Source organism: Pristis pectinata, chromosome 3 (genome assembly GCF_009764475.1).
Source record: "Pristis pectinata isolate sPriPec2 chromosome 3, sPriPec2.1.pri, whole genome shotgun sequence".
NCBI classification, from domain to species: domain Eukaryota; kingdom Metazoa; phylum Chordata; class Chondrichthyes; order Rhinopristiformes; family Pristidae; genus Pristis; species Pristis pectinata.
Window position 1 is genome coordinate 16,969,290 of NC_067407.1, and position 1,119,337 is coordinate 18,088,626.

Genomic DNA, 1,119,337 nt, shown 5'->3' on the forward strand with positions numbered 1-1,119,337 from the left:
GATGTAGTATAGCTAGGGTTTTGTATAGTTGCATGAAAATACTTGCCCCTTTTTATTCTGGCCTAGTTATTATAAGTGCTAATGTTATATTTATTGTGTTTTTTAAAATTGTTTCTACTTGACAACAAAATTTTGAACTCTCTTTAGATTACTACAGTCTCATTTAAGTAGCACCCAGATTATCCTCTTATTGTCCCAAATGAATGAACTCAGATTTTGTGGAAATCCATCTGCCATTCAATCAAAAGATGTCTCTTAGTAATTTCATGCTCCTGTCTATACTAACTCTGCCACCAATCAATGTCATTGGCAAATTTGGAATCATGGCTCATCATTGTGTTACATCTGTACTGTCCTTATTCTCTGTTTTCTATCCCCCAACTAGTCTCTTATTTCCTAACTAGGTCTATAATTTGCCTTCAATTTAATGAGCTTACACTTTTGCGCACTGTCTCTTGTGTGGTGCCTTACTGAAAGCCTTTTGTAAATCCCTATAAACTACATTGTAAACATTCTACAGCCACATACTTCAGCTGATTTCTCAAAAATTGCAATTAAGTTTTTTAGACATGATCTGCTGCTTGCAAAGCCATGTTTGCATTCTCTAATCATTTTACATTTCCTTAAAACCACAATCACACTGTTCTTAATTACAGATTCAATAACTTTCCCACAATTTATTTGTATTTCTGGAACAACTTTATTGAATTCTGAAGTTATGTTTGTAATTGTCCAATCTAAAAGGATCCCTGAATTGAGCATCTGTGATTTTCTCACTCACTGCATTGAAAACCCTGAGTGGTAACTAAGAGATGCTGAGGATTTGTCAGTATTTAGTTTTCACCTTTTCTAATCCTTTTTCCTGCTTACACTAACTTCAATGAATTCCAGACTTTCATTTGTTAGCAAATTAAAAGATTCTTAGGGATTAGAAGATTCTTAGGAATAGGATTTACTCACATTTGGAAAAGCATGGACTTATTAGGGATAATCAACATGGTTTATCTGCAGGGAACCATAGAACCATACAGCACAAAACAGGCCCTTCGGCCCACCGTGTTGTGCCGTCCATCAGACCACCCTCACACTACCTAACCCCTTCCTCCCGCATATCCCTCTATCTCACGTTCCTCCATATGCCTATCCAACAAGCTCTTGAACCTGTTCAATGTATCTGCCTCCACCACCACCCCAGGCAGTGTATTCCATGCACCAACCACTCTTTGGGTGAAAAACCTCCCCCTGACATCTCCCCTGAACCTCCCACCCATAACCTTAAAGCCATGACCTCTCGTCTTGAGCATTGGTGCCCTGGGAAGGAGGCGCTGACTGTCTACTCTATCTATTCCTCTCAATATTTTATATACCTCTATCATGTCTCCTCTCATCCTCCTCCTTTCCAGTGAATAAAGCCCTAGCACCTTAAGCCTCTCCTCATATTCAATACTCTCCAATCCAGGCAGCATCCTGGTAAATCTCCTCTGCACCCTCTCCAATGCCTCCACATCCTTCCTATAATGAGGTGACCAGAACTGAACACAGTACTCTAAGTGTGGCCTAACTAGAGTTTTGTAAAGCTGCATCATCATCTCACGGCTCTTAAACTCAATCCCGCGATTTATGAAAGCCAACATCCCATTGGCCTTCTTAACTGCTCTTTCCACCTGTGAGGCAACTTTCAATGAACTGTGAATATGAACCCCCAGATCCCTCTGCTCCTCCACACTGCCAAGTACCTTGCCGTTTACCCTGTACTCTGCCCTGGAGTTTGTCCTTCCAAAGTGTACCACCTCACACTTCTCCGGATTGAACTCCATCTGCCACTTGTCAGCCCAGCTCTGCATCCTGTCAATATCCCTCTGTAAGCTCCGACAGCCCTCCACACTATCCACAACACCGCCTATCTTAGTGTCGTCCGCAAACTTACTAACCCAGCCCTCCACCCCCTCATCTAAGTCATCTATAAATATCATAAAAAGTAGAGGTCCCAGAACCGATCCCTGCGGGACACCACTAGTCACTGCCCTCCAATCCGAGGGCACTCCTTCCACCACAACCCTCTGCTTTCTACATGCAAGCCAATTCCTAATCCACACAGCCAAGCTTCCTTGGATCCCTTGGCCTCTGACCTTCTGAAGAAGCCTACCATGAGGAACCTTATCAAATGCCTTACTAAAATCCATGTAAACCACATCCACCACACTGCCCTCATCAATCTTCCTGGTCAACTCCTCAAAGAACTCTATCAGGCTTGTGAGGCAAGATCTTCCCTTCACAAAGCCATGCTGGCTGTCCCTAATCAGTCCATGATTCTCAAGGTGTTCATAAATCCTATCCCTTAGAATCCTTTCTAACAGCTTACCCACCACAGACTTGAGACTCACTGGTCTATAATTCCCTGGCCTATCCCTATTACCTTTTTTGAACAAGGGGACCACATTCGCCACCCTTCAATCCTCCGGCACCACCCCCATAGACAGCGAGGACTCAAAGATCCTTCCCAGCGGTTCAGCAATCTCCTCCCTCGCCTCTCGAAGCAGCCTGGGGAAAATCCCGTCAGGCCCCGGAGATTTATCTGTCTTAATATTATTTAACAACTTCAACACATCCTCTCTCTTGATATCAACAACCTCGAGAACATTACCCCTACCAGCACTCCCTTCCGCATCATCAAGACCCCTCTCCGTGGTGAATACCGAAGAGAAGTACTCATTCAGAACTTCTCCCACTTTCGCCGCCTCCAGGCAAATTCTCCCACCTTTGTCCTTAATCGGACCTACCTTCACCCTAGCCATCCTCCTACCCTTCACGTACTTGAAAAAGGCCTTGGGATTTTCCTTAACCCTACTAGCCAAAGCCTTTTCATGTCCCCTTCTAGCTCTCCTCAGCCCTTTCTTAAGTTCCTTCCTCGCTACCCTATATTCCTCACGGGCCCTGTCTGAACCTTGCTGCTTATACCTCACGTATGCTACCTTCTTCTCCCTAACAAGTCGTTCCACCTCTCTCGTCACCCACGGTTCCTTCACCCTGCCATTTCTTCTCTGCCTCACTGGGACATATTTATCCCTAACATCCTGCATAAGATCCCTGAATATCGACCACATACCCATGGTACATTTTCCTTCAAAAAGGTCATCCCAATTTACACTCCCAAGTTCTCTCCTTATAGCCTCGTAGTTAGCCCTTCCCCAATTGAAAAACCTCTTGTCCTCTCTGCACATCATGTGTTATGAACTTGATTGAGTTTTTTGAGGAGGTCATGAAGTTGATTGATGAGGGTAGGGCAGTGGATGTGGACTACATGGACTTTGGTAAAGATTTTGACAAGGTTCTTCATGGTAGGCTGATCCAGGAGATTAAGGCACTTGGGATCCACAGTGATTGGTAGACTGGATTCAAAGTTGGCTTTCCTTGGAAGACAGAGGGTATTGGTGGAGGGGTGTAATTCTGACTTGATGTCTGTGACCAGTGGTGTTCCACAGGGATCAGTGCTGAGACCTCTGTTGTTTGATATATAAATATAAATGATTTGGACGAAAATATAGGTGGGCTGGTTAGTAATTTTGCAGATGACACAAAAATTGGTGGAATTGTGGATAGTGAGGAAGTCTGCCAAAAGATACAGCAGGAGGTGGACAAGTTGGAAATTTTGGCGGAGAAATAGGAGATGGAGTTTAATGCAGACAAGTGTGGGGTGTTGCACTTTGGGAGGTCAAATGTAAGAGGAAAGTATATGGTAAATGGCAGAACCCTTTGGAACACTGATGTGCAGAGGGATCTTTGGGTGCAAGATCATCGCTCCCTGAAAGTGGCAACACAGGTGGAAGGGTGGTAAAGAAGGTGTATGGCATGCTTGCCTTTACTGGTTGGGGTGTTGAGTATAAAAGTATGAAAGTCATGTTGCAGCTGTATAAAACTTTGGTTAGGCCACATCTGGCCTTTTGTGGGCAGTTCTTGTGAATGTTGTGGCAAGGCAAGGGTTAAGATTAAAACACTATGATGCTGGAGGAACTCAGCAGACCAGGCAGCATCCGTGGAGAAAGGCAGGTGGTCAACGTTTTGGGCCAGGACCCTTCTTCAGGACTGAAGATAGGAAAAGGGGAAGCCCACTATATAGGAGGGAGAAGCAGAGCAGTGATTGGTGGACAAAAGAGGGGAGGCCGGGTGGGCACGTGGTGGTAACAATGTGGCTGCAAGGTTCCAAGACGGAAAATGAGGTACTCTTTCTCCAGTTTGCGCTTGGAAATCCTCCAGGCAGTGGAGGAGGCCAAGGGCTGACGTATCAGTGATAGTGTGGGAGGGGGAGTTGAAGTGACTGGCAATGGGGAGATGCAGATCACGGTTACGGACAGAACGCAGGTGTTCTGCGAAATGGTTACCTGGTCTGCATTTGGTCTCACAAGTGTCTTGGAACCTTGCAGCCTAACGACATGAACATTGAATTCTCCCACTTTAAGTAATCCCCACCCCCCTTCCCCACAACCCCCTACCCCCCACCATGCTTCTTCTCTTCTTCCCTCTCCTAGCCTAGCTCTCTTTTTTCTACCCCCTTTGATTTCCTTTCTCTCTTTACCTTTGACCTATCCCCCAGTGGATCTGCTCTCCCCTCCTCCCCCACACCTGCCCATCACAACCTCTTACCTGCATCTACCTATCACCACCCTGTGCCCACCCCGCCTCCCCTCTTTTGCCCACCTCTCACTGTTCTGCTTCTCTCTCCTATATATCTGGCTTCCCCTTTTCCTATCTTCTGTCCTGAAGAAGGGTCCTGACCTGAGACGTTGACTGGCTGCTTTTCTCCATGGATTCTAAGGTATCCAAAGATTTTAATTTGTCAATATCTATTTAAAAAGACAACTCTTTGTTGAAATTTTAGAATAGTTTGGTGACAGGGGCTGGACTGTTCTCCTTATGTAGCACATGTAAATAAAGTGGGATTGAGAAATAAGTGCAAGTTGTCAAGAGTCCAGTTAATCAGTGATGACACCTTGCAGAGTCGGGAATTGGAGCGGGAGCTTTGAAAAGAGGTGAGTCTCTGTGCGTGTGCTTGCGAGTTTCACCTTGCAAGAGTCTAAATGAGGCACATTTGCAAATTATTACCAGTTGATTGGCTGATTGACAGCAGCAAATAGAAGGAAGGAAGGTACAAATGGAGTGGCCATTGTGTGAGCGGGGGACTGAGGCTTTGGCGAGAGGAGGTGGAGGCTAAGGTAAGTCTCTGGTAAGTTTCTTCCTTTGATCATGTCTTTAGTGCCAGGCTAGAGTAGTTGGAATGGCTCTGGGGTCAGTGGTGTGTTCATCTTGTGAGATGTGGGAGTTCTGGGAGACCTCCAGTGTCCCTGGTAGCTACATCTGCATGATGTGCATCCAGCTGCAGCCCCCTACAGACCGTGTTATGGAACTGGAGATGCAGCTGGATGACCTTCGGCTCCTCCAGGAGAACAAGGTGTTCATAGATAAGAGCTACAGGGAGGCAGTCACTTCTAAGCTGCAGGAGGCAGGTAATTGGGTGACAGTCAGGAGAAGGAAGGAGAATAGGCAGGTAGTGCAGAGTACCCCTGTGGCCATTCCCCTCAATAACATGTATTCCTCTTTGGATACCATTGGTGGGGACGACCTACCAGGGGAAAGCTGCAGTGACCAGGTCTCTGGCACTGAGCCTGGCTGTGTGGCTAGAATGTGGTATGAGAAAGCCTTGACGAGTAAGATTAAGGAAAACCCCAAGGCGTTCTACACGTATGTGAAGAATAAGAGGATGACTGGAGTAAGGTTAGGACCGATCAGGGATAAAAGCGGAAACATGTGCCTGGAGTCGGATGAGGTAGGGGAGGTTCTTAATGAATACTTTGCTTCAGTATTCACCAGCGAGAGACGGTTTGACATTTGTGAGGATGGCATACAAAAGGCTGATACGCTAGGGCATGTCGACGTGAGGAAAGAGGATGCTGGAACTTTGAAAAACATTAGGATAAATAAGTCACTAGGGCCGGACGGGATATATCCAAGGTTATTACGGGAAGCTAGGGAAGAGATTGCTTCGCCCTTGGTGATGATCTTTGCATCCTCACGAGCCTGACTGAATTCTTTGAGGATGTGACAAATCACATTGATGAAGGTTGAGCAGTGGACATGGTGTACAAGGATTTTAGTAAGGCATTTGACAAGGTTCCTCATGGAAGTCTTATTCAGAAAGTCAGGAGGCATAGGATCCAGAGAAAATTGGCTGTGTGGATTCAGAATTGGCTTGCCCATAGAAGACAGAGGGTGGTGTAGATGGAGCTTGTGGATAGTGTAGAAGGTTGCTGTAGATTACAACAGGACATTGACATGATGCAGAGCTGGGGTCAGAAGTGGCAGTTGGAGTTCAACCCTGAAAAGTGTGAAGTGATACACTTTGGAAGATGGGACTTGAAGGCAAAATACAAGGTTAATGGCAGGATTCTTGGCAGTGTGGAGGAACAGAGGGATCTTGAGGTCCACATCCATATATCCCTCAAGGTTGTTGCACAGGTTGATAGGGTTGTTAAGAAGGAGTGTGGTGTGTTGGCCTTCATTAGTCAGGGTACTGAGTTCAAGAGCCGTGAAGTAATGTTGCAGCTCTATAGAACTCTGGTTTGACTACACTTGGAGTATTGTGTTCCGTTCTGGTTGCCTCAATATAGGAAGGATGTGGAAGCTTTAGAGAGGGTGCAGAGGAGATTTACCAGGATCCTGCTTAGATTGGAGAGTATGTCTTATGAGGATAGGTTGAGCGAGCTAGGACTTTTCTCTTTGGAGCGAAGGAGGATGAGAGGTGACTTGATAAAAGTGTACAAGATGATAAGAGGCATAGATCGAGTGGACAATCAGAGACTTTATCCCAGGGCGACAATGGCTCGCAGGAGGGGGGCATAATTTTAAGGTGATTAGAGGAAGATATAAAGGGGATGTCAGAGGCAAGATTTTTACACAGAGTGTGTGGAATGCACTGCTGGCAGAGGTGGTGGAGGCAGATGCAGTACATTAGGGACATTTCAGAGACGCTTAGATAGACACATGAATGATAGAGAAATGGAGGGCTATGTGAGAGGGAAGGGTTAGATAGATCTTAGAGCAGGATAAAATGTTGGCACAACATTGTGGGCTGAAGGGCCTGTACTGTGCTGTAATGTTCTATGTTATGACATTCTGGTCGCCACATTATAGCAAAGATTTGGTGAGGGTACAGAAGAAGTTCACCAGGATGTTGCCTGGATTATAGAGTTAGCTATGAGGAAAGGTTGGACAAACTTGGATTGTTTACTCTGGATCTTCGGAGGCTGAGGGAAGACCTGATAGAAGTGTATAAAATTATGAGAGGCATAGATAGGGTAGATAGTCAGAATCTTTTGCCCAGGATAGAGATGTCAAATACCAGAGGGCATAGTTTTAAGGTGAGGGGGGAAAGTTAAAAGATGTGTAAAACAAGTTTTTTTTTACAGAGTGGCGGGTGCCCGGAATGCTCTGCCAGTGGATGTGTTAAAACAGTTATGATTGCAATGTTCAAGAGACATTTAAATCAACATATGAACAAGTATATAGACTATGTGCAGTCAGATGGGATGAGTTTAGCTTGGCATCATTGTTAGCACAGACCTCATGGGCTGTAGGGCTTGTTCCTGTGTTGTACTTTTCTCTGTTCTATTGTGTTACTTTCCAATAGCAGGTATATTATCCTCTTCTTCTGTTGTAAAGAATGACACATAATCATCAGTCAACAATCTACCATTTTCTTGCCTATCACCCCCCCTCACTTGGATCCTCCTATCACTTGCCAGCTCTTGCTTCACCCCTCCCCCTCACTTCTTTATACTGGCCATTTCCCATCTATCTTTCAGTCTAGATGAAGGGTCTTGACCTGAAACATCAACTGTCCATTTTCCTCTGCAGATGCTGCCTGACCCGCTAAGTTCCTCCAGCAGTTTGTTTTTTTTTGCTGTAGATTCCAGCATCTGCCTTCTCTTGTGTCTTCTCTTTATTTTTACAGTTCAGTGATGAGCATTGGTGCCTCACCAGTGACCAGAAATTCTGGGCCATTATTATATTTAATAAATAAGGCTTTCCCTCCTCCTCTTCCAATTTATTCAATGCTGGAATACTTAACTCCCAGTCATGATTGGCTTTCAGCAATGCAGCTTTAATGGCTACTTTGCCACAATCTCCAAAATGATCTAGAGCCTCAGATTAATTCAATTTATTTTTTGCACTCCATGTGTTATTGTATAAAGCATTTGCTTAGAAATTGGATCATGTAGCACCACAATTTCCTGTGTTACATAATCTAATTTCAAAGAAAAACAAAATGTTAATGAAAATTGTGGATTTACTGCACGGATGATAGATTCCACAATTTTTATACTGGTTGCTCCATAATGTACAGATGAATCCAGATGGTTGAAGTGGTGCCTATTGATGTGCAATGCACAAGAGGAGCCACTTAAATGTGCAGTGAAGGATGTTTGGCCTGCATTATCTGCTGGCCACTCCTGTAAAACTTGTCTCCCAACGTGACCCAGACACTTGCCTCTACACAATTTATAGGTGACCTCCCTGGCCAGATCTCAGGCTGACACTAGGAATCAAACATGGGGCTCCCTTAAGTAATTTATTTATACAGATCTTTCTTGGGCCTCAAGACTTGGGCCTCAGTCCCCATCATCAACACCTTCTCCCACCCCCACCAACACAACATGGTAGTGACCTCCAACTTGCCCCAGTTCAACACTGAGTTGAATTCAAACCCATCACCATCTTCAATCCAACAAACTGGCACCCCTTCTCTAAGCACCAAATGCCGCGTGTCCGATTTCCCTCCAATCGCTGATCCCTTCTGACCACCAATAACCAATTGCAACCCTCAACCACTAACACTAACCTCGAGTTAACCACCAGCACCCACAGAACCAGATCTAAACAATTGAAACCAAGAAATTTGGTTTGTCCCCTTTGACTCTCACCAACTTTTACTGATGCACAATAGAAAGCATCCTATCTGGATGTATCACGGCTTGGTATGGCAACTGCTCTGCCCAGGACCGCAAGAAGCTGCAGAGAGTTGTGGACACAGCCCAGCACATCACGGACACCAGCCTCCCCTCCTTGGACTCTGTCTTTACCTCTTGTTGTCTTGGTGTAGCAGCCAGCATAATCAAAGACCCCACCCACCCAGGACATTCTCTCTTCTCTCCTCTTCCATCGGGTAGAAGATACAGGTGCCTGAGGGCACATGCTACCAGACTTAAGGACAGCTTCTACCCCACTGTGATAAGGCTATTGAATGGTTCCCTTATACAATGAGATGGACTATGACCTCACGATCTACCTTGTTGTGACCTTGCACCTTATTGTATTGTACTTTCTCTGTAGCTGTAACACTTTACTTTGTACTGTTACGGTTTTTACCTGTACTACATCAATGCACTTTGTACTAACTCAATGTAACTGCACTGTGTAATGAATTGACCTGTATGATCAGTATGCAAGACAAGCTTTTCACTGTACCTCGGTACAAGTGACAACAATAAACCAATACCAATACCAATGACTACAATCACCCCTACTGATCACCCAACACCAGTCAACCTTTCCACATTTTCCAATGCTACCATCAACCTTGGATTTCTCTCATCTGTGAAGTGCCCCACACCTCTCCCAACAACCCAGATTTATATAGTTTTCCTTATGTGGTCTGCAATGCCAAAGAGTGTGACTAATTTGTTAGTATATGTGGCCTTGGACCTTATGCACTCTCAAATTTTTCAGCAATATGCCCATGAACCAAAAGTCCATTAATTTGCCACATTTCAACTGCTTTATGTGTCTTAACAGCCACCGACCAATTCTAAACTTTCTGTTCTGAGGTTGTTTTTAACACTTCTGCTGGAACGTCTTTAGTTATTTCAGTTTTCCCATCATCTGAAATATTCTGTCTCATTATTTCTGATTGGAACTGGGCTCTGAAACTTACTTTTTAAAATCAATTTTACAATTTTATCTGACTGAGTACCCAGCCACACCCAATCCCAGTAAAGACTTAAGAGGGTCTTTTTATTTTATTAAAAATAATATAAACTACAATTCTATTTATATATTCCAACAGGATCTTAGTTCAGGTATGGCCTATCATAGTGGTACATCTTCCTCCTGTCATATTGACTGATGTCAATATTCTATGTAATGAAATCCTTCCTCCTTGCACCTAATCAACCTTACATAAATCACACACTTGTATATTAGACACATAATCGAGCTCTATATCTGTTTATACCAATGGCAATTAGCATGTAGCACATGTAATAGCCTTGAAGTCTTGCTTTACAATTTAACTACTAACTCCTGATACTACTTGAGTACTGCCATCTCCCTTTTTGGTTCTGATAGATTCAATTGGGTCTTTCCCCTCCCTTGATAAATCCATGTTGCTGGTGCATTGAAATATCCCTACCCTTACACCTGCTGGTCAACATACTCTTCAGAACTTTTAACCTCAGCCACATAGATCTTCCCTATCCAAATTTCCTTTACAGCGTTGTTTCTTTGCTGCCCCTCTTCCCTTCCTGCTCCATGGCCCTTGATCAGCATTGTGGCTGGCACCCCACATTTTATCTTCTTATCCTCATAGGTAGATAGGGTGGAACTTTAATTTCCAATGGCACTGGAAACACAGGGTCTTGCCAGTGGCTGGACCTGAATTCTGCTGCAGTGTGCTTGATGGAGCAGAATTAATATAGGTGATCCATTAACCTATTTACTCTGAGCTTTCTGATGAATGGGAAAGGGGCACACAGTGATGAGAAGGATGCATCAATTTCAAATAAGCATTTAATGGAGAAGTGGAGGGACTGTGAAAACACCAAGGCTGCCCCAGATTCACTGATGCTTTGGGCATCATGTTGGGGGTTGAAGACTATGAGGAGAAATCATCTTTCCTGGTGACAGTAGGAAGAAGTTTGCAACTCACAACCGACCAGAAATCTGCAGAAAGGGTGTAATCCCTGTTTCCAGGATACAATAATGCTAGCAGCTTCACATCATCAGTCAGGAAAGGTAAGCATAAAGGCATATTCATGTATTGAACTCCAGCTCCTTCACTCTGCCTTCTTAATTGGCTTCATTCACTGAGAGAACCTTCATCCATCCTCTCAACAACTCAGGGGAGATCATTCAGTCCAACGGGGTCCTGTCACAAGACCCCAAGAGTGGCTGTAAATCAGGAAGTGGAAAAGAGAGAGGAACTCAGGAAAACTACAATCACCAAGGAAATGGTACTGAGCAAATTGTTAGAGCTGCAGGCTGACAGGGCCTTTAAAAAAAAGTGCCCAGTGAGATAGTTGATGCATTGATTTTAATTTTTCATAATGTCTTAAGTTCAAGGAAGTTTCCATTGAATTAGAAAACAGCAAATGTGACTCCTTTATTTGGAAACGCAGGCAGACGGAAAGCAGGAAACTACAGAGCTGTCACTTTTTTTTTTGAGTGGCTGAGACTGGTCTGCTGTGCCTTATTGTTCATGAGTTCAGACTATTACACCTTCACCAGCCGGAGCAGCAAATACAACTGCCCTCTCATTCCAGCTGGTATCAGAGGTGGCAAAGCTGATGCACATCCAAGCTCTCAGAAACAAAGCATCTGCTACTTGCATTATACATTCATACACCCATCATGGTTCCAATGTTTCAAGAATACTAAGCCTGTTTATATACCCTTGCATGGCCCCCTGTGAGCTTCATCACTGGCGTGAGCCCCTCTCTCTCTGGGAACTGCAGGTGGGTCAGTCACAGCTTGTTGTTGATCCTGAAGCTTCTGTGGTTCATAACATCATAGAAACTTTAAGCATGGGAGGATCCATCGAGCTCATCTTATCCATGCCAGACAAGAATTGTCTTTGGATTAATCCCATTTGCCAGCTCTTGCCTTACAGGTTAGGCCTCTTCTAGTATTTTTTAAATGTTGTTCACCAAGGAAATGGTACTGTGACAAATCCTGTGACACCACCCTTACAGACGGTGAGTTCTGAACCTTTACCATTGATTGAGTATAATAATTTTTTCCCAACCTCCTGCTTATCCTACCATCAATTAACTCTGTGGTTAATAAAAGGAAATAGTTCTTCGCTTTACCTTGTATAGGTCCCTTGTAACTTGGTTACCCAGCCTGGTACTCTTTAGCTGCCATGGTATTGTTACAGGAACTACACACAGCTTCACATCCTGGTGGAGACCTGTTAACTGCAGGAAACAAGTAAGTAGGACCAAATGTATGGGTTCTGAAAAATAATGTTAACTCTAATCCTCAAATTTCTCCCCAAATTTGTTAAGCAAGTAACCAACACGACTACTTTGAAGAAAGCCTTTCATCCTTACTTAAGAGAGGAACAATGAAGCCTCAAAATATTTGTTGCCAGATTGCACTCTGCTACTCAGACCCTGCCAAGTGCCATTCTGTTCCAACCAGGGTTTCACTGGAGAATTTCAAAGCTATCAAATAATCCATGCTTTCTGGGTTACATTCAAACAGCAGTTAAATCCACTTTTAATGAATATTTGAATTATCAGCCCACCCTGCTGCCTGATGTGCTCCAGTAAAATCCTAAAGTTGCAGATGCCCAAATGGGTGGTTGTTTTTTCCATCATAATCCCTATGTGCAATGAAACCCACCTGCTCTCAAGGGTTAAAGTCCACCACACTGGTTATATCTGTTGGACAGCACTTGTGTCTACAGGAGCACCTCGCCATGTCCCACTATCCTGCTGTCAATCACACTCTCCCCTTCCTGCATCCATGCTTTCCTCTGAGGTCCATGCTTCCCCCCCCCCCCCCCCCCATGTCTCTTTTTCTTTTTCTTTTTCCCTTTTCTTTGGAGCAGACTCGATGGGCCGAATAGCCTACTTCTGCTCCCTTGTCTTGTGATCTTGAGATCTTGTCTGATTGTACTCGTGAAGAACACATTTAGCAATTCTTCCTTTATTTAATTATCAGAGTGCCTCTAACTCTGTGGCTATGAGCTAGACTGTCTCAAGGCAATGACCCATCCTGCAGATGTGGCAATACAGGTCAGTCTCACTGTACACAGTACATGGATACTAAATGATAATGTTAATGCAAATCACAGTGCTTACACACAGGGCTGGAAATTCATTGGTGCCCAGAACTGCTTGAGGGTTGTGAACATGCAGGGAAGAGAAGATTAGATTTGGTTGAAGGATTTACCCTGATTGTAACTCATTGGACTTGTATTTTGTTTATTAAACTCCAATGTATTACTTATGTATACTACATGTTTGAATTCCTTTAATTTTATCACAAAGATTTAATTATTTATTCTGGTTATTTATATTTACTTATTTGCCTCTCATTTTAAATTGCTTAGCATCTTCCCCTTCTGCATTGAAAGTTACTGTCACCAAATTTCCAATGTGACTCCAGTTAGCAGATTCCTCCAACTCTGTACTCCTAGCTCAAACAGTTCAGAATACAACTAATTCAGATTGCCCATATGATGTACTCATTAGGGAACATGGTGCATTTCTCTTGCAAACATTTGGGAGTGGTGCTCTCATTGATTTACATCTTTTTAACACTCATGTTAATTTAAAATGTAGCTCCTCTCCATTGTCTACGCTTTTGACCAGCTCAATTTAGCCCAGAATCAAATGTGATTCACAATGATTCAGCCATGATTTCCCACACTGGCCTTCCTCTGTCTTCTACAGTGCCAGTAACCACTGTAACAATAAAATTAGCCTTCTATAACATACAACCCATCAGAATTTCAGCTATCAGCCATAAATTGTGCACAGCCATAGTGTTTGCCTTGATGGCTAATTCATGGTCATGTTTAAAAATCTGCAATTATTATGTGAAAATGTCATACTTGATAAAGCAATAATGTTAGAGTTTATGTATTCTAAATTAGAGCCTGATGTTTAGCAAAAAACAAGTAACATTGCTGCTGTAATCACTTTTGTCCTCTTAGATATTTTTATATCTATTGAAATTTAGGGGCATGGTAATAACAAATATTCATTTATTAGTCAGTCATGTTTGACAGCTTATTTCATGCATGCTTACAGCTTTTCTTGACAAGTGAATTTGCATAATGCATTATTATGTCTAAATGGAAAAATAAAAGCCTCTATGTGGTCTGTAAATGGCAACTGCTTGTCAGCTTCATATAATATTCAGCAACTAATGGATCCAAATACAGTAACAAGTGAATCTTGATAATTAACCTTCTGAGCACAGAATTTTCATTGCAGTTGTATTTTATCACTTACAAAACAATTTTCGGTGCATTGCCTGTCTTTGCATTACAAAGAGAAGTAAAAGAAACATGGGAATTCATACAATGTTCTTGGTCTAATGTGAAATCTTGCAGTTCCTATAAAATGCAATTAAATACTACATGACTTTTAAGGTAATTGTTAGCTTGCAACGGACTAAGACAGTTTATAATCGATTTCAGAAATCCTTGAGCAATTTGCTAGCTGTTTAATCCCAAAAATTAATATCTACTGTTCTTCTGAGATCCAATCAGCTTGTTTCATTTTATACAAAAGTATTATAATTTGCTAATGTTACTAACACCAAGTGTAGACGTAAAATGTTGCAGGACTTTACTGAACACTGGGTCCCTGGACAGATTACATTTAATATTAGCTGATTTATTTTCCATTGCTCACAAGGGTGTGCTAGGTAATGGAATATTTCACTTTGGATACAAAAGTCAATATCAAGTACCTCCAAATGAAATAGAACACGATTGGATCCAGAGTACAACACCATTAATTTCATTCTAAACCTATATCTTGATCCCAGCCTCTGAAGAGGATCTCTTAGTGCATCGGGGTGACAATTTCTTTGTATATTTCTTGTACTGTGAAAGGCAGCACCCACCTGGATTTGGTCAGTGTCTAAACAGATTCTGCACAGGATACGTTCAGTCAGCTGAGACCTGTCATTCTATCTCTCTGCAGTGAATTCAAATCCAGACACATAAAATAAATTACACGTTATGATATAAAAATGAATTCACCGCACTTCCCATAATATAAGGTAATTCCATTCAAATGTCATTTTACCATTCATATTCAATGCACCTCAGGTAATTCTGGTCCATAACAAAAGTGTAAAACTTAATTTGGTCCTCAGCCTACAATGAGTTAAAGTCTTAAAATTCATGTAACAGTTCACTTGACATTGAGATGCAGTACATCTCCAAAGGATTCACTATAGCTTGCTATTAAATTGTTCCTATTCTCTGAGAAGAGCCATTTCTCTTCATTACCTGGCAATTCCCTATAGAGCTTTCATTTTCCAATATGTCATTTCGAAGTAACTGCTTCCCACTAATTTTTTTTTGTTATTTTAATTCCACTCTTTCAAGGCCCTCACGTTTCCCTAGAAACTGAAAGGGTTGTGCAATTTTGTAGTTGAACGTGTACTGCCAGGGACTGATGTTGATAGGGGTACGGGATAGGGAGGAAGAGCTGATAGTTGAAGGCCAAGGATGGTGAAGTCAGGTCAACAATCGGCTGGGTGGGAAGGATCACTGCAAGAAACGTCAGGGCTTGGAGATGGGAGTGGCAACTGGTAAAAGGTCAGTTGAATAGGGTTCCTCCATTGGATAGCTGAAATGGAAGCCTGGGCCAACTGCAGTAACCAAGATAGGGATGATTGTAGTCTTGAGGGATAAGGGAATAAAGCCTGCACCTTGTGATCAAGGAGAAAAACAATTGAGGGAAGGGAGGTTCCCTGCCACATAGTGATCTCTATTAGAAAGCATTTAGGAAGGCAACTTGTTAGCTTTTTTTTTCGCAAGAGGAGTTGAACATAAGAGTAAAGGTGCCTTGCTGCAATTATATAGGGCCTTCAGATTGCAGCTGGAATATCATGTACAGGCCTTTCTCCACACCTACAGAAAGACATACTCATGATAAAGGGAATGAAACAAAAGTTCACTGTAGAGAGAAATTAAGCAGACTGGAAATTTAGAGTTTAGAAGTATGAGAGATGATCTCATTGAAAAGTAGAAATACTTGTGGGACTTGATAGAGTGAAGCAGGAATGATGTTTCTTCCAGTTAGGTGTTTAGAAGCAGGGCACAAGATATTCACAAGATAGGTGAGAAGGAATTTCTTCATCCAGAGGGTAGTGAAGTTGTAGAATTTTCTACCCAAGAGGACTATGGAGGATCAGATGGTGAATATGTTCAGGACAGAGATTGAAAGAGACACAAGAAAGGCTGCAGATGCTGGAAATCTGGAGCATTTCATGCATTTTTTTTGATTGATAGATCTTTGGATATTAATGGAATCAAGGAATCTACTGTTAGTACAGGAACATGGCGCTGAGACAGAAAATTTTATTGAATGGTGGACAGGTGCAGCAATCTAAATGACCTACTCTTGCTGCGATTTCCTATGTTCTCATGGTCAAACAAAAAATCTTGGTAATTTTGATGGAGTCCGATGTGAGTTTTCTTGTTGGCTTCTGGGTCAGAGATCAAAGTCTGCTCCAAATGTCTTCCTGTACAGATAGGAGTGGAATTTCTCACATCCTAATGTCTCACACAGCTGCTAACAGTTCTCTTTCTGTTTCCTGGTTCTGCTGATGTGAGTGCTTTGGATGCAAATGTTATTGGCTTGCCATCTTATATCAAAGCTGCTCTTGGACCTTTAATAGAATCAGCTACCTGTAAAATGATAGCTTGTTCCTGTTGTAGTATAACAGGCTTGTTTCGTGCACACTGTTTCCCTGAGTTTGTTAAAATTCTCTTCATTGCTTGGTGGAATATTGTGTGCAGTTCTGGTTGCCATACTACAGGCAGGATGTGATTAAGCTGGAGGGGGTGCAGGATTGGCAGGCTTCAGTTGTGATGCAAGACTGGATATGCTGTGATTGTTTTCCTTGGAGCGAAGGAGGCTGCGGGGTGACCTGGTAGAGGTTTATAAAATCATGAGGAGCATAGGTAAGGTGGATGGTCACAGTTTTTTTCCCAGGGTAGGGGAGCATAAAACTAAAGGGCATAGGTTTAAGGTGAAAGGGGAAAGACATAAAGGAAACCTGAGAGGCAACTTTTTCACACAGAAGGTGATGGGTATATGAAACAAGCTGCCAGGTGAAGTGGTAGAAGTAGGTAAAATTACATTGTTTAAGAGACATTTGGAGAAGTACACGAATAGGAAAGGTTTAGAGGGCTATGGGTGAAATGCAGGCAAATAGGATTAGCTCATGAAGATGTTTTGGTTGGCATGGACGAGTTGGGTCGAATGGCCTTTTTCTGAGCTGTATAACTCTATGGCTTTATGACTACTTGCTCTCATAGATTGCGACAATTGGTATTGAGAATCTTCTTTCAATAGATTTGCCATTTCTGAGACATAAAACGTGCACATAAAATATGCAGTTAACTTCTTTCCCTGTGTATTTCCCTCAGGTTTGGCCCCTTCCATCTTGTGGAATTGTAGCTCCTTAATATGACTATATTTTGCTTTAAGATACTTTCTTTTGGATATACTTCTTACAGGCCTCCAGAGAGATATTTTGGTATAAACAGAGTGCAGTGATGTTACTTTGTGCTCCTGTATCAAGTTTTAGCTTATGGTTTATGATCATGGTTTGTTTCTTATTCTTTTTCTGATCTGGATGGTAGTGTGGATTTCATTTCTCTGGCTGCTACCATATCCAGTCACCCGATGTAGATGTGCATTCCAATATCTAGAGTAAACATTCTGTCATTTTCCATAATATGAATGTTCAGACTTTAATTCATTTGTATTGGCCTCCTCAATCATATTCGTCCATTTTCTCTATGTATTCCTTCTTCAGTTTGGCACATCTTCTCCCAGTGGTCAAGCTTGCCACAAGATCTGCAGTTTGATCTGTATACAGGGCATTTCTCTTGTCAATTCATGTAGTTGTACATACTTGCTACATAAGCTTCTTATGATCTGGCTCTCCTACTTTTGTTGATGTCGTCCAATTGCATTGATCATGTTTCCTCTCCCAAGACTGAAATGGAACAAGGGTGTTTGATATTCCAGATTTTTTCCTGCCTATTTGCAGCCTCCTGTACTCTGGTACTGCAGTGACCTCCACTTTCCTGATCAAATGCTTTTTCATATTGGGTATGTTGAATCCAAGTGAGTTAGTTCACTAATCTTTCCTCCATTTCCTTAGATCAGCACTTACTAGCTTTATTTCTAAGCCCTGTAAAGAAACCTTCACCAGTCTCACCTGTTTCCTGCCATAAGCTTTGGAATTCGTCTCTATGGATACAACAGCTTGATTTCTGCTCAAGATGTGTACTGAATTTTTCAAAGATCACAAGAGTTTTTTTCTTTCATTCTCACTTGTATCCCAGTTGTTAAAAAGATCCAGTCTTTAATTTATCCTAATTCACTTATCAATCCTAATTGTCCACAGAAGGATTTTACTGAGTTTCTCTTCATTGTGTGTCTTCCGAGAAACAACAATGCTTGTTTACTTTAAAGTTTTCTGAATGTTTCTGCAATATCACCAACTTCCTCTCCATCATGAGCTGAAATTGTGCAGAGGCTGCAACCATTTTTTCACACACCGACGCAAACAATCACTTTCAGATCATGGTTTTCTTTTCAGATTCACTACTTGCACCTAATTAACTACTGCCACCACGTTATGCCTTGTTTGCTTTCCAGAGCACTCTTTATTAATTAGACCTCTGGGCTCTGTTACGTGGCTCAACAGAAGTGTTCTCTTTATACAGAATATAGTGCACTGAGGAGCAATATGGTATAAGGACAGGTGGTATAATTACATCTAACAATATAGTTTTCAAGTTATTCTTACAATTTATAATATTAGGACCAACGCAGCTCAAGACAAGGCAACAAATGGTGAGACAGAGTTACAGAGAAACTAGAGTCAGAGGAACTAAGAGTTTTTAGGGTCAAATGTCATGGATGTCCATGATTGCTGGACCCTAAACTTTATACTGCTGAAATTTAAAGGATCTAATGGGAATAGTTCTCAGCAATTTTAAGGCTAATGCTGTACTATTGTGCTTTCTTGTGGCACCTTGGTTTTCATGAGATTTTTTTTTGCCAATTTATTTCATACTTCTGACCAGAACCAATGGATTTTTCAACGAGAATCCTTTATCAAAAGATGTGATGTGTCACTCTGCACATCCACATCTGGAGAGAGAGTGGAATAGTCCTCACTTTGGCAAACAATTACTAGATGCACATACTCTTATCCCTTTACAAACTGGAAACAAATATCAAATGTTAGAACTAAGATACGGGAATGCTCTATTAATTGCTGGATGCTTCTTCAGAAGCACCCAATCACAATGTGCTGTTTTTTAGGAAAGTAAGAATACTAGTAGAACTGCTGCCTTGCAGTGCCAGAAACTTGAGTTCAATCCTGACCTTGGGTGCAGTCTGCATGGAGTTTGCATGTTCTCCCTGTGACCATGTGTGTTTTCTCTGGGCGTTCCTTTTCCTCCCACATCCCAAAGATATGCAGGTGGGTATGTTAATTGGCTGTTGTAAATTGCCCCTAATGTAGGTAAGTGGTACAATCTGGGGGCAGTTGATAAGAATGTGGAGAGAGTAAAAATGGAATTAGCATAATTAATGGGTGATTGATGGTCGGCACGGACTCAGTGGGCTGAAGGGCCTTTTTCCATGCTGTATCTCTCTATGACTATGACTCAAAGCAATCATTAACTAGTAAAGCCTGGAATGACTAGGATGCCAATAATCATATTTGCATGTGTTGTTCAGACAATGTGTTACTTATGATGAGGAACTATTATCACAGATCAACAAGGTGACAACTTCACAGTTGCGCTATATTGCCCAACAGAGAAGGGGTGGTATTGGATCTTAAATAAATGCATCTCATCTGTATTCACAATGAAGAAGGAAATTATAGTTGGAGAATTCAGGGAGGGGGTGGTGGAATTCTTATACCTATTGCCATCAAAAAGGCTTAGGGTGGATAAATCTTCAGGGCCTGATGAGTTGTATCCTGAGCTGCAAAGAGAGGCAAGGGAGAAGACTGCTGAGGTTCTAACAGAAATTTCCAAATGATCTCTGGCCACAGAAGAGGTGGCACAGAAGAGGACAACAGCAATGTGGTACCTTTATTCAAGAAGGGCAGCAGGGATAAGCTGGTGAGTTGAAAATCAATGGTGGGGAAAACTTCGGAAAATTTTCTGAGGGACAGGATTAATCTGCACTTGGAGAGGCAGGGATAGATCAGGGATAGTCCATATGGCTTTGTTAAGGGGAGATCCTGTATGACTAATTTGACTGAATTTTTCAAGGAGTTTATTAAGTGTGTCAATAGGGTATGCGGTTGATGCAGTCCACAAGGACTTCAGTAAGACCCTTTGATCAGATACCACATGGAAGACTAAAGGTAGAATCTTCATGGGTTCCAAGGTAATTTGGCAGATAGGAGAAGACAAAGTATGATGGTGACTGTTGTTTCTGTGATTGGAAGATTGTGGCCAGTGGTGTAAAACAGTGTTTGATCCTGGAACTCTTGCTGTTTTCTGTATACATAAACAAATTGGATGTATGTGTTAGAGTATGATAAATAAGTTCGCAGATGACACAAAGATTTGTGATGTTCTTGATAGTGTGGGGTCTTCAGCTGCACAATGATACTGATCAGTTGATAAAATGGGCAGAGGAATATCAGCTGGAATTTAGTCCAGCAAAATATGAAGTGATTCATTGTAGGAGGGCTAATAAAGCTACGATATACACAATAAATGATAAGACTCCAGGAAGTATGGAGGAGCAGAGGGTGTCTATGTCCAAGAATTCCTTAAGGAAGTATATAAGGTGGTTAAGAAGACATACATGATACTTGCCTTCATAACAGAAATCAGAAATAACAGGGTTGTTATAATGGGAGACTTCAACTTCCCAAATATAGACTGGAACCTGCTTAGTGCCAAAGGTTTAGATGGGATGGAATTTGTTAAGCGTGTCCAGGAGGGATTCCTGATGCAGGATGTTGACAGGCCGACTAGAGGGAATGCCATGTTAGATCTAGTTTTAGGAAATGAACCGGGACAGGTGAAGGATCTGTTGGTGGGTGAGCATTTGGGGGACAGTGACCATTGCTCCATAACCTTTAAAATTGTCATGGACAGGGACAGGTGCAGAGACGACAAGAGGTTTTTCAATTGGGGAAGGGCTAACTACGAGGCTATAAGGAGAGAACTTGGGAGTGTAAATTGGGATGACCTTTTTGAAGGAAAATGTACCATCGAGATGTGGTCAATGTTCAGGGATCTTATGCAGGATGTTAGGGATAAATATGTCTCGGTGAGGCAGAGAAGGAATGGCAGGGTGAAGGAACCATGGGTGATGAGAGAGGTGGAACGACTTGTTAGGGAGAAGAAGGTAGCATACGTGAGGTATAAGCAGCAAGGTTCAGACAGGGCCCGTGAGGAATATAGGGTAGCAAGGAAGGAACTTAAGAAAGGGCTGAGGAGAGCTAGAAGGGGACATGAAAAGGCTTTGGCTAGTAGGGTTAAGGAAAATCCCAAGGCCCTTTTCAAGTACGTGAAGGGTAGGAGGATGGCTAGGGTGAAGGTAGGTCCGATTAAGGACAAAGGTGGGAGAATTTGCCCGGAGGCGGCAGAAGTGGGAGAAGTTCTGAATGAGTACTTCTCTTCGGTATTCACCACGGAGAGGGGTCTTGATGATGCGGAAGGTAGTGCTGGTAGGGGTAATGTTCTCGAGGTTGTTGAGAGAGGATGTGTTGAAGTTGTTAAATAATATTAAGACAGATAAATCTCCGGGGCCTGACGGGATTTTCCCCAGGCTGCTTCGAGAGGTGAGGGAGGAGATTGCTGAACCGCTGGTAAGGATCTTTGAGTCCTCGTTGTCCACGGGGATGGTGCCAGAGGATTGGAGGGTTGCAAATGTTGTCCCCTTGTTCAAAAAAGGTAATAGGGATAGGCCAGGGAATTATAGACTGGTGAGTCTCACGTCTGTGGTGGGTAAGCTGTTAGAAAGGATTCTAAGGGATAGGATTTATGAACACCTTGAGAATCATGGACTGATTAGGGACAGCCAGCATGGCTTTGTGAAGGGAAGATCTTGCCTCACAAGCCTATAGAGTTCTTTGAGGAGTTGACCAGGAAGATTGATGAGGGCAGTGTGGTGGATGTGGTTTACATGGATTTTAGTAAGGCATTTGATAAGGTTCCTCATGGTAGGCTTCTTCAGAAGGTCAGAGGCCAAGGGATCCAAGGAAGCTTGGCTGTGTGGATTAGGAATTGGCTTGCATGTAGAAAGCAGAGGATTGTGGTGGAAGGACTGCCCTCGGATTGGAAGGCAGTGACTAGTGGTGTCCCGCAGGGATCGGTTCTGGGACCTCTACTTTTTATGATATTTATAGATGACTTAGATGAGGGGGTAGAGGGCTGGGTTAGTAAGTTTGCGGATGACACTAAGATAGGCGGTGTTGTGGATAGTGTGGAGGGCTGTCGGAGCTTACAGAGGGATATTGATAGGATGCAGAGCTGGGCTGACAAGTGGCAGATGGAGTTCAATCCGGAGAAGTGTGAGGTGGTACACTTTGGAAGGACAAACTCCAGGGCAAAGTACTGGGTGAATGGCAAGGTACTTGGCAGTGTGGAGGAGCAGAGGGATCTGGGGGTTCATATTCACAGTTCATTGAAAGTTGCCTCACAGGTAGAAAGAGCAGTTAAGAAGGCCAATGGGATGTTGGCTTTCATAAGTCACGGGATCGAGTTTAGGAGCCGCGAGGTGATGATGCAGCTTTACAAAACTCTAGTTAGGCCACACTTAGAGTACTGTGTTCAGTTCTGGTCGCCTCATTATAGGAAGGATGTGGAGGCATTGGAGAGGGTGCAGAGGAGATTTACCAGGACGCTGCCTGGATTGGAGGGTATTGAATATGAGGAGAGGCTTAAGGTGCTAGGGCTTTATTCACTGGAAAGGAGGAGGATGAGAGGAGACATGATAGAGGTATATAAAATATTGAGAGGAATAGATAGAGTAGAAAGTTAGCGCCTCCTTCCCAGGGCACCAATGCTCAAGACGAGAGGCCATGGCTTTAAGGTTATGGGTGGGAGGTTCAGGGGAGATGTCAGAGGGAGGTTTTTCACCCAGAGAATGGTTGGTGCATGGAATGCACTGCCTGGGGTGGTGGCGGAGGCAGATACTTTGAACAGGTTCAAGAGCTTGTTGGATAGGCATATGGAGGGATGTGAGATAGAGGGATATGTGGGAGGAAGGGGTTAGGTAGTGTGAGGGTGGTCTGATGGATGGCACAACATGGTGGGCCGAAGGGCCTGTTTTGTGCTGTATGGTTCTATGGTTCTATGGTTCTATGGTTTTTATGGTTCATTAGTTGGAGCATAGAAGGTAAGATCAGGGAGGTTATTGTATAACTTTTAAAACATTTGTTAGGCCACAGCTGGAATACTGTGTGCTGTTCTAATTGCCTCACTGTAGGAAGGATGTGAATACACTGGAGAGGATGCAGGGGAGGTTTATCAGGATGTTGCCGGGAATGTACCTTTCCAATTTTGAGGAGAGACTGGATAAGCTCGGTTTGTTTTCCACGAGCTGTAGAATGCTGAGGGGGATGGGGGGGAACCAGATTGTGGTAAACAAAGTTCTGAGGGGCAGTGGTTTGATAAGCAGTAAGAAACTTTTCTCAAAAGGATGGTTGAAATCTAGAACACACTGCCTGAAAGGGTGGTGGAGGCAGGGACTTTCACACTCTTAATAAGTAGCTATATAAAACTTTGTTTGGGCCAGACTTGAAGTATTATGTGCAATTCTGGTCACCCCATTACAGGAAAGACAGGATGCAGCCTGGATTAGAGGGTATGAGCTATAAGGAGACATTGGACAAACTTGTTTTTTTTTCTCTGGTGTGCTGGAGGCTGAGGGGAGACCTGATAGAAGTTTATAAAATCATGAGAGGCACAGGTAGAGTAAACAGTCACGATCTTTTTCCCAGGGTAGAAATGTCAAGTACCAGAGGACATGCATTTAAGGTGAGAGGGGGAAAGTTAAAAGGAGATGTGCAGGGCAAGATTTTTACACAAAGAGTGAAATGGGCTGCCAGGGGTAGTGGTGGGAGCAGATACAATAGTGGTGTTTAAGAGGCTGTTAGACAGGCACATGAATATGCAGGGAATGGAGGGGCATGGATAATGTACAGGCAGAAGAAATTTAATTTAAGTCGGCATTGTGTTTGGTACAGACATCATGGGCTAAAGGGCCTGTTCCTGTGCTATACTGTTCTATGTTCTGTAAGTATTTAGATGAGTACTTGAAATGCCAAGGCATGGAAAGCCATGGACCAAGTGCAGGGCAATGGGATTGGAGTAGACAGAGAGCTGATGGCTGCCACAGACATGGTGGGCTGAAGGGCCTGTTACTGTGTTGTACGACTCCATGTCTCTATGACATCTCCTGCCACCATATAGTCCAGGGCAGGCAAGGCAAGAGGAAGCTCTTTTGGATTCAAGTCAGCCTCCACTTTCTAGAAGTGTTGCAACGTCAACCTGGTGGGTGTGCAATGCAGAGAATACCTTTACTGCCCTGGCCCACCAGCTCCATTCTATCAATCATCAGCTGGTGTGCTGGGTGTTTTACAACTCCACTTGCCTCTAGTCTCATCCGTTAATTTTATTTTAATTTTGCTCGGCAAGAATCATAGAGAATGAAAGAGGCCCTTCATCCCACTGTGTCCATGCCAACCATCAAGCACGCAGTTACACTAATCAGACTTTATTCTCCTCACATTCCGATTAACTCTCCCTTGATTTTACCACTCACCTACACTCTATGGACAACTACCAGTGGCCAAGTAGCCAACCAACCTACATGTCTTTGGCATGTGGGAGGAAACCGGAGCACCTGGAGAAAACTCGCGTGTTCACAGCTAGAACATGCATAATCCACACAGACAGCACCAGAGATTAGGATTGAACCTGGGTTGCTGAAGCTGTGAGGCAGCAGCTCTATACCAGCTGTGCGTTGTGCTGCCCCCATCATTTCTTATAATTCTGCCTTCTTCACATCGTGGTTTGGGGTGTCTTTTAAACCTTACTGAGAAATTCTTATTCCCAAATAAAGTTCCTTACTTTAATTGTCTGTGAGGTTTCATATGTCATCTTTTATATGTCATAGAGTCACACAGCATGGAAAACAGGCCCTTTGGCCCAACTTGTCTGTGCCGACCAAATGCCCTATCTGAGCTAGTCCTATTTTCCTGTGTTTGGCCCATATCCCTCGAAACCTTTCCTATCCATGTAACTGTCAAAATACCTTTTAAATTTTGTAATTGTACCCACCCCTACTACTTGCCCTGACAGCTCATTCCATGTATTCGCCACCCTCTGCGTGGTAAAAGATGCCCCTGGGGTCCCTTTTAAATCTTTCCCCTCTCACTTTAAACCTATGCACTTTACTTTTGGACTCCCCTACCCTGGTAGTTTTTGTTCCATTCCCCAGAGAGGAATTTTCATTCCCCCATGACAGAATGACTGAATAGGACAAAAATCATTTTTGTTCTATCCAGGGTTGACAAGCAGCGTCAGAGTGGATTGTGTGGGTAATCCTGTGAACCAGGTTATGACCTTGATGGAGAAGGTGGAAATTTCACCCGTAATATGCTATACTTACCAATCCAGGTCTTGTGTTAGAGTTGCAAATAACTATATAAAACTGACCCACAAATTTTGGGTTAATTAGCACAATATATTCTGGCAACTTCTTAGCTACTTTGAACTGATTTAACAAATCAGCCCCAGTGCATCTGAAATCATTTTAATTAGATTACTTCGGAAGAGTTAGATGTGACCTAATTTGGATGAGTTTGGATTCCATTTTATTATAGATTGCCTGTGCCCCTAAAAATAAATTGGTATTGGTATTGGTATATTATTGTCACTTGTACCAAGGTACAGTGAAAAGCTTGTCTTACAAACTGATCGTACAGGTCAATTCATTACACGGTGCAGTTACATTGAGTTAGTACAGAGTGCATTGAAGTAGTACAAGTAAAAACAATAACAGTACAGAGTAAGGTGTCACAGCTACAGAGAAAATGCAGTGCAATAAGGCACAAGGTCACAACAAGATAGATCGTGAGGTCATAGTCCATCTCATCGTATAAGGGAACCGTTCAATAGTCTTATCACAGTGGGGTAGAAGCTTTCCTTAAGTCTGGTGGTACGTGCCCTCAGGCTCCTGTATCTCCTACCCGATGGAAGAGGAGAGAAGAGAGAATGTCCCAGGTGGGTGGGGTCTTTGATTATGCTGGCTGTTACACCAAGACAACGAGAGGTAAAGACAGAGTCCAAGGAGGGGAGACTGGTGTCCATGATGCGCTGGACTGTGTCCACAACTCTCTGCAGCTTCTTGCGGTCCTGGGCAGAGCAGTTGCCATACCAAGCCGTGATACATCCAGATAGAATGTTTTCTATGGTGCATCGGTAAAAGCTGGTGAGAGTCAAAGGGGACAAACCAAATTTCTTCAGCCTCCTGAGGAAGTAGAGGTGCTGGTGAGCTTTCTTGGCTGTGGCATCAACGTGATTTGACCAGGACAGGCTGTTAGTGATGTTCACTCCCAGGAACTTGAAGTTCTCAACCCTCTCCAGGAACTTGAAGCTCTCAACCCTCTCAACCTCGGCACCATTGATGTAGACAGGTGCATGTACACTGCCCCCTTTCCTGAAGTCAATGACCAGCTCTTTTGTTTTGTTGACATTGAGGGAAAGGTTGTTGTCATGACACCATTCCACTAAGTTCTCTATCTCCTTCCTGTATTCCCACTCATCGCTGTTTGAGATATGGCCTACAACGGTGGTATCGTCTACAAACTTGTAGTCAGAGTTAGAGCAGAATCTGGCCACACAGTCATGAGTGTATAGGGAGTAGAGTAGAGGGCTGAGGACGCAGCCTTGTGGGGCACCAACGTTGAGAGTAATCGTGTCGGAGGTATTGCTGCCTATCCTCACTGATTGTAGTCTGTTTATTGGAAAGTCAAGGATCCAGTTACAGAGGGAGGTGTTGAGTCCTAGGTCTCGGAGTTTGGTGACAAGCTTGCTTGGAATTATTGTATTGAAGGCAGAGCTGTTGTCAATAAACAGTAGTCTAACGTATGTGTCTTTACTGTCCAGATGCTCCAGAGCTAGGTGTAGGGCAAGGGAGATGGCATCCACTGTAGACCTGTTTCACCGATTGGCGAATTGCAGTGGGTCCAGGTAGTCTGGGAGGCTGGAGTTGATGCGTGCCATGACCAACCTCTCAAAGCACTTCATGGTGGTGGATGTCAGAGCCACTGGTCGGTAGTCATTGAGGCATGTTACCTTGCTTTTCTTTGGTACCGGGATGATAGTGGTCTTCTTAAAACAGGAGGGAACCTGAGATTGAAGCAGGGAGAGTTTGAATATATCCGCAAATACTTCTGCCAGCTGATCAGCACAAGATCTGAGCACGCGGCCCGGGACACCATCTGGGCCAAGTGCTTTCCTCGTGTTCACTCTCCGGAAGACTGATCTTACGTCCTCCACTGTGATCACAGGTTCAGCTGCATTGGTGGCTGTCAGAGTGGATGGTGACAATCCACTTCCCTTTTGTTTAAAACGCGCATAGAATGCGTTAAGTTCATCCGGAAGGGACGCGCTGTTGTTAGCTATGCAGCCCGACTTCGTCTTGTAGCCTGTTATGGCATGTAAGCCCTGCCATAACTGGCGGCTGGTCGGGTTTTGAGTTGGTATTGCCTCTTGGCATCCCTGATAGCTTTCCGAAGGTCATACCTTGATTTATTGTACAGATCAGGATCACCAGATTTGTGTGCAGCCGTCCTGTCCTTGAGTAGGGAGTGGATCTCTCCGTTCATCCATGGTTTCCTGTTTGGGAACACCCGTATTGTGTTCTTTGGTACACAGTCCTCCACACACTTGCTGATAAAGTCTGTGATGGTGGTGACATACTCATCAAGGCTGGCAGCTGAGTCTTTGAACATGGACCAGTTCACTGTCTCAAAGCAGTCACGTGGGAGCTCATCTGCTTCCTCAGACCAGCACTGCACGACTCTCCGTACCGGATCCTCCCGTTTCAGTTTCTGAACATACTGCACCATTATAGTAATGTACTGTACCATTACAGAGCATAAAATTCCATTTACCACCGGCTTTGTGAAGGGAAGATCTTGCCTCACAAGCCTGATAGAGTTCTTTGAGGAGGTGACTAGGAAGATTGATGAGGGCAGTGTGGTGGATGTGGTTTACATGGATTTTAGTAAGGAATTTGATAAGGTTCCTCATGGTAGGCTTCTTCAGAAGGTCAGAGGCCAAGGGATCCAAGGAAGCTTGGCTGTGTGGATTAGGAATTGGCTTGCATGTAGAAAGCAGAGGGTTGTGGTGGAAGGACTGCCCTCGGATTGGAGGGCAGTGACTAGTGGCGTCCCGTAGGGATCGGTTCTGGGACCTCTACTTTTTATGATATTTATAGATGACTTAGATGAGGGGGTGGAGGGCTGGGTTAGTAAGTTTGCGGACGACACTAAGATAGGCGGTGTTGTGGATAGTGTGGAGGGCTGTCGGAGCTTACAGAGGGATATTGATAGGATGCAGAGCTGAGCTGACAAGTGGCAGATGGAGTTCAATCCGGAGAAGTGTGAGGTGGTACACTTTGGAAGGACAAACTCCAGGGCAGAGTACAGGGTAAACGGCAAGGTACTTGGCAGTGTGGAGGAGCAGAGGGATCTGGGGGTTCATATTCACAGTTCGTTGAAAGTTGCCTCACAGGTGGAAAGAGCAGTTAAGAAGGCCAATGGGATGTTGGCTTTCATAAATCGCGGGATTGAGTTTAAGAGCCGCGAGGTGATGATGCAGCTTTACAAAACTCTAGTTAGGCCACATTTAGAGTACTGTGTTCAGTTCTGGTCACCTCATTATAGGAAGGATGTGGAGGCATTGGAGAGGGTGCAGAGGAGATTTACCAGGATGCTGCCTGGATTGGAGGGTATTGAATATGAGGAGAGGCTTAAGGTGCTAGGGCTTTATTCACTGGAAAGGAGGAGGATGAGAGGAGACATGATAGAGGTATATAAAATATTGAGAGGAATAGATAGAGTAGACAGTCAGCGCCTCCTTCCCAGGGCACCAATGCTCAAGACGAGAGGTCATGGCTTTAAGGTTATGGGTGGGAGGTTCAGGGGAGATGTCAGAGGGAGGTTTTTCACCCAGAGAGTGGTTGGTGCATGGAATGCACTGCCTGGGGTGGTGGTGGAGGCAGATACATTGAACAGGTTCAAGAGCTTGTTGGATAGGCATATGGAGGAACGTGAGATAGAGGGATATGCGGGAGGAAGGGGTTAGGTAGTGTGAGGGTGGTCTGATGGACAGCACGACACGGTGGACCGAAGGGCCTGTTTTGTGCTGTATGGTTCTATGGTTCTATGGTTCTAAACTAGTGCCAATTGCTGTTTAGTAGAAGTTCAAATGAAATTTTTTTCCAATAAAAATACTTGTTATTTTGATGGTTGGAGCTTGCAATGCTTTTTTTTACAGTTTATGGCTTGTATCTGCATCTGCTTTCCTGCTTGCTTTTGGAAGAAAATGAGTCCGGTACAAGCAGTCAGCAGAGTGCACCTGAACACCAGTCATGAAATTACGCGTCCATTGCTGCCAATTGTCTGGTTTCTATGCAGTCAGCATTTCTGAGATTCTGTCCACATGCCAAGTACTGACTGATGACAATTAGCTTTTTAAGAATTCATCCAACAGCATTTCACGCTGAGTTGCAACAGAATGTACCATGCGTCAGCCAGAAAAAGCAGCAAGAAGATGGTGTGTAGCAGCTTGCAGCTATGGCAATACCTGGAGCGCACTATTACACACCTGCCAGCCGTCAGCGTGATGCGTTTGAGCCAGCACTACCTTGTTAGCATTCATTGATTGAAGCCAGTGCGAAATTTAAGCTTGCCATACTAAACTTACCCTCAACATGCTTCTCAACAAAGCTTTATTGTGTTGTGTTATGTTGGTGGTTTAAACAATCTTAACACACATCACAAATTGATTTAAGGTAGGAGTAGCTTCTGTGGTATATTATAACACAAATCTTAATTTGGACTCCTTAGTAATATCACAAGGAGGAATTATTTTTAATATTGAAAGATTAAAATTCTCTTCTAATAATAGCTATTGCTGACGAGTAACCTACAAAATGAAAGCAAGTTTCACCTGCTGTGGTTTGGGTGATTGAGGACCAGAAAGTTCACCAAAGACTACTCAGGGATTTGATCTCCTTGAAGGAATATTGTCCTTTTACGAACCATCATAGTATGAGAAGATGCATTGCTATGCCAGTTAAGCAAAATAGGGAAGGTTCTGGGGTTGTATGGGACTGAATGACACTAGGAGTAGTGATTAGCTCAGATAAAATATTAAACCAGACCAGAACCTAATCACAGTCTGTCTAACACAATCCAAGCCTGAGGACATATAATTTATTTTGATACCCAGTCAGCACCTGATGCACATAGTTTGGTTATGTTCTTATACAGCCATAGAGAGATACAAAGCAGAAACAGGCCCTTCACCCACTGAGTCTGCACTGACCATCAGCCACCAACTCTACAACTGTCACCTGGTGAGAGACATGCTTAACTGTCGGTATCCCTGAGTCATCAAATAGTGGATTATCAAAATTTTATTGTGCTTGTTTTTGCTTAATTGAATTGATTTAAATGCATTTAATTGTTTTCAGGTGTAAATGCATTCATTCTTTTGGTTAGTTTTTAATAGTTTAGAAAAATTACTTCTCATTTTTATAGTTTGTGGGTGTTATTGATTGGTTTGAATGTCAGAGACTTTCAGTCTCCTTGATGGTTTTAAGCTGATAAGCCTGAGGGTGGGGCTTGACAAGCTCACAGAACAACTCTGAGAGCAGGACCTGCCCATTTTAATCAGATAACTCTTCTCTGCACTTGGCTTCCCCAATCAGCTAGCAGCCAGCATCCTGAAGATACCCTCAACAGGTAAGCCCAGAGATCCTCTACAGTCAAGAGCCTGTTTTAAGGACAGGTGTCTGCTGAGCTGGGGTGGTTCTCCAATCCGTGGAAGATCTCAAAGTATGTGTCATTCATGTATGTTTAAAAAAATGTTGTCGGAGAGAGGAGACTGGCCAATCAACCCATGCCCCTTTGAACCACCACAGCCAACTTAACAAATTCAAGAAACATGCTCATTCTAATGATTTTAGCTTCCAGCCAACATCAATCCCATTTTGGCTTGCCTTATCACAGCAGGAAACTGAGTCTTGTCAGGGGCTAGCATTTGGTTGAGTTAACCTGATCTCTTAATCAGGGAGAAGCTTTTAGTTTGCTGCAGGTGATGGAAGTCATAATGGAGTGGATTGTGACTTTGTAGAAAGCTAATGGACAAACCCAGAGGGCAGTGGGCACGGCAATGTCAGGAGGGCATTCAAATACACAGTAAAATGTCAATGAGGGCAGCTGTTGACATGAACAACAAAGGTCAAGCCCAGAGAACCTGGATACAATGGTGCAATCATTTATTGACCTCCAATCTTATGTCCAACCAACTTCACTGCAAACAAAACATTATGATCAATGCTCCAGACCCCCAGTACTTACCTGCTAAAAATCACCATCAGTCAGGACTTGGACCTAATGTTCATCTGCTCCATCACATTCTCAGACACTTACCAATACACAAAGCCTCATACAGCTAAGCCACACAGTTGGCCATTTAACCATGATGCACATTTTATCCAAACACGATGAATGAGACAGATGAACACCTTTCCCTCTTATGTAGAATAAAGCAGCTCAAGACTGGCCGTGGGAGCATACTTAAGTGGGAGCAAGCAAAGTAATGGGTGCCTCTATTTAGATACTTATGAACATGTGTGTGGGTTGTACACTGAAGGCACATAGTTGGCAATTAGTTGTCATCCTTTATTTTGTCATGGAGGCTCAGATACAAATGGCACAAAAGAATGCAGCAGAATGAAGGCAATATAACTTCAACCAGGATTCAGGGCACTAACTGTATGTTTGTTGCATGGTTGCTCATCGGCTGGATAATACGGGAGTGAAATCTCTTTAGGTTGCAGTACATCTGCAGTACAATGTGCTTGCAATTATTGGTCCCTTGCACCATGAGGAAGCTTACAATCGACATCCTTACTCAACATGCTGCTACTTAGTGAGAGGAAAATGGTATTCATTCATCTTTCTTGGAATAGGTTTTCTTTATGCAGCAGAAAAACAGGATACGTTGAAGGTATCTTCAGTCTGGAAGGAGCCATATGTACAATGATTCAAAGGCATCATGCCCTTAATAAACACCAGCAAATTGATCCTCTCCAGCTAGAATTCTGACCAAAGTTAGTGATGTATCTCAGTGAGGACATCCTTACTGAGTCACAGGCAATTCATATATAATTCCTTTCTGAGGTTCAGAGAGAAGGGTGCACTGAGATTTCCACTTTCCTCCTCCCTCTTTCAGAAGCTCATCCTGCCTTCCATCTCACTGTTTATTTTTCCTATGCTGCACTCCTGGAGGAGTGGCTACAATGGCTCATGTCATTGGGCCATTGAGTCAACGTGGAACATAGAATGGTACAGGAGAAATAAAAGACTGTAGATGTTGGAATCTCGATGAAAAACATGATGATGCTGGAGGAACTCAGCAGGCCAGGCAGCATTCGTGGAGAAAAACAGGAGGCCAACTTTTCAGGTCAGGACCTTTCTGCAGGATTGAAGATAGGAAGAGGGGAAGTCCAATATATAGGAAGGAAAAGCAGAGCAGTGATAGGTGGACAAAAGAGGGGAGAAGGGGTGGGCACAAGGTGGCAATAGGTAGATGCAGGTAAGAGATAGTGCGGGGGAGGAGGGGAGAGCAGATCCACTGGTGGATGGGTCAAAGGTAAGTAGGGAAAAAGGGGGGTAGAAAAAAGAGAGGCTAGGAAAGGGAAGAAAAGAAGAGGCATGGTTGTGGGTGGGTGTGAGAGGGTTGTGGGGATTACTTAAAGTGGGCGAATTCAATATTCCCATTGGGCTGCAAGGTTCCAAGACGGAAAATGAGGTGCTGTTCCTCCAGTTTGTGCTTGGAATTATCCTGACAGTGGAGAAGGCCGAGGACTGACATATCTGTGAGGGTGTGGGAGGGGGAGTTGAAGTGACTGGCAACAGGGAGGTGCAGATCGTGGTTACGGACGGAGCGCAGGTTTTCTGCGAAACAGTCACCTAGTCTGCGTTTGGTCTCACCAATGTAAAGGAGGCCACACTTGGAGCACCAAATGCAATAGATGGTATTAAGAGAGATGCAGGTAAATCTCTGAATCACCTGAAAGAACTGTTTGGGTCCCTGGATGGAGGTGATGGAAGTGGTGTAGGGGCAGGTGTTGCACCCATGGCAGGCACAGTAGAAAGTTCTCGGGGTGGGAGCGGGATGGGTGGGGGAGGGGAGGAGTGAACTAGGGAGTTGCGGAGAGAGCAGTCCCTGCGAAAGGCAGAAAGGGGTGGGGAGGTGAAGATACACTTGGTGGTGGGGTCCCATTGGAGATGGCAGAAGTGGCAGAGAATGACGTGTTGGATACGTAGGCTGGTAGGATGAAATGTGAGGATAAGGGGGACCCTATCCCTATTGGATCTGGGAGGGTTGGGGGTGAGAGAAGAGGTGCGAGAAATGGCAGAGATGTGAGTGCGAGCTCTCTCGACCACAGTAGGCAGGAAGCCACAGTTACCAAAGAAGTTGGACATCTCAGATTTTCTGGAGCGGAAAGCCTCATCATGGGAGCAGATGTGGCAGAGGCAGAGACATTGAGAAAAAGGGATAGCATCCTAGCAAGAGACAGGGCAGGAGGAGCTGTAATCAAGAAAACACTCTGTAAAAATCAACTAACGTTTGGTGCCTTTAGGTTTCTTTCAAGTCATTATAGTTTCCATGGAGTTCCAGGAACTGAAGACTTTTTCTTTAATTCAAGGTTACTGCATAGCCTGATAGAAGTTTATAAAATTATGTTACAGCACAGGAACAGGCCCATTGGCCCACGATGTCTGTGCTGAACATGATGTCAAATTAAATTAATCTCTTCTGCCTGCACTTGATACATATCCTTCCATTCCCTGCATAATCATGTGCCTATCTAAAAATCTTTTACACGTCACTATCGTATCTGCTTTCACCATTACCCCGGCAGCACATTCCAGGCACCTACCACTCTCTGTATAAAACAAATTGCCCCACACATCTCCTTTAAACTCCGCTCTCACCTTAATGCTATGCCCTCTAGTATTTAATATTTCTACCATGGGAAAAAGATTCTGACTGTCTGCCCTATCTATGCCTCTCATAATTTTATAGACTTCTATCAGGTTATACAGTAACCTTGAATTAAAGAAAAGGTCTTCAGTTCCTAGCACTCCATGCAAACTATAATGACTTGAAAGAAACCTAAAAGCACCAAACGTTAGTTGATTTTTACAGAGTGTTTTCTTGATACAGTAATCTGTGAACTGGCAAGTAGTTGAAGATCACTTTAAATAGTGCTAGTAGGCTGGGTTCCTTGTGGTTACTGAACATGTGCTCAGCCATGCAATGTTTATTACGCAAGGCTTAAATTATATTGTTTTGGTCCAATTTTCCTGTTCTGGCGTTTAACCTGTGTTAGAATTCCTGTCATCTTCCTTCAGCAGCTATTAGTGTGGCGTCTGCTGTCACTTTCCCCATTATGATGGGCAATGCATGACAAATGTGCATGCATGCTATGATTGCCATATTGGCAAGAAATCAAAACTCATTGTGCCTAAAAGTAGTTTTACGGACATGAATTAAAAGTTAACTTCCTCAAGAACTTGCATTTGTGAAGGAAAGGAACCTCTTGTAATACTGGATTTGTGCAGTGACTCCATCTCCCAACCACTTCCCTTCACATGGAACTTTCCCATGCAACCCTAGCAGATGCAACACCTGTTCTTTTGCCTCATCCCTCTTCACCTTCCAAAGACTCAAACAGTCCATCCAGATGAAGCAGCAATTCACTTGTACTTCTTCCAATCCAGGGTGTTGCATTCAATGTTCTCATTGTGGTCTCCTCTACACTCTGTTTGTGGCTTCCTGCTCGGTTCTAATGAAACCCATTGTATACTTGGAACAACGTCTCATTTTTCATCTGACAATAACGCAACCTTTGTGTCTCAATATTGCATACATCAATTCAGGTAACTCGGTTTTTTGACTGTATCAAAACTGGCCAGTTCTGCCTTAAGGTTACCAATCTGTAATATGGACATTTCCAGCATTCTCTTTTCGGTTTCAGGTTCAAAAATATCTCTGACCTGCATTTCACAGCTCTTTTTTTCTCTCTGACTGCCCTTATTAATCTATTAACCAAATAGCTCTGTAAACATGGGAATCATCTTGACCACCCTGATTTCACCCTACCAGATACTTCCTTTATCCTATCCACCTGACTCCACCCTCTCTGTAACTTAAAACTAATGTTTCTCACTTTCCCAGTTCCCATAAAAAGGATTTTTGACAGGAAGAATTAACACTATTTCTCTTTCCACAGAACCTATTTAACTTGTATTTCTGGCATTTTCTGTTTGTATTTCTATTTTCCAGCATCAACATTTTTATTGATTTTTGATTACATAATAGTCTGGTAGCTAAAAATCTGGTAGAAATTTTTCTAAGTCTATATATTAGTCTCAAGGAAACTGTTGACAGAAATATGGAAAGAAACCTCCTCCCTACCCTGCATTACTTAAGAATGATAAATCATTCTGGGGAGCAGAAGGAAAATTGGATTTATTACACAGCCCTCAAAATGTAGCTTAAATTTAGCATCTGAAGAATAGCCACTTTGCCTCACAATGAATTGCCTTTCTTTCATCCCCACCTCCTTACCTTCCTGAAAACGATTACCAATTTAATACCAGATAGTTCCAAAACAAAGCCGAGGTTTTGTAGGGAAACCCCATTAATTTGGAAATGCTTTTGTACTCACACACATATGTGAAAGACCCAAATATGCTGGCTACCCTTTGCTAATGATTTCCTGGATTGCACACCAATGTTGGACTTCTCGTGGTTACCACTGCACTGACAGTACAATATCTGTCTTTTGCTTTGATAGCTTGTTTTAACAATAAATTCGTTGCTGTATGCTGCAATTTATTCTTGGCGTTAATTTTAAAGTAGAACAAAGGGAAGCGTTAGAGGATGAAGGGGACCTGGGGAATGCAGGGTCTTTGGGGACAGTGGGCACTTCCATTTTGTTCCCAAGTATTTTGTGTGCAGTTCCCCATTGATCCTATAAGTTTCAGAACTACAAGCACTGGATAGCACCAACAAACAGTTTTTTTGCATAACCACTGGGAATATGGCCTGCGGACTTTTGCAGTCAGTCTTTCATGTTAAATTCAGATCAAGCAGTGAACCTTTGAAGCTGTCTAATCACAGCTTGCAATAAATACATATTATGTTCTGATTCATCAGTAATGCTGACTGTGTCAGATATATATTAAAATAAAATGTAAAATGACCGAAAAAAGGTAATGATTTCAGCCGACTTCACAATTAACATGAAATCATTACATTTGTAAATCAAAGCATGCTTTGAATTCTAGTTTCTTTTGTCCTAAGAGATGACTTGTGCATTATAATTAATACATGAGACATCAGTGGTTATGTTATAAATGGTATATTTAATTTCATTTTTGAAACTTTTTTTTAAAAAGGAGGGAACATTATTTGTCCTTCTGTAAATCTGCTTTGAAAAATGTGTTATAAAGCACAGATAAAGACAGCATAATATTGTTGCTTTCTGAAGAGCAAAAGTTAAGATGAAGCTTAATGTGGTGGCAACAAGATTAATTTACCTATACAATCACTCCCTAATGAATTATGCCACAAATCACTTGACAAGTGGATAATTCCTAATTAACAGCTCACACATTTTTGTTTCCACATGCAAGCTGGAGGTATTATTGCCAGGACTTAATCAAATTGGTCTTTAAGCTGTTGTCAATTTTTAAACTATTTACTGCAGACTGGGTTGTTCTGAATTGTGGTTTGGATCCAACAGTCCAATCAGTTGAAGGGATCTGCTTGAATACCTTCCCTGGTTTCTGTATTTGGAACTGTTTTTGCTCAATGTTTCTGATATTCAGGATAAGGGAGCTTTACCCAGAAAGAAGTTTGAGTGAACTATGGGGAGTTATAACAGAAATTGTCGTGTTGCTTCCAGACACAGATAAATTGGACAAGCGGCGTGAAAATAAGAGAAAACCAAGACAATTGACTGTAAGCCTACTGATCCAACTTGACGCTACAAGGTCTGTTAACTCTATTACATTCAATTCTTTATCTTGATAATCATATTTGATCTATGCTGGATAAATAATTGGAGAATATGGTTGGAAAAGCTGTTATGAGAATCTTCAAACAAGTAAGACTACTAATTGCCATTGGCAATTTCAGTGTCCTAGAAAAGCCTATAATGGTAGAACAGAATAGCTATTCTCACACTTGGCATGTTGCAGAGAAAATCAGTACTTGGTGCAGTTTCAAAGCAAACAGATCACTGGACTTGAGGATGGAATGAATATTCCACATCACATCTATACATACTACATAAAACAAATGTGAATGAAGTGCTTTGTTGGCATTTTTTATTTGCTGTGCTGGCTTATCATCTCATATTTCTTTCAGTGATTTGTCTCTAGATCTTTTTGCTTTTCTATTTCATTCTTCTTATTTTCTGAGTTGCAGTTGACATTTTTGCATTTCTTGCATAAACTCAAATTATTTAAGTTCATTAAAGTTCATTTGTTACCTAACTGCCCAGAGTTACAGTTTTAAAATGGATTAGAAACTGCTGTATGCCTAAACAGGGGGGCACTGCAATTGTGCCAAGGCAGAAAGCTGAGTGTAGCATATGTTGTGTGCGTATACCTCTCTGAGAACTGTGTACCATGTTGTATGATTCTTGATATATTGTTGTATCAACTACGACTGTTAGTTGAGAATTGTTTGTCTACAATAAAGAAAAATAACAAATCTACAAGTGATACTGTCACAAACCAGCAACAAAAGAAACACACTGAGCATGATTCAGTGTTAAAAACTATTTTATTAATCACTACTTATGATAATACGTAAAATAAAAGTAAAAATGTTAGTATGTTAGAATTCAAAAATGTTAAACCTCGAACGTTAACCCCAAAACTAAACTCTTCGTGTGTGTGTGTGACAAAGTCCAAAACTCCCAGTTCCGGAATGGTTCTTAAAGTTCAGTTCCGCAAGCCATAAGGTGAAACATGAGCAAGGGCTTCTTCAACAACCACCGTTGTCTGAAGATAAGATGTAGATGTAGAAAAACATAGAGAGAGTACATACGAAATCCAAATGTTCCACGATGGAACCCAAAAGACACTTCAGTGTTTACTCGGTAGTGACTTCCTCACCCCGAAAAGCATCCGAACCGTGGTCGTCCACATACAAATACCTGTTTCCTTCTACAGGTCAGCAACAAAGTGAACTCCACCGGATTACTTCCAACTTCCATACATGGATTTCAGTGGCAAACACAGTTATTGTTTCTCATCCATCGATAGAGAAAACAAGCAGGCTGGTGTCTCTCTCCCTTCTCTCTCTCTCTTTCTTCTTCTAACTTCTTCAACAACGTCATTACGTCCTTTATCTTCTATTGACGTAAGCACGCCCCACACACACATACACACACACTCTCTATCTTAAAGGGACTTTCACTGAGTCCATAACACCTCCCACCTAAAAAAAAAATTTTCCCAAGAAAATTTTAACCGCGCATACAGTTAGTAATGTTAATAATTATCATTCTACACAACTACAGACTATCAGATTAGTACAGATACATGTTTCCCATTTAACATCGGGAAAGACAGTCAGCAATCACATTATCTTTGCCTTTAATGTGAGTTATCATGAGATCAAACTCTTGCAAAATTAAACTCCAGTTTAACAGCCTTCTGTTCTTGTTTTTGACTCGGCTCAGAAACACCAATGGGTTATGATCTGTATACACAGTCAATGGTTTCTGAGCGGTGCAAACATATACACTGAAATGTTGCAAGGCTAAAACAAGCGACAGTAATTCTTTCTCTATGGTGGAATAATTCTTTTGATGCTCATTAAATTTCTTTGAAAAGTAAGCTACAGGATGGTCAATATCATCAAGGTCACCCTTCTGCAACAACACAGCTCCTGCAGCTTCATCACTGGCATCTACTGCTAATGAAAATGGCTTTTCAAAGTCAGGTGTTCTGAGCACAGGATGGTAGCATAAAATGGCTTTCAGCTTCTCAAATGCTTCTTGACAAGAATCTGTCCAAACAAACTTTACTCCCTTCTTCTGAAGATTAGTTAGGGGAAGAGCAATATCAGCAAAATTTTTACAAAATTTTCGATAATATCCAACCATTCCCAAAAATCTTCTAACAGTCCTCGTACCTGTGGGAATAGGGAACTCAGATATTGCTTGAACTTTTGCCTGAACAGGAGCTTGCTTGCCTTGACCTACAACATAACCAAGATACGTCACAGTGGCATGGCCAAATTCACTTTTAGCCAAGTTAACTGTAAGGTTAGCCTTGGAAAGTCTTTCAAACAACCTTTCTAACGCAGAGATGTGATCTTCCCAAGTATCATTCCCAGTCACTAAGTCGTCAATGTAGGCATCTGTATGTTTTAACCCATGAATCACTGAATTAATCATTCTTTGAAATGTTGCCGGAGCATTTTTCATTCCAAATGGCAAAACATTGTATTCATACAATCCAGAAGGGGTTACAAAGGCTGAAATCTCCCTTCCTCTATCTGTTAATGGAACACACCAGTACCCTTTTAATAGGTCAATCTTTGTAAGAAATTTTGCCTTTCCCACTCTGTCTATGCAATCATCCACTCTAGGAATAGGGTAAGCATCTGACTTTGTTACAGCATTCACTTTCCTGTAATCTGTGCAAAATCTAACAGTTCCATCAGGTTTAGGTACAATAACACAGGGCGAACTCCAATTTGAAGTAGAATGTCTAATAATATCATTTTCCAACATGTATTTTATTTCCTGATCAACAAGTTTACTTTTTTCCACATTCATTCGATATGGGTGTTGTTTGATTGGTTTTGCATCCCCAACATCAACATCATGGGTAATTATCGATGTTCTGTTTGGAACATCTGGGAACAGATTTTTAAATTTTAAAATTAATTCTCTCATCTGTTGTTTTTGTGAAACTTGTAAATGGTCCAACTTCGTTTCAAGGTTCTCCATGATATTTTGGTTTTTCAGTTTCGATGGAACAATATTTGGTCTAAATTGGCCTTCCTCAACATCAACATCAGGCATTCTAGAAACAACCTTTACACCATCCACCAAGGCCACAACTGAATCCCTCTCATAATAAGGTTTTAGCATGTTTACATGACAGAGTTGTGTTTTCTTGCATCTATCTGGTGTTTTGATTATATATGTTAGATCAGTCACTTGAGATTCAATAACATAGGGTCCAGAAAAACGAGCTTGCAAGGGATTATTTTGGCTAGGGAAAAATACCAATACCTTTTGCCCCACTGCGAATGTCCTAGGCTGAGCACGTCTATCAAAATATGTCTTCATTCTTATCTGGCTTGTTTTCAAATTCTCTCTCGCTAGCTGGCAGACTCTCTCCAACCGAGTTTTAAATTTTTGGACATAGTCCAACAGACTCAAGTGAACTTCCTCATTAACCCATTGCTCTCTTAACAACTCCAAAGGTCCTCTCACCCGATGTGGGTGAGAGGACCTTTGAATACAAGCTCAAACGGACTAAATCCGATTGACTCCTGGATCGATTCTCTAACGGCAAACAAAAGTAAATGGATACCTTCGTCCCAATCCTTGGTGTTTTCAAAGCAATAAGTCTTCAGCATATTTTTGAGAGTAGAATGAAATCTCTCCAGAGCTCCTTGAGATTCTGGGTGATATGCAGATGATACAATCTGCTTTGCTCCCAGCTCATAGACTATTTGTTGAAAAATTTTTGACATAAAATTACTACCTTGATCAGATTGGATTTCTTTTGGCAAACCAAACAAGGTAAAAAATTTTACAAGAGCCTTTGACACCGTCTTGGCCTTAATATTTCTAAGGGGTATTGCCTCTGGAAATCTAGAAGTGGCACACATGATGGTTAACAAATACTGATTTCCAGTCTTAGACTTTGGTAAGAGGCCAACACAGTCCACAATCACCTTCGAAAAGGGTTCACCAAAAGCAGGAATTGGTTTCAAAGGAGCCACAGGGGGTTTTTGATTTGGTTTACCTACCATCTGACATGTGTGGCAGGTTCGACAAAACATCACCACATCTTTTCTCAAACCAGGCCAATAGAATTGTTTCAAGATCTTCCCTACAGTTTTATTCACACCAAAATGACCACCCAAAGGCATACTATGGGCCAGGTTTAAAATCTCATCCCTATAAACTTTTGGAACAACAACCTGATGAATAACTTCCCATTCCTCAGTAACAGGAACATGAGGAGGTCTCCATTTCCTCATTAACACTCCATTTTTGACATAGTATCCAGTTGGCACCTTTTCAATCTCCTCACATGAGAGTGCTTTTTCTTTCAATTCTGTCAACTCAGGGTCCTTTGTCTGTTCCACCATAAAATCCTTCCTTGACAAAGACAAATCTTTAAATTCAGGCTCACTATAAGGATATTGATCCTCCAGTGAAGACAGAAAAGTCTCAGATAAGGCATCAAAATTTTCTTCCTGTTTAGGACTGTCACAAGGAACCACATCAGACTGCACCGGACTGTCTGTCTTGGCTAATTCTCTAGCTCTAGCTCGAGTCACTGCACATGATGGGTAAACATCTGAATCATCCTCAGACTCATCAATCCTTGGTTTGGTTGTTAACCGTACCACAGGATCACTTTCTCCATTTGCAAGGTCATTTCCCAATAACAAAGAAACTCCTTCCACTGGCAAACTAGGTCTTATCCCTATCTCGACTGGTCCTTCTACGAACTTTGACTTTAAAATCACCCTGTGAAAAGGGACAGACATGGTCTCACCTGTAACGCCTCGTACTAGATTTACTTCACCAGTGTCACTTTCTTCACCAAAATTTAAAACACTGTCCAGCAAGAGAGATTGACTAGCCCCAGTATCTCTAAGAATTTTCACTGGCACCTGGGGTGACTCATCATTCAGTGAAACAAAACCCTCTGATACATACGAACGGAATTCTTTTCTCACCTCCTCCAACTTTTCCGCTTTTCCCTCTTTCAAGGACTGGTCTTTAACAGCATCTCCTAAACCTTTTTGATTTTTAATTGCCTGAAAGCAAGCATTGGGCCCAGCTTCCTTCTTTTTCTTCAAAAGGGCACAATTAGATATCACGTGGCCAGGTTTCCTACAGTAATAACAAGTACGCTCAACAGGTTTCTCCAGCCCTGGCTTCTTTTCATCCTTTCCTTTTTGATTACCTCCCAATTTAATCTCCGGTTTACCTGGATTGTCTTTGTAACTCTTTTGAAAGGTTTTAGGTTGTCCCCATTTGGATTTATGGGTTAAAGCATAATCATCTGCCAACCTAGCAGTTTCTTGTAAAGTTTCCACTGCCTTTTCATTTAAATATGTTGTTAATTCAGCTGGAACACATCTTTTAAAGTCTTCCACCAGTATCAATTCTGTCAATTTATCGTAATCCCCATCTACATTTTTAGCCAGGCACCATCGTTCAAAACATATTCTCTTTCCATTGGCAAATTCCATATAAGTCTGATCTGCAGATTTCCTCAAGTCTCTGAATTTTTGTCTATAAGCCTCAGGGACCAATTCATAGGCCTTCAATATAGCTTGTTTTACCTTGGTATAATCAGCTGCATCCTCAACAGACAAAGCAGAATAAGCTTTTTGAGCTTTACCTTTAATCACACTCTGTACCATAAGAGCCCATCCTTTCCTTGGCCAGTTTGAACTCACAGCAACCTTTTCAAAATGTTGGAAATACTGATCAACCTGATCTTCTTCAAACGGAGGGACTAATCGAACCTCCCTGCTGGCTGAAAAACCATCATCAGAATCAGATTCCGAACTCCTACGCTTCATTTGTAACTCATGCTGCCTCTTTTTCTCCTCGTTATCCAGCTCCATCTTCTTCAATTCCATCTGCTTCATTGCTAGATCAGCCTCTATCTTCATCTGAGTTATCTTTTGTTCAGTCTCTAATTTCTTTTGTTCGGCCTCTAATTTCTCTCGTTCGGCCTCTATCTTTAACTGGGTTTGTTCTCGTTCAGCCTCTATCTTTGCCAGCTGCACCTGTGCCTCAGAAATTGCTATTTCACTGCCAGGAAACTGTTTTAACACTTCCTTCTCAAACACCTTCTTTTCCACATAATGGCCAGCTATCAGTCTCTGAATATCTGCCTTTCTCATAGACTGCTTTACTTCTGTAAGGTTTAGCCTTCACAAGATCACAAGATCACAAGATAAGGGAGCAGAAGCAGGCCATTCGGCCCATCGAGTCTGCTCCAAGGAAAAGGGAAAAAGAAATGGGGTGGGAAAAAAAGAGAGAGAAAAAAAAAACTATTCTAATCCCATTTGCCAGCCTTATCCCCATATCCCTTGATACCCTGACTATTTAGATATCTGTCTATCTCCTCCTTGAACACCCCCACTGATCTGGCCTCCACTGCTGTGCGTGGCAAGGAGTTCCACAATTTCACCACCCTCTGGGTAAAGAAACTTCTCCTCATCTCTGTCTTGAAACTGTACCCTCTAATTCTAAGATTGTGCCCTCTGGTCCTGGACACGCCCACCAAGGGAAACAGCCTAGCCACATCTACTCTATCCTTACCTGTCAACATTTTAAATGTCGCTACGAGGTCCCCTCTCATCCTTCTGTACTCCAGCGAGTACAGTCCAAGAGCCGACAAACGCTCATCGTACTTAAGCCCTTTCATTCCTGGAATCATTCTCGTAAATCTCCTCTGAACCCTCTCCAACGTCAGCACATCCTTCCTAAGATGCGGGGCCCAAAACTGCGCACAGTATTCCAAATGAGGCCTCACTAGCGCCCCGTAGAGCCTCATCAACACTTCCTTACTTTTATACACTATACCTCTCGAGATGAATGCCAACATAGCATTCGCTTTCTTAACCACCGATCCAACCTGGTGGTTAACTTTTAAGGTATCTTGTATAAGTACCCCCAAGTCCCTTTGTACTACCGCACTATCAATCTTCTCTCCTTCTAGATAATAATCTACCCGCTTATTTCTACTTCCAAAGTGTACAACTGCACATTTCTCAACATTGAATCTCATCTGCCATTTTCTTGCCCATTCTCCTAAACTGTCTAGGTCCCTCTGCATTCTTTCTATTTCCTCTATGCTCCCTACTCCTCCACTTATCTTGGTGTCATCCGCAAACTTAGCCACACAACCATTTATTCCATCATCCAAATCATTGATGTACAAGGTAAAAAGGAGAGGCCCCAACACCGACCCTTGCGGCACACCACTAGTAACCGGTAACCAACCAGAACGAGATCCTTTTATTTCCACCCTTTGCTTCCTGCCAACCAGCCAATTCTCCACCCATTTTGCTACCCTGCCCATAATTCCATGACCTCTCATCTTATTAATCAGTCTCTTGTGAGGCACCTTATCAAAGGCCTTTTGAAAGTCTAAATACACAACATCTACCGCCTCTCCCTTATCCACCCTACCTGTGATTTCTTCAAAAAACTCCAATAGGTTGGTCAGACAGGACCTCCCCTTCACAAAACCATGTTGACTAGGTCCTATCTTGCCTTGCGCCTCTAGGTATTCGGTAACCTCCTCCTTGAGGATAGACTCCAATAATTTTCCCACCACTGACGTCAGACTAATAGGTCTGTAATTGCCTTTGTGCTGCCTCCCACCTTTCTTATATAACGGAACTACATTCGCTACCCTCCAGTCCTCCGGAACCATGCCAGAATCTATCGATTCCTGAAAAATAATCGCCAACGCCTCCGCTATCTCCACAGCCACCTCCTTCAGAACCCGGGGATGCACCTCATCCGGTCCGGGAGACTTATCAGCCTTAAGCCCCTTTAGTTTTCCAAGCACCTTCTCCCTATTAATCTCAATTGAACTCAGCTCCAATTCGTGAGACTCCTGACTAATGGGCACATTGCTTATGTCCTCCACGGTGAAGACCGATGCAAAATATTCATTCAATTCCCTTGCCATCTCACTATCATCCATTATAATACCTCCTGCACCGTTATCAATTGGTCCTATGTCAACCCGTGTCTCTCTTTTATTCCTTATGTATTTAAAAAAACTCTTAGAATCCTTCCGAATGTTGTCCGCCAGCTTCCTTTCGTAACTCATCTTTGCTTTCCTAATGACCTTCTTAGTTTCTCTCTGCAGATTTTTAAAATCGTTCCAATCTTCTGTTTTCCCACTAATTTTTGCTACTTTGTACGCCGCCCCTTTTGCTTTTATTTTATCCTTCACCTCCCTCGTTATCCACATCTGTGCCTTTTTTCCATTCAAAACCTTCTTTTTTCTTGGAATATATCTGTCCTGCATTGTCCTTATTTCCTGTAGAAATTTCTTCCATTTTTCCTCTGCCGTCCCTCCAGCTAACTTACTCCTCCAATCAATTTGGGCCAACTCATCTCTCATACCTTTGTAATTTCCCTTATTCCACTGAAATATCGATACACCAGTTATCAGCTTCTCCTTCTCAAACTTGAAACTAAACTCAATCATATTGTGATCACTTGTTCCCAGTGGTTCCTTTACCTTTAGTTCCCTAATCACCTCGGGTTCACTACACAGCACCCAATCCAAAACAGCCGATCCCCTGGTGGGCTCCTCAATAAGTTGCTCCAGAAAAACATCCCTTAGACATTCCACAAACTCACTCTCCTGAGTACTACCGCCTTGCTGCATTTCCCAGTCCACCTTCATGTTAAAATCCCCCATAATTATCTTCACATTGTCACTCTGACATGCTTTTTCTATCTCAATCTGCAACTTATGGTCCACTTCCTGACTGCTGTTCGGGGGCCTATATATGACTGCTATTATTGTTCTTTTACCCTTGCTATTTCTCAGCTCCACCCATAAGGATTCCACCTCCTCTGACCCAATGTCCTTCCTTTCTATTGATTTTATATCGCTACTAACCATCATGGCCACACCTCCCCCTCTGCCTACCCTCCTATCCTTCCTATATACTGTATACCCCTTGACATTCAGTTCCCAATCACATCCATCATGAAGCCACGACTCAGTGATTGCAACGATGTCATATTTATTAACCTGTAGTTGTGCCACTAGGTCATCTACTTTATTCCTGATGCTACGTGCATTTAAATATAGTATGTTTAGACTGGTATCTGCTATTGATTTTATTGTACCTCTATTGATCAGCAGATTATCCTGACTTTCTACCTGTCCATCCTTCTTACTATCTTCGCTACCTACTATCTTAGACATGTTCGTGTAGACCTCATCCCCTATCCTAACATTCGGTATCCGAACATCCTCATCCCCGATCCTAACATTCTGTATCCTAACATCCGGATTTGTTGTACTTCTATTATTCAGTAAATTATCCTGACTTATCACCTGCCTGTCATTCTTGCCATCCTCAATGGATTCGTTTCTATACACTTTCTCCCTCACCTTAGCATCTTGTAACCTAGCATCCTGGTTACCATCCCCCTGCCAGATCAGTTTAAACCCTCCCCTACAACTAAATTAAACATTCCCGCCAGGATATTGGACCCTTTGGAGTTTAGATGCAACCCATCCTTAGCAAATAGGTCTTGCCTCCCCCAAAAAAGGTCCCAGGTATCCAAGAATCTGAAGCCCTGCCCCTTGCACCAGTCACTCAGCCACGCATTTAACTGCCAGAGCTTTCTATTCTTCCTGTCATTGATACGCGACACGGGTAGTAGTCCTGAGATTACTACCCTTGAGGTCCTACTTTTCAACCTTCTCCCTAATGCCTTGTATTCCTCCTTCAGGACCTCTTCTCTTTTCCTACCTACATCATTGGTACCTACATGTACCAAGATTTCTGGCTGCTCACCCTCCCCCCTCAGAATATTCTCGACACGGTCTGTGATATCCCGTACCCTGGCACCAGGGAGGCAACACACCATCCGAGACTCATTATCGCTATCGCAGAATCTGCTATCCGTACCCCTTACTATCGAATCCCCAATAACCACTGCATGTCTCTTCCTCTGCTGGACCACTGCATGTCTCTTCCTTGTAGCAATCTTTATCAGATCATCCTTTTTCGCCACCTCCAATCCCTTTTGGGTTGGTGACTCCAAAAATGCCTTAATATCCATTGCTGCTGGTTTCCACACACACAAGCCAATTAAAAAAAGAATTTATCAGAGCTCCCTCAAAAATCTTTGGATTGAATCTCGAACAAATCTCGTCAATCTGGGGTACAATCCCAGACGACACTCGTTAACCTTGGGAACTATCCCGGACGAGCCCCCAATTTTGTCACAAACCAGCAACAAAAGAAACACACTGAGCATGATTCAGTGTTAAAAACTATTTTATTAATCACTACTTATGATAATACGTAAAATAAAAGTAAAAATGTTAGTATGTTAGAATTCAAAAATGTTAAACCTTGAACGTTGACCCCAAAACTAAACTCTTCGTGTGTGTGTGTGACAAAGTCCAAAACTCCCAGTTCCGGAATGGTTCTTAAAGTTCAGTTCCGCAAGCCATAAGGTGAAACATGAGCAAGGGCTTCTTCAACAACCACCGTTGTCTGAAGATAAGATGTAGATGTAGAAAAACATAGAGAGAGTACATACGAAATCCAAATGTTCCACGATGGAACCCAAAAGACACTTCAGTGTTTACTCGGTAGTGACTTCCTCACCCCGAAAAGCATCCGAACCGTGGTCGTCCACATACAAATACCTGTTTCCTTCTACAGGTCAGCAACAAAGTGAACTCCACCGGATTACTTCCAACTTCCATACATGGATTTCAGTGGCAAACACAGTTATTGTTTCTCATCCATCGATAGAGAAAACAAGCAGGCTGGTGTCTCTCTCCCTTCTCTCTCTCTCTTTCTTCTTCTAACTTCTTCAACAACGTCATTACGTCCTTTATCTTCTATTGACGTAAGCACGCCCCACACACACATACACACACACTCTCTATCTTAAAGGGACTTTCACTGAGTCCATAACAATACTTCAGCAATGAAGATGAAATATTGCAACTTCAGGAAGGAACAAGGCAGAAATTAAAGTAGAGAAAAGGGTTCTCCTAGCAAAGCAGTGATGATGACAGGAAGTGGATATAGATGTGTCGGTGAGCTTGAACGATATGGGAGGTTTCATCCATTTGCCCCATGCGTAGAATGAGTGGCTTTGTTTCTGACAGCAAATGATATTTGTCTAGGTCCACAGAGAATGGAGAGGAACACCCGTCCACAGCAAAAGGAAGATGATATTGTTACTGACAGTAGCTGAAGACATAAACAATGTTGACAAATCTACTTGCACCATGAACAATGATAAAGTTTCTTATGAGGATATTATAAAAACATTTTGAATGGACTTTTAACACAAGACTTTTGGAGGTTTTTCAAGTTACCAGTTTGACATCTAACCAGAGTCCAGAAGAAATACTGACTGCACAGTCAAACTAAAGACACTGGCGAATTTCAAGACCATTTTAGATCAGGTGCTGCTGAATTCTTTGGTGAGTGGGTTGGTAGATAAGGGAGCTGTTTAACAAGGAGACCTAGTGTATGAAGGGATATGCCATTGAAATGATGTTTAACTATGTGAGCCACGCACACAAAGTGCTGGAGGAACTCAGTGGGTCAGACAGCATCTATGGATGGAAATGAACAGTCTATGTTTCGGGCCGAGACCCTTCATCAGGACGTAATGAAGTCCCTTCAAAAGTCCTGATGAAGGGTCTCGGCCCGAAACATAGACTGTTAATTTCCCTCCCTAGATGCTGCCTGACCTGATGAATTGCTCCACCATTTTGTGTGTGTGGCTTCAGATTTCCAGCATCTACAGTTTCTCTTGTGTATCCATTTAAATATGTGATGCAGTTTAACTTGAAGTGTGATTCTGAAGTGCAGGTTTTGGCTACATAAAGAGGGTTATTCGCGGTGTATACCTATTAGCCTACAGTTTCATGTCATGTTGTCACAAGAGTGTCTTTGGCAGGAAGTCCTTGGGACATGAGGGCCCCAAAAGGCAGGAAGGACCAAGACAACTACAAGGGAAAGCAACAAGGTAGGAGCACTGCACAGACTAGAATGTTGTAAGCACACAAGGCAGTCTTAGAAATTGATGATAAATTCAGAGTGGTGGACGGAGGCCTGCTGTGGAGAAGTGTTTATGGGAACTGAAATATATGGTCATCCTATGAGGATGACAGTTGACGTGGGTGTAGATCACTCATTGATGGGTTGCAGCACATTTAAGCAGTTGCTCCGTGAGACTCAGTTGGTAAGCTGCGGCGCTGTTTTATGGAGATTGAGCAGATTCCAGGTGAATTGTCAAGCAATATCCAGGACAAATATGTGTTTAGAAAGCTGCAACTTAAATTGATGGGAAAGAAATGGATAGATGCAATACGTATTCCTGCATGAAGAGCTGAAGTATTGGCAAAGGCCCAGCTGCAGAAGCTTCAAGTACAATGGGCTCACTATAGGAAGGATGTCGAGGCTTTAGAGAGGGTGCAGAGGAGGCTTACTAGGATGCTGCCTGGATTAGAGGGCATGTGCTATCAGGAGAGGCTGGACAAACTTGGGCTCTTTTCTCTGGAGCAGTGGAGGCTGAGGGGTGATCTGTTAGAGGTGTACAAAAAAAATTATGAGGGGCATAGATAGGGTGGACAAGCAATATTTTTTCCCATTATTGAGTGATCCAATACCAGAGGGCATTTAAGTGTGAGGGGGGTAGGATCAGAACAGATGTTAGGGGTAAGTTTTTTTACTTAGAGTGATGGATGCCTGGAATGCATTGCTTGATAGGGTGGTGGAGGCAAATTCATTGGGGGCTTTTAAGAGGAGGTTCGATGGGCACAAGAATGAGAGGAAAATGGAGGAATACGGGCATTTAGTAGGTAGGAGAGATTAGCTATGTCAGCACAACATTGTGGGCCGAAGGGCCTGTTCTGTGCTGTACTGTTCTATGCTCTATAATACGAGCACTTTTTCACTGATCTATACAGTGTCAGGTACAAATCCCACTTTCACATTAGTCTGAAGGCTGTAGCAACGACCCTCAGGAAAATGTGTATATAACTCCTGATAGACCAGCATTAACTAAATAAACCAAAATCTTACCCAGCATGTTTTGAGAAGCCACGGGACTTTTTATTTTGCAGCAACGTTTAATTTGAAGAGTCTGTGAAAAGTCCTTTCTATTCACAAGCAGGATTATCTGTGATATTGGTTCAACTTGGTGTTTTTCCTGCTTTTCTTTGCTTTTTTTTCTTTTTTCTCTCTGGGAGTGGAGGACATGCTCACCCGAACCTGCTGGTTATGTCTTCCTGCTCTGCATTTCGCAACATTCTTTTGTCGATGTTCTTGCCCGCTAACTACTCCTATTCGCTCATTGACCAGATAATCTTGTTTACAGCTTATCTCTATGGTCATCCTGGTTTTACATGATCAGAGACGTCCGCCGACCATTCTCCCTGCAGCTTTACAAGGTTCTTTTGTCTACTTCCCAGTTCTGAAGAAGGGTCTACGACCTGAAATATTAACACTGTTTCTCTTCCCATAGATTTGGTCTGACCTGCTGAGTATTTCCAGTGTTTTCTGTTTTTATTTAAGATTAACATTTCACAATCTATGTTGAAGAAAACAAGATGCTGGAGGAACTCAGCAGGTCAGCATCTGAAAAAAGCAGACGGTCAACATTTTGGGTCAGGAACCTTTTTCAGGACTGAAGATCAAAAAAAGGGGAAGCCCAATATGTAGGAGGGAAAAGCAGAGCAGTGATAGGTGGACAAAAAAGGGGAGACAGGGTGGGCACAAGGTGGTGATAGGTAGATGCAGGTAAGAGACAGTGATAGGCAGGTGCAGGGAAGGAGGGGAGAGCAGATCCACCAGGGGATGGGTCAAAGATATGGAGGCAGGTGGCATGGGGTAGGGGAGGAGAGGAAAAGGAGAGAAGGTAAAAAGGGGCTTCTCCTTTTCCTGTTTTCAGTCCTGAAGAAGGGTCTTGACCTGAAACGTTGACCGTCAGCTTTTCTCCGTGGATGCTGCCTGAACTGCTGAGTTCCTCCAGCATCTTGTTGTTTTTCATCTAGATTCCAGCATCTGCAGTCCTTTATTTCTCTAATATGATGCTCCACTGCAAAGTCTCTTCAAGGATGCCCACTTTGAAGAAATTTTCTTCCTCTCTTCAAGGGCTTCATGAGTCCCTCTCTGATTACCACCCCTCTGTGATCTGTTCCAAGCCTACTCTGGCCCCACTCCTCAACTCTTTCTCCGCTATATCGACAACTGTATTGGTACCACCTCTTGCACCCGTGCGGAACTCGACAGTTTCATAAATTTCGCCATTAATTTTCTCCCAGCTCTCCAATTTACTTGGACTATCTCTGACACGTCTCTCTCCTTTCTTGATCTCTCCATCTCCATCTCAGGAGATTCATTATCCACTGACATCTTCTACAAGCCCCCTGACGCCCACAGCTACCTTGATTACAGATCCTCTCACCCTGTCTCTTGCAAGGACGCTATCCCTTTCTCTCAATTTCTCCACCTCTGCCGCATCTGCTCTCATGATGAGGCTTTCCACTCCAGGACATCCGAGATGTCCAACTTCTTTACTAACTATGGCTTCCCCCCAACTGTGGACAAGAGAGCTCGCACCCACATCAATGCCATTTCCCGCACCTCTGCTCTCATCCCCCACCTCTCCCAGATCCAACAGGGATAGGGTCCCCCTTGTCCTCGCATTTCATCCCATCAGCCTACAAATCCAACACATCATTCTCCACCACTTCTGCCATCTCCAGTGGGACCCCACCCCTTTCAAGCTTTCGTAGGGACCTCCCTCTCCATGACTCCATAGTTCACTCCTCCCTCCCCACCCATACCGCTCTCACAGTGGGGACTTTCCACTGACCCCGCCATAGGTGCAACACCTGCCCCTACACCACCTCCATCACCTCCATCCATAGATCCAAACAGTCCTTTCAGGTGAGGCAGAGATTTACATGCACCTCCCCTAATATCATCTACTGCATCGGGTGCTCCAAGTGTGGCCTCCTCTACATTGATGAGACCAAATTAAGACTAGGTGACCATTTTGCAGAACACCTATGCTCTGTCTGTAACCATGATCTGCATGTCCCCATTGCCAATCACTTCAACTCCCCCTCCCACTCACTCAGTCCTCGGCCTCCTCCACTGCTGGGAGAATTCCAAACACAAACTGGAGGCACAGCACCTCATTTTCTGTCTTCAGACCTTACAGCCTAAAGGCATGAACATCGAATTCTCCCACTTTAAGTACACTAAGCCCCCACCCCCCCCAACCTTGCCTCTTCTTCCCTTTCCTAGCCTATCTCTTTTTTCCTCCACACCATTTTTTCTCTCCTCTCCTCTCCTCTCCTTCCTTTATGCTGCCTGCCTCCTTACCTTTGACCCATCCCCTGGTGGATCTGCTCTCCCTTCCTCCCCCGCACCTGCCTATCACTATCTCTTACCTGCATCTACCTATCACCACCCTGTGCCCACCTCACCTTCCCTCTTCTGTCCACCTATCATTGCTCTGCTTCCCCCCCCCACCCCCTGTATATTGGGCTTCCCCTTTTCCTATCTTCAGTCCTGAAGAAGGGTCCTGACCTGAAATGTTGACCGTCTGCTTTTCTCCATGGATGCTGCCTGGCCTGCTGAGTTCCTCCAGCATCTTGTTGTTTTTTTCATCTAGGTTCCAGCATCTGCAGTCCTTTGTTTCTCACGATTTATGTTCTCTATTTTTTCTACAGTATGTCTGTGGCACTTGAGTGGACTAGGAACTTTTCAAAGTGTTGAAAAACTGTCTTCCCCATCAAAGCAACCTTTCTGTGTAAACCAATGATGCGGGATTAATTGGATTAAGATGTATGGACTAATAAGAAGTAAACTAGTTATGAAGGGGACAATCACAAAGTTTGCACCATCAGTTGTAAAGGGCATGATTCTTTTACTATAAAAGGAGGTTTGGGAACAACCCTGGGCGTTGTAGCACAACCAAGGATAGCACTGAGCAGCTGCAGAACACTCTGAGGTGTGGAGATGGTTAAGGTGGGGCAGTGGTGAACAGCAAGAGGTCGTGGTCATATCCACACCAACAAAATTGGCAGGAAAAGGGTTGACATATGATCCCACCAGCCTGAGAATATAGAGATAGAAGGATAATGCTCATGAATGTGAGGCTGGAGAGGAGATTGGGCATTGGGACTGGTTCTGGGCAAGGTTGGATCTTTACCAGATTGGTCCTGGTCTCATTGAGATGCATCCTATGTGGTCTCAGGAAAGTCTGTATGTGCTACTAGCAAAAATAGCTTGGCAGACTGATGGGGAGCTGAAGATCAATTCAGGAGGGAGAAGAACAGCACCGGAACTGGAAGGCAGAAACTTGGTGAAAGGAATTTAAAGGCAAAGACAACAAAGATAAGAAAATAAACAAAGCAATCTATCTAAATGCAAAGAGCTAGTGAATAAGATAGCAGAGTTCAGGGCATTGATAAACACATGATAGTTTAACTATTACTGAAGGTAATTGTTCTCCGAGCAATGGATTTAAGGGGTCCAAATTAAATATATTCCCATTTAAAAAAAACTTGGGACTGCCAAATCCAGGTCCTTTTGAGTGACAAGAGGGTAGAATAATGAAAAAAGGAAGCTTATTTCAGATAACATGAGCTTAACACAGCAGAATGCTTGCAAAAGTGCAGGAAGTGCCGGACTGAAACTAAAGGAGAAATTAGGAAAGCAAAGAGAAGGCATGTGAAAACATTGGCAAGTAAGCTCAAAGTAAGTCCAAAGACAGCTTACCAGGTCATAAGAAGCAAAGGGAAAAAAACTAAGAAAAGGGCACTGGAGACAAAATAAAAGAGAATATGTGTGTGAAATAAGAGAACATGTGCAAGGTTCTTGAAGAATACTTCAGAATCAGGTTTATTATCACTGACATATGTTGTAAAATTTGTTGTTTTGTGGCAGCAGTGCAGTGCAAGACACAAAAATTACAACGTTACCAAAAAAAAATAAATAGTGCAAAAGAGGAATAACAAGGTAGTGTTCATGGACCATTCAGAAACCTGATGGTGGAGGGGAAGAAGCTGTTCCTGAAACGTTGAGTGTGGGTCTTCAGGCTCCTGTACCTCCTCCCTGATGATAGTAACAAGAAGAGGGCATGGTGAGGGTCCTTAATGATGGATGCTGCCTCCTTGAGGCACGGCCTCTTGATGCCCTCGATGGTGGGGTCAGTTGTGCCCATGATGGAGCTGGCTGAGTCTACAACCCTCTGCAGCCTCTTTAGATCCTGTGCATTGGAGCCTCCATACCAGGCTGTGATGCAATCAGTCAGAATGCTCTCCACCGCTCATGGAACAGTGGAGAGCATTTGCAAGTGTCTTTGGTGACATACCAAATCTCCTCAAACTCCTAATGAAGTAGAGCCACTGGCATGTCTTCTTCATGATTACATCAATGTGTTGGGCCCAAGATATGTCCTCTGAGATGTTGATGCCCAGGAACTTGAAGCTGCAACTGTCTTCAAAAAAGTGTGGCATGATTCAGGTGCTGTAGTTAAAGCTGTTACGTACCAGCAACAATAGAAAGACAAAGAGCCATGTATAAGTGTTAGAATCTATTTGTTAATAACTACTTGTAAAAATTCCCAAACCCCAAGTCTAGGAATAGTTCTCAAGGTTCAGTTCAGCAAGTCATTAGGTAGAATGATGAGCAAAGGCTTTTGCAAAACCACAGTAGATTGTAGAGAGAGTGTGCAGAAAATGTAGAGAGAATTTACGAAATCCACATGTTCCACGATGGAACCCATATAACACCTCAATCACGGAAGATCTCCATTGCTTTGTTCCAAAGTAACTGCCACACCAAGGGCACTCGATACGTGGCCGCCCACAGATATACCTGCTTTCCAGTACAGGTTAACGACAAAGTGGACTCCACTGATTGCTCCAAAAATCCATACATGGATTGTATAGTGACAGTCACAGCAATTCTTCATCCATAGATACAGAGACCAGCAGTCAGTGTCTCTCCTGTCTCTCCTGTCTCTCCTGTCTCTCCTGTCTCTCCTGTCTCTCCTGTCTCTCCCTCTGTGCAATAGCCAGTATGTTCCAGTTATAGTCTTGCTGTCCTTAGATAACACCACACACACTACTACACTACAGTCCAGGTGCCTTAAAGGGACATTCACCAAGTAGCAACCTGGCTCGTAACAAAGCAGATAAATATTTAATATTGGATAGGATAAACGTAGTTAAAGTGGAAGCATTAATGGTTTAGTAGGCTTGGAAGTTTATAAATCATTTGCTTCAGATGAAACATATGCAAACTATATCCACTCTGGTTGCAGGAATGGTGCCATAGGATTACTAATGTTGTGTTGCTGTTTAAAAAGAGAGGATGAGATCAACTGAGTAATTGCAGAACAGTTAGTATGACTTCAATAGTGGGAAAATTATTGGAATCCATTCCAAGGGGCAGTATAAACCTTAACTTAGAAAGGTATAGATTAATAAGGGACAATCAGCATAGATTTATCAATGGAAAATTGTGTTTGATTCATGGTTACAATCTTTTTGGAAGAATTAACAAGGAGAATAGACGAGGCAGCGCATTTGATGTAATCTACATGGATTTTAACAAGGCATTTGTAAAGGTCCCACATGGCATACTGGTCAAAAAAGTAAAAACCCATGGCAGAGTGGCAAATGTAATGCAAAATTAGCTCAGTGTCAGGAGGCAAGGGATAATGTTGGATAGGTATTTTTGTGACTGGAATGCTGTTACCACTGGGGTTTTACAGGGCTCAGAACTCGGTCCCTTTCTATTTGCGGCATATATTAATAATTTAGATGGAAATGCAGGGAACATGATAAAGTACTCTGCAGATGGTATAAGTGTTGGCCATGTAGTTGACAGTAAGGAGGAACGCTTTAGACTGCAGGAAGATAGAGATTGTCTGCCTAACTGACCAGACTATGGCAAATGGAATTTGATACATGGAATTGTGAGGTGATGCATATGGAGAGGTGCAACGAGAGAATACACAATAGCATGTAGGATGTTAAGAACTGTAGAGGGAAGAGGGATTTTGGACTGTATGTCCACAGTTCCTTAAAGGCAGTAGGAAAGGTATATGGAATATACTGCAGCCATTATGCACCAGTGGAAGAATGAATATTTAGGACCAGGATGGCATATTAATCAAGTAGTGCTTTGTCTTGGATGGCATTAAGCTTCTTGAATGTTGTTGTCTATGCAGGATACCCAGCCTCTGATGTGCTCTTGCAGCCACAGTGTTTGAATTGAGACATAACTTTTTCAATGGAGAAATATTTGAGTATTTAAATAAATCAAAATTATCATTAATACAAAACTTTTATTCTGGACATCATTGTCTGCGAACCTTGTAATATGTGAAGTTTAATTGCAGTTGATGATGGTAAAGAAAATGTTTTAAACAAAGCTGTTACACATGTCTGGATAGAGTACAAACATGCATCAAATTGCACTGAGTTACATTTACATATGATCTGCAGATAAACGTGGCAGTCATTTTGCAAGGTACTGCCAAATAGCAGTGAAATGAATAACCAATTTATTTACCTTTTGGAATCAGCTTCCAAAAGACTATTGAGCTGAACACCAAGAGAACAATTTGGTTTCAAGTTCTTTCATAACTAAAAATGAGCATTAAACCAGTGCTGATTGGGAGACCCTCCAGAAGCAATATCCTATTGCACACAAGGCATTAAGCATAACACATAGCTAGTGAAGGAAATTGATTAAGGATTTTGAGGGAGTTGGGAGAGAAACACAAGTGGCATTTGTAATATTGGGATAGTATTTTAAGTATTTTAAATATTTTAAGTATTGTCATGTAAACAACAGCTCTCTGAGTAATAATGACAGCAATGTAAAGGGAGGAAGTTTTAGTTTCTCCTCTGAAGAAGTTTCAATTTTTTGCTTTTTTTTCAGTCTTTTCATTAGCAGCAGGTATAATGGTAATTTAACATGGAGAGCCAATGAGAACTCTGATAGGCGTACAACATTATGGAAGAAAACAGTGCAGCAAGCATCGTATTTAAAAGTGAATGACTAACTTGTTGTGCCATATTAATTTCTACAGTGGTACCCTGGATTTCGTTCTAACTGGAGAATGTGTTAAATTGAACATGCTATTCATGTAACATAAGTTTATTTGCAGTTCCATTGTACTGACATGATTTTATTTTTACTTTTGTAGCATTTCCATATCCAATTAATTATTTTCTTGTTACACTACTATACATCCCTAGTGATGGTAGTTCATTGATAATTAAAGGAGTGGGCTAGGAAACACATAAAGAATATCTTTTTTACAAGCTGATATATGAGAATCAAGTGATTATTTAATGATTTAAACATACAAAAATGTTATACCAATTAAGATATTTTAAAACAATTTACTGAGCAATCCTTCAAGCTTTTCTAAAGACATCAAAAATAGTAAATACATAAGATATGTTTGCTGGGGAACTAATACTTAGAAAGAATTAACAGCTGTCACATAGTAGATGAAGGATGTATAATTTACAGTCCTGCAGCCATTGCTGCAATATCCATAATGGGAAAATCCTAACTAGTCAATCCCCATTATGTAGTTTACAGTGGAGTGCAGAAAACACGGTTTCATTGATATCAGAAGTATGCATAATCTGAATTGTCTTAATCAATGACCCTCTAATTGTGAGTTAATGTTGGCAGGATTTCAGTAAATAGAACAGCTGCATGAATTGTAGGAATGTTGCCAATAGATGACTAGACAAGAAGTTGTTTTGCACCAAGAATACTAAACTGCCAGAAACCTTTGCAGATTACATAATTAAACATTTTATCAAGGTTTCTAAATATTCAGATTGTAATTTTTCAGTGGTGCGGGAGAAATAGAACAATGCTCCACAACCTGAAAATTATTGGACTCCTAATCAAAGAACTTTCATGAAATGGGGGAGAAAGCTATTTGGAAGGATGGGCTTAGAATGCATTTGTTTCCATCCTTTCACTATAACTTGACACGGATGAAGGACCTGATTTATTTTCAATAAAGTAAATCCATTTGGTTTATAGAACACATCATGTAACTGTCATCAACAATTGATACACAATACACAAAATAGTTCAGTATTCCATGTATTTTTCTTGCCTTGGTTAAAATTCAACTACCTAGTCTCACTGGGGGAAAAAAAAACTTTGTATCTTTGACTGAAATCAATAAGCAGGTTACAAAAAAACTTGAAATACAGGAATTCAATGCAGTAAGTGAGGAACAAAAGCAAAGGTTTTCAACTATATAGGGAAATTACAGCTGGTCAACAGAAATCAACATTAGAAAAAAACTGTTTACCTGTTGGAAGTGATGGCATACATTAAAATAATATGCATAAACCCATAGAGTATGACATCACAGGAGCATTGTTGCAGCTTTTACCCAACATCTTTCTAACGTTCACAGTTACAGTTCTGCTCCATTAACAATTCATGCTCCTTGTAAATAAAAAAGTATATCTTTACCCTCTGCATGCCAGATCTGAATTGCTTTGAGTTGCTTAATGGAGAATTCACACAATGTAGACAACATCCAACTTTCACCTCAAAAGATGGAGGGAAAAAAATCCAGGACAACAAATACAGGCTAAAATTATCCTCAGATATATTTACAGATTAAAAAAACACCTGAGTGTTTTTTTTTTGGTTTTAATTCATACTAAGGGAAAATGCCTCCCAAAGACCGAGTTAGAAGATATATTTTCTATTTATTTTTCCACTGATAAAGAACTGCAATATATTTTATAATGCCAAGCACATATTTTGTTTTGAGGAATGCAGCTTTCAAAATGCAGATATTAACCAATCACATTTGTTTGTGGATACGTAATCAAACATACTGATCAATGATATGACTAAATAACTTGGGAACGTTAATAGTGAAAACACAGGCAGCGATGAATGACTGCAAATGTATGGGTATTATCACTTGCATTTGCAATGTAATTGCAATTTATGATAGAAATTGAAAGTTGATGTATTTGCCTGGAGTTTGATTTTAATAAACAAAAATACCTGACCTTATCAAACAATGACAACAAGCAAAATAACATTCTGAACAAAACTAAAATTAAAAAAATCATGCCCCAAATATAAATTATAAAATAAAAATGCTTCTAGTATGTCCAATTTAACCACTTGCATAGAACATTGAACGGTACAGGAATAGGCCCTTCAGCCCATGATGTCTGCACCAAACACAATGCCAAATTAAATTAAATCTCTTCTGTTTGTACCTGATCCATGTCCCTCCATGCCCTGCATATTCATGTGTCTATCTAACAGCCTCTTAAATGTCACTATTGTATCTAGTTCCACCACTGCCCCTGGCAGCCCATTCCAGGCACCTACCACTCTGTGTAAAAAAAACTTGCCCTGCACATCCCCTTTAAACTTCCCCTTTTCACCTTAAATGCATGTTGTAAACAAATGTATTGCCCATAAAATTCTTATCTGTTCTGAGGGGAAAAAAACAAGAAATGATTTGAACCATCAGATAAGTGGCCTGTTGTAGCAAGGAAAAACTGGCTGACAGGTCACTCCTGCATTATGCTCGTTCCACTTTTAAAGGGTGACCTCAATGTGCCAGTGATAAACTGCACACCTCAAATTTCCCAATCCAGATCATTAACTGCAGGTCGACACAATAATAAACAGCCAGTAGGCAAGTTGGTCTTCAGCCTAAAATATGTAACTCCGATTTCTTTCTACAGATGCCGCTTGGGCTTCTGAGTGTCTCCAGCATTTTCTGTGTTTATTTCAGATTTCCAGCGTCTGCAGATTTCTGCTTTTCAGGCACATTGGTATATCCATGGACTGGTGCCTTAACATATTCAGATATTTTGACATCAACATTGCTGCCCTGAGTGAGATATAGGAGACAGGAGGTCATTAGTTTAATTAACAAGGTAGTGGGCACACCACCTTCTGGAATGGCAAATCAGAAGAAGAATGTCATTGTCATGGAGAATATACTAGTCTGGCATCCCAGCAACTCCCCCTGCTTGCTCTAATATGGAACCAACACACCATGGTCATCAGCACAAAAGAACCAGCTCATGAAGTTATGGATGAGGTCAAGGAGAACTTCTACTCCAACCATTGTTTGGGGGCAGGGAAGGGAAGGAACTGGTTTGCATCCCAGAGGGAGACAAACTATTCCTCCTGAGCAATGTTAACATCAGTGTGGGGAAAAAGATGCAACCCTTTGGCAAGGGATAATTGGCAAAAAAAAAGGATCCTTCTGACAAAATGCTTGGAGGAATACCTTGTCATAATAAACACACTGTTCTATCAGCGGGACAAGAACAAGGGCTCATGACAACAACCCCAGTTCAAGTAATGGCAGCTGTTAGATTATACCATCATCCAAGCCAGGGACTACAAAGGTATGCACGTTGCCTGTGCTATGACAGATACCAATGACTCCTGGACTGACTGCTGCCTCATCCACTTTGTTATCTCCACAACCTGGCTCCAAAAATCGGTGCCAATAAAAACATTACCACAAGAAGATCCATGTGAAGCATTTCAAGGACCTCACAAAAGGCAGCTCTTCTCCTAAAATGCCTCATAGATGATCTATCATCTCCCAGCAACTGGAAATGCAGGGTGTACTTGGTGTATGGGCTGCCCTGCAATCTGCCATAATTGACATCTGTGAAGAGATTTTTGGCTTCTCTACCAAGATAAATCAGGACCGGTCTGATCAGAATAACCAGGAGATCAAGGACCTAATTAACCACAAACACAGGGTATTCCTGGTTTGGAAGCTCCATTACTCCACAAGGGAAAAGAAACAGCACTATAGTCAAATGTCCAGTAGGAAACCCTTCACCTAGAGAACTAATAATGCATGGAAAGAGTGCAGGAGGCTAAGTAATTCACTGATATTGATGACACATCTTCAGCCCATCTACAGCTCCAATACCTGGGCTCCACCCCACTGAGAGCTAAAGAAATACATGAATTTATAAAGGACAGAGAGGCAGTTAACACTGGCTAAATAAACATTTGGAAGATGCCCACTACTGTGACCCTGTCCTTGACATGAGCACCCTTGATTCCATCTCACCATGACTATTCAGTCGAGGATTGCCACAACTATTGCTCGAAGTGAAGAAGGAACATTCAGGATTGTATTTAAAAACCTCGCCCATGCATCACGACCACCTAGAATCCCTGCAAAAGTAGTGGAAGGAATGCACATCATGGCAAACTAAGCACCCACCTGCCCTGTCTGGCATTTCCTGCCCCATCTGTGGAAAGGTCTGTGGTTCTCACTTTAGTCGGCTCAGAAACCACAAAACCGGAGTGGAAGCAAGTCATTATTATTGATCTTGAGGGATTGTTGTAGAATTAAAATAATGGGGGGGATATTGTGATTGGCCAACACCAATTTCATTCTTATGGATGCCAAAGGAGCATTCAAGCTTCTTTGGGCATGACAAGTATACAGTATGTTAGGCTTGCCTTCTTGAGACTGCTCAAAGTGGTTTTACACCTGATTTTTTACTTTAGAGTAGATTATGAGGTATAATGTCTGGGATGAACATCAGATTTTCTGTTTTGATTACGTGGTTAAATAACCAAGGTCAAAATGGTGGCAGTTCTATTTTGTCTTCATTTTAAAATAAGTCAGCAGAAAACGACAGACAGGATCGAAGAAAAAAGTTCGTTGACATTGATGGTTGAAGGAATAGATTGATAAATTTATGTTAGGATCAGCTGTGAAACTTAGTAAATGGGGCAAAATTTGTGAAGAGTTTGTGAAGAAGAAGGGAGCAAGAAAATTAGAGGCTATCTGAATAGTTGTGGTGAGATGGAATCAAGGGTGCTCACGTCAAGGACAGCGTCACAGAAGTGGGCATCTTCTAACCTGAAGCAGTCTTAAGAAGGCAAGCCTAACATATACTATGTTTCACTGAGCACACACTCTGCTTGGCAAGCCTTCAAAATCATATCAGGATTTGATGTAAATCAATGGAGTAAGTTAATTGCATTGATTCTAACCTTTTTTCCTTCCCCAACCCATTCCATCCCTACATCCACTTTTAATAGATCGGGGCATTCAAATCAGTTCCATACTGTAGTGACAAAGACATGATACTTTTTTTATACAATGCAATATCACAATTTAAACCTTCACTGAATACCATGTCTATCAGAACAGGATAAATAAATGTAAAACTAAAGATTGCTAACCTCTTAATTCCTTAGATTAGATGGAAATGTTTCCTTTTTAGGTTCAAACAATTGTTTTGTAACACAGATAGCCTCTAATTTTCTTGCTCCCTTCTTCTTCACAGATTTTGCCCAATTTACTAGGTTTCACAGCTGACCCCAACATAAATTTATCAACCTACTCCTTCAACCATCAATGTCAACGAACTTCTTTCTTAGATCCTGTCTGTTGCTTTCTGCTGACTTATTTCAAAATGAAGACAAAATAGAACTGCCACCATTTTGACCTTGGTTATTTAACCAAGTAATCAAAACAGAAAATCTGATGTTCATCCCAGACGTTATACCTCATAATCTACTCTAAAGAAAAAAATCAGGTGTAAAACCACTGTCTGCTGTTAATTGCTGATTGATTGAAGTGTCTCATTGACTAAATGTAATCAGAAATTACTTCCATTCACTAGATGAGTAAGAAAGACTAATAGCAATGAACAAAAGCAGGAGACTACTTAATCAAATCCTTTTTTTCATACTCAGCCATCTGGAAAGAACAACTCCCATGAAATGAACCAATGAAATTATTCAATTTTTGGCAACTGTTTTTCTCCCTTTATTACCTAAAGTAGTTTGGTAACAACGGGAAGTTTTTTTAAAATTGTAACACAAAAAATGTGTTTTAAAAATACACAGTTCTGAAAAGAAAATGATTGAGTTTGCCTGCAAGATATTTGCCCTCTATGAGCTGATTCCTTCATCTGGGTCTTTGGCTTGAGTTCTCTTTCCACCCCAATGCTTGGACACTTTGCCTGGGCCTTGGGTTGGCCAACATCAGTAACAAATTTTGTTACTGTGAGAAGGGGGAATTTTCACGCTACTTCCAAACATTCATAAAACCCATTCGTTTAACAGTTTTGCTGCTTACTGCCACTATGACAGACATAACAGCAATTGAATTTACTACCCGAGCAAGTTGTCATTCAGTCTCCTCATCCTTGCCATGCCAACCCTCACCCGAACCTTTGCACCCAAACTTTCTCACCCAACCCATTCATCAATATTGAAAAATGTTCTTTGTGTGTGCATATGATTGTAACACAACATCTCGGTTAGTGTTGAGTTACTTCTGTTTTATGGATACTTCAGTTACTAAGTTCTTCTGCAAAATCAGGCCTTTAGCAGTTCAGGAATGAAGTGAATTCCTGAAACTCACTACTACAAAAATAATTCTCTCAACTACAAAGGAAAAGACAGCAGTGACCCTGAGGCACTGGCATTTTAATTTAATAATACAATTCAATTTTATTTTGTTGTTCATCATGTGACTGAAGCCAGTGCAACGCAGAGGGAAAGCTTAAATCAACTTGAAATGGCTGGGTTCACCAAGGCAATGGTAACGGCTTCTGAAGCAGGAGATTTCAAATCTCTTGTCTGCTTCTATGGTAGAGTTTTGCCAGCTATACATGAAAAGAAAGATCTTCATATTTGATATCAAACATTAGCAGAGCTCAACACTGCAGCTGAATATCTATCAGAGAAAGGTTTGCATCAGGGCTCAATGACTTAGACTCAAAGCAAAATCAGAAAGAATAATCTGGGGATACTTGGGAAAACCTCCAAACACAGAAGATAAGAATATGATTAGCTGCACAAAACTTGAAAAATATCTTCCACATTGACTTGCAGAGGGAACACATCACACACAAAATCAACCATGAAATCTTTTTGTGTATTTTTAGCAGACTGTTTGACATGGTCAGCATGAAGTTCAAAGATACATCATCAGTTTATAAACAATCATTTTCTATTTTAAATAGACTAACAACCTTTACTGTGAATGGTAACAGAGTATCTAAGTTACTGAAATAGTATCCGGAGGTCTGACTGTTTATCTAGAATCAGAATCATTATCACTGACCTATGTCGTGAAATGTGTTGTTGTGCGGCAGCAGTACAGTACAAGACATAAAAATTACTATAAGACAAAAATCAATAGTGCAAAAGAGGAATAATGAGGTAGTGTTCATGGATACATGAATTCAAATCCCACTATGTCAACTAGAAAGTTAAATTCAAGCAATTAAATAAATCTGGAATTTAAAAAAAAACTAGTTTAAAATAGTGGAGACCACAAAACCACAAGTCCATTCAAAGTAGGAAATCTGTCCTGATCCAATTTTTGCCCATTGTGACTCCAGTCCCATCAGTGTGGTTGACTTTTAATGTGTCTCTGAAATGATCTAGTAAGCCTCGAAGTTCAGCAGGCAATTAGGGACAGACAATAAATGTCAGTGAGGCCATATCCCATGTGAGGATTAAAAGCCATGTAGCTGACAATTATGATTAAATAGTTATGCAACATATTTCCCTGCCCCATTACCACAGACATCTATATTAACTGGAACATGTTAAATGGTTGGCCATGAAGCCTCTGGAAATGGGTGGGGAATTGTCCCAGGGCGACAATGGCTAACACAAGGGGACATAATTTTGTGATTGGAGGAAGGTACAAGGGAGATATCAGGGGTAATTTTTTTACACAGAGAGTAGTGGGTGCGTGGAATGCACTGCCTGCAGAGGTTGTGGGGGCAGATACGTTAGGGACATTTAAGAGACTCTTAGGTAGACACATGAATGATGGTGATGGGGGGCTATGTGGGAGGGAAGGGTTAGATAGATCTTAGAGCAGGAGAAAATGTCAGCACAACATTGTGGGTCGAAGGGCCTGTACTGTGCTGTAGTGCTCTATGAATCTCATAATGGCTAATTGGCTAGTGTAAATCACCCCGAATTAAGGTAGTAGCAGGAGAATAAGTTGAGTTGATAGGTGTATGAGAGAGAAGAGGTTACAGCACAATAAGCGGGAAATGGAATTGATGAATTACCCTGAGAACTGGAATAGACTCAACGTGCCCAATGGCTTCCTGTAAGTCATAAGGAAAAATGAGAGTACGGGTCCTCCCCAGTTTTCGAACGCCTGACTTATGTATAGCCTGTGCATACGAACTAGCGTTTGGGAGACCAACGGGATAGATTTGCCGCTGCTGAAGGGCGGCAGGCACCTTCTGCCAGATGGAAACTCGGTTCGCAGCCGCATTTCTGACCTGCGAACTGTTTGGATTATGAACAGTTCACAGGAACGGAACCCTGCCATAACCTAGGGGGGACCTGTAATACTATATCAGAATCCCACAAAGGTTACAACATGAAAGGAGGCCTTTCACACCATCAAATCCGTAGTAGCTCTATGTAAAAACAATGGGGCTGATCCCACTCCTCCACCTTCTCCCTATAGCCCCACAAATTCTTTACTTTCAGATACTTATCTGGCTGCCTCTTGAATGCTCTACTCTGACCCTTGGCTGTATATTCTAGAAGCTTGCAATGTCAAAGTGCTTTCTTCTTGTGTAACATTTGGTTGTATTGACTAACACCTTGGTTCTTGATCGTCCAATGATGGGAGCAGTTTCTTGCCATCTACTCTACCCTACCCTCCATAATTTTAAATATATCTCACAATCTCCTCTTTTCCAAGGAGAACAAATACAGTTTCTGCAGTCTGTATCACTAAAGTCCCTCATCCCTTTGGATATAGAGTGACCAAATAACAATCTTCGAAGCAACAATTGGAGACTACCAATTTAAAAGAAAACATAAGTTTAAAAATGATTCTTCTGTGGAAACAGGAGGGGCATTAAAGCCTCCAAGGCCCCTTGTTGCCCTTCCCCTGGAATACCATCTTCCACTTTCTCTGACTTCCCTTGAACAGCTCGATCTAGCACTCAATAAAAAGGAAAAAGAAAATAGCATTATTGACGTTAAACTTCAGAGTCAGATGTGGGTTGCTGCTGGACTGCTATACAAATGGGTCACATCAGCCTAGGAATTTATGGTTTTCATGTATCATCCAAACATTTCACCTCCAGATCAATTATACATGAAGTCACCAACCAACCAAGTAAGTAACAATCGAACAGAACCCTTCATCTCTGGCTTGAAGATCAGAATTTGATATACCTTGTAGTGGTCAGCAATGAACTTCAAACTAATGGTAAATATCACACACAAGATGACCATGGGGTAAGCAGTTCACTTGTTTTCTCAAAAGTTAGTGGTGATGCTTACCATATACATGTTGGAAGATGAGGTTTTTAATTCTATTGATTCACGAAGAGCTGCAGGTCTTTTTTGAAATCAGAGGAAATGGAGGCTTTCAGAAGTATTTTAACACAATTAGACTGTTATAGAGCCATGCAAAAGACTCCATAATACTATTAGTTATTCATAGAGTCATACAGCGTGCAAACAGGCCCTACAGCACACCATCAAGTACCTACCTATGCAATTCCCAGTTATCAATACTTGGTCTGTGCCGAGTATGACTTGGTTCTTCCAGATGTTTTTCTCTTCTGTTTGATCCCTTTATATTCTTTATGACTTTATGCTTATCTTACTACAGAAGATATAGCAACATCTTACCTCTCCCCTTTGTATTGTTTATTATTTTGATGAGTAAAGGGAAATTCAAATAAAAATTTTAAAATTACTGAGTTCTATACCTGAGCTATGCATTTTTCTATGTATACAGATGAACTTCCTACCCTAGATTTCAAGAATTGGATGTAAGAGGGAAGTTATAGATAAGTCTGCAAATAATAGAATCAGAATTGTAGAAAATACCCGATTGATGGGCTTGTGACTAGCAAATGATCATAACTTAAAAAATATAGTGTTATACCAGCTGGTAAGGAGAATGTTGAGCATAAATTCTTCAGTAAAAATATTAATGGTTGGAATATAAAACCTTCTGTCCTTCAAATGATGGGTAATATTGAAACTTTGAAAAGGATGCAGAAGTGTCCTGATAAGCTGATTCCCAGATGGGAGCATCTTAGTGCCCAAAAAAGCAACTTAGAGCTATGGTTCTACATAAGGGAGATCCAAAGTGATTTGATTAAAGTTTATGAGATGATGAAGGAAATAGATTGTATTTAGGTGGAAAGTTTACTTCAACTAAAAAAGGTTAAGGTGGGCCATGGGTCACAGTCGTAAGTTGTATGAGGCCAAAATTAGGTTAGATGTTACAAGGCAATTCTTTTCCCAGGGTATTGTGGATATGTGGAACAGGTTGCTGGCTTGTGATGAATGCTGATTTGCTAAATTTCTTCAAATGAGGTCTAATGCTATTTCTGCCTGGTGCAGAGATTACTTGGTACAAACGATGTGTACTGCATGACAATAATCTGAGCCAGACTGATCATCTAGTCCAGATCATCTAAGAGAGTTGAGGAATAATTTTCTCAATTTCTTTTCTCCAATCTGGTCTGAGTTTATGGTTTTTGTCCCCCTAAGATTGCACTTCTTACATAGGGGAAGAACTAAATATATATTATGATGTACAAGATATTGCAGTTGTGAACAACAGGATGAATGAACCAGAAATTCCTTTCCTGCCTACCATTGTTCAGCAATAAATTAATGTCAACCATTTTAAAAACCTGATTTAACGTGGTTTAATATTAAGGCTATCAATAATTTTGGTTCAAATACATTAAAGCTATTTCAAGTTATTTATTAATGGATTGCTGTTAGCAAATTTCTTCTCTTCTCCTGGAATTACCAAGTGCGTCCTTGCTTTGTGTATTCTTGCACTGAGTTAGTGCACTTTCAGGCTGAATTTTAACGTGGTTTGGCACCTTGTGACTCTTCCTGCGGGGTAAGTAATGTCATGTGACCCTCTGACTTATTCTAACATGGAGCCAGTACATTACAGCCATCAGCTCATTCACCCCAACCCTGGAATATGGCCAAAGAGGACTTCCATTCTCATCTAAAATAAATCCCAGCCCACATTCCAGAGAGAATCAGCAATTCCTTTCCTATCCTTCATTGTTCATTTGTTCACAACTTTCCCACAGTGGAACCATTCTAACATCTACCCTGTCAAGACCCCTTAGGATTTTATATGTTCATTCTCCTAAACTCCAATGAATGCAAACCCAAAAAGTCCAGCCTCTCTTCTTAGGACAATTCTCTCCTTCAAGAATTTAGTGAGATGAATCTCCTTTGGTCTGCCTCTATCATTCTTTTTTAGATAAGGGGACCAAAATTGTGCTCAGTATTCCAGGTGTGGCCTCACCAACACCCTGTACAACTGTAGCAAAACCTCCCTATTCTTAAACTCCAACCCAACATGCCTTCTTAACTACTTGTTGGACCTTTCTGCTTTAATGAGTAGTAATGTTTCGTTATTTGCATGTCTGACACCAAACTCTTGGAGCAGACACTATTTTCTGAGCTCTGCCATGACAAGAGATTACCCGGTCAACAGGGGGAGAGATTCAAGGATGCTCTCAAAGCCTCTTGGGAATCCCCAGTCCAAGACTTTTCAAAATGTAGAAGTATTCAGGGTTGCAATGAGAATTTTGAGTCCACTTGTTGGGAAGACAGAAACCCAGCATAAGTAATGAAAGCAGCACACTACTCATCTGCCCACCCCATCAAGCACCTGCCACCTCATCTGTAGCAGAGTTTGCAGTTCCCAGAGTACCCTCCAGTATCCACCTTAAAACCTGTAGAACTGGAGAGGAAGTGGGATCATCCTCAATCCCAAGAGACTACTTCAGAAGAAGAGGGTGTTAAAACTGGCAAAATTTAAAGCTTTTTGGGAAGCTGGTTAACAACCAATCTACTTCTGTAATTAACTTTAGTATGTTAAGCAGCATGTGAACAACACCTTAGAGAGAGGCAGGTTGTCAATTTCAATATGCTAATCCTTTGATTATGAGAGTGTTGATTTTTCTTTCGCAAATTAAGATCACGTTCACGGATTTCTTCCCTTGCTCGGGACTCATCTGTGGAAGCAAGGTGAGAACACAGTAGACACTGAGGGAGACGCAAGGATGAAATATGAGACTAAGTACTGATATCATACAGCTGCTTTTGTGGCTGGTTCTGTGAAAGACTGCATTCACGGTATTTGTGCTGAGAGGTTACCTTGACAATTCTGCAAGTTACATTGAGAACTTTGGAGGTTTGTACTTATACTTTAGTAATCCACATCTCAAATAAGGATGGCACTGACCAGCAAAAGTAGGGGAAGCTCCAGCATCATCATCATAACCAATAGCTAGAATATCAGGTGCAGCACCAGTAGTACAACCAGCAAGCGCAGCATGAACAGTGGGAGCAGCATTAGCCTGATCTTCATAGATCACCACTCTGGGAAAAAAGGGATCAACTGTCAGATCAGGATGGGACTTTCACATTGAATGGTAGGGCCCTGGAGAGTGTTGTAGGACAGAGGGACCTAGGAATACAAATACATAGTTCACTGAAAGTGTCATCACAGGTAGACAGGGTGGTGAAGAAAGCGTTTGGCACACCAGCCCTCATCAGTTGGGGCACTGAGTACAGAAGTTGAGACATTATGTTATAGTGGTACAAGACATTGGTGAGTCTGCACCTGGAGTGTTGTGTACAGTTTTGGTCACCCTGTTGTAGGAAAGACATCATTAAGCTGGAAAGAGCGCAATGAAAATCTATGAGAATGTTGCCTGAACTTGAGGCCCCGAGTTATAGGGAGAGGGTAGGCAGGCTAAGACTATTCTTTGAAGTGTAGAAGATTGAGGGCTGACCTTGTAGAGGTGTATAAAATTGTGAGGGGTACAGATTAGTTGAATGCACACAGTCTTTTTCTCAGGGAAAGGGAATCAAAAACTAGAAGGCATAGGTTTAAGTTGAGAGGGGAAAGATTTGAAAGGGACCTCGGGGGTAACTTCTTCACACAGAGGGTGGTGTGTGTATGGAATGGGCTGCCAGAAGAAGTGACTGAAGCAGATACAACATTTAAAAGACACTTGGACAGGAAAATTTCAGAGAGATATGGGCCAAATGTGGGCAAATGGGACTAGCTTGGATGGGGCACCTTGGTTGGCATGGACAAGTTGGGCTGAAGGGTCTGTTTCCGTGCTGTATCGCTCTGACTCATGTCAGAACTATATCTCCCAGAAGCCCATATAAGGACAGATAGATTACAGGCAGAAAAGAGATGTATCAGAACATCAGTGTCTCGGGTGACTCAAGGTCTTTTATTAGGTATTGGCAAACATTACCAGCCTACTGCTGCCAAGTGAACGTTATGGCTAGGCTTCATCAATGGCTTTCAAAGTCATCACTGCTGTCAACTTCCTTGCTTCAGGATCCTTCAAGTTCACTCCCAGAGAAGTGTGGTAGTCAACGGTTCCCAAATATAAAAGATATGTGAACAGTGAGTTATTTGCCAGGGTACCCAATCATGTATACTTTTCCAGCAATGACACCAGTTGGATTTTCAGCTCAAGTTAGCTTCCCACAGGCGCTGGATGTCATCAACCACTCACAAAATCTAACAAAGCTTCCTCAACCCCCAACACCCAGAAGTATTCATTAACATCCAACATGGACACTAAATCACTGAGAGTGTAAGAATTTCAGGTCACTCACTTCAGAATCAGAACCAGGTTTATTATCACTGACATATGTCGTGAAATTTGTAGTTTTGCAGCAGCAGTGCAGTGCAAGACATAAAGACATAAAATTACTATGTCACATAAATAAATAAATAAATAAATACATACATACATAAATAGTGCAAAAGAAAAACGAGGTAGTGTTCACGGACCGTTCAGAAATCTCACTTAATCTTACCATACCATTAGAACAGTCATTTTCTTTTAGCCACACAAAGTTAATATACCATAGTATTAAACCAATTGCTCACTGCACAAAACAGACATTAAGTTGTGTTACCTCCTCTGGTGTAGGATAGAGAGTGTGCATGCGGCAATGTTTATCAAAATTGGGTTCTGCAAATACATTCTGACTGACCCGGCAAGCATTCACTTGCTTTCCATGATGTTCCTTTAAGTATTAGGCTAGGCTTCAATCTGCATGGAGCCCTCTGGAGAATATCAGATTGCTTTCATTCACAACTACAAAAAAACATACATTACTACTGATAATTGAACATTTTTGCTGAAGTAAGCTAAGTAATTGGAAAAAATGTTTATACCTTCAGACTATTCAAATAAACATGGTTATATTTTTGTCAATAATTTCCCTCATTCGTTCTGTAAAATAATACATTGTATAACTGGCCTTTTGCTATGAATACATTCCTTATCTCCCTGCTGCCATGAACAGTTTTATTCTCACAGCCTTCAATCCAAAGTCTCCGCATTTCCAGCCTTAGCCTCTTTTCCTGTTATTCTTTTCAGCTGTCTCCATTTTGTGGCCAAAAAATTCTACGTTACGAGGATATTCTTACAAAGGCCATTGGTGGTGGGATAGATGGTAAGAAAGTTCACGGAGAGCTGGGAGTACCTGCAAGGTAAGTTGAAGACTGATATATTGAAGTAACCTTGAGATAGCAGAGTAAGGCGAAAGGGATCATGCATCAATAATGTAGATGAACATGCTACTGCATTTACCTTTTCTGCTTTGCTTGTCTCAGTAAATTGCTATCAGCATTGAATCCACAAAAATGGCACCATGCAGACCATGATGGCAAACGCAAACTATACCTTCTTTATTTCACTAATAGATTATTTCTCTTGACCAACGGAGAGGGTGTCCTTCTGATCTTCAACATCACATCTAGAGAGGCTTTACTGGAACAAAGTACAGTCTGTGAATGCCTGGATTCCGCTCTCCCAGTTTCTTCTAGTGCACTTCAAAATCCAACAAATTGTATGTTTGGAATATCTTCCTAAGTACAAGAGCTGAAATGTGTGGATTCCCATCATATTTGTTTAAAGTGAATAGTCAAAAGGCCCAGAAATGACATGGTAATACAATATCTGGGTCAAAAACTACTGGCGAGTGTGCTGCATTTACATCCAGATTTTCCTGATGCTATTAAAAGCTGCACTCCTAGCATGCTAGAAAATTGAACTCTAACCAACACTGGCTGTTATTTTTAAAGAATCTGTATCGCCTGAATTTCAGAACTTTCTGCATTGTGATCACCCTTTATTCTGTAGTTTCATGTCTTCTTGGTCACAATGATTCAAACAAAAAACTGTGTGATCTGTGACAGTGATGCTGCAGGTAAAACTATTACTCAGTGACCTGGGTTCAATCCTGATCACAGGTACTGCCTGTGTTGAATTTGCATGTTCTCCCTGTGACCATGTGAGTTTCTTCCAGATTCTCCAGTTTCCTCTCGGATCCCAAGAATATGCTGATAGGTTAGTTGGCAACTGGAAGTTGCCCTTGAATGAAACTTTATTCTGGGACTTGATGGGCCAAATGGTCTGTTTCTGTGTTTCATGGAAAAATTAAACGTATAAAATGAGTTTTCAGATAAACGTCTGAAAATCTTGGGTCTGCTCTGGCAATTAGCAATTGGAAGAAAGAACTGGTTGCACAAACCTAAAACATAGAGCCGCAAGGATAAAAGTAAAGGTGCCTGCTGTACTTACTGTGCAGTTTTTATTCTGCAGATTTTGGACATTTGAACTTACATGTCTTATCTCCCAATTATCAAAATTTTAAATTTGGAAAACCTCAGGGACACAGAAAATTTGAACGGCTAACTTGACAAATGCAGCATGGGAGAGAATATTGAACTGAAAGTTCAATTACTTTACTCTTTTGTGTCCACCAGAGAAAACCCTTCACTAACATTTTAATCTTATGTCAGAAAATAAGAATCACTATGAACGATGCTCAGAAATTCACCTTCTGCATAGTGAATGTAGCTTAAAGCCACAATCTGGTTATTTGTTTCTGATGGGGATATTCTGTTTTTCAATCTCTTAAAGTGGTCTTTAAAACAAAGGCTTTGTGAAACACTAGAGATGCAGACTGTGACAAATTAGTTTCACCTTTCATGATGCTTATTACACTGCTACAAGAGGTTCTTGCCTATATATCCTTGCTTTATTTATGGTTTTTAGAAAACCAGCAAGTGGTTTCACTTAATACTGTAAACACGTGCATTTAATGTACAAAACAATTCTTTTAATTTTTATTCATTAACTGCATGTGACATTTCTCTGATACCCCCAGATCTTTTCCACACAGCCTCAATGTTGAAACCACCTATTATCTATCATGAGTAATGGAATGTAGTGGCAACAATACAGAATGAATTCTTGATCAATCAATGCAAATAGTCACTATATATATAATAAACAGTTTATAAGCTAGTGAACATCAGTGTTTATGCTCTACATGAGCCTTCCAGCAACACTACAATGAGTGATGAACTGGAATGGGTTGCTAAAAGGATGATGATCTAGTTTTGGTTTCTGTAATAGGATGATGGTAGGATCAGTATTCTGAAAATAGACTGAGGGATAATTTCCATCCAAATATTTCTGCCATCAAAGTTTGGAAGAGTACTATCACTAAGCTAGGTGATAATACTTTAGGTAGGTGACAATGAACTTGGGAACATTTTCAAATAGTCCAACTGCTTCAAGTTTTACAAATATACATATACTGAATTCTACTTATGCCTATGCACTGTCACTGGGTAGATAAAAAGAATTTTTGGTAATGCCATCCATCATTTGTGGTAAAAGTTGATATCAATTATGGGATGCTCCCACTTTAATGGAGTGATTACCAAGAAAGTTATGAGGAATGTTTAAGGGAGAGTACATGCAAAAAAAAAATTTTTCCAAAAAATAAAATGTTGTTTGTGAACCAATTACAAATTAACACAATCTTAAATCTAATTTTGTACTCAATAAGAACGGTAACCTTAGTTGCCAAATTTATAATAAAAACACTTCTCTCTGTTTGGCTTCTCTGAAATTTAATCTTTCCGTAATTCCATGATGCTCGATTTAAATATTTAAATTTTTTAAACTATACCATAAAATTACCAATATTATATAATATCCAATGATGGATTCAACCAAGGTATTGAAAAAAATAGTATCAGTTCTCTGAGAGAATGATTCAATCTTTGTCTTTTAAGTGAACAGTATAAAATTTGGTGATGAGTTCAAACTAGTGTAATGCTTCTATTGAGGTATCATTGAGGGGTATTGATAAAATACAACATTCATAAGTGTATACCAAGAATATTTAGTTTAGTTTATTATGTCTAAATATCAGAACAATTAATTGTTACCTATTACCTGATCTTATTACTAATTGGGATCCTTTCATGCGAAGGGACAATGTTGCTAACCAACTTGCAGGGAGAGACCTGCGAAGATTTTAACTCCACTTCGATATACAGGCTCTGACAATCACCTGAACTTTGCAGAAATTACAATCTGGTGAGTGACAAGTGTGAGGTTGAGAGGAGTTGAAAACTGTGGTGAGATAGAGCTAGGCATCTGCTCTGCCCGTGACCGCAAGAAACTGCAGAAAGTTGTGGACACAGTTCAGCACATCACAGAAACCAACCTCCCCTCCATGGACTCTCTCTATACTTCTTGCTGCCTTGGTAAAGCAGCCAGCATAATCAAAGACCCCACCCACCCAGGACATTCTCTCTTCTCCCCCCCCCCACCCCCCATCGGGCACAAGATACAAAAGCCTGAAAGCATGTACCACCAGGCTCAAGGACAGCTTCTATCCCGCTGTTATAAGCCTATTGAACGGTTCCCTAGTAAGATAAGACGGACTTTTGACCTCACAATCTACCTCATTATGACCTTACACCTTACTGCCTGCAATGCACTTTCTCTGTAACTGTAACACTTTATTCTGCATTCTACATAGAAGGTAGAACAGTACAGCACTGGATAGGCCATTTGGCCCATGATGTTGTGCCGATCTTGATGCCAATTTATACTAAATGTACTCCTCCTGTGTATCATCCATATCCCTCCATTCCCTTCATATTCATGTATCTATCTAAAAGCCTCCTAAACTCCACCAAATTGCCTGCTTCCATGACTAACCTCGGTAACATATTCCAGGCACCAACCACTCTCTGCATAAAAAACTTGCCCCTCACAATGCCTTTAATCTTTCCCCCTCTAACCTTAAAAGCATGTCCTCTGGTGTTTGATATTTCTACCCTGGGGAAAAGATTCTGACTGTCTACCCTATCTATGCCTCTCATAATTTTAAAAATCTCTTTCAGGTCTCCCTTCCACCTCCGACACTCTAGGGAGAACAACCCAAGTTTGTTCAACCTTTCCTTAAAGCTCATACTCTCTAATCCAGGCAGCATCCTGGTAAACCTGTTCTGTACCCTCTCTATGGTCTCCACATCCTTTCTATAATGGAGCAACCAGAAAAGCACACAATACTCCAAGTGTGGTCTGATTAAAGTCTTACATAGCTGCAACAAGTAACTTCCTTACTTTTATACTCAACACTCCTACCAAAGAAGACAAGCATGCCATACCCCTTCTTTATCACCTTATCCAATTGTGTAGCCACTTTCAGTGAACTATGACTTGGACCCCAAAACCCCTCTGTACTTCAATGTTATTAAGGGGCCTACCTTTAATTGTATACTTTCTCCTTTCATTTGACCTCTCAAAGTGCAACACCTCACACTTACCTAGATTAAACTTTATCTGCTACTTCTTTGCCCATATCTGTAACTGATCTACATCCCTCTGTATTCTTTGATAGTCCTTCACACTGTCCACAACCCCACCAATCTTGGTGTCATCCACAAACTTGAAAATCCACCCATCTATGTTTTCATCCAAATCATTCATATATAGTCACAAACAACAGAGGTCCCAGCACCGATCCTTGTGGAACACCACTGGCCATGGACCTCCTGCCAGACTAACAGCCTTCCACCCCTACTCACTGTCTTCTATGGGCAAGCCAGTTCTGAGTCCAAACTTGCAATTCTGTTATTGTTTTATCTTGTACTACTTCAATGCACTGTGTAATGAATTGATCTGTATGAACGGTATGCAAGACAAGTTTTTCACTGTACCTTGATACATGTGACAATAATAAACCAATTTACCAATTCAGGTGTGACCAGCATGCAGGTGGAAATTTATCTCATACCTTTGAATGATGTTTCCGTGAGACATCTTTTCTTTCAATATATAGTAACAGTTTCAGAAGCACAGTTTGCAAACTTTACGCAATGATGTCTTTCAGAAACGAAGGGATTTTTCTTTTCTTTTGTATAAGTAGGTAGTGACCATTGCTTAGCTAAATAATATAGAATAGTACGGCACAGGAAATAGGATCTACGGCCCACAATACCTGTGCTGACCATGATGCTAATTTAAACTAATTTCATCTGCCTGTGCATGGTCTATATCCCTCCATTCCCTGACTGTTCACATGTCTGTCTAACTGCCTTCTTAAATGTTGCTATCATATCTGCGTCGACCCCTTCCCTGGCAGTGTGCTTCAGGCACCTATCACTCTCTGTGTGTAAAACAAAACATGCTTCCTACATCTCCTTTAAATTTTCCCCCTCTCACCTTCAACCTATGCCCTCTAGTATTTGATATTTCCATCCTGGGAAAATGACTCTGATCATTTACGCTATCCTCTCATAATTTTAAATACTTTTATCAGGTCGCCCCCCTCAGTCTCTGACACTCCAGAGAAAACAATCCAAGTTTGACTAACCTCTCCTTATAGCTAATACTCTCCAATCCAGGCAATATCCTGGTTAACCTCAACTGCATCCTCTCCAAAGTCTCCAAATCTTTTCTGTAAGCGACCAGAACTGCACACAATACTCCAAATGTGGCGTAACCAAAGTTTTATACAGCTGGAACATGACTTCCCAACTTTTATACTCAATGCCCTAACCGTTGAAGAGGAGTTTGTCGTATGCCTTTAACACCCTATCTACGTGTGTTGGACTTTTAGTGTGAGCTTCAGTGCAAAATGCTGAGTTTAAGAATTAATGAATTTCTCTCATCCCTCAGAATAATTATTTGCTGCAGGAAATGAAGCAGGGAACCATAATGCAGGCATTAGGATTATCAGATCAAAGATGATAGTTATTGATCATGCCACAAAGTTAGCCTTTAGCAATCAGTGCTAAAGCCTGCAAGTTTAGACTATGGTTTGCTGAACATGGAGATCAAAGCTTATGACCTGTGAACATTGGTAATTGCGTTGGACAGCCCATGTAATTGTCACTGTTGCATTCACGATCTGCAGAGACATGCTTTTCATCTTTCTTATAAAATACTTCAGAGAATTTACTGTGGGAAGTATCCTTAGAATTTGTTACATCAATGCTTTATGGTATTGAAGGTAATTAATGATTGTTAATGGTCAAACTGTATGCAGACCAAAAGACAACAGTAAATAAATCAGTTCTGTATATTCAGCAGGACTCAGGTAGCAGCAGTTCGTCAGTTGACAGCCTCTTAAGTCTGTGTTGCCATTGGATATATGAAGCTTGATGCAATATATGTACTTCAAAATTAGGGATGAAGCTATAGAAGATTTTAATTCTGCTGGCTTAGCAGAAACCAGACGTGATAAAATATTGATGTCCTCTTTTCTTTCCATAACCTTTAATCTTTAACTTTTGAGCAGACAGTAAGAATATTTAAATCATTTTTGATAAATGCAAATTGGGGCTCCAATGATCCAAACATAAATTGATTCCTATTTTACCTGGATGGATGAGCAGGCCTATGCACTGGATGAAGTTAGCCAATAACAACGTAGAAGAGGTCCAAGGAAAAATTTATTTTAAAGAGTTGCAGGCCCTATCCCTTTTGTGATTGCGGAGCACCATTCAAATCCACTTCCCTTGACAGATATGAATGCCAATGGATATTCCTTTGGTCCTTGTCAGTGGCTGCATGATACACCAGTACCTAGTTTAGCTCAGCCATGCAGGGCACTCATTTGTCAGAGTGTTTTTGTTCCTTCCATCCAAATACTCACGTATATGTATCACTTCTAATGTCATTCATGTACAAGAAGAATTGTAAATTGTAAATTAATTATTTACTTGAAGCAGAAATCCTTGGTTGTCACATGACATTATTGACACATCATCTTTGCTCTAAAAGGGTAACCAGGGAAAGACAAGAGGTGATCAGGGACAAAAAATAGAATGTAAGTACATGGAACCAGAGGACAAAGTTGATGTCTTAAATGAATATTTCTTAGCTGGATTCACAGTTAAGAAGGATGTTGCTGTTGAAGAATTCAGGGAGGGGGTTGGTGGAATTTTAGAGCAAATTTTCAATTGAAAAGGAGGAGGTAGGTTAAAGATGAATAAAACCCACCCACGGCCAGATGATGTATTTCCCAGTCTGCTATGGAAGGCAAAGGAAGAGATTGCCAGACCTCCGACAGAAATTTTCAAATATTCTCAGATCATAAGAGGTGCCAGATCACTGGAGGCCAGCAAATATGCTGCCTTTATTCAAAAAGGGCAGCAGGGAAAAACCAGTTAATTACAGGCTGGTAAGTCTCATGTCAGCGGTAGGGAAATTATTTGTATAATTTCTGAGAGATAAGAGTCGCCTGCACTTGGATTGGCAGAGAGTGATGGGGGATGGTTAGCATGCCATTGTTAAGGGGAAATCCTGCCTGGCCAATTTCAATGTTTTGAGGAAGTGACACAATGAAGGTAGCGCTGTCAATGTCATCAACATAGACTTCAATACCCATGTGTTATGACCGTTCCGGTAACGGAAATTCGCTTTTACAGAATTCACAAATCGCTACCCAAAAATATGAGATACAGAATAAAATTTACTCTCATGGAATTCATGTGCAAAAAGAAAAGTAAATAAAGCAATATCAAATTTATTGTTTTACAACTTACGTTTCTTGACTCGGCTGAAGATGATGTGGCTTCTCATTATGAAAAATCCCGATATGGCCCGTTTTCTAGGAACGCAGGGGTCACCTATAAGACCTTTGACTAGGTTCCGCATGGGAATCTGAAAGGTCAGAGCCATGGAATCTAGGACAATTTGGCAAATTGGATTTGAAATTGGCTTGGTGAGGTTAAAGAGGATGATGGTTGAGGGTTGTTTTTTGTGATTGGAAGCCTATGACCAGTGGTGTATCCTGAAGATTGGTGCTGGGATCCTTGCTGCTTGTGGATAGTGATGAGGGTAGTCTTTGGCTACGGAGGAATAGTGATCAACTGGTATGATGGGCAGATGGAACTTAATCCTGAAAAATGAGAAATGTTACATTTTGAGAGGACTAATAAGGCTAGGATATACCCAATGAATAATAGGTCACTAGGAACTACTCAGGAACAAGAGCGATCTTGATGTACATGTCAAAGGATTCTTGAAGGCAGCGGCACAGGTTGTAAATCAGGTGGTACAGAAGACATCCATATTATTGCCCTCATTAATCAGGACATAGAATATAAGAGCCAGTGAGGTTATGGTACAACATTCTAAAACATTAGTTTGGCTACAGCTGGAGTACTGTGTGCAATTTTAGTCACCAAACCCTGGGAAGGAATAAATTACACTGGAGACAGAAGGGAAGAGAATCACTAGATGTTGTCTGGCATGGGGTATTTCAGTCGTAAGGAGAGACTAGATAGGCTGGGTTTGTTTCCTTTGGACTGGAGAAGGCTGAGGGGTGGGGGGGGGGGTAACCTGATTGAAGTAAATAAAATTATGAGGGGCACACATGGATTAGACAGTGAGAAACATTTCCCCTTAGCAAAGCTGTCTATGACTGGGAGATATAGACTTAAGGTAAGGGGAAGGAGATGTAGAGGGGATTTGAAGAAGATTTTTTTCATCCAGAGGGTGGTTGCTGCTTTTTTATATATAATATATTTAGACAAGTACTAAAACTCCATGGCATAGAAGGCTATAGGCTGAATACTGGAAAATGGGATTAATATAGATAGGCACTTGTTGGCCAACATGGACATCATGTGTTGAAGGGCCTGTTTTTGTGCGGATTGACTTCATAACTCTGACGAATTATGCAGGCTCAGCAAGCAATTAGGAAGGCAAACAGGATGTTGGCCTTTATTGCAAGCAGAGTTGGGGACAAGAATAGAGATGACATGCTCCAACTATTTGGAGCCCCAGTGTTACATACCAGCAACAAAAGAAACACACCGAGTCATGTATCAGTGTTAAAAAGTATTTTATGAAATAACTACTTGTGATAATAAGGAAAGTAAAAGTAAAAAGGTTAGAATGTTAGAAGTAAAAATGTTAAATCTTAAACATTAATGCCAAAAACTAAACTCGAAGTGTGTGTGTGGCAAATTCCCAAACTCCAAGTCCAGGAATGGTTCTTGAAGTTCAGTTCAGCAAGCCATAAGGTGAAACGTGAGCAAAGGCTTCTTCAACAACCACCATTGACTGAAGACAAAACGTAGAGAGAAAATAGAGAGTAATTACGGAATCCAAATGTCCCACTTTGGAACCCATACGACACCTCAGTGTTTACTCGGCAGTGACTACTCCACTGCATCTTCCTCACCCCGAAAGGCACTCGAATCGTGGCCATTCACACAAATACCTGTTTCCTTCTACAGGTCAACAACAAAGTGAACTCCACTGCTTTGTTTCGAAGTACCTGCCACCCCGAAAAGCATCCGAGATGTGGTCGTCCACACAAATACCTGTTTCCCTCTACAGGTTAATGATAAAGTGGACTCCACCGGATTACTCCAAAAATCCATACATGGATTGTAGTGACGGGCACAGTTACTGTTTTTCATCCATCGATAGAGACTAGCAGGCTGCTCTCTCTCTTTCTCCTCCGACTGATTCCGACTGACTGCTTCAAAAACGTCATTACGTCCTTTATCTTCTGTTGTCGTAACCACGGCAACACACACACACACACACACACACACACACACACACACACACACACAGCCCTATGCTCTATCTTAAAGGGACATTCACCAAAGTAACCTATTCCATAACACCAGTGAAACTATATCAGCAATGTTGTGCAGGCCTGGTCTCTCAACCGAAGGAAGCATATATTTGTGAGGGCGGGAGTGCAGTAAAACTTCACCAGGTTTATTCCTGGAATGGCAGGTTTGCTGAATGAGGAAAAAGTATGCAACCTGTTGAGTTTAGAAGTGAGGAGTAATCTCTTTGAAACATCCAATATTTTTAAGGGGACTTAACAGGCTACACACACAATTGGTAATCCCCCTGGCATGTTTACTCTCAAGGGTCACAGTCTCAAAATAAAGAATCAATCATTCATGAGAGAGATGAAAAGAAAATTCTTCAGGGAGTGATCAACCTTTGAAATTCACTTCCTAAGAAAGCTGTGGAGGTTCAGTCACTGAGTATATTCAAGAAGAGATTGATAACTTTTTATATATTATGGGAATCAAGTGATACTGGGTGCGTGCAGGAAAGTGGCACTGAGAGAAAAAAATCCCCATGACTTTATTGAATGGCAGAGCAGGCACGAGTGCCCATCACAAATATATGCTTCCTTCGGTAGAGAGACCAGGCCTGCACAATATTGCTGATATAGTTTCACTGGGGCTCTAAATAGTTGGAGCATGTCATCTCTATTCTTGTCCTTAACTGAGTGCCCAAACTCCTTTTTCTATTTCTTATGCTTATAAAGACAATACAATTGGGATCAGAATATTCTATCCATTGCACAAGCTTTTGTTTCTCAACCTGCTCCATGCATCTATCCATCCAAGCAATTAGACAATAATGTTAAATTCTGGGGCCTCCATATAGCTCCTCAGAGATTAAGTGGGCTGCTTTAAGCTAACCTTGCTAACAAGAATAGGTGGATTTGGGTTGACCACTTGTGCAACATCCCGTGTAATTTTAGTCATTAATTTCAATGAGTGAAATTTGACAGAATATGAAAAATGTGTCTGTTTCTCACCAGGCTGTTAAAATTATTTGCTCTCCTCCCCTTCCACCCACCAAGGCAATGCTCTTCAGCCTGTATCATGACAAACCTATAATCACCTTCCAAGCAGAGCAGAATGAAGCCATTAGCGCAGTTACTAAAAAAAGTATTAGTTTTTTGAAGCAGTGTGTCCAATGCTTAGCCAGATGATAGGCCATAGCACAAAAACATTCAGCTTGGGGTCTCCAAGATAATTATTGTCTGATTCATTTCATGTAACTTTGCTATGTAGAGATCCAAGCCATAGAATAGATGCTGGAAAAAAATAGCAGGATCTTAACAGTGACTCAGAAGGCAGCAAAATATGCATATCAGCATTTGTAAATGAGAGCTTCACTTAAGCTTTAGAGTTGTGCAATAACTAAGAGTCCTGCCCATGGGTGAACAATCCATGGTCAATATACCTTTAGCTATACTTCTCAGAACACTAATTCAATTACCATGCACGACCATTTTCAGATCTAGTGATACTTTATTGCATTATCAGAAGAAAATTCCATGAGTATAATTGAAATAAAGTGCAACAAAATGTAATATCTTAAGTGTAATGAAAGCATATATTAGTGCTCTTATGCTATTAATTCTCCTTGTTATATTTTCTTGAACTTAGTAACCTAGAAATGATTCTGCATTGGAAAAATGTGTAATAAAATGAAGCTCTGCAGAGTCATCGAAAGTAGTAGTAAGCTTGCAGTTTCAGTCAAAATTAGGTCTTTGAGGAGACAATGTTTAAAGGATGTGTATCTTGACTACCTACAGTGCATAACAGTTATATTACTAAAGTAGTATACAGAGGAATTACAGAGGTGTAGTGGTGCTGTTGTTGGTGATGCTGCTGCCTCCTGGCTGCAGGAATCCAGATTGGATCATAACCTCTGCTACTGCCTGTGTGGAACTTGCATGTTCTCCCACGTGGGTTTTCATTGAATGTCCACTAGATGCTCCAGTTTTCTTCCACACTCCAAAGACATGCTGATAGGTTAACTGGCTACAGTAAATTACCTCCTTCATTACTTCTTTTTGGATATGGTGGAAGCTACTGTCACCCTTTCATAGATGATCTGGTTTGCCATAGAGGAAGCTTTGGGAAGGAGAGAGCTGTGCAATTGTAGCTTCCATCAAGCATGGTAGTGTTGCGGTTAGCGTAATGCTATTACAGCACCAGCGACCCGAGTTCGATTCTGGCCGCTATCTGCTCCGGTTTCCTCCCACATTCCAAAGATGTACGGGTTAGGAAGTTGTGGGCATGCTATGTTGGTGCTGGAAGTGTGGCGACACTTGCGGGCTGTCCCCAGGACACTCTACGCAAAAGATGCATTTCACTGTGTGTTTCAATGTACATGTGACTAATAAAAATATCTTATTTTATATTATCTTATCACATCTTACAAGCGGAGCTTACAGAGATTGTAGGATTTGAGCAATGTCAATACACAGAGTCACTGCTGCTGGTTCCCAGCAAAGACCCACACCTCTGTGCTGAGTAGCTGCCAACACTAGTCATCATAAGCATCTTTTCTGTATTAAACCATGGGCTGTTTATTGCTGAAGTTGTGCTAGGTTCTCGGAACAGCAATAGTGAGAGAAGGTGAGGGTTCATGCCAGGTTTATGAAGGCACAGCAGTGCTTAGCAGCAAGGAGGGAAGAGGTTTGGACCAGATTCCTGACACCCAAGTTTCTGGTATGGCACAGTGCACAGCAGCAGGGGAAACAATGGTTCACACCAAGTTTCCAGCTCAACAGTGGGGAGAGCTTGGGGTTGCACCAGGTTCCCTGCATCCAGTTTCTTGGCACAGCAATGCACAATTGTGATTAGGACATTGTTCACACCAGGTTCTCAGCACAGCAATGCTGTCAGTATTACATCTCTATATGTATATGATATAACGATCCTTTCCATTGCTGATTTTGTTAACACTCTTGTTCCTGGGAAAGCATCCTCAGCACTAAGTGAGATACCAGTGTATTCTACAGTGTATTCTATTTCACAACACTTTCAAACTGGCGGTTAACTCTGGTAAGATGGGGAGGAGTATTGGCAGATAATGCTGATCAGACTTGGGTGATGTTAATGCCTTGGTCTTGAGCTTGAAATAGCCATGCCTGCCATGCAATTTTTGTTCTGAATAAATTTGTATTCTCATGTATCCTTTTAGAGCAAAGACAATGTGGCAATAATGTCATGTGACAACCAAGGATTTCTGCTCCAGATAGGTAACTAAATTACAATTCTCCTAGTACATGAATTATTGAAAAACAGGCAACCCCCATGTTACAACGATTTGGGTAACATAAATTCATCCTTACAGAATTCACAAATCACTGCCCAAAAATTTAAGATATGGAATGAAATTCAGTTCTTGACACACATATTGGTATTGGTTTATTATTGTCAATTGTACTGAGGTACATTGAAAAACTTGTCTTGCATACCGTTCGTACAGATCAATTCATTACACAGTGCAGATACATTCAGTTAGAACAGAGTGCATTAAGGTAGTACAGGGTAAAAACAATAACAGAATACAGAGTAAAATGTCACAGCTACAGGGAAGTGCATTGCAGGTAGACAATAAGGTGCAAGGTCAAACAAGGTGGATTGTGAGGTCAAGAGTCCATCTCATCATTTAAGGGAACCATTCAATAGTCTTATCACCGTGGGATAGAAGCTGTCCTTGAGCCTGGTGGTATGTGCCCTCAGGCTTCTGTATCTTCTGCGTGATGGGAGAAAGGAGAAGAGAGAATGACCAGGGTGGGTGGGGTCTCTGATTATGCTGGCTCCTTCACCAAGGCAGTGAGAGGTATAGACAAAGTCCATGGAGGGGAGGTTGGTTTCCATGATGCATTGGGCTGTGTCCACAACTCTCTGCAGTTTCTTGCAGTCCTGGGCAGAGCAGTTGCCATACCAAGCCATGATGCATCTATATAGGATGCTTTCTGTGGTGCATCAATAAAAATTGGTGAGCGTCAAAGGGAACATGCCAAATTTCTTTAGCCCCCTAAGGAAGTAGGGGCGCTGGTGAGCTTCCTTGGCCATGGCATCTACATAGTTGGACCAGGACAGACTATTGGTGATGTTCACTCTGAGGAACATGAAGCTCTCAACTCTCTCGACCTCAGCACCATTGATGTAGACTGGTGGATGTACACCACCCCCTTTCCTGAAGTCAATGACCAGCTCTTTGGTTTTGCTGACATTAAGTGAAAGGTTGTGGTCATAACACCATGTCACTAAGCTCTCTATCTCCTTCCTGAACTCCGACTCATCGTTATTTGAGATACGGCCTACTACGGTGGTATCATCTGCAAACTTGTAGATGGAGTTAGAGCAGAATCTGGCCACGCAGTCATGAGTATATAGGGAGTAGAGTAGAGGGCTGAGGACATAGCCTTCTGGGGCACCAGTGTTGAGAATAATCGTGCTGGAGGTGTTGCTGCCTATCCTCACTGATTGCGGTCTGTTGGTCAGAAAGTCAAGGATCCAGTTACGGAGGGAGATGTTGACTGTAGACCTGTTTCAGCGGTAGGCAAATTGCAGTGGGTTGAGTTTGTCTGGGAGGCTGGAGTTGATGCGTGCCATGACCAACCTCTCAGAGCACTTCATGATAGTGGACGTCAGAGCCACTGGTTGGTAGTCATTAAGGCATGTTACCTTGTTTTTCTTCGGTACTGGGTTGATAGTGGTCTTCTTAAAACAGGTGGGAACCTCAGATTGAAGCATGTGCAGATGATGTGGCTTCACGTTACAGAAACTCACAATACAGACCATTTTCCGGGAAGGCAACCCCTCCCCTCCACCCCCCTGTAATGCAGGGGGTTGCCTATATAGGAAAATAAGTAGAGGGGGAATGGGGTTGATGAGTTTCCTCTGTAGTGAACTGGCATAGATACTTATGGGTCAAATGGTTTCTTCTCTGTAGTTGTAAGTTATGTCTTGTATCTGAAGACAGGCATTGGCATCACATTACAACAACTGGAGAGTTTAAATTTTCAATAGATTAAATCTGGAGTAAAGTGAATGCTGGATATATTCAGCAGATCAGGTAGCAACTGTGGAGAGACAATAACTGAGTATTATTACAGGTTGATGACCTTGCTGGAGAACTGGCCAAGGACTGAATGGAGATGTTCTGCAAAGTAGTCATTCAGTTTAGTCTACATGGATTCCAAGTAAAATTCCACCCTTCACAGTTTAGATCCACCCATGATCACATGTATGATAAGGCTACTCAGTGTTTCTTGTATCACAGTTCTCATCGCATCCTGTGATCCATGCTTAATGCAATACATTGATACATGCATGCCCTTGACTTCTTGTTGCAATAGTACCAACTCTTTTTCAAAGTTGTCTTGTCCCGTAGTCTTCTTTTGCAGCATTTGGTGTTTTAACAAAAGACTTCGTTTCTTCCTTACAGTCATCAAAAATCACAAACTTCACTTGCTCCTAGATTCTTATACTCCTTTGGATTCTTCACTTTCTTCTGACCCCCATCTCTCCTCCTGGTCACACTACTTGCAATATTTGCACTATCCCTTTTGATTTTCCTCACTCCGATCCCAAAAGATCATTCCTCATCAGAGAGTAATGAATTCTGAGCCCAGCATGATGTTGAGCTCTTCAGCTGTCTTTACCCATTATTGGACATTTCCTCCCATCTCCACAATTCCCAGTCCACCTGGACCCCTCTGTCAGACCTCCTACCTTCTCTATGTCTATTGGTCACTAATTTACAACATGATATTGATCGTTTCTATTTTGCCACTGCTCTTACTCATTCTAATCCACCCAGCCCCTAAACTTGCAGCACCCAGACAACTTCGGTCTCCACTCCATCACACACATTCCCTTTGTTTTCTCCAACCCTCTCCCTCTCTGCAACTTAAAACACACAGTTGCTTTCTCCCTTTTCTAGTTCTGATGAAGGGTCATTGACCTGAAACGTTAACACTACTTCTCTCTCCACAAATGCTGGCTGACCTGCAAGGTGTTCCCAGCGATTTCTATTTTTACTTTATAACATAGGAGAAGTTAAGGTTCAGCTCATATGCAGTCGTGTATGAATGCATGAAAGGCCAGATTCAGAGAAATGAACAGGGAATGTTTTTGTACAAAGAGGGTTGCGCAGTTGTGCAATCTGCTACAAAGTGCTGTAGCCAGGTTACACTGTAGAATGAATGTGCAGATTAGAAAGGCAAAACAGCAGCATTCTGAAAGAACTGGAACCAGGTACCACTGGATCATGACTGGACCAGGATTTGTGGTACAAAGGATCAATTGAGTTGACACAAGGGTCTTTTAGATTAATAAATGGTTGGGAGAGGGATCAAGGGAGTAGGTAGTGTTAATAACACTAGCAAACAAGTGAAGAGGAAGACAGAAAGCAAAGTACTGCAGGTATAGAAAATCTGAAATTCAAAAGGAAAACATTGAAAAAAATTCAGCAGGTCAGCAGAAAAGGTGGGCTTGATTGTCAGAAATGGTGCATAGATGAAGGGAAAACAAAAGGATGTAAAAAAATTAAATTGGTAGAAATACTAGACTAGATTACACAGATCCAGTCTCCCAATGTAGAATTGCAACTCGCATTCCTCCCACAACAGCACTTTTTTACATCTATTCATTTTCAGAGCCAGGGGCATAATTTGCAAGACCAATATTTTTGCCCACCTCTAATTACCCTTGAAATGAATAGCTTGCTAGGCTGTTTATGAATGTATTAAAAGAATATTTAAGAATCAACCACAATGGTGGGTCTGCAGTGACATGCAGATTTCCTCCTCTGAAGGACTTCAGTAAATCAGATGGATTTTTACAACAATCCAATAGTTTTGTGCATCATTATGAATGAGTAGTTTTTCTTTGTAATTCCAGTAATTAATTTCAATTCTGCAACCGCGATGGTGGGATTAAATTTTGAAGAGATGTTAATAGATTGATAGGCTATGTAAAGCTGTGGCAAAATAATTTATATTTAGAAAATATGAGAACATCAACTATGCACTAAACAAGGTAGGTAAAGGTAGTTTCTAAAAGGTGAAAAGCTAGAAGCAGTTGCAGTCCAAAATGATTATGGGCTAGAAACTGCTTTTCCACCTTTTAGAGGCATTTGAACAATATTTTGGGTCACCCTAATGCTATTTATGAAAATCACAAAGTTTGAAAAGTTTCAGCTGTGAGTTTCATCCCAGCAGTTTTCTCTGATTCTCCTCTGTAGAGGTGCACTGAAACTGACATTGTTTTAACATGACATTCTCCAGCATTTACCCTCAGAATTGTATATTTTTCAATAACATTGCTTTGCATTCTTCTAAACTCCAATGAGTACAAACATAACCTCTAATATTTCCTCAGAAGGACAATCACTCCATACTCAGGGTCATCCTAGTGAACTGCCTCCCATCATAATACATCTTTCCATGTTTAATGGACTGTCAGACATGATTCCCCCTTCATGAAGCCATGTTGATTCTGTTTGATCAGATAATGACTTTCCAAATGTTCTGTTATTACTTCCTTCCTGACTGATTCCAACATTTTACCAAAAATAGGCCTTAGGCCAACCGATCTATATTCACCTGCATTTTGTTTCCCACACTTTTTTGAATAAGGGTGTCATATTGGCAGTTTTCTAATTCTCCAGTACTTTAGGATCCTAAGGATATTTTTTTAAATTACTATTTCTGTAGCCACTTCTTTTAGAATGAAAAACCATCAGGTCCAAGAGAATTATCTGCTCTTCATCCAACACTTTGCCTAATACTAATTCTCTGGTGACATTATTTAATTCCTCCCCTGTATTTTTTTTACCATTAATGGGATGTTTTGTAGTATCATCTACAATAAAGAATGATGCAAAATACTTGTTTAATTCCTGTGCCTTTTCCTTGTTCTCCATTGATTTCCTCAGCCTCTTTCTTTCAGGGCCCAGTATTCACTTTGACCCCTCTGCCCTCCTTTGAGTAGATAAAAAGGATAGAGGGGTCAACGTGAACACTGGTCCCTGAAAGAAAGAGGCTTCTTTAAGTTATTGTCAGTGCTTTTGTGGCCTGCTTAGCTGGATCCTGAATTTATTCCAATCTTTGGGTCTGCCACTAACCTTCAGCATATTATATGTTTTCTCTTAATGCCCTCCTTATCATCCATGGCTAGTCATGGTTAGTTCATCATCCCCATAGATCTTTCCTCCTCATTGGGATATATTTTTTCTAAGAGTCATGAATTGTCTCATAACTGTCTGTCGCTCTTTATCTGTTGTCTTACCTGCTAATCTATTTATCCCGTCCACTTCAGCCAACCCTAGCCTTGTTCCTTTTCATTATCCTTATTTAATTTTAATGTGCCATAAATTTATCCATCTTGTACTTGCTGTGTGCACTTAGATAAAGAAACTTGAATGTTGTCTTTGTAGCATTTGTATCCTGCTCTGACTCTAATTGGAGATATAGTCATTTGTTAGTATGATCGGTCCTTTCCTGACAGACCATGGCTAGCGATACCCGTTTCACATCCCTGCACTGTCCCTTTGTCTTTTCCCTCTCATACATTATTTAGGTGAAATCTTTATCTAAAGCCCAAGTTATTCTATTGATTAGAACACTGGTCCCAGCTCAATTGAAGAGGAGGCAGTCACAATGGAATAGCTCACTCTTTCACCAGCACCAGTGCACCGTAAATTCAGTCCCATTTCTTTAAAAATGTCATTGAGCTACACATCCAACTTTGACCTTCCTGATCCTAATTTGGATAATAAATGAGAGATTGCGGGTCTGCTTTTCGATTCAGATCTTAGCTGCTCATATGCCTCTTCAGTCACAATTACTTTGTTGATTCCAACAAAGGACCATGGCATCTGGATCTTACCCCCTTCCAGCTCCAAGGTCCTTGAGTTATCTTATAACAACCCAGAAGGTGGCAATTTGGCCCACTGCATGCATGCCAGTTCGCAGGGAAGCAATCCCATTAGTTCCATTCCCCTTATTTCCCCATATCCTTGCATACACCCTTTCTTACACACGCCCATCATTGGGATCTAGAGTAAGCCCACAAAAGTATGGAAAAACATACAAACTACACATGGACTGCACCTGAGATCAGGATTGAACCTGGGTTACTGAAGCTGTGAGGCAGGAGCACTAATTGCTGCACCACCATACAAACACAGCCCTGAAGATTTGTAATTAACAGCAGCACAACTCTTGGGTCTCACAATTGTAGCTGCAGAGAATAGTACCTATTGCTCAGTTATTACTATCCTTTAGAGGTAATGATGATGCTGGAATTTGCATAGGATCAGAAGTTACAGGGAACCAACTCAGTTGGAGTTGAACCCAAACACACTAGAGGAGGTGGAAGCAGACAACCATCCCCAAGTTACTAAAACTGTGTGATTTGTAAGTGTGACTGGAAAATTAAAGTAATTCAACTCTTCAGTGATGCTGACATTGCATGAAAATGATAGGTCTTGCACTCCACTGACTGACCACTTACAGTAGCTTCCAAGGTAAAGGTCTGAAAGCTGTGAAGCAAGTGTATCACTTCAGACGAACCTCACCTTTCTTCATGTATGAGATAAATGAATACCAGATAAAATATAAAGAAAATATATATATTTATGTCATCCTTTTCAGGGTGCTTTGCAGCTGATGCATTAATGTTCTAATCTGAGAAATCTGGGGCAACACGGTGGTGCAGTTGATAGATCTGCTGCCCCACAGCTCTAGTGACCCTGGACTTCATCCTGACTTCCTGTGCTGCCTCTGAGGAGCTTGCTTGTTTTCCCTGTGACTGGTTGGTTTTTCCCAAGTGCTCTAGCTTCCTCCCACGTCCCAACTGACCACTGTTGATTGACCTTGGTGTGTGGGTGAGTGGCAGAATCTGGGGTGGTGGGGACAATTAATGGGAATGAGGAGAAAATGGGATGAGTATACATGGGCACTTGATGGTCAATATGGATCTGATGAGCTGAAGGGTTTGTTTCTCTGCTGTATGATACTATTACATGATAACACAGCAGCCAATTCACAAACTGTAAGATCCATAATATTCAATGAGTTAAACGATTAGATTAAGAACAGAAAATGCTGGAAACACTTGAAGGTCAGGCAGCACCTGGGGAAGGAAACAGTTAATGCTTTGGGTCCTAGGACCCTCTTCAGAACTAGAAAGGAGAGAACACTAGTTAGATTCAGATTAGCTTATTATTATATACACCAAGGTGCAATGAAAGCCCTTGCTCACATAAGCTCAGAATAAACAGTATACATGCTGATAATAAATACCACAATAAATACGACGACAAAGGCAAAACAGCCAAATGGTGCAAAGATTGTGGTGCAAATCTGAAGTAGTGCAAAAAGAAATGCTAAAGTGACAATAATGGAATAACTGAGTGAAATGAAATTAAGAGTATGAGAGTGTGGCAGCACCACCAGGTAAAGTACGTTAAAGAGGTGATTGATAGTAGTGGGGAAGTCTTTAGTTTTCAGTTGCAGAGAAGGAGGGGGAAGTACAGTAGAACTAACTGAATATCTCTGATAGGGTAAGATCAATTGCTTAAAGTGGCAGTTTGAAGCCCATTATACTTCCTTATCTGTGTTATATGTTGCTAATAGCAGAGGTATGGGAAGTGCCTTGCAAGCTAAACCAAATTAAAAAAAAACAACTTAAGCCAAAGTGATGACTACAGACAGAAAGGTTAGCTTGAGAATGGGATGGTGAATTAAAGTGGCGGGCAACAGGAAGCTCAGGGTTGCCCTGCAGACTGATAAGATCTTTATTAGTCACGTGTACATCGAAACACACAGTGAAATGCATCATTTGCGTAGAGTGTTCTGGGAGCAGCCTGCAGGTGTCACCACGCTTCCGGCACCAACATAGCATGCCCACAACTTCCTAACCCGTACATCTTTGGAATGTGGGGGGAAACTGGAGCACCCGGAGGAAACTCACGCAGACACAGGGAGAACGTACAAACTCCTTATAGACAGCAGCCAGAATTGAACTCGGGTCGCTGGCGCTGTAATAGCATTACATTAACCATTACACTACACCATCTACATTTGGTTTCACTTATGTAGAGAAGGCCAAATTGCGAACACTGAATGCAGTGCACCAGACTGGAAGAAGTGCAAGTGAATCATTGCTTCACCTGGAAACATTGCTTGGGTCCCTTGATGGTGGGAAGGGGTGAAAAGACAGGGGCTAGGTGTTGCATCTCCTTATGACAGGAAGCATTTGGTGGAAACAGAAGAGCAGACCAATGAGTCGCAATGGGAACAGTCCCTTCAAAATGCTAAAAGCGGAATGGAACATATGTCAGATAGTGAAATCTTGTTGGAGTTGGCAGAAATTACAAATGATGATCCATTGAATGTGGATGTGAAAGGTGAGGATCAGAGGGACTCGGTCTTGACTTTGTCAAGGAGAAGGGTTGAGAGGAACCCACGCCTCAGGAAGAAGTGTCCCTTTTTATTCCAGACGTCCAATGTCTGGATTTTCGTAAACGACCAGATTAGTTACTTGGGTCTCTCATAAATGATGGTAAAGTATCAGAGTTGCAGGTCTAAATGAGAACATCCTTGCTTTTAAACCATTTCTCGGGAGTCGTGCGGGGATTTTGCGCACCTGGGAACGTTACATCTCACCCAAGGCTCCCTGCTGCTCACAGAGCCACGTCCACTGGAAATTCCAGCGCAGCCCCCGCCCGTTGACTTGCGACCAGCGGTTCGGCTGCGCTCGGCCATTTCCGGAGGATCCCGGAGCGAGCGTGGCGAGGGGGGAGGGGAAGGACAGCGAACGACACGCGGCGCCATTTTGTGTGTTCCCTGTCGGCGGCAGTTCGCTCGCAAACCTCTGGTAATTCGGCAATGGACGGGTAAGTCCAGTTAAATCGGCGGGGAAAATAATTGCATGTAAATGGCAGCGCTTTACTCCTTCCATTCAGGCGGGGGATCGGCTGGTCTTGAGTCTTGCGGCCCCCCCAGAAGTAAATAGTGTAGCAGGGTGCGATGCGAAGCGTTTTCCAATGCATTTCATGTCGCGGCGCCCGAACGACTGGTGGTAAATGGAAGCTGATGTACTCCAGCCCACCGGCGCTCGTCCTGGCCGTTTCCACGGGCAGTAAAACTCGGGTTCCTCGGGGGTTTGTAATTGATCCTTGTTGGTTGGCCGAGAGGTGGTGGGGCAAGTCTGCCCTGGTGTGGGCAAGGCGGCTGGTGGGTGCTCCGCTTCATTGTTCAGCCTGGGCCCCTGAACGACTGGTGGCCTTGCGCTCCCTCACTCGCCCTCTCCCGCCATCCCTACATACCGCCATCCCCGCATCCCTCACTCACTCCCTCCTTCCTTGCATCCCTCCCTCCTTCCATTCCTCCTCCCTCCCTCCCTTGCATCCCCCTCCCCCCTCCCCTCCCCCCCCCCTCCCCCTCCCCCTCCCCCTCCCCCTCCCCCCCTCCCCTCCCCCCCCCCCCTCCCCCTCCCCCCCCCCCCCCTCCCCCTCCCCCTCTCCCCCTCCCTCTCTCTCTCCTCCCTCCCCCTCCCTCTCTCCTCCCCCTTGCATCCCCCCCTCCCTCCCCCCTCCCTCCCCCTTGCATCCCCCCTCCCTCCCCCTCCCTCCCCCTCCCCCCTCCCTCCCCCCTCCCCCCTCCCCCCCCCTCCCCCTCCCTCCCCCGCCCTCCCCCTCCCTCCCCTTGCATCCCCCCCTCGCTCCCTCCCTCCCTCCCCCTTGCATCCCCCCCTCGCTCCCTCCCTCCCTCCCCCTTGCATCCCCCCCTCGCTCCCTCCCTCCCCCCTTGCATCCCCCCCTTGCATCCCCCCCTCCCTCCCCCTTGCATCCCCCCCGCTCCCTCCCTCCCCCTCCCCCCTCCCCCCTCCCTCCCCCTCCCTCCCCCTCCCCCCTCCCTCCCCCTCCCTCCCCCTCCCCCCTCCCTCCCCCTCCCCCCTCCCTCCCCCCCCCCTCCCTCCCCCTCCCTCCCCCTCCCCCCTCCCTCCCCCTCCCCCTCCCTCCCCCTCCCCCCTCCCTCCCCCTCCCTCCCCCTCCCCCCTCCCTCCCCCTCCCCCCCCTCCCCCTCCCCCTCCCTCCCCCCCTCCCCCTCCCTCCCCCTCCCCCCTCCCTCCCCCCCCCCTCCCCCCCCTCCCCCCTCCCTCCCCCTCCCCCACTCCCTCCCCCTCCCTCCCCCTCCCTCCCCCTCCCTCCCCTCCCTCCCCCCTCCTCCCTCCCTGCATCCCCTCTCCCTCACTGCATCCCCTCTCCCTCCCTGCATCCCCTCGTCCCCCCTTCCCTCCCTCCCCCTTCCCTCCTTGCATCCCCCCTCCCCCCCCGTCCCTGTCTCTCTCCCCTCCCCCCCCGTCCCTGTCTCTCTCCCTCCCTTCATCCCTACCTCTGCCCCTGGCTGCCTGTTCATTCCTCCCCTCCCCCTCCCCCGGCTGCCCCCATCCCACTGTCCCTCCCTCTGCCCTGGGCTGTCCATCCCTCTGCCCACTCCATCCCTCTGCCGTGGACTGCCTGCAGCCTCTGCCCCTCCAATATTTTCCTCTGCCAGCTCCCTCCATCCGACCCCAGGACCCCAGCTGCCCTCCCATCCCTACCTCTGCCCTCGTGCTATTCACTTCCTTTGCCTGTGTTCTGGGTCCCTGCCTCTACTCGCTCCATGCCTCCCTCTGCCCCTGGCTGCATGCTCTTCCACTACGGCTGCCCACTCCCTTGCTGCTCTGGCTCTCTTCTACCCCCAAGGACCCCTTTCATCTCCTGCCCCAAAATAAAATTATGCGTCTATCTTTGCTTCTCTCTGATTTGTCCCTTTATTGCTTTTAGTTGCAACAACTAAAAACACTAGAAGTAAGATGAATTACTGGAAAGTGATATCGAGAGGACGCCAAACATATGGATACAGCCTCTTCAGCAGTGGCACTGAGCCAAATTTTGTGGTTAGCAGACTTAGCACGCTGATAATACAAGTAGCACCTTTTCAAATGAACCATTTAGTCTTTGTGGATAGTGATTAGGTGGTGAATGGGTTAACGTACTTGGGATGATAGCTTCCTTATCTTTTCTTTTGTAGCATTCTCACTGATGTTGCAGTTGGCATAAAGGTAAGTGTGGCAGTTTTGTTTGTGATATATCTGTCAGGTGCCTCTATTTCATCACGTGAACAAAAATTATAGGAAACAGTTGGCTTGTTGGTTCTGTAAACCCCTTTGATGTACATTAGGACCAGATCACCTGTAGTTGCCCTGAGGTACTGGACCTTTGACAGTTCACAACTCTGCAGATTTTTGGGTCAATGAAAATATTGAAACAACGCAAGATTCTGTTAAGTGCCTGCATTGGCTAATTAAACGTGTTGCTGCTGTCTAACAGCAGACTTAAAGTAAATGAACCAAGTGTTTGGACTTGAGCTGAGGGAATACAAATATGGAAACCATTTAGACATTCAATTGAAATTAATATCTACTTTTAGATGCACTATATTATCGTGTCCAATTTAATGTATTATTAGCCATAATTATTGTTGTTATGACACTTGTAATGATGGAAAGGCTTCATGTGTGGTATAATTCTAACCATTGTGCTAGTTTATTGAAGAAGCTATGTAGTTAACCTGACAATCCTCTTTCCAGAGACATTAGAACTTTCTTTTTGAAACAAAAGTCCTTGTTTCTTTAGGTTATTTTCCACTTTAAATCAGTGTTTTCTGATTCTTGTTTCCTTTACCAGTTTGATCAGTTATACTGTATTTCCTCCAGTGAAACTATTCGAAACTTTTGATCACTTATCGAATGTTTTAACATTTTCTATTCAAATCAGAACAACAGCTCCACTCTTTCTGCCAATATTAGCAATGGTCTTTTGCCCTGTAATAACAGTGAATCTCAGCACCCTTTTCAAGGCAATGATGTCCTTTTCGATTCCCAGAGTCAAGCAATAGACCTCAGTTTTGGAAAGATTTATAACTTCCTTGCTTTTATACTCTTTCTCTATCATTAAAGCCAAGCCTCCCGTAATTTTTAACCAGTATTCTTAACTTTTGCCACTTTCATAGATCATGAATGTGCAGCCCTTCTGCCCTGGGTCTTTATTCTTTCATCGGGGGTACGTGCCTGAATGCAGTACAGAACTTTGTATTGAAAAGCCTGACTTTGTTTCTAATGCCATTGATCTGTGTTTATTTCAAACCATTGTAGTAAAACATCTTGTTTCCACTTCATTCCATACTCAAAAATGGAAATGTCATTTTTGTGATATTGGGCATAAAGAATGACTTACAATAGATGGAGCAATAAAATGGAAAGATAATTTAATTGTGATTCAGACTTCAAAATAGCATGTGCTTTGGATGGGACCTTAATTATCTTATTCTGTTATCCGCAGCAAGCTGTGTTGTCAGCAAGTAAAACTCTCTTATGAGAACCATTTGTTTTGTGCACAAGTCTCTAGAGGTGATAGCTACCTCATTTACCATACTGGACTGAAGTTAGAGCTGCGTGACAACAGTATGGTAAATGCTATTAAATGCTCCATAATTTTTTTTTCTCCCTACCCAATCACTCAATGGGAACCAGAAGAACAAACTTTGATTCAAATTGGGTTACAATAGAATGATAGTTAATGGACAGGGAAGTTATTGTGCCACATGGTATAGTGAGTGATACAATGAAAATTTTATTTAACTAACTGAAGGGGTCCCAAATTTATATGGATAGTTGGTGGTTTAGCTTCCAGTGATAATCATGTTAAAATGTGATAAATAAACTTTACCATCACTTTTTTGTTCACTTTAATTTTAAGTTATTATGCCTGCATAGAGTATACTTCTATGAACAATTTGCGGATGTTTTCAGCACTTCAAATGTGCATTATTTGTGACTTAGTATTCATTTCATTTTGGTTTGTCGTCTTTTATTGCTAGCTTTTACGGGAGAAAATTAAATTTTCATGTGGATTACATTCTCAATTTACGTAGGGTAAACCACAGCGTCTTTGACTTTTGAGTCAAAGGACTTTAGGACTTTTACCTTTGAGTCAGTGGGGGGAGGACATGGTTAAAGGCTTCAGTCTAAAGTGCTAAGTACATTAAATGTCTGATGTTTCAGTTCTGTACCTAAGGTGTTGGTATTTTGGATGAGATATTGAGGCCATGTCTGTCCTCTGAATTTAATGCAAAAGCTCCTTGCTTCATGAGGAAAATAACTTTTCTTTCAATATACAGGCTAAGGTTGATCCAAATCAGCTTTGTTTCGTAAAGAAACTAGTCACATCTTTGCTATTTGTATAAAAATGACTAAACTCAAAGTAATTCATAGGCTGTGAAATGTTTGGGAATATCCTGAAGATATGAAAGGTACTGTTTCAAAGCAAGTTTTTGTTTTACTCAGATGTGATTAATTATCTGCTTGGAACTTACAGTGGCTCTAAGTAGTTGGTTTCATTTCCGATTCTCTTCACTGCAGATTTTTCTATTTTATTTACATGGGATATATTATGATATGTCAAGAATTTTTCACCAGAATGTGGTTGTTTGCCTTGGTGCTGATCATAAGAGGGTTGTTTTAAATTGGTGTCAAAACAGATTATTTTAGGTAGTTCTTTGAAACTCAATGAAATTCTCTTTGCTTAATTGTGCAAGATTTTTCAAGTCTAATCTTTGGGCATTTGCCAAAAATTGAATCTGGTTACGTTACTTGTGTAGTTCATTTGTTCTTGGCTATATTCTGGTGTTTAAAGAAAAGCAGTTTTATTCAGGCTACGGAATTGAACTTATCTGTGTGATACTATATTAAATTTTTGTATGTTTAATACTGTCAGTACTTGATGCTATCCCAAAATATTAATTGGAAAAATGACATTGGTGTGACATGATGAGAAAACAAGGTAGTATTATAGTGACTCATTGTTTAAAAGAATTATCATGAGATTCTGAACTTTATGGACCAAACGAACTCTGATCTCTGGTTCAGATACTGTTGTTGGCCTTGTTGCCTCTACACTAATGGCAAGAAACTTGGAATCTGTTTGGTTGTGATCGGTATCCGGAATATCTGTAAAACTGGATGAGGGAAAAACAGACCATCATATGGCCAAAGTAGTATATTAACGCTGTTTTGACTGGCTGTGTGCCATGTAACTAGTACTCTAAGTCTGCTAGTGCATAGTGAAACCAGACCATTGCAGAATGTTGGAAACAGACATTTGAGGAATGCATAAATCTGGTATCAAGACAACACAATTGGAGCTTCCATATTTTCTTAATGAAAATATTAACAAATTAGCAAAGTAATATAGATATTTAATATGTAAGGGCTATAGTTTTGCTGTAATGAGTGCAAAGGTTTGTTTAAATTTGGAATAAATAGATTAAGGCATTGTGACATGTAAAACATGTCTTAGTTTGTAGATGTGGTTTCTTGAAATTGCTATTTTTTTTCACTTAAATATGTTTTCTTTGCATACTCTTCGGTCATTCTTTTCAATCCCATTTTCACTTTTATGCTGGGAATGAAATGAAGTTTTAGATGACTGAGGTTAGAATAATAAAGTGATTACAATGGGATTACGTTGACGATTTAAAGCTATACCATTGTATCAGTGAAAGCCTGATGTGCCTCTCTTTCTTCAAGAATAATGGTTATTGTAACATTGATTTGAAAATGCATTTTTGTTTATCTTAATGTGTATTTTGCAATAATTAGAGCACGTCATTCATAATGGTTGATAGGCCCATTTGGTGTTTTTTAAAAAAAGAAAGTGAGAAAGATTGATTTTTGCCTGAACATTTTTGTTTAAACTTGGGATTAAAGACCTGCTCCGGAAAAATTTATTTTCCAGCTCCAGTTTGTAGATATTTATCTTCAACTTTCATTTGCTGGTTTCTTCTTTTCTGATCATTAGAATGCTATAATTGAAAATGTGTTTAAATTTCTTCTTACACCATCTGTTTTTGTAATGATTAGCCTATACTTTAAAGCTACATTTCCTTCATAATTTTATTATTGGATTAAACAAATGGAAACACTTTTAATAAAGGATTTTCAAGTTGGATAGTGTTTTTATTGCTAATGATGTGTTTGTGTCTGATTTCAGTAAAATGTTGGTATTTGGTTATTCATTACAGAGCTTTATCAAGGTGCTTACATTTTCACTTGGATTTTGCTTTTATAACTGAAAGTAACACAGCTTTGCTCCCACTATTTGCAGATGCTCATTAGTTCAAATTGTGTCCTTCGTTTTGAAAAAGAATGTGCTAACTGCTGGAAATCTTTTGAGAAACAGTTAACATTGTTGCCTTTTTGATGTGAACTGGTAGCTCAAGGTCTGCCAGTTCATAGCATTTTAATTTTCCATCCTGCTCCCATTTTGACCTCTATATTTGACCTCCTGTAATTAAAATGAAGCTCTTTGAAGCTAAAGGGACAGCCACTCATTTTCCAACTTGGCACATTACAGTGTTTGGGGCTCAACATTAAATTCAACCATTTCATGCAATCAGCCATTCCAGTCTAATATCTCTCATTTCCACTATTAGTATTGGTTTATTATTGTCACTTGTGCTGAGGTACAGTGAAAAGCTTGTCTTACAAACCGATCGTACAGGTCAGTTCATTACACAGTGCAGTTACATTGAGTTAGTACAAAGTGCATTGATGTAGTGCAGGTAAAAACAACAGTACAGAGTAAAGTGTCACAGCTACAGAGAAAGTGCAGTGCAATAAGGTGCGAGGTCACAACAAGGTAGATCGAGGTCATAGTCCATCTCATTGTATAAGGGAACTGTTCAATAGTCTTATCACAGTGGGGTAGAAGCTGTCCTTAAGTCTGGTGGTACATGCCTTCAGGCTCCTGTTTCTTCTACCCAATGGAAGAGGAGAGAAGAGAGAATGTCCCGGGTGGGTGGGGTCTTTGATTATGCTGGCTGCTTCACCAAGACAACGAGAAGTAAAGACGGTCCTAGGAGGGGAGGCTGGTGTCTGTAATGCTCTGGGCTGTGTCATCAACTCTCTGCAGTTTCTTGCGGTCCTGGGCAGAGCAGTTGCCGTACCAAGCCGTGATACATCCAGATAGGATGCTTTCTATGGTGCATCTGTAAAAGTTGTTGAGAGTCAAAGGGGACAAACCAAATTTCTTTAGCCTCCTGAGGAAGTAGAGGCGCTGGTGAGCTTTCTTGGCCGTGGCTTCTACGTGATTTGACCAGGACAGGCTGTTGGTGATGTTCACTCCCAGGAACTTGAGGCTCTCAACCTCAGCACCATTGATGTAGACAGGTGCATGTACACTGCCCCCTTTCCTGAAGTCAATGACCAGCTCTTTTGTTGACATTGAGGGCAAGGTTGTTGTCATGACACCATTCCACTAAGCTCTCTATCTCCTTCCTGTACTCTGACTCATCACTGTTTGAGATACGGCCTACAACAGTGGTATCATCTGCAAACTTGTAGATGGAGTTGGAGCAGAATCTGGCCAAGCAGTCATGAGTGTATAGGGAGTAGAGTAGAGGGCTGAGGACGCAGCCTTGTGGGGCACCAGTGTTGAGAATAATCGTGTTGGAGGTATTGCTGCCTATTCTCTCTGATTGCGGTCTGTTTGTTAGAAAGTGAAGGATCCAGTTACAGTGGGAGGTGTTGAGACCTAGGTCTCGGAGTTTGGTGACAAGCTTACTCGGGATTATTGTATTGAAGGCAGAGCTGTAGTCAATAAACAATAGTCTAATGTAAGTGTCTTTACTGTCCAGATGCTCCAGAGCTGAGTGTAGGGCCAGGGAGCTGGCATCTGCTGTAGACCTGTTTTGGTGATAGGCGAATTGCAGTGGGTCCAGATTGTTTGGTAGGCTAGAGTTGATGCATGCCATGATCAACCTCTCAAAGCACTTCATGGTGGTGGATGTCAGAGCCACTGGTCAGTCATCATTGAGGCATGTTACCTTTTTCTTTGGTACCGATATGATGGTGGTGGTCTTAAAACAGGAGGGAACCTGAGCTTGAAGTAGGGAGAGGTTAAATATGTCCGCAAATACTCCTGCCAGCTGATCAGCATAAGATCTTAGCACACGGCCAGGGACACCATCTGGGCCAGGTGCTTTCCTCATCTTCACTCTCTGGAAGACTGATGTTACGTCCTCCACTGTGATCACAGGTTCAGCTGCATTGGTGGCTGTCAGGGTGGATGGTGACAATCTATTTCCCTTCTGTTCAAAATGCGCATAGAATGCGTTAAGTTCATCCAGAAGGGATGTGCTGTTGTTAGCTATGCAGCCCGACTTCGTCTTATGGCATGTAAGCCCTGCCATAACTGATGGCTGGTCAGGGACTCTATTTTGAGTCAGTATTGCCTCTTAGCATCCCTGATAGCTTTCCGAAGGTCATACCTTGATTTCTTGTACAGATCAGGATCACCAAATTTGTGTGCAGCCGTCCTGTCCTTGAGTAGGGAGTGGATCTCTCCGTTCATCCATGGTTTCCTGTTTGGGAACACCTGTATTGTCTTCTTTGGTACACAGGTTTTTCTTTCTTTAGTACTTCAGATTCCATATACCTCTTCCAGTTAGCCCTGTGACACCCTCTTTCAGCCAACACTACCACCACTTTTATTGTTTAATCTCCTGGTCTTCAACCCATCACAGATCTTCCTATTTGTTATCTCTGCATCTACCACCCTTGTCGTTTTCTCTGTAATGTATAAACAATATTGATTTCTAACTTTTCCCATTTCTAATAGAAACCTAAATGTTAACCCCATTTCTCGCTCCACAGATGCTGCCTGACATGCTGAGTGTTTTCAGCATTTTTTGCTTCTGATATTGATTTCCAGCATCCTAGAATACTTGCTTCTGGATTTCTCCTTTTGAATTGGTTTGCTGATAAAGAACTGTGCAGCCATGATTTGTATGACACCCTAGTACTTTTCAAAAATAGCTTTAGCTTTCTTGTATGCACTGATTTGGAATTGAAACTCCTTTTATAGTGATACGTTAGTAAACCTATTGCACAACATAGCCTTTTCCATAATTTGAGTTGAATATCCTTTTATAAATGAGAATGCATTCTTAGTGCCATGTTACACAATCAACTCTGTTCTTGCTTTAGTTACTAAAGAGGTCAAGCATAACATAAGCTGTAGTTGTAGCTATTGTCAGGTGGGGCCTGACTGAGATGCAAGCAAAATGTGGCCTGTAAATCATTAGGCAAGTACAGATCTCCCCTGGTTAGGGAACATTTGCTTAACAAATTTTCACAATAATGAAGAGTTTCATTTAATTTGACTTGTTGCTTAATGAAGATGTTGTTTGCTACTACAAAGGGTGAAGAACACAGTTCAAACCTTGCAACGTAACTTCAGTTCATGAGATCAACATTTTGCGTGCATCATTTTCTGAGGCTAAGCATCCCCACCCCAACGACTAAGGCACCCAGGTGTCTTGCATCAATGTCAACATTCATGTCAGCAAAGGAAAGAGCTTTAACACTGGAGATGAAGCTGGATATTGTAAGAAGGAAGAAACGAGAGAGGACATTGGTTCTAGCAGAGTTGACCATTGCTACCATTGGAGAAAACAAAGAAGCAATGAAGAGGATTGCATAAACTTCAGTGACTGGTGGTTCTTCCTGTAACATGTTGGATGATGAAGATATTGAATAGATGGTCAGAGGATGAAAACGTTCACTGTTCACATAGACTTATTTGGGATAGTCAACAAGACTCTGTGCAGGGGAGGTCATGTCTTACAAACTTGATGAGTTTTTTGAGAAGGTAACCAAGATGATTGATAAGAATAGGGCAAAGGATGTTGTAGCACTGGACTTTCGTAAAGCTTTCGACAAGGTTCCTCATGGTAGGCTGATGTAGAAGATTAAAGCATGTGGGGTCCATGGAGACTTGGTAGAGTGAATTCAAAATTGGCTTGGCCATTGAAGACAGAGGGTAGTAGTGGAAAGGTGTTATTCTGGCACAGGTCTTTGACCAGTGGTGTTCCACAAGAATCTCTGTTGTTTGTGATACATTTAAATGATTTGGATGAAAATGTAGGTGGGCTCATTAAGTTTGCAGGCAACACAAAAGCTGGCTGAGTTGCGGATAGTGAGGTATATTGTCAAAGGACAGGCAGGAGATAGATCAGTTGGAAATGTGGACAGAGAAATGGCAGATGGAGTTTAACCTGGACAAGTGGGAGGTGTTGAACTTTTGGAGGTTAAATGTAAGAGTAAACTAATGTAAATGACAGAGCCCTTACAAACTTTGATATAAGTGAGGGTGAGGATGGAGAGGGTGCAGAAGAGGTTCACCAGGATGTTGCTTGGATTATAGAGTATTTGCTATAAGGAGAGGTCAGACAAACTTGGATTGTATTCTTTGGAGTGTTGGAGGCTGATGGGTGACCTATTTGGAAGTATATAAAATGAGAGGCGTAGACAGGGTAGATAGTCTGTTTTTTTTTCCCCAGGGTGGAAATATCAAATAATAGAGGGCATAGCTTTAAGATTAGAAGGAGAAAATTTAAAGGAGGTTTACATGGCAAGATTTTGTTTACACAGTGTGGTAGGTGCCTGGAACACGCTGCCAGGGGAGTGATAGAAGCAGATACAATAGCAACATTTAAGAAGCATTTATACAGACACATGAACAGGCATAGAATTGAGGGATATAGTCTACATGCAGGCAGATGTGCAGTTTAAATTGGCATCATGATGGGCACAGACATTGTGAGCTGAAGGGCCTGTTCCTGTGCTATACTACTCTATGTTGCCCCCTCTCAAGCATCATATAAGAGAATGCACTGTATGGAAAGACCTAAACAGGCTGCATGCTGGCAAGACGAAGCATCTACATCTATTGGACAAAAGTCACCAGCTGAAATGTTTGTTTCTGACCATGGATTCTGTGATTGTTTTTACAAACATAATTTGCAATCAGTTAAGATGGCTAGAGAAATTGCTGTTGCAGATATTGCTGCTGCGGAAGATGTAAAGAATGGCAGCTGTGTGCCTGAACAAGTGTTTAATTTTGATGAGATGAGACTTAATTGAAAGAGATTACCAGAACGTACCTTCATTGGGAGTCTGCCCCAGGATTGAAAGCATCTAAGGAGCATTGTTCTTAGAGGCAATGCCAGTGGGGACTTCAAATTTAATTTTATCTCATCTATCACTCAAAAGCCCTAATCCATTGAAAGGCTTATTAAAGGTAGTTCTGCCAGTTAACTGTAAGTCCAGTCGTAAGGCTTGGATGATGGCAAGCATATGCTATGACTACATGAAGGGATATATTGAATTTGCAATTAAACAATATCTTGAGAAAAAAAGTTGAAAATAAAACATTGATAATGTCCCAAGTCACATGGACAGCATCACTGATACTTGTTGCAATATAAGGGTGATAATACTTGCAGCCTATGGACCACGGTGTCATTTCAAGATTTGAAGCTTATTATTTGTATTGTATGATGTGTTGAGTGATTGGGGAAAACTGAGAAACAAGATTTACTATCACTCCTTGTTATATGGAAGAAGTACATCATAAAAGTTGCAGTCAACAGTAAAACAGCCTCTTGGAATAAAGTGAAGTGATGATGAATGGTGCCTGAGGTAGTAAATGATTTCAAAGGCTTGCCCAATATAACCAGCCACCAAGAGTGGACATTATTTCCCTCGCTAGAGAAGCAGGGATTGATGATGTCGACATGGATGGAGTTGAGGAGGTTCTGGATCATGTGCTGTGGAGATTACAACTGAAGGCTTTCGAGCTAATCAGAAGCCGTCGGCAGCTAGGTCAGAAGATGAAAGTCACAAGCCTTCAAGAAGTCTTAGTATGAAAATGTTAAAGGATTTCTTTGATAAAATGGAATTTTTGCAATTTGCAAAGAATGAGGGTGATCTTATTGAAATATAAGATCCTAAGAGGGCATGGCAGGGGAATGTTGAGCTCTTTCCATGAGTAGGAGAGACTTGGACAAGGGAATGTAGCTACAAGATAAATGGGGTATTCATTTATAACTGAGGTGCATAGGAATTTCTTTTACAGGGTGGTGAATCTCTAGAATTCTCTTGCCTAGATGGTCGTGGGGACTAGATTATTAGATGTATTTAGGAGGTAATAATTATTGAAAGATTGGGAAATTGAGGGTTATAGGGAACTGGCTTAAAAGAGAAGTTGAGGCCTAGCGCACATCAGCCATGGTCAATACTGAATGATGGGGCAGGCTTGAGGGGTCTGGTGACCTATTCCTGCTCCTGCTTCCTTGTGTTCTTGTATAACATTCATAGGTGGAATGAAGCATTGATGTTGTCCATGGGGGGGTCATATGATGAAAAGCTTACAAAATTACTAATTCTTCTCTTGATACTTTTCTTAAATCCTCAACATCTGCCTCTATATTGAATTAGTCACTACCACATCATCATCCAACAAGCCCACACCAGAACCAGCTACCACATTGTCCAACTGTCTCTTCTACCACAATGTCAAATACAAATTCTGTCCACCTCTACCAACCTGTGCAGAAGCTTTTGCCCCCCCCCCCCCCACCCCATGCCTTCTCAATGTACTCTTATATGTAGTTAAAACAAAGATTTTAATATTTTGTATTTTCCATGATTTTTCACTAGAACTCTTAGTGTTAGCTACCAAGCTTATTTTTTTCTATAGGAAAAAATATAGAAAGCTACCTCATGAATTTTTTCATACATAGGATTCTTCAGGAACATTATCTCTTCATTAACTGGGGGAAGAGACCCATAATAGATAACAAGATTTAATGAGATTTACAAAAGATTGTCAAGGTAACAATTTATTTTAAAAAAAACTGACAGAGGCAGAGGAGGAACATATTGAAACAAAGATACAAGCACATCTGTGGACACAGGTAAACAACTTAAAATTGTTAAATTCAATATTAAGTCCTGAGGGCTGCAAAGTGCCTAGATGAAAGATGACGTAGTATTCTTTGAGCTTGCATTGGTCGCCTTTGGGGCAATGTGGAGGCCAGAGTCAGTGCTTGGAGTGGAAGTGGAGAATTAAAACCATATGTAACCAGAAGCTCAGGGTCATCCTTGCACAATGATCACTCAATCTGTACTAGGTTGTAAGTGCCAGGTGCAATCCACTAACTTGGAAGAAATGCAAGTGAAATTCTGCATTCCCTGGGTCTCTGGATGGTGGGAAGAGGTCAAAAGATAGTTGTTGCATGGGTGGGTGGGTGTGATAATGAAAATGGAAGATTGAATCAGGGAGTCACGGAGGCAATACTTCCTTCGGAATGCTTGGAGGGGAAGATGTATGGATTGGAAAGTTCTATGAGAAGGGGAATGATTGTGTACTAACAAACAACTTTTATTTGCTCCCTGCTGTTTGTGGATATGTCATGTAATGCCAGCATTTATTGCCAATCCACAATTGGTAGGTTACTTCATAAGACAGAAATTAACCACGTTGGTGCATCTGGTGTCACGCATAGGCTAGAATAGGTGAGGATGGCAGGCCCTTTCTTCGAAGGATAGTATGCGACCGTATTTTTTTTAGGAACTGGTAGTTTCACACTTAATATCATTGGTACCAGCTCTTACTTAGCTCTCGCTTTCTCTTTCAGTACTAAAAAGGTTTTGTTTTTGTCTTACTGTCATTTATTTTAAAACTTAAGGTTGTTCTGCCATGTTACACATGTCCTTTTGGGATATTTACTATCATAGATTGTTCCATATCTATTTGAGATGGCTACAAGGGGCGCAGGTAAATTTGAGCCATGTGTGCTACAATGAAAATGGTGAAATACAAACTCAAACTAATTGGTACAAAGTTTCCTGCAATTCCGTTGTTTGAATCCTGGATTTTTTTTCACATTAGCAAGCTTGAGCTTTTGAACTTCTGAAAATCCTTATCCATTCTTGTAATGGAAGCAGCTTTTATAAATTTGTTGCTGAAAGCACCGCAACGGCATCACTAATTGTACTGTAATTGAACAACACCTTTTGACAAAGTAATGAAAATATGACTGACAATATGGGTGCTAATTGTCTGTGCCTTGTTTTCTCATGCTTCATCCTTAGACTACATTGGTCTTGATATTCTTTGCATATTGCCATGGAGCTTAATTGGTATTTTTAAGCTCTTGATTGGGATTTATTTGCCAGTGAGGCAAAAGTGTAAATATTTTCCTAAACCTCAAATGTGTATAAATCCAAATGTAAAATGGCAAATAAAATGACTACAGATAAAAGCTGAACTGCCATTGTGGTAAGAGCTGACTACTATGTCTTCTTGGGCTAAATGTTATCATTGAATCATCAGGCTTTGGATATCTTCTCCGGGCAGTCTGCTGTCTGGACGTTTTTGTTTAGTTGATATTTTGCTGCTTCAGTCTATTACAGTAACAAATTGGTTGGGCCTTTTTAAAAAGAAAATGTAATTCTCCATTGTTTAAAAATTGTCAGACTGCTTGTTTGACATCTGCTGCTGAGTTAACAGAAATTTCCTTCAGCTAACGATTAGGACTATTAAACCAACTGTTGAGACCCTTTTGAAAATTACATTCATCCTGCCAGAAGCCAAACCAGCTTCTGTACAAAGTCACAAAATGCTTGATCTCTAGATGAACCTTGGACTGTATGTTTGTGTCACTTAAGATTACTGGTTTTCATTTTACCTCCCATAATGTCATTCAGTTGCACCTACTTGTCTGCAGATACTCTCATCTATGTCTTTGTTTCATCCTTACAGTTTTCCAATGCATTCCTGTGTAGTTTCTCACATTTTGGTCTCCTGTCAACTTGGAGATCATTCAAAACACAGCCTATGTCCTAATTTGCTCTGTTCCATTTGCCTGCCACCCCAGTGCTCACTGACCCACATTGACTCCCAATTAAGCTACGCCTTGATTTGAAAATTCTTCTTGTTTTTGACCTTGTCTATTTGTGTAATTGTTCAATCCTAACTGATGGAAGAGCTTAAGGAATCATTGTGGTTGAATTTTTTTTGTCGTCTTGTTCTGTGATTTACTTTTGGTTGGGGCCAACGGACTTCAATATTTAGTAGCCTGCATAAGCCGTTTTGGAAAATCTTCATAAAATTTAAGATCGTAATGAAATTGTGTATTTTGTATTTATACACAGAGGGGATCTGACGAACTTTCTGGCACCATTCTCAGCAGCCCAAACTCTACCATGAGCAGTGTGGTTGTTACTGGTAGGTTTTCTTTCTGTTTAGGACAATAGTTCTTAACTGTTATATGCTTTAATGTTTCTATATTGTTGAATAACAATTTAAGCTATCAGTGTAAGTATGCATTATATTATGTACATGACAGAATAATGCACATCCCTTCAAGGCTTGTACACAAGTGGCTTATTTGGACATTTTTTCCAATTTGTGGTATAATTTGAAATGGCTTAAATGGAATTGTTTGTACTGAATGTTGACAACATGGTTGATGTGAGACAATGGAGTATAATTGCAGAATTTATCTTCTCAGAAAAAATCCAGAAACTTTAAACTCCCTGGCTCCCTGTCCTTATTGGGGAGTGGTCAGGAATATGTAAAATATATTTTCTTCTTTGTAGTGAATGTATTTTTAAATGGAATATTTCCTGATTTTTTTTTGTTTAACTCTCTAGATTTTTGTGTTTCTCCATTGCTGATGTCATGGGTGGCCAATTTGCTTTTCCATTCAATAAGCCTTTGAGGCTGTGTAAAGACAGACAATGACCCTAATTTAGACTCTGGTTTTCTAAATCTGTGCAACTGGGATTACCTACATAGGAGTAATGGAAGATTAAGCCTGTATTCTGCTGCAGTCATCACATAGATTTCCATGTTACCCTGTCACAGCCATCTCTTAATTTCCTGATTTATGCTACACCCAATGTTATAACTACTATTTGGATGCCCATAAATGGCTCCTGTTAATGCTTTATGACCTTTCCAAGTTTGTAACCCAAATTGATTCTTGTTCTACATCATGATGCCTAAAATCTGGTATCCAGTAGTATTGGCAAATGAAATTCCCAGTACACTGAGCCTTTGATCTGATTCTGCAAAATAGATGGCACAAAGAAAGGCAAGCAGAAAAGAGGGTCAACGTACAAGAAAGTGACAAAATTAAAGGTGCCGTATCTGAATGCTTCCAGCATTTGCAGCAAGGTAAATTAATATCAAAAATAGAAGTAAACAGGAATGATCTAATTGATATTATGGAAACATAGCTGCATTGCGTCAAAGCTGGGAGCTAAACATGGCAGGGTATTCAACACATAGAAAGGGACTGACGCAAGGAAAAGGGTGTTCTCACAACATTAATCGAGTTGGAGATCAATGCAGTGATGAGAAATTGACTTGACACATTATGATATAGAACTAGAATCAATTTGGGTTGAGTTAAGCTATAGAGGGCAAAAACATTGGTATTTATAGGCCACCAGATTATAGTTGTAATATTGTGTGTGGCATAAGTCAGGAAATTAGAGGTAGTTGTGACTGGGGTAATATGGTAATCGTAGGCTTTAATCTATGTACAGATTGAGTGAAATTTGCTGTAATAAGATGGAAAATAAATTAATGGAATGTATGTGAGATATTTTTGTCAATCAATATGTCAAGAAGCCAATTAGGAGAAAGTCTATTTTGGATCTCATTTTGTGTAATTAGAGTTAAGCGATGATCATGTTATCAAGGGCCTTTGGGGAAGAATGACCATTAATATAGAATTTGACATTGAGTTTGAAAGTGATGTAGTTCAATGCAAAATTAAGGTTCTAAATCTAAACAAAGGAAACACTGGAGACTGAAAGTTTGTGGTGGTTGATTTGGGAGATTATGTTGAAAGATATGGTGGATAGGTAATTGTTAGTATTTAAAGAAATAATGCACAAGTTGTAAAAACATTTCTTTAAGGCACACAGGAAATGTGATTCATCTGTGGCCGACTAGATGAATTCAAGGTACTGTAAAAGTCCCAGTAGATTGTCAGAGATGGCAGTAGGCCTCAGGATTGGGAGAATTTTAGAACTTGGCAAAGGAGGGCAAAGGAATTGATTAAAGGCAAGATGGAATATGTGGGTAGACTGGTGAGACACTAAAAAAAAGTTCTGATCATTTGTGGGTACATAAAAAGGAAAAGACCAGTGAAATGTAGACCCTCTACAAACACGCGAAAATGAAATGGCAGAGCAATTAGACTACTTAACAGAGTCAGCATGGAGTTGTGAAAGGAAAATCATGTTTGACTAATCTGTTGGAGTTTGAGGATATGAGACAGGAGGTTAGTGAACAAGATGAAAGTATATGGGATGGAAATGGATGGAAAATTGGTTGTCAGAAATAAATCAAAGAGTGGGCATAAATGGATTATCCTGAGATTAGTAGGCTGTGACTAATGGAAACCACAGAGATTGGTGCTCAGGGCCCCAACTTTTCACAATCTGTGACAGTTTGGCTGAATGGAGCAGATGTCATATTTCCAAGTTTGCTAATGATACTAAACTGGGTAGGATTGTGAGTACGGAAGAGAATGTAGAGGGGCTCAAGGGAATGTAGGCGAAATGAGTGAGTGAGTGATAACATGGCAGATGGAAAATATGAGTTCATCCACTTTAATGCACAAAAAATGAAAAGCAGAGTACTTGTTAATTGGCCAGAGATTGGGTGATGCTGATGTTCACAGGAACCTGGGTGTGCTTGTACACAAATCACTGAAGGCCAACGTGTAGGTGCAACAAGCAATAAAGAGGGAAAGTGTTATGTTATACTTTGAGACGATTTAATTAAAAGAGGAATCAAGTCTTATTATAATCGTTATAAGGCATTGTGAGATCACATCCAGAGTGTTGTCTACAACTGTTGTCTCCATACCAAAGAAAGGATGCACTTGCCGTTGAGGGATTTCAGTGAAAATTTGCTGGTCTGGTTCCAGGGTTGTGAATTTGTTGTATGAGGAAAGTTTGAGTAGATTGGTTCTCTATTCTCTACAGTTTAGAAGACTGAAAGGAAAGCTCATTGAAACTTTTAAAATTGGTAAAAGACTTTACATGCTGGACGCAGGCAGATGTTTCTCCTGACTAGAAAGGCTAGGATCGGGGGCATATCTTGAGAACAAGGAGTAGGCTGGTTGGGCTGAGATGAGAAATTCCTTCACGCAGAGGCCTGTGAACTTTTGGAATTCTCTAACCAAGAGGACTGTGGAAGATCAGTCACTGAGCTCATTCAAAACGTAGTAATAGATTTCTGGATATTAAAGAAAACGAGGAAAGTGCTAGAAAATGGCCCGAGAGAAGATCAGCTATGAACTGAATGCATGGTGGAGTACAGAGAAAGAGCTGGATGCCCTAGCTATATTCTGGTTTCTTCGTTCTTGTGCTTTTATGATTTGTTGAAGGAGTACCCATTATAACACCCCTTTTACAATTTGGCAATTATGGGTCCTTATTGGTTCTCATTTAAATAGTACAATCCTAAGTATGAAGCTAGTCAAGTTTTTTGAGTTTTTTTTGTGTGTCTTGTATGTATAACTGCACTGTTGGTTTCAGTTTTACTTTTCTTTTTCAATCTTTATTAATTTTCAAATTAATACATATAACATCGGTAATTATACACGTAATACAAAGAGATTGGGAGGACAATCATGACATATATAGTCATAAAGAATAAAAAATATATTCTAGGCCCCACAGTTTCTTGGTAAATTAATATATTACAAAAAAAATCAAAAAGAGAAAGAAAAAGATTTATTATATTTAAAAAAAACCCAAATCGAAAAAAAATTATAAGTAATAAAACGAAACAAATTTTAAAAAAATTTCAAAAGAAAAAAAAACTGGACTGATATTTCTCGATGAACAAAGAGCATTATTATGTCGTCAACTTCACTCCTCTAAGTTCAAAGATTATTGAAAAGGGATTTATATCATATTAAAATATTGAATGGATTCCAAACTTCCTCAAATTTAAGTGAAGAATCAACAGTGCCACTCCTAATTTTTTCTAAGTTTAAACATGATATAGTCTGAGAAAGCCATTGAAAAGTAGTGGGAGGTATTGAATCCTTCCATTTAAACAAAATGGGTCGCTTGGCCATTAATGTAACAAAGGCAATCATACGACAAGCAGCAGCAGATAAGTGGCCAGATTCCATCATTGGTAGTCCAAAAATTGTAGTGATTGGGTGAGGTTGTAAATCAATATTCAATACAGTTGAAATAATGTTAAAAATGTCTTTCCAATATTTTTCCAGAAGAGGACAGGACCAAAACATATGTGTCAGGGAAGCCACCTCCGAATTACATCTACCACATATAGGATTTATATGGTGATAAAAATGGGTTAACTTGTGCTTCGACATACAGGTCCTGTGAACCACCTTAAATTGTATCAAAGAGTGTCTGGCACACATTGAAGATGTATTAACTAATTGAAGAATTTTCTTCCATGTCTCTGTGGGTAAAGGTATTTGGAGTTCTCTTTCCCATTCATTCTTAATTTTATTAAGTGTCTCTGGATGTATTTTCATAATTAGATCATAAATTATTGCTATCAAGCCCTTCTGATAGGGATTAAAGCCTAAAATTTTTTCCGTAATTTCAATTTTATATGGAGTCAGAAATGAAGGCATAGTAACTTTTAAAAAAAATTCTAATCTGTAAGTATTGAAAAAAGTGTGATCTAGGCAAATTGTATTTATTAGACAACTGTTCAAAAGATAAAAAAACAGTTATCAATGAATAAATCACGGAAACGTTATTCCCTTCATTTTCCATAAAGAAAAAGCTAAGTCGATTCTGGATGGTTGAAAGAAAAAAATAAATTGAATGAGGCTTGATAAGTTTATTCAATCCAAAGAATTTACGGAATTGAAACCATATTTGTATTGTATGTTTAACTATTGGGTTAGTCATATGTTTACTCAATTTAGTAAGTGCAAAAGGGAGTGAGGCTCCTAAAATAGAAACTAATGAAAATCCTTGCACTGATTCATACTCAAGGTATACCCATTTGGGACATTGAATTACATCTAAATCTTGTGCCCAATAAATTAAATATCTGATATTAATTGCCCAGTAATAAAATCTAAGGTTAAGCAAAGCCATGCCACCGTCCTTTTTTAATTTTTGTAACTATTTGTTACTTAACCTTGGGTTTTTATTCTGCCATATATATGAAAGAATTTTAAAATCGATAGTGTCAAACAAAGATTTCAGGATGAAAGTTGGAAATGCCTGAAATAGATATAGAAATTTTGGTAAAATATTCATCTTAACAGCATTAATTCAGCCTATCAATGATGGAGATAATGGGACCATTTCGTAAATAATTGTTTAACGTGATCAATTAAAGGTAACAAGTTAACTTTAAACAGGTCCTTATGCTTCTTGGTAATTTTAACACCCAAATACATAAAATGCTCTGTTACTAATCTAAATGGTAATTGCCTATAAATTGGGGTTTGCATATTTAATGGAAAGAGTTCACTGTTATTAAGATTTAATCTATAACCAGAAAAAGCACTGAACTGAGCAAGTGGTGATAATACTGCAGGGATGGATTCCTCTGGGTTAGAAATATAAAGTAACAAGTCATCTGCACATAGAGATAATGAATCCCCTGTTGACAAGTGATACCAAATATGTTAAAAGAATCATGAAGGGCAATTGCCAAGAGTTCCAAAGCAATATCAAATAATAAAGGACTTAGAGGGCAACCCTGTCTAGTACCTCGAAAAAGCCTGAACAGTGGGGATCTCTGATTATTAGTAAGTACTGAAGCCATAGGTGTATGATAAATCAATTTGATCGCAGATATAAAATTGGGACTAAAATTTCTCAAGTGTATTAAATAAATATTCCCATTCGACTCTATCAAATGCTTTTTCAGCATCTAATGAAATAACACATTCTGGAATTTTAGATGAAGGGTTATATATGATATTCATTAACCTAAGGTTAAAATGCAAATAACGATATTGGATAAATCCTGTCTGGACATCAGAGATAATTTGTGGAAGAACCTTTTCCAATCTAGAAGCCAATATTTTGGAATCCACATTTAATAAAGAAATGGGTCTACAAGATGCACATTCAGTGGGATCTTTATCCTTTTTAAGAATTTTAGGAAGTTTCACTTCCCAGTAAACTACTATTTTATGATAGATTGTAGGGCTTGATGACCTTGGAACTTGCCTGCAACAGTTGTTTACCACTTTCAGTTGAGCTTAGAAATTATCATTCTGTTTTATTTTCCATTGCCAGAATCAAATATTCAGCATTTTCACCATGAATGCTCATAGTCCTGATTGGTTAAACCTTTTATACAAAGGAATTTTGGAGATGTTATCATTTACTCATTTCCTATAACAACAAAAGATTTTAAGGCAAACTGATCAAGCCACAGAAAGCCAAATGAATGTTTAAGTGCGTTTAGTGTTAAAACTGAAATAAAAAAACTGCCATCAGAAATAATCCTCTCATAGATACTAGCAATATTTAGTAAATACAACTTGAGTATTCTTTATAGGTTTATCTTAATGTTTTGGCTTCTCTGAGGGTGTTCGGATCTTCTCATTTGTTAAGCATTTGTTTGGAAGATGCCTGAATGGGGAAGGCGTTTGATTTTTCTTTTGGTATATTCAGTTCATAATCTACCCATCTACTTAAAGCTTGTGTTTTGAATTTAAAGGACCTGCTTAATTTAAGAATCAAAATAATGAAGGCATTGGCCTACTAGGACACTTGTATCTCATTTATTTTTAAAGTATTATCTGAAGGGATTTATGTAGGCTTTGAAATATCGAACATATATTTTAAGGGTGAGCTTTTTTCATATCCTGCAGAAGTCACAAAATTTGAAGATTGTTTTTAATGTGATTGACAGTAAAGATAATCTAAGTGACCCAATCAGTTAGTGAGCTATCCAGTGGTCAGAAATTGTGAATTTTTACACTTGCCTAAATATTTCTGAATCCAGATAATGTATTTTTACATACTGTGGTAGATTTTCCATTGCCCCAGAATTATTGACCATTTTGCCTGGGCCTCAGTGCTTGTTGTAATGTGTCCCTGGGAGTAGTCTTGGTATGGCTGATTGTGCTGTGCACCAGAGAGCCAACTGCACTTGAAGAGCAACTTTTAAAGCTGGTGAGCCCTACCTCCTTCCCCTCGCAGTTCACTGGCTGTCAATGCTTTTAGTGTCAGCAATCCTTAAGGCCCGTTAATTAACAGAATAAACCTTGAATTTAAAAAAAAATTAACATCAAAATTGGCATAAATAAAAATGTTGATGATAAAACCACTTGTCTTCCTCCCACCAGCTGATTTCTTCCATTCATTGAATGCGCATTGCAGTGCTAGCACTAGGCTACCTAGCCTGAGCATTGGGAAATCTGGTGCAACACAGTGGCAGACAGGTTGTCTCTGGCCAATGCCAGAGCTACAACACATGACTGATGCAGAAGTGCCGGTGTGTCTCAGTCTGCCTTTTGTTGCTCTATCTACCTTATTTTTTGAACTCCAGGCATTGCTGGCAAGGTGAACAATTGTTCTTGAGAAGATGGTGGTAAGCTGCTGCCTTGAAATGCTGCAGTTCTTCTGGTGAAGATCCTCCTACGCTGCTGGTAGGCAAGGAATGCCACGATTCAGAGCCAATAACATTGAAGGACCAATATTCTATTTCCAAGTCAAGATGTGCAATTTGGAGTGGAGCCTGCAGATGGTGGCTTTTCCATGTGTCTGTTGCCCCAGTAATCGGTGGTAGGAGTCATGGGCTTGGGAGGTGATGTCTTGGGAGTAACTCATATGGGTAACTGCTGTGCAGTTTGTAGATGGTACATGCTGAAGCCATTGTGTGTCTGTAATGGGAGTAATGAATGTTTGGGATGCCGAATGGGGTGCTGTGTTTCAGATGATTGACCTCCAACAATCAAACCATTTTCCTTTGCATGAGGTAGAACTCCAGATAATGGAGTGTTTTTCTTTTACTAACCATTGGCTTTGGTTTCACGAGGGAGCATTGATGATGCACTCAGTCAAAAGCTGCCTTGATGTCAAGGGCAGGCACTCCTGCCTCACCTCTAGTATTCAGCTATCCACTGCTCTCAACCATGAAGAAGGAATCAAATTGGCTGGAAAGTGATTTGTATGATGATGAGGAAGGCAAGATGGATCATCTATTTGGCACTGCTGACTGAATGTGGGTGGAAATGTTTCAGCCTTTTCTTTAGCATTCACATGTTAGGCCCAGCTGTCATTGAGGGTGGGGATGTTCATACATCCTCCTCTTGTTGAGCTGTTTATTTGTCCACCACATGACAAGACTGTTTTGTTCATGACTTGAGTTAGCTTGTAGTGAGTTTGCTTTGCTCCATCTTTTGCGTGCTTTTGATTAACATGCAAGTAGCCTTGTATTTTGCCGTTTACCAGGCTGGCTGGCTCCTTTTAGGTATACCTAGTGCTGCTCGTGACAAGTCTTTTGGCACTGTTCATTGAACTGGAGTTGATCCCCTGGCTTGACAGTCACGACAGAGTGAGAAATATGCCAAGCCATTAGGCTACAGATTGTGAGAGTGCGCATACCTTTTGCTGTTGGTTTTCCACAGTGCCTCGTAGATGCCCAGTTTTGAGCTGTTAGTTCTGTTCTGAGACTATCCCACTCAGTATCTTTGTGTGCCATGCAGCTGAATAGTGTCTTCAATGGCGTTTGGAATTTATCTTCCCCTTCCCGCCTCCGTTCACCCTCCCCTCAATAAGTACTGTTTATGGAGGAGTGCATTCTTGGTCTCTGTGAACAGACCTTGTACTTGATATCCTTTAACCCCTACTGACCAGTATGTTGAAAATATCTTGCTTAAAATTGTCCTCCTGCACCTCGAATTGATGATTTTTTTGATAGTGAAAATTTGTGCCACATTGTAGCATCTGTACCCGCTTCTGTGTGCATTAATCATGAGAATTTGAAATTATTTGACAAATGTTATTTCTATCCCTTTTTGAACAGTCTTCAAAGTGATGTACATGCATACCCTGAGCAAATTGCTTGTTGATTTCTAGATCACTGATTTCCCCTGAGGTATAGTGTCTGTAAAGAACAGTGCTCTATGCAAGCTTTGCTCTTGTTTAATCATTTCATCTTGGAATGTCAATTAATCACTTCTTCCCATGAATTTCACATTTAATTCCTGACTTTATTGGTGATTTACTTTTCCAAGTATATTAATGATCACTTTTGAAAACAATTTGCTTGTTGTTGTGTAATCTAACCCAGCTGGATTCTTTGACATAAAGGGACAAACAAAAGCTAACTGAAGGTTACATTGTAATATCGTTATGTTTAATTGTTTAAATATTTCCTGCTAATCATTAGATTTAAAATATTTGAATAAGGTAAATGTATCTCATTAATATTTGATGTAGGCTGCCATGTTGTGGTTATGAAATAATTATTGAAAGACTTGGTACGAAATTGAGGACTTCATAGTCTGCATTTGTTGGTTTTTCTGTTTTTGAGTCGTATTTATTAATTATTACTATTATGAGTGTTTATTGTCATATTTACCTCATTACTACAATCTGGCCACTATTTTGTTGGTGTTTTTAGAAAAATAACTGTATAACTAAAGCTTGGCTTGAAAGGTAGCCTCTTTCCCCAAAGCTTTGGCTTGCAGTAATTTTTTTTCCCCAGAGCTATGCTTTTACAAATTGAATTTTGATTGCATTGTCTGATCTTTTAAAGTGTAGATAATTTGTCAGGATAGATCAGTAATAGTAAATTTAATTATCAGAATTTCTAATGTAGAAACTAGACAACTGTTATTTTCACATGGAACAAGATTTTTCTTCTGTTTGTAAACTTAATATACATTAATGTTCTACAGCAAATGGGAATGACAGCAAGAAATTTAAAGTTGATGATAAGATGCTTGGAGCTCCATCCCGTGTTCTCCATATTAGAAAGCTGCCCACTGAAGTGATGGAAACGGAGGTCATAGCTTTGGGCTTGCCATTTGGAAAAGTTACCAACATTCTGATGCTGAAGGGGAAAAACCAGGTGTGTACATCCTAAAATGATTTCTGGCACATGCTTAATTTAAAGCAAATGTAGCTAGCACATCAGTGGTTGCTTTAGTAATCTTTAATGCCTAACTACTTCTAAAGTATTCCATTAGTTTCAGTAAAGCTTTTAACAATTTAAATATAATGAAGTGCATTTTTAATACACTAGAACTCTTATAATCCAGCACCCTTAGGACTTGTGTGCGAGAATTAGCAGATCTTCTGGACTATTTAGATTAACATTATTTCCATTTTTCCACACATTACACAACAGTATGCATTTTTCAATGAATCCAGTGAGTTTAAAGGGAGCAGAAAATAGAGCAAGGTGAATTTCATGTTGCATGTTTAAATTTGACAAGATGAGTCGAAACGTGCAAGCCAATCTGGATCTCCCCTCTGGCTGTGAACTTGCTCAAATTCCTGATCCCCAGATGTCTGGCCTTGGCCATACATCTGGCCGTCTGTCTCGGCTACAGCCATTTACACAACTCGCACTCTGGACTCCACTGAGTGAGCCAGATGTTGAACCATCAAGATTTCTGAGCATTCAGATACTGATTATTGGAGTTTTACTGTATTTCAATATTCCCTTTTCTATTTCTGTAAAATTGTGGCATAAGCGCACAGTTGAAAAGTGGTTCTGGCATATGTATGTGCCATAAATTAGTTCATGGTGTGCTGATATTTAAACAAATTTAAAAAATCATGAATGACTGTAAATCTTGAAATATTAATTTACCTGTTCAAACTTCCTTATTTTCTGGTGAGTAGAGTGTTTTAGAAGATTGCGGTATCTTCTATGCTTGTTAATAAAAAGGGATCTCTACCACCTGAGCAAACTCTTAGGGAATGTGTACATGTTGTGACTTCCTGACCACTGTTCTACAATACAGCAAATCTTGCTATTGGAAAGAAACATCGAAAAAGCACAATTCCATTCCCATCTATAAAAATAACATGCAAGTACATGGTCTCGGTTTTATAGTCAATGGTAAAGTGATAGCACAGCTAAAGATCTTGAAGGGTCTTATATATGTTCTAATAAAATCACCTCTCGTGCTTAGTATAAATCCATAAGTTACTCAACAAATTGTAACATTTTGTTGATATTTTATGGTGAAGATAACGTGAAATAAAAATTCCTCTAAAGGAGCATGAAATCACAGACAGAAACCTTTGTTTCTATTTTTAACCATGCTCGTGCACTCCAGAAGTTGCTGTCACTTTCCTGATGCAGTGACAAGGAAAAATTGGAGAAAATAAAGAAAAAGTGAGGAATAATAAGAAATGGGACTTAACTGAATCATTCATGATCACGTTTGTGTACTGTGGATGACCCCATCTATTTTGAAAACGTATTTAATGTTGAAATTATTATGGATAAAACTTAATGAAAATGTAATTTGTGTTCTGCATGTGAGGAGAATGGAGCTGGTAACCAGTGGTCATTTATTTGAGAAAGTATAAATTACAGTTGTAATATATTCTAAGATTATGCTCAATTGTACTGTCAGAGCTTGATAGCCTTTCTCAAAACTTGCTCATCCTTAGTAAGGTACCTTTTGTGGTCTTCCAGGCTTTTTTGGAAATGGCTTCTGAAGAGGCAGCTATCACCATGGTGAATTACTATACTGCTGTAACACCTCACCTTCGGAACCAACCTATCTACATTCAGTACTCTAATCATAAAGAGTTGAAGACAGACAATGCTTTAAACCAGGTTTGTTTAATTCTTTGTGAAAATGCTGTTTCTGAACCTGCATTTTATAATTTGTTTTTTTTTGGAAATTTGAGTTGATAAGTGCTATTAATTTTGGCAGCTCCTACATCCTTAAGTGTTTAAATCATGGTGAATTCAAATATTTGAGTGTGGATGAGGGAGCTTGAAAAATTATATCTCCCCACCCTCAATTTATTATGCCTGCCTTATGTAAAAGCAAAGATGTGAAAAGGATGAACATTAATTAAACTTAAAATTTTAAGATTTTATAAGAAAAGTCAGCATCATGATGTGTGAAAACAAGCTTCCTCAAACAAGAGTAGAATAAGTACAAATTTTATTTTGCTCCTTTTCCCAGAAGTCTGAACTTTGGTTACAAGTCAGTATTCTTAGACAGGAGAGAAGCATAGAACATCAGTTGTTTGTAATGCAAATTAATGATTTGGATGAAAATGTAGGTGGGCTGTTTGGCAAGATTGCAGATGACATGAAAGTTAGTGGAGTTGTGCATGACGAGGTTGTCAAATGATACAGGATATAGATCAGTTGGAAATTTTGGCAGAGAAATGACAGATGTAGCTTAACCTGAACGTTTCTCTGTAGCTGTGACACTTTACTCTGTACTGTTATTGTTTTTACCTGTACTACCTTAATGCACTCTGTACTAACCCAATGTAACTGCACTGTGTAATGAATTGATCTGTATGATCAGTATGCAAGACAAGTTTTTTTACTGTACCTCAGAACAAGTGATAATAATAAACCAATACCAATACAAGTGTGAGGGGATGCACTTTGGGAGGTCAAATGTAAGATGAAAGTATACAGTAAATGACAGGACCCTTTAGAATATTGATGTACAGAGGGATCTTGGGGTGCAAGTCCATAGTTCCCTGAAGTGGCAACACAAGGGTGGTAAATGCCACCCTTGATCAGGGCATTGTGTATAAAAGTTGGGAGGACATGTTGCAGCTGTATAAAACTTAGGTTAGGCTACATTTGCGGTAATGTGTGCAGTTCTTGTTGACATACTATAGGAAGGATGTCCAGGCTTTGTAGAGGCTGCAGAAGAGGTTCACCAGGATGTTGACTGGATTGGAATGTATAAGCTATAAGGAGAGGTTGGACAAACTTGGATTGCTTTCTCTGGAGACAGAGGAGCAACCTGATACGTGTATAAAATTATAGGAGGCATAAACAGGGTAGATGGTCATAATCTTTTTCCAGTGGTGGAAATGCCCAATACTAGAAGGCATGGGTTTAAGGTAAGGGGAAAGCTTAGAGGAGATTTTTACACAGAAAGTGATAGGTGCCTGGAATGTGCTGCCAGGGGAGGTGGTAGAAGCAGATATGACAACAATGTTTAAGAGGCATCCAGACAGACACATGAACAGGTGGGGAATAGAAGGATATGGACCATAAACAGGTAGGTGGGATTAGTTTAGATTAGCATCATGGTCAACACAGACGTGGTAGGTTGAACAGCCTGTTTGTTTGCTATACTGTTCATATGCAGCGTGAATCCCTCTTGAAAAGGAAAATGGGAAAGTAGTTTAACACTAAGTGGAATACAATCATGGATGTCTTAAGGATCCATAAGACAACTGTTTATGAAATAGAATTATAGGTAGGAAAAATTGAAAAGAAGAAAAATGAATTGAATGCCGTAGGCCAGTGAATTGACCTGTTCATGAAATGTTATTGTGGGCAGCAGTAGTTTGGAAGGTAAAATCTGGTTTGTAAATCACCGAGTATAAATGTTGGATTAGAACAAAAGTGGAATTTGTATGCAGTTATTGGAATATGTTGTAACTAGCTCATTTTCAATTTCACTTGAAATACTTGAGGGGAAGTAGAAAAACAGAAAGAAAAGAAATGCTGATACAAACAAAGAAAAGGTCAAAGAAATAGGATTGGTGAATTGTGCTCCAATTTGAGCAAGTATTGGTACATGATGTTATATAGATAAGTCCAAACTGCTGTCCACTCTAAGAAGGGAGGGAGGCAAAAGGAAGGAAATTGTAGGCCAGTTAGCCTGACTTCAATGCTTGGTAAAGTGTTAGAGTCCATTATTAAGGATGAGGTTTTGGGTTACTTGGAAGCCAAAGTAAGCATGGTTTCCTTAAGGGGAAATCTTGCCTGACAAATCTGCTGGAATTCTTTGAGGAAGTAATGGGCAGGAAAGACAAAGGAGAGTCAGTGGCTGTTGTTTACTTGGATTTTCAGAAGGCCTTTGACAAGGTGCTGCACATGAGGCTGCTAAACAAGATAGGAGCCCATGGTATTACAGGAAAGGTACTAGCATGGATAGAAGATTGGCTGACTGGCAGAAGGCAAACAGTGGGAATAAAGGGGGCCTTTTCTGGTTGGCTGCCGGTGACTAGTGGTATTCCCCAGAGGTCAGTGTCCACTACTTCTCACATTGTATGTTAATGATCTGGATGATAGAATTGATGACGTTGTGGCCAAGTTTACAGGTGATACAAAGATAGGTGGGCGGGTGGTGATGAGGAAGTAGGGAGTCTGTAGAAGGACTTAGACAGGTTGGAAGAATGGACAAGGAAGTGGTAGATGGAATACAGCACAGGAAAGTGTATGGTCATGCACTTTGGTAGAAGGAATAAAGATCACAAGACAATGGAGCAGAAGTAGGCCATTTGGCCCATTGAGTCTGCTCCAAAGGAAAGGGAGAAAGAAAGGGAAAAAGAAATGAGAAATGGGGGGGAGGGGGGGGAAAACTATTCTAACCCCAATTTCCAGCCTTATCCCTATATCCCTTGATACCTTGACTAATTAGATATCTGTCTATATCCTCCTTAAATGCCTCCAATGATCTGGCCTTCACTGCTGTACGTGGCAAGGAATTCCATAAATTCACAACCCTCTGGCTAAAGAAATTCCTCCTCATCTCTGTTTTAAACGTGTACTCTCTAATTCTAAGATTGTGCCCTCTGGTCCTGGACTCACCCACCAAGGGAAACAGTTTGGCCACATCTACTCTGTCCAGTCCTTTCAACATTTTAAATGTTTCTATGAAGCCCCCTCTCATTCTTCTGTACTCCAGTGAGTACAGTCCAAGAGCTGACAAACACTCATCATATGTAAGCCCTTTCATTCCAGGAATCATCCTCGTAAATCTCCTCTGAACCCTCTCCACCATCGGCACATCCTTCCTAACATATGGGGCCCAAAACTGTACACAGTACTCCAAATAAGGCCTCACTAGTGCCCCGTAGAGCCTCATCAACACTTTCCTACTTTTATACACTATACCTCTCGAAATGAATGCCAACATAGCATTCGCTTTCCTTACCGCTGATCCAACCTGGTGGTTAACCTTTAGGATATCCTGCACGAGTACCCCCAAGTCCCTTTGTACTTCTGTACTTTGAATTTTCTCCCCTTCTGGATAATAATCTGCCCGTTTATTTGTGTTTCCAAAGTGTACAACTGTACATTTCTCAACATTGAATCTCATCTGCCATTTCCTTGCCCATTCTCCTAAACTATCTAGGTCTCTCTGCAACCTTCCTGTCTCCTCAATACTCCCTACTCCTCCACCTATATTGGTGTCATCTGCAAAATTAGCCACAAAACCATTTACTCCATCGTCCAAATTGTTGATGTACAGAGTAAAAAGAAGCAGCCCCAACATCGAACCCTGCGGAACACCACTAACCAACCAGAACAGGATCCTTTTATTCCCACCCTTTGCTTTCTGCCAACCAGCCAATGCTCCACCCATTCTGTTATCTGACCTGTAATTCTATGACCTCTCATCGTATTAATCAGCCTCTTGTGCAGTACCTTGTTGAAGGCCTTTTGAAAGTCTAAGTACACAACGTCTACAGCCTCTCCCTTATCCACCCTACCTGAGATTTCCTCAAAAAACTCCAATAGGTTGGTCAGGCAGGATCTTCCCTTCACAAAACCATGTTGGCTTGGACCTATCTTGCCTTGCACTTCTAGGTATTCCATAACCTCATCCTTGAGGATCGATTCTAATAACTTTCCCACCACTGACGTCAGACTAATAGGTCTGTAATTTCCTTTATGCTGCCTCCCACCTTCCTTTACAGCGGAACTACATTTGCGACCCTCCAGTCCTCCGGAACCATGCCGGAGTCTATCAATTCCTGGAAAATTATCACCAATGCCTCCGCTATCTCTAAAGCCACCTCCTTCAGAACCCGGGGATGCACCTCATCTGGTCCGGGAGACTTATCAGTCTTTAGTCCATCTAGCTTTCCTAGCACCTTCTCTCTAGTAATCTTAACTGAACTCAGTTCCATCCCTTGAGACCCCTGACTATCTGGTATATTGCTGATGTCCTCCACAGTGAAGACTGATGCAATATACTCATTTAATTTCTCTGCCATCTCTTTATCATCCATTATAATCTCTCCCGCACCATTATTGATTGGTCCTATATCAACCCGTGTCTCTCTTTTACTCCTCATATATTTAAAAAAAACTCTTAGTATCCTTTTGAATGTTGTCTGCCAACTTCCTTTCATAATTCATCCTTTCTTTCCTAATGACCTTCTTAGTTTCTTCCTGCAGGTTTTTAAAAGTTTCCCAGTCTTCTGTTTTCCACTAATTTTTGCTTCCTTGTATGCCCTCCCTCTTGCTCTTATTTTATCCTTGTCACGAACCAGCAACAAAAGAAACACGCTGAGCATGATTCAGTGTTAAAAACTATTTTATTAATTACTACTTATGATAATACGTAAAATAAAAGTAAAAATGTTAGTATGTTAGAATTCAAAAATGTTAAACCTTGAACGCTAACCCCAAAACTAAACTCTTCGTGTGTGTGTGTGGCAAAGTCCAAAACTCCCAGTTCCGGAATGGTTCTTAAAGTTCAGTTCCGCAAGCCATAAGGTGAAACATGAGCAAGGGCTTCTTCAACAACCACCGTTGTCTGAAGATAAGACGTAGGCGTAGAGAAACATGAAGAGAGTAAATACGAAATCCAAATGTTCCACGATGGAACCCAAACGACACTCCAGTGTTCACTCGGTAGTGACTTCCTCACCCCGAAAAGCATCTGAATCGTGGTCGTCCACACACACAAATACCTGTTTCCTTCTACAGGTCAGTAACAAAGTGAACTCCACTGGATTACTTCCAACTTCCATACATGGATTTCAGTGGCAAACACAGTTATTGTTTCTCATCCATCGATAGAGAAAACAAGCAGGCTGGTGTCTCTCTCCCTTCTCTCTCTCTCTCTCCTTCTAACTTCTTCAACAACGTCATTACGTCCTTTTCTTCTATTGACGTAAGCACGCCCCACACACACATACACAGACACTCTCTATCTTAAAGGGACATTCACTGAGTCCGTAACATCCTTAACCTCTCGTTATCCGCATTTTTGCCTTTTTCCATTCAAAACCTTTTTTCTTGGAGTATATCTATCCTGAATTTTCCTTGTTTCTTGTAGAAATTCCATCCATTTCTGCTCTGCCGTCCCTGCAGCTATCTTACTCTTCCAATCAATTTGGGCCAGCTCCTCTCTTATGCCACTGTAATTTCCTTTGTTCCACTGAAATATCAATAGACCAGTTGTTAGCTTCTCCTTCTCGAATTTGAAACTGAACTCAATCATATTGTGATCACTAGTTCCTAATGGTTCCTTTACCTTTAGTTCCCTAATCACCTCCGGTTCATTACACAGCACCCAACCCAAAACAGCTGATCTCCTGGTGGGCTCCAACAAGTTGCTCCAAAAAGCCGTCCCGTAGACATTCCACAAACTCACTCTCCTGAGGTCTACTGCCTTGCTGGATTTCGCAGTCCACCTTCATGTTAAAATCCCCCATAATTATCTTAACGTTGTCACTCTGGCACGCTTTTTCTATTTCTAACTGCAATCTATAGTCCACATCCTGACTGCTGTTAGGGTGCCTATATATAACTATATTGTCCTTTTACCCTTGCTCTTTCTTAGCTTCACCCATAAGGATTCCACCTCTTCTGACCCAATGTCCTTCCTTTCTGTTGATTTTATATCATTACTAACCATCATGGCCACACCACCCTCTCTGCCTACCCGCCTATCCTTCCTGTACACTGTACCCCCTGAACATTTAGTTCCCAATTACATCTGTCATAAAGCCATGACTCTGTGATTGCCACAATGTCGTATTTATTAATCTGTAGTTGTGCCACTAGGTCATCTACTTTATTCCTAATGCTACGTGTGTTTAAATATAGTACATTTAGTCCAGTATCTGCTACTGATTTTGTTGTACTTCTATTGTTCAGCAAATTATCCTGACTTTTCACCTGCCTGTCCTCCTTACCATCCTCACTGCACACTATCATGGATGTGTCTCTATATACCTCATCCTCTATCCTAGGCATAGACTATTTTCAAAATGGGGAGCAAATTCAGAAATCTGAGGTGCAAAGGGACTTGAGAATCCTAGTGCAGGATTCCCTGTAAGTTAACTTGCACATTGAGGTGGTAGTAAGGAAGGCAAATGCAATGTTAGCATTCATTTCAAGAGGACTAGAATATAAAAGCAAGGATGTAATGCTGAGGCTTTATAAGGCATTGGAAAGACCACACTTGGAGTATTGTGAGCTATTTTGGGCTGCATATCTAAGGAAGGATATGCTGGCATTGAAGAGGGTCCAGAGGAGGTTTATAAGAATGATCCCAGGAATGAAAGGGTGAATGTAGGAAGAACATTTGGTGGTTCTGGGCCTGTACTCGCTGGAGTTTAGAAGGATGAGGGGGGGATCTCATTTAAACCTACCAACTATTGAAAGGCCTGGATAGAGTGGATGTGGAGAGGATGTTTCCAGTAGTGGGAGGGTCTAGGACTAGAGGGCACAGCCTCAGAGTAGAAGGACGTCCCTTTAGAACAGATAAGGATGAATTTCTTTAGCTAGAGGGTGGTGAATCTGTGGAATTCATTGTCACAGATGGCTATGGAAGCCAAGTCATTGGGTATATTTAAAGTGGAAGTTGATAGGTTGATTAGTAAGGGTGCTAAAGATTATGGGGAGAAGGCAGGAGAATGGGATTGAGAGGGAAAAATAAATCAGCCATAATCTAATGGCAGAGTAGACTTGATGGGCCAAATGGCCTAATTCTGCTCCTACGTCTTATGGTCTGATGGAAATTTTTACGCAAGTTGAATGCACACAAGAAATTGGTGAAACAACCACATTAATTTCCTTTTCACTGTTGGTTGAACTGCATTTGTCATTTAATTTTGCTGTTTATAATTGATCTGAAGAGGCATGATTCATTGTGCAAGTTATAGATATTTTATGTAGCTCTGCCTATATCAATTGGCCTATCATGAATTGCCTTAAGGTTTTGTTGTACCACTTGCGATATTGAGCTCATCTTAGGAGAAAGCTTTTATTCCATTTGTGAATCACTTTTTAAAAAGTTATAGTTTAAGAATGAGTACTCTGATCTTAAGCTATTAAATTAAAATATCTGGTTCATTGAATAAGTAACTACCAAAAGTTCAAATTATGTGTTCAAATTTTGTATGAAACAACTGTGAATTGTGAGTACACTGCCACCTTTAAAAACTACTGAAACATGTACCCAATAATTTTACATTTCCTCCTCTTTCCCCCCCCCCCCCCCCCCCCCCCCCCCCAAACACAACCAAAACTTAGGCAGAATAAAAGTTTAATACAAGTATCTGAAATGATACTTCAATGTGAAAAATCATTCTGAGAAGTAAGCCATAATTTGTGTCTTATCGGTTATAGCGTGCTCAAGCAGTTCTTCAGGCTGTAACTGCTGTGCAGACTGCAAGTACACCCCTTACTGGAACCACGGCCAGTGAAAGTGCAGTGACACCAGCTCAAAGCCCTGTACTTAGAGTGATTATTGACAATATGTATTATCCAGTTACTCTGGATGTACTTTACCAGGTATGTTTGTACTTCACCTTAGATTTTATTTATGGATTTCAACTCAACTTTTGTTGGTTGCTAATTGTATTCTCTTTTTAAAAGATTTTTTCCAAGTTCGGACCAGTACTGAAAATCATCACTTTTACAAAGAATAATCAATTCCAAGCACTGCTGCAATATTCGGATCCAATGAATGCACAACAAGCAAAACTGGTAAGAGGGCACAGCCAAAACTTTCCATTATGCCTGCATTCATTCCTCTTCACCCTCGTATTTGCACAAAACTACATTGTAGAAAGATGAGTGCCTGTGGTTTTGCTGGCTTTTGTACTTAACTGGCAGCCTTCCTTAGTCTGCTTCCTATGTGCCCTTTGTGCGTTTAATATTTTTGCATTCTCATTCTTGAAGATGAAATGTTACAGCTGAAGCAATGCCATGAACAATTTCTGTGAAACAAAAATACTGCTTCCAAGTGCTAACATTGTTAGGATTGTTTTTAAATCGTCTTGATTTACTTGACCATACTTTAACACGTCACAAGTCAATAAGTTGTGAAATCACTGGGAATGATTGAGAACTAAAACTATTTCAGTACCTTACTTCATTAAGCTCAAAGATACTTGTCACGAACTCTCCTAAATTGTGTTTTTATATATTTCTAGTTTTAGCTCCAAATAGTCAAAATAGTAGAACTTGCTTAGCTGTGTACATTAACTATAAAGTATTGTTTTGTTAGAAAATAAGCAACATGTGTATTTAGTAATTTTGTCATGTGTGTCAAGTATATATCCTGTTATCCATTGGGGACAGGTGAAATCATGCTCTTTGCTTTTACAACCTGGTTAAGATTTGTTAATCTTCTCTGTACATAGCAAGTTTTCAAACTGAATTTCTTACTATTGTTTTATTTCTCATTGGCATTAGTTTTGCAATGATGTATGGGAAAATGTTGCAATATGTTTCCATTCATCATTGCAAGCTAATGCCTGTTGAACCCAAGATAATTTGCTGTAAAGATTTAGGAAATTCACTTGTTATTTTGATAAGAGGCGCAATAGTGCAGATTTATAGCAGCACACAACAAAATCATAAGAGTTCAATGCCTGATTTTCCAAATGCATTGGCAGAAAATATTACTACAGGAACAGTATTCACCTCTGGTTTTGAAAAACTAAAATGGGTTGGGGGGGGGAAACTCAAAAGTTATTAAGAATTCATAATATCTCTCTTTCCTGCTATACGGACTGCAATGTGAACTGACAATTGTCCTGTCTGGATTGTTGACAACTGATCATTCTTTATAAATGAAATCTTGGAACTTAACCAGGAATTGTGGAACATTCCCCATTAAATAGCATGAGAATTATCCGTTCTAAATCTGCATTCAAGCCTTATTTCTTCAGGAATGCCTGTAGCCTTTGATTATGCTAAAAAAAAGTTCCTATAAAATATGATGCAGATAATTTAAAAATTAGCATTACTGTTTACCAGAGAAAAGCTTTGGATTACTGGAAGATAAAAGTGGCCTAGTCAATTAGGCGATTTTAAAAAAAAGGCAGAGAAGTGAGATAATGTATTTGGGGAGGTGCAACAAGGCAAAGGAATACAGTAAATGCTAGGATATTTGCATGGTGCAGAAGGACAAAGGAAGTGCTTGTTCACAGATGTTTGAAAGGTAGCAGGTCAGGTCAATAGGTGCCTTACTACAACAGGAATGCATGATGCTTTCTTTAATGAACTGAGGCACAGAATTTACATTAATTCTAGATGTGTATACAGCTTCTACAGACCACAGTTTGAGCACTGCATGCAATCCTAGACATTACATCAAAGAATTGGAGATGGTGCAGAAGAGATTTAGAACAATGTTGCCAGAAGTGGAAAATTGTAGCTGAGGAAAACTTGTATCAGCTACATTTGATTTCTTTCGTACAAAAGCTGTCAAGGGAAGTGTTAACTGAAAAGGTTAAAATTGTGAGGCCTGACTAGAGAAGATAGGAATTTCCTATTTTTTTTAGCAGAGGGGTCAGTTTGCTGATGATACAAAGCTAGGTGGCAGAATGGGATGCAAGGAGGATACAGAGAGGCTTTATGGACATGAGCAAAGTGAAATATGAAGTGAACATGAAGTTGTCACTTTGGTAGAAAAAATAAGACAGGTGGAATTTTTTTTAGCTCATGAGAGTAAAAGAAGTCATTGTTCAGAAGGACTTGGGTGTCCATGTACATGAAGTACAAAGTTAATGAGCAGGTATGAAAAGCAGTTAGGAAGACACATGGTGTGTTAGTGTTTATTGTAAGAATATTTGACTAGAACATAAGGCTTTCTCCACCTTCATAGAGCCTGAGTAAGACTGCATCTGGAGTACTGTGTGCATGTTTGATTTAGTTGCCTAAGGAATGATAGCAGGAGTGCAGTGAAGGTTCACCTCATTGATTTTTTTTGGTGTGGTCTGTTACTCTCTTGAGCTTAGAAGAATGACACACGATCTCATTGAAGTGTGCAAGATTCTTAAGGTATTTGACAGGATAGAAGTGGAAATGTTGTTTCTCGTGGCTGGGATGTCTGGAATCGGGCCCTGGTCTCAAAAGAAGGAATTAAACATTTAGGATGTTGAGAAAAAAATTATTTCCTTTCCTCCATCCCCATCTGGGTGGTAGAGAATCTTTGAAATTCTCTACTGAAGGGCTGTGGAGAACCGTTCTGTGAGTATGTTTGGACGGAGAACAATGGATACAGAGATATTAGGTTAGTTGAGGAAAGTGGCACTGAGATGTAAAAACTTCTGCCAAAAATTTTCTATGATCCTAGATACTCAAGACAGCCAGCATCCGTGGAGTGAGAAATAATTAACATTTTGGGTTGATGACATTTCATTGCACTCTTAGAATACCTTCACCACATGGATTGCAGCAGTGCAAGATAAGATATCTTTATTAGTCATATGTACATCGAAACATAGTGAAATATATCTTTTTGCTTTCGGTTTATGTCCTCAAAGGCAAATCTGGGTGAAGCATAAATGCTAGCCTTTCCAGTGATGCTTGTGTCCTATGAATGAATAAATAAGAAATAAACAATGTTAATTATTCAATATTTCCTTTTGTAGATTTAATATTGGTACTGTTCTAATGAAGTGTTGGTGATATTACCTTCATAATTGCTGTCTCATTTAGAGTCCAATTTGATATTGATTTAAATATCTGTAGGGTCAGTAAGGCAGAGGTACCACGAGAAGGAGAGCAAAGATTTCTTGTGGTTGAGACATTAAGCAAAGTTTCTATCTTCTAACATAAAACCAGAAAATATTAGAAAGGCTCAGCAGGTCAGGCAGCATCTGGGGAAACAGTTAATGTTTCAGATCAAAGATCCCTCATCAGAAACCTGCATCTGCGCTTTGCTTGGATGTGTAAAAATAAACTATGATAATATCTGAAGGGTTTGGGAGCTCACCCTAGTGTCTTGGTGAATTTGAAATTCACAACAAGATCCAAACACTCTTGTTGTCATGGACATTCAGTCCTTTTCAACTTTATCTCTGGCAACAGCCTGAATGCTCTCCACTTTTTCTTTTTGTAAGTATCCATTTGGAGCCCCAAACCTGTATTATTTTTCAAATTCTCTAATGACGTAGGAGGCCATTGATACTTGATTAGGTCTAAGCTGGGCCTGTCTTTGAAATGTGTGAGGCCCTTTGAGCACCATTCTATTCCTTCACATCCCTCTGTGCAAAGGAAACAAATCAGTCAGTGTTTTCAAAGGGAAATTGAATAAGTGCTAGAGAGCGGATGGTTTGCAGGATTATGGTGGAAAGGGTATGGGAATGAGATAAATGAATTGCTATACTGGGAGCTGGCATAGACTTCAGGGGCAGAATGGCTCCTATGCTACAATAGTTCTGCCATAACGATTATGATATGGAAGTAAGCACAAGAAGACCTACAAATGATACTACTAAAGTATCTTGCGTGGCTGAAACAATGTAAATGCAATTAAAGCACTGCACAGAAATATTCTCTTCTGTTATTCTAAAGAACTGCGAACAATCCCAACTCAAGAAAAATTGCTTCCTGTGATGTGCATAAAAAAAATTAATCCAAGAATTGTCAACGGTGAAATTTTCATTGAAATAAGTTCAATTTTGAAAGCACAAAGCTCCATTCAAACATCTAGATTTTAATAAAATAAAGCTTTTTAAACTTCTCTATTTGAGGTCGCAAAACAGTAGCTCACTGCCTTCAAGTTCTTTCTTACGTTTGGCTATGATGGGACTTCGTAATCCTGTTCCTGCAAGTTTTAATGACATTGATTGTACCAAAAGTGTGATCAATTAATTGACGACTTAACAGAATTCAGCCTTTAAAAGGAAAACACTCTTTTGTTGGAGAGGATGGTAGAGAATCTGAGGGAGTACATGGGCAGAATGGAAGAAAGGAGAGTGGAGTTTAAGTGGAGCAAACTGAACCAAATCCTGGCTTTTGTTTAATGGAACCGAATAGCACAGTCAGTGCAAGGGAGAAGGCTTCCTCTTTCTACCCACCCCCATTTTTCTGTTCCTCTCCTTCCACCACCATGCAATCCAGTCCAATGCTCTTTCAGCCATCAGTTATTTTTCCAACTAGCTGTTCAAAAATAATGAATGAATGAGTTTCTTTCAGGTCAACATAAGGGAAAATAAAAGCTATCTACTTTAGTCCCTGATGGCTCCTGCATGACTCGACTCTACAGTTTCCATCTTGGACTAGCTCTAGTAGTGGAGATGTGCTTGGTTAAACTAGTTAAGTTTTCTTCCATATAGCCTTAGTTATTTTAAGAAATCCGTACAAGGTTTTTTATCCTTTGGCTGTTTTCATATGGTTTCCTTTTTCTCTTGAGCAATGTCAAGCAATTCGAAATGGGCTTAGAGTTGGGAGGTCAAATGTTAACTGACCAATTTTTAGTATTTCATGGCGTGGGCATCACTGAAAAGTACAACATTAATTGCCTATTCCATGTTGCCCTTGAGAAGATGATAAATTATCATTTTGATGCACTATAGTTTATAGGGCAACTGCCAGTTCTGTTACATTAAGAATTCCAGGATTTTGATCCAGTACAAAAGGAAGAGCGATGTGTTTTTTAGTTATGGTGTGCAGCTTGAAGGCCATGGAGTTCCCATCAGTCTATGGGTATCAAAGAAGCATTGGCAAGTTGCTGCAGTGACTCTTATGCTCCTGTACCACCTTGGTGTAATGGTGCCTGGAATGAGTGTTCAGCATGAAGAATGGAGTGCCAGTCAAGTTGGTTAATTTGTCTTGGATGGTGTTGGGCTGCTTATGGTTTTGGGACTGAGTAGAATAAGGCCAGAATTTTCTTTTCTGCTTATAGAATTCCATGCTTGTTTGACATCCTAGATAGCTTTGTCAACCCAGAAGTGCAATAATTAGCAAACTATATCTCAAGTATTGCTCAGTGCTATGTGTTCCCAGAAAGGAGATGCTGCACAGATTTACCATGGGCTTGTATTCCTTTTAACACAGAAGATCAAGGGGACAATTTAATTGCTTGCAGTTGGGAGGTACCTACAGTTAGATGTTTGACACAAGTTGACTGAAAGCATGATGGCCAGCCTAAATAGTTAGCAGTCTTCCAATCCTGCAGCATCGTGACTGGAGGTAGAGAGGATTCGAAAATGGTGTTCAGAGCTTTGCTGTTTCCTCCCTTGAGTCTCCCAGTGCCCGGGAGCAATTTTCACCTGGTCTGGTGATGCATCTACTTTGAAAGTTGGTACAGTCTTTATCTCTCCTCTTTATTTCTCTATCTCATTTAATTTCTTAAGTGACTTGCATTGTTTCCCTCTTGTGTTTGCCACTTAAGAAAAAATATTTATTGACTTTGGTTCACTCTAATTTTGGTAGTTAGTATTTGAAATCAAAGAACTGCAAGGGCAATTAAAAGTTCAGACTAGAAATGGAAGAAAGCACAATCGTAATGAGGCATCAATTTGAAAAATGGTGAGCCAGTCACCAGTGACTACTGTGTTGATCAGTGCAGTAAAACTGATTTATAATGACCTTGACCCCTCGTGTTATTTCTCTTCAATTTGCTTGTGTAATGTCACCCATTCCATAAGTAATGATGAAATCTGTTGTGGAAATCTAATGTCATTCTATTGAAACAGAAAAATTATACTTTTTTCCATTTAACTGCAAAAATAAGTATCCGCTTGTTTCTTAAAATTCAGTCTCTCCCAATGCTGTAAAGGTTACCAAATATTGTTGAAGGTTTGGCAAATATTTGTATTTCTTTCTATCTTGATGACAACATATTTGCATGCTTCTGATTCATTCTGTGATGTATCCATTGTAATTAATCTTTCCAGGCTCTGGATGGCCAGAACATTTACAATGCGTGCTGTACCCTCAGGATTGATTTTTCTAAGCTGGTCAATTTGAATGTTAAGTACAACAATGATAAAAGTCGTGACTATACCCGTCCAGATCTTCCTTCAGGAGATGGCCAGCCAGCTATGGATCCTGCTATTGCTGCAGCGTTTGCTAAGGAAAGCTCCCTTCTTGGTAGGAGAATATGTTTGTTTTCCAGATTTTATTTTCCAGGCCAAGCTATCTTGGACAGTAAGAAGTTTTTGGTTAGCTTTTGAGAATTGCATATCCACAGTTTTAACTCCTAGAATGAATGTTAGGTATTTTAGGAACCTTGGAGTTGTAAATCTTGTACAGTTTTTGAATTTTTGTAGGACATTGTCACTCCATATTTCTCTTATGTGGAGATAATTGTGGAGTTTGTCATATGTAGTTCATTCTAACACAAATTCAAGGAGCAACAAAACTGGAAGTATTTTACATTGTCCTAATTTAAGACTTCCAAGTTATCAAATCTAATTTCTCAGACAGTATGTATTGCGATCCCACTGCTGCATACAAGCTAGCATACAACTTCCTCTTTCATCACGTAGGATAAATGTTAACGTCATGTCTTCAGTTCCTTCTCATGTAAATCTTTCTTGTACAGTTGATGTTTCTTTCAGCAGTACTTCTCAAACGTATGACAACTACCACCTAGATGGCCAAGGGCAACAGTTGCATGGGAATACTACCACCTGCATGTTCCCCTCTAAGTTGTACACAACATCCTGACATGGAAATATATTGCCATGCCTTCATTACTGGATCTACATCCTGAAACTCCCCACCCAACCAGAGGATATGGAGTGGTTTAGTAACATGGTTCATTATCATTCTTCTCAAGGGCATTAGGGGAAGGGCAGTAAATGCTAAGGAAAGCTCTCAGTAGGGTAATCTTTTTTTCAGGTCTGCTTTCAGAGTTCAAGTTTTATTTACCTTCCCAGCAATGCCTACTTCGCAAAATAATGAATAAATAAAATTGTCTTCCTTTGGCTTCAGATTTTTTTTTTGCAAAGGAAGTTTCTTTTGCTCTTAGTCACACCACCAGTCATAATTCCTTTTTTTTTAATCCCTGCACCAACCCACAACTATTGTGATTAAATAAACATGTAACATTCTTTTGTCCTTATATTTTAATCTAACTCAGTTTGGTATTATGTAATGCCAATTGACTTATTCTGTTTAATAAACATTATACACTCAAGGAAGATCTTCCTGAGTTGAATGTATTTATAAAAGTTATTTCAGGAGGTGTATGTCTGGTACTGGATTCAATCTGCCACCTGCACTGTCCCCATGCTTTTACTAATCTGGTATGGATGCACAAATGGAAACTTCTAGGTCTTCTGGATCTTCAGTGTCCGGTAAGGCATCACTGAAGTATAGCATTACTGGTCAGGCACAGCCTCTGCCAGGCCTTGCCACAATCAATTTATTCATTTAAAAGCATTAAAATAATTTTAAATCACTTAACATTCCCTATTCACTAAGTTCAGAATCCCCAGTTAAGTGAATGGGCTCTTGTCAGACCTGATTTATGATTCCCCAGTGAGTTTTCAGCAGTTTCCAAGATTGGGTTATAGAGTCATAAAGTAATACAGCATGGAAACCAGCTCTTTGGCCCAACTCATCCATGCTGACCATGGTGCCCACCAGGCTAGTCCCACTTGCCCATGTTTGGCTCATATCCGTTTAAACCCCTTCTATCCATGTACTTATCCAAATGTCTGTTTAAATGTTATTGTACCTGCCTTAAACCACTTTCTCTAGCAGTCATTCCATATACACACCACCTTCTGCATGAAGAATTTGTCCTTCAAGTCCCTTTTAAATCTTTCTAGTTTTTAGTTCCCTTTCCCTCGGAAAATAACTGCTTTCACACTGTCTATACTTCTCATGATTTTATACACCTCTATAAGGTCAACCCTCAATCTCCTAAGTTCCAAGGAAGAAATTCCTAGCCTGCCCAACCTCTCCCTAAACTCAGGCCCTCAAGTGTCAGCAGCATCCTCACAAATCCCTGCAATCTACTGCTGAATCTGGGTTCTACTGCTGAATTATAGACACAGAAAGGTTCCTGACCACTATGTTGGAGCATAAAATTTGGACATGTCCTATAGGCCAGTTGTCCTTTATTTGTGCTTGAAGTACTTTGTAATAACAGAATTGCTTTCACTCAACCACTTTAAATGTGAGTGAAGGGTTTCCGATAGTGGGGTTCCACAGGATTCAGTACTCAGTCTTTGCATTTTGTAATGTAAATGATTTTAGACTCCAAATGTATGGGGCCGATAAGTTTTCAGATGATCCAAAATTTGGCCATGGGGCATGTGGCTAACAGCTAGGAGGAAGGTTTTAGCCTGCAGAAAGATCGTAGAAGACCTAGTCAATTGGAGGAAATGAAAACAGTAGAACCATCTTGTTCCTATTGTATAGAGAGCCTAGTGAGGACAACATCTGGAATATTGTGGATAGGTCTGGTTTTTTTGTATCAGAGGAAGAATATAGTTGTGAGAGAGGGATTGCAGTGAAGATGCCCTGAGTTGATTCCTAGGATGATGGATCTGTCGTATGAAGAGAGATGAAGCAGGCTAGGCCTAGCCTTCTCTAGTTTAGAATGAGAAGTGATTTCAGCAAATCACAGGGCAAATGTGAAGTCAGAGATCGTCTGGCTGGGTATCTAGAACCAGGGCTTACAGACTGAAAATAAGGAGTTGGCCAATCAGAACTCATAAGAAATTTCCTCAGGTGAAGCCAAATGCAAACTAGAAGAACAATACCTCATATTCCACCCAGGTAGTCTACAACCCAATGGTATGAACATTGAATTTTCCAATTTCAAGTAATCTTCACTCTGTGTTCCTCTCTCTCCAAGGTTCTCCCCTGCCCCACCTGGGTTCCATTTGCTTATAACTCGCACACTATACCTACTGGGTTTTCTTTCCCCTCGCCCAAATGGTTACAACTGCCCATCATTCCTCCTTTATCTGGTTCCACTTATCACCTTCCTTAATTATCAGACTCCAGCATCTGCAGCCTCTTGTGTCTCCACTTACCACCTTCTAGCCTCTGTGTTTACCTCCACCCTCCCTTTCTCCCATCTTGTGTCTCTATCACCCACAAGTTGCTGTCTTCCAGCTCTCCTCCTTCCCATCTGGTTTCATCTGCCTATCACCCCCTTCCTCACCTGGTTCTATCAATTGCCTGCCAGCCCTCACCTCATCCCTCCCTTTCACTTCTTTATGCTTTTCTGTCTCCCCATTATGCTCTCAGTCCTGATGCAGGGTCTCGACCAGAAACATCGACTATCCCTTTGCCTCCATGGATGCTGTGCAACCTGTGAGTTCCTCCAGCAGTTTGCTTTTTGCTCCCTAAGAAATACAAACCCTCCGTAAGGAGTTTGTACGTTCTCCTCACGTCTGCGTGGGTTTCCTCCGGGTGCTCTGGTTTCCTCCCACATTCCAAAGACATACGGGTTAGGAAGTTGTGGGCTTGCTATGTTGGCGCTGGAAGTGTGGCAACACTAGCAGGCTGCCTCCTAATAAAGATATCTTATTTACCTGGAGTGTGTTGAATCTTTGGAATTCTCTGTCTGACAGAGCTGCCGGCCCTCAGTTGGTGGGTAACTTCAAAAAAGAGAGAGACTTTTTGATATTAAGGGGATTGTGGAATTTGGAGTTAGTGCAGTTTGAGGTACTGAAGTAAAAAGCAGCCATGATCTTATTAAATAGTGCAGAAAGCACAAAGGGCTGAATGGCCCACACCTGTTTCTTATGCTAAAGTGTTCAGCCTTCTGGAGATGAGTAGCCGTAACCACTCCTGAGAAGTTCTACTTATTGGTGAAAATGGGCACATTAAAATCAGGTTACTTACTACATGTTTGTCTCTTCCTGCACTTAAAAATGAAAGAAGACAAATAATTATTGATGCTATATTTCTCATTGTTAATGCAGTTACAAACATTACATACTAGCCAATTGTTTAGCAACACACAAAACACTGGAAGAACTCAGCAGGCCAGGCCTTTGGGTGGAGACCCTGCCCCAGAACCGGAAAGAAGGGGGGAGAAACCAGCACTTGCTGCACCCCGACCCCCCCACCACCCTTTTGTGCTGGCTTCTCCCTTTCTGGTCCTGGAGAGCTGGAGAGGGGCCTCGACCCAAAGCGTCAACTGACCGTTTCCCTCCATAGGTGCTGCCTGGCCTGCTGAGTTCTTCCAGCATTTTGTGTATTGTTCCAGATTTCTAGCGTCTGCAGTCTTTCTTGTGTCTCCATGTTAGCCAATTATTTACTTTTTTTGCCTTTCAACTGTTAGGTACCCCTGCAGGAATGATGTCTGGGCCATACAGTGGCGGGTCTGGGTTTCCATCTTCAATCAGCTTTACACAGTCTGCAGGTTAGAGTTACATTATTGTTTAAATAAATTGTCCATATATTTTGGAAAATGCTATTTTTCTAGCAGTTTAATACATAGTTACAACTGCCAGAATGCTGATCAGAACTCTGGACTATTTGGTTTTAAAACCTGTGTTTGTGTGGAATATCATGGAATGCACTCATGAGCAAGCCAGTTTTCGGTATTCTTTGTAGATTCTTCATATAATAGTTACTACATCTTTTGAGGTGAAATAGTTGTCTTTGTAGACTTCCAAAGACATTGATAAAAAATCACCCTGCATAGGGTTGAGTATTTTTGTAATTTGAGCTATTTCTCAGGAAAAAAAATGGATCACTTGTCTCAGGAAATTAGTGCTCAAAGCTTGACTGCTACCTTTTTTTCAGGTTGCCAGTTTGTCATGAGTGGAATGCTACAGGAATTGGTACAGGGCTCTCTGCTAATTATATTTTAGGTTTGTGACATAAATGTAAAGTCAACTTGCTGATGATACAAGCTAGGCAAAAATGAGTAGTGAGAAGTAAAGAGTCTGCAAAGGATTATAGATAAACGTCAAGTAGTCAAGAAAATGGCAGATGAACTTTGTTGTAAAATGCATCTTGATGGGAAGAATGTTGCAATGTTAAAATGTTGGGCAGAAGGAATTTAGGTGTTCTGTTTCTAATGATGCAGAAAGTCAAAATTTGGGTACAGCAAATAATTAGGAAAATAAACATTGTTTCCCTTTATTCAAAGAGGATTGGAGTACTAAAGTAAGGAAGTCTTGCTGAGATTGTCTTAGGCTTTGGTGAGACTTCATTTGGATTGCCTGTGGAATTTGATCTCTGGCCAAGGAATGGTACATTTGATGAGGAGTCAGTGTGATGCAAGTTAGTTCCTCGGTTGAAGGCTTTGTACTTGAGGAAAAGTTGAGGAACATTAGCTTATACTCTTGTGTTTAGAAGAATGAAAATTGATTTCATTGAGACATACCATTTTGGGGAAAATTTGATGGTGTAGATTCTGAAAGTATATTTCTGAAAGTAGCTGGAGAGATTAGGACTGAGGGCATGCAGTGGTTTGTAAATCTTTTGAAGTCTCTAGTTAAGGGATGGTGTATATATGTGTGTGTATGTGTATATATGTGATGTGTGTGTGTGTGTGTATGTGTGTGTATATATATATATATATAGCTTTAAGTTCTGTATTCAAAGAGTGATTTTTGGGGGTTGGACAAGAAAGTGAATCTTAGGAACATATAGATGCTGGACATCAAAGAAAATGCTAAAAAAAGTAATATTGTTTAGAAGATTGGCAATAATGCTGCCTGCTTTGCCATCATTTTTTTCCCATACAAACCAGGTTCTGCTTGTACCTACTCTTGACTTGTGCATTAACTATGCTGCCTCCAAAGGCAAAAAACTGGGCTGTTTACTTCAAAGTTGAAAGCCAAATTTCAAAGTCAAACTTAAGTTTATTGTAGTGTGCAGAAGTACATGTATGCACAGGTACAATGAAAAATTTTCTTCAGTCTGAGGAAACATGGAATATGCACTTCCTGTTTCACCAGTTGGTTTAATTTTTGACATTTGTCAACTGTGGTGTCTTTTTCCTGCATCAGGTTTAGTTTTGTCTCCTTGACCAAAAAAAAACTCCCATTAATGAGCTACGTTCCATTAGTACCTCATATCCTATCTGACCACCCTTTATTCACCTGTTAACTTTGAGAGATGATGTTAATTTATCTATCAGACACTGCAGTGGTAAAACCTTGTGGTGCTTATCATCCACGACACATCTACTAGCAGTTCTTAATGATTTTACGTTGGCTTATTTTTGGCAATAACTAACTATACTCATGAAGCTGACTATGCTCGCTTCAGTCAACAATCTCAACATGTGCTTCATCAAAAATGTGGACACTGCATTGAGTCAACTTACAATTTCTAGTCAAAGTAGAGTACTTTTTGAGAATACCTATTGTTAAATAGAGTGGTTCCTTCCAGATGGAATTGTAATTGTGGACAACATAAAACTAGTTTATTTTTAAATAGTTATTTTTCTGTTGCAGCTGTTCCGGGATCACTGAGCCCATTGGCTATGCCTGGTGCTGCAGCTGCTGCAGCTGCTGCAGGCCGAGTAGCAATGTCTGGAGTTGCTTCTGCCAACCACAGTGTCCTTCTCGTTAGCAATCTGAATGATGAGGTAATTTGTTTCTTACAGATTTTGTTCTTTGCACTCTACCCAGAGTAATTTGTTTTCATTCATTGGTCTAACATTTGTTTGTTCCACTCATTCATTGTCTTGTTGTTTCTGTTGTGTCCATATATGCTTAAATTCCCTGTAAATGTGGAAGCAAAATTTGTACGATTAGATAAATACATGGCGTCCTCAAACATTGCTGGTGGTGGGAATAAAATACATTTGTAAAATCTAAAATAATTGTAGATTTGCTGGAAGAAGTTATAAGAGGCAGGTACAATTGCAACATTTAAGATGTTTTGGACAGATATATGGATAGGAAAGCTTTAGAGGGATGTGGGCCAAACACAGGCAAATGGTACTAGCTCAGGTAGACAATTTGGTCACCATGGACGAGGTGGGCTGAAGGCCCAGTTCTTGTGCTGTATAACTCTGACTTGATGACCGTGACTCTAAATTTCATATCAAGTTAGTCAGATGGTATTAGTAAATTCTGTTACAAAGCAAATTGCTGTTCTGTGAAGTAATCTTGGTTAGGTATAGAGGGAATGCTGTTGTATTTTGAAATTTAAGTGCCAGTTTTTACTGTTTGTTGATCTAACCTGTTGTGTAAATCGGTGATTCTACAAGCTTTAGCAAGAGTAGAAATATATAGCTCCAATTATATAGAGCACAATGGGACCACGTTTGAAATATTGCATACCTGTCTGGTCTCCTGGATATAAATGGAATGATGCACTTGCAACAGAGGGAGTGCAGTGGAAGGTCTGTTGTATAAGGAAAGATTAAACACGTGGAGCCTATACATTTGGGTTTAGAAGAATGAGAAGTGATCTTATTGAAACGTACAAAATTCTTGAGGGGCTTAACAGGGTAGATGGGAAGTGATGCTTCCCCTGGCTGGATGTCAAGAATCAGGCAATAGTTTCAAAATAAGGGATTGACTCTTCAGAGTTGTGAAGAAAACTCTTCACCCAAAGGGTCACAAGTTTCTAGAATTCTTTACCCAAGGGGGATGTGGAGACTCGGTCATTTAGTATTTTTGATTTTTGTATACTACGGGAATCATGGGATGGGGTTAGCGCAAGAAAGTGGAACGGAAGTTCAGTCATTACCTCTTGAATGGGGGGCTGAATGACCTGCTGCTTTTATTTTTGTGTTGTTTACTGAAATAATTGAAACTGAAAAATAAGTATGTACATTCCGTTTACTTGGTTGTAAAGTGTTATCTGGTTCCCTTTTTAGCAGTACAAGAAGATATTGACAAACTTGTGGAATGGGCATGTAAATAGAAGATTTCAAAATTGATGTGGTGTATTTTGGTCAGAGTTGTTACCTACTACTTGAAATGTGGTATCCAAATGGGGTAAAATTTCAAAAGACAGAGTATGTTCCCTTTGTTAGATGTGTTGCACATTACCAAAGCCACTAAATACTGCAAGGCATTGAGTTTCATTTCTATGAAAGTGGAATTCAAAAGCTACTCTCATTGGCACAGTCTCCATATCATCAAAAGAATAAAAGGGAGATAAGAGTGTAAGAAGCATTTGTAAAGATGTCACCAGAACCTAAGGGGGCAGTACCATCAGGGAAGACAAAAATAGGGACTCTTGAAGGCAGCCTGATCATGGGTTCAGTTGTGTTGATATTAGAATCTTACCAAAGTGCAAGAGCCTCCAAAAGAGGGGACATAAATAGAGGAAATGCTAATCTTTACTGAAACAAGAATGTTTTTCATTCAGTGCTGGATGGAATATTTGAGGAGCTTAGTATAGATTCATTTTAATGAGAAAGCAAGTTAAGTAAATGAGGGAGAAAGGAATAGCTGGATATGTTAGAGTGAGATAAAGTAAGCCGGAAGGAGATTGTTGAGCCATAAACAAGGGAATCAATCTGTTAAATCAAATAGCCTGTTTCTCACTGTAAAATCTGATGTCTTGCTGATTATTGTCATGCTTGCATATGTTTGTCACAAAGTCTTGTTTCAAGTAAATTTTGCTTTAATACCTTTTCTTAAAAGGTTCTCTCTGAAAAATTTGAGATTCTTTCCAGTTTTCACTGCATTGTTTTCCTTTATAAATCTTGTATTTATATAGAAACCTAGTTCTTTGGTTTTATCCTCAAATTATTTAGTTGTATTCTATTTTCATTTTGGCTTTAGCAAAAGCTGGTATGAAATGTGGCTTGTATCTGAGCACTTCACAGGAGAAGTTGTCCATGGTCTGTTTTCATTTATAAAATTCAAATTAACATAGATTTAAATGTGGAAATTATTTTTTTATGCTACACGTTGCATGCGGTTCGGTGTAATGTTTGAATCAGAGTGCCTCTCAAATATTTATTTGCCTGCATTTCATACCTAGCCATGATTATGCAGTTTTAAACTCATTTTTTGCATGATTTTTTTTACTTTCTCATGTAATAAGAAATATTGTAATTCTTTGATTATAAATGTACTTTACCCATGTTTATTTTGTCTTGGGTGACTACATTCAACACTATTTTCTTGTAAAGTACATGAGCCAGCCATTTTCTGACCAAATTCCTGCATTTCCTATGTACTGACCTATATATTTATTTTTGTTTTGTTCCCCAACTCCTTGTTTTCTTCTGCATTGCTCCACCCCTACCCATCCCATCCCTTTATCTTACCCTGTGTTTCTTTCACAATTCCCCAACCCTTCCCCATACCAACCCTCTATCTGCTCCTTCCCTGCCTCATTCCTTGTGTTCATGCTTATGTGCTTGAACAAAATGTTCCTCGGACCAACTTGCCCCAATTAACTGCCTTGAACCATGATCCATGACCACCTCACCATTCTACGGGAACCACCCTTCGTTATGGATGATCTGTTCATCTCCGCTCTTCCTCGATTCTTCTCTCTTCCTGTCTTACGCTGCTTGCTCTTCTCTCCTTCTAAAGATGGTTACGCCCCAAAGTCTGTTTACCCTCTTCGGTATGTTATCGTTAGCACTATACTTTTATTATTGATTTAAAATTTTTCACCTTAATTCTTTGTAGCTAGCATTTCAGCTTATTAGATAAGTAGATAATCTGCTACTTTTTCTTTTGCTGTAATTCTTTCCATAGATGCTATTTTATTTATGGTAATGCATGCTGTGAATTATTTTGCATGATCTTTAATTTAGTATCACTTCACGTTAGCTTTGAGGGATTTTACCAGGATTTTTCTCTTCAGATAATCACTGCTAAATCTTGATTTGTTGTACTCATTTTGGATGTCAAATTTGTTCACATTGATGTCTGCTCTGAATGTTTCATCGATCTGTTGGATGTTGTTGTCAGATTATGTGCATAACTTTTATTTTTCTTCACTTTTCCACTCTGCAAAGGTGTTTATGGTGATGTGCAACGTGTGAAGATTTTGTACAATAAAAAAGACAGTGCTCTGGTGCAAATGGCTGATGTTAACCAGGCACAGCTGGGTAAGAGTTCATTTGCATTTGACTGCAGTCTTCTTGTCCTTTTTAAAATGTGCTAAAAACTGACTTTTTATTTGTTAGCCATGAGCCATTTGAATGGGCAGAAAATGTATGGAAAGATTATTCGTGTTACCCTGTCCAAACACCAGACAGTACAGTTACCTCGTGAAGGCCTAGATGACCAGGGATTGACAAAAGATTTCACCAATTCTCCACTCCATCGTTTCAAAAAACCTGGTTCAAAGAATTTCCAGAATATATTTCCCCCTTCTGCAACTCTCCATCTGTCAAATATTCCGTAAGTAATTTACTTATTTGTAATGAATGTAGTAAATGGTCTCTTTAATTCTCAAACTTAGTCTGAAATGATTTTTGCCATGAGAACCTTTTTAATTCTGTCTTGATTGCATTTTCACAGACCTTCTATTACTGAAGAAGTTCTTAAGACACTTTTTATAAAAACTGGAGGCAAAGTGAGAGGTTTTAAGTTTTTCCAGTAAGTATTTTTAACAATGTAATTGACATATGCATATTTTCTCTGCTGACATTTTTTGCATACGTTGGCTATTCTTTGAGTTAGATGCATTCTGTGCTAAATGAGTGCAAGTATCTTCAGTTTGTGAAGTTTGGCAAACACTGCAGTTGTTATAATCCACAGTTTTATTTAAAAAAAAATTTAAGTTAAAATAGTGAAATTACTATCTAGAACAAATTGTTTTAAGTATGTCCAGCTGTTCTCTGAAAATTTTTGATTTGTTATAAAATTATACAAGATTTGAATGTTAAGGCCACCAAGTTTCATTTTCATTTATTTTGACATAGAATGTGCTTAGTTGAAATCATGTGCACAGAAGTGTATTTAATTCCAATTAAATGACAAGGCAAAACTTTCAAAATATATCTTAAGCTGTTGTATTTTAGACAGAGCACAGGAATACCACCCTTTGGTCCACCATGCCTGTGCTGATCTTGATACCAATCTAACGAGTTTAGTTTCTCTGTACGTGGTCCGTATCCCTCTATTCCATGTCTGTTCATGTGTCGGTCTAAATTCCACCTAAACATTGCTATCACATCTGCTTCTACCACTCCCCCTGTTAACACGTTCCAGCATCTATCATTCTACGTGTAAAAAAAAAACTTGCCTCATAAATCTCCTTTTAAACTTTCCCCCTCTTTGCCTTAAACCTGTGCTTTCTATTATTTGGCATTTCCACCCTGGGGAAGAGACCATCTACCCTAGCTATGCTTCTCATAATTTTATACACTTCTATCAGGTTGCCCCTCCACCTCTGATGCTCCAGAGAAAACCATCCAAGTTTGTTCAACCTCTCCTTATAGCTGATGCACTCCATTTCAGGCAACGTTCTAGTGAACCTCTTCTACACCCTCACCAAAGTCTCCACTTCCTTCCTATAGCATGGCAACCAGAACTGCACACAATACTTTAAAAGTGCCCCAATTAAATTATGCAGCTGCAACATGACTTCTCAAGTTTTATACTCAATATCCTGGCCAGTGAAGGCAAGTATGCCATACGCTGCCTTTACCACCCTATCCACTTGTGTTGCCACTTTCAGGGAGATGTGGACATCAATGCTCCGAAGAGTCCTGCCATTCACTGCATATTTTCCTCTTGCATTTGACCTCCCAAAATGCATCACCTCATACTGGCTGCGATTAAACTCCACCTGCTGTTTTTCTGCACAAAGTTCCACCTGATCTATGTCCTTTGACAACCTTCCTCACCATCCACAGCTTTCTTCTTGTCTGCAAACTTGCAAATCAGACCACCTGCATTTCATTATTAAAAACAACGGAGGTTGTGGTACTGATCCTTGTGGAACATCACTGATCACAGACCTCCAGTCAGAAAAACTCATCACCACTACCCTCTTCTATGACTAAGCCTATTTTGTATCCAATGTGTCACCTCACTGGATTCTATGTGACTTAATCTTCTGAACCAGCCTATCACAAAGGACCTTGCCAAATGCTTTACTGAAGTTCCCGTGGTCAACATCCAATGCCCTACCCTCCTCAATCATCATCTTCATCTCCTCAAAGAAAACTATCAAATTTGTGAGACAGGACCTTCCCAGCACAAAGCCATGCTGACTATCCCTAATAAGTCCATACTTTACCAAATGCAAATAAATCCTCTCCCTTAGAATCTTCTCCAATAATTTCCCTACCACTGATATAAAGCTCACCAGCCTGTAATTTCCTGGATTATCCCTGTAGCCCTTCTTAAACTAAGGAACAACACTAGCTATTCTCCAGTCCTTTCTTCTGGGATCTTGCCTATGGCTTGAGGACACAGAGTCCAGGCTCCAGCAATCTTCCCCCCCTCAGGATCCTGGGATAGATTCCATCAGGCCCTAGGGACTTGATGTTATTCAAGACGCCCAACACCACTACGACCACCTTAATATCGACATGCCCTAGAATATCAACATACCCTCTGCAATCTCTCCATCATCCATGTCCATCTCATTGGTGAATACTTAACGGAGTACTCATTTAGGACATCACCCACTTCCTCTGGCTCTAGGCATAAATTACCTCCTTTGCCCCTGAGTGGATCTACCATTTCCCTAGCTACCTTCTTGCTTTTAATAAATTAATAAAATACCTTGGAATTCTCCTTAATCCTACTTGCTAAATTCATGGCCCCTTTTAGCTCTCCTAGTTGCTTGTTTAAGTTCTTTTCTGCTTCTTTCATATTCCTCAAGGGTCTAATTCAATTTCAGCTTCCCAAATCTTACATGTACTTCCTTTTTCTTTTTGACTCAATTTACAGTACCTCTGGCCTTTAAAAGACTCCCACATATCAGAAGTGGATTTATCCCCAAACAGCCACTCCCAATCTACTTTCTCCAGTTCCTGCCTAATACTGTTGTAATTAGCCTTTCCCCAAAGAGGACCAGTCTTATCATTACAATTATCTTAAAACTTATAGAATTATGATCACTATTCCCAAAATACTTCCCCTCTGAAACTTTGATCTGAAACTTGGTGAGGCTTATTCCTCAGTACAAGGTCTGGCATGGCCCGTGTCTTAGTTGGACTGTCTGCATATTGTTTCAATAAACCCTCCTGGATGCACCTAACAAATTCTGCCCCATCAAAGCCCTTGCACTGAGGAAGTCCCAGTCAATATTGGAGAAGTTAAAATCACCCACTCCAACAACCCTTTTCTTTTACAGCTTCCCATGGTTTGCCTACATATCTGTTCCTCTATCTCTTGCTGGCTATTGGGAGTATTATTTAAGTTCAGTCTTTTGTATAGGCTTCATTAGCCTGACTGAAGGAAGATGTGATAATATTATATCTGGTCAATATAATGCTTTCTTGGTGCTTTTCCATTGCTGTGGTTCTTTTTTTTTATTCATAATTCATAACTTCCCACCATAGACGGTCTAAATTACCAGTTCCCAATGCTACTCTATCCAACTTTCTTAATGCTTTCAGGCAGATTTTCCATTGCTAATGAGTGGGGAAACTGGCTTGCCATTGATTTGGGAAGAAATTTTTGTCATTTGCTTTGTAAGCAAAATTCTGGGATTATTCCCATGAGAGCAGAGAAAAGTAAGAGATTTAATGAAAGGATTTAGAAGAATTATTTTGGACAATAGGAAAGAAACCATTTCCTCCAATGCCAAAATCCAGTGACAAATGGTGATTAACTCCTGGAGTGAGAAGCTTAAAATAAAATTCTTTGCACAGCTTTGTGGGATAATAGACTATTTTGCCACAGGGCATAGTTGAGAGAAGGATAATTACATCTGAAGCCAAATAAAGCTACATATTAAAATTGGAACAATTTGACCTAAAATATTTTAAACATTTGGTGCAAATTTCTAAAACATTGATTAGGCTAATGTCGATTATTTCTGCAGTACTAGTCACCACTCTAGAGGAAGTAAGTGATTGCACTACAGAAAATACAGGGGGAGTTCACCAGAATATTGCCTGGAATGGAGCATTTTAGTGAGGAGGTGAGGCTGAGTAGGCTGGGTTTGTTTGCTTGGAGCTTAGGAAGCTGAGAGGAGACCTGATAAAGATGTATAAAATTATGAAGAGCATAAATAGGATAAATAGTAGGAAACTCTTCCCCAAGCAGAGATTTCTTAAAATTAAAATGTATAGGTTTAAGAGGTTTAGCAGGATTGAAGGAGGAACCTTTTTCACCTAGAGGGTGGTTGGTATCTGAAACACTGCCTGTGTGAGCAGTGGAGGCAGGTATCCTTACAACATCTAAGTATCATCTTAGATGAACACTTAAATCCCAAGGCATAAAATCTATGGACTATGTGCTGGTAAATGGAATTAGTATGATTGTCAGGTTGGACTTGATGTGCCGAAGGGCCTGTTTTTGTGCTGTATGACTGATTGATTGATTTAATTTACCTGGTTTTGTGAAGTTTAAATGAGAATAGATTTACAATTTAATAAAAGTGAATATTATTTCTCGGGCAAGCTATACCTTCTATATTAAGCTGTTTTCCTAATTCCATATTTTTGTTCCAGAAGAGATCACAAAATGGCATTGCTGCAAATGTGTTCAGTGGAGGAAGCCATCCAGGCACTGATTGATCTTCACAACTATGATCTTGGAGAAAACCACCATCTGAGAGTTTCCTTTTCCAAATCAACCATCTGAGAATGCCCAGAGAGAGAGAGCTGAGATAATTGATTTTGATTGTGGTTGGAGACTTGTTTCAAGGAGTTGGGACCAGAGTTTAACAATTCCAGCTGTTGTCATTCCTTCGTATATACATTTGTGATACTAAAATTGGAGGATGAACATTCATTAGAAGGAGCAGAGGAAATTTATTCAGCTGCTAATTGGGATGAAAATTAAAATGTTCTTTATGTTGAAGCTTTTTAGGGAATTCATTTATTTTTAGTTTTGTGAGATTTGAATAATCTCTGTATTTTTCTTTAGTAGAAAAAGTCTGAAGAGAAATGTGCCTTATCTTAAAAGTTGAAAAACTTCTATTAATACAATTGAATATACTATGGAAGTAACGCTGGGGCCTTCTTTTAGGCACATGGTTGGAGAATTTCAGTAATAGTGAGTATTGTGTAAATGTTAGCACTAAGTTGCAGTTTTGCTTGTTGCTGATTATACATTTTGTAGATGTTTGGAGTTGACATTGCAAATTGCTTATGTGCATTTATATTACCATCTTTTAGTTTGTAATTAAGGACTGAAAATGGCTGTGGACTTTTGAGCATGTGCAGTCAAGTCTAGTTTATGAAATTGTTGTGCATGTTATAGAAAGGCAAAAGAGAAATGCTTCATTTAAAAAGGAGCAAAAAGAATAGTTTTGTGGCAGTTTTCTAGAATGGACAACCAGGTGGGACCAAAGTTTATGTGCCTTTAGTCTTAATTTACCTTGCATTGTAATATTCAGTTTTAATAAACCTCTTCAAGGTATTTTATATTTGAACGGAGACAGACTTTATAAGCAGTTCTGTATCTTCAAAATTAGAGGAATTGTATGAGTAGAGTTCATCACTTGAAGAGAAGTCCAACAATTGCAGTTGTCAAATTTAAGTAGTTTACTGGCCAGGAACTTTTTAGATCTATGTATTAGCATTCGTATACATAGACTCTCTGGACTATGTAGCAAAAAAGTCATATATATTTTCTATATTAGTTACGTTTTTACATCTTGATCTGTAGCTATGTAAAATCTCAGTATAGTTTGAAAGAGGCACAATTAAAGTTAATTTTCTAACAAAATTGGGATGTTTGATGGTTGTGTTGACTTCTGATTTTTTTTTTCCCTGTGTACTCTGTTCGCTTGCCTGTAGCATGCCTAATAAATACTTCTGTAGCTCTATCCACCTCTTCTGTCTTTCTGTACTGCTATTCCTCACTTCCCTTGTTTGTCTTCACCTCATTAAGCTTCTGACTTCATAGTTAATACTCTTGATAGGATGGGAAAATTTTGTACTCCCTGCTATAACTTGACCATATTTCAATTGAAGTGCAAATGCTCCAACATCTTGCTGCTTCTTGCCAAATGTCATTCAAAACCTGGACACATGCAGTTTTGATGACAAATCTCAATTATCAGTGTGAAATTTTTGGAAAATTGATAAATTTTAACTGGAATAATTCTCAAGTTATTTTGAAAAAACAACTTTGTATAGGTAAATACTAACTGTTCTTAAATTACCAGTTATTTTTGGTAATTGCTCATATAGTGAAGAGTTAAAATGGTTTTAAAGATTTATAATATTACAAATATTCTAAACTTGTGCTAAAGTTAGCATGAAATTAGATGCACTACAACAGGAAAAGGAACATTTTATTGTTCAAAAATAATGTAGGTTAACACTTTTTTAAAACAAATTGTTATTAGCAGAGATTAGCTAATTAGCTGCAAACTAAAAGGCTTGGAGATATTTCCACTGGAGTTGAATCCCAAATGAAATATAGATGTTCTAGATTTTACATAAAAATCTCTATTTTCACATTCTTGTATTTCCGTTAAATTTTAAAATTGATGAAATATGGTACTGTCAGCATTAGCGACAATGTCATTTGAGATGCAGTTTAGATTTTTCAAAAACAAAAATGTTTGCAGGTAAGTTTCCTTTTAGAAAATGATTATCTTGTATTGCAGTATTTTTGCAATTCATAATTTATTCTTTAAAACAGCTGCAGGCTTATTTGTGAAAAATTAATATTAATGTGAACATTTTACCCAAAAGTCATTGCAACAATTGCATTTGTACCCACTGACAAACTAATAGATACAGAAATCTGGTGCAATGAAACCTGGTGGCTTCATAATCTCCTTTTGTAAATTGATTTTAAACTCAAACGTTATTCAGAAAATTATTTGAGGGAGCATTGGCAGGCATTTTCAGGTCTCTGGTGCATAATACGGACACCCTGAAACTGGATTTGGTACCGACAGTCATAAATATAATGTAGCATCAGTGCTTTGAGGGATAACACAATTTAGAGTGTGACAAAATTTGATTGTTAGTATTTTAATTATTTGTCCACTGAGAAAATAGTAAGCAATTATCTAAAACGTTCATGTATATTCCAGGAGCCAAAAAAAAACAAATACTGTTAAATATACTAAAATGTCTTTTGCAGTGTAACTAAAATTTGGATATTATTTCAACCAAATAGGGGTAGGCATACTGAATTCAGAATTTCATAAGACTAAGTATATATTTGTACTAAAAGTCTTTGCTGATTAGTTCATAATTAAACCCTATGTTTTCAGCTTGTAAACCTCACTTTATATGCTTTCATCTGGCCTTTCATTTATTTATATGAGCCAAAGATGAAACACCACAGCTTGCAAAATGCACATTTTTGTTTCCAGCCAATTGATGCAGCATGGCTCTGCCATTAAAAATGTGCCTTGATTCTAGCTTCCCCACTCACAGCATTTTGGCACTTTGTCCTAGCTTCCACACTTGCAGCATTTTGGTACTTTGTCTATCAGACTAAGTTGTTAAGAGTAATTTTTTTTTTGATGATATGGTTTAATTGGAAACAACTTGAATGTGAGCTCATGTCCATTAGAAGCCAACCCTCAGATTTCTCTAATTTTAACTGAAGCTTTCTAAGCCGCAAGTTCAGATTGGCTTTGAGTAAAAGGGTAATGTGGTATGTGTAATATTGTTTGGTCAAGTTGCAAAGATGAACCATTTATTCTGTCTTGGGCTAAATTAGTTTGTAAATTATATAATTTGAAGGGGGAAAGAATCTTGTAATGTGTGTTTCTGATTAAACAGCCATAAGTTCTGAAAGCTTTTCCAAGTGTCAAAAGCTGAACTTGAAGTTAAAATGACAAGATCTCACTTTAGCAAACAACTTTTAAATTGACACAATGCAGTTCCTCATGAAATTCAGTTTTATCATCACATTTAATGCCTCATTTGTGAGTAATCATCTAATTCATGTCCTCTTGCTGTTCCATTTCATCTAAATGCAGTCTTCAGAATCTTGCCTATTTCTCATTTCCAACTGTTTTGCTACTCACTGATTGTGTTATTAATGGTGATCATGCTACCAAGAGAATTTGTGGGAACACTGAATATGCTGTGAATTTCCCAATGGAAGATCGAATTCACAGTAAGTGAGATCTATGAACAGCACATTATAATGTTTTTATAGGAATTTTTATTCTCTAATATCCAATAACCTTTTGAATGGTAAATTGTTCAGGGAGCTGCATTAGCGTTTTCATTTGTGGCTCAACTTAAAAATGTGAAGAAACTATTGCTTTCTCATCAGCTTTTGCTGTATTGTTCCCTCACAACTGACCCTGACGCATTGGTATGTCAGTTTGTCACAGTGAATTTTTCTTTATCTCTGGCATGCATTCCTAGAATTCAACCAACTCCCCTATCCTCGAGCTTATTAGTAATTGCCATTGAAAAGTAATGCTGGCAGATTTCGTGGCTTTTTCAAGAAAATATTTTGGTCACATTAAAATAGCTACCAAGAAAATTACTCATTATGCCATTTTAAAAAGATTATTCCTGATAATCAGTACCTGAGCATAACTCTGGATCTAGCAGTTTACTGAAGTACAATTTTCGGCCATGTGTTGGACTCGGCCAAAGTACTTTAAAACATTCTGGAGATGATGCATCTCCCATGTTGGCTTATGGTAGTGTGTTTTTCTGTGCTGATTGCAATCTTTCACAGTCATCAGCATTCTCAACTTTGGCTTTATTGTTTATTTTTATTAATCTACGTAGTTGTTGTTGGCAAGTCTGCCCATCCCTAATTCTCTTGAAGTGATAGAGTATTCACCTTAAATAGAACAGAAGGTAAGCCATTTGGTATTTTGTGCCTGCTCTGCCATTCGGTAAGATCTTTCACCTCACTGCCACTTTCCTGCACTAACCCCACAACCATGGATTCAATAATATCTTAATATATGCAGCAACTAAGCTTCCACAGCCCTGTCAGGTAGTGAATTAAAGATTCATGGGTGAAGAATTTTCTTTTCAATTCTTCCCTGAAAGGCCCAAACTGCTTAATCTCATGTGACGAACCTGCTGTCCCAGGAATCAATGTGGAGAACCTTTGCTGCACTCCTCCTCCTGTAAGTATATTCTTCCTTCAGTTGGGAGATTTAGACCCATACACAACATTTCATTTGTGGTTTCACCAGAACCTTATTGAAGCAAGATGTTGAACTGCTATAGTAGGTAGGAAGATTCATGATTTAGATTCAGTGAAGGGACAGAAGTCGGTTTGTGTTACTCCATTCACGAGTATTGAGTCGGAAGACAAAGTGGATAACAACCTAGTTGGGAAAAATTTGCCTTTCGTTGGAATTCACTTCCCTGTGTACTTGGAAATTGATCGTAGATGGGTATCTGCAGATCAGGTAAAAGTTCCTTTGTATAATTATTCATGGCTAGATGAATTGGCAACACACAAGGTTCTAAATGTAAGGATTCCCAATGAGAGTCTTTATATATGTTAAGATTTCTATTCAATTTGTAAACATACTTTTCAAATCAGTGAAAATGGAATAGTATACACGATAGAAAACCTACAGCACAATACAGGGCCTTCGGCCCACAAAGTTGTGCCGAACGTGTCCCTACCTTAGAAATTACTAGGCTTACCCATAGCCCTCTATTTTTCTAAGCTCCATGTACCTATCCAAAAGTCTCTTAAACGACAGTATCGTATCCACCTCCACCACCGTTGCCGGCAGCCCATTCTATGCACTCACCACTCTGAGTAAAAAAACTTACCCCTGACATCTCCTCTGTACCTACTCCCCAGCACCTTAAACCTGTGTCGTGGCAACCATTTCAGCCCTGGGAAAAAGCCTCTGACTATCCACACGATCAATGCCTCTTTATCATCTTATATACCTCTATCATGTCACCTCTCATCCTCTGTTGAGAATAGGCTGAGTTCACTCAACCTGTTTTCATAAGGCATGCTCCCCAATCCAGGCAACATCCTTGTAAATCTCCTGCACCTTTTCTATGGCTTCCACATCCTTCCTGTAGTGAGGTGACCAGAACTAAGCACAGTACTCCAAGTGGGGTCTAACTAGGGTCCTATATAGCTGCAACATTACCTCTCTGCTCCTAAATTCAATTCCACGATTGATGAAGGACAATACACGGTATTCCTTCATAGCCACAGAATCAACCTGTGCAGCTGCTTTGAGCGTCCTATGGACTCAGACCCTAAGATCCCTCTGTTCCTCCACACTGCCAAGAGTCTTACCATTAAGACTATATTCTGCCATCATATTTGACCTACCAAAATGAACCACTTCACACTTATCTGGGTTGAATTCCATCTGCTACTCAGCCCAGTTTTGCATCCTATCTATGTCCAGCTGTAACCTCTGACTGCCCTCCACACTACCCACAACACCTCCAACCTTTTGTGTCATCAGCAAACTTACTAACCCATCCCTCTACTTCCTCATCCAGGTCATTTATAAAAATCACGAAGAGTAAGGGTCCCAGAACAGATCCCTGAGGCACACCACTGGTCACCTACTGGTCAACTAAAATAAAGAATTTTATTACAATGTGTAACTATATATGCTGACGGCTCCAGCTGTACTGCCACTTCATGTGACCTGGAGTTTAGTACCTGAAAGGGTTGGCGGAACAAATTAAATTGTCACCTTTCAAAGGGAAATTGGATGTTTGAGAGAGGAGTATCAGGGGCAAAGGGAAAGCTGGGAAATGGAGCTGACAGTATTGCCCTTAAAGTCATTGTTGAATGGCAGCAATTTGTGCTGTAATGAATTTAAGAAATGGTTAATTCAGCTGTCAAACAATTGTACAGGAAGAGGATGTGAGAAGAACTTTAATGCAACTGGCTATGTAATAAAATGTTCTGGCGTGGATCACGATGTACAGGAAAACTACTGAGAACAGGTTATTGGAAGACTGAAAGGGAGAAGCAATGGAATGGCAGGTATTGATGGTGTGGAATTTGCAAAATGTGAGAATTGAGTAAAATAAAAATTATTTTTATTTTACACAATTCTCACATTTTGCAAATGGACCAACCAACTATGTTGGTTATCTTTCATGAGGAGTAATCTTAATCTGGTGAGCATATAGTGCTTCATTCTGCTTTGCATCCCTTCAGTTACCAATGCAACCAATTAACGTTTAAACCAATAATAAATCTTTACTACATGTGAGAGCAAAACAAAAATGTTTTTCCTGTTATTTTTTGGCCTTGAGTTCATTTCCAGAGCTTTTTTAACTGAAAATGCTGTGTGTGTTTGTTCTGTCCATTCAGAATTTTAACGATCTCTATCCAATCATACTTGCATCTCTTCTACCCAAAACTATTCTTCAAGACGGTGTGTTTCTATATGCTGTGCAATAATATATCATAAGCAATGCAGAACTTTGAGTTTACCTCTGTCCATATAAAGCACTGTCCTGGATTTGCCTCCCCACCTCCCCCAGTATTATCCATTTTCCTTCTGAAAGAGACTATTGAATCGGATTAGCTCTATGAAATGTTAGGCATCCTAATAAATCTTCTGTTAGTTGAACCCCAAACGTTAATGGTTTATAGTTATTTGGAGTCACTTTGCATCTGATTTCTTCTGTATAGTTTTTGCCCTGCAACCCAGTACGGGCAGTCCCCGGGTTACAGTGGGTTCTGTTCCTGAGAACTGTCCATAAGGCAATTTCTCCATGTCAGAAATGTCTGTTGTCTATAGCTACCCATGTTGTATCACCATACATGCACTTGCTATAATTCTTTCATTTAGTCATAGAATCGTACAGCATGGAAACAGTCTCTGCAGCCCAATTCGTCCATGCCAACTGTGTTGCCCAGCGAGCTAGTCCCATGTGCCTCCATTTGGCCCATTTCTTTGAACATTCTCTCTAACACTACCCATAATTAAACTAATGAAATATACACTGTATCCAGTCATTAATGAATACCACAAAACATTATTATCATAAAATGCTTTAAAAATGTATGAAAGAATTTGCATAAAGTCTGATTTCTGTAAGTCAGGTTATCTGCAACCGAGGAAACCCTGTATTCCATTATTTCTAAAATATTCCCTTGATGCCTATTAAAGTGAAAGTTTGATCAAGTTAGTTTAACTTTGTAATAGGAGATCAGACTGGCTACTTTCAGTATGTGTAATAACATGCTCAGACTCTAACGTCTCATTAAAATAATGACAGCTCTGCAGTCTTGTAGGATGTGGGTGTCACTGGCAAGGCCAGCATTTATTCCCTTGAGAAGGTGTTGGTATGTCTCCTTGAACCCTGTAGTCAAGATACTCCCACAGTGTTGTTGAGTAGAAAGTTCAAGGATTTACATCCAGTGATGATTGATCGACAATATACTTTCAAATCAGGATGGATGAAGGATGGTGACCCTGTTCACTTGCTGCCTTGTCCTTGGTAGTAGAGGTTTGGGACATGGTGTTGGAATAGCCTTGAGTAACTTTATTGCGTTTTCTAGATGGTGTGCCCCGTAATTGTGATGGTAGGGGGAATAAATGTTTGCAGTGGTGGATTGCCATTCAAATTGACTGAGTGTTGTAACTGCATTCATTCGGACAACTGGAAAGCATTCCATTGAACTCCTGGCTTGTGTCTTTTAGAAAGTGGGAAAAGTTCTAACATCAGTGGTCAAAATTTTTAATAAAGTAGCACTGTTTCAGCTCCACTCAGCTGTAGTGACCCTGGTTCAATCCTGACCAGTGATGTCTGTGGGTGTCTGCATGTGTAAGATTCCCGAGTGCAAGGTTACAACAGGACATTGATAGGATGCAGAGCTGGGCTGACAAGTGGCAGATGGAGTTCAACCCAGAAAAGTGTGAAGTGATACACTTTGGAAGATCGAATTTGAAGGCAGAATACAAGGTTAATAATAGACATTTCTTACAGGACTCTTAGCAGCATGGAGGAACCTTGGGGTACATGTCCATAGATCCCTCAAGGTTGCCGCGCAAGTTGATAGGGTTGTTAAGAAGGCCTTCATTAGTCAGGGTATTGAGTTCAAGAGCCGTGAGGTAATGTTGCAGCTCTATAAAACTCTGGTTAGACCACACTTGGAGTATTGTGTTCAATTCTGGTTGCCTCATTATAGAAAGGATGTGGAAGCTTTAGAGAGGGTGCAGGGGAGATGTACCAGGATGCTGCCTGGATTGGAGAGCATGTCTCATGAGGATAGGTTGAGCAAGCTAGGCCTTTTCTCTTTGGAGCGGAGGAGGATGAGAGGTGACTTGATAGAGGTGTACAAGATGATAAGAGGCATAGATTGAGTGCAATGATTGAGCCAGGGTGAAAATGGCTAACAAGATGGGGCATAATTTTAAGGTGATTGGAAGAAGGTATGGGGGGGATGTCAGAGGTGAGTTTTTGTACACAGAGAGTGGTGGTTGCATGGGATGCACTGCTGGCAGAGGTGGTAGAGGCAGATATGTTAGGGACATTTAAGAGACTCTTGGATAGGCACATGAATGATAGAAAAATGGAGGGCTATGTAGGAGGGAATGGTTAGATAGATCTTAGAGCAGGATAAAATGTTGGCACAACATCGTGGGCCGAAGGGCCTGTACTGTGCTAATGTTCTATGTTCTGGTTTCCTCCAACATCTCAAAGACATGTGGGTTAGTAGGTTAATTGGCCACTGTAAATTACTTGTGAGTGAGTTCTAGAATTGGTAGGGGAGGGGAAAGTTGATGGGGAATGTGAGAAGAATAAAATGGGATTAGTGTAAATGGGTACTTGATGGTTGGCGTGGACTGACAGCCCTGTCTCTGTGTTTTCTGACCTTAGTACCTGGCAATGCTAAGTGCAAGCATAAGTATCAAAAAATGTAAAAAAAAATCAAAATTACTGTCTGACGTGCTATTTTACTTGGGTGGAAAAATAGAACCTCTTGCTTCACTGTTTTGAATGAAGTGAAGTGCCTGTTCTTGCAAGGTGGGCAAACTCTTCAGAAAGTGAGAACAGGTCACTTCAAGCCTTTTTTTTCCACTAGTGCTGAAAATCAACAATTACAAGGGTGGGATCTCTTTGTTGTTGGTGTTAATTGTTTATTCCATTTTTTAAAAATTATTTCAGAAAAAGGTTTTTTGCTCTCATTTTGTCCCCTTCTGTAGCCAATTTGACATGGATTTTACCATTCTAGCATTTCCTTTTCCTGCATTTGCTTATTGAAGGAGGTGTGCTGGCCCGGGTCACCGATCCCAGACGCAGGGTGCTGTGCTGTTCCCATTTTACTTTTGCAGTGATTTATCGTGTAAAGTATTAAAGAATTAAATGAGAAAAGACAAGTTAGCAGCAGGCCTTGTTGGCCAATATAAAATATACAAAGCAAAATAAAAGCACGTGCAAAAAAAACAATGCTGCAACTGCTCAGCTGGTCAGGCAGCATGTTGGAGAGAAACAGTTTGCATTTCAGGTTGACATGTCATCTAAACTGACATCTGGGACTGGACTGTTGCTGTAAATTGGATACAGTATATGAGATTAAATTAGGGTGGGGCTGTCCTTCATTTGAGTCTTGAGACTGATCTTGTAGTCTGCCCAGCTAAACCTCTATGCTCTTTATGGTAAGGCAAGCATTTTGTACAGTATTAAGGAACAGTAAATTCTTTCAAGTTTTACAGACTTGTCAAAAACAAATGTCAGCAATTGGTGTTGAATCCAAAGTATTCCGTAATAAAGAGAGTGGTCATCAAAACAATTTGAAAGAGCAAATTGAATACGTGAATCATATGTATAATTTGTAAAATATTTAAGAGTGGTACATCTGAACAGAGACCTTATTCCGACTTGATCCAAGCAACTAATAAGAGATCTCTGCTGCTGCCTGTGTCCACCTCCATGATATTACCTGATTCCATCCACCCGAGTTCGCCTGTTACTGAAATCATCATGCCATCATTAGTTTTACAAGTGACTATTCCAATGCAGATTTCATTTTATTCTCTGTAAGTGTGGCCATTCAAAACTATGTTGTACCTGACCTAATTCCCCTATTGATGGTGCTTGCTGTATGACTTTGGCTGCTGGTTAAATAGCACCACAATTTGTAAAGTTCCCATCCTAGTTTTCAAGGCTCTTCATCACGTTTTTCCCAATTTTTTAAATTCTGCTCTAGCCTTCTAAACTTTCAAGGTATCTGTACACTGATTGTGGATTCTTGAATATACCTGAATTTAACTACTGCATCTGTGGTGGCCATGACACTAACTTCTGGAATTTCCTCCTCACTTTTCAGCCACAACAGTGCTTTGTCTGAGGCTACAATCAGCTCTAGTAGGACATAAATCTAAGATCAAATGATACTCAATGCCTCTTATACATTAGTGCTAGTTGATGCTTTGTGGCTTTTGTTATGTATACACGGAGCAAGACCAATAACGGTGCGGTAGAATAAATGTCTTTACTGATCCATATTAATCAAAATACAAAAACTGAGCAACTTACAATTGTAGATCCACAAGAAGGTCCACGGAGACCTAGAAGCCCATGAGTCCCTGAAGTCCCGCAAGTCAGAGGGTGTCGTTGCTCCGCCGAGTGATTGGCCAGCCAGTGCGTGCATGTGTTTTGGTGTGCGCATACATATTGCCACATTCGTGCTATCATTCTGCTGGACGATTGACCGACTGGCATGGGCACGCACAGGTGCGGGCATGCAGATTTGCCACGTTCTCCATACAGTTTGTCCATATGGTTCATCCCTCCTCCCTATAGGAGGGAACTGCAGAGGAAGAAAGTAGGTTAGGTGAACGTAGGGAAATGTTGAGAAGATTATTCCGCCACTATTCTGCCTGGTATCGGTTGACCGGCCGACGCACCCTCACGGACTGCCGCAGGGGAGTGGCTTCTCTCGTCTTCCTGATTAGCCAATGCCGAGGTTAGTGGTCTGTGAAGGTCCTCCCCTCTTGATGAAGCGTCCGTTGGTTCATCTACTTGAATGGTAGCTTCATCGGCAGGGGACACTTCTGTGGCTTAGCCAGGTCCTCCCTCGGTTCACTGGTGTACGTGATCCAAATGTCGCCCGACAATTTGCCTGGCCGTTCAAGTTCTGCAACTTGACTATTACAACGTTAGACGACGGCCCATTGCCAATTTTCTTCATGCATGAGTCGAGTGTAGATTTTGTCATCGGCACCAAATGTTCACGGCCTAGTCTGGGTATCATAGTTTTGTTTCATGGCCTCTTGTTTGTTACAAATTCATTCCTGGATGGCCGGCAGCAGGAGATCCAATCTGGTACGTAATGTGCATTTGAACATTAATGGGTGCCTGCCCCGCTGAATTAGTTTATTTGGGGTGATTCGGTAATGGAAAAGGAAACGGCTTAATTTTGTCATCAAGTCACCCTGTGTTTGTTTAGAAAGGCCTCGTTTCACCATTTGCACTGCTCGCTTGGCCAGGCCAGTTGAAGCTGCACGATGTGGAGCTGTTGTCAGGTGCCTAATACCATTCTTCTCTACAAACTCCTTAAATTCTGGACTTGTGAAAGCCGGGCCATTATCGGATATGATCATTTCCGGAATACCAAGTGTAGCAAAGACAGATTGTAGTTTAGTTATAGTAGTTGTTGAGGAGCACAACATATAAGCAGGTAATGCCTCTATCCACTTCGAATGGGCATCCACAATAACCAGAAACCATGTCTCCAGAACGGTCCCAAATACTCTATATGAATGTGCTTCCATGGAGAATTGGCCCAGGCCCATGGTTTAAGCAGGGCCTTTGGTGATGCTTTTTGTGTCTTCTGACAGATTGGCACGTATCCTCAATATCGGTGTCAATTTTCAGCCACCACACATAGCTTCTCATGAGTTCCTTCATTCTCACCACCCCAGGGTGAGCATGATGCGGATCGCAGAGTAGGCTGTTGTGGCCTTGAGGGGGAACCACTACTCAACTGCCCCATAATATGCAGCCATCCTGTAGGCTCAGTTCATGTTGGCAATTTGTAAATGGTTGAAATTCGAGTGACGGGCTGGCTGGCCAACCAACCTGTAATGCTCTTTTTACCTGTGATATGAGTAGATCACAGTCTGTCCACTGCCTAATGAGATGACTTTTGATTGGTATTTCATCTAGGTTTTGTAACAGGTGAACAACCTTGAACGGAGGGGTGCCAGATGCTGTGCCCTCAACAACTGGAATCTGCTTAAGGTGTCAGCAATGACATTTTGGTTTCCGGGGGAATACCTCATGGTGGATAAGGTCAATGCCCATCATTGTATTCTCGATGATGACATTTGTTGGATACCTCATGTCTCCCCCATTAAACCTAGCAGAGGCTTATGATCTGCGGGGATTTCAAGAGACCGCCCAAATATGTATAAATGGAAGCACTTGATGTCAAACATATTAGCTAGGTCTTTTCGGTCAAGCTGTGAATAATTCATCTCTGCCTGAGACATTGTCCCTGAAGCAAAAGCAATAGGCATCTCTGTTCCACAAGGCATTCGACGTAGGAGGGTGACCCTGACCGCACGTGATGAGGCATCACTTTTCAAGTCTATGAGCTTTTCAGGATCATAATGCACCAACACGGACAAAGAACTGAGGGCAGTTTTTATTTGTTCAAATGCCTGTTGCTCAATTCTTGACCATTCCCAGTGTTAGTCCTTCTGGAGTAGTTGGTCTAAGGGCTTTAACACTGTAGCTGATTGATTTAAAAACTGGTTGTAATGCATGACGAGTCCCAGGAATGAGCATAACCTTGTCACGTTTCGTGGATGTAGAGCCTCTTTTAAAAGTTTGATTTTGTGCTCCTGCAGCTGGAGACCTGTTTGGTCGACTTTGAAGCCCGGGTAATCGACTGAGTAGGCCAAAAACATGCATTTCTCCTTTAGAGTAAAGTCAGCTTCCTCTAAACCGGAAAGTACTCTGTTTCATGTTTCAGGATGATGGGACTCTGATGTACCATTTACTAAAATATCATCAAGGTAAACACAGATGTGAGGAATATCCTTCACTAAATTATTAATAAGGTATTGGAATATCCCAGGTGCCGAACTCACTCCAAATGACAGCCACGTGTGCCAAAACAGATCTGTGTATATTGATTGTCGTAACATCCCTGGAATCTTTGTTCAGCGTTGAGAACTGTTGGCCTCTTGACAGGGATGCATACAAGTCTTCTATCCGTGGCAGTGGATACGCATTCAGTCTTGTCACAGGGTTTGCCATCAATTTGTAGTCGCTGCAGATGCACACTGATCCATCAGATTTGAGGACAGGTACGATCGGGGCACCCCACTCACTGCACTGGCTCTATCACATTCGTTCTCTGTAGGCGGTCTAGTTCTTTTACCTTTGGGCCCACAGCATATGGCACCAGGTGGGCCTTGTAAAACTACAGCTGGCAATTCTCCTTAAATTTGAACTTAGTCACCGGACTGCGGTATTGACCTGAAGTCTCAGCTTAGAATACACGCTGGTGCTTTCGTAGTAGAGTATTCAATGCAAGGCTTCCCCTGAGACGATTGATGTAGGATAGCACCGATGGAATGTTTTTAATCCAGTTTCTGCCCAGCAAGTTAGGCTGTTGGCCTCCCCTGACAACATGCACGGGTAAGTACAACAGGTCCCCGTGGTGGACCACTTCTGCCGTGAATACACCCCGTACGTCAATGCTGTCTCTGGCGTAGCTGTGAAACACCGAGATTGTAGTTTTGGAGTCTGGTGCAAAGATGATTCGTGTACCAAGGTGACGGCTGACCCAGTATCCAGCTCAAGTTTCACGGGCTGGTTGTCCGCTGTAAGCGTAACCAAGTACAGAGGCTGGTTCTGATCGCCCAGTTCATGGGTTTGGAAGAAAGTGTCCACTTCTTCACAGCGGCCTTGTGTGGAGTTGATGGTCGAATTTTGTCGCTTTCCCGCGGCACGTTGCTTTGCGAGGCACACCTCCTCGAGGTGCTCTACCTTCTGACAGAACCAGCAGGCGGTCTTTTGATGCTTGCAGTCGGACCTTCACCACAGTGATGGCGTTTCTGTGATTTTTGACTGGAATCTACATGTCTGAAAACACTGGTAAACATTGACGTTTTCGGGAGGGGGATCTCGCTCCAGTACTGCCTGAATAAGTAGTGCTGGGGTCGGTTGAATCTGTGTAAGGCTTTTCTTGACTGCCTCCCTGTGACGAGGTGTGGAGCATGCTGTGTCCCAGGACAAGTCGTGCTTTTCAGACAGGAGGTTCTCATGTGTCTTCTCATCATAGACTCTGATAATCGACGCTTGGATAAGCATCACTTCTTCGAATTTGTTCAGTTGGATGTCTTTGTATTAGTGGGCAGCACGGTAGCGTAGCAGTTAGCGCAACACTATTACAGCGCCAGGGATCAGGGTTCGGCTCCCGTCACTTTCTGTAAGGAGTTTGTACGTTCTCCTGTGCCTGCGAGGGTTTCCTCCGGGTGCTCCGGTTTCTTCCCACATTGCAAAGATGTATGGGTAGGTTAATTTGGGTTTAAAATGGGCGGCATGGACTCATCGGGCCGGAAGGGCATGTTACCACGCTGTAAGTAAAATTGTTAAAATTTAGAAAAAAATTCCTGCACTGCCAGAGTTAATCTTGTGATGAAATCATCTACATTCTCATCGGGGGTCTGTCGCATCTGTGAGAACCTGAAGCATGCTGTAAAGACATTGTCCTGCGTCCCCCAAACGTTGTCTAAAGCCTCAAACGTGCTGGCCAATTCAGCTTTGTTCTGTAAGTGTAGAGCATCAAAGTATTTCTGCCTGAGTTCTCACAAGTGCATTCGAAGCAGCTTGAGTTTGGTAGCTTCCTGCAGCTCCACTGTTGGTGTTAAAACTGATAGAAGTTCTATGTAGTCCTGGAAGTTTTTCTTCCATTGTAGCCAGGTTTCTGGTATTGGTTTTGCCATAGTTGCGGCCCAAAGTAGATTGGGTTCTTATTTTGATCCTCGTTGTCAATTGTTACGTATGAACAACATATGAAGAGCAAGAATGACAATGGTGCGGTAGGGTAAACGCTTTTACTGATTCATATTAATCAAAATACAGGAACTGAGCAACTTACAATTGTGGATCCACGAGGTCTACGGAGACCTAGAAGTGCACAAGTCCCCAAAGTCCTGCGCCAAAAGTGAAGTTGCACGCATCAGAGGGCATCGTTTCTCCACCACATGATCAGCTGGCCAGTGAGCGCATGCATACTGCCACATTCACGCCATCGATCCGCTGGACGATCAACTGACTGGCATGCACACAGGTGTGGGCATGTGCATTTGACACGTTCTCCATACGGTTCGTCCATACAGTTCAGCTTTCAATGGTAATGCTCCTGAATGAACATCGCAAATCACTAGAGCAGATACTTAAATGATTATATCAATAATGGCTGCACGAGTTGTCTACAAATGCAAAGGCAGAAACTGACCAGTTTATTTTGTGATTCCTTACAGTCAATTTAATGTTCACAAGCTAGGTTTGGAAAGAAAAGGGTGCTTTCCTGGATGGGTGCAAAGAAGGAGAAAGAGTTGGTTGCAGTTACATTCAATATATACACAACTCCCTTCTATTGTCACTGTTATTGTCACTTCTAGGTCTCTTGCTATTCTGAAATGATCAAATGTAACTGCTCTTTTTTTGTCACTGGTTCAATATGCTATTGTCAGTCAGTGTGGGTGTGGTGGATCACTCTAGCACTACTGCAGTTCAAAGAGAATGTCTATAATCTTGAAACACCTGAGAGTAGGAAGTTAATACAATGTCAGAGTTGTGCAGTGCACAAACAAGCCCTTTGGCCCACTGAGTCTGCATCAGCCATCAAGCAGCCATTACTATAATCCCATTTTTATTCTCCCTACGTTCCCATCAACTTGTCCCAGATTTTACCACTCACCTACATACTAGGGCTCATTTACATTGGCCGATTCACGCACCAACCCACATGTCCTTGGGGTGTGGGAGGAAACCAGAGCACTTGGGGGAAATTCACACAGTGCAAACTCCATACAGACAGCACCAGAGGTCGGGGGTTGAAACCGGGGTCACTCAAGCTGTGTGGCAGCAGGTTTACTAGCTGCACCAGTGTTCTGCCTGCATATACTTCTGTTAGAAGCAAGGCATCACCTGTGAAATCATTTTTGAAGAATCTCAAATTAATCAGTAAGGCAATGGTGTGCAGATTGAAACAGGCAAAAATTACAACTTGACATAGAAAATTGAAACCATTGCCACGTTGTCCAGCTGGATAATTAATACAAGCCATTGGATTGGATGGAGTGGTCAATTATGTTGTAGCCAATGGTTATGTCAAGAAAATTTTGGAGAGCGTTTTTTTGCAGTCTGTACCTGAGAGAATTTCACCTGAGGCTTTGATGTAGGCTATTTCAGTACTGCTGAAAACCACAGTGAAGGAAAGATGAATGTGGATTTGGAACATTAGGATTCCAAGCATGTTCATTAGATGGAGACGGGGTGGTAGTTGTACAAAAAGTATTAATCTTGGTCCCAAAAACTATCCATGAGCTCCTCAGTGTTCATCTTTTGGTTGAAGAAGGAAGTAACAGGACCGTAGTTTAAAAAGACAATTTTGTGGTGGAGACGCTGGGGTTTTCTTTTCACTCTGGAATAATTTTTGAGTAATCAGTTTTGGTGCTGGCATACAAGACCCAATAATACATGTAGCCCAGCCAAGTCTCCAAATGGAAGGTTAAGCTGGTTTTCTGCTAAAATATCCAAATCATAAAGGGAGTGGAGAAAAGGGGTGAAAAAGAGTAATAGTGTAAGTGGAGACAAAAACCAAAGTTTTTGGAGAAGGTGCAATCAGTAATTGTAAGGTCTTCATGATGACGAGTAGACTTGAGGCTAGATTGCTGGCAAGTTGAAAGTGCAGTACTAAAGGATTTAAGATGAAGCTTTTTGGGGCAGACTCTAAAAGTGGCTTAGCTTCAAGTGGGGAAGAGAATATGAGGAGTGGACAGAGAACAAAAAAGAAAATAATCAAATATTTCCTTATGATTAGAGTAGAAAGGCCACGTAAAACAGCCACATTGAGGGGATGGCCTTGAATAGGAGGAGGAGAGCTTACATGTAGCGAGATTTGGAAAGGAAAGAAGAAAATGAACACAAGGACAAGAGAGTTCTGATGAACCTTATCCACAGTGAAGTGATTGAGGGAAGAAAGTAAAAAAGAACAAGGAGTAGGCCATTTGGACCATCATGGCAACTTTACCATTCAGTAAGACCTTGGCTAATCTTTTATCTCAGCTACTTCCTACACCAATCTTGATTCCCTTAGGGATTGATAGATTTCCAGATACTGTCCTAAATATACTAAAGTGCTTGAGTTTTCCCAACCCTCCTGGGTTGTGAATTCCAAAGATTCATCACTACCTGGGTAAAAAGAAAAATTATCATCTTTGTCCTGAATGGCCAGCCTCTTGTGTCAAGAGTGTGACTTGTTCTAGATGCATCAGCCAGGGGAAAATGTCAATACCTCTCCCACCCTCTTAAATCCCTTAAGAATTATGTATATTCCAATGAGATCACCTCTCATTATCCTAACGCTGTACAGTTCATGCTTTGTCTGCTTAATCTCTCCTCGCAGAACAAACCTCCCATTCTGGGAATCAACCCAGTGAACCTAGTCTCACCAGGGCTCTGTAATTGTGTCCACACTTAATTCTCTTGCAGTAAGGGCCAAGATAACTTCTACCATCACAATTTCTGACTTAAAATGCAAACTAATTTCCAAAGGTTCATCATATACAAATCACGTAGGTCCTCTGCAAACCAACACTTTCAGTCTCTCACCATTTAACAAATACTCTGCTTTTCTATTTTTCTGACCAAAGTGGATGATCTCACATTTTTCTGCATTATATTCCATTTGCCACATAGTCACCATTCAGTTAGCCTGACCATATCCCTCTGGAGCCTCTCAGCATCCTCCTCACCAAAGACTCTTGCAAATTTTTATAGTTGTATGGTAGAGAGCATTCTGACCAGTTGCATCACCGCCTGGTCTGGAGGCTCCAATATGCAGGATCAAAAGAGGCTGCAGAGGGTTGTAGACTCAGCCAGCTCTGTCACAGGCACAACCCTCTTCACCACCGAGGACATCTTCAAGAGGAAGTGCCTCAAGAAGGTGGCATCCATCATTAAGAACCCTTGCCATCTGGGTAATGCCCTCTTCATGTTACTACCATCAGGGAGGAGGTACAGGAGCCTGAAGACCTTCATTCAATGTTTCAGGAATAGCTTCTTCCCCTCCGCCATCAGATTTCTGAACGGTCTATGAACCTATGAACACTACCTCGTTATTCCTCTTTTGCACTATTTATTTATTTTTGTAACTTATAGTAACTTATATGTCTATGTCTTGCACTGTACTGCCGCCACAAAACAACAAATTTCACGACACATGTCAGTGATAATAAACCTGATTCTGATATATTGATTCCTTATCTAAATCATTGATGCAGATTGTGAACAGCTAGAATCCCAGCACTAATTCCTGATACATAGCCTCCAAACTGAAAAGGACCCATACATTCCTATTCTCTGTTTTCTGTCCATTCACAACCAATACCATGTATTCTATTTCTGTTCAATTATCTCTTATGTGGGAGCTTATTGAAGACTGTTAAATAATAGATTCAAGATGTTCCCCTACTACAGATGACAGGGTTACTGGTCTTTTGTTCACTTTGTGCTCTCTTCCTCCTCTTAGGTATTTTAGCCACACTTGTTCTATTCGAACCTGTGAGAACTGTTCTAGAATATATGGATTTTTTGAAAAAGACAACCAGTAAATCCACAATCCCCATTTCTAACTCAAACATAGAAATAGGGGCAGGATTAGCCCACTCAGCTCTTCAATTCTCCTCCTCCATTAAATAAAACTATGGCTGATCTGATTGTATCCTCAGTTTGGCATTCCAGTTCAGCATACCTCCAGTAACCTTTCACCCTTTTGTTTATCAATAGTCTATTGACTTCTGCCTTAAAATTATTTAAATATTCTGCTTCAACAGGACCAAAAGTTCACATCCCTCTGAAAGAAAGATGTCTCATCTGTCTTAAATGGGTGATCCTTTATCTTTAAACTGTCTCCCCTACTTCTAGATTCTCTAAAAGGAAATGTCCTCTCTTTCTCCACTCTTTAGGACCTCTCAAAATCATGTATGCTTTAATCAAATTGCCATTCACTCTTGGTCATCATTAATTTCTCCAGTACTATTTTGTCTGTAATGCTTATTTCTTTGAGGTCCTCATTTACTTGGAGATGTGTAGTCCTCCACATTTCTGGGAGGATTTTTGTCTTCCTCAGTGAATATGGGCACAAAACATTTGCTTAATTTCTGTACCATTTCCTTATTCCCCAAAATAATTTCTCCTTCCCCTGTCTCCAAGGGATCCACATTAGCTTTTGCTAATATGTTTTCTTTTTACCTATCTAAGATAAAATATCTTTATTAGTCACATGTACATCGAAACACACAGTGAAATGCATCTTTTGCGTAGTGTTCAGGGGGCAGCCCGCAAGTGTTGCCACGCTTCTGGTGCTAACATAGCATGTCCACATCTTCCTAACCCGTCCGTCTTTGGAATGTGGGAGGAAACCGGAGCACCCGGAGGAACCCATGCAGACACGGGGAGAACGTACAAACTCCTTACAGACAGTGGCTGGAATTGAACCCGGGCTGCTGGCGCTGTAAAGCGTTATGCTAACCACTACACTACCATGCCTGTTGAAGTTCTTACAAACTGTTTATATGTTTCTGATTAGCCTGTTCTCACATTTTACTTTCCTTATCCATGCCTTGATCCTCTTTTGCTGTTTTCTTTTGCCCTGAAAATGCATATGATACTTGTAAGCAATCTATTAATTCCCTTAACATTAATGATAGCCTATTTATATTATCATTGAGCAATTGTGACAAATGTTAAAGAATGAATATTCAAAAAAAAATGAGGGATGGAATAAGGGTGGTCATTTGATGGAGAAATAGTTGGTAAAGGAACAGGGAGAAGTACCAATGTTGTGATTTTGAGATGGAAGATATACCACCAGGGTATGACTAAGGTAAATGATAGTTAGACAAGGAAGCTCCATTAAGAGGAATGGTATCATTATGCCTCAGCCATATTCCTATGAAGGCTGTGATGTCAATCTGATCTTTGTTTATGGGTAACAAGGGTTTTTCTTCACAAGAACATAGATATCCTGAAACACCTGAAAGAAATGGTCATAGCCAGCATAATTTTAAAGTCTAAACTGTTGAAATTAGAGCAACACTAGGAGGCAGAAGCAAGTGTCTTGGTGGAATTCTGGAGAAATACTGAGAGAGAGAAAATAGGAAGCCAAGTAAATCCAAGAGGGGGTCGAACCTGAGCTGGCAGCAAGAGAATAGCAGTAACATTGTGTACCAAAGAATTCCAGTTTATGCCTCTAGAACATTGAAAGGTAGGGAAAAGAAAGGAGGCATAATGACAAGGAAGTTGTGTTTGTGTAACATAGTCCATATTTATAATACTGGGTTGATAACACTTAGAATTGTACCATATGACATCAGTTTTCAGGTACAAATGACAGCAATGTTTTGGGATGGTTCCTGAAAGTCACTGTCTGTAGGGAAGGTGCCTGCCTGTCTGGGTGTAATGGACACATGATAGAGAAGTGGTGCATGTGTCTCTGTAAGTTCTGTTGTTAATATAAATTACCAGCTATTATAAGACTATTGAACGGACCCCTAGTACGATAAGATGGACTCTTGACCTCTCAATCTACCTTATGACCTTGCACCTTATTGTCTACTTGCAAAGCACTTTCTCTGTAACTGTAACACTTTATTCTGTATTCTGTTATTGTTTACCTTGTACTAGCTCAATGCATTGTGTAATGAATTGATATGTATGAACGGTATGCACGACAAGTTTTCACTGTACCTTGGTACATATGACAATAATAAACCAATTTACCAATTTTACCAATAATCCAGTTGCTTAGAGAGAGAGAGACAGTGGGGCCTGGTGTCAGAATTGTTGGAATTATAACATTTAAATTCCATGCCTGGATCTGAATACCTAACATAAGGTGGGATCCCTCCCAGCTGGAATAATACCTGAGAGATGGTGATCTGTGTGATTTAATTGAGACTGCCCAAACCATCGGATCTCCAGGCAAGTAACCTGTTGAAAGAAAGGAGACAATGAGGGGGAAGAGTTTATACTCAAAATTGAGCTGACAATGGCAGAGAAACCAAAAAAGATGAAAATTAAAATGATTGCATCACATTAATCACAAAGTGGGAGAACTGCAGGTATTCATATTTGCATTTTCATATGCTATATTTGCATATGATGTAGGAGACCGTTCAGCCCACTGAATGTTTGCTGGCTTCCAGAGCATACCCATTATTTCCCTGTAATCTATTCTCTCTCACATGTTCATCATCTCCTGACTGGAGATAATTTACAGTGGCCAATTAACCTACCAACCAGCACGTCTTTGGGACAAGGGAGGAAATTTGGGAACCTGATAAGGTTCCAGAAGTGTGCATCTGTGAGAACCTGACTGCTGTCTGGCTTTAGTAGTCACATAGTAGAAAATAACGCATGTCTCTTAAGTTTTCCATTGAATAAAACACCCCATTGGTTTAACTTATTGGGATAAAAGAGAGTAGAATCAGATTTATTATCACTGACTTGTATAATGTGAAATTTGTTGTCTTGCGGTAGCAATACAGTGCAAAGGCATAAAAATTACAATAAATTACAAAAAATAAATAAACAAAACAAGAAGGAATAATGAGGTAGTGTTCATGGACCATTCAGAAATCTGATGGCGGAGGGGAAGAAGCTGTTTCTGAATCATTGATAAGATATTTATTAATCACATATACATCGAAACACATAGTAAAATGTGTCTTTTTGCTTAACTGAGAATGTGCTGGGGGCAGCCCGCAATTGTTGCCACTCTTCCGGTACCAACATAGCATACCTGTACGTCTTTGGATTGTGGGAGGAAACCGGAGCACCTGGAGGAAACCCACGCAGACATGGGGAGAATGTACAAACTCTTTATTGCTCCTGTACCTCCTCCCATGGTAGTAATGGAAAGAGTTCATGTCCTGGATGATGAGAGTCCTTAGTGATGGATGCCAACTTTGTGAGGCACCACTTAGTTTCTCCAGCAGTTTGTTTTTTTGCTCCAGATTTCAGCATCTGCAGTGTCGTATTTTGTCCAAAAGCGACCTGTGAGTTGACACAGGGAAAGCTCAGTTACATAGATGGTTGCACATAAATTGAAGTTAATGGAGAAAGTTCACAAAAAAAGAAAGTAAATTTAAAGTCATAGGTAATAGAGTTGATGTAATCTGCTGACACCACCAGATGCCAGGAAAAATGGATGCATTCTTTGGGACGAACCTAAGTGTAGTGATAACAAAGCACCATTAATCTAACCATGAGACAGAAAACAAAAAGTAATTTAATAGAACAAATTTGATTGCTTCCTTTTAATTAGTAACTATAATTATAAATTATGAATCTAGTAGATTTGATGATTGAAGAAGTTCTGCAGCTGTCACAGTCAGTAAATCACATGTCATTGTTCCAATTTCTGCTTCCTCAGCTGTAGGTTTGCAGTGCCATCAGGGCACACTCTGTGTTGATTGGGTGGTAATGCACTGTGATACTATGGAGTAAGCCCTTTCCTAATATTCTCATATATATTGTTCTTCAAAGACAGAAAGTGACTTGAGCTGTGGGCGTTAGAGGTTGCTGACAAACCACTGTGCTGCCAGAGGAAACAATAACAGAAATGCTGGAAGATCTCAGCCAATAAAGCATCGTTTGTAGAGAGAGAAACCAGTTAATATTTAGGGTCAGAGACCCTTTCTCAGAACTGTGGCAGGGGAGCTGGTGCAAACAGCTAATGGCTACAGTCAGCCCTCCACTTGAAAGACTTGCAATAAATGACCGAGCTTTTAAGTATGGTGAGATCTCAGGCATCCTCTTAAAAACAACCCAAGCATTGAAGAAAGACTGAGAAGGCAATGTCTGTGTCAATATCAGTGAGGAGCACCTTTATAACCAAATAACCTTACAGCACAGAAGGAAGGCAAATATGCTTGTGCGAGCTCTTTGACAGAACTATCCGATGTCCTGAGGGCTACTTCTTCTGACATCTTCAAGCACTTATCCAATTCCTCTTCGAAAGTTATGATCCAGTTTTTTCCCACCAACCTCTCAAGCAATATTTTCTAATTCATAACATATTGCTATATAAAATTTGTCTCCTCAGCATCTTCCAGCTTCATGGCCAATTATCTTGTGGCTGTATCCTCTGGTTATTGACTCTCCCAGCAATGAACATTTACATCTCCTCCTAAAAGCTTCTCTGCTTAAGGGAAAACAATCCCAGCTTCTTTAGTGTCCACACATAGCTGGTACTATTCTAGTGAATTTTCCCTGTGGGTTCTCTCAGCCTTGCTGTTCTCCCCATAGTATGCTGTCTAGAGTTACAAGCAATCTAGCTAAAAACTAAGCAGCAATTTGCAAATGTTTTTCATAGTTTCCTTGCTTTGTAATGTATACCTCTATAAATAAAGCTAGTAATTCCATATTCTTTTGTCTAAGAGTCTTCAATGTACACTTAAATCTTCAGCTCACTCTCTTCCTACCTCCCTTGTAAAATGGTGCAAGTTTAGTTCATATTTTATATGAAGGACCTTCAAGTTTCAGAATATGTTAGAAACTAAAAGCATCAAGCATAAGATTTCTTTATTAGTCACATGTACATCGAAACACACAGTGAAATGCATCTTTTGTGTTGAGTGTTCTGGGGGCAGCCTGCATGTGTCGCCACACTTCCGGCACCAACATAGCATGCCCACAACTTCCTAACCCATACGTCTTTGGAATGTGGGAGGAAACTGGAGCACCTGGAGTAAACCCACGCAGACACACGGGGAGAACGTACAAACTCCTTACAGACAGCGGCAGGAATTGAACCCGGGTCGCTGGCACTATAATAACATTGCACTAACCACTACACTATTAAGGCAGGGATAATAAATCCTGAATTTATACAGACAGATGGTGGGCAATAGGGCAATGGGAGGAGGGGATAGTTTTGAGCTGAGACTGAGGTGGGAAGACAAAAGTTGCCCTTGACAGACTTATGAAATGGGAAACAATGAGGCAGCACGCTTCTCCCATTTTCTTCTGTAACAATGGAAAATTGTATTCTGTTGCAGATTTACTATATTCTACTTTGCAAAAGATCAGTTTGAGCTCTATAATATGCAAAAATGAACATAGAACATAGAAAAGTACAGCACAGTAAAAGGCTCTTTGGCCCAAAATGTCCGCACCGAACACAGAGCCAAATCAAACTAAATCCCTTCTGCCTGCACTTGATCCATATCCCTCCATTCCCTGCTTCTTCATGTGTCTATCTAGTAGCGATTAGCGTAACACTTTACAACACCAGTGACCTGGGCTCAAATCTGGCCACTGTCTGTAAGGAGTTTGTATGTTCTCCCTGTGTCTGCGTGGGTTTCCTCCAGGTGCTCCGGGTTCCTCCCACATTCCAAAGATGTATGGGTTAGCAAGTTGTGGGCATGCTATGTTGGCGCCGGAAGCGTGGCGACACTTGTGGGCTGCCCCCGGAACACTTCACAAAAAGATGTATTTCACTGTGTGTTTCGATGTACATGTGACTAATAAAGATATCTTGTCTTATCTAAACACCACTATTGTATCTGCTTCCACTACTACCCCTGGCAGCCTGCTCCAGGCACCTATCACACGCTCTATATAAAAAATAAATTTGCTGCTCACATCTCCTTTAATCTTTCCCCCTCTCACCTTAAATGCATGACCTCCAGTATTTGATATTTCTAACCTGGGAAAAAGATTCTTTCTACACTATCTATGCTTCTCATAATATATTAAACTTCTATCAGGCCTAACTATAGCCTCGATGTTCCAGATAAAACAAGTTTGTCCAACCTCTTCTTATAGCTAATACCATCTAATCCAGACACCATCCTGGTAAACCTCTTCTGAATCTCCTCCAAAGCCTCCACATCCTCCATGTAATGGGGTGACCAGAATTGTACACAATACTCCAAATGCAGCCTAACCAAAGTTTTATATAGCTGCAACATGACTTCCTTACTCTTACATTCAGTGCCCTGACCCATGAAAGCAAGCATGCCATATGCCTTCTTTACCACCCTATCTACTTTGCCTGGCCACTTTTGGGGAGCTATGGACATGGACCTCAAGGTCACTCTGTACATCAATGCTGTTAAGGGCCCTCATTAGCTGTATACGTTCCCCTCACATTTGACTTCCCAAAGTGCAACACCTCACACTTGCTCAGATTAAACACCATCAGCCAATTTCTCCACCCATAACTGTAACTGATCTATATCCTAACTATGATATGAACAATAATAATAACTGATAACCACTAACCTTCTTTTGAAAGCAGCTTCAGATTTTGTCAAAACAAATGGAGGCAGTCTTGGGTAGAAAATGTTCCTTCTGTGATGGGCCTGCCAAGAAAACGCAGCCACTCATCTTTTCAAAATTAATCTCCTCTTGAAAGAGGCATCTAACGTAGCGCTGAACTAATTGTTAAAAGGTTATTTCTCTGAGGCATTTCAATTGAAGTATTTTTTCAGCCATACAGATAGTTTCAAGATAAAGATGTTATCCATTATTAAGGCCATAAATACTGATGGTGTCTTGCAGAATGATTATTCTGGGATTTACCATGCTTTGTATGAAATATTTTCAGCATTTCAGATTGCTGTTGCAGAAACTTTGTTTGTTACATAACTACCACAGAGGTTACCTTATTGCTCCACTTTGAACATTGTCAACTGACTTTATCATTGTTATTGGCAAAGTCAGCCTTGGTTCTCTATATATTGACAATGTCATCATTGCTTTCAAATGATAACACCTCAAATTATTGAGAAAATCTTAAGAAAAACAAGCAAGTCTACATTTTCCCAAGATTGGCTGGTTAAAATAGACAATAGGACACATAAGATCTTTTATCAAACAAAAATATTTTTTGTTTGTTAAAAATGCATTTCAGTTATTGTTTCTTCTTCCACGCACTCCTCCTTGTCACCTCACTGTTTGTTGGATATTCAGAATAAATGCCTTTAGTTAAAGTACTCACATTATACATTTTTTAATGAGCAGAGAAATGATGGTAAACTTGTGGTATTAAATACAGAAAAACACTTTACCAATCTGAGTGCTAATTAGTCATCTGGAACAATATTCCAAATTGATTTTATACAGTTGCTACCCCATCACTGAAGTCTTCCATAAATTTTTCATGCTATAATTTATATACCATTCTTAAATCCAACTGATTCTGTTAACATGAGGCTGCCTTCAAATATTTGAAAGTTATGGGAATGTTTTCATGAAATTGCTTTTAGGCATTATCGTTGCTTAATTTAAATTGCCTGTATGTTTCCATGTTATATGTTAAATTCCCACTTTACTGTGGTATTCATCTTGCTTAATTTGAGTTATTGAAATTGTTATTTTCTACATACAGGAATTTCGAATAAGCACAAATTTGCCTGGATATTATTTGCTCATGCTAAAATTTGAATGTCGTTGACAATACAGAAATCTTTAGTAAATAGCAGTCAGAGCCCTCTATCATGAGCACTTTGGTGTATTTTCAAGACAGAGATCAATAGATGTTTAAATATTGAGGGAATCAAAGGATATGGGGCGAGTTTAGGAATGTGTTGCTGAAGGAAAAGGTAAGCCTTGATCTTAAGGATCTGAGGGCTAAGTTTTTTCACACAGAGTGGTAGATATCTGTAATGCTGTGCTGGAGGAAGTGGTGGAATGAGATACAATTATTACATTTAAGACACTTAAATAGGCAAGGTATATGGTCCTAATGGGGGTAAATGGGATTAGTGTAGGTGGGCAAAAGGTTGGCATGGATGTGAAGGGCCGAACAGCCCATTTCTGTGCTGTACAACTCTATGGTTCTATTATTGAATGATAGAGCAGGCATAAGGGGCTGAATGCTTTATATTTGCTGAGATTGCTTGTATTTCTTATGTTGTTGTATTCTTATGAATTACCTCCTTCTGAGTTCTACAGCAGAAATAAGACTGAACTGTCTCTGTACCAATGTAGGCAGTATATTAGATCAAACAATTTGGTCCAGTCTGATAATATTTTCTCAGAGTTCCTTGTGCCAGGTGAGGATGCAATTCCTGAGAAACAAAGGACTGCAGATGCTGGAATCAAGATGAAAAACACAATGACGCTGGAGGAACTCAGCAGGCCAGGCAGCATCTGTGGAGAAAAGCACACAGTCAACATTTCGGGTCAGGACCCTTCTTCAGGGCTCAAGTCAGGAGTCCTGAAGAAGGGTCCTGACTCAAAACGTTGACTGCCTGCTTTTCTCCACAGATGCTGCCTAGCATGCTAAGTTTCTCCAGCATCATCAGGATATAATTCCTGTCTAGCTGTGCTCTAGTGCTTGTATGTGGTTTGTAGGAATGAGGTAAAAGTTGGCATATAACTAAGGTTGCACTAGTGTTTGTTCTGCTGCTTGATTCTGCAATCTTTAAGCTAAGAATGCTGAGAGTTTGTTACTTGCTACCGCTAAGAGCGGTTGATGTTATTAATGTAGATCCACATAACTACATGGCAGGGAAGGGAATTAGCAGTTTCCGCTGATCATATTCGATGAGAAAGGTTCAAAGGAGGTTCATGAAGCTTAAATATCGGCTTGGATTGGTTGAATCAAATGACCTTTTTTTGCACTGTATGCAATGTAACCGAGATGATCAGTGCATAATAAAGGTGGTGGGAAGTGTGAGTATATTGGGAGGCCTCTGACAATATGCTTGAGCATCTAGGATGAAGTTGCCCTGCTCTTCCTGGCCTCTAATAGCACCAATCTCTCCATCCTTCTGCTCCAGCTATTTATTTACAAACAGGAGATATAGATACATGCTACTGAGCTTCCTGAGCCCTGGGAACACCGGAATTCAGAATCAGAATCAGATTTATTGTCACTGACATATGACATGAAATTTGTTGTTTTGTGGCAGCAGTACAGTGCCAAGACAAAAACCTATAAAATTACAAAAATAAACAATTAGTGCAAAAAGAAGAATAATGAGGTAGTGTTCATGGATTGTTCAGAAATCTGATGGCAGGGGGGAAGAAGCTATTCCTGAATCATTAGTATGGGTCTTCAAGCTCCTGTACCTCTTTCCAAATGGTAGTACCAAGAAGAAAGCATGTCCCGGATGGTGAGGGTCCTTAATGATAGATGCCGCCTTCCTGAGGCACCGCCTCTTGAAGATGTCCTTGATTGTGGGGAGGGTTGTGCCTGTGATGGAGCTGGCTGAGTCTATAATTCTCTGCAGTTTCTTGTAATCCTGTGCATTGGAGCCTCCAAACCAGGCAGTGATGCAACCAGTCAGGATGTTCTCCACCATACATCAACAGAAATTTTTAAGTGTCCTTGGTGACATATCAAATCTTCTCAAGCTCCTAATACAAATGTTAAGTTCTAATATGCCCCAAAATAGTTTTTTTATTTCAAAAATAGACTTTATTCATAATAATAAATATATACAAAGGAAGAAACAGTGCAAAATATTTCTATGTTCATGGTTGTTACGTTCAGTTGTGTAAACTTTTAAATAAAAAACACAAACAAACACAGCACCATTGCCACTCACGTGGCTCCCTGAGATGATACCCCTTTCATTGTTTTAGGGTCTTCCCCACCCGGCTCTGCCCCTCCATGTGCGGTAGCAGAAGGACCCTATGATGAAAATCTCATTTCGAGAGTAAAGTCACTGATCTGCCCCTGCAGAGCAGGTTACTCAAAGGCATCCAAACCCATGGCTCTTACACTGAAGGTAGGCACACTCAAGACTGGTTGAGTATGTGTTTCACTTATTCAGTAACCCACTCCCTATCCCAACTCTTCTACCTGTCAGGGAGGAAGGGGGAATGGTTAAAATTGACACCCCGCTCCCCACCCCGTCCACGTATTTGTTCTTGCCCAATGGATTTCCATTTCACAAGCACGTTAGTGAGAAAGGAAAATCATATATTCACATTTTAAATGTTCATTGTGCTAAATGCAAACCACCAACATTTTCCACCTTTAAAACCAGGTTGTATAATTACTATTAATGTATTATATTTGAACTGTGAGTTGCTATGCAGCTATGTATCTATTATCCCTAGGTTAGACTGCCTCCGAACACACCCTTCCTAATATTTATTCTGATCAGACCATTTTCTGTTTGTAAGATGGGACCATTGTTCCTGTGCACGCAAGCATGGGGTTATGGCAGTTTACCCTAACATAGCAAAAACCAAATTATGGAACCTACATATAAATTATTTCCAAAATGCAAATGTAATTATTCTATCTGAAATGAAAAGAATGATAATTCAATTTAGCCTCTGCAATGGAAAGCAACCTCCATTTAATCATTTTCTAGTGCTACCTCGTACATTGAATTTATTCCATGCAGAATTTAAAAGGCTTTTGGAGGTCAATCTATCTTACAATTAAGAGCGATTAAATCCGTTTTCACAGAAGGTAAAATGCAGTTTTTGGAGACTTTAAATTGAGTTCTTTAGTATAACTAGCTGATTTCCTATGGTATTATTCCAGGTAATCTGGTATCTGAAGGATGATTGTGGAGTTTATTGCTATGGGGAGATAACCTCTGCAGAGAAGTAGTTTACATAGGTACATTCTGAGACTATTTTATAACTTTTACAAACTATTTATGGATCCCTGGTTCCTAATCTTGAAGAGAAAGCAGTAACATACCACATTTGTAATGGTTCCTCCATGACCACAGAATGCATCATTCATGTTGCTGTCAGTTTCTGTTGCTGCCCACCGGCAGAAAACTTGCCGTCCTTTACAGCTGCTACCAAGAAGGTAAATTTGGACATCTTTTACCAATCTTATTGTGGAGTCAGGATAAGCAGACCCTAGCATTTCAGGACAGTTTTAACCACTCCTCCTGCACTCCCACCTTGATGTTCTTGGTAGGTTAAATCTGTAACATGTGGAATGCACCCCCTTCCTGTTTAATTCTGGTGGGTTTGTGGGACCTTCCTGGCTTCAAGATAAATCTATGGTAGTCTTGGCTTACCTTTATTGTCCTTGAACTTAAACTCTTGCTTGGCCATTTCAGGGGCCAGTTTAAGAGTCAACTACATGGCACAGTAGTGTAGCGGTTAGTGTAACGCTTTACAGCACCAGTGACCTGGGTTCAAATCTGGCCACTGTCTGTAAGGAGTTTGTACGTTCTCCCCGTGTCTGCCTTGGTTTCCTCCGGGTGCTCCGGTTTCCTGCCACGTTCCAAAGACATACAGATTAGGAAGTTGTGGGCATGCTATGTTGGCACCGGAAGCGTAGTGACACTTGCGGGATGCCCCCAGAACACTACACAAAAAGATGTATTTCACTATGTGTTTCAATGTACATGTGATGAATAAAGATATCTTATCTCTTGATGCAGGTCTGGAGTCATATGTGGGCGGAACAGGTAAGGATGGCAGATTTCATTCCCAAAGGAATATTTAGCATATCAGAAAGACTTTATTACATTCTGGTCTTCATCTTGGGCAGTCCCTCAGGATTGAGAAAGACTTGCTTCCACTCCAAGTTTGTAGGTTCTGGGATGGCTGATGACACTAAAGTGAGAATCATGGATACTTTCACAGATGGGCAGGAGATGGTTGATGGGGTGGGTGGGTAAATTGTGAAGCGGTGTGCTCCTTCCACTGCTGGTACAGGGCTTCTGTGTGCTCCTAATGCATAGACTCGAAGTTCACAATACCATCCTGAATGCTCCTTTCCTACTTTTAACTGTTCGTGAGTCAGAGATTCCCAGGAGGCTGTGGGAATATTGCATTTCTTCAAGGAGTCTTTGAATGCGTTCCTGAACCTTTTTCGTCTGTGCTTGTGGTGGTAATTTCTTCCCATGACGGGTCTCAGAGTGTCTGCTTCCACAGATGTTTGGGGTCTAGCATGTGGCCTGCCTAACGTAGCTGACTGATGTTGGATGTTGGCTTGGGAGAAGTCACTAACGCTTTTCTTCTTCCAGTGAGTTTGTTTTTTTCATAGTTACCATTACTAAGGCAAGATTTTATTCAAAATCATTTAATTAACTAAAATCCTGTCTCTGGATAATTAGGCTAGGACTCTAGATTTCCATCCTGTAACTTAACCACTATGCTACCATAGCTTAATCATGTGCTTATCTCTATAGTTCCTCACTCTATTGTCACACCAGGTACCCACTCAACACCCCTTCCCCAACTAATCCCTATTACAACATCAGCTTCTGTCCAACATGGTTCTTTAAGGGAACAGGATGCTGCCTTGGATGTGACTGATACCCATATTTCATCAAGAATAAATCAGTGAAGTGAGTATATGTATTTGTGAGGTCTTGCTACTGTCCTTCTAGGCACTTGTAGTGCACACAGAAGAAGAACTATTGCCGTGATTCGGGCATAGAGCAAAACCTTGTTGCAGAAGGTTACGACCATAACTTCCAGAAGGAAATGGGTGGATTTCTTCTTGTCGTTGGCATTTTTGAAGTGTAATATCCAGAATAAAATAGTCACACAGACATAACATTTAATCTAACATAAAGAGAAAATGCTTGATATACTCAGCAAAATCACATTGGTGGAGACTGTAGTAATAAGTTATTTATTATGTAATGATGTATTTATAATCAAATGCATAGAATTGATGGTTAGTCACCCCCAAGGCTAGGATTCATGGTACTTTGGGGGGCTTGCATTGTTTCACTGTTTTGATCTTTGGCAGACACCATTTACATTAATCTCTATAAGAGTTGTGTTTGCAGACATGTGCACTCAGCAGGCTTGAAGAAAATAGATAAACGTCCTAAAGGATACCCTGCACATTTTCTGTATGTTGATATAATGGAGAGAAGAAAAGAGTTAATATTTAATGTTGATTGTTTTATGACGTGTTTCCAGCCTAGTACTAATATTTTCAAGTTTATTATTATCTTAAAATAGGGACAAATATCCAAGAAAAGTTAAGACCTGAAAATTTAACAGCCCTTGATCAAGCAATATGTGAGGTCAGAGTCTATTTATGCTTTAGGCTCCAGGTCCTAACCAAAGCTTTCTTTCTCTTTCTAAAATGTATTGCCGAGGTCAACTAGTGTCACAGACATTCTGGTTCCTGCATCAAATAGCTATTGTTGTTTGTAAGTACAATCTCTAAAACCAATCAAAAGCTGCAGACAGTGTGGCTCCTGACTCAAACCTCTGCTATTCTTTTTTCTTGTACTTTTCCTTCAAATGTGACATGGAAATCCATGTGAGACACCTGAAGTAGAATGATATAGCGTGTCAGAAAGAGAAAGGAATTGTGATGAACAGGAATTGCAAGCTCTCGTTTATTATATATAGATAGCAATAGAATCTAGTGCTTATATCTAATTGTGATGTCTGATTTTGAAGTCCCCATTACATATGATTTCTATTCATTTTGGTAAAGTGCAACAAATAGTCAAAGGCAATTGTTAACCATCTGAAATTACTCAGAAAGGAACACGAAATATCACAAAATAGTGGCACAAAATGTACAATCATTAAACTAAATCATGAAATACCACTTAAACTAGAACCTGTTTCCAATGATTTGAGTGAAGATTGAAATGCAATTGATGCCTGAAATGACAGGTTCATTTAATAAGCATTGAGTTTTGTATCAATTCCACTTTTATTTCACGGATATTTGTGAAAGAGCTTTGTACAGTGGAGGAAAAACTATTTTTAATTTTAAGCAAAATGATTTACTTGAATGACAAGCCTATTGAAAAGACACAATAGATTTCCGAGCCATTTCACAGTCACCCCTAAACATATAAGGGTGCATTTGAACATGGGACATAGTAACTGAATGGTGGAAGAGCAATTCCAAAAGCAGTGAGGTGGAAAGGTTCGTTTGGATCCCTCCACTCTATGATCCAGAACAATGCAATAATTGGGTTCAAATGTGCTTTGGTTAGACCACACTTGGAGTACTGTGTCCAGTTCTGGTCACCTCATTATAGGAAGGATGTGGAAGCGTTGGAAAGGGTGCAGAGGAAATTTACCAGGATGCTGCCTGGATTGGAGAGTATGGATTATGAGGAGAGACTAAGGGAGCTAGGGCTTTACTCATTGGAGAGAAGGAGGATGAGGGGAGACATGATAGAGGTATACAAAATATTAAGAGGAATAGATAGAGTAGACAAGAGTAGAATAGATAAAGTAGGCCAGCACCTCTTTCCCAGGGCACCAATGCTCAATACAGGAGGGCATGGCTTTAAAGTAATGGATGGGAAGTTCAAGGGAGATATCAGAGGGAGGTTTTTCACACAGAGACTGGTTGGTTCATGGAATGTGCTGTCTGGGGTAGTGGTGGAGGCAGATACGTTGGTCAAGTTCAAGAGATTGTTAGATAAGCATATGGAGGAGCTTAAAATAGGAGGATATGTAGGAGGAAGGGGTTAGATACTCTTCGGCGTGGTTTAAAGGTTGGCACAACATGGTGGGCCGAAGGGCCTGTATTGTGCTGTATTGTTCTATGGTTCTAAAATCAAATCAGTATGTGTTCACTCAGTATATTCCAGCATCTTATGTTTAGCTATACATAACTTCCACATGACAAATGCCATAATATAACTAAATATTTTAAAAACTGATAGCCTGACACCAGTCTGCAAATTGTGTCTTCACAATCAAGACTTGCATTAATACGTGAACTCACTATTGTCACAACTTATTCAAAATGTAAAATAACAATTGAAAACATGGGTGGTCTTCCCATTGCACTATGAGACCAGTTGAAAATCATTATTAGATGAGGTAAGTTAGAGATTACTTTTCTTGAATGTTTTTGATGACATTGGAAATTTGTAGCATTCCAGAGCTAGACAAACAAATTTAAGTAAACTGTCTGCGAGTTTACAACAAGATTACTTATATCAATTTTAAGGCACAACTTAATCTGGTGTCAGCCATGGCCCAGTGGCAACAGCACTTTATTTTCAGCTCTGAGTTACACCCCAGAGACTTAAAGATAAAGTGTTAGATCAAAACAGAAAATGCTGAACATGCTCAGCAAGCCAAGCTGAGATAAGCAGAGTTAATGTGACATATGGATGTCCTCTTATCAACATTGGAAAATCTTGCAGATGCATCGGGGTTTAACTCAGTACAGACCCCGGGAATGTGTGGGGATTAGGGAGGTCCTGCAAGGTTGGGGGCAGGGGTTGTTGGTGATGGTGATGTTGGGGAGGGAAGTGAAAGGGAGGGGAGAAAAGATTCAAAAGTAATATGAAAAACACAATGATACTGGAGGAACTCAGCAGGCCAGGCAGCATCCGTGGAGAAAAGCAGGTGGTCAACGTTTCTGGTCAGGACCTTTCTTCAAATCTGAAGATGGGAAAAGGGGAAGCCTAATATATAGGAGGGAAAAGCAGAGCAGTGATAGGTGGACAAAAGCGGGGAGGCGGGGTGGGAACAAGGTGGTGATAGGTAGATACAGGTAAGAGATAGTGGTAGACAGGTGTGGGGGAGGAGGGGAGAGCAGATCCACTGGGGGATGGGTCAAAGGCAAGGAGCATAAGGGGGGAGAAAAGGTAGATAAAAGAGAATAGGCTAGGAAAGGGAAGAAGAGAAGAAGCATGGTGTGGGGGGAGGAGGGGTTTCTGGGGAAGCAGGGTGGGGATTACCTAAAGTGGGAGGATTCAATGTTCATGCCATTAGGCTGCAAGGTTCCAAAACAGAAAATGAGGTGCTGTTCCTCAAATTTGCACTTGGAATTCTCCTGGCAGTGGAGGAGGCTGAAGACTGACATATCAGTGATAGTGTGGGAGGGGGAGTTGAAGTGACTGGCAATGGAGAGATGCAGATCGTGGTTACGGACGGAGCGCAGGTGTTCTGCGAAACAGTCACCTAATCTGCGTTTGGTCTCACCAATATAGAGGAGGCCACACTTGGAACACTGAACGCAGTAGATGATATTAAGGGAGGTGCAGGTGAATCTCTGTCTCACCTGAAAGGACATAGGTGCAACACTTGCCCCTACATCACCTGGTTGGATGTGGTATAGGGGCAAGTGTTGCACCTATGGCAGGGGTAGTGGAAAGTCCCCAGGGTGGGAGCGGTATGGGTGGGGAGGGAGGAGTGAACTATGGAGTCAAGGAGAGAGAAGTCCCTACGAAAGGCAGAAAGAGGTGGGGAGGTGAAGATGTGCTTGGTGGTGGGGTCCCGTTGGAGATGGCGGAAGTGGCGGAGAATGATGTGTTGGATACATAGGCTGGTGGGATGAAATGCGAGGACAAGGGGGACCCTATCCCTGTTGAGTCTGGGAAGGGTGGGGGTGAGAGCAGAGGTGCGGAAAATGGCAGAGAGATGGGTGCGAGCTCTCTTGACCACAGTCGGAGGTATGCCCTGGTTAGAAAATAAGTTGGACATCTCGGATGTCCTGGAGTGGAAAGCCACGTTTCTCTACGGGTGTTACCTGGCCTGTTGAATTCCTCCAGCATCATCGTCTTTTTCATCCAGATTCCAGCATCTGCAGTCCTTTGTTTCTCTTCAAAAATAATATCCTCTATAGCATTAAAAGCAGGGAGTAAGAATTAATTGGCAATGGGATGGTAGTGGGACAAGTAAAGAAATGGTCTAAATAGAACAAGTATAGAAATAGGTCTAAAAGGGGTGTAAAGAGAATTTTATTCATTTACAAGGTGTGTAGCTCTTACTAGAGTCACAGAGGGTCATAGAGTTGTAAAGCACAGAAACAGGCCCTCTGGCTCATCATGTCTATCCTCCCATTTGTATCTATTTACCTGCATTGGGTCCATAACCTTGGCGGCGATTTAAGTAGCTTGTCTTGATGTTTCTTAAATGTTGTGAGAGTATTTTCCTCTGCCACCTCTTCTGGCAGCACATTCCAGTCTTCGACCACCCTCTCTGTGGGGAAAAAAAATCCTCCTCAGGTCCCCTCTAAGCCTACTACCTCTCACCTTAAACTTATGTCCTCTTGTCTTAGACACCCACATGGGAAAAAGATTTTTACCAAGTACCCTAATTGTCTTTGAGAAGGTGGCGGTGAGCCACCTTCTTGAACAATGCAGTCCTTGTGGCAAAGGTACTCCCGCAGTAATGTAGGGTAGAGAGTTCCAGAAATGGTGAAGGAACGGTGATATATTTCTGAGTAAGTGGTTCAGACGGATCTTGCAAATGATGGCGTTCCCTTGTGCATTCTGTTTTTGTCCTTCTTTGTGATGGAGGTCAAGAATTTGTGGGGTGTTGTTGAGAAGTTTAGGCAAGGTATTGCAGTGGGCTCTTTGGATGGTACAGATAATAGTAAAGGGTGTCAATATTTAGGGTGGTATCGATTAAATAGAATAGCAGAATAATTCCCTGCCTGATAATATAGGATCTATTATGATGGTTGGAAATTTTTGAGTTCATAGTGGGGCCCAGAAGACTATAAAATGCCTTATTGAAAGACAAGATGATGTTTCTTGACCTTAAATTGAGCCTCTTTAGATTAATATAGGAGTCCAAGGACAGTGATGTCAGAGTGGGTCAAGGTGACCAATTAAAATGACAGCTGTACACAAAAGCTCCCTGTGGTATTCCTAATTTTGTTGCAGAACTGAAAAGGCGCAGAATTTCTATTAAATATCCGATGCTTCTGCACTGAAATTTGTAGGTGGCTTTATCAGAGTCACTGAACAGGGAATTAATTCATAATATAATAGGGCAGAGAGGGGAACATGCTGTACCCAAGCCCCTCTCTACACTCGGCCAGTGCACTGCCTATGGTTTCTTTCTTCGGCAATGACAGTGAAAGACAGGATAATTCTCTTCCTCATTCCTTGTATTATTCAAATGCAGAACACTGACAGAGGAAGGGTGGTTGACACTGTTGTTAATTGTGGTTGGCGGATGAGGAGGAATTATATCGTGATGATTCTCCTGGCTTTATTTTCCAAGGTATAACATTCAGGACCAGCTGACAGTGGACAGGTTACCGAAAGGAAATCTAGGCCTGGATGTCCTCAGGGATTTTCTAAACAGGGCTAGTGGTCTTTGAGGGCATCCCTTTAAATCCTTTCCATCAATATTCCCATTAGGGACTGTTTCTGTCCAACTCATTCTCCGTAATAAGTAGGGACAGAAAAATTTGGAGGCAGTGTGCAAGACCCGTAGGAAGGTGGGGTAGTTTATATTTCTGGTAATTTGTGACTTGGCATCAGCTTTAACATTTAATGATGACTTTCATGCTACGGAACTGAGTAGTGAAATGACACGTGAAGGCAGGTTGCCAAATGTCGCCAGTTTTGCACTGATGCTGCTTTTGTACCATGATGCATTTATGCAGGCTCATCAAGCCAGAATGAAATCTAATGACATGTCTTAAAACATTTGACAGTTGATGCAGTTGAAGGTCCTTTCATTTACCTGTTAGAGGCATTTGCAGTGGCTAAAGTATGGGTCTGCTGTCAATACTATTCCCTCAAAGCAGAATTATCCCCATCAATGAATTATCATCATTTAAGATCTGCAGTCAATGAATTTCTATGGTGTGGACAATAATACATGACCTAAGATAGAAGCCCAAATGTGAATCAAAATCAATTTTTGTTAACATTTGTGACCTGTTTAAAAAAAAATCAAGATATTAATGAAGATTATTCCTTTTCTTAATTATGCAAACCTATCTTCATTTTAAAACTGACAACAGATTCACATCCTTAGTTCTATCAAAGAAACACAGTTTTGTGGTCTACATGAAGCTGTTGCTGACATATAAGCTACATTTCAAACCACTTTATTAGAAATCTCCAACTCCACCTACTTTTCTAGTAACTTTGGTGAATAGACATCAACAGATTCAAAAAGTTGTTTATACTCTGTACCCTTAATGCTGCAGATATATATATATTTTATTTATGCAATGATGGCTGATTGGAGCAATCAAATTAAATGTTGCTTTTATAAATTACCTGCTGACTTGGAGCAATATGACATGGCAGGATTTGAAACTTGGTATAATAATTTTACACATTTTGTTTTATGTTTTGCAAGAAATTAACCCAAACATTAATATTGATTAAATTGACTCCATTAAAAATGTATGATCACAACCCTGAATGTCCTTGTGGGATACATAATGATTGCTATAACTCAGTGTCTTCCAATAATTTGCCTCCGGAATATAATACAATAATATCCATGTTGCACAAGCAACATATAAAACACAGGCTCTGATTGATGTAAAGGGATTTTAAACAATTATGTTTCATAAATGAAAGAATTTATCCTAGTCAGTCCTGACTTCATTACAGAATAATGCTCATTTCAGGTCTGAATAATTAACTGATATATCAAACATTTGCTTGAGATCATTTAAAAATGTGGTTCATATATGTTTACAATGAAATTTTCATGTTACAAAACATGCATTAAATATCAATTTATTTTCTTTATTTAGTTTGTTTATTGCAGTAGAATTTTATTTGCTGTTTAATTCATAGTTGCAAGTTCTGGGAGAATTGTAGATATCAATCACATGCATATTAAAAGCACAGCTAAAGAATAACTAATTCACTATACTGATGAGAACATAAAAATATTGGGCACAAAGTAATGAAGACCATAAATTTTAATAAACCTTTATTTTGTAATCTATTAATAGTTTTGTAAAAATATTGCATGGTTAAATTTCTATGATCTCATCTGTAAAGCAGATATCTTGCAACCTCACCCTCATTTTATGTAAACTACTTTTTATAAAATTTATCCTCTTGATTTTCTTGCTAAAATAGAATAATCTTTGCCTCGTTTTGGAAAAGCCCAACAGGCACTCACACTTGCATTCAGTCTGAAAAGTCAAACTCAATCAATCCTCCTTTCCTGCTGAGGAAGAGGACCAGGAGCCATCCTTTGACCTTGCTCCATATGAGGATCAATAGCTGCAGCCACCAGGAGCCCAAGTCTCCTGACCTATCCACCTCAAGTTCAAATTCCTTATTCCCAAGTGCTGCACTGGTTTCTCTCTCTAAGGTATAAACACAGGATACGATATGCACTCTTGTGAGTTATTATTTGAATTATTTTCAGAGTATTCAGAGGAATACATGAGAAACATAGAGATAAATAATAGTTTTGTTTTACTTTTTCTGGGATCTGTGTGTCACTGGCAAACCCAGCATTTATTGCTTAACCTTAATTGCCCTTGAGAAAGTGGTGGTGAGCAGCCTCTTGAAGCACTGCGGTCCTCCTGATGAAGGTACTCCTATGGTACTATTGAGAAGGAGGTTCTGGGATGGTGTGCAACTTAGAGGTTAACATGCAGGTGGTGGTTTTCCAACCCACCTGAATCCTTCATCGTTCTTGTTGCTGGAGGTCATGAGGCTGGGAGGTGCTTTCAGAATGGGTGAGTCTGGAGTTTCAGCAGGAGGCAGTATGTGTCCTGGTTTGTCAGTGAGTAAGTATCCTCTCTCAGTCTTTGTTGAGGAATACAATGCAAAACAGCTGAGGTTCAAAAAGGTACAGTGGTGCAGCTAGTAGAGCTGCTATCTCACAGTGCCAGAGATCCTGGTTCATTCATGACCTCAGGAGCTGTCCGTATGGAGTTTGCACATTCTCCCTATGACCGAGTGAGTTTCCTCTGGGTGCTCCTATTTCCTTCTATGTCCCAAAAATATGCAGGTTGGTAGGTTAATTGGCCACTGTAAATTGCCCCTAGTGTGTAGCTAGTGGCAGTACATTGGAAGAGTTGATGAGAATGTGGGGAAAATGAAAAAACTGGATGAATGTAGGATTAATATAAATGTGAGGTTAATGGTCACCATGGACTCAGTGAGCCGAAGTGACCATTTCCATGCCGTATCTCTCTATGTCTCTAACCTTGAGGTATCTAAAGTAAGATGGCTCAGGTGTAGGAGAAAGAAATTTTGAGAGGACCTGAAGAAAAATGTTATCACCCAGAGACTGGTTTGAATCTGGAACACATTGTCTGAATGGGTGGTGGAGGCAGCTATTCTGCCAATTTTAAGAAGCATAAAGGTGAACACCTGAATCGCCAAGGCATTGAAGGCTATGAACCATGTAATGGGAAAATGGGATTAGTAAAGATAGATAGTCTATGGTTGGCAGGGCTACAGTGAGCTGTAAGTCCTGTTTCTGTGCTGTATGACTTTATGACTATGACCTCACTGAAATCTACCTCCTTCTGCAACATCAGAGCAGGGCAAGGACTGCATTCCCTGTGGCAATAAACTTGAACTTAGCTCTTTCCAGGCTAGAACTGATGAAATTTGCAACATTTTGCAGTTTGTTGCTCCATCTGTTCAAAGGGAACAAACTGCATTTTATTTTTCTTCGCAAGACAGCAGCAAGTAGGGAGACATTGCTGGGAATCTAGGTTTCCCCATGGGGCGGGGTGGCACTAACCAGAAAGACATTGCTTTCTGGACAATGCACATCATCTTTGAGATGTATTATAATCATAAAGGATTCTGTTCTCTCACTGTTCAGCTAGTGTCCAATCATACACAGTGCACCAAGCAGGTCAATGCCTGGTATCCTAGCAGCAGTCAAAAATATAATTGAGATATAATAAAATATGCTGACTGTCAAGGTTTGACAAGGAACTTAATCTAGGAACTCGGCAGAAGTCCTAATTTTCATATTACCAATATGAATTTATAATTTGCTTTATTCAATGTTCTGTTTTTAAAATAAACACAGCCAGAGACAACTGTAGGAAGGATAGATGTTTCATATGTTTGATATCATTATATTGCTGGGGCAAAGGAATTTTGAGAAATTATACTTTGTCACAAAAAGGATGCTCTAGCAATTCAGGCATCTGATGTTCTGTTTTGTTGAAGCTCTGCAGATTCTTTTGTTTATTTTTTTCTTTCCAGGGCGAACAGTAAACTGTCTGTTTGAAGATGGGCTTTGTTCATTGCCCTCAAAAGTCTGTACTCTTTTGCACCTTGAATTCTGATTTTCTTATAATTACATGGCTAGTCGTAATCTACTTAATTTATTTATTATAGGCTTGTACAAGAAAACCAAGTTTCTCTGTGTGATTAATACAACCCCAGACATTTGCAAACAAATAACACTGTATAACACAAAAAAATGCACATAATGTGCAAGCTATTTTCTGTGAGAAAAACCTTGCATTTTGTTTTGGAAATCTCTAGAAATTCACCCAAATTTAGCCAAAGTGGATTCAGCCTTCTGTTCTTCGCTACCCAATTATCTCTTAAGGGTTAGTTATTAATAACAAGATTTCTTGTGCTATCTCAAGCTCCTGCTTTTAAGTCCGTAGGTTTCAAGATCATGCTTGTGCATAGCTTTTGGATGTTCTTCTTTCTCTAATCTAATCAAGAAGTATTCTCAGGCAACCCTTTGATTAGTTTGATATTGCAGAAACAATGCCTTCATTCTTCAATCCAATTAAGCAAAGGATATAAACTTCCCAAAACACAGGACTTGATTTACAGGATGTCAAATGTGAGATAGAACCACTTTATGTCAAACATACTTGTTTTTATGATGAACTATCACCTGCTAACTAAATCAATGACCCAGTGAGATCTAAGATCAAAGACACCATTTGAGCATAACAATCAAAAAGATAAATGATGTGATAGTGACACAGAAGGACAGTCTTTCAGGTGAGTTATAATTTTCAATGGATTAGAGTTCTCTTCATACAAAAACTTTTTATTTTATCACTTTAATGAAACATGATAATGAAAATTGCTGAAATATTTATTACAGTTTTTACTTGCCCACACATAGGATATCAAATTAATTTTAATATTTTATACTGTATTATACACCTGCACAGGCCAAACTTTGGTAGAATCAGCAATGATCCATTATGGGAAAGTTACATTCATTATAAATCATGTATTTCTGATGTTCATTTGTTATATCATTCATTCCCCCAAATATAATCATTATTAGAAATTACTGATTACTGAAGTGAACAAGTTACCGGCAGCCCCTTGCATTTAAGTGGCAATAAATTGCCAACTATTCTCATAGGTCTCAAGGAAATCAAGGTCATTCACCATAACCTGAACGTTTCAGATGCTAACAGTAATAACCTATTGCAGAAGAAACTCAACTCTTTGTCTTCTATTCGGCGGTCAGCTTTTAAATTATGAGGTCCCACAAACTAGAGTCATAGAGTAATACAGCATGGAAGCAGGCGCTTCGGCCCACCTCGTCCATACTGACCATGGTACTCACCAAGCTAATCCCATTTGCCCATGTTTGGCCCATATTCTTTGAAACCCCTTCTATCCATGTACTTATCCAAATGACTTTTAAATGTTGTAAGTGGGAAAAAGGTTACGTGCATTCACCCTATCTATGCACCTCATGAATTTAAAATCCACTATAAGGTCACTGCTTAATTTCAGATATTGCAAGGAATAAAGTCCTAGCCTGCCCATCCTCTCTCTATACCTCAGGCCCTTGAGTCCTGGCAGTATCCTTGTAAATCCTCTCTGCATTCTGCAGTTTAATAATGTCTTTCCTATAACTAGGTGACCAAAACTGTGAACACTACTCCATAGATGCTGTGGATTAATTTACTGAGTAGATTGGTTTTAAGAGATCTGAATTTACCTTGATTGAAACACACATTTAAAGATAATCTGGTGGGGGATACCTTATTTGAAAATGTGTTGTACAAGAAACACATCTAGAACTCTCCTAGAGCCATTGAGTGGTTGGATGACCAAAACAATATTCACTCAGAGCCTGGGATTTAGATGTTTTCTGTTAGATTATGATCTTATTGTCCTAGCTGGTTGCAATGTTAAAGACTCAATATTAATTGGCTTTTACAGTCTTTAAGTCCACAGTTCTTTCACGTTCATCATCTGCACTCCTCGATTTTTCTTTCAGACGTGTATATACAGTACTTGCAGTTGTTCACATGGTGGCTCAAAATTTAGTTGGATTACTTCCAAATGCAACTGAAACAGAAATGCTGGAAGAACTCAGCAGGCCAGGCAGCATCTGTGGAAAGAGAAACCAGTCAACTTTTCAGGTCGAAGACCCTTCATCAAAAGGTTTTCCACTACTTCTACATGCTGGTTTGTTGGGTGACTGAACCTGAGTCTGTACCATTCCATTTGGCCTAGTCAACATTCTGAGATTTATTCTTAGAACATAGAACATAGAAAAACTACAGCACAATTCAGGCCGTTCGGCCCACAAAGCTGTGCCCAATGTGTCCCTACCCTAGAAATTACTAGGCTTACCCCTAGCCCTCTATTTTTCTCAGCTCCATGTACCTATCTAACAGTCTCTTAAAAGACCCTATCATATCCCCCTCCACCACCGTTGCCGGCAGCCCATTCCATGCACTCACCACTCTCTGAGTAAAAAACTTACCCCTGACATCTCCTCTATACCTACTTCCCAGCACCTTAAACCTATGTCCTATGACCACCATTTCAGCCCTGGGGAAAAGCCCCTGACTTTCTACCCGATCGATACTTATATAACTCTATCAGGTCCCCCCCATCCTCCATTGCTCCAAGGAGAAAAGGCCAAATTCCTTCAACCTACTTTCATAGGGCATGCTCCGCATTCCAGGCAGCATCCTTGTAAATCTCCTCTGCACCCTTTCTACGGCTTCCACATCCTTCGTGTAGTGAGGCGACCAGAACTGATTACAGTACTCCAAGTAGGGTCTGACCAGGGACCTATATAGCTGCAACAATACCTCTCGGCTCCTAAATTCAATTCCCCGATTGATGAAGGACAATACACCATATACCTTCTTAACCACAGAGTCAACCTGCGCAGTTGCTTTGAGCGTGCTATGGACTCGGACGCCAAGTTCCCTCTGATCCTCCACACTGCCAAGAGTCCTACCATTAATACTATATTCTGCCATCATATTTGGCCTACCAAAATGAACCACTTCACACTTATCTGGGTTGAACTCCATCTGCCACTTCTCAGCCCAACTTTGTATCCTATCTATGTCCCTCTGTAACCTCTGACAACCCTCCAAACTATCCACAACACCCCCAACCTTTGTGTCATCCGCAAACTTACTAACCCACCCCTCCACTTCCTCATCCAGATCGTTTATAAAAATCACAAAGACCAAGGGTCTCAGTACAGATCCCTGAGGTACACCACTGGTAACTGACCTCCATGCAGAATACAACCCTTCAACAATCACTCTTTGCCTTCTGTGGGCCAGCCAGTTCTGAATCCACACTGCAATGCCCCCTTGGATCCCATACCTCCTTACTTTCTCAATAAGCCTCGCATGGGCTACCTTATCAAACGCTTTGCTGAAATCCATATACACTACATCTACTGCTCTTCCTTCATCGATGTGTTTAGTCACATCCTCAAAAAATTCAGTCAGGCTCGTAAGGCAGGACCTGCCCTTGACAAAGCCATGCTGACTATTCCTAATCATATTATACCTCTCCAAATGTTCATAAATCCTGCCTCTCACGATCTTTTCCATCAGTTTACCAACCACTGAGGTGAGAATCACTGGTCTATAATTCCCTGAGCTATCCCTACTCCCTTTCTTGAATAAGGGAACAACATCCGTAACACTCCAATCTTTCGGAACCTCTCCCGTCTCCAGCGACGATGCAAAGATCATTGTCAGATGCTCTGCAATCTCTTCCCTCACCTCCCACAGCAGCCTGGGGTACATCTCATCCGGTCCCAGCGACTTATCCAACTTGATGCTTTCCAAAAGTTTCAGCACCTCCTCTTTCCTAATATCTACATGCTGAAGCTTTTCAGCCCACTGCCAGTCCCCACTACAATCACCCATATCTTTTTCGGTCGTGAATACTGACGTAAAGTATTCATTAAGTACTTCCGCCATTTCTTCCGGATCCATACACACTTTCCCACTGCTGCACTTGATAGGCCCTATTCTTTCACATCTTATCCTCTTGCTCGTCACATACCTGTAGAATGCCTTGGGGTTTTCCTTAATCCTGCCCGCCAAGGTCTTCTCATGTCCCCTTCTGGCTCTCCTAATCTCCTTCTTAAACTCCTTCCTATTAGCCTTATAGTCTTCCAGATCTCTAACATTACCTAGCTCTCTGTACCTTTTGTAAGCTTTTCTTTTCCTTTTGACTAGATTTATTATAGCCTTTGTATACCACAGTTCCTGTATCCTCTTGTGACTCCCCTGTCTCATTGGAACATGCCTATTTTTTTTGGTGCAATATACACGCAGAATTATATTTAAGCAAATAAATTATTCACTTTACAAAAACAATTAGCATTGTCTAAATACAGTTGTTAAAATGGATTAACCTTATTTAATGCTGCTATCCCTAATGTACAGAGAACAAAAGAAAAATACATTAAAGATTTGGCATGCAACTATGCAAATTAGCTCAAGCAGAAACTTCAATCATTATGCAGAAAAACTAAGAAATTCTGCACACAGATTGCACTTAGATTGTCAGTTGTACCTGAAGTAGAAACTATAGATTTCTTGGTATATTGAAAATGTACCAATTCCATCCATTCCTTTCACAATCAACAAAGGATTAATCAATCATTTCTTGCTGTTCTTGCTGAACATTAACAGGTAATAATAGGTCATTCAAAGTCAGTCACATAATTGAGAAACATGATAAGTTTGATTCAAATGCAAGTCTTTACTTACTTGGGTTGGTATTCCTTTATTCAAAGGAAGCGCTGGTGTGGTGTTGGAGATTTGTGACTTTACTGGTTTGACTTTTGGAGTGCTACTTGTGCTGCTCGCTGAGGAACCCGAAATAGATGCATGGGCTGCTGCAACTGCCCAGGCTCATTCTGCTGGCACAAACCATCTTTTCTTTTTCCAGCTGCCTTTTCCTCAGACAAACGATATCTGTTAACATTCCTGTTTCTGAGCTTATAATGTAGTGTGGTTTCATTACAGTAAATTTCTTCCCTTTTAATATATTATTTAGTTTTCCCATATCCAAGAAACACTATTTAATTATTAATGATCTTTTTGTTACTGATGAATAAAGTTATTTTTCCTTCAATGCCCAAATCTCATCTGTTATAACACTGACATTAATGTAAATGGAGGAGCAATGTAACTGGCTGAAACAACAAAGGATGCTTTCTTTCCTCACTGTATTGCATAACAGGTTGATAAGACTACACAGAATACAGCACTTGAAGAGAATACTCAGCCTTCTGGTTCATGGTCAAGTTTATTCCTCTCTGCTGTGTTTTGGACCTTCAGCAGGGGTACCGTCTATTGCAGAGGTTGTCTTTCAGTTACCCAGTGTGGTATTTTCAATGTCTTGTCAATCTGTGGTGTCTGCGAGACTTGACTGAAGACTGTTCTGTAGAACGGAGTTAAGGATGCCTGTGTCAAAGAATGAGTTTTGTTTGAGGAGTTCTTCACATTGTTCCTTCCAGCAGACCCTGACTACTTTTCCATCCTTGCTGATACACTTTCTGTCTTCTGTTCTTTTGTTTTCAGCATGGGGCATTCTTGTGTGTTAGGGCCCCATGGATGGCCTCTAGAATACCCTAGAATTCCTATGTCAAGGTATCTCTTGCACTGCATCCATCATCTGCTCTTTAAGTCACTGGACCTTGGTCTTCAAATCCTGTAGATCTGTTTCTTTCCTTAGTTGAGGCAAGTTGGAGTTTCCAATTCAAGAAAGTCTTGCGCTTGTGGTTCATTAGCTGCTAGATCCTCTGATTGGTCTCATCGCATTAGTCCTGGAGTTTTCTGGTGGAGAAACCAGTCTTCACAGGTGCCGGGCACTGTGGTTCCTGTGGGTTGGAAGTTATCAGGTTACCCTTGAGGTGCTGCTGGAGAAGAGCTGTCTTTGCAGTGTCCTTGAGACCTCCAACACTGACCTTCTTGCAACAGGTTTTCTGCTGCTGCCATTGTTTTGGGGGTAGATATAGATAATAGAGCAGATTGGGCTGTGGTCAGTTCAGGAGTCATTGGTACCTGTCATGGCACAGACAAGGACCATAATCTAAAGGGTGCCAGGAATTGGATTGAGGGTGTTGCTTTGTCTCTGACAAAACAGAGTGGTGCTTATGACAAGGTCATGCTCCACACTTTTTGTCAGTAGGAAGATCCACTGGATTAGTTTTTCTTATTCCCTACTTGCCAATCTTGTCTTTCCACATGTATGGTTCTTTTCTAAAACAATAAATAATCTGCTAGAGGAACTCAGTGGGTTGAGCAGCACCGGTGGGGTGGGGAGGGGGAATGAAATGTCGACATTTCGGGTCGAAACCCTGCGTCAGGACTGAATTCCTCCAGCAGATTGTTTGTTGCTTCCAGGGTCTGCAGTCTATTGTGTCTCTGAGTCTTTTCCAACCATGGCATTAAAGTTGCCCGGGAGAAGTGGTTTGTCTACCTCTGGGACACAGTGCTGGGCTTTTCCCAAGCTCTTCTGCCATATCCCTGCATCTCATGGCTCCCAAATGTCTCTGTGGGCTGGAGGGTGGGGTTCTCCTCGCTCAGTATCATTGTCATCCACACCCACAACACTATCCCCACCTCCTCCAACCGTGAACCCTATCCGTGCTGACTGGTTTGAGTTCTCCAGGTCATATTAGCTTTCAGGTTGATGCAGCAGTGTGCTATGCTATGGGGCTGGTTGCTGAATTTGACTCTGGGTTCAAGCCGACATGGATTGGTGCATGGAGCAGCTACTCCACCAACCTGCTGTCCACTTCGAGCTCAAGCCGATTTCCTTCCCCACTGCATGCAGACTGCCTGAGGTCAATGGCCACATCTCTTGTGAAAGTGAATCTCCAGATTAACAGAATTGTATTTAAAAGAAACAAAAAACCCTGGAAGATGCTTTGATATGACTTTGGTCTTTAGGGAGCTTTATTTGCAAAAATCTATATTTTAAACATTGAGGTAGCACTGGGATTAACACAGGTATTTCAATCAATACTGGATAATAAATGTAACTTCCGCAGAAACACGTCTTAATAAAAAAGGACAAGCAAAGTTCCACACAATATGGGCACTGTTCAATCAATAAAGCCAATAGCAAACAGCAGTCAGTTCTAACTGCACTGCAACAAATGTCAAATATATTGTAAATACTTCCGACTATACTGCTTATAGACAGAACAATATTGTGTAGCTTTGCACAGGAAAGCAAACATATTGTGTAATTGAAGATGGTTGTAGTGAGAATAATGTAACTTAGTATATTATTATAGATCTGGAGATGAAGAGATGCTTTTGTGTGGAGTGTGTATTACCTAGCAACCACTGGGGAAGAAAAGAGCTGGTCACAGTAACCGATTTAAATTGTCTTTATGTGCAAGCAGCAAGCAATTCCATTAAAATCCATTAAACTATCAGGTCACAATCATTTTGCAACTTCACATCTATACTCTACATCAAATGATATATGGCGAAGAATTTATAAGAGGGTTCCTAAAATGTCCATAAGTATCCCTTTGTGTTGTATAACTCGAAGATTTGGATCCTCGTGTGGTATCACCAGGTGAAAGTTAGGTGGAATTTCCTCCTGCAAGAAGCAAATGGAGGAAAAATATCATAAATGCAAAATGCAGCTTTGTCAAATTTTTCATAAAAATTATCAGTGAAAGGGATACTTTATGGAATGCATTTTTTCACAATCAAAATTTCAATGTTATCAATATTATTCTGATCTAGTAGGATGTCAAACTGGGCATAATGCAGCTAATTTTCAGGAGAACATGACCCACACGGTGAACCAAAATGAACTGCAAGAACGTACAACCACTGGGAATTATCAAGTGGGAAATTATTATTAATGTCATTAACACAAAACGTTCAAATAACATCCTTCTTTATTAGTCTAAAAGAAGTGTTAACCTATTTATAATAAATGTGTTAAAGCCCACAGTAAAACATAGGACAATAGAGGCCTGTAGGAGGCTTTAAAGTAATCTCATCAAAGATGTCATTTGTAGCCTCGGAATCTGAGAGGAAAGAGATCACATACTGCACCCTTTGAGTACAGCAGTTATACAGCTATAATCAAAATCAAAAATATGCTACGTTAATTTTGTCCTTATTCCCAGATGATCAGAAATCAATCAATGCACTGTGCATTTAATGCCAGTTCATAATAACCAATGCCGTATGTTTTTCAAAAGCTGAAACAAAAGAAGTAAATGTGTTCGAAATGAAATAGACTGTTGTTGCTCAAATTTCAGCAATTTTGCTCATGGAATACAAACTACAGCTGTAGGCAGGTGGCACAATCTTTCATGATCTTATCACTAGTTTTCTTGTTTGTGTTGAAAGAGATGTGCTACAAACAAAATGTTTTAGCACTATTGAGAAGTGTAAGTCTAACAGTGATTTTTTTTATTAATTAAAGTATTCATGGTGAAAGGAATGAACAATCAAACTGCCTATCGGTTTGCTAGCTGGAATTTAAAGGAGGAGTTTTGCTTCAGGTGGTTTGAAGGGTTAAGTGCCTAGCTGCTGATGTACTGTAAGCTGATGCCACACTTCCTGAAGTGTTTCTAGTCAATGGTAACTTCTTCCATGCCACCCTTCTCCCTACCCCATCCCAATCCCATTGGCGAAGATAGGGTGAATGCACACAGTCTTTTTCCCAGGCTATAGGTTTAAGGTGAGGGGGGAAAGATTTAAAAGGAACCTCAGGGGCAACTTCTTCATGGAGAGGGTGGTGCATATATGAAACAAGCTTCCAGAGGAAATATTTGAGGCAGGTACGATAAGAACATTTAGAAGACACTTGGTCAGGTGTATGGATAGTAAAGGTTTAGATAGATGTGGGCCAAACGTGGACAAATGGACCTAGCTTAGGTGGGAATCTTGGTCAGCATGGACAAGCAAGACTGAAGGTCTGTTTCCATAACTATATTGCTGTCTGACTCTAATCTACTACCAACTGTTTGTTGATGGAAGGGAATTCAGCAATGGTATTGCCACCAAGAATCAACGTGAGATGATTAGGTCCTGTCCTGTGGTCGATCCCTCGCACCTGTCTGTTATTTGACAGTTTTCTTTGCATACCAGGATGTTGCCTGGTCTTTCTGCACCTGGGAAGTCAAGAGGTTGTAGAAGGTCTGCCTAGACATAAGATTTTCCTCTCGCCAAAGTAAACAGTGAATGAAAGCTACAAGGTAAAGCCAGTCAAAAATGAAAACCACACAATAAAACTGCTCTAAATGCTTTTTATAAGCTATGCATGGGTGACCATATTACAACATACTTTATTGAAGTCACTTCAAACTGGAATTGCTGTTACCTAAGCATTTGGAAAATTGACCCTGCACAATAAGATGAGTGCACAACCAATCCGCTTGTTTATTAGTTGCACATAGGCCATGATCCAGGGGTGTCATTCACTCACCTCTTCTTCAAATTTCCAACATCTCAACAATCTCAGCATTACTTCTCTGCTTGTAGAACAATGCGGTACACAATAGGAAATGAAAATACCCGACTGGATGAAGTCACAAAGCTCAGATAAAGAGATAGCAGTTGCACCAAATAAAGAACAGGTGCCTGGGATCAGAAGAATCAGTATCACTCTTTCCTCATGCACAGTGCCAGGAATCTAAATCTCACAGAGCCCACTTACAAGACGAGATTGCTGTTTGAGTTGGATCATCTGTAGTTGTCACATAATTTTGTGGAAAATACTCTGCAAGTGAAGTGTTAGGAAGTCCAGTAGTCTCAGCTGTAGATGAATAGTTGTCTGAACTAATTTGTAGTCTTTACACAAACATGCAGCTAGGCTATCAGTAATATTCATTCTAAATCCAATCTACAAGAGCCTCTCTTGGCTGGCCTCAATACTTTGGGGAAGAGGATTAAGAGAACCTTGAGGCATTGATTGTTGTAAGCCACTGTTGCCCCAAGTCACTGAACAGAGTAAGCAAGATCCCAACAAGAAGAAGAAGCTTGTATCAGCTGTTAACTCAGGGCAAAGTATCATCCAGAAATTTGTTCAAGTAATGATAAGCAGATTAATAATGGTGAAACTGCCAGCAATTGCCATCATTATCCATGAAACTTACTGAGGCTTTGGGAGGAGTGTGCAAGTGCACACAGACTTCACTCCAATGCTGGATTCATCATAGAGTTCTGAGAGCAATTGGGAACTTGGACCAATTGCCCAACACTTAGTTTGCAAACTTGCCAGAGAATTCTGCCTCAGATCTGAGGAATTGGAGGAGGAATGTTCCAGTGATTTTTATGGAACAAAACAGCTGCAAGCACCTTTAAGGAAGAGTCTGAGAATTTGAGAAAGACTTTCAGATAGACTATTAATTTAAAAACACTTTTCTAAATCATTCCAATAATTTTTAAAAGTATTTTTAATTTTCTGCTAATTTAGATTTTTGAAAGCATTTTCTAAGATTTTCGTGGAGCTTCTAAGTGTTTTGATTTTTAATTGTTTAAAAGCTTTTGAATATTATTGAATGCCTCAAAGTTACCTGGGAGCATCCAGAATATTTTTAAAAGATATATGACTTTGACTGTAATATATTTAAGGATGGGCAGTGAACTAGAGTGGCAAAGCAGTTGTTCTAACTACCATAATGACCCTAGAACACCAGGAATACCATTTCACAGCAACAAGGAGAGAACGAGGAGTGATGAGTGGTGCATTGCTGATGAGCTGCAATTTGACATTGCTTTGTCCAAGTCTTCATTAATTAGTACTTGGGAATTATACAGAACTCATAGCAATGTCTTTCACGATGTCAGAAAGCTCTGCACATAACTCACTCTGGGTCTGTCTTCTGGGATCACCTGCGATAAAGTCCTAAACAACTTGGTCCCTTCGCAGTTCAAACCTTCTGTTGTAGAATGACTGTAAGTCTTTCTTTGGACATGTCCTTGCTGGTCCATGCTTCAGGAGTATGTGCAGAATTTGTGCCTAAGCAATTTGTGGGACTGTAAAATCCTCAACTATAAATTACAACATGAAAATCATACTTTCGCTGCCTACATTTGAAGCTTCATGCAATAAGCTAGGTAGAATATCTTGTCCACTATCACTGGACACCAATCATAGGCAATGGGGTCATACAGCACAGAAACAGGACACTCAACCCACCATGTCCATGTCACCTGTTGTACCAACCTGCACTAATCCCATTTACCCGCATTAGGTCTGTAACCTCTTATGTCTTGAGGATTCAATTATTTGTCTAGCTGCTTAAATGTCAGGAGAGGATCTGCCTCCACAACCTCCTCAGGCAGTGCATTTCAGACGCCAACCACCCTCTGTATGAAAAAAATCCCCCTCAGTTAGATCCCCTCTAAACCTTCTATCTTTCGCCGTAAACCTTTGACACACTCACTACAGGAAAAAGATTGTTACTGTCTATCCTATCTGTCCCTCCCATAGCTTTATATAGCTCTATCAGGTTACCCCTCAGCCACTTCTACTCCAGGGAAAACAAACTCAGCCTATCCTGTCCCTCCTTGTGATTATAATTCTCCAGTCCAGGCAACATCCTAGTGAATCTCCTCTGAGTCTTCTCCAGTGCAATCACCTCCTACTGTAGTTACTCTAAACTATATCTGTCCCAGTGTTAGAGGTAGGTGACTGAATTTCTCATTATGGCTATTGATAACCATAATGAAATGTATTAAGAGTGAACTTCTGTCAATTAAGTCTGTGACCTTATAGTCTTGTTGCTTCACACCCTGATCACCTGCAGTACAGATGCTGTACTGATTAAATTCTGCATCGTCTGCATTGATCGTAACATTGTGTAAATAGCTTCCTTGTGGTTTCCTGTGAATTTTCTTCTCTGTGCTGGCATTTCATTAGAATTGATTTATATTTAGATTTTTAGGCCAATGCTCTTCTAAATGCACAGAAATTGTTCTCCTTAAAAGAATAATTACATGGAGAATGACGGTGCAAAGGAAACACAGATTTGCCCCACCTGCAACCATGTGATAATGCCCCTGTTTCTGGATCAAAGCCTCATGTGTTTTGTCCGTTGATACTGGGTTACCATTGCACTTGTGGCCGATAGAGAATGGGAATCTTTGGTATTTTTAGATTCCATATCTATTGAAATTATAATCCTGTATGCCAAACCCATTGTAACCCTCAGTGCATAATCAAGAAACTTCCCAAAGGTATAGTGCCTTAATAGGTCTTTCAGCACAATGATATTATCACTTACTGTTTTTTTTCCCATTTTCTGATTCTGTTTGGCAAATGTGTGTTTCTTCTCTGTTTGAAACAGCCATGGGTGAAGTACTGTTTCCAACCTCTGTACTAGCTCATCAAACAGAAATATCCTGAGCTCTTTGTGGAGCTACTGCTAGTGAGTATGTGATATGCTTTGAGCTGAGTTCTGTGAGTAAAATCATTTTCTTTCATTTCCTCACTGCAGCATAAAGTGCCTGTTCATTCTTGAATTGATCTCCAGCCTCAAGAATCGAATTGCCCCTGAAAAACATCTCCGTCCTCTCTATATGAGAGATGAATATCTCACGAGCCTTTTTGTATACCCTCAGGTTGCATATGAACTGTTATTTATTTTAATCTTACCAAAACAGAAACAATGACACAGTATTCAAACCTTCTTGCTGCATTTGATTTGTTGTTGTTTGATTTTGCTATTGCTTTAAAAGCAAATGCTGCTTCCTGCATTTCTGCTCCCTCTCTAAACTGGCTTGCTAGTACCCATGCAAATCCAGTGACCCAATCACTGGATTGAGATGGATCCAATCCACAAGGCCATTTCTCCTGCTTCTGCCTCACCACCATACATTTATTTCTTTGGATCGCCAGCATGACTTCAAGCAAGGAATGACTCTGTATAACTGCAACAACAAAAAAATTAACATCAGCTTTCCCCGCCAATGGATTTACTTCAGCCACAGGTATGAACCTTATCAGCAATTTTTGAAGCTAGCCTGCAAATATAACTGGAAGTGTTGGTATGTTCTCACTGGTGGAACTAGGTACTCTCACAACAATGAAGAAGTACTTAGACAAGCACTTGAATTACTAAGGCATAGAAGGTCATAGATTGAGTTCTGGTTAATGGGATTAGTATAGATGGTCAGAATGGACATGATGGGTTGAAGGGCCTTTATCTGTGCTTTAGGTATCTGTACCTCTACTAGACCGACAGTAGAGGATTAGGAGTTTCAAAACAATTATATGGACTTTATCCTGATCTAACAGCAAGAAGGGGAAAACAAGTTGAAAAGCACTATGATGCTGGAGGAACTCAGCAGGCTGGGTAGTGTCATGTTTGTTCTTCATCACAAGACAAACTTGGTGTGGGTTTAACATCTGAAAATTTATTGAAAAACAACAAAACAACAGACTGCACAGACTTACAACACCAGGCTGGCTGGCTTTTCCTGCTCTTTTCAGCCACTTCCTATTTCCCCATGTGACCCCTTGCATTGCCTACTGGGAACTGTAGTTCTTTATTATAACTACATATTAACACATAATAACACATCTTCCCTGTTTAAAGAAAAAACAAACACAATACTTTGTCCTTATAAACCTGCCAAGAACCCTTGTCCACTCAGCAGCTTTCAATCAGTCTCTGAGGTGATTTTATGGTCCTTTTTGGTCTGGTACAGGGTGCGGTGTAAGTGGTTCTGCTTGCTGCTTTTGTCTGTAGGTAAGGCATATTTCACATGAAGCAGTAGTCCGGCTGATGTCTTGGTTCATTCTTGGCCAGTACATCATTTCACATGCTCTACGTTTACATTTTTCCTCCCCAAGATGCACTTTGTGTATCTTCTGGAGCATCTCCTTGTGTAGTGACACTGGAATCACAAACCTGTTCCCTTTGAAAACCATATCTTTCACTACTGACAGTTCAGCTCTGCATGCCCAATAACCCGAATACATATTGGACAGTCATCCTTTGCTTCTGGCCAACCTTTCCATATTGTATCCTTGAGTACTTTCATTGTTTCATCTGCCTCTGCTGCCTTCCTAATCTGCTCTGTTCTATCCGGAGATACTGGAAGAGAGGTGACTATCATGTCAACATAGGCCTGTATATCTGCATTAACCTGTTGGTCACCTTTTGCTGGCTTGTCAACTACTCGAGACAGAGCATCAGCAGCAAACATATATTTTCCCTGTGTGTAGATCATCTTCACATCATATTTCTGCAGCCTTATCAGCATGCGCTGTATCCTCATGGGACAGTCATTCAGTGGTTTGGACATAATTGAGACCAATGGTTTATGGTCTGTCTCCACTTCAATAGCTTGCCCATAGATGTACTGATGGAACCTTTCACATGCATATGTAGTGGCGAGAAGCTCTTTCTTTATTTGTGCATAGTTGGCTTCCGCACTTGTTAAAGCCCTTGATGCATAGGCCACAGGTTGCGATGTGCCATCATACTGCTGCAGTAGTACTGATCCAAGGCCATGCTGGAACGCATCAGCTGATATCCTGATACACCTTTCCGGATCATAAAACTTCAGCACGGGGTCTTCAGTTAGGACCCTTTTCAATGTCTGGAAACACTCTTCTTGTTCATGAGACCAAATCCACTCATTTTGTTGCTCAAGGTGTGACCTAAGTGGTGCTGACACTGTTGACAGTCGAGGGATGACCTTAGCCAGGTAAGTCACGATCCCTAAGAAACGTCTCACCTCCTCTTTGTTTTGAGGCCTCTCCATGTTTTTAATGGCTGACGTCTTTCTTGCGTCAGGCTTCACTCCCTCTTCAGATATGGCATCTCCTATGAAGGTCAGTGTCTTCACACCAAACTCATATTTCTCTTTATTTAATTTCAAATTGACATTCCTTGTCATGTCAAGCACTTGTCTCAGTCGAATATCGTGTTCCTCCTTGGTGGAACGCCAGAAGATGATGTCATCCATCATGGTCTCGACACCAGGTATGCCCTCGAAAATCATGTGGATAGTTTTATGGTAGACTTCTGGTGCGGACAGGATCCCATATGGCAGCCGAAGATAGCGATATCTTCCATGTTGGGTGTTAAAAGTACTGTCTCGAACTTGCCTCATCAAGCTTCACCTGCCAAAATCCAGACGATGCATCGAGCTTACTAAACCATTTGGCACCTGAGAACCGGGATATGATTTCATCCCGTGTTGGCAATTTAAAATGCTCTCTCTTGATGGCTTTTTTGAGATCTCTTGGGTCTAGACATATCCGCAATGCTCCATTTTTCTTTTGCACAATGACCAGTGAACTCACCCAATCTGTAGGTTCTTCAATTTTCCGTAAGACATTCATTCGTTCCATGCATGCTAGTTCTTGTTTAAGTTTATTTCTAAGTTGAAACGGAACTTTCCTGCATGCATGGACAACAGGAGCCACTGTCTCATCTATGTGAATTTTGTGTACACCAGGTAAGCATCCGAGCCCTTCAAAGACATCTGCATACTCTTCCATGAGTGTTGTGTGGTCATCTTTGGTACATGAAGCTACTATGAAAACTCTTTTCACTAGGTTGAGCTTTTCACATGCACTCAGACCTAATATCGGCTGTACTCTCTTTTCTACAATCAGTAGCTGTGATTTTAAGTGCTGCCCCTTGTGCTTAAAGGTCACCGTACACCCCCTTTTACTGGAACTTTCTCTCCAGTCTAGCCTGTCACTTTTAACTTCACAGGGTAAATCTTACTCTTTACTGTGAGAGTCTTATAATCATCCATGGATAACAGATTCACCTGAGCTCCAGTGTCAAGCTTGAATGGAATTACTGTCTCATTCAGTTACTGGAACAATCCATTCTGGTTTACCAGCAGCCACAGTCTGTACAGAATCCATAAAGAATTCCTCCATTTCCTCATCAACTGTGTGCACCTTTCTCTTGTTAGCCCCAGCTTTGCAGCACCTTGCAAAGTGATTCTTCTTCCCACAGCTATTGCAGGTCTTCCCATAAGAAGGGCACATCTTTGGAATGTGTTTACCTCCACATCTGCTGCATTTGCTGTTTGAGCCTTCCTCTTTGATTTTCTGTTGCTTTCGGAAACGCCTTGGGAGCTGCTTCTCTGTTTTCACGGCATGTACTGTTGTGTCTGCTCTGTACAGCTCCTTAGCTTGTGCTCGTGTGGTTTCTGCTGACCTACACATATTCACCGCCTTTTCGAGGGTCAAATCTTTTTCACGCAACAGTCTTTCTCTGAGTCCATTATCTGGAATTCCACAAACTATTCTGTTTTTAACTAGTGTGTTTCTCAAATCTCCAAATTCACAAGACTTACTCAGTGTGTGAAGCCCAGCTAAGTATTGGTCGAAGCTAACACCTTGTTTCTGGTCACAGGAAAATAATTTATATCTTTCAAATGTGATGTTTTTACTTGGGATAAAATACTCCTCAAATTTTTCCATCAAGGTGCCCAACTCAAAAGCTGTCTCATCAATTTGAAAGCTGTTATAGATGTCCAAAGCATCTTCGCTAATCACATGCAGAAAAATAGACGCTTTCAATTTTTCATCGTTCCTTCCCACTCCACTAGCATCTAAATATATGTTGAATCGCTGTTTGAAGCATTTCCAATTATCGGCTAGATTGCCAGTAAACTGCATAGGCTTGGGATGACTTAGCTTATCCATAACAGGAACTCTTGGCCTCTCACCTGAATCTCTCTTGGCAAATCGGGTGACTGCTGAACTTCAGGAACAATGTGCTCCTTCGCCATACCAGCCAGCTTTTTCTCCGTCTTTTTACAGCTTTTCTTTTGTACTCACTGAGTCCCTTTCTCAATTGCACACAGTATTCATTTACTTTCCTTGTTCAGACCTCACACCAACTTCTGACACCATATTATGTTTGTTCTTCATCACGAGACAAACTTAACGTGGGTTTAACATCTGAACATTTATTGAAAAACAACAAAACAACAGACTGCGCAGACTTACAACACCAGGCTGGCTGGCTTTTCCCGCTCTTTTCAGCCACCTCCTGTTTCCCCATGTGACCCCTTGCATTGCATACTGGGAACTGTAGTTCTTTATTATAACTACATAATAACACAGGTAGCATCCATGGAGAAAAGCAGGTTGTCAACGTTTCGGGTCAGGACCCTTCCTGACCCAAAATGTTAACCACCTGCTTTTTTCCACAGATGCTGCCTGGTCTGCTGAGTCCCTCCAGCATCATCATGTTTTTCATCTAGATTCCAGCATCTGCAGTCCTTTGTTTCTCCAGGGGAAAACAAGTGGTTCTTATATGTACAAATGATGATGTCGTTACATCTTATGTTCCTGTGACTTATTTCCATATTATACATAAGCACATCAGATTGACAGTTCTGGCTAATTCTGGGGATGTAATTCAAGCTGCCTGTCAATCCTTCTTCACTGTGCATATGGTGAGATTTGTCCACACTGTCTTTTACACTGCCGGTCCTTTAAGGCACCGAGAGCATTGCTGCTGCAAATCCTTTCAGTGTTTTCCACAAGCACCTACTTCAATGATCAGAAAATAAGAGTTTTTTTTAACCAAGGTAGGCAGTGAGCAATGCCTGCAAGCTCCACTGAGTAAAAGTGCCAGAAAGCAGGCAGAGCCAGAAGCTGCAGCTCCAGTGGCCTTGCTATGACAGGAATCCACCAGCGACTTCAGTCCCACTAATTCAAAGAGTTCCCCTGGGAGAATTGCATAATTTGCGGTAAGGAAAAGTACAGTGGCTGCACTCACTGGTGGAAGGTCCTTGAACTGAAATGTTCACCCCATTTCTCTCTCCACAGATACTGCCCAACCTGCTGGGTAATTCCAGCATTTGCAGTTATTTGATTTTCGTTATTCATTTGGGGATTTGCAGCCACAAGTGCTAAATTGTCTCTGATCTGATTCTCAGGGTGCAACCTCACCTTTTAGTAGATCAGGGAGGGCTGATTCATGTCTTGAGAGCTTGGGAAATATTTGTCAGAGAAAGACCATTAGTTCCTGAATGGAAATTACTTTCATTTACTAGATTTAACTATCCAAGCCATAACAATTCATTCCAGCCTTCGAAAGCAGTAAAGCATACCAACAGATGTTTAAAATTTTAAGTGCCAACTAAATCTAATTTACAAAAGAGGCACATAAATAATAGGTAGGCATGATTGCCATTTTTTTTGTACTTGACAACCTTCTAACTAACTTCTTGAATGAACATAATAATAAAATTGCTTCTCTGAAACTAAGGTAATCTTTGAATTGGGATCAATGGAAAATAAAATCAAAAGAGGTATAAAATGGTCGATAAGTAAGAGACACAATCTCAGCAGTTCCCACCAGATGAATGAGGGTCTGCGTAATTTTATCTTTTGCTCTTTTCTTCTATAATGATAACAGTGTGATTCTATTACGCTTTAGTGTTTCCTTAAGGTGCTATTTACCAAACCAGCTGGACAAAATGTGTTCTAATGGAGGCTTAAACTCAACATTACTGTCACTATGATATAAAGTTTATTACATGTTTTCTTTTAGGCATGTAAAAATCTCTTCCCTCTGATTTCAGACTAAGCCATTCACAGGTGATTGGGTAAGATTGGCCATGAATCTATAGCTCCATATTCCACAAACTTTCAACATCATTTTAATAATAAAAATTGAGTCTCTACTTTTCCTGTATTTCCACATATTTTCAATCACTTCCAAGAGCCTGAATTGTTGCAAGTAAAATATAATTTGGGCTGCATTAACATCTAGAGCTTTCAGTTTTAACACAGCATTCTAGACGTAGAGGCATTATTGAATGTTAGCTTTTAAATAGTCTATCAGGATATTATCATTGTGTCAAAGATGGCAGAAGATACTTATGACTATAGGAAAATGGTACCCAATAATACTTCTTCCTACTTCAGAAATGGAAGGATATGAAAAATGGAAAATGCTCTTCAAATGCTGATTATTATGTATCATCTACTTCAGGTGTTTAGCTTTCCTTTCGGCATAAAGGAGCAAAAGCACTTGTAGTTTGATTGTAATTCATTACTTTTGGAATTTCACAAGTCAGGATGTTTGGGAATTGTGGGTGATCTATTCATAAGAATCAAACCAGTTCCTCACACACTAATTTTACATTTTGAAATTAGGCACTGATGTAAAAGGGCATGTGATGGCAATAAAGTCAAAGAAATTTGTAGGTCACCTATCAATTTGTGTGAAAGTTATTAGATTAACGGTCGTGTGTAATGGGAATCAATACTAATTATTTTTATTGATGAAAGTTAGCCTTGTGCTGATATGGATATTTTTGACCTTATTTTAACATTAATGATAAATATGTGTATAAATGTCACGGAGGCTTGAAAACAAGTTGCCGACTACGTCAAAGGAATAAACGATGTTGAGTGCAGTAATTTCTGCAAACCTGATTTTTGTTTGAAGAAGAACTGTCCATAAAGATTCACCTTCAATATTTAATGCTTAATTGCTAGCAAGTCAATTCCCTGAAACAAGGGAGGAGAAATAAAGATTTCTGGACATGGAATACACAAGTTTTGATGAAACCTAATTTTATCAATAGAGTCCTGTTGGGGTTGGGAAGAGAAACTTTAGAAAGGAGCAAATGTTTTCAGTTCTATACCGGGGAAATAGAAAGCTTGTAGTGCAAAAGAGCCAAAAAGGACTGAAATCTTGAAAGGCCAGAATGAAACATCTTTTGGAATTAACATGTTTGTTAATTGCCTAAAACGTGTTTTAATCAGAAATAATTTTTCAACCTGAAAAGGACCTTAGAACTTAAAAAGGATCATTGGGTAATATAATTTTTTAATTTATAAGAACATTGGTGTTGCTGCAAGGCTAGCAATTTTTGCCTGTCCCCTTTATCCTTAAGAGGGTGATTGTGAGCTGCCTTCTTGAACTATTATAGCGCTTCTGGCAAAAATATTCCTATGAACATAGAACATAGAACAGTATGACACAGAACAGGCCCTTTGGCCCACAATGTTGTGCCGACATAGCTAATCCCTCCCACCTACATAATGCCCATATCCCTCTATTTTCCACTCATTCATGTGCCCATCCAAGCCCCTCTTAAAAGCCTCCAATGAATTTGCTTCCACCAGCCTATCAGGCAACACATTTCAGGCATCCATCACTTTCTGAGTAAAAACTTACCCCTCACGTCTCTTCTGAACCTGCCCCCTCTCACCTTAAATACATGCCCTCTGGTACTGGATCGCTTAATAATGGGAAAAAGATATTGCTTGTCCAGTCTATCTATGCCCCTCATAATTTTATACACTTCCAACAGATCACCCCTCAGCCTCCGCCGCTCCAGAGAAAAGAGCTCAAGTTTGTCCAGCCTCTCCTGATAGCACATGCCCTCTAATCCAGAAGTGATGATGCTTTAATGATGATTTGGAGAGAGACTTCCAGGATTTAGACAGAGGATTAATAAATAAGTGTTGATTCAGGGTTGACTGTGATTTGAAGTGGAAATTGAATGCGGTGGTGTTTCCATGCTTTGGCTGCCTATGTCCTTTTTGGTGGTGGAAGTTGCGGGTTAAGGGAGATGCTATTGGAATAGCTAAGGCATGTAACTGCAGTGAAGCTTGTAGATGGTACACACAGCAACCACAGTACACAGGTGGTGGAGGGAATTAATATTTAGAGCAGTAGATAAGGCACCAGTCAATCAGGCTGCTTTGTCCACATGGTTGTTGAGCTTCTTGAGTGTTGGAGCTGTACTCATCCAGGGAAGTGGAGAATAGTCCATCAGACTCTTGATTTGTGTTCTTCTAGATGGTTGAAAGGCTTCAGAGTGTCAGTAGGTAGGTCATTCGCTGCAGGATATTCAGCCTCTAACCTGTGTTCTTCTATCCAGTGTGTGTTGAGTTGCTGGTCGTTGGTGACTCGCTAGGATGAATGCTGGTATGAGAACCAATGATGATATTGCCAATCAGTGGCCAGAGTAGTTTATTCAGATTCAGAATCAGGTTTATTATCACTGACATATGTTGTGAAATTTGTTGTGTTCCGGCAAAAATACAGTGCAAGACATAGAACTTACTATAAGTTACACAAATAAATAAATAGCGCAAAAGAGGAATAACGAAGTAGTGTTCATGGGTTCGTGTACTGTTCAGAACTCTGATGGCGGAGGGGAAGAAGCTGATCCTAAAATGCTGAGTTCTAGGTCTTCAAGCTCCTGTACCTCCTCCCTGATGGTAGTAACATGAAGAGGGCATGTCCCTGATGGTGAGGGTCCTTGATGATGGATTCCACCTTCTTGAGGCACCGCCTCATGAAGATGTCCTTGACGGCAGGGAGGGTGTGCGTGTGATGGAGCTGGCTGAGTCTACAACCCTCTGCAGCTTCTTTCGATCCTGCACATTGGAGGCTCTGTACCAGGCTGTGATGCAACCAGTCAGGATGCTCTTCACCGTACATCTGTAGAAAGTTGCAAGAGTCTTTGGTGACATACCAAATCTCCTCAGACTGCTAATGAAGAGGAGCTGCTGGCGTGCCTTCTTCATGATTGCATCCACTCCTCTATCTCACTTTTGTTCTCTTTCCCTCTTGTTGGAGATAGTTTATTTACCACTGTTAAATAGTAGTGAAACATGTATTTAGATATTTAAAGAAACTGGCTGGGAAGTAATAAAAGTGGAAAAATATGAAAGCTAACATTATACTTTTTTGATGGAGAGAATATATAAAAGGAAATAATTGCTGTCTTAAAGTGAAGCTTGCCTGAGAGTATTTCACAGGATCGGTAGTGAACAAATGATATTTAGCAATTTGTTCCTCATCATGAACATTCAGAGAATTTAGAAGGCTGATACAACAAAGATGAGACACTGCTCAGAACTACTGATGTTTATCACATTAATCATAAATGACATGATTTGTTTGCTATGTTACACTACAAGGCCATGCACGTGTAATTGTAGACAATTTTGTTATATTGTATGTAATAATGACATAGAAGCTAAACGGCTCAGGGTAGTTATGTATTCATAATGTACCTTCTGTTGCTAATATAGTGCTGGAGAATCAAATGGATCAACAGTACACACATAACAAGCACTGCAAGCCTGTGCAGTGTTATATCCCCAGCCTACAGCAGGTCCTATCTACAGTCACAATGGATGAATTAAACTGAAGAGAGAGCAGACAATGAGTCTCAGAGCTTTCAATAAGGAACAGTAGTAATTGGTGAAGGACCAGATCATAATGGATGAAGAGCTGCTCTTGCATATGGCAAGGGATTGATTTCAAATCAAGACCATTACAGTGACAGCACCTTATTATAGTTCTCCTTGAGGATTAAGTGAAAAATTGTCTTGGTTGTTTGGGAAATCCAACACTTTGGCTTGCAAACTAGCTTCAACATGGACGGTTCCATGGAAGAATAAATGTTTGCACACCAAAGATAAATAATACTAACGCCAACTGCACCAGAGACATTAATTGCACAAAAATAATTGCGCAGGCATAACTCGACATAACAAGGCTTGCACTCACTGGAATTTAGAAGAATGAGAAAGGATCTCATTGAAGCATACAAAATTCTGACAGGGCTTGGGGAGGATGTTTCCTTTAGCTGAGCGCTCTGGAAGGACATATCACTGTCACAGAATACAGGCTAAGGTATCTAGGACTGAAGGGAGGAGAATTTTTTTCATTTAGTGGGTGGTGACTCAGTGGAATTCTCTATCACAGAAAGACTTTGTGATACAAAAGACATCAAAGATATGGGCAGAGAGTGAGAATATGGTATTGAGATAGAAGATTAGACATAATCATATTGAATGCTGAAACAGACTTGGTCCTATTTTCTATATTTATTTGTTTCTCTAGTAGAATCTTGCTAGGAAAGATTTGGAATCCAAACTCTAATTACCATAGCTCCAACTTACTTATGGATTGGCTACCTTAATAGATTGATTCTAATACCTATTGATATCTAATAGTATTGCAGGAACAGCTTAGTGGATATCTTGATGACATGTCCTTGATCAGTAGCTTACATGGGGTAAGTCAGGAGTAGACAGCTGGCCATGTAGCGGTTAGCGTAATGCTATTACTGCACCAGCGACCTGGGTTCAATTCCCACCACTGTCTGTAAGGAATTTATATGTTCTCCCCATGACTGCGTGGGTTTCCTCCGGGTGCTCAGGTTTCCTCTCACATTCCAAAGATGTACGGGTTAGAGAGTTGTGGGCATGCTATGTTGGTGGCAGAAGTGTGGCGACACTTGCGAGCTGCCCCCAGAACATTCTATGCAAAAGATGCATTTCACTGTGTGCTTCGATGTACATGTGACTAATAAAGAAATCTTATCTTATATTGAACAATTGCATAATATCTTATAGAAACATGCACAAGAATAGGCACTGCCTTGGAAGGTATTAAACGAACAATGACTAATGTAGCAGCAATCTTTGGCATTGTTCCAGGCCTGTCAGCACTAATTACAAATAGAAGTATCAGGCAATCTGTATCCTTGGTAACTCAGCAATACAGCCATGCAGCATTGACATTTCTTCAATTAGAGTAGCATTACCAAGACAGAGAAGTTCATGACGTGTCAGCAGATAAAGCACATTGATTCTAAAATCCCTCTGGGTTTCCATCAGATTACTGGGATGCAATCAGCTGGAGACTGGTGCAACTTTAAGGGGAATGGTAAGTATTGAGTTTTTGTTATTCTCAGAGGATTTCTTGGTTGTCTAAAGTAGAGTAGAACTTCCACTGTCAGTGGAACAAGAATTCAAGTCTCCCTGCGCTGGATATTCCAGTACCTTAAGCTCATTTAGGACACTTCTAACAATAGATGTTGGTATACCAAGTGAGTAATAGCTCTCAGAGAAGAACTTGTGGATCATTGATGGAGTCCAGGGCAGGAAAGCAGTGTGAGACCATGAACATTGGAATTTTGGAAGGAAATATAAAAATGGAAGATTGGCTCTCTTACTATTGGTGCCTGCTGATTTCTTTTAAGAGAAGTATGCTCCCCATGACCTCACAACGTCATTTGGGTTGGTGTGAGATGATATTGCCAGCTGAACACCCAGGATTGATCTTCAAGGAAGTTTAATGCCATTATGATCATATATTTGGCATAAAGATTTGCCATTGAACAGAAGATAAAGCAGCATTGTGCACGTAGCTGGCTCTTGAAATTTCTCCTGTAGATGCCCTGAAAAGCCCTGCAGTGCAAGACTAGATGTTAGTCATAACCTACATTACAGTTAATTAACTGTAAATTGTAGGATTATGTAGATTTAGTAAGACCATAAGACATAGGAGCAGAATTAGGCTAGTCAACCCATCGAGTCCGCTCCACCGTTCGATCACCACTTATCTACCTTCAGACCTCTAAGCTTGCCAAGCACCTTCTCCTTACTAATAGCGACTACACTCACTTCTGCCCCCTGGCTCTCTCGAATTTCTGGCATGTTGCTGGTGTCTTCCACAGTGAAGACTGTCACAAAATACTTAGTTCATCCGCCATTTCTTTGTTTCCATTACTACTTCTCCAGCATCATTTTCCAGAAGTCCAATGTCCATTCTTGCCTCTCTTTTACTCTTTATATATCTGAAAAAACTTCTGGTATCCTCTTTTATATTATTAGCTAGCTTACCCTCATATTTAATCTTTTCTCCCCTTATTGCTTTTTATGTTGCCTTCTGCAGGCTTTTAAAAGCTTCCCAGTCCTTTACCTTTCCACTAATTTTTGCAATATTGTATGCCCTCTCTTTTGCTTTTATGCTGTCTTTGACTTCCCTTGTCAGCCACTGTTTCCTCATCATCCCTTTAGAATGGTTCTTCTCCTTTGGGATGAAATGATCCTGTGTCTTCCGAATTACTCCCAGAAATATCTGCCATTGCTGCTCCACCGTCATCCCTGCTAGGGTCCACTTCCAATCAACTTTGGCCAGCTCCTCTCTCATTCCTCTGCAGTAACCTTTACTCAACTGTAGTACTGATTTTAGCTTCTCCCTCTCAAACTGCAGAGTGAATTCTATCATATTATGATCATTGCCTCCTAAGAGTTCCTTCACTTTAAGCTCCCTAATCAAATCTGGTTCATTGCACAACACCAAATCCAGAATACAAGCCACCTTGTGCATAGAGCTACTTTATGTAGCATACTGCCTGAGACCTTCATGTGCTCTCTACTCCTGGGTCACAATCTGTGTTGCAACAATGGATTACAACAGATCTGCCAATAACCACTACGCATATTCTTGAATGGAGTGCCACACCACTTCTTGACAGTGTTGACACATTAGATCTTTCTCATTGTGAACTTCACTTATGCCAGTCATGATTTTGAGTAAAATATTCTCTTTCTAATTTATCCTATACTTGCCTGCACAAGTTTGGCATTAGATTTACCTTCTGTTAGGTCTCAAAATTAAATGAGGGATATTCTTTTCTCTGTTAGCTGTTTTTCAAAGGGGAATAAATGCCCTGGTTATGAATTAACAGGGACCAATTATTTTTTTTCACATTTCACCTAACATTACATAATTTTAGGAATGACAGAATTATTTTTCCATTCAGGAGAACACGAGGCAGCTTTGGTTTACAATGCAAATGTCTAACAAGTACTTCACTGCATTACTTATTTTCACAACAGAGAAGTTCACCCACCTCTCTACTGATTTTGGGTTTGAAGTGCTGTGTAACCATAGCAACAGGTGGCCATTCTCCTGTTCAGAAAATTCAGCTTGTTGCATTTTAACATAAAATAACCTGAATATATGGTGTACTTTATTTCTATTGCATGTTAGTGGAGGAGCACAATAAGCAGATTAATGTCTCCAAATATTAGACTCACTGTCATTTAATCTGCACAATTCGCCTGAGGTGGGAAAAAGCTAACAGGCGTGTTGATTTTCAAAACCCTTTATTTCTAATGTTGGGATATTTTGAGAATTAAATCAGTACCACAAATCTTGATTATGATCACACTGCAATCTTCAGGACAATATTTCCACAAATCAAAACAAACATCAATATTGAATTGGGAGCTTAAGAATTTCCTGTTGTATTATTAATCCACCCGGGCCAGACTTCTACAGAACTCGCGTTATTATACTCCTGCACTCTTAACTTGGTCCCAGGGGCTGAGTGGCCAACTCTTGCTTCTAATTTGCATTTCTGCAAGAACGCTTTAAACTTATGCAAGGGGTATTCCAAGGTTCCTGTGGATTGCACCTCCGTGCTATGAAACTGACAAAGCAGGAGGACCAGAGGTAATGTGACTGCTGCATATCTAAGACCTGTTCTGGCAAATAAAGTCACTTGATAGAAGGTCAACTGACTTTTCTCCCGGCTTATGTAGGCTACACCCCCAAAGGCCCTTTAATATCCCCGGTGGTATGGGGTATTGAATCCTGTGTTTACCTTTCGTGGCAATAGTTGTTGTTACAGGTCCTTCCTCTGCAGCTGACCACCTATTATAAACATTGCTCAAAAAGGAATATCCCTTGAAATTCTGTTAAACCCTCAGGTGGGTCCTTTGGCACCATATTACTTCTCATGCATACAGAACATACTGCTTATCATCCATAAATACAGCGAAAGACAGACCAAGAAACCGGGTTACAAGTCAATGCATGCTCACTGAAAAAGTACATATTAGATAGCTGTGCTAGGATTGGCTGCTGCAATGTGGGGCTTTTAATAAGTGGCAGCAAACTCATGGGTTGCTCCTGAGAGGATGCAGATCTGGTTCCGTTGCTCTCCACCCATTTTTCTTATCCCCACCAACCTATTTTCATATCCTGCAATCTTTTGTGCTCCCAGTTTTGTCAACTACTATTGTCCACTGGTGTTCCAGTTACAGAATGAGTAGAGGAAGAGATAACCAGCCTCTGTGTAGAATGAGGGATGTGACTTTGCTTTTCAGATATGAATTAAGGAAGCCCACTCAAGGATGCAAATTTAATATAGTTTTCAAATACACTGGAAACCATTAAAAAATGTCACTCTCATAAGTGTTTCCAAAGTGTTACCAGATGAAGATTTTTTAAAATAAAAACAATTTCCATCAATCTACATATTGTAATTCATTGAGCTTTGTTTTACTGCTGTTGGATGTTGGAGTCTGTTGGCCATTTCAATTAGATGACACAAATCAGTAATTTAGTGATGGGTAAAAATCTATGATGGGATGTTGCTGTTGCATGTTCAGTAGTAAAAAATTACTATAACTAATTTCTGTCTGTACTCATGAAAGAGCTGCTGTAACATACTGTCACTGTTTTGATATCTTATATACACCAGAATCCATTCTCTCTGCTATTTTTTCATGCCATTTAGGCAAACATTTCATTTCTCAGGATCCATTTGAACAGCTTTGAACTCAATATTTAGACACCATCCTGAAGTGAAATGATTTCCATTATGGTCTCTGAGAGATTAGACTCCTAAAGTAGTTTTGGATATTATCCTGTTTCATGACCTTTCAGTATATGACCTCGGAATAGGGTTATAAAACAGCTAGTCATTAATTCTCACCGACAAGTTTTATCTTTTTACCAGAAGTTTGAAGGGCAAACACTGCTGTTGATAAGTGATCAACCCATGTCTGAATGTTTTTTTTAGAGCAGTGCCTCGAATAATTCTGCTCTTTACATATATTTGAGATGGCGTTATTCTTAAACTGGATAAAATGTTTCTGATCTCACTAATACTAAAGTATTTGAGGTGAAGTTTATATAAAGTAATACAGTAACACAGCATGGAAGCAGATCCTTTGGCCCATCAAGACCCCATTTACATTAACTCTGCACAAATCCCATTTACTCTTCCTGCATTCCCATCATCTCCCTCCGGATTCTATTACTCACCTACACACTGGGAGGATTTACAGTGGCTAATGAGTCTACCAACCGACATGTCTTTGGGATGTGGGATCACAGGGAGAAGGTGCAAACTCCACACAGACAGCACCAGAAACAGGATTGAACCCAAGTCACTGGAGGCAGCAGCTCTCTCAGCTGTAAAACTGTCCATCCCAAGTTGCACATTAGCACATAAACATATTAATGTAGTTGTTAGAAAATCCTTGACCATGTTTTCTTTAGTAATGCTACCACATTTAACATAACATATTTCATACAGACTTTTAACAGGTAATGCAATGGTGCAATTTTCAAGTTGTTTGAAAGGAACAAAGAATTTTTTCAAACATACTTATTAATGACAGTTTTTATGTTAATATAGTTTACAGCAGGGCACACAGCCATTAATAATCAAAGGAGATTTTCAGAGGTATTATACAGAAGTGCTGTATAGAACCTGATGTTATTTCTACACCAATCTGCTGTTACAATTAGTTTCTCCCTTTTAATATTTTTGATAATTTTCTTTTCTATTGACCTTTGTTTGAAATGGGAACTGACAGTTTCAGATAAATGATAATGCAAGCACTTCATTGTTCAATGATGGTTGACAGGTTGTCATGCCCTAAAATGTTCCATTTTTCTCATTCTCATTATTAGTAATGTGCAATAAGCTTAGTGCTGCATTTCAGCTTAATGGATATTTTTAATTAAATCAGTCTGACAAAGTATGATTTTGAGAAACTGTTTGTTTTAACAATGGATTTTTGAAGGAAGCACATCCTGCAAGAATGCAAAAGACAAATCTTTGGAATTTGGTCCCCATATCTGACCCTTTGCCAATGGTTTGACAGGCACTTCACAAATACTGCCTCTTGCTCCGGCACCAGGCAAAGGAAACTCACATTCAGTCACATGCCCCTGGAACTTTATAACCATATAAAATGACAGTCACCACTGCCACTAGAATAGATAACTTATGACCACTCGCACAAAACTGTCTCAAATTATCTGTTAGCCTTTACTTAAAGGCTGCCATTAATGACATTTAGAATGAACCAATCTTTTGTCAGGTCAAATACATATCAGCTTCATTTTTTGGAGATTGGTGTAACAATGATTTGAGCTGACCCTACAGTGGAGGGTCACAGTCATCAGCAGCTTCAAGTGGAAGAGGCAGGGGGATGTCATGTTTCTCTTTGCATTGTGATCCTCTCCCTCATTTTTTAGATTGCATTCAAACAGTGATTGACAGGTTTCTAGATATTTCTGGGGACAGGGAAGTGCTGTTGAGGTAAAAGGCTAAACCTGGTCTTGATGAATGGCAGAGAAGGATCAAACAGCCAAATGGCATGTTTTTGCTCCTATTTTTTAGACTCTTACATTCTCAAACATGCAAAGCTTGTCTAAGAATCTTGCCTCTGGATCATAAATTCAGCTGAAGTTGCAGTTCAGTGGTGAAGGGAACATTGCATTGGTGATGGATAAAAATTAAATTGGTTTATTATTGTCACATGTACTGAAGTACAGAGGAAAACTTTGTTTTGCATGTCATCCATACAGTTCATTTCATCACATCGGTGTACTGAGGCAGTACAAGGGAAAACAATAACAGAATGCAGAATAAAGTGTTACAGTTACAGAGAAAGTGCAGTGCAGGCAGACAATAAGGTGCAAGGCAATAACGAGGTAAATTGTGAGGTCAAGAGTCCATTTTATCACACATGGGGACCGTTCAGTAGTCTCATAATAGCAGGATAGAAGCTGTCCTTGAGCCTGGTGCTACATGCTTTCAGGTTTTTGTATCTTCTGCCTGATGGACGGGGGGGGGGGGGGAGAAGAAGCAATGTCCAGGGTGGGTGGAGTCTGTGATTTATGTTGGCTGCTTTACTGAGGCAGCGAGAAGTATAGACAGAGTCCATTGAGAAGTGGATTAAGTTTTCATATGTCAAGAGTATGTGAAGAATGCACCTAGGAGCACTACTGCCTTTAGTGCCTATGAATGTCAGTGGGTCATTTGCCTACAAATTTGACTCAATCCTCCTCCAATATCCTCCTTACACATGCATATCCAGAGGAACTCTTGAGCAACTTTCTCTGCTGTGGCCTGGGGGCACAAGAGCTGAGCACATTACCCAGCTGCTACCCTGATTGAAAGTAGCTTACTCAGATCAAGAGATTAAGGTCTCACATTTCTTCCGTTTTGCTTTATTGCTTAGTCTCCTGACCTCCTGAGCCATTGCTTCCTAATGAACACAAGTCTGCGTGATCTGCAAGCACTCCAACCATTCTCTCTCAAAGTATTGCTAATTGCTCCATGGTGGTAGGAAATTACTTTTCTTCAGACCTATATTGCTGTTCTGCCACAGCAAAAAGATAAAATTCAGATAATAACTGCCCAAATGTTTTGAAGGTCACGTCAACTTAATTTTGTACAATGGTAAAGAAATCAGATTCCTGTCCCTGCAATTTTAATGTGAATATTTTTCCCCAACCACCCACCCCCCAAGAAAAAAGATCCACATCAGCAGTTGAAGACAACAGGATCTACACAAAAGATCAATAGCTTAATCAGCTATTGACGAGTCATGTGCCACCAATACACTCCTAGATTGACTGCGGTGGATTTAAAGGAAAAATAAAACCGTGAGTACGGTTCCTCTGTATCATCAATGTATTTATCAATGAGTACAGAGGAACAAAAACAAGCCATGTGGAGTCTTTTTCCTTTTTTCATACGCCGTTTTTAGCAGTCTTTCTAAAACCTTGTTGCAAATGCACTGAAAGCTAATTTGTTTTTATGCTTCAAAGAAATTTTTAATGAAGTTAATCCAGAAACAAGTTTCTTTCTCTCCGGTGTTTATTGGCCGGGCGGGCCAGCTGTCTTCATGTTTACTAAAAAGGCTGTATGAAAGCAGCCTAATTATTTCTGGGTATGTAACATTTATAAATGAGGCTGCACCTAGATGTGATTGATGTGCAGCAGCAGACTAATGAACAGGTCACTCTGGAGCTAAGTAGGCTGCTGTGCCAATGTCAAAGTGTAAATAAAATCTTGAAAGCTGTGATGTAGGCTTGTGCATGTGTAAATAACATATTAATTATTGACAGCAATGGGAATAATAATTCCCATTTCCTCATCAGCTCGCCACATCTTTATTTTCTCCAAAAAGTATCCTCTAATTCTGTGCAGTTTGCGAAGCAATTATCCATTTGCAGGATGAACGAGTTTTCTACTCATTTAAAAGAAAATGTTAATTTCTGGCTCTGGATTATCTTTGTATTTATATGCAAATGACAATACAAACCAAATACCTGAAGAACTATTCTGTTATAATCTCAGTTAAATGATGTTGGTGAATGCAAAGAAAGAAAATACAACTAGCTAGTGCGCAGATAACAGAATTAAACTGTTGCAAAAGACAGATGATTTGAAAAATCCTTCTTAATTTTCATTAGCAGACAAATGAGAAGAAAACGAAAGAGTTTGTAAATTGTTAGTCACTTCTATTACTACCTTCCACCACTAGTGACCAAGGTAGAAAAAAAAGGGAATTGCATTTTGGTGGTTCATTTTACAGAAATACGTTGATCTGTGAATATGCATTTGTATTCACATATATGAATGTTAGGAAGTCTTAATTTAAACTCATCATCTGTGACAATTTCCAAATCTGAAATATTTTAATAAAATACAAAAACAGAAAATGCTGGAAGAATTCAGTCAGTCAAGCAGAATCTGTGGAAAGTGAAACCACTCAACAGTTCAGGTCAGGGATCCTTCCTCAGTTTATTTTTTCCCTTTTTGGGGCTTGATCTTTGTACTCCCGGTGCATGGTGATGTTATCACAAATGGCCCCATCGCTATGAGAATTGGTGTGGCTTCCCTCAGAAGAATTTGCACTAGGTAAGTATGAGCTATGTTTGGGGTTCAGAAGAAGCCACATGTAGTTTCAAATTGTGGGCCGCTATACACACATGGAACTATTGCTATTTCCCTGAATATGTGCTAGCAAGGTTGGGATTCTGTATCTGGAACTTGTTGGCTGCTTCTTGCCAGCCTTTTCCCACTGCACTCAGGAGCTCATGTAGTCTAAGTTGCAGCAATTCCCTCACACTTTTGTTGGGGAATCTACTCAAATAACTCGTGCCAAGGTTGACCTGGTGCAGGAACAGCATTCCTCTAAATAGAGAAACATATTAGCTAAATTGCAATATTTAATTAATTGAGTTTATTTAAATTATTTTAATTGCTTTTAAATATATTTAACTTTTGGTTTTTAATTTTCATTTACCTTTAATTTTTTTAACATGTTGATTTGTTTTTAATTAATATTGAATGTTTCTGAATGATAGATATTCAAAACATTTAGTTTTTCACAGGTTCTTGGCATGGTGGGTTTGTCCTTTGAGGAGAGTTTAGTAGGCTAGGCTTGTATCCTCCAGAGTTTATAAAAGTGAGAGTTGATCTTGTTTAAATGCATAGGATTGTTATGATAGGGGCTTGACAGGATTACAGTGAAATTAATCATTCAGGACAGAGATGTAAATTCATTTTTTTATCCAGAGGGTGGAAAGTCTTTGGAATTCTCTACCCAAGAGGACTGTACCGACTCAGTCGCTCCACATATTCAAGGCAGAGATTGATAAATCTTTAGATATTAAGGGAATCAAGCTCTGTAAGTGGCGTTAAGGTGAAATTGGTGGTTCCCTATTAAGTGACTTCTGTTGGCCCATGGCAAAAGTGCTGAAGTTGTTGTCCTTTCTAATTAATGCACTTGTGACATCTTTGACATTGCTGTATAGAGTTATAGATGCTTTGAGGAGATTACAGATATATTGACCCACAAGCTATTTAACAATGCAGATGTCCCCAGTGCTAGCTTGGAAGCAGCCAGATGTACTAACACAGAAGCCAGTAGTGTTTTCACTAAACACTTTCAGTAATGGAGATGCCACTGTAGCTTACTTGCCAAAACCCATTTTGCATTATCACATCACTTTCATCATTCTGCCACATGTATGTTAGTATGATTTGGTGGAATTTTACAGTAACCTTGTTTGGTGACACTATTTTCACTATGTTTCCTACTCCTCAATGTTAGTTTTGGTATTGATGGAGTAATCCCCATGTAGATAGCAGGTAGCAGCACATCTTGCAATCAACAACTATCTAAACAGGCCAGAGACTCATCAGCACCTGTTATCAAATATAAGGTCCAGTAAAATACAATTTCTCTAATAATGGCTTGGAATAGGGTTTGCCTTCCATTCTACTGACAAGCAGTAAGGAGTTACTTATGTATAGAACAAAAACTATATTGATGAGCACTTCGGTAATATTTAAGAATGTCTGCTCTAAGTAGCATTCTTGACATTAATGCTCAGTATGCCATTAATATATTTGCCTCTGATGCTAATTTCTGGGTTTATGACAGGGACCTGACATGGAGCTTGTTATTTTAACTCAAGCCCCAGAGCCTTCACTGTTAATGAAATCATGGTTTTTAAACATACCTTTCCCTTTGCCTTTCAAGTTTTCTTTGGTGTAAGCCATGCTGGAGCTTGGTCCTCTGTGGAAAGCACAGTTTGAGAAGAGATGGTTTTAATTCTTTGTGACTTTCTATGACAATATAATAACAATGCATTATCACAGTAGACTATCATATGCAATAATCTTTATACATTGGCAGCTTTCCTCCTAATAAATATCTAACATTGGGATTAAAATATCAATGCTACTCTAAGAATTAATTTTGCAGAAACAAACTCAATTCTCTGGGGAACTTGCTAATATTCAATGTGAACTCTTGCTTAAAGACAAATCTCTGTACTACAACATCTAAATATAAAATAAATTCCATAACTTAATGTTCCTCTATTCTGCTAAACATATCTAAATTAAGCAGCAATAAATGACATCAGTAAATTATTGCTCTTCATTTATTAAACAATGCAAAAGATCCTGAATGAAAATCAACATCAATATCATAAAATATATATACATTTATAAAACACATAGAAACATTTTAAAAAATACGGTTCTGTGACTTCTTTCTGCTATTTCACTGACACACTGGTTGGAACATGATACCAACAAAGGCAGTGCTGGAACCATGTTAATTCTCAGGCCATATTGCAGGATGTTACTCTGATATTGCAGCACTCAAAATGTCTCCTGATGCAAGATGAAGATCTTTATGCTTGTTACAGATGTAGAAGCCACACCAACAAGACTAATAAACCCAAATTAACGGGTAGGCATCTGGTTTGAAATCATGCTAGTAATGACTATAATGGATAGAATCTTATTGATAAAGCAACAACATTTTCGTCACAGATAAATTTTGATTCCTCTGTTTAAAGAAACATTGCATTTTTTTCTGACATGATTTTGATCAGTTTGGACAGTGACTTTTGAAAAAATGCATTTTAAAACATTTTTGAGACAAAATGTATATCAGCACAAAGGATAATAATTGTTAGAATGGAAAAAAAAATTCTACTTAGGTAGTCAGAGTCATTAAGTACCACTCCCCCTGGCCAGATATAGACCCCGTGGCCTGATACAGATGAGTATTATGTGTGTTAAACAAACTATGTGATCATTTTTCATTTATAACATTCTTAGTGTGAGATTTTCATTGGGTGTTAAATTGAAGGGTGACCCCTGGTGCCAACAAACTCTAGAACAATGTGGAATTTATTCAGTCCCTTTAATGCAGAAAAACATTCCAAGGCAGTGCCAGGTCAGTAGCAGGTTAATGCCTTTAGCCTTTCAGGATAGATTTGTTCTATTTCAGAATGGAAACAGGTCATTTGGCCCAACTCATCTACTCCAACCAGGGGGCACATTTTCATTTTAATTCCATTACTCAGCACCTGGTCCACAACCCTCTGTGCCTAAGATATTCAAGTGTTCATCTGGACACTTATTAGATGCTGTCATTGACTCACCTCCAACCATCTGACAATAAAGGTTAAGGTCAAGATCCTGGAAAATGTGGGCCATTTCTCATGGACACCACTTCTCAGTAAAGGCAGAGTGGTGATAAAATTCCACTATCACCTTCAACACACCAGTTCAACCTTTAGTCAATTAAGAAATCTCTCAGTGCGTCATGTCACCCGGATGTGCAAACCCAAACTCCTGAACAGACACTTTTCTGAGCTCTACCAGGAGAAGAGATTGCCAGGTAAACAGAGGAAAATATTCAAGGATGCATGGAGTTGAGGTCCTCAGTACTGTCCTGAATCCTTTCCATTTTGTGCCATCATGGGCCAGAGATTCCCAGGAGTCAGACGAGATGCTGCATTTTTTCAAAGAGGCTTTCAGTACATCCTTAAATTTTTTCCTCTGACCAGCCTCCCAAAGCACTTCCTGATGGTGGATGTCAGAGCGACCGGTTGGTAGTCATTAAGGCACATTACCTTGTTTTTCTTAGGTACTGGGATGATAGTCTTTTTAAAACAGGTGGGAACCTCAGACTAAAGCAGGGAGAGGTTAAAAATGTCTGCAAATATCCCCGCCAGCTGATCTGCGCAGGATTTAAGGATAAGACCAGGGGCACCATCTAGGCCAGATGCTTTCCACGAGTTCACTCTCTGGAAGCCTGGTCTGAAGTCTGCAATGGTGACTGTGGGTTCAGGTGTATTGGAAGCTGTTAGAGCGGGTAGTGACATTCCAAACCCCTTCTGTTCGAAATGTGCATAGAATGCATTCAGCTCGTCAGGAAGGGATGCGCTGTTGTCAGCGTTGCTGCCTGACTTAGTTTTGTCGCCCGTTATAGCATGTAAGTTCTGCCACAACTGACGGCTGGTCTGGGACTCGGTTTTGGACTGGTATTGTCTCTTTGGACTGGTATTGTGCAGCAAGAAATGTTTCCTAATTTCCCTTCTGAAAGGCTTGGTTTTGATTGTAAAGTTTGTCCTTTTGTCTTGCACTCCTTCCTCAGCAGAATTTCCTTCTCACCGCCTACCCTATTGATTAATTCTCTAAGCTTCAATGAAATCACTTTGTAGCCTTTTATATTTCAGGGAATATGGGTCTATTTTATGTTATCAGACCTCATAATGCAATCATTGAGGCCTTAGTAACATTCAGATGAATCATGCTCTGATCTTCCAGAATCAATATATCCTATCTAAAGAACAGTGCCCAGACTCAACGCAATGCTGGAGATATGTTCTAATCAGTGACTTACTTCTGCAATAGCACTTTCTCCATTTATATTCTAGTCCCCAAATTATGAAGGCTAATATTCCATTATTCTTTATGATTACATTTGTGCCTGACTATACACTTCAGTGAGCGAAGAACAAACTGTTGGAGGAAGGCAGCATCTGCGAAGGGAAACAGACAGTTGACTTTTCAGGTCGAGACCCTTCATCTGGAATGAAAGATAGAGGGGAGATCGTAAGTATAAAGAAGTGAAGGGAAGGGGCTGTGATAGATTGGGGAACTTACCAAATGGATTGACAGTGAATAGGTAAAGAATAATATTTAAAGAATGTGTCCCCGAATTCCAACAATTATTCATTCCTGTTTAGAACAAAAATAAGTAGGGAAAGAGGGCTCAAACATAGATTACAAAGGAAGATAGGGATAGCATTAGATTCAAAAAGGAGAAAATTGCCAGAAAAAGTTGCAGGCCTGAGGACTGGGAGCAGTTTAGAATTCCACAAAGGAGGGAAGATAGAGTCTGAGAGTAAGCTTGCAGAGAACATAAAAACTGAGGTAAAAACTTCTATGAATACGTGAAGAGAAAAAAAGGTTAGCAAAGACAAACGTAAATCCCCTGCAGTCAGAAATGAGGGAAATTATAACTGGGGTTCTGTCTTCACAAAGAATGACACAAATAATCTCTCAGATACAATGGGAAACCAAGAGTTGAGAGAGAGTGTGAGGAACTGAAGGAAATAAATATTAATAAAGAAATTGTGCTAGGGAAATTAATGGGTCTAAAGGCTGAAAAATCCCCATGGCCTGATAATCTATATCCCTGAGTACTAAAGGAAGTAGATGCATTGACAATCATCTTCCAAAATTCTTTTGAGGATGGAGCAGATCCTACAGATTGGAAAGTGTCAAACGTAACCCCTTGGCTAAAAAAGGGAGAGAACCTAACGTCATTTGTGGGAAAAGTGTTAGGATCTGTTATAAATGGTGCAAAGACTCAACACTTGGAATGCATTAAGACATGGGCAAAGTCAGCATGGTTTTATGAAAGGAAATCGTGTATAATAACTTGACTGGACATTTTTGAATGTGTATCTAGCAGAGGACAAAAGGGCATGCCAGTGGATTTGGTGCATTTGAAGTCTCAGAAAGCCTTTGATAAGGTTCCACATAAAAAAAAGTTGGTGTGCAAAATTAAAGCATATGGGATTGGGGATAATATATTGGCATGGATTGAAGAACTGGTCAACAGACAGGAAACAGAGAGTAGGAATAAGTGGGTCTTTTTCCATGTGGCAGGAAGTAATTAGAGGGGTGCCACAGGGATCAATGTTTGGATGCAGCTATTTCCAACGTACATCAATAATTTGGATGAGTGATCATAGTGTAATATCTCCAAGCTTGCAGGTGGTTCAAAGCTAGGGGGAAGATGGTGGGGGCAAAGTGAAAATGTGAGGAGGATGTAAAGAGGCTCCAATGTGATTTAGACAAGTTGATCTAAGGAGTAAAATTCAGTTCACTTAGTAGAGAAAGGCAATTTCTCATTCTGAGATGAATTCAAATCCAGATCCCACAGATGGGAAGGGAGAATGCCTTGCTACCAGTTGCATTATTCCTTCCCGATTTTAGTTCCCTGCCCTACTTGTCGCCTGAAGGAGCCAAGCCTTTCTAAGTGGTGATAAATCACACTAAGTATTCTGAAAATGTGTGACAGACACAGGTATTACATAATTGGTTCTTGAACAATGGTTTGAAGCACTACTATTTCTACATTTGGTCTATGTTGGTCAGAATCCAATTTTGTTAGCACATACTGTACCAGACAATTTGCACTGCAATCTTCCTCCTTGGCAGCGAGCAATAATTACAGCTTTCTCTCTTTTGCGTTCATCAACTGGTGCAGTGCAGAACAGCAAGGCTTTCTATTGAGAAGATATTCAGGGACATGCTGGCAGTGTTAAAAGGAATGGATTTTTTAAAATCTTTATATGATGCTGAAGATACTGGTGTAAAATGGGCAAAGGAGTGACTTTGCCCTGTCCCTATGCACTGAAGCAGAGGTCAGTGGCAGAGCAATAACCAGCAGAGCACGTTGAGTGCAAGGATTTTTAGATCCAGATATTCAGTTGCAAGATATAGAGCTGGAGATAAATTAATCTGGCTACATATGTTAATGCTCATATTGAAAGCTGCAACTGCTTCTTCAGAGTAGCTAAAACGTATTTGATGTAGCTCAGTGGTAATTTTTTTCACCCTCCTATGTCAGCTATCATTCATATTTAGGGGAGTGGGGGAGGCACAAAAGTTGCAAGTGTAGTTGTCACTGGTGCTGTTGGCTAGAGCTCACAGAACCATGTGAAATACTAGTATGTGCTATATAATTTTGTAATTGTACTCCACTTACCCTGCAGTCCGGCAATCCAATATTAGAAAAAAGATTTATAAATGCTGCTAGGCTAGGTGCAACCAGAAACAAAATAAAATTGAATCCTAGCAGGCTGTCTTCAGCTATGAGAATTTGTAATCCCCTGGTTATTACCATGAAATGGAGTTTCTGGGAAGGAGACACTATCAGATTAGATTGATGGAGATGGAAGGAGAAATACCTGTTTAGAAGCACATTTGATCCAATATTATATGGTGTTTAAGGAGGACTTATGAAACTGATTGTGCGACATTAATTTGACATCCACAATACATGGATGAGAAATTGTCCATTTTGAAAACCTTAACTCCAGGTCTGTGGAATGTTTTTTTCATTTTATTCAGCAGCATTCTCGCTGTCCGGACAAACTGCAGCACAATTTAAGGCTTTGATTTCTTTTTGTGAAAAGAATGACCATAATAAGTTTTGCCCCTCAAGTGGTCTTATCGATTGTTAAATATTTTAGATGGTAAGGGAAAAAACTTGAAGGAATAAAATGCTTATAATACAGTTGAACCTGTGTTCATGAATTCCAAGCAAAAAAATATTAATGATGTTTTTAAGAATATTGGATCTGTGGGTTTGCTAACCCATCCTGAAGCATTGACCTTGACATTCAGTGAAACAATGTCTGTTTTATGGGTGTAAATTGCACAAGAAGGCATGCTATATGGTGGCTATGGGAACAGAGGTATACTATGTTGTAAGTGTGTTTCTTGCCATATTGCTATAGGAGTAAGAGGAAATGTCCAGAGCTCTCCTTCTTCCATAGTATTTGTGATGTTTGCCAACCTCAACCAACCCCATTTTAGCCCTTCATCACTCAGGACTTAACTGAACCAATGCCTGGCAAACAGTGTTGTGCGCTTCTATTGGAAGAGCCACTGATGAAGGAAAAATTGCCATAAGCAGCTGGCCCTGAATATTTAGATGTGAGCCTTGGACCGCTCTCATTGAGTGCACTTATCTTTTCAGCCAGATTAAAAGTAGCTTAAAGGCTAAAGTACTTTCTTTTATCCCCTGTCGACAAACAAACAAAGAGCACTTGGAATCACAGAATGACAGAAGTAAGCTTCTAAGTAATTTGAGGGGAATAGGGTTTGTTGTGCGCCATCTTAGTGTGTGGCCTTTTTGTTGGAAAGTTGGAAAAACAGATAAAGATTTAGTTAACCCTTTTTCTATTTGCATCTTTGTGGACTTCCAGATCTTGCCACGTGAGTAAAATTGGCTGGATTCTCTCCCACATGTTTAGCTCCAACATCCAAAGAATCATATTATAACAGAATTGCTAGTCTACTGAAGGAGGCCTTTTGGCCCATTGAGTCTGAGCTGGCTCCTAATGGAGTTACCCCATCCCATTCATCCGCTTTTCCCCCACAGCCTTGCAAATTATTCCTCCATCTTCAACAAGATTCCACAACCAGACACATCTTCTCCCCTGCCTGCTCATCATTCTAAAGGGAGATCTTCCTCTGCAGTTCCCAGGTTTGCTCTTCCAAATCCACCAACCACTCTTTTTCTCATGACATTTTCCCATGTAACCCAAGGAGATGTAAGATCTGCCATTTTATTTCTTCCCTTTCCGTAATCAGGATCCAAACAGTCCTTCAGGGTAAGCAACAGTTCATTTGCTCTTCTTCAAATGTAATATACCGTATTCAGTTCTCATGATGTGGTCTCCTTCCCAATGGAAAAATGCAGGTTGGGTGACCCCTTCACTGAACACCTCCATTCAGACAACGGGCCTGACCTGGAGCTTTCACCTGCCTGTCACTATAATTTGCCATCTTACTCCAGCTCTGCCTTTGGCCTCCTACGCTATTCCAATGAAGCCCTACGTAGCTTCATGTAACAGCACCTGATCACCTGCCTAAACAAGTTGCGGACCTTGGGATTCATATTTCAGATAACTAGCCTTTTCTCTTTGTGTCAGAACTGGCCAGTTCACCCACCTGTAACATTAACTCAGTCTTTCTCTTTCCACAGATGTCACTTGACCTGTTGAGTATTTCCAACAATCTATTTCCCATTTTCAACCAATATTGTGTTCTGCATCTCACAGTTCCTGCAATTTTTCTTTCTCCACTGCCTCATTCATTTGTCTCTATTTTCACTTCTCCAGACAGATCAGCTACAAATCACAAGCACTCAGCACCCACTCTGAAGTGATGTTACAGCATTTCTGTTGCCTGGACAGTCTTAGTTTCCATCCTGTCACAGACATTACCTTTGATCTCTATACACCCTGCAACTTTAAACACACATTTCTTCTCATTTTTTCAGACCCGAAACAAAACTCTGCTTCTCTCTCCACAGATGCTGCCTGACCCACTCCAGCAACTTCCATTTTTATTTTAGGTTTCTACCATCTCGCTTTTTTTGCTTTTCAGCTGCAAATTATTTTCTCTGAATTTGGATACATTATGGGGCAATTCAAATTTTATTTCCTTGAGACAGTTCATGTGAAGCCCCTTAATATTATTTATAGGAAGGATGTGAAAGCACTGGAGGAGATGCAGAGGAGATTCACCAGTATGTTGCCTGGGATGGAGCATTTCAGTTATAAGGAGAGAACGGAGAGGCTGTGTCTGTACCTCCCTCTGCAACTGGATCCTCGACTTCCTTATAGGGAGACCACAGTCAGTGTGGATTGGTAATAACAATCAACACAGGCACACCTCAAGGATGCGTGCTTAGCCCACTGCTCTACTCTCTCTACACTCATGACTGTGTGGTTAAGCGCAGCTCAAATTCCATCTATAACTTTGCTGATGATACCACTGTTGTTGGTAGCATCTCAGATGGCAATGAGGAGGCGTACAGAAGCGAGATAGATCGGCTGGCTGAGTGGTGTCACAACAACCTCGCACTCAACATCAGCAAGACCAAGGAACTGATTGTGGACTTCAGGAAGAGGAAGTCGGGAGAAAACACACCAGTCTTCATTGAGGGGTCAGTGGTGGAAAGGGTGAGCAGCTTCAAGTTCCTGGGCCCAACATACTAATGCAATCACGAAGAAGGCACACCAGCGGCTCTACTTTGTTAGGAGTTTGAAAAGGTTTGGTATGTCACCATAGACTCTTGCAAATTTCTACAGGTGTACAGTGGAGAGCATGGTATGGAGGCTCCAATGCGCAGGGTCTCAAGAGGCTGCAGAGGGTTGTTGACTCGGCCAGCTCCATCACAGGTAAAACCCTCCCCACCATCGAGGACATCTTCAAGAGGTGGTGCCTCAGGAAGGCGGCATCCATCACTCAGGACCCTCACCATCCGGGACATGCCCTCTTCTCATTACTAGCATCAGGGAGGAGGTACAGGAGCCTGAAGACCCACACTCAATGAGTTCAGAACAGCTTCTTCCCCTCCGCCATCAGATTTCTGAACGGTCAATGAGCCCATGAATACTGCCTTGTTATTCCATTTTTTTTGCACTTTGTAATTTATAGCAATCTTATGTCTTTGCACCATACTGCTGCCGCAAAACAACAAATTTCATGACATATAGGTCAGTGATAATGATTCTGATTCTGTATTCCCTGAGATGGAGAAGGTTAAGAGGGTCATGATTAAGGTATATAAAACTATGAGGCATGTAGATAGGATGGAATCTTGTCCCCTTATCAGAGGTGAATAAAGCTAGAGGGCATAGATCTAGGATAAGAGATTTAGAAGGGACTTGAGGAGGACCCTTTTCACCTAGAAAGCAGTAAGTACCTGGAATGCACTGCCAGAGAGAGTGGTGGAAGCAGAGTGACTAACAGCATTTAAGTGTCTAGATGAGCACCTGAATCACCTAGGCACAAGCCAAGTGCTGGGTGATGGGATTGATATGGATGGGTGCCCTCTGCTGGGTGTAGATATGATGGGCTGAATGGCCTGTTTCCCTGCTGTATGACTCCATGACTCTATGACTATTTTGCTATTTTAAAGATGATGTGGAATTAGACCCATGGTTGTAATTACTTCCCATATATATGTGACATCTCTGCATACATATAATTCAAACAGTTGCTTAAAAATTAAATTTTCATACTCTGAAAAATGTTAATCTACTTTTATAATACAGATTATTGATTAAGTGTGAATCCTTTCTAGAAGTTGCTAATGATTCACTTAAAGAATATTTTTTAAGGTCTTGGTATAAATAATAAAAATGAGATATTGCAGTGACATTAAGAATACATAACTTTTTTTGGTGAAAGATATACTGTTTTTAAGGATTATAGCTGCATTTGCTAATAAACAAAATTATCTCAGCATTTAGTATTCGCTGCTCATCGCCAGTAAGTCTAGGATGCTTTGTTAAGGGACAATTATATGGCTAGTCTAACAAAAATAATCATTAATTATTATCCTTATATATCCTGGTAATTGTAGGCTATGAAATTGTGGCTCCTCAATCAGCATTTTATCAAAGTCTAGACTTTCATTGGAAACAAAAAAAACCTGAAGTACTGTGGATGTTGGAAATCTGAAATAAGAGCAGAAAGTGCTGGAATACGCACAGGTCAGGCAGGTTTTATGGAGGGAGAAATAGACTTGACACTTTAGTTCAATGGCCTTTCATCATAATAGTTTGAGATGAGCAGGTTTTAAGCTGCAGAACAATAGGGCAAAGGAGGAGGGAGCAAAAATCAAGGTCTGTACCCTATCACAGACTGTCCCCTCATTTATATGAAATGTTAACTCTTGTTTCTTCCCTGCCCTAATACTGCCTGACCTGCTGAGTATTTCTATAAGACCATACAGCATAGAAGCAGAATTAGGCCATTCAGTCCATTGAATCTGCTACGTCATTTCCAGCATCATTTGTGCTTCTTTCAATAAAAATCATTGTTTGGAAATTTCATGTGCAGTCTACTGACTTATCTGCAAGCTTTGTGTTTTGCTAACTCTATTTCTAATGATGTGCTCATCTTGGTACTGAAAGAAAGATTATCAGTAAAGAGAAGCAGTAATTAAGTGATACATTGTTGTTATGATTGCATATAAATGTACAAACAAAGAAAATTGTCATCTTTTTGCACAAACTGTGAACGTGTCCAGGGCACACTATGCTTGTTCATCTTCTGGCAGCCACTGTTATAAAAACAAGACTGAGTTTACCCAGTTAGATATTGTACTTCAGTCATTGATAGTGATTGTTGAGACTCTGCTTTCAACCCAAACATGTCTGTTCCAGGAGATTGGAATACAGGGCATTGAATGGTTCCCTTGTACGATGAGATGGACTCTTGACCTCACAATCTACCTTGTTATGACCTTACACCTTATTGTCTACCTGCAATGCACTTACCTGTAGCTGTGACACTTTACCCTGTATTCTGTTATTGTTTTTACCCTGTACTACCTCAATGCACCATGTAATGAATTGATCTGAATGATTGGTATGCAAGACAAGTTTTTCACTGTACCTCGGCACAAGTAACAATAATAAACCAATACCAATACCAATACCAATTATACTTATACTTGATCAACTTTATTGAATGCTTTGAAAAAGTTACAGAAAAGACAGGCAAAGGTGATGGTGTTGACTTAATGGCCTAAAATGTCTCATCTAACGTGAAATTTATGTGCCCTGTGCATGCCGGTTTTATCAAAAGCCTGATTGCTAATTTCAGTCTGTCACTTTGTTCACTTCCACATGTTCTATTGGGTGCTGCACGCCTATTGCACTCATTCATATCGAGACAGTTGGACATGTGTCACTTGTGCAAAGTTCCATGGACCATATGATGACTGTGACCTGTGTGGGCCTCAGACACTGAGCCTGTGTATTTAAGCCTCCTTCAGGGCGAGTTCTGAAGCTTCCAGGTCTGGAGCTTCCAGGTGTGCCCTTTTCTATAGTGATCATATGTCATTATCACAGCACTCACCAGTACCTTCTTGACCCCTCCAACTCCCTTGTTGACCATTTGCTTAGGGCCTCATGGTCATCACTTCAGTTCCAACAAACATGATGTTCTCTGAAGGCCACCTCCTGCACCCTGCCCCACCTTGTCCCTGACCATCTCCGTTGTCACCTTCATTGGCCCCCATCAAAGCATCTCCTTGGCAACACCATTCCAACTTCCATCTCCTTGGTTGGTTATCCTACATCACTCCTCACCGCTTGAGCATTTCTCAGTCCTCACCCTAATCCCTGATCATTTTCCCCCACTGGTATACTCTCTCACACAACCTTTCCCTTCAATTCCACTCAGATACCCTCCCAGCTTCCCCCACCCCCAACACAGTTGTCCCTACCTCCACCATCTTTCCCACTGATCTTCTCATCTTCACCCCCTCCAATTCTCAATTTGACGAACTTGTGATGTACTGTTTATGTTCTATGTTCTAAGTTCAATGACAAGCAATAGGATGGATAGCATCCATCTACAAAACAAGAACAGCGAGTAAAAGTTAAGGAATCCAAAATCACAGATGTTTATAGTACAGAAGGAGGCCATTCAGTCCATCATTTCCATGCCAGCTAAGAATGGAATTTGGTTAATCCCCCTTCCCAGCTTTTATATATAGCTTTGCAGGTAATGGCTCTTTAATTGGTCATCAGGTCAGTGACCCAAGATGGCAAAAGAGATGAAGTAACGTTGCACAAGGTTCAGTGCTGGTTTTGACTTATGGATCAAAGGCACAATTTCAAAATTTTCAGATGACATCAAATTAAGGAGATGTAGTCAATATTGAGGAGGACTATGACAAAATACAGGAAGATGTGTATAGAATGGAATCTGCACACAATTCACAAGTGATAATAACATTGTAGGTAAGTGTGAGGTGGTATATTTTGGTTGGAGGAATAAGGAATCCACATATTGCTTAGGAGAGGAATGTCTTAATGGATCAGGAAGCAGAGGAACAGATACGCAAGCAGCAAGGAATAATGAGATGGATTAATATGGTCATCAAAAAGCAAACACAGCACTGGGTTCACTTCACGAGCATAGAAATGAAAAGCATAGAAATTGTTTTAAACTTGCATAAAACCTTGGTTAGATTGCACCTAGTGAACAGTTCTGGTCCCCATTTAGTAAAATATATACAGAAGCATTAAAACAAGTACGACTATTGTTTATTGACTACAGCTCTGCCTTCAATACTATAATTCCAAGCAAACTCATTACCAAACTCTGAGACCTGGGACTCAACAGCTCCCTCTGCAAATGGATCCTTGACTTCCTCACCAATAGACCGTAATCAATAAGGACAGGCAGCAACACCTCCATCACGATTATTCTCAACACTGGTGCCCCACAAGGCTGAGTCCTCAGCCCCCTACTCTACTCCCTATACACTCATGATTGCATGACCAGATTCTGCTCTAATTCCTTCTACAAGTTTGCAGATAATACCACCATAGTGGGCCGTATCTCAAATAATGATGAGTCAGGGTACAAGAAGGAGATAGAGAGCTTAGTAACATGGTGTCATGACAACAACCTTTCTCACAATGTCAGCAAAACAAATGAGCTGGTCATTGACTTCAGGAAGGGGTGCGATGTACGTGCTACTGTTTACATCAACCGTGCTGAGGTTGAGAGCTTCAAGTTCCTAGGAGTAAACATCATCAAAAGCCTGTCCTGGTCCAACCACAGAGATGCCACGGCCAAGAAAGCTCACCAGCACCTCTACTTCATCAGGAGGCTAAAGAAATTTGACATGCCCCCTTTGACACTCACCAATTTTTATCGATGCACCATAGAAAGCATCCTATCTGGATGCATCATGGTTTGGTATGGCAACTGCTCTGCCCATGACCGCAAGAAACTGCAGAGTTGTGGACACAGCCCAGCACATCACGGTAACCAGCTTCCCCTCCATGGACTCTGTCTACACTTCTTGCTGCCTCGGTAAAGTAGCCAGATAATTAAAACCCCAGCCACCCAGGACATTCTCTCTTTTATCCCCTCCCATCGGGCAGAAAACACAAAAGTCTGAAAGAATGTATACCAGGCTCAAGGACAACTTCTATCCCACTGTTATAAAACTATTGAATGGTTCCCTAGAATGATAAGATAGCCTCTTGACTTCACCATCTACCTCGTTATGACTTTGCACCGTATTGTCTACCTGCACTACACTTTCTTTGTAGCTGTTACACTTTATTCTGCATTCTGTTATTGTTTTACCTTGTACTACCTCAATGCACTGTGTAATGAATTGATCTGTATGAATGGTATGCAAGACAAGTTTTCACTGTATCTCGGTACAAATGGCAATAATAAACCAATTCCAATTCCAAGTATAAAAAGGAACTACTACATAAGAACATAAGGAAAAAGCAAGCAAGAGTAGTCCATTTGGCGCCATCCATCAATCCTCTCAACCTGCAACCTTCCTTCCAATCTTCTTCTGTGATTTTCTCTCTGACCCACCTCATTATCCACACTCCAACACTTCCTTCATGACCTTTAGCCTTTACGTTGTAGAGAGAACATGAAGGAAACTCTACTACAAATAATACATTGGGTCACATGCATAGGACATTTGTGTTTGGACTTATTCAGTGGACCAAACAATTGTTGCATGGGCCACATGGGTTAGAATTGAACTGACCCTACTCTGCCTACGTTTATGCTGGAAAGTCCATAAGAACACTCCCAGATAGAACAAGTTTTGTTTCTATTGAACACCATTTAAGATTCACCAGGCAAAATGGAATGCATTCCTTTGTTGGGGTCCCTTTGCTTTGCTGGTGGAATGGGAAGAGGATATTACTCTTGTTACTACAGAAGAAAGAGTCAGAAGAGGCAGGAGGATGATGTGAACCTTCTCCCCCTGTGGATACGGGGCATCACCCTTCCTGTGGACTGCCAATCATGTACCTAAGAACCTGTGCATCTTCTTACTTGGTCACTGAACCATCCTTCAGTAACTTCATTGACATTAATAGAACGTAATGGTTGGGGACTTACTGTAATGGGCAGCTGAGATTCTTCTCATAAAGACAGATTTCATCTCCTAGGGGTCTGCTTTGGCATCTTCCAGCAAATTAAAATTATGGTAATCAGTAATTAGGATCAAGATTGCGAGCTGCATCTAGACTTTGCAATAACCATGACCGGCACAGCACCCACTTAATGTTTATTTAAACCCTTCAATCAAATTAGTCCCCAGATTATGCTATCAGTGAATCTGGAGAAATGTAACAAATGGACAACCACTGACTGTATGACTAGGGGTAACTCAAGAAGAAGCAACTTTGCTGTTTTAAAGGATTTAACAGGATAATAACATTCTGCAAAGAGAGTTTTTTTTAAACAAAGCACTCCATTAATTCTGCTCTGAATGTATGTTGAATCCACTTGATAAATATTAAGAATCATGCGGTAGTGAATGACACATTCCAGTAAGACAGACTGGCTTGGCAAGAGGTTGACATCTGAATACTCTCTTCACTTGGTGCCCCCTCCCCGCCCATCCACCCACCTCCTGCAAGTGTCTGCTCTTACAGCCCACATCCTCATTTACATCAAGTATCAGACACCCATTCTCTCCCAGTTCTTTTGGCTCTCCATTGCTTAGTGTGTTGTCTGTGCTCTTCCAAGGTGTCAGCTCTGGCTCAGTTGGTGGCACTCTCACCTCTGAGTCAGAAGTTTGCAGTTGATGGAGGTGGGAGTGAGTAGTCAGGTTGGGGTTGGGGGTGGGATAAGGTCACAAAATCAGTGGTGATTTGGATGAGATAGTAAACTGAGGTCTGGTTTACATCTCAGATGGAGGTAAAAGATTCTTTAGCACTATTTCAAAGAAGAGTAGGGAAGTTTTGCTTGGAATCCTGACTAATAATTCACTCTTCATTACTAGAACAGTCCTGTCTGGAAATGATGCACACTTTCTCAGTGAGCTGAAAGAGTGTTGTTGTCCAACTTGGTGACCTGAAAAAAACAGAGAAACTGGGAAAAAAATACAGCTATAAGATCATTAGGGTGGTTTTCACCCTGAATCACATGCAAAAGCTTTACCCACACATTCCCTACTGACACATCACCAGCGTGTGGACAAGTAGTCAGTCAGCTCTTGAAGAACACGTTCCATGACAACCAGAGTAGAGGAGCAAAACCAAATGTCACGGAGGTGAGGGAAGTTGTTAGCATGGAAAAGGACATGGCACTGTCCAGTGTGTCTGGGCAAGCCCCCATAGGATGTTCTGACCTCGTGGGCCTCTGTGTGCACGTGGTGCCAAGCCACTGGGTGGTATGGATTCACTCACAGTGCCAGTAATCACAGCATCTCGCACTGAAGATACCGCGTATATGTACTGTATCTTTTATCAGTTAGAGTTGAGGGTAAAAGTGATGCACAAGAAATGGGTCTGACAGAGGCTTTGTGCCAATGGTTGATGCCCAGTTGGGATCCTCTATTTGCATCTCCTTTCCAATACTGCGAGATTTGCTTTTTCTTTAACTGTTTTACAGGTTGTAAGTCCCAGCCCAGATCAATTAACCATCAATGGATCTGCATCCATTACTGGGCAAGCATCCGGTCGGTTAAGATGAATCACTCTGAAAGTGTCTGAGCTGATTTGCTAAAGGTGGCAAATGGTTGTTGGCGCACCATTCAATGTATGATTTGCACATAAAAGCAATATTAGGCATAGTTGTTGGTGCACTATGCCCAATATTGCTTTTATGTGCAAATCATACATTGAATAGGTCCATTTCCAGGACAATTATCAGCACAATATCACATTGCTGTTTGTCAGATCATAGAATTGTTACAGTACAGAAGGAGGCCAGTCAGCCCATCATGCCTGTGCCACCTCTCTGCAGGATCAGCTCACTAGTTCGATCTCCCAGCCCCTTCTACAGAGCCTTACAAATCTTTTTCTTGCAATATATTTATCCAATTCCCTCTTGAAGGCCACAATGGAACCTACTTCAATGATATCTGCAGGCAGCACATTCCAGATTCCAAACACATGCCTCATAAAAACGTTTTTGTTCATGCTATTCTCAATCCCCTTCCCCTTTATTTCATACCTATGATCTTCAAGTTTTTGACCACCCTTCACAACCCCCACCAACAGAAACGGTCTAGTCTCTCACAATTCACTCTGACATGACCCCCCCCCCCCATCACTTTATTGACATTGACAATTCCTTTCCTCCCACAGATGCTGCTTGACCTGCTGAGTTCTTCCTGCAGCTTGTTTGTTGCTCCAGATTCCAGCACCTGCAGTCTCTTGTGTCTCAATCATTCATCTCGACTCTGTCATCAGTGGAAGTTTGCCATGTGTAAAATGGTTGCAGCAATACAAAATAGTACAGAACAGCAATGCAGCACATAAAACATATTTAAGAATATTTCCTTGATTAAAGTGTCTTTCTTTCTTTTTCTCCCCTATGTCTCTCCATACGTGAAGAGTAGTGAGTGAGATTTGTAGGATGGCCCTCTGTTTATTAGGTTGTGCTCTGCCAATAATTGTTTCTGCTTCCCCTGGGAATTACAAGGATCCATAGTTCTTTTTTTTCTGAGTACAAACTGGGGACCTGATGCAGATTAGCCACCACAGGAAAGATTTTGTTTCTTATGTGTAAAATATCTGGGCACAGTGGCGCAGCCAGTAGAGCTACTGCCCCACAGCTCCAGTGACCTGAGTTCAATCCTGACCTCCGGTGCTCTCTGTGTCACGTTTGTGTGCTCTCTCTCTCTAACTATGTGGGTTTCCTCCAGGTGTTCCAGTTTCCTCCAACACCCCAAAGATTTGCAGGTTGCTGTGTTACTCAGCTGCTGTAAATTGCAGATGTTGGCATCTACAGTCTCTTGTGTCTCCACTGTAAATTGCCCCTAGAGTGTAGGTGCTTGGGGGAGTTGAGGGGAATGTGGGGAGAATAAAATGGATTAGTGTAAATGGGTGCCTGATGGTTAATGCAGACTTGATGCACTGAAGGGCCTGTCTCCATGTTGTACGACTCTATGATTCTATGAATCTTGAATCCACAGAATTATGGAATCATTAAACAAGGAAAGTGGCCAGTAAACCCCTACGATCTTTCCACTAGAATAATCCTGATTGCTCAATTCCTAACATCTTTTTCTGCAATTTTTTCTCAGTCATGTACCTATCAAATTCCCTCTCAAAAGAGACAAAGGATCATTCAGCAATATTCCAGGCAGTAAATTCCAGACCAAGTTTGCCATTTGACAAGACAACAGGGGTAGTGGGCTTGCTGTACAAGGAGAGTGAGTAGACTGGGACTGTATTTTTTAGAGTTTAGATGAATAAGTGGAGATATCATTGAAAATTACAAAGTTCTTGAAGGGCTTTACAGGCCAGATGCAGGAAAGATGATTTCTTTGACTGAGGAGTCTAGGGCCAGGGGGCCACAGTTGGAGAATAAGAAGTCCGTTTAGGACTGAAATGAGAAGAACTTTCTTCACTCAGTGGGAGTGAACCTTTGTATTTTCTACCCCTGTGGAACGAAATTGTGTTCATTCAAAACAGAGATCAGTGGGCATTAAGGAATCAAGGGATATGGGCAAAGTGCAGGAAAAGGGCACTGATCAGCCCTGGTCTTGATGACTGGTGGAGCTGCTTTCAAAAGGGCAGATTGCCTACTTTTGTTCCTATTCTGTATGGTCTTATAGTTTCCTCATCTCACTTTTGATTTGCCAATAGCTTCGGGACCACTTCCTTTGATTCTTGACCCTTCCACCAGCTCCTCTTTATTCACTTTGTCCAGACCCCTTGTGATTTTCAGCAGTTTTAATAAATCACCTCTTAACTATCTCTGCAGAAAGGAGAAGAGTCTCAGTTTCTCCAGCATGTCCACTAATAACCTGTGGGGATATGCACCAGAAATTACATAGTTAGTGTACCCTTGATCTCTGTGAGCCAGACAGTGCAGCTCAAGCTAGAATGACTAATTGATTTTTTGATAACTTCCAAAATTATACAGTAGCCAAAATAAATCACTGATATGTTATATTGAAGGCAGAAGACTGTTTATTGCTGTCTAAAATGACATTATTTAACTTCCATCAATAAAAGAAAACAAGTATCCACCTCCGGTGCAATGAATTTGTGATTCATGACCCATTCTTTCCTCAGAGTACTTTAACTGGGTTTGTGAAACAGACATGGGCTTCCAGGCTTCATGAAGTTCCATCTCATTGTTGTGAGTGGAGCTACTATTCATTTGCTGATGTCAGTCAGCTTTCAAAGGTAGCCTCAGTCAGCTTATCCCCAGCAGCTCCATCTTAGGCAGTCCCCTGGGATTGAGGATGACTATTTCCTCTTTGGTTTTGAGGTGATGATGAAGCCAATGCGGGATCTTGCCCAAAGATGGGGCAGAGGATGTCTGCTCCTTCCACTGCTTCTGGAGGACCTCCTGGTGCTCTCCGTGCATAATGTTGAGGTTCTCAACACCATCCTGAATGGTCCTTCTCCACATTGATACTCATGGGCCAGAGGTTTCCGGGGATCAAGGGGGATGTTGTGCTTCCTGAAGGCTTTGAGCACACCCTTGAATCTTTTCCTCTGTCTGCCTAGTAACACTTTCCCATGGTGGAGCTTGGAACAGAATGTCTATTTCATGAGTCTGGTGTTGGGCATGCAAGTGATGTGGCCTGTCCGATGTAGCTAATTGAGTGTAACTAGAGCCTCAGTGCTGGGGACGTTGGCTTGGGAGAGGATACTGACATAGGATTCTTTAAACGCCTTGTGAATTTGGAGGATTTTGCACTTCCATATAACCAAAATAGCAATAGGTCAGAGATGAGTAGTTTCTGACTCATAACCACAGCACGGTCGTGTAGCGGTTAGCGTAACACTATTACAGCACCAGTGACCCGGGTTCAATTCCCGCCACTGTCTGTAAGGAGTTTGTATGTTCTCCCCATGTGTCTGTGTGGGTTTCCTCCGGATGCTCCGATTTCCTCCCTCATTCTGAAGACATACAGGTTAGGAAGTTGTGAGCATGCTATGTTGGCGCCTGAAGAGTGGCGGCATTTGCGGGCTGCTCCCAGAACACTCTACTCAAAAAGATGTAGTTCACTGTGTGTTTCCATGTACATGTGACCAATAAAAATATCTTATCTTGTCTTAAGCTCTGAGGAAGCCCATTATGCCCTAATAGGGAACTCTCCATATAATATATAATCAGGAAAGGACATTACCTTCACTATCAGTCCTTACCTAGTGTTCTGATAAAAACAATCAAGTTTCCACTGTTAACCCCAGCTGATTTAAAACAATATACTCTGCAAATATATCTAGTTTTATACAAGTGAAAAGGTGTATCAGGTATAAACAGGGCTGAATCATGCTGGCTTATAACTGGTGGATCCAAAGGAAACTGCCAACAATCAGCTGTTCCACATCCAGATATGGAATTGTGCTCATGTGGGATTAAATCCAGATTTCCAGAACAAGCTGAAGATCAGATGCCGACATTTCCATCTGGCCCACATTTTCTTATGACGCTATGACTTTATGCAGGGAGGCTGCTGTTTGAACGACAACCTCGTTCGTATTAACACTGTGGAAAAAGGTAAATGCTTCACTTATTTTACTTTATTTTAATCTTTTCAATAATTTGTTTGTGTTTTAATTAATGTTTTTCGCTTTCATTTTCTTTAATAATTGTTTTGATATTATTTAATACTATTTGAACTGTGTTTAAATGCCTCCATGAGTTTATAATTGACACAACTGTCTGGGCACTGCGAGTGTGAGGCCTCAGAGTACAACACCCAAGGTCGATTCATTGCTTGGAACCTGTTCCAAATCACTGGGTGCAGGGATGGGATGGGGGAAAGTATGTGTGTGCAAGTGGGGACAGAGGGCAGTGAGCGTGGGAAAGGGGCCACATCCTTGGTGATTCAGCCCTTTGTGTGCTTACACAGGATGGAAGTTCTGGCCATTGCAACCATTGTGCTTCATATCATCCACTTACTGCCTACTGTCATGCCTCCTCATCAGTGAAACCCATGCCATGCAGATCAGGATTGGTATGTCACCTGTCACCCAACAGCCTCTAATGCAACTGAACCCGTGGTCGCCATCGAGGATGTAAGATCAGTCTTCCGGAGAGTGAACTCGCGGAAAGGATCTGGCCCAGATGGTGTCCCTGGCCGTGTCCTCAGATCCTGTACAGATCAGCTGGCGGGGGTACTTGCAGACACTTTTAGCCTCTCTCTGCTTCAATCTGAGGTTCCCTCCTGTTTTAAGAAGACCACTATCATCCTGGTACCAAAGAAAAACAAGGTAACATGCCTTAATGACTCCCGCCCAGTGTCTCTGACATCCACCATCATGAAGTGCTTCAAGAGGCTGGTCATGACACGCATCAACTCCAGCCTCCCAGACAACCTCGACCCACTGCAATTCGCCTACCACCAAAACAGGTGTACAATGGACGCCATCTCTACGCTCATCTCTGGAGCATCTGGACAATAAAGACACTTATGTTATACTATTGTTTATTGACTAAAGCTCCATCTTCAGTACTATAATTCCAAGCAAACTCCCCACCAAGCTCTGAGACCTGGGACTCAACACCTCCCTCTGTAACTGGATCCTTGACTTTCTGACCAACAGACCGCAATCAGTGAGGATAGGCAGCAACACCTCCAGCACGATTATTCTCAACGGCGGTGGTCCACAAGGCTGCGTCCTCAGCCCCCTACCCTACTCCATATATGCTCATGACTGCATGACCAGATTCTACTCTAGCACCATCTACAAGTTTGCAGATAATACCACCATAGTGGGACGTATCTCAAATAATGATGAGTCGAGGTACAGGAAGGAGATAGAGAGCTTAGTAACATGGTGTCATGACAACAACATTTACCTCAATGTCAGCAAAACAAAAGGTCTGGTCAATGACTTCAGGAAGGGGGGGTGGTGCACATGCATCTGTCAACATCGATGGTGCTGAGGTCGAGAGAGTTAAGAGCTTTAAGTTCCTAGGAGTCAACATCACCAATAGCCTGTACTGGTCCAACCATGTAGACACCATGGCTAAGAAACTTCAGCAGCACCTCTACTTCCTCAGGAGGCGAAAGAAATTTGGCATGTCCCCTTGGACACTCACCAATTTTTATCAATGCACCATAGAAAGCATCCTATCTGGATGAATCACAGCTTGGTATGGCAACTGCTCTGCCACCCTCTGCCACCCACAAATTCTGCCACCCACCCGGGACATTCTCTCTTCTCCCATCTCCCATCCGGCAGAAGATACAATAGCCCGAAAGCACATGCCACCAGTCTCAAGGACATCTATCCCACTGTTATAAGACTATTGAATGTATTCCTAGTACGATAAGATGGACTCTTGACCTCACCATCTACCTCGTTATGACCTTGCACCTTATTGTCTACCTGCACTGCACTTTCTCTGTAGCTGTTACACTTTACTCTGCATTCTGTTATTGTTTTACCCTGTACTACCTCAATGCACTGTGTAATGAATTAATCTGTATGGATGGTATGCAAGACAAATTTTTCACAGTCCCTTGGTACAAGTGACAATAATAAACCAATTCCAATTCCAATATCAGGTTAACACTAATTGAATACAGAACCAAGGAGTATGATAAAGATGTCCTTCCATCCCATAGTCATATTAGAAATATGAAAGGATTTTATTCATTCTATGGATGTGGCTGTCACTGACAAGACTGGCATTTATAGAAATAAAAATAGAAATTGCTGGAAATGCTCAGCAGGCCAGGCAGCATCTGCGGAAAGAGAACGAGTTAACATTTCAAGTCTGGGACACTTCGTCAGAACTGAAGAGAGAAACCATTGGCATTATTACCTATCCCTATTTAGCCTTGAGATTAACCGTCAGGAGAGGTTGGACTAACTTGGACTGTTTTCTCTGAAGCATTGGAGGCTGAGGGGCAACCTGATAGAAGTTTATAAAATTATGAGAGGCATAGATAGGATCGATAGTTAGTGTCTTCTTCTCAGGGTGGAAATATCAAATACTAAAGGGCAGTGCTTTAAGCTGAGAGGGGGAAAATTTAAAGAAGGTATACGAGGTAAGTTTTTAACATAGGGAGTGGTAGGTGCCTGGAATGTGCTACCAGGGTAAACGGTGGAAGCAGGTATGATAGTAATGTTTAAGAAGCATTTGGACAGGCACATCAACAGGCAGGAAATGGAGGGATATAGATCACGTGCAGGCAGATGGGATTAGTTACATGGGTTGACACAGATATCATGGACCAAAGGTCTTGTTCCTGTTCTGTACTGTTCTGCATCCTATGCTCCAGATGGTAGAAGGAAGCATTGAGGTTGCGAGCAATTCAGATTTAAGCTGCTATTTTAATAGCAGGTCCAGGCTCCTTCAATGGAACAACAAACTTAAAGCAAAGTTTCAGGGTAACGTTCTTTTATATAGTTTCATTAAACAAAATGGAGTTCTAATTCTGCTCAGTCATGGACAGAACACACACAAGAGCAGAAGTAAGAGTTTGGCTGGGACAGGCTTGTTCTCCTGTTCGTTCAGCCTTCAGTATTCTCCATGCACAGAAGGTGTCAGCTGAGCAGGTTGGCCACTTGCAATATCCATATCTACCGTTACTCTTTCTTTTCCCCTTGCTGATTGTTTGGCTTGCTGCATGACACAGCAGGTTATGTTGGGTAGTTCTTGCATTTCTCTGTTTATGTGTTGACAGTTTCTCTGTTTATGTGTTGACATTGATTTATATAAATCGTTAAATGAAGGTCAGTTTCCTCAACCAGGGAGGGTTTTGGATGGGGGCAGGGTGTGTTCTCTCTGGTGGGAATGTTCTCTCTGGTGTACCTTCTTGGAGAGTTTCCTGGAACTTTTGGACAAATCAGTCTTGAGTTGTCTTTTTCATTTTGTTGTTGGCAAGTAAACGGTTAACTTTCTCCAAACTGCAGGCTTCCTTGCTAGGCCACACAAATATTCATGGTCACCTTAACAGAATTTAGCATTGTCTTTTTGTTCCTACCTCAAGGCAGTTTCCAAATGATAATTGTTAATGCTTACAATAAATAAACAAAGAGAAGGGAGCCATCCACAATTTAGACTGAACATTCAGAAAGACTTACCAAAAAACACAAATTATAAACAAAAGCACTTCTACAAATTGTAACAAAAGAAGAAAACAGAATCTTTCCCCTAGCTTCTATTTGTTCCATCACAAACTAACTTTGACACTTTTCATCATAAATGAATCTACATGACAAAATTACGGGAAGGAGATAGAGAGCTGTAGTATGAAAGGCCAGGGGTCAGATGACAATGACAACACTACTGACCCTCATGGTTGAATGATAGCATTGCCTATCAGGTCGGAAGCTACTCCACTGTCAATCAAGAGTCCGGCTCCACCCCACCCATTACGGAGCACACCTGAGGATTGGCTCGTAACCCACCTTTGGTCTTGACCCTGAATCATTGACTTGTTTCACCTGAGCAGCTCCACCCCGCTACAGCCCGATAAAAGATGGTACACGTGGGCTCTCTTCCTCTTTTCCAATTGCTGCTGGGGTCGAGACCACAGGTGAGAGGGTGCACTTCCACAGGGGTCTAGGAGCATCCTGAGTAGATTCCCAGTAGCGTATAGCCGTTGTTTGTCCCGATTCAGGGGGTCCAGACAACGTATTTGTTCGTTCCCTGATCGTTTGTACTAGTTCGTTTTGTGTGTGTGTGTGTGTGTGTGTGTGTGTGCGCGCGCGTGTGTGCACTTCACCCCTGTTGCGACTCCTCCCACATTTCGCAATCACCCTAGTGTGAGTGTGCGAGGGTGCATTTGTTCCTTCACATTCTGTTCCCGCATCGGTCTTTGTGAATAAAATCCTCCTTTTAAAGTACAAAGACTGTGTGTCCGGATACCTTTATCTTTAAGATACCAAAAGAACCTTTCTCATAACAAGAGCTTAATGGTGTTGTGTCATGACAACAACCTTTCCCTCAATGTCAACAAAACAAGGCATGTCCCCTTTGACCCTCACCAATTTTTATTAATGCACTATAGAAAGCATCCTGTCCAGATGCATCACTGCTTGGTAGGGCAACTGCTAAGCCTGTGTCCGCAAGAAACTGCAGAGAGTTGTGGACACAGCTCAGCACATCACAGAAACAAGCCTCCCCTCCATGGACTCTGTCTACACTTCTTGCTGCCTCAGTAAAGCAGCCAGCATAATCAAAGACCCCAACCATCCCAGACATTTTCCCCCTTTGCATTGGTCAGAAGATACAAAAACCTGAAAGCACATACCACTAGGGTCAAGGACAGCTTCTATCCCAGTCTTATAAGACTATTGAATGGTTCCCTAATATGATAAGATGGACTCTTGACCTCACAATCTACCTTGTTATGGCCTTGAACCTTACTGTCTACCTACAGTGGACTTTCTCTGTAACTGTAACACTTTATTCTGCATTCTGCTATTGTTTTCCCTTGAACTACCTCAATGCACTGTTGTAATGAAATGATCTGTATGGACGGCATGCAAGACAAGTTTTTCACTGTACCTTGATACATGTGACAATAATAAACAAAACTACCAATTTACCAAAATTAAACTGTGTTTCAGCGAATGTTCCAATTGGAACTACCCAGAATTAAATATTTTAATACGCATTCTATGGTATAAAAGCAATTCTTAACTGAGAGCAAATGAAAGCCATGTTTTTTTTATAAAAAACTCAGTTGGTTGAAGACAATCTACGACTTCTTATTCTTTAAGATTGAAACTCATTTTTATAAATCACGTTCTTTATATCATTGCACAAGTCAAAACAAAATGTGCCAGGATCTTTCATTTCAAACATAATACAATATTTTCCAATACAAATTGTATATATTACTGTCAGAGCCATAACAGTATGGAAATGATTTTGTGTTTTATTCCATTAATCTTTTACTTTATTTCCAAGACTTTATAATTTATTAATCTCACATACATTTTACCTTCCTGACACAGAAGACCAGTTAAAGAAGCAGAGAACAAAAGCAACATCTGGATTAATTTTCATAGAAAGTATCTCATTAAGGAAGGCAACATTTTGAGATTAAATTCTGGTTATTTTCAAGCTATTGGGCGGTACAGTGGTGCAGCAGTTAGTGCTGCTGCTGCACAGCTCTGGCAACTTGGATCTGATCCTGACCTTGGATGTTGTCTGTGTAGAGTTTGCACATTGTACCTGTGACTGCAAGGATTTCCTCCGAGTGCTCTGCATTCCTTCCACTTCCCAAAGATGTACTTTGGTAGATTAATTGGGAAGTAGGATGAATGCAGAGGACTCAAGGGGAATTACCCCTAGTGTAGTGACAGGAGAGTCAGCGGGCCTTAAATCAGCAGAGAGATGAGAGTGATTAGTTTACAGGGAAATAAGTGGGGGAATGCTATTAATGGGATTGCTCTGAGAGCTAGCATAAACTTGACAGACAGAATCACCTTCGCTGTTGTAGGAAAATATGAAAAAAATGTTTGACCAATTTACTGGAGTTTCTTTTAAAAGTAAAATGTGCTGTTGAGAAAAGGAAACCAATGGATGTACGGTACTTAGATTTCCAGAAGGCATTTAACAAGGTATCACATCAAAGGTTATTGCAGAAAATAAAAGTTCATGGTGTAGGAAGTAACATATTGGTGAGGGCAGAAGGTTGGTTGGTTAACAAGAACAGAAGGAAGGTGATAGGTAGTGAATGGGGAGCCACAGGGATCCATGCTGGGCCTTAATTTTTTTCAGTCTTTATCAATGAGTTAGCTGGAGGGACCAAAGTTATCATTGCTAAATTTATTAATTGATTGGAAAGTAAATTGTGAAGAAACTATAAGGAGGCTATAAAGGAATATAGAAAGATTAAGTGAGCAGACAAAGATCTCTCCAATTGAGTATAATGTGGGAACATATGAAATTAATATGAAATGATCCACTATAAAAATGTGTATGATCTAAATAGTAAGAGATTGCAAAACTCTGGGTGTATGATTTGCTCTAGGTGTATAATATACAGGTACAGCATATAATTTAGAAAGCTAACAGAATATTATTGTTTATTGCTAAGGGAAATGAATGCAAAAGTAAGGAGGTTATGCTTCAGTTATATAGAGCATTGATGAAATGGTATCTGAAGTACGATGTACAATATTGGTCTCTTTATTGAAAGGAGCATGTAATTTCATTGGACAGAATTCAGAGAAGATTTACTAGACTTATAACCATCGTGGTGGGTTGAATTATGAGGGAGGGCTCGGAAGGCTAGGTTGAAACATCTAAGAACCTGAAGGGTCTCAGGTGGGTGGATGTTGACAGAATGTTTGCTCCTATAGGAGAATCTAGAACTAAAGACTAAAGATTACAATTTAAAAGTAAGCATTGCCCATTTAACTGAGAGATGTGGTGGAATATTTTATCTCGGATATTCCTAAGTCTTTGGAACTGTCTTCTTCTAAGAGTGGTAGAAGTAGAGTCACTGAATATTCTGAAGATGGAGGTTGATTCTTGATATACAAACGGTTGTAAAAGTTTACTAAGGAGTAGGCAGAACACAGAGTTGATGTTGCAATCAGAACAGCCACATTCGTGTTGAATGATGAAGAAGGCTTGAGAAGCTGAGTTGTCTACTGCTACTAATTCTAACCTCCATAAAGGAAGATGTAATTGAGATTCTGGATGGGTGAGAAACTGAACAAGTGTTACAAGGTTGGCAGATGAAGTCTTGCTAGGATGGACGAGAAAAGTCAATATGAACTAGAAGACACAATTCTAATAGGACTACAATAACAGGGAGACCTGGGTGCATGTGTGCATTGTGCATTGAAAATGGCAGGTTGAGAAAGTGACTGAAGAAGCATAAAGTATCCTAGGCTTTGTAATGGAAGCACAGGGTACAAGACCAAGGAATTCACGATGAAAACACTGACAAAAACACCCACACACAAAAAAAGAATGCTGGAAGAAGTCAGCAGGTCAAGCAGCATTTGTTGTGGCAAAAGCTGCTTATTGATGTTTTGGGCTGAGGCACTGTAACAGGACTGAAAGGGAACTGGAAAGATTGCCAGTATATAACAGTACGGGGAGGGGGGGGGAGTGGAATAGAGCCTGATAGGTGAGAGCTGAAACCAGATGGGGAAGAGTGAAGGTGCAGGTGGAACCGTACGAGGGGAGGGGATGGGAAAGGATGCCCATCATCCCCTCCCTATCTGGCTCTACCTATACCTACCAGCCTCTATCCTATTACCTGCTTCCATCTGCCCGTCATCACTCTCCATCTGATTCCACCTATCACTTAACAGCCCTTATTCCACCTCCCTTTGTATTATATACTGGAATTTGTGCTGTTGCTTCTCAGTCCTATCCAAGGTCTCGACCCAAAACGTCGACTTACACCTTTTGTTTCCACAGATGTCACTTGACCTGCTGAGTTCGTCTAGCGTGCTGTTTTTTTGTTCTAGATTCCAGCATCTGCAGTCTCTTTTGTCTTCACACCACAGGTTCAGCCACAAATGAAGTATTATGTTCAGTTCTGGGCACCACACTGAAAGCTGTAAAGGCTTTGCAGAAACAATTTACCAGAATGATTCAAGGAATGAGGAGCTTTAATAGCATGGATAAACTGAAGAAGCTGGGGTTTTTCTCCTTGGAATAGAGGAGATTGCAAGGAAATCTGAGAGAGTTATTTAAAATTATGAAGGTTTTGAATAGGGTTGATTGTGAAACCCTACCACTTAGTGGAGGATATTTCAAACTCGGGGACAGGGAATTAAGGTGATTGGCAAAAGAATCAAAGGAAGGTGAGAAAAATTATTTTTATATAGCAAGTTTTTAGGGTCTAGGTGCACTTCCAATGGTAGCTCTGGAGCAGATCGAATTATAGCTGGATAGGTATGTGAATTTACTGAGCTATGGACAGACCAATGGGTCGTGGGTATAGCTGGATTGCTCTAGCTTCAAACCATTCTGGGATTAATGGACCAAATAGTCTCCTTCTATGCTATAAACATTTTATAATTTCTATTATTTTAATTGAGATTAACATTTTAATAATGGATAAATCAAAATATGAAGAAAGGAGAGAAATGTCATGTACTTACAAATAAACTCCGTCAATTACAAAATGCTGATTTTTTTCTTCAGACACTTTTAAATTTCTTCAGACTGAGTAATTGTGAACATGCTAAATTAAACTGAAGAATATTAATTGCCATATTAACAAAAATAAGAATTTCCCACAGTTTTTAGACTCTGCAACATTACAATTATTAAGGAGACTGTATCCTTAAAATATAGAAGTTCTATAACTTTGGAATGGAACAAACTCATTCCCTTAGCTCATTCTTTTTTTTGTCTGTTACATTGATTCACTTATTTTTTAATTCATTCTTACTTAACAAATCTTCAGTGTGTGGGTGTTGGGGGAGTCAATCAAAAATATTGTGTATCCGGCTTGCATTAATTGAATTAAACTGTGCTTTAGTGAACATTCCAATTAATACACCAACTAATTAAATAAATACAGAATTTTAATAAAAGCTTATCTCATTAACGGTAACCAAGAAATTAGCTGATCGTCATTAAAAAATCATCCAGTTTATTAATGTTGTTTAGGGAAGGGAATCAGCTATCCATGCCCAATTTGAATTATACGTGGCATCAGAGCAACCAATCTAGCTGACATTTAACTGCCTCCTCAGTTCAGGCATAATTAGGGATATAGACATAGAACATACAGCATAGAACAGTACCCATGATATCTGTGCCGACCATGATACCAATCCAGACTAATCCCATCTGCTTGCACATGATCTAGATCCCTCCATTCCCTGCCTCTTCATGTGCCTGTCTAAATGTCTCTTAAATGTTGCAGTCATAGCTGCATTCACCACTTCCTCTGGCAACGCATTCCAGGCACTTACCACTCTCTGTGTAAAGAACTTGCTTCGCACATCTCCTTTAAATTTTCCTAAAACCAAAACCATGTGACTATTGTGTATACATATACAAATCTTTGCACATCCAACATAGTCTAGATTGCAAATGGTTAACAGCTTTCAATTGTCATCAGGATCGAAACTGGCACCAAATACAGTTTTAAAAGACAAACTTTAATTATTCACAGTGAAACATTTAAACACAGTTTCACACAAATTGAATCTTGATTCCTTTTACTTAAACTTTTACATCTTTCTCAGCACAAAACCCTGCATTAATCGCTTCAATGCCATTTACAACTGTAAATATTGTTTGTGTCAATTTTTGATTCAGATCTTCATCTAAGGAAAAGCACCAACCACAACCTTATTTTACTCAGTCTGAGCAACGGCAGCTCTCTTTCTCATCTGAAACAAAACACAAAGTGCTTCACCTGCCAGTCTTCTAAGGCAGTCTCAGGACTCAGACTTCTTTGTTGAAAATCTTGCAGTTTAGTTTGCTACTGGAAGGCACACAAATCTGTGCCATTAGCCATGCTGTCCCTAGCTATTTTTAGTTTTAACTGGTCCCCTTGTTGCTTTTCTGCAAACCAAAGCTTATTATTTGGAGCAAAAACATTGCAAATGCTGTAAGTCCAAAGGTAAAACTGGAAACGCTGGAAGTGCTCACCAGGTGAAGCAGCATCAGTGCGGAGAGAAGCAGAGTCCTTCCCACTGAGTGCTTCCAGCATTTTCTGTCTTCGCTTAGGCTTATTATGGATCTTTGGGTCCATTCTTATGCAAAAGCCTCCCGAGCTAATACAATATTTAACAAACACTCTCTGTCAGGAATCAACACAATCACCTTTGCCATTGCTTGCTCTGATTGAAATTCCATTTGGTTGCCATTAATCTGCAAGCAAATCTAACTGAAGCTTCCAGTAAAATATGTGGTCAAGATTGGAATAACACTAAGTTTCAGAAGAACTCCATCCTACTTAGTTTCAGTGAGAACTACTACATGGTTGCAAACTGACCCATAGACATAGACCAGGTTCTCCCATTCCTTTGGTCTGCCCTCTTCTCACAAGGCTGTAACAAATAGTCGGTTTACCTCTGTCAAGCAAGTCTGTCTCTTTTATTCAGAAAAAAAATCTTTATTCAAAAAACTGACGTGTCGCCAATCAAACTGCAATATGTCATTTCATGCTGTTACAAAATTAATGTTAATGTTATTGGCAAACTGTAACTAATATGAGACATTATATTATAATGTTAATAGTGTAGGCCTAAACATTTGCTCTTTGAAATACACTCTTCCCTCTGATTCAGAAGGTTTTGAGTTCATTTCTGTTCAGGGACCAGAGCACAAAATCTAAACTAACACTCAGTGTACTGCTGATGGGGCTGTAACAGCTCTCTGTCACTGCAAGAGATTACCAGGAGGAGAGATGAACTGTTTCAAGTGCCTTCTTGAAGCCTCCTTGAATGAACTGCAACATCCTCACCCACTTATGGGAATCTCAGGCCTGCCGCTGATCAATGTGGAGAAGGAGTATCCAAGATGGCACTGAGAACCTTGAGTCTCTCTGGCAGGAGGAAAGGAAGCCCAGCAGAAATGGACGAAGCTTCAGACCACCTGCCAAACTAGCCGCCTACCTACTTCTTCAAGTACCTCCTGTCCTTCCTGCAGTAGAGTCTGCTGATCCCATTTCAGTCTCACCAGCCACCTCAGAATTCGTGGAACTGGAAGTAGGTTATCTTCAGCTCCTAGGGACTGCCTAAGAAGGGAACTGAGGGACTGTTCCACTGTTGCAGATGCTGTCTGTTGCCTGAGGTATTAAACCAAGGCTTCCTCTGATGCAATTTGTAGAAGTGTAGGGGAGTTCTTTCTAGTATTCTGGCTAATATTTATCCCTCAACTGACAATACCAAAACATATTATGTGGTTACCATTTGTGGGAGCTTGGTATCTGCAAATTGATTGATGTACTTCCTACTTTATGACAGTGCCCATACTAAAGAAGTAGTTCATTAGCAGTAACTTGCTCTGTTGTGATCTTGATATGAAAAAGAACTGAATGAATGCAAGCTTAATATACAGAAGAGGTTCATGAAGGATGGTAATGTAACATGTGTAGCATTCTGAGAGATGAACTCAGAGGTACATGGAGACATGGTGAAGAATGTGGAGGTAGGGAGGCTGTAGAAGTGACTGAGGAATAATACAATGCAAAGGAGCAAATAAATAGCTCTGAATGACTAGAAAAGCGAAGAACAAGTAAAATATAAATAGTCTGGTTCAGCCTGAGTGAGTGATTTTAAAAAGGTCAAGTCAGCATGTGAGTGGGTTGGAGGAAGTGTGATTGGGAGGGGGCAGCAGGGTCACAAAATGTGCAAAGTTTCGTCCACTATTAGTATTAATATTGGCACTGATGCAACAACAAATGGCATCCTAACATCGACAACTATTCCAAGGTATATCATAGAGGCATAAAGAAAAAAAATTGACACTAAACCAAATGAAAAATGAAGCAGTATGACCAAATATTTTGTTAAAGGGCAGGTTTTAGGGAGAGTCTTAAAGGAGAGAAGGGAGTTGGAAAGGCAGAAAGATTTAGGAAAATAATTCCAAATCATTGCTCTTAGCCATCTGAATAAGCTTGGGGTGGAGTGACGGGAGATGTTGAGTCATAGGGGGAGAGAGAGAGCAGAGGTGGCAAGGTAAGTTTTAGGATTGGGGTAAATTACAAAATTAGAGACGGTTGTGGGTATGAAGGGATGTAAACACAAGAATGCGAATCTAATTTTTGAGAAAGTGTAGATCAGCAAGCGGGGCTCAGCAAAGTGGCATTTCAGAGGGACATGGGCACTGGAAACAGGGGTTGGAAGGACGGGAAGGGTGACCAGAAATTGAAGAGAGTGAGAAGCTGTGATTCAGGAATGGCCTCTCCCTGTGAGTGTTCAACACCTGGAGAGTTGGGAAAGACCATTGGGGGCATGTGTGGGGTGGAAGTATGGCTAAGTAAACACAGGGGCAATGGAGAGGCAAAAGAAGAGAGAAGGCAGAAGATAAGAGGGAGGGGATGAGTGAAGGAGATGTGTGGAATAGATGGGAGGAAAAGTTGAGAAGTGAGACAGAAGGGTATGAATGAGGAGGTGGGGGCTGGTGGTGTGAATGAGAGGGAGAGGGCATTGAATGAAAGAGGAGTAAATGGAGAGGAAACTGAAAAGGCGAGCAAGAGAAGGAGTTGAGGAGTGAGTGAATGTGTGGATGAAGGGGAGGGAACAGGGAAGCTGAGCGAAGGGTGAGAATGCCGAGAAGCAGTGTGAGTGTAGGGGGTGATGAGAGGCAGGAAGACAAGGAAGGCAGTTAGATTGGAGGGACTGGAGTGGATTAGGATAGAGCCAATGAGGGAGGGGAGAACGAGGAAAAGTGTGTGGACAAGAGTATTTGTACATGCATTTGCATGCATGCATGAATGTGTGTGTATGCGCTTGCATGAATACATATGTGTGCACTTAGGCACATGCATGTTTGCTAGCATGTGTGCATATGTGTGTGTGTGTGTGTGTGTGTTCATATGTGTGCCACTGAACCAAAACTTTGCTCTATCAAGTCTGTGCAGTAGCTGATATGCAAAGGCTATCCTATGTTAAAGGAAATCATGCATAGGCATCTCCCATTATGTAGAATTGGAGTGGAAGCAAGTCATCCTCAATCCCTAGGGACTGCCTAAAAGAAAGTAGTTATACTTCTACTAGAAGAAAGACATTATTTTTTCATGGAGTATGTATTTCTTATAAACAATAATATATTTTTGGTTTTGAATTATTGTCAAAGTAACTGTCATCTCTTGCAGGAATTGAGCGTAACTGCCCTGAGTAAAGCAAGTGTTTGTTATTCTTCTAGGGAATTCTTCTTACTGCTATCTTTAATATTCAAATACCACAACTCCCTGCATTATGATACCTGGATCATTAATCTCACTACACAGTCAAGCGTGCTCATCTCTATATCTGCATTTCAAATGTATGACACAAGTGCTTCACCACAAAGAAGCATTGCTTCAAAATCATCTGTCTCTGTGCTGCAAAATATCTGACAATCCAGTTGAGTCACGTTCTGATGGAAGTAGCCATCAAGTAGTAGAAAGTAAATTATTTTCCTCAAATTTTTGTTCCATAGTGGTTGGGTGCTGAATTGTTTCCAGTGTCAATCACTGCATGCCTGCACATTTGTGCAGTGGCTGGGCTGACCATCAAATTTAGAGGAATCTTGCACCACTTGCTGATTAGTTCTTGTTGGCTCCTTCTGTGATCTTGCTTGGATATGGTGCTTTCTAGAGTTCTTTAAAGTTACTGAAGTCCACAGGAAGTGGTATTCCAGGACTTAGTATGCCAGTGGTATACCAGGACTTAGCACCCACAGTTGTGCATTTTGCAAAAATCGTATTTCCAGTAATGCAAGTGTGCTGACAAGATTTATATTGTGTAATGTTAACACTTGGGAGTCATTGTTTGCTATTATAATTACTAATCTGAAATAGAAGTTATAAACAGTGTTATCTTTCAAAGTATGAGTTAAATTTCAAGGAATTTGTTTAATAAGCCAGTGAGTTTTGAAACATGTTTTCATTGCATCTTAACCCAGCTACGAACACAAAATGAACAATACAGGAAAATGCTCCCCAATAATTAAATAAATTAGACATTGAACAGGAAACATTTTCTATCCAAGTAAATTAGGTAGAAGACATGATTTGGTGGAAAATTGACCTATCCAAATGGGTGAATTTACATTTGGAAAATAATGAAGGGCACATTAAAGGAATGAATTTATCACTCTCACATCATTCCTGGCTTCTCAGAAGAAAGAGACCAACAATAATTATTATGTTTAGCAGTAGCATTTATTCTATTATTTCATCAAAATTAGTTTAAAACGGGCTTTGAGGCTAAAACTACAAAAGCAATGTATTTTGTCCCTAAATATATTGTTTGTCAAATATATGATCAATCAAACTGTGGTATATATGGAGTTCTATCACATACAGATCCATGGCTCTTTGGACTCTAGTAATTTAACAAACCAGTCACGCAGTTGAAAAATAATTTGCATATAATCATGAAACACAAAAAAATTGCTTTAAAGTAAGAATCAATGTACATCTGACTAACTAACTGAGTGTAATATGATTAATTCTACATCAGATTGCACCAGATACAAGTCATCAGTGAATGACTTGTAGGAGGCATTTCTGATTAAGATTGAAATATTCATGCTCAGTCTTTCCCGCCTCAGGCAGGTTAAGTTTTTTTTCTGCACTGAAGAAAATTACTCCAAATTATTTCTTAACATAAATAGTTGGCATTCACTGGGATGTACATTTGGTTACTTCTATTGTTACAGTAGAAATAATGCCTTTTGGAAGAGGGGAAACATAGATAAAGTGGAAATTGGAACCAAAGGATACAGATTGGTGAAATAATGGCATTTTAAGGGTATCCATTTCCAACTCTGTGGGTTCCCTGACTACCTTTTATGTTTTTCACAACTGCCAGACATACAGTGCTATTGAGTCATGACTCCTATGAGTTAACTATTGGGAAGAGACAAGTTATTATCCTTGTCTCTCACCCCTGTCTCACGTTTGTCCCTGCTGAAACCCTCTGGAATGTTCATATAATTTTCTGACTTGAATGTTCATATAATTCTCTGACTAATGATGTTCCTACTGGTCTCCATACCAAATTGTTAGCGTTTAGTTGCACGTGCAAAGACAAAATATTGCAGATGCTGGAAATTTGAAATATATGGGAAATATCAGAACTACTTGGCAGGACAGGTAACAACTGTGCAAAGAGAAACAAAGCTAATGGGCCAAAATTGGGGACATTTAAACACAAATGAAATAACTATTAAAAGAAATTAAAAGAATGGGAAAATAATAATTTTACAAAACATAATTAACAAAAAATAATTAAGATATTTACCGTTTCCATCCAGGTTGGCAAACAATTAATTTTGTTGGCCAGCCATTCCATAGAGAATGACAGAGTTCAATTCAGGATAATTGTCTTTGCCTGAAGTCCTTGACCTGAAACCTTAATTCAGTTATCCTCTCCAAAGATGGTGCCTGGCCTGCTCAACATTCCTAGTATCTTCTCCTTTTTATTTCTGTTACAAATACCTTGTCTTGAATAAATTTTTCTCCCCATCCTCCACATTTCTGCCCATTTATACTGGTTCCCTGTTTTCCCATTTTAAAATCATTCAAATCTTCTAATTAATTCTCTACTGTAGTTTGTGCAATCTCCTACCAATTGCTCTTCATCAAAAACTATGTCCTGAATTTTAACTCCAGTGAGCATCTGGATTTAGAACTAGGTCAGAAGTTAAATGGGTGGAAAATGACATCTTGTTGCCAATTTCTACATTTAACCCAGTGTATCAGAGCAAGCCCCTGGGGAGAGGAGGATTGCTAATTTGATAACTCATTAAGAAAAAAATAATTGGAGATTTAACATTAACTTAGTTCAAACAGGGTTCCAAAGTTTCAACCAATTCCTCCAGGAAAGCAAGGCAGGATCGCAGTACATTGGAGGTGCTGAAAAACTGAAAGACAAATATGCAAAGCTTATAGCTGCTTTCTTGGTGACTTCAGGATAAACCATGTTTGCGTTCTTAATTCTTTGTTGGGCTCTGAAAAGGCAGAAGTTATTATCTGTTCTTGAGAATGTGACGGTGAGCCATCTTCTTGAAGGGCAGCAGTCCTTCTGGTGAAGGTGCTCCCACAATGCTGCTGGGTTCAGAATTCCAGGATTTAGACCCAGCAAGAACGGTATATTTCCAAGTCTCGATGGTATACGGCTTGGAGGGGAACCTACAGGTGGTGGTGCTCCCATATGCCTGCCTCCCTTGTCCTGGAGGTTTCTGAGGCGCTGTCAGAGTAACTGCAATGCATAAAACAAACTGCTGGAAGAACTCAGATTGTCAAGCAGCATCTGTGGAGGCAACAGAATGGTCAACGTTTTGAGTTAATACCCTGCAACATCTCTTTGCCTCCACAGATGTTGATTGACCCACTGACTTCTTCAGCAGTTTGATTTTTGCTCCAGATTCCAGCATCTGTGGTCTCTTGTGTTTCCTAACTGAATCCACTGTACATTGGTGGTGAAAGGAATGAATGTTTCAGGTAGTTAATGGATTCTTGTTATGGACGGTGTCAAACTTCTTGAGAGCTTTAGTTCTGCACTCATCCAAGCAAGTGAAATATACTCCATCACACACCTGATTTATGCCTTTTAAATATAGAAATGTTTCAGGGTATCAGGAGGTGAATTACTTGTCACAGGATACTCTGCCTCTGACTTTCTCATGTAGTTACAGTTTTCATGTGGCTAGTCTAGTTGAACTTCTGTCAATGGTTACCTCCATGATATTGATGGTGGGGACTCATGATAGTAAAGTTATTGAACTTCAGGAGTAGCTGTGAAGATGTTCTCTTGTTAGAGATGCTCATTGGCTTATCCTTCTGGGACATGAATGTTACTTGTTTCTTATCAGCCTATGCTTGAATACTGTCTTAGTCTTACTGCATCCAGCCACGGGCTGCATCCATTGCTGAGGTCATTAATTATGCAGTTGAAGATGTTTAGATCTAGGACACTGCCCAAGGAACTCCTGCAGTGATATCCTTGGAGTGAGGATTGATTGAGGAAAACCTTGGGTCAAAATGATGTGATAACGTTTATGAACTTAGAAGAAATTGAGCAGAATGTTGCCATCCTGACACACTTGGAAACTGAAGTTCAAAGCTTTTCCAATTTTCACAAAGATGTTTTCCAAGCTTCATGTTCTGTGAACAATGTTCGGCCAGAAATGCTGTATAGATGATTCATCTTGGCTTCCTCCTGAAATCTCAACCATCACAGAAGCCACTCCAACACTGTCCTATTGATTGGTTCACCAATATTTGTGGGGAGTGAAGGCGCTGTACACATCAGTGCACTAAAAAAGAGTGAAATCCAATTACTACACATGTTTGTGTCATATCAAATCTCCAGCATCTGCAGCATTTTTCATTGGAGTATTTCCAGCATTTTCTGCCTTTATTATCATTCCTGATTGGGCTGTGACCTAGTGACAATACAAAACCCATGAAATGAACCATATAAAGATCAAATAACCATATAAAGACTATTCACAAATCCCAATGGTTCAGCATCTGGCTCACCAGGTACTGATTCCTTCAACTCACTGGGAGCCCAGTTCCCATTGTCCCTTTAAGCTCATTGAGTCCCTGATTCCTACACTCTCTTGAATCCACTGGGTCCCCAGTTCCCTCTTTCCTTCAAACTCACCTAGTTCTGTTTTCCACACTCCCCTGAAACTTAACAGGTCCTTGTTTCCCACAATCCCTTTAAAGTTACCGGGTTCACTGGAAAATTTACTATTCTATTAGTTACCATCGAAAAAAGTGAATTAAAAGTGCATTGGAATATCAATAGGAATAACATTCAATGGTCTGGAAAATCTACTAGACTGGAATCACCAAACTCCCAAACATGCTGGTTTTACTGCCTCCTGTTAAAAGTAAACTATTGCTTCACACAGAAAGAATTGTTGGGACCCTGGTTGATAAGAAAGGAATTGGTAAAACATGCAGAAGTTGAAATGAATCTCTATTTCAGTGTTCCAAGGTGCTATTATGTTTTTTCTGGGGTTAGGGAAAGACTGATAAAAAAGGTTTGAAACCTACACATCACAATAATTAATTTGCACTGTGTAATAAGAGTTCTCTGCAAAACTGTTGGTAGAATGTTATGCATTATCAATCACTTTATTTTTCATACACCTGTTATTATTTTGAAATCATTGGCAGCTATAGGAGTGGTGGGTCTGACAGAAATTGGTCATTTCCTCTGAGCTTCCATGGCTATTATGACAAACATTCAAGAGATTGTCCACTGCCAGAATGAGGCTAAATGCAAACTAGAGGAAGAGCACCTCATATTCCGCCTGTGTAGTCTACAACATGACGATATGAACATTGAATTCTCTAATTTCAAGTCAACTGCTCCCTCCTGTGCTTTTTCTCTCTACTCCTGATCTACCCTGTTTCTCCTACACCCACCCCTGCTCCCCATCACCTCGTTCCTTTCCCCTTCTCTCTCCTCCTCCACCCAATCCATCTGCCCAATACCCTCGCACAACTGTTCCCATCTGCTCACCCTACCTCCACCTTCCTTTCCTATCAGATTCAATTATCTGCAGCCCTTTGTTGCCTCCACCTGTCACCTTCCACCTTTTGTTGCTATTTGCACCCTTCCCTCCTCCATCTATCAGGGGTCCTCACCTGGATCCACCTATTGCTCTTGCTCCACTCCTTCTCCTCATCCCTTTATATTGGCAGATGAAGGGACTCGATTCAAAATGTTGACAGTCTATTTCCCTCCACAGATACTGCTCGATCCGCTGAGTTCCTCTAGCATGTTGGTTGTTGCTCCAGGTTCCAGCGTCTGCAGTCCCTTGCATCTCAGTCAAGTGAATATGCTAAACCCGCTTTGAAAACTTATTACAACTCAAGCAATTGTTCTATATGATTGATCCTATCTTTGATAATTCAATTCATTGTTAATAATGGCAGGCATAGTCATGTAGCGGTTAGCGTAACGCTATTACAGCGCCAGCAACTCGGGTTCAATTCCAGCTGCTGTCTGTAAGGAGTTTGCACGTTCTCCCCGTGTCTGCGTGGGTTTCCTCCGGGTGCTCCAGTTTCCTCCCACATTCCAAAGATGTACAGGTTAGGAAGTTGTGGGCATGCTACTTTGGCGCCGGAAGAGTGGCGACACTTGCGGGCTGCCCCCAGAACACTCTACACAAAAGATGCATTTCACTGTGTGTTTCAATGTACATGTGTCTAATAAAGATATCTTATCTTAATAACTTGCTGCTTTTATTTCACTGTGGTTCTTCCATTGTTTTGTTTTTTTGTAAATAACTCAGGAGTGGATACCCAGCAGAAAAATGATGTGAACTTACAACTTCAGTAATTTTTTTTTAAATTCTTGTCTTTTGGCTTATGTTTGTACATCTAATATGACTTTGAGGTGGCACAGAAGTGTAGCGGTTAGTGTAACGGTATTACAGCGCCAGCGATCGAGCTTCAATTCCCACCGCTGTCTGTAAGGAGTTAGTACGTCATCCCCGTGTCTGCGTGGGCTTCCTCCGGGTGCTCTGGTTTCCTCCCACATTCCAAAGACATACAGGTTAGTAGGTTAACATGGGTGTAATTGGGCGGCGCAGCCTCGTTGGGCTGGAAGGTCCTGTTACCGTTCCGTATAAATAAAGTCTAAAAATAAAATTCAGTCCCAGGTCTGTAGATGCTGTTACTAGGCAGCCGGGTGTACACTAGGTCATGGAATGAAGGAGACATAGATGGGAGGTCTCTGGGTGTGTGATGGACTCTGTAAAGAGAAACTAATGGTGGAAATTTTCTGACTGTGATTGGATAGATAGGTCTAAAAGCTGCACTGAGCAGGACAGTGGTGAAGATGTCAGACGAGAATGCTGTGATGATTGGATTTCAGTTCAAATCCCAGCCTTGACTACTGTCTAGGCTAATATATCCTCAAGGGACATTATTCGCTGATTTCTAGGTGGACTGTTAGAGAGAATGGGCATCTAATTGTGTGATCTTGGAGTGGGAATGGGTAATAGAGAAAGAAACAACTCATAGAGTCATAGAGTCTTACAGCATAGAAACAGGCCCTTCAGCCCAACTCGTCCATGCCGACTGTGTTGCCCAGCGAGCTAGTCCCATCTGCCCACATTTGGCCCATAGCCCTCTAAACCTCTCTTATCCATGTACTTATCCAGATGGCTTTTAAATGTTGCTGATGTGTCTGCCTCAACTACTATTTCTAGCAGCTCATTCCAAATACACACCATCCTTTGTGTGAAGAAGCTGCCCCTGATGTCCCTTTTAAATCTCTCGCCTCTGATCTTAAACCTATGCCCTCTTGTTTTTAGCACCTCCTGCCTGGGAAAAAGACTATGTGCTTTTATCATGTCAATGACCCTTATGATCTTATATACCTCTATCAAGTCTCCCCGCAAACTCCTATGTTCCAAAGAACAAAGTCCTATTCCATGCAACCTCTCCTTGTAACCCAGGTCCCCGAGTCCAGGCACCTTCCTGGCACATCTTTTTGGCACTCTTTCTAGTTTAATAACATCTTTCCTATAACAGGGTGAAACAAATTGTGCACAATACTCCCAGTGCAGCCTTACCAATGTCTTATACAATTGCAACATAACTACCCAACTCCTATACTCAATGCCCTGACTGATGAAGGCTGGTGTGCCAAAGGGCTTCCTGACCACCCTATCTACCTGTGACGCTGCCTTCAGCGATCTATGAACTTGCACTTCTAGGTCCCTCTGTTCCATAACACTCCCCGGGCCCGACCATTCACTGTATAAGTCCTACCCTGGTTTGATCTCCCAAAATGCAATACCTCACATTTATCTGGATTGAAAGCTACTTGCTAATCCTCAACCCACATACCAGATGATCAAGATCCCCCTGTAATTTTTCATAATCTTCTACACTGTCTACAATACCCGCTAATTTAGTATCATCCACAAACTTACTAACCATGCCTTGTACATTTACATCCAAATCGATTACATGAATTACAACAAAGGTCCCAGCGCTGACCCCTGTGGCACACCACTAGACACAGGCCTCCAGTCCAAGAAACAACCCTTGACAATCACCTTCTGCTTTCTAGGACTGAGCCAATTGTGAATCCAATCCACTATCTCCCCCTATATGCTATGTGATCTAACCTTCCAGACTAGCCTGCCATGAGACACCTTGTCAAAGGTCTTGCTAAAGGCTATGTAGACAACATCCACTACACAACCTTCACCTACCCTCTTGGTTACCTCCTCGAAGAACTCCAAGAGATTTGTCAGACATGACTTCCCACGCACAAAGCTGTGCTGACTGTCCCGAATCAGACCTTGCCTCTCTAAATGTTGGTAAATCCTGTCCCTCAGAGTCCCCTCCAGCAATTTACCCACCACTGATGTCAGACTCTCTGACCTGTAGTTTCCTGGATTGTTCTTGCTACCTTTTTAAACAATGGTACCACATCAGCCACTCTCTAGTTCTCCAGAACCTCACTTGTGGCCAGAGATGAAGCTAAAATCTCTGCAAGGGATTCTCTAGCTTCCCACAGGGTCTGAGAATGCACCAGGTCAGGTCCTGGTGATTTATCTATCTTAATGCACTTTAAGGCCTCCAATAACTTTTCCATGCTAGTTCACATGTGGTCCAAGACATCACCACTCATTTCCATCATTTCCTTAGCCTCTATTGTTTTCTTCACAGTAAAAACTGAAGAGAAATATTCATTAAAAATCTCTCCCATTTCCTTTGGTTCCACACACAGATGGCCATGCTGATCTCTAAGGGGACTTATTCTTTCCATAGCCACCCTTTTACTCATAATTTACCTATAGAATCTCTTTGGATTTTGCCTCATCTTGCGTGCCAGATCCTTCTCATATCCTCTTTTTGCCCTCCTAACTTCCCTCTTAAGTGCACTCCTACACTTCTTGTAGTCAATTTAGTTCCCAATTGCTTATGCCTCCCTCTTTATCTTCACCAGACCCTCAATATCTCTTATCAGCCAAGGTTCCCAAAACCTACCAGCCTTGTCCTTCGCCCTAACACCCTATCTGACCTACCTCATCCAAAGTTAGCAACAACTCTCAAGCAAATTGGGGAGGTTTTATTGTAAAGGACTTTCTTTCAGCTTGTAAGATTTCTGCCCAATAACTTGCTGTAAACATAAACCGTTAATGAAATGGGGAAGGAAGCCGGGCATCTGTAAACAGTTCAATCCATTCATCTCCTAAGTCACTGAAATGTAAACAGCAGAAGAATTGAGAAGAAAGATGAACTAGAATGGGTAAATTAAATGACATCAGCTGTAGGAAGAAAAACAGAGGGAAAGAAACATTGGATTAACTGAGAGAAAGCAAATGAAGATTTTTTTTAAGTTAACTAATCTTTAAAATTTCCAACATCTGAGGAATGAGAAATAGTTTGTTTCTACTGCTAGATGGATTGCAATTAACAATTATCGCTTTGATAAAGAAATACCTACCCCACTAATAACGGCTCAACTTTCTGCATTGAGTTTAGTTTGTATCTGTCGTGGAATCACAACAATCTACAGCACTTATTCAATATCATTGTTGGGGTAGGCACCCAAATATCATTTCTGCAAAGATAATAGGTGACATAGTAGCACTGGAGAAGGTGCAGAGGAGATTCACAAGGACGTTGCCTGGGATGGAGCAGTTAAATTACGAGGAGAGACTAGAAAGGCTAGGTCTGTTCTCCCTGGATCAGAGGAGGTTAAGAGGGTACATGATTGAGGAATATAAAATTACAAAGGGTATTTATACGATAGACTGCGGAAAAATTTTCCCCATAGCAGATTAGTAGTAAAAGATTTAGAGCGGATATTAGGGAGACCTTCTTCATCCAGAGAGTGGTAAGTATCTAGAATGCACTGCCATAGATAATGGTTGTCCAGATGAGCACATGAATCGCTTAGGCATAGAGGGCTATGGACTAAGTGCTGAGAGGGTGCCTACAGGTTGGTGTGGATGTAGTGGGCCAAAAGGCCTGTTTCTATGCTGTATGATTCTGTGATTCTATAATTCTATGATGACATAGGCTGAAAATGCTAATGTACCTGTCACAAAAGTACAATTTTTGCCCCTTTTTTTTCACTCAGCACCATTGAAAAAGTTTAACGTAATAAAACCAAACTCCAAATTTTGAATATTGCATGAGAAACAAAGGACTGCAGATGTTGGAATCCAGATGAAAAACACAATGATGCTGCCTGGCCTGCTGAGTTCCTCAGCAGGCCAGGCAGCATCCATGGAGAAAAGCAGGCAGTCAATGTTTCGGGTCAGGACCCTTCTTCAGGACTGAAGATAGGAAAGGGAAGCCCAATATATAGGAGGGAAAAGCAGAGCAGTGATAGGTGGACAAAAGAGGGGAGGAGGGGTGGGCACAAGGTGGTCATAGGTAGATGCAGTTAAGAGATAGTGATAGGCAGGTGCGGGGGAGGAGGGGGGATGGGCCAAAGGATCCCCCAGATCCACCGGGTGATGGGCCAAAGGTAAGGAGGAAAAAAGGGTAGAAAAAAGAGAGAGAGGCTAGGAAAGGGAAGAAAAGAAGAGGCATAGTGAGGGTGTGTGTGTGGGGGGGGGGAGGGTGTGGTTGTGGGGATTACTTGAAGTGGGAGAATTTAATGTTCATGCCATTAGGCTGCAAGGTTCCAGGATGGAAAATGAGGTGCTGTTCTTTCAGCTTGCGCTTGGAATTCTGGCTGTGGAGGAGGCCGAGGACTGACATATCTGTGATAGTGTGGGAGGGGGAGTTGAAATGACTGGCAATGGGGAGATGCAGACCGCGGTAACAGACAATTGCGTATAGTCAACTCCTGCATTTTTGACTTCAGTATTCTGATTTATCTTCATCTTTGTCTTTATTTTTATCTTACAAGTGAATTTTTGGAAATGGGAATGGCTTATTATGATAGACTAAGTCATTGATAATATTAACAGTAAATCTTATACATTTGTACATGATTTAAAACATTAATTGAATGCAACAGTTATATTTGAGTGCTTATTTGGCAATCCTTCAAAATAGGAAATTATTCAAAGTAACTTTGCGAGCGTGAACCATGAATAATATTATGACATCGCACATATGGTTCAAAACTCTTTCCAATTCCCTTTCACATTCACACTGAAAAGTACCGTATAAGATCTGTGGTTACAGACCATGTTGGAATGAAACTGAAACTATACAGTTTGATTTGGTCTGCCCCAGTATAGCTGTTTAGGAGACTTAGTGTGAGATTGAATAAAAACATGCACAGATTGTCTTAATGGCAGAGATATAAATGATTAGGGAAGAATTCTAACTCTTATCATTTAAATTAAAATCAGTTGTATTCACAAAGACACAATGGAACATGAGCTTCAGATGTGGGGCAGGTAGGGTCTGCAACTCAATGTCACTCTCTCACCAGATTTACACCATGAAATCTCACTGCTACTTATTCTGGAAGGAGATCTACCCTTTATTTTGGATTTATACTGTCAAAAATGACTTTGAACTGTTGCTAAACTTAGCAGAACTGTTGCAAATAGTCTGCCCGGTAAACAAAACTGTTCGGTTGTGAGGCCCTTTCAATCAGTGGGTATGTTTATTAATCAGTATTTATTCCACCGCAGTAGTTCACTCTGTGACAACGTGACAAAAATAATCTTGACAAAAGGTGATCATTAACAGAAACTGCAGCAAGAAATAATCTAAGGTGCAAGCGGAGGTAAATATTTGTTTGATGATGAGTGTGCAGATCCGTGCTCTAAAGGTAAAGACTGTTAGTTCATAAGGCTCCAGAGAGCACACACACAGAGTGATTGATGTGTTCCATCAACTAAAGCTGTGCTTGAAAGATTGGAAGAGAAATGGCATTTTGACTTTGCAATTTAAGTAAAACAACTCTGCTCTGATGTATGTATAAAATTTTGTATAACTTGAAAAAATTTAATCCTGTGATTTATGTACATGAATAAAGAGCATTATATTTTCTTCCCAACTGAGGCGTGTTCAGAAAGATATCAGGTCAATAACATATATCTAGATTTGAATATGTCTTAATTAAAAATCTGTTTAAATGTCTGAAGTTTGAGTAAAGGTTTGAATTAAAGCTTGTATCTTTTCTCCAGTGAAATTAGAATGTTTCAAATTAATTAAAGTTCCATGCAAACCAAATGGTTCTTATGTATTATGAATGAACGTCCAAAACATTTTTGGTACATTTAAAAGACTATTGACACCAACAAACCTTCCCTTTTGATTAATCAGTCTTTCTTTACACTTTATTGTTCAGGTTCCTTGGCTGAGAAATTGGGCTCTGTAGAATTGGTTTACTTGGCACTGTGGATGTCGATTTGCTTGTGCTGTTTAAAGAGGTCCTCAAAGACCTGCAGGTTTGATGGTGATTGAGTGGGTGGTCAGTTGTTTTACAGCATTAGGTTGAGGATTTGTTGCAGGAGGTAACACCCTGCTGATTCTCACTGAGCCTCAAGTAATCCCTTTCACTGTGGGAAACGGTGCTTCATTGGCTAATTCACTAATTCTCCAACATGTGGCTCAAGGGACAGGCCTAGGAGATGTTTACCTTTCAGAGACACAGCGATGGCCATGGCTGGTGTTCTCCAAGGATGTACTCATGGACACCTGCCACATGCTGCAAGCAAAACTGTAGCTGTGGTGCCATATCTGATTGGGTGACTTCTATATGTGCTGCAGTGGAACCAAAGATCCCAGTCATTAGATGCTGCATGATGCTGGGTGCAGCAGTGTTGAACGCAGGCCCACTATTTTCATTCTGGATAGGATGTGCTATAGGTTCCAAGCAAACCTCTGTGCAAAGAAGGAGATGCGTTCCCCCTTCCTCTGTCCCCCCAACCCCCCTCCACTTTGAAATTTCACGTAGGATTGCAGGCAGGTCTGTCAATGTGTAATCCCATCAACCTTAATCTCCAGGCTCCCCCTTGGAGCCCCCATCAGAGTCATCTGAAACAGAACTCAACTGCAACCTTTCCCTCCAGAGAGTGAACTGCTGGCCATTTTTCTGAACGGTCTCAACCTGAAACGTCAACTGTCCATTTCCCTCCATAGATGCTACCTGACCTGTTGGGTTCCTCCAGCTTTTTGTGTGTTGCTCCAGATTCCAGCATCTGTAGTCTCTTGTGTCTCTTGCTGGCTATTTATGCCTGGTGAGATTATGTGCTGACCACACATCTAGGTAAACCTCTGGAATATGAAAAGTGAGGAAGTCCATGCTGGTGGCAGGATTGTCCTCTTCTTTGCTGCCATTATTGCTCAGTAGACAAAACCTGGCCTGTGAGAGCTCTTGGTTATCTGAAAGAAGATGGGTGCAAGGGTAGAATAATGGTGTGGGAGGTGGGAGCAAGTAAAAGTTATGTCCTTACACTACCTACAACGTTTAAATCAGAAGAAATCATGGAATGCAGGCAAAATTGATATAAAATTAGATGTGAACATCCCGCCTTCGATGATTTCACACTATGGTGGCCGCTTCAGTAATGACACTGAGCCAATGAACACATCTTTTCCAGTGGACAATGATTTTATGAACCAACTTCTGCAAGGGAAAAGGAAGCTGTTTCAGTAGGCATCCTGTGTCTGGGGGTGGAAAAGCTCCCAGTGGTTGAAAATCTAGGAGTGTGTGTGATATGTGGCCGAGGTTTGATTATTGTCATGTGTTTGTAGGTATGGCAATGCAAATGAATGTTGAGTAAGAGACAATAATGATAAATAGTATTGTTGGGTAATTATCAGGGTTCATTACATGCAACAACATGTAAGATTAATGCTGTAGTTGTTGAAAGATACAATTTGATTAGGTCTTCACTGACCTTGGCTGCACATGAAGCCGTTAGATGTTTCGCTGCATTCCATCTATATTCTCTGTTCCTCACTCTTGCCATTGACCGTAAGAGTGATCTCCTCTCACTGTCACCTTATTACAGGTTTGATAGCTTTCTAGGACCTGTGTGGAGACTCCCTTTCTCCTCCTTTCCATCTCATCCATCATGTTCCCTGGGCTGTGATTGAAAATCAGGGTATTCTGCCAAACTTACTATTGCATTCTTCAAGTCTTGGAATGGCTTCCATCAATGATTGTGGGAAAGGAAAACTCCCCCTTTAGCAGAGGCATGGCTTCAATCAGTACTGGCTACCTTTTAATTAGTAAGTGAAAACCATTTTGAATGTAAAATAGAGATCCTGTTGAAATTTTCTCTTACTCCTGTCTTCCCAGGTTTTAAACCTGCCTGACTCTATCAGTACCTTGCCTGCAGAACCACTTCTGCTGCTTGCATATTAAAGCTTCATTCTTGTTCTTCTCTGGGTATGAATGATTGAGTGCTATTTACTGATCAGGCATTCCGTATGTTTTAAATGTTTCCTTTGTGGCGACTCACCGTTTAGTCGGGCGAACCGGCTCGGCAGTCGGGTTGCGCGGCGTCGGAGCGACGAGGCCCAAGATGGCGGCGGGCCACGTCTTTCCGAGCGACGGGGAGAACCTGCGCGCGGGAAAGTCTTGATGACGTAGTACTTACGTCATTGCCGGTTGTTTTGGGCGGGAACAGTCTCCCTTAAAGGGCCCACGCAAGGCGGGAAAATAAACCAGTTCTTGTTTGGCAATCCTCCGAGTAGCGTCTTGTTTTATTCCGCGGTAGCAACCGCTACACCTTTCTAATAATCATTGAAAATATTTTGTATTGGAAACTTGTAAGAAGATCTGTGTGGGATGCAATTTCAGCCATTACAAATTTCCTTTGGACTTTATTTGCAATGATGCTCCTTCAGTTTATATAAGAAGAAATAATGGACCTCATTCTTCTGTAGGTGAGCAGTTATGAATTTACAGTGTTAAATAGAACTACTAATGTGGTACTTTCTGCTTCTTTATAGCCAGTGTATTGCCAGAAGTGAATGTGCCATCACATAAAATAGAAATTGCAATTAAAATTAATCAGTTTAATTACCTAGAAATCAACCACTTGATTTTTATAGATGAGGCAAGTGGTGATGAAAAGCAGGTTGCAGACCAATGTTATCACTGGCATAAAATAATTACAGTAATTTCAATCAGGTTGATGACTTGTAACAGCTCCTGAGATGCATAACACAGTTTAACATGGCCAAGAATACCTGTATGCAGGTGCTTGGAAGGAAGCAAAAGTATATAATTTAGTAACTGTTCTGGCCCTCTGTTAGTTCAAGGAAAAATACATCTATAAATGGTTTTAATTGGATGATTGTTCCTACCTGTGACCAGCAGGTCTGCTTGTCTCTGACTTCTGCACATGTGTATTGAATCATGTAAGTCAGAAGTGAGCTGGAGGGCAGATACTGGTGCATCTGACCTTCTGTTCTGTTACTGAACTCAGTCCTGACTAGCTGGTGTAAGATGTGCAATGTCGTTCATCTGAATGAAGTCTGAATGAGTAAAAAAAGCTAAGTGCAGGTAAGTTTTACTTATCTTAATGCATTTAATTAAGTTCTAGGATTTTATATCAATGCTAGTTAAAATTATTATTTTTTGTTATTTAATATTTTTACAAAGTATTTGAGACCTTTATATTGTTTTTATATGTCTCTGATTATCAGAGACATTTAGGAATAATTTAAGGGCCTCTGATAGCAGTGAGCCACCATCATGGCAGTCAGGAGAATGTCTTCAGGATATCCCACCTAAGGTTTAGTCATTACTTATGGCTTGCTTCACCTCGTGGAAGGTTTTCAGATATGGGGAATCAGCTTGTCACCAAACTCCGAGACCTAGGACTCAACACCTCCCTCTGTAACTGGATCCTTGACTTTCTAACAAACAGACCGCAATCAGTGAGGATAGGCAGCAATATCTCCGGCATGATTATTCTCAACACTGATGCCCGACAAGGCTGCGTCCTTAGCCCTCTACCCTGCTCCCTATACACTTACGACTGTGTGGCCAGATTCTGCTCTGACTGCCTCTACAAGTTTGCAGATGATACCACCGTTGTAGGCCGTATCTCAAACAGTGATTAATCGGAGTACAGGAAGGAGATAGAGAGCTTAGTGGAATGGTGTCATGACAACAAACTTTCCCTCAATGTCAACAAAACAAAAGAGCTGGTCATTGACTTCAGGAAAGGGGGCAGTGTACATGCACCCGTCTACATCAATGGTGCTGAGGTCGAGAGGGTTGAGAGCTTCAAGTTCCCAGGAGTGAACATCACCAACAGCCTGTCCTGGTCAAAGCACGTAGATGCCACAGCCAAGAAAGCTCACCAGCACCTCTACTTCCTCAGGAGGCTAAAGAAATTTGGTTTGTCCCCTTTGACTCTTGCCAACTTTTACCGATGCACCATAGAAAGCATCCTATCTGGATGTATCACGGCTTGGTACAGCAACTGCTCTGCCCAGGACCGCAAGAAGCTGCAGAGAGTTGTGGACACAGCCCAGCGCATCACGGACACCAGTCTCCCCTCCTTAGACTCTGTCTTTACCTCCCGTTGTCTTGGTGTAGCAGCCAGCATAAACAAAGACCCCACCCGCCTGGGATATTCTCTCTTCTCTCCTCCTCCATCGAGTAGAAGATACAGGTGCCTGAGGGCACGTACCGCCAGACTTAAGGACAGCTTCTACCCCACTGTTAAGATTATTGAACGGTTCCCTTATACAGTGAGATGGACTATGACCTCACGTCACTTGTTGTGACCCTGCACATTATTGCACTGCACTTTCTCTGTAGCTGTGACACTTTACTCTGTACTGTTACTATTTTTATCTGTACTACATCAACGCACTTCATACTAACTCAATGTAACTGCATCGTGTAATGAATTGACCTGTATGATCGGTTTGTAAGACAAGTTTTTCACTGTACCTCAGTACAAGTGACAATAATAAACCAATACCAATACCAAAGCTTGGCCAGCCCTTCGTGTCCAGATTGGGTTAATGCAGGCAGATGGACACTTTGGGCACCAAGTTTGGGCAATGGGCCAGTTGGGCATGTTGTGGCCCATTGAATTACACAGCTATTACATCTCTGAACTGTTACACTCCTACATGTTTAGAGCAATAAGCAATACAACTGATTTCCACGCTTCCACAAGCACTTAATTTGGGAAGTGTGTACTCATGAATTTAAAAATAAACATTTTTGGAGGGGCTCATTAAGTAAATATCATATACTCCTGTCCTTAATGCATTTAATGCCTCTGATGGCAGCTCCCTAATAAAGACCTGGGTGGAAAAAATAATTTAAGTTGTTGCTCCAAGACTGCTTTCTTCATCTACGCTCAAATTCTAAGTAAGCTGTTTCTTTTCGTTGTTGAAAAACATGTTTATATTGAAAAATGGTATGTATAACAACCATTATCATTACCAGTGCTAGCTGTACAGAAGATAATATGGTACTAATGCCAAATTTGATCTGAATAACAATCTGCATTCTGTAATTAAAATTAAAAATGTTGGAAACTCTCTGTAGGTCAGGCAGCTTCAAGTCTGAAAGAGGTAAAATTTGGAACTATAAAGGAGTCATTGTTTATGGTGAACAGGTAGATATGTGCAGTTGAGATCAAGACTGGATCTTATTGAATAGCAGAATAGAGTCGTGGGGTGGGGGGGTCTATGTGGCTCACTCCTGCTCCTGCTTCTTGAGTTCTTATGAATTACGTGACACACCTTTTACGAATCTTAATACTCAGTTGTCTCACCACAGATGCATCTTTCTATCACTTTCTGTTTTTTTTTTGGTTCAGATTTCCAACATCTGTCGTACTTTGCTTTGGTTTCACTGCTACTAGTCTTCCAGGAATTCCCACTTTGAGGAAGTTCTGCCATTCTCTCTAATGGGAATTTGGTTTGTCTCTCTTCTCTGTTCATCTTATTTGCCTTTTGATTCTATTCTCCTATTACCCTGTCATGATTTACACCATGTAGTTAGACTGCCTTCCACATTTTCACATACCTTGCACTTTTTTTTCATTTGATGTCCTCATATACCTACCTCTTGCTTAAAAGCTCTTCATGTTCAAAATCTTCCTCACCTGCTGAGAGTTTCCAGCACTTTCAATTTTAATTGACATAAAACAGGAGTATAAAATTATAATCGATATTTAGAATTTGTACGAAAAGTGTCCCACTCTTCATTCTTGAATTACTAAACCAGAATTGTGAAGGGTAGTGACATTTAGTTGGTACAAATTCCACATTGATTTGGATTCATCATTGTAAAACATCTGTGCAAATGGCTACCAAATCCACTTAAATATTGCCATCAATAAGGAGGTCTTGGTTCATACTGATTCTGGCACAGTAGTCATAACGGCCAACTTGAGCTCTGCTTTTTGTTTGTAGTCTTTCACTCATCTGAAACTAAAACTCTGATCTGTGAGATAAAAAAAATCTCTCAAGTGGGAAACAGAGAAAAGCTGCTCACAGTAACCTGCTACAGTACATTGAACACTGTTCTCTGTTTAATTATTAAACACACACGTAGAGAAGCAGTGACTGAAGGCCCTTCTCTTTCCTAGTCTACAGCACTGTCAGCCAAGAATGTATACCATTATTTATTTACGTGCACAGATTGCCCTGGTTTACATTTTAAAGCAAGTCAAGAGATTTTTTTAAAAAAAACAGAGAAATATTTGGTGCCACCCAGTAAACTGAAGTTCTGTGCACAGTAAATGATGTACAGACAACCTTTGCTATGCTGCCAGCTGTCACGTCATCTCTTGTGCACAGACCCAGCAATTGAGGCTGTTTTTCTCGAAATAGATTAAGGCCCCGTTGCCTTCTCACTGTCTGTGGAACAGCTGGGCTGTTGGCAACTGGCCAATTCCCATTAAGGATTATAAACGAGACCAGCAATGTATTTTAGAGAGCAGGGGGGATTGTATACTGGTGCATATTGGTGGCTAATTAACTTAGCATCTCTGTTAGTTGATCCACATTTAGCTTCTGATGACAAATAAGAAATCACTTCCAGGTTCTCACTGGTGGCTGTCCCACTGCCCTCCTCCCCCAAATCCCCCAATCCCATCACAGGGTTTAAAGACGAAACAGGTGGAGAATTACTTGAAGAATATTAAACTTTTATTAAATTTAAACGTATCATCTGTGATCCATTTGGTAACACTCTCATCTGAGTCAGATGTTGTTGGGTTCGAGTCCCACACTGAAGACTTCAGCACAAGAATCGAGACTGACAGTGCAGTGCTGAGGGAGTGCTGCACTGTTGATCATCATGCTTTGCATCAGATTTAAACTCCGACCCTACCCATTCTCTCAGGTAGATGTAAAAGATCCCTTAGCACTTTAAAAGCATAGGAATTGCAATGGGAATCCTGGCCACTATTTACCCTGCTATGAATATCACAGGAACCGATTAGATGACCATTATCACGTTGTTGTTTGTGGGAGCTTGCTGTACGCAAATTAGCTGCTGTGCAATGAAAAATTACCACACTTGAAAAGGTAATTAATTATAAAGGACTGTGACAATGTAAATCTTTTTTGAATTTTATGTCACATTCCCTGTGCTCCCAGAAATGAGCCATTACAGCAAATTATTTATTTCTCACTATTATAAAGATTAACAAAGAACATTCCCGTTCTTTCTTTGCCACTAATCCACTAATTGAATTCTGCTGAACTTGTGCTGCAACTACTAATGGACATAAGCCTTTACTGTAAACGTTCTGCATAACTGAACAGTGTATAAATGGTGATGTCATTTCCCATTTCACACTCCAGCTGTTTCCTACCACTCTGCACATTCAGGTTGGCACAAAGGTTACAGGCTTAAAAGGCAAAGCTCATCAGATTCAATCCTATAACCTAACCATCATAATCAAAGGTCACCTAACAGCAATTACGAAAGCTATAAGCATCATACCGACCTATTATTTTTGACTTTCTAGGAAGATAAATATTCTACAAAATACAATGAAAGAATGAGAGATGTAGTTAAGTTTTAAAACAATAAAGTGATTAATTGGGTAATTGGTAAAACTGGGTACTGAAGATCACTGAATGGGTTTAACCCACCCCCATTCATTCCGTTAAAGGCAGCACATTAAATTGATGCTGCCTGCTGTTTTAAATGATTGCTACTTGTAGTCAGTGGTCCTGTCCTACTCACTGATGCATGCAGCAGCAGGAGGCTGATGACAGTAGTGGCTACTATGAATTAAAGGCATCCTGCACCTCTTGAAGTCCAGGTGCATTCTGACTGCGAGAAGTGACGGGAATGTTTCAATAGTTGGTCTGGGATGATCTGAGGAAAGCGGAACATGTAAGAGAGAGAATGGTGAGGGCTTCTGAAATTAGATTGAATGTTTAGCTGCAAGGCTTGAAGAGATTCTGCAACCTTGGGGTAAGTCTTTCAGATATATACTCAATAGATAGTGGGAGAAAGTAATGACAGAGGACAATGGTGAGAGTTTTGCTCCAAACACTTGGTGCAATGTGTGAACCGAGAACACAGAAGAGTACAGCACAGGAACGGGCCATTTGGCCCAGCAAGTATGCGTCGACCATGATGCCAAACTAATAAATCCCATCTGCCTGCACATGGTCCATATCCCTCTATTCCCTGCCAGTTCCTGTGTCTGTCTAAATGCCTCTTAAATATTGCTATCATATTGGCTTCTACCACCTCCTCTGGTAGTTCATTCAGGGATCTACCAATCTCAGTGTAAACGAACTTGTCTTGCACATCTGCTTTGAATTCCTTCCCTCTCACCTGAAACCTATGCCCTCTAGTATTTGACATTTCCACTCTGGGAAAAGGACTCTGACCATCTGCCCTGCCTATGCCTCTCATAATGTAGCATATTTCTATCAGGTCACCCCTCAGCTTCCGCTGCTCCAGAGAAGACAATCCAAATTTGTCCAACCTCTCCACATGGCAACATCCCAGTGAACCTCTTCTACACACTCTCCAAAGCCTCCACATCCTTTCGATAGCATGATGACTAGGATTGCACACAATACTCCAAATGAGGCCTAACCAAAGTTTTATAAAGCTGCAACATGATTTGCCAACTTTTATACTCAGTGCCCCAACAAATGAAGGCAAATATGCCACACACTTTCTTTACCACGCCAATCCACTTACGTTGCCACTTTTGAGGAGCTGTGGACTTGATGCCTCTGTACATCAATGCTCCTCAGGGTCCTGCCTTTTACTGTATATTTTCTTCTTGCATTTTGATGTCCCAAAATGCACCACCTCAGACTTGTCCAGAATAAACTCCACCTCCCATTTCTCTGTCCAAATTTCCACCTGATCTATATCCTGTTGTATTCTTTGACAGCATTGCTCATTGTCCACACCTACACCAATTTTTGTGTCATCTGTAAACTTACTAATAAGGCTACTTACATTTTCATCCAAATCATTAATATGGATTACAAATAACAGAGGTCCCAGCATTGACCCTTGCGAAACACTATCAGACACAGATATCCGGTCAGTAAAATACCCCTCTAGCACTTCTTGCTGTCTTCTTTGACCAAGCCAATTTTGTATTCAGTTTACCAACTCACTGTGGATCCCATGTGACTTAAACTTCTGGACAGTCTACCATGAGGATCGTTGTCAAATGCTTTACTAAAGTATATGTAACAACATCCACTGCCTTGCACTCGTCAATCTTCTTCGTCACCTCAAAAAACTCAAACAATTTTGTGCGACAGGACCTCCCCTGCACAGAGCCATGTTCACTATTCCTAATAGGTCCATGTTTTTTCAAATGCAAAGAAATTCTGTCCCTAAGAATATTCTTCAACGATGTCTATAATTGCCTGGATTATTGCCATTGCCCTCCTTGAACACAACAACACTGGCTATTCGTAGGGACCTTGTCTGTGGTTAAAGAGGTTAGAAAGATCTCTGTCAGCAGTCTTTTCCCTTGCTTCCCTCAGTATCCTGGGTTAGATCCCCATCAGGCCCTGGGGACTTGTCCACCTTAATGTTTTTCAAGACACCCAATTTAATATCACATCCTGGAATATCGATATACCCCTCCCCAATCTCACCATTATCCATTTCCTTCTTCTTGGTGAATACTGAAGCAAAGTACTCATTTAGGACCTCACCTGCTTCCTGTGGCTCCACATATAAATTCCTTCCTTTGTCCTTGAGTGAACCTACCCATTCCCTAGCAACCTTCTTGCTGTTAATATATGTGTAAAATGCATTGGGATTTTCCTTAATCCTACTTGCCAAGGACATTTCATGGCTTCTTTTACCCATCGTAATTCCTTGTTTAAGTTCTTTCCTGCTTCCTTTATATTCCTAAAGGGCCTTGCCTGATCTCAGCTTCCTAAGCTTTATATATGCTTCCTTTTCCTTTCTGACTAAAATTATAATATCTCTTGTCATCCAAAGAAGTGGTTTAGTGATCTGCTTTGAGTTGTCAAGGTGAGTGAGTTTATCTTTAAAAAGCATATCCCTCTGATCAGACCAGCAGTTTCCTTCATTACTCAATCTACTACACTTAAGTCACCCACCTAACAACCAATAATTCATTCTATTCATAGGCTTTACCTAACTCTGAAACATTTAGCATTATTGTAGGTCTTATTCACACACCTCATGGTTCACAAATTGGCAGCTATTCAACTATGATGTCGACATCACTCAGACATCTTGAAGGACCTTGATACACTTCTGTTGTGTTTGTAGCAGAAGGTGACACAGAACAGATGGTGAGGTAGCACACATGTTCTGCTGTAAGGGCTCAGATGAGTATTACAATGAGTTTGGCTACAGAAAGGCGTTTCAGCAAGGCGTTTGATAAGGTACCCCATGAGAGGCTTATGGAGAAGGTGAGGAGACATGGGATCCAAGGGGACATTGCAGTGTGGATCCAGAACTGGCTGGCCCACAGAAGGCAAAGAGTGGTTGTTGAAGGGTCGTATTCTGAGTGGAGGTCGGTGACCAGTGGTGTACCTCAGGGATCTGTACTGGGACCCTTACTCTTTGTGATTTTTATAAACGACCTGGATGAGGAAGTAGAGGGGTGGGTTAGTAAGTTTGCAGATGACACGAAGGGTGGGGGTGTTGTGGATATTTTGTAGGGCTGTCAGAGGTTACAGAGGGACATAGATAGGATGCAGAGTTGGGCTGAAAAGTGGTAGATGCAGTTCAACCCAGATAAGTGTGAAGTGGTTCATTTTGGTAGGTCAAATATATTGGCAGAATATAGTATTAATGGTAGGACTCTTGGCAGTGTGGAACATCAAAGGGATCTTGGGGTCCAAGTCCATAGGACGCTCAAAGTGGCTGCGCAGGTTGACTCTGTGGTTAAGAAGGCATATGGTGCATTGTCCTTCATCAATCGGGGAATTGAATTTAGGAGCCATGAGGTATTGTTGCAGCTATATAGGTCCCTGGTCAGACCCCACTTGGAGTATTGTACTCAGTTCTGGTCACCTCACTACAGGAAAGATATGGAAGCCATAGAGAGGGTGCAGAGGAGATTTACAAGGATGCTGCCTGGAATGCGGAGCATGCCTTATGAAAGCAGGTTGAGGGAACTCGGCCTTTTCTCCTTGGAGAGACGGAGGATGAGGGGGGACCTGATAGAGGTGTATAAGATGATGAGAGGTATTGTTAGGGTAGATAGTCTGAGGCTTTTCCCCAGGGCTGAATTGGTGGCCACAAGAGGACATAGGTTTAAGGTGCTGGGGAGTAGATATAGAGGAGAAGTCAGGGGTAAGTTTTTTACTCAGAGGGTGGTGCGTGGAATGGGCTGCCGGAAACGGTGGTGGAGGCGGATATGATAGGGTCTTTCAAGAGACTGTTAGATAGGTACATGGAGCTGAGTAAAATAGAGGGCTATGGGTAAGCCTAGTAATTTCTAGGGTAGGGACATGTTTGGCACAGCTTTGTGGGCCGAAGGGCCTGAATTGTGCTGTAGTTTTTCTATGTTCTATGTTCTATGTTCTAAGAAGATGGCTTGATGGACATAACCAAATGTGTGATGCAGTGGTAAGACAACCAGAAAGCTTGCAGTCAATGTCATGGTGCACGGAGGAGTCCAGGACCATCTGGGCACAGGGGTTTGCATGGAGCTTGGAGCCTGTACTATGCATCAATGCATCTGTGAAATGTACCATAATGGAGCTTCTGGTTGCTTATGTGAGAGATCGTATTACAGCAAAAGCAGCTTTTATCAAATTTGCAGTGATAGATCACACTGGTACCGTGGAGCCTCAGATTTCTGTAACTGTGACTCCAGATATCACTGTCCAAAGGAGCTTCCAGGGTATCATAACAGTCCATTAATCTTTCCTGCAACAGATGAGTAGGGTTGCTGAAGGCCTGCTCTGGGAAGATTGCAGTGCCCCTGAGGAGTACAAACTTGCTTTTTTCAATCTTCAGTTGACAGCGTTCCTGCTGTAATCCCTACCATTCCACCAGTCCTTGCTATCGCTTGTCAGTCAGTGCAGCACATATTACTGTGGCAAAGTCTCAGATGCTATAACATGAAGCCAGAGCTTCTGGACTCATCAGTGTTCTGAGTTCCCCACCACACCAATAATGCCACTGCCACTGGGGAGCACCTTGTATGAGAACTAGAAAGGGCAACACCACATGCAATATTCAGGGGTGATTGGTTAATTTTGTATGCATTATCATTGAACAGGAATGCACTGCCAATTAGCTTATTCCCCATAGTCCTGCAAAGTTTTTGTTATTAAGTAATTCCTTTTTGAAAGTTGCTACTGAATTTGTTTCCATCATCCTTTGTGTTTACTGTGGCTACGGCAAGTGCCATCTACAAAATACAATGCTGGGTCTAAATTCTGGAACTCCCTACCCAACAGCTTCATCCTGGAGATCACACAACTCACTGAACAAAAGAAATGATTCTCAGTTCTCCCTCAGGCATTTTTGCAATCTCATCATTCCTGCCTATGGATACACTTCCTCCCAACTTAATGTTTCAAAACTTTCAAGCAATGGAAGCAAAGAAATGGAAATTATTCAATAAAAGTGCTTGGGTATTGCAATGAAGTGACTGTAGAATCTTGATCTTTTTATTCATTTACAGGATGAGGGTATTGTTATCAAGGCCAGTATTTATTGGCCTTCTTAAGTGCCCTTGAGAAGGTTTTGGTGAACTACCTTCTTTAGCTGCTGCAGACCTCCTTGGTGAAGATACTCTCACACTGCTGTTGGGTAGGGAGTTCCAGAATTTAGACCCAGCATTGTATTTTGTAGATGGCACTTGCCGTAGCCACAGTAAACATTTAGTGTGGTGGATTGAGAGCCAGCCAAATGCATTGCTTTGTCCTGGATGATATTGACATAGATGAACTAAAAGCATTACTTACCTAGTGGTTATTTGTGTAGGATGTGCTAAGTGAGAGGCATAATTGTATGCGAAACTCAGAATCAGATTTATTTCACTGACATATGTGTTGTGAAATTTGTTGTTTTGCAGCAGCAGTACAGTGCAAAGATATAAAAGTAATATAAGTTACAAAAATAAATAGATAAATAAATAAATAAATAGTGTGAAGAAAAGGAATAACAAGGTAGTGTTCATGGGTTTCATGGACAGTTCAGAAATCTGATGACAGAGGGGAAGAAGCTGTTCCTGAATCATTGAGTGTGAGTTTTCAGGCTCCTGTATGTCCTCCCTGAAGGCAGTAACAAGAAGAGGGCTTGTCCTGGATGGTGAGGGTCCTTAATGATGGATGCTGCCTTCTTGAGGCACTGCCTCTTGAAGATGTCCTTGATGGTGGGGAAGGTTGCGTCCATGATGGAGCTGGCTGAGTCTGCAACCCTCTGCAGCCTCTTTCAATCCTGTGCATTGGAAGCTCCATACCAGGCGGTGATGCAACCAGTCAGAATGTTCTTCACTGTACATCTATAGAAATTTGCGAGAGTCTTTGGTGACATACCGAATTTCCTCAAACTCCTAATGAAGTAGAGCCGCTGGCGTGCCTTCTTCCTGATTGCATCAATGTGTTGGGCCCAGGATAGATCCTCTGAGATGTTGACATCCAGGAACTTGAAGCTGCTCACCATTTCCACCGCTGACCCCTCAATGAGGACTGGTGTGTGTTCTCCCGACTTCTCCTTCCTGGTCCACAATCAGTTCCTTGGTCTTGCTGACGCTGAGTGCGAGGTTGTTGTTGCGACAGCAATCAACCAGCCGATCTATCTCACTCCTGTACACCTCATCGTCACCATCTGATATTCTACCAACAACAGTGGTGTCATGGATGAATTTATAGACGGCGTTAGAACGATGCTTAGCCACACAATCATGAACGTAGAGAGAGTAGAACAGTGGGCTAAGCTTTTGGATATTGTCATCTTTATCTGTCATCTTTATGAGCCTTTTTCTCAGTCCTTTTAGTTTCAATTCATCCTGCACATCTCTTAAACAATATGCCACATATCACCATGGTTACATTGATAATTTAAGAAAGGTGGGTGATATTGTTGCATATTAATTTATTATTAGAATTTGAGAATTGTTTTGCATTACTATGTACCCGATTATAAAAAAAACTAATTTGTCGATTCAATCCAGTTTAAAACCAAATTGTGACTTGTATAATAGCACAAATACAATCCAATATTTCGAGAAAGATTGGCAAACAGTAGTTTATATCCAATCTCTCTTTTCTAGCCTGAATATCAATGCAAATATAATTCTGGACTTCACTTCAATGATTTGTACTCAAGCTGCAACTGAAAGGTTTCAAGGCATGAACCTTGGGAATAAATATTGAAGCTTTTAGATAAACGCTAACAGCAAATCAGATACAGGTCTAAGCTTTTTGTAAGAAGATCTCAGAGAATAGATATTATTACAAGTGGAGAGAGGATTTTACACAGCAAACAAACCCAATGTTTTATCATAAATGAAAATAGCCAGATTACTCGTGATTGAGCTTCAAATTAGTGTCGCAAATTGATAGAGACAACTGTGAACAGCCATTCTTCCATCCTTATCTCTTCTTGTTCCTTTAATATTTTGCAGCTATTTTGTTCACCTCTATCCAAAAACCTTTCACAAGCTGACGGAGATGCCTCTGTTTATCATTCAATACCTCTTGCTTGTTTAAAGAAGAATCTGATGAAAGATCATTGATGACAAACATTAGTCCCATATTGTATATTTTCTGTTTTTGTTTCAGATTTCCAGCGGCTGCAGTGTTTTATTTTTTGTTTAAAAATAATCCATTTCTGATCTACTTAGCATTGTATCTGTCTCTTTGAGCTTGTTGTTGATATTGATAACTCCTGACAATTCCAATGTGCCCCCTCCACCACTTTTAAAAAGGTTCTTGACATTTTTTTTAGTTATTATAAAAGATTTTCACTCAAAAGAACCTGAAATTATTATTTCTGGATGCCAGTGGATGTGTAATAAATACTGAATATGTCCAACATCTTCCTTTATTTCACATTTTCTCTCCTTTATCTCCCTTCTATTTCTACTTCCACACTATGCAGGTGTATTACCCTTTTCTCTTTTCACTGAGAGTGTTCCACATCCTTCCATGATCAACCATGAGTTCCAACAGCAACCACAGGACATCTTCACTGCATTGATGGACTCCACAGATTTCCTCAGCCGTCATGCTGGGAAATCCATTCACCATGTGGGCACCAGGTTAGACAAGGTGTACTCTCATTTATCATAGAACATAGAACAGTACAGCATAGAAAAGGCCCTTCGGCCCACAATGTCTGCACTGACCATGATATCAGTCTAAACTATTCCTATCTGCCTGAACATGTTCCATATCCCTCTATTCCCTGTCTGTTCATGTGTCTGTCTAAATGCCTCTGAAACATTGTTACCATATCTGCTTCTATCACCTCCCCTGGCAATGTGTTCCAGGCATCTTGATGTAAAGAACTTGCCTCACAAATCTCCTTTAACTTTCACCTTAAAGCTATTCCCTCTAGTATTTTACAATTCTATCCTGGGAAAAAGACTCTGGCTATCTACACTGTCTATGCCTCTCATAATTTTATATACTTCCATCAGGTCGCCCCTCAGCTTTTGATGCTCCAGGGAAAATAATCCAATATGTCCAACTTCTCCTTATAGCAAATACATGTAACCTGGTGAACCTCTTCTGCACCCTCCCCAAAGCCTCCACATCCTTCTGACAGTATGGCGACAAGTTCATTAATGGTTGGGATAGATAAATCAGTATGACTGTGAGGAGGGCAAAATAACCAGTACCATTGATAACCAGGAAAATAAGTATATTAATCCAGTGAATATAAATTCTAGCTATCCCAGGAAAAGGCGGTAAGTTTCAGCCATATGGTAAGCAACAATGCATGTGTCGTCCAGTTTAAATAGAGCAGGAAGTTTCCCTTGCCAAAAATACATTAATGAACCAGTCGAATTTTTTGACAATGCATGGGAACTCACAAATGCCTTACAATTTATCAGGTGGAATTTAAACTGACAATCTTTGTGTTGTTAATCCTGTAACATAACTACCACATATTGTGACGTTGTGAAGAAATGTCATGTTTTAGAACCCTCTCAAGAAGATGATTTTGCACATGAGTATTTAAGAACAAATCCATCATTACAATGATGGTGTCTGAGTGTGGCATCGCTTTAATAAAATGAAACTGACCCAAATCTTCATGCTGATCATGTTTCTGTTTTCCCTTTTTCTTATGTTACTTTACCCAATTATCTCATTACCAGCCCTCAAACAGTGGCTATTAACAAGCTATTTCTTCTCTGTTTATTTTCCCTCTTTGGATGTGATGAGCCTTGTGGCTGCAGAAACGTGTAACCTGTTGTATGAACTTCCTAGCTGCACAAATGCCATGTGATAGGAAAGCAGTAAATTGGATAAATTGGCTTAAACTACAAAAATATTGGCATCTATTGATGTTTTACTGCATAAGATTATTGCACAGAACCTTACAATGTGGAAGGAGGCCATTTGGCCCATTTTTCTCCATCCCCTTCCCCTAAAGCTCAGCAAATTTATCAGCTTCAAAAATTTGTCATATTCTTTGTTTGAAGCTGATATTAAAACTGGTTCATACACCCCTTCAGACAATATATTCTAGATGTTAATAACTCACTACATAAAAAATACTCCTCATCTCACCTCTGGTTCTCTCACTAATAGCCTCTGGTTAGTTCGTCATAAAGTCATACAGCATGGCAACAGACCCTTTGACCCATCAAGTCCATGCCAACTATCAAGCACCTATCTGCACTGATCTTATTTTATTCTTCCCATATTCCCATCAACTGCCTCCATACACAAGAGGCAATACTCTACCAACCAGCACTTCTTTGGAATCTGGAAGTGATTGTGCTCGGAGGAAACCTATGTGGTCGCAGGGAGAAGATGAAAACTCCACATGCACATCACCGGACTTCAGGATTGAACTGGGATCATTGGAGCTGTGAGATAGCAGCTCTACCAGCCGTGTCAGTGTGCCACTGCCATTGGAAACAGTTTTTTCTTTATTATTCTAACAAAATCCTTCATGGTTTTCTAATCTGCCCAGGCAGTAAATTTTGCTTCCCTGTCACAGTTTTAGTAAACCTTTCCTCCAATTTCTTGATTGATGATTCATAAAGTTTGGCATAGTTTCCTGACATTTGTACTGAATGCCCCTTGTTTATATGGCATTCTTAAGCAACAGCTTGCAATATTTTTCAACAAATTGAAATGTCTTGGGACGTGTTTCATTTGGTTACAGGGCTGGGTGAAGTTATAGAGGTAGGAAGGGGTAAGGTGAAGGAGGAATTCAACCAAGTTAGTCAATCAAGAACTCAGTCAAGCCTTGCTTTCAACAAACCTGCATCAGCCGTCATTTCTTAAGACATTTTTTTCTCAATAGTTTAACCTTGGATCATTATGATTGGAACTTTCCCCACCATTGACATTAATTCCCTTTCTCCTTTTTGTGAATTGTCAGGAGACATTTGCAATCGTGTCTCAACCCAAAACTTCGACTGTCCATTTCCCTCCACAGATGCTGCCTGACCTGCTGAGTTCTTCCCACATTTTGTGTGTTGCTCCAGATCCCAGCATCTGCAGTCTCTTGTGTCTCCAGTGCACTGAAAGATTGTGATTAGAGATACCACTATCTTCACACTTCCTTCACTCAGCAAACCATGATGCCACTGATCTGGATCCATTGACTATTGTAAATGACCGACTTTTAAGTCCAGCAAAGATTTGAATAAACAAAGCCATCCCTTCAGTCTCACTCGATGAATACATATTAAAACTCCATTGTCTATAGACTTCTGCGAGTTGAAAACACTCTTCAAATCCCCAAGTTCAAGTAGAATCTCAGCAACAACAACCACTTAGCTACTAACCTGTACTTAGTTAACGATCCCTCCAAGTAGAATTCAAGATCTTCTTTCCTGCTGTTTAACATGTGTTGACCTGTGCATGTTAAAGAAAGAACTTTAGCTGGAATGTTCAGCTCAAAACTCATAGCAGCATCATATCAGAGGTTGTCTACATCTTTGCACAGTTCTGGGGAGCTGATAGTCCATGGTCACTAATGCTATCACTAACCTGACACCTGGGGCAACTCATACTCATATGTATAGTCGTAATGGCAGCCATGGCTCAGAAAGAGCATTCTTCATCTGAATTTCACACCAGTATTGATCAGGCTCCCTTGTACAATTTTCATGATCTTTCCTCTCCTTTGACCTTAATACTAATTGACCTAATCCGTGGCAGTGAAGTCTACACTATCACTTGGAACTTAGAACTGCATGTATTAGGAACATATTTTTAAGATTTTAAGATATCTTTATTAGTCAAAACACACAGTGAAATACATCTTTTGCATAGAATGTTCTGGGGGCAGCCCGCAAGTGTCGCCACACTTCCAGCACCAATTACATGCATATTGAATCTTCACTGGAAATTTATACACATAATCCTGTATGTCGGTAGTCTATACATCAGAACACACTCATAGTTTTCCCTTTGCTTTATAACACAAACATCAGTTGCTCATTATTCTTCCCTAATGCTGGCCTCCCAAGCAGTGTTCTTATCTCTATGCACTTTTGTATCTTTGTCACGATGGAATGAGAGTATCCTGTATACATTACACAAAATAACAAGACAATTGGGGCTGAATTCCAGATGTATGTGGTGTTTCTTATTGGTTTTGGGATTTGAATGTGTCCTCATTACTGTACTACTCATGCACATATTGGCCCCAAAACATCAGGCAGCCATATGCGCATCTGTAATTCACTTCTGGCCATCTGGTCTCCCATGTAGCTTTCTGATTACATCTTACCTATATGTGTCTGAAGTTGCTGTAAATGCAAAATGGAAGTCCTCGGCCTCCTCCACTGCCAGGAGAATTCCAAGTGCAAACTGGAGGAAGACCTCCCAACAATGCCACTACTCACCTTGGTGAGCTCAGATACATAAAAAGGTACATAAATAAAAACACAGACTATATTGTTTATGAAGAAAACATAATGTCTGTTTTCTAAACACCAGTTGGGAACTCTCTCCACTTCTTACTCGTCATAGAATGAGAACCATCACAACAGACCTTGCTCAAAATATTTCACAAATTTTGTCTAAAAGATTATCACATGGAGAATCAATTTCATGCCTATCAAAAAAAATTGTGTCTGATGGATTGTGTGAACTATATTGGGAGCAGAATTTTACAAACCAGCACCAAGAGAGAGAACTATCATTCAGCCTTTTGACAGGCAGGATGGTCACTGAAGGGGAGGTAAAGAGAGCACTGGAAGCTAATAGATCACCAGTTTGTCCAAATTGCTATTTCTACTCTTACAAAATTGATAGTTCCTCCCAAAGTGCTGATTGGGATGCTTATTGTGGAAAATAGAACATATCACATTAGTGAAATATAAAATCGTTCTCTGTGAATTTGATTCTACAGACTTTGTTCATGCAATATGCAGATATTTAACTCCTCTACATTGGTGAGACCAAACGCAGACTAGGTGACTGTTTCGCAGAACACCTGCGCTCTGTCCGTAACCACGACCTGCATCTCCCCATTGCCAGTCACTTCAACTCCCCCTCCCACCCTATCACAAATATGTCAGTCCTCGGTCTCCTCCACTGTCAGGAGAATTCCAAGTGTAAACTTGAGGAACAGCACCTCATTTTCCATCTTGGAACCTTGCAGCCTAATGGCATGAATATTGAATTCTCCCACTTTAGGTAATCCCCACTCCCTTTCCCCCCCCCAACACCTCCCCCCCAACCATGCTTATTCTCTTCTCCCCTTTCCTAGCCCTTTTTTATCCTCTTTCTTCTTACCTTTGACCCATCCCCCGGTGGATCTGCTCTCCCCTCCCCCGCGTCTGCCTACCACTATCTCTTACCGGCATCTACCTGTCACCAACTTGTGCCCACCCTGCCTCCCCTCTTTTGCCCACTGATCACTGCTTTGCTTTTCCCTCCTATATATTGGGCTTCCCCTTTTCCTATCTTCAGTCCTGAAGAAGGGTCCTGACCCGAAACATTGACCTCCTGCTTTTCTCCACGGACGCTGCCTGGCCTGCTGAATTCCTCCAGCATCATTGTGTTTTTCATCTAGATTCCAAGATCTGCAGTCCTTTGTTTCTCTTAACTTTGACACTGTGAGTTAAAAATAGCAAAGTACTTTTTGCTATATTTAGATAGAGTCATAGTCATAGAGCACTACAGCATATAAACTGGCCCTTTGGCCCATCTAATCCATGCCGGCCTGGTTTTATGCCTAGTTCCATCTCCCTGCAACTGGACCACAGCCCTCCATACCTCTCTCATCCATGTACCTGTCCAAACTTCTCTTAAATGTTACAACTGAACCTGCATCCGCTACTTCCGCTGGCAGCTCATTCCACACTTGCACCACCTTCTGAGTGAAGAAGTTCCCCCTCATATTCCCCTTAAATATTTCACCTTTCACTCTAAATCTATGACCTCTAGTTCTAGTCTCACCCAACCTGAGGGGAAAAATCCTGTATGCATTCACCCTAATACAGTATATCTGTCATAATTTTGTATATTCCTATAAGATCTCCCCTCATTCTCCTTAGCTCCAGGGAATGAGGTCCTAACCTATTCAACCTATCCTTGTAACTCAGGACCTCAAGTCCCGGCAACATACGTGTAAATTTTCTCTGCACTCTTTCAAGCTTATTGATATCCTTCCTGTAGGTAGGTGACCAGAACTGCACACAATACTCTAAATTTGGCCTCACCAATGTCTAATACAACTTCAACAAAACATCCCAACTCCTGTACTCAATTCCCTGAATTATGAAGGCCAATGTGCCAAAACCTCTCTTCACAACCCTATCTACCTGCGATTTCACTTTCAAGGAATTATGGATCTGTATTCCCAGGTCCCTTCGTTCTACCACACACCTCAGAGCCCTACCATTCACTGTGAAAGCCTTACCCTGGTTTATCCTCCCAAAGTCCATCACCTCACACTTGTCTGCACTAAATTCCATCTGCCATTTTTCAGCCCATTTTCCCAGCTTGTCCAGATCACTTTGCAAGCTTTGATAGCCTTCCTCGTTGTCCACTACACCCCCCAATCTTGGTGTCATCCGCAAATTTGCTGATCAATTTTACCACATTATCATCTAAATCATTAATATAGATGATAAACAACAACGGACCCAGCACCGATCCCTGTGGCACACTACTAGTCACAGGCCTCCAATCAGAGAGACAACCATCTACGACAACTCTCTGGCTTCTCCCACCAAGTCAACGTTGAATCCAATTGACTATTTCATCCCGAATGCCAAGAGACTTAACCTTCTGGAGCAGCATCCCATACAGGACTTTGTCAAAGGCCTTGCTAAATTCCATGTAGACAACGTCCACTGCCTTCCCTTCATCAACCTTCCTGGTAACCTCCTCGAAAAACTCTATTAGATTGGTTAGACATGACCTGCCAAGCACAAAGCCATATTGACGATCCCTAATCAGGCCCTGTCTATCCAAATACTTATATATCCTGGCCCTCAGAATACCTTCCAATAATTTACCCACAACTGACATCAGGCTAACCGGCCTATAATTTCCCAGCTTATTCTTAGAGCCTTTAGCTATTAGCTAACAACATTAGCTATCCTCCAGTCCTCTGGCACCTCACCCATGGCTAAAGACATTTAAATATCTCTGCCAAGGCCCCTGTAATTTCCGCATTAGCTTCTCACAAGGTCCAAGGGGATACCTCATCAGGTCCTGGAGATTTATCCACCCTAATTCGCCTCAAAACAGCAAGTACCTCCTCTTCTGTAATCCAGATATGGTCCATGACTTCACTACTCTTTTTCCTCAGTTCTATAGACTCTGTCTGTCTCCTGAGTAAGCACAGATGCAAAAAATCCATTTAAAATCTCCCCCATCTCTTCTGGCTCCATGCATAGATGACTACGGTGATCTTCAAGAGGACTAATTTTGTCCCTTGCTATCCTTTTGCTCTTTATATAGCTATAGAAACCCTTGGGGTTCTCTTTCACCTTGCCTGCCAGAGCAACCTCATGTCCACTTTTAGCCCTCCTGATTTATCTCTTAAGTGTTCTCCTGCATTTCTTACACTCCTCAAGCACCTCATTTGATCCTAACTGCCTATACCTGATATCTGCCTCTTTTTTCTTTACCAGGGCCCCAATATCCCTTGATAACTAAGGTTCCCTAAACCTTAGCCTTGCCTTTTATCCTAACAGGAACATACAGATTCTGTACACTCAATATTTCACTCTTGAAGGCCTCCCACTTACCAAGCATCTCTTTGCTGGAAAAGAACCTATCCCAATGCCTGCCAGATCCCTTCTGATGCCATCAAAATTGGCCTTCCTCCAGTTTAGAATCTTAACCCTAGGACCAGTCCTATCCTTTTCCATAATCATCTTGAAACTAATGGAATTATGATCACTAGATCCAAAGTGTTCCCCTACACTCATTTCTGTCATCTGCCCTGTCTCATTCCCAAAGAGGAGATCCAGTATCACATTCTCTCTAGTTAGGTCCTCTACATATTGATTAAGGAAACTTCCCTAAACAAGTTTGACAAATTCTATCCCATCCAGTCCTTTTACAGTATGGGAGTCCCAGTCAAAATGTGGAAAGTTAAAATCACCTACTATTACAACTTTATATTTCCTGCAACTATCTGCTATCTTTCTACAAATTTGCTCCTCTAAATCCCGCTGACTATTGGGAGGTCTATAATATATTAAAGGTCGTCCCTTTTCTATTCCTCAGTTCCACCCAAGTTGCCTCGGTAGTCGAGCCCTCCAGTATGTCCTCTCTGAGCACATCCGTTAAGTTTTCCCTGATGAGTAATGCCACCCCTCCCCCTTTAGTACCTCCCCCTCTATCATGTCTAAAACAACGGAACCCCGAAACGTTGAGCTGTCAGTCCTGCCCCTCCTGCAACCAAGTCTCACTAATGGCTACAACATCATAATTCCACGTACAGATCCACGCTTTAAGTTCATCTGCCTTATCTACAATACTCCTTGCATTGAAATAGACACAACTCAGAACATTAGTCCCACCACGCTCAACTTTTCGGTTTCCAGCTTTGCTTGTAGTCTTAACATCTACTTTCCCCACAGCCCCTCCACTTGCTGCCCTGCCATTCTGCCCCCCCCCCCCCCCGCACCACCACCCCCCCTGCCCCCACCCCCCGAGCAGCACTAGCAAACACTCCCGCAAGGATATTGGTCTCCTTCCAGTTCAGGTGCAAAATATTTTAATGAAGTATTATGAGATACTCCTTTCATCTCTTCCCTTCCCATCATTCAGGGACCCAAGCAGTCTTTCCAGGTGAAGCAGCGATCCACTTAGTTCTTCCAATCTTGTGGGCTGCATTCAATGTTCACAATGTGACCTCCTCCTCAATGGAGAAACCAAATGCAGATTGGGAGATCGCTTGGTGGAGCACCCACGTTCAGTACACAGCAGTGACCCTGGACTTCTTGTTGCGTGCCACTTTAATTCCCCCATCCCACTCCCACTCCCACTCTGACCTATTGGTCTGTGGCCTTCTGTACTGTCACAGTGAGGCCCAACGCCTGCTTGAGGAACAGCACCTCATCTTCCACCTGGGCACATTGCAGACTTCTGAACTCAATGTTGAATTCTACAACTTAAGGTAACTTGATCTCTCAGTCTGTATCAGTCATCCATCTGTAATATTAGCTCACCTTGTTTTTTTTTCCTTCCTTTTTTCCCTCTCTCTGGGAGTGGAGGACGTACCCAGCCTGACTCACTGGGACGTCCTCCTGTTCTGTATTTCACAACTCCCACATTATTTTGTTTATGTTCTCACTCTCTGACTGTTCCCATTCACTCATTGACCAGATAACCTTGATTACAGTTTATCCCCAAGGTCACTCCAGTTTCACCCCACCAGAGACATCCCCCTCTCCCTTTCTCCCTGCACCTTTACAAACTCCTTTTCACTACTGACAAAGGGTCTCCCTCCTGAAAGTTGACTCTGTTTCTCTTCCCACAGATGCATCCTGAGCTACTGAGTACTTCCAGCATTTCCTGTTTTTCTTTTATTTTCAACATCTGCAATTCTTTTGATTTTCATTGCAAGGTATTTCATTTCCTAAAACAAAAAAGGGGAAATGCTGGGGACATTCAGCAGCCAGGCAGTAGGTATGGGCAGGCACGGTAGTGTAGCGGGTAGCGTAATGCTTTACAGCGCCAGCAACCAGGTTCAAATCCGGCCACTGTCTGTAAGGAGTTTGTACGTTCTCCCCGTGTCTGCGTGGGTTTCCTCTGGTTGCTCTGGTTTCCTCCAACCTTCCAAAGGCGTACGGGTTAGGAAGTTGTGGGCATGCTACATTGGCGCCGGAAGCGTGGCGACGCTTGCGGGTTGCCCCCAGAACACTCTACGCAAAAAGATGCATTTCACTGTGCGTTTCGATGTACATGCGACTAATAACGATATCTTATCTTATCTTATTTGAGGGTGAAAAACAGAGTTAACATTTTGGGTTGATAACCCTGCTGATGACTGCATATCATCCCTTCCTTATCTGGTTCCACTTATCACCTTTGCTTACTTATCAGATTCTGGTGTCTGCACTTACCACCTTCCAACCTCTGTCTCTGCTACCAACTTTCCCTCCCCCCCACCTCCAACTGCCCTTTTTTTATTCTCTCTCCTTAACTGTTTCTACTTATCACTCACCAGCCACTATCTCCCAACTCCAACTTCCCCCTCCCCCACCAGGCTCCATCTACCCATCATCTCCCTCTTCATCTGGTTTCACCTATCATCTGCCAGCCTTTGCCTTCACCCCTCGCTCTCACCTCTGTATATTGGCTATCTCCCCTCTACACTCTCAGTCTTGGTGCAGGGTCTTGACCCAAACCATTAACCATCCCTCTGCCTCCACGGATGCTGCCTGACTCATTGAGCTCCTCCAGCAGTTTGTTTTTTGTCCCAAATATGTGTAGGTTGGTAGTGAACAGGCCACTGTAAATTGCCCCTAGTGTGGTAGAATCTCAGGAGGGGAGGAGGGAGAGAGTTAATGGGAATGCGGGAAGAATAAAGTGGGATTACTACAGGAATGGTGTGAACAGGAGACACAAAAAATCCTGCAGATGCTGGAATCTGCAGCAATACACAAAAAATGGTGAGGAACTCAGCAGGTCAGGTGGCATCTATGGAGGGAAATGAACAGTTGACGTTTTGGGCTGAGACCCTCATCAGGACTGGAAAGGAAGAGGGCAGAAGCCAGAATAAGAAGGTGGGGGGGAGGGGGGAGGTGCTTGATGGTTGACAGGGACGGTGGGCTGAAGGGCCTGCTTCTGTGCTGTATTATTCTATAACTCTGTGACACAAGTTCCAGAGTCTTGTAAGACACCTATCAGCATTTTAAAAATTTCATCTTCCCCCCAAACTACTTTACAACCATGAAGTTTAGACTCTGCTGTAATGAAGAAAACACAGCAGCTAGTTTACAAGAAATTCCCACAAACAGCAAAGAGTTAATAATCAGATATCCAGGCTACTTTCTCCTGCCATCATTAGCAGAGTCTCCAAAATTCTCCATGTTCTGAAAATCCCTTTTAACTGGCCACCTCTTTCCGCATAATCAATGGTCACCTCAAAGCCTATTGCCTTGACTACCCCATAGCCCTCCCGATGTTTGCTCCATGTTTCTTCACCTGCTGTGTGAAATGATGAACTGGATTTTGCTGAGTGGGACCCACTGCTCACACTGACTGTTCAGGATCTCTACTGAACTAGTTTGGAACCAGAAGGCCAGGATCCTGAGCTGCACCTGAGCTGCACCTGAGCTTCACCTGAGCTTCACACAACATAATTGGGGCACGTGACTAAGTTAGAACAAGCCCTGCCCACAAAACAGCTGAGGCAACCTTCTGACAGATGGTGAAGTCACACCCCCAGCTGTAAAGCTTTTTAATGCTTCTGATAGTCACTGATGTTCAGAAGCATTCAGACTATTAAAGATGAAATAAATCAGAAATCAATAAGTTATAATGTAAAAAATAATATAAAACCATATAAACACACTTTAATGTGATTAAAAATATTATTGCAAACACAAGGTGTTAATGCACACCTTTTTTCCATCCTTTCCTCCACACAGCAGTAAAGCTCTTTTGAAATGAATGGGCTGTGCTGGATCTGTCAGCACACTTCTCCAAAGAAAAGGCAGCAGGGTGAAGCAGCAGTTAATGCTGCTGCCTCATTGCCCAAGAGACCCAGGTTCAATCCCCTCCATGTGGAGTTTGCATGTTCTTTCTGTGCCTGTGTGGTCCTCTGCTGAGTGCCCCCGAATCCTCCCACATCCCAAAGATGTGTTGGTAGGTTAACTGGCTGTTGTAAATTACACCTTAATGTAGGTTAATGGCGAAGAGAATTAAGGGGAGAAAATGGGTGTGTGTGAGACGGAGAATATTTTGCAGGAGTACAGATAAATAAGGAGAGAGGGAACAGGACCAATGGGATAGTCCCCTAGGAGCTGGCATGGATTCGATAGGCCAAACAATCTCTTTCTGTGATGTTATAAGATATGTGTTGGAAAGTCTCAGTAAATCATGTACTTCCATGAAGTAGAGCATAATGATAAAATTACCAGCCAGAATCCTTAATAAATTTGGGACTTCTACATCTGGAAGTGCACATGCTGAAGTTCTGTAACTGCCAACATTTACATTGATGGTGTTTACGTGCAAGATTGGGTCAATGCAATATGCTTGGCTTTATTGGATGTTCTAATTGAGTGTCATCATTGACTGTTCTTTTATCCTTTCATTGAGCAACAGTTTTAAAATTCCTTACCCGCAGAAGAGCTGACAAACAATGTCTTAACAAAACCAAAGTGCAAGTCAACAACTTGAATGCTTCCTGCATGTGGACACTGTCTCAGCAGAACGAAGGCACAAGTTATTGGCTTGAATGCTTCCTGCTGTTGGTTATGGTCCCCGTCTTTTGGTTGGCTGCTTGCCTTTCTGTACTGGAGCAGTATGTGATGTGAGACTTAGAGTGAACAGCTAAATAATAAACATCAGTGAGGTACATCTAAAAGACCAACAAAACCTTTGTTTGCTGTTATTGTAAAAGACATTTTAGTTCTTTCAATTCTTTGATTCTGTCTAATTTCAAATTACTTTTATATGTTTGTATCATGGCTATTATCAATGTGTAGTGACTCACTGTCCGAACAAGCGATCCGGCTCGGTGGTCGGGTCGCACGTCGTCGGAGCGGCGAGGCCCAAGGTTGCGCTGGGCCTTTGTCTTCCCCGAGCGACAGGGAGAACCCGCGCGCGGGAAAAGTTTGATGACGTAGCGCATACATCATTTCCATTTTCGGTGGGTGGGAACCATTCCCCTTAAAAGGCCCGCGCAAGGCGGGAAAATAAATCAGTTTTGTTCTGCAGCTAATCGACTAGTGTCTTACTTTCGCATCGCGGTAGCAGCCACTACAAATGCATATTTAAAATTGTGTAATATTTCATGAAGTTACTGGTATGTGGTTTCATTGGCAAGGCCAGCATTTGTTGCCCATCCCTAATTGCCCCAGCAAAGGTGGTGGTGAGCCGCTTTCTTAACCTACTGTAGTCCATCTAGTGAAGGGCCACTTACAGTGCTGTTAGGGAACTAGTTAGAACTAACGGCTATGAGGAATGATGGTATATTTCCAAGTAAGGATAGTGTACAACCTGGAGGGAATTAGCAGGTAGTGGAATTTGAATGACAATGTATATTATTGTTTTCCTGTTTGACAAAAATGAAATATCACTGCCTTTTGATGTAATTACACTATTAAAATATTAACATGTTAACTGTTTTTTCAGTGTATTTCATTTTAAAAAATAAGCTTTAATGACATATTTGGGGAGAGTGGTTGGGAGGAGTTAAAGTCTCATGATGCAGGGAAGCTAATGTAATATCTGTTGATTTACTGTCTTAGTGAGTTTGTCATTTCAAATTGGCTATGCTTCAGTTTCTTTGCACTATCCAGCTGTGTGGCTCCTGTCAACTCTTTCCTCCAGAGAGGGCATTACTATTGAGATGTATAAATTGTATTCAACAATAAAATTCACCAAAGATAAGAAAATAACAAACAGGGGCAAAGCTTAATTCATGTCAAATTTTAAAGGAATACAGATTTTCAAATGAATACAGAATAAAGGATTCTTTCTTTAAACTGCAACATAAGAAAGTAAGTTAAAATGAAATGGGCAAGATAAGATCTTAACATTAAGAGGGGGACCTGATTGAGGTACTCAAAATTATGAGGGACATTCAAAGGGTAGATAGTGATAAATCCTTCTTCTTTGCAAAGGTATCTATAACCAGAGTCCATAGATTTAAGATATAGGAGATTTAAAGATCAGAGGAAGAACTTTTTCATCCAGAGGACGGTTGCAATCTGGAGTGCAATGACTATGTGAATAGTGAAGGCAGGTCCTCCTACAACATTTAAGAAATATCTTCTCGCTGAGGCAATAAAATAAGTGGGAATGCACAGGATCCCAGAGTTGTGTGAGGATTGGAGGACTGGATGAGGTTACAGAAATAAGGAGGAGGGAGGTGATGGAGGGATTCAAACACAGTGATAAAAATTTTAAGATCAAGGCACTGGTGAACAGGAAGCTAATGTAGATCAGCAAGATCAAGGATAAGAAGGACGTTATGAGTTGGGATATGGGCAGCAGAGTTTGGATGAGTATTGATAGGGTGGAATCCATAATGTATGAGGGTTTTTTTACCAGACAATAGGCTAAGGCTGGAGTAAAAGGGATTGATACTACAGAAACAGAAGTTGGCTTCCTCTCTGTAATGGAGAGGAAGTTACCCTTTATAAAACATACCAGAGTTTCAGACTATTGATTTTATAGAGGGCAGCCAATTTTCCCTACGAGATTACTGCCCAGGGAGTGTAGAATAAATTCCGTGTCATTTAGTCCTGGCAACTTGCCAAATATATTGCTTTGAGGTCTTCTGTGAAAATACTTTGGGCCTTTAACCACTTCTCCAATCATAAGAAACGTATTGCTTTCTCAGAACTGTCAGAATGTGCAAACACAATGCATGGCACATGGTTATAATGAGAGTGCAGAATAATATTATTAATTCTACAGTTATTGTTATTCAACAAGCTTAGTCTTCTTGAGCTATTTTATTTTTAAAGGATTATGTGACACACATATTTTAAAGTAGGTTAAAGCAAAGGAAGGCTTGCATTTACGTACTGTAACACCTTTCACTTCCGATCAGAATGTCCCAAAGCATTTTATACCCAATGAAGTACTTTGGGAAATATGGCATTCAATCTGCATATAGCAAGCTCCAACCCATAACAAATGAGATAATGGCCAGCAGATATTCTTCTAGCAATGTAACTGAAGGAGAAATATCAGCCAAACCTCTAGGATAATTCTCCTGCTCTTGCAGGGCATCTTAGAACATCCACAGAGCCTCAGTTTTAATATCTGATCTGAAGGACAACACTCTTCCTCAGCACTGTTCTGTCACACTTACTGTATGTATTTGGAGTGGCACTTAGACTCAAGTCCTTCAGACTCAGAAGGGAGAGGGATAGCAGCTAACTTAATGAGCGAGGATCAATCACTGGTATGCTGCATTAAACCATAGTTAAGGCCCATACCACACAGACACTATTTGTGGGAAGTGGGTAGCTTCTCTTGAGGAAGAAGATAAGATACTTTGGCACATGTTGTGATTTTTGGATGGAGTGGATGATTATTTGCCACCATTAAATAGAAAACCTGAAAGCAGTTTGAACAATCTCATAACACCATGCCCTTGGAACCTGTTCAGCAGTTCAATAAGATCATGGTTGATTCTGTCCCTCATCTACCTTGCCCACCAGTATGATATCCTCCAATTTCCTCAGTTTCTAAATCTCAGCCTGGAATATACTCAACAACTGGACATCCACAGCCACCAAAGGGAGATAATTCCAAAGATTTACAAACCTCCCCGAAGCCTTGCTCTTAGCTTCTTAGGCTACCTTTGCTAGTTCCAGATTTTCCAGGTGGAAGGAACAATATCTTGGCATCTACACTGCCAAACACTCTCAGAATGTTATATGTTACAGTAAGATCACTTCTCATTCTTCTATGTTCCAGTAAGGATAGGCCAACCTCACAGGATAAATCCCTTACCTCAATGATCCATCTAGTGAATCTATGCTGGACTGGCTTCCAAGGCAAGTATATCTTTTTTTCAGTCTAAAGAGCAAAACTCTGCATAATACTCCAGATGAGTTCTCACCAAAGCTCTGCATAAATTTGACTTCTTTAATACTCCAAACATTTTGCAATTCATGAAGCCCTAGCCTGACGCAAACTCATCTCCACCATTACAGTCACTTACTGACTGAAGCAATTCAAACTGTACATATTGAACAAAGGTAATATTTGTAATTATCATCAAAAGAAAGTAGTAATAATTGCGCAGAGCATTTTCTGCCCTTAATCGACCTTTATTTAAGAAGAGCAGCAGGGATAAGCCAGGTAACTACAGGCCAGTGAGCCTTATGTCAGTGGTAGGGAAATCAGTGGAGAAAATCCCAACAGATAAGATTTATAGGCAAGTGGAAAGGCAAGGGCTGATCAGGGATAGTCAGCATGGCTTTATGTGGGGAAATTCTGATTCACTAACTTGATTGAGATTTTTTAGGAGGTAACTCAGAAGACTGATGAAGGCAGGGTGCTAGAAGTTGTCTATATGAACTTTAGTAACGTATTTGAAAAGGTCCTGCATGGGGGGTTGGTCCAGAAGGTTAAGATACATGGGATCAAAGGTGAGCTGGCTAATTGGATCCAAAACTAGCTTGGTGATAGGAGGCAGAGGGTAGTGGTGGAAGGATATTTCTCTGATTGAAAATCTGTGACCAGTAGTGTACTTCAGGGATTAATGCTGGGGCCCTTGTTGTGCTATATATTAATGACTTGGATGTGAATGTAGGAAGTATGATCAGTAAGTTTGCAGATGATGAGGAACTTGTGGAGAGCAAGGAAGGTTGTCTCAGGCTACAGCAGAATGCAGATCACATGGAAGGTTGAGCACAGGATTGGCAGATGTAATTTAATCCTTATAAGTGTAAGGTGATTCATCTTAGAAAGTCAAATAGAGGTAGGACATACTGTATATATCGCAAATGGCAGGGCACTAAGGAATGTTGATGCTTTGAGGGACCTTGGGGTTCATGTCCATTGTTTCCTGAAAGTAGCAACACAGGTAATAGGGTGTCAAAGAAGGCATATGGCACAGTTGCCTTCATAGATTGGGGAATAGAATATAAAGGTTGGGATGTTATGTTACAAATTTACAAAACACTGGTTAGGCTGCACTTGGGGTATTGTATGCAGTTCTGGTTGCCACACTGTAGGAAGGATGTGGTTGCACTGGACAGAGGGCAGAGGAGATTCATCAGGATGTTGCCTGGATTGGAGGACTTTAGTTGTGGCGAGAGATTGGATCGGCTGAGTTTGTTTTCCCAGGAGCAAAGGAGGCCAAGGAGGTGACCTTACAGTGGTACATAAAGTTATAAGAGACAAAGATAGGATAGATAGTCAGAAACTTTTTTCCACAGTAGGGGTATCAAAAAAAAGAGGCATAGGTTTAAGGTGAGAGAAAGGATTTTAAAGGGGATTTGAGGGGAAAGTTCTTTACACAGAGAGTGCCTGATGTCTGGAACTCACTTCTGTCGGTAGAGATAAGTTCTGCTTTTCTCTCCCTACAGAAGATGACTGATTCGTTGACTATTTTGAACATTTCCTATTTATTTCACACTCCCAATACCTGACAGGCCCTTATTTAAAATTCCATGCAAAAGGCTAAACTTCTGGCATTACAGCTTTCACTCATCATTCACTAATAAACAGTCAGCATAGATTTCAATCTTCTTATCTTTGGAGTGGGACTTGAATCAACCTTTTGACACCGAATCAAGAAGGATACCAACTGAGTCATATTTGATTCACTTTGTCATCATTTGCATTGGTTTGGAGGCAGGTCTGTCTGGATTTCATGGTGTTTAAATATCATTGTGAAGACATGAATCAACATACGAACATATGAATTCAGATCAGGAGTAGGTCACTTAGTCCCTCGAGCCTGCTCAACCATTCAATAAGATCTTGGTTGATCTAAATATAACCTCAATTCTGCCTAACCCCAGTAACCTTTCACCCCCTTGATTATCAAAAACCTATCTACTTCTACCTTAAAAATTTTCAAAGGCTCTGCTTCCGCTGACCTTAAAGTGGTTGCCACAAACAAGATTTTGCCTCATTTCTTAAATAGGTGATCTTATATTCTTAAAGTGACTTCTAGTTCTGGATTCTCCCACAAGTGGAAGCATCTTCTCCACATCAGCCTGTCAAAACCCTTCAGGATCTTATACGCTTTTATTAATAGGGCACATGAATGATAGAAAATTATGGGGCTATGTGGGAGGGAAGGGTTAGATAGATCTTAGAGCAGGATAAAATGTCAGCACAACATTGTGGGCCAAAGGGCCTGTACTGTGCTGTAGTGTTCTATGTTCTATGTTCTAAGTTGCCTGTTACACTTCTAAACTTCAACTAATATAAGCCTGAATTGTCCAACCTTTCCTTGTAAGATAACTCACCAATTACAAGTGTTAATCTGAAAAAAAACTTTTCTGAACTGCGTCCAATGCATTAACATCCTTCCTTCAGTAAGGAGGCTAAGACTGTACACAATACTCCAGAGGTGGTCTCATCAGTGACCTACATAACTGATGTATAACCTCCCTACTTGTGTACAAGTCTGACAAAGGGTCATCGACCTGAAATGACAACTCTTTCCCTTCCCACAGATACTGTTTCCAGCATTTTCAGATTTCCAGTCTCTGCAGCTTTTTTGATTTTCTCCCAACTTTTGTATTAAACTCCCTGAGCAATAAGCAATAACATTCAGTTAGCTTTCCTAATTACTTGCTGCACCTACACACTAGCCTTTTGTGAATCCTGCACCAGAACACCCAGCTCCTCTGCATCTCAGAGCTCTGCAATCTTGCACTATTTACATAATACACCTTTTTCTAATTTGCAATTGTGGACAACTTCACATTTCCCCACAATATACTCCATTTGCTAGATCATTACCTATTCACTTAACTTATCTACATCCCTTTGTCACCTCTTTTTCACAGGAATCAATTCCTATCTCCAATATTTTACTTTTATCTGGGATGGGAAATTCACAAACAACATTCATAATGAGAGGGAAATGACCTAGGGATTAAAGGGTATTCCCATATTGTAAGATTTATGACTATGGGTGATAGATATTTTAAGAACTATCTGCCCTCAGATACTGCCTGGCCTTCTGAATACTTCCAGTGCTTTCTGTTTATATGGTTGCATTGTGTTGTTTCTAAATGGGACAGCCGGAACACATCTTTTTCTAGTTTTTAAATTGTTTTTTCAGTCTCTAATTTCCATTAGTAGAAGAAAAGGAGATCAATTTTTCATGCCTTTCTGAAGTTTGTGGCAGATTGTTTTCCCATATCCTGAATTGAGAGTCCACGTCCAGCAAGTTTTGCCTTCTGTGCCATGACTACCCATGCTGCTGATCTCTCAATTTAATACTTTCCTGTTTAGACAGAGCTGATGTTTGCATAAATATTTTGCTTTGTACAGTTGTTCTGCCTCCAAGTCAAGTGTCACCATTCACCAACCAAACTTCCTTTCACTTCCATTCTCTCTATTCTATGACTTAACTTTTTATAAGTTATTTTGAAAAGGTGAAGCACTGTTAAACACTCTCTGTATTGTAACTAAAATATTGCTTTCCCTAGCCTCACTCAGTCTCCATCAATAGTGAATGTTGAGCTGACAAGCTCAATCACCCTTGTGATTAATGTGCACGTTGCTCCACGCACTTTAGTCACTGCCTCTTTGTATGTGGTATGTCAATGGAAATGTATAGCAGGAAACAATATTAAAATATGAAAGCTACTGAACGGCATTGAATTTAATTTTATCATCTGTCTCCTGATGCTTTTCTTATATATGAGCTTTCCCAGTATTGCAAGAAAATCCAGTTTATAAACCGTGGCAGACTATAAATAGGAAGCTCACTGAAAAGAACTATCCTTCAAGAGCAGAAAGCAAGTGAAAATATAGCTAAGCCTCTTAACCATAAATGCGATACTCAGGGGACATGCAGAGGCTACAAATACTGGGCAGATTAAAAAGCAAACTGGCAGTGATCGAGTTTGAAAGTCAATTCTTCTGACAGATACTTTAATAAGTATCTGCTATTGGAGCATATGCTGCCGTGTAACTTTTTGTCTCACCATTTTGTCCTTCTCCAGCCTCTCTGACTCATGTATGTGACCTGCTTTGAAACCCTTGAAATGGCCACAGAGGGAGTTCCCTTTCTCTCTGTAGCAGGTATTCACAAAGCAGCTCAGGCTGAAAATACTAAGCTTCCGTCAGGAGATGAATTGAACCTGCTTTTTACCACTTGGTGTCATTAGAGTCCTTGTATTTGCAGTATTAAGCCAATTGTTGTTCTGGAAATATGGAATCCAACGTTACCTGGAGTGAGGGAAAAAAATGAGGAATAGTTAGAATGCTCCTTCAAATTCTAGTGGGAGGGGAGTGGAGGATGAGAGATTTGCCCCATTAAGAAGTATGAGTCAGGGAGACCCTGCTCTAACCTGGGAGATCCCACACATTTTTGTTAAGTTCCCACCAACTGGGAATTTGTCTGATGGTGGGCATATATTCTCCCCTTCCCTTTCAGCATTTGGAAGGTACCACTCCCTTCGTGACTTCCTGATCCACTCTTTCATCCCCACCTACCACTCCTCCTTTTACAGCATTTTCCCAAGAAGCCACAGGAGATGCAATAGCTGCTCTTTCCATCCGTGGACCCAAACAGTCTTACCAGGTGAAGCAACAATTCACTTGTACTTCTTCTAATCTAATGTACTGTATTTGGTTTTCATAATGTGGCCTTCTTTATATTGGAGAAATCAAATACAGATTAGGTGAAGCCTGATCTTCTGATTGGTTGCCACTCTAATTCACCATCCCAGACCTTCTCTGACCTTTCTGTGGCTTCCTGCACTGTATCAACGCAAGCTTGAGGAACACAATTCATTTTCCATCTGGGCACGTTGCAGCCTGCAAGACTCAACAATGAATTCTCCAACTTTAGATGACTCCCTTTCTCTTTCTGCTTGTATCAGAAATGGCCATTTTTGCCATCATTTTAGTTCAGTTTTTCTTATCTTTTTTCCATTTATTTGCATAGTCTGGCTTGCTGGACACGTCCCACAGCCTTATCGTTAGCAACATAAAACAAAGAAGCTTAATCTGATTTTAACTGCCACATTAGATCATCTAGTGTCACTTTATCAGAGATATTCCCTTTTCCCACCCATCGACTCCTCCCCCCACCTCTCTGCTACCAACACTAACGTGTTTTCTCTCTTTCCTAACTCGGTCTATCATTTTAGCCAGTGATGGGGCTATGTACTGGTGAACTGGCAAGCCAATCACAATTAACCTACTCCGAATGTAACCAGTCCTACAATGTGGGGCAGATCTGCAGAATCAGCAAGGATGACACTTTCACCTCTACATGCACCATTGGAGTGGACCCGCAGGACTTTAAGTCATTGTTATTCATAGCACCGTGTCCACTCTAACAACGCTGTTTTAATATCACCATGTTCATTTCCCTTTTAAGAACCAAAAATAAAAAGAATGGAAAATATTTGGAAGATATTTTGCACTATTTATTTATTTTGTAATTTATAGTAATTTTACATCTTTGCACTGTACTGCTGCTGCAAAACAACAAATTTCACGTCATATAAGACAGGGATAATAAACCTGATTCTGATCTGAAATAAAAACTGAAAAGGCTTGAAATACTCAATAGGTCAGGCAGCATCTGTGAAAAGAGAAACAGAGTTGGCATTCCAGGTTGAATACCCTTTTCCAGAACTGATGAAGGGTCTTTGAGCCGAAACAATAATCCTGTTTTTTTTTTGCCTGACCTGCTGAGCATTTCCGGTATTTTCTGTTTTTATTTCAGATTTCCAGCACCTGCATTTTTTGTTGTCTCTAGCAGCATGCTAACCTTTACAAGCAGCTCTATGTATTTATCATCACTAACATGGGGGCTAAAATATTTGGAGTTACAGAGACTTCCTCACTGAATCTGGGATTTAGGTTTTCACAGAATCTAAACTTGTGAATCTCAGTATATTTGGTGGAACTTTCAGAGTTCATTTTTAAACATTGGAGGTTTTATTCAGCTGGAAGATGTAAGTTGTATTACAGTTAATACTGTAATGAGATTAAGATAACACTGCCCTCCAATGGCATCCACTAATAGGCTTTAATAATTAAGTAAATTAAGAGCAGTTTATCATCACCAGAAAAGCACTATTACTGAGAAATGTATCCCTGGTCAGTCGCATTAAACAACTATATAGACAAGTCTGTAAATTATGCAGTGTCTCTGAAACTGAACAGAATTTTGGAAACAGAATTTAGTACTAAAAACTAGGGGAGAACTTCTAAGTATATTAGTTTTGAAAGATTAGAAAAGCAAGGGATAATATGGATTATGGAAAGAAACATTCAAGGGATAACAAGATTAACACCAAATATTGTTACAACTATATTGAAGAGAGAGGTGGTCAAGGGTGATCTAGGCACCTTGAAAACAGATAGGAGTAATACTGCAACCAAAAATAGGGACTTGCCAGTTTATTGAAGAATTATATTGTGTCCGTCCTCATGGTGGAGGGAGAAGATGGAAATGTACCTGACATTCCAGGGAAACCATAAAGGATCAAGGATTAGAATTCACTAACATGAATGTTAACAAGAAAATATTATTAGAGTGAAAAGGGGATGATGATAAAAATACCTCCAGGACCTGATTATTTCCATCCTAGGATTATAAAGGAAGTAAATGAGGAAATTGCAGGAATAGCATTGAATATAATCTTCTAATACTTATGTGATTCTGAGCCCAATCTATCTGTTTGATTTGTTAGAGAGAGATAGAGAGAGAGAGAGGGAGAGAGGAGGAGAGGGAGAGAAAGAGAGAGAATAACATAAAACAGATTTGTATTTATATGGAACCCTTCATGCACAGGACATCTCAAAGTGCTTTATAGATAATTAGGGGGAACCATGGTGTGCTGGTTAAGTTATGGGCCATTAAACCAAGAGCTTAGATTAATGATCCAGAGACATGAGTTGAAATTCCATAACTACAGGTGGGAAATTTAAATCTGGTTAATTATATAATCTGGAACTTCAATAACGTACTCGTTTCAGTAATGGTCACCATTCTTATAAAAACTGAAAAGCAAAACCCTGCAGATGTTGGAAACCCAAAATAAGACAGAAAATACTGGAACTACTCAGATGGTCAGATGGTAAGTGTGGATAGAGAAACAGAGTTTAGCGTCTCAGGTCAGAACTGAAAATAAAGTTAGAAATTAAACATGTTTTAAGATGCAGAGAAAACAGGGGAGGGTTGGGAATGGGTGGGGGAGGGGCGGTTATAGAGAACACAAGGCAAGGGGCTTCACCTGCTATGATGACAAGACTTTCTATACCACTGCTTCTGCAATGTCCTTTTTTCATCCTCAGATGCCAATTGCTGCACTTCTGCCCTCACCCCACTGTGCTCCCACACAGAGTGAGAGTGTTCCTGTGGTGCTCACCTTCCACTCTGCTGTTCTTCACATTCTATGGATCATCCCCAACACCAGGTGGAGCTGCCCTCCCCTTTCAGCATTCTATAGACACCATTCCCTCCTTGATTCACTCTCCACCTTTCATCTTTCTCATGGCAGCTTTCCATGCAGCGGCAGGGGATGCAACACCTACTCAGCTTGGTGTGGGAACCATAGGAAAATTTGCTTCTTGGACCCATGTTGAGAAACCCGATATGTAAATGGAAGTGAGGGCAGATGTATTTTGTTTGCTGGGCCGGGAGATGGGGGCCTTTCTTGCAGCACTCCAAGTCTCTCACAGTCTCTGCAATCAGGTGTCAGCTCGCAATATCAGTGGCCCTTTCCAGCAATATCACTGACCCCTTCCTGCTTTATCGGTGACTCTTTCCTGTTATATCATTGACTCCTTCCTTCCAATTTCACTGACCCCTTCTTGCAATATTACTGACCCTTTCCTGCAATATTATAAACCTCTTCCAGCATTATTACAGGCCTTTTCCTACAGTATTACTGATCCCTTCCCAAAATTTCACTCACCCCCTTCCTGCAGTATCAGTAATCTCTTCCCACATTATCAGTGACTCCTGTCCATAATATCAGTGACCCCTCCCCACTATATCAGTCAGCTCTTTCCACAATATCCTGCAATCATTGGCACATTCCCAGTGATTCTTCCCAAGATCTCAACCTCACTGATCACTGGATCTTCTCCACCCCCAATATCACCATCAGCCCAGAATAATCATGCATTCTTTCACACCCATCATCTTACTCTGATTAGTCTCTGCACACCTTCTGCCCACAGCCCAAACTAAAATTCACTCCACTGCTTACAGTCTAGCTGCTTTCCAGCCACAGTCTGTTCTGTGATGTTCTTCACCTGACAGAGAACAGAGTCTGTCGGTCAGGCTGGTTCCTAGGCAAAAGTTCTTTAGAACCTTGAGAGATATTGTGAAGTTAGTTCTTCAGATCAGAATGTCCCCCATCCCTCAACCGGTTGGAAATCCTGGTCAGTACATATAAGGATCTTTGGGTCTAAGAGACAGAGGGGGAGAGAAAGATAGAGGGAGATTGAGTAGGAGTGAGAGATTTGTGTGTGCATTAATCAGGTGAGAAGAGGATCAAGCCCAGTCCTGGCATTCTACCAGTCAAATTATCTGCTGACAATTTTTGCACAGAATCCCAGATAAAAAATAACAACCAGATGAAGGGTCTTGACCCAAAACATCGACTGTTCATTTCCCTCCACAGATGCTGCTTGACCTGCTGAGTCCCTCCAGCAGTTTATTTTTTGCTGCAAATAATAACAAGCTTAGATAAAGAGCAGAAGAGTGACTGATGGCAATGGAATTGGAGATCAGCGATGTCAGACAGGAGAGGAAATTGGGTTGAGAAAGACTTGGAAACTGCATAATTCCCGAAAATGGATGGTAAAATGTGCAGAGTTTTAAGCCATTTATTACACATATTTCTGGTGTCTTTCTAACTGATTTATCTTTCCAAGCTATGTTTAACCCTGATAATGTAAAATCTTCAAGGTAATGTGCTCCATATTCATAGAACAGTACAGCACAGGCCCCTCAGTCCACAATGTCTGGGCCGAGCATGATGCCAAATTAAACTAATCCCTTTTGCCTGCACATGATCCCTATCCCTCCATTCCTGCATATTCATGTGCCAATCTAAAAGCCTTTTGAATGTCTCTATTGCATTTGCTTCCACTGCCACCTCTGGCAATCTGTTTCAGGCACCTTCCACTCTGTGTAAAAAAACTTGCCCCAAACATCCCCTTTAAACTTTCCCCTTCTCACCTTAAAGCTATGCCCTCTCGTATTTGACATTTTTACCCTGGGAGAAAGATTTTGACTGTCTACCCTATCTGTGCCTCTAATAATTTTGTAATCCTCTATCAGGGCTCTCCTTAGTCTTTGATGCTCCAAAGAAGACAATCCAAGCTTGTCCATCTTCTTCTTTGTGGAGGAACCTGAGCTTACCTACAATCCAGCTCTTAATTTTGGAAAACTTTGTCCTTCAAGTCTCCAGTTACCAGTCTTCTAAAATTGTAAGAATGAAAATGAAGAATGGGACATAGATTAAATTGCAACATCCTACAAGAAACCTAATCACCTGTTAATATTAAATTCATAGGATTTCCTGTCATGGAGTTATGCAAAACCTCAGTTCACTGCATTGCTATCCCTGTGATACTGAAGTATTCAATTCATGATATGATTTAATCATGGCACCCTACTGTTTGCAATTGTCTTCTGTGATGTCTGCCTCAGGCTAAAAAATTGTTAAAAATGGCCGCAGAAGTTCCATGTGTTTGTTATGTTCAATAACACAGGCCAGAGTGTGTTTTGGAAGCAGAACACATTTCAGCATTGATGTAACTTTAATTTGATGTAACTTCACTCAAAATTCACTCTTCCAGTTTTGATGTGAACTGTATTTTTCTGAGTTGCTGAGTTGTTAATGTAACATCCTGTGCATAGTTTGCTTTGATGTTATTTTGCACATGTCTACTGATTTCACTCACTGCTTCCTAAACTGATGATCTGATGCCAATGTTTGATTTATGATGATATATGATAACACGAAAACTGGAAGTACAGTAATTAGATGACTCAAAAGTGACTATCCCTTGAAGTGAAGCAGAATAACTTGATTGTAGAACTATGGTTCACCAAAGAGCTGGGGGTATATGTTTCTTGAGTTTCACAAAAGTTGGGGATGATGATTTATCAGTACACATTGGTAATTGAACAAACCACCCTTTTTCCCAGACTATTGCTTCACTATTCTGCTTATGTAATCTAATTTTAGTATGTAATTTTATCACAATCTTTCAAAGGTGGCCCTTTGGCACATGTCAGCGTGCTACTACAGAATGCATTATTCCTACTATCTATATTTTTCATATAGATATTATTGTGTACTTACTTCCCAATCTGTCTTTGCATTTTTCATAGATTCATTTGAATTTCAAACAAAGCTTTGCATCCTGGCTGAATATAGTATAGACAACAGGAAAAGTATCTTCAAGTGATTTTGCTCAAGATGTATGAAGATGCATGAAGAATGAACTTTTAGTAATTGGGTCATGTTCTCTATGAAAATAGAATAAGAATTGCGCATTCAAAGACTCTGAAACCAACTGAATAAACCTTGGTTAAAGTTTCACTTTACAGGACTTGGAGTTTCACTTTACAGGACTTGGGACTTGGAGCGAGAGTGGGAGAGTTTAAAAGAGGTAGGTCTTGGGGCTTGCTTGTGAGTTTCATTTTACAGGACTTGAAATGAAGCAAATTTGTTAATTGTTAGTTAATAGTTGATTGGCGAATTAGCTAATTAACAGCAGCCAATAAAAGACGTCGGATCAAGCAGAGTGGCCGTTGTGACAGTGGGCCTGTGTAGGAGTGGGGAGCTGAGGGATTGGCATTGGCATGAAGAGGCTGAGTAAGTTCTCCAGGTGTTGGGAGTGAGACTGGCTCTTTAAAAAGGCACAGGTAAGGTTTTATTTTGTTGTTGATCCTTAGTGCTTGATTCAGTGCAGGCAGGATGGTTGTTAGGGCAGTCCTCTTGCAAGATGTGGAAACTCATGGAACCTGTGGTCTCCCTGACAACTATGTCTGTGGGAAGTGCAGCTCCTGACAGACATGGTCAAGGAACTGGAGGTGGGTTTGGATGTACTCCAGATCATCTGGGAAGCTGAGAGTGTCACAGATGAGACTTTTACTGAGGTGGTCACACCCAAGATACAGGCTTCTGATAGGTGGGTGACCGCCAGGAAAAGTAAGTGGAGTAGGCAGTCAGTGCAGAGTTCTCCTGTGGCCATTCCCCTCACTAACAGGTATACCTTTTTGGGTACTTTTGAAGGGGATATTCTTTCAGGGTTTAGCAGCAGCAGTCAGATCCCTGGCACTGTGGCTCAGAGGGAAAGGGTGCAGTCAGACAGAGCAATAGTAATAGGAGACTTGACTGGGGGTGGGGGGGGCAGACAGGAGATTCCATGGCTGCAGAAGAGATGCCAGGATGGTGTGTTGTCTCCTGGGTGCCAGGGTCAAGGATGTCTCTGAGTGGTTGCAGAAAATCCTCAAGGGGGAGGGTGAATAGCTAGAGGTTGTTGTACATATTGGTACAAATGACATAAGTCGAACAAGGGATGAGGTCCTGCAGAAGGAGTATAGGGAGTTTGGTAAGAAATTAAGAAGCAGGACCACACGTGATCTCTGGATTACTCCTGGTACCACATTCTAGGGAGGTCAGAAATAGGAAGATAGTCCTGATGAATTTGGGGCTGAGGAGCTGGTGCAGAGGGCAGGGATTTAGCTTCTTGGACCATTGGAATTTCTTCTGGGGTAGAGGTGACCTGTACAAGAGAGATGGGTTGCACTTGAACCAGAGAGGGACCAATATCCTTGTAGGGAAATTTACTAATGCTACTTGGGAGGGGTGAACTACATTGGCAGAGGGGTGGGACTCTGAGCAGGACCAAGTCACGGGGTAAGACAGTAGCCAGTGAGAGTGAGTTTAATAATCAGGATAACCAATGGCACAGTAAAGGCAGGGAAAAGAATAATCAGTTAAACTGCATTTATTTCAATGCACCTGCTTTAACAGGTAAGGTAGATGAACTCAGAGTGTGGATTGGCTCTGAGGACTGGGATGTTGTAGCCATAACAGAAACATGGCTGAGAAAAGGGCAGGATTGGCAGCTCTATGTGCCAGCATACTGATGCTATAGGCATGACAGAGGTACAGGTAAGCAGAGGGGGTGTTGTCTTTTTGATAAGGGAGGACATAACAGCGGTACTTAGAGATGACATTTTTTTGGGGGGGGGAGTCAACAGTCCATACGGGTAGAACTCAGAAACAAGAAGGGGAGCATCACTCTGCTGGGGCTGTATTATAGACCCCCCCCCCCTTTCTCTTCCCTGCACCACACCCCACGCCACCCCCCCCCCCCCCACATAGTCAGCGAGAACCTGAGGAGCTGGTATGTGGAGAAATTGCTCATAGTAAGAATAATAGTTGTATTAGTGGGAGAACTCTGACTCTGAATATAATTCTTTTTTGTAGCACACTTCTCAAACTGGGATGTGCAGATTTCAGAGACCAAGTACTTTTGATGTACAGTCAGTATTTAGCATAATGCTATTACAGCACCAGTGACCCACATTCAATTCTGGCTGCCGTCTAAGGAGTTTGTATATTCTCCCCACGACTGCGTGGGTTTCCTCCCACATTCCAAAGACGTACGGGTTAGGAAGTTGTGGGCATGCTATGTTGGCACCAGAAGCATGTCAACACTTGCGGGCTGTCCCCAGAACACTCTACACAAAAGATGCATTTCACTGTGTGTTAATATACAGGACATGTGACTAATAAAGAAATCTTATCTCGTATGAAAAATATGGTGGATCACAAAATGACATGTTAAGAAAGAATGAACACTCTGTACATGGGATTGTCAGAATGGGGGAAAAATTGAACCTTTAAGAACTGGGTGAGAAGAGATTTCATCCCAAATGTGTCCAAACCACTGAGTGCAAAGTCAACAGGAAACTTAATTATGTAGCCAAAGCAGTAAATTACATCAGAGGAGAAAACGATCACATCCAAGGTGCTCTTGTGGTTTCCACTTCTGGTTCTGAAGAAATAAGTGGAGACAGCTGTGAAATGGAATCACTCTTGAGGAGAATCCTTGTGGTAGGATAATTGGAAAGGCAAAGTGATGTTATGGAGGTGTATAAGGTCTTAATCAATATATAAAAATATATATACTGTAATTTGGAATGTCACATTATATCAAACTACAACAATAGAATCAAGCACAGGATCAGGAAGCTATTTTAGGGATGATACTGGAAAATTTTATTTACACCAAGAATGGTTAATGTGTGAGTACTTGGGATTATGCAGGCAAAAAATCTGCAATTATTTCAGAATCAGTTGGAGGATGCTGCTGTGGGATAAATTAAGAAAGACAGAATGACCTCCTTCATCTCCAATTATCACTGTGATCTTGAGAATTGAAGATTTTATGACACATATAGCAGCATCTTTAAATCGGAACTCATTGGAGCCAGTTCTTAAACCTGTAGCTGCACAGCATCAAACGGAACATTTTATTACACTGGCATTTGATGGTTCATGCTGAAACATTTCATTAACCTTTACAGTTTGATCTTTGAAATGCATTGATGTCACCATTGCACTTGCAATTTGTAGCAGCATTGACTATCCATGTTAGAACTAGTGAATAAAGAAACATTTAATTAGAAAGATATGTAATTCAAGTGACAGTGTATGTGGCTTGTGATAAATTAGGCAACTGTTGGTGTTGTTCAGTAGTATTTCCTTGCTCTTTAATTGTTAATCAATATATACAAAATCAAAATATACAGATCAAAATCTGCAAAGATTTATCTAAAAGTGCCTTCCATCAATCTCATTAATCATTAAAGGTGGGCTTAAATGGTGTTTCTTTGAAGATCCAAAGATATTAATAATTAGGAAACATTGCTTGTTCATTGTAATGGTTGAGAACATAGAACAGTACAGGAACAGGCCCTTCAGCCCATAATGTTCTGCTGAACCAATTGCATTAGCAATAAAAGGCCCAACTAAACTAATCCCTTCTGCCTGCACAATGTCTGTATACTAACATTTCCCTCCCATTCATGTGCCTATCTAAGCTTCTTGAATGCCCCTATCATATTTGCCTCCACCACCACGCCAGGCAGTGCATTCCAGGCACCCACCACTCTTGTTTTTAAAAACAAACTTGCCCTGTACATATCCTTTGAACTTGTCCCCTATCACCTTAAATGCATGCCCTCTGGTATTGAACATTTCAACCCTGGGGAAAAGATACAGGCTGTCTATCTACGCCTCTCATAATCTTTTAAACTTCTATCAAATCTCCCCTCAACTTCTGCCACTCCAGGGAAAACAACCCAAGATTGTCCAACCTCTCCTCAGAGCACTTGCCCTCTAATCCAGGCAGCATCTTTGTAAACCTCTACTGCACCCTCTCCAAAGCCTTGATATCCTTCCTATAATGGAGTGACCAGAACTGAATACAATACTCCAGATGCAGCCTAACTAAGGTTTTATAAAGCTGCAGCATAACTTCCTGGCTCTTGAAATCAGTGCCTTGACTAATGAAGGCAAGCATGCCACATGTCTTCACTGCCCTGTCAACCTGTGTAGCCACTTTCAGGGAGCTATGAACTTGGACCCTAAATCCTTCTATTCATCCCCACTGTGAAGGGTCTTGCCATGAACAGTGTGCTGTCCCTTTACATTTGATCTCCCAAGGCGCAACACTTCACATTTGGCCGGGTTGAACTCCATCTGCCATTTCTCCGCCCATATCTGCGACTGATCTCTATCGCACTGTATCCTTTGCCGGTCTTCTACGCTATCCACAACACCACCGATCTTCGTATCATCTGTAAACTTACCCACCCATGTACATTTTCATCCAGGTCGTTTGTATAAATCACAAGGATCACTTCTAATTTTTAAATAAAAATTCAGGTGGGGGTATAAGTAATGACTGATGGCAGGTGATAGATGCTTCAGAAATGTAGTGGTTAGGTTATTGGACTAGGATCAAAAGTTTTGGACCCTTAACTAAGAGGCACAAATTTGGTAGATAGGGAAGTTAAGTTCATGCAATTAAATAAATACAGAATTATTTTTAAAAAGCCTTGTCTGGGTAATGGTAACAATGAAAATTATAGATTGTCTTAAAATTCTGGTTACTAATGTCCTTTGGGAAGTAATTCCACCATCCTTACTGAGTCTGGCCGATATGTGAATGAAGATCCACAAATAGCCTCAATAAATGCTGGCATTACATTTTACCTGTGAATGAATAAAATTTAATAAACCACATGAATGTGATTTTTAATTTTATCATAATACCCAAATGATGTTTTCTCCTTATCAATTTTAAGTAAGGAAGAATTGCATTCATGTGGTGCCTGATTTTATATTCTGAAGGAGCTTGACAGGGTGAATACTGAGGGGTCAACTACCTGACTGAGTGTTCAGAATTAGGGAGTGATGTCACAAGATAACATATCAAATATATAGGACTAGGTTCAGCAGGAATTTCTGCTGTGGGTCTTTGGAACTTGCTGCTCCAGAGGGCTCTATACATAACACTGAGATTCATACACTCTGGAATCCAGGGGAATCAAGGGATATAAAACTATCCATGACCTTGTTAAGTGGTGATCAGGTTCATGGGGCTGTATGGCTGTTGTAAGAAAGGTTCTTTGAGGTCTCAAAGGGCAAGGACTCTGGACACAGTCTTTGGAGTCTAAAAATGATTTATTCACAAAGACAAATGCGGGGACAGAATGGATGGGAACGGATGCACACTTGCACACACACACACACACACACACACACACACACACACACACACACAGGTGATCGCGAATGTGGGGAAATCGCAACGAGGGCGAGATGCACGCGCGCACATGCACACACACACACACACACACACACACACACACACGCACACACAGACACACACAACAAACTGGTTACAAATGATCAGGAAAGAAACAATACATTGCCTGACCCCCCTGACTCAGTGCAAGTATCGGCTCTACACCCCTGGGAATCTACTTTGGACGCTCCTAACCCCTGTGGAAGTGCACACCCTTACCAATGGTCTCTTTGGCATTGTTCGATTCCTGGAGCAATCAAAAGAGTAAACCATGCACATATGGCATTCTTTATAGTGCTAGAGGGCTGGGTGGAGCCAGCCTAGGTAATTCAAACAATCCAATGATTCACGGCCAGGTACAAAGGTATGTACAGGAGCCAATGGTCAAGGGTGTGTACTGATGGGTGGGCGGAGCCAGACCTTGATTGACAGTGGTGTTGCTTTCGATCATGTGCTCAATGGTGTCACGTGACAGCCATGACCTTTCACACTACAATGGCCTATCCATGCTCCTGTTCCTTGTATTCATCAGATCTTTAAATCACATTTCAAAGCATACCATTTATTTTATTCTTGCAGCTATTGAGTAATACAGCATGGAAACAGGCCCTTCAGCCCAACTCATCCATCCTGACCAAGTTGCCCATCTAAACTAGTCTGTGTTTGGTCCATGTCCTTCTGAAACTTCCCCATCCATGGACCTGTCCAAGTGTCTTTCAAATGTTGTTATTGTACCTGCCTCAACCACTTCCCTTGGCAGCTCGTTCCATATTCCATGTACGTTGGAAAGCAGGCAAACATGGCAGGGGTTATTTGCATCCTGCAAGCCCTTACAACCATTCTTCAGAAATGAGATCTATAGCCAGTGGTGTGCCGCAGGTATCGGTGCTGGATCCGCTGTTTGTCATCTATATTAATGATTTTGATGGGAACATAGTTGGCACGGTTAGTAAGTTTGCAGATACCACTGAAATTGGTGGTATAGAGAACGGTGAAGAACATTATCTCAGGTTACAACAGGATCTAGATCAATTGGGAGAGTGGGCCAAGGAATAACAGATGGAATTTAACTTAGACAAGTGCAAAATGTTGCATTTTGGGAAGTTTAAACCAGCAAAAATTGTATAGTAAATGGCAGGGCACTGGAGAGTGCTGTGGAACAGAGAGACTATGGGTATGAATACTTAGTTCCCAGGAGGTGGCCACATGGGTAGACCAGGTGGTGAAATGGGCGTTTGCCCCACTTGCCTTCAGTTGGGATTTGGGAGTATTGTGTGCAGTTCCAGTCTATAGGAAGGATGTCATTAAAATTCTAAGTTGAGTTTATTGTCATTTGCACAAGTACATGTATGCACAGGTGCAATGATAAACCTACTTGCAGCAGCATCACAGGCACATAGCATCATATAAGCAGCATTCACAAGAAAAATATAAACTAAAAATAAATTATACACAATTTTTACAAGAAAGAATGCAATTAAAACAAAAAGTCCATCTTATTGCAAAGTGATCAAAGTGGTCATAGTGTTGCTAAGCTGTATTGATTAGTTGTGCCAGTTGGTTCAAGAACCGAATGGTTGAAGGGAAGTAGCTGTTCTTGAACCTGGTGGTGTGGGACTTCAGGCTCCTGTACCTCCTGCCCGATGGCAGCTATGAGAAGATACTGAAAAGGTGTGGAAAAGATTAACAAGGATGTTACTGGGACTGGAGGGCTTGAGTTATAAGGAGAGACTGGATAGGCTGGGACTTTTTTCCCTGGAGCATAGGAGGCTGAGTAGTGACCTTATAGAGGTATATAAAAGTCATGAGGGGATAGATAAGGTGAATGGTTAGTCTTTATCCCAGGGGGAAAGTCTAAAACTAGAGGGCATAGATTTAAGGTGAGAGGGGAAGATTTAAAGGGGACCAGAGGGGCAAGTTTTTTCATGCAGAGGGTGGTGGGTATGTAGAATGAGCAGCCAGAGTAAGTGTTAGTGGTGGGTACAAACAGATTTAAAAGACATTCAGGCAGGTATGGATGGAAAAGATTTAGAGGAATATTGCCCAAACAGAAGCAAATTGGACTAGCTCGGGTAGGCAGCTCAGTCAACATGGATGAGTTGAGCTGAAAGGCCTGTTTCTGTGCTATATAAATCTATGACTTTATTACTGTAATTTAATTTCTTTAATTTTTGGACTCTAACCCCAGAGCAGATTACTGGTTAATGAAAATAATGTTGATAAGGCAATACAGAATACTGTATATCTTGCGGAAGATTCACACAAAATAGCATGAAGAAATAATGAATGACCAAGCTGGTAACCATTGATTTATTTATTGAACAAATTATTCAAAACCTTCCAGGATAAAACAATTAATACTAAAAATTTAGCATTGCAATCCAAATCATTCTTCCTTGATTGGTTGCTTTCAACAGTTGTTGATTCCACAATTCACTTACCCCTGATTTCAATTACAAAACCAAATTTTCATTGAGATCTTTTTTTTAAAGAAGATCAAAGATTATATGATGTTTAACTACATTGCTATAAGCTATTTAGAAACTCTGAAGGTGCACAACACCATATCTCTAACAGTGTGTATTGTACAAAAATATGTTGAAGGATGCCAGTTTATAAGATAGAGATAACAGCTATCATGATAATGCAAAATATCTCCATCTCCATGTGACCTGCTTAAACAATTAATTCAATTTAATTTGCATTTATAATTATTATTAGAGTCAGCAAAATAGATTCTACGTTAAAATCAGAAACAAAAATGAAATAAATGAAATAAAAATTGTCACATCCTGTACTTTGTAAAGGCTGAGGTGTAAATTAATCACTTTTAACATGGGTTAAATTACTAAACTATTGAAGAAATTATTTGTTTATAAAGTTATTCATTATAAAACATTATCTCCCTTGTACTTACACCTATTGATTTAGAAACTAAGATACAAATCAGATTAAAATAAAACTTTAGTTTTCTCTAGCATTTTACCATCCTCCTTTTCCAGTAATTGGTTTCATGATAGAGTTACAAAAATGTGGGATCTGAATCAAATTATGTGAATTAATGATATTGGCAGAAAACAGCAGGTTCTATAGATCTTGTTGAGTTAAATGGCAACTGTAAGTTCCACAAGGGTACTCAAGGCAGACATTATCAGTATAATAGAATATTACTGCAGAAATATATATCACATTGAAAAGTGAATGTAGATTTCAGTTATTTAATAGATTGAGACTGTCTCTGTTCTTCTACATAAAATAAGATGTTTATTAATGAAATAACTTTCTAATAATCTAATAGTGGGTACTCAATTTCAACTTTTCTGTTGCCGGTAGACCTTAGAAACCAATAACATAGTGAAAGCATATTGTTGATAAATATCATTTCAATATAAATTATACTTGTGAGCATGTAGATTGTAACCCAATTGCCATTGTCTTATTATATGGTTGACCTCAATTCTATTGTTTACTGCTTAATAAAGCAGTTTTTTTAATATAATGTAGAAGCTTTTCTTCTAATGGTTTTCTCTAATTGGAGAGCACAAGAGCACTGTAACTTGGTTTGGTAAGATAAAATCAATGCTTTAGGAATAACAGTGGTTTGTCATGTTATAACATGAATGACTAAATCAATACTTATGGGGAGGTATGGATATTAAGTCATATTTCCCTGCTGGACCATGTCAACTCAACAAACTTGTTAGACTGCTAGAGGAATACCTCTATTAGGCTCATAAGCTGTTAAACGGGGAATCATTTTAATGCAATCAATGATAGGGCAGACACTATAGCAAAGAGTGCAACCTGTGCAGTTTGCAGTCACTCGAGGAAGGTGCGTCTCAGGGTCAAAGGTTATGGCCTAGAGAGAATTTAAAAATAAAGAAATCAGAATAAAAGCCACCGCAAAACATACAACAAGCAACCATAATATAAAGGTGCTTTAGAACTGTATTCAGATAAGACAATGGAGAACATTTATTAAATATAATGGAATTCATCCAGAATGTGAATTGCTGGTTTATTTCCAATTATCATCGATGAACTGTAGAATGGATTTAAATGGGATGTGTAAAAAAAACTGCATACTGGTACACACCATCTTTCTCATCTGGAATCTTGATTCATCTTCAAAATTAGCATTCATTCATTCAGTTAGTTATCTGGCTGCCAGCTTCAATTTATGAAATTACTTTCAGCCAATTGGGCACAGAACTATAAATATTGACAAGCTTGTTTCAAAAATCCAACAATGCCACACACTGGCCAGTTCTAATCTCCCAGAAACCCAAAATGTAGGACAATTGATATAAGCTGCTATATTGTTCAGTCTGATACCACCTGAAGAAATTTAACTAATTCTTGGCAATAACGTATAAATCATTGAAGGATCATTTCTGGCTCATTTTAAAACTACTTGGATATTTAAGGGGGAAAAAAAACACAAAATAATGAATCTGTAATGTGTAACTTGTTTTCAGAGAATATTCAAAATTTCATCTTTAAGCTGATTTATCCAAATTTACCTTTGTGATAATTATTTTGTATTTATAAATATTGCCCTATATATTGAGGTTAATTGGGCCTTTTAAGTTGTTCCACTTCTTGATGGTGGAGTTCTTCAGCACTGGGAAATGAACATGCTGAACACAGATTCTTTGTTCTCTTCCCTCAACCTATCATTCAGTTGAATGTTAAACCAATATCAAATCTAATTATTTCAGCCAAGCCAACATACTGCCACCTTTCACACTTTTCAAAAATGGACTATTTCATGACTATGCAGTTATAATAAAAAGTTATGATTGATGTCAATATTTTATTCAGTGTTGAATCCAAAAAGTTGAAATCAACATCCATGTTATCTCCCTCATCAGTTTCAAGCACTGTGTCACCACTACAAGCCATGTTTCCAGTTGCCATCATTCCAACAGACAGCACAGCAGGAAACAAATTTAACAGCTGAGTAAGCAAAATATTATTGGAAAAAGCCCAGGAAATGGGATTAGAACAGTTGACTCCAAAGTAAGTTACCTTACTGGAAAGAAGATGGCCAAATGGCCTACAAGGACAGTTTCAATTTCTGAAGTATTTGAAATGAAAATGTATGTGGGTTTTACTTTCATCTGAAAGTACACATGGGGCGGCACGGTAGCGTAGCGGTTAGCGCGACGCTATTACAGCACCAGCGATCGGGGTTCGATTCCCGTCGCTGTCTGTAAGGAGTTTGTACGTTCTCCCGTGTCTACGTGGGTTTCCGCCAGGTGCTCCGGTTTCCTCCCACATTCTAAAGACGTACAGGTAGGTTAATTTGGGGTTTAAAATGGGTGGCGCGGACTCATTGGGCCGGAAGGGCCTGTTACCACGCTGCAAATAAAATTTTAAAAAAATTTTAAATTTAAAAATTTAAAATACAACCAGAAAAGCTGGAAATACTCAACAGATCAGGCAGCATCAGTGAATAGGAGTATCAGAATTGTTGACCTTCTTCAGATAGAACATAGAACAGAACATTACAGCACAGTACAGGCCCTTCGGCCCATGATGTTGTGCCGACATTTTATCCTTCTAGCTCTCCTAAATCCATTCTTAAGCTCCCTCCTGGCCACCTTGTAACTCTTAAGAGCCCTGTTTGATCCATGCTTTCTAAACCCTGGGTAAGCTTCTTTCTTCCTCTTGACAAGATATTCTATGTCTCTTGTCAACCACAGTTCCTTCACTCTATCGTCCTTACCCAGCCTCAATAGGACAAACCCATCCAGAACACCATGCAAGTACTCCACTATACTTAAGGACAGCTTCTACCCCACTGTGATAAGACTATTGGACGGTTCCCTTATACGAAGAGATGAACTCTAACCTCATGATCTACCTTGTTGTGACCTTGCAACTTATTGCACTGCACTTTCTCTGTAGCTGTGACACTTTACTCTGTACTGTTATTGTTTTTATTTGTACTACCTCAATGCATGCTGTACTAACCCGATGTACTGTAACTGCACTGTGTAATGAATTGATCTGTACGATCGGTATGCAAGACAAGTTTTTCACTGTGCCTCGGTACAAGTGACAATAATAAACCAATACCAATAAACAACCTCCACGTTTCCGTTGTGCACTTCCCCCAGAACATCTGTCCCCAATTTACGCTCCCAAGTTCCTGCCTAATAGCATCATCATTCCCTCTCCCCCAATTAAATAGTTTCCCATACTGTCTATCCCTCTCCAAGGCTATGATAAAGGTCAATACTCAAGCAAAACTTGTAGACATGACCTGCTGATACTTTTCATAAGCATAAAGTGATATAAATTTGCTTTGCACAGTGGCGCAGAAGAGGCAATGGTGAATTGAAGCTTCTTCCAGCTCTGTTTTCTTTTCCATCAAAGTTAATGGGATTGAAAATCTGGCAGATTACAAAATGGGCTGCCAGTGCTCTACCACATGAGATGAGCTTCTATCTTGCATCTTGCATTTGAAAAGCTTCAACTAACAAACCACTAAAAATCAAGATTTAAGCTAATTTTATTTAACTACTTAAAATGCTTGCAAATTTAAGAACCTAGAGGGAACTATAACAAAGACCCCAAGTATAACAAGCCCCAAGCTGAAATAAATGTGAAAGATCTACTGGAGTGACACAATAGATACTGGCATGTCAAACTGCATGCCTGCCATTCTACAATGCTTTGTAGCTCCTATGTTCCTTTGCATGCTTCAGTTTTCTGCTATTGTCAACTGGCAGGGTATTGACAAATTACTTCATGTGAACTGTTGTCAGCCAACAATAGTGTACGGTTTTGAACTCATAAGGTGTCAGTTAGATGACACAAAGCCAGACAAATCCTGAAATATTTGAAATATGTTGGAGAAAAAAAATCAAGATTAACTATTATGTGTGATTGATTTTAAAACTAACCATTCTCTGAAGCTACTTCTTTTGAAATCCTTGGATGTATGAAATCAGGTCCAGGGGATTTTTAGCTCTTAATTCCAGCAAATTTTGTATTTTTTCTTTATTAATTACTTTAAGATCTTTAATCTCATTAGACTTTGGCTTTCCACAATTTCCAGTAAGCTATTAATGTTTGCTAGTGTGACAGATACACACGCACGCACAAAATATTTAACATGTCCATCATTTTCCTATTTATCATTATAAATTCCCAATTTCTGCTCCTAAGGGATATACAATTTTTCTAATTACCATTTCAAGTGCTCTCGCAATTCTGACTATACAGTATCTCTTAAATGTTTATTATTATATTCCTTACCATTAGGTTCTTTCTTTGTTGTTTTTCTATGCCGACTTGAGACTTTTTGCTCTGCTAACATTTTAAATTTCTTCTTGTCATCAAATGCTATCCTTAACCTCTCTAGTCAGTTCCTCAAAGGAATAAACATATTCTTAGATCTGCACACCCACAAAATACAGTGGCTAGAAGAGTAGGTCTGAGGCCAAGTATCCTACAGCAAGTTACTCACCTCCTGACGCCCAAAGGCCTTTCCACCATCTACAAAGCACCATCAGGAATGTGACAGAATGTCTACGTTTGCACCCTCAAGAAGCTTCACCAGGACAAAGCAGTAAATTTGATTGGCATCCCATTAGTTAATCTAAATATTCATTCCCTCCTCCACCAGTCCACAGTGTGTAATATCCACAAAGACCACTGCAGTTACTCACCTCCCAACAGTTACTCACCTCCCAAATGCTTCACCAACAGCACCTCCCAAACCCATGACTTCTAATATCAAGAAGGACAAGAGCTTCAGGTGCCTGGGAATACCATCACCTTCAGACTCCCCTCCAAGCTATACACCAGCCTGACTTGTAACTAGATCACCATATTATTCATCATTGCTGCATCAAAATTCTGAAACTCTCCCAAACAGCACTGCGGGAGTAATTTCAAAAGAAGGACGGCAGTGGTTCAAGAAAGTGGCTAACCACCACCTTCTCGAGAGCAATTGGGAAATGAACAATAATTACTGCCTTGACAGTAATGCCCAGATCCTCAAAATGAATGAAAAAAGAAGAAAAATAGAGAATAATTATTACACAAGTGTTAAACACTGTGGAATCAGCATTCTCCTACTTGGCAAGAGTCTTGAAGAGGGATTGCAGTATCCTTCATAATAATATTCCTTTTCTGTCTACACTTAATAGAATTGTAAAGCATGAAAACAGTTCCTTTGACCCATCAAGTCCACACTGACAATCAGGCACAAATTTACACAAATCCTACACGAATTCCATTTTATTCTTCCCACATTCCCATCCTCCTCCTCGACTCTACCGCCCACCCACACATCAACCAATTAATTAACTGACATGTCTTTTGAACGTGAGAGGAAGCTGCAGCACCTGGTTGAATCCCATGTGATTACAGAAAGCTAAACATGAGCTGTGGGAGGAACTCAGTGGGTCAGGCAGCATCGGTGGAGGGAATTGGACAGTCAATGTTTCTGGTCAAGACCACTTCTTCTGGACTAAAAGAGTAGAGGGGAGATAGCCAGTATAAAGAGGTCAAGGGGAGAGGAAGGACAAGAGCTGGTGAGCAATAAGTGGATCCAGGTGAGGAGTGGTTGACTGGCAGATGGAGTCAGGTGGGGAAAGGAAGGGTGTTGATGGTAACGGTGGTGGGGATCACAGAGAGAATATGCAAACTCCACGCAGGCAGCACCAGAGGTCGGGATTGATCTTGGGTCACTGGAATTGTGAGGCAGCAGCCCCACTAGCTGCACCACTGTTTTTCAAGTACGATGGAAGTCATACAAGCCCCATGTATCGGAGAGACTGGAACTCAAGACAAAACCTGGTGGTGCTCAGTTTCTGTCCCTTCAGTGCATCAATGGTAAACTTTGATGGAGGGGAGCTGGTGTTTTTATCCGCCTCCTCAGTGAATTCTGACCGCAGTTTTGGGCATGCGATTTTTGGAGGTCCCACACGTACCCCAGCGCAACAATGTGCAACATCTACATCTGAGAAGAGCAAGCATATGACTGGGCCTCCCAAAGACAGAGCAAATCCAAATACCTGTGGCCAACACATCAGTAGCAGGTGACTAAGTGCCATTAATATATCTTTTAATTAGCCAACTAGCCCTTGCTTCATACTTTCACTAATGTTGTCTAAGATTCTGCCTGCCCCATTTGTGGACTCCCCTGAACACTGTTACAGGCACTTGTCTTGATACATTAATGATTCCATCACCAACATTTGCAACAGAGTGATGGCTAATAAAGATTTTGGAACATTGAGGCAGCATTGTTGTGCAGCTAGAAGAACTGCTATTTCACAATTGCAGAGACCCGGGTGCTCCAGTGCTGTCTGTGTGGAGTTTGCACGTTCTCCCTGTGACCACATGGGGTTTCCTCTGATGTTCCGATTTCCTTCCACATCCCAAAGATGTGCAGGTTGGTCGGTTAATTGGCCATTGTAAATTGCCCCTGGTGGTGGGGGGATGAATGATAGAATCTGAAGTATCAGGAGATACTGATGGTCAGCATGGACTTATGAGCAGACGGTTTGTTTACCTGCCATGATGACCCTATAAACCCAGCTGCATATTTCCTTACTATGTGCTGAACATCAACTCTGAAGGCATTTCCATTGAATAGAGGATTTCCAGAATTGTTTTAAATTGTGAGTTAGTTCTTCCTTCATATTCTTGACTTTTTTTTTCTAGGGAAGTGGTTATTGAGGAGTTAAAAAGAAATAGAGCCAGAGAAATAAATAATAAGGAAAGACAAGAAGTAGGACTCTCAAAAAAATAAAGCACATTAATGGCACTTAGTCATCTGCTACTGATGTGCTGGGCACTTTTAATCTTATTTTTAGTACTTTTGGACATTTTAGGTATGTTGTTCTAGTCTGAAAACAATCTTATTTACTCAGTTAATGCTCTTGACATTCTGTTCTCATTCCCTTCCTAAGCCCTTGAAATCCATTCTGTTGAACTAACTCTGTGATTTACTCCCTCTCAAGATTCAGCCTACTCCATTGTATTACCTTCACTTGAACCCAAGTGATAATGGACAAATCCTGTTTTAATCGTTAATAAATAACTTCAAAGGAAATGGAATAGTTCATGCAATATTCAATTGCCAAAATTAAGTTTGCTTCATTGAAACAGCAAATCCTTATTAATTTTACTTTGTTACAACTGGATTGTACACAATACCTTAAGAATATTTGAAACCAGATAATCAGTTTCAGATTTGGAAAATCCAATACTTTAGCAAATAGGTTGGGATTTCATTTGTTGTTATTTGAAAAACAGCCACCTACATTTATAAGGCACCAATGATGCAATAAAACATTCAGGGAGTGTTACAGAACTATATTTGCCACTGAGCTATGTACTGAGGAGAAAGAAAAATGCAAGTTTCCAGGAAGGTACTATGGAATAATAGGGTTGGTCTTGTGGAGAGCTGGTGTGAACATCATGAGTTGAATGCTGCCAGAAGTTGTTGGGTCAAATGACTGAAGGCTTGGTAGGTTTAAAAGGATGCCTTGAAAGAAGAGAGAGAGGTGGAGAGGCAGTGAGATTTAGGAGCAGAATATTAGAGTTGAAGTGTTTGGTGCCTACAGATATTGCTACCAATGGTAGAGCAATTAAAATAGGAGACCAGAGTTGCCAGATATCTTTGAATAGGTCACCAGCTGGAGAAAGTGCCAGAGGTAAGGAATGCCACAGCCACTGAGGAATTTACAAACAAGAATGAAGTTCTTAACCATCAGCCAATGTAGATGAGGGAACACTGGGATGAACCATTAGGGGGGATTGATGCAAGGCAGGTCCCAATCAGCAGACTTTTGAATGTCTTTATGGAGGTTAGGAATGTGAAAAGGAGATCATAAATACATTGGACGGTACGGTGTCACTGCAGGTAGGGCAGCTCACAGCTCCAGTGCCTGGGTTCAATCCTGACATTTGGTGCTGTTTGTGTGGTGTTTGCACGTTCTCCCTGTCACTTCCTCTGTTTTCATCCCACATCCCAAGGACAAGCGAGTTTAATGGACTACGGTAAATTGGCCTGTTGTAGTTGGATGCTAGGAGAAATGGGGTTTGTTCACAAGTGTGTGTGTGGGGAATAAATGGGGAAATGGGTTTGTTCTGAGAGCCAGCATTGACTCAATGGGCTGAATGGTCTCCTTCCACAAAATATGAAATGTAAGTACATTGAAGTAGCAAAGCTGAGGGGCAACAAAGGCCTGACAAGGCTTTAGCAGCAGATGAGCTACGGCTGGAGCTGAGTTGGGTGAAGTTGAGCAGCAATGAAAGGTTGGAATCAGGATTTCAGTGGCCAGAGGATTGGACAGGAAAGAAATAAAAGGTGACATTGACTGTGGGGTCCTGGAGTGGTAAAGACAAAAGAAACAAACAAAGTTGGAAACAATTCCTGCTGCCTCAGGAAAGCACCTAATATAATCAATGACTCCTCCCACCCGTTATTCTCTCTTCTCCCCTCCCCTGTCGGGCAGAAGATACAAAAGCCTGAGAGCATGATCCACCAGACTCAAGGACAGCTTCAATCCTACTATTATCAGACTCTTAAGTGGACCTCTCATTCGCTGAAAGATGAACTGCTGATCTCCCAATCTACGTCATCGAGGCCCTTGCATTTTATTGTGTACCTGCACTGCACTTTCTCTGTAACTGTAACACTATATTCTGCATTTTGTTTTCTTTTTACTACCTCAATGAAATTATGTACGGCATGATCTGTCTGGATGGCATGCAAAACAAAAGCTCTTGTATTTCAGTACATGTGACAATGATAAATCAATACCAATATCCAGTGATGAACTCAGGTCTGGTACAGAGCAGCTCAGTTGCGCAAAACAGATTACATGAGCTCCCAAAAGGGAACAGATGGACAATTCCACAACAATATGTATTAATATTTTCCATTTAACCCAGATACCATCTCAAGGAAGAGAAAGAGAATGGATGCTAACCAAATGAAGAAAGAAGTGGGTGAAATGCCAAAAGCTTAGTCAAATATATTGTCTAAAGCTGGGAAAGATCTTACATGGATTCTGCTTGAGTATAGTAACCTGATAGTTAAATTCATATATCTATTTATAGATCAGATCTTTCATTGAACCACTTCTGTTGCTCCTGCCAAATATATTTGGCAGTGGACTACAACCTTTCTTGGCTATAGACATATCACAAAATTGTGGCATGAAGTAAAGAACATTAAATACACCGTCAGCAACAAAGCTCAGACTCTCAGACAAAAGCAAATTCTGCAAAGTCTCGTAAAAGAAGAATAAATTGTTAAGGTTAAAGGTCATTAACACTTTAATGGCTAGAGAGAAATGTCATTTCCTCTTCAATCCATAAACATCACACTCGTGGAATGGGATCAGTAGCCTGTGCTTGCTGGTGTGTAAATGAACCTCTGCCTTTCCCAATTTCATGCTGAAGTGAGCAAACATTGAAAACCCTGCTCTTTGCCTACACTGGTGTGGAATCAGAGTCAATGATATATCTGTCACTGCAGAATGAACTCACCATTTTTTTCTTCCTTATTTTCCTTCTGGTTTCATTTTGTTTCCTTGATCCTCATTTTTCTATTTCTTTTTCATTTTTAATTAGTTTTATTTTTCCTATTTCCTTTCTCTCTTCAACCATACTTGGCTGTGGCATATGCTTGGTATGGCAGTCGAGACTCAATGCTAGAAAATGTTTAAACACAATGGACCTACAAACCTTTCTGTGCAAAGCTAAAAAAAATAGTATTGAGCAGATAAAACTCACATTGATGAAGTGTTAGATAATTAGCTGTACATTTATGAGTGAGCTATTGGTTAATGCTAGTCATTAAAATAGTATAGACATTTTAATGCAAGACTTTTGTGTGTCCTTCTTTTCAGCTCATGTAAAGGTACACAACAACCAAAATGCATTTCTGGCAAGATTTTCAACACTAACCACTTGGTTTGATCTAAGTCACAGCTGGTTCTGTTCACTCCTAGAAGAACCAGCTTTTAACAATGCTGAACACTCAAACAGGATATTGTTCTAAGAGTCACATCTCTCCTCCTCTCAGAGGCAGAGTTCTTTGAAACTTTCCACCAAATGAATTTTAACTGTGCCAAACTGGGATCATTCTCTCAGGTGGTTTCAGAAGATTCCCCTTCAAAAACACAGAGCCATAAGAAGAAATCCTAGATAAGAAAAAGTGGTTCCATGTTCATCAGATCAGAAATGAGTAAGAAACTGGAGAATGGTATTTGACAAAAATGATGGATCTCACAGAGGGAAGCTGGCAGGGAGTTGTCAACGAACACAAGTTTTATTTTATTCACTTTCAGGATCTGGGTATCTCTGGCAAGGCCAGAACTTATTACGCATCTCAAACTGTCCTTGGGAAGGTGGTGATAAGTCAATGCCTCGAACCACTGGAGTCTAACTGGTGAAGGTACTCCTATATTGCTATTGGATAGGGAGTTCCAGGATTTAGGCCATGTAAGAATGATGGACCAGCGATAATTTTCCAAATCAGGATGGTGTACGACTGGGATGGCGACGTGCAAGTGGTGGTGTTCCCATGGCCTGTATTCTGGGAGCTCTGCACTGCAGCCAACGTCTCTTCCAGGGGTGAATGCAAAAGATACTTTCACCAAAAATGGAAGCTTCCCCTCTTTTCCCCATTGTGTATTGAATGGTTATGGCAGAGAGATCAGAGCAGCCCACTGTAAAGGTGTTATTGGATTTCACTGGACACAAGGGGAGATAATTGTACCATTTAAAATTAATGGCAGGTAAGTAATTTCAGCAAAGAATGTATTTGAAGGTTTCATTGGGGTAAAGGCCATAGCAGATGAGACAGTGACATAGTCAGGAGGGCTGCTGGCTCAGTGCTCCAGAGACCCAGCTTTAATCCTGATCTCAGGAGGTACTGTCTGTGTGGGGTTGGCATGTTCTGCATGTGACTGCATGGGTTTTCTCACAGATCCCAAAAACGCGTGGGTTGGTAGGTTAATTGGCCGCTGTAAGTTGCCCCTTCTGTATAGGTAATTGGGAGAATCTGGGGGGAGTTGATGGGAACACTGGGAGAATAAAGCAGAATTAATATAGGATTAGTGTAAGTGGGTGGTTGATGGTAAGTGCAGACTTGGTGGGCTGAAGGGCCTGTTTTCATGCTCTATTTATTTATGAGTCCATATTAGTCTTTGGAGAAGAAGCCTTGGAAGAGCCATGGGTCACTTTGATCACCAGATCCAGCCAAAGTCAAGGGCTGTAAAGGAAATGTTGAGTTCAATGGATGTTGCAGGAATAAAATTGGGATTTGTCAACTATCTGAGCAAGTTCCTGTCCCACCTGAGTGAGCCACTCAGACTGCTGATCATGAAGAATATGGAATGGTATTGGCTGGATGCTCATGAAGAAACATTCAAATAAATCAGGAGATAGTCATAGCTGAGTCTGCATTGTGATATGTTCAAGGTAAGAAGGAGCTGAAGCCCCAGTTAGACACATCAGAAGATGGATCTTGGAGCAATGATCATACATATGGGTTAGCCGATCAAGCACACAAGCTAGGATCTGATGGATAGTGACACATACCACACAAACTGAAATGGTGCTGCTTTTCCTATCTTGTGCTGGAAAGGTTTCACCAATATACATATGGGAGAACTGTATATGTGAAAAAACCACTCATGTTCATTTAAGTCCCTTCATTGATCTCCATGGAGGTTGCAAAGAATTCTTGTGAAGATAAAAATATACAGTGTAGATATCCAATACTTTCCAGGCAAAGGCAATCAAGAGGAGGACATGTTGAATCAAACTCATCTCAAGGACACGAGGTGTCAAGGAAATTGGACTTGAGCATCTGTATGGCAAGATACATTTCCATCTGTCAGCTGTTGATGCAGGAGAATGAGGCCGCCAGACAAGAAGAGATAATACAGCCCCTGAAGTGAGTAATTCAGATGGTATGGGAAGAGTCACAGTGTAAGACTGACTCTGGTCTCAGACCATACTGTCCCTGTGAAAGGTGAACTGATCATTCAAGGTGACCGTATCTTCAGAGGTAAAAGGGTAAAAGCCACAAATGAAGGGCAGGATTAAACACTCTTATTCATTATGTGTGCAAGAAAATTGTTGCCTCCACAGAGCAAGAGAAAGCACCCACTGACCAGGGAAGAACAAGGAGATCAGGGATCATGAGCAGAAATGTGAGCTAAATACATAGAAACATAGAAAAATACAGCATTGGGTGGTCTTTTACAAGCTTAAAAGAAAGTTTAAACTGAGGTACTGGTCACTGGTAAAGGGCCACAGCTCACAAGAGACAACTTTGTGAACTTCTCTGTGGACTGGCAGTTTGATCACTTAGCACTTAGCAATATCAGCTCACTTTCCACAAAGTAATGGAAGGACGGAAAATGTTGTGAGGGTGGCCATGGAACTGCTGAAGGCACTAAATCATAATGATCAGTCTCCTATTTGAACATCCCAGCCTTCCTCAGTATTCCAGTCCAAGGGATGACGAGAGATTTTTGGGTAGAGGCTCCCGACAACACAAAACCTGTTAGAACCAAGCACAAAAAAGTTCAGGAATACAACTGAAGGCAGCCAGAAGTCACAATGGTGCAGTTGGTAGAGCTGCTGCCTCACTGCCTCAGTAATTCAGGTTCAATCCTAATCTCTGTGCTGTCTGTGTGGAGTTTGCATGTTCTCCCTGTGACTGCATGTGCTTCTTCTCAAAGACATGGGGGTTGGTAGGTTTATTGGCCACTGCAAATTGTCCCTAGTATGTAGGGGGTGGTAGACTCTGGGGGGAGATGATGGGAATGTAGGGAAAATAAAATGGGCTGTGTAGATGGGTGCAGGCACAGTGGCCAAAGGGCCTGTTTCTGTGCCATGTGAATGTATGACTCAATGACAGGCACACTGCTACAACAGAGGTGCAAACGACCTGCTAGTACTAAGGGTTGGAGACATAATGAGAATGAAGCTTCTATGAAACCAGCACCAGACATGACAGAAGTGGTGGCTCAAGACATACTGTATCTAAGATCGTGTAAGTTCAGAAGGGTGAACAATGTCAGAAGAACCAGCATCAACTCAGGAAGACCAACAAAGAGGCTTGTTTACAGAAGCAGATGTGTAGATATTAGAGGATGAACCACTAACCCTGCAGAGTGAGAAGACCACAACTTGCCAACAGGTTCAGGGAATACCATGCCGGTTGGCACCAAATCTGGGAATGTGGTCTGTGAACCCACCAATAATCTAAACAAATCCATGTGAAGGTAAGATAGAGACTGGAGAGTTATTACAGGTGATTGTTTTTACCCTTGATTTTTCATTATTATAGGAGGGAGCTAACATATTTTGGATGTGTAACATTGGTTGGTACCACTTTAAGAATTGCATCTTACAACATTGTTCAGTGCAGAACTGCCAGAATCTGTGGAGAAAATCACAGTAAAAAGAACGTTGTCTTGACACCAAGCTTTTATTTAATTAAGTACCCTTGCTGTAAGTTTGAATTACTGACTATTTTCCAGTACCCCAGTGAGAGAAATAGAAACTGAGTTAGATAACATTACAGACAGATAAAATTTTTGTGTTAAATGTACTATCAAGGTTAAAGCTTTTGCAAACAAAAGAAATCTGAACAGACTTGTAAAATGGTTTGCTTTAAAAGGGATCAATTTATAGAGTGTGAAGATTCTTTTGAACTTGATTGGGTGAATAAAAAAGAATGCCATTAAGCCAGCACTATAAACACAATAATACTTTTAAAACAATACAACTTTTATAGAAGTAGTTCTTTCAGTTTCAAATTAATTTGTGGGTCACAATTTATTGTGTAGCAGACACAATGATTAGTATAATTCTGAACTGTAATGACTATATTTTCAAATAATAAAATTAAATGGCCATATGTGTTGTGTTAAATCAGCAAATAGAGCTGGAGGGGAAAAATTTAATGGTAATGCCCGAGGTCCCAAATTTATACCCAAGTTACTTATATATTAATAATAAATATCATGGGATATTTTTGTTCTTACAAAAGATTCTTCCGGCAAATAATTTTTTATTTGCCTTGCAGCCAGCTATAAAACTATGTCTGAATGTGGAGATGGGTAGTCATAACTGCTGTGATGCGAGAGGAAAACTTGTACCATACGTGCAATGGCATTGATTGTAATTGTTTCCCTATAAGCATACAACAGAAGCAGAGATTATGTCTTTAATAGGAAAATGTCTTTTTGATTACAAGAGTCTCACATGTTAGCCATATGTCAGAATTCTTAATGTGTAAGCAAAACCTGACCTCTCCAGGGCAGGATGAGTTTTCTCTGGCCTCTTGTGTTCATGGTTATTAGACAATGCAAGTGTCACAGCTGTTGTATTAGACTGAAGAGCTTTTCACTACAAACTGCAGAAATAGCCAAAGTAGATAACCTGTAACAGTTCTATAGATTCAGGGTTGGACCTTCTGAAAATACAGGCTGCAGACCATATGTTAAGATGACATTAATGTGATTTTTATCTGAGATTCTCTCATGCATGGACTTCAATTAAAACCACATAAAGGAGGTTTTTTTTCACCTGTAAATTGGAGCAGAGCAATTTTGATGCTTCGGTTTCTTTATTGACAGGAGGAAAAAAGACAGATAGAAGGGCAGATTTCTGATTCACAAATTCTAATTAGTAGATTTGTGTTATTGACTGCTGTCCTAGTTCTAAAATACCTGATATTATTCTGGATCATCTGGCTCTAAGTAATGAGAAACATGCTGTGAACACAGTGTATTTTATTAGTGGAGTCTTGGCTTGGTGCAAGATGAAATATTTTGTTTTAAATTATTTCTTTAACTGCTTGAGGACGTAAAGATGTTAATCACAATCAGAAGAAAATAACAAAAAAAAGCTCAAGGCTCACGGCAGCTGTGGCTCATTTTAAAACACCATCACCACAGCTTTCAGCATTCAAACCACAGGCCTATAGATTCGAGTGCTAAAATCTAGGCTGACTCGCTAGTGCAGTGTGGAAGGGGTGCAGCACTGTCAAAGGTGGTATCATTTGAAAGATACATTAAATTGAGGCATTTCTCCTTTCCCTGATGGGTTTAAAAAAATCATAGGGAAGAGGAAGTAGAGCAGAGGAATTATCCTGGTGACTATCTGGTATTTTACTCCACAATACACAAAATGAAATTCTCTGTCATTTTCTCACTGACTTTCCTGGGAGCTTGTTGTGTGCAAATTGGTCGGCATATTTTGAACATTGGACAATGGCTATACTGCTATTTCGCTGGCCGAATACACTTTGAATCTTCCTGAAAGTAATGTGCAAGGAACAAAATAAGTGCAGGGAACAATATAAATGCAAGACTTTCTTTCTTTTAGCGGCTGCATTAATAGTTTCTCCTCCACCAACGTTGTTCCCTTCCATTTCAGACAGCCTTCTTCAGGCAAGAGCATAAAGCAGTTTGACCTGCTGCTGCCAGAAATGTCAATTATGGTTTAGCTGCAGGTGCAAGTAACCCTTTCTTTGATCTCCATTCCTCCCTGTCATTGAGCACTTGATGATAAAAGTAAGATTAATCCCTCAGTTTCCAGGACAGCATGATTTCAGGCCTTAGCAGGGACTGATATTCAGCTGACAGCGTGAATAAATTATGCTGCCAAGCCAGTAACTCATTGTATTTTAACTCACCCCTTTTAACAGTTACCATACGATTTTAGTTCATTCTAACAGTTGACCTGGATTATTTACAAATAGGCCTGCAGTTCTGCAGTTTGAATTTAATAAAAAATTGACTTTAAAGAGCATAACCACAAAATTCCCAAAAAGAGTAAACAAAGATTCAGAATGCTTGTTGTATCTCCCGTGTGCATCAAATTCAGGAAGTTTGCTCTGTTTTGTTTAAGAAAATGTAATGCATTTTTTTCTGTACACTTTATACAATTTCAACAGTGAGGATCAATTAACAGCGCACATCTCTCTCAAATAAGCAACTTTAAATCTAGTCTAATTATGGATTTTCAGAGCCCTCCTGACCTCCTTACAGATTTTGGTGTTGAAGCAATTGCTTGCTTCTGGACTTAAACTCAAAGAAGTTCCTGATTCTCTGTCAGACCCACTTGGAACTAAGCCCTTTGCTCCCTGAAATCTGCAGTGAAATCAGTTCAGGCACAATTTCATGATCCAGAAGTTTGCTATCCAGAAAGCATTTGATCTACATGTCACCAATTTCAACCAAGTATCTCTTAGTTCTGCAAAGTTCCCTTACGCTCAACTTGAGAGGCAGAATACACAGCCTCTATATTGACTCTCCGTGCTCCTTTTACAAACTGTATGTTCTAGTCACCGTCATTGTTATCACACAACTTTCCTGTTCAATAGAATCACAATTTGCCTGTGCATATAGATATACTACAAGAAGGTCTAACATTGCTTTACTTACTCTGCAGCTTTTGCTTTTTGACACAATCTAATTAACACACTCAGAGAACATCAACACAAATTATACAATCAGGTCTGATTAAAAACTTGCTTTTAGCACAACTATTTTGGTAAATTATGTTGTAATTCATAAGTATAATTGAAGTCAGCAGCTGCAGTTGATCTGGCTTTACATTTCAGAATCTACATTAGCATTGCCACTAATCTCCATTTCTTTTATATGAAATGTTACAGAAACAAATGCAATCTGGAACTCTTGTTGGATAACTACATAAAAAAGAGAGTTTGAACAGTACTTAAAAATAACATGCAGATAAGTTTAATAATGAATGTTCCTGTACTACAAGGGCAATTCTTCACAAAAGATTCAAAGCTGAATTTTAACTGTAATTGGTTAAAACAAAAGCTAATTATTATCTCCAGTATAAAACCTGATGCTTTTTTTTAGCACAGCTTACTCACCATGCAACTCTTTCTATTAATTTGTACCGAAATTAAAAGTTGCTTCTTTTTTTAATGTCCTGAAGTCAGACAGATGGCAATATTGTGGTAGATACTTATTGTCAACTAGGTTGTTCCTATAGCAACAGAATCTGTATCTTCTGAAGCAAAGACCATAAAGCATACATAAAAATTAAAAACGGGAGGTTAAAGTATGAAAAGCAGGCTTTTTTTGAAAGTCATTTAAATTTCTTTGTGTATTATCATTTACATGAACATTTTAGAAACTGTCCCAAGACATTTGCATTTATGTGTTTCTGGCATATCCATGAGAAGGAAGAGGCTATAAAGAAAGGCTATAAAGAAAGATTTTGTTCACAGGGAGAGGTTGAACAGTTGGAATGGGTTGTCAGGAAGGGTTCTCACAGCTAGGTCACTGGAATCATTGAAGAAGCACCACAATGCTGTTTCAGGCTTGCCAAATTTGATTGAAATATTCCTGGAGGTCACATCATGTCTCACTTATACTTGCCTAATCATATAGCACTCCCCCCCCCCCAACCCCTTCAAAAGTTCATTATCTAATGTAAAAGTTCTTGGAGAAAATAGTAAAAGGAACACAATATCTGTTTAATGCCACATTGGTTTCTCTTCCAGATGTTTGCGGCAATGTCTGTGTGTGTGTGCTTGTGAATTTCATTTTGCAAGAGTCTAAAAGAGGCATATTTGCAAATTGTTACTCGTTGATTGGCTAATTAACAGCAGCAAATACAAGGAAGGTAGGTATAAGTGGAGCGGCCATTTTGGGAGTGGCCATTGGACCAGTGTTACAGTTGGGGACTGAGGCTTTGGCTCAAGAGGATTCAGCAAGTCGAGGCTAAAAGTCTCTGGTAAGTTTCTTTCTTTCTCTGATTTTTCCTTTAGTCCCAGGCTAGAGTAGTTAGAATGGCTCCAGGGTCAGTGGTGTATTCATCTTGTGAGATCTGGGTGTTCTGGGAAACCTTGAGTCTCCCTGATAGCTACCTCTTCCACAAACCCACAGCTACCTCGATTATAGCACCTCCCACCCTGTCTCTTGCAAGGACGCTCTCCCTTTTTCTCAATTTCTCTGCCTCCACCACACCTGCTCCCATGATGAGGTTTTCCACTCCAGGGCATCCGAGATGTCCAACTTCTTTTCTAACCAGGGCTTCCCCCTGACTGTGGTCAAGAGAGCTCGTGCCTGTATCTCTGTCATTTCCTGAACCTCCGCTCTCATCCCCACCCCTCCCAGACCCAACAGGGATAGGGTCCCCCTTGTCCTCACATTTCATCCCACCAGCCTACATATCTAACACATCAATCTCCGCAACTTCTGCCATCTCCAACGGGACCCCACCACCAAGTGTATCTTCCCTTCCCCACCCCTTTCTGCCTTTCGCAGGGACTGCTCTCTCCATGACTCCCTCGTTCACTCCTCTCCCATCCCGCTCCCACCATGGGAATTTTCCACTGCTCCTGCCATAGGTGGAACGCCTGCCCCTACACCACCTCAATCCAGGAACCCAAATAGTTCTCTCAGGTGAGACAGAGATTCAGCTGCACCCTCCTTAATATCATCTACTGCATTTGGTGTTCCAAGTGTGTCCTCCTCTACATTGGTGAGACCAAAAGCAGACTAGGTGACTGTTTCACAGAACACCTGTGCTCTGTCTGTAACCACGACCTGCATCTTCCCGTTGCCAGTCACTTCAACTCCCCCCTCCCACACTATCACAGATATGTCAGTCCTCGGCCTCCTCCACTGCCTGGAGAATTCCAAGCATAAACTGGAGGAAGAGCACCACAGTTTCCATCCTGGAACCTTGCAGCCTAACGGCATGAATATTGAATTCTCCCACTTTAGGTAATCCCCACCCCCCTTCCCCACAACTCCACCCCCACCATGCTTCTTCTCTTCTTCCCTTTCCTAGCCTCTTTTTTCCTCTCTCTCCTTACCTTTGACCCATTCCCCAGTGGATCTGCTCTCCCCTCCTCCCCCGCACCTGCCTATCACTACCTCTTACCCGCATCTACCTATCACCACCTTGTGCCCACTCCACCTCCCCTCTTTTGTCCACCTATCACTGCTCTGCTTTTCCCTCCTATATATTGGGCTTCCCCTTCCCCTATATTCAGTCCTGAAGAAGGGTCCTGACCCAAAACATTGACCGCCTGCTTTTCTCCACAGATGCTGCCTGGCCTGCTGAGATCCTCCAGCATCATGATGTTTTTCATCTAGATTCCAGCATCTGCAGTCCTTTGTTTCTCTTGTTCCTGATAGCAACATCTGCATGAGGTGCATCCAGCTGCAACTCCTTACAGACTGAGTTAGGAAACTGGAGCTGCAGCTGGATGACCTTCGGCTCCTATGGGATACTGAGGAGTTCATATATAAGAGCTACAGGGAGGCAGTCACTTCTAAGCTGCAGGAGGCAGGTAGCGGGGCAACTGTCAGCAGAAGAACAGGCAGTTAGTGCACAGTACCCCTGTGGCCGTTTCCCCTGAATAACAGGTATACTGCTTTGGATACTGTTGGGGGGGGGGGGCGCGGATGACCTACCAGGGGAAAGCCACAGTGACCAGGTCTCTGGCACTGAGCCTGGTTGTGTGGTGCAGAAGGGAAGGAGGGAGAAGAGGAAGGCAGTAGTGATAGGGAATTCCATAGTAATGGGGGCAGACAGGAGATTCTGTGGACGTGAAAGAGACTCCTGGATGGCATGTTGCCTCCCTGGTGCCAGGGTCAGGGACGTCTCAGATTGGGTCCGCAGCATTCTGAAGGGGGAGGGTGAACAGCCGGAGGTTATGGTACGTATTGGTACCAATGACATAGGTAGGAAAAGAGATGAGGTCCTTGAAGAGGGAATACAGGGAGCTAGATAGCAGGACTTCAAGGGTAGTAATCTCTGGATTGCTGCCTGTGCCACGTGCCTGTGAGGGTAAGCATATGTTGATTTGGCAGATGAATGCATGGCTGAGGAGTTGGTGCAGGGGGCAGGGTTTCAGGTATGTGGATCATTGGGATCTCTTCTGGGGAAGGTACGACCTGTACAAAAGGGATGAGTTACACCTGAACTGGAAGGGGACCAATATTCTTGTGGGCAGGTTTGCTAGAGCTGTTGGGGAGGGTTTAAACTGGTTTAGCAGGGAGATGGGAACCAGAGTGATGGGTCAGAGGTTGGTGCATTTACTGTACAAGTAGATGCAGAGTGTAGAAAGACTGTGAGGAAGGACAGGCAGTCGAAAGGGCAAAATTGCAGTCAGTTGGATGGGCTGAAGTGTGTCTACTTTAATGCGAGAAGTATCAGGAACAAGGGTGCTGAACTTAGAGTATGGGTAAGTACATGGAACTGTGATGTGGTGGCCATTACAGAAACTTGGCTGTCACAAGGGCAGGAATGGCTGCTGGATATTGCGGGGTTTAGATGTTTCAAAAGGGACAGGGATGGAGGTAAAAAAGGTGGGGGAGTGGCTTTGCTGATCAGGGACAGTGTCACAGCTGTAGAAAGGGAGGATGTCCTGGAGGGATCGTCTACTGAGTTAAGGTGGGTGGAAGTCAGAAACAGGAAGGGAGCGATCACTCCATTGGGAGTATTCTACAGAACCTCCAATAGCAGCAGAGACACTGAGGAGCAGATCGGGAGGCAGATTTTGGAGAGGTGCAAAAATAACAGGGTTGTTGTCATGGGTGATTTCAACTTCCCTCATATTGATTGGCACCTCCTTAGTGTAAAGGGGATAGATGGGGCAGAGTTTGTTAGGCGAGTCCAGGAAGGATTGCTGACACAGTATGTGACAGGCCGATTAGAGGAGAGGCCATACTGGACCTGGTAATAGGCAATGAGCCTGATCAGGTTTCAGATCTCTCGGTGGGAGAGCATTTTGGAGACAGTGACCATAACTCCTTGACCTTTACCATAGCCTTGAAGAGGGATAAGAGCAGATGATATGGGAAAGTACTTAACTAGAGGAGGGGGAATTATGATGCTATTAGGCAGGAACTTGGGAGCATAAATTGGGAAACAGATGTTCCTGGGGAAGGCACAACAGAAATGTGGAGGTTGTTTAGGGAGTACTTGCATGGTGTTCTGGATAGGTTTATCCCATTGAGGCAGGGTAAGGATGGTAGAGTGAAGGAACTATGGTTGACAAGAGACATAGAATATCTTGTCAAGCGCAAGTAAGAAGCTTACCTAAGGTTTCGAAAGCAAGCATCAGACAGGCTCTGGAGAGTTACAAGGTAGCGAGGAGGGAGCTTAAGAATGGACTTAGGAGAGCTAGAAAGGGCATGAGAAGGCCTTGGCGAGTAGGATTAAGGAAAACCCCAAGGCGTTGTACATGTATGTGAAGAATAGGAGGATGACAAGAGTGAGGGTAGGACCGATCAGGGATATAAGAGGAAACATGTGCCTGGAGTCAAAAGAGATAGGGGAGGTCCTTAATGAATACTTTGCTTCAGTATTCACCATTGAGAGAGACCTTGACGTTTGTGATGATGGTGTACAACAGGCTGATACACTAGGGCATGTTGATGTGAGGAAAGAGGATGTGCTGGAACTTTTGAAAACATTAGGATAGTTAAGTGACCAGGGCCAGACTGGATATATCCAAGGTTATTACGGGAAACAAAGGAAGAGAATGCTGTGCCTTTGGCAATGACCTTTGTGTCCTCACTGGCCACAGGAGTAGTGCCAGATGATTGGAGGGTGGCAAATGTTGTTCTTTTTTTCAAGAAAAGGAGTAGGGATAACCCTGGGAATTATAGACCAGTGAGTCTTACTTTAGTGGTGGGCAAATTATTGGAGAAGATTCTTAGAGACAGGATTTATGGGCATTTGGAGAAGCACAGGCTGATTAGGGACAGTCAGCATGGCTTTGTGAGGGGCAGGTCGTGCCTCATGAGCCTGATTGAATTCTCTGAGGATGTGACAAAGCACATCGATGAAGGTAGAGCAGTGGATGTGGTGTACATGGATTTTAGTAAGGCGTTTGATAAGATTCCTCATGGAAGGCTCATTCAGAAAGTCAGGAGGCATGGGATCAAGGGAAACTTGGGTGTGTGGATTCAGAATTGGCTCGCCCATAGAAGACAGAGGGTGGTGGTAGACAGGAGCATATTCTGCCTGGAGGTCGGTGACCAGTGGTGTTCTGCAGGGATCTGTTCTGGGTATTGGTATTTGTATTGGTTTATTATTGTCACTTGTACCGAGGTACAGTGAAAAGCTTGTCTTACAAACCAATCATACAGGTCAATTCATTACACAGTGCAGTTACATTGAGTTAGTACAAAGTGCATTGATGTAGTACAGGTAAAAACAGTGACAGTGCAGAGTAAAGCGTCACAGCTACAGAGAAAGTGCAGTGCAATAAGGTGCAAGGTCACAACAAGGTAGATCATGAGGTCATAGTCCATCTCATTGTATAAGGGAACAGTTCAATAGTCTTATCACAGTGGGGTAGAAGCTGTCCTTAAGTCTGGTGGTACGTGCCCTCAGGCACCTGTATCTTCTACCCGATGGAAGAGGAGAGAAGAGAGAATGAAGGGAGGGAAGGGTTAGATAGATCTTCAAGCATGAGAAAATGTCGGCTCAACATTGTGGACTGAAGGGCTTGTACTGTGCTGTAATGTTCAATGTTTGCAGAATAATATTTAATTCCTGGAGGCACCAAGACAGTCCTGGATGGTGAGCATCCATTTGCTGAAGTGGGCATGATTCTATATTGTAACACAAATCCATAGAAAGGTACCAGAAGTTGTCAGGAAAATGATAGATTCACATTGCATAGAGTACAGTAGCAAAGCAGTTAAGTTACTGGACTAGTCTCCAAGAGCTTTTAGAATTGATCCAAGCATGAGTTCAAATCCTACCAAGGCAGCTAGGGAACTGAAATTCAAATAAATCTGGATCATGAAACTATGGGATTGTCACAAAAAAAAAACAATCTGATTTACTGTTGTCTCAGTCTGACCTAAACATCACTACAAAACCACCAATGCGACTGACCCTTAACAACTCACTGAAGTGGTTGAGCAAGCCACTTAGTTCTGGGTCCAATTAGGGATGGACATTAAATGCCAGTGATATCTCCATCTTATGAAGGGATAAATAAAAATAAACAATAAACAAGCTAGCCTGCTTGTGTAATTGTATGTACGAGATAATTTCTCCACTGGAGCAGGTAGGACTGAGACATAATCAATATTGGCTTTCATTTTAATGACTGACAAGCTGCACATACCGACTGTGCCTCCACAGGCAGTTTGCCAGTGAAACAAAAATGAATACGGGTCTGCTGCGATGTCAGCAGTAATGTTTCATCACCTGATTCCAAATAAAAACAGCAATTTTTAAACAGATTTATCCTTGTGGTGGTTTATTACAACAATTTTTTTTTGATGTGTACAACTTAGGCCAGATGTGGACTAACTGATTTCGAGCCCCACAGAACCACAAATGTGCTCATTCAGGGTAAACAACTTCCCGAAATCTTAAAACACGGCTAAGGTCTCTTAATAGCAACTTATGCGGCATAATGCCTCTCCTAAGACTGACATCAGTGTTGCCTCAACAACACCCACACTAAGGTCACGTCAAATACATTTCCAATGTTTGGTCCCAAGGGGGCTGTCTTCCTAAATTACATTCATGTTCTCCACTAATTGAAATCACAAAATTGCGGATGCTGGAAATCTGAAATAAAAAAACAGAAAATCTGGAAATATTCAGCAAGTCAGGCAGCATCAGTGGAAAGGGAAATAGAATTAATGTTTCAGATCAAAGACATTTCATCAGAACTGGGAAGGAGAGATAACACAAGTGGTTTTCTCACTTTTCTGTTCTGATAAAAGGTCTTCAATCTGAAATGCTGTCTCAGGTTTTCTCTCCACAGATGCTGCCTGCCCTGCTGAGTATTTCCAGCGTTTTCTGTTTTTTAACTCATGTTCTCTAGCTTTTCCAGCTAAAAGCAGATGCAATAAGATCCAATTTTGCCCTGCATGCAAATCCAACAATTATTTGTTAATGACTGACCTGTGATAACAAGTGCTTATGATCTGTGGGATTGAAGTAATACACTAATTCTGTCAGAGTATTTTAGTAATGTATTCTGATAGAAACAAGTAACAAAGCTGCCCACCTATAGTTCCTCAAAGTTTTCAGGTGAATTGACACAGAACACTCTGTGTGTGACAGATTCAGCAATAATCTGATTGATCCTAACCTGCTCTAAAATACTGTATCCGATCAAAAGTCAAGGAAAATGAAAGACAAAACACATTAAGCAAGGAAAATCCAGGGGTGTCATAAGGCCTATTCATAAATTGGTCACAATATTCAATTCTCAACAAACTAGAAAAAGCAGCTGATCTGGCAATCAATTGGAATGGTTTCAGGAGAGCAGGAGTTGACAGTGGAGGCTGCATTACCTTCCATCAACAATGGGGAAGGAGTGTTTACAAATTGGAATCCAACCGCAGTGAACGATATAATTGGCAAGTGCAGCTCTGACCTTCTATTAGCACCCTGATTCCCTGTGTGACCCAGTCAAAAGGTAGGTCAGTTAATCAGTTGGGGTTGAGCATCATGCAGGAAGCTGTACAGGGGCCACAGTTGTGGTTTTAAACCATGACTTATGTCCTTCTCACCAGACACAAGATCAAGGGTTGGGGATTCAAAATCCTTTAAGAATGGGTGTATCCTACCACTCTGAAGGTTGTGTATAGAGGTGGTGAGCAGTTGTGTCTGTGTGCTGCTTAATGGAACTGCACATTAACAAGATGCTAAATCAGGTGCTGGCAATATTATGCCAGCTTTGACATCTTCCTCATGGCATGACACAAGTGCCTTCTGAAAAACTCTATAATCTTCTCCTTGAGATATTTAAGGTTGGGGAAAGACCCTGCAACACCCTCCCTCTGGGAAGTGCCAACCTGTCCTGCAAGAAAGCAGAATAATTGAACCGGAGGTTAGCAAATGAAGTGGGAGAGTTGAACTGAGAGATGAAGGTACATGTTGAAATGAAGGGACAAGTTTTAGGGTTGTGCATGCAAAAAATTCCAGAAAACCATAGTGTGAATTAAGATTGGTTGTTTTTACAGTGGGGAGGAGTAGAAGAGTTGTGCCATAGAGTCACATAGGAGGGAAAAAGACCCTTCTTCCAACTAAATCTGTGCCGAGCGTCATGCACTGTGCCACACTAATTCCATTTTATTCTTTACAGATCCTTTTCACTTCCCCCAGATTCTACCATTTACACATACTAGGGGCAATTTGGGGCAAATTAGTCAATCTGCATGCCTTTGGGAAGTAGGAGGAAATCAGAGTACCCCGTGACAATGTGCTTCCCAATATGTGGATCTGTGGGGGACTAAAAGGACTGCGATTTTCCCATTAAATTATTTAGGCATGATGCTGCCCAAGTAAACATTCAAAACTGAATTACATCCACTTTTCTCATTTTGAGTCCATCACTAAATTAGTTAAAAGTTATTTAAAAATAATTACGTATAGTGTTGGTTCAATGATTTAACCTTTTAGTTCTTTCACTAGAAGTTCTAGATTAACAGTTTATGATTCAAATTAGTAATTCACATCTATTCATCCATCTCCAGGATTCCCAATGTGAATTGATTTACTGTACAATATATAGTCTTTTGCCTGGTTGGTCCTGGGAACCTGCGGCCTGCTGAAGATTTGCTTATAACAGATATACACATGGATTTCAATTTGTAGATCTAAGTGCCTCATAAATCAGATGTGATAATACACATTGTGCTCATTACTAATGTCTCCTTACCTGATAACCAGAGTCATTACAAGTCAGGTAGCATTTGCCACAGTTAATGCACATTTCCTCATCAATCAAAGCTACCACATGCTCCTTGTTACTCAGCACTCCATAGGCTCCGATATGTGACAGAGTTCTGCCAATTATTTCCTAGAAAAGTGCATGAAAAATAACCAATATAATTTGGAAAGTCAAAAATACATAGAAATCCTTAAACTGTGTACAAATTTTGATACAGTGCAGTTCAACAATCCAAGGATCGAAAGACAAGTAATCTAAATTTTTTCTCCCTAAATTGTCTAAATAAAAGTATTTTACTTTTGTTTGCAATAAGACACAAGCAACCATATCTAATCTTGTTTCTTAAGTGAAACGTTATCCATTTGACAGGTCCTTGACTTAATAATGCTTTCTTTCCCCCCATTCCTTTCAATTTTTAACCTCACTGCTTTTTTTTAATCTCAGACCCATTTTGAAGAGTACTCCATTAACACACTGAATAGTTTTCACTCTCTTTCATTATGCATTTACATGGGGGACAGAGAGTTGATTTTACTGGGTTGTCTCCAATATCCTTGGTGGATGCTGGTGTGGCCAATCAGAAGAAGCCCTGAAGAAATCCCCAGTGATGGTCATAAATCTGAACCACTGCTGACAACTGTGAAAGGCCACCTTTGAAAAAAACCCTGCGGCTATATCTGATCCCTGTTTTATGATGCACATTATACAGTTGTTAAAAAGATATAGTCTTGAAAAGAACTTTACAATAGCCATAAAACTGTACAATGTTGCAATGCATATTATTTTGCATTTGTGAACTTTCTTCTAAGTGCAACAATTTTTGATCCATCTGATACAAGGCACCTGGATTACAGAAAAACATCCTCTGTCTATATCAGAGTTGTATCTCACTGACCTGCTCTGGCAAATCTGTGCTTGAATCGACTATCATTTTATAGAGCAATTATAACCCCTGGCATTTTGACCCTGACTATTAACTGACTCTTTAAATCCCTCTGTCCCATCTCTGGAACAACAAGATTATAGATTTTAAGCTGCTGTCAACCCTTTCTGCTGGCTGACAATGTGCGCAGTCCAATCTCTCCAGTTATCAGCCCCATCCTCTCTAAACTCATCCTCACCTCCATTTGAACAATTCATCCTCTATCTATTTGTGCTTTCAAACTACTACTATATTTCCCAACCCCTTTTGTCTTTCAAGGTTGTTGTTACCTAAATCCGTCTCAATCTTTCTAGTAATTCTCTGTAGAAACAAGATTCCACCCTGCCATAGCATGAAGACATATCTGACAAAGCCTCAAATTGTATGCACAGTGACACGGTGATTAGCCTTCTCATTTTACCCTTGTATGCTGCATCTTTGAAGGAGAAGTTGGCCAGAGGCCCTTTGAACTTGCTCCAACTTTCAATGACATCTTAACCTCAGCACCAGTTTCCTGCATTTCCCATGACCCTCGGCTTCCCGGTAGATCAAAAACCTGACTACTTCAACATCCAATGATTTAGCTTCATCAGTTCTCTGTGGTAGAGAATTCCAAAAATTCATGAACCTCTAAGAGAAGAAATCCTTCCTCACTTCCTTTCTAAACAGCCAACCCATTATTCTAAAACTGTGCCCTGTAGTTCTTGGTTCTCATCAGGGGGAAATATCCTCTCAGCATTCACCCTGCCAAGCACACTCAAGACCTTATTTGTTTCAATAAGATCACCTGTCATTCTTCTAAACTGCGATGGACAAAAGCCCAACTTCCTTAACTGTTCCTCATAAGACAACCTGTTTATTCCAGGAGAGAACCCAGAAAAGTTTCTACAAAGCTCATGGATCTCTTAAATAAGGAGGCAATTCAAATGCACAGGAATGTAAGAAAGTAAGAGTAGTGGACTTGGCCCAATACGTCACTGACACATACCTCACAACCATTGGTAGTATCTACATGAGGCGCTGCCTCAAGAAGGCAACATCCCTCATCAAAGATCCCCACCATCCGGGCCATGCCATCTTTTTGCAGCTACCTTCAGGCAGGAGGTACAGAAGCCTGAAGTTGCACACCACCAGGTTCAAGAACAGCTACTTCCTTTCAACCATTCGGCTCTTGAAACAACCTGCACAACCTTAATCACTACCTCAGTACAGCAATTTGTGCCACAATAGACTTTGTTTTTGTTGTTCTAATTGTGTCCTTTCTTGTATAATTTATGTTGTTAATTTGTGTCTTTTTGTGAATATTGTGTGCCTGATGCTGTGTGCCTGTGATGCTGCTGCAAGTAAGTTTCTCATTGCATCTCTGCATACATAAGATAAGATACAAGATACAAGATAAGATATTTATTTATTAGTCACATGTTCACTGAAACACACAGTGAAATGCGTCTTTCTGCACTACTGAGAATGTGCTGCGGACAGCCCACGAGTGTCGTCACTCCTCCGGAGCCAACATAGCATGCCCACAGCTCCTAACCTGTATGTCTTTGGAACGTGGGAGGAAACCGGAGCACCCGAAGGAAACCCACGCATACATGGGGAGAACGTACAAACTCCTTACAGACAGTGGTGGAATCGAACCCGGGTCGCTGGCGTTGTGATAGCGTTATGCTAACCACTACACTACCGTGCCACCCATGTACTTGTGCCTTTGACAATAAACTCAACCTTGACTTTGAGAACAAAGGTTTTCATGCTTTCTCCCTATCCCCCAGATTCCTGGGCTGTTACTTCAGGAGTTTCCAAGGATCTTTTCCTTGGGTCCTTTCTCCTCCACATCACCATGCTGCTCCTTGGCAACACACTCTGTAGTTACGGGAGCAGATTCCATTGGCACAGTAACGATGCACAGCTTTACATCTGCATCATTTTTCTTCTGCCATCTCCAGCTGACTACCTTGTGCTGTCCAACTGTTCACTCCTTGATGAGGGTACTTGGATAAGTCAAGAGTTCAGTTGAAAACCACCAAATTCAGCTCTAACAATCGGTTCTTTGTATTGATTCCATCCTCCACTTGGCTTCTATCTCAGGCTGTTGCGCTGATTCCAATTTGACCCCAAGCCATATTTGCACCTCAAAGGCTAACTCACCTCGATCACACTATCTGCATCTGTTCCTGCCTTAGACCACATTAGGCTGAAAAACCAATGCCTTCCACCTTATATTCACCTTTTTGATTTTTGCTTCACCCACCTGCTTTTAGCACCACTATTGGCAATTATATATCTACAGCCATTGGTCCCATATTCTTCCTGAACACATCCACCAATTCCCCTCTTTTAAGGCCCTCCTGAACATCTACCTTGTGGCTACCTCTTTAAGTCTCAATTTTTGGCTTGTACTTTGATTTTTTTCCATCCCAATGTGCTTCTGTGAAGCATCTTGGAGTGCTTTTTTTTTACCTGCAGGCTTTTGTTATTGCTGTTCATTACCTGGACTCTTGGAATGGGTTTCTTGACTGTGTATGGTCCTTCATCACCCTCCTGCACCACTTCATTCAACTCTTTCTGCTTGAGTTTTTGCTCAGCTATAATTTTCTTACGCTGTTCCAGGTAAGGACCAAAATTGGGCAGCTGCTGAAACAAAGCCATTGAAAGAAAAAAAAGAGATGGAATTAGAGTATTTTCTATAAATTCTCCATGTACTTTGGTCTTGACAAGTGCCACAGGCATATAATGCTTTGTATTAAATGTTGATAGACTAATAGAAATTCAAAAAGCCACATTTTCATTTCCTATTCTATTTTATGAAATTTTCAACAGAGTATTTTGTCCACTTTAGTGTTTTTATTGTAGGACAGAAAAGGATATTTAAACTAAGATATAAACCAAAACAACTGTTTTGTTTTTGTTTTTCTGAATCCCTCCACCATGAGTGAAATTGATGATTTTTTTTTGAAAAAATGTAGTGGATTTCTGCAGGGAAAATGAAAAGTAACTTAGTTATAATTAGGTATCAAATGCTGGAGCAGGTACACAGTTGGAATATCCATTTAATACTGTCTTGGAAAAAAATGGTTTCATTAATTATTTAGTGTTCTGAGCTCAGTCTTAACCAGGAATGAAAATTCCACCAGCATATCCACTTTTATACAATTCTTTTAGGTTGTGTTCTTTAACACTGCCATTGATAGGACCAGCATGTAGATTAGAGTGCTTTAATCAAATTGGCAGTAAAATAGATGGAATCTGAACTGTTTATTTATTCCACTTTTGCTTCAAAAGAAGAAAATCTCAAAATTTGAATTAGATAGATTGGTACAGCTTAGGTTCACCAGTTCCTGTGATACAGTGAGACGCCATGTTCAAACCCATTCCAGGTTGGAGATAGAGTTGTGACAACTGAGTTACTGTCCATGGTGCATTTATGATTCATGAACTCAGCCTTCCTGAACATCAAGAAAGAAAAGTCAGACCAATAAATAATTTTAAGTAGATGCATTGCTGACAAAATGTGACGGGGAATATTTTGCAGAAAGTAGAAGTGACATAGACAAGAAATTTCTATGTTGAAGTGCGTCAGAGGATCCTGTAGTTTATTACAGTGGTGACCATGTTATGTAGAGCTCAACATGAGATATATTGATACACAGTGACAAAATCTTCCAAATTTAGTTCTTTTAAGTGGTGATTGTGGTGTTCTGATACTTTACTTGGGCTCACCCAGTCAAATTTTATAAAACTGTCCATTATTCTTTGAATGCATTTCTGATGAGGGAAACTTGTGGGGAAAGCTCCCCATAAACATTTCTTGAGATCTTTAAAATAATTATGGGATCTTTTATTTTTATTCATTTTCTGGATCTAAGTATCATCAGCCAGGCCAGTTAATATCTAACTGCTCTTGAGAAGATAATGGTGAGCCATTGTTTTATTGCTGCAGTCCTTCTGGTGAAAGTACTCCGACAAAGTTGTTGAGTAGGAGTTCTAGGATTTAGGCCCAGCAAAGATGAAGAACTGGTGATACATTTCCAAGTCAGAATGACATGCAGTTTGGAGGATGATGCTAATGTACAGTGGGTAGCAAGCTAGTGGGCTTCTTTGTCCTGGATGGTATCAAGATTCTTGAGAATTGTTGGAACTGAACTCATTCAGGCATGTGGAGAGTGTCCCATCACATTCCTGACTTGTGCCTTGTGGATTGTTCGAGAAAATTTATTTCCTTTGCATGCCAAATCAACAACACGGAGACAAAGGGGGGAAATTCATCTTTGATCACAAGGAGCCAAATTATCAGCTGCCAGTTGGACTTGCCTCTACAGTAATAGTTCCATTAACTACGATGCAAATATCTCCAGAACTTGTGATTGGTTCTTTGACATCATTTTATTTTTCTGTCCATCCTTCTCGCTTTGTCAGCTATTTTATAATAAAACAAACACTATGACCATAAACCAATCTGGTTGACTGGGTAGTTTTCAAAACTCAACACAATACAACTAGGATGAAGAAAGACTTTCTACATTTAACTATCAAATTCTCAGCTTGATCAATATTCTGCAATGCATATTTTTTCATGTTTTTAAACATAAAATGAAGGTCTCAAAGGTGGATCAGTGTTATGCGACATGTTAGAAATAGATCCAGGTTCTTTTTTATATAAATATACACACACACACACAGGTGATCACGAATGTGGGGGAAATCGCAACAAGGGCGAGATGTGCGTGCGCACACACATGCATGCGCGCATGCGCGCGCGGGCGCACACACTCACACACACACACACACACACACACACACACACACACATGAATGCCCACACACCCGGAAATCTGAAATGAAAGCAGAAAATTTTGGAAATCACAGCAGCTCCTGAAGCACCTGTGCAGAGACAAACTGTTTCTCTCCACATAAACGCTGGTTAGCCTGATGAGCATTTCCAGCATATTCAGTTTTTAATCATAATTAATATCCTGGAAACCTGACCAAGCCAAGGTCAGAGACACAAGAGACTGCAGATGCTGGAATCTGGAGCAACACACAAAGCTCTGGAGGAACTCAGATGGTCAGGCAGCATCTGCGGAAGGAAATGGACAGTCGACATTTTGGGTCAAGATCGGTCAACCCAAAATGTCAACTGTCCATTTCCCCAAACAGATGCTACCTGACCTGCTGAGTTCGTCCTGTGCTTTGTATGTTGCTCAAGCCAAGGTCAGAACAGTTTGTGCCTTGCATGGCTGCCAACTCCACCCAGAATGTCACCCAGAATTAAAATCAACAATTTGTTTGAGTTCCAAGACCAGAAACATCCCTTTTTGTAGAGCAATAATTATTTTACATTAGAACACTTGCATGCCTAATAGAGACACACTAAACAGCCCAAGCATAATTGGAATTCAAGAAATTTGTTTGTTTTAAAGCCATGCAAAGTGCTTTAGCAGAACTTTTATTACTGCCAACAGTTTTTTTTCCAATGGAGCAATTTTTGTTGCTGCCCACTGAGACAAAAAGGTTTTGGAATTAGAAAATTATGTACATTATATAACTCTTTCTTTCTCTTGTTCACTTAGAGCAATCAAAGCAGTTTTTGTGACAGATGCACACATTCAGACAACATAAGTTATTTTAGCCATGGCTTTCCCTTGGGGCCCATCACTGGTGTATGTGGTCCCAATAGAGGTGCTAAATCCACCCCGTCTGCAGATAATGGGCACTTTCAGTTAAAACCTCTCTCCATCTTCTGAAAGGTATTAGGCTTTAGTTAGAGGTTGACAACATAATGAATCATCTGATGCACCAGAGCAGCCCTGAATGAGGGAAGCTTTTACAACCATCACAGAACAAAAAAAAATCTCACTATTATAATTGATTTGCAATCAACTCTTAGCTAATTGAAATGCTCATAAGTTAAAATATTATATTGATGCTACATTAAAGAACCATAATGTGACTGCCAAGGACACTACAAGTCAAAGGCTTTGATATTAACCACACATTTCAATTTTTCAAAATTACTTGCACACTTAGTTTCAAGATGCAAAAAGCTTTTTCAGAATGGATACAACTAGTTGTCAGTAAAATTAGTGGGTCACTTTAAAAACTCCCATTGTGACACAAAGTACAGAAATAAGAACAAAAATTCAAAGCATTTCCACTTATTGATTGCTCGCTATTAGAGTCAGTGTCTGAATATTAATTACCATCGTGCTATAATATTGTTAATATAATAACAACAGGATATCTGTTGGACTTTAAGACATCTTTATTAGTCACATGTACATCGAAACACACAGTGAAATGCATCTTTTTCGTAGAGTGTTCTGGGGGCAGCCCACAAGTGGCACCACACTTCCGGCACCAACATAGTATGCCCACAACTTCCTAACCCGTACGTCTTTGGAATGTGGGAGGAAACCGGAGCATCCAGAAGAAACCCACGCAGACACACGGGGAGAACGTACAAACTCCTTAAATTGGACCAGGAATTGAACCCGGAATTGAACCCGGGTCGCTGGCACTGTAATAGCGTTACACTAACTGCTACACTATTGTGCCAACCCCTTTAGATTAATGTCATTTCTATCACTCATTTAACATTAGTTTGATTGATTTAAACAGAGTAGTGGAACCAAAAATACTAGTTACTCAAAATAGTTAGACTATATGATGGAGGGGTTTACGTACCAGTGGGACCATACTTGGTGAGCTAAATGACATTTCCTTGCACCTGACATTAATATTCTTATTTACATTTGTATTTATAGGTGATGTAGCTTCAGGGGATTAATTAATGTAATAATTAATTTTAAAGAGTAGCTGCAATGAACCTTTGCTGTAGAATGCAAAAAGCACTTGCAATACAGCAGTATCAATTTCCAAAACATGGTTGCAGTAGCCAATGGAGCAATTTAACCACACTGTTGAGACCTGAAAGCATCAGCACCAGTTTTTCCCTCTCACTTTGCAGTCTTCCTCCATTTCTTGGAACTGTACTGCACTGGTCCCACTCATTGGTACACATTGCAATGTAAAACAATATCAAGTCGGGTATGGGCAGTGAAGCAGTTCTTAGTCCTTTCTGCATCACATCATTTATTTTTGTTTGAAATAAATACTCTGGCTCTTTTTAAACAGAGGAGAACTGCACTGTTAAAAGTAGTTTTGTTTAGTTTGAGATCTTAAACCCTGCAGTGGATGTAAAAGATCCTATGGCATTATTTGAAGAATAGCAATGTCCTCTGAGTGCCCAGATGTTGCACACCATTGGGCTGTGGGGTCCACCAGATGTTTCATTTTAGTCTGTACTAGGTCCTGTCACAGGGCAAGTACTTGCTAATTCAAATCTTTCACATACCAAACAGTGCAATGCAACAACTCTTTTCACTGGCTCTCATTTGGAATGACCTGCATCGCTTGCAGAAACTAATGAAGGTGGTGTCCTAGCATGACTGGCTCCCACCTACCCACTCAGTGTAAAGCTGCCTTGGTGAAGCAGCATAATCAAAGACCCCACCCACCTGGGTCATTGTCTCTTCTCCCCTCTCCCATCAGGCAGAAGATACAGAAGCCTGAGGGTACATACCACCAGGGTCAAGGACAGCTTCTATCCCACTGTGATAAGACTATTATATGATGAGATGGACACTTGACCTCACAATCTACCTTGTTCTGATCTTGCACCTTATTGTCTACCTGCAATGCACTTCCCTGTAGCTGTGACACTTTACTCTGTATTCTGTTTTGTTTTTACCCTGTACTACCTCAATGCACTGTGTAATGAATTGATCTATATGAATGGTATGCAAGACAAGTTTTTCACTGTACCTCTGTACAAGTGACAATAATAAACCAATACTCGCACCTTACATATACTCTGAATTATTTCCTTAGTGACCTTTGTTAACCAATGCCACACCACTATCTTGTTTAAGATCTTAGAGTTAGACACTGTAAAAATCATTGACAAAATAGAATCAAAACTTTATGATGGAGTACTGGAGTCAAAAATGTACCATGCTGCCTGTCTTTGGACCACATTGTTTTTTACAGCATGGATCTGGGCACACTGTTCATTGGGAGCAGGTTTCCACTATGCTGATTCCACTAGGGTGATTCAGTGTAGCGTAGTGCAGCTCAAGGCCACTCCAGTGAGGAATGGCTATGGCAGGCAGAGGCTGGTGCCTGCATACAATAGCAAAAACATAATTCTCAGGTTGCTTAAGAACTGTTACAATAAATCACGCTTCACAAGAGTACAGCACAAAAGTGACTGGGATTGTCAACCTACTGCTCCTAGTTGTTTACTCTGGGTTTATCCCAATCCAACATCACAGAAACAGATAACCCAGTCATTACCTTATTGCTCAGTATGCTGATTGAGTGCTGAATGTCTGTCTGCACATAGCCCCTGGGCGAATCTCTCGACTACTCTTACTACCTCCTGCAGCACCCAAGCAAGGAGGACTCACTGGTACCCCAAGGGGTTATTGGGTCTCTGACAGAGGAACCTGAACCCTGCATCAACACTGCCAGTAGGGCTTTAAAACAAAAGTCTATGATATTAAAATCCCCTTGCCAAGAGATTAGTCTAGGGGTTGAGTGCAAACTGACATTCCCTCCATCAAGCAGAGGATACAAAAGCTTGAAAACACGTACCACCAGGCTCAAGGACAGCTCTTGAACAGACCTCTTACAGGATACAGATGAACTGTTGATCCCTCAATCTACTTCATCGTGGCCCTTGCACTTTATTTGTCCATCTGCACTGCACTTTCTCTGTAACACTATATACTGCATTCTTTTTTCAGTTTTGTCATACCTTGATGTATTTATGTATGAAATGACCTGACTGGATGGCATGCAAGGAACATGTGACAATAATAACCCAATATTCAAAGACATTCTGAAATAGTTTAAATGGATTTAAATCAAAAATTAATCAACTAATAACATTTAGAAAAAAATGTGATAAATTTGAAGAAAATAAAGAAAATAAGTAAAAAAACTCAACTTATCTTTTTAATGAAAGATAGCAACCCTATTCAAAAAAAGGCTAAGATATCTTTATTAGTCATATGTAAATCAAAACACACGGTGAAATGCATCTTTTTGCATTGAGTGTTCTGAGGGCAGCCCGCAAGTGTCACCACGCTTCCGGCACCAACACAGCATGCTCACAACTTTCTAACCCGTACATCTTTGGAATATGGGAGGAAACCAGAGCTCCCGGAGGAAACCCATGCAGACACGGGGAGAATGTATGAACTCCTTACAGACAGTGATGGGAATTGAACCCGGGTCTCTGGTGCCGTAACAGCGTTACACTCACTGCTACACCACCATGCCTGCCCTGAGGCTGCTTCTTGTACCAATCTTCAGAAAGTACTTCATGTCTCTAAAGCACATTAGAATACCCTAAATTCATGAAAAGCTTTTCTTAAAGGCTGCATATAGTGCCAACACTATAACGAGCCAGAGTGCACATGATTGGCTAATCCCAACTCCATCAAGATTGGTAACTACTGAGCTGTAATTGACAGAGATTGATTTTATACACATAGTTTGTATGTTGTGATCCTCCACTCACTGCAGGTTACTGAAGAAATTATTTTCCTTTTATCGGAGAAGTTGCTATTAATTTCTGTTCCCTCCACTTTTTAGTCTTTGTTTATGCAGTAAACTTATTCTGTTTACTGTACTGGAGCATACTCATACAGCTGCCCCATCTTCAATGCATTGATTGTTGCCATGTTTTTCAATAAATAATGCAAGATATTTTTTGACAAATGGTAAATAAATTAAATGGAAAAGCTGATGCAGAATATGTTTCAAAATTTTGAGACATTTAAAGACCTTGAGTTCTTTTATCCCTTTTCCTGTTAAAAGCAGATCTACAGTTGTTCGAGTGTTAAATATCTTGGAAAAGGAAGATGGGAAATTTATTAAAAGAGTATCTGAAATAAAGGCAGTCACAGTATGGGGTAATGAAGTCCTTCCCTTTATCCTCTCAAGAGGAAAAGCTCTACAGACAACAATGATTAATGGGGCAGTTAATTGGCACTAATTGTTATTAGGTTCAGTTGCTTGGCTACTCCTGGAAATGACTCCACTTTTAATCGTTACCATAGTAATGGGACTTCTGAACATAGCTTTACTGGTGACTCTGGTGGCCCTGTGGCTGACAAGCCTGCATTGTACGTTTATAATACACCCATACCAATAGTTAGCACTGGCATGCCATTTTATTTTATATTTGTTTGACCTTTATAGGTATCAACAATGGTATAACTAATCCAAGCGAAATCCTCAGTTCATTGGGGATGACCAAAGTTAATTTGTTTTCATTGCGTAGCAGGTGCAATCTATACCTGCTATGCCTCAATTAGGATACATCAATGAAATTCTATAAATTTTCTTTACTGCCATAGAGAGAAACACGGAAAAAAAACCCTTTGGCCCACCGAGTCTGCACTGTCCATCAGCCATCCATTTATATTAATCCCATTTTTTATTCTCTCTACGTTCCCATCAACTCCCCCACCTGGTTCTAGCCCTCACCCACACATTAACTGCAATTACTGTGGTCAATTAACCTACCAACCCCACATGTCTTTGGGATGTAGGAGGAACTCAGAGCACCTAAAGAAAACCCACACAGTCACAGGGAGAAGGTTCAAACTCCGCACAGAGAGCACCCAAGGTCAGGATTGAAGCTGGGTATCTGTTGCTGTGAGGCATCAGTTCTACTAACTGCACCACTGCGCATGACTATAAAATAATATGTATTGATCTATTTGAGCAACAGTTGTGTTTGTTGCTGGGCTGGATATAACTGAACGGAACTTCCAATTACAAATTGTTAATCCCAATAAACCATCCTGTTTCTATTTCCCAAACTTTCTGTCCAATGATAACTTGATTTAGAAATTTTCTTCACCATCAGAGGGTGGTGAATCTGTGGAATTTGTTGCCATAGAGGGCTGTGGAGACCACGTCACTGAATGTATTTAAGGCAGAGACTGATAGGTTTTTGATTGGTTAAGGGTTATGGGGAGAAGGCAGGAGAATGGGGTTGAAAAAAAAATCAGCCATGATTGAATTGCAGAGCAGACTCGATGGGCCGAATGGCCTAATTCTGCTCCTATATCTTATTGTTTTATGGTCACTGTGTCCAAATATCACAAAAGGCTCGCACTTGCCTAGCTCTGTAACATCCTCCACCCTTTCAAATTTCCAAGACCTCCTTGGGTCTGGGGAGTAATTGAGGCTTGCAACATGGGGACCATTGGCCAAAATGGTCATTGGCACTCCACTGCAATGCCCATCGAGTGCACCCTTTGAGGACCACTAGAACTTTTTAAAGGTAAAGCAAAATACTGCAGCTGCTGGAAATCTGAAATAAAAACTGAAAGTGCTGGAAATAGTCTGGAAACACGTCACACAGCGTATTGTGGAGAGAGCAACAGCGGTAATGTTTCAAGTGGATCACTTTGCATTAGAACAGGAAATAGAAATGATAGAAGTTTTAAATTGTTGAGAAAGAGAGAAATGGCAGAGAGAATAAAAGGCAAAGTCTGTGACAGGGTGGAAACCAGGACAGAGTGGCAGAAAGAAGGTGGTAAATGCTGAGGAGTAAACTGCAGCAATGTTCTGAATCTGAAGTTACCATAAGAATAGCTAACCCAATATGTTGGTGTGACCAAAGGATATGGAGTAAGTGGGGAAATTGGAGCTAAGCAACAGCTAATCAAACTGAACAAGCTCACCAACCTGAATGCTGTTCCTATATTACAAAGCTTGGCCTCCATTCAATACCACCACTGGTTGAGATTTGAACACAGTGATGAAATTTTTAAAGTCAAGTTATCATTGGACAGGAAGTTGTGGGAAATGGAGAATCAGGATGGTTTACGTTGGGATTAGCAATTTGTAATTGGAAGTTCCATTCAGTATATCCAGCCCAGTGACAAACACAAAGTTTCCCTTGCTCTTGTTCAGCCTCCCTCAAGTTGGATCTTTCTGTAAGTTTTTTTTTCATCTCAACCCACAGTCTTTCATTTCACTCTACTGTAACAAAATCCCCATGAAGGATCTATCAAAAAGGCTCAGTCCCTCTCGTCTTTCCAGTGAGCCAATCGCACCCCTTCCTCTGCATTCCTCCTCTAGACTGTACATTTCTATTCCCTTCCTTCCCAAGAATGTCCATCTCTTATTGTCCAAGTTGTATCATTGTGGAGATCAAACTGGCTCAGATTTTCAGGATGTTAGTACCACAGTGGACACATAAACTTTTCCCAAATAGTTCAACATATTTTGTTTATATCAGACTGAAGGCACCTCAAAAACGTTCATTCTAATATATAAGTAGAAGTATGAAAAAAGATGTTAAGTCTTCTTGATGTGATGTAACATGATTTTACACATCAAAGAATACCACCACTGGATGAGTAATTTTTCTCTGTTAAATTTTCAGTTTAATCATACTCAGATGATAAAACTTCCACTGCGCTTCCATAAATGGTCATATTTGTGACATGAGATCAGTCCACCATTGAATTCAATTTCATACTTGTTATGTTGATGGAAATCTTGTGAGATAAAAGCATGTAACCAAAATCTATTCCATTGCTGCAGTTGTTTGACAGGCTGCAGGCATAACACATCACCTTTACTGGGAAACAAGACTCAGGCAGTAAATGTGGCTGCTTCAGGTTTGCCCACATCTTATGAGTAACATTTATAAAGAGACATGGTATCAGAATCCAAAGATTCACTGTAATTGACATTGTGAGTTTATTGGTCCAAAAATAGCTGGAAGATTAACAGAAAAATAACAGACCAGCATTACTGGTTGCAAAAAACCCTAGCAATTTGTGGTGAGGATATGCCACGTCCTGAATTCCAAATTAATTTCAGTTGCTCCACAACCTCGTTCTCCATGAGCATCAAAAAATGATATTTCAACCTTCAACATCCCAAAGAATATCAAAGCAATTGCTGAAAGTATGCCGCTGTTATGAATGGATCTAGCTCCAGCTAGCCAAGTCTAGCATTTCATGTTGTAAGCATCACTTTAAATGACATGATCTATGAATTTGACATGCCATTGAAACTGTGAGACTCCAGGTAGGGGCCATCTTTTAAGTAGTAAATTGTTCCCAGATATGCTAGTTCTTAAATTTTATTTATTTTTCTTATTAATTGTTTCTGCCATTTTTCCCTAAATTCTCTCTTAATCCAGTATCCCTTTCTATCTCTTTAATTATCTTTCTGTATCAAGCTTAAGTCTAATTCACCCACTTTTCTTTCTTGGTAGTTTCTTCTTCTTCCTTCTTTACCCTTAAATTTCACAGGTTAGTGAGACCAACTGTTGGATCCAATGTTCCCAAGATCCAAGGTTTAACATTGACTACACCGGACACCATAATATTGCACTTCCAGGTAATTGTAGCACAAAAATACAAGACCATAACTCTCAAAAAAGTTCATTCTCATCTGGAACAGTTAGGATAGTTACAAGTCAGAGTGGAGAGCAGTCTAGATGGTAAAGTCTGCACTGCAAAAGGCCCTTCCACAACTCAGTGCAAACACATGACAACAAACACCACACATCAAAATTATGAGGAGACTTTGTCAGCTTGCTAAACCATTCCTTTGGCTTAGTCATAAAATAAGAGGAGGAAATGTTGGAAACAGGTCAGGCAGCATCAGGGGATAAATAAACAGAGTTTTCAAAGACATTTTATCAAAACTGAAATGCCAACTCTGTTTCTCTTTCTTTAGAGGCCGCCTGACCTCCCGAGTCATCAGATTCAGATTTCCAACATCTGCATTTTTCTAGATCTTCACACCTGGTTTAAGAAGTTCTGTCAGAACTGTAAACACTCTGAATGTCTCAGAAATTCAAAAACTATTAATACCTTCTAAAATTTTTCAAAACACTGAAAATACTCTGAAATATTTATTAAAAACTAAATTTAAAAAGAATCTAAATTAACTCATTCTTAAAGTCTTTCATTATCTAACCCTCAGTTAAATGAATGGAGAAGCAGTTTCTGCTCGTGGTTCCACTTGATGTGGGATATTCTTGTGGGTTCCCCATTGTGCACTTTGGGAATTCTATAACATTAAGCTTCCATGCTGGATTCCGTTGGAATCCAGATGCAGTTGAAAAAATTTCTGCCAATTGCTGTCTGCAGTTTTGGGACCCGTGTGTCTGAAGTCCTGCGAGGAAATGCTGACATCTCCCAACAAAAAGCATACCAATATAACCAGATATAACAATGGTAAAAAAAGTCTATCTATGTGGCCTTATGTCATTTACTCAGCTTTTATTCCATGCACTCAGCTCCATATACAAGTATAAAATAGCGCAGATGCCAGAAATCTGAAATAAAAAAGAATGTGCTGAAAACTGTCATTGAATTGAAATATTAAATTTGTTTTTCCCTCCACAGATGCTACCTGACCAGCTGTTTCCAACAATTTCTGTTTAATTCCATCTCTATATGCTTCCCTATGATCACAATCAATATCAAGATGGCTGGTGCATTATCTGACAGTCGTGAGACACAGGCTTGCTTTTTCTATTGCTAATTACAGCTGCATCCCAAAATGTACAGGCAGCGCAATCTAAAAGAGTGAGAAAGTCATCTTCTGGCTCCATCTCATGCATTGTTCAACCGCTGGTTCAGAGCAGTGCTGTCAGAGTTTGTACCAAGGGATTCACTGACTTTTATGGCTGCAGCTGATGGATGACAAAGAAAGGAAAAAAAAAGATGGAAAGATACCCAACTTCTGATGGAATGCGATATAGGAATGTGGAAAGACAAAACTTGCTCCATCAAATAGTGCTGTCTGTACATTGTGGGATGTAGCTGTAAATGGCAATGTGAAATGGGTCAAAATTAAAGCTTCGTGCACACCCTGGATGCTGTTGAGATATTGTGTCATCACCTGAACAATTTGTTCAGATGGTAAAACTTTTCAAGCATCTTGATGAATACCTTTCCAATTGATGGAGAACCTTGGCCCAGCACTTTAAGCAAAATCAGCCATGGGGCTAAAGTCCTATGTTTCCTTATACTGTGCATCCTTTTTAACAGGTTGCAGTGGTAAATAAACCAACTGTGACTTACAGTACTTATAAGATCAGTAAGCTGGCTGTTATAAAAATGATGGGAGCTGGATGCACCTTAACGCAGCTCAGTGACAGGAATATATTACGTTCTGTTCAGGTTTTAATCTAATTTAGTAGTGATTTTATTTGGCAGTCAACAAGCGCCGAACATCGTCAATATTCAGAACCTATCCTTAACATCTAATGCACGGGATAGAGGTAGGAGTGTGTTAAAAACTTGTTTTCCTTTGGTTCAAACTTTTTGACTGGGAGCAAGCAAGGCTGAAATAATGTTTGAAACTAAGAAGCTCAATTGCCCAGCCAATTTCCTGTCATACAAATAGCAAAAGCATCAGTCTTTGAAAGCTACAGAAAGAAATATGGCCTTATTTTTATTTTAGACTGTATCCTTGGTTCCAAACATTTACTACTTTTGTTTTACAGCATTCAGTATTCAAAATTCATAGCCTCACAATTATATTGAAGTAAATGGATAGAAAGAATAACCTGGAAATTATTGTTGCTGTCACAATGAACATCTGTAGTTCCAGTTGGTTAAACAGCCTGTCCTTTAAGTAACTCCTTAAAACATAATTTGATGCTGGAGCTTTTGAACACTTACCTAATATGTATTATTGCAGCTCAGAATCAGATTGTGTCTGATCCTACTCCTGTAAAGTGTTTTGAGATGGTTAGAGGTACTATATGTTTGCAAAATGTTGTTGTAATACTGCAAGAATATTAAATTAGAGACTTGATGGCTTGTTGATGCATACTGCCAATTTACTGTTGGATGAAAATAGCTTTTATAGTGCTGGTGACATGCAATTGGGTTCCTATATTAATTATTGCTGATTTAATAGACTTTTAACAAATTTCTCCCCCATCAATTTGGGTTTGTAGCAAAGGTTTTGCTTTGCTTCAATGAAAAGAGTGAGCTAAGTTACAGCCTGTAGAATGTTGCATAGTCTGGGTACTGGATTATGTGCTCCACAAGCACTGCAAATGTCTGAGAATTGCCAGCAATGGCAATAAAGTGCACATAGTTGGAAATGCTGGCTTACACTCCCAGCCTGTGCAGTAGTGATTGAAGAGCAGTGGTCCTAGCATGTTATGAGAGAGCTGGATCACCTCCCCAAACAAGACCTCCAGATGCAATTCATGTGGTACATTCTTGAGATGGATTCTTGAGTGCGGAGAATAATGGGGTCGAGTCAGACTGCTACATGACAGAAGGAGACTATTAGGCCCACTGCGTCCATGCCATTCTAAAAGCACTGAATCAGCCTGATCCCATATTCTGGCTCTTAGATCTTGGCCTGGTAGGTTATGCATTTTAATGCTTATCCAGGCATTTTTCACATGTGGTGAGACAGACTGCCTGAGCCACCTTTTCAGGCAATGAGTTCCAGACCTCAGCACCTCCTGTTCCAAGAAAACAATCCCAGTCTAATCAATAAAAAACAAACTGGTGGAGGAACTCAGCAGGTCAAGCAGCACCTGTGGAGGCTAAGGGACTGTTGGCATTTTGGGCCTGGATGCAGGGTCTTGACCTGAAATGTTGACCATTCATTTGCCTCTACAGATGTTGCTTGACCTGCTGAGTTTCTTCAGCAGTTTGTTTTCCAGATTTCATTGCAGTCTCATGTCCCCAGCCTCATCAATCTTTCCTCAAAACTGGCATTTTCAATCCCTGATTTAAACTACACCCTCACATCCTTTCTGCAGTAACTCTAACTGTGGAGAATCAATGTTTTAGTCAGTTTTGGCATCAGCTTTCCGCTCTTACATTTTGTGCCTCAGCGAATAAGGAAAAAAGTAATCAAATGCGCATTGTTAATCACCCTACCTACCTGCCCTGCCACCTTTGGATATTTATTGACATGGACTCCATGTTCTTCTGTTGCTCTACACTTCTCAGCATCATTGAGTATTCCTACCCAAATGTATTTCACTTATCCTGACTGAATTCCATCTGCCACTTGTCTGATACCTTCTTGCAGTCTGCAGCTTCCTTGCTCATTATCAGTCATATGGCCAGTTTTGGTTTCACCTGTTAATCTTGCCTCCTACATTTCAGTTTAAATCATAGATAGATTCAAGGGAAAGAAAGGGTTATCATAATGAGCCCTGAGGAACCCCACTGGAAACAGCAAACAAAATACCTGTTGACCTTTACCCTATGAAAGGTCAGGGAATTCAGGGCAATGGGGATCTGGCACTGAAGAAGTTGAGGCCTTGGGCAGGTAAGCCATGATCATATTGAATGATGAGGCAGGCTTGAGGGGCCAGGTAGTGTCCTCCTGCTCCTATTTTCTTATGTTCCTTGTTTCTTATTACTTTGTCAATTTTCATCTAACTTCCAACCCTCACTTGGATTCCATGGGGTCTAACTAACTTGCCAAATAGTATGTTGTCTAAAGCCTTGCTAAAGTTCTTGCACATAATATGTCCTACTTTCATTGATACTTCTTGCTGCCTCCTCAGTGTCATAAGTCATATGTGACCTTCCTTTAGCAAATCCTAGCCCTTTGTGGGAAGCAAGGGAAGAAAGTGCTGGGGCCCTGGCAGAGATTTTTGTGTCTTCCTTAGCAACAGGTGAGGTGCAGGAAGACTGGAAGGTGTCTGATGTTGTGTCTTTATTTAAGAGGGGCTGCAAGGACAAGTTAGGGAACTACAGGCCAGTGAGCCTAACATCAGTGGTGGGAGAGTTACTGGAGGCGATTCTGAGAGACAGGATCTATCTGCATTTGGAAAGGCAAGGACTGATTAGGGATAGTCAGCATGGTTTTGTGCATGGGAAACTGACTCTTACGAACTTGATTAAGTTTTCTGAAGAAGTGACCAAGAAGATTGACCAGGGTAGAGTGGTAGACATTGTCTACATAGACTTTAGAAAGGCTTTTAACAAGGTCCTGCATGGTAGACAGCTCTGGAAGCTGAGATCACATGGGATTGGATTCAAAATTGGCTTGGTGGTAGTAGTCAGAGGGTGGTAGTAGAGAGCTGTTTTCCAGATTGGATACCTGTGACCAGTGATGTGCTGCAGGGATTGATGTTGGGTCCTCTTTTAATTGTCATATATACTAATGATTTTGATGAGAATGTAGGAGGCATGATTAGTAAGTCTGCAGATGACACCAAAATTGGCGGTGTGGTAGACAGTAAAGAAGGTTGTCTAAGGTTACAAGAGGATCTAGATCAACTGTGAAAGTGGGCAAAGGAATGGCAGATTGAATTTAACTCAGAAAAATGCGAAGTGATGCATTTTTGAAAGTTAAACCAGGGCGGGACTTACACAGTAAATAAAAAGGCACTGGGGAGTGTTGTAGAACAGAGAGACTAAGGGGTACAAGTCCATTGTTCCCTGAAAGTGGCGACACATGTTGACAAGGTGGTGAAGAAGGCAGATAGCACACTTGTCTTCATCCAGTGGGGCATTGTGTACAAGAGTTAGGACATCATGTTACAACTATACAAGACATTGGTGAGACCGCACCTGGAATACTGTGCACAGTTCCGGTCGCCATAGTATAGGAAGGATGTGATTAAGCTAGGGAGGGTGAAGAAAGCAAGGAGGATGCTGTGAATGGGAGGCTTGAGTTATAAGGAGAGACTGGATAGGCTGGGACTGTTTTCTCTGGAGTGAAGGAGGCTGAGAGGTGACCTTCTAGAGGTTTATAAAATTATGATGGGTATAGATAATGTGGCTGATGTGGATGGACACAATCTTTCTCCCAGGGTAGGGGAGTCTAAAACTGGAGGGCATAGGTTTAAGATGAGAGGGGGGGAAATTAAAGGGGACCTGAGGACCAAATTTTTCACACAGAAGTTGTTGCGTTTATGGAAAAAGCTGCCAGAGGAAGTGATAGTGGTGGGTACAATTGCAATATTTAAAAGCCAATTAGTTAATGGATAGGAAAGTTTTAGAGGGATATAAGCTCAGTGCAGGCAAATGGGTCTATCTCAGGAAGGCATCTTGGTCAGCATGGATACTGTTTAGCCCCTGAGGTTAGCCTTAAAAACCAGAATATTCATTTTTCAGATATGTTTGAACTTGTTCATCTGCTGCAGCACAGAAAACAGTTTTTGTAGTAGGTTCACGACATTAGAATTGCAACCTATGTGAGCATGTAAATACTGAAGTCTGAATGGGGAGGTCTTTACTGCAGAGAGGATGCATCACAACACTGAAGATGCAAATTATCTGAACCATTGCTGCACAACCTTTCAGAAAGTTCAATAGTTATTCTTTGCTGTACTCCACCACTTATTTTTTTATCATTTATATTAGTCCCAAGACCCACAATTACAAACTCCAGCTCTGTATTTGCATAATGGACCTTTTAAAAACATTTCTAGAATTTAAATTAAATATTCCAAGTGCTTTGCTAGTATTAAGTAGATAGTGAATAATTTTACAATTAATTCCTTGTTACATGCCCAACATTTCTGGACTATAGGATGTCACCTGTTACAATGGCATGTCACCAGTGCTGGGAGAGGAGGCTTTGAACTAAGATGGCAGAAGCACTCACAGACATAGAACATAGAACGGTACAGCGCAGGAACAGGCCTTTCAGCCCATGATGTCTGTGCCGACCATGATGCCAAATTAAGCCAATCCCATCTGCCTGCACATGGTCTATATTCCTCTATTCCCTGCCTGTTTGTGTGTCTGTCTAAATCGTCTTAAATGTTCCTATCATATCTGCTTCCACCACTTTCCCTGGTCGCACATTCTAGGTAGCTACCACTCTCTGTGTACAAAAAGACTTGCTTTGTAAATCTCCTTTAAACTTTCCCCCTCTCATTTTAAAGCTATGACATTTTCACCATGGGAAAAAGACTCTATCTAACCTATCAATGCCTCTCATAATTTTATAAACTTCTATCAGGCCTCTGCTCATCCTCTGATGCTCCAGAGAAAACAATCCAAGTTTGTCCAACTCTCCTTGTAGCTAATACACTCTAATCTAGGCAAAATCTTGGTGAACCTCTTCTGAACCTTCTGCAAGCCTCCACATCCTTCCTGCAACGTGGTGACCAGAAATGCACACAATACTCCAAATGTGGCCTAATCAAAGTTTTATACAGCTGCAACATGACTTCCCGACTTACATGCAACACCTGACTGTTGAAGGCAAGTATGCCACCCTGTCCACTTGTGTTGCCACTTTCAGGGAGCTATGGACTTGACCTCCAGTCAGAATAACACCCCTCCAACACTACCCTCTTTCTATTATGGCAATCTCAACTTTGAACCCAATCTACCAAGTCTTCATAGATCCCACATGATAATTGATTTATTATTGTCAGATATACCGAGATATAAAGCAGCCTACCATGAGGGACCTTTCTAGAAGCTTTACCAAACTCTATGTATACAACATCTACTGCCCTATTCTCATCAATCATCTTCATCACCTTTTCAAAAAACTCAGTCAAGTTTTTAAGACATGACCTCCCCACACAAAGCCACGCTGACTATCCCTAATAAGTCTATGCTTTTCCAGATGTGAGTAGATCCTATTGCTAAGAATCTTCTCCAATAATTTCCCTACATTTGTGTCAGGTGATGAGCTGTTTGATTGTTTACTCTGAGGCCTAGAAAGGAGGAGGAGTAGCAGCGATCATTGAAAACTATCTTCACCTGGTGATGAGAAGATTAAGGTATGTGCATCACACAGGATATTTTAGCAAAAGCTGTGTGTCATCATGGGTAAAATTATTTGCCCCATGCCACTTAGGTTTTGTTACAGACATCAAAACCATTGATTGACCAGGACTGTGCAGGGGATCTCAGGGGAGAGGGGAGGCTTTGAATATTTGGATTATTTCCCCTGAATACTATATATGAACTTTAAATATGAAATTTAGAAGTGAAGATCAAGAGGAGAGGATAGAGGTTAATTTAGTAAAAATAAAAATACGTATGGTTTAGATTAAGCAGGCTGGGCCTATGTTCTCTAGAGTTTAATTGAATGAATGAAGTTTTATTGAAAACTCTTTAGTGGCTTGACAGGATAGGTACAGAGTTGGAGTTACCAGGTATGGCTCTGGTGTCTAAAACCAGGGACACGGTCACAAAATAAGGGGTTGGTAGTTCAGGATGAGAGCAGAGGAAATTTCCTCATCCAGATGGTACTGAATCTTTGGAATTTTATATCCAAGGGGGCTGTGTAGGTTCAGTGGCTGAGAGCATCAATACAGACATTGGTAGGTTTTTAGATATAAGATAAGATATCTTTATTAGTCACATGTACATTGAAACACACAGTGAAATGCATCTTTTGTGTAGAGTGCTCTGGGGGCAGCCCGCAAGTGTCGCCACGTTTCCGGTGCCAACATAGCATGCCCACAACTTCCTAACCCGAACGTCTTTGGAATGTGGGAGGAAACCGGAGCACCCAGAAGAAATGCACACAGACATGAGGAGAACGTACAAACTCTTTGCAGACAGCAGCCGGAATTGAACCTGGGTCACTGATGCTGTAATAGCATTACTCTAACCGCTACACTACCGTGTCTGCCCCACCTATGGTGTTTAGGACACTGCAAATCAGACTTTTGTATGGAGGAATAAAATGTTTTCACATTGTACAAAGGTACATTTAAGTCAACACAGAGGTAAAGGTGTAATTAAACTATGCTGGCTGGCATCCTAGAGTGAATTGACTCCGGGTGTCCAATCTTAGATACCCCAGTGCAAGCAGATTCTGATTGGGGGAATGAAGCATCTTTCTACAGTGTCAGGATGTAGAGCAAAATTCTCCACAGTGTCTCTCAAAGTCTCATGTTCTTCACTAACTGAAACAAATGAAAGCTGACCAGAAATAAGACCACATGAATGGTCCTCAAAACAGCTATGTAATGGCTGAGAGGTATTTGTGTAGCACCTTTCACAAGCCTGGGAGTCTCCCAGCATCTTGCAATTACTGAAATTGCAATAATTAATAAAAAGCATTCCATACTCCAGTTACACGTTGTGTAAAGGAAATTTTCCCAGCTCCTTTCTTCACTCTCCTGCTGATAATTTGCTGACCAGAACAAGCAATTTATTTACATTAGTAGAACAAATGAACAAAGAAATCGAATATTAGGCCATTTGGCTCCTCAAGCCTGCTCCATCATTCAAAAGATTTACCTCAACGCCACTTTTCTGCACAAACCTCTTATCTTGATTCCTTTACCATTTAAAAACAGTTTGATTCCTTTACCATTTAAAAACAGTTATTGATGTAATATTCAAAATAAATACAGCAGCCAATTTTCACAGGAAGCTTCACAAAACGGTGATAATAAATAATTAGAATTAGAGATAATAGCCTGGTACCCAATGTGGTTGATGTTGGACAAGTGATAATTACTAGCCAGGATACCAGGGGGAACTCTGGATTTTAAATAGTGTCATGGGATCATTTACATCCAACTGAAGGGGAAGGTGGGACCTTGGAAGAATATCTCAGCAATTGGTGGCCTAGATTATGCACTCAAACCTTTGGAGTGGAGATCGAACCTACAACCCTCTACTTTAGTATCAAGAATGCCACCTTCAAGGCACTCCCACCATTTTCAGGGAATAATTCAAGAGAAGAGAGCTAAGTGCAAGGAAGAAATGTGGTTTCCAGATAGGAGGACACTATAGTTTATAGTAATACCCTGCTATACATAGTGATCACTGCACAGTAAGGTAAAGAAAACAATGAATTTCTAATTGACTTGGATTTTCCAATAAACTTTTATAGTGACAGAAGATTTGTGATATATGTCATGATTCTAATGCAGAGGTTCTACGGAATTTGTGATTGATTTTATGCAATAGCTTTTCAGACTGAAGTATTGTTCTGCCTTGTGCCTCATCCAAACAGTTAAAAGTCCATTCAAATAGTGTCTGAACCCCCTTTCAATTCAGTGATGATCGTGAGTGTGGTGAATTTATTGTGGCTGCTCAGAATGCCATTATCAACAAAGTGATAATCATTTCCTCATTCATTTAGAAATATTCAAAGTAAGTTTTTATGTTGCTATGAATATAATTCAGCAAACACATATCTATGTTGGAGGAAATTTAATTACAAGTAATCTGGCAGTGAAAGCTAATTGCCTCTTTATGTCCTCCTCATACCCAAGTGGAGCTGACAGTTGTCTGAACTTGGTGACATCCTCATCATATCCTCAGTATGTTTGTGCACCAGTTGCTGCTAGATTATACGGCATAGGGATAAACAAAGCGAAACAAATTGGTCTTCCCACTGGATGGTCATCAAGTCTTTAAACTCGGCTTTGCTTAAGGTCAGAATTGGAACTTCTATTCTCAAGAAACTGCCAGTTTCCTCCCAGAACCATTTCATTTAAAGTTCTTGATTTATTTTGTTAAATCAACCAATAATAGTGAACTGAGACAGATATTGAACACCATCTGGTTAACTTTCTGATAACCTGCTGCATTCTGCCTTCTAAGCTGATGATGCCTTCCAGCAGTATAATACGCTAATTGGTTAACCAACGTACTACTAGAGTAGATTTGCCAATTCTCAGGATGTTAATCCTCCCAGTCACTTTTCAGTGTATAGCAGCAAATGAGGGTCTATTGTCTTTTCAGACTGGTACAATTTTGCATCATTTAAAAAATAAAGAGACTCAAATTAAACCAAGCTTATGGGTTGAACTTTTCTGGGAACAGTGTACCTTGTGACGTGTCGAAACAATTTCGAGTCGAAACAGGGTTTCGACTCGAAATGTCGACTATTTCTTTCCTCCAACAGATGCTGCTTGACCTGTTGAGTTCCTCCAGCAGATTGTTTGTTGTGACATGTACTGTTGTTTTAGACATTTTTCTGCATTTCTCAGCTCCAATATACCTTTAGGTCATCACATGGCTGGAAATGAATCTTGGTAATAATATCATAGAATGGTGTTACATGTAGAACTTCAGTGATCAACAGGGCCAACAATGTATTTCCTTAAATATGAAATTTAGAATAGAACGGTAGGTGTAACCAAGAAGGAAGAAATCCTGGATTAAGTGGGTAACATGTACAACTATTTATTGCCCTTCTTTAATTGCCCCAGGGAAGAGTGGATTGCTAGGCCAATTCAGATTCAGACTGTTTATTTCCCTCCATGGATGCTGCCTGACTTGCTGAGTTCCTCCAGCACTTTTTGTGTAAGAACCACATTGCTGTATCTATAATCACATTTTAGCCATATCACATATAGGTCACATCTAGGTTCTTGAGAAGCACTAATCTCCTGGAATGTTTTTTTTAATGGCAACCTAGTAGTTTCTGGGCCATCACTACTAATTGCCATGGTGAGAGTTGAACTCAAGTGTCTGGATTTTTGGTCTAGGCCTCTGCATTACTAGTCTGCAAACTTAACCATTGTGCCTCCCTCCCACTAGAGTCCGATGTAGATTACCCTTTTAATCTTTTATCTTTATCCATGTGTATTTCTATCCATAGGGAGGGTAGCTGTGCACCACATTGACAAGCCATTGTTTCACTAACAAGCTTTAAATGTGAGAGTAATAAATAAATTGGTAATAAGAAATGGCTCTCTCTCCATGGACCTAACATATTCTGGCTTGGTGGCCAGCTAGGGTGTGCGATGCCTTGGTGTCATGAAGAAGCTCACTGTTCTGAGGCGGTTCTTGTCAATGCCCAGCTCTCTTCTTTTGTGGTCAGGCCTCAAAGTGCAGAGCTTCCCAATGGAATTGTTGGCTGACTCTGCACTCTCACATCTGCAGTTGTGGTTGTAAGACTATTGGTAGGGCAGAAGGATCACTACACAGAGGATATACTGAACAGTAGAGCCAGTGATCAGCAGATACTTCTAGTCAATGGAAGTTGACTGTTGAATTAATTCCTCTTTAATAAGCTAAGTGAAATACACTAATTGATCAATTTGTCACACAGATTGCCAAATTGGCTATATTGAATTTTCCAGAGGATGACCTGACTTTCAAATGAAAGGGCTACTTGAGCTGATGTTCCTGCTGATTTAGCACGGCATTACCCAACATGAAATTCCAGGGCTAGATCCAGTTGGATACACAGCCTTGTACATGTTTCAGATTTCATATGATGCCTTTTCAGTGGGATGTAAAAGATCACATATCCCTACTTCAAAGAAGAACAAGCATTTTATTTCTTGTGTCCTGGTCTCTACTAATCAACAATAACAAAACAGATTATAAGATCATTATCACACTATTGCTTGTGGGAGATAGCTATGTACAAATTTGCTTCTACGTTTCATACATTGCAACATTGAATAAGCTTCAGAAAGTAATTGGCTTTAACTTGGTTTGGGATATCTTAAATTCCTAAAAGGCACTGTATGAAAGCAAGTTTTTCTTCTTTATTTTAAATTTGTATGCTATCTTATGAGCTCTGATATGAGTGGTTTAATTTATATTCTGACTTGAAATACAATATCCATGTTGGAGGCTCACACTGAAAATATGATTGCCTGTGTTTTTACAAAAAATATGTAATTTTACAACTAGTATATTTCTCTCAAGTGGGAAAATATTTTAAGATAACCTTTCCAGCTTGTACCACTTTGTTACATAGTAAGATGGTATTTTTTTCTTTATGTTTTTCTATATATGCCATTAAATTTCTTATATATAGTATACACTGATGAAAAGAACAAAGTCAGGTACTTTTTTGCAAAGGATATTTAAAATTCTAGAAGCACTGTTCTGGGCTGTTAGGGATTCTTCCCCTAAATCAATCATAGTTCTTATCAACCCAGCTAATTTGAAGATTTCTATGTGCTTACTGATTGGTTTACTGTGTTGAGAAACTGCAACCTCACAGGAGCATGCAAGAATTTCAGACAAATTACAAACTATTGTGCTTAATAAGAAGAAGCACTATAGAATGTAATTTGATACTAAAATTGCAATATCATTGCACAAGATGGGTCCAGGGCAGAAAATTGCTACAGGATAATTGAACTTTGGGAACATAATCAAAATATGGCTGCAGCTGCAAAGACAGACAGAATATTAGACTGGAAAAGGAGGTGCACAAATGATCAGACTAAGGAAGAGACGGATAGCTTAGAAAGCACAGATAAGATGTCACGTTAGGTCCAGTCGTGTTCGCCACACTTAGGAGCGAATATAAAAGCAGCAGAAAGAATTTAGATAAGAGGAAATGTGGTTCCATGTTTTGGATCATTGAGCTGTGAAGAGAGCCTAAAAAAGATAGATTGTCTCCCATTGCAAGAAAGTAATGGGCCACATACTCAGCAAGAATACTTAATGGCACTATTGAAGCTGATTCAGAAAGAGCATGAAACTGGTGGGAAGGTCATTATTATTGTCACACTAGACTGAAAAAACAGATAAATTAAAAACTAAAGCTTTGTGGAAGTCACCAATTGAAACATTAAAACATTACAGCAAAGTTAAGTTAGAAATATCTGTAAGCACATTTGCGGAAATAAAAACAGCGGGAATGATTTTTAAGTTGTACTCAAAGGTGGGACGAAATACTAGCTGCTATTCTCATTTTAATTAGGTTACGGAACACAGAGAAAGGATCATGCTGGGAAGTGGAGAGGATATTTTGGACTGATCTAATGCCAATTCAGTTGCCTTTGCATTTTACCAAACAAGCTGCATCTTGTTCTTAGACAATCTAATGCTCTATACAATTCAACAGAAGCTGCTTCCTTCAATAACATTTCCACAGGGACTGCATTTTGTGTTTCTGGTCATGCCATGAAGTCTGTGGAGTAGTGATCAACAAGGGAAGCTGACCAGATGAGCAAACAGTTCCTCACCACATTGATAGGTAAGGATAAGCTGAAGTTAATACTGGATATCCAGATGTTTAGCCCTTCAGATTTGGAAGCAGTGCAGAGAATAGTTCAATGAATTAACAACAAGATACTGGAGGAACTCAGCAGGCCAGGCAGCATCCATGGAGTAAAACAGATGGTCAATGTCTTGGGTCAGGATCCTTCTTCAGGATAGTCCTGAAGAAGGTTCTTGACCCAAAATGTTGACTGTCTGCTTTTCTCCAAGGATGCTGCCTGGCCTGCTGAGTTCCTCCAGCATATTGTTGTTTTTCATCTAGATTCCAGCATCTGCAGTCCTTTATTTTTCCATTCAATGAACTAACTTGGTCTGTCATACCAGGACTGCCACCTACTCTTTCTGTGTTGTTATTTTTACTGAAGACTTGCACCACTTGACTGCAACAGAGGAACCAAAAAGTTTAATCTTCTCCATTTAGAGTCATGGGGTCATAGAGTTAAACAGCACAGAAACAGGCTCTTGCCCAACCCCTCCATGCTGACCAAGGTGCCTACCTCAGCTCGTCTCATTTGCCTGTGTTTGGCCCATATCGCTCTAAACCTTTCCTATCCATGTATCTGTTGAAAAGTCTTTTAAATATTGTAATTGTACCCACTTCTACCACTTCCTCTGGCAGCTCGTTCCATGTATACCCACCATCCTGTGTGTGAAAAAGTTGCCCCCTTTAAGTCTTTCTCCTCTCAACTTAAAGCTATGCCCTCCAGCTTTAGACTCCTCTATACTGGGAAAAAGACTGTGACCATTCACCTTATCCATGCCCCTCATGATTTTATCTACCTCTGTAAGGTCTGAAAAACCCCCCAGCCTATCCAGTTTCTCCTTATAACTCAAGACCACTGATCTCAGTAACATTACTGTGAATCTTTACTGCAACCTTTCCAGCTTAATGACATCCTTCCTATAGCTAGGCGACCAGAACTACACACAGAACTCCAAGAGTGGTCTCACCAATGTCTTGTACAGTTGTACATGATGTCCCAACTCTTGTACTCAATGCCTTGACTGATGAAGGCAAGTGTGTCAAATGCCTTCTTCACTGTCCTGTCTACCTGTGTTGTCAGTTTCAGGGAACTGGGACTCTCTGTTCTACTACGCTCTCCAGTGCTCTGCCATTTACTGTGTAAGCCCTGCCCTGATTTAACTTCCCAAAATGTAACACTTTGCACTTGTCCATCTGCCAATCTTTAGCCCACTTTCCCAGTTGATCCAGAACCCATTGTAATCTTAGATAACCTTCTTCACTGTCCACTATACCACCAATTTTGGTGTCATTTTCAAACTTACTAATCATGTCACCTATATTCTCATCCAAATCATTAATATATATGATAAACGACAGGGGAACCAGCACCGAACCCTGCAGCACACCACTGGTGATAGGTCTCCAACCTATCTCTCTACTCTCTACAACTCTCTACTACCACCCTATACCTCCTACCACCAAGCCAATTTGGTATCCAAAATCCAAAAATTATATAGCTCATTCTGGTTCCCATGTGATCTAACCTTCCAGAACAGCCTGCCATGTGGGACCTTGTCAAAGGCCTTAATAAAGTCCATGGAGGTGACATCTACTGCCCCATCCTCATCAAACCTCTTGATCACCTCTTCAAAAAAACTCAATTAAATTTTTGACACACAATTTCCCATACACAAAGCCATGTTGACACTCCCTAATCAGTCTGTGCCTTTCCAAATGCAGGTATATCCTGTCTCTCAGAATCCCCTCCATCGAATTTACATCCATCTTTGCAATAGTGTCTCTGTTGCCACTACTCTTTATTAATGGACTTACTTCCCCACTTACAGGAGTTAACTGCTCTTCAGCTTGCCAGTACTGCCTTTTGTCTTGCCAAGACAACCTTAGAATGAATGCCAGACAGAAGGAAAACCATTCCATCACAGAGATAGCAACCACAGATAGAGCATTTAAAGTGTACATGGCTTTTGATGCATCATACAGGCCAACAGTCACGTCTAAGGTACTGGAGCATATCCTGAGACTACCGCAGGCACATGATGATATACAAAGGGCTTGAGATTTTGCTTAAAAATCCCACAGATGCACACAGATTATGGCTTTAAACATTTATCGAAACAGAAACTTGGAGTTCCTAAGTACTGGCTGAAGCCTTCTGCTTAACTGAATGCCAGCTTGAGGATGCCTATGCTGTATCTGTGGACTCTCCACAAAGTCAAAAGGAACAGCGCAATGCAGACTTCTGCAGATTTCCCAGCTCTTTGATTGGGAGATCTGACCAGTGCAAGTTACCACACCTCCATTAGAAGCAGTAGCAAGAAATGGTACTGCCTTGGATGATGTGTAGACACTTTATTTAATTTGTTAGTAAATTTAAACATTTATAATATTTTTAAGTATGTTAAGTTTTTTTGAGTGTTTTAATTTCTTAAAAATAGATTATTATTCGTTGATAGTTCTGGAGAGTTTTTGAATGTTTCTGAAGAACCTTCAAATTCAATGGCACCTTTGACAGTTGGTAAGCCTAGGACTGGATGTAAAAGTTTGTGTCCACTATCTTGAAAACCTCAAGTGAACAGCATTGTTATGTTTCTGTGTCAGCAAACCTACACAACTATGGACCGAAGATAAGATATAATGTATGTATTTATTAGTCACATTTACAGTGAAATACACAGTGAAATGTGTCTTTTTGCGTTACTGAGAATGTGCTGGGTGCAGCCGGCAAATGTCACCACTCTTACAGTGCCAATATAGCATACCCACAACTCCTAACCTGTACGTCTTTTTGGAATGTGGGAGGGAACTGGAGCACCCGGAGGAAACCCATGCAGATACAGGAGAACATACAAACTCCTTGCAGACAGCGGCGGGAATTGAACCCAGGTCGTTGGCATTGTAATAGTGCTACGCTAACCACTACACTACTGTGCCGCCCCAACCCAATTTATGAAAATATTGGGAAATGGCCTCCTGATAACCAAATATGGACTATGAATGATAATTTGTAATCCAGAAATCTGGCTAACAAGAAAACCTTCTTTGCCCACTTGAGCTTTTCACTGGGAGGGCTACCAAAGTGATAGTTTTGGATAATTTTCTAACTCTCACTGCCAATAACATGTCATACTTATGAAACAAGCTGTAACAGGATGTAATGTGCCCACAGAGCAGAGTATATTGCACTTCATTGGAAGTTCCAGATATTGTTTTACTTGTCTTAAGATCATGAATATGAAATATGAAAGGTTGGATAGGTCAGGCTTAAAGCTACCTTATCATTTTGATCTGCATTCTTTCCCTTGCATTTGCTGAGAATATTTTCCTCTTTACTAATTTCTGTATTTAAATGTCAGTCAGGAAACAGTGCCTGACTTCTCATTCCATTTCCCTCCCATTCTTGGGATCATTCAGTGGCAATGTTTGACAGACTTGCAATAGCAGCAATAATGACCCCAATAGCCTTGCAACAGTAATGAAATCTAGTCCTATGCTTACAGTCATACTGCTGTCCTCTCCTAATGAACTACAGCTTCAATGTAAGACTTTGAGAAGAAGGTTTTGCACTTTGTCTACTTATAAAATAAACCATAGAACCATAGAACAATACGGTACAATACAGGCCCTTTGGCCCACCATGTTGTGCTGCCCTTTAAACCACACCTATGACTATCTAACCCCTTCCTCCCACATATCCCTCTAACTTAAATTCCTCCATATGCTTATCTAACAATCTCTTGAAGTTGTCCAATGTATCAGCCTCCACCACCACCCCAGGCAGCGCATTCCATGCACCAACCATTCTCTGGGTGAAAAACCTCCCTCTGACATCACCCTTGAACTTCCCACCCAATACCTTAAAGCCATGTCCTCTTGTTTTGAGCATTGGCGCCCTGGGAAAGAGGCACTGGCTGTCCACTCTATAAAGTATTTCAAATGTCAGATGTAAATAAAATAATCAATCTATATGAAAAACATACTGCTTTGAAGAAATTTAGATATTGTTCCAGGATATGATCCTACTTTTAATCAATTCTGACTTATTCAAAAGTGATGTGATTCTCTTAAAAGATACATGTTTGACAGGCTTTGATTAAACTTAAAACTTAGGCTGAAGTAAACAAAATATATTTCACAATCAGCACAAATGTCCAGTATAATTTGTGGACTGCAGCTACATGATGATCAGGTGACTATATTGCAATTAATGCTGGAAGTGCTCAGCAAGACAGGTGGAAAGAGAAGAGAGTGAATGTTTCAGGTCAATGACAGATGTCACCAGACATGTTGAGTATGTCCAGAATTATTTGTTTTCATCTCAGACATCCATCATCTGCAGGATTTTGCTTATGGAAAAGTGCAATTAAGAGATTATAATACCAGGAAAACCATACTTTTAGAATGAAAAAAAAACAGACAATGGATAGAATAGTCAGCAAATTGTGATTAATATGCACAGAGAGCATATTGCATGTATCATTTAATAAGTGGGTCTGGGACATAGAAATACTTCATAGGTGAATATGAATAAGCAATTATGAGAGCATATCATTGAAATAATTTCTTCATAGACTATTTTATATCATATAACACACTCAGTCACTGATGTTAGTGATTGTTAACTGTAGTGGGTATTATACTGTATATGACAGATTATGGTAGGGATGAACTCAAACCAAAATGACAGTGGTTTAAGAAGAATTTTCTTTCTCATTTAATTTTGCTACTCTTTGCATTTAGCAGTACCTGTGTTCTTTTGTCTATGTCCTTTTATCTATGTTCATTCGTAAAATAACAAAAAAAAAACTGCAGATGCCGGAAATCTACAATAAAAAACAGAAAATGCTGTAAATACTCAGCAGGTCATGCCGCATCTGTGGGAGGAGAAACAGGGTTAATGTTTTATCTTGAAAACCTCTTGTCAGAACTGGAAAGGAAAGAGGCTCAGGGATGCTGGGGGAGGGGGATGACCCTGAAAGGGTGAAACTGGGGTTACCATGGGGATAAACTAAAAACAAAGTTACCTGGTTAATTGAATGAATGGGAGCAGTTAGAGAGTGAGAACATAGACAAAAGAACATAGACAAAAGAATGGAGGTACTGCAAAATGCAAAGCTGGAAGACATACCTGGCAGGTCAGGGTGGGAAAGTCCTCTACTTCCAGAGGAAACAAAAATAAAAGGGGTAAAAGGAAAAAAAAACAAACAAGCAGAGCCAGTATCACAGATGGATGACTGATACAGACAGAGGAATCAGGTTACCTGAAGTTGTAGAATTCAATATTGAGTCCAAAAGGCTGCAACGTGCCCAGATGGAAGATGAGGTACTGTTCCTCAAGTCTGATCAGGCCTCATTGTAACAGTACAGAAGCCTCCATGGTCAACCCAGTTTTATTCTATCAGAAATGGTCCCCCGCCCCACCCTCCCTGCAGTTCTGATGAAGAGTCGTCATCCTGAAACGTCAACTCCACATGGCCTGACCTGTTGAGTATTTTCGGCATTTTCTGTTTTAATTCATTCCTATTGTCACAAAATTGAGGGCTTTTTTTATTTTAAATGCATAATATGTTGGAAAACATGGTCATATGTAACAAGCTGTAAAAGACAGTCAGTTCCCTGAGGGTTACTACTGAAATCTCTCAGATGTGAAACGATTTAGATGTGATTCATGCTGGGGATATATAGTATCAGTCACAATCACTGGTTCCCCAGTTTCCCCTTCTAATAGTTAGTAGAAGATGATAGTAATCTGTATGAAAAAGCTTAGATGTAATGCTTGAAAAACAAAATATGCGTGGTTAATTAGGGAAGATAACAAACTACTAGCTTTAAAATGCCACTCTGACGCTGCAAGTTATCTGTACAGAATGTACTGTGATATTCCGTAATTAAATTTGAAAACCTAAATACATCATCTTGTTCAGCGGTTATTAATTCAACAGGGAGAGCCTGTGTTATTTTATGTTTGTTTTGCCAACCAGTGCCTCAAAGTGGATATTAGTCTACAAAATACGTAAACCTAAAGTATTAGTACAAAGGGTTCCAGGCCTATGGTCAAAAAAAATCACTGTGCTCAAAGACTGTTACTGTATGTAGCTATAATGCAGGGGAGGCACTCACTTAGCCTCATTAAGCCAAGGCTGCCTCAGACTTGTCTCATGTTCTGCATGACAGCAGGATTTATGTTGCATAATAATTCATTCTGAGTTCCTTTGGAGGTATACGAACTGGTGAACTGTGGCTATTTTAATGAGAGCCACTGGTGATGTGCATAATCTGTCAGGCAGGTGGCCAACTTAAGAAGAACAGGCCCCAGCTGGAAAAATGTAGAGTGTTACCACATTTAGAAATCTGTCAAAGTTGTTTCGTGATAGGACAATATTACAAATGCTGGAAAATGTATCTGTCAACTAAATGCTTTGGTAATCATTGCACCTGAGGAAGCAAAACTTTGAGCTTTTAAAAGGAAATTCCTCTAAAATATGCAACATGTGCAAAACTATTGAATTAAAAACAGAATGCTGAGTAGGGCAGGCAGGATCTGTGGAGAAAGAACAGAATTGAAAAACCATTGACCAGATTGATGATTCCAGCATTTTTGTTTTTATGTTATTCTAGAGCTTTTTGGCTTTTGCATAGCTATTGTACATAATTTCTGATTGCTATTTACCAGGAATCCTAATGAAGTGGCCATGATACTAGAAGAACAGAGAAAATAAAGCCCCAAACCCTTAATCTGGTAGCACTTATTAGATGGTTAGGGAAGAATTATCAGAGACTATTATACATAAATAATGATTTATTAGAAAACAGGATAGTGACAGAAAAAACAGATTGTTAATGTCATTCCTATAATTAAAACATATTACATAAATATGGGGAACTATAGATCAGACAACTTGAAACTAGTGGTAGGAAAGATAACAGAATATTTTCTCAAAGATGTAACAAAGTAATAACTCAAGTCAAAAATACAATAAAAATTCTTATGAGAAAGTCATGCATGATTAACCTCATTGAATTCTTTGAAGAAATGTTAGAAAGCTTAGGTTAAGTATTGTAGTAGATATAATGTGTTTGAATTTTCCAAAATACAGTTTGGCCAAGGTCAGAGAAAGTGGAGTCAGGAGGTAGGAAGAGGAATGGATAGCAAGCTGGCTACAATGCAGGAAACAGAGAATAGGGGGTTAAAGACACCAGCTCAGATTGGGAAAGGTGGATAAGTTTATTCATACTGAAGAAAGCTGTTCACAATTCATATAAATAATTTGGACTTGGAAATCAGAAGTAGATTTTTAAAATCCCCAGATGGCAATGATGAAGGCATGTAATTTCATACAAAGAAAGAATGTGACAAAATATGAGAGGTTTTACTAAACTTGTAGAGTGATTGTGCAAATTAATTTCAGTATAGATCAGTGCAAGGTGGTAATTTCTAAATAAAGATAAACGGGTTGCACACTGCTTAGAAAATTAGTTTAAATGGGATGGAGGAACAATGGTCCAGGTAGATGCATCACTGAAATAGGCAATGAAATTATCAGCGGAGGGCCTGTATAGAGCAGAATAGGATTCAGTTTTCGGAACAGCTCAACCGTTTCAGTCCACAGGGTTGCACAAGTGAACAATAATGTCCATTTTTGCTGGACACATTAGAGCCATGAGGATGAGCAGCAAAAATGGACCAGGGGCCATAGGAAGAGGTCCATCAAGGTTCACCACAACTCATTAATGTCTATTAATTGTGAGAGAGCTATCCTACTTAACATGATCAAGGAGTAATGTCTGAGGAGCTTTACTAAGAAGTTATTATTGAATTTCACTATTTCCTGAAAGCAGACCAGGAAATTGTAATAGTCACAAGTACTGACGACAATCATTTTTTTGTCATAGTATCCTTCCAAGTAACAGCAGGAGATTGGTGAGCATGTTTACAGTACATTGCAACATTGCAAAATTTACAAATGTATATTTGTATAAATGTATATTAGGGTGAAGATGTAATATTCAGAGCTGATTGGCTGCAGTGTGTGACAGTGTTCCAAATATGGATATAAACTCCTTTCCTTTTAATACAAGGGAAGTATCCATGCAACATACCTTTGCATTCATTAACAGAAAACAATATCACTTTTAAACACCACATATTTTGCCTTCTAGACATTATTATACATACAATGCATTTTGCAGAAAAAAATGCTCATATATTGAAGGAATTATAGGTTCCCCACTTACTGCAGATAAAAATGTTGGATACTTGGTTCTTCAGAAATGTAGACCACCCATTTGAAATATGGCTTGTATCCACTTTCTGTTATTACCCACCTCAACAAAGAGTGGAGAAAGATGGACATTTGAGCTAAGAGACCCTTCTAATGAAGGATCTCCGACCTAAAAGGTTAACTCCGTTTCTCCTTCCACAGATGCCACCTGACTTGCTGAGTGTTTCCAGCATTTTCTGTTTTTATTTCAGATTTCCAGAATCTGCAGTTAATTTTCGATTTTCATTTACTGGAAAAAGAGAGATTTGCTTTTACAAAGCACCGTTTATGTCCTCAGGACCTTCTAAAATGCTTGACAGCTAACAATTTTTTTTGATATGTAGTCACTCTTGCAATTGTAAGGAATGTCTTTCACGTACAAATATGTTCATAAAATTATGACTTGGACTAATCTCCTATGATTAAGTCATTCACTTTCGTTTTTATTAATCTGTTTTAGTGGTGTTGGTTAAGGCTTGCATGTTGTTCAGGAAGGTGTGAACATTGAATAAATGTTGACATGCTCCAACAGGTATGCTATGGATACTCTACAATATATTCCAAAAAGATTTCTCAGACCTGCACTGGTATGCTGAATAACATAGGTGCCGAGTCACATTTGTACTTGGAGTCATAGAGTTGCACAGCACAGAAATGGGCCCTTTGGCCCAACCTATCCATTTTGTCCATCTGCATCGATCCCATTCGCCTACATTAGGTCCATATCCTTCTAGGCCTTGCCTATTTAAGTGCCTGTCTAAATGTCTCTTAAACGTAGTGATTGTATCTGACTCTACCAACTTCTCTGGCAGCAAGTTCCAGATATAAGCCACTCTCTGTGTAAAAAAAAAATCCCCTCAAATCCCTTTTTAAAACTCCTTCTCTCCTTAAGTCAATGCCATTTTGGTCTTCCAAGATGGTTCACCAGCAAATTGCCTGGAATGGACAACTACCATGGGAAAAAGACTCTGACTATTTACCCTATCTATGCCTCTTATAATTTTACATATGTCTCTCAGGTCAACCCTCGGCTTCTTTTGCTCCAGAGAAAACAAACCTAGCCCGTGGTACTTCTGAAAGAAAAGCTCCAATTTATAGCACGAGAGCATGCAGAGGATGATATTGAACATCTGTGCTTCACTGAGACCCTCTGGAGTGTATCTCTGGGTTGGTATACAGGAAAGCAAATCGTTCTTTAATACCTTTAGACATGTTCCACCATACAATCAAATTGACACTGATTTGCCCCATGACCTGTTTTATTTACCTTACCTTCTTATCCCTTGATACCTTTTACTCTCACCCCAAAAAATTTATCCATTCCAGCCATAACATCAGTTGATGCAGTAATCTCCCAAAGGTGATGTTGCTAAATGCTTTCTACGACAGCCCAGATTGCTGATCTTGGGCTATGGGGCATCTCAAACAAGGGGAAAGGGGCACATCGGAAATAAATGGATTGTTCAGCTAAACTGCTGATGCAGCAGACATTCTCTGCTTATATCTACATAAATTAATCAGCAAGGGGAAAAGATATGACTAGAATGAGAGAAACTGAGCATGTCTCCATCCCCTTGCTTGTGCTTCATCCTTGCTGTATATAGATTCCTAGGCAATGTCTCCATAGTTTTTCTTTGAAGAATTTGATGCCTTTTGTTCTGAAGGCCAACTAAATGCAATAATTTGAGAAAATATTGTGTTGTCTATTTAGTAGCAATGTGATTTTATGACCTTATGCATAGTTTATCTGGAGTCAAAGTATTTTGCTTATGAAAAGGTGACGAGGATGTTTGAGGGCCAGCTGAGTGCAATGTAACTATCTCCCATACAGTGTAAATGAACACTGGCAGGCAATATTCAAGCATTCACAACAGTATTATTCTAGGTTCTTTTTTGTGTGTTGGTTCTTAACAATGTTTATACACCTACAGCATTTAATGGACTACCTGTAGGACCAATTTATTATCAAGAAATATGGATGTAACAATTCATTCTTCCCACAAGCTCAGTGCAATTCATTGGGCCAGGTCCCATTGGAGACTGTCTGTACCTCGCATCTGCTTCTCATGGGATGTCTGCAATTGCATTTTCACACCTACCTACTGCAAGGCAGTGTGGGCTGCAATCAGTGACTGGGCTGCAAGTGACAGAAACTAAACTCCTGCACGTACATTGCCCTGTCAGCAGTCTTACAGCTCATGCAGCCAGACACATTTTATATCATCTCTAAATGGTCATTAGAGAGATTTAGAAACAGTTGAAAACATTTAAATAATTAATTAAGTTTTTTTTACATGATTTAAAATATTTTTGAATCTCATTCAACTTATACAAATTACTTAACAACTTAAAGTTTGTCAAATAAAGCCACCTACTTCACTTTTAGTGAAGGTTGACAACACCATTCAAATGAATGGGTCTTTTCTAGATGCTCCAGCCATGGTTGACGTGGAATTAAGAAGTGTATCTGGTTCCTTCGTGCAATATGAAACTACCTGTGGACTCACAGGTGAGTGTGCCAGCACAGAAATCTGCAGCGTGATGACACACACATTGCAGCTGGCTAGTGTTACTTAGTGGACTATTGGCTAGCCATCAGCATAATGCAGTCCATCATGTATAATAGTTTCATAGAATAAATTGGTAAATTGGTTTATTATTGTCATGTGCACCAAAGTACTGTGAAAAACTTGTCTTACATACCGTCCATACAGATCATTTCATTACATCAATGCATTGAGGTCGCACAAGGTAAGACAATAACAGAATGCAGAATAAAATATTACAGTTACAGAGAAAGTGCAATGCAGGCAGACAATAAGGTGCAAGGCGATAACGAGGTAGACTGTGAGGTCAAGTGCCCATCTTATCGTACTGGGGACTGTTCAATAGTCTTATAACAGTGGGATAGAAGCTGTCCTTGTGCCAGGTGGTACATGTTTTATGTATACGTGGGTATGAACATTATACATATAATGCCTCATAAAATTTACACATAAATGTATTTTCTTGATGATCAAGTAATGATAATAAAACCGATCCAGAACATAACAAAAACATGCCTCAATACCGTGTCTGAGGATGTCACAGGAACTAGCAGGCAAAGTTTGCCTCTGTTATTAGAGTATCAAGAAGGGTATTGAGGTATAAAAGCAGACAGGTTTACTGAGGCAATACTGAATCTTGGGGCCAAGAAAGCTGAAAGCATATCTGTTTGCGCAGGGATGATAGAAATCCAGGATGCCCAAGAGACTGGAAATGAAGGAAAACATAGGAAGGAGTGAGGCAATGAAGAGATTTGAATATTCCAGACTGTTTGGGTTCCTTACTCAGTACTGATTTCCTGTCCAAGGGCTTGCTTGGCTTGATTCATCTACTGGGTATTTGGTAGTTTGTCTCCTTCATTCCATGACAAGAATCTGAGTGTGTCTTTTTGGCATAGAAGGTTCAAATTGTGAACAACTTCTTCCTTGATCTCTTACTTGTTTGTTGTAATGGCTCACAGTATCCTTACAGTTATGGTTAGTGAGGAAGGTTGTCAAAGGATTCGGCAGGATATAGACCAGTTGGAAATGTAGGCAGAGAAACAGCAGATGGAGTTTAATCAGGACAATTGTGAGGTGTTGCATTTTAGGAGGTCAAATGAAAGGGGAAAATATACAGTAAATGGCAGGACCTTTAGGAGCATTGATGTGCAGAGGGATCTTGGGGTGTAAAGCTCCCTGAAAGCAGCGATACAAGTAAATATTGTGGTAAAGAAGGCATAAGGCATGCTTGCATTTATCAGAAGAGGTGTTGAGTATAAAGTCAGGAAGTCATGTTGCAGCTGTATAAAAATTTGGTTGAGCCACATTTGGAGTATTGTGTGCAATCTGATCACCACAAGAAGGAGATGGAGGCTTTGGAGAGGGTACAGAAGAGGTTTACTAGGATGTTGCCTGGATTAGAGAGTATTAGAGAGTATTAGCTACAAGGAGAGGTTGAACAAACATAGATTGTTTTCTTCGGAGCATCAGAGGCTGAAGGGCAACCTGATAGATGTATATAATTATGAGACGCTTAGAATATATTGTCAGGATCTTATTTTCCCAGGATGGAAATATCAAATACTAGAGGGCGTAGCATTAGTGTGGCGGGGGGGGGTGAAAGTTTGAAGGAGATTTATGATGTAAGTTTTTTACACAGTCGTAGGTGCCTGGAACGTGCTGCCAGGAAAGTGGTGGAAGAAGATACACTAGTAACGTTTAAGAAGCATTTCGACAGACAAATGAACAGATAGGGAATGGAGGGATATAGACATGTGCAGGCAGATGGGCAGTTGAAATTTGCATCAGGTCAGCACAAACATCGTGGGCCAAAGGGCCTAACCCTGTGCTATTCTATGTTCTATATTATTTTCAGAGTTAATTAGAGTGCATATTTCTTAACAACACCTGGGCATCTTTTCATTTCTAACAAGCAGAAAATAAAGCTGGGCTTTCTGGTAGAGGCTATTTTTCTCATAAAGACTAGCATGACAATTCCAGTACGATGCTAGAATAAATTCAATTTTGTCTTGTATATTGTTATATAGACATGCCCTACATTTAATAAATGAGCTCGTAAACGCTTTATGGAAATTCTGTAATTAAAATAAATGCTACCCAACATAAGAGCCAAGAATTCTTTTCACATGATGCAATATTTTGGTGCATGGTGGAAAGGAGTTTGTCCAAAAGCCAGTCACTAAATGGAATTAGGTGCTTGGTATCCCATCCCTGTAGAATGACCAGGAGATTCTGCGTCTTCTGTACGTATGTGTTGTTTATGTAGAAAGATGCCTGGATATGCAAAATGGAGCCTGGATATGCACACACCTGAACGTCACTTGCTTGAAACTTATTTGGGCATGCATGGCTTTTGCACTCACACAAAATTTGGCTTCAAAAGACATGCCAGGCTCTATCAGTCTAAACCCATAAAGTAGCTAAGTGTATAGCAGTCAAATTTGCATGTGATTTTGCATACAATACACTGGTTAGCAGAATTGTATGCGGTTACTGTCACCACACTATAAGAAGGATGGGGTTGCGTTGGAGAGAATATGGAGGATATTCACTGTCATGTTATAAAGAACATAGAACAGTATACAGGAACAGGCCCTTCAGCCCACAATGTTGTGCCGAACCAATTACATTAGTAATAAAATGCCCAACTAAACTAATCCCTTCCGCCTACACAATGTGCATATCCTACCATTTCCCTCACATTCATGTACCTACCTAAGCTTCTTGAATGCCCCCATCGTATTTGCCTCCACCACCACCCTAGGCAGTGCATTCCAGGCACCCACAATTGTCTATGTAAAAGAACTTGCCCTGCACATCTCCTTTGAACTTTCCCCCTCTCACCTTAAATGTATGCCCTCTGGTATTAGACATTTCAACCCTGGGGTAAAGATACTGGCTATCTACTCTATCTATGCCTCTCATAATCTTATAAACCTCTGTCAGATCTCCCCTTAGCCTCCACTGCTCCAGAGAGAACAACTCAAGTTTGTCCAACCTCTCTTCATAGCACATGCCCTTTAGCCCAGGCAGCATCTTGGTAAACCTCTTCTGCACCCCCTCCAAAGTCTCGACATCCTTCCTATAATGGGGCGACCAGAACTGAATACAATACTCCAGATGCAGCCTAACTAAAGTTTTATAATGCTACAGCATAACTTCCTGACTCTTGAACTCAATGCCCCGACTAATGAAGGCAAACATATCATATGCCTTCTTTACCACCTTATCAACCTGTGTAGCTACTTTCAGGGAGCTATGAACTTGGACCCCAAGATCTCTCTGCTCATCATCACTGTTAAGGGTCTTGCCATTAACAGTGCAGTGTCTCTTTACATTTGATCTCCCAAGGTGCAACACTTCACATTTGGCCGGGTTGAACTCCATCTGCCATTTCTCCGCCCATATCTGCAACTGATCTATATCGTGCTGCAACCTTTGCCGGTCTTCTACACTATTCACAACACTACCAATCTTCGTATCATCTGCAGATTCACTAACCCACCCACATACATTTTCACCCAGGTCATTTATATATATATCACAAATAGCAAAAGTCCCAGTACAGATCCCTGAGGAATGCCACTAGTCACAAACCTCCAGCTGGAATAAGTCCTATCGACCACTACCCCCTGTCTTCTACAGGCAAGCCAGTTCTGAATCCAAACTGCCAATTCATCTTGGATCCCATGCATCTTAATCTTCCGGATGAGCCTCCCTGAGGTACCTTGTCAAACACCTTACTAAAATCTATGCAGACAACATCCACAGCTCTACCTTCATCAATCACCTTCGTCACCTCATCAAAAAACTCAATCACGTTAGTAAGGCATGATTTGCCATGCACAAAGCCATGCTGACTGTTCCTAATTAGGCTGTGATTTTCCAAATGCTCATAAATCTTATCCCTAAGTATCCTCTCCAGTAACTTCCCTACCACTGACGTGAGACTCACCAGTCTATAGTTACCAGGGTTATCCCTGTTTTCCTTCATGAATAATGGAACATTAGCTACTCGCCATTCCTCCGGGATCTCGCCTGTGGCTAGAGAGGACATGAAGATATTGGTCAAGACCCCAGCAATCTCATCTCTTGCGTCTCTCAGTAACCTGGGCTATATCCCATCAGGCCCTGGGGACTTATCCAATGCTCTTCAAGAGACCTGACAGTACCTCCTTTATCTCTAAATGCCCCAGCATATTAGCATGCTCCACACTGACCTCCTTATCCTCCACGTCCGTCTCCTCGGTAAATACTGATGCAAAGTACTCATTAAGGACCTCACTCACCTCCTCCACTTCCAAGCACATGTTCCCTCCTTTATCCTTGAGTCGTCCAACCCTCTCACTAGTTATCCTTTTGCTTTTGACGTATGTATGGCATGCCTTGGGATTCTCTTTAATCCTACTTGCCAGGAACTTTTCATGGCCCCTCCTGGCTTTCCTAATTTCCTTCTTGAGTTCCTTTCTGGCTTCTTTATAATCCTCAAGTGCTCTGTTTGATCCTAGCTTCCTGAGCTTTGCACACTTTTCCTTTCTCTTCTTGACTAAATTCACCACCTCTCTCGACATCCAAGGTTCTCTTACCTTGCCATCCTCGTCCTTCCTTCTTACTGGAACACACCTGTCCTGTACTTTGTGCAGTTGGTCTTTAAACACCCTCCACATGTCAGATGTGGACTTGCCCAAAAACAGCTGTTCCCAATTAATTCTCCCTAGTTCCTGCCTAATGCTCTTGTGATTTGCCCTGCTCCAATTTAATGCTCTCCTGCAAAGTCCATACTTATCCTTATCTATAGCTATCTTAAAACTTAAGGAGCTGTGGTCACTGATCCCTAACTGTTCTCCCACTGAAAGGTCAGTCACTTGGCCAGGCTCATTATGCAACACCAGGTCTAGTACTGCCCCTCCTCTCATTGGACTATCGATATATTGATTTAAGAAACCCTCCTGGATGCACCTAACAAATTCTGCCCCATCTAAACTTCTTATACTAAGGAGATCCCAGTTTATATAAGGGAGGTTGAAGTCCCCCACTACAACAACCCTATTAGTTTTACACCTTTCTCTAATGTGCCTGCACATCTGTTCCTCAATGTCTTGGTTGCTGTTGGGGGGGGGGGGGGGGTCTGTAGTATACTCCCATCAGAGTGATTGCACCTTTCTTATTTTTTAGTTCTACCCATATAGACTCAATGGACGAGCCCTCCATTATGTCCCCTCTGATCGTAACTGAGATATTGTCCCTGGTTACTAGTGCAACTCCCCCCCACCCTTTTACCTCCCTCTCAATCTTTTCTAAAACATTGAAACCCTGGAACATTAAGCACCCATTCCTGTCCCTCTCTCAACCAAGTGTCTGTTATGGCCACAACATCATAGTTCCATGTACTGATCCATGCTCTAAATTCATCACCCTTACCCATAACACCCCTAGCATTCAAATACACACACTTCAAACAGTCCATTTCATCGTGTCTATTACTTTCCTCCTGCCTGTTTATACTGGCCCTGACATCCATCTTCCTCTCAATCCCTCCACTTCCTGACCCAGTGCTCTGGTTTTCATCCCCCTGCAAACTAGTTTAAACCCTCCCAAGTAGCACCAACAAACCTCCCAGCCAGGATATTGGTTTCTCTACAATTGAGGTGCAACCCGCCCTTCTTGTCCGGGTCAAATCTGCCCCAGAAGCGGTTCCAATGACCCAAGAACCTGAAACCCTGCCCCCTGCACCAGTTCCTCAGCCATTTATTCATCTGTTCTATCATCCTATTCCTGCCCTGACTAGCACATGGCACCAGGAGTAATCCAGAGATTACTACCTTGGAGGTTCTGCTCTTCAGGGTCTTTCCTAACTCCCTATACTCACTGCTCAGGACCTCTTTCCCCTTGCCAATGTGCACCATGACCTCTGGCTGCTCACGCTCCCCCTTGAGAATATTCTGCAGTTGCTCTGAGACATCCTCGACCCTAGCACCTGGGAGGCAACACACCATCCTGGTGTCTCTTTCGTGGCCATAGAATCTCCTGTCTGTCCCCCAAACTGTCATGTCTCCTAACACTATTGCTCTGCCTGACTTTACCCTTTCCTGCTGAGCCACAGAGCCGGCCACAGTGCCACTGACCTGGCTGCTGCTGCTGTGCTCTGATAGGTCATCCCCTCCAGCAGTATAAGATAAGATAACATTTCTTTATTAGTCACATGTACATTGAAACACACAGTGAAATGCATCTTTTGCGTAGAATGTTCTGGGGGCAGCCCGCAAGTGTCACCACGCTTCCGGTGCCAACATAGCATGCCCACAACTTTCTAACCCATACGTCTTTGGAAGGTGGGAGGAAACCGGAGCATCCGGAGGAAACCCACGCAAACATGGGGAGAATGTACAAACTCCTTACAGACAGTAGCTGGAATTGAATCTGGGCCGCTGGCGCTATAATAGCATTATACTAACCGCTACACTACCATGTCGTGCTTATGTAGTCATCAGGGAGATTGAGCTTCCCTGATATCCCACATCTTACAGGAGGAGAATTCCACTGCCCTAACTGCCATCCTGCCTAGAATGGAGGACTTTAATCAGGGGGAGAGATTGGATAGGCCAAATTTATTTTCCCTTAAGAAAAGGAGGCTGAGGGGTGACCTGACAGAAGTATATATGATTATAAGGGGCATTGATAAGGTAGATAGTCAAAATCTTTTTTTCCATGGTAGGGTTACCAAAAGCAAGACAGCATAGGTTTAAAGTGAGAGGAAGGAGTTTTAAAGGGAATCTGAGGGGTAAGTTCTTTTACACAGAGTGTGGTTGATATCTGCTGCCAGAGGAAGTGATGGAATCAGACACAATTACTCAGTTTAAGAGGCATTCAGCCAGACACTTAAATGGGCAAGGCATAGAAGAGTACAGTCCGAATGCAGGCAAAGGGGATTAGTTTAGATCGGAAAAAAGACAGGCATGGATATGGTGGGCTGAAGGGCCCATTCCTGTGCTGTGCGGTTCTATGACTCATTGTTGGGTGGATTAGCAAATTGTGAGGGGAACACAAAGAGCTTGCAAAGGGATATAGATAGGCTAAGTGAGTGGGCAAAAAACTGACAGATGGGCTATAGTGTAATATATAATATGGGCTAGAATGTGGGTTATAATGAATATATGAGATCATCCACTTTGGAAGCAAGAATGAAAAAGCATATTATTATTTAAATGGATTGAAACTACAAAATTTTGCAGCACAAAAGTCCTAGTACAAGAAAAACATATGGTTGGAATACAACTTCAGTTGGTAATTAAGAATGCTCATGGTATGTTGGCTTTTACTGTGTATAAAATTGTATAAAAATCTCCATTTTTAAGGAATGATATATTTACATTAGAGGCAGTGCAGAGAACGTTCATCAACTGATTCATGGAATGAAGGAGCTGATATATGAAGAAAGATTGAATAAATTGGACCCATACTTAATTGAATATAGAAGAATGAGAGTAATTGTATTGAAACATACAAGATTCTAAAGATGTACAACAGGGTGAATACTGAGAGGACCTTTCCCCTAATAAGGGTATCTAGAACTTGGGAGCATAGTTTCAGAATAAGGGGGTGCTCATTTCAGATGGAGATGAGGAGGAATTTCATCTCTCAGAGGGTAATGAATCTCTGAAATTATCTTGGACTCTTTGGGAGCTGTGAAGTTGTAGATATTGAATATATTGACAGACATTTAACTTTCAAGGGACTTAAGAGATATGGGGAGAGAGTGGGAAAGTGGTGCTGAGGCCAAGATTGAATTACCCTTGATCTTACTTAATGGTGGAGCAGACACAAGGGGCTGATTGTCCTATTCGTGCTCCTGTTTCTTATATTCAATGCTCTAACGTTCCTTGTTCCTGCTCTACCATCCCTAGGCCACCTACTGCTCCTCCTGTTGCAGGTCAACTTGCCGCTTCCCATCGTCAAAACTTAGCCCAATCATGAACCTTCCCCCAGCAGCTCATGACTACCCCTTGCTTCCCCAATGTCCTAACCTGACCCAATTCTTCCTCCCCAACCAATGCCACCTCCTCTACCCTACTGCAACCTGGGCTCTTCAGCGTCACTCTACTCCTCCACCCGAGATCAGTGACCCTCAACCTTCTGCTGGTTGCACAATGGTAGAACCATTGGCAGAAACATCTTCACCTACGTTTGTGCAAGATTATTTCTAATGAGCATGTATGTTTAGAATATTGCAGAAGGGATCCCAGCCACAAAGCATGTGTTGCCCCATTGAGAAACACTGGCTTAAGGGACAGCTCAATTTCAAGGCTAATAACTTTTAATCCTGATGCCATAATCTATGCAGATTATGAGCAATATTTGGACGTGACCTGATTCAGTTTTAAATTGCCATTTTCAGATAAAGTTCTTGGATTTGTACATTATAAAATATGCTTGGTTCTTTGTGCAAAACACATTTAATAACATTTTGCAACAGATTTGTTACTTTAAAAATTACTATATTTAAGAGAATCTCGGTTGGCTGTACTTTGAAATCACTAATTTAAGGCTCTGCCCAGAAAATCCAGTATAGTTCTCCAGCTGTGTATGGACAGAATGTTCCCTCTACAGCTTATCTGTTGGCTGAAGCCATTTGTTGAAACATTCAATTGTGATGTTTCAAGCAAGTGCCAGAAGAATCATTCTGAGACATTAATTGCACCAAATCTCTGGAGTAACATTAGTGAGTTACTCACAAAAGGTTTCTGGAAGAATTAGACAAGACAGGCCAATGACTACACATTCAAGCTCACACTCTTCATCTGTGCAACATCTGCAACAAATGGCCATCTTTAGTATTATAATAAAAATAGCTACTGGAATGAGCAAAAGCAATTACCGGAAACAATTCAGCTGCAATTTTCTTTCTGTTGATAGGTAAATCTTCCATTACTGAGAAAGTCACCCATTTTATTGTGTTTTCATGCCTGGTAAATTTCTGAGACTGCTTTGTGTACTTTTAAATTAGGCAAAATGATGATCAAATCATATGTCTGCATTTATAACAATTTTTGTAAATATAAATAAATGTAAACATTGAAAATGATCTAATTATTAATGACTGGAAATTTGACAAAAGATTGAAAGGCTTAGTTTGTAAAATTGTTGAATTTGATGGCAAGGTCTGTGATGTACTCTTTGCATCACTAAAATGGCATAAATTTGATTCCCAGGCTTGGAGTGTGGCTGCTGGAAATCTGAAGATGGGTTAAGATTGAGCTACACTAAAGACCATTGAATCTGTATTCCAATTATCGAATTATAGACCATTTGAATATGTTTTCATTAAACCCATCATGGAGATGAATGCAGTCCAATTACCCTTAAAGACAAATGCAATATCCTCAGCACAGCTTAATGGGTTTTGTCACAGAATCGTTTAATTCTTCATGCCAAGGCCAGCTACATACTTCCACTGCCAGCTCTGAGGCTGTCGTGTTTTATGGCACAGAACTGGCAACCCAGAAGTTATTAGGTTCAATCCCATCACAGCAAGCTGTGGGACAAAATTCAACAAATTTGGTCACTTTCTGAGTTTGCTCTTCCAGCTCAAATCATCTTAAGTACTGAAGACCTTACCCCTACTATGGACAATATTTTGTAATAATAACATTGCCATATGAATTTCCTTTTTTTCATTACATTAACAGGGTTTGTTCTAAGTGGATGAAATTCCCTGCAAGATAGGAAGTTACCTCACTACCTTGTTATTTCCAATCATTGATGAGGTTTTATTTGAAACTCCATTGATAGCCATTGTTGGTCTACATGTTAAATTATTTTCTGCTCAGTTTTATCAATTTATTCACAAACCTCTTAACTTGTCAAGTTAACTTGTCAACTTATTACATTGGTATTCTTCATAATTGTCAAAGGCAATAAATATTGAAGAAATCTAATGTGAAGACTTAAATTTTAATATGGAAATATGAGTATAAAAGTTTAATAATAAGGCTGGGCATTTTGACAAAACTGCATGTAATTTTAGTTCACACATGTGGATGTGAACTAACTGGGAGGTTAGAACATGAGCACCATCTTGATCACTGCAGTTATGGTGACTCCCACTACAATAATTTCCCTATCTACCACAGACTTACATACAAAAATATGATGAGGATTTGCAGTTGAAGAGAGAGGCAAAGAGAAAGAGAGAGATAAAAGAATTAAGGATTCATACCTGTCCAAATATACCAGAAATTTTGGGGACCGGTTTTCCTTTCTGATGAGACATTGTTGGAGGGCTCTGTCCATCCCAATTTTGCAGTTCCTCAATGCTTTTTAAATACAACAATGCTTTCAATCCTGTGCAATAGTCATCAATTAACGTGAAGTCCTGGTTCTGAACTGCACTGCACACCTGTAATCACAGAGGTTATTTTATTTTAACAATATACAAGCTTTTTGCCTGCAATACACATTTTTAAAAATACAGCATTTAACTGTTTGGAAAAGGATCTTTAATAAAGGTACAGAATGCAGAATCAATCCCTTGCTTGGATCAAAAAATCCTGAAGATCTCTGCAAATGATTGCCTCTTCAAATGTGTTCAATGCATCCATTATATTCTAAATGCAGCTTTATGAAATGATGTTCTGACTTGCTTTAAACGCCATTATTATTATCACACAACTCACTGCAATAAACTGGGATGTCATAGAAACACAGGAAAAATATATGATTGGAAAAGACTGCACAGTCCATCTGGCTTATTCAAAAATGTAATAGCTTTGATTTGCACTCACTTAACTAATTCTTTCTTAATCTTTCGACATTATCTGCCCCCATTAACTCCCTAGGCACCCTCAGTGTGAAATAGTTATACTACAACGTTCATACATCTTCCTTTCTCTAAATATGAATTAAACCCTTGCTACAAGAATTTGAACAAATCTTGAACACGTTATCTATTCTTTTTAACACTTGTGATTATTTGAACCATCTCTCCCCTGAGTCTCATCCCCAAAATAAACAATCTCAGGGTTGACAAGCCTGCCTTGAAGCTGATCTGCAGAAAATAATTTATTATTTGCAATGTTCTGCATTGCCTGTGGAGCCTGGATATACTTGCTGTATAGTACAGTGACCAGCACTTCACATAGTTCTTAATGTGCAACTGCACCAATGCCTATTTGGCTCATTATAGTCCACTGGGATTTGTGATTTATTCCCTTGGCTGTACATCCCAAGCCTTTTCTTACTTCTGATTCAGAATATACATTGATTTTTTTGAACTAGTTGTAAAAGCCCCAGATCCCTAGTGTATTTTATCTTAAACCCTTGAGCCATTTAAGTCTGTACTCCCATTGTTTATTTTTCTTTCTTTGTCCCATTTGTCCATATTATATGCCCTTTACCATTGATGAGCCATCTATCCAGGTGTGTTTTTTTTATTCTTTGGCTTCCTGTTTACTCTCCCCAATGTTAAAATTGATGCAATCTGTAAATTTAAATTTTCTGCCCTCTGTGTCAACTCCAAATTATTTGTACACAATGCATACAACAATTATGTTATGGCAGGGCTTACATGCCATAACAGGCTACAAGACGAAGTCAGGCTGCATAGTTAACAACAGCGCATCCCCCCCTGATGAACTTAATGCATTCTATGCACGTTTTGTACAGAAAGGAAGTGGATTGTCACTATCCACCCTGACAGCCTCCAATGCAGCTGAACCTGTGATCACAGTGGAGGATGTAAGATCAGTCTTCCGGAGAGTGAACATGAGGAAAGCACCTGGCCCAGATGGTATCCCTGGCCGTGTGCTCAGATCTTGTGCTGATCAGCTGGCAGAAGTATTTGCGGACATATTTAACCTCTCCCTGCTTCAATCTATGGTTCCCACTTGTTTTAAGAAGACCACTATCATCCTGGTACTGAAGAAAAGCAAGGTAACATGCCTCAATGACTACCGACCAGTGGCTCTGACATCCACCATCATAAAGTGCTTTGAGAGGTTGGTCATGGCATGCATCGACTCCAGCCTCCCAGACAATCTGGATCCACTGCAATTCGCCTATCGACGAAACAGGTCTACATGGACAGTAGAGACACCTACATTAGACTTTTGTTTATTGACTACAGCTCTGCCTTCAATACGATAACCCCAAGCAAGCTTGTCACCAGACTCTGAGACCTAGGACTCAACACCTCCCTCTGTAACTGGATCCTTCGCTTTCTAACAGACAGACCGCAATCAGTGAGGGTAGGCAGCAATACCTCCGGCACGATTATTCTCAACACTGGTGTCCCACAAGGCTGCGTCCTCAGCCCTCTACTCTACTCTCTATGCACTCATGACTGGGTGGCCAGATTCTGCTCTAACTCCATCTACAAGTTTGCAGATGATACCACCATTGTAGGCCGTATCTCAAACAGTGATGAGTTGGAGTACAGAAAGGAGATAGAGAGCTTAGTGGAATGGTGTTATGACAACAACCTTTCCCTCAATGTCAGCAAAACAAAAGAGCTGGTCATTGACTTCAGGAAAGGGGGCGGTGTATATGCACCTGTCTACATCAATGGTGCTGAGGTCGAGAGGGTTGAGAGCTTCAAGTTCCTGAGAGTGAACATCACCAACAGCCTGTCCTGGTCAAATCACGTAGATGCCACGGCCAAGAAAGATCACCAGCGCCTCTACTTCCTCAGGAGGCTAAAGAAATTTGGTTTGTCCCCTTTGACTCTCACCAACTTTTACCGATGCACCACAGAAAGCATCCTACTTGGATGTATTGCGGCTTGGTACGGCAATTGCTCTGCCCAGGACCGCAAGAAACTGCAGAGAGTTGTGGACACAGCCCAGCGCATCACGGACACCAGCCTCCCCTCCTTGGACTCTGTCTTTATCTCTCGTTGCCTTGGTGAAGCAGCCAGCATAATCAAAGACCCCACCCACCTGGGAAATTCTCTCTTCTCTCCTCTTCCATTGGGTAGAAGATACAGGAGCCTGAGGGCACGTACCACCAGACTTAAGGACAGCTTCTACCCCACTGTGATTAGACTATTGAACGGTTCCCTTATACAATGAGATGGACTATGACCTCACGATCTACCTTGTCGTGACCTTGCACCTTATTGCACTGCACTTTCTCTGTAGCTGTGACACTTTACTCTGTACTGTTATTGTTTTTACCTGTACTACATCAATGCACTCTGTACTAACTCAATGTAACTGCACTGTGTAATGAATTGACCTGTACGATCGGTATGCAAGACAAGTTTTTCACTGTACCTTGGTACAAGTGACAATAATAAATCAATACCAATACCAATACCTCACTTGATTTATCAATGTATCCCCATTCATATCAACCCTTCTACATTCTCTAATTTGGCTCATGGTCAATCCACTTTTTCCTTTTATTCCATTTTTCTTGCCCTGTTTGTGTGGCATAGCCTTGCTGAATTTCACTGGCAACAGAATCTGTCAATATATTTTCCCAATTTACTTTCAAAAACTGATGATACATTAACTAATTTCCAAACTTCAAACATTTACATTTCTAATTATTTCCTACAGATAGCGGCTCGGAGGTGAGCAAATTTCCTGACCACTTTTTAAGTACCGAGGGATGAATTCAAGGGCTTGTCTTCTACTATCTTACTCACCCTCCATGCAGCTACTTTAAGCAAAATTTCTATTTCTTTTGGATGCATTTTCTTTTCTTCTATTTGCTACACCTTTTTCTGAAATTCAGTTTCAGCACTCAGTGAGTTTCCATGATTCTTCCATGGACATGGCAAAGAAGAATTAATTTTGTGCATTTCCAACCCTTGGTCACATTTGTTATTACACCTCCTGGAATGCTCAATTCCTTTCTTATTCACTTGAAGTATGTAAGGAAATACCTAACATACTGCTTAATATTCTTAAAGTCATTTTCTACTTCATGTCTCCCATGTCACCACTGATGCTTTCTTAGTAACTGCAGATGTGCCATTTTATTTTATATGAGCCTGCCTATGATTCAACTTTTCATTAGTTCAGCAGGGTGGACATGTACACCACATTCTGGCTGCGCCTGTGGAGCCCCAGACTTTATATCACAACTTGAAGTTAGCTAAATTAAACAGTGCTGTCAGTAAATAATGCATGATGTGCATGAAAGTTGGAGAGGTTGTAGGTATGGGGTTATTGGAGTTAAAGTTGTGACTATTCTTTTTGTAAATGAATCCAGGAAGGATAGCTCAATTCCCATATTAGATATTAGAGTTCAGGAAGTAGGGATTTCTGTAAAAAGGGCATGTGCAAACGAAAACTATTCATTGAGACACAAGAAAGCCTGCAGCACACACAAAATGCAGTAGGAAGTCAGTGGGTCAGGCAGCATCTATGGAGGGAAATGGATAGTCAATGTTTTGTGTCGAGACCCTTCATCAGGACTCATCATAGTGAGACACTTTTGGGAATTTCTCTCCTGGAATATTCATTTCTAGGACAGCCGGGTGCAAATAGAGCCTCCATCTCATGAGACTTTGTGAATATCACACAAAACTGGGGGATGGGTAATCAATTCACAAAATATATCTGATTTGCACTGTCACATGCACTGTGCACAAGATATGAAATGGATCTCAGACTTTTGTGTCTGAATAACATACTCAAGTAACCACAGCACATTAATTGCTCCCACTGGAGATCAGAATTAATCGTACTATAGGCTTACAAATTTTTTTTATCAAGATCATAAGTAAAGCAAATTTATATTTTATATCCTATATTTATTACTATTTGTATGGTGCTAACTGCATCCGATGCACAAATATTTAAAGATAAAATATCTTTCACTTAGAAATAAATGTAATAATAGTATAGCACAGAGATTTTAAGAGAGGATAAGTAATTTTCTGAAACAAGTTTGAAAAAGTAAATTGTATATAGTGGACTAAATAAAAACACAAAATGCTGGAAATACCCAGCCTTCCAGACTCAATATTGAACTCTCCAGCTTTAGGTAGTTCACTCTTTCTTTCTGTCTGTCTCAGAAGTGGACATTCCTGCCTGCCATTATTTTGGCTCAGTTTTTCTTATTCTATTCATAAAGTCTGGCCTGCTGGGTATGTCCCATAGTCTTGGTATTAATAGCATATTGCAATGAACAAAGAAGCATAATATGTTTGTAATTGCCTCCATTAACCCATTTGGACTCATCCTGTGAGAAATATTCTCTTTATTCCGCTCATCCTCCTCCATCTTCTCTCCTACTGAACATAGAACATAGAACCTTACAGCACAGTACAGGCCCTTTGGCCCACGATGTTGTGCCGATATTTTATCCTGTTCTAATATCTATCTAACCCTTCCCTCCCACATAGCCCTCCATTTCTTTATCATTCGTGTGTCATGTTTCATGTTTCATTCATGTTTCATTCATGTGAAAACTAATTAGTTTTTCTCTCTTTCCCAGTTCTAATGAAGTACCCTGGACCTGAAATGTTATTTGTTTTCCTATCCACAGATGCTGCCGTGATTCAAAGATCTTCTGTTTTTACTTCAGATTTCTCGCATCTGGAATTTTTTTTGATTTTCATTTACTTGTACATAGTGGATAACTCATGAAACAATATGCAGCACACTTTTGTCTTTCCAAACCACCTCTCTTTGCAACACCTTCACTAAAAGTGCAGATACAAAGACTGCTGTGGTCAGGTTCATTAACACCAGCTCGTCCTGCACAATTGCGGTACCTTGTGTATCACTGTATATACATTCCACTCAAAGCCATGTGAGCACTTAGCAGAGATGAAAGGCCATGTGATATTTAGGCTCCCTGATTTTCCTGAGATGGGCTCACTGCCTGTGCTTTGCTCTTCCCCTTCCCCTCCCTATATCCCTGCATTTGGAAGGACTGACTTTTTGCAGGACAGTTTTAATATCCAAACCTAGAACTAAATGGCGGGGATTTGTATAACCATGGATCATAACAAGCCCCAGCTACAAATCTCCTCAGATAAATGACAGATGGCAAAGCTGCTCACCAGTTTTACTGTCTGTCGATGGGATCAAGGTATTTTTGTTGCTTCTGAATGTCCCTGACACCATGATACATCTTAAAACTATTAAAAATGAAATAGACAATAAAAAATAATTCTTCATTTACCTTTTAAAATTTAACTTTTAAGCATTTAGGCTAAATACAAATAATTAAAAACAATATAAATAACCCAATAATCACAATATTTTCCTCATGTACCTAATATCCCCATTCAAATAAGTGGGCTCACAGATTTTCTGCCAGGTTTAGCTTGGCACAATATCCAGTAGTATATTCCCTTGCTAAATGTTGGGGAAACTCAGAAAACTTCTGTTCCGCTGTAGAGGTCCATGAGGGATCAAGTGGTGAAACGCAGCCAGCAAATCACTGGCAGAGTTCGACAAGTAAGCTCGGGACTTCTATGTTGATGCAGGAATCCCAAATCTTGCTGGCAGTTATCCTGACAAATGTTTACAGATCCCAATGGAACAGCTGGCAAAAACCAGCAAAAGCTGAGCCATTATGAACAACAAAGGTGTTAGAGTCTCTTATGTATAAATGTTTGATATGAGTTATTTTACATGCAAGAACATAAGTGGGAGCTGCTGTCACACGCTGCTTTGACATTGGTTAAGTATTTCTGATGTCTCTGATTACATTTAGGTTTCAACTAAATCAAACACTATTAATCAAAAATTGATTTGATTGCATCTTTAGACTGTTGTTTGCATCTGAAAGCCTGCATTTGTACTGCATTATGTAGAAGCAGTTTCTGGAAAACAAAAAAAAGGGATCACATAGTGTATGTTTCTTATCAACCAGATCAAAGATCTGAAGCTTAAGTAAAAACAGAAAATGCTGGAAATATTCAGCAGGTCAGGCCACATCTGTGGGAAGAGAAACAAAGTTAATGTTTCAGATCAAAATCCCTTCATCAGAACTGGAAAGGAGACAAAAGAATCCCGTTAAGCTGCAGGGAGGGTGGGGGAGAGGGGATGTCTCCGATTGTGTAAAACTGGGGCAAGCATGGAGATAAACTGTAACAAAGGTTATCTGGATACTGAGTGAATGGGAGCAGTTTGAGAGTGACAACACAGACGAAAGGACATAGGTAAAAGAATGTGGGAGTTGTGAAATGCAGAGCAGGAAGGCATATAGGTCAGGCTGGGCATGTTCTCCACTCTCAGAGGGACAAAAGAAAAAAAGGGGGTAAAGCAAATACACAGAGCCAATACCACAGATGGATGACTGATACAGACAGACAAATTAAGTTATCATAAGTTGTAGAATTTCAATACTGAGTCATGTTACAGTTATACAAAACATTCGTTTGGCAGCATTTGGAGTATTGTGTGCAGTTCTGGTCACCACATTAAAGGAAAGATGCGACCAAGCTAGGGACTGTGCAGGAAATATTCACAAGGATGTTGCCTGAATTGGAGGGCTTGAGTTCTTAATAAGGAGAAATTGGATAGGCTGGATCTGTTTTCCCTGGAGCAAAGGACTCTGAGAGGTGACATGATAGAGGTATATAAAATTATTAGAGGCATAGAATGGGTGGATAACCAGAGTCTGTTTCCCATGTTAGGGGTGTTAAAAACTAGAAGATGTAAGGTTTTTAAAGGGAGGAGGTTTAAAAGGGATCTGAGGGGTAAGTTTTCTCCACACAAAGAGTAATTGATATTTGGAATAAGCTACCAGTGGAGATGGTGGAGGCAGGAACAGTAACAACATTTCAGAGGTACCTTTACAACATTTAATGAGCAATGCACAGAACGATATGGAACTAATGCAGGCAAGTGGCATTAGTACAGACAAGCCTGATGGTTAGCAGAGACACAATGAGCCAAAGGGCCTGTTTCTATGCTGCACAAGTTCTATGACTCTAAGGCTGCAACATGCCCAGATGGAAGATGAAGTACTGTTCTTTAAGCTTGCATTGGGCCTTATTGTAACAGTGCAGGAGGCCACAGACCGGAAGGTCAGAGTGGGAGTAGGGTGGAGAATTAAAGTGGTAATTTTAAACTTTATTTATCCTTTAAAAATCAACTGGTAAAATTGCATTAAAGTGGTCTGTGGCTGTTACAATTGCTGTATTTGATGGGCTGAATGGTCTCCTTCTGGGCTGTAACAGTTCTGCAATTCTATGCATTGTTTCCCACCAAAATTATCATGTGTATTTAATATTATTCAATATCATATTTCTGAGCAAACAATATGATAGAAACATTTTTAAAAAATCTGTGACTTTGCTCCACAGTGAGGAATCTTTTCTGAGATAGAAGCATGATTTTACTGAAAGTAAATCCTATGTAGAATAAGAACAAGAGAATGCAACCTGACTTGTAGAATTATTTAGATTCTGCAATGTAATCAGCATCTGCAAAATATCTGCACGTGCAAACAAAGAACACTTACCATGATGCCTAATAGTACAACACTTTTTTCAATGGTGTTGCTGATGGGGTGCTTTGCTTGCAGGAATTGTTTCGTGATCATCAAATATTGTGCTAATTGCTTATATGCAAACCTCATGGATTTCTCATAACCAGTCTATCATTGCATCTGAAATGTACATTGGATATTGTTGAATTGCACTTGCATATTGTTAACTGAACACTAGATGGCTCCCAGATGAGACAAATGCACTCAAAGCTCTGTCTAGCACAGCTTTTGTTAAACTTTGATGGAATATTTATCAGTTTAGAAATAACAGTAGCTAATTATTGCCACATTCATTTAGGCATTTACTTGCATGTAACAGCTCCCTGCACTCACCAAATACAACAAAGAATCAATTATAATAAGTCACAGGGATGGATATTCAGAGTCAAGTCTATACAGGTCTTAATTTTCCAACAATAATGCATGCAGCTTCCTGATATCAGTGCATAAGGCTTCTTGCTGGTGAGCTTGCAAAATTGACCTTTGCATTGCTTCACATCTACCCTGATTTTGTGATCATTGAAAACCTGCTGAGAGCACAAATGGCATTGTGACTGAGATCAAACTAATAGTCAGAAGAATAAAAAGCAAGGCACAAATATTGTATTTAACCCCATCCTAAAGTCATGAACCAGTATGGCTTCAATATTGACAAGACTGGGATCAATAGGCAAGGATGGGGCAGGCTGGATTTTCAGAAGGTGCTGTGGAATTTTACCATCAGATGATGCAAATTTATTCCTTGCCAGGCTCTCTGCTTCAAAAGTTGGCTTAGTTAAAGACTTGGCTTCAATTCAGACAGGGAGCATGGGAGCAAATAGGTCCAAATCCCTGACCCCAGGAAAGATGTCCAATCCTTGATGACACTAGAGGGATGGGAGTGTTGGATGGTGCTAGGAGGTGTAGTCTTATCCTCAAATGCAGAGTTTTGAATGGGGGTGAATGGTACAGGGTGTACTGACATGGGCAGGGTAGCTGGAGTACTGTATGTGTCTACTGCTCTGAATGCAGCAGTTCAGTAAAGGCACTTACATTCACCTAGAAGCTAATCCCACCAACTTTTGGATACAAAGAAGGTTAAATCAGAGACCATAATTACATTTAGCCTCCTAAGTGTGACCCCAGGCCCTGTTTATCTCCCTCTTGTTCCACCTCTGTAAATTCCAGAAGAATGTTGAATGCAGACTGCATTGGACTTTAAGACTCTTAAAGTGTTATCATCTTGCCAACGTCAAGCCATCCATTTTCTGTTAGTTAAAATCCAGCCTGACCTCTCACTTCTTCCTGTCACAGCAGTAGCACAGTACATATTTTACATGTAAATAGCTTGTACTGGCAAACATTAATCTTGCAAGGTGCACCCTGAAACAGCAATGCCTCTGGAATCTCTATTACAATTGATTCCTACAGTAAGGAGCATAACCCTGGACTCATGGGGACTGTTGCTCAGCAACTTTCGAATAGCCCATTGGTTAAACTCTTAAGTCTGTTTTCAAAAGGCAATCAATAATTGGGAAAAAGATATTGGAAGAAGGCCTTCAGATCTGAAATGAATGCTGCGCCTGGGTGTTTACAGGGACTTAACTGTATGGGCAACTGGGGAATGTGAGGGTGGGACAAGACGGAGGGATGGGCTGTGGTGATTTAACTTCATGGTGTCCACCCTGAATAGAAGTCAGCCCCAGTCAGCTAGAGAAGGTTCCAGAAGAAGCGACAGGACATATGTCCGTAGTTAATCCAGCAAGGTGAGGGCAGTTCCCTCTCCTTAGGGAGTGTGAATGATTCTGTGGGGTGAACCCAGCCTTGGGCTTCTAACCTTTCTCTCCCAGGACTAATCACTGATTATTATCCAGATGCATCACAGTTTGGCATGGCAACTGCTCTGCCCGAAACCGCAAGAAAATCCAGAGAATTGTGGACACAGGTCAACACATCATGGAAACCAGCCTTTTCTCAGTGGACCCTGTCTGCATTTCTCGCTGCCTCGGTAAAGCAGCCAACATAATCAAAGACCCCTCCCACCCCAGATGTTCTCTCTTCTCTCCTCTCCCATCAGGCAGAAGATACAAAAGCCTGAAAGCACGTACCACCAGGGTAAAGGACAGCTTCTATCCCACTGTTATAAGACTATAGAAAATAAGATATATTTATTAATCACATGTACATCGAAATACGCAGTGAAATGCATTTTTTGCAAAGTGCCTGCAAGTGTCACCACGCTTCCAGCACTAACATAGCATGCCCACAACTTCCTAACTTGTACATCTTTGGAACAGTACCCTAGTATGATAAGATGGACTCTTGACCTCACAATCTATCTCGTTATGGCCTTGCACCTTATTGTCTGCCTGCACTGCACTTTATCTGTAACTGTAACACTTTATTCTGCATTCTGTTATTGCTTTTCCCTTGTACTACCTCGATGCACTGTTGTAATGAAATGATCTGTATAGATGGCATGCAAAACAAAGTTTTTTACTGTACCTTGGTACATGTGACAATAATAAACCAATTTACCATTAGGGCTGTCCCTGGTTGAATTTCTACATTGTTGGCTGATGGTGGGGGGATTTGATTTGGTTAGGGGTGGGGGGTGGGGAGCTTGGTTTTACTCAAGTGGCCAAGAGAACCACCCCTGATCCTCCCAGGCTGGAAGATGTGGCTGCGAGGTTTCTCTGAGAGGAGACTATACCCAGAATCAAACCTCACATTCAGCTAAATCACTATCTTCCAGCCTCCTTGACGTATAGATAGATACATATATAAATATCATCCCACTTTCTGAAGCAGGTTGGTGGCTGAATCCTTGTCCCCATCTCAATGACACTCAGAAGGCAGTAGATTCAAGCTAGCTTCCTATGTACTGTTATTTCCTAGGATATAACCCACACTCCCTCCTAACCCTATAAGTTGCTAAACACTGATTTTGAAGTATTTGGGCCCAAGTCCATTAAAGGTGTGCAAGGATGAAGGTTTGCCATCTGGATGCCTCACACAGCAAGTATCTTCCTTTTATTCATCTCATTTCATTCATACAGTTACACAGAGGCATATTTTCACAATATCTTGGCAAGCTACCTCAGCTTGATAGGATCTCTCCTGACACCATTGTAAGACACCTGCCTTTTTTTCCTTTCTGTATGATCTTCCCATGAAACCTTGGCAGGTCCAGGTTTCAACACGGAACTTAGCACATCATAGCATGGAGCATCAAACACTCCGCATGATGCAGGCATCAGGATGGATCCAGTGCCCAGGGACGTTCAGGCTCAGAGCTTGAAATGGGAGCACCAGATGAAGCACATGCAAGCTGAAGCAAATGGAGGTGACGGCAAATGAATAGAAGCAGCTGGGTACAGTAACAACCCTACGCATTCGTTAGTCAAATGTCTAAGGAATTGGATCTATCTTCAGAAATGAATCTTGGATGAGCAAAAGGCCTTCACAATATCTTTTGAGAATATAATAAGCACCCTGGAGTTTTCAGAGCCCACTGTGTTTGCAGCAATATGCAGCAAAATGATACACCTTGGAGCAACTTTTATAATATCTGTATGACCTAAGGTGTTGTATAGACAATGACGTGCTTTTGAAAAACAGTATTTACTGTGGAAATATGGCATCCAGTCTGCAAACTGCAAAGTGCCATACAGCAATATGATAGTGGCAGGATAATGTTTCTTCTTAAGTTACGTGGTTAGAGAGATAAATATTGGCCTGGACAATACCTGCTTTTCTTCTGGTGGTATCATGGAATTGTGTATTGCACTTGAGAGGGAAGATAGCCTCTTTGTTTAACATTCCAGCACTTCCAAATATACAGGAGTACTGCACTGGAGAATCAGACTGCATTTTGAGTTCAAACCTCTGGAGTGGGACTTCAATTCATGACCTTCTGTCTTGGAGGCAGGAATATGACCCATTGAGGCAAGGGTAACCACACATTGCTGCTACAAAGACAGAGGCCATTGGTTCTGTGAAGCCCAAACAAACATTTCCAGAGCTTAGTTTTGTTTCTGTGGGTTGACACAACCTATGCAATGAAAGAGTAGAACGCTTTGCTGTTTAATAGCATAAATTCAGCAGGAAAAGCCTGTTTGATCTCATGCACACTATTTATGACATCTTGTGCAATTGCAAATGGTGTCACCCTATAAAACCCTGTAATTATACATCCAGCTGATGCACCCTATCCCTCAGGAACATAATGTTCCAGCTGTCATTTGCTTAATGTGTCTTTCAACTGTAGATAGCCTGATCCAGTATATACTCCCTGTGGTGACTTGGGAGTATTGTGTTTCATTAATGCAATAGTAATCTTTGGATCCATGGAAAGAATCACTTCTGTCAAAGGTCTCTGCACATCAGCAGGGATCAGAGAGGACCCATCAACAATGCCTTCCTTAGGAAAGCAGAGTTGTCAAAGGCAGGCTGTCTCTCAGAGGCCCAGGCAGGTGTGCTCATAGTGTCATACAGCCATATAGTAATGAAACAGGCCCTTCGGCCCATCACACCTGGGCTGGACATCTCACTAATATGCTTTGTTATAGCAGGTCCGAGGATAATAATGCAAACATTGTAACTCTCTGTGCTGGGGTTGTTTTTTGTAACTATGGAGACTGGAGAGAGATTTAATTGAGGAATTTAAAATTATAAGAGGCATATGCAGGATAAGTTCAAGTTCAAGTTTATTGTCATAGGCATGCATACACAAGGTATAAACACCTTGTAATGTACTGTGCTGCTTTTTGCAGCAGCAGCACGGTATATTACAAACATAGCAAACAGAAGCTAACATAAATTAACAGAAATTATACATAATTTACATGTGTGCAAAAATAAACAACAAGGTAAACATAATGATACTAGTGCAAGTTGAGAGGGAGGAAGAGAAATATAGTCCAAGGTAGTGTTAGGATAAACAGAAATCAGAGAGGTCAGTAACCAGGACACACAGATTTAAGTAAATTGGTAGAAGAAACCAAGGGGAGTTGAGAAGAACTACTTCACTCGATGGGTGGGGGTGGTGGGGTTTTGAACTCGCTGTCTGAGGCAGAAACCCCCCCCCCCCCACATTTGAAAGGTATCTTGTTGACGGTTTAACCTGCTAAGACTGAGAGCTGGGGAGACACAAGAGACTGCAGATGCTGGAATGACTTGGGAAGGTGGATTAATGTTTTGTCAATTTTCGTCTGTCATGGCCGTGATGGGCAGAATGGCCTTCATCTACAATTTCTGTGATTCTGTGAGAAAATGCAACTGAGTCCTTTCTTGTCCATGTTAAAAAAATCTTCAATTTGTGGGGTGTGATTGGTGCCCTCAAATGACTTATAAAATAAATTATATCTTACCACCAATGGTGAAAATTCTGGTTCAGCGAACATGCACTCATTTTCCATCAGACCAGCTGCACCAGGAGGCAGAAAATGTCAAAAGAAACATGGGAAGTCCAACGTGGAACCTATTTGCATCATTTTCAACACTCCAGTCAGTCCAGCACTGGTTGGTGGTGCTGCTAATTAATTTGAGCACCATACAATGACACGCACTGCACATTGGATGGATGAGCTTCTCTACTCAATTTTACTACAGTTCTGGCCCCCGACATTTCTTGCTGGCAGCAGAATTTCGCAGCATTTACTTTATGAATTTTCAGCTTATATTTGATGAAACAGATTTTGTGAACTTACAGAATGTTTCCATCCAGGACCAGATATAATGGATCTGCATGTTTAGCTTCTTATTTTCCTGTATAGATGGAAAGTGGAAGAATGTGATGGAATTGGGCACGCATTTCTGTCCAAATGCGCACACCAGAATTATTCCTTCGCATTCCTCGGTCTGGGACTATGTATGTATGTGCTTTGGGGTACTCTTAAGGGGGGAGCCTCCTGCATAAAGTCCCTAAAGCGAAAGGCGTACCACATACAACCGAAGTATCTACTTCTGGTTTTGTGTCATTTGAGAAGGCTTGTGCATTTTATGTCCAGAAATAACATTATTAGAATGATGTTGGCTGGAATTCCAGTCTTTCCATGATGCTTGTACATTTTTTATCTGAAATAATGCATTTAATTTTCTAAAAACAATATAATATTGCTTGTTATAATAAATATTATTCCACATCTTTGATGTGCACATTTAAAGTTATTTACATGTTTTCTTCATACTAAAATACTTTGAAGCCACTTTTCTAGATATCATACCTATTATGCCCAAATTCAGCTTGGTACAGGCATGGACACAACAAAAAGCCTTTAGAGACAACATTCACAATTTACAAATGTTTTGCACCTGATGTATTTAATATAGGTTATTAAATATTGATCATTCGATGAATATGTTCTTTTTTTATATAGATTCCATTATTTTTACTATGGTAAAATTCAAGCATTTATCCAAATGGCAACTTGCTTGTCCTACAATTGATTAGGGTGTGTATTAGTGTCCTAAAATGGGAATGTTTGGATTGGGTGGGAAGTTAAAAATTTTGGAAGTTCAATATTCAAACCCAACCTTTGTCTAACCCTTGGTTTCCAGTTTTAAAAGACATAAAACATGCAGCAAATCTGTTTTCAGGGGGTGGATTAATTAGAAATTGTTTAAGGAGGCCATATGCCTCTATTTTAAGCTGATTTCTGTTTCTTTCTTTAGTCCTCTGAATTTCTTTGACCAGGTGGAACATGGAATGTAGAAAGAGACAAGGGACCAACAGAACATGTACCCAGAGGGGAAGGATACTTAATCTTCTCTGACAAAGTACTCCATAACCTACATTGCTCTGCAATCCAGCCTCTCATTCCTCTTATCCCACCCAATTTCTGTGCATGCCCAACTTGTCATCAGCTTGTGTCAAGGATTGCTTGCCAGAAGAATTGGTGAAACAAGTTAAAATAAGCTCCAGTGTTAACAGGCACAGTCGTGTTGGCAGCTAGCTGGCTGTTCAATACAGTACCACAGAATCCCAGAAAAAAACTTTTACTAAAAGGTGTGCAGATTCTATTTAATGACTTCAAACTGTGGCTTAGCTGGGAGAAATACAAAATGTGCACTGAAATCATGACTTTGTCCATCTATTGTACACTGTTGTGCTTGTAGAAAAATAGAATTTGACCACTTTAAAAATTGTCCACCATATCCTTAAAAAGCCAGCTCTCAAAAACTAATGCAAGAAAAATAGTAAAGGAGCATGCTTTAGAAATGGAAGCAGTCAGTAAGAAGAAAAACTGTTGGCACATCTGTCCCCTCGCTATGCTACTGGGCTTGGGGGATGGTTATGTGATGCAATGAGTCATACACTCACAGAGTTGTACAGCACAGAAATAAAGACTTTGGCCCAACACATCCATGCTGACCTTTTTGCCCATTTAAACTGATCCCATTTGCCCACAATAGGGCCTTCTACATCTTGCCTATACAAATATCTCTTATGTGTACTGATTGTATCTTGTTCCACCACCTCCTCAGGCAGTGAGTTCCAGATATCAAACACTCTCTGTGTAAAAAAAACTTTCCCCTCAAACCTCCTTTAAAATTCCTTCCTCTCACTTTAACCCTAAGCCCTCTTGTTTTTGATACCCCCTATCATGGGAAAAGATTCTGACTATCTACTCTATCTATGCCTCTTATAATTTTATATACCTTTATCAGTTCACCCCTCAGCCTCCTTCACTTCAGGGAAAATAATCCCAGCCTATTCAATCCCAACCATATCTAAAGTCCCCCAGTCTTCTATCTATCTTGGTGAATCTCCACTGCATTTTCTCCTTCCTATAGTATGGCAACCAGAACTGCACACGATAATCAAAGTACAGTTTAACCGGTGTTTTGTAAACTTGCAACATAATGTCCCAACTTTCATATTCTATGCACTAACCTATGAAGGCAAGCATGCCATATGCCTTCTTCACCACCTTATTTACCTATGTGGCCACTTTCAGGGAACTGAGAGGGATTGGATGGACCCTGTTTTACATGCTTCAGATTTATGCCAACTACTGCTTTGGGATTATTGCTTCGAATGTGTCTCTAACCTTTGGTAGAAAAGTAAGCAAAGTGAAGTGTTGTTTCTTAAACTTTATTTTAATGAATATTAATGGAGTAATTAACTTACACAAATTGTTTTTAAATGACGATTTTTATTTTTTTAATTCTTTAAATGTTTTTGAAGTATTTTTGAATGTCTCTGATGATCAGAACCATTTAGGAACAGCGTAAAGGTTGAATGAACTGCCGGAAGGACACTAGGGCAGTCCGTGTGTGGGGGAATGCAATAGATACAGCCTGGTTGCTGCTCATGGATCGAATGGCCTAATAGTTGAAGCAGCAGGACTGCATTAGGTGCTGCATGCCGGAAAAAGGTGAATGCAACAGCGAGCATCTGGTGAAAGGTGAACACATGGAGTGGGTCCAATACTGCAAAGGGCCAATACTCCACTCTGTTTTAAGAATTTCTGACCCTAACTCTCTTCACATGCCCCACCCTGAGTCACACCTCAATAAATATCAGGGCCAATGAAATAACTTTCAGAAGCATCTTATGTGTAACAAACTGTGGTCACAATAATATTTTAAGCAAATTCTGCATCACTAATCTTCAATTGCTTGCCAATTTAATTTTGACTGCTTTGCATTTTTTACATTTTATTTAGAAAACTAAACTGATGATTTTTTTTGGTAACATTAAAATGTCAATTGTGTCCTTGAATAAAACAAGTAGTTTATAATCTTAGGAGAAATATCAAGATTAACAAATAGTATCTTATTAGCTCATTATACAGTGCAGTAAATACTCCAATAATATATTCTACTCTAAAATATGCCTGCAACACATCACCTTCTGTGATGTTGCAATTATAAATCTGAATATGAAAAACAAAATGAAGCAGTCAATGACATGTGGATCATGTTTTCAACTATTAAGGCAATGAGCTGATAATCTCCAAGGGAGAAATAAAAGGGCATTTTGAAAACCTACAGAGTGAAGGGATGGAGATACAGAGAGGCAGAAAAGAGAGAGGAAGAAAGAATAACTAGAGGAAAAGAATAAGAGAAAAGAGGGATGAGACTGTATTTTATAGTCAGTTGTGCAGCAAGAACATCACTGCTATGAGATAAAGTGGAATTCAATAAAACCACTTGTTAATTGAAAAGCGTTCTTTTTAAACCATGGTTCAGCTATGTGAAATTCAAAGCAAGCACCCAACATGCATGTAGAAAAGCAACATTATGCCATGTTTACAAACTGTACCTCTTTCCTTTAAAAGCCAGTTCCTGAGAACTAATGCAAAGTCTATATATCACAAAGCCATTGTCTAGAAATGGGAGCAATCACTGAGATAAACATGCAAGTAAGAAACCACTTGAAAGAAAATGGATGCTTTGGACCTTCCTGCAACGGGAAGTTTGAGCTCCCTTCCAGTAACCCAGAAGCAAGTGTCAATCCTCCAGTTAAAAGCTGCTTCAGTGGGTGCAGCCTACACCATTTGTGAGTTTCATCACTGCATGTCTTTTGTCATCACTGTATATATCCAGCATAAAAATGCTGTTCTATGCTGTATAGTGTCTTAGCTTCAGGTCTTTGCTTTTCCAAGTTATCCACTGATCCAATCAAAAAGAATGGGTTTGTGTAAACAGGACATAGAAACAAAATAAATTGTGGTATATTGCCTCTGGAGTTTGTTTTTCTGAGGAAGATTTTGTTTTTTGGTACTGTTTGAAACATACAGCACGACCAACTTATTAAGTAAGAAAGCATGTTATAGCTGTGCATTTCTGCTGTTCACTCCTCCTCAAAGAATCCAAACCACTGTACCAACCCACAAGAATTTATAACGAGACACAATATCAATCATAAGCGTGCATTTGAACAAGAAACCTGTGAGGAAAGCAACAAAATTTATTATTTACTGTCAGTAATTCCAGTCTAGTCTTTACACGAAACTCCCCCTATAGGGCATAATCCAGGACTCAAAACTACCATCAAAACAAAGAGAAATAAAATCTAAATATATGCAGAATAACGTCATCCAAATGAATGTGAAATGAGTTCAGTTATTTTAAAATAAATTTGTACATTTATTTTATTTTTTATGCTGTTGATGATTGCTCACATGTAAATTCAATGTCCTTCATTCCAGCCAATAGAGTGGAGCGATATTGGTCATAGATCACTCCATGGCTTCAATTAATGGCACATCTTTACAAGTCTGCTTTTTTCTGATGATAATGGTACTAATGGCGATTATGTCTTCCACCTGGTAATTATTCTTTGTCAGGTCTTTAGAATACTCGTTTTTATAGGTCTTACAAATGTATTGGACATTTTAGATAACATTGGATGTGATTATGTTCAGTCAAGCTCCTCATGCTCAACACCTGCACTGTTCCTGTGGTTGTACTTTCCTTATGCAGCCCTGTGGGTCTAATTGAGCTCGAAGCCCTCACTGCCGCAGTTCCCTCACGTGACAATGACAAGGCTTTAGATGGTGGGTCCTGAGACATTGCTTTCACACTGCCATGATGGCCAATAAACAACCTCTCAAACATCTTTCATGATCAGATAGTTCAGATTTATTTAAATAATCCATTTGAGTCCAGATGTGAATTGCCTCCAGACTCTCAGCTCAGGATGTTTGTGTTTCAGCTCTGGACTCAATGTTGAGGACTGCGGCTGAGTATGAGGAGAGACACACGTGACCTCCTGCTTGGTCAGACTTTTGCAATGCATTGGGGGGGGGGGGTGGAATTCAGAGACGATCTGCCCTACAAGTAGTTCAAGTTCAAGTTTATTGTTATAGGCATAGATACACCATGTATCAATGCCATGAAAATTAGTTGTTTTTGCAGCAGCACATTGCATTACAAACACAATAAACATAAAGTTATCCACTGAACCAGTGGCCACAGATAAGCATGTTTCAGAGCGCTGGTGAAAAAGGTTGAAACTATTTGTGTAAAGTTGATTCTAAAACCATGAAAAAATAATTTTGAATTTCATAAATGTTTTAAATCATTAGAATATAACATAATTATGGACCTGGGAGGCCACTCAAGCTCCATTTTCACTTATCCATCTGGTGTCATGTTGAGAAGTCCATCTCCATTGAAACAGCTAGAATGATGCAACACAGATTGACTCTGATAGGACCCATCCTACCAATATGTGCTCTTTGATACAGCCATTCAATCAACCTAATTCTACTGCTCATTTCACATAGCCTTGTTAAGTCTTTTCCAACAAATTCTTCATCAACTCATTTTTTTATTTTGCCAATGACCCTGCTTCTGTCTTCCTTTCAGGTGGTGCATCTGATATCACATTAACTCTCTGTGTAAAATAAATGTTCCTCACACTACCTTTGCCATTTGAATTTGTGTCCTTGACTGATTTTTTTTCTGCTTTATCCATTAGTCCCTTTACATGTTGGTCACTCTGTGTAAGTACTTAATGGTAAACCTGTCTCTCCATCTGTCATGGCACCTCTGATATCACACTACTGCTTACTCATTTCCTTTTAAGACTTTGTTCCCAACAAATCAATCACTATCCTCCATATCTGTAAACCTTATACTTCCTCATTTATTTCACAAACTACAATGTACCTCAGGCACAATGAGCCCAGTTATAAAAATTTATTTAGCATGAAGAAATTCAAAGCAGAAAGCCTGGATTAGAAATATAATACTATTGCACATAGAGGGTTAAATAGTTATTGATGATAAACAGCCAGAAGCAGTCTCTTCTAATCCTGTTCTGCTTCCAGTCCTTCCAAAGAGATGATTAAATAGTATTGTACCTTACATTTGCTGTGCTTACAGAGACATCTCCAGTATTAGTATTAAGATTTAAAAGGATGACGGCGGTCCTTATACATTGTTTGAATGCACAGCAATAATCGGAGGAAAAGAGATTTGCACAACTCTACTGGTTAAGTAAAATTTACCTGCAATAGAGAAGCACCACAATGCAGAAACTGTAGTCCTGCCTCAGCTGAATCGATCCCTCCAGCAGCGAGGACTGGAAATCCTGGTATCGCCTGACCAATGCTAGATACCGCTTTTAAAGCTGTTGGCCTCACTGCATTCCCTAGAAAGAAAGACCACAGATTAATATGAACCTTGTGGTAGAGTGACAGACTTTATAATATGTTTTGGTTTTCAATATATTATTGTTCTATTAAATTTAAAATGATACACTTAATGACATTCATAGAGAATGTTTGTCTGGATTAATGTAGCAAAGTCTGAAATTAAAGTACATCTTTTTCAAAAAAATTCTTTGATTTACAAATGCAGCAAATCCTTTATGCATTTTGCATTACATTTTGAAGGGTCTTGAAATTCTTAAAAAAGATGAAAATAAATTCAAAGTTACAATAATATTATTCAAAGAAATACTCTCACTTCACTTAATAAAAAAGCATGTCAAAATTTAAATGACTATTTGAGTACAATAGTATAATATAGACTTTAGAATACTGCTTCTTACAGATAATTACCTTACTGAATTTCATATTTCACAGCATCTTGAAAACTGTGATGATGATTTAACATGAGTAAGGTGTAGGGTTCTACATAGAGCTTAGAGAACAAACAACATAAAAATCCCATCAAAATGCCTCAATGTAATTAATGCACTTCTCAGAATTAATTAATATAATCTGATTATACAGAACAAGATTTTTTTTATTTTTAGGCTAGCCATTTTTTCACTTGTAAAATATATTCTTAATAACCATTGTAATGCTGAAGTGTTTTTATCTCCTCTGATCTATTGATGCCCAATATGAGAAAAGCCTAATAGTGTGAAGCAGATTGAGGGGAGATTAGCAACTCAAAAAAGTGAATGCAGATTTTGCCACACCTGCTCCTTGAAGCAAGTGAAAGCCCACGACAGAGAGACCTAACCCATTCTTTCAGGGCTCAGTAATAATAAGAACTAAAGACATCATGAGTTGTTTTGCTGCAGCAGACATTGCCTTCCTTCACCCAAGCAGTTTCCATTCTTTAAAATAAGTCTACATCATCCTAAGAGCTGATCTGTTCCACCACCATAACCTCACCAGGAGTGCAGGTGAAATACTGGTTCCACCTCACCTCTGGAAAATTGATAGCAGCAGGCTGAGAAGAGCTCTGGGGAAATTAGTCTTACGATCTCACACAACCTATTTAATCAGCTCATATTTCTCAGGTGTCTCAAACTGTAACTCACAAATATAAATTTTTAAAGCATATCGACAGCAGGAGTTTATAATTTATCTTCTAGACCCTGTTTGGATCTTAGATATTCAATATTGACTAAGTGTGTATGGAAAACAGACGTGCCTATAAATTCATCCCCTGTCAGTCGTGCCAATCACCTAAATGGTAGTGAAAGGAGTAGGTACTCCTTCCTCCAAAGTTCAAGTCATTGAAAGCAGAATGTAATACACTGACACTGGTATGTACACATTTATTGCTATCAACTGGGGTACATTTCTACACATTAAGCACCCGCTTCTCAGACAGATGCAACATTACCACCATGAATGTGTTAATGACTTAAAAATGAGAGGTTCAGCAACAATGGACATAAAGAAAACTGGGTTAGAGTTTGAGGGTAATCGAGCTGAACAAATCCAGTACAGCACTATGAGGTTGTAAGGACTGACAAGGGGATCCAAAGAGGAATTCTGAATAAATACTTAAGACTAAATGCATGACTTCCTTTTAATGCAGCATCAATAATGAGATACCTCACAGCATATCTTCTGTCTCAAAACTAAAATTTGTGCCACTTTAAATGTGAGGCAGATTAGCCATTATTGTTAAGGTCACAGCTTTTTAATGACAGAGTAGCTTAACTTCACGGATCAAATGGACACCTGACCAAAAGGGAGAGTAAAAATTATATTTGCTTGACCCAAATGGCACTTTCTTGCAGAAATTTATATGATTTACTTAATTTTATTAAGGTGGGTGAGCTTCCAGCACAGAAAATTCTAGCCCCTTAATGGCAAGCAAATCACATTCTGCAGCAGAATTCAAAGTTAAAGGACAATTGTGATCTTTGAAATTTAATAATAGCAATTTTATTGGGAAAAATTGATAGCCAAGATATTATAACAATGCTTCTTGCTAATAGGTGAAATTCATTTGTAAATAGCGTACACTCAGTACCAGGAATAAACACAGGTAATGGTATTTGCTTCTTCCTTAGAAATCTCAGTCTGGTCACTATAATACTCCAGACTGGCATTTCACTGTTACATTGAGGTAGTGCTACATTACCTTTAGGATGAGTTGCTAAACCAAGATCCCCTCTAATTCTTTCAGGTGCATGTTAAAGATGCCATGACAATGTAGACAGTCCTCCAAATGTCCAGAATAATTTTTATTCCTTAAACCCCACCCAAGTCAGATTTCAATCACGTTTCTAAATGATTTTTGTGGAAGATATGTATGTGGAAAAATAGTTGATATATTCTTTTCCATTGGAGTGTAATTGCTTTTTTCTGAAAAATTTCCTTTGCTCACATCAGTACATGTGTGTGTTTCTATGAGTCCCTCTGTTCTGCTGCATATACTGTACATCATCACACCCACCATAGACTGTATGCCGATACTTAGATATTACGGCATTTCATCTTAATTGGAACTTTTGCAGGAGAAACAATCTATAAAAAAAGTGTGAGAATGCTTGCAGGAGGATGAATTATTAATGTGAAATTTGTTTCCATTGAAGAAGCTACTGATATCCTGAGATGTTGGTCAATGGAGAGTGTAGGAGATGGGGAAGCAGCCAGGCAATAGCCACATCATGGCTCATCATTAGCATATGCTGCTGTAATTTCTTGTTCTATTCTCTTGCTCACTCTCAGCAAACCATTTAATTAAAGTTTTCACTATACTGTTCCTTCCAGTGAAAAGACAAGGCAAGGGGAGATCGGTTCTCTTGCCAACTCTCCACAGTACACACCAGCACTTGCTCTCTTGCTTTCAAGCCTGAGTTCAGATACATCCATCCCAGTGATTTTAGAAAACATGCTAGAGCGTAGCATTAAAGAGAAAAGCATTTGGGTGGAACATATTGAGATAGAGCGGAAAATGTGTAAACATAGGAGACAGCATGCAATGCCTGAAGAGCCAGTGTTTGTTTTCTGTCCATCTGTGAGCCCAATCTGTGTTCAAAAAAATTTACAGTTCACCTTCTCCCTCAACAACCATGCATCCTAAGGCCTAGAAATCCACATACCGGTCACTGTTTATCTCAGGGTCAGAAAATCATTTATGTCTGGATTGGAACATGTTAACCATCATTTTTGTACCACTCTGAAAACTTCCAGTTTCAAATAACTTGATGATGCAACTTCCACTTCAGACACAGACTAAATAATGTCACACCTCATGCAGTGCTCCTGGAGGGCAATGTCTGGAAAATTAGCTGCAGTTGTTGGGAACTCTCAGGCAGCTCTGCTTTGAGAGTTGAACTGTCCCTGCAGTATCACTATTTAAGAAAGGGAGGCTGGGAGATTCCTTTAAAGGGCTCTAATCTGTGTTGTCATCTCCTCCTGGGTAGGAGTTGAGCTCCTTGGCAACACCTCTGCCACCCACTAAGCCAACCCTGCCCCTTACCTCCTCCACCTCCATAGCTTCCTGACAAACATTCCTGCCCTGATCTGCATCCTTCACACAAGGCCTGAGTGATTGGACCTATGATCCAATCATTAGGTTCACCCGCTGAAGGCCAAGCACAGGCCCAGATCTGCCACAGAAGAAATCAAGACGAAGGCTCTGATCATCAGACAGAGCCTGACTGGACCTCTGAGTGCTGTTCCTCTCCCTCACTCATACCCTCCTCCAGGCCTGGTCTAGGCCCCAGATTCAATGCATTTTCATTCAGCTGCTCTTTAACTCGCAAAGTGTGCAAACAGTAGGGCGCAGAGCCTTGGTCTTCAAATCTGCTGTGGCAGGTTTGGACCTGAAATAATGGTTGGTGCGCTCTGCAATGGCCCTTTAACAGCCATCAAAGACCAAAGTGAATTTTGTATCCAATGCTTTTCAAGGAAGTGATAAAATGAGAAGAGGAAAGAAAATAAAAAGCTATCACCACGATGGGAAATCTTAAGTGCTGACATATGGGGTGCAATGTCACTTCTAATGAAAAGCTGTAACTGACTCTCTTCCTCTGTAATTAATAACTCACTGATAATATTGTTGTATTGCTTACTTTAACACATACAGCTACTGACTAATGTGTAGAATCTGTTTTCATTAAAGGTGACGATAGCTGTCAATCTTCTTCTTCTTAGGCAGTCCTCAGGATTGAAGCTACTTTTATGTGGGTCCTGAGGTAATTGATGCAGTGTGAGGTGGTGGGTTCCTTCCACCACGTATGCAGGGCTTCTGTGTGCTACTGATGCATGGATCTGAGGTTCTCAATACCGTCTCAGGATTCTACATCTCAGGTTCCCAGGAATTACTGAATCAAAATTTCCGTTTTTATACTCCATATCCCTTGCAATAAAGGCCAACATTCGCCTTCCTAATTATTAGTTGTGCATGAATAATTCTTTGTATTTAGTGCTCCAGAAACTTTGAAACCCTGTATGCTGCAACATTTTGTAATCTCACTCCATTTATATAGCATTTTTTTCTTTCTTGCTTCCAACATGGATAACTTTACATTTTCCATATTATTCTGTGGTGAGATGTAGAAGCAGTTTAGAATAGTGATGTTATATGTTCTACTTCATTTATTAACCCTTTGTGATATGTGCAAATTTGTTAGAAAAACACTGGTGTGTTAATAGTTAATATGTTAACAAACTTAAGTAAAGCTTGTGTACTACAGTAATTGGTCAGTGACAGAAAGTTGTTTTGATCATGTATATAAGGAGATTTTCCACTGATGGAGGACTTTGCCTTTGGATTGGGATTGTGAGTGGTAACAAAGGCCACACACAGAGAAGATATTTGTACATTTGTTGTTGCCAGAACAGAACAGCAGAGGGAATGTGAGAATATTGTTTGGTTTGATAACTGTTTGTTTCTTGGATTAATGGAGTGGGCTTCCCTTTTGAACCATGGTCATGAATAGTATTCAGGGTATTGATGACTCTTGCATTTGCTTTCACTGGGGGTCTCCACTCTTAGTAGGGCTATGAGACTCATTTACTTTGAGGTTAACTGTTTTCTCCTTGTTATTAATTGCTTAATAAAACAATTTTCTCATTCATTGATTGGATCAGAATCCTATTGTGATAAACATGCTTTTGCAACATGTACTCCGTCTATCAATGTGCCCACTTGTATAACTAACTATATCCCTTTGCAGGCTCTTTATATCTTCACAACATGCTAACCCACCTATATTTGTATCATCAGCAAATATGCTACAATATACTTGGCCTCTTCATCCAAGTCATTAATATTGACTACAAGTGGTTAAGATGACATCACATCCCTGTGGCACCCCACTTGGTTGCCAATGTCAAAATGACCCATTTATCCTAACTGTTTTCTGTTAGTTACTCCTTGATCTATGCCAACATGCCAGTCCTGTGTGCTGTTATCTTGTGCGGTAATCTCTTACATGGCACCTTGCTAAATACCTTCAGGAAATCCAAATATGGATGAGTTAGGTTCCTTGAACCCAGTTTTGGGGTTCTGAAACCAAAGTTGATTTGTCTGCAAATAAGAACAGTTCTTGAGATTATTAACACAGACTTGCCTGAAATCACTGATACAGTGCATGTGCTCACTAACCTGTTCCTTTAAAAGTCCTGGGTCACTGTAACTACCAAGCTCACTCATCTGCCATTAGTGCCTGAGGTCATTACTGCCATCAATGTCCAGGGTCACTTAACTATACCCTTTGTCTACTTACCTCTGAACTAAACATGATCTGTCACAGCTAGGATGTTGTAATCTTTCACATTTTTTTAATGATTTGTGTTGGAACCTTGATGTGAATGCCTGTATTAAGTTACGAATAGCTGAAGCATAAGGAGACTCCTTGCTTTAGCCATTCATAAATGTGGGCATTTGTGTCAAAGTCGAGTTTATTGGGGAGTATCTACTTGTCTCTTTATCCACCCTGTTTGTTACATCCTCAAAGAACTTGAACAAATTTTTCAAAGACCATTTTCCTATTATGAAGCTATGTTGATTTTGCTTGATAGTCTTCGGATTTTCTAAATCTCCTGCTATAACATCTTAATGGGTCCAGCAATTTCACAGTGACAGATCTTAAGCTAACTAGACTAGTTTCCAGTTTTCTCTCTCCTCCCTTTCTTGAGGAGCTATTTAACCCAGGTTAGATTGCATGAGCAATCACTTCTGCGTGAAATCACTTCCGGCAGGAAATTGGATCAGTATTCCCATACACAATTCACCTAAGTGCATCTGATGTTCCTAGTGCCTGACATGCCCATGTCTTCCACACCAACATTTGGATACAAACTTTGACCCTTACTGAACACTTGCCATAAAAGACAGGAGCACAAGGGCAGCACAGTGGCGCAGGTAGTAGAGCTGCAGTCTCACAGCTCCAGCGACCTGGATTCAATCCTAACCTCCAGTGGAGTCTGTGTGGAGTTTGCACATTTTCCCTGTGACAATGTGGATTTCTGGTGGCTATTCTGGTTTTCTTCTACATCCCAATGATGTGCAGATTGGTAGGTTACTCTGCCATAGTAAACTTCCCCTGGTGTGTAGGTGAGTGATAGAACTTGTGGGAATGTGGGGAGAATAAAATGAGTTGGAGTAGAATTAGTGTAAAAATGGTTGCCTGATGGTTGGCATGCCCTCAAATGGCTAAAGGGCCAGTTTCTGTACTGTATTTCTCCATGATTATGACACATTATGCTGAGATCACCACTGAGATGTCCATTAACGGATCTGCATTGTGACACTGATATCTTAACCAGTATCATCTTTCAATATTCATACAAGTTGAAACCTCATCACTGATTGCAGCCATTTTTGTAGTATGTACCTCTGAGGTACATTCTAGAAACATAGAAACATAGAAAACCCAAGGCACAATTCAGGGCCTTCGGCCCACAAAGCTGTGCCGAACATGTCCCTACCTTAGAAATTACTAGGCTTACCCATAACCCTCTATTTTTCTCAGCTCCACGTACCTATCTAACAGTCTCTTAAAAGACCCTATCATATCCGCCTCCACCACCGTTGCCGGCAGCCCATTCCACGCACCACTCTCTGAGTAAAAAACTTACCCCTGACATCTCCTCTATACCTACTCCCCAGCACCTTAAACCTATATCCTCTTGTGACCACCATTTCAGCCCTGGGGAAAAGCCTCTTATCATCTTATATAGCTCTGTCAGGTCCACCCTCATCCTTCGTCACTCCAAGGAGAAAAGGCCGAGTTCCCTCAACCTGCTTTCATAAGGCATGCTCCGCATTCCAGGCAGCATCCTTGTAAATATCCCCTGCACCCTTTCTGTGGCTTCCACATCCTTCCTGTAGTGAGGTGACCAGAACTGAGCACAGTACTCCAAGTGGGGTCTGACCAGGGTCCTATATAGCTGCAACATTACCTCTCAGCTCCTAAATTCAATTCCACGATTGATGAAGGACAATACACCATATGCCTTCTTAACCACAGAGTCAACCTGTGCAGCTGCTTTGAGCGTCCTATGGACTTGGACCCCAAGATCCCTCTGATCCTCCACACTGCCAAGAGTCCTACCATTAATACTATATTCTGCCATCATATTTGACCTACCAAAATTAACCACTTCATACTTATCTGGGTTGAACTGCATTTGCCACTTCTCAGCCCAACTTTGCATCCTATGTCCCTCTGTAACCTCTGACAGCCCTCTATACTATCCACAACACCTCCAACCTTTGTATCATCCGCAAACTTACTAAACCCATCCCTCCACTTCCTCATCCAGGTCGTTTATAAAAATCACAAAGAGTAAGGGTCCCAGTACAGATCCCTGAGGTACACCACTGGTCACCGACCTCCATGCAGAATACAACCCTTCAACAACTACTCTTTGCCTTCTGTGGGCCAGCCAGTTTTGGATCCACATTGTAAAGTCCCCTTGGATCCCATGCCTCCTTACTTCCTCAATAAGCCTTGCATGGGGTACCTTATCAAATGCCTTGCTGAAATCCATATACACTACATCTACTGCTCTCCCTTCACCGATGTCTCCCTTCATTCTGTGAACTCTTCCTCACTGATCATGCCACATCTTAGATTGGCATGAGGCCATTTCCATCATGGGACTCGACTGAAGCAGACAATCACCTGGGGAGTCTCCACATGCACTGGAGGTTGCTGAGTCGCCTATGCCCTGCATTTTCCCTTGCCCCCATCGTGCCCTTTAATGCAGCTGTGGCTGCTATGGTAACAGTTCCTTCAAGGTCTGATGTGCTTCCCAGTGATTAGTTTGGCAAAGATGTAGTGGTTGGCAGCTTCTTCTGATGAGATCTACACAGGTCCAGGGTTAGCACAATTCTGGATGTAAACCCCCACAGTGCTTTCTTTAGTGTATTTATGTCCAGTTTCAATTTTTTTTTGTGTGGGGGCAACCAACATGTGCTTACAGAATTAAAGGGCTTGCATCCCTTTTCTAGGCAACAGTTCCTACCTTTTTGAAAATCTCATTACATTTCTACTTTTGCTTCAAACTGATCACTGAATATTGTATTTTTAGATGGACAGCAGCAGAGATTTCCTCTAGTCTAGTCAACATCACCACCAGGAACAAAATAATACAGAATGATGGGCTTGATCATTCTTCTCATTTATCTCCTTTTATTGAATGACAGAGGGGTAAACTGGATGAGGCACTCACTCTAGAAATCTGGTCCAGAACCTGTGAAATGCACCCTCTGAGAGCAGCTGAAATCAAATGTCCACAATGACAGGATTTTAATCTGGGTTCATAGGACTCAATTGCTATTCTGTTGTTAAAAAAATCTCTTTAAAATGACAGGGCTGACAAGTCAGTGCTGAGAAACTAATAATGGGGCGATGGATTGACCTGCTTCAAGGAGCACCAAAGAGATTGAAATCTGTGCCTACTGCAGGACTGAGACAAATTTGGTGATTCTACAGGCAACCCATAGGTGGCTTCAAAGAGCTGCACTTAAACCAACACTGGAGAGAAACTGTCTTATAATACCCTACCTTTGTAGATAATTAGTCTTTCATATTTATCACCAACATTTCTCAAGATTTGTATAAATCTTTCACCTGCTAGGAATGCTAAAAGGTATGCGTTCAGACTATTATAACATCAGCTCATCCTTCATTTTTCTGTGTTAAGTTGCTATCTTTAAACAATTATAATATTGTTTTGGCCAAATCAGATACGAGAGTTGCTTTAAATGCATATGAACTGAGCTCACCCTGTACACTGGCTTTGGGCATCCTTTCAATAACATTGATCTGCTAACACCTTCAAAGTGGATCACTTTCCGGTGAAATGTGCCTCCCTATAACCCAACTAAGCCTTAACAGTTTCAGGAGCGGGGTAGGTTAAATGACCAGAGTAAAACGAAAGCAACTTCCTGCAACCAATAAAAGAAGAAACATTTGGACTGAGATCTTGGGGCTATCTTTTTGAGGTGTAGGCTGGGTTAACGGTGAAAACATTATGGTTTATGTGGCTATTGCAGTAAAAAAAATTGCTCATCATTTATTTATGATCCAAAAATGATTTTCATTGTTCTCTCTGTCATGGTTAAAAGCATCTGAAATATTTCTGTGCTTATCCCTTCTGGCATCTTTTGTCAGTCTCCTTACATTTGTGGATGAGGGGTGAAAAGCCTGTTTCAGGAAGGCTGTCCCAAATGGCTGTAGTCACTGTCACAGTGTCTATCCACGTTAACTTTATTTGAAGGGGGAAGAGGGGAATAAATATGGAAGGATGGGTGTGCAGCTATGTGGGTGGATGGAAGGTGTGAGAAAACCCATAAAACACCAGCACAGCTAGTAGAACTGCTGTCTCACGTCACCCAGGTTCAATCTTAACTCTGGTGCTATCTGTATGGAGTTTATACATTCTCTCTGGGATGATGTGGGTTTCCTCCAGGTGCCTGGGTTTCCTCCTTCATCCCAAAGATGTGCAGGTTGGTAGGTGAATTGGCCTCTGTAAATTGCCCTTAGTGTCTAGACATGTGGTAGAATCTAGGGGAGAATTAAAATGGAATTAATGTAGGATTACAGTACACTACAGCACCAGTGACCCAGGTTCAATTCCGGCTGCTGTCTGTAAGGAGTTTGTACGTTCTCCCCATGTCTGTGTGGGTTTCCTCCGGGTGCTCCGGTTTCCTCCCACATTCCAAAGATGTACAGGTTAGGAAGTTGTGAGCATGCTATGTTGGCGCTGGAAGTGTGGTGACACTTGCGGGCTGCCCCCAGAACACTCTATGCAAAAGATGCATTTTACTGTGTGTTTCGATGTACATGTGACTAATAAAGATATCTTATTACAGTAAATGGTTGATAGTCAGTATGGTCTTGGAGGGCTGAAGGGCCTGTTTCCATGCTCTATCTCTCTGACTCTTGTGGAAGCACAACAATGTACAACCAGAATAATCAACCATCTTGACATGGTGCCTTGGTATCTGTTCTGATCAAAAGCAAGTCTCTATTGAACAATTTCTAACCTTAAAGGTTTCTTGAATGATTGTCAGTTGCTCCCTACCGCAGAGTGTTGCCCTAAAAGGCAGGCAGTGTGTGTAAATCAATGTTCAGCGGGTGAAAATGTCAATGAGAACTTATCAGCAGCACTTGTAAAGCAGTGAGGAAAAATTAACTCGACTTTAATTTTGCATGCCTTGCAAAGAATCATGTGGTTACACCATTCCTTGAAGAAACAAGTCAAATAATTAAATCCAAACCCTTGTCTTACACTCCCATAGTCAGCCTTCAAATAATATCTCATGCTGAGAGTCCAATCAAATGACAAGTAAATGGTTAGGGCAATATTAAGTCAAACGAAAGGCATTTATTTTCTGTACTATGTAGTGTGTGAATGTTGGCTGCTTTAGTTGGCACACTGCATACTCCTGGTGCATGTGCATTGTTTCAGATGTGTGACACTTAACCTACCGCTCCTTCTATGTGATTCCCTTGTGAAAGGAGTGAGTATATTGGATGGCTGCAGGATTTAAATGACAGTCTGCTGGGAATCCTCTGGCTGTGCCCTGCATGCGATTTAGCTACAACCAAGTCTCTGGTGACTGATTGTTCCTGCTGCTTTTAAGAGCCTTTCTCTCCTGCCTGATGTGCCAGATGTTTTTTGGCTGAAAGGGCAACAGTTTCTTAATCTGTGTGTCAGCTGAGTCCTTCCAACTCCGTGGTTGTGAAGCAGTTTCACCACACTACAAAACACACAATTCTACAGCAATTATGCCGTCTTCAAGGAAATTTCAGGTGCCTAATCGTTCAGCTGCAATACACTGTTGATAAAAGGGATTAATTTTATAGGTGAAATAGTGTGGGAGAGAAAGCTTATATTTTAATCTTCAGACTGGAGGGAGCAAAATGAACAACTTATGGAACTTTAACAGTAAAAACACTCAAAATATTTCACAACAGCGTAACAACATAAAAATATTAAGAATGCTTAAAAAAAAAGGAGCTGCTAGGATGGGCAATAAATAGCTAGACAGTCAAAGATCCTGCCTGCTAGCCACTGGTAAAGTGAAGGGGGAAAAGGAGGTGAGGCCTTCAGTTGGGGTGGCAAAGGGTTTACAAACATTGTGAGGCTGGAAAGGGTCTCAGAGACGGTGTTCTGGCCATAGAAGGATTTGAACAAGGGCATGTGAAAGTTTAAATTGAGGTTTTGCTGGATTATAACAAGTGCACATCAACAAGTGCAGGGATACAGCGATTTAGCACCAGTTAGGATGCAGATATTTTGATGTTTGATTGGAATCAGATCTGGAGGTAAAGCGTGAGTATTGGAGTATCAGACGGCATGGAATGGGACGGACATGGCAAGGTTTTTAAACTTGGAAGTAGGAGCTCTTACGATGGAGAGCAAATGGAGATGGAAGCTTAGGTCAGGATCAAATAAAAAACAAAGTTGGTGTTTGATTTGACCCTGTGGTTCAATCTGAGGGAGACCAGTGAGTGCTTCTGATCAGTAGTAGGGAAAGGAATTAACACAGAAACTCAAAGGCAATGGTCTTCCCAATGTTTAAGTGGGAGAATTTTCCAGTTACCCACGACTGGGTGCTGGACAAGGAGGATGTGAAGAAAATCATTTTTAGACAAAGAATAGTTATGATCCAGAGTCTACTGCCTCCAAGGATGATGGACATAGTCATTAAGTGCTTTCTGGAAGTAACTTGATAAACACTCGAGTAAACATTATTTGCAGGCTAGCAAATAAGGGTCGAGAAATGGAACTGACCTAATTGTTATATGAGAAGCTCAAAGGGCCAAATGGCCTCTTTCAGTATTGTAACCAGTACTGTGAAAGTACGGATACAATGGAACTGTTGAGAAAGATCCTGATGAAATAGAGTTGGACATCAACAGAGGATTTTACACTGGTTTGTCAGGGATTCCAGGGATGAGAAGGCAGAGGAGCAAGGGTTGCTGGTGGCTTCATGCATTCCTTCTCTTTCAACAAACGTAACAATAGTGTGAGACATACATTAAAAGCACAAGGTTCATTGAGCCAGATGAATCTGCATTTTCTTTAACTTGTTTGTGGGATGGTGTCAAGGCAAGACTAGCAAGTTACGTCTGTCTCCAAGAGCTATTTAGAAGGTGGTGGTGAGCTACCTTCACAAACTTCTGCAGTCTTTCTGGTGAAGATATCCCCATAGTGCTGCTGGGCAAGGAGTTCCGACATTTAGACCTAGTGACTATGAAAGATGAAGATGTATATTCAAGTCTGTAAAGTGTGCAGTGGCATTCCCGTGTCTGCTGACCCTTTCCTTCTAAGTACTAAATACTGCAGATTTGGAAGCTGCTGTCAAGAAGCTAATGCATCATTTACAAATTGCTACAATTTCAGAACTGACAAAAACACAATCAATTGTAATGCAAAGTGCAGCTGCAATTCCTTCAGGAAAAAGGCACAAGTTATCAAAGAAAAGATAAGTAGCTGTCTCTGACAAAGTATTCCTACAATGTAAAGGCATGGAAGGACTCAATGCCTTTGTTGGGGGTATGGTGGCCTTCACTATCATTGGTTGTTTATTGCAGAGAGTTAACAATTTTTGCATTGGGTCCTGAACTAGGAGGTATGCCTCAGTTTCAGCTGCCTTGTCAAGATTGTGTATAAGTCCTTTAAAGGAGTTGAGCAGAAATTTTAAATTTGACTACTTTATATTTTTTAAGAGAGGCAGTTAATTTTAAACAGATGCACAATATGCACATGCAGACACATTGATAATGTACTTAATGAATACTGGGTAGAAGTATTCATGTTGCTCCTGCCCCCTTTATCCAACCAGCCCCCATGCATGCTCCTGTCCTCAGTGACATTCATTGAGCCATGCATTGATGCCTGGAATAATAGTTGTTTATTATTCCACACTTCCAATAATGTCCTTTTCTATCTTCCATGCAATTTAGCCGTAAGGGACTAATTCCTATGCACAGAAGCAAAATAAATTCCACAGCATTTGTTTCTGCCACTATTTTGCTGCCTAATTTACATGTTCCAGTTCTTAAAAGTGCATTATATTGGCTTAACTTTGAGTAAAATATTCATGTTTCTATTTGACCGTGCAGCTGGAGACCTCTTAAACTCACATTTTGCTAATCTTTATTAATCAATGTTTGAATGTTAAGAATCTTCACATCGTCACTAAACATGAGTAATTAGTGTGTTAGCAGTTTTAATTGACAGCAAGCTCCATTTGGTCAAGCCTATTTGTTTTTTCAGTGAAGAAAACAATGAAAGAAAAGTGGTGCTAAATACCTATTTTGAAGAAAGCAAATTACAACCTCATAAGATTAAACAAGTCAGATGGAAGTTTCTGAAGAAAGTGGTGAAAGTACCAGAAATGAAAGTTTATAGTTTCCTCAAAACGTGAACTGGTGGGTGTGTTTCTCCAGAAGAGGAAAAGCTTAAGTGTAAGGTAACAATCTATCAGACTACTAAAGGTTTGGTTGGGTCTACCCAGAGATGATTCCACATGTGGGGTTAGTTCAAAACTAGGGTTCATGGATAAAGGATAGCCACTGATAAATCCAATAGCAAATCAGGATAAATTCCTTTCCTCGGTGGTTAAATGTGGAATTCACAACCAAATGGAGTGGTTGAGGTGAGTGGGAAAAAGATGCAGTTTATGGGAATCTAGCTAAGTCCATGAGGGAGAAAAACATATGGTATTACCTTGATGGGTGAAGTGAAGTAAACAGAAGAAAGTACATGTGGAGCATAAATCTCACATGACCAGTCAAAACAAATGGAATTTTTCTTCATAGTAAATTCTGTGTGGTTCTGGTAATTATTGTGAATGAAAATGTCTAAACTTGGTCTTGGAATGCCCCAGATTCATTTGTGGGTTTAGAAACGGGACTATTTAGAGTGAACTGTTCTCAGCTAATGTGGTAGGAGGGGTGTTTCTCTTCGCAGTAGTGTCTTGGGCTAGAGAGCAAAAAACACTGGCTAGAATTGCTATTCACGATAACAATCCAATATATGTAGTTACACACAAAGCGCTGAAGGCACTTGGTAGGTCAGGCAGTATCTATGGAGGGAAGTGGACAGTCGACATTTTGGGTCAATTGCCTTCATCTGGACTGGTAACCTTCACTGTAGGTTAATGAGAATTGCCCATGAAAACATGGTGGTAAGCCACCTTAAACTGCTGCAGTCCTTCCAGTGAAGGTGCTCCGACACTGCTGCTGGGGAAAGAGTTCTAAGATTTAGACCAAGCAGTGATGGTGTGTGACTTGGGGAAGAACCTGCAGGCAGTGTTCCCATGCGACTTGCTGCCCTTGTCCTTCTTAGCAGTAGAGGTTGCTGATTTGTTGGGTGCTGTTGGAACTGCATTAGGTGAGTAACTGCAATGCATTGTATAGATGGTACACTCGGTAGCCACTGGGCACTGATAATAGATGGATGAATGTTCAGGGTGGCTGATGGGGTTCCAATTGAGGGGCTACTGTGTCCTGTATGGTGTTGGCCTTCTTGCTAGTTGTTGAAATGTATTTATTCAGACAAGTGTATTCCATTATGCTTCTGACTTGAACCTTGTAAGTTTGAGGTGTCAGAAGGTGAGTCACTCACTGTAGATTACACAGCTTCTGGGCTGCTCTTGTAGCCACAATATTGTGGCTGGTCCAGTTGAGTTTCTGTCGAATGGTGGTCCCAGGATGTTAATGGAGGAGGTTATGGCAATGGTAATGAGATCAAATGTGAAGGTTTAGATGGTTAGGCTCTTTATTGTTGGAGATGGCCATTGGCTAGCACTTCTGAGGTGTGAAGTATACTTGGTATATATCAGCTGATGACTGAATGTTGTCTAGCTATCTGCAAGCATGGGCTGTTTCATTTGCTGAAGAGTTACAATTGGAATTGAACATTGTGCAATCATAGGCAAACAACCCCACTTCTAACTTTATGACCTCCTATACTGACATCTTCAGATTAGGATGATTGACCCCCAACAACTGTAACAATTCTCCTTTGAGTGAGGTATGACTCCAACCAATCAAGTGATGTCCCTTTGGTGGTCAATGGCATCAGTTTTACCTGGGCACCTTGATGACACACTCGCTCAAAAGCTGCTTTGGTGTCAAGGCAGACATTCTCACCTCACCTTTGAAATTCAGCTGTTTGGTCCATGTTCGACCAAGGCTTTGAAGTCTGGAAATCCTCAATCCAGCTAAAGCTCAAAATGGGCAACAGTAAGCGGTGTTGCTGGTATGTACTGTTTTTATATGTAGAACCTCACATATAAAGACCAGTTCTGGAAGTCTATTTATGGCTTTAGCATCATGGCCTATCATGCTAGCATACTGAGACAGAAGGAAGAATTTCTCCTTTAGAAAATAATATTGGAGCAGGTGAGTAAAATTCTATATGCCCTTAAATAAAATTAATAGCTTTTGCATGATTGCACAGATTAAACCAGCAGAAAAACAGTATTTCTATTTTTTCAATCATAAAGGAAATGTTAAACTAACAGACTAATAGCTGTATTGCCTAATTATAAAACTACATCTTGAAATCCCAGTCTCAACTGATATTCACATTAAAATTCTCATGGGGATCAAATGTACTGGTCTCTGGTGGGCCATCTGGACACCAAGACTACACTGAAATTGAAGTTGTCATTGGCAGCTGTGATGTATCCTGCTTCCTGACTGTACAGAATCGTGGCAGTATCGATAGAGTAGTTTCATTTAGGAAAGGATTATCAATGAAAACTCAGACATTCTGATCAAAGTCATCTACAGTTAAGACATAACAATGTACTTGTAGTCTCATTTTTAACTTAAACATTTGGAATGGTCTTCATCCTAATCTTCTCACAACGAGCAGATTTACCTGGCTTTAGTATGTATCCATGTTTCATACTTTCTGGTAAATTATTTGTGCCCTTGAATGAAATAAGTCCAGCTGATGGATGCAAATTATCTTCAATGCTATGACAGCGAAACCTACAGCATTAACTCTGCCACTTTCTAAGTTATTAGCTCTCAGCACCATATTGTCTAAAACTAAATATCAGTATGTTCATGAATGGGTAAAATAAGAGGCAGATGTGACAGAATTCAATTAACTGCACCACGACTGAATATATATTCTTCAACAGCTTCCAAACTATTTTTTCAGAAATACATTCAATAAAGAAAACATATTTTAAATGCTCAATCATTAACTGTAGGCCCACTTATCATATAAGCCTCAGAACACTCTCTCTAATCTCCTACCTCATTCCTGAACAATGTACGGATTGTGATCTTCACAGCTAAAGCTGAAGACTTCATAAAGACATGATAATAATACCCCAAGGCAAACCATGCTAAAGGAATCAGCTGTTTCCACTTTATTTCTTCTTCAAAAAATCTGAATGTGTTATGCAAAAGGTCACCTGTAATTTTTCTTCAATAGGGAATAAAAGTGATAAAGAATAAAAATCATTCTGTCTGTGAAATTAATCCACACATATTCTCTGCCAAAGGTGCTGATAAATCCTTAATATAGACGGACATTGTTACCAAACCATATTGTCCTTAGTACCAAACTCAAAGGAAAGATTACACTTGGGTTTCAATTTAATGCTGTAAGATAACAGTTTCATGCTTGGGTTATAGCAGGAATGCAAAGACGTTAAGTCGGATCGTTCAATTTTGCTTGCTAGACCATGATCATCAATGCACCAGGTCATGCGAGCTCACGTTTGCACTCCACCACACCATCCCTGCAGCTGCACTACCCTCTGCAGCCCTGCAGGTCTGGCTGTGCTTGAGAATTTGCTGCTGCAGCCATCCTGTGGTCCACAAATGGTCTCTAGGCTTCAGGTGGTGGAATCAGAGGTTCCTCATTCTGAATGCCCTAATGGCCTTTTGGCAAAAGGCCTTTTCAACTGCTTCTATACCATTCTGAGAATCAGAAACATTTAAAAATAACTTGAAATATAAAAAATTGAACATTTAAAGGTATTTGTCTGCTGTAAATTAATTGAAAGCATTAATATTAATTAAAATGAAGAAATAAAACCAAACCACTCACTTTTTCCATCCAGATCAGTGACTCTATTCAAATGAATGAATCCACGTCTTCAATGCTGAATCCAACAGTGTGTACAAGATCAGATGCAATGGCATCTGATCTCCAGTGTGCTCTATACCTCCCCCCTGCAAAGTGCAGGCTAGGAGGTCAGGGCATGCTGACCTGTGTGAAGCACCTTGCCAGCAGTCCCCTTTTGCCTATTTCAACCCAATATTTAACTTCCAGTGTGCATGATACAAATCTATCAAAGCTAACTTAAATACCAGCTGAACCAATTCTCACAAAGACTAGATTTTTTTTTTAAAAAGCAAAGTTTAAATATTTTTTCTATCCTACTAACTTTGGTTGTTTGCTTTCCTGTTCTGTAAACACCATACAGTTCAAACATAACTCTTCTTAAAAAAAACCAGCAGCGTTTAGACGTGCTTTGAATTTAAAAGCTACAGAGAACAGTTAGCAGATAGAGATAGTAAAGAATTACATTCTAGTCACACCCACCTTTCCTAATTTTCCTTTCTCTGTTTTGTCTCCTTTCCTGTTCCCTGAGGACTGGAGTGATTGATAGCCTAATCCAATGATTGTATTACAGCAGCCTCATCTTGGAATGTTTCCTTATCATTAGCAGTTACCCTATGGTTAAATTCACAGCTCACTGCTTGATGCAGCCCCTGAGATTTAAAGGTCTGGCCTTTAGAAAATATTTAAAATAAAATTGAAATCTTGGCAATACTAAGATCTTCGTACTTTCTGAAGTCATTTTTAAAATTAATTTGATGTACAGTACACAGGTCCCATGTAAATCTATAATATGACCAGCTGTGTTAACAACTAACTGAAACGTGCTGCTACATTAAGAAGCAACTAGCTGGGACGGTGAAATAAAGTAAATATATTTGACTTTTTTATATGTTGACTAAGAGCAATATTTATTCTCAAAGAGGGAAGCAGACAACATGGCTCCAATTCACTGATTTAAATCACTGCCCATCTTGAGACAGTCAGAGAGTGCGGAGGTGCCCTGAATGCAGCTGGAGCTCCCAAGTGCAAAATTATGCATCTCATAAACTTCTATTCTGTGGAAATGTCAAGCTATGGCTGTGTGGTACTTCAAAACCAGCACTTGGCATTTTCCGCTGTCTACCCTTCTGTCATCCAGTAAACATGAACATTGAAGATTTGTGTAGAGCAGGTAACAACAAGCTTGTGATCTATTATCATAGCTTTTAACCTCATTAACAACTATCAGTTGATGGACTGAGGAGGTGGACAGGCAATAAACATTGTCAAATAACTAAATTAACTGTTTTTCCATTTCATTTCCACTAACTAATTTTACAATAAAAACCCAATGTTTGATTTCTAATACCATTTCAAGCAGGAGAGTGATCAATATAATTTGGTTTCGTTTCTGCGTGACTTAATCCTGAAATGCAACTTGACGACCTCCTATCAAGAACAAAAAATTGATCATCAAAAAGCACACATGGCAGGCAAATGATAAAAAGGAAAAGAGAAATGAATGCACAAGCTGGGAATCTACAATAAAATGTGCACTGTTTAAAGAAAAAGGAAATAATGGCTAACTTATTGCTTTGACAAGTTGATAGCTCTAAGAAGTTGCAAATTACTTTCAAGTACTTTTGCATTAAGAAGTAATTTTTTATCATTCATTTTGTCCATTCTTTAAAATTACTTGTTATGACCGCTTTTGCATTTAGTTAGTTGCTACTTTACCCAAATGAATACAGACTCTATTCATTTATCTGAATGTAAATGAGAGCAATGGTTAAAAGAAGTGTACCAGAAGCAAATCCAATTAGGTGCAAGGTATTAGCATTTTAACTGTATTTAAAAAAAATATCGAAACGTAGTGCAGATTCCACTTAAGGTGAAGTTTGTGGTTTGTATTTCTAAAGTGAGTGTTAATGAAATCCTGAAAAGAGAAACTGTGCTAATACAAATTTCTACAATGGCTTTGAGGTACTTCCTTTGATTGTTCCGTGAATTCTCCCCACCCACCTTACTGAAGCATTATGCCAATAAAAGAAATAGCTATTGGAAGAGCTTTCACACTGAACCTTGTCCATCTGTCAATATGATTAGCTATGTTGACCAGCAAAATCAAGGTGTCTTGAAAGGGAGTTGATATTATGGATTGCCACCGTTTTGTCTATAGTCTCAGAGGAAACACTATACAGTGGTGAAGGCAATGCTTACCAGACACACCACCATATGTGGTTCGCTTGTCTCTACCAACGGCAGGCACAGGTGTACCATCTGCAAGTACCCCTATCAGCCCAGAGACTGTGTTGATTGCTGTAACACCATCTGCACCACCTGTGAGAAAATACAGCAGTTATTTAAATTTCAATCTACAGAATAATAACTTTTGATTTGGATTGCAATGTAATAGCTAGAGAATAGATGACAAGAGTCATTTCAAAGTTAGTGACACAGACATTAGCAAAATGACAGGTACCATAATCAAATGAAAGGTGTGTGTTTTTAATTGAAAATTTAATCTATTTGAAAATTAATGTAAAAGGACAATGGAAAAAAGATTCAAAGAAATAATTATTCTCAAGTAGAATTTTGAATCTCTTTGCATCCAGTTCTCACTGCCAGTTTCTTACCTTCCTGAGCTGCCATCGCTACGTTTACAATGTCGGTGACGTTCGGGGTCAACTTGGCAAAGAACGGAATCTTAACAGCTTGTCGTACCCAGCGGCAGATGTTTTGCACCAGCTTTGGATCCTGTTCAAATGGGTCAGTTACAGAGCTAGATGAGAAACTAATCTGATAAAGCTGTGCACAGAGACAGGCATAGCTTCATGCTGCCAGTCTGACTGCACTGTGTGCGACATTGAAGGGACTGCAACCATCTCATTATTTGATCCTCAGATCACAGCAATAAACAGCAGAGCCGTAATAATATCATCTAATGCAATTGCATTTCCTTGTCTACTGAGTAAGCTGAATGAATCAGCCTCCATTATAGCAGTAATAGCATTACTTGACTACTGTAGCTAATACTGATTGGGAAAGGTGATTACAATGAATTATCCATTGAAGTATTGAAGCTAAAGTTATTAATAAACTTCTTTTCTTATGAATAAAGACAATATAATCACTAATACTAAATCTGCTTTTTTTCACTTGCTCATTACTGCTCCTCTGCTTTCTTGAAAGATTGGATTCACTTTTTTGTTACAATTCATTACCTTTAAACATTCACCCAAGTTAGATTAATTACACATAGAGTGTGGTCAGTCTATGCTGCTGTGGGTTGAGTGGAGATTGGCAGTTAAGTGGGGTTCTGGGTGGCTGGAGCAAAGTCAGCCAGTTTTGTCTCTGTTGTCTTTTAGCAGTGAGATGATAGCGGCATTGTGATTAATTTATAAGACTAGTAATCTACCATCTGGGATAAAATTCTAGATATAGGAGTGGTAATGCAGTGGCATAGACAATAGAGCTGCTGCCTTACAGCTCCAGCAAACCGGGTTCAGTCCTGGTCTCAGGGGCTATCTGTGTGGAGTTGGCACGTTCTCTCTATGACCATGTAGGTTTCCTCCATGTGTTCCTGTTTCTTCCCACATTCCAAAGATGTGTGGGTTGTTAGGTTAATTGGCTCCTAGTATGTAGGTGAGTGGTAGAATCTGGGGGAGCTGATGAGAGTGAGGGGAGAAGTAAAAAGAAATGGGATTACTGTAGGATTAGTGGAAATGGGTGACTGAAGGTCAGCATGGACTTGGTGGGCTGAATGGCCTATTTCTTTGCTCTACCTCACCATGACTCTATAAGTTCAAGCCCCTCCATGACAGCTCAGGAGCTGGAATTTGGTTAATTTAACCTATCTAGTGTATAAATGTCAGTAACAGTGACCACAAAACTAATGGGTTGTCATGAAAACCTGTTCAAGTCACCACTGTCCTCAGGCAAGGCAGTCTGCTGCCTTTATCTGGCTTAATCTGTGTGTGAATCCAGACCTAAAGAATCTGGTTGACTCTTGACTGCCTTCTAAAATGACTAATGACGTCAGTCATTCAATACAAGAGAATTTGAGTACAAGCAATAAATATTGGCCAGCAATGTTATGAACCATAAATGAATAAAATCAAACGTAGGTAGTCCATGATCCAATTGATTGGTGATACAGCTTGAGCAGCTGAATGGCTTGTGGTTCCTAAACACATCATGAAATAGTCATCAAGAGCAGGGACCCTAAGTGGTTTGCAAACCCCTTTCTCAACTAGCTAGGGTCAACAAACCCGGTACAAAATGACTTTAAATTCAAGGTCCTACAAAAGGGTCACATTGAAACAATGCAGGACTTGCACCAAATGGTGCTGGTGGCAAGGCACGGGTAAGATTACATTGGTGAGTTACAGGCCTCTGAAACAACTCGCTGGTTGAGATTGGGTCTGAATTCAATTGGCTTTGATATTGGCTGAAGTCTTCAGGTGGGAGCAGAGGAGACACTGTTGGGAGAGCATGAATTCTGACCAACAACAGGTTAGAGTTTTAATGGAAAACACAAGCAGTGATAAGTTCTCCACCAAGGTTTTTTGAACATCTCTCAAAACCACGACTTCTTCCACCAAGAAGGACAAGCCCAGCAGATGCAGCAAGATGTATCAGGTTCAGCCTGACTTTGGGTGCTGTCCGAGCGGAGTTTAAATGTTCTCCCGGTGAACTCATGGGTTTCTCCTGGGTGCCCCAGTTTCCTCCCACATCCCAAAGATGTGCTGTTTGGTAGATGATAGTTACTGTAAACTATCCCCAGTGTTGAAGGGTGATGGAGGACCAGGGTGGAGTTGAAAGGCACATGATAGAGAATGGGTTGAAGGGAATTAAATTGCAGGGAAGGTGATTGATGGTTTTGCTCTGATAATTGAATCGAAGGGTCAAGTTTCCTTCTTCTATATTATGGGAAATATGAGAAAGGTGGGTGGGAACACCATTATTTTCAGGTTCCCATCCAAGCTATGAACCATTGTGAATTGGAAATATATTGCTGTTTCTTCATCATTCGGTCAAAATCCTGGAACTCCCCACTCAGCTTCACTGTGGAAATATCTACTGCCTTCTCAAGGGCAATTAAGGATGCTGGCCTTGCCAGTGATGGCCCTAACTTATAAACAAATAATCAAAATAAAATTGCAGAGTGAAATTTGAAATTGGTATTAAATCCACAATTTGCCAAAACAATAAGCACTACTACAGTATTAGGCTTGTGCCCTTGACAATTATATTGTGTCATGACCAATATGGCTTGCTGCACAATGCATGTGCACACTGCATGCAATGAACTATATTGGGTTGTTTCACAGAACACTGCACAATGAACCTTGTAGTGAAAATGTCTGTTGTTCACTTGTGAAATCAACTGTCTTCATTCCCATGGCAGGAATATCCTTTCAAAGTTACTGGGATTTTCATAAACTTGTAATAAATACATCAGAATAGGAGTAGGTTGCAAAGCCTATTGACCCTCTATTATTAGATAGTAGCTGACATGTAGCTCAATTCCATTTATCTGCCTTGGCTTCATATCTCTTGAAGCTATCACCAATAAAAATGCATCAATCTCAGTTTTGAAAATTTAGATTAATCCAGCCCCCTGGTCATATCCATGAAAATTTGGTTCCTTATTTGACTTGTAAAGAGACCAGTTCTAATCTTAACATTATACCCTCCTAAACTAGATTCACCCACCTAGGGGAATAATCTTTTTGTACCTAAACTTTGGAATCCCTTTAACATTATAATCACCTCAATGAGATCAGCTTTTGTGCCCCATTCAAAGGAATGAATGACCAGTTTATGCATCCTTTACCTCCAATGCAGCCTTCTACGTCATATCCTTTTCAAGGTGAGTGTATCTTTCCTGACATCCAGTGCCTAACGTTAAACTGGTCTCCCAGGTAAGGTTTGATACATGTTGTATTTCAACCTCCTTGAGATAAAAGTCAACATGATTTTAGCCCTTGGGATTGCTTTGTGTAGCCCAGCGATAGCTTTAAGTGATTGGAATACACGGGCATTGATCCTTTTGGTTCTCTACAGCTAATATACCAATTTGACTTTCCCAGATCCAAAGTGGATGATCTCACTTTCCCACATTGAACATCAATGGCTAGTTTTGCCCCATTCTCTTTATCATTCTCCAGGTCAGCTGCAACAGCTTCTTCCTTACTGTCACCTACTTCAATGCCATCTGCAAACATGGATACACAATTCTGTACTGCTTTAACTTAGACATTAAAAGGAAAAGCTGAGCCCCCAGCATGAATCCCTGGGGTAACATCATACATTCTAATCGATGGGCAGTTACCACTTCTGCTTGCACTCCCTTTATCACAGCAGCAAAGTGTCCTCTAGCAACATCTTGGTCTACTCTATCAATCCTGTTAGATATTGTCCACGTATGCCTGAAGGACTTGTGAGAGCCATATTGTCACCATCGATGTGAGTCAATTAAACCTATACTAAAATGACAAATGATCACTTACAGATTCATTTTTGTCTGAATTTGGGACCCATTAGTGAGAAAACAGCAAAAAAAAAGCATTCTGGCCTTGGAATATTTGTCTAGATAGATCTATCCATTGTCCATCTGCACTTGTTATGGATTCTCTCACCTGCCCCTCCAACCTCCCAATGGAATAGGTCCAAAATTCTGCCTGGTTTATGGGGCCTTGCTTTACATATAAAAGATTTTAATCCCAGTAGTTTGGATGCAAACACAGTTAGGCCAGACAAACAATAAATATAATAAAAAATAATTCTGCTCCACTGCACTTTGGATGGTATAATAGTATTCCCAGAATTTATACAGGCAGCAGTGAATGTAAAGAATAAGTATGCTCATATATTAAGAAACATACCTTTTTTTCATGAGCACACTTCATAATAAAACTTAAAGTAAATATTTTAATTCCCATTAGATATGGATCAGAAGATGTAACATTGTTTTCTAAATGATGCAGAACCACTTTATTCATCCTGAACCATATTCCCTTCCCCCATCCTGCTGCTAGCTTTTATTCAAACTGGCATGACTTCAGTTTGTCAACGTACATGAGCAGAATGCAAAGTGAAACTGTTTTATCTACCAACACTTTAAAGCATCGGTTGCTTGAACCATATGCATAATACTACCCAATGTGTACAAGATGCAACTGTAGCATTCATTTTGATCAATGTATTTCCAAGAGTACCAGAAGTGAATTGGACTGTCTTTTGCATAAGGATCAGAACTGAAATCAGTATACAAAGAGTCATTTCAATTATATATACTGTTGGACGCATGAATACATAGTATCTGTATGTAAGAATTTCATGCAATAGTTTGAACATACTGTATATTGATTTCCAAAGTACTTAAAACATTTAAAGAAGTTATTCCTTGTATATGTGATGAATAGTTTGACATTTCAAAGAAGATAATATGTAAAATCAACTCGTGAGGGAATTCAGTAGTTAAATTATTGCTTTATGTTAAATGCAGTGGGTAATGTTAACAAAAGATTCATCTTGTAAAAGATAAAATCTGGACAATTTTCATTTACTATGATAAAGAAGCAAACAAGCTCTGCTAATTAGAATCATTCTGCATGCATTTTTTAAAGAATTGCATTACTTTTAGATGAAGTAAAATGTAGTTAGGCAGACATGAAAATAACCATCATTACTAAACAAGTATAAATAAGCATTACTTTAAATATGGATTCATTCAGATGAAACAGAAATGTTTTGAAGATTTTTGCAATTAATTTTTCAAAGTATTTTTTCTAAACCTTATTTTTCTAGCTATAACATTGTCTAATATAATGTCAATAATATATTAATTGTATAATCTAGCAATTGCAGTAGTGAATGGTACTAGAATGACATTTCTGTCCTAATGTACTTATGCATTTTAAATTACTCTTTGTGAAAGAAATATTCCAATTTGCCATTTTGAATTAAATTTTAATTCATGCATTGTACACTCCCATTATTCTAAAGATGTATATTCTCAGGGAAAATCTGACTACATATATATTAAAATGTAGATTATGGAGGTCCATATGAAATTACAATTTCACACATAATAGTTATAAATGAAGCACTCAGATGATCGGTTGTACAAAATTATAATGAACCAAACAGCTGGTACTGAAAGCTTCTTCCAAAAGCTGGTTTACTAATATATTAGCTGTTTGACAGAACTTAAACCCAAAGACAATTCTTTTTACAATTTTCCATCACTAAATCATCCAGTACTTTTTTTTAAATTGAGCTGATCCGGGCAGTCTTCAATTAAGACAGTAATTATTAACTGTCAAGAGGCATCAAGGATTTTACCATATTTATATATTATAATAATATTTACATTTAGATAGGGCCTTTCATGTTGAAACATCTTAAAACTGCTTTGCACAATGAACTGATTTTCTGTTAAAGTGCATCGATCACTGCTGTGCTGGCAAATCAAACTAGGAACAGTCTACAAGCACAACAGGATGTTATCAAATGCTCCTCAATCAAATGCACTCACACCATGAATAATATAATCTCACCAAAGATATTAGATCTCTGCTGCCATTATAAATATTAATTAACCCTTAGAACTCCATGGAGAACTTTACTTACTTAGCTGGTGCTTGATAAGGAAACCTCTACTGAATTAATATATCACCAATAGCATCTGGAAGCTGGCTCACTTCCAATGGAAAATTTGGTTTATAAAGAACTGCTCAAAACTGAATGGTGCAGTGGGATTTCCCTTTGATGACCTCTTCCCAACTTTCCTTGCAAACTATTGTCCCTCCCTCTAACACTCCTTTCCTCTGCAAAGTCTTTGAACATGCTGCTCCCTACCTATCTTTCTAATGATACCTAGATCAAATCGCTCCATTCAGGCTTCCTGGCATATCACTGTTATAAAAATCCTAACACATTCTTTTTTATCTGTTTACAACTTTTCCTTCGTTGACCATGAGGCCAAAATAAATCGGAACAGGAGTAAGGTATTCAGCCTCTCAAGCCTGCTTTGCGACTCAGTAGGATAATGGCCAATCTATCTTTCACCATGCCCACTTTTGCATCCTCTTCCCAATAGCCTTTATTTCCTTATTTGTTAAAAACCTATTTATCTCAGCTCTGAATGTATTCAAGAATTGAGCCTACACTGGCTTCTGGATCTAGAAATTCTAGACTTGCAACCCTTAAGAGAAGATTTTTTTTCCCTCCTCTAATTCTTAAATGGGTTCTTTATTATTCTAGGATTATGCCCTCTGGTTCTAGGCTCTCTCATGAGGGGAAATATCTTCTCAGATTTTACCCTATTAATTCCACCCCCCCCCCCCAGAAAGTTTTTTGTTTCAATAAGATATTCTCTCGGTCTTTTAGACTCCAATGAGTTCATACTCAGCCTCTTCAATCTTTCCTCATAAAAGAATCCCTCCATATGCACGATTGTCCTTGTGAACCTTTTCTGAACAGCCTCCAATGACAATAAATCTTTCCTTAAATAATGGGACCAAAACTGTGTACAGTACTCTGGACGTGGCCTCAATAGTGCCATGTGCAGTTATAGAAAGATTTCCCCACTTATATACTCCAACCCCTGTGAAATAAAAACCAGCATTCCATTAGCTTTTCTCATTACCAGATGTACCTTTGTGCTAGCTTTCTGTGTTCATGTATGAGAACCTCTACATCTATTTGAGCTACAGATTTTTGGAGTCCTTCCCCATTTAAACAATAATCTGTTTCATCATTCAGGTGTGGTTTAAAGGTCGGCACAACATGGTGGGCCGAAGGGCCTGTATTGTGCTGTAATTTTCTATGGTTCTATGGTTCTATCATTCTTCCTTTCAAAGCTACCTCCTATGTCATCTTTCCCATGGTTGAATCTTTCTATTCAAGTTTCCTGACAAAAATCCGAGCACATTCTTTATCTGTCTAGATTGCAGGACATAAACCATCAGTTTCGGGCAACTTATCAGCCTTTAGCCCCATTAGTTGTCCAATACTAATTCTCGCAAGATGGTGATGACATTCAATTCCTCCCTGTGTGTTTTACTATTAATGGGATGTTCATAGTATTTTGTACCATAAACTCTGATGCAAAATACTTTATCAGCTACTGTGCCTTGTTCCCCACAAGTATTTCTTCAGCCTCCTTGTTTAAGAGACTTATATTCACTTTGACCCCTCTTTTCCTTTTCACATTCTTAAAGATTTTGTTAACAGTTTTTATATTACTTGCTAATTTGCCCTCCTAGTTTATCTTCTCCTTCTCGATTACTTAGTTCTTCTCTGCTGGGTTCTGAATTCATTCCAATCTTTGGGTTTTTTGCTAACTTTTGCCTCCTCACATGATTCCTCTTTCAACTTAATACCCACTATAACTTACTTGGTCGGTAATTGTTTGTTCATTCACCCTCCAAACCTAAAAGACATCACTTTTGCTGAACTCAAAACTTTCATCACCTTTGCAAAACTCAAAAATGCCATCACTTATGCTGCCAATTTCCATCCTGCCCTCACCATCACATGGTCCATCTTTGACCCTTCCTTTCCCTTTAAATTTAATTTTAAAAAAATTTTATTTACAGCGTGGTAACAGACCCTTCCGGCGCAATGAGTCCACGCCGCCCATTTTAAACCCAATTAACCTAGCCGTACGTCTTTGCAATGTGGGAGGAAGCCGGAGCACCCAGAGGAAACCCACGCAGACACGGGAGAACGTACAAACTCCTTACAGACAGCGACGGGAATCGAACCCCGATCGCTGGCGTTGTAATAGCCGTCGCGCTAACCGCTACGCTACCATGCCGCCCTTTCTAGATCTCTCTGTTTACATCTCAGGGGATTGGTTAGTCATAAACCTACCAAATCGCACAGATATCTTGGTGATATTTCCTCCTACCCTGCCTCTTGTAAGGACTCCTTTCCATTCTTTTATGTTCTCTGTCTCCATCGCATTTGCTCTGATGATGAGATATTCCAGAGAGATGATTCTGATATGTCTTCCTTCTTCCTGAACCATGGCTTCCCCTCTACTATAGAGGGCAGAACCCTTGACTGCATCTCATCCATTTCCTGCACCTCCACGCTCACACCCTCTCCTCCTGGAGAGAGCATGGGCAGAGTTCCTGAGGTCCTCACCTTCCATCTTGCATTCAGTGGATCATCCTTTGCAATTTCTGCCAGTTGCAACAAGATTCCACCACCAGACGCTTCCCATTCAGCATTTAAAAAGGATCACATCCTTTGATTTAGAATTGGCCTGCCTGTAGAAAGCAGATGGTTGTGGTGGAGGGAGTGCATTCAGATTGGAGGGCTATGACTAGTGGTGTCCCACAAGGATCAGTTCTGGGACCTCTACGTTTCGTGATATTTATTAATGACTTGGATGAGGGGGTAGAAGAGTGGGTTAGCAAGTTTGCAGACGACACAAAGGTTGGTGGTGCTGTGGATAGTGTGGAGGGCTGTCGAAGCTTACAGAGGGACATTGATAGGATGCAGAGCTGGGCTGAGAAGTGGCAGATGGAGTCCAATCTGGAGAAGTGTGAGGTGGTACACTTTGGAAGGACAAACTCCAAGGCGGAGTACAAGGTAAATGGTAGGATTCTGGGTAGTGTGGAGGAGCAGAGGCATCTGGGGGTTCATATCCACAGATCCCTGAAAGTTGCCTCACAGGTGGATAGGGTAGTTAAGAAAGCTTATGGGATGTTAGCTTTCATAAGTTGGGGGAATGAGTTTAAGAGCTGCAAGGTAATGATGCAGCTCTACAAAACTCTGGTTAGACCACACTTGGAGTACTGCATCCAGTTCTGGTCACCTCATTATAGGAAGAATGTGGAAGCATCGGAGAGGGTGCAGAGGAGATTTACCAGGATGCTGCCTGGTTTGGAGAATATGGATTATGAGGAGAGACTAAGGGAGCTGGGGCTTTACTCTTTGGAGAGAAGAGGATGAGGAGAGACATGATAGAGGTATACAAAATATTAAGAGGAATAGATAGAGTAGACAGCCAGTGCCTCTTTCCCAGGGCACCAATGCTCAATACAAGAGGGCATGGCTTTAAGGTAATGGGTGGGAAGTTCAAGGGAGATATCAGAGGGAGGTTTTCACCCAGAAACTGGTTGGTGCATGGAATACGCTGCCTGGGGTAGTGGTGGAGGCAGGTATGTTGGTTGAGTTCAAGAGATTGTTAGATAAGCATATGGAGGATTTTAAAATAGGGGGATATGTGGGAGGAAGGGGTTAGATGGTCTTTGGTGTGGTTTAAAGGTGGGCACAACATGGTGGGCCGAAGGGCCTGTATTGTGCTGTATTGTTCTATGGTTCTGTGATCCCTGGAGCACCTGAATGCACTGCCTGCAGAGGTTGTGGGGGCAGATACATTAGCAACATTTAAGAGACTCTTAGACAGACACATGAATGATAGAAAAATAGGGGGCTATGTGGGAGGGAAGGGTTAGGTAGATCTTAGAGCATGATAAAATGTCGGCACAACATTGTGGGTTGAAGGGCCTGTACTGTGCTGTCATGTTCTATGTTCTTCTATCCCCACCAACCATTCCATCTTGTGGCAATTTCCCATGCAACCAAAGGATATGTAACAACTGCCCTTTCACCTTGTCGCTTCCCAACATCAAGGAGCCCAAACAGTCCTTCCAGTTGCACTCAAATTTCTTAAAATTGCATTTTGTATTCACAATGTGGCTTCCTCTATGTTGGAGAAACCAAATGTAGCTTGGACACCTGCACTCAAGGAGTGACCCTGAGCTTCCAGTTCTGTGCCTGCCACTTTAATTAACCATGCAACTCTCATTCTGTCTGTGGACTCCTGCACAGTTACAAGAAAGCCCTCCATGAGCTTAAGGAACAACATCTCATCTTCTGTGTGGGCACATTGCGGCTTTCTGGAGTCAATATTGAATTCTTCAACTTCAAATATCTCATTCTTTCTTTCTGTCTGTATCAGAAGTGGCTTTTTCTGCCTATCATCATCTTGGCTCAGTTTTTCTTATTCTATTTATACAGTCTGGCCTGCAGGGCATGTTCTACTGACTTGTTACTTACAATACATAAAGAAACATAATGTCCTTGTAAATGCTATTCTAACTGTCCCCTTTGGAAGCCCTAGGATCGAGACTTGAAGTCCTTTTTCTCAATTACACGAGAACATCATCTAAAATCATTGTTACTGTGAATACTTTTGATACTCACATCAACCTGACAACCACTGCTCATGACTCATTTACCAACTATAACATATTACATTAATTTTCTGATGTTTAATATTGATCTTGAAATCTTCTGGTCTCTTGTGCTTAACTGCTTTTAATACCTCCACCAATGGTAGCCATGCCTTCAGCGGTCTGGGCTCTAAACTCTTGAATTCCTTCCACCATTTTATCTTCCACCCCCTTTTTAAGTTGCTTCTTAAAATCTGTGTCAACCTACTTTCCTATATGGCTTGGTGTCAAGTTTTGTCAATGACATTCCTGTGAAATGCCTTGTGATATCTTAGTTATGTTGAAGACACCGTATAAATGCAAGTTGCTTTCATGACTTGGGTTGGAGTCCAGCTTGGAGTGGTGGGATTAAAGTCCACCCGATGCACCAGTTGTAACGATGCTACATGAAGTGAGTCTCTGTCCAGTTTTGGTGGCATCTGTTGGCTACTCTAATCTTGCAGTAATTTGCAGGAATCCTGAGATTGTCATTAGATATAGATAGTTGTCACATTGGTGCACTGAGGTAGATGCTGATGAATACTAATGGATTTTCACTTCAGTTACATATGCAAGCATTTTACAATCATTCAGTACTTACATCAGTGAATATAATAACCACAACTAACCTGATGGCAAGTGGCCAATGTCCTTGACTCCAACTAGCCACCCATTTCCAATTGTATAGAGGAAGGTAACATGCAATCTGTCTGAGGTGTCAAGCACATCTCAATGTGGTTGCTCAACATAACACCACTGGTACTCAATAATTTGTTGGGAAATGATGATGAAAGACAAGTACTCTTAAAAGATTCCCTTCCTGAAGAGTCCTACCATAATCACCTTTGCACAAGCACTCTGGATTTCCACAATGAACAATTCAACAGTTCTGGTACCTCACAATGCTTGACTAATTCCTGGTGAATGATATTTAGACCTTGGCACTTAGTGATGTGCCAAGTTGTGTCAAAGTTACTCAAATGAACTATCCTCAATATTGTTCAGTTAGGTTAGTTTCTTCCTGAACTGGAACGTGGAGGCTCAGATTTGTGCCGTCACTGATCAGCTGTTCCACCTCATGCTGTAATGGCTTCGATTCAGTGGGCTCCGTGGAGGTTCTGCTTGCAGTCCACCAATCCTTGACTAATGAGGGCTAGCCTCAGAATAAACAGCGGATGTTGTCCTGAGCACTGGACAGTCAGGTGGCACACCCTGCCAAGCATAGTTCAATGCAAAGTCAACCACTGTGTTCCTTGGAGGCCGCAACAGTGAGTGCTGTTAATGTATGAAGGACTAAATATGAAACATGAAAGGTAGCTGTTGTCAGATTTGCAGGAGACAGTTAGATCACAAGATCACAAGATCACAAGACAAGGGAGCAGAAGTAGGCCATTTGGCCCATCGAGTCTGCTCCAAGGAAAAGGGAAAAAAGAAAAAGAAATGAGAAATGGGGGGGGGGGGGGGGGAGGAGAGAAAAAGAAAGAAAAAGAAAAAAGTAAAAAAAAGAAAAAAAACAACTATTCTAATCCCAATTTCCAGCCTTATCTCCATATCTCTTGATGCCCCGACTATTTAGATATCTATCTATCTCTTCCTTAAATGCCTCCAATGATCTGGCCTCCACTGCTGTACCTGGCAAGGAATTCCACAAATTAACCACCCTCTGGCTAAAGAAATTTCTCCTCATCTCTGTTTTGAAACTGTACCCTCTAATTCTAAGATTGTGCCCTCTGGTCCTGGACTCACCCACCAAGGGAAACAGCTGGGCCACATCTACTCTGTCCAGTCCTTTCAACATTTTAAATGTCGCTATGAGGTCTCCTCTCATTCTTCTGTACTCCAGTGAGTACAGTCCAAGAGCCGACAAATGCTCATCATACGTAAGCCCTTTCATTCCGGGACAAACGCTCATCATACGTAAGCCCTTATTCTTATTTAAAGAATAAGGAAACAATCCAAATGTTATGATTCAACATTACAATGCAAGAGGACTCTGTAAGGATGTTATTAAAATTGATGAATGTGCAGTTGGACCAATGGGAAAAAAATTGATGGGGATTGGATGATGAATGGAGGAGATCATGAGTAGAAATAACCAGTTTCTACTTTCAGATTACTGGTGCATTTGCTATTCACCTAAATGCATCCAAGTAAGGTTGAGAACTTTAATAAATGAGCATAATTACTATAAACGCTGCAATTATACTAAATACTTGCCTGTAAATTCAAATCTGGGGACAAGGGTAGTTTCCAGATGGAAATTTGGCATCAATTACAAAGTTAAATATTGCACCTTCACCAATCTTCACAAATACTATTTTTCAGAATTCTGATAAATGTAATGTTATTTAACATAATAGATACCTGTGCAGGTATGTTTTACTGAGTCCACAATGGTGTCCAAGGTGACCATAGAATAATAACTAAGGAGGCAGGATGAGCTTACTTAGGACCTAACTGGAGCACATCCGGTAGCCAACAGCATGCATTTGTGCTGTTGTGCACAGTGGCTATAGATAATGGGCTGAAGATCCAGAAGAAGTGGCAGTCCTGGGTTAGAAGAGGTTGTGATAATCCTCTTCCTCCCAGCAGAGTGGCCAACTTGAATTGTTTCTTTACAAATAAAATTCAGAGGATTTTATTTCCTCCAACATAGTCATAGCATTATACTGCATTGAAAAAGGCCCTTCGGCCCAACTCATCCATGCCAACCAAGATGCCTATCCGAGCTAGTCCCATTTGCCTGCATTTGTCCCATATCTCTCTAGACTTCTTCTATCCAATGTACCTGTCTAAATTTCTTTTAAACATTGTAATTGTAGTGGCCTCTACAGTTTCCTCTGGCAACTTGTTCCATATACCCAACATCCCCTGTGTGAGAAAAATTCCCCTCATGTTCCTTTTAAATCTTTCCCCTCTCACCTTAAATCTGTGCCCTCTAGCTTTGAGACTCCCCTATCCTGGGGAAAAGACCATGACCATCTACCTTATCTATACCCCTTATGATTTTATATATATCTATAAGGTCACTTCTCAGCCTCCTATGCACCAGGGGAAAAATGACCCAGTCTATCCTTATAACTCAAGCCCTCCAGTAACATCCTTGTGGGTCTTTTCTGCACCCTTTCCAGTTTAATGACATCCTTCCTAGAACCGGGTGACCAGAATTATGCATGATACTCCAAGTGTGGTCTCACCAATGACTTGTACAATTGCAACATGACATCTCAACTCCTGTATTCAATGTCCTGCCTATTGAAGCAAGTGTGCTAAACACCTTCTTCACCACCCTGTCTACCTGTGTCACCACCCTGTCTACCCCTAGGTCTCTCTCTTCTACAACACTCTGCAGGGCCCTACCATTTATTGTGTAAGTCCTGCTCTGGTTTAACTGAGGGACAGACAGAGGCTTTGCCCCATCAAAGCACCAGAAGCACTGTAGCAAAAGCTTGAAACCTTGTGTCTGGTTTCAGCCCACACTTGAGGGCCCAGATTGCAATTCTGGTAAGGGTTTGCAGAACAGTCGTGCAAGGTTTTGATGGAATACACGAGTGATTGATGTTGATGCTTTACCTGTCCACAGGCTAGGCCCATTCCTCTTTCTCCCATGCCATGAGGGCAAGACAAGTTTAATTCCAAGGCATCTGCACCAGAATCCTAGGAAGGAAGAAGATTTTAAGTCTACTGCAAATGTAAAATCCCAAATTCATTTTCTGAGGTGAAGAAAGTACAACATACCATGTATGGTATTATTGTCTTCCATTTAAAATGACATCCAGTGTGGCTGGCCTTGCTCGTGTAGATTTTAAGTGGAATAGAAAGTGACTTTTTGTACTTGTTGTAAAGGGTTTTGCAATATGTGGTAGACAATGTTCAGTGTTCAGGATTTAAAAATAAAACAAATGGCTTCTTGGTACCAAATTGGATTATCATATTTCTTAGAAAACAGGCTTATCAACAGTGGATCATATTTAAAAATTAGTTTAAAATATTGTTATTTTGAATGATAATAGAAATTGTAATGATCCTAAAATGACTTTAAAAGCTTTCAATAATAAATCTTCCCCTTTCAAAAACCATAGATTTTATTTAACTTAAAATGCTTTCACACACAAAGATGGGTGTGTTAGTTTCCAATATGCTTTTCAATGAAATGTTGTGGAAGGCTTTTCCTCACAAACTGTGTGTGCTCCAATTTCAACCACGGCATAATAGGAAATAACTAAGCAGAGGCTAAGAAGTTCATTTTCTGAGAATTGGAGAACATTCACAGGAAATTACTGCATTTTATATTTTGTTGTTTTTTAATGTTGAAGGGGTAAAGTTCTGGTCAGTTCTGTTCTGGTTCAGTTCAGTTCTGGTCACATTATAGGAAGGATGTGGAAGCTTTAGAGAGGGTGCAGAGGAGAATTACCAGGATGCTGCCTAGATTGGAGAGCATGTCTTATGAGGATAGGTTGAGTGAGCTAGGGCTTTTCTCTTTGGAGAGAATGAGGATGAGAGGTGACTTGATAGAGGTGTACAAGATGATAAGAGACATAGAGCAAGTGGACAGTCAGAGACTTTTTCCCAGGGCGACAATGGCTAACCTGAGGGGGCATAATTTTAAGGTGATTGGAAGAAGGTATAAGGGGGATGTCGGGGTAAGTTTTTTTACACAGAGAGTGGTGGGTGCATGGAATGCACTATCAGCAGAGGTTGTGGGGGCAGATACATTAGGGACATTTAAGAGACTGTTAGACAGACACGTGAATGATAGAAAAATAGGGGGCTATGTGGGAGGGAAGGGTTAGGTAGATCTTAGAGCTGGATAAAATGTCGGCACAACATTGTGGGCCGAAGGGCCTATACTATGCTGTCGTGTTCTATGTTCCATGTTCTAAGTAGAGGTAGCTTCCCTCAGCTATTGCCAGCAAATACTGCATTGGCTAGGGGAAGGTATGGTTGTATTGACATGGAAACGGTATAGATACCCGACTGGATCCATCCGGCAGTGAGAGAACCAGCATGAAGGGATGACTTATTTGGTCAGCCTCTTTCAACCCTCACCACCACATAAGACGTAGAAGCAAGAGAAGGCCATTCAGCCATGTGTGCTTGCTCCACCACTCTGTAAGATCATGGCTGATTTTTCACCTCAGTGTTACTTTCCTGTACTAACCCTGTACTCTTTGATTTGTGTAACATTTAAAACTTAACAATCTCCAATTATCTGGCACCTCATCTGTGGCCAATGAAGATTGAAAAGTAACTGTCAGGGCTCCAGCATTCTCCTTCATCATCTTCCATAGCAGCCTGGGATACAGTATATCCCTGGTTGCCCTTAATATACATAAAATGCTTTGGGATTTTTCTTAATCTTGTCTGCCGGTGATATTTCATGTCCCCTCTGTGCACTCCTAATTTCTTTTATCAGTACCCTCAACACCACCACCCATCACCCTCCATACTTTCTATACTCGTGTATGAACATATTTTCTATGCTCGTGAAGAGTCTCATATGTTTTTAGTTCTCTGTACCTATCATATGCTTTGTTTTTTCCTTCACCCCCAATATCCCTTAACATCCAGGTTCTCTGGACTTGCTATCCTTATCTTTCATCCTCTAGGGAACATGTTGGCCCTGAACCCTCATTATTTCACTTTTGAGTGACTCCCACTTGTCAGATGCAGACCTTCCTGCAAGTAGCTGCTCCCTCAGTTTGGGATACCAGATCTATCCACAATATTTCAGATCTCACCAGGACCCTATGTAGATGGAGTAAGATGTCTCCACTGTAAGACTCGTATCCTGCTGCAATAAGGGCCAACATGTCAATTAAATTCCTAATTGCTTAGTTTCCACTATATCACAGATATTCCTTTTGATCTCCCCACACCTCTCCCTTCCCTGCAATTTAAAACATGCTTTATCTCTAATTTTTCCCAGTTTTGATGAAAGTTCATCAACATAAAGCTTTAATTGTGTTTCCCTTTCACAGATGCAGCTTGACCTGCTATTTCCAGCTATTTCTGTGTTTACTTCTCTTAAACTTCTTTGCTCCACAGAGAACAACCTCAGTCTCTCAGTCTAAGCAAAATCCCTCACCTCTGAAAACATTCTAGTGAACCTCTTCTTTTCCCATTCTAATGTCTGATGACCAGTTCAGGGCACAACTGTTATGGCCTAACAGTTTTATAAGAATTTGTTTGCAGTGGATACAGTTCTTCAAAATCAATCACCATAGTCCCAGGAGATCACAGCAAGAGCTCCTCACAACAGCGCCATTGCTATCTGCTTCATCGATAATGTGTTATATCAAGTATTATTGAGGAGATAATGACAGAGAATGAGGCTTATAACACTGGCTGATCAGTATTCAGCATACTCTTTGGGTGTTTCCCTGATACTCATGGTGGAACACTAACCAACACTAACTAACACAAGGGGCATAATTACAGTAGCCAGATTCTGCATCTGAAAATCAGGCATTTGCAAATAAATTTATGGACCAATATGTTGGAACTCTTAATTTTGAGATAAAACATTTAAACATATCTTATACCTCAAAAACTTGCTTATGTGAGTTGTGATTCTTCTCAAACTAATAACCATTAGAGAAGTAAAAAAATAAGCCAAATAGAAAGCAAAGGAAGAAGCTCCTTGATAAAGCCATTCATCATTGTTGCCATTTAAACAGTGAAGCTCGAGTTACGCCAGAATTCAGCGACAGATTTCATGGTCAATCAGGCCAAAATTGGTTTAAAATGAATTTGGAGCTTAATATCAGAAAGCCAATTACTAATAGTGTTTAATTTAATTTCCCTTCAATAAGCTCTCTTAACCCTGGGATTTTGTACCACAGACTGCAGGGTTCACACAAAAATGACTAGCAATTTCAGGAACATCACTCTGAGTATATACAGTCCATATTACAAGGAAATGCAATTGTCAATAGCTGTAATTACAGAGAGATAAAGCTGATATTTTAGGATTCTGAAATACTCTGAGCCTACATGTTTTATGCTTCAGAGCAGGTGTGAAGGGTTGGGAATTGAAGGAAAAGGTGAGGAGATATGTCTTTCCAAATCTAACTCGGTGAAGGTTTAGATTTACTTTTAACGGCCTCATCTGGAAGCCGTGCTGACTGACTGGCTCGATCACTCATCAGATGAGGAAGGTTCTGGACAAAGCCAAGCCATGGAGCTGGAACATTTAGTGACTCAGAGAGTTATGGAACAAAGGGTGGCAGTGTACAGGGTGTTTACATGGTTGTGAAGACATGGTTGGGAGTGGTCTGTGATTGGGGAATGGGAGACACAGGTAGGGTGGTCACAGAGTAGGGGTGTGGGATTGTGAGGTGATTGTTCCTTGATGCAGGGGGAGGGGATATGGAGGTGTAGGGTGCAGGATTTACACCAGCGCTAGTTAGACCTGAAGGAAATAATTCTCTATCCAATAATACAAACTTTGTTAAAATGAAGGCACACAGCTTTCTTAACGACTACTTACTGCCCGGCACAACTCATCTATTTTTGGGAGTTAAAATTACCCCTCATATTTCAGATTCATTGCAAGCTATTTAAAGGACTTTTACCACCATGAGTAATGTGGTAACAAGAAACAAAATATAGGAAATCAATCACTAACTATTTCACGCTAATGTGATCAAATGCACATCACAGGAGGACAATGAAATTCATTTTAGTTTTATTCTACTTCCATTATAAATGAAATCTTTTTGGCTGTCTTCCCTTAATTTCTCCCTGCAGTTTAAAGCCGAGCTAATATGCCAGGAAAGGCATATTAGACTGGCTATGTATGGTGGGATAGAGAGGGGTCTGGGTGTTGTAAAATTCTTTTGCACATAAGGCCCAAGACGTTGTGTCCAATTGAACAACCTTTCATGTCTAAGGTGCCCAAAAGGCCTTTGCTCACTGTGATATAACAGACGAAGTCAAATAGATTATGGTTGTGGAAACAGAGAGAATGGAAAAAGTGGTGAAATGGAAATGGAAGGATGGCACAGAGGTGATGCCACTGCCTCTCAGGTCCAGAGTTCCAGGTTCAATCCCAACCTCTAGTGCTGCCTGTGTGAACTTTGCATGTTCTTCCTGTGGCTCTTCAGGTTTCCTCCAGGTGCTCTGGTTTCCTCCCACATTCCAAGATGCACTGGTAGGTTAATTGGTGACTGTAATTTGTCACTTGGTGTAGATGAATGGCAAAGGGGATCAGGGGGAGTTAACACGCACAAGAGAGAGAAGAAGTTGCTGGGATACAGGGAAATAAGGAGTGGGGGAATGGAATTATTCCCCTGGAAGTTGGCATGGACATGATGGACCAAATAGCTTCAGTCTACATCCTTATAAGTATGATTTAAGATCCGTCAATCAGAGGAGATAAACTTGTGGCCCTTCGGATTGGGTTGGAACCTAGAGAGCAGTGTTCACAATCAGGTGGGTGGGATTTAAGTTCAGGGTCATAGTCAGTTCCAGGTATGATGTTGGTAGCCCAAGTGAGGGATGTGTTCTTCAGCCAAAGGTTACCCCTTTGCATTTGGTTCTCTGCACCAGACTTCATGGGCTGGCAAGTGCTTAGGCAGGTTTCATTCAAATATTTCCATAGCAAGCCTCAGATTCATCGGGGGGGAGCTTCGGCAAGAATAGCCTGTACCAAACGTGGGGCATACATATTCAAATATGCGTTGGACATCATTGGATGCCACCATACATGTCCATCTAACTCCTTGTGCTGGTGTGTCAAATGCACAGTGAACTAGGAAACAATTTCTCAATAAGTAAGCTTAAATTTTTATCTCACGGAGCAGATAAATGTTGCACTAAATGCTGGAATTTCTAAACCTAACTCTCTTATCTGTATTCAAAACCATTCCCCTCAATCATGACATCTCATATGATCCAACTATTCTCATCTCAGTCAGAGACAAGGCCATCTCTCATTGGTTCCTTATATTCTTCACCACACCGTCACTCTCACTTTATTGCCTTCTGCAATGTCCCATGGAAAAACTTCCTGTCCTAAGTAACCCTGTCTCACTCTTCTATTTCAGCAGACACCTATTTGCAAAGGAACATGCCTTTCTCTGCATTTGACCTCAGTAAAACTCTTACTCGGTCTAATTCTGGGACAGCAGAGATTTGGGGTGGTATCATTCTTTTAGTACATTTCCCCATCTTCACTCCCCTAATTCCACACAATACAGATTTACAAGTTTATTAAGCATGTTTGGTCTAGCCAGATCTGGTTGGATCACATCAGGTCACCTTTGATGTTTCTGTATAATGGTCTGAATATTCACGCAAATGATTTTACTGCACTAGTAATCCAGCAAGCCTGGACTAATAATTCAAAGACATGAGTTCAAATCCCATGATGGGAATTTAAATTCAGCTAATTAAATCAATCTGGTCTTAAAGGCTGGTTTCAATACCAGTGACCATGTAACTATCAAATTTTTATAAAATCTTAATGGTTCACTGATGTCCTTTAGAGAATGGCTATTGGGCAGAAGGAGGCCATTCAGCCTGTTGAACCTGTACTGGTTCTATGTAAGAGCATATTTATAAATCTGTCATTGTTATTTATGACTTCTTCCTTAACTCGTAAATGATATTCATGTCAGCGATGCCCATGAACAAATTTTAAAAATTCTTTGAATTGCTGGACCATTATCTATCCAAAAGTTGGATAATTTAAATTCAGTTCACAGTAAAAATGGAATTAAAATCTGTTGCAATTTAAGGATTATAGATGGCTGTTAACACTTTACTATAATCTTCTTAAGGAAATGAAGCCAACCTTCCTTACCTGGCCTGAATACTTATAACTGTAGTCACACACCAATGTGGTTGACCCTCTTAAATGTCTTCTAAAGTTGTCTAGCAACCAGCTCACTTGTACCAAATTACTACAAAAAAAATGCCACACAAAAAATGTCTTTCAAGAAAAAGTCCTGCCACATTTAAAGTTAACTGTGTATGAGTAATGCCAGTCTTGCCAATACTACCCATATCCTGAAACTGAATTAATTGTCTGTCCCATCCTATCCATCAACAACAGTAGCTTAAATAAAAATTCATTCAATTTGATGAATCATTAGAATAAAATGAAACTGCAAATACAAGTGCATCTCACTGCTAAACTTTGAATGTCGTAATTCTATGTACAATTAATATAATGCCCCTAAACAAAACACAATGCAAAACTTAATAATATTTGAAATCATTTCTGTGGTGATATAGAAAACACAGAAACAAAAGATCTACCTCTGCCATTTTTGCAAGCTCTGTCCAATCGTTCTTGTTGTACGTGCACATGAGGCTGGCGATGATGATCTATTAGGAAATAAATGATACAGCAGAATTTTAAAAATAACATCCAAGAAAAAGATTACTTTATAACAGATTTATTATGTATCTGTGTAGATCTTTACAGGATGCTTTTAATGAATAAATGAATATTTCAGTATGAACATGGGCTTTATGACATTAAATATGCTTTTAATGCTGAAGAATATCCTGCAAATAACATTATTGAAGCCACATTAAAAACAAAATTATGCATTATGCTGACATACAGTCTAAAAATTGATCTATCGTTGCCCAGGGCACATGTGTGTACACTATTATATTATGTACAAACACATCTCTTGCAACAAATACAAGACATTTCTATAATGCAAAATCTTTTACAAAACAAAGCTAGATATCTCACATTATTTCTACTTACTGCAGGTAACAGGCTAATTGTTCAGTTGCAAATGTCTAATTTTCAAATATTGGGTAAACTGAAATCATCATCTTTGCAGCCCATCATTGTTGCCATCTTCTCCCCTGCAGCTGCCAGAAGCTGAATTAAATAGTTCATAAACCTGATGCCACCTTTGGCTATGAGTTGAATTCTGGACCTCATATCTGTGCCATCAATAAGACTACATACTTCCACCTCTAGCAAGTTTGGCCGCCTCCACCCTTGTTATCTTACCTGCAGATGAAAGTCTCATCTACGCCCTTCCTTACCTCAAAACTCAATCAGTCTACACAACATAAACCTATGGTCACCCAAAACCACTGCCTGTGTCCCAAGTTGTATCAAGTCCCATTCACCCAGCACTACTATGTGGTTGTTGACCTACATAGGCTTCCAGTTAAATAACACCTCAGTTTTGAATTTCTCATCCTTATTTTCAAATCCTTTCAATCTCTTCCATCTCTTTAACCTTTCAAGATATTCAGGTGTTCCCAATCCTGGCATCTTGATCATAACTAAATTTAATTGTTCCACTATGAATGGCTGTATATTTAGCTGCCAAGATCCTAAGCACTGGAATTTCTTCTCCAGTCTCATTATCTATGCAAATCACAAAAAAACTCAGATATTGAATATCTGAAATAAAAGCAGAAATACTCATCATGTCAGGGAACAAGTGCGGAGACAGAAACAGAATTAGCGTTTCATGTCGATGAACCTTCATCTGAAATTTCATCCGAATTGGGTATGACAGGGAATGGGTAGAAGGGAGAAATAAATTAGCTACGCTTTATGTACTCTTTAATATTTATTTCTTTGACTAAACTTTTGTACACCTTCCCTAATATCTCCTTACATGACTTGATGTCAGTATATTGTTTGGGTTGTTTTTGTAGTTATAAGCACATGAATTTAATACAGTTTTGAAGAAGTATGATATCCACTTTAATAATATACGGCTGACAGTCAGACAGGTTTGTGAAATTGATATTATTGCCACTTATGGTTAAAGACCATAATTACTTTACAGGATCTCTTCATGGGGAAAGTAGTGCATAACTAATTAAAACCAGCATATATATTTTTGACACTAAGATAAATGCTATCTCTAAAAATTCCAGTACACACAGTTAAATTATTAAGTGTGCAATCGTGGCCAATCTATTATTTACTATTGTGTGAGAAGAAAAGTTCTCTTCATTATCATACAATTACAATTTATAGAAATGCTAATTTACTTCAGTATTTTATCTGATAATGACACTTGCCTGAGGATTTTTTCAGCTGTTTTTTTATGGAACAGTGAAGAGGAGGGTATGCAAAGTGGTTGCTATGGGTACATCAGGCAATCTGCCCAGTCAGAGATCCTGTGGAGTAGTTTTTTGGATGATTATCCATGGAAGTGGTCACCCAGCATTAAAAGGTGAGATGTTGAAGGGTTATGACCTGAGAGATAGAACTAATTTAATTGTAGATGGGGTTTGGTCTTCCCCAGAGAAATCTGGGGATGGACCCATGGAGATCTTGGCACTGCTGACTCAAGGCATGAACAAATAAGGAAGGAATGAGATAAGGAACTTTTTGGGCTGATGCTCTTCATGAAAGAGAACTAGGGAAGGGCAATTTTTTTTGTGCACAGTGTTACTAACACTTAAAGGCAATTTTCAGCTACACATGATTTATGATTCTCATGTGCTCTGTGCATCACTACCTGAGTCAACTGCCTTCTGCCCAAGAAGACAACGATCAGCAATGCAGGAGGCAATGGTTCCAAACCATCTGAGGAAATGGGGCGGTAGTTCTTATTTAGAAGATGACCACATCCCTGTTCAGATGGTAGAATGACTTCCACCTGCCCTGGGGTCTGCTTCTGGGTGACTAGAGCAGCCTAACTCCAGGGATATGTGCAAGTGCAAACTGGGCTCTTTTTGACACACAGGAACTTAATTGCTATTGTAGGATTGTGCTGGGGCAGGAATACATCATGTGCAGACTACATGGTATCTCTTGTCAGTCCATCAGTAGGAAAGCACAATGAATAGGTTTATAGTTATTTCTGTGTAGTCGGTAGCCTAGAAACATAGGAACGGGACACTCAGTCCCCAGAGCAAGTCCCCTAATTCAACATAATCATATCTGCTCTGTGGTGTAATTCCATATACCTACCTTTTATCCCAAATCTCCAATACTTTTCTTTGACAAAAGCCTACCAATCTCAGATTTAAACTTAAGAATTGTCACATACAGAAAAGAGTTACCATCTTATGCGAGATTCCTAATTTCAGTCCTGGACAGCTTATATTTTAGACTATGTCTCCTCATCCTAGATTCAGTAACCAGTGGTTATAATTTCTTTGCATCTACCCTATAACTTCTCTCCATCTGCCCTGGTATGTCCCTTAAATATCTTGAAAAGTTAACCTTTAAATTACAGGGAATGCACCATGGTGTCTGTAACATCATCTAGTAACTTATCCTTTGGGGGTCCAAATCTCATTCTAGTAAGTGTCAATTTTACTCCTTCCAAGGCTAATATATCACTAAAAGGGTGTGGTGTCCAAAATTGCACACAATGTGAGTGGTACTTATAACAGCATGGCTTTGAAATTAGTAATGTATATTTGGCAGTGGTTCAAGACTATAATTCTTATTCTTAATCTTTAAGATACAAAATATTTATAGGAGAATAGAGACATGGCAGAATATTGTAGTGGCCACAACAATTAGACTTCCCCAATGTACTTGTTTATTCTCAATGGCGCATTGGCACTATTCTAATCCTCAGAATGGACACAGCCTCCTGCTATTGGCCAGCAGTGCGGAAGGCAAAGTTTAAACCTAGCAAAACCAAATGCTCACTTCTTTTGGGTTCCAATTCTGCCAAGCATCTATCTCGCTCTAAGTATTCTATCCTTAAAAAACATGAATGAAAATTGTAGCCTCTAGTATCAGTAAATATAAAGCACCAATCTCAGTCCCTATTATTTATCTGAATAGCATTCAGTTGTACAGATTTCTAATTCTATCTCTTATTCAGAACTCAGCTACATAGCAAGCTCAGGTGTAAAACTATTTTCTGTATGCTTTTCTCTAAATGTGTAAGACTAGCTGTATATTTTTATGTATTTGTTAAATGCACTTCCGATATGCAAAGGATCAAACTTGCATCTCTTCGAGGTGTTCCAAAGTGCAATGAAGTACTTCTGAAAAGTGGTCCCGATTGGAATGCAAGAAACGCATTGGTTAATTTCTGCACAAACTGCTCCCACAGACAACAGACCCTTTTTTTAGTGATGTTGGTTGAAGGTTAAATTTGATAGATGGCTATTTTATGTCCATCTGTGAGGGAAGCAGGAATCTTGATTCAATGTCCCTTCCACAACTTGGTATCACTGAGAATGCATCATTTCCTTGGTACTGTTCAAGTGCCAGCCTGGAATATGGGTTCAAATCTCTGGAGCAGAACTTGAAAGGACAAACCAGTGACACAGAGGTAAGATCATTGAGCCACTGTTATAACTTAGTTTACGGTCATTATTTTGCCTTCAATTCCTCTTTCCAAAAAGACCTGGAAAGCATTGTTGTGGTAAATATGCCCTATGGATATAGCACAGTGCAATGATTAACATGGAAATTAGTCTTTGGTCAACAGCACCAAGCTATTGAATATCAGGAGTATAATGGTGGTAGATACTGCCATGCTCTTTGGAACCAGAAGCAAACACAGAATTCCTATCCCATTGCGAATAATATGGTAAACAAACCTTCTGATTTCAATTGTTTTTTGATGACACAATCCGCTTGCTCACATCCCAAGGATGTGTTAATTAATTACATCCATTCCCTTCAAATCAATGTGCCAATAAGTTTACACTTTTATGGGGGGTGTGGGGATTGCACTAAATTACACACTGCATCCATTTCATATTGAACTATAAGTCACCATCCCGACAGCAAAGCGTCCTGTATTCTAAAATGATTACTGCCCTTGAAGCTGACATGGTAACTCTAACAAGTGTCTACTCAGCAGTTTCCCAAAACGGTAAAGACTGCTGGTACTTTTGACATTCTCTAAGTTGCAAACTAAGACATTAAGTTAGAACTGTATTTGAAGAGTCGATATTCTTGAGTTCACAAGAAGCAAAAATGGTGTATGTCCAAGTTCGAATTGTTATAAAATTGGAGTGATAGGTTAACACAGAAACAGATAACCAAGAGTTAAAATATCACTGGCCTCTGAAATTCCCCACTTTCCTGCTCAATCGAAACCATTAATTCTGCAATCCAGAAATAAATATGCCAAACAAAGCTTCAAATGTATGAGAGAGGCAATTCTGTTTCAGTGATGCAACTCATTTGTTCACTTCCTAACCACTGTAAATAAATCTGTGTAGTTTGAGGGTAAAATATCATGTGTGTACAGGAAAACTATCCCATCCCACTAACCTTTAGATAGTATTGGGGAGCATCTGAAATCAGAATGGAGTTGTTTTTCAGGCTACTCCACCTGAAACTCACTGCTGACTGACCTGTTGTTGAATCTCCACTTCTCGGATTATTCCAGAGCATGTGCTGGGAATTCCACTTCTGTAGTAATTGAAATAAACAGTCTGCCTCAGCAAAATTACTAACATATTGTACTGCATTCAGCATCTTGAAATCTTCTTGTATTTGGTTGGAGCAATGTTTATGACTTGAGTTCAATGTTCGTAAGCCACTGTCTGGATTTTTTGAAAAGGAAGTTCATCTCCATCAAATTTGTATTGAGAGCAGAATGTGATTATGCAGTCTACTGTTTGATTAGGGTTATCCATTTCACAGACTTGCTTTTTTACAAGCTCTTCAGCCTTATAGTCATAACTTTGAATACTAAACATATTGCTGTGAAGTTCATTTAACACTTAACTATGGCAGTGCTTTATTGATCTTGTTGAAATTCAGGATAAAATGTTGTTGTTAGAAATCAATATAAGTCATGTATCTGCTAGCTCACCTAAGCGCTGGTTAAATATAGCTGGCAGTGATTATCAAAGCAGTGTTAATATAGCAAATTCATTGTAGGTTTAATTTTATAGGAAACTCTGATAATTAATTCCACTGCCCCACTCAGTGTGGTTGACAGTACAGGACCCAGGAAATTTTGGCGTGGTAGAAGGAATGGTGTGAGTTACACTATAATATCTTGGAAATTCTGTACTGCATTACTCTTTGTATAACTCCTTCCTTCAAATAAAACTTTTTGTTTAAATAACATGAAAATAAAGCAAGCGCACAACCATAGTCCTTGAAGCAGAAATCATTTAATTCCCCTTTTCAAACAGCCATGGAAAGACTGAGTGATTCATGGTAAAGGAAATGTGATTGGAGTCAAAAGAAATTGATATTAACCTGTTAGGATTTCATAGTTCATATCAATAACACAGATAGGTTGAACAACTGGGCTCTGTGACTGACATAGGTCAAAGAAGTATAGTTTGAGGTCCGATTTCAGTTTCAAAGCAATATATTACTCTAGGTGAGGGAAGGTCATTGCTGGCTAGAAACCTCAGCTTGTGAAGATTTTACAAAGTACACATACTACCATTATTTTCCACAATACGATTGGCTGATGTTGGATCAGCAATTATTTCCTTGTAGGAAGGATTTTCAGAAAACAGAAGAACAAAGCCTCACTGGTGTGTTTTTAACTGGTTTTAAGAATTTAAATGTGAAAATACCAATCTGTTGCCAGCCATAAACAGATTCCGCAGCATTAACTATAAGATGCACAAATTAAACCTTCCACTATCTGAAGGTGGTCAACTGTGGAAAGATTTGCCTCATACACCGACATTGTGCATAAACAAAAGTTTTCCAATTTCTTACTGAAATTTTTGACAGTTTGTTAAATGTCAAGGTTTATTTCTGTATAGAAGAGAAGACAACCACCAACAGTTGCAAACAACTCAAGGGACTGGTGTATTGTTGCAAGGGAACTTCATAAATATTTGAAGTTTTAGGAACCTCAGAAGTGGAGGTAACGCATCAATGATCCAGATTGAAAACTCATGCCAAAAAAAACCTGGAAAGTGCTAACAACTCATTTTGAAAAATTCATGACTAAACCCAAGAGAGGGAAAAATTATTGAGCTGGGAAGAACTTACTGTATACTGTTTCTGTCATTATCTGTACATAGTGCAAAATACACATTTCAGAACATGTGTAAATGTTTCAGCTTTCAGTTATACCCTAAGTGCATTCAGTAAATCTTATTTGAAGGTCCACATTTCTGCACATATTTTATTTTCTTATTTTCTTCCCTTGTTTTACTTTTCCATTAAATTAACACAAACTTAAATTAGAGGAGGAATGCATGTCCCAGGTTTGAGCCATACTAACTGAAGCACATATTTTGGAAACTACAGTCATGGGTTGGATTAAATAGTATTTAAATTACTGGACTAGTTTCCAGAGATGTGAACTATTAATCTGGAGACATGAGTTTGAATCCTAACAAATCAGCTGGGGTATTTATATTCAAATTAATTAAAACTTGAATGAAAAGTTAGTTTAAGCAATGAGAGTTGGATTTAAAAAAAACTCCGGCTCATTGATCTCCTTGAAAGATGGAAGTTTGCTCAGCTAGTCTGGTTTATATATGATCCCAGACCCATAGCAATGGGGTTGTCCCTGAAATGGTTTACCAAGTTCAGAGAGAATTTAGGATAGCCTTAGCATTTCTGGAAATGAAAAAAAAGTAGATAAAGAACTGGAACTGAAGGAGGCTTATCAGAAGCAAACATTCAGAAGCTAGTTCTTAGCTTGTAGATCAATCATACTTCCATCTTCAAGATCAGAATAAGAGCAAGCTGCTGTGTTTATGAAGATGCAAGTTTCAAACTGTATGAAAATCAGTAATGCTAATAGTGGCTTAAAAGTAGGGGATGCAAGGAGCAAAGATATGTCATATTGCCCAGAAAATGCGGGATATGCTCAATAGGTCAGATAACACCTGTCAAAGAAGAAGCATGGTTAATATTTCAGGTCAATGACCCTCCATCAGAACCTGACCTATTGCATGTTTCTAGCATTTTCTGTTTTTATTTCAGATTTGCAACATCTGCAGATTTTTGAGGTTCAATATTTTATAAGTCAGCATGGTGCAGAATCCTCGATAAGGCCATTTCTACTTTATAGAAAAGACAAATCGATCAATGCTTATGCCATCTTTTCTACTAATGCTAGTGGCAGGGATACTAACATTAATGTCAGTGACTACATATATCTGTGGTTCCAAATCTAGTGGTCAGAGTATCTGTGAAATACAACAATCATTTGAAATATTTGAAAAGCTTTACATAAATTATGAAAATTATTATTTTATGTTTAATTCCCATGATTGACATACTTAATTATTCCTATTTATCCTAAACATATCTTCTCCAGCTCTGCTTCCATGAAGGAAGTATTTTCCACAGAGGTAGATCTAAGTCTCTCCAATTCTTCGGCTCCTTCAGCTGAGTGGTGGACATTTCCACCTCCCTATTAGTTTCTGCCATATCCCACCATGGAGCCTTGTAGCAATGCAATGTGCTATTTCCGTAGTCAATATACTCTGAGTCAAAATTTCAAAATATCATTCTTGAAATACTTTGGCTCTAAAGGTATAACTACATACACAAAAAATTCTTTATAAATATTAATGTCTCATATCATTCGACTGTTATTTCATTACTGTGCAAATTGCAGCAATAATCTAGAAAGACTACAAACAGCACTGGGCATGCATTTTGATTATTTTCTCACTTAACCCTCCCTGTGAAAACAAACAGCCTATTAAACACAGTAACACATTAAAGGACCAAAGAGGTGCTTTTAAAAAGCCTAAAGAACATGCACTTTCCTGCATTAAAAGATAAGAAAATGCATTTAAAGTGTTTATGCTGTGTGTGTTCACATGTGTTTGAACTAGACAAAGGAAACAAAGAAATGCATGCAATTTCAGATGGTACCATTGAACACCATTTTCCATTGCCAGTATGTCAAACCAGTAAAACAATACTGTATATGTTACTCCCACTCACCTCTCTGCTCCCCCAACCCCCCAGCAACTCCTTTCAGCAGAATGGAAAATACCATTATTGAGAGAGTTAACAGCTGTAAATTCTGTTATGCCTCTGAAAAGCATAGGAATTATCTTGTTATCAATTTAATAACAGAAGCATGAAGTAAGTGATGCCATCCACCGACACCAGTAACGTTAGGTCTCTTTGGGAATTCTCTTGTGCAGAAACTGTCAATCTAGGCAGATATGAACATATTAAACATTAAGGACAATGTACTTCAGCCCATAAATCTATTCTTTCTGTGCCAGTGTAATAAGTAGATTCAATGAAATGATAAAGACAATCAATGCAGAATGGCTGACAGCCATGACCTATAAGACTTCCTATTATAAGATTTTCTTTTTATGAATAATTTTGAGAAGTATTAATCCCTGACCTTCAATTCTGTATGGTTTGCATTCAAAAAAAGGTTGGGAATCTTTTGTGTGCACTTCCAAGGATAATATAGATTAGATAGAAGAAATGCACATGATTACTGCAAATTAACACTTTTAAATCTGCAGTATGTGACAAAAAAATTATGTGTTTAACAAAACCTAGATTCTTGGTTAGATCAAGTTTAATAAACTGAAGATAAGCCGTGAGTACTTCAAACATTAACCGGTCAGTGAAGGTGACAGAGTTTCTGGACTAATTAGATTTGCTATGTCAAAGATGCAAATAGTCCTCATTCTCTCATTTTGCCTTCACATCAACATCAAATATCAGCCATATAATTTTATTCAAACATTGCATTAAGCTATCTGGGAAATAAGTCATGTAGTCAACAACGTCCATGCTCAGAAGCATTTGGAGATTTTGTACTGGAACACATCAGCTAACAAACTTTTATTTGCATTAACGCCAATCAATTATATTCATGAATATAAGATGCACCCACATATTTACTGTTAGCATTTATTCAAGCAGAATAATTCTATAAATCATTGCAATGAACTACATTACAGAAGAAATATAGTGTTCTTCTTCGTAAAGTACTTCACAGTTGTTTGCTAAACAAAAGTGCCTGTTCCATGCACTGACAAATAGAAACAGACTCCTGTGGTGAAGTTATGTTGAAAATTGTGAGTAGCTTAGTTGAAAACAATTAAGCAAGTGATCATGCATAATATTGCATAGCAAGAAACAAGTCAAAATTCAAATCATCTTTATTGTTAAAAAGCAGGTAGCTATATTTTGTTGGTGTCATTACAGAAGAAGTTGCATCGGCAATGATGAAGGGAAAGAAATAAAACGAGTAGCTCATAAAGAAAATTAATGAAACTATACACGTGTCGAGACTAAAGCTGCTGCTGAAAATGCACTCCTGGGACAAAACAGAAGACTGAATGTCATGTTTTTGTTTTATGTATTTAAACCAGGCTGCTACAGAAAGTGGCTAATGTGGCTGTTTGAAAACCAGGAACTTCAATAATTTTTTGTTTCACATACATTTTATTTGATGGTTATGCACTCAAACATTTTCAACCAGAAGGGAAAGAAAATTAACAACTGAATTGTTTTTGATTTTGGACTTTGGGGATTCTTTCATTGACTGAAGAATTAAAAAATCGTTCTCCAACTTCACTTTCAACCAACTGCAGAGAGTCCCTTTGGTCCTTATAACCATAACTCTTTAGCATCTTTAATAAAATAAATCAAATCTACTAATTCAATGTGGCAGCAATCACCTCTAACTAAAAGGACAATTACAGGTATCAAGTGACTTACACTTCTGAACTTGATGCACACTGATAACCTTTTAGATGAAAATAACTGGATTATACTGGGTGGGGCTCAAAAGAGGAGGAGACCACAGCATTTTTTTTAGATTATGAAAAGGTACAATGTCGAGAAAATGTTGATCTCCTAGCAAATGGAAACAAAGAGCTATAATTGAAGATAGTCATAAATTCAGAAGGAAATTTAATAAAACTTTCTTTACCTAGAGAGTAGTGCAGGATAGAAATCATCAGTACAACATACATGCATTTAAGGGGAGACTAGATAAATGTGGGGAAGAAATAATGGGAAGGTTATGTGATGGTATCAGAGGAAGAGGGGTGCAGGATGGACCATGCAGTGGGGTATAAATGCTGACAGCAGCTGGACATAATAGCTTGCTGAATGGTCTACCTTCTGGGTAATTTTGCATTAAAAAAATGCATCGTTTCATTTATTGTATTTGGTGAAGATATTAAACTCACAAAATTCTCACCTGCTATCACCGGGTCAATGGTTCATTGGGTACCAAGTCAAGATCATCAATCTCTAAGTACTTAGAACATAGAACATTACAGTGCAGTACAGGCCTTTCGGCCCATGATGTTGTACCAACATTTTATCCTGCTCTAAGATCTATCTAACCCATCCCTCCCACATAGCCCTCCATTTTTCTGTTATTCATGTGCCTATCTAAGAGTCTCTAATGTATCTGTCTCCACCATCTCTGCTGACAGTGAGTTCCATGCACCCACCATTCGCTGTGTAAAAAACTTACCTCTGACATCCCCCCATACCCTTCTCCAATCACCTTAAAATTATGTCCCCTCATGTTAGCCATTTTTGCCCTGGGATAAAGTCTCTGACTGTCCACTCAATCTATGCCTCTTAGGATTTTGTACACCTCTATCAAGTCACCTCTCATCCTCCTTCGCTCCAAAGAGAAAAGGCCCGAGCTTGCTCAACCCATCCTCATAAGACATGCTCTCCAATCCAGGCAGCATCCTGGTAAATCTCCTCTGAACCCTCTCTAAAGCTTCCACATCCTTCCTATAATGGGGTGACAAGAACTGAACACAATACTCCAAGTGTGGTCTAACCAGAGTTTTATAGAGTTGCAACATTACCTCGCGGCTCTTAAACTCAATACCCTGACTAATGAAGGCCAACACACCATACGTCTTCTTAACAATCCTATCAACCTGTGCAGCAACCTTGAGGGATCTATGGATGTGGACCCCAAGGTCCCTCTGTTCCTCCACACAGCTAAGAGTTCTGACATTAACCTTGTATTCTGCCTTCAAATTCGATCTTCCAAAGTGTATCACTTTTCACTTTTCTGGGTTGAACTCCATCTGCCACTTCTCAGCCCAGCTCTGCATCCTATCAATGTCCTGTTGTAACCTACTTCTGCAACCTTCTGCACTTTCCACAACACCACCAACCTTCGTGTCAACTGTAATTCCAGTTGGAAATACTCTTTCTGAAGGAAAATAGGAACTATATTATATAACAGCTAAGAACTCACCTTTTGAGTTAGAAATAATCTTTCCCAGGCACATACAGGCAGCAGTTTTTTTTTCTTGGTAAATATGTAGCTGTTGTTTTAAGGGCTCATCTTACAAACAAAGTACAAAAGTCAAGTGCTCTTCCTCTTCCAGTGAAAACGTGAAACATATACTAATAATCAGAGGGATGAACTAACAATCCAGAGACACGAGTTAAAATGTGGAATTTAAATTCAATTAATAATTTGGAATTAAAGCAAAAAAACAGCTGGCCTTTGGCAAAGAGACTACTAGATTGGTGTAAAGATCCAACTGGTTCACGAATGTCCATCAGGGGAGGAAATCTACTGTTTTTACCTAGTCTGGTCTATAAATGAATCCAGACAAATCAATGTGATGGACTCTTAAACACCCTCTGAAATGGTTTAATACACAACTCAATGATGTATGTTCACTGCAGCACAGATACACTGTCACACATTGTTCCTGGCTGCAATTCACATAGGAGAATTACTCCCTGTACAGTTGAGCAAGGTATGGGCTCTGCCTTAGAGCTTCTTTGTTCTCCCTCCTTCCTCTTCCAGTGGTGTGCCCTGCTCTGTGTGCCCTCTACTCCTTCTCCCAGTCATACAGTATTCTAAAGGATTGCTTGCCATGGCTGGGAGGAACAGGTTCACATGGAAGGACTAAAATCAAACAAAGCCTTTTAGCACTTGCTACATCTCTCTCTATGCTCCTTAGCAAGTTCAAACAACTGATGAAAGCAGAAAGTTACAGAACTGCAGCAAAATGGAGGCAAAAGAGATTGCAGATGCTGGAATCTGGAGCAACACTCAAAGTGCTGGAGGAAATCGGAGTCCAGAAGAAGAGTCTTGCCCCAAAACGTCGACTGTTCATTTCCCTCCATAGATGCTGCCTGACCCGCTGAGTTCCTCTAGCGCTTTGAGTGTTGTTGCAGAGTTGCAGCGAAAGCCAGCAGAACTGAGTTAGCAACTAATCTGAAAACAATGGATGCTCCTTTTAGATAATACTGACTACTGTACATGTGTTCAGTTGATTAGGATTAAGAGTGGGTATTAGCTGGCTCAGTAAGTTTCACAATGGCAGGACCAACATCAAATTATATGATAACTGACATGAGAGCTTCCTCCTTAGCATACATTTCATGTATTGTTGTTCATTAAGGGCATGGGTGTTATACACTTAGTGCCCTCCATAAGCTCCGACAAGGGTTCGATTCAGATTCTCAGTGTGTGTTCTGGACACTTAGATCGCGTTTGAATGCCATTTTAGACCAGAGACTGCACCCAGACTATCTAAAATTGACTCATGCAGAACAGTTTAAAATTGAGGTAATCACCTATTAGCCTCTACCTGGTGACCCCTCAGTCTCCTCTGCTCCAGGGAAAACAAACTCAGTCTGTTCAGTTTCTCTTATACCATAATGCTCCAATCCAGGCAACATCCTGGTGAATCTCCTTTGCACCCATTCCAGCACAATTACATGCTTCCTCCTGCGTGATGACCAGAACTGCACACAATACTTCAGGTATGGTCTAACCAATGTTCTATAAAGCTTCAACATGACATCCCAGCTCTTATATTCTATGCCACGGCCACTGAAGGCACGTATCCTGTATAGCTTCCCACACCTTATCCATTTGTGCTGCCACTTTCAGTGGTCTATTGACTTCTACCCCTAGGTCCCTCTGTTCATCAACACTCCTTAAGGCCCTGCTGCTTACTCTGTACATCCCACTCTTCTTTGCCACCCCAAAGTGCATCACCTCACAGTCCAAAGATTGGGAAATTGAAGTGGGATTGAGAAAGGAAAGTAAAACAAAGCTTATTTTAGTTTTCCTTTAGAAAATCAATTCTAGGGATTTTTTTTCTTCAGTATTGATTTTCTTTCTGAGCAGAATCCACCCTCTGAAAATTTATTTTTCCACGGTCTGGATTTGCCAGTAATTATTACTTATTACACCATTGAAAACTCACTTACTGCTGGGTGGAAAACATCAACCCTCACCTTCTCACTTACTAATGTGCACGATTCCAAGGTTCATGTTGTTGTGTTCATATCAGTCCAAAATTAAGGTAATCCCCTATTAAGATCAAAATCATGTACTTATTCAAAATTTCAAAAAAAGAATGTCTTATTGGCACTCTACCAATGTAGTGCCAGTTTTCAGCCCTTCGATCAGGTAGCTTCCAAGAGCATGAATTGGCAAGTGCAGGTCTGGTGCAGTTTTCAGACAGACTGCTCATGGTAAATGCAGTTGGGAGACGCTTGCAGAAGGAAAAAGAAACAAGTAAGGCAGGTTCAGTGAGAGAAGCATACTTATCAGCTTGAGAAGAATGAAGGAGCAAGTTATTTCTGGCACTCCTTGCATTTGACTGTCAGCCTGAGAATGGGGAAGGATTTGAAATGAAAGAGAATGGTTAAAAAAAATCACACATGCTTCTATTCATCCTCAGCCTCCATTCTCTTTCAGGGGGCACTCTCCGTTTCAGCAAAGAATGAACACTCCGCTATGTTCCCTGTTGGAGCAAGGCAATGGGGAATATTACACACCACTGCCACTGGTACTCAGATGACTGCCATCCTAACATTGCATTTGTTACTTTCCATTCCTTTGGAATTGTTCTCAGATCTGATGATTTGCTTTTTTTTTGTGATGGGATATTTTTTAAAGTCTATTGGTGGTGGTGGATGGAGGTAGGGGGTAGGAGAGGAGGGTTGCAAAGGGGAGGGGTTGCTTCCACTGTCTTTGCACCTACCTCCATTAAAACCTCATGATTTATTGGTCATGGCTGAACGACTGGTTTAATGCTTACAACGTTACGAACACATGTTTGGTTTTCAGTCCCATGTCTTTTGATCTAAAAACCATGTCCCTCCTCCATTGGTCATTAATGTATAATGTCACAGGAAAATCCTCAAATCAATTAAGAATTTCAACAAGGTACTTGAATAAACTGTTGTCTTAAGCAGAACAGGGTCACAGATTCAAAATGATGGGCAAAAGATACAAACAGGAGGTGAGGAAACTTTTTTTTATATGGAACGGTTATGATGTGCAGTTCATTGCCTGTAAGGGATTAGAAATAATCGGGCTATATGGACAGGGTGGTGGAGTGGGGCAGGCAGTTCGATCCATGCGATTTTCCTGGCCTGTCAATTGTTAGGCATGAGGTGCATCAGTAACATTTATAGATAAGTAGAGTGAGATTGTTCTGTGATGGCAGCACATACAGTACCTAGGGACAAATAGACCCAAAGATGTGCACCGTGAGTACATAATTAACATTTCTGTATGTCCACAGCAGATTCAGTTATGCAGCAAAACTGAATCTCCTTTAGACAGATACAAAGGTTGGTGGGTGTGAAGCTGTTATGCAAATGATGTTAGACTAATCAAAGGAGGCAGCTTTGCACTGCTTCAGCACAGCACCTGCTGTTGTGAAACAGCTGGTTAACTGGACTGGCTGCAAAACTTTATAATTCATTTTCAATTTCTTGATCATTAATGGAGAGACAGCTCTTCCATTGATTATTTACTGGCCTTATGAGTATTCAAGTGCTGATATGTTCTGTGGTCTGGGGACAGCAAATGATGTGGAGCTGGTAATGTAAACTGGATATATTGGTCCAGAAAGCAAGAGACCTCAAACTGTGGTGCAATGAAATCCTAGCACCCAAATGAACGACTGTCTAAGAGCAGGAGAAAGCTGAGAATTGTCAACCTACTTGTATTTATCTGTTAGCTACAAACCTACATTATACTGAAAAAGAGGGAAGAATATTAAAGTTGCCCACCAAATGTTGGGTGTGGACACAATTGTAATATCCTTTCCTGGTCTGTATTGGGGCTCTTCTGTAGCCCCGATATGCCCTTCGGTCTGTGGAGGAATCCAGTACAGGTACCATTGCCAGGTTCTTTGGACAAACTCTGAGTTCTGAGTTGATGATAAAGTGGGAATAATAGAAAGAAGTCCCAATTCAAGTACATCGCTTAGGACACCTCCTCCACCCTACTAGAAACTCCAGGGCAACAAGTACATCAAAATCTGCTGTCTATTCCACTCATCCTTTCCACAACATGTGGAAACTGGAAACGCGGGCACTGAGAGGAGGAAATTTTGGGAAGCAGCAGTAAAGAGTTGCTTCTGGCTTTTCTATTCAGATGTGGTTCCAAAACAACAATACTAGGGTATGTCAAAAATGTCCTTCAGCAAAGACCTAGGATCTCATATATAAACATTGGCACAAGGAACAAGCACATATCTTAAATTTTGAAAGAATATCTTGTGGAGAGGCAGAGCATACTTGAAAAAGGTAAAATAAAACTAATAAGATAAGATAAGATATCTTTATTAGTCAAATGTACATCAAAACACACAGTGAAATACATCTTTTTGCGTGGAGTGTTCTGGGGGCAGGCCGCAAGTGTCGCCACATTTTCCAGCACCAACATAGCATGCCCACAACTTCCTAACCTGTACATCTTTGGAATGTGAGAGGAAACCGGAGCACCCGGAGAAAACCTATGCAGACATGGGGAGAACGTACAAACTCCTTACAGACAGTGGCCGGATTTGAACCCGGGTCGCTGGTGCTGTAAAGTGTTATGCTAACCGCTACACTACCATGCCTGTTCTAATGCTAATGCTGGGAATGCAAAATTACCCTAGAACCCTTTACGAAGGAGAATTGAATCTGTTTCATCCAGGGCTGCATGGGGTTTTTGCAACTTACCTTACCTTTAGTATGGTTATGAATTATATTAGCTGCTTTATGAAATGACTTGGCTGCATTTTGAAAGTCTGTCATATATCCCTCACTCTTGGCCTTATATTACATGCACAGAAAGAACTGAGAGAACCCAAGAGCTCTGCATGTGATTTCAGGAGCTGCACAGGGAGTGGCAACAAATCTACATGATCTCTTGCTGGAGCACTGAAAGCAGCTGGAAGTAGTTGACCATATGCTAGGATTGGTGGGACAGCCATGGGAGCAGATGCTCCACTGCTCCAAAGTACAATCAGATATTGTGGCAGTTGAGGCAGTCACCCCAGCCATAGCTTGGAGCAGCCAGCCCCCTTCCCCAACAAGGAAAGAAGAAGGCCCTACTCACAACATGTGGAGACATTTGGCCCAATGGAGAATAATCTATGGTCACCTTCCATGGTGAAGTTCACAAAGGAGGTTCAAAAGAAGATTGTTTTTGAACACACAATTGAGCAGGTCTTCTTCCTACCACAAAGGCCAGATTGTTTGTTTGAAGCCCACACAGTGTTGTACGTTAGCAGCATCAGTGTTATATCTGGCATAGTGGCCTCCACAAGGTTCTGCAAGGGCTCATCTCAGATTCTCAGAGGGTGTTCTGTGCACTCAGATTTCGTTTAGTGATCAATTTTACGTTGCAGAGTGCATAAAAAGCTAAGAATCTACAAGGGTGGACACTTAGGCCTTATGTTTTAACATAGGACTTCAATCAATGGAGCTGCCTTAAAACAGTAAATCTAGCCTTCTGGGCAGAATATGCAAAAGTAGTTCAACCAGAATTGTAACTAGCAGAGACTGGTAGCCATTTATTCTGAGGTTTGTATTTGAATTAAACACATAAAAGGTGAATTTGAGGAGGTGGCACGGTGATGCAGCTGGTAATGGTAAATTGGTTTACTATTGTCACATGTACTGACGTACAGTGAAAAACATTGTTTTGCATACCATCCATACAGATCATTTCATTACAACAGAGCATTGAGGTAGTACAAGGCAAAGCAATAACAGAATGTATAATAAAGTGTTACAGTTACAGAGAAAGTGCAGTGCAGGCAGACAATAAGGTACAAGGTCATAACGAGATAGATTGTGAGGTCCATCCTATCATACCAGGGGACCATTTAATAGTCTTATAACAGCGGGATAGAAGCTGTCCTTGAGCCTGGTGGTACTTACTTTCAGGCTTTTGTATCTTCTGCCCATGGGAGAGGGGAAAAGAGAGAACATTCAGGGTGGGTGGGGTCTTTGATTATGTTGGCTGCTTTACTGAGGCAGCAAGAATTGGAGACAGAGTCCATGAAGGGGAGGCTGATTTCCGTGATGTATTGAGCTGTGTCCAGAACTCTCTGCAGTTTGTTGCGGTCTCAGGCAGAGCAGTTGCCATACCAAGCCGTGACATATCCGCATAGGATTCTTTTTATAGTGCATCAATAGAAATTGGTGAGGGACATAACTGCTCCCTCATGGCCTCAGTGACCCGGGTTCAATCCTGACTGTTGATATAAAGTTTATATGTTCTTTCTATGACTGTACTGGTGCTCTGGTTTCCTCCCACATCCCAAAGAAGTGCGGGCAAGTAAGTTAATTGGCCAATGTAAATTGCCCCTAGCATGTAGATGATTGGTAGAATTTGAGGAAGTTAGTGGCAATATGGGGAGAATATATTGGGTTAGGGTACCATTAGTGTAAAAATGGGTGTTTGATGGTCAGCACAGATTCGGTGGGATAACCTTCTATGCTGTATCTCTCTATGTCTCTTATTATAAAAGCCATGAACTGTTTGAGAGTTACGCTTTCATCCTGACTGACCAGTAACATCTATCAGTAAGTAATAATTCTTAAAGGTTCCATTCTCTATTGGTAGGCAGTTACATAACTGTCTCTCATAAATTATATTAATTGCTTTATTAAATAACATGGCTGCATTCTGAAAATCAAGAGGCAATGAACATGTTCCTCACTCCCAACCTCTTATTAATGCTCAGAAAGCACCAGGAGAACTGAAGCTTGGCAGGTTGTGATACTTAGATGCAAGGAATTTTAAGAATATTTCTACTTTGAAACTCAAGATGACGATTTGTAACTAAATAGAACTTTAGTTCATGTACAGTAAATACAGCGGCAACTAGACAAGGTAAATTCAAACTGGTTTTAGTACTCACGTTATTTGGAAAATCAGCCTTTAATTCAGTAATGCTTTTGCACCAATATGCACATGTTTTCTCACTGATGAGTTCTATGTTAAGAAAAGAACTCTGTCCAGGGCCATAGATTGGGCCAGAAGTCATTCCACGTATAATTCTTGGAGAAACATTGGTCACAATATCCTGTTAAATATAAATGTACAAATCAGTAAGGAATCCATGGCAATGATAAGGTCCTCCATTTGACATTTCGTGCCCTTCAGTGTCTCTTGATTTTCCCCACATTACCTTAACTTAAAGCATGTTTGATTTCTAACTTCCTTGTTCTGATAGAAGGTTGCTTAATTGTGAAGTCTGTTGCTCTCTCCAGATGCTGCCTGACCTGCTGAGTATCTCCAGGACCTTTCATTTTTATTTCAGTTTCCAGCATCTGCAGGAAGTTCCACACTCTATTGCACAAGTCTCTAGTGGGATCTGAACTTACAAACCTCTGACTCACAGAGGCAAGAGTACTACCAGATGACAATGTCATGGAAATTGCAGGCACCTGGCTCCAGGGTGGATGGAAGTTTTCATAGCAGATGCCTTTGGCTTTTAATAATGAAGCTGGTATATTTATCTTCGTGATATAGGTGGGAAACTGGTAAAACCCCATAGACATTGAATTCCAGTCTAACTTGTGCCTATTCACATCAAATTTAGAGTAGACATCTACAAAATGAGCTATGAATATCATGGTACCAGAGCCAGATCAAGTAAAATGGAAAACAATTTAATCTATTATGCTCTGTCTTAATTAACATTATTAATGAAATCCCACAATTGCAAGATGCAATAAGAGGAAATATGTTTTTAGATTTTTATGCTCCAGCAAAATAAACACAAGCAACATTATTCCAAGAATGTCTGTTATGTAGTTAATCCCTTAAATTTTTATTTAGCCAGTCTTTAAATTTAAAGTTAAAACTTGGACATGTAAGGAAATGATTTTTTTTTTCAAATTTCAGCTCTTCTAAAGATTGCACATGCTGTAATTAGGTTTCATTTAATATAACATTGCCATTGTGCAGAAAGTTACAAAGTGTACAATAAAATCATGGAGAAAAGTTCAAACGTTCACAATTACTTAAAAGACCTGCAGGCATTCAGAGATGAAAATGATGTTGAACCTGTTTTCTGTGCCTAACCCAAGATGTAATTATACATCTCCCAACATGCTAGTGCTTTGCATACAGTTCAGAGGTTAGACACTGTGATGCACACTTCAACATTGTTATTTGACAGTTAAAGGACCAAATGGCAAGCAAAATTACTACTTCAACTTTAAATTAGCCTCAACATTAACCTTAATTGGCAAACAATAGCAAAAAGATAATTCGGTAGTAGGGTTGATGAAAAATCTTGAGAATTAAAATGTTATAGATAGCATCGGTTAGCATATTTAAAGCAAGTGCTAGGGTTGTAATAAAGTGCTCACAAGCCTCTATACTTGCAAAGGTTTAAAAAAGCATCCCATGGGTGAATATTACATTACAGGTCCTCTCCAGGTTATGAATGTCCGACTTATGGACACCCCATGTCTACAAATGAGACCGGCGGGATGGCTAGGGATGGATTTGCCAGTTGCTGTGGGGCTGTGGGCATTTTCTGTTGGGTGGGAATGGGGCATTTCTGTGTGCCTTCTCTCTCCATCCCACCCCCCACCCCAAGCCAGAACAATTGGGGGCCGGGTCAATCTGAGCAGAGCTGGGAGCACTGAGCAAACGCACTCACTCACTAAGTCAGTGAGGTCGGATGACTACTGCTCTTCCCACATCTGCTTGTTCTCCCATCTCAGCTGTCTCTGTGATTCTCTCCCACACACTGTTGTTCATTTCTGACCTACAAACAGTTCAGGTTAGGAACAGTTCTTAGGAACAGAACCCTGTCATAACCTATGGCCTGCCTGTATAGTAAAGTTTATGCCAATTTTAGCTCAGGTAGAATTCGTGACCACCTTCACTCAATATCACAAGTTATTTGTACTTGGAAATCCTTATTTTGAAATACTTGAATGTCAGCTTCAAGTTAAGTGAGACAATTAATGGATATTGACCAAAATTTTGCAGTCAGCTGACAAAGAATGAGAGTTACTGTTCAACTCTCTGACAAATTGCCTACAATGTTTTGTAGACAAGAGAATGCAGACTTGCTCACATCTGGTGCCTGATGTAGCACAGTGGTCTACTGCTGTCTACAAGCAAGGTAAGAGGAAGTGAGGTTCTTCAGCAAACTGGACAGAAGAATCCTCACTGCAAAGGAGAATATAAACCAGGGGGTGCAAATTAGATGTAAATCATATACAGGCAATAGAATAAAATGATTGAGTCATAGAGTCATAAAGAACAGAAACAGGCCCTTTGGCCCACCATGTCCATGCCACCTTTAGTACCTACCTACACTAATCCCATTTACCCACATTAGCTCCTCAGCCTTCTATGTCTTAGCTGTTCAAGCACTTGTCAAGATGCTTCTTTAATGTTGTGAGAGTATCTGCCTCAGGTAGCATATTCCACACTCCAACCACCATCTGTGTGAAAAAAACTCCACCTTAGATTCTCTATAAACTTCCTACATCTCACCTTAAACATATGTCCTCTTGTCTTAGACCATGGGAAAAAGATTTTTACTATCTCCTTATCTATTTCCCTCATAACAAATATCTCTATCTGGTCATCCCTGAGCTTTCTCCATTCTAGGAAAAACAAATCTAGTCTTTCGAGTTTTTCTTTATAACCATCATATTCTTGACTTTCTAACAAACAGACCGCAATCAGTGACGATAGGCAGCAATTCCTCCAGCACGATTATTCTCAACACTGGTGAATCTCAAGGCTGCGTCCTCAGCCCTCTACACTCATGACTGTGTGGCCAGATTCTGCTCTAACTCCATCTACAAGTTTGCAGATGATACTACCGTTGTAGGCCGTATCTCAAACAGTGATGAATCGGAGTACAGGAAGGGGATAGAGAGCTTAGTGGAATGGTGTCATGACAACAACCTTTCCCTCAATGTCAACAAAACTAAAGAGCTGGTCATTGACCAGGAAAGGGGGCGGTGTACATACACCCGTCTACATCAATGGTGCTGAGGTCAAGAGGGTTGACAGCTTCAAGTTCCTGGGAGCGGACATCACCAACAACCTGTCCTGGTCAAACCACGTGGATGCCATGGCCAAGAAAGCTCACCAGCACCTCTACTTCCCCAGGAGGCTAAAGAAATTTGGTTTGTCCCCTTTCACTCTCACCAACTTTTACCGATGCACCATATAAAGCATCCTATCAGGATGTATCACGGCTTGGTATGGCAACTGCTCTGCCCAAGACCGCAAGAAGCTGCAGACAGTTGTGGACACAGCCCAGCACATCTTGGACACCAGTCTCCCCTCCTTGGACTCTGTCTTTACCTCTCATTGTCTTGGTGAAGCAGCTAGCATAATCAAAGACCCCACCCACCCGGGACATTCTCTTTTCTCTACTCTTCCATCGGGTAGAAGATACAGGTGCCTGAGGGCATGTACCACCAGACTTAAGGACAGCTTCTACCCCACTGTGATAAGACTATTGAACGGTTCCCTTATACAATGAGATGGACTATGACCTACGAACCCATGACCTCACGATCTACCTTGTTGTGACCTTGCACCTTATTGCACTGCACTTTCTCTGTAGCTGTGACACTTTACTCTGTACTGTTTTTTTTACCTGTACTACATCAATGCACTCTGTACTAACTTGATGTAACTGCACTGTGTAATGAATTGACCTGTAAGATCGGTTTGTAAGACAAGTTCTTCACTGTACCTCGGTACAAGTGACAATAATAAACCAATACCAATATCAATACCAATATTCCAATCCAGGCAACATCCTGGTGAATCACCTTTTCACCCATTCCAGCACAATTACATGCTTCCTCCTGTGTGATGACCAGAACTGCACACAATACTTCAGGTATGGTCTAACCAATGTTCTATAAAACTTTAACATGACATCCCTGCTCTTATATTCTATGCCACGGCCACTGAAGGCATGCATCCCGTATACCTTCTTTATCTTGTGCTGCCAATTTCAGGGGTCTGTGCACTTCTACCCCTAGATCCCTCTGTTCATCAACACTCCTTAGGGCCCTGCCATTTACTGAGTACATCCTAGCCTTCTTTGCCACTCCAAATTGTGTCACTTAACATTCCAAAGATTGGGAAATTCAGAAGGGATTGAGGGAAAAAAGTAAAACAAAACTTATTTTAGTTTTTCTTTAGAATATCAATCCTGGGGATTTTTTTCCCAGGATTGAATTTCGTTCTGTGCAGGGAAGGCTCCACCCTCAGAAAACTTAATTTTCATGGTCTGGATTTGCCAGTAATTATCATTTATTGCACCACTGAAAACTCACTTACTCCTGGGTGGAAGACACCAGCCCTCACCTTCTCATTTAGTAATGGGCATGATTCTAAGGTTTACATTGTTTTGTTCGTATCAGTGCCCACTCTGTTGGCAAGCACTGCAACCCTGTGGGCAGTGATGGAGCAGGATATTTAGAGTCATAGAGGAATACAGCATGGACACAGGTCCTTCGGCCCAACGAGTTCATGCCGACCATGGTGCCCACCCAGCTAGTCCCAATTTCCTGCATTCAGACCATATCTTTCTAAACCCCGCCGCTCCATGTACCTATCCAAGTGCTTCTTAAATGATACTATTGTACCTGTCTCAATCACTTCCTCTGGCAGCTCGTTCCATATACTCACCACCCTCTGCATGTAAAAGTTGCCCCTCAGGTTCCTTTTAAATATTTCCCCTCTCACCCTCAATCTATGCCCCCTGTTTTGGACTCCCCTACCCTGGGGAAAGGACTGTTACCGTCCACCTTATCTATGCCTCGAATAATTTTAAACATTTCTATAAGGTCGCCCCTCATTCTCCTACATTCCAAGGAGTAAAGATATAGTCTCGCCAACCTCTCCCTATAACTCAGCCCCTCTAGTCCTGGCAACATCCTTGTAAATTTTTTCTGCACTCTTCCCAGTTTAAAGACATCTTTCCTTTAACAGAGTGACCAAAACTGTACACAGTACTCCAAGTGTGGCCTCGCCAACGACTTATACAACTGCAACATAATGTCCCAACTCCTATACTCATTGCCCTGACTGATGAAGGCCAGCATGCTAAATGCCTTTTTCACCACCCTGTGTACCTGTGATGTTGCTTTCAACAAATGATGCACTTGTACTCTTAGGTCTATCTGTTCCATTACACTCCCTAATGCCTTGCCATTTATAGCATAAGTCCTACACTCGTTTGACAATCCCAACCCCTGAGGTACACCACTGGTCACCAGCCTCCATTCTGAGAAACAACCTTCAACCACCAGCCTCTTCTCCCTACCTGTGAGCCAATTTGAATCCACCTAACTAGCTTTCCCTGGATTCCATGGGACCTAACCTTCCAGACCAGCTCACCATGCAGGACCTTGTTGAAGGCCTTGCTAAAGTCCAAATAGACAACACCCACTGCCTTCCCCTCATCTACCTTTCTGGTTACCTCTTCAAAAACCTCTAAAAGGTTTGTCAAGCACGACTTTCCACACACAAAGCCATGCTGACTCCTCCTAATCAGACTTTATCTATCCAAATGCTGGTAGGTCCTGTCCCTCAGAATTCCCTCCAGCAACTTCCCCACTACTGATATTAGGCTGACCAGCCTGTAGTTCCCTGGCTTGTCCTTGCTACCCTTCTTAAACAACGAAACAACATTAGCCATCTTCCAGTTTTCAGGAACTTCACCAGTGGCTAACGATGAAGTAAATATCTCCAAAAAGGCCTCTGCAATTCCTTCTCTAGCCTCCCACAAAGTCCAAGGATGCACTCGGTCAGACCCTGGGGATTTATCTACATTAATGGACTGTAAGGCTGCAAATATCTCCTCCGTGGTACTACGAATTTCCTCCAAAACATCTCCACTAGTTTCCCTTATCTTTTGAGCAACCATGATTTTCTCCTCAGTAAACAAAGAGGAGAAATATTCATTAAAAATGCCACCCATCTCCAGCAGCTCAAGACAAAGGCGGCCCTGCTGATCTCTAAGGCCCTACTCTCTCCCAAGCCACCCTTTATCTGGAAGCTGCATTTCTATGCTTAAATGTGAACATGCACACTCCCAAACTTGTTACCTTATTTTCTGCATTATTACAGAGCAAGGCAGAATTCAATTTTTATTTTTAAAGTAATTTTAACAGATAAAATTAAGGTATTTATTTTGAGCTTTATCAATCAGAAGTTTAAGGACTGTACAAAATCATAGCTGTGGGAGTAGTGTGTTCTGGACTGGGTTTGGCTTTTGAGAGGGATCCAGGATCCACCAAGAGAAACACCTTGCCACATGGCACCACTGTCACTGTTTTTCAGGAGGCCAAGGTTTCATTAACGCCCAGCTCCCTGTACATTGGAGGTCCATGTGCTGTAAGCATGCCACTTTGTCCAGAAGTCCAGACTAGCCTCTTTGGGCCATTTGCTCCATTTTCCAAACAAAAGATTCATGCTTCACTTACGCACAATAATTAATACTGGAAATTTGTTTTTATCTCAGTTCCTGAACATGAGGTGAAATTCACATTTGGTGATGTTTACCAATAGAACTAAATCCTGCTAAGCCTGATTACAATAGTGGATGCTGATGGCTTCCCTATTGTTTGATTGCAAAATTTAGTTGGTTAGAGAAAAGTACAGGGTTAAAGTCAAGACAAATATATTTCAATTTTCACATGAATACATTAATTAAAATGGGGATTATAGAAAATAAAAACAGAAAGTGATGGAATAACTTGGCAAGTCAGGTAACATTTGTGGAGAGAAAAATAGAATTAATGTTTCTGGTTAATCACCGTTCATCAGAAAGGTCAAAACTCAGTTAAAGCGAAGATGAAATTAAGTGCAAAGCAGAGAGTTCTGAATCAACCTCTCTTTGTACAACACAATGACTTTACACTGAGTTCAGTGGAAGTGAAGAATTATAATTAGAACTAGACATATGGAAAAAAAATCATGAATATGGCTGGGGTTATCAATCATTTTGAAAAACTGGTTGGAAATACTTTTAAGGTGATCATTTTTTAGCAATGAAAACCCCAACCTTTAATTGATTGTGCACTGGGAAGTATTAATTTTTCAATTCCAGCACTTGGTATTGCTACACAGGCACTTCTTTTACGCTGCACCCTACAACTCCAGCCTGGCACAGAAACAATAAGCTTAAATTCTCAAATGAAACCAGAAACTGCTGGAAAAATGGGGAAGAAAGAGGTACAAATACCATATTTCTAGCTGCTGAATCTTTCCAGCTTCTTTTTCATTTTTATCTCTTCTAGCACCACATCCCTCCTGGTTGCTACCATCTGAGGGCTCCTCTTGCCTACTGTACTGTCAATTACTGTTGTTAATTTTATTCTGGGCCTGTTATTCAATGAACTCTTATAGAGATAATGGTGTCCAGAGAGATATTTATATCAGGAATGAGTGGAAAAAGGTTGCTGAGACATAATGATGCATTGTTGCTAAGGATACCACTTTAATCCAAGGAATTTATCTCGCTAATGAACTCACTATCAATGTCCCTGCAAAGAAGGGTCTTCAGATTACTAATTCCACGTCCGGTTGAGATCCACATTTTTCAGCTACTTCCTCCTGGGACTACATTTTATAAAGCACACTATGTAACCATGATGCAAGGCTTGCTTGGGAGCACACTGCAGTGATAGATGTCAAGGCAGTGAAACCTTGCCTTCAGTACTCCAGTAGCTGCCTCAATAAGCACCATCGTAAGTATATGGCAATCACTGTACAATGTTCCACTAGTGTTCGGCCTTAGAAATGAGCTCGTTAACCATGAAATAGATCTCCGTCTTTCCTGAATACAACTTGTAGACTGGATAACCTCCTGATGAATTCACTGTGGCAATTCTGACCAAGTTTTGCATTTACATGCTGCATTGACTGTAGCTGGTTACAGACCGTTTCTATAATTCAGGACTGCAATTCATTTTTAGCAAGTAAATTTTTTGCCTCCATTATAAGAAAAAACATAGAATTGCAACGAAGAACTGTTATAGCACAGAAGCAGATCATTTGGCCCATAGCATCCGTGTGGGATGTTATAATATCTGTTATTTCCTATTTGCAGTATCTGATTTTATTTGGGAATCTATGCTGGATACGAATTGGTCTTTTGTTCTCTTGGTTGGATGTCTTGCTGGAGCAATGGAGATTGAGGGGAGACCTGATAGAAGTTTATAACCTTATGAGAGGCAGAGATAGAGTAGACAACCGGTATCTTTTTTTCCAGGGTTTAATGCTAGAGGGCATGCATTAAACCCTGGAAAAGGTGAGAGAGGAAAAATTCAAAGGAGATGCGTGTGGCAGAGAGTGATGAGTTCCTGGCATGTGCTGCAATGGGTGGTAAAGGAGGCAGATACAATAAAGGTGTTTAAGAGGCTCTTAGATAGGTACATGAATATGCAGAGAATGGAGGGATATGGACTACGTGCAGACAGAAGGGATTAGGTGTCATTAGCTTAATTAGTTCGGCACAACTTCGTAGGCTGAAGGGCCTGTTCCTGTGCTGTACTGTTCTATTTTCAATGATCTATGTCATCCTTAAAAGGAGTGATATACTTAGCCTTACTGAAGAAGCATTCAGTTTGTTTGCATAATGCTGCAAGGATTCCCTGATAAAAACAGACAGTGATTTTGTGCTCACTTTAACAAACATTGACAAAAATTTTTAGTTGGATGCCCATGGTTACTGAAAGCAACTGAAGACACTGCCCCTCACCCAGTTCCTCATAATGTCTAATGAACCTATGGGCTCATTGTGGACTTGGTGACAGGGAAGGCTTTGGAGCTATAGAGAGTAAGCGTATTGACTTCACTCTTCCTTGATATCTCTTCACCCTCTTTAATTCATTTTCCAGGAAAGATTGAATTCCCATCGGGAAAACTATGCCACTTGACAGTACTGCCAACTGTGGATGAGAGTAAGAACATGCTGATAACTAGAGTGCCTACTTCTGGCAGTTTGAAGTACAGTTCAATGCTCGTCCACCACACCAAAGCAAGCAAATAAAACAATTTTCCCAACTACATAGGTAGATCCAAGAAACGCACAAAATTCACAGGGCACTGAAAATGCCAGTTGAGCAATTTTATAAACAGCTCAAGCTTGTTAAATGAGTCTGGTCATGAGAAGATGTACATGATTTTTTTTTGTATTGTATGTATGTGTCGCTGGCAAGATGGAAGTGCAGAGCACTCGAAATGTGGCAGTCCCTGAGATAATTCTGGTCTTTTTTGCCATTTGGATATATATGGCAATAAACAATGGAAATGGGAAATAGCACCCAAAGCAGAAAGGTCACCCTCAAAAATATCACCCTCAAAATGTTGCTATGACAACATCATGCTCCCCCTTCAATAAAGCAGCACACAGTTTTGGGCCTATTGCCATCATCTTCAATAAATAATGCTCAATGTTCATACAATTTCCAAATTTATATTTCAGCATATTCACAAATCCCCAAGGCCCAAAATTGAGCCTCAACGATGCTTAAATGAACTTACAGTCACAATATATGAATGGCATCAAGAGGAATGCAATGAATTTGAATTCATTTTCACATTGACGCTGCATTGTTTTTCAAAGAAGCTTTCAGAGCATGTGAGCTCCCAGCATGTAAGTCAGCATTACATTCAGATTTGGCAAAGAGTGACTCTGAAAAAGTACAAATCAATTGCCCACTTGGCCTTTTCAATAATTAAGGAAATGCAAAAGAAAGACTTCGGACATCCAGAGATATCTTTATACTTTGTTTTTAAATATTTAATTTTAGCATACAGGAGCAAGAGCAAAGCCAAATTATTGCAAGATATACCAATCAGCAACTTGAGGTTGTTGTTAACCAATATCTTGGAGCACAAATTTGACAAGTAAATACTGGGAATTGTGTGGTAAGTGGCTAATTGGTTCTTCAGGAATGAAATTGACTGGTTCATGCTAGATCAGGCCTACTGTCTGGAATCACATCCCATAGTCCCTACATGCCTGCACCTGGCTGGGTTAGATGCTGTGGGCCTACCCACCTTATCCTCAAGGTCCAAAATGCAATTGGGCCATTGGTAGTAGAGGCAGCAGCCCTGCCTTCAACAGTAGGCAAAGCAGAAGATGAGGTTTCATCAGCTTTCACTGATCTTTAAGTTTTTAAAATAACTCTGATATTCAGAGGCATTTAAAAACTATTGAAAGTGAAGTAATATTAAAAATTATTAAATAATTAGGAAAATGGAGATAGATTTAAACTAAAACAAAATTTCAGCAAATCCGTCAGCAATTCCAAGACTCACTGCACGTGCGTGTAAGTCCAGCACCTCGACTAGCCTGGACAAACAGAAACCAGAGGCCAATTATCTACTGATAATGATAAAACCAAGTTATAATTATATTGAGGCAAAAGATTATACATCTGAACACATGTGGTCTTAGTAACAAATACAATCTGGATTGGAGTCTGGAAGTACACCAAAAGGCTCTCAGTAGTTTAGCTTTCAATTTTTCCCAAAAATATACTTCATTCATGAAATTGGAAAGATGCATCACTGTACAGTTTAAATTCTGCAGTTCACATAGTGGATTGCAGATCAATTAGGTTAATACTGTACACGGTACTCCAGAGTGCCTCAGTCCACTTATTGAGTGATTGCTTCAACTGTGGTTTATCTCCATTAAGCCTTCACAGTGGCTACATCAGATTTTTGCATGTGGTGCTGAACCTTGCAATGGCGATCTCCTTACATTGAAAGAGCAGTGAATTTTGGGCAGATCTGTGGGGCTTTTTTCACTGTGCTGATGACATTCCACAGCATTTGCTGCTGTCTCAGAATGCATCTCTGGGAGCACTCTGAGTGCTCTAGAGTGATGTGAGGTGAACATTAATTAAAAAAAAACAATGCACAGCTTTCCAGACTTTCTTTGCAAATATACATTCCAGAAAGAGATGGGGAATGGACTCTTCCCTGCTGCAGCAGCATCAGGGCAGCTGAACCAATGGATGAGCACTTAAGATCTGACAGGGAGTGCATTAACAAAGCTATATCTTGGTGCTGTTCAAAAGTCCCAATACTGCCAAATAACATTGATAATCTCTACAGTAAACCATCATTTTTTTTTCCTGAACAAACTGCCAAAATGGAATCTTGACGAATTAAGCACAGAGCACTGTGATTGGTTAGTGCTTGATGTTTCTTTTCTGTTCAAAATGTTCATTGAGGAGGAGGTTTATGGTGTGGTCCGTTAAGATGGAACATAGTGGAAAGACCCAACTTAGGACCAGGAACAGATGGAATCTCATCCATTGATATTTGTGTTGAGTCTGTGTACATCTTCATGCAATTAGGTGGCTATAAGAACAATGTTGGAATTGGATCGATTTCTTCTCACCCCACCCCCTTTTACCTGGAGGATTGTACATTGTGCCACTGTGGATATTTTTGACCATCACATAAATTGGGAGATGGCTCAAATAATAATTGCTGTGGGTCAGAACTGTGCCATGTACAGCAACACGGAAGAGACTTACCTGTTGTGATCAGATTCTTATCTGCAATCGAGACACACCACCATTCCTGTAGTCTTGTTACACGGTCATGTTATATTATTGTTGTGCCACGTTGATATATATTGCTTTGAAAAACAATGCTTGTACTTTATGTTAAAGAACAGTACAATAATTCTGAGCGTGCCCAGAATCTCAGGGACAGCAATGAAGAAAACACTGTGCTCAGCAGCCAGAATGTATAATTAATGACAAATATAAGGGCTAAAAGAGTCAGAATTTACAACTTTGTTGCACAGGGCATGTATTGCAGAATAGTAATACAGTATCTACGTATGGAAAGTAGAAAGATCCATTGTGGGGAATGCATCTCCCAATCACCTTGGTTTCTTGGAGATGGTTTCATTGACATGAAGAAATTTTCCAAAATTTTATTCCTGACTTGGCCTCTTAAGGCTGGTGGGAGGGTAATGGAGAGGGGGAAGGTGCTCAGTGAGGATGCTGGTGTGGATATCACTAAATAGGAAAGGCTTGGACCACTGGACATAGGTTTGATGTTTTCAACATATTGCATCTTGCTACTAATTAGATTATACATGGAGTCATTCATAAAAATACTTTATCAATGTTGCTTGTTAACTTTTGCTAAAAACCATTGCTACCAATCAAGTGCATTAACCCAGTGTTTCTTTTCTGATGAGACAAACCTGAACCTAACTCTTTTACTATTTACCAATTAACCATAATTTACATATTTTAATTAAGAACCAAGCAATATAAAACAATTAGGGTAATCAGTGTGCTAACTGGATTGCATAACATTTAGACAGTTTTCCAGGGAGATAGAAAAAAACCTTAATTAGTGCTAATTAGTACTGATTTGCATATGTTTGATAAAGCATACAGTTGCCATAATATAGGATTATTTATCTTTGTATCTGCCAAATGCTGGCATTTTATAGGATGAAATAATTTTCACACTAGATTTGCATGTTAAGTGGTTTAAAGAATGTGTTGAAGCCACATTAATTTTATTTGCAATCCCTCATACTTACAAGTTACATTTTATCAACAAAACAAAACATAGACAAATACGGTGATTGAAAAGTAGTATGAAATATGTTAAAATAAAAGTTCATTAACTTTCATCTATTTTCAAAACAGCACATGGTCGGTAGTAACTGAATCTTACATCAAATGAATTTTGTAACTTTTAACGTGACCATAAAATCATTTAGCTGCCAATACCATTGCCATATTTTCCTGTGTACTACAGTCTATCCCCAGACAACTCACATCACCATATCCTTTACTGACATAATTTATCTGCTATAATGTATCAGGCCTACTTAGATTTTTTTTAGAAGAATTCAGAACAGAGACCCACACAGAGTATTTATTAGATCCACAACTATGAACAATTGAAATGGTGAAATAACCTTTGCAATATGCAAATGATGGAAATGTCATTTGAACCAAAGAAAATTTATAGCAAAGAATCTGGTATGCATTTTCTGACAATGAATAGAAGGAAGTATTTGAATTGTAATTTGAATTATCTGACATGTGTTAAACAGTAATTATTGCTTAGCATGCTTTTCTAAATCTCACTTACCCCTCTTGCAGCAACCAGAACATTTTTACACATCGATTAATGGACTTGCACAGCACAGAAACAGGGTCTACAGCCCAGCATGTCCATGGCAACGTTTTTGCCCACCTATATTAATCCTGTTTGCTGGCAGTAGATCCTTCTATGCCACGCCTGTTCAAGAGCCTATTTAAACCTCTCAAATGTAATGTTTGCATCTGACTCTATCACTTCTTCTGGCAGAATCTTCGAGATACCAGCAATCACTGTTTTAAAAAAAAACTTTTCCTTTCTTTAAAACTCTTTCCTCTCACCTTAAACCCATGTCCTCTTGTTTTTGATACCCCTATCATAGGAAAAGAGATTCTGACTACCTTTTCTTTGCCTCTTATTACTTTATATACCTCTATTATTTCTGTGACTTTTTAAAAATAGTAATAATGTTTAAAAATGTGAAAGTTCCATTGAATCACTGATTTCTGAAGTTTACACTGGACAAATTTGTATAACAACGTTCTTTGTGGAGGAGTAGGGAATCGCTGACAGCAACTTTTGTACTTCCATGTTTAATGCAACATGCTTGTTCCTGAAGCTGCTGTCACACAGTGCAATGAGAGTCAGCAGAGATAAGTTTTACTGAATCCAGTCCAAAATGATTTGGCATAAAAATTTTACTTAGCAGGCAAATAGTATTTGATGATACTTACTTGCAAGGAAACAGTATATGTTTTCACAGATGCCCAAACAGTTCAAGAGAGTTAAAAACAAACTGCCATTCTCAAAGAAAAATACTATTAATCTTTCATTGGGTTATATCGTACAATGAAACCAATATAAATTATGTGCAGCCATAAAAAATACTTGCAGAATATAACATATTCCCTTTAATGTGCAAGCAACAATAAGATATTTATGAACTTGTTGCCTGAAGTGTCTGTTAGGTTGTATTTTTTTTCAGTTCAATTAGCTTAGAAGTGGCTAAAACATTACAACATTTTGCAGAATTTCAAGCTCAAATTAGATCCAGTACAAACTGCATTTCTGTGATCCACTGCCTGAGTTTTGAACTTGTTACCATAGAACCACACAGCACAAAACAGGCCCTTCGGCCCACCATGTTGTGCCATCCATCAAACCACCCTCACACTATCTAACCCTTTCCTCCCGCATATCCCTCTATCTCACATTCCTCCATATGCCTATCCAACAAACTCTTGAACCTGTCCAAAGTATCTGCCTCCACCACCACCCCAGGCAGTGCATTCCATGCACCAACCACTCTCTGGGTGAAAAACCTCCCCCTAATCTCTACACTGGATCTGGCACTACACATTGGTATTGGTATTGGTATAGTAAGGGTAATGAGTAGATCTGTAGAGAGCAGCTTGCAACGATTCGCCAGGCTCCGGCTTCATCTTGCTCATAAAACAAGCTCATCCCACAGATCCAATCGGTCACTATTGCAGGTCTGACGAATAATCCCATATAGGTACCTTTGAGGAGGCCCTTAGAATTAAGAGTTTTACTGCCATGGAGTTTTGACCTATTTTAACAAAAAATGTACGAAGTATCTGACAGCTATGTACTAATAAAACTAGCTAAACATCTTGCACAAGTTTTCAAACTTAATAAGTCTGTTTTAAACGATTAAACTGCACCAGGTTAGCGCTCTTAAATATACAAAGGAATAGTTTTAAAACATTAAAAAATTCAAAAGCACTGTCCAATTCTCCTGAATCATGAGAAATCTTACATTCAGTGAAACACCAGTGAGCTTGAGTGGAAAACTGTGAATTAAAATCTTGTTTCAAAACCTGACAGATTCACATACAGATCATGGATCGTAGGGCAAAGTGGACACTCTAGGCTCCTTGAAGTGGTATGACAACATAATGATTAAGTTAGAGGGTGAGCTTCCAGAGGTCTGATCTGTTCACTGGAGACATGAGGTGAAATCCCATCAGTACAGTTAGGGAATTAAAATTCAAGTAATTAAATAAGCCTGGAATAATAGTTACTATGTAACTACAGAATGATTGCTTAATGACTTCTCTGATTCACTAATATTCTTCAAGAAAAGAAATCTGCCAGTCCTACTTATCTGGCATCATGTCTTCAAACCCATCAACATGGTTGACTCCTATTTGTCTACTTAATTTGGAATTGACAATAAATGCCAGTCCACCAGTGTCATCTGCATCCCATCACAAGATCACAAGATCACAAGACAAGGGAGCAGAAGCAGGCCATTCGGCCCATCGAGTCTGCTCCAAGGAAAAGGGAAAAAGAAATGGGGAATGGGGAGAAAAAAAACCTATTCTAATCCCAATTTCCGTCCTTATCCCCATATCCCTTGATACCCTGACTATTTAGATATCTATCTCCTCCTGATCTGGGCTCCACTGCTGTATGTGGCAAGGAGTTCCACAAATTCACCACCCTCTGGCTAAAGAAATTTCTCCTCATCTCTGTTTTGAAACTGTACCCTCTAATTCTAAGATTTTGCCCTCTGGTCCTGGACTCACCCACCAAGGGAAACAGCCTAGCCACATCTACTCTGTCCTTTCCTATCAACACTTTAAATGTCGCTATGAGGTCCCCTCTCATTCTTCTGTACTCCAGTGAGTACAGTCCAAGAGCTGACAAATGCTCATCATACGTAAGCCCTTTCATTCCTGGAATCATCCTCGTAAATCTCCTCTGAACCCTCTCCAACGTCAGCACATCCTTCCTAAGATGTGGGGCCCAAAACTGCGCATAATATTCCAAATGAGGCCTCACTAGTGCTCCTTAGAGCCTCATCAACACTTCCTTACTTTTATACACTATACCTCTCGAACTGAATGCCAACATAGCATTCGCTTTCTTTACCACCGATCCGACCTGGTGGTTAACTTTTAAGGTATCCTGCACGAGTACCCCCAAGTCCCTTTGTACTTCTGTACTTTGAATTTTCTCTCCTTCTAGATAATAATCTACCCGCTTATTTCTGCTTCCAAAGTGGCAACTGCACATTTCTCAATATTGAATCTCATCTGCCATTTCCTTGCCCATTCTCCTAAACTGTCTAGGTCCCTCTGCAACCTCCCTATCTCCTCAATACTCCCTACTCCTCCACCTATCTTGGTGTCATCCGCAAACTTAGCCACGAAACCATTTATTCCATTATCCAAATCGTTGATGTACAAGGTAAAAAGGAGCGGTCCCAACACCGACCCCTGCGGCACACCACTAGTAACTGGTAACCAACCAGAACGAGATCCTTTTATTTCCACTCTTTGCTTCCTGCCAACCGGCCAATGCTCCACCCATTCTGCTATCCTACCCGTAATTCCATGACCTCTCATCTTATTAATCAGTCTCTTGTGAGGCACCTTATCAAAGGCCTTTTGAAAGTCTAAATATCCCTTATCCATCCTACCTGTGATTTCTTCAAAAAACTCCAATAGGTTGGTCAGGCAGGATCTTCCCTTCACAAAACCATGTTGGCTAGGACCTATCTTGCCTTGTGCCTCTAGGTATTCCGTAACCCCATCCTTGAGGATAGATTCCAATAATTTTCCCACCACTGATGTCAGACTAATAGGTCTGTAATTTCCTTTATGCTGCCTCCCACCTTTCTTATACAACGGAACTACATTTGCGATCCTCCAGTCCTCCGGAACCATGCTAGAATCTATCGATTCCTGGAAAATTATCGGCAATGCCTCCTCTATCTCTAAAGCCACCTCCTTCAGAACCCTGGGATGCACCTCATCCGGTCCGGGAGACTTATCAGTCTTTAGCCCATTTAGTTTTCCTAGCACCTTCTGCCTAGTAATCTTAACTGAACTCAGTACCATTTCGTGAGACTCCTGACTAACCGGCACATTGCTGATGTCCTCCACGGTGAAGACCGATGCAAAATATTCATTCAATTCCTCTGCCATCTCTCTATCGTCCATTACAATACCTCCTGCACCGTTATCAACTGGTCCTATATCAACCCGTGTCTCTCTTTTACTCCTTATGTATTTAAAAAAACTCTTAGTATCCTTTCGAATGTTATCCGCCAACTTCCTTTCATAATTCATCTTTTCTTTCCTAATGACCTTCTTAGTTTCTCTCTGCAGGTTTTTAAAAGCTTCCCAGTCTTCTGTTTTCCCACTAATTTTTGCTTCTTTGTATGCCGCCCCTTTTGCTTTTATTTTAGCCTTCACCTCTCTTGATATCCACATTTGTGCCTTTTTTCCATTCAAAACCTTTTTTCTTGGAATATATCTATCCTGCATTTTCCTTATTTCCTGTAGAAATTCCTTCCACTTCTCCTCCACCGTCCCTCCAGCTAGCTTACTCTTCCAATCAATTTGGGCCAACTCTTCTCTCATACCATTGTAATTTCCTTTGTTCCACTGAAATATCGATACACCAGTTATCAGCTTCTCCTCCTCAAACTTGAAACTGAACTCAATCATTTTGTGATCACTGGTTCCCAGTGGTTCCTTTACCTTTAGTTCCCTAATCACCTCCCATGATGAATAAACAAAAATGTTATTAAGTTTCCATTCACCTGTCATATTCATAGAATTCAAAAATGTGAGTTGAAATTTTTATATATTGAAGAAACAACCAGTAGTACCTTTAGAGGTAATTCAAATTGCAACACGAGTATTAAACTTATGAAGAAACATACAAAGACACAGTGAACTATCTGTACAGGTCTATCCATGATTTTGCATATCCATTTATAAACATGATGGAGGAGAACAAAGTAACTGCATAGTTAATACATCAGCAAGAGCTGTTCATTAACTCCCAAGATAATAGTTTCAGCACCCAATTGATCACTCAGGTTATCATTAGAAATAATATCCATTGCCAGGAAGTTTCAGATTTCTCACTCACTTGTGGTCTTGTTCCTAGCCCACTATAATACGTGGCAGCAGGTTGCATCAGATGTTGAAGGGAAATTGTTGATTTTAATGTGGAGAATGCTTCCTCAGTGTGGATCTGCTGCTCTTTTTTTTTACCCATGCTGGATAATGGGGCATCTGAATGCCCAGTAACAGAATGGCAGAATACTTGTTTAGCATGTTTAAATCAGGCTCCCATATTGCAAATTGGAAGCAGCTTAAAATTACCTGTTTCTGCAGGTGATTATTAAGCCCTCAGAAATTCAAGAGAGAAAAGTGGTGGGAGCTCTGAGGATGCAAGTTGCAAGTTTCTATCAGTACTTCTGGGCCAGCAAGATCAGAATTTTTTCCACACAGTCTACCACTAGACCACTCAAGGAAACCTCCACCTTCCTGATCCCGGGATTCTTGCCCACTACTCCTACCACCCTATTGTCCCTCAACCTCATTATTATGCCTTTCCCCTTCCCCAATTTTTGGGTCACTCAGACTTCCTGGTACCAGGGAGTACCCAAAGCATTGCAAGCTGTATCTGCAACTACAGCTGTTAATTCAGCTCTCACCCATTGTCCAAGTGTCCACTTGATGGGCTGCTTGACAGTCATCATAAATAATAGCCATTAATGTGATCCTCCTGTCAGGTTTGGCAGGACTTCTGTGTCTCCAGCCCCACCAGCTCTCCTAGCATTTGTGCCCTTGCATTTCTAAGTATGGGATGACATGTTAAACTTGCTTTTTTGCTGTCTGACAATACTATCACTGGAAGACCAACATCTGCTGTAATTTCTTTCACTTTCTGCCCCTCTCTCATTCTCATAAATTGTACTTCATGGCCGATCTTGCAGCAATTCCCTTCACTCTAAACTATACATGATTTTGGTACCCTCATGTTGTGAAGTCTGTAGAGCAACATCGCTCACTGTATAAATTGACAGGGAATCAATTAGTTGAGGCCAGGTAAAAGCACTTTGAAAAGGAAGCTGACAACAGAGGCCATGAAATCAGTTTTCAGAAACATAGCTCCTAATCTAAAACAGTAATGGCAAAAGGTTGTCAGACCTGATTCATGCAGATATAATAGTGTGTCAACCACAATTGCCACTGGAAAATTCATTTCAAATCAGAGCCACCCAACAACAAAACATATTTTACAATCACTTGTGTGCTGTTAAATTAAATTTCCACTCTATTTATGTATCTTTATTTACTGTTGTTCATCTGACTGCAGCCAAGAGAGTTGCAGGCAATGTGAATGTTCTTGTAATCGGCTAACAAAATGCATTAGTTCAACTCACACTCTGATTTTTCTTCCTCCTGTTAGGCGACATTACTGCTTCCACAAAACAAAAGCCTTGTCAACATGATAGGTATTAGAAACTGAGAACTTTGCAGAGAAAACCCCGTAAAATTTTTTAGATGTTGGTTGGTGATTTCAATGCCTTAATTGTAACAAAACAAGAGAAACAAAGGACTGCAGATGCTGGAATCTAGATGAAAAACACTATGATGCTGGAGGAACTCAGCAGGCCAGGCAGCATCCGTGGAGAAAAGCAGACAGTCAACGTTCTCCCACTTTAAGTAATCCCCACCCCATTCCCCAACATGCTTCTTCTCTTCTTCCCTCTCCTAGCCTATCTCTCTTTTTTCTACCCCTTTTGTTTCCTTTCTCTCTTTACCTTCGACCCATCCCCTTCTCCCCTGCACCTGCCTATCACTATCACTTACCTGCATCTACCTTTCACCATCTTGTGTCCACCCTGCCTCCCCTCTTTTGTCCACCTATCACTGCTCTGCTTTTCCCTCCTACACATCGGCCTTCCCCTTTTTTCCTATCTTCAGTCCTGGAGAAGGGTCCTGACCCGAAACATTGATCTCCTGCTTTTCTCCACAGATGCTGCCTGGCCTGCTGAGTTCCTCTACCATCATTGTGTTGCAACAAACACAAATTATTTTCTTTAAAAGCACTTGAAAGCATTTTAGAAAAAAATGTAGCCACAGCAGCCCAAGAAACACACATGACAGAATTGGACAAAATATTGACCAGGAAATCCTGGTACTTTGTCCAATTCTGTCACATGTGTTTCTTGGGCTGTTGTGGCAACATTGTCAGTGTATGTGTATAGCCCAGGTAGAACACAGAACATAGAACAGTACAGCACAGGAACAGGCCCTTCAGCCCATGGTGCTGTGCCAAACTATTTCAACTAGTAATTACACGCCTAACCAAACTGATCCCTTCTGCTGAATTAATTAAACAAGTAATTAAATGCCTAACTAAACTAATCCCTTCTGCCTACACAATGTCCATGTCTCTCCATTCTCTGCACATTCATGTGCCTATCTAAGAGAATTTTAAATGCCTCTATTGTATTTGCTCCACCACCACCCGTGACAGCACATTCCAGGCACCCACCACTCTCTACACAAAAAACTTGACCCACACATCTCCTTTGAACTTACCGCTTCTTGACTTAGATGTATGCCCTCTAGTATTAGACATTTTATCTCTGGAAAGCGGTACAGGCTGCCTACTCTGGCTATGCCTCTCATAATCTTATAAACTTCTATTAGCTCTCCCCTAAGCCTCTGCTTAGGAAACAACCCAGGTTTGTCCAACCTCTCCTTATAGCACATGCCCTCTAATCCAGGCAGCATTCTGGTAAACCTCTTCTGCACCCTCTCCAAAGCCTCCACATCCTTCCGATAATGGGGCGACCAGAATTGAATGTAATATTCCAGATGTGACCTAATCAGAGTTTTATAAAGCTGCAACATAACTTCCTGACTCTTGAATTCAATGTCTCAACTAATAAAGGCAAGCATGCCATATGCCTTCTTTACCACCATATCAACCTGTGCAGCCACTTTCAGAGAGCTATGGATTTGGACGCCAAGATCCCTCTGTACAACAACACTATTAAGGGTCCTGCCATTAACTGTGTACTGTTCCTTGACATTTGATCTCCCAAGGCGCAACACCTCACACTTGGCCGGATTAAATTCCAAGTTGACATTGCAAATTGAAAGTGTTAATTACATACATAAATTACAAATAACAGTAGTGAAGCTTGGAGACGCCCATTCTTCAGGTTTTATATACTGCTTATTTTTCTTCTTGACAGATCATAAGTTTGTAAGACCTATTAGTGATCACATCTGTGATCACTAGCAGTTAGGGACCACACAAAACAATTTCTATTTGATGCCTGTGTACCCTACAATGTCATAGGTGGCTGGAAGGTCAATATTGCTCATGCCCCATTTCACATCCAGTCTATGTCATCGTGTTAGTGGTTCATCGCTTTTTCTGACAGCCAACTTGTTCTTTTGGGAACTGCAAAGAACAGTCAGTGATATTTTCCAGTCTTTTCAGGATTATGTGCTTAATGAGCTTGTAAGTAACACAGTGGTGGATTGATATTTTTTTGGATCCTTGCAAGATTTCTTGGATTTCATGATGTCAGCCCTTTTCCAGATCATTGGAAATCTGTTACTTTCTAGGCATTAGATACAAATAACTGAAACCATCTTTTCATTGTGACAATGAGGTTGGTGACCAGAGTTGGGAATAAATTTTGCCAGTCTGGATCACTTTAATAACCATTCCAAATTAATCATCAGAGATGGGGATTGTTAAACTGAGGTTAATGGTGAATGATTTGTTTATGGATTAAGTGTCTGAACATATTGGTACAAACCTTGCTTAAATCAGTGCAGTTTTTGTTACTACATAATATGTTTGCAATGAAGTTTGCTAACACAGGACAATGTTGTCGTTTTGTACCTCTTCCTGTAAAATGGCTAATGCTTATCTTCTAGATCAAGTTATATCCAATCCTTCATTAGTGGTGACTTCAACATGCTCAGAACAACCTCATTTTCCAGGGTATATTTTCAAGCCAAGTCTTATGTATCTATGTAGTCCAGAAGCTGCCTCACACAAAAACAGTCTTGAAGGGTTACATAACAGTCCACAACTTATATGCATACAGGTGCATTTCCTGTTCGCTTGGAGATCAACTGAAGCAAAATAAGATTGTTGACCCTAACTCTGGCCACAAAGGCAAGGATTGATGAAAGTCACTTACACTATCAACTGATACCTTGAGATCTGAGGCATAGGAGGTCCAGGTGATTATGCAAACCTTTGTACATGAATCTCAAAAGCTCCTGAAAGAGACTGTGGATACTGAACTACATTGATGGTTGGTAAGCACTGGGTCAACCACTGGGAAAGCTGGGACCTGTTCCTGCAATGTTAGCTGAACCTTTCTTTAGATATAACCCTGACAGAGAAATGTGGGTCAAGCTGAATGAACAGAATCCGGAACCAGTGCTTTAGAAGCAATAACTCACAATATAAGTATCTTGGTTCATTAATGTCCCTCAAAGGGGGAAATCAGCCATTCATATTTTACGGCCTACATGAGACTCCAGACCCACCAATGTAGTTGAGTCTTAACTTCCCCCTCAATTAGCCTTGCAAACCTCCTACTTCAAGGGGCAATTTGGATAGGTGAGAAATGCTGTGTTTCCACAATGTTGACACACCGTGAAGGAATAAAAGCCCATTCCAGAGATTGGAGCACAACATTTTGGCTGACATTCTAGTGTGGACACTTCACTGAGTGAGTGCTATGTTTCTGGAAATGCCACCTTATGTATGGGTCATTAAAGCCCAGAACCTCTCTGCCCTCACACATAGTTGTAAAAGATCCCAAGGCACTATTTAGAAAAAGAGTAAAAGAGTTATTGCCACTGACCAGAGTGTCTCTCTCATTCATCATTACTAACATTCTGATTTATCTGGTTGTCATCACAGTGTTTGTGGGAGATTGCAAAGTGCAAATTGGCGGCCACCTTTCTTACAATTCGATAGTGCCTACACTTCAGAGACTGCTGTATTGGCCAAAAAGTGCTTTTGGATGTCTCATGATTGAAAAAAGGAGCTTAGAAGTAGATGATTTTCTTTAACATTTTTAAAATTAAGTATATAAACTCTATGTACAAATTGAAGAAACAATACTGACATTAAGGACATTATGACAAAGACTTTAAATGAATGCAGCAGAACAGAGATAGAGCAGCAGGACAGACCACTTTCTACATGGTACTGTTGAGAACTGCACACAATTTTGGTTTCCATATTTAAGGAAGGTTATACTTGCTTTGGAGGTAGAGCAGAAGAAGTTCATTAGGTTGATTCCTGGGAATGAAGAAGTTGTCATGACAAAAGGTTGAGCAGGATGGGCCTACACTTATTGGAGTTTAGAAAAACGGGAGGTGACCTTTTTAAACATAAGATTTCGAGGGGGATTGACAGGGTGGATGCTGAAGGGGTAATTTATATTCATATTTTCTCATGACTTGTGAGGCCAATTTCTCCATTTGCCATCTGTCAGATCTGTCCCATCAATCCCATTTGCCTACTTATTCCCCTGTAATCCATTCATTTTCCCGTGTCTATTAATTCCCACCTGACTCTTGTCGCATCCACCGACACTAGGGGTAATTTACAGCAGCTAATTAGCTCTTCAACTAGCATAGTTTCACAATAAAGTGTTGTCCATTTCAGATGGAGAGGAGGAGGAATTTCTTTTCTCAGTGGGTCAGAAATATTTTGCATTCTATACCCCAGAGAGCTGTGGAGGCAGAGGCAGTGAACATATTCAAGGTGGAGATGGACAGACATTTAAACTACAAGGGAGTTAAGGAGTATTGGGAGAGAGTAGGAAGTTGAGGTTAAGATTGGATCAGCCATGGTCTTATTTAAAGGCGGTGCAGGCTCAAGAGGCTGAGTGACCTACTCCTGCTCCTGTTTCATTAATAGGATGACAGGTGACAGATACAGTTTAGATAAGATAAGATACCTTTACTAGTCATGTACATCGAAACACACAGTGAAATGCACCTTTTGCATAGAATGTTCTGGGTGACAGCCTGCAAGTGTCGCCACGCTTCCAGCGCCAATATAGAATGCCTACAACTTCCTAACCCGTACATCTTTAGAATGTGGAAGGAAACCGGAGCACCCTGAGGAAACCCACGCAGACACGGGGAGAATGTACGAGCTCCTTACAGACAGTGGCCAGAAATGAACCCGGGTCACTGGCGCTGTAATAGCATTGCGCTAACTGCTGCGTCAATCCAGAAAAGTATGAATTGGTATATTTTTTTTAAGTAAGAACAGGGAAAGAAAGTTGTACTGCCATTGACAAGTTGTAAATGGAGTACATGAGCAATGAGACATTGATATAAAAGAGGCAGGTCATTAAAAGGTGGGTGCACAGACAGGTGCAACCATAAAGAATATAAATGCAATTTTTACTTCCAGACACTGAGGCATTATACACTAATGCAATGCAATTCTGAATTTATACAAGGGCTTAGTTTAGCTACATTTAGAAATATTATGTAAATTTGCATCAAGGCATAAATGCATTGGGACAGGTGAGGTGTACATTCTATAGAATATTCCCAGGATTAAAGAGCCACAATCTATCAAGATCTTCAAGATAATTTTAAAAATGGTATGTAATTATAAATTGATCTATTGCTAGGTAACATGGCAATGACGAGGAACTGACTCAAGATGAGAAGAAAAATACTTAAGGAGAATCTTCCAAAAAAATACTTACATAATTTCCATTTCATTCAAAAAAAAATCAGATTGTTTAACAAAAAAAAAGGCTAAAGAAAATAAACAACTGAGGGAGTGACATTGAATAAACTGGCTTACATTGAGACAAGTAGTGATGGGCTGAATGGTTTGTGGTTTTTTTTTGCAGTTACATTTTGTGGTTTTGTAACATCAATCATCTTCTACATCACCAGAGAAAACGACATTCATCAAACTCCAAGCAGACAAGCAATGCACATTATTCAGCCAACCATGGACTAAATAATTCTTCAATTCAACGGTACTTTAGTTTAAATCATATTACATTGGCTCTTGTTTGTTCTTCTTGATGTAGTTTAATACACACCAATTTTCTGCCCTTTCTTCTGATAGTGTTGACTCTTTACTGAAATGAAATTCTATCTGTGAAGCCTCTTTCCAATATTTCTGCGATAAAGCTATTAGCTCTATATGCATGAGCCTTTTTTTTAAGTATTTGTCTGTGCAATGTGGGTTGCTGGTTAGGACACCATTTATTGCCTGTTCCAAATGGTCCCCAAATGGAGAAGCTTGCTGGGCCATTTCAGAAAGCAGTTAAGATTAAACTATAGTGCAGGGGCTCTGGAGTCATAGGCCAGAAGATTTCCTTCATCCTTGCACATTAATGAACCAGTTGGGTTTTACAAATATTGCACTCACCATTATTGGTATGAGATTTATATTCCAAATTAATTCAATCACCTGATTTTATATTCCCAGCTACTGTGACAGGATTCAAAGCCATGCCTCCAGATCAACAGTCCAGATCTCTGGATCAATTATAGAGTCATTGAATGAGTGCAAAGGAGAATTACAAGAATGTTGCTGGGATTTGAGGGATGGAGTTGTGGAGAGAGGTTAAGTAGGTTTGGATTTTACTCATTGGAGCATAGGAGAATGAGGGGAGATCTTATGGAGGTGTATAAATCATGAGGGGCATAGATAGGGTCAATGTACAGTCTTTTTCCCAGGGATGGGGAATCAAGAACCAGAAGGCATAGGTTTAAGATGAGAGGGGAGAGATTTAATGGGAATCTGGGGGGCAATTTTTTTCACCCAGAGTGTGGTCCATATATGGAATGAGCTGCCAGAGGAAGAGATTGAGGCAGGTACATTAACAACATTTAAAAGGCACTTGGACGAGTACATGGATAGGAAAGGGTAGTGGGATATGGGCCAAACGCCAGCAAATGATATTAAGATATTTAAGATATTTATTTATTAGACATATATACATCGAAACACACAGTGAAATGCATTTTTTTGCGTTACTGAGAATGTGTTGGGGCAGCCCGCAAGTGTCTCCACTCTTCAGGCACCAACATAGCGTGCCCACAGCTCCTAACCTGTAAGTCTTTTGGAATGTGGGAGGAAACCAGAGCACCTGTAGGAAACCCACACAGATATGGGGAGAACGTACAAACTCCTTACAGACAGTGGCCGGAATTGAACCTGGGTCACTGGCGCTGTAATAACCATTATGCTAACCGCTACACTACCGTGCCGCCTATGAGACTAGCTTAGTTGGGATATTTGGTTGGCGTGGACCAGTGTGTGGAAGGGCCTGTTTCCATGCTGTATGACTCTTTGAATGAAGGAGAGATGAGGGACATTCAGCCCAACAAGTCTGTGCTGGTTTCTTGTGGTGTGATCTTTTCAATGCCATTGTCCTAACTTTTTCCCTCTAGCTCTGCAAATTATTTTCATCAAGTACTAATTCCCTTTCAAAAACCCTTTGTTTCCACAACGTTTACTGTATGCAAGTTACTTAACAATTTGGCCACTGTACCACATGAGTGAGTTTTGAAAAGCTACTTTGCCAAAAACCCCACCACAGCTGAACTCCTGTAGTCCTCACACATACACTTGCTGCAGGTTGTGATTAGGATCTAGAAACCTGGCCAGCATTTCCATTCCCAGTCCAGTAACTCTAAGACTTACATTAATGAACCTACTGTTAGCCCAGTCACAGATCACTGAATCAAATCTGGGATCCTTGGTGCCTGTATTATTCAATTGCTCACTGCATGGAGTTATTTTAAAAAGTAAACAGAGTTACTGGGCCATACTGGATGAGACAGTAAAGTTATATTAGTAAAGTTACCTTACACAAGTTTTGTAATGTCCCACGAGCAACCAAATGCCAAAGAAAAAATATCTCTCACTTCTACCTTCTGTAACAACTATTGACTCTTCCCACAGGCTCATCATGCATCTACTGAGGACATATTACCATAGTAGGAAAGGTTTCATCTGTTAATGTTCAGGTGCTATGTATCAAATCATCTGTGTCTGCCAGTTACTCAAGCATCACCCACATGTCATTTATCATTGCCAATTCTAAACTAGGCAGAAAGTTTAAAAGAAGGGGGTCTGAATGGTGGATGGCTGTTAGGTAAGATATTAATCTAAACACTTCACTTGACAACTGCATGTGTGATCTTTTTAATGAATGACATCTCATTTTGTACAGATGACAGAAGCTGTCACCAACAATTGAATATATGTAGTGCTTTTAACATGGTAGAATATCCCAAGGCAGCTCAAACAAGTGCAAGAAATACCAGACGTCAAGCAAAAAAAGCAAAAGTTTGGAGAACTGACCAAAAGTTGAGTCAAAGAGGTCAGTTTTAAGGAATGTCCTAAAGGAGAGGCAAAGGAGCTTCTGGAAGAAATTCAAGACATGGTAACAAGGATGAGGTAAAGGTAGATGGAATGTCCAAGATACACAACTGAGAGAATACAGGATGTGAGGTAGAGATGGGATGGGATTGGAGAAGGTGGGTGTACATAGGTGGGATGGAGGAAGTTATGAAGATGGTGAGGAACAAATTAATAAAGATATTTCTTCAATTTTTCACAAATAGGGCACTGCTGAAATGGGAACCAATGAGAATGGACTAAGCAGGTGCAAGATATGATGCGGCAATGAAGATTTGGTTGGCCTGGTTTAGTGATTGTTCATGGCAGGTAACAAGCTGGAAGAGCATTGAAGTAAATAAATCTGTAAATAATTGTGAAGTAAACTGTAAAGTAAATAAATTAAAGTAAATAAAACAAAGACACAAACAATGCTTTCGACAGTGTTAAGCGAGGTAGGGTTGGGTGACTGCAGTGTTACAGTAGTGTTGGGTACAGCAGAGTTGAAGCATAAAATGTTACTGCAGTATTGAGCAAGGCAGGGATGGGGGAATGCAATATGATGGTTGTGTTGGGGATATGCAATAATACAGCAGTGGGAGAGAATGTCAGAGATGGAATTAAAAATTAGAAAGATGAGAGGTTATACACTTTGGTGTACATAACAGAAAAGCAGAGTATTTGTTATATGGTGAGAGATTGGATAGTGTTGGATGTCCAAAAGGACTTGAGGACCAAGTCATTGTGGATCAATGTGCAGATGCAGCAATTGATTAAGTGAATCTATCTTACAAGAACAACGAAGGTTTCTGCAGTTTTTCAAGGCCTCGGTGAGACTACACCTGGAGTACAGATGACCCCTATATTACGGTGAGGTTGTGTTCCTAGAAAACTGTCTGGATCACAATTTTTTGTAATGCAAAACCCTATTTCCCATTGAACTCCATGTTATAAGTGGAGATGCATTCTTATGGGATGTTTTTCTCTCAGCAGCAATGATGAGCAAAACAAAGGAGCTGGTCATTGATTTCAGGAAAGGGGGCGGTATACATGCACCTGTCTACATCAATGGTGCTGAGGTTGAGAGGGTTGTGAGCTTCAAGTTCCTAGGAGTGAACATCACCAACAGCCTGTCCTGGTCCAACCACGTAGACGCCACGGCCCAGAAAGTTCACCAGCGCCTTTACTTCCTCAGGAGGCTAAAGAAATTTGGCATGTCCCCTTTGACACTCACCAACTTTTATCAATGCACCATAGAAAGCATCCTATCTGGATGCTTCATGGCTTGGTATGGAAACTGTTCTGCCCAGGACTGCAAGAAACTGCAGAGAGTTGTGGACACAGCCCAGCGCATCACGGAAATCAGCCTTCCCTCTATGGACTCTGTCTATACCTCTCGCTACATTGGTGAAGCAGCCAACATAATAAAATACCACTCCCACCTGGGTCATTCTCTCTTCTCCCCTCTCCCACCAGGCAGAAAATACAGGAGCCTGAGGGCACATACCACCAGGCTCAAGGACAGCTTCTATCCATGGTGTTATGTCTTATGACTATTGAACCGTTCTCTTATACAATGAGATGGATTCTTGACCTCACAATTTACCTTGTTTGACCTTGCACCTTATTGTCTACCTACAATGCACTTCCCTGTAGCTGTGACACTTTACTCTGTATTCTGTTATCGTTTTTACCCTGTACTACCTCAATGCACTGTGTAATGAATTGATCTGTATGAATGGTATGCAAGACAAGTTTTTCACTGTACCTGGGTACAAGTGACAATAATAAACCAATACCAATACTAACTCCCCAGTAGATTTCTTTATTTTGTTTTATATTACCTGTGTCTCATTGTCTGGATATCATGTCAGGAAGCCCTTTCCTGGACATGATATTGTGGACTTGACTAGTCAAGGACTTGACTAGCCTTTGGCAACTGTGTTGATTTTTCTGCTGCAAACAGACAATGAGAATTGATTTATCATTTAACATAACCTTCAATATCCAGGGCCGCAGCAACATTTCAGCAGTAATTCACGGGCAGCAAGTCAGATGCTTTTGCTAATACTGCATTAATTATGGAAAACACTTGGAAAAAAAATGCTAGACAGCAAAATGAACCTACTGTACTAAACAAGCCACATTATCAACACATGGGTCAAGAAATGCCAGTTGGAAAAAAAAGTGAAGAAATTTGTTGTTATTTTCACATTTTGTGTTTATTTATTTAACTTCTGCCCCACATATATTCCATAAGAGCAAATTTTATTCCATACCTCGGATTTTTGGGTAGTGACTTGTGAATTCTGTAAGGTTGAATTTTCATGACCCAAATGGCCATAATGTCGGGTTTGTCTGTATTGTGTACAATTTTGGTTTCTTTACCTTGGAAAGGATCTACTTGATGTAAGAACATAAGAGCAGGAGAAGGCTACCTGGCCCTTCAGCCAGGCTGCTAGTCAAGCCTCAACTCCTCTTACGTGCTAGTTCCACTGAGTCCTCAATTCCCTGATTTTTCAAAAGAATGATTTACCTTCTCTTTAAATACGTTCACTGATCCAGCCTCTGCAACCCTCTGGGAGAGAATTCCAAAGATTCACCACTTTCTTTGTGCAGAAACTTTTATGAAACTCAGTTTTAAATGACTACCCCTATCTTGTAACTGTGTCCCCTCATCTAAGACTCTCCCACTCATGGAAACATCTACACTACCATGCCCCTTAAGGATCTTATGTTTCACTAAGATCACCCCTCATTCTTCTAAATTCTGAACAATACATTCTAACTGATAGGACAAGAGGACAAGTCTCTCATTCAAGCCTAGGGTATCTCTTCATCTGGGTTGCCCCCAATTTAGTACATCCTTTCTTACAAAAGTGTATCAAAATCTATTAAACATTTTTCCATTTTCGTTAAAATATGGAGGGAAAATCATGTTTGACTGGTACCAGAAATGGCAGATGTGACACATGAGCAGAGATTGAGAAGATTGGGACTGCATTCTCTAGAGTTTAGAAGAATGAGGAAAGAACTTATCAAAACATATAAAAGTCTTAAAGGTCTTGACAGACCAAAGGGAAGACATCTTCCCTGGTTGAGGAGTCTAGGACCTGAAGGTATAGTTTTAAAATATGGAGTGGCCTCAGGACTGAGATGAAGAGAAATGTTTTCCACACAGTGTATGGTGAACATTTGGAATTCTTTACCCCAGAGGGTTGTAGATGCTCTTTCATTATGTTCATTTGAAACACAGATTGATAGATTTCTGGACAACATTGGAATCACGGGTGAAAAACACTATGATGCTGGAGGAACTCAGCAGGCCAGGCAGCATCCGTAGAGAAAAGCAGGCAGTCAACATTTCGGGTCAGGGCCCTTCTTCAGGATTTGGAAATATTCTCCATCTTACTTGTAGGGCTCACACCAACAAAATCATAACTACCTTTAGAAGATTGTGCTGTGGTATCCTTTGTTTCTTTCCAATCAACAGTACTTCTGCAGACATTTTAAACCTTAACACGATTAGGGTAATTAAAGGCTCTACTGGGTTTATTGCAAACTATTAAATACCACTTCTGAATTAAAATTCTCAGATTTAAAAGCATATTATGATGTTTTACTGTTATTGTGGCTTCCTCACATGTTTACAATTACCAGATCCTGATGAAATAGCATAAGGTAACAGATTTGAGATGAGGCTCAGCGGGAGTGGGGCTGGGGAGGAGAGGGGGAAATAGATCTCCCATCAGACATTTTATGGTTGTTGGAAACTCTGGATGAACTGCATAAATGGATTTCCAACCTTTTGCAAAGTTTCAGTGGATAATACAATGGGAAATTCCTGAGAAAATTCCTAGTTGGCATCACGAGAAGCACTATCAGCAGCAATGAAACATCTGTCAGAATGGATAGGTACTTTCATAAATGTGAAATACCTCATCTTGAACTGCAGTTTTACAATAAAGAAAAATCTCACAGCAATTTTTTAACTTTCACCTCCATTTGTTTACCTTGTGCATTTATATTATGTTCAGGGTTTATCTTTTTCACTTATTACTCAGTTTCATGACATCATGAAGTATTTTATGAATGGAATTTGTTTTTATAGGGATGTATGCCATTCTCAGTTTCTCATTTTGTGCAATTGTCCTCTTCATGGTTCTCAAAATTTGACAAATCTAGATTATTAAATCCCAGAAAATCAAATAGAGTTTATGTTAAGCAGGGTGAAATTCTGGAGTATATTTAAGATTATGATTCTCAACTAATCATAAGTAGTGAGATCAAATGACATGGTTCAAAGTCTGAGACAAAGGAGTCAGGTGCCAGCTCACAAGAACTGTTAGATTGATGGCATGGAGAGGCAAGGCTTTGCCCCAGACTGGAGCAAGGAAAGGCCCTGAGATGCAGCTGAGTCCCAGCTCAAGAGTAGGAAGCCGCCTGAGAGATGGAGCACAGCTGAGTTCAGAGCAGGATGTGGCCCAGGAGATAGTGCAAAGCCTGAGCTTGGAGTGGGAGAAAGTCAGGGAGATGGAGCGACGCCCCAGTTCAGAGCCAGGGGAGACTCAGGAGAAGAGCATACTCCCAGCCTGGAGAGGAAGGCGGCTTGGGAGAAGGGCACAGCCCCAGCTTGGAGCTGGACAAGGGCAGGGAGAAGGGCACAGTCCCAGCTTGAAGCAGGAGGAGGCCTGGAAGAAGGACACAGCCCCAGCTTAGAGCAGGGGAGTTGGGAGAAGGACATAGCCCCTGCTCAGAGTGCCTGATCCCTTAGCCAATCTGCTTACTGGAGGAGGAAACCCTGGAGCAGAGCCCAGGTCAACTGGACGTTCATCCTCTGCAAGATGGAGTACCTGGACATCTCGAACAGGAGCTTGACTTAAGTACATTACCCCAAATTCAAAGTGCCAGTTTGCATTAGATATCATTCCAAGTTGCAGGATCTCTTAAAGACATTCCCATCCCACAATTTACACACATAACTCAGACCCACGCCATGATCAACCAATGAATTCAGTTAGCTACAGCATGGACCATCTTTGAAAGAGTCATGAGGTAACCAGAAAAAGCTATAAAGCTAGGTCTGAAGGATCAGGGTCCATTGAACAGAGCTACCTCTTTCCTCATTCCTTGAAAATTCACCACTCTGTCTTCCCTGGCTTGCACCTCTTACATCTTTCCTGGTCCTGACCAATCAGTTCTGGTGAACCATGTGCCAAAATCAGCTGCAGTCTGGAGGACCAATACATTAGATGTCAGTGTATGTATTAAACACGAGGGAAAGTCAGTAGCCAGGATGATATGGAGAATTTCCATTAAACTGAGAGTACAGTCAGAATGAAACGCAAAGAGGAATATCCTTGAAAGGAAGTGATAAAAAGTAGCAAGGTTAACATTAAATATTGTTAAGTTCTTCATCTATCCACTTTAACTTTTTTTTTTGTTTCCTTTTTTAATTCCCAATTTCAACCTGGAAAATAACCAACAACGAATTCCTGGGAAACTTAGTTAAAACTAAACACAAAAATACAGAACGTGATTGTGTTTTAATTAACTTGGATGAATCATTTGGTGATGATAATTCTTGCTGATGACTGTTAATAAATTGATTAAACTTCTATAGAAATTTCATATACTTCATTTTGATAATTACACAGGTGCCAAGATGTATGGCACCAATGACACATTGGTTACCTCTATTAACTTGCATATACCCTATGACAACATAAATACCTTAATACAAACACTTTATTTTTGCTGTTTATCTAGTGTTTTTCATATGTAATCTCTTACAGAATATGAATTACAAATCTGACCTTTTGTGTGAGTGTTTATAATGTTTTCAGCTCAGAATCCCAGCAAATTCAAGCAGATTTGTATACAATAACATGGTCTCTACTCTGCCCAATAAAAGTTCTTGGTCTTGACCTCTTTACAGCAATCCTGTCTGCCTTGTATGATACGTTTCCAATTCTCACATCAGGTACCTTGCAGCTTCTTGGTGTGAAATTGCCAATTTCATGTCATTTAGTGCTCTGGGTCCATGCCAATTGGAAGCTAGAACACATACTGCCCAAACACATTTCAGGCCAAGATTATTACAGCCAGCAGCGACAGGCGATGTCAGTCTCATCTGGATTCAAGCATAAATCACAAAAATGCAGAGCTTCTGTCTAATCAGTCATTTTAAGCTGTAGTCCAATAATTAATGTATGTTGTTTATTTGCTGTGCATTTTAGACAATTGTTCACTTTAAATTAAATGTGCTTAGCTTGGTAAATTCTTAAGACAGGTGTGCAATAAGAAGGGAATATTTTAATAGCAACTTGTACTTGTACTTGTGTAGTACTGTTGGTCCCATCAACATGATCCTGAGGGATTTTGACAGAATGGATGTGGAGAGAATGTTTTCTCTTGTGGGAGAATCTGGAGCAAGGGGTCACTGTTTAAAAATAAAGTGTCACACATTTAAGACAGAGATGTTTTCTCCCAGAGGGTCATGAGTCTTCGGAAGTCTCTTCCTGAAAGGATGGTGGAAGCAGAATCTTTGAAATTGTTTAAGGCAGAGATATATTGATTTTTGAAAAGCAAGGGAGTGAAAGGTAGGCAGGAATGCCAAAATGAGGTTACGATCAGATCAGCCAAGGTCTTATCAAATGGCAAAGCAGGCTTGAAGGGATGAATGGCTTTTACCTGCTGCTAATTCATATGTTTGTCTGGTACTTTTAATGTAGCTGATGTCTCAAGGTGTCACGGGCAATAATAAAACAAAATTTGACAACTAACCACATATTGTGCTATCAGTACAAAGAGGTAAGCTTTAAAGATGATCTTAAAGATGAGAAAAAAAATAGATAGGTTTGTCAAATATATTCTAGAACCGAAAGGGTGCTGAGATCTCTGAAACCAGACAGATAAGTCCATGAAGGAATTCGTAAACAATGGTGACAAATTTTAAAATCAAGGCACTTCCAGACCAAGAACATAATCAGCGAGCACAAAGGGCATCAGGAAAATGAGCAGTGTATTCTGGAGTTTTGGGTGAGTTTATGGAAGGCCAGATGGCAGAGGATTAGAGTTGTCAAGGCAAGATTCAGCAAAGGCATGGATGAAAGTTTCAGCTGCAGATGAACTGAGGCAAGATCATAGTTGGACAATGCAGCAGAGGCAGAAATAGGTAATCTTCATTTGGTTGGAAGGTCATCCTATGGATGTGTGCTGGTCATCTATACGACCTATACTAACTTCTTAGATCAAGGTACTGATTGAACCATATTCAAGTTTGCTCATAATACATACAGTAGCTGGGTAGCATTCACTCATCTAGCACAGATACAAGTGTCCAAGTGACTTCTTTCTGTGTATCTCCTATGATCTCTGCGTGTTAGGTGGGAACATTATGTGTGAGAAGGATGTCATTTATCTGCAAAGACACTTGACTAAGTGAGTGTGAGGCTGAGGGAAATTAGCAGACAGTATAATATGGAAGAACATGAGGTTGTTCATTTTGATATAAAGAATGGAAAAACAATACTGTTGGATGGCAAGAAACAAATAAATGTGTATTCAGAAGTATCTTGGTACTTTGTATACAAAATGCATTTTGTTAGTTTAAATTCAGGTACAGCAAGCAAGTAAAAAGCTAAACGGGAAATGGTACATTGTTTTTTACTGCAAAGGAATGGGAGTATTAGAAGTGGGAAGTCTTGCTAATACTGTACAGAACTTTGGTGAGATGAGAGCAGTAATACTGAGTGTGGTTTTGGTCTCCATGCATACTGAAGGATAAATGCAAAATAAAATATTAAATAGTGTCCAGAGATGAGGAAGGGTTCAACGTACCTTATGGGGTTTATAAAAAGGAGAGATAAGATCACTTAAACATTGGAGATTCTGAGAGGCATTGGCAAAATGAATGCTCAAAGACTATTTTGTCTTGCTGGATAGTGTAGAAGGGGGGCAAAGACTCAAAGACTTGGCCACTTAGGATTGACATGAAATTTCTTGTGGATCGTAAGATTTCCCAGTCACAGATGCTGTGGCAACTCACTCAGTGAAGATGCACAATGCCGAAATGCGTAATTGTTGGTACTGTAAAGGAATTAAGAGTGACAGGGGCTATTTGGGAATGTGAATTGAGGTGAAGGATCAGCTGGATCACACGAATGGTGTTTGCAGCCACACAATTGATGACATCATGTACAGGGAATGGAATGCATTGTGGGGAATCCAGGCAATGGTTTTGCTCTTCCAAATATTAACTAAAGGAAGTTTTGAATACTTAATTGGAGGAATTTTCCAATACTTAATTGAAGGAAAGCAGCATGCCAGTTTAGAGGACAGATGATGCATTGAATAGGTATATTCAACACAAATGTAGAACTGATGTGCTTTTGGATGGTGCCAATGAGAGACTACATGTAGATGAGAAATAAGTGTAGCCAAGGACAGAATTTTGGGACACTTCAGAAGCAAGAGTGTAAGAGCAGGAAGAGACTCATGTGGATATATAAAATTGGAAGCAAGCATAATCAATCCTACCAAGCAGGATAGTTGAGGAGAGATGTTGGAGAAAGATATCATGATCAACTGTGGCAAAGACTGGAGACATGTTGAAAAACATGAGGGATAATTTACTATGGTCACTATCACTCAGATGTGATCTGTGCCTTTGATGTGGCCCTTTCAGATCTGTAAAATCAGTGGAAAACTGTTTGCAGGAGTTCAAAAATGGTGCTGTGGGAGATTTGGACAATGTTCAAGGACTTCGGACAGGAGACAGATACGAGAAGAAAGAAAAGATGGTGAAGGTGATAGTAGCATTAAGAGAAATACTAAGCATGCACGTCGATGCTATGATCTTGGTTATCATGAAAAATGTCCTGATGATGCTTTTATTCTAAATTAATAAGTGAAGAATGAGAAAATATTTCAGATGAAAAAAAATGTCCAAAATGATTTTTCACATTGTATAAACATCACTTCAAGTAATTGATATGGCAGTATTATAATAGTTGACAATAGGTAATCAAAATGGTGAAATGAACATATTGTTTTTAAAATATCCTATTTGATATGCCTCGACACCAAATCTTACAGAGCCACATTATATTCTGCAACAATTTCCACTCCTGCCAGACTTTTATTAATACAAGACATCAAGTCTCACAATGATAAAACCAGGTTTAGTATATTCAATCAAAAGTCTTATGGACCACCTATTTATTCAATCATAAAGCATTATTTTTTCCACAGTTTAGACCTAGTGCTGGACGATAAATAATTTTATAAAAATATCATGTAAGAAGCTGTTCAGATTGATTTATATTTGATTTGACATGATGGGAAGCATTTTTCTGTGTTTGAATAATATTAATTTATTTTTTGCTTAACCAAAACAGATAAGGTAGTTGGTAATAAGAGTGGTTATGTCACAACACAACGTTAAGCTCATTCTGAAAGTATCTTTTTGCTCATTCTAAGACATCACAAGTTGGAGAGTGAATAGTTGATACAGCTGATAACACCAGCACTTTGAATTCCATAAAGCTGTAAGATTATTTGTTGCCAGCAGTAAATCTCTATGTCATATAATTATAGTAAATTAGAGAGAACCAGGCATTAATTATTATAAATAGATGCAACAGAAAAATCAGAGCTCTACTGATAGTACACATCGACATGCATTAGCACTTCAAGTATTGTGCACTGAGTTAAAATGTTAAACGTAACGCTGCATAAAAACTTGAAGTGTATTTATTGCAACAATTATCCTGGGGTTATAACTTTAAATATAGGTGTTTGCAATTTGGTTTTGTAACTTAATATAAATAGGTTTGACAAAACTATCAAGATATATGCCTCATTAGCTGTACCCTGCTAGCAGATGCTCACTATCAATTATTTAAGATAATCCAATAGCCAGCCGTAATTCATCCACTTCACCAAACCGACTCAGATCTTGCGATGATGCCTCATCCTCAAACATTTTTACTTAAAATATCAGCTGGAGTATTCTAAATTTCTACAATTATCCTGTCCTTTGTTTAGAATGATGACTTTTCTGAATCTGGTTAACTCACTATTAAAAAGGTTCTGAATTACATCTGTGATTAGTGGCCCTTTATATGTAAAAATACTAAATTACTTATCAGTAAGTTGTTCATTCTTTAAAGTTATCCTATGGACTGATGAAAGCATGAAGTACAAAGTCAACACGTTAAAATGGAAAAACAAACATTGGAGACAATTGGTTTTTCAAGGCTTTTCTATTTGGAACCCCATCACCTCTTGCTTCCCATACATACATAAATGTATATACATACAGCACCCTCATGTGGTCGCACTCTTTTATTTTAAACTATGATGGCTGAAGGAAAGCTTTACTTAAAAAAGACAATAAATCCCTTTGATGCTTGCATGTATATATGACACACAAGGAGTGTGTAACTTTGAAAGTAATCTGTTAAGAATGGTTGTATGCTCTCCTTTATAGCAAAAAAGCTGGTTTTGCTCACAACCACCATCAACAAACCAAATAAGTGTAAGCAAAAATCCATTGTGATTAAGACAATGGCTGGATAATATACACAGGAAGTAATAATATGTGGAGACTAAATAATGAAGAATATGACGCAAATAAGATGCACATTTTCTTCCTTTGGTATTTCCACATGCCACAGGTAACCACCCATGATTTTAGTCATAGGAGGACCTTTCTGATTAGGATTTGTGATCACAGTAAAGGTTTGAGAAACTCTGTAATTATTCTTAACCTAATCCAAATAATAACTCCAATTTTCAGTTGACTGTTTTTATCTAAACATCATTAGTAGAGAGCAAGCCATTATGATGGAGATGTTGCAGGAGGTTTTTATTGGCTACAACTGCTTTAATCTTTGTCATGACTGGCAGAAGAGATACTGGTTTAAAGTTATCATACGGGCCTTTGTCTATTCATTTCTAAGTTTGATTGACTCCTGTGGACAGTTATTTTCCATTTATGAGAAAATAAGTGTTTGACTGGAAGAGATGAAGCAGGAAGAATAACTAAATCTTTGTATCAGCTTTTTTCCAGGAACAACCTTTTAAAGGGGAATAATTAACTTTTCCTACTGATTCTCATTCAGCAAACTGTACAGTTAAAGTTCAAACAATATTCGATACCTGATCTTAGCTGATTTTGTTGATTATGATATTCAAAAACACTTACATCTCCACTGACTGTCTTACTTAACAAGCATGACAACTCCACTGGACTTGATTTCAGAATAAGGTGAACATACACAATCATGCAGCTTAGTTTTCAAAGTGTTTGATACCTATTTCATGTTCAGGAAAGACCATCACAATATTGAGACTTGATATGGAAATGTTCTCTTTTTTTTGGTTGCTTGTTTCTATACTAACACAAGCTATCCTTCTGGGCTCTGAAAAGGTCCAATAGCCAGTTACTTTGATTAGAAAGATTTCCTGCAGTATTAAATCGGTTCCACTTGGTCAGAGTCCAAGTGTGATCTGGCACTAGCCAATAGCTTGTCTGAAAATACCAAGCTTGGTTAGATAGATACATTATTACAACAATTACACTTGAAAATACTTAATTGGCTATACAGCACTTTGCAATATCATAAGATAATGGAAGAAGCTATTTATCCGTTTCTTTCTTAACCAATTGACGGCAACTTGGCTGATGACTAAGCAGCCAAAAATTATTGCTTTTAAGTGTTTAGCCTATCTGGAAATGAAGTAGCATTACAATAGCTGGACAGCAAAGCAGTTGGATATTATTAGAAAACTACAAACAAGCACAAATGATCTTAATGATCTGTTTGTTTGCTTGTTAGCTACTTAGCAATTAACAGCTGAAGTTATTAGTATTAGGATAGTGCCCTTTGTGTCAGTTGAAAGTTATTTCAAAACTGTTTGACTTCAGGGCAGAGTGATGTATTTACCGTTGGTGACTTGGATTGAAGACAAACTCACTTAAAGCTCTGCTTTTTTTGCTGTGTGCTCATTTATAAAGAAATCTGAAAAAGTTAATTGATTCTTAATTGGCTATTATCTTATTGGCCACTTGTAGCAACGAAAATGAGGCATAAGCAGTCAATTTACCAACACTATCAAAACTTATAACACCAAATTGAGACAATCAAGTGGTTCAAAGCAAATATCTAAATAAACTGGGCTAGCAAAGAAAGGAAATTTACCTAGTAATTAGGTTACACATGCTGTTTACTATGGAGCTGCATGAATGAAAATATATACTTTACATGCAGTGAAATATGAATACAATAGATTTCAGGTGGTTTCACAACACTGAAAATTCAACTAGACATTTCTTGGCTTCCCAATGAGATTTTCAGAAGAACATAAAATTACATCATTTCCTGTGCTGTCCACCTGTTGGAGTACTGTGGGGTTGGCCTTGGGGCAATTATGGGGGGATACTCTCATGACAGCAAGGTCCTCACAGCACAATACTGGACTCAGACCTCAGTAGGTCCAAAGTAAACTTTTCTTTTGTTTCCCTGTCCCCTTTAGGAACTGACTCGCTGATCTTCCTTTCACTCGGCTATTCAAGTAACAATCTCAGACCCTTCAAGTAACAATCTCAGACCCTTCAAACATCCCCATACATGGCATCAACAACGAGATTGCTACCTCTGACCAACCCCTCCCTTTTACATTTTTTTTTCCCTTACTCCAGTCTCTAGTAGAGCACTATAATTTCCAAACCTGGGGATGGCACATTTTTGGGGTGCACTAGGATTTCTAGACCTTTGTCTTCCAGAATTGATTTGTGCCTCATCTTAAATTTATGCTACATGCTTTCCTGCAGTGTTCCAATTGAAAAGGACACAGGTGGGAAATAGATCTACAATGTAATGCAATTGGTTCTCCAACTCAAGCTCCTTTCACATTGCTCCTCTCTCCAATCCTATTTGAAAGAAACAAAGATATTTCATTTGTTCATGTTCATGTGATGTGGATATTGCTGGCAATGCCAGCATTTATTGCCTATCTCTTTTTGTCCTTGGGGTAATAATCTCTTAAACCACTGAAAAGCTTCTGGTGAAGGTACACCCACATTGTTGTTGGATGGAGCATTCCAAGATGTAGTAATGAAGAAGAACAGACAATTTATTTCTAAGTCAAGAACAGCATGTGGCTTGGAGGTGCTGCACTTGTTGTCTTATGTCCTGTTTGGTGATAGAGGTCAGGGGTTTGGGAGGTGATGCCACAATAGTTTAGGTGAATAATTGCAATACACTTTGTAGGTGGTTTTTGGAGCATTCATGGTGCACTGCTGATTGTTTAGGGAGGTGGATGGGGTGCCAATCAATTGTGTTGCTTTGTTGTCGATGGTGTCATGCTTCTTGAGAGTTGTTGCAGCTGCATTCATCCAGATAACTGGGGAATATTCCATCACATTCCTATTAGTTGCTTCATGGATGGTGGAAAGGCTTTAGGATGAGTCGCTCACCACAAGATACCAAGCATCTGATCCACTCTTGCAGCCACGTTATTAGTTTGGTTGGTTCAGTTAAGTTTTGGGTCAATGGTGACTCCCCAGAAAGTCGATTGTGGAAGACTCCACAATGGTAACATAGGAACATAGAAAATGGAGTGAGAGTAGGCCATTCAGCCCTTCGAACTTGCTCTATGTGATCATGACTAACCCTCTATTTTAATATCATATTCCTGTTTTCTTCCAATTTCCCTGCATGCCTTTTGTGCCTAGACATCTACCTACCTCATCTTAAAATATGTTTAATAATCTGGTCTCCATCACCTTCACTGATAGAGAATTCAACAAGTTCACAACTCTCTAAGTGAAGTAACCTTACCTTATTTCAGTCCTTGACCTCTTGTCCTGCGATTGTGACCCCTTCTTCTAGACTACTCCAACCATGGAAAAATATACGCTAACCCTGTCAAAATTATGTACAGTTCAATGGATCCCTTTCTAAACTTTTATGAATATGGACCTAGCTGACCCAATCTCTCCTCATAGGGCAGTCCTGCTATCCCAGGAATCAGTCTGGTGAATCTTCACTGCACTTTCTCCTTGCCAAGTAGATAAAGAGACCAAAACTACACACAATATTCCAGGTGCAGTCTCACCAAGGCCCTGTTTTATTGCGGCAAGACATCCTTGCTTCTGCACTCAAAACCTCTTGAAATGAAACCAAAAGACATTTTGTCTGCATGTTCGCTTTCAGTGACTGGTGTACATGGATACCCAGATGCCTTTTTACATCAAAGTTTCCCAATCTTTCATTATTTAATAATACTCTGCCTATCTACCAAAGCTGATAACTTCACATTTATCCACATTAAACTATATCTGCCATGTGTTTGCCCAATCATGTCAAAATCTTGAAGCCTCTTTCCATCCTCCCTACAACTTGTATTCCCTCTCTTATTTTCAGCACACTTAGAAATATTACAGATTGTTCCCTCATCTAAATCAGTGATATCTATCGTGAATAGCTAGAATCTGAACATTGATCCCTGAATTAAGCTACTAGTCATCACCTGCCACGCCAAGAATTTGCCTTTGAATAGCAAAGTTAAGCAAATTGAAGATGTGGCATTATTTTAATTCAAATAACTGACCACTCATCAGCCAATGTGTGAACGCTGTCTAAGTTTTACTGTACATGGCATTGAGTACTTCACTTCGAGGAACTGTGAATGGATTTCAACATTGTGTAATGATCGGCAAACATTTCTGGAGAAACAAAGGACTGCAGATGCTGGAATCTAGATGAAAAACACGATGATGCTGGAGGAACTCAGCAGGCCAGGCAGCTTCCGTGGATAAAAGCAGGCGGTCAACATTTCAGGTGAGGGCCCTTCCTCAGGACTGAAGATAGAAAAAGGGGAAGCCCGATATATAGGAGGGAAAAGCAGAGGAGTGATAGGTGGACAAAAGAGGGGAGGTGGGATGGGCACAAGGTGGTGATAGGTAGATGCAGGTAAGAGATAGTGATAAGCAGGCGCAGGGAAGGAGGGGAGAGCAGATCCACCGGGAGATGGTCAACGGTAAGGAGAGAAAGGAAAAAAAAAGAAGGGGGTGGGGATTACTTAAAGTGGGAGAATTCAGTGTTCATGCTGTTAGGCTGCAAGGTTCCAAGATGGAAAATGAGGTGCTGTTCCTCCAGTTTGCACATGATTTGTGCTCTAGCAGACATTGAGATGATCGATAAGCGAGGGATAGCAACATAGGATAGTTACACTCTGAGGATTTGGGTTTTCTTTCCTCATCATCACTCATCAGGGATGGTTGTCAGATTTATTGGCCTTCCACAGTTGAGATTGACACTGGTGAGGAGACACCTTCCTGAAGATTTAGTGCTTATGGGGAACTCCTTCAGTACTACATGGCAGTACAAACATTATTAATGAACAAGTGCATAGAACGAGAAAATATAGAGATAGTTGCCCTCAATTCACTAGGAGAAGCATGTTAAGACTTTACCCTATGGTAGGAAGTAGCTCTTATAAGTCATCGATATCAATTGTGCACATGGTTTACACTTCAAGCATTATATGAATTGTGGATTGTAATGTAAGTTGGGAGTGGTGACAATACAGCTTTTTAGAAGGGGGAAGAGTTGATACCCTACTGCAGCAGATGCAGAATCTGAGATTCTCTTGCTGCCAGAGTATGTTCTCCACCAGTTTCTAGTTAATGATAGTTTTCAGGACATTACGAGTGCAGGAGGGCAAGAGTGCTATGAGGTTATGGAACGGGCAATAGTAGTGCTGTTCAATACAGAAGGGAAATGGTAAGGCTTCCTGTTGATGGAGATGGTGGTTGTCAGCCTTTATTGTGGCACAATGACAACTTAACTCTTAATATTCCAAATCCCTGCAGTGACACATTCTTGCTGCATTCCTGCATGGATTGCTTCTACCCCTTGCCCCACCTAATGAAGTGGGGTCCTAAAATGAACCTCAGGAAAATTAGGCATCCCATGACAGTGCCTCAAACTTTCTCACCATCTGCCATTTCTTCCTCCTTCCCCATCTCCTACTGCTGTCTCTGACATTTTCTGGCAAGGATGCAGCGATGATAATGATGGAGGAGACCCAGGAGTGTTCTGCAAACTGCAGCACAGCTGGACCACTACCTGCAGTTGATGGTGGGTCACTGTCACTGCATCTGAAAACCTTAGCTTGCAAGTACACTGCTCCTCAGACAGGTGGAGACCTCTTGGAAGAATCTTGAAGGATTGGCCTCCTGATGAGGTATTCCACTTCCAATGAATTCCTCCGGCAATGCTTTGCCTATGACTCCTCTCTTCCTGCTCCTGGTGATATTAGGGGTCCAATGGGACCACCATTAAAGCGCCTATGTTTTGAACAAAATAGAAGGTCAATGAATATATCTCCACAAATTGTGCAAGTCCAAAGTGCAACCAGCTGACTCCAGAAAGTTCACCTCCAATTGAATCCCCAACAAGCTACAAGATGTAATTCCTTTATGTGGTCCATTTGGCTATTCTGGCCTGATTCATTGTAATCCACAGTGTTATTTTCATTGATGTGAATCAATCAACAGAGTTAAATTGCATATTGAACTGTGTCACCCCTGCATGTGCCAGGTATGTGGGCTAGAAGTGTGCACAGAATCACACTCTGATTCAAGCTGTCAAATCGCTCAACATGCACAAGACCTGCGATAATCTACCATTCATGATTCTCAATTGGTTTCGTGCGATTGATAATGCCTAATATAACGTATAACTCCAGAATTAATTTCCATGACTTTGGCCCAGATTCTCCTGAGAAATGCTAGCTGTTGCATTTCCCTATCTACTGTAACTGTTAGGAAGTTGGTGACTCTTGTATGCTCAAACACACAATTTCTGAAGTTGCTGAAAGGTCCTCTCTGCCTGTGCTCAACACTGGACTCTTCATAAGTCCAATGGCAAAGCATCAGTCCTCTGCAATTTCCCAGCAGATGCACAGGGAAATCTATCAACTAGGTTCTGCACTTTATTTATTTCAATTGAGGGCAATGCTGCAAGTGAGAGAGGTCACTTTCAGGTAAGTTACATGTTTTTGAATTCATTAAGTTAAATTAAATATTTTAATTGTTTTCCAATGATTCAAATGTCTTAATTTTAATAAGTTCAAAATAGTTAAAGTTAATAGTTTCTGAATGTCAGATTTTTACAAACAGTCAAAGTTTTTGACAGTTATGACAGCTAGTAAGATGGACATTATGTCTTAGCTAGTTGGTCAAAGAATTCCATAGGTGGGGCTTGCTGTTTACTGTTGGAGTTCTAGCCGTCTGCAGGCCTTGCTGATCAGTTTGGAGTGCGGTTCACATACTATGCTGCTGTTGGAAAATCCACTTCAGGTAAGTGTGGTCCTAGTGGCTGGGGAGAGGAGATTCCAGGCAGCGCACTCCTGTGAGGGAATTCTGGGCCATTGAAAGATGCAAGAGGCTGAAAGTGATCTTGAAAATATGGATGATGCAACACTCCGTGTTCACTTATAGTAGGAAAGCAACAAACAAAGGAAACAAAATACGCTGCCAAATCTGTACACTGCAAGTCTGAGGTGGCCATGCTGAAGACTGTAAAATGCCCTGTAAAATGCCTGAGGCAAGTTACACTTCAAGTACTGGATTCGGTTCTCATCACTGAATAACAAGAGTCCAGGAATTGCAAAGAAACTGGCATATCGAGTCAAAGAACTGGTCTGTATAGAGAGGTCAGAAAAGCTTAGCTCTTTCAGGCTTGAAATTGGTTTAAAAAGAGAGAGGCCTTTGGGAGAGTTTTAAATACAGTAAGTTGAGTGCATGGGTGTGGTAACATTGTGGTTAAATTAGTAGGCTAGTATTCAGAGGCTGAGACACGAGTTTGAATGCCACTGCAGCAAATGACAAATTTAAACTCCAGTAATTAACTCTGGAATGAAAAATCGGTAACTGCAATGATGAATTGTCATGAAAAAAGCTCATTTGGTTCATTAATATCATTCATGGAAGGAAATCTGCTATTCTTACTCAGTCTGAGTCATTTGTGACCCCAGACCCACCAATAATGACTCTTGACTGCCTCCTCCATTCAGCTGCATTTATGGATGGGCAATAAATGCTGGTGCTGCCAGCGACGTCTACACCCTGTGAATGAATGAATATAAAACAAAAGACCTTTCAAGTTAATCCACAATTGTATAATAAAGATGTGCTAGCAAAAGGCAAATTCTTTAATGATGTCAAGAAGCATTTTGCACAGAGCATTTAATATCTGGAATAGATTTCCATTGAGGAAGCAGAAGCAAAAAATTTGATGTCTTTGGGGGCATAGGTTTCTATCAATGGAAGGACTGTGTTCTCCACTTACTGTGATTTTATGAATTCTACCATATGATAAATAAGTCAATAGCACTTTAATTTCCTGCTTTCCACAATAAAACAATCAGCTCTCCCACAGCAGTATAGCTCTCAAGCTCTCCCTGGTTCTACCTCGTCAGAGTGCTTGTCTGAAATATAGCTCAATGCTCAGAGCAAAACTTTTTTCACACTAAATGGTGGGAAGAGTGAAGCTTTAGTCCCTTTCACAAACACTGGTTCCTGGCCACTGACTCCATCCCTCTGCCGGACAACTGCCTAAGGCCATACCACTGTTTGTGGCCTTAGTGTCATATTTGATCCCAAGATGATCTTGGGATCAAATATTTATGCTGTCATTAAGACTGCCTATTCACATCTTCGTAATGGTGCTTGATTTACCCTCCATCACTACCACACACCCCGATGTCTAAACTGTCTCCTCTCAGACATTCCATAGTCTTGCATACCTACTGGTGAATTCTTCAGTTATGGCTTGTTACCTCTACGTCTGCCAATTCCAGTCAACCTCTCTCAATGTGCCCACTGTAAATCCACGCCAGTCAAAGCTCCGTTGCTCACGTCCCAACTCATATCAAGTCCCATTCACCTGTCACTGCCATCTCCATTGACTTACATTGGCATCCACTGAAGTAATGCCTTGATTTTTAAAATTCTAACCTTTATTTTCAAATATTTCCATTGCATCACCCATACCTAACTTAATAATTTCTTCCACTCATACAATTCTTCAAGATAATTTTTACTGCACCAGCTCTGGCCTTCTAACCAACCCTGAAATTAATCACTTCGTTGTTCATAGCCATACCTTCAGCTGCCTTGAGCTTTCAAATTCCTTCCCTAAATATTCATGCCTCTCTACATTTCTTCCTTACATTAAAATGTTCCTTAAAACCGATCTCTTTGACTAAGCTTTTGTCCTAATGTGTGCACTTGTGATTGGGTATCAGATTTTGTTTAATGATGCTCCTGCGAAATTCCATGTGATATTTGGCTACCTTACAATCTCTACATAGCTTAATTCCTTGTATCTCGACTCCATTTTGTCCCCCTTGGTTCAGTCCCTTCCCACCTACATTTGTGACACCTCACATGCTCTCTACCACTTCAAAAACTTTCAGTTCCCCAGCCCTAATCACCTCATTTTCACCATGGACGTCCAGTCCCTGTACACTTCCATTGCTCATCAGGAAGGCTTAAATGCCCTCTGCTTCTTTCTTGATAACAGACCCAACTAGTTCCCCTCCACCGCCACCCTCCTCTGTCTGGTGGAACTGGTACTCACCCTCAACAACTTCTCTTTTGGGTTCTCCCACTTTCTCCAAACCGAAGGTGTAGCCATGGGCACTCGCATGGGCCCCAGCATGGGCCCCAGCTATGCCTGCCTTTTTGTTGGCTACTTGGAACAGTCCATTGTTCCAAACCCACACCGGTCCCCAACTCTTTTTCCACTACATTGATGCTGCTGCTTCCTGCACCCACGCTGAGCTTATCAATTTCATAAGTTTCTCCACCAGCTTCCACTGTGCCCTCAAATTCACTTGGTCCATCTCCGACAACTCTCTCCCCTTTCTTGATCTCTCTGTCTCCATCTCCGGAGACCAATTATCTACCGACATATTTTACAAACTCACTGACTCCCACAGTTACCCTGACTACACCTCTTCCCACCCTGTCAGTTGCAAGGATGCTAGTCCCTTCTCTCAGTTCCTCTGTTTCCGCTGCATCTCTTCTCATGATGAGGCTTTCCATTCCAGGACATCCGAGATGTCCTCTTTTTCCAGAAAACGGTGTTTCCCCTCCACTGCTATCAATGCAGACCTCACCCACAGCTCCGCCATTTCCTGCACGTCTGCCGTCATCCCATCCCCCCCCCACCAACATTACAGGGATAGAGTTCCCCTTGTCCTCACCTACCACCTGCATCCAACACATCATCCTCCGCAACTTCTGCCATCTCCAACGGGATCCCACCACCAGGCACATCTTCACCTCCCCTCCCCGCTTTCTGCAGGGATCGCTCTCTCCATGACTCACTTGTCCGCTCATCCCTCCCCACCGATTCCCTTCAGTTACTTATCCCTACAACCATGTTAAGTATTACATCTACCCTCACACCTCCTCCCTCGCCACCATTCAGGGCCCTAAACAGTCCTTCCAGGTGAGGCAGTCCTTTAGATGTGAATCTATCAATGTCATTTATTGCATCCAGTGCTCCCGGTGCAGCCTCTTCTATATCAGTGAGACCCAACGCAGATTGGGAGAAATCGCTTCATCGAGTACCTTCACTCCTTCTGCCATAACAACCAGGAATGGTAGCATAGTGGTTAGCATAACGCTTTACAGCGCCAGCGACCCGGGTTCAAATCCAGCCACTGTCTGTAAGGAGCTTGTACGTTCTCCCAGTGTCTGTGTGGGTTTCCTCCGGGTGCTCCGATTTCCTCCTGTACAGGTTAGGAAGTCATGGGCATGCTATGTTGGTGCCCGAAGCGTGGCGACACTTGCTGGCTGCCCCCCAAAATCACTACGCAAAAGATGTATTTCACTGTGTGTTTCGATGTACGTGTGACTAATAAAGATCTTATCTTATCCTATCTTATCTCCTGGTAGCCAGCCATTTTTAATTCCACTTCCCATTCCCACATTGATATGTCTGTCCACGGCCTCCTCTACTGCCAAGTTGAAGCTAGACACAGATTAGAGGAACAACACCTCATATTCCGTCTTGGTAGTCTCCAACCTGATGGCATCAACATCAACTTCTCTAACTTCTGGTAACCACTCCTCTTTCTAGTCCTGATGAAGGGTCGACTGTTCATTTCCCTCCATTGATGCTGCCTGACCTGCTGAGTTCCTCCAGCACTCTTTCTGTGTTGCTAAAGTTGTATGGATTTTCAATGACCTCTTCTTTTTTGAAACATGAACTTAATAATCAAAAAGTTTTGATTGAGTGTGCAAGCAAGATAGATTCAGATTTTCACATAAAGATCATTCAATTCCCTAAATTTGTTCTCAAATATAATATGCCAATATTAGTGTGTTTCTGTTTTGACGTTCAAATCTCCTCATTTTATCTTGTTTTTTTTGCTGTTGGTATGCTGAACTTGGTGATGGCATATAGAGAATCATGAAAACGCATATTGGTTATGTTTTTCATTGGCTCTGAACCCTCAATACACCTATTGATCAAAATATGATATAACTCAATCACTATTACCCAGATAGCAAATGGCTCAAGATAGCACACTATTATGGGGTATCTGGGATATACAAGAATTTCTGTATATCAAATTACTTTTTGAAATCTCCTCCCAAAAGTCTGACAAAATTCATTTGAAATACTGCTTCAATATTCAAAAAATCAATAATTTAAACCACAGGTTGAAATTTTTTACTGCGTACACTACAGACTCTTATTTTTTTTTCCCAAAATGAAAATGCTAATGACACCAAGGGGAAAAGCCAAAGCCTGAAGACATGTTTCACGTTGAGTACTAAGCGGCTGGCAATTGAGTTTTTAATCTCACTCTTAATCATCTGTGACAAGATATTTCCTGCAAACCTGCAGACATGATATCAACGATTCTACGGAAACTCTAATCAATTAAAAGTCTTGAAGTAATTCAAAAGAAAAATAGCAGCCAGAATTAAGAACAGATAATTTCTAAATTATCAGTACACTGACATTTAACTTTTATTGAAAAAGTGAAGACCATAAATTGAGAACGTAGTTCAGTTATGTTCACAGGGACCTTTTTCAACTGATAGAAAATCAAATCTGCAAGTAAAAATTTCACGAAAGAAGCAATTATTCTTAGTTCCCTATTATGGCTATTGCAAATATTAATACCTATTTATAACTAGCTACACAATTAAGAGCAAACCCATTAATTCATAATTTGTAAATTTTTCATCTGATTGGATCTGGGAAACTGCACAGAATCATTTAACTATATATTTTAAATTTTTAAATATATTTTGTCAACAGTAATATTCTAATTACTTTTATCAATGCATCCTCGTTCAAATCTTTCATTCTCATTTCTATTCCAACTTTGGAATTGATTGGTAAATGATGTCAATTGCTTTTGATACAAACCCTCCCTTATTTGTATTGTTCAAATGATTAGTTAAGTATATCTAAGGTACATTCAATCATTTCTCTTCAAACCTTCACCAAATTCCTATACTTTATTTCTGGTAACTGTATTACTTTTCAGATTTGTGACTACCAATCAAGATACTTTGTTCTTGCTTAACTGCTTTGTCTTCAACATCAGTTTCCAGCAGTCAAGCAGAATCAAAATTACCTGATGCTCACTGGAGCTGACTTTACCATAACAAGCAGAGAGCAAGTTGCTCCCCTCAGCCAAATCTGAAGATGATCCTAGGAATACCTGGAGGCTAAGGATAACTGTAGGTTCCTTTATATCAAAAACATACTTCTTCTTTACTGAGATGATTTTTGCAACTGTCTCCTCATCTACACCCAGCTAAAAACATCTCTCATCTATTCTAAAATGGCACAGCTACCTTTCTGCAGTTTCTCCCTCATGGTTGACATGAGAACAACTTTTCATGGAGTGTTGAACTGCACTCATTGGAATAAACATCTGTACTTGTATGATCACTGCATTGCCAAGGCATTTCAAGGCCTGGAGATGGCTTATTTTCATCTGCATACCTCACTCACTCTGACTTAGAATTTCAACTTAGCATGGAATGCTATTTCTGTTTCCACCCACCCTCCACAATTAGAACAAGCAGCAGACAGGCTTGATAAAGCACAGCAGTTGCTGAGTACTGTTCCTCGGGTACCAGCCTTGGTTGAATGGTGGATCTTATCTCTGAATCAGTAGGTTGTTGATCCTCTGCAGTATGTGGACCAGTGGACCACGTTTTACGCTGACAGCTCAGTGAATTACAAAGGTGAGTTTGGCATTGTCAGAATGACAAGCCTCTGAGAGGCTTTCCAAATGATAGATAGCATCTTTGAGAGGGTGTTCCTCAGTTCTTATCTATAAACTAACAACGCTAAACAGACCATCATTTTGTCATTACTAATTGTATGACCTTACTGTATAGAATTGGCTGCCGTGTTCCTAATTACAGTTGTATCTACACTTCAAAGGAACTTCAGGATTTTCTGGGATCGTGCTAAGCCATTATATAAACTGCGAGTTCTTTCTTCCTTTCAATTTAGGCAAGAATAATTTTCCTGGACACTTCAGAGTAACTTTACATCAGGCAGCTACACTTCAGCTTGCAGACATAATATATCTGTGAAGAAGCCTGCATCAACATTACAGTCTGTTGGATAGCCCAGGAAGCCATGCTTGGCAAGAGGTAGTGAAGTCCACCACCGCCCTGGATTTTGTCAACTCAGGCTCTTACCTGCATTGGGCAGGTTTCCATGGAAAGTACTCACTACGGGGCACTTCCAATCAATGCCAAAGCATTCAAAGATAAGTCAGGCTATTCTCACAAGGCAGTCGTTACTCTATCAATGTCCAATTGCTATGTGCTTGTCATCAAAGGAATGCAGCACCCCTGGGCCAACTTCACAGGAAGCTGACTCATTGCTTTCCCAGGGAGATATTTGGACATCTCCCCACAATTACTTCTTTCCAGGGGAAGAAAGAAGGAAAATAATGTTAATTGAGGAGTGTTTCATTAGCAAAATCCTTTCACCTTGATACATAGGCCTGTACAAACTGAACTTTTAAAGAACACTCACTTTCTCAATGCATAAGCCTTTTTCAATCAACCCAACTAAACTGAGCCTTGTGCTTTCTCTGGCTGAACAGCCTGTATTCATTGCCCATCAAAAATACCTGGTGCCTGAAACTGTCAGCTCACACCATTGCCCAGTCCAGATATTCCGAGGACAATATGAAGGAGAACCATAAACAAAATTTTAAAATTGTTCCATGCTTTAAATAAATCAGAATAAATTGTGGTTGTTTAGTAATAAGATGTTGGAGAAGAGCACAATGGTTAAATTGGTTCATGATTTAAAATTTCTGAACTCAATAATGTTATTCTTTAGTGCTGGTTCTTACCACACTTGGTAAAAAAAGAGCATGGCTTTCAGTGGAATAAAGAATATTCCATCTTCCCTGCCTGGAGTGCCTCTCTACAACTGAGAGCAAAGATACTGTATTGGGGTGGAACCAGGAGAAATATCAATGAACAATGAAATTAAAATTCAGAGCCTTGATTGCCCTGCAGAAAAACTGGGCTATCCATAACAGTGTGCCAAAATTTAACTTAACAAGCCTATGCAAGGATAATTGCTGCTGAGGGAGGCAAAACAAAACATCTTCTAACAAGGAAGAATTATGTGAAAAGAATAATATATAGGAAAATGGGATCGTTACGACTCCTCAAAGTCAAAGGCTTCAGGGAGTAGTTGATTGCTTAGTGTCTTTGTCAATCTGCTCAATCACTGCACCTAAAAAGTGGCAAGGAGATTGTCCCTATTAACAATCTTTGGTGTGGCCAAGACTATAATAAAGATCAGTCAAAACATTGACTAAATCTCCATATTATTGACAATGTAGACTCATTAGTTGCAATGAAATGGGTTTAGTGGTATACCCTCTCCTGAAAAATCCAGATAAAATAATGGGGAGGAATTTGCCTTTGGTTACTGGAGTTAAAAACAAGCCGGAAAATTAGCTGCAGGTTACATTAACCTCTCATGCACAAGAGATTCTGCAGATGCTGGAACCTGGAGCAACACACACAAAATGCTGGAGGAACTCAGCAGGTCAGACAGCATCTATGGAGGGAAATAAACAATCCACGTTTCAGGACAAACCCCTCCACCTCACCTGGACTCACCAATCACCTGCCAGCTTGTGCTCCTCCCTCTACCTTTTTATTCTGGCTTCTGCCCTCTTCCTTTCCAGTCTTGATGAAGGGTCTTAACCCAAAATATCAACTGTTTATTTCCCTCCACAGATGCTGCCTGACCTGCTGAGTTCCTCCAGCATTTTGTGTGTGTTGAACCTCTCATACAGTTACTTCCATTAACATTCAATGGATCTAAGGGCAGGGCGGTGACTAAGTGTAGCCAATATTCCCAACTACTTGGCATTATGAAGAGTGCAGTCACCCTCATCGTATTCAGGAAACTCCATGATCTCTTAACCTTTTGAAGCAGGCTTCCATCTGAAAGAGATCTTGTCTGACAGGGGAACGGCATTTGGGGAGGTGGGAGGCGGTTGATGGTCAGGAGAATTAAAGATGGTCTGCAGTTTAATGCTGCAAGACTTTTGGAAAACTCTTTTTTCTGGGTTTCCCAAACACAAAACTGCTTCCAAAAATGCCAGGCTAAAATCCAAGCCTTAAAATTGTTCCATGCTTTAAATAAATCAGAATAATTTGTGGTTGTTTAATAATAAGTTGTCAGAGAAGAGCACAATGATTACATTGGTTTATGATTTAAAATTTCCGAACTCACTAACTTTATTCTTTAGTGCTGGTTCTTACTATACTTGGTAAAAAAAAGGTATGACTTTCAGTAGAATAAAGAATATTCCATCTACTCTGCCTGGAGTGTCTCTCTGCAAACGAGAGCAAAGATACTATATTGGGGTGGCCTTAAAAATCTCTTCTATTATATTAGGAACCCATCATAAATGAAACGTGTTGGATGTCAGACGGCTGTGGAGACCAAGTCACTGGATATATTTAAAGTGGAGGTTGATAGGTTCTTGATGAGAAAGGGCATTAAAGCAGGAGAAAGGGGTTGAGAGGGAAAAATAAAATCAGCCATGATCGAATGGTGGAGCAGACTCGATGGGCCAAATGGCCTAATTCTGCTCCTATGTCTTATGGTCTTACATCTCATGTTAGTAAGGATCACTGATGGACAATGGTTGAAGCCAAGCAAGTGACTGAATAATAGAATGAATAAAACTGAGAAATGGGACAGAGAAAAATATATTTTAAAGAAATGTCAAAAATTGCAGAGAAAATTGTAGAGATTGTAGAGGATCAACCCAAGTACATCCAAGCACGGTTGTCATAATGAATTTAAATTATTTTCTATTACCTCAATTTAATTATTGTAATTTACTTTGGAAAAGAGCCAGCCAATCTATTAAAACCATTAACTTGATTGCATAATCGAGCAGCAAAAAAATTTAATAGGTACATCATTGTCTTGTTTCTAAAAAAAATTATCTTGAAATGCACATTTTGATTTTTAGCTGAGAATTTGAATTTACAACCACCTTCTTACTTTGGTGATCATGTTTTAATGAAGCTTATGCACTTGTAACCCTGCATACATGTTAAATACTCCCTTATTAAATAAGATTGAAAGTTTTAAAAGCATGCAGAAATTAAGAGCCTGTCATTCACCTCATGTTTGTAATGATGTAAAGTTGTAAAGCTGGGATTTTCCAAAATAGTCTTCTCATCTACGTCGTTAATTTGGAAGACGTCCCAGTGTGAATCCTAATTATTCAAGTGTATCAGATGATTTCTAGCACATATACTCAATACTCCTTGAAATATTCCACATGGACATCATATCAAACCCTCTTGAACCTATCTCTTAAAATTATTTTTCTTCAAACATTTATAAAATTCCTCATTCATCTTTGTGATTGACTCTGCTTTGATAGTCATTTGTGACAATGCAGTTTATAATCCAATGAGTATGAACGGAAAACTTCTTCACAGCGGTTTTTATGTACATGGGTTTCTTTTTACTATTAAACTCTTCAAACTCTTTTAAGATCCGTACATGTATACTGAATCTAATCTTCCTCTGTTTTTGTGTTTTTTACGTTTTTCATTATTAAATGTCGAACTGATGATAAATCTGGTGCCAGTAAAGTACAAATGAAGTCATTAGAATGTTAGCACCCTACCGGTTCATTAATAATCTTTCGGCAGGAAATCTAAATTCCTCATCTGATCTTACCTACATATGAGTTGAGTCCCACATCAAATGGTTTGACTCTTAAATGAAATGGCCTGCCAACCCACTTCACTGAAGTAAATTACTAGATAAAGGAAAAATAAAACTAGGGATAGCAGTGAGCTATGACAAAGACATCAATTCAATCAAAAGACACACCTAGTTAAACTGCCCATCCACATCGGGAAACCAGCACCACATTTGGGAGGGATGTCCTATTCTGTTGACAAGAAACAGTTGTAGAACATCAGCAACAATGGGCTGATTATAAATGCATACATTACAATGAAAATTTGTTTCAACTCTCAACCTAGATGTGACATTGAAACCATGCTGAAAATTAAACACAGATTAATTTTATGGTAACCCTAGAGGTAACAGAATACTTTTCTCTTTGTGAGCTACATCAGCAAGACCTGCATTAGTTGCTCAACTTTTGTCACCTTTGAGAAGCTGTTGGTAAACAAAGTCTGTGTGATGAAAGTACTACCACACCAATAGTTTGATGGCATTAATAAGTTTCTCATCGAGCAACAACAAAGGGGAGGCAATATTTAATCAAATTAGGATGGTGCATGACATGGATGGATTTTAAAAAATAACGGTAATGCTGTGTTGACTTATTCTTCTGAATGTAGATTTATTAAAGATGATGTAAGTCAACAAACTCACTTAAATTCCAGATACCAAAGGGCAAATTTTCCATGTCTGTATTCAAAACACATCCCAACATATATATTAAAAACTATTATTAATTCTGTGCATTGCTTGCATTTCTAGATGAAAGAGCAAGTTATCTGAGCTTCTATCATCAATTGTGCTCCTGCTCTCAACCATCCAGAGAATTTCTGTGAAGTCAGGAGATCAATAAAGTCAGGATTTACTGAACTTATTTCAAAAATTGTCATAGGTTTTCTGCAGTATCAAGTCTCCCTCACAGCTCTGTTGTACTTTGTACAGGCATCAAAATGTATGGAAAAGAGGAGAAAAGTTAGTTGTAAGGTTAGGAAACAGGGTTAAGTTCAGGTGAAGAGAGGTGGGGAAAACTAAACTTCTGCAATATGATTTTCATTAACGTAAGAAGTGAATAAATAACATGTTTTATTTCAGCAGCAGTCATTTTTCTTTTGGTATTGAGATCTGTTTCCATTCAGTATTCTTACTGCAGCACAATGATGTAGCTAGTAGAGCCACTGCCTCATAGCACCAGAGGCCTGGGTGCAATCCTAACTCAACATGCTGTCTGTTTGGACTTCTGCAGTTCTCCCTATGATTGCATGGGTTTCCTCCAGGTGATCTGGTTCCTCCTACAACCCAAATATATATGGATTGATAAGTTAATTGGCCACTATGAAATGCCCCTAATATTGTGGGATTAATAGTGAAGCAGCCAGCATAATCAAAGACCCCACCCACCGGGTCATTGTCTCTTCTCCCTTTTCCCACCAGGCAGAAGATACAGGAACCTGAGGGCACATACCACCAGGCTCAAGGACAACTTCTATCCCACTGTGATAAGACTATTGAACGGTTCCCTTATACAATGAGATGGGCTCTTGACCTCACAACCTACCTTGTTATGACCTTGCACATTATTGTCTACATGCACTGCACTTCCCTGTAGCTGTGACACTTTACTCTGTATTCTGTTATTGTTTTTAACCCTCTACTACCTCAATGCTCTGTGTAATGAATTGATCTGTACAACCGGTATGCAAGACAAGTTTTTCACTGTACCTTGGCACAAGTGACAATAATAAACCAATCCCACAAGAGAAAATAGAAATTGAAATTACCTCAATCGAGCAGTCCTGACGAAGGGTCTCAACCCGAAATGTTGACTGTTTATTTCCCTTCATAGAAGCTGCCTGACCTATTGAGTTCCTCCAGCATTTTGTGTGAAATTGTGGGATTAATGTAGGATTTATGTAAATTAATGGTTAGAGCAGACTCAGTGGGCTGATGGGCCTGTTTCTGTGCCGTATCTCTCAATGACTCTATGTATTCTAGGTTGTTCTTCTATTTATGTTCAGTACATTTGTTAGGAGCCACCCTTTTCAAAGTGATGCCATGGGAATTTGTAAATCCATCAGTGATGCTCCTGAGGAAGCTGGCTTGGATTAGCAGTCATAGTGAAATCAGCCTGCGTGAATCTTAGTGTGACAGATCATAAGAACATAAGAAATAGAACCAGGAGAGGCCATTCAGCTCCTCATACCCTCTCTAATATTCAGTATTCAGTATGATCATGGCTGATATTTTACCTCAGATCCACTTTTCTGCACAAACTACATACCTTTGAATTTCTCATAGAGCAAAAGTAAATGGATTGACAGGATGGTGAAGAAGACATTTGGCATGCTTGCCTTCAATGGTCAGGGCATTGAGTACAAGAGTTGGGACATCATGTTACAGGAGTACAAGACATTGGTGAGACTGTACTTAGAATGCTGTGTGCAGTTCTGGTCACCAGACAATAGGAAGGATGTCCTTAAACTGGAAAGGGTACAGAAGAGATTCATAAGGATGTTATCAGGATTGCAGGCTTGCGTTATAAAGAGACACTGGGTAGGCTGTTTTGTCCCCCTGAAGAGTAGGAGGCAGAGAAGTGACCTTATAGAGTTATACAAAATCACGAGGGACATAGATAAGGCGAATGGTCATGGTCTTTCTCCTAGGACAGGGGATTCTAAAAGTAGAGGGCATAGGTTTAAGGTGAGAGTGGAAAGAATTAAAGCAACCTGAGAGGCAAATTTCACACAGAGGTCGGTGAGTATATGGAACGAGCTGCCAGAGGAAGTGGTAGAGGCGGGTACAATTACAATGTTAAAAAGGCATTTAGACAGATATATGGATAGGAAAGGTTTAGAGAGATAATGGGCCAAATGCTGGCAAATGAGACTTGCTGAGGAAGGCAATTTGGTTGGCATGGGCAAGTTGGGCCGAAGGGCCTGTTTTGGTGCTATATAACTGTGTGACTCCAAGTAAACTCAACACTGGGACTATTTTGGAGAAAGATCTGAGGCCAAGTTCCTCCCACAAACTAAACACTACAGATTTAGGTCCATTTGCAGTTTCATTTTACTAAAAGGGGATGCAGTAAAAACTTCCTTTTTATATAGATAACATTGATCTTTTTCATTAACATCTTCCAAGCTGTCATTTTTTCATTTTAAAAAAATCTCTTTGTTCTACACCTAACTTGCCATAAACTGGAATTTGAAAAGGGGGCCAGATAATACTTTCATTTCACAGCTGACAAAATAGTTTCCTTGAAGAGTCAACTGTAGATAATTTAAGAACATCATTCAATCTGTAAAAACTGCATTCACTAGAGTTAGGACTTTATTGAGCCACTTAAAGTAAATGGGCCTTGGGAAATATGTTGTATTATTTTTCAAATCCATGAGATAGTCTTCCAACAATATTAATTCCACAATATTTTTTTCTGAATTGAAGTGCAGCCTCACTACACTATATTTCCTCAGGTCTTTAGCTTAACAATGAAACTCATTCTTCAGGCAAAGTTTAAGTCTAGCTTAATGTTCTAATCAACATGTGCTTGTACAAAAAAATTCCAGACTACATCTAATTTTTAATATAAATTCCATTTTATGGTGAGGATGTGCTGCTTTGCATTCCTTATTTGGTTGTCTCCCTACCAAATGCTTTTCAATGTCAATAGTAAAGCTATATGAAATAACTACCGACAAAAATAATTCTGACGATAATGTTCATGTGACTGTTCATGTGTTTTTAAACTAATAGATGCTTATGTAAGTTTTTTCCAGTGGTGTCAATTACATGTTTCTTCATTTTAGATTAGAATATACCTCAGCACACAACTCTGTACATGAGGCTTTCCATTTTAAATAATAGTCAGAAATGTTAATATGCTAAAGTAACCTGGTTAAAGACAATTCCACAATTGTAAGTCAAATAGTTTGAAACAGAAATAATTAGTGCATAGTGAGCAGGAACAGGCCCTTCGGCCCACAATGTTGAGCTTAACTAGTTAAATGCCCAACTAAACTAATCCCTTCTGCCTACACAATGTCCATATCCTTCCATTCTCTGCACATTCAAGTCCATGCTGGTTCTCAAAGCAATCCCATTCTCCACTAATTTTCCATGTATGGCTTGAGTTATAAAGAGATGTTGGATCAGCTGGGACTGTTCTCCCTGGAGCGAAGGAGGCTGAGGAGTGAAACGACAGAGGCATATGAAAATATCAGAGGCATAAATAGAGCAGATAGCCAGACTCTGTTTCCCATGGTAGGGGTGTCTAAAACTAGAGGACATAGGTTTAAGGTGAGAGGGAGGAGGTTTAAAGGGGATCTGAGGAGTAAATTTTTCATGCAAAGAGTAGTTGGTGTCTGGCATTAGCTGCCAGAGGAGGTGGTGGAGGCACGTGTAGTAACAACATTTAAGAGGCACCTGAACAGGTACTTGAATGAGCAGGGCATAAAGGGAGATGGAATTAATGCAAGCAAGTGGGGTTTGGTATAGGAAGGCATGATGGTTGGCATAGACATGGTGGGCCGAAGGGCCTGTTTCTATGCTGTACAACTCTATGACATTCCCATCAACCCCAACCCCCAGATTCTACCCCTCAGCCACACACTAGGGGCAATTTACAGTGGCCAACTAACCTACCAACCCACATGTCTTTGGGATGTGGGAGAAAACCGGAGCACCCGGAGGAAACCCACGCAGTCACAGAGAGCGCATGCAAACTCTGCACGGACAGCGCCAGAGGTCAGGGTCGGACCCGGTCTCCGGCGCTGTGAGGCAGTGACTCTACCAGCTGTACCACTGGGCTAATCGCTTTGAAAGCCGACAGCTTTGAAATGTTTAACTTGCCTTCATCCCGTGTAATTATGATACACATGCTTTAGGCTTTGCAGGACGGGTTTGAGGCTTTAATCATTTGTTAAATGGAGTTAACACTTGCAAACAATGGAAAATTGTACCACAACCTTCCATGTGCATGGCAAGCTTACATATGTGAGCTAATAAGCACACAGTGGTGATACCAACTGGCACCCAATGTCCATCTGACCCTGTAATATTTAAGTAAGAAAATGCACTTTGGAAACTCCATGGGTGTTGACTGGAAGAGCAGGTCTTAATGAGCTGAAGAAAGTGTGATCAAGCATAAGTTAAATGGTCCTTATCTGATCTGCTATTGGGGTTTCTACAAGTGAAGACAACCAAGGAATATACGTAAAGGACCATAAATCTCCAAAATCTGAGTAAGTTTTTTTTTATAAGATGGCTGGCATTTTAATAATTCCTCTGAGTACCTTACCTCAGTGTTAAAATGTCTTTTGTATACTCCCACTCCCAACGTGCCACATCAAGGTAAAGCAAAACTCAATTTGTTCCACTACTTGAAGCAAAGGGTGACGTTTGAACCATGGCTTTAAGAGCTCCTGACACAGCAAGAGAGAATCCTTTTAAATTCACAATCCTCACGTAATTTGTGAAATAACACACAGTTAAGCAGAATGTCCTAAGATTCACAATTCTAACACTCACTGTGATGTGTATCTCAAGTAATTGAACAAATTACTCCACTACAATTATGCAAGAAAGCGGTTCAGGTCCCCGGTATATTTTGGCCTTTCTAAGTACACTGGAATTTCTGTGCCCTCATCTTTCATCAAGGATATAGAAGGGCAATGCATTTTTCAGATTGAACAGTGCATGGCAATACATCAAAGCAAAATTGCACAGCATATATGAAAATATTTGCATTACCAATATGGTCATCATGCTTGACTGGAGAGAATATGTTGCTTCTGCAACTAATGAATAAAGAGATGTTGCTTTTTCTTCAAAGCATTAATCCATAGTACAAAAGCATGTTACTATATGTTGAAAATAGTTTGGAATTTGACCTAATTTAATTAAGTAAAAATCTGAACCATGTTTTTCTCTTCTAAAATACAAGATTTGGTAATTAGGTGAGAGCAAAACATGACACAAGCTCAATCATATCATGTTCTAAAACACAATGTTTCTGTTCTTTTCTTCAAAACCACAATCAATCCAATAATTTTCTGCCATCATTCTGGAAAGCATCTGTAAAGTTTGTATATCAAATAAGTCAGGGAGTAATTCCACATTCACTGTAATAGGTAGCAGCTTGTTTCCAGAAACTTTCAATCTTTTGCAATTGGAGTCTACAAATTTGAAATCAATATTACCATTAATTTGGATGTATGTGTCAAAGCCTGGAAATTATGTTTTCTACTTCCTAGTTTGCTGCCTGTAAAAGTTCTGCGATGTGGCTGGCACTTCAGCTTGCTTGACGTTATTTTAGCTGCTGGATGCCAGAGTCCCCTCGAATTAGCAACTAATGTGGGAAAAGGGGGAACGCACGCTGCTTAGTCCGTTACACCTTTGTGTCATCTTTCTTCAAGATTGGTGAAGAGTCTTATGATTTTGCTACAAGCTGCTAAAATGTTACCAATAAAAGTAAGCAAAAATATGGCAAAACCATTCAAATTAATTCTGATTGCAGGATATTATCCTGAAATGTTGACTCTGTTTCTCTCTACACAGATGCTGTCTGACCTACTGAGTATTTCCAACACTTTATGATTTTGTTTTCAATCAAAGATAAGGAAATGTTGTTTGAGTTTTGTGACTGGATTGCTGGGGCCATGTGGCTTCCAAGTCCGAACAAAGACAGGCCATGGTTTCCATACCTACATAGAAGATAGTGCTGCCTCTGCGAATACATTCCAGCATTGGACTCAATGTGGGAGCCAGTGGTAGTGTGGAGTCTCACTGGGTTTCCCAGTACCACAGTGGCATATTGCCTCTCCAATCTTACACCAGGTGAGAGCTAGCCACACTCTAGAGAGATCTGATTGCACTGGAGAGGGTGCAGAGGTGATTCACCAGATGTTGCCTAGGGTAGAGTGTTTCACTTAAAAGGATATTCTGGGTTTGTTTCCCTTGGAGTATAGGAGACTGAGTGGGTTGCTGATAAGGGGGCATAGATAGGGTACACAGCGAGAATTTTTTTCCAGAGGTGTTTAAAACCACAGGGCGTTGGTTTAAAGTAAAGTGCAGGGAGTTTAGAGGGGATTTGAGGAAGAATTTTTGCATGTAAAGGTTGATTGGATTCTGAAATGTACTGCCTGAATGACTGGTGGGAAGTAGGTACTCACAACATTTAAAAAGTATCTGGATGAGCACTTGAATCGACAAGGCATAGAAGGTTACGGACCAAGTGCTGGTAGATGGGATTATGGTCAGCATGGGCAAGGTGGGCTGAAGGGCCTGTTTCCCCGCTGGATGACTCTCTGACAGAAACTAAATCACTTGAATTGGTATTCTTAGTTTGCAGAGTAGGGAAAACAGGGTGATTTGTAAAAATTATTTTACGTTAGTTTCATGTTTAACAATTTGTAAGTTCCTTAATTTGTTTTTAAAAACTATTAAACATGATCTGAACAATTTAAGTATCAGAAGCATGTAAAATCTGTTAAAAAAATGTGCAACAGTTTTGACAAAAATCAAAGCTCTTCACCTTGCTTTGCCTTCAGTCAAAGCCAGTCAGAGCATTCTCGGGGGCAGAGCTATGTGGCCTGAGTCTACTGGAAATGGACAGTCTGTGGTGGACGGTAAGTGAGACCAGCCCTTCCCATTCAGTATGAGGGAATGTAGGTGAGCAGGTGCAATAGGTAGTGATTCCAGCAGGCTTTCAGATCCAGAAGTATCCAAACCATTAGCTTCTACTTGATAGAGGTGTACAAGATGCTAAGAGGCATAGATCGAGTGGACAGTCAGGGACTTTTTCCCAAGGCGACAATGGCTAACACGAGGGGACATAATTTTAAGGTGATTGGAGGAAGGTATAAGGGGGATGTCAGGGTTAAGTTGTTCACATAGAGAGTGGTGGGTGCGTGGAACGCACTGCCAGCAGAGGTTGTGGGGGCGGATACATTAGGGACATTTAAGAGACTCTTAGATAGACACATGAATAATAGAGAAATGGGAGTCTATGTGGGAGGGAAGGGTTAGATAGATCTTAGAGCAGGATAAAATGTCGGCACAACATTGTGGGCCAAAGGGCCTGTACTGTGCTTCAGTGTTCTATATATTCTTATTACATTAGAATTCCTTGCAGCAGGTTTTGTTGAAGATTATCTTACTTCCCTCGGTTTAACTTCCGAGAATCCTTTGACGTTCTTGGGCCACCTCTATTCTTGTCCATAACTTTTAATATATCTTGGGCAACATGATGAGCAGAGCTGAGTGCCATACTGTAAAAGTGTCATCACTGACTCCCTGTGTAGAATGAACATAAAAGTCACTTTGCAATGGAACATCACTACTCTGTCCAACTTATTCAATGCCATGCCACACAGCAGCACACTAATGATGCTGAGCTTTTCTTTTGTTCCTTCGTGTTACATTTACTTTGCAATCAATTGTTTTTTCAGTCTTTGGGATGTGAGCAAAGTTAGGATTCAGTCTCTATCTCCAATTCCCCTTGAAAAGGTGGTGGTGAGCTGCCTTCTTAGACCACAGAAGTCCTTCTGATGAAGGTACCACCATGGTGCTGTTGTGGAGAAAGCTCTAGGACTCAGACCCTGAGACAGTGAAGGACTGGTGATATACTTCTAAGTCAGAAAGGTGTGCAACTTGGAGGTAGTGGTGTTCCCATGCATCTGCTGCTCTTGTTGGTGATAGAGGTCGTGAGTTTGGGAAGTGCTGCCAGGGTAGTCTAGGCAAATAACTACAGTGCATTTTGTAGACAGGAAATCATGTGGTCACCAGTGAGGTGAAAGGTATGCAAATCAAAGGGAGCTGCTTTACTCTGTGGGGTGCTCCACTTATTCATTCATGTCAAGAATATTCAACCACCCCTGAATGGTACCTTAAAGACAGTGGATTTTGGGGTATCATTTGAGCCATTTGCTGAAAATATCCTGTCTTTGACCTCCTCCACAACTACCCCCAACACCGGTACCCCACAAGGCTGCATCTTCAGCCCCTTACTATATTCCCGATGAGTGTATGGCCAGATTCTGCTCTAATTCCATATATAAATTTGCAGATCACACCACCGTGGTGGATCAGATCTCAAACAACGATGAGAAGGAGTACAGGAAGAAGATAGAGAGTCTAGTGGCGTGGTGTTAAGACGTCAACCTCTCCCTCAATGTCAGCAGAATAAAGAAGCTGGTCATTGACTTCAGGAAGCGGGGTGGAGTACATGCCCCTGTCTGTATCAATGGTGCTGAAGTGGAGATGGTTAAGAGCTTCAAGTTCCTAGGTGTAAATATCACCAACAATTTGTCCTGGTCCAGCCACATGGATGCTATGGCCAAGAAAGCACACCAGCACCTCTACATCCTCACAAGGCTAAGGAAATCTGGCATATCCCTAATAACTCTTACCAATTTTTATAGATGCACCATAGAAAGCATCCTATCTGGATGCATCACAGCTTGGTATAGAAACTTCTCTGCCCAAGACTGCAAGAAATTGCAGAGAATTGTGAATGCTGCACACTCTTCATGGAAACCAGCCTCCCCTCCATTGACTCCATCTACATTTCCTGCTGCCTCGGGAAAGCAGCTAATGTAATCAAGTACCCCTTCTACCTCAGTCATTCTCTCTTATCCCCTCTCCAGTTGGGCAAAAGATACAACAGCTTGAGAGCACGTACCGCCAGAGTCAAGAACAGCTTCTATCCCACTGATCAGACTCTTGAACAGACATCTTATACGTTAAAAATGAACTCCTGAACTCCCAGTCCACCTTGTCATGGCCCTTGCATTTTACTTGTCTACCTGCACTGCACTTTCTCTGTAACTGCAGCACTATATTCTGCATTCTGTTTTCTTTTTACTACGTCAATGTAATAATCAATGGCATTATCTGCCTGGATGGCATGCAAAGAAAAGGTTTTCATGGTATCTCGGTACATGTGACAATAATAAACCAATGCCCCAATAATGTTTGGCTTATCCACTGATACACATTGTCCAGTTGCTGACCTTGTCCAGATTCCTTTCAAAACTGGGTATAATTCTGTGGTATCAGCTACTGTTGAAATTCTTCATTTATTACTTCAGCTAGGTCATTTTTGTAAAATTCAAACACCAAAGGTTCAAAAACTGATTTACGACAATCTAACTTAATGGCACTGCCTCAGTTCACAATTATCTGAGCTATTAATGATAAAGGATGGTGACTTCTTTTATCTTCCCCCTTCCCAACTACATGGAGGTGATTTTAACAAACATAGTAAAAACAAACTTATTTGCACAAACTGTAAATAAGCCTACATGTTGAAAATATTGCCCCAAAGAAAACTCAGGGCCAACTTGCAACTGGAATTAGTACTGGGGTGATTATTTGGGCAGATGTTGATAAATGGATATGACAAGCACAATCATATGAAAGAAAATGGAAATTGGTGGACAATTCACCTGTTTCACCAGAACCTTTCACCTGTTTTTATTTCAGATTTCTAGCATTGGTGATATTTTGCTGTTGAAGCACAATAATATGCCAGTCATATTTCTTGGTGAATAACCGAGAGGCTTGTAAATAATGTTAGTATTCAAATCCCACTATGATTGTTTGGGAAAGTTCTGCATCTTTCTAAAGGTGAAGAAGAGATTAACCAGGTTACTGTCTGGATTAGAGGGTATGAGGTAAAAGGACAGTTTGGGTTGTTCTCCCTAGAGCATTAGAGGCTGAGGGGGAGACCTGATAAAGGTTTTTAAAATTATGAAAGGCATAGATAGGGTAGACAATCAGTTCTGCAGGGTAGAAATCTCTAACACCAGAAGAAATACTTTTGTTAGAGGGGTGAAGTTTAAAGGCGACGTGGGGGGCAAGTATTTTATGCAGAGGGTGGTAGGTGACGGGGTAGTAGTGGAATCAGGCAGTTTGGTAGAGCTTAAGAGGCTTTTAGATAGACACATGAATATGAAAGGAATGGAGGGATATGGATGATAAACAGGAGGAGGACACTTGGTATAAACCAGCATCAAGATCGGCACAACATTGTGGGCTGAATGGCCTGTCCAGTGCTGTACTGTTCTATGTTCTATCCTTGTACAAGTAGTTTGGTTGTATAAAAACCTAACTGGTCACTAATGCCCTTTGAGTAAGGAGACCTGCCATATTAATTGGCTTGGTCTGTATATGAAGCAAGTCGCACTCTGCTCTGGTTGATTTTGAAATAGCCTCTGAAATAGTCTAACAAGCCACTACAAAAAAAAATACAACAATTCAAAGAAAACTGAAAGTCCCTCGTGTTTTTTGGGAGCATAGTCATCAGTACATATGGTATCTGGAAGTTCAGTAAGTTGGCTCCAGGCCTGTTGCATCCTCAAATATGTCACAAGTTCATCTGAGAAAAGCATTTGTCCACATGCCTTCTCAGCAAGTATCTTGGGAGGAAGTTCGTACTGGCAATAGGATAATAGGAGTTGAGGGAGCAGTCCTTCTCCAGCAATTTTTCATTATAAAGATAAATATATCCTTTATTGGATGCCATAGATGCTGAAGAATGTGGTTTCACATTTGGCAAAAAATGTAGGCAAGATTCTTATAATAGCTGTAATATATACCATTGCCTGGAATTTGTAAAAAAAGTGACCTTGATGAATCTAGCAAGGGCCTGAACTCACAAACATATTGAGTGCAGGTCATCACATTATCAAAATTTGACATCACTGTATCCAGCTTACACCTGAAGGTGGATAGAACACGTATTTTCCTTTAACATTCTTCAGGTTGGACTGTTCTCTATTTGAGAAAAGAATGAGATGTGGAAGTGAACTGTCAACCACCTGACATCATGTCAGTCTTGTCAAAGGCTAAAGGATTTCAGCAATTTGCTCTTAAATGTTATTCATTTTAATTGTTTGTTTGCTGGAAATTAGTTCAAAGGTAGTTGCAAAAATGGTTAGTCTCATGCCATTTATCAGCTCCAAGGAGGTTTTTTTTAATGCTGGTATCTTGCAGCACAGTATGTAAATACATATCTGTTACAGTTGTTACCTTGCAAATATTTGACTTTTAAATATTTAAAAACCTATACAGGTAAATTATAAAGTACTTTCTTTGAGAAAACATAGAAGCTTTACTAGGACAACAACAGCAAGCAAGTTATGATTATTTTCTTATTTAATTTTGCAATCTCTTCAGGAAAATTTTGCCCTAATTTTCAAACCCAAAAAGAACTGTCATTATTTTTTAATTAATAGGCATGTTTACAGAACTGTAAGCTGTGTATCTGAACTTAATTACGGTGCCTTTTGGCTTCTTAGGGATTCACAGCAATGCATTCCATTAAAATGGCTGTTCACTAAAGGAATGGCACAGCTGTCTGATTTTGAGGAAAATTTTCCTGTCGCTCAAGAACACAGATTAGCTTCCCATATCCAAAATAAGCTCAACTGCACATGACAACTCTTTGTTTGAACTACATCCTGATTCTGTCAAAAAAATGCCTCAATGTTAACTTGAGCTATGTTTTCTGCCAGTCTTTCCTTGTGTGCCAATTACATAAGGCACTTCTCAGGCATTAGACAGAAATTCCACAAGGCTGGTGTGCTAGCATACCCTAATTAACCATCAGCTTAATTAGACAATTTACTGTGTAATTAGCAAGCAATTAGTCAGCACCTCTCAGTTCTTATTGACTGCTGTGACAGCCATGTCTGCTTTGCACATTCCAACACTAAACAGTAGAACTGTGTTGCCTGCAGACCAGAACATTTCTGTGACATGCAGTAATGTTTCACCCTCGATGGAGTTTACAATGCAGCCTGTTCTAGCATTGTGTTCTGCCGATTTTCTTTTCTCGGATTCAATTCTTTCAAGGATGATGCACTATGAGGATGCTTGGTTGCACAAGCCAACGAACATAAATTGAAAATTAAAAGAGTAGTGAAACCTAAGGTGCAAGCAGAAACATCAGATTATTCAACAAGGCTCTGCTGCACAGCAATGATGATAAAATGAAAGGAAGACTCTAAGGGGAATATACTAAAAAGATACATGATATATAGTCTACTCTGCTGTTCTAGCATAAGCTGTGAAACACCCACATTTAACAGACAGGCAACCGCTGGTCTTATCGTGGCATTTTACATGACCCATCACTGTTGAACGTCAACTTATTGGCCTGAAAAGCATAAATCCTTTGTGGGCAGTTGCATTGAGAACAGCCAGCGAGGTGCTCTTTCTAGGTCACCTCACTGGTGACTTCTATCCTGTGTGCTGAAGGGGGAAGTCAGAGGTGAGCGGCAGGTGAAATTCTGGGTTACGTGATTCCCCATTTCACTGCTGGACTCAATGCTGAATCCATGGGTGGACCACAAAGGTCCAGAGCTGAGGGGCCAGATGCACTTTGTATCTGTGCACTTAGCTTTACACCAGCTGTGGCCTGTATATGTAACCCTAGCCCATCTACTTGAATGGAGTTGGCGATCTGGATTGGAAAGGTAAGTGCCATTAAGTGTCTTATTATTTCTGTCTATTTTACTTCTTCCTTATGTTTTGAATTAATTTCTAGTATTTTTTCAAATTTTAAGTGTTTATTTTAAATATTTTAATTTACTTGGACTCTTTTTAACTGTCCCAATCAATTAAGGCCTTTAAAATACAGAAAGGCCTTCGGCTACAGCAAGCTGTCCGAGGTCCAACAGGTCTCAGAAACCTCCCGAGTCCTCATTGTCACTCACCTCAAGGGACGACCACCAGTAGGACCTACTGCTTGATCAGGATCATGACCTAGGGAATAGTACAGGGCCGAGCGCAGGCAGCAGACCCGATTATGGATATTCTGGCCCTTTTCTCACTATACCTAAACTACTTGGTGAATATTCTCTTATAGATAATTTACAATATTCTCCACAGATACTGCCTGACCTGCCAGCTTTTTCCAGCTTTCTCTTCTGTTACAGATCTCCAGCATTTCACAGTCCCAGCACCCTTTTCCCTCACTAACGGCCCTCATTTAACTATGAACTACACGGCTCCAAAAGTATCCACTAAGGGTGTCAAATGTCACCACTCTATTGCAGACATTCCCTCTGTTATCTCCACTCCTCTCCATCTCCGCATCTTCATAAAACACTTGTTTTCTCACTTTTCCATTTCTGAAGAAGGGTCATTGACTGAAAACTCTGCTTATCTCTCAGAAGATGCAGCCTGATTTACTGCTTTTTATTTAAAATGTATGGGAGCCATTTTAATCCCAACCAGTAAAATGATTTTAGAATTAAGGATGCCTTGAAATGCCATGGAGGTTATGATATATTTAGTCCATGTAATAATTTGATAATAGATGCATTTCCAATGCTTGCTCTTTCAAATATGGGTTTCTAATCAATTTAATATATTTTAAAATGCCATAATAGCTCCACTAACTTCAAAACCTCCAGAACTATGAACCATCTAGAGCTTTGCTTGTTCTGTGAGTGTGTATATTTATTTCAGGCATACTTTTTTCTCAGTGTAGCAAAGAAATCCTTATCGGATTGTCAGGTGTATGCAATTTCACTGTTGAAGTTTCTGTGAAATCCAAATTAGTTAAAGGAAGCAAGAGAAAATCTCGCAATCCAGAAACAAGTGCAATAATGTTCTTTTCACATTCTTCAAGCAGTTAATTTACTAGCTGAAGGTTATAAATTCTAGACCTGAAAGCACACAATCCTACACTGCTGCTGTAGGATCTATCCCCCATGGGTGATCCAAGTGCTTGATCTTGCTGGAGGCAATCTGCATAATGCTGACAGACACCCACATTATCTCGAGTCCCTGCTGCGTGGGTAGAGGAATGTGGTGCTGGATAGCTACTTGCCTGCATAACTGGTCCGGCAGAGGAGTTAAATAAAACAGGCTGCTAATCAGCTCTTCTTCTGGAAGGTCACTGTCACTGGGACTACTTATCTTCTGAATGTTCAAGGCCATGAACTTGACCTGGAACATGTTTCCTGCCACTTGTGCTCTTCAAACACCAGGTGCAGGGACCAGAAGTTTGACCTGGTGCTCAGGGATCAATACAGTGGCTCTGCAAGTGCTCTCACATATAACCATGTAGATGCCTCATCAGTGAAATGAGGACTTTTTTTTAAAAGAATTGCATTTAACACACAACTAGCTGAGACAGCATCAACCACCATACGACACCCCTCTCTACCTCTGGTCTTCAAAAATCTGATTTCTACCCATAGACTGGAAGAAGACCCAGATGGAAGCCACACCCACTGCATAAGTTACCCCAAGGCTAGAAGTATTGGCTAGGGATAGAACAAGATTTCTGGGATGTGCAGAAGACTATTCTCACTGGAGATGCATCCTAAATGGATTGGGGGGGGTGGGATTAGGGATTAGGGTTCGATGAACTAACCAGCAAAGTGATTTTTTTTTTGTGGAGCCAAGTTTGTATTGAGAAAGAATTAAGATTGGTATTGGTATTGGTTTACTATTGTCACTTGTACTGAGGTACAGTGAAAAACTTGTCTTGCATACTGTTCGTACAGATCAATTCGTTACAGAGTGCATTGAGGTAGTGCAGGGTAAAAACAATAACAGAATACAGAGTAAAGTGTCACAGCTACAGGGAAGTGCATTGCAGGTAGACAATAAGGTGCAAGGTCACAACAAGGTGGATCTTGAGGTCATAGTCCATCTCATCGTATAAGGGAACAGTTCAATAGGCTTATAACAGGAGGATAGAAGCTGTCCTTGAGCCTGCTGGTATGTGCCCTCAAGCTCCTGTATCTTCTCCCTGATGGGAGAGGGGACAAGAGAGAATGTCCTGGTTGGGTGAGGTCTTTAATTATGCTGGCTGCTTCACCAAGGCAGCGAGAGGTATAGACAGAGTCCATGGAGGGGAGGCTGGTTTCCGTGATGTGCTGGGCTGTGTGTGGATGCCTACCAAGGTGCTGCAGCTATAGAGCAGAGGGACATCACACTGGATGTCTCCATGGGGACATAAGAAAGACATTAGTGAGGCTGCTTTATGATTCAGGTCATTATAAAATGTTGCTTTAGCGAAGGAAGAACTTGGCTCTAGAACAACAACACTGTACATCTAGATCTATACATATCTGCACTGTAGTCTGCCATTCAATTTGAATTAACTGCAGTGTGATCATTTCAAGCAGAGCACAACTACAGCACCAGAAGTAACCATTAAGTGCTCCCACAGTTTCTTTTTTTCTGCTTTGAAATAGAAGGTCTCAAGGAATGTTTAGGCAGTTGCTACAGATAGCCAACAAGGATGGATTGGAAAACTTCACAGAGATACACTTTTGTTCCACCCTCAAGACAGGCCACTGAAGGATATAAGGAGATAATTGCTTGCTGTGACAAATGGGAGCAGCCAGTTGTTTTATTTGGGACAAGGCATTGCCTTTTAGGGCTCATTGTGGGCACTCCTTCAGAAGCAATGAGTGCTCATTGCTTACAAAACAGGGTAATCTAGGGCAGGCAACTGGTACATCAGTTAGTCAGGGAGTCAGGCTTCCAAATCATAGCCTGCTTTCCAGTTTCTTTGTAATTAATCACTATAGTTACTCCCTTACTCCCTCAGCTCTGGGAGCACACATTAGTAGGTCAAATGAATAAGTAACTCATATGAAGATATAAGTAAATCTACAATATCTTATGAAATGCAGTGGACATAATCATATGCATAATATAATAAAACTGTGTCACTCAAAGTATATCTTTGTGCTTTGATTCCAGAAATAGATCAAACTGAAAATATACAGTTGAACAGATAAAACAAGTAGAAGCTTCACAATTTCAAACTCTTCAATTAGAAAGATGTGACAGTGGCCAGGAGCCCTGAGCAGTAAGATATCCCTCTCTATGCAGTGTCTAATGCCTTTAGTGTCTGTTGTACACTGGATTATAAGTTCTTCCATGCAAACCAGTGGTCCTTCATCATAAGTTATTATCGTGTTTCTGTCCAGGCCAAGATGGTGCAGCATTTAGTATATTATTACAACTTTACCCATATTGATGCTGGTAAAGTTCCTATTGGCAGTATTGCTTCCCATCGCCCTATAGTTGTATTTAATTTATGCTCAATAATATGATTATGTGAGGGTGTCAGCAGACAAGAGCTACCTCGCTATCTTTCCATTCCTTTCAAAGAAATGTGCTACATTTAACTGTATTAAAATGACAGTAATGTATACACTCCCCAGGAATTATGCATAATTTCATCACAATGGCACATCAATTGCAAACTGGCGGCTATAGATGCGTAGATGGTTAAATAGATCACATACCTGGGGAAAGAATATTGAGAGGGACTGTTAATTCCCTTTCTGCCTTTGTTGAAGTGTATGCAGATACTAGGTTTGAAATGAAGCTCACTGGCTAGACTCGCCTTTTACCCCCTTCCCCAACACCTTCCCATGCTCTCTGCACATCTGTAGTCACCTAGTCTGCAGTGTACGTACATATGAGAGTACTTTGGGCAAGGACTAGCACAGTTTCTGTGGGGGAATGCATAGCTGAATAAATACAATGAAGTAACTTCAAGTGTGTGTGCAGACTATGATAAGAAGGGTTTGGACAGGTCCCACAATACAGGACTGTCTTAAGAAAGGCATCAAAATTAGTCTAATAGTTAGAGGATGCATCTATTTAATTAAATAGGCACCATACTGGTGAAAAGCCACATCGTCCAGTGTGACAACATCAGTTTTGATGTGAATGGCATCACAAAATGAGAACAAAATGGCTGCTCAGATTCAAACTGGTGGTATTGGATGTGTGAGCCTTTTGGTTTATGCATAACATGCATGGAATTTTTTTTTGAGTGGAACTGATGGTGATAGTCAGAATGCATGTGTACAAACGCAGCCATACAGGAGTACAAGAAAGCTATTCTGTTAACAGAAATGGGTTCCAAAGTGTATAGCACAATGACAAAGCTCCTAACTTGAAGGAAAATATCAATACTACCATCTTAGAAATTGTGGAGAACTACAAATTTGGAATGAGGAATGAGAAATTAGGTGAGACTGTCTTGGCACTGCAATTTCAGCACTTTCTCTGACCATGTGCCACGTGACATTTGTTGATGGTTTAACTGGTGAGCAAATTCAATCAGTGTTATTAACACACAGAATTTCACTTTCAAATTTATGTGCAAGGTTGTGATACTTATGGAGGTAGCCCTGAGAAAAGCAAAAGAATCTTGTTCAATGCATAGGTGCAAAATGACTGTAGTTTATAGTTATGGAGTGGTAACAATGGCTTGAGTTCCAAAGAAGAGTCTGAAGCATGTAGGTGAGACTAGCAAGAATAGCTGTTCCAATTGTAATGGAAGCCATCAAGTTCATGTATGTCAGTTCAAAGTCCCAAGATATTTCAACAGTCAGAGGAAAGGGCAAGTGTCCTCAGTGTGCAAGCCAAAGCAACTCCAGCGGCATAATTTCTTGGAAGAAAAAGTTGTCATAGTTAGAAGCTAAGAAAGCTAGTCCACATGGTTCTGAAGGGTAAGAATAATGGAGAATTAGGCTAACATAGTATTTATACCACCAGCAGCAATGTTCCCAAAGTGTATATATTCACTATTGTGAGAAAGGGTTTGATCAATTTTTAGTAAACATAGTCATTCAAAATGGCATGAAATGAAACATGTATTAAAACAGATTGTACTATACAATAATTGAAACACATTTTCTCATCTTGTGATTTACCAGAAGATATGTTCCTCAATTTCATTAATTTTCTACTCAAATATTTTATGAACACACTTATTTCATCATATCATCCTCCAGCAAATGATGAGAAGCAGAGGTCAGTGAGAATTGTCAAAAAACACTGAAGAAATGGGTATTACAAGGGTGCTCAAGTCTAACAATGAGGCATCAATTTGCTAATTACTGCTAAACTACACAACATAACCACATCCCACAACAGGTACACTTATGCAAAAGATTTGAGTTCAGTTCAGACAAATCTTGTGGACAGAATAGAAAAGAAGTAGTTGAGACCAAAACAAAATTATAATTCAAGTCACGGAGAGAAATATTTTAAACAATGTAAGAGACTTTGTGTTAATAGCACCCAATAAATCCAATATTCGGAAATGGGATGCTGGAGTGATTGTTGAAGTATGCAGTACATTCTTGTGAAAGTGGGAAATAAAATCAGAACTCTATATACATAAGTCACTTAATTCCTTTGGGAGACATACAAGAAAATATCAAAGAGTTACACTTCATGATTGTATTCCAGAAGTTGATCTAGTGGACTGTGGAAGGAATGACACAAGGTCCTACTCAATTGCATCAAGAAGTGACACCTTCTTCAAGTGAAGTGGATACAACGTCAATGACACAAGTTCCATTGAGAAGATCAAGGAGATTCAGAGAACTTGTAAGGAGGTTAAATCTATAAATAATGTGAATAAATGAATCATGATTTCTTTTCAAATGGAAAAAGCATTTCATTTTCTACAAATGTGTTATGTATAAATACATTTGCAGAGTACTAAGAGAAAGTGTATTTCTCCATGTCATTTCTCCATTCATTATGTTCCTGGCATTACGTTCCATTAGAAAAAGGACCCACACATGCACTGCAGGGTCCCAACATCCTGGCCTCCTATCCCCCAATCTCAGAGATGGGCATCAAGGCAAATAGGGCTCAGCCCCCATACCCACCCTCTAAGACAGTGGTTTTCAACCTTTTTCATGCTGCGGACCCCCAGAACATGTCCTTGTTAGATGGCGGACCCCCAAAGCCCACAGAATCAAACAATCGATAATTCATGCACACAACACTTAAATTACTGCACATAGGCCCTATTGAAATAGTGACTATTTCAATCACCGATAATTACCAGCGGCGTCTTTCAGTGTTCAGTTCAATGTGAAGGTTGTGCCTGTTTTGCACTGCTGAGTTTGGTCAAATGTGGTGGTATGTGTGACAAACATATGCGTATGCCATCCTCAATATTCAGTCTTGATCTGTATTTGGTCTTCATGGCAGTGACTGCAGAAAATGCTATTTCACACAAGTAAGTGGTTGCAAATGGTAACAGAACGTTGATGGCTTTGCCGGACAGCAGTGGATACTCCTGGGAACATGCTATCCAGAACGACAACAGTGACATTCGGTTGAACTGCAAGCACAAAGTCCTGTCAGATGACAGTTCAGCCAATTCTTCTTGTTCACGTCCAGTTAAATCAGTAAGCATGCATTCAAACGGATTTCAAATCCAATCAAACATGCTCGTGTCATCATCGGCAAAATACTCATGGAAATAATGTAACAGCTGTTGAATATGATTCAAAACGGTGCTCGCAATGGCCTCTGTCTTAGTCTCGTTCACTGTCAGAAAGTCAGCCAGCAACGGAAACATATCATAGATGCCTTGCTTGTGTCTTTCCTTCCAGATACGGAGTTTTATTCTGGAAGGCATTGATTTTGTCATGCATTTTCAGAACATTTGAGCCAGGTCCTTGCAATGATAGATTTAAGCTGTTCAAAATGTTGAAAATATCTGCAAGATAAGCTAATCTGGCAACCCACATCTCATCTGTCAAGAACTGTGCCAATGATCCGTTATGCTCATTTAGAAAAATGAGCAGTTCATCTCACAATTCATATACACGCTGCACAACGTGGCCTCGTGACAGCCATCTGACTTCTGTATGTAGCAACAAATGCTTATGCTCGGCTCCCATTTCACGGCATATGTTTTCAAACAAACAATGATTGAGTGGCCTGTCTTTGATAAAGTTAACGATTTTAATGCACATGGAAAACACATCCGCAAGATTTTCATCCATATCCTTTGCAGCCAAAGCCTTACGGTGAATCATGCAGTGGGTTGCATGTGGGGCTACTTCTTTCACTCGTGCGACTAGACCCGACTTCCGTCCTGTCATTGCGGCAGCATCATCCATGCATACTCCAATACACTGTGTCCACGCCAGTGCCGATTGTACAAAAAAAGTGTCAAGCACACGGAAAAGTTCTTCACCGGTTGTACGCCCTGGGAGACCCTTGCAAAGCAAAAAGTCTTCCAAAGCCTCTCCTTCCCAGCAATATCAAACATAAACCAACAACTGTGCAGCACTGGCAACATCAGTACTTTCATTGAGCTGAATCGCAAATCTGACTTGCTGAAGACGTGCCGTCAGCTGGCTCTGTATATCTTCCGCCATATCGCCAATTCTTCTGCTTACCGTGTTATCAGACAGTGGAATGGCTTTCAGTTTTTGACTGGATTCTTTTCCCAGTACAACTTCGCAGAAATCTACTGCTGCAGGCAGTATAAGCTCTTCTCCAATTGTGTGAGGCTTTCTGGAAAGTGCTATTCATAATGCTACCAAATATGATGCGCAAAGAGCCTTCTCACTTACAGTGGCGCAGGCTGTCATTTTGCCTTTCTGCTTGAGGTACAGCTCCTTTTGCCGCTCAAAATATTCCTTCAGCTTACTGGCAATATCTGGATGCACTGTTGTTAAATGGCGCTTCAGTTTCGCTGGTTTCATTGCATCGTTGGACAGTGTTTGCAAACGCACAACACAGAGAGGTTGGTCCATATTTGTCCCCACTGCAATGAAGCCATATGAAATGTATTCTGGATCGTACTTGCATTGTTTTCTCTTTTGGTCACCCTTATCCCCTTCGTCATCAGAATCTTCCAGTTTCTGGTCAGCTTTTCTCCTCAGAAATTTCTCCATACCTAGCAATACACGCTAGACAGTTTAATTATTATTACTGATAAACAAAATTATCAAAACTAATCTAAAATTTACACGCTTGCACATTTTTTGTTTAACAATGATGTCACTGTGGCGTAAGTGCACTGTAGGTAAGCAATATTATTAAGGCACACCAACAACGTCACTCAGTCTCGCTAACACTACAGTGCACAACAGAATAGTAGTGAATAGTGAACACTACTGACTACACAAATCGAATATTAAGCGGCAGCTTACCAGAAGGGAACACCGTCTAAGTCTCTAAGATTGTCGCCTATAACAGATAGAATAGATATGGCCAATTTTCTGAATAGTGGAAAACTGGAGCAAGCAAGTAAGCTATGTCTTTGTAACAGGTCGCTTTTCCATTTTTTTTCTTGGCTTGCTCGCGGACCTCCTGGCAACCCGCCGCGGACCACAAGGGTCCGCGGACCACAGGTTGAAAACCTCTGCTCTAAGAACACCCTGACAGCTCTTGGCATGAAGGCTGGGGCTGGCATCTCATTTCCATTCACAGAGACACCAACTGATAATAAATAATGCTAATACTTAAATAAGAATGATTAAAAGTATAAATGATTCAAATAAGGTAAAATGAAATTATCTTTCTTTCCCTAATCTCCAGGTTGAGAATCCAGATCCCATGTAACATCACAGAGGCAGATTCCCCAGTGGAATGCTGGGGATCCCCCTATTATCAGGTTCTGCCTTTGGATTTCACATGGATGTCCAGAAATGAAGAATGACAGCACATCCTGGGGGGACTTAATGTAGCACTGCTTTAGTCCAGGTTGTACTAACCTGGGAGCAGCTAAATGCCACAATTCCCTTTGGAACCATCAACTGCAGCCAGCTCAAGCAGCCCAAAGAATTCAGTTGCTATGTAGGATGCCCAATAACCATAACTGCAGCATTAAATTATTAAACCTGAAGGCTGGGGTGACTGACTGATCTTGCAGGGTCCAGTTGATAGGCATGTGGCACAATATGTGTGCTGAACCTAAACAAATGTCTATGGTGGTTTGAACAATGACTGGGAGTGTGGACTCTCTTTCCTCATGATGCAGTGGCTAATACAAAATAGGTTACAAGATTCACTCAGTGCTGCTCTGTTAAACATTTGACCTTCTTTCATTCAACCATGGTTAAGGGTCTTGAATTCAACTTTCATATATATTCCACCTGTTCACTGTGCATTCATTTTTACTGATTGCCCTTTAACAAACATCTAGCAGTCCGTATTTTCAGAAGGCTATCTTTCATGTATATATTTTAGTGAAGAAGCAAGCTTCCGAATATAAATCAAAATTGAAAGATTCTCCACAATTGCTAGGTATCAGCACTGATTTTTTTTTTCTTAAATATAAGGAAGATTTGGCCCAAAGTATCTGTAGCTTTTAAATCCAGGGTATTCAGTTGAAATGTCTATTTCGTAATACTTTTTCTGAGATCTAAACCAATTAATTTAGCAAGGGTCAAATTACTGGTGCAAAGCAATTCCGTCTGTGTTTTTTTTGCTATTTGACAGCCTGCTTAGTATATCCCCAAGAAGCCCTTTCACAACTCATACACCTTTTACATAGAGCACAAATAATGAAAGAATAATAACATTTCTGTTTACTGAGATACCAGCTGGCATTTCAATGCAAGATGGCCATGTATAATCAGTAACAGTATATTAGGCTCTCCACCCATTCAGTCTCTCTTATACAAATGTCACGAATTTATCAAAAAGAACTGAGGAACATGTACTAAATTCTGAAAAAAAGCAAAGTTCACTCGAACATATTTGAGCCAGAAATGACTGCTGCATTCAGCTGTCAATCTACTTGCACGACAAGGGAGTAACCATGTCTGTAGGATAGGATAATAAAATTTCAAGCAGATGTTCAGGCAGAGCTTTGATTCTCATTTAAGTCCCTTGGTAAGCATTTCATTTTGTCTTCGTATGCAAGCAAGGCAAATCACACTTCATCAAAAGCATATTCTGAAATGTTACTAATTCATATTATAGTACGTAGATGAAGAAACAAGCTTTGTCATATAAAAATGATCAAAATTTAAATGCCACAGCATTATAGTTCGCAGATGCTTGATGCTCTCAATTTGCCCAAGCTAACACAACATAAGACAGAAACTGGAGTACCGCAAATAATTTCAACCAGCTTCTTAGCTAGCTTGTGGTCATGCTTGGCATCTAGACTGATGGTCTATGTCACATCACATTGTTAAATTGGAATTTAATATACTTTCAGTTAAGTATTCAAAGAACTATACAGTAACAATTGCCAGCTTCTATCAAACATGTTTGGAGAAACAGTACAAGCTGGGCATAATTTGCTTGAGCATGAATAATACACAGTTTACTTCACAATTCAGGTTAGAAGGAAGAAAGTTCTTCAGCCCATTTGATTTTAACATCCCCAAGACCTAATCATAGTACCTCACCTTAACAATATCAAGCTAATTCTATATTAATGTGCCCCTAAGTATTCTTCCTGACACTTTCAGCAGGTGAATATCTTCCATATAATGAAGTGCTCCTGATATCTATCCCAAATTTGCCTTTCTGATCATCAACTTCTTTTTCTTCAGCAATCTCTCAGGATTGAAGATGACTTATTTTCACCCTGATTTTGTGTGTTCTGAGGTGGATAATTAAGTTAATGTGGGAATGGCAGACTCCTCCTCAAATGGTGTGGAAAGCTACTGGCAGGCTGGGCAGGTGAGCAGTCTTTGAGGGGTCTCTCCTTCTGCCACTTGTACAGGGTTCATGTGTGCTCTGGATGCATGACCTTGAGGTTACAAACCATTGCAAATATTCATTCTTCACTTTGAACAGTTATGGCACAGAGATTCCTAGGAGTCATGGGGGAGTTGCTTTTCTTTAAGGAGGTTTTCAGCATATTCTTGAATCTCTTTGTCTCTCCACCTGGTATTCTCTTCCAATGACAGAGTTTGGAATAAAGTTTGTGCCTCAGGAATCTTATGTCAGGCTTGTGAATAAAATGGCCTGTCCAATGTTCTGACTGTATGTAACTAGGACCCCAATACAGGAGATGTTGGCCTGGGAGAGGACACTGATGTTGTCCTCCAATGAACCTGGAGGATTTTGTGGAGACAATGGTTGTGTTATTTTCCCAGTGGTGTAAGAAGGCATCTTCACACATTAACTTCACACATTTTTAACCTGCTACTTTGTTGTATCTAAATAATATCTGTATTACAAGTGAGTCTATTGTAGTTGCACAATGATACTGTAAGCACATTGCAATACTTAAATAATCACCAGCTTTTAGAGTTCTTGTGTCCAATCATGCATTATCATAACTGGTCTTGTGGCATTACAACAAAGGATCTGCTGGAAGAACTCAGCGGGTCAAGCAGGGCTGCAACCCGAAATATCAACAATTACTTTCTTCCCACAAATGCTGCTCGACCTGTTGAGTTCCTCCAGTAGATTGTTTATTGCTCCAGATTCCAGCGCCTGCATTTTTTTGTGTCTCCATTGTGGCAGTAGCTGTTCGTTATTGTTGAAATTGTGGGGTTGGGAGAGGGGAGAAGGGTTTTGAAAAAAAGTTGTGTACTGCATAATTTCATGCCTGTATGAATGCACAAACATATAGAACATTGAATTATAATCATCTTTCTCTACTGTTTAAGCCTTGGTGGAAGGTAGTTTAATATTAAGATTATTAGCTTATTGAATTATTATTATCAAACAATGAAATAAGTTTACAATAGAAAAAAATTATGAACATTTAAGAGTACAAAATAATGGCATGTAATACTCTTTCAGAAAGATTAAAAGCATTACAAAACACAAATAACTAAAAATGGAACTTGGTCCATTTTTACCTTCCTTCTTGAGGTCCTGGTTCCTATTGAAATCAATTGGCTGAATCGGACTGACTGACAGCCAGGAATTCTGGAGGGGACTGCCAGTTGTCAGTCACTTGTGTCTCAGCTCCTCTGATTTCCGTGCATGCTCAGTTAAATGCAAAATCCAAAGCAATCCAGAGGTCAGATGACAGCACATCTGACCCCCACATTGCCACTAGTCTCACCACTGAGCTCAGTGATACTCGTATGCTGAGGGGAGGGTCCAGCTGCACTTTGCTGGCATTTAAATGGTAACCTGATTCACTTGAATGGAGTTACTGATCCCATAGAAAAGGGTAAGGGCAGCTACTTTTAATTATTTGTTAGTATTTTATGGAATTTTAAATTCCATTTAATAATTTTTTTACATTTAATTACTTCAATCTATTTGAATAGCTTTTAAAATCACAGAGTACAGAGGCAATTAAAAATAGTTCAGAGGCGAATGTCATAGATAGCAATCTGAGGGTAAACTTTTTACATAAAGAGTAGATGATATCTCGAATGAGCTGCTAGAGGAGGTGTTGGAGGCAGCAGGAACAGCACTTATGAAGCATCTGGACAGGTACTTGAATGGGCAGGGCATAGAAGGATATGGAAGTAATGCAGGCAAGTGGGATTAGTAGAGATAAGCATGATGGTCGGCACAGATGTGTTGTGCCGAAAGGCCTGTTTCTATGCTGCGGAACTCTATACGTCTGTAAAAGCCTTTGACCATTTATCAAAGGCCGACAGGGCATCAACCAGCCCAGGGGTTGGGCAGGGGGTTTGGGGGGGGGGGAGGGGGGTGCGAGGAGGGGAAGACCTCAGTGGTACATCACCCAAGGATGACTAGTTTCTCAGGTGCAGAGAGTCAGGTCAGTTGTCACTTTGCATTTGGAGAAGCTGGATGTGGGTGGGCAGTGAGGATGGGCACTGGGGCAGATCCAGCATGATTCAGCCCAACTGGTTTGTTGTCTAACCTGGTGAAGAATCTGACAGCAGTTTCCCTGATGTAAAGTCTAAGGAATCTCAGCAAATCAGAGCCCCTTCATTGGACTTACACTGGGGAATTATAGGCAATATAGAATCATAAAAACATACAGCACGGAAACGTGCCCTATCTACCCAGTTCATCCATGCCGACTTTTATGCCTATCTACGCTAATCCCATTTGCCTGCATTAGGCCTATATCCCTTTACTCCTTTCCTATGCAAGTACCTGTATAAATGCCTTTTAAACATTGTAATTTTTTCTGTCTCTGTCACCTCCTCTGAAAGCTCCTTTCAGATATTCACCACCCTCTGTGGGAAAAACCTACCCTCAGATCTCCTTCAAATTTCTCCCCCCTCACCTTAAATCTGTGCCCACTAGTTCTAGACTTCCCTGCCTTCAAAAAAAAATTCTGACTATCTATTGTATCTATGTCCCTCATAATTTTATAAACCTCTATAAAGTTTTCCCTCAGCCCCCTACATTCCAGTGAAAATAAACCCAGCCTATCCAATCTTTCCTTATAACTACAGTCCTCCATTCTGGGCAACATTCCGGGGAATCTCTTCTGCACTCTCTCTATTGCTACCACATTCTTCCTGTAGGTTAGTTACCAGAAATGTACACAATATTTTAAGTGTAGTCCAACCAATATTTTGTAAACTGCAACATACTGTCCCAACTGTTATACTCAATGCCTTGGCCTATGAAGGCAAGCATACCGAATGCCTTTGTCATGACCCTATCCACATGTGCTGCCACTTTAATGGAACTAAGGACTTGCACCTCAAGTCTCTCTATACATCGATTCTCCTAACATTCCTTCTATTTACTCCATATATCCTACCAGAATTTAAACTCCCAAAGTGTGTTATCTTGCAAATTTCTGGATTAAATTCCATCTGCCACTGCTTAGCCCAACTTTCCAGCTGATCTATGTCCCACTGTATCCTTACACGAGTTTCTTAGCTATCTACAACTCCATTAATATTTGTATTTGTTTCCAGACTTATTATTCATACCACCACATTCTCATCTAGATCATTTATATATATATGAGAAACAACAAATGTCCCAGGATAGATTCCTGCGGTAGACCACTTGTTGGAGCTCCAGTCAGAAAACACTCATCCACCACTACTCTGTCTCCTATCACCAAGCCAATTTTGGATCCAGTCTGCCAACACGCCTTGCATCCTTTAAACTTCCAGATTAACCTACTATGGGAGACCTACTGCTCTGACTTCACCAATTTGCTGAGTTATCTCCCCAGAAAACTCAGATTTGTGAGACAGGATCTTCATTGCACAAAACCATGCTGACTCCTCCCACTCAGTCTCTGGCTTTCCAAGTGAACATAAATCCTGTCCCTCAGAATCTTCTCCAACGTCTTCTCTTTCACTGAGGTAAGGCTCACCGGCCTGTAGTTTCCAGGCTTATCCCTAATGCCCTTTCTGAAGAAGGAGACAACACTATCCAGTCTTCGGGTACCTCGCCCATGGTAGATTTTCCAGAGAAATCCAGGCAAATTTCTAAACCTTGTGGTATTTAATATTCATGGGCTGCATATCATCAACCATGAAAACTTACACCAAGTTGACAAGTATCTAGCAACCTTTCTCTATACATATGTAAAAAAAAATTGGACCAGTTACATAAATACCATGGCTTACAGAGCAAGTCAGGACTGGGTATTCTGCAAGTCCTGCCTTTGCAAAGGCACAAGTCCACTGCCATAGTGAGGCCCAACATAAACTAGAGGAACTACATTTTATCTTTGCTCCTGGCACCTTGCAACCTTCCAAAATGAACAATGAATTCTCCAACTTCAGATTAGCAGCTCGCTTGTTGTTTCCTATTGTCGCATTTATATCCCTTTCTCTCCTCATTTCTATAAAATGCCTCCCTACAGTCAGTGCTCATGCTCCTTATCATCTGATCCATCTTAACCAATCTCCAGATAGTCTTTTACCTACACCTCACTCCTCCCCCAGCTCAGGTTTGAAAACTACAACCCCTCCACTCTTACCCCAGTTCTGAGGCAGGACCCCACACCAGAAATGTTAACTGGTTTCTCTTTGCACAGATGCTGCTTGACTCGCTGAGTTCTTCCAGCATTTTCTGTTTTTGTTTCATATTCTAGCATCTACAGATTTATTTTTATTTTCCATTAGAAGTCAAGACTGAGGTGGAATATCTTCCATTTGTCTGGGTGAGCGCAATTCCAGTAATACTTAAAAAGCTCAACACCATGAAAGGCAAATCCATCTGTTCATTTGGCATCTTCAACACTTATTCTCCTAGCACCCTCTTGTGGTAATGCAACAATTGTAAGCTACGTGTATTGAGGCTAGAGTTCTGAATGCATTGCAAAGATGGAGGATGATCACACTGCAACCTTGTAAGTAGCTAAGAGACATCTTACAACATGACTTACCAAGAATCCACAGAGTGTGTCATGGAGTGCTATATATAAAGGAAGGAGAGGCTACTAATGACAGTATAATCCTACACCTACTATGACGTAGCACCATTGACACATCTGCCTATTTCAAAATCTCTTCAGCAACTCACAAGGTTTCTTTAACAATATCTCCCAAAACTTCCAGCTCCAACACCTAGAAGGACAGGAGTTGGAGGACCATGGAAACCTTAACATCTATAAGTGCCCCTCCAAATTGCACATCAACATAATTTGGAAATGTTTTACAATCCTTTATTTTTGCTGGGCCCATATTCTGAAACACTACCCTAAAACATTGTGTGCATACCTACACTGCAAGCTAGTTCAGTAAACCCATTTACCATTTTCTTCTCAAGGGCAATAGTGCAGTGACACCCAACCACTGCTCCAAATTCTAGTCCCTAACCAGTGACCACTATCTTTCTTCCCAGTAATTGACTACTGTACATCAAACTGCTTGGAGCTTTACCACTAGATTTGACCCTAACCTCATATTTGCACTAACTTTAGAACTGCTATTTTCATCTTACCATTACTTCACTATTCTAATGCACACCCCCCCCCCCCCCAACGCCCCCAGCCAGTCTTCCTCATTCTGCGCTCAAAAACTTTGTTTAACTCACACTATGTCCTGTTAATCCAGCACTATTGTGTACACTTCCCACTGTCTCGGGAAAGCAGCCAACATAATCAAAGACCCTTCCTACACTGGTTATTGTCTCTTCTCCCCCATTCCATCAGGCAGAGGATACAAAACCTTGAAAACATGTACGACCAGGGACAAGGACAGCTTCTATCCCACTGTTAAAAGACTCTTGAATGGACATCTTGTAGAATAAAGATGAATTTTTGATCTCTCAATTTACCTTAACATGTCCCTTGCACCTAATTTGTCTATTTGCAAGGCATTTTCTCTGCAACTATAGCACTATATTCTGCATTCTGTTGTTTATACCTTTGTACTACCTTGATGTACTTGTGTTTGGAATGACCTGGCTGGATTGCATGCAAAACAAACTTTTTACTGTATCTCAGTACATGTGACAATAATAAACCAATTACAAAAAAGAAAAGTCTGGAATACAACGGCTCCCAACTAAACAGGCCTTCAAAGTCTTGTTTTTAAATCTTTCCAATGGCCTTCCAGCCCTCCGACACTACGAGATATCTGTGTTCTTCCAATTTGCACCACTTGAGCATCCCCAATTTTATTCGTCCACCAAGGATCTAAGCTAAAAAATCCCCTTACGTATCGCTCTTGCTTGTTTTTCATCTTTTAAGCCACAATTTACTACCTCACTGGTGCTTATATCTTATGTGGCTTGGTGTCAAATTGTTTGATAAGTCCCTGTGAAATTGCTATGGCGCAAAGTACATTGGACCTGTGTTTATATATTCAAGTTGTTGTTGTAAGGCTGGCAAGGAAAGGTGGGAAGCATGCCAGGAACAGCCACACTGATGCTGAAAGAGACACATAATTAAGGAAGAGAGTGCAGAACTGCCAGACTCTCAGTGATAGATGATGCACAACAGAATGCAGAGAATGTAGGATATTAGAACCAATTGATAAGAAATACGAGACCTGCATTACAAGGATGAGGAGCATCTGATTTTGCATTTTTTGGAGTCAGAAAGTGTGGCAACATAAATGATACAATGGGTGAGGAATGCTGACAGCCATATACCAATGGGAACAATGGCCAGGGATGGTACAAATTATTGTCTCCACTTAGAAGGTGGTCAATAGGAATTCTCCAGGGAAAGGCCTTTAACAGGTACAGTTCCCTGGACTAATTGTATATCCCTGAGATTACCAAGTCTGATACAATAGGATTTAACCCACATTATTTCTCAAGATGTGGTTACAAGATGCCCCACAAAGTATTCCTACACATTACCCTATTCCACTACCATATGCTGCATCTCACACTCTCCTTTTGCTACTTTACATCATCCCACCTTCGAGATCACAAAACCTACATAAAATCAACTTGAATGCCAACCAACATGACCATAAGTAAAAAAAAACAAGCCACTGATAATCAAAAAAAAATGACAAACAGGAAAAACAAATCTTTCCGGGATAATTTATATATTTCACAGTTTCATTTCATTTCTTTTAAATTAGAGTATCTTCTAATTTCCCATGTATGATAGAAGAAAAGATCCATTATGGTATTAATAATTTCACAATGCAAACAATGGACCATCAGAGGATATGCAGGTTAGTTTCCAGAGGATCGTTCAGTACAGGGAGCACTCAGTCCCATGTCCTTCTGCTAACTCTGTAAAAGAGTAATCTAATTGGTCCTCCTCCCCTGCTCTTTGGCCTTTCCCCTTCAATCTGCAGCTACTTCCTATTTTTCCTACATTGAATACTCCACTGAAATCCACTACTGAATGTCCAACATCCCTAGAGACATCATTCTGTTTTAAAAATGCATTTTAAAAGAATAGAGATTGGGATGAAATTAGGAAACCTAACAATGTAATGAGTGGTCTAAAACTGCAGACCAGTTACTACGCAACCAAGTGCTTTGCTGGTAAGAAGCAGCATTTTGTACCTTTTAAGGGCAGAATTCGATTGCAATATGCAAACAAACCTTGAAGATATTCAGAATGTTCTGCTATGACACTGAGGAGCAACTACAGTGCTTCAAGGGCTCAGCTGGCCCTACATTTCAGGTACCAGTACACTCTCCCAGTGTGGTCTGCCCAAGGCATTGTTCAGCTTCAGCTTGAGCACTGGGGATTTCAGCTTAACCATTTTGCAATAATCCAAACCATCCCGCTAGCTATGATTATTCCTCCCTCGTACAACTTAGACATGGTGATTTTTCAACACCTCGACATCCCTTTCAACTCCTATCTCAGAGAATTTTAATCTCATTCATGGTGTACCTGTTTCCTATTTTCACTTCATGTACATTGTACTCTGAATGTTATTTGCTAGTGCGAGATGCAAACTGTAACAAACTTACCTTGAAATATCTTGGCTGTGCCCTTGGAGTGCAAAGCATCCTTTAGTTTGATGTTGCTTGTGAATTTAATTACCTTGTACCTAGACTGAGACATGACATCAAGGTTGCAACAAGCGTCAACTATATATGTTATTGATGCATAGCAGGTATTGGTTGCAACCTTGAAGTTATTTTTGACCCTTACTATATATTTGCACCATCACCAGGAACGTATATAAGGAATTCAATTGACCCTCTTCCTGATCAGTAGTCAGGCTTGACTTACTTCGCTTCCACTGGTTATTCTTTCTCTACATGTTTCCTCTCTCAATATAAAACAACCCACATTCATTCAAGCTTATCCACACCTGTTATTCTTGATGGCTGGTGCTTAATTGGCCCAAATCCTTTTGAAAAATAGCAATTTCCATTACTTAATTGGCTGAAAAAAAGATAACCGTGTTTCCAGCTGGTAAAGTTCAGCATCGCGTCTGCCCCAAATGAGGCAGAAGCAATCAGGATGGGCTCACTTCCAGAGCAATAAGATGGGAGACCAACAGACAGTCACTGCGACAGTCAGCCAGATGAACTGGTAGACAAGACAATCCACAGTAGACAGCATTAAAAGAAGGATAACCTTCACAGATTCAGAAACAAGTAAAGGGCAATGCATTCATCAACACTGGAAAGTTTATAATGCAAGATTTAAGAGATATACTTAGGTCCTTTAAATTTCCATTTCATAGATTTTTTTATACTGACAAGAGAATCTTCTAAAATTTTACCAGAAAGTGGAATTGAGTTTTAAAAGTTGAAGGCTCTAAATATCTGTATACCAGTGGTTATGGCAGAGTAATGGGGTCTGAGGGACAGCATCTGACTGACTGGAAGGGGCAAGACTGACACCCATATTGATTAATATGCACCTCCAATGCCTACCTGCCCAATATAATGTATTCATTTTTCATCAACTGAGTGTGGCTGGCAATACCAGCAACTATTGCCCAATCCAAATTACAAAGATGTTGGATGCTGCCTTCTTGATTTAATTATTAGGGCAATGTATGGGTTACTAATCAAGCAGGCTGCTTTGCCACAGATGATATGTTCCATCACACTCCTGACTTTTCCCTGTGAATGATGGTAAGACTTTGAGGTGTCAGATGAGTGATTCACCAGAGAATACCAAGCCTCTGACCTGGTCTTGTTATCACAGTATTTATGTGGCTGGTCCACTGGAGATTTGAGTCAATGGTGAACCTCAAGATGTTGATGGTGCAGAACACAGCAATGGTAAAGCATTGGAATATCAAAGGTAATTGTTTAATCCTCTCTTAATGGAGATGGTTATTATCTGGCACTTTTGTGGCTAAAGGTTACTTACCACTGATCAACCCATGCTTTAATGTTTCCTAGTTACATGCAGGCATGGGCAAATTCATTTGTTGAGGATTTCTGAATTAATTGAATATTGTGCAATCACTGGCAATTATCCCCACTTCTGTCATAATGATAGAAGAAGGTCATGATGAAACAGCTGAAGATAGCTGGGCTAAGGACGTTACCCTGAGGAACTCCTGCAGTGATGCCTAGGGGCTAGAACAAATCACCTCTGACATTTTCTGTTGTGCAAAGTGTGACTCCAACCACTGGAGTTTTTCCCCTTGATGCTCTCTAACATCAGATATACCAAGACATGTTTATGCCACACTCATTTGAAATACTGCCTTGATCTCAAGTGCAGTCTCTTTCCTCTCATTTCTGGACTTTAGCTCTTTAGTCTGTGTTTGGATCAAAGCTGTGACGTCACCAGAAAGCCCAAATCAATCATCAGTGAGCAGGCTATTGGAGAAGTCGTGTCTTGTGCTAGCACAGTCCAGAAAACCTTCCATCACTTTACTGATGATTAAGATTAGACTAGATTGGTCAGTGACTTAGCTGGATTAGCTATGAACAGGACACACCTGGATAATTTTCCACACTGTCAGGTAGATTTCAGTGCTGTGATTGTTTTGGAAGAGTTTGGCTGGATGTGTCGCAGGTTCTTCAGCATTTATAGCTGGGGGGATTGTCTGGTTGCATAACCTGTCCTATATCCAGTGCTCAAAGTCATTTCTTTATATCATATAGAGTGAATTGGATTAGCTGAAGACTGGCTTCTGTACTGACCATCAACCGCCCACTTATTCTAATCCTACATTAATCCCGTGTTTTATTCTCCCCATGTTCTTAACAGTTCCCACCAAATCCTATCACTCACCTACACACGAAGGGCAATTTGCAGCAGCCAATTAACCTACAAACCCACACTCTTTGGGTTGTAGGAGAAAATTGAGGCACCCAGTGGAAACCTATACGGTCATAGGGAGAATGTGCAAACTCCACACAGACAGCAACTGAGGTCAGGACTGAACTGGAGTGTCTGGCGCTGTGAGACAGTGGCTCTACTAGCTTCACTACTGTGCTGCCCTCAGCCTTTGACTGAACAAAGTGCCAATGCTTCAGCCATGTATTTAGCAGTCGCATGTTGGGATGGGGCTGTCCTTGTGGCTATTGCATCATCATTCATAACCAGATGTGGCAGGACTGCAGAACTTTGATCTATGGGTTGTGAGACTGCTTAGCTCTATTCTTTTCATGCTATTTTTTGATGTCTAGTAAGATTGTCATCCTGTGTTGCAACTTCACTTACACCTCATTTTTAGGTATGCCTGCTGTTGCTCTTGACATGTCCTTCTACAGGATTGATGCTCTGGGCTTGATGGTAATGATGGAATGAGGGTTGCACTGAGCCACGTGGTTACAGATTGTGCTGATGTACATTTCAGCTGTGCTGTTGATCCATTTTACCTCATGGATGCTCAGTTTTGAGCTGTCAGATCTCTTCTATGTCTATCCCATAAGCACAATTGTAGGGCCAAATCTGTGGTGTGAAGACAGAACTTTGTCTCCATGAGGACTGTGTGGTGGCAACTTTTACTATGAGATCGTGGACTGATGTGTCTGTTACAGGTTGACTGGTGAGGATGAGGTCAGGTAGGTTTATCCCTTACGTTATTTCACTCACTATCTGCCTCAGACCCAATCTGGCAGTTATGTCCTTCGGGACATGACCAGCTCAGTCAGAGGCAATGCTTCTAAGCCATTCTTGCTCATGAACATGTCAGCCCCCCACTTAGAGTACATTCTGTGCCCTTGCTACTTTCAATGTTGTTGGGAATGGGTACTCAGTGAGGGTTGGGGGTGGATAGCCAGTGGAGGTTGCAAATGGGGAGTCAGTGAGAGTTGGGATTGGCTTGTGGATGGGCGTCAGAGGGAAGTGGAGATGGATTGTCAAAGGGAATTGGGATATTGGTTGTCAAAGAAAGCCAGCATCTAGAAGGAGAGTCAGGGGTTGATGTTGGGAGTTGGAGGGTGTCAGGGGTAAATAGGGGTCCAATGGCTGTTCAGCCAGTTGACAGATGTGAAGCTGGAGTCAGGCTTCCAATGAGTTGATAGATTGGGTCGGGGAGGAGGTTCTCCGCCCAAAGGATTGGTTGTAGATGGAGGGAGAGTGTTGGGGTTGGCTGGATGATCCACAAAGGGAGCCTGGGGGTCACAACAATGGGGAGAAATGTGGGGCAGCCTGAGGAAGAACCATCACAATGGGCAAATTATCTTACTTCAATGGAATCTGCCGGATGATCCACTGGCTCTATAACATTGCTTCTCAAATACCATCCTCCAGGCTGAAGAGCTTGTTTCTCCATTCATCACTCATAAAACACTGACGCAGAGGGTTAGTCCAGTAGCTTCTGCTTCATTGCCTCCAGTAATTAGATGTCTATTTTATTTCTTGGTGACCAGAAACAGATGTAGTATGCAATTTGTAATGTTCATAACAGATGTGGTCTGACCAGAGTGTTATAAGATTTGATCGTTACTTCCTCCCTCGTATACAATAGCATGTGTGACATTTAGTCATCCTTCCTAGACGTAGCATTTTATGACATTAGATTTCAATTGCTTTTGTTATGTTTTCAGATATATGTTGTCCAACTCATTCTTTAATTTCTGTGCTGGCCACCCTAATTCCTGTCTGGTTTGGTGTCATCCGCACATATGATTTGTTTGTACTAAACTTATGAACGCAAATTATTTATATAAGTTTGAACCATTACTGAAATCTGAGGCATCCCCAGCAGCACTGAAACCTTGGGCATGGGCCATTCAGTCTCCAAGCCTTTTATTCTATCTTTCAGTTCATTCATTGCTACAATGTACATCCACTCTACTTACCCACAACTTGACTAGTATCCAGAGGGCTGGGACATTAATTTGTTGGATTCAAGTAATTGAATAAACCTAGATTTTTTTAAAAAAGGTATAGTATTAGGAATAATGACCGTGAAACTACAAGACTGATGGAAAAACGCACCTGGTTCTCCAATGTCCCTCAGGTAATGGAATCTGCTGTCCTCACCAAGTCTGGCTTACATGTAACTCCAGACCTTACTAATGTGAGTGACCTTCATCTACCTCCTCAGTTCAGGGGCAATTAAGGACGGACAATAATTACTAGGAATGTCCATTTCCAGTGAACAAATGACAAAAAACTATTATTGATACACCTACCTGTCTTGGAAGATCCTATCTGTTGACTTTTGGGACAGAGAATCCAGATTTCCACTCCTCTTTGAGTGGCATGTAGATCTGTTGCCTCACAGCTCTTGTGACCCAGGTTCAATTTTGACCACTAGTGTTGTCTGTGTGGCGTTTTCACAATCTCCCTGTGACTGTTGAAAGTATCCTGACTGGTTGCATCATGGTCTGGTACGGCAATTTGAATGTGCACGAACATAAGAAGCTGCAGAGAGTAGTGGACTCTGCCCAATACATCACGGGCACATCCCTCCCTACCATTGGTAGTATCTACAGGGGGCGTCACCTCAAGAAGGCAATATTCATCATCAAAGATCCCCACCATCCTGGCCATGCCATCTTTTCACAGCTACCATCGGGCAGAAGATACAGAAGCCTGAAGTTCCACACCACCAGGTTCAAGAACAGCTACTTCCCTTCAATCATGCGATGCTTGAACCAACCAGCAAAGCCCAATTCACCACGACAGTTTAGCAACACTATGACCACTCTGATATCTTTGCACTAAAATGGACTTTTTATTGTTCTAATTGTTCTTTTTTCTTGTAAAAATTGTGTATAATTTATGTTTTTCTTGTGAATGCTGCTTATATGATGATATGTGCCTGTGATGCTTCTGCAAGTAAGTATTTCATTTCGTACATGCATACATGTGCTTGTGCATATGACAATAAACTTGACTTTGACTTTGGGTTTGCCAAGGTGCTCCAGTTTCCCCCCACAATTTAAAGATGTGCAGGTTGGTAGATTAACAAGCCACTGTTAATTATCCTTAATATGTAGGTGAGTTGTGAAATCCGAGAGGGTTTGAAGGAAATGTGAAAAGGACAAAATAGGATTAATGTATGATTAGTGTAAATGGGTGCTTTATGGTCAGCATGGACTTAGTGAGTTGAAGGATCTATTTCCATGCTGTATTACTCTATGACTTTGCATGTGAAAGAAGTGCTTCCTGATTTCTCTTCCAAATGGCCTGGTTCTAATTTTAAAATCTTGATGTTTTGTTCTTCATTCTTCCCTGAGAGGATTTTTCTGTATTTCCCCCTATGAATAGTTTTAACACTTTAAACAATATAGTCTGGAATTTGTGCAAAATGTGCCAGAGTGCAAATAGACACTGTGTCAACTTTGCCAAGGTGAAATTACATTGAAGTTTCTATGCAAGTTAATCTGAATAAGCCTGAACATAAAAACACTCATGAATCAGTGTAATCAAGAATTGTGGAGAAGGATTGCCAGGAAATGAGCTATTCTTCAACTGTTAAACTAATTGAACTATGGCAGAGCAGGGCACATCAAGTGACTGATTTAATACTCTTGGTCTTACTTTTAAATTGGCTTCACTCGACTGGCCACTGCTGTCTACAATTAACTAATTACTGCAGTAGAGCCAAACACACCTGTGTGGCTTCAATTAACTGCTGCTGGTCACAGATCATATGTATCAAGGTCAGATCAACCGAATGAATTTAAAATAATTTAAACTGAACCTAAAGTAATTGTTGAAGTAGAAGCATAAACAGAGCCAGACCAGACTTTTATCACTGCTGGTCAGGTCATGAACACAATAGTCATCTGACCAAAAGTATTAGGCTCTTGGTACAATGTGATAAACACCCACATTCAACACAATTAGCAGGCACCTGCTATCCAGATGGACTTGAAGTCCAGATGAAGGGTCTCAACCCAAAACATTAATTGAGCGTTTCTCTCTACAGAAGAAACCTAGCTTTCTGAATTCCTCCAGCAGTTTGTTTTTTGCTCCAGATTACATTATCTGCAGTTTTGTGTCACTGATTGCCATTCTGACTTGAGGCAATAACCACGGGCAGTTTTGTGAAAATAGACTGCTTTGAAGAAATGAGTTGTTGAATGAGTGTTAAAGATTGTTGAATATTCCAGCACAGGGTGCTTAGGGGCACAACTCAGTTATTGAACCCTACTGCTACTCTTCATTTGGCTCTGTCAAAGTCAGAAGATAATGCAGAAACTCTTGCTTTATGGTCACAATGTGCTAGAATCAAGGAAATAAAGGGCACGTTTATGCAACCTGTACTCAACTGCAGGCATCGACATGTGCCTGGAAGGTTTTACCTGCGGAGGCCACTCTTGGCTTCCTAGCTTTGCAATTTTTCCAGACTGTTTCCCCTGACCTTTGCCACATCTTCCAATTTTCTGCTCACTGCTCATTGAATATATCCCTACCCAAGGATTCATCTACTTTTCCTACAGTTCATAGGAGCAGGAAGAGCAGACACAGGCATCTGCCTACATTGCAAAGTCTCAGCATTACTTATAGCTTTCATGTGTAGTTATTCCTTACAGACTTCCCTGGCAATTTGCTATCAGGAGCACCTGGTTGCAGCCCTGGAGGATATCTGTAGATCCTCGTACAAAGAATATGCCTCTTGTGGGTGGCATTCTACTCCTGTTTGACCTAATTCCCCTGACAGTCTCAGAGAACTTTCTCAGCCCCTCCCATCATTGCAACGTCTATCCACTGAGTAGCAATACTTTCCTATAGCTGGAAGAGTGCGGTTTGTTTGGGGTATGTCTTCTGAAGAGTTGAATGTGAAGATCCCAGCTGCTAGGCTAACTGTTGGCAGCTATGAGAACTTGTAAAAGACCAATACAGAAAAGTTTTGAAACTGAATTTCCAGGCAGTTTGTTTTAAATACATTTGAACTAGCTTACTTCTTAAATATTTTAAGCATTACTTAATGTTTGTCTTTTACTAAATAATCAAATCAAACATGCAGGACGTATAAAATATCCTAGTGAGAACTTTCCCAATGAATTTCAACTACAATGTATGCAGTCCAAATACGTCATTATTTTAAAAAACTTAATTGCAATCTTACAGATGAAAAATTATTCTCCTTTCTGATCAAAGAATGTCTTAATATACAAACTTGCAGTAAATCATTCTGGCTACTAGAAAGATTAATTTAAAATATTACCAGTGTCAATACAGTTAGCATCTTGACTTTGACTTTGTAACCTAATCAATGTAATTGCAATTGCAAAGTCTCTTCCAGGTATCTTGAAGAGGTTTCCCTCCTATCTTCAATGGGAGTTCTGTGAGACCCTCTCTCACTGCTCCCATCCTGTGACCTCTGTTGCTCTCCAGCTCTTCAACCATGTGTTCACCCAGACTTGCTACCACAGCCATGTGTCCTTCCTGGGCACTTGTATCCACAACATCTCTCTAGTGTCTCCAATGTAATTGCAAGCAGTCTCTGCTATTATCCATTTTGAGCCATCTCTCTTTTAATTATGCTTGCTATTTTCATTTTTGTAGCAGGATCCTACCATATGAATTGAACATGAAAGACCACTGTGCCTGGCTGACTGTTCCTCCTGCTCTTTCGCCATTGTCCTGTAAACATTTAACCATGCCACTCCTAACTATATCTATCTAATCCGTTTCCATCCCTCTTTCCAACAGTGCATTCCAACCATGTAAACAAAACAGGACAGAAGATGTTGATTGAATGTGGATTCAAGATAGCTCTAGACTGTAAATGTGGAGTCTAGATTGTCATGAATTGTTTAGAATTCATGTTGTGTACTTGAAATTATCTAATGAAAGCTTTATATACATGAAAAATAACTTCTGGTCTAATTCTCCATCATCTTGAGTCAGTGGTCTCTGGTTACCTATTTTCCATGACTGGAAACAGTTTCTCCAATTAAGACCATTTGTGATTTTGAACACCTTTTTAAATAAAACTCTCCTCTTCACATTTTGTGTTCCAAGGGGAACAAACTTCTCTAGTTTCTGTATCATCAAAGACCCTCATTCCTCACACTATTTCCAGTGAATCGCTTCTGCACTTCCCTGAAAGACCTTAACATCCATTCTCAATTTTGATTCATTAGAGTTGAAACCAGTTAAACCCTAACCCAACATAAATTTGCATTGTAAACTGTGAATTATTTTTTAAATTCCTAAAAAAACATGGACAGTCTTTTGAAAAATCAAACTGATGACATTATTCATCTTCACATGATATCAACGGGAAATTGCATTTTGAAATACCAGTCCTTTCATAAATGATAATAATTGTCTATTGTCACAGGATGTTGAATATTTGTCATTACTACTGCATGAGCAAGTTGCAAGCTGGTCATTTACTTTTTATGTCTTATCTTCTTACCTTATCAAGAGAGAACGTTTTAGTCAGAGCAAAGGCCCATCCTGCCTTAAAAGCTCTTCGAATCATTGCAGAGTTAGTTGTTGGTGCGGCACTGGCTAAGCCAAACGGATTTGGAAATTTCAACCCAGCTACCTCCACACTAATGTCTACGAGATCAATAGGTGTGTAGAAAAGAGGTAGTTCAGGATCTCCAGTCACCAGACAACCATGTAATGACTGTAAATCAAAAATTGAAATAAAAAAATAAAATTACAAAGAGCATCCTATTAAGCAACTTCACAAAATCTGGTCTTGAAATTGTGTCAAATTTAAATATTTTGTTTACAGTGCAATTCCTTACCATCTCCCAATATGCTCATAAACAGATAACAGCAGTCTAGACTAAATAATAGATGTTTTTTCAGTCTTGAAAAAGATCTGACATTTATGTAAATTAAGTCTTTATTCAACTAGCCAAAGATAAATTATAATATATCATCACAGGTATGGTGTTCCATTTATGTTTGGCAATTTCCAATTTATCTTCTGTGGACTGGATCTAACTGTATCAAGCTGTGTTATGCTAACATTTAAATATTCATTAACCCATCATCTAATGTATAGACCTAAGCAACACTGGCAGTTCCAATTTCAAACTACTCAAATAAATACAGCAATAGCATTACTTTATCAACACACTATACATATTTTACAGTACTGTTATTATCCATGTTTAAAGTTGTGTGATTTATCAACAGTTTGTTTCAATTATAAACATCTAAAACAGAAGAAAATGATATTTCTATTTGAAAGTCCAAAGACGGATGCATTCTTTAATCAATCCAGAATTGATTACGGAGATGTTATCAGTTTATCAGATGCTGAATATCTTTAGACTCCTGTAGAGTTATGAAGGAGGAAGCTGAAAGAAATGTCAACTATTGCTGAACAAAATATTAAAATGAACCCCCCTCCCTATCCTACCAACCCAGAACTGTGCACACCCGATCTCCCTGCTCTTCAGTCCCTTCTAATAATAGTTTCAGTACCTTCCATGAAATAATAAATGAATGAACAAATGACATTATATTTTGGTATGCACAGTAAAATACAAAGATTGTACCAACATAATTCCTGTTTAACAATCCAGTGGAAATGTGATTTTCTTTGAAGACACTTTGTCACGAACCAGCAACAAAAGAAACACACTGAGCATGATTCAGTGTTAAAAACCATTTTATTAATCACTACTTATGATAATACGTAAAATAAAAGTAAAAATGTTAGTATGTTAGAATTCAAGAATGTTAAACCTCGAACGTTAACCCCAAAACTAAACTCTTCGTGTGTGTGTGTGACAAAGTCCAAAACTCCCAGTTCCGGAATGGTTCTTAAAGTTCAGTTCCGCAAGCCATAAGGTGAAACATGAGCAAGGGCTTCTTCAACAACCACCGTTGTCTGAAGATAAGATGTAGATGTAGAAAAACATAGAGAGAGTACATACGAAATCCAAATGTTCCACGATGGAACCCAAACGACACTTCAGTGTTTACTCGGTAGTGACTTCCTCACCCCGAAAAGCATCCGAACCGTGGTCGTCCACATACAAATACCTGTTTCCTTCTACAGGTCAGCAACAAAGTGAACTCCACCGGATTACTTCCAACTTCCATACATGGATTTCAGTGGCAAACACAGTTATTGTTTCTCATCCATCGATAGAGAAAACAAGCAGGCTGGTGTCTCTCTCCCTTCTCTCTCTCTCTTCTTCTTCTTCTTACTTCTTCAACAACGTCATTACGTCCTTTATCTTCTATTGACGTAAGCACGCCCCACACACACATACACACACACTCTCTATCTTAAAGGGACTTTTACTGAGTCCGTAACACCTACCACCTAAAAAAAAATTTTCCCAAGAAAATTTTAACCGCGCATACAGTTAGTAATGTTAATAATTATCATGCTACACAACTACAGACTATCAGATTAGTACAGATACATGTTTCCCATTTAACATCGAGAAAGACAATCAGCAATCACATTATCTTTGCCTTTAATGTGAGTTATCATGAGATCAAACTCTTGCAAAATTAAACTCCAGTTCAACAGCCTTCTGTTCTTGTTTTTGACTCGGCTCAGAAACACCAGTGGGTTATGATCTATATATACAGTCAATGGTTTCTGAGCGGTGCAAACATATACACTGAAATGTTGCAAGGCTAAAACAAGCGACAGTAATTCTTTCTCTATGGTGGAATAATTCTTTTGATGCTCATTAAATTTCTTTGAAAAGTAAGCTACAGGATGGTCAATATCATCAAGGTCACCCTTCTGCAACAACACAGCTCCTGCAGCTTCATCACTGGCATCTACTGCTAATGAAAATGGCTTTTCAAAGTCAGGTGTTCTGAGCACAGGATGGTAGCATAAAATGGCTTTCAGCTTCTCAAATGCTTCTTGACAAGAATCTGTCCAAACAAACTTTACTCCCTTCTTCTGAAGATTAGTTAGGGGAAGAGCAATATCAGCAAAATTTTTACAACATTTTCGGTAATATCCAACCATTCCCAAAAATCTTCTAACAGTCCTCGTACCTGTGGGAATAGGGAACTCAGATATTGCTTGAACTTTTGCCTGAACAGGAGCTTGCTTGCCTTGACCTACAACATAACCAAGATACGTCACAGTGGCATGGCCAAATTCACTTTTAGCCAAGTTAACTGTAAGGTTAGCCTTGGAAAGTCTTTCAAACAACCTTTCTAACGCAGAGATGTGATCTTCCCAAGTATCATTCCCAGTCACTAAGTCGTCAATGTAGGCATCTGTATGTTTTAACCCATGAATCACTGAATTAATCATTCTTTGAAATGTTGCCGGAGCATTTTTCATTCCAAATGGCAAAACATTGTATTCATACAATCCAGAAGGGGTTACAAAGGCTGAAATCTCCCTTCCTCTATCTGTTAATGGAACACACCAGTACCCTTTTAATAGGTCAATCTTTGTAAGAAATTTTGCCTTTCCCACTCTGTCTATGCAATCATCCACCCTAGGAATAGGGTAAGCATCTGATTTTGTTACAGCATTCACTTTCCTGTAATCTGTGCAAAATCTAACAGTTCCATCAGGTTTAGGTACAATAACACAGGGCGAACTCCAATTTGAAGTAGAATGTCTAATAATATCATTTTCCAACATGTATTTGATTTCCTGATCAACAAGTTTACTTTTTTCCACATTCATTCGATATGGGTGTTGTTTGATTGGTTTTGCATCCCCAACATCAACATCATGGGTAATTATCGATGTTCTGTTTGGAACATCTGGGAACAGATTTTTAAATTTTAAAATTAATTCTCTCATCTGTTGTTTTTGTGAAACTTGTAAATGGTCCAACTTCGTTTCAAGGTTCTCCATGATATTTTGGTTTTTCAGTTTCGATGGAACAATATTTGGTCTAAATTGGCCTTCCTCAACATCAACATCAGGCATTCTAGAAACAACCTTTTCACCATCCACCAAGGCCACAACTGAATCCCTCTCATAATAAGGTTTTAGCATGTTTACATGACAGAGTTGTGTTTTCTTGCGTCTATCTGGTGTTTTGATTATATATGTTAGATCAGTCACTCGAGATTCAATAACATAGGGTCCAGAAAAACGAGATTGCAAGGGATTATTTTGGCTAGGGAAAAATACCAACACCTTTTGCCCCACTGCGAATGTCCTAGGCCGAGCACGTCTATCAAAATATGTCTTCATTCTTATCTGGCTTGTTTTCAGATTCTCTCTCGCTAGCTGGCAGACTCTCTCCAACCGAGTTTTAAATTTTTGGACATAGTCCAACAGACTCAAGTGAACTTCCTCATTAACCCATTGCTCTCTTAACAACTCCAAAGGTCCTCTCACCCTATGTCCAAACACAAGCTCAAACGGACTAAATCTGATTGACTCCTGGATCGATTCTCTAACGGCAAACAAAAGTAAATGGATACCTTCGTCCCAATCCTTGGTGTTTTCAAAGCAATAAGTCTTCAGCATATTTTTGAGAGTAGAATGAAATCTCTCCAGAGCTCCTTGAGATTCTGGGTGATATGCAGATGATACAATCTGCTTTGCTCCCAGCTCATAGACTATTTGTTGAAAAATTTTTGACATAAAATTACTACCTTGATCAGATTGGATTTCTTTTGGCAAACCAAACAAGGTAAAAAATTTTACAAGAGCCTTTGACACCGTCTTGGCCTTAATATTTCTAAGGGGTATTGCCTCTGGAAATCTAGAAGTGGCACACATGATGGTTAACAAATACTGATTTCCAGTCTTAGACTTTGGTAAGGGGCCAACACAGTCCACAATCACCTTCGAAAAGGGCTCCCCAAAAGCAGGAATTGGTTTCAAAGGAGCCACAGGGGGTTTTTGATTTGGTTTACCTACCATCTGACATGTGTGGCAGGTTCGACAAAACATCACCACATCTTTTCTCAAACCAGGCCAATAGAATTGTTTCAAGATCTTCCCTACAGTTTTATTCACCCCAAAATGACCACCCAAAGGCATACTATGGGCCAGGTTTAAAATCTCATCCCTATAAACTTTTGGAACAACAACCTGATGAATAACTTCCCATTCCTCAGTAACAGGAACATGAGGAGGTCTCCATTTCCTCATTAACACTCCATTTTTGACATAGTATCCAGTTGGCATCTTTTCAATCTCCTCACATGAGAGAGCTTTTTCTTTCAATTCTGTCAACTCAGGGTCCTTTGTCTGTTCCACCATAAAATCCTTCCTCGACAAAGACAAATCTTTAAATTCAGGCTCACTATAAGGATGTTGATCCTCCAATGAAGACAGAAAAGTCTCAGATAAGGCATCATAATTTTCTTCCTGTTTAGGACTGTCACAAGGAACCACATCAGACTGCACCGGACTGTCTGTCTTGGCTAATTCTCTAGCTCTAGCTCGAGTCACCGCACATGATGGGTAAACATCTGGATCATCCTCAGACTCATCAATCCTTGGTTTGGTTGTTAACCGTACCACAGGATCACTTTCTCCATTTGCAAGGTCATTTCCCAATAACAAAGAAACTCCTTCCACTGGCAAACTAGGTCTTATCCCTATCTCGACTGGTCCTTCTACGAACTTTGACTTTAAAATCACCCTGTGAAAAGGGACAGACATGGTCTCACCTGTAACGCCTCGTACTAGATTTACTTCACCAGTGTCACTTTCTTCACCAAAATTTAAAACACTGTCCAGCAAGAGAGATTGACTAGCCCCAGTATCTCTAAGAATTTTCACTGGCACCTGGGGTGACTCATCATTCAGTGAAACAAAACCCTCTGATACATACGAACGGAATTCTTTTCTCACCTCCTCCAACTTTTCCGCTTTTCCCTCTTGCAAGGACTGATCTTTAACAGCATCTCCTAAACCTTTTTGATTTTTAATTGCCTGAAAGCAAGCATTGGGCCCAGCTTCCTTCTTTTTCTTCAAAAGGGCACAATTAGATATCACGTGGCCAGGTTTCCTACAGTAATAACAAGTACGCTCAACAGGTTTCTCCAGCCCTGGCTTCTTTTCATCTTTTCCTTTTTGATTACCTCCCAATTTAATCTCTGGTTTACCTGGATTGTCTTTGTAACTCTTTTGAAAGGTTTTAGGTTGTCCCCATTTGGATTTATGGGTTAAAGCATAATCATCTGCCAACCTAGCAGTTTCTTGTAAAGTTTCCACTGCCTTTTCATTTAAATATGTTGTTAATTCAGCTGGAACACATCTTTTAAAGTCTTCCACCAGTATCAATTCTGTCAATTTATCGTAATCCCCATCTACATTTTTAGCCAGGCACCATCGTTCAAAACATATTCTCTTTCCATTGGCAAATTCCATATAAGTCTGATCTGCAGATTTCCTCAAATCTCTGAATTTTTGTCTATAAGCCTCAGGGACCAATTCATAGGCCTTCAATATAGCTTGTTTTACCTTGGTATAATCAGCTGCATCCTCAGCAGACAAAGCAGAATAAGCTTTTTGAGCTTTACCTTTAATCACACTCTGTACCATAAGAGCCCATCCTTTCCTTGGCCAGTTTGAACTCACAGCAACCTTTTCAAAATGTTGGAAATACTGATCAACCTGATCTTCTTCAAACGGAGGGACTAATCGAACCTCCCTGCTGGCTGAAAAACCATCATCAGAATCAGATTCCGAACTCCTACGCTTCATTTGTAACTCATGCTGCCTCTTTTTCTCCTCGTTATCCAGCTCCATCCTCTTCAATTCCATCTGCTTCATTGCTAGATCAGCCTCTATCTTCATCTGAGTTAGCTTTTGTTCGGCCTCTATCTTTAACTGGGTTTGCTCTCGTTCAGCCTCTAATCTCTTTTGTTCTCGTTCAGCCTCTATCTTTAACTGGGTTTGCTCTCGTTCAGCCTCTATCTTTGCCAGCTGCACCTGTGCCTCAGAAATTGCTATTTCACTGCCAGGAAACTGTTTTAACACTTCCTTCTCAAACACCTTCTTTTCCACATAATGGCCAGCTATCAGTCTCTGAATATCTGCCTTTCTCATAGACTGCTTTACTTCTGTAAGGTTTAGCTTTGTAGCAATCTTTATCAAATCATCCTTTTTCGCCACCTCCAATCCCTTTTGGGTTGGTGACTCCAAAAATGCCTTAATATCCATTGCTGCTGGTTTCCACACACACAAGCCAATTAAAAAGAATTTATCAGACCTCCCTCAAAAACCTTTGGATTGAATCTCGAACAAATCTCGTCAATCTGGGGTACAATCCCAGACGACACTCGTTAACCTTGGGAACTATCCCGGACGAGCCCCCAATTTTGTCACGAACCAGCAACAAAAGAAACACACTGAGCATGATTCAGTGTTAAAAACTATTTTATTAATCACTACTTATGATAATACGTAAAATAAAAGTAAAAATGTTAGTATGTTAGAATTCAAGAATGTTAAACCTCGAACGTTAACCCCAAAACTAAACTCTTCGTGTGTGTGTGTGACAAAGTCCAAAACTCCCAGTTCCGGAATGGTTCTTAAAGTTCAGTTCCGCAAGTCATAAGGTGAAACATGAGCAAGGGCTTCTTCAACAACCACCGTTGTCTGAAGATAAGATGTAGATGTAGAAAAACATAGAGAGAGTACATACGAAATCCAAATGTTCCACGATGGAACCCAAACGACACTTCAGTGTTTACTCGGTAGTGACTTCCTCACCCCGAAAAGCATCCGAACCGTGGTCGTCCACATACAAATACCTGTTTCCTTCTACAGGTCAGCAACAAAGTGAACTCCACCGGATTACTTCCAACTTCCATACATGGATTTCAGTGGCAAACACAGTTATTGTTTCTCATCCATCGATAGAGAAAACAAGCAGGCTGGTGTCTCTCTCCCTTCTCTCTCTCTCTTCTTCTTCTTCTTCTTACTTCTTCAACAACGTCATTACGTCCTTTATCTTCTATTGACGTAAGCACGCCCCACACACACATACACACACACTCTCTATCTTAAAGGGACTTTTACTGAGTCCGTAACAACATAAATACTCTTGATACCTATTACTCCTTTATGGCAAACTGTGATAGATTTTTTACATGTTGAAGATTTTACACAGTCTGACCCACATTAGCAGCCTTTCATCGTTATAACTGAAATTGTTGAATCTATCAGGCTCCTATCAATAACTAAAAATGGCTTCTGAAGAAATTTTTCTGCACCTTTTCCCTCCCTCAATGATCAAAATTTCCAATGTCAAAAATAAATGCTTAAATGTAAAAGACCAATCAAATTTAGATATTTTATAATAAAAGTCATATTTTCCTCTTCTGCACTATCTTTCCTATATCTATTGAAACCTTTGGATTCTATCCAAAGTTTAGAATTGGATTGGGTATTTTTGCCTCAAGCTATAACTCACAGGGCTGAATTTGGGTTCTACAGTCTGACTATGAGCACTTTATTAATGTTCTGAGATTTGTCATGTGTACTGATGACTATATCTTTTGGCACTTTTTGACTAATGTTCTTCAAGTAACTTTGCAAAGCAGGAGGACACAATTTAAAATCTACATTGAAGCAAAATAGATACATCTTTTTAGAGAATGAGGTTGTTTGAGTATATGCATGGGGATGCCACAACAGTATTCCCATTACACTCCTATTGCAGCTTTACTTTCTTCTCTCCCTATTACATATATAAGTTAGTAAGGAATTACAACATTGTGATAGTATTGCTCTTAAAATCGATGCTCTGTCCATATGTCGTCAATCAGCTCAATGCAAGCCCTTATGTAAAATCTAACTGCTGTGCTTAACATCTGCCAGAGTGTATTTCCATGAAATAGTGGACATCTGACAAAAATCAAGGACAAAAGCATTGTATTCACTTCGGGGATGGGTGTTTTTGTGTAACCCTTTTTAGGTTCAATTGCTTAGGTTTAGCACATTGTGCTTGCTGCACTCCTCACCCTCTCCTACTTAAATATAAAGTTGTTTCTGTTGCTGTTCCCCACCATCATCCAGTGGTTATTATACAGCCGTGTTATTTGCATGCTGCTGCATGGTGATTTTGCAATGACAACCACTCACATCCTCCCACCCAGCCCCTCCAACTCTCTCACTCCACCCCACCCACACACAGTTGCTCTTGTTCCATTCACAGCCATCTCAGCAAAGCCAATTGGCAGTGCCGCTTCTCCCCATGGCCGCCAATCAACCTCTCAACAGCTCTGAATTTAATTTTCCCAAGTGAGTCCCCGATCTTTATAATCCCCCAGAGAACCTTCTCTCCTTAATTAATTAATTTCCCCAGAGAGTCCCTGTCTTCAATTAGTTTCCCCAAGAGAACTTCTTGTCATTAATTAATTTGTTGACTGAAGCTTGGATCTTTATTTAATTACATACTTAATATATAAACACTATTTAAATTCATTAACCCTACTACTCTAGTTATTTTTAACATTCTCCCTGGGATACGGATGACCTGACTTACGGAAATCCAACTTTATGCAAATTGTCCCGTGCATTTTTACAACACTTTTCAAGATCGGAACAATAATAAAATGTTTCATGGTATTCATTAATGACTACTTACAATATATATTCCATTAATTTAACTATGGATAGTGTTAGGGTGATTATTCAATGAAATAAAAGAATTATAGCAAGTGCATGTAGAACAATATGATATGGGATACTATAGAAAACGGATGTTTCTGACTTATGGAGAAATCAGCTTAGGGACAGTTCTGAGGAACAGAACTCTTATGTAACTAGGGACTTCTTGTATTTATTTGGTGTAATACTGCTTTACATTTATGAGCTGTAAATTTTCACTTCACTCAGTTTTCCATTTCCTTCCACTCCAGTCTTCCTCAGTGATACTTTTCCAGCTCTCTCCATTTCCTGTCCCCTTCTTACCTTCTGTCCTGACAATTCTTGCTGCTCTTCTGTCATTCTACATCCCATCTACTGAACATGCTACATCCTCTCCCTCATCTCCTATGTTCCAGGAGTGCCACTATTTAGTTTAACTTTCCAGTATGACTCTGATATTCTCTGGTGACCTCTCCAAAATGGCTCCGATATTGTCTGGTTATCTTTCTTTACCCTCTCTCCTTTGGCCAACTCACCATGTTGTATACAATTCTCCTTTGACCTCTACACATGATATAGATTTGTTTTATATCCAGCCAACCCCTATCTCTCTCCACAATCCCCTTCCTGCCTGCATGTTTTTCAGTTGCTATATTCTAGGCCACTACTTTTATATTACACTTTTACTTGAGCCAGATTATCTTCAAGCTTTAAACTTCTTTGCCCTGCAGACTACACAGTCTTTGACCCTTGTGTTCAATGATCCAGAAAATCAAAACAGTGAACTTTAATAAGCATATTAAGTTATGGGAGATGAGGCCAAAAGGTAAAACAGGGAGGGCAATAAGAGGATATATAGATAGAGCAGCTTTTAAAATACAAGACACTTCAAATCTTACGGCTAAAAAATTATGGTCACCTTGGAAACATTCTAATTTGAAACACCAGTTAGATAAAAGGAAAGAGAAAGACAGAGATAAAAATGTAATGAGAAATAATCAATATCTGCATATACTAATTTGATTTATTTGATAGAAAATTATATTAATAATATGAGATCAAATCATTAGACATAATAAGAACTAAATTAGTAATTTTAAAATCTCAATAGGATTATTAATTAAAAAAGCAAAAAAAATTGCAGATGCAAGAAATCTAAAACAAAGATGGAAAATATATATGGATAGATTCAGCAGAATCTGTGAAGAGAGAAGCAAAATTAATGTTTCAGTTCAATGACCTTTCAACAGAACAAGTTATGAAAAATGGGGAATTTGAAATATACATTGGACAGAAGTTTGAGAGATGACTGGAAGAAATGTAGTTTGGAAAGGAGCGGAGAGTATGGGTGGTATGAAAGTGCACCATGATTAGAGGTTGCCTTCCAGTCACTGAAGTGTTATCTTTGTTCTCCTCCACACATGCTGTCTGAACTGCCGAGTGGTTTCAGCATTTGCTGTTTTTACTTCTGAATGACCTGTTACTAGCACCAATCATTTCACATCCTCCAACCTTGCCTCATCATAAGTCTCCAATTGGTTTTATCTCTTCAATTGACAGACAAATGCATCCACACATCTGCGCTGCTATACCAGACCCTCTTGTGTTCCTGGCACGATCAGGATTCCAGAAAAACCCACAGGAGAACGGCAAGAAAACCAGGACCTACTAATTCAGGGAATGTCTGATAAGCCATGTGACGAGACAGTTTTGATAAACCCATCTTATAGTGTCAGTGTGGCAGAGGCAATGAGAGTGAGATTAGGATGAATCAGAATTGGGCTGAACCAGGGAATCTGTTTCCTTTAATTATAACACACTGGAGCCTGGTATTTCTGAAAAGATGAAATGTGTTGGGCTCCAGATTGGTAAAAGTGGATGTAGAAGAAGGGTCCTGTTGAAGAAATAAATATTTATTTTAAAAAGGACACTTAAGTGCTGAATGCAGAGTGAGAGAGTTCTGGAGAAGTTACAGAAGTGTGCAAGAGACTTTATTCTATCCCTTACTGAATTCCATGGTGATTCATGAGACCAAGTGCACAATCTCCCTTTTAAAAGCAGAGTATGTGAGTCCTGGAGAAAGAGTTGCTAGTGTTAAGATTACTGGATTAGAATTCCTGGAGGGCTAGAAATAGGAAAGAGTAGGTTTAGGTATCTAGGAGTATTAGGAGTAAATGGGAACAGAAAGAATGTTGAAGTCAATGGAACTGAACTTATGGGAAGTACAAATGGAAATTGAGACTCTCATATGCAGTTAGCACAAGTAATGAAAGTCAAATATATCCTCTGCTTTGGGACTTCAAAACAATGATCAATGGATCGTATGGTTTGGGAAGAGTGGATGAGTGTAAGGAGAAAAAAGATTGTGCAAGAAAAGAATGGTAGTCATACAGGGCAGAATTACTGGGGAGTGAGGATGAGGACTGAAATTCAAATTAACAATATTCCTGAGGTCCAGTGTGTGGGATTATTTTTCATGGGAGAGAGTGGAGGGAATGAAGCTGTTTTCCATGATTGCCTTCCTGGCATTGAGCTGAGAAACCTAATTGTTTAAAACAAGCTTATATTGAGTAAAGAGAAATATGCCAGAAAAGCAATTAGTGGGAATGCACTCTCACAAGTAAAGGTGTTCAGCCAGATTTCTGGGCGTCACTTTAAATCCCATAAAGCAAAGGCTGCATTAAAAGGGACTAAATATTTTAAAGAACCTGGTCAGATCCTGGCCCATGGACAAAAGTACAGTTACTGGCCCTTTCTTAGCAGGGATTGAGAAAAAAGAGAGATAAGGTTAGTATAGATAAGGTGGTGAAGAAGGCATGCAGTATGCTTGCCTTCATTGGCTAAGACATTGTGTACAGGAGTAGGGACATCATGTTACAGTTGTACAAAATGTTGGTTAGGCTGCACTTGTAGTATTGTGTGCAATTCTGATCGCCACACTACAGGAAGGATGTGATTAAACCAGAGAGAATGCAAAAAGGATTGACAAGGATGTTGCCTGGATTGGAGGGCTTGAGTTATAAGGAAAGATCAGATAGGCTGAGCCTGGTTTCCCTGGAACAAAGGAGGCTGAGGGATGAAGCTGAGGTATACAAAATTAAGTGAGACATTGGTGGTGTAGATGGGTATGATTCCATGTGTATGACTATGTAGACTGTTGCTTAACCAGTTAATGCAGGTAAATGGGATTAATATAGATAAGCATAATGGTTGGCATAGATGTGGTAGGTCAAAGATGATTAAGGTGCTGGAGAGGAAGAAAGGCAAACTCAGGGAACACAGGAAGTACAGGGGGAGATGGATTTTATCAGCTGTAACTGGAGTGGCACTATGGAAAACTTTGTATGAAGTACTATAGATGACCAAATTAAAGCATGAACTGGAGATAATATTTGGAGAAAGAGAAACAGCCTTTTTCCCAGGGAAAGGAAACCAACATCGAGAGGGGGCAGGTTTAAGGTGAGAGGGGAAAGATTGAAAAGAGACCTGAGGGGCAACTTCTTCATGCAGAAGGTGGTGCATACATGGAACGAGCTTCAGAGAAAGAAGTTGAGGCAGGCACAAAGATGGCATTTAAAAGATATTTGGATAAGTATGTGGATAGGAAAGGTTTAGAGGGACACGGGCCAAAGTGGGCATATGGGACAAGCTTAGGTGGGCACCTTGGTCAGCATGGATGAGTAGGGCTGAAGGGCCTTTTTCCACACTGTATTGCTCTATGACTCTATTTACAGCATCTGCATCACTTTATCTTTATTATTTTCTCCTCACAGATGGTATGCAATGGTGTGGTGAGGAAGAAAGCTACCAACAGTTATTAGGTTGCTCCTAGGGATTGCAGAGGAGATGGTGCCCTTATCATCTCCTTTAATGTTCCCCTCACTTGTAGCTCAGCCATTCATTCTGTTCACTGTCCAGAATACATTGGCTTCATCTCCTGACACCAGTCTTATCCCCTCCACTCAGATTCACCTGCTCGGTCCATTGTTCTCCATTTTCAAAAAAAGAAACAACAAATGCTGGAAATCTGAAATAAAAATAGGGTGAACTAGAACAATTTATTCTGATGAAAGGTAATTGACAATAAGTGCAGCAGTTAGTGTAACACTATTACAGCACCAGCGACCTGGGTTTAATTCTGGCTGCTGTCCGTAAGGAGTTTGTGCGTTCTCCCCGTGTCTGCGTGGGTTTCCTCCGATGCTCCGGTTTCCTCCCATATTCCAAAGACGTACGGGTTAGGAAGTTGAGGGCATGCTATGTTGGCGCCGGAAGCGTGGCAACACTTGTGGCCTGCCCCCGGAACACTCTACGTAAAGATGCATTTCACTGTGTGTTTCAATGTACATGTGACTAATAAAGAAATCTTATCTTTCTTTCTTGATCTCTCTCTTTCTCTCTCTCTCTCTCTCTCACACACACACACACACACACACACACACACACACACACACACACACACACACTCCTACCTGACCAGCTGAGTACTTGCACCACTTTCTTATTTTGTTGCCATTCACCTAGATCCAAAACCCCCAAGTCCTCCTCTCCACACAAGAACAGCTGAAGTGAAGTCAGATATCCCATTATTCCCAGCCTGTTTCTCTCTTCTCCTTGTCTTAATTCTACCTTCTCATTCAGTTCCCACTACCATGTTACTATTTAAAATTCAAAGTATTTTTGCAAGCGTATTGGAATTAAATATGTCCAATTTTCTGTTGCATCCATGTCACTATCTGCTACACGCTTTCTCAGAGGTCTAAGACACAAGCATTGATCTGTCATGGTGTCCCAAAATATAAGCAAGGTAATCATTTAAAAATTCAGCTTTATTTGGGGAAATTTTATCCTGGAAATCATCAGCAACTTATTCTCACCCATCCTTTTCAGTGCATTCTTTCTCTTTTTATCCCAGACCCCCACCCCTTCTCTGTCTGTCTGTCTGTCTGTCTCTCTTGTTCACTTTTTAAAATTTACAGAACCCAACAGATAAAAGCTTTACAGGCAAGTTATCAGATTTCTTGCCCTCTCTCTTTCACGCACAACATAGCCCATCCTGAAAGAGAAACAGTCTGTACGAACTTCACCTCAGTAAAATTTTTGACATTTGTCTTCAAGAAATTTTGAAAAAAAACTTCTGAGCAGAAACTATTAGAAGCTAAAGAAGAAATATATCTTGTATAGCTGACTGACAGAACTGATGAATCCTGGGAAATGAGGTTATCTGTACAAGCTGAGACTGTACAATCCAAATTCAGCTCACAGAATTACAGCTCAGGGCAAAAATATCAACTCTAGATCCATCTGCCAAGATACTGCATTTTCACAATACTATTAAGACAGTTTCCTTCTTTCTTCTTCTCACTCGGCAACTGTTAAAAAAGTGGTCATTTTTCACTGTAATTTAATGACTTTTAGTATTGAATTGACCTTTGTGTCTTTTAATCCTTTCATTAAAGTTTCAATGTGACATTCTTGGCATCTCTAAAGGTTCTTTTGTTGTCTGATTCAGTATAATAATTTCAATGACATGGTTATTTCTTTAAAGAGAATACATTGAGACATCTGCTTCCATTTTACTGTTAAACTCCTGCTTTTGCTTCTACTAAAAATAGGGAGGGAGCATGAATGCAGATGTAATATTTTTAATATGGAATTGTGTATATGTTTGTAACAACTAATGAACATAATATCCTATTCTGGTAGCTATAAAAAATACAAAATTCTTGGCTGCTATGCAACAACATCTTACCAAGAATGGCTACTCTTTGGAATGGACTGTCCAAGCTGTTGAGTGAGGCTGATAACGCCATTAATTTCAACAGGGATTTGAACTGCACTTTGTCAGAAAATTAGCTGTGCAATGTAGCCACTGAATTCTGAATACTGTCTTCTGTTCGATCCTGATGGATTTTTCGAGTCTTGTATGTGTGAATATTCCCCTAAAGGTGCCTTACACTGTTAGCTACCTGTGAGAATGTCTAAGTGACGTTTATCACCTGCTTATGCTCATTTTGATAGTTAATGAAAGAATTAATACAACTTCACAATAACTTGACATGACAATAATAATGTTACACTTCCTCAGATGCTGCCTGATCTGCTGATTATTTCCCGCATTTTCTGTTCTTATTTCTTATTTCTGGCAGCTGCGGGTTTGTTTTTGCATTTTCACATATTTTGTATTCAGGTACTCAGACAATCCAAGGCCAAGTTCAGGAATACAAATTAAATACTCAATAGTGTTTACATAAGTGAAAGTTATTTCTCTTTCCATCCTCACCCAAATAATTATGGAGAATTCAGTTATCACAAAGCAGCTCATTTAAACTGAATAAACATTTTTCAATTTACTGAAAAGAGGTTTAAAGATTCTTCATTGATTCATATCCTCTATCATTTTCCATTACTGAGAAAGCTAAGTGATCTGTAATCTTTTGCCACCACTCTGAACAAGAGATAACTTACTCCAGAAATAAATTCTTAGCCTTCCTTCCAATGGATATAGATAGTCTTAATATAATAATTAATGGGCAAATGAACTCAGTTATGCTTAGGATAGCACATTCTTTTTCCCATGCAGGCAAAAAACGATGAAGAAAACCTAAACAAAATTTGAAAATTTAGTCACAAGTTGTCCCTAATAAATTATTAAATCAGATGTAGGTACTCTACTTTTTCCTTTCATTGACAGCATTAGTCACACAAATTTGGATGCATACATTAGTTTTGTAGCAGATATCCCAAGCATAATTTTAGTGCTTCTTGTGGAATGTGTTACTGAGAGTAAGAAACTTTATTAAAGCAAGGTTATGATACCAAGAATTAACTTTCCATATTCCTTATCACTTTGAAGGGGCTATGCAGCCCACTTAGTCTAAGCTAGCTCACAGAGCAATCCTAATAATCCCATTACCTATTTATATTTCTCTCACATGCCCATTAATTCTATACCCAGATACACTAAGGGCACTTTACAGTAGCCAATTAACCTACCAACCAGAAAATCTTTTAGATGTGGGAGAAAACCAGAGCACACAGGGGAAACCCATATGGTCACAGGGAGAATATGCAACTCCACACAGAAGGCATCAGAGATCAGGATCGCTGGAGCTGTGAGATGGCAGCTCTGTCTCCTGCACCACTATGCCACCCTTAGTATCACAGGCATCAGGATATGTTCTGCTGGCTCAAAAATCAAGAGAAAGAAACTAGTATTCAACAGTACTGAGATGGGGCATCAAGTGATTGTAACAATTTGAGTAAGTTTCGGGAGCCTTAGCTGGAAAGTGGCATAGGACACTTGTAGCACTGGAAGAGCTCTGGACACATTGAGGATTGATGTGCATGATTATGTCAGCAGTATGAATAGTAATGGAATCGAGGACTTCTCCAACAGCTGTCAGGTCTAGGAGCAAAGAGCAAGACAGGACAAGGTAATTGTCAACAATGAAAAAATTCCAGTGTAAGAACATAGAAAGGGTAGAACATGTGGCCACTTGAACCTGATCTGCCTTTCAAAAAGATCATGGATGATCTGATCTTGGCCTGAACTCTGTTCTCTTGATTGTTCCTATAATTCTTGAATCTCTGGTAGTCCAAAAAATGTATCTATCTCAGTCTTGAATATAGTTCATGACTCAGCCTCTACAGATCTCTGCAGCAGAGACATCCGAAAAGTTATGACCTTCTAAGAGAAGAAATTCTTCCTCATCTCCAGATTCTGAAACTATATCTCTGATTCCAGATTACCTCCACGAGGGAAACTTCTTCTCAGCCAAAAGTACTCAGAATCTAAAACATTTCAATAGGAACAAAGGCTGGAGCTGGCAAATCTCAAGGCCAGAACCATGGTAGTCTGCTGCAAAGGATAATAAGGCAGCCTCTTGCACTATTAGTGCCTCCAAAGAAGGAAACAAGCTTCTCTGCAGTTTCTACAAGAGTTGTTTCAGTCTGTTGCCATACATCTTCAGAAACCCCAGGCATTTATGTTGTTTCTTAAACATCCTCCTTTTTCACTTTTCAGTTCTATTGAGTTCTGCGTTCCATGTGTCCAAAGTCATCGTCAGCCTTTTTTGGGAAGTAACAAGGTAGTCCATTCAGTCTTTCAACCTGCTATTAAATCTATGATTGAATTCCATTTACCTGACTTTGATCCATTTCCCTATGTAACTTTCTAGCTAGCTAGCAAACCGTCTAGCAAAAATCAAAAGATCACACAGTTGAAATTCTCAATCATTCTCAAACCTATTGTTTTAGACAGAGCCAATTCCAGATTTCTGCTGCACTATTATAGACTTGAATATGGTAAAAGTATGGCTCTGAAAGGCAATGTGCTTCCATATCTCCTCTGAGAAGATGAGGTTAATGTGAGTAGATTAGCACTTGAGAATTGAGTGTTACATAGCAAGGGAAAGCTCAGGTAAGAATTATTTAAAATTACAAAGATATATGACCTCAAAACAAGCATTTAGATAAGATATTTATTTATTAGTCACATGTACATCGGAACACACAGTGAAATGCTTCTTTCTGCGTTACTGAGAATGTGCTGGGGCAGCCTGCCAGTTTGGCCCAAACAGTCCAGGTTAACTTTTAAGCTCTAATTGAACCTCCTCTTATATTTCCTCATCTAAAATTACCAGTGCTGTTCACTGTTCCCTTCTCCTTTTTATGCTTATCCAGCCTCTCCTTAAATGTATTCATGCCATTTACTGCAATCACTCCCTGTGGGAGTGAATTGGACATTCCCACCATTATAAAGGGGTGATAAAGTTTCTTCTGAATTCTCTGTTGGATTTATTGGTACAATCTTGTATTGCTGGTCTCTAGAAATGCTCTTTTCCACAAGTGGAAACATTTTCTCTGCACACATTTTATCAAAACATTTCATAATTTGGAAGACCTCCATTAGGTCACCCCTCAGCCTTTTATGCCTAGGAGAAAAGGGATCTGTACATCTATCCTGACAATTCTGGTCCCATCCTGTTAAATTGTTTCTGCACTTTTTCAGTGCATCTATATTCTTTACACCTAAACTGGAGTATTAGTCTGTTACAGTGCAGAAAGGGGTTTTAAGATTCTGTGTACAATCAATCATTTTCAGGAGAGTTGGTTGTTCATAAAAGCAAGATGCCAAGTTTCCTTTCCCTTAAAATGGTGCATTACATTTTAGAGAAAAAAAACTGCACAATTGCCTTTTTTTCAAGCACTGCCACTTTTTAAGCACTTATCTGCTTCCCTGGTGGCAAAAGTGAAAATCCAGAGAATTTTCCAAGCATGGTCACATATAGCAGATTGTTTCTCCTTTGATCCAAGAGAACCTGCAGGTTGGAACTCTACAAAATGTTGTATGCTTCTCTCAGGCCTAGGCACTGCACTCTGCTACCTTTCTTGGCTGATTGTTCCTGAAGTGCCAGCTGGAGATCGTCTTGATTGATGAGACGTGCTGTGAGATTATCTGTTGAAGCATGGCTCCACTGTCCTCCAATGTCCAAACCTGCAGAGCTGGCATCACAACCCAGCAGAATGGTTTCATTCCGTATTGATATGAACACTTTCCTGTAGTTGGACAGCAAGCTCAAATGAGGACTTGGACAGATCTTTCTTCTTTATACCCTCAGGCTACTGAAGCGCAATGTAGTGCCAGTTCAGTTGAGCTGAGGTAACTGTATATACTGTTAAGTCAATATTTTCTATCTAAAAAAAATGCTAGTGAATTTACACTATAATGACAAAGAACTGAGATGCATCTTAAAAAAAAGTGATAACTTCCTTCTTTCACTGTTTGGAAAGCTTTTTGGCTGTCTACCAGTTTCCATCTAGGAGACTGACAGGTGCCTTGCTGTTAAGGTTCTGGTATTATGTTTAAAATTAGGGAAACCTTTACAGTTAGTGTCTAAACTCCACCCATCACCTTTCTTTGCTGCACAGCTAAAACAAGTGAACTGTGGGCATTAATCCAAGCATATGAGAGTAGAACAAAACTCTGATTGAATGCTAGTAATTACATAAAAAATAATGGTTTAAAATATTTAAACCTTTTCATTTTTTACTGATATACTAACCAAAGCTTTCTTTTCAACAAGATGTCCTAGAATTCACATGCTCTGCTTGTAATCAGCCATCGTTACTATTAAGTTGGAAACACTGTTAAATGTGGGCTGACACTCCTGTAAAGTGCAAAGAGAACACTGCACTGCTGGAGGTGCCACTTTTTGGATGTGATCTTAAACCAAAACCCCTTCTGCTCAGATACATAGATATCAAATCTGATGAGTAGGAAGAGATTTCTCCTTCTTGGCTGGGCTAATATTTATTCCATAGACAATATTACAGATTCAATTTGCTTGGTCTTTGTCACATTGGTGTATGTAGGAGCTTGTTATGTACCCATGATGTAAAAAGAAGTGGTAATTAGTTGATGCATTGGTGGTGTTTTGGCATGAATGATGAGAAGCTTGTTGAGAATTGCTGGAGCTGTACTCATCCAAGCAAGTGGACAGCATTCCATATAGTAAAGCACATTGTGGTGATCCGAAGGCATGACAGATGCCTAGTCTTTTGTGAATACATGAGGAATGAGAGAGCTAAGAAGCTTTGAAATACTTCATCCTCAAGTTCCTCCCTACATCCAAACAATCCCCAACATTGTACAATCTCTGCAACATTTCCAACTCAAACACTTACCACTTTCCCCTTTTTCAAACAACCATACTACAATTTCAAAATATAAATAGCACTGCCAATGTTGAAAATCTGAAATAAAATCAGAAAGTGCTGGAAATAATCGGCAGATCAGGCAACATCTATGGAGAGAGAGAAACTGAGTTAATGTTTCAGGTCCATAATCTTTCCGAAGAACTCAATTATATTTGTTGGTGAATTTCTCTAAATTCTTGTTTTAACCATTTGTCATCTGAATCCTCATGTGAACAAGCCCTATTTCTATTATTTCTGTTCATCATATCTCTTCTTCACATTTTCAGACCTCTTTTGCCTCCTTCTGGCACTATTTCTTATTTCTATTTTTTAATTCCATCATCAATTCCTACCCCCTCAGCTGACTTGCACCTGTCTTTGAATTCCACCAGTTCAACACTTTTGTAACTCCAAGTCCACTTTCCATAACTTCCTTAAACAATCATCGGCTCTGTTTTGTCACCACTTGACCTTTGTCACCACCATTCCAACACCCCTGGGTGCTCCGGTTTCCTCCCACATCCCAAAGACGTATGGGTTAGGATGTTGTGGGCATGCTACATTGGCACCAGAAGCGTGGTGACACCTGCAGGCTGTCCCCAGAACACTCTACACAAAAGATACATTTCACTGTGTTTCAATGTACATGTGACTAATAAAGATATCTAATCTAATCTAATCTAATCTAACATCTAAGGACTGAGCACCTTAAAAAAACAATGTTCTTATAGCTCACCATCTGAATGGGAATATGCAACACTCTGATATATTTCAAGTGCTTCCTTGAGCAGTGACTAGATCTGGAAACTGCTTTTCCATGTTTACTTCAGGGGAAGCTTCAGTGAACGTCCAGTTAAAAGAAGCTTGCAGATTTAGATAGTGGTAATGTTTTGAGATTATCTTCTTCACTTCTTAAACAAGTAAAATAATTCTAATATTACTAATTTCATCTTTAGAAGTTTTTCAATGCTTCCAAATGACAAGGAGATTCATAAGCATATCAAAAGCTTGGCAGAAGCTGTGGGCAAAGTTTTTGTCACCTATGGAAGGTTTATTTCCCCCAGTTTTGGGATCTGGGCACTTATTCGCCATCAATAACTGCCATGAGCAGGTGGTGGTAATCTACCTTCTCTAACCTCTTCAGTTCTTCTGGTAAATGTACACCTGCAAAGCACAGGTTTGAGAGGTGCAACCAGTCTGGCCTGGATACACAACTGCAGTGCATTTTGCACATGGTACACATGGCAACTACTGTGCACTAGTGATGGGGAATGAATGTTTAGGGTGGTGGATCAAGGTGATTGCTTAATCATGAATGATGAGGAGCTTCCTGAGAGTTGCCGGAGCTGGACTCATACAGGAAAGTGTACAACATTCCATCCTGCTACTGGCATGTGCCTTGTAGATGGCTAAAAGGCTTGGGGTGTCAGTAGGTGATTCGCTTCCTGCAGGGTCCAGTTATCCTGCTCTTGTAGCCAAGGAATTTACAGTATGTGGCTGATCAAGTTGAGTTTTTGGTCCATGGTGACTTTCGTAATATAGATGATAGGGGACTCAGTGATGGGAATGCCATTGAAGATCACAAGTTGTGGCTAAACTTTCCTTTGTTATAAATGGTGATTGTCTAGCACTTTTGTAGCACAGTTGTTGCTTGCCTCTTATCAGCCCATGCCTGTTGTCTAGATCTTGCTGCATGCAGCAACGAGTTGCTTTGTTTGCTGAGGAGTTGCAAATGGAATTGAATATTATGTAATCATCAGCAAATATCCCTACTACTGATGTTATGGTGAAAGCAGCTGAAAGTGATTGGACCTAAAGTAAAGCACCAGCCCTGGGATGATTGACCTTCAACAATCTCAACGATCTTCTCCTGTGTGAGGTATGACTCCAACCACTTGAGTCTTTTCCTTTGATGCCCATTGACTCCAGTTTTAGCAATGTGCCTAGATGCCATTCTCGGTCAAATGCTTCCTTATGTCATGAGTAGTTAGCCTCACCTCAATTCCAGAATTCCGTTCTTTGTTCCCTGTTTGAAGCAAGCCTGTGAAGAAATCTGGAGCTGAGAAGTCCTGCCAAATCCACACAGGGCATCAATGAGTACGTGCTGGCACTGTTGACAGCACCTTGCATCACTTTGCTGATATTTGACAACATATGGATTGGGAAGTAATTAGATTGGATTTTCGCGAACAACCCACACTTGGGCAAACTTTCCACATTGTTGGGTTGCCATTGTTGTAACTGTTTGGCTAGGGGTGCAGCTAGTCTTGCTGCACTAGGTTTTATAGCTGAATATTGTAGGGCCCTGTAAGTTTGGTAGACAACTACCTTCACATGCCTGACGTTAGACTCCCAAAACAGACACTCTATTCTGGGCATTACCGGTAGGCAGAGGAAAAGATTCACGGAAGATCCTCAAAACGTCTTTGTAACTTGCAATATCCCCATCAGTTTCTGGGAATAACTGACCCATAACCCAGAAATCCAAACAATCTAGGTGTGCCTAGGTTCAGAGATGGGGAAATGGTCCCAGATACCCAATAGAGTCATGGAGTCATAGATTTGTACAGCAATGAAACAGACTCTTCAGCCTTTCTATACTAATCCCACTTGCCCGCATTAATTCAATATCCCTCCATGCCCTGCTTATTCAAGTATCTCTCAAGATGCCTTTTAAATGTTGTTGCTATTCCTGCCTCCACCACCTCTTCTGTCAACTCATTCCAGTTACCAACTACTGTTGGTGTGAAAGAATTACCCCTCAGATTCTACTTAAATCTCCTCCCATGCACCTTAAACTGATGACTTCCAGTTTTAGACAACCCTACCATGGGAAACAGACACTGGCTAACTATCCTATTTCTGCCTCCCATAATTTTGTATACTTCTATCATGTCACCTCTCAGCCTCCTTTGCTCCAGGAAAAAAAGACCTAACCTGTCTAATGTCTCCTGGTAACTCAAGCCCTCCAATCCAGCAACATCCATGTGAATCTTTTCTGCACCTTCTCTAGATTAATCAAGTCCTTCCTATCGTGTGGTGACCAGAACTGCACACAATACTCCAAGTGTGGCCTAACCAATGTTTTGTACATTGGCAAACTTAATTATCACCAAGCAAAATGGCATAAGACATTCATTCATGGTGATCATGTCAAGTGAGTAAAACATGGTCAGCTTCATGATGCTAACTTCAGATATTGAGCTTGCAATTACACATCTGTATATTTTTCATCCTAAAGGCCTTTCACAAGATTTACAGGAGGGGGTCCAGGATGCACTAACATGGCTGTCAGCTGTACCCTGGGCAGCAACACCCACTGGCTTCTCCTTCCCTCCTTTTTGTCTTTCTCCTTCTCCTCAAAGTCCAAATCTCCCTGCTGCCCAGAGTTGTGCACAGTGCAGGACACCACAACCATCTAGGGGCTTAGCCCAGATCTCCACAGTCACCCGAAATGCACCTCCTTCATGCTGGTGACTTGTTTACAACCACATCCAGAGCTCAAGCAGTATTCATTATATACTCCTTCTGAGTATTTCTAAGAGGTGTCATCAGTCAGCAGCCCCACCGCTGAGAAACCAGCAGATGTCTACTTCAAGATGTGAAAGGATTGGGGACGGTGGACCACTGCCTGGGAACCTTGCTCCCCTGTGCAAGGATCTAACTGTAGTTGCACACCAATTGATGGATCGAAATACTTATGACTGAAGGGTAGTTTATCCGTGCAATCTGACTGGCATTACTGCAGGCAGAGTTCACATAATTGCCAGCATTGGCAAAGAAGCAATCAGTTACTGGTCTGTTGCATTTATGTGCTGTTCACTGTGAGAGCCTGCAACTGTCTTCAGGAAAACCCCAGAAGGATCTGGAGGTAGAAAGCCAATAGCAGTGGCATTGACTTTGACAACTGCTGGTAAAGTTCTGTGACCAGTACAGGTTGCAAATGTCTGCCACCATCTGACATGACACCAAGAGCCTCATACATCATGGAGGTCCTCCACCATCTTGGCAATGGAAAGGAGACTGGATGATATTCCTTGCTTCCTGGCCAACGAAGTGTGCAAGCATGTAGTGTACACAGAATGTAAGTTTATTTTCTCAAGGATCACAGTTTTGGAGACCCATTCATCCCATGTGACTCCAAGGATTTTTCTGAGACATTGGAGAGAGAAACTGTCCCTACTTGAGTATACGCCCCAGCTTTTGTATCCTGACAGATAGCCTCATATGACCCTGATATGCAAATATGTCAACATGGTTTTTCTTCGCCTGCAGATCCTTTGTCTTCACTAAAGCACTTGCAGACTGCACTAGTCTGCTGATCCTGTCTCTGGGGAGCAGTCTGTTGTTGGTCCAAGTCCTGTGGCCCCCAGCTGTTGCCAAAGGTCACCTTGCTCTCTAGCTGAAGTGTAAGGTGACACAGTGCAAGTCATCCATGTTAACTGTTAGATCAAGGTTTCAGTATGTAATGTCACCTCTCAACATCAGTACGGTGAATAGAACTTACTACAGCACAGGAGGTATTCCATTCATTAGGTCTCTATCAGCTCACAACAGAACACTCCCATCTGTCCATTCCTCCATTCTTATTTTCCCATGGTCCTGCAACTTATTCTTTCTCACTTGCCCATCAATTCCCACTTTGATTCTTTTTGCCATTTACCTACACAAGAGGTAATTTACATTGGCCAATTAACCTACCAGCACATCTTTGGGATGTGGGAAGAAACTGGAATATCAAGTGGAAACTCACTCTGTTACAAAGAATACAAGCAAACTCACATGGTCACACAGGGAACACCTTTTCACACAAGAAAGAGTGCTGGTTATTTACTGCAAATGTCTTTATCATGCCTTCAACCACCTCAAGTAACACTGTCATCTGATATTACTGGAGCATCTGGACAGTAAGGATACTGACGTTAGACTATTGCTTATTGACTACAGCTCTGCCTTCAATACTATAATTCCAAGCAAACTCATCTCCCAACTCCTAGAACTGGGATTCATCACCTCCCTTTGCATCTGGATCCTTGACTTCCTGACCAACAGACTGCAATCAGTGAGGATAGGCAGCAACATCTCCGCCACGATTACCCTCAACACTGGTGCCCCACAAGGCTGCATCCTCAGCCCTTTACTCTATTCCCTATATACTCATGACAACGTGGCCAGATTCTGCTCTAACAAGTTTGCAGATGACACCACCATAGTGGGTTGAATCACAAATAATAATGAGTCAGAGTACAGGAAGGAGATAGAGAGCCTAGTGGCATGGTGTCATGACAACAACATTTCCCTCAACGTCAGTAAAACAAATGAGCTGGTCATTGATTTCAGGAAGGGGCTGGTGCACATGCTCCTGCTTACATCAACGGTGCTGAGTTCGAGAGAGTTGAGAGCAAGTTCCTTGGAGTGAACATCACCAATAGCCTGTCCTTGTCCAACCATACAGACACCATGGCCAAGAAAGCTCACCAGCGCCTCTACTTCCTCAGGAGGCTAAAGAAATTTGGCATGTCCCCTTTGACATTCACCAACTTTTATAGATGCACCATAGAAAGCATCAGATCTGGATGCATCACGGCTTGGTATGGCAACAATTTTGCCTGAGACTGCAAACAACTGCAGAGAGTTGTGGACACAGTTCAGCATATCATGGATACCAGCCTCCCCTCCATGGACTCTGTCTACACTTCTCGCTTCCTCAATAAAGCAGCCAGTTTAATCAAAGACCCCACCCACCCCCAACATTCTCTCTTCTACCCCCATCCATCGGACAGAAGATACAAAAGCCTGAAAGCATGTAACACTAGGCTCAAGGACAGCTTCTATCCCACCGTTATAAGACTATTGAACGGTCCCCTAGTACAGTAAGATGGACTCTTGACCTCACAATCTACCTCGTTATGACCTTGTACCTTATTGTCTGCCTGCACTGCGCTTATCTGGAACTTTAATACTTTATTCGGCATTCTGTTATTGTTTTCCCTTGTACTCCCTCAATGCACTGATGTGATTAAATGATCTGTATGGATGGCAAGCAAAGCAAAGTTTTTCACTGTACTTCGGTGCATGTGGCAATAATAAACCAATTTACCGATTTACTTCCACTGGCAAATTCCCAGAAGATGAAGAAACCCATGAACCAAACCAGCAAAACCCAAGTTACAGCATGTTGAAAATAGCATCAGAACTTAAGAACACAAGCAGGTAAGAGCATGAGGCCACTCGGCCCCTCCAGCTGTCCTGCCATTCAATATGATAATGGCTGATCTGCTCTGGGCCTTATCCCTTCTTCTTTGCCAGCTCCTTATAGCTCTCAACTCCCTAATCTTTCCAAAATTTATCTATTTCCTCTTTAAATTCCTCCAGTATTTAAAGCTTCCAACTTGCCTATTCCAAGGAGGCTGTGTAACATGAAGCCCAACATGCTAGAGTGAATTCAGAAGGTACTGGATTGGAGATGGCTGCCCAATGCACTGCCCAGTCCTACTCACACTCAAACCTTTGCAATGGACTTGCATTAAAATTCCCCCATAGTTTGGGATCTATCCGTTTCCCACTCCTATCCAAAGATTATACACATCATGCGGATCATCTGAATAGCTTGGCATCCAGGTAGACTTATTACTCTCTCAAGATCAGCACCAGCACCCATTAACGTGATTCCCCACATTAGAAGGCATTGATTTATTAGTGACCCTTTTAGAATTGGAGTCTAATTAGCCTTAGCACAAGAAGTGGCTGCGATGAACAGGACAAATAGCTTTAAGGGAAAGCTGGATAAATTTAAACTGAATTCCAGCATGAATAGGCCAGTTCTGCATAGAATTCTCTATGCAACTCTTGGCATTTTTAAGCTTCTACTGATAGAACCGCAGTAAATTTTAGAAGCAGAAAACAGCCACCAGTTCCCCATTTTCCAGGAATCGAGGAACAACAGCAGAGATAAAGGCAGAAAACAAACATGAAAAAATGAGGGGAAAACAAATACAAAGAAGAAAAATACCATCAAGGAGAGAAGGAATGAAAAACAGAACAGAGATACAAACCCACACTGCAAGAAACTGGGAGGAAACCAAAGTAGGTGCTTGGGGTAGTAGAAGAGTCTTGAAAGGAAAAATGGGGAAGAAAGACCACTGTGGGATACAGAATGAGAGGAAAATACAGAAAGCCATATCCTGCTTGAAACAATGCAGAAGAAATTCTTTGGGCAAAAGGTGAAGATAAAATAATATAAAATTGGCCACTTAAGTGGAGAACGAGAAGAGAAATGGAAAGGGCCTCTGGTTAGTGTAGCACAAGGAAAAAGAAGAAAAGGGAAGATTGGAAAAGGAAGATTTTGACAAATGAGGAAGAAAAATAGGAGAGTTTGCTAGAAAAGAAGGAACTCTGTTGTAGGCTGCTGACTCTATCTTTGCTGCCATTGAAAGGGAGTTATTCTCTGATTCAGTATAAGCATGTCACAAAAGATCAACGAGTGTGTAATAATATAGGAATTAAATCAATTGAGCAAATAACATCTTATTCTTTCACCAACATAGGCTCATTCGCTTGAGCATTTCAATTTTGGCCACAATGTTGATTTTATGTTTTAAATGGTTGAAGTGTCCCAGAAACAAATGTACTTCAACATATTTAACAAAATAACTGTGCATTAGAGTGTGGTATCCAATCCCAAGCAAAGGAATGATGTGCTACATTGACAGAGTCCATGCAATGAATTGGTCTATAATAAATGAAGCCTTGTGTGTGCCCAGTCAATTCTTACTCACCTGTAAATATTTGTGAATGTGCCATGATGCCTGCTTCCCATCATTCACAGACTCAACAGTAGTGTTAGCCAAACCTGCGATGTCTCCACCTGCGAAGACCCAGGGCTCATTTGTCTGCATGGTCTCTGTATCAATATCTAAGAAGCCCCATCTGTTAAACTTGATATTCGCCATGGCTTTTTTCACTATAATAATGAAAATTAGAAAGAAACTCAGTGATCTAGAAATTCATGCACAACACATACCAAAAGCAAAACTCTGTAGCTTTTTAGTATATATGCTTAACCTGATGTGTGAAATTATTGGGGAGGCTTATGACAAATATTTAACTTGGTAAAAATATAGTCAAGAAAAAATTCATTGCGCAACACAGTGCCAAATGAATACAAAGTAACTTCCTCAAGCTGGCAGAATAACAATTCAATTTAATAAAAAGTGTATTGCTTGACTGGAACATCACCAATAAGCTGTTTCAAAAAAATCTTACAACATCAGAATTTAAATTGTAGCCTTTGAATATTCTCATTCAAATTTTCCTTACAGTTATCATTGTGTCTTTCTCATGAAGGTGTTACATACCAGCAACAATAGAAACACACCGAGTCATGTACAAGTGTTAAAAACTATTTTATTAATAACTACTTGTAATAATAAGAAAAGCAAAAACATTAGATATCAAACATAATCCCCAAAACTAAACTCAAAGTGTGTGTGTGGCAAATTCCCAAACCCCAAGTCTAGGAATAGTTCTCAAAGTTCAGTTCAGCAAGTCATAAGGTGAAACGTGAGCAAAGGCTTTTGCAAAACCACTGTTGACTGAAGAAAAAATGTAGAGAGAATATATAGAGAAATTACAAAATCCACATGTTCCATGATGGAACCCATGTGACACCTCAATCTCCGATGATTTCCACTGCTTTGTTCCGAAGTGTCTGCCACCCTGAAGGCATTCAATACGTAGCTGCCCACAGAAATACCTGTTTCCCACTCTGTAGTGGGAAAGTGGACTCCACTTGTTTGCTCCAAAAATCCATACATGGATTGTAGTGACAGACACAGTTATTGTTCTTCATCCATTGTTACGGAGGCCAGCAATCAGTGCCTCTCTCTCTCTCTCTTCTCGACTCACTTCGCTTCACTGAGCAAAACGGTCAGCATGTTGTTATAATCTTGCTGTCTTGATGACACCACACACACACACACTACTGCTCTACTGTCCAGGTGCCTTAAAGGGACATTCACCAAATAGCAACCTGACTCGTAACAAAGGGCAAAGGTCTGTCTCCCTAGATTGGATGTTGATCTCTACTGTCTTCCACCCAATCGCAGGTCACCTTATTCCACTTTCCTTGCATCATTAAACTTGCTTAGTCTTTTCCACTGCCTGTGCCTGTTTTTAATTCAATATTCCATGGTCTGGATGTTCATCAAACCTGATAAAAGATGGCATGTAGAATAATGTTTTTAAATGTGTTCCAGGGAATAGATAACATCAGGAAGCTAGCATGTATTTCCTTTTTCCTCTTGTCCATGGCATTTGACAAGGTGTCATATATAAAAGGAAGGTGCATAAGATAATAGCACATCGTATTTGGGGAAGTGTGTAAACCTGGATTAAAAATTGCTTTGAAGATCTAGAGTCACATAAATGGGTCTTTTTCAGGTTGGAAGGATGTAACTGGTGGAGTGCCCAAGGGATCACTTCTTGTCCCTCAATTATTTACAAATTCATACGAATGACTTGGAGAGGACGGCAGAATGCAAGGTATCCAAGTTTGCCAATGACATGAAAATAGTTGGGAGGGCATATTGCTAAGAGGATATTAGGACTCTTCAACTTAGATACAGATAGATTGAGAGAGTGGGCAAAAACTTGGCAAATGGAATTTAATGCGGGAGAGTGTGAAGTTGTGCACTAAAGTAAAGGGAATCTAAAGGCAGGCTATTATCTAAATGGAGAAAGATTGCAGTTGAATGAAGTACAGAAGGACCTAAGTGTTCTTGTGCACAAATCACAAAGCATTAGCAGGCAGGTGCTGTAAGTGGTTAGGAAGGCAAATAGCACGTTGGCCTTTTTTGAAAGAGTGTTGCAGTTGAGAAAGAGGAAATATTGTTATGAATGTACAGGGTACTGGTGAGGCCACACCTGCAGTACTGTGCACAGTTTTAGTCCCTTTATTTAAGAAAGGATATAGTAGCATTGGAGGAATTCCAAAAGAGATTCAGTAGTCTAATTTCTGGGATAAGAGGGTTGCTTATCACAAGCGGCTAAAGAAATTAGATCTATATTCTTTGGAGTTCAAAAAAAAGAGATGTGATCAAAATCTTTAGGGGGGCATGACAGGTTAGATAGATGTTGAGATGTTTCAATTAGTCGGAGAATCTCAAATGAGGGGATACAGTTACAAGATTTGGGACATACCATTTAAAATTGAGATACATAGTAACATCTTAAGGAGGAAGTAAATGAAGTTTTGAAAGATCAAGGAATTGAAGGCTTTGAGGAACTGGCACAGAAGAAGAGCTGAACCCTGGGCAGATCAGCCATGATCATACTGAACGGCAGGGCAGACTTGAAGGGCCAAGTAGCCTACTTCTGCTCCTATTCTCTTACATTATTATTTTCTTATGTCTCTGGTCTTTTCATGTTGTTCAGGGTACAATTGATTTTGGATCATGTAACACATATTAAAGGAAGTGCCATGCAATTCAATTTCTAGGCTAAACCCTACTCTGAGGTGAGAGTGCTACTAAATTGACTTTACCAATAGACTTGTGGACTACTTCCCAGGACATAATATAAAAATGATCAAGTAACTAGATATGTAGAGGCATCAAGAGACTCACTAAGATAGCAGTTAGGTGAAACTGAAATCCAATACGTAGATCTAATATGATTTTTTTTTGGTTGTGCTCTCTTCTAACATTGCCTATACGTTTGTATAAGATCTGTGCACATTTTTTATTCAAGCTAAATAAGTGGGGAAAAAGAATATAAGATGTTGGAAGTACTCAGCAGGTCAGATTCTATTGTGCAGAGAGAAAAGTGGAGTTAAAATTTCAGATCTGTCAAAACCTAAAGATCTAGATCAGACAAAGCATCATTGACTTAAAACATTAACCATTTATTACACAGGTGTCTGGCATGCTGTTTCCAGCATTTTGTAATATTTATTTCAAATTTCTAACATCTTCAGTATTTGGTGTTATGTTTTTTGTCTAAATAAATGATGTTTTACTAAAAACACATCAAGGAACTAGTGCCATACAACAATACATAAACAACGGTAATTTTAGTTCCATTATCCAAATACATTTGTGGGATTGTTAGCACAAGACTTTGATGTTGGCTTTCTATTCAAGGATCAATACCAATATGTATGAACTGCAGAAATTCACTGGCAATGGTTACAAATGATTAACACTATACTAGTTAGTTTACATAAGATGTAGTTCAGTGCATTATTCCCAACAACAGGCCCTGGGAGAATAAGAAGCAGATTGTATGTCCAAAGCATCATCACAATAAAATATGATATAGTGAAAGCATGTTTGACAAGAAAATAGCAAAAGTGATGAGATGACAGCAACCAAATCCAGTGATAATGTAGGAATGCAAGGCTAAAGTGTAGTTCAGTCCTGGGCTTAGTTTCAAATCAACTGCAAATCTAAAATGAATGCAGCAATTGCTGGAATTGCTCAGTGGATCAAGCAGAATCTATGGAGAGAGAGAGGTGGTGTTAATATTTAAAGTCAATGATCTTTTGTCAAAACCCTGCTGAGTATTTTCAGGATTTTCTGTTTATATTGAGCATTTCCAGCACCTGCATTGCTTTGCTTTTTTCTTTGATCTAGCTTTGTGTCATTTAACCCAAGGAACACATAAATAATCGTCAACAGATTCAGTTCTTAATTTAAAAGCACAATTGTACATGATAAGAAAAAAAAACATTTTTAATCAATAAATTCTTAACTGCTTTATATAGAATCAACCTTTTGTATTAGAATGCCAAATACAAATCATATTAGACAACAATTTCTATGTCACTTGTTTCAATTTTACCACAATAGATGATGGAACTATGCATCTTTATGGGGCAATCCAGATCTGCGTTAGAAATGAGGTAATTTATAACAACATAAGCAGCTGCCAGATTTAACTACTATTGTATGATTCCTTTATTGTGTCTGTTGCTATCATGATACAATTCTCTTTTTAAAGAGCACATTCTCTAAATGGATCGTCTGATATTCAGGATATTAAAGATGTGGAATTATGAAACATTATGAATTATAGTGTGTCAATTAATCTGCTTTAATTTAATTGATGCCCAGATTTGTAGTCAAGATTAGCTTCTAGATTGTTTTAAAATCTTAAAATAACATTCCAACCTGAGTATTTTACAAACATTCATGGTTCAGTCATGTTGATGGATGTTGATTGTATGTAAGTTATTGAAATACTAATTGATGACAATTTTTAGTATTTGCAGAGAATCACCTACATTTTAAAAAAATCATAGCAAGGACAAATGGGATTTTGTTCTCATAAACAATCAAACAGCATCAAACATGAACAGATTACCATACAGGTTAAAAGACATAATTCTCCAAATGTTCAAGTACAATTAGATAATGATGTAAAGAGCCACAGGAATTTGAATTTGATAAATAAAGGCATAAATCTATAGTAAAGAGGTTACAGTAAATGTACAGAAGATTTTGGCTGGACAACAGTTGCTGTGCTGTGTGTGTTTTTAAGTGCTCCATTACAGTAAGAACATGAGGTCTGTAGAGACCATACAGTATAGATTCATTAAGATATCAGAAACAGAAAACTAGTTCCAGGAGAGATTTGAGATAGTGGATGTTTCCACGGGAACAGAGAAGGCTAAGTAGAGACTTAATGGTTGTTTTTCAAATTATGAAGGTTTTCGAAGGACTGAAAGGGAAAGACTATTTCCTTTGGTGGTCATCTATTATAAACTGTCATTAAGAGAGAGACAATACAGTTCAGAAGAATTTTCGTAAAAGGGCTTTTAAAGCATGAAGTGCTTTGTTGTAAGGGATAGAAACCATTGAATCATTTAAGGAAAAAGGTAGGCAAAAGTACTGAATCAGAGAAAGATAAAGAAAACTGTATGATGGGAAATGCTTTAGACTGCTCCAGCAAGAACTTCCAGAAACCTAAGATGGACCCAATGACTTCCCTCTGTCTGTAACCTTATATGGATGATTAGTATAGAGAGGGAGTTGAAATGTGCATAACATGTTTTCAGCTTTCTGGTATCTACGACATGCACATTTTCCACTGTCATGCATTCCCCAAATATAAAATACAATGTTAATTTTTTAAATGCATGAATATACTTTTTCTTATTCTTTATCAGACCACTAAAAATGATAATTATTTAACTACTTACTACGGTGCATTGTGCATCCAAACTTAATACCTCAAACCTGAAATAGTATGTGCATAGTAAGGTATAGTTCTTACAAGTACCTCTTACATCCAGTCCCTTAGGATTATGGGACGACCTGAAATAAATCACTATTCTAGTCACAGACCAAACCTGGAGTTCCCTAACAGTAAATGCATAAACATATAAAAGTGAAAGGCAGGGAAGACCAGCTGCAGAAGACTTTGGAGTTCAGGAATAAATTGGAGTTATGATGGGTGGGGGGGGGGTGCGGAGAGATAATACTGGGAGCTGTGACTGGATGGTGTTTGGTGGAGAGATCGTGAGTTGGAATGAAATCAGCGGGCTAGTCAGATCAGACAGTGGGGTGGAAGGTGTGTTCTTATCTAGTGGGGTAAAGGGAGTAAGATCACAGGGATGTAACCAGGTTTGCTTAAGGTGCTGGGGAAGCACCCTTATTTTTCCTAGACCACAACCTGTGCTGGTAGAGTATTTACCTTCTGCATCTGTCCCTTCTGACCAGAGATGCAGAAGCTTATTAAAACATTTAAAGATCCAGGCCACTGCTGACTGATCAACCTCCAACCAACCTCTGTATATGAAGAATTTGGAGGTGGGATGGGTGTCAGGTTTCCTACTTTAGAATTGGAGTAAGATTGTTAGTATCTAAATATCTAGATGAACATATTAAGTATGAATAGCTGATATAACAATTTTATTTTTGTGTAAAACATTTTGTATAGAAAAAAGTGACGAACAAAAGATCTTGGAAATCATTTGGTCAGATAAGTGCATGATCAACATATTCATTACATAAGGCCTAACACACTTCATGCTGTGGGACCTGATTTCTTTAACATATGTCCATGGCTTGAATGGATTTTTCTAAAATTATCAAATGATTCACAGTTTGAAATCTTCCTCAGATTGTTAGTACTTTATTAGTTCATAATGTAATTAATTTCAAACATCAGTGAAATTGTCTACAATGCATCAGTTATTTCAAGATAGGATAATCTCCTATACTTAAGTCTCAATATTTATATTTTTATTAAAAAAAAACTAATGTTATAGACTAGGAATTAGGAAATCCTATCATAAAAGAGCACTTAACCAATGTTTAGTACAAAATGCTGATCTGCTTCTTATTAGCTTGCTTAATTAATGAGTTCACATCTCACTCTAAAGCACATAAGCATGCAATCTAGCCCAGTACATCAGAACAGGACTGAGAAATCATTGGACTGCTATCGATGCCATATTTCAGACATCAAGTTCAAAGAAATGGCCCATATTTATCTCCCAACCTGCATCACATGGACTATTTGCTCATTGTTGATGTATGACTAAATTACCTTCTACATTTCCAATATATTAAGACTGACAATTCAAAAGTACATCATTGGTTGCAGACCTCTTTGGAACATGATGAACATGCATTATCTTTTAGTTTCTTTGTATGCAATATTGAATGGAATACTTTAATCATCTGTGGTGAATATGAAATAACATTAACTACCTCAAGTTTTATATTAGCAGTGATACAGAAACAGGCCTGGATATTACAATCAGAGGTGAAGAGTTGGCACTCACTCTGACCTCAAAGAATTGTGTCCGTAAAGAACTAGTCATCTCTGTAGCAAGGAATGCAGCATTCCTGTTAATGTTATCTGTCAGGTTTCAGTTCTAGGGGATCATAGACATCCAATAACTGTCATACCATCAAATTGGCTGAACAACTACTCACTTGAGCATTCTCACAGGAGGCAAACTAGGAAGTAAAAAGCATAACTTTTAACATCATTTTACAGAGCACAAAATATACATAAAAAGTTGATGTTAACAGTGAAGTTTCATAGTGACACATTTAAAAATGACAATTCACACAAACAGAAATTATTTCAGGGCTAGAGAGGCGGTGAGGCAATAATTAGGGCTGATGCGGCATCATATACTCGCTTACATATGTTGCAATGAAGCTTAACATTTCAGAGATTATTTTTTTAACAGCAAGAATGATTCATCTCACTGATTTCTGAAGATTATACCAGAGAAGGGTGCAAGCAGCGAACCCTGTAGCAGAGCAGCAACTCACAGACAGCAACTTCTGTTTTTCCATGTTTCACTGTGCTTATGCGTACTCCAGAAGTTGCTGTCAGTTTCACTCCTTAATGACTGCTGATGCTGACAGTTTCATCATCATTACAACCACAAAATCTGTGCCACTGTAATTACAGACAGATAAGCGAGAAGAGGTGTCAGCTCAGAACAAAAAGATGGACATGCAACTGGAATAATGTCATCACAAGGAAAGAGAGGCTGAGACTTAAGCAGGAGACCAACTGTAGAAAGGGAACAGAAAAACAGTGTGCAATGAAATAAAGTTTGGAGATTTGAGATCAGGCACATGACTAGGGCAAGAAAATATGGAACCGTAAAATACTAACCATGATAAGTAACATTGTTACAGAATGATACCTAATTGCACATTTGATTCAGGAATCAATATAGAACTTATTTTGCAATGGATATGAATATAACTGAATCTTTGAAATGTGTAAAAGAATGAACCTACTCTCTCAGATTTGTAGCACAATTTCAAAGGAGATCACGAGGGGGCTCTCCACAGTGAACCATATGATTTTTATTCTGTCTTAAAGTGTTTGGTACCAATGAAGCAACATGAGTGCCAGTGTCTAACTTGTCAGATCCTGCCTCTGGCTTTTAATTTTGTAAGCTCCATGTGAGCTTCCATATTTCAGATTTATTATGTTTTTACTGGGTCTCAAATGTCACCTGGCCAACTTGTAACACATGTGACAAAGGCCTTGCAAATCCATTTCAGTGACAATTGTTCCTTTGTTGCTTTTAATGTATTTGCTCTGGTGTACTTGAAACAAAAGAACTTAGCATTGGAATTCAGAATGAATGAATAAAAATATCAAAAAGCAAATTCTAAGTTTTCTTGATAATCATTTCCTGGTTAATTGCTTTGACTGTAATCCCCAAGGACAAGTTTTATTTTTTCCCCATCATTATTTTGTTCAGATGCTTTAAACTGCAAAACATGTCAAAAATTACAATACATTTATTTTTAATTAGTATGTGACTTTTTTCTGTATGTAGCTTTATATTGTAATCCAACATGTAATTATTTTAACAATGCCTGATGGAGCTATGAGCTGAATTAAGCATCAGCATTAATAGAGTAAATAATATTTGGCACAGTCAATTTTATTTATTTTGTTAGACCTCTCTCATATCCTCTCCCTCACATCCCCTCTCCTCCACAACCCTGCAAAGCGTTTACAGATTATGGAAAAATAGACAACTATTGCCCTTGCAATATCAGACAATCCAAGAAATCCCAGGGCAAAAATGTAATTGGTTATGACCCACCTTTTGTCTGAAATGGTGTCCACAGTGCTCATGGGGTGAAGTGTGCTCATGATCATATTCATGATGGCATTAACAAGCATACAGTGAACGTCCACCTGAAGTATGCACAGCAGTTGGATCAGGACATTGATTGCCACTTAATTTTGACTTGGCATTAGCACTGCCATTTTGGAAGGTAGTACTTCTGCTAATATTTAGCCTTCCATAGATATGGCGCACTTAGTAATTGGAAGGAAATTAGACTGTACTATTTGAAGAGATCATCCATGTTACCAGTTGGTTGATAATTAATTTCCTCAGGATGTTGCTCTGACTTTACAAATGATTGCTTAAGTTATTTCAAGCCAAAGAAGTTTGTAGTCAGTGATGTGGCCACTACAGAAGAGCTATCAGGACTTTAAAACTGCTGCATAGCCTAATTGCCTGCAGACATGTACTGTATATGTGTTAGTGGACATTCGCCTTCAAATATAGTGTGGGTGGGAGAATGAGCAGAGGCCATGCAAGGTTGGACCAGCTGCTGGAAAGGGAAGAAAGGGGAAGAAGTGTCTCTGTAGGAGAATATTTCAACCTGGGATCTACAGGGATCAATTCTTCTACCTCATCCTCAGTGAGAAACAATGGCAAAGCTTCAACAAGGATACCTTCATTGAAATTATCTACCTGAAGAAGAAACAATTGTAACCTCAGATCAGGCTGGAGATTCCTTACCAGTTGGTGCAAGGGTGACTAAGGCAATGAGCTTGTGTATATCTGCCTCTCACTGGATTGTAGCTGGAGATGGAAGATCCTGAAGTTTTCCATTTGCTGATGCATATAAGGGAAGTCACAGTGGCTCCGTGTTCTCTGTCTCTTGACACAAACAGAAAACACAGGAAGGTCACTGTGTTTTTACTGCAGGCCTTTCAGGGCACCAATATCTACATATCACTTGCCAATTCCACACTTCTACAACATCCTAATGTCAAAAGCAAAATAATTTCCATGGAATCACAGACAGAATCATACAATTGTTACAGCACAAGAGACCATTCAGCCCATCTATGCCGGACAAAAAGAGCACCTCTGCCAGTGTAGCTCTCCTTCATTATTGTTCTAGGTTGTCAGTCCAGACCTTTGTAGTTGTTTCTGGAGTGGACGAGAACCCAGAACCTCCTTAAAGGTGAAAGTGCTATTAGCTAAACCATGACATTAATTAAACAATGCACGATACATCTAAGCTTCAAAAAGGCCAGCCTTACTGAAATCTACTTGCACAACATCTAGATGCTGTGTGGCTATCAACAGCAAAACTCACAGATCAATGCTGGTATGCTGGTTGTGATCACATTGACAATCTGAAGTTGTCCATCTTAGCTTCCCCTTGTCACTAAGGAAACCAAATGTGTCTCTGGGGGGACAAGGACTGTCCACTGATGACTCCAATATTCATTGCACTTGAAGAAAACCATATCATCTGATGAAATCTGTTGGATCAAACCACTGGCATGCTGGAACAATGCTTTGGACGATTCTGGAAACTGTGGCATTTCTTGGAGAGTGGGTTAAGATTTTTGTTGGTTTCCTCAAGCTTACAACTGGTGACAAGAATACAAGAAAATAGGAGGAGCAGTAAGCCTCCATTCAACATGATCATGGCTAATTATGCTGGCCTCAACTCTTCTTCTGTGCCAGTTCCCCATTAGGCTTCTTCATCTTCTGTATGGGAAAATTGCAGCCCTCTGAACTCAATATCAAATGCAGTAATTTTAAGTAACTGCTTGTTTCAGAGCTGGCCAGTTCAGCTGTCATTCATCCATCTGTCATATTGATCCACTAGCACAGCCTGACCTGCTGGCCATTTCCTGCAGCCTTGTATTTCACAGCTTTTAGATGTTCCTTTGTTTGTGATTTTTTTCTCATTCTAGATATCCCCATTAACCTATTAACTTCATTAACAGCTTTCCCCCATGGCAACCCTGGCTTCATTCTATCAGCGATATTCCCTTTGTACTATCCAGCTCCCCCCCTCCCTCTCTCTCTGCAACTGAACCTAACTTGTTTTTTCACTTTCCCAGTTTTGACGAAAGGTCTTTGACCTGAAAAGTTAACTCTGTTTCACTTTCCACAGATCTTGTCTGACCTGCTGAATGCTGCCACCATTTTTCATTTTGATGCCAAAAAATGCCATGTTCCTTGAAATCGATTGTAGACTTTCTGTCAGACATGCTAATACAACAAGCATTTAAGGTGCCTAACCTTCAGCTTTCTCCTGTGGTCTGCCCCATCTCAATTTTGTTTTGCAGCACAGCTTGTATGCAGGCTTGTTCACTAGTGAACTGATAGCTGCACAACCCGCTCCTCCAGCACCTGATCACCCTGTTTCTTTCTCCTCCTCTGCCCACTCTATCTGCTCATCACACACACACTCCTCCCACTGGGTCCCCTTCCCCTCACTGTTCCCATATGACAACTCACCTCCCTTAGTTGGATCCATGCTGCACCTTCCTCTCCTATCAGGTTCCATCATCTGCGGCCCTTTGTTGTTTCCACCTATCACTTCCCTGCCTCTGTCGCTTTTTCCACTCCTCCCTCCTCCATCTGCCAATCACCACAACCCCCTCCCACCCCCCCCCCCCCCATCACCTGGATCCACCTATCACCTGCTGATCTCCTCTCTACTCTTTCAGTCCAGGTGAAGGGTCTCGATCCGAAACATCGACTGTCCATTTCCCTCCACAGATCCTGCCTGCCCCGCTGAGTTCCTCCAGCACTTGTATGCACAACTTTTGCTCCATTCTGGCTGTAGTCCACAGATAGAGACACAAGAGACTGTAGATGCTGGAAAACAAATTGCCGGAAGAACTCAGTGGGTCAGGTAGCACCTGTGGAACGAAATGGACAGTCAACGTTTTGATTCAAGACCCTTCATCTGGACCGAAAGAGTAGTGGGGAGATAGCCAGTTTAAAGGGGTGAGGGGAAGGGTGGGGCCAGAGTAATCTGCAGATACCTAGTGTCGCACCTAAACTGCATGTACTGTCAGTATATAGAACATAGAACATTACGGCACAGTACAGGCCCTTCGGCCCACAATGTTGTGCTGACATTTTATCCTGCTCTAAAGTCTATCTAACCCTTCCCTCCCACATAGCCCTCCATTTTTCTATCATTCATGTTACTATCTAAGCGTCTCTTAAATGTCCCTAATGTATCTACCTCCACCACCTCTGCCAGCAGTGCGTACCACGCACCCACCATTCTCTGTATAAAAAAAACTTGCCTCTGACATCCCCCCTATACCTTCCTCCAATCACCTTAAAATTATGCCTCCCTCATGTGAGCCATTTTTGCCCTGGGAAAATGTCTCTGACTGTCCACTCGATCTATGCCTCTTATCATCTTGTACACCTCTATCAAGTCATCCCTCATCCGCCTTCACTCTCAAAGAGATGGACTTGATGGCTGTGACTGCAAAAGCAAGAGCAGCTACGCCTGCCTCATAATGGTTTTCCTGCAGTTCCTTCATTGCATAGCCCAGTTGTTGAAACACAGAAGCAGAAGGGTACAATCAGCAGAGGGGGAGATTAAGACGGACGTGCTTACACTATCTGCAGGGTCCATGTCAGAAGAAGTGTGGATTGACAAGGAATTGTGACGTGAACAAATAATTGAGCACACAGATATAGTCACCTTCAATGGTTTCTGTCGCACTACTGACCATCTCAATGATGGCCAGCATCCTCTCTTCCATGGGGTTAGGAAATGCAGGCACTCATGCCTCTAGGTTGCTCCTGCTATCCCTATTTTACCCTGCAGAGAGATGGAGTTTTGTCAATGAGTGCCATGATTGGAAGATATGGCCATCATGGCTGAACAGTAAGTGTGTGCAAACTGCAAGAAGTGGATGTGAGGCTTGTAATAATGCTGCACGTGGTGATGTTAAGTACAACATTAGGTAGGAGTTGCAATGGACTGAGTTTGCTGGGACCATGCAACATTGAGCAGTGTCTGACGTAGGATATGGTATTTGAAGATGCATTCGCTGGCCATGACCATTTGTGAGAGATTATTTAACTCCATGTGGTTCTGCACCTAGGTCCCTTAGGGCTTGAATTTCAGCATAGACCACAATGGCTTTCTGCTCCTGTTTCTTCTGAGTGTGCATCTGAAGAACACTTGGCCCCATGAGGAATCACGATGCGTCCTCCCTTAACAGCTCCCTCGCCAAGGCCAGTGGCACAACACAAAAATCCCTGCAGCCGACTCTGTCCCATACTCTGCCATCATCCACTGCTTCTCAAGTCATTTTCATTATAATCCTCACCACAGGAACTGCAACAGTCAAAAAGCCACCTTCTACAATGCACATCCCTTTTAAGAGGTCCAGAATACCTTCAACTAGTCACTCACATTTGAGGTCCCCTGCTAATTTGTCTAGCCAATAACAGCATAGTTGATGTTCGTCAAATGCTACAATCATATAAAAGAGCAGGCGGCATGAAGTTGATGTGCTGCCTGCATTATAATTTACAGGAGATGGTTGATCATGCATTGTGATCACTACATTTTTCTTCTTAATTTTTCTCTCTGTGTACTATGATTCTTTGCTCTCTTTGTTTCCTTTCTCCCAAATGATTTGAAAATGAGCTACATTGAAAATACATTTTAAGAAGGTCACATTGGTAAAGTTTGAGAGAAAGCAAAGGGAAAGCTACATATGAGAATGGGACTCAAGAAAAAGTAACACAGTTCTTGCATTGCTTCTGTGCAACTGGCACCAACTCCTTGCATTATGGGTCACCGAAATTTAAGGCCTGTTTCTCGTCTCATCTATCTGGACTTCTTGAAGTCTTGATTTAATATAAAATAGGAATCCTTCCTTTCAAGATCCCTTCCGATCAGCCATGATCTTTTTGAATGGAGGAGCAGACTAAACAGGCCAGATGGCCTACTCCTGCTCCTATTTCTTATGTTCTTATTCAAGTGAATGGAGAACCTAGTAGATACTGTACGAACACATGGACCTACCCTATGAGTACTCAAATTCAATGCAGGAGTGGGCCACTCAGCCCCTCGAGCCTGTTCCATCATTCAACAAGCTTAGGTTGATCTGACTGCAAACTGAACTCCACATTTCAGTCTAGGATCTGATTGGAACAGTTTAGTCTTGGGAAGTCTGCAACAAAAATCATTCCAATTCTTGAAACCAGGTCACTTCTAGATTCTAGACTATTTTGGCCTAAAAAGGCTAACACATTTAAGGATTTGTTAGAAAAAGATAGAAAAGAAACATGGGTAATTTACTCAGTTTAAACAAATTGTCCTGATAACGCACAATGGCCTTACACATGTAAAATGCAGTTCTGGTCATCACGCTATGAGAATGATGTGATTAAGCTGTGAGAGATTGCAGAAAAGATTCACAAGGATGTTGACACAGGAGACTGCAGATGCTGAAATCAGGAGCAACAAATAATCTGGTAGTTGGTTATTGGTTTATTATTGTCACATGTACTGAGATACAGTGAAAAGCTTTGTTTGCATGCCATCCAAACAGATCAATCCATATATAAGTACATCAAGGTAATACAAAAGGAAATACAATAACAGAATGCAGAACATAGTGTTACAGTTACAGAGAAAGTGCAGCGCAGGTCAGTAATTAAATTGCAAGGGCCATGATATGATTCAGTTCTGATGCAAATTTTTGACCTGAAATGTCGACAATTCCTTTCCCCCCACAGCTGGTGCTTGACCCCCTGAGTTCCTTCAGCTGATTGTTTGTTGCTTCACAAGGATGCTGCCTGGACTGAAGGGCTTAAGTTATAAGGAGAGATCAGATGGGCTGGGACTGCTTTCCCTGGAACAAAGAAAGCTGAGGGGTGAACTTATAAAGGCTTATAAAATTATGAGGGGCCTAGATAGGGGAGATAGTCACAGTATTTTTCCTGGAGTAGGGGAGTCAAAAACTAGAGGAGATAGGTTTCACATGAGAGAGGAAAGATTTGAAGGGGATCTGGGGGGCAAGTCCTTCACACAGATGTTGATGGGCATATGGAATGAGCTGCCAGAGAAGGTGGTAAGGGCAGGTACAATCACAATGTTTTAAAAATATTTGGACAGGTATATGGATAGGAAAGATTTAGAGGGATATTGGCCAATGCAAACAAATGGGATTAGTTTAGTTGGGCACCTTGTTGGCATGGATGAAAGGACAGTTTCCATGCTCTGTGGATCTCTATGAAACTATGGTCCAAAGTCCTGAAATTCTTTACCTAACAGCAGTGAGGGAGTACCTTTACCACATGGACTGCAGCCGTTCAAGAACCATACTATCTGGGCAATCAGGAATAGACATTAAATACTGGCCTTGCCAGTCAGGTATGAATTTAAAAAAACACTTTCTCACTTCATTGTATGTTAAATAACATTCTTTTATTTGCATTATGTTCTCCTTCAGCATTTTAAATACCTGTCTCTTTTTATCATTTTTTCTCTAATAAAACATTCAGTTCTGAGAGTACCTTTGGAATTATCCTCATTGTTCCTTGAATGCTCACCAGCATATAAATATCCTTTTGAAGGTAGAATAATAAAATTGCACACTGTGTTCCAAATATGGTTTGACTAATAAGCTACTTAAGGTCTGAGTAACTTGAGTAGACACTTTTATTGAATGGTCTATATTCACAGGCATATCATTTTGCTTTTCCACTCTTATTAATGAGGAACCTTTTATTATGTTCAATTTATTGTGTCCTTTGGCAATAGGTCATTTCTTAGTCAAGCAACTTAATTTCTGCATCTCTCCTTGAAATACTACCAATCTTTCTCATACTTATCACTTTTCCACATTGTGTAATGTTGGAACTTAATTTTACAATGCTGAATTGAAGAACATGTTTATCATTTTCCAATCTCATTTCTACTCGCTGTATTGCCACTTAGTTTTTCATTCATCGATAAACATTTATTTTGGAACCATCATGTTATTATTACAGAAAAAAGAGTCCCTTAAAATGTCTTTGTAAACAGCAACATTTAACAAGGAAGGGGTTGTTTCTCTTTGATGTTTACTAGAGCCTTTAACAAAGGAACCAGTTCTGAACAATAGCCAATTCATGAGCCAAAGAGAATACTGTTATTTCTTCTCAGCACTGCTAAATACCCTTTCTTCGTGAAGTTAGTAAAATAACCAGTACATTTTATATGATTTTGCAAATTACCAAGCAGGAAATAAATTTTCTGATCCCTAGGACGTTGGTATTCAATACAGAAGGTTGGAAGGTAAACTTCAGAGTTCTGAATCAGAATCCATTCATCAAGGACAAAGACCCCAGTTATGTGGTAAGCAATTATGATTGGCAAAAGTGCCAAGAAGCAGCATCAAACTAAAAAAGCCTTACATAACTGCAGAATTAAGTAGGAATCTAAACAGGAAAAAGGAGATGAAAGTAATTACTAAATTGTAATACAATATTTACAAAAAAGTAAAGAGGAATGTTGGCCCTTTAAAGATGAATGGATAAATGTCATATCATTACATAAAAAGTGAGAGCAGGATCAGGTAATTACAAATCTGTAACCCTAATATCATAACTGGGGAAGGTACTGAGATCTGGATAAGAAGAGGAAGAGAGAAATTACAGATACACCAATCATAGAATGGGAATTGATAAGTTGAATGACTTTCAAACTGTTTAATCAATGCTGTGTACATGATACAAAACATCATCAAGTAGGTTTATCGGGAATATGGACAGATCGCTTCTGTAATCACAAATTGCAGAATACTCCACCTTATTGAAACTGCCCTCCAGTAAATGGGTAGTTGGTGTAGCTCACCAAAAACCTTTGAATTTCTTAAATTATTGTTTGCAGCACATGGTCCTTTGATTTCTGGGTGCCATTGGACATCAGGGATGGTGCTAACCAATGTAAAATGTCCATTATAATACTTCACCAAAAATTCAGCATGTATCCCCAAAATAAATGTCCTAAACCTCAAGATCAGAAGGTACATAGAAATGCTGAAAAGAATTAACACTATTCTATTTAGCTCAAGAATTGGGTAGTGTTTACAACATGTTCCTTTGTTCTTTCTATTGGAATTGGAATATTTAATATTTCTTGCTTCTTGACTTGTGCACTCTCTCAGGAGCATTGTTAGAAGCTTAGGGCCTTGACTTAGATATTCTCTTAGATACAGCAGCTTTGGTATTCTGGTAAGTGGTCTGAGCATCCATCATTTAAGAGTGCATCATTTAGATATATTCAACATCTAGTTGTATGAAAGTGTAACCCACAAGTGTAACAACAGTACCCTCTTGTGATCTGAACTGGATATTCATGTATTTCATTCATGTGTCTCTCTGATCCTTTCAAAGTCAGACCAGGAGAAGATGAGGTAAGACACAGCTAGGTGATAATCATTAAGTCCATTTGTTCACTGCTAATGAACACATAGTGTAACAGTCAGAATCAGATACATTTTCCTCAATCATAACAATGATAATTTTAACAGTACAAAATAATAAACACATCAGTAGGGTGTCTTGTTTAAGTTAAAATAATTGCATACTCTTTTGAATTTTAATCTTTTGATCTTGGCTTGCAGCTTTCCATTTTATAATCCTGACTGTCCGAGTATTGGATTTTACTTTCAATTTCCATCAGTAAGGAAAGTAGGAATGAAGGAAGAGGAGTGGGCCCTTCTGTCCCTTGGGTCTGTCTGACAATAAGTTTTGCATCCTTGAGCACAAAGTATTATCAAATTCAAGTTTTACATTTTCAATCTAACTTCAACAGCTCTTTGGTAAAGAATTCCAAATTTCCACAACTCCCTGCATGAAAAGTCGCTTCCTGAATGATGTTGTCCCTGAATGAGCTAGTGATAATAGTTTGGATAATGGTCCCTTATTGTCTGACCAAAGAAAACAATTTCCCTTGATGTAGCCTGTCAAATCCTTTACTTATTGGGGGATGTGGGGTGGATATTGTAGGATCTAGCTAAGAACAGGTCTATAGCAAGTCATGAGATAATTAAGTGGCAAGATCAGAGGCTGTAGATGTGGAGACTGGATGTCCCATGGAGGATGTCAGGTCCAGAGATCAGCAGGTTTAGCGAAACAGGAAAGAGAGAGATCAGAAGGGTGTCTGATGGTTGAGGGTTGAAGTAGGTATTGTGGATCCAGAAGTCCTAGCCTTTTTTTTAATCATTGAGATCCCTGCCCTCTTGAAAACAAAATTACATTTAAAATTGTGGTTAATTATGAGGCTCAGGTATAGGTGAAATAGGCATCCATCCTGTGGTAGTGGGTTGTTTGCCTGCCACTGTCCACCATTTCCTCTCACCATTCTGTCTCCATTAAAACAGAATGGGTAGGTTAGAGATGGATTTGGGGTTTGAGTGTTTGGGGTGGAGGGTGAAGGATGATCAAGATTATAATGGTTTACATCTTTGTACAATAAAGCACTCCTCCTCGTGGGTGTTAGCTTCTCATCAAAAGTAATAATAAAACCTACAGTGTTCTAAATGCTGAAGTATGCCAGACACAGTGGCCTGGGTCATACTGGCCCTACTCTATAGACCATGGCCCCTGCCCTCACTAACCTGCTCTGGATACAGTGATTCAGCCAAACTGATTCTTCATACCTGAGAAGTGACCATTGAGATGGATTGGATACAGAGGTTAAGGATCAGGGAACCTGCCTTTGGAATGTTCTGATGGCCTTTGACAATGTAAAAGGATTTTGGAACTGTTTGTAAATGCCTCTGCTGGAGACTCTTAAAATATTTTGATGTTGATATCAATGTTTTGAAAATAGTAAAATAGATTAATTAAAATATCTTAAAATCATAGCAAATAATTAAAAGCAATAAAATAAAGCAAAATAAGAAAACTACTTGAAGAAACAAGAGACTGCTGTTGTTGGAATCTGGAGCAAAAAACAAACTGCTGGAGGAACTCAGCGAGGTAAGCAACATCTGTGGAGGCAGAGGGATGGTCAGCACTTTGGTTCAAGATCCAGCGTCAGGTCCTGATGCAGGGACTCGATGCAAAACATTGACCATCCCTTTGTCTCCACAGATGCTGTTCATCTGCCAAGAAAACCACTTGCCTTTTTACAAAGTCAAATGAACAAGATTGTAATTCTTACAGTAGCTACTAGGCCAGTGTAAGAATTGTCTCTCAGCTCAGACATAAAGCTGAGAGACCAGATATGAAGTGCAAATCAGGACCCCTCCTGATGAAGGGTCTCCGACCTGAAACATTGACTCTGATTTTCTTCCCACAGATATAACTTGACCTGATGAGTACTTCCAGTGTTTTCTGTTTTTGTTTCAGACATAAAGTGCTTCCAGTTCTTCTGCTCAGCACATTAGTGCCTAGTCCATGAGTCCAGCAGTGAGTAAATCACATGCAGTGGTATCTGATCTCCAGCTTGTCTCTGACTTCCGCTTTACAACAGTAAGGGCACAGCAGTTGGAGGCAAGCTGAGCTGCAAGCAGCAGGTAGCCCACAGATCCCTAGTGAAGTGTCAGCAAAAGGCAACCATGCTCCGACTCATTGTACTAATAATCTTGGAGTTCTATCTAGCCATATTATATTGGCTACAATGATTTCTTCAAGATCCAATTTGCAACGTTGCCTACTTCCAGTAATCAGGAAAAGGCTTCACTTGTTCAACCTCCACTTCTAGGAAGCAGTATAGGTGAAAATGCACTTAAACATTCTTCTTAGTTCACCCTGCCTTTCACCAGAGTCTGGAAACAGGCTGGTATTTCTCAGCCAATTTCCATCCTTTGAAGATTTTATTCATTTGCATTCTGCTGGTACAGGGAATCTCACCCCAGTGCACTTGATGCTCTTACAGTGAGTCATGAGTAATATGCCAAGATCAAAATTTAAATATTCAAATGAGATAACCTTGCATAATCACTTATGTGTAGTTATGAGCAATGCTTAAGGTGTAGCGATGACTGTGCTGTACCATATTATTGGCAACATACTCTTGGTACTAACTGGTACAAGAACTGCATGGCAATCAATCTCTCATGGAATTTGTAGCTTTCTTCTTTGATCATAATCTGTATACTGAGGGTTCATCACAACAAACTATAAGCAAGAGAGGGGATGGGGCTCAGCGGGCGAAACAGAAGAAATCAAATAAAAGAAAAACTTGAGCTTCAATTCCACCAGTTATACAAGACATTTTGAAGACAACAATTATCTGTGTGTGGTCTAGTGATAACATTTAAGCAGATAAAAATATTAAAATTCTTCTCAATATAAACTGCTATAACTAATTATGCATCCATGTAATGTGTGTTCAGTTTGCACTTGTTTAAACAGCAGAGATGCTCATTAGCTTTAGTATATCTGTAATGCTTCAATAAATAGTTTAATGGCTGTGATGTTTAACCAATTTCAGAAGTCTCTGTAATTCTAGCTTTAGCAGCTCATTAATGTTTTTTTTGACAGTGTACAGATGATTTGGCTGCAATTTGATACCTTTTATCATCTTAAACTCCCAAGATGTCATGATTTACTTCTATGATTAGGGACTACTGAAATATAAATGACAGAAGCTCAACAGTAGAGGGTTAATAGTCATTGTTTAAGAGCCATCATTGTATGTACTTTTACATATTGTGATTTTTGGCACAGTTGTACAATTTAGAATTTTTTATTACATTGAAGTACGACATTATCATGGATTTATTACTGCCAATCATCCAATCAGGGACTGGGCATTTTTTTAAAATCGGCATAACATCACCCATTAGAGAAACCTGGCAAATAAAGATAAGCAGAGCTACAGTAAAACAATGTTGTGAACAGCAATTCACGTGGGAATGTTACCCGATCATTCAGAAGGTCGTTAAGGAAAATTCAAAAAAACAATGCCAAGCACTTTCTCATTAAATCTTCCAAACAACGCTTTGAACTCATTTTTATAAGTGATAAACTAGATTCTAAAGGTATTACTAATTTTTATTTATCTTAATCTGTGGGAAAAATAAGCTTCAGAATGTAGCACAAAAGGACTTGTTGGTTGAAATGAAGGGCTTCCGCATTAGTTCAACTGAGATAATTTGACCCTCAACTGCAATGTAACATTGCAAGGAATTTGGTCTATTTTTCTACAAGTGGAAAGAAACTGAACAGTGTGAGAGACTGGTGCCTGCACAGCTGAGAACTCAAAAATCACTTGATGTTAATGACAGATACTTGTTTTATATGAGGTTACAAAAATCTACAGTTGCTGTTTAAGCTTCGCTAATCAATTAAAAAGCACAATTACTATGGCACACTTAAAAAATTCTGCTCTGCCAAACACAATACACAAATAAAACAATGCTGCTCGGCAGATAGCTCATTAATGGAGCAGTTCTGAAGCTTCTCTCAGTTTCACAGTTTCATCACATTCTTTAATTACTTAAATAATTCTGCACCTCAATTTAATTCGAGGCTATTGTAGGAATCCTGAACTTGGAAGTATTTTTAGATAATTATTTATTGCTGAGTTATTCCCTTCTTCAGTTCAACAAGGCTGAGTCCAACAAAGAATTGGTAGAAGTAGGAATTTCTGCTAAAAAAATATTTGGTGTTGTTGAATTTAAGAATTGGGAAATGGTTTGCCTATTGTAAGTATACTTCCAAAGGAAGTGTTTTGATGGAAGGTCATTGGCCTGAAATATTAATTCCATTTCTCCACAATGCTATCTAACCTACTGAGTGATTCCAGCAACTTAAGTTTTTATTTTGGCCGTGCTTAAGTTGTTCTTAATCTGTAAATTCAAAGATGGAGTCAGAGTACTTATGAAGAAACTACAGTATAACTAATGACAAGGTGTGTTACATTGTGGACTACTCAAACTAACAATACATCAATGGGGAAAAGATGACTTCACAATTAAGTTTTTTATCTTTCTAAATTTGTAATATAAATTTAGATAAACTGTAGTGGTTCATAATTGCTTACCTGAGGAATTGGAGAGGATGGAGCCAAAAGCACTGATGACAACATTTGCTTTTAAGCGAATAACTTGGTCCTCATCTTCAATCCAATCCCCAGCGTCATTCTGCTCTGTATGAACAAACTCAATTGCAGAAATGCGCTGACCTTTCAGAATAATTCTTCTTGGTGACATGTAAGGCAAAAACTCACACTTCTCTTGTTTTGCTAGTTCCACCTAATAGACAATTACGAGAGAGAAAAACAACATTGATAAACTCAGGACAACTATGACCTTCATTATAATATTAGTGAGAGATGCATTATAAATTCTTGATAGTGACGAACCTGCATTTACAGAAATATTATTTAAGTATCTAGACCTGACTATCAATCTCCCTGTTGTATCTGACTTTATAAACATTGACTATTTACAGGAAATATTCTTATAAGTTGTAAAATGCCAGCATGATTACAACTCAACATGAAAAACTTCCAAGTTCCCCCTCTAGTGTTTGCAAATGTACACTCCATCCAATACCTGCTCCCTTTAAATCAGACTGGCATTTTCCAAACAAAACAAAAACGAACGCTCACCAAACATGATGTTGTTCGATAGCAAATTGTATTTTCAAGCTGTATAGTTTTTCACTTCTGCTGTTGCACTGGGGTTTTCCTTCAAAATATTTTCATTTTGCTACGAAGTGATTCTTAATTTTTGCTGTGGAATAGGCCCTTCACCCATGGTGCAGTGAGTAGTTATTTTCACTGGAATTGCTTGCACTGTAACTGCCAAGATAAAGTGTCCAACTGAGCATTCCAAATTCATTTTCGGATTGCTTTTATGAATCTTTAAGCCCCAGAGTTTGTGGCTGGCCATTGTGGTGCAATTTGGTGGTGATGAAATCCAACTTGTTCTGCAACTTGCTGCAGCTCTGTAATCTGCCATGGAGACCCTTGCAATAGTGGCTCTCACTGTTCTACAATTAGTTTCTGCAACTCCTGGAAGTATGAACAACCAACCAGAACTAGTATGCTGATGTAAAGTGTTTCCAAAGGTCAATACCAACTCTCTCTGCCAAGGCTAATTAGGTCAGCTGCTAATGGCAAGAAGGTGTCTCCTGTGTTAGTAGCTGTTACCTGACAGTAGCGACATCTTATTTCAACTTCTCTTTATTGTGCATATTTATAAACTACACTTTGTTCCTGAGAAAGGCTTTGGTTTTGATCTTTGATGACCAATCACACAATTCTTTGAGGATGTCTGTGTGCTTGTACTGGAAGAAAAATACCCCAGAGAGCAAAGATCTATTTTAGACCATGTGGTCTATAGGATACATACTCTCTGTGGTCAATGTTCTCCAAGATCAGTGACATATTTGACCAGAAAGTCCAGAGAGTATGAATATCTCATGTGATTAAATATGAATTGTACACAAATAGGGATCTTTGTGTGGGCATTTCAATTAAATTAGATTGTCTAAAAGAGGCAGTAAGAAACACAAGTTCATTATTTTTATGAAACTGTTACCTTTATCCTTTTCTGCAGGATTGAAAATCCAAGGAAATTGTCCACTTTTACGGTTATTTGTCACATTTGTGATTGATAAATGAGCATTTGGCAATAATTGAGTTTCATCGTATTGTCAAGAGACTAATTTTACTTTAAATCTCATTCAACAATGGCAGTGGGTAGATAGAAATAATAAAAATTGCAAATCTTGGGCAAATGGCTATCAGATTAAAATATAAAGGTAAAGTTTTATATTCCTAACCAGTTGTTGAAAGTATTGTATCTCAAGCCATTTTGCCTCTGATCAGTTCTTCATTGGTTTTGTTGAATGAATGTTTATATATTAAAAGTCATTCATCCTTTAGAGCAATAATTATTGAATTATGTTCAAATAAGTGCCGATTTAGCAAAATATACACCACATTAGATTCTATTTAGTTCACATTCCCATTCACATTGCTATCAAACAAGATGGTTAACAGAACTAGACATGTTTAACAGGTTATCAAATTAACCCAATGAATTCTAATCCAACTGTAATAATTAAAGAAATCTTTACAAATGCTATGAAGGCATTTTTGAAATGAATATTTCAAATGCGAAACACATTACAATGAACTATAAATAAACTGTGCAAGTTATTATATATTTCTTTTTCAAAGCAGAAGATATTGGTTACACTATAAAACTAATTTATCATTAGTAGTCAAGATGACCGACTATAACACTGTAAATTATAAAGGTGAGTTTACAATTAAACCTTAGTCCAACTACTCAATTTCTTGAGTACTGTACCCTATTTGCCTTGACAATTTCTGCTGTAGAGTGTCATTACACTTTCAGTAATTGGTTAACTGGCACTGGGACCTATAGAAGAAAAAAAATTTGAATTATGAACCAATTGCTGTCTTGTAAGATGTACTCTTTTCTCTAGAAGTATGCAGGAAGAAGTAATCGTGGCACAATTCAGATGATGCCCTGCTTATAAATCACGTGGCCACACTTTTGACAGAGTCCTGGGAAGTGATTCACTCCATTGACCTATGCATTTGTCGCACGCATATAAAGAGAGCCACAAATTTTAATAATTATAGCGAAAATCTTATCCTATCCCTTTTAGTCCATTACTTCTAATGTATTGTTAAAATTTGTGGCTCTCTTTATATGCGTGCAACAAATGCATAAGTCAATGGAGTGAATCACTTCCCAGGGCTCTGTCAAAAGTGTGGCCACGTGATTTATAAGCAGGGCATCATCTGAATTGTGCCACGATTACTTCTTCCTGCATACTTCTAGAGAAAAGAGTACATCTTACAAGACAGCAATTGGTTCATAATTCAAATTTTTTTTCTTCTATAGGTCCCAGTGCCAGTTAACCAATTACTGAAAGTGTAATGACACTCTACAGCAGAAATTGTCAAGGCAAATAGGGTACAGTATTGGCAACATAACAATATTGCTAAAACTATTGATTTTTCAATGTTGTTAATATTCTGAATACCTAACAACATTGATTCAGCACTATTGTTTCAATTCATCTTTGCAAGGAGAGAGCATCAAATAAAATAGTACATATACTTAATAAAACATTAATCAGTTTCTATTTAAAGAGCTGTGTCCTCAGTTTTGATGCTACTTTTACTGGAAGAAGTTCAAAGAGCAAAAAGACATTTTTAGGTTTCAATAAATGAGCTATTAAGTCAAGAAAAGGGAGCAAAATCATTTCCAACCAAAGAAGTCAAAGGTAAAAGAAAATACAGAGTTTATGATACAGAAGGTAGAGCTAACACAAATATCTTTCCGGTAAACTGGGAAAAATGTGCCTGTTGATGAGTCATTGGACAATGTATCCCAGAGCACCACTATGGGAACACCCCACTTTACTGCACAGCTGACTTTATGAAGGTTGTTTTTCAAGTCAATGCAGAAAATCCCAAGTCAAAATGGAGCACAGTGAATCAGATCCTAACAGAAAGGCTACCGAAACAATGGTAGAACATTGATGCACTGACTGTGGGTAAATGTGCCATACAGAACAAATAACCCAGTTAGCACTGCCTTTAATAGAAGTTATTCGATTGGAACAGGATTCAACCTTGTTGCAATAAAATATGCTTCCTCAGTTTCTAATGATCAGTTTTTTTTGCTATAATTTAGTTATTTCTCACTGTAAAGTCAAATTTAAGAATGGTGTTCCTGTTAATTACTATAAATTGTATGACACTCACAGCAAAAGAATAATTACATATTAAAAACCATACTAACTAATTAAGACAAAATACTATTAAGCTAGTATCAAAAAACTACTTTCTGTATTATAGACACTTCCTGTGATGTCTAGTGAATGCTGAAAAAGGATCAAAAATATTAATTCTGGAATAGAGTTGTTAGGCAAATAACAACTAAATTGTCTACTGCTGATCTTGAGATATTGAGTAACAGGGCACACAACTTAATAAAGAGAAAGCTTGCAATGCACGCTCCATCTGGTGAGCCCAATTGTATTAAATCCTGAGTGTTAAAGCTTGTTGAATTTTACCTCCTCTGGGACAGCCCTGATATTGGTAAATCCTTTTCTAAAAACCACAAACACACGGTGAGCTCCACAGCGTAGTGCAGATGTTGCACAGTCAAAGGCAGTGTCTCCAGCACCAAGTACAATGACTGTGCCTTGCAGAGATGGCAGACCAGACCGACAGGCACACAGTCCTGAAAGAAAACAAAACAGTATTCTTTTAGAATGGAAAGAAATTGGGGACATTACCATCTGTATTTCAAGCATCACACGAGCCTTTAGTGATTCAAAATGACATCCAAAAATGTGCAACCTGTGTACACACAAAATGAAATATTAGTGCTATCACTAACATATACACAGTGTACTTCTGCTGGAATTATGCAAAGCAAGCAGATTAAGATATCATTCAGTGTACAATGTTAATTTCACAACAGCACCATCCTCAATGCTCCAGATGATGCCCTCTCTTACCTTGCATTATTATGTTTGTGCTCAGCAGCAAGAAGGAGCCCTGACAGTATAACTTAAAGAGATCACCAACTAGAACTACTAACTTCTAATGGGATTTACAATAATTGCATAAGTAGTCAGTGCTTTTTGGAGCTCGTTAAAGATTCTAAAGTCCACGGGGTTCCATGTGGCAAGAAATGAAAGACTCTGAGGATTCTGCATAGACTGGCTGCATTAGCAAGTACTCTGCAGGAATATTGCATGAAGGAGGGAATGGGAAGTGGACTCAGGCAACATGGCAAGCGTTTGAAAACAGGAGGAGTAGAAGGGGGCAAGGTTTCTCAGTAGGAAGCCATATGTAACGTGGGTGTCTAGGAAACAATTCTAAACCTCAGCAAACAACAATGTCCAAGACACTTGTGCTCCAAGACATTCTCAAAGAAATCTACGACCGACTGCAATCATGTTGAAGTCTCAAAACAGGGCAGAGATTGCGCTGCAGGGGGATGTCAAGATGACCATGGCAGTAAACTTCTATGCATTTGTCTCCTTCCAGTTTGGGTGCATCATCTCATTACTTAACATCCAGGTAGTTGCTGAGATCCTCTATCGAATGGGAGTTAACTGCGTTTCATTCTGCCCTACAGAAAGAGACATGTGTCTTACGTTCAAGCTTCTTCATACTACACTGGACGCGCACTTATTACTTCATAGGCCAAACAAGTCAATCGTGGCAACATACATGAACCAAAGAAGGGATTCCATTCTCTCAACATACAGCTCATGAATTATCCAGGGCTGCAAATCATAAAGGTCAATGGCTGGTATCTGGGATGCAGGTTTGATGCCTTAATTCTGCAGCAGTCTAAAGTTCGAGCTACATACATACAAACCACAGGGTAGCTGCGGGACAACAAGCGGCATCTGCTGATGTCTTGGAGCACAGTTCTGGTGTACATCCTTGCACATTTGGTAAGCACATGGTACACAATCTCACTGTCATGAAGGGACACACATTGCAACCGTCAATGCACAAGTAACCAAGTATCATGAGCATAAGGAATACATGGTGGGGGAATAAGTAGAGGACAAGGCAGAGGAAAGTAGGAGGCCACCTTGTCAGCTCTCTTCTGTCCAGCTTATATAGGGATCAACTCACCTAAATGTAATGCTGGTAGGCATAACCCACTTCTGCATTCAATGGTGCTGAGGTCGAGAGGGTTGAGAGTTCCAAGGAGTGAACATCAACAATAGCCTGTCCTGGCCCAACCACGTAGACACCACAGCCAAGAAAGCTCACCGGCACCTCTACTTCCACAGGAGGCTAAAGAAATTTGGCAGGTCCACTTTGACACTCACCAACTTTTAGTGATGCACTATAGAAAGCATCCTATCTGGATGCATCATGGCTTGGTATGGCAACTGCTCTGTCCAGGACCGCAAGAAACTGCAGAGAATTGTGGACACAGCCCAGCATATCACAGAAACCAGCCTCCTCTCCATGGACTCTGTCTATACCTCTCGCTGCCTGGGGGAAGCAGCCAACATAATCAAAGATCCCACCCACCCAGGTCATTCTCTCTTCTCTCCTCTCCCATCAGGCAGAAGATACAGGAACCTGAGGGCACATATCACCAGGCTCAAGGACAGCTTCTATCCCATGGTGATAAGACTATTGAATGGTTCCCTTATACAATGAGAAGGACTCTTGACCTCACCATCTACCTTGTTTGACCTTGCACATTATTGTCTACCTGCAACACACTTCCCTGTAGCTGTGACACTTTACTCTGTATTCAGTTATTGTTTTTACCCTGTACTACCTCAATGCACTCTGTACTACCTCAATGCACTGTGTAATGAATTGTTCTGTATGAACAGTATGCAAGACAAGTTTTTCACTGTACCTGGGTACAAGTGACAATAATAAAGCAATACCAATACCAATACCAATCAATGGTCCTACAACATATCTCCCTATTTGATATATATTTGATATTAATTCAAAAATAAAATCCACCACAATAAACACTCCAAATAAAATCTGTAAATAAAATCTTGTCTTATTGCCTTCTGCATCTCATTATTCACTCTTGTGCTTGCTGACCAGGTACCTTTCCTGTCCTAGTTTTCATTTGCAGCCCATCCAGTGTGGATGATGGCGGGGGAAGGGGGGTGGGGGCTGCTGAATATCCGCTGAATTTGGAGGATGATCTCAAGCAGTTCAGCACCAGAAGAAATGCAACACTATGGAATGATTTCCAACAGTCTGGGCTCATTGGCTGCCAGCCAACAACAAGTGGGAGAAAGAAAACTTCCTGAGAGAACACAGCACATCAATGGTCCACATTACAATGCCACTCACCCAGGAAGGAGACTGAGCAATCTTTGTGACCTGCTGGAGGACAGATTGCTGGAGTGCTTTCTGACCCTCCAACCCTCTTCACACACAAAGGCAAGCCTGAGCTTACATAGCAGCAAGCTAACCCTGCAGCTTACATGTCCACAATAGCACTGAGACATTAGATGTCTGCTATCTATGACACAGTTGAACATCAGATGCTGTATCATACTTAGATCCACAATGAACTAATGGAAGTGGCTACCAATTCAGTGCTGGATAGGATAGGCTCAAAATTCTGTGCAAACACCTGTGCTATTCTCTAAAGTACATGACTACATGCAGTGCAGTATTGGTGTTGGTGTTATTACTGGGATGAATGGATGGTTTAATGAAAGGTTGAGCAGGTTGAGCCTTTACTCACTGGAGTTTAGAAGACATCTAATATTATGTTCAAGATTCTCAGGGGGCTTGATATGGTAGATGGTGCGAGGATGTTTCCTCTCTTGAGAGAATTCAGAAATAGGGGGCCTTCTTTTGACCCAACACATTAATCAACTCAGACAGAAATAAGGAGGAATTTCTTTTCTGCGAGGCTCATGATTCTTGGTGTTCTCTACCATGAGAGTTTTGAAAGCTGAATCATTCAAAATATTCAGTGCTGAGATGGGCAGTTTTTTGGTCTGTAGAGGAATCAACTATTATGAGGAACAGGAAGGAAAGTGAAGCTGAGATCATGATCATGGTTTCAACGAATGGCTGACCAGGCTTGAAGGACTCTCTGGCCTACTCCTGTCTCTATTTGTTGCTCAACTCTCTGACCTGGTTGCACCTCTTGTCTATCTGAAAGATGAAAGGCACAAGGGCAAGGTTGTGGTTAGAGGGGAGGGGCAAGTAATACATACATGACTGTACACTTGTGCCTTCTCAGTCAGAGGAGCTTTCAGGATGAGGAGAAAGCGAGAAATGAGAAAAAGCTATGAGGACAATGTCATCCTCAAATGATTCAACCCTGTATATGTGAGGGTCACATAATCCATTTGCACAATGTGTTTGCCATGCTTGATAGTACTTGATATAAGCATATGCATTGTGAAATGTGAGTGTGAGCAAGGATAAGGTAAAGCACACATCCAAATTGATTACTATTGTTGTAGCTGAGACGAATTGAGTACTGCCTGAATTGAGCTACTGATAGGATATAGCATTTGATTCTCTGACCTTGAACACATGCAAGAGGTCGTTGAACCTATTGTGACACTGCAATAGATCCCTGGGACTTGAGTTGTGTTATTGACCACAATGACCCTGCATTCCTAATACCATCTAGAGGTCCTCCCTGGTCACTATTTTGCTCCTTTCTTGCTAAGGCTTCTAATCCAGAACCTGAAAGCTTGGAGGCTGTTTCTTCTATGTTGTGAAATTCTTTGCCACTTTCCAAGTCAGATTCACTTCTGAACTACCTGCAATGACCTGTTACAGGGAATGCATCACCCCTTTAAGAAGTGCAGGCGAGCTTTAAGCAACACAGTCCTACTTTCTTTTGCTAGCTATTCATGGTATCAGTCCATAGCCAATGAACAGCAGAGTAAGTATTTGCTGCTCACAGAATTCACTGACATGAGCAGATTGCATAAAGTTGCTGTGCAGTCTGCATTGCAATCAATGGGTGTGGATTAGTTGCACATTGCAGTTTTCTTCACTGGATCTCGGGGCTATTCAATTTAGTCCCCAAACTATTTATGCCTACCATCACAAAGACACAGGAACGTACTTAAATAAATTGTAAAGCTGTATATTTTACATTGTAGAGATGAACCATATTAGTATCAAATTATTCTGTTTCATTGCCGGGTATTTTTATTCCTTTTAAAATGTATTCATATACATAATTTCACACCCAGCACCCTCAGCAAAGAGGCCTATTATTTTATCTTCTATGGATGACTGCAGGCTACATTGAATTGCAGATTTCAGCAGAAGATATCACATACATTACACTGAAGCAATCAAAAGTGTCAATGTCTAAATAAATCAGAAAAAAACTATTAGTCTTTGATCTTAATGCCTTTTTACTTTGCAATCATGCATTTAGTTAGCCTTTACTTTTTGAGAACAATGTCCTTAGACCACTAAACCGATTTTCTTGTCTTTGTTTTGTTAAGAACATACTTCACCATATTTCTCCAATTATATAAATAGACTGGTACCAAGGAATAAAGAACATGATTAATTTTAGATTATAAGACTTCTACAAAAATTCCAAAAGTTGTCCATATACAAATTCAAACTCTACAGCCCTGTTAGAAAACAATAAATAGAAAAATACATTCAGATTATGCATGAAAAAAGCAACTTTGTTGACAGTTCCTTCACAAAATAGAAGAATTTTAACATCTTATAAACAATTGCTTTATATAGTTTCATCCAGAAATAATGCTGTATTATTTCATTTAAGTGCCCTACATTTCATATTTGCTCAATTATATGTTAACAAAATTAATGATGAACAGACCAAAAAAATTCTATGATGTAATTCCAGAATTAAAATTAAACAAGAAGTTCTACCTGTTTTGCTGGCTTTTGCAACAAGGGGCAAGAATTCCTTAGATGTGTAGAAGCCATGTTCCACTGTTAAGCCTTCAAAGATGAGATCTCTCTTTGGCTCTGGTAAACCTATTGAAATGCAGATTGCTCCATTAAATGATAATGCACAAAGAATGAGTTCCGTGTAGTCCTTTGCATTTTTAAAACAAACAGATACTTTCATAATCCTTTTTACAGGCTGCAGATGTAGGCTGCTAATTTGCAAAGACTATTTTCTCTAATGAATAGGTTATCTAAAAAGACTTCTATATTTCCGAATTTGCCAAGTATATCACAGTCAAAATCAAAATGCAGAAACATATGATAGATATTCCCCTTGAACCTCAGCTTTTCCCTGAAATTATGTATTGTATAAAATAATAAACTATCACCTGTAATGATTCAGAAATTGTCATCAGTGCCTTACATGAATTTTGTACAAAGAATAGAACTATCTGAAATCAGTACTTCCACTGTTAAAACAACATTATAGAATGTGCTCAAAAATAAGTTATAGTTCATTTATCAAGGTTGACAAGCACCTTGGTATCTTCTGGGTTGGTACCATTCAGGAACTGTGATGCATGAGTGTCCTTTGCACATTTCACTCCCTGTCTGGTAAATCAACAGACTGCAGTAAGTATTTAAATATTTATACTGCCAAGAAAGACGAACATCCTGACCCAACTTTTGAAAGGCACAAATCCACTGTTTAAGTGGGTCTCACACTACTTAGTTTTAGTGCTCACCAGAGTCAGATTAGGGTTACACCGAGTCATATAAATAGAGTTGCAATACACTTAGCATGTTTTAACCCTTTATGTTTATGCATTTACAAAAAGCATTTTACTCCTGAATTCACATGAAAAGTGATGCATGCTTAATGAGTGACTTACTGGTAATCACATTTGTTTGACTAATGTGGACTTGCAAGCACCGTGATGAACAAAGACAGATTGAGGTGGAATGCTTATTTCATTAAATGACAATGGAACTTTGAACTTATGGACATCATTTACAATTAGAGAAGAATCTAATAACTCACAAGAGAAGTAAATCACTTACCTATGTACGGAAAACCACACCTACGTTACCAGCTTTTGATATATCTATTTGAGTGCATTTTGAATTCACAAATGAAATTGCACTTGTGCATTATATAAACTCAGAAAGTTATAATCATAAAATAGTGTTTGTTAATCACCAGTGTCATTTACGACCTACTCTAACTTTAGCAGCTGGTGAGCACTAGTTGGAAGTACCATTCTACATTATGCGCATGGCAGTAATTGAATTATAGAGATAACTGTGCTGGCAGGAAAACCACTCACCAGCTATTTGCAGTGTCACCAGGAGAAATGGCCTTTAATTTTGCTCATAGCTGAATGGTTTAGTTCAGCATCTATCTGTTCCTTCAACCACATTCAAATTCTTTGGATGCATCAACTTTTAATTAGTCTTTAAACATCCATAAGAATCATGTTCTAATCTAGTGCAATTAACAAACAACATCTTAAAGAGCCTTAAGCAACAATGATATTTTTCTTTGATTGTGTTGGATTGCTTACCAATGATCCAATGATTCTAAGGGAGAATGGATTAGAAAAAAGTTCCATGTAGAACCATGGACGTGCATTCGATTTGAGTGTCAAGAAATTTGGGAATCCCAAATAAACGTCCTATTTCAGAATTTGCTGAGCTATTGCGAGTTCCTAGCAGTCACCGAACAATGTGCTGCACTTGGAGTTTAATGATGGAGCCCAGAAGCCTGTTCACTGAAGCTATGGACAGGAATAGCGGGCCATTCATTTGAATGGTGAGGACAGTTTATGGTCTTATCAAAGGTTAAGGGGAGAAGGCAGGAGAATGGGATTGAGAGGGACAAATAAATCAGCCATGATTGAATGGTGGAGCAGGCTTTTCATAGAACAGTACAGCACAATACAGGCCCTTCGGCCCACTTGATGAGCCAAACGGCCAAATTCTGCTCTTCTGTCTTATGGTCTTATGGTACAGGGTAAGTTTAGGATAATGTGCATCTTTTTGGATAAAATGAGTTTGCTTTAATGTTTTTAATTGTTTAAAACTGCTTCAAGTGTTTTTAAGTTATTTTATTTCTTCTAATATTTGGAAAAAAAGTTTTAAAATGTTTACATTGTTTAATTGGTTTTTAATAGCTAATTAAAAATCAGTGTAGTGCCTGATATACAGAAGCTTTCATAGCCAGCAAAGCCTGGAGTGTAGCTTTGATAGCTCTCCAAGTTGTTTTAACTATTTCTTGAGCACAGCTTGTTCAGGCCCACCCATGTGATGACACAGCAACATGCAAGGCCCTTGCTGTTTAACATCAGCTTGGCACCTCCTGGCATGTCAACATCAGGGAATCTGCAAAAAGGAGGTTTTGTTATGAATATCAACAATGAATGAGAATGGTTCAACAGCTCAATGTAGCTCTATGTATTTCCATGCCTTCAACATCATTGGTCTTTCACAATAGCCCAAATCAACCAGTCATCCTTCACATTGCTATCTGAAGGATCACTCCACTGCAGATCAGCTGCAGCATTTGCTTATTCATGGTGTGAAGTGCTATGTGACATTATAATTATGTTATGTAACGTAAACCTTCCTCTCATGCCTGATGCATGATATTGCTGCACTTAACAAAAAGTACAAGCTACATAAGCTATTGAGCCATATATTTTTAAATATTATCATAATTTGACAAACAGATTAACAAAGGTATTTTTTAAATGAACAACTTCACTGGTTTGCTTACCGTATGAATTCTAAGAGAAATACCATGACTGTTCCACAATTTCAGTGATCATAATGAACAATAGGAACAACATGGGTCATTTCTTCTATTTTGTATTAATTTAGCTGCTATATTTAATACAGTTCTAGGGACAAGTTTGCCAATAATTAGAATGTATACTTCTTCAGTAGCTGGCTTCCAGTTCAGCATCAAAGGTGAAAAAAATATTGTGATAATTTCAAACCACACCAAAATATCAAATGCTAGTAATTGTTAGGACAGTAGCAGTAAGCCTTATGTCAACATCCATACATCAGACTGCACCATTAAAGAAAGCACACACATAACTTCAGCCCTACAATATATAATTAAATATAGCCAGCTGCACAGATCAGCCAGTAAAACTACATGGGAAATTGGAAACATGATCCACCAAAGCACCTCCAGTAATTGATTTGATCAAGTACAAACATGCACTTTACATTGAATAGTTTATTTGGAGCACTGATGCATATTCTTCTCTGTGTCCTCTGGTAATCAAATGCCCCCACTAGACTAGGTGCATAAAAACAAAGACATATGTTTTCACAGACTTACAAGCCACTGACAGCAACAGTGCACCTACCAGGACTAATATTTATACACGGCTTTTCACATACTGAAGCACCCTAGGACACATTATAAAATGAACACAGCACAATGATCTAGAAGTGGAGAAAGTGTGTGAAAATATCCTCAAAGGGGTATCAGTCAAGTCTGGCAAGGAACTAAGTAAACCAGAGCGGTTTGGAAAGAAATAGCTACAGGCTGTACCAGCTGGGAATGGAAGCAGGAGAGGAGATGTAAGAATTTCAGAGACTTGGTCAGATGAGACCTTGGAGGAAAATAAGGACATGGATATTGAAATTGTGCTAGAGAAAATGTTGAACTGGAAAAAGAATGAGTCAGATTTTCTACTGTCCCTCTATAAGACACTTGGACAGATAGGGCCTATTTCCATGCTATGACTGCCAGTTGTGTCTGGGCCTTTGTCTTACTCCAAGCTGGCTTCCAGGTCATTGGTGAGACCAAGGCAGCACAAGGATTCTCCAGGCACAAGCAACCTGCTGCTCTGACAGAAAGGGTTTGACAGCCAGTGATATCCCACATCCAGGCTCGCTGGCTGCCAAGGCTATTGTTTAAGTTTAATGTTTGGGAATGTCAACATTACCCAATTCCTCCTAAAAGATAAAAATATCAGAAAAATAAACTATTTTAAAAGAAGATTAAAACTCACACTTAAAAAAGTTAAATATTGAAATTAACTTCATTAAATCAAATAATAAGCTTTATTTATTTTTCACCTGGCAGTTGATTTCTCCCATTGATTTATCTTCCCAGTCTAAGAGCAGGTAAATCTGTGGATGTTCACACTCCTGTACTGGACTCTATGAGGAGCCCACCAGTGCAGTGCAGGTGCCCTGTAGCCTGTGCTCTGCTGAGTGGGAAGTAGTACATGCTACAGCCTCCTTATGGGAAGACTCCAGTTGTGGGCTTAATATCTAGCAGATATGTGTGGATCCTGGTGGAATCTTGGCATTGCACAGATGTAAAATCTGAGATGAAGTGATCGATAAGGGTTTCAGCAGAGATGGTTTAAAGCAGAGAATAGTATTTCAGAGGTGGAAAGGGGGATTCCCAGCAATCTAGAGCAGGATGCAAAGTTTAAGTAAGCAAGTTGGTAGTCAAATATTGAGGGTACACAAGAGACTGCAGATGCTGAAATCTAGAGCAATATACTAAACACTGGAGGAACTCCGGGTCAGGTAGCATCTATGGAGGAAAATGGACAGCTGACGTTTTGGGTTGTGACTCTTCATCAAGAGTGCTTGGCATTGAGGATACGTGCTTTTAGGATCAGTCTGAGCAAGTATCTGGGGGAGACAGATGGAAAATTAGTTGATTAGGTTGGTTGGATTTTGGTGGGAGGTTTAAAACTTTAATACTATCAAACCTAAACCATACTCACGAGGCAGAGTCTGGGCTCCATAGAATGCAAGAAAACAGGACTTGCAGGTTTTCAGAACTGAAACTCCATACTCCTTTGTCAATTACTTACCACAGTCCAGTAAAGGTTAGGGGCCATGGAACACATTGCTGATGTGGAGAATAAAACAGAATGGCTCTGGCTGCATGGCACTGATGCCTTAGCAGTTTCTTCGAGAGCAAAGGGAGTTGCATTGGTGTTGAGAAAATTACAGCAACCTTTTCAAAAAGGGGAAGATAAACAAAGTTATTTTGGAGGAAGGTTTGGTGGGTAAGAGATGGGTTGTGGGGAAGGATGAGGATATTATGGATTATAAGGAGAATGGTGGTCTGACAGTAATTGAGTTGTTCAGAAGTTTGGTCATGTAGATGGTTAGTTGCTGATAATGAATAACATTTAGGGGATAAGGGTGATGGGAACTTCCAAGGGAAAGAAAGGCGAATTGCTGTAAAGTTGTGCACCGGAATTGGATTAAACATTAAAAGTGAGGACAGGGTTTGGATTTTGTGGTGGAATTAGTGACAAAGACTTACTGTCATTTAACTAGAAGAACAAATAACTCATCCAAGGCTAGATGTCGATGAAGAAATGAGACAGCTTAAAAGCAATAACAGAATCAAGAATGGTGGTTCTTTCTTTATTAATACTACCCACTGAAAATGGAAGTGAACTAATAAAAAGTAACCCTAACAATAAATCTGGAATAGAAAAGGATGGAAGGATTAAACTATATTGCACTTGCAGGTATTGCGTTCTTTTTACCGTAGTCTGCACAATTTGCAGATTTTGCAATGTAAAAATATTCTGGAAAAATCTTGTTAACAGCGGTAAGCATATACAGATTGTAATTACAAAGCAAGTGTGCAATCTATTTATATACCTTGGTAAATCCACCATTATAACAGCAGGCCTCAAAACCACTGCAGATCCATGTTAAACCAGGCCCTATGAAACAATTCCTTTGCCTTGTTTTTCCTTCATTTGTGAATCTCTTCATTACTGTCCTAACATACATCATGCTCCATGCTGTACATTCAATCTTCCTAACTATAACTAATTACTGGGACAAGTTAGAAAGCAAAATATTTAATGGCTCACACCAGCTCATTTAACCTACCTCTATAGATGCTTCTTCCAAATGACAGTAATTTATCTCTTCATAGTAATTATAAGACACCTACTCTTATCTGCTCTTTCTCCGATCTGTCGCCTTTCACCCATTTACCATCCGCTTCCCCACCCCACCCCCACCCCAACCACCACCACGTGTTAAATCAGCTAATCTTCATTTTGTCATCTTTAGGATCCTTTGTAGTCTCTCACCATATTTGAAGTGAAAGACAAAGTATGTTTTATTCTCAAACACCAACTGTCCAATTCTTTCAAATGAATAGCAAACATTTCTCCAAATTTGATTATAAAAAGGACAATGTCTCAATGGTACATACAACTGGTTTTTCACCACAGCTTACATTATTATTGTTGCAAGTATCACTTGTTTAAGAGCATTCTTTCTGTAAATAGGACTTAGGTAATTTCTGCAAAACATCACTTTGACATTGTGCCGAGAACACACATTGATATTAAAATGGCCATACAATTTAATTATCTTATTACTGTAAAAATCCACATAATACCAAATTAAATTGCTGAAGAGATTCAGGCATTGGTCTGCAATGCACGTTCCAGGCTAAAACCTATTATTAATGCATTTTTACAGCAGTTCTTTGAGCTAGGATGGTAATAAAAAGCCCTTTCCTGCAGCAGTTATTTGACCTGTGATAAACTAACCTATCACAACTTCATTCATTATTTCTAAGTGATGGGTTAGCCCTACTCACAAATGCATAGAGCCCTCCTCCCAGGTGTTGAAATAACCTGCTCCATCTGGTTTGCGGTCAGTCAGTCAGTCACTAACTGTGCCCCTCCAAAACCGTGCAATAGTGTAGATCATGACACCACCTCCCAGAAATCTCTAACTTTCACAATCAATAATATTTGTAACCTGTAAGTGCACAGTTGAGTGGAACATAAGCCATGCCCTATCCTCGTTAACCAGATTGAGCTCTGATACTACAACATACTCCCCTGTGTCTGGTATGATCAATTTTAATTTCCTGACCAGGAATGAAACAACACAGGCCGTCAGTCCTGGGCTCACTTCTAAAGGGCGTTATGGATTTCTATGTCTGCAGTGCGAATAGAAAGATTAATTCATTCAACACTTCAAGGAAAGAATACATTTAAACTATTATTCTTTCTCGTTATCCACAATGCATTTTAGTCTACCTTTATTGATACTGCAAGTTATAAAATTAAACTTTATTTGGCAACTCACAACATTTTCTTTTGTCAAAGCATCATTGTGATTGAAACGTAAGAGATGAAATTCTGTGTTCTTTAATCAATTTTACATTACAGGATAATCAATTCAAATAGTTTCTGTCCAAGTAGAAAAAAGAAAAAGGGACTGGTTGTTTGACTGGTCGTGAAACATCTCGGTTACAAGCAGGATTTAATTAAGGCGCTCTCTTTTGTTTCAATTTGCCTACTGCGCATTTTGTAGAACAAATACATTTCTGTTTTCCAAAGGCAACTATAAATTCTGCCAGTGAAGTAAACATTTTTTCTTTAATAGCTTCCCGGAATAAACTGAAAATTCTAACATGCATATATTTATAAATTATAGATATGTCTGGAAACAGAAATAAAGAGAGCCTGTATACAACTAATCAGATCCCACAATACAATTTGATACAACTTAGCAGAACAGCTGGCTGTGCATTTCTCTCTACATGAAGGCGGATTTTATAACAAAACAGCAATCATCAATCATTACCTCATTACTGGAGTGTCATCTGGACTTAGTCTAAATATATTTTGGCTTGCTGCCACTCTAAAATGTTCAATAAAACATCCTTAAGGCTCTCCATGAGATTAGCTAATGTTACACACATACAATGTATGATTAAGGAACTTTAACATTATCATAGTTTAATAAATAGAGCTATTTAAGCGAGGTTAACATTTTTCATATTGCCTAGTATTTCTCGTGCACTATACTTGCCGCGTGCTATTTTCAATCTCATACTGATGAAAAGGAACAGATCTGGAGGTAAGTTATTTTCTGAACAACATAAACATCAATGGTACTGATTCTTAAATTAAAGCTAAAGCTTGAATGTTTATGCGTTAAAAATTGTATCATTGACTGATGAACTCATAAATCTAATGTAATTTCTCTAATAAGTTCTGCCAGAAGAACATCAGAACAAATTGGATGTTTTTAAGCAAGGTAACTGCTGGTCAGAATTTGCACAAAGGATAACAGTGAGGCTAACAGCACTCAACAATGTTAACTGGCAAATCAAAAGCAACTCCCAAAGCCACACAAATGGACATAATTGAGGAAATATTCTAATTTATGCTTCCTAGTTTACGTTTTGCATGTGTCTGAAAGGACTGCTCTATCGAATTGGTTAAAGTGCTACGCTGTTGCTTGTCTTGCTCTGTGCACACACACCAAATATCTCCTTGTAAAGGTTTTGCACTGGTAATAACCTCTCGAAAATGTAACATTTCTCTCAAAAGCTGCAAATTCAATGACAGAGATTCGCATAATGATTAGCAAGTGCCTTTTCTTTATCATTGAGAACAAAATACATGTCAATGATCATATTATTTTCACATAAAGTATTGCCTTTTTCCGACATATAACATATGAGTTAATACTTTGAACATAACACTATACTGGTTAATTAGGATCAAATCATGTTTAGGTGGTTGGATAAGGTAACTTAGTGATCAAAGGAATGCATGAATTAGGAGTATGCCATACTCAAGCATGCTCCAATATTTATTTAGATCATGTTGTACTACTCATTGGTCTCAACTTCAACTTCTTGCCTGTTCCCTACAGTCCAATGGCCCTAAAATCCATCTCAGTCTTGGATACATTTATTGATTCAACATTCACGGCTCTCGGGGCTAAAGAATTTCAAAGATTCACAACCCTCTGTGGGAAAAATTCCTCCTCATTTCATTTTTAATTGACATCTCTTCTGCCCCACAGTCCTAGAAAAACACCCACCTGCCAAGACCCCTTGGAATATTATATGGGTGGCACAGTGGTGCAGCTAGTAAAGCTCCTACCTCACAGCACCAGAGACCCTTGGTTCAATCCTGACCTTAGATGCGGACTGTGTGGAGTTTGCAAGTTCCCCTTGTCACTGTGTGTATTTCCTCTGGGTGCTTTGCTTTCTTCCTACATCCTAAAGACATGCGGGTTGGTAGGTTAATTAGCCACTGTAAATTATCCCCAGTGTGTAGTTGAGTGATAGAATATGGGGGAAGTTGATGAGCATATGGAGAGAATATAAAATGGGATTAGTATAAAAGGGTGCTGTTGGTCAGCACGGACTCAATGGGCTGAAGGGCCTTATTCCCTGCTGTATCTCTCCCATGACTCCAAGATGACTTCTCATTCTTTCAAACTTCAGAGACCCTATCCTCAACCTGCTTAACCTCTGTTCATAAAATAACCCCTTCAATCTTGGTACTCAATAACATGCTCTTAGATTAGCATCCTAGAATAAAAACAGCAAATGCTGGAAATGCACAGCAGGTCAAATAGCATCTGTGGAATCAGAAGCAGAGTTAATGATGAGTTAATTACCAGAACTAGGAAAGCGAGAAAACAAACTAGTTTTAAGTTGCAGCAAGGTCAGGGATAGAATGGATAGGAGAATATAAGAGATAAGAGAACATCACCGGTCATTGGTAATTTGTAATTAGTTTATTATTGTCACATGTACAGAGATACAGTGAAAAGCATTTTTTAAAGATATCTTTATTAGTCACATGTACATCAAAACGCACAGTGAAATGCATCTGTTGCGTAGAGTGTTCTGGGGGCAGCCCGCAAGTGTCACCACGCTTCCAGTGCCAACATAGCATGCCCACAACTTCCTAACCCATATGTCTTTGGAATGTGGGAGGAAACCGGAGCACCTGGAGGAAACCCACGCAGACACAGGGAGAACGTACAAACTCCTTATAGACAGTGGCCAGAATTGAACCCAGGTCGCTGGCACTGTAATAGCGTTACACTAACCACTATACTACCATGCGAGATCAGTCCAAACATAGGTTTGTTGAGGCAGTACAAAGGAAAAAGCAATATCAGAATGCAGAATATAATGTTACAGTTGCAGAGGAAGTGTAGTGCAGGTAGACAAATAAAGTGCAAGGGCCATGACGAGGTAGAGTGAGAGATCAAGAGTTCATCCTTATCATATAAGAGATCAGTTCAAGAGTCTTATAGCAGAGGGGTAGATGCTGTTCTTGAGCCTGGTGGTACGTGTTTTCAAGCTTTTGTATCTTCTGCCTGATGGAATTGGGGAGAAGAGATGAGGTCAGGGTTGCCCAAATTATGCCAATGGTAATGAAGCCATCTGATGAACAAATTAATGTGGGTAATTGGAGAAAGAAAGAGAAAAACTTAATTAATATTGCAGATGGAAAACCTTATAGTAGAACTGGCCAGTTCTAATATAAACAGGAAAAGTGAGTTATCTAAAATTGTTGGATTAGGTATTGAGTCCTGAAGGCTTCACAAACTGGAAATTGAGTGAACAAATTCTATCATAACACGTTGGAAGTTGATTCATTAAATGTTAGTTGCACAGCTATCAACCACTGACCATATAAAACCCCAAATGTCCTTCAGGGAAGGAAAGGTACTATTTCAGCCCTATATTATGTGGTTTGCCTTTAGTGCTGGCAAAGAATCAATAAGCATATTATTATTTATGATACAATATACAGATTTCAAAAAAAAGTCACACCTTGGAGATTAATTAAAATGGAGTAAATTTCCCTCTACTTACTAGCTTAAGTAAAATAGACCCATTGGCAACAACATCTGCTTGTTTGCTATGATCCATAAAGAGAGGAAAATGTACAACTTGATGGTATCAGGGATCTGCCAGTAGATTCCAGCAGTAAAAATAAATTCAAATTGGTAATCCTGGAACAACGTGGTAGCCAACTTCAAATACATTAGTGAATAAGGGAGGAACAATATTTACATCTGCTCTTATAAAATTTAACATATATTGCAAGCTGTCCAGAAATGATCAGAAATTATCAATGCTGTTTTCATCTATGTGAAATCCACTATAAATACATTATACGACATTTACTGGGTTTCTTTCTTTAAATTGTTTGACAAAGTTAGTGGGACAGTATCCAATGTTATAAAGAAAAGCTAGAAAGCCACTATATCAATGAACATATTTCATGACCTCAGATGCTGAAGTACTAATGAAGTAGAGTTATTGTTGCAATGTAAAAAATGCATTTGTGTGCAAAGTTCTCTAAACCACAATATGATAATGACAAGACAATGGGCTACAAATTCTAATGTCCAGCACTATGGATTTTAATGCAATTTGCAATGCATCTGAAGTTGAAATGTCCACATTTTCCAGGATCTCATCTTGGATCTTTATTGTGAGAAGGCAGTGCTGTATACTAAAGGGAGATTGGTAGGGAACCTGTGTTTTGCCGATGTAAATGTAAGATCCATACTTTTGTATGCTTCAGTAGACAAGTCAATGATGTCTTGGACCAGGCACTCCAAATGTGTACATACACAAGCCTCAGCCACCTAAAGTAGCTCAAAAACTGAAGTTGGGGTGACATTAGTTTTGTAGTGGGACTTGAACCATCTGATTCAGAGTCAAAAGTGAATATGGCAGAGCCACAATTGATGCTTGAGTAAACCAGTTAATGATTGCATTTGCAATTAGCAGTTTTTTTTTGTTCTGGCAATTATTTTTCTACTTTATTTTTACATTAATTATTGTGAGGCTGGCTAAAATTGGTTAATAATACAATTAAAAAATGTGAAGTAACATAGAAGACAACACAAGCAAGACACTCATCCAGAATTCTATGGCCTTATTTTATTCCCATTGCACATAGTGCTCACCTTCAAATCCTGGCATGATCTAACTGGAGCCCTTTACTTTAACATTAGTCCCAGTACCCATTTTACATCCCCTTTTCATCTGCTTCTGTCCAATTATATACACATGTCCTAACACTATTTGCTTTGTTCTCCTTCTTTCAAAAGTATCCTCAATATTTACTGACCATACCTTCCAATACCATATGTTCCAAGAAATACCCTCCCAGCAACATCCCTTCAGCAAACCACCCCCCCCACCCCCCCATCTCAACACACACACTTTCCCCCACTCCTTCATCCCCAAAATTCCTGCTTGGCGTCTGTGCTTTTGCTGTAAAATCCCCAGTGATGTTTCATCATGTTTCATTATTTAAATGTAAGCTAACATTGTGCAAGGTGCTAAAGCAATCATGGTTAATACTGAAATTCGTTCTGGTCAGTAGTCTCTTATTTTGATATTAAAAGCTTTTAAGTAGTCTAATTATACATGAACATTGTTAACAAAAGTACAGTTTTATACAAAATTTACATCAGGAAGTGCATTCCCTGTCCAAAAGATACTCTTGCTAAAAAAAGCCACCTGGGTTCCATTTAATATCTTCCCATATCAAAGGAGTTGAAACTGCCAGTTCAATGTAAAGCTTAAATCAACACAGTGAGCAACCTTACTGTCAATGTCTAACAAGAAATTCTGACTTGTAAAAAGAAGAGGGGCATTGCTTCTGATTGGGAAACTGTATGAACCACTGTTTAATAAGTTTATTCAAAATAAAACAGAATATCCAAAAATCAAATCTGAAGCTCCATGCTATCGTTTCATAGCATAGTACATCGTACCAAAAAAAAGCATCATCATCTGTTGCTATGCAACTGGCATGCTATTATTTGTATCTATGTAAATACATGCAAATTTGTGAGCCAGCACATTGAGACATTTGTGCATTAGGGCATGGAGTGAAGAATATCAATTGTACAGATTTCTAATAGCAGTTACATAAAAAAAAACACATTGCAGTCTGAGATGAATTGATAAACGCACTTGCTAGAGTCTGAATTTAAAAACAGATTTGTTTTACTGCAGCTTCTTTTTAATTATTTGGGAGAAAGTTAAGAATAAAACTAATATTTTATTCATTAACAAAAAAATCATCTTTCAGATTAGCTTTAATTGCGGAAATTGGGAAAAATACTGAAGCTTCAGAAGCCTTGTGATATTCCACTTGGAAAGTAACATGACATAACTGATTATTGCTTGATTTCAAACATTTGATGGTATTACTGCCTATTTTATCTCTTTGTTGTAATTTAAAAAAAAACTCATTGTTTCTGCCAAGCAGACTTATGTTTATTGTATAAAACTGGTAGATGAGACTAGAACTAGGGGACATGGCCTCAAGATTCAGGGCAATAGATTGAGGACAGAGATGAGGAGAAACTGCTTTTCCCAGAGAGTAGTGACTCTGTGGAATTCTCTGCCCAGGGAAGCAGTACAGGCTACCTCATTACATATATTTAAGACACAATTCAATATATTTTTGCATAGTAGGGGAATTAAAGATTACAGGGCAAAGACAGGTAGGTGGATCTGAGTCAACGGCCAGATCAGCCATTGAATGGTGGAGCAGGCTCGACGGGCCAGATGGCCTACTCCTGCTCCTATTTCTTATGTTCTTATATAAAAGGATTGTTAATTTAGCAGCAAGAAAGGCAAAACAAGATGCAGATTATACGAGTTCCAATTTAATAATTATTTTTTCACAACAGCCTCATGAATAGAGGAGGAATGAAGACATTAATTAAATTACAATTCCTGGTTTTGTTTTTATAAGCATGGACAGTATTTCTATACTGTGGTAGAATAATGGTAACTTCTTGGACTGGTGCACAATATTTAACTCATGTGAAGAAGGAAATCCTATTTATTTTTTAAAAAATAGTATTTTATGACTACATGCAATTACATCATAAAAACAAAAGGCCAGAAATTCTTTCATTTACCACAGCTTTCTTTCCTGTTATGCAAAGGAATTTAATCAAAAAACCTAATCGCTTCTCGTAAAACAGCAAACGCATCCTCTGTGTGTGTGATGCGTTTACTAACAGGTGTTTCTGGATATGTGCAGTGGCATCAAGAGGCATTCCACACACGTTTTGACAGCACTTGCTTGAAATTAATTTGCGTGTCTGTGTGGGCCACAGTCGGTGTGATTCATTCATGCAGCAGCGGCTCTTTACACAGCAGGCCAGCCCAGCTCCTATGCAACTTAAAGAGGACCACCCAGATGAAATCTATGGATGTGGATTCTGGTGCATGGAACTTCCTTATAGGCACGTGTCCTTTAAGGTTCCTACATGCTCCTTTTTTTCAATCATGTTCTTCCTTGCTGGGGATCCCCTTCAGACCTATCATCAATAGATTTCAGCTTGAATGTTTTCCCTGACCTCCCCTGGCAATCAATTTCCACCACTGCCCAGTCAGTTACATTAAAATTCTTACTCCTATCTTTGGCCCAAAGTGATCCCCAAGGTCCCATGACTATTGCTCTGATCCTCTCTATGCCCACTTCAAGCCTCTCTGTAACCCACCCAAGCTCCTCTGCCAGCTCTGCAATGAGAAGCAAAAGATACGATTTCTTTATTGGTCACGTGTACATTGAAACACACAGTGAAATGCATCTTTTGCGTAGAGTGTTCTGGAGGCAGCCAGCAAGCGTCGCCATGCTTCCGGCGCCAACATAGCATGCCCACAACTTCCTCATTTGGAATGTGGGAGGAAACTGGAGCACCCGGAGGAAACCCACACAGACATGGGGAGAACGTATAAATTCCTTACAGATAGCAGCTGGAATTGAACCCGGGTCGCTGGCACTGTAATAGCATTACGCTAAAGGAGAGAAGACTTCTTTGTGTGTTGAGCCATTTCAAGTTTGATAATGAGCAATATAATACCGCTGTGTGAGTTCTACCTGGAAATCATGTGTTTTCAGATTTAACACACCTATTGAGACACAGAATAACTAAATTTTTTGTTTTTATTTCAGACTTCCAACATCTGTGTTTTTTTTGACTCCCCTCAAAGTTTTATATCTGTTGATTGTAAAATGGTTCAGTTTTTATCTGATGACTTTTACAATGAAAATTCTCTAAAATTACACATGGACTTTTGTTTATTGGATCATGCACCTCTCCAAACTTAATTTGGAAATGATAATATTCAGGTGTTTGCTCTGACTCTGCACTCTCGCTTGTGATTAACAGGGCATATGTTCAAAACAACCCTCGGGGAGAACATAGGCCAGAATGACATAGTGATGTACTGACAGCCAAACAATTTGCTGGAGGAACTCAGCAGGTCAAGCAGCATCCATGGGAGGAAAGGAATTGTCAACTTTTCGAGTCAAAACCCTGCATCAGGATGTCCAGCAGATTGTTTGTTACTTCACAAGGATGTTGCCTGGGCTGAAAGGCTTGAGTGATAAGGAGAGATTGGATGGGCTGGGACTGTTTTCTCTAGAATATAGAACATAGAACATTACAGCACAGTGCAGGCCCTTCGGCCCACAATGTTGTGCCAACATTTTATCCTGCTCTAAGATCTATCTAACCCTTCCCTCCCACATAGCCCCCCATTTTTCTATCATTCGTGTGTCTATCTAAGAGTCTCTTAAATGCCCCTAATGAATCTTCCCCCACAACCTCTGCAGGCAGTACATCCTCTTATCATCTTGTACACCTCCATCAAGTCACCTCTCATCCTCCTTCTCTCCAAAGAGAAAAGCCCTAGCTCACTCAACCTATCTTCATAAGACATGCTCTCCAATCCAGGCAACATCCTGGTAAATCTCCTCTGCACCCTCTCTAAAGCTTCCACATCCTTCCTATAATGAGGCAACCAGAACTGAACACAATACTCCAAGTGTGGTCCCTAGAGCAAAGGAGGCTGAGAGGTGACCTTATAGAATTTTATAAAATTATGCGGGGCATAGATAAGGAAGATAGTCACAGTATTTTTTCCCAGCGTAGGAGAGTTCTAAAACTGGAGAGCATAGGTTTAAAGTGAGAGGGGAAAGATTTACAGGGGATCTGAGGGACTGGTTTTTCACACAGAGAGTGGTGGGTATGTGGAAAGAGCTGACAGAGGAAGGGATAAGGGCTGGTACAATTACAACATTTAAAAAGCAATTGTGGTTACTTTAGGCCACTGGGTCAATGGCTTGTTGCTGACCTTCATGATAAGTACAGTCACCTATTCTGGCTGCATTCCTTCCAACCTATTGCTCAGAACCATCCCAATTCAAGATGACCCTGTGTGCAGTCAGGACCTTGCATGACACAATGCTGCTATCTCAGCAAAACATATTAAGGAAACCTCTGCCAGTTGACTAAATTGTATCCACAGGCTTAGTTTTCTGCCAAAGCTGTCAATTACTTTGAATACTCCTAAAAAAAACTTGAAAACACCTTAAACAATTAAAAATATATATCAGCAAATTTAATTAAGACAAAAAAAGTATAATACCTTACTTATCTTTATGCCTCACAGCCATTCCTGAACTTGACTTATCTATTTACAGGTTGAATGGGAAGATTCCCCATCTTCATAAAGTGTTCAAAAGTAGAGTAAAATCAGGAAAGAGGAGCCAGCAAGTTCGGGACTCCTACATCAAGCAGGAATCCCACCTTGGTTGCACTTATGCTGGGAAATCACATCACAGAAACCAACCTCCCCTCCATGGACTATGTCTGTACTTCTCGCTGCCTCGGTAGAGCAGCCAGCATAATCAAAGCCCCCACCCACCTGGGACATTCTCTCTTCTCCCCCCTCCCATTGGGCAGAAGATACAAAAGCCTGAAAGCACATACCACCAGGCTCAAGGACAGCTTCTTTCCTGCTGTTTTAAAGCTATTGAACGGTTCCCTAGTAGGATAAGATGGACTTTTCACCTCACAATCTACATGACCTTGCACCTTATTGTCTACCTGGACTGCACTTTCTCTGTATCTGTTACACTTTATTCTGCATTCTGTTATTGTTTTACCTTGTACTACCTAAATGCACTGTGTAATGAATTGATCTGTACAAACGGTATGCAAGACAAGTTTTTCACTGTACCTCAGTACATGTGACAATAATAAACCAATTCCAATTTCAATTCCAAAATGCCAGGTGTGCAGCACAGAATTATTGATATTTCTCAGCAAGTTCTGGCCCATAAAACCAAAGCATATTTGGTCTTTATGATGGATGCATTATATTCCACAATATCATTCAAATAAAATGAGGAGAGTTCTCCCAATATTTCTCCATCCAGCTACATCATTAACTTGCTTACCTCACTTACGTGACTTATTGTTTGTGTGATCTTTCTGTGCAAGATATGGTTGGTACCTGCCCCTACAATTAAAATGGAGCTACACTTCAAAAATTACTTAACAGCCAAAAAAAAATTATTGTCAAATTATGCAAGGTGGTATTTAAATGGAAGTCCTTTCCTTTGTTTTTGGAATTGCAAGAAATCATCTTGGTAGTCTTTACCAAACCATACATATTATGGAATCAGCCATATGTTACTTAACATGGTAAGCTTCAGAGATGTCAAAAATGAGTATAAGCTCCAAGGGAATAATGGGGATGGGGCAGCAACGTAGAATTAAAAAAGAAGCACAGCTTTGATCTTGTGGAATGGTAGAGCTGGCTTGAAGGGCTGTGTGGCCTACTCTCCTATTTATTTAGCTCAGTTTCACTCCTGACATACAGAATCAATAGCGCCTAAGCTTAAGAGTTAATAAAATAACAGACAGAATGCAGCTCTGCTCTTCTGCAGATGATTTTATTCTGGACACTTGTTATCAACTTTGTCACCGAATGTTATTTTTCTGGTTTGCATGATAGATGCCAATAATTCAGTCATGTTGATTTTAATAAAACACCACAGGAAGATACACTGGCTGCATTTTTTCAAACTACATACATTATCTGTGTCTGACAAACCTTTCAGCAGATTTGTGATCCCATTTGTCACATGTTCCATTTCATTTAGTTAATTCAAACAAAGGTGCTTAAATCTCTAATTTAGAGGAAAGAGGTAATACCAACAGAATAATAAATCATTTCTTACAAATCCTTCCAGCAGCATTGAGGCTACTACTCATTAATCAAGTAATGCATCAATGCCATAACATTTCTTCTGCTCAGAAGACAGACACTTAATTTTGATTCTAAACTTTTATTTAGTGGTGCTTCCTGGCCCAACCATTTGTGCAGAATTAAAGAGTGTCTAGTTTTCATTACTAATCAAGTATCTGTTTTCTTGAACTACATAATGTTTAATTAATTCCTGTAATATCACAAGCAGCTACTGCACAGTACACTAAGCCATATTAGTTAGAGTAATTCATATTTTTCAGTATTATCTTGTCATGCAATAAATTAAAAATTATGTTTACTATTTTAACAATGATTGCTTTTAAATTTTAAAGAGTGGTGGGATGGAGTACCTTCAGAGAAAATGGCTCAAAACATTGAAAAGTTCATTCTGATGGGTTTTGGCGGGTTAGTGATCTTAAATACAAATTCTCTAAATTTTATATCATTTGATACTTTTCTAAATTAAATTGTCTCTGGTGATGCTTTTAAATATTCTTGAATAAATGCCAAGAAAAACAAAGCTTTTACATGTTTCTATTTCTGAAAGGACTTCAACATCATTAAGAAATTGTGGACAAATTTATGTGATGAAAATTCAGGAAAAATCAGCACTTGCAGAATCCTGGTAAACGTTTGTTGTGTGAAGGACTTATCATTATGGAACTTAAAGAGGCCCTTCAGCCCTCTGGATCTGTACTGACTCTCAGCAAAACAATCTCATCAGTCCCATGTCCCATCTCTCGCATCTTATTTTTTCTCACATGCCCATCAACTCCCCTTCAGTTCTTTAGCCACCTACCTACACTAGCGGTAAGTTATAGCACGTATTTATATTTATGTAGGATTTGTGATATGGGAGGAAAGTGAAACACAAGGAGAAAACCCACAATGGTGTTGAATGTGCAAACTCCACACTGACAGCATGCAAGCTTAGCACTGAACCCGGGATCCAGGAGCAGTGAGTCAGCAGCAGTGACTGTTGTGCCACTGTGCTGTGCTATTTTTGTTGTAGAAGTGTTCATTAACTCAGTAGTGTTGAAGACCCAAGGATTAGGTACCATTGAAGGGCTTTGCACACGGGTTATTGTGGACCCCTCTTCGAGAAATAGCAGATCTGTCCTGGGGTGCAGCTAGCATGTGGTCACGGGTCAGGTCATCACATTGAGGCTTTGGAGTGATGATAGGGAACTGGGGGTTATGGACTGAGGGTCTTGTACATGAAGTGGTTGAGGATCAGGGTGTGGGGGTCAAGAGGACAGATGGATCAGGCCCTGAGAGGGGTAATAACAAAAGCCTTGATGTGATGATCAGTGTCCTGGATCGAGAATGGTTGAGGTTTGGTGTCTGGGACTCAGAAAGGTTGCAGATCAGGGCCTGAGTGCCAAGAGCGAGGACAGATCAGGGGCCGGGGTCAAGAGTCATCAAGGGTTAGGGCCGGGAGTTTGAGTGTGGTCACAGATTGCAGCCTGAGATCAAGGGGTTGCGGAAAAGCTTGTGGATGGATTTTCAAAGATTTTTGGCTTTTGTGTTGTTGATGGAGGCTGTTGGGTTTGCCTTGGAGGAAGAAATTCTTTGGCACTTTGAGAAGCTCACTTTGGAAGAACAAACACAAAGGCAGAGTACAAGGTTAATGGCAGGATTCTGAGCAGTGTGCAGGAACAGAGGGATCTTGGGTCCAAGTCCATAGATCCCTCAAAGCTGCCACGCAAGTTGATAGGGTGGTTAAGAAGGCGTATGGTGTGCTGGTCTTCATTAGTTGGGGGAGTGAGTTCAAGAGCCGCGAGGTAATGTTGCAGCTCCATAAAGCTCTGGTTAGACCACACTGTTCAGTTCTGGTCACCTCATTACAGGAAGGATGTGGAAGCTTTAGAGAAGATGCAGAGGAGACTTACTAGGATGCTGCCTGGATTAGAGAACATGTCTTATGAGGAAAGGTTGAGCAAGCTAGGGCTTTTCTTTTTGGAGTGGCACAGGGTGAGAGGCAATTTGATAGAGGTGTATAAGATTATGGGGGGCATAGATAGAGCGGACAGCCAGCAGCTTTTCCCCGGAGTGGCAATAGCAAAAACCAGAGGACATCCGTTTAAGGTCAGAGGAGGAATGTTCAGGGGAGATGTCAGAGGTAGGTTCTTTACACAGAGAGTGGTGGGTGCCTGGAACTCACTACCAGGGGTGGTTGTAGAGGCTGATGCAATAGACACTTTTAAAAGGCTCTTAGTTGTGTACATGGAAGTAAGAAAAATGGAGGGATATGGGCTGTGCAGGAGGGAAGGGTTAGATTGATCATGTGGAGGAGGTATTCATATCATTCGGCACAACATCATGGGCCAAAGGGCAGTGTAGCAGTTAGCGTAACACTATTACAGCGCCAGCAGCCCGGGTTCAATTCCGGCCACTGTCTGTAAGGAGTTTGTACGTTCTCCCCGTGTCTGCGTGGGTTTTCTCCGGGTGCTCTGGTTTCCTCCTACATTCCAAAGACGCACAGGTTAGGAAGTTGTGGGCATGCTATGTTGGCGCCAGAAGCGTGGTGACACTTGCGGGATGTCCCCAGAACACTCTGTGTAAAAGATGTATTTCACTGTGTTTTGATGTACATGTGACTAATAAAGATATCTTACCTTACTATGCTGTACTGTTCTATGCTCTAAATAAACATTGTGGAGCAACCCAATGGGTCCTCCTCTCTGTAAAATTCTATAGGAGCCAAACCTGAGTCAGAATTGGCAATACTTGGGCACCTCCACCTGCAATCACTTCAGATCCCCACCACTTGTCCCAATTTCCTTCACTGGTCACTCTGTCCTAGAAGTTCAATGGTAGAATTCCTTGGTCAGGATATGTTGTGAATTAGGGATTATCAACTCACTTTAATGAAAGAAGTCCAACAGGAGAGTCAAAATAAATGTGTTTGGTTACAACAGCAGGACATTTATAAAGAAGCGGTATTGGTGGGAAAGGGGAAAAGAGGTTAGTTTTTACACCATGTCACAGTTTTGTCGTATGCCAACATTTTAATTAAAATAATGGCAGAGGAACTTCACTCCTTGGTTTAAAATTATCTCCACAATAAAATCTGAACACCAAGCTAAATAAAACTTATTCAAAATGATGCCATTAGATAGATGTTGTGAAGTGGAAACCAACACATCATTCCAATATCTAATAAGAAAATTGTCTCGTTTCTGCAGCAACTTCAATAATTACAAGATTTCTTTTATTGGCATGCTATCAGTATGCTGAGAAGCCAAGGCTGCAATATTGAAGTGAACTAAAACAGTAAACAATTCTGGTGGAAGCAATCTTTAATGGATACTGTGCAAGTATTGAACAGCTATGAAAGAAACTTATAACCATTTTCACCATAATGAAAATTATTTCTAATGCAGGCATGTTTCTATCAAGCACTGCCCTTACTTCTTTTATGTCCATTAATAAATTTGTAATATGCACCAAAATACAAATATTACTATTTAAATTAACTGTGTGTTTTAAAGATCTTGGAGAAGAAACTTGTCTGCATAATAGCAACAAAAATTGAGTGCTGCAAAGCTGAAAATCTCATTTAGGGGAATGATTCATTTTTGCCCACATTTCAAGGCGCCTCAGTACCAGTCACGACCATCACATGCAAATTTTTGTGCAAGTTTTTACTGTTTCCAGTTTTAATAGCATTAAGCTCACCCAAATGGTATCAACCATAGCACAACAACCAGAAATTATCACCAGTGAGATTTCCAACTATGTTAATAACATCAGACACTGTTCACTCACAGGAGATCCGGTTTTTACACCACTGAAAGCTCAAAACAATCTTATTTAAAGGGCTAATCACACAAAAAGTGCATTGATAATTAGACTACTGTACACTACTATGCATAATCTTCGCTTGCTCTGCACACTACTCAGATTGAAGACCTATCCTTCTGCTCTGACCAAACTGACTTATAATGCCTAATAAAACCCAGCAAACTGCCATCCTCACCCAATCAGTCCCAAATGTAAATCCAGACCAATGGTTGATTCTTGACTGTCTCAGGATGTCCAATAAATGTCGTTAGTGCCACCAACGTCCACATCCAATGAAAAAATAAATAAAACAAAATTTGTGTAGACTTTGCACTCCTGTTTATGAGTGTGTGAACAGTGTCTATCAGGCACCACAGTTATCTACAATGACCATGTTACAGGAGATACAGAAGGGGTCAACACCCAAGCTTCACAGGGAGCCACGTTCTTATCTATACTTCTTGGCAGAGCATTGTCTACTTAGGGTAAGTTTCCATAAGGTTATTCTCACTCACATCTGTAGCTTGACAAAACCTCGTGCAAGTTCTCACACAAACCTGGACCTGGACTGTTCTTATAGGCAAAGTCAAGGAGGTCATAATTCACATCTTCCTAGTCTCAGGAACATTCCAGCCCACCATCACTGATATCTGCCACGTCTCACAATTTCCTGGTCATTGTTGAATTAGGGTAAACACTGACTCTCTTCACTCCTCAAGACCCGATTTCATCTACTTTTCTGTCAGCCCACAGGAGCACACAGACTGGCCATAGCTGTCAGAGCTGATTTCCCCAAAGTGCAGGCACTCAAATCCAAGCAGAGACCTACCTGGCTACCTAGTGACAGAAGTAACACACAAAATGCTGGAGGGGGTCTCTGTGGCCCTTTTGATATCTCTTCTGCAGATGATATGATCCTGACAGTCCTTCCAGGTCCCTCTTACTAAATCTGGGACTCCACTGCTGCCCTCTGGAATCACTGATGCTTCCAACTGCAAATAGCATTCTCAAGTAGCCAGAAGATTGCTGATAGTATTGTACATGTGTGCTTCTAAAGACTGGCTGGTGATCTTTCAGTTGCATGGCTAAGCACTGGCATCTGCAAGAAATTTGACTAAGTTTTCTAGTAACATCTGTTGTTACTGAAACTGTAAGGCAACTACATGAAGGTGCATGACAACACTGTTTTGATAAAATGGTGATGAACAATTCCACAATTCTTTTAGAAATTTTTTAAACAGTGTTAAGAAGACACATAACACTGCTCTAATGCTGTGAAAGTAACATAGATGAATTTCTAGGCCATTAAAAATTAATAAATTATTCTTTTTGTTGCCCCACCATCTAACTTTAGATTCTCCAAAGTGAATATGCATATTTTTGGACAAATTGACTTATTAGCAACTGAAAATAAACCAATGAGAAGTAAAATGGTGTTTAAAAATAAAAACTTTACAGAAAAATCATTATTTGAGAAATAAGCTTGTCATCAGACATGCTGAGTTCAATACTTTTTACATTATTTGAAACAATCATGTTCATTGATCAATCTAATGGCACGACAAAGTTTTTCCAAAAAATAATTTTAAAAGTAATGCAAGTTTGCTAAATATTGTCTTCATTGCTGAAATCATGCCATAATAACAGACAAAGCTTGCTTATGATGTTGAAGGGCCACTGTACAATATGCCAGGAGTGAAATTGTGAGCCTCTGCTTAGATTATATTTAGACAAGTCGGTCAAGCAAGCTGTTTGCACGATTAGACCTGAAGTCAAGTTTTTATTTGTGCAAAACTCTAAACGTACATCAGCTATTTTGTTGATAACATCTGAGTCTTAAATTTCGATTGGTCTTCTTGTTGAACAAAACATATATGATGGGCTTTCAGAAGTCTAATCCCAATTCAAAATCATAAACCAACAACCAGCCAAAGATTTGCACACCTGGACACCAAAATCTATTGCGAGCGGAAAGGATGAGTCTTTCTTATTGAGCAAGGGTAAACAATAACAATACAGCTGGTGCACATACCTATACCAATGAAGACCGTTTTGTAACCATCTTCCTTTAAGGTCTCCAGAGTCATTCCCTCAATTCCCAGACCTTTACCATGGACAATCTATTAAAAGCACAAACAAAAACCGGTCACATGTTCTAGTGTGCCTGCATGTCCGTTTTAAAATTGAAACCATGTTTCACTTTTACATTTTATAATCTGTACTTCAGTTTTTTCACAAGTCATAGAGTCATAGAGTATGGAAACAGTGCCTTCAGCCCATCCAGTCTGTGCTGATCATCAAGCACCCTTTAATAGTAATCCTATGTTAATCCCATTTTACTCTCCCTACTTTCCAATCAACTCCCCCCAGATTTTACCACTCACCTACATTCTGGGGTCAATCTGCAGTGGGCAATTAACTACCAACCCACGCATCTTTGGGATGTGGGAAGAAATTGGAGCACCTGAAGGAAACCCACTCGGTTTATTCTTATTTAAAACACCTCTTCTTGAAAATCAGTACTTAAAATCAAGAAATGCAATGCTTTAATGTGATGTTTCTCGTATTGAATCATGCTCAGATATTGTTATCTTCAAGGTGCAAAGCACTTGTTTTGAAAGTGAATGTTGAAGAAGTTAATTTGATCCAAAATTTGTTCCACTTGTCAAAGGCACACTAAATGGGTGATGTGGGGTAAGCCAACATGTTCTGTGTATTGATTCCCCATTGAAATATTCTACTGCATGAGGCACACAGCGTGTTATAGGTCTTATACATACCAGCTGCACAAAGGCCCTTCCTTTACTAGTCCTGCCACAGCAGATCCAGCAAAGGAAGTTGGAATGGTCAAGTGTAATGTCCAAGAGCTTCCCAGCAATAGGAGAGAAGTTGGGAACTTCATTTGGGAATTGGAGAGGGAGTGGAGTGGGTGAAAGGGAAAGTTAGGATCTCAGGAGTCAAGTCAGGGTATTGGTGGGGAACGAAGTGGGACTGTGCTCATGACTCACTAGAGAGGAGGGGATGTCAAGGTCATGATAGGGTGGACTCTGGCTGTGCTCTGGTTATGGGGGTGAACATTAAGTAAAAAGGATAAAAAGAGTATTCGGCTACAAAGCATTGGAGCTAGTCAGGCAGCTTCATTTCTAAGTCTCGTCCTTTAAAATTTTGTCAATTGCTCCTCATCCTAATTCTGCATGTAAAGTGTAAAAACAAGTTCAAGACACATCTTGGTTAAAACAAGATTCAATTACTAATGCTAAATATACCCAACATATTAAGGAACTGTTTCTCTCATAAAATTAATCACATACTTGCAAGACAAGACAGAAATATTGATTGCCCTTTTCCAGACTGGTTGCATTCAAAATATAGACAGACAAATGCTCAGAATTAAGTCAGGTATCCTACCAAAATGAAACAATTGGCGACATTTAATTGTGCTTTATTAATGTGTGTGACATTTTGCTGTTAATCATCAGTAAACTTCAAGCCATTCTTCATTTTTTTTTGAATGCACTTTGGTGGTGTCGTTGCATTACCTTCACTCCAAGGTCTTTCATCAGCTTGATTTCAAACTTGACAACATCATAAGGCAATCTGAACTGAGGGATCTCAGAAGTACTACAAAAAAGGAAAAGATATTTCATGATTGTCTAATTGCCATTAAAGGGTTTTTTTTTCATGCAAATTAAGAATGATCATTTGCTGTTATTTTACATTTACTGACATGAGAAAAAACATTTGACCAAATCACCTTCTCTGGTGCTGCAGCAATGCTATGATACCATACTGCATACTATGTTATGAGGAATGACCATGGTAATTTCTCCACTTGATTTAAACTTTCAAAAATAAAAAACAGGAATTTCAATTTAAATCTTTATCTTAAAGCATCATCTTCATAAAATATTTACTAATTATGTTAAAAGGACAGACTTAAAGTGCATGCCTTAAAATATCATCTTAATCTGCTTTAAGCTGATTTAGAAACATTAATTTGTCCTACCCAAAAACAGTTCTGATGATGCTTTTTACAATGTTTTGATTCTATGGGTGAAATTCTTTGTTTGTTAAATGAGTTGCTGCATTGGGCAAAATAGCATACTTTTCTATCTGAGATATCTAGTTTAGCAATCATTGAACCTTACAAAAAGACGTTATTTGCTTTAGTGAATCTGTGCTATCCAGACTTACTACTTTGCCTTTCCCCATGGCTCTGGATTCTTCTACTTTTCAAGTATAGATCTTCTTAGTGTTACCATTTAATCTTCCTCCACCACTTTTTCAAATAGTACATTTCAGATCTTGGTGTTAAAAACCTTTTCGTCTTTTCTCTGATTCTTTTGCAACTACCTTAAATCTGCATCTTCTAACTGGTATTAAGCACTCCCAGGTCAGGTAATGTCAGCTGTGGAATAATAGTCAATAATAGTGTGCTTTGGCCTCAACACCAAAACGCCTCTCCCCATTGCATCAATTATTTCACTCATCCTTGATAACTGTTTAACTTTGATTATATATCACAAGACAATACAGCTTGATATTTGCAACATCTTTAAATATTAAATCATACTCTGTGTTTTGTATTAATAAATGGTTGATATTTTATCCACACATTTAATGAAGCCATTAATTTGATTAATTTGTTCACTCTAAACATACTATCACCTTATGAACAGACTAGAAGTAATTTCATGTGCATACGTTAATCAACCATATTATATCAAATGCACTGTTGCATGATATAGAACAATGGCTGCATTCTTTATACTGCACTGGACATGCTCAGAACCACATCCAGAGGGAATGGACACACAGAATAGGAAATATACTAACATGACAACAGTAGCATTACTTTCTGCCTCTTACGATTTAAAGGAACTATTCTAATCCTCTCATGCTTTATATCACTGTTACAAAATCTCTCAGATATATAGGTTTCTGCTCACACAATGCTTCGTACTTATTGCTTTCCAAATGTGAGGGTAGTGGCTGTTGCATCAATTGAGATTGTTCAATTTCTTCTTCATACTCAAGGTTGCCTGTTCTGGATTCACCAACAGTGGATGATGTTTCAAGTGCTCCAAAGAATATCACGTCTTGTGTGATACTTTGCAAACCATGCAATGCTGTGATCGTGAAAACTTTGATGGCAGTAACTTCAAATGGCTGCATGTCATATGGAGTTATGCTCATGTGGATGTTGATCATTCATTCTGTGGGGAATCTCTGGAAGATGTGTATGCAGAGATTATGTAAAACAAATGTGGCTGTAGGTATTCCTGTCAATGAATGCAACATTGCTCTGCTGATCCACAAAAAGTTATAAGGTTCTTGCTTCCAATGAAGTCCAGATAATTTTCTTTATTACTTGCACAAATCTCTCTACAGCCCCATTGGCTCACAGCCAGTAAGGTGACTTTATAATGAGTGAAACCGATGTAAATTGGAAACTTCCTGGTCATCGATTTTGAATGGCTATCCATTATTCGTTCTCACTATTTGAGGAACACCAATTGCACAGATACAGTTTTGTGATGGCAACCTCTACTGAAGAAGATGGAATTTTTTATGACAGGGAATCTACTATAGCCATTAACAATCACAAGCAAATAATCGTGGGAATATATATCTGCAAAATCAACACTAAGGTTGACTCATGGACTTTTGGGTAATTCACATTTGTATTGGTTGATGTTGTGTTAGATCAATTAATCTATTCCTGGGAACCATAACTTTTCCTTAACAATTTTTAGATTTCATGATTCTTTGACAGTCTTTCTGGACAATGTCTATAATGCATTCCATCTATGACTGCAGGATGACACTCTGATTATCTCATTGTATGAGAGCTGAGGAAGGTGCAATTATAGGTTTGTTGCAGATCGTAAGGAGCATGTGTGACATTACTAGAGGGTGTGTTTTCAATGACATGCTTCCATTTTGTGCATTGCTGCTATGTATACAGGGATAGACAGTACCTTTGTGTTCAGTGTCATTATTTCGGGCACTGCATTCATACTCACATAACTGATATGTAGCCTTACAATCTTTTCTTCATGGCTAGTGAGGCAGCTGTAGGCACTACCAATGTGATATTGGCAATGTGAAAAGCTGACACAGTGTTGAAAATCAGTAGAGTATCACAGTGGCATGAGATGACATAGAATTTTCTTGTATTGAAAGTAATTTGCATTGAAAATATATTTCCAGAACTGTCAAAGGCATGGTACTGTTGTAAGAAAATATCACATCATATCTTCACTGAGTTAGAATAGAGTGACAGTGAAGGTTCCGGAGGTTTTTTTTCACTCATCACCTTGACAAATGCATGTTTATCAGCTAGTACACTGATTCACAAGTTGTGCTCACTTATACCTTTAGATGAATGCTCCAATGAGTGCAGCGAATAACAATAGACAGTCAGTGTCACGAGAAATATCATCGACCTCTGCATTAGCTTCAACACTTCCTATGCACCTAGGTTGCTGAATGACCCACTGGTGAAATAGCTGACTTTTCTACATGACTAACACTATTTCCCCTCAGTCGTACATTCTGCTTTGCAGGACAGCTTCCTCCACCGTAGTAGTACTATTTTGTGTTCTGCCTTCCTTGTTGATGCAGCAGGTATTTGTTGTCTGTTGATGATTTCAAACAAAATGTTCTGCTCTGGTCCTTGTTTATTAACTCTTCTGATCTTATTGACAATAGTACCTTGTGGTCTTCTTATCTCAATTGTTCTGGTCTCTAAATCTCTAAATGATCTTACTACCCTACGTGGCCCAGACAGATTGATACCCTTTTCAAAGGATTTCCTTCAAAACTGCATTGATATGCATCCTTCAACAATCTGCGTTTTCAACTCTCACTCAAAATTAGAAAATTCACATTTGTACCAAAGTGTGCCCGACACTGCAATACTGATCAATTATTGTGGTTTGCTTCTTGCCTTGTGAAATGGAGCACTTTTGTCACATGCACCATGTTGTGCTGTGAATATATAGTCAATGCAGCTTTGATAGTTAATAGCACAGGTGATAACATTTCATCAATATCCTATAATTTTTCATCATCACAGTGTAACATTGACATTTCTTTGGATATCATCTATAATTTCAAATTCTGTCATTGCCTATTCAAACCTGAAAAGCCATTTATCCCAGAGGGACAAAGCAAAAGATGGCTCAGAATGCATATCAAATGACACGAGGTTAAGCATCTTAACGTTACTCAAACACAATATTGGTATATTGAATGTACTAAATGCTATTGTTTATTTAAATATATATTTTTGACATTGGCTAGCCTGTACAAATATTAATTAATTTGATTAGCTGTTAAAATTCACTGCCTCTTCAGCAGTTACTGGCTAATTGGCAGGCTGACTCATATACAAATACAGCAAGAAAGGGTTTGTAGACACTGGATTAACGATCATAGCAAAAGTACATTCATACATGCAAAATATTCAAGATGACAGTTGCTCACCCTCATCATCAACGTAAACCATGACTGCTAAGCCCTTGATATTGCTGGGTTAACTAGACAAGTTAACTGCTGTGCAATGTAGAACAAATGTGTGCTTCCTACTCAAACTACATACAACCTTCAAGAGAAAATACACATAGAATATTCTTAAGTAGGAAATGTACTAACATAAGATAATAATATCACAAGATTTTTGATAGTCAGAACTACATTTTGTTGAATACAATTCATTTGCATTGAATAGTATCTACACTGCTTCACTATGATATAAGTATGCACATGTCAGAGGATAAGGGGAGATCTGATAGGGGTTTATAAAATTATGAGAGACATATAGAGGATGGACAGTCAGAATCTTTTTTCTTGTGGTAGAAATGTCAAGTACTAGAGGACATGCATTTAAGCTGAGGGGGAAAGTTTAAAAGAGATGTGCAGGGTAAATTGTTTTACAGAGTGTGGTAGATGCCTGGAACGGGCTGCCAAGGGGTTGTGGTGAAGCAGATAAGTCAGAGGTGTTTAAAAGGCTGTTAGATAGACACATGAATATGCAAGGAATGGAGGGATATGGATCATGTGCAGGCAGAAGAGATTTAGTTTAATTCAGCATTGTGTTTGACCTAGACATCATGGGCTGAAGGCCCTGTTCTTGTGCTGCACTGTTCTATGTTCAATGAAACTAAACTTCTAAATATTATAAAATTAAGTTATCAGTATATTTGTTATTATTTGATCTCCTGCTTTAGCATTGAATTACAGGTAAAATATAATAATGGAACATTTAGTTTTCACAAGACTTGGACACAATGAATCTTTATTCCAATGACATAAATTAGAAACCTGCTGCTCCTAATCACAGGAGGTATTATTGATCTGCTCATGTGAAACAGGTCCATTCTAGCTGGCAGGGAGCAATGGATCATTGTGCATTTTGCACTGTCTTTGAGGATGTAGCTAAGCAGACTCAGGCCTGGTCAGCACTTGGGTGGGAGACCATCTGGGAGTACTGCCTCTTCAGCGGCTACACATTAATGGGCAGGCTGACTCAGCTACGGATGAAACTTGCAGTGGATCCTACACACTGGATTAATGATCAACTGCAAAAGACTTGCTGACTGAAGAAAAAGAAGGTCCACGGGGTAGACTGAATTCAATAAGGACCTCAGTCAAGTGCTTCCACCAAGCAAGTGTTATGGTTGTGTTTTGCTTTAAGAACCACCAGTATCTCGAGAGCAAAAAGCAATGAGTTTTCTCTTGATTCAAACTCCAGGTGTAACCATCTGCTTTTATGGGTAACACATGGGTTCAGAGGGATATGGGCCAAACACAGGCAAATGGGATGAGCTCAGATGGGAATCTTGGTCAGCATGGACCATTTGGGTGAAGGGCCTGTTTCCATGCTGTATGGCACCACAAGTCAAAGTCAAAAATGCAGAGGGTAATTACAGTAAAAGGGCACAAAATTTCAATACACTTTTGGAGACCATTAAATGTCACTTCCAATCAGAAACGGTTTCCAAGGCTGAAGATACTAAATGTTATGAAGTGACAGGTCAGAATGAAGAAAAGGGTCCACTAGATGTCGAGAAATGAGGGTGCATACTGACATTTGATGGTTTTAATTTCATGATGGTTGGTGCTGCATCAGATGCCTGCAAGGTTGATTTGCATCTCTGCCACTTCACAGCACCATGCCATTGGTCAGCACTGCAGCATGCCTGCAGGAAATGCAGCCAAGTATCAGGCTTTTGCTGACTTGTGCCCATCTGCGGACACGAGCAAGTTTCTGTGTTCCTGGTGATCTTGCAGCAGATGGCAAAGCTTGGCATTCTCCTCTCTGCTGATTCAGACTCTGAGAAAGACAGGTTACCGCAGTCAGTCCCAGCTGGGTTTTGCAGAGCCTACAGAAATGGTTCGTGGCAGCTTGGTAGGTGGGACCAAACAGGCCAAGCGGGCTCCTGATCACCTTGGCACGCCTTCTTTCATGCAATATCATGTAAAACATGACATGCTGTGATTGTGATGCCACTAAAGAGCTTCCAGCATAAAGGTGAAACAGGTATTAACATCTAATTACAATGTCACTTAGGGCCTACAGACACAGCTGGCATTGAGATGAAAATCCTCTGTCAACAACATATGCCAAGTGAGCTTTGCTACTTCTCTTTGCAGATGTTGGGGTGTAGGAGTGGGCAGGAGGGCTCATAGAATCCTCTTGGACACCTGACCTTTCCGGCATCTTTCCATTAGCCACCTCACCCTCTCCTCCTCCTCCCCCCTCCAAACATATTGCTTCAAAGGGTTCCTGATGCCAATAAAGGATGCAAAGGGATACAAAAATGAATACATATCTGCATCTGGCACAGAGGGTCATGAAAGTCTAAGTGCCAGCTGGAAGCAAAAATAACAACAAGAAACGCACACATAATGCAATCGCTTTTCCAATCCCCTTATCAATGCACACCCCTCTGTGCTGTCCCCCACACCAGACTACAATGCTATTTCTAGAAGGCCCCAGCCTAAAGATGCGTCAGGGGAATTCACCACCCTCTTTCCTACCTCTTCTGCTGTCGAACATCAGCACTGACGTAAACATTGAGCCGAGCATTAAATGAGTGTCCAATTGACGGGCCTGAATTCTGTCAGTTTCTCACACCTCCATCATCCCATGACCAATGGATGTCAAAGTAACTGCAGGACTAAAACGGAACTAGAAGGCATAGTTCTAAAGTGAGAGGGGGAAGATTTAACAGGGTCCCTGAGAGGCAACGTTTTCATACAGAGGGTGGTGCATCTATGGAACGAGCTGCCAGAGGAAGTGGTAGAGGTGGGCACCATTAGGACATTTAAGAGACATTTGGACAGTATGTGCATGGGAAAGGTTTAGAGGGATATGGTCCAAGCGCAGGCAAAAGAGATTAGCTCAGTTAGGCAACTTGGTTGGTGTGGATGAGTTGGGCTGTAGGGCCTGTCTCTGTGCTATGTAACTCTATGACTCTGACTCCATGAACCCCTCAATATCACTGCAGTGAAGTTCATGATATTATATCGGATGGTCTCTGCTAAACATTAGGGAAAGTTAACAACCAAAGCCCAGCAAATGGGGGAAAAAAAATCAGTTTCTCTCATCTTTGACTTCTGGCTTCAAGAAATTGTAAAAACCTCCAAGGTCTCAACCAGAAACGTCGACTGTCCATTTCCCTCCACAGATGCTGTCTGACCAGTTCAGTTTCTCCAGCAGTTTGTTTTTTCCTTTCCAATCTCATATTATGCTGCACAATATAAAAGGCAACCTTGGTAGGTGTGGCTACTTAAACCAGTAATTAGGCCCCTTCAAAAGTTAAAAAGGAGACTAAAGTGCCAGAGCATGGCCATTCTTTGCGAGCTGATCCTCACAGATCCTCTCGTTACATTTATTATAATCATTCTACTCTTTTAAATTTCAGTTCTATGTCTGTCAGAATCACTAACAAAGTTCTGCTGCACTATATTGTGCATTCTGTTTTCTTTGTACTACCTCTGTGTACTTATGATCTTTCTGGACGTCACGCAAACAAAATGTTTTTCACTGTATATTGGTACACGTGATAATACTGAGCCAATTTCAAACAATCTCACTCCTGAACTGGATGGAATTGAATGGGGATGACAGAAACACACTACACTCGAGTTTTTATTGTTCACTGAGGTGTAGCTACATAGGCAAACCCCAGCAGGTCTTCGTGGTTTCACTCTTATCTTCTTGCAATAGTGCTGACCATGACTGCCATGCTGGTTTCTCTCCCACTTTTCTTGTCCCATAACCACATAAGCAAGGAATTATCTGTCCACCTCTATAGGTGCAGGAAGACGTAGAGGTTCACCAGATTTATGATGATGAGCCTCGAGGACTAGTTCTGGACAAGACTGTAGCCTAAGGCTCATGTCCTAAATTTCAATTTGCCAGCCACTAGAAGTCCAAATATTTATTTCCTTCTCCACAGAAGCTCCCTAACCCACTATCTTTTCCAGCATTTTCTGTTTTATTTCAAATTTCCAGCAGCTGCATTATTTTAGTTTTGTAATATTGTTCAATTCACTTCTACTTCTCCTCCAGAAACTTACTGTTTTCAAACAACCCGCTGTTTTCTCCAGAGATTTTGTTTGTTCCTTTTACCACATTCATCTTTGTTGTTTTCAGTTTGTATAGTCTTTGCCTCATTTCCCTCCCCTCATCCCTTCTCTGCATTTTTAAACTTGTCTGCCCTTAACTTTTTCCACCTCCAATGAAAGTACCTTAACCACCAACTTTGTTTCTCTCTACATTTGTTACCCAATTGCCAATCATTTTCAGCATTTCTGATTTTATTTCAGATTTCCAACATCTGCAATACCTTGCTATTTAGTTCTGTGTTAGTAAGTTCATAGAGTCATAGAGTAATACAGCAAGGAAACAGGCCCTTTGGCTCAACTCATCTATGCCGACCAGAGTGCCCACCTAAGCTAGTATCATTTGTCCACGTTTGGCCCATATTCCTCTAAACCTTTCCAATCAATGCACCTGTCCAAAATGTTGTTATTAAAGCTATCTCTTCTCAAAATCATTTTAGATTAATATAACATTTAAGGATTCATTTTATCCCCTTCAAACAAGGCTTATTTATTTTGTCATTTAGTTTAACACAATAACAGACAAATCTAAAAGTAGCTGAACATAAGATATTTATATTTTTAATCAGAATATCTTTAATATCTTAAGTTCTGCAAATTTGATAAGTGTTGGAAATGATCTGGAGAAACTGCAATCATTTAAAATTTAGAGCAATCTAATATCTTTGTTTCAGCATTTCACAGCATAGATATATCTCCAACAAATTTGGTGCTGCCTTATCACTAAGCAGAACAGCTTTTGCAGAATACCAATGAGAGCCAGGCATAAAACTGTACATCGACAAGTGTATGACATTATTGAACCCCGCTATCATTGCTGTTCTCGTAAAAGCTTCTTACCTTTCCACTTTGTGAGGGGAAAGGGTGCGGAAGAGGTTCACCAGGATGTTGCCTACATTAGGGGGTATGAGCTATAAGGAAAGGTTGGACAATTTTTTTTTGGAGAGTTGGAGTCTGAAGAGAGACCTGATAGAAGTTGATAAGATTATGAGAGGCATAGATAGGGTAGACAGTCAGATTTTTTTCCCAGGGTAGAAATGTCAAGTACTAGAGGACTTAAGCTGAGAGGGGGAAAGTTTAGAGGAGATGTGCAAGGCAAGTTTTTTTTTACACAGAGAGTGTTGGGTGCCTGGGACAGGCTGCTGGGAGTAGAGGTAGAAGCAGATATGATAGCGGTGTTTAAGAGGCTGTTGGATAGACACATGAATATGCAGGGAATGGTGGGATATGGATCATATACAGGCAGAAGAGACTTAGTTTAATTTGGCATCATGTTTGGTGCTGACACTGTGGGCTGAAGGGCCTGTTTTTGTTCCATACTGTTCTATGCTCTATGATAGTATTAAACAAGCAGACATTAATAAATACTGCTAAAAAGGCAAATGTCATTGCAAAAGAAACTTGACTAAATCTACACGTTAAGGGTCAGTTATTTCACACTCTCTTACTGATGAAAAGTAATTTTTGGTGAATGATATGTCTCGGGTGTCAAGATGGATTAATAACAGGAGCCCTTACAAGAGGCTGTTTTATTCCGTGCCGAGTCCCAGTACTTTCAAGCCAAGACCAGGCCTGGCATTTTAAATGTAAAAAAAAATCACGACTGAGTTCCCAGGAACTTTTAAAAACCTTTTCTCTGAGTCTGTATTAGCAGGTAGATCACTCCTTTCACAGCATTAAAAACATAACAATGGGGGACATGGAGCCCAATGCATGCACTGAAGCTCGTATGCACAGATTTCTTTATCTATTCTGCCATCTGTGCATTGCAGCTGGTAAGTTTGGGTCTCAGACTGGTGGCTGCTGTATAACTACAGTCTTAAGTGACTGAGGTAAAAAAAAACAAGTGCATCTGTTCTTTTCAATCTTCCAAAACGTCACTGGCACTGGCAATGCTGTGTACATGGAGCTTTGATTCCTCCAAGTATACTGTACTGCACAATGTAAGTTTTATAAAAAAAAAGACAAGCAAAAGAAAATAATCTGAATTTAATATGTTATTCTCCTATCAGTTATTTCCAGGGCTTTTATAAAAATGGACGACAAAAATTTGGCTCAAAGTACTTCTTTATCATATGGATGGCCTGGTACAACTTGTGGATATGAACACACTTCTAAACAAATGCTACTCATGTAGTCATTGGGTAATTAATATATGTCTTTCTAATATCAGGATGATATATTTTCAAAGTTGGAGAAAAAAAAGTCAGTCTTGATGTAGGTCTGCAACATGTGGAAAGTGGTATCAGCAGGAAGGCTGTGTTAGGGAACTGCAGAATGAATGCATAGTTTTGTACTCCATATAAGCACGGTTATAGAAGCATAGTGCAAAATGTACCTCAAACCTCCAATGTATTCCTCCTTTTCAAATATTGTGATGTCCGAATAGCCCAATCGAGCCAAAAAGGATGCACAACTGATGCTGGCAGGTCCACATCCAATCAGGGCGATTTTAGGATGGAAGCTTTTGGGTAATTCTTCGGGAGGTGGAAGTGATGGATTCCGAACCTGAGGAATTTTCATTTCTTTGAACACCTGAAGCATAAATGAGAACACATTCAGAAGCTTATTTCATCCAGTTCACCAAATGGAAGGTAAGTATTAGGAACTGTCAAGCTGGACTAAAACCGCAAGAGCCTAGAGTTGGACTTCATCCTGTGGTTATGTTTAGCAATAATGACCATTCAGTTGCCAGGCAAGAATTTGTGGAGTGGAGCAAGAAGACATTTGTAACAGGGTTTGGATATTTTGTGAATGAGAACTGTGCAACAAAATGGGACCTGAACAGTTCTGATGAGAACGTGTTCAGAATCAAAATCAGGTTTATTATCACTGCCTTATATGCCGCGAAATTTGTTGTTTTGCAGCAGCAGTACGGTGCAAAGACACAAAATTGCTATAAATTACAAAATAAATAAATAGTGCAAAAAGAGGAATCACGAGGTAGTGTTCATGGGTTCATGGACTGTTCAGAAATCTGATGGCAGAGGGGAAGAAGCTGTTCCTAAATTGTTGAGCATGAGTGATCAGGCTCCTGTACCTCCTCCCCAATGGTAGTAACGAGAAGAGGGCATGTCCCGGAAGGTGAGGGTCCTGAGTCATGGATGCCGCCTTCTTGAGGCACCACCTCTTGAAGATGTCCTTGATGGTGGGGAGGGTTGTACCCGTGATGGAGCTGACTGAGTTTACAACCCTCTGCAGCCTCTTGTGATCCTGCACATTGGAGCCTCCATACCAGGCGGTGATACAACCAGTCAGAATGCTCTCCACTGTACATCTGTAGAAATTTATAAGAGTCTTTGGTGACATACCATGTCTCCTCAAACTCCTAATGAAGTAGAGCCACTGGCGTGCCTTCTTCATGATTGCATCAATGTATTCAGCCCAGGATAGATCCTCCGAGATGTTGACGCCCAGGAACTTGAAGCTGCTCACCCTTTCCACCACTGACCCCTCAATGAAGACTGGTGTGTGTTTTCCCGACTTCCTCTTCCTGAAGTCCACAATCAGTTCATTGGGCTTGCTGACGTTGAGTGCGAGGTTGTTGTTGTGACACCACTCAACCAGCCGATCTATCTCACTCCTGTACACCTCCTCTTTGCCATCTGAGATTTTACCAACAACAGTGGTGTCATCTGCAAATTTATAGATGGCATTTGAGCTGTGCTTAGCCACACAGTCATGAGTGTAGAGAGAGTAGAGCAGTGGGCTAAGCACGCATCCTTGAGGTGCACCTGTGTTGATTGTCAGCGAGGACGAGATGTTACTACCGATCTGTACTGACTGTGGTCTCCCGATAAGGAAGTCGAGGATCCAGTTGCAGAGGGAGTTTAGTTTTGATTAGTTTTGTGCAGCCATTACAATCAACACTAGAAAGGCCCTGGCTATGAAGGGACACATCCCATGACAGCCAAACACCGGTGACACACACACGTAGGCTGCTCTGGAGGTGAGAGTAGCTGCAGAGGAGAGGAAGAGTGTTGCCAGATTGCCTCAATGTGATACTGAGTCATTGGTGCAGGTGTTAGATGCCAGGAGAGGTGTCTTATACACTGGGGAGGAAGGGGCTAGATCTGCTGGGAGTCAATTAGAAGACCAGACTGAAGATGGCTGGTGTGGTACCAGTTAGTAGTGAGACTCCCAAAGCCAGGGGCAATGCCGTATGACTTTCACTAAATATGTTAAAGTGAGCTTTAGATCACCAGTCTCTAGTGGGCTACAGTCTGACACCAGACACCTGTGGGCTACAGACTGACACCAGACGCCAGTGGGCTACAGTCTGACACCAGACTCCTGTGGGCTACAGTCTAACGCCAGACTCCTGTGGGCTACAGTCTGACACCAGACGCCAATGGGCTAGTCTGACACCAGACTCCTGTGGGCTACAGTCCGACACCAGACTCCTGTGGGCTACAGTCTGACAGCAGGCACCTGTGGGTTATAATCTGACACCAGGAACCAAAGGGCTACAGTCTGACACCAGGCACCAGTGAGCTACAATCTGACAGCAGTGGGCGACAGACTGATACCCATGGGCTATAATGTGACACCGCTCTCCCCCCAGCAGTTGGCTGCTGCCTGACACCTGGGTTGTTGAATCTGTTCTGGGTGCCTGTTTGAGCGGAGGAGTCCACACTTCACTATTGCCCCAGGTGCATCAGATGACCACAAATGAGATGCCATCATGCCAGTATTGAACTGGATGCATAGCGATAAGGTCAATGGGATGCAAAACTGCCTCCTGAGTGCAGGAGATGACAAGGATCAGGGAGGAGTCCAGCTCCAGGTTTTCGGAGAAGCTTGTGCAGTGCTTTACTACTGTGACCTCCACTCTATGCATCGTGTGCTCTTATTTGCAAGGACTCAGGGACAATGTACTTGTTTCTAAGATTAAGCCGTGCATATCTAAGGACAGGCACTGGTACGGTGAACAGTGAATAGCTCATTAAATCAGCTATGGTACCTTTGATCGCTCATGCTGAGAAATGCAAAATGTTACACTTTGGTTGAATGAGAGAGAAAAGGCATTATAAAGAGGAAGGAACAATTCAAACTGCAGTACCAAAACAGCAATCTGCGGGTATATGTGCAAGTTTGTTGAAAGTGGCAGGACAGGTTTAGAAATTGTTTAAAACAGCATATGGGATCCTGGGATTTATAAATAGAGGCTCAATGTGCAAGAACAAAGTTGTCACGATGTACCTCGGAAAGGTCAGCCACAACTGGTGTACTGTGTCCTCTAGGCACCACACTTTAAGAAAGATGTAAAGTCTTTTCTGATACCAGATATCTGTGGGTTACAGGGGGTAAAGAGGGTGCAAAATGGAATTGGTAAAATAATTTCAGGGAGGAGGGACTTCGGCTGTGTGGGTAAACTGGAGAAGCTGTGCTTGTTCTCCTTGGAACAGAGGGGGTTGGAAGGGGATGTATCAGAAATCATAAAGGACACGGAGAGAGCACACAGAGGGAAACGTCCTGTTGATGGAAGGGGTCATGAATAAAAGCACACAGTGCAGAGATGATTGGCAAAAGAACAAAAGTGCCTTGAGGAAGTTGTTATGGTCTGGGGTGCGCTGCCAGGGTAGTAGCAGAGGCAGAATCAACTATAGCATTCAAAAGAGAAATTCATAATTATCTAGAATGAAAGAATTTACAGGCGTCAGGTAAGAGGGTGGTGGGGATGGGTGGGGTGTCAGTGGCTGTTGGTGGAATTAAGCTAAGATAAGATATCTTTATTAGTACATGTACATCGAAACACACAGCATCTTTTATGTAGAGTGTTCTGGGGGCAGCCTGCAAGTGTCGCTACGCTTCTGGCGCCAACATAGCATGCCCACAACTTCCTAACCCGTATGTCTTTAGAATGTGGGAGGAAACCGGAGCACCCGGAGGAAACCCACGCAGACACGGGGAGAACGTACAAACTCCTTACAGACAGCAGCGGGAATTGAACCCGGGTCGCTGGCGCTGTAATAGTGTTATGCTAACCGCTACATTGCCATGAATTAGCTGGATGCTCTGAAATGGGACCAGTAGGGACAGGCTGTATGTCTCCCTCTGTATGATGTAACCATTCTATAGTACCATATACCCTGTCATAAGGACATAATAAATAGCAGCAGGAATAGCAGTCTGGCCCTTCCAGCCTCCACCATTCACTAACATCAGCAATAATCTTCTACCTCAGCACAATTTTCCACAACTACCCCCATGTTCCTTGACTCCCTTAATGTCCAGAAATCTTTCAGCCGCTGTTTTGAAAAAAACACAATGACCTGGAGTAGAGGATTCCAAAGGTTCACCACAATCCGAGAAAAGACGTTTTTCCTCATCTCAGCCTACTCCTAGTTTTGAAACTGTGCCGCCTTGAATCTTTCTCTGTGGTAAATATCCTCCCTCCATCTAGACTGTCATGTCCTTCAAGAATTATTTAAGTTTCAAAGTCAAAAGTCAAAGTCGAGTTTATTGTCATATGCACAAGTACATGTATGCACAGGTGCAATGAAAAACTCGCTTGCAGCAGCATCACAGGCACATAGCTTAAGAGACAAAACATTCACAAGATAAACACATTAAACATAAATTATACAAAACTATACAAAAAGGAACACAATTAGAACAAAAAAACAAAGTCCATTATAGTATAAATTAGTCAAAGTGGTTGCTATACTGAGGCACTGATTAGGGTACACAGTAATGGACACGGTATTCCAGGTGTGCTTTCACCCAAGGCCCTATACAATTGCAACAAAACTTCCTTCCTCCTGAGTTCAAATTCTGTCAGAATAAAGGCCAACATACCAATTTCCTTCTTAATCACCTGTTGCACCTGCTTGTTGGCCTTCAGTGAATTGTGTACAAGTACACCTTGGTCTCTTTCAACAACAAAACTACCTAATCTCTCATCTCTTAACAAAATGTACCACTTTTCACTTATGTGCACCAAAATGGTGCACATAAGTGAAAACCTCACATTTTTCTACATCATATTCCATCTGCCACATTCTCACCTACTCACTCAGCTTGTCCATATCTCCTTGAAGCTGATGTGCATCCTCGTCTGTACTCACAATCCCACAAACAGCAATGTTACAGCTGCTGTGGAGGCACAGATGGAGGTCACACAAAGCCTTACTGCCTCTGTCCTGTCTCAATCTACGGGATTGGTCTCCACCACACAGAAGCAGCTTGAAGCTGAGACATGCACCAGGGAGCAGCAAGATACCTTGTGTGAGCAGATTACTGCCCCCAATGGATACAGAGATGCTACTCATGAGCAGCCAGTGGTTGTTCAGGAGCAGTGGGTTGCTGTATGTGAGCAGGTAGCTGCTCTCCATGAGCGGTGCTACGTGTGCGGACAGCTCCTCTGCAGAAGCAGTCCTGCGTCAGATAGGTTCTGTTCAGGTTGTGGGAGGGGTGAATGTGAGGAGATGAGCAAAATCAGTAGTGCTCTAATTCATTGAAACGATGCTGGGTCATTCTAAGTGGCAGCAGTCCACTGCAACAGTCCCCTGGGATGTGGTCTGGAGTACAGGTTCAAGCCATTTGAAGTCCCCCTCATGATGGCAACAATTCACCTCCCACCATGACCTATGAGGGAACACAGCTACCCGTAGCCAGCATTCTCTGACTGCTCTTTCAAGGGTGGAGAAGAAGGCTTTTGGCACGCTGGCTTTCATCAGTCAGGGCATTGAGTATAGAAGTTGGGATGTTATGTAGCAGTTGTACAAGCCATTGCTGAGACTGCATTTGGAGTATTCAGTTCAGTTTTGATCAACCTGTTATAGGAAAGATGCCATTAAGCTAGAAAGGGTGCAGAAAAGGTTCACAAGGATGTTGCCTGGACGAGAGAGCTTGAGTTATAAAGAGAGACTGGATAGGCTGGGACTGTTTTCCCTGGAGTGAAGGAGGCTGAGGGATGACCTTATAGAGGTGTATAAAATCATGAGAAGCATAGATAGGGTGAATGTGCACAGTCTTTTTCCCTGGGTTGGGGAATCAAGAACTAGGGAGCGCAGGATTAGGTGAGAGGGGAGAGATTTAATAGGAACCTGAGGGGGCAACTTTTTCACACAGAGAGTGGTACATATATGGAACGAGCTGCCAGACGAAGTGGTAGAGGCAGGTACAGTAATAACATTTAAAAGACCTTTGGACAGGTACATGGATAGAAACGGTTTAGACGGATATGGGTCAAACGCAGGCAAGTGGGACTAGCTTAGATGGGCATATTGGTCGGCATGGACAAGTTGGGCCCAAGGGCCTCTTTCTGTGCTGTGTGACTCTAAGAATTGGGTCTGGGCAGCTGGTTGACGCCTGCTCTTGTGAAGTTGCAGTCCTTCACGAGACACCAAGTATACATGAAGACTTAATGTGAAAGGGCCTGCAGCCATACAGGGGAACTTGCCAGGATACCACAGTCCACAGAATCCGTCTAACTTATGGCCACACAGAAGGAGACCATCTAGTCTCATTTAGGGCCATGCCAGCTACAGTACAGCATTCCCATCAGACCCATTCCCCCTCTTATTTCCCTGTAACTCATTCACTCCCACATGCCCATCAACTTCCCTTTGGCACTGTTTTGCCACTTACCCACTCGAGGGGTGATTTACAGCCAGCAATTAACCAGCCAGATCACCTTTGTATGTGGGAGGAAACCAGAACATCCAGGTGAAGCCCACATGGTCACGGAGAAAGTGCAAACCCACACACAGGCAGCACTGGAGGTCAGGATCGAACCTGGATCGTCACTGGAGCTGTGAGGCAGCAGCACTAACTGCTGCCCTGATGTGGCAGTGAAGAGAGAAAGGCATTAAGATGTTAAGCTTCAGAGCTAAATGTTATGCTTTTCAACTTTTGCATTATTTGATTTGTTTTGATGCTGCTGCCTCCCAGCTCCAGTGACGTGGGTTCAATCCGGACATCCAGGGGTGTCTGCGTGGAATTTGCAAGTTCTATCTGTGAGCTTGGAATTGGTATTGGTTTATTATTGTCACTTGAACCAAGGTACAGTGAAAAACTTGTCTTGCATACCATTCATACAGATCAATTCATTACACAATGCACCAATGTAGTACAAGGTAAAGCAAGGTTTCTGCTGGGTGTTCTGGTTTCCTCCCACATCCCAAAAACGTGCTGGTTGGTGACTCTAAATTGCCCCTCATCTAGGAAGGTGGAAAGAGAACTAGGGAGGAGTTGCTGGATACCCAAGAGAAAATAGGTTGCAGGAAGATAAAGTGTGGAATGGTACTGAGGGTTAGGATCTAAGAGTCAGCACAGGTTTGATGGGCAGGATGACCTCCTCTTATGATGTTACGAAATGAGAGAATTTGAGAACTCTTGGAACTATATTCTGGAGCAACTTTGCGGGTATGTTCATATTTGTTTATCTCCAAATCCATTGATTCCTCTTAAAGGTCAAACATCAGAGATCAAAAAGCTTTGAATTAGCTTGAAGTATGTAAAAGATGTTTTGAATTCCAGGTTCAGAGAAGTGGCAGCAACTTTCAAATCTTAAGCATGAAGGAATTGTCTGATCATTATCTATAGCATTATTAAGTTATGTAAAATGCTATTATATGCACTTAAGATACTTTAAGAACACTGTGTGTAGGTTGAAGCATGAACAGTGGTTCATATGAGGTAACAAAGAAGCAGACATGTCTGCATTTCACTGAACTGCAACATGCCTGTTTAAACACTTCAGGTAAATCCTCAAAGTTGATCATATCATCCATCCAAATATCAATAATTTAAACACAGGAAGTAAAACTAGGTTTTGCGGGAAGCAGCATTGATTGTTTCTTCAATCACAAATTCAAGATTTCTTCTTTCTTAGTTCATTTCTCGTGTCAAATCAAAATCAGTGAGAACTGCCAATAAAGCCCAGCTGATGGCTATTTGGCACACTTCTAGTTACTTCTATAAAATATAACATCAGAGTCTTTCTTCATAAGTTAAACAATAAAATGACATTTGCAAGCCTGACAAACGCATAACATAAGGCATGGGCCCCTTTCCAAAAGAATTCAACATTGGGTTTCTCTTGCTGTAAATTTCACAGATGAGAAAACACTAAAAGGAAAGTATAGAAATTTTTCAATGAGCAAAGCAAAAAACATGATCATTTTCATTGGAAAATAGTTTATACGGAATTAGAAACCATACTTTATGTCTTACTTGGTACTTTAGTACCTGGCCGAGTACTAAAGATCTGTGCGGACCAACTGGCTGGAGTATTCACAGACATATTCAACCTCTCGCTTCTACAGTCTGAAGTCCCCACCTGCTTCAAAAAAGCATCTATTGTACCAGTACCCAAGAAGAGCGTGGTGACCTGCCTCAATGACTACTGTCCGGTAGCGCTTACATCATCCGTAATGAAGTGCTTCGAGAGATTGATTATGGTGCAAGTCAATTCCTGCTTCAGAGATGACCTGGATCCGCTTCAGTTTTCCAACCGCCACAACAGGTCAACAGCAGATGTGACTTCTCTGGCTCTTCACTCTGCTCTGGACCATCTGGACAACAGGAACTCGTACGTCAGGCTGCTGTTCATCGACTACAGCTCAGCATTCAACACAATCATCCTATCCAATCTCATCATCGAGCTTCAAGACCTGGGCCTCTGCAACTGAAAGCTTCACTTCCTCATCAGCAAACCTCAATCAGTGAGGATTAGTAACAATATCTCCTCCTCAATGACCATCAACACAGGTGCTTCTCAAAGCTACGTGCTTAGCCCCCTGCTCTACCCTCATACACACATGACTGTGTGGCGAAGCACACTCCATCTTCAAATTCACCGACGATATCACTGTTGTTGGACGAATAACAGGAGCGAGGTTGGACACCTGGTTGAGTGGTGTTGCAACAACAACCTCTCGCTCAACATCAGTAAAACTAAAGAGCTGATTGTTGACTTCAGGAAGGGGAAGGAGGGCGAACATGCACCACTCGAAATTGGGGGATTGGCGGTGAAGAGAAGCAGCAGCTTTAAATTCCTGGGCGTTAACATATCAGATGACCTGTCCTGAGCCCAGCACATAAATGCAATCACAAGAAAAGCGCGCCAGCATCTTTCCATTCTGAGGAGGTTAAGGAGGTTCAGCTTGTCACCAAGCACTAACAAATTTCCATAGATGTACTGTTGAAGTTTTCTGACTGGTTGCATCATGGTCTGGTATGGCAATTCGAATGTGCAGGAACATAATAAGCTGCAGAGAGTAGTGAACTCTGCCCAATACATCACGGGCACATCCCTCCCCTCCATCGGTAGTATCTAGAGGAGGCACTGCCCCAAGACGGCAACATACATCATCAAAGATCCCCACCATCCAGGCCATGCCATCTTCTCTCAGCTACCATCGGGCAGGAGGTACAGAAGCCTGAAGTCCCACACCACCAGGTTCAAGAACAGGCACTTCCCTTTAACCATTCGGTTCTTGAACCAACCTGCACAACCCTAATCACTACAGTTTAGCGACACTATCACCACTTTGATCACTGTGCACTAAAATAAACTTTGTTCCTTTTGTTCTAATTGTGTTTTTTTCTTGTAAAACTTGTGTATAATTTGTCTCATTTATGTTTTTCTTGTGAATGCTGTTTATATGGTGCTATGTGCCTGTGGTTCTGCTGCAAGTAAGTTTTTCATTACACCTGCGCACACATGTACTTGTGCATATGAAAATAAACTCGACTTTTAACTTGACCTCGCTGTGAAATTAATTTCAAATAGCTAGCTTTATATTATCCATCTTTTCCAGATTATGAAATCTTAACTGATGCTGAAGTCTCAACATTTCAAATTCAATTGGTAAGATAACTATCTGTGTTTTATAATTAAAGACACAAACCACTGGCAGCCAGTGTATGTGGAGAAAAGAAAATCAGATTTAAAGTTTCAAGTCTGTGAAATGAGTTCTGATGCATGGCCATTGATATTAAGCAGTATATTTTGTTTTTGAAGTTTTTAGTATTCACAGTATTTTGCTTTTCCAACGGATATTTAATCTTGATTTACAAAAGTTAACATTTGCAATGTATGGCAACACTCAATTGCTGGATTTGATAACATGTAAATCTATTTTCTTATTATTAGATGCACATTTACGAAGTAAGCTTCAGAAATCATTGTCTATGTTGGTCTACTGTTTGTCAGAATTCATACAGTCATGTTTCCTTACATAAAGAAATCACTGCATACTTTGCCTTCTGTATTGCCCGAGAGGGTAACATATCACCTTATCAGGTTATTTGCACTAGAATATTATTTTAATAAGTGGAGCAAGGCAATTTGCTTGATCCAAGGTACTGGGCTAATTAGGGTTAGAAAGTCATAGGTTCGTACAGCCCTCGGGGCTTTTGACCCACCATGTCCATGGCAACTTTTTTGCCCGATTCCAATCCCATTTGCCAGAATTAAGACCACATCTACAGTGGCCACAACTCCCTGACCTTTACCCTTGCCTTGGAGAGGGATAGGAGCATTCGCTATGGGAAAGTATTTAATTGGGGGAGGGGGAATTATGATGCTATTAGGCAGGAACTTGGGAGCGTAAATTGGGAGCAGATGTACTCGGGGAAATGCACAATGGAAATGTGGAGGTTGTTTAGCGATCACTTGCTGGGGGTTCTGGATAGATTTGTCCCATTGAGGCAGGAAAAGGATAGTAGGGTGAAGGGACCATGGTTGACAAGAGATGTGGTATATCTAGTGAAGAGGAAGAAAGAAACTTCTTAAGGTTTAGAAAGCATGAATCAGACAGGGCTCTGGAGAATTACAATGTAGCCAGGAGGGAGCTTAAGAATGGACTTAGGAGAGCTAGAAGGGGGCATGAGAAGGCCTTGGTGATAGGATTAGGAAAACCCCAAGGCATTCTACTCGTTTATGAAGAACAGGAGGATGACTAGAGTGAAGGAGAGACCAATCAGGGATGGAGGAGGAAACATGTTCCTGGAGTCGGAGGAGGTAGGGTAGATCCTTAATGAATACTTTGCTTCAGTATTCACCTGTGAGAGAGACCTTGACATTTGTGAGGACAGCATATAACAGGCTGATAAGCTAGAACATGTTGACATTAAGAAGGAGGATACGCTGGAACTTTTGAAAAACATTAGGCTAGATAAGTCCCCATGGCCAGGTGGGATATATACCAGGATACTACGGGAAGTGAGGGAAGAGATTTCTGAGCCCTTGGTGATGATCTATGTATCCGCACTGGTCACAGGAGTAGTACCAGATGATTGGAGAGTGGCAAATGTTATTCCTTTGTTCAAGAAGGGGAATAGGGATAACCCTGGGAGTTAGAGACCAGTGAGTCTTACTTCAGTGGTGGGCAAATTATTGGAATAGAAACTTAGGGACAGGATTTATGGGCATTTGGAAAGCATGAGCTGATTATGGATAGTCAGCATGGCTTTGTGAGGGGCAGGTCGTGCCTCACAAGCCTGATTGAATTCTTTGAGGATGTGACAAAACACATTGATGAGGGTACAGCAGTGGATGTGGTGTATATGGACTTTAGTAAGGCATTTGATAAGGCTCATTCAGAAGGTTGAGAGGCATGGGATCCAGGGAAACTTGGCTGTGTGGATTTGGAATTGGCTTGCCCATAGAAGTCAGAGGGTGGCTGTAGATGGAGCATATTCTGCCTGGAGGTCGGCGACCAGTGGTGTTCTCCAGGGATCTATTCTGGGACCCCTGCTCTTTGTGATTTTTATAAATGACTTGGATGAGGATGTGGAAGGGTGGGTTAGTAAGTTTGCAGATGACACGAAGGTTGGTGGTGTTGTGGATAGTGTAGAAGGTTGCTGTAGGTTACAACAGGACATTGGTAGGATGCAGAGCTGGGCTGAGAAGTGGCAGATGGAGTTCAACCCAGAAAAGTGCGAAGTGATGCACTTTGGAAGATCGAATTTGAAGGCAGAATACAAGGTTAATGGCAGGACTCTTAGCCGTGTGGAGGAACAGAGGGATCTTGGGGTCCAAATCCATAAATCCCTCAAAGTTGCCATGCAAGTTGATAGGGTTGCTAAGAAGGCGTATGGTGTGCTGGCCTTCATTAGTCGGAGGATTGAGTTCAAGAGCCGTGAGCTAATGTTGCAGTTCTATAAAACCCTGGTTAGACCACACTTAGAATATTATGTTCAGTTCTGGTCACCTCACTATAGGAAGGATGTGGAAGCTTTAGAGCAGGTGCAGAGGAGATTTACCTGTATGCTGCCTGGATTGGAGAGCATGTCTTATGAGGGTAGGTTGAGCGAGCTAGTGCTTTTTTCTTTGGGGAGAAGGAGGATGAGAGGTGACTTGATAGAGGTGTACAAGATGATAAGAGGCATAGATAGAGTGGACAGCCAGAGACTTTTTCCCAGAGCGGAAATGGCTAACATGGAGGGACATAATTTTAAGGTGATTGGAGAAAGGTATGGGGGGATATCAGAGGTAAGTTTTTACATAGAGAGTGGTGGGTGCTTGGAGTGCGCTACCACGGGTGCTGGTAGAGGCATATACATTAGGGATATTTAAGAGATTCTTAGACAGGCACATGGATGACAGATAAATGGAGGGGTATGTTGGAGTGAATGGTTAGATTGATCTTAGAGTAGGTTAAAAGGTCGGCACAACATCGTGGGCCGAAGGGCCTGTCCTGTGCTGTAATGTTCTATGTTTTATGTTCTTTCTACATCTTGCCTATTTAAATGTCGATTTGCCTCTTAACGTAGTGATTGCATCTGATTCAACCACCTTTTCTGACAGCGTGTTCAACCAATCTCTGTGTGAAAAACTTACCCCTCAGATTGGCTTGGAAACTCCCTCCTCTCACCAGAAACCTATGCCCTCTTGTTGGTAAAACCCCTATCATGGGTAAAAGATTTTGACTATCTACCCTTTTTATGCCTCTCACAATCTTATGTACTTCTATCAGGTCACATCGCAACTTCCTTCGCCCTAGAGAAAATAAGCCCAGCCTGTGCAATCTTTCCTCATGAACTGACATCCATCAATCCATGCAAATTCTGGTGAATCTCCTCTGCACTCTCTTCAGCTCAACCACATTCTTCCTACAGTGTAGTGACTAAAGTGATCATGTGTTGGGATTGATGCTTGTCACTGTCCTTGGGTAAGCTGCTAGTCCCAAAAAGAACTATTCCAGTTCTCCTAAAGTTTTCTCAAATTCAGGCAGAACCGTACTATTTACCATGTGTTTATTATCCAGACCATAGTCGTGAGTGGCTCCACCCACTGGGGTGCCTGCACCTATGTGTAGTTAGTAGTAAGAATTTATGCCAGCCTCCTTGTTGTGACTGACCCTTTTTCTCCAACTAGTATGACAACTCAGCAGCAATATGTTTCTAATTTCAATGTACAAATTCCTCCTGAACTGCAGGCTCAAGTGGCTTGGATTCAGTGACATGCATGTTGATGGTACCCTTCTTACAACAGATTCACAAAAATAAAGTAAATATAAAGGAACGGATTTAGTTACTTGAACCAAGAAGTGAAAATGAGGCGCCTTATTTCTAAGTTTTAAATGAAATGCAGTTCTTAATGTAAGTGACTGAAGTCACACATTGTCCAAAGTTATTACTTATACTTGCTCTCTAAACACTATTCATTTTGCTATTGGATTTATCACAACTATGACACCTATTATAAGCCTAATCTTCTTTCTTTATGTAAGTCTATATTTCTAATACTGAATCTGACATTTATCAGGCAGGCGGATTGGCTGTACAAAAGGCACCACAATCATCGCTACTTTACCAGCATTAGGTGACAGACGCTCACTGTCAAAAGCACCTCGACTGCAATAACAGACACCTTACAGTTGTCATTAATACTATCACTGGTTTTGGTGTGAGGTACTCCATCACATGTAATGTCAGCACGTCCTGCAGAAAGCTATCTTTTTTTCGTCAGCCATCAATAACACAAGTATAACCAATAATAAACTGGATGAATACATTCAATCTTGCCACAAACTACTGCAAAATTCATGCGTGGCGTTTTTATTGTGACCGAACTACATTACGACCTTCATTTAAATCTGCACAGCCTTCTAAATAGCAGAAATTCCGCTGTAGTTGCAGAAAGCATTAAAAACATTGACATCAACGAATCTAGTATTTTCCCAGCATTTGCTTTGGAAAGTGTTCCTGTCAAAGTTTATGAGGGCATATATTACATTTGGCGATTATTGCAGCATCAATGCATAATGTGTTCTAACCCAGTTGACCCTCTACTGTCTCTAAGTTGTCAGGCAGCTTGCCCAGCACCCAATAACAGAGGACCTGAAATTGCCTCCAGCTAAATACTGGGAAAAGCAAAGCCATTGGTCTGCTTCACAGTGACGGCTGGCTGTCAACTCTGTAGCTGGCCACCATCTGAATGCAGGGCTGTCTGGGGCACATCTGACCTCTTGCAAAGCCCCTGGGCTCACCACTGAGTCCAGTGGCACTTCTTTAATGTATTGATTTGAGAGGATGGATTCACTTTGTGTCTCTAAGTCTGGCCCTCCAGTTTCATGCCAGCTGGCATGGCTCCATTCATTCAAATGCAATCATAGGACATCGGAGTGGAATTAGGCCATTCAGCCCATCGAGTCTGCTCTGCCATTTGATCATGGCTGATTTATCATTCCCTCTCTACCCCATTCTCCTGCCTTCTCCCTGTAACCTTACTCATCAAGAACCTATCAACCTCCACTTTAAATACACCCAATGACTTGGCCTCCACAGCCGTCTGTGGCAATGAATTCCACAGATTCACCACCCTTGGGCTAAAGAAATTCCTCCTCATCTCTGTTCTAAAAGAACATCCTTCTATTCTGAGGCTGTGCCCTCTGGTCCGAGACTCTCCCACTACTGGAAACATCCTCTCCACGTTCACTCTGTCCAGGCCTTTCAATATTTAGTCGTTTTCAATGAGATCCCCCCTCATCCTTCTAAACTCCAGCGAGTACAGGCCCAGAGCCATCAAATGCTCCCCATACATTAACCCTTTCATTCCCCAGATCATCCTCGTAATCACTGGTCTTCATGGAAAAGGTAAGTTTATCATTTTTATTTTCTTTATTTTATCACTGCTTATTTTCTTAATTAAACATACATAGCTTAAAGTGATTTCAATAAATTCATTGTTTTTTATAGAAACATAGAAAACCTACAGCACAATTCAGGCCCTTCAGCCCACAAAGTCGTGCCAAACACATCCCTACCTTAGAAATTACTAGGCTTACCCATAGCCCTCTATTTTTCTCAGCTCCATGTACCTATTCAAAAGTCTCTTAAAACACTCTATCGTATGCGCCTCCACCACCATTGCCGGCAGCCCATTCCATGCACTCACCACTCTCTGAGTAAAAAACTTACCCCTGACATCTCCTCTATACCTACTCCCCAGCACCTTAAACTTGTGTCCTCTTGTGGCCACCATTTCAGCCCTGGGGAAAAGCCTCTGACTATCTACCCGATCAATGCCTCTCAGCATCTCATACACCTCTATCAGGTCCCCCCTCATCCTTCGTTTCTCCAAGGAGAAAAGGCCCAGTTCCCTCAACCAGCTTTCATAAGGCATGCCCTGCATTCCAGGCAGCATCCTTGTAAATCTCCTCTGCACCCTTTCTATGGCTTCCACATCCTTCCTGTAGTGAGGCTTTGATGTTTGATGTTTGATGTAGTGATGTTTGACTTTTTTAATCATCAGTAACTTTTTAGATTATTCAAATCAATTTCCGCCATTTTTAATTTGACTGGATTGTCGGGAGCTGGCGAAGGTCAGGGGCAGGACCTCAGGGGACAATCCCAGTCAGCTGGTCACCATTCTCAGTTCAGTCCATCTCACGAAGCAGCTGAGGAACGGAGGCCTCCAGGTCACTGGGCTTGGAAAGGTTGGTGCATCCACGAGACTAGAATGGGGGCAACAGTGAGTATGGCAGGCACGGTAGTGTAGCGGTTAGCATAACGCTATTACAGTGCCAGGGACCCGGGTTCGATTCCGGTCGCTGTCTGTAAGGAGTTTGTACGTTCTCCCCATGTCTGCGTGGGTTTCTTCTGGGTGCTCCGGTTTCCTCCTACATTCCAAAGACGTACTGGTTAGGAAGTTGTGGGCATGCTATGTTGGCGCCGGAAGCGTGGCGACACTTGCGGGCTGTCCCCAGAACACTCTATGCAATAGATGTATTTCACTGTGTGTTTTGATGTACATGTGATTCATAAAGTAATCTTATAGTAGGTAATATCAGCCCATTGACTTGATTTCCCATAGAACAATACAGCACAAGACAGGCCCTTCGGCCCACCATGTTGTGCCGAACTTTAAACCTCATTTAAGACTACCTAACCCCTTCCTCTCACATATCCCCTATTTTAAACTCCTCCATATGCTTATCTAATAATCTCTTGAATTTAACCAGTGTACCTGCCTCCAACACTACCCCAGGCAGCTCATTCCATGCACTAACCACTCTCTAGGTGAAAAACCTCCCTCTGATATCTCCCTTTAACCTCCCACCCATTACTTTAAAGCCATGCCCTCTTGTATTGAGCATTGGTGCCCTGGGAAAGAGGCGCTGGCTGTGTACTCCATCTATTCCTCTTAATATTTTGTACATCTCTATCATGTCTCCCCTCATCCTCCTTCTCCAAAAAGTAAAGCCCCAGCTCCCTTGGTCTCTCCTCATAATCCATACTCTCCAAACCAGGCAGCATCCTGGTAAATCTCCTCTGCACCCTTTCCAACGCTTCCATATCCTTCCTATAATGAGGCGACCAGCACTGGGTACAGTACTCTAAGTATGGTCTAATCAGAGTTTTGTAGAGCTGCATCATTACCTTGCGGCTCTTAAACTCGATCCCCCAACTTATGAAAGCTAACATTCCATAAGCTTTCTTAACTACCCTATCTACCTGCGAGGCAACTTTCAGGGATCTGTGGATATGAACCCTCAGATCCCTCTGCTCCTCCACACTACCCAGAATCCTGCCATTAACTTTGTACTCCGCCTTGGAGTTTGTCCTTCCAAAGTGTACCACCTCACACTTCTCCGGGTTGAACTCCATCTGCCACTTGTCAGCCCAGCTCAGCTCCAACCAAAATTTCCAGCCAAAGCTCCCACTCCTAATCAGTAACCCCTGTTCTTGCTCACCTACCCTGACCCTGTCCACTTACTGAGGCTGGGCTGATCTGTTTGGAAGTTCAATACCATCTGAACCCATTTGAATCTGATGAGCTGTGACCACATGTCCGCATGTCACTAAGAACAACGACTTCCAGCAGAGTAACATTGCAATTTTCTGTCTGTCTACTGTCAACACTCTCACCTCTGCCAATCCTTTCTAGATAATCTGGTGCACTCCAGTCAGGCACCCTTGGTTTATATTCATAAAGACATCCAAAACTTTGCTGCCTCTGTCCTGACTCACATTGCCAACCGAGCCATCACCTGTTCTTGATGACCTACTTTGACCCTTAATTAAACATTTTTATATCCTATTCCTTCCTTTCAAATCCCTCCATCTTGTTCTTAAATCCCTCTCTCCTCCCTCCCTATCGCTGATATCTCCTCCAGTTGTTCACCCTCTTGATGTGAACCTACCTCATTTTAATCACTGAGCCATCAGCAAGCAGCCTGGCCTTTACTTTTATGGGTATGGGTTGTTGAATTAACAGTCTTTAAATATTTTATTTTAATTGAAGTAATGCGCCCATTAAAATTGAGGAATACACTTAGATGAACGCATTAAGCACTTATACTTGAAGTCACTCCAACTCCCCCTCTCACACTATCACTGATATGTCAGTCCTCTGCCTCTTCCGCTGCCAGGAAAATTCCAAGCGCAAACTGGAGGAACAGCACCTCATTTTCCATCTTGGAACCTTGCAGCCTAACGGCATCAACACTGAATTCTTCCACTTTAAGTAATCCCCACCCCCCTTCCTCACCCCCCACACCATGCTTCTTCTCTTCTTCCCTTTCCTAGCCCCTCTCTCTTTTTCCCCCTTTTCTCCTTATCTCCGGTGGATCTGCTCTCCCCTCCTCCCCCACACCTGCCCATCACTATCTCTTACCTGCATCTACCTATCACCACCTTCTGCCCACTCTGCCTCCCCTCTTTTGCCCACCTATCACTGCTCTGCTTTTTGCTCCTATATATTGGGCTTCCCCTTTTCCGATCTTCAGTCCTGAAGAAGGGTCCTAACCCCTAACGTTGACCGTCAGCTTTTCTCCACGGATGCTGCCTGGCCTGCTGAGTCCCTCCAGTACCATAGAGTTTTTCTTCAAGCACTTATAGTCATGCTGTCAGCAGTTTCCATCTTGCCGTAAACCAACCACAGGGTTTCAGTTAAGTCAATCGGCTGGCAATATCAGCCACACACAATTTGAGAATATAAACAACAGCATTTTGTGATTAAGGGACATTTTGCAGCGATAATACAGACATTGCTATTTTACTTTTTAGTTGGTGAAGCCAGAGTTTGTCAACAACTGCTTAATGATAGAATAATTGGAATGATTTTCCAACATGCAACTTAACTGCTCCACAAACTTTTGCTGTTTTATTCACCGCATTTATTTCAAAATAAAGAAAGGAAAACGTGTTCAGCACACAGTTCCTCCGGCTGCATTCATTAGCGGACCCGACCGGGTGGAGTGCAAACGGACCTGAAAGGGAGGAGGCCCAGCGGACCGTGTAGGGTGAACCAGGAGCAAGCTGGACAGCGCGAAGGGGCAACTAACCAAGGGATGCACAATAGTAATGATCTGCAGGGTGAAGCAGGGCGGGCAGGGTGATTGGAAGTGGGCCAGGCAATGTGAAGAAATGCGGCGTGCCGAACCAGCGGAGCGGGTAAGGGGGGAGCACGAACAGGCTGTGAAGGCAGAGCCAGCGAAAGCGCAGGGCACCGCGGTAGCGGGCGGCAGGAAGACGCGCAGAGACGGCAGGATGACCCGGGGTGGGTCTGGCAAAATGGGTGCGGGACAGGCAGGGCGGAGCTCAAGCGGACCCGAAAGGGTGATGAAGGTCAAGCGGACCTGAAAGGGATCCACCAGGGTCTTCCTTGGGCGGACCTGAAAGGGTGAAGGCAGGGCGGTGTTCAAGCGGACCTGGGAGGGATACACCAGTGTGTTGCCGGAGCGGATCTGAAAGGGTGAAGGTAGGGTGGCGCACAGGCGGACCTGGGAGGAATACACCGGGGTGCTGCTCGAGCGGACCTGAAAGTGTGATAGTGGAGCGGACCGTGTAGGGTGGATGGAGAGCAGGATGGACAGAGCGAAGGGAGAACCGCAGGGTGAACCAGGGAGGGCAGGGCGATTGGAAGTGGCCCGGGCAATATGAAGAGGGTGCGGGCACTGCAGGGTGAAGCAGGAACAGTGCGGGTTAATAGGATTAATGTTGCGAGTTACAAGGGCGCATGGACATTACGGGCCGAGGGGCCTGTTTCTGTGCTGCATGACACTCTGACTCTTCGTCCCCTTCCTCTATTGTCAGGCCTTCTGCTTCTTCGATAGGTCAATGGGAAAAACAATCAATGCAGGTTATTTACCAAAACCTTATAAACTAATCACTCAAGAAAATATGTGCTATAATGCATGTGCTTGCTTTCCTGGAAAATGCACATCACTTCCCAAAGAAAATGTATCATCAGTTCAAACCAATCTATAAATAAATATGAGCCAATGAAGCAAATGCTGTAACCTGTATCGTGTCATAACTGCTTCGGTCACCAGGTGAACCATTTTATGAAAGCTATGAAATGTGCGTTGATCACTGTCTACAATGCAGTTGTTTACAAAATGCTGCGGTGCTTCTTCACATTTTAATGCTATCACATCAAGACCAATGTAACAAAATCTTCTCACAAAATACTCATAAACTTCTAGTGAGGGGTGCCTTCTATCTTCTCAGAGGCCGGTGAATCTCTGGAATTCTTTATCCAGGAGGGTTGTGGGTGTGAGATCATTGGGGGTATTTAAAGAGGAAGCAGATACATTTTTGAAAGATTAAGGAATTAAAGGCAATGGGCAACTGGGCACAAAAGAGGAGGTGAGGTCTGGAACAGATCATCTATGATCTTATTGAATGGTGGGGTAGATGAGGGGCTGAATGGCCTACTTTTTATATTCTTATTTTCAACAGCCTTATGAGTGAGATTGCTGTAAGATCAAGACTCATTCCACAAAACTCTTGGCTGACGCTGCAGAGTACCTGCCTTGTCAGTGGGCCTTATACTCACCATCCGCAAGACAAAGGTGCCCTCCCTGCCTGCCCATTTGCACAACACTGCCATCTGACAATTCATTTTAACAGTGAGCCCCTGCAAAGTCTCATTTTTTGGGAGTTACCTCTGAGTGAAGCAGACATCAATGGTGAAATTCATCATTGTCTTCAATACACCAGCATAGTCTTTAGTTAATTGAGGAAAAGGGTATCTGAAGATCAAGATCTCAGCCATGACAGAAAACTTATGGTCTACCAGGCAGCAGTGATCCCTGTCCTCCTGTATGTTTCTGAGACCTGGATTACCTACAGCAGACATGTCAAGGCACTGGAAAGACGGCACCAATGCTGTCTTTGCAAAATCCTCCAAATTCACGAGAAGGATGGGAACACCAACAACTCCCAGGCCAACATCCCCAATAGTGAGGCCTTAACTACACTCAGTCAGCTGCATTGGGCAGGTTAAGTCATTCACATGCTCGACACAAGGCACCTGAAGTATATTAAGTCAAGGCGAGTTTATTGTCATGTGCACAAGTACGGCGGGATACAGGTCCAATGATAAACTTGCTTGCAGCAGCATCACAGGCATGTAGGTACAGACAACACACCAAATATAAATTCAGCAAAGAAAGAGAGAAGAAAATTACTGTGCGAAAACAAGACAGTGCAAAAATAAAGGCACAATCAGAAACCTGGGATCATGCCTGGGATACGGAGCATGCCTTATGAAAGCAGGTTGAGGGAACTCAGCCTTTTCTCCTTGGAGAGACGGAGGATGAGGGGGGACCTGATAGAGGTGTATAAGATGATGAGAGGTATTGATAGGGTAGATAGTCAGAGGCTTTTCCCCAGGGCTGAATTGGTGGCCACAAGAGGACATAGGTTTAAGGTGCTGGGGAGTAGGTACAGAGGAGATGTCAGGGGTAAGTTTTTTACTCAGAGAGTGGTGAGTGCATGGAATGGGCTGCCGGAAATGGTGGAGGCTGATACGATAGGGTCTTTCAAGAGACTGTTAGATAGGTACATGGAGCTGAGTAACACAGAGGGCTATGGGTAAACCTAGTAATTTCTCGGGTAGGGACATGTTCGGCACAGCTTTGTGGGCTGAAGGGCCTGAATTGTGCTGTAATTGTTCTGTGTTCTATGTTCTAAGTCCACGAGGTGGAAGAGGTGGTCTGTTGTGTTCCATTGTTGAGGTTGAGTTAGGATTATGTAGGTCATTTCGAGAACCTGATAGTTGTGGGAAAGCACATTCTATTCCAAATTTTATCACAGGAAGAGGTTACCAGGTGGAGAGAGGGAAAGGTTCATGGATGTGCTGAAAGCCCCCTTGAAGAAATGCAATGTCCTCACTGACTTAGGGTCATAGACTCAGAGTTGTGCAGAATAGAAATGGGCCCTTCGGCCCACCAGGGCAAGGCTGCCCTTTTACCCCATCTACACTAATCCCATTTGTCCACATTCGGACTGCATCCTTCCATGACTTCTGAGAACCCCTGGCCCATGACTGCTCAAACAGGAGAGAGAACATTTGAGATGGCATCAAAAACCTCCATGCATTGGGACCACATAGAGATCCTGAGTAAATGGCAGAAGGAGTGTGTCAACTGGCAATATACCCACTCGCCCATTCCATCAGACATCTCCTGCCCCATCTGTGGAAGAGCATAGTCTACATAATGGTCTTATCAGCCGTCTCTGAACCCACAAAATGGAGTGAAAGCAAGTTATCCTTGACCATTAGGGACTACCTAAGAAGAGGGAGAAGTGGTACCACGGAGGGAGTGCTGTGCTGTTAGAAATTATTTTTCTTTAGGATGAGATCCTAAGCCTGTCCTTTCAGGTAAAAGATCCCACAACGTGATTTCAATGAAGAGAAGGATGGTTATCCTCACCACCGACATTTACCTTTCACCCAAAGTTTCAAAAATAGAATATCAGGGGTTGTAACATATTACTGTTTGTGAAGGAAATTTAGATGGCAACATTTCAACAAACATTTATTGACAATAAAATATTTTGGGACATTGTATAAGACACAATATAAATGCAAAACCTACTTTATTATTAGTTGAAAGAATCTGTGAAATAATGAATAGTTTTGAAAAAAAAGACTCTTAAGTAATGATAATACAAATATATAATGATTCATGTTTATAAAAACTTCATTGAATATTGACACCTGTAATGTTCAGATGGTTTCTACATACCTCTGTGGCAAACTGCTGCAGACCACCTATGTTAATAGCTCCTTCTTCAGATGCATGTAAATTGCATCCTCCCACACAGAGGTCTGATGTTGGACATACCATCCCACAAGTTAGACCGAGGGGATTGTCAGACAGAATGCTTTTGGCAGCACCATAGTAGTTCTATTAATCAATTAAAAAAGACTCAGCAACATTGCACAAAGTAATAAGATTAAGTTATTTTGCACTAACTAAAATATTATTAACAATGATGAGAATTCAAAACAGATAAATCAATGCCTTAGTGCAACGGAAACCAATCCAGGCCGGCATGCAGAAGGGTGCAGGAGAATGGAGGTTGGTACAAGTTAGGCTGCAGGAAAGAATTCTGAATGTGCTCAAAGTTCTGGAGGGAGAAAGATAGTAGGCTGGCCAGGAGATCAGGGGAATAGTTATGTCTGACGGCAATAAAAGCCCAGTTGAATTAGCAGCAGATGGAGTGAGGCAGGGCAGTGATGAATGATAACATAAAGTCGATATGGTGCCTAAAACAAATCCCAGATTCAGAGTAATGAGGCAGCAAACAGTCTGGTTTGGCTGCTGACAACAGTCAGGGAACAGGGTGAAGCTTGTGACCAGGGGGTTGAATTGAAGTTGGGGTTTGAAGTCAACAAGTTTGGTCTACTCAGTATTTAACTATTTTGCCTTATCCAGCACCAGATAGCAAGCAAGCAGTCTGTGAGCATAGAGGGGTTGGTCAACGAAGTTGGCTGTACCAGTGTACATATGGAACCTGATATCCTGTGCAAAGTCAACCAAGATGCTGGAGGAAAGAGAGAAGAAACTGGATGAGCATCTTCATGAAACTGCTCCCAGTTTTCTTGTCTGCTTGGGGTTCAGCCACCTAATCTTTCTGATGTACGTTGAACCACCATGGTGGTTTGCACACAGAGGCAGGTACTAAAATTGGATCCATGGGTTCCCATCATGTCTGCAATGAAGAGCTCACAACTGTTGTGTCAATGTCAGTGGGAAGCACAAAGTAGTCTCCCTGGGGTAGCCACAAGCTGCTTAAAAGTTTGCCATGGAGATGAAGGAAAACACAGGGGGAAAGGGAACAAGGTGAACCCTTGTGTGAGTGGGTACAGTCACTTGCAATCATCTGCCCAAATTGAGTGGCATGCCACACAAGTCCCAGTGCCACAGTGAGGAGCGGGACATTCAAGGAGGCAGATTATGCAACATGCAGCTCAGGTGTTCTATGAATAAAATGGCTGCAAACAGTGAGGGGAGAACCGGTGAAGAAATTTCCATTACCTTGAACATTGAAAACTGAGGCAGGCAGATGCTGTGTGCAGCATATCAGTGTCATGGGGGCTTTAACTGATGTCTCACTGCATGGCGTGCTCCTAGTTTTTCTATGAGTGTACAAACAAGGTCATAGGTTGCACCTAAATGCTCCAACTTATGCCATTAATAAGGGAAATGAGCAAAGCATGACCTCTGATATCATTTGGTGCATAACTGATGCCATGAAAGCATCAGCCGCACTAAGACTGCTCAGGACAATATTCCGATGGGTTCAATTTCACTCGGAAATGATCACAACTACAGTATAACTTCTGGTAAACTTGATTTAGTGCGCAACCTGTCCATAAAAAAACTTATGCAAATGGACCAGGTCTAGTCTCTTGTATTATTGCCGCTACTACTGGAGGTGACATCAGCTATTTAGAAATATTTAGCTTCATTTTAAATGAAAACAAACAGAATTATTCTTTTAAATACATGTTAGATTGTTATCCATAATAGATTCCTGTGTGCTTTGTTTTATCAGCTTGTCCTCTGGACAAATAAATAGTACGTTCAACATTCCTCATGTAAATGAGGGGTCATTTTGGTTAGATTTTCATCCAGAAGCAAATTCTTTAATGCCGCAAAGCTCACAGGTCAATGGGAGCTGTGCACATCTTGAGAAAAATTTTAATCCTCAATAGAACAGAAATAAAATGGATGTGTTTGACCTGAGGTTTACCACCCCATTACTAGTCCCATGGCATCCAAAAGTCAACCTCTTGAACTGGTTAGGCTCTTGCGGCATTGCTGCAGGAATTTAATTTTGGTAAGCCTTACTTCACATCATTTATCCTTAAATGCCAGGCATTTCCTACCTTGTTTGCAATGCTGGTGATAAATGACTTTATGTCCAGATTAGTTGGACAGCTCTTCTGACAAGGAGCATCAGCACACTTCAGACATCTGGAAAGCAAAGTAATCCGGTCAAGAAACATCAATTACAAAAATTGTTTGAATCCAGCTGTGATAAAAATTACTCCTCCCACCAAATGAACAAGATGAAGAAGTGAATTCACGTTTCTGTGAAGCATTAAAAATCCCAACAAACCACAGATTTCACCTTGGCCTAAACCCAGCTACATCTGTAGCCATAACATGTAGCAACAAGAAAGAAAACAGCTCCAAGGAGAAAATCAAGAGAGTATTCTTTTATTCTTGTACCTGCAAAACTAACGCACATTAGTCAAAACAACTTCAATAAATAAAATGACCAATATGTCAGATCAAAGAATGTAGATTAATTTGATTGCATTATACTTCTGCTGGATAATGAAGAATTTAATAAAACATAAATGTATTAGCCCAGAATCTTTTGATATGTTGTAACTAGTAATTAGACAAATGTTATGCCTTAGTTTACAACAAACCTCCTTTCTGCAAATTGTACTCAATATTCTGGGGAGCCAGTGGAAAATAGGTGGATATCAATATAAATAATAATGGCTCTGAAGTTGTGGCTTCATATAAGAGCCTCTTTATGCAGAAAATCCCATTCTGAAACTGTCACTAAACTATTATCAATACACTTTCAGTGAAGAATTTTTAAGAAAAAAAATACATCATTGTAAAATACTGGAAAAATGACTTTCGGTCTCGCTGCACATAAATTCAGGTGTTTTTTCTGTATACATAAATTTTAATTTTGTCCAAAATTCAAGAATTGTGCATTTTGATTCTGGAAGGAGCTTTGTTAAGACATAGAGCCATCTCTCACTGAAACAGGCCCTTTGGCCCACTGATCCACACAAACCATCAAGCACCCATTTAACACTAATATGAAACTAATCCAACTTTATTCTCTTCACATTCCCATCAACTCCCTCCAGATTCCTCCAAAATAGGGTCAATTTGCAGCAGCCAATTAATCTGCCAAGCCACACATCTTTGGGATGCGGGATGAAACCAGAGCACCCAAAGGTAATCTACCTGATCACAGAGTGAGCGTGCAAACTTCACACAGACAGCATTGAAGGACAGAATTGAAGCCGAGTTGTTTGTGTGGTGAAATGGCAGCTCTACTGGGTGTGCCACTGTGCCACTAATTAGGTGCAGAATGCTTTTCCTGAGGTTTTGCAAACTTGGTATCCAAGACTGAGGAAATTCAGGCATTCATCAAGTGGACTTAAGACACTTACAACCTAAGCTCTAACAATCTCCACCGAAACACAGCATTATGATATACTTGCATGACTGGCTTCGTGTATGCTCTCAGGGAACCACCTCCTGTTTTGATATGAGTTAACGATTCAGAGATAGTAAAGGTAAAATGGTTCAAATTCTTCCAATACACGTTTTAAATTTACTCAATCTGGCTACATAAAATATTGATTATGTTTTCAGATTTAATCAAGTTATTTTGCCTTGGTTTAAATCATTGAATCATAGAACTGTCACACTACAGTTTATGGGAGTTCTATGCAGTTGCATTCTCCCACTCTTTCCCCATGGCCCTGCAAATTATTATCCCTTGTGGCTGTACAATTCTCCTTTGAGAGCCCTGATTGACTCTACTTCCACCACTCCTCCAGGCAGTGAGTTTCACATCATTAAGATTCTCTACATATAAACAATTTTTTTTTCCACATCCACTTCATCTTCTGCTTGTAACCATTCCTTGGTCCTTGCACTATCCACTGAATGGGTACAGTTTCCTACTTTTTACCCCATCTAAACCTGTTATGATACTATATATACTGGCCAATCTCCTCTCAGCCTTCTTTGCCCAAAGGTAATCAGCCCCAAGATCCTCTCACCTAATTTTGTAGCTGAAACTGTTCATCCCTGGAACCATTCCAGTAATATGCTCCTGCACCTCACTAGGTCCTTTATATCCTTTCAGTGGTGGCATGACTAGTGTTTCATTGAGTTTAAACCTCAGCTCTCCACTTTTGTACATTGGACCTCTATTTATAAAGCCCAGGTTCCCGTACACTTTACTAACCACTCTCTAAAGAAGCTCTACCACTTTCAAAGCATGCATATATGCATCCACCTCCCTCTGTTCCAGCACATCCTGTATAACTGTGCCATTCAGTCGAGATTGTCTTTCCTCATTCTTTCTACCACAACGTAACACTTCATACTTCCCTGCAGTAAATTTCTACCATTTGTCTACCCATCTTTTCCAAATATCCATATCCCTTTGCAGTCTATTACTGATTGTTTCGAGACCCTGATGCTGTGTGTCATTATGCCCTGCTCAATCCAGGGTTCCACCTGAACTCTCAGCTTTTCGGTGTGTATATTAGGTTACACCCTATGTTTCTCCTTTGATTTGATCTTCATCATTATTCTTGACTCAAATGAATTTCTACATGTAAATGTGGCACTTTTATAAGATATCTTTATTTGTCACATGTACATCGAAACACACAGTGAAATACATCTTTTGCGTAGAGTGTTCTGGGGGCAGCCCACAAGTGTCGTCACGCTTCTGGCGCCAACATAGCATGCCCACAACTTCCTAACCCGTACGTCTTTGGAATGTGGGAGGAAAGCGGAGCACCCGGAGGAAACCCACGCAGACATGGGGAGAACATACAAACCCCTTAAAGACAGTGGCCGGAATTGAACCCAGGTCGCTGGCGCTGTAATATAACTTGTCTGCATATAACAGAGGGTCATCGTATCTCATAAACTCATATTTTGAACAGCTGGTCTGCATATTCAGTCAGCAAGTTGTAAACTACACGAGGATTACACTCAAGCAGGATTTGTAGAAACTTGAAAGCCAGCACAGTGAATATATATGGAACTTGATCTAAGTGATTTCAATGAGGAGTAAATGAATGATCCGATTCAGAACATCTTATTATTGTACAATACCATCCAAAGCAAAATGCCACATATTTCCAGCATTTTTTGTAAACACCTGGAACCCTCTTTATGCTGGGTAAAGCGACAGTTTGTAGGTATTTTTGACAATAGGACTGCCTCGGTAAAGCAGCCAACATAATCAAAGACCCCACCCACCCCAGACATTCTGTCTTCTCTCTTCTCCCATCCGGCAGAAGATACAAAAGCCTGAAAGCACGTACCACCAGGCTCAAGGACAGCTTCTATCCCGCTGTTATAAGACTCTTGAACGGTCCCCTGGTACAATAAGATGAACTCTTGAACTCACAATCTACCTCGCTATGGCCTTGCACCTGATTGTCTGCCTGCACAGCTCTTTCTTTGTGACTGTAACACTTTATTCTGCATTCTGCTCCCTTCTACTACCTCAATGCACTGATGTGATGAAATGACCTGTATGGATGGCATGCAAAACAAAGTTTCTCACTGTACCTCAGTACATGTGACAATAATAAACCAATTTACAAATTTAATTTACCAGAGGTCAAATTGAGCAAGCTAGTCTTGAAACGGTGTACAATGTACATTCCCCATTAAACAAAATGCATCATTACAGCATGGTTTTAAACAGCATTTTGAATTTTTATTATATTTTAGGTCTTGGGTTTTCCCAGAAACCTGGAATTATTTACTACGGAATCTGAATTCCCAAACTACAGATTGCCCAGAATGAAACCTTGTTTTAAGGCAGAGGCTCCCAAACTTCTTTTGTTGTGCCACACTTCAGAGATGTTTTCTCCTTCCTCCATCTTCCACATCAAATATAAAAACTGAAAAGAAATTATTCATTCTTATAATTGCAGCTGACCTTTCTAAATTTACAATGCCTTCCCCATCGAAGCACAGTCTGCCTCTGCAGTTTGAAAACCGAGAACCTACAGTTTTATATCATAATGACATTTTCCTACATTTTCTGTTTAGACCCTTGAATTTAAAAAGCTAAAGATTATCTAACCGAGGTCCTTCAACCTCCAACTGTGGTCTTGAGGTTCCCACCTGCTTCAAAAGGGCAGCAATCATACTAGTGCCCAAGAAGGGTAGGGTGAGCTGCCTCAACACCTATCCACCGGTAACACTCACATCTACCAAATGAAAGCTTCGAGAGGTTGGTTATGGCTGGAATTAACTCCTGCCTGAGCAAGGACTTGGATCCACTGCAATTTGCCTCCCACCACAATAGGTCAGGCACAATCTCACTGTCTCTCCACTCTGCTTTGGAGCACCTAAACAACAGCAAAACATACGTCAGGCTGCTGTTTTTAGATTACAGCTCGGTGTTCCACACCATCATCCCCTCAGTATCAATCACTAAGCTTCTAAACCTGAGCCTCTGTACTGCAACTGGATCCTTGACTTCCTCATTGGGAGACCACAGTCAGTATGGTTGGGTGATAACATCTCCTCCTCGCTGACAAACAACACAGGCGCACCTCAAGGATGCATGCTCAGCCGACTGCTCTACTCTCTGTGTGGCTAAACAAGCTTAAACGCCATTTATAAATTCACCGATGACACCACTGTTGTTGGTAAAATCTCAGATGGCAACGAGGAGGCGTACAGGAGTGAGACAGATCTTCTAGTTGAGTGGTGTTGCAACAACAACCTCACACTCAATGTCAGCAAGGACAAGAAAATGATTGTGGACTTTAGGAAGGGGAAGTCGGGAGAACACACACCAGTCCTCATTGAGGGGTCGGCAGTGGAAAGGGTGAGCAGCTTTAAGTTCTTGGGTGTCAATATCTCCGAGGATTTGTCCTGGGCCTAACACATTGATGTAACCATGAAGAAGGCACGCCAGCGGCTATACTTCATTAGCAGTTTGAGGAGATATGGTATGTTATCAAATACTCTTTTAAATTTCTACAGATATACGGTGCAGAGCACTCTGACTGGTTGCATCTCTGCCTGGTATGGAACCTCCAATGCAGAGGATCGCAAAAAGCTGCAGAGGGTTGCAGACTCAGCTAGTTCCATCATGGGCATAACCCTCCCCACCATCGAGGACATCTTCAAGAGGCAGTGCCTCAAGAAGGCGGCATCCATCATTAAGGACCCTCATCATCTGGGACATGCCCTCTTCTCATTACTACCATCAGGGAGGAGGTACAGGAGCCTGAAGACCCACACTCAACGATTCAGAAACAGCTTCTTCCCCTCCGTCATCAGACTTCTGAACAGTCCATGAACCCATGAACACTACCTCACTGTTCCTTTTTTTGCACTATTTATTAATTTTGTAATTTATAGTAAGTTTATGTCTTTGCACTGCACTGCTGCTGCAAAACAACAAGTTCCATGTCATCTAAGACAGTGATAATAAACCTGATTCTGATTTAAAATGACCGAAAGGATTGACAGATTGCCAACTTCCTCTGGTGGGTAAATTTAAAAGCAGGGGAACACGATCTTAAAGTTCAATCTAGGTTACTCAGGAGTGAAGTCATGAAACATTTTCTCCACATGGGGTTGTGCAACTCTGGAACTTTTTTACAAAGGGATTAAGAAATTGAAATTTTCAAGACTGATATTGTTACAAGGCGAGGGTGTCAAGTGATACAGATTAAAGGCAGATAAATGGAATTAAATGTTAAATCACCCATGAACTAACTCAAAGGCAGAAGAAGCTTGAGGTTGGTGAGTTCCTTCTCTTCATTCCATGTCCCTATAACTTAACTGGGTGTGCTGCAGAGATGTAAAGAGGTCCCGCAGAATTCAAACACCCAGCAGCTGTCAGCATATGAATTCAGAACACTACACATTCAACCCCAAAAGAGACACTTGCACACACTGCATTCCACACTAAAACAGATTTATTTGCTGGTATTGGCACACACTTGTCCAGAAATTAGAGTGAAATGTGCTACATTGTACTTGGTCTCCAAAATCATTCCACTGAAGTTCTAGGCAAGTGTCCCTCAGGATGATATGCATACTTTTCTTTTTCAATCTTTTTTTTATTAATTTTAAAATTAATACAGATTAATATATATAACATCAATGATTATACATGTGATACAAAGAGATCGGGAGGAGAATCATGACATATATAATCATTAAGAATAAAAAGTATAATCTAGACCTCACGGTCTCTTAGTAAGCAAATATACTACAAAAAAAATCAAAAAGAGAAAGAAAAAGATTTATTGTGTAAAAAAAAGAGAACCCCTGAATCAAAAAAATTATAAGTAATAAATCGAAACAAACTAAAAAAAAATTTCAAAAGAGAAAAAGAACTGGACTGATATTTCTCGATGAACAAAGAGCAATATTATGTCGTCAACTCTGCTCCTCTAAGTTCAAAAGTTATTGAAAAGGGATTTATATCATATGAAAATATTGAATAAATGGACTCCAAACTTCCTCAAATTTAAGCGAAGAACCAACAGTGCCACTCCTAATTTTTTCTAAGTTTAAACATGATATAGTTTGGATGATATGCATGCTAATTTAAATATTGACATATTAAACAAGTTCAAATTCAGTCTGCCGGTATGAATGTGGCATTTATGCCTAATAAATATTCAGACTTTGTAGCACGACTAGTTAATTGGATTTTCTTTCTCAGTAGCACAATTGGTGTTTGTAATTAATACATTGGAATTTTTTGCACTGCTATTAATATTTCCCAAACAGACTGAGCGTCTGAGTGAAATGTCGCTCTGTGTATAGGGGTCAGGATCTCTATGAGAAAAGAACAGTGATGATGAAGGGATCATTTGCCGCAAAGGAGCAAAAATTATTGGACAGAGACTGTAAGTTTTATCAAGGGGAAAGTCAGTGATACAGCAGCCCTGAATCGTTTGCTAAAATGGCAGTGAGTTTATTGCATATGGCATCATAGCGTTATTAACCAGCAACGTGGTGTGAAAGAGCTATCCTGAGAACTGTAAACATCCATAGGTTGGTGGACCATTTGCACTATTTCATCTTGAGCCAAGTGAAAACAGCAACTCATTCTCAACCCCAGATTCATGAACCTGCTGCACATATATTCAACGTCAATTATATTCACATCAGAAAGTTTGAGCTGGTACAGCTGAGCACCATTTCTTAAAAATATTTATTGGCAAGATTTATATTTGGCAGAATCTCCCAACTCAGGAAGAGCACATTTTAAAGGGCAGAGTCTCTGCATACCTGGTTTGACTTTAATTCAATATTTTTCTCCCCCATTCCTCTAGTTGTGGCCCCTTTAGATACCAAGGTCCGAGATGCCCGATCACCTTCACACTTCCAGCAGTGCAACACAAAGTCAAGGGAGAAAGCCTAACCAATGGAGTGCATTCTGACAAATTCCAGGCCAAAGTATGATATTATTACTTTCACTTCTCACTCTACTTGACATTGCAGTCAACCATATGTTCTGTCAAAAGATTGTGCAGGAAGTCATGATAGTAACCTCAGTTCGTCAGGTTTTTTTGCATATGTTTTACTCAAGGTCGAAGCATAACTTTGTGAACCACAGAAGCCTTTGTCTCAACACTTAACTTGATTTGGTCAATGTTGACTCTCAATGTCAACAACAGAAAGACAGTCCCTTAAGGTTGAGGATGATTAGTTTCTGCTCAAGTTCTGTGAGTTCTGAAGTGGCTGATGAGACCAATAAAGATATTGGTTTTGGTATTAGTTTATCATTATCATGTATATGGTGATATAGTGAAATGCTCTCGTTTTGTGTGCCATCCAGACAGATCATGCCATGCATAATTACATCAAGGCAGTAAAAAGAAAACAGAATGCAGAAAATTGTGTTACAGTTACAGAGAAAGTGCAATGTAGGTACACAAATAAAGTGCATAATGATGTAGATTGGGAGATCAGGAGCTCAAGAGTTCACCCTTTAGAGGGAGAGTGGGACTGATGGCATTGTTCTGCTGGGAGTGTGCATGGACACAATGGGCAGAATGATGTCCTTCCATGCTGTAGTAATTAATAGTTTTATGAGTTGAGTGGGTAGCTGGTATGGAAGATGGTATGGATTTTGCTATGCTTTCTTGTGTGCCTGACAAAGAGTCTCAAGGGTTTCAAGGCCAACATACACAAGATACTGGAGGGACTCAGCAGGTCAGGCAGTATCTATGGAGGGAAATAAACAGTCGACGTTTCAGGTCGAGACCCATGATCCATCTCCATTTTGAGCACCCGCAGGGCATGGATTCCCAGAAGTTGGTGAGGCTGTTACATTTTATCCAAGGAGACTTTCAGGGAATCCTTCGTCATGATCGAGCTCAGTGTAGAGTGCCTTTTTCGGCCTTTTTGAATGTCCGGTGTTGAGCAGGCAAATAGTGTAGCTCATCTATCGGAATCAGCTGAGTGCAATTTGAAGATGGGATGTTGGCCTGGGAGAGGACACTGATGCTGGGTCACTTAATCTGTCAGTGGATTTGGAGGATTTTGCAGAGAAAGCATAAACAACCTATTAACCACTAATGTGTTCCCATTTACTTGTGGAATTTTCAAGGAAATTGACATTAAAAGTTATGAAAAAATACCCCATTTCTGATTGCATTTTTGTTGTATACACCATACAAATCTGCAAAATGCTTTGAAATTTATCACAAGGCACAACAGATTGTAACCTGACTTACTTGCTACAAAAAAAACCTTTTCCCACAATGATAATTCTCAAGACCAACTAAATGGAAAATGTAGAAGATAAATATCCTCGAAAGCTTCAGTTGCTCCAGGATATTGCCACTACTCTGCAACATTTCTGGTTGCAAAGACTAATTACTTGGAGCTCTGTGCCCATCTAAACTTATGAAGTATAAGAAATGTTATAAATTTTTGCATTCATTTCTTAGATGGGCATTGACGACAAGGGCAAAATTTATTTTTTATGCTAATTATTCTTATATGGTAAAATAATCATGGACTTTAATCTACATTCGACTGGGCAAATAAAATTATCACTCTGTGCTGTATGATTCTATGACTCAATGAACAGTAATAGCATGGGGGACAAATTCATGAAGTACATAAGAGATAATTTCCAGATCAATATGTTGAGGAACCAACAAAGAAACAGACTGTTTTAGATCTAGTACTGTGCAATGAGAAAGAGTTAATTGATGATATGGTAGTTAAGGAGAACAATGATCATAATATGTTAGAATATTATCTACAGACTGTTGATGATTTAGTTCAGTCTGAAACCAGGAAATTAAATCTGAATAAAGCAAATTATGAAAGCATGAGGCACGAGTTGGCTAATTGTAGACTGGGAAACAACACTAAAAGGTATGAAAGTAAAAAGGCAGTGGCTCACCATCAAAGAATTAGCACATAGTATATAAGTTATATATATTGCTTTAAGGCAAAATAAAAACAAGAACATAGTGGCTGTCAGAAGAAGTTAAAAATAGTATTAAATCAAAGAGAAAGACTAAAAATGTTGCCGGAAAAAAACAAAGCCTGAGGATTGAGAAAATTTCTGAATTCAACAAAGGAAAACCAGGCAGTAAAAAGGAAATGGAAAGGTTCCACATGGTAGAGGCCAAGGGATCCAAGGAAGCTTGGCCGTGTGGATTCAGAATTGGCTTGCCTGTAGAAAGCAGAGGGTTGTGGTAGAGGGAGTGCATTCAGATTGGAGGGCTGTGACTAGTGGTGTCCCACAGGGATCGGTTCTGGGACCTCTACTTTTTGTGATGTTTATTAATGACTTAGATGAGGGGGTGGAAGGGTGGGTTAGCAAGTTTGCAGATGACACAAAGACCGATGATGTCGTGGATAGTGTGGAGGGCTGTCGAAGCTTACAGAAGGATATTGATAGGATGCGGAGCTGGGCTGAGAAGTGGCAGATGGAGTTCAATCTGGAGAAGTGTGAGGTGATACACTTTGGAAGGACTAGCTCCAAGGCGGAGTACAAGGTTAATGGTAGGACTTTGTGCAGTGTGGAAGAGCAGAGGGATCTGGGGGTTCATATCCACAGATCGCTGAAAGTTGCCTCACAGGTGGATAGGGTAGTTAAGAAAGCTTCTGGGATGTTAGCATTCATAAGTCATGGAATCGAGTTTAAGAGCCGCGAAGTAACGATGCAGCTTTACAAAACTCTGGTTAGACCACACTTAGAGTACTGTGTCCAATTCTGGTCGTCTCATTATAGGAAGGATGTGGAAGTGTTGGAAAGGGTGCAGAGGAGATTTACCAGGATGCTGACTGGATTAGAGAGTATGGATTATGAGGAGAGACTAAAGGAGCTAGGGCTTTACTCATTGGAGAGAAGGAGGATGAGAGGAGACATGATAGAGGTATACAAAATATTAAGAGGAATAGACAGAGTGGACAGCCAGCGCCTCTTTCCCAGGGCACCAATGCTCAATATGAGAGGGCATGGCTTTATGGTAATGGGTGGGAAGTTCAAGGGAGATGTCAGAGGGAGGTTTTTCACCCAGAGAGTGGTTGGTGCATGGAATGTGCTGCCTGGGGTGGTGGTGGAGGCTGATACGTTGGTCAAGTTCAAGAGATTGTTAGATAAGCATATGGAGGAATTTAAAATAGAGGGATATGTGGGAGGAAGGGGTTAGATAGTCTTAGGTGTGGTTAGAAGGGCGGCACAACATGGTGGACTGAAGGGCCTGTATTGTGCTGTATTTTTCTATGGTTCTATAAGAAAGCAGAATAACAGGCTAGCAAGAAATATAAAAACAAATTGTAAACTCTTCCATAGATGTACCAAAAGGAGAAGATTACTTGTAGTTAATGTTGCTCCCTTACAGACTGAGTCAGGAATCGAGGAATAAGTAAACAGCAGAGCAGTTAAATCTGCATTTTGTGTCTGTCTTCAGAGAAGAAAACACAACAAACTTCCTGGAAGTAGAGGAGATTTAGTTCTAGAGTAAATGAAGAACTCAAAGGAATAAGGATCTGTAAAAAGCTGGTAAAGGAGATATTAATGATAAATCCCCAGCTTTTGATGAACTCAATCCCAAAAATTTGAAAGAGGTAGAGGATACACTCATTGTCCTCTGCCAATATTTCACAGATTTGAGAAAAGATTGGAGAAAAGTAGATATAACACCATTATTTAAGAAAAGAGGAAGAGAGAAAACAGAGGACTAAAGCCCATTTAGCCTGACATCGATAACTGGGAAAATGATGGCATCAACAGGATGGGGCAGAGTCAACATGAATTTATGAATGGGAAATCATGTTTGACAAATCTGTTAGAGCGTTTTAAGGATGTAACTAGTAAAACAGACAAAGGCAAGCTAGTTGATATAGTATGTTTAATAAGGTGTCACACGGGACATTATTAAAGAGAATTGGAGCACGTGGTATTGGGGTAATAAACTATTGCTCATGGAGAATGGTTAACAAACGTAAGACAAAATATAGGAATAAACAGGCCCTTTTTGGATTGAAAAGCTGTGAATAGTAGAGTGCAGGGGGGATTAGTACAAGCCCCAGCTGTTCACAACTTACATCAATAATTTGAATGAGAGAATCAAGTGTAATATATCCAAATTTGCTGATGATACAAAGCTGGGTGGCAGTATGGGCTGAAAGGAGGATGAAATGTTGAATGAAGAATCAAGGAAATACCAGATGAGACAAAATGCGGAAAAATGTGAGGGCATCTACTTTAGCAGAAAAAATTCAAATGTGGTATATTCTTTAAATGGTAAGAGGGCTAAAAGATGTTGGTACATGCATGAAAGACTGAAAGTTAATATTCAGGTACAGGAAGCAATTAGGAAGATAAAGACATGTTCATAATTATTGCAAGAGGACTTGAGTACAAGAGTAGAGCCATCTTGCTCCAAATATATAGAGCCTTGGTGAGAATGCACCTGGAATATTGTGCACAGACTTGGTTTCCTACCTAATATTGTGGGATATTAATTTATGTGCTCCTTCTGCTACTTCTTCTGGGCTCTGTGAGAGCACATAAACTATCCACCCCAACAAACGTTCACTGACTGATTCCTGGGATTGGTAGATTTTTAGATATTAAGACAATCAATGGGCTTGGGGTTAGTGCAGCAAAGTGGGGCTGAGAGAAGAGATCTGTTATGATCTCAGTGAAAGGTGGAACAGACACGAGGGACCACATAGATGAATCCTATTTCTATTCCTTCACAGTGGCGCTCCACAAGGATTAGACCTGAGAACACTGCTGTTCACAGCTTACACTAGTGAATTAGACTCTGTAATTAAAAAACTCAATTTTGAAATTTGTGGATGATATCAAACTAAAGGTGAGGTGAGATAGTCAATATTAAGGAGGACTGGAATAAATTCTCCTCCTCCTGGTTAGGGATCCTGTGGTGAGTAACGTACTTCCCAACTCCCCAAAACTTATCCCCCATCTAAAAGGCTCAAATCAGGAGTGTGATGGAATATTCTCCACTTGCCTGGATGAGTGCAGCTTCAACAACACTCAAGAGGTTTTACACCATACAGGTCATATCAGCCCGCTTGATAGGCACCCATCCCCAACTATTCACACACTCCACCACTGACACACAGTAGCAGCAGTTTGCACCATCTACAAAATGCACTGCAGCAACTCACCAAGACACCTTGGACAGCACCTTCCAAACACATGACTTCTACCAGGTAGCAAAAGCATAGGAACACCACTGCCTGTAGGTTGCCCTCCAATCCACACACCATCCTGACTTGGAAATATATTGCCGTTACTTCACCGTCACTGGTCAAAATTCTGGAACTCTCTCCTGAAAGCATTGTGGGTACACCCACACTTCAAGGACTGCAGCAATTCAAGAAAGCAGCTCACCACCACCTTCTCAAGGGACACCTAGAGGTGGGCAATTAAATGCTGGCTCAGCCTGCAAAGCCCTTGAATGAATATATAAAATATAATACATGTGTTAAATGGGCAAATAATTGAAAAATGTAGCTCAACATAGACATATTTGATGTAGTACGTTATGGGAGAATTAATGGGGAGGTCACAGGATGGTATTGAGAACCACAGGGTGGTATTGTGCTCACAGAGCCCAGAAGTGGCAGAAGGAGCACATAAACTATCCACCCCATCAGACATGTTCTGCCCCATCTGTGGAACCCTCTCACCAATTTTTATAGATGCACCATAGAAAGCATCCTATCCGGATGCATTACAACTTGGTATGATAACTGCTTTGACCGGGACTGCAATAAACTGCAGAGTTGTGGACACAGCTCAGCAAATCACAGAAACCAGCCTCCCCTCCATGGACTTTCTCTACACTTCTCGCTACCTCGTTAAAGCAGCTAGCATAATCAAAGACCCTACCCACCCCGCACTTTCTCTCTTCTCCCCCCTCCCATCAGGCAGAAGATACAAAATCCTGAAAGTACAGACCGCCAGACTCAGGGACAGCTTCTATCCCACTGTTATAAGACTATTGAATGGTCTTCTTGTATGATAAAATGGACTTGTGACCTCACAACCTACCTCGTCATGGCCTTGCACCTTATTGTCTGCCTGCATTGCACTTTCCCTGTAACTGTAACACTTTATTCTGTGTTCTATTATTGCTTTTTCCTTGTCCTACCTCAATGTACAGATGTGATGAAATGATCTGTATGGACGGCATGCAAAAAATAAAGATTTTCACTACCTCGGTAAATGTGACAATAATAAATCAATTTACCAATTTACTGTATTTCTCACAATGGCCTTATCAGTCATCTCAGTACCCACAAAATTGGAGTGAAAACAAGTCATCCTCCATCCTGAATCCTCCATCCTCCATCCTCCTCCCTAAGTATAGTAGGGAGGTCATTTATTTCTTGAGGGGTGCCAGTCTAGATAGGGTAGAGAAACAAAGGAATCCCTGAGTTCAAATACAGCAATCACTAAAAGTTGTGCCACAGGTTAGCAATGCCATAATAAAAGCAAACCAAGCACACAAATTTATACTTAGAGGTATAGAGGTAAAAAGGAAGGAGATAATGCTGAACCTGCCTTGAAACCTGATTAGACCAAGCTTGGAGTATTGTGCATAATTCTGGTCACCACATTTATAGGAAGGATATAGATGCACTTTAGGACATAAAGGCTGAAGAGAGCAGTTATTATAGCTGAGGCCTCACTGAGCAGCAACCCAGGCCTAATCCTGACCTCGGGTGCTATAGAACATAGAACACAGAACATAGAAAACCTACAGCACAATTCAGGCCCTTTGGCCCACAAAACTGTGCTGAACATGTCCCTACCCTAGAAATTACTAGGCTTACCCATAGCCCTCTATTTTTCTCAGCTCCATGTACCTATCCAAAAGTGTCTTAAAAGACCCTATCGTATCCACCTCCACCACCATTGTGGCAGCCCATTCCATGCACTCACCACTCTCTAAGTAAAAAACTTACCCCTGACATCTCTTCTATACCGCTCCCCAGCACCTTAAACCTATGTCCTCTTGTGGCAACTATTTCAGCCCTGGGAAAAAGCCTCTGGCTATCCACCCGATCAATGCCTCTCATCATCTTATATACCTCTATCAGGTCCTCCCTCATCCTCCGTCACTCCAAGGAGAAGTATCTATCTGTGTGAAGGTTGCATGTTTTCCCTGTGACCACACAGGGTTCCCCCAGGTACTCCAGTTTCCTCCCACATTCCAGAGACATGAGTTGGTAGGTTAATTGGCCACTGTAAATTGTCCATTGTTTTTGGTGAATGGTGAAGTCTGGCGGCATTTGATGGGAATATGGGAACAATAAAATGGGATTAGTATAGGATTGGAATAAATGAGTGGTTAATGGTCAGCATGGACTTAATGGGCCGAAGAGCCTGCTTCCATGTTGTATCACTCTATAACTCTATAAGAATTACAAAAGTGGTTCAAGAGATGTGAGGGTATATACATCAGAAATGGATGAACAGTCTGGGTCTCTCTTTTCTTGAACAAAGAAAGGTGAAAGGTGATGAAATTGAGGTCTAAATGCTTCTTGCATATAAAGAGGATAGTTTCCACTTGTAGAGAAGAACATAACTAGTGACCACCACTTCAAGGCAGTTACCAAGAAATCCACAGACTTCATAAAAACTTCATTACCCCAGTAATGGTGAAAACGTGGAATGCACTACCAATGGGAGCTGTTGAGACTAATAGTATGGATACACTTGAGGGGAGGATGAACAAATATATGAGGGAGATGAGAGTACACAGATGGGAAAAAGGTAGAATGAGAAAAGATAGGAGGATCAAATGTATAATGAATGTCAGAATACACTGGTTGGGCCAAATGGCCTGTTTCTGCATTGATATCCAATGCAATCCTTTACAATTCTTGAGTGTACTGACTTCAATTTTGCCAAGGTTCTAAATGTTTGACGCTAGTGCTTAGTTTGCTTTTTCTATTGTCTTGCTAACCTATAGTACAGCTTTTAATGATTGTATTTTTGTACTTTGGGATCCTTTTGTTCCTCTATCTAGCCTAACACTTTTCACAGAGCATTAGGTGCAGATTTTTAAAAAATAAATAAAAGTATGTTTGTCAAAAATTTAGAAGCAGTCGTCTCTATCCAGTACTCCAGTGCACAAAAGTTCTGAATAAACTAAATTAAAAGTGGAAATGCTGAAGATACCTAGCAGGTTGGGAAGCATCTGTACAGAGACAAACAGAGTCAATATTTCAGGTCAATAACTTTCAACAGATCTTTCATCTGATGAAAGTTATTGAACTGAAACATTAACTGTATTTGTCTCTCCAAAGATGGTGCCTGACGTTCTGAGTGTTCCCACCACATTCTGTTCTTATTTCTGGTTTCCAGCATCTACAGTACTTTGCATTTCGATTGCTGAATAACTTGTATGTTTCAAGTGCTCTTATCATTTGTCCTAATGTCCATTTAATTCACTGCTCCTAGAGTCCTTGAATTATTTGTGTTTATTAATATTTATTAGATATAAGTCTTCAATTTGACTTTTAGCTTGCACGTTTATCTATTGGACAATCGGACAATCAGAGTGAGACAAAGCCAATTTTGACTTAGGCGAATTTATCCAATAGGAAATGAATCTGCCAGTATAAGTTTCATTGGTATGATTTCAACTGCATGTCAATGTAGTACCTTGATACAAATTATATTGTTTCAGAGCGCCATGCCAGATTTGAAAGTAAGGGGTTTTCCAATAGAAAAATAGGGGGCTATCATGGAAGGGAAGGGTTAGGTAGATCTTAAAGCAAGATAAAATGTCGGCACAACACTGTGGGCCAAAGGGCCTGTACTGTTGCTGTAGTGTTCTATGTTCTATGTTCAATGCAGTAACTCAGGGAGGAAAACAGAGGAATACATTGAATTTTGAACTGTATCCAAAATCCTATAATGAGCCACAACACTGGGTACAACTTAATAGCAGGCAATGTTAAATAAGGTTGTTAAATAAGAGTCGAACAGAAGTTTAGTTTGGCGTACCTATTTTTCATGACAAGCTACTGTGGTTGTACACACCAGATGGTAAAGAGTGACATCTGTGCAGCTTGAGAGTTTACTTTTGGGGAAGCCAGATTTAAGGGCTGCCCCTCCAGAGAAAATGCATTCCCTAGAAACCACATTATAGGTTGCCTCCATTACCATTCAAACAATGGAAGACTATTCTTAAGAGGAGTAAAGTTTAGGGGAAACATATTTTATTTGTAGCATTTACAACCTCATTTCCTTCACTAAACACCAAGATCACATATATTTTCAAAATACAGGAAAAATCTTAAGTTTCTAACCAATACAGAAAACCATTCAGTGTGTCCCTTATCAACGGGATGCTTCAGTAATGCTACAAAAAAGAACCTGCTTTCTATATTTCAGAGCATGCCTATATGTCACATCACAAGCTGTATGTATAAACATGCAGAAGAATCACAATAACCCAAAAACTTTGTACAGAAGGTGCTGATTTCCAAATCAATGAGATGGTTCTCTTTGGTTCAACAGCTCAAATGGAACTCGGAGGTCTGTTGGTTCAGATCCTGATGCAGAAATGGAATCAATTTGGGTTGACCTAAGAATTAGGAAAGGGCAGAAAATATCAATAGGAGTTATTTATTGGCCACCAAAAGGTAGTAATATGGGATTGTGGCATAAATCAGGAAATTAGAGGTGCATGTCACAGTGATAACACAGTAATCATGGAACACTAACATAAATATAGAAAGGGTAAATAAAATTTACTGTAATAAGTTGGAAGGTGAATTTGTGGATGTATATATGATGCTTCACTAGATCAATACGTTGAAGAGCCAACTAGGCAAAGAGCCATTTTGTGCAAGAAGAAACCAGTTAATTGACAATTGAGATTTTAAGGGGTTTTTGGGGAAGAGTGACCATAATATGATAGAATTTGACACTGAATTGAAACTCAGGTCTTAAATCTAATCAAAGGAAACTATGAGAGGAGAGTGGTTGATTAGGATAATCATTGAAAGGTACAACAGTGGTCAAGCAAATAGTTACTATTTAAAGAAATAATGCGTAAGTTGCAAGAAAAAACGTTGAGACACAAACCCAAAAGGAAGGTGATTTATCTGTGGCTGACAAAAGAAATTAAAGATAGTAATAAATCAAAGGATGTAAAATTGTCAGAGATAGCAGTAGAGCAGAGGATTGGAAGGATTTTAGACATCAGCAAAGGAAAAGCAAGAAATTGATAAAGAAAGGGAAAGATAGAATATGAAATTAGAATGATGGGGAACATAAAAACAGTAAGAAAGGAAAAGACTAACATGGGAAAATATTCTCTCCCTTTACAAGGGCAGGAGAATTTATTATGGGAAATAGGAAATGGCAGAGGAATTAAACAACTTATTTGTGTCTGTCCTCAACTTACCAATTGAAATTTACCAATTTAGCAATTTATACACAAGTCACTGAAGATCAACATGTAAGTGAAGCAAGCAATTAAGAATGTGGATAGTGTGTTGGCCTTCATTTTATGAGGTTTGAATACAGAGGTAAGGAAGTCTTATTGCAATTGTACAGGGTCTTGGTGATATCACACCTGGAGTACTATGTACTGTTTTGGTCTCCTTATGTAAGAAATACATTGGCCATAGATGCTGCAAACATTCAGTAGACTTGTCCAAAGGATGGTGGTTTGTCTCATGAAGAGATTAAATAGAATTAGAATTGTATTCTCTAGGGTTTAGAAGGATGATAGGAGATCTCATTGAAACTCACAAAATTCTTTAAGGTAGTAAATTGGCTTGATGTTTCTGCTGGATGAGGAATCTAGGACCAGGGGTGTGGGCACATTTTCAGAACAAGGGATAGGCTGGTTCAGGCTGAGATGAGAAGAAATGTTTTTACCTAGAGGATGTTGAACCTTTAGAATTCTCCACAGAGGATGGCTGTGGAAGCTCAGTCATTGTGTTCATTCAAAATAGAGACTGATAGATTTCTGAACATTAAGGAGGTGAAGGGATCTGGGGGTAATGGCACTGAAGTGGAAAATCGGCCATGGACTTGATGAACGTCAGAGCTGTCTTGGAGGTCCAGGTTGTTTACTCCTTATCCTACCTCTCACTTCCTTATGCTCTTATGTTCAGAGCAAACTGCCTCAGGAAAGCAGCTAACATAATCAAGGACCCCTCCCACCCCGGTCATTCCCTGTCCTCCCCTCTCCCATCAGGCAGGAGCCTGGAAGCATGAACCACAAGACTCAAGAGAGCTTCTATCCCACTGTCATCAGTTTCTTGAATGGAACCTCTCATATACTAAAAGATGAACTCTTGATCTCCCAATCTACCTCATCGTGGACCTTGCACTTTATTTGTCTACCTGCACTGCACTTTCTCTGTAACTGCAACACTATATTCTGCATTCTGTTTTCTTTTTACTGCCTCAATGTAATTATGTTACGTGATCTGTCTGGATGGCATGCAAAACAAAAGCTTTTCACTGTATCTTGGTACAGACCAATAAATAAAATTTAAAAATAAGTCCACCTTCTCTTCCTACCCCTCCCACCTTTCCATGAATTCTGGGATACTGGCCTACTACTGGATTATCATGGAGATCCAACATCAGAATGGAATTTCATTACAAAGAACTTAATTACAGCAGTTAAACAACAGTAATGTTCCATTCATTCATACATTTCATGAACTAGAAAATCGCTTTGAACAAAATAAAACTATTTCCTTATTTTCCTTAGTTTTTAAAAACCTACAGGTTGCAATACGCATAAGTGATGCAATAGAAGAATGCAATCTCAATTTACAGGAGTAACGGTCTATAAAATTGATCACTTCTTAAATAGTGTGGGGAAGACAAAGATGGATTATAACAGGTTTTGCACTGAGAGATAGAAGATATTGATTATAAAATACTACAAGCACCATGAAGGAAAAGCTGGGATATAGTTTGGATGTGGACAATACAAATGGTCATTGCCAATTTTTGGAAATTATTAAAGCTGAAATGGGTATTAACATTGCAAATGATTCTTGCGTGGCATTATTATTTTTGTGATGTATAAAATTAATGGTAATATACAACAGGCGATGTATGAAGTGTGCTCCTGCTCTATGGTATTAAATATGACAGCTGTCCTTTTTCTCAGTGCTCATGCTAAGGTCCAATCATAGATTCAAAAATTAGATGTGATTGAAGGAACATAGCCATTTGCTTTCCACAGAATTAAGTGATACAGAATCAATATTCTTTAGTTTATACCAAAGAAGAGGATGAGAGACCAGAATCTCAGAAAGCCAGAAAAAAAAGTCTCCAGGGTTGCATTTGAGCTGTGCACTGGGCCATCAATCAAAATCTACTAGAAAAGCCTGTCTCTACCTAGCTTATCTCCTGAGGCTATTGGTTTCTAGACCTTTGGGGCCATAGTAATGGTTTGGTAATTGTCCCACTGAGAAACTATAGGTGCTAGCAATTGATTGTTACAGCAGCCTCTTCAACACATATTTCTCTGTCATCATCACACAGGTAACTGGTTGTATCCAGAGGTTAATGTGGTTAATCAATGCCTCCCATTTCCAAGAGTAGGTTTGAAATGCTCCCTAGTCGTTTTGAAAGCCCTTTATTTCTAAAAAGTACTTTATCTGATATGTTACGACCATCACTGTTTTATATTTTAACTCTTTTATACCATACGATTGATTATATGGTATAATTTGGATAAACTAACAGAGCAAACTGAAGCATCCATTGGAGACATAATTAACTTGCGAAAATATTTTCTAAGCACAAGGAAGAATACACAAATTCAAAGAAGAAAATGACAAAGCTTTTTTTTTTGCTGGTCCAGACAAAACTGGCTGCCCCCAACATGAAATATTGTAACCTATTCAACATTTTTCTTCTTGAGTATAGTTGGAACAAGATCTAAACATTGACTTTGAAGTTCATAAGCCTTTTTGGAGGGGGAGTTTATCTCAAAGATATCTTCACTGAATTTGCATTGAGAGGAGGAAATGATGGCAAGGCCATTGCTTAATCTGGAATACCACATTTACAGGCGGAGGAGGGCTTAATTAGTTATAGTCTATTAAATGGCTATTTCATCCCTGTCCCCATTTGGATCCAATCTCAATCCACCCACGTCATTGATGAAACCTCACAAATCTAGGATTAGGTTGAAGAAGTTCCTCATTTCTGACAACGTTTTCTGTTCACACTTCATTCTACTTATTAACACATTGCAACTAATAGGGTGTGAGAAGCAGAATTAGGGTTAGCCTTAGAGTTAGAAGGGGTTTCTTTTAAAGAACTGCAAAGTTGAGAGGGTAGGCAGGTCCTGCTGAAGGAGCAAGCATAGCTTACCAGTGGCTTGTACATCTCTCTGTGTTTTGCAGTATCTCAACAAATATGAGGAGGGAGCTATTCAGCAATATATTATTCCACTTGCTGGACTGTATGTAAAAAACTATCTTCCATTCTCCCAGGTTGGTGTCAATTGTCACAATCACCGCCACCTTCCGTATCTGCACTCCCAATGAGTCATCATTTTTCCTCAAAGACGGAATCCCCTCCAACATAATGGCAGAAACCTTAATTGTGTCCAACCTACTTCCCTCACTTCTGCTGTCATCTCGCTTTGCACTGGCAACAGCCACGATGGATTCCCCTTGTACACACCTTCCAACTCTTCGGAGGCACACCTTCCCCTCTTCTCTCTCCTTTTGGACAACACAGTGGTGCAACTAAGTAGAGCTGCTGCCTCACAGTTCCAGTGACCCTGGTTCAATCCTGACCTCGGGAAGTGGCTATGTGGAGTTTGCATGTTCTCCCTTTAAATGCGTGGGTTTCCACTGGGTGCTCCAGGTTCCTACCACGTCCCAAAGATATATTGGTTGGTAGGCTAATTTGGCTACTGCAGATCATCCCCAATGTACAGGTGAGTAGTAGAATCTGGAAGGAGTTACTGAGAATGTGTGGAGAATAAAATGGGATCAGTGTAGGATTAGTGCAAGTGGATGCTTGATGGTTGGTGCAGACCTGGGGGTGCTGAAATGCTTATTTCTGTGCTGATGACATGAGGATAATAACTCCAAAGGGATCTTTCCCTCTGTTTTGTATCCATTGTTCACAATGCAGGCTCTTCCACATGGAAAGACCAAAAGAAGACTGGGTGACTGCTTTCTGGGACACCTTTGTTCAATCAACAATAGGTGGTCACCGATTACTTTAATTCTCTGCTCTACTCCCCCGATGCCTCTGTCCTGGGCCTCCTACACTATTCCACAGCAGCTCAACATAAGGTCAAGTAATTGTGACTCATCTTCTGATTGCTTGTTTTACAGCCCTCAAGCATGACTGAACTGACTCACGCAAAGAAAGGCCCTTCCTTCACATACTGCGCCATTACAGAATCCACAAAGTCAAATAACTAAGTTCCCCTGGCGCGGTGATTCAGTGTCACAGGAGACAGAGGCCCAGGGGTTGGACTGCTGGACTGGATTGGAAGGAGGAGGATTTAGGGTGAGGGTTGATTACAGGTGAATGGTGGTGGGTAAGCCCGTGATTGTCATTTGGAGGGGAGAAGGGATGTTGGCGAGTTGGGGGCCTATGATAGGCAGGCAGGGGAAAACTAGTGAATCCTGACCAGGGGAAGCAGGGTGTTGTATCAGGTGACTGGGGTGTGGGAGTTCAACTCTGTTTATTTCTATTTCTGTAACTGTTGCCAGACCTTCTGAGCATCTCCACCATCTTCTGTTTCTTATTGCCTCGACCACATAAACCAATAAAATAAAATGTGAAGATTAATTGAGATGGGGAACCAAATAAGAAATCAATTTTTTGGTAGATTATCCATGTTTTTCTAAGGACAGCAGATGCTGATTTAAATATTTTGACTTTTATTAATGACAATAGCATTAGAGTGCTTTTTGCAAGCATACAGCTCTGAAAGCTTTCAAAAGTTGTTCGCCAAACCAGTCCTCCTATCTTGATTTTATGACTCAGAAATTTATCTGTACAGGGAAACGTGCTAAGGTGTGCTGAAGAGTGTACAGTTCTTGTGGACAAACCTCATTCACCTAGGAGGTAAGGATCAAAATGTTTTTCCCATGACCAAACATTCAGCACAAATAATTTCATGGCTTCCATGCAAACGCTGAAATTAATCTGCGATAACTGACATCATCAATGTTCCTTTTAAAAGGGAGTTAGCTGTTGTATTTTACCACTTCTGGGTATCTGCCCTTCTTCGCAAAAACATAATAGAAGCAGGAGCAATCCTCATATCCCCATGAACTTGCTTTATCATTCAAGAGGATTCTGAACATCTAGTCCACTTCACTGAACGATTTACATAAGTCTTGATTCTTGTTGTCTATGCAGGCTACTTTATGCCGCTACTTGCACAGACAAATAACAGAATCATAGCCAGAAATTTATGTATTGAATGCAGTAGCTCTCAACTAATGAGCAAACAGTACAGTCAGTTCTTAAAGATATATTTGCACGTATATAAACTACAATTCCCTTGTCTTCAAAGACATTGAAGTTAGGCAATAGTTGTGCATCCACAGACTCTGGAGCGGAGAATTCAAAAGATCCACGAAAGCCTCAGAAATTTTGTTCTCTGCCCTATTCTAAATGGTCATTTCCCTTCTCTCAAGTATATCCCCAGTTTCAAATTCTCCAACTTCAGGAAATTTAATGTTAGCTAATCATGAAGACAGATTATCATTCAGAATCAGCATAAATACAATTCATGGCATAAATTATTTGGAATTTATGTAATAGATTGCCATCTAGAGGAATGAATTCTGATTAATTTAATCAAAATTTTAAAAGCCAGTCCAAAAATCTCTTCATTGGTGCTAGTAAATGGTATATGCAGTATAATGGGAGTCTGAAAAGGTTAGGAATGTGGCATTTTCTTGTTTTGCTTTGTTTGATATGTATTTTTTTGTCATTTCATCTGCACAATCAAGGCTTTAGCTCTGAAATTTGAAAACAGAAGTCATTATCACAAGACTATTAGACATTCTAGCATTCGCTCAATGTAACATTTTGCAGAATTAAAGGATTGTTAAAGTACAAAAGGTATTTTCCCAAACAAAATACACTATTTTCCATGCCCAGCTTCTGAAGTAGAATAAATAATTTATCACTCAACTACTCATATTTACAAAAACCATGACACTTCATTTGGTCCACTGCTTTCTTACTAAGCCTGAACAAAGTACTTAACCATAAATCATGCATATTTAATCAAAATAAACAATAATATATTGTGCAACACTCCTTTTATTTTAAATGGTAACAATCATTTAGGACCAAATATTTACTCAAAGTACTTGCTAAAAAAAGGGGAAATGGTGGTGCAATTGTTATTCCCCAAGCATAATGGTTTATCTTTAACAAAAGGACTAAATAATTAATATAAATCCCAAATTGGATTTAGTCACACACACTTCTCAAAATATAGATTAAGAATAGAGAAGAAATTCCAAATTGAAGCCAGCATTTGCCAAATAAGCAAATAAACTATTTAAAAATAATTGTTCTTCAGTCATGATTTGGTCTCAAAACTTCTCTTAATGCATCTTCCTTCAGTCTTAAATTGCATGATGAAATAGAAATTAAAACAAAAAAAAATAGTTGTATTCCACCAACCATTCAATTCAATGAAAATGCTATGGCAGGGTTTAAACTAATTTTAGAGACAGAGCATAAAAGTTCAATTTATTAGAGCTTTAACAGTTGAGACATTTTCATATGAAACTGTGCAAAGACAGCACTCATGGCACATAATGAAACAAGCAATGACCGTGCATTATTTTAAGTGACATGCTGTATGAATATTGAATAGTGAGTGGGCTTCCTTTTGTGGTTCTCTGTAAAAGATCCCTTTTTAATGAGCAATCAAACCATTGCAGTATATTTCTGAAAAAAAAAAACACTCCATTTGGGATTTGGTAACTGACAACTAGATATGCATATATATCTGTTACTATGCTAATGTAATAGTTGATGTGTTCTTATTTTACTCCAGTCAATTAATCCAATCATTCAAAGTCCACCTGAAATTCTCTGCAAGAACATAATTGGCAACAAGTCTTGAAAAGGGGACAGAGGCAATTAATTTACAATTTACAATCAGGTGAAAAGTAATAGGTTGTAGATAAGTGATCACTTAAAAATTCTAATCAGTAGGATTAATTAAAAGTGTAATACCCTTTTAACTTTTACATTATGTTAAAGGAGCATTGCAATGAAAAGGTATTTTGCACCGACATAAATCACAAATAAATACTTGTATCATTTGTGCTGGCTGTGATTCTGACAAAAGTAACCCAGTGCTCTTAATCTTGCAAAATCATTTGCCATGTAAGTAAGTTCAATAAGATCAAGGGCTATAAGTTCATCCTTGGCTGTCAGCATTAAACTTGCATGAAAGCAGCTCCTATAAATTGTATCTTACTTATTCAATTTGATTCCATCGTCTTTGATGGCAATTGATTGACAAATTTTCTGCTTTATATCTCAAAAAATTGAAGATGACTGATTGTACTGTGCTGAAAGGAGGGAAAACATGAGATGAAGCAAGCAAAAAGACCATGAAACATCAAATAAGTAAGAGCTGCAAAGAGGGTGTATCAAAAGGTAGTTGCAAGAGATGTCAAAATCGACAAAAAAACTTTAGAATTAAATGAAGAAAAAATATGTACTTGAGAACAAGGTGGTGTTTTAACAATTAGGTACTGGTAATAAGGGAATAGCAGATATGCTTTATGACTACCCTGCATTGATATTTATAGTAGAAGCAGAAGGTAATGCTCAAGACATCCTGGGAAAGCTAATATTTGTGGCAGGGCCTCACAAAAATTAATATTATCAACGTAACTGTAATAAAGGAAACAATTCTACTAAAGAGTAACAGATCCTCAGAACCAAATGAATGCTGTGCTGGGGATTCAAGAAATTAATGAGAACACTGTAAATGTTCACTATAATCTTAGAGAGTTTTCTGAATTTCGCTTTTCTATTTAAAAAACTATAAGCTTTTCATTTATGCCGTTTCTAAAAAATGCTGCTAATTTTCTATTGTGACATTTCTCACAGTGTTTTTGTGCTTCCCAGTGTAACTAGCAATGGGTGTGTCAGTTTCAGTGTGTGTGCTGTTCTATTGATCTATTTCAAAATCCTGGAGCTGTCAGCTTGCAACTATAATTTTGGGACCCAGCCCTTAGAGGGACACTTGGAAAATTTTCATCTGATCAGGCAGCTAGCATAAGTTTTTAATGTCCTGAAAACCTGCAGATGCTGGACATCTGCAGATGTTGGAAATCTGAAATAAAAACAGAAAATGAGGGAAAGACTTGGCAGGTCAGGCAGCATCTGTGGGAAGAGAAATGAAGTTAACACTTCAGACTGAACACCCTTCATCAGAAGTGGGAAAGAGAAAAAGCAAGAGTACGCAAGCTGTGCTGCAGATGCACAAAGCTTTGGTTAGACTGCATCTGGAATATTGAGAACATCTCAGCTTAGAAAGATACATGGACACCAAAGGTTCAAATTGCAAAGCAAGATTACACAAAGCAGGGCTTGAAGGTGAAAAGTTGGTTTGATCAAAGATTCATGATGTTAAAGAAATTGTTTGAGAAGATAGAGAGAAAATATTTTTTTTGCTACCTGGGGTACCTGGGACAAGAGAGCATGGGATACAAAAAAAATAGATCTTGACCTGCCCAGATTGAAGTTAGAAAAAAGCTTCGACCAAAGAGGGTGGTAGAAATTGGAACTCTGTTCTGAAAATTCGAATTGATCCTGGATCAATCGCTAATTTGAAACTGACTAATATATTTTTGTCAATTAAGCGTATTAGAAAATATTGGACAAAAGCATAGAGCTGGAGTTTGGCCCCAGGATAGATGGCAGAAAAGGATTAGTGGGTTAAGTGGGTCACTCCTTCTCCTATGTTCCAAGTATGCATTTATAAAGCACATTTCAGAACTCAGAATGTCCCCACATAATCATGGCTGATTAATTACCTTTGGAAACACAGACACAGTTTTCTAACACTGTAGAGATATGCTACTGCTAACTTTGTTAACAGAAAAGGGCCAAAAATGTCACCAGACTAGTAAGCCAGAAACCTGGACTAACAATCAGAGTTCAAATTCCACCATGGCAGCTGTGGAAATTAAATTCAATTGATAGTTTGGAATTTGGTGGAAAGAATACTAACTAGTCATTAGTAACAACAATGATGAAAGCTACTAGATTGTCATAAAACCCCACCTGGTTTACCAATGCCCTTCAGGAAAGGAGATCTGCCATCATTATTCAGCCTAGCCTACAACTGACTCCAGATCGAGCCTATATAGTTGACTCTTAAATGCCCTCTGAAGGGACCAAGCAGGTTATTCATTTGTACCACTACTGCAACCTTTAAGCAGAGAAGGAATAAAACTAGAAGGACTGCTCACTGTCGAGCTATATACTGAATTTGGAATGGCAAAGTTGATTCCAGCCCGGTTGACCTTGCAAAATCCTCCTCATATTGGGACTGGTATCTGAATTATGAGAGTTGTTCCACTGTCCCTACAGGCCACAGTGGCAACAATCTACCATAGTTGCACTCATAGTACCATACCATATAGACAACGTGCCAGGGTCCTCCATCACAATCCCTGGGTACGTCTTGTCCCATTGGCAGGACAGACCACCTAAAGTGGCAGCATAGTCATATACTGGCAGGAGAGAGTAGCCTTTGGACTCCTCAACATTGATTTCAGATACCATGAAATCTCTTGGCATCAGATCAAACATCAGATCAAAGGACACCTCGTCCTGATTACCAGCTATCATTCTCCCTAAGCCAATAAGTCGGTGTTCTTTCATGTTGAACAACAGTTGGAAGGAGAAATGAAAGTAGCAGGGAAACAGAATGGGAGACTTCAATGTTTATCAGCAAGAGTGACTTGGCAGTGCCAATTTGCACTGAGCTGGCTGAGTCCTAAAAGTTATAGCTACCAGACCAGGCCTGTGGCAGGTAGTGAGTGAGCCAACACAAGGGTCCTCACAAATTTACTTGTGGCAGAAGCATCTGCCCATGACAGCACTGGGAGAAGTGACCACCGAACAGTCCTTGCAAAGACAAAGTTCTGTTTTCACATCAAGGACACTCTGCATCATGTTGTGTGGCACTTCAGATCCATTAAATGGGACAGATCCAGAACTGGTCTGGCTACCAACCTTGCCCAATTTGGTCTATTCATGACTTCAGACCCACCAAAGTGGTTGACTCTTCAATGTATTCTGAAATTACCTAACAAAACACTCATATAATAGACAATTAAAAATGCACCTTTCTGGTGATGCCCAGACCATGAAAAATGAAAGAAGTAATATATTTTCAAAAATTGGAACTTAATCTTGCATTCAAAAAAGCAGTAAAAATGAAATAAATGTTTAATAAATGGTAATGTAGCAAATAATGAATCTGCACAACCTCAGTATATTGTAGCCACATGTACTGATTTATAAAGTTACTAAATTTGATGACTGATTAATGGTTATCCCCAAAACTGTAACTAGTTGTTTGCAACAACTAGTAGCATGTCCAATAACATACAAAGTGCAGTGAAACATAGGCTCAAAACGTCAGAAGCATATAATACGAGTGAGCAGTTTTATTATATAACACATAGCTTCATACGCTAAGCAACAGTTCTGAAATGAAAAATCAATCCCAAAAAGTGATGGGAAATTCTATCAAATTTCACTATGACAGCTGTTTTAAATCCAAGTAATTATTTAAATTTGGAATTAACAATGTTTCCCAATATCAGTAACCCTGAAACTACTGAACCGCTGTAAGAAACCATTGTGTTCACTAATGTCCGTCATGGAAAGAAATCTGCCATCCTTATCCTGGCCTATAGGTGACTGCAGACGCATCAATGTGGTTGGCTCTTAACTATTTCCACAGTACAGGAGCAAAGAGGGAAGGACAGAAAATGCTGGCACAACCAGTGGCATTACATCCTGTGAATGAATAAATAAAACAAAAAAGTTGAAGGCTTTTCAAATAATCCACCATGCAAGCTTCACCAATAGCCCCAATGTTTTTGCTGTTATAGGAGAGACTTGAGGTGAGCGTTGGCTGATACACTATAGCAGTAATAATGTAGCCAACACGATGTTATGATACTACATGTTTTCATGTTTCCTTGCAACAGAGAGGCTATTCAGCCTATTCAGAATAATTCCATCAATCCCCTCTCCTTCTTTAAGAAGAAGCCCACATCCCTTGAATGAATAAAACAAAAATTTGCAGTAACCTATTCTCCTTCACATGCTCATCATCTCCTTTCATCTGATTCTCCTCACATGCACTGCACCAGGGGGCATTTACAATGGCCATTTTGCCCACCAACCAGAACATCTTTGGGAGGTGGAAAGAAACCAGAGCACCTGGGGAAACTCACGTGGTCACAAACTCCACACAGACAGCACCCGAGGCCAGGATTGAACCCAGGTCACTGGAGCTGAGAGGCTGCAGTTCTACTTGTTACCGTGCCATGAAATTTAAATTACTCTCACCCCAGGAAGTTGTGGAGCACAGTGATCCTATCGCTGGGTGGCATAGTGTCCAGTGATCATCAAGTGCCAAAGAAAATTGTTCCTCATGGTTCCTCACAAACCTGGCATGAATCCCCCAAGCACACATGAATTTCTGACCTGCGCTTTATTACTTACATACCTAATTGATTTATGCATGATTTGTGCTTTTCATTCCTGTACACCTATCCCACTAACACAGTTTATAAATGTAAGCTTGATATTAAATAGTATTTTGACTGGCAATGACGAGTCCTCAAAAATAAAATATCCAGGAACCGATTGTGGGTTAATACTGTCACATTAAATAAAACTTTACAATGAAGCTCATATCTGAAGACGAGTAACAGAGTGTACTACAGTCTGACTGGTGTTTGACATTGTGCTCATGAATCATTTATTACAAGGTAGCAGCAAGAGATTGCAATGATAACTTTGTTGATTTTTTAAAATAAAATTCAATTCAGTTGTAAATAAAGAAAAATAACTAGTGAGGGTAAAATACAATATTATAAGAAATCAGTGACAAATAAGAAGTGCATAAGCAAATGCATAACTTCTAATTTATTTCCAGTATTTTACCAGTAGGTCAGTCAACCTATTATCCTTTAGCAGTTCTGTTTGAAGACCTATCCACTTAGTCCTTTTCCCCATACACTTTACAGAGTAATTACACATTCTAGCATTGCATCAATTTTACATGGCATAATGTTCCTGTCCTCAGAAAATGGTACATCCTCTGACTTTCCACGAGTAATGCCACAAGAGATTTTCTATATAAATAGACCAACAGTGTGACACCAGTTGGCTAATTTACCTTTTAACCACTATGCAAAGACAAAATATGGCTACATGCTTGCTGCAGTGCAGTGTGACTGCTGCCACTGACAAAGGTAAATTAAATAAAAAATCTCCTGCACTGCTAAGTGCAGTCAATCACTGCAATTGTTTTGACTGGGCAACACAGCCTTTTAAAATTACATTTCGTCCTGTAGCCCCATAGCAACACTGGACAAATGGGATGTATTTGTCATTTGTGTCTTATTACAATACACCTCATATTTCCAACAGCTCTCTACCTTATTTCCTTCTTTCAAATCCATTCAAAGTCAGGAGGAATGCGAAGCAGAAATTTTCTCCCAGTGTAAGGAAGGAAACATTGGTGCAGAATTTATAGTTGTAATGTGAGTGAAACTGTCAGTGCTTGTCATCATTACGGTGTAAAGCTGACAGCAACTTCTGGTGTCTGGCTGTGCGCGGTTAAACCCTGGCAGAGAGACCATTTTCCTCCACAGGCCGCTCTGTTGCAGTTTTCACTGATGCACTCGGCACAAGATCAGCTGGGGTAGGTCAGCAAGATGCCTGAACTCACCGGTTGTCCGCCTTGGAGAACGTTCTTTTCCTGCAGAATGCACTCTTCCTCAGGGAGCCAGCTCACAGAGGCCCAGGAGATTTCAAAGCCCATGTGAGTGCCACTGATATGCTCTACTCCCCAGAATGCCTTTAACAGCTAGTTATTTCCTGCCCAGGCTCACCGGCTGCCAAAGCTGTTATTAAAATTAAATGTTTCTGAATATCTTCAGAATTCAAAACCACCCAGCACAATTAAAAAAAAGTTAATATTTTATAAAAGAACATAGAACACTAAAATAATACTTGAACACCATAAGGAAAAACCTAATACATTTAATTCAACTCAATATAATCAAATAAAAATGTAATTAACTTGTACTTGCCATTCTTCCCCTCATTGACTTTAAGGGCCAGTTGGACTTGCACCTGGTCTTTCCTAGTACAAGCTCAGCTAACAGAATCTCCAAACCAACTGCTGGGAAATCTGGGAAGCTCTGAGCTCCTCCACTGATTTTGATGAGTTGTGCCATTTAACTGGACGATAAGCATGTGTTGGAGTCCCAAATATCTGCCATTTTAAAAGACGGTATATAGGAATGGATCTGTTGGCTTTTAAGCAGAAGATCCCCTCCAATGAACTGATGCAAACTTTCAAATTTGTACGCACTGTTTTTAGGCACTGGGTCAAAATCCTAGAATTTTCTCCTTATCAGCACCATGGAAGTATCTCCACCACATGGAGTCAAATCAACAGACAGATTCATCGCCACCTTCCCAAGGGTAACAACAAGTAAACATTAAATAATCCTCCTGGCAAAACCCAATCTCATAAATAAATTCTTATTATCAAAAAGCTGAAAATTGAATTTGGTGATTAAAAGTGGTAACAATCCACATGTGTGAGTCCACTTAACTTTGTAGGAAAATTACTTTTGAACTCAGTGGTGATCACCTTCCCTTTGGTACTGGCTGCAAATTCTGGGCCAACTCCTGTCCATTGTTAACACAAATATGCATAATTTTTTGTTTTCACACAGGAACAAACAGTGCTTTAAGGGAAATGGTTTGCAATAACCAGGGACAGTGATGTTTATTCTCCTTATATGTACATATAATATACATAAATTTTGAAATGATTTATTAAGATAATAAATTCAGAACACATTCAAATTTTAAACAATCAATAAGAATTAAGTGAAATGACAAATATATGAATAAACCTGTACTGCAATTGTTAATATTAATAAGTAGTAAAAGAAGTTTCAAAAATGTACGTAATAAATTTAATAATTTGAAATGTTAATGATTAATTCCAGTTATTTGTCTTGGATTTTTTCTCCTCTTTTAAAAGAAATCTGACTGTTGTTTTGGTCCAGTTGAGTTTCCATTAATCATACCTTCTCAGTGAGTTTTCTATGTGGATCATATCTGTAACTGGTCAATCTCAATAGCGTTTAGTACACAGCAACCTACGATTTTTGTTTTAAGTCCTTAGTTTCAGTCAAATATGGTGATATTGTGTGAATTTGTCAGAATTAAACAAAAGCAAACTATTGGCTAGAACAGGGAAAGAGAACAGTAAGGAGAGTAACCAGACCTCCAGTTAAAGAGATTAAAGGTTCTGCACAAACCACCACAGAGGGTAAGGCTTGCAACCTTTAGAAAATCTCAAATGGAGACATCTGGTGGAATACTACTGCTCATGTGACTTCTGGGTTAGGTTCTCCAGGGACTTGTGACAGCTGTGAATGTTGTCATGGTGACAAATTCTTCCAGCAGTTTGAATTGCACACAGGTCATTGTTGTTTGCCTTTGACTCGGACTCAGCTAGCAGAAGGGCATGCACTGTGGGGAAGAACAAAAGTAGTCAGGAAAGTAGTGAGAAGAGCCAGTCTTACTTGAGGCAGTGCATGAAGGAAATAAGACTCCTGCACATGTAGACTAAAACCCCTGGTAACCCAACATCTTACATTGTTTTATTTTAAGAAATAAGAACCAACATTTTATGTCACGATGAGATTGCTTATATGATACATTTCGAATATTCCATTGCAAATGCATTGTATTTTTGGTGTAATGCAGGCTGCAAAACTACTGAATGAAAACTCATCATTAATCATTATTGACCCTAGCCAATCAAATCACTGAAAATTCAAATTCACTTTTAACAAAAGCAGTAAACTAATAAAGCTTCGGTATTCCACTTAGCAAAAATAAGCACTGTGATGGAAGGGGGCTATTTTTTGTCAGTATTGTTAGATGGTTTCCATGGTCTGACATAGAGTCAAGGTTAAGGTGAAGCAGAGATATAGAATAACTAATCGAAGCACACCAGTCCTCATTGAGGGGTCATGAGTGGAAAGGGTGAGCAGCTTCAGGTTCCTGGGCGTCAACATCTCAGAGGATCTATCCTGGGCCCAACACATTGATGCAATCACAAAGAAGGCATGCCAGCGGCTCTACTTCATTAGGAGTTTGAGGAGATTTGGTATGCCACCAAAGACTCTTGCAAATTTCTACAGATGTACAGTGGAGAGCATTCTGACTGGCTGTATCATCACCTGGAATGGAGGCAATGCACAGCATTGAAAGAGGCTGCAGTGGGTTGTAGACTCAGCCAGCACTATCACAGGCACAACCCTCCCCACCATCAAGGACATCTTCAATAGGCAGTGCCTCAAGAAGTGCCATCATTAAGCACCCTCACCATCCGGAACATGTCCTCTTCGCATCACTACCATTGGGGAGGAGGTACAGGAGCCTGAAGACCCACACCCAATGTTTTAGGAACAGCTTCTTCCCCTCAGCCATCAGATTTCTGAATGATCCATGAACCTATGAACACTACCTCGGTATTCCACTTTTGCACTATTTGTTTATTTTTGTAACTGATAGTAATTTTTATGTCTTGCACTGTACTGCTGCCGCAAAACATCAAATTTCACAACATATCAGTGATAATAAACCTGATTCTGAGCCTGATTCAGATGTTACACAGGTCTATTTTAAAATCATACATTCTGCATTAATTTCTATGATATAATTTCATCATTCAAAAGCGGACAGTTTTGTGTTAATATGATTTGCCCGATATCATGAGCTAGCTGCCTTAATACAGGTAGATACAACTCTAACTTTCTTTGAATACCTGAAAGTGTAGTAAACACTGGGCAAACTCTTTAGAAGCACTGTCATTATTACAGTGAGGTTTATAATTTCAATCAGGTTCCGGAACAACCCCTTCTCTCAAGCAACTAGCGGAGTGATTTGAGTGATTCACGCCCCTCCAGAGCCACTCTGTAATGGTTTAAGTGGCAGTGACAATCACAGTAATATTAATTAATCAAACTTAATCTTGCCATTGATTAACAGGGGCACAGAGTTATGATAATTAGCTGCTCAATTCCTTTGGCAAGAATTTCTGTGGAGCAGCATGAGCTGCAGCAAATTATGCAATGGCATATGTGTTCCATATTTCCTTACCACATAGAAGGAAGTCATTTCAGCTCTTTCAGTCTCTGCCGGCTCACAGAGCAATCCCCCTCCCCCACTAATGTTCCCTGTAACATATTCTCCCCACATTCCCATCATCTCCCTACCCTCAACCCCACGCCCAAGATTCCGCCATTCACCTGCACACTAGCGACAATATACAGTGGCCAATTAACTTGGCACCTGCATGTCTTTGGGATGTGGGAAGAAACTGGAGCACTTGGGGGAAACCCATGGAGTCACAGGGAGAAGGTGCAAAACTCAACAGAGTCAGCACCAGAGATCAGGCTTAAACCTGGATCACTGAAACTGTGAGGTAGTGGCACTCACACACAAAATGCTGGAGGAAATCAGCAGGTCAGGCAGCATCTATGGAGGGAAATAAACAGTCGATGTTTCAGGTCGAGACCCTTCATCAGGACTGATTATTTCCCTCTGTTGATGCTGCCTGACCTGCTGAGTTCCTCCAGCATTTTGTATATGTTTCTTCAGATTCCAGCATCTGCAGAATCTCTTGTGTCTCCAGGTAGTGGCACTACCAGCCGCGCCACTGTGCTGCCCTTATGTATGGCATAAGTCAGCCACTTCATATTTTCCTGGAATTTCTGCACAATAGCAATGGAGTGTGGCAGCAATGGCTCCATTACCATGAGACAAGTTGTCACTTCAAAGGGCCATTTCACGATCTCCACTACTGAAATACAGTGACATTTCTCAAAGGACAGTCAAAGCTATGGAGGGACGCCAGGCAGTATGAGAGGTACTTCCTGACTCTCAGCACAGTTGCATTTGCAGACAGAGCTGAAAGTGTCTTGCTTTGGCAGCTGATTACTGCTGATAGAGGCACTTCTTCCCAAAGGAAGCCAGGATGGCAGATCCAACGGCATTATTAAGTTGGATGCCTCCTTGAAAGAACATCAATTACAATGAATCATGTTTTCAGTTGCAAAACGTGAAAAAGGACATGTCAGGGTGATCAAGAGCCAGCATGTCCTGAACGTTCACACCTGCCAAAGCACTACCAACCACTTCGGCAGGCCCTGGCATACCCATGAGTAAAAACAGCAGGGAGCTCTTTTCTTAGGTTATGGATGATTAGTAAGACAGATGCACAGCTGAACTATCATCTGCAAGGTCACCTGTAAGTAGAATATAAAAAGGGGCAAAATCGCTGTCGCCACTGGCTTAAAGCCTGGGTCTAGATACCTTGCAGGTACATTATAATAGTGTCTCACACAGTGGGGCAGAGGACAACATGCTTCACATCCATCTTATACAGCACTGTGTCTGCATCAGCAGCTGTTAAGAACAGGCAATAAGTGTATAGCTACCTTATTACCTAGACAGTGTGAGATTTTCAATTTTTTTTAGCCTATACTACCTTTGTCCCTATCCATGTCTACTTGACAACAGTTTGATAAAGGGTTGAAATGCCTTCTAAGGAAATCACATCTTAAAGAGTTGTTGTACAACTATTGTGATACTTCTCTTTGTTGTCTACAGTATCTTAAACTTCACTGCACAATTTTCTTTCCAACCAATAGTTTGTTCATTACACCTATGCACTGATACACCTTAAGCTATGCTAACATATTGACATAGGAAACATGGATGCAATACAACCATCTATGTTTGCCTATAATACATTCCGAGATAACAATTATAAGCAAAAATCTAGCCTGGGGTTTGTTTCTCTTCAAGGATGTATTCTTATTCTTTTATATAATCATTTTAATTGTAAATTTCAGATTCATTGTAATGGGCTCACAGCATGATATCTGTCAGATGTCAGGGTGAGGATGGGAATACTACCTATCAGCTCTAAGTTAGGAGAGAAGTGGAGTGCTCAAATACTCACCACATGCTTTGGTGAGGGCAGCTCCAACAATATTCAGTGATTCAGTGCAAAGCACATTTGGACTGTCACTCTAGACATGAGCCAATCACTTCTATTTTCTTTTGCTTTCTCAAAACTTTTTTTTCGCTGTAACCTTTCCGGCCTTCGCGCTCTCTCATTTTGTAGTTTCCTTTCACCTCACCCCTTCAGGTCTTCCCAAACTCAATCCTTCAGAGATCCTCAATCCTTTACTTCTCTGAGCATCCCAAATTTCTCAAAGCATGGCCTGTTTAAACCTTAATGATTGCTGTAACAATGCTCTTTGAGATGTTTCAGTATTGCAAATTTGCACTGTAATCCAGTTTTACTCATTTTGCACTGAAATTCAATTTTACTCATTTTGACTACTAATTTGTACTTTTTGTCAGCATGCAGCAAACGTTCTAATAACATATGTGGAAGGTTCAGTGTCTCATGCTCCTACTCACCTTTTGTATTGCCTTTGTGATTGGCAGGACACTCTTGTCAACAAAATGCTTGGTATGAAGTGCTAAATGGCTAAATGCTTTTTCAAATTGTGCAGAAGAGAAATGAAAAACATTGCAATTCCCAGCACTTTGCCAAAATCAAAGTACTCTATTATTAAATTTACATGTTGTAGACATTACAGCTTCATTCAGCTAGTCATCGACCAGGCATTATTAGCAGGGTTCAGTACTTATGCATATTTAATCTGGCTATTCAGATGCTGCTTTTGTCAGAATATGAGTGACATTGTTGTGATAAGTAATGCAGGTTTGATTTTTAATTTTTCTAATAACTGAGAAGCAAGAATTTGAATTTGGACCTTCAGTAGGACAAACTGTGTGGTGTAAAAGTACTGACTTACTAATGAGGCAGGGAATCATTCTCTGGAAGTTCCTCAGACTGAAACTTTTCTCCACCCTTTAGAAGTATCCCCGAACCAGTCAGAATTCTGGAAGACAGGATTATTTACTTTTTGGGGAGGAGAAAATACTATGCCACACAGGGCATAAACAAGGTCCTCACTTTGACAGGGCTGGTGACTAGGGTGTGAAGGAAGTAACTCTGCTAACGTTGGGCAAAAATGTCTGCTGAAATCATTAAAAGTTTAATTTCAGTGATGATGATGAAGGAATCAGGTCTTAAAAGGGAGAAAAACCAGGCCCATTTCTGATACTTGGAACCCAGTTGGTCATCTTCACACTTAATTAAGAGTGAGAAGAGTGCAATTGGCAGGACAGATGATAACGCCGTCCCAATAATCCCATCTCTGTTTGTGATGACATCACAAGCATGGAATAGGGCAAGGAACACCAATCCTCAGAACTGGGGAACTGAAAAACCTGTAAGTGATGGAGGTCCTGGGATACCTGTCAACTTTGTCCCCAACTATCCAGGTAAAATCTGGCTTGTGCTACTAAAGCCCTGAAAATCTGGTACTGAGATTTTCTTTCTTATCAATTTTCATAATCCATCCTCATTATGTGTACTTTTCTTTTCAAAGAGCCTTTCAGAAGTATAAAACCAGCCACCAAAAGAGGGAAAAAAAGCAGTCCAACTTTCTTTTTGACGGCCTATCCCTCTATCCAACACATGTAAGTCCTGTAACTTCAGTGACGGACCACTGTAAAGTCAGTGTCCTCAAATGACTGCATTGAAAACTCATGTTCTCATGGGTTCAGAGAGCTAATGTCTCTGTTGTATAAATTTCCTCAGACACAAATCTCAGAACCCAGCCATTTGAACCAATTTGTGCTCTTCATGTACCTCCTCCCATTTCTCTTCATCCAACCCTGTCACCTTCATCCTGTCTGTCTCCCTAATGTGTCCAGCTTCCACTTAAATGCTACTCTCATCATCTATATTTCTTTGCGGTAGCAAGTCCCACATCCCGACCATTCTTTCAGTTGCTCCTGAACTTCCTCCAGGATTTCTTTGGGACAGAGTGCTGAATTTCAGGCTCTCCCATAAATGAAGACATGGGAAGAGATTTGTAAAAGAAAACAGCAGCAGCACCATTAAACAGATCGGAAGCACAGGAGTAACAGCATCACAGACCTTTGCTTGAATGCTTTTATCCTGGGCAGTATATTAACAAATACCTTTTGGATCTTTCCCATGATGATACAGCTGATAATAGCTTAGATTCAAGGGCACGATCTCAATGTGCACCAGTATATGGCACTATATTATCATGGAGTCAAGAAAACTGCTCCTTTTATGTACTAAAATATTCATTGATTGTTTCAATACTCAAAATATGTAATAGGTCTTGGTTAAACTTGTATTTTGGAGCACTGTAATAAGATACAGACAATAGCAGCACTCCAGCAAAAGTCTTTACCAATTTGTTTTACCTTTATTATTGAACTGGTTCACAAATAAACAGCTGTTGAAAATGTCAAATGTTAATGAGGCAGGGCAATGCTATAGTAAATTGCAGCCATTTTTCCACTGCTGTGATTACCTTGGTACAGACAAGTACCTATAATAATAATCCCATCTTGCAATTCTCTAACCACTCTGCAGACTAAAGTGCATCAGCCTGCCATTAATCCCACTTATCACACTGACAGCTAGGTAATTACACTAGTGCTGCACCTAGGTAGCCCTAGTAAAATATCAGCTGCTGTTAAGGAATGCATGATGGGTAGGTTTTAAGCCCTTGTGGTTGATGATCATCAAGTGACGTTACTGCTGACCTATTTTTTTATGTGGCAATAAATTATCCCCTGACTAAAGTGTAGTGCAAATTCTAATGTGCAATTATAAAATAATAAACGCGTACCATTATTTAGTATTTCATGAAATGGACACATGAAAGTGGTAAAACAAAACATCAAACATCAGAATGTAGTCAAATATTTCAAAAGCAAGATTTTCTAATCTAATCTCTTTCTGAATAGTTTCCACCACATAAGCAATGAATTTATGTTTGTGTTTGTAAGCAAAGTTGCAAGTTGGACTTCAACGATTTTTCAGCATTGAGGAATACATTTTCAATGAAGTGTACATAAAGTAAGATAGAAATTTTCAGAGTTGTAATCAAAACAGGTGCTTCACTAAAATGAGTCCACTGATGCAGGGTTTCGACCCTAAACGTCGACAATTCCTTCACCCCCACCCCCATAGATGCTACTCAACCTGCTGAGTTCCTCCAGCAGTTTGTTTTGTTGCTCGAGTTTCCAGCATCTGCAGACTCTAGTGTCTCCAGTGGTGAGTAGGTTACTTTAAAAGAACCTGAGCTTACTTTAATGATTTTACTTACCTGAAAGTCGTAAATATTTCATTTAATTTATAATGAGAATATTTTTAATTGTTTACATTCCATGCTCTTGGCATAATCCGAAAAATCTTAGGGATAAGCATGTCATCTGTTAAAAGCGTTCTTCAGCCATATCTTCTGTGAGGCTTGTCTGTGTGTGCTACACCCACCATGTGACAGTATTCTGCCATCATGCAGAGCCTTGCAATTTAAGATCAGGACTGCACTTAGCAATAGATCAATAGCAAAGGATCTACAAGACTGTATTTTTTCCATATGTCAGATAGCTGTCAGTGAGTTACCATATTCTACAATTCCCCGGCTCTGGAGTATGCTGTTAATTTACACAACCCTCACATCTCTCACTCAAATCATAAAGCAGGGCCTGCTTTTCCAGTTGGTGCAATGGATCATTAATAAATGTTATGTAGGTAGACACATAATTGAAGAACCATTTACCCAGGTGTGAACTGTATAGAAGTTCATTTTTTGTGACCTCATATGTTAGTAACATTTATCGATGAAGAAATTTAATGTGGACTTTCAATTGGGATAGGCATTTGAGACAGAACAACATCCACACTGACAGAAAAACAGCAGGAAAATAGGACTGATGAAGTTGCTCTTTAAGGTGCTGGTGCAGCTTTGATAGACTGAATGGTTTCCTTCCGTAACAATTCTGTGGTTCTAAGTAATAGACACTTTCATTTATATTGTGAGTGCTGTGCTATGTCAGTCACTTTGGAGGGGTTAGCAGCAACAGCAGGAGATTGCATCCTAGGTTCTGTGGTATCAGTGGCGAACCACCATAGGCAACTGCCTGGACCTAAGGAAGAAACATTATAGGCAGATGTGTAATCTTTGTGTAGATATTGTTCTTGGAGACTGGTCTGGCCCAAGGATTGACAGGGATCAGACATTGCAAGTCTATCTATAATGTTTCTATCTTCGATCCAGGTAGCAGGCATGTATATACAATATAGGGTGTTTCACTCCTGATGGCATTGAATCTAGAATGGAATCTCCTGCTGTTGCTGCCCACCCCTCCAAAGTAATTGGCAAAACCGTCAGTGCTGAGGTTACAATGCTGCAGGCAAAAATAGATGCATGTGTAAGCCATAAAGCTTGAGCACTGAGTAAGATCAAGGATAATCTTCTTCTTCAACTTTTTTTTCCTCATTCCCCACATCCCTTGATGGCTTTTGACAATATCCACATGCTGTCTTATTCCTTGTTGGTATCCTCTGCCCCTTTTACAACAGTGTCAGTTGTGTGAATCAAATAACTCAAGTAAGTTTTAGCATTTCCCTTTAATTGCTGTTTAAATATTTCATGAAGAAAAAAAAATCAATGTTAGTGATGTGCATTGGATTTGTTTACTCCAAGGAGCAATTTAGGGCCTATAGCCAATAGTTTGTATTCAGTCCATTAATGTGAAAGCACAAAATTACTGCAACTTAAATGCAACATTAGTACTTGCACTAGATCAAATACACAGCAGTGTAGTACTGTTAGACACAAAGGGGCAAAAGCCTTGTGTAAGCAATTAGAGGTTTAAAAAGTCTTCACAAAGTTATAACTATGTGAGAAAATTTGACTTTGTAAACAACATTTCATCTCAAGCTTCTTAATTGTCAGCTAACACTTAAGCATTCAGGACAACAATATGCTTTTGTCCACATCTTTTCATGACACAAGAATTAACAATCTTCTAATGTCTTCTAAAAATACATATTGGAGTGCATGTTTTCATTTACAAATAAGACTGTAGGTAGCTTATGATGCTGTCTCATTCAGGGAGCCCATTTATCTTTTGGCTGAATATTGCATATGCTTATGAAATATCAACAAAAGATTATGCAGGGAATCTACTTTGTACAACAATTGTCATGATCAAAAGGTCATGACAATTTATGATGGTAAATAGAACAATACTTATCAATAACATTTTAAGGTACTGCATGTTTATATCAATATTGTCACCAACAAAGATTTTCTAAATAAACAGCATTTTGGATAGTGCATAAATGCTGCATTTGAACATGGAACTTGCACATCTAACAAGTGAGATTCAGAATGTAACAACAACTATTATGCAATCTCTAATCATAATTATACAAAATGAAACATAAAACTTCTATATGTAAATATAAAATAGCAGAGCATCTCTATCATTTTTCACCAACTCTGGCTTTGCACACACAGTATGTCCAATAGGTCTATGGCCCAATTCAATTCCTCTGCACTACTCTTCCTGCATATGATTTTAAATTAGGAGTGTGAATAGCAGACTGACAAGCCAATAATGTTTTCAGAAAACTAAGTTTAAATAATGCAAAAGCTTACTTTTACAAAAAAAAATTCTCATATTTTAAAATAATTTAATGTGCCTGTAGAATATATATACTAAAAAAGATATATAGAGCTTGAATTTTTCAGTCTTTAGTTCAGTTTTTTGGGGTTATTAATATTGGCAAAATTGTTTTTTTTTAGTTATTAAAATAACATAGGCAAGTGCTTCAACTTTCAGTTTTAATAACAAATTGCAACTAAATTAGTAATGACAATACCTTCCCATTCAAAACCATTGCCACCCACACTTACACTAACCTGGGTACCCCCCATGACTCTAGTCTAGCTAAGTTAATCACAGATTATTCCTATATATTACATACTAATGAACATTTCAGGAATTGCATTCTTAAGGAAAAATGCTTGCTGATGTTATAAAATACACTGTCAGTAAAGACTTTACTGATGTGTTAAAAGGGAAAGATTTTTTATATAGTTTTTCTGGGTTTTTTTTGGTTATAGTAGAATAACTATTATATATGATGTGTGATAATTAGCAAAACTAAGTCAAACTACTGCATTCCTCACCTCACCCCACCATCCATCCTGAGACTTACCCACTTAAGAGGACAAATCTTTGTCTCCCCATTTTGGGACCAGCCAGGGAAATGAGGTCTGGGAGTTACAGTTGGCCAGTCCTCCAGTGGCAACATATCTAGAAGAAGTCTGTACATCCCACTGGCTCTCTGGCCTGAAATCTAAATTTCTATTTTTTCATCTTTGTTTGTCTTCAAGCTGGAGGTGGCAAATAATTAGGTTGAGCCTGACATCTTCCTCTTTTGCTAGATGACTTTTCAGGAGACTGAGCAGTTGTGAATACAAGAATTAGCCATGATCTTACAGGAGCCAACAGTTGTCGTTCTTCCCCTGCGCACCCCCCCCCCCCCGGTAAAAGCCCCAACCCCTTAGTCTGATGCCTCACAAATAGTATTTCCTCTTTTTCCAGAAGTGCTGCCACTATAGTTTGATACTGCCAATGGTATAATGGCTGTTTTTGATATAAGGGGTTTTGTTATGTAGAATAATCCAAATATTTGAGTGTAAATACTTCCTATGATGATATTAAAAGTCTGCTGTTGGGTTGTTGTTAATCTGCAACCACAGGGTAGTTCAGTGGCTCTGTGGTTAGCATTACTACTTCACAGTTCCAGTGACCTCAGCTTGGTCCTAACCTTGGATGCTGTCTTTGTTGTCCCCGTGACCCCGTGGGATTCCTCTGGGTCCTCTAGTTTCCCCCCACATGTCAAAGACATGCCAATTGAAGAAGACTAGATGGGTATGTGAGAGGAAACATGGGTGAAACTTGGAAACTGGATGGGTGCTCAATGTTTGGTGCAGAAAGCCCAATCATTATTCCTATTGAACTTGCTCCTGCCTGCCTTAGGAAAAATGATGAAGGTTTTGTCCACTGCAAGCTAAGCAGTTTTGATGCATGTATTGCAGAACACACTGCCTCCAAGGAAATCTTCAAAGTTTAATGCCGTGGTAACCTTATTGCTTTGTGAAGAGCTGGGATGTATCAATTGTTAGAGAAGAGATGGCATCATTCCATTGCTGTATCTCTTATGCTGCATCTGCATTTCTCAGCCACTTCCAGGTGCCATTCCCAAGGTTGTGATAGATGTGGTCAAATCCTGTGAGAGGCAGTTAGCATAACTCATTACCCTTTCCTCATTGTGAGTAAGTGCTCCAAATGATTTCTCATCCTAACCTCTTTGTAAGATCTTTCAACAACAGCAGAAAGTAAGAACAATGAAAATAAATATTGGCTGGAAAATTTGTACAACGTAGGGGTTATCACAACAAAGTAAGAAGCAAGAAAAGTGAAAACAAAATGTGACTGAAGGAAGAAATGAAGAATAATCATTTACTTTTGGAGACACAAGAGACTGCAGATGCTGGAATCTGGAGCAACACACAAAATAGTGGAGGAACTCAGTGGGTCAGACAACATCCATGGAGGGAATCGGACAGTCAAAGTTTCAGGTCAAGACCCTTCATCTGAACCTTTCATCATTTATCTTTGTTTGTTAAGAAGACCTACTGAAAATATTTGATTGGCAAAACCCCAGGTGACCAGCTTTCTTTAGATGTAGTGTACAGAACATCAACCTCCAAAAATTCACCATGGAATCTAGTTTGATTGATTTTAATGGCCAAAGAGTTGCTGCCTTTTTGGAACAAGAAAGGCATTCTTCTCCCATTAAGGACATTCTTTGGAAATAAGGTGGAGTGGGAGTACATTAATCAGAACCAGGACCAGGAATGCATTAACCAATGCACTAACCATTCACCAATGCACTAACCATTCACCAGTGTTGAAGGTCCAGTTTTATAAGCCCCACACATGCTGAAAATGAGGCACTGTTTATCAATCAACCATCAGAAAATTCTGCTGTTCAAAAACCATAACAGTCTTGATTTTAAAGTTGGAACAGAACCTGAAAAAATTGTGCACACTTATGATTGTCAAACAATATAAAAAACCCAGGAACATTTGCAAATATTTTGTGGTCAACATAACGTATTTGTTCCAATCCATTAATTTACTAAAATTTCAGCCCAACCCCCCCATGGAATAAAGAGGTTTTTAATTTGAGTTGCTGCATTCATGGTTTTTTTTATATATTGGATCAATTTACAGGTTTTAAACTAAGACGAGCAACAGCTCCTTAACCCACTGACACCGATCCCTATACAACTATCCAGTCAACATCTCTTTGAACCTGTCCGCTTTGTTAAAGGTTATTATTAGATTTATCCTGAGAACTTATCTCATCCAAAAAGGTACTCTGGGGAAGGAAAGAAACGTTTCCACATATACTGGTCCAAAAGTAATCATGTGAAATGATTGACTTGATGCAGCAAACTGAATGATCATTACTCTCCACTCTCAATGACGCCTAAAGCTCTCCTTCCATCTGCCGACCTCAGAGTTGTGGTCTAACCACACCATGCCAACAATGGTCTGGGAGGTTTCTGTCTTCAGGCTCACTACGTTACTTATCACAACCACAGTCTTCTTTCAAATATAAGACAGCTGTTACATGGTGCTTGATATCCTTTGATCCCCGAAGACCTCAGACATGATTCACAAAAGCCTTCAAAGCACAGAATAATCTGGTTATAACGCTCACATTTTCATTTATTGCTCTTTAAATGATAGCTTTCTGGCTCTACACAATACAATATTTACAGGATGCCCTACGTTAGCTTAACTACATCTGGCACTTTTATCTTTATACATGACAGCAATTACATTTAACCAATACCAAAAGATTAAGGTTATAAGAGGCACATTCCGAGACTTCACAGGGAATAAAAAGATTTCCAAAAACATACAAACATTTCTAAAAAAAAGACCATGGTAAGTGTTTTATATTAAAAAATGAGCATGCAGAGCAATGCTATCCAAATAATTTGCAACTTTAAACTATTGTATTATGGTGTTATGTTGATTCCTGACAGCTTCCACCCTTCAAATTAATTATGTCAATTTCACAAATGAAGCTTCAATTATAATTATGCTTAACGCTGAAAAGGAAACTTACTTTATAAGGTGGGATTAGCTGGAAGATGCTCTAGATATTTATAGTGTATATCACATATTTAGTTGAGGAATGAGGGAAAAGTGATTTTGGGCAAAAAACCTGGAAGCCAAGGCTTCAATTTTAATTTAGAGTCTGTTTTTTTTGGTCAATGATCGGAAGTCAATTGATTTGATAGATTTGTCTATGAGTCTAGAAGAAGACATCTGGGGTTTGCCAGACGATGAGTTAGCTCTGTTATTTAGACAGGTACATGGATAGGAAAGATTCACAGGGATATGAGCCAAATGCAGGCAAATGGGACTAGCTTAGATGGACATCTTGGTCCGTGTGGACGAGTTGGGCTGAAGGGCCTGTTTCCATGCTGTATTACTCTGTGACTCTGAACACCCACCTCAGGGATCTATGTTAGGGGGGCTGAACTCTGATGCAGGGAGAAGAGATCGAGGAAGGGAGGAGTGCAGGGGAAACATGGCTGCCTCCTACTCCTCTTGACTCAAGAAAGTGCCCCTCCTGCTTCAAAAACCTGTTCCCACCCTGCCACAGCTGCAGGGTTTCTGGATGCTTTGGAAATTGGGCCACTCACAGTTAAACCAGAGACTATCCATGCCATCAGTCTACTTAAAATGCCAATCTGCTTCCTGGGAAAAGAATGGCTGCCTGTCCCTTGCCCTACCTTGGTTAATCCTGGAAGTCAGAGGGCTGGGGCCTTTCTCAAGAGATCTTTGACATTTTTACCCGTTTCAGGCCACATCTCCAACCAGGACCTTATCTATTGTACTCAGATGGATTAAAATATCTCCCCATATTGAATCACATATTTAATGAATATACTGGACCACTGAAGAACCCGAAGATATCTAAACAATCCCCGCCCCTCGGTGATTTCAAATTCTAACACCATACTGTTAACTTCTGGCCCCCCGTCACAAAACAAACCGAAACACGTTGACCTAGAAATTCTTCCAAGGCTAGAAATATCTGCTAAAATGGTGCTGTGTGCAGGAACCATAATAGCTTGTTCTGAGGCATAGGGGAAGATTTTTATGGGCACATGACAGGCAGAATATCATGTATGTAACCAGACCTTCAGCATAATTATGCACTATAAAGCAGATCATTTGGGAGGTGGTGTGTAGGAATGTGATTTTTCTTGTGCAGTGGTCCTAAAGCAGTGCTGGTCAACAGAAACCATTGCTGGAAGTCGTGTGAGGATTTGGGTGACTAATGGTTATAGCAAGATGGATATGGGACTTCTCCAATATACCACTGGACATTATTCTGGCTCAGCATGAACATTCAAGGAAAGAGTCTGAGTAGTTGTCACCTCCCACACCCATCCCTGCTGTGATTTGTATGTGGAACAATCTCTCGGCCAGTGGTTTACTGCATGTTTGGTAAGTATGTCTCCTTTGTTTTTCTGTAGTTGGCCAGACATTAAATCCACACCTGCAGAATGTTGACAAATCTGGTGCACTGCATTGTGCAGGAAAGTCTGTTCTCAGCAAATGCTGCAGATTGATTTTGCTCCTATACCATTCTCACTGACAACCACAACACATTAACCAATTTCAACTTTGTCAAAGCATCCGTGATACTGCCAGCAGGTTTCTTTGTCACAGCCCTGAGCATCAAGCATTTATCCTCTCAACTTTCAATGCACAGACATTTCTTTACCTCGAACATCACCCATCATACTCCTGCATTTTCCTTTCCACAATCTCCTATGTCTTGGCCAAATTAAATAACCCTTGCTTCTACTACCACTATACATGAAAATATAAAATATAATTGAATCCGTTCCCACTTTGAATGCTATTTTACTAAAGGCATTTATGATCAAATTTTATTACATATTCTCAAATTAAAATCAGAGTTCATATTAGAAGTTCAATATTGAATTTCCTTTTTCAAATTTTAAGATAATTGCTGATGGGGAAGGCTATCCAGTGCATGTTAATTCCTCCACCTAGAGAAGATTCCAGTATTTTCTGTTTGTACCATATATTTGCTTCTACAATGATTACAGTTTTCTTTATTCCACCAAGAAAACCTTCCCACATGTTGGTTTCTCTTAACATTAATAAAACTTTCTTGAAAATATCCTCAGTAGTCTTTCAGTAGTTTTCATACAGAGAGTTCATAAAGGTCATAAAGTTATACAGCACGGAAACAGGCCCTTCGGCCCAACAGGTCCACGCTGACCAAGATGCCCCATCCAAGTTGGTTCCATTTGTCAGCATTTGACCCATAACTTTCTAAGCCTTTCCAATTCATGTACCTGTCCGACTGTCTTTTAAAAGTTGTTATTGTACATGCCACAACCACTTCCATATACATAACACCCTTTGTGTAAAAAAAGTTGCCCCTCAAGTTCCTGTTCAATCTTTCTCTTCTCACCTTAAACCTATGCTACCTAGTTCTTGTTTCCCCAACCCTGGGAAAAAGACTAAGTGCATTCACCCTACCTATGCCCCTCGTGATTTTATACACCTCTGTAAGATCACCTCTCAGTGTCCTACACTCCAAGGAATAAAGTCCTAGCCTGTCCAATCTCTCCCTATAACTCATTCCTCAAGTCCTAGCAACATCCTTGTAAATCTTCCTTGTTCATTTATGGGAATTGGGTATTACTGGCAGTGTTAGGATTTATTGCCTTTCTCCAAATCCCTTGATAAGATGATGGTAAGCCGCCTTCTTGAAGTACTATAGTCCAATGATTGAAGGTGCTCCAGCAATGTTATTAGGTAGAAGTCCCAGAATTTTGATCAAGTAGTATTGAGAGATCAACAAAATATTATCACGGCAAGATGGGGTATGATTTGTAAGAAACTTCACAAGAGATGGCATTCCCATGAGTTTGCTATCATTATTCTTCATAGAATGGGTTTGAGATGTACTGCTGCAAAAGACTTCCTGCGTTATGTACACTTTTTGGCTACTGTGCTTCAATGGTGGAAGGAGAAACACTTAAAATGGTGGATAAGGTGCAAATCACATGGTCTTCACGACCTTGGATGGTGCTGAGCTTCTTGAGTTTTGTTTTAGTTGACCTTTTTGAAGCAAGTGAAGGGTATTCCATCACATTCCTGACTTTTGCAATGACAGCATTTAGTAGCTGGTTAATTGTAGTCCCAGGAAGCTGACAGTTGTTGATGGTAATCAGCAGGAGGTTCCCTTGTCCATGTTTGACCTGATGTGATGAGACCTCAAGAAGTCAACGATCATTTCTGAAGACCATCAAGACCACTCCATCCTTTGTGTATACCACTATGCCACCACTTCTGGTGAGTTTGCCCTGTCACTGAAACAGGCCATAGCCAGTGAATGTGATGGAGGTATCCAGGACACAAGCATGATGGTATTGCATAACTGGTCTATAGAATTGCTCTTCCAGACTCTGCTGGGTCAACTGGGCAAAGTTTATCTTTGTCTTTATCAAATTTGATAATTCATTCAATGGCAGGTAACACATCTGTTTCTATTCATGTTTTTTTGTGACACTTGATACAATTGTACAGCTTATTGGAACATTCCGGAGGAAAGGTAAATTGTTAGCCACATTGCTGTGGATCTGGACACTGAGTACTGAAAGCATTTTCTTCCCTAAAAGATATAACAAAGCCAGATGAGTTGGATGACAATGATCAAAGAGGCTGGAACATTGGAGGTATTTAAAGAAGAAGTAGACAATCTTTTGAAAGATCAGGGTTAAGGGAAACTGGCATAAAAGAGGAAATGAGGCCTATGGTGATCACATTGAATAGCAGGACAGGCTAGAGGGGCTGGGCGCCTTCTCCTGCTCCTATTTTTTGTGTTATTATGTCAAGATTACTGATAGTAGTTTTTTTTTGATTCCAGGTTATTTAATTAACTGAAGTTAAATTCCCTAGTTGCCATGGTGGGAATTTGAACTTCTCTCCAGAGTCATTTGTCAATGTCTCAGGATTAGCAGTCCAGTAACTAAACAGCTAAGCTACCTTTCTCGCATATTGAACATACATCTCCTTGTTCAAATCCAAGTTTAATTCAAGGTAATGTTCTAAATTACTTTTACTCTGCCATTTACCTCCTTTCTCCCTCTAGAAGTTGTACAGGTCATTTTACTCTTTGGTTCACCTTATGAGTCCCTTAATAGACAAATTCCTTTATTTTGTACTTTTGGATTTTATATGAGTGTTTAGTCTGCATGCTTAACATTAAACCTTTAAAGGTGATCCACTCCTCTTGTGAAAACCATGAGGCCATAGGAGCAGAACTAGGCCACTTGGTCTATCGAGTCTGCTCCACCATTCAGTCATGGCTGATTGAATGCCAATCATGGCATTCTCCCGCCTTCTCCCTGTAACCCTTAATCCCCTTACCAATCAAGAACCTGTCAATCTCTGCCTTAAATACTCCCTCCATGGTGGTCACGGAGCAACATCACATACTTTGGTTGCCATGGTAGAGACAGAGACTGCAAGAGAGAGGGAGACAGCCCTTTGAATTAGTGAGAGAGATCTGTATATTTTTATTGATAAGATAGATAACAGGAGGATTTCCTATGTGCTGGGGGTGGGATTGGAGGGAATGGATGAAGGAGGATGGGGAAGGTGTGCACGAGGTCCCCAGGCTTTGCTGACAGGAGACGATTCCCGTTGTTTCCTCCACCTGTGAGAATGCTCATGAATTCAAACAATTCAATTCAGAAATAATTCTCATGTTCATGACTGAGAACGGTTGAAGTGAGCCACTTCATTAACGGAATCAGAGATTGATTCATGTCAGTCTTGCAAAGAAGGATGTGAGGGAATATTACATATATTCAAGGTCTGTGGGCTGAACACTGCTGAAAAATGTTGGTGTTAAAGATGGTACAGAGTAGTGTCTGCTTTCGGAACTATGATTTAGTGGGCTCCTTATCAACAATCCCTCTATCAGAGAGTTTATTTTCACCCTTGCTGTCAATGCCTCCCTCTTCACTCTGCTGGGAAATGAGACTGTTGGTACCCTGATGGGATTTGCTCACCTCCTTCTCCTCTTACTCCTGCGGTGCCTCTGTCTCATGACCTTCATGTCACACATTAACGTGAAAAGCACATGAAGTGTTAGGTTCAGTTTCCTGGAAATGATTATTTGTGCAATCTAATCTGGGTTAATCACTTTTATGTACAATTTTTGCATAGAAAACTGATGGATCCAGTTTCGAGGCAGATATGTACTCCTGATTCACAAATCATTCTCTTGAATATTACTCAGTGTAATGTGACTTAGTGTCATAGAGTCATACAGCACAGAAACAGGCCTATCAGCCCACCATGTCCATGCTGACCATCAAATACCCACGTATATTAATCCCAGGTCTCCAGCCAACTTACCTCGGAGACGCAAGTGCTCATCCATATGCTTCTTAACTCTGTGAGAGTCTCTGGCTCCACCATCTTCTCAGGCAGTGTATCCCAGATTCCTAACTCCCTCAGAGTGAAAACTTTCTTCTTCAGATCCTCTCTAAACATCTTACACCTCATCTTAAACCAATGTCCTCTAGTCTAAGATGTCTCTACCATGGGGAAAGCATCCCATACACCCTTTCAGAATCCTATCTACCTGGGGATCTTTGAATTTCTACACCAAGATTGCTTTGTTCCTCAATATTCCTTAGAGCCTGCTAATTATGGTCCATGTACTACCCTTATTGGACCTACCAAAATAGATCACCTCACAGTTATTAGGATTAAATTCCATCTGTCATTGCTCTGCCTAACTTATATACTGACCAATATTATTCTCTTGCCTATAACTACCCTCCTCACCATCAACAGCATTATCAATTTCCATGTCATCTGTAAACTTACCAATCATACCTCCTACATTTACATCTAAGTCATTAATATAAGGGTCCCACCACCAATCCCATTGTGCACCACTGGTCATAGACTTCCAACCATATAAACAACCCTCCACTATTACCCTCTGTCTCTTTTGGCCAAGCCAATTTTGGATCCAGTTTCCCAATTTTGCCTGAGATCCTATGGGTTCTAAACTTTCAGACCAGCCTTCTATGTGGGTCCTCATCATTTCACATAGAGTTTTTAGGTCCTTAATAAATATAATTCAAGATGAGTATTGCCCCATATGAATAGCCTTAGCCAAACAACAACTTATATTGCTTTAAGAAAATGCTTTTGAAGTGCTCTATATTTAATTGCAAATTATTTGTGGCAACATTGCTGATCACGCACTTTGTTCCTGCATTTAAAAATCATCTTGTATTACAAGAGTATAAAGTTATCCATCAAAATACCATGATTTACTCTGCCTTGCAACCTTTGAAACAACTTCATTTATGAAAAGGTGAGTCATTTAAGTAATAGTCTTTCTTTGAATTTTGCAATATAGGATTGATTTAAGCTAGCCCAGTCCCACGAATAAAGCTTGGGATCTAGGCTTTAGGCATGGTAACCTCAGAATGCTTCTGAGTAATGATATTATGATTCAGAGGATAAGACTTACTGGTTGCAATATAATACATGAAAATACAGTATGCAAATCCTGATGAGTCAATTACAGCTTGTGGTCTTCCCTGTGTGGAACTGCTACTACAACCAATGCTGCAAAACTGCAAAACTGTGGTCGGCTTAAAACCTATTCTTGATGTAACTAAATTCTGCATGAGCCAGAATGTTCCAAGTAATCAATGTTTTTTTGCATTCCTCACAAGGAAAAGTTTAGTTTCTTTTCTTAAAATCAACAATAAAAACTTAAAAATAAAAGAAGTCTTATTATAACTAATCTTTCACATATTAACATATTTCAAAGTAATTATTCTCTCTCTACCCATACTGTTTCCAAATTTTATTACTGTGGTGATCATGAACCTCTTCCAACCACTTGATAACTATCAAGCCCTACTTTTCATTTTATTCAGCTGGAATGAATGAAGCTCAAGTAATTTGTTGTCTAAACTGGTGAAAAGATTTAGTCAACACATAGTGATTTATGAAATTGTATTAAAACTCACACTGTTGATAAAATAACATGAGCATTTCAGAAATTCAGAACTTGTAAAATTTCCATTTTTGTATTGGTTCCAAATCAGAAACTAACAAAATTTATTCCACTCCTCTTTGCATCAAAAACCACGATTTGTATGGCCAAGGAATTCATCTCATTCAAAATAGCAAGGTTTGATACCAATGTACTTTATTAATAAATTTATTTTGCTAAAAGGGCTTCTAGGTTGATGTGAACTAGGGCGTTCTGTGTTTCTCCTATATGGCAGATTTCAAATTTCTCACAAATTCTACATTTTTTCTTGTATCTGCTCTAGCTTTCGATTTGACAGCAGAACCAATGGAAATTAAGGTTAAATAGTTGGATGGAGCCCACTTCCAAAATCAGAAACATAAACATTAAATTAAAACTAAAAACAACTGTGAATATCATTTGTTTTCTGCTTTACAAATGATATCAATAATAGCGTCAATATCCATAGCAGCTGAGACCCCACTCTGATTTTAGTTTTGAGCAATAAGTTGTGGTTAATGGTTAACTTTCTCTGCTTTCTCTCCCCCTCTCTTCCTAGTCTTTTAAATAGGGAAATTGTATTTTGTTTCCTGCTAATACGTGGAACTATTCTAGAAACAACTGAAAATTGGAAGATGACAATCACTGCAACCAATATCTCCATAGTCACTTCCCTTGAAACCTTAGGATGCAGATAATCAGGCCTTGGAATTCCCAGAAATCTCTCAAATACAAATTGTTTATTGATGCTAATTCCTTTCTGCTTCTCATTCACTCTAGACTTGTAGTTTTCCACTGGAGGTCTTTTATGTCTTCTGTGAAGAGACACAAAATACTTGTTTAATTTCTCTTCCATTACATTAATCTTCAACATAATTTCTCTGTCTCAGTCTGTAAGGGACCCTCATTAATTTTAGTTATTTTTTCCTCTTTACACATGCATAGACACCTTTATAGTCTATTTTTGGTTCTCTCTAGACTACTCTTTACTGCATTCCCTTTACTTACCAATGCCTTTGCATCTCTTTGCTGAATTTTGAAATTTTCCTAATCCTCATCTTTACTGGTCTTTTGGCAACATAGGAAGCCTTTTCCTTTGACTTGCCATTATCTTGATAGCTCTGGCTGGACCACGTTCCCTGTTGTTTATATGCCTTAAATAGATATATATTATTTGCTAAGTAAATGTCAGCCATTGCTCATTTACTGTTATACCATTTTATTTACTTTTCAATATACCATAGCCAACTCATGCCATTAGCTTTCTTAGTTTGCTTTATTCAAATCCAACACACTGAAAATGATTTTGTTCAATTTGAAACCAATTTTTATACAAAATATCATCTGATGATTACTGTTTCCTTAAGACCCTTTAACTATGTTCATCAAATAATCTTTTCTCATTACATAATACTGCATTTAAAATAGTCCATTACCTCATTGGTTCTCAAAATACTGATGTAGAAAACCATCTCTTATAACTTCCCTGAACTCATTCTTGATTTCCTCAGTCTAAATGTAGATTAAAATTCCTCATGATTACTGCATTATCCTTGTTACATGCAGCTCTATTTCCTGACTTAGTTCTATGACCAAACTACTGTTTGGTGGCTATAACAACTCCCCCCAATGTTTGCTGTTCTTTGCTGCTTTTTAGCTTCACCCAAACTGATTCTACTTCTTGATTTTCTGAATTAAGATGTTTCCTCTCTACTATCTTCATTGTATTCATTAATAGCAAGGCTATCTGTCTCATTTTAAATTTTGCCTATCTCTTCTAAGTATCCTAGAATATTAATTCCCAGCCTTGATCCCTTTGCAATCAGATCTCTGTACTGGTTATTAGATTGTACCTATTTATTTCTATTTGTGTTACTAATTCACCCATATTGTTATGAATGTTACATGCATTCAACTAAAGAGACATCATTTTAGTATCTTTACCATTTTTCTTTGCTTTACCCTATTTGGAGATATACTAATATGTTTTATGCACTATCCCTTCCTGAAAGACTCCTGTTATTGTTTGCTAGTTTGCCAATGCACATAATCACCTCATTGTTTCTTTTTAACTACTACATTTTCCACCACCAACACCTTTCCTCACACAATATAGCTTAAAGCCTTATCTACAGCCATAGTTATTCAATTCTATCGGAGATTGGTCCTAGCTTGAATCAAATGAAGTCCCTCCCAATGGATTGGCTGCCTCTCTCCCCAGTACTGATGTCAGAGTCCCATGAATTGAAACCCATTTATCTCATACAATTTTTGAGTCATGGATTCAATTCTCTGATCTGATTTATCCTATGTCAACTTGCTTGTGATTCAGGTAGTAATCCAGAGATTATTAGCCACGTGGTTCTGCTTTTTAATTTGGGCCCCAGCTGCTCATATTCCTTCAGCAGAAACTCCTTTTTTGTCCTATCTGTGTTACTGGTTCCTGCATGGACCACAACAACTAGATCTTTCCACTTGAGCCCTGAGGAGATGTCCACAATTCTGGCACTAGGCAGGCAACAGAACCTTCAGATATTGCAGAAAATAATAAGTGAATTATTAGGGGGTAGATACTATTTAATTTTCAATTCCTCACCTTGATTTAGCAGGGTTCCACCCTTGAACACTCAAACCTGTCAGCTGGCATTGTGAGAAGACAACCATAGAGATGATGCACATGGAGGCATCAAAGCAGATGAGTGACAGGATTGTCATTTACCAGGTAAAGTCCCTCCCAATGGATCAGCTCCTTCTCTCTCCAGTAATACAAAAGCTACACAAGGCTACACGACCCTGCATAAGGGGCTGCATGCACTGTAACAGAAAACAACGAGCCCAGTGCAACAAATGCATCTGACAATAAATGCACTAACATGAATATATCAGGGTTAGGACTTGGCACAAGTTGGAGGCTTTCTGAATCACTGGCCACTCATTAGTTGGCTCAGTAATCGCTCAACGTTCCTTGGTAAAGCAATCATTCATGAATAGCACAAGAAACACAGGAGTTTAGCATTGAATAAACATAGTGAAGGTCTATACCACAAGCACTCAGTAGATTAAGTTGTCACTTTTAATATACCTGCTGGTCTATCATTTTATTTGTAGAAGAGGGTTACTTTTCAAAAGTGCAGTTCTTAGCCAAAAATAAATAGCTAAAGCAACTAATATTTTTAGTGTTATAAATATCTAATAAAAGGTTATGCTACTCAAGTTCAAAATACAGAGAGGGATTGGGCAATAACATGCACCTACATTCTCACTGACTGCGCTGCCTCATCTGTTGCTGGTACTCTTCCAGTGCAGTGTCCTCCAGAACTTCCTTGAAATCCATAAAAAAAATTGTGCATCTCTGGAACTCAGCCCTCTCTTGTCATCCAAACATCCAAAATATTGCACTCACCCTCCACTGTTTGTTTAGTGATGGTCCACTCATATGTAAAGCTGTAAATGATCTCTACATTGTACTATTAGCTTTCAACCACCCACTTATAAGGAACTAGTTCTTTTGTTTCTCTTGTCCTTTAAATAAGATGCCTTGCGTACTGGAGGCGTGAAAGGTAATATGAATGCTGAGTCGATATTACAATCATTTCAGCGATAATTTTATTAAATGGTGGAGCAGACCTGAGAGGTTGAATGACCTACTCCTGCTCCTAATTTGTCTGTCCCTATGTTATACCAAGAAGTGTAGAGGAACAGAGGGATCGAGAAGTCGACCTCCAGAAATCCCTGAAGGGTAGCAGAAAAAGTAGATGAGGTGGAATTCCTGAAGGCTTTAAGATGTTCAGTTGAGAAATGCAGTGTAATATCTTGAGATACCATTGAGATTCATTTGAACAGTGTAGGTGTCTAAGGGAAGGAAGGTCAGAGTGGGAATAGGGTGGAAAATTATAATGATAAGCGATGATTACCTTTGTTCTATCACTTGGAGAAGTCTAGAGGTAAAGTATTCTGTTAGAATGGAAATTACAACATTAAGCCTTGAAAATTCAGTCAATGTGCATTTCTGAGTGATCCTGGATCAAATAAACAGAACCAGCTAACTGTGGGCTAGGGGGTTTCATCCTGCTAGAGAATGAGGCTAGCAGCTAGAGAATTGGGAGAGGGGGTAGGGAGAGCAAAGACAGAAGTGGGGGTGGGGTGTGCAGGGGGGAGAAGAGGTCATGTACTTCGGTAAAAAGAATCAAAAGGTGGATTATTATCTAAATGGAGGGAAACTGCACTTGAGTGAAGTTCAAAGGGATCTCGGCATTTAGCAGGCAGATTCAACAAGTAGTTAAGAAGGCAAATGACATTTTGGCCTTTGTTGTAAAGGGATTGGAGTTTAAGAATCGGGAGATTTGGTTACAGTCACGCAGGTTGTTGGTGAGGCCACCCCTGGAATATTGTGCACAATTTTGATCCTCTTACCTATGAAAGGATATAATAGCATTGGGTGCAGTTTGAGGGAGAATCACCAGGGTAATTCCTGTGGTGAGAAGGTTGTCCTATAAAGAGAGGCTAGACAGATACTTTTCAGGCTTCACTGTGGTGGAACCAAGTCATCCTCGCTCCAGGGCCTGCTTAAGAAGAAGATAGTTCAGAAGGCAAATGGAACACTTCAACTTATTGTCCAAAGCATGGAACATAAGAGCAGGTGGTCAGGCTAAATTTGTCTGAAACATTAGCTAGGCTACAGCTACAATAATGGGTATGGTTCTGATCTCCACAACATGGGGAGGATGCAATAGCACAAGAGAGAATGCTGATTCAGAGGATGTTGCCACGACTAAAGAAATATTGTTACAAGAAGAGACTGTCTCAGGCACTGTTGTTTTATTTTGGAAAAGGCAGTGAGTATTTAACTGAGGTGTATGAAATCATGACAGGAATGACCTACTTCCATTAGCAGAGATGTCAACAACTGTAGGAATGGATTAAAATTCTGATGAAGGAATGTTGACCTTAAGTTTTAACTGTTTTTCTTTCCACAGATGCTGCCTGACCTGCTGAGTGTTTCCAGCATTTACTGTTTTTAATAATAAAGTTAACTGGTAGAAGGATTAGAGGAGAGTTGAGTAATGAATGTGAGGATCTGGAACCTACCGCCTGAAAGGATGGTAAAAGCCGAAAATCTTGCCGTATTTAAAACGTACCTGGAGTGGGACCAATCTGAGGAAGCTTTGGCTTTCTGTGATGGGTCAGAGACAGGAACAGGCACTATGCATCTTTTGTCCTTATGCTTATTGAACATTGTGCATGTTTTCCTCCAGATAATTCATTAGTGATGCTACTTTCATTAATGTAGATTGCAATATATACTCATTTTTATAATGTATAGTTTCTAAAATTATCTACCTTACAAATCCTCAAACATATATGTGGTTGAAGCTTAGTTATTTTTAATGAAATCCAACAGTATCAGAAACTAAATCATAAATTTTCTGCCAAGTGATTTTTGTGGAGAGAAGCATTTCAAATCCGACCCAGATGGGTTCGAATGGCACCCTTATTTTGGTGTTAAAATCATACTGTGCACTGTGCAATATCAGTAATGAATATGTTAAAGCACTTGTATAACATTCTTGCCTTTTCTATTTTAACAAAGACATTAACCTCTTCAAAATTATAATCTTTATTAAAACAACTTACAAAGGAACTTCATACTCATACATTTGTTCTGACCTACCAATGGTCAAGAGGTATGCAAAAGAGTACCAACATTTGAGATTCTGAGTTCCATTAATTATTGTGTTAATTGCTAATTTTCTAGTTAGGCAATATTGCTTAATATGTCATTAACTCATCGTGCTAATAGTTTTACTATCCAAGATTTAATTCTCTACTCAGTATGAATATAATACAAATAATACCTCAGATCTTAGTTCATGTAGCCTCTTGTGATACAAATATACTCATAACAGAAAACTACCCAGAAGCAATATAATTCTATGGAATAGTCAATCTTGAAAAATGATAAATATAGTTTTAAAAAATAAAGGTCCAAAACTTGCATTTGCATGACACTCTGTCATTTTTCAAGACATCAAAAACCACTTCCTAGCCATTGAAATAAACTCACTACTATTAATTGACAAACATAGCAACCAACCTATGCACAGCAAATAAAGACATGATCAGATTAAGTCTTCCTGCCAGTGTTAGTTGTAGGAGAAAAGTTAGCAAAGAGGACCATGTGTTAAACCTCTTGCCTTTATTTTAAATAATGGTGCCAACAGATTATTTTACATCCATTCTGGTGATCTGAAATTGCCTTTATTTAATACCTCAGCTAAAGGAAGGCAATTCCAATTATGCATAAAATTTTGACTGCCATATGATAGAAAGGATATGAGGCACTTGGAGAAGGTGCAAAGAAGATTTACAAAAAAGACACCAGAAATATCAGGGTATGGATGACTCAACAGAGGTATTTAAAATAATGAAGGGTTTTTATTGTTTGCAGTGAGAATGCTTCCACTTCTGAGGAAGAGCATAACTAGGGGGAACTCAAAAGAAACATCTCTACCTACAGATCAGTGATAATGTGGAACTCACCACACAGACGAATTTTGTAGATATATTTAAGGATACACATATGAAGCGTAAGGAAACTGAAGAAAACACTGATGGGTGTAGGTGAGAAAAGATAATAAGAGGTACAGTGCAGCAAAAACACTGGCATGGACCAGTTGGATTGAATGGCCTGCTATAGTGCCAAATATCCAATGTAATATGCATACATGTTCCCTCACTACTGCACTAAAGACAAAAGCCAAAAAGCTAAGTTTAAAATCACAACTTGAACCCATAACTTTCAAAACCAAGTGATCTATCAAACAAGCTAATACATAATCCTTGCCACAGTGAGTTCTACATCCTGAATGTCAGCAGACTACTTTGCTGTGCAACACATACAAATGAGTGCATTTCTGTCCTCAGCTGACTTTTGAATACATTCTGCAATTTGATAGGCTGATGAGTAAGTAAAAAACTTAGAGCTATCACTGAATTTGAATCCTCGTTTTATATAGTAACTCTTAACTGGAATGGTTAGTCTTGTAATTCATCTTAGAACCACAATCCTTATTGGTACATATCCTTGCTTTAGGAACCCTATCCTCTAATAGGTGCTAAGTAATACTGCCAGCAGTTGATTGCGCACTGAAATTTGATAGAAATCTAATCTAGTGGTAAGAAAAAAATAATTGACACAGTCTCAACTCTAACATTAGCAGAAATTTAAGCAAATAGCCACAGATGTATTGTGTTTTACAGTACAAGTAACAACCATTGCTTATGGCCTGTGAATTCCTCTGAGATTTCCAGTGATTGAGGAGAGCTGACAGACCACTCAGCACTGATCAATTATTATAAACAAAATTATAAAATAGCAAGATAGAGGCTTTTCCTTTTACAAAAATCACTCTTTAATCAAGTTTCCCAACAGTTGCAGGTACAATGTAAGGAAGTATTACTAGTGCAAACCTACTTTTTCCAGTTGGTCTCGCAACATGCTAAAACTCACATGTAACTGTGAAATCTGAAGGTTTATTATCATATAATTGGCACTGATACAGCTAAAAGGCAATATGCTGCAATAACACTAGAAGTGTAGTAAAACAGGAGCCAAACAATTCAGTTGCCACAATAACAATGACCGCACAAAAAGATGGACTTTTAATACGAGAAATAAAAGCTAATCAGATATTTCTGAAAAATCAAATAGCTGTGCATCGTACTCCATCTCACAGAGGAAGCACTTAGATTAAGGACAGGGTTTTAAAATGTTTTTGGTTTTAAACGAATGTGTGCTTACATTAAGGGCACTTGAAAAGGACAGAGCAGATGTGACCAGGAATAGAAATGGTTTATACTTTCTTACAGAGACTGTTCATCTTATTCAAAATAATTTTCATGTTTACTGCTTTATAAGAAAGATGAAGATTTTTCAGAGCATGCTTCTTTTTTTCTGCAGATGTGAATGGAGAACATGAATTTTGTTGTAGTCAGACATATTATGACCATATCCATCATGTATAAAACATAGCATCAATGGGAAACATAAGCATATTTACAAACCAACCAAACTACTTTTCTATTTAAAAATGATTTATGATAGGTGGAAAGGAAAAGGAAAGTACATAAACTAATATTTTTCACATTTCTGTAAATGTGGTCATTTTTGGTTGCTTGTGCATGTGTCTTTAATTGTGCAATGACACCCATCAATCACAAGTGTCCCTTGCTGCATGCTCTTTTCTAACATTTCTCCAGTCAAGTCAATTGATCTGTATGAAAGAGCTTGAATATGCAAGATCTGCTTGTCAAAATGAAGACATGCAGCAGCATTCATTAGTGGGCCTCTGCTGCTGGTAGCAACTCATTGTTGACCTATTCTCGAGGCCAGTACTGCCAGAATGCAATCACAGTCACCTATTTTTGTTCAGTAATGCTGAATATTGTCTGCAGCCACCAAAGCAACATATCCATTTCAAGTACTCTATATTGAACGCATGTGTTGCAAAAGTACTTCAGTGCATGTAAATGCATGCATTTCTGGTCAATTTGAATATGAAATAATTAATTAAAATTTTCAATAACTCACTTTCTGTTTAGAAAGACATTAAAAATAGGAGTGTAATAATGGATTTCTAGTCTTTTGCTGAATTTCAGGTGAAATCAGTCGCAAGCCAATACTTTCTTTCCTGAATGACAAATAAAGCAAGCATAAATTACCAGCATCATAGAGTCATATAGCACAGCACAGAAACAAAGTAAGTATTTATTTGGACAAATGCTGTACTTCCTGCAACAACCACTCCAATGTCTGCATGCACGAGGATGGTGCAGTCAACTCATTTGGTCTCTTCAGCAGGAAAGTTGTAAGCAATTTTCCACTGATTGCTGGAGTTCTGTGTTGGAATTTTCAGAACTGAGTTATCATTGACCAATACATTGTTCATAACACGGTACAGTGCTGCTATTATTAGAAATCACCAGGGAATAAGGAATCCCTTGAATTTGTGTGACGATACACCGGTAACCTGGAAGTAAATGAATTCCCTCCCTTGAATGATTCTGCAATTTTGTGGACAATCAAACACTGTGTTCAACCACAATTATCTCCAATTGTTTTTTTCACATCCTGCAGCCTTTAACAGAGTTCTGAAGTTGAAATTTTATCTCATTCAGGGATGGTTTATACTGTACTATTTTTTCATAAATAGCACTAGTTGGGAAATTAGGTTGTCACTTCCCAGTATGGCTTGTGAGCTCGTGCATGTCACTGCCACATGTCAATCCTTATGCAACAGTCATTTAGAGCATTAAAAGTAGAAACTGAATCTTGTTCCTGTTCAGGACAAACTTTGGTCACTCCAGCAGAACATAGAACATAGAAGTACAGCACAGAACAGGCCCTTTGGCCCACAATGTTGTACTGACATGGCTAATCCCTTCTACCTGCATTAATCCCATATCCCTCCATTTTCCTCTCATTCATGTGCCCATCCAAGCCCCTCTTAAAAGCTCCCAATGAACTACTTTTTCAGTACTTTCTAAATTTTAAATTTTTTTAAAAAATTTTATTTACAGCGTGGTAACAGGCCCTTCCGGCCCAACAAGTCCGCCCCGCCCATTTTAAACCCAAATTAACCTACCCGTACGTCTTTGCAATGTGGGAGGAAACTGGAGCACCAGGAGGAAACCCACGCAGACACGGGAGAACGTACAAACTCCTTACAGACAGCCACGGGAATCGAACCCCGATCGCTGGCGCTGTTATAGCGTCGCGCTAACCGCTACGCTACCGTGCCGCCCATCAGACTCCAGCTTTGTGTAAAACATGTAAATGGCCCTGTAAGTGGGCAGTTACAGTGGCACAGCAGGTGGGCTGCTGCCTATTTTGTAATGGCACAGGGGGAGGTCACTCGGGCCATTGTGCCTATATCAGCGCCCAATGCAGTCCTTTCAATCTCATTCCCCTACTTACTTCCCTGAAACCTTTTCTCTCCCATGTGCCTGGCAATTTCCCAGCCATTCCCCATTGATTCTCCTACCTCTCAAGTACACCAAGGATAAGATAGAGTAGCCAAATAACTTACCATCCAGATCTTTGGGATCTGGGAAAAAACAGAGGTCAGGATTGAACCTATGTCACTGGAGCTGTGAGGCAGCAGCCCACCTGCTGTGCCACTGTAACTGCCCACTTACAGGGCCATTTACATGTTTTACGCAAAGCTGGAGTCTGATGCAGAGCACTCTGGAGACTGACTGGCGATTCTGAACCCTGCTCCAACCAACCACAGTGGCTTTGGATGATATCCACTTCTATTTGCATGATTAAAACGTTTTTCCAATGGCCCTAAAAGCAGACCCACTGACACTGAATCCTTCAGGTACAATGGTTATGCTGTTATTCTTGGAGATCCCCACTAGGCCATACTTGTGTGGGAATTTAAGACCTACCGAGATTTAAATGGCTGAAAGCCAGCACTCAAAAGGAAGCTACTGACTCCAGTGAGCATGATGTTGAGCCAAAGGGCCTGTTTCTATGCTGTGCTAAATGACTCTATAACACTACTACAGTGAAAACAAAAAACAAATCCAGTGGAAATAAAAATGTTTCTCTTCATTGGTGCCAGGAAAAGCAGATAGAGGCAGACAAGTGTGAGGCAGAATGAAAAAGTGCATAGAAGGCAGAGTAAAAGGAATACAGAAAGGATGAAATTAGCAGTGCAAGTAAGAGCAAGAGAGAGTGCCTCAGGAGTGCATGACAGAAAGAAAATTACAGCAAAGGAAAGGAGACATCTTGGGATAGAATGTGTGAGAGACAAAATGTGAGAAATAGAAGATCACAAGAGTGAGAAAAAAGAGAAGTAATGTAAAACAACAGATTCTTTGAAATGGATTTCGGAGGAGAGAGAATACAGTGAAGGAGTATGGCACCATTCAAGGTGGCATCTTCTGGATGAGAAGTTAAACAGATACCACTTACACTGGATGTAAGAGATCGCATGACACTGCTTCAAAGAAAAATAAGGGAGTTATCACTGATGTCCTGGCTGATATTTATGCCTAAACCAACCAAGAACTAATTATTTATTCATTATTGATGATGAACCTGATGAAGGGTCTTGACCCAAAATGGCCACTGTTTATTTCCCTCCATAGATGCTGCCTGACCTGTTGAGTTCCTCCAGAATTTTGTGTGTTGTTCATTATTGCTCAGCTGATTATGGGAGTTTGCAAGGTACGGATTGGCTGTTGTGCTTTTTTAATATTACAACATTGATTATACTTCAAAACTATTCAATTGGCTACAAAGTCCTTAGGGATATCTTGAAAGGGATTTGTAAAGTGCTAAATGTATGCATTTTTTTGTCCAGTTTGAAAGTGAAAATGGGAGAGCAGGAAAGAAACAGAAAGGCAATGGTGATACCAATAACAGAGAAAGAGATAGAAGAAAGAAAGGTTATGGGAGAAAAAGGTTGCCTTTAATTGAACTACGAAAAGCAGGTGGCTCTACAATTAAAGTATTCCATTCTTGGGTTATAGCTGGAGTGAAGCATAGTTACTGATCACTCATGCTTTAAACAAGAGTATGATAAACAAAATTTCCTAAAATATAATGTGCACCAATTGGTTAAATAAAAAGAAGCTAGATAATTACAAGATGGTACTTTTGAATTTGGATATCAGGTTTTGAGGTTACTTAGCAGGCAAACATATTAGTGCTTTGAGAGGGGAAGAAAGTGCAAAGTGTGTTTAAGAAATTGAGAAGGAAAACATGCAAAGACAGAGAAGTACATAAATACAAGGAAGGAAAGGGAGAAAGACAAAAGCCGTAAGTTCATTTGGTGATTGATGTTTGATTTTACATTTCTCCAACATTATGCGGAAGGTGTTACCAACAAATTTTTAACAAAATTGTACATATAAAAATGGGACCATTAGCAAAATTTCCACTTTTTATTATTCTGATTATTAGTTTCACTTTAATAAACCAGTCAAAGACAGGCAAATTAAGTTTTCCTCCAGTAACACCATATTTTTAGGTCGGATAAAATAAATTATCTACGAAAAATATTATAATTCCTGCTGTGCTTTTCTTATTAGATCAAACAGAAAGCTGCATTATGGTCTTTTGCTGATTGGTACATCACTGCAAGACTGCAGGGACCACAGATAATTCCAATTATAGTAAAAAACTGCTGTCTTTAATCAACCGATTCATGTCAACTTTGCCACTGCAATGCAAGTCAGATTGCAAATACTAACCATAATGTTATTCCTGAATCAACTGAAATAATAATTCCATTATATAAAAAAGTCACTTTTTGCTACTTGGTTGTTAAATAGATACAAAAAAAAGATATAATTTTTTTGCTATTTTTGTGCTTACATATTTTTATGCTTTTTATTTTCCCACAAAAAAAGCAATTGGGTTTATTGTACATAAAATACACCCACCAGATACATGAAATTCAAGAATCCCATTTAAATGACCAGAGTGCTTTCATATTTAGCGGCATTTAGAAACAAATGCAATGTGTATAGAATGCAACATAATGTTAGGTCAGAGTAAGCACTCCTAACACTATATAATCAATTTAAATATATTTCTGAGGTTCAAATTCCTTGCTGCTGCAGCAAACAGTACATTTTCACCATGTATCATTTTAGATCAGCACTGAGCATTATTTGAAAATACTGTTCATATCAAACATTTAATTGTTTATGTTCCTTATATATAATTACAAAATCATTGTTGATACCGTGTATTAGGGAGAATTACTTGATACATGCAGGCTTCTTAGTATGACAGAGAAATACCAGTTCCAATCAGTGAGTTTAAATATTCAGGCATTTAAAGCAAATGATAAGTTATGTGTTACAGTTAATTTTATTGTCATTTTTAACCAGAATGGAAGGTTTTAGTTGAAGCACTCACATTGATACAAGGGGTCGAGTACCTCCTTCTGTGGTTCAGTAATGGGTGCAAACGGAATAGGCTGGGTAATAAAATCTGTTCCTGCATTCAACTAAGGCCTTGGTTTAGTTCTTGAGATTACATTGAGAAATAATTAGCAGAGCAATCATAATGTTCCCTTGATGTTGCTGGGAAGCAGCCCAAACTATTTTGACGATTATGTCTTATTACTTTAATTGTTAATCAGTTTATGTGTCAATAGCATCTCCCAAAATGGGAGGGTAAAATATCTCATGGGTAGGAAATTTGAAGGCCTCAACTTGTAATGTAAAGCAAGCCTGCACCTCAAAAAATCCTTCAGAGATGATCTGTGGAAGCAGTGTGTCTGATGCCCTGTTTGAACTGCTATTAACTGCTTGCCCACATAGTATGTTATAATGGCAATGGATCTTTGGACTGAATTCCACAACTAAGCTTACAAACAACAAGGCCTGCAAAAATTAGGGTGATGAGAAAATGTAGCTGAGCTCAGGTTAACTAAAGCAGTGATAAAGATGGGTAAAGGTATCATGAACACATACAGTGCAAGGCTATCCTCAGATGTCCCCTGAGCAGGCTAAGATAGGGGTCTTAAGCTGAAATGCCAGTTTATGCAGTGTTTAGTACACTTTGGTAAAAGAGTTGAATCTTGGGGTAAAAATGGCCGTGTAGGTTACATTACCTGATAGTGTTCATTAAGATGCTGCTTAACATTTTGCCAGATAGCAACCATGCATCTGATTGGGAATAAATTAGCTGCTGAGAAGAAGCTTGAATGCTATTTAAAGATGCACAATATTTTATTGGTTATTTACCACTAAAGGTTAGCAGAAGTCTTTTGGAGTACATCAGGAGACTTCTGGAGACACTTGCTTGGAAGCTGGCTTGTGCAGCATTTTTCAGCGCAATGATATGTAACATCATCATAAACCTGACTAAATCACAACAGCGCACATTTTGTATGAAATCGCACCAAATGCAAAACTGGACAGGACACGTCCACTTGCTCGTCTTACATTTTCCCAACTAGAGATCTGGAAGTAAAGATGTCAATTACTGTGCAATGAATATCTAAAACCCTCATAACATAAATTAGAGTTTCCAGCTCTAGAAAACAGACATCACTTAACGTCAGTAATCAAAAGCACAACATGCTGTGTTCTTCATTTAGGTGCCATTCTAAGAGCCAATCTAATATTACTTACTTCATTAACTCTTTACTGATTTGAATGTTGCTGCAAATGCCAGCATTTATTGCCCATCCCTAATACCTCATTGAAAGGTGGTGGTGAGCCACCTGCTTGAACTGCTGCAGTTCTTCTGGTGAAGGTGCTCCCAAAATGCTGCGCAGGTTATTTTCAGAATTTAGACTCAGCAACAACATAACTCCAAGTCAGGATGGTGTGCAACCTGGAGGGAAACATGTAGGTGATGGTGTTCCCATGTGTCTACTACTCTTGCTATTCTTTATGACAGAAGTCCTGGCTTTTGGAAATATTGATGAAGTAAAGGCAGTGCATTTTTTACATGGGATGCACTGTAGTCACCATGCTGGTTGAGGGAATGAATGTTCATGGAGGATGACATCAAGCTGATATCAGGACACTTCACATAGTCGTTATTGTAGGCTGTTCATACACATTCCAAAATGCTCAGCCTGTGCTCAAATGAACAAGTGCCTTTTGGAGAATATAACTGATGAAAAAATAAAGTTATGTGTAGTTCAATGACCATCTCACAGGTGGCACAAGTGTGGAGCTAGATGTGGGAGAATGCACACTTGCAAAAAGTCTCTCCCCTGCAGCTTTCCTCTCCCTCATGGCAGCTTGTGTGTTCTGGTGTTAGGTTCCCATGGGGATTCTACCTTTATAAGTCGGTATTGTTTGGATCTAGTGAAGCAAAATTGTGTAGTCTGCACTGCAATGATATTGTTCCTGCGAGGTCCATGCAGCTCATGATCCAGTGCATCTTTTGAGGATGAAATCACACCAGAACACTTGAGCTTTTTTCCACCAATTTTGCAGTCACTATGAGTGACCCAATTTGGCATTGGCATTGGCACTGCACACAATATTACAGTGCATCAGAAAGTTATAACCCAACTTCTTCACGACTCAGACTATAGCAAAATTTATACAGGAAATGCTCTGAGCACTTTACCTAGAAAGGGTAGGTGCTGTGCTAACCTATGGTACAGGGACAAGGAGTGCTTGGCAACTGGCATCTTGCTTGGGGCCCACCTTCCACAAAGGGAAAGGTGTGCCAAATGTCAGAGCAGCACCAGCTGTTACAGAGTGATAGGCCAGAGGGCAGCTTGGATCCTTTATTTCATTGCAGGTTCTGGATGCCCCCCCCCCCCACCCTGGGTAGTAAACTGAATAAATTACTGTACCACATCTGGAGGCCTGGGCCACTGATCTAAGGAAATAAATTTGAATCGCACTATTCCAGCAGGAGAACTGGTAATTAATTAATTAAATGGAATTAAAAGCTTGGATCAATTATGATGACAATGAGACTATCAGATTGTTCTAAGAACCCATTTATTCCTCTCATTTATTTCCAGGGAAGAAAATCTGCCATCTTTACCTAGTCTGGCTTATACAGGGCTCCAGAATTACTAACATGTTTGATTCTTAACTGCCTCTTCACTCCAGCAGAAACTAGGGATATTGTAGTTTATACTTTCTTACAACATAAAGAAGGAGGTCATTCAGCCCATCAAGTCTATACTGGCATCCAGAACAACCTCTTCAATCATATTCCCACAATTATTTTACCTGTAAACCACTCCCTCTCACATGCCCATCTGTCTCCCCCAATTCACCTACACTGCAGTAATTTACAATAAGCAATTAAGTACCAACCAGCATTTCTTTGGGATGCTGGAGGAAAATGGAGTACCCAGGGGAAACTCACATGGTCATAGAGAGAATGTGTAAACTCCACACAGACAACATCGGAGGAAGGGATTGAACCCGAGTCACTGGAGCTATCAGGTAGCAGCACTAACAGCTGTACCACATGATATCCTTGGAATGGACAATAATGCCAGCATTGCCAACAATATTCACATCTCATGAAAAAACAAACAACAAAAATACATTAATCACTGCAATTCATGACCATTACTGTTGATATCCTTGTACTTCTGGCACAATGTGGTCTTCAACTGACTTAAGATTTCATCCAATAACATCTCCATGTGTTGTCTCTGTTGAAGCACTGTTGTAAAGACAGCAGCAGTCGTGGACCTGAACACTCTCATTTGTGTTAGAATAGTTAGTCAACTGTCCAGTCAATCAGTGCATTACTGCTGCATTTCAATAATGGTTTGATTTGCTAATGGATCATGAAACAGCCTTCTGGCTGTATTGTACAGTTCAGCTGGTGATAGGGGGTTATGGAGAAGTATCACCAGCCAGATGTGTAAGTCTAGGCCTTGTCCTCAAGTACTCACAAGATCACACAAGATAAAGGAGCAGAAGTAGGCCATTCGGCCCATCGAGTCTGCTCCGCTACCTCACCATGAGCTAAACTATTCCCATCTAGCCCCAATTTCCAGCCTTTTCCCCATATCCCTTGATACCTTGACTAATTAGATACCTATCAGTCTCTTCCACAGCTGTACATGGCAACAAATTCCATAAATCCACGATCCTCTGGCTAAAGAAATTTCTCCTCATTTCTGTCCTAAATGGGTACCCTCTAATTCTAAGACTGTGCCCTCTAGTCCTGGACTCACCCACCAAGGGAAACAGCTTAGCCACATCTACTCTGTCCAGTCCTTTCAACATTCGAAATGTTTCTCTGAGGTCCCCTCTCATTCATTCTCCAGTGAGTACAGTCCAAGAGCCGACAAACATTTGACTTGCTATGCAACATCAGAGAATGGGACAGATGAAGGACGGGGATTCCAGGAAGTCACTGCATCAGCTACCAAGAAAGCAGACTCAGACCTACATGATGCACTGGTATTGATCATATAGCAGTTATACAAGTCAATGCAAATCCCCCAGCATATTCTGGTATTTCTAGTTCTCCAAGGGGACAATACTGAAATGGCATGTTTTATCAAACAGTATATAAGTCACTTATTTGAATTTGGCAGGGCCTTAAATTAGCATATCACCATTAATCCACATTCCATTCTTGGATGGGTTTGGAAGCAGATGTTGAGGGCTACATTTGTTTTGACTGCAACAAGTAATGCCTTGCCAGCTGTAACAGTAGGTTCTAAACCACTCTGTGAGATGGCACAGATCTGCAACTGCCTCCCTGGAAAAGGTCAATTTTCTAGGGAACTGCCACTCAGAAAACTGGAGGTAAGTATGCTAAGCCAATAGATCACTTGGGTAGGGTATTGGCATGTGCAAACTGCTTTGCTCATCCACCTCTTAGGATGCACTATTAGTTTTCTTCCTACAGCCAAAATTATTCTCAGCTTTGAGAGAAGCTGTTACTTCCTTCAGTTTCTCAAAGATGCTTCAGGCAGTGCTAACAAATCTACAGTGATTTTTGCAGAAAAAAGCAACAGCAAGATGTTTCCCAAGTAATTCAATAAATTGGACTGGTTTTGCGTATTTTGACATTTCTAATTGGAGTCCCAAATACAACAAAGTAAAATGATGCATTTCCAGAAGGACCCTTCAAACCTACACCGAGGCCTCCCAAATAACTAAGTAATTGAGTATTGAACAGAACACAAGAATAGGAGCAGGAGTAGGCCATCAGGCCCATCAACCCCACCATTTGATATGATCGTTTAGCCTCAACTCATTTTCTGCACCATTTCTCCATACCTTTTTATTCCTCAATCTGTCAAATATTTATTCACCTCCACTTTAAATACTTCTCATAATTCAGCTTCCATGAAATTTCTACGTACCTCTTGAACAAGATATCACTACCTGATAAGGGTCTTGTCCTTATAGTTGAACAAGGGAGTATAACTATAAGGACAAGACCCTTATCATGTAGTGACATGATATCACAAGACTCTCCCACTAGTGTAAACAGCCCAGCATCTATCTTGTCAAGCCCCATTAAGATCTTAAATGTCTGAATAAGGCAATCCCTCATTCTTCTAAGCTTCAAGGAATTCAGGCCCAAACTACTTGTCCCGGTAGGACAACCCTCTCCCCAGCAATTAGCCTGGTGAATCTTCTCTGTACTGCCTCTAACGTTACTATATCTAAATACTGTACACAGTATTCCAGGTGAGGCCTCACCAACACCCTGTACAATTGCCACAAAACCTCTTTATTTTTAAACTCCAACCCTTTGCAATGAAGGCCAAAATGCAATTTGCCTTCTTAACTTCTTGTCAGACCTGCCTGTTAGCTTTTTGTGATTCATGCACTAGAACACCTAGAGCCCTATGTACTTCACTCACTGCAGAAAGATTACGTTTTACATTTTTACATTATCCATTTACACTGAAAGAATCAACATAGATGAAAAATATCACAAAGTAAAAGCTGCCTGCTGTGCATTTTACCTGATGGAAGCTATTAGCTCTGCATTAAAATTTTCCAAAAGAACAAGAATATTTTTGCAGTAATATGGCATTTCTTGTGTGCTCTGCATTCCCCAAAGCAGTTCACATTCAATGAACTAACTTCTGAAGAGTAGTCACAGTCGCTCTTCCACTGGGTAGGAAAATTATGTCTTTGGCCTTCCCATGACTGGGTTTCACAATCACCTGTGTTTTTATAGTGGAATAGTTGAGGGATAAATTCTTAGCCAGCACACCGGGAGCATTGCCCACGTTTTATCAACTGATTATCATCTTTTTGTTCTATTACCAAGCCAGATATTAATTCAGCAGGATAATTTGCAATTCATTCATGTCTAAATTTTCTCTGAAAGCCTCTTATAGATCAATTTAATATGACAAATATTGTTGTAAAGTTCACTAAATAAACCTCTGATTGCTCAGTTTAGTTGCCTCCACCTTGCATCAGAGCAGTGGGTATGATTTGTTGCTTTGACCAGATGGTCTGTTCTCTTTGCCTACAGTGCTCATCTAACATTCCTGAAAAATCATCCTCAGGACAGGTTTTAAGCTAACTAATCTTTTGCTTGTTTAGCATTTGGATATTTTGATTAACATAGATAATTTTCAGGTGCAGCTTCTAAATGCTCAAATAGAAATGTCTCTGTCACACCCGAGAATTCTAATGTAATTCTTCCTTTGGAAGAAGAGATTATATTAAATTTTAATGCCAATCGTCGAATCAGAAAGCTGATTGTTATTTTCCTACCACTGAATAGAGTCATAGAGTCATAGAGCAATAAGCACAGATACAGGCCCTTTGGTCCAACGAGTCCATGACAAACATGGTGCCTACCCAGCTAGTGCCAATTTCCTGCATCTGGCCTATATCCCTCTAAGCCCTGCCCCTCCATGTGCTTCTTTAATGGTACTATTGTACCTGCCTCAACCACTTCCTCTGGCAGCTTGTTCCATATACTCACCACCCTCTGTGTGCAAAAGTTGCCCCTCAGAGGCTTCTCCCTTTTAAATCTTTCCCTTCTCACCCTAAATCTATGCCTCATTTTGGACTCCCCTAACCCTAGGGAAAAGGCTGCTACCATCCACCATATAGATCCACCTCATAATCTATATTAAACACAGTTTAACTGGGTATCCCTTTCCCTGCCTTTACTGTACCCCTGACTATCCTGATTACTAAACTTGCTCTCACTGGCTCACTTGCTCCTGCTCAGAGTCCCACCCCTCTACCAATTTAGTTTAAACCCTGCTGTATAGCATTAGCAAATTTCCCTGCAAGGATATTGGTCCCTCTCTGGTTCAAGTGCAACCTGTCCCTCTTGTACAAGTCACCTCTACCCTAGAAAAGATCCCAATGGTCCAAGAACCTGAATCCCTGCCCCCTGCACCAGCTCCTCAGCCATGAATTCATCTGGCCTATCTTTCTACTTCTGACCTCACTAGCATGTGGCACTGGGAGTAATCTAGAGATCACTACCCTCAAGATCCAGCTTCTTAACTTCTTACCAAACTTCTTACCAAACAAGATCAATAAATACACTCTTCATGCAAGCAATGAAATGACCAACCACTTTTTAATCTAAATTTCAGAATAGTTCTGATGAATAGTCTTTGACCTGAAAAGTTAGTTCTATTTCTCTTTCCAACATTAAGTGAACCTGAAATTTAAATAAAACAAAAAGTGCTGGAAACACTCAACAGGTCTGGTTTATTATTAACACATGTACCGAGATACAGTGAAAAACTTGCAATTCTAAGTTTTTCACTATCTCAGTCCACATGACAATAATAAACCAATTCCAATACCAATACCACTGATGCTACCAGACCTGCTGAGTGTTTCCAGCATTTTCAGTTTTTTTTATTTCAGATTCACTTAATGTTTTTAACATTACTTTTTGAAAAAGCACAATTCTTGTATAAACTTTATTCCCAAAGTAACGTTTTAACATTTGTGCCTAGAACAGTAGAGGCTTGCACAGATAAAATTTCCTTAAGGGAAAACTAATTCATTCTCTGTCATGAGCACAGAATTCACTATGTAGTCATGACAAAGCATTATACTCTCCCTCTGAAATTCATTTCACAATGGAAGCCAAGTATATTGGACATATGTGACTATACAGTGCCCAGATGATGAAATTACATCGGGGCAAATGGGTAAGTGACTCCAGGAGCACCCAGTCAAAATTCCTGAGTGATGCATAATAATCTGAATATGGTGGTTATTGTGCTTCAGTGCAGAGAAGGAAATAAAATAATTTTTCAATTGCATCACAGTGAAAAAAGTGTTATGTGATTGAATCTACAGGCAAATATGATTTCAAAACAGGGTTTTCCCAAGAGTTTTACTAATTTTGGCAGAATGAAAGTATGCAACTTATTCAATGATAGAAAATGCATTTCTTTTATAGGTCATTTACATATAATCTGTTTTATTTGCACTGATTGCAGTGAAGATCTTTGAAACCTTCTCTGAAAGGATGGCCTTGGTAAGGCATTTCACAAGTTGGTTATAGCCAACCATATTGGTAGGTTTGGAGTTACGTATCAATTGGATCAGGTAAGGATAGTGGATTTCCTTCCCTGAAGAAGACGAGTAAACCAGATGGAGTTTATAACAATCCATTGCTGTTACTGAAATAAGTTTACTTTTTAAATTATTTTTACTTAATCACAGGTTAGGGGTACTTTTATCTTTATCTATGACTGCTTCTTGGATATTTCTCAATCAGGTTCTAATTGATAACAAATGCAATGTTGCCAAATGGAACAATCTTCACATATTTACTGAACATTATTAAACTGCTGCATCCTATGCCTTTGCCAGATTGTTTCTAACAGCTGACTTACACAGATGTCTTCTTCTGTCCCTCATTAAACCCTTGTTGCACCTCCCGCCATGACCTCAATACCCCACAATCATCCAAAAACAAAATTAGTATGCTCCTCTAGATTGTGGAAAACATAGAATGAAGAAGGAAAACTCAGGCATGGATTTAAGTAAATTGCCTTGCTTTGTATGTGCACAATGGGAAAGTGCAAGATCCATGGAACATAGAATCAGGAAAAACTTTGGTTTTCCCTAATCTTTCCTTACTTGAGCAGAGTAAATGCAATGATTAACTCATTTATGAAAGAGATGAACAAGTTAAAAGAAATTGCATTTAAATGAACTCATTTATAGGCTCAGAACACCTCAAAGCACATTGCAGCCAGTGAAGTACTATTGAAAAGTAGTTACTGCTATAATACAGAGAAACACAGGAACCAAATAGACTCAGCAAGGTTCCGGAAATAAAAAAGGAATAACAACCAAACAACCTCTTCGAGTTATTTTGGTTGCTTGATACATATTGGCCAGGACACTGGAGGAACTCCACTGCTCCTCTTTTAACAGCTGTAAAGGATCTTTATACCCACTTGAGAGAAAAGACAGGTCTTAAGTTTGATATCTCATTCTTGAGATGACACCTCTGACAGCATAGCATTTCCTCAGTACTGCACTGAAGTGTCAACCTAGATTATGTACTCAAGTCTTTGAAATGGGACACAGACCCACAATTTCTTAAGCCAAGAGGCACAAATGTCATACTGAGAAATGATTAATGCTGATCGAAGTTATTGATTGGGAATAGGATCAGTGACAGACACTGGAAATTTTTATTTTGATAAGTTTTGGAAAAAAATCCTTCTTAAAAAAAAAATCACAGGTGGAAAGCAGCCAAAGTTTTAAACTAAGCTCACCTCATGATTAATGTTACAAGTTTCATTCAGCTGTCTGAAAAGCTTGAGGAAGGAGCCCAGTCAGAAACATAAATAGGTGTTGCAACTTGTTCAGAATTACAGATGACTCCCAGTTATTTTCAGACATAGGGTACAATTATTCAAAATTTAGTATATTGCAGTAAATTTGAGGGTATTTAAGGTTCTGTAACTGTTTGTCATTCTCAGAAGAATTATCTAAGACATCATTAGCTCTCACAGTGGTAAGAATTACAAGAAACACATCAATCTTTTTATTTTCTACTACTTCCGATGCTTATCCATTTTAATGGTTTAAACTATAGCACTGAAAAGTTCAGCAATGCAAAGTACTCCCTTATGGAAAGAACGCAACTACCTTTCATCACCCACTTAACAAAGATAAGCTGAGTGTACAGCTTGTTCCCATGAAGAAAATAAAAAAAATCACTCCATTAAGTAAATCTTCTTCATTTGCATAGAAATCAGAGTTTTAATGAAGCTCACATATAAATGTGTATAAGAGCACTTTGCACTTCCCAACACGGCTTGCTGAAAATCTGGATCCCAAATTTCCAGCATGTTCTTTTTTGCAAGAACAGTAGATTCCACAAGCCATTATTTTCTGAAACATATTTTTTCTCTTCCGACTGAAGGACTGAGCCTCAAACTGGGATCATAATTTCACTTCTAATTCGCAATCAAAATGAACCATTTCCCTCATACTATATTACATAAAAAGATTGTGTTCCATGGTTGACAAGTTAAGCAACTCTAAAACACATGTGCAACCCTGTTAGCAACTTAAAGTGTATGTAATAAAACATTAGATGGTTCTATAGCTAAAAAGAACTTTATTAGCATGTGTTGTTTATGTCAAGAAGGTTTGATCCTTTCTACTTCTGTACAAGTTAGTTGTGAAGGAAGAGGAGATTGAATGAATAGGATGATTTATATTTTGGTGGGATAAATAGGCGCAGATGATTAAGTGCTCCACAGAAAAGAATTACAGCTCCCTTGAGAAGAAGGAAATAATATCTGACGGCTAATCAACTAATCAAAGTTGAAAAGTATTTACAATAAGCCAATATTTTGATATTTCCACTGAATTAATTTTTGAGTAATGTCTTATGCTATTGGAGTATGTTGGAAGGTTTAATTTGGCTAGTCACCACCAAGAAATTAAATTATTTGTAATGAGTCAAAGGGAATGCATAATGTGCATGTGGAGAAAAGTTTGCTTTTTGTGTCCCAAACCTTATCTCATTGCGTACTTGTGTACAATTGATTTTAATCAATTTGCATCAATTGAAGGTGCTGCACTCACAGAACTACCATTCTTTTAGTCTATTGCACTTAATATTCTTTCCTCCCTGCTTTGACTGGAATAAATGTGATAAAACCACGTAACAAATGGTTCAAATGAATATGGTAGCTGAAACAAATCAGTTTGTTTTGTTAAGATTGGGTAAGTATTTTTTTGTTATTGCAATTTTTCTGTACAAGAGACATTTAACAAATTAAATAAAGATGAATAACAATTACAACATACACTTAAGGAATATCAAGAATCTAATTTTAAATGACTCTAATACTTGGTGAGAAGCGCACGTTTAGTTAAAAAACAAGGAAAAAATCTCCATTGTGCATTACTCAAAGGTAAATTGTAAAATATAGGCAAGGAAAAGTTTTAGAATTTTTATGTAAACTGTATAGAGAGGAATTAGTTAATTGACATCAATTCTCTCAGACTTCAAAGAGTTTGAGCACCTTTATACCAAATTTTGAAGAAAAAAGATACAAATGAAGATCAAATGAAAACATACTGGAAACGTTTGGTGAACCTGTCAAGAAAACAGATTTAACCAAAATATAAAATAGAATTTCAATTATGTTGCGAGCATGAACCAGGCTCTATTAGGTGGCAGAATCTCCAGTTAAGCAAGATCAAAAGCTCACCTATCTGAGTCATCACCACTCCCCTCTATTAGCAATGAAAATAAGAATATGAAGAAGGAGCAGGTGCTGATCACTCAACAGCAGAGCAGACTTGTGGGGCTGTATAACATCAGCCTCATCTCCAGCTTACTGTTTTCTCATGACCCTTGACATTCAGTCTTGAACATATTCGGTGACTCCACTTCCACATCTCTCTGGGACAGGGAATTATAAAGTTTCACAAGCCTTTAACAGAAGAAATTCTTCCTTATTTCCTTCCTAAATGGGTGATCACTCCTTATTCTGCAACTATACCCTAGACCTAGATATCCCCACTGGGGAAACATCTTCTTGGCATCTACTGCCTAAAATCTTATGGGTTTCAATTAGATCACCTTTAGTTCTTCCAATCTCTAATGAGTAAAGGCCCTCATAAGATGATTCCTTCATCTCTGGAATCAACCTAGTGAACCTCCTCTAAACCTTTTCTAAACTGTTCTGAGTGCAAGTGCATTCCTCCTTAGATAAGTGTATGATGTACTCCAGATACAGTCACAACATTGCAAGACATCCTTACTTTTATACTCTACCCCATTGCAATATAGTACGTAATTATGTCCCTTAATGCATTTTCAATGCCTTAGCAAGTTTAAATATCTTTCTATCTCCAAAAAAAACTTAATGTCTGGACAATAAAATAATTAATATCAGGTATAGGAAGTAGAGGTCCTGTTTCTTGACTATCCCTTTTTGCCTCGCTCAGTCTTATTAATGGGCTTGCTTCCAGTTTTTATTACCGTATGTTGGAAATCAAACCTTTCCCTTTTCAGACCTTGATGAAATTGGTGTATATTACCAGCAGTTTCGTTTAATTCCAATTTAATGTCTTATTAGTGGAACCACAACTAGATGGACAGAAACTAGCACAATACAGTTGACTTACAGTGGCAGTGGGTACAAAATAACCAATAAAAATACTAACATTCTGTATTCCATATTGCATTTAAGTATCTAATATTGCTGTCAAATGTTAGAAGGTAAAATCATGCACTCAACTGAAGACTAAGGCGACAGACACAAAGGGTCACTTTAACATCCAAGTGCAGATGGCTTTGGGTCAAGTAAAAAATGTGAAATATCGGGAAATCTATTAAAAACTACAAAATATATCCAGTAATTAATTCTGCAGGACATCCAAGTAAAACGTGCTCCCACACAAACTTGTTTTCCCTGCCCATTCCTCAGCTCAATTACCCCTGTGCTTTCCTCAACTCTAACTTCCTGCATAAATAATGCAGCAAAGTTTTAAAAAAATGGAAAATTAAAAGGATTGACTCAGTGCTAGAACAGTAATAGTTGGCACCACGTCCACAAAGATTCTTGTCAGCACTTAGAACTCAGTCTGCTTCCATTTTCCATCTTGAGTGGAGATTTAAATATGTTTTTTTCAAAAAAAAGACAATATCCAGTTTCTGCTGTGGAACTGGGAAGTTTACAGTGGAGATATTGGAGTAAGGCATGGAGCATCCCAAATAGTCTAGAAAGATGTTGGGGAAAGGGGGAAGGGTGCAAATTTGACTCATGGCAACACAAAATGGATCTGTTTTACAATCTGCCTGATTTTCTCTACCACAGGGTGGATGTAAAAGAGGATGCTTGTTAGTGATATCAGCAATATACATCTGCCCAATTCTGCTTTCACCCTCAGTTGATGAAGTGTCATACTCAAATTTACTATTTTCAATGGGGCATCATTATTACCTACTATAGAATTAAACTTAAAAAGTGAACCAAATCTTACTTTTACATGTGGTAATACATCATAATTAATACATGCAATTATGTGTTACAGAATAGATTTACTTTCGATGTTATGAAATTTCACATCTATGCTGAGCTGAATTCACCTCCACTAACCTAAACATACAATAACATTAATGCAAATTAAATGAATCACAACAATAATTAAGAGAATTAGTGGAATGTGACTTTTGCTACATTGGGCCGAATCTCACAGTACCCAACCTGCTGCCCACAGTAGTCTCCTGTGGTCCCTGCTGTCCCATATTCACCTGGACCAGATCCAAAGGACTGGGTCTCCACATCTTTGAGCTGGTGGTGAGGTGAAGTAGGTCTCAGGCAATTACAACTGAGACCCTGCCTTTTGAATGGCCTGACAGCAATTGAGAATGGGTGAAGTCTGGGGATGGGTATCTCCAGCTTGACACTGGAAAATTGCTACAGAACTGTGGAGTCCAGCAACAGAACTGAGTTTCATGATTGACTGCACATGCTTGTGATTCCAAGGGTTTCTGAGAATTAAACAGCTGGATGCCAGATTGGAACTGCCAATCCCTGTCAGCAAGATTTGCCCATTGTGTTTAGACAGGTAGTGTTACACTTCTTTGGGTTTACATTGCACCTCAACAATTATGTTACAAACAAAATGCCTAAAAATGTACCTTTTTAGCATTTGCAGGCAGTTAAATGTTCCATCAGCTCCCAACTGACATTAAAATTTAACCAATGTGTACATAAACCACTGAAACTCTACATGAGTAGACTGCTGCTTGTCAGCATTACTTCATGCTGGTGACCATGTATTGTTTCAGAAGGTATTTTCCTTAAACTAATAACCACACTTTAGCAAAGTCAGGAAACGAAATGGAGATAGATGGATTACAAAACGATCTGAATGGAAGCATTGAGTATCACTTTTACTAAACAACCGAATGAACTATAACTCACCCATCACTTTAGAGTTCCAGTTACACTACCATACGTCTTTAATAAAAATGGTATCTCATAGTTTAAATGCGAATAATCCACTTTTTATGAAATTTAAGATTCAGAGAATGGAATTGATAAAATTTGTTACAAAATTACTTTAGACTGGAATATTTCCAGGCACAAAGTACTCCCAGGGGTGAAGAAAATGTCATAATACCAATCAGCAGTTGAGCTAAAATGATTGAGCTTCTCTTAAGTGGTTGAAGACCTACAGAAAAAAAGCTTTTTTTTCGCTTCTGGTGGCAGGGAGCTGAAGTGAAAACATTATTTAAATTCTGAGTGCACACACAAGCTGAACTAGCTGCATCCTTGCAACCTAAGCACAGCCTCAAGGGAAGATGCTCTACTGACAAATTAATACCTTAGAGAAAAGATCAGAATGGTGGCAATGAACTCATTTGTTCCTCCCAATAATAAAGAATGGCTTTTTTCATTACCACGTCGGTGATTGTTGCCATGGTGACTTGGACTTACCTCATTGCTTCACGAAGTGCTCCTCGCTCACTGAGAGTGGTGTGTTTGATGTCATCAAAATTATTCTCCAGCTTCTCATAGCTCTGGAATAAACCAAAAGGTAAAGACATTTCTCATATAAGCATTCACTTTTATCTTCATATATTAAAACGCATCTCTTTTCAAGCAACATATCCTACGGAGTGACTACGATGCATAATCAAAATTGACATTATAAACCTGCCAAAAGTCAATCTTATTCACAATGTGGTTGTCATGGAAATCTTATCACTAACTCGCCATGTATGAGAGGGATGCACACAAGAAGTGAACCATGTATATCTGATTACAAATACTCCATTCTAATGCATACCTTGATATTTTATGTGTGAAACTATATATACTTCCCATTTAAAATAGTTTGTTTTCCCTTGGGCAGTTTTTCTAGGGTGGAAAACTAACTGCTTCTGAAAAACTCTGTGCAAGATGTAAATATCCCTGGGACAAGATAAATCACAGGACTCTAACAAATAAAGTAACATAAAACATGCACACAACAGCAGCGATCATACTCCTAAGCTGTTTGAGTCTCAGCTTAAAGAGAGGCTGTCTTTAAAACAACAGGGTATTTTAAATTCCCAAATAGATTTTGGTTTAATTTTCTTTAATGGAGTTTAGAATAGAAATGGGAAAAAGCAGGAATGGAACAAAATAAGGAAAGCAGAGCACAAATGCAGGAATGGGATTTAGTATGGCAGGAATAGCTTAAAAAATGGAAGGTAATTCAACAGGGGAAGTAAAGGAGAACAAGGAAAAGAGACAGAACATTTAACAGACATATTCTAAACCAGAACACAAATAACAACGAAGCATTATTAGGTTACAGCAAGGAATACAGAGATTTCAGAATAATTTGGACATCATTCAGATTCATTGCACACAGTCGCGCCACCCACTCTTTCTCCTCCTCTTCTTATACAACCTTCTGGACAACACTGGATGAATTGTTACAGTTACTTATATATTGTTGGATCAATAATTCCTATGAATCGCACATAACAATCATGATAATCTCCTTAGCACTTTATCCGTGGTGAAAAATCTTATTCGCTTTACACTGACCCGAACATAAACTTTCAGTTGTTAAAGAAACTATTTAGGAAAGCATATTTGGCTTTTTTTTTTCCTTATTATGGATAAGAGGTCAAAGCAGCTAATGATTTTTGTTTACATTCAACAGGAATATAAGCTGGAATCACTGCTGGCCCGAAACCTGTTGTCAGTGGTGAGTCATTCATGTCTGCTGTTGACATATAGAAAGCATTTGTATTTATGTTTTCAGCAACCATCAAAGTTTTTTTTTCCTGTTAAGTGAAGTTCAGATCCAAAATGTTGAGGCCCTGCAATGGTGACAGAGTTTTGTGCTGTGTAATGCCTTCCTATACCACAACAAGCCCTGCCCAAAATGGATGAGGAAATGTTGACCACCCATGTTGCCAGTTGTCAAAGTTGTCAATGACTTTGAGTGTACTTCTGAATCATTCAGATGTCTTCACTTGAATGTAGAGCCTGCTGAGGCTGAACAGGACAAGGGGTATCCTGTGTGATTTACTGAAGAATGGATGAGAGCAGGAGTACAGGAAATAATCACATTAAACATGTAAAATTGTTTGGTTTTTATTAATTATGATTTTAAAAAATAATTTAAACATTTTAAAACACTGTAATTATTTAAAACCAAAGCAAACACAATTAATTAAATATGTATGTTATCTTGTCCTTCTCTTTCTCCATTGCAAAAGTGGTTGTGGAAATCAGTGAGATTGGACTTCAAGTAGAATCCAACATCCAAGCCAGGAAGCCATTGGAGAAGCCCAGCTATCAAGCTCAGCACTTTTGTGCTGAGCGAGTTAATCCGAATCGACCTGCTAGCAATTTCCACCATGATCCAGACTAGCAGTTTTAGTTAGGTACACAAAGGGAGTAAGCATGGCAGATTGTGAAACTGAACAGGATACTCTATGGGAAACTTTGAATGTTCTTGGAATTAGGGAAGAAGGGAAATAGATTGTGGAAAAATGCAAAGTTCACAATAGAGATGAAAAATTCTGGTAGGCATGCTCATCTGCACTGAGCTTTACTAAGAGGAGAATAACCACAATAAGAGGAAGACAATGAAATTCTACAATTTGCAATTGGTACTATGTTGACATTATTCTATGAGTTTGTGATTTAGGATTTAGTTTTATAATGTCCATTTACTTAAAGTATCAAGTTTCACTTGTGTTTTCAATTGAGTGTGGCTTGTTTACTACTGAGACCGATGTAGGGTGGCAGAGGGGAGGAGCTGGATGTTAAAACAAGGGCCTTCCAGTGACTGGAGTCATCCAAGGACTGGTGGCCATGATTGTTTGGGATAAATCATCGAGGCCTGAGCATGACACTGCTGGAGTTCCTAAAGTAACCATGCCCAGGAGCAATCATTTTTAGTTACTTTATTCTTCCAATACAAAGCCACCAATGGAGTTGAGACAAGGAAATGGCTTGGGAGAGAATCACTCCTTATCTGACAACATTGTGGGACCACCATCTACAAGTGCTTCAGCAGCAGTCCTTAAGGAATCCAGAGATCAACTTTACCAAGATTTTTCATATCCCTGGACAAATAAAACAGAACAGTTTTTATTGCAGTCAAGATAGAAAGCTACAACACGTAAGCAGATAATTAATTAGCCATGAAAATTAACTTGTATGAGAGCTGCCTTGTGAATGAGCTGTAGATGGGGAATGCATCAAAGTCTGGGCATGATTCCAGGTATTGGAGCAGGGGAGTCACTTTAATGCAGGGTCAAGAAATTTTACATTAAGTTTAACAGGACTGTGAAACAGAACCCAGTTAGATGGGCCAATTCTAAAGTAATGCACAGTTAAGGGGTAAAGTCCTTATATTCATGAAAAGGCTGTTCTAGATACCAGTTGGGTATATTGATCTAAGAACAAACCAAGGGAAAACCACAATCGGGGCAGTGTGAGAGAAAAGCTAGATGACAAAATATTAAAAGCATTAATAAAGTGACTTTAATTACAGATCAGAATTTGTCTGTTGTGCAGCAAAGATAATTAAAACTGTGAGACCCTAGAGAGGGTATAAGAAATATTTAATGGAGTCTTTAGGATGAAGGGCTTCCATAATGTGGATAGATTGGAGAGGCTGAGATTAGAAGTTGGTAGAGATGTTCAAAACCTTGAAGTGTTTTGACAGAGTGGAGAAAAAAAGAAACTCCTTTTTGTTCGTAAACCAACTACATGAATTTAAAGGATCCAGGGCTTGTGCAGTGAGCATGATCTGAGGATAACCTGAAATTCACCGCTGAATGCATAAGAACATATAGAACCAGGAGCACGGAACACAGTCCCTCAAGGTGGCTCCACCATTCAATAAGATCAAGGCTGTGATGATCTTTGGCCTCAACTCCACTTCCCTGTCTAATCCCCATAGTTCTCGTTTCCCATGCAGTCCAAAAACTAGCAACCTCAGCCTTGACAATACTTAATGACACAGCATCCACAGCCCTCTGGGGTAAAGCGTGGTAGACACAGAATCAGTCGTCACCTTCAAAAGGGAAATGGACAGATACTTGAAGGAAAGAAAAATTGCAGTACGATGAAGAATGAATTGGGGAATAGGATGGATTAAATGGTTCTTCCTGGGATGTTAAGTCTGACTTTAATAATCTATTTGGACATGCAACCAAAGTTTATCATCCACAATATTCACTGTCCAAATTCAATATTTTTTGAACACAGATTCCCTCCCCCATTCCCTCACCTTCTACTATTTCAGAAAAAAATCCTTCTGAAGCATTTGGTATACTCCCTTGTACTATGGTTAATGTGTCTTCTATCAAAGCTGTCCATCAACTTCATCTTATATTTCAGCAATACAATTGCTAGCTCCCCAACAGAAAAAAAATCTTATAGATTTCTTTTCCTTGTAAAGAATAATCTCCCACAGCTTTGTTTTGTCCTACCATTATTTCAGGTTTTATCTCCCTTGCACTCACATTCTTCAGAAAATGCATTAAAACCAAAGCCAGTCTGCCTGCTCCAGTGGAAGTTGCACTCAAAACTTCCAGTTAAACATACCAAACAGCAATGTATTTAGAAATATTGGGGATTTGTGTTTAAAAGCAATAAATAATTAGGATTTGTTAGAATCTGCTGCCTGATGTACAGGTGGGAACAGATAAAATAGGAAGCTGCAAAGGGAAATCAGATAAAAAAATCTTTAAGGAGAAAATGATTGTGTGAATATTGGAAAGGTGCCTGCCAGTCTGACTAACTAGATCTGAAAAGAGCTGGAGTCAATTTGATGGATGAATGGCCTTTTTCAATGCTGTACCTTTTTATGATTTTATTAGAAGTAGTAATTGTGTAATGTCTTGATAAGAAACAATATAATGAAAGCAAGGTAACTAAACATAGTCTGCATGGATTTTAGAAAAGCTTTTGATCAGGGCTCACATGGCAGGCCGGTCAAAACTAAAAACTCATGGGATTCAAGGGAAAATGGCAAATTGAATTCAAAACTGGAAAATCGAAGGATAACAGTTGATGAGTGTGTTTGAAGGCTTTTACCTGCAGGGTCCACATGACAGTACTTGGATCCTTGTTTTTAGTCATATGAATTAATGACTTAGACTTAACATTAAATAGGTTTGTAGGTGATACAAAAATTGACCATGTGTTTGACTGTGAAGAGGATAACTTCAGATTGTAGGAAGATATGGATGGTTTGATTAGTTGGACATAAAAAAGGCAAACAGAATCCAATCAATTTGGGAAATGCAGCAAGGAAAGAGAATATGTAATAAATAGAAGCATACTGAGAGGTGTGGAGGAACAAAGGAACCTCAGGGTGTATGTGCAGATCTTTAAAGATAACAAGACAGATTGAAAAGGCATTTGGAATGTTTTGTTTCATTAGTCAAGGAATAGAGTGTTAAAGCAGGGAGTTTTTTGTCAGAACTGTAACTTCTTCTCTTCTTAGGCAGTCCCTGAAAATTAAGGATGACCTGTTTAACTCCAATTCTAAGGGTTCTGAGGTGGCCGATGAGGCTAATGTGAGATGCACAACCTCTGCTACAGGTGGGGCAGGAACTACCTGAAGAAGCAGGTGACAGGGTTGTTTGAAAGATCAACACTCCTTCCACAGCTTTTGCTCCTGTTGAAAAGACTTGAGGTATTTAGTGCCATCCCAAATGTTCCTTCTCCATTTTGAGTGCTCATAGGACAAGGTTTCCCATGAATCAATGAGAATGCAACAGAAGGTTGTGAGAATATCTTTGAATCCTTACCTCTGTCTTCCTGGAAATCTCTTGCTGTGACAGAGCTTGGAACAGCTGCTTTAGAATTTGGGTGTCAGGCATGCAGATGATGTGGCCCACCTAATGGAGATGATCGTGTGAAGATGATCAGTGCCTCAATGCTGGGAATGCAGGTGTGGGACAGGACGTTGACACTGATTTGCTTACCATGACAGTGGATTTCAAGGATTTTGCAGAGAAAGGATTGACACCAACTCCCCAGTGCTTCGAGGTGCCTGCTGGAGGTAGCCCACATGTCTGAAACATATCGCAGGGTAGGGATTGCTGCCACCTGGTAGACCAAGTGTTTGCCGGATTTGAGGTCTTCATCTTTTAATGTAATTTTTCTCAGAAGATCAAAAACTTTGCAAATGCATTGTGGGCATTGGGAGATTCCATCATTGACGTGTGGCTTCATTACAACTTGAAAGTGGTATTGGTATTGGTTTATTATTGTCACGTACCGAGGTACAGTGAAAAACTTGTCTTGCATACCAATTGTACAGGTCAATTCATTACACAGTGCACTTACATTGAGTTAGTACAGAGTCCATTGATGTAGCACAGGTAAAAACAATAACAGTACAGAGTAAAGTGTCACAGCTACAGAGGAAGTGTAGTGCAATAAGGTGCAAGATCACAACAAGGTAGATCGTGAGGTCATAGTCCATCTCATTGTATAAGGGAACCATTCAATAGTCTTATCACAGTGGGGTAGAAGTTGTCCTTAAGTCTGGTGGTACATGTCCTCAGGCACCTGTATCTTCTACCCGATGGAAGAGGAGAGAAGAGAGAATGACCCGGGTGGGTGGGGTCTTTGCTTCACCAAGACAGCAAGAGGTAAAGACAGAGTCCAAGGAGGGGAGGCTGGTGTCCGTGACGCGCTGGGTTGTGTCCACAACTCTCTGCAGTTTCTTGCGGTCCTGGGTAGAGCAGTTGCCATACCAAGCCGTGATGCTCCAGATAGGATGCTTTCTATGGTGCGTCAGTAAAAGTTGTTGAGAGTCAAAGGGGACAAAACCGAGTTTCATTTAGCCTCCTGAGGAAGTAGAGGGTGCTGCTGAGCTTTCTTGGCCGTGCCATCTACGTGATTTGACCAGAACAGGCTGTTGGTGATGTTCACTACATTCCCAGGAACTTGGCATATTTCAAAAAATATTAATGTATTCTATGCACGTTTTGAACAAAGGGGAAGTGGATTGTCACCATCCACCCTAACAGCCACCAACGCAGCCGAACCTGTGATCACAGTGGAGGACGTAAGATCAGTCTTCCGGAGAGTGAACACGAGGAAAGCACCTGGCCCAGATGTGTCCCGGGCCGAGTGCTCAGATCTTGTGCTGATCGCTGGCAGAAGTTTTTGTGGACATATTCACCTCTTCCGGCTTCATCTCAGGTTCTCTCCTGTTTTAAGAAGACCACTATCATCCCGGTACCAAAGAAAGCAAGGTAACATGCCTCAATGACTACCGACCAGTGGCTCTGACATCCACCATCATGAAGTGCTTTGAGAGGTTGGTCATGGCACGCATCACTCCAGCCTAGCAAACAACGTGGGACCCATTGCAATTCGCCTATTGGCAAAACAGGTCTACAGCGGGTGCTATCTCCCTGGCCCTAAACTCAGCCCTGGAGCATCTAGACAGTAAAGACACATATGTTAGACTATTGTTTATTGACTACAGCTCTGCCTTCAATAAATAATTCCAAGCAAGCTTGTCACCAAATTCCGAGACCTAGGACTCAACACCTCCCTCTGTAAACTGGATCCTTGGACTTTCTAACAAACAGACTGCAATCAGTGAGGATAGGCAGCAATACCTCCGACACGATTATTCTCAACGCTGGTGCCCCACAAGGCTGCATCCTCAGCCTCTACTCTACTCCCTATACACTCACGACTGTGTGGCCAATTCTGCTCTAACTCCCTCTACAAGTTTGCAGATGATACCACCGTTGTAGGCCGTATCTCAAACAGCGATGAGTCGGAGTACAGGAAGGAGATAGAGAGCTTAGTGGAATGGTGTCATGACAACAACCTTTCTCTCAATGTCAACAAAAACAAAAGAGCTGGTCATTGACTTCAGGAAAGGGGGTGGTGTACATATACCCGTCTACATCAATGGTGCTGAGGTCGAGAGGGTTGAGAGCTTCAAGCTCCTGGGAGTGAACATCACCAACAGCCTGTTCTGATCAAATCATGTAGATGCCATAGCCAAGAAAGCTCACCAGCACCTCTACTTTCTCAGGAGGCTAAAGAAATTTAGTTGTCACCCTTTGACTCTCACCAACTTTTACAGATGCACCATAGAAAGCATCCTATCTGGATGTATCACGGCTTGGTACGGCAACTGCTCTGCCCTGGACGCAAGAACTGCAGAGAGTTGTGGACACAGCCCAGCACACATCATGGACACCAGCCTCCCCTCCTTGGACTCTGTCTTACCTCTCATTGTCTTGGTGTAGCAGCCAGCATAATCAAAGACCCCACTCACCCTGGACATCTCTCTTCTCTCCTCTTCCATCGGTAAGAAGATACAGGTGCCTGAGGGCACGTAACACCAGACTTAAGGACAGCTTCTACCCCACTGTGATAAGACTATTGAATGGTCCCCTTATACGATGAGATGGACTATGACCTCACATCACTTGTTGTGAACCTTGCACCTTATCGCACTGCACTTTCTCTGTACTGTTACTGTTTTTACCTGTACTACATCAATGCACTTTGTACTAACTCAATGTATCTGCACTGTGTAATGAATTGACCTGTACGATCGGTTTTGTAAGACAAGCTTTTCACTTTACCTCGGTACAAGTGGCAATAATAAACCAATACAAAAATTATTTGCATTTTCCACAGTCTCTTAAGTAAAGCTTTATGGTGTTATAAAGCAAGGGCAGGGTGATAGAGGTACTTTAATCTAAGTCCATCATCCCATATGCTTCAGTAAATAAGTCACTGATGGGTTCGGTATTGTAAAGTTTACATAAGATAAGCACTGTCTGCATGCCTTCTGCACACCCCCACCACCCCTCATCCATTCTCCAGGTCACAGGTTCTTTGTCAAATGTCAACTTCAAGTGGTTGTAAATTGTTTTTTGTCCCTTGTGAAATGATGGGATCCACAGCACTTGTTTGACTGCATCGTGCACAGACTTGGGCGTGGAATTTCAGAAAAGGTGTAACTGTACTGGAGAGCGCACATAGGAGATTTATGAGGCTGTTGCCAGGATTTGAAAATTGTAGCTATGAGTAGAGATTAGATAAATTGGGGATGTTTTCTTTGAACAAAATATAGGGGGAATTCCCTGGGGTTCGTAATTATGATTGGCCTTGATAAAATAATAACGGTACTTCCTTTTTCAGGGAGGTCAAACACCTTGTACCATAGATTTAAAATAATTGGGTGAAAGGATCTGATGGGGGATGAGGGAAGAAATTATTCAGCCAGTGGATTGTAGGGGTGTGGAACTCAATGATATGAAAGGTGATGGAGGCAAAAACTTCATCATATTTAAATGGAGCTCCTGGCTCTACACTGTGACCTCCTGGGCTATAGACTGGGCACTAGAGATGGGATTAGGCTAGGTAGGTCATTTTACTTGCATGGCATGATGGACCTGAATGGCTTTGTACTGTGTTGTAATTTTCTATAATTGGAAAAAGATAGCCTCAAATCAGAAAATAGTGGGTAGGACTTCAATGAAGTGCTTTTGGAGCATATGAAAATGCAAGCTGAGGTTCCATAGCAAAATACAGAAAGACAAACAGGCTGTGGCAGGCAAATAAATGGCACACAAAATTCAATGTAACAAGTGTGAGGTAGCTAATTTTGGAAGGAGGCTATTTATTTCACAGGAAGCCAAAAGCTAAGTGAGATAGAGGAGTGAAGCTTTTTGGGAATACAGATCAATAGACTGTTGAATATTGAAACGTGTTGATTCAGGCAGAATTACTCCATTTCTGATCTCTTGCACATGCCCCCCTCCCCCCACCCCTGGGACATTGGGCTTTATAAGCAGAAATATAGAAAGTAAAAAAATCTCTAAATATATCTAAGGCAAAATCTCTGAAATCTCCACCAGTTTAGACCATGAGTATTATGTCCAGATTTCAGCACAACACTTTCAGAAGTGTGGGAAATCTTTAGAAAGTGTGCAGTAAAGGTTTAGAGAAGCTGCAACAAAGATTTACTATAATGGTTCCAGACATGAGGGATTTCAAATTATGTGGGTGGAATGGAGAAGCTGGGGTTGTTTTCCATGTAGCAGAACAGGTGAAAGCTCTTAAAAAGAACCAGCATGAGCTTGATGGACTAAGTTGTCCCATCTCTCAGAACTATTCATTAGCCACCTGGGTCTCAAGTTCTAGATTTCTCAGCCTAAGACTCTCCAGCACTTTCCTCTGTATATTTAAACTTCTCCTTAGAAATACATGTGTGTCCAAGCTACTTAATGATAATCTTAATACCTTCTTCTTTGGACTGCAAGGCACATTTGGATTTTGCTTTCCCAACTTTAAAGGTGTTTTATAAATTCAGTTATTGTTAACTGTAAAAATGATCAGAACACTTATGTGGAATTATTTCTTTCAGCTACTTTCCGATGACATGTTTACCTTTCATGGACAGTTTAAAAGAAGCACTCATGGGGTTGATGACAATTTTGTACACAAGGTACAAGTTTTGTGACTGCAGAATTCCCACATCATTTCGCATATACAAAATTACAGAAGTCACACCATGACATTGTAGTGTAAACTCAGCAGCTATGGATGTTACATAATCAGAAAGCACAATGTGGAAAACAAAGATGAAAAACACGGAAGCATTATGTTTGGCATATGTTTGCACTTTTCTCTACCCTTCTTACTTTAGATTTTATGACAAACACCATTTTCATACCTATAATACATGACACAGAAAAGAGCTGTTGGACTCAACAGGTCTCAGTCTGTGCCAGTGTTTATGCTTCTTTATTCCAGAATTTACTAGTTTCCTCATACCTTGCTTAACCTAACTCTGTCCTCCCTTCATATTGGGATTATCCACTTGTCCACCTTTTCTTTAAATGCTCCCTGTTACTTGCAACAAACGCTCCAGGTGGTGGCAAGTTCAGCATTCTCACCATTTTATGGTAAAGATGTTTTTCCTGAAAATTTCATTGGTTTATCAGCAATTATCTGATACTTACAGTCCTTGATTTTAGATCTCCAGCCCACCACCCCTCAGCAGTGATGTGGAATTATTTTCACCACATCTATCTTTTTGAACCTCTCCGTAAGTTTAAAAAAGGCTTTGAAATCACCTTGCAGCTTTCCCTTTTCAGTCATTTTTGATACTTATATGCCCTCAGTTCTGGCATTATTCTTGCAAATATTTATTGCGTTTCACCAAGTGGTTCTATTTCATTTCTATAATATGTATTAGCCTTACAGAATAGTTCCAATTACAAAGCTTTTCAATATATCCTAACTAGTTTTTATGCACAGAATGCTTTTAATAAAAAGCACAAGTTAGCACAAAGAGCAGAGGATGATAATTATTTTAGCTGCTGGATATATCTTATGTCTCTCTGTTCCTCAATAAAACATGGAGCATTACGTTATCAGGGACAAAAACTGTAGCAGAAGTCTACATAGCTTCTTAAAACAAAAATAATATCAGAGTAAATACAAACAATGTTTCTTTCTCCACTGATGCTTTCTCACTTGCTGAATATTTCTGGCACTTTCTGTTTTTATTTCAGACTTCCAGCATCTGCAGTTTTTTGATTTTCAAATACCAGCAATTTTTTTAACGTAACTAATTTGCAGTGTGCTTTTTTCATTTGGACTATTTCTTATAAATTCAGCGTCTGTGCTGGTCTGAACCATAAAATAGCACACAGATAATGTAAAGTGGTCTCAGCTCTTTAAGTATTCTTGGAAATATCACCAGATCATTCTGGAATTGAATAACAATTGATGACACTCATAAATATTTTGAAAATCAGAGAATTTATCTTAGTTTTAAAATAGCAAAGAATCAGAAACTTATGCCATAGAAAGAAGCCATTCAGCCCAACATGTCCATGTTGAATTTCTGTACACCCCCACCCAAACACCCACTGCCTTCACCACCACTGTTAGTTTCAAAACAAGTAACAAAACCTCAAGATGTTCCCCAAGTTCTGACTTGTAATTTCTAGACTTATCTCTTTTATTACCTTCGAGTGAAAATCATCAGGCCTGCAGATTTATCAAACCTAATCCCTTATTTTCTTTAGGACCAATGTTAAAACTTGTGTTGAATTCAATAATTTTATCACCTTGATTTTTTTTGAATTTCCCTCCAAACTGGAATGTTATCATCGTCAACCATGAATACAGAAATAGAATGCTTCTTTAAAGAATCTGTCAATACCATTAATCTATTATGGTATTATCTATTTCTTTTTCCTCCAATGATCATGATAAATCACACAACTTATGTTACAAGGTGATGTTTCATTCAGGGTTTCAATACATTTGTTCTCATTCTCATTGTCTCACCAGAAAAATAGGGTTGGGGAATTTAAAAAAAATATTTTCTTCTCTGTTTTAGTCTGTCTCGTTTATCTCTTTCCTCTCCCCCTATCTGTATTTCCCAATTTTGATTTTGATTTCTATGCAAGATTAAAGTTTAAGTTAAATCTCTTTCTTAAATGCTTCCAAGTTTGGGACTTTGGCAAGTCTAGAAATTCCGTTGCCTGGAGCATGGCCCTCTGATGCAAGAGTTGATAGGAAATGCAAAAATGATCCTGTTCCATGACTAGTAGTTCTGTGATGCATCATAGACAACGTGAAGTGATACCTGTGCCTCCAAGTGTGAGTCACTCCTGACGCAGAGCTGCTGAATGCACAGCAATATCAATCATCATTCAAACCACAAATGATGCCACTGCAGAAAAAACTAGAGCACAGATGCAGATAGAAGAAAGCCTAGACTATATGAGTTTTGAAGGGAGATCTGTGAGTCCCTCTCAGGCAACTTACCACTGAAATTAGCCACAGAATCCTCACTGGTGGGGCCTGATATCCCTGCATTCAAAGTAAGGTCACTTTCTTTGATGGGAGGTTTGTATGGTATTTGTGGAGGAGTGTTAGGTGGAGGGAGCTAACTGAATGAATGTCTCCACGAGTGCAATACCTCTATTGCTACAACGATCCATTATTAATTGGAGACAAAGGTTCCTGCTCTCCAACCCATTGCTCTAATTCAGACAATCTCTACTTCCCTATTGAGAGGAGAACCTTTGAGAACTCTTGGAAGAGTGGGCACTTATGTTACCTAAGTTTGCATTTCTTGCACATTTTTTTCAAATGTTGCACTATTTCAATGCAAAAACTGTGCTGAAAGTCCAATACTTCTAACATCTATGCACATGACTGCTTGGCACATCATGCGCATAAGCAAAATTGTTTCTTCCCCACAATTAACTGTTGTGTGTCCCCTGTGAAGTGTCATTTACGGCACATTTCTACATGCAGTTTAATTTCTAGGCCAGTGAACATCAAAGAGAATAATTCAATCTGATTGTTGAAGAACCACAAGTCTCCTTTCACTGGGCATCATGCTGGGAAAAAAAGTAGAGGAACTCTCTACTGACAATACCTAGGGCAGCACTTGAGGTAAACTTTCTTTTTAATTCTTCATTTTTTGAGGATATGGATGTCACCGGCAAGGTCAGCATTTATTACCCATTCCTAATTGCCCTTGGGAAAATGTTGACCCAATCTTCTGGTGAAGGTACTTCCACAGTGCTGATGGGGAGTTCCAGGATTTAGCCTGGCAGTGATGAAGGAACAGCAGTGCAGGTCAGGATGATGTGCAACTTTAGGTGTTGCTGCTCCCATGTACCTGCTGTCCTTGTCTATCCTGGAGCTAGAAGTCACAGGTCTGGGAGATAACCAATGTGAGTAGTATTTTGAATATGGTACATACTGCAGCTACTGTGCACAGATATCGGAGGAAATGTGTAGGGTGGTTTGATCAGATGCCAATCAAGCAGCTGCTTTGTCCTGGATGGCACCCAATTTCTTGACAGTTGTTGGAGCCACTCTCATCCAGGAAATGGAAGGTATTTTATCACAATCTCGACAGGTGTCTTTGAGATGGTGGAAAGGATCCGGGTGGCAGGAGGTGAGTTATCAATTGTAGGATACCCAGTCTCAGCCATGGTATTTATGTGGATAGTGTAATTATATTTCTGATCAACAATGTTAATGGTGGGGATTCGGCAAAGGTAATACTATTAAATATGAAGGGTAGTGGTTAGAGTCTTTCTTGTGGAAGACGGTCATTGTCTGGAAACTTCATGATGCAGATGTTATTTGTAAGTTATCAGGCCACACCTGAACATTGACTGAGTTTCGCCACATGCAGGCATGGGCTGCTTCATTTGCAAGTGGAATTGTACATTGCCACTTCTGACCTTATGATGGAAAGGAGATCACTAATGAAGAAGCTGAAGATCATTGGGTCTAGGACACTTCCAGTGAGGATCCCCTGCATAGATATCTTGAGACTAAGCAGATTGATCTCTGTCAATCATAGCCGCTCTCCTTTGTGTGAGATATGACACTGACTATTGGGGTGTATCCCCTTCATTCCTTCAGCGTTACTAGGACTCCTTGATGCCACAATCATTCAAAAGCTGTTCTGATATGAAGGGCAGTTACTCTTATTTTGCTTCTGGAATTCAGTTCTTTGGTCCAATGTCTGGAGGTGAGCAGTCCTGATGAAATCTAATGAGGTTGGTGAGGCAGAACTATACCTGCTGTTTGATGGGGCTATTGATGACATCTTCCAGCTGTTGACTGATGATAGAGAATATGTTGGTACTGGTATTGGTTTATTATTGCCACTTGTACCAAGGTACAGTGAAAAATTTGTCTTGCATACTGTTTGTACAGATCAATTCATTACACAGTGCATTGAGGTTCTACAGAGTGCATTGAGGTAGTACAGGGTAAAACAATAACAGAATACAGAGTAAAGTGTCACAGCTACAGGGAAGTGCAGTGCAGGTAGACAATAAGGTGCAAGGTCATAACAAGGTAGATTGTGAGCTCAAGAGTCATTCTCATTGTATAAGGGAACCATTCAATAGTCTTATCACAGTGGGATAGAAGCTGTCCTTGAGCCTGGTGGTATGTGCCCTCAGGCTCCTGTATCTTCTGCCTGATGGGAGAGGGGAGAAGAGACAATGACCCGGTTGGGTAGGGTCTTTGATTATGTTGGCTGCTTCACCAAGGCAACGAGAGGTAAAGACAGAATCCATGGAGGGGAGGCTGGTTCCTGTGATGTGCTGGGCTGTGTCCACAACTCTCTGCAGTTTCTTGCAGTCCCGGGCAGAGCAGTTTTCATACAAAGCCGTGATGCATCCAGATCGGATGATTTTTATGGTGCATTGATAAAAGTTGGTGAGTGTCAAAGGGGACATGGCAAATTTCTTTAGCCTCCTGAGGAAGTAGAGGCGCTGGTGAGCTTTCTTGGTCATGGTATCTACGTGGTTGGACCAGGACAGGCTATTAGTGATGTTCACTCCTAGGAACTTGCAGCTCTCAACCCTCTCAACCTCAGCACCATTGATATAGGCAGGTGCATCTACACTGCCCCCTTTCCTGAAGTCAATGACCAGGTCTTTTGTTTTTATGACATTGAGGGAAAGGATGTTGCCATGACACCATGTCACTAAGCTCTCTATCTCCTTCCTGTACTCCGACTCATCATTATTTGAGATACTGCCCACTACGGTGATATCATCTGCAAACTTGTAGAGGGAGTTAGAGCAGAATCTGGCCACACAATCATGAGTAAACAGAGAGCAGAATAGAGGGCTGAGGACGCAGCCTTGTGGGGCACCAGTGTTGAGAATAATCGTGCTGGAGGTGTTGCTGCCTATCCTCACTGATTGCCATCTGTTGGTCAGAAAGTCAAGGACCCAGTTGCAGAGGGAGGTGTTGAGTCCTAGGTCTTGAAGTTTGGTGATGAGTTTGCTTGGAATTAAGGCGAAGCTGTAGTCAATGAACAATAGTCTAATGTAGGTGTCTTTACTGTCCAGATGCTCCAGAGATGAGTGTAGGGCCAAGGTGAGATGGCAGCCACTGTAGACCTGTTTCAGTAGTAGGCGAATTGCAGTGGGTCAAGGTTGTCTGGGAGGCTGGAGTTGATGCGTGCCATGACCAATCTCTCGAAGCACTTCATGATGGTCGATGTCAGCGCCACCGGTCTGTAGTCATTAAGGCATGTTACCTTGTTTTTCTTCAGTACTGGGATGATAGTGGTCTTCTTAAAGCAGGTGGGAACCTCAAATTGAAGCAGGGAGAAGTTAATTGTGTCTGTAAATATTTTTGTTAGCTGATCAGCACAATATCTGAGGACACAGCCAAGGACACCATCTGGGCCAGATGCTTTCCTCGGGTTCACTCTCCAGAATACTGATCTTATGTCCTCAACGGTGACCACGGGATATTGATAAGGTAATAATTACCCAGAATCAACATGTAGTGCTTTATTGTGAACAGGATTTACATGGGCAATTTACCACATTGTTGGGTGGATGCCAGCAGTGCAACTGTTCGATTACAGCTCAGCTGGAGGCACAACTGGTGGTTGAAGGTCAGACGGAACTCTATGAGCCACAGGGCCTGTTTTGTTGTTGTATGGCTCTTTGACACCATGATTAAGTGTTCAGAAGTACAGCCAGAATACTGTCTGGTGCCATTGCCTTTTGCTATAACCAATGCATTCTATCGTCGCTGAATTGAAAATTTGGGTCAGGATGATCAAGAGCTTTGAAATAGTCAGATTGTTACTTTCTTTCATTGGGAATGTATCTCTCCCTTCCCCCATTAACCTGCCACCCACCTTGTAAATTCTGTCCTGACAAGACAACTTACCATTTAATTGTGTGGAGAACCAAGAATGTGAACTTGTATCTGAATGATACTGTGCTGCATTTTCTTACAGTTTATCTGGGTGTTTCACACTTATTTTTGGTCCTTTTTCATAAAAGATAAGAAAAAATTGTCTCAGATCAATAGATAGCATAGCCTCCAGCCATAAGACTTCAAAGCTCTGTCTGGAAACCAATTAAACACTGCTAAAAGATGAAATGGTGCATTTCACTCAGTTTAAGCCACTGGGATGATTTTGGGACAACAGTTCTGTCTGAAAAATATGCAGTTCCTTAAAGCTCATAGCAAAGACTTGGAAAAAGCAAATAAGGAACAATTGCCTTTGATCTGGATAGCCCTTCAATTGCTTTAAAATAAAGAATGCAGAGTGGATTATTTATTATTCTTTAATTCATTGCACTTCGATGCTTCGAGTCAGCCTGAATTTCTGTATATCAGCATTTGTCAATCCAAAACTTGATCTAACATGAAGCACTGCTCTTAATTAGTACTTGACGATTGTGTGGGGTGTTTCGATAAAGGAAGCAATAATGTGTAAAAGTAAAGGGGTTGCTACTACTTATCCATACATTAGGTTGTGGTGTATGTCTTTGAGAAGCTGTATGTAATCTGAATTGTGTGTGTAAGCACAATATGGTTTGGCTACGTGTTCATATTTATGTGTGTGTGTGTGTGTGTGTGTGTGTGTGTGTCTGTGTGTGTGTGTTTGTGTGTGATTGCCCTGTGGTTGGCATTTATGCACGTGTGTGCATGCCTCCATATACTGTGTATGCCATGTGTGCCTGCCAAAGTTATAAGGCAGTGTTTGCAGCATTTGCTACTTTTAAAAGAGCGCCTGATTACAACAGCAGTTCCAATATGCACAAAGTAATTGTGCATTTGTAGATAAATAAAATTAACTTTGAAATGGTTTATTCAGTTTCATTACTGAGTCATGAATACCTTGGAAAAATATTACCATTAAATTCCTCAATTTCTTTAATACACATTGCAATTCAGATTTTCAGCTCAATCCATCTTCCTAAATTAACTCCTTCCAGTCTTTACTGTAAAATCTTCTCAACATCGTAAAGGCAATCAAAAATATTAATTTCCTTTAATTTAGCTTGAGGTACAATGTTTAATCACTTCTAGCCACCATTTTGGTGTCTGGATATCAGGAAAATTTTCAACCCTTAAAAAAGTTGTGTTCGGATTGAGTGGGAGCTTAAAGAGACAACAATCTGTCTGAAACCTATTTTGGTTCATTTTCCTGATTTAAGAGTGATGTGATAAGACAGGCAACTAATTCATGAACAGGAGGCAGTTGACTTATTTAAATGTTTTAATGAAGGTTTGCAATTTGACTTTGATAGTGACTTTTAAGCACAAGAAGCCAAGATTCCTGGAGCCTCAGAAAACTTAGAAGACAAGAAGAATCAACCAGAATCCTGCAAGACCAAGAAGAGGTGACAACTCTAAACTAAGTCTTAGGGAATGGGATTGAGCAGGTGGAAGGGGTAACAGTGGAAAAGGTGATGAAGATAATTTAAGTAACTTTGGCATTGGGCAGCAAAAGTTCAAAGACAGGCCTGAAGTAACTATTCTCAGTCAGAGAAAGGCTAGTTTCATTCAACTGAGTCACACTAGAAATGGCTTCCTGAATAAATCAGCCTTACAGCAATGTGAAGTTCTCACTGTGTTGCTAGTGAGGGTTCAAGGAAGACATCCCCACACAGTAAAAAGTGAGATTCTGACCCTAGAGTTTCCTCAGTCTCAGGGAGCATATGTGGTAGAATGAAGGCAAAAGCAGGGAAGGTTTGTATCCTTCTTAACTATTGATGGGGAAGGGGCTATACAGTAGTTAATACTATGCAGTAGTTAAAGGGGAACATTGGATAAACATAAATAGAGATTTTTCTAAGTGGGATAATATCAAATGTTAGTTAGAGATACAGGGGAGGGAGAAGCTAGTGTTATTTTCCAATCCTCTGTGGTTACAAACCTGGTGTCGAATGACGGGCAGACAGCCATCATTAGACCATAATTTAAGAAAGGAGAAATGGAGTAGACTAAGCAACTATGAGCTAGTCAGCCACACATCACTGGTGGGAAAATTAGCAGAAGTATGAAGGACAGTATTAATTATCATTTAGAAAGTCGCATTAGTCAGAATCAGTTGGCTGAGATTTGTTAAAGGTCATGTCTGACAAACATGATTGCATTTTTGGAGGCCACATTGAGGCCAATGAGGATAGAGCCTTTCTTCTAGTCTACGTGGATTTTAGCTCGATCCCACATAGCAAACTGATCGATCAACTGAAAGCCCGTGGGATTGAAAGAAAGATAGCAAGATGGATCTAAAGTTGACTCAGTGGCAGGAAGCAAAAGGTTATGTTCAACACATATTTTTGTAACTGTGAGGCTGTTTTGAATGATGTTCAGCTGCTGAATACCTTGGTATATGTGTACATATACAATGGTTTAGGCATGTATGTCGGGGCATGATTAAGAGATTTGCTGACAATACAAAATATAATTGCCCTTGTAATTCAGAGCGAAATGGAAAATGTTTGGCTGTCCAAAGATGTCCATGGACCAGGCAGGTGGGCAGAAAAGTAACGCATGCAGTTCAATGCGGGGAAATAAGAGGGAATACATCTTGAAGGACATTGTGAGGAGACGATGGATTGGCAACAAGCAGGAAACATCCTATAAATGGTAGGATACTCAAAAGAACAGAAGGAGAATGGAATTCAAGTCCACAAACATCCAAAGGTAACAAGAAAGATGGACATGGTGATTTAGAGGTTATGCAGTTTTGATGAATGGTCAGTGAACTGGAATGTCAACTCCCTATCCTTCCTTACATGCTGCCTGAGCTGCTGAGTATTAGTAATACCTTAACTTCACATTCCCAGCATTACCAGTATTTTCTGTTTGCATTAGTAATTGGGCCTTAGCCAGAACACTGTGGACAATTCTAGTCACCACACAAGAACAAAGTAATTGTACTAGAAAGGATTCAGAGAAGATTAACAAGCGTTTTCTTTTTTAATTCATTTTCGGGATGAGGTTGTCATTGATAAGGCCAGCATTTCTTTCCCATTGCTAATCGCTCTTGAAAAGATTATGATGAGTTGACGTCTCGAACCATTGTAGTTCAAATGGCTAATAGACCTACACAGCGCTGTTGTGTATGGCAGTATACACACCCAAATTTTAAAATGGAAAATTTTCGCTATAAAAAAATATAGATTATGTTCAGTTTGATTTCATAGAATAGGGGCAACGAAGGAAAGATTTAATTGGTTAGAACATATTATCTTTATATGAAGTTATAAGAGGCATGCATATTGCAAATAAGTAGAACCTATATCCTTTAGCAGAGAGCTCAAAATGCAAGGGAAAAGGTTTAATGTAATTGACAGGTGATAAGAAAGAGGAAGAAGGTGCACAGATCAGGAACACTGCTTGAAGAAGTAACAGAGGCAGAAACCTCCTTGCATCAAAATAGTTCTTGTATGTTCACAAGACCACAGGCCAAGTGGGAGTAGGCTGGATAGTTGTTCCAGAGCCATGGACAGAGTTGGCTGAATTGCCAGCTTTGTGCTGTAAATTTCTGCAATTCTGTGAAAAGCCACTCTGTGAACACACAATGCATTTCCACATGGAGTCATTTATTTTCAAACAGGTGGGGGCAATGACCTTACAATTATGGGAAATATATTTTTGTTTAAGAAGTACAGACAGTATATACAGATAGCTATAATTCTGCAGGGAAAATACTTGATTTTTGTCCCCACACTACATAAATTTTCTATGACTTTCAAAACTGAATTATATTTATTTTGGTAGACAATCAGTCAGTCATGTTTGTTTACAGAAGAGAGCAGTCTAACACAACTACTTCCACAATTTTTCATAGTGAATTGCCAGAGGCACTCTAATGTCTGTTCTGATTTTCACCTCAAAGCAATACCGAGTTCAGCTGCTTCACTTCAGTAAATTGCAGTCACCTAGTTCAGAATCAATGTACACATGTCTCTCATAAATGAAAATCAAAACCTTTGTAATGTCCTTTGGGTTTCAAGCAACCATTACCTCACTGCCAGATGGACTAACACAATCTAATGAGGATGTCTGCATCACCCATTGGGCTTGAAGTACAGACAAGAATCTATTCGGCAGGATCAATATGCCATTCAATTCTGGAATTCAATATCAAAAGGTACAACAGTTTTGCTCGAGTAAAAGCACAATACTTCCACAACTTTGAGGAATATTTTACACTAGTGTAAATATATTTATTAAAATGAATGTTTTTCTATTAAAGCTTTGATCAATTCCTCCTGGCTCATAGACAGTTGACAGTGAAATAAGCTTTGTCCACTTCAGGCACTGTTCATTTCTCTTTCAAAACCACCATTATCACACCTCATCAAAAAAAAAGACACCCTTGACCTCTCTGACTCTCACCTTTATGTCTTCTTTAAAGTTCTTGAAAACACTGGTCCCCTCCCGGGTCTGTGCCTTTCTCCCCTGCCTCTCCATGTTTGTATCTTACCATTCCACGAAGCTCACTGCAAATTCTCATCACACATGACTATGGAGGTCTCAGCACAAATGTGTATTTGTTTTGTTAAATAAACTGGTTCTGATGGTACTTCCTCAATTTCTTTGTATTTAAGTACACATGAAAGAAGTAGAAATGATAATCCGTCATATAAATACATTAAACCATCTACTAATGCAGCTAAGGTGAACAAGAGGGATTAACAGCTCTAAGGGGAGATAGAAAATTGTGCCCTTTGTTATTAATAGAACATAATGGATCACACATATATACAGTTTATTTGATTGACTATACTTAAAGCACTTTTGTATTGCTAATTTAAATTAGCTATAAAAATTCAGAGCATTTTGACCTTGATACTAATGGCATGAATTAAACTGCATGACAGCCAGTTGTTCTATTGGAAATTGCCGGCTGTCAGCCATTTGTGGCTCAGTTCATCTCCAATCTCCGTGCAAGTTTGGTCAAAAGCAGAAGTCTGAGGTGGGCTGGAAGTCAGCCTAACCTCTCGCCATTGAACGCAATGTTTAAGTGCAGACAAGCTGGAAAAAGGGGCAAATGCACTTCACATCTGGCCCCAAGCTATACATTCAGCTGACCATCAGAGACATTTATAAACAGATTAAAAGCCTTTGACAACAGTGAGCTATAAAGACCATCAGGGTATTGCAGATTGGAACCTCAGGCTATGACTTTTGAGGCCCACTCACTTCACATAACTCACTCTGTCTCACAGGTGGAGAGGGTCAGTTCATTTGGTCCCCCACATCTGGAATAGGTCAGTGCAGGCGGACAGTCAGCACAGGTATCAAGTCCAGACAGCGGGCCAGGTTGAGATGATGTAACAGTAGCAACCTCAGGGCATGAAGACCCAGTGAATACTATTGTACTGACAGTAAACATGCTGTTGTATCTGTCGTACATCATCGAGTGTGTGAGGTCCACTCAAAAATAATAGGAATGATAGCTCCAACACATATTGGATATCTTGCACAAGCTCACGATGAATCAGGATTCTGTATTTTCTCCATGCATAGAACATGGAACTGTACAGCACAGGAACAGTCCCTTCAGCCCACCATGTCTGTGCTGACCATAATGCCAATTCAAATTAATCCCATCTTCCTGCACGTGGTCTGTATCAAAGTAAAAGTCATATGCAAAAGTACATGTATGCACAGGCGCAATGAAAAACTTACTTGCAGCAGCATCACAGGCACATAACATAAGCAGCATTCAAAAGAGAAACATAAATTAAACATAAATTATACACAATTTTTACAAGAAAGAATGCAATTAGAACAAACAAACACTAACCATTTTAGCGATCAAAGAATCCCTCTATTCCCTTTTCGTTCATGTGTCTGTCTAAATGCCTCTTAAAGATTTGGTATTATATCTGCTTCTACCACCTCTCTGGCAGCGCATTCCAGCACATACCATTCCCTGCGTATAAAATTTGTCTTGCACATCTACTTTAAACTTTCCCCCTCTAGTATTTGACATTTCCATTTTGGGAAAAAGATTCTGACATTCTCCTCTATCTATGCCTCTCATAATTCGATCAGGTCGCCCCTCAGACTCCAACATACAGAGAAAACAATCCAAGTTTGCCCAACCTCTTCTTATAGCTAATACTCTCCAATCCTGGCAACATCCTGGTGAATCTTCATTGTGCCTTCTCCAAAGCCTCCACATCCTTCCTGTAATGCAGCGACCAGAACTACACACAACACTCCAAATGTGGCCGAACTGAAGTTTTATATAGATGTCACATGACTTCCCAACTTTTATACTCAATGTCCCAACCAATGAAGTCAAGTATGCCATATGCCTTCTTCTCCATCCTATCCACTTGTATTGCTGTTTTCATGCAGCTATGGACTTGCACCCCAAGATCCCTCTGTACATCAATGCTCTTAAGGGTCCTGCCATTTATTGTATACTTTCCTCTTACATATGACCTCCCAAAATGCAACACCTCACATTTGTCTGGATTAAATTCCATCTGCCATTTCTCCACCCAAATTTCCAATTGATCCATATCCTCTTCCTCTCTATCCACAATTCCAGCAATTTTCATAATTTACAACATGGAGAACAAATTGAACAATACAAGGAAAGGAAAAAAATAATGAAACAATGTGGTTTTATATCTGCAGTTATAGAGGAAATCAAGTCAGTCGTTTTAAACACTTTAAACTGCTGTTAATTATCTTTTAGAGATCAAGGAGAAAATTTTGACCTCTTGGAGGGTTTAACATTTTTTGTCTCTTTGATTAAGTTAGTTAGGTATAAAGACAATGAACATTTCTTCTGGCTAATTGAAAAGAGCAGTATCAATCTTTCTAAGTGACAAATGACATGCCAAGTTATTCTCAATTTATAAAATGAAAACTTCGCTTAATATCTAACTATGCTCTGAACACGATTAATGCAAGATTATAGGAATGGTGGAGCACCAATTCAGAAAAAAATTACATCCATATGGCCTACTTTTGACTGAATGACAGATTTCAGTTTGGCTAAAGCCAAGAAGCATCACCTCAAAGGAAGCTGCTGTTGTTAATGATTGTGTCCTTAAAAAGTTACAATTTTACTGTAGCTGCAGATGTCTTTGGTAAGGGCAATATTTATAGCCCATTTTAAATCTTGAATGTCTGGCCATTTCAGAGGGTAGCTAAAAGTTCTGAATAAAGGTCATCAATTTGATTTATTTTCTCTCTCCGTAGATACTAACTGATCTGCTCAGTGTTTTCAACACACTCTGTTTTTGTTTCATATTTGCAGCACCTGAAAATTTTGCTTTTTGTACTTCTGGCTTTCGGCTTACCTTTGTGAGAACAGTAAGCATGCTTCAACAGAAGTACTTCATTGGTGTGAAGTAGTCTGGGATGTCCTGAGACGGTGAAAGGAGTTGTATGAAGGAAAGCCTTCCTTTACTTTTTTTTCTAAGCAATATGAATAACATATGTAAAGCTTAATGTGCAAAATCCACTTGCTTGCAAATATCATTTGGTTATGACATATGCTTGAATTGTTTGCTATTTTGAAATGCTGGGTTATGTTTTGAGTACATATACATAAAGTAAAACAGAAAAAAAAATTAATTAGTTACAAACTACACTTGTAAATTTGCTTCTTCATTTGCCTAACAAGCTTTCATTACAACTTTTGTCTCAGTGGAAATATTAAAGAAAAGTACATTAATTCCAAAAAAGATTCAAGTTCCTGTCTGACAGGTTTGTTTCCAGAATAGTTTCCTCAGATTCAACTACCAAATTATAACAGTCTACACATTTCTGAAATCTTCTTAGTATATTCCATCAAGAATGGAGCATAACTGCTGCAAGTTATTTGTCCAGACCACAGTCATTCTTGGTAACCATGAATGCAAAATTAGATTTTATTTTCTACATCGCGTGACTTGAAAAACCTTTAATCTTATTCTAAGTATGGTATTCTAATGACATCTCCCTCGAAATATGTAGGCATGATATAGGGCACAGAGGAACCTAACAACACAATGCCATGTCACTGTATGTGCTTAAAGAACAAAGAGGAATCTGTATTCCACCTCTTACACATTATTTAGATGCAAATACTGTTAGTTATACTATAGAATTATATAACTATTACAGCACAGAATGAAGTAAATTGGCTCATCAAAATGTACCAACACTTTCCACAGCATTCCAGTTAGTCAAAATTTCCCACTCTTTCCTAACAATACTGCAATTTGTTTATACTTAATTAGTTATCCCTTCTGCTCATCTTTAGGCAGTACCTTAAGTACATGTTTAACACTAATTCAGGCTTTAAAAAATGGTACAAGAGGACAAGACCGTGACAGAGGCCTGGAAACTGATTTGTGTCAGAATCAAATAGGTCACAGGGAGCAATCATGGGACCAGAACAGACAGGACACACGTCCCATCACCCAGCATGCCACTCAATGTTGGGCATCAGGCCTCAATTACATGACACCAGTGAGCTGCTGGCACCAGTTGGCCATCCATGGCAATTTGCCAGCAGAGTAGATTGCGGTAAGCAATGCACATAGTTCAAAAGGTAACTGAGGGTGAGCAACAATTGAATGCCTTTCCACTGATGTTCTAAACAAAGGTTTCAGACATGGGCCCATTCTTTGATTGGCAAGACCAATACGGTGTGACTTACTTTGGGCTGAAAATATGCAATTCTGTGATGCAAACTGTAACATTGGTCACCTACAATAATATTGTGTGCGTATCACTTAAGGATTTTCCCAAGTGATCAATTGCTTTCAACATATATACTGTCATGCTCTTAGCTGGGCTGGAACCAGTTGTCTGTCTGTTGGTAGGGATTCAGACACCATAACTACTTTGAGGAGGGAAGCACTTTGATGGTTTAAGCTACCAGTTATCCTACAATAATTAGAGAATTATACCAATATAATTACTAATCGGTATTTTACCTGTACACTGGGGTGTGGTCATCAAAGCTCGAAGTCACACAATCCTCAATGCAACAATACTTACATTTAAGTGTATCTTAAGGTGCTCAATGGGAGTGTGTTCAGACAATAATTGATATTGGACCAGATAAAGAGTTGTTGGGTGAGGCAGCTAAAAGTTTGGATAAGGACATGGAGGCCATAGAGTAATTCAAAGCAGGAGAGAAGCTGTAATGGTTAGTAAAACAATTCCTAAAATTAGGACCTTGATATTGACTAACTGCATGCAATAAAGTTCAACCAGCATGGAAGTTAAGGATGAATTGAATGGTCTGAGATACTATGCATGAAGGTTTCTTAAGGTTCAGGGTGAAGAGGTATAAATCTTTGATCAATCAAAACTAAATATTTTTACCTTAGTAAATGTAAGCTGGACCTCTGTTTACTGCCATCTGAAAGTTGGTGTTTCTGTGTACTTAAAAGGAAGTAATCTGAAGCAAAGTTGTAAAATTTTACAGTCTAGAAACCAGCCATTTAACTCATCACATGCTCTCGCACCTTATATTCCACCTTTTCCCAAATCATTTCTTTTTCAAATGTTCATTTCATTTCCATTTAAGATAGAATGAATTACTGCTTACAACCATTTGGACAAAAATAATATGAATTCATCTCCCTTTTTCTATTTGGTGAAGAGCTGTAATTTCTGACCTTTTTAATCGACTCTCCAACCTCTGTAAATACTTTTTTGCTATATACCTAACAGAAACTAAAATATTTTGGAAGCATCATGTCAGATTCCTTGTTACTTTCTTTGCTCTAATGAAATGATGGCCAGTTTCCTTGAACTCTCCTTACATGAAAATTTAATCTGTCTGAAATCATTTTAATTTATATCTGTGCAATGATCTTGATGTACATCCCAGAGCAGGCTGCAAAAATGAATTCATTTTTGTTTTCTAACATTAGGTATTTAAAGGGAGGACCTCCTGGCTGCTTTTTGGAGTGCAGTAATATTACAACTGCATCTCTCATTGTAGCACGAAGAAACTTTTTCTATAGCTGCTTGGCAATTTAGGAGTGCACATGGGTGCTCTGAGCTGCTAAATTGTAAATGTAGAATTACAACTGTATATTAACTTTATCTTAATATGCAGCGGCTATATTTAAATGATGTCATGAGGTCCAATAAACTTCTTTAAGCATCTTGCAAATCCTGTTTGGCAACATACTGAAATTATAAAGGTTAATTGGGCCTATACGCTTTAGCATAAGAATAAGAGATGATCTCATTGAAACATACAAAATTCTTCCAAGGTTTGAAACAGTAAATGCAGCAAAGATATTTCCTTCGCTGGGGCATCTGTAAGCAGGGGTCACAGTCTCAAATTCATCTATTCAGGATTGAGATGAAGAGTCAAGTGGAAGCTGTTTACAGCAATATACTGCTGTATATACAATATATTGCTGTTTTACAGCAATATCCCCATGAGTTAAACAATTCATCATAATTTTGCATTATTAAGAAGGAACTTTAATAGTCTCATTGACAGAATTGGTTTTCAAGATGGTAACCAATTCATGGCAGAAATGGGGCAGCAGGGATTCACAAAGTCAGTAAAGTTTGGAGACACATGGGCCATTTTTCATAACCAAAGAATCATGAATATAAAAGGGAGAAAAAGAAATATTTCACTTGTTTGAACTCTGGGACTGACTGAAATGATCTAGACTGGCTAGAGGGATTCCAGTCTTGGATATTCCTATGTAACTGAGTGCAGCTTATGGAACCTAATGAGTATAAATGAGCCCTCCACATTTTTAATAGTCCTCATTAAAGCTACATAAAAATGCATAACTAATGAATAAAACAAATGTTTTATTCATTAGTCATGCATTATATACACCCAACAATGAAGAACCATAAGACACAGGGTTTGCTCCACTCATGAATACCTTTCTCACTCATTATTATTTGTGGAATTAATCTGATATATCAAAGCTCTCAATTAAATTTTATCTATTACATCTTTGGTAAGTAAATGATTTACACACAGTCAACAATAATCATATTCACTGTGCACCATAGCTCTAATAAATAGGATATTACATAAAGGACTGGTTCTTTAAGTTTGCTGTTGAATCTACATTTGCATCTGACTACTTGGCCTGCTTAAAATGAACAGAACTGTTACCTTTGGGTTCTTCATGAATTTTGTACTGTATTTTTAATAAAAAATTATATTGAATGTATTATAATCTTCCTCTGAAGAAATTTTACAAACAAAATTTTTTGAAAACTGTAATTCTTTTCCATATCAATGCAATTGAAATGCATATTCTTGATAGCTCTTCAGAAGAACACAGATGAAAAATAACACTATTTTCTCATAAGGCAATAGCAATAGTTCCAATGATTTAATTGCTGCTGCTGTTTCAAAGGATTACAGTAGCCAGAGGCTCAAAACCTTCAATGCATTCCCAAGTTGGATTTTTTTTAAATTACAAAAACATTTTTTTTGCAAAACTGGTTTAAAATTAATTTTAAAAAAGCTATTTACATTGTATGTTGAAATACAGCACATCATTCAAAATATACCAAAAGTTCCACAGCTCAGCTTTTTAACATCAAGCAGAATAACATTTTGGGCTTTCTTTAAGATCACAGATTTATGCATTTTAGAAGCTGTGGGAACAGCAATAATTAATTAATAAGTATGCTTTTAGTATCATAATGTTCATTAGGAGTTTCTATTAATGGCGTTTCAGGCTACATGTATCTCCAACTTACAATTACATTACAACCATACATTTTACCCAATTCAGTGAACTCCTAATTATCAAATCATACTAACGTTGATATGCAACTCCACCTCCTCAGCAATCATCTATTTTATAAAATTTCATATCAAAAAGCGCTTCCTATCATTTTTTTAGCAAGATAATGCCATGTCCAGATTTAAAATGGACACTGCCAATGTAAACATGTCACACCATAATTGTGCCCTCTCCTAGTGGAGGTGCTATAAGAAGCTATAATTACAGCATTTACGTGAGCAATTCCTTTATAACTGCTGATAATGGAATTTACATTGGAAATATGAAAATCAGGGCAGAATGAATTATTCTAAAAGAAGCAGTGAATTACACCGGTGCACACTGGTACAATTATCCCACTTTCCAACTCCACCATCTCAAAGTACATACTGTAGGTATGATTCTTTGTGTAGAGCACTATGAGAAAAAGATTCTTCTCTTAGTTGCAATGATTCTTCTGCTTCATGGTTTAATTATACTTTCGCAATCCTGGCAATATCAAGAGAATGGACTATTACAGGTAGTGGTGCTATAGTACGAACTGATGGGTCCTCTCATCACCAATGATACTGCAGTTCAATTACATTCTGTTTTATCTCCACCACAGTTTTCCTGCCAAAATATATAATGATACTACTTGAAGAATTGTATATTTTTTTATGTGATTCCAAAGATTTCCTCCAGCCTCAGGATTTTATTGTACTCCACCCCAATATTCTCTTGTGCCCCTCTCCCTCTTTCCTTCCCAGAAAAGTACCTACGGGTTATTTTGTCTTGCTGTTCACTAAGACAACTAACAAGAATAAAGCGACCAAAAGAACAGGAGACACATGAGACTGCAGATGCTGGAATCTGGAGCAACAAACAATCTGCTGGAGGGACTCACTGGGTCGATTAGTATCTGTGGGAGGAAAGGAATTGTTGTTGTTTCAGGTCAAAACGTCCTATCCTTATGCAGGGTTTTGACCCAAAACATAGACAGTTCCTTTCCTCCCACAGATGCTGCTCGACCCAGTGAGTTCCTCCAACAGATTGTTTGGTGTACCAAAAGAACAGCTATTACTGAAGGTAGTCAGCAGCTAACTGACACCAGTAGCTGATACAACAGAGTATCTAAAAATCCATTTCGGGAGTCTGGTGTCAGGCATGTGAGCAACATGTCCCACTATTATGGGAAGTGATTACCAGGTGAACACAAAAAGGATTCAAGGTGCTCTGAAAGTTTCCTTAAGAAAATGCGCATTGCCACTGACTCCTCGTAGAGTCATAGAGGTATACAGCACAGAAATGGGCCATTCTACCCATCTATACTAATCTTATTAGATCACATTAAGTCCACAGCCTTCTATACCTTGGCTATTCAAGTTCCTGTCTAGATGCCGCTTAAATGATCTGATTGCATCTGCCTCTGCCACCTCCTCTGTCAGTGCATTCCAGATATCAACCATTCTCTGGGTAAAAAAACTTTCCCTTCTAACCCCCTCTAAGCCTCTTCCCCCTCGCCTTAATCTTATGCCTTGTTATTTTAGACAAAACCCCACCATGGGAAAAAGATTCTTGCTATCTACCCTATCTATGCCTCCCATAATTTTATATGTTTCTATCAGGTCATTCCTTAGCCTCCTTCACTCCAGGGAAAACAAATCCAGTCTATCCAATCTCTCATTATATCTAAAGTCCTCCAATGCATGCAAAATCCTGATGTATCTCCTCTGCAGCACAATCTCATCCTTCCTAGAGTGCGGTGACCAAAACTGCACACAATATTCCAACAGCAGCCTAACCAACTATTATACTCCATGCGCTGTCCGTTGAAGAAAAGTATGCCATATGCCTTCTTCACCACCCATTTACCTATGAACATGCACCTCTAGGTCTATCTGTTCATCACTAATTCTTAGGGCTCTACCATTTATTGCGTATGCCCAACCCTTATTTGACTTTCCAAAATACATTACCTCATACTTGTCAGGATTAAATTCTATCTGCCATTGCTCTATTCAACTCTCCATCTAATATATATCTAGCTGCAACATTAGACAACCTTCTTCACTATCTATGACATGAACAATTTCCATGCATTAAGCAAACTTACTAATCATAACTTGAACTTTTCGGGAGATAGAAAAAATTGCAACACATTTCCACTCAAATCCAGCTAATTGCTTGGCATTGTGAGAATACATGTGTAAAAAAAAACTAGCAGTACTACTTTTTAAGATAAAATAATTTTTAGATGACCTTTGTATTCATCAAGTTGAGAGAAATCAAGTGGTGGGAAATGAAACATTGTAAATAACATATTTCAACACTTTGGAGTAGTATTCCCTACAGCAGCAAGTTGACGTTTCTATTTTCTACATCAGTTTTCTTCTGAGTCCAACCAACCGGGTTGTACACAGCTGAATCTAGTTTAACTGTACATAACAGTTCCTTGTTTACTAGACTCTTTGCTGATGATGTCTTTGAAATTCATATTAACAATTTTGTGCAGCTGAATATTACCAAGCTTTTCACCAGCTTATTTGATTCCAAGTGCAAATGATATTCAGGTACTGATGACTTTAAATACAGAATATACTGGACTTCCAGGCAGCTCAAGTGCATCCTGCTTGGTACACTGTGATCTGTTCCTGTCTGTGCTATTTTAATGCTGTCAAGAATCCATTTAAAACAAATCAGGTTAACGACTGAGTTATAATAGCATAGACTGAAATTTATCATCAACATGTTAACTAGTGCATTAAATGCAGTACTATGCAGAATTTAAATCTATCGAGTTTCAAAATTCAATTCCAGTTTAAATGAATAAGATATGCTACATCATCAAATAGGTTTCTCCCGCTCTAAGCTTGGCTGCCACATAAAATACGTTGTGGCACAATGCTCATTTGGGGTAAGGCAGAAGAAAAAAGTAAGAAATCTATCAAGGTCATTTTTGTCCTGCAAAACAATGGTTTGGAGTTTGTGGTCAGCAGCAAGTACACACCATAGCAACTCATTAGGTTTACATTTGTCCAGAGAATTTTTATGGGGTTGTGCACTGGGACTTGGGGTACTTGGAAAGGTCCTTTGGCAAGACTCTACAAGGGATCAGTGACAAAACAAACAATGGTGCATTTTCTTAATAATCACACCGATTAATAATCCATACCAAGCCGCACAGAGTATGAGCCAAGAATTGCAAAATTAGAAGAGTTAATTCAATTAAACACTGCATTAAAAAATAAACTAGAGGGTAAATTAAAGGGATGAGAAGAGAGAGGGAAATAAAAATGAAAAAAGTAAAAAGGGTATGTATTTTTAAATTTAAATCTCCTCAATAACCAACTTCTGAAACAATGAGACTCCACACTTAAAATTACCTCGAGATGAAAAAAAAGTTCTCAACTCCCCTCAATACTTTCTAGCAACTAATTTAAATCCATGATCCTTGGCATTAACCTCTCAGCCAATGGAAATAGATCCTTCCTGTTCATCTGTAGGGGCTTCTCTTATTTAAATTTATTTTCAGTATTCCAAAGATAAAACCCCAACCTAATCAACCTCTCATATAATTCTATAATTCTCCAGCTCTGACAATGTTTTTGTACATCTCCTCTGGATCCCCTCCAGTATGCAAGACAAATTTTTCACTGTACCTCAATACAAGTTACAATAATAAACCAATTCAATTCAATCAACATATCTGTCCTGTAGTGTGGCAACTAGAACAGTACACATCCTCAAGCAATTAGGTCGACTGTTCATTTCCCTCCATAGATGCTGCCTGACCTGCTGAGTTCCTCCAGCATTTTGTGTGCATTGCTCCAAATTTCCGGCATCCGCAGTCTCTCTTGTGACTCAAGCAATTAGTGTTTTATCTCTCTATTTTTATGCTTTGGCCCACAAATGCAATCTCATTTGCCTTTCTATCACTTAATCTACCTGCCATGCCACTTTCAGGGATCTAAGGGCATTCACTCCAAAATTCCTAATTTCTTCTTTCTGATAATGCTTTGCCTATTATGCCCTCACTAAATGCGTTATCTCACTCTTCACTGGAATACCTTTCATCTGTCACTTTTATGCCCACCTAACAAGTCCATTGATGTCCTCCTGCAGCTTAAGGCTTGTTTCCTCACTTCCGATCACATTCCAGTTTCAGTATCATTAACAAACTTCTCGATCACAGCTCCTAAATTTAAATCCCAATTATTAAATTCTGCCACATTTCTAGGATTCTTTTCTGCTCTAGCACCACTTTTGCAGAAGATAACCTGGAGGGCAACTCTCTAATTTCTGCATTTATTTCTTAATACCATGGGCACCAATAACCCTGCTGTTACTTTTGCTCCAAATGAGGCCAATCACTTTTGCAAACAGTAATATTCAAATTAATACGGTGTGTATTTTTGGTTGGCATACTACGGGAAGGATGTCATTGCACTGGAAAAGGTGCAAAGGGGATTCACCCAATGTTGCCTGGGATGGAATGTTTCAGTTATGAGGAGATACTGAAAAAGCTGGGCTTGTTTTCCAATGAACAGAGGGAGCTGAAGAGGATCTGATTGAGGTAAAGAAAATTATGAGAAGCTTAGATGGGGTAGATAGCGAGAATTTTTTTTACCAGTAGCAGAGGTTCTAAGAGGGAATGAGTTTAAGATGAGGCTTAGAGGGGATCTGAGGAAGAATTCTTGCACCCAGAGGATGGTTGAAATCAATAATGTGCAGACTGAGAGGCAGAGACTCCCACAGTGTTTAAGAAACATCTGGATGAGCACTTGAATTGCCAAGACATAGTAGACATAGCTGGCAAATGAGATTTCTATAGATAGGTACTTGATGGTCAGCACTGACATGGTGGGCTGACGGGCTATATGGAAAACCATTTCCAGGTTGAATTATGCTATTCCAAAATTCATCCTGGCACTTCTGGCTAAAATTCATCCATATACCTGGTGCATTTTATTGTGCCAGTCATGGTCTTTTTTTTATTGGTGTGAGGGAAATGAAACGGAATTGTCCCAAGAATGGCCACCTTTGTGCACATCTGGGACAACCAGATCTTTATTATGCAGTGCTGTATTGGGAACTCTATAAGTTAAATCACAAATCAGACCACTCTCCCCGCATCATAGAATGATGATGTTGTAACAGTGATAGATATCTGTCTTAATTTCTACATCAGTTGAGGACAGAATCTATTTTATGGAGTTAAGAAACTACCCAGCAGGAAGGATGTAGAGAAGAAAAACTGCATGGATATTACTGGCATGTGTATAAACATTAGAGTATTGATAATGGGGAACTTAAGTTATCCTGGTATATTCTGCGATATTAAACATAAAGGGCAAAGAATTTATGAAGTATGTTTTGAACTTTCTCGACAAGTATGTTTTCTGCTTTGTACCTGAAGACTGAGGAGGATGAATTGAAGCTCAGATCAAAAGGAAAACATAAAGGAACAGTGATTTTAGTATCATAAGGCATGTAAAAGGTTATAGTCCACTCCAAGGTAAAAACAGTCAATTAGAGTGGGCCAATTTCAAGGGCTTCAATGAGATGAGAATAGATTAGGTCAGGATAAATTCAAATTAAAGACTGGCAGGTAAAACAATGGGCAGCTTTTAAGGAGAGGATCATTCAGGTATAGCCTATGTATATCTTACACGTTGGAAATGTAAGGCAATCAAAGATAAAGGTTATGGTGGTCAGGGATAAAAAATAAAATGATGCATAAACAGAAAGAGTACACGGCAGCTATCAGGTTTGTAATACAACCAGGTTGATTATAGAAACTTCAAAGGTGAAGTAAAAGAAAAACTATGAAAGGACAGTGTGTGAGAAAAGATTGGCTGTAGACATATAAAAGAAACTAGTAGCCTTCTGTATGCATGTAATAGTAAATATGTACTGAGGAGACCTGAGTTAATCAGAGACCAAAAAGGAGATCTTCTCACAGAGGCAGAGGCCATGGCAAAGGCACTAAATGACTATTTCTCTTCAGTTTTAATCAAGGATAACCGAAGACAGAATTAAACAGAAAAAGCTGGTATGAACTTGTTTAAAGCAAATCTTGTTTAAATAAATTGACATCTTTTGTTTTGATGAGGCAGATTCAGTTGATGTGAGGTACATGGACTGTCAAAACTTATTCAATAATGTAGCGTAAAAGAGAAATATCATGAAGAGTAAAGTCCATGATAAAAGGGACTGTCTCAGAATGGATAGAGAATTGCCAAAATGAGAGGAAATAGAGAGAAGCACGGAAGGGTTGTTTCTTGGAATGATGGGAAGCACAGAGCACTCCTTTTATTTATACAACCACTCCTTTTATTTATAATATTGACCTGGACTTGGATGTAAAGGGCACAATTCCCGAACTCACAGACAATACAAAACTTAGAACTTGGTGAACTCTGATGAGGAGAGATTGTCAAGCTGGTGGAATCAGTGTACATGTGGCAGATGAAATCTAGAGCAAAAAGATGTAAAATGTTATTTTTTGAAAGGAAGAACAAAGAGAGGCAAAATATACTAAAGGCCGCAGTTGTGAAAAAGCTAAAGGAACAAATAAGATAAATACAGGGTTTATTTGCATAGTTTGTTGCAGGTAGAGAAGGCAGTTAAGCAATCACATAGGATTCTGGACTTTGTATATAGAGGCATAGAGTACAAGAGCAAGGATGTAATGATGAACCTTTATAAAACACTGCCTCAGCCACAGGTGGTGTATCATGTCCAGTTCAAGACTGAACTAGGGTTGCTCCAGCTCAGAGGCAGCTGCTCTACTAACTGTGCAACTGTGCCACCAAATGAGTTGTTAAGATTGATGGCATGGATGCAGTTACGTGGACAGATTGAGGAGTCTGGGGTTGCGCACCTGGGAACATAAGACTTGTGAGTGATTCTAACTGGGGTATTTAAAATCATGAAGAGTTCAGATATAGTAGATAAAGAGAAATTGCTCATATTGGTGTAATGGTCAAATCGCAGAGGGAACAGCATGAAAGGAATTGGTAAAAGAAGTAAAAGTGACACGAGGCAAAATATTTTTATGTAGCAAATGATTAAAATCTGGAAAGGACAGGCTGGAGGGGATGCATTGTATGGGAGGTAATGGAGGCAGATTCAATCATGGGTTCAAATAGGAATTAGATCAGTACTTGAAAGGAAAAGAATTGCTGGTCCATGGGGAGCAGAGAGCAGAGCGGGACTAGCTGGATTGTTCTGAAACCTGGCACAAACTCTATGGGCCACATGGCTTCCTTCTGTGTGATAACTATTCTGTGATCCTCTACCGTACATGTACATTGCCTTTGGCACACAAATGCATATTCTCTATAATTTAGTATTTTGGTAGCAATACTGACTAAAACATAAAATTATCCCCAGGAAGCTATGCTTACAGAGTAGTTCTTTGCAGCATTCCGTTTCCAATGAGCTTTGTCTATCTTGGTTGTTGCTGTCGATCGAAGGGAGGCACATGTCTTCACCCGTGGATTTAGCATCAATAGATTCTATTAAAAAAACAAGCACATTGAGATAGCATCCTGTTTTGCAGACAGTTAAACTCGCAATATAAATTAACTCTATTCCTCCAAATTTGTTATATCTTCATCAGGTCACTTATGACCTAAATTCAAAGCCATCTACCCACTAACACGTTCAGTGGATAGAAGAGGAGAAGAGATCCAGGGCACATCAGCCATGATCATGTTGGAATGGCAGGGCAGGCTTGAGGGGCCATGTGGCTTCTCCTGCTCATAGTTTCTTGTGTTCTTTTGCCCTTATTGCCTTGTGTTCACACATTCTTACTTCCCTCCCTTTTTTTATGCAAAGCGCAACATGAGCAGTCATCCAATTCTCTGGCACCACTCCTAAAACCAGAGAGAATGGAAAATGACAATCAGAGCTCTGTGATTTCTTCCCTTTTGTCTTCTAGTAGTCTGGGATGAAAATTTTATCAACCCATTACTCAGTCATTGAATTAGAGTTGCTGCAACAATCTTCGTGTGCTGCATGTGTGGAGTTTGCATGTGCTCCCTATAGTGCTGTGGGTTTCCTCTGGATGGTCCAGTCTCCTCCCACATCCCAATGACATGCTGGTTTATCAGTTAATTAATCGCTGTAAACTGCCCCCAGTGCTAGGTGAGTGCCAAAATCTGGGGGACCGTGGAGTGATGGGGTGGGGGAGAGGTTAAGAGAATGTAGGGTGAATAAGCTACAGGGAAAATGATTAGGGAATAGGATTTCTCCATGAGCCAGCATCAACTCAATGGGCAGACATAGCCGCCTTCTATGTTGTAAGAAAGTATGAAAATATATGAAACATGGAAATTTCCCAAGTAAGCCAACAAACAGTGTTCATGTAACAGGGAACTTGATGTAGTTTAGAATGTGGGCAGCAGAGTTTTGGATGAGTTCAAGTTTATGGAGGATGGAGGATGGGAGGCCAGCCAGGAGAACACAAAGCCAAATGAAGTAATCTAATTTTTTATTCACTCATTCAATCTCCTTATGTTAAGATTGATTGCAGTTAAGCATTTAGAATTTGTTAAAGTGGGCAATATGGCAAAAAGTGCATGTTTATAAGTAAAAATAAATACGAAGAATAAACAAAATTTAGTGAATGTGTTGGTATCCACTTCATACAAGACAGAAAAAGAAAAACCAAGCTCATTCCATCTTAACTACACCAAGTCATTTGTATAGATCAATGTCCACAGAGTCAGGATTGGCTCAGTAGTGACGTTCTTGCTTCCAAGTCAGAAGTTTGTGCCCAAGATGAAGGGCTGTGATACTGGAAATTAAATTAAAGTCTCATTTGGCTCATAAAAGATCCCATGGTACTGTTCATAAAGAAGCTCCTTAAGTGCTCTGTACTACAGTAATCCTTCAACCAATATGAATAAACCAGATTATCTGGTCATGCACCTCCTTGTTGGAAAATTACCGTGTGAAAATTTGCTATATCACTCTACAATTATAAAAATGATTACACTTCTAAGAGTTCTTCAATGGTTGTAAAACACATTGATATATAAGAGATGTATAAATGAAAACTCTCTTTTCCAAAGGAGTCCCCAGGAGTCCAGGACAATAATCTAAACAGTAGGAGTTCAACACTCACAATTTGAGAATGTGAATTTTCTTCAAAAAAAAATCAGAAAGAAACAGCTTGTGGATCTTTGAGATTAACTATTTCCCAGCCTCTGTAGTCATTTGCAAACTACTCAACTGTGGCAATCTGGTGAGCACCTTCACCACAACCTAAAGGCTGGTTCAAGGCAACAGCTCACCATCAGCATCAGAAAAGAGTGGACAATGAATATCAGCCCCACTAATGATGTCCATGTCATCGTACAAATAAACATTGACAAGAGGGATATACAAGCTGCAAAATAAATAACTGGTTAGATGTAAAATTATGAAATGTAATAATACGAGATCAAACAATATATTGCAACAGCAAGCTTGCATTTCCAAATCATTGATTGAAAAAAATCTATTTTTGATTTCCTGCATATTCTGAACACAAGAAATAGAAATAGGAAATGCCATTCTGTTCTTTGTGCCTTTGCTGCTGTTCAGTAAGACCATGGCTGATCTTTTACCTGTTACGGACTCAGTGAAAGTCCCTTTAAGATAGAGAGTGTGTGTGTATGTGTGTGTGGGGCGTGCTTACGTCAATAGAAGATAAAGGACGTAATGACGTTGTTGAAGAAGTCAGAAGAAGAAGGAGAGAGAGAGAGAAGGGAGAGAGACACCAGCCTGCTTGTTTTCTCTATCGATGGATGAGAAACAATAACTGTGTTTGCCACTGAAACCCATGTATGGAAGTTGGAAGTAATCCGGTGGAGTTCACTTTGTTGCTGACCTGTAGAAGGAAACAGGTATTTGTGTGTGGACGACCACGGTTCGGATGCTTTTCGGGGTGAGGAAGTCACTACCGAGTAAACACTGAAGTGTCGTTTGGGTTCCATCCTGGAACATTTGGATTTCGTATGTACTCTCTCTATGTTTTTCTACATCTACATCTTATCTTCAGACAACGGTGGTTGTTGAAGAAGCCCTTGCTCATGTTTCACCTTATGGCTTGCGGAACTGAACTTTAAGAACCATTCCGGAACTGGGAGTTTTGGACTTTGCCACACCCACACACACACGAAGAGTTTAGTTTTGGGGTTAACGTTCGAGGTTTAACATTTTTGAATTCTAACATACTAACATTTTTTTTTAACTTTTATTTTACGTATTATCATAAGTAGTGATTAATAAAATAGTTTTTAACACTGAATCATGCTCAGTGTGTTTCTTTTGTTGCTGGTTCATGACATACCTCATTGCCACTTTCCCACATTAATCCCACTAATATCCAAACTGTATCAGTCTTTGCCTTGAATATACTCAGTGACCGAGTGTTGTCACGAACCAGCAACAAAAGAAACACACTGAGCATGATTCAGTGTTAAAAACTATTTTATTAATCACTACTTATGATAATATGAAAAATAAAAGTAAAAATGTTAGTATGTTAGAATTCAAAAATGTTAAACCTTGAACGTTAACCCCAAAACTAAACTCTTCGTGTGTGTGTGACAAAGTCCAAAACTCCCAGTTCAGGAATGGTTCTTAAAGTTCAGTTCCACAAGTCATAAGGTGAAACATGAGCAAGGGCTTCTTCAACAACCACCATTGTCTTAAGATAAGACGTAGATGTAGAAAAACATAGAGAGAGTAAATACGAAATCCAAATGTTCCACGATGGAATCCCAAACGACACTTCAGCGTTTACTCGGTAGTGACTTCCTCACCCCGAAAAGCATCCGAATCGTGGTCGTCCACACACAAATACCTGTTTCCTTCTACAGGTCAGCAACAAAGTGAACTCCACCGGATTACTTCCAACTTCCATACATGGGTTTCAGTGGCAAACACAGTTATTGTTTCTCATCCATCGATAGAGAAAACAAGCAGGCTGGTGTCTCTCTCCCTTCTCTCTCTCTCTCTCCTTCTTCTTCTTACTTCTTCAACAACGTCATTACGTCCTTTATCTTCTATTGACATAAGCACGCCCCACACACACATACACACACACTCTCTATCTTAAAGGGACTTTCACTGAGTCCGTAACAGTGTAAGGAGAGGGTTAAGGTTTCCAGAAGTTATATTTGATTCCTCCTTAGTATGTGCAAAAGTGTGCAAGACAAAATGGTGTCAGCTTGGAATGTGGGGAATGTTTTGAGAATGTACAGGATTCCCAGTACACAACCTTGATAGCAAAACCCGATGTCCCTGTCTTTAAGTTATGTGCCTAGGCTGAATGTCATGAGAGGCAAGAAGGTGCAGCCTGGTGCCATGGAAAAGCACTAGGATAGAGGTTTTAAAGGGTATAAAAAGGGGCTACTTCTTTGTGCAAATTGGAATCTTGCTTTAGGCTGGAGTCACAACCAGTACTAAGAGACAGATTGATAGAAGGCAGAGGAAGAGAGAGAGAGAACTGTAGAATAGGCTGGATTGGTTCATTGATTCGTTGATAAATATTCATTCCATCTGTATTTTAGTGCAGTATTTAATGAGTAGTCTTTATATAACCCTAATAAAGTAGTTTTTATCACCTTCAATACATGCATCGTACCTCCTTTGTTTGCCAATACCTCTTGCTGCTGAATCAGGAAAAAACAAGGACTGAATTGTAAAATATTTTGTTACACTGAGCATCCACAGCCCTCATGGGGAGAGAATTCCATAGCCTCATTATCCTCTGGGTGAAGAAATTTCTCCTCATCTCTGTCCTGAATAGCCAAGTTCTTCTGTTGAGATGTCCTTGTTCTAGACATCACAGACAGAGGAAGTGTCCTACTTGTGTCTAGCCTATCAAGCCCTGTGGGAATTTTGTACATCACCTCTCATTATTCTGAACTGTAAAGGATATTAGCCCAGTTTGTTTAATCTCTCTATTTTGGACAAACACTGCTTCTCAGAAATCAATCTGGTGAACCTTTGTTCTGATGGTAATTTTAATCTAATCTACCAGGTGGGAAACTGATGGGATCTGTATTAGCCATCCACTTTACAGTCTGCCAATTTTAATTTCCACTGTAGTCAATGCAAAGGAAAATTAATTGGGGTACAAAGCAGGCAGCGAATCAGATATCATCAGTTTCCCATCAGGCAAGTTAGATTAAATTTGACCCCACACTGATATAGGAATTGTACTATCGCTGTAATTCTCTTCCAGGAACTGAATGTCAAAAGAGTTTCAGTCAAGAATTTTGACTAGCATCTGTGGATATCCTAATTCAAGTGACAAATAACATATGGCTCATTTACTAAAGTGATTGATTAACATACAGTAACTGGAGCCAAGAGTTAGGGGTGCAAGGAAAACAAGGATTCTGAAATTGCACCACGGGACACCAGTGTATAAATATTTAACATGATATTCTGAAATAGCTTTGCTGTTTTATTGAAATGAAGTTCAAATGTTATATTAATTAACAAAGGAGTACATTTTATTTGAACATTGCTTTTACTAGTTTCAAAAGAACAGCTATTTTGAACACATCCCTCTCTGTAAAAATATTTTGCCTCAGTTCTTTTTACCAGTAGGAATGGCTAAAATTTTAAACAAAATACTCACTATCTGTGAGTCTTTCATATTTATGGAAAATAAGATTTCATGGAGCGATTACTGTTTACAGATTTATATATTCAGTTTGCCTGATTCACTGTTCAAAAACTGGTGATCATGTTCCCAATTTTAAACATAATGGATATTAGGAAATAATTACACAAATATCAACTAATATACCCACACGATCAAAACTCACTTTAATTTTAAACTCAACCAAAATGCTCAAAAGTTCCCTTTACCAAGCGGTCAAAGGGAATATTAATTTCAAATATGCTGCTTCTAATAGCATGGTATTAAGAATAACTGTTGAAAGATTTGGAAGGATATATTTGTCCCCTTACTTTTACTACCCAAGCATTCCCTTGTCACTGTAAAATTATTTAGGCAATTACTTTTAGTCCAACATTTGTGGAGAAGTCTTCAATGTTGACAAGCATTTTTCCTTCAAATAGACAGAAACAAAGTACAAGGTGAAGTATAACTGAAATGCAAGGTGATACACCAGTAACAAATTACAAGCAGATTATTTTTAGCAGAATATAAAACACAAAGCATCAATGAGCCGGACAACATAATATTGTAGATAAGAAGATTAATATAATAAGCAAAATTATTTCAAAACTGAAGCAGGGATTTGAGAAAAGCACCAGGCATTCCAGCAGCATACCGTTTGGTGTTCTCTCAGCTACTTATTTATTTTTTTAAAATCATTTGAAACAAAAGAGACAACTTAAAATTTTGGGGCTAACAGTGGGAATTTAACTATTTCAAGATGTCAGATGCAAATTCTGACTCAAGTTTGTTGTGGGAAAGAGAAAGAAAATGAGAAAAAGAAATGAGAAACACAGGTTCCTTTCAATTTTTCTACATAACGAGAACTTCTTACTGAATTAGAAGATTCTCCTAAGTGTGGAAAGTTGAGAATTCAAATATATTATGGAGTGAAAGATACAGATTACATCAGCATTGGAGTCGCCTGTTTAAAAAAAATTAAAGTAGCTTTAAAATCTGGTTATAAAAGAAATGATTGTAATTTGGTATGCAAGTTAAACCTTCAAATATATTTTATGCTCTTTAAATGTGAAGATTCATAATTTTTTATTAAAAATGAAATAAATGCCAACCCAGAAAAAAAATGCAGCAGGGTACAGCATAAATTATACCATAAAAGCTATCCTATGGCAGTTTTATTCAGTTTTATTCAAAGCATTTTTGAGGAAATATTTTTACTGCAAAGAATTGTCTTGGTGGGATCAAGAGCACAATGCTGAGATTTTGATTAAATAAACTACTTGAATACAAGTACCATTATGAACTGTGTGACTGGTTCACTCAAACCGCACAAGTTTGCTGTAACAGTGAGGAAGCTAGAATATTAAAAAAACATAATTCCATATTGAAGTTTTGCTCACCTATAAAGATGAACTGCTGTACCAGCTTCAAGGCACATAGGGACAGCAGTAGGCCAATGAGTTCAATTGTCCACTGATTAGATCATCAAAGATCTGTACCTTTACTCTATTAACCCACCTTAATGACATAGCTTTCAATAGCTGATTATAATCTATCAACTCTACCTCCCATCCTAAACAACCACTCCTCCCATCATTGATGTACCATGACTGCAACGATGGCCATCAACATTACGCATTGCCAATACTCACCAAGGGTATTCTGACTATCACCCCCAAGCCCATGAGGGCATTGACTTTGCTGAGGAGGAGGAGGAAGTTGTTGTGTTTGGCAGTACAAAGAGAGGTCCTCTTTGGATGTGCTGCCAGGTTGTTCCTAATAACCTCGAGATTCAGATGAGGACCCCTCCTCTTTCAGCTCAGAGCTCACGTAGTGTCAGCATGCGTCCAAATGCAGCAAGATCTTGGCATCATTCAGACTTGGGATGATAAGTGTCAAGTTAACATTGCACCACAGTAGTGCCTGGCAGTGATGATTCTCCATCAAGTGGAAGTCTCACAAAGTCTTCTCATTTCCCCTTGACATTCAAAAGCATTACCATTGCACAGTACCCATTCTCCCACTTGCAGGATTCTGGGGGATTGACAACAAGATGACAAATTGACCTGGATCAAGCAATTAATGACTGTGTCTGCGAAAGTATCTCCTGAGGCTACATATGCTGCAGCAAGGGATTCAACTCCTCACTTGCAAAGTGTTCTGGCACTTGCATGGTACAAGTCATGGTTTAAGTAAGTTCTATAAGATAAGATAAGATATCTTTATTAGTCACATGTATATCGAAACACATAGTGAAATGCATCTTTTGCGTAGAATGTTCTGGGGGAAGCCCGCAAGTGTTGCCACTCTTCTGGCGCCAACATAGCATGCCCACAACTGCCTAACCCGTACGTCTTTGGAATGTGGGAGGAAACCAGAGCACCCGGAGGAAACCCATGCAGAATGTACAAACTCCTTACAGACAGTGGCCATGAAGAATTTCTATTTAATTAGCATAAAGCAATGCTTTGTAATGCCAAACCAATGAACCAGCCATTGAACCAGGCAACCTGAATAGTCCAACATTGTGCACCCTGTAATGCCTCAATGACAGTAGCCTTCCAATCAGAGAAAAGCTTTGAACGTTACCACCTGGAACAACACAGGCTGCTGCTGGTATTTCTATTCCTGTGAGATAGATTCCAATTTACACCATATCTTTGCTTGTAAATATCATTTCACTTTCCAATATGCTCACATCCATTGCATCAGGCCTGCACCCAAAACTACAGCCCTGGATTTCCAGCACTGGGAGCAAGAACCTTGCCTCTAACCATCCTTACTGGCAAACAAGGATGATCAGTAAATGCTTACCTTCCACCAATACCATATCCATAAGTGATAACCACTGATTGGGAACATAAATCCCTGAAGTAACATAATTCCTACATTGCAATCCTGATTACTGCTGATAATGTTGATAATAGCAGATAATGCTGTTACTGATCATCTTTAAGTTCCAATTGACATGAACCTTGAAAGCAAGAATCATGAAAATCAACAAGCTAAATATTGTTAAAAGTCAAAGGCAAAAATCACACAATAGTTAATTATCCTTTTATAACCTCTCAGTGTCTGCCTTCCACAGACCTTTGCTTGTGCTATTACTTCTATCCCATTCTCCTTCTGTGGACTGGTGGATAGCTGTTTTCTTGCAATGGAGGAGATGAATTTCAAGATGACTATGTGCAAAACTTGGTCTTCAAACTGTACAGTCCTCATCATGAGTGGCAGCAGTCTGGGCTAGCTGGCTAATTGGCAACAGCACATCACATGGAAGTGGTGGAAGCACAAATAGTCAGAGCTGAAGAGATACAGACAGACAGACCAAGTGAGAGTGGACAGCAGATACGTACTTCACAGAGACCCTGCTACCCCCCTCTAGGACGGGCATCAGCAACCCGACTAATCTGTTGCACTGGAACACTCACAAAACCAGTACTAACAGTGGAAACCAAAACTACATTAGCAGCAATCTGAGCTTGCAAGGCAGAAGTCCAAAAATTCCACTGCAGCACTCGTGTTGCTTCTGCCAGTAGATGCAGCACAAGTTTGGGTCTTCTAGGCTTGACAGGAATCTAGCCCATGCTTCCATGCTGGAAAGGATTTGTTCCAAGCTTCATGTGCAAGGGTCGAGCTGGACTTCTCAAAGAATCTCAACATCTCCTGCAGAGTTTCAGCTGGGTTGGTTAATATTTCAAGCATCTTCCTGTATATGCTCCTCAATCTTCCTCGATACGGTGCCTGTTGTACTCCTCATCAGAGTACTCTGGAGCATACCTTCTGTACGAATACATTCTTAGGTGCTGGCTGATCAGCCGACTCTTCACACTAGCCTGGCTATAATGCCACTCATTCCTCATGATGGACCATACATAAATCCTTCTTCTAAATCCCATCTACTGTCAGCAAAGAGCCAGGATCAGAGCAGGTTAATGAGATGATTAGCTGTGGTGATGCAGTGTCTTCTTCAGTTTCTGATAAGCCAGGACCTGTGCAGTTGGTATTGCTTGACTCTCTGAACCGAGAAAGGGCATTGGGGCATGGTCATGTGAGGTAAAGATAGAAGGGAGGCAACAGATGCACGTTTAAATCATTTGGATGTTGTAAGGGTGAAGAAACTAGGGGTTTAGGGAGAAGAGGAATGTGAGCAGAAAGGAATAATTAGAGCATTCTGTCATCTTCGCTCACACCCAGCCTTCTGCTGCTCATTGGTTCTTTGGCAATCGAGCCCATGACATCAAACTCCCTTTCCTTCCATATGGCTCAGTTGGGAACTATGGTGGTGAGTGTTTTGCAATGTGTGGAATTGTGATAAGCCTGTCACGGTTGAATAGTTGGAAGTGCATGTAAGGTGGGAGATGTGTAACAGTTGGAGCAGTGCTACGTGTGCCAGTGTAGTAGCAGATTGCTGGTAGATGGGATTTGTTGATGTTTCCTCTAATGTTGACAAGATAGAAACATAGGACATAGAACAGTACAGCTCAGGAACAGGGCCTTTGGCCCACGATATCCGTGCTGAACATGATGACGAATTAAACTAAATCTCTTCTGCCCGTACATGATCTGTATCCCTCTATTCCCTGCATATTCATGCGTCTATGTAACAGCCTCTTAAATACCACTATCATATCTACTTCCACCACTACCCCTGGCACCCCGTTCCAGGAATCTATCACTGTCTGCGTAAAAAAACCTGGCCCACACATCTCCTTTGAACTTTCCTTCTCTCACCTTTAATGCCTGTCCTCTAGTATTTGACATTTCTACCCTGGAAATGACTCTATCTACCCTATCGATGCTTTCATAATTTCATAAACTTCTGAGCCAATGCTCCAGAGAAAACAACCCAAGTTTGTCCAACCTCTCCTTATAGATCATACCCTCTAATTCAGGCAGCATCCTGGTAAACCTCTTCTGCACCCTTGCCATAGCTTCCACATATTTCCTGCAATGGGTGACCAGAGTTGCACACGATACTCCAACTACGGCCCAACCAAGTGGGCAAGCCATTCTGAATCTAAACTATCAAGTCAACATGGATCCCATGCAGCTTAATCTTCTGCATCAGCCTACGATGAGGGACCTTGTCAAGTTCCTTACCAAAATCCATGTAGACAACATCCACTGCCTTACCCCATCAATCACCTTTGTCACCTCCTCAAAAAACTCAATCAAGTTTTTAAGACATGACCTCCCTGCACAAAGCCATGCTGACTGTCCCTAATCAGGCAATATCTTTCTAAATGTGGGTAAATCCTATCCCTAAGAATCCTTTCCAATAGCTTCCCTACCACTGACGTGAGACTCACCAGCCTATAATTTCCTAGATTATCCCTATTTCCCTTTTTGAACAAAGGAACAACATTGGCTGCTCTCCAGTTCTCCGGGACTGAGGATACAAAGATCTTTGTCAAGGTCCCAACAATCTCCTCTCGTGCCTCTTTCAATAACCTGAGATATATCCCTTCAGACCTTGGGGACTTATCCACCTTGAAACTCTTCAAAACACCCAGCATCTCTTCCTTCTTGTTCTCAAAGTGCCCTAGCACATTAGGATGCCCCACACTAATCTCACTATCTTACATGTTCTTCTCCTTGGTAAGAACTCATTTAGTACCTCGTCTACATCCTCTGACTCCAAGCATAAATTCCCTCCTTTATCCTTGAGATGTGCATCATCATTTAGCTTTTTCCAGCATTGGGATCCATATTATTCTGGCATTGATCCTCTGGTCAGCTCATGCCACTTCTATTTCATCCTGGACCTTGATGGCTTCCTCAGGCTCCAAGAGTGTACAGCAAACTCCAAGCTGTCTACCAATAACCGGGATGTTGTGATCAACACACGAGAAGGGGACTGCACATTCCCAGGTCTGTACTGTCATCTTTCTTTTCAATGCTGTTAAGCTGCACAATGACTACCAGCAGTGGTTAGACTTAGTGCTCACCTCCCCTTTAAGAAGTGTTGGGGATGCTGTGAATTAGTACAAGTTAAGTTCAGCTGGTGTGGGTAGGATTCTTGAAAGTTCCCTTGCTTACTGTTCATTCATAGGGAAACATTGTGATTGGTGCTTGCAAGAATCCTTGCAAGAGGACTCGTGTATCCATATAAAAATCACGCACATGCAGCAACAGGACACACTTGCAAGGTTCCCTCATGTAGCACCTTTTAAACCCATTTTTTTAATGTGCAAATGAATTCCTAGGTCAATGCAACACTTCATTTTACATTACTTTATAGGTTAAAATATAAAAACAGTGTCCCAAAATGTTATCCAAAATATGCCACGGTAAAAGTATACTTTTGCAAGGAGTATGTCCTAGACTTCCCTAGACATACACAACCAGTTGGTGGAGTAGGACCAAAACGGAAAATATTTGGAAGGAATGTGCACAAAGTCAGCTGATGCTGTGATCTTACATCCAACAGAACTGGGTTAGAATTCCTTCTAACCCAGTTAACATTTTCATTTGCTACCAAGTGAATTTTATTAAGGGGGAATTAATAGATTTTCCCCCTAGGTATATAATAATTTTGTCTACCAGGAGTCTCAAATCCCAAATAGATTCCTGAGGGATCAGTTCTCTTTTTGTGTTCTGCCCTGAACAGTGTGCATTCCACAGGGGAGAGGTGAGCAGAATTTCACCCCACAAATTGTTTCTGGAAAAAAATGGGAATAGGAAGAGATAATAACACATCACATTTCTGTTTTCTCCAACAATAAGGATAATCATAAATTGGGCGAAATCAGCCTTTTCCAGCCTCTGTCCATGAAAAACAAAAACGACAAAAAAACATAATTAGAGCACAATTCAATAAGTTGAATCTACACCACATCAAAATGCAAATGTTTTCCATTGCAAATTTGGAGTCGAATAAAATGCATCTAGAACTAAAAACACACGGCCCTAGAAGCAGTGGTGCACTAAATTGATTATAGTAGCAGTGTGCCTAATAAGATTATGTTGGTCACACCCCTGCTGTTACAAACTTCAGTGTTCACCAATGCCCACAGCCTTTGCCAAGGTGTGTGTGGGGCTGGGTGGGTGGGAGATGTGTCAGAGACTTGTTAACTAGCTGTGCTATAGTGAGGCGTCATTAGTAATCAGGTAAGTCTGCTATTTCAGTTAACCCATTCCCCCTGTGTTCCTTTCCCACTCCCGCCAGTCCACCCCGGGTCGCTCTCCTTTTCTTCACCTTTTCCATCCCTCCCTGGACTCATCTTCCTCCCCCATCTGGTTCCATCTGCCCATCACCCACGTACCTATCTACCTGAGTTTTTTCTCCTTTGGTTCACCTTTCCTATCCTCTCCCCCACTTGGTTCCATCTGTCCTTCATTCCTCCCTTATCTGGTTCAATCTATCACCTACCAGCTTCTGTCTCCACCCTCCCAAATCCATCTCCCCTCTCCCACCCAGCTCAATATGCCTAAAATATTTTTTAAATTATATTTTTCTTCTTGTATTTCTACGTATCACTTACCAACTCTGTCTCAGCACTCCATATCCCCCTCCCCCACCTGGCGCCACCTTCCCATCTTCCACCAGTCATCTGGTTGTATCTATCACCTACCGGCCTCTGTTTCACTCCTCCTTCTGACTTCTTTACACTGGCTACCTTCCCTCTATACTCTCTGTCCTGATGCAGGGTGTCAACCTGAAACATCGGCCATCCCTTTTTCTCCACAGATCCTGCTTGACCCACTGAGTTCTTCTGAGAGTTCATTTTTGCTCCAGGCTTCAGGACCTGCAGTCTCCTTTGTGGCTGAGATAAAGTGGGCCAGAGAGATCTGAGGCTCCATTATGGGCTTTAGGGGACATCAGGAGGATTGTGGGGCTCATCCAATTGGTGGGGGGGTTGAGGCCAAGATCAGTCGTGTTAGGGTAGATGAGTGGTTGGGAGTCATCAGTGCCTTGGGGGGGAAGGATAAAAGGTGCAAATGAGACTCAAATTCGTGGAGTCAGACGCAGAAGTACTAAAACAGTTTTCCCAATGTGCATAATGCTGGTTGAAACTTGGACTGTTTGGTCTACTTTCCCCACAATTGCACAAAAGGAACATTGCTTTGGAAATGATATGATGTGATGTTCTGGTGTAATGCTGTTAAGAGCCCATCCACTTGCAAAGTGTAAGTAATTGCTGCCGCATTTCTCTTTATGATAAGTAATCTCGTAATGCTGAAATAAACAGTGCTACACAGTCTAATTTCTCTGCAAGATAAATGCTCCCAAGTTAATAAAGGATGATTTTTCATTATGATAATTATTGGCCCAATGTTAATTACAATGGTTGCTAAAGTTAATGCAACCAATTATCAAAGTTTTGGTATTTGGTACACAGTGATTTTGCAGTATTCATATTTAGCAAATTGTAAGCTGTTCAACAATAAAAGCTATCGGAAACAATGGTCCTTTTTTCAAAAATAATTGAAAGCTGAACCATTGCACTATAAATAGGTGCGAGCATAAGCAATTCTAAAGCTCAGTTCTTGCATCCTCCTCCTCCCTTTATTCTCATATTGAAATGAAAACTCATCACACATACCACTTTCTCATTTTCTCCCATGGCTTCTTAAATGTGAAAAGACTTTCCAACTGTTCTTCCTACAATTAAAACTTCAGAAAATATAATAAGCATTTGCATGATGTCATTTTTGATGTGTTATGGATAGTCAATAAATGCTGGCCAGATCCTGAAAAAATAAACAAAAAAAATCTGACCACTGCTGCCTAATTAACTCACTTCTTTTTTCAGTCTATTTATCTTCTCAGGTGTTCTGCATTGTAACAAAATCATATCCCCGTAGATAAACATCTCTGCCTGTTAATATACAGGCATTTTACAATGGCAGTAATTTTTGTGCTGAGACCAACTATTGCTCACACGTCTGGATTGTGAAGAGTTACTCATGCCATGTGGAGGTAGATTGTGTGAAGGCACTTCTCTCTGCATGGAAGTAAATGCTTCCAACCTTCTTCATAGATTTGTGGAAAGAGAAAAAGTAATTGGTGCAGAATATTCAGAAGTCTGCCAAGGGTTTTGAAGTGAAACAAGTTTGAGGAAGTCTCGACCCAGCATGGGTCCGTGAAAGAAAATTATCCATGTTATGCAAAAAAAACTGGCTAGATACCATAAGGCACTATGTCTTAAAACTATACACTTAACACTGCACACAGTAGTTGTACTTATAAGAGCTCCAAAGCAGGCCACCATGTCCTTCACTTGGAGTACATGCCAGATAATTGTCAATAACACACATCCTGTGATACTCACCATATACCTGCCTGGAGTGCCATATTCTTTGCACACAGTGTGATTCACTTCCTATGAAAATGAAATGTAATTTGAAAATTGGGGACTCACCGCAAAGATTGTGAAGTCTGCCACTTTCCTTCTGAGTTCTAAATGCATATGCTGCATTAACACATGGAGGAAATCAGTCATGACCAATGGTGTCCAATGCACGCTATGTGCGTCTACATGTCACATTTGTAATTTGCACAGATCCACGTGTTAGGTTTAAATGTCAATTTTAATCAGGAGTTATGTGGATTAGTAGCCATTAATACAAATGAGAACCAGTCTTCAAAATAAAAACCTGTTCACATGTAACCTATGAACAGTAATCAAACATACACCATTGTCTGTTTAATTGCAGGTTACCCAGTTCACAGAGGGAGATCAATTGAGAGATACATTATACTTTGTAAACTGACAAGACAATGTCTTCTACTGACACTTGTATGAAGAGACTTTATTAAACAATGTAATATCCATCAATACATTAAAGACATTGAAAGGACTCATTGAGCATTGTACATTCTGCTTTTGCACTACTGCAGGGAAGAACAAAAAAATGAATGTTGATGTTAATCAGCCCATACTGAAAACTCCAAGGATGAGATCAGGGAAGGGATTAAGTGGACATTGTGCCACTTAATGCATAGCTAAAAACATATATAATCTGTTAATCAATATTCCGGGTGCTTGTATATCCACGGAGCCGTCCCTCAATACTATGATAAAAGAAGTATATTTTGAGTTCCTGGGGTTTTTGTACTCAGAAGGCTTTGGACCATCCACAGGTGTTTGAATATTCAAAGCTGTCTTTTCATTTGAGATGTGTGAGATGTACTCCCATTGTAAATTTGCAATTCTATGAAGTTACTTGTCTACGGCCAAAATGTTGAAGTAAATTCTGTAACTATAACTATTGAAGCTGTCTTTATTTACCTACTGTTATCTTTGTGCTTAAAGGTTATAAAAACTTGATATAATTTGAGTTCATTAGATATTTTTGAGATTCTTCCAAGACAGCTTCTTCTAGAATGCCTGCTTGCTGTGCTTTTACACCTGGTTTCCACATGGCTCATTCAAACTCACAACACATGCATGGTCCATGCCATCTGTGGGTGACTCATAGACAGAAGTAGACTACTTCAAGATTACTTAAAAGGAAACCTATCCACTTCAGTACTGAGAACCCATGAATAGAGAACCCGTTGAGAAACTTACTTCCCTAGGTTGGTCTTGTGGCCCTTATCACCACCCCTAACCCTATCCCCACCCATGAATCTGACAACCTGCCCTGATAGTACCTCTCATTTATCAGTCTGTCAACCTGACCACCCACCACCACCACGAACCACACCCAACTACTGATTGCAAACCCAGCACCCTCATTGATCCTTTCCCCACCAACAACTGTTTTACAGCAGTGCACACTCACTCCATACCACTGACAAATTTTGTCATAGAAGTACACGTCGTGGAATGTTATTACACAGCACATTTAGCATCACAAATGAACTTCTAGACACAATTCCCAAGTATCCTTGAGCTCACTTGGGAAAATATTCAACATAATTATGGGGGATTTTAACATGAAGGTGGATTGGGAAAGCCAGGAGGTAGTGGATCTCAGGAGAGAGAGTTTGTGGAATGTCTATGGGATGGCTTTTTGGAGAAGCTTGTTGATGAGCCCCACCAGGGGATTGGCTGTTTTGGATGGGGTGCTGTGTAATGAAACTGAGGTGATTGGGAAATACTAAAGGTAAAGAACCCATTAGGAAGTAGTGATCATAACATGATTGAGTTCAGTTTCAAATTTGAAAAAGGAGAAGTGGATATCAGGTGTATCAATATTTCAGTGGAACAAAGGAAATTACAGTGGCATGAGAGAGGAACTGGCCCAAATTGATTGGAAATGTAAGCCAGTTTGGAGGGACGGCAGCGCAGAAATGGATTGAAATTTCTACAAGAAATAAGTGCGGGACAGATATATTCCAAGAAAAAAAGGTTATGAATGGGAAAAAATGGCACAAATGTGGCTAATGAGAGAACTTGTCTAAAATAAAAAGCAAAAGGGAGGGCATACAAGGAAGCAAAAATTAGTGGGAAAACAGAAGACTAGGAAACTTTTAAAAACTTACAGAAAGAAACTAAGAAGGTCATTAGGAAAGAAAAGATGAATTATGAAAGGAAGTTGGCAGATAATATACAAAAGGATACTAAGAGTTTTTTTTAAATATATGAAGAGTAAAAGAGAGACACTGGTGGATATAGGACCAATTGAGAATGGTGCAGGAGAGATAATAATGGAAAACAAAGAGATGGCAGAGGAACTAAATGAGTATTTTGCATCAGTCTTCACTGTGGAAGACATCAGCAATATACCTGATAGTCAGGGGTCTCAGGGGATAGAACTGAGTTCAGTCAAGATTACTAGAGAGAAGGTGCTCGGGAAGCTAAGGACAGATTAAATCTCCCGGACCGGATGAAGTGCACCCTCCGGTTCTGAAGGAGGTGGCTTTAGAGATTGTGGAGGCATTGGTGATAATTTTCCAGGCATCAATAAACTCTGGCATGGTTCCGGAGGACTGGAAGGTTGCAAATGTAGTTCCACTGTATAAGAAAGGTGGGAGGCAGCGTAAGGGAAATTACAGACCTATTAGTCTGACATCAGTGGTCGGAAAGTTATTGCAGTCGATCCTCAAGGATGAGGTTATGGAATACCTAGAGGTGCATGACAAGATAGGTCCAAGCCAGCATGGTTTCATGAAGCGAAGATCCTACCTGACCAACCTATTGGAGTTTTTTGAGAAAATCTCAAGTAGGATGGATAAGGGAGAGGCTGTGGATGTAGTGTATTTGGATTTTCAAAAGACCTTCGACAAGGTGCCGCACAAGAGGCTACTTAATAAGGTGAGAGCCCATGGAATTACAGGAAGGATATTAGAATGGGTGGAGCATTGGCTGATGGGCAGAAAGCAAAGGGTGGGAATAAAGGGATCTGTTCTGGTTGGCTGCCGGTTACCAGTGGTGTTCTGCAGGGGTCGGTGTTGGGGCTGCTTCTTTTTACACTGTATATCGATGATTTAGATTATGGAATAAATGGTTTTGTGGCGAAGTTTGCAGATGACACCAAGATAAGTGGAGGAGTAGGGAGAAAAAGGAAGGTTGCAGAGAGACTTAGACAGTTAAGGAGCATGGGCAAAGAAATGGCAGATGAGATTCAATGTTGAGAAATGTGCAGTTATACCCTTTGGAAGAAGAAATAAACGGGCAGATTATTACCTAGATGGGGAGAAAATTCAAAGTACAGAAGTGCAAAGGGACTTGGGGGTCCTTGTGCAGGATACCCTAAAGGTTAACCACCAGGTTGGATCGGCGGTAAGAAAAGCGAATGCTATGTTGGCATTCACTTCGAGAGGTATAATGTATAAAAGTGAGGATATGTTGATGAGGCTCTTTGGGGAACTGGTGAGACCTCATTTGGAATACTGTGTGCAGTTTTGGGCCCCTTATCTTGGGAAGGATGTACTGATGTTGGAGAGGGTTCAGAGAAGATTTACGAGGATGATTCCTGGAATGAAAGGACTTACATATGATGAGTGATTGTCAGACTGTACTCACTGGAGTACAGAAGAATGAGAGGGGACCTCATAGAAACATTTAGAATGTTGAAAGGACTGGACAGAGTAGATGTGGCTAAGTTGTTTCTCTTGGTGGGTGAGTCCAGGACTAGAGGGCACAGTCTTAGAATTAGAGGGTACCCATTTAGAACAGAAATGAGAAGAAATTTCTTTAGCCAGAGGGTCGTGGATTTATGGAATTCATTGCCACATACAGCTGTGGAGGCCCGATCATTGGGGGTGTATAAGGAGGAGATTGATAGGTATCTAATTAGTCAAGGTATCAAAGGATATGGGGAAAAGGCCGGGAATTGGGGCTAGATGGGAATTGTTTAGCTCATGGTGAGGTAGTGGAGCAGACTCGATGGGCTGAATGGTCTACTTCTGCTCCTTTGTCTTGTGATCTGAACATCCATTAACATCTTGGGAAGAGAATCCCAAAGATTCACTGCCTTCTGAGTGATGGAATTTCTCATCTCAGTCCTTAAGGGCTAGCTCCTTATTATGAGAGAATGGCCCACAGTTCTTATTGGCCGCTGAAACTGCCTCTCAGCATCCATTTTTGCTTGCTTCCAAGCATTTTAATTTTCAATGAAATAAACAAGCTTGAGTTAATCACTTATCATGATCCTCTTGCCTGTTACCTTTTGGGGGGGGAAGGGGAGGGGGGAGGGGCGCGGGTGGTCATTCAACTTAACTCTCATTTTATCATTTGCTGTATCTTTATTTCTGATATTCATCTACCCGACAGGACATGTTCTCGCTCCGCGCCCATCTGCCAGAGCGAGAGCACGCCAACTGTCTCCTTGTAAGGTTTCTGGCTCTTGGGCTCTTGCATCTCCATGGCCATGGTGTGAGAGAGGCTGAGCCGGACCATCCCCAGGCCCAAGGCCAAGGCTCAGACCGCATCGGGATACCGGCCGCGCCGCCTCACCCGGACCCGACGAGCCACGCCTGCGCACCGCCAGCCTGGGAAGGCACTCCATTTAAGAGCGGGAAAACTCTGATTTCAAACCTCCACTGCCTTGTGGTCATACCCACTCATGGGATAGGCTACAGGAGTAAACCCTGAGGACAAATCCGGAGCTGGAGTCCCTAAGGTAGTTCGACGTTATCTTCAACCTCGTTCTGGCAACTCCTGCGACGACACTGGTGCCTAGCTGTATTGGCTTTTGCCCTTCCTTTGGACAACATCGGTGGCGTGGAGGGGAGACCTGCTGCATGGGCAACTGCTGGTCTTCCATACAACCTTGCCCAGGCCTGCGCCCTGGAGAGGACACTCCAGCATTGCCTCAACATGACAGCACAACATGGAAAGCAGCAGACCACCGGTTATAAGCCTGCGCTCGATTGGCGTAGAGCAAGGCACCGGGGTTGCTTTCGACGGAGGGAGAGACCATTGTGTCTCACTGGACAGCTACCGCCCGCCTTAAGCTGGGCAGCCCCCAGCCAATTAGGTGCTGTCCCGCCACAGTCCGCCCACTCCACTGGGTGCATGGGGCTTAGGGATACAAGTATCCCAAACTGCGGACTGCAAACAGGCACAACAAAAAGATGCCAGCACTCAGACTAGGATGCTGAAATGTAACAGACCACGACCACTGGTATATCAGATGACCTTTGGGAGATCAGCCACTCACGCAAGACAGCAGTGATCAACAACGAACTGCTGAGACACCAAGTGGACATCGCAACGCTCCAAGAGACAGATCTCGTAGGATCGGGAACCCTACATGAGAGAGACTATACCTTCTTCTGGCAGGGCAAGGGCTCAGATGAGACCAGAGAGCATGGTGTCGGCTTTGCAGTGAAGAACTCGCTGCTGAAGAAGGTGGAGCCTAGCGAGAAAGGGACAGAGCGGATTTTCTCACTACGACTCCACACATCCGACGGGCCTGTCAACCTTGTCAGCGTCTATGCCCCAACCCTCTACTCTACACAAGATGCGAAGGACGAGTTCTATGATCAGCTCTCAATGACAATACAGGAAATCCCGAGTCAGGAACAGTTGCTGCTACTTGGCGACTTCAACGCCAGAGTGGGCGCCGACCACGACTCCTGGCCAAGCTACCTGGGGCGATATGGGTTTGGCAACATGAACGGTAACGGGCAATGACAGCTCGAGCTTTGTATGCTCCATGAACTGTGTGTCACTAACACCTACTTCCAGACCAAAGCTCAGCATAAAGTGTCTTGGAGACATCCCCGCTCAAAACATTGGCATCAGCTAGACCTGATAATCACAAGACGCTGCCACCTGAGAAACGTGCTCATGACTCGCTCCTTTCAGAGTGCCGACTGCGAAACGGACCACTCTCTGGTTTGCTGCAAGATCAGACTTTAGCCAAAGAAGATGCACTATGCCAAGCCTCCAGGCAAGCAGCGCATTGATGCTAGTAACACCCAATAGCCAGACAAAGCAGCGGAGTTCATCAAATCACTGGAGGATGCTCTCCTTGCAGACTACCAGAAGGGGATGCTCTGCAGAGATGGGAGTCTTTCAGGGACACTACCAACAGCACTGCACTCAAGGCCTTCAGGAAGAAACGGGGAAAAACACGGGACTGGATCGAAGCGAGCTTAAGTAAGCTCACCACTGTCACCAAGTCAAAGCGTGTTGCACTACTAGAGCACAAATGCCACCCCACCCAGGCAACAATGCAAGCACTAAGGACAGCAAGAAGCAGGGCTCAGAAAACAGCCAGATGCTGTGCAAATGACTACTGGCTACAACTTTGCGAAAGCATCCAGTTATCATTTGACACAGGCAACATCGTGGAACGTATGAGGGGATCAAGAAAGCCATTGGTCCAACCCAGAGAAAGTCAGTACCACTGAAAACCAAAACAGGTGAGACCATCAAAGACAAAGGTAAGCAGATGGAGAGATGGGTGCAGCATTACTCCGAACTCTACTCCAGGGAAAACAGCATCTCGGACAGCGCGCTAGGCACCGTGGAATGCCTCCCTATCATGGAGGAACTAGATGCATTGCCGACTGCCGAAGAGCTGAGTAAAGCCATCGACAGCCTGCCCACTGGGAAGGCACCTGGATTGGATGGCATTCCACCAGTGGCCATCAGGTGCACAAAGGGTGTCCTACTAAACCACCTGCACGAACTACTCTGCCAGTGCTGGAAAGAGGGAGCAGTGCCGCAGGACATGAGAGACTGCAACATTGTCACCCTATATAAGAACAAAGGGGACAGAAGCGACTGTAACAACTACAGGGGGGTCTCTTTGCTGAGCCTCGTAGGGGAAGTTTTCACCCATGTGGTCCTGAACAGACTGCAGAAAATCGCCAAAAGGGTATATCCCGAATCTCAGTACGGCTTCAGGTCAGAATGCTCTACAATCGACATGATCTTCTCCCTTTGGCAGTTACAAGAGAAATGCAGAGAGCAAAGACAACCGCTCTACATTGCTTTCATTGACCTCACGAAGGCCTTCAACCTTGTGAGCAAAGACGGCCTGTTTGGAATCCTCACCGGGATTGGTTGTCCCTTGAGGCTCTTCAGGATAGTTCAGTCATTCCACACAGACATGAAAGGCTTGGTTCAGTTTGACGGCTCTTCTTCGGAGGCCTTCAACATCCGCAGTGGTGTGAAGCAGGGCTGTGTGCTTGTCCCTACCCTGTTCGGCATCTTCTTCACAGTCATGCTGAAGTACGCCCTTGGAACATCAACAGATGGTGTCTACCTCCACACCAGATCGGACAGGAGGCTGTTTAGTCTGTCCCGGCTAAGGGCGAAAACCAAGGTTCGTGAAGTACTCATCAGCGACATGTTGTTTCCAGATGATGCAGCACTGGCAACACACTCTGAAGAGCAACTGCAAAGCCTCATGGACAGCTTCTCAAGAGCCTGCAGGACTTTAGGTTGACGATCAACCTGAAGAAGATGAACGTTTTGGATCAAGGTGTTGAGCACCCCCCCCCCCCCCCCCCCCCCCGCCATTGCCATCAACAACTAGGAGCTGGAGGTAGTCCACAAGTTCACATACCTTGGTTCCACCATCACGGACAGTCTCTCCATAGACTCCAAGATCAACAGACGGATCAGACGAGCAGCCTCAACATTTGCCAGGTTGGCAAAGTGAGTCTGGGAGAACAGAAAGCTGACAACACGCACCAAGGTTGCAGTCTACAGGGCCTGTGTCCTCAGCACGCTGCTTTACGGCAGTGAGACCTGGAGCCTCTACTCCAGACAGGAGTGGCGTCTTATTGCCTTCCACCTTCGTAGCCTGAGACGCATCCTGGACATCAAGTGGACTGACAAAGTCACCAACAATGAGGTCCTGACCCGCACTCAGATACCCAGCCTCTTCACCCTGCTTCAACAACGTCGTCTCTGCTGGCTAGGCCACGTACATTGCATGCCAGACGGGAGGATCCCTTAAGACCTGCTGTACGGGGAGTTGGCCTCTGGCAAGAGAGCGCAAGGATGGCCTCATCTTCGCTTCAAAGATGTCTGTAACAGAGATATGAAGTCACTGAACATGAACATCAAGAAGTGGGAAGAAATTGCAAACGATCGCTCTCGCTGGAGGCTGGAACTACACAGAGGTCTGAAACGAGGAGAAGAGAAGCTGAGGCTAGCTGCTGAAGAAAAGCGCACTCGCCGGAAAAACAGCACCAAAGCAACACAGAAGGACAGCGCCTTCAAGTGCAGTCACTGCAGCCGAGACTGTCACTCCCGTGTAGGCCTCTACAGTCACAACACTCTACCACTGCTCTACCACTACCAACTGAAGCAAGACTCTCCATGCGCAGATCCACGGTCTTGCGAGACTAACGGATGCCACCACCATTTCTGATATAGATTATAGAATTTAATCATTGATGTTATCGCACAGTGCATCAACTATTTCTACATTTTAGAAAGAATTGTACAATGGTTATTAGGTTAATGGACCACTGCAATTTGTCCCTAGTGTGTCGATAAGTGGTGGGAATCAAGGGTAATATGGGGAGAATTAAAAAAGATCAGTGTGGGATTAGTGTAAGAGGATGGTTGATGGTCAGTGCTGACTCAGTGGCCAAGGGACCTGCTTCCGTGCTGTATGCCTAATTTAAAGTTATACATTTCAGAAATCTATGCGAAGATATGTCCCTCAGTTTGTGATCTGTACGCTAGGAGGGGAGATATATCAGTGACGCATGTGGATGTTCAAAAACATTTGATGAACTAACAAACAAGACAGAACTGCAGATGAATAAAAAATCTGGAGTTTGGGAAAGGTGGGAAAAACCAGATCAAACAGTAGGAAACCATGAGTGGCTGGAATTGATTGCAGTGTTCCACAGGGCTTCCTCCAGGTACACTTCTGTCCACTGTGTGCATCAATGATTTGCTGATGGGGTTACAAAGAGTGGTGTACTGGTTCACAGTTCATATTCAAACAGATTGCATAATGAGCATTAATAAACAAAAACTCCACAACTTGTCATTTATTAAGGAATGAGGGAACAGGATGAGTTTATGAGGACTTCAGAAAAAAACACCAAAGTGAGCTATTTGGGCTAAGTGGCATGTTTGTGTTTAGTAAAGAAAAGAAAGGCAGCTTTAAAGAATAATGGCAAATTGAGAAAGACAGAGGAGGGGGGTAGGCTAGTGACTGTTGAGAGAGATTAAACGGTGTGCATGTAAAGGAAGCAATCAAGACTGCTTTGGCAGATGGGACAGGTAATCATTTTTGATACCAACAGGCTTGAACATATTAATATTCATTTTTAAATTGCATGTCATTTTTCTCCCCACTCTGAACTGTAATATTCCTTGCTTGCCAAATGAATAATCATCAGGAGACAAATTTACTGAACATGATGCATATGTCTGATCAAAATACTTAATGATAAATTGTGTAAAGCAGCCCACAGAGGACTGAGTTGTACTAAGGATTAGTACATTCTAGGAAACCCTCTCTGGACCTTTTTTTGCTTAAAAATTGAATTATGGAAGCACCCTCTCAAGTATGAAAATTTTGAGGAGATGGGACAGTAAACAAAAGAGTTAGCAAGTTGGCAGTGCACGATATTAACAACAATCCATCACACACTTTAAGGTACAGTGGAATTGCTAAGCTTTTGCTTCTTCATTCCCTTCACCTACATAAGCCTCCTTCAAACCCACCTCCAAAGGCTTCATTGTACTGCTTCTTGTGATTCGTCATCCTTTTATTTTACGTCTCTTAATAGATATGGGACATTTTCATCTTTGTAAGGTGCACTGTAAATTTAACTTGTTATTATGATATTGTGCAGTTAAGGTAAACCAGAGGGCTGAATTGATAAACCAAGCACACAAATTCAAGTCTCTCTGTCACAGTTGAGTAATTTAAATTCAATTAATTAAAAGAAAACTACTGGACGGGTCATAAGAGCCCAAGTGTTTCACTAGCATCACTAATTTAGTGAAGGAAACCTGTCATCCTTACCCTGACTGAGTAACAAGATTGATTCTGAAATTCCCCTTTGAAACGGCCTAGCATGCCGTCCAGTTATGTCAAACTACTGGGAAAAATAAGAATAATGCTCAAGCTAGTCACTAGACAAGACAAAAGCTCACACAGCCAGTCAGCCCTGCAAACTCTTCCTAATTAATATCTGGGGACTCCCAAAATTGTGAGAGCTGTGTCATGGACAAGTCAAGCAATAGCTTAACACAAATGTAATCACTGAAACTGCATCCTAAACTTTTGTCTTATCGCTTGTGTATGTTCCCTCCCATCAAAAGACAAACACAAAGGTGATGGTTTGGTGATCTAAGGACTTCAAGGAGTGGTGTAGGGAGTTGTTGTCCTATGATATCTCATGGACCCACATGCAACATCTCGAGGGAATATCACTTAACTCAGCTAATGATTTTGTGCACTTCCACTTGAAAGCAGCAAGATAGCAAGAATTTACATTGGGAAGGGGACCTCAATGTCCATCATCAATAGTAACTCATTCACTGTCACAGATGCATCTATCCCTGCCAGCATTAGCTAAAAGTTTAAAGATCTTGTACAGGCAAAGACCCATCTTTCATCATGTGGTGTAGTATTATCATTGCACAAAATTTGATAAATTCAGGATAGATAAAGTGAAAACTGGGCAGTCAAGAGGTACATGAGAAGCAGAGTGTATCCCACCACAATCTGTAACCGTGTGGACCAGCATATCCCTATGATTAATAGAACAGAAAAAGGAGAAGGATGTATGACCTCTCAAGGCTTGTCCACTATTTTGTAAGATTCTTTCCTCAAGTCAGATTTTTTCACCCAATCCCCATATCGTCCAATTTGTTCAGTGCTCAGAAATATAACAATCTCAGCCTGAATTAATAAAATGAGTTCGAGTCCCTCTGGGCAACATCTCAGGTAGTGCAGCTGTCTCACAGCTCTAGCAACCAGGTTTGATTCTGACCTAAGTAGTATCTGTGTGGAATTTTCACATTTTCCCTGTGAATATATGGGATTTCCCCAGGTTCTCTGGTTTCCTTTCACATTCCAAGGACCTGCTGGTTGTTGGGTTGATTGACTACTGTAAGTTACCCCTGGTGTTGTTAGGTGGTAGGAGGATTGTGGGGGGTGTTAGTGGGCATGCGAGAAAGAATAGGTTATAGGAAAATGTGGGGTATGGAACTGCTTCGAGAGCTGCATGGACTCAATGGGCCAAATGGCCTACTTCTATGCCATAAGGAAATATAAGAATTATGAGCCTTGAATATTCTCAATAAACCAGCATCCACACTCTCCAAAAAATTATAATCCCCTGCATAAAGAGATTTCCTCTCATTTCAGTCCTAAATGTTCAACCCTTTTCCTGAGATCATGTCCCATAGTTCTTGAGGGAACATCCTTTCAATATGTAACTTATAAACCCCTCTCAGAATCTTGTATCTCTCAGTGAGATCACCCCTTATTTTTCTAAATTCCTGTAAACCAGACTTCCTCAATCTCCCATCATAAAACAATCCCCTCATCTCAGGAGGCATTCTAATGAGCTGACACTCCACTGCCTCCGAAGTCACTGCACAGAGACTGAAATGAAATCTCTCCAAAGCCCTGTGCAATCTCACCAAGACCTTCTTACTTTTGTACTCCAAACCCTTGCAGTAAAACTTACCATTTGCCTTCCTAAGTGCTTGCTGAATCTTCATGTTTACTTTCTGCATGTCATGAACCAGAACAGGAAGGTCCCTCTATGCATTAATATTTTCTAACATCTCACCACTTACAAATATTCTACTTCTTTCATTCCTCTTGGTAAAGTGGGAGTATCTCTAAAGGCTTTGCATAGGTTTGAGACAGTAACTCACCTCCATCTTCTCAAGGACAATTAGGAATGGACAATAAATGGTGGCTTTGTCAATAGCTTCCACAAAGAGTGAACAAAGAAAGTAAAGAAAAGGTCCTTTTTAGCTCTGATCCTTATCTGAGTCTGTCCTGGAGCAACCATGCAAACTTTCTTTCTATCCACTATAAATTAAAAAAATATTATTTAATGCTTAAGGAATTGAATAGAAAAATAGGGAGGTAATGCTTCAATTACCTCCCTATTCAATTCATGATTCAATTTTTGTTTCCTTATTTAAGGATTGATGTTAATGTGTTGGAAACACTTCGGAGGAGTTTTACTAGACTAGTTCCCGGAATAGCTAACCCAAGTCCATAGCTCCCTAAAAGTGGCTGTACATGTTGATAGGGTGGTAAAGCAGGCATGTGGCATGCTTGCCTTTATTAGTCGAGGCACTGATTTTAAGAGTCAGGAAGTTATATTGCAGGTTTATAAAACTCTGGTTAAGCTGCATCTGGAGTATTGCATTTAATTCTGGTTGCCCCATTATAGGACAGATGTGGAGCTTTGGAATGGGTACAGAAAAGGTTTATCAGGATGCTGCCTGGATTAAAGGGCATGTGTTGTAAGGAGAGGTTGGACAAACTTGAGGTGTTTGCTCTGGAGCAGTGGAGGCTGAGGGAAGACCTGATTGAAGTTTATAAAATTATCAGAGGTATAAATAAGAGTAGACAGCTGGTATCTTTTTTCCCAGGGTTGAAATATCTAATAGTGGAGGGCATACATTTAAGGTGAGAGGGGAAAGTTCAAAGGAGAGGTGCGGGGCAAGTTTTTTTTTACAGAGAATGGTAGGTGCCTGGAATGCACTCCAGGGATAGTGGTGGAGGCCGATATGATGGAGGCATTTACAACACTCTTAGAGAGGCACATGAATAAGCAGAGAATGGAGGGATATGGACCTTGTGCAGGAAGAATGGAATTAGTTTAGTTAGGTGTCATTAGCTTAAACATTGTGGGCCACAGGGCCTGTTCTTGTGCTGTACTGTTCCATGTTCTATATTCTATGTTCTATGACTGGACAGGTTGCCTCATGAGGTTAGCTTTGCATCCACCAGAGATTAAGATGGTAAGAAGGAATTTATTTGAAGCATACAAGATCTCGAGGGGTGTTGACAGGGTGTTAAGTGAAAGTGGTCTTATTAAAGTAGTTATAACAGCAGCATTGGTTTGGACAATTTAGCAATCTCAAATCAGCTTTATCCTTACCATTACACTGTAAAGATTGAGGCAATGGCCTAGGAACACAGTGATGGCATTCCCTGCTGACCAAGAAGAAACCTGCTCAGAAGGATTCAGCTGGTTTTGTGGTCTGGATTTTCCCCTTCGTGACATCAGTTGCAATCAGACACTTGCTCCAGGGACTATGGTGGCCAGCAGTGTTATCATCAACAGGCTGTGCAGCCATTCAGATGGAAAAAACTCTGACAGACACCAAAACCAAGAACAAAATTCCCCAATTTCAATCTGCATTTTAAACTAAATACAAATTGGGCCATACACATGAATTAAACGTAAAAGTGAAAAAAAAACTTTAAAATAAAAGTTAGTTTAATTTAAAACTGTTTAATTTTGGAAAAATATTCTGAGGAAATTACAATCGAAACACATCACAACAAGTTTTTCTGAGGTCCTGGGGGACTGTTCAGGAGTAATTATGGGTTTGTAGTCTGCTGCATGCTGTGACTCTGCCAATCCTGCTTTCACATACACCAGGTAAACCAATGCCACTGTGTCTGCCAGTGGTGTATGGGCATAGCAAGAGGACTCCATCGAAAACTTAGTTATCCTCCATCTGTAAACACTTAAAACAGTGTGCAAGAATTTCATCAGATCATTATGTTGTTGTTTTGATTAGCCTGATGAAGACTAAAGCACACAGTTGTGAAGGAGACGACTATTTCTGTATTTAAATACACACTGGCATGTCACAGAAGTTGCTGCCAGATTTCCTCCAATATAAAGGTGAGCATTGATAGCTCCACTATTATTCACATCACAAATGCCAAGCCATTATCTTCCACATTAAAAACATGCTACGTCACTATTCTCAATAACTTGCAACTGACAAAAAAACTGTGTCCAATGCACCAAGATGATAATCCTTCTCTGTTACAAACTACATTAGATCTTAAATGTTTACAAAAGGTTAAAGATTTGAAATATTATGGTCTGAAATCATTTGGAATGCAACTTTAAATGATGTTCTGTCATTTCAAATAATTACAATGCCATTCATTGTCACACTCTAACATCTAAGTTATCTGAATTACAGTTAGGCTATATATATACACACACATATATATATATATATATATATATATATATATATATATATATATATATATACACACATGGATCTGAAAATCCTAATTCTGGATACAATTGATACTTACCGATCCTCCTGATATACGTACTGAAATAGCCATTAAAAGAGCAGTCAGAAACACAACTGTTAAAAGGATTTTCTGTCCGTTGGGCATATGTGACCTTTATCAAGCTTCTCTGCTGACACACGTAATATTGTCCTGTGTCAAACTAAGGTCAAGTAGAAAAAGTGCAATTGCCTTCAAAGATTTTCTCTTATAAATCATCACAGTTCTACTGTGAAAATAGAAGGGAGCAAAAGGATGGGGAAGGTTACCAGGGGAAATCCCAGCAGAGCATCACCAGCCTCATGTCCCTATAGAATTGGAGGGGAGACATTGACTGTAAGGGCAACAATGATGTACATACATCTTTCTAAATCATAGTCTCCAGTCCAAAGTGAGCCTCTTCATATTCTACTCCTTAGCACTAACATAGTTCACCAGTAACCAGCCCAAAGAGCCCAGATGACAGATAATAATCCCTCACATCCTCCTTTAGAGGTTCATCTGCTCTGATCATTACATTTCAGTGAATGACTCCTAGATCTAATCGAGTCCACTTTCCTCCATCCAGTCCATCTTGAAGCATAGCTTCAGGAAGGCTAATGGTATCATCAGGATGCCTGTCACTCTGGCCATTCCCTTTTCTGTCTTCAACCTTCTGGGAGAAGATACAGAAGCTTGAAAGCCCAGATGTGCACACTTAAGAACAGTTTCTCCTTGATTGCTATCAGTCTTCTGAACCAATCACCTCTTTCACATCTCCTACTCGATGTTGCCACATTCTTGGACTCTTAATTCTACCTCTCTTGATTATTCTGTTATTATCACTTTAGCATTTCTTTTCGCACTACTTCATATTGCACTACTATCTTTGCACCATTCTGCTGTTTTGCACTCATCACTGTATTTATTATTACTATGTATACTGCCTTCTCTGTGAGCTTCACGCAAACCAGTAATTTCATTGCACCCGGGGGTATATGACAATGAACTAATATGTAATCTTGGCTGAACTCATCCTCGTATTGAACAATTTCTCCTTAAACTCCACTCAACTCTATGCCTGTCTGTTTGTGGGATATGAGTTTCATTTTTACTCTAGGGCCCCTTCCCTCATTCTAGTACCTCAGTGACAGCATTGGTACTGCTTTCTGCACCCACTCAGAACTTGAAGATTTCATTACTTTTGCTGCCAATTTCCATTCTGTCCTCACCTTGATGAAGAGCCTTAGACCTGAAATGTAAACTCTGTTTTACCTTGCACAGATGTTGCCTCACCTGCTGAGTGATTCCAGCATTTTCTGTTTTTACTTTAGTTTCTAGTTGCAATCGGGAGTGTGCCTTTAAGAGCCGCACCCTTATCGGATTGGCATGCGGTCCATTGTTAGAAGCTGCATTCAATATGAACCTGGTCCTGTTGGGAATGGTCATTCCAATTTTGTCATATGTTTGTGGTTGCAAACCACCCTTACGCCGTTTCTATTGTATTTTTGGGCAATTTCACAAGTCCTTCACAGGAAATCCAGCCACGCATTGGCATGATATGCAGAACATCTTTAACCCATTTAAAAAAGGGTGAAATTCAATTTCCAAGCACTCAATGATGGATCTCAAATGACAAATTTGAAGCAATTTTCTTTAAGGTGGAAAAGATTTACATGGTTTAACTTTAATTTGAAATGGCAGATGAGTGCACATAGGGACTCATACAATCAATATGTATATTTGCCACAAGAATGATGCTGAAACATACCTACACTTTTTTAAAGATAGCAGAGGAAGCTGATGCCAGATAGAAAGGGTCAGTAAAGCTACAAATGAAATGCAATAATAGTACTGGAAAGCCCAGCTTAAAAATTTAATAGAGCTCACTATCAGCTGGTACACATATTTAATCAACCACAAAATGTCACCTGAACAACAGGGTGCCCAAGGAGAAAGAATCAGAGAAATAAACACTGCATTAAGTGCAAGGTGAAACAGTGACAGTGACAGAGAGCAGCCCTGATTTTTCTAATCTTAGAAAAAGCTTTGCAAAGAGCAGCAGCCTACTCGTTAGGAGGAAGCATCTCTTGGCAGGACTTTGGACCGCAGAATGTCCAGATGACCAGGTTCCTTGAAGGTTCTGAGCCAAAGAAGAGCATTGCTCTTTAACCAAGATCATCATACACACAATGATTGATGGATTACCATCATAATAAACTGTCCGGTGCAGCAACAGACAAACTTCTTTGAGAAGCGTGGGCCAGGGAAGGACATGCACAGGACACCCGGGTTCTGCTTTTATCTTTTAAATCACAAATAAACAAGTTTGTTCATGTATATCTAACATAGCCAAGGCTGCCCTCAACAACAGGAGCGATTGACAAAAGGAGAGGGCTGCTGAGGTTAAAACCTGAACCAACCCTATCAAATCAGAGGGGCATGGATGGGCATGTGAGAGAGAATAGGTTACAGGGAAATAAATGGGGCAACTTCAATGACTGGATTACTCTGAGAGCCAACATAGATTTGGTGAGCCAATTGGCCTCTTTCAATGATGTTAGGAAACATAAATATGAGAAATCCAATCCTGACTGAAGCTTGGAATTGGTTTATTTGGAATTGCTTTATTATTCTCACATATACTGAGGTATAATGAAAAACTTGTTTTGCATACCATTCATACAGATCAATTCATTACTCAGTGCATCAAGGTAGTACAAGGTAAAACAATAACAAAATGCAGAATAAAGTATAACAGCTACAGAGAAAGTGCAGTGCAGGTAGACAATTAAGGCACAAGGTCATAATGAGGTAGATTGTGAGGTCAAGAGTCCATCTTATCTTATTGAAGCTTGAGGATTTAACAATTTTTTTTTAAGAGCTGACTCTTTCCAAACCTGAAACATGCCCAACTGAGAATAGCATAGAGGGATATGGAATTAATGTAGGCAAGTGGGATTAGTAGAGATAGGCCTGTATCTGTGCTGTACAACTCAAAAAAACTCATAGATGGTCCTTGAGTCAAATAGCCAATCTTGAGACCAATGAGTCAGATTCAATTCAAACAATAACAATTTGTGAGGAAATGGTCAATATCCAATTCAGCCAAGATTGACTTTGGAGAAGTTGAGCTAGAAATGATGGTCACACCATTGAGCATTTTTTCTCAATTTGCTTTGATCATTCCTGCTTTGGTCAATCCCACAACAGAGACTTCATATGTTACTCACCTTCAGGAAGCAATGCAAACTATCTGCCTCAGAAGGCAAATGTCTCAGGAATAAGTGATAAGTGCCAATTTTTTTCTTTTAAATCTACACCAATATAAAGAGCCCAGAGGGAATAATGTCACCATCATAGCCGACTAATGTCTCATCAGAGTCCAGGGGAGACACAAGAGACTGCAGATGCTGGAATCTGTAGCAACAAACAATCTGCTGGAGGAACTCAACGGGTTGAGTAGCATCTGTGGGAGGAAAGTTGGTAAAGCTGCTACCTCGTAGCTTCAGCGACCTGGATTCAATCCTATCTTCCGATGATGCCCATGGAGAATCTGCACATTCTCCCTGTGACTTTGTGGGTTTCCTCTGGGTGCTTAAGCTTCCTCCCACATCCCAATAATGTGGGGGTTGGTAGATAAATTACCACTGAAAATTGCCCCTTGTGTGTAGGCATGTGGTAGAATCTGGAAATGTTGGTGGGAACATGGGGAGAATACGTCACAGAGAAAATTAATAGGGAATGAGATTGCTCTTTGAGCAGAGACTCAACGAGCAAAAATGGTCTCACATGTCAAAAGGAAATATCGAAATTTGGAAATATATGTGAAGCCTAGGGTCATTTACACATATCAAAGAACGGTGGTTATAACACTTATCCCAAGGAAACCACTGTATTCTTACAGCAACTTGGAAAATCCAGTCTTATTATCCACACAGCCATTGTCTCTTTAATCCAACGCTCCTTAGTTTTGCTAACACGTCTATCATTTGGTACCCAATCAACTGCAACTTTAATCTGCGTTTAGATAATATCAATTGCATTATCCTCATCAACCCCCTGTGTTACTTTGTCAAAGAATTCAATTAAATTAGGCAAACAAAGACCAAGTAAATCCATGGTGCTATTCATTTCTTAGCCTATACTTTACCAGGTGCCAATTAATTCTGTCCCAGATTATTGTCACCAAAATTTCCCAACAATAACATTAAACTGATTAGCCTGTATCTGTTAATTAATCTTGATTCACTTTACTGAACAAGCACATAACATTTCCAAACCTCCAGTCCTTTGCCATCACAAGGAAAATGGAAGATTAAGACCAGGTGCATAACAATTCCCAGCATTATTGTCTTTAGTAATCCAGAATGCATTCCATCTGGACTGGGTGCCAGCCCTCCCAACCTTGAAAAGTGCCTCATTTTCAATTACTTTTACTTTATCCAATTTCTCTGCTATCTCTTTTTTTACTGTGACATTGGCTGTTTGCTCTTCCACGATGAAGACAGAAGCAAATTGCTCACTTGACGCCTCAGCTATGGGGCCTTGCCTCATAAGAAGGTTTTCTGTATTATTTGTCATGTTTTCTTATTGTACAGAAGGAAGCCATATAGTCCACTCAGACTATGCCAGCACTCACAGCAATCCCATCAATGCTATTCAACTACATTTTTCCCAGTAACGTATTCTCTCTCACATGCTCATTAACACCTCTCTTCCCCAATTCACTTACCACTTACCTACACTTGGGGCAATTTACAGTGCTGAATTAACTGAACCAACATAGCCATAGAAAGGGTGCAGAAGAGATTTACAAGGATGTTGCCTGGATTGGGGAACTCAGCCTTTTCTCCTTGGAGCGATGGAGGATGAGAGGTGACCTAATAGAGGTGTATAAGATGATAAGAGGCACTCATCTTGTGGATAGTCAGAGGCTTTTTCCCAGGGCTGAAATGGTTGCCACAAGAGGACACAGGTTTAAGGTGCTAGGGAGTAGGTACAGAGGAGATGTCAGGGGTAAGTTTTTTACTCAGCGAGTGGTGAGTGCATGGAATGGGCTGCCGGAAACAGTGGTGGAGGTGGATACGATAGGGTCTTTTAAGTGACTTTTGGATAGGTACGTGAAGCTTAGAAGAATAGGGCTATGGGTAAGCCTAGTAATTTCTAAGGCAGGGACATGTTTGGCACAACTTTGTGGGCCGAAGGGCCTGTATTGTGCTGTAGGTTTTCTATGTTCCTGTGTAAGGTATCTCTGAGATTTGGTGGGGGGGAGGGGGAGAACAGCAGCACCCTGAGAAAAACCATAAGGTCACAGGGACACAGGAAGAATGAACAAACTTCACACAGTCAGCACTCATTGTCAGGATCGAGTCTGGGTCACTGGAGCTGTGGGCAACAGGGATAACATCTGCATCACTGTGCCACCCATTTAGGTCCCTCTGGCAGCTTCAATCTCCCCTGCTTACCCTTCTAGTATGGAGACATTTAAAAATAGAATTGGGTTTCTTTTTATGTTACCCACTAAGATATTCATATACATATAAAATATTACATAAGGGGTGGTATTGGGGGTCTTGAGGCATATAAAAGTGGCTAAATTCCCAGGACCTGACCAAGTGTACTCTAGGATGTTGTGGGAAGCAAGGGAAGACATTTCTGGGGCCCTGGCAGAGATTTTTGTATCTTCCCTAGCCACAGGTGAGGTACCAGAAGATTGGAAGGTAATTAACATCGTGCCTTTATACACAGTAAGAAGGGCTAGAAGGACAAGCCAGGGAACTACAGGTCAGTGAGCCTAACATAAGTGGTGGGTTAGTTACTGGAGGGGACCTTGAGAGACAGGATCTATCTGCATTTGGAAAGGCAAGGACTGATTATGGATAGTCAGTGTGGCTTTGTGCTAGGAAATCATGTCTCATGAATTTTACTGAGTTTTTTTGAAGAGGTGACCATGAGGATTGATGAGGACAGTGCAGTGTCTATACGGACTTTAAAAAGGTTTTTGACAAGCCCCTGCATGGCAGATTGCTCCAGAAGGTATGATCACATGGGATCCAGGGTGAGCTAGCCAGCTGGATACAAAATTGGCTTGGTAGAAGGAGGCAGACAGTGGTAGTGGAGGGCTATTATTCAGACTGGAGCCTGTGATCAGTGCCACAAGGATCAGTGCTGGGGCCCGTGTTGTTTGTCATTTATGTTAACAATTTGGATGAGAATATAAGTGGAATGATTAGTAAGTTTGCAGATAACACCAAAATTGGTGGTGTACTGGACATTGAAGAAGATTGCCTAAGGTTACAACAGGATCTAAATCAACTGGGAAAGTTGGCAAAGGGGTGGCAGATGGAATTGATGCATTTTGGGAAGTTAAACCAGGGCAGGACCTTACACAGTAAACAAAAGGGCCCTGGTGAGTGTTGTAGAACAGAGAGACCAAAGGGTATAAGTAAATAGTTCCCTGAAAGTGGCAACACAGGTGGACAAGGCGGTGAAGAAGACATATGGCATGCTTGTCTTCAATAGATGGGGCACTGAGTACAAGAGTTGGGATGCACGTGGGATGTTGTGGAGACCGTACCTGGAATATTGTGTGCATATGACAGGAAGGATGTGACTAAGCTGGACAAGGTACAGAAAAGATTCATAAAGCCGAGACTGGAGGGCTTAAGTTATGGATAGGCTGTTCTTTTTCCCTTGACCAAGGAAGTCTAAGGGATGAACTTACAGAGGTTAATAAAATCATAAAGGGCACAGATAAGACAGATGCTCACAGTCTCTTTTCCAGAGTAGAGAAGTCTAAAACAAGAGGGTATAGGTTTAAGGTGATAGAGGGAAGTTTTAAAAGGGACTCGAGGGCAATTTCTTTTCGCATAGAGGGTGGTGGGTATATGGAACGAGTTGCCAGAGGAAGTGGTAGAGGTGGGTACAATTACAAGGTCTAAAAGACATTTGGACAGGTTCATGAATATGTAAGATTTGGAGGGATATAAGCCAAATGCAGACAAATGGGACTTGCTCAGGAAGACACCTTGGTTGCCATGGACAATTTGAGCCAAAGGACCTTTTTCTGTGCTGCATAACTCGATGACTGTATGATTCTCATACACTCTCTTTAGAATTTCATTTCAGTTTTTAGCTCATTCTGTATTTTTTATATTGAGCTTCATTCTCAACTTACATTAATTACAACTCACATCACTCTCCTGGTAAGCTTCCCTAATTTTATTTGGTTTTGCTAGTGGTTCCCTGCTCTGGTCCATTGGTGGACTCAACCGAGGATCCAATGATGGATTGGGAGCTTGCTGGAATTCCCCAGCACCCCTCCTGGAGAACCTGCAGGATCTGTGAGCCCATTCACTTGAATTATACAGCTGCAAGGTAGGAATAAGGTGTGTTACTTTTTTTTATTTAATTGTGTTTTGTATATTATAATTTTTCTGTTTTGTGGTTATTTTACTTAAAAGAAAACTAAAAATGTTTACACCTTTCATCTGTTTATTTCATTGTGAATAATTTTTAACTTCAGAAGGATTGATAAAGTTTGACAGCTTTGACACAGGAAAGTTGAGAGGGTGGTCCTGTCATCAGTCAAAGGCTTTCAAAGAGGATTCAATAGCAGGGCTAGTTCTCGCCCACCTACAAGAGTTGATTATGTTACTAAAGCTCTGGTACCATATAAAGTCTTGCAGCTCAGACTTAGCATGGATTCACCTAGCAGGATCTACCACACTGATCTCGACCAGGTAAGTTTGGGGCAATCGAGAACAATGACTAAAGGTTACCTGCGACAAAGGAGCCTCCATTCGGCAAGATCTGGCCCTTTACCTCAGGTAGCCGTTAGTCATGCAGGTAGCTATAGTTTGGGGTGCCTTCAACCACACTAGAGGGGGGATGTACAAATACTTGAGAGGGTGCAGTGAAGATTTACACAGACATTGCCAGGAGAATTATCATTATGAGGAGACATGACAAGGAGAGCGGTTGTTTTTAGTTCTAGAACAAAGGAGACCGACGGAAAGTTTGATCAAAGTATATAAATTATGAGAAACTGAGAACAGGGTAAACAGTGAACCTATTTCCTTTAGCAGAGACAACAATGATAAGGAGGTATAAATTTTAAAGTGATTGGTTAAAGGGGAATTGAGGAAATTTTTTTCTCAGTCAATGAATAGTGTGGGTCTGAAACTCTCTTCGTGAAAGAGTGGTGGAGTAGAAACCTTTGCCTCATGAACACTTAAAGAACCACAGCCTGTAAAGTTGTAGACTAACAGCTGGAAAATGAGATAGACCTAAAAACTGTTTTAGGGCAGCTTGGATAGGATAGGTCAAATGACCTTGCTTTGTGGGGTAAATTTCTGTGAATTCTATCATTTTTCCTTTGCAGCTATGTTTCTACTCTAATACCCAAATTATATCCTCCAATCTTAAGATTCCAAACCATCTGGGCCAAATCCTCTATCAACTCACGGGAATTCTCTTTGACATTTGGGTATTTTCACACTTGATTATTTTTTCCTGGTCCTTTTTTATAGCTGCTACATCCACTGGTAGAATTTCAAATATTATAAAGTTTTAAAGAAAGTAATCTAGAATCAATTAGATTTAATTTTTCCCATGTGATACACTGACAATAAGGCGCTTGCTGCTTTTCTCAGGGTAACACTTCAGAAGTGCATTTACTAGATCGACTGGTTGCTCTATCAGCATCTTTTTCTTTATGATCAGTAACTCAAATCCACGCTATTTTTTCTTTCAATAACATGGCCTGCACCAGAAGATAATTAGCTATCTAAACTGAACATTTTTGGGTGTTTGTTAATTCTCTCCATCCTTTTTTTAAATGGAGGGACCTGTGCTTTTTGAAGTTTGATAGCATTAAATCTCTGGTTTTCTGAAACACTCAGTCAAGTCTTGCTGATTGCACATTTGTGGCTGAGGAGGATTCAGCTGATAGAGTCACCATCGATCACTGGGAAATGTTTGCTGCATCCTATTAGAATAAAACAATGTAATAAATCTTGGAGAGAAAATCTCAAATCTAACTTTTAAAATTGTATTACAAAGCAATTTACTCCTCTCATACAATAAAATACATTGCACCAGATACTGATAAAAAGGAAATAAATGCAACACAGTGAAAGGACAGTCTTATAAAAATAGTTAAAGAAAAACTAGCCTAAACTTACTGAACTACATAATGAGCATTTTCTTTGATTTCTTGCTGTTGTCCTCAGCCCAAGGTATATGAAATCTCATGTAATTGATCAAAGCAATGAATTTTATCATAAGGAGATGAAAATTCATTTGATTGATCAAACGGAATGAATTCAATGTGATTACATAAATGTTCCGCAGTCCAGAAGTTTAAGATGTTATCTGTGGTGAAACTACAGGACCATGTGTGAAATAAACATGAAATTAAGTGCCAAGAATTTGGATTGGTTAGTGCCCATTTTATGCAAGTCACATAACAACCAATCTAACCTAGAGTAGAACACTCCAGTGATCAATTCCAGGATAAAATATTGTCCATTGGGAAATTGGATTGGGTGCTTCAGTGGGCTATTTACTTCAGAATATCTGGCATTTAACTGGCATCTGGCACACACCTATTGACATCATTATTCACATATTTCCACCTTCATCAACATAAATTGAAACAGAGACACAAGAGACTGCAGATGCTGGAATCTGAAGCAAAAAACGTGCTTCTGGAAGAACTCAGCAGGTCAGGCAGCATCTGTGGGGGAAAGTGAGGAGTCAACATTTCAGGTTGACACCCTTCAGCTGGGCTGAAAGAATAGAGGGGAGATAGACAGTATAAAGAGGTGAGGGGGAAGGGTGAGGCAAGAACTGGAAAGTGATAGCTGGACCCAAGTGAAGAGGGGTTGGTTGGCAGATGGAGTCAGGTGGGGGAGGGAAGGGTGAAGATAACAACAGAGGCTGAGAGGTGATAAGTGGAGATAACAAAGCACATTTGGAGTGGGTGCAGGGAGTGGAGAAATCAAGACAGTTGGTGTTGCATAGGCAATTGGAAATGAAAAGGTCAAGAGAGCATAAAAGGCCGGGGGGGGGGGGGGGGGAGGTGTCATGGTTGAAACCTTAGAGTGTAACTTGAGTTGAAACTTGAGTTGAAACTTTACAACCGTCTTTGAACATTCACAGCACAGCTAATAACACATAATACATGTGTGTATTTACAAAAAGTGCTGGAGGAACTCAGCAGGTCAGACAGCATCTATGGAGGGACCCTCCATAGATGCTGCCTGACCTGCTGAGTTCCTCCAGTACTTTTTTGTGTTTTGCTCCAGATTCCAGCATCTGCAGAATTTCTTGTGTCATACATTTGTGTATTTTGCATTTGTTGTATTGTTGCATCGTCTATCTGAAGATTAGATAGCATCTGTTGCATTTTTTGCTAATCAAAGGGCCACTCTGTCCACATCAGGACACTTGACTGAGCAGTTTCAAAACTCACCGCAGGCTGTTCACACACCTTCCAATGTCTACAGAGTGTGCTACAGCTAACACTGAGTGTCTTCTCCAGCATTTAGCTGCTGAAAATATTCACTCAATAGATGCCTCAGTGGTGACACTGCTGCCTTTACTGGAGGAATCAGCATGCAATGACAGATCACATGGGGTGGATCAGGGATGTGGGACAGGAGGCAAAGACATGCCCATCTATAAACAGCCTACTCCCACAGAACCTCAGAAACACATCTTACCTGGAACTCACCGATGAACAATGTATTTTCAGCCTCAGGTTTTCCAAGGCTCCCATTACTAAGCTATGTCAAATGCTTTAAGATCTTCAGTCACTACCTGGTGCCTGTAGTACTCTCTCCATGGAGATTAAAGTAATGCTGACTCTCAACATCCCCATCACCACCACATATTTTGCCTTGTCTTCCAATCTATTGCCCCTGCAGCATCTAAGAGGTCATCCAGGGACCATATTCACAAAGAGATTACATCACCCATTTTGATTTCCATGAGGAATAGTGGCACCTTGGTTATTGGGATTTGCCAGTGTTGCTGGTTTCACAACACTGACTTCACGCCTATTAGGGCTCTGTTTAATGTCTCAACCTTTTACCCAAGAAAAAAGGTTTCCCCTCCTCAATGATCACATGGCTGTGGATCATGAGAAGAATTTGCTGATATTGAAAGGCATGTTTTTGGGAAACACTAATGAAGCACACGTGCAGGGAGTCTGAACGGCCAGACATTTTCCACTCTGCCTAGAGGGGGGTGGATCCTGAAGTTAAGAATGCTGTTAGGGATCGGAAGATGGGGTTTCACTGCATTCATCAGTCCAGGAGCATACTCTTGTATATGCCTAGCGCAGGTGGAAACGTCACTGTAATGTGCTGCATGGTACATAACCTGACCGACAGGAACAGCTAGGGCCTGTCAAAGGTCAGCCAGGTGACCTGGGCCTGAGAAACATGAGGCACGGACTGAAGAACAGCAGGATCAACATGAGGTAAGAGAAAGGCGGCGGCTTTGAAGGGGGACATCAATAGCCCCATCTCCCAGCAGAGGAGGAATGCATTGACTGCATGGGTAATAAGAGACTCCCCAATATAGAGACTTTTTCATAAGAAGCCGGCAAAATCAGAGTCATCTATTTCAAAAAAATTGCCCTTTGCACATCCTAATCTTTAACATTAATACAGTTTGCAGTTAAATAGATGAGAGAGTCCAGATGACATACAATAATCCTGACATTCTTCTTTTCAAGTTTGCCTGTGTTGATCATAACACAACAATGACTGAGTCCCTGATTTAAGTAGTCAAGTGGCTGCTCCTCCTTACATACATTGTGATGACACAAAATCCATTTCTGTATTGCTCAAGTGAGTGGGGATTCACACACCTGGAGGAGACAACTGGAGCCACTTCTTGCCAGGCTCTTCCCTTGCCTTGCCATCCAAGACCTCTCTATTTCTTTGTATCTCTTGAGTAAAGACCTCCATGTCTTTTTGAGTGAAACTGGCAGTTGTCTCCCTCTCTTTTTTAGCCCCTTTTCCCTCTCAATCTTTAGGGCATAGAGTCAAGGAATCATACAGCACAGAAACAGGCCCTTCAGCCCACCCTGTCCATGCTGGCCTTCAAGTACCCATCTATACTAATCTTGTTTACCAGCATTTTGTTCATAACCTGCCATGCCGTGGTGATTCAAGTGCTCATCCAGATATTTCTTAAAATGTTGTGAGAATCTCTGCCTCCACTGCCCTCTCAGGCAGTGCATTACAAATCCTAACCATCCTCTGGGTAAAAAAAATCCCCTCTAAGTCTCTTACTCCTTAACTTAAACTTATACCCTCTGGTTATAAATACCTCTGCTATCAGGTAAGGTTTACTACTGCCTATCCTATTTATCCCCCTCATACCTTTGTTCACCTTTATTGGGTCTCCCCTCAGCCATCTCCACTGCAATGAAGTCTCTCCTCATAACCAAGATATTCTATCCCAGGTAACATCCTGGTGAATCTCCTCTGCACCTTTTCCAAGGTTTTGCTGTTGTCTGGCTGCCATTGAAGTAAAGAAAATCGCAACAGTAAATGAAAACCAAAAAAAAGTGCAGATGCTGGAAATCCAAAATAAAAACAGAGTATACTGGAAGCATTTGTCAGATCGGGTAGCATTCAATGACAGAGAAAGAAAATTGACAAAGGATCTTCAACTTGAAATGTTATAACCATCAGAATCATCTGATAAAGGTCGTCAACCTGATCCTGTCTCTCTTTCCAGGGAATGCTGCTAAACCTGCTGAGTGTTTCCAGCAGTTTGTATAATATGAGGAGACTATTTTGCCTATCTTGTCAATGCCAGTTGAAAAAGAGCTACCTAGGCTAATCTCACCCAGCACTGGGGAAAACACACGTGATGCATTTACTCAAACTGGCCAAATTTGCCAAGGCTAGCACTACCCAGAGGGATGGACTCGAGAGGACAAGTGCCAGTTTTCCTGGAAGATCATCGTTCTTCAAGTACACATCCAAGTACTTTTCAAATGTGATGAGGGAGAATGCCATGGGGACCCTTTTAGGACAGTGCCCTTCTCAGATTGCTAATCAGCTAAATCAGATCTAGTTGAGAAGTGTGTAGATCCCAATTCACTGCATGATTCTGAGTGTAAACCACCCAAACACTAGTTCAGAAGTCTTTTTTGGCTGACTTCACTAATTTTTTTGCAAGGGACCCAATTGTGCTCAAGGATGAAACGCAATGATGGTTTAATGGAAGGGTGAAATCCAATTGTTAGAAAATACTTTTCTTTGTTTAGTATGTCCACATAACATATTCCTGTGGGAGTAAATATTAATATTCACCCCAAAATGCATGTGGAGCCAGCAGAGTGGCTGTGCTACTACCTGAACCCAGCAAATGGAGGTCATTCCTGGGCAACACTCTGGCACCAAATGTTACCTCCTGTTGGCCAAGTTCCCCAGCATGCAGCACATTACCATGAAGTCCCCTTACCCGCGGAGCATATACAATATGGACTGATGAATGCAACAGAACCTCATCTTCTGGAGGCCAACATAATTCTCCACTACTATCCTTGTAGTTGTGTGGCTCTTGCTGCATCGCCATTCAGCTGGTGTGATCGGAGAATTCACTGGTGTGAGGAGCCAGGGAAGCAGAGGGTCATTTTGTCAATCAAAAAGGCAAGAAGTGCAGCACAGAATTGTAAATAAAAGATGTGAAGAACACCTGAATTATAACACTCCCTTTTGGAATTGGTCTGCTGTGAATTAAAAGCCTAAGGTCTACAAATCAATCTCTGAATTGAGAGATGGTGTGATAAATGTTTCATTTTAATTAGAGTTTTAAAAATGAATTTGTCCCGATCAAATGGATTGCATTCAGTCAGTGCGATAATTCCAAAGTGTTTTTTGAATTTAGATCAGAATGGTTCACTAATTTAAATTGATGCCAGCTGTATCAATGTGAATTTCTGGCAAGGCCGCAAGAAGTCTATTTTTTGTTACCATTATGAATCTTGTACTGCACATTGGCAAAATTAACATTTACAGGGAAGTGCGCGAAAACACCTAATCTCTAAAATCACTCAGTCATACATGTGAAAACATTTGATATCATAAAGTGCATCTAAACATCCATATTTAAATGATCCCTGAAACTGTTGGATTTCTTGTGTTATCTGGTGAATCATCAGATGGAGGACTCTCTGCAAACTCTTTGCTAAGGGAGCCTATGCAATGTGATATGCCAACACCATAGGAGGTGGAAGCAGCTGAACACTCCTTGACAATAAAACAGGATGATTTTCAAGTCTAAAGATGCAATTCTTCACAACAGCCAAGAAATTGCCCGAATGCAGGCCTTTTCTGGATTTATTTGGCATCTTTTTTAATATTTACCAAACTTCATATTTCGATTTGATTATCAGTGTGTTCACTAGTCAGCCCTGGCCTGAGTTCACATTCACTCTTATATTGTAGGTAAGGTAAATGTTAATGTTTGGGTATGCACTTCTGGAACAGAAGGTTATTGAAAGGTACCGCATCCAGATTGTAGGAAAGTGCTGTTGAACCCTTAAGATAAATTACAGTTATATAAAATGCCCAAAGTTGTAACAGAAGGTTATGTGGAGGTGTAAACTGTGAGTAGATTTTCTCTTGATCTCAGTACGAGCAAGAGACAGCATGCCATCTGCTTGATTGCCACACTTACTCTGCTCTAGACCTACAAAGGGTACAAGAGAGAATATTTTTCTGTCTTATTGCCCTAACCTGACAAGTACATTTTTTGTGGTGTTTTATGAATGTAAAATACCTTCCAAAAACACAGCCACACAGCTTTCAATCTGTATCACTCATTTCAACTCAACGTCTCACTTCTAACATTATCCAACATTGAGAACACTGCTTGTTCATTTTGCTTATCTGTAGAATGAATCCTGTTCAGATCTGCAATAGTGGGCTTTCATATCTCAATACCAACATTACCTGTAGCAGACTTTTACTTTCCCAGATGAACTGTGGATGATAAGACACATAATTCTATGGGCTATGTGCCCAACCCCCTACAGAAATGCACATTTGGCTCTGGGATCTTAAACACTTTTTAAAAAGTTCCATTTTTTCTTGATCTCTGTAGGAGCAGGATAGAGCATGCCATCTGCTTGATTGCCACACTTGCTCTTGACTCACAGAGGGTACAAGAAAGAATCTTTTCTGAGAGAATATAACTCTGGGGTGCAAAATAATAAAGATGAGTGGCCTGTAAGAGAACAAGTTCACAAGCAGATGGACTAAATGAAGTATATAAACCTATATAGGAAGTTTATAACCTGTTTAGATGTCCGTATTTCAGGGAGAAGTAACCTATTCTGCATGATGTTACATTTTCCACAAATTCTTTCCAAGTGGTAAAGACCCACTAGTTAACAACCAAGGCCTAATTCAAAATGAACAGTGATTAGTAAAGCATACGGGATCCTGGGATGAAAAACAGAAAAGTGGGATACAAAAACAGAGATCTTATTTTAAACCTGTACAAATGATTAGTCAGGCCAGAACTGTCGAATTAGGTCCAATTTTGGTCACTGCACTTTAGAAAGAATGGGAAGATCCTAGAGTGGGAGCAGAAAAGATTGACTAGAATGATTTTGTTAGTGGAAGATTTTAGCCAAAAGGTTAGAATAGAGATGCTGGGGAATAGAAAATTTAACAAAGATCTGCAAGATCATGAATGATTTAGACAGGATCAACAGAAGAAAGCTGCTCCTATTAGTGGATGATTCAAAGATGAGGGTACATAGACTTAAAATTTTGGGCAAATAATACAAAGAGAATGCAAGGGCACTTGAAAGAGAATCATTCGCTAAATATTGGATAAAGAGCAGGAGACTAGAATTGATGGACTTACTTATCTAATTGCTGGCCTAGCTCCTGTCAGGAAGGTTTCTTGTTTAACTGCCCAGTACTCCTTTGAGTTCAAGCTACACATTCCCCATCAGATGGACTGTTGTCAGATTCCATCTGCATTTACACCAGTGTATCATTTGTATCATTTACGCCAGTGTATCTGCATTTACACCAGTTTACGCCATTGCACTTTGATCACCACATCTGCCACAAGGAGAGAGCTGCCTATAGCCACTGTTCTTTCATCCTAGGTTATGCTTTCTTTCACTTTTCCAGGTAGTTATGCAATAGCCATAAACTTATTGTTTCCCATAATTATTTTGTGGAGCTGTAGCCTGTAACCCTGGTCTGCCAGTGCCCCCTACAAGCTAGAGGTTTTTGGCAGCTCCTGAGCTGACCTGATCAGGGGTCTGTTTGTGTTTGGCCAGTGTACCTCAAAATCATGAGTTGTTCCTGGATCACTTGGCTACCTAATGCTGTGATTTCCTCCAATGCAAAGAACCTAATTCCAAGTGACTCATTACAGTGTGTGCCAATGATCACTGGTACAGGATAATGGCTTATAGTGCCATATGCAACTGGACCAATCCTCCTCCTCTGGCAACCCAAATGTTCGTCTTCCCTATACGTAATTATAGGGCAGGCACGGTAGTGCAGTAGTTAGCGTAACGCTTTACAGCGCAACCCGGGTTCAAATCCGGCCACTGTTTGGAAGGAGTTTATATGTTCTCCCCGTGTCTGCATGGGTTTCCTCCGGGTGCTCCGGTTTCCCCCCACATTCCAAAGACGTACGGGTTAGGAAGTTATGCGCATGCTATGTTGGCGCCAGAATGTGGCGACACTTGCGGGCTGCCCCCAGAACACTACGCAAAAAGATGTATTTCACTGTGTGTTTCGATGTACATGTGACTAATAAAGATATCTTATCTTATTAATATGGTCCATCCTGCATAAGTGCCAACACCGTCTTTTTGAATCCACACAGTCTTTTTCCCAGGGTTGGGGAATGAAGAACTAGAGAGCATAGGTTTAAAGTGAGAGGGGAGAGATTTAATCGGAACCTGAGGGGAAACCTTTTCACCCAGAGGGTAGTCCATATATGGAATGAGCTGCTAGAGGAAGTGGTTGAGGTTTAGTGTGATATGAGCCAAATGCAGGCAAATTTGACTAGCTTAGATGAGCATCTTGGTTGGACCAGCTGGGCCAGAGGGCCCATTTCCATGCTGTATTACTCTATGACTCTTTGACCACATTTCTATCATCTCAACTGAGGTATTTTAGATACACATCCTGGCCTACAAGAAGTCCACCTGCTGCAGTATCCATGCACATGCCTATGGCAGCAACCTTGATCAATAAAATTACATTAGAGTACTGTCCTTATCACCCTCCTTACATGTGCAATACTGTTCAGCATCTCTGTTTCCACCTCCTCATTATCCACTTCCACCATGTGGACTGCTCCATGTGCTTTCAACCAGCATCCACTGCCATCACTGCAGACGGTACAATTTTCAAAACTTACAGGCCTGTATAATATGTCCTACCTTGTGACAATTGTAGCAGTGGGACATTTTGCATGGTCATTCTGTGGCCGAGTAGATTGAAATTAAAAATCCTAAGCATGCTCACAAGCTATTGTAACTAAGGGGACACATTCAAGGTACCATGCTCCATCACAATTTGGGCCATTTTCTAAAGAAATATAATCACGATGTGAGATACATAATATATACAAATATATGGAATTTATATATAGATATAGTTAGAGATAGATAGATAGAATGAGGCCAAGGATGGTTTCAATGTGAAATTGAAAATTAATGAACTGTAATTGGTGTTGCTCTTGTGAAGCAGAGACAAAAATCATCTTGCTGGAGTAAAACAAGGACAGTTTAACTCTGCATGTGGCTCATGTAATATTCAACTAGGATTTTTTTCATACTGACATCAAATGACAAAAAGTGGAGAAGCTAATTCTACAGAGCAAAGGTTTCTCAAAAGCCAAAGAAAAAGAAAAAAAAACACCCATACAACATCGCTCTTCACAAGGATAAAAGGATTAATCCAAGTGCAGGAATGAATTGATATTTGTGTGTATGTAAATATATATACTCTTCTGATATAAAGCAATTATTGGACTGAATTTCCCAGCAGCTTATACACGATTCTTTTTTTGACAATACTCAAAATTTACATTTAACATACACAGGCCATCCCCGATAAAGAACGGGTTTCATATTTACTGTTACGGACTCAGTGAAAGTCCCTTTAAGATAGAGAGTGTGTGTGTATGTGTGTGTGGGCCGTGCTTACGTCAATAGAAGATAAAGGACGTAATGACGTTGTTGAAGAAGTAAGAAGAAGAAGAAGGAGAGAGAGAGAGAAGGGAGAGAGACACCAGCCTGCTTGTTTTCTCTATCGATGGATGAGAAACAATAACTGTGTTTGCCATAGAAATCCATGTATGGAAGTTGGAAGTAATCCGGTGGAGTTCACTTTGTTGCTGACCTGTAGAAGGAAACAGGTATTTGTGTGTGGACGACCACGATTCGGATGCTTTTCGGGGTGAGGAAGTCACTACCGAGTAAACACTGAAGTGTCGTTTGGGTTCCATCGTGGAACATTTGGATTTCATATGTACTCTCTCTATGTTTCTCTACGTCTACGTCTTATCTTCAGACAACGGTGGTTGTTGAAGAAGCCCTTGCTCATGTTTCACCTTATGGCTTGCGGAACTGAACTTTAAGAACCATTCCGGAACTGGGAGTTTTGGACTTTGTCACACACACACACGAAGAGTTTAGTTTTGGGGTTAACGTTCGAGGTTTAACATTCTTGAATTCTAACATACTAACATTTTTTTTAACTTTTATTTTACGTATTATCATAATTAGTGATTAATAAAATAGTTTTTAACACTGAATCATGCTCAGTGTGTTTCTTTTGTTGCTGGTTCGTGACATTACAGATGTCCATAGTCAATTTTGTCCATAAGTTGTAAATTACACAAAAGACGCTGGATATGGTAACCATACCTCCACAACATTGTAGTGATTGGCATCAAAAGAAGTGATAAGAAAGAACAATTACTAAAAGTGGAGAGAGAGAGGAAACTAGTTCTGCCATTCGTGGAGAGAACGTATGTACTTATGTCAGACTTCTGATTTTAATAATATTATGGTTGCTTGTTCCCGTGTATGGGTGCTCCTAAATCAGGTGTTCATAACCCAGGGACAGCCTGTAGTGTAAAATTAATAGTATGAATTTGAAGTTCCAATGTTACTGCATTTCTTATTCCAGAGATACAAAGGGACACTGCCAGTGACAGAAATTATGCAATTGTTTAATTACAAATGCAGTTAACACAACCTTAAAAGTTTTCTTTGACAGTAAAGGTACATGTGAATTAGAACTTCATTCCCTGTTACTTCTGAAATTCATTTCCAGCAACTTTAGTGGAAGTGAATTTCAGAAGCAGAGTTCCAAGCTACTGTACTAGCTCATACACAGAGGATGAATTTACAACACCAGACAGACTTGCATCATGATTCTTAAAGTATGAGCTGCATTTTTTCTTTAACAATAGCTGGTACATACTCATCTCGAGATCAGAAATTTCTAGTTTCTGGTCTCACTCCAAAGACTTGCACACATAGATCCAGCTCTATGTGATGTACTGAGGTAGCAGTGCACTGTTGAAGGATCTGCATTTCAGATGAGATACAGCTCTGCGTAAAGTATTATTTCACAGAGAAGAGCAAGGAAATTCTCTACAGTATTTTGGTTTACCCCTCACCCAACTTCATCAAAATCAGGATATGTGGATATCACCACAATGCTCACCTTCTGGTGGAGCAGTGAAGTTTTGTGTAAGGCCTCCCAACAGCAAAGTTCTATCTCTCATGTGGCTCAAGGGAACATACACAACAGAAGCAACCTTGCACAGTAAAGTAAGGCCTTTCCTCTGATGACTCTGCCACCATAGAGTGCACGGAGAAATTTGGTAACCTGACTTTCCAGTGGGATGGATGGTTAGAGAGAGCATCTGTAGGCACAAAGAGGATCAAGGGGTTTGAGGGAACTAGTGGAAGGAATCTTTGAGTAACAAGGCAGAGCATCATAAGTTTGGTTATGGGGTGAGGGGTGGGAGGTTATTGGGATAATAAAATAGAGTGGTCAGGGCTGTGGAAGGGGTATTGAGAGTTTCCAGCCCACTATACATATGGAAGCCCTTTCTCTCCTTCTCGTTCTAATGTTTTTAGTTCATTCAGGAGAAAAATATATTCTATCACTCAACGGACATGCAGCTTTTTTTCTTTTGATAAGGACAACTACATATAATACAAAATGAGCCAACACATGTACAAAGGCAATATCTGGACAGGAAAAGAGAATATAAAGACGTTCATAGTGAACTGTCATAATAATACATCAGAAAAACCAAGTGAAAGAGAAGTACAACTTAATTAAGATGAATAAGTTTACACAGAGCTATCCAAGATGCTGTTTCTATATTACGGGTTATTTTTAGTTTTATTCCATTTGTAGTGAGAACTGCTATGAAAATAGAAACTTCTTTCATTATAAGGAATTTTCTGTCATTTGGACTGCTTGCAGTGAATAGCAGAGAAGTGTTTTAGGGGAAGCTGGAGAGGTGCACGAGGAAAAAGAGATTTGCTGATCAAGTGAAGTAAAGGGGAGTAGCAGGAGAGTCAGAACAAGCCTGGTGTGATCCAGATTAGTTAGTTCAGGGTCATGCATAAGGTGGAGGCAAGCAGAAGCATAAACCCCAATCCTTCTCCCACACCCACCACTAATAATCATCGGAAAGAAAAACACGATTATAGATACATGTATACAGGTTCACTCCATAAGATGAAGGATGCATGCAAGTACATCTCTAAACCTCAGTATTTAAATTCCTATCCATGGCCTCATAAAACCAAATAACCTATTTCTGCTCTGCACATTTAAACATCATTAGCTTTCTAGACTTCTTCTGAAAGGTGAATGTGATTTCTTGCACATCTTCAGAGCACAAAATGTATCCTGCATACTACCTTCTCCTTTTTATGGAACTGCAGAGCATCACTTATCAAAGAAACAAAAAATCTGGTTTTAAAAAGAATTAATTTTAATATAACTCACTCAGATGCAGCTTCACATGACCAAGGTATTCAAACTTATCCACAGTGGCACAGCTAGTAGGGTTGCTGCCTCACAGCTCCAGCAATCTGGTTTCAGTCTGTCTGTGTCACTTTCTCTGTGCGACCACATCGGTTCCCTCTGCATACTCCAGTTTCCTCCCAACATCCCAAGGACCTACGAGTTCTAGGCTAATTGGCCACTGTAAGTTGCTGCTGGTATTTAGGTGAGTGGTAGCTTTTAGGAGCTAATGGTGGGAATAAAAATAGAATTAGCTTAAATGGGTGCTAAATGATTGGTGTGGACTTCGTGGACCAAAGGGCCTGTCTGCTTGGTGTATATGTTTACGATAATACGCTTGATATATTTTTCTCTAGATTTGACCTGGATCCTCTAGATTAGGCTCCAGCAAATTATGAAAATTATTGTGAATCTGCAGGCTTCCTGGTGAATTGTGTTTCAGGGACCTATCTCACCTTCACCTATATCTCCTTGTCTCCAAGGCAGAAAGGGTCCCAAGCTAGAAAGGGTGGTTGCTAAGCTCCATGTAAGGAGCCAATCAGTCACCAATCAGTGAGGACCATGAAAACACAGGAAGCAGATGGGGATATTTTGCATGGCAACTACAAACCAAGACAGGTTTTTGTTCAATATGTTCCTTATAAATCTCAGTTATATTCAAATTACAGTCTTGGAGTAAGTGGAATTAGTAAAGCTTTGTTGCTCTGTGAGTAAAGAAGAAGTGTTATTTTTCTGACCATTGAGGTTGAAAATCACACTGCAGATGTATTTCTGTGTTGTACTATTGTTGGTGTCATTGTGCAATTGAAAAGAAAGGTATAACAGCAAATAAAAATTTACTTGAAAGGTGGGAAATTAATTTCAGCATTAAGATATCCCAAAATGTGCACAAAATTGTGGACCCAAAACAACACTGCTCATGCTTCCTTTCAATATTGCAGAAAGAATGCTGAATAGCAAATGACATTGTCCTGTGCACAAATGGGGCAGAACTTGCATCAGGCACAAATAGCAACTCTTCCAGGAAATGCATTGTCAATTTTCTGGAATGACATCAAATGACCCAGAAATACTTCATAATGGCAGATGAAAGGATTTTCAATTGCATAACACTGAAAAAGTTTGATGTAATTGAATCTCTGTGCAGCATCTTTTTAAAACAATTAAACTTGTTTGTCTTGCGAATGAATGTTTTACTGAGCCATTGATTCATGGAACAGATTGTCAATTTGACATCTCTGAGCAGAAGAGCATTAAAAGTTTTCTACCTTTTTAAGGTAGTAAAACTAGAAGTAAAACACTGTTTCACATGGAAGGGGGTAGTCAGGCCACAAAATATCATGAACTCAGTGGGGACAGTTTCTGCTTTTATTGCTTTTTGGCATTCTCCATTTTCTTGTCTCTATATTCAGACTGCCTTGCATCATGACCTTCCTTCTCTTCCAATTCCTAAACCGCACTTCTCCCTTTCTTTCCTTTTTTATCCTTTGATATGAGTACATCCAATGCTTTCCCTTTTGAAGCATGTCTCTAAGGGTCTGCCCCATCAGAATACTCCACTCACACACCTGCCTACTAGAACTGCACACACTGACACAACCCACTGGTAGCCTAAGGCTTGATCTGCCATTGCCCAGATTATGAAAAAAACTTCTGAGCCTTAATCTGAGCCTTGATGTTTCTTCTGAGGACCAAGTGGCCTCAATTTTATATTCTCTGAAGAACACAGATCAGACATACTTGGGGGCTAACTTGAATGACAAGAGTCATGGTTCATGGCATCTTTAAATTTCATTTGTTTTCTCATTGCCTGCCTCTTCTTTGAACTAGCCTTTGTCACCAATTTTTTTTGCACCCTAGCTCCAAAATGTAATCTTCTTTCATGCTTAAGTTTAGACCACTCTTTCCTACAACTTGTGGTCACTGCAGCTTCTGTTTCTTTTCCCAGCCATGCATGCTCCTTTCTATCCTCCATTGTGTCAGAACTTACCATCTTAAGTGCAATAAATGTCTAGTCATAGAGTAAAAGCATGGAAATAAGACCTGCGACCTAACTCGTCCATACACACCAAGATGTCTATTTGAGCTAATCACATTTGCCTGTGTGTGGCCCATACCTCTTTTTGAATCTTGCCACGTGTTTGTGTCATTCATTTTGAATTTGCTGCCAACAACGTGGATAAGTGTACTAGTACATCGTGGCTCCTTTTGAACAGTGATACTGCATTCATTTCCATCTCAGATTCAACATCTGCAACACCCTTAGATTCCAGGCAAATCCATAGCCATGGATTCTTCTATCTATGTATATGCATGGCATATGACCATGTATGGCATCATTTGTTTGGATGCCACACAAAACAAAAGCTTTTTACTGTATCTCAGTACATGTGATCACAATAAACCAATAATAAATAAAGATATCCTGAGGTCAACCAGCATGATTTGGTGTGAAAGATTCTTAACAAACAATGTTCTGCAGCCATTCCCCAGGCTGTCTTCTCTGCTCATCTCCTTCCTTAATTCCTCTCTGGGTAGTGGAGTAGCTTGAAACTTCTTGAGCAGTTCCTTCTCCTTCACTGCCTACCCAAAGCAGGGACTTTAACCTCAAGGTTAGTGGCTTTGCCTCGCTTCTGCACCAGCCCACATTGCTAACCATTCTTATCTGATCTCCTCTATTGAACTCCGCTGATGATAGGTCAGACACTTTCTTACAACCAACTGCCATAAGCTTAAAAGGAGTGAAGGTGGTACTTCTTTGAAAGACATCAAGTTGTTGGTTATATTTCCTGTAATTTCTGAAATGCATCTTCCACTCATTAAGAATTTACAAAATGACATTTCAATCACCTTTTCTTCCTCAGGCAGTTTCATTGCAGCCTTCGGTGCACTGGTTCCTATAACTAGCTTGTTTGAGCTGCAGCTGGTTTGCAATGTCCAGTCGCTGGAAATTCCTTAGAGGCTCCTAAGCACTCTGATCAGTGGTCTGTTAAAGCATTGCCAGGGAATCCTGGAGTATGGGTGTCTTCTCAATCTGCTGCCCAAGGCTATGATCAATTCAAAAACACAGTTCCTTAATCAGGTTCAATGATTGCTGGTGCACGGTCACAGCCCATAATAATAGAGGTGACTGGACCCAAATGTACCTGCCAAATACCCAGCAGAACATCTCATCCAGGATTCTGAGGGTGCCTTGCACATAACATCATTATAGTTCACCACAGCAGAATGCAGTGGAAATATGCTAAATATACATCTTGCCACAACATATGATGACTCACCATGGTAGCTATATACATATTTGACATTATGCCCTCAATCTGCATAATGATCGATATGCATAATTTTTCATACACTCTTTGGACATGCAATACTGATGAGTATTCCCATTTCCATCTCATCACCCCCTGATTTCATCACATGTGAAGAATGCCGGTAGGTTCATTCAATAAGACAAGACCCCCACATACCTGGTACATGGATAGAAAAGGTTTAGAGGAAATTGGATAGACATCTTGGTCGACTTGGACAAGTTGGGCCAAAGGGGCTGTTTCTGTGCTCTACAACTCTGTGACTCTATTACCTACTTCAGAGGTATATTGGGGCCACTTTCTTTATTGGCTACTAGCTTCTTGAAGGACTTGCACCTTTATGCAATGCAGTCTATCCTATAGCGACCATAAACACTGGGCCACCTGGAATGAGTATTACGAGACTGGATGTCTCCCATGGTATCCATAGCTAGGGCTCTTGCCCTTTCTACCTATGTGATTCATGGCCTCCCTGTCATTACAATTCATGTGACCTGCTGGTTTCCCACTGAACCCACTTGCACCATCCATGACAGTCAGCCTACATGAAGACCACACTATCTTTACCAACCCTGTTCTTGCTTAGTGCAAAGTGATCTTATGTTCTCACTCATCATCTCATTGCTGGTGCCAACCCTGTAGACTGCTTTGTGCATTAGGTCCACAGTATGACTCCACTTTGTTTGAATTCTCTGAACAACTTCAGAGAACATTGGATGAAATCTCCCTTCAAGATCTGCACAATTTTCTTGTCCAATATCTCCTCCATGATCTGTGATACCAATGGACTCACTAATGTCTTGAGTATCATACCGCTTCTCTATTTTATGTCTTTTCTGCAACCACAATGATAGAACTTGCCTTCAAGAACGGCTCCATACATTCCATGCACAAAAGTACACAGAGGGAATGGCTGAGTCTACCCGTATTGTCTGACCTTTCCGACACACCTCATACATTCATTTCTTGCCATGCTTACCATATGGGTTTCAACCCAGAGAGCATGGTTTTCTAGCTTCACCACGACAGATCTATTCTCCTGTTCTCATAAGCAGCAACATGTAAAACCTATCACCAGAGTGGTATTTCTGGGTTCTTTGGTGTGGCTGCAAGTATAATCACTCAGAAGGAGCAGAGCTATGTAGAGAATGTTCCTTGTTTAAGGGACCCAGTTTGATCCAGACAGCAGTGTCTGATACAGCAGTATATCAAGATCATATTGCACGGTACACTCTTTTCTTAATGTACCTTTGAAATTCTCAGAGGGAGATGAGAAAGATGTACTTTTCACACTGAAGGTGGCAAAATTGGTGAAAATAGATCTGTTGAAGTATATGGAAATTATTGGGGAGAGGAGTGCAGCGGAGTTCAAGATCAACCTTACTATGGTTCTGGTAATGCTTTGCTTTACAACGCCTCAATCCATTCTTCAATCATTCCCAACAACACCTCCCCTTCCCAAGGCACCTTTCAATGCAAGGATAAGAGATGCACAAACAAATGCAACAGAGCAGGATTTATGCTTGCAGTTCAAATGGTGCCAATTTAATTATTGCTGTACTAGATCATTCAATACTAGAGTAGAGGGGCACAAGCATTGAATAGGCATAATCATCAAATAATTCCCCAGGTATCACAAAACTATCATAATCATTGTCTGAAAAATACCATAGAACCATAGAACAATACAGCACAATACAGGCCCTTCGGCCCACCATGTTGTGCCGATCTTTAAACCACACCTAAGACTATCTAACCCCTTCCTCCCACATATCCCTCTAACTTAAATTCCTCCATATGCTTATCTAACAATCTCTTGAACTTGACCAACGTATCAGCCTCCACCATCACCTCAGGCAGCGCATTCCATGCACCAACCACTCTCTGGGTGAAAAACCTCCATCTGACATTTCCCTTGAACTTCCCACCCATTACCTTAAAGCCATGCCCTCTTGTATTGAGCATTGGTGCCCTGGGAAAGAGGCGCTGGCTGTCCACTCTACCTATTCCTATTAATATTTTGTATACCTCTATCATGTCTCCCCTCATCCTCCTTCTCTCCAATGAGTAAAGCCCTAGCTCCCTTAGTCTCTCCTCATAATCCATACTCTCCAATCCAGGCAGCATCCTGGATTTGCTTTTAATTTTTAACGTTATTAATTGAGCATGGTGTCTTAGAACATGAACATTTTATTTAAAAACAAAAATGAATACATAAGATAAATTTTGTGACACTATACCACACCACCAAAAGCATCCAACTCAAAGCTAGCATATTTTAACAAATGTTCCAGCCACTAATTTGCACAGTGCCCACAACTCTGATACACACTGCTCATGTTCAAATGCATTTGCCAAATTTACTCTTAAGGCTCAGGCAGTACTACATTAGCTTCAGAAAAATGAATAATTAGAGGAATTTTGTTGAAAAAAAATCATGACCGACCATGCTCTACAAATGTTAACACAGTAATCATGATGCCAAACCACCTGGCTTCTATGTAGCGAGTTGCCATTTCAGAGGCTGTATTCACTTGCTAAATTAAAGCAGATCAGAATTTGAACTTCCTCTACCCCACAAAGGTCACCCTTAAACATGTGCTGCTGCTTCACAATACTCCCACGCTTGATGGGACAGGGTGAAGTAGAGGCAGATGTTCAAGCTGCTCTTCAGTGTGGCTGTGGGTGGTAATAACTGGAGTGTAAAATTGAACTTGTAGTTTCAGCGATGCTTGTAGCTTGTTGAGTAATGCTGGAAGCCAATACTACGACAAGTCCGTAGTCTCAAAGTTAAAGGCCTTCTCTAAAGATAGGAATTTCCCATTCTTTCTTCAATGATGAAAGCAATTATTCTGGAGCAGTGCTAACATTCCAAGTGTTCTAACAGTACTGTAAAGATGCCCAACCCTGTAGATTTATTACATCTCCATCATCCTGATGCCAGTCTTTGATTGAGAAGATATATGCTGGGAAACCTGTTCACTTAGGTCCTGGGTGTTCATTTCCTTTTTGCACTGTTATCTGCATCCAGTTTCAACAAATTAATGGAAAAGAAAAATATTTTTGAACTGAAGGATCCAAAGCTGAAGATTTTAGCCATAAAAGTTAAATAATGACAAATGCCTTTTGACTGCCAGATGCAGTAGAATTCCACCCAATATCTCCTTCTTTACCTCAGCTATCCACTTTATTTTCTGAACACATTCCTGTGAAGCGCCTGAGGCTGTTTTCCTACATTGAAGTCAGTTACCAATTCCAGGTGTTGCAGTTGTTTTCTGTCTAAAAATACTCTAGGTTCATTACCTTTCTGTTCTATGTCTCAATTTATAAATCTCAAATTCCATTGTTTATTTTTATAGTTTTGTGAATCTGGACATATCTATGTCTCAATTTATAAATCTCAAATTCCATTGTTTATTTTTATAGTTTTGTGAATCTGGACATATCTAAGGAGTTAATATATTAGTATCTTTTTTTTTAATGCCATTCCCATCAAGTGTCTTTCTTCTGAATTTATACCTCCATTCCTTGTTTCACCACCAAAACTACTGTGTCTCAAATTTCAAGCAAGGAACTGCATGTAGTCCTGCTGTCCATTCCACCACTCTTTCTGAATTTATTTGTTCATGAAGTCGATTACAGTTCATTGGATCATTTCTCATTGCGTTACTGGAAAAAGTTGATGATATTGCCTACAAACTGAACACGGCTACACACATTTTTTAATGAACATATTGGTCTGCACTGCCAATCATTTCCAGATCCATTGGTGGTCAGTGGGAGATTGACCATGGCAATTCTGGGGGTATTTTAAATTTAAATTTTATTTACAGCGTGGTAACAGGCCCTTCCGGCTCAACGAGTCCACGCCACCCATTTTTTTTTAAACCCAAATTAACCTACCCGTACATCTTTGCAATGTGGGAGGAAACCGGAGCACCCGGAGGAAACCCACAAAGACACGGGAGAACGTACAAACTCCTTACAGACAGTGACAGGAATCGAACCCTGATCGCTGGCGCTATAATAGCATTGCGCTAACTGCTATGCTACCGTGCCGCCCCACCTCACGTTTATCCAAACAGCAACCACACAACCATTGCACAGGCATCAACCATTGCGCATAACCTATTACCATGACTGCAAATTGGATTTGAAGGTGTCACTTCTGATCAACATTCATCAATCTCAAAACAAACAGCATATCCCCACAGTAGATCAGCAGACACCTGAATAAAAGGATCCCCTCTGTCCTATAGATCAATTGCTCCCTATATCTGTCCAGTTTATATTTTCAACATAGTACCAAATGCATTTCTTGGTGTCCCATTACTTAGCTGGTTAAAAAGTAATCACATTAAAGAAACCTCACAAACAGCATGCTAGGAAGCAAAAAGCACAATTTTTAATTTTTAAATATCATACAGGGTGCTAAATTAAACTTGGAACATATACATTTGATTAAAATGTAATATCATTAACTTTTTTTAAGTATTGTTTTTATTTTAATATTCCTTATATATTGAAAAATTCCAGCACAGCAAGTACAATACATATAAAGACCAAATTAGTTCTTCAGATGAGAGTGTTTGCATGTATGCATGAAATGGCACACTGTTAAAAATTCACTTGGACATCACGAAAGAAGTAAAACATTTTCACGGTATTTTACAATGAGACAAGTTTACAAATACCTGAAATTCACATCATTTCAAGTGATTTACTTTGATTGCTGTGGAGAAGGCAGCAGACAGCACAGGCTACAAATGAGCTCCAAGTCAACAACATCAATTCACCATTTCATTTTAGTTACACAAGTACAAAAGTCCTGAAGTGTCTGTTGGGTTCCAATAGTTTTGCTGTTGTTGCTACTTCAAAATATGAACCAATATCAATTGTACTTCCTTTATCCACATGGACAAATTAAAGAAAAAATAAAATTTCAAACATTGCCGTTTCCAGCATTTATTTATTTATTTAAAGGAGAGCCTGCAATCTGCTTCAAGAATGACGATGGCAGAGAATTCTCTTCTAATATCTAATACGAAATGCTTTCCAACCTGTCCTTTAATTCTACTTGTGAACATTTTAAACTTGTTTTAACCAACCAATTGAAACAATCACCATTAAACTCCTTTAATAGAAAAGGTCTCTGTTACGTCAAACACATTTTTTTTAAGGAAAGCAATTAGAAGGGTTTGGAAAGGGAAGGCTGGAGCACTAGAGCATGGGGATCCAAAGGAAGAATTGTGTGGTCAGGTCTTCCAGTGTAAGGTGGTGCTGCTGGGCAAGTACCAAGAGGATATGAGGAGAATTGAGGGAAAGTACAGGTTTAGAACTAGGACACACAAAAGGCCAAATGGGGTGAGAGGGCAGCAGTAAGGAAGTGCCAAAGAGAGGGCAGACTGCCTAATGAATGGTGTTAAACTTTGTGACATAGACCCTGAGCCCCAAATACTTATTGGAGGGGGAGGTTAAAGGGATCACAGGATATTCCAGGAGATGGGAGTGAGGAAAGAAGCAGCGATTTGCACTCCAGGGCGATTGGTGGTTTATAATGATGTCTCATGTCTCTTGACTTGCCTCTGAGATCTAGTGTTGGCTGGCTAAAGTACCTGTGCGGCATGTCTGCTCAAGTCTGCACTATTGCTAATTGAGGAATTGAGGTCAATGACAAGACGAAGGATAGAACCAGTGTGGACAGTGAAATAGAGAAATGAATACACTGAAACAATGTCTTTTCTGATCTTGGGATCTTCCAAGGCACAACACAGCCAATGAAGTACTTCTGTCCTGTTTTGTTCTCCATTAACGTTCCAATGTGGGAAACACAGCAAGTAATTCTTGCATAACAAGCACCAACAGCAAAAGATAGGATACCCTTAGGGATGGTAAATGAGGGATAAACATTAACCAGGTCACTGGGCATAGCACCCTGCTCTTCTCTGAAACAGTGCCATGAGCTCTTTGTTGCCCCCCTGCGAAGTGAGATTGGACCTTGTTTTATTTTCTTATCTATATGGCAGCACCCTCAACAATGTAAAACTGCCTCAGACATGGAGTGATAGCCTACATTTTTTTATTCAACTCCCTAAAGTGAGACTTGAACCTGCAACCATTCTGACTCTGAGGTGAATGTGCTACTAATCATGCCAAAGCTACACTTTATAATTGAGCTGTAACAGTGTGGTCAAAACCTAAGTGGATGACACTTGGAATCACAAACTGTAAGTGACATTGAGGTGATTTTCCTTCCAACATAAAAGTCAGTTTGAGAGGCAAGTTCACACTTCTGCAAGACCTGCAGGCCAGATTGTACTCAATCTGGCTCATTCCTCGCACTCACCTCCTCCTCAGTCCCACTGTGCTATTCCCCTGGCTCACTGCTGTCACTGGCATTTTTAACCATTCTTAAATGTACCTGATAATCAAAGACATGTAAAAGCATTAGAAATAGATATAAACAATTTAAAAGACTAAAATACTATTTATTTAAAAGTAAGCTTAAGTGACAGACATTAATTAAAACGCTAAGATTAAAGAAAATAAAGCAAGTCCCTTACCTATACTTGATTTTTCAATCCAGGTCTGCATTCCTATTGAAGCAAATAGGGTCATACTATTTACACCTGCCATAACCAGTATAAAGCTGAGGGGTCAGATGTGAAGGGTACCTGGCCCCTCCAGTCAACATAACTAATTGCCAGCCTTGCTTCAATGCCCAGTCCAGTGGCAGAACAGGAGGTTGGATGTTTCAGTATGACCTCCTGTTTGTTACTAAAAACTGCATTGCAATGTGCAGGCACAGAAGTCAGGAGCAAGTTGACATAGGCCCAGCAGCTCGCCCACCATTTGCTACAGAACTGATAGCTAGTGAGCAACACAATTGGCCCTGCATTAATGAAGTGAAGTGGAATGGAACACTCCAATATGGGAATATATGTAGGATCTGTACTAAACATTCCTGTTATCAAGAAAATAGCTCGGAGTACCCACTAACCCATCCACAATCCATGGATAATAACCTCACCCCCACATCACTTCAAATGGAGTGTTGATACAAGTCACACCTGACAATTTTCAATACAGAAAGTACCAAACAAGTTTACCAACAGATAATCATTCACAGAAACAAACAGCAACAGTCAGTCATTGAACCTTTTGTAAACATTGCTTCAAAGCTGCTGTGTTCAAATAACAGAGGACTTTTGAAATGGTTCATGCCAAAACAGTCAATTATGTTCCATTGAAAGTTATTACAAAGAAAGCAAAACAATAAAAAAGACTACCTGTAGGTAGTCACACAACAGATATGTATGTTTACAGCACTTTGTAGAACTTTGCAGCAACCTTACTTTCTTAAATAATCTTTCTCTATAGATATATCAAAAGAGCTGCAAGAAAAAGTGTCCAGTCTTTATACAAACACCAGCTTTCAAATCTCCAGTGATCCTATTGAAATACAAGCTGCCAAATCAAGTGCTGGCCTACACTAGGGCTGTCCCAATTATACCATGATATTGCTTTGCTGTCTTTCATCGACATTAAAATGTTCCTAGCAGTCGAGTATATTCAGTTTATTACCACCAGAGTTCAGCATCTGGGAATACATTCAATGGAATTGCCGTGATAGGCGTTTCTCCAATAAATCCTAACGGCTATGCATGAAGTGCAAGTTTATGTCATAGCATGCCTTTTGATGACAATATTTTGAGGATCTTTTTTAAATTATGTTATTTAGCTTAAAAAAATCACTACCGAAAAGGTAATCCAAAATAAGGCACAAACATAACTCCATGCTTGTCACAGAATCTCATGCCAATCCAAAATACATTTAGGCTTTTGAAAGCCAGAAGATAAGGTTGCACACGAAAGTGGTGTGGATTCAGGTACAGACAGTAAACTAGGTGATAGGGCAGGAACCAACAAGAACTGGTTTACAAGGCAAGCTTGATGTGGAGAGATATGATATGGTGCATGGGGCTCAAGTGTCAGAACTTTTGCTGATTCCAACTTCCATGAAAGAACTGATTCAAACTCAATTCAATGTGGTTTAGTTCCATACCCAGGAAGGTCCACATATTACAAAATAAACCAAACAAATACTTGCATGCGCCAATCAATTGGAAATAAAGTTAATATGGACAGGGTGTAAAATGTTGCACATAGGAAGGGCATAAAAGAATTACATATACACTTACTGAAAGGTATTGAAACAGCCAAGAGTGACACTGAAAGAATCATCAATGTTCAACTCATTCAAATGCTGCAATCAATAGAACAAGGAGAATAATAAATGCCCAAATCATAGAATGCAACCCAGAGGAATTAGCAATTAGACTGTACCGTGTTCTCTTCAGCTTCGACTTCTGGTCATTGAAAAAAGACAGAGCAAATATTTAAGTGTCATAAGGCAGTGCAGAGAAGAGGAAGAAGGCCATTCCCTGGTTGTAAATGTAAAAGTTCAAATCAAATATTGAAAGCTTTCAGCTTGGAAAAAGAACATTCAAGAGATGAACTTATGGAGATATACAAGATAGTAAACAGTATGGAAAGAATTAATTCAAAACACTAACTTTAAGTAAACAGTTAGTTGTAAATGACAGATAAACAGACAATAGAGAAAGATAATGTTAGCAGTAAGAATTACAGAAATGAACAAAGATAAGAAAAAAAAGTGAAATACAGAGGCCTAGAAATTCTTTCACTATAGAACAATCAATCATACTTAGGAGATTTATGACAAAGTTTATAATCATGCTTCTGTGTCCTCTGTGCATATGATATGCTAATGCATGGAAGAGCCTGGTGACTGACAGTAGTGATCTATGTGTACTTGAATTCGCCTGTGAAATTTACTTGCATGTGCGTAGTCCATGCATTCTTCCAGATGAAAACCTTCACTACCAATGTGCTGCCTGCATTGGCAAAACAATAAAGAACCTTGATTGAACAAGTTCCAGCCAAAGGAATCCAATCTCGGGAACTGGCCACAGACAGATGCCCTTTTAGATAAAAACCCACACTTGACTGCTGGTCTTCCTTGGGTTCCCCACCATCACGTTCTGGCCTGACTTTTATCCCAGCCCTGATTCTGATTCTACTCTCCTCAGGGCCTCTCCACCACAATTCCCCCTACTCCCCTGTTGCACAACCTACCTAACCAGCTACTGTCCAAAGCTGAACATGATTGCTTGTTAGCCCACCTGCCATTAAAACCCTCCACACTTTTTCAAACTCAGATATTATTTGCCCAATGCTCTCCTGCCTTGCTTCCCGTTCTTTTCCCATGTAAAGTTTAAGTTAATTGAAACACACATTGTCTTGATACGTTAGATGTGGAGTTGGTCTTTACCCAGGTTGGTATGTCTAAATCCAAGGGTCACAGTCTCAAAATAAGGGGTCAACCATCAGGAGTGATGAGGAGAAATTTCATCACCACACGGGTGATGAATTTTCTAACCAAGAGGACTGTGGAAGCTCAGTTGCTGAATAAGTTCAAGAAATAGACTGGTAAATGTTTAGCTATCAGGGAATCAAGAGATAAAGGACTAATGCAGGAAAGTGGCATGGTGGTAAAAGATCAACCACGATCCAAATGAATTACAAGAACAGGTATGAGTGGTCAAATGCCCAACTCCTGCTATTTCTTATTTTGTACGTTCTAATCTGCACTGAATTCCACAGAACCATCATCCGAGTTCTTTGCTAGCGTCTTATCCTCCCTTCATTTTAAATCCCTTTAAATCCCTTCATGCCCTTTTCTCTCCCCATCTCCATAGTCCCCTCCAGCCCTACAACCACACCAAGCACCCCCCTCCCCAAAAGCCCCTTCTCCTCCAACTCTGGTCAACTACATGCACAGTCCCCTTCCTTTCCTTACTTATGATTATGTTTTTATCAGTCTAGGCATTATTATCTAAAAATTCCTCCCATAACCCTCCACCACAGTTAGACTCTGCTTTATTCTTCTTTTGTGCAGCAATCATTAATCTCCCCATTCATGGACTAGACTTTCAGTTACCACTCCAGATATCCCCTCCTCTGACTGAGCATTTTTTTTTTGCCTCATTACACCTCTATGAAGTGCCTTGGGACAGTGTGCCTAAAGGCACTATAATAAATAAATTGTTGTTAGTGTGTTTTCTGTTGCTCACTGACAATCGGGCAGGTTCTATAAAAGGATAATGTACTGCCCCACATGACATAAATGCTCATTTTCTCCAAGAACGCATCTCATCCACTTTCACTATGCAACACATGAACCCAACCCAAAACAGCAAATGTCTAGACACAGCTATTGAACTCAGCTCCACGAACCTAGCCTCTGTTTCTTCTGTCTGAATTCTGATTTCAGTGAGCAGTTTAAACTGGCTGGGTTGCTTGTTAATTAGTTCAAAGACATTGACTCTTCCTTGGATTAAATGTGCTAGTTGGAAAGTAGCTTCCATTCCCAGGAAATTTAAAAAGAAAGAAAGACCCTTGTGAACTCTGAGATAGCAAAAAGAACAGAGGTAATGGGTCATGCCAACCTATAAACAGCATGCATGAGAGGATGAAGAAAGTACTGACAGGTACAGTAGCTTGCACAGGGTATTTTTAAAGAAGGAAACCCCTTTATCGAAGAACATAAAAACAGGAGAAAGAGTCGGCCAATCAGCCCCTCCATCCAACTACAGCAACATCATGGATGTTCCAATCCACATTATACTGCATCTGTAACGCAACTTGTCTTACCTTGAAGTCTTTGCATCTTCCACACAAGTCAAGTCCACCCAGTTTTGTGTCATCAGCAAACTGAGAAATATTACATTTGGTTCCCTCAGCCAACTCATTGGTCCTTAAAGCGAATTGCTGGGGCCCCAAGCGCTGATCTCTGCAGTACTACACTCATTACCTCCTCCACTGTCAAAAGACCAATTTATTCCTATTCTTTGTTTCCTGCCTATCAGCCAATTTTCCACACATACCATTACATGATCCCCAATCCTATGTGGCTTTTAGAGTTCAAGTCCCACTCTAGAGTCCCCGGTGTTCTGGTCAATATTTATTTGTTTATCAACATCAATAAAAGATTATCTGATCTTTACCACTTTGCTCCCCATAAGAGCTTGCTATGTGAAAATTCTGTGTGCTATGTGGCCATCCATTCAGGTTTTGACTACACTGTTGCATATAATCTTCTTCTTCTTCTTCAGCAGTTGCTCGGGATCAAGGATGACTTGCTTCCACTCTGATTCTATGAGCTTTAAGGTGGCTAATGGGGCCAATGTGGGAACCACAGACGTTTCCCAAGTTAATGAGGTGGAGTATACCTTCTGCCACTTACACAGGGCTACTGTGTGATCTGGATGCATGGCCTTGAGATTCTCAATATGATTCCAACTGCTCCTTCTCCACTTTGGACAAAGGCCAGAGGTTCTGAGTCAGTGGAGATATTTCACTTATTCAAGGAAGCTTTGAGAACATCTCTGAATTTCTCTCTCTGTCTACCCGGTAATCTCCCACAACACAGTCCAGAACTAAGTATCTGATGTTGGGCATGCAATCGACATGGCCTGCCAAATATAGCTGATTGAGAATAACTAAGACCGTACTGCTGGGGATGTTGGTCTGGGAGATGATGCTCATGTTGATTCACTGATTCCTCAAGCGGTTTGGGAGGATTTTGCAGAGACAGCATTGGTGGCATTTTTCCAGTGCCTTAGGATGCCTGCCATATGTGGTCTAGGTCTTAGAAACATATGAAGGGCAAGGATCACTGCAGCCCAGTAGATCACGAGATTTGTGCCATCTGAGACTTTGATCTTCAAATACCCTTTACGTCAATCAGACAAAGGCTGTGGAGGCACATTGAAGGGAGTGGTAAATTTCATCATTGACATCTCCCTTCAATGCCAAGAGGTGGTTCCCAAGATACGGGAAGTAGTCCACAAATTCCTGGGTCTTGGTGTGTACCATTATTAATGTTTGAAGGCAATAAGGTAAAGCAGAGGAAAGTTGGTAGACAGCCTTGCTCTTATAGGTATTGAATGTAATGCGCCTCCTCTCATAGACTTTTAAAGGAGTTTGTGCAAATACAAGTAGCATCTGCATGCTGCAGCTGGACTACTGAGGTTTACTGAGTTAAGTATAGTCTCTGTAGGTTGAACAGTTCTGAAGATTAGCTGTAGGAAATTTATTGGAAGTGAGGTGCAGCATGGCAGCAAGGAAGATTGAGAAAAACTTTGGGGCAATGATACAGCTTCTTTCACACTGATCTTCATTGAAATTGGTTTTGTTATGTGAAGAGAGACCAAAGTTGACATTTCATGTCTATTACTCTTCATCTGATCTCTTGTTCGATTGCATTCTTATCTTGGCAGTTGGGAAATAATGAGCTAAGGCCAAACAGTCCGGGAAAGGAAAATTTTGTTTTGGATACTAATCACTGAGACATCTGTCATTTATGGGCAATTCAAAGGAGTACAGTGTGGACTGGAACTCAGGTAAGCCAGTACCATTTTCAGCTGCATTTGATGCATAGTCTGGAGAAATCAACAAATTAGAAGGAAAGAGATCAAAATATCTGTTACAAAACTGCTTATTAAGAGAATATACCCATCTGGATTTGTATCTGTGGCCGATATCAATATCTGTTTGGAATGAACTGCAGAAGAATTCTGAGCACATTACCCAGATTCTTTTTTCAGCACATTGGATTTGTAGGTGGGTAGCAAAGAATTGTGCTTAAGTTTACATTACTTGCTAGCTGCCATGATTCACAAACACGAGGACAGGTTTAAATAAATGCAATGTCATATACCAAACCTCCAAGGCACTAAACTTAGTAGGTTCGCTACTGGGGAGATCTTGGACTGACTGAGTCCCAACTGAAGACCATCAGCAGGTGACACTGGAACGAACAGTGCCCCAACAAGTGGCAAGACTTTCAGTTGTATTTTACTGGGAATAAAAACAATGATAGCTAAGAGTGTGAACAATTCTAATTAATAACTCTTAAACACTATTGTTAAATAATAGGTTTTCAAGATATTTTGAAGTCAAGTTAGTTGAATGATTTAGAACATAAATTCTAAATTTGCATTTTCACATGACTGTGCTGAAAAACTCTAATTTCTCAGTTTTCTTTTTTAATTAATCAAACCACCAACTGTTTCTGACTACACGACTAAGCTAAATGTGCCAATTATCAATTAACAGTCAAGCCTATGCTTGGCTGGTCAAAATATTGTTGCAGCTGATATTGGGCTTTCTGTATACAAGCAGATTATAATTTTCACCATGAGGAATCTATCTGCCAACTGCAAGAACACATGCTGTTAGAGTAGGCAGATGAATGACATTTTAGTATATACCACAGGTGAGAATCATAAAGAGGCTTATAAGCTGTGCTCAGGATCTTAGAGATTCACATTGTTTCATAGATCCCACTATCTATCCAGCAGTTACCTTTTCTGCCCAACTCATCTGTGATGTGACTGGCATATAATCATTACAAACTTGCTCACAACTGCCTCCAGCTACATCAATTGCACAAGCTTCCATGATTGATCACCAGGCAACATGCCAAACCTACCACTGGTTAAGTGTCAAAATTGCTGAAATCCCGCCAATTCACTGCAAGCCTCCAATCTGCATGCTACCACATAATTTTACCCCATCTGAATTAGAAGATTTGCTACTAGGCAGGAAGATCTTTTGATAGCAACTGTTTTCTTGTAGCATCCAAAACTTGTGTTGGCACAACCCAAGCAACATCTCTGTTCAAATTACAATGTTTTAATCTCTCAAAAATATAGCAAAAACCTAAAAATGCCAACCGTAAATCATGGATTTTGATCTATTTCTCAGGTTTGACAAAATAATTCTGCATATTTTTTTGGGTTAAAAATAATCCTCTACCATGCTGGCAACACTACCTTTTGCAGTTTTACTTAAATTGACCAGAGTGTGAAGTTGTCCCAACTTGCTAAAATCTGGATTCCAACAATATTTGAAAGATGATCTATTTCCAGGCTAATGAGAAGCATACAGATTGAAGAGTGTCACATTATTCAGTGTGCTAAGGCACAAGCGGGCTGGCAACTTGGTTCAGGATAAAAGCAATGCCCTGTACTGTACCATCTGAAAATGGACACCAGGAAACTTTTTAAAATGAGAGAACAAAATCAAACCATGCCTTCATAGGGTAAATTTAAATTCTCTATAAAAACAACTTTTTTCATCTACACTGGTTAAAGTGCCTGAAGTCCCATTAAAGGATTGTAACCCTCAGCAATAATTTATAATAACACAGAAAGAGGCCATTCAGCCCACTGAGTCCATACCAGATCTAAGGAGAGCAACCCCATTAGGCCCAATCTCCCTCTCCTTATTTTCTTGTAACATGCACAGAATAAAGAATGTCATGACAAATAAGCAGATACAGAATCTCCAAATCAGTGATTGAATTAGACCCATTAATACTACCTTCATAGGTGGTCTTGGTTTCAATTTTTGTCACTGAAAATAGTCCACAAATAAATCTCAAGAGATGTTGACAACATCTATTTAAATTAGGAATGGACGGACTTGCTGTATTTGAAGTACTGAATATATATTAGAATTCAATTAATTTGTCATGTTACTTAGCCCTTCTCTCATATGAATATATTGGATGATAGATTGCACAACATATTTCCAGCCCTTACCTAATGATAGCATCCATGCAGGCTGAGAGTAGAGGAGATTAAGCACCTCTCCAGGAATGCTAGAAAACATGCCACGGGATAATTAAGAGTGAACGAGGGATTCTGCCCATCTTTCTTCATCAATCCACGAGCATGTTCAAGTCCCCAATTAAAGTATTCAATTATTTCTCATGATGCTGAGGTGATTTCATGGGCATTGACCCTATTAACTAAAATGGACTTTGAATTTTATATTAAAAATTCAAAGGTTTTCAAGGGAGTATGCGGTTTTAAAATGAGAAAAATACTAAATGTTTAAATGGTCAATGCGTACTTTTGCATAAAGTACCAAGACACTTCACAAGAGTGTTACCAAGCTAAAACTCATGGTGCAGATTTAAGGTCAGATGACCAAAACCTTGATCAGGGAGAAGGTATATGAGGAGTAAGTCAAAGGAGAAAAGGGAGACCAAGGGACAGAAGTATTTATGAAGAGAAGCGAGCCTTGGCAGCTTCCAGAGGAGATATCTCTGGGGGTTATAAGCATGGAAGAGGTTTCAGTGATAATGAGGGGCAAGACCATGGAGGGAATCTGAAAATAAGGATTGCAATTTTAAGATCAAGGTACTGTTTAACCATAAGCCAACAATGGACTACAAGGACAGGGGCAATGGCTGAATGGGATCTGGTGCAAGTTAGAACATTGGCCGAAGAGTTTTGGATGATATGAAGAGTTTTGCAGCTCTACAAAACTCTGGTTTGACCACACTTGGAGTACTGTGTCCAGTTCTGGTTGCCTCATTATAGGAAGGATGTGGAAGCATTGGAAAGGGTGCAGAGGAGATTTACCAGGCTGCTGCCTGGATTGGAGAGTATGGATTATGAGGAGAGGCTAAAGGAGCTAGGGCTTTACTCTTTGGAGAGAAGGAGGATGAGACGTGACTTGATAGAGGTATACAAAATATTAAGAGGAATAGATAAAGTAGATAGCCAGCGCCTCTTTCCCAGGACACCAATGCTCAATACAAGAGGACATGGCTTTAAAGTAATGGGTGGGAAGTTTAAGGGAGATATCAGAGGAAGGTTTTTCACCCAGAGAGTGGTTGGTGCACGGAAATGCGCTGCCTGGGGTAGTGGTGGAGGCAGATACGTTGGTCAAGTTCAAGAGATTGTTAAATAAGCATATGGAGGAATTTAAAATAGGGGGATATGTGGGAGGAAGGGGTTATATAGACTTAGGTGTGGTTTAAAGATCAGCACAACATGGTGAGCTGAAGGGCCTGTATTGTGCTGTATTTTCCTATGGTTCTATATCAAACATATTAGGGGGTTGAACAATGTTGGGAGGCATCGAAAATTCCAGAGGCAACAATAGCATGGAGAGGGATTTCAATAGCAGAAAACCTGGGGCAAGAGGGTAAAAACTTCAAAACATTGGAAATGCCCTAAATACTGAGTTAAAACATGGACTAAATTTTACTTCCAGTATTTCTACCACTACTTCACATTATCAGATCCCTCCTCAAAAAGAAGTGAAACAACATGGAACAAACCGATCAGATAAGTTGTAAACTTGCATCCAAACACACTTTGTGTATTTGTTGGTAGCACACACCCAAATGAGAGGAAATTATTTTAAAGCAAAACCCTGCAACATGGAACTGAAACATTATACCTAATTTGCTTTGCCACAGATTAGTAGAACATTGAATGCGTATTGATATTGACCTTAGAACAACCTTGTAATCTTACCCACACGACTACGGAGGAACAAAAGATGAAAGGGAATAATTTCTATAGGGAAGTGGAGACTTAAATGTAAGCATTCTAGTCAACTTTTGGAGGCAATGCATATGACCGGTCATGATCACTTAAATTTGTCAAATAGACCTCAGGTTAAAGATCAAAAAGATAAGGAAACCAACATGGTAAAGCAAGGTGGTGGGTTTCAGTGATAAGGGGAGGATTAGGAAACTAAAAACAATGTGGTGGAAAGGAAAGGGGAAAAGTACAGGAGAAGAAAGGAGTGAATGAAGGCAGGAAAGGGAGATGGCAGGCAGTGGTGAGGAAGGAAAACTCAGACCAGCAGAAGATGACCAAGCCATAGAATGGATGGACATTGATGAATAACAAATACAACTGGAGTGATGTTACTATAAAAGGAGATATAATCTCTGCAAAAAAACAACTATCGCTAGTTAGGCGTTTAAAATCAAAAGCACTTTCAATGTGCCAGGCAGCATATGTGGAGGAAAATGTTTTGGATTGATGAACTTTCATTAGAGTTCTAACAAAATGTCAATGACTTGAAATGTTAATTCTAAGGTGCTGTCTGACCTACTGAGTGCATTTCTGTTTATATTCCAGATTTCCAGTATCTCTAGTACTTTGCTTTTACATTTTCAGTAAGCACAGAAAGAAGACTATTTTAACCCATAAGATTTATGTGTGTGATTCCTGAGTTCACTTGGGGCCTCCACAGAATGCTGGATCTAACCCCAGTGTAAATCCATTGTTCATCTGACTTAGACTAGATTTTGCCGTACCAGGGTACCTGGCAGAACCTGCTGTTGGCTTGATGCAGCCTTGCATATTTAGATTTTCACAATGTTTGCATGGTAAGTTATTGAAAGAGTGAACAAGTCACAGCCCAATGAAGAAAACAAGGCACGTGACTGTATAATCTGATCATATTGAGGGATTGTGACATTAAGTGGAAGATTGATGAGGAAATGCAAATCGGAGTGGGTGAATTCAATTTTCAGTCATGAAAAATTGGCTTAAGAGAAAGAGAGAGTAAAAGTAAAGTTTTAAGGTATTGCTCTTCGAAATCACTCAGCCAGATCATGTTGGGACTCAGCCCATACTTGGCTTCACCCCGATACCTGTCCTGTGGCCTGACTAACCTCTTGCAGCTGCACTTCTCCCAGTAGCCTTAAGGCCTCATACCATGGCCGGCCAGCCAGCCAAGCCCCAGACCACTCTGATGCCTTTCTGATAGTTTCTGCTTTCAGATGTCTTCTGCATGGCTCTCAATTGTGCCTGATGGTTAGAGATGTTTGGTATCAGTTGAAAAACATACATTTAAAATGAGAAAAAAAACTTTGGAAAAATTAAACATTTTTAACAAATAGTTAAAAATAAACTCTGCTGTCAATTACAATAAAATAATCAAAGCACACATACCTTATTTAAACTTAACTTTTTAATAAAGGTTGGTCAAATGAATGAGGCCATGGTTGATCCTCCATCAACGACTGGCATAAAGCTGAGGGGCCAGATGTGAAGCGTATCCAACCCTCTGCTCAACAACTAACATGTGGGTGATGCAAGCCATTAGGAAGGCAAATAGTACGTTGGTCTTTATTATTGGAAGATATGAGAACATTTGAGCCCAGACGCAGATCTAGAAATCAAATGCTTGTGCATCTGACCTCTCAGGCATTCCTGATTTCTGTGTTGCACTGCAGAGATGCAAAAGTAGAAAACAAGCTCCATTTGCCTCATGTGGGCAGTAAACCCTAGGCCATCATATTAACAGCTTTTTCTATCAATAGAAGGCTTTTTGAGTTTGAAAATAAATCTCCATTATTAACTGGCTTTCCATCAAATTTTCCACTTGTTTTTATAGTTGGTATCTTCAATTACATACCATCCCTTCTACAAATCTAAAGATAGACAGGAAAGTGTTTTATTTCATCCTGTGAATTTACCTACTTAAAATAAAATGAAGAAAACATTTCAACCAAAGCTGAATCCCACCAATCAGGTCTGCCATTTGCAAGAGAACTTGAAGAGTAGTTTCTAAAAAGAGGCTATTTTTACCAATTAAGTTAGTAGGGCAGGAACTGAACAGATATCTGAAAGACAGTATGTAATTCAGTTGAGGTGCCAAACCCACTATGAGAGACTTCAGGATGACATGAACAAAAGCTGACAACGTAAATTGAGTCATACTGATTAGGTAATATCATTGTTGTGCCTTAAAATCCTGTTCTACATCAACACAAAGGCAGACCATTCAATACAAATAATCATAACTTTAAGAAAATGTTCTCTGCCAGCAACACGTTTGCTAACTTCATCAAGTATGTTCCACAATAGACACTAACAGCGCAGTAATTCAAAGTTCTTGTGTTCTCATTATATAGAAGTCACTTGGTTGTGAGTGCTTGGAAGAATCAGAATCAACACGTATTGATTTTGTTTTTAGTTTAGGTACCAGAGAAACAAGTCAATAAATTCTAACAGAGGAAAAAACTGGTCTGGAATTGGGTGAGCAGTTAAACTTTGTACTGCACTTGCTGTCAAATAAGGTGTGCATTTCATTATCTGTCCACACAGTGCAACACTCCTCGTGCCCTGAAAACACACTAAGCCCATTCACAGCCACTTTAAGTGATGCAACTATTTATAGACAAAGAAATGTAGTAGCCAGTTTGTGCACACCCAGATCCATGGAAGGAAGGGGGAGTGAGCTTCCAGGATCACCCAAAGACTGGCCCAAAACATAACAAAAACAGCTCATAGCTCTGAAGGAATGGTGATAGGCCTCCATACTCTGCTTGATGAAAATATGAACAGGTGATGCCATTCATGAGCGGGTTACTCTCAGCAGAAATAGAGATGCCACCAATGAACAGCTCACAGGTGTTCAGGAGCAAAGGGGTGCTGAATGTGAACAAGTAACTCTCTTACAGTAATAGAGATATACCACGTGGGAACTCAACTCCCTTTTGTGGGAGCAGAAGCATGCACTCATATACCTGTTTGTCACAAGTAAAATCCTGCTTAGATCATGCAGAGGTCTGGCTCCAAGGAAGAAAGTGAAGATAACATGGACCAGACTTCTGTGACTTGGGATCCAGATCAACTTTGGGTCTGGAGGTTGAAATAAAGGTGGAACACCCCAAGTGCTAGCAAATTTTGGCACCATTGTCTATCCAGTTCCCAAAGGGCTTGCTTGGTGGGCAGGTTCAGGACATTGATGTCTCCTCCCTCACCTTATCATGTCATCAATTCACCTCCCAAGAAGGCTTCTCAGGCAGCATATTATCCCATGCCCCACAGCCTCAAGTCCCAGACTGCTCCCTCAATTGGCAATGGGCAGCAGCTTGAGTCCAGGGCAAATGCTTCTTATGGACGTTTCTGTGGATCAAAGGAAAGGGCGCAGCTTTCCAGCAATCAAGACTGCAGGCACACAGGGAACACTGCACAAAGGGCTAGGATGTTAAAACCCACCTGCAATGTTGTGAAACAGAAAAGGATAAAAGGAGTGTGTAATTTTACTGAAAATGTAATGATTTTCTAAGATATATTTTGATGTGGCTTTGTTAAACAATACTTCCAAGATACTAGCATTGTTGAAATACGTTCTCATTTCAGGCGAATAATATACTTAAATGTGCAAAGGTAAGTCATATTTGTGTGGCCCTTGCTAGCATTACAGCATAACCTAGAGAAAAAAATTCGCTAATGTAATGCAAGTTCACATGACGTGCTTGAGCTCAACCTCACATGGTGAGATGTTGAGAGGTGCATTCCCCTTAAAAATTATAATCTCACGGCAGCAGACCATTTGATTGCAAAATATTTAGACTCATGACAGAGCTATTATGTTATTCTGGCAATGATTATACATTATCCTGCTCTTCTTAACCCCTTCTTGTTCAGATCTTACAATACTTATAGTGATCAACTTTGAGGGGGGACTCTCATCAGATAAAAATAAGAAAAGTTGCACTGTGAACAGAAACTTCTGTCCCTTTTCCAGAAGCTCTGCTTTGTCTTGAGGATTTAAAGTGACAGGATTAAGTGAATGAGCATTCAAGATAAATGATGGTTTGTGCAGGAAAGCATGACACCACATTATCTGACCCAATTGTTATGAGTGAAGTGTTGTGCTTTTGGGACTGAGACCTCATCAGTTGTGACCTGTTGTGTATCCTGAAATGGCCAATTGGTAATGGCTTTAAATGAACCTCAAATGGAATCTCATGAGATGTTTCTCATTGCTCAATGATTTATGGGTTTTATTGGCTCAAAGTTTTTAGCCCCTGAATGCATCTCTTTACTCAATGAATGGCAACCTGATCAATATGTTGCTATGTTATGTATATTATTTTCAAATGCTATAACTACAATGTTGACTATTAATTTTTAGCTTCAGTCCAAAGGGGTCACAATTTCGAACAAAGTTTAGAGTTGTAATGTGGAGCTGAGGTGAACACAGATTAGCGTTCTACAAACCAAAAACAAAGACATTTTGTAGTAAGTCATTTAAAGTTATGAGGACAATGAGTCATTCTTTGAAGTGTTATATTTGGTGCAGGTCACCCTGCAGAGCAGAATGCATATGGCTAATTACTAGTATACTATGTTGGTGTTACTTTTAGTGGTGTGGAGGGAGTCACTATTTTTACATTGGGGATTATATTTTGCAGACTCTTCAAGAAAATCATCTTGCTGTTAGGGGTCCTAATATCCCACGCAGCCAATGCCTGTCTTTTCCAGTCAGCAAAAAATGGGAATGTGGATGCTGTGCAAGGACACCCCATCTCCCCTAGTAGTTTCCCACTTCTTCTTGATCTCCGGACACCACCTCATGTTCCCTTTACTCCTCTTCCTCTTACACTGGCTGATGTCTTTGATTGGCAAGAACGTATAACAGTCATCGTGCGACTGGATGCTGGAGGAAATAATCACTGTTAATTGTAGCATTTGCTGATGATTTTGGAAAATGTTTCAGCAGTCCGCAGTCATTTGTGAACCTGCCCAGTCAGGATTCCCTATATCTGCAGAGTGTACCTTGACATAATAAGAGATACAGTAAACTAGCATGATGTCTCACTAGTTCTAGTGAGACTGTTCAACAACAGTTTTCTACCCCAAGCTATGTAAATATGCTCAGAAGTAGGCATTGCTTGACCGGAGACAACATTTGGTTCCACTCCTGTTACTGGGAAAAGGTCAGGTGTACAAGCATGGAAAAGGTCTGGAAGCATTCACTCCAATTTTGCAATAGCCACTATTTCACTTGGAAGCAACCTCTAGCTTTATCTAATTCAGGTAAAATAAAAATTGGAAAGAATAGCTCTAAAAAAAAATGGACATCACATTTAATTTCTAGTCTAGTGATTATTCGAGTCTAGTGTTAGGAGGAAACAGAACATAGAATTTAAAACCAAGATTATAGCAACTTCTCCCAATAAAAGCAGGGCAATTTCTCCATAAAAAAATAGTTCATGCAGATTGTCTACAAATTCTGTGTTCAAAATCAATCAGTCAATTAGAACAGCAATGTCAACAGGCTTGATTGACGGGAATTACCCACACAATTTCTCTCCAATTGGGAGCAAATTTGTTTTTAGGCATACAGTGCCTACAGTTTCTCCAGCAAGTTATCAGTAAGACATTCAGTGCAATTGTGCCACTGTTTTCTGGAGTGGTTGCCTTGATCTTAAATATTCCCATGTTATTGGATGAAAAATTCTCATAGAAAACTGTGCTTGCCACAGTGATAAACTGCCAGCTACTGTGGATTTGCAATCTCAGCAGAGCCAGGGAATGGAAACAAGAGAAGAGAACGAATGCCACATTCACAATTTGCGATCAATATATCATTTTGTGCAATCACCCATGCTCTGCAATGTATATCCTAAAGTAAATTTAATGATACTACATCAAAGAAGAGAATTCCACTGAAGCATAACCAAAAGTGAAATAATCTTTTATTTTCTTTAAAAAAAATGAGAAATAATGATGCAAGGTGCTGAAAATTTTTGATTTTTTTTTCTTTTCTGAACAACTGATGAAGAATGATCACAATTTAAATCCAGCAAGAGCAGAATGGTCACCTTTTGACTTCAATTTGCCTCTTTAAGCTGTTCTTCCAGAACAAGACAGCTGAAAAAGAAGCAGACTACCACCCAAGCACACATCTGCTCTGCAGATGGAGACAGGTTTTCATTTGTAATATTGATTTCAATTTTAGCATTTTGGGTCTGACTTAGAGTTTGATGAGCTGTGGCCAATTTGTATTAAATTGAACAAGCTAATCACTATCTGTGATGATAATTATTCTGAGGGTAAATAATAATTACCTTTTCGTTATTAATGAACAAGAAACTGCATTAGCAAACTATCTCACAGCCATCAACTCAGATTGGTAAAAGTAACTCTGAATGTCACTTAATTTTGAACAGAGGCAGAAAATCTGGTGAAGATAACCTACACTGTTTTACAATGTTAGAATTTTGGCATCACCCCTTCTGCCAGTGTCCCCTCCAACTATGAACAGGCATATTTAAGTAGGTACATCTATAATGACATGGTGTTATTATTAGTATATTGCATGTGAAGTGATGATCCAGCATTACTAAAATCTACTTAATGCCAGAAGTACATTTTATGGTCCACAGGAGCTTAAGTGAATGATTTTGTAAAATCCTTGTTCTTGACCTTTTCCTGCTAAAGGCCATTTTAAGATCCATTTTTGTGGATTCTCCTTTAAGGCACCCAACTCTTCCCACCTTCTACATCTCCACAGAGGCTACAAGGTTATAGTTCTCTTTTTCATCATCACCTCCAAAACTCATGGACTCTGCCACCATAAAAGAGCAACGGAAACAGGTGCACAGCAACACTCCCACCTGCATGACTCCTTTTAAGTCACACCATCCTGACTCAGAATAATACCCACTACTCACAGAACTCTTTACTTAAATGGACCACCTTAACCAAATGGACTGCAGAAGAAGGTGGGCAACAACCTTGTCCACATCATGTAAATGAAGGGAAGTCTCATCGTTCAGAATCAAAATCAGGTTTATTATCACTGACATATGTCATGAAATTTGTTGTTTTGTGGCAGAGTACAAGACATAAAGACATAAAAATTACTATAAGTTACAAAATTAAATAAATAGTGCAAAAAAAAGGACTAACGAGGTAGTGTTCATGGGTTCATGGAACGTTCAGAAATCTGATGGTGGAGGGGAAGAAGCTGAATCATTGAGTGTGGGTCTTCAGGCTCCTGTACCTACTCCCTGATGGTAGTAACGTGAAGAGGCATGTCCTGGATGGTGAGGGTCCTCGATGATGGATGCTGCCTTCTTGAGACACCGCCTCTTGAAGATACCCTCGATGGTGGGGAGGGTTGTGCTGGTGATGGAGCTGGTTGAGTCTACAACCCTCTGCAGCCTCTTGCGATCCTGTGCATTGGAGCCTCCATACCAGGTGGTGATGCAACTAATCAGAATGCTCTCCACCGTACATCTGTAGAAATTTGCAAGAGTCTTTGGTGACATACCAAATCTCCTCAAACTCATAATGAAGTAGAGCCGCTGGCATGCCTTCTTTGTGATTGCATCAATGTGTTGGGCCCAGGATAGATCCTCTGAGACGTTGATGCCCCTGAATTTGAAGCTGCTCACCCTTTCCACCACTGACCCCTCAATGAAGACTGGTGTGTGTTCTCCCGACTTACCCTTCCTGAAGTCCACAATCAATTCCTTGGTCTTACTGACGTTGAGTGCGAGGACACCATTCAATTAGCCGATCTATCTCACTCCTGTAAGCCTCCTCATCACCATCTGAGATTCTGCCAACAGCAGTGGTGTCATTGGCAAATTTATTGACGGCGTTTGAGCTGTGCCTAACCACACAGTCATGAGTGTAGAGAGAGTAGAGCAGTGGGCTAAGCACACATCCTAGAGGTGTGCCTGTGTTGATTGTCAGCGAGGAGGAGATATTACTACCCATCAGCACTGACTGTGGTCTCCTGATGAGGAAGTCAAGGATCCAGTTGCAGAGGGAGGTACAGTGGCCCAGGTTTTGAATCTTGTTGATTAGTACTGAGGGAATTATGGTGTTGAACGCCAAACTGTAATCGATAAACAGCAGCCTGACGTATGTTTTGCTGTTGCAGGCCCCACAGTTTAAATAAGGCAACCAAGTATTGGTACTCCCACTGAAAAACATTGATATTCCCACTGCAAAATATATGACAAGTGAAAACCCAGGCTGCAGCCAACTCTTGCATTGGAATCACACCTCTGGTGCTGTGGTGTTCAAAAGGTTTATTTTATGTTTGGAGACACTGCTAACTTTCATCAAAGTCAGCTTTGTGCAGATGCACCAAGCAAGTCAAAGGCTTCCACTTCAGCACCTTCTCTATGCATAGTGCCAGTAGGATGGTGCATAGTAACTATGAAGCACGACCCAATCCCATTCTCGGCCCCCTTTCCGTAATAGTGCACACTTCAGTACTGACAGTACATTATGATCAATCCTCTGATGCAACTTGAGTCCAACTATTTCAGTGTTAAAAGAAGAAAACCAATCATGTCATTTAAAGCTCCCATGGATCAGTACATGGAACTATGAAGTTGTGGCCATTACAAAGATTTGGATGAGAGAGGGACAGGGCTGGATGCTTAATGTTCCAGAGTTTCGATACTTTAGAAAAGATAGAGAGGGAGGTAAAAGAGGATGGGGTGGTGGAGGGGGTGGGGGAGAGTGCAGGAGAGTTGCACTATTAATCAGGGACAATATCACAGCTGCACTCAGAGGGGACATAATGGAGGGCTCATCCACTGAGTCTATATGGGTATAACTCAAAAATAAGAAAGGTGCAATCACTCTGATGGAATTATACTACAGATTCCCCCACCCCCATAGCCACTGGGACTTTGAGGAGCAAATATGCAGGCAGATTAGGGAAAGGCGTAAAAACAACAGGGTTGTTGTCGTGGGTGACTTCGACTTCCTTAATATAGACTGGGGCCTCCTTATGAAGATAGCCTACAACCTCAGTATGTAGATAGTCTACCATACTGGACCTGGTGTTGGGAAATGAGCCTGGCCAGGTGACTGACCTCTCAGTGGGAGGACAGTTAGGGAACAGTGACCACAACTCCTTAAGTTTTAAGATAGCTATACACAAGTCTGAACCTTGCAGGAGAGTATTAAATTGGAGCAGGACAAATTACAAGAGTATTAGGCAGAAACTAGGGAAAATTAATTGGGAACACTTTTTAGGCAAGTCCACAGCTGAGATGTGGAGGGTGTTTAAAGACCAACTGCACAGAGTACAGGACAGGTATGTTCCAGTAAGGAAGGAAGAACAAGGATGGTAAGGGAACCTTATATGTCGAGAGAGATGGTGAATTTAGTCAAGAAGAAAAAGGAAGTGAAAACAAGGTTTAGGAAACTAAGATCAAACAGAGCCCTCAAAGATTATAAAGACGCTATAAAAGAACTCAAGAAGGAAATTAGGAGAGCCAGGAGGGGCCATGCAAAGTCCTTGGCAAGTAGGATTAAAGATAATTCTTAGGCATTCTATACATACATCAAGAGTAAGAGCATAATTAGGGAGAGGGTAGGACTACTCAAAGATGAAGGATGGAACATGTGTTTGGAGGCGGAGGATGTGGGCAAAGTCCTAAATGAGTACTTTGCATCAGGAGAAGGATGTGGAGGAAAGGGAGATCTGTGTGGAGCATGCTAATACGTTAGGGCATTTTGAGATAAAAAAGATGGTAGTGTTGGGTCTCTTCAAGAACATTAAGGTGGTTAAGTCCCCAGGGCCAGATGGGATATGGGATATGGGATATGCCTCAGGTTATTGAGAGAGGCAAAAGATGAGATTTCCGGGGCCTTGAGCAAGATCCTTGTGTCCTCTCTAGCTATAAGCGAGGTCCCAGAGGACTGGCAGGTAGCTAATATCATTCCATTATTCAAGAAGGGAAATAGGGATAATCCTAGAAATTATAGACCAGTGAGTCTCCCGTCAATGGTAGGGAAGTTACTGGAGAGGATTCTTAGGAATAGGATTTATGAGCATTTGGAAAACCATAGCCTAATTAGGGACAGTCAGCATGGCTTTGTGTGGGGCAAGTCATGTCTTACTAACTTGATTGAGTTTCTCAAGGGGTGACAAAGATGATCGATGAAGGTAGAGCTGTGATGTTGTCTAAATGGATTTTGGTAAGGCATTTGACAAGGTCCCTCATGGGAGGCTCATCCAGAAGATTAAGATGCAAGGGATCCACGGAGAGTTGGCCGTTTGGATTCAGAAGTGACTTGACATAGAAGACAAAGGGTAGTGGTCGTTGGGAATTATTCTGGCTAGAGGTCCATGACTAGTGGTGTTCCGCAAGGACCTGTACTGGGAACTCTGCTGTTTGTGATATATATAAGTGACCTGGATGAAAATGTAGATGGGTGGGTTAGTAAATTTGCTGATGATACAAAGATTGGTAGTGTTGTGGATAGTGCAGGAGATTGCTAAAGGATACAGCGGGATATAGATCAGTTGCAGATATGGGCAGAGAAATAGCAGGTGGAGTTTAATCCGGTCAAACGTGATGTGTTGCACTTTGGGAGGTCAAATGTAAAGGGATAGTACACTGTTGATAGCAAGACCCTTAACAGTGTTGATGTGCAGAGAGATCTTGCTGTCCAAGTCCATAGCTCCCCGAAAGTAGCTACACAGGTTGATAGGGTGGTAAAGAAGGTGCATGGCATGCTTGCCTTTATTAGTCAAAGCACTGAGTTCAAGAGTCAGGAAGTTATGCTGCAGCTTTATAAAACTCTAGTTAGGCCGCATCTGGAGTATTGCATTCAATTCTGGTCAATTAGGAAGGATGTGGAGGCTTTGAAGAGGGTGCATAAGAGGTTTACCAGGATGCTGCCTGGATCAGAGATAACGTACTATAAGGAGAGTTTGACAAACTTGGGTTGTTTTCTCTGGAGCGGCGGAGGCTTAGGGGAGATCTGAGAAGTTTATGAGAGGCATAGATAGAGTAGACAGCCAGAATCTTTCTCCCAGCATTGAAACTTCTAATACTGGAGGGAATACATTTAAGGTCAGAGAGGGTAAGTTCAGAGGAGATGTGCGGGACAAGTTTTTTTTACACACAGAGTGGTTTGTGTCTGGAATGCACTGCCGGGGTGGTGGTGGAGGCAAATATGATAGAGGTGTTTAAGAGGCTCTTAGATAAGCATATCAATGTACAGAGAATGGAGGGATATGGACATTGTATAAGCAGAAGGAATTAGTTTAGGTAGGCATTTAATTACTTGTATAATTAATTCAGCACAACATCGTGGACCAAAGGGACTGTTCCTGTGCTGTACTGTTCTACATATGAATATGGGAGCACCACTATATTCAAGTTTCCTTCCACTGTCACACACCAACCTTGTATCATTGTATTTATCATTGTAATTGGGAGCACAGTGAGCAGCACAGTGATGCAGCTAGCAGAGATCCAATGAATCAGGTTCAACCCTGACCTTGGGTGCTATCTGCATGGAGTCTGCTCATTCTCCAGGTGACCACGTGGATTTCCTTTGGGTTCCCTGGTTTCCTCCCATATCTCAAACACAATTGGGCGCTGTAAATCATTGTCAGTTTGTGTAGATGTGTGGTAGAGTCTGGAAGGAGTTGATGGAATGTGGGGAGATTAAAATGAGATTGGTGTAGGTTTAGCGAAAATAGGTCATTGATGGTCGGTGCAGACTCAGTTGGGCGAAGGGTCTGTGACTGTGGCAAATTCCCAGAACTCCCTTTCCAGTAGCTCAGTGGGAGCCTCGTCAAAATAAGAACAGCCGCAGGTCATCATCACCAATTAATGGTGGCCTTGCCAGCGATAAGCACATCCCATATATGAATAAAGGAATAGATCAAAAAACATTAAGTGGTGAGATGAAAAAAAGTATTAGGACAAAACTTCACCCATGAAAAGAAAATGCAATCAGGTGCAATTGAATTCAAGAAAGGGGGTGGTGTAAATGCACCTGTCTACATCAACAGTGCTGAGGTCAAGAGGGTTGAGAGCTTCAAGTTCCTGGGAGTGAACATCACCAATAGCCTGTCCTGGTCAAATCACATAGATGCCTCGGCCAAGAAAGCTCAGCAGCACCTCTACTTCCTCAGGAGGCTAAAGAAATTCGCTACGTCCCCTTTGACACTCACCAACTTTTATCGATGCACCACAGAAAGCATCCCATCTGGATGCATCATGGCTTGGTACGGCAACTGCTCTGCCCAGGACCACAAGAAACTGCAGAGAGTTGTGGACACAGCCCAGCGCGTCACAGAAACCAGCCTCCTCTCCTTGTGAAGCAGCCAGCATAATCAAAGACCCCACCCACCCAGGTCATTCTCTCTTCTCTCCTCTTCCATCAGGTAGAAGATACAGGAGCCTGAGGGCACATACCGCCAAGCTTAAGGACAGCTTCTATCCCACTGTGATAAGACTATGAATCTTCATCAAGCAATGCTTAATGGGGTGAACTTGGTGCCTCTAGACTTTTGATACCACTGCTTAACAAGACAAGTAACAGAGGTACCAACAAAATATGCTGTTGAAGATAATCAACTCTCAACCAACAGCATTGGTTCATACAACAACGCATCAGAAGTCATATCACTTGATACACTCAGTTCTTAAAGGTACACTCACATTCATAAATACCACAATGAATCCATTTTAAAATAAGTGATAAACCCATCTACAAATTATCCACTTCCATCAGATTAAACAAATCAGAGAACTACCTATATATATGAAAATATACAATTAATTTAGGGACACATGCAGAACATAAATTTACTCAACTGAAATTCTCTTGTTTAATAGCTGTGCAAAAGATCACTAAAGTGTTCACTCCAGGTACTCGTGGTTCAAGTGGATCACCGTGTCAGACGGGCTTCATCCACAAATGATCTCATATCCTATACTGCAATTGTCACCTTAATATAGCTCCACAACTATGTACAACTATAAATATATTGTATTACATATTTCTCAAAATCAACTGTTGACATTAACCTTAAGACAGGCAAATAATTCTTTAGCTACTCACAATAGTTGCAATGATATATTGTATTTGGTACACAAATGAACTCAATCACCACAATTTGTACTTGTGTTGTTCTTATGACTCCATCTCTCTGCCTCTACTTTCACTGTACCTCATATCCTAACTTCCACTTTAACTCCCTGCAGACACTGGACCTTTCCCCTTTCCTGCAGTCTGCTTTGATGTCACAAAGTCCTCTCCTCTGACTTTTCCTCTCTGGACAATCTAAAGTGCCTACAATTCTCCCATGACCGTTATTAATCTCTCTTGACATACAGTGGCATGCAAAAGTTTGGACACCCCTGGTCAAAATTTCTGTTACTGTGAATAGTGAAGCGAGTAAAAGATGACCTGATTTCCAAAAGGCATAAAGTTGAAGATGACACATTTCTTTAATATTTTAAGCAAGATTACTTTTTTATTTCCATCTTTTACATTTTCAAAATAAGAAAAATGGAAAAGGGCCTGAAGTAAAAATTTGGGCACCCTGCATGGTCAGTACTTAGTAACACACCCTTTGGCAAGTATCACAGCTTGTAAACACTTTCTGTAGCCAGCTAAGAGTCTTTCAATTCTTGTTTGGGGGATTTTCGCCCATTCTTCCTTGCAAAAGGCTTCTAGTTCTGTAAGATTCTTGGGCCGTCTTGCATGCACTGCTCTTTTGAGGTCTATCCACAGATTTCGATGATGTTTAGGTCAGGGGACTGTGAGGGCCATGGAAAAACCTTCAGCTTGTGCCTCTTGAGGTAGTCCATTGTGGATTTTGAGGTGTGTTTAGGATCATTATCCTGTTGTAGAAGCCATCCTCTTTTCATCTTCAGTTTTTTTTTTGCAGACTGTGTGATGTTTGCTTCCAGAATTTGCTGGTATTTAATTGAATTCATTCTTCCCTCTAACAGTAAAATGTTCTCCGTGCCACTGGCTGCAATACAAGCCCAAAGCATGATCGATCCAACCCTGTGCTTAACAGTTGGAGAGGTGTTCTTTTCATGAAATTCTGCACCCTTTCTTCTCCAACCATACCTTTGCTTATTGTGGCCAAAATGTTCTATTTTAACTTCATCAGTCCACAGGACTTGTTTGCAAAATGCATCAGGCTTGTTTAGGTGTTCCTTTACAAACTTCTGACGCTGAATTTTGTGGTGAGGACACAGGAAAGGTTTTCTTCTGATGACTCTTCCATGAAGGTCATATTTGTGCAGGTGTCGCTGCACAGTAGAACAGTGCACCATCACTCCAGAGTCTGCTAAATCTTCATGAAGGTCTTTTGCAGTCAAACGGGGGTTTTGATTTGCCTTTCTACAATCCTATGAGCAATTCTCTCGGAAAGTTTTCTCGGTCTTCCAGACCTCAACTTGACCTCCACCGTTCCTGTTAACTTCCATTTCTTAATTACATTATGAGCTGAGGAAACGGCTACCTGAAAACACTTTGTTATCTTCTTATAGCCTTCTCCTGCTTTGTGGGCATCATTTATTTTAACTTTCAGAGTGCTAGGCAGCTGCTTAGAGGAGCCCATGACTGCTGATTGTTGGGACAAGGTTTGAGGAGTCAGGCTATTATAAAGCTTTGAAATTTGCATCACCTGGCCTTTCCTAACAATGATTGTGAACAAGCCATCGCCCTAACAAGCTAATGAAGGTCTGAGACCTTGGTAAAAGTTAGCTGAGAGCTCTTGGGGTGCCCAAACTTTTGCATGGTGCTCCTTTCCTTTTTTCACTCTAAAATTGTACAAAACAAAAATAATACACTAATCTTGCTTAAAATGTTGAAAAGAATGTTTCATCTTTAACTTTATGACTTTGGAGATCAGTTCATCTTCTATTCACTTAACTATTCACAGTAACAGAAATTTTGACTAAGGGTGCCCAAACTTTTGCATACCACTGTATTCTGGCTGAACTGTATTAGGCTGACATCAATGAAATGATGCCTGCTTTGACATCTCTCATTGGATCTTCAGAACTTGTTATCTGCCTCCAACTCCCAATACAGTCTCCATCCAACTCAATTTTCACTTTATTCAGGCTATTCTGTAATTCTCATAACAATAAACGCCTTGAAGACACTGACCCTCTTCCCTAAAACTCCAACAGTCTCATGTTTTACAGCAATACTGTCTGTGCCAGACTCAATTGAAATTACCTTATTATAACACCTCATGCAGAGCCTTCCACTTTCCACCTTATCTGTGGATTCATGCAATGGAATAGCTGTCATCCTGAAACTGTGGTGAACTGGCTCTTTCATGCCATCCACAGGGATTACGAGGACTTTCTTTGAATCACTTGCTATCGAGGATTGTGAATACTCCCATTGTTCTGAAGTGCTAACTCATTTTCCAAATGATACTCAGATGGCGATGAGGAGGTGTACAGGAGTAAGATATATCGATTGGTTGAGTGGTGTCACAACAACAACCTCGCACTCAACGTCAGCAAGCCCAAGGAAATGATTGTGGATTTCAGAAAGGGGAAGTCAGGAGAACACACACCAGTCTTCATTGAGGGGTCAGCAGTGGAAAGGACGAACAGCTTCAAGTTCCTGGGCAGCAACATCTCAGAGGATCTATCCTGGGCCCAACACATTGATGCAATCAGGAAGAAGGCACGCCAGCAGCTCTAATGGAGTTTGAGGAGATTTGGTATGTCACCAAAGACTCTCGCAAATGTTGACAGATGTACAGTGAAGAGCATCCCGACTGGTTGCATCACCATCTGGTATGAAGGCTCCAATGCGTAGGATCAAAAGAGGCTGTAGAGGGTTGTAGACTCAGGCAGCTCCATCACCAGCACAACCCTCCCCACCTCAAGGACATCTTCAAGAGGCAGTACCTCAAGAAGGCGGCATCCATCACTAAACATCCTCGCCATCCAGGACATGTCTTCTCATTTCTACCATCGGGGAGGATGTAAAGGAGCCTGAAGATGCATACTCAATGTTTTAGGAACAGTTTCTTCCCCTCCACCATCAGACTTCTGAACAGTCCATAAACCCATGAACACTACCTTGTTATTCCTCTTTTGTACTATTTATTATTTTTGTAACTTATAGTAATTTTTATGTCTTGCACTGTACTGCTGCCACAAGACAACAAATATCATGACATACATCAGTGATAATAAACCTGATTCTGATTCGGATATGGACTGCTCATAATGGACTGTGCTTCACTTTGGGACATTTCACTGGGCCTAACTTTCCAACTTGTTACTGTGCCTTGCAGGTTTGCTTTTCAACCTTCTGTGGCTGCCGCAAACACTTCAGTAATGGATATCTTTTAGCGGAGTAACGCATTTTATTGTGATGAAGGTGAAGTGCAGTGAAGTAGACAGTTGTTCAGCTCTTGCTGCAGACACTTGAAGAGCTAACACTGCAAATCTATAGTTTTCAAAGAAGTCTCTTCATACTCTTATAACATTACTGAAGGTGCATTCTTTGTGAAATTGCAAACTTGTTCCACAACCCGACTGCTGGCTATATCACCTATCCATTCACTGCCATTAACTGCAGGCCTTCACTCCATTCTCCTTCCAGTGTTTCAAGACCATTCTCTCTCTGGTACCTTGATTCATTCCATGGTTGCAATTAACACAACCCCCCTCTTCCATAGCAACTTCCCATGCAACCACAGCAGAAGCAGCAACTGTCTTTCACTTGGAAAATGTGTAGCACCCACACTGGTGTAAGTGACATCACCAGAGAAATCTCCCCAACTTCTGTCCATAATGCCTTAGATTCTTCAATATCAACAGTGAGCAAACATATCATCCCTCTAAAGAGGCTAGGATTTTCACTGTAACTGCATAAACAACTGGTAAAGAGAGATAATAATCAGACTGATTTTTAAGAACTGATTATTCCCATTCAATGATAGTAGTCTTAGATAAGTTTAGTAATGCAAGAATAGAATACCAATACTGGGGTTCGAATGGACTACAGCAGCAAGTATTCCCCAAGTTTGTGAAGAAACAAATCCTTTTAAGTTCATCTTATTTGTAGATAAATACTTGGGAATTTGGTAAGATGTAGAATCAAATACTCAAGATTAGACAAACTGCATTTGTTTAATCACCTATATATAGTGCTTTCGATCACCTTTTTAAAAAGTTGCGACCACCCCGATGAATAGAAACACCTCATCGATTGTGGTTAAGATATAATTAATCATTTTTTGAGAAGTTATTGAGTTATCATATCAGTAATCAGGGAGGAACACACAGATGGTGCAGGTTGTGCCATAATTTTTGGAAGAATGTGATTAAAGGAAGTCCCTTAACAATTTGGGAGTAAAGCAGCAAGGCTAGAAATTTGTCACTTTGACATTCAATATTTCTAACCTGCTCTTATGACTGTGATTTTGCCCTAAGTAACCCCTTACAAAAATTGTTGAATTCATTTTTTTTTAAATGGCATCAGTGTTCATGTTACTGTAAACTTCCTGGAGCATCAGCAGTACAAGTATTCCATCAGTGGTACCTGCAGCTACTGCATAGTAGTACCACAGCTGATAAGGTACAGATGTCTGTTCTTTTGAACCTAGGGCCATTAATGCATGGTCGAACTGAACTGAGATACTGCCAAAGCATCCTAAGCCTGAAAACTTGGAAGCTACAGATAATCCTCAACTGCATGGAGCACTGGAAAAGTCATGTTCCAAATGACTGAGCAAGCGACAGCTCCCTGACTGGTTGACTTAAAGCAGAATACAGCCTTTCAGTCCTGCAGGCCCATGAAATCTAAAATTCAAGATTTTCAAAGCTTCTTTTTTTTTTGCACAAAAAAAGGAACAAGCTGAGGTTTCCCAGGCTAGTTCAAAAAGCATCATGTGAACTGGGGCTTTAATCTCTTTTGCTGTTTCTTTATGTGCAATAAGGTAAAAACATAGGCCTAGAAGGTGCAGTGCACCATTTTAGGCATATGTATGGTTGATGCACCAAGTTCCAAGAGCTATTTTGGTTGCCAGCCCAACAATGTGAGATTCAGTGTCAGATTGCACGAAGAAAACTCTGCTATCCTCACTGGGGGTCAGGCATGGGGGAGGGAGAGGATCAGCAGTGGTAAGTGCTCTTGGAGCCCTCGGCAGTGACAGTGATCAGGTCTGTATGGATGGGTGGGATGAAGTTTGCAGCAGGAGTTACTAGCAGTCCCAAGATCATGGCATTCATAATGGACATCGGAGCTGGATGATCTGGCAAGTGGGAGGAGTGTAGTGGGGGACAATCAGGATATCATTGGTTCAGATATTTAGGAGATCAGGGATCAGATCCTAAGCCAAATAGAACATGGTGGTGTAGTGGGAGGAAATCAGGGCTTTAAAAGTCAGTGTGTTGGGGGCCCAAAGGACAGGTAGGTGGACTTGCAGTTATTATAGTGAGGTTCCAGTCCCACGATGATTGTCCCAGTAGCTATTCTGGGGATAAGTGGACTAATGGCAGGCACAGTAGTGTAGCGGTTAGCATAACACTATTACAGCACCAGTGACCCAGGTTCAACTCACCAAAAATAGCATTGCAACCTGAAATTACATCACTTGATCAAATACAGATGAGGAAATTGTGTGAAGTGCACAGCTCATGCCAGAAAGTTCATAAATGACCTTCCTGAGGATTTAAAACAACCTGGAAATGGTCATTATTACATTTCATTCATCTATTGTGCATTTTCAATCATGTAGTATTGAAATAAAAATAAATAGCGATACATAATCAAATTTATAGTCTGTAAGCACTTGGGCAGAATAGAAAGCACTGTAGAAATGTGATAAATTCTCTCTGGTTATATTTAGCCTGGTCAGCCTGATGCTGAAATGCCAACTACTGTCTGATTCAATGCTGAAATCAAAAATCCTACAATATTAACCAGTTTATTTTGCACTTGGATGCAGATATTTATTAGTACTGACAAAGTAAACAGCCTTTGAAAGTTCATGCAGTATATCCATTTATAGTGTTAAACCTTTTAACACAACAAGCTTTGACCAAATTTATTCAGAGCCATAACGTTTTGCTATAACCTACCAAGTTGGAATTTATTTACCAATAGGATGAATAAATATTGTTCCATGGAAACAGTTCTGGAAGCAGCAGGCAATAAATGTGTTGTACACTAAGAATGGGCAACAACATGTTTGGATGGAGAGTCAAATGCTTCAGTTGATTAGATATTTCACTATAAAGTACACATAACTTCTTCAGGGTCAAAGCCTTGCTTGTTCAGATAATTCCCATTACTACTGGTTACATTTTAATTTTGAAGAAAGTTTAACATTGTAACAGAAAGCTTGGTTATGTTGTCCAGAATGTTATTATTCCCAGTCAAAAGTAAAGCCAATTTAAATAGACATTACGTAACTTACTGTTCACATTCTGAAAATCTTTCTGCTGTTCAGTCACTGTTGCTGGGTCAAAATCCAGGACCTCTCCCTAACAGCACTGTGGGTACAGCCACACCTCAGGAACTGCAGCAGTTCAAGAAGACAGCTCACCACCACTTTCTCAAAGGCAATTAGGGATGGTCAATTAAATGCTGGCTCAGCCTGTGAGGTCCACATCCCTTGAATGAATAAAAAAAATCTCTAGAGTTTGACAGAACTAGGCTCCTAATATTTGGTAGGGCCATAATCAAGATAATTCCAGAGCAGTTGGATTGGTAAGAAGTCTGTTGGTTACACATCTGGGATCCTGGAGGCTTGTTTAAGCTCTGAAGAGAGAGTATTTGGCTTTTGCAGTTAGGTAAATGTGAGGGTAAAGGATTATGGAGTCACAGTTTTGAGGGAACAGTGACAGGATTTAACTGCACTGAACTATGGTCATGTTAACTTGAAGTTCTATGGACTGAAGAAAAGTCTGGCTGAAGTGACTCAAATTTGGAATGCTGGAATTCTGGTTGAGGTTGTGATGTGGTAACTCACAAGATCAGAGGGCTGTTCATTGTGCTGACAGTCTCATGGAATTATACAACATTAATGTGCGTAAAGGAACTTTGAGACTCCAAAATTTAATGAAGGAACACAACCACAACAGCAGCTATGCTTTAGATTGCCATGGTAACTACAAGGCAAGATGGGTATTGTTATTGGTATTGATTTATTATTGTCACTTGTACCTACGTACAGTGAAAAACTTGTCTTGCATACAGTTTGTACAGATCAATTCATTACACAGTGCATTGAGGTAGTACAGGGAAAAACAATAACAGAACACAGAGTAAAGTGTCACAGCTACAGGGAAGTGCAGTGCAGGTAGACAATAAGGTGCAAGGTCATAACAAGGTAGATTGTGAGGTCAAGAGTCCATCTCATTGTACAAGGGAATCATTCAATGGTCTTATCACAGTGGGATAGAAGCTGTCCTTGAGCCTGGTGGTATGTGCCCTCAGGCTCCTGTATCTTCTGCTTGATGGGAGAGGGGAGAAGAGACAATGACCTGGGTGGGTGGGGTCTTTGATTATGCTAGCTGTTTCACCAAGGCAGCGAGAGGTCTAGACAGAGTTCATTGAGGAGAGGCTGGTTTCCATGATGTGCTGGGCTGTGTCCACAACTCTCTGCAGTTTCTTGCAGTTCTGGGCAGAGCAGTGCCATACCAAACCATGATGCATCCAGATACAATGCTTTCTATGGTGTATCGATAAAAGTTGGTGAGCGTCAAAGGGGCCATGCCAAATTTCTTTAGCCTCCCGAGGCTCTGGTGAGCTTTCTTGACCATGGCGTCTATGTGGTTGGACCAGGACAGGCTATTGGTGATGTTCACTCCAAGGAACTTGAAGCTCTCAACCTTCTTGACCTCAGCACCATTGATGTAGACAGGTACATATACACAGCCCCCTTTCCTGAAGGGAATGACCAGCTCTTTTGTTTTGCTGACATTGAGGGAAAGGTTGTTCTTATGACATCATGTTACTAAGCTCTCTATCTCCTTCCTGTACTCCAACTCATCATTATTTGAGATACGGCCTACTATAGTGGTATCATCTGCAAACTCGTAGATGGAGTTAGAGCAGAATTTGGCCACGCAGTCATGAGTATATAGGGAGTAGAGTAGAGGGCTGAGGACATAGCCTTGTGGGGCACCAGTGTTGAGAATAATCATGCTGGAGGTGTTGCTGCCTATCCTCACTGATTGTGGTCTATTGGTGGGAAAGTCAAGGATCCAGTTGCAGAGGGAAGTGTTGAGTCCCAGGTCTCAGAGTTTGGTGATGAGTTTGCTTGGAATTATAGTACTGAAGGTGGAGCTGTAGTCAATAAACAGTAGTCTAACATAGGTGCCTTTACTGTCCAGATGCTCCAGAGCTGAGTGTAGGGCCAGGGAGATGGCATCCACTGTTTTGGTGGTAGGTGAATTGCAGTGGGTCATGGTTGTCTGGGAGGCTGGAGATGACACATGCCATGACCAGCCTTTCAAAGCACTTCATGATGGTGGATGTCAGAGCCAATGGTTAGTAGTCATTGAGGCATGTTACCTTGTTTTTCTTAGGTACCGGAATGATAGTGGTCTTCTTAAAACAGGCGAGAACCTCAGATTGAAGCAGGGAGAGGTTAAATGTGTCTGCAAATACCCCTACCAGCTGATCAGCACAATATCTGAGGACATGACCAGGGACACCATCCGGGTCAGATGCTTTCCTCGGGTTCACTTTCTGGAAAACTGAACTTACATTCTTGATGGTGACCACGGGTTCAGTTGCATTGGAGGCTGTCAGGGTGGGTGGTGGCAATCCACTCCCCTTCTGTTCAAAATGCACATAGAATGCGTTAAGCTCATCAGGAAGGGATGTGCTGTTGTTGACTATGCAGCCCGACTTTGTTTCGTAGCCCGTTATAGCATGTAAGCCCTGCCACAACTGACGGCTGTTCTGGGTCTCTATTTTGAACCAGTATTGTCTCTTGGCATTCCTGATAGCTTTTTGGAGGTCATATCTCAATTTCTTGTAAAAGTAAACGTCACCTGACTGCAATACAGCAGTCGTCAAGTTCATTAAGGAGTGGATCTGCCGGTTCATCCATTGTTTCCAGTTTAGGAACACCCGTATTGTCCTCTTTGGTACACAGTCCTCAACACACTTGCTGATAAAGTCCATGATGGTGGTGACATACTCATCAAGGCTGGCAGCTGAGTGTTTGAACATGGACCAGTCCACTGACTCAAAGCAGTCACGTAGAAGCTCATCTATTTCCTCAGACCAGCACTGCATGACTCTCTGTCCTAGATCCTCCCGTTTCAGTTTGTATGCAGGGAGGAGGAGCACAGCCTGGTGGTCTGATTTACCAAAGTGAGGGTGAGGGGTGGCTCGGAAAGCATCCTTGATGGTTGTATAGCAATGGTCATGGGTGTTAGGGCCCCTGGTGGGACAGGAGATGTGCTGGTTGTACTTTGGTAACACACTCAAGGTTAGCCTTGTTGAAGTCACCTGCAATGATGAAGAGGGTCTCAGGATATCCTGTCTCAAGGTTGTTGACCACAGAGTATAGTTCATTGAGTGCAGGCTTCATATCCGTCTGGGGTGGGCCGTAGAATGCCATCAGGAAGTGAACTCCTGTGTGGTCGACACTTCACTGTTAGATATTCCAGGCTGGGTGAGCAGGAGCTCGCCAGTACCGTCACGGCAGAGCACCACGAGTTATTGATTTAGGAGCAGATCCCTCTGCCTCCAACTCTGCCTGAGGACACTGTACTGTCCATTTGGTGGATTGGGAAGCCCTCAGGTTGTATGGCACAGTCAGGTGAAGCAGGTGTAAGCCACGTTTCATTGAGACATAGCATACGGCATTCCTTCAGTTCTCTTTGATAGGTCAGTTTTGTCCTTAGTTCATCAATTTTGTTCTCAATGGCCTGGACGTTAGCTAGTAGTATGCTGAGGAGGGGGGGTCAGTTTTATCCTTAGTTCCTCAATTTTGTTCTCAATGGCGTGGACATCAGCTAGTAGTATGCTGAGGAGGGAGGTCTTGTATCCACCCTGTTTCAGCTTCACCTGCAGCGCAGCCCTCTTACCACACTTCCAAGGTAAGTGGCTGCGACTCGTCGGTAGGTTGATCCTATAGTTAGGAATGTGGGGACAGCATTTAATCAAGAAGCAACATTAGCATTCTGATATACACCAATAAACACTTGAAGGTCAGTCACAGTGACTGGGATATCAGGTAAACATTGGCTGAGACACTCATAATAAGATTAAAATTTGAAGAACGGTTAAGTTGTACCATAATATGCAACTACCGTACTGTTAATGTACTGTTGAAAGTCTGCTGACTGGTTGCATCATGGTCTGATACGGTAACTCAAATGCACAGGAACACAAGAAGCTGCAGAATGTAGTTGACTCTGCCCAATACATAGCAGGCACATCCCTCCCCACCATTGGTAGTATCTGCAACAGGCGCTGCCTCAAAAAGGCAACATACATCAAAGATCCCCACCATCCAGGCCATGCCATCTTCTCACAGCTACCATCAGGCAGGAGGTACAGAAGCCTGAAGTCCTACACCACCAGGTTCAAGAACAGCTACTTCCCTTCAACCATTTGCTTCTTGAATCAACTGCCAAAACCCTAATCACTACAGCTTAGCAACACTATGATCACTTTGCACTAAAAGTGACTTTGTTTCTTTTGTTCTAAGTGTGTTTGTTCTTGTGTATAATTTATGTCTAATTTATGTTTTTCTTGTGAATGCTGCTTATATGATGCTACGTGCCAGTGATGCTGCTGCAATAAGTTTTTCATTGCACCTGTGCACACATGTACTTGTGCAAATGACAATAAACTTTGGACTAGACTTCGACTAATAGCAATATCCAAACATAATGATTTTGTCTCCCCTTGAGCTTGCATGAAATCAGGTATAAGAACCTACAGGTGCTGTTGCACTGCGCAAGGAAGCTTCCTCCTCCACACTTAATAAAACTTTGGTGATCCAAAGGTACTGATTCCGAGTGGAAATTTCCACATTTCAGGTACTAAAGAAACCAAAGAAAATGAAATGCTGAAAGTAAGGCAGTAGTTGAAAGAATTGAATACCCTGGAAGGAGAGACTGAGGATAGGGTCAGGAAAATTGTATAAGAAAGTATGAGATTGTGGATAGGACTAATGAGGCATCAGGCTTGTTCAGGGATTGGTAGGAGAAGGGGCTACAAGAGAAAGAGGAAAGGAGCAAAATAGAGTTGAAGACTGCCTAAATTTGTCACTTCACCACTGTCCACAGGGGTTTATTCTCCTCACAAGCATTAGCCATAATCCCATTTGCTTTATGTAATTGTTCATTGGATGTTGGGTGGGGAAAGAAGGTGAGAGAGGTCATTGACCAAGCCAGAATTTATTATCCATCTTCAATGCTATTCTGCTGAAATGCTTGACTTCAGATTTCTAACACAAACAATTGCAACCATGCTGTTGCTTTGCAATAGGTCCATTGTAAGCAAAAAATATATACATGCTGAAAATCTGAAAATACTGGAAATATTCAGAAGGTCAGGCAGCATCTGTAGAAATGGAAATAAGAGTTAATGTTTCAAGTGGATGAACTTTTCTCAGAAGTGGGAGAATTTAGAAAACAGGCCTATTTAAATGCAGCAAAGGGGGAGGGTTGGAGAGACAAAGAGAATGTTGGTCATGGGGTGGACACCAAGAGAAGATAGGTGACTAATTAGTGTCAGAACTGAAGGATCCTGGTGTAACAGCAGGGAATGCTGGAAGGTGCACATCAGGTCAGAATGCATCTATGAGTTGGGGGGAGGGGTGTTGCATGATTGGTGTTTTGGGTTGATCACCTCTCAAGGTGGCAGGGTTGTTGGCCTGGGGCATTAGCTGTTTCTCTCTCAAAAGGATGTTCTCTGGTCTCTGGCTACTTCCATCATTTTCTGTCTTGTTTCAAATTTCTGTAGTTGTTGCTTTTCAATTGCACGCCTGTCTTCTAACTTTTCCCATTCTGATGAAAAGTTATCCACCTGAAATAATTAACTTTTTTTTCTCTCCTCATCTGTTGCCTTACCTGCTGAGTACCTCAGCATTTTCTGCTTTTATTATACTGCATTGTATCTGCTTGCTAAATAAAGCCACAGTAGTTCCTCCCTCATCAACACAGTTTGTAGCTGAATCTCTGCAAAGTCCCAGCACAAACTGAACCACTTTTTTTTTACTTCTAGCAGACAACTCATTTTACCAAGATATGAAAAATGTATTTCAAACATTCTGATGGCAAAAGATCACCAATGAAGCAGTTAAGATGTTCAGACCAAACAGCCAACCTAGAAATTCCAGCAGTGAAATGACCAAGATGATTTTCCTGACTAGCAACAAGCATTGTCATCTGGCCATGTGGGATGTTATGACATCTGTTCTGGCCGCCAATTCCTATTAAAGGAGGAATGGGTAATCTTTTCAAATAGAGAGGACAGAGGTCAATAGTTCAAACTGAATATCAGAATTACAAAGGTGTTCAAGTTTAGCATGAATCAGTGGCCTGGGAAGGGAAATGAAATTAATGGTGAATCTTCAGAATTCATGACAAGGTCTGAAAATGAAAGCTTTGAAAGCTGTAGAAATGGATGTCAGACAAACAGGCTGATAGCATAGAGACAGCAGAGAAGAAGTGGGGAAGGAGTAAGGAGATATGGTAGGGAGGTACAGCTGGAAGCCATTAACACACATGGAGCCTAATGTGAGTTTTCATATGGTGTCATCAATGGGCAGCATGTAGATGAGGAAAAGGAGAGAGCCAAGGATGGATTCTTGAAAGACACCAGAGGCAGTGGGCAAAAGTAGTCACATTCCAATGTTATCAACAGTCTAAATTGCTCAGCATACAAAACAATTTGTATTAATATAGCAACTTTCACACAGTAAAACATCCCAAGTTCTTCAAGCTTTGACACCATGAAGATATAAGAGCAGGAGGCCAGACGCTTAGTCAAAGAGAAAGGTTTTAAGAGGCACTGTAAAGTATGTAGAGAGAAGGGTGGAGAGATTAGGGAATCCAGAGCTTAGAGCATTGGCAGCTGAAGATATAGCTGCCAAGCATAGAGTGAGTAAATAAAGGGATGCTCAAAATGACAGAATTAGAGGAACACTAATAACTTGGAGAACGGCCATGCTGAAGGGTGCTACAGAGATGGGAAAGAGGAGATTATGGGGGGGGGGTTTGAGAGCAAAGGATGAAAATTTGAAAATCAAGGTGCTGCTTAGCTGGCAATCAATGAAAGTTGATAAGTAAATGGGACCCGGTACAAATTAAGTCATGGACAACAGAGTTTTGGGTTAGCTTAACCTTTTTGAATGGTGAGGCAGAGGCACATCAGAAGAGTAAAGGCAAGGATGAGGCTTTCCACAGCAAATGAGTTCAGAGACGGGTTGATTCAGTTAACATTACCAAGGTGGAAATGGTGTTCTTCTTCAGTGAGACTGTATGGCTAGAAGCTCATCTCAATGTTAGCTGCAACACCAATGCAGCTAATAGGTTGATTAAGCAATGGACAATTCCCAGGGAAAAGACTGGAGATGGTGGCAATGGAGTATGTGGCATTGACAAAGGAGCCAGTTTTGGACTTACCACTATCTACGTGAGTGAAATTTCTGATTCACAGTTGTATATCAGACAGCGGTAATCCACAGAAGCAGGAAACTATTGTCAATGATTAGGGTGAGGGAAGGATGGTGTTGTGAATTGTCAAGACTAAAAGCTGCACAAGACAGACGAGGAGGAAAAGGTTACTTTTCTCACAAAGAAGCCATTTGGTAACTTTAATAATGGGTTTTAGGTACAGTGGTAACAGGAGAAACCTGGCGAGAAACGTAGTTGAGTCTCTGACAGTACAGTAAGACATTTCAAGAAACCCCCAAAAAAGTCCTGCCACATGAAAGAAGTCGCATCTCTTGCGCTCTTACCTCGATATCGGGCAGGTCAAAGCTCAACACTCGGGACATGATCGGATGAAGATTCTGACCCCCGAGTGGAAACTTTGCAGGAGAAACTTGTTTTGTTCTCTCGCGAGATTAACCAGTGAAACGGGTCACATCGTGCGGAGTGTCCGGCGATCACCGGCAGTCCTCAGGCAGTATTGAACCAAGGACACACTCCGAGCCAACAGCCGGAGCCTGGGAGATAAAATATTGCATTCGAGCTGCCGGGGGCGGGATCGCGAAGAGGCAGAACAAGGCTTGATAGGTTCAACTCCCCCCCCACAGCCGAAGTACGCGGTATCAAATTTGTACTTGGATTAATTATTGTAAGACTGAGGAGGTCAAAATCAACCTTTTATCATTAGGCAGAAATAACCGAACATGTTGTTTAATAACTCATTTGGCCACAGTGAAGTGTTTATGCGAATGCTGAAAGCAAAATACTGCAGACACTGAAGATCTAAAATAAAATAGGACATGCAAGAAAGATTCAGTTGGTCACTGCCTGCCCTGTATTAATAGTAGAAGGAGAGGACCATCTCATGAACTACCCATACCCACCCGCCCAGTCGGCCACTTCCTGCCCCATCTGTGGAGGACCCTGCGGCTCCCACATTGATCTTATCAATCACTTCAGAACCCACAAAACTAGAGTGGAGAAGAAAAAAACTGCTGGAGGAACTCGGTGGGTCAAGCAGCATCTGTGGAGGTAGAGGGATGGTGTGGAGACTCTGCATCAGGACACCAATCTGGAGTGAAAGCAACTCATCTTATAACTCCGATAAAATGAAAAGGAGCCCCATATGATGACAATATTCAAAAAGGACCAATGGTAAGTGCTAGACAAACATGTTAAAAATGCCTTCCAAGTCAACCTGGAAGGAGAAAGAACCTCGCAAAATGACCTCTGGTGTCTCAATCATCTCCTTGAATTTTTTGGAGCTGTTGAGCTGGTGGATGCACAAAACCAGGTTGACATCACATAATTGGATCATCAAAAATGTTTTCAAATGGCTAATCAAGGTTCCTGGGATTGATAACAATATTATGGGCTGGAAAATGAATTCTCATTAGCATTGATTGTGCATTGGGATCAATTGTGAGTAGACTTCTGCAAGGATCAGTTATAGGGCAGTTACTGTCCACAATATCAAGGATCTGTATGAAGGCACTGGGGAAATTTTCTTCAAGTTTGCAGATATTTCAAAGAATCTTTCAATTATTAGGACTTTAGATTTAAAAAAAAATAGAACCATAGCGTTGGAGGATTCATCTGATGAACGCTTTTGTTGTTGGCAATGCAATATAATGTACATAAGTAGAGCTAATGGCAAACATGTGTGCACAATGCAGAGTTGTGAACTTAAGGTAGGAAGCATGATCAGGATCTCCATGTCATAGTTCATGGTCAGTTCTTTTTGCCAAAGCAAATGGTATATGGATATAGTGTCAAGGTAGTCAAACACAAAACAAAAATACATTCCATGAATTAACCTTGGACAGCGATTCTCAAAATCGCTGTTATGATAATAAAAAATGTCCTAGAAAGTTCAAATTGATACTTGATTTAAAGGATTTTTGTTTCTGTAAAAAAAGCACCAACTTTGACATACTTGAATTGAGTTCTTTACAATAATGGCAGTATTACATTTGATCCATGTGGATAGTGCTTTTGAGTTGAATCGGAGGAGAATCAGTAATATGAATGAACATTAAACTAGATTAGAACTAGGTCAGATATCAGGAATCTTTACGCGTTACAAGGGAATCAAACATTAATTAACATGATGGACTTTATGTAGGAAGATATTGTGTACATTGGCGGAATTAAACTCTTTATTGTTCACATGGCGCTTGATATTCACATGGTTTCAATCAGATACTCTTCAATTTTGCAAAGTTTTCTGTATCTTGTACTATGCAGAGAATTTGAGAAGCATTTCCATCTGATGTGGCTTGGGTTTGATTCATAATTTGTGAGACAATGCCATTATGAACTATGCTCTCAGTTGACTTTCATAGATCTTGTATTTCTCCCCAGGAATACTTGTGATACGCATATTTAGAAATGGTTGATTCCTTTTGAATGTTTTATCACATGTGATTGCTGAAGCCCTTGTAAACTCCCCAGTTGTGTCGGCATATGAAAACGATTGGGACATATTGATTAAATAAAATACTGCATAATATTCTGCACAAAACACTGTTACTGCTAGTATTCAACCAGGATCTGTCCTTGGCTGCTTCCTATATTTTAGCAATACTCTGCTCCTTGTAACATTATCTGAAAATAGACTATTTATTTCCACATGAAGACTGGTGACAGATACCCAGCACAACCTCACCACCACCCTCCTTGACTCTAAATTGTCATAACTCCCTGTTTTTCTTCCAGTTCTGGATAAGCAGAAAGGTCCTCCAGCTAGACGTTGGGCAAACTTCAGTTAACATACAGTCCCCATTTCCTCACTACCAACTCTAGTTGTCTCTAAGGCAGCTAGCTGAAAGCAAACCACGTCGCTTGCAACATTGGCACTGTACTTGATGCTCAGATTATATTCACTCATCTCTTTCTCCATCATGTCACACGATAGTACCCTTGCTTCAGTTCATTACCTGAAAACCTCTTCCATCCCTTTATTGCCCATAATGGCCTTTCTCCTCCTCTCGTAGCTGGCCTCTCTCTTTCAACTCTCTGAATCTTGTGGCCATCCAAAGCATTCCTCTCTGTGTCATTTATTAACAGCAAATCCTGTTCATGCATTGCCCGTTTGTAGACTTACATTGGTCTCCAGTTAACCAAGACTTCAAACTTAAAGTCTCACATTTTTCTTGTGCTGGTCCACCACAAACAATCACCACTCTCCCAAACCTGCATGATCTAGATCCAGATAATGCAATGGAACAGCACTGCTGGCAAAATTCTCTTAACAGCTTTGACAGTTATGATAGCTGATAAACCCACACCCCCAACTTTGTTGGTTGTTAAATCTTTCAGGGTTCTTAAATGTTTCTAAGTTCATGTTGATTAACAATAATTTTTTAAAAAGTTAAAAAATCTTAGATTGAAATAAACTAAATACTTAAAACACATTTAAATACCTTAAAAAATTAAATTGCAAATAATTTGTAAAGGAATTTACCTTTCCCTCACCTTTCTTCCCCACAGCACCACAGCCCCCATTTTAACCAACAAGCTTACAGATCTAGTACCAGGTCTAGCCTGGATAGAGTCTGTGAACTGATTTCTCCAAGTTGGGAAATCTCAGCTTGATCTTCTGTTCTGCTGGACTTTGTTTTCAAATCACTTCATTATGAACTCTTCCCGGACTCTTAATCTACTCAAACCCTGTTTCCTCAATACTAACTATGAAGTGCCAGTTCAATATCTCCAAATTCAATCACTGTAGAATTGATGACATAGTTTCAGCTGCCTTGGGTGTTTGTCTAGATTCACTCCCTGAAGCTCTACCTGTCCCTCATCACTTATAATTCCCCCGACACCTAATTCTGTGAGCAAGTTTTGGTATTCTGCCCTAATACCTCTAAAAATAATATATTTCAATTGATAATGCTCTTATGCTACTCTTGGGCTACTTTTGAACATTTAAGGAAGTTTATACCAATACAACTTATCATTGAATGATAAGCATTTAAGCCTCATTTCACATTTACCCTGAGAACAACATTCATGCAACTCATTCACAACTGTAATTCGTGATCTACATTCTTCATCCCTGCAATAAACATAGTACTGAGTATCTTGATATTCATTAACATTGGCAATTCATTGTCATGATGCACAGCAGTTAGCTTTGCCAATTGCCTCTTTGTGAACCAACAGCCAATCGAGTGGAAGGCATACCAAAACTGAATTAAGGAAATCACCAAGAGAGATTGCCCAATGATAATATGGAGGAACACTAAATGTTTCAATGGAACAACAATAATGGAGCAAAATTTCATCATTGATCCTGTGAAGCCAGTACCAAAACTAGTCAATATAAAAAAATATGGACAACCCCAAACTGGATATTTACCTGACATCAATCGATATACAAATGAAGCTCTAGTCACTATTGCAACAATTAAAGTTAAGTAATATCTTTTCTGGGGCACATGACAGATGTTCATGTGGTCAGACCAAATGTATAATTTGTTCCAAAATCTGCATGCCAATATTGCAATGATTGTCTTACAAATTAGATTGGAAAGAAATTTTAAGGTGTGAGTCTAAAATAAAGACTGTAATTAGAAATGTCTTCCCTGATGAGCACATTGGCAGGGACATGCAATTTTGACACGGGCATTTTGTGTTTTAATGATAAGGTCCCGATTTAAACAAATTGATTCTTAAACAAGCATTAAAGGTGTGGAAAATATGAAAATAACACATTTACGCTTCATATTAACTGATCCTGTAAACATCTAGCAGATTGCACTTTGCTCTCAAGGTAAAACAAATGGAAATGAGCATTAAACTCCCCCTTCATATATTGATACCCAGAGCAAACTACAGTACCGAATACTGATCATCAGATATTGTTCACAGTTTCTCAACTCATCAAAACTGACAAGGATCCTGCAATGAAACAGAATATCTGCATCATTATCAGAATAGAGATTGCCAATGTCAGAGTACAAACTAATATGTTTTAGGAAGAGCTAATGTCAGGGAATGGAGCACAACAAATCATTTAAAAAAGACCAATAATTAAAAACTTGGGACTGGAAAATAAGTAATGCAATTTATGAATTGCTCTTAATACTTAAATTCAGCCCGTGATTCATTGCGAATAGTACTATTAACAGCACATTTACTGATAGAGGATCCATTGAGTCTTCAAAGCTATAGCTCTCTTAAATAGGTCCTGACTGCACTGTAAATTTGAGTTGAAACATGATAAAAAATATATTAAACATTTAAAAAAATCTAATGTGAAATTCTGATGCTATATAAACAAAATATCGAAGGTGTGCCCACAGTAGATCTGGTGGAATTTGTTTCTGACTATAATAACTTTAAGATATTGAGAACTTAGTTCAGATGAAGGTACTTCTGGTTAAAAATTGCTCAAAAGGTGAACATTAAAAAAAGCCGCTCAGGGACATGGAATATGAAGTGCTTAGCTTCTCATTGCATTGTTTTAAACAGAATCATATTCTATAAAAATAGACTTGCAAATTGCAAATAGCTTTTTCCCAAACTTGTCACACAAACAGATACAAATCTTTAAGGTTTCTGATGGAAATTGTTATGGAACATGCTCACAAGCAGCTATTGATTTTAGCCTAATAAGAATGATTTACAGATGGATCAGGATGTGTTTGATGAAATGCTGCTTCAAAAAAGCAAAGGACAGCTCCTAACCATGATCATTGTTATTATCCTGTAATAAGTATTGACAAAGTGCATCTGTTTGCATGAAATTAGGCTCACTATCAGGTACAGAGATGCTCTCATCAATATAACTGTTTTCACAAGAAATTGTTATTTAAAAAAACATATCTTGTAGAATTAAAATTGTTCATTGATTAGACAATCTCCAGGCATCAATTATATCAATCTTTCATCAGTTCTGTGATTACCAGAAAAAAAATCATAATTTAAACTTATGTTTGTTAGAATAAAGAAATATGAAATGGGCATCTTTAAAAGATGGAAGAGATCACCAGCTCCCTGCCTAAAGATCTTCAACGTGTGTCCCTAAGCTCCCCAGATGAGACTAAACCTGCTGATGGAAGCCAACTGTTCCATGTATTATGTGGACATTTCTCAATGATAGCACCAGCAAATTCAAGATTTCGCTTTGAATGCACAAGTCCTGGACTTTGGTTTTTGGTTGGTTGGGCTCTGCTAGTAATTTCCCAGCTGTGTCCCACTGCTGGACTCTGCATGATTCAGCAATGAAGCGCCAACTTGCGATTATTTCCAACACCCCCCACCCACCACCCCCCCCCCCCCCCCCCCCCCGGCCAGTTATTGCACTGAATTCACATTGGATTTGACTAGATTAGACCTGGCACGGCCATTTCTTTTGTGGGGCTTGTTCTGGCCTGCCTGCCCATGTAACTGAACTCTCAGTAACACAAAAAGACACATTTCACTGTGTGTTTCAATGTACATGTGACTAATAAATAAATATCTTATCTTACATCAGATATGTGCCAGGCTCCATACATGGTCTCACTGAAAGAGGTGTGGACCTGTTGGTCAACCCGTTCATCTTTACAGATATGGATAAAAGAATCACAGGATAATTTAGTATCTTTCTGGCAACTGTTTAGTACACTTTTCCACATTAAACATTTATCAATTTATCTCATCACTGAGAATTCTATTCATGTAAAAATGTTGACAAATGTCTTTCATGCTTCAGGTAGCAGTGTGATGCAAGTAAATTTCTCTATTATACTTTTAAAACATTATTTAAATGGAAAACTCCCTGGGAAGTTTCTCATTATCCTTAAAGCAAAGCCAGCCACTGCTTTCCATTGACTTTAGGAATATAGAGTAATTAGCTTCAAACAGAAATGAAGAATAACAAGTAATTGGAAGTTGTTGAACCAGATCATGGTCTCTGCCTTGAGCTTGCTGTAACCTTCCCCCTCCCCATCAGCACCATCAGTGTGATTCTTAGGGCTGCACTAAGCTTTTGGGAACACATGGGACAAATCCAGCTTCAGATCTTGCTTCCATGGCATCCTATGAAGCAGAGTGGCCCATGAGTGGCAGGTGATAGATCTGAGGCCCTGCCCTGGATTACCCTCATGGCCTTCTTACAGCTTGTACTCTCAAACACCCTTTCAACTGTTTCTAAATGTCTCTGAAAACAATTTAAATAATTACAATACTTAAACATTAAAACATAATTCAGTTATTGGAAAACAAACTTACCTGACATATGTTAAAAAAATAATATTAATTAAAATTTATTTAAAATTATAAAAAGGGCAATCCACTCACCTGCACTTACCTTTTCCACATGACGGGCAGCCTGTATTGAATCTGACCATGCCACATTCACTAACCATGGCAGCACTGAAGGGGTGGATACAAAGTGCAACAGCCCCTCATCTCACAGTCCAGCGGTAGAATGGGGGGGTGGGTGGGTTGGTGAATTGGGTGAGGGGTCATCTACACCAATCAGCATACTCCTAATTTTCAATGCAGCCATGAAGAGGCTGCAATGAAGAGGACCTCACCAGCAATTCTCTTCCAAATTGCCAGCAACAGGTAATTAGACAGGACCAGGGAGACCTGAGAACTGGCAAGCAACAGGTTGTTTTCATCATTTGTAGTAAAACGAGGAGCACTTCTACAGAATTAGAGAGAGTTTGCACCATTTTTTATCTAGCCACAAGCAATCGCTGGAAAGATTGCTGGTCAGGCCTTTCACAGCCTAGTACAAATGGGAAGAACTTTGTAGCTGCATGTTCAACCTGTATGTATTTCAAAATTGCAGGGTTCTATAATGGCTCTTGCATATTTAATCAACCTCTGTCTGTTAACAAGATATGTACCATCTGCCTATTTAATGACCTTTATAAGCATTGCATCAGACAGATGTTGGGTATCTACAGGTCCCCATCCCAAATCCACATTTCCCCCTATGTGGCCCCAACAATGCTTTTTTTTCTCCCCAACATCCTTTCTCTGGGTAAAAAATGTGCAGATGGCAATAATTCTTAATTTTTCATCCCTCAAATAGTCATTCAGCCATTAAACAGTTTCTCCAGCATTACTGGATACCTATTCCTTTATCATAACAACCAATTTCATGTAGTCTCTTCTACCATTTGAACTGACAAGTACAGTATACTGTCTACTCTCTGCTTTCTTGTGTGATCAAATTTTTGGCCCAATTTTTCTGAAATAATCAACTACTTAAAAAGATAGCTGGATGAATAAATTAAAAGAAAATAATATTTAGGGCAGGAAAGGTAAGCATTATAAACAAGTGATTGGTTTTAGAGTTGGCTCCAATTTTACTGGAAATCATCACCCATACTTTGTAGCAATAAAATAAATTATTTACTCTAGTGGACAGTTTTCTGAAGTATTCATTTAATTTCCTATTGGATGCTAGGGTGGTGAGGTCAAAGTTTTCTACTGCCAGAAATTTTTACCAAGAGTGTTGCAAATGGTATTTTGGAAATAACAGCACAATTGATTAATCAAGTAGACTTACCTTATTACATGTTTTATTATTAGTTATTAATAAGGAAGCAAGGCAAATTTGGAGTTACATGAAAGGTCATTGATCTGAACCATTAATTCTGTTTCTCTACAGATGTTACCTGATATCCTGAGTACTTCCAGCATTTTTTGTTCTTATTGAACATATCCAGCATTTGCAGTAATTTGAATTTAAATTGCATTAATACTGAGCTTTCACAAAAATTGATTAACTGACACTTATGGCAGCTAATGTAAACAGATGATTGGCTTCATCGTATCACAATGGCTGCATTCTTGCTGGAAAATATCACTTGCGCTTTGCAAAAATTGGAATTGTTGATTCTAATGGATGGTGTTCTGAAATTTTCATTTAGTTTGTGAGACTTTGCTGCAGATAAATTGGCTGATGTGTTCCTTTTATTGCAGCAGTGAAAGTATTAAATGTGCCATGAGGAATTTTTTAACATGCTAGTATTTGAAATGATTTTATTCAAATGGAAATTCTTCCTTTATTTTGCAGAGGTATCACTTGGAGGCTATTTCATTCTTTTGAAGAAACACATACCAAGTTGGGGGAGTAAATCATGTGCAGTCCAAAGTAAAAAAAAGAATTAAAAAAATGAAAGAATTGATGAGTCAGTAACTCAAAGTCACATTCACTCTATAACAAATGGCTCCACTAGGAGTGTTATGGATGGTTTAGGAGAAGGATGGCTTTGATTGAGAAATTGGATTTAGTATAAAGGAGCCAAAAAAGGAAAAGTTAAGCACTTTTCAAAAACAAATTGATGCTTACTCCACAAACTTATTTCTTCTTCTGCACTGATCATAGCTATACTAACTTTATAAGTGGACAATTAAAGCAACCCATTGATCTTGATTCTAGACAATCTTTGTGAATATAATAATGTTCTTCATGATACTGAATATAGTGAACTACAACCCACCCGTGCAAAGGTAAATAAAAGATCATCTATGGCAGCCCAATAAGGCCAATAACAAATCTGCAATTGCTACAAGAATATGCTGAATATTAAACAGGTTGCCACTTCGCTGTTCTCCACTATGCATTAACACCTAAGGTGATTTCACAGTCATATGGTATATAAGTCAGTTATCTGTCCTCTATTGCAATGTCTAGTTTTCCCAGAGATAAAGTATAACCAATAGTATTAATAAACTATTGGTTAGAAAATGATGCAAAAAGAAATTGTCTGGTCTCATTTGGAAAATCCAGCAAGAACCACCTCCCTTTAGTTTTCCAACTGTTGGAGGAATAGCATCGTCTCCTCTCAGTACTTTTTCTTAATGAAAATTCATTGGAGAACCCAGGACACAAATTAAATTTCTCCCTCTACACTTTATCAGTTCATACAGCACGTTACATTTTTGCTGTCACTGCATTTCTAACAATAATTAACTATAAAGTCCAAAGGATTTGTTATATAAATGCATCAGATAACCAGAAGTGATTTAACATACAAACATAAACTACAAATTGTAAAAGGCATGGACTTACCAGTTTATGTTTCTGATGTTTAAACATGTTTCTTTGTATGCTTAAGATGTTCTTGAACTGATAACATAAATATAAATACCAGAAATTACACATAAATTACTGCTACGGCTTGTTATCTGTTTCAAAAAGGATCAATAGCCTCTAAGTAATGCCACTGCAAAATAAAGAAAGAATTTCCATTTCAATAGCATTCCCAATCTCAGGATATCGAAAACACTTCATAACACATTTAGTACTTTGGCTGCTCTTCAGTCAATTTGCTCATCTCAAAGGCTCACAAAAGATAATATGATAATAAGAAAATAATTATTTGGGTCACAATGTTTATCCCAAAGAATGCATCTCTGAGATTGCAGGACTCCCTTAGTACTGCATTGGACTTCCAGCCTTAAGACTTTGACGTGACAGCTGTAAAATATTCTGGCTCACAGATGAGAGAGGACTTCCCATTGCCATGATAAACAACTGAAGCATTCATCTTCTGCTTTTCTATACTGTACTGCCATTTTGTAAAACTATATTAATCTTTGAGAATAATAAATAATATCTTAAAAGCATGTACAAGAATTTTAAAGCAAATGGATAATGCTTCAGGCCCACATAATTATTTATGCTTATCCATAAAAAATGATTAAGATATTAAGATTAAGATATCTTTATTAGTCACATGTACATCGAAATACACAGTGAAATACATCTTTTTGCGTAGAGTGTTCTGGGAGCAGCCCGCAAGTGTCGCCACATTTCCGGCACCAACATAGCATGCCCACAACTTCCTAACCTGTACGTCTTTGGAATGTGGGAGGAAACCCACGCAGACACACGGGGAGAATGTACAAACTCCTTACAGACAGTGCCAGGAATTGAACACGGGCCGCTGGCGCTGTAATAGCATTATGCTAACTGCTACACTACTGTGCCTGCCCATAAAGTACAAAAGGATCTCTGTTCAAGATCAGTGAAGGTCAGAATCAGAATCAGATTTATTATCATATGTCATGAAATTTGATGTTTTGTGGTAGCAGTACAGTGCAAAGACATAAAATTACTATAAATCACAAAATAAATAAATAGTGCAAAAAAAGGAATATCGAGGTTTTGACCTTCTCTCAACACAGGTTCAGCATATCCACCTAGTGCTCAAGTAACGTCACCTCTGCTCACATGTTAGATCCTAAAGTCACTTTGTAAATCAAATGTGAATTTTCTAGAGCCACCAATTGAATCCAGTAAGTAGGTGAATCCACTAAATCGATATCAGTATTCAGCTGCAGCCTGTCAACTTAAGAGAGCAGGAGAGGGCACTAATGGCTCTCACCTTCTAGAGAATGTCTTTATCTGGCTCTTTGTTCTACTTGCTGAATTAAAGTTCCAATGTGTTATTATGTCTGACTGGGCACTGCTTTAAAATATAAACGAAACCTGTCTGAACCAACTGATTTATGTCTAGAGTAACAAAAGTAATGACACTTTTGCAGGTATATTTGATTGTTCAAATTGAATGTAAGAAAGTGAACCAAATCACATCATATTCAGCAAATGCTTTTAGCTCGGTTAATACTAAGCACTATATTTGGTATTTTGCTGTGTGACATCTTTGCTGAATTAGGTGACAACTCACAGGCAGTATGTGGTGAGAAAAGTATTAAATATATATTAAGATGTTTAAAACAAATTTCTGGAAGTGAAATAGCATGCATTTATGTGCTTTAATGAATGTTTACAAAATGGACCCAAAGAGCAAAAAATAGTAATTATGGAAATTAGCTTTAGATTTTCTCTCAACTAATGAGTGCCAGCTGGTATCAAATTGCAACTTCACCTTACACACTGGCAATTATCGTGCAGTGGACAAAGGAAGCAGCTACTAGGCTATACTTTGCTTACTCCACTCGTACACAAACACGTACAGTATGTCTCAATAATCTTGGGAAATGAAGATGTTTTACTTTACATTTTTCAGGAATGAAATTCAATTTTTCATCAAAATGTTTTTTGGATCAGAATAATTATAAATATCGAAATATCGTTTTTGGGCAGCACGGTAGTATAGCGGTTAGCGTGACGCTATTACAGCGCCAGTGATCGGGGTTCGATTCCCGTCGCTGTTTGTAAGGAGTTTGTGCGTTCTCCCGTGTCTGCGTGGGTTTCCTCCGGGTGCTCCGGTTTCCTCCCACATTCTAAAGACGTACGGGTAGGTTAATTTGGGGGTTTAAAATGGGCAGCGCGGACTCATTGGGCCGAAAGGGCCTGTTACCATGCTGTAAATAAAAAAAAATTAAATCTGCTCTCCAATACAATATGGCTGACTTTTGCTCCCAATTCTACTTTCCTGCCCAATCCTTATGATTAGTATAGAATCCAAAATGTTATTAATATTGGTCTTAAATATATTCTGCAATTGAGAATCTACAAATATAGAATCTCATAGATTCATAGAGTGAAGACATTTCCTCTCATTTTAGTTCCAAATGGCCAACCCCTTACCTTGGGTCTGTGTCTTAAAACAAACCACCTCCAAGCAGAAAACTAGCTCCAGTTGGTCAAGGCCCAATCTATACAAACTTTCCCCATTAGTCAACTCTTTCACTCTAGAATTAATGAAATAAATCTTGATGAGCTGCCTCTAGGGTAGGTGTACTATTCTATAGAGCCAAATCTACAAATAGTACTCTTTAGTTTAATCTAACCAAAGCTTAGGATGCTACAGCAAGAACATCATTCTCTCTCTCTCTCTCTCTCTCTCTCTCTCTCTCTCTCTCTCTCTCTCTCTCTCTCTCTCTCTCTCCTCCCTCCCCCCCCCCCCCATCCCCCTCCCTCATTCTCTATCCTAGAGAATTCTGGAAGATCATTACCAATGAATCATTACTCTGCAGCCACTTTTTAAGAAATACCTGGAATGCAGACCATCAGAAATAATGTTTTATGGCTTTATTTCCATATTTTTGTTACTAATGTTAATCACCCTAACTTTCCCACTCTTTAGCCATTTGATTATGCACTATTTCTAGTGTGGTATAGTAGAAATAAAAGGTCTGTTTAAGACATCGGCCATTTCTTTATTGCCCATTTTTACATTTCTGTCTCAGCTTCTAATGTTTACTTCCACTTAGTTATGAGTGGTGTCACAATCTATTTTTATATTTCATTCTAATTTACTTTATTTTCTTCTCTCTATCACTTTTTGGGATACACTTTACTGGATTTTAAAATATTCCTAATCCTCAAATTTGCAGCCCTTATGATCAATATTTCAAGCCTCTTCCTTTCATCTTATAGAACCATAGAACCATACAGCACAAAACAGGCCCTTCGGCCCACCATGTTGTGCCGTCCATCAAACCACCCTCACACTACCTAACCCCTTCCTCCCGCATATCCCTCCATCCCACACTCCTCCATATGCCTATCCAACAAGCTCTTGAACCTGTCCAATGTATCTGCCTCCACCACCACACCAGGCAGTGCATTCCATGCACCAACCACTCTCTGGGTGAAAAACCTCCCCCTGACATCTCCCCTGAACCTCCCACCCATAACCTTAAAGCCATGCCCTCTCGTCTTGAGCATTGGTGCCCTGGGAAGGAGGCGCTGACTGTCTACTCTATCTATTCCTCTCAGTATTTTATATACCTCAATCATGTCTCCTCTCATCCTCCTCCTTTCCAGTGAATAAAGCCCTAGCACCTTAAGCCTCTCCTCATATTCAATACTGTCTAATCCAGGCAGCATCCTGGTAAACCTCCTCTGCACCCTCTCCAACGCCTCCACATCCTTCCTATAATGAGGCGACCAGAACTGAACACAGTACTCTAAGTGTGGCCTAACTAGAGTTTTGTAAAGCTGCATCATCACCTTGCGGTTCTTAAACAATCCCGCGACTTATGAAAGCCAACATCCCATTGGCCTTCTTAACTGCTCTTTCCACCTGTGAGGCAACTTTCAATGAACTGTGAATATGAACCCCCAGATCCCTCTGCTCCTCCACACTGCCAAGTACCTTGCCATTTACCCAGTACTCTGCTCTGGAGTTTGTCCTTCCAAAGTGTACCACCTCACACTTCTCCAGATTGAACTCCATCTGCCACTTGTCAGCCCAGCTCTGCATCCTATCAATATCCCTCTGTAAGCTCCGACAGCCCTCCACACTATCCACAACACCACCTATCTTAGTGTCGTCTGCAAACTTACTAACCCAGCCCTCCACCCCCTCATCTAAGTCATCTATAAATATCACAAAAAGTAGAGGTCCCAGAACCAATCCCTGCGGGACACCACTAGTCACTGCCTTCCAATCCGAGGGCACTCCTTCCACCACAACCCTCTGCTTTCTACATGCAAGCCAATTCCTAATCCACACAGCCAAGCTTCCTTGGATCCCTTGGCCTCTGACCTTCTGAAGAAGCCTACCATGAGGAACCTTATCAAACGCCTTACTAAAATCCACGTAAACCACATCCACCGCACTGCCCTCATCAATCTTCCTGGTCACCTCCTCAAAGAACTCTATCAGGCTTGTGAGGCAAGATCTTCCCTTCACAAAGCCATCCTGGCTGTCCCTAATCAGTCCATGATTCTCTAGGTGTTCATAAATCCTATCCCTTAGAATCCTTTCTAACAGATTACCCACCACAGACGTGAGACTCACCAATCTATAATGCCCTGGCCTATCCCTATTACCTTTTTTGAACAAGGGGACAACATTCGCAACCCTCCAATCCTCTGGCACCATCCCCGTGGACAACGAGGACTCAAAGATCCTTACCAGCGGTTCAACAATCTCCTCCCTAGCCTCTCGAAGCAGCCTGGGGAAAATCCCGTCAGGCCCCGGAGATTTATCTGTCTTAATATTATTTAACAACTTCAACACATCTTCTCTCTTGATATCTACAACCTTGAGAACATTACCCCTACCAGCACTCCCTTCCGCGTCATCAAGACCCCTCTCCCTGGTGAATACCGAAGAGAAGTACTCATTGAGGACTTCTCCCACTTCCGCCGCCTCCAGGCAAACTCTCCCACCTTTGTCCTTAATCGGACCTACCTTTACCCTAGCCATCCTCCTACCCTTCACGTATTTGAAAAAGGCCTTGGGATTTTCCTTAACCCTACTAGCCAAAGCCTTTTCATGTCCCCTTCTAGCTCTCCTCAGCCCTTTCTTAAGTTCCTTCCTCGCTACCCTATATTCCTCACGGGCCCTGTCTGAACCTTGCTGCTTATACCTCACGTACGCTACCTTCTTCTCCCTAACAAGTCGTTCCACCTCTCTCGTCACCCACAGTTCCTTCACCCTGCCATTCCTTCTCTGCCTCACCGGGACATATTTATCCCTAACATCCTGCATAAGATCCCTGAACATCGACCACATCTCCATGGTACATTTTCCTTCAAAAAGGACATACCAATTTACACTCCCAAGTTCTCTCCTTATAGCCTCATAGTTCGCCCTTCCCCAATTGATAATCCTCTTGTCCTCTCTGCACCTGTCCCTGTCCATGACAATTTTAAAGGTTATGGAGCAATGGTCACTGTCCCCCAAATGCTCACCCGCCAATAGATCCTTCACCTGTCCCGGTTCATTTCCTAAAACTAGATCTAACATGGCATTCCCTCTAGTCGGCCTGTCAACATACTGCGTCAGGAATCCCTCCTGGACACAGTTAACAAATTCTGTCCCATCTAAACCTTTGGCACTAAGCAGGTTCCAGTCTATATTTGGGAAGTTGAAGTCTCCCATTATAACAACCCTGTTATTTTTGCTTCTCTCCAACCATTGCCTGCCAATCTGCTCCTCTATATCTCTACTGCTCTACTGCTATATTATACTCCCTGTCTTTTGATAGCTACAGATGGGTCACTTTCTTCAGCGAGTTGTTTCTCAACAGAGTTCATAGGCATTGAGAATTATTGGTATTGGTATTGGTTTATTATTGCCACTTGAGGTACAGTGAAAAACTTGTCTTGCATACCAGTCGTACAGATCAATTCATTACACAGTGCACAGTGTACAAAGTAAAAACAATAACAGAATACCGAGTAAAGTGTCACAGCTACAGAGGAAGTGCAGTGTAAGTAGCAAGGTCATAACAAGGTAGATTGTGAGGTCAAGAGTCCACCTCATCATATAAGGGAACCGTTTAATAGTCTTATCACAGTGGGATAGAAGCTGTCCTTGAGCCTGGTGGTATGTGCCCTCAGGCTCCTGTATCTTCTCCCTGATGGGAGAGGAGAGAAGATACAATGACCCAGGTGGGTGGGGTCTTTGATTATGTTGGCTGCTTCTCCAAGACAGCGAGAGGTATAGACCGAGTCCATGGAGAGGAGGCTGGTTTCCATGATGTGCTGAGCTGTGTCCAAAACTCTCTGCAGTTTCTTGCAGTCCCAGACAGAGCTGTTTCCATACCAAGCCATGATGCATCCAGATAGGATGCTTTCTATAGTGCATTGATAAAAGTTGGTGATTGTCAAAGGCGACATGCCAAATTTCTTTAGCCCCCTGAGGAAGTAAAGGCGCTGGTGAGCTTTCTTGGCCGTGGCATTTATGTGGTTGGACCAGGACAGGCTATTGGTGATGTTCACTCCCAGGAACTTGAAGGTCTTAACCTTTTTGACCTCAGCACCACTGATGTAGACAGATGCATGTACACTGCCCCCTTGAAGTCAATGACCAGCTCTTTTGCTGACATTGAGGGAAAGGTTGTTGTCATGACACCATGTCACTAAGCTCTCTATCTCCTTTCTGTACTCTGACTCATCGTTATTTGAGATACAGTCCACTATGGTGGTATCATCTGCAAACTTGTAGGTGAAGTTAAAGCAGAAATTATGAAATATTTCATTAACTTTATGACTTATGTGCTGTTATTCTTTCCACCCAATTTGTTCATGCATTTTAGTCTTATGTCATTGTCTTTATTTACATTTGAGGATTAGAACTTTTATTTGAGGCAGTGGTGCAAAATGGGTGGTATTGGATTGGTCTCCTGTTTTATGCAGTTAATTAAAAGCGATTCATTTCATTAGCATATAATAAGAGGCTCATCCAAAATCATCACGTATTCCCATGCCTGTGACCACTTATTGAGCTTAAGACCTTAGCTTCAACTTTAAACATGCCATTCACAAACTCAGTGTAAATTTTTTTGTAATATGACTGATCTTCCTGAGATTACCAATTAAGGCTGTTTCATTAGACAAGAAAATATCTAAAATCGAAACAAAAATTAAAACAAGAAAACTGGTTGCAGGAAATCTGAAATTAAAGCTTACTATAATACTCAACAGATTGCAGAGCATTTGAGGAGAAAAACACAGTTTTAGGTTAATGATTTTTCTTTAGCATGATCATCAGCTTCAATGGTGGTAGTACTTGGAACTCTCTGCCTGAAAGCATGATAAAGCCAGGACCCCTCATGACATTCAAACAATACTTGGATGTACACATGAAGAGTTGTGACCTACAGGGATATGGACCAAGGCCTGGAAGGCACAAGCAGGTTTGGTAACAATTTGTCAACAAACACCGACATGATGGGCTCAACTGCCTCTTTTTGTGCAGTGATTTTTATTTGATTCTGTGATTCTAGCATAAATATTATGTTACTGGATTAATAACTCAAAATACAGAACAAATAATCTGGAGGCAATAAGTTCAAATCCAAACATAACAAATGAGGAAAGGTAGTGTAGTGGTTAGCATAACGCTATTATGGCGCCAGCGACCCAGGTTCAATTCCGGCCACTGTCTGTATGGAGTTTGTACATTCTCCCCGTGTCTGCGTGGGTTTCCTCCGGGTGCTCTGGTTTCCTCCCACATTCCAAAGAAGTACGGGTTAGGAAGTTGTGGGCATGCTATGTTGGTGCCGGAAGCATGGCGACACTTGCGGGCTGCCCCCAGAGCACTCTACGCAAAAAAGTGTTATTTCACTGTGTGTTTTGATGTACAGTACATGTGACTAATAAAGATAAAGATATCTTAATTTATTAAGTCTTAAATAACATGCTGCTATTAGTAAAGATGACCAGAATCAAAACAGTATTGCTATAAAAGTGCAACTGGTTCATGAATACCTTCAGGGAAAGAAATCTACCACTCTTACCTAGCCTGCCTATATCTGACTTAGGACTTACAGCAATTTGGATGACTTCTAATTTACACACTAAAATAGCCTAGCATATCAATTGGTTCAAGGACACTTAGGGATGGACAATAACTGCTTGCCTAGCCAACAGCATCTACATCCCATGATTAGGAAAAAACACACCATGGCTACAAAGAGATGCATGGGAATGATCCATAATAACACTATGTTAATTATTATGAACAGATGGAATTGAGCTGTGGGATTCATTCCTTTCCTCTGGATTTGATGGTGTGTTAATATTTGTTATGAAGTGAGGACAAAATCTCATAAGACTGGACGAGAGGCAGCACAGAAAACTGCCACAGGATGAATTATGACTCTGCTGAGAAACTAGGCACGGACCTACGCCTTAGACTGCCCATAGTTACAGTCAGGGTGAATAAGGCAAGATGCCAAAATGATGCTGGGACATGCACATGGCAACTTGGGTGCACGCTTTCATACCTTAAAATCAAGGGAAGCTTCAAGCACTCTAACTTTGCATTGCACTGTGTTTCAGAAAATTGATGTAAATGTTTCCCTCCAGAATTGAAGCACAGTGGTGGGATGGCAGCAACAAGGGTTGAAAGATTGTTGGTGTTTTGTAAAAAATAACAATTGATTCATAAGGCATGCTCTTGAATAGTATGCTGTATGAGAGTGTTGGTGGCTGGGTACACAAAGGTGGAGCAGTTTAAACCCAGGAGGCCTAGCTATTGCCATCTGTTGGAGTCTGGAAGGAACCCTAGCATAAGACTTAAGGACAAGGTGACATAATGGTCACAGATGATGCTATACATGCTCCTTTAATTGCAATGCTGATATTGTCTTGTGATGGTCTCCTTGGTGAAGTGAAGATTCCTGACCTGTGATATTGTTATGAGAAGTTAGCCTTTATGTCTGTCAGCACCCTGATTGCCTGGCTGAGTTTATTGGATAATTATACAGACATTGGGGAAGACCAATCTTACAAAAATGTCCTATAACAAGCATAATATTTTTATTAAAATACAGCAATAAAAGTTTCTAATAGTTGTGCTACAACCTCAGGCACTAATGAAGAAACCCTATTCAGGAGCAGCACGGACATACACATGATGCCCACCACGGCTTGGACTCTTGGGTCGAACATGTCTTAATCTGGTTTAGTTATCTCTTTGCACTCAGTATTGATTAAACAGTGATGTCACTGGACAATGGAGAAAAGTTTCCCGATCTACTTAAACATAAATGGTACTACAAATGATAACAATCCATTAAAATGTAAATGCAGCACATATAAACAAATATCGACAGTGCCAAGCAAACAACAGTGATTCTATTGATGGCATCAGTGCCCCAAATCATTCCAGGATTTCTATCTATGTGGAGACTGTTTTACTTATGCTGTGTTTCTGGAAATACCCCTGTTACCTTGAAACCAGCTTCAGCAGTATTCAATTTTACAAGATCTGTGTCAAACATTCTACATTCTGATTCTAGTGTGTGATGATCTCACCAACCATATCAAGGGAGATTTACAAAGCCTAAGCCTATCACAAAATGCTTATCCTACTCAGCAGACCCTGAGGAAGGTAACCCTCCCTTTTTATTCCCCTTTAAGTTGCTGCAGTTATGACTTTCCAGCTATTGAGCTGGGAAACATCATTTGTCAATGTCACCACTACCGAGTGTTGTCTAATTTCACTTATTTTCTCAAAGCATTATGGATAATGATACTGGATTTCTTTCTGGATACTGATGGAATTCTAGATCTATGTTGATCTCTGTGCCCCTCAGAACTGAATAATCTCCATGTGAATGGTCAAATCAACAAGCCTGTGGAGAGCTACTGGTCTCAATGGATTTGAACTTCAGCATCAGTTAATGCAATCAGAAAAAAATTGGCGGAAAGAAATCTCCAATAACAACATAAAATGCTGGAAACACTGAACAGGTCAGGCAGCATCTGACGTCAGATAAACAGAATTAATGTTTTAGGTCAAAGACCCTTCATCAGTTCTGACTGCCCTGTCAACACCAAATGCACAAATTGTTCAAAAATTGAATGATACTGCAGATCTCAACCACTTGAGATTGCAGGATGTTACAGATTTGGAACCAGCAAACAGAAGATTGAGAAACCATTAATGGCGCTAAAGACCAATCTTGGAGAACTTTTGGCTAGAGTTCTACGGGACTATTTAGTCAGTGGTCTCTAAGATAAAAAAAATTCAAAGAAAATTGCTTGGCATGAGAGACCTTGCCTTTGACACAGTGTCAAATCAGTGTTGAATATCAGGATCTATGGAACTAGGGACAGACAATGTCAGGGAACTTCATCTAGTGTCAGTGCTTCAAGGGATGGTGACCTGCAGCAGTCAACTACTGATCCAGGCAGTTCTTCCAAAACAGTCCAGCAGCACAAGCATCAAGAAGGTTTTATGCAACCAAGTTATTGCTGTAATGCAACATATTGCTCCACATACTTGTTTCCACTGAGTGATTTGTGTGGCTGAAAGTAGGATATATCACAAGTATATCCTTATAGAGAGATGAAAGGATAACTTTAGGACAATGATCTTATCAGAAGTTGCAAGCAGAGTAAATGTAGCCTACAACCATCATGTTCTAGATTGGTGTCCACCATCTGGGAGATGACAATTCCAACAGGGATTTAGGATTGAGGCACAAAAGACTGCAGATGCTGGAATCTGGAGCAACACACAAAGCACTGGACAAACTCACCAGGTCAGGCAGCATCTTTGGAAACAAATGGACAGTCAACATCTGAGGTTGAGCTCTTTCATCTGGACTGAAAGATAGAGGGGAGATGGCCAGTATGAAAATGTGGAGGGAAGCAGTGGAGCAAGAGCTGGCAGGCCATAGGTGGATCCAGGTGAGGAGGGGAGTTATAGGCAGATGGGGGAAGGGAGAGTGGGAGTAGTGCCAGAAGCTAGGAGGTGATAGGTGGAAATGACAAAGGGCTGAAGATGATGGAGGGACTTCGGATTTTTCAGGATGCACACTCAAATACAAGAGCAGCCTTATAATGTGACTTTAAGAGAAAAAAACTTAAGCTCTGTTAAACACAAGTGGACACTGTGTGGACTGCTCAATAGTTGGAAGAGGACTATATGACAAATGTTTCAGACACACCTTTGCGTACCTACACTTCAGATAGGAGAACATATTCCAAAGCATGCCTTGGGTAAAATCAAATATACAGCAGAATATAAGGATAAAAGGTGGAATTACTATTGGTGATTGCAAGCTATATAAAAAGTCCTAATCAGTAAGGCAAGAAGTGGTTAAAAGTCCTGAAGATTCACTTGGAAGATACATTGCAAAGAATGGAACAGAAAACCAAGAGGACTAATTTGGAAAAATTCGGAAACACGTGGAGCAGCAGTGAAATGGGGCGACTGTGTCCAAATTGCAAAGAACACATCGCCATAAAGTTGTTGCTGTTCATGGAAAATATGAACACAGGTTTACAGAGCTGAAAAATGCACTGAATGTTTTCTTCAGGAAAAAAGATACCAGTTATTATGATCAGAACAGCAGCCAACAGGAAATTTGGTCACACAGACCTTATGGTTTGGAGAACAACGATAAAGAGCACTGGAGGCCATTGGAAAACAGATTGTCAGGACAAGAATCAGAATTGGCCTAACCTGAAGTAGGGAGAACAATTCATTTATTCAGAGATAACTGGATTACAGAATATTGTTCATTAACATTTACCATACAAGACACACTAAAGAGTCTCAACAGGTTTTTGAAGAGTCTGTCAACATTATCATATAAATGCCTTTCATAATGATCTGATAAACTAAGGCAATGCATGTGTTGAGGCTAAAAGGAAAGAAGTTGCAGCAACAGCATTAAGACAAAGAAACGGTACTGAGGTCGAATGTAGACCCAATGCTCCTGCTTCTAGCAATGACAAGAATCCATTTAAAGTACAAGGCAGACCAAGAAATGGATCTGATCATTTAATAATGTCATATTATGTACATAAATTCCAGCCATCTTGTTTCTCGAGCAGATCGCATGTTCATAGTTAACCCGCATCTCCATTTATAATTAATATCTACAGTAGATAGCTATTATTTAACATGTCTGATCATGGAAATTCAGTGTGGTACAGAACATATTGTAAAGTTCTTCATTGTTTAAACATATATTTTGAAAGTTAGTCAAAAAAGAATGCACAAAAGCAAAAAGATGCCAGAGAGACAAAGGCCATGTAATTTTAGTCTGCCCTAAAGGATGCACTGATGGTTGTAACAGAATTAGTGTTTCACTCACAGCTTGCCGCCCATTTTGAGAATGACAGGCACATGGCTGAGGTGAAAGTGGGTTGAGGGTGTGTGGTTATTGTTGGTCATCAGGAACCTTGAAGGATTAGGAGATTGCTGGGCAAGTCAGAGGGTCAGGATATGCGATCAAAAAGTCAGACACATTGGGAACAGGATGAAGTGAAATGGCCACTGTTTTATTTCACTTCATAAGAGGTAGCTTTTCAATGGCGTTGTGCCAAAATAAGCAGCGCTACTTGATCTAATTTGCCAACATGGTCTTCCTGAAAATCTTGCAATTCATTAAGAAAACAAAAGAATTTCGGGAGTAGATTTCCTCTGTGCTGCTGGTGTAAATCCTTTTCTAAAGTGTTCGCAATATTGAGCATAAAAAGGAAGTCTTTCCTTTCCCGTGCATTCATTATGTCTCAGGAAGACGCATTCAATTGACTTGGTATATTTCATTCCAATTTATGCTGTTGCATCATTATTTGGAGTAATTTAGTATTGAGTGTGAGTTTTGATTCTGTTTCAGAGTCAGAACCAGATTTATTATCACTGACTTAGATGAAGTGAAATTTGTTGTTTTGTGGCAGCAGTGCAGTGCAAGGACATAATATTACTATAATTAACAAAAATAAATAAATAGTGCAAAAAAAAGGAATAATGAGGTAATGTTCATGGATCGCTCAGAAATTTGATGGCAGTGGGAAAGAAGCTGTTTCTGAGTTGTTGAGTGTGGGTCTTCAGGCTCTGAGGGGAGATATTTAACTCCTCAGGGCAGGAGGGCTGGGGAAGGGAGGAAGATAACAATTCTCAAACCTGACACCACATTGGCTGCAGTATATATGAGAAGGAGGCTCCTGGAGATGGGCAATCCTTATCAAATACTAATGAAGTTTATCTGAAGATTTTTTTTTAACCAGAGATTCAAAATTAATGTCTCTCATATGGCTTTCCTAAGCTTGGCAATCTCTGCAATGAAAATGAGGCAAGAAAAAACAGCACTTTATATGGATGTTTAAACTTCTGATATGGATAATAGTTCAGTATCTACAGTCACATTCTTTGTTCCCTCTGCCATATATTTTACTAAGCAGTATTGTATACGCAAGTTTCAGGTGTAAGGATTGGGTGATGGGTGCGGTGGGATGGTCATCAGGACTACTTTCCATTAAACCTCACAGTGGCATCAATGGCATGTGGATGCATAACAGAATAGTGAGCAGCAGAGGTGAGAGCAAGAAGTGCTGAAGCTAAAGAACATGCTACCAAAGTAATAGTGTAGGTACATAGGCTTGCCTTTCTTATTTATTTGCACAGTACTGAGTCCAAAGACTCAGCTGGACATACAACAGTCTCCAGAGTCTTGGCGGTGTGCTACATTCTGCACAATGCTGTGCATTCGTGATAGAAAACAACCAAGGCATTCGTTAATCATTTTCTGAAGAGGACATGACTGAAGAGAAGAATGAAGACTGATTTGAACACAAGATCAATCGCCATACCAACCAAATACCTTGCTGCTTAGAATGCCAGGAATATCCTGAAAGTTTTGAAGGTTTAGTTAGTGAGTACGAAAAAAATTAAAACTGAAATTATCTGTCAACCTCTCCTGTACCGTTCTCCCCACCCCTCACTTACTTCGCACAAAACAGACTATCAATCAAGCAAACACCCATTGCATATTCCCCCAAGGAGTCCCATCATATATACACATCCATCATGAAACAACTGAAAGGATAAGTTGGCACTTGGGATGCAATAATGGGTAAGATGCGGAAGTGTTGCCAATCATTAAATTTAATATGCCACAATAGAGAAAAGGAAACTGAGTAATGTAACATTTTGTCAAACATGCCTGTGAATACACTAGATGGATTGCAATTGCTGTCTTTTACATTTGCTATTGTTTCTACATGGTGTATTCTGTGCCTCACCGGAGTTGGAGGCAGGCTACTTAGGCTCCTGCCTGACAGCTGGGATTTTTTTGTGCTTTATCTCTGGGTATTGATTTGGCATTTTTTAAGGCCTTCTTAAAGACTGTTCCACTTGTACTTGAGCCAAACTTGTGCATCCAAAGACAAGACACACTGTAGGGTACTGGCTGATGGTGGGGAGCTTTGGTGGATGGTAGTGGATGTGAACAGTAGATGAGAAGTGGTAGCACTTTGAGTGAGGTTCCTTCTTGCCTGCTTCATTTCATCTGCAACCTCCTCCTAAAAGAGTGGCATATCATCACCAGTGCTCTGCAGAGACACAGAGCAGTGCAGCTCAGTGTAAGGCCTTAAGTAAGGCTACTACTTTAATTTCCAGGCCATGCCTTGGTTCTTGTCCCTTATTTATTCACCAGAAAATAGCATCACCATTAATTGCAATAATGAAACTCCTCTGATAGTCACAAGTTAAGCATTCAATTCTTTGCAACTACACAAATAACCACTGTTCTCATTCAATGTATAAACTAATAGATTACCAATGACTGCACGCATGTCAAGACCAGCTGAAGTTTTAAAGTCAAGCAGAGTTGAACAGCAGAAAATAATTAGAATGGAACCAAATGTGGATTGGAGACCAGAAGAGCACAACCTCTTTACTTGAGATTGATAGATTACAGTAAACTTAATGTAACAGCTGACACTGAAATACCCTTCCCCTTTTCTCTACTCCTCGATGCTATGAGCCGAACCTTGTATTTACTCATGACAATCCTGAGGGATCAATCCACAAAGAATCCAATAAACATAGTTTGTGGTGAGTGAGCGAGACTTGTGTCCCTTTGTGGCTGAGAGGTCTTACTTTTAAGGTAAAACTTAATGGCTAATAAAAAATAGAAATTGCAGTTTCTCATTTCACCTTAAAGCAAATTTCATATTCTCCCTACTCTCCTAATAGCACTTGAGCTTTCTTTCCCCGTTTCCTACCCAGTATCTGTGTCAGCTGCTTGCTACAAACTTTAAATGTTACAAAGTCATCAACTGAGATGATTGAGCACTAATTCAGTAGTTACAATAGGGTACACATCGATAACATTTCAGGTGTGAAAACAGTTCAAGGAAATTATGCATTCACAGCAGGTACACTTTAACTTTGGAAAATAAAATTTTTTAAAAACTTTAAGACTTCCTAGCACCTGCTCTCTGTTGTTGAACCAAGTTAACACTATATTAACATAAAATGCTACCTGTAAACAGACAACTCCTGCATGTTTGTACTTCTGAATGCTTATTAGGATAAACTCAGTTACAGAGTCTCTAGTTTCCAACAGTTTTGTGAATGCCATAACTCCGTAGACAATCAAAACCACAGGAGTTCAGTCACATCTCTCTCTCTCTCTCTTCCCCCTCCCCCCCCCCCTCCCCCCACTTCCACCTTTGGTCACTGTTCTCACAGCTTGTACATCCACAGAACCTAGGTTCTCTCTAAGCTTTGGGATACTATAATATAGCTATTTTTTTTTAGTTCTTTAGCACAAATTGTCTCTTGCTGTACAGTCTCCCATACAGCTGCACAGTCCCATTTATGTAGGTAGAGTTAGCCACTCTTCCTGCTGCTCTTGCTGTATCTCTACAGCATGGTGTTGAGAGTCACAGACAAGCCCATTACAGATTAAGGCAGACATTTGGGGTGCACATGGAACACATGCACATTGAAAACCATCCCAGATCATCCATTGCCCAGGATTTCATAGCTAAGTATCTTGGCCACATTCTCAAACAGGAACCTATAAAATTAAATTCCAAAGTAACTCACAAAGAAATTCATAAAACAAAAATGAAACACTGAAGACATAATCTCTCCACAACAGCACCTGGTGGCTAGATTGCACATTTGCACAGCTTGATATACATGGATAGCAAATTTGTAAAGGTCAGAAATATCAGCACAAAGGTGTGACCTTAAAAATCTGAAAACAGGAAGTAAAGGTTTATAGACAAGAACAACGTACAAGCATAACATTTTTATTTAGTCAGTACAAAGTTTATAGATATTAAGATTTTATTTCTAAATGAAAGTTTTGATCTGTTGGGAAGTCAAAGGTAAGTTCAGAGGCCCAAAATTCAAGGAAGAAAATGGTTCAAAAGAATAAATATGAAGACAGTGTAATTCAGTTGATAATCCTAATGTATAATTTATGTTAAATTTCCTGAGTGACTATGGATCTAGTGTTTTTAACACCTACCGACAGGACTATGCAAGCAGTAATCAGTTCAATGCAAATTTTCAAATGCTTTAATACACTTGCTTTACAATCTTTAGTTGGAACAAAATACTCTAGTCAAAAGACTTGAACTAAATGTATTCATTTAATTTCTAATTCTGGTTGTTAACTTTGTAATCATTGGTTTGACATTTTAATTAAAAGAAATCCTGGAACATGAGATATTTCCGTGAACATTTCAAATCCCATGGTGTATATAGTTCATAATACAAATGAGAACTGCAGCTCAAAACGGAAACAGTATTTACTTTCAATAATAAATAGCAAAGGCGTTCACACACATACAGTCATTCTAGTGGTAATGTATTATTGATGCACTGAAAGTCACATTATGTTGACATTTTAAAGTACTGTATCTCTGATAGATGTACAGAATGTGACTATTATTTTAACATAGCTTTATTGACTCATTTGTCTGCTGATTTCATTTTATACATCTTTATAAAATGAAACTTTGAGAGATACAGGTCACTGAAATTTGAAATGGTTAGCAATTTTTTACACACAGGCATTTCTATAACTCAAGACCTCTCCTCGTCGGACATCCAGTTTTATTAAACCATCTCTGAATTGATATTAAAAATACTTTGTCCTTTAAGGCTTATCCCCCATAAAATGTGAATGAATTTTCTGCTGCAGCATTTGTTTTTGCTGACAATGGTGCACTTTCAAGATGGACAACTATATAAAATAAAAGCAAAATACTTCAGAAGATGCAAATCTGAAATGAATCAGAAAATGCTGGAAATATTCAGGTCAATCAACATCACTGGAGGGGAAAAAAACAGCTAATATTTCAGGATGGATGAAAGTTCATGAACTTGAAACAATTGGCTGGATCATGTCCACACCTCGCACTCACTACCCATAAAATTCTCATGTTGGCACTCACCCATGCTACTGGGGCTGTCACTCTTAGCAGAGGGGGTTGTGAGTCGTGACTGGGCCTCTGAGTGAGGCCCCATCCCAACCATACTGATGACCTTCTGAGAACCAAAGCAAACAATTGCAGAATTTTCTTGGCAAATTGCATCCTGCTCAGTTGTTTGTGCTTGTTTTGAAAACATCATGCCAGATTGTAAGCTGATCCAATAAAATAGAAGCACATCCATGGTAAATTAATCATCACTTGGAATTTCTGCTAATTGCACTGGTTTGCAGCCTTACAGGAAGGGTCCAGAAATTAAACTGGAGCATCACGGATAATACATGTTACATTTTGAAAGGTTTGATGTCTTAATCCACCTGTTATGACTTTCTTCTGTAGTTGAAGCTGTCAACCACAAACATAATAAAAAACTGCACAAGAAATGTCAGCTGTGCTGTAAATGACAAATGGCATAACTGCATGTGTCCCCCATTGCTATGCCTCTATGTATCATACATATGGAGAATTGCACTACAATTTACAGGTGCTATGCACGTACAAAATATCTGATTGCATTTAGTGTCATGTTGTGAAGCCTGTAAGTGTTGTGCCACATGGTAGAATTTCTGAGCTAATCCCGTTGATAGTTACTTCTCAGCATGAGTTCCACAAATCTTTTCCATGCCATTTTTCCATTCATATCACCATATGTACCATTCCTTGTTTGTGAAACAGTATATCCAATGACTCACTACTATCATTATCTGTTTTAAGAACTTCACACATTAGAATCACACTTTAGCTTGTAAATCCACCTATCTTTGTATCAGCAATAAAATTAGATAAATACATTTGGTCCATTCAATCAAGTCATTAATATAGATTGCAGTTGTTGAAATCCCAGCACTGGTCCTTGTGGCGCCTCATTCTTTACTGATTGCCAATCCATTTATTCCAACTTTCTGTTTTCTGTTAGTTAACTAATCTCTTATCTATGTCAATATATTCCCCCAACCCAATGTGTTTTTACCTCGTGCAGTAACTTTTTATGTGACACCTTATCAAATGCTTTATAAAAGTCCAAATTCACTACTCCTACTTGGTTCCCCTTTATCTACCCTATTTGATACATCCTCAAAGATTTCATAAAACCATGTTGATTCTGCCTGATTGACATATGATTTTCTAAATGTCCTGCTGTAACCTCTTTAACAATGGCTTTAAGCAATTTTCCAATGATGAATGTCAGATTAACTGGCTTATAGCTTCCAGTTTTCAGTTTCCTTCCTTTTTTGAATCCTGGTGGTTACATTTGCAGCTCTTCATTTCCCTGGGGCTTCTCCAAAATCCAGGGAATTTTAGTGGATAACAACCAATGCATTCACAATTGCCATGACCATTTCCTTAAGATCATGGAATGCAGGACATCAGGTCCAGAGGACTTGTCAGACTTTACTCCCATTAGTTTGTCTAGGACTTCTCTCTAATGATAAAGAATGTTTCAGATTTCTTCTTCCCTATAGCCCTTCAATTATCTACTGGGATGCTTTTAGTGTCCTGTGCTGTGAAAACTGATCAAAAGTAATTATATAATGTCTATATCATTTCTCTATTTCCCATTCTTAATTCCTCTAAGGTACTAACATTTGCTTTTGTTACTCCATTCCATTCTATATACCTGTAGAAGCTCTTACTGTCTGTTTTTATACTATATTTTATGTAATTCAATAGAAGGGAATCAAAATTGTGCAGGTTTATTTATGCCATTTTGAAAGATAGTGCATTTGTCATTAAGTGTTACCTAAACATTGCCAGCATCTGTTATTTCTTTCAGTTGTGAAAAATAATAGAACTGAATTCCTTCCTACCTATCAATATTAAACAGAAATGATGGAGTGTTACTTGTTTTAATAAATCTTAAGAAAGGAAATTAAATAGTGACTTTAACCCTGGGTTTAAGTGACTTTAAGCTGGGGTTGTTCAGGTAAAATATGAAATATTAAAAAATTGGTACCTGGCCTCAACCCACAATCATTTCTAGGCTGGGACAGGGGAGGATAGCCAAGGCCTCTCGTGAGGAAGCCAGGTCAAGTCAATCAGTCCAGCTTCTTCACCGGGATCTCAGAAGGACAAAATAAATAGCACTACACAATGCACAATCAGGACAGAACAGTGGCTTAACTAATTAACAGAACACAGCTCCAGTGACCAGAGTTCGATCCCTACCTTTTGGGGTTGTACATGGGGAGTTTGCACATTCTCCCTATGACGGCATGGGTTTCCTCCAGGAGCTCCTGTTTCCTCCCACATCCCCAAAATGTTGGGTAGGTTAATTGCCAACTGTAAATTGCCCCCAGTATATAGATGGATGGTGGAATCTGGTGGGAGTTCATGGGATTGTGGGGAGAATAAAATAGGATTAGTGTTGGATTAGTGTATGGTTGACGCATACTTGGTGGGCTGAAAGCCTTGATCTGGTGCTGTAACTCTTTATGATTCTATGACTCTCTAAATAGGAGAAGGTGAAAAAAGCCAGACTCTTCATTTCCGAATCAACAAATCATCTTCAGAAAATGTTGGAAGCACTCAGCATGCGAAAGAGCGTAATGGGGAGAGAAATAGAGTAGACCTTTAAGGTAATTCACCCTTTATCACAACTGGAAAAGTGACAATACAAGCATGTTTCAGGTTGCAGAGAGGGGGAGGCTGGAGTGAAAAGTGGAAATGTCCATGACTCGATGCAAACCAAAGATGTCTCAGAAACAATTATTTTAAAAACCGTCAATTAGAGACATTCATAAGATTCATAATAATGCAGATGAATTCACAGTATAAATAGATATAAATGGTTTTGATATTGTTGCTATTATGGAGCAGTATCTTAACCCTGGAGAGCTGCATTCATGTATTTTCAACTTGAGTTTCTGTTAAAATATAAACAAAATAATTGTGGTTGATAATCAATCAGATGGAGAGCAGAATGCATATATTTATTTGGTTAATTCAGCTGTAAAGCCATGCAAACTTATTTAAATATTACCTTTTGGTGTAATCAACTCAACTGTGATGCATGTGCCATGATGTAACTATGGTCAAATGTAAAGTAAAAATATTTATTTCATGCTACAAGTGCACTATTTAACAAAAGCTTTACCACTTAAAAAAAATTCTATGAAAAAGGCTAGGAAAGATATTAAGGCTTCATTCATCAAAGTTCAATTTTTTGAGTTACCATAATAGAAGCAGGAAAAAAGATCCAAACTGGAACAGGTTTAAAAGGACAACTCTTCTGTAATTATAATTGCAGAAAAGCTTAAAGGTCACTTACTTCAATTCGGCACAGAATGAAAATCTCCCTATAATGACAAATAACCTTTCAACTTGCTTGCTATCATTTGCAAAGTAAAGTTATCAAAATGTTAAATATTGCAATGGTTTAACTTTACAGAGGACTTTAACGATGAGCCCCTGAGGGCTCTGTTAAAAGTTAAAATATTTCTTTTTATATTCAACTGTAAAGCTTTTCTTTTTCATGAATTCTCACATAATCTTCCAAAAGTTTATTGTGAAAGTATGCCAGAATGTGTGATATGACCTGTATATTTTAATTCAATTAGGTCATATATACATTGAAATATTAATGTAATAATAAATAATTGTTTTCCAAGATTGTTAACAAGTGTGTACAATACAATTGGAAGAAATATTTGTGATTATGTTTGCTATCATTATTATAATTAATAAAACAATTAATTAATAGAATTATTATAAATAATAAAACAATTATTAAAATTTCCAGTATTAAATATCTGAATCAGCTTATCTTGAATTACTCAAGGAAATTTGAAACAATGCATCTGGATCGTTCATTATCTTCCAAAAAGAACAAAGATAAGACTGTAGAATTAATAAAAAGCAAAGCATAGCAGAGCCTGGATACCTGAAATAAAAAACAGAAAGAGCTGGACATGCTCGCCAAGTCAGGCAGCTCCCTGAGCAACTTGGGACAAGAGATCTTTTAATCTTCAAGACTCTGCAATGAGTTCAATAATTTTAGGTTATAGCTACTTCTTTCTGGCAGACAGCAACCATTGGTTATTCCCAATTACACCTTCTCTGAACCCATTTCTTGTTTCTATTCTAGCCTGAGCACCATACCCTTCATCTTGCACCATCATCCTTTTTGTTACTTAACCTCTCCAGCTTTCCACTCTATCACAATTTTTCACTTTTGTTCTCTCCTCTCTTCCTCACTGCCTTCTTGTTGTTCAGACTTTAGAAGTTCTGAAGAAAGGTCATCAACCAGAAACATGAACTGTTCTCTTTCCACAAATGCTGCCTAACCTGATGAGTATTTCCAGCAATTTATTTCTTGGGATTACTAGAGAAGTGAATTAACATCTGTTATAGGAAAGATATAAAATATTATGCATGGTATTACAGAAGGAACATTTAATATTGCAATTAATTGAAATGCCTACTATGTCTTTAGGAGTCAGACATCATGTCACAACTTAATTACAATCTTTAAGGAAGTCTGCCAAGTGTGGATGTTGATCATCCTGTGGATATTGTTGAATTCAATTTTCAAAAAGACATTTCAAGGTTAGCTGTACGAAGAATGAGAAGTTAATTCGTCAATCCCAAGCTTCCACAGGGATGATGTGCTTGCAAAGACTGTTGGAAATTGGCTAATTCTCTGATCCTTGCACCTTTCAATTGCAGTTCCTACTTAGATTTTACTTGCGATGTCATTAGATAATTGGAGAAGTGGCAGAATAGATTAGTTGTAATTGTGTATATAGAGGTCAATTATTAACAGGACATGTTTAAATGGGTTCTATTGATAGCTTGAGCTTCCTATTTCATTCTGTTGATCCTTTATTATTTATTATTTTTATGGCAGAATGGATTAGATGTTGTAATTGTGATGCTGTGAAAATCATAAGTAATAGGAGAGAATAAATGATCATTCAAGATCCAGAAACTTTTCTGTGCAGCTCAAATTTTAGAATGCATTTCACCTGCAAAATTGAAACCAAATTGACTTAATGATATGTTACTTATCCCTGAATTTCTGTTCCAATTTCTTACTCCACACAGCTTCAGTTATGCTCTGACAAAGGCTCTTTTTTTAGGTTTCACAATATTCATTACTCTTTATTCTTGCTTACTTTTCGTAGAAGTACACCAGCTGCCACCATGTGGTGGTGTGAATTCTTATAATCAGAGTAGAACATAGAGAAACATTTAATAGCATAAAGACATTATACTTCCCTGACCAACAGTTTCATGCCTGCCAGCACCTCGTTTTCTGGTCTCTGCTTAAAAGAATTCTCAAATTATGGCTTATGTGCTAGATGCAGTCTTTGTGCCCTAGAAACCCGTTCAATGAAGACAAAGCAGTCGAGTTTCTATTTGTACTGTGAAAGCTGATTTTCTGAATTCATACTACGTGGTTGCCTGCACTCATTGGGGAATTGAAAACATGTTGCCTTTCATCAGTGCACCAGCAATTTTGTGATGTCGTGGTGGATGAGAATCTCTGCCAGAAATGCAAACCTGGACAATTGCCTTTTTATTTCTTAATTGCTGATATGTTTGTTTTTGATTCCTTAAACCTGAAAGCTGGAAGAGGCTGCTGTCATACTGTTGACTCATTGACGAGCAAGTTATAAATATGAACAGTGAGATTGATTAGCATCCAGTTCTCGCAATATGTATAAATTAATTGGACTATTGACTTGACCTTTATATATTGCCTCTAAGTTTCACATAAGTCATGCACAAAGACAAAAAGCTTGAAAATTCTTGATCCACTCTCCATAGCTTCTGAAACTGCATAATGTAACACTACACAGTTGCTTGAATAGCTCAAGATGGATAACATTATGGCCATGAATCTAAAACCTACGTTGACACACAAAGCGCATAAAAATGAGATACATTTTGATAGTGTTGGTATCTATTGACCTTTGTAATTTATCTCTGCTTGTCCAGTACCCAGAATTGGATGAGAAATTCCTCTTAATTAATATTGGGAAGACAAGCCATACTTATTGGTCTATACTACAAAGCCTATTTCCCAGCCACTGACTTCATCCTGTCTCAGCAACCATCGGAGGTAAAAAAGACTGCAAATTAATGTCATATTTAACCCTGGGCTGATATAACCACATAGTTGATGCATTACTAAGACTGCCAAATCAACTTCCATAACATTTCTTATGGCCACCCTACCTCACCGTATCCCCTACTGAAAGCTTCATCCATCCCTTTCTTACCTCTAGCTATGACTATTCCAAAACAATCTTGTCCAGCAACTCATCTTCCACACTCAATAGACGTGGTATTCCAAAGCCTGCTGCCCATGTTTAACTCTTCTTTTTAAACCCCAAAGCTTAATGACCCAGAAGAGCTCTCAGTAAAGCAAGCCCTTGATTTTAAAATTACCCTAAATTTGTTTTCAAGCTCTTCCATGGTCTAGTCCCTTCTTATCACTGTAAACTCCCACAATCTTCTGATACTGTGTCCTCCAATTCTGGCCTTGGGACTTCTTAACTTCAAAGATGTTTCATAACAACAACAGAATTTCTCATTTATAATATATTTCATAAGCTGCCATCACTTTCATTATAACTTTTGTTCATTTTTGTTGCTTTCATATTGGACATTGAGACGCATGTCTTTGATATTAGGAGTTCTGATGGAACTACTGCATGTTTAGAGGGCGACAATCAAGAAATGTTGCCTGAAATTAAAAGAACCAGTATATACAGTATTAAATAAGATTGATTAAGAATCACTGAAAATATAGTATTGAAGCCCCTTCTAAATTAAGTTTATTGGTATTTTTGTAGGGCCTGGTGAAGAAGTTGTTCTACATATGCTCATCAACATAAGTGATGCCAATGCCATTGTGAAGCCAGATTGAAATGCTCCTTGCCTATTCAGTTAGCTTAATGGCAACGACAGCTCCCCAAACAATCCATCCAGCTGCAGTGGAGTATCATTTGATGCCCAAAGCAGTGAGGCAGTTGCATCAAAATTAAGGTTGGTGCTTTGGCATGAATAAAGGTTCATGCTGATTGTGACTCAAAAATGAAGCCATTGAGGATGAAAGCTCTGTGGAATGAAGGAACTGATCCTGGCTCCAGTCTCTGTAGCGCCATATAGTTAATAATTTGTTGCCAATTAGTCTAGACATATGTTCTGCTATGTAACTCACACTGAGGAGATTTGCCATTAGCTAACAGTAAACAGATACATTGAAGGGGCTGGAGGAAATGATATGGGAGGAGACTCATATGAAGCATAAACACCAGGATAGACTTGCTCGGCTGAATGGTCTGCATGCTTTTAGTAAATGCTTCAAAATACTTCACAGTGATACAATAGAAAATATTTTGTTCTGGATAAAGCATCATCTTTATTCAATAATATCAACATACTTGATCATCAAGTTTATTGAGACTTTTATTTGAAAAAATATAAAGACAGAATTGGTACCATGCTTTATTTAATTTGATGTATTCATTATGTGCATTTTAATACCAAGTCCATTGTCACCAGTATTATTTGCTAACCTTCAGATTAACATTTTTATGTCTAACCAATAAAAAACAGATTAATAGAACTCCTGAGTACAACCATCATGTATGAGAGTGGAATAACAACTATACAGTTTACTGCCAATATCTATCAATTTATTATATATTAACTAGAAAATAACAATGAATGGGAGTGTCTACAAAATAAAGAAATCAACTGTATTAAAGTTATCCAACAAGATTCAATCATTTCTGTGGCCATTATCCCATGTATATATTTTGTGTGTGTGTGTATATATATATATATATATATGTGTATGTATGTATGTATGTATAGAACATAGTTACATCAAATAGCTTTATTTCAAATATTATATGACTTCACTAAAGTACTTATTGACACTTATTGACATCACAAATTGCTGGAACATTTGTTCTGTATCAGGAAACAACATCACCACAGTTAATATCAAACTGTCAGTTACAATTTACATTAATTGCGTGAACAGTGGAAAGTGAGATTTTTTGTGGACTGTAGGTAATTTTGGCAAGAGTTCAGATATGTAACATTTAGACCTATTTTTATTTGTTTAACGTTTAACATTTTTTGACATTATAGTTCCCATTCATGTTATACAATTTTGACCTTCAAAGCTTTAACGACTGAGCCACTCAGAATTGCAAATATGTATGTCTGGCTTTCATTTATCTTCCAGTAATATGATGAGGTGGAAATAGCTCAAGTATAATTGTAGCTTATAATAATGTCCACTTAATTCAATAACTTAACTATACCCATCAATCAACTACTAAACTGTACATGACAATTATTTCTATTCTTGTTGTAAGGTAGCACTTAATCTTGAGATGGCACATTATCAAACAGCATAATTATTTTCCTTTTGTCTTGAAATATTTTACCACATATATGTTGATTTCTTTTGTATAATTTGCCAATCATAGCATCTATCAAAAAAGGGAATGTCATTTTTGTTAATGCAGTAAACTATATATTCATATTTGTTTCTAAAGTAATTACCTGCAATAAGCATAATAAAAAATTGCACAAATATAACAATAGATATTAACAAACTAAAGTGGCTAAAACACAACATTTGCAACATAATAAACTGTAATCCTTATTTTTAGTGTAGAAATGAATAATTAGAAAATTAATATTGTTTTTCTGATATTTGTAACCAAGATTTACTGATGTACAATTACAGCATTTCAATCTGAGTTTTACAGGAGTTTTGTGCAATATGATGTAGATATTATGAATACTAATATTAATGGAAGAGCACAACAGATTCCTATAATCCTGGTTTGGTGTTAAAACAAGCAGATTATTGGCAGTGCTTATGCAGTTTATGTTGTTCAAGTGTGCTATCTGTTGGTTCTGTGAAGATCTTCAATAATTTAAAGACTCAATTTTTTAAAGATGGCTTTGTAAACTGGTCATTGACTTCAGGAAGAGGGGGCAGTGCACATGCTCCTGTCTACATCAATGGTGCTGAGTTTGAGAGGGTTGAGAGCTTCAAGCTCCTGGAAGAGAACATGACCAATAGCTTGTCCTGGTCCATGTTGATGCCATGGCCAAGAAACCTCATCAGTGCCTCTACTTCCTCAGGAGGCTAAAGGAGTTTGCATGTCCCCTTTGACCTTCACCAATTTTTATTGATGCACCAGAAAAAGCGTCCTTTCTGGATGCGTCATGGCTTGATATGGCAACTTCTCTGCCCGTAACCACAGGAAACTGCAGAGAGTTGTGGACACAGCTCAGCACATCATGGAAACCAGTGTCCCCTCCATGGACCCTGTCTACACTCCTCACTTCCTCAGTAAAGCAGCCAGCACAATCAAAGATCCCACCCACCCTGGACATTCTCTCTTCACCGCCCCCCCCCCCCAATCAGGCAGAAGATACAAAAGCCTAAAAGCACGTACCACCAGGCACAAGGACAGCTTCTATCCCACTGTTATAAGACTACTGAATGGTTTCCTAGGACAATAAGATGGACTCTTGACCTCACAATCTACCTCATTATGACCTTGCACCTTATTGTCTACTTGCACTGCACTTTCTCTGTAACAGTAACACTTAATTTTACACTCTATTATTGTTTTACCTTGTACTTCCTCAATGTTGTAATTTATTGATCTGTATGAAAGGTATGAAAGGCAAGTTTTTCACTGTACCTTGGTACATTTGACAATAATAAGCCAATTTACCGATAGTGTTAAAGTGTAACGTGTAAGGTAAAATCACAAGGTTTTTAGTCAGCAGTTCAGAACTGAAAGCTTTTTTAATGTAGTATGAAGGAAACTGGAAAAATAGGCTAGAAATTCTTCAGCATAAGGAAACAAGTGTTAGAGCTGAAGGACAGTGCTAGCTCTGTGCATGTTTTCCCCACAATAATATTCAATCACACACATGGCCCAATACATCTGATGGGGTAGAATAAAGATTACACACCACATGCAGAAATAAGTCTTTCCCCACTAGATTGCTGTTATGGAACTAGTGGAGGAGGATTGGAGTGAGGGGGCATCAGATTTGTCAGACATTCAATCAGAAGCTGTTATACATCTGAGAGGGAGGTAGGACTGAGAGCTTCGGACATACAATCAGGCAAAGATCTGTTGGGTGGTGGCAGGGCCGCTGTACATGTGGTAGGGTGATGGTGGGGGAGATGGCTGCATATGCAGTCGGGTGGTGCTGTTAATTATGTGATCAAGTGGTGTGAGGTGGGGTAGACGGGCTGGAGAAGATAGCAGATCCACAGTCAGCTTAGCCTGGGCTATGTAGGGAGTGAGTCATTGGGCACTGAACATGGAATTGATTGGTGAAGGCAGAGCTGCGGGGTCTGACATGTGATCTGGTCAACATCTGTGGGTTGGGGAGAAGATTCTCAAACATTGATCAGGTGGGGTGTTCGATATGCTGCATAGACTAAGATCTGTGAAAGGAAAGGTAGGATGGTGAGTGTTGGATGTTCAAACAGATGTTGGTGTCAGGAATGGGGAGGTGGGTGGGGTGGCGTGGGTGCAGAAATATGAGTCATAATATTATAGAGTTACAGAGTGGTACAGCACAGAAACAAGCCCAACTGTCCACTGAGTCCATGCCAACCATCAACTTGTTTACACTAACCCTACGTTAATCCCACTTTTTTATTCTCCCCACAGTCTCATAAACCCCACCTCCCATCAGATTTTACCACTTACCTACACACTAGAGGCAATTTACAGTGGCCAATATATCTGCCAATCCGCACGTCTTTGAAATGTGGGAGGAAACCAGAGCACCCAGAGGAAACCCACATGGTCACAGGGAGAATGTGCAAACTCCACAGACAGCACCTGAGGTCAGGATTTAACCCAGGTCTCTGGCATTGTGAGGCAGTGATTTTACTAGCTACACTACTGTGCCGCCCATGGTTGGATATGTGGGTGGGTAGGGTGGGATCAAGGATGTCAAATATATGAGTGAGTGTCCCAGCGATAGTGACAATAAGGAATGGTGGAGGTTGTGGGAGTGACCATTACTTGAAAGGGGACCCAGCTCCAGACTGACAGAAACTCCCAACACCCAGGCAGATCCTGAACAGGCCCGGGCCCTTCTGTTAAGGTCAGTCAAGTCAGTTTGCTTTGTGTGAGCAGTCCATGCATTTCCAGATCTCAATTGCAAATTAGATCAAAGTATGCCTTGCATGTGTCTAGTGGCCTTGGCACACATTACCTTGGTCCAATTAGTGGAGGCACACCAGATGCACTCAAAGGACCCAATGGCATCTCTTGATTGTGTTTTAGGCAAAATTCGCTCAGGTGGCATACAAAAACAATGTGAGACAATCTCTTGCCCAGTTTTCAATATCTTAAGTAATGAAGGTAGGCATTTTGTTACATTATTACAATTTAATAACACTTGAGCATGCATCTCAAAGTGTCCCAGAGTATCTTTTACACAATTAATTACTTTCAAAGTGAACCTGCTGTTCTTGAACAGAGAGAAATCTGTAGAGCTCCCTGAGCTGAAGGTAGTGGATTTGGAATGTTTAGTGGACAGGTGGTAGAAACAGATTGGCGCATAGATCAAACATTTGGAGAAAAAAGCCTACAGTGATCTTTCTGAAAATAGTGGCTCTTGTAGATAGCAGCCTCATCACAGAATCGCAGAGTGGTTACAGAATGGAAGGAGGCTATTCACCCCATCAAGTCTGCACTGGCTCTTTGTATGAGCAATTTAGCTAGTCCCATTCCTTCACTTTCTTTCCTCTAGCCTACAAAATTCTTTCAGACAATTGTATAGCTCCCTTTTGAACCCTACAATTAACTCTACTTCCTCTATGCTAAGTTCTACTATCCCTGGAATTGCATTCCAGAGCCGATCTGATTGCACCACATCAGTCCCATCAAGCTCATATAGAAAGGGGCAGTTAGCATCTTCTCTTATTTTATCACATATATTGTACCCCCAAAATTATGGTTAGCTCCAAGTAAATAACGTTTGTATGGGTGCTAATGGTGAAGACTGAGGAATAACTGTGGCTTCTGGAAGCAAGGTATCTAAAAATTGCACGGCAATATTTTGTCAGCTAATGTTCTCTCTTCAGTGTTGAGGGTTGTGAAAATGAGGAATTATGCTGTTTGGTGTGTCATTGGGGTTTGCCATGTTAGGGGAAGGTGCTGCCAATTACAAATATGAATGTGGTGAAGAATCTATATTTTGATAATGGATCTTTCACCTGATAACTTCTGAAATTTCTTTGACTAGGAACAAGGTAAGCCTTATCAAGGTACAAGGCAAGTCAGTATCAATATCCGCATGCTCCCCTCACCATCACAATCATCCCCCCAAACCATCCTCTCCTTATGAGGTTTCTCATTCATCCTAATCTCTCCAGTAGAAAAGGAGCTGGATAAAATTTCACCAATCCACCCCTGATGAGTTCAAAGATCATGATCTATAGAGCCCTCCTTTTAAAAGTCAGATGTTTCTGAGCATGATTGATTGCAGGAGTGATTGGCCGTGTCTATAAGCAGTTTGATCAATACTACCCACTGTGGAGAATTAAACACCCTGCATATTTTCTTTAATATCTATCATTTAATGGAATGTGGGTGTTATGGTCAAGATCAGCACTTACATATCATCTTTAGTTGTCTGCAAGAAAGTGTTGGTAAGCCACCTTCTTGAACTGCAGTCTGTGTGCATTGAACCATTGCAAATTAGCTCTAATTCTCTTGGCAAATGGTTATAGATGTCAATAAAAGAAGTGAAATGTCATGTGACCTCTGACATTACAGGCTTGAGATGAGTGGCTGCAAGGTTTCCACAGTGACAAATCTTTCTAGGTTTGTGGAAAGCATGAAAGCATTGAGATGAACTTGTGGAATGATTATAGTTCAAACACAACAGACGCCTTAAGGAAAACACTAAGTTGGAGTATAATTGAAGTATTTAAGATGATTAAAGCATTTGTGAGTAGGTAGACAGAAACCATTTCCTCTGGTAGAAAGCCCAGGACAATGGAGTAAATCTTTAAATTAGAACTATGTCTTTCAGGGGTGATATGACAAAGCATATCTTCATACAAATGACAGTGCAAACCTGAACCTCTCCTGCTAAACGCTGTTGGGATTAGCTCAGTCAAAAGTTTCATAAGTGAAATTGATAGGTTTTGCTTAACAAGACTTGTAAGGGTAATGGAAGCAGAGCAGATTAATGCACATGGCACAGGTCAGCTTTAAGTTAATTGAATGCAAAACAAGCTTGAAGGTCTGAATGTTCTTAAATAAATAAATGATTGTCATACAGACTTCGTATTCTATCCTCTTTGAAATGATTTCCTGTTCAAATAGATAAGATAAGATATCTGTATTAGTCACATGTACATCGAAACATATAGCAGATCTTTAACGGGATTGTTTTTATATTGAATCATGGGAAGTGGGTGTCACTGGTGGGGGTCAGCATTTATTGCCCAAGTCTCACTGTATTAAAACTGTTTGCCTGGTTTTCCAGGTATGGAGTCACTTATCAGGTCATGTGAATATGAGGGATTTAGTTCCCTAAAGGACAGTGGTGAACTGGACACATTTATACAAACACCCTGTGGTTCTTTGGTCACTGTTATGATACCATCCTTTTAATCGCGATTGATAAATTACCTGCATTTTAGGTCCTCTGCTGCAGAGGTGGGATTTGAAATTGTAGTAGCAACCATTTGGCTTTGGATTCCTGGTCCAGTAGCATAATCACCATGCTACCATGCTTTCAATGGCAAACTATCCTCATCATTCCAAAACTCCACTCCCAACGATTTCATACATTCCTAGAAATTGTTCCATTTGTAACTTGCAGCTGCACTGCAATCTTGTTTGTAGTGTCAAAGATCTGTGCAATCTGGATTCTCTCACAGCTAAAACTATTTGTCAAAAGAATTTGAGATAATCCTGACTGCTTCTTGGCATTGGTAGCCCAAGGCTTTTATTTCAATGCTGATACCACTATTCCTGCTATTTCTGCTGATTATGTTGAGCGTAGTAGTAACCACCTCAGCAGGTGATTCTGATGTTGCTCATTTAATGGTGCAGTCATGTCACCTTTCAAAACATACTTGGTGGCTTCTTGCAGATTTGGACACTTCAAATACTGAAGAACGTATTGTACTCAAAAGTGCACTGTGAATTCTCATTGGCTGCTGCTCACCTTCAGATTTAAAGGTACAAATCACCTCCATGTTACATCAGGTGAAATCATGTTTGGTCTCACCCATCCTCATCACCTCTTATTCCTCCTGTGTGTTAACCCTACAATTGCACTTAACTATTGCAGCCTTAAGGCTCCGAAGGCCTCAGTTCTGTGGCTGGACTATGGAGCACAAGTGAGCAGCAAGTGCTAATATGGTGATGCTTCCAGGGGGCTTGCCCCCAGCACTGCCCCGACAGCCTTTGTTTCACTGAATGTAAATGGCTCTGATAGTCTGAGCTACTTAAAAAGAGTTGAAATTGAATTAAGTGATTAAAATTGTAGAAAAATACATAAAATAATACATTTCAAAATTATTAACGTACAGTTAATTACTTAAAACCTAAATGTGCAATGAAATAAAGTAAAATAAACAAAAAAAACTTACCTATTTTAATGAAGGTTAGTGTCCCCCATTCAAATAAATGGAGTCACACAAGAAACACCAGGTGTGGTTGAGGGACCAGATATAAAGTCTATTTGGTTCCCCAGCTCAGTTTGATTGACAACTGCCTCTGGTGGTGAATCCAGTGAGAGGTCATAAGATAGCATAACTGACCTCCATCATGTTCTGTACTTCCACTCTACAGTGCACAGACATAGAAGTCCAGAACACACCGATGCAAGTACTGACACTAGCTGGTGCTTCTGTACATAACTGCTCACTAACCATCAGCACAGGTTGGTCCATTATTATGCACACTTATGGGGTCAACTGGCAATGATAAACATATGATCTTATTGCTGCCTTCATTTCTTCCAAATCAAAATATAGCTTGCACCCACTGCAAAAGAAGGAAAATGAAGAAGGCTTAACTGTGCTGAAGACTGAAGAGTCGGCTATAAGCACTCTTCCTTCTGAGTCAGATTTGTAGGTTCAAGTCCAATCCTGAAGATCTGAACATGAGACTAATGCTCCAGTGCAGTGTTGAGGGAATGATGCACTGTTGGAGATGCCATCTTTGGATGAAATGTTAAACTAATGCCCTGTCAAAGCTATTGGTTAGACATGAAAAGTCCCATGACAGTATTTTGAAGGAGAATAGGGGACTTACTTCTGGTACCCCACCCAATATTTATTCCTTTTTTAAAAAGTCGATGATAGATTAACAAAGTATTCTCAGTCAAGGCTTTGTGTACCAAATTTGTTGCTGGAATTTCCTGCATTAAAACAATATCTATACTTCAAATATTTCATTGACTGTAAAGCTCTTTGGATGTCAAGAGATCATAAAAGATACCTTATAAATGCAAGGCTTTCATCAGGAGAACCTATGGTGGGGGTGGGGATGGGGGGGAGGGTGAGGAGGTGAAGGTAGACATAAAGTTGTAACAGAAAATTTATAAAAGTTGTGAAATGCTATCATAAATAGTGTTGACTTTATGTCCTTACTCAAAGTGTTACAATATCCTCACACTTAGTGGCTATCTCTACAAATGGGAACATCACTGTTTGTGCAGCTAAACAAACTCTTCTGTGCTGCACGTCAATGTTGTGATCCAAGCATTCTTGTGGGGAATTGGCTACAGAACCACAATCTCCAGCTGCTACCACTTTATCACATTATTTCTTGTCAGCTTCTCTGCATGAGCATCAGCACAGAAACACACAAGTAAGTAAGCAAGGAGGTGAAGATAGTGTCTGAGTACACGGTTAGATGATGGGAATATGTACCACCTTATTAGCATCATATTGGCCTGAATCTTGCTGTCTTCAGGACCATGGCAAAGCCTGGTCTTGTTGGGATTTCCCAACATTACACTGGGAAATCTCCACTCAGATGCCGCACAAGGTCAAACATGGCATAGGGTTGGACTCAGGGATGCTTGAGCTAATTTCTGTGCTTGGTTTCAGCTTTTTCATCAGAGAAGGAATGTAAACCTTTTCTTGAGAGATGACAGATGTATAAAAACGTGAGGTTGTGAGACCACAGATGTATGATGTGACTTTATTATGTAGGTAATGCTTCTTTGATTGAAAGCTTTGGGGTTGCAATTATTCCATCCATTCTCCAGCTGTTAACTGTCCTCCCCTTCTTCCTGTGCCCCCTCTTCGTAATGTTGGTTTGGAGACCTTTCTATTCTCTCATTATCCTTGGTTTAAGCTTCCAGGAGTAGCAAGGCTTTCTTCAGTGCTACATTTTACCAAATTCCATTGTTGAAACTTTGGCTATCATACATTACAGGGCTCCAACAAATTTATTCAGGCATCTGAAAGAGATTTTTGAATTCAAGACATTTCCTACAATGGTATCCCCCTTAAGGCATCTGTTCTTCCACTTCTATTTAACTAAACTTTACGGAATTATCAGCCATGGCTTCAGGCAATAGCCTGGTATGCCAATCAATCATAGCTTTGAGTCATGATGGATCGTTGCACAACAAAAGCTTCAAGGCAGCTTTCTCATACTCGGCATTGATGTGCAAGGTAAAATGATTGGCATCACACACTAGCTGAACATTAACAAGATCAAAGACTTTTTTATTCCTAAATCGAAGAGGTTGTTATAAAGTAGCACATCCCAACAATTCCAACTTTGAGAACCCACCAGTCATCAGATTAGTGTAGTTTTCTTTCCTTTTTTCTTTGACCAAGTAAAATAAAGATCTTTCAACCTTCCTGAATACAGCATTGAAAATTTTATGGCTGCAGTGATGAGTGGTTGACTGATGATTGTGACAGAAAAAGAGTCTGGAAGATGGAGCCTAGGGTACTTCAAACAGAACTACAGATATCTCCCCATTACTCCAAGGGCTGTGGATGTAGGAAGTGCAGCTTTCTAAGAAAATGATGAACAGAATAGTTCAATTAAAGCTATAACAAGGTCTCCATATTAATATCAAGATCTCCATCTGAATGGGTATGAGCGTCTAGGAAAGAGACATTAGTAGTGAAGGTTGAATTTGAGTGAATACATTACAGTCCAACATCTTTATCCTCATTATACAAGCACCGACTTTGGATACGAGGAAGGCACACCAGTCCTAGATGACCAAGTATAGCCTCCTCACTAAGATCTGGGGATTGTACAAAAATTGGAGCACTGTTCTACAGGTGAGTCAAGCAACTGCCTGGCATAACCATGATCCCAGAATCATACATTTAAATTTACATTGCAGACTCCTCCATCAACATCCCTTCCCTATCCCTGGCAGAACAGACCCAGAAGAGTTGGAAGCACATTGATATGGAATCAGGAGGGATTGGTGCTGGGAATCCTTGACATTGACTCAGTCAGCATTAAGTCTTATAGTCCACAACTTAGTCAGTCCCTCTGGGTTGAAAGTGACTCATTTCCACTACAGTTCTCTGGATTTTCAGGTGGTTGATGAGCCCATTGTGGGAGCCATAGACTCTGCTGCAGGTTGGGTGGGAGATACTATGGAGCATTCTTCTCAGATTTAATTATCCTGCTGTGTCCATGGCACAATGCAGGAGCATTACAGTTGCCTGATGAGTGCAGCTCCAACAACACCCAAGAACCTTAACTGCATCCAGGACAAAGCAACCTACTTGATTGGCACCCCATCCACCATTCTATATATTAATTTCATCCGGCACCATCTGGCAATGGCTGTGGAGTATGTACCATCTACAAAATACAGTCATTTTCCTAGGCTCCTCCTATGAGAGTGAGTGCAGGGGCTTCAGGTGAATTTGAGCATACCTACATTCACATTCCCTCCAAGTTGTATACCAGCCTGACTTAGAAACACATGAGTGTTCCTTCATCACTACTAAAGAAATTCAGTTTGTCCCCTTTGACTCTCACCAACTTTTATTGATGCACCTTAGAAAGCATTCTATCTGGATGCATCACGGCTTGGTACGGCAACTGCTCTGCCCAGGACTGCAAGAAACTGCAGAGAGTTGTGGACACAGCCCAGCGCATCACAGACACCAGCCTCCCCTCCTTAGACTCTGTCTTTACCTCTCGCTGTCTTGGTGAAGCAGCCAGCATAATCAAAGGCCCCACCCACCCAGGTCATTCTCTCTTCTCTCCTCTTCCATCAGGTAGAAGATACAGGTGCCTGAGGGCACATACCACCAGACTTAAGGACAGCTTCTACCCCACTGTGATAAGACTATTGAACAGTTCCCTTATACGATGAAGTGGACTCTTAACCTCACAATCTACCTTGTTGTGACCTTGCACCTTATTGCACTGCACTTTCTCTGTAGCTGTGACACTTCACTCTGTACTGTTATTGTTTTTACCTGGTACTACATTAATGCACTCTGTACTAACCCAATGTAATTGCACTGTGTAATGAATTGACCTGTATGGTTGGTATGCAAGACAAGCTTTTCACTGTACCTCGGTACAAATGACAATAATAAACCAATACAAATACCAATAAATTCAAGAATTCTTAACTCAACAATGCTGGAGTACCTTCAGCAAAAGGACAATAGTGGTTCAAGATGGCGGCCTTCTTAAGGACATTGAGAGATGTGCAATACATGCTGGGCTCGATAGATCATAAAAGTAAAAATAACAAAACAATATAGTGGAACACATGGATGATCACAAGATCACAAGATCACAAGATAAGGGAGCAGAAGCAGGCCATTCGGCCCATCGAGTCTGCTCCAAGGAAAAGGGAAAAAGAAATGGGGTGGGAAAAAAAGAGAGAGAAAAAAAAAACTATTCTAATCCCATTTGCCAGCCTTATCCCCATATCCCTTGATACCCTGACTATTTAGATATCTGTCTATCTCCTCCTTGAACACCCCCACTGATCTGGCCTCCACTGCTGTGCGTGGCAAGGAGTTCCACAATTTCACCACCCTCTGGGTAAAGAAACTTCTCCTCATCTCTGTCTTGAAACTGTACCCTCTAATTCTAAGATTGTGCCCTCTGGTCCTGGACACGCCCACCAAGGGAAACAGCCTAGCCACATCTACTCTATCCTTACCTGTCAACATTTTAAATGTCGCTACGAGGTCCCCTCTCATCCTTCTGTACTCCAGCGAGTACAGTCCAAGAGCCGACAAACGCTCATCGTACTTAAGCCCTTTCATTCCTGGAATCATTCTCGTAAATCTCCTCTGAACCCTCTCCAACGTCAGCACATCCTTCCTAAGATGCGGGGCCCAAAACTGCGCACAGTATTCCAAATGAGGCCTCACTAGCGCCCCGTAGAGCCTCATCAACACTTCCTTACTTTTATACACTATACCTCTCGAGATGAATGCCAACATAGCATTCGCTTTCTTAACCACCGATCCAACCTGGTGGTTAACTTTTAAGGTATCTTGTATAAGTACCCCCAAGTCCCTTTGTACTACCGCACTATCAATCTTCTCTCCTTCTAGATAATAATCTACCCGCTTATTTCTACTTCCAAAGTGTACAACTGCACATTTCTCAACATTGAATCTCATCTGCCATTTTCTTGCCCATTCTCCTAAACTGTCTAGGTCCCTCTGCATTCTTTCTATTTCCTCTATGCTCCCTACTCCTCCACTTATCTTGGTGTCATCCGCAAACTTAGCCACACAACCATTTATTCCATCATCCAAATCATTGATGTACAAGGTAAAAAGGAGAGGCCCCAACACCGACCCTTGCGGCACACCACTAGTAACCGGTAACCAACCAGAACGAGATCCTTTTATTTCCACCCTTTGCTTCCTGCCAACCAGCCAATTCTCCACCCATTTTGCTACCCTGCCCATAATTCCATGACCTCTCATCTTATTAATCAGTCTCTTGTGAGGCACCTTATCAAAGGCCTTTTGAAAGTCTAAATACACAACATCTACCGCCTCTCCCTTATCCACCCTACCTGTGATTTCTTCAAAAAACTCCAATAGGTTGGTCAGACAGGACCTCCCCTTCACAAAACCATGTTGACTAGGTCCTATCTTGCCTTGCGCCTCTAGGTATTCGGTAACCTCCTCCTTGAGGATAGACTCCAATAATTTTCCCACCACTGACGTCAGACTAATAGGTCTGTAATTGCCTTTGTGCTGCCTCCCACCTTTCTTATATAACGGAACTACATTCGCTACCCTCCAGTCCTCCGGAACCATGCCAGAATCTATCGATTCCTGAAAAATAATCGCCAACGCCTCCGCTATCTCCACAGCCACCTCCTTCAGAACCCGGGGATGCACCTCATCCGGTCCGGGAGACTTATCAGCCTTAAGCCCCTTTAGTTTTCCAAGCACCTTCTCCCTATTAATCTCAATTGAACTCAGCTCCAATTCGTGAGACTCCTGACTAATGGGCACATTGCTTATGTCCTCCACGGTGAAGACCGATGCAAAATATTCATTCAATTCCCTTGCCATCTCACTATCATCCATTATAATACCTCCTGCACCGTTATCAATTGGTCCTATGTCAACCCGTGTCTCTCTTTTATTCCTTATGTATTTAAAAAAACTCTTAGAATCCTTCCGAATGTTGTCCGCCAGCTTCCTTTCGTAACTCATCTTTGCTTTCCTAATGACCTTCTTAGTTTCTCTCTGCAGATTTTTAAAATCGTTCCAATCTTCTGTTTTCCCACTAATTTTTGCTACTTTGTACGCCGCCCCTTTTGCTTTTATTTTATCCTTCACCTCCCTCGTTATCCACATCTGTGCCTTTTTTCCATTCAAAACCTTCTTTTTTCTTGGAATATATCTGTCCTGCATTGTCCTTATTTCCTGTAGAAATTTCTTCCATTTTTCCTCTGCCGTCCCTCCAGCTAACTTACTCCTCCAATCAATTTGGGCCAACTCATCTCTCATACCTTTGTAATTTCCCTTATTCCACTGAAATATCGATACACCAGTTATCAGCTTCTCCTTCTCAAACTTGAAACTAAACTCAATCATATTGTGATCACTTGTTCCCAGTGGTTCCTTTACCTTTAGTTCCCTAATCACCTCGGGTTCACTACACAGCACCCAATCCAAAACAGCCGATCCCCTGGTGGGCTCCTCAATAAGTTGCTCCAGAAAAACATCCCTTAGACATTCCACAAACTCACTCTCCTGAGTACTACCGCCTTGCTGCATTTCCCAGTCCACCTTCATGTTAAAATCCCCCATAATTATCTTCACATTGTCACTCTGACATGCTTTTTCTATCTCAATCTGCAACTTATGGTCCACTTCCTGACTGCTGTTCGGGGGCCTATATATGACTGCTATTATTGTTCTTTTACCCTTGCTATTTCTCAGCTCCACCCATAAGGATTCCACCTCCTCTGACCCAATGTCCTTCCTTTCTATTGATTTTATATCGCTACTAACCATCATGGCCACACCTCCCCCTCTGCCTACCCTCCTATCCTTCCTATATACTGTATACCCCTTGACATTCAGTTCCCAATCACATCCATCATGAAGCCACGACTCAGTGATTGCAACGATGTCATATTTATTAACCTGTAGTTGTGCCACTAGGTCATCTACTTTATTCCTGATGCTACGTGCATTTAAATATAGTATGTTTAGACTGGTATCTGCTATTGATTTTATTGTACCTCTATTGATCAGCAGATTATCCTGACTTTCTACCTGTCCATCCTTCTTACTATCTTCGCTACCTACTATCTTAGACATGTTCGTGTAGACCTCATCCCCTATCCTAACATTCGGTATCCGAACATCCTCATCCCCGATCCTAACATTCTGTATCCTAACATCCGGATTTGTTGTACTTCTATTATTCAGTAAATTATCCTGACTTATCACCTGCCTGTCATTCTTGCCATCCTCAATGGATTCGTTTCTATACACTTTCTCCCTCACCTTAGCATCTTGTAACGTCACCCGGAAGCGCGCGGGCGATTTAAAAGTCGAAGGTTCGCCTTCAAGTTTTCTTTCCAGCGACGAGAGAGCGGAGATTGCCGGAAAATAACGAGGTTTTTTTTTTTTTTCTCTTTCTAGCGTTCGGGACAGCGGCGAGTGACTGCGCAGGCGCGTGACGTCACCCGGAAGCGCGCGGGCGATTTAAAAGTCGAAGGTTCGCCTTCAAGTTTTCTTTCCAGCGACGAGAGAGCGGAGATTGCCGGAAAATAACGAGGTTTTTTTTTCTCTTTCTAGCGTTCGGGACAGCGGCGAGTGACTGCGCAGGCGCGTGACGTCACCCGGAAGCGCGCGGGCGATTTAAAAAGCAGACGAGCATATCTAGCGGGCAGCGTCGGAGCGGGCAGCTGAGTGTGAGGGAGCAGAGTGGGTTGGGCTTTGGCTCAACGGGCTTCGGCGAGAGCGGGTAAGAGGCGAGATTATAGAGAGGGGTGAGTTATTAGTTTAGTTTAGTGTTGAGCTCAGTGATATTCAGCAGTATGCATCTGGGATTAGTATTGTGTTTGGAGTGTCAGATGTGGGGCCCCTGGGAGACGACCAGACTCCCTGATAACTACATCTGCGCAAAGTGCACCGAGATGCGGCTCCTCAAGGAACGGATTGAGAGTCTGGAGCAGCAGCTGGATGACCTTCGGTTGGTTAGGGAGAGCGAGCAGGAGATAGACAGGAGTTATAAAGATTATGTAGACAGCACCTCAGTGGCAGTCCCCCTCAAAAACCGATATCTCATTTTAGATTCGGTTGGAGAGGATGACTTCATAGAGGAAGACCTCAGCAGCCAGGACCTTGGCACCGTGTCTGATACTGTGGTCCAGCAGAGGAAGAGACATGCAGTGGTCCAGCAGAGGAAGAGACATGCAGTGGTTATTGGGGATTCGATAGTAAGGGGTACGGATAGCAGATTCTGCGATAGCGATAATGAGTCTCGGATGGTGTGTTGCCTCCCTGGTGCCAGGGTACGGGATATCACAGACCGTGTCGAGAATATTCTGAGGGGGGAGGGTGAGCAGCCAGAAATCTTGGTACATGTAGGTACCAATGATGTAGGTAGGAAAAGAGAAGAGGTCCTGAAGGAGGAATACAAGGCATTAGGGAGAAGGTTGAAAAGTAGGACCTCAAGGGTAGTAATCTCAGGACTACTACCCGTGTCGCGTATCAATGACAGGAAGAATAGAAAGCTCTGGCAGTTAAATGCGTGGCTGAGTGACTGGTGCAAGGGGCAGGGCTTCAGATTCTTGGATACCTGGGACCTTTTTTGGGGGAGGCAAGACCTATTTGCTAAGGATGGGTTGCATCTAAACTCCAAAGGGTCCAATATCCTGGCGGGAATGTTTAATTTAGTTGTAGGGGAGGGTTTAAACTGATCTGGCAGGGGGATCTGTGGACATTAACTCTATCACCTAAGGTCTCATGGTAAAATCTCCAACAGAGATGCAAAAGCTTTCTCTGTACCACCTATTCTTGTCACTGATCTGATGAATAAGTATTCCTTTATGCTTAACATTATTTAGAAAAGTCAAGGATGGCAAACAAACCATAGACCTGGCTCTGGACAATGGATTTCAATCTCCATTACCTAGAGTGGCTCAGAAGCACCACCACTGAATGTATTAGGCAAGTGCAAAAGGACAAAACTGCGAAAGATGGTGAGAAAAACAGAATGAAGAAAAAACCTGGTTTGCATTGTCCTCACTAATCTAGATCTCCCAGGCATATGAGTCTATGACTGAATTAGAAGGTGGCCAGTGCACAGTCATTGTGGAGGCAGTACTTTTCATATTTAAGCTGTTGTGTAGCATTATCAGCATGTTAAATGAAGAAGGTCCAGAGCAGACCCAGCAGTTCTGTGCTGGGGATCCTCATGGCACTGTGGGACATAAGCAACAGCAAGTAAAATGTAATCAAACAAAATCCATAACTTCAAGACGAGCTTTATCTTTTCCTCTAACATTATGATCCAGCCTTTGATTTAGTGAGAAGCAACATCAGGTATCATTCTACAGAGGGTACAACATGCATGCTAAACAAAGCAGGTAGAATGCAAAAGTTAGACTGAAATAATCCCACAACCAATCAGAGCTCTACAATTCTGCCATTTCCATTCATGAATAGTGTGGTGGACAATTACACAGCTAAACAATAAAGCTAATACTGACACAAGGGACAATGTGGAAAATTGCCCAGGTATATATTGTGCACAAAGAGCTGGAGAACATAATTGCCACCCCAACTGGCTACTCTCAGTGATGACCAAAGTGATGGCAGGGGTTGTCAATGGTGTGATTAAGCAGCACTCACTTTCCAAAAACCTGCTCACCAATACTCCATTTGGATTTTGTAAGAGCCACACAGCTCCCAATCTCATTACAGCCTTCGTCCAAATATGGACAAAGGATCTGAATTAGAGAGGTGAGAGTGGGTGCCCTTGACCTCAAGGAATCATTTGACTGAATGTGAAATCAATATGCCCCAGAAGAATAGAAGTTAATAGAAACCAATCCCTTCCCAGGGCTTTATTGTTGGAGTTCCTCAGAGTAGACTCCAGTTTACAACAATCTTTACCTGATTCATCAAGATCTTCCTACCATCCAGGACACTGACAATTGCACAATTGTTAAATCCACTCATAGCTCCTTAGGATACAGGCAGCAAGACTGAGAGAACTTGGGCTGAACAGTCACAGCGAACAGGTGCAAGCGGTGACCATCTCCAATAAGTACCCCCCTCTGCCCCCAGCATTGAATGACATTGATGATACTGAATATCCCACCATCATCATTGTCTGGTTAACACCCTTGACCAGAAACTTAACTGGACTGGCCTTAAGAGGAGATGCAGACTTTGATTAGGGTAGTCTTTGGTTGGTACCTGACCTCCTTACCATTCAAAGCTTTTACACCATATGCAAGGCACAAGCCAGGAGTGTGATGTAACACCCTCCACTTGCCTGGATGGGTCCATCTCTAACAAGAAATTACACCGTCAAGGACAAGGAAACCTATTTTGCTATTTCATCTATCACTTTCAGCATTCTTTCCCTCCAAAACCAGTACTGTGGCTGGAGTGTGCACCATCTGCAAATGTACTACAATTCACCAAGACTTTTCTAACAGCACCTCCTAAACCACAAGTTCTGTCACCTAGAAGGGAAAGAACAGTAGGTCTCTTCAACGTTGCTATCTCTGAACTTAGTAACAAATAATACTTAATGCTGATTAAAAGAATATAATTTCCTTCATTGTGACAGATCTTGGATCGCCTTCTCTCATGGCACTGTGGATGCATATTTACTACACAGACCACAGTGGTTCAAGGTGTTGGCTTTAGGGGTGGGCTATAAATCCAAGGTGATCCAAGATCACCACATGACTGATTTAAAAATAATTCTTCCTCCTCTTTATTGTCAGAGAATAAAAGATTTTCCTAGTGGGGAAACAAGTCTTCAGTACAAAGCTGTGCTTTGAGCACAGCTGAACAAAGCCAATCAACTAGTCCTGTACGAATCTACAAGGTACTTGGACTTGGCACTTAAGGAAATTAATATCAACCTTCAATAATAATACACAAAATGGTCTCAGTTTGCTTAATCAACTCAACAATTTGCTCCTCCAGCTAATATTAATGCCTATATCATGCCACAAAGTCAGATAAATGAACTAGATGGTTTCCACACTGGTTTCACAATGGTGGGTATTAAAGGAGAAGGCATGTTTTCTTAAGATGGGGATTCAGACTTGTCTTTCCAGCCAAGCATTTATTTTATTCTGAGAGAAATAAGTTAGTATGGATGGCATGAGGGAGAATTGGTGGAACAAAGGGCGCTTCTCTAAAACGTTGACACAGGATGACCAAATAGAATCATGGATTCATACAGCATAGTGACAGGCCATTCAACCCAACTTGTCCACATTGACCAGTGGGCACTCATTCGTATAAATCTCCCAGCTCTCAGTCCATAACTTTCTATGTGAGGCAATTCAAATGCCCATCTGGATACTTCTTAAATGCTGTCAGGGATACAGCTTTAACCAGTCTTTCAGGCAGTGCATTCCAGGTGAAGAAAGACCCCCTCATATCCCCTGGAAATCTCTTCTCCCTTACCCCGAATCTAAGTCCACTAGATTTATCTATCTCTGAAATGGGGAAAAGTTCCCTGCGCTCTTCCCTATCTGTACCCCTCATAATTTTATATACCTCAATAATGTCCACTCTTAATCTCCACTGCTCCAGGGAGACTTAGCTTTTCCAGTCTCTCTTCACAACTGAACTGCTCCATCCCAGGCAACACCCTGGTGAATCTCCTCTACATTGTCTCCAAGGCCATCACATCCTTCCTATATTATGGTGACCAGAACTGTATGCAGTACTCCAGCTGATATATGATTAAGGTTTTATAAAGTTGAAGCATCACTTCCCTACTTCTGTATTTGATGTCCTGACTAATGAAGGCCAGTAATCCATATGCTTTCCTAATGACGTTTTCTACTTTTATTGCCATCTTCAAGGATCTATGGACTTGTTATCCAAGATCCCTCTATTTCTCAATTCTCCCTAAGACCCTACCATTCATGGTGTATGCCCTAGCCTCATTAGTATTCATAAAATGTATCACCTCTCATTTATCTGGATAAAACTCCATCTGCCATTTTTCAACCTATTTCACCAACACATTGATATCTCTCTGCAGTCTAAGACTACCTTCCAGACCAACAACAACTCCACCAATCTTCATGTCATCCACGAACTTACTGATCATGCCTCCCACATCCACATCCAAGTCATTCACGTATATTACAAAGAGCAAAGGTCCCAACACCAATCTCTGTGGGTCACAGGCATCCAATCGCAAAAATAACCCTCTACCATCACACTCTCTCCTATTGCCAAGCTAGTTGTGGATCCAGTTTGCCAACTTGCCCTGGATCCCATGGGCCCTAAACTTTTGAAATAGTCTCCCATGTAGGAACTTGTCAAAGGCCCTACTAAAATCCATATAATCACATCTACTCCCCTGCCATCATCAATACATTTTGTTATGTCTTCAAAAAACTCAATCAAATTGGTCAGATAAGATCTGGCCTTGGCAAGGCCATGTTGGCTGTATCTGATTAGGCCCTGCCTTTCCAAATGATCATTAATCCTCTCCCTCAGATATTAGGCTCACCAGGCTACCCCCTGCTGCCTTTTTGAAAAGGGGGACCACATTTACTGTCCTCCAGTCATCTGGTGCCTCACTTATTTCCAGCAAAGATTTAATCAGCACAGCCAGAGCCCCGTCAATCTCTTCCGTTGCCTCTTATAGCAGCCCAAGCTAAATCCCGTGTGGTTAGTTACAGCCTTGAGTTCATCTACTTTACTAGTGATACTACTTACTTTAAAATAGATGTAATTTGGCTTTGAATTCCCTTGATGCGTACTTACTCGCTTGTTCTGCCTACTGGATTTACTAATATTTCTCCTCTGGGTGATTGTAACTCTTCTGTTTGGATAACTACTCTGAGCCTTCTTCCCCTGCCAACTCATTTTAAGCCTATCCCAACAGCACCAGCAAACCTCCCAGCAAGGATGTTGGTCCCACTCTGGTTAAGCTGCAACCTGTCCCACTTGCACAGGTCTTATCTTCCCCCGAAATGGCCCCAATAATCCAGGAACCTAAAGCCCATCATCAGTACCATTCCTTCGGCCATGCATTCACCTAATCTATCCTTCTGTTCCTATACTCACTTACCTAAGGCACCGGAAGCAGTCCAGAGATTACAACCTTGAAGGTCATGCTGTTTAAATGGCCTAAACTTATCTTGCAGAACCTCATCACTTCTGCTACCTATGTCATTGGTACCTATATGTACCACGGCCTCTGGCTATTCATCCTCCCCTCTCAGAATCTCTTAATTGTGCAGTTATGATCAGATTAAGCTTCTTTTGTGTGTGTATTGTGTTGCTAATGTGTTTCCATCATTTTATGGTTTTGTTTTTCAGATTTCCAGTATATGCAGTTTTTTTTCTTAATTTCCTTTTACTGACCTGAAATATTAAGTCTGTTTCTCTCTCCACAGATGTTTCTCACCCTGCTGAGTAGTGCCAGCATTTTCTGCTTATATTTCAGTTAAGTTTAAGTGTTCAATTCCTGGATTGACATTCAAACCACCTCCTTCTGACACCAAAACAGAAATATGGAAGAACTCAGGCAGTCAAGCAGCATCTGTGGAAAGACAAACCATGGCCCGAAACATTAACTTGTTTCTCTCTCAATAGGTGCTGCTTGACTGGATGAGTTCTTCCAACATTTCTGCTTTTGTTTTAGATCCAACATCTGCAATTTTATTTGTTTTTCTTCTGACAGCGTGAGTTTGAAACAGAAGTAATTGTTTGCAGGAACTTTGCCATGGGATCATGCACACAGGATGAAATAATGTCCTAATGTAAAGATGAGATGGAAATAAGAAAACAGTTTGATTATGATAATTGAACAGTCATTGAAGTTTCCAGTGATAACAAGCTTCTATCAAAACGTGCAAATTAGATACCAGAACCGCAGTTATTTAAATTGATACAAGTTATTCTAGCTTTATAGATTTGTAATATTATGTGCAGTGTTTGGTATTAGGTATCAAGGATTTCTTGGACCATGCACTTGCCTCAGGCCTGAAGCTGCAACAGAGTAACTTTTTAAAATCATTTTCATTAATCTCACATCAGTTTTTTTAAACTTTTTTCTCCTATTATTTAAAATCAGTGGTGCCTAAACTAATAGACTGAGTTAAGACTGGACATGGTAAAAATATTAATTCAAAATTACATTATATTTCAATAGGATATAATCTGCTTCATTTACCTCCTGATTAAATGTATGCTACAAATATTTATCTATCATAGTGTTATTTGTGGTTTCAATGAGGCTTTCTCAGGTTTTAATTGTGAACCAATAGATGATAGCATATGGGAGCAGAAGTAAATCATCGATAGGAGAGTATGGAGTGTTTGTGGAAGCTGTGCTTCTATTTACTATGGCTCTCATAACATGTGGCGATTGCAGTTTTTTTTCTCTTGCAAATCTAGACATTTAGGAAGTTAATTTTTAAATACAAAATAAACTGTGTAAGAAGAATTGGCTTTTTTTTCAAATTATTTTTCCGTAAGGGAAAAAATCCTAATTAATATTTGGAAAACCCTATTTTAATTTTTATGTGCAAACATTATTCGGTAAATTAAAGTGAAAACATTATCTTATTTATTTCATCTGCGTTAGTTGAAGTCATGCTTTTGCTCTCACTTAATAACATTTTACAAATAAGTTATCCTCTTGGCATCAGCATTTTCCCTATTAATGCACTAATTGAATGGTACAGGCTCTATTTTCTGAAAATTTTACACCTTAGTTTTCTAATGAAGTTTATTTTGATTAGGATGTGCAAAGGATTAAGTATGACATTTAGCATTGAATAACAAAGTAGTCCTTCATTTCATTGAAAATTGAGGCAAAGCATACGGTGGAGAATGTTTTGATCCTGATTATGTTTTTCTTGCACTCTGTTGTATATATCTGTGGTAAACTATCATACAGATGGATATGCCCAGTAATTCAAAAAAATATTTAAAGTTTGGTTTCCCCCTCTGGCTAATGTGTGAATGGTATATGCATATGCATCAATGATTTTATTTAAGTTAAGAAAATGGTCCACACAAATACATTAGGAGAGATATTATGTATGTTTTCCTTTACAAGTTTGTGCAAAGTCACTTCTGTTGGCTGGTTTCAGGCTTCATGGAGACATTAGTTAGTAGGTTACCAGAGCTGGCAAGCTTGATATCATGGTCAAATTAGAACCTTAGGAGCAAAGCCCATGAGAGAAAGAAGAACGTATGGAGCTCAAATGAAAAAAAGTATTGTTTTCAATATAAAGAATTTCCTACATTCAGTTGATGAAAGTGAAGTATTTAGAACATCTTCGTTTTAAGTCACCTGAGATTAAAAAAGGAGCAGGTAATGACAAAAATGCCTCACAAACCCAGCAAGCCAAGGGCAGATACTGCTTAATGTAAAATCAGGCGCTCATTAGCATATTTCCAATCTGTCTCCTGTCTTGCAGGTGGCCAAATGGACAATCTGCCTGGTGATGGGCATGAAGGGGGGAGCAATGTGGTGGTGAACCGCCAGATGCAGAAGGCCATAACTAGGTCTCTTGAGAATAATTCCCAGTAATGGGAAAGGGGGAAAGAATGACCTTGATTGAGATGCTGGAGACAGGGGGTGGCACAATGGGGCTGCAGGTAGTCCACCTGTTCCATAGGTTCATCTCCACTGCTATCTGTTCAGAGTTTGCATGTTCTGTCTGTGTTTGGGTTCTCCAACTGCTCTGGTTTTCTCCCACACTCCAAATACAAGTTGTTGGTAGGTTAATTGGCCACTGTAAAATATTCCTAATGTAGGTTAGTGGTAGAAAAAAGGGGAGATTAATAGGCATATAAGAGAGAATAGATTGCAGGAAGAGATTGAGATTGATATGATTGCTCTGAGAGACAGCACAGGCAATGGACCAAATGCCCCACTTCTATATTTTAAGTGCATATATGAGAACTAATTAAAAAATGAGTTTTGCAGCTAAAAGAGGGGAAGTGCTGTGATTGAGTGTAGGATGGAGGTCAGGCAAAGAGAGAGCATTTGCTAAACAGGAAGGAGAAACCCCATTTGGGAGGGGGAAAGGGAGTCGCTACTCAAGAGAAAGGCCCAATCAGGAGGCTTAAATGGAGCTGAGATTGGAAAGGGATGTCAATGACGAGTTTGGGAGTGGGGAAAAAATCCATGATTGGAAAGGAAGCGAGAAACTGAGATTCGAATGGAGGAGTAGAGGCCGCAATCTGATGGTTTTGACTGACCCACTGCACAGCAGGTCTACTCAAAAAAGGCAGTGGGTGCATGTTGGAGGCCATGTGGGGATGCATGTTGGGTGCATGATGAAGGGTATCTTGGAGTGAATGTCAGGTACATGTTGAGTGCATATTGGAGGCCATGTTGAGTGCATGTTGGAGACAGTGTTGAGTATATGTTAGAAGCCATATTAAGGTGAATATTTAAGTGAATGTTGAAGTCCATGTTGGGGTGCATGTGGGGTGAATATTGGAGTGCATAATTAAGTGAGGGAAAGCATACAACAATGATTCAACTACTCCTTCAAGGAGAGAAGAATCTGAGTTTAGTTTCTGCTTTCATAGTGATGGATTTTGAAGATTCCTTTCACTGGGTCTTTTTAAACTATGGATTTGTAAATAAGAATCTCAGACCAAGCATCAGGGTAAGTTTTGGCAGCAATTTGTTTTATCAGGATACCATGTGCAGTGGCACAGTTAATAGTCTTGCTGGCTCACAGCTCCAGCATTTCAGGTTTGATCCTGACCTCGGGTGCTGTCCATGTGGGGTTTGCACATTCTCCCTGTAATGGCATGAGTTTTCCCTGGGTGCTCTGGTTTCATCCCACATCTCAAAGATGTGTGGGTTGGTAGGTTAATTAGCCACTTTAAATTGCCCCTGGTGTGTAGATCAGTAGTAGAATCTAGGGAGAGTTGATAGTAATATACAGAGAATAAATTGGGTTAGTGTAGGATTAGCATGAAAATAGGTGGTTGATGGTCGGCACAGACTTGGTGGGCTGAATGCTATATCTCTCTATGACTTTATGAGTCTACAGCTCTATTGAGTGCATAATTAGAGGCCAGGCTGGAGTGCATGTTGACGAGCATATTGAGATGCATGCTGGAATGCATGCAAGGATGCATTCTCTGCCTCCCTACTAACCACCTTCCACCTGCTGGGATGCAGAGTTAATGTAAAGGTAATTATTCCTGATATTAGTTTTCTTCCTTAAGATTATGTAACACTAATCACCCTTTATCAAGGAAAACATTACCAATGTAGTATGAGTGAGTAGCTCCATAGGAAATTATCCTTATTAAGGGTGCAATTTTCTGTCAGCTCCTACATCTGTGTACTTGGCTGAAGTGAAGTCATTTTGTTGCCTCCTGATTGACATCAGGGAAGTGAAAGGATGCTGGCCTGTGTGACTCCAACAGTGTTGCTTCCATTTAGACTCGGAGCAGACGTCATCTGAATGGCTCCCTGCAGAGAGGAACGATCTGCAATGGAGAGCCTCTATAATGTGGCAAAACACTCCAATTAGTGTTATTTTTGGTACTGATCTTCACAACATCCAGAAGGAGAGCACTTCTTATGGCAACTATTACCATGATTTTTTTTTAACTACTGCAAAGCTTAAATAATTATGCATCACTGAAGTTAAGAAAAATACTTTATTTCTGTAAATGCTTATGAGGTGGAAAAGAAGAAAATCGGGGGTGGTGATATATTCATACTCAGGCAGTTCAATTCCAAGTGTTATGATCTAAATATCCAGAATTTTAAATTGACTTAACAAAAAGAGTCATAGAATTGTACAGCATAGTAACAGGCCCTTCAGCCCACCATATCCATGCAGACCATCTTGCCTATCTATGCTAATCCCACTTGTCTGCACTAATTCCATATCCCTCTATGCTCTGCTCAAGTACCTGTCCCAATGCCTCTTAAATGTTGTCACTGTTCCTGCCTCTACCACCTCCTCTGGCAGCTCATAGTATTTGACCTTTGTTAGGATACAGGTATGATTTCCATAAAGAGCATACACTTCTTAGTGGCAGAAGAAGTAACAGCTGTTTGCACCTTCTATTGTTCTGCCCTCTGTCTATAATGGCCCTGGCTAGTCGACCATATCAAACTGTACGAGGCAGGCAGCAGATGCTTTACTCATCCTGGCAGATCACCAAATGAATTTTGTGACAAAAGCAGGAGAATTAAAGTTGGATTTCATGTCACTGGGATTTGTCCCTGGAAAATCTCCTAAAAGCCTTCAACAAATATGATGAAATCACAGCAATTCTGCAGGAATCAATTTGATTCCAAACTGGAGGTGTTGCATGCAAGGCAGGCAATGTTTGATGGAGATAGCACATGCACACATGTATTTGTTAATTTCCAAAGCTTTTTTGTTTAGTCACAGTGCAACCATTCCTCTAGATCTAGATGTTAGGCTGAGTAATGTAGGGTGAATATAACATTCTGTCATATTCCAGGATGCAAGAGTTTGTTGGTTGTTTTAACCATTTTGGTATCTACTTGAAGAATTGGAAACTAATGAAGTAGTAAACAGAAAGAAGAATAGTTAAATGAGATGAAAGTCAACTGAAAAACCATGTCTTATGCACTAACTATGCTGCAAGATTTTAACACTTGTTACATAGAATCATGAGACAGATATTGATTTTTAACATAATATAATGCAGCTAATTGCTTGTTAATTTGAATTAATGTATGATTACATAATTTTCTGGCAGTCTGCCACAAATTATTATTCAATGAACTAACATTAATTGTATCACTGTGCTTATGCATTTTGTCATTTAAATATATAAATATGGAAATGTTCCTAGGACAACAGCTGAAGAAACTGTTTGCTGTCTGTATGTTGTAGAAATTAATGTAAGATAAATGTCTGTACCACCTGGGATCTCAGTGAATATCATTGCATAACAAATTCCAAGCTGTTGGTCTAAGTGTCTGTGCACTGTAAATGGTTTACTATCAATAGACAGTGCTAAAAAGCAAATCAAACTGAAATTCGTGACTCAGAATGAAACTTTTCATATAATGAAGTCAACTAATGAGAATTAATGAGAACTATTTTGAGCCACATAATTGTTTTTAGACAATTATAAGTTTGTTCTCATTGATTACTGAAAGAACATAAGTGATATCTTATAAACACCAACAACAGCAATCTTTAGTTATGCATTGGCTTTAACATAAGAAATCGTACCATGACACTTCACAAGACCTTAATAAATGCTTTTGAACTACCAATATTTGTTGCAGCTACACCACCCCAGCAAGAGGAGAGCTTTCCAATGTGGACCTTACTTTGTTGGCAGTCAAGTGGCTTTGAGTCAGGAGGTGAACTATTCATTACAGACTTACTGCTGTAGTAACCATAGTATGTGTGTCACTATTACAATTGCATTTCTAGACAATGGTTCTCTAAATATGTTGGCAATGAGAGATTTAATTAAAAAAAGAGCATTGAATATCTAGAGGGGGCAGTTAGGCTACTTTTTTCTTGGAAATGGTCTTTGCCTAACTAATGTACATACCACTTATCAGTAAATGCCTAGATGTTACAAACGTGGACTACAACAATATCTGAGATAATGGAAATGGAACTGAATACTGACCAATTAATAATAACAACCTGACTTCTGAGTTTATAAAGACAGGGGCGGGGGAGGAGGTGGAAGATTAGTGAAGAAGTTTCAATAGAAGGTCCAAGCTTAGGATACTGCCATGAAGAACTGTCTCGTTGTCTTTCTAATTTAGTTTATGCCCCACATAAGCCAATGAAATGAAAGTTTCTTTCCATTGTCTCACATAAAATGAGCTCAAAGCAGAAAGCTCATGTTCAGCAATAGATTAGCATCCCAGATTCGCACAGACAGTGGATGTTGGAGAATGAAAATCTCTCATTATTCTGTTGGTTTCCAGGCTGTGCCATTCCTGTTCCAGCAATTTATGATGCTAGTATGCATGACGAAGGTATCAAAGAGCTTGAACCACAAAATGAAGAATCTCAGTTCCAAGCACTGAGAACACACCATAAAGAAGAAATAAAAGTTGTTTTTGATCATTCTCAGCATAGGGTGTCACTGGGAAAATTTTATTGCCTATTTTGATCTATACTGAGGTGATGGTTATCTTTTCTGAACCACCATTGCCATGTAATAGTGTTCCCACAATACTCTTAGGTCAACAGCTTCACTTATAACTTTACAGCAGGGATCATGCCTTTGATGAAGCAGTTAAAAATTGCTGGGCCAATCGCACTTTCCTGAGGAACTCTTGCAGAGATTTCTTGGGGGTGAGATGATTGATCTCTAAACTACATTTATCTTCCTTTGTGCTAGTTATGACTCCAGTCACTGAAGAATTTTCGCTCTAACCTCCACTAACTTACCAAAGATATACAGGGTTGCACTTGAGGGGGATCACCCTCACTTCAGCTCAGAAATGCAGTTGGTTTGTCTTTGTTTGGAGTACAGTGTAGTGAGATCTGAAACTGAGAGAACCAAGAAGAACCCAGTTAGCAATTTATAATGAATAATTGCTGCTTGGTTCTCTTGTCAGGAGATAACTTAAATCACTCTTCTTATGAAAGGCTGCTGGGAAAGTAATTGGGCAGATTGTATTTGCTGTGTCTCCTATGGACATGGGCTAGAGAATTTTTCCACTTTTTTGGATAGATGCAAGTATTTTAGGTACATATCGACAGCTGGAGCCGGTTTGCAGCTAGTTTTAGCGTACAATTCTGTAGTTCTACCGCTGGAGCGTTGTTAAGTCACATGGGCTTTGCTGTGTGAAATGAATTTATCTGTATCTTGGCCGCAAATGCATTATCCTTGTCTTTTGCTCTCATATGCTGGATTTTGTCATTATTCTGGATGCTCTCCTTTTCCTGTTCGTTATTTTTTTAATATTTTCACTACCATTCATAATTGCATTCATGACTCTAATTATAGCATGCATATTGGAATGAGTTTTAGCATACAAAGTTGTGACAATTTTTAGATGCGTCTTTGCATGCTTTCCATTGATTGATATATTCACTCGGATATGTTTGAAAAGGATATAATTTCTACCGACCATCATAATGGTCTTCAATGAATAATTTTTAAAACCGTAAAGCATTTATTTGGAAGTGAACAGAAACATTTGCTCATTTTAATTAAATATTAGAATTATAATTTGGTTCAGAATTTACTGTAAGTAAAAGCATTTAGATGGGAAATTATTTTGAACATATTTTTATGGCTTTCGTTATAGCCTAATGGATTAATTCAATGAATAAATGATTTGTAGAAACCAGGTTTAGTCCCTGGTGTATACAGGGGTTATATGAGTGTTATAACAATTGGACCTTGCCTCTGAGTAAGTGAAAAGAAGTTTAGCCAGGGTTCTTGCTCGTGATTGTAAAGCAGCAACTATGTTGGAAATAAAAAAATGGTATGGCTTGAATAAGGTTGGTTTGACTGTGATGACCCACTGGATTAAAGTCTGCTATTACTGACTGTAAAAACAAATTCAACAAGGTATTGGAGGTTGGTCGGTAACAGTGGATTTATACTCTGCAGCACAGCAATTCTTGCAGAAGAGGAGGTAAGAGGAAATTGACCAAATGTGATACTGATATTTATTTATAAGTAAATAAAGGACAGAAAATTGTTGTTTATCAAATGGATTTATATTTTCTAATGGATCATTCATCTCCATTCTCTGTGGACAGTGTGTTTTGGATTGCCATGTTTGTTGCTGAAGGTTTGAATTTGAGCCTTATAAGGTTAATTGTGAATTCAATATTTTCTGTGAAGCAAATCCATTTCCAGCAGTGTAATGCAAAGAGGCTGGCCTTACTTTTGTTAGGTGTTTGTAAGCAACATTGCTTCACTCACAGATTCCTGAGTTTGAAGCTTTGACTCTTGACTACATTCAAAGTCATGAATATATTTAATCAAGTCTCGAATGTCAATGTGGACTTGGGCATTGTTGAGAGTTGTCAGAAAAGTCAAAACTTGCTCTTCCCTTTAGTGTTTGCTGATGAGGAAATCAGACGTATTCTAAGATGTGTTTATTGACAATACTCAGCAAATAATTAGAGATAGGGTGGGGCTTTAGACTCACAGCAAGTAGTCTATGGTTCAGCAAACAAAGTCAACTTACTCAGAAATAGACTCTATTTAAAATTTAGATAAAGCAGTTTACAGAGACTTCTCTCAGTAAAAATAGGGTAATTTGTCTAAAAAAAACAAGACAGTCATGTAAGAATTAGATACATAAATAAATCTGAATCAATTTCCAAGATTGATTGACAGGGGAATTATCCAATCATTGTCACTTGGCTAACTATAGTGTTCTAAATAGGTTATATCACTCCTTCTGTAATAATAGCATCAGAAGAATGGTACTGAATCACCTGAACAACCTTCCACACTTGTACCATTACCAACTTTCACCCATGTGATCTATAATACGCTTTACTTCAACTTCTAGTCATGGATAAAAAGTAAATATTTCCTTTGTCATTCCGGGAAGGAGTAATGCAATAGCTGAGGCCTTCTGGTAGTAGAAGGAAGTTTACCTTTATCTGTCGGGAAGAAGGTGTGATTCTTTGTATGTACATTTTATGTGGAGTTGCCATTGCTTCATAAAATTTCTGTTGCCTAAATTTGCAGGGTTTAACCACTTCAAACTGATTGGGTTGGAAACAATTTATATTCATATTTAAAGACAAACTAATAAAATTAACTGATATAAACATGAAACTGTGCAGATTCACACCATTAAGTGGGGACAAAAGGAAAAAATATGCGTGTCTGTACCCTGGATTAAATTGCTTTTGGCTCCAGTATAAGAATTTGAGATACTTCTACTGCATCTGTAAGGCCAAGCAAGTACTAAAGTGGATTGTTGCAGTTATTTACAATAAATAACATTGTCTATTCCAAAGTGTAAAGCAAAGGAATATAGTTAGTAGAATTGAGAATATGAGCTAAGTAATTTTTTTTTAGCAATAATCTAACTTTTTACACAGAAGGTTATCCGATCACAATATCACACTAAATTCTGATGAATTACTTTATATTGGCTTATATAAATGTCATGTGACAGGAAACCTCTCTAAACAAAACTAGCTTGGGTGTTGCTCCTTATCAGAAATGAATCATCCCTGGGACGTAGTCTTCATCAACTTTCTATTGCATGCTTTCTGTCATTACACTGTTCCCTTTTTACATATTTTTGAGGAAGGATATAAAATTATCACTCCCTTTTCATACATTGATCCAGATTTTGTGGGAGCAATGATGGTGTAAGGACTATGACACTTGAAAATGATGATACATTTGGGATTTCCGTACTTGTGCATTTGAACAGGGAAATCCAGAAATTGACCACAAGCTTGGGGAGCATGCTCCAAAGATAAACTCCATGTGGAATTCTACCAAGGGAAAGAACCTGGGCTGATTGTCCACTATTTATAGAAAGAACTTGCTTGAAGTTCTAATGCCCTGGTCTAAGGATGCATAAGGAGAGTTTCCCCAATGGTATTAATAGAAAGTAATGATACAAGGGATTTTAAAAGCTTTTCAAATATTTTCATTTAATAAACATTAATGAAATTAGTATCATTAATAAGCTTTACAAACCTTAAATAACCTTTTAAAATCTTTCTAAGATCTTTATAATAAAGAAATAGTCTCTAATTGTTAGTTAATTCAGATTTTAAAAATATGTGAAGATGTTTTGGAATTTTAGGGACATTGAATCATAGAGTCATACAGCATGGAAATAGACCCTTCAGCCCAACTCATCCATGCTGACCAAGATGTCTATCTGAGCTAATCCTTTTTGCCTGCATTTGGCCCACGTCCCTCTTGATCAATGGCCTTTTTAAATTGGTTAAGTATTTTGTTCTTTAAGTTTGTTACAATTTTACAATTATTGTCCAATGTTTTGAATATTTCAGAATAATGTTGGATGCCTCAGGTAATTAAAACCATTCAGTGCTTTAAAAACATGTCAGTGTATTCGAGTTGTGGCCAAGTTTGGGTGTGACTTAGCTTGCTGTCATGTACCATTGATTTTTTTTTTGGGGGGCAGGGTTAGTTTTGGCTTCCCTGCATAATACTCTTTGTACCTTTGCAGAAGAGAACAACTTATAAAGCCTTACCATGGAGAAACCTCCTAATGGTTAAAATATATGACAGAGGTATAGGGAACAAGAGCAAAGAAGTCGTCATGATTCTTTATAAAATAACAGCTCTACCTGGAGCGTTGTGTTCAGTTCTGGGCACAATGTTGGCAGATATATGCGAAGGCCTTGGTGAGGATCCAGAAGAGATTAACAAGAGTGATTCTGGAGATGAGAGACTTTAGTTTGTGAATGGACTGGAGAAGGTAGAGTTGTTCTCCTTGAGGTTGAGAAAAGGTCTTTAGAGATCATTAAAATCAGGAAGGACTTTATAGAGGGAGAAGATGGAAAAAGTTGTCCCATTGGCAGAAGGGTCAAGTGCAGAGGATATAGAATGAAGGAAATGGGCATACAAGCCAAAAATGACATGGAAAAAAAACGTCTTAAGGTAGCGAGTGGTTAGGGGCTGAAGTGCAATACTGGGGCCCTGATGAAGACAGATTCAAATGGGGCATTTAAAAGCCAAATAGGTATGTAAAAAGAAATGAAAGGAATGAATTTTCAGGGCTGTGGGAGATAATGGGAGTGGCGGGACTACCTGGAAGACCCTTGCATACAGATGGCACAGACTGAATGGCCTCATTTGGTTCTGTATCCAATGAGATTTTGTGATTCATTCTAAACCTGTGAATGAAGGATTGCCCAAGATAAGTGCACATCTTTAACTGAGGTCATTAATGAGCATTGTCAGCTTAGCACTCTCAGCAAACTCCAGGCTAATAACTCAGTTTCAGTTGCTTAGGACATTATTCATCAGATAGAGTCATAGAGTCATACAGCATGGAAACAGGCCCTATGGGCCCATGGAGATTATGTCGGCCCATTTGCATTAATCCTAATTGTGATCCTTATCACAACGTACCCATCAACTCTCCCCCTCCACCTCCACCCCCCCACCCCCGATTCCCAGATTCTATTTACCAGGGCACTGGGGGCTATTACTGTGGACAATTAACCTATCAAACTGCACATACTGGAGACATAAGAGACTGAAGATACTGGATCTGGAGAAAAAGAAACTGCTTCAGGAACTCGGTGGGTCAAGCAGCATCTGTGGAGGGAAAGGAATTGTCGATGTTTCAGGTTGACACTTTGCATCAGGACTGAGAGCACAGAGGGAAGATAGCCAGTATAAAGGGGAGAGCAACCATCTTCCCTCTCCACTCTCGGTCTTGATGCAGGGTTCAGACCTGAAACATGACAATTCCTTTCCCCCCACAAATGCTGCTCAACCCGCTGAGTTCCTGAAGCAGTTTGTTTCTTGCACATTGTTAGAAGGTGAAAGGAAACCAAAACACCCAGGGAAACCCATGTGGTCACAGGGAGAACATGCAGATTTCACAAAGACAGAACATAAGAAATACGAGCAGGAGTAGGCCATCTGGACCCTTGAGCCTGCTCCACCATTCAATAAAATCATGGCTGATCTGGCCGTGGATTCAGCTCCACTGACCTGCCTTTTCCCCATAATCCTTAATTCCCCTACTATGCAAAAATCTATCTAACTGTGTCTTAAATATATTTAATGAGGTAGCCTCCGCTGCTTCCCTGGGCAGAGAATTCCACAGATTCACTACTGCCTGGGAAAAGCAGTTCCTCCTCATCTCTGTCCAAAATCTACTCCCCCGAATCTTGAGGCTATGTCCCCTAGTTCTAGTGTTACTTACCAGCGGAAACAACCTTCCTGACTCTATCCCTTTCATAATTTTATATGTTTCTATAAGATTCACTCTCATTCCTCTGCATTCCAGCGGGTATTATCCCAAGTGACTCAATCTCTCCTCAGAGGCTAACCCCCTCATCTCCAGAATCAACCTGTACCACCTCCAAAGCCAGTATATCTTTTCTCAAGTAAGGAGACCAGAACTGGGCACAGAACTCCAGGTGCAACCCTGTGCAGTTGCAGCATAACCTCCCAGCTCTTAAATTCAATCCCTCTCGCAATGAAGGCCAACATTCTATTTGCCTTCTTTATAGCCTGTAGGACCTGCAGACCAACATTTTGTGATTCATGCATCAGCACTCCCAAGTCCCTCTGCACAACAGCATGCTGCAATCTTTCACCATTTAAATAATAATCTGATCTTCCATGTTTCCTTCCAAAGTGGATGACCTCGCATTTACCAACATTGTACTCCATCTGCCAGATCCTTGCCTCACTTAACCTATCTATATCTCTCAGCAGACTCCAGACACCAAGGTCAGGACTGAACCCAGGTTGCTGGAACAATGAGGAAGTGACTCTACTAGCTGTGCCACCATGGTGTCCACAGAAAAACCACTGGCTCATTGGGTTGAAGCGTTAACATTTTCCTTTCTGCAGATGCTGCCTAGTTTCTTGAGTAATTCTAATCTTCCAATTTTATGTCTGAAACCCCATCTACTGTCATTTGTGGTGTGTCATTCTTGCCATTTCCTCTGCTGCCTGTCAGTTTTTATATAAGTGTTTGTGTCATATTTTACAACATTAAAATGATATCTTAGGTTGAATCTTCTGAATATTGGATGCAATTTGCTAACATATATGATAAAATAGCAATTCCTCTACATGTTGTTATATAATACATGTTGCAATTTGCTTTATCACTTTTTTACTGAAGAAGCCTCACCATCTTTCAGAAAGAATTAATAAGTAGGACACTTTGATATGATAAGATATTAATATAGAACTTAAGACTGTTCGTAAGTGCAGATTTATTCTGAAGCAGATTATGCTGACCCAGTTGGGAACTCACTGCCTCAGTCTCCCCAGACCTGTTCTCTACTGATTTGGATGTGTCATGCTCACTTTGTTGGCCTGAATCATTGCAGTCTTCATTACTGGCAGCAGCAATTCTGGCAGTTTGCTAAGGAAGCCTCAGCCCCGAAGCTTCCCCTAAAGCTTTGACAGCTGGCTGTAAAAGCTGTCAATGATGTTAATTGTTTTTAAATGTCTGGCATTTTGAGACATTTAAATTTTTTAAATTGATGTAAATAATTTAACAAAAGCTATTCAAATATAAGAAACATCTCTAAAAAGACCTAAGAATCATAATTAAAACATTAAACTAAATTGAAACAATTTAAAGAAAAGTAACTTACCTTTCTGATTGAGGTATATAAAATCATGAAGAGTATAGTCAACATAGATAGAGAGAAACTATTCCCATTGGTGAATGTCAAAAGAAATGAAGACGACATGTGGAATATATATTTACACAGCAATTAGTTAGGGCCTGGAGCAAGGGGGTGGGATTAATTCGATTGCTCTTACATAGGGTGGTTAGAACCTGGATGGGCCCAACATCTTCCTATACTGTAATCATCCTGTAACTATGATTCCTCTTTACCTCTCAATCCACAGCCCAACAATCCGCTTTGAAAGCAACAGGATCTGTTCTGGATGATTCATCTACTGAGTGATCTCTAGAACCAGAGTCATAGTTTCAGGATAATGGGTTGTTAATTTAACATTGAGATGAGGAGGAATTTATTGCTCTGCAGGGTTTTAAATCTTAGCAATTTTCTACCCAGAGCGTTATGGAAGCTGGACGTTAGGGAAATCAAAGTTATGGGGATCTGGCGGGAGAGCGTAACAGGATACAGAGCAGGTATCCATGTGTCATAAGAACATGTGAAATGGAAACCATATGGCTCCTCATGCTGCGCCACCATTTAGTCAAAGCATGGCTGATCCCAAAGTTGACCTTCAGTCTGTTTTGCTGCCTGATCTGTTAGCTTGAAACTGTAGCCCTAGTTCCAGATTCCCTCATAAGGAGAAATATCTCCACATTTATCGTGACAAAGCCTCTCTGAATTATTGCTTCAATGAGACAACTACTCAGTTTTGTGAACTCCAGAGAATATGTGTAATTGTGGAGATTTACAGCATTCTGAGACTTACGCATGTGTCAGCACTGGAGTAAAAGTCCCCAGCTTAAGGCTTCTTAGACAACTGAACACAGTTCCATTCAGAACCCCTGGCTTTGGCCAATGAGATCCAACACATTATATCTGAAGACTTCTCTTAATAAAGATAAAACAAAATTATCATTCATTATTGGCCCAGATTTTCTTGAGAAATGCCAGCTGTGTCCAACCACTGAAAGCCAAACTTCCTGATTGATTTTTGCTGGCAATTTCTGGACTGCATTCCAATGTTCGATGCCTCATGAAATCCAGAAATTATATGCCAGCTTCCTTTAGATTCCCTAGTACACAGAAATCACATCAGGCTAGCCTTCGGGTTAGTTACACTCTTTTGACTGTATTACATTAACTTGAACTGATTTAATGTTTGCTTGGGTTCAAATATTTTTAATGATTATACACTTGTAATAGTGTGATTAATGTTCATGTTTTAGTGTTTCTGAATGTCAGACACATTCACAAACATTCCAACTCTTTGACAGTTTTGACAGTCAGTATGGCTCGGGCTTGACTTAGTCAGCCTTCATAGCAATTTTGAGGCCAGGGCTTGCCACCTATAGCCAGAAGGCCTTTTGCAGACCACATTTGAGCCAATTTTGTTGGTATTGTTGCTGCAAGAAGATCTGCTCCAGATAAATGCAGACTTAACATGGATGGAAGCAGCAAGAGTGGATTGCTCACCACTATCAGGACATTCAGTGGCAATGTGTAATAATTATTGCATTGCATCTTGCATGATGAAATCCCTACGAAAAATACATTTCCTAACCTCTTCTTTCTCACAGCATTGATATTCCAAAGGCTGAGCCACAATTCAGATAGATATTTGCTACATTAAGTTTGTAACTATTGCATGTCACAAGTGGAAGATGGTTAGTGGAGTCTGAAATTTGAAAGCATCCACACAATCTACATTGCACTTCTATTGGAATAATGACCACATGTTTGAGATCATATCAACTGCTAATGAAATCATAATGCATTGATATTTTAACATCTCAGTAGTTGAAGACTGACATGATATATGGCGCAATGGCCCCAGATGGGAAAGCAATATGGAAAGAATACATTGTCTAGTGTAGTATCCCAAAACTGTAATTTCACTAACTTTCTTCTGATCACAATGTACAAATATTAAATTATTACTTTTACTTTAACTATTTTATATTAATATAATTTATGTTATATTATTTAATGTAGAATCTCCTTAATAGTGAACATAAAAATTCCAATGCAATAACTTGTTTTGTAGCCAAAGAAGGACTTTAGAATGTTCCTTTGACAATTACAATCTACTGACAGACCTGGTACTTTTTTGAAATGATGAAGATATTTAAATCGATGACATCTATTACTGTCACTTTGCAACATCATTATAAATCCAGTTCATCAATTCTCACAAAATAAACAGGGGGTAATTTCAGGTGAAGGTGTATTCCCCTGATGTTTTTACTTATTGGAGCCGCTTCCATGATTCACATTTGATTATGCAATTCTGGAATTATCTCAGAAATCTTCCTAATAACTTCTTAGATTCTTACACTGTTTAGGTTATGGTCACTCAGTCCCTGTTGCTATTAGCCTTGTTTTCAGTATTATGTCTTAATGAGCTAGATAAGGAATAGCTTAGAATATTTAGAATACAGTGCTTCTTCTCTGTGATTTCAGTCACTATGGAATAAAAAGCTCATTCATGGTTATAAGAGACCCAAATGAAGTACTTTAGTTAAGCCTCAAATTTATTTCATTCAACTGGTCGTAATTTCATGTCAAATTGAAAGCAACTGCAGAACTCTTGTTACTGTATCAATGTAAACATTGTCATTTCCCACATCTGCCTCCTTATGACCTTGGTGAGATTGTGCCAAATAATGGAACACAAAGGTTCTTGACATAAGAAAAGATATATTTAACTGAAACAAGACAATTTCTGAAATAGCCAAGGTGATGAATGCGTCATTACATGTTGACTGTGATTGATTTTTGCCAATGAACTCAGTAGGTTCTCCAACTAGATTTCACTATTGGCACCACAACTTATTGTTCATGCAAAAATATTGGCAGTAATAGAAACCAGAAAAATATTAAAGTTAATTACCCTCTTTTGAATTGTTTAATATTATAACATGATGGAACCTTCCTTCAACACTTATGTCTGGTCAATAGCCATTTGACTAACCATGCTGTCAAATAAATATTTTTAGAACAAAAGATTGGCTAAATGAATTCACGATCAGTAAGTTTAGTTTATGAAAATTCCAGTAAAGAAGGCAGAAATATTATGGTTAATAGTATCATAAGAGGAGAAATTGAAACCCCTTTAATTTGCTGATCCTGTTAGTACAATAAAAGAAGCCTTTAATTTTTAATAAACATTACAGACTTTTGAAGAAAACACATTTAACAATAGCACTCATATCTGGACAAACTGAAACAATGATTAAAGCCTTTGTTCAAGAAAACTGGCAGGAAAGTGAAACTTAAACACTACAAACTAATTATTGTTTACATTCTGTATTTCATCTTTGTTCAATATAATTAAGATGAATGGATCTTGAAGAAGAAAGTCAGTCAGTTTTCTTCAATAGATAGTTAAAATTGATAGCTAATACCAGGATTATTGAATGCACAGGTTACGAACCCCACCGCAAAAACCTCTATAATTGTATTCTACTTGTATAAACACTCCCTTTTGAAATTTCTCATTGGATAACATAAACCTTAAAGTAGATTAGTTGACCTTCTTTAGTTATTCTAGCACAGAGATGTAAATACTTTCCCATAGTTATTTTTCAATTTACTGACTATATTTCTTTCTGTGTCGTATATTCTGGACACTGTTTCTGTTCCACCACCATTTTTCTTTCTTTTACTTTGTATTCTCTGCCCTCATCTAAATGTGGCTCTCATATTTGTTCATGTTGAGAGATGTACACACTTTGAATCTTAACCACTTTGGTGCAAAACCCATAAACAAAATGACGCTATCTGTAAAGGTATCTAGGAGTTAATATAAAAGAAACCAGAATCTGAGAAAGCAGAGCCTTAATACCTTTCTAGAATATTAAGGGCCTAGTACTTAGGAGTATTCAATGGAGCTGAACCCTGAAAACAAATGTGATGTGCTGGATATAGTTTTGTTCCATGGCCAGAAGCAAGATCATGAAACCTGTGAGTGATCTGAATAGATACTGAGGCTACAGCAAAAAATAATAAGGAGAACATAAAGAAACTGAGTAAATGAACAAAAACCTGGAAGGCTTCACAAGCGCAAGGAAATAGGCTCAACAATGTTCGAAATAGAGACATGAAACATGAGAGAAACCAAGGGAAACAAAGGATGGCCAATGGCGAATTTTCAAAAAATCATACTGGGATTACAATCTAAGAAGTTACAAGTTACAATCTAAGGTTACAAGAAGGCAATAGGGGGTGCTATAGATTTAGGTATGTAGAGAGATTATGACTTTTGGAAGAACTTTTTTTCACACTTTGACATGATTATGGATGTCATCTTACAAGTTTATAATTCTATGCTGACAAAACCAAGACGTACACTGCTGCTCGTTTCAGGAGTATAAAACGTTAGTGTTGTATTGGTTTATTTTTAATGAAAGTTGCTTTATCATGCCTTATGGTCTTATGGAAGAATTGTCAGGTAGATGTCACATACAGAGTTTTAAATGTCATAGTTTACTTGAACGTCAGTAAATACACAGGATATTGTGGCATTCATCACAGCACTGTATACACTCAAAGGATAAATTCATCATTGCTATGATAGAGCTCCAATCTCTTTATGCTTTATATTGCAAATGTATGGTTCTCTGTTTAAGTCCAAAATTAAAATGACTTTTTCTCATTGGCATTCATGATGAGAGTATTTAAATTGATTGTAAATCAACTTTTCAAAAAGGCCATACCAACAGTTTCAAAAAGTCATCTGAGTGACAAATCTGAAACTGATAAAGTAAAAATGCTAGAAATACTCAGCACGCCAACCAGCATCTAGGAAGAGAGGGAAAGAGTTAATATTTAGTCCAATGACTTTTCAGTAACCTGGATCATTAACTTAATCAGGCAATCAGTTGTCTCATCATTTTATTCCTTTGACCTTCTACTTGGCAGAAATGTTCTACTTCTGGAAAAGTTGTGCTTGCCAAATTTCAAATAACATTGCAGTAGGTAAGTTTTTCAATGAAGTTATCCAAAGAACATGCAGTAATTATGGTGGATAGATTTCAAGAAATGCTATTTTTGTCCTGAATATTTGAATTTTTATGCATACTGAATATGTGCAATGTAACAAACATGTTATGGCAGTAAGAAAAATCATTCTACATACTGTAAGTAGCTTCTTGATTTCCACACATAGAATCTCTTCAAAGTTACCCCATCCATTCAAATATGCAAATAATTCTATGAATCATAAATACTCAATTGCAATCTCTAGAAGTGTTCATTAGCTTAAAAGAACCATCATAAAATCAAAGATTTTCTTTTAAAATACTTTTTAAAACGTTTCTATAAAAACCTCCAACTGTTTCCAGATTTGTTTTAAGATAAACTGTGTTCCTTTATATATTTCCAGAGATAGTGTCCTAAATACAAAACAGAGGAAATTACGCTGCTCAGGATAATGCTTTCCTGGAATCCCACACTCTTGAGGTATGTGTGATTTTTTTTTTAATTTTTGACTATTCTGAGGAGAATCCTTTCACTGATCTGTACATTCTGACTCGCCAATATCTCAATGCTAGACATACTGTAAAGTGAGAAGAGTAATGAACACTGCTAACAAGAGTTCATCACTATTTTAACTTCAAAGTACACCCATCTTAACAACATTAACTCACATCTGGGAAAACGGGAGCTGGGCACAAACATGAAAGTACATTGTATCAATTATTAGTTTTAGTAATTTTTTTCAAAAGAAATCCACACCTATAGGGCAGGCACGGTAGTGTAGTAGTTAGCGTAACGCTTTACAGTGCCAGCGACCTGGGTTCAATTCCCGCCACTGTCTGTAAGGAGTTTGTACGTTCTCCCCATGTGTCTGCGTGGGTTTCCTCCAGGTGCTCCGGTTTCCTCCCACATTCCAAAGACGTACAGGTTAGGAAGTTGTGGGCATGCTATGTTGGCGCCGGAAGCGTGGCGACACTTGGGGGCTGCCCCCAGAACACTATGCAAAAAATGCATTTCACTGTGTGTTTCGATGTACATGTGACTAATAAAGATCTTATCTTATCTTATATGGCTAACTACGAGAATCATACTATTGTTGTGAAATACAATCTAATGATCAATATTTTGAGCAGAAGATTGGAATGCAATTTAAGCACTTTACAATAAAATTGGTGTTGACTTGTGAAATTATATTGATTTCTTTATTGTGGGGAGTTTTCCCATGAATATACTAATTATTCCCAAATTCTTATAACTGTTGTGATATATTAATTACATCTCTATACATTTGAAATGAAAGCTGCAATTTCCTGCTAGTGTCCAAAAATATGTGCATTGTTTTAAATGATACATGCAGAGCCTTAATATCTTGATTGCATCAATAAAAATGTTTGTATTATCCAATGACAGCATTTCATACTACAAAGAATAGTAACCATCAAAATTAATGGTAAGAACTGCTTTATTTTTCCTTATGTCTTTTTCCTACCTATTACATGATAAATATTGTTTGCGTCAAATTCAAAAGGAAAGTCATGACATCAATCTATCAGTATTATAGAATCACATTAGGGCACTATCTCCTTAGTAACAAGCCTATAGATAAGAAATAGGCTCCATCTGATGCTCTCCAATTGCATTCTGTTATGCTCTTTAAAATTCATACATGATGTCAGGCAAATATTTTCTGCAGATCTCTAGTATTTCAATGGTTCTGCTTCAAGAAAGAATTACATTGGCATTGCAAAATTTATGATTAGAATTTAGTTCAGTGTTTTTCATTTGCTGCTTATATCTTCAATAAAGATCAAAGGTATTAGAAACAATAAGCAACATTTAAATCATATGGTTTGAATGCCAGGACTTTTATTATATTGTTTAATTTAGATTAGTTCCCTAAAATATAATGGACATGTTTGTCTTAACTAAGACTGTGTGTTCAGAATTTTGAAAGTTGTGTTTTTTAACATATTATATGGTACAACGACATTGTTGCGATAAACTTAAATTACACAATAGGGCAGGCCCTTGGTTCACCTTGATCTATTGAACCTGTATAGTGCTGAAATCCGTTGTAACTTGCAATCATATATACAATGTATAAATGCTTTTAAGTCGAAATAAGAGTAAGCAAATGTTAGAAAAATCACCATTCCCAACTCATTGTCTCTTTTGAACAAACAGAAAAAAATAGATAAACTGCAAATCATTTCATAATTTATATCCGGGTGCTGAGATGCTACGGCAGCCCTCAAAGGGCAACGCTTTCACTATCATTTACTTTCTTCAGCAATGCATTCTTTACAATTATCATTACCGTTATTTTGTGGAGGCAGCAGTGACATTTGTTCTGACATTGAAATAAAAGCACTTGTCACTTCAGAAAAGCGCATTCCTAATGTAAAATTCGAAGCTTCATAAAAATTTCATTTATCTTTAGTTCTATCCACCGATGTCGAGACACTTGAAGTTAGTTATAGCAATTCAGTCATAGCCGATTTCAAACATAAATGTGCTGGTAGATGCCACCTCTGGTTGACTAAGGTTATTTATTCACCATTCTATATTTTGGTAGCCCACTACTTTTAAACCGGATTCCTTTATGATTCATTGCCCACCAATGTGTTTGTGTCTTCTGTAATATTAGTCTGAATGCATAAATAAGGGCGATGTTTTCCTTTAACTCTCACCATGGTGCATTGTTAAGATGATAGATCAACTGGGTTATGGTAATTAAGGAAATTATATCTGTTTGTCACGTGATAATCCTAGTAAAGGATATACTTGTGTGCAGACACTTTCTGCGCATAACCCTTTGCTTTATTTGCTTTCTGACAGTATCGTCATGGTCAAGGACAATGTATTTCACGATTTTCGAGCTACAATCGAAATGCTGCTGGGACAATGTGCTTGAGATCAGTTCCCCAAAGAGCTGCATATATAGATAAAGGGTATTTACTGGTAATAGCGTGCCATTTTCTTATAATTTCCAAGACTTTAGTCGTAAATTATTTTCGAGGCGTATTTGAACTCATCTGGCGAATATATATTTCCCAGTCTACCAACCTTCCGTATTAAACAATTTACGAAAAGTTAAATTATGGTATCTAAAACTTATCTTTCTTTGTTCGTTTTTAATGTCAATAACCTACCTTGTTTCACAAATGTATAATTATACATATTGAAATAAATTGGAGGCAATGCTGCCACCTATATCACTTAGTAAATTACTAGACTGGGCAGGAGCTGGGTTAAGTGGGAATGATAAATCAACTGTCTGATAGGTTGGAGTTTGGGGGCACTGTACAACGCTACCCTTCAACAAAATTCACATAATCATCGGAAAAGAAGTAAACGATGCGACCTTTAACCTCAGTATTTCTGGAAGCACGTGGTTATTTCCGATAGCCATTTTGCCAAAAAATAAGTTTGCGCAACTTATTTCCTGTTCGGAATTGTGAAAGAGAAATGCAATGCAGTATTGGAAAGCGTTTTTGCAGTTACTGGTATCGATATACCGAGAATTATTAAGATGCTGCTGATATTGTGTATTTAGTAAATCCAATGTTCCTTCACTGAAATAATGGCTTGATTTAGTGTCACGGTTTCAACATCCGAGTACCCTAGATTGAAATTAATTGCATGATCAATAGTAGGTATTAGCGGGACATTATTTTGATTAGTTAAACACTTTTAGCTACTATAGACTTGTAATTAATACTATTTTGCACGTTGAAAATAAGCACCACAAGACGATTGTATGTGAATATGAGTTGTTTCCATTCCCAACTGTTGACAGGCCTATCCCCGATATAAACTGCTCAAGGTTTAGATTTGGATGTTAAGAATGCAGTATAAGGTGTAGTTTCTCTCTACTTCCGCGGTGATGATGTTAGTTCTGGGCGTGGCACACAGCAAAGTACGTGCCACCAAAAAAAAGAGCCACTAATTAATCTTAAACTATATACCATCTTTTAATCTCTGTTGAAGTCGCATTGGTGCCACTATCTTTGCAAATAATAAAATACAGGAAGGGGATATCATTTTGATATGCAATCCCTGGAAAATATTTATAGCTAATAAAACGCCATCGTCAAAATGCAGTGAACCGATCTGTTCCAGAGCATGGACACAGAAAACTGTAAAATTTGAATCAGTTAGTTTAGAAACGATCTGTCACTATGCCATGCAATCTCGTGTGCATTCTGCAGTTAACAACAGAACGCCAACTTAATGTCCCTTTAATAAAATATGGGTAGTCATTAGCTATGAGTTTCTGGTGTATACGTGGTAAAGTATATGGAGGATTGCTGCATTCTTATTAAATGGTGAAGGAACGAAATTGCCTCTTTCTGGTTGATGAGGTTTCATTTTGGAGAAATAAAAATATTATATCAATTACTTCCTGGCTATTTATCAGAAGCCATTTTGCTCTCATAAACAGCCCACTTGTTTCTGGTTCACAACCCATAATATACTCACGATCTGGTCTGAACAGAAAAGGAAGAAGTAACTCTGCAAAACATATACCGCAGAGCTGGTATGTGCAATGCCATAAACCGACAGTATTGTGAATAACGCTACAATGTTTCTTTGACTGGCATTTACAAGAAAAACTGCGATGTAAATGTGAACCTCTTACACTCCCGTTTATTTACCCCAGCAATGGCAAGAGTCGAGGTGCAGGGGGTCCAGAGTGACTGGGAGCAAATTAGCTGAGCAGGCACATGGGAAGGAGTGGCTGGGGCCGGGCTCAGAGACGGTGCAACGACTTAATCCCTTTAAGATGTATATTGGATTGCTGTTGTTTGCTCAGTGAGAACGGAACTACGCGAGCACCTTGTCAAGAAATGGCTCATGAGGTGGCTTTAATCGAGTGAGACGCCCGAAATCCAGTCTCAGAAATACTTCCTCTTTGCAATTACAAAATAAATGGCCGTTTAAAAGAAATAGGTGAAATTGATGCTTGGGATCTAAGAAAAGCTTGCAGTGTGGGTCTGCATTAAATCCACTTATGTTTCACATTCAAGAAAATACATTGCCATGCTTATGAATATTTGCTTTCAAATTCACTCGGAAGGAGAGAAAACAGCAACTAGCTGTTGTTAATGTCAATCTGTATTCTGAAGTTTTATTTCTTCATGATACAGGACTATAGGACAAGACTACAAATGACTACTTGGTCCCCATGTTCACACATTGCTTGTCTGATTGGTTCCGTAGCAAAGTCTCAATAGCAAATTGATATTACAACCATATGAAACATACATCCGATAGAAATAATCTGTTGAACATGAACATAAAAGAAAGCACATTTCTTTCAAGACACAGTGGTAATGCCACACTAACGCTCTGCATCAGCCATTCCTATTCGTTCCCAAACCTAAATGCACTCAAAATCGAACCGGCATGCGTTTGAAAGTTGATTTTCTTCCCCTATTCATTTAGCTTGTGTCGCTTGGTCGCACTTACAATTGGTATCTTTAGCAAATGACACAAAGCGTTGGAGTTGGTTTCTTCTCCAACAGATTGCTCCAAAGGGGAGGAGGCGGGGTCCTATTGTTGATAGGCAATGCAAATATCTTAAATAATAGAAACGCGACTCGAACAAAGTACCGGCACACGTCTCGTGCTCACGTTACCATTTCTTATGAAGAGCTGTTGTCGGACATCAGAAACCCACAATTCCTTTATGCAAAAAAGTGCATTTGGTTTTAGTCCATTGAAGTGCCGTAGAGTGTACTCTCCTCGACTACGCGTATTCTTAAGCAATAACAACGTAATCCGTATTATACACCCAAGAATACCCGTCACCGAAGAGAGTCTGAATAAATCTAGCAACATCTAGCCAATGCCAAAAAAAATCCACACCTATTATCAACAAAGACGGGTTCCAAAGAATGAATCTGAGTAGTCGTCCCCTCAGTACACAGCAAGGCGAGTTTCCAGCAATGCCACTCTGCAAAGGGAAATGAATAAAATGCATTTTGAAGTACATCGTTTTGTCCGGAATTTGTGACCATTTGATTTCTGTTTCCAAAAGTACACCATTTGAAATTACAGCCTTTCGGAAAGAACAGATCCCAAAATGTAGCGCTCAGTAAGACAACTCACCTGCCCAAAGCAGCAGAGCATTTACGGAATGCCGTGTAGTTTGTTGCATTCTTCGGTTCTCCACATTTCATTCTGAACAGTTAACATTCCCTTGACCATTTAATCGGAGGACGCCCAAAAGTTAAGTTCCTGGGAGGGGTGGGGGGATATGGAGGTTTAAAAGAAGGAAAACGTTAATTCATTCGTTTGTTATGAACCCCTTCATCTAGTTACGCATTTCTTTTTGAATAATTTAGGCATAGGAGGAACAACAGTGAAAGAGAGAAGCGAGTGTGTGTGTGTGTGTGAGAGAGAGGGAGGGAAGGGAAGTACCAAAGGTTGATGACGGAATATCGATACGAAATATTCAAAGATAATCTTTACTAATCAACTGTGAAAAAATAACGATCCAACAGTCATTTTTGTAAAAAAAAAAGTATCAACCAGAGCGGCTGTCCACGTCGACAGATAAGGGAAGAAGGAAGCATGGTGAACTGAGGCGAAGCCACCATTACAGGCCTTCACATATAATCCCTTAACCACATTCCCATAAAGGCAAGGAGGAAAAGACTACAATTCTGCTTTAATGTAATTCCTCTGATGTTGTTTGTTGAATGGTAATCAATGCATTGACACTCCCGAGCTTCGTATTTCCTTTTTCTCCCTAATGAAAGGGTTGGAGCCCAGGAAAAAAAAGACAGCCAGAAGATTTCTTTTTCCCTGTGTGGTTACTTCATTCTTCAAGCACTGTAATAACACTGCTTATGGATTTTTTACTGAATGCTACCCAGTATCCAAAAAGCTCCGTGGCGGATGAGATTGGGAAAAAAAATCAACAGTGAGGGGCTTATGTTGAATGCCGAATTTCATAATCGACTGGAAGCAGCTGCCTCCAAAACACAGCGAATATCAGCGGGTTCCTGGTTGAAATTCCAAGCAATTCATTAAAAAATGTTTGTCCTAAGTATTGTTGTTCATAGTTTCCAGAATTAGTACATTTTCCCCTCTCTAAATGCGAGACGAGACCTTCAACTCTGGCAACGTGCTGTTACCTTGGTTGCGCCCATTACACCAGACATATCACTCTCGACTTAATATCCATAATAACAATTACATCGGTGCATTAAATAAAAATAATCAATTTATTGCGCAGGCTTCCCTGATATGAGAATATCTGTACAATTCCTTCCTTACGCTTGATGATTATAGGAAAGAGACCGACACCATATACCCCGGCTCGTAGTAATACGACAATCAAATTATGAAATGCGCATGTACTCGACTATCCAAGATACCAGCTAGCAAAAAAAATACTTAAAAGCTTTCATCTAAATTACAATGGCTAGTCGATATGTTCAGCAAAGTACAGACAAATCTTACCTAAGAAGTCAATGGTTTCAGCACAACGGACAGCTCAATCCTAAGAGACGCACGCAGGAGCGACACTGAAGCTCAGCGCAACAAAAGCTCTTGTGAATCGAATCTGAACCAGGCGAACTACTTACTAGCACCATTTCCTATGAGACCGATGCCTCTGGGTGCATATTCATACCCCACCCCCTCCCCCAGGCTATGGTATTCCCAAAAATGACTGTGCAGGGCACTGTCAGCCAGAGCACACAAACCCTATGTTACATCGTGCGAACACTGAAATATCTCCCAGCGTCAGCCAAGACACATCATACGCTAAATACCTTTGTTCATTGATTCCCACGTTGCATCTAGTCAAAATAACATTGCAATTACCCTTCAATAATTCGATTAGCCATTACGAGTAGATTTTTATTCACATTTCATTCGAAATGAACGTACCACGGCATAATCGTGCTGCATTTCACTCATTCTCGCGACATATTCGTGCATACTGAGCAGCCTTTTGTCAGATCCCCTTGTTTTGCAATGATCCAGAGCGGTTCGGGATTGTGGCTCCCATTTAACAGGGCTCTTTGCAGAGAAAAAAATAACGTAGACTGTGTTACTTAATCTGTATGCTAAAAAAAACACAAGAATTTAAATCAGTCCAGATAATTTGCGCCTTCCACACACATGACAACAGATGAAAATAGATGACTGGCGGAAAATCTCACTGCACGGCTGAACAGCAGCGGATTTAAAAAAAATAACGGAAGATGAAACTCCGTGTTGCCATTGACACCAGTTTTTTTTTAACTCCCCCTCTGAAGACACGACTTACCTTTTTTTTCAATGGAGGTTCAAAGGCAATCTCCTGCGGGGTCGAGACGCGGTATCGATGTGTTTCTCTACCTCTGGTATCGAGGTTGCTTCTGTGAGGGGGGAGGGGTGTGGGGAATGGGGGTGGACGATGCGGGGGCTGCCGACAGCTCCATCGAACCGCGGGTAAAAGGTTCTTCCCGGAGCCCTCACCCAACCCGCCCCCCGCCACCCTTTTAGCATTTTTTTAAAAAAATGCAACGCCGTTCCGCTCTGGGGTCTACATGGCACCAGAGATGTTTGCAAAAATATCTAATCAAAGTGAAACAATTACGACCAGTTGTCGCCTGCCACAACGAATGAGTGTAACTCGACACCAGAAAAAAACATTAGTTGGGTACCAGATCGGCACAGGGTTTATTTGCCAGATAAAGTGATTAGATCTAGGCACCATTTAACATAATACGTGGATCCCAAACATGCTAATGGTGGATTAATTGAGGAAGATCTGACGCGACTACTTCATAGTCTCTTATTCATGAGTTCCCAGTAGGAGATGTTTAATACCTTTGGGACGTTGTTCATATATATACAGTGCAGTCAAAGGCAGCTCCGAGTGACTTAAAGATCAGCATTCCGGCTATATCCAAGCGCTGACACATGGCGGCTGAAGTTTAATAAAAAACAGATATTTTCTCGTCATACTACGGAGTCAGACATCTCTAAAAAAAAGTTAGCATTGCAATCTAACCCTATTTTCATACCGTATCTATTACAACTATGTGACCGTCCAGTTAAATGCAAAAGAGAGGCGAGTGTTTTCTTTTTCTTGGGATGGGTCATACGAAGCAATAATTGGGGCCCATCAAATAGATTTTAAACAAACCACCCGCTAGGTAATTTCACCAGGGTTGACGCCCCCGATGTTGCATCTCAACTGTACATTGGGATGAGTTACTGACTTTTGGGGGTTGAGAGGAGGGGATGCTGGTGAACAAGGAACCCGGCACTTCCGAGCAATGAGCTGGGAATTGACAAGTTCGAATTTATTTTCCGTACCATCGCATTTGAATGGAACAGAGAATATATGTTTACGGTGCCGGAGCTTTCAAGGTAAATTTTACCACCAACTATTTGAATCTATTTCATCTAACTAAATGTATGTTAATGTACATGACATACTCCAATTTGAAAATAAGATTCATACTACAATCAAGATGGCCAAAAAAGACCCTTCAATTAGCCTTAAAGTATAGATTGGTTACGTGCGCCATTTGTCAAACTTCAGGCTGGGTGTATTATTAATTTGTTGCTCTGGAAAAGTCTCAATTGCAAATTCCAGAACAAAACCTTAAACTGTTCTGAGTGGAGAAAAATGTCAAAGGATGCATATTTTATTGTTTGAATTCTTCAGAGCAGAAATCTGACAGCCGGTACCAGAGGCATTCAGCAGGTAAAGCAGTTTGGCAGAGGTGCTGTATTTATCCTCAAATAGTACTGCAGTATTTGTTCGCGTCTGTTTCACGACACTTAAAATCACCCAGACAGCAACTCATTAACATTACACTGAGTCCGTCTGGTTCAGGATATGGATCTGTAAGACGGATTTTAACAAATCTTCACTTCCCTAGTGGGATTGTTGAAAATTAAAGTAAGGAAAGACAGGACTTAAAGGTGACCTGCTCCCGACTGCCGGCCCACAACCCCCGCATAACCAACACCCTACCACCTTTTGTATCCATGACAGTTAAGTATTCCTTCGAAGACTGTAAGCGGTTACAATCTCTCCACAGTCCCCCCTGACAATTCAACTTCAGCTTGAGCCCCAGAAGAGCGCTCTGCCCATTGCCACCTGCTATGTCCCGCTTTTCACATCTAGCCGACGCTTCAGAAACTCATCGTCAGAGGCGGTCATTTATACAGATTGCAGGTTCAGCGGAAATCCGCAATTTTTATTGCAATTATTGCCGTTAACAATTTAGCAAAGGGCACATTTAGTAATTTAATTGAACTCCGGATCTTCAGTTCTAATGGGCAACATATAAACAAAACCTTCCTGCTACAGTCCCTTATTAAATATGAACCTGCGTTTGTCCTGCCAGGCGCCACTCACGTCGAACTGCTGCCACCTGCAGGCCGGGTTTATATCTGTACATTGTTTTTCGCTTGACCGAGTCGAACAATTGCATTGAAAATTCTGAACCGGGAATGCGTTCAGTATATTTATGTCAACCTTCCACCAGCTTAACATATTGTTTCCTTTACTGGGGAGGATGACATGTTTTGAAGTCGATTTATTATTCTGACAAACATGGGAAGTAACGGTAACAATATAAAAACAGCGTGGGCGCTGGGAATTTAGAAATGCTGAAAATGTTCAGCTGGTCAGGTAGTCTCACTGGAGAGAGAAAGGGAGGTAACATTTCAGGTCATTGTCTTTCATCGGTTATGTTTCTCTCCCCGTAGAGGCTGCATGTCCTGCTGAATATTTCTATATTTTGTTATGGTGATAAATCTAACTTTCCCTTGTTATAAGTTGTAAACAATATGATTGTATATAGATTAAACTTACCGCAAACAAAAATAAATTCTGATTAAAATATGATTATACGCGTGCAGTTATGCTATAAAAGTGTTCCCATTTTGCTTTTCTATTCAGACAATCGAATGGATTCCTGTTGCCTTTATAGCGTTGTTTTATGCTAACATTATAGTATACATTTAGAATAGAATCTAGCATTCCCAAATCATTTTATTAATCATTATCTAGCTTAGCCGATATGGGAAAGGGGTCATTCCCAAGATCAGTATTCGCACGAGCTTCGGTGACATTGTCCAATTTATATTTCGCAACGCCGTTTGCCAACTCTACACTTTCCAACCAAGTTGGCGTCATCCTCCCCTTAGTAATCGGTCATTAGGTTCCGACCATCGATCCGAAAAATAGTAAGACTTTCTTGATCGATAAACGTTAAAGATGGACTAGTTTATTCAGGTCCAGTCCAATTACCACGAACACAATAACAATCTGTATACGCCTTTTGGGAGAACTTATACTCTATTGAAGGTGAACAACAATTAGATCATCAAAATATTAGTTAGTTTATAAATTATTCAATCTTTCTCTCGAATCTTCTTGCCTCATTTCCGTTGAATCCCACCTTCCAACTATGAATAGCCAGAACAGTACATGTGAAGAGTGGGCGAACAAAGCTCTTTGTAGGCAAGTACATAATGTATAGAACGATCAGAGACAAAATGCTGCCTTAAGCTGTATCTGAATTGTTTTAGATTAAGGTGATCGATAAAACGCAACTGCAGTATTTAAAACTGCCACAAAAAAACAAACACCATTCTCATTTCTTCACATATGTGTGTAGGAGTAATATAAATTCTGCTGAACACACCTTTATTAGATATTAAAAAATAATAAATTAGCACAGAAGCTTTAATATTCATTGTAGTTACAAGGAACAATATCATTTAACCATTAAGATAACCCAAACCCAATATGGATTATATATCTGACAGTAACGTTTAACAAAATAAGCTATTCTTTTATGATCTGATTTTCGGTTCCTTTGCCGAATTGGAGCGGGGCTATTTAAGGATAAAATTGTGAAGTGGCCAAACTAGGATGTCCTCATCAGACGGATCGCGGGCGCCCCCTGCTGCTTAAACACAACGCTAAAAACCGCCGGAACTCCGCCTTGCAGAGCATCAGTGACATTCATTTCCTCCCAATCCTGAAAGACTGAAAAAAAGGATTAAATGTTATTTTTTTACTCTGATTGGGGTGACATAATAGCGCATCATCACATGAGTCAAATAAAATAAAAATATTGTAATGTACGTGTTAACTGCAAAGTTAAAGTAATTCGCTAAACAGCAGAGAAGGTGAAATCACTAATTACAAAACACCACTTGGTTGATGAGTTACCCTGTAGTCATTTAGCAAACCAACAAAGTGGTTTGGCTTTGTATAAATGATGGCTGCATTAACAAAGGAAATCTTCATGCCGTTACCGTTTGAATACTTTCATTTAAAACTTTCAGCCAAGGTATTACGTATTGGGGTGAACAGCCATTCGCACATCCAATACATCCCATCACAAAGAGTCAATAATATTTGAAACTACTCTGGCGTTAGCAGAATATATGAGTTTACAAATTTAATTCAAAGCATTATTCCAAAAATCCAAGTCGTTTCAAATATAATAGCGAAGGACAAAAATCAAAATTCCCTCTAATGCACGCCGAAGAACAATAACTTACTTCTGGTGCACACCCTGCCTAAAGAAACACACTTCTTTCGCATACACGGCTATAAAATATAATCACGGGATTAACTGGCGCACATTATTATATACCCAATAGGAGGTACACGACAACATTTCAGGCAATGGCCAATTTAAATTCAGTAGAAGCGCCTTACCACTGGAGTCATCTTGGAGATCCTTTAAGCGTTCTGTAGAGCCCTTCTTTGAGAATGATGTTGTGTCAAAAAGATACAGAAATTATTCGTTTGTAATCAAAACAAATTAAAATGATAAAGGGTCGTTTAGTTTCCATGTTTTTGTGTGTTTTGTCTTAATCAATTTGAGCCCGCAGAATAACAGCAAAACTATAATTGCACAGTTGGAAAAGATCACAAAGAGCAGAAATCCTTCTCAGAACTGCGAGCTGCTAACCGATTTGAGCCTCCTCTTCCTATGCAGCGTTGTACAATTTAAGAGTAAATACATTTATATTCTAAGGTTCTGGATCTTCGGTGCCGTTAGCTGCGAGCAAACAACGCGTGTTACTTTATTCTGAAATGTCTATTTTATCCCACACTCAAGCAGATAGCAGCTTTCATCCAAAGCAGAGTTGTTTGTCTCCTGATGCTGTGATTGACAGGTCAGGCTAAAGCAGCACTTACTCACTACGAGGCCTGGTATGAAAAGGGAAAGGGGACTTCCTGCTGTCTGCACAACCGGATTGAAAGGTGTCAATCATTATTACCAACAAATATTACACAAAAAACGCTCAGGGCTGTGTTTTCAGCATTGTATATATTCAATAGTGCTAAAGCTGTTGTAAAAGCAGGAACACACACGTCAACAGCTCCACAATTCAATGTGATAATGTGAGTTGAAGAAATGCCGGGAGGAAAAAAATACAAGGGACGCAAACAGAGAGAAAAAAATACTTAGAAGAATTGGAGGGTTGGGGACGAGGGTGGTGAATATACGCACATTAAGTGGAATGGTCTGTCAACTGGGCACTGATAATTCACATGATTTTCAAAAGCCCAGTGAATGTTCGCAACTAGTGCCCTACAAGACCATTCAACTTCCTGGTTCGCACTGTTGCTGTGAAGGGACATTTCACACACTCGTGCTGGGTTAATGTAAACCAACAATACATATCCCCGAGAGGAACACTGACTGGCATGTTTCATCAGAGATACAGATCGCTCAATTAGACACAGCGAACAAAATTGCCCATTAGTACCGCGTTTTATTTTTTTTAAATACCGCGTTTGACAAAGTAATTCACAAACTACATTTGATACTGATACTGTTGACTATGCCTTCGTTCATGCAAGATACTCACTGTATATTAAAATGACGTCTATAATCACTCCCCAAAATCCGTTCCTCCACTGTATATGTTATCTTCCGTTTATTCTGTATCTAATCGTGAAAGTTTATGTGAAGACCATAGCTGAGCGTAAATATTCTATTTAAACAGTCGTCTTTGAAACAATGTGGCAGCACACCCGGTCGTGTGTGTTTAACAGCATCTATTTCTCAGCCAGCATAACAGTTTTATAGAATATTCTTGCTTTTTGCAACGGGTTTCCCCGTTATTGGCAACTGAAACCGAAACCGTTTTACTACCATTTACAACGATCTGGCTTAGAGAAAATAAAACTTTGTATTATGCGTCCATTTAGTTTCCATTATGTATTTATCAGTTTAGAATATCAGCAGTTGGTACTAATGATTGGACCATCAATCAATTTACGTTTCTGACTTGCTTTACATCTGGAGCAGTGGAGTTGAGACAACCTAGGTCATCACGCCGGGTGTGTTCAATGGGTGGGTGTGCATTCGCTATGTCATAGGATGTCGGCAAACAGACACCTTTTAAAACCATGCCTTGCATTCCCTTACTGCGGTTGGACTGTGCTCCAAACCCGACCCCTGAACCATTCCACTGCTATCACCAAAACCCCTCTCCTGCCCCGCTGGCCAGGAGTCCCCGTGGCGCACTGAGTGCCGGTTTTGTTTTGGGAGGGCCGCTTAACTTACAGCACGCCAACATCCCCACTGCAGAAATAACCACCCCAGTGCTTAGGAAAGGCAGCAGGTGGATGAAGCGCGCTCCCAATCAATAAAATCAATTGTTTCCCAAACTTACGAGAGCTAAACAGGCAAGGTCATGGATGCAAGCCACGGCTTTGAACCGGTGGCCGCTCAGTCCTTAATTAGGGCGCACATCTCCTCTCACTGTTTGCAAGGTGCCTGCTAAGCCTGGTTGGGAACACAAATGAAATGAAATCTGTTACACGCTAAGATACAAATCATTTAAGGCGCTCATATGTAACGTCCGCTCTGTCAATATTTGATCAGCAGTCTTGCATTCTACTGGAAATATTGATTCAAGCCATTAAGTCTGGCTGCTTGGACATCAGTTATGCCCCTCTGTACAAACCTTGTTACAGTCTGCTGATGTTTAACCTTCCTCCATCTCAGCTTGCTCACTGAAAGCAGGGCAATTCAACCAAGCCATTCTCTCACCAAAACAAACTTACATTTTCCTTCTTCATAGAATAATGGGCGCTGTTTGTATTCTCTTATGAATATGGCTGGGCTCCAGTCGGGTGAGTCAATAGACCACGCTCAAGAGATGGGGTTAGAAATCTGAAGCAAGTCACTAGATTTGGCCATTAAATCATTCAATGACCACCCTTCCCCCACCCAATCTCTTCTGACATAAAAGGAGCTTGAATTATTCAATGAGTCAGTCCCTACAGAGTTCAATGCAATCATGGTTTTCCTTGTCAGCTTCACTTTAGTAGCTTTATAAAAAAATAAAAACAATATTTTGAAAATAGTCAGTAGGTCAGGTAGCATTTATGGAGAAAGAAACAGACTTAACACTTCAGGTCAGCAGTCTGACCTGCTAAGTATATCTGACAATAATCTGTTTTAATTCAGATGTCCAGCATCTGATTTACAAGATTTACAAGATTCAGGAGATTCACAAGGATGCTGCCTGGATTGCAGAGCATGCCTTATGAAAGCAGGTTGAGGGAACTCGGCCTTTTCTCCTTGGAGCGATGGAGGATGAGGAGGGACCTGATAGAGGTGTATAAGATGATGAGAGGCATTGATCATGTGGATATTCAGAGGCTTTTTCCCAGGGCTGAAGTGGTTGCTACAAGAGGACCATAGGTTTAGGTGTGGGGAGTAGGTATAGAGGCGATGTCAGAGGTAAGTTTTTTTTACTCAGAGAGTGGTGAGTGCATGGAATGGGCTGCCAGCAATGGTGGTGGAGGCAGATACGATCGGGTCTTTGAAGAGACTTTTGGATAGGTACATGGAGCTGAGAAAAATAGAGGGCTATTGGTAAGCCTAGTAATTTCTAAGGTAGGGACATGTTCGGCACAGCTTTGTGGGCTGAAGTGCCTGAATTGTGCTGTAGGTTTTCTATGTTTCTATCTGTGGTACTTTGCTTTAGGGTTTTGTTTATTTAGATATTCCAGTACAGAACTTTTTTTGACTGCTTTTATGTAAATTGCCAATTGTCTGTACCAGCTTCGTACCAATGGAATGTACTTGATTATTTATTTCAATGGGAATCATGGTACAAAACTGAGGTAGAAAAAGAGGTTTGCAAATTGTGAAGATGCTTTATGGTACATGTTAATCTAGTTGCATTTTTTTAAGGGAATCAATATCTATTGTAAATATAATTTACCTGAAACTGCATCTTCTGCATCACAACTGCATCTCAACAGTTGGAGGAACCAAATTTAATTTATCTCAATGAGGATTTTAGCTGTTCTAAACATAATTTATAGGGTGAACAAAATCACAGTCAAAGTTAAGTGTGATTGTTTTTACAATTAATTCAACATTTCGTAATTACTGACATTTCTAAACAAGATGCAGATCATAAATGAAACAGGGAACGTGAGTGAAACAAAATTCCATGAGGAAAATGTCAGCATAAATGATGCCCAAGCACAGAAATAAAGGTCTTAATTAAAATCTTTGAAATATACAATAATTAGAGCTCAACTTTCACTGCTAGGTTGTACTTACAATTGCTTCCATCAACCACCAAACAGCATCTGTTTAAATAAAGCTCTTTCCCTTTGGGAAGAACTTTGCAGCTTGAAAAATCAAAAATACCGCCTGGTGAGTATTGGATAGTTACCAGTTTGGGCAATGCTTCTGTACAATGCAACACAGAATACTGCCAATCATCTTAAGAATGGTGTAGTTTGGTTCATAAAATTGAACTATTAATTCATAAGGTCAATCTCCTAAGCCCTCACTTTTGGCACAACTGGATTATGTTGCAGGAAAATAAATCTTTTCACTGGTCTCAATAGTGAGATCCATTGCCTCTTCCATCTCTTAACTTTCAGTTGGCAATGATTTTGAATTCCCTCCGTCACACTGTAAGGAAAGAGACATGCAGGGTTGTAGAGAGATGGAAGCAGAGTATATATGTACAAATTTAAAATTAGGATTAAAAAAATAAAATTGAAAGAAAATAAAACAGCTGGCCAATCTTACCGCTTATGATAGTAAAGTTAATAATGGACAATTTGCAGAAATAAAGATGATTTTAATTCTAGTCACAATTTGTTGCAGCTCTGAGAAATTCTCAACTTCTTGTAAAATTCCACTTTTCTTTCAACCAATTTATTGCCTATACCCTAAAGGCTTAACAGATAACCTATTAATGAGAAAGTTGTAGGTCACTACACATATATTAACAGATCAATACCTGAAAGTAAAACTATTGATTATAACTTTTGCTCATTCAACTAAAGATACCCTTTCAGTTATTCCCTTGTAGTTTTTCATTGCCTTGACAACCAGTAGCCAGCTGTAGGCAGCCTTTTTTTGAACTGGTGAAAATCAAATAAACTCTTATTTGACCCTCTGCAAAGCATTCTGCTAGCCAATAGAATGACAGGTCATATAACAAGATGGCAGATTAAAAAAAGAACTTCTTATATCTTTTTAATTAAGATGTCAATTATCAATAATGATTATTATTTGCCATTTTAACACAAATTCAGTTAAACGGATACTTTCTGCATTTCAGCTGTTTTTTGTTACTTGAATTTTGGGAACAGACTTAAAGTATTTCAGAAAATTGCATCAATACAATTTCATTTTACTAACTCATTAGAAATGACTATGAACGATTTAATTACAACCAATTTGGGTATGCAGGCAAAAGAGATATTAAGATATATGTTCTGCTGAAATCTTCTCAAGCAATATCTGCGACAGGTGAATAGTTAATTTGTTCAGATAGCTAAATGCATACCTTTTACCAGCAGATCTCAGACACAGTTACATAAAATCAGTCAAAAGATACGATTTGCTTTAATAAGGACCAGAAAATGTCAGGCAATTCATGACACAATGTGTTATTCTGCTGCTGAAGATCACGTTTTGGGTGTGCAGATCCAGTGACCCAGGTGCAATCCTGACCTCTGGTGCTGTCTGTGTGGAGTTTGCATGATCTCCCTGTGACCACATGGGTTTCTCCTGTGTGATTTAGTTTCCTCCTGCATCCCAATGACATGCAGGTTGGCAGGTTAATTGGCCACTGTAAATTACCCCTAATGTGTAGGTGAGCGGTGGAATCTGGGTAGAGTTGATGGGAGACATAAGAGACTGCAGATGACGAAATCTGGAGCAAAATAAAAACAAACTGCTGGAGAAACGCGGTAGGTCAGGCAGCATCTGTAGAGTGAAATGGACAGTCAATGTTTCAGGTCAAGACCCTTCATCTGGACTGGTTGATGGGAATATGAGAGAATTACAAAGGATTACTGTAAAATTAAAGTAATTGGATGCTTGATTACAGGACTCAGTGGGCCAAAGGGATTGCTTCTGTGCTGACTTCATGGCTCCATGACTCACCAATCTCCTTAAGGTGATGATGCCTAACCACTAGACATATTCTGACATTAATCATTGGCCAATCAAGTCTCATCACGGCCTACTCCCGCTTCTATTGCTTATGTTTTTATATTCTGTGATTCCTTATTGGGAAGTAATCTAAACAAATGGTTCCCGAAGTTAATTAGTAACTATTGTTGAGGGAAGAACATAAGAAATAGGAGCAGGACTAGGCCATCTGGCCTGTCGAGCCTGCTCTGCCATTCAGTAAGATCATGGCTGATCTGGCCGTGGACTCAGATCCACCTACCTGCCTTTTCCACATAACCCTTAATTTCCCTATAATGCAAAAATCTATCTAACTGTGTCTTAAATATATTTAATGAGGTAGCTTCTACTGCTCCCCTGGGCAGAGAATTCCACAGATTCACTCCTGTCTGGGAAAAGCAGTTCCTCCTCATCTCCGTCTTAAATCTACTCCCATGAATCTTGAGGCCATGTCCTCTAGTTCTAGTCTCACTTACCAGTGGAGACAACTTTCCTGCCTCAATCTTATCTATCCTTTTCATAATTTTATATGTTTCTATAAGATCCCCTCTCATTCTTCTGAATTCCAGTGAGCATAGTTCCAGGCAACTCAATGTCTCTTCATAGGCTAACCCCCTCATCTCCGGAATCAACCTGGTGAACCTCCTCTTTACCGCCTCTAAGCCAGTATATCCTTCCTCAAGTAAGGAGACCAGAACTGCACGCAGTACTCCAGGTGCAGCCTCACGAGTACCTTGTACAGTTGCAGCATAACCTCCCTGCTCTTAAATTCAATTCCCCCAGCAATGAAGGCCAACATTCCATTTGCCTTCTTGATAACCTGTTGCACCTGCAAACCAACCTTTTGCGATTCATACACAGGCACTCCCAAGTCCCTCTGCACAATAGCATGTTGTAAACTTTCACCATTTAAGTAATAATCTGAACTTCTATTCTTCCTTCCAAAAGGGGTGACCTCGAATTTACCAACATTGTACTCCATCTGCCAGACCCTTGCCCATTCACTTAACCTATCTATATCTCTCTGCAGACTTTTCACATCCTCTGCACAATTTGCTTTTCCACTCAATTTAGTGTCATCAGCAAACTTAGATACACTACACTCAGTCCACTCTTCCAAATCATTAATGTATATCATGACTAATTGCAGGCCGAGCACCGACCCCTCAACACTCTGTTCACCACTGATTGCCAACTAGACAAGCACCCATTTATCCCAACTCTCTGCCTTTATTGGTTAACCAATCCTCTATCCATGCTAAAACATAACTGCCAACTCCATGCATTCATATTGTATCGATAAGTCTTTTATGTGGCATCTTATCAAATGCCTTCTGGAAATCCAAATATACAACATCCATCTGTTCCCCTCTATCTACTGCACTCATTATATCCTCAAAGAACTCCAGTAAGTTTGTCAAAGAGGACCTGCCCTTCCTGAATTCATGCTGTGTCTGCCTGTTGGAACCACTTCCATCCAAATGTCTCACTATTTCTTCCTTAATGATAGCTTCAAGCATTTTCCTGACTACGGATGTTAAGCTAACTGGCCTATAGTTGCCTGCCTTTTGCCTACATCCTTTTTTAAAAAGTGGCTTGAGATTCACTGTCTTTCATTCCACATGGACCTGCCCAGAGTCCAGAGAATTTTGGTAAATTATCACAAATGCCTCTACTATAACTTATGCCATTTCTTTCAGTACCCTGGGGTGCATCTCATCAGGACCAGGGGACTTGTCTACCTTTAGGCCCACTAGTTTGCTCAGCACTACCTCTTTAATGATAGTGATTGCATCGAGATCCTCACCTCCCATCACATCCATAACATCTCTCTTTGGCATGTTAGACGTGTCCTCACCGTGAAGACCGACAGAAAATAGTAATTCAAAGCCTCAGTCATTTCCACATTATCCAGTATTAATTCTCATCTTCCAAGAGACCTACATTCACTTTAGCCACCCTTTTATGCTTTATATAATTATAGAAGCTTTTACTATCTGCCTTTATATTTTGTGTTAGTTTACTTTCATAATCTATCTTCTCTTTCCTTATTGTTTGCTTAGTGGTTCCTTGTTACTTCTAAAAATTAATCTGATCAACTTTGGGAAAGGATGTGTTCTGAAGGTCAAAAAGCAACTAAAGCATATTATAAACATTTGCCTTCAAAGTTTCAAAACATTGAATTAAAACAACAATGAAGAAAGTTCATTAAATCAAAAATTCTATATAGTTACATATTTTTCTGTCACATTACTCTTGCAATAAGGTAAAAATTTTGGAATGGGCCAAACTTTTTAACCCTGCTGGAAATAATATTGTAAAATGATAAAATTTTATTTGTAGCTCCACGTTCCAGCATCTGCAGTCTCTTGTGTCTCTTTTGTAAAATGGTTGCTGGTAAATATTTTCCACCCCCATTACTAGTAGATATGTTGAATTGTTCCCATCAATTATCACGATTCTCCATATGAATAATTGCTTCATGTTTCATAGTCAGTAACAACACTTTTCATTGTGCTATATAAGTATATATTGCATCTTTACCACAACAGTGTTAGTAACTCTACTTAAATAAACATAATTAATTTCAGATTTTTTTGTGTGTATAGGTGCATGATATGTACAGGAGTGAGTGCTTGTATATTATTCATTTATTAAATTGTTCTCCATTTCATTGAAGGGTTTATTACTAGTTCTTCCTTGATTGGTATTGGTATTGGTATTGGTTTATTATTGTCATTTGTACCGAGGTACAGTGAAAAACTTATCTTGCATACCGATCGTACAGGTCAATTCATTACACAGTGAAGTTACATTGAATTAATATAGAGTGCATTGATGTAGTACAGGTAAAAACAATAACAGTACAGAGTAAAGTGTCACAGCTACAGAGAAAGTGCAGTGCAATAAGGTGCAAGGTCACAACAAGGTAGATCGAGAGGTCAGAGTCCATCTCATTGTACCAGAGTCCATCTTATCGTAACAGAGTCTATCTCATTGTACCAGAGTCCATCTAGCCTTTCTACTTATTTTCCTCATATCTGAATCACATGTTCCTTATGAATTAGAAATGATTGATTCCCATTTCATATTCCTTAAAAGGAAACCAATCAGTTGGTTAAATACAGTTGTGATATCAAAGGTATAAAGCTTGATCCTGTATGAAGGATTAAATGAATGATAGACATACATTTTATATAGGTTTAAAAATAATAGATTATTGACATGATTTCTTAAAACCACTAAATTGCAGCATCAGCTAGATTCTGTGGTCAGAGTCAAAATGAATCCACAAATATCTAGCAATGTCTATGATGCAGGCTTCACCTTTTCTGATGTTGGTTGCTGTCAGGCATCATTTCATTGGGATCCTTCGATGATGTCAACAAGCTGGCTAAGTAGCCAGTCGTATTCTCACAGACAACAAATCAGGTAGGAAAAAAGAACAGCTATTAGCTAATATTTTAAACATTTAAAGGAGCACCAAATAAAGATTGGAACATACACATACAATAGAAGCAGACTATCATAAGTCCAGATGAAGGGTCTCGACCTGAAATGTCGACAGCCCATTTCCCTCCACAGATGCTGCCTGACCCACCAAGTTCCTCCAGCGTCTTGTTTTTTTTGCCCCAGGTTCCAGCATCTGCAGTCCCTTGTGTCCACAGATCATAAGAATAGATTTTAAGAATAAAATATCTAAATTTTAATATTAAAAGGACAGCTTCTATCCTGCTGTTATAAGATTATTGAACTGATCTCTTGTACTATAAAGATGAACTCTTGACTTCACAATCTACTTCGTCAAGGCCCTTGCAACTTATTGTCTATCTGCACTGCACTTTCTCTGTAACTGTAACTGTAACACTATATTCTGGATTCTGTTATTGCTTTTCCCTTGTACTACCTCGATGTACTTATGTTTCAAAATGATTTGTATGGATGGCTTGCAAAACAAAGTTTTTCACTATCTTAGTGCATGTGACAATAATAAACCAATTACTAAAATCTGTTATAGTTTGAGATATTTACATGAGGGAGTTATAATCCACACACACAAAATTATTTTTTGAACCATGGAGTTATGTCTTAATGTACTATTAAAAATCATCACTAATGTAATGAAAGAACATTTCTATCAAGTTTTATAGCAGGATGAGTTTGCAAGTCTCTGAAATGTTCATTAATTGACTGTTTTTCTGTGAATATGGCAGAGGAGGCTGCAGAAGAGTTGTTGCCTGTGGAGGAGTGCTGAATTAGTGAAAACTGTTCATAGGTGAAAATGCTAAAGTTGTTGGTTTCTGGATCTAATCAGTGTGCATTGTGATAGTTTCAACATCATTTGGAACTCCTGGACAATGTTTTTTTTTATTTTTAATGGATTTAGAAAAGATATCTTCCTACTATTACTTCAGCAATTTTAAATTAGAGAGCAAGCTTCTGTAGCATTGAAGATAATACAAAATATAGGAAACCAGGAAATCAAAACCTTATTGCTTAGGATATAGCGCATATTTTCTCCGATCATGATTTACTAATATTTTTCCTTAAACGTGCCATCACAAAAAAAATGAAAGCATTGCAAATAGATTAAATGGGATTTCTAACATATTGAAAATGATATTTATTGAACTAGTAAATTGATGTTATGTAAATAAAATGTGTTGGGCTTAGATGATACAGGTCATTGGTTCTGATGGTAAGATTCACATGTGTGTCAGTTGATGCTGAGGTCAGGATGTTACTTTGAAAAGAAAAAATTGTGTAGTGTATAATAGATGGCCAATACATAACAGTAATTTGTCATCAGCTCCCAAATTGAATTTCCTTCTTTGGGTTTAACAATTAAAAATAAAGAGACTAATGGTGAAAAAAAAGGTAAATGGATTGAAAAGTGCATTCCTTTTTTCCTCTATTTTATAAATATACCAATTTTATGGTGTTGTTCCTCAGTATAGAAAACCTTAACAATTCTACCGGACTAAAGAATGTTTAATTCATAATTTTTCAAACAAAATAAAGGACAATCATTCAAGTATAATTGTTATTAATCTCTCTTCAAATAATTACTGATACAAATGTTTTCTTGTGCAATAGCAGTCCCTGTGCACTAGGCTTAGCTCCTGACACTCTCAAATATTGTTGAAAATTAACTCATTTGGATATTTGGTATTGATTTACAATGCCATGGAGTCCATTTTTTATGGAATTCTATTTTACTATTATGCTGTTGTTCTCATTAACCAAACTGAAGTGGAAGGAAGGTTGACTTTAGCACCTTGCAAATCTTAGGCTTAGAAAGTTTAATTCTTGAAGATAGATCTTTCCAAAATATTATTATTTAATAGAGATTGCTCAATATCATGAGTCCATTTGTAATTACTTTATATTTGTCTGAGTTCTTGAATTAATTTGACTTCTTTACAAGCAGCAGGAGTGAAAATAGATGTAAATAGACTGAAAGGATCCTTGTTTTCATTGGAATCTGGTAGCACTGTATGACATTTACTGTGGATATTAAGCAATCATTGGCATGTTCCCCCCATTTACAGTATGTTGGTCAGATCTCCCAGGAATAGTGACCTGCTCGAGCACATTGGTTGCTGTTTTTAAACCAGTGTGGTTTGGGGCTCAGTCCTCCGAAGGAAGGCCAACTTCAATGCTAATCATGAGATTGACTCTAGTAAGTGGCTGGTTCTGCCCCAAATGGTCCTGCTCAAGGTTCACTGGCTGGCAAAACTGGCAAATGGCCAACGGCATTACCAAAGTATGGGCAGGATCTCAGCTCCTTCAATAACTTAAGTCCACTACATGATTTCATGAAAAAAATCAAAGAGGGAGAAAAGCGATGGGGGTGTCAAGACAAAGGTGATGCAATTTCACAAATAGCAAGGATTTAACCCCCAACCTCTTCTGGGCTCTCCACTAGCACTTCTTCATTGCCTTTACCAGTTTCTACTTTATGTTAATAATATCTCAGATTTGTGATTGTTGTTGTATCAAGTGGGAATTTCTAACACCGATTGAATGGTGTCCTTATCTGTGTCCCAAATCACCAACAAAATAAAAGTGTTCCATGGGATGAAAGTACTCAGGGTAGAATCAGAACCAACAGGGTCAGATGGTTAGGATGAATGCTTTGTGGTTTCAACTTCAATATGCCTTGGGCTTTGAGAAATCAAAATCTGGTGATCCCAGAACTCCAGGACAGCCTAAGACATTCAAGATCAAGCCCAAAGTAGCCCAGCTCTATGTTGGGGAACAATGCTCCATGACATTGTGACTCAGATGCAGAAATGGCACGACTGACATGTATGGAGATACCTTTATTCCTATAACTATTCTGCCCACCTCTGAGACCTTTCTTCTGCAGCTGTGACACTTTACTCTGTACTGTTATTGTTTATACCTGTACTACATCAATGCACTCTGTACTGACTCACTGCGTAATGAATTGACCTGTACGATCGGTTAGTAAGACAAGCTTTTCACTGTACCTCGGTACAAGTGACAATAATAAACCAATACCGACACCAGGGCAGCCTGGGACACTCAGAATTAAGCCCAAGGAAGCCCAACTCAGAACCTGGGACAGCCTGGCTCCAATGGCCAGAAGGTAAGGACGTGTCTCCCCTCATTTCAGCTCCCTGGTCACCAGTAGCAGAGGCCATCTGCCACCACATTGGCAGGAAGACTTTGTTGGGATGCTGAGTTCTGTAGAAAGTTCAGTGTCTCAGTGGAGGCCCCAGCCACATCAGTGGGAGGTTAATTGGAAGATAGACAATTGATACCTAAGCCTGTTTACTCTATTCCAATAAGAAAAGACTCAGGGTGAACACAGTAATAGGAGAAGAGATATTCCCACGTCTGTCAGATACCTCCTGCGTCTGAGTCACAAGGTCATGAAGTCTTATTTCCATCACAGATTTGACTGATTCTCCATGAAATGCAGAGACAGTGCTGCATTCCTGGTGATTTTGTCTTTCAGATGGGATCTTAAGCAAAGCCCAAGGTTCAAGTCTCCCTTTTCACTATTTGAGGAGGATTTGGAGAAAATTCCCGGTGTCCTGATCAACAAATGTCCTTCCAGCAACGTCTGTTAAACAAATTATCTGATTTTTGGGAATTTGCTGATGGGTTTACCTATTTTGCAAGAGTAACAGTACTTCAACATTACATCCCTGGATCTCCTGAGTCTGTAAATGTGCAGTATAAGTGTAAATCCTTTATTTCTGTAATGCATGCCATGGCTGTTCTGAAATGAATCGGCACAATGCATTAATCTGTGCGTGCACAAAAGAACAGGAAACCTTATTTCTCACATGATATAAATAAATGCCTTGATATGAGATCTACAGGTTTATTAGAGTCCAGTATTAGTTTTCAGAAGAAATGGAATCCAAGCACAAAAATAAATGTTTTTGTGAGATCATTTCAATTAAAATTATAGGCTGCCAGAATGAATTGTTCCTACCTTCTGAGCACTCACTGCTGTGTCCAATTCTCCTGTGCGTGAAATAAATAATTGGGCACAGAGGTAATGAAAGTACATTGCATACTAATTTAAACATCATTAAAATTCTTATCTTGTCTAGTGTCTGATGGTAGATGGTTGGTCCTGCACATTCATCCGATCATAATTGCACTAAATTTTGCATTTTGCCTTTAGTTGAATGCTGCGAAACAAATTGCTTCAAGAAGACTTATGAAACGCCAGCAGGTACAAGAGAAGCCTAGCATGTCCCATTACAATGCTGGTTAATTTTGCAGTTTCCTTTTATTGGTGATTCTTCCTGTGACAAATGGTCAAAAGGATTGATCACTCGACTTACCCCACGTGCAGCTATTAAGCTAATGCTAAAAAAATGTGAATGAGGAGTCATGGCTACAGAATTCAGTTAAAATCCTAGCTAGAGAAGTTGGCCATTCGGGCTATCTAACCTCCCTTACTATTCAATTTGGTCATATATTAGATCTATATCTTCTGTGTATTTAGAGTCATGGAGTGATACAGCACAGAAACAGGCCCTTCAGCCCACCATGTCCAGACCAAACATCAAGTAGCCATGGAGATGACACATACTCTGCAACCTTTAATGCACTTATCCGATATAATTCTTTTAAAGAGATGAGACAAAGTTGCCAGCCATGACTTTGAGGGGAGTTCCGTGAAGCAAAAGTATGCAGCTTCAAGTCCTACTCTAAAGACTTGAAAACAAGAATTTAGACTGACATGCTTCTGAAGTGGTCAGGGGTACTGTACTCTTGGACATGCCATTTTTCATGTAAGATGTTAAACTGAGATTCCTTCTGCTTCTTGGTGGGCGTAAAATATGCCAGAGCACTATTTTAAAGAAGAACATGTGAGCTACCTACAGTGCCCTGACTAAAATAACATTCTTAAAAGCAGGTAGGCTGCAATGTTTGTTGTGCGGCACTTGTTATTTGAGGGTTTTTTATGCCAATATGTTTCAATATGCAGTCTATAATGTGTGTCCCTAACTTGCCAACTTTTCCCCAACCAGCTCGTCACACTGTACTCAATGACAATTTCGCAGTCATCAATGGTTCCCATCTTACCTTTTCTCTGTTGCTGACCAACACCATCACTTGCACACAATATCAAGATAAAAGCAACTGGGGAATCAATATTAACCAAATACTGGGTTGACCATTCAAGACAGGTATGAAAAGCCATCTCTTCACTCAGAAGTTGGTGAATCTTTAGAATTCTCTATCCAAGTGGGGCTGTGGACGGCTCAGTCACTGAGTATATTCAAGACAGCAATTGAGAGATGTTTAGATATTAAGGGAAATAACAAGATATGTGGTTTGTGTCAGAAAGTGGCACCGAATAAATGGTCAGCCATGATCTTCTAATTGAGAAAGCTAACAGAACAAAATAATATAAATTGAAAGACCCATTATGGATCTACTGAGTTTAAGAAGATAAGATATCTTTATTAGTCACATGTACATCGAAATACACAGTGAAATGAATCTTTTGTGTAGTGTTCTGGGGGCAGCCCGCAAGTGTCGCCACAATTCTGGCGCTAACATAGCATGCCCACAACTTCCTAACCTGTACATCTTTGGAATGTGGGAGGAAACCAGAGCACCCGGAGGAAACCCACACAGACACGGGGAGAACGTACAAACTCCTTACAGACAGTGGCCGGAATTAAACCCCGGGTCGCTGGCGCTGTGAAGTGTTACACTAATCGCTACACTACCATGCCTGCCCCTACACATACAAAGATACAAAGATGTATTCTGCATCAATGGAGCTGATCTCGTAAATGTTCTGGTGCTGGTTTCCACTGACAGCTTTGAAAACCGGTACATTGACAATCACAGCGCCGTACCTTCCTCCATCAATCCATGAGCTAATCAAGTGAACGATTATAGATCATGAAGTGATTGCGAGTTTCATCACTGGTCTACTCAGCTGTGACAATGGTAGCCCCCTATAATGTAAGTGAGCAGAGCTGAACTAGAAAGCGAAGAATCTCCTTCCAGATTCTCCAGGATCTCTATTGCATGTATTTGTATGAAGGATATGTCCTGGGCTATTAGTGTCCCAACAACTGCCAAGACTTGCACATGAACAACAACCACATAGGTGAGGAGCAAGAGCCATGGGACAATGTTAATGTACAGCTGTAAGGATTCAACAGGTTCTAAAGAACAGTGTGCAGTGTATTCATCTGGATAGTAGAGAGAGAAATACATTTTTCTGCTAGTACAATTGTATCACTGTGTCAAATAAAGACAATCTGTGCAAATAAATAAACCCTGTTTATAAAGACAAAGACAGTGGTTCAAGGAAATTAATGAGAAATGCAAGGCTAATTTTTGAGGAATCAACAACTTACTTCTGTAAATAATGCAGACTTACCTTTGGCCTATGTAAGGTTGAGACATGTCCAGTTATCATAGATCCAGTGTTTCCTATGATATAGAGTCATAGAGCCATACAGCAGGGAAACAGGACCTTCGGCCCAACTGGTCCATACCGACCAAGAATCCCCATCCAAGCTAGTTCCATTTGCCAGCATCTGTCCCATAACCTTCTAAACCTTTCCTATCCATGTACCTGTCCAACTGTCTTTTAAAAGTTGCTATTGTACCTGCCTCAACCACTTCCTCTGGCAGCTCATTCCACACGGATACCATCCTTTGTGTAAAAAGTTGCCCCTTAGGTTCCTATTAAATTTTTCCCCTCTCACCTTAAACCTATGCCCTCTAGTTCTTGATTCGACAACCCAGGGAAAAGATACATTGATTTAATTAGTAATAATAGTAACATGGCCTTGAAGTGCTTTGTATGCCCCTGTTGTACCTATATAATAACTCTACTTATGAGTATATAATAACTTCAAAATCTCTACTTATGTGTATTCCAAGTGACAGAAGTGGCTGGGATGGTTTGTGTATATCATGGCAGGATTTGATCTCACCATTATTACATAAACAGAGATTTACTTTCATTTTGAGGATGAGAAGATTTGCACAACATGCAGCATTTACATGGAATCTACAGCAAAGAATCATAAAATTTAGGGCCTTGCTAACCTGTAGTACAACATTAAGTGATTGGCATATTTGAATTCTATAATCACTTTTTTCCTTTATCCAGGCTTTCAAATAATTCGTGATCTCTCCGTATTCCCATTATAAAGTTCTACCTCATGCTTATCTGTGTTCAGCTTCATTTCCCAATTAGCTGTTCATTCTGCAAGTTTATTGATGCCCTGTTATACTTTAGTGTTGTCCTCCTCAGTATTGACCATCCACCCAAACTTGGCATCATTCACAAAGTTAAAAATTATGCTTGGCTCAGGTAATGATTCAGAGATTATTACTAGTGAGATGCTATGTTTCAATTTGGACCTCAACTCCTTAAATTCTCTCAGTAGAATTTCATTTCTAATTCTACTTCTGCTCTTGATTCTTGCGTGGTCTATACTCTCCCTGCCCCTCCAAGTTCTTCTCAAGTAAGAATGTTACTAAACCTGCCTCCAGGCAGGCAACACAACCTGAAGAACTCTGGTCATGGCTGGAGAGAATGATTGCTAATTTCTTGACTATACTGTTCTCTACTATCACAAAATTCCATTTCAATCCTTGAAGCAAAAAACTGTAGATGCTGGAAATCTAAAACAAAAACAGAAAATGCTTACCCTGCTGAGTGTTTGTGACATTTTCTGTTTCCCTTTCTTTTCATCCCCATCACTTGGTCCAACTCTGGTATCACAATGCCATGGTCAGTTTGGTCACCCATCTTGCAGAAGTTGGTCTTGTCCACATAGTCATCTACAATCTCATATTGGTAGGAGAAGTGCTCCTCCAACATTGCATCTGGGGTCCCACTACCTATCCTTGTAAGATCCAAAATAAAATGGCACCTTCCTTGCCCAAAGAACATAATAAAATGCCTACAACAACATTACATATAATAGAGGAGGGCAGGTCACCCTGCTTAATCCCCTTTTAATAGGCATGGGATTAATCTACATTTCTTTGCCTTCACTTGTCATAGTTGAATTTAAATAGTGATGCAAGATGAGGTCTATAAAATGTTTATCGACTCCCATACAACACAAAGCGTTTACTATTATTTGATTGGCATATCTCCCTATTCAACAGCGCTATGGGAATACTTTCACCAGAAGAACAGCAGCAGTTCAAGAAGAGAACTCAGTACAGCCTCCTCAAGAGTATGTAGGGATGTGCAATAAATGCTGGCCTTTTCATCTTCACTGAAAATAAAAGCAGAAATTGCTGTTACCATTTCAGATCATCGACCTTGCATTAGAAGTTTTGATGAAAGATTTTCAACCTAAAATACTAAAACCTCTCTTTCTCTCTCTCGCTCTCTCTCCCTCCCCTGCCACCCCCCCCCCCACCCCCATTTTCAAAGGAACTTATAGGCATCTTCACCAACATGGGCAAAAGGATTTGAAGGAGGTTGGTGGGTGGTGAATGGAACCAGTTGGAGGATCTCACAATGTTCAGTGCATTGTGGGCCTGGAGGAGGTCACAGATACAGGTGAAGCCATGGTGGAACTTAAAAAAGAGGACAGGAATGCTGATATCGATCAGCTGGTGTATGACAAGGCTGAATATGTCAGTGGAAACAGGATGCTAACTAGTAGAGATTCAGGGTAGTTTGTGGATCTGGGAATTTACAAAGTTTTAGATAAGCTGAAATTTTTATGGAAGGTAAAAGGCAGGAGGCCAATCAAAGGTAGGTTGGAGTTAACAAAATCTGGGATGAGGGCTCCAGAGCAGAGGAACTTAGGCAGGGAATGTTGAGATGGGAAAGCAAGCAAACATTGTGACACATAGGACACTGGCTAGGAGCTGAACTCAGGATCAACACTGAATGTCATGGTGTAACTAACCTGAGAAGAAAATGATGTACATGGAGTTTTCTGTATTTTAATGGAATTTATTCTCAAGTAGTAGCATTTTCCTATCCCTGGCAATGATAAAAATACAGAGACATTCTTTTTTCAGCCGTTTTCTATGTTCAGATCCCCCAAGTAGTCTCACCTGCCTTTGTGACCTCTTTATCTTCAACCAGGTACGCACAGTTACAATGCAACCCATTGTTTTTTTTCCTCAAATTATTAATCTAATTATTTTGCGCAATAATTGTGTTTCCAAATTTTTTTGAGTCTCCTTTAAGGTTTATTTTTAATGTCAGTCATTGGAGACCAGGATTTATTATCCATCCCTAATTGCCTCTATACTAAGCAGCAGTTAAGAGTCAACCACTTTGGTATGTCTGAAGTCATATAAAACCCAGACCAGCTAAGGATTGGAAACCCAGATGGATTTTTATGACAATCCAGTAGTTTCATGGCTACTGTTATTAGATTCTTAATTATGTGTTAATTTAAGCATTTGAATTTAAATTTCACAGCTATAGCTGGTTTAGGCCATTAAACCACTGTGATGTTGCACCATGCTGTAAAGGGCTAGGCTTCACGATCACTTCTAGAATCTGGTTCCACAAGATGGTCATTGACAGAAACATACACAAAGCCCTCAGCCCTTGCCAAATTCAATGACCTGAAATTTTAGAAGGCATGTGTTAATTTTATGCATGGCACCCTTCTGTATTTTGCTTCAGGGAGGTGAAAAGGGAAGATGGTCTGCTTCCTGTTAAAGGAAAGAAAGCCCCAGATTTACATAGTGTCCTTTGCAATCTCAGAATAATTTACAAGGTTTTATAACCAATAAGGGGATTTTGAAATGGACTTGCTATGGTAGCAACTAGTTCTGAGCTTCACAAGATGCCTTCATCAGTGTTAGAAGGTGAGAGAGATTACCCCTCATGTTTTGGCTAAACTTAATTCTTCAAGGAACATCAATGGAAAAAAAAAGACAACCAGCTATTCCACTTAATTTACTAATTTTGCCTAATTGTATATCTTAGCCAGGACATGAGGGGAGATTTCTCTTGCCTTCAATAATGGTGTCACACAATCTTTTATGTCCACCTGGCACAATAGACAGTTTAACATCATAACTGAATGTCAGGACCTCTGACTGCACTCAAGTGGCTGTGCTGATTTTGTGGTCAAATTCCTGGAGCAAGACTTAATCTTTTAACCGGGAACGAGGAGGCACAGCAATGTATTCATCCAGCCACTAGAGGGGAATTAAATGTTTCTGTTGAAACAGAGGCCAAGTTGTTACCTTGACGTAAATTCCAGCTCAATTTTCCAACCTAGTAAAATCCTCCTAGCATTGCTGTGAGCAGACCTGTGAAGCTCCAGCTGTCACCCAACTAGTGTTTTATACAGATCCAACAAAATCACCAATCTTCTTATATCCCATGCTAGCTAATAAAGGAAAGTGTCTCGTGTGCCTCTTTAACAACCTGATCTACCCACCCCACTACATTTGGGGATCTGTAGATTTGTTCTCCAAGGTCCTTTTATTCTTCTACATTTCTCAATATACCGCAGTTTACTATGTATTCCATTCCTCCGTTCGCCAAACCCTCCATCCTCAAATGGATTAGCTCTCACATCTCCAGGTTGCACTTCATTTGCCAGTTTGTTGCACACCTGATCATTGATGTCTTCCTGCTTTCTTCCTCACTACTGTGTGTTACCTCCAAGTTCTTAATCATGGCTCCTACCTGTACAACAACCAACCAATCCACCAACACTAAACTTACCATCTGGCAGTGAAAGTAAAGTCTATCCCTGATTGCTTGTAATAACCAGTGACCTTTTCTCCTGTTAATAATGCTCACTGTTTATACAGAAAAACTCCAAAGGGAAACAGAAAAAATATTAACCTAGATTTAAACTACAAACGCTTGCATGATGCAGGGTACCAAAGATATAGATTAAATGCAGCATTAATGTTCTGAAAAGTAAACTTAATCATGCTAGGGTTGATTTTAAAATGTCCTTTACATGAAATGACCTTACTTTGGAATTTGCAGATGTGGTTTGTATTTTAATTGTGATTCATTGACCTTTTGCTGGTGATATTGTACTATCACTGATCAGGCACAAATACAATATTAGCCGTGCTATCTGAAGGTAAGCATTACCCTATGACTTCTATTAGTTCTGTTGAGATTGCCTTTTTAGCAATCAATACAGATAGGATGTGGACTCAGGTTGTTAAACCAGATCTGTTAGTGTAAAAAAAATCAGCAATAAACGTAGTGCTATTTTGTAGGCTGAACACATGCTATTGACATAGATGCTGCTGGGAGTTTGTTGAACTGGTGCAGGCCATGGCACATCTAAGTCTGACCAATCAGTTATTGTCAGACTAATCATTGTGCCGACACATCTTCAAACTACAATGACACCGTGTTAGCACCGCCAAAGTCCATTTATTCTTTTTTGTCTTGCGTTCATATATTCCTCAGTTACAATCTGTCAAGTTTAATCAGCTTGATTGCCAAAATTCATTAAAGATCAGTGAGCATTTTGTCATAAGTATATTCATCGTCATGAAACAATAAAACAAATTACAGGTGGTGCATGGTTTAGAAAATATAACAGACAATTCATATAAAAACTGAATATCGGCATGAGCTGATTTTCCACGTTTTACCTGTCCCTCACTTTAGCTGGTCTTCAGAATTAATTTCAAGCATTCACCACTTTCATTTGTTTAAAAAAAAGGACTGCTATCCTGTGACAGTGGTCATGATCTATCAAATGATGCACCATTTTACAGAAGGAACCTTATATTATGTAAGGTGCTGTGTGTTATTCAGCTGTAGCACTAGTTGTGTTTAATTTGATTTTTTTTTATTTTTAGTCTAGAAAGTGTCATCACTCACTATACTGAAAATCCTAAGGTCAAGTACAAGTTAATTGGAATTGTAGAGAGGGTTTGTAAATTTGCATTTGCTTGTAAATCTCTAGTTTTAGGTCAGAAGAAATCAGATAGAATTACTGTTTTTCTGTTTGGTGTTTTTGAAGAGTGACATCTGAAGTATGGAAAAATAATTCTTTTAACATTATAAAACTACTTCATGCTGAGTTACTGTCTGATAAAATTACTTTTCTTTCTGCTTTTTTTTATTTTTTTTATTAGTTAACCATAGCTTATTAATGCTTGTGTCTTATTATGCAGGTTAGACTTTGTCAACATAAAGTCTGCAAATCTCGTGCATTTGAGATTGTGGCGGACCTGGGTACAAGACTTGTTCCTGATACAACAGCCTTTGTACTCCTTTTTATCCTTCAAGATAAGATAAGATAGGATAAGATATCTTTATTAGTCATATGTACATCGAAACACACAGTGAAATGCACCTATTTTGTGTAGTGATTTGGGGGGGCAGCCAGCAAGTGTTGCCATGCTTCCGGCGCCAATATAGGATGCCCACAACTTCCTAACCTGTACGTCTTTGGAATGTGGGAGGAAACCAGAGCACCCGGGGGAAATCCACGCAGACACGGGGAGAACGTACAAACTCCTTACAGACAGTGGCTGGATTTGAACCTGGGTTGCTGGCACTGTAAAGCGTTATGCTAACTGCTACACTGACATTTCTCAATGGTCTTCATCAACACAATACTTTAAATCATTTAAAAATATTAATACCCCTGGATGATCTTGAAGGTAAACCAGGTAATCCAGTAATCCAGAGACAGGAACTAAAACCAGAGCCCCGAGTTCAAATCCATGGCAGCTGTGGAATTTGAATTTGGTTAATAATTGAGAATTTGGCAAAACAGCAACTGGTCTCAGTCATGATTAACCTACTGGATTTTTATTTTAAGATTCTGCCTGTTTCATTAATGTCCTTCAAAGGAGGAAGGTGGCCATCCTTACCTGCTCCAGTCTTTGTGTGACTCCAGATCCACCCCATGTTGTTGACTGAAGTGGACTAGCAAGCCAGCCAGCTGGACGGCCTGTTGCATATTGCATGACTCTGTGTCTCCATGTCAATTGTTTGGGCCTTGCAAGTGAAGTATTTTCAGTAATACAAAAAATGGTGCAAATACTTAGCATGTCCAACAGCATGAGACATTGATGATGAGAAGTTGATGAACTTTCATTGAAATTGAAAATGGTTAAATTTAGAGTTGTAACATGTTTTAAACAAGTATAAAGGAAGGGTAGGTTGGAGAGAGAACAACATGGAAAGGAAGAGTTAATAGGGTAGAAATCAAGTGAGGTTATGTAGTAAAAGAGATGGTGGTGTATGACAAAATGGAATTGTAAAGTAACAAGTAAAGAAACAAAAACTGTGACCAGAGAATGTAACACTGGCAATAGTGAGTCATTACCAATAGATGTTGTCTCAAGAGGAAATAAAATTCAAAGCTGTGGAATTTGGAAGGTTGTCAGATCTAAAAATGGAATATTGCTTCTAAGCTTTGTTATAACAGGATAGGGGACTGTAGGGGACTGTAAACAGAGGTCAGAGTGAGACTGGGCATATTATTAAAAAAATGAACAACTAGAAGCTTGGAGTCAGTTTGCAGAATAAATGGAGGTGCCCCACAAAGCAGTCACTTATTCTGTAATTAGTTACCCTGGTGTAAAGGAAAGCTGCATTGTGAGCAGTCAATTAAATGCTAATTTAAATGCTGTGCAAGAAAATGACTGTTTCACCTGGAAAGTCTGTTTGGGGGCCTGGATGATAGGCAGAGAGGAGGTGAGAGTGCAAAACGACATGGGGCCGGATTGTGCCTTGAGGGATACTTAAGTCAACTCTTGCCACAATGCAGCTCCCAACATCCTGCCAGCCCTGTTGCTGTGCTGCTGTGGCCATTCTGTGAGATGAACAGTCCACAAATGGCAGCCACACCACAGATGGCAGCAAAGTCCCTCCCCATGGATCACCTTGAGGACCTCCTGATAAGTCATACAGTCAGAAGCTTATTCACTACTTCTAAATGTCTCTGATGATGACAGGTGAACCTCTGAAAAGTGTTTTGGTAATTTTTGAAAAATAATAAAATATATAAATTTGAACCCACAATCAATTCATGAAAGTTCATTCAAACATTAATATTAATTAAAATAAAAAAAGACACTTACTTTCACTCACCAGTTTAGTGAAGGTAAGGAATCCCATTCATATGTAATGGGCCTGACTAGATACCCAGCAATGGATGGTGTAAAGCTGAGGGGCCAGATATGAAATGCATCCATTCCCCCAGCTCAACATATTATTGAACAACCCTAGATGCACTGGGGAGTCCAGAGTGGACCTGGAGGTTAGGATCTGCATTTGAACTCCAGTGCATTCCATATTTCTGCATTGCAGTGCATTATGCAGAAGTCAACTTGTAGCTGGCCAGTAATTCTTTATGGAAATGTGGGCCAAAATTCTGTATGATTCATGGAGGTGTTATAGTTGTCATACTTACTGGCTACACCTTGCATTGACTTTAGTTATTGCAATATCTCCATTTTAAGATATGTCTTCTTGTCATCAAATTCGTCTCTGCCCTTGCTTCTCTTTATCTCTTTGACCAGATGGGGTGAAGGTAAGTTCATACAGGATGCACAGCCAATACAGTCAGCACAAAGCTGTTAAATTGGTAGTCCTATTGATCCGACCATACTGATAAAAGAATTATTAGTTTTACCCCAAAATGACCTGCAATCCTTTGAAAAGTCTGTGCTTCTCCATTTCTGCTCTTGTGAGCATCCCAGAATTTAAATGTTCTGTAAAAAGCAGCGATGACTTCAGCAGCCTGTAGCCAAAATTCCCAAATCCCTTCACCGAACCTCTCAATCTCTTTGTCTTTCTACTCCTCTTAAGAAGCTCATTAAAACAAACATCTTTGGTTCAGTTTTTGATCACTTGTTCCAATTCTTCCTTACATGGCTTGGTACCAAGTTTTTCTTGATAAAACTTCCACCAAGTGCCTTGGGACATTTTACTGGATTAAAGGTACTAAATAAAAATTGTTTTAATGAAAACAATTGTCAAGATTCTGAGTTAAGTGGAACAAATCCAAGGAAGAAATAAAATGTAAAAAAACGCAAATGGTGCAAAACCAAAGCCAGAAGTAGAAATTGTTGGTATTGGTTTATTATTGTCACCTGTACCGAGGTACAGTGAAAAACTTGTCTTGTATACCGATCGTACAGATCAATTCATTACACAGTGCAGTTACATTGGGTTAGTACAGAGTGCATTGAGGTAGTACAGAGTGCGTTGATGTAGTTCAGGTAAAAACAATAACAGTACAGACTAAAGTGTCATAGCTACAGAGAAAGTGCAGTACAATAAGGTGCAAGGTCACAACAAAGTAGATTGTGAGGTCAGAGTCCATCTCATTGTAGTAGGGAACCATTTAATAGTCTTATCACAGTGAGGTAGAAGCTGTCCTTAAGTCTGGTGGTATGTGCCCTCAGGATCCTGTATCTACTACTTGATGGAAGAGGAGAGAAGAGAGTATGACCCAGGTGGGTGGGGTCTTTGATTATGCTGACTGCTTCACCAAGACAGCAAGAGGTAAAGACAGAGTCCAAGGAGGGGAGGCTGGTGTCCATGATGTGCTGGGCTGTGTCCACAACTCTCTGCAGTTTCTTGCGGTCCTGGGCAGAGCAGTTGCCATACCAAGCCATGATACATCCAGATAGGATGCTTTCTATGGTTCATCGATAAAAGTTGGTGAGAGTCACAGGGGATAAACTGAATTTCTTTAACCTCCTGAGGAAGTAGAGGCACTGGTGAGCTTTCTTGACCGTGGTATCTACGTGATTTGACCAGGACAGGCTGTTGGTGATGTTCACTCCCAGGAACTTGAAGCTCTCAACCCTCTCGACCTCAGCACCGTTGTTAAAAACAAACAACACTCAGTTGGGGTAAAAAAGGAGTAGGGTTTCAGGCAGAGTCTTCCACAGAATAGACAATTAAAATATAGCCTAACACTATAATCATAGAAGCATAGAATCATAGAAACACATAGCACAGGAGAGCGCCATTCTGGCCCAACTCGACCATGCTGATCATGGTGCCTACCAACGCTAATCCCATTTGCCCACAGTAGGCCAGTATTCCTCCATGCCTTTCCTTTCCAAGTACCTGTCCAAGCATCATTTAAACGTTATAATTGTATCTACTTCCACCACCTCTTCTGGCAGCTTTTTCCAGATAACTACCACCTTCTGTATAGAAAACTTAACCCCCGGATCTCCCCTAACAAAAGAAGAAAAAATATGAGGGAAAGAAACAAAATACAGAGATGGAATGAGAGGTCACAGATATCTGCAGGTTGTGTTTAGCTTTCTTCTTCCCCAAGAATAGAGAGCTCCCCTTTATTTCTTAAAATAGCAATCAGTTTGATCAGCTGGGTAAGTGGGCTCAGGAATGCCAAATGGAATTTAATTCAGAAAAGTACAGATAAGTGCAACGAAGTGTGAATATTACATTTTGGAAGGACAAATGTAATGTAAGATTTTTACATTGAACAGAAGCACCCTGGGTTCTGTTGTAGAACAGAGGGACCTTGGAGCACAGGTGCATAGTTCCTTTAAAGTGAAATCACGGGTAGACAAGGCAGTGAAAAAGGCTTCTAGCATGCTGGCCTTCATAAGTCAGGGCATTGAATATAGAAGTTGGGATGTTATGTTGCAATTACAAGAAGCTGGTGAGGCAACACTTGAAGTATTGTGTTCAGTTACGGTCACTCTGCTGTGGGAAGTATGTGATTAAACTGGAAAGAGTGCAAAAAAGATTTACAAGGATGTTGCCAGGGCTTGAGGGACTGAGTTATAAGGAAAGTTTAGACAGGATGGGCCTTTACTCCTTGGAGCGTAGGAGACTGAGGGGTGATCTCATGGAGGCATGTAAAATCATGAGGGGCATATATAGGTTGAGCGGTCTTTTTTCCAGGGTTGAGAAATCGAAAACTAGAGGACATAGTTTTAAGGTTAGAGGTGAAGGGTTTAATAAGAACCTGATGGGCAACTTTTTTTCACATCAGGTGGTAGATATATGAAACCAACTGCCAGAGGAAGCGGTAGAGGCAGGTACATTAGATACATTTAAGAAGTATGTGGACAAGTATATGGATGACAAGTGTTTAGAGGGATGTCAGCCAAGTGCTAGGAAATGGGATTAGCTTGAATATACATCTTGGTTGGTATGGACATGTATGCGCCGAAGGGCCTTTTTCCGTGCAGTTTAACTCTGTGACTCTATAACGGTGTTTTTGATCGCTTTACACTTCCTTCAGTCTTTTGATCCTCCAGCCATAAATGATTGTTCAACTTTCTTGCCTATAGCAACAATAGATTGAAATGAATTTTGGCTGCTGTACTGGCATTGTGCTGGCTGGCAATTACTTTGCAGGTGAGACAACATAAGGGCAAAATATTGCCACCACTAAGCCTCTGTGTTGCCAGCTTAGATGCATCTATCCTTCACTTTTACTACCAGCTTTTGTCAGATCAAGCTGTAATTCCATGAGTGTGACTGTGGCTTGGTGCAGTATTGTACAACAGGGGATAGGAAATTGGAAGGAAATTTTTAATGTCTCCCAATTTACCTTATTGCTCTTGAAATCAACACAGATATAAAATTAGGGAGCTGTACAGCAGATCTGCAACCACCTGCTTTACATCATTACACGGTCAAAATTATTCCCTGTATTTTATTGTGAAGTAGCTTTGAGTGGTGCAGAGTAGGCAGAAAGTGCCAATGAACTATTTATTTATGGTTAGCACTGTTGTGACTGCTCCTCCCCCACAGGAATGGATGAATGAACATCAGTGAAATATGAGACTTTACTTTTTGCTTTTTAAGGTTTTGACATTGTAATTAACATAGAAGATTTTGCTTTATCTACACACTGGACATGGTATTAGTTAGCGTAAAGTAAGGGAAAATTTCAATGATAGCTCATCTTATTTATTGAAACAATATGGCAGATCCATACACTGGGGAGGTGGAGAAAAGTAAATTAACCAAAACAGTGTTGATTAAGCTAATTAACAAATTTATGTCCAGCCCATTCAGAACAAATGTCTAGCAGTTCTTCTTCATTGAGGAAACCATGGTTTATATCCTAGAAGTCACACGTTGTGAGATTTCCCCAGAATTTCTGCTTTACAGACATGATTCAGACTTAAATGTGTCATATTTTTATAGCCTGCGATGGAAGTAACTCTGTTACCCAAATGTTAGCTTTATATTGTAAAAATATTATTTGAAAGGTGGTTCTGCATTTTCCTATAAACCTCAATCGATGCAGTTTCTGACAGCAATTCAGCAATCACACTTCAGAATGAATTTAAATGCCTCATTATAAAATAAATGATCTGCAGCCTTGGATGTGAAGTTCTGAATTAATTCCTTTAAAATATGTGTTTCAGACTGTTGAGCTGGTGCATTCACATTCATGGAGAGAGGCTGATGGACATAATGATAGGAGGGTGAAATAAATCTTCCTTCTTCTGAATGGTAGACCGTTAAGTCAATAGCGATATGTGATACAAGTACTGAAGTGGAGGCTTTTCTCAATGTAAATTTGTACTGGTCACAAATGATTTGAAGGGATAGGATCACACATTTTATTTCATTTCAAAATTAAATCAGTTTGTTTGCAATCTGATCTGCAGCCTTGGATGTGAAGTTCTGAATTAATTCCTTTAAAATATCATATCGATGGATGATGCATACATTAGGAGCCAAAACAAAATGGAGATAATGGTTTAACACCATTGATGGCAACATAAAACAGGGGAACTTCCAAATAAAAGGTGAAAATGCTGGAATTACTCAGCAGGTTGGGCAACTTGTGTGAGAGAGAGAAACAGCGTTAATGTGTCAGGTTAATGACCATTCATCAAACCTTTCACTATGAAAGAGCAGCAACTTGAAACATTAACTCTGTTCTTCTTTCTCCAGATATTGCCTTGTAGACATATGGTATTTTCAGTTTCCATTTTAAGTTTCCAGAATCTGCAGTATTTTGCCATTGGAAACTTCAAATACACTGCCTTGGATTTGCAGAAAGAAACAAGCTGCGAAGCGTGCTGTCGTTCCATGAGCTAAGGTTGCACTTACCTTTAGCAGATACCCCAAGGAACTTCTTGTCCAGAACTGTCTCTAACCTCAACACAGAGGGCCTACACTGTGGCAGTTCTGTCATGTGGAGGACAGTAGAGGGGTGAGAGGTTGGGATAAGGGTCAGAACAATTTAGGCTAATACACTGGTGGGGATTGATTAACAGAGAGAAAACAGAGCAGGAATGAATGGGTTGGGAAGCTGTGACCAGTGGGGTGCTCAGGGATTGGTGTAAAGAACCCAGTTATTACTATCTATTTCAATGACTTAGATGAGTGGACCAAGTGTAATATATCCAAGTTTGTTGATGATACAAAGTTGTGTGGCAGTATAGCTGTGAGGAGAATGTAGAAAGTCCTCAAGGAGATATAGCCAGGCTAAGTGAATGGGAAAGAACATGACAGATGGAATCCAATGCAGAAAAATATAATGTTATCTTCTTTGATTAAAAAATAGAAAAGCAAGAGCATGTTTTAAATGCCGAGAGATTGAAAGGTGTTGGTTTTCAGAGGGACCTGATGACCTTGTACACATATCACTGAAAATTAAACGACAGATGCAACAAGCAATTAGGAAGGCAAACAATAGATCAGTTTTTATTGCAATAGTATTTAGTACAAAACTAAAGATGTGAATATATAGTTATATAAGATGCTGGTGAGACCACACCGGAATATTGTGCCTAGGTCAGGTCTCCCTTCCTAGGGCAGGATATTCATTGCAAATAGAGGGAGGGCAACAGATGTTCACCAGATTGATTCCTGGAATGGGGAATGGAGAGGTTAAATGCAATCTCTAGAGTTAGAAGAATGAGAGATGATCCCATTGAAACAAATACATCTTTGACAGGTGACGAACTGGCTAGGGGTCTAGACCAGGTGTCACAAACGCAAAATAAGGGGTCAGCCAATCCAGACAGGGTTGTCCTTTCACTCAGGACATTGTGAATCTTTGGAATTCTCCACCTAAGAGGGCTATGGAGGCTCAGTCACTAAGTATATTCTAAACAGAGATTGCAGATTTTTGGATACTAAAGAAATCAAGGGATCTGGAGTTTGTATGGGAAAGTGGGACTGAGTTAAGGGATCAACCAAGATCTTATTGCATGCAAGAACAGACATGAGAGGCTGAATGACCTATTCCTTCTTCTGTTTCTTTCGTTAAGCTTTGTAAGGGGCTCAGCCATGATCCTAGAACCCCAGAAATATTCTAAAAAACATTCCAGAAACATTCCAATACAGTAAAAAAAATGAAATATCCAGAAAATTAAGTAAAACATTTAAAAATAACTTAAAACATAAAAATAAGCTCTAAAAGATTTACAAAGCATATCAATTCCTCTATTGAGATCAGTGGATGAAATCTCCATGTGTTAGGTGTACCCTGGAGTGACTTGTCTGAGTAGACTTCCAAGGAATAGTTACATTGAACTTTGCTGTTGTTTAACATTGGAGCTCTGCCCCGAAAAATACCATCAACAACTGATAAAAAAAAATCAGGATTTCCATGTTCGCACAATCATGAGTAAAAATTCCAAATATGCCGACACTAACATCAAGTGCCTCCAGTGGTCATAGTATCATAGTTTTACCAAACAGAAATGGGCCCTTCAGCCCACCATATCCATGCCAACCTTTTGACCATCTACACTAACCCCACTTTTCTGCATCAGGTCCGTATCCTTCTATGCCTTGCCTATCCAAGTGCCGGTCTAAGTATCTCCAAAACATAGTGATTGTATCCAATTCCACCGCCCCCTCTGGCAGTGCATTGCAGATATCAACCACTCTCTGTGTAAAAAACTTACCCCTCAAGTCCCGTTTAAAACTTTTTCCTCTCACCTTAAACCTGAGCTCTTTTAGACCTGTGCAGGTTTAGAGCAAGGGTTTTCTACTGGAATCAGGGTTTTCTGATTGAGCAGAGAAACCAGCAGTGCCCACAACTCTGTGGACAGGCAATGAGGTGAGAACATTTTGTCCTGCCATTCAACCATCTTCCACAAAAACTCTGTGCCCCACTGCTGGTTTAGGAAATAATTACCATTTAAAGGGCTGTTAGAACACAGAACATAGAACAGTACAGCACAGTACAGGCCCTTTGGCCCACGATGTTGTGCTGACTTATATAAACACCTACTCCCTGATCAATCTAACCCTTCCCTCCTACACAGCCCATAGCCCTCCATTTTTCTTATTTCCATGTGCCTGTCTTTTAAATGTCCCTATGGTATCAACCTCTTACCACCACTCCCAGCAGTGCATTCCATGCACCCACCATTCTCTGTGTAAAAACCTACCTCTGACATCTCTCCGAAACTTTCTTCCACTCACCTTAAACGGATGTCCTCTGGTATTGGCATTGCCACCCTGGGAAAAAGGTGCTGGCTGTCCACTCTATCTATGTCTCTCATAGTCTTATACACCCCTATCAAGTCGCCTCTCATCCTGTGTCACTCCAAAAAGAAAAGCCCAAGCTTGCTCAACCTTTCCTCATAAGACATGTTCTCTAATCCAGGCAGCATCCTGGTAAATCTTCTCTGCACCCTCTCTAAAGCTTCCACATCCTTCTTATAATGAGGTAAACATTTAGCTTCAAAGTTGTTTTGCATTTACACTAACATAATAGATTTCTAAAGACATGGATATTTTAAAAAGATCTGCTCCTAATGTTGTGTTAGATACTCTTTCAGTTCAGAAAAAACAAGAGGCATTGCCATTTATAGAAAATTTGGTCCCTTTGGTACTACTGAAGTGAAGATCTGCAACAGCAGAAGACATTGACAAAGTCAATAAAGAAAGGACAGATTTGAGAGCAGGAGACTTGTTCCAAATTTGAGTCACAGGTGAAGAAGTTTTGTGCAAATTTCCATCTATTTAGTCCCATCGAGAATTAAGAAAACTTCTGATCTTTGCAAGTGTATTCCATAATAGACAGCCTCAGGATTCAAACCTGCAACTGTGCTTTTTGTAGCACCAATCTTGTTTACTAGACTGGTAATCAATGTATCCTTTATTATGCATTTTCATTGTGTGTCTTGTAAATATCAGCTACACTACAGATCTGCTAAATCAACAGCATTCCCTTCTGATTCAGGGAATTTAACAAAAGCAGTGAAACGTGTAACCATTTTTCTTGAGTTTGACAGTATTTCTTCATCTCGTACACAAATGGCTGAAGGTTCAGATAGTCTCAGACAATTATTAAGAACCTGGACTGTTCCAAGCATCTTTTATTTTGGTCATAGTTTGCGTTCCACACCATTGTTTTTTTTAAATATTTCAAGCAATATAGCAACAGTGAAGTAGAGGAAACAGGGTTGCAGGGCCTGCTTCTGCACCTTTACTCTTAAATTGAGTCTTTGATAGTTTCCCTCCTTACTCCGGCAGCTATCCCTGCTGTCTTGAACTATCTAACTGTTAAGTAGAACAGATCTCTCACCTTCCTGCAAGACCAGCAGGCAGTGGAATACATTGCCAAAGTCATTGAAGAAATGTTTGATTTGGGAGAGGGAGTCTCGTTTTCTCTCTCTCTCTCTCTCTCTCTCTCTCTTTCTAACCACTCCTCTCACTGCAACTGCCATAATTTGTTTCATATTTCTTTCTGTAATAAAAGGACTCCACTCGGCCCTTCAATTTGATACTGGCTCTTAGAGCAATCCCATCAATCACATTCTGCTGTCATGCCCAATCAAGCCAAGTCAAGTCAAGTTTATTGACATATGCACAAGTACGGTGAGGTACAGATACAATCCATTTCCCTGTGACTTATTCCCTCACACATGCCCATGAACAACCTCCCCCACCCTGCCCCACACCCATTTCTCCTACCACCCATCTAGACTAGGGACAATTTATAGTAGCCAATTCACTTGACAACCAGCACATGTTTGGGATGGGGGATAAAATGAAGCACCCAGAGGAAATCTATGTGGTCACAGGGAGAACAAACAAACATCACACTGAAAGTAAGGATTATACAGGGGTCACTGAAGTTGTGACAGAGCAGCTCTACTAGCTGTGCCACTATGTTGACCTATGATATAGTCTCTTGTAGAGCCAGTTGTATACAATTTGATTAGCGCTATGACAGTCACCTGCCCCACTTTGCCCTCCGACATGACCATAAGCTGAACTTCCAACCTTATCCTTTCCTCCATAATGTAGCATTTGTCTGAACCTCCCTACCCATCTGCACTTGAAACTTTCATATGGCTGTTGCCTGCAAACTCACAGCCCAGTCTTCACTTAACCTACATCTCATCCTTGATTTTCTACACATTTTAATTCATCCAGAGCTCTGCAACACATATCCTATCCTGCACTCTGTCCTATTTCCCCATCAGTTTTATACTGGCCAGTCCATATGGTTTCCATCCACACGTTCTGGATGTTTTAATAACTTTGTTCATGCTTAACGTTTTTATTTGCTTTTGTGAATTAGTGACCTGAAAGTGTACTGATCAGCTACTTGCAGAGACGAAGGATTAACTATTCAAATACAAATAGACCATTTGTCTTGGACTCTGGAACAAAACACTGGGAGATCAAAACTGAACAGCAGGAACACTACTTGACTCATTTATATGTTTCCCTTGACTTCATAATGACATAATTGTACATATTTAAATGCCATCAACCCTAGGATGATGGCAAGGAATGGTATGAAACCAGAGCTGAAGAATATACAGCTTTACTCCTCCCAGCTAGTGAGCCTAACACTCACCCTGGGGCCAGCTGTCACCCAGAGTCCTCAGTGTTGCCTAAGGCCACTGACTTTCATGGCTCTCATGGATACCATCCAATACCCAGGGTCATTCATTCCAGCAGCCGCACGTGAGTAGCATTGTTCCATCAACAACCTGGTATCATTCCACTTGCCTAATATCCTGAGGAGAATAGGTCAAAGACAATGAGGTAAAGCATAAAGTCATGCACCATGCAACATGGAACTAAGCCCTTCGGCCCACTGAGTTTGAGACCATCAACAACCCTTTACACTAATCCTCATTAATCCCATTTTTATTTTCTGCACATCGACACCACCCACCTCCTTCCCCCCACACCCCACACCCCACTCGTTCTGCCACTCACCTACACACTACGGTAAATTACAGTGGCTAATTAACCTACCAACCCACATGTCTTTGGGATGGAGGAAGAAACTGGAGCACCCAGAGGAAACCGACGTGGCCACTGGGAGAACATGCAGACTCCACACATACAGCACCCGAGGTCAGGACTGAACCCTGTTCTCTGGCACTATGAGGCAGCAGCTCTACCAATTGCACCACTGTGTCGCCCAAGATGGCGGGTGGAGGATGGCAGTCAATAGCCTAGCTCCAGGGAGGTGTTGGAGCAAAAGGCTGCAGATGCTGGAAATCTGAAACAAAAACAGAAACATGTCAGGGGCTCTCAGCAGGTTGAGAAGCATCAGTCGGGGAAAAGCCATTCACATAAAAAATCATCATCAGAACTGGAAAAATGAGAAAACAAGCATGTTAAGTTGCAGAGAGGGGAAAGGTCAAAGAGAATAGAATAGAGAGAATGTCTGTGATAGAACAGAGGAAATGTCTCTGATCGGATGCAGACCAAAATTATCAACATAACAATTGCTTTTGAAAAAACAGCATTTGGAGACAGATAAGAAAAAATAGAAACAAATCAAATCAGAGAGGTACAGCCATATGTGGAGAAAGAGCAAAAGAGAGAGAGACAGACAGACAGACAGAGAGAAAGAGACAGAGAGAGACAGAGAGACAGAGAGAGAGAAAGAGAGAGAACACAGAGTGATTTTATGAAATTGCTAAATTCAATATTAAGTCCCAAAGGTTTCTACGGACTCAAATGGAAGAGGTATTGTTCCTTGAGCTGATGTTGGGCATAGTTGGAACAATATAAGAGGTTAAAGGCAGAGATGTCAGGGTGGGGCTGGGGCAAAGAATTAAGGCAACAGGCAAGTGGATGCTTAGGGTCACCCCTGCAGACTGAATGGATGCTGAGTTCAACTCCAACAATGTCTGATGTAAGTTCAAAGAATAGCACCGTTGGGATTTAATATTAAATTTAAATATTTCAGTTAACCAGCCTGGTTTGTTTTTGTTTTTTTTCCTATCTCAACACACACAACTACCTTCTTTTCTGTCTCCAACCACTTGTTTTTAGTCATCGTTCCTTTCAGAACTTTGGTCTGCACCCAATCATAGATTTTTCTTCTGATCACTCCACCCTTTTCTCTCTCCAAATTTACACATTTGTTTTCTCCAATTTTGATGAAGGGTCCTTGACCCAAAATGTTGACTCTGTTCTTCTTCTCACTGACCTGCTGAGTGCTTCCAGCATTTTCTGCTTCACTCCCAGCAAGACGTTGTTGACCTCAGCTCAACAGTAAGTGCTGTGTGAGTGCCCAAGAGTTGCCTGAGATTACCCCATGAAAGGCAAGAGGATTGGCTTTCTCCTTTAATTGATCTACTCCAGCCTTGCATTGTGCACCGAGCTCTCCAGTAAAAAGAGGATCAGACTGGAATTGAAGAACTCTGTGGCAAGCGATTTGCTTGGTATACATTCTGGTGGTAGCTGATCTCTTCTCTTCAATAACTAAGGGTCTGGAAATCAATTTAAAATGCTTCATTGCACTTCAGATGGTTTATGCAAAACTAAGGATGGTTCCTATTTTAAAAAAAAGTAGTTTTGTGGATAATCATGAGTACAGATAATTGAGGTTCCACTGAATAGGCTAGCTGCATTTCTATTCTTTCAGACCCCTGAACTCAATTCAATATTCACAGCACAGTTGCAGCAGATGAAGTAAATTCAATATCCCGTCCATTCTGAAATCATTTCTAAATTGAGATGAGAAGGTTATTATGGTGCTATATAAATGGAAGTATTATCTATTACACATAAAAGGTGGCATATTGGTTGAAAAAGTATGCATCATAAGTGTACAATAAATAAAAATGAAATGATGGAAAATATTAGAAAAAGTCCTTTAACTTTTAAATTATTTATACAGTAAGTTTGTGATATATATAAATGATTTGGATGAAAATGTAGGTGGGCTGATTAGTAAGTTTGCAGATGACGTAAAAATTGGCAGAGTTGTAAATAGTGAAGAGGGTTGTCAAAGGATACAGCAGGATATAGATGAGTTGGAAATATGGGCCAAGAAATGGCAGATGGGGTTTAATCTGGACAAGTGTGAGGAATTGCACTTTAGGAGGTCAAATGTAAGAGGAGCGTATTTAGTAAATGGCAGGACCCTTAGGAGCATTGATGTACAGAAGGATGACGGGGTGCAAGTCCATAGCTCCGTGAAAGTGGCAACACAAGTAGATAGGGTGATAAGGAAGGCATATGGCGCACTTGCCCTTATAGGTTGGGGCATTGAATATAAAAGATGACAAGTCACACTGCAGTTGTACGAACCTTTGGTTAGACCACATTTGGAGTGCTATGTGCAGTTCTGGTTGCCACATTATAGGAAGGATGTGGAGGCTTTAGAGAGGGTGCAGAAGAGGTTCACCCAGATGTTGCCTGGCTTAGAGAGAATTAGCTATGAGGAGAAGTTGATCAAACTTGGATGGTCTTCTCTGGAGCGTTGGAGTCTGAGGAGTGATCTGATCGAAATATATAAAGTTATGAGAGGCATAGACAGGTTAGATAGATCTTTTTCCCGGGATGGAAATCTCAAATATTAGAGCACATAGCTTTAAGTTGAATTGGAGAAAGTTTAAAGGAGATTTACGTGGCAAGATTTTTTACAAAGACAGTGGTAGTTGCATGGACCTCACTGCCTGGCGAGGTGATGGAAGCAGATATGACAGCAACGTTTAAGCATTTAGACAGGCACATGAACAGACAGGGAATAGAGGGATCTAGACCACGTGCAGGCAGATGTGCAGTTTAAATTGGCATCATGAATGACCACTGTACTCTAACTGGGCTTAACCAACATTTTTTCTTCATGCAGCTATTAGAGATAACTGTAGAAATATATTTAGCTTCAACAATAATTTATGGAATTACTTTCATATGACATCAAGCCCTGATGGTGCTCACTTTATAATGTTGAGGAAATTGATAAGAAAGTTGCAGAAAATTGGAGCACAGTTGAAATCCCCTTCAAAGTGCCATTTGCATTGGAAGGTAGAAAGTTAGTCAATGTCAGATATAAGTTAAGGTAAAGACAGAAGAATCACTTAAAAAAACAGCCCTGATATAAGTTGGCAAAATATCTTGGAAATAACAGACAGCAATGGCAACCTATATCTGATAAACTTTGTCAGAAGTTGATAAGTGGGTAAATAAATGAATTAAATGTATTAGATATACCATATATTACTTCTTTGAATTGATTTAATGAGATATCTTATTGTAGATGTCATACTTTTAGGTTTTCCATTAAATATTATCTTAGTCATGGGGACAAGAAGCATATTTTTAAGTTTTGCTGACAAATCAAAGGTATGGGGATTCACAAACACCACAAAGACCACAGGAAGGCATTAGCAGATTGTCAGAAGGAGCAGGCAGATGGATAAATATTTGAAGCTGTCAAAAGCACAGTGATAATAGTCAGGGAAAAAGAGTGGGAGCATTTGTTTCTGAATTACTGAAATATAAACTCCACACAGGAACAATAGACTACATGGAAGTTTTCTTTTGTTCTATGACCATTCCTCTGTCAATGGCCTAATTTGTTAGAACAATGTGGTGAAATTTAAAAATGACATTTGCTGTTAAACAAAGCTTTAAATATTATCTCAGTTGAACCATGCATCAAGTGTTTGTTGGTACATCTGTGTGCGGCTTACTGGCTAATACCATTGATAATCCCTTTATAACATTGTGTTGGGCATGATTGGGCTCTGGCAAAAGCTAATGTGAACTGTCATTGCCAACTTCCTTTCTTCACAGATGCAGACTGACCTGCTGAGTGTTCTCAACATGCTCTATTTTTGCTTCTGATTTCCAGCATCTGTGAGTATTTTGCATTTGATAGGCTACTGTTTTGGAGTTTCAGTCACTTAGGTATGCTTGCTGCTGGTTATTGGTGGAAAGCATTTCCCCACCATTCTTCTTCAACATCTACAATCTGTCTTAATCATTGGGGAAAAAAAGTTACTCAACTCCATGGACATGTCAGTATTAGGAGTGAAAAAGCACCAGATGTAAGACAAGAAGGCTGTGCTGAGTGGGACCACCTCCAACCCCATTGCCTCATTATTGGACAGGAGGTGAGCAGAGAGACATGAATGGTTCCGGGGTCTCATACAACATGACTGCAACACATTGTAGGAGTGAGAAGTGGGGTTGGTAGCCAGAATAAGCCACACGCACAAAACTCGCAAAGCCATACACCCGAGCTTTGCCATCTGCCAAAGCTGCCAAGGTTCTTCACTGATTCAGAACATCTCTGACCTTCGGAAATAATTAAAAATTATGAAAAATGAAATAAATATTTTAAGAAGACTTTAAAAAATAAACTCACTTTAAAACACTTTGAAATGATTAAATAACAAAACTGTAAATGCAAATAATTTAAAGAATGATATGTAATTATTTTTAACCTCCTTCCTCAAAGGAGAAGAATCTCCATTCAAAGGAATGGGATCACAGATCCTGCAACAGGTCTAATTTGGCACAGAAGCTCAAAACACAAAAGCTGTTGAAGCTCAGCAAGGAACAGCTGCATCACTGGGCACTGGTAGAGGTACAGTAGGTCAGTAATTTCAGGGCTTACATATCCATGTGGAGATCCTGAACAAGTTGACACTTTCAGGGGTAAACGCCAGCAATTCCATGTGGAACTGCCTGTAAAACCCAGTAAGGTCTGGGTGAGCAAGTATGTTATTGTTTAGTGCAATAGTTCAAACTGTTTGAGACATTTAAACCTGATTAAGATAAAAATCTACAACATTTCACTTCTATAGTTCAGTTATTCCTTTCTTCTTGAGGAAATGTGCTGAGCAGTTAAAGTCCAAGTCACAATAGACAGAGATATTTTAGTTTGCTTTCTTCTGAAGTCAAAGAAAATCACATGAGGACAAGTGATAGGATCAGTGAGCCAAAATAAAAGAGTTATCTGTTTGATCCTTGGGCATGCTACAAATTTTAACAGCTCTCACTAAAAGAGATAACATTTACTATCATGCACTTCCCTTCAGGAATGCTCTGAGGCAGTAGTTCCCAATCTGGGGTGCATGACCCCCTTGGTGGGGAGAGGGGCAAAGGTTACAGGTTAAAGGTTAAAGCTTTAATAATATTAAGGTTATTTGGCCAGAAAGTTCTCAAAAACAATACAAATAAATAAAAGTATATGGTACGCTATCTGCCCCATCCATTGGGGCGGTAGCAATCTCCAGGAATCCTAGGATGTTCCCAGCTTCTCAAGAGGAGCAGCTAAGTGTAAATAACTGGGGCTTTCATTCAAAACGGTTAGGAGCTACTGGCATGGGGCACCAACCCAATCCCTATATTATTATTATAGTCTCATTTTACCACATATTTTCTTCAATAACCTTTTTGTCTTTAATTGAATTTAGGAACCAAGAGGTAATGTTGCAGCTATATAGGACCCTGGTCAGACCCCACTTGGAGTACTGTGCTCAGTTCTGGTCGCCTCACTACAGGAAGGATGTGGAGGCCATAGAAAGGGTGCAGGGGAGATTTACAAGGATGCTGCCTGGATTGGGGAGCATGCCTTATGAAAATAAGTTGAGGGAACTCGGCCTTTTCTCCTTGGAGCGATGGAGGATGAGGGGGGACCTGATAGAGGTGTATAAGATGATGAGAGGCATTGATCATGTGGATATTCAGAGGCTTTTTCCCAAGGCTGAAATGGTTGCCACAAGAGGACATAGGTTTAAGGTGCTGGGGAGTAGGTATAGAAGCGATGTCAGAGGTAAGTTTTTTACTCAGAGAGTGGTGAGTGTGTGGAATGGGCTGCTGGCAACGGTGGTGGAGGCAGATATGATAGGGTCTTTGTAGAGACTTTTGGATAGGTACATGGAGCTGAGAAAAATAGAGGGCTATGGGTAAGCCTAGTAATTTCTAAGGTAGGGACATGTTCGGCACAGCTTTGTGGGCTGAAGTGCCTGAATTGTGCTGTAGGTTTTCTATGTTTCTATGTTTCTAATTGCTAACTTGGCTGTGGTGATCAGCAAAATAAAACAATTTTATTTTATTTGTATAGTTTTGTAATTTTATTAAACAAAAACACAAGTCTGTTTAAAGTGGCAAAACAATTGCTCTTTGCCATTTCAATCTAGAGATTTTTTCTGAGTTGTTCACATTATCATCGCTACAATGCAGGCTCACAAGTACTGCATTTTGTTTCACTTTGTTGTTCTCGTTTAATTAAAGCAGATTTTAATTTACATTTTCTCATAGTGAGAAGACAAATTAATAGTTCAGAATAGCTGCTGAAAAGGATTACCTCATGTCTTTCTGGTTGTCTGAATCTGCAGTTTCAAATTTGCACTCTCACCAACTTTTACCGATGCACCATAGAAAGCATCCTATCTGGATGTATCATGGCTTGGTACAGCAACTGCTCTGCCCAGGACCGCAAGAAGCTGCAGAGAGTTGTGGACACAGCTCAGCACATCACGGACACCAGCCTCCCCTCCTTGGACTCTGTCTTTACCTCTCGTTATCTTGGTGTAGCAGCCAGCATAATCAAAGACCCCACCCACCCAGGACATTCTCTCTTCTCTCCTCTTCCATCGGGTAGAAGATACAGTTGCCTGAGGGCACGTACCACCAGACTTATGGACAGCTTCTACCCCACTGTGATAAGACTATTGAACAGTTCCCTTATACAATGAGATGGACTATGACCTCGATCTACCTTGTTGTGACCTCGCACCTTATTGCACTGCACTTTCTCTGTAGCTGTGACACTTTGCTCTGTACTGTTACTGTTTTTACCTTTACTACATCAATGCACTTTGTACTAACTCAATGTAACTGCACTGTGTAATGAATTGACCTGTACGATCGGTTTGTAAGACAAGCTTTTCGCTGTACCTCGGTACAAGTGACAATAATAAACCAATACCAATACCAAATGCTAAGAAATTCCAAGCCAATATTCTCACCTTTAGCTCCTGAGTCATTCATTAGATTATAATTATCATAAAATATACAGTGATAGATGCATAAAATGATGAGACCTCCAGCCACAATGCCCCAATAGTTGCTTATTGAAGTGAGGGAAGAAGAAGACACCCATGATATTTACTGATCAATTGTAAAATCCATCACTATCACCAGCTACATGTTAACACAGCAACTGATTAATGAAGCAGTTGTGTTGCCTTTACTTAATAGGAGCACATGAGGGCTGGAAGGTGCTGTTGAAGTAAATGGTCTGTCAGACTTTTGTGTCAGCTTGATCCTCAATACTCAGATACAAGCAGGAAGGACTTTGTAGGGAGTTTAAAATAATGATTATTTAGCAGAAGTGGCTCTTTCCTCCAGCAAAAGTTTTGACAAATAATGGTGATACAACTTGTTAGAATCAAACTAATTAAGAATATATCTGGGTGAGGACCAAACTTCATACAGGTTTTTGGGAATGTTAAATGAACTACCTGTGAAAAAACTTATGAGAGTCATCAATAGAGTAGACAGCTGGTATCTTTTGCCCAGGGTCAAAATGTCCAGACATACTAGAAGATATACATTTAAAGTGAGAGGGGGAATGGTCAAAGGAGATGTGCAGAGCAGGTTTTTTACACAGAGAGTGGTAGGTGCCTGGAATGTACTGCCAGGGTGGTGGTAGAGGCAGATACGATAGAGGTGTTTTAAGAGGCTCTTAGACAGGCATATGGAGGAATATGGACTATGTGCAGGCAGAAGGGATTAGGTGTCATTAACTTGATTAATTCAGCACATCTTTGTGGGCCAGAACTTGTGCTGTAGTGTTCTATATTCTATGAGACCACAGATGCAGGAACAATTGGCATATTGAACAGGGAGGTGAAGGAAGTGAATGTATTGAATACCTAGGAAGTGAAGGTATTAAGGAAGTGAATATCTAGGAAGCGAGGGTATTAAGAGATGCAAGGACAGAATTACGCTTGGTAGTACCAGTGCAGTAAGTGGACATATTGCAACCCGCAACCATCTTCCCCCACCATACACCTTCCCACCTCATGCAATATCATGTCTGCCTTACCAGTTGTCAAACAGTGGAAACAGATTACATTTCCTACTCTGACATAAGTGCTTTCTGCCCAACTGTTCCTTAATGCAGCCCAAGACAAATATGAGGCTACTTTGAGGCTAGACCTTTTGCCCTCCATCTGAAAAATAGACAAATTGGAGTGTTTTGTGAATGGCTGGAGGCTAAACTCTGGAGGAGCAAAAGGATTTAGTTGACCCAATACACAAAAGCATTAAAAGCTGGTGCACTGATACAAATGGTAATAAAATAGAAGTTAATGGCATGTTGGCCTTTATTTCAAATGGGTTGGAATTCAATGTGAAAAGAAAAGTTAGACTTCAGTATCACCAGAACCTTGGTGAGACCCCATCTGGACTATTGTGTTCAGTTTTGGAAATCAAAAGTGTGAGGAATATATTAGTATGGGAGATGGTATGAAGCAGCTTCACAAGAATAATTCCAGGGTTTAAAGGATTAAGTAATGAGGACAAGTTATATAAAGTTGTTCTCTACTCCTCTGGCTTCAGAAAGTTGATTGAGACCTAAACATGTCTATTAAAGTAATATGCCTATCTGATAGGGTAGACACTGAGAAGCTATTCTGCATCCCTGCCCCTCGCCACCTCCCCCAGCTGGGAGTCTTAGAGTCATAGAATTGTACACCATGGAAACAGGCTATTCTGCCCAACCTGTCCTCCAGCGGGCACCCTTTGTATTAATCCCATCTCCCAGCACTTGGTCAGTCTTCTACACCTAAGCAACTCAAATGCTCATCCAGACGCTTCTTAAATGCTGTCAGCGACCCGGCTTCAACCACTCTCTCAGGCAGTGCATTGCAGGTACTTACCACTCTCTGGGTGAAGAGAATAACCGGGGAAAGGTAAAGCCCATTAGGGACAGCATGTGGTGCGTGGAGCCAGCTCTTCCCCAATATCCCCTCTAAATCCCTTCCACCTAAATCTATATCCTCTAGTTTTATCTACTTCTGATGTGAGGAAACATTTCCTGCACTCTACCCAAGCTACACCCCTTATAGTTTTACATACCTCAGTCACGTGTCCCCTTAATCTCCAGGGAAAGTAGATGAGGCATCTCGACTCTCTCCTCATAGCTGAAGTGCTCCATCCCAGGAAATATCCTGGTGAATCTCCTTTGTGCCCTTTCCAGCTCTATCACATTCTTCCTGTAGCATGGTGACCAGAACTGCATGCAGTACTCCAGCTGAGGTCTGTCCAAGGTTGTATAAAGTTGGAGCATAACCTCCCTACTTCTGTGATCAATGCCCCGACTAATGAAGGCCAGTATCCCATACACCTTCCTAACCATGTTATCTCCCAGTGTTCCCACCTTCAAGGACCTGTGGACTAGTACTCCAAGGTCCCTCTGTTCCTCAGCACTCCCTAAGGCCCCACCATGCCTAGTGTATGTTCTAGCCTCATTAGTGCTCCCAAAATGCAACACCTCAAATTTGTCCAAATTAAACTCCATCTGCCATTTTTCAGCCATTTCACCAACACATCGATACCTCTTTGCATCCTAAGACTACACATTATCAACAACTCCCCAATCTTCAAGTCATCCACTAACTTACTGATCATGCCTCCCATATCCACATCCAAATCATTCACATATATTACACATAGAAAGGGTCCCAGCACCAATCCCGCTGGGACACAACTAGTCACAGACATCCAATTGCAAAAACCATCCTTTACCATTATGCTCTATCTCCTATTGCCAATCCAGTTTTGGATCAAACTTGCCCTGGATCCCATGGTCCTTAACCTTTTGGACCAGTCTCTCATATGGGACCTTGTTGAAAACCTTACTAAAGCCCATGTAAACAACACCTACTGCACTGCCCTCATCAATAAGCTGTGTTACCTCCTCAAAAAATTCAGTCAAGTTGATCAGACAGGATCAACCCTTGACAAGGCCATGCTGACTGTCTCTGATTAGTCCCTGCCTTTCCACGTGAATATTAATCCTCTTCCACAGAATATTTTCCAGTATCTTCCCTGCCACTGGTGTTAGGTGCACGGGTCTATACTTACCCAGGCTTTTCCCTGCTGCCTTGCTTGAAAAGGGGGACGTCGTCCTCCAGTCATCTGGTACCTCACTTTTATCCAGCAACGATTTAAAAATCTCAGCCAGAGCCCCAGAAATATTTTCCTTTGCTTCCCATAGCAGTCTGGGATAAATCCCATCTGGTTCTGGGGATTTATCCACTTTTAAGCCAGCTATGGTATGGAGTACCTCCTCTTTAATTATGGTGACCTGCACTAGATTTTTACTAACCCTTCACTGAACTCTCCAATTAAAAAGTCTGTTTCCTTTGTGAATACTGATGAAAAGTATTCATTTAGGTTCTGGCTCCAAGCAGAGGTTGACCATGTTTTTCCTAATGGGACCTACTTTTACCCTGGTTATTTTTGTATGCTTATAAAACACCTTCAGATGTGCCTTAATCCTGCTTACCAGTGATTTTTCATGACCCCCCCCCCCCCTTAGCCTTCTTAATTTCTTTTTTAAGTGTCTCCATAAACTTCTTATACACTTGGAAGGCCTCCCCCCCTCATTAGTTCCCGTCACCTGACATATACTTCCTTTTTCATCTTTATCCAACCCTCAATATCCCTCATAATTCAGGATTCCCTCATTACCCCTAGCTTTTACACTTACAGAAATATGTTGGCCTTAACTCTTGCTATTTCTTCTTGATGAAGGTGGAGACTATAAATGTAGACTTAGCTGCAAGTAGATGCTCCCAATCTGCCTTTGCCAGATCCTGTCTTATTTTAACAAAATTGGCCTCCCCCCAGTTTAAGACCTTTATTACTGGTCCTTTTCTATAACCAGACTTAACATATAAGGAGTTTTGGTCACTATCTCCAAAACAATACCCAACTCCACTTGACCAGCTACATTCTCCAGTAATGATCTGTCCCTTATTAGTGTATCAACATACTGTGACAAAAAGTTCTCCTTGACACATCTCAAAAATTCTGCCCTTTCTGAACCCTTAATGCTAAGGCAATCACAGTTAATGTTTGTGAAATTTAAAACCCCAGTACAATAACCCTATTTTTTATTGCATCTTTCTAATATCTGCCTACATATCTGTTCTCTATTACTTGTTGACTGTTGGGAGGTCTGTATTACACCTCCGGCAAAGTGATAACACCTTTTTTGTTTCTAATCTTGACCCACATGGCCTTCTTTGAGGACCCTTCTAGGATATCGTCCCTCAGCATTGAAGTAATGCAAGCTTTGATGGCAGTGCAATGCCTTCTCCTCTTTTCCTCCCCCTTCTGTCTCGCCTGAAAATTCTATACCTGGGCTACTGAGTTACCAGTCCAACCTGTCCTTCAACCATGTCTCATTGTTGGCAACAATATTGTAGACCAACATGTTAATTAAAGCTTTGTGTTTATCTACTTTACCAGTGATAATCATTGCATTAAAACAGATGCAATTTAGCTTTGAATTCCCTTAATGTGCATTTATTTGGTTGTTCTACCTACTGGACTTACTATTTCTCCTCATGAGGTGCTTGTACCTCCCCATCTGAACAATTACTCTGAGCAATCTGCTCCTGCCGTCTAGGTTTAAACTTTCCCCAATAACACTAGCAAACCTCCCAGTTAGGATGTTGGTCCCACTTTGGTTAGGGTGCAACCCATCTCGCTGGTACAGGTCCCATCTTCTTGAGAAACAGTGCCAATGATCCAGGAACCTAAAGCCTCGCCTCCTGCATCATACCTTCAGCCATGCATCCATTTGACCTATCGTTCCATCCCTATACTCAATAGCTCATGGCACCAGAAGCAATCTACAGATTTCAACCTTTGAGGTCGTGCTGTGTAAATGGCTACCTAGTTCCCCAAACTCATGTTGCAGGACCTCATCCCTTCTCCTACCCATGCCATTGGCACTTAAAGTGGAATCTAGTTCAAAGATGCAAAATCTTAGAAATAGAGCAAAGCAAATTAGGAGAGAAATCAAGAAGTACTTCTTAACTCAAATAGAACTTTATAACTCTCTCTTCTAAAAGTGTCAATTGATAGCTTCAAAACTGCAATTAATTTATCTTTGCTGATATTAAGGCAAGTGGAAGAAAGGATTTTTTTAAATTCGGTCATTGGATTCATGCATTCCTGTCAATGCCAGCATATACTGCCTTTTCATAATTACCCTTGAGAAGGCATGGTGTGCTATATCCTTGAAATTGTGCTGCCTGTGTAGTGAAGGAAGTTGTATTGTGTAGAGGATGTTGTTCTCATGTTCCCATATGTGCTGCTCTTGTTCTTCTTGTTGGAACAGCTAATGTGTTCGGAAGGTTTTGTTGAAGAAGTGCTGGTGAATTGTTGCATTTATGTGGTATCCTCACCAGGTCACTAAGGATAATTCCCCTGTTCTACAAAATAGTGCTGTGGAATCTATTGAGAGAAATCAGGGCTGCTGAATCACAGAAAAGTTATAGCACAGAAGGAGGCCATTCACCCCATCAAGGCTGCTCAGCAACCTAATAACTTTTCAACTGAAAGATAGCACCTCCAAGAATGCAGTATTCTCCCAATACTACACTGAAACTGCAGCCGAGCTTTTGTTTGTGCTTAATTCGAACCAGAAACCTTCTGATTCAGAGGTTAGAGAGCAACAGCTGACAATATGTGTACATTTAAATCTCCTGTTTATTCCATACCAAAGGAGAGCTTTCAATATTCAAAAACATTAAGTTTTTTTTTTCTTAAAGGCACTATCTCAGTTATTCCAAGTGGAAGCAGACAAAATAAGCCCTATGGTATTTATTAACTGGAATCTCTAATTTTTCAATAGATGTATTTTACTTTTGCATCATCTGGGAAAATCATCTATTAGTCTGCACATATTTTGCTGTCACTGGATTTGAAATGGACTGAGGCTACTTCTTAGTAAAAATCTCATTGTTTACAAAATTCTCATCAAAAGATTTACTTTCCAGGGTAAAATGTAACTTCAAGCAATTGAGAGATGCTATATGTTCATTAAGTATTTTCATTTACAGTTTTGCAGTGTGGCTTTTTCATATGCTTTACAGTCTTCTTTTGGGCAACATTTATCCTAGTCAATGGTCTTGCCAACTGTATTTTAATTTTGGTGGAAATGTAATAATAGTGATGACAATATTGGCATTATTAAGTTTGTGGCTGGAGCGCCCTTTAAACAGCTGCAGTAGCAATTTAAAATTCCATTACATTACATGCAAGTGCCCATAGCTGTTTAACTCAGAGCTCTCTTTGCATATCGAATTACCCTTGCATATTGAATTGCCCTCATATATTGAATTACCCTGGCATTTCAAAGTTCAGCTTGGAACACTTGCATGCATAAAACTGAGAGTCTTCAGGTGTAAACCATTCCTGTTGCAATCTCCATGCAATGTAATTTTTACCAACAAAGCTCCAAGTAAAACATGCTGAATTAGCCAAACATTGAGTGCCTTACAACATTAATAGAATGAAAAATTGAGATGGACAACAATATTTACTACATAGATTCTTGATAAGCAAGTGGGAGAATGGTCATCGGGGTAGGTGAGAATGCAGATTCAGTTTATGGTTAGGTTTGCCATGACCTTACTAAATGGTGGAGCAGGCTCAAGGGGCCAAGGAATCCACTCCTGCCCTTAATTCATATGATTGTATTCCATTGTTTCATTACACAACTACCTAGGTGATATTTAATTGAGCAGAAGTTCATTGGTGGACAGCAGCACTATAGTGACATAAGCCTGTTATATCTTCTTCCTGAATTTCATTCCATTGCAGTCAAGAGTATAAAGTACCAATGCTATTATAGAGCGTATTAGGTGCCACCAACCAGAAATAAATTTCTAAGCAAATGGATTCTCTTCATTTTCTCAAGATATTTTTGTATTGCTATGACAGCATAAATATTCATGTATCATTCATAAATCATTTAAGGTTAAAACAATTGTGTAAAATCTAACATCCTTTGCTTCATTCTAACATTATCTTACAACTTCCTCAGTACAAATTATTTACAATTGGAACTTATCATTGTCATGGTATGGAATATGCCATTGAAATTCAATACCTATAAGTTACGGTGGAAATTGACCCACTTTTTCCAATTAAATAAATTGAATTGACTTTGTATAATTGTAAATGATGATATGCTTCTAAAAGAAGATGGAACCAGCTTTGTGAATGTATAGGAACATTTTGGAACAGGCTGGCAGCAATTCACTTGTAACAGTTGTGGGCTAATGCAGGTGGGGTCTTTTCGTCTTTTATTTTAGTCTGGCTTCAATGTCGATTTTATTACCATTGTGCATAGGTGGATAGGCAAATTTTTTTTACCCCCAAAAATAGATAAAATGATTTTGCAGTATCAATGACCAATTAACCAATTTTCAAACTCAGAAGATTGCTACACATTTGTATCTGTCTTTATCTATCTTTCTCTTTCTTGTTGCCAAAAGCTTAATAGCTCTGATTACTTTCTACATTCGATTTGGAAGGGTCATTATTGAAAGATGACACTTGAAAGCTATCTAGCATCAGAAGTAAGGATTAGTCATTTTCCTCTGGCTCATAGAATGTATTAAAGTGCATACTTCAGCTGATGAAAGGCATTCGACAATGAATATCAACCAGTATACATGTTGGGCCCAGGTTACCAGAAGGCTTCATACTACTGGAGGGAGAGGACAATGAAGATGCCGGGAGTGAATTTTTTATATCGATAGCATATGCCAGGAGGATAGGGCTTCAAATGCGTCTGGGTAAATTGTTGTTACACATGACATAACGTTGGGGAGTTAAAGATACAAACAGCCATGTAGGATTATGATAGAGTTGGAATGACGGAGACCTGGCACAGAGAGGGAGAGAAACATAAATATTCCTGGTTATAAGGTATTCAGGAAAGATAGGAAGGAACATGTGAATGCATTGTGGCAATAATGATCAGAGATACTGTTACAAGACTAGGAAGGAATGATGAAGTATGGGTTCGAAGACATTTGATTTAGTAATGTAAGTGTAATGTCAATGGGTATTTTTGTAGGAGTAGAGTGTTGAAGGCTGTAACTCTCGACTAAAGAGCACCCTTTGGTCCAATAATGTCAGTCACATAACTTGATACAAATTTTAACTACTATTAGAATTAAAAGACAATATGTTCATCATATGTGCTTGTGCGACATAGGCCACCAAATAGGGAAACATTTTTTTGTGAATTCCTTTAGCCTGGGAAATTAGTAATGTAAAGAACAAAGAGAGGGAGGAATTCCTAAAGTGCGGACAATAAAAACTTTGTTAGCAGTTTTACTTGCAGAGAGATTCTGTGGAATAAAATGCAGCAAGTACTACATTGGGATGAAGAGTATGCTACAGTGGGAGAATATTGGGAAAATATTCCCTGATGAATGGTCATTGAGCTGAAATGTTAACTGTTTCTTTCTCCACAGATGCTGCTGGAACACCTGAGTATTTTTGGCATTTTCTGATTTATTATTGCAGATTTAGGAAACTAATCACAATTTTATGAGGTTGACAATTGCTACAGAAAAGAAGCTGGTCAGGTAGAAGGAGTGCCAGTGGGAGAACATTTTGGAGATAGTGCATATAACTCCTTAGATTTCGAAGTAGTTATGGACAAAGATAGGGACAGACCAGGAATAAATTGGGGGAAGGCCAACTGGTAGAGGTAGATTGGGATCATTTAGTTGCAGGTAAGTCTTCATCTGCACAGTGGAAAGCATTCAAAGGGAAAAATAATAAGAGTTCAGGGCCATCATGTTCCTTTAAGAGTGAAAACCAAGGGTAGCAAGTACAGGGGACCCTGGATGTCAAGGGATATTGAGGGTTGGATAAAGAGAAAAAAGGAAGCATATGGCAGGTATAAAAAACTAATATCAGGGAGGCCTATCAAGAGTATAAAAAGTGTAGGGAGACACTTAAAAAGGAGATGAGGAAGGTTAAGAATGGTAACAAAATATCACTGGCAGATAGGATTAAGGTAAATCTAAAGGTGTTTTACAAGTAGATTAAGAATTAAAGAATAGCCACGGAAAGAGTAGGACCCATTAGGGACAACAGCAGCAATCTGTGTGTGGAACCAGAAGGTACAGGTACAGTCCCAAATGAATACTTTTCATTGGTATTCACAAAGGAAACAATCTGCATTTTAGTCACCGCAGAGCTTGACTAAATGTAGGCAAATAAGTAGTACCTGCTGCTTTGAAGCTTAAGCATTGTTGAATTTTGTCGCAGGCACACAACTGAAATAGCCAAGGTGATTCTTCTAGTTCACCTGTAGTTGGACAGAGTAACGGCTGCACACATCATGAACCGCAAGATAACGCTGATACTACACTTTTGTTCTCTGAGCCTCTGTTCGAACTTAGTTCCCCAAACAAGTAAATACATTATCTCCCTGAATTATTCAAAAATCAATATTTTTGGCAAGATATTAAAATATGGGGAAAATTGTGAAACAGCAACTCAATTACACTGAAAGTATACTGTAGAAAGTATTTTGTTTTTAACTCCCCAATGTCTCTTGGCATCTTGACTATTGAACAGACCTCTTGATCTCACAATCCACCTTGTCATGGCCTTGCACCTTATTGTCTGCCTGCACTGCACTGTCTTGTAACTCTATTGTGCATTCTGTTATTGCGTTTCCCATGTACTACCTCGATGTACTGACGTAATGAAGTGATCTGTATGGATGACATGCAAAACAAAGTTTTTCACTGTACCTCGGTACATGTGACAATAATAAACTAATTTAGTAATTTACCATCAAGCTACCTACACTCAACTCCAATTATCACACAATCCCACATCTTAAAAATTATTACTTAATATCTGAGACTTTCGTAGGCTTACTCATAACTAAATCCCTCGGCAACGCAAGTGCTTCCTCATGTTACTGTGTGTGCCTCTGTAGATTGGCAGATCTCAAGGCAGCCAATAAATGCATCAATGAAGAATTTGTACTTATCTACACAGCAACTTTTATTACCCCTGGTTACCCCAAAGTATTTAACCAGCAATCAAGCATTGTAAGTTGTATATTGTTGCAGAATATGAAATGCAGCAGTCAACTTGAACACAGCAAAGTCACAGAAACAATAATGACCAGAAAACCTGTACTTTTTGATTTTTTGATGCACAGTTCTGACACTGAAGCAGAACTGTGTATCATCAGCCTAATATCCCATCCATTGACAAATTGGTAAATTGGTTTATTATTGTCACATATACTGAGGTACGGTGAAAAACTTGTCTTGCATACCGTCCATACAGATCATTTCACTACAACAGTGCATTGAGGTAGTACAAGGTAAAACAACAACAGAATGCAGAATAAAGTGTTGCAATTATAGAGAAAGTAGAATTAGAATTGCAATTGGAATTGGTTTGTTATTGTCACTTGTACAGAGATACAGTGAAAAACTTGCCTTGTATACCGTTCACGCAGATCAATTCATTACACAGTGCATTGAGTTAGCACAAGGTAAAACAATACAGAATGCAGAATAAAATGTCACAGCTACAGAGAAAGTGCAGTGCAGGTCAACAATAAGGTTCAAGGTCATAATGAGGTAGATTGTGAGGTCAAGAGTCCATTTTATCATGCTTGGGAACCATTCAATAATCTTATAACAGCAGGATAGAAGCTGTCCTTAAGCCTGCTGGTATATGCTTTTCAGACTTCTGTATCTTCTGCCTGATGGGAGAGGGGAAAAGAGAGAATGTCTGGGGTGGGAGGAGTCTTTGATTATGCTGGCTGCTTTACCGAGGCAGCGAGAAGTACAGACAGAGTCCATGGAAGGGAGGCTGGATTCTGTGACGTGCTGAGCTGCATCCACAACTCTCTGCAGCTTTTTGCGTTCATGTGCAGAGCAGTTGCCATACCAAGCCTTAATGCATCCAGATATGATGCTTTCTATGGTGCATCGATAAAAATTGATGAGTGTCAACGGGGACATGCCAAATTTCTTTAGCCTCCTGAGGAAGTAGAAGGGCTGGTGAGCTTTCTTGGCCGTGGCGTCTCTGTGGTTGGACCAGGACAGGCTATTGGTGGTGTTGCATGATGTGGGAGCTAATGGACCCTGCTGTGGTGCACTGTGAGCATACCTGCAGTAAATGCTTGAGGCTGGAGGAACTTCGGCTCAGAATTGATGAGCTGGAGTCACAGCTTCAAACACTGCGAAGCATCAGGGATAGGGGGAGTTATGTAGATGCTGTGCATCGGGAGGCAGTCGCCCCCCCCCCCCACCCCACCCTTATAACAGGTACTTCTAGGGTCCAGGAATTAGATAGATGGGTGACTGTCAGGGGAGAGAGAGAGAAAAGGAACAGACAGACAGTGCAGAGGACCCCGGAGGCTGTTTCCCTCAAAAACAGGTATTCTGCTTTGGATGCTATTGAGGAGGATGACCTACAGGGATCAAGCTGCAGTAGCCAGGTCTCTGGCACTGGGACTGGTCCTGCTGCTCAGAAGGGAAGGGAGGAGGAGGGCAATAGTGATAGGGGACTCAAAAGTCAGGGGAACAGACAAGAGATTCTGTGGACATGAGCGAGAATCCCAGATGGTATGTTGCCTCCCAGGTGCCAGGATCCAGGATGTCTCTGATCGGGTCCACAGCATTCTTGAGCAGGAGGGAAGGCAGCCAGGAGTCGTGGTACATGTTGGTACCAACGACATATGTAGAAAGAGGGATGAGGTCCTGAAAAGTGAGTTTAGGAAGCTAGGCAGAAGGCTGAAGAACAGGACCGTAAAGGTAGTAATCTCGGGATTACTGCCTGTGCCATGCGACAGTGAGTATAGACATAGAATGAGGTGGAGAATAAATGCATGGTTGAGGGATTGAAGCAGGGGGCAGGGATTCAGATTTCTGGATCATTGGGACCTCTTTTGGAACAGGTGTGACCTGTACAAAAAAGACGGGTTGCACCTGAATCCCAGGGGGACAAATATCCTGGCGGGAGGTTTGCTAAGGCTACTGGGGAGAATTTAAACTAGAATTGTTGGGGGCTGGGAACCGAACTGAATAGACTGGGGAAGAGGCGGTTGGCTCTCAAATAGAGAAAGCTTGTAGACAGTGCGAGAGGGAGGATAGGCAGGTGATAGAGAAGGGACGCGCTCAGACCGACGGTTTGAGATGTGTCTATCTTAATGCAAGGAGTATTATGAACAAAGCTGATGAGCTTAGGGCATGGATCAGTACTTGGAACTATGATGTGGTGGCCATTACGGAGACTTGGATGGCTCAGGGACAGAAATGGTTACTTCAAGTGCCAAGTTTTAGATGTTTCAGAAAGGACAGGGAGGGAGGCAAAAGAGGTGGAGGCGTGGCACTGTTGATCAGAGATAGTGTCACAGCTGCAGAAAAGGTGAACATCATGGAGGGATTGTCTACGGAGTCTCTGTGGGTGGAGGTTAGGAACAGGATCGGATCAATAACTTTACTGGGTGTTCTTTATAGGCCACCCAATAATAACAGGGATATCGAGGAGCAGATAGGGAAACAGATCCTGGAAAGTTGTGATAACAGAATTGTTGTGATAGGAGATTTTAATTTTCCAAATATCGATTGGCATCTCCCTAGAGCAAGGGGTTTAGATGGGGTAGCATTTGTTAGGTGTGTTCAGGAAGGTTTCTTGACACAATATGTAGATAAGCCTACAAGAGGAGAGACTGTACTTCATTTGGTATTGGGAAATGAACCTGGTCAGGTGTCAGATCTCTCAGTGGGAGAGCATTTTGGAGATAGTGATCATAATTCTACTTTACAATAGCATTGGAGAGAGAGAGGAACAGACAAGTTAGAAAAGCGTTTAATTAGTGTAAGGGAATTATGAGGCTCTCAGGCAGGAAATTGGAAGCTTAAATTGGGAACAGATGCTCTCAGGGAAAAATATGGATGAAATGTGGCAAATGTTCAGGGGATATTTGTGTGGACTTCTGCATAGGTACGTTCCAATGAGACAGGGTAAAAGAACCGTGCTATACAAAGGCTGTAATAAATCTAGTCAAGAAGAAAAGAAAAGCTTACAAAAGGTTCAGAGAGCTAGGTAATGTTAGAGATCTGGAAGATTATAAGGCTAACAGGAAGGAGCTTAAGAAGGAAATTAGGAGAGCCAGAAGGGGACATGAGAAGGCCTTGGCAGGCAGGATTAAGGAAAACACCAAGGCATTCTACGTATGTGAAGAGTAAGAGAATAAGATGTGAAAGAATAGGACCTATCAAGCGTAACAGTGGGAAACTGTGTATGGGTCTGGAGGAAATAGCAGAGGTACTTAATGAATACTTTACTTCAGTATTCACTATGGAAAAGGATCTTGGTGATTATCATGATGACTTGCAGCAGATTGAAAAGCTTGATCATGTAGATGTTAAGAAAGAGAATGTGCTGGAGCTTTTGGAAAGCATCAAGTTGGATAAGTCGCCGGGACCAGATGAGATGTACCCCAGGCTACTGTGGGAGGCGAGGGAGGCGATAATCTTTGCATCATCAATGGGGATGGGACAGGTTCTGGAGGATTGGAGGGTTGCAGATGTTGTTCCTTTATTCAAGAAGGGGAGTAGAAATAGCCCAGGAAATTATAGACCAGTGAGTCTTACTTCAGTGGTTGGTAAGCTGATGAAGAAGATCCTGAAAGCAGGATTTATGAACATTTGGAGAGGTATAATATGATTAAGAATAGTCAGCATGGCTTTGTCAAGGGCAGGTCCTGCCTTATAAGACTGATTGAATTTTTTGAGGATGTGACTAAACACATTGATTAATGAAGAGCAGTAGATGTAGTGTATATGGATTTCAGCAAAGCATTTGATAAGGTACCCCATGCAAGGCTTATTGAGAAAGTAAGGAGGCATGGGATCCAGGGGAACATTGCTTTGTGAATCCAGAACTGGCTGGCCCACAAAAGGCAAAGAGTGGTTGTTGATGGGTCATATTCTGCATGGAGGTTGGTGACCAGTGGTGTGCCTCAGGGATCTGTTCTGGGACCTTTACTCTTTGTGATTTTTATAAATGACCTGGATGAGGAAGTGGAGGGATGGGTTAGTAAGTTTGCTGATGACTCAAAGGTTAGAGGTGTTGTGGATAGTGTGGCGGGCAGTCAGAGGTTAGAGCGGGACATAGATAGGATGGAAAACTGGGCTGAGAAGTGGCAGATGGAGTTCAACCCAGATAAGTGTGAAGTGGTTCATTTTGGTAGGTCAAATATGATGGCAGAATATAGTATTAATGGTAAGATTCTTGGCAGTGTAGAGGATCAGAGGGATCTTGGGGTCCGAGTCCATAGGATGCTCAAAGCAGCTACACAGGTTGACTCTGTGGTTAAGAAGGCATATGGTGTATTGTCCTTCATCAATCGTGGAATTGAATTTAGGAGCCGAGAGGTAACATTGCAGCTATATAGGACCCTGGTCAGACCCCACTTGGAGTACTGTGCTCAGTCTGGTCACCTCACTACAGGAAAGATGTGGAAGCCATAGAAAGGGTGCAGAAGAGATTTACAAGGATGTTGCCTGGATTGGGGAGCATGCCTTATGAAAACAGGTTGTGTGAACTTGGCCTTTTCTCCTTGGAGTGACGAAGGATGAAGGGGGGACCTGATAGAGGTGTATAAGATGATAAGAGGCATTGATCGTGTGGATAGTCAGAGGCTTTTTCCCAGGGCTGAAATGGTTGCCACAAGAGAACACAGGTTTAAAGTGCTGGGGAGTAGGTACAGAGGAGATGTCAGGGGTAAGTTTTTTACTCAGGGAGTGGTGAGTGCTTGAAATAGGCTGCCAGTGGAGGCAGATAAAATAGGGTCTTTGAAGAGACTTTTGGATAGGTACGTGGAGCTGCGAAAAATAGAGGGCTATGGGTAAGCCTAGTAATTTCTGAGGTAGGGACATGTTCGGCACAACTTTGTGGGCCAAAGGGCCTGTCTTGTGCTGTAGGTTTTCTATGTTCTATGTTCTCTCCTTGGAACTTGAAACTCTCAACCCTCTCGACCTCAGCACCATTGATGTAAACAGAAGGATGTGCACTACCCCCCTTCTTGAAGTCAATGACCAGCTCTTCTGTTTTGCTGACATGGAGGGAAAGGTTGTTGTCACGACACCATGTTACTAAGCTCTCTATCTTCCTCCTGTACTCCAACTCATTGTTGTTTGAAATACAGCTCACTACGGTGGTATCATCTGCAAACTTGCAGATGGAGTTAGAGCAGAATTTGGCCACGTGGTCCTGAGTGTATAAGGGAGTAGAGTACGGGGCTGAGGACACAGCCTTGTGGGGCACCAGTGTTGAGAATAATCATGGCGGAGGTGTTGCTACCTATCCTTACCGATTGTGGTCTGTTGGTCAGAAAGTCAAGGATCCAGTTACAGAGGGAGGTGTTGAGTCCCAGGTATTGGAGTTTGGTGATGAGTTTGCTTGAAATTATAGTATTGAAGGCAGAGCTGTAGTCAATAAACAATAGTCTAATGTAGGTGTCTTTACTGTCCAGATGCTCCAGAGATGAGTGTAGGGCCAGGGAGATGGCATCTGCCATAGATCTGTTACGGCGGTAGGCAAATTGCAGTGGGTCAAGGTTTTCTGGGAGGCTGGAGTTGATGCATGCCATGACCAGCCTCTCAAAGCACTTCATGATGGTGGATGTCAGAGCCACTGGGTGGTAGTCATTGAAGCACGTTACCTTGTTTTTATTAGGTACTGGGATGATAGTGGTTTTCTTAAAGCAGGTGGGTACCTCAGATTGAAGCAGGGAGGGGTTAAAAATGTCTGCAGATACCCCCACCAACTGATCTGCACAGGATCTAAGGACATGTCCAGGGACACCATCCGGGCCAGATCCTTTCCGCGAGTTCACTCTCAGGAAGACTGATCTTACATCAATGGTGACTATAGGTTCAACTGCATTGGAGATTGTTAGGGTGGGTGGTGACATACCAATCCCCTTCTGTTAAAAACGAGCATAGAATGTGTTCAGCTCATCGGGAAGGGATGTGCTGTTGTTGGCGATGCTGTCTGACTTGGTTTGGTAGCCATTATGGCATATAAGCCCTGCCACAACTGATGGCTGTCTCTTGGCATCTCTAATAGCTTTACGGAGGTTGTATCTTGATTTCTTGTGAAGGTCAGGGTCACCTAATTTGAATGCTGCAGTAGGGAGTTCATCCCAGTTCATCCATGTTTCTGGTTTGGGAACACCCGGATTGTCCTCTTTGGTACACAATCCTCAACATACTTGCTGATAAAGCCCATGATGGTGGTAACATATTCATCTAGGCTGGCAGCTGAGGCTTTGAACATGGATCAGTCTGGCGAGTCAAAGCAGTTGCATGGAAACTCATTTATTTGCTCAGACCAGCAATGAGATCATGTTTGGGAATGTTTGGGCACGTACTCTTGAATATTTTAAAACCATTGAAGTTTTAATGGTTTTGCTTTATATATGATTTAGTTTCCTACTTCACTCACTTTATTTTGTGATTTGTTTGCCTTTATCTGAACTTAAGCTATCATTTGTAACTCAAGTATTAACATCATATTTCCACAACATGCACCTTAGGCTCTGTATCGATCTTTTTCAAATTCCTGGAATATTTCCTTCAAACTTTTCAGTCCTACTGCAATTTTGATTGTCTTTCATTCGGCCTTTTAGAAAAGTGAAAATGCCGTATATTTGACTGCTATTACAGCCTTTAAATCATGATATTGTTGGCCACTAATTCATTTCCTCAAGCTGATCTCAGGAAAAGTCTCAACACCAACCTGGTAATCCTTCTTTGAATTATGGGCTGACTTTAATTTGCCTTAGCCTTATTTTAGTCTGCTTGACAGCATTTTTACAAGAAATCTTCTGAACTGGTAGGTATTGCAGAAAATATATGGAACTGTTTGGCAACAAACATGTAAAATAGATGTGAGAGTAAGCAGAAACGTTCTGACTGGCTGCAATACTGAAAATAACAATAAAAAGCATGCAAGATAAATAATGCAGAAACAGTGAGATGTTATGTTAATTTACACAATTTAAGGAAGATTATTGCTTGCTTTAGCACCATTTCATTGTAAACACATCAAATTTTAAAGAAAATATGAAAATTTATCTTTCATATCCTTAGAGTTTTTAGTTCCCCATTTCTGCTTTCCAATGTAACTTGTGAGCTAAGTTGAAAAATCAAAGTGCTGTTATGGATGGGTGTTTTATGGCATATATTAAGCTAGGCTGAGAATTATTGCAATAATGATAATGTTCTCATTCTGTAATATTAGACATCAAGAACATTGTCAGCACAATTGCTTCTTTGCTTTAAAATTTTTCAAATAAAGTTTAGCACAATGATAATGCACAGTGCATTTTGTTGCAATTGGTACAGAACGGACACCAAATAGATATATCCAAAATCCAGTTAGATTCATCTTTCACTTGTAAAACTACACGTACAAAATTTATGATGAAAGCTAATTGCCTTAACAGATTTGTGATGATCTTCAGATGAATATTACAATCAATTTGAGCCATAATTTTGACTATCATTTTAATACTAGTTTTGTACCAAATGAAACATAATCGACTTAGGGTGGAGTTTTTGATTCTTGATTATAATACCTATTAAAATGAATATGGGAAATCACAGTGGCAAACCTATAAATATTTATGTGTGCTTCATGATTCAATTTCAACAGACAGGTGCACTCCCTAGCTCTATGATTTTGGCCCAGCTTGTACAGGCCACTACACAGAAACAAACTGCTTGTGAGACCTGCTCAATTGTTAGTTTAAAGGGGACCTGCTTGAGTAGGTGTCAGGCGAAGGAGTCTTGCACTGGGATCCTATATCAGGCATGCTCTCTTAAAGTAAACTACCTACCCTTAAAGTAAACTAGTTACCCATTGTAACTACTCTCCCTCACGCACTTGACTCCTCTCCCCTGTTTCAACCACTGCCGCCACTGATCATAAATCCAAGCCCCTTGCCTCAATCTTCAGTCCAACCGTTTCCCAACCTGAGTCTGATATGCCCACTAGGCTGAACTTCACAGTGCCAACCATCTATAGGCTAACTACTGCCACTGATCTCCAGACTGACACTCACTTCCCCCTAATGCTGCCAGCAACTTAAAGGCAATGAATAAAAGCAAGTAAATCCAATTAATTAAGTTACAATTTTTCATTATCGTGAAGCTTGTGTCACACTTGGGTGGATGTTTAATGCAATTGCTGAGCTTAAGTCTTTTGATGTGCAAAGTTAATGAGTTCTCTGCCATTGCTTTTTAATTACCAAAGGCAATGAAGAGAACAGGGAAGCAAACAATGGAAGAATCAGGTTGCTTTGCTTGAGGGTATCATTGGCTGGAAAATCCACAGGATGTGCAGACCTGACAATTCTGGCTTCAATTGGTGGTCTTCAGTAACTACCAAAGGGGTACAGGGTGGAAAGGTACCATAGCACAGTGTGATCTGTCCATCCCACAACATCCAGGCTCTGTTGCTTTTGAGGGTATTGCCTGGAACTCTTCATCAAATACACAAGCCATTTCCTTTTTAGTTAGCAATTTGTAAACTAGCTTATTCAGAAGGTCTGAAGACCTGCACTCCACTGTTGTGCTTATTCCCTTTCACCAGAATACAGTGTAGTGGTTAAGTTACTGGGTTAAAATAAGATATCTTTATTAGTCACATATACACCGAAACACACAGTGAAATGCATCTTTTGTGTAGAGTGTTCTGGGGGCAGCCCACAAGTGTCGCCACGCTTCCGGCGCCAACATAGCCAGAGCACCCAGAGTAAACCCACACGGTCTCGGGGAGAAGGTACAAACTCCTTACAGACAGTGGCCGAAATTGAAACTGAGTCGCTGGTGCTGTAATAGCGTTATGCTAACCGCTACATTACCGTGCCTGCCCTCTTAGTAGCTGAAGCTGTGGATTATTGATCCAGTGACATGAGTTTGAATCCCACCATGACAGCTGGGGAATTTAAATCTGTAATGGAATAAATCCGGAACTGAAGTAAAAATACAGTCAATAATGGTGACTCTGAAAACACCGAAATGTTGTAAGAACTCATTTGGTTTACAGATGTCCTTCAGCGAAGGAAATCTCCCATCCTTACCTAGTCTGCCTATGTGACTCTGCTACCAATAATTGATCCACACTGCCTCCTACTTCAGGGCATTTAGGGATGGACAATAAATGCTGGCACTTCTAGCGATGTCCATGTGCTCTGAATTAATAATTTAAAAAAATATTGTAGCCAGTGCATATCTTCATACTAGCCACCTGCCTCCCAGGAGGAATGCTGTGCATTCCTGGGAATGGCAGAGATTCAGTGCAATGTTTTCCTGACAGTTTTCTACTGAGACTCCCATCAAGTTCAGCAGAATCTGAGAATAATCAAGACTCATAATTATTTCTCCCAGTCCTTCTAGCAGGCACAGTAGTGTAATGGTTAGCGTCTCGGGTTCAATTCCCGCCGCTGTCCGTAAGGAGTTTGTACGTTCTCCCCGTGTCTGTGTGGGTTTCCTCCGGGTGCTCCGGTTTCCTCCCACATTCCAAAGACGTACAGGTTAGGAAGTTGTGGGCATGCTATGTTGGCGCCGGAAGCATGGCGACACTTGCGGGCTGCCCTCCAGAACACTACGCAAAAAATGCATTTCACTGTGTGTTTTGATGTACATGTGACTAATAAAAATCTTATCTTAACTTATCTTCTAAGTTCTCAGTATCTACCATTTACAGATACCTTCAATGCAGCATGTATTTTTTGACATGAAACTATATTACATATAAAAACAAAAAGTGGCCAAAGTTCAGGTCAAACGTCAGGGGGAAAAGGAGTTCAAACAAACCTCAATTAGAAGAAAATGCAACTGATGGAATTGCCTGTCACTGAAACTATCAAGGGGAACCATTTTCACTTGAAAATACACCACAGGCCAAAGAGACATGTTCACCAGTGTGAGAAGCAAAACAGATTCTGTAAGATTAGATGACCTAATAAAGCATCAGGTTCTCCCTCAAGGCCGCAAGAGGTACCTAGGAATGAGTAATGACAATGCAGAAACAACTCTCTAGCTCCTTGTAATAAAGGCAACTGCAAGGTTAGATAGAAAAGGTATAATATGACAATTTCCAATTCCCAACCTCTCTGAAGGGTATTGTTTACCTAGCAAATAAAAGTGCTTGTTTAGTTTAGGTTTAGTCCACAATTGGTGCTTACTTACATCTACATGTATCATTAAAAAAAGATGGAGTGATGTATAAATATATGGTTGTATTCTAAGCCCAGACCGGCTGATGATCCTGAAATTATTGGACCGAATTGAGCTGATTGAGAGCTGTTTAGACCTCAGCACATTTCTGAGTCACACACCTGTTTGACCAAACCTGGATATTCGGGGTACGCTGGAGAACACATGCGTCCCACCACTCTTTCCCTTCACACTGTTGAGTCCAGACAAGTGCTGTTCAGGGATTTGATCCATGTTGCATCAGATCTCTCAGCTTTATGGGGGTTGCTGACATCTTGGAGAAATCTAACTGCGAGTTTTTATTTAAGTTATGTTTTAATTATTTGTCAGCATTTAGGATGTTCATAATTAAATTTACTCTTTCATTTTTTAATATTATTGATCATAGAAACATGGAGTGACACCGCGGAGAAACATGTCATTTCATCCCACCTTATCCATGCCAACCGTGATGCCTATGTATGCTAATCCCATTTAGCTTCATTAGGCCTATATCACTCTATGCCTTTCCTATCTAAGTATCTGCCCAAATGCCTTTTAAACACGGTAATTGTATCTGCCTCTACCACCTTCTCTGGCAGCTCGTTCCAGATAACCACCACCCTCTGTGTGAAAAACTTACCTTTCAGATCTCCTTGAAATTTCTCCCCTCTCAGCTAAAACCTGTGCCCTCTAGTTCTAGACTCCCTGCCCTGAGAAGAAAAGACTGACCATATATACTATCTATGCCGCTCATAATTTTATAAACCTCTGTAAGGTCACACCTTGGCCTCCTACATTCCAGTAAAAGTAAACACAGCCTAACCAATCTCTCTTTATAACTACAGCCCTGTAGTCCAGGCAACATCCTGGTGAATCTCTTCTGCACTCTCACTATTGTCTCCATATCCTTCTTGTAGTATAGTGACTGGAACTGTACACAGTACTCCAAGTGTGGTCTAACCAATGTTTTGTACATTACATAAATGTATTATTATACAGTGAAATTTTAAAAAGTTCAATATCTTTTGATGAGGTTAGGCCTCACAAGGACACAGTACATTGCCTGGTCCAGCTTGCAGAATGACTCACAGGTGTAGGAGATCCATTAGTCTGGTCCCTGCATCTAGACAAAGTAAGGTGTGGGCAGACAGAGAGAACCAAGTGTGGGGATGAGTCTGGGAAGCCATCTGGATCCAGCCCATTGACTCACCAGAGTCACCAGGGACCCACCAGATGTCCAAAATCCATTTTATAAATATCCACACAAAACTGATATACAACCTAAAGACAGGACATGCTGGAAACATGAACCACAGGAAGTGTTGGGAACCCTGGGCTAGCCAGTTGATGTCCACGGAGAGAAAAGAGATGTTAATGTTTCAGGAATCCACCCTGTAAACGAACTCAAGATGTTCATGTCAATGACGATTATGGGGAAGTACCTGGAGGTTTATGTCCATTCACTCCTCAAAGACTAAGGGGTCTGCTGAACGTGACCAGAATATCTATAAGTTTGGTATCTGTTCTGCATAAGTTTCTTTCTCCCTGCCTCCTTCCCCCTCCCACCCCACCACCCTGCTGCCCAACTTCATTGATGAATTCAGCTCTATTCCCTTGCAGTTCTTGCTTTCCATTTCAGTCTCCAGGCCTGTCTGAGTCTTAGATTTACCACCTATTCTCCTGTCTTTATTTTCCACCCTAATTCCATATCTTCTTCACTAGCTGAAGCAAAGACTTTGTCAACAGTAGCAGTGAGCATGGAGGACCTGGGAGAAAACAGCAGGATGAAGACCAGAGCATAAATAGAACAGGAGGCTCCAGTGTGGCCTAAAGTCATTGCCAGCAGTGGGTGAGGAGGACCTGGGAGAGAGCAGTGGGGAGGTTATCCAACTAATGGAGACCAGCAGCAGAATTGGAGGTGCCCTAATAATTCAGAAAGTGATACATGGTAGCAGAGGCAGCTGATTGATAACAGCCTTACTACTTTCATTCACTTGTTGGGGTAGCAAAATGGCACAGATAGTAGAGCTACTACCTCACAAATCCAGTGACCTGGGTTCAATCCTGACCTCCAGTGCTGTATGTGTGAAGTTCATACTTTCTCCTTGTAACCATGTGGGTTTCCCGCGGGTGCTCTGGTTTCCACCCACATCCCAAAGTTATGCATGTTGGTAGGTTAATTGGCCACAGTATATTACCATAGCGTGAAGGCGAATAGTAAAATATTGAGGGGAATGGGTAGGGAGTGGGTTGGGAGTTGTTAGTGATTTCGGGCAAATAAGGTGGGGTTCGTGTAGGATCAGTGTAACTAGATGTTTGGTGGTCAAGTGCAGACTAGGTGAGGTGAAGGGCCAGTACTGGAGCTAATCCTGGGGAATGAAACTGGGCAAGCAATTGAAGTATCTGTGGATGAACATTTTGAGGATAGTGATCATAACTCTGTAAGTTTCAAAGTAGTTACGAAGAGGGATGAAGGTGGTTCAGATATTAAGGTCCCGAATTGGGGGATGGCCCATGTCAATATCATAAGACAGGACCTGGCAAAAGTAGATTAGGAACAGCTGCTGGTGGGTAAGTCTACATATGGCAAGTGAGGGTCTTTTAAAGGTGAAATAGTGAAAGTTTAGGGCTATGTCTTCCTGAAAAGGTGAAAGTTAAGGAAGATAAGTCAATTAGCCTTGGATGCCAAGGGATATCAGGGGTATGATAAAGAAAAAAATGTGAAGCATATGGCAGGTGTAGAGAATTGAAAACAGTTGAGGAGCTTCAGAAGTATTGAATGTGTGTAGGGAGGGAGTGCACTTAAAAATAAATTTGGAAAGCAAAGAGGGGCAATGAAATATCACTGGCAGACAAGGATATAGAAAATTCCAAGAAATTTTAGAACGAGCAAAAGAATAGGGCCCATTAGGGACCAAAGAGGCAATCTGTGTGTGTAGTCACAGGATGTGGATGAGGTCTTAAATGAATACTTTTTATCTATATTCGTGAAGAAGAAGGATGTTGTATCTGCAGATTTCAGAGAAGGGGACAGGTATATTCCAGAGCATATTACCCTTAAAAAGGAGGATGTATTAGATGTCTTAGCAAGCATAAAGGTGGACGAATCCCCAGGGTCTGATGAGATGTATTGCAGCCTGGGGTATGAGAGGCAAGGGAGGAGATTGCCAGTGTCAGATGACTGGAGAACAGCAAATGTCGTACCTTTTATTCATGAAGGACAGCAGGAATAAGTCATAGGGCCAATGAGTCTTACATCTATGGTAGGGAAACTATTGGAAAAAATTCTGAGGGATGGGATTAATCTACAATTGGAAAAGGAGGGATTGATCAGGGATAGTCAGCATGGATTTGTTGGTGGGAGTGCCCTGACTGACTGATTTGATTGAGTTTTTTAAAGAAGTAGCAAAGTATATTAATGAGGGCAGTGAAGTAGATGTGGTATATGTTGATTTCAGGAAGGTCTTTGACAAGGTTTCCCATGGCTGGTCCAAAAGGTTAGAGCAGATGGAATCTAAGGCAAGTTGGCAAAATGGATCCAAAGTTGGCTTGGAAATAGGAGAAAGACAATAGGTGGAGAGTTACATTTGTGACTGGAAGCCTGTGACTAGTGGTGCACTGCTGGGACATTACCTTCCATCACACCAGCCTCCGTATTCAACAGATCATTCTCCACAATGTACGCCACCTTCAAAGAGATTCTACCACCAGACACATCTTCCTCTCTCCTCTCCTTTCAGTAGTTTCACAGGGACCATTCTCTTCACGACAACCTGGTCCCATTCCCACTAACCTCTCCTCTTCTTATGGCACTTTCCTTTGCAACCACAGGCGATGCAACACTTGTCCTTTCATCCCTTCCCTTTCCATCATCTAGGGACCCAGACAGCCTTTCCAGGTGAAGAAGAAATGTATTTGTGCTTCTTCCTATCTAGTGTAGTCTATTCGATATTAACAATGTGGTCTTCTCTACGCTGGAGAAACCAAACACAGATTGAGTGACCTCTTTGCAGAGCACCTGCATTCAGTCTGCAAGGATGACCCTGAGTTTCCCATTGCCTGCCTCTTTAATTCACCAACCCATGCTGACTCTGACCTATCAGCCTGTGGCCTCTGGTCCTGTTCCAATAAGGCCCAATGCAAGCTTGAGGAACAGCAACTTATCTTCCGTCTGGGCAAGTTGCAGCCTTCAGGACTCATCATTTCAATCTACAACTTTAGATAACTTGATTTCTGTGGCTGTAATCAGTCATACATCTGTGATATTAGCTCAGCTTGTTTTTTTTCCTACTTTTCTTTCCCTCTGGGAGTGGAGGACGTGCCCAGCCTGACCTGCCGGGTTTGTCCTCCTGCTCTATATTTTGCAACTCCCACTTTCTTTTGCCTGGGTTCTCTTGTCTATATTTTCACACTCTAACTGCTCCCATTCCTTCATTAACCAGACAACTTTGCTTACAGCTTGTCCCCATAATCACCCCAGTTTACCTCATCAAAGGCATCCCCTCTTCCCCCCCCCTCCCCTCCCTGCAGCTGAACAAGCTTCTTTGCTGTGCTTCTCAGTTCTGAGGTTGGTTCTCCAAACTGAAACGTTAGCTCACTTTCTCTTCCCACCGATGAGACCCGACCTGCTGAGCATTTCCAGCATTTTCTGTTTTTATTTTAGATTTCCAGTATCAGCTGTTTTCTTAATTTTTACCACAGGGATTGGTGCAGGAACCTTTAATGTTTCTTACCTGCGTTAATGATGTGAGTATGAATGTAAGAGGTATGATTTGTAAATTTGCAGATAACATGAAAATTAGTGGTGTTGATAGTGAGGGTGGTAGTGTTGGGCTGCAGAACAATATTGATCAGCTGGGGATCAGCAGTGCCTCTGATCTGGCTGCTGTTATCATTTTCTCTTGAGAGGCCATCCCCTCCCTAACAGTATCCAAAGTGGTGTACTTGTTTGAGAGGGGAGCAGCCACAGGAGAATCCTGTACTTATGAAGAGTCTTCAGCCTGAAAATTAATGGGTTCTCTTCCCACAGATGCTGCCTGACTTGCTGAGATTTCCAGCATTTTCTGTTTTTATTTCAGATCCTCTTCCTAATCTATGTTATACAGTGCATTCAGAAATATTTTCCTTTGCCTTCCTTGTTTAGTAGTGGTATTCCCACATCTGATTCGGAGTTCAAACCTTACTCCAGACAGCCATGATGAGTGGAGACCAGAAGTCTGACTCTAAATTCTATATCTAATGAGGTCCCCGTTTCGGGTGGATGTAGGTGAGTGGATTGGGAGAGGTTGTAAAGTTCCTCTGCCGTACAGGGCTAACCTTGCTGAGTGCCATGGAAAGAGCAGTCACAACAGGGCCTGTCAGACTGTTTAATCAACCTGCAAATTCTTCCACTATTTCACACCATACTCCAGGGAAAGTGTGTGAAGCTGCAAACAAAGCAGCCACTTTGTGCAGTACAGTTACCAAACCAGCAAAAGGTGAAATTAAATTAAGCAAAGAAGTTTCAAGGGAGACAATACAAAACCAAACAATGGAGAACAAGACAGCAAAGACCAACACACAATAGATCAGAAATTTTTTTGTTAAATATTTGATGAAAGCTTGCTTGAGAACAGGTGACTGAGCTTCCTTATGACCATTCTACATGGATAAGCTTGAATTAACGGCCAGATCGCCAGCAAATATATTGTATTTAAAGTTTTGTATTTAAGTTATTATTAAAATTGTTATCCTTATTTTCACACAAAATGTTTGCAGGAAAATCTTGCCTTCCATAAATTGATCGCACTTGATAATGCCTATCGGTCTGTTGTTCATTCCTCAATATCAATAGCTTTCATTTTGAGAAACAAAGAAAACATTTTTATTCCTTTTATCAATGTCTCTTAATGTATTGTAACAGCAATTTTAATTTTATGCTTTATATAAGCTTACTATAAAGTTATCCTTGTCAAACATAAATTGTAAACTGAATTACAGAACATTAAATACTATGAAAGGAAACATAGTAGGAGTGTTCTTATCAATAAGAAAGCATTCAAACATAAAACATGAATACAATACAAAATCACGGCACCTTGGTTGATGGAAATAATAATCTTTTTTTATATGTTTTGTCTCCATGGAGATTTGGAAGAGATGTCCATGACATAGGGAAAAAAAAGCTGTGCTTGAGGAAAAGTGATGGAATTTAAAGCAAAACTATTATGTTTTTGTTCAAGGTTAAAAGGATGGCAAAATGTGTCCTCATATTGCATTTTCTTGGAGGCGTGATGCATTGTGTTGTGAATTTTAAGTTGTTCTTGTTTTTGATGCATGGGGTTGCATTTCCCCTCATTAAATGATCAGGCTAGACTAGATAAGCTTTTCACATTAGTTCAACAGAATTCAGAATTATCTGAACAGACCTTGAAGCAGCTGGTATTGGTTTAAAGGTCACCCAAATATGTGTCCCAAAAACTCTGACCTCATGAAACATTGCCACAGTCAATAATGTTGGTTTTACTGAACAGATAATGATTGCTTTTGAAGGGTCAAGGAAATATAGTACTAGAAGACCATAAGACCATAAGATATTGTAGCAGGATTAGGGCATTTGACCCATTGAGTCTGCTCCGCCATTCGATCATGACTGAATCTTTTCTTAATCCCATTCTCCTGCCTTCTCCATATAACCCTTAAACCCCATACCAATCAAAAACCTATCAATCTCTGCCTTTACACCCAATGATGGCCTCCACAGCCCTCTGTGGCAACAAATTTCACAGATCCACCACCCTCTGGCTGAAGAAATTCCTCCCCACCTCAGTTCTAAAGGGAAGTCCCTTTATTCTGAGGCTAACCCTAGACTCTCCTACTAATGGAAACATCCTCGCCACACCCACTCTATCCAGGCCTTTCAGTATTCGGTTGGTTTCAACGAGAGCCCCCTCATCCTCCTGACCTCCATTGAGTACAGGCCCAGAAACATTTCCTCACACCAATAAACTTCCCAATGCCCATTCAGCAACCAGGGGTCCTACTGTGACATACCCTCTGTATTCATTAGAAACAGTTCTATTGCTTGGACTAAATCTCAAAGGTTCACAGTGTAGCCACTCAATGGCTGAAAGATTAATTTTGCCCTCCACAGCATCCCCTTGAAAAATGAAGCAACCAGAGGTATCAGACTGTTCATTAGACAGATTATTTGATTATTTAAATGACCAAATCTGAATGGTGATGATTAAAAGATGGATCTTTCCTGACTTCTTCATACTCAAATCACAAGGGGGTGAAGTTCTAGAATGCTGGCTCTCTGTTTCTTTTGATGCCTTGTGTAAACTTGAGAAAGTAATGCTTATGAGACAAATTCCAAGCCTGCTAATTCATTTCTTTGGTCAACCATTGGCAGGGCATCACAACACAGTAGTACCTAAAGGCTATAACTTTACATTCCATAGAGAAACAAAGGACTGCAGATGCTGGAATCTAGATGAAAAACACAACGATTTTGGAGGAACTCAGCAGGCCAGGCAGCATCCGTGGAGAAAAGCAGGCGGCCAACATTTTGTGTCAGGACCCCTCTTCAGGACTGAAGATAGGAAAAGAGGAAGCACAATAGATAGGAGGGAAAAGCAGAGCAGAGATAGGTGGACAAAAAAGGGGAGGCGGGGTGGGCACAGGATGGTGATAGGTAGATGCAGGTAAGAGATAGTGATAGACAGGTGCGGGGGAGGTGGGGAGAGCTCCCCTCCCCCCACACCATGCTTCTTCTCTTCTTCCCTTTCCTAGCCTCTTTTTTTCTACCTTTTTTTTCCTCTCTCTCCTTACCTTTGACCCATCCCCCGGTGGATCTGCTCTCCCCTCCTCCCCCCCATCTGCCTATCACTATCTCTTAACTGCATTTACCTATCACCACCTTGTGCCCACCCCGCCTCCCCTCTTTTGTCCATCTATCACTGCTCTGCTTTTCCCTCCTATCTATTGGGCTTCCCTTTTTCTTACCTTCAGTCCTGAAGAAGGGTCCTGACCTGAAATGTTGACCGCCTGCTTTTCTCCATGGATGCTGCCTGGCCTGCTGAGTTCCTCCAGCATCATCGTGTTTTTCACTTTACATTCCATCACACACTAGTTTAGAGGGTTATTGATGACCTAAGAGATGCTGAAGAAGTAAGATAAGCATGATTTAATCTCCTTTCTCATCGGACATGCTATTCCCAGAATGTTTGTGTTCAATAATGGCTGATCTTCATTATCATCCAGAGTATCTAATTTCCTAAATTTAAGTCACAATGTACAGGAAAATGAGACACACAACTGAGGGGAATATTCTTAACTCATAAGAGCAGTCTCATTATCAAGGTCAGAAACAATGCTTTCCTTTCATTAAATTATGCTTCTGACTCTCTGAAGTAGGTAAGTGTGAATAAATAGAGGAGTCTTAGCCAGTTATAAACATTGCTCATGTAAGCTTGGACCAGCAAACAAGACTGAACAGTTAAATATAAAACAAACCATCGGAGGAATGCAACAGATCAGGCAGCATCTGTGGAGAGAAATGGACGGTCAATGTTTTGGGTCAAGACCCTTCATCTGGACTGAAAGATAGAGGGGAGGGGAAGGGGTGGAGCAAGAGCTGTCAAGCGATAGGTGGATCCCGGTGAGGAGGGGTGATAAGCAGATGGAGGAGGGTAGAGGGGAAATTGCGACAGAGGTGATAGGTGGAGGCAACAAAGGGCTGCAGATGATGGAATCTGATGGGAAAGGAAGGTGGAGCATGGAACCATATAAGAGAGGTGGGTTTGGCAGATGGGAACAGTAGTGAGAGGGGACCCAATGGGAGGAGTGTGTGGCTAATAGATGTAATGGGTGGAGGAAGGGAAAGAAACGGGGAGATGGAGTGGGGGTTGGTGCTTCTTTGGGGTGGGTATAGGAGGAACTGGAGGATCAGAAGGAGAGAGAAAAGGTACAGAGGGTGAGCAGGTTACCTGAAATTGGAAACAATTGAACAGTTGAACAGTTTAGTGGTACAAAAGTTGATGTTAACAACAAGAACAGAGTAATATTTTCCAGGAAACTTAGGTATCAGACTTTTGATACATTTATTTAATATACTAAGGCTGTATGAGATAAGCTGCGTACAATGGCCTGAAGCATACTTAGCATTTTTCAGAGTTTCAGTGGAGAACTGTCAGTCAAGTACTTTTCATGGGATGACTTGTATCTGGTTTCCATGTCCACACACCAGACCATGGAAGTGAGAGACGTGTTGGAGGTCCGGTGCTGCCACATTATGACCTGGACACAGCATCTAGTTGAGGGGAGCAGCTCAGTTGTACTGAGCTGACAAGCAGGATACACTTCACAATTAACCCATCAGCCTGACACCAGCTATGGCTGCCAGATGTCGCACAGCCCCACTTAATAGAATGGGGGTCATTGACCTGGATTGAAAAGTTAAGTGCAGTTAAGTGTTTGGCTTCTTTTTCCTTTATTTTACTTGATTGTTTTTTAATTAATTTATATGACATGATGCATTTATAAATAAATTTATGATTTTTTAATGTTTTTTAATAATTTAAGTCCTTTTGAACTGTTTGAAATGTTTCTAATTGTCACAGTTCAATGACATTTAACAGAGGGTGTGGAGTGCAGAGGCAGCTAATGTCATTGAGATGGAAGTAGTAGGGGCTGAGATGGAGAGGACATGTAGTTGTAAGCACAGCACCACAGTAAATTGGATGAGAAACCTATGAACAATCTGATAGCAGCTCAGGAGGGGTTGGAATCAATGGGTGGAGAAGGGAGTTTCTGTCAGGAAACAGTAGCTTTGGTCTTTCCAATGTTTAGATGGAGGAACTTGGTGCTTGCCCTTTACTCCTTCCTCATAGACTGTTCCTTAGGGTTGAAGCTAAATTGCTGACACTTCAGTTTTGTGTCTTATAACTTTTCTGAGGATTTCCGTGGGTAATCCACAGACTCAGTCACAGGAGAGAGAAGTGGTGTTTGACAGAGCAAGTGAATGGGAATTAAGGGATGTTTTATACTTCTGCCTATTACACTGTGAAGGTTCAAAGCGCTCAGTGCCTTCATAAATGTTACTTCTCCATTCTGAAAGGGAAAAGAGTTCCTGATGACTCAGTGAGGATGTTACACTTTTCAAGGAGTCTTTCAGAACACTGCTAAACCATTTTCTCTGTCCTGGAAATCACCTGCTGTGATGGAGGTTGCAGTAGACTCCCTGTTACAGTAGTCTACTGTAAGGGAGATAATGCTTGTACATGTGGCCCGCCCACTGGAGCTGGGAGCTTGGTCAGAGCCTTGATACTGGCAATGTTGACCTGGGAGGAGACAGTCATTGCTTCTGTTATCCTGCCAATTTGAAAGATCTTGGAAGATCTTTCTTTCTTCCTTTTACAATATTTTTTATTAATTCCAGATAGAAAATACAAAGTACATGAAAGAAAAGAAAAGACAAAATGTTACAAAATACATTGTATTGAGTCACACTTGAAATCACAATACCTCATATTGATAAACAGAATTGACAACTAATTAATATTAATAAATTGGAATAATTTAATTATAAAAAAATCTAAACCCACTATCAAGACCGAAGCTGCTTGGTTAAAAAAAAGACAAAAAAAAAGCCCTGAAGACATAATAGTATTATTCAGTATCTGTACTTTAAGCACCAAATCAATGGTTTTGAAGGTAGTTCAAAAAAGGTGCCCACAATATTTGAAAGTCCAGATTAGATCCAGAAATTGAATGATGGATCTTCTCTAAATTTATATATGACATAACATCCCGTTGCCATAGAACATGAGTGGGGGGAGTAACTTCTTTCCATTTAAGCAACACAGCCCTCCTGCCCTCCTGGCTATAAGAGAAATAAAGGCCAATATGTGTAAGTCGGAAGTCTCCAAAATTATATCTTTTTCTCCAACAATCCCAAATAATGCAGTTATAGGATTTGGCTTAAAATTTATTTTAAAAAGCACAGAAAAAGTTTGAAATACCTCCATCCAGTATTTTTTAAGACTCAGACATGACCAAAACATGTGAATTAAAGAAGCCTCTCCATTATTGCATTTATCACAATAAGGAGATATATCCGAGTAAAAATGCAATAACTTGTCTTTGGACAGGTGAGCTCTATGGACCACTTTAAATTGAGGGATGGAGTGACGCACACATAATGATGAAGTATTAACCAATTTAAAAATTTCATTCCAAGTTTCCTCAGAAATTGAAATCTGCAAATTGTGTTCCCAAGCATTTTTAATTTTGTCCAAAGGAGCCTTATTCATTCCTGATAACCTACCATAAATCTTAGATATTGAACCATCATAAAAAGGCTTCAAATTAAAAATTGCATTTAGTAAGTTCTTATCAGGACTTACAGGGAATGTATGTACTTGAGATTGGAGAAAGTCTCTGATTTGCAAATATCGAAAGAAGTGAGTTCTTAGTAAATTGTATTTAATTGACAATTGTTCAAATGTTGTGAAATTTCCTCCAACAAATAGATCCTGAAAACAAGTAATACCCAATCTATCCCATTCTTTAAAAACTACGTCAGTCATAGAAGGTTTAAAAAAACAATTCGCAAAAATGGGACCAGACAAAGAAAATCTCGACAAACCATAATATTTTCTAGATTGTAACCAAATCCTCAAAGCATGTTTAATGATAAAGGAAGTGAAGGGGCAAGCAAAGAGATAATAGAAAGTTTTTTAACAGAATTAGCTTCCAAAGAAACCCATACTGGACAAGCTTCATGATTAATATAATGTAACCAAAACGTAAGATTTCGTACATTGACTGCCCAGTAATAAAACCTAAAGTTGGGTAAGGCAAAGCCTCCATTATTTTTAACTTTCTGAAAGTGAACTTTATTTAATCTAGGATGTTTATTTTTCCATATGTAAGAAGACATAATTGAATCAAGACAATCAAAAAAAGACTTAGGAATAAAAACAGGTAAGTCCTGAAATAGATACATAAATTTAGGTAAAATATTCATTTTAATAGAATAAATGAGGCCAATCAACGATATAGAGAGGGGTGACCAATTTAATAAGACCCTTTTCACATAATTCAATAAAGTAAGGAAGTTTCCTTTAAATGAATATTTATAATTTTTAGTAATTGTTACACCCAAATAAGTAAAATGATTTCTTACAATTTTAAAAGGAAGGTTAGTATCGAATAACATCAGATTGTTCAAAGGGAAAAGTTCACTCTTGTGTAAATTCAGTTTATATCCTGAAAATTGGCTAAAACGGGAAAGCAGAGAAAGCATAGAAGGTAACGAGGTCTTAACATTAGAAATGAAAAGCAGTAAATCATCAGCATAGAGTGAAATTTTGTGGGTAATACCTCTCCTAAAGATACCAGCGATATCTGTAGATTCTTGAAAAGGGAAGATCTTAAAGAGAAAGCACTGGTGATACCTCTCCAGACTTTAAGATGCCTGCTCTAGGTTATTCATAGCACTGAAGTATAGAGGAGAAGAGAGACCATTGCAGTTAAATAGACCACAAGAGATGCTGAGTTTGAGGTATTGCCTTTCGAACAATTTTTTCCCTTGGTTAGCTGAAGTCTGTGTTGGTGCTCAAGAGACAGTGATGAATTTCATTATTGATGCCTGCATTTGCTTAGAGCAGGCTTCTGAGATATGGGAAGCGGTTTACATTTTTTATGGTCTGCCATGAACCTTTAAAGTAAAGTTGAGGGAGCAGTTTTGAGTTGTAGGGGGTAGGTTTATAGAGGACATAAGTTTTCTAAATGCTGGGCCCATTCTCTTGCACTGTTTCAGTGATGAAGTGAGCAATGACCTGGAGCTCAACATCCAAATGTGTGCATACACAAACATCATCTGCAAACTACAGCTCAATGCCCGAGCTTGAGGAGACCTTGGTTCTGGGGGGGAAAGGATGAAGGTGAATGGTTTCTGTTCATCCTATCAACTAACCTCACTCCAGCGAGAAGCTTGTTGGAGGTATGGTGCAGTTCACCCTGGACTGAATTTGAGGTGTGCAATGTAGTAAAACTATAACAGTGTTAAGATAGAGGATAACCTTGTGGGGCAGAGCTGAGTGTCATAAATGCATGTGTGGGAATACACGAAAAAGAGCTCATTTAGTATTATTTACTGCAACACAGGAGGCCATTCAACCCATTGGGTCTAGGCCAGCTTCCAGCGGAGAAATCTCATCAGTCCCATTTCCCCCTCCCCCCCCCCCACATTCATGGAGCCCTGAAATGTTCTCTTCTCACATGCCTATCAACTCTTCCTTGATTCTTTTGCCACTTTCTTACACTAAGTGTAGTTTAGATTAGCCAGTAATCTACCAGCACATCTTTGTCATATGGGAAACAATATAGATACAGTGAGAATGCAATCTGCACACAGAGGACACCTGAGGTCAGGATTGAACCCACATCCTTAGACCTATGAAGCAGTAGTGCTAGTTGCTGCACCATTTTGTGACTGAGGGATGGATATTGACTAGGATTTTGAGGTGTCCTTCCTATGCTACTTCAAAATAGCACCATGAGATCTTTTACAGCCACCCACAACTGTAAATGTCTTCTAGTTAATATCTCATCTGTGTCACAGTGCTGCAATCTCTCAGTAGTGCACAAGAGAAGCTTCCAAGATTTTGTTTTGATAATTCTTGAGTGGGGCTTAAAGCTTGCCCTTCCTACTCAGAAACAATCTTTCTGTCCTTAGTGTCATAACTGACACAGCTAAAAAGGAAAGAAATCACCCTTTCACAAGCTGGACAACTGGACAATTTACTTACTTCTTTTAAAAACAGTGGAACTATTCATTTTATTTCTTTTACCATAATTCTCATTTCTTTTCCTGGATTTCAGAGCAAAATTTAGAACTGTAAAGAATTCTGAATAGAGGCAGCCACATATGGCATACAACAGGCTGATATACTAGGGCATGTCAATGTGAGGAAAGGGGATGTGCTGGAACTTCTGAAAAACATTAGGATAGATAAGTCACCAGGGCCAGATGGGATATATCCAATTATTACGGGAAGCGAGGGAAGAGATTGCTGCACCTTTGGTGATGATCTTTGCATCATCACTGGCTACATGAGTAGTGACAGATGATTGGAGGATGGCAAATGTTCTTCTTTTGCTCAAGAAAGGGAGTAGGGATAACCCTGGGAATTACAGACCAGTGAGGTTTTAATTTAATGGTGGGCAAATTACTGAAGAAGATTCTTAGAGACAGGATTTATGGGCATTTGGAGAAGCATAGGCTGATTAGGGACAGTCAGCATGGCTTTGTGAGGAGCAGTTCGTGCCTCATGAGCCTGATTGAATTCTTTGAGGATGTGACAAAACACATTGATGAAGGTCGAGCAGTGAATGTGGTGTACGTGGATTTCGGTAAGGCATTTGATAAGGTTCCTCATGGAAGGCTTATTCAGAGAGTCAGGAGGCATGGGATCTAGGGAAACTTGGCTGTGTGGATTCAGAATTAGTTCATCCATAAAAGAGAGGGTGGTTGTAGACGGAGCGTATTCTGACTGGAGATCGGTGACCAGTGGTGTTCCACAGGGATCTGTTCTGGGACCCCTGCTCATTGTGATTTTTATAAATGACTTGGATGAGGATGTGGCAGGGTGGGTTAGTAAGTTTGCAGATGACATGGACGTTGGTGGTGTTTTGGATAGTGTAGAAGGTTGCTGTAGGTTACAACAGGATATTGATAGGATGCAGAGCTGGGCTGAGAAGTGACAGATGGAGTTCAACCTGGATAAGTGTGAAGTGATACACTTTGGAAGATCAAATTTGAAGGCAGAATACAAGGTTAATGGCAGGACTCTTAGCAGTGTGGAGGAACAGAGGAATCTTGGGGTCCACATCGAAGGTTGCTGCACAGGTTGATAGGGTTGTTAAGAAGGCGTATGGTGTGTTGGCCTTCATTAGTTGGGGTATTGAGTTCAAGAGCCGTGAGGTAATGTTACAGCTCTATAAAACTCTGTTTAGACCACACTTGGAGTACTGTGTTCAGTTCTGGTCACCTTATTATAGGAAGGATGTGGAAGCTTTAGAGAGGGTGCAGAGGAGATTTACCAGGATGCTGCCTGGATTGGAGAGCATGTCTTATGAGGAGCTAGGACTTTTCTCTTTGGAGCAAAGGAGGATAAGAGGTAACTTGATGGAGCTGACAGTGGTGTACAAGATGATAAGAGGCATAGATTGAGTGGACAGTCAGAGACTTTTTCCCAGGGCGAAAATGGCTCACACGAGGAGGCATAATTTTAAGGTTATTGGAGGAAGGTATAGGGGTGATGTCAGATGTAAGTTTTTTACACAGATAGTGGTGGGTGTGTGGAACATACTCCCGGCTGAGGTGGTGGAGGCAGATACATTAGGGATATTTAAGAGACTCTTAGACAGTTACATGAATGATAGAGAAATGGGGGGCAATGTGGGAGGGAAGGGTTATATAGATCTTAGAGCAGGATAAAATGTCGGCACAACATCATGGGCCAAAGGGCCTGTACTGTGCTGTAATGTTCTATGTTCTATATATACCCTGGTAATGCTTGAATAAACACATTGTGATGAAAACAGTTATAATAATCTGCTCTCAGACGTTAGATACAAACCAACACGTGTGCACACAATGCCTGAATACAAACAATTTACAATAATTTATAATTTTATGATAAGATGAATATGTGAAATTTAGTCTTTTTTTCTATAATGTTGTTGGAGTTATATCAAAATGTTGCTACCTGCAATTAACAATTAGAAAAACTGCACTGGGAAATTGGCCCTAAACCTATGTGCTCCTATGTCAATGAGGAAGCAAATATTACACTGAATACAAGTGTGAATCCCTTTAACTCGACTATAGACATTTCTGCTTATTAATTTAAATAAAATAACTCAGTTTAAACTACAGTGTACTGCAAGTGCAGTCTCAGCATTTCACATCTGACTCTTTATAGAATTTAAATAAACCCATAGGGATTTGTGAATAATATTTAGACTTGCATTATAACTACTAAGGTTCTCCATTCTAAGTATTTCCTCGTGTTATGTGGATATCCAAATGGAAGATGATGGAAATAAAAGAAGGAATTAGTTCAAAACTGGCATTGATGGTTTCTCTTACCCAGGTGCAGTCTGTGAACGAAAATATCATCCAATGTGCTGAGACACACCTCTGCCTCAAATCAAGCCAGCACCATGTTGGTGAAAGTGATGCCCACAGCTCATTTCTGGCAAAAGTATGCAGATCAGGCAGATCATGATGTCATGCTTTTTGATGTTAGTGCTGGCATATGGGAGCTCAACATTCCAGCCTACGCTACTCTGTTCACCTGACACAACTGAACATGTGTTAAGCAGCAGGAAGATCTTTGCCAGTACATTTTAAAGGGATAATTGGGAGATTAGTTGCTGGTTTCTTGGCACTATTTGTTAACCAAATTCTACAAATACATGACATTTTCTATAATTCTTTCAAGTTGAAACAGTCTGCAAGGAATGAAGGACCCTTTGCTGACTTCACAACTTTGGGACCAACCAATTTCCGCTGGTTATAATTGTATGAATTAATGTGTTCCTCTGTCCTATCAATAGAGGCTAAATAGTTGGGTCTGTATTCTTCAGAGTTTAGACGAATGAGAGTTAATAATCATTATTGTATGAATTAATGTGTTCCTCTGTCCTATCAATAGAGGCTAAATAGTTGGGTCTGTATTCTTCAGAGTTTAGACGAATGAGAGTTAATAATCATTTAAGATCCTAAGGGGGCATGATAGGGTAGATGCTGGGATGTTTTCACCAAAGGGAGATTTTTGACCGAGGAGACAGAGTTTCAAGAGAAGGGGCCTGTTATTTAAAACAATGGTACGGAGAAATTTCTTCTCAGAGGGGGTAGTGAAATTTTGGAATTCCCCACCCCGAAGATTTGTGGAGGCTAGATCATTAGATTTGTGGAAGCTAGGTCATTAGATTTGTGGAGGCTAGGTCATTAGAAGTACTCAAAGTGGAGCAAGACAAATTTTTGAAAGGTTGGAGAAATTAGGTCTATGGGGATCTGGCAAGGAAGAGGAGGTGAGGCATGGCGCAGATCAGCCATTGTCATATTGACCTGTATGAACGGTATGCAAGACAAGTTATTGAATGGCAGAACAGGCTTGGGGATGGAGTGGTCTACTCCTGTTCCTATTTTCTCGTGTTCTTTTGTGCATTCTTCAAGTGTAATATGACTGGGAAAAATGGCTGAGGGCACGTTGTTCAATACAAACTGCGGGAAGAGGATGTACGAGAAAGGGTCTCAGCAGGAAGCTACAACATCTCAGCACGTGCAAGTAATTATTCTCCCACCTGGAAATGTGAGGTGTATGTGTTTTAATTAAACTACCTAACTGCTCCAGAAAAAAAACTGCCACATCAAGAAAGTAATAGCTTCCTGGCCCCTGCAGTTCCTGGACACAAAATCATAGATAAGAGATGGAGGCTACTTGCCCCATGAGAGTCTGTCAACTCCTCAATACATGAGTCCTATTCCTCTGCACACCCTCCAGAACATTGCACATTATCATTTTTTAAGTGCTTATCCAATTCCTTTTTAAAGTCCGGATTTCCACTATCCCTATTGGCAGTTAGTTCCACATCATAATTTCTCCCTGTGGAGCAAAGATTTCCTTACATCCCCCTTGTATCTTTTGATCATAATTTTAAACCTGTGCACCTTGGTCCTAGAATCATCTAGTTAATAGGAAAGTTTTTCCTTTATTTATCTGATCTAAACCCAGTCACAATCTTATCTCCTGTCAACCTTCTGTGCTCCAAGGAAAATAATCACAGCTTTTCCATGTAGTTGAAACCCCTCATCCCTTGAACCACTCTGGTAAACCTTTCCTGTACCCTTTCTTAGACTCTTCCACATCTCTCCTACTTTCCATCTGTTCCATGAGGGACTCCTGTGCAAAGCCTGAGAGCCTTGGAGGATGACTGCTCCTATACCACACAGATTGAGATTCAGATTGGTTTATTGTCATATACACCAGGGTGCAATGAAGTTCCTTGCTTGCGCAAGCACACAGAGTAAACCATATACATGGTAATGAGAGGCATAGATAGGGTAGACAGGCAGAATCTTGTTCCCAGGATAGATTGACACATGAACATACAGGGAATGGAGGGATGTGGATCACATTCAGGCAGAAGAGATTTAGTTTAATTTAGCATTATGTTCGGCACAGACACTTAGGCCAAAGGGCCTGTTCCTATGCTGCACTGTTCTATGTAATCCTCCTGGACAAGCCAAATCTTCTCAGATGCCTAAGAAAGTACATACACTGATGTGCTTCCTTGATCACCACATCAATATGGAGGGTTTTAGTATTGGTTTATTATTGTCACTTGTACCAAGGTACAGTGAAAAACTTGTCTTGCATCCTGTTCATACAGATCAATTCATTACACAGTGCAGATACATTGAGTTAGTACAGAGTACATTGAGGTAGTACAGGGTAAAAACAATAACAGAATACAGAGTAAAGTGTCACAGCTACAGGGAAGTGCATTGCAGGTAGACAATAAGGTGCAAGCAAGGTCATAACAAGGTAGAAGTTGCTATTGATATGGATGCCTGGGAACTTCAAGCTGTCAGCCATCTCTACAGCAGTTCCGATGATAAGGACAGGATTATGTTCATCCACCCCCACCTCCTTAAGTCAACAATAAGCTCTTTCATCTTGCTGCCATTAAGGGCTAGGTTGTTCTGATACCATGATACAAGGTTCACGATCTCTTTCCTGTACTCTGTCTCATCTAATGTTAGATTCTCTTCCAACATGTTTGCCTGCAACTGCTGCAGTCATAATGTACCTGAGTGGGTTTAAGCAGTGCAGATTGGCTTTAACAGCTTCTAGCATGTCATGATACTGGGCTCCCTACAGTTGCATGCAGCCAAGCAATGGCGCAGTTAGCTCTGGCTGCATGCAAAAGTCATTAAAACAAGCAGGCAGTATGCAGTTGGCATGCTCCTTGAATTGCAAACAAGGAGTGTGGGTTAATTCCATATCCTGAAGCTTTGGGAGCAGTCAAATTTAACCCTGATAAAGTATTGAAAAAAATGTCTGAAGAATTGCACAAAAATAAAAGGTTTTCAATGTTCCTGGCATCTTAGGGGCAATAGATGCAGATAATAAGATCTGGAACCCAGCTTTTTGTACCCAGTTTATAATGCAACTACATTTTACAATCTTTGGTTTGAGCTTTTACAGCTACACTATCAGTGTCATCATTAATGTCAGCAAACAAGGGAAACCAGACCCTCTGATGATTATTCTCAGTGAGCCCCTACTCACAGTAATAGTCTCACATGTGAAAAGCTGGGAGATTCATGCTAAGCTTCAAAGCAGCCTGCCGTTTTCTGGCTGCTTTTTAAAATTTAGGTTTGTAAGGCTGGCAGCATTCTACTAACTTTAATTTTTTAGCAGTCCAAGTGACGTTTAGGAATATTAGGAGAAAGGGTTATGCAATGTCAGCTCCCATGCAATTGTCTGAGTATATTGAGGAAAGGTCTTTTACAATGTTGATTTATTTGCTGATGTAGAAATATCTCCGTCAATGTATGTTCACCCAGCAGTGTGCCAGGACCCATACCTAGATAATGCCACTTCTAGCTATGCATGGCAGAGGAGTCTTCTCTTTAGGAACTTCTTCGCTGTTATTTCTATATCGTATGCGACAGCCTGACTTAAATCAAGCACCGGGGAAACTTGTCCCGTCACTATTAAGATCACTAAAGGTTAAGCTTCAGTGCAAAAGAGTCATTCCAGGCCACTGCACCTGCCAATTTCTCAGCTATGTGGTTCATTACTACAGAAAGAAAATGCCATGTATGCTGGGGGTGGTGGTGGAGAGGGGGGAAGAGATCTTTTCATTGCTTCCTTTTATAGAAAGGACTTACCAAGTAGAGAGGCTCTGAATATTTCCCAATCACAGACTTCCCAATAACCCAAGAGGACACAGTTGAAGACAATGTGGCTCCTTGTGATGACCCAATGTGTATATACACACCAGAGGGGGTAGCGTTTCAAGGGGCGTCTGACCAAATCGACATTCTCTTAGATGGTAATGCCCATCCTCAGAAACATCACAATTTCTCCCAAAAGGCTGTCAACGAGTATCTACTATAAGGCCACCAGGCTCCTAGTAAAGTCAAGGGAAGGAAAATTTGGAGATGAACTGTGTGAAGATGAAGGAAAGATTGAAAAAGATGACATTTTCCATTTTGGCTGAGGTTGGTGTTATTGGTACCAGAATAAAGTGTGAGGCAAGGGGCCTGAGTTACGTACTATGAGATTAGAAACTGTGGACAAAAGCTCTCTGGAGACGATGAGGTCAGTGACACTCCGGTAAGTGATATCATGATTTTCAGTGGTGGAGTCATGGTCTATGGGGAGTGGAAGGAAGTCTCAGAAAGTTGGCAATTTTCCAGTGATCTTCCTGTAAGGAATGTCTAATATAATTTACCATCTTTCATCTGCAAAAAAACAGATTCCCCAGTGGTCTTGATACGTGAAGCCTTTTAATTCTTCCCAAATAGCAATGAAACATCAAAGGGTAAAATAACATTACACCGTTTATTTGTCTGTATAAAAATTGGGTGATTTGTTCCCAACAGCAAAGCTTCCCCTCAATGACTAAGTAAAATCTGTTCAAACATGATCTTAACTATAAACTATGGCACTACCAGAGTTCATAAGAAAATGTGGTTTGGAAGCTGATTGGCCATCTCTGTGGACCTCCAGAAATCACACTGTTTATGTGCAGCCTTGGCCTGGAAGAGGAATATTAGAGGAAGCTATATAGCTTGCTAATAAATCCAATGTATCCATATCATTACCCTCCTGAGACTAATATCTTGAAAGGACTTGATGTGCTCAATGTAACAATGAATATATGTAGGTGAAAATAGTGAAATGTGTTATTTTGCCCAAATACAAATATGCCATCATATATCAAAAAAGCAAAATCTTCCTTGCATCAAGGTTCCATGTGAGATAAAGTGAGACAAAGTGAGAAAGTGAGGTAAAGTGTGCAAAGGATACTTAATTTACTTTTGCAGGTATCTAAAGACTGTGTGTATTTGCTCCTCAGTATCCTGAAATGTGTAGTTATGTCATGCTTTCTGTATTCTTATAACCGGAACAGACGACTTTGTAAGAAGGTGATGTCTTGATCCAAACGAAACCATGGTTCTTGGTCCATTTCCCGATGCAATATCTCTACAGATCTTGACTGAGAGGTACTGTCTTATCCACATTAATCCTTGCATGCCTGAGAGCAAATGTTAGTTAAGTAGGTAAAATGTTTTCTTTTTGAAGGAAAATATCATCCTTCTCAATGCTGCTAACTGGCCTAATTCTGAGTCTGCTGGTCATTCAGCAGTTAGGCTTGACTCCTTAACTCCACATGGAAGCAGCTTAGGCAATGAAGAAAAGGACTGAATTATAAATTTCACTGTGCCCTTCATATGAGTATCACCCAGTTATCCCAGGATCCTGAAATTAGGGCTTCTAGGTCATCCTGCAGTCCAGTCACAGAATGATTTCAATACTGATACCCTCTTGCTGATAGACTGAATTGGCAATCATGTGTTGCAAATGACAATTGTGTAATGCACAGTAACATACTCTTGCTTGGAAACATAAGGATAAATAGCACATGGCCTGCAGAAGCTGGAAGGCAAAGAGTGGACCAGGATTTCTGAAGGATAGTTCAATCAACCAAAACAAATCTCCTTGAATGACCTTAACCTCACCATTACATTTTGCATCCCTAGAAAACAGTAACATCTGGAGAACTGTGCGATCTACCACAAGGAAAGTGTAATATTTGTCCCCATAACTACTAGCAGTGTGCAAAATATATGACCGCGTTTTAAAAGAGTCTATCTGTCATTGTGTCAGGTTGGTTTCCAGTTCTAATGAAACATAACTGGTCCTAATTACTGCAGTTTCCATGATGTCCAGTCGATCTCCAAGGTTTGCTCCAATGTCATAATAATGTCATCTGCGGTAAAAGATGTAATTTATTTTGCAGTTCCTTGCATTTCCATTATAACCAGAGTATTTTATGGTCCAACTGTTCCCCATTTTTCTTTTCTGCTTGGTGCTATTTCTCTTTCTTATTAATTTACATCTTCTTGGTGCATTTGTTGCCATCCGAATTAAGGATGTCGTTCCTGAGAAATGTAATATATATTTCCTTTGATACCTTGTGCCCATATTAAACTTTCTGAGGTTAGTTAAAGGATAGTAGATTGGATAATAATCTTTCTGCACACACCAACAATAAACTTGTAACCCAACATCAGCAACGTAGAAATTACAGCAAAGGAAGTGACCATTCAGCCCAACTGGTTTATCCTATTTTCTTCACATGATCTGCCCTGTGTATCCCTCTGTATGATTCACATCATAAGCTTCTGAAAAATAAGAGCAGAAATAGCCAAATGGCCTTTTCATCAACGTTTCTGACTTGTGAACATCAACACCTCACTGTTTATTCTCATACCCCTTGACTCACTTTCTCCCCGAAATTATTTCTTTCCACACAACACCTAAGTACCCACAGGCCACTGGGATAGAGAATTCTAAATGTTCCTAGCCATCCAAGTGAAGATATTTCTGTTTGTTTGTTTTGGTGTTGAGTTTCCTGACGTGACGCTGGTTTAACAAATATTGGAAGAGCAGGGTGGCTCAGGAACAGCTTGCTGATTTTTCCATTTAACTGCAGATAAGGAGTTGCTAGAAACTGCAAACCCATGGAAGTGTAGTCTGCTATGGCAAAGCATATGGAGGGAAGCCCTGTGAAAGTTCAGGGCCTGCCTGTTCCTTCTTCCAAATGTGTATTGCCTTGGGCCTGTTGCTCTACTAAATTTAATGCAACAGGCCTTCAAAACAATCATCCCATTACCATGTCTAAACATCCACCATTCAGTTTCGAGCCAATGGGTGATGTTAAATGACGAATGATTGAATCTATGTAAATGAAATATAACACAAGATTTAACATAATCTCCAGAGAATAATGTAGAATCCACGGCCCAGAAACAGCTCGTAAAGTCCAAATTCTTCCTGTTCTGAATTGTCCTTCTCTCTCAAGTATGAATCAAGCCTCCATATTAATGCATCATTGCTTTATGCACACAGGAGAAAGAAAAGCATATAAACGTGTGCCAGCACTACTCTACGTGATTTTATCCCATTGGCTACAAAAAAAATATGATCTACCTGTTACAAAAATTTAGAAAACAAGAAATATGTAGGTAACCTTCAGATAGCCTGATATGAGCAGAGATGCAACCTGTAGTCAATGCTTTGCTTAACATGATGATTAAAATAATAGAACTCTCCTAGGTATAGCATATGTATAGTAGTTCAGTGAGCAGAGCGGATCAATATACCTTTCCAGCTAGGTTGCAATTACAGTTGGAGGTTTGATCCCAATGATTTGTTCAGCTGGTTCTTTTTCAGATAACATGATGTATATTAAAGCTGAAAATAGATCTATTCAGTCAGAGCTCAATTACTCACGAAGAGCACTTAATGTGAGCAGGTTTTTGCAATCCTTACTTGTGAATCACTGTGCGAATATTTTGCACTCAAACATTGTGCATGTATTTTTTTTGATTTTCTGATTTGATTCTCAGAGCTACTTACTAATTTTACTAACAAGGTACTGCAATTAAATTAATTTAAAATGAAAGTTGTTAAATGGCTCATTTATTTTGTGCCAATAACAGAAAAACAAGCTAAAATCAAAGTATGACATCATTTGCATGGGATAATTGACATTTCACTGTGGCCTGGAAATGTCACAGCTGATTGCCCTCTACTCGCCTAGGTAGATAGACACGTCCCCACACACACACAAACACTCTACCTGAACTTACCCATGCATCTGGTTCAGTCCAACAAAAGAGACCAGGTATTCTCTGCACAGAGCATCATGGTAGGCTTGAATCTGTGGAAAACAGATATTAAGCTAACAGATATTCTAACTGCAGTAGTGGTATGGCGGCTGGTCAAGCTGGGGGTGGGGAGAAGGTGGGGGTGGGGAGAAGGTGGGGACATAGTTGCTGGGCTACATTGGGCCTCTAACTGCTGTCAAAACTCACGAGTCTCCAACACTGAAGTATCATTGCTAGACCTATTTAGGACCACTTATGTCAAAGCTGCCTTTCCTCTCAAGCTCTCTGTATGGAGCATAGTGGGTTCCCTTCTCTTATTTCTGGTAGTGCTTTCAGAATAGATATTAAAATGGCACTGAGGCGCAGCGCTGTGATTAGAGACACAAAGGAGTCTGGGTGGAGACAGAATATATATGGTAACTGAAGATCAAAACAAAACTTCAACAGGTCAGGCATTATCTGTAGAAACAGAAACAAAGTCCGTGTTTCAGGTTAAAGACCCCACACCAGTTCTGACATTGACTCTTTCTCTTTCTACATATATTGCTCGACCTGTTGAGTGTTTCCAGCACTTTCTGTTTTTATTATTATCACATAAACAGCCTGGTGGAATGGGCAAACACTGGCAGATGAAGTTTAATGCAAAACCAAATGTCAAGTGATGTATTTTGGTGGGAAGAATGATGAGAATTAGAGAAACTGTTTCTGAAAGGATTCATGAGCAGAGGGAACTGGGAGAAGGGATGCATAAACCAGGACAGGCGGAGAGAGCAGTTAATAAAACATTCACAGTTCTGAGCTTTATCAACAGAGCAGAAAAGCAGAGAAGTCATCCTGAACCTTTAAATAACACTGGTTTGGCCTCAACTGGAGCATTATGTGCCGTTTTGGAAGCCTCAGTAAATGAAGGCTGTGAGGACATTCACGAGATTCAGGAAAAGATTTATGGGAAAAGTTCTTGGGATAAAGGTAGGTTAGAGAGATTGAGACTGTTCTCTTTAGGAAAAGGGAAGTCATCGTGGTCAGCACAGACATGATGGGCTGAAAGCCCTGTTCTTGAGCAGTTGTGTTCTAAATTTTGTGTTTTATTCTCTAAAATGCAGAATTTGTTTTTATTTTTATGCAGCAGCTGGGTGGCTTCTTTGGATGTACTATTTGCAAATGTAGTGGATGTAGGGTAAATTTTGGCCTTGAACAGGGAATTGAATAAATATGTGGCAAGGAAAAATTTGCAAGGCTACAGCATAGGGACTGGAGGTTGGAACTAGTAACACTTTGGGCTGAATGGCCTCGACCTGTGTCGTAATTATTTGATAACTCCACAATTCCATTATACTCCAGAATTCTAACATCAGAATGCTGGGACTCCTCTCAGAAAACCTACCCACAATATAGTCAAGTAACATGGGTTCCTTCCCTTCATTCTTTCTCATCCCTTGTATACAGCAGATGATATTCAGCTCTGTATTGGCCTGGATTTTTCTGAGTGGGCCCTGAACTTTATGCTGAAACACACACTGATACTTTGTGCTTACCCGCATCTTACCGAGCTTCTTGAAGTCAATCGATGAGGTTCTGAGTGACACCACGACCTCGTGTGATGTAATTGGGTCACATAGGTGAGCCAGGAAAAGCCCCACCCACAAAACTCCTTGTTTAGAGGAGTTAAGGTGGAATTTCTTCTCCAAGAGAGCGGTGAGCCTGTAAAATTCCCTACCGCAGAAAGCAGTTGAAGCCATCAGGTACAGTCAATCTGCATTTAATCTGTCCAGTCCTGTTGGAATTTTGTAGGTTTCTATGAGATCTCCTTTTAGCCTTCTAAACACTTGTAAATATGAGTCTAGTTGATCCAATCACTCTTCATTTATCAGCCCTGCCATCCCAGCAATCAGTGTATCAAACTTTTGCTGAGCTCCCTCCATAGCAACAGCATCCTTACTCGGATAAGATGACCAGAATTACACACAATACTCAATGTGGGTTCTGCATAATTGCAGCAACTCATGCCTGCTCCTCCTTAATTGCCTGCATGTTTACTTTCAGTGACTGGTGCACAAGGACATCCAAGTCTTGTTGCACCTCCCCCTTTCATAGTCTCTCATCACTTGGATAATCGTCTGCCTTCCTGTTGTTGCCACCAAAGTGGATAAACTCATACTTTTTAATCCACAATGAATTGCTGGCAAAACCCAGTGAAATCCAGGCCTTCTCTTTATGCCTCATTAAATGAAGTACATGCATCTGAACACTTAAATAGGATTATTAGGAACATGTTCACCCCTGTTGATATCTCAAATCAAACTATTCGATCTTACGTTGAACTTCCATGAGCTAGTATCATTACCCCGTGTCACCCAATAATCTTCCAACAATTAATGGCAATCACCAACCAACTTTTCCATAGAGAAAGTGAAGGCAATAAGGATAAGCAGGAGGAGAATTAATGTGAAGTCTATCAGTCCAAATTACAGGACAGCAAGAAAAAGAAACAAGATTCTACTGACATTTTCAGATTGACAGCAAAGTTATGCTACCCAAAGTATCACATAAGAACAGAAGAAATAGGAGCAGGAGGAGGACATCTGGCCCCTCGAGCCTGCTCCACCGTTCAATAAGATCATGGATGTTCTGGCCGGGGACTCAGATCCACCTACCTGCCTTTTCCCCATATCCTTAATTCCTCTGCTATGCAAAAATCTATCTAACTGTGTCCTAAATATACAGTATTTAATGAGGTAGCCTCTGCTGCTTCCCTAGGCAGAGTATATAAATATGGGAAGTGAATTTGGGGGTAAAATTTACAACATGCAGGATTTTTGTTGCCAGTGTAGAATATATTTGCACAGGCCAGGGAATCAGCCAGATCCCTGTCTGATTAGTGCATCACATGACCTTCCATGCTCTCTCTCAAAATGTGCAAGAACTTCATTAAAGGTGCAAATCCTATGCAAATGAAGGGCAATTATCTTAAGGCAAGATTTCACATATTTCTCTCTGGGAATGCATAAGGCACTTGGCATATAAAGTCAACACCGAAGGATGGATGTGATTTGGCCTTTCGGGATGTGAGTACTTAAAGCTGTACTGCAGGATTTTGCATAATTCTGCTCTGAATTCTTAAAATCACTGTTAGGTTGAGTGCTCCACTCTGGCTTGTTGAAAGTAGGACTGGATAAGTGCAAGTTAGGTCTACATACATCCTTTTACACTCAAGTGCATAATCTGAACAAATCCAGCACATCTGCTAGCGAGATGAAAATGATGCTGAAAATCTGAATAAAAAAGAAAAGCTGGAAACACTAAGCAGGCCACTTTAAAAGCTATATTAATTCTCCATTCCCCCTCTGAGTTATCTGTCTGTGGCCTCCTACATTGTCACAATGGGTCCTGACGTAAGTTTGAGGAACAGTATCTCATATTCTGCCTGGGCACGTCGCAGCCTTCCAGACTCATTATTGAATTCTACAACAGGTAACTTGCTTTCTCTGTCTGTATCAGAACTAGCTATTTCTCCTGAAAATCATCCATCTATAATATTGGTTTAATTTTTCTCCTCCCATTAGCACAGACTCACCTGGTGAATGTGCCCCACAGCTTCATATTTTGCACTTTTTCACGTTCCTCTGTTTGTATTCTCACTGTCGAACTGCCCACATCTCATTGCTTATGCTATTTTTCTCTGTCTAACTGCTCCCATTAATACAATGACCAGATGACCTCTACAACTGCCAGCAATCCTAGCTTCACCCTATCAGAGATAGTCTCTTTATCTGATCCATCTCTATTCTCTCATCTCAGCAACTTTAAACTATCTTCTTTTCTCTCTTTCCTGGTTATGAAAAAGGGTCCTTGAACAGAAACATTAACCCTATTTCCCTTCCACAGATGCTTCCTGACCTGCTGAGTGTTTACTGCATTTTCTGTTTTTATTTTGCCAGATGGACTGTCATTATATGGAGCCATGTTCCGGAATCAGAACTACAGGCAGTATTAACAATAGGAGTAGCCTTTTGCTGATTGGATTGGCCACAGTATTAAGACTTTATCAAAGCTCAAAGTCGAGTTTGGTATATGCACAAGTACGTGTATGCACAGGTGCAATGAAATACTTACTTGCAGCACTATCACACGCACATAGCATCAGAGACACAACATTCACAAGGAAAACATAAATTAAACATAAATTATGAAAGAAAGAACACAATTAGAACAAAAAGACAAAGTCCATTGTAGTGCCATGGTGTTGCTATACTGAGGTAGTGATTAGGGTTGTGCAGATTGGTTCAAGAACCAAATGGCTGAAGAGAAGTAGTTGTTCTTGAACCTGGTGGTGTGGGACTTCAGGCATCTGTACCTTCTGTCTGACGGTAGCTGTGAGAAGATGGCATGGCCCCGATGGTGGGTTACTTCCTTAACCTTCTAAGGAAGTGAAGACACTGGAGTTTCTTCCTTGTAATTGCATCTATGTGCTGGACCCAGGACAGGCCATCCGATATATTAAGGCCCAGGAATTTAAAGCTGCTGACCATCTCCACAGAAGTAGACTGGTGCACATTCACCCTCCTTCCCCTTCCTGAAGTCAACAATCAGTTCTTTAGCTTTACTGATGTTGAGGGAGACTTCTTGTAAACTGAGGGATAGAGTCAGTCTAAAGTATTGAGACCCTCCAAGCCAAGGCAAACAGATTCATCACTTTCCCACAAGAAGTAAGAGGGTAGTGCAATTGGAGGAACGGGGGAGCCAGTCAGTCCCTCAAGCCTGATGTGGCAATGATTAGATCATGGCTGTTGTGTATTTGAATCTATTTACCCACTATGATACTTCAGTGTCTTCACTTCACGAAAATCCTTCTGTTGCAGCTTGGAAATGTTTTAATTGACCCAATAATCACAGTGTTAGTGCATGCTTCAAGCTGTGATTCCTGTATAGGTTAGAGGTGCAGTCCTATTAGAGGTTGCAGGAGCCATCAAGATCACCATTTATTTAATTATTTATTCTTGGGACATGGGTGTCACTGTCAAGGCTGGGACTTTTGCCCAATCCAGTTATCAACCGAGTGGCATGCAAGGTCATGTCAGAAGGTAATTGAGAGCCAACCACATCACTATCACAGTATCACAGACCAGATAAAGACCATTTCCATTCCTGAAGGACAATAGATTAGATTAGTTTATTGTCATATACACCAGTGTACAATGAAATTCCTTGTCTGTATGAAGCCCACATTATTACATGATAATAATAAATACAACAATAAATACAGTGAAGAGCACAAAACAACAGAATTGTGCAAAGATTATTAGTGCAATCTGAAGTAGTGCAAAAAGAATATTAAACTGACAATAACGGAATAACTGAGAGGTAGGACGTGGCAACACCACCAGGAAGTGGGTGCAAAAGAGGTGATTGGTTTATAAGTCTGTTAGCAGTAGGGAAGAAGCTGTTCTTAAATCTGAGCATCCAGGTTTTCAAGCTGCTGTATCTTCTCCCAGATGGAAGAAGAGAGAAAAGGGAATGGCAGGCATCCTCGACGATACCACTAGCCATCCTGAAGCACTGCACCGTGAAGTCGGACTGGATGGAAGGAAGTGGTCAACCTGTGATGTTTACCACTGTCTGCAGGTTCAATCGGTCAAGAGCAGAGCAGTTGTCATACCAGGCTGTGATGCAATCCGTTACAATACTCTCTATAGTGCATCTGTAGAAGTTTGAGAGAATCCTTGTGGACATGCCAAATCTTCTGAGATGCCCAAGAAAGTGAATATTGCTGATGCACATTCTTGATTGCTGCATCAGTGTTTAAGGACCAGGTGAGGTTGCTGTTAATATGGATGCTAAGGAACTTGAAGCTGCTGACCATCTCTACAGCAGCTCCATTGATGAGGACAGGGCTGTGTTCATCCTCCTGCTTCCTTGCGTCAGAAACCATCTCTTTTGTCTTGTTGACACCTTGGTGACGTTAAGGGCTAGATTGTTTCTCTGACTCCATGGCACAAGGTTTGGGATCTCTCTCCTGTACTGTGCCTCATCATTTGTTGTTGATGTGTCTGTTAACAGTGGTATCATTGGTGAACTTAAAGATCAAGTTGGCACTGTAGCTGGCTACACAGTTAAGGGTGTACAGGGAGTAGAACAAAGGATTGAGCTCATACCCTGAGGAGCACTAGTGTTGAGGGTCAGGGTGGATGAAATGTTATGACCAATTCTGCCAGTCTGGAAGTCTAGATAGGGCTTTAATGACAATCTGGTAATTTCAGCTTTTTATTCCAAATTTACTTAATTTATACTTTTATATAAATTCCTTGTTATCAGGTTTCAAACAGCTAAGGATTTGAACTCAGCATTGGGAATAATAGTCCTGGCTTTTGAACCTGCTGGGCAGTAACTGAATGCTACTGAACTCTACCATGTCTGTTGAGAAGTATAACCATTTAAGATACCCATTCTGGTCAAACCACTGAATTTGGAACATTTCACTGGCCCCCTATTTCATTGGTGATTCCAAAGGAGTTGTGCAGAACAAATCTAGCAACACAGATCCAAGTAATACTATACAAATCCCCCAAATCTACAGTAGGCTTTGCACAGATGTAAATGGCTCAGGTAGGTAATTAAGTGCAGCCAGTAATTTCTATTTGTAAACAGATCTTGCCAGCTGAGAATACCTAAGTGTTGCAGCCAAGGAACAAAATTCCAGCCAAAAAAATGCCAGCTGTGGCAGCGTCTGTTCCTAAGAAAACAGAAGAGAACAAAATGCTAAAAATGTTGTCTCAGGAAACCAACTTTTAACACTATTTTCATTGCACCATGTTCAGTGGTCACTAAACATAATAGGAACAATTTAACACAATCATTGAGCTTCACTCTCATCACTCTGCCAATGTTTTCACAGAAGTGTAAAGAACTCCAGGCTACTTTCTTATTGTGGTTTCTGTTGATTAAAGTCATCCTGTCCTGTAAGCAGAAGGTGTAACTGAATAAGCAGCAGCAATTTCACAAAGGTGCTGTAACTCTATAGGACAGCAAAAGTTTCACTGAAGAAGTCCAACTATGCAAAACAGCAGTAGTTTCACAGAGTTGCTTGGTTTCAGCATGCCACAAATGAAGAATGCATATTCCTTCCACAAAGTTTTCTTTAAGAACTGTTGCCATGAGCACAGGTTGTCATCTGATTTTCCTAATTGTAGCAATCGCATACAATTTAAATATCTCCATTCAAACAGAGCATTCTTTGCACAGATTCAATCCTGGCAGATCAACATCAAGGCAATTTCGTCCTCCTGCTTTGTATCTATCATAATTAAATTGTTGGCAGAAAGAGCTTATGACATGGCCTAGCTCTTTTGTGATTCTGTGTTAGAATTTATTAAAGTTTGTGCGTGTGTGCATAAAGGTACAAGGAGGTTACCTATGGAAGTACAGCTTTGAAACTTAAACCTTCATGCAACCAGTCCATGACTGCACATGAACTTGCCTCATAATATTTCCCAAATGTTGCCGCTCATTACTGAAATGAGGAGGAAGATGCCAAGGCAGATTGTGGAATCGTTTTGTCGAGCTCCTACGCTCCATCCGCCATATCAGCCAGGATATCCCGGTGGCCAGCTATTTTAATTCCAATTCTCATTCCCACACCAGCATGTCTATCCATGGCCTCCTCTACTGCCAAGTTGAGGCAAGACGCAGATTAGAGGAACAGCACCTCATATTCCACCTTAGTGGTCTCCAACCTGATGGCATGAACATCAATTTCTCTAACTTCTGGTAACCGCTCCCCTCGGTCCCTTCCCTTTGTTCTTTTATCCCATCGACCCCATCACCCTATATCTTTCCCCTGCCCCACCCTCTCCATCTGTCCATCACCCACACATTCCTCCCACTGGTTCCTCTCCCCACCTCCTTCCCTTTATTCCATGGTCCACTGTCCTCTCCTATCAGATTCTATCTTCTTCAGCCTTTTGTCACTTCTGCCTATCACCTTCCAGCTTCATGTCATTCCCACTCTCCCACTCCCCGTCACCTGTCTATCACCCCCCCTCACTTGGATCCACCTAGTCTCAACCTGAAATGTTGAATGTCCATTTCCCTCCATAGATGCTGCCTGACCTGCTGAGTCCCTCTGGATTTTTGTGTGTTGCTGAGGAAGACCCATTTGCCTGCTCTACAGTTACGATAAAATGACCATCTACAGATGATCCAAAAAACAGAAGTCTAGAAGGACTCAGAGGGTCAAGCAACAAATGTGGAGGCAAAAGGTGTATGCCAACATTTTCAGTCAAGACCCTGCATCAGAGCTGAGAGGGAAGAGAAAAGATTGACAGCTTATAGCAGGCAGTATGAGGTGGAGGTGGGGGATAAGATAGAAGCTAATAGGTGACAGATGAAACCAGAAGGGGAGGAGATGATGAGCAGATAGAATCAGGACTGATAAGCTTGTGTGGAAGAAGAACACCCAGGGGGTGTGGTTAACTGAAATTTGAAAATTCAATGTTCCTACCATTGGGTTGTAAGCATGTCCGTTACCTGCTCAATAATTTCCACCAGCTCCAATGTCATCCCACCACCAGTCACATCTTCCCCTCTCCCCCTTTCCCCTTCCTGCTTTCCGCAGGTACCACTCTCTTTGTGACTCCCTGGTACATTCAACCCTCCCCGCTCACCCCTTCCTATCCCCTGGCACTTTCCCCTGCAACCGTAGGAGGTATAACACCTGTCCCTTCATTTCTTTCCTCACCACCGTCCAGGAACTTCTACAGCCCTTCCAAGTGAGGCAGAGGTTCACCTGCACCTCTTCCAACCTGGTGTCCTGTATTCAGTGCTCAGAACGTGGCCTCCTGTACATTCGTGAAACCGAGTGTAGACTGGGTGACCATTTTACGGAGCACCTGCATTCTGTCCACAAAGGCCATCTTGAACATCTGGCTGCATGTCATATTAACTCTCCTTCTCACTCCCACACCAACCTGTCTTTCCTCGGCCTTTTCCGTCGCTACGGAGAGGCCAAACGCAACTTGAAATATTCTGATATTCTGCTTGTGTTGCTTACAACCCAATTTTCCAATTTCAGGTAACCCAAACCCCTGGTGTTCTTCTCCCACACACACTCACCTGTCCGCCTAGTTTTCTTCTCCTTTCGATCACCTTTCCCATGCTGTCTCCCTCCCCTGCATCATTCCATCCGCCCATCATCCCCTCCCCACTGGTTGCACCTATCACCCACCAGCCTCTATCACCCCTCCATCCCACCCCCACCCCCCCCCCACCCCAATCTTCCTTCTTCCCTCTCAGTCATGATACAGGGTCTCAAGCCGAAATATCGACTTCCTTTTAACTCTGGGGATGCTGAGTTCTTCCAGTGTTCTGTTTTTTCAATTCAAAATCCCACATTGGCAGTCTCTTTTGCCTACACAATGATGTCTTGTTTTCAGTGTTTTGTGCTATATACAATACAACACAGTAGACCAACTGAGTTAAATATTCAGAAATAGACTATGGTCAGCTGTTCATATACTTGCCATAATATATTAATAGATACTGTGTCCTCCTTTGATACTGGGATGACATCTGTGGGGTTTTACTGACTGATTTAGGCTTCCAGGCCTTCTGCTTTCTCAAGTTAAGATTGTAGCAAAGCACAGATAACATCATGGGGCCAAGCGATTTAGCACATCATGTAGATCCTTAGCTGCCAGGACTTTTGTGATCCTCCCATGTCTGAATTTGGCCTGATTAGGATAATTGTGGGGGAGAAAACATCAGGAATGGTGCAAAGACACAGTCCCTATTTAAACAATCTGCCAATCATGATTACTGGTTGGGTTAAAATTGGGTGAAAAGAAGCTAGCTGCAGAATCTATGGTGGTAGTCAAATGGTGTGTGGAGAAAGCAGAGCGCAGATGGCCTGAAACAGAACAATACAGAAACTGGAAGCTGACTTTCAGCCATGGATCCACCAATTCCTTGGTGAAATTTCCAACTTATCATGCAGTGGTATGTGTGCTGAGAAGTGTCTTCTTCTCTACCAGTTCCTGTCCGCTGCATACTATCTCTATCAGTTCAGCTGAGCTCTCTCTGCCTTGCACCGTCTCCAATGGTTCCTGCCTGGCTTCACTCTGTGGTGCTCTGTCTCCACCAGTTCCTGCCTAAACTTACTCTGTGTGATGCATAGTCTCCACCAGTTCCTTCTCCAGCTTGTTTACATTGGATGCTCTGCCAAGTGCAGGTCCCACAAACCCATTTCCTTCCAGTCAATAGTTCACTCCGGACTCTGCTTCCTGAATGGACATTGTGCGACGATTGCAGGTGACTCTGCCGAGTGAGCAATTTCCTCACTGTCTTTGAAGATCATTGTCAATGCATTGTAGCTGGATGAAGACTTCTCTTCTACTAAGCAGGAAAGACATTATTCAATTAATGCCACAAGACTGCATTTGCAATAAAAATTAAGAAAGGCTTCAAACATCAGATAGATGATGAATATCATGACAGTATGCATATTAAGTGAGTTATGGAATATTTATAAAGAGATTTTGACAATATTATTAATGATTTTACAAAAGAATATAAGCAAACTAAAGTATTATACACACTTGAGTGAATTAACTGATTGCACACTGCCAGCAGGGAGCCCACTAGAACACAGCAAGAAACAGAGAATAGGTTTTATGGTGATGTAGTCCCTACCCCTTCCACTCAGCCCTCGAGCCTGACTCCCCGCCTTGAATATGGGTTCAATAAATTTACCCACTGCTTCCAATTACATTCACTGTATGGGGAGATTGTTTAGGAAAAAAAACACTATATTTTGCACTAATCAACAGCTGGACATCTGGAAATAAACCTAATTTTTGAAATGGTTTAAACAAATGAGTTATCATTTCTTCAGGGCACAGAATTGCTTTGTAAACACATTAGAGGCTCTTCTGTGCTTTCCTGGACCTTTGAGAATTGAATTCAACTTTCTCCCCTTGCCCAATTGCTTCGCTGTTCCCCACAGATCTGTGTCATTCTTCAAAAATACTGTTACAATTTTAGAGATTACATTCTATCCATCTGTTCATTCTCCTGATATTGACAGTGTAGAGTTACTCCCATGGAAATATCTCTGATTTTTTTTAATGAACTCTTTGAATAGAATAGATAATTCTAACAAATGGTCGTCTTCACTATGCACATGAATGTTAACTTCAGCTTGTTTTTCCTTCAGCATTATATAAACCCAAATCTAAATGAAAATAGAGCACCTGTTACCATCAGTGTATCTTTTGAAAGGTGTATGGGATTCTTGCTCCACCATGGTATCACTATGGTGAGTTGGTGGCAAGAAGTCTAACATGACTTGCCTCTGTTATGACAAAAAGCAATTACAGATTTTAAAAATGTATCAAGTGATAGTTTCTATGAAAAATACTTACCCTTAATATTCCATACCCTTTAGGTTAATCGATTTAGTCTGCCTAATGCTTTGCCTCAAATAATGTTTCAATATTAAAGTATGTCTTTTTATGATATTAAACCCATATTAGAAAATTCAGCTAGCTATTAGCACTAAATAAATGAAGATTAACACATATGTTATCTTCTTGAAAATATATCTGCATCACAGTGGCAAAAGCTTAAATAATTGGCATTAAAATTTATTAGTATTGGTAATGGCTTATTAACAGAATGGTACATCACAGAAACCAACCTCCTCTCCACGGACCCTGTCTACACTTCTCGCTGCCTTGGTAAAGCAGCCAGCATAATCAAAGACCCCAGCCACCCAGGACATTCTCTCTTCTCCCCTCTCCCATCGGGCAGAAGACACAAAAGCCTGAAAACACATACCAACAGGCTCAAGGACAGCTTCTGTCAGGCTGTTATAAGTCTATTGAATGGTTCCCTAGTACGATAAGATGGACTCTTGACCTCACAATCTACCTTATTATGACCTTGCACCTTATTGTCTACCTGCACTGCACTTTCTCTGTAACTACAACACTTTATTCTGCATTCTGTTATTGCACTGTGTAATGAATTAATCTGTATGAACGGTATGCAAGACAAGTTTTTCACTGTACCTCAGTACATGTGACAATAATAAACAAATTTATCAGTGTACCAATTTACCAATTTACAGGTCAAGTGCAAATGTTTCTCTTCAAGGCCAACCACTGCAATGTCCTGTGGTGAATGAGACTTTAGGTGCAAGGAAATCAGTTCTGCGTTGGGTCAGGCAGGTTGTGGGTGGGTAGTGGCTGCTGGGGGGAATGGTTTGGGCTGGTGTTAGAGGAGAAGTCAACGGCTGTGGAGAGTGACATGTATTGTTGGTTAAGATCTCTCAAGAGGCTTCAATTGACTATCAGGTATCAGTAGAACAAATGGAGCAAAGGTTGGCTGGTATTGGCATTGGTTTATTATTGTCACATGTAACAAAATACAGTGAAAAACTTTTGTTTGCATCCTCTCCAGACAGATCATTCCAAACATAAGTACATTGAGGTAGTAAAAAGGAAAATAGAATGTAGAATATAATGTTCAAGGAAAATGCAGTGCAGGTGAACAAATAAAATGCAAGGGCCACCTCGAGGTAGACTGGGAGATCAAGAGTTCAGCTTTTAGCGTATGAGAGGTCTGTTCAAGAGTCTGATAACAGCGGGATAGAAACTGTCCTTGAGCCTGATGCTGTGTGCTCTCAAGCTCTTGTATCTTCTGCCCAACAGGAGAGGGGAGAAGAGGGAATGACAAGGATGGGAATGCAGACGGAGTCGATAGACGGAAGGTTGGTTTGTGTGACGGACTGGGTTGTGTTCACAACTCTCTGCAATTTCTTGCAGTCTTGGGCAGAAAAGTTGCCACACCAAGCTGTGATGCATATGAATAGGATTCTTTCTATGATGCATCAGTAAAAATTAGGAAGAGTCATCAGGGACATGCTAAATTTCCTTAGTCTTCTGAGGAAGTAGAGGCATTAGTGTGCTTTCTTAGCCATAACATCCACGTGATTAGTTCAGGACAAATTGTTGGTAATATTTACACTGATGAAGTTGAAGCTCTCATCTATCTCCACCTCAGCACCACAGATACAGACAGGGATGTGTATTCCACCCCGTTTCCTAAATTCAATGACCACTTCCTTCATTTTGCTAACATTGAGGGAAAGATTGTTGTCTTGACACCATGCCACTGGGGTCTCTGTCTCCTTCCTGGAATCCAGGCTGCCAGGCATCAGCGGACAAGTGGAGACAATGGTTGGGCCAGGAGGTAATGGGGTGAGAAAGGGTGCTCGCTGATGGTCAGTCTGGGAGGTTAGAGTGGGGGAGGTTGGGCTCCAGATTTATAGTTGGGTTCAGTGTGGTGTGCTTGGATTTATGAACTAGGAAGGGGGGCGGATATGGGGACAACTGCATTGGAGGTCTGAGGGAGAGTCGCCATGAATAATAAATAAATAATTTGACAGAGACCAACTGCACTGGTCTCCACAGGTTGGGACCAACTCAGGGTAATCCCTTTAAATTAAGTCAAAGAAAGCCTCACAAGGGATGTGAAGGCCTGATTCTGCATGTGTGCACAGTTCTGTACACTACTGTATTAATATGCTGGACACACAGAGGGACCAGAAGGAAATTCTTACAATTCACTGTGAGCCCCTGTTTTGCCTTTACAACTGATTTTTCATTGAACTTGAATCAAATAACACACACAATTGTGGCACTATCCAATTTCTAAGCACTTCTCTTAATCAAACATATGGTTTAACCAAATTAATGGCTTGGTTTAAGGCTGAACTGAGGATGGTCAATAATCTGAGGAAAGAATTAAGAATATTTTGTTAGACTAACATTACATTCATTTTTTCTCCTAAAGCTGAGTCAAAAGCCACAACATCTCATTATAATTTCTGGGACAGGTGGAGTAAGTGCACTCATTAGTCAAATTATACTATATATCCATGGTCCCCTAACTTAATTGACATGAATAACTTGGAACCTGTCAAAGGCACTCTGGTTTAACTTCTCAGATCGTTCTGTCACTCTGTCATTTGAATGTGAGGTTTAATAGTTTGAATAACAAAGGGGAATGTGAAATGTATATTTTTAATTACTTGCAGCATTTAATTCAAAAATGGTTGTTAGAGTGATCCTTGATTGGTCATAGGTCTGGTGGGAGTGTTTAAAGAATTGGAACATGAATGTTTTAATATTTTTAACTGCTCGGAATAAATGAAATGTAAAGGTTTCAATAAAGCGATCTTCTCTAAAGGTGGAGGTTTTTATGGCCTAGTGCATCGATCTGCAATGCAAATGGAGAAAGCAGTATAATGAAGGATTGGTAATACAGGAAATAAATCATAGCAACAGATCAATCTCAGACATTTGTTGGTTCTGAAAATTGTTGAACTGAAGATATGGAGGGTTTCCAATAATGTATCTGGCAACTCAGCTGTTCACTGACCAAACATTCACATGTTGTAATATCTGACAATTAAACAACACCATAATACCATCTGTTGACCAGAAATGCCTGCTTCATTTTCTGTCTGATGAGACAATTAACTGTATAATAAGGTGTAACCTGAATGAAGGTGTAACCTGTTCATCATAGCCTGTTTTATTTAGTGCAGAACATTTAATAAAGTCACTTGCAAGCTCACTCATGTTGTGTCCTTTCTGAGATGGGCCATAACACAATTCCTGGAATCAAATGTATTTCAATATATATGCATTTGTCCAGGAAAAGTTTAACTTTATTGCAAACCAAGCTTACTGTACTGTTGCCTGCAGAATGTACAATCAAATAAATGTAAAAAAAATGCTGTTAAGAATATATTACAAAACTACTTCCGGCTCAATTAGCCTATATTTTATTATTTATAAACTACAGATGGCAATGTTTTAGAGTAAAGCAAACTAAATTGTACAAGCATAGCCTTCAATGATAATGTTTGAGAACAGATTATTGGATAATGGAAGAATGAGCACAGTGAGTGGGAGGGGGATTTAATGTGCTGGCCACTTAAAAAGAATCAGTGTGAGTGTAATTAGTCTCTGTCTGTAACTGATGTAGCAGTACTTTACAAAGTATAGGCACATTTTATTCATCAGAAGCATCTGAGGCTTACAGAAACTGTTTGATTGTCTTTCATGCTGTAAGCCCTAAAAGCACATTCAAAAGCCAGTGTCTGTTGATCAATGGATGGGTAGAGTATCTGCATAATGTCCTGATAGATAGATTTTGTTTCATAATTGAAAGAGTTTGAATTTTTCAAGGGCAAGGACAAATTTTGTTTGTGGAAAATAAAAGCAGATTAATCATTTCGCCATGAAATTACCACTTAGTCTGTGAAAGGGAATTGACGTGAAGTGTTAACTCTGCTTCTGTCTCTGTAGATGCTGCCTAACCTGTTGAACAACCCCGGCACTTCCTGACTTAATTTTAGATTTCCAGCATTTGCCTTTTTTGCTTTTCAGTTATTTAGTCCTATTTTTCATATATGACATCCATAAAAATTATCTTGTGACATCTAGGAGTATTCTTTACTGACAGAATCAGAATCAGGAGTGGCTAGTATTTGGTGTTAATGCCTTATTGAATTAAAATAGTAATCCTGCAAAGTATGAGAGGAACCACACTTGGTGTATCTGTTTGGCTGAAGTTATCTTCTGTTGGATTACGAGTCACAAGCGCACCTTAGTGCTCCTGTATCAATAACGTCCTCAAAGGTAACACTGTGCCCATTTTTGTCTCTAACTTATGAAGCACTGAGCTTGTGAGAGGGCCAAAGCGTTGGTCACAGGATGTCCATACAGTAAAACTGCGATAATGTAGCATGTTTGGGACTTCAGTAGTACCAGATTAGCAAATTTTCCAGATTATTGGATGTTATTGAAATAATATCCCGATATGTTTATAATTCACCTTTTTATTCACCTTTTTTTAGATGTTACACAGTATTACAATAAATTTCCCAGTTAGTTTAAAGGGACCATGGGAATCATGACAGATCCGTGGGCAGTTGAAAGAGACCCTGGGAACTGGGTTCCCAAAAGGTTGAAAGGGAGCATGGGAACTTGCCAGGACCCCAGTTTCTGTGATCCCTCCCACTCACCTAGGCCTCAGTTCCCTCACTCTCTCCAGACTCATTGGGGCCCTGTTTCCTGTGCTTCCTTCCAACTCACAATTGCACCCAGTGAAACTCTAGGGCAATGGTGACTTTGACTTTGACATCAAATAATTTTGCTAAAAGTCCTTCGTGCCTACTTATTTAGTTTGTTATTATATTCCTTGCTTCATTATTTTTTGGTCATTAATGGCATTTAAATTGCACTCATCTAAGTGAGAAACTGAATTCCTTTGGTGGTGGGAAGGGAGGAGTGAAAGAGGGAGATTTTGAACACTGTACAAATTCAAGATGAAGGAGAGGCATTTAGGAGCAAATGAATGCAGGTGGCCACTGAAAAAGTTTGGCCATACCTTTCAATAGCCCAGAGCCTGTGTGAATAGATCCCTCTGGATATGTAAAGGGGACATGTCAGAGGAGACTTGTCTTCTCAGCCTCGCTTCTCAAGACAGGCTGTCACAAAATTGTACCATCTGCTGCATAATGAGCTGCAGACAACATCTGGATCGGAGACAGCTCCTCCTCTGCAAGTGAAGGTTACAATCAAACCACTGACGTCGACAGCACAGAAGGAGGACATTTGGCTGGAGAAATCCAAAAATAATCCCACAGCACTGCTCCCTCACTGTAGCCTTGTATATCTCACTGATTCAAGTTTTTATCAAATTTTCTCTAGTTTCCATATTCCCTGTGGCAAAGCATTCCTGGCTGCAACAACTGCCTGTGCAAAGAGATTACTCTGAACTTCTCTGCTCACTCTCTCAGTAACAATTCTAAAATCATGACCTTCTTGACAGCAACTCCCCAGTGAGAGGAAATAGTTTTTTTTCTATTCACTCCAACCACTCCAACCCTATCTTACTAAAGAGATTCTGGGCACATTTGGGTTCATATTTTTTAACTTCACATAAAGTCTGTTCAATGCACAAAACGAGTCAAACCAGCTTTACTGACTGATCAAAGGAAGCAACTCTCCTACCCACACCATTTAATTGTCTGCCTATTTCTCAAAATGTATTATCTCATACACTAAATTTCTTCAACATGTGCACTAGAGTCTGAACTTCCTGCGACTTATGCTTTAAGTATACAAAAAATCATTCAATTTTGCCATTTTAATCCACAATAACAATAAAACTTTGCATTCTCCATCTCGTGTAATTATACCATTACATTAATTTTTGTTTGTGTTTTATTTTTTGTCTGTGGGCCAAACTCTAAATAAATAAAAACACGAAGAGTGAAAATTACAGTGTAACCTTACAGTTGTTGGGAGAAAATTACAATTTAATCTTGATGTTCTTATTGCCTCCAAACAGCATCCAGCTAGATTCAACTCATGACGTTTGAGCTATTGACCTGCTTTTTTCCAATTCTTTTAAGAAGATGAACTATAATATTTCATTTTCTACAATAATGAACTGTGCTTGATCCAATCTTTCTTCAGCATCCAATATATTTTCTTAAAAAGTTATTTCAGAATTATGCCTTTTCCTTCCTGGTTTGATGGTTGTGAGAATTGTTTAATGTGATTGGTTGCCGTCTAATGACATCACAGCTGAAGGCAACCAGGAATAATCTTGAACTGACACCGAAGGCATTGAGAAAGAAGATGGCAAAGTCTTTTGTAGGGAGCTTTCTTCAAGGTCACCAGCAAGGGCATTAAATTCTTCTCTGAAGGACTTGGTATTGGTATTGGTATTGGTTTATTATTGTCACTTGTACCAAGGTACAGTGAAAAGCTTGTCTTACAACCGATCGTACAGGTCAATTCACTACACAGTGCAGTTACATTGAATTAGTACAGAGTGCATTGATGTAGTACAGGTAAAAACAATAACAGTTCAGAGTAAAGTGTCACAGCTACAGAGAAAGTGCAGTGCAATAAGGTGCAAGGTCACAACAAGGTAGATCATGAGGTCATAGTCCATCTCATTGTATAAGGGAACCATTCAATAGTCTTATCACAGTGGGGTAGAAGCTGTCCTTAAGTCTGGTGGCACATGCCCTCAGGCTCCTGTATCTTCTACCCAATGGAAGGGGAGAGAAGAGAGAATGTCCCAGATGGGTGGGGTCTTTGATTATGTTGGCTGCTACACCAAAACAACGAGAGGTAAAGATTGCATTGTCAGTTTGCATTCCCTCACTCAATGAAAATTAAAAAAGAACTGTAGATGTGGGAAATCCAAAGCAAAAACAGAAAATGCTGGAAATACTCGGTAGTCTAGCCAATACCTATAGAAAGAGAAATGAAGTCAATGCCCCAGGTCTGATGAAGGGTCTTCAACTTAGGGGTATTGACTTGGTTTCACCTTCCCCTGCTGCTGCCTGGTCTTCTGAGTGTTTTTATTTTCTGTTTTTGTTGTGCTCCCTCAGTACTGCACTGGAGTGTCAGCCTAGATTGTTGTGTCCTGTTTCCTGGAGTGGGAACTTGAATCTGGACCATTTGGGCATGAATGCAACCAACTGAGCCTCAGCTCTCTATCTGTAAATGGCTTCACTGCTGCTCAATTTCTCATGCCCCGATTTGAACATATGCCAGTAAGCAATGTGAGTAGTGCTGGCATCTTGCCAAAGTTAATCAAATGATGCATAAGTACCAATTTGGCTCAGGTCCCTCACCAACATCATCGGGTGCGCCTCAAGGCTATTAAGCCCATTTTTGAAGCAATTTGATTGTTTTCCCGGCAGATCAGAAGAATTTTGATGTGAAGCTCAAGAGTATACTGTAGATGGAGATTACCAGTTGTGGAATGTTTCACATTGCACCACAAAACACTGATAAATAATTTATCTAAATAATCTTATACATAACATACTTGCAAATGGTTCTGGACCATATGTCATTCCATCTTAAAGCCAATCTGTTTTTTACTGATAGTAATTTCCTCAGTAGATAAGATACTGGAATATAATGAAACTATGTGACCTAAACATCCTCTTCAATAATAAAGGTTAAATATGCTTTTGTTTTTCAGTTTGTGACACAACAATTCTCATAACTCTTTAATTTAATTTCTGTTTAATTTGGTGCTCAGATATAAAACATATCTGTTACAAAGATTATTAGATGATATTTCTATGTTCATTCACCTCTTAAGAAAAGTAGTAAGAGATGGACTATCATGATATTTATTAGGGGGGGGAGGGGTTGGTTCTACAGGGCTACCAAAGAGGAATAGGTAGGTGGAAAAGCAAATCGACAGGGTATTACAAGGATGTGAATGAACAGCAGAATGATGATGTTGAGGAGACTTTATAACTCCAATACTGACTCGGATAAAGTTGGAGTAAAAGGAATAGAAGGGGAGGAACTCTGAAATGCATTCAGGAAAACCTTAATCAGAAAGTGTCACTTTCAACAAACTATGCACTTGTACTCCTAGGTCCCTTTGTTCCATTACACTCCCTAGTGCCCTATCATTCATAGTTTAAGTCTTACGCTGGTTTGACTTTCCAAAATGCATCACCTCACACATATCAGTATTGAAATCCATTTGCACTCCTCAGCCCACTTCCCTAACTAAACAAGATCCCCCTGTAACCTATGATAACCTTCTTCACCATCAATAACACCTCCTAATTTCGTGTCATCTACAAACTTACTGATCAAGCATTGTGCATTCGCATCCAAATCATTTAAATATATAAGGAATAACGAGGGTCCCAAAGCCGACCCCTGTGGCACACCGCTAGTCACCGGCCTCCATTCCAAGAAACAACCTCTAACCTCCACACTCTGCTTCCTACTTCCAAGCCAATTTTGAATCCACCTAACTAGCTCTCCCTGGATTCCATGGGACCAAACCTTCCAGAACAGCCTGCCATGCGGGACCTTGTAGAAGGCTTGCTAAAGCCCAAATAACAACATCCACTGCCCTACCCTGATCTAACCTTTTGATTCCTTCTATTAGATTTCTTAATTACTTGCTTCATCTACGTACTAGCCTTTCGGAATTCTAATCATCATATTATAATGCTTAGAATAGCTTTGGAGAAATATGCAAACCAAACTTTTAATCAGAGGAGGACTAACCAGGGTAAAATAGAATAAAAGATTATCAAGCAAACCCATAATGGAACAAAGGATGACCTTTAAAGAGGAGATATTTCAGGTACAGGCTAAAAACATTCCCACAAGGGGAATGATGTGGAAAACTGATGTTCCCTGGATGCAAAAAGAGATAGATAATATGATAAAATATTAAACTGGAAGTGAGGGGTGCAATCAAGGCAATAGGACTCTCAGGTCAAACACTGAGTGGTGATATCTGGACATCCCTGACAGAGGACGCAGTGGAGTCAGATACAATCACTATGTTTAAGAGGTAAATAGATAGGGATTCGAATAGGCAAGGTAGAGAAGGATATGGATCTAACTTGGGAAAATGGGATTAGTGTAGATGACCATCATGAGCAGCATGGACAGGGTGGGAAAAGGGCCCATTAATGTTCTTTACAACTCTATGACTCTATTCAAGTGAGTACTAGGCTCACTGTTGGAAATTCAAGGAAGTGCTGAAAAGATGGGCACAGAGCGATTGAGAATAAAGTGGCAGCACAGGGGAACTCAGAAGTCTTGTATAGGTATGTGCATAGTCAGCAAGGAGGGGTGGAGCCTGATTAAGGACCAAGAAGGCAATCTATCCATAAAGGTAGAGACAGGATTGGAATACATAATGAGTATTTGTGTTGGTCTTTACTAAGGAGCATGATACAGCCAAAAGAAGAAGGAAAACTGGCTGTGATTAAAGTAAGTAAGTTACCCATAGCAGATTGGATGCATACAAGGTTGCTTAGGGACATGTGGATCATAATTTACCTTCAAGTTAGTCAGACAAATTGTGACTGACTAATCTGATGATTTTTTTATAAGGAAGGTTGTTAAAGGAAGTACAATAAATATCATCATATGAATCTTGAGAAGGGTTCAATCCAGTCTCTTGCAAAAGGTTGATTAGCAAAATTGAAGCCCCATGCAAAAAATGTAAGTGGTAATGTGGAAAGATAGACTGAAAGTCAGAAAGGGTTATAGTTGTCAGAATAGGACAGTAATTAAATCACTAGTCTCACACCCAATATTCTGGGCAATTGATAAACTGGCATGAGTTCAAATTCCACCTTAGTAGATTGGAAATGTAAAGTCAAGTAATCAAATAAATCAAGTATTAAAAAAACTAGTTTCAGTAAAAACATCTGGTTTACTAATGTCCTTCAGGGAAGGAAATCTTCCATCCTTACCCAGTATGATCTGTGTGACTTAGGCGTACCAAGACAATTAATTCTTCACTGCCTCCTCAGTTCTGGGGCAATCAAGGGTAGACAATGAATGCTGGAATTTCTAGCATTATCCATATCATGTGAAGAAATAAAGCAGAAAGCTAAGAGCTGTATTAAACATCTGTTTTCTAGAATGGAATATGGTTTACAGTGATATTCTCCAGGGATCAGTGCTGAAGGATCAACTTAGCAGAGTCTGCAGGTAAAATTTTAAAACTGACACAAAATTTGAAGATGTGATGCAACATGTGAAGAGTAACATGGGTGTTTACAGCAGAAGATGAGGGTAAATGGGAGATGAAATGACAAAAATAACAAGGAGAGATAAGTTAGGCTAATTAGCACAGTACTAAATGATGTACAGGAACAGAGCCACCTGGTTGTGTATGTGTATAATTCATTGAATGTGGCAGGGCGTTTTAAGAGAGTGGTCAGCATAGTGAGTAAGATCCTGGTTCATAATAATACAGCTTCCTAAACAGAGGCACAGAATATAAAAGCTGAAACACTGGTTAGAATTGGTCATCACACTACAGGAAGGATATGATAGCAATGGAAAGAGTTCAGAAGAGTTTCACTGGGAAGTTGCCTGGAATGGTGTTCTTTAAGTTCCTAGGAATCAACATCTCAGAGGATTTATCTTGGGCCCAACACATTGGTGCAATCATGAAGAAGGCATGCCAGCAGCTCTACTTCATTAGGAGTTTGAGGAGATTTGGGATGTCTATTGCAAATTTCTGCAAATGTACGGTGGAGAGCATTCTGACTGGTTGCGTCACCGCCTGGTATGGAGGCTCCAGTTCACAGGATCCCAAGAGGCTGCAGGGGGTTGTAGACTCAGCCAGCTCCATCATGGGCACAACCCTCCCCACCATCGAAGACATCTTCAAGAGGCGGTGCCTCAAGAAGGTGGCATCCATCATTAAGGACCCTCACCATCCAGGACATGCCCTCTTCACATTACTACTATCGGGAAGGAGGTACAGGAGCCTGAAGACCCACACTCAATGTTTCAGGAACAGCTTCTTTCCCTCCACCATCAGATTTCTGAATGGTCCATGAACCCAGGAACACTACCTCATTATTCCTCTGTTACACTATTTATTTATTTTTGTAACTTAAAGTAATTTTTATGTCTTGCACTGTGCTGGTGCCACAAAACAATAAAATTCATGACATATGTCAGTGGTAATAAACCTAATTCCGATGCTGATTCTGATTCTGAAAGAGAGATTAGATAGGTTTGGTTTATTCTCACTGGAATATAAGAGGCTGAGGGATGAACTTATAGACATTTATAAAATTATGAGGGGCGAGACAGTCAAGAGTCTTTTTGCCAGAGCTGGGGAGTCTAAAGCTAGAAGGTATAGGTTTAAGGTGAAAGGGGAGTAATTTAAAGGAAATCTGAGGGGCAAGTTTATGACACAGAGGGTGGTGCTTATATAGAACAAGTTGCCAAAAAAAGTGCTGGAGACAGACACAATTACGGCATGTGAAAGGTATTTGGACAGTTATTTGGATATGAAAGGCAAGCAGGGATACAGGCCTAATGCAGGCAACTGGGATTAATGTAGGTAGGCATCATGATCGACGTGAATAAATTTTGCTAAAAGGCCCATTTCTGTTTTGTACATCTCTATGACCCTATCACTCTCAGTATTGCATTCAATTCCATTCGGCTCACTTTGGGAAGGATGTTGAGGTCCTACAGAAATGGTCCTTCAGTTCACCATTTCTATGCTGATCATCATCATATATCACTATCCATATTAATCCCACTTGCCTGGAGTAATTCCATAGACCCCTATACCTTGCTCGTTCAAATACTTGTCCAGATGCTTCTTAAATGTTGTTACTGCCTCCACTACTTCACTTGGTAGCTCATCCAAGATACCAACTGCTTTTGTGTGAAAAACTTAACCCTCAGATCCCCTTTAAACCTCCTCTCTCTCACCTTAAATCTATCCCCTTTAGTTTTTGACATCCTGACTATGAGAAATGAACACTGACTATCTACCCTACCTATACCTCTCATAATTTTATGTATTTCTATCATGTCACCTCTCCACCTCCTTTTCTCCAGGGAAAACAGACCCAGCCTATCCAAATTCTCCTTATAACTCAAGCCCTCCAATCCAGTCAACATCCTTGTGAACCTTTTCTGCACCCTGTCTAGCCTGATCACATCTACCCTGTAGTTTGGTGACCAGAACTGCCCCCAGTACTCCAAGTGAAGCCCAACCAATATTTTGTGTGGCCGTAACATAATGTCCCAGCTCTTGTATTGGCATTGGTATTAGTTTATTATTGTCACTTGTACCAAGGTACAGTGAAAAGCTTGTCTTACAAACCGATCGTACAGGTCAATTCATTACACAGTGCAGTTACATTGAGTTAGTACAGAGTGCATTGATGTAGTACAGGTAAAAACAATAACAGTACAGAGTAAAATGTCACAGCTACAGAGAAAGTGCGGTGCAATTAGGTGCAAGATCACAGCAAGGTAGATCAGGAGGTCATAGTCCATCTCATTGTATAAGGGAACCGTTCAATACTCTTATCACAGTGGGGTAGAAGCTGTCCTTAAGTCTGGTGGTATGTGCCCTCAGGCTCATGTATCTTCTACCCGATGGAAGAGGAGAGAAGAGAGAATGTCCCGGGAGGGTGGGATCTTTGATTATGCTGGCTGCTACACCAAGACAATGAGAGGTAAAGACAGAGTCCAAGGAGGGAAGGCTGGTGTCCGTGATGCACTGGGCTGTGTCCACAACTCTCTGCAACTTCTTGCGGTCCTGGGCAGAGCAGTTGCCATACCAAGCCATGATACATCCAGATAGGATGCTTTCTATGGTGCATCGGTAAAAGTTGGTAAGAGTCAAAGGGGACGAACCAAATTTCTTTAGCCTCCTGAGGAAGTAGAGGCACTGGTGAGCTTTCTTGGCCGTGGCATCTACATGATACATTGTACTCAATGGCTGGCTGATGAAGTTCACTAGAAAGTTTCCAGAGATGGAGAATTTCAGTTACAAGGCAGAAACTGGGGTCGTTCTCCTTTAAGCAAAAAGGTCAGTGGAAATTTGATGGAGATGTAGAAGATTCTGATTGGTTTAGTTGGGTCAATAAAGGGATTTTCTTCCCATTATCAGATGATTCAAGATTCAAAGCACAAACTTAGAGTCAGGGGAGATTCAGATCTGAAGAACCATTTTACCCAGAGACTGATTATGATCTGAAATCACTGCTGGAAAGGACAGTGGAAACAGAATTAATCAGGGCTTCAAAGGGGAATTGATTAGGCACTCATGGTAAAAGAGAAGAAGAATGGGGCTTACTGGATTGTTCTACAGTTAGCTAGCATTGAGTCAATGAGCTGAATGGCCTTCTGTACCAGTTTTCTGCAATGAATCTATGATTTTATTGTATCATTATACAATACCATGCTTCATGTAATGTTTTAATGGCAATAATGGATCACATTTAATTTTTAATGTGTTGACCACAATGGCATTTTACTCCAGCATACTTCCTGGAAGAACACCAAAAGCAAGATTTAGGCATTAAACTAACACTTCCTGTTAATTATTTAAGAAAACAAAGTAGTGATCAGAAACCCATAATCCTGTCTGAAGCAATTATATTTATGATCTGTCATCAGATCTGATCAACTTCTTTCTGTTCAACGTTTATCCTTGACTTGTAGAATAGTAACAGCATTTGCCTCTGAGCATATTTGCAATGTGTTTTTCATGCATCATTATATTTCTTAGCCCATTTGTGACATCATAAAGCCAAGTTGCTCTTTGCTGACACATTGTTAAGAATAAGCATCATTTAATTGTTTTTGCTGCCTATTGCTATTATGTGGTTTTACCTTGTAAAGCAGAAAGAAAATATATTCCCTGGGAAGCTGCTTATTAGTCACATCACAACCAAAACGCTACCCAATTATTCATTTTTCTGGGGAAATTGACAACCTGGGTAAATCTTCCTGTCACTTTTATATCACTGGCAAAGATATTACAACCTTTAATATTAGTAAATACACATTATTTTAACAGGTAAACTTCTATATAAAATGAGCAGGTAAGTACCGTTAATAGACATAGGAATGTAATGTGAAATGTAGAAATTACATGAATGGTCATATCTCAACAGAAAGTCTTTAGGTTGTAACCAAAGTTAGTTACTACTTTGAACCTTTTGAAAGTATCTGACCATATGTGAGCGGTCAAACAAGCAAGTTAATAATTATAAAATATTAGCAATTCTCCTGAGGTTTTACTTTCCCTGTTTGTAAACAAAAATATGCCTTTACAGTAATTTTGTTTTATTACCACATGCTTGCTCCAAAAAAAGCAACTTAAAATGTGAAATGAAAAGAATTGCAATTTAAACTAAAACCGCTATTTTAATTCATGGTGGGAATGAGGCAGGAAATAGGCTCATTGTGTGAGGCTGATTGTAGTTACTGGACCGCCTCTGAATGTCCCTGAACAGGAAGTCAAAAACGACCAGGAAGTAGGATTGCCAGTTCTGTTTGGATTTTTCTCTGGAAGTATTACCACCTGGCCTTACTTTTCTAACTGCTCCATTCATTCAAAAAGTCCTCATCCTATCTCCAATCATAGAATCATAGAAATTTAAAGCACAGGTGAAGGCCACTATGTCCATGCCTGTCAGAGAATAGTCTTCAGGCTAATCCCACTTCCCAGCTCTTTGGTTCATAACCCTTCAAGCACAAACATTTTATAACAACATTGAAAGAAATAATAAAACGCAGACAGTCGTTATTGTTTTTTAATGGCATTTGATGGGTGGCTTAAAGTGGTCATCGGGACATTTATTTTTAATTCCAAAGGCTTCCTTTCAAACTCTGGAGAAATGGCAATGAGCAATGGGACTGGAAGATCAGCAGAACACCACTGCAATATAGATTTCTTGGAGGTGAAGACAATGTTCGTAAATGATGAAATAAAATTGATCCTTTTGGAAGATTTTAGCATGACAGTGATCATTAGATATAAGAACATAATAAACAAGAACAGGAGTAGGAGTTGATCCCTCAAGCCTATTCCACCATTTAATAAGATTACAGATATCCAATTTTGGCCTTAACACTGCTTCAGTGCTCACTCCCCATACTCTTTGTAATTCAAGCGTCTGTCAATCTCCAACATGGATATATTCAATGCCTCTACCTTCATCAATTTCTTGGACAGAGAATTCCATGGAGTCCTGACCTTCTGAGAGAAGAAATTCCCTCTCATCTCACTCTTAACTGTGTGACACCTTCTCCTGATACTAAGTGCCTTACTTCTAGATAATTCCATTATGTGAAACATCCTTTCAGCATCCACCCTATCAGTCCTCTCAGAATCCTATATGTTTCAGTAAGATCATCTCTCATTCTTCTAAACTCCAATGTGTATTGACTCAGACAGCACAAACTTTCCTCATTTGTCAACACTTTCACCCCAGGCATTATCTTAGTGAACTTCTCTGCACCACTTCCAAAGCAAGTACATCATTCCTTAAATATGGAGACTAAAACTGTACACAGTACTCCAGGTGTGGTCTCACCATTGTTCTGTAAAGCGGCATCAGATCAAAATTACTTTCAAGCTCTATGTCCCTTGCAATAAAGGCTCACATTCCATCAGCATTCCTAATTACTTGGTGTAGTTGCATGCTAATATTTTTTATTTCATATACTCGGATCCCCATATCCCTTTGTACTGTAACATTTTGCTATCTTAGTCCATTTAAATAACAATTTGTTTTCTCATTCTTCTTCCCAAAGTGGATAACCTCACATTTTCCCATATTATACTCCATCTACCAACTTCGTACCCACTTACTCATCCATATCCCTTTGCATGCTCTCTGCGTCCTCATCACAATGTGCTCTCCCATCCATCCTTGTATCATCAACAAATTTGGCTGCAGTACACTGGCACTTATATCCAAGTCATTAAATAGAAATTAAAAAGTTGCAATCCTAGGGCTGATGACAGCTCCAGGGACTCAGGTTTAACACTGACCTCAGGCCCTGTCTGTGCAGAGCTTGCATGTTCTCTTCCGGACTGCCTAGGTTTTCTCCCACATCCCAAAGACTTGCTGCTAGGTTAATTGACTACTGTGAATTACCACTTTGCGTAGGGTAATTGCAAAAGAATCAAAAAGCAGTACTGATGAGCCTGTGAGAGAGAATGAGTTGCTGGGGTACAGGGAAATAAGGAGAGGGGAAAGAGAAGTAATTGCTTCTCTGGGAGTCTGCATCGATCCAGTGGACCATAGAGTCGTAGAATCATACAGCACAGAATTAGACCCTCTCAGCCTACCTTGTTCATGCCATCTGTGATACCTACATATGCTAATCACAGTTGCCTGCATTAGGCTTGTATCCCTCTATGCCTTTCCTATCTAAGTATCAGTCCAAATGCCTTTTAAATATTGTAATTGTATCTGCCTCTACCATTTCCTCTGCAGCTCATTCCAGATAACCCCACCCTCTGCGTGAAGTACTTTCCCCTCAGATCTCCTTTAAATTTCTCCCTTCTCCCTTAAACATGTACCCTCTAGTCTAGACTCCCCTGCCCTGGGAAAAAGACTCTGACTATCTAGCCTGTCTATACCCTCCTAATTTTATAAACCTGGCCACCCTTTAGCCTTCTACATTCCAGTGAAAATAAACCCAGTCTATTCAACCCCTCTTTATAACTACAGTCCTCTATTCCAGGCAACATCCTGATGAATCTCTCCTGCACTCTCTCTATTGCTACCACATCCTTCCTGTATTGTAACCAGATAAGTGTGGTTTAATGTTTTATGCAGCTATATACAGCTTCCTTTGTGTCATGATAAACATAAGTACAATTATAAGATAAAACCCATACAAACTTTTAAAAAAATGAGTCCAATGAGAAATTCTAATCAGAGCCTGACAATTCTCATTGAAATCATGAGGACGTGGATTCTGCCCCAGGATCTAAAGATAATTTCCTAGTGTAATGTTAGGGGAATCCCAGCAAGGCTAGGCAATGGTACTGGAGTCCATGCGGACCTCTACGTTTAAACAGCTTAAGGTCAGCAGTTCCATTTGGAATTACTGCCATTCACCCATGAGATTAGACCCTGGTGGCAGTTGTGTCAACTTACTATAGCATATATCATAATAATTTTACAATGTACTGATTTATTACAACATAGGATCACTCCTGGAAGAAAACTTAAAAGTTATACCCTAGTTAGGACTGCAAAAATATATTGAAAGTAAAATTTCTTTTGTCTGTATTGCAATGGAACAGCCAGAATTGTCTTGAATCTCCAATACAAGGAATTAAACATATGATCTACTTTTCTTAATGCAGGTAGGATCAAAGAGCAATCGAGGTCTTTATGTGCTGAATATCTTGGCTGAGGCAGCTTTCCATCCCCTACTAAGGGTTCATTAAGGAAAAGATAGAAACAATGATACAGGTTGCCGCCACAGAAGATAAATGTGGCCATAAAATATTCTATTGTGTGTCTTAAACTATAATGTTTATTGCCTTCAACCCTCAGATTGGTTACTGCAGGGGTAATGTTTTCATTGAAGAAGACGCAATTTCAACATAGTGTCTGTGAAGACAGCCTCCGTGAAATTTATTTAAAGTTGCTTTTCAACATTGTGCTTGCTGTCTGAACCCAAGGCAGTGACCACTGAAGTAAAGAAAAAAAAATTGTGACATTATTACAGTTGGGAACCAATAACATTATTATTCGGTGTGTTTATGGCAATTGCATTCTGAAGCTGGAACATAATGGGTCACCTTCCTTGGACTGAAGGTGGTTTTGAAGTAAGTAATCATTTTATAGATTATTCTTGTTGAACAAAAACACATGAAAATAATGGATATAATAAAATATACAATAAATTCACTATTCACCTGAATTATTTTCCACAGAATTATGTCTGACTGGACCACATTTGCCCTTGCTTCCAACTAGCTAGGCTGTTCATTATTCTTGGATTAAATGTAAAGGTTAAAACCATTTTTTTTCCTGTGTTGTTACCTTAAAACTCTCCTCCCTCACCTGACAAACTCATGGACTTTGACATCACTGGGACTGAGGCCTTCTGGCCAGCTACCTCCCTCCCTTAGCCAACCAGACTAAACTTCTATGGTTTCCCCCTGCCCTTCTCCACATCTTGAATCTTCACTGCAGAGTTCATCTTGTGAATGAGACCTGTCCCTTGCTCTGATAAGATGTCATCTCAACTGTCGATCATTCAAATCTCTTACCGGGCACCCTTGTCAATTGGTATTGTAACAGTTTCTCTCTCCTTGGGTACTCTCCCCTCTTCTTCAGATGGTTCAATTCCCACTGCTGTCTGTAAGGAGTTTGTATGTTCTCCCCGTGTCTGCATGAGTTTCCTCCAGACGATCCGGTTTTCTCCTACATTCCAAAGATGTACAGGTTAGGAGCTGTGGGCATGCTATGTTGGCGCCGGAAGTGTGGCGACACTTGCGGGCTGCTCCCAGCATATTCTCAGCAACGCAAAAAGACACATTTCACTGTGTTTTGATGTACATGTGACTAGTTAATAAATATCTTATCTTATTACCATCACAACTTTGAGAAAGAGTGAGTCGAAGCTGCTGGAGAGAAAGGTCAAGAGAGTGCATGTGTGGGTACATAGCACTGAGTGTGGATCTCAGGATGTGGAGAGAACAGCATTTTGAGAAACACAAGTTCTTGAATCTGTTTGTAATCATGGGAGGGCCTAAAATGTGAAGGGTGGAATTTCAGTTGGAATCCACTTGGCATAGGTCTGAGCTGTAGGCATTTGCAGAGGATAGAGATGGAACTGAAAGTGAGTTTTGGTAGGACCCTGATCAAAGACAAGACAGGAAAGAGAAACCAATAAAGGAGAACCAGCTAAAGGAGACAAATGGAAATCCCTTCGGAGAGGAGGGCAGTGCTTCTTCAAGGTGGGCATTTGTCGAAAAGGTGTAGCAGATAATACACAAATAAAATACAGCAGAAGCTGGAAACCTGAAATAAAAACCAAAAATACCAGAAGAGATGGAGTTAACATCTGACATCAATAACTTTTCATCAGAACTTTCTGATATCTGGTGTTCACAACAGAAGCGTGAATCCATTTGTCTCTCCCAGCTACTGGAGCATTGTTGATGTCCTACCCACTGTAACAAAATATAAGCAGATTTCGAGGATTCGGATCAACGGTGGAGAAAGAACAGTTCAACGATATAGGGTTACAAATACTTAATTTATTAATTTATTAACAAACCAACAAGCTACTAAAATATTGGTAAAGCAACGAGTCTCATGCCCTTCTGCCTGTAAGGGACTTTCTTGAACAAAACGACAGCTAGTTTGGAGAATTTACGGATCCTAGCACCATTCACATTCCTGGTCTGAGGAGAAGTCCCGTCAGCTCACTTATAGTTCATACTTATATATTTAAAAGAAAACATGTGCTTCATTGCCAGTTTCACATGCATTTGTCAATCACATTAAAAAAACAGCTATCTTTCATGCCATAAACAAGAGGTGGTGTTAATTGCTTTCCTGTCATAAACAAATTTACCTTATCTTACTGCATCACGACATGTTTCACAGCTACATGACACAGGCCATCGTGATTTACTTGTTTTTCAAGTAAGCCTGCTTGCTCAGCCTGAGTGCTGTTAGAAGACAACTCCATTTTAATTGCAAACATGCTTTTAACCCTTACACTACACCCACATGACATCCAGAATGATTATTTCTACCAACCGATTCATTTCCAAACACTTTTTCACCATTAATGGACAGGACATCAGCTTTGGTATTATGATGCATTTGAATGTAAGTTAAGTTAATATTCACTTACTGAGCTAATATTGGGGGACAATAGTTACATAACGATCTTCTGTCTCTCTGAGTAAAATTGCTAATTGGCGCTAGGTTAGGTATTGTGGGCTGTTCAGGATGGTCTAAGTCAATTGCTTATGGAATGGTTACAATCAGTAGAGAGGGGAAAATGCTACCTATCAGTCTAAATTTAAACTGTTTTAAAAAAGGGTCATGTGCTGAGCCACTCCAGTAGACAAAATAAGTCTGGGAATAAACAGGGTGAAAGTCTTAATCTGCAACATGTCCAACAAAATTAATTCATATGGTTGCCCTAAAACACACAAGTGCCAATATTTCAGATGATTTCAGACTAAATTGCCCATTTTAGTCAACTGCATGGGAAGTTGAAAAACTGACCTTGCCATAGTAGATGTGTTCTGCTCAAATTAGAGTTGAGTTATATCATTTGGAAAGAACAGATGGATCTTAATTCCACTCCTGGCTCTGTTTTATCTGACCTAAGAGTGTTTGCTGCTGACATTGCATGCTCAAAGTAGAGACATGTTCCATTCCAAAGCTTTCACATTCTTACTTTCATGAGCACTTTGTACCAGCATTAAGCATTTACCGATCAGGTGTAACAAAGTTTAAATGCAGGTTGAGACTCCCACCACAACAATGTACTTCAAGCACAATCAGAAGAGCACCCATTCATGACTGAAATATGAACATTACCTGGTAGAACATCAATAATAGCCTGTTTAGATATTGTCTTCACAGGAGGTTACTGAGATTTTTATGCTATACAATTGTTCCTACTAGAGCTAGGATCAGACTATCCAGACTCAACATACTCAATTGACATACTGTCAATTATTTTATGGAATTGTTCTGAATTCCAACACAGTCAGTAAGGGTGATAGGACTCTGGACTAACTTGTTTGCCTTAATGGTTGTTATTTTTGAAGTATAAGATGGAACTTTTGCAAAATTCAGTTAGTTAGGTCATCGTATTTTCAGGTCAGCCAAGTACAAGTCCTAATATTTTCATTTGAAATTTTCAAGCTGAAGGCAATTTTGACTTCTTCCGAAAGGTAAACTTAATCTAAAAGTTAATGAAATTTAGATTTTTGCCAAATCCACTGTTTGGGCATGAAACCAGTGCATCAGAGTCTACTGAGGAAGGGTCCCAGACTCAAAACGTTGATTGATTTTTCCTTCCACAGATACTGAAGGACTGGTTGAGTTCTTCCAGCATTTCTGCTTTTGCTTCAGATTCCAGCATCTGTAGTTTTAGTTGTTTTCTGTTTCACATCAAGGTGTAGCACGTACTTGGCTGCACCCAAGGTGTGGCATCTGTTAAATTGGATCAGGTACTCCTTAAACATCCAAGCTCATGCTAGAAGTATCTAAAAACAGACCTGACTATTAGAACAGCTATTGTTAGACTGTCTGTCTAAACTGATCTGCCAGAGCACCCTATCTTGTAGGCTTAATAAACTATGGGCCAAGTGCTGGGGGTAAATAATAATACAGAAGGGAGCCCACTGGTTTGTGTGGTTGGATTGGGCTGAATGGCCTCTTTGTATGCTGTACAATTATATGACTCTATAACTCTATAACTGAGTAAATAATAGTATTAGTAATTAGGTAGGATCTTGCAGTGTTGTTAATTAAAAAGGTTCACCCTTTCTGGACTTCGTTGAGCTCTTTCTATGCCATTTAGCAATGTAATCTTTTCTGTTTTGTCTACCTTCTCTCTTCCAGAACTGACGTAAGTTCTTTGAACAACTGCTTGTCTGCCTTGGAAACAGTATGCTTCATCCAAAAGTGGTTTGTTAGGTCTGGAAAGGGAAGGGAAACAGAAAAAAAACAGGAAGGAGCAGGAAGACCTGTGAGGTGAGAGACAATGAGGACACTCTTAGATCATAGAGTTGTACAGCACAGAAACAGTCCTTTCAGCCTGCCATGTCCATGCCAACCTTTTGACCATCTACACTAATCCCATTTATCCACATTAGGCCTGTATCTTTCTATGCCTTGCCTATTTAAGTTCCTGCCCAAATATCTCTTAAACGCAGTGATTATATATCCTCCTCTATCTAGCAGTGAATTCCAGATATCAACCACTCTATGTTAAAAACTTTCCCTTAAATCTGCTTTAAAACTCCTTTCTCTTAACTTAATCCCATGCCCTCTTGTTTTTGATACTCCTACAATGGGAAAAAGATTCTGACTTTCTACCCTATATATTCTCCTTACAATTTTATATACCTCTATCACGTCACCCTTCATCCTCCTTTGAACATAGAACATAGAACACTACAGCACAGTACAGGCCCTGCAGCCCACAATGTTGTGCCGACATTTTATCCTACTCTGAGATCTATCTAACCCTTCTCTCCCACATAGCCCCCCATTTCTCTACCATTCATGTGTCTATCTAAGAGTCTCTTAAATGTCCTTAATGTATCTGCCCCCACAACCTCTGCTGGCAGTGCGTTCCATGCACCCACCACTCTCTGTGTAAAAAACTTACCCCTAACATCCCCCTTATACCTTCCTCCAATCACCTTAAAATAATGTCCCCTCATGTTAGCCATTGTCACCCTGAGAAAAAGTCTCTGACTGTCCACTCGATCTATGCCTCTTATCATCTTGTACACCTCTATCAAGTCACCTCTCATCCTCCTCTCCAAAGAGAAAAGCCCTAGCTCACTCAACCTATCCTCATAAGACATGTTCTCCAATCCAGGCAGCATCCTGGTAGTTCTCTTCTGCACCCTCTCTAAAGCTTTCACATCCTTCCTATAATGAAGCGACCTGAACGGAACACAATACTCCAAGTATGGTCGAACCTGAGTTCCATTGAGCTGGAACATTGCCTTGCAGCTCTTGAACTCAGTACCCCGACTAATGAAGGCCAGCACACCATATGCCTTCTCAACAACCCTATTAACCTGCACGGCAACCTCCAAGGAAAACTAAATCCACTTATCCTTCCGAAAGTGTGGCAACTAGAACTGCACACAATACTCCAAGTGAATTCTAAGCAGTGTTTTGTAAAGCTGCAAAGTTACATCCCAACTTTTAGATTCTACACCCTGACCTATGAAGGCAAGCAGGTTGTATACCTTTTTCATACCAATCTACATGTGTTGCCACTTTCACAGAACTATAGACTTGAATCCCAAAGTTCTTCCATTCATCAACATTCCTTTGCACCCTACCATTCATGAAGACAGGCATGTATTAAACTGAGGGGATGTTTAGCCAGTTTCATTGAGGAGCTGTGTGTAAAGCTCCAGTCTGGAGCTTCAGTCTCCAGTCTCCCTCTGCAGGGAAGGTGGGTGAGAAGGGGATGTCTCTGATAGGATAAAACCAAAGTGACAAAGGGGATAAGCTATAAACAAGGTTATCTGGTCTGTCCTCACCAACCAAGGAGGTGGGAACCAGATCTCCAGCCAGAACTAAAACCCCCAAGTGAGGCATTGACAGCACCTTTCGTGACAGTCATATTCACTGCTGCCGTGAGTTTTTACATCACAAGTCCTTTCCAGGTTTTTGCATTGGGGGTCAGAACCAAGATGTTTAGTTTAATACCACATTAATAGGTGTGCGATAGAGGTTCTCTGTAGTCCAATTCCTGGTTAGCCAAGCCGAGCAGAACAAGAGATCTCTATATTTTGCAAGCACTACAAGGAGCCCCAGGATTCTGGGAAAAAACAGAAAATGCTGGAAATACTCAACAGATCAGGCTGCATCTGTGGGAAGAGAAACAGAGTCAACTTTTCAGTTTGGAGACCCTTGCATCCCATTTTTTTTGGAGCTCTGCATCTCATGTTTTTTTAGTCCCTTTGCAACATTTTTGCTGCATGCACAACATGTGGACAGTGGAAATTAAAGTGTTTCAAATATTATTTTGACTATAAGTCATTCTTAAATTGTTTTGATTTCAATACACTTACCTTCCAATGCCAAACTTTATTCTGAATAAATGTGCATGTCCTCCAGTTGCTGATAGTAGTGCTTAGATTGGCCTTCTGGCTGAGCCACTGATCAAAACTCATCTGAAATCCCTGATTTGCCATTGAGCTTGCTGTTATAGTTGGTCAATTTTCCAGAGAACTTTAACGTATGCAAAGTGCAAGATGAGCAGAGAGTGCAAGTACCTAATTACCAATTGGGCATTCTATTATTCCAATAAATTCCAGTTATTTATGGAACTTTTGTTACATTGGGTCTGGGTGGCCTCTCTGAATGAACATCTACTTTGTTGTATTCTCCTGCACTTGCTTTAACCAATCCAGTTCTTTAAATAACACTGGTAAATTATAAAAATGTGGCATTTAGTGTAAAAGAAACTCAGTGGCAGCAAGTAGAAATGTCAAATGCTGGAGTGAAAATAATTTATAATGGTTGACAACATTCAAACAATATTTCCCCTTAATATCTTACAGGGTATAGGAACTTAAAAATAATTTTTAATGACCATTTGAAAGTTATAACTTTCACTGTTTCTTCTGCAAGCAGAAGCTTCTCTATTTAATCCTACCGTGTGTAATTACTTGACTTAAATATAGACGCGCTACAGAGTTTTTCTATTAAGGTTAAATTACTTCAGCACATTCTATAGCATCTTTAATACATGTTCAATAGTTATTTTAATTTGGTTTGAGACACGAACAAGATCTAATCACTTCTTTTGATAGTGCACAGGCACAATATATGTCATATTTTGCGTGACCTATTTCACATAGTGTTTCGGTTGGCTTAATGAGATCTGCAACAACCTATCTGCACTGACTGCTTCACTAAATTGATACAGTTACAGTGTCTGTGAGTTTTACTAATAATGAAGAATGACAAGGATTAATTAAGAGCCACTGGAAAATAAATGCTCATTATTTGGAGAATGCTTCAAAATGAATCATAATATTCTTGATTCAGAATGGTTGAAAATTAAATATAAACAACAATTTCATATTTGCATCACTGATACCATAGAGGCTACTTTATTATCTGGGGAAAAAGGTGCAATTTTTATTGTTGCTAATTAGATATAAAATGGAACATTTTTATCAATGTGAATTAATAGATTCAGTTTAAAAATGCGTAGTGGCATTATTTTCCAGGAAGCTTAAAATCTAAGACAACTGAGTAGTATGTGACATATTATTTGACAGTATCTTTGTTTATGCATAATTGACAAATTGTTTTTATGAACAGTGTAAATGAAGAGCTAAAAGATATTCCTTTAGTACCTCATTGTACTTAAGGCATGGCATAGCCCACTTCATTACCACATAAAATAATAAATATATGTACAGAAAGTGAGCACTCACAAATGGAAAGTACTTGCAAAAACAATATAAAGGCTGGCTGAGTCTTTAAGTTGCTAGACTGCAATTCCAATGCCTGGGCTATTGATCCAAATACTTGGGCTGATCAGCAAGGGATCCGTTTGTTTATTTATATTCAGTTATGGGATGCAGCTATAATTGGCAAGGCAAGGATTTACTGTCCATCACCAATTCCCCTAGAGAAAGTGGTGGTGAGCCATCTCCTGGAAGTGCAGCAGTCAGTTAGGTGAAAGCACTCCCACAGAGCTGAAGGAAGTTGTAGGGTTTAGACTCAGTGACAACAAAGGAGCAGCAACATGTTTCCAAGCCCAGACAATGGTGCTAACATGTTTCTGCTGACCTGGTCCCACTCAGTGATGGAGCTCATGGACTCAGATGGCACTTGGGAAGAGAGTTAGAATATGGTCTTGAGAGAAAAGAGCGACAATGATTGTATAGAATAGTGGAGAGATTCAAGGGGCCGAATGGCCTACTCCTACTTCTGTTTCCTATGTTCCTATGTTGATATGGAAGGAGTTGTGAAAGAAACTACGGCATGATTTGAAGATGATATGTAATGCAGCTACAGTATGCTGGAGGTAGAAGGAGTGAATATTAAGTGCAGTTAAAGAGCTGTCATTCAAGTGGGTTGCCTTGCCCTGGATAACGTCAATCTTTTTGATTGGAATTGGAACTGGAATTGGTTTATTATTTTCACTGGTACCGAGGTACAGTGAAAAACTTGTCTTGCATACCGTTCATACAGATCAATTCATTACACAGTGCACTGAGGTAGTACAAAGTAAAACAATAAAGCATGCAGAATAAAGTGTCACAGCTACAGAGAAAGTGCAGTGCAGGTAGACAACAAGGTGCAAGGTCATAAGGAGGTCAATTGTGATTATGTTAGACCTAAATGTATGAGAGCTGACAGCTGACAGCCAATACTTTCCCTCCTGTTTTGCACTAGCAACCTGTAATGTATATGCTTCTGTGGCTTCCAAGTCTCCAGTGGCATAATATGGGGAGGTTGCAGAATAATACATGGGAAATACTGAGAAATGTGTCCAGCATGAGAACACATGAAACAAAAGCAGGTGTAGACCATTTGGTCCCACATGTCTGCTTTGCCATTTAATAAGATCATAGCTGATATTTTATCTCAGGATATTTCTTTCACAAATCCCAAATCCTTTGACTCTCTTGATATGTCCTAGTTTTCTTGAAGTTCTTCTCCAACTGCACACAAGCACACAATCATAATCAAATTTGTCATACTGTAACAGCATACCTATTAAACTGCTCCCCATCCCTTTTAAAAATGAGTGAATCTAGTTGAAAAATATTTCCAAATTTAACTGTTTAATGGATTTTGAATTCTCTTCTATCATCTTAAATGTACTGGCATTGCTTATGTTGATCCTGGAGAGTCAACAGAAATGTTCCATGTTTTTTTTAAATGGTGAGAGATTGGAAAATGATGATGTTAAAAAGACCTTCAGTGTCCTTATACTGTACATAAGTCATTGAAAGCTAATGTATAGGTCCAGCAGGGAAATACTGAAGGCAAATGTTATGTTAGCTCTTACTGAATACAAGACTGAAAATGTCTTTTTGCAATTTTATGGAGCCATGGTGAGACCAGACATGAAGTACTAAGTACAATTTTGGTTTCTTTTGCATAAAATAGGATATACATGCAATATGGGAATCAAGTGAGGATTTACCAAAATTGGTTCTTTGGTTAACTCAGCTAGATCTCTGTTCTTTAGAATTTAGAAGAATTAGAGATTGATTCTCATGGCAAAGGAGTCTCAAAATAGGAGCAGCCTATTTAGAACTGAAATTATGAGAAATTTCTTCACTCAAAATGTGATGAATGTTTGAAATTCTCTATCCGGGAGGGTGATGTAGGTTTGGTCAGTGATTGATAGTTATCTGAGTATTGAATGAATCAACTTGAGCTGATTGCTCTACTCCTGCTTCTTTTTCTTGTATTCTTATGGAGCACCTGTCTCTGGATTTATTGACTTTCTTGACCTTTGTCAGTCATGTATTATGTCAACTCTTTTTCAATCATTGCTAAGGCTTACTCCAGGATTAAATTCAAATTCACAATCTTTTCTACTATTAATTTGGCTAGCTTGCATTGCGATCAAGTCTGCTATGTGAACCTTTCTGAATTTCACACGAACTCTTGTAGGACAATGCTTGGAAATATGCATCTCCTCACAACCTCTCCAATTTTCTCATTTCTGACCAGCCTGGTGGTGTCAGTATAAAAACATTATCATGTCATCTGAACCCCCTTCTCTTATAGCATGTGTCATGATGGTTACTTTGTTTCAAGTGCCTTTATTCCACCTTCCCTTTCAGGTTTGGTTGAACTAGATTTAAAACTCCCAGTCTTTCGTGCATTATGTTTCTGCAGAGTGTATCTTGCCATAGACTGTGTCATTGATCTGCAGCTCTGGTTGATACTGCATAGGAAGATCTGATTTGTCTCCCATTTTGTTGTTTCTTTGGTACCTCTTTCACTACATATACTGAATTTTGGTTTCATTGTTTGAAACTAGAGGATAAGGAGATGGCAGGTGATGTCGATCCCCTTTTATTTCATGAACCATTCAAATTGATATCACCAATTATCTCTTACAATCTCATTCGGAAGACCACGTAAAGATGGTTCTAAAGTATTTATGCTGCCTTGTGGCAGTGCAAGACCCCACATACTTTACCTGAATCGAGTTTGAATCGACAAGTACCAGGAAGTTGTCCAAAAGTTTCTTGCAATATTGTCTATAGAGGTACTGGAATAGTCTTGTGGGCAACTTGCGTATTTGGTGTGGTTTTCAGTGACTCAGCTCTGCATTCTATGCACTTGTTGCCTAAACCTTCCACATTCATTCTATAAACTAATGCATTTAAGTTAACAATACCCAAATTGTGCAATTGAAATTTTGTAGTTCTTTGGGTATAACTATGCAGACTACCTATTTGATGCAGCTTGATTAATTGACAGTTCATATCATGTGATGACAAAACTTTATATTCTCATCTAAATATGGATCCAGTTCAGCCACTTAAGTATACCCACTTCAGTACTGGATCCTTTTGCATCAATTTCACTGTCTCTACTGATGTTACAGGAGTATCAGCTTCCATTACCTACAGGTGAATATTGCATTCTTTATATGTGTATTAGTGTTTTTAAAGCAATTTGATCATGCAAATCAAATAACTGTGGTTGTTTGAAATCTGAAACAAAGAGCAGAAAAAGTTGGAAACACACAGCCGGTCAAGCAGCATCTGCAACATTTTGCAGCATTTTCTGTTTTTATTAAACTTGAAAATTCATTCACTGGGTATTCTGTTTGGATTCTCAGTCTTTACTATCATAATCATATTGGGACAAGAAGGTGGCCCATCTCTACATACTTGTGGCTATCATTGTGGGAATTGTGTACTTAGATTTCAGACTGGCCAACTTGGATTTGTGGTCAATCGTGGGCAACATAGTGGGCTGAAGGGCCTGTACTGTGCTGTGATGTTCTATATTCTATGTTCAATGGTCAATGTGAATTTTGGAGACTTTTGATTCAATTTACAGTGGCTGAAGACAATTTCAGTGGATAGTCTAGCAACAGGCATCTTTTACAAGCCTACAGTCTACCACTGATATCCTCAGCTTCCACCTCACTAATCTTTGCATTCAACAAACCATCCTTTGCAATTTTCACCAACTTCAACAAGGTCCTACCATCAGACACACATTCCCCTCCCTTCCCATTTCAGCATTTCAAAGGGTCCAATCCCTTTGCAACTCCCTTGTCCGCTCTTCCAACCCCACCAACCACACCCCTTTTACGGCATTTTCCCATGCAGCCATGAGCAATGCAACATATCTTTTCACCCCTTTCATTCAATCCATCCAGGACTTATACGTTCCTTCCAGGTGAAGCAGCAATACACTTGCCCCTTGCAATCTAATGTACTGCATTCAATGTTCAGAATATGTTCTGTTCTGTAATGGAGAAACCAAACATAGATTGCCTTGTAGGGTACCTGTGTTCAGCCCATAGAGGCACTACTGAGCTTCCTGTTTGCCTGCCACGTTAATTTTCCATTCCACTGCCACTCTGACATTTTTGTCTTTGAGCTTCCTTCACTGTTATATTCAGGGTCAACACAAGGAACAACACCCACCTTCCGTCTGGCACTTTGTAGTCTTCCAGATTCAATATTGAATTTCCAACTTTAGGTAACCCATTTTCTTTCTGTTTGTATCAGAAATGGCCATTTCTGCCTGTCATCCCACAGTGATTTTTGCTTAGTTTTCTCTTTCTGTTAGTATCACCTGGTCGGCTGGGCTATTAGCAACAAATAACACAAAAATGCATAATCTGATTCTAACGGCTACGTTAACTCATTTGATCTCACCCTATCGGGGATATTCCTTTTGTTCTACCCATCCCTTCTCCCTTTGCTCTACAACTGAACACTATTGTCCAGTCACCTGTGCAGTGTTGACTGAACACCATGTTGTTTGGGTTTGTTCAGCTTGTTCTTTACTTCACTTTCCAGTGAGCACAGTGTTGGTAATAGGCTTGTTGTAAATTCACTTGGCATTTGGCTTAATGTGTACGCAGCCGTTTCCCCCTGCATGCCAACATAGATGTCTTTGAACGGAGCTATTCTGGAAGCTTATCCAGTTATCATTGTGAACTACTCTCACTAAGTACATTCTTTCAATTGACTTTTAATTCTTTGAGCAAACATTTCAAAATAGAATTTGTCTGTTTGTGTAGTCAGCTACAATAACTGGTAGTTTCATTTCTGGTCATTATGAAAAACTCCATATTACTTCTAATCTAGGGTCTTCAGTGCTTTACCAGAATATATCTTTAGAGTCTGTACTTTGTTAACGGCACTTTTCTGGATTTCTTGATCTACATACAGTATCTCTACCCCGATTGTGTATTCTGCAAGTAGATTAAAGTTTTCAGCAAAATATTAGCTTTCACTTCAATTTTAAAATCACTGCATTTTCATTTTTTCCATTAGAGGCACATTTCACTTTCACTCTTCACACTGCTTTTCATCTTCAGTATTGTACAAGTCCCTCTTTGGCAATTCTGTAATAAAACCTGTCCTTGCATTGAAAATCTAATTGACTAAAATTATTTTGGCTTGTAATCCTGAGTCTAGCCCTATACATTTCTGGCTGTATTTTGTAACTGCATCATTGGTAACTAACTCTTCCTGCTCGTCTTGCTGTTTAATGTTTTAATTATATCATATTTATTAATCCTGCTTAATATTTCTAAACACAAACTAGCACTGAATAAGTAGGGACTTGGGTTTTGCAATGGCTATCTTGTAGTGTTTATATGTAATAGCCAATGTCATAAAACACAGAAAATCTAAAATTCTGTATCAACTATGTATTGAATGAAATACTGTATCTACTGAGATTGAGAAAAACAAACAAGGCAGTAGAGCATCAGCTCTTACAGATCAAAAAAAAATGATCAACAGATGGATGGGAGCTTTGGTGTAATTGTCTATAATATGTGCAATATTATCCATCCTGGAAACGGTGCTGAAGGGCAGATCCAATAATGCAGTTTCAAAAGACAGCCTTGTTTGTGACTCTAATGGTTCCTAACAGGAAGGAAATGCAATTTGAAAGAAGCTGATGCATCTAATTCATTGTTATGGGATTTTGTTGATCTCCTTAATAACTCTCCGTAAATGGAAAAAAAAACTGCAAATGTTTTTTTTGCAGATACCATGAGGAAACCTGCCTCCAAAGAAGTGTGAGTTGTGTTAGATACCTGAGATTTTAAAATACAACATTCAAGTCCACTGTTAAGTTGGGTTTAGGAAACCTGAGTGAATGCCTCAGCTTTTGAGGCTAAAAAATAGAGACACCAAAAGTATTGATACTTACTTGCCCCAGAAAGAGATTGGGGTAAGAATGGGGAGGAAATAAACAGAGAGATAGAGATAAAGTATTCCTGTTGGTAGAGGGGACAAAAACCAGAGGACATAGAATGAGTGTGATTGGCAAAACAACAAAAATGACAGAAGGTAAAACTTTTTTTTACATAGCAATTGATAACAGTCTAGACTGCAGTGCCAGGGTAGTATTGGAGGCAGATTCACTGGCAATATTCAAAAAGAGCTGGTTAAGTAATTGAATGGAAGAATTTATAGAGCTGGAGGAGAGGCAGCGGAATTGGACAAGCTGGATTGCTTTAACATAGACTCCCCAGGCTGAATGATCCTTTCAGTTTTGAAACAAAAATCAAGAAATATATATTTGGATGGGAACCCCGGAATTAGGGTTTTTTTTGCATGTCCAGCTGAAATTAATAACAGGTTGCCTTTGATTTTTTAACAGGATTCCTGCCAGATAGCCAGTCAGATTGACAGATCTGTCTGCTGAGAACACAGATAAGGAACAGATGTCAGGTAAATCTGACATCAGAGGGCAGGAGGAGATGAAGTCCTGTGACTGTGCTAACGGTTTTGTTGGATGGTTATCAGAGGAGTAGGATGAATCAGAAAGGGTAAGCAAGGGTAAGTGTTACGTATTTGAAGATGGGCTGTGAATGATGCCAGGAGTGCTGATAAGGTCTAACTGTACAAAAGTTGGTGTGCACTTCATTCCACGATAAGAGAACAAGTGTGTGAGCTTTCTTCGTGTGTAAATATAACCACTATGGATTCAGTTTGTTGAAAAGTTTTCTCTGACATTTCAATTTCCTTGGCTGTCTACTGGTCACTGACATTGGATGAATTCCTTGAACTGGACAATGTGTAGACTTTGGCCTCTTCAGCAGTCACTGATTCTACATCCACACCACATATCCTTTTAGTATCTTCAGTATACTCTTGTTGTGATCACCTGATTGACTTTGACAGTTCTGACTTTAGTTCCAATGTGTACAAAATAGCTTTTTGGACTACAGGCTTGGACAACTTCACCAGTATCCCATTTCTGTGACGCTCACTTTCTCAACACCCTTGTGAGTATAACTCTTCCACTTTGTCTGAAATATCTTTCTTTGCTTTGAACCATTAACATTTACTTTAATAACTGCCCTTCAACTTTCTCCTCTAAGTTAGGCTGAACTAAACTCAATCATATGTAAGCGAGGCAATGTACTAACAGTTTTGTTAGAGTGAAACCAACAATAGATTATGGCATTTTACAGTACTTAAACAAGTAGTTGATCCATCAATGATTCATCGTGGATACTTGTTTCTCCAAGGCTTCCTTTAATACAATTACAGATGTCTCTGATGCCCTTTGGAAGCAGGATATCAAGGAGGAATGAATGAATACTCAATGCCACTTCATAACAGGAAACACACAACTCTGGTATTCCATCCATAGCAAAGATTGACTTCAGCAATCATAGAAGTACCTACACATCTCACTCCCAACCACTTTTATGGTGCATTGATGAGAACAAGAACTTGCAGTTTCCTTTTGGTCAAAAGTTGACATTGATTCATTGGAATGTTGAGACAGCCATCTCCATGCCCTTAATGGTGCCTATACGGTAGTCTCTGCATTGCTAGCAAACCAAACACTGATAATACTTCTCCTGAATCCTTATTAATTTTAGGACAATATACAAAACTCCTGGTTAGGGTTTTTTTATTGACAATACCAGTTTATTCTCCATCTAACGTGTACACAATCTATCCGAGATAATGAACTAATGTACCAAGATCAAGCAACTTGATCTGTTGGTAATTCAAACCATCTATTGTAAAATGGTGACCATCTGCATTTGGACATCAGCCACTCTGGTCCACCCTTTTAGAGTGTGTGTGCAGAATCACTTCAGGAATACATTTTGCTAAAAGGTAGAATTCTCAGTATAGTCAGCTATGATTATTGGTAATGTGAGACTGCTAAGGGCAGGTGACTGTGCAATTTGTCATTGGTGTCCTAACCTTCAATGGAGCAATTTTCCACTGTGTCAACTCAGAGGTGAAAGTAAGTTAAATGTCTTACTAGCATGGTTGTATCACTAACCCTGTTGATCTAATCCATGTGTATTGACTGTGTCAGCCAGTACCCTGTACGAGTCTATACCACAGGAGCACAGAAACATAGAAAATAGGAACAAGAATAGCTATTCAGTTCATTAAGTCAGCTCAGCCATTCAATATGATCCTGACTGATCTTCTGTCTCAGTACCATTACCTGTTTTCTCCCCATATACCTTGATGCCTTTTATTTCTAGAAATCCATCTACTTTCAGTTTAAATGTATTTAGCAGCTTGGCCTCCACCATCTTCTGTGTTAGAGTATTCCATAAGTTCATCACTTTATCAGTGAAGAAACTCCTTCTCATTTCAGTTCTAAATGTCTTACCTGGTATCATGAGACTGTGTCCTCGTGTTCTAAACCTCCCAGCCAAGGGAAGTATCCTCGCCACATATAGTCTGTCTAACCCTGTCAGAATTATATACATTTCAATGAGATCCCTTCTCATTCTAACAGACTCTGATGAATACAGGCCTAGTTGACCCAAATTCTTCTCATATAACTGCCCTGCCTTAGCAGGAATCAGTCTGGCGAATCTTTGCTGCATTCCCTCCATGGTGAGTATGCTCTTTCTTAGGTAAGGAAACCAAAACTGCACAAAATACTCCAGGTGTGGTCTCACTGAGGCCAAGTGGAATTATGACAAAACATTATTGCTTGTGCATCTCTTGGACATAGAACATAGAACAGTATAGCCCAGGAACAGGCCCTTTGGCCCACAATGTCTGAGCTGAACACAATGCCAAATTAAACTAAATTCTCCTCAGCCTGTACATGATCCATATCCCTCCATTCCCTTTGTCTATCTAACAGCCTCTTAATTGCTCTGGCATGATAATTATTAACATTACTAACTGTATGCGCGGTTAAAATTTTCTTGGGAAAATTTTTTTTTAGGTGGGAGGTGTTACGGACTCAGTGAATGTCCCTTTAAGATAGAGAGTGTGTGTGTATGTGTGTGTGGGGCGTGCTTACGTCAATAGAAGATAAAGGACGTAATGACGTTGTTGAAGAAGTCAGAAGGAGAAGGAGAGAGAGAGAGAGAAGGGAGAGAGACACCAGCCTGCTTGTTTTCTCTATCGATGGATGAGAAACAATAACTGTGTTTGCCACTGAAATCCATGTATGGAAGTTGGAAGTAATCCGGTGTTCACTTTGTTGCTGACCTGTAGAAGGAAACAGGTATTTGTGTGGACGACCACGATTCGGATGCTTTTCGGGGTGAGGCAGTCACTACCGAGTAAACACTGGAGTGTCGTTTGGGTTCCATCGTGGAACATTTGGATTTCGTATTTACTCTCTCTATGTTTTTCTACATCTACGTCTTATCTTCTGACAACAGTGGTTGTTGAAGAAGCCCTTGCTCATGTTTCACCTTATGGCTTGCGGAACTGAACTTTAAGAACCATTCCAGAACTGGGAGTTTTGGACTTTGCCACCCACACACACACGAAGAGTTTAGTTTTGGGGTTAACGTTCAAGGTTTACCATTTTTGAATTCTAACATACTAAGATTTTTACTTTTATTTTACGTATCATCATAAGTAGTGATTAATAAAATAGTTTTTAACACTGAATCATGCTCAGTGTGTTTCTTTTGTTGCTGGTTCGTGACAAAATTGGGCTCTGGCAGCCCATTCTACGTTTCTACCCTGGTAAAAAGATTCTGACTGTCTACCCTATCTTTCCCTCTCATAATTTTATTAACTTCTATCCAGTCTCCCCTCGTAAAGATGGCTAACATACCAATTGCCTTCTTAACCACTTGTTGCACCTGCATGTTTGCTTTCAGTGACAGGTGCACAAGGACACCCAGCTGCCCATCAACATTTCACAATCTATCAATATTTAAATAATATTTTGCATTTCTGATTTTCTTACCAAAGTAGATAATTTCACTTCTATCCAATGTTTGTCCACTCACTCATCTTGTCCAAGTTGGTTTCTTCACCACTAATCAAGCTACTTAACCGATGACTTGCCGTCAACCCAGTGACTCATGCTTCAGTTGGGAGTTCTGACAGTTGGGCCATTTTTGCTAGTTCTGCCTCACAATCTCAAAGTGATCTCAGAGTCCTGCAAAGGTTTCAAATAGGCAACAATCCTGTGGAGCTTTAATTTTTTTTAACCATGAACTTGTCCCACCAGTGCTATCAGGAACAGATATGGTTCTTGTCACCAGTTGTTCTGTATGTGAGGCTGGGCTGTGGGCAAAGCTCACAGTGGGCAAGTGCCGGTAAATTCTATGGGCAGGCATTGTAGCTTAGTGGTTAGCAATAATGCTATTACATCACCAGCGACCCAGGTCAATTCCAGCCACTGTCTGTAAGGAGTTTGTATGTTCTCCTCGTGTCTGTGTGGGTTTCCTCCAGGTGCTCCAGTTTCCTCCGACATTCCAAAGACGTACCGGTTAGGAAATTGTGGGCATGCTATGTTGGCGCTGGAAGCGTGGCAACACTTGCGGGCTGCCCCCAGAACACTCTACGCAAAAGATGCATTTCACTGTGTGTTTCGATGTACACATGACTCATAAAGTTATCTTATCTTATCTAATTACAATACTGATTGTAAACCATGAGGAGCTCCGAAACAAGTATGTACACTTTTTACTGGCCTAGCAGTAGCAAAGGAAAAATACTGATGCTTTATGCATCATTAGTTCCAATGCCCATGATTCATTTAAATGTCTTTTTTATTCATATTTCAGGATCTGGCATCACTGGCCCAGATATTTATTGCCCATTCCTAATTGCCCCTGAACTGGGTGATCCATTTCAGAGTCAACCACATTGGTAGACCTCAGATTGAACACAGACTAGAGCTGCTGAAGATGCACATTTCCTCTCTGAGGGACATTATTGAACCAAATGTTTTGTTTTGACTATCCTATATTTTTGTGATCATCACTACTGCTAACTACAGATGGAGACACAAGAGAGACTGCAGATGCTGGAAATCAGGGCAACACACAAAATGCTGTGTGTTGCTACTGACTATAGGTCCTCCCCAGGTTCCTGTGAACTGCCCGTAACCTGAACAGTTTGCAAGTCAGAAATGTGGCCGTGAACTGAGTTCCCACTTGGCAGAGGATGCAGCAGCCAGTAAGTCCATATTGCCGGTCTCCTAAATACTTGTTCCTATGTATCGTCTATACATCAGTCAGGCGTTCGTAAACTAGGGAGGACCTGTACTCTTTTTTCATTTTAGATTATTAACAGCACTTAAATTCCACAGCTGTGAGAGGAGTTGAACTCTGCATTAGTTGTCTAGCCTCTGATTTGTTAGTCCAGGCCTCTGACTCACTAGTCTAGTAATTTAACCATAAGAACATCATGATACACTTGTATATGTAAAACTATATGTAAATACACCACAGTGAATACACCACAGTTACACTTCAGATGTGGGAGAGATGGAAGTTGCAGGACATGGTGGAACTAAATGTTGCAAGAAGGCAGAGACACCCCAATCACAGAGTGTGAGGATTCCCTAGGGTTCCAATGCCATGCAGGCAAATTGTTCCTTCTAATCCACAAGCTGCCCAAAGCCATGCCTGCCTCTTTATTCAGGACTTCCTCACTTCCATTCAGCTGCTGGGATTTCCAAGGCCTAATAATGATGCCATAAATAAAATGAAGCCCAAATGATTCATAAATCCTTCTACACTGCAGAATAAAACCAACATATATCCATTGGTTGAATTACCTACATTTCCAAATTTCATATAGAAGTTGTACATAGATATTCCTATGGTTCTTATTCCTTTGAATGCAAAGGACAAAAAAAAATTTCAGAATTAAGTAGCTTGATCAGCTTGGGGAGTACACCTTACATAATTTGAAAGCTTTCCCCTGTCCAACTTAATTTCTGTGAAAATGATTGTTTACTTGACTTAAGGAATGCAAATAATTATTCATCCTTTTCTAAATTAAAAAAATGAGATAGAAATTTATCTTCGGTAACTCGCACTAAACAGACTGCCCACTGAACTCCCACACCAATATTTGATTCAATTGACTTCAGTATAGTCCAGGGATATACTGAAGAATTAATTTTGACTGCTTGAAGCACACTCATTGAGCTGAATTGTGGTGACTGTAGTCAGTGCATTTGCACAAAACTTAACTGTTGAAATTGAAGTTTGTTGTGAAATGCAGAAGTCCAAGACTTTTGTGGCTAAGTTTGCAGACGACACCAAGGTAGGTGGAGGAGCAGGGAGTATTGAAGAAACAGGAAGGTTACAGAAAGACTTAGACAGTTTAGAAGAA

At 40.2% G+C, this 1,119,337-nt stretch overlaps 2 protein-coding genes across 13 annotated transcripts; one reads left to right on the forward strand and one right to left on the reverse strand.

Annotated features, from left to right (window-relative positions):
- The first annotated feature begins 93,227 nt into the window (after nt 1-93,227).
- Nucleotides 93,228-150,444, forward strand: LOC127568412 (polypyrimidine tract-binding protein 2). 3 transcript variants are annotated; one of them, XM_052012109.1, is made up of 15 exons: nt 93,228-93,324; nt 95,507-95,537; nt 108,537-108,609; nt 118,277-118,449; nt 120,034-120,177; nt 127,927-128,091; nt 128,176-128,286; nt 134,436-134,631; nt 138,794-138,874; nt 140,925-141,058; nt 143,979-144,012; nt 144,410-144,502; nt 144,581-144,797; nt 144,918-144,995; nt 149,036-150,444. In XM_052012109.1, the coding sequence occupies exons 1-15, from the start codon at nt 93,317-93,319 to the stop codon at nt 149,163-149,165; spliced, it is 1,668 nt and encodes a 555-aa protein (XP_051868069.1). In that variant the 5' UTR covers nt 93,228-93,316; the 3' UTR covers nt 149,166-150,444. The 3 variants fall into 3 exon arrangements, with proteins under 3 accessions (XP_051868069.1, XP_051868070.1, XP_051868068.1); XM_052012108.1 differs by having other exon boundaries at nt 93,246-93,324; nt 149,033-150,444; XM_052012110.1 differs by lacking the exon at nt 95,507-95,537 and having other exon boundaries at nt 93,242-93,324; nt 149,033-150,444.
- A 167,216-nt stretch (nt 150,445-317,660) lies between these two features.
- Nucleotides 317,661-899,039, reverse strand: LOC127568515 (dihydropyrimidine dehydrogenase [NADP(+)]-like). Of its 10 annotated transcripts, XM_052012362.1 has the most exons (24): nt 861,917-862,264; nt 861,700-861,774; nt 802,113-802,223; nt 766,622-766,704; nt 687,300-687,387; nt 685,150-685,311; nt 663,048-663,244; nt 652,612-652,693; nt 651,105-651,192; nt 627,364-627,471; nt 622,026-622,195; nt 618,001-618,211; nt 596,212-596,396; nt 568,628-568,843; nt 473,090-473,254; nt 454,340-454,408; nt 447,647-447,730; nt 433,469-433,589; nt 433,053-433,172; nt 413,094-413,236; nt 392,909-393,088; nt 347,439-347,582; nt 344,012-344,152; nt 317,661-319,165 (listed from the first exon to the last, which is right to left on the reverse strand). In XM_052012362.1, exons 3-24 carry the CDS (start codon nt 802,212-802,214, stop codon nt 319,007-319,009), a joined length of 3,018 nt encoding a protein of 1,005 aa, XP_051868322.1. In that variant the 5' UTR covers nt 802,215-802,223; nt 861,700-861,774; nt 861,917-862,264; the 3' UTR covers nt 317,661-319,006. The 10 variants fall into 10 exon arrangements, with proteins under 10 accessions (XP_051868322.1, XP_051868319.1, XP_051868318.1 ...); XM_052012359.1 differs by lacking the exons at nt 861,700-861,774; nt 861,917-862,264 and adding an exon at nt 898,773-899,039 and having other exon boundaries at nt 347,439-347,579; XM_052012358.1 differs by lacking the exons at nt 861,700-861,774; nt 861,917-862,264 and adding an exon at nt 898,773-899,039.
- Between the last annotated feature and the right edge of the window lie 220,298 nt (nt 899,040-1,119,337).

Excerpts from the sequence above, each read along its gene's own strand:
- LOC127568412 (XM_052012108.1), top strand. Across the intron at positions 141,059-143,978 it reads TTAGCAATCTGAATGATGAG|ATGGTTACGCCCCAAAGTCT; the intron begins GTAATTTGTTTC and ends CTCCTTCTAAAG. Across the intron at positions 144,798-144,917 it reads CTCCATCTGTCAAATATTCC|ACCTTCTATTACTGAAGAAG; the intron begins GTAAGTAATTTA and ends GCATTTTCACAG.
- LOC127568515 (XM_052012358.1), bottom strand. The coding sequence starts at position 898,811 with ATGTCCCGAGTGTTGAGCTTTGACCTGCCCGATATCGAG. Across the intron at positions 596,397-618,000 it reads CATCCTCTCCAATTCCTCAG|TGAAAAAAGCCATGGCGAAT; the intron begins GTAAGCAATTAT and ends TCATTATTATAG. Across the intron at positions 473,255-568,627 it reads AAACGTTCTCTCTTGATAAG|GATATTGTGACCAATGTTTC; the intron begins GTAAGAAGATAA and ends TATATTTAACAG.